This window comes from Triturus cristatus, chromosome 11, assembly GCF_964204655.1.
Source record: "Triturus cristatus chromosome 11, aTriCri1.1, whole genome shotgun sequence".
NCBI lineage: Eukaryota > Metazoa > Chordata > Amphibia > Caudata > Salamandridae > Triturus > Triturus cristatus.
In genome coordinates, this window is record NC_140594.1 from 496,457,778 (window position 1) to 497,384,218 (window position 926,441).

General features: G+C 46.6%; 2 protein-coding genes across 5 annotated transcripts; one reads left to right on the forward strand and one right to left on the reverse strand.

Annotated features, from left to right (window-relative positions):
* Positions 1–270,961: 270,961 nt before the first annotated feature.
* On the reverse strand, positions 270,962–893,442 carry LOC146784474 (guanylate-binding protein 7-like). Of its 4 annotated transcripts, XM_085633262.1 has the most exons (14): positions 893,175–893,308; positions 854,127–854,219; positions 751,791–751,877; positions 751,543–751,626; positions 739,346–739,609; positions 657,444–657,571; positions 657,022–657,131; positions 555,025–555,230; positions 370,214–370,456; positions 346,353–346,633; positions 345,870–346,082; positions 304,920–305,022; positions 303,155–303,348; positions 270,962–272,932 (listed from the first exon to the last, which is right to left on the reverse strand). In XM_085633262.1, the coding sequence occupies exons 5-14, from the start codon at positions 739,536–739,538 to the stop codon at positions 272,816–272,818; spliced, it is 1,788 nt and encodes a 595-aa protein (XP_085489388.1). In that variant the 5' UTR covers positions 739,539–739,609; positions 751,543–751,626; positions 751,791–751,877; positions 854,127–854,219; positions 893,175–893,308; the 3' UTR covers positions 270,962–272,815. The 4 variants fall into 4 exon arrangements, with proteins under 4 accessions (XP_085489388.1, XP_085489387.1, XP_085489390.1 ...); XM_085633261.1 differs by lacking the exons at positions 751,543–751,626; positions 751,791–751,877; XM_085633264.1 differs by lacking the exons at positions 751,791–751,877; positions 854,127–854,219 and having other exon boundaries at positions 893,175–893,228.
* LOC146784475 (E3 SUMO-protein ligase KIAA1586-like) lies at positions 763,993–765,078 on the forward strand. Its single transcript, XM_085632959.1, has one exon. The coding sequence runs from the start codon at positions 763,993–763,995 to the stop codon at positions 765,076–765,078; it is 1,086 nt and encodes a 361-aa protein (XP_085489085.1).
* Positions 893,443–926,441: the final 32,999 nt, after the last annotated feature.

The window sequence follows — 926,441 nt, forward strand, 5'->3', positions numbered from 1 at the left end:
TCTGGTGCCGGGGGCTCGGGGATTCCTCCGCAGGTGTCTGAGGCTCGCGCCCGCAGCCGCCAATGGCAGTGCGGCCTGCGGGGGCGCGGCCCAGTTAACGAATAGCACAGCGGCGGGGGCGGCGCTTGGCAGTCCGCCCCTGTCAGGTGACTCAGGCCTCCGCTTCAGGCCTACGAGGCCTCGGCAAGATGTCTCGGCCTAACGAGGCCTTCCCTGCTTTCCGGCGGCCTTCTCTGCCCTGGGGGGCCGCGTTACCTCGGCTGCGACGGCAGTGGCGGGGCCCCGGGCTTCTCCGCGGGCCCCGGTGATGGCAGGGGACAATCCCACGGCAGTGAGCTATTTCTTTTTCGGATCCCCGACGGGGGTGGCACAAATTAATGGCTGGCCCACAGCTCGAGGGGTGGCGATGTGTTCGGCGTCTAGCGCCCCCCTACTCTCACAATGACGCCCCAGCTCGGGGCAGGTAGGTTGGGAGGTGGCAGGCCACACGCCAATGGCAGAACAAGCTAGGGAGGGAGCCCAGGTTAAGTCAGGGAGTGCAGGAGTGGCACAGCGCAGGTACCTGGTCGATCACCCAGCAGTTCTGTGGTAAGTTTCTGTGGTAAGTTTCTTGGCGCTGGTTGGATCTGGCGCCCTTAGTAGTTTGGTTCCTTGGAGGGGGTAGGATGAGTTGGTGACTGAAGGGAGTTCCCAGTCAGGCTTGGAAGGTTGTCCCTGGGTTCCCCTCCCGCTGGGCCAGATCAGTGGGATAGTTCAGGATCCCTCACTCAACTTAAAAGGCAGCACCTAGGCCCTGTCACTTTCAGTGGCATAGGTCCCTGACTAGGCCCTACCGCCTAAAACTCCTGTGTAGGTTCCCCCAGGTCTGCGTCGCCCCAACAGACTGAAAAATGTTCCCTCCTTTCCTTAAGTAGCCCTAGGTCAGGTGACCACTCTCTAAGGCCGCAAAAGTAAACCCCACCCTTCTTCCAGAAGGTTCCAGCAAGTTCCAGGAGCTTCCCCACTCTAACTATAGGACAAAAAGGCGGGCTGGTGTCGCAACAATGTTGTAGGGTCCCAGCCAGCTCCTGGCAACTAGGGTGCTACTAAAAAGGCCACTCCGCAGTAGCAGGGGCCTGTGGCAGCCATCTTGGGGGAAGAGAGCACCTGCACCTTAACACTGATTAGCAATGGAAATGCGCTCGGAGACCTAAGGCCAACGAAAAAATTAGGCAAGGGCAAAAACACAGGGAAAGACCACCCTAGGGCTGACAGGTCTAACACGCGCCCCCCCCAGCCGAAAGAGGGGAGAGCTACCCAACCTCTAGGGAGTTCTCATCGCTAAGGAGGAAAAACCGGGAGAGACCGTCAGCATTGGCGTGGTCAACTCCGGGCCGAAAGTCCATCCCCTGTAGGGAAATGGACCACCTTAGCAACTTGGGATTTTCGCCTCTCATCTGCATGAGCCAGCGACGGGGTCGGTGGTCCGTCTGAATCAGGAAGTAAGAGCCAAAGAGGTATGGCCTCAACTTCTTCAGAGCCCAGACCACCGCGAAGGCTTCTCGCTCGATGGTGCTCCAACGTTGTTCCCGAGGGAGGAGTCTTCTGCAGATAAAGGCCATAGGTTGGTCTTGGCCTTCGGTGTTGAGTTGCAAGAGCACCGCACCTATGCCGTGCTCTGAGGCGTCCGTCTGTACAATTAATTCCTTTGCGAAGTCCGGTGTCGCAAGCACCGGAGCGGTACACATCGCGTGTTTCATAGTCTCGAATGCCTCCTGGCAAGCACCCGTCCAGATTACTTTTCGTGGCTGCTTCTTAGACGTCAATTCTGTCAAGGGGGATACGATGGTACCATATTCCTTGACAAACCGGCGGTAATACCCAGTGAGGCCGAGGAAAGCTCGGACCTCAGTTTGGGTCTTGGGGGGCTCCCAGGCCAGGATGGCTTCAATTTTGGCCTGGAGTGGTTGCACCTTCCCCCCGCCCACCAGGTGTCCCAGGTAAACGACAGATCCCTGTCCAATCTGGCACTTGTTGGCCTTGATAGTCAGTCCAGCACGTTGCAGAGCCTGTAGCACCTCTTGGAGGTGCTGCAGATGGTCCTCCCAGGTGCTACTGAAGACAGCTATGTCATCCAGATATGCCGATGAGAAGGACTCCAGGCCAGATAGCACCTGGTTCACCAACCGCTGGAAGGTGGCCGGAGCATTCTTGAGCCCGAAGGGCATCACTCTGAATTGGAAGTGGCCCTCGGGGGTGGAGAACGCTGTTTTCTCCCTTGCTCCATCAGCCATGGCAATTTGCCAGTACCCTGACGTCAAATCAATGGTGCTGAGGTACCGGGCTGCTCCCAGCCGGTCCACCAGCTCGTCAGCTCGTGGGATCGGGTGAGCGTCTGTCTTCGTGACAGAGTTCAATCCCCTGTAGTCCACACAGAACCGAAGTTCTGGTGTGGTGTCCTGTGGGGCCTCTTTCGGCACCAACATCACCGGACTAGCCCACGGGCTGCTGGAAGGTTTGATCACTCCCAGCTCCAGCATTTTTGCCACCTCACTCTGGATGCTGTTCCTCACTCGGTCAGATAGCCGGTAAGACTTGTTCTTTACCGGTGGGCTGTCTCCTGTGTCCACATCATGGGTACACAAATGAGTGATTCCAGGCGTGAGGGAGAACAACGAGGCGTACTGCTCCAACACCTGGCGGCAGTCCCTCTGTTGCTCTGGGGTCAAGGATGGGGAGAGGATCACGCCCTCCACTGATCCATCCTTCTTCTGGGCCGCCAGAAGGTCAGGAAGAGTCTCACTCTCTTCCTCCTCGCTCCCATCCGTCACCATGAGGACAGCAAGCTCCGATCGCTTATGGTGCGTCTTCAGGCGGTTGACGTGGAGCACCCGATGGGGCTGACGGGGGGTCTTCAAGTCAACGGCATAGGTAGTCTGGCCTCGTCGCTCCACAATTTCGAACGGACCAGTCTACCGGTCCTGGAGGGCACTAAGCTCCCCAGGCTCCATGACCCACACCTTCTGTCCAGCGTCTAACTCTACTGTCCGAGCGTTGCGATCGTACCACTCCTTCATGACGGCTTGGCTAGCCTCCAGATTCTCTGAGGCTGCCTTCCACAGCTTGGCCATCTGGCTGCGGAATGCCACCATGTAGCTGACAACATAACAGGGAAGCTTCTTCGAAGTCTTCTCCCACCCCTCCTTCACTAGGCTGAGGGGACCCCTAACGGGGTGGCCATAGAGCAGCTCAAAAGGGCTGAACCCGACTCCCTTCTGCGGTACCTCACGGTAGGAGAACAGCAGGCAAGGGAGGAGGACGTCCCACTTACGCCTCAAGTCCTCTGGTAGGCTCCGGATCATCCCTTTTAGAGTTTTGTTGAAGCGCTCTACGAGCCCGTTAGTCTGGGAGTGGTAAGGAGTGGAGAACCGATAGGTCACTCCACACTCCTTCCACATGTCCTGCATATAGGCCGACATGAAATTCGTGCCCCTGTCTGACACCACGACCTTGGGGAATCCCACTCGGGTAAAAATCCCCAACAGGGCCCGCGCCACCACCGGTGCAGTGATGGTCCTCAGAGGAATAGCCTCCGGGTACCGGGTGGTGTGGTCCACTAATACCAAAATGAACCGGTGTCCCGCAGAGGTCGGAGGGTCCAACGGCCCAACAATGTCGATTCCGACCCGCTCAAAAGGGGTCCCGACCACCGGGAGCGGTTCCAAAGGGACCTTCAGTTTAGTCCCAGTCTTGCCACTCGCCTGGCAAGACTTACAGGTCTTACAATAGGTGTCAGAGGCAACTCTCATCATGGGCCAATACAAATGTGGGACCAACCGCGCAAAGGTTTTGTCCTGGCCCAGGTGTCCGGCTAAGGGTATTTCATGCGCCAATTCCAACAGGAAGGCCCGGTAGCATTGGGGGACCACTAAGGCCCTCGAAGATCCATGCACCGGAACCTTAGGCTCACTGTAAAGGAGGCCATCCTCCCAATACACGTGATAACCGCCAGTCTCCTGATTGGCCGCTTGGGCTTCGGCCTGCCGCCGCATGCCATCAAGCGTGGGGCACTCCCTCTGCGCCTGACAACATTTCTCCCGGGTAGGCCCTCCTTCCACATGCCAGTCGACAAGGATCGGCAAGTCCCCCACGGGAACGACATCCACCTCCGCGGACTCCGGGGGTACCTCCGCGGGCTCCCCATCTATCACACGGGGCGTGTCCTCCACCACATTCTCCTCTCCACAATCAGCGTTGGGCTGGGCCATTATCCCAGGCTCCAACCCGGGATGAGTTCCATGCCGGGCAGCCATGGACCGCGTAACTACGCAAGTCCATCCTGGTAACCCCAGCATCTCAGTATGCGCTCAAAATTCCACATCTTTCCAGTCGGTGTGCTCTAGATCGTTCCCTAGTAAGCACCCCACAGGCAAGGCAGGGCTCACCGCAACTCTCAGTAGGCCTTTGACTCCTCCCCACTCAAAGGGAACTTGAGCCACTGGATAGTGACTCACACTGCCGTCAGCCAATACGGCCGGATGGAACTCCTCAGGGATCACCTGCTCAGGGGACACCAGCCGCCTCACTACGGTGGTCATGCTGGCACCTTTGTCCCTCAGAGCCTCCACCTCCTCCCCGTTAACTCGCACCCTCTGCTGGTATTTAGCAGTGTTCGGGGGTAGGAACACCACTGGGACCATCTCTCTATCCCCGAGTGTAACCAGGGTCAGGCCTGTCCACTCCCCTTCCCTATCTAGGGGCAGCTCCACCCCAAGCGCTACACTAGTCACCCCGGGGCTCTTCCCGCCCAATGGGGCTGGGGGTCTCTTTCGACACTTAGGATCGCCCTTGTAGTGTCCAATCTCCCCACATTCATAGCACTGCACAATCCTTGGCTGCTTACTCTTGTCAGGGTAGGTGGGCTTTGGGGAATTGGACTGAGGTGGGGTCCCTACTCCTTTCCCAAACTGTCTAGTTTGTGGGCCTCGCAAGAACTCCACCTTTTTATCTCCCTCCTCTTTCTTCTGGGGGAAACCCTGTCCGCCTTTCAGGCCATCTCCCCCGGGGCCCTTGTGAGACACCCGGGAGCTAACCCAAATGTGCGCCTCCTCCGCAAGCTCACGGGGATCAGTCAACTTGCGGTCCCCCAGATGTTGGCGCAGCTCCAGAAAACACTTATCCAAGAGGTGCTCTCTCAAAAACAGATTGTACAAACCCTCGTAATCCTGCACCTCGCTGCCACGCACCCAACCATCTAGCGCCTTACGGGCATAATCAAGAAAATCCACCCAATTTTGCGTGAACAGCTTATGGCTGCCACGGAACTTATGCCGATACCTTTCAGGGTTGAGGCCAAATTTCTTAAGTAGTGCCTCTTTCATGGGGGCATACCTGACCTGATCCACCTTTGCTAGATACAAAAGGGTGTCCCTGACATTGGGAGGTATGTAGCGATACAGGCCACCCCCCCAGTTGCTTTCAGGCACCCCATGGGCTGTCAAGGCCACTTCATATGCCTCCAGCCACTTGGCGATGTCATCCCCCACCGTGTAACTGGCAATCACATCCTTGGGCAGATAAAATTTTGGCTCCTGTTGAGCCCTTGGTCCGCAGCCACCATTATCCTTACTGGACGCATTCAACTGTAGAGCTCGCAGCTCCAACTCTTTAAGCTGCAGCTCGTGCGCCAGCTTCCTCTCTTCCATCGCTAATCTTTTATTTTCCCTTTCGTGTTCTAGCTTGGCCAGCTCCCACTTCAACTGCCTCTCCTCCCTCCTGTCCACATACTCCTCTGGCGACGCACTCCTCCTAGACCCTGCACTACTGCTTGCCCCGGAACGTCTCCCTGGTGGCAAGTCTTCAGAAACATCAACACTGAGCAGGTCTAGCTCCTCCTGCTTGCTCTCCTCCTGAGGTGCACCCTGCCCCTCCTGTCCCCATCCCCTCTACCCTCTGGGTGGGCCTCTACCCATGCCCTCAAGGCTGCACGGAGTTCCGGTCCTTTGGCTCTCCGCACCCCCGGCACCCCCATCCCCTGCCCGAATTCTCTCAGCTGCCTTACTGTATACCCCTCAAGGTTGGCTAACTGGAACTCCATTGTGACAGGTGGGGACCCAGACATCAAGGCAAAAAAAAATACTAGGATGCAGGTAACAGTACTGGGCTAACCAGGCCTCCACACACTCAGTCTAGACAGTGGGGGTCAATTAATGCAGCAATAAAAGATGCAGAGCTAAAATACACAGTAGGCGTCTAATTGCGGCGCCCTCCGTCTCACTGGAGGGTGCTGTATAGTTATAGGTCCTTATCCCACCGCTCGCCAACAATGTAGGACCCGGGGGTCACCAGGCTCTATGGGGGTAGCGTGACTCGAGCAGGTAGGCACCCAAAGGCTTACGTGTAAAGTGACCATACAGCACACTCATCCACTGAGACAGGAAACGCACGCAATAATTGACACCACACAGTAGGTTGAATAAAACCAATCAGGTTTATCTAAATCAACATTAGGATCAAAAGCATTTCATTAGGAATAGACTGACAGTTCATTAATACACCAAAACCTGGCATTGAATCAAAGCGCGACACCTGGTGATCCTGTGGAGCATCAAACACAGCGTGTACGCAGAGCGCTGCGCATAGCAATTCAATAGCGCTTTAGAACATGGCATTTAACATAGCGCTGCACATAGCAATTCAATAGCGCTTCAGAACATGGCATTTAACATAGCGCTGCACATAGCAATTCAATAGCGCTTCACATATGGCATTTTAACATAGCGCTGCACATAGCCAAGCACTAGCGCTTCAAAACATGGCAATACATTGTCGCTGGAACATGGCATTACATAGGCACATTCAACATGGCTGGTCATTGAAGCACTACCTGATTACTCACTGGAGCATTTAAACCTTGCATTCCTTGGGAGCATTAAACATTACCAGCCATTACAGCGCTTGACATTGCATTCCATTAGAGCATTGAGCATTGTAGCTCAGCAAGGGGGCTGCCCATGGCAAGATCTTCCAGCGCCCACCATAGCAGGAATCCAAGCGCTACCTCGCGCACTGGCTCGGAGCCTTTCTTGTGGGTATTAACCCTGGTCCCTTCTTCCAGTGTCCAACGGGCCAGAGACACCGTGATTTACAATGAAAGCGGCCGCCGGCCGGTGCGGTGCCGCTCCCAGGCAATAGGGGGCCCTCTAGGTTCCACACGGGACTCCCCCGGGGAAGGGGCGAGTCTAGTGCCTCTGTACGGCCGTCCGCCCGCCTCCCCAGGGGGGTTACCTTTCTCTTTGGTCCCTCGCGGCCCTGGCGCCGGCCTCCTTCGGTTGGGGGGTGGGGGCTCGCACTCCTTGAGCCCCGTCAGCTGGCTGATGAGGCCTCCCGGTGATGTCCGGGTCGAGGTGGAAGGCGCGGGGCTCCCGGCCGGTCCAGACGTTGCCGGGGAGCTCCGCGGGGATTAGGCAATGGTCCCGGGTCCTTCTCTGGTGCCGGGGGCTCGGGGATTCCTCTGCAGGTTTCTGAGGCTCGCGCCCACAGCCGCCAGTGGCAGTGCGGCCTGCGGGGGGCGCGGCCCAGTTAGCGAATAGCACAGCGGCGAGGGCGGCACTTGGCAGTCCGCCCCCGTCAGGTGACTCAGGCCTCGGCTTCAGGCCAACGCGGCCTCGGCAAGACGTCTTGGCCTAACGAGGCCTTCCCAGCTTTCCGGCGACCTTCTCCGCCCTGGGGGGGCCACGTTACCTCGGCTGCGACGGCAGCGGCGCCCGCAGTGGCGTACCTAGGGGGGGGCGGTGGGGGCGGCCCGCACCAGGCGGCACTATTTCAGGGGCGGTAGCGGCCGGCGGTAGTGGTTCTTTGCTATTCTGTTATTTCGATTTATTCGCTGGAGTTTATTTTATTTGCTGTCCTGTGGTAAATAAAATTCCTTTTACCTGGACTGAATTTGATACATAATCATAATAAAATAGCTCAGTAAAATGAGAGGCAGAATCCGTGATATTAGAGTTTCGGAATGGGCTTTATTCCAATAATCGATTATAATCGGATGCTCCAAGTTCCATCACCACGGGGGTTCAGGAAGTGAAGTACATACTTTATTGACAAGAAGTAACTTTTATAGTACATACGTTATAATGAAGCAAATACAGTAGGCGTAACAATTGATAAGGAACTTGACGTGGTACCTGCGTAACCGAAAATGGGTGTAATAAGGAGTAAAAAGGAAACATGATTGGTTATGATGTCATGTATAGGTGGATCTATAAGATAATACTTGGCATAGATGCGCGCGCAGCAGCATGACGTGTAATTGACGTGTAACTAGGGGGTGAAGGGGACTTGACATTAGCTCTACATGTGGAGACGAAAAGTCTGGGGGGTCAGGTCAACCTAATCCCAAATCATATCTAACATCCTATGTTTAAAGAACTATGTTATCCACAAAAGAAGGACTCTCGGACAGAATCTATTCTATACTGACTGTGTGTGCGTGTACAAGCGTCTAAGTGTCTACACTGAAAGCGAAGGGGTAGGAATATTCCATGGTGACAGGGCTATGAATTACTTGCATGAGGACAGAGAAGCCGGGCCTTTTGCTTGGTAACTGGAAGAATGTTTACTTAAACTACTAGGCAGGAATGCATCGGCTGAGGGGGAAGCAGATAATTCGAAGGTGAAATACAGTTCTTGGCAGAGAATGGGCTGATGTCAGGCTTCGTGAGCCGCGCAGAGAATGAGACAAAGTTCATGGTCACAGATGCAGGCTCAGACTGGAGCTTTCAGAAGCAGAAGGCAAAAGGAGTTTGATGATAGAATCAGGGCCTACTTGCCTGGACTGTAAAATGGCACAAGTGAACCATATAAAGCCGGTGGCCTTTCATATTTAGGAATGGAATATCCGGCCTATTCATGGCGGATCTGACAGAGGACATGTTGACGGTGGACGCACATGTATTTGCGTCTTCATAACTGGAACTGGAGGGAACATACATGTACTTGTGACATGCACATAGAACCGTTGGGGTCCAAGATAGGGGACATAACTGACCAGGAAAATCCACATTTCCACATTCCCTCCTTGTCCCCTCCTTGCCCTTCAAGAGATATCAATCTTCATCAATCCATCGATCTGTTCATATAGCATCATTTGTTCTTCTTTCTTCTTCCGTGATCTTGAATGAAATCTTGGTGGTGGAATACACGATGTGGCACACAGACCACAAATCGCTGGTCCACATTGTAGACATAGACAGCAACTGAATAGTATGAGAAGGCCAATACCTAGGAAGGATAAAATACTCCATCCCCAGGCTGATATCACACTCCAAAACCAACTGGACCAAGTCCAAGTGCCTGGGTTCTGGTGTATCTGGCTTACAATCTTGTGAAGGCGAGTGATGGCTTTATATACAGATGGCGAATTTTCTGGTATGAATACGCAGCAGCTTGATCCGATGACCCTACAAGCTCCGCCCCTATCAGCCAGGATGACGTCAAGGACAAGACGATTTTGAAGCACAACAATCCGCATAGCAGACTGCTCTTCTGTTAAATTGCCTAAGGCGGAAATAGTCTCATTCACTACTGCTTCAAGGGTTCTGGTTAATCTACGTATCAGCTTACTATTAGTAACAGTACCTATATAGGGAAAGATGCCTTTATTAAAATCTACATACTTGTCCCATGCCGTCTCAGTGTAATCGACAATGGGGAGATCTCTCCGCTTTCTGTTGTGTACTAAATGAATATTTCTGTAATAATCAGGAGGAGCTAGAAAAACGGGTGGCAAAAGGAATGCAATGTAGCAGGTACCGTCCCAATCTGGAGGTAGACGCATATATGCAGTCTGACCACATATAAAGTAGGAGTGGCGAGAAGCTCTAAATGAAGATTTGCCTTGATCACTGAATTCTACTATAGTATTGCATTTACTATGGCCCATATGTATGGAACCAACCTTTCTTACACACAATTCACCCTTCGCTGGGAATACTGACATGGTGGGTAAGACTAGTTCAACTTCGGATACGACATTTAGAATCATGAGATTAGGTGTAAAATTACCTAATCCATATACTTCATTTTCTAGATCAGTTCCTGTTCTTTTGGGGCGACCCTCCTTGTCAGGGTAGCAGACCTTGAGTAAAACTAGGTTCAGGTTTCCCCATATCCAATGATCTTGGTAAACTGCTGTGTCTGAGTCTATGGAATTGATTAAACTAAACCATGCTCCACAGGAGCCATTATGTGTGAATGGGTGTGGAAAGAAAGGCAGGACTCCTTCATAATTCTGATAAGGAGGGAGTCGGCCACACACCCAACAATTGGTGGCATTACTAGTCTGATGGGAATGATGTAACATACTAATGAAAGTGTTATTGCGCAGCGCAAGTCTATAAGATAATTCATGCGGAGGTAAGTCACTAAAAGAATGTTCAGCAGTAACATTATAAACATGTCTAGAAATAGGGTAATATATGTGCAACAACATACTCGTAATAATTACTAAAAGACTTAATAAAAACAAAATTAATAATGTCCCCATACAATGGCTACGCAGTGATTTACAATACGCCTGTCGTTTCAACATTTTCCGGGTATTTTCTCTACTCAGGTCCAAGGGATACATGTCAGAGACAATTCAACCGCTTCACCTTGGAGAGGACTTAAACAATCAAATTGCTCGACTGGTTGGGCCTAAGCTTTAGTTTGTAGTTCTCAGAGTCATTTGGTTCAACAAAGGGAAGTTTTGAATCAGTCTGTGAGGGGGTGCAGGGCACAGTGTCTATATCCGAGGATAGTCCATGAAATTTCTTGATATGACTTGAATGAATCCAGCCCTTGCGGCCCTCGATCTTCACGGCTGTCCTCGTGGTCAACAGGACCAACTTGGGTGCTTTCCACCTGGGCTCCAGCTGAGTCTTTCGGTCGAAGTTCCTCACAAACACAAGATCACCCGGAACAACGTCATGGGGTTTCACCTCAGTGTTGTCGGGAAAGGCTGCAGCTACCTGTGAACGACAAGATTGTAGTGCAGACATCAAGGAAGCCAAGTAATCTGTCAGCATATTACAGTCAATATCAGTTATTTTGCGTGGTATGGGCGTCCCCCACATATTCGGTGGTCTGCCGAAGATCACCTCATATGGGGATAGCCCTGTTCGTGAGTGTGCTACCATTCTCATGTAAAAGAGTGCAACGGGTAACGCTACTACCCAGTCGACACCTTTTTCTCTGCATATTTTGGACATTCTGATTTTCAGGATCTGGTTATGTCTTTCTACGAGACCTGCTGCCTCGGGGTGTCGGACGCAGTGGAATTTCCACTGATATCCTAACAGAAGTGAAACGTGTTTCATTAATTCGGATGAGAACGGCTGGCCGTTATCTGAGTGAACAGCACGTGGTAAACCGTATCGTGGGAAGAATTCTCGAACCAACTGTTTGGCAGTAGTCGGGGCAGTGTAATCTGAAACCGGGTATGCCTCTGTCCAACGGGACAGAGCGCAGACAACTACAAGAACATATTTGAATCCTCGACATCGTTCCATCTGGATATAATCCATCTGGAGTACTTCAAAAGGATGATTAGGAGTATGAAATCCACCCTGTTCTACGGGAACGCTTTTTCCTGGGTTAAACTGACAACAGATCATACAGGTACGGACCTTTTGTTTTGCTGCTGCTCGTAAATGTTTATTGAACCAAATGTGTTGAATGCTGTCTAGCATAGCTTTTTCTCCTAGATGAGCTGGACTATGTATAGTGTTAATTATAACTTGGACCATTGAGTCAGGAAGGAACCATACAGACTTTTCCTTCATCATCCATCCTTGGTCCGTTTGGATCCCTCCTAATTCAGTCCATTTCTTTATTTCATCTGTTGTAGCATGTGTCTGTATGTCAATTACGTCAAGAGTAGGATCTTTAACTGTCATGCAATGTGTCGGTGTCGGGACTATTGTCTTTGTCATGTCGGGGGTTTGAGTTTGAGCAGTCTGTTTAGCTGTTCTGTCGGCTAGATCATTGCCTTGGGAAATGATATCAGTAACCTTCGTATGAGCCTTACATTTCATAATTGATATTGTAGTGGGTAGATGTATTGCATCTAATAAGGCATGAATGAGGGGTCCGTGCTGAATGTGGGCACCGTGGGAAGTTAAATAACCTCTCTCTCGCCACAGCACGCCGAAGTCGTGTACAACTCCGAATGCATAACGTGAGTCAGTGTATATGTTGACTTTTTTATTCGTGGCTTGAATACAGGCTTGTGTCAGAGCGATAAGCTCTGCGGCTTGAGCTGACAAAGTATTTATACGATTAGTTTCAATGACTTCAGTATCTGTTGTGACTGCGTAAGCGGCCACTAACTCTCCTGTACTTGTTCTCATGCATGAACCATCTACATACAATGTCAGGTCTGGATCTGACAATGGGACATCGGTTAAGTCTTGTCTGGGTTTCGTCGTTATCGTAATAACTTCAATACAGTCATGGGCTAGTGGGTCTGTTCCGATTACAGGTAGAAGTGTGGCAGGATTCAATGTGTTACAGCGTCTGATTTCTATATGTGGCTGAAACAATGTCAGTTCATACCCTGTAAGTCTTGCTATGGTCAAGTGTTGTGTTTGCGTTCTATTCACAAGAACCTCTACTGCGTGTGGTACTTGAACTGTCAATGGATGTCCTAACACTATAGCATCGCTTTGTCTGATTGCTAAAGCTGTCGCTGCTACTGATTTCAGGCATGCAGGCAAAGCCTGAGCTACGGGATCTAATGTACTAGAAAAATAAGCACATGGTTTGTGTGCTCCTGCTTGTTCCTGTGTGAGTACTGACAAGGCAGTACCTTCGCGTTCTGTAACAAAGAGTGTAAACTGTTTTCTGTAACATGGCGTTGCTAAAACGGGTGCTTGACATAAAGCTTTCTTTAGGCTTTCAAAAGCTTGTGTGTGTTCCTGAGTCCAAGGGAGAACAGTCGGTGTGGCTGCCTCCTGTGTGGTTAACTGAATGAGTGGTTTTGCTAGAAATGCGTACTGAGGGATCCACTGCCTGCAATATGACGTGAGGCCTATGAAAGCTCGTACTTCCTTTTGTGTCTTGGGCATTGGCATGTTAGCTATTAACTGAATGCGGTCGGGTGTAAGCTGCCTTCCCTCCTTGGACAGCGAGTGTCCAAGATAAACAACTCGCTGGACACAGAATTGCAGCTTAGAAGGGGACACCTTGTGCCCCTTTTCGGCTAGAAATTGTAAAACTGTCAGTGATGCTTTCTCACATTCAGGTTCGCTTCGGGCGGTGATCAGCAGATCATCGACATATTGAAGCAAAGCAGTGTTGACTGGCATGTGGATACTTTCGAGTTCTCGTTTCAGTGCTTGGCTATAGATGCTGGGGCTTTCTGTAAATCCTTGAGGTGCGCGTGAGAATTTAAAGCTGCGCCCATTTAAACTGAATCCGAACAAATATTGACTTTCCAGATCTATTGGGACGCTGAAAAAGGCATTCTTGAGATCAATTACAGTAAAGAATGTTGCTTCGGAATCAATAGCTGTCAGTAATGATGAGATATCTGGAACCACAGGAAATTGTGGCACAATGCATTTGTTTAACTCGCGCAGATCAATAACCAATCGATATACTGGCGGGGCTGTAGGATCTGTTCGTTTAAGAATCGGAATTATCGGTGAATTACATACATTGGAGTCTGTTTCTACAACTACTCCTTGGGCAATTAGCTCGTCAATGATTTGTAGTAAAGCCACTACAGCATCTGGTGGTAACTTGTATTGTCGCATTCGTGGTAGCACCACTCCTGCCTTGAGTGTGACTCGATATGGTGTAATATTCATGCAACCAACATCGGTAGGGCCTTGTGCCCATAGATGTGTAGGTAAAGTCTGCAGTCGGGGATCCATGTCTCTAGATACATAGTGACCTTTAAAATCACGTAAAAACAACCTTACTCCTTCCGGAGAACAACATATTATGGCTCCTAGGGCTTTCAGAGTTTTTATTCCTAGCAAGTTTTCTGGACATGATTTAGTAAGCAATAAATCTGTAGTTCGGGTCAAAGGTCCTATCGTAAGTGGAAGAGGCTGTGATACCTCATTAACAATAGGTTTTCCTGAAAAACCAAGGGAAATATTCTGAGAGCCTGAGAGGGGTGCCCCTGGAACTTCACTACGTTTTATAGTTGTTCGACTTGCCCCTGTATCGAGTAAAAATTTTCTATCTTGACCTAATAATTCACTATGTACATAAGGTCCCTCTTGATCTACAGGAATCTCAATAAGGGGTAAGTCTACTTCCCTCTCTAGGCTGGTTCATGCGTAACGCTGATACTCAGGATATTCATACTGTGCAGTCTGATACATTTGTCGTGTTGTGGTCTGTGTGGCAGCAGCAGGCAACGGTGGTGCAGCTGGCACAAACTGTATCGGCTGTTGTGCGGCTGGCATGGCCTGGGCATGCTGCATAGCTCCTTGTTCATGCTGATCCTGTCTAGGTGGCCGTGGTCTTTCTTTTGTATTACCTATGGCGATATTATGTTTTAAAACTGGACAATCGTGTACGTAATGACCTGGCTTTTTACAATAATTGCATGTCCCTTTTACCGGTCCTGCTGAATCGGAATGTGTCATACCCTTTTTATGTCCTTCAGCTGGTACTGTCTGGGAAACTAGCATTTTCATTTTTGTGTCTTTCATGCGTCTGTGTTCATGTTCTTGTTCCTCTCTAATTCTATTGTGATGATACTGTAACATTTGTAACATTTGTGTTGGAGTGTTACCTTGCCAGGTACTCTCGAATTTTAATACTCTATTCTTCACTGGGGGCAGAGCATTTTCTACTAATTTTGTTACAAACAGATGCGGGTATGATTCGCTACTTGCTTTTATGCCACTATTTATACCAAAACATTTCTCGAATCGGGCATAGTAATCACTAGTGTCTTCGTCTTGCTTCTGTTTACAGGCTGAAATTGTACCCCAATCTTCCTTTTTCGTAGTTAATAAACGTGGCAGTACCTGTACTAGTAAACCTGGTAGTGCTTTAGTTTTATCCCCAAGTCCTGCTCCTGCAGTTCGGGCCTTTTCTTCCGCTTCTAATACTGACCATTCTATCTTTTGGTCTCCTACCTCCCACTCTTTTTCCTTGAGTTTCTCATAAATGCCAGCAGGCATCAACACCTTTAATATCGTCATAATGTCGGGATAGGTATACTCTCCCATGAGTAACATGTCTTTAATTTCTCGGTGAAAACCCGCTGGATCTTTGTCATGACTGGGTACCACTTTCTTCATTTGTAACAGTTCTATTTTTGATATGGGCGTATATACAAATACGCGCCTAAACTCGTCGTCCTCGCCTTTTATTGGGTGTACTTCTCGTAAGGGATTCTGTCTATCCATGTGATACGTTGTTCTTTCCTTGCTGGGCAATGAGGTATGCTCTGAGCATACAAAAAGAATATACTGCTTTCTTGACATTAGAATTTCTTTAATTAATTCAGTACCTGGACCTCTCCATTTATTTGTAAGCAATTCAGTCAATATGTCAGGTAAAGGACCAGGGTCCGAATGCTGACTCCGATATAGTATAATGAGTTGTTGAATCATATAAATCCCAGCTAACCTCTGTTCATCTGGGGTGAGATTCAAAAATGTGCGTACTACTGTAGCATCACTATATTTTCCGGGACTGTCCACCCAATGGACAGCTGCCCTGGCTAAATCTTGTTCATCCATAGAATCGAGAAAATGATAACCCCTTCGTTCTCGGAGTAGTTTGTCGGCAGCTTGGAACGAATGCTCGTTAGACCTTATATTAATTATAGGTATTTGGAAATTCCTGTTATTATCTGGACATATCGGACGTATTGAGTCAGTATGACATCTAGTCTGATCCCTATTACAAGATCTTCCTCTACCTACATAGGCTATGGTGTCCAACTGTCCTGCGGGCGGTCCTGACCCTTCTTCCTCGCTTTGTTCGAACTCGTCTGTCTGTAATCTCTCTTCGTGTATCCGTTCTATTTCTTTACGGATCTTTCGGCACATGGCTATTATACAATTTTGCTTATCGTGTCTCCCTTCTGATATATTCTGGCTCCATCTTGTAAGAATATGCATTGCATCCGGGTCTACCCCCGGTCGGTCTTGATTTCTGATCACACAGTTTATGAGGAAACGTAACAGTTCCCCCTGTATCTCTACTTTCTGGTATTCCATAGCTCTGTTAATACATTCTGGATCTCGCCCTGTTTGAACAAAATGATATATTTTATCTAGATGCGCAGTCATTCCTGGTAACTTCGCTAAATACCCTGCGGCTCGTCTGATACGTAATGATGCCAGGACCATTTCGTCCTCTTTACCGATCACCGGGTCATATCTACAATCTATAAGAAGTTCCTTAAGCGCACGTTCACTTACGAATTTGGGTGTACGTGAATGCGCTGACTCTTGAAAAACAAGTTTATTTATTCTAGGTGGCGTAAAAGTATTGGTAGCACCTCCCGTGGCCCCATCTGGGGCGTCGGGTGTGAAAGGATTCGTCGAACGTGACACAGCAACTATAGGTGTGGACACAGCTATAGAAGTACCTGTAGGGATAGATGCGGAAACAGATGTGCTTGCCGGAACTTGTGACTCGATTTGTTGCTGTAGGGATACGGGTGCTGGATCTTGGCGTTGGACCTCCCTGGTATGCGGTCTATGTGGGGCGGAATTAGCATACTCGGGAGCTACGTCATCTAAATATGAGGAAAGAAAAACATCTTCTGCAGTTCTAGGATGCCCCTTAGGATGTACCTTAATTGGAAATAATGGGGGTGGCAAGTCTTTCGGTATCTCTGGAGTAGCCTTAGGTAATCCTTCGGCTAGAAGGGGATACATACCATTCATGAGGGCATTTCTTTGTCTATCTACTTGTTCTGATTTCACTCGGATACCTTCCTCAATTAATAGATTTTCTTGAACTTTATTTGAACTTTCTTTACTCTTCTCTTCCTGTCTACGTGCTTTTTCTGTACGTCTATGAGATTCTTTACGCCATAACTCAACAGCGTCTTTCTGTGACTGTCTGACTTTTCTTTTCCATAACTCTTCCTCGACTTTCATGATGCACTCTGCATCCCAGGTCCCAGCTGCGGGCCACCTCTGACTTTCTGGCAATCCCTTAGTGTAGTCTACCCATAAATCAAGAAATAATATAGCGTCTAAGCCATGTTTGTGATACATGAAGTGCCCTGGAGTATCCCTAGGAGGAATAGGGACGGCTTCTTCAAGTACCCCTTTCCTAGTAGTGATCTGTCTTAATTTCGAAAAGAGCGGCATATTGACAACTGATCCGATACTTAATTTTGAACACACTTAATACGAAAGCACACTAATGAACAACCATTCATACCACAATATGCAGGACGTTTAACACATTAGACATTAAACATTTAAACATTTTTTTTTTTTTTAACCTTTAAAATAAACAACAATGATGATCGTCTGCATAACTAATCACCAAGCATAATTCTTGACAATAACTAGATACTTCGGAATACTTGATATACTGCTAAACAGTACAGATACACTGCTAAAACAGTGCAGACCGGATTTGTGTACCCAAACCCGTCTTGACCGGCACAACCTATGTGCACGTCAGAAATGCCTCCCCAGTAATGGTACTCACCGGGTAGCTTCGGAAACGGAAGGCCTCAGTAACTTGAACTTGAACCGGACTGGACTCGACTCGACTCGTCGGGAACTGGACTTGATTTCGAACTGGTGGGTCTCGGTATACCTCGGATCTTGCTCTCTCAGCTAGGCTCTGGTCGGTATACTTCGCACTTCTCACCGCCTCGTCTGGGTGTTGATTGTAGTCTCAGTCGCCCCCGCTTGACCGGAGGGAGATACAGGAAATCCTGCTGGTACGCGTAATTGTCCGTCCAGCTGTGGCAGGAGACCGGGCCTACAACTCACCGCCGGCGCGTGAGATGAGAAAGTGTCCCTGTTCGGGCGCCATCATGTGGTAAATAAAATTCCTTTTACCTGGACTGAATTTGATACATAATCATAATAAAATAGCTCAGTAAAATGAGAGGCAGAATCCGTGATATTAGAGTTTCGGAATGGGCTTTATTCCAATAATCGATTATAATCGGATGCTCCAAGTTCCATCACCACGGGGGTTCAGGAAGTGAAGTACATACTTTATTGACAAGAAGTAACTTTTATAGTACATACGTTATAATGAAGCAAATACAGTAGGCGTAACAATTGATAAGGAACTTGACGTGGTACCTGCGTAACCGAAAATGGGTGTAATAAGGAGTAAAAAGGAAACATGATTGGTTATGATGTCATGTATAGGTGGATCTATAAGATAATACTTGGCATAGATGCGCGCGCAGCAGCATGACGTGTAATTGACGTGTAACTAGGGGGTGAAGGGGACTTGACATTAGCTCTACATGTGGAGACGAAAAGTCTGGGGGGTCAGGTCAACCTAATCCCAAATCATATCTAACATCCTATGTTTAAAGAACTATGTTATCCACAAAAGAAGGACTCTCGGACAGAATCTATTCTATACTGACTGTGTGTGCGTGTACAAGCGTCTAAGTGTCTACACTGAAAGCGAAGGGGTAGGAATATTCCATGGTGACAGGGCTATGAATTACTTGCATGAGGACAGAGAAGCCGGGCCTTTTGCTTGGTAACTGGAAGAATGTTTACTTAAACTACTAGGCAGGAATGCATCGGCTGAGGGGGAAGCAGATAATTCGAAGGTGAAATACAGTTCTTGGCAGAGAATGGGCTGATGTCAGGCTTCGTGAGCCGCGCAGAGAATGAGACAAAGTTCATGGTCACAGATGCAGGCTCAGACTGGAGCTTTCAGAAGCAGAAGGCAAAAGGAGTTTGATGATAGAATCAGGGCCTACTTGCCTGGACTGTAAAATGGCACAAGTGAACCATATAAAGCCGGTGGCCTTTCATATTTAGGAATGGAATATCCGGCCTATTCATGGCGGATCTGACAGAGGACATGTTGACGGTGGACGCACATGTATTTGCGTCTTCATAACTGGAACTGGAGGGAACATACATGTACTTGTGACATGCACATAGAACCGTTGGGGTCCAAGATAGGGGACATAACTGACCAGGAAAATCCACATTTCCACAGTCCCCGGCTTCATTTAGCTGTCCCGGAATTACCATTAATTAGTCAGATGGGTCCGAGTCTGTTCGCAATTTGGAGCATTTTTTGACCTGATAGATATCTGCCCGTAATATCTGTTGTTTATGGCCTTCACGTAGGTTACGCTTCATGCAGCACGTTTACTTCCGCTTTTCGCATTGTTGGCGTCAGTCTCCACGGATGTCGAGGTTATGCAGCCATTGAATTAATCTCCCGGTAAGCCGACTTTTAAATCATTTTCTGTGTTTTGACAGATAGAAGTCGGGCCGTTTTAACTCTGACACCCCGGCCTATTCTGTTTCCCTTTTCAGATAACCCCGTTCTGAATAATTAACACGGGAAGCAAGTACACCTTCCGTGCTTGTGATTAGTGGAGCAATTTAGATGGGCCAGCCAGTGAATGTTTTCACTCGGGACAAGTCAAGGAGTTTTTCCCTCGTTGTAAAATAAGTACTATGTACAGAGGTTATGAAAGACCCTTTTTGCTTTAAATTTCTTTAGGTTTAAATTACTTTTGCCCATACCTTCATGAGTTGCCTTTATTGCTTTTCAGAACAGCACCTCTCTAGTTGTGTTGTACCCCTGGAACCTTCCCGTATTTGCATACTCTAACAGTACCAGTCCTGGTATGATATAATTCATTTATTGTTAACGCTCACCTGTACCCGTTTTTAAACTTATTAACGCATAATCTATACGTGATTTAGCAAATGCTGTTAAAGTAAACTAGATCAGCTTCACGTTTCAAAACCGATGCACAGCTTTGTCTGACTGTTTGCCTGTTCTATCTTTTTATGACCCCATATTTTAAACGCGTATTTGAAGTTCTAGACACTACGCATGCAACTGTTGAGGGAAACCTGGCATTAAGAAAAGTCTGTGTGCCTTTGAAATCTCTTCTTCGCTATGGCTTCCCACCATCCGTGAAATAAATGTGACGAGCAAAGGGCGATTTCAATGCTCATTACTGAGGCACGTCCCGTTTAATGTCAACACAGAGGCTGCTTGATGACATGGAACGCAACATGCATGGCGGCTGCCATCTCCAGGTCCCGTCTTTCTGTAAAGTGCCAGTATGTTTGTGGGATTTTGAAGTTGCAATGTAATTTAATTGCTGACTCGGTATTGTACACGTGCCTGTAATCGAAAGGAGCTGCATGTCTCTAGCCTTTGTGCTCCTTTGGCAGGGCTAATTGGCAGACTTTCAAAACTCCAACTTGTTTCTTGCTTAAGTGCAGACACAGGTGTCTGCAATAGGCCCAAATAAAGACTAGAAGTAATATCAAGTCTGCAAAAATAAACAGTATAGTTCAATATACTTGAGCTGGCAGCCAATGCGCCTTTATTGTGATTTGTCGGACTGGACACAATGAGACAGCAAGGAAGTTTATTCCTTGCCTTCTTGTGTTCAGTCTGACAAATCACAACTTGTATTTCCTAAGTAGATTTCGGGCCTTATTTATGAGGCCTTGCGACCGTTTTGCGCTTCCGTTGCGTCACTTTTTGTGACACATCGGCGGCATAAAACATGCCTCCTGTTGCGCCCTATTTACAAAGTGACGCATCTAAGCAGATGCGTCACTTTGCAAACCCCTGCGCTACATTCTACCCAAGTCAGGTATAATGGGCCATATTTATGAGGCCTTTGACAGTTTTCACTTCCGTTGCGTCACTTTTTGTGACGCATCGGCGGCATAAAACATGCCTCCTGTTGCGCCCGATTTACAAAGTGACGCATCTAAGCAGATGCGTCACTTTGCAAACCCCTGCGCTACATTCTACCCGAGTCAGGTATAATGGGCCTTATTTATGAGGCCTTTGACAGTTTTCACTTCCGTTGCGTCACTTTTTGTGACGCATCGGCAGAGTAAAACATGGCTCCTGTTGCAGCCTATTTACAAAGTGACGCATCTAAGCAGATGCGTCACTTTGTAAACCCCTGCGCTACGTTATACCTGCGTCAGGTATAATGTATACCGGGTGGGCGTTCCCACATCAGTAAGCCTTGTAGAAGTGACACAGCGAAATCTACGAATACTTCAGAAATACTGATGTATCTGTAACTCCTTGCATCATACAGTAAATATGACGCATCCATCATGTCGCAAGGAGGGCGCACTGAGAAGTGACGCATCACTGCTTTCACGCAGCAATGCGTCACTTCTCATAAATGAGACCCTTCATTTGTAAAGGTATATCAATAAATAAAGAAATCTGTGAGGTACTCAGCATTGTTATCTCAAAGTCTGTTATGAAGTTCTGTGGTTATGCTGAATAAGCAGCTACCTACTTCATTATCATATGAAATCTCTTTTTTGATGTCATAACTACACTTTTACTATTGCTTTATTAACCTTCTGGCTTTCTCATATTTGCTTGGAAATACACCATTTGCCCATTCTTTTTTTTTTCAAAAACACTTCGGGCGAGAACTCCCCCGAACCGCCCTTATGATGGTCGGGTTCACTCGCTTGCCACTGGGGACTCATCACAAACTTTTACTCCCCACCACTTTCAAATGTCACTAGCCGCAACTGGGGTACACTTTTTTAATGAAAGATATTGCAGTTATGCTAGGATAGATTCTTTTAAGGAAGAAAAATAAGTATTACACAATGTCAAGGGGATTAACCTCTTCTGTGCCCATGACGAGATGGTCTCGTCATGTAGCACAGTCGCGCTGTGCCCATGACGAGACTATCTCATCGTGACACCCACCCACTAGGGAAACGCCAGGCACAGGAGGGGGAATAGGCCTGGCACCCAAAGGGTTAAGCACATTCCTTTGTATTGCTGAGATCATTTAGCAGTGTTTTGGCGATAGGTTTGCCAGAAATTCAGGTCAAACTTAGGTGGACATTGAATAGAACACTACTTTTAGATACAGACATACTTAAGATATTAAGGGAGGAGTCAGCAGTATTTTGGAAGTAATCTTGACACTGCTTCCCTGAAAATGGTATGGGATGTATACAAGGCAATTGTCTGAGGTATTCCATGCAAGCAGGGGGCTTGGAAAGGAAGAAAAGTGCAGGAGGACAAAAGGTTTGAGGAAGAAATTAGCATGTTAGAAATGGACCTACAGTAGTCAGAGGAGGAGGTGGAAGCGGCTGAGCATAGGCTGCTGCTTGAGAAACTTGAGGGTTTCGGGCAGGTAATAGAGAGGAGGAACAGAGAAAAGTGGCAAGCGAGCAAGTTGGTACACTTGAAATACAGGAAGAGGAGAGGAAGATTGCTTGCCTGGAAGGCAAGAATAGACAGAGGATGGAACCACATTGAGGCACTAATCGTAAAAGAAGAGGGAAATACTTCAGAAGATCAAGATCAGATAGAAGTGTGTATATGAAAGTTGTTTGAAGACCTTTACACAGAGACAACTAACTGTAAGCAAGCAAAGTTAAGAGAGTGGTTAAGGAGGGTGCAGCTCCCAGTTTTCTCTGTAAAGGAACAACAGCCCTCTTGAGCCCCATCTTGGAGGAAGAAATCCTTCCACAAATAAATAGAACCCAGAGTGGGAAAGCAGCAGGCACTGATGCACTCCAGGGACAGTTCAATAAAGCTTTGAAGGAGGTTATAGTTGCTATATGGAGAGAGTTGTTGTCTAGGAGATCACATACCCCCTGTTGTGGAATGAAGTCATAATCACCTTACTCCTAAAGCTGAATAAGAACCCAAAGAAGGTGGATTCATATACGTCAAATTCCCTGTTGAACTATGAATATAACATTTTTTACTGGTATCTTATCAAGAAGACTAGCTAGGGTAGCAGGTATAAGACATCCAGACGAGAAGTGATTTGTGCCAGGAAGGCAGTTGTTTGTCCTAACCCGTTTGTTAATTTCATCAAGAGACATATCTATTGCAAACTCAGACCCTTTGGCTATAGTCACAATAGATGCGGCTTACGTATTTGATAGGGTCTTTTGAGCTTACTTGTGGAAAGCTTTAGCAGTGGCTGGCATTCAACCCGCATTCAAAATCTGACTAGGAGAATAAACATCTGGAGGGGAACCCAACATGGATGTCCACTATCCCCTTTACTTTTCGATCTATACATGGAGCCCCTAGCTCAGGCTTTCAGAACAGACATTGACATTCTTTCCTTTGAGTTTCGGGTATTTGAAAATAAGGTTGCTTTGTATGCAGATGACATTATTTTGTACATGAGTTTTCCCAGCAGGACAGTCACACGAATGGAAGAAATTACTGATGCCTTCGGTGATTTCACAGCCTACTCTATCAATAAGAATAAAACAGAGGTGATGTTTTGGAATCAGAAAAGTGGCACTGTGTTTCCTCAGACTAAGATCATCTATCTGGGTATTAAAGTTGTGCAGGAATTAGATCAGGTGCCGAAGCATAATTTAGATAGGGTGATTAAGGAAATTGACAGACTTTTAGCAAGATGGGACCATCTTTTACTACCGCTATACGGTAGGACGAATCTGGTTAAGATGAAGATCCTGCCCAAGGTAACATGCCTATACAATAATGTCCCTCTTTTATTCCCTAAGGAATGTCTAGCAAGGATACAGGTCAGACTAGCAAATTATATTTGAGCCTCCAAGGGAGCCAGACTCAGTTGGAAGAAACTGAGAAGAAAATTAGAAAAGAGTGGGGTTTCATTCTCAGATCTTCTATTGCACTATATGTCCTTTCAATTTGGTAACTCTAGAATGTTGTTATCTTGTCCGGATGACTTCAGCAGGGGGATGCTATATACAACTATGCTGAGCTCTGTAGGGAAGGATGGTTTCCTCTATGAATTTGGTGATTCCAGATGTTTCAAGAAGGTGAGATTGAATGTGTTGTGGGCTTTCTCAGGGGTTTGGTACTCAATCTAAAACATCTTAGGTATTGAGTACTATTCTGGGTATGCCCCTATTTTGGGAATTGCCTGGTTCTCCCTTACTTAAGGATAAGCTAAGCCTACCATTGACCAACGAGGGTATTAGGCGCTGGGAAGAATTAAGGATAGGCACTTGTATGATTTCCTGTGAGGCCATACAGGAGAAAACTAAAGGCGCTCTCTCTGGGTAAAAATACTTGCACATAGTTTCTGTCCGGATTCGAGGACGGTGGGAAGTCTCACCAGTGGTTTCTGCAGAGGCGCCCAGGAACTGATGAATACGTCCACAACTTCCATCAATCACCACCTAAGCATATCAGGCTCTATACTACGGGGGTGACTAGGGGAAGAAGGGAAACAAAACAAGGGAAAAAACAAAAGGGGATGAACGTCGGGGCACTGTCTCTAGCTTCAGTCTTGGCACGGTGAGGAGGCTAAAAGAAAGAAGGAGTGGTTAGCTACCAAAGAAGATGACGTTTTTCTATCTCACCCTCCCAAGGCTGTGCTGTACCTTATGTTTCCCTTCTTCTGGTTCCTGTATATCAGACAAGTAAAAAGGGGGCACTCAGGAAGCTGTAAGAACAAGGAAAGTACACTAAGGATACATATATACACCCAGCATGGAGAGATATAATAGGTGTCGTCACTTATAAGCAGGCTCACCATGAATCCCTCCCCCGTAGCGTGTAACTCTGCAAGTTTATACACAGGGATGCTGTAAGTTACTGACAAGGCAACAGGACTCACAATTGAAGTAACACAGTGCAGGAAGAAAATAATGAAAAGAGCGACCTTCACTTGTTACCGGAGTTCAAAGGATTCATGTAGACGAGTTCAGTCCGGTGTAGTCACAGGTGGGTCACAGGTGGGTCACAGAGAGGGAACACTGTAGAGAGAGGCTGATGGACATCCAAGCTAGACCAAGTGCTTCGAGAGACAGATGCAAGCTACGTTTCAATATCAGGGCCCAAGGAACGAGGAAACCGTTCGTGAAGTAAAACGTGGAGTTTGCAGCCCGACCTACCACACGGGACGCTGGGTCCCCAATCAGGGAACCTCAGATCCGATCGGCAGACGGAGGAACACTCGCACGCCACAACACCGTAACGGAATCCCTTCCTCTCTCTGTTAAAGCCGCCGAGTGGTCCTACCGAGTTAGGGAGGACAAAGGACAGCGGTGAAGACCGATAATGGGGTTGACAATGCGGGCAAGAAGAGAAACGAGGTAAATAATCCAGGCAAAGTACAGGAAAGCTTCGGTAAATAATCCAGGCAAAGTACAGGAAAGCTTTGGAACACGGGGCTTCAGGAACAAATGAACGCAAAGCGCTTCTTCCGGGGGAAGCCAGGCTTTTGTTCCTGCCTGACTCCTCCGCGCATGCTTTTTCTCAAGGCGACGTCACGCTGTGCCCATGACGTGTCCAGCACGTCATGACACCCACCCACGGGGGAAGCGATGGCGCTCCCCCCGTGAGTGGTCGATTTATGTATATTTTTTACTGGGAAGGCAGGGGAAGACCTTCCCCTGCCTCCCCCCGCGTCATCAATGACGTCAGCGCGGCTCGCGCGCTGACGTCATGGATGTTTCCCCTTTGTTCTCCAAGGCACAGGAAGCCATTTGCTTCCTGCGCGTCGGAGAGGAAAGGTGAGTTTTGGGGCTGGGGAGGGGGGTATTTTGCGATCGGTGGGTTAGGTAGGGTGGGGGCACAATGTTGGGGGGAGGAGAAATGTTTTATTTTAGGCTCCGCTTGGTTTGTGCGCTTGGTTCGTGCTAATTACAGTTGCTTTCATGTGAAATGGATCCAAAAAAGAAACACGCTTGCGAGAGTTGCCCTTTTTCTCTCGTTTTCTCTCTGAGGGGTGCTGCTAGCGTGGGAAAGGGAGGTGGGGGGGCGATATAAAGTAAGACAGAGGGGTTGCAAAGTGGCCAGATTGATTTTATTTACATCCAAATACACCAGCATCACAGAGTTTGCCAGTGAAGCGCTACTTTCGTTTTCTCTTCTTTCTTTGAACAGCATTGTTGTTCCCAGGTTGGGAGAGTGTACCATTCCTGGAGGTACTGCAATACCTGGTTGTTGGTTGGATTGGAAATCACAATGTGTACCATGGCTCTGTGTTTATGGATGTGGTCTTTTTATACCATACTGCTTACGTTTTGTAAGGATATAAGCAATGGATATTGAAACTGTTCCCTTCAGGGCCCTCTAGTCATGTCCATAACTTTTCAGGTGAAACCACTCGCTGATTTCTGAATAGTGAGTGAGAGATCGTTAAGGTAACCATGTTGTTTCTGCTTACATTTCACATGCTTTACTTAATCTTGCATTCCCTATGAGTGGTTGCTTTTACTTATTTTTTAGGCAGTATATTACTCTTATCAAGTGCATAATTTGTTTTGAGCCACCCCCAAGTGTTTATAGCGGGCACAATTAGTTTGTAGCTGAAGGCAGTGCGAGTTTCTCTCAGTGGGGAAGTATGGTGTTCAGTGGGGGAGAGGATGTGGCACTATGGCCAGAGCTGTCGAATTTGGAACTGGGGAACCGGGTTCAGCCTTCATGACCAGTCCACCAGACCACTCTACTGAGGTAGCACATTCCCATGCTAGACCGTAGAAGGCCCCACTAGACCTTAGAAGGCTTGATGTCTTAGCACAAGCAGGTGTACCCTAGTGGTGTCTATTGTGGGTTACCCTTGAAGGCCTGTCCACCACAATCCATCTCCAGTCTTGTGGGCAGGCCTACAAAGCAGCACACCCTAGAGCAACAGTGATCCAGTCGCTGTGACTCTGTCACTGAGGTCACATGAACCTTGAGCAGATTAGGGCGATGCGAACGGTATGACCTCACTGGGTACATATTTTGGGTGGGTGCGTAGTGTTTGCAAGTATATTATGTTTTGAAAAAAATTTGCTGCCTCCTTCCTGGCCTCCAGCAATTTTCAGAAACAATAAAAATGTAATGATAACTTTTGGTGATTAATGTTCTTCCTAGAGAGAGATGGAGTTTTGTCTAGTGGAAGGGTTGACTCCTGGAAAGGTAGCACAGAGGGTTAATGTTCCCACTGCAAAGAACATGTACCATGCAGATCACAAAGTGCACTGCTTTAATGGGGGGACCATGATGAATGGTTATTTAATGTCCGCTGTAGATGATAGATCCCTGAACAGTGTCATGTATGTGCATGTTTGCATTGTGCTGAGGGGATAACCAGGTAATTATTCACGCAGCTCTCTGATGGATGTCACATGTGGTTTTTCTGAGCCCCCAGATAGATCATGCAGTCTGTGTGTTCTCTTTTGTACTGCCAGTCACCGGTGTATTCAACTGTGTAGCCTTGGACCGTGTCATGTATGTGCATGTAACTTAAATGATCGAGGTAACTATTAGCGGCGATACTATCTGTCTCTCGGACCTCTTTCAAGTGGTCGCTGTCTTTTTTCCCCAGCAACCCCCCCTCCCCAGGGGCGGCAATCTGCGAGATAGCCCCGGGCGCCACAAGCTCTAGCTACGCCTCTGCTGTTATCAGATGCTGGAGAACCACACCAGTTCTGGAAAGCAATACGGCATCATTGGCGTATGCTAAGATAGGGAGACGATGGGAATCAAATATGGGAACATCAAGGGATGCCCCCACCAGCGCATCCTCCACACCATTTGTATGAATAGAAAACAGAAATGGTGCGAGAACTCAGCCTTGCCTTACCCCTCTTAAGATCTTAAAGGGGCGGGTACACTCCCCATTCCTCCCATACCAAACAAATACAGAGGCATCAGAATACAGTTGGCAAATGAAGTCAATTAGAGTATGGTCCATTCCCATCTCTGCCAAAATGTTCCAGAGCTTTGTGTGGGAGATGCGGTCAAACGCTGCAGTTAAATCCATAAAAGCTAAGTGTAGTTTCCAACCCTTAGCCTTCACATATTTGTCCATAATAAGAGCGAGATTCAGGCACTGATCAACTGTGCCCTTCCCCTGTTGGAATCCATACTGGTCTGCATTAACCCCTTCGCCGCGGCACGAATTTTGCTGCGGCGCTGGGGGGGTTCGGGGTGAGCGCGGCGCCGCCATGCTCGTGACGGAACCACTCTGTCATGAGCCACGGGCGCGCTGTGCTCATGACGGAGTGGTTCCGTCACGACTCCGCTCACTTGCATTATTCGCCCGCACAGGCGGAGAATCAGTGCCGCGTGGGCGGAGAGGCCGCAACGGCCGCAGCATGACGGAACAACTCCGTCATGAGCACACGGCGCCCGTGGCTCATGACGGAGTGGTTCCGTCATGAGCAGGCAAGGGGTTAAAAGATTCCTATCTCGAGCCTAAGATTCGAGCCTAAACAAAAGAAGACGACCCATCAGATTGGCAGTTGTGTCAATAAGGGAGATGGGTCTATAATTTTTGGGATTACCCTTATCTTCCTTTTTTTAAAATTGGGACAATTAAGCTCATCTTCCATGATAAGGGGGGGGGCGTGTGGGGGGGCACTAGCGCTATTTTATTAAAAACATTTGCCAGCAAGGGGACCCAAAGATCTTTATCCGTCTGTAAAAAGTCTATTGGGACCCCATCCGGGCCCGGTGCTTTCTCCTTCTTACAGGCCTCTAGTCCACCCTTTACCTCCAACAGGGTGAATACTAGATTTTCTTGGGGATAAGGGCCCACTGAGTTCATAGGACTGGGGTGAGAAGAAGTGAGTGAAAAAATGCTTGAGTAGTGTGCCACCCAATCATCTTCGACTATGTGTGAGTATAACACAGGATCTCCTTGGGTCTTAAAGTAAGGAGCGTTAAGTATGTCCCAAAACTCTTTGCTGTTTCCTGATTCTGAGGCATCCTCTAAACTGGCCTAGATTTCCTCCATCCTTACCTTCTCCCTAGATTTTCTTGCTAATTTATAATCTCTACGTAAGGAGGCGATTAGTGTTGCATCCCTAGGTTGTGTCTTTATGGCTGTTACCAGGGCCTTTCTGGATTTTGTGCAGGGGGAATCAAACCAACCATTGGCCTTTTTGGATCGATCAGACTTATACCGTGTTTATACATTTTTAATGTTATCCAATAGGTTTATGAAACCTAATAATGTTACACGGGGGGAGCTATTTGGGTCCAAATATGTTTCTATGCTAGCTAAAGAGTTGCTGACTGTTTCATAAAGAGTTTTAGCACTATGGGTTTGGGCCCACTTTAATTGATATCCATATTTACTTGCAATTAATGGTGGAGCTATTTCCTGCTGTCTAGGCAGTTCTCGAAGGGCAGAACGGATCCCACAAGTTAAAATGGCAGGATCACTAAAAGATGTAAATTGGGCCTCAACGTGGGTACTGCTCTCATTGAGGGAGTTTGAAATTCGAAAAAAGTCTTTAGATTTTTTCATATTCAAAGCGTCGGAATGTTTTAGGTAGGAATTTAGTTGTAGAAGAATACTTATTTACAATCACCATATCCCTGGTAGTGTACGAATCAGACTATTGCCATAGGTGCTATGAGAGAAGTAATGTAACGGATTACCCATGAGATCTGTCATATCACATACTTTCTCTAAACTGTGTTCTCCGAGCCAGATGACATATATGGGTTCTTTAAGCCTTTGTATTTTTAGAATAGCATTCAGTTCCTTATTTACCTCATCTACGGCCTCATCCACGGCCAGGTGCATATCGGGCCCAAAATTGTTGTTATAAAGGTTTATTAAAAGTCAAGAGCCTAGTTTGGCAAACTCAAGAATAAGGATATGGAAGAAGAAGCTGTTTTTTATAAACATTTTTATCTTCAGGTCCGATGTATTTGGAATCGTTGTTAGCAAACCCCCTTTAGCCCTCCGTGATGGTGTTGGAACTGCCCTCGATTAGAAGGAATGATAGCCATTTACAAAAATGGGGTCCGTAGCCCAGGTTTCCTGGAGTGAGATTAAATCACATTCCTGCCAGATGTTTGCCCATTGATCATTGCCCACTTTATTTGCTATACCCGCCACATTCCAGGTTGCTAGTGCAAATGAGTTAGCCTGCCCCGTCTTCCATTTAGAAGACCTGGGGGGTTCACTAATTTCGGTAAGCATGATTCTTGGTAGAGAGGGACCCTCAAGTGGACATAGGGGTAGTCAATCATAAAGGTCCATGCCAGAAAGGGGTGCAAATCTGTTTGTGAGGGGTAAACCTGGATTTCCCAGTGGGATCAGATTTGTATAGCCCTCCCTATGTAACAGAGATGGTTTCAGGGCCATTCGCCCCCCCCCTCCCCCCGGGGGGAGAGGAATAGAAGTAGCCAAGCATTGGTGCTAAAATCTGGGTACCTTTAGGTGGAACTCTGTGTAGTTGGCACAAAAGAGATCACAATATTGATGGATTATTAAAGTTGATACCACACAGTTTCCCTCCAGGGTTTTTAAGGACGATCCCACCCACCCTACACTTTTTGCCATGATGATATGATTGGCTAGCCAGGACCCCCTCCTATCAAACCTGTTGTGTGGACAGTCAGCCAGTGAAGAGATTTATTGATTAGCTGAGTAGTATTTTCAATCTGATCCACCTTCAGGGTGGGAACATTTCCAAGAACCAGTACAAGAGGAGCCGCTGTGGGTGGTAAGTGAAATGTTTGGGACTGAACATGGGCCTCCCCCATGGTATTAGTCCTCTGCTTTACGATACCAACATTTCCACCCTCTAAGCTAGTTGCCTGTGAGTTACTTAGCGACCTGCCCAGGGCAGTTCTAGAAGAGGTAAAAGATGGGCATCTCAATTCACTCAAGTTTGAACAATTCACAGTACTTTGCAATGTGATTGGTTGCCCATGCTGGTGAGAAGCAGGTGAAGGAATGTTGATGTCCTTATTATGATGAAGTTCTGATTGAGGTGGGTAAGATGATGGGTGAGGTGGATAATCTTCGGCCATTGTTAACGCTAATAAGGCCCTCTCCGTCTCACATGAAATGTGAGGTCTAGCCAATACGTCCAAGCCCTCTTAGATAATTTCCCTTCAATTTATGAGAGTTTGAGCAGGAGGGAGCTTAATAGGATCCTTTTCCAGAATTCCTCTTCGCCCAGGAGAGAGGGGAGCGTGGCCTGATCATGGCTGGGATTATCCCCTGTTCTGGTTCACCATTCCCCTTAGGTTTAGCAAGTCGGGCCCTTTTTGTTGTTTTAGTTTTTGGGTGCCCACATCCCTTCTTCTCTTAACCGGTGGTTCTCTCATATTGTCCTCAGTTTGAGATTTGGCAACCGCCCCCTCGTAGCTGTGTTGGGCCCATTTTGAATATCCATAGAAGGTGCATCCAGATCTGGTGGAGAGGGGGGCTGAGACGAACTTTGCAAGGGAGCTGACAAGGAGGTTTGCGGGACACCGCCTGAAGTGAAAGAGCCTAATGAAGAGCGTCTCTGCAAAGTAAGGGGATCTAGTGAGAGTCGCCGCTCTGTCAGCTCAATCTCATGGCTGAGCATTGAGTCAGCCCTAGTAATAAAGGCATCCAAGGTTCCCACTACTCCCTTACACTTGCTCATTGTGGATTCAAATATCAAGCAGGAAGACGCCTATCTACGCATGAGTAGTAATAGTCAATCGGGTATAAAACACCACGGTACCTGAGGGCTGAAGAATCACTTTCCGTTGTCCCGGTGTTAAAGGGGGGGCCCAGCCCAACCTCCTCCGGGCTTCGACGGGCATGGACGGGACTGCCCTTGGCCAGGGCTCTGCCTGGACTTTGCCCGGGCGCATCCCCACACGCGTTGCACGCCATGGTCCATGTTCTCCTTTTCAAGCGCGTCCTCGCGCTATGCGGCTCGGGAGTTGGAGTCCCCTGGAAATGCAGCGTCCGTTCGACCAGCTGGGAATCAGGAAGGAAGGAGCAAGAAGTGGCTACACCGCCCTGTGGTCCGTGTTCTCCTCTTCAAGCGCATCCTCGCACTATGTGGCTCGGGAGTTGGAGTCCCCCGGAAATGCGGCATCTGTGGGACCCGCAGGGAACCAGGAAGGAAGGAGCAAGAAGCGGCTACATAAATCATTCTGACTTGCTTGGGATTAGTTTTACATTTTGCCACCTACTATAAACTGCTGTTACAATACAGCAGAAAAGTAACTAGATATTGTTACGTTTTCTAGAGCTTCCTGAATCGCAGGTTCGATTTTCTAGGTCCTGGAATTAAGGATTCAGTCAATGTGCCAACCCGAATCAGAAAATCAGTTGGACTGCTACCCATACACAACAAATGAGGAATGTTTGTGCAAGATGTGTTTCAGGTCATGATCAGTCCCACAAGACATGACAGGGGCAGTTAGTGTAGCCCAAATCCTTTTTCATAAATAAATAACACCCTCACGGATCACTAGAAAATAGAAAATGCATATTAAAATATTTATTTTAAAATGTAACCCCTAATGTAGTGCACACAATATGAATTGTAACCACACGGAAATAAACATTAAAGTGGCAAAACAGTTTACAAGTGGTGTAAACAGAAGTCATTCTAACATTATCACAATGTATTTTACAGCATTAACACTTTCTTTTGCTACTTCTAAGTGCTATACTGGTTTTTAGCACATTAGAATGCAAAAACCTATTCTGAATTTCAAAGATGGTTCAGGCCAGTTTCAAAGATGGTTGAGGCCTGTGTACCTGTGTTCAGGAGAATGAATTTGATTAAAGTTAGCAAGCCTTGCTATTTTCAGCTCGGAAAAGAAGCAGTGTTTGCTTGCCAGACACAGCCATCTGGAGCACCACCCAAGGTCGTTTGCCTCCCAGCAGTGAGTGCATAATTGTGCATGCCTCTCTCTACTGTCCCTGTGTGAAGTCCCCCTGTGACTCTAAGCTCTCTGTACTCTATTTGATAGATTATTCAGAAGTTTGTAGAAGACTTTCAGAACAAACATTCAACAAAAAATGGCATATTGCCCTTTCAGTTATTTTCATACAATTAGGCAGTTTTCTTTTTAAAAAGACAACAAGATGAAATAAGCAATTGTCAACCTTCAAGAGCTTCAATAATTTCATAATGATAACCAAAAATGATATTACCGGCTTCAGTGATTAAATACCACAAATATATACATGTAAGCTTGATTTCATTTGGGAAGTTGTGTAATAAATATTTTGCTTCTACCAAAGCCAGATAGCCTAATCAATGCCCTTAATGTGCTAACTGCCAGTACCCTTTTAAGGGCTTTTGGGTATATCGACCTGCGCAAGATAAATGTGGGGTGCTGGAGGAATACTGTGCATGTCGTTGGACATACGAGACTCTGTTATCTGATAAAGGTGGCCTCTAGAAACTGTTGGAAAATCAACACTACTTTATTTACCCGGTACCAGGGTTAAGCCCAGGGGTATGCCTCTTATACAACGGTGACCTAGAGATCCCAATAACATGGGGGAGGCCTGGTATTTCGCTGGGACCTACAAAAAAACTGTGGGGAAAATATTTTGTTCCTGCTTATCTCTGCAAAAGAGACCTCGCATAGCTGTAATGGGGGCCTGAGTGAGAGGAGAAAGAAGAGCTCTTGGTTGAAGAATTATCTGTTGAAAGCCAATTGGTGAAACATTTTAGTTACTGGTCAAGATTTGAATGTCCAATAAACAGCTGCTTAGGCAACTTTGTTTCAAAGCATAAGCAGTAAAGGGTTTGCCTCAATAATTTCTCTCTTTGAGGAAGTGAGAATTTCGCTGCTATGAATAGGCACCCCACACAAAAATTTTGTTCTACTGATGCTTTACATCTGTCAGTCTGCAACTAGTTCCTCCAAACTGGCTTCTGAAACTGGCTCTTTTGTTCAAACTGTCTCCCCCTCCGTCGCTGCAATGTGAATCTCCTAAAGATGCACACCTCATATCTCATCTTGCCAATTGCTTGCAGAGTTCTTGAAGGAATCTGTCCTGCTTAACATTTGTTTCATCACTGTTTGTGATTTGTCAGTGTCAGTGGGCACAAACAATCTATGAGTAAACTGTATACCCGAGAGAACTACCTGTTGCTTGACAACAGACATGCACACCAATAGTGTAAGCAAAACAGTTTATTTTATGATGTTGTTGTGAGACCTCACAGTGTTATAAACTCACTACCTGTGCTGGGACCATCAGGTTCATTTGAAAAACCTTAGCTCAATCCTTGGTACCTGCGGCTCTTGGAAGTCACAGACTTTATCAAATGAACTTGTGTACAGCATTAAGAAGTACCATAACAGAACAATAACAAAGAAACATGGCACAATCAAAACCCCACACTAATTTATAAAAATAGGTTGTATTTTTGTATCTTTAAATAGACACATCAATGACAAACATCCTCCAGAGGGTTTTGGAGATATGAATTTTCAGATGGACGATAAATCACTGCTTTTTCATTCAATGCAATTAATTGTAGTAATGGACCGCACTCATGGTCAAGCTGTGCAAAGTTTGGAAAACTTTTATAGAGTGGTAAACTGCTATTCCGCTCCGCTTTGGGTGACCAATTCTCACAGGTAGTGAGTCACAGGGGCCAAAGAGGCTTGGTTGGGCATTTAACTCACAGTCAAAGCAGCCTCTAGTCCAGAGACAGGCTCCATGGGCGAACCACCATAGACGATAATGAAGTGGTCCTGATGCAAGGGATACAGGATGCTGAAGATGCTGAGGATGCTGATCCAGTGACTGTTTTCTTCATGGGGTTGCTCCTCGGTCACAGGTCTACTGGTCTCCGTTTACAGGTAAACCAGTGGTTCATTTTAACTGGTGATGACACCATCTTGAATAACCAAATGGCACTCTGATAAGTCTCCTGGGTTCAGCAGTCTCAGGTTTTACTTTTCAGGGTTGGGACTCAGTCTCCCTAGGCTGCACTTCGGTGGTCAGTAGTACTTAGTTACCAACTCACCAAGGCAAGCTACTTCAGCTTTTGTGGCCCTGTAGCTGTAACAGGAGGTCAACCAACTGACTCTTGGAGTCACTTCACCTGTCTTGAAAGACTTTCCCTTGACCAGGGCACCACAGGCACAGTCCTCTCTTTGCTAGTACAAGGAGTGCATTCCAGTCTTGGTGCAGCCTCACTTTGCTGAGTTCAGGGAACAGAAGGGCAGTCTCTCTTCTGTCCACTCTTCAGGACAGACATGGACTGAGGTTTTGGTGCCAAGGGTGCCACTTTTAAGCCCAGTCTGTGCTCTTGGGGAATGTGGTGACTACTAGCCAATGGGATACCAATTCCCTTCCTGCATAGTGATGACTACTTGTGAAGTGTGGCATCTAGCTATCCCAGAATGTACTATTCTGCCTCCTCCAATGATGGCAGAACCCTTCTCCTGGTGAATTGAGCTCCCTGGCCCATCCAAGAAGTGTGGCCACCTGGGGGCTATACTAGAATGGAAAACCAATTTGGAAACTGATTTCCCCTCTCTGTCCCAAGCCGCAAACTTGTCTGCAAGTACAAAAGAGCAATCTCTCTTGAGTGTCTCCATCATTTTGGTCTTCTTGCCAGGTAGGGGTCACACCTCTATCAAAGGCAGGTACTTTCTGTTTCTTCCTGAATGCCATTCATACCTAGGCCCAGGAGGGCAGAAGGCTGTCGTGTGGCCAGCAACCATAAATGGTCACTGGAAATCTTTGGACAACAAAGTGGCTACCTTCCAAATTTGCAGTTTGGGTATAAGTTACATTAAATTCGACTTGACATTCAAGTCAGATTTAATTAAATTATTCTTTTTATACCTTCAAGTATCATATTTGGTATTTCCATTCAGAAGTTAGCACAGCTGAATGGGCAGCATGTAACTCAGGGCTACTATCTCTTCCACCGTAAAAACAACAATGTAGGTTTTTAATGTCATGACATGTAGTAACACATGACCTACTTCTTAATATACAGCACCCTGCCTCAGAACACATTAGGCCTACCTTAGGAGAGATTTACATATATGAAGGCTGGGCTTTGCTATTACCTTAAATGGCAAAGTCGAGCTAGCAGTCAAAAACTTCTCTGTCAGCCAGAAATTGCAGGCTGGGAGTCATACTTTCCTTTGTCTCACTCCTGGTGTCACAATAAGTACTACCATCCATGAGAGATACTTTAACTTACAGGCCCAATTAAACATCCACTTTTAAAGGTTAGAGTACATGCACTGATGCTTAGTCAGCAGGGCCCAGTGAATCACACAGAGTGATTACACCAGTATCTAATAGTCAAAAAGTGGGACCAAATCTGGGAGTGATCCTGCAAAAAGCCATTTCCTCATACAAGTCTCCCCCCAACCCAACTATTACATCCATATTCTTGGTAATTCTCTTTGACCATTCAGCGGGGAGGATGGGGAAAATGGCTAGCCTTTGCAGGGCATATTTAGACTTATCTCCTTCTGCCAGGATAAATCCCTCTGAGGTGTTGATCCTCCTCAAAAATGATGGGGCCCAACCTAAATTGGGCATTGGTTAGGGCTGTATCTCCTTTCACCCTTACTCTCCCTTTTACTGGGGAATGTGGGTCACTGGCTTCAAGTGCCCCTGTGTTAGCTAGGGCAACACCTAACTTACACACTGTGGCCATCCAATGCTTGAACAGTCCCACCAGGCACAACAAGGTTAGTGGGCCCATCTTGCCTCCGAAGCAGAACCTATCCCTCATGACAGGGCCAGTGCTGACTCAATGGCAAGCAACCAGCAGAGGCTACTGACAGCTGCCAATGCCCAGAACCACAACTCTAGCTCTCCACTGACAGGTAGATTTGCAACCTTAGGGTGGGCTGTTGGCCTCTCATCCAGTGAAGGGACAGGTAAGGAGTTGCTCAGCAGCTCCTTTGGATCTGCTAACCTCTTTGAGTCCTCTGAGTGGGGTGGGAGGGGGAGTCACCACATCAAGTGGAAGACATCCTCTTTCCACTCCATCTTCTGTCAACTCAGGGGTGACATCCTGGGGCGAAACAGTTGTCTGACAATCCAGGAATTCTAGGGCTTGCACACAGTGTCCTTCTGGACAGTACGGGCCTTACCAGTACCAGTCTTGGAGCCCTTTCCTACCAATTAGTTGGCCCCTGGCTCTCTGTGTCCTGTCGATGCAGGGTCTTCTCTTCCTGCATCTACCTCTTCTTTGGGGCCTTTGCCTCTTCTGCTTAGGGACAGTATCCCCAGAATCTTTGGGTTTTGGCGCACTCTGGGTGTTTGCACCGCTCAGTTTTGTGCTTACTTCTGGGATCTTATTGCCTAGGACACAGTCTAGGGGAAGGTCAATACTTACTATCATACTTTTTAGGTTAGGATAAGTGTACCCCCTCTCTTGGGATGCCATAGCCACAGGGCAGGCAGTGGCCTTCCTCTGGGATGTCCTTATCTGTACAAATTCACTTGGCTAACACTGGTCAAGTGAAACCAGCCTATCTACCACTATGATGTGATTGGCATCTGTATACCTCAGAGCAGTGGTTGGAACACCATTAATGGTGAGCTGGTGGAAATGTCTACTACCCCCCTCGGGCATCACCAGTTTAGCATCTGGCCCCATCTCCCAACTGCAAGCTACTTGGACTTCCTCAGCTGAGGACTGCTATACTAAGGGTGCACTCGCCATTCCAGCGGTAGCCTTCTTGGGCATGCAGCCGCCCCCTTCTCCCTCCCCTTTGGTGTCCTGCCCACAGACAATCAAAGTACAACCTCTTCTCAAAGAGTTTCCGTAGCCCTGGTTACCCACCACTCTGATTGCCAGAGGTGGGTTGGGTCTTGGTTTCCTTCTTTGGGTTCTGGAACTCGGATGAATTCTCATTTATAGAAGTACTACTCCCCCCCTTCCTCTTCGGTGGGCTATTGTATGTTAGGGCTATCATTCCACTTCCTGCTGAGTGCTTGCCTTGCATTGCGGTTGTTACTGTTTCACATCTAGAAAGTACACTCAACTATCACACAATCAATCCTTTATGTAATCCAAGCATTCTATGTATACTATGATTGCCAGCACTACCATTGCTACCACAACCACTACCATAGGCACCAACACTACCCTCACCATTACCACCAACAAAATGTAAACCATTATCACCACTGCTACCACGATTACCTCTATCACCACCAATGTCACCACAACATTTACAATCATCACCTTGATTATTTTAAAACCACGCTACCCCCATCACGGTGTGTGCTATCAGCAGGGCCATTGGGAATGTGAATGGAAGAGCACACTATGTGGCAGAGTTCACTAAATTATACAGCAAAAAAGGGAAATAATGTGCAAAATGTGGCACATTCTGTGCCAGTATTACTTCACTTTGTTTTTCATTTTCGCATATTAATACTGTTTAGCTAAAGGTTTTACCTCCTTAATGTTGGTTTAATGTCTGAATCCAGTAAGCAACACCTAAAACTTGACAAGTTAAAAGTTTGAAAGAGCCTGCACCAGTGTGGCACTTTTGTTTAACGACTTTTGCACTGTTTATTTTAGATTTCTTTTGTTAAAATCTGCAAAGTATGCAGCATATTCTGAATTATCCCGCAAGAGCAGAAAATCCATAATTAAGTGGAAAATGCTGAAGCAACATCTACTTTTGTTTGCCATGGCTATCCGGAACAAAGGATGTTTGGCTTAATACTGGAAGTCTAAGCCTGCCCTATGCTTGTTTCATGGGCCTCAGAAAATACTTTTTATAATAAATTCGCTTAACACAGTGGTCTGTTTGCTCCAGGGCAACCTGAGACTACTACTCCCATTCCAATATATCTGCTACCAAGAATAAAAAAGATATTTCAGCTGTACATTGTGTCTCCTGGGGACCATAACATATCAAGCTGGCAGTTTTCACATATTTTTGTTTCTTTGTCTGGAAAGGCATTTACAATGTTAATTGAGGGGAGGCCCTATTTAAGGCCAGAATGACAAGCTGCTTTTAAGGGCCAGGATCAGCATGTTCCCTGAACCACAACCCTGTACACCTCTGTTATGCACAACCGAATAAACTGGGGCATTATTTTAGTCCATCAATGCCAACTGTCACCTGATTTTCAGTGTTTCTTCTCTGTCATGGCTGCAATGGACTGTGAGTAGACTTTATCATGTGTCTGTAGTAGCATATAACTGTATTCACTTGCATAGTGTAATTGTACTTGCGTCAGCCATGTTTTCTTTCTTATGGTACGAGGTACTTAAGCAAAGGCTAGATTATTCAGCTGTAAAATGTTGACTTATTCTGGTGTTATTTGAAAGTCATTTCACCTGTTCTTTTGATCTTAGCCTGGACACCAGTTGCAAGCACTACGTTTCAGCCACATGGGCATCCAAGAGCTGCATTACCTTGCATGGTTCGCCGGTAATGATACGTAATGGATTTAGAATACTTCGTTAAGAATCTACTTAAATGGATTGAAGTCGTATCATAGCCACTTTTCGTCTTGATTTCAGTAGCTGTTTGTAAATAGTGACTATTAATTCTGTTACAGCCGTAATTCCAAGTTTAAAGCGGCTTGTAAAGGACTGTGATCAGTCCGCCTCTAAGATTTATGAGGAACGAACAAGTGGGGAGCCGTAATTCCAATTTTACACGGCTTAGTAAAGGACTATGATAAATCCCTTATAGTTAAACTGACCACCCGTTGTAGTGATCCCGTCCGTACCCCTACGAGTTTCCTGTTGATGTATGTTTTTTCCCTCGTATTTTACTAGGTAAGGGCTCCGGTCTGGTTGGAGGCTGCGTCACAACAATGCTATGGTTTTTCGCTTTTTTCTTTACTCCATCAACTTGCTGAGGCTGACTCCTTGCTCCTGAAGAGCCCCACTATTGGATTCCAGATTTGTGGTTCTTGCACCCTCTGATTTGTCTAGCAAAGAGTTTTTTTGTGCCTGTGTGATTTTGCCCCTGAGAAGTTGGCAGCTTCTGGAGGCCATTTGCCTAATCAATCAATCAATCCTGGAATTTATATCGCGCACTACTCACCCGGAAGGGTCTCAAGGCGCTACCACATATTCCAGTATGTGGTGACATTGTGGCTTCTGGAAACAGTCGTCCATACATAAGTGAAGATTTAGACCGGATTATGTGTAAGATTCCAGATCTGAACAATAGCTGCTTGTGTGTTTTAAAGCATTAGTTAAGTACTCCTGTCAACACTTATGCGCAACTGTGTATAAATTATATCTTGCCACTACACTGGGAGCTTGCTCTGCTGATCAATGCAGGGGTAAATTCTGGCTGGTCTTATCTATTATTTACAGACCACTATTTTTTTCTTTTGCCAGTAAACCCTTTTAGACTGGTATTGTCCTCTACAAAGGTTCATTTGAAATTGCACATGCCAGAACTCACAAACATTTGGCCAGATACTGTGAACAGAGCTGGAGCGGACGCCACCTGACGAACCCCAGGCGCAAAAGGCAAACCAGAGAATTTGTGCCTTGGGAGCTTGGGTGGACAGGGCCCTGTATTTGCCACAATTATCAGGTCAGACACTGCCAGCGTGTAAAGTCTGATTGTATTTATTGACTATTTTGGGGAGGGCGGATCGATCCTGAGATATTAGAAGTTAGAAGTGTGAGTGTAATCTGTAGTTTAAGAGTAGGAGGCCCTAGAAAGTGTGGGGAAATCCTGACCACTTTGACAGATCCTAGTGGGTGAGAGTCTGAATCTACCCATCTGGATCCTAAACGGGACACAGGGGACTGTGATCATAGGCTTCTGAATTCAAGGGGGTCAGTGGACCAGCATGCATACTCTTTTCAAACTCACTCCATGATAATGGATGGGAAGAGCTATTGAACTCACTCTTTCACTTCTTACCCTCTCTACTCACCCCCTAAATGGGATGAGCAATGTGGGCGTAGTAAGGAAAATGGGGGCTAGTAAATCCTAAGTGGACACAGTTAACGCTGTTACTTTTTGGGGGTTCATATATGGAGAAATGGGGGCTATGGCCCCTAATAAAGAAGCCCTATGTGCAATATGAAAACCATGGATGGGTATACACTCGTATGACTTAATAACAGATGAGCTACGTTTGCAGGTTTGGGCTTGTCTCATTTTTGGAAACATGTTTACTATTTAATATTTTTGTCCGTGTGCCTGATTAAAAAGATCTATTGGGGTACTTTTGTACAGGACCTTCAAAGGGAGGCCCAACAGGGTGGTCCATGGTAGGTTTCATAACTTTTCAAACAATTCACCTTTTTGAGCAATTACTAGACATAATTGAACCCCAGATGGCTAGGACTCTAGACATGAAATTCAGGTTGGGTACTTAACCCTTTACATTTAAATGGGATGCTAAAATGCTTTAAAGTAACTGCTGTCTGTATTGTGATTCTATAGGAGAAACAGAGACCTGGGTTTTGTTGTCCTGCCCATTTTACTGTCAACCTAGATGGAAGTGGCTTGTCCTGGAATTGGGTGCCAGGAATTATCAGACACCTCAATGTATTCTTAAATTACATACTTCACATCCTTTCGTTTTTGCTACATCTCAGATTAGGTTACTGCTTAGAAAATGAGGTCTAAATACGAATCAGTTGACATATGATATGTATCACATGTAATAATTGTATGTAATTGTAGGAAATGTGGGTATTATTTGTATAGGGTGTGAGGGCTGCACAAGTAATAGGTCCACAATGTCCCCTTACTGGGAACTAAGCCCTTAACTCTCTCGTGGAAAGTGAAGCAGAGCAGTCCAAGGCCCACTCATGGGAGGTAGTATGGGCTAATGATCAGCATTCACTAGCACACAATAATAACACTCAATAAAACATTGTCCAGTCAGTGCTTATACTTTAGAAAAATTAAAAGTACATTTATTACACACACACTACATTACATTATGAAACCAAATGGTCATGACCACCAAAATCACAGAACCACCCCCCCCCCCATACCAGATAGTACATCACAATATAAGGGGGAAAGGTGAACAAACCACATGTTAAACATCATCAATATTTCAGTATTGTCATTAATCATGTCTAAATGGAATTGTTAATGTCCTTAAAGCCTTAACATAGATCAAAACCACTAAGAGCATAAATGTTTAATAAAATTAAAATGAACATTACATCGGTCTGTGTCTTTTTGATACACCTTTAGGTCACATAAATACAACAATAACAAGAACCACTAGAGAATGCAGCAACCCATGTGGTTTCTTTTTTAATTCACTGTTGGGCTATTTTAAATGCAGTCAAATAACCAGCCACTAAAGAATGCCCACTCTTAGCTGAAGCGCAAGAAAACACTCCCTCCTTTGAAGGTGCTTTAAAAATTCCATGAGAAGGTCAGAGGGGTCATACATTTTAAGACGCCCAGAAAGTTATGGTCAGTTTTATAAAAAAACTTATGGGGGGGTTGCTGTCCTCCTGCAGTCTCCCACTCTTTTTCACGTTGGTGGTGTCCATGCCCATTTTGGAACCACCATAAGCAGCAAATCAATATGCATATAAGTGACAGTTCATTTAGCTTTATTTTGGTTAAAAACCATAAAAGCATTTCAACAAATTAATAGCAAGTTTGCAAACCAGGGTCAATGTAATACAATAAACACAGGTCAGACCGACTTTATCCATCGAGGGTGCAGGCTCAAATGTATCGGTTGGACACGGATACGTCTTGGTCCTCGTGCAATACCCATGAACATCAGCTTGATTGTTATACAATCCAGATGCATGTAAAGCCATTCCAAACTTTGTTTCAGTCGTTCAATCAAAAAAGTGCACTGTGCAATGTAACTCTTACTTAAAATGTTAAAATATAAATCGGGGAAACATTCACTAGCAAAGACCCTTAATTATAAAATGCAATTCAACTCCTGCATACAAAGTTATAGATTGTTAACACTCTATTACTATTAAAAAGAAAGAAACAGTTCATTGGCAGCATATTTATAGATAGAAGTGTAGGACTCAGCTCAAACATAAGAATTATGGGTTGATAAAAATAATGTAAAACCTTAAAACATTTCATCTTTGTCAGACCGTAAAACGCTGGAGCCAAGAGTATAGTGCATATACAGAGCATCCCTCTAACCCATGCACCCAAGGCAATAGCAACAATAGCCTTCAGCGAGCTAAAATCTACTAATACGGTCCGTTGTAATGCCATCCAGCAAATAATACACAGCCAACACAGATCTTACAATGACCGGGATAGGATGCAGAGCGGCTAATGCCTCTAGTTAATACAGAGCAGGTAAGGTAGACTACTCCTCTTTCCCCTCAGCCTGAATCTGCTTGCAACAACAGTTTCCGCCTAATGCCCCACATAAGGCCCAAAATCTTTGCCACTGCACAGGCTACCACTGGTCTAGGGTCTGATCTGAGTGTGTGAAATGCTTCAGCATAACTACGTGTTCCCATCTGCCTGCATATTGGTGCAAGCCACTTAGCTCTTGGATGTAAGTGAGCTGGACAGGCAAACAGGATGTGTGCTGGCGATTCTACGCAAGCGGTGCAAAGGGAGCAGAACCGAGAAAGCCCTGGGGTATTACTCCAAGTGTTGGTGCTAGTGTTACGAGGGAGCGTGCCAAATCTGAATTGCATGTATAATTTCCTAGGCGTCTGGATTATTTAAAAATATGGTTCTAAGAAGGCAATGGATTTATGGTCTGTGAATTCCTTAGTTAGACGACCCTCATTATGATTGTTGGCTGCTGTCTGGGCTACCCATCCCCAATACCGTATTTTAATATGGGCTTTGGTGGGAAGTGATGCATATAAGCCATGCAGGGCATTATGGGTGCTCCAGTGAGGAAGCAGTGAATAAATGATGAGCAGCTATCTCACCGAGCCATGGATAGCTACTTTCCTTTCTTTGTCGTGCGGCCTCGCACCATGCGCCTCCTTTTTTTTTTTATCTGGAGTGCCTAGTTCTACCAGCTTGCTTCATGGTTGGGGGCAGCTTGGGAGCCCACAACATTCTGCTGCCCCGACTCCCCATGCAGTTAGCAATCCTTATTGCCGTGCAGGAGTTGGCAGCATGCTTCTCCGTTTCCTTCATGTTGGCTGCCCGCTCCCTGCAGGCACAAGCACAGAAAGTGGGGGTCAGGCCCAAGATAGTTATTGGGAGTGTGTCGCGCTTCCCCTTTATTCGTGTTAGAGGGGGCCCAGAGATGGGGTCCCAGGCCCCAGTTCTTCTGGTTGGGGAGATGTGATGGCATCCCCCTGTTTGGTTCCCGAGTCACCCCCAATGAGATGGTTGCCACTGGGGCTAGGATGAGCCTGGGAAGGGGGCCCCATGCTTGTCACCTTTCTTGGTGAAAATGGGAATTTAGCCTTACACCAAGCCCTGGCCCACCCCAGGGGTAATTTCTCAATGTGTGGTGGAGCCCCAAGCATTCTTTCTAGGGGGTCAAAGGGTTGAAGAATCCTGGGCTTATTTTACCCCTGGTGGTGAGCTCTAGTCACCCTGGGGCCGTTCCATCAGGCCTTCTGGCCTCCAAGGTGGTGTACTTTGCATGAAGCTGGTTCCATTGGCTCCCTGCGTTATCTTTCCTCCTGGTCTTTGTCTCTGGTGCTCCTCTCCTCCTTCTAGGCACAGGAGTGCAGATCTTTCCTCAAATGGTCCTCAGGTGTTGTAAGGGGGCAACCTCACTGTCCTTTAGAGAAACCCACTGGTCCTAGGACAACTGGCCAGAGTCCTAAGTCCTTTAGGGCATTAGGGGGTTCCTCCTTTCAGTTGTTGCAGTTCAAGTGAAAGGCACAGCACATAAAATCCTTGTGCAAGAGTTTTTAAATGGGGGTAGAAGGATTTAGAAGCCAGGCACCTCTGGCGAATTCTAGGGTGCGAAACACAGCAGGGTCTCTTGGTATAAGCAAAACATAGAAAGAAAAAGTAAATAAAGTGAGAGTGCTGCCTAGTCGCAATGCGGGGTGCAACCCCTTCTCTGAGAGGGAGGAGCTCAGCGATGTTTTCAATGTAACTGAAGAGGTCTCCTAAAACCAATAGAGAAGCAGGGTGTGGTGAGGGAGATAGAATAAAGTGAGTGATGTGTGTGCGATATAACTAACTATACAATACATCAAACAGTTTTATTAGGGTGTTGGTAGGTTAGGTTAAAAACAAGTGCCATGAGAGGAGGAAAGTCAACCTTTCACAGAGCAGTGGTGGTCAACATGAGACCTCTTCTGTTGCATTGAAAACATCACTGAGGTCCTTCCTCTGAGAGAGCAGGTTGTAGCCCGCATTGCGACTAGGTACGCAATGCAAGGAGGATTCCCAATGATGAAGCATGCCACCTATGAGTGGGTGAGGCGAACCGTCATATAAAAGGAATACTTCAGCACTCTTTCACTTTATTTACTTTTTCTATATATTTTTTGCTTAGACCCAGGCACCCTCTGTGTTCCACTTTTAGTTTTAGGGAGGTGGTCCCTGCAATTTTCTAAATCTCCTCAGGCACTCTTCAATGTGCTGAAGAATTCTAGGGTGCTCCATCACCTCTCCACCTCTGACCGAACCCTCCTACACAGGATGCTAGGACAGTCTAAAATGGCACCGTCCAGAAGTCGCTGTTAAAATTTCCTCTGGGAGTCCTAGCTCTGCCCATCACTGACATCACTGCCAGGGCCTGTCCCACAAAGAATTTCAAGAGGAGTCCCTTTCTGTGTTGGTTCCAGTTGTGTGGGTTCCCTCCTTTGTTCAGTGGGCCTGGGCTGTCCTCATCCCCCGCACAGTGACAGCTAATGGATGCAGATTTTCTTCCCTACCCATTTATCTGAGGAAAGCAATGTTAATTATTCCTTTTATGTGGGGAGGCCTTTGCTTCATCTGCTGATGAGAAAAGTAATTAATTTTTCCCAGCTGCGTGACAAAAGGCCTGGGTTCTGATCCTGAGCTGAGGCAGGCAAAGATGGAAATTCTGGATGACCCATAAAGTGTACATGTATAATATTGAGACCTGCATATATGAACTGGGTGCACACTTTCTACTCCAGTTTCGTACCTCATGGGACTTTGTAGGCCTAAGGTTAGCGGTACTGAACTCGAAGTCAGATTTCCCCTCATGTGTATTACAATGTCACTGCAGACAAACCATTAAACCATTTAAAAATAAAAACGTAATCCTCATATGTAATCGAGGAGGGTGTAGGTGATTGCCACCACTATCCTTGTCTAAACTGTTGAAATTTCCTCTACCTGCACCAGGGCCCAGTACCACTTAGATACTTCTTTCCTACAGATCTGGTTGCTATGTAGTTCATCTTCGATTTTGGTTCCCATCCCTAGATTTTTCTGAGTTTGAGACCAGCTAACCAATTGATAGTACTTAAATCTAGACAAACTATAGTTTGTGCTTTGCTGTAGAAAGTCCCATGAGACCAAGAAACCTTGCTCAGCTTAGAACCACTCTACCAGACCCACAGTTAATAATGGAGTCACCAGACTATCCTTTAAACATAGTGGGGTCCCTCGAGATCTCCAGATTGGGGCCCTACCACTGTAATATGGGATTCCCAGAATTCTCCTAATTTGAATCCATACTTTACATGCAACCATTAAGATTTTAAGTTTAATCTTTTTGAAGTATTTGTAGTAGTAGTATAGTTAGGACTCCTAACTTTAGGAATCCTAATTGCCTTCTGTGAATACCGACAGTCTTAAAATTAGGATTTTTCTCAATTTAGTAGTAGTAAAGTTAGGACTCCTAACTTTAGGACACCTAAATGCCTTCTGTGAATACCGAAAGCCTTAAAATTAGGATTTTTCTCAGTTTAGTAGTAGTATAGTTAGGACTCCTAACTTTAGGACTCCTAAATGCCTTCCGTGAATACCGAATGTCTTAAAATTAGGATTTTTCTCAATCTAGTAGTAGTAAAGTTAGGACTCCTAACTTTAGGACTCCTAAATGCCTTCTGTGAATACCGAAAGCCTTAAAATTAGGATTTTTCTCAGTTTAGTAGTAGTAAAGTTAGGAGTCCTAATTTTAGGAGTCCTAAACTGAGAAAAATCCTAATTTTAAGACTTTCGGTATTCACAGAAGGCATTTAGGAGTCCTAAAGTTAGGACTCCTAACTTCTGTGAATACCGAAGTGAGTAAGTGTCTTCTGTGAATACCAAAATGAGTAAGTGCCTTCTGTGAATACGAAAATGGTAGTAAGTTTAGGATTTTGTCTTAAGTTAGTTCTGTGAATCGGGCCCTGAGATATTTGCTGAGTCGCTAGTTGAGTGGGGGGCTGAGAGTGAGTGATTGTATGAGTGACCATGGGGGTGGGGAGATGTTTGTCTCTTGTAAATCCTGATTTTTCCTGTTTCTTCCTCCACCCTGTACCAGCTGCCCTTGTTGCCCCCCAAAATCTGCGTTCCTTAAACATATCTATTTTACCTGTTCTGAGGAGAGTAGAAGAGGAGTCAGCTGGCATTCCCACTGTGGAAACTGTTGTTGTTCTCCCTTTTTTGTGGGTACCTGCACCACCTGTCAAGCAGGGAGCTTTGATCAGCATTTGCGACTCAAGCTTTTTTCAGGAGCGAGCATTGTTAGCTTTTTTTGGGGTCATAAGGCTTGCAATGAGGACCCCTTTCCCCGAACCGGAGTCAGCGTGCGATAAACTGATCAGGGGTGTCAACCAGCATGTGCTGCCTCTGCCCCCAGTGACCGGGAGCTCTCGGAACATGGGAGCCCTCAGAAGCCGATGCGTGCAGCTGCGCAATGATCTCTGTGAACCTCTACGGCGGCACGCGATCACAGAGAACCTGAGTCCACCACCATGGTTCTCAGCAATCCCATCAGATTGCCAGGAGAGAACCAGGGCAGAGCAAAGCAAAATCAGGTTCTTGAGATAGCTGGCTCCGAACTAGGTAAGATCGTGCTGTGGAATGTTCCCGTAGAACCGGAGGCATCAGAGCTCGCGACCGGAGTGCTAGCTGGCCGCCATGTTCCCCCCCAGTAAACCATTCTTACTTTACTTATGAGTGCCCACCAATATTACAAGACCTGCCCCATGTCAACGTCTAACCCTGTACAGTCTCCACTGTGCCAGGCTACCTGTGTACAGTTACCGGGCTGCGCACGATAGTAGTCTCACACACATAACCTTACAAGTGTGCATCTGCTTGTGCATACGTGTTCATGTTTAGCCAATCAAGTCACAGTGGCCTTGTTTTGAAAGACATACACTAGGGGTAAACACATGCAGTTCATTTACCGTGTGATTACTGTGAGTGAGACACACAAAGTGAGATTCATCTACAGTAAAAATACCAGAACAAGGTGATCAAAAAAGCAAAGAATCCAGAAGTACTAATTGGGCGGAATCCATTTCACAACGCACATAACCGTAGCTGAATCTTGGGGAGAAGTATCCATTGTTTATGAGTATTCTTACCTAGCCAGCAGTAACAAGTAGCAATGGGTTCTGACCAGAAGCACCATTTGCCAGTTGTCTGCTACCACTGAGACTTTCCGCTGGCTTTCTATGCTAAAACCACACTCTTAACTGGACTGTGTTGCCACCCCTCCCTACAGGGAACCCAGACTGCACTGAGAACCCTTTGGTTCTAGATCGGATGCATCCAGGACACTAACCATCTACACAGACTGAGCAGGTCTAGGCCCACCCTTGCCCTGGGTCATGCATCGCTGCATCCAACACACCACTCCTGGCAAGGGTTCAGTGCCTCTGCCTCAACACTAATGCCAATACAACAAACAGGTCTAGAACCTGTCTCACGGGTCACCGTCCATTCTCCCCCTAGAGAACACAACCCAGTACCCTCAATTAACCGGGTCAATACATCCTAAAGAGGCAGACACTGGCACATTTCAAGACATCTGATCCTCACCCACAGTAGTTACTCTGGGGTCGACGCTCTCACCACACTTTCTTCGGATGACTGTGCCTCCTAAGAGTATGCCAGCACATTCACAGCAGGGAAAAGAGTCATCTGAAACTGTACCCACCACAGGAACCCCTCACCTATGGACTCCCTACACCAGAAGCACTGCTGGGCACTGTGTGGGTCGTACCTTACCCAGGCTCCCCCTAAAACCACTTCTCAGCCTCCATGCTGTCATCATGGAGATCGGTCAGGTACCAGAAAGATGCCCCAGTGTAAAGTGTAAGAGGTCATCTAGAATCCAACACTGCCTCCTTTCACCGCTTTCACCTCATTCAGTAGAGGGGCTATCCACACCTGATAAGTCCTTGCCTGGCGAACCAGGCTTCCGAGGTATGTCAGGGCCACACCCTAAGACTTGTTCCCCTGAACTGCACCATGCTGGAGTCTGGCAGGTACAGTCCTCTTCAACTTGAGCTTGTGGGACAGCTCAGAGCAAACCTTCAGACAGTGGTTATCACATTCCTGACTGCAGCACAGGGTCCCTTTGCTCAAGATAGGGCCCATCTGGCCATTTGGCACTTCCACTGTGGGCACACTTTTCTTTTGCACCATCACAACAGGCTGCGGCAAGCCAAACCAATTTCCTGGCAAGCCAGAACCTAAGGGTTCTCAGGACCACATGCCAAGGTTGGAATATCAGACAGGCACCAGGCAGGGGTCTGAGTAAGGCAGAGACTCCTGCACACCTTCCAGCTACAAGGCCTCTGCCCTTGGTCCTAGGGTTTGACCACACAGAACCTATCTGATTGTACATCCAGCTGGGCATCGGCACAGCCACCACCTCAGGCACAGGTAAAACAGTCCTAGTATGACATCCTTCAATGTTTTCAGTCACCTACCCTACCCTGACATCTTAGGGTCCACAACTAACCCATCCCGGGAATATTGGGAGCCCTACCCACCTCTCTTATTTCCTCAGGGTCAGTCACTACACATTCAACCTCAGGAACCATCATCTCCACAGGGCCATCCACTACTATGGACCACCCTTGCATAGCTTCCCCTCACCACCAGATAACCCAAAGCGACCACGGGGACCACAACTTTCTTACACCAGCTTCCTTGGGAATACTTCCATCCTGATGGTGGAAATCTTAAGGGGGGGTCAACTACTTCTAGGGAGGCTCACGCAAAACCCTTTCAGTGGCTTCTAGCCTGCACTAATGGCGGTAAACACTGTAAAAAGAATGAATGACATTGTGCTCCCTCATGAGAAACCTGCCTTGCCTATAGCAAGCGCAAGAATTTCTGGAAGCCCCAAATCCAGAAGCAGGGCCCACCCTTTAAGTCAGGTCTGTTGTGTGGGTACCTAGTGTAGTCCCTAAATCTATAGAGAAGAACCCTCCTCAAACACGGCTTGTGTGAAGTGCTGGGGTTTAAAGGACACTAGAACGTGGTATACTCTAATGAGGAAACTGTGGCCCAGATTTTCAAAACTTACACACACAACACAGTGCTGCACCTGAAAATGCTGTGCAGAATTGCATGAGAGGAAGAGAGCAGGAAAGCACCATATCTACAGAGATATGGCACTCTCCTCCCCTCTACCAGGCACCAATGCACAATCAGGCTACTGAGTGCTTCACACACAAGATGCAAGAGTATGTGCATGAGCCTAGCATAGGTTTTATACTGAAAGGCTACCCCTGCAGTACAAAATACTATGCATAGACTAACTTTAAAAAGTTTCTCACATTTGGATGCCAATTCCGATCCTGTAAAACCCAGGTACGAATGGTCGTACGGAGCGTATTCTCCATCCGACTCGTCCCCGGGTAAAACACCTTACAAACCCGTAAGTACGATTCGTACAGAAATACAATTTCCGTACGAGTCGTACAAAAGACCGACCGACAAAAAAATACCCACAATTCCGATCCGGGACATCGCGTACGTGACGTCCGGATGGAGTCAGGCATCGTTTTACGAACCAGCAAGTACGATCCGTGCCTACGTCACTCCGCACGGCTCATATTTTACGGCAGCCAAAAACACCAGGGAAATTGAGGACGACGCGAACAAGGAGCACCGGTACGCGACGGACAGCCATGGACCCCATCCTACGTGTCATCCCGGCCCTCATAGCCTACGACCTTGTGTACAGAAACCGACGCAGATGCCGCAGAAGATCAGAACAACCCCCAGGGGCAAAGGGGGGGGGGCAAGGGGCAGGAAACATAACCCACACCCCACAAAAAACATATATATCCTGCACATTAATTACCTCCATGGTCTGGTCACTTCGGGGGGCGTGTCCACCAATCCCACGTCCCGCCACAACGGAAGTGGACGTTGACACATACCCGTCATCACCACAATGGTGGTACGGGACGTACCCACGCCCCTCAGAGCGTGGGTACGGTCCGTACCACCATTGCAGTGGTGATGTAGGGGTACACATGTACGGACTGTACCCACGCCCACCAGAGCGTGGGTATGGTCCGTACACGCGTACCCCTACATCACCACTACAATGGTGGTATGGACCGTACCCACGCCCCCCAGAGTGTGGGTACGGTCCGTACAACCATTGCAGTGGTGATGTAGCGGTACGCGTGTATGGACCGTACCCACGCCCCCCAGAGCGTGGGTACGGTCCGTACACGCGTACCCCTACATCACCACTACAATGGTTGTACGGACCGTACCCACGCCCCCCAGAGCATGGGTACGGTCCGTACCACCATTGTAGTGGTGATGTAGGAGTACGCGTGTACGGACCGTACATACGCCCCCCAGAACGTGGGTACGGTCCGTACACGCGTACCCCTACATCACCACTACAATGGTGGTACGGACCGTACCCACGCCCCCCAGAGCGTGGGTACGGTCCGTACCACCATTGCAGTGGTGATGTAGGGGACGCATGTACGGACCGTACCCATGCCCCCCAGAGCATGGGTACGGTCCATACATGCGTACCCCTACATCACCACTACAATGGTGGTACGGACCGTACCCATGCCCCCCAGAGCGTGGGTACGGTCCGTACCACCATTGTAGTGGTGATGTAGGAGTACGCGTGTACGGACCGTACCCATGCCCCCAGAGCGTGGGTACGGTCTGTACACACGTACCCCTACATCACCACTACAATGGTGGTACGGACCGTACCCACGCCCCCCAGAGCGTGGGTACGGTCCGTACCACCATTGCAGTGGTGATGTAGGGGTACGTGTGTACGGACCGTACCCACGCCCCCCAGAGTGTGGATACGATCCGTACACGCGTACCCCTACATCACCACTACAATGGTGGTATGGGACGTACCCACGCACCTCAGAGCGTGGGTACGGGCCGTACCACTATTGTAGAGGTGACGTAGGGGTACGCGTGGTATGGCCCGTACACACCCTATGAATGCAGGGGTACGGGCCGTACCACCCGTACCCCTACGGCCCCATTACATGATGGATACAAGGCGTACACATGCCATGAATGTTGGTCTACCGCTTGGTGCAGCACATCAGCTGTAAATTGGGGGTGGTGTATGCCCAGGACAGCAGTGTACCACAGCAAGGGGGCAAGTGGGTGGGTGGGTGGGTGCAGAGGAATACCAGCAGTGGACACAGACATGTGAGGGGTGATTGCAGAGGAATACCAGCAGTGGAAACAGACATGGGGGTGGATGCCTATCACCCCCAGCAGTGGACACAGACATGTGAGGGGTGGGTGCCTATCACTCCCAGCAGTGGACAGAGACATGGGGGTGGGTGCCTATCACTCCCAGCAGTGGACACAGACATGGGGGTGGGTGCAGAGGAATACCAGCAGTGGACAGAGACATGGGGGTGGGTGCCTGTCACTCCCAGCAGTGGACAGAGACATGTGAGGGGTGGGTGGCTATCACTCCCAGCAGTGGACACATACATGGGGGTGGGTGCCTATCACTGCCAGCAGTGGACAGAGACATGGGGGTGGGTGCCTATCACTCCCAGCAGTGGACAGAGACATGTGAGGGGTGGGTGCCTATCACTTCCCAGCAGTGGACAGAGACATGGGAGTGGGTGCCTATCACTCCCAGCAGTGGACAGAGACATGGGGGTGGGTGCAGAGGAATACCAGCAGTGGACACAGACATGGGGGTGTGTACATCCTTATCAGATGATCCCAATTCCATGGGTGTATGGAAGCATCCCGATATTTGGACAATGTTGATAGTGCCATAACAACACATCACTGACAGCAGTGTCCCACTTCCATGAGGATGGATGTCTTTCCCCCACTGCATGACACACCACATGTGGGTGTGAGGACAAATCACACATGCATACCCACCCCTGGCGGATGCAGCACAATACACACACAGAGATCACGCCACAAGACTGTATGGTCAAGTCAATGCCTACTAAACTAAGAGAGACAAAGAGAACACACACTGTCACGCACATCCCAGGACTGATAGGAATGTACAGGTGCTGGGACAGCCACCAAGATGTTGTCTGTCATGGAAGGAATAGGGTGGAGTTCCCACAGATACAATGCCCACAATTGTGAGTCAGGTGTTCAAATACCCAGCAGAACAAGTACCATATGTGTGCTAGGCTGGGATTACACACATGACAAAATACTCTATACACAAGTACAGTGAGTACCAAGGATGGCACAGACGATGCAGCCGGAGACATTGTTGAGCAGGCATGGCCAGAGTTGAAGGGATCCATCACCATCAAAGGAAATGTAGACACAGGGCAACACAACAATTGTGCAACCCTCTGCAGGGGAGATGTCAGGTGCCACAGAGGAAGGAACACTCCTAGGGACAATGTCTCCAAACACAAAGAGCAGATGCTGGAGCAGGGTTTTCTGTTTAAACCCGAACATCAGCTTATAATTTTGGATGTCATAATTAAAATTACATAAGAATAATTACTAGATATTGTGTATTATGTACCTTGTATGCATTGTAACACTGTATTTTTATGTACACACCTTTTCCTATGTCAGATATGTGAAGCGCTCTGATACCCGCAAGGGTCTTGTCCGCGCTATACAAAACCGTCTAAATAAATAAAAATAAATAAAATTAATTTTGTAGATTTTCTGACTAATCAACCTTACTAATGAAAGAATTACACGTGGGAATGCAATTGCATGGCTTAATTAATAAGTGAACTAAGTTGGTGAGCAGATTAATTAAATATGTGTGGCTAAAGTGTTATTTGTTATGTGTTTGCGCTTTGCAATAATACGCTTTAATGCTTCTTTATGTTGCAGATGGCTAGATAAGTACATACACATAAGGGTATTAGTGGGAATTAACACTGTATAATCATTACGATGTAGTAACGTTGTTTTGTGTTTCTTTTAATTAAGATTGTCCATTTTGGCCTATTGGAAAATGGCCGATATTTACAGCCTGCATTTGAGTAGATGAAATACGAAGAGAGGCCTCGCTGAATATGGTTGAACATGACCTCGGCCTCTGTCTGTATTAAAAGTTTCCGTGAGGACAGCAGCTCTGGGCTCGTCGCCAGCTATCCTTGGAAGAGAACAGTAGCCACAATGAACATTTTGATAATCTTGCAGTGGCTTCACTATAATTCCGGAGAAGAGCATCCATGAATGTTGCAGATTTAGTTTGTGCTTCCTTCTTCCGTGTTTTTATTTTTGTGATATTCGAGAGCGGAGGTTTTTCTAAATGTTGCGAGCCAACATCCTTTCCTGCTCGCTCTGCTCAACAGACGTTTAGAGCTTGTTTGTAACTTTTAATGTGTAAGTTTTAGTATAAATATTGTTAGACTAGAGAGGGTCTAAGGCCACTTCTTCCCGAACTTATGCTCGAGAGGATCGACGCTGATTGAGAGGACGGCGACTCGGGAGACTCTACTGAGAGACCTGTCCTGACCTAATTACGACATTTAGCTAGAATAGGTAACTATGAGAATAATGATTTTGCTATTGAATGACTTTTCATTTGAATTAATTTAGATAAAATAACCTTTGTTTGAATTCCAGTGTCGGGTGGTTATTTCTTTGTCATTTATTGAGATCTCAAATGTGTCCTTATTGTTTAAATCTTGACTCAAGACAAATCAATTAGGTCGCATTGGCCTCAGTTTAGATGCAGGTTGATTTAGGAGTTCTCTCGTATATTCAGTGTGGATAGAGTAATAGAATGAATGTTGGTGTGGTAGGCCCTAGCGTATGATGAGTGTATGTGCGTATGACTGTGGAATTACTCTGTCCATGGAAGTAGGGAGAATTGATATGCTCTGATCTGCAGCAGTTTCCTGGTAGCAGTATGATGGTTTGATTATTGTCTTGATCTAATAGATTGCTTGTACATAGGCTTTTGGATTTATTGGTTTATTGATTGATGTTGATATATGTTCTAACAGTATATGTTGAAGTCGTCGTATTGAGTTATATGTAGTGTGTACGGCTTCTGGAATGTAGGGAGCTGGTGACGGTTCCGTAGTAGGGCAGAGGGAAGTGAGTGCTGCTCTCGGGAAAGATGGGATTGTTGGCCCTGTATGTATGCAGGGAAAAGCGTGTGACAATTGAAGTTGCGCGTCGCATTGTCTGAGTTCGGAATCAGTGACATCGCCGTGTGTTACTACTAGAGATATATTTTCTGTATAAGAGGAGTGCGTATGGTAGCAAAGGTTATCTATGAAACTCTGGTCTTAAGTCCCAGCGATCCGTAAGGTTTGCCGTTAAAGCTTACCGCTGGATAAGTAATAGGTATTCTCTGAGCTTGTTTGAAGGACTAGGCAAAGGTAAGCGCTGCTTGGTTAACGTGTGTTATAATTCTGTAGTGGGACAGACTGTTCGCTGTTCTCGGGAAAGGCAGGATTCTGTGTAAATGTGCTACATTTTCTGGTATGAAAGTGCGTGAATGTATGAGCATTTAGTTGATTGTGAGACTCTTTGGAGCATTCCGGGAGGAAACAGTTAATGGATGCATGTTAGAAGGGCAGAGTAGAGGGATGTGCTACTGTGTCAACGAAAGTAATAATTCCGTAGTGGAGCAGAGGTAAGCACTGTTCTAGAGAGAAGCGGGATTCTTGTGAGAAAGGTCTTTACTATTCTGTGGGTTAGCGAAGCAGACAATGGAGATGTTTATATGTTGTAACTAATAGATTTTGTAGAATCTGAAACAGAGTCTACCAAGAAGGCTTTGTAAAGGAGGGGTAGACGAGTGACAGGAGACAAGAGTAGAAGTGACTGCAGCGACTACTGACGTCAGAAAGACCGCGCTGTGATTGGACAGTGGATTAGAACAGTGCTCGCGCTGTGATTGGTGCGTTGGTGTGAGCCGCGCAGGGATTGGAAGGAGTACAGGGTGACGTAGACGCTCCAGGATTGGTGCGTTAGTGTGAGTCGCGCTGTTATTGGACAAAAGATCGTACAGTTGCGGAAGGGACTAGAGGGTTGTGGTAAACGCAAAAATGTATTACCAAACGGAGGAAAAGAAGAAAAAATCCTTGTTCGGTAAAATTAAAAAGTAGTTCGACAAGGATAAGGACATAATAACCAGAGAAGGTGAATTGCTACCTCCGACAAGAACCCCTGCATCCTTCATGGTTGCGAAATATGGGTATCATACCTGTATATGGTTAGACAATTGGGCTAAGTACACTAAAGAAGATGGTGTTTTAGCATTTCCGGAACATGGTTCATTTAATTTGGCCGTGTTAAGAAATTTACGAGAAAAGATGATGTGTCTAGAGCCCAGACCAAGGCCGACACAGTTTGAGGCATTGGTGGAATGGAGTGGAGGTAATTATAGGTATATTTTTGGGAGGAAATATGATCGTGAAACTCATCATGATCGAATGAGGAGATGGCGAGATGCTACTATGTCAGAGGGACTATATCCTATGAGAACTGTTGAAGAAACGGAAGGGAGGAAAGGTACGGAAAAGGTACAGGATGCAGAAGTGAGAAGGCTAATGATTATGAGGATGAAGTCTTGGATGACATGATTTACAAGAGACCGCCTCCATATAGACCAGAACCAGAAGAGAGAACGCCAGTTGCTACTCCCATAAGAGATACTTTGTGAATTGTTAAAACAGATATTGCGACACCTGATCTGAAAAGTGGTAGCTCTTTCACGGAAAGGGAGAGAGAGAGAGAGCGAGAGAGAGAAAATCAAATCGGGGATGAGAAAACAAGAGAATTAGCCAGAACGACTTCTGAGTTGACAGAGAAAATTAGAGAATTAACAAAGAATCTAGAAGCTGTTACAGTGCCTGTAACCATAGGTCCGGTTATGCCTATATTTGATAAGCAGAGAATGGGTGAAAATGGTTTGACAGTTCCCTATGTAGGAAATGGTTTGGTTGGTTCTTCGGGAGAGTCAGGAATGAGGACGGAAGAAAATCATTTGAGACAGTTGAGACATGACACATGTGGTGGAGAGTTAAATGTACAGCCTAATTCAGGATTGAATACTGGTTGTTTAGGAGGATCAATATTGGAACCACAGAGGATGGCAGAACAAGTGGGTGCAGTGAAAAGGTCTACAGAAATAACAGCTGAGGATTTGAATGATTGGTTGAAGGTTCTTCAAAAGAAGGATAAAGATTCTCAGGCAATTGATGTAGCTAGGTTGCGCATAGAATTGGAGGAGATCATAGCAGGAACAATTCCTACAGAAATATTGAAAAATCATCATGATGGTGAGTTGTTATTTATGTGCAAGAGTATCACCTGGAGGGCTAAGAGTACACATGACAGGTTAAAAGGAATAGCGAGTGAAATGGGAGTTGACATGGACAAGGTGAAAGCTTTGCAGAAGCCTTACCGAGTGGATTTTTCTGACAAGGACATCGAGAATCTAAATGATGTTGGCAGAACAGGGCAGATTAAGGAAATGATTTCCTTATTGCGAAAATGGGGTGATGTGGAAAAGTGGAAGGATAGGTGGTACAAGAAAAGGGAAGATTCAGTAGACAGGACTTACTCAGCATTTCCCATGAGAGAAAAAGAAAAAACAGTGGATGCTTATCCTATGAGAGAGATTCCTGGAGGAGGATATGTACATGTCCCATGGACTAGACAGGATATTTTGTCATTTACGAATGATTTCCCTCGATTAAGAGAAAAGCCCGTCGAGTGGTATAGGCAGGTAGACAGGTTTGTGAAATTGTCAAAAGTGCTGTGGATTGACCTGAATAGTCTGTTTAATATAATTGTTCCAGCAGACTTGTGGGCTGAATGTAAAATAGTTGTAGATTGGCCTGCTAAGGAATACCCAAGAGATCAGAAAACAGGAGCTCCAGACCCGGAGGTTATGAGAAAATATGAACAGGTTATTGTGTAGGCCTGGGCGTAGTTCGCGAAGTAGCACTTCGCGAAGCTACGCAAAGTGAAGTTCGCACTACGCGAGCTACGCGTAGCACTTCGCGAACAGCGTAGTACCTTGTTCGCACTGTGCCAGATGTCGTTTTCAATGATTGCACAGTGCGGACAAGCAACCGGCACTGTGCAATCATTGAAAATGGCATCTTGCACATTGCGAGCTGTCGTTTTTTGCTGCTCGAGTAGATTTTTACTCGAGCTTCAGCTTTCTCAACGCGAACTGGTTGTTTCTCATCGCGAGCGGTCGCGAGCATACGCGACCACTCGCAATGAGAAACCTGACCTCCTCGCGTTGGGAATCTCGCCGGGAGGTTTATTTTCCATGCTCGCGATCGCCAACTTGAAGTTGCTGATCGCGAACAAGGAAAAAGTCTCGCCGGGATGTCATTTTGCTTGCTCGCGGTCGCCAACTTGACGTTGAGGACCGCGAGCAAGCAAAAAATGACCGCAGCACTACGCAACGCTACGCTACGCGTGTTCGCACTGTGCTACGTGGGGTTCGCGTAGTGCGAAGTAGCGCGAACTTCGCAAACTACGCGAGCGTAGCGTAGTGCTTCGCCCAGGCTTATTATTGTGTTCCTGAAGAATAAGGTACCCCCTAAAAAGACAGACTGGGTTAAAATAGATCGAACACATCAGGAAGCAAAAGAATCAGTTCATGCTTTCTATGAAAGGCTGATACTGGCTTTTAAACAGTTCAGTGGACATGAACACCTGGGTGATAAAGATTTGAGTCATTTTGTATACAGATTTGTATATGGCTTGAGACCTGAAATAAGTGAAATGATTCGTGAGCACACAGTCGATTGGCAGAGTAAAAAGATTGATGAGATCTTGAGACATGCGAAATACTTCAGTGATGAAATTGAGGCGAAGCAAAGAAAGCTGAAGGAGAAAGCAATGTGGGCACAGGTGAAGGTTGCAGAAAGACAAGAAGCACAGCTGATTGAACAAGCAAATAATCCAGGAAATAGGCCCAGATATGGCACAGGAAAAGGAAAGGGGAATTTAGAAGAGGCCAAAAAGAAGTTCCCATGTCACAACTGTGGACAATTGGGGCATTGGACATCCGAGGGTACGAATCCACCATTAATGAGTAATGAGAATAAATCATTGAATCAACAGGTGCAGAACGAGGGGTGTAATCATCAGCAGCAACAGCAGAAGGTTGTCAAGCAGCAGAGTCAAGAGCCAAAACCGCCTTTGCCACAGAATAGAGGGTCCCAGAAATATAACCAGGACTCAGGATTCTACAATGATGAGCAGGTAAACAAACCGAGACGTTCAAACCCGGTACAGCAATACTGGTTAAAGAATGAGGGGAGTGAGTCTGAAAGGGACTACTGACGGTGCCGAAGAGAGGAGGAAGAGTGCATACTTGGAGCAACTCTAGAAATAGACCAAGCAGGACCATTTGTAGATGGGAAAATAAATGGGGAAAGTGATACTTTTTTGGTAGACACAGGAGCGACGAGATCAACTGTTAGGTCAGCAGATATAAGAAATCTTCCTCTCTCGGACGAAGCAATCCAAGTGGTTGGTGTAGCTAATACACAGATTAAGACTCGTCTTACCGAACAAGTAAGGGTAAGAATAGGGACATTTTCAGATATGCACAGATGTGTGGTCTGTGACACTAGTCCAGTGAATTTGTTAGGTAGGGACTTATTGTGTAAAATGAATTGCACAATTTTTTTGTACTCCGGATGGAATAGCTTTTGAGACACCAGATGAGGATGTTTTGTACAGGATGACTCCAGATAATAGAGAAAGTGAGATTGTTGGAACATATGCTGTATTTAATCCAGATGACTTGCCTCAGGAGTTGAGAAATACAGTAAAAGCGGCAGTTTGGGATTTTACTGGAGAAGATGTGGGATTGATGAATAATGTAGATCCAGTAAAGATTACAGTGAAAGAGGGAATCACTTACCCTAATATTCCACAATACAGATTGACACCAGAAATAATTGAAGGAATAACACCTATCATAGATAAGATGATTCAGCAGGGTGTTTTGAGAGAGTTACTGAGTAGCCCATGTAATTCACCGATAATGGGGCTGAAGAAACCTAATGGGAACTTCAGGATTGTACAAGATTTGAGAAAGGTCAACAAAATTGTGGTATCATGCTGTCCGATTGTGCCAAATCCGTCAGTGATTTTGTATCAGATTCCTCATGATGCTGAATGGTACACGGTAATTGATTTGTGTCATGCTTTCTTTTCAATTCCATTGCATCATGACAGCCAGCCGATTTTTGCATTTCGGTTTGGACAGCGTATTTTGGCATGGTGCCGTATCCCATAGGAGTATACAGAGAGTCCTTCAATATTTAATCAGTTGCTGAAGAAATCATTGGAGAGTTTGATCATGCCTGAAAGCTCAGTACTAGTACAGTATATCGATGACCTACTGGTGGCATCGAAGACATGTGAAGCTTGTTAAGTAGATACCATAGCTTTACTGAATCATCTGGCAGATGGAGGGTTAAAGGTATCTCCGGCCAAATTGCAGTTTTGCAAGAAAGAGGTACATTATCTTGGACACAATATTGAGAAGGGTCTGAGAAAAGTGACCAATGACAGAATCAAAATTATCAGAGGAATGAGAGCCCCAATGACCCAGAGAGAAGTAAGAATGTTTCTGGGAATGGTGGGTTACTGTCGTCAGTGGATAAGTAATTTCTCCCTGATAGCAAAGCCACTGATTAAATTGACTAAAAGTGAGGTGAGAGACCCATTGGAACTGAATGCAGAACAAATGGCAGCATTCGAGGAATTGAAGAGTAGATTGTGTGAAGCTCCTGCTCTGGGAATGCCAGACTATGAGAAGGAGTTTGAATTGTACTGTAGTGAGAGAAATGGATGTGCACTTTCAGTGTTAATCCAGAAACATGGACAACTGAGAAGGCCAATTGCGTACTTCTCATCAACACTTGACCCAGTAGCTGTGGGTTTGCCAGGTTGTCTGAAAGCAGTAGCTGCTACATGCAGAAGCTTGGAACAGAGTGAGGGCATAATAATGGGATATCCTGTAAGGGTGTTCGTACCTCATGATGTGGCAATTCTTTTGACAAGGAGCAGAACTCAATATATGTCACATAGTCGGCTGACTAAATATGAGAAAATCATTCTGGGAGCATCAAATGTAACCCTTGAGAGATGTGTGAATGTGAATCCAGCAACACTCTTGCCAGATGCTGAAAATGTGAATGTGGGAGATGATGTTGATCATGATTGTTTGGATGTGCTTGATTATTGCACAAAACCCAGACCAGACATAAGAAATCTGCCACTACCCGAGAGTTATCATGTGCTGTTTGTGGATGGATCCTGTTTGAGAACAGAGGAAGGTGTGCTGAGTGCAGCATATGCGGTGTGTAAAGTTTCAGAAGTTATGGAAGCTTCGTCTTTGAAAGGAGTTAGATCAGCTCAAGTAGCTGAATTGGTGGCATTGACAAAAGCTTGCAAGATTGGGAAGAATTTGAGAGTGACTGTGATGACTGCTAGTCAGTATGGATTTGGAGTGGTTCATGATTTTGGCCAACTTTGGCTACAGAGAGGTTTCTTGACGTCGAGTGGGACTCCTATTAAGAATGCTGAAGTGATTGGGAAGTTGCTTGAGGCGATACAGCTGCCTAAAGAACTAGCAGTTGTAAAATGTGCTGCTCATGGACAAGGAGATGATTTTGTTACTCTTGGTAATCGGTTTGCAAATGACATAGCACAGTATTGTGCAAAGAACAATCATTCGATTAACAGGGGAAGAGAAAGGGAAATGTCTTTTTGTTCAGTGATGTTTACTAATGTCCTGGAAACATGGGATGAGGTGAAACAGTTGCAGGATGAAGCAGGAGATGAGGAAATGAGAGATTGGATTAAGGCAGGTTGTGCCCCAAGAGAGAAAGATCATGTTTGGATCATAGGGATGGGAGACCAGTCATGCCAAATTCCATGTTGTCAACAATGGCAAGAATGTATCATGGCCAGGGACACCTGGGGAGGGACGCTATGATTAGGTCCTTTAAACAAACCTGGTACAATGCAAAGTTCAGGCTGATTGCAGAGAGCATCTGTCAGAGATGTTTGATTTGTCAGCAGTTCAATACTGGAAAGAAGACAGTGGTGAGCCTAGGAACAATAGGCAGAGAAGGAGGTCCTTTTACTAGGATGCAAATAGATTTCATTGAAATGCCTCAGGTCAATAGATTAAGGTATGTTTTAGTGGTAGTCTGTTTGTTCTCAAGGTGGGTGGAAGCCTATCCGACTAGGAGAAATGATGGAATAACAGTGGCAAAGTTACTGTTAAGAGAGTTGATTCCTAGGTACGGGTTCCCAGTGACAATTGAGTCAGACAGAGGGGGACACTTCTACAATGAGCTCATGGGTTTAATTTGCGAAGCATTGAGCATACAGCAGAAGCTACATTGTGCATACAGGCCAGAGGCTTCTGGTGTTGTTGAACAGATGAATGGCACAATCAAAAATAGAATTGGTAAGATGTGTTTAGCCACTGGAATGAAATGGCCTGATGTCTTGCCTCTAGTGCTAATGACTATTAGGTCTACACCAGATAGAACTACAGGGTTGAGTCCACATGAAATATTGATGGGACGAGCAATGAGACATGCATTCGTGCCTGTCAACAAGTTGATGACAATAACTGATGACATGATTTTGGATTACTATAAAGGCCTGGCTGACGCAGTTCATTCTGTGTTTCACCAGGTTGGAGAAGACGCCACCACACTTGAAAAAAAGCAAGCCCATGATCTAAGTCCAGGGGACTGGGTGAGAATAAAAGTGCACAGAAGAAGAAATTGCTTGGTTCCAAGGTGGGGAAGGCCAAGACAAGTCATTCTGACTACGACGACTGCTGTGAAGTGTGCTGGAGTAAAGAACTGGGTGCATGCAAGTCATACTCTGAGAGTTCCGAATCCAAAGGATGGGACTGGTAAAGAGTACTTTGAAGAGTCAGATTCCAGTGATGATGCAGACACTGAAACAGTGAGAAGAAAAAAGAATCCTGAAAGGGGGGAAAGAGAGTCAGAAAGAGAGTCAGGTGATTCTTTTTTCTTACCAAGAGAGGCTTCAAGAGGAACATTGAGGACCTCAGGAGAAAGTTCAGATTCTGGAAAGGTGCCTGAAGTTTCAACGAGCGCTGAAAAAGAAAGAGGAGAAAAGAGCAATTCCACAGAGACTACACCTGAGTCAGATGAAGAGATTGAGAATCCACCTGAGATTACTCCTAAAGAAGTAGGGTCAGAAGAAGATAGAGAGGGACAGATTGCGGAAGACCCCCGAGGAGGTGTAGGGAACATTCCTGATAAGCTAGGTGAAGGGACAAGTAGACAGCAAGAAGATTGCGTGTCGGAGACCCGAGGAGGGACAGTAATAGGGAAATCTCAATCGGTGGAGAAGAAGACTGTGGAAAAAGAGAAAATCGTTCATGAACCAGAGGCAAATGAGACAGAATCGGATGAGAGTGAGAATGAGAAATCCGAGGGTCGAGTTCTGAGAAAGAGAACTTGGATCGGAGAAAGAAACATCAGAGAAGTGAAACAGAAAAGCAGCGTAAAGGGAGATCTTTGGCCTAACAAGATAAAGAGGCTGAGGTATCGACTGACACAAGCAAATTCATCAAAGGCTGAACAGGTGAATGAGGTGTCGAGTCAGAATCAAGCAAAAGGGGAAAAACAAAAGAAATCAAAGGAACCAGAGGATATCAAGAGAATCAGAAAGCCCAACAAGAAGTATAGGTCCCTGAAAGGACGTATGTGGCTCTGTCTGAAGAAGAAGAGGCAAAAAGTCAAGGAAATCCAGAGGGGGCCTTACGGGAAGTGGTTGAGGAGGAGAAAACTGTTGGAATCCTGAAAGTTATCTTGACTGACATTGGAGAAGAGTCAGATGCTCAGGATATTGAAGATCTGATACAATTTGATGTTGCTGAAGAAGAAGTGAAAAGTGATGAAAATCCAAATTGAGTGAATTGAAGGAGTCACGTGGAGAAGAGTGAAAAAGAAGAAATCTAAAATTAGCAGTTTGAAATAATCTAGTGTTCTAGAAATTCAGTAGTGGAGTAGTAGAGGCTAAGTCAAAAGACACTGCCAAAGTAATAAGATGGCTAGCACAGAAAATAATCAAAGTAGATGTACCTTCTTGAAAAGATGGTGTAGAATGTGCTGCTGCTGTACAGGATTATTAATGCTACTATGGAGTGTACTTGATTTATTAGTTACTTTTAGAGTTACAATAGACACTTTTGGAATACATACTGAGAATATGACTAACATAGAGAGGAGTTCACAGAAAGTAGTTCCAACTAGAATTAGTAACATATACATACATAAGGATAGGTCAATTAATGATTTTTCTAGCAATGTTTTTTCAAAATTGTTGTATGAATACGTAGAGACAATGGAAGTAAGGGATTGCTACGTCTGTATGCAATTGCCTGCATCCGTTTCAGAGGGAGTTACTTATCATCATCTTCCAGCTACGTATGGGATTTCATGTAGTGTGTTAAGTAGTGTTTTTTATTTGCTAGGGAAAATAGATTATGAGATGTCTAATAAAGATAACATTTTTGGGCAATTGCCTATGAGTAAGAAACTGAATCCTGCTAAGGAAGCTAACATTTTTGGTGAGATTTTTATTGAGACAGAAGAATTAACATTAGATTACATTTTTAGAAACAATTTAACTTGCAGTTTGAAAGAAGAAGAAAAAGCTTTCCTAGACATGGTAGAGAAAAGCAGAGTGAGCATGCATGAAAAGGCAGGAGGATATAAAATGAGTGAGACAATATGGGATATTGAGATGGGAAAGGAGTTGAAGAGAGGGGCCAGTCCAACTTTGGCTTTAGATGCACCACCGAAGGGTAAACTATGCATTACCAGAAGGAAATCCCAATATGATAGTTATTTCGTTGGGACTAGTGCGTGTCATGATACATACTTTATTGCAACAGGATGGGGATTCAAGGGAGGAGAAGATCCAGTTTTCCCGGGAGTGTATTATATTTGTGGGAATAAGGCTTATTACAGGTTGCCTGACCATTGGTATGGCACATGTTATGTTGGCCTGGTCTTTCCAAAGATTTTCCATATAGATAAGATAGAAGATGCAGAACAGATTAATCTACTAACACGCTTTAAGAGAGAAACTTGGTCAGAAATTGTAGGAGATATTTTTGGAGCTTTGATTCCAGCAGTGGGAATTTCATTAGATGCATGTGGAATTTGGAAGCTGTCAACAGTGGTGGATCGCCTATCGTCAAGCACCGCTGGAGGGTTTCTGTTAGTGAATACAGAGATGGTTGCCTTACGCGCCATGTCAATGCAAAATTGACTTGCCCTTGATATTCTATTGGCCAAAGAGGGTGGAGTCTGTGGAATGCTGAAAGTTCAACATTGTTGCACTTACATTCCTGACGAAAGCAGAGATCTAAAGGTCTATATCAAAAATATTACTGATTTGCATGAAGAATTAGTACCACTGGAAGCTGAAAGTATCTGGACTAAAATGGCTAATAAGATGATTGTTGTTAAGAATTGTATTGCTAAGATAGGTAGTACCATTTTTGGTAAAATATTATTTCCATTGACATGTGTGATTATTGCTTTATTGATTCTTAGATTGGGGTGTTTATGTTGTAGAAATAGGAGGAGTAAAAAGAAAATAGTAAAAGAAAATACTGAAAAGAGACAAAAGAGGTCAATAAGAGACCCACAAGAAATAGAATTAGAAGAATTTAGAGAGAGCATGTACTTAGAGACCAGAAGAGATGATGAGAGAGAAACTGGTGTGTAGCATGAATGCAAAAAGACATTTGAATTTCTCCTAAGAAATGGGAACTAAATTTTTGGGTTGGATTTTTGTGGTGATAATATATCACCAAAGGGGGGATTGCTGGAGCAGGGTTTTCTGTTTAAACCCGAACATCAGCTTATAATTTTGTATGTCATAATTAAAATTACTTAAGAATAATTACTAGATATTAATTTTGTAGAGTTTCTGACTTATCAACCTTACTAATGAAAGAATTACACGTGGGAATGCAATTGCATGGCTTAATTAATAAGTGAACTAAGTTGGTGAGCAGATTAATTAAATATGTGTAGCTAAAGTGTTATTTGTTATGTGGTCTGTACCACCATTGTAGTGGTAATGTAGGAGTACGCGTGTACGGACCGTACATACGCCCCCCAGAACGTGGGTACGGTCCGTACACGCGTACCCCTACATCACCACTACAATGGTGGTACGGACCGTACCCACGCCCCCCAGAGCGTGGGTACGGTCCGTACCACCATTGCAGTGGTGATGTAGGGGACGCATGTACGGACCGTACCCATGCCCCCCAGAGCATGGGTACGGTCCGTACACGCGTACCCCTACATCACCACTACAATGGTGGTACGGACCGTACCCATGCCCCCCAGAGCGTGGGTACGGTCCGTACCACCATTGTAGTGGTGTTGTAGGAGTACGCGTGTACGGACCGTACCCATGCCCCCAGAGCGTGGGTACGGTCCGTACACACGTACCCCTACATCACCACTACAATGGTGGTACGGACCGTACCCACGCCCCCCAGAGCGTGGGTACGGTCCGTACCACCATTGCAGTGGTGATGTAGGGGTACGTGTGTACGGACCGTACCCACGCCCCCCAGAGCGTGGATACGATCCGTACACGCGTACCCCTACATCACCACTACAATGGTGGTACGGGACGTACCCACGCACCTCAGAGCGTGGGTACGGGCCGTACCACTATTGTAGAGGTGACGTAGGGGTACGCGTGGTACGGCCCGTACACACCCTATGAATGCAGGGGTACGGGCAGTACCACCCGTACCCCTACGGCCCCATTACATGATGGATACAAGGCGTACACACGCCACGAATTTTGGTCTACCGCTTGGTGCAGCACATCAGCTGTAAATTGGGGGTGGTGTATGCCCAGGACAGCAGTGTACCACAGCAAGGGGGCAAGTGGGTGGGTGGGTGGGTGCAGGGGAATACCAGCAGTGGACACAGACATGTGAGGGGTGATTGCAGAGGAATACCAGCAGTGGAAACAGACATGGGGGTGGATGCCTATCACTCCCAGCAGTGGACAGAGACATGTGAGGGGTGGGTGCCTATCACTCCCAGCAGTGGACAGAGACATGGGGGTGGGTGCCTATCACTCCCAGCAGTGGACACAGACATGGGGGTGGGTGCAGAGGAATACCAGCAGTGGACAGAGACATGGGGGTGGGTGCCTGTCACTCCCAGCAGTGGACAGAGACATGTGAGGGGTGGGTGCCTATCACTCCCAGCAGTGGACACATACATGGGGGTGGGTGCCTATCACTGCCAGCAGTGGACAGAGACATGGGGGTGGGTGCCTATCACTCCCAGCAGTGGACAGAGACATGTGAGGGGTGGGTGCCTATCACTTCCCAGCAGTGGACAGAGACATGGGAGTGGGTGCCTATCACTCCCAGCAGTGGACAGAGACATGGGGGTGGGTGCAGAGGAATACCAGCAGTGGACACAGACATGAGGGTGTGTACATCCTTATCAGATGATCCCAATTCCATGGGTGTATGGAAGCATCCCGATATTTGGACTATGTTGATAGTGCCATAACAACACATCACTGACAGCAGTGTCCCACTTCCATGAGGATGGATGACTTTCCCCCACTGCATGACACACCACATGTGGGTGTGAGGACAAATCACACATGCATACCCACCCCTGGCGGATGCAGCACAATACACACACAGAGATCACGCCACAAGACTGTATGGTCATGTCAATGGCTACTAAACTAAGAGAGACAAAGAGAACACACACTGTCACGCACATCCCAGTACTGATAGGAATGTACAGGTGCTGGGACAGCCACCAAGATGTTGTCTGTCATGGAAGGAATAGGGTGGAGTTCCCACAGATACAATGCCCACAATTGTGAGTCAGGTGTTCAAATACCCAGCAGAACAAGTGCCATATGTGTGCTAGGCTGGGATTACACACATGCATTGTGCGGAAAAGGGACAATTTCTCCATGAAGGCATGGCAAAATACTCTGTACACAAGTACAGTGAGTACCAAGGATGGCACAGACGATGCAGCCAGAGACATTGTTGAGCAGGCATGGCCAGAGTTGAAGGGATCCATCACCATCAAAGGAAATGTAGACACAGGGCAACACAACAATTGTGCAACCCTCTGCAGGGGAGATGTCAGGTGCCACAGAGGAAGGAACACTCCTAGGGACAATGTCTCCAAACACAAAGAGCAGATGCTGGAGCAGGGTTTTCTGTTTAAACCCGAACATCAGCTTATAATTTTAGATGTCATAATTAAAATTACATAAGAATAATTACTAGATATTAATTTTGTAGAGTTTCTGACTAATCAACCTTACTAATGAAAGAATTACACGTGGGAATGCAATTGCATGGCATAATTAATAAGTGAACTAAGTTGGTGAGCAGATTAATTAAATATGTGTGGCTAAAGTGTTATTTGTTATGTGTTTGCGCTTTGAAATAATACGCTTTAATGCTTCTTTATGTTGCAGATGGCTAGATAAGTACATACACATAAGGGTATTAGTGGGAATTAACACTGTATAATCATTACGATGTAGTAACGTTGTTTTGTGTTTCTTTTAATTAAGATTGTCCATTTTGGCCTATTGGAAAATGGCCGATATTTACAGCCTGCATTTGAGTAGATGAAATACGAAGAGAGGCCTCGCTGAATATGGTTGAACATGACCTCGGCCTCTGTCTGTATTAAAAGTTTCCGTGAGGACAGCAGCTCTGGGCTCGTCGCCAGCTATCCTTGGAAGAGAACAGTAGCCACAATGAACATTTTGATAATCTTGCAGTGGCTTCACTATAATTCCGGAGAAGAGCATCCATGAATGTTGCAGATTTAGTTTGTGCTTCCTTCTTCCGTGTTTTTATTTTTGTGATATTCGAGAGCGGAGGTTTTTCTAAATATTGCGAGCCAACATCCTTTCCTGCTCACTCTGCTCAACGGACGTTTAGAGCTTGTTTGTAACTTTTAATGTGTAAGTTTTAGTATAAATATTGTTAGACTAGAGAGGGTCTAAGGCCACTTCTTCCCGAACTTATGCTCGAGAGGATCGACGCTGATTGAGAGGACGGCGACTCGGGAGACTCTACTGAGAGACCTGTCCTGACCTAATTACGACATTTAGCTAGAATAGGTAACTATGAGAATAATGATTTTGCTATTGAATGACTTTTCATTGGAATTAATTTAGATAAAATAACCTTTGTTTGAATTCCAGTGTCTGGTGGTTATTTCTTTGTCATTTATTGAGATCTCAAATGTGTTCTTATTGTTTAAATCTTGACTCAAGACAAATCAATTAGGTCGCATTGGCCTCAGTTTAGATGCAGGTTGATTTAGGAGTTCTCTCGTATATTCAGTGTGGATAGAGTAATAGAATGAATGTTGGTGTGGTGGGCCCTAGCGTATGATGAGTGTATGTGCGTATGACTGTGGAATTACTCTGTCCATGGAAGTAGGGAGAATTTATATGCTCTGATCTGCAGCACAGACACAACCAAAGATTCTTTGCAGAGACCTTGTGAGGGCACGCAGATACCAGGTTCCACCCCATGAGATGCAGACTACAACATTTCCATGAAACATAACACATTCCCACAAGCCCAACTCCTGGAGCCTCAGCATCAACATCAATACATGAAATGCAAGACTTTTCAAAACGGAAAAGAAAATGCTTTATTCAGCATGAAAAAATAAGATGTAGTAAAGAACACTATATACAAAGGCCAATGGCCAGTCTAGATATGAAGTCCTTGAGGGGGACACATGGCCACGCGTCTCCCCTAGCTTGCCTGCACATACTAAACCTCTGGTTCAGCGACTGGGGTGGGCATCATGTGGGGAATGACCAGGCACCGCAGGGACAGGAGGGGGAAGGGTAGGTGTGGTGGGTGCAGGGACGGACGACTCCACCACAGGGGGTGGGGCAGCGCCAAAGGTGGAGGCGAGCTCGGCGCTGCACACTTCTGCCAGATCTTCAAGCGTCTCCCCTGCACCCTGAGAAACAACAGGCCCCAAGGAGGGGGGGGTCGGAGGGATGGCCTGCAGCGCTACTGGGGGAGGTGGTGGACAGGCTGGGGGACTTAACTCCCCTACCCGTGGAGTGCCTTGACCGTTTGCGGCCAGGTGAACTAGTGGGGCTGAGGCCCAGCCCAGCGAAGTAGGCCTCCTTCTCCGATTCTGGGGCAGGGGAGCCAAGGGGAGTGACATCGGAGGGACTGGGGAGTGAGTCATGTGGACGAGGACTGTGGCTGCGTGCCTGCCTGTGTGCCCCAGACCCAGTGGGTGTGCCTGCTTCCCCCTGAGTGTGCGTGTCAGGAGGTGTGCGCTTGCCCTTACGTGGTGGTGTGCTGCTTGTGTCTGGTGGGGTGCATGTGTGTGGATGTCTTGGTGTGCTTGGGACAGGCATGGGTGTGGGACTTGTGGATGGTGCAGGGGTAGGGGGGGACGCAGCGCTGCAGGTGACTCACTACTGCCGTCAGTGACGAGTCCAGGGCCCTCAGCAACATGCGTTGGTCAGACATCGCTGATGACATGCCCTCCATGTACGACACCATCTGGGTCAGCAGTCTGGTGTGGCCATGGAGGACAGTCAGGATCGATGTCTGCCCAACCTGCAATTGCCGCTGAATTCTACAGACTCGGCAGTGAGGGCAGCAGGGGGGACAGGGGCAGGGGGTGCGGTGCCTGGCACGAAGGAGACATGTGGTCGCCTAGCACGGACAGAAGGGACCCGAGCAAGTGGGAGGGCGGTGATGGGAATGGAGGGGGCGGTGACGGATGGAGTGCTGCTGCCAGCTGTTGGAGTAGCCTCCGCCCCCTCAGGGAGTTCAGCCTCGGACCCGTCAGCCTCGTAGTCAGTGTTGGTACTGGGAAGGTCCTCCGCCTCACTCCCCTCGCCCTCCGTGCCACTAGATTCTGCCGACTCCTCAGCAGTGGTGGCACCAGTGCTCGATCCCTCCTCCACGTCCGTGCCGGTGTCTCCCTCGGTGTCCTCCGATGATGCTGTGGGCAAGGTGAAGAGACAGGAAAAAAATCAGTCACCTGTATACATCTGACACATGAGTCCAAACAAAATGGGCAACAGTGCATAACAGGAAAGGCATCATGGGTAACATCTAGAATACTCCCCACATATGTAAGCCCTGTACTCCCCAGTTGGTTGACCCACCATGCCACTTGGAAAAAATGAAAATTAGGACACAACAGCAAATAACTTGAAATCCCAAGATCCTGAGAAGCTAGTGTCTGGGATCAGTTGAGCACAGCAAGACTATGAAGGCATGCCACCTCTTGTTCACTGTGAACCCAACAGCAATGTTGCACCCAAGGCCAAATACCACATACCAATGCAGAAGGTGTCCCCACACTCAGAGACCTGTGAGTACTTAGGAAACCCCAAAGAAATACATTGTGATTCCTGGAGAATCACAACCCTTTACACAATGGACATGTCTAGAATGTGTGAATGTGCCACTTTGTGAACAGAACACACATGATGTCTGTATAACAGAAGTCACACAAGGAGGTGCACACCAAACTACATGAACACAGTCATTGTCTGAGCTGCCAGACTCATTCAAATAAGCCACTGTTAGGCAGAAATGGGGTATCAGTAAGTACATATACATGGCACCACGGTGGTCTGGATGACTTGACACTCGTAAGTTGGCATCAGGAACAACCAAGGACTAACCCAAATGCAACCACACTGTGGGAACATGTATATGTATGAACTCTAAACAAGTTTTGTTCAAACTGTGCCTTACTTTAAAATGTGCCAGCGGGTCCCTGGAAAGTGTAAAGGTGGTGTCTTGTGCACTTCCTTGGGAGACATCTGTCATGCAGGCACATTATTGTCCTTCACAACAAAACAACAAGGTCAAGCATATGAAACATTGAGACATGTTGACAGGTGTAGTGATTGCCAAGGCACAATTTCTCTGAGTAACAACTTGAATAATGTCATTTGTCACATGGCTATCCGTCACCTGATTACACAGTTGGCTACACATATGACCTACTGACTGTCATCTGGAGTGGCACACATGGCCACACCCAGGACAATGAATAAGCTAATGGGCCTGCAATTGTTTTGTAAAAAAGCCTAGCTGTACTGTGGGGACACCCTCATGGCAAGCCAGAATGTACCCACAGATGTCAGCACACAAAGTCACAACTGTGTAGCATCTGAACCACACACAGGTGCAAAAAATGTACAAGCAGGATACATGATTGTCAAAAACTGACACAGGCTATGAAGCACAAACATTAAGCACTGGCCAACATCACGGGGGCACTGCACGGTGACTTTATGTACTGCGAATTATCACACACAAGTCAGAACTGGAAATGAAAAATCAGGGTTGAACATGTACGCCCCTCCCGCACACACCCACCCATACCTGAGTCAATGTGACTGATACCGATCAAGAAGTGACACCTCTTATTCATGGTTACAATAACTGTGCTTGAAAACTCGCTTCATTAACACAACATCACCTTGTAGGGCTGGCAAAACATATTTGTCACAAACAACCATCAACAGATTGTTGTGACTAGCCTCACAGGCACTACCCAGTGTGAGTATGCACAAGCAAACTGGTGTATCCCTGTCCAGTGGACACATGTAGCACACATGTGAAAAATACAACCTAGGCCAGGGAACAATGCCACAGAGGCAGGGCCATGCTGAACCCACAGTGAATGTGCACAGTGTTGGATGACACACATGATTAGGAGGGCAGGCTGTGTCAGGGGACTGTAGTGGGCACACTGCTCCATGGTCCTGGAATGAGCTGACTGTAACAGGAGCAACCGTCCCGGCACTATGCATATCTCCCACTCATGCACATCATGTCTGAGGCCACAACATTGGTAATGCATGCTGCAAGTCTGTTCTTTTGAAACCTCACACTCCTATGTTGAGACTCAGCATCAGTGCCAACAATTATGCACCCCCAAATTACTGAACAGGACAGGGCACAGGCAGGCCACCCCCACACATGATGCTGAAAGCAGTGTGCACCTTGATTAACTGGCAGCCTAGATGACCATGTGCAATAGTGATAACACACAGACCAGGTAACACATGTCAAGGAGGGGAAGGGCGGAAGAACATCACAGGTTGACTTGGGGGAACAGGATATGCACTGCACATATATACCCTGGCAGTGTCTCCAGGCGACTGAGCAGCAAAAAAAGCTGACGACACACAACAAACACACATGTACCTACCCCCTTCCTGCTGCTGTAACTCCTGGATCCACCTATCCAGGTCAGGGAACACCACCGCCAGGACACGCTTCATTTGGTGGGTCAGGCGCCGGCGCCCGCCATGCTTGCGGGGAGCCTCCTCCTTCAGCATGACCCAGGCGATCCTCTGGATCCAGCACCGGATGTCCTGCCATCTCTTCCTCACTTGTGGCAGGCGCCGACTGCGACCCTCCACCGATTGACCGGCCTTGACGGCCTCCTTCCAGATCTTCCCTTTATGGTAGGCGGTTACCTGTGAGGATGACAAAGTGGGACAACATCACTACACCTGCACCATGTCACAGAGACACACATTTGAACATCTTTCATTTGTTGAACAGGGCATAGTATGCTGGCAAGTAATAGTACCTTAGTCATAGGGACATTTGCCACTGTGGACGCACCAATGCACTACATGGCATAGTAAGTACACAGGTGGCATGAGGGGTGCAAACCAATCCCTGATCATGGCACACACTGTGCATCCCAAGCAACACAAGGCTGATGGCCAGCACCGCAAAGCAGTCACATGCCCCAGGCCACTGACGAAACCGCAGCAAAGTACAGAGACACACACAGGCACAGATCAATCACCTGCCATTGTCAACAGCGGATAAAAAGCTCACTATGCACATGTTCCACTTGCCAGGGGGGTGTCACAGGTGTGGGGCTAGCTCAGCAAGTCAGACACACAGCACAGCTTCCTTCTCACATCAGATGGGTCGAGCAGTTGCCTCCTCCATGCAGCTGTGGTGCAACACTCCACATAGACACTCACCCACATGACAAGGAACATTCACACACATCAATGTCCAAGGGGTGTACACATCATTTGGACACTCTCACCACTCTCACCACAGCTCCACTCAACTCACACACATCTGTGGGCGCAGTCACCTGTCACACCGGGGTGACAACTGTATCACCGCAGGACAATAGAACAAGAATGCCCAAGAGGATTAGCCAGGCTGAATGTGCCATGCACTATGCAGTGAATGTCACAGTAAGCACAATGCAAGTGAGGAGTGCACACATGAACTACATCAAGCCCTGCATGAGAGACATAAGCCATCCACCCCCCCCTGGGACCCACTCTAAACAACATTGCATGTCTGTCACACCTGGACCCAATGCCAGAAGTGACAGACACAAAAAAGGTGCACAGGCAAAGGTAGTGGAGTCAACACTCACCTGCTCCCCTGGTCGACCATACAGCATGGGGTACTGTGGGAGGATCACATCCAGCAGGGCCTCATTCTCCTACTGGGTGAAAGGCTGGGCCCTCTCCACAGTCCTTGACATGGTGCCAAAGGGAGACAATACAGCAGCAGTGGTATCGACTGACATGTTGTGCAGGCAAGTGCCCTCTCATGGGTTCTGCCTGCCTTATATCTGCATTGCTGGCCTATTTCATTTACAGGAGTACATAGCAATTGGTCAGACTCATTTGCATCCTACGTTTCCTCCAATCCCTTTAAACATACACCAGTGACAGCCTTAGCATCTTTCGAATTTGCAGCATCATGTCAAGTCAACAACCACTTTGCAACAATGTATAATGTGGCCAACTGCTTTTTCCAGACCACATGATGTAAAGTTTTGAACTTGAAACGGTATCCATGACAACCAGCATGCACTTATGCCCTAATACTTGTCCCTCATGTGTCCCCATTGTAATTTTTAAATCCCCACACAGGTACGGTGCGTTTCACACGTACCCCTAGGGCACCATCACTACAGTGATACGGCCCGTACTCACGCGTGTACGGGCAGTACACGCGTGAGTATGGCCCCATCACTATAGTTGTGCTACCATAGGCCATAGTGATAGGGGCCGTACTCACGCGTGTACGGCCCGTACACGTGTACGGGCCATACACGTGTGAGTACGGGCCATACACGCGCGTGTACGGCCCGTACACGCGTGAGTACGGCCCCTATCACTATAGTTGTGTTACCGTAGGCCATTGGGATAGGGGCCGTACTCACGCGTGAGTACGGCCCCTATCACTATGGCCTAACACTACAGTCATAGGGGCCATACTCACGCGTGTACGGCCCGTATACGCGTGAGTACGGCCCCTATCACAATAGTTGTGTTACCGTATGCCATAGTAATAGGGGCCGTACTCACGTGTGCATGGCCCGTACACGCGTGAGTACGGCCCCTATCACAATGGCCTACGGTAACACAACTATAGGGATAGGGGCCGTACTCACACGTGTACGGCCCGTACACGCGTGAGTACGGCCCCTATCACAATAGTTGTGTTACCGTAGGCCATAGTGATAGGGGCCGTACTCACGCGTGTACGGCCCGTACACGCGTGGGTACGGCCCCTATCACAATGGCCTACGGTAACACAAGTATAGCGATAGGGGCCGTACTCACGCGTGTACGGCCCGTACACGCGTGAGTACGGGCCGTACTCACGCGTGTATGGCCCGTACACACGGCCTCAGAGCATGTGTACTGCGTTTCACAGCTTACACTGGTGATAGGAGGTGCACACGAAAGGAATGGAGGTGTCAGACTCGCACGTGGCTGTACATCAAGTCATTGTCAGTGCAGTCCTTCATGTGCAGGGCCTAGGTGTGTCAGGCAGTGATGTGGCACATGTCTCCTCATGTTGTGGCACAATAGATGTGTGATGAGCTGTTTACACATGTCATGTGTGATGGGGCACTACGTGGCACACTTCCCCTTCACACTTTGCACATGTGTGCATGTAGTACAAACGTGTCAAGCACGGCATCACTGGTATGCCACAGTCACCAACACCCGCAACTGTCCCCTGATGGCAGGTACACGAATAATTACACCTGACATGTGACTACCAGCGTGCCACGATGTGACTATGTCATGTGTGTGTCATGTGTTCCCATGAGCTTGCAGTTGGTGTTCCGTCAACTCCATCTGCTGTTGCAGCATCCAACATGTGTCTGTGTGCATATGTGCATGGCACACAATTACGCACACCATGCCACATGTGCAATACCACGTGACATGTGTCTGCATGCATCGAACATGGTATTGCGACCTGAGGACATATATGCGTTGTCTCAATGTCTGGGTTATCAGCATTTGACATGTACCCCTTCATGGAAAGGTGTGTGATCTGCCCTTTTTAAATGACATCTGACCTGTGCGTCTAGCTTCCCGCCTGCTGTCTGTATGAGATTACATCCTTCAAATGCAGATATGTGGATGTCTGTCACTCCTGTAATGTGTCTGGCTGTTCACTTACACTGGCGTACAGCTCGTTTCATGGCATGTCACGTCGACCTTGCAAATAAACTATTGTAGCTGGCTCTTCGTAGGAGTATCACCTTGCTGGCATACGTGTGCTGGATGTATTGCACAGACCAGACTCTGTATTTTTTTTTTTTTTTTTTTTTGTTTTTTTTTAGTCCTCATTTTGCAATACTTGTGCAGGTTTTGATATTGGAGACCAGAGCTGCTATTTCAACTGTCCTGGGCAACTCAGAAAACCCTCAAAGGAAAGTTTTTCCTTGCAGCTGGAAGCCAGTTATCACCTAGACACAACGAAGGGGGCCATCCACCCTTAGTTATTTAGTGTATTGCCTGGGTTAAATCATTGGACTTTAGTCACAAGGATTAGAGAAATGCTCCCAAATTTCCCAGAAGTCGTATTTTTTCCTGGGCTTTCCGCTTCTATCTAATCTGTTCACTCTACCAATGGATTTCCACCAATCCAAGTGTTTAGGTGGTGTGGTGCAAACCCAGTTAATACATATTTCTCTACGTGCTAAAAGAATTAATACAAAAAGTAAATTCTCCTGTCTTAGACCTAAATTACTTGTATTTACAAATGTTTTGAAGATCCCAAAGATTACCAATTCCATACTTACAGTTATTTGTTGACCAAGAAGGTCCGTCAGTGTCTTACCAACTTTTAGCCAGAAGTCTTCGAGATGGGGGCACTGCCAGAACATATGTATATCATCTGCCTTATCTTCGCCGCATTTTGGACATTTTTTCACTTGTTGATGACTTTGGAACTTTGAAAGTTTTTTTGGGGTCCAGTAGGCTCTGTGAATAGTGAAGATGTGATTTCTCCTTAGTGCGGCGGACTGAATGATACCCCAGCATTTCCCCATTGATACTTGCCATATGTCTTGAAGATCTGTAGTAGGCAGCGAGATCCCCCAGGTCGAGTCAGGAATCGTAAAATGTTCTTCTCCAGCTGCTATTAGAGACCAGTACCACAATGATACTTCTTTTTTCTGGAGACCGACTCCAAGCATCTTGAGTTCCAGTTGCTGGTTACCCTTAAGTGGTTCTGTTATTGAGTTAATCCAGCTCAAAAGTTGGTAATATTTAAACTTTGATAGGCGATCTTCTGTGGCAGATGTTAACAGATCCCAACCAATCAATGTGTTATTTGGGATAAGTTCCCCCCAGTTCAGGATTCCTGCTCTCCTTAACGGTAAGGCCAGTTGATCTTTGAGGCAGTCCGGAGTTCCGGGGGAATCCCAGACTGGAGAGTATTTACTATAATAGGGGATCTTTAAAGTTTTCCTGATTTGCAACCATAACTTAGCTGCCGACAGGAGAATTTTCAGTTTAATCTTTTTAAAGAATTTTTGATGACCAAATTTAAATAGGAAGTGTCCTCCTGTGTCTACCATCGCTTGTAAGTGTGGTGGATATGCTTCATAGTTTTGCAAGAGTATCCTAGTGTGTTTAAATTGAAAGGCCTTACAATACTCTAGTATGTCTGGACTTGCTATACCACCTTGGATCTTTGTTCTTCTTAGTTTTTTCCAGGCTATTCTCCGACATTTAGAGTTCCCTATAAAACCGTTTAGTTCTCCCTGTAGTTTAAGTATAGAAGACTTATTGAATTCCAGGGGAATTGCGCTAAAAATAAAGGTGAATTTTGGGAGAATGGCCATCTTGATGATGTTAGATCTGCCTAAGAATGTTAAGGGGAGCCCGCTCCAGGTTTTCAAAAGTTTCCTTACTTCCGTTAGGACTCTGTTAAAGTTTATTTGTGGTAACACATCAATATCCTTGACTATGTCCAACCCAAGGTATCTGATCTTTGATTTCACCAGCTGCAGGTTGCTTATAGTGTTCCACTCCAGGATTTCTGATTTTGATTGATTTATCTGATAACCTGAAATGTAACCAAAGTCGTGTATCATTTGCTCAATTTCAGCGGAGTTGTTAGTGAAGATCATTAGATCATCGGCATATAATGCAACCTTTTTGATCCAGTTTTTGTGGCAGAATGGTTTTATCCTTGAATTATTTCTGATAGAATAAGCAAGGGGTTCTATATATAGGTTAAAAAGTAGGGGAGAGAGCGGACAGCCTTGTCTGGTGCCTCTTTTAATAGCTATTTTTTCCGACAGGTTATCATTCACTAAGATTTTAGCTGAAGGGGAGCTATAGATGTTCCTTATGGCCTCCAGGAAATTGGGCCCTAACTTGAATTTCTCTAAGACGGCATGTAAGAAGACCCAGTTGACTCTGTCAAAAGCTTTGGCCGCGTCTAATGTTATAACAGAGAGGGGCACCTTTTGATGGACTGAAATGTCTATTGCTCCTATGAGTTGATGAGTGAGGTCTTGTAGCTGCCTGCCTTTTATGAAGCCTTTTTGATCTTCATGGTTGATATTCTCTACACATTTACTCAGCCTCTTTGTGAGAATCTGTGTATAGATTTTATAATCACAGTTTAAGAGTGATATGGGTCTGTAAGATTCACATTTGGCTGGATTTTTTTCTGGTTTTAAGATTAGTGTTATTGTTGCTTCATTCCATGAGGGTGGTTGTTTCTTTTTTTCCAGAAAAATATCATTAAAGAGGGATGTTAAGTAGGGTGCTAAGGTTTCCTGAAGAGCTATATATAATTCATTTGGGATGGAATCTGGGCCTGCCGCTTTTGCTTTTTTAAGTTCTTTTAATACCTGAGTAACTTCTTCTACGGAGATTTCATCATTTAGTTCTATGCTCTGGGCCGAAGAGATGCTCGGGAGATTCAGGTTCTGTAAATACCTATCTATCTGTGCTTTTGTGGGGAAGCAGTCTTCAGAGTAGAGGCCCCCAAAGAATTGCTCAAATTCCTCCTTAATGGTTGTTTCATCCAAGGTTTTTGTAGGGGGGTTCCCTGCTACAAGCTCTTTGATTTTGTTTCTAGCTTGGTCCGATTTTATTTTCCATGCGAGTAGCTTACCACAACCTTCACCATATTCGTGATGGCCAAGTTTACTCGTCTCCCACTTTTCTTTTACCCTTGCCTCCAAAGAATCTCTTAAAGATGTTTCTTTATCTTTCCTCTCCTGACTAAGAGATCTGGTTTTTAAATCTGAATTGGACTTTTGGAGCTGTATATCAATCGCTCTTATTTCTTCTTCTAATCTGTTTAGCAGTTGTCTCTCAGTTTTCTTTTTAAAGACAGCAAAGCTCTTGACAATACCCCTCACCACTGCTTTGTATGTATCCCAGACCAGCTGACTGCTCATTCCTTCACAATTCTGCTCGAAGAACTGGGTAGTTTCTAACTTTAGGTGGTTTATGAAGGATTGATCTAAGAAGAGGGATCTATCGACCGTCCATCTCCTATGGATGGGAGACTGTTCTAATTTCAAGACTATTTTGACTGCTGAATGATCCGAAAGATGTGCCGGGAGATGCTCCACTTTTTCTACCCTTGCCGCTAGGGTACTATCGAGTAGGAAGAAGTCGATTCTAGAAGAGTGGCCCAATCTTTTATTCTGGAAAGTGAACCTTAATGATTGGTCTCCTTTAAGACTCCAAACATCCCTAAGTCCTAGATCTTTCATTGATATTCTCAGCCATTCCCTCATTTTTGGGAGAGAAATGCCCTTTTTAACTGGAGATCTATCATTTTTTGGATCAATGGTAATATTAAAGTCCCCCCCCCCAGATTATGGGAGATGAAAAATCGAGTAATTGTGTATATAGGTTCTGGAGGGGCTCCGGGTCATCTAGGTTGGGGCCATAATATCCCACTATAGTGAGCTGTTTTTGGTGCAGAATTACTTCTACTATTGCCCATCTTCCCTTGTTATCTACCCTGGAGGACATTACTCTGAGATTCAAGGATTTTTTTAAAATAATTGCTACGCCTTTTATATTGCATGTCTGGTTTGTACAAACTGAAGTATCTATCCACCTTAGATTTTTAGTGAAATCTTCCCATTCTTGTTTTAACAGATGAGTTTCTTGTAGGATTAAGATTTCACATGCCGAGTTTTTTAGATACTCGAATATGGTTTTTCTCCGCTTTTGTGTTCTTAGACCATTAACATTCCACGTTAAGATACTAGACTTTACATAATTATCCATTTTGTTTTAGAACAATCTGAATGCAGCACTGGTTCTCTCCAATTTTTCTAATTTCTACAACCTGAGGACATTTTTTTGTTTTTTTCCCTAATTTGCTCCCCACCCTAGTGAATCTGTTTTTTATATTTTGATCTTTATGTTCCTTCACTTGTGCCCTCCCACGGGGGACCTCCCTTCTTCCTTTAGCGGGCCTCATATAGGCCCTATTCATGCTCCTTGAGTCCGGACTTTGAGATGCGATAAACCATTTGGGAGTCTGCAGTTTATTTTGTTTATTTTGTTTCTTATGAATTCTTCATTTTATCCATTAGAAGCGTTACCTCCCTGGGTTCCCTTATATTGTACATCTTGTTTTGCCACATGATTCTCAGGTTGGCTGGGAAACGCATCTGCACAGTGGCTCCTAAGGCCTTTAATTGAGGCATCAGCTGGCCTAACTCCCATTGTCTATCCTGTGTGACTTTGGAGATGTCTGAGCGTATTTTATAGGACCAGTCATTGCATTTAAGATTATCTTTTTTCAAGGCCTCCGACAGTAGTTTCTCTTTAAGGGTATAGGATTTGAAGTTCACTAGGATTTTCCTTGGGTTCTTTTTTAGTTTATTTCTCCCAAAGGGGTCCCGATGTACTCTTTGTATATCTTCTGCCAAGTTCTCAGATTTGACCCAGGGGAAGCTTTCTTCCAGCAGAGAAAGGACAAATTTCTTAATATCCTCATTTTCTACCCCCTCTGGTACATTCAAGAGTCTTAAATTATTGCGTCTGGATTGGTTTTCCAAGGACTCAATCTTCTGTTTTAAGGAGCATTCATTAAATTTTAAAGTGTCAATATCATTCTGATGTGTTTTAACTTCTTTATTAAGGGATTCTATTTCCAATTCTACTGCTGTAACCCTCCCTGTGAGGGCAGTTAATTTGATGTCCAATGCCTCACAGGTATCTTGGATCTTCGACTGGTTTTTCTCTGAAACATCAAATCTGCTCTTAACTTCCGACAGAAGTAATGCCAGAACTCTGTCTGAGTTAGATTCTCTCATACCCCTAGAGGTACTACCCTCACCCTCGTCCTCAGCTCTAGCATTTAATATTTCTGCATCTTTCTCGCCTGTTGCTCCTCCCCTGATCGTTTCCTCGCAAATGATTTCAGTATCAGCATCTGGAATAGCACCCCCCCTCCGGGTTGCGGTCACTTGCTTTTGTGGAGGCGACAACAGAGGGGATCGTGAGGCAGGAGAGGCCACTGGGATGTCGGGGGCTCCTTTTTCTATTATGGATTTTGTGGCCATGACCTCAGCTGATGTCGACGGGCTCAACCCCAGAGAAGCTGTAGATGGAGAGGACGATGAAGGCAACACAGGCTCAGATAGTAGCGAGACCTCTTCCAGAGATAAGTTCATCACGTCTGGCCCATTAACTTTTTGTAGTTTAAAAAAGGACCTGAGCGAGGGAGTTATCCGGCAGTTTGAGTCGTTAGGAATGCAAGGCACCTTAGCTCTACTTCCTTCTTTAAGCACTGATTTAGGTGAGTTTCTCCCTGAGCTAGTTAATTTTTTAGTTTTTTTTTTGTGTTGAGTGGGGTAATGCCTGAGTCCGTTGCGCTCAAGGGATTTTTTTCGAAAAATTGTTTGCTTCTGAGGCAGTAACTTAGACCCTTACCCTTACTCCCTTTATTTCCTCCTCCTTTTTCTAAAAATTCTACTCGACTATTTGTTTTTATTGGGATGCTACTATCATGGAGTTTAAAGCTCTGAGGACCACCTACAGGCTCGGGCTGCTCTCCCTCCACCCTGCGCGTACTGCTTGCACGATGCATGCAGGCTTGGAGGCTCCAAGTATTCTGTACCTCCTCTGTAATGGAATCAGGGGAAAAGCTTGAATGGGAGAGGCGCCGAGGGACTGAGTTTCTTGAAGCCACTGAGGCCGCAGCTCTGCCCTGGCCGACCCGGAAGGAAAATCTCCCGGTTGCCAGGCGATAGCTTCGCCGTGCGTCGAGTGCAACTGACCAGGCGCCGAAGGAAGGTCTCGCACCCCACACTGAAGCAAGAGGGCTCGAGGGTTTGCTTACTAGGTAAGAGACCGGACTGCTGATGCGCATAGCGATATAGCGGTACAGCAATACAGCGGCAATACAGTGGGAAAAGTAGGGGGATTTATTTTTCCGCTCTTGTGTTTTTCAACTCTCCAACTCTCCGACTCTTTGAAAACCCCCCGCTTCTTCCGATGCTGGTTGCCTGAGACAGGGATCCGTCGGGAGGCCGAGCGTCTTTTTCCGTGTAAAATAGGTTTTCAGCTCCTAACTGCTCCTAACAGCCATAAATGTACATATTACCCGGCAAAATGCGGGCGCAGACATCCCGGACTGTCTTCTTGTTTTGTCCGAAGCTCAGGAGCGTCCGACCAAGCTCCTTAGCCGGCCGCCATCTTCCCCCGCCTCCAGGTATGCTGTATTTAGCAGATGTGTATTAGCTGTTGAACATGTGCTCATTTCATTGACATTGTTGTTGTGATGTACTTGCTCTTCGTTATTCCTTCCAAATCTCTGCAGGGCACCGCCTCTCCCCCGACCAATGCCAGACCTGGGTGCCATGCGTGAACATGACTGCATCCTAAGATACCGCTTCGCGCAAGAGTTGATTGAGCGCTTGACCACCCGGCTGGAACCACACCTCCAACCGCGACACAGGTATCCTACTGCTCTGACCCCCAAGATGAAGGTGATGGCAGCCCTACATTTTTTTGCCACTGGTACCTTTCAATTCACCATAGCTGATGTCGGTGGCATGTCCCAGACAATGTTCAGCCGTGTCCTGCATGATGTTTTAGAAGCCATGTTGGAGCACCTGGATGAATTCATCCATTTTCCCACTCGTGAACAGTTGACAGGTGTCAAGGGTGAGTTCTATGCCCTGGGAGGGATGCCTCATGTAATTGGGGCCATTGATGGGACACATGTGGCTTTGGTACAACCACAGGTACAGGAGGTAGCCTTTCGGAACCGCAAACATTATCACTCTATTAATGCCCTTGTGGTGTGTCTACCTAACATGTGGATTTCCCATGTCTGTGCCCGTTTTCCAGGGTCAGCACACGATGCCTACATCATGAGGCGTAGCAGGGTGCCAGAAATGATGCTGCGGCTGCACGATGAACGAGCATGTCTTGTTGGTGGGTATACTCTGTTTGTGTTTAGCGGTATCTTTGTATCTTACGGCATCTCCTGACGCACTTCTTCACATGATGTTTCCATGTAGAGGACTCTGGCTATCCCAACATGCCATGGCTGATGACGCCTCTCCGCAATCCCAGAACAGCCGCAGAACACCGTTACAAAGACGCCCTAGGGCAGACCAGGCGCGTGATTGAGAGGACGTTTGGACTCCTGAAGATCCGATTCCGGTGCCTCCACAAGACCGGCGGGTCCCTCCCATATGCCCCGGTGAAGGTCTGCAAAATCTTCCTTGTGTGCTGCATGCTGCACAACATGGCAGTGGAGAAGGCAGTGCCCCTCATCCTGGATCCCGATGAGCAGGAACATCCACCCGTGGAGGATGAAGGGCTTGGGCACGAGGAAAGTGAGGAGGAGGAGGAGGAGGAGGAGGACATCCGGAGTCAGCTCATCAGCAACTTCTTCTCATAATGGTGAGTCTCTGTGTCTGAGTGTGCACGCTTTGAGCCTTGTGTGGCATGTGTTTCAATGTGTGTGTTCAGCTGACTGTGTGCTAAGTGACTTGAAGGTGTGTTCTGATGTGTCATTCAAGTGATGATGTCATTCCACACATTTTAGCATGGACACTAATTTGTTAAATTAGCATGGTGACAACATCATTCATGTCGAGTACATGTCCATGTCTGCCGATGACTAGCTCTTTGCTGACTTGTGGTGTGTCTGTCATCCACAGTTTCTTAAGCATGTCGTCTGCTCGTGTCTTCGTTGGCCTCCAGCTATTCCTCATGAGTATTGCAACGTGTGCTGAATCAGCGTTCCATGCACGGACATGGTGAAAATTCATTTTGGGTAAGGAGTGCAGCAAGGCATTTTGTGTGTGGTACGTGTTTGGTTTATGTTGGGACTGCTCCTGTGCATGTTGTGTTGCCATGCATACCTGTCGACTCACCATGGGGCACATGACATGTGGCATGGCTCCCATGACTTGATATTCACCTTCCTGACAGTCATCTGTAATGTTTTGTGGAATGTGATGAAGGCATCAATGTGTGTAAAACGTCCCTCAGGAACATACGGGATGCTGATGGTGGACATAGTGTGGGACATCCCCATAAGAGGCTCAATGGCGAATTGCAGACTCTCCGTGTGGAGCAAGGGGTGTTTGGCTCACCCACTTCACTTGTGTGCCAGCTCAGTAGGATTTTACACATCTGTGTGTTGCAGGGGGTGTCCAGTGTAGGTCCCACAGGGTCAGAGGAATGACCTGTGAGTCTGTTCAAAAGGATGCATTTCCCTTAGTGTGAACCTGAGTAATAAAGGTGTTCCTCACACTCCAAGGTGCCTCATCTCTGTCAATGCTGGTCTCTTGCCACTTTGCATGCGGCATCTCTGGCATAGTTGTGAAAGATTGTGCAGAGGAGTCCATGTGTAGTTTAGCAACATGCATGCAGTTCCTCATTGATTATGATCCCTATTGTGCATGAAGTCTATGGTTGTGTATGTATTTTGGCATGTTGGTCCACACAATGGGCCATCAACACCTGCTGAGGGTGTGTCTCCTGTGCGCAGCTCGGCCTTCAGTTCCCTGATCCGGTGTCATTCATCTTTGGTGTTTGTGCATGCATTGTCTCTGGGTGTGCCATGTAAAACCGGACACTCCTTCTTTTACACACGCCTGTTGCAGTTGTCCTTCAGACATCCTAGTCTTTGTGTGCAAATTGTGGAATATTTTTAAGGACATGCCGCCTGCTGCTGCGGACCCTGCAGCAAGGGCCCACAGAGTATCCTGATTTGGCAACACACACGCCTCAAAGATGCTCCTCCCTTCCTCCCTCCACCCATTAATTTGGCTGTCTTCAGCTTGTCTATGCCACAGTGGGCGCCACGCGGTGGCAAAGGCTGGACCATCAGCACATGCAACGTGCACATTGCACGACCCTCATGCCCTTTCATGACCCACATCACACTACAGTCTGATGTAGCAGCCACACTCCAAGCAATGTCCATCCGCAAATCTACCGCATGCTGTCAGGCATACCCTAAGCGCACACACGACACCTTTGCATGCTGACTGTGCTACTCCAACTGCTTACACAGCGCTGCCATGCCTTCCAGGCCCTGTCACACCAACCAGGTCATGTCCCTCCTACTCCCCACCGGCTCTGTACCCCAGCAAGGCCATGGGAGTGGAACTCAAGGCTTCTGCATGTAGTATGGTATCGTCGTCTGGCACATGGCACAGGTATCATCTCTCAGCGTGTCAATCTACAATGTGCCCAGGACCCCCCTCTCCACCATCACATGCACACAGCACCTCATCAGCTGGTACGCCATTGACAGCCAGGTGCTCCTCACCCTCACCAAAGACGCAGACATTGCCAGTTCCATTATTCCTGAATGCATGAGATCCAGTGATGAATGGCTGTACATGAGCCACCTGAGGCTGGACTTGTACAGGACTGAGGTGATCATCTGAGGATTGTTCCCTTACAGCTGGGTCAAGTGCTTGTGTCCCACCCGCAAGAGCCCTGCCCCGGCACCCAGTGGCCACACACACAAGATGTTGTGCATCATGTATTGCTCGCACACATTTGCCATGTCAGTCCACAGCATCTGTACCTCATGCTGCAACGCCCTCTGCATTATGCACATGATCCACAGATAGACCCACTCCAAGGAAAGACAGACCATCCCCCATGTCCACAACAACATCCGTGTCAAATACTGGCCTGCCCTCTACGGAGCACGTACATCCAAACTCCCGGGAAACTTGTCCACATCCAGGGTGCATCTGCACACCTCAGCTTCAACATCCTGCGCCCCAGGCACATCACCGTCCACCATAGTTAGCTGCAATGGATCACTGTCTGCTGCAGGATGACCTCAACACTCCCCACCCACACTCAGGAGGCAGTCCACAACCCCGACACAAAACCAACCTTGTACGTCTTGTCATACGAGACCCCGTTGGGCCATCTCCGTGCATCCGACCTTGCCCTATCCACCATTCTTCACATCCACCGTACTCCAGCATGCAGGACATAGTTCTTCCACCTGCCAACACATACCTGGGACTCTCTCCCCGGGAACCTCCACATGAGCCAGGACCTCTACGCCTTAATGATAATCTTCCAAATAGGTCTGTCCGCTCAGTATTGCAAGCCCCCCCTCAGCAGCTTGTGGCCATCACAGGTAAGTGTTCTGCTCCATGCCTGCTTTGAATGATACCTTGTGACCCATGTGTGTCCTGTACCAGACTCAGATCCCAGGGTATGGATGGCTGGAGTTAGTTTAACACTCAGGCATAGTTTGACATTTACACACACATATATTGTGGAATTAAGCAACATGACAGCAACGTCTCATGAACCAAATAATCTTTTTATTTGCGGTGGGGTACGTGTTTTGGTAGGTGAAATTAGGTGCTCTACCGGGGGAATAGAATCCAAAGTTCACAGGGGGAGATGATATCCTTGGCATTGGAAGTCATCAGAGTCCAGAGCACAGTGTTGGTCATCATTGGTCAGACTGTGACCAGCAAGTCCATGTGGCAGAGAATGTCATTGGATGAGGTGCTGCTGTTGCGCCAGAGGGCCAGGTGCCAGGCCAGGTGACCTGGGAGATGTTGATGGTCCGCTGACTCTCACGGTCTTTTCTGTGGACGACCCACCTTCCTCCGGGGACCCTCAGAAGCAGGCCTTGATGATGTTTGGGACGCTCAGTCGGATGAATCCTCCTCCTCCTCCCTCCCTGTGGCTGGTGCTCGTCTGCGCCTGCTGTCACAGGGAGGGTTGCCCATGTTGTTGGCAATCCGATGGAGTGAATGGCTCATGTCCCTTTGCTCCGCCAGGAGCTCAGCCTATCTTGCCTCCATCCATCTTTGGTGTTGTTGTTGACTGGCATGTTGCTCGGCCTGCATGTTCTTGATCTCGTTGAGGGTCCCCTGCATCTCTGTGAGTCTTGACACTACCTGGCTGATGCCCCTGGTGTCACGCCGGTATGTGTCCAGGATGTGGCGTATGTGGGACTTACCGGTTCCCTCAGCTGGCTGGTCAGGTTCGCGCCTCCGCCTGCCTCCACTCCCACCACCCCTGCCCACTTGAGCCTGGCCTGCCGTTGTGGGCATATCGGGTCTACGGGACCCCTGAGGGATGGCATTTGTAGCGTTGCCTGCCTCCTCCTGGGTGCCCAGAGAACTTTGTCCCTCCTGGTCAGACTGGCTCTGTTGTTCAGTGCGAGCAGGGCTCCTGGGTGTCTCCTGGGATGTGGCAGAAATGGGGGTGGTGGTTGGCACAGATGTACCTGACGCAGGTGCTGCAGGGGCTTGGGCACCAGAGGGGCCAGGTTGGTCGGGGTCATCCACGGAGTAGTGAGAGTCGTCGCTGCCGGTGGGGTCATCTTCACGCCGAGCCAGGAACTGTGATTGTTCCCCCCCAGTGTTGGGGGGAGATCCACGACGTTGCCCTGTGTGTGAGAGAGAGACAATGTTAATGCTGTTTCATGCGACATCCATGTTTCATACATATTAAAGTTGTCACAGTTCCTCCAGGTAGTTGGATGTGCCTAGCATTCCTCTCAATGTCCACTTGGGGATGGGTATGTTGCGGGGGACAGATTGATATGTTCTCCTGAGTGTTTGACCTGTAGAAATTTGGCAGGATGCTTATTTGGCTATGGATTGGTCTTGTGTCACATGTCCATTGTGAGAGTGTGTAAATCCGTTGCCTGCCCCGGGGGTGTGTGCTTGTGTAAGGGGGGTGTGTGTGACTGGGCCTGCTGTTGGGTGTAGTGTGAGTTGGCATTGGGTCTCCCAGGTGATGTGTATGTCCCCTCATGGTGAATGCTGGCATGACAGTGAGTGTGAGTTCCTGTGCTAGTTACCTGTGCTTGTGGAGTTGGTGTTTGAGTGTACAGTGGTCCCAGGAAGGCCTTGTGCTGCATACAGCAGGGCCAAGTGTCAGCTACCTTGTCAGTACTTTGCCAGTCCCTGTGCATTGTGCATTGTGCATGGGTATGTACCTATGCCATATGGGCTGAGGGCATGGGTGTCTGCTTCTCATTTTCACAATGTGTTGTGTGAGGCCCACCCTCCCAGCCTCCCGGACATCCAGTCTTGGGTTTGTGGTTGGTGTAGCCTGGGACATGGCATTGGCTTGATTTGTGAATGGTGCATGGAGATGTTGGTGGCATGATTTTGAGTGTGGTTGTGTGCGGTGAGTGCTTGGGGGAAGTTGCGTGCATTCGGTGTATTTGTGGTGTGGACCCCATTGCCCACATGTTACGTAAGTTGTTTGTGTACTCACCAGGCTCTGCGACTCCTTCAACTCCGTGTACTCCCACCGGAGGAAGCAGGGCCATCACCTTCTCCTCCCAGGGATGGTAGTGTACGGGTCTGCGGGGCAGCCCGCCTCCAGTGATGTTACTCTGGGCGTATTCCTCATTCATCTTCCTCTTGACTGCCCTGTGCAGATCGTACCACCTGGCTTGGCATTCATGCCTGGTCATTCGGATGGGCGCCACAGCATTCACCTTATCGACGATCCTCTGCCACCGGCTGGTTTTTTGGGCTATGCTGGTCTGTCTGACCAATGTTCCAAACAGCTGTGGCTCGACTCTGATGACTTCGTTGAGAAGGAGTTCCAGCTCCGCCCTTGTGAACTTTGGATTCTTGTCTGTGGGCATGGTGTGGGGTGTGGGTGTGGATGGTTGTGGGTGTGTGGGTGTGAATGTGACGGTGTGTATGTGAATGTGAGTGGGGGTTTGTGAAGGAGGTTGTGTGAAGGTGTGTGAGTTAAGGTGTAGTTAAGGGGTCAGTAAGGTGCAGTTGTTTGTGTGTGGGGTCTGGCAGCAGTGGGTCTGTTGCAAAGGCTCATGGGTTGTGTGTGTGGGCCCTTTTTATTGGTCCATTTTGGGTGTGGCTGTGTTTGAATTTTGGTGGGTGTGTTATAAGAGGTGGTTGTGAGCTTGGGCCTCTGTTTGCCTGTTTGGATGTGCCAGGTCAGTCTTTGAGATGTATTTTGTCAAGTAGACGTGTTTTGTGGTGTTGTGCGAGTCGAATTGACCCTCCTTGTGCTGTTTTACAGTGTCCTGGTTCTGTACGAGTATTTTTCGCGTAGGTACGGTCCGTACATACGCGATGCTGGGTGAGGGTGCTGGGGTACGGGGTTGGGGTGCTGCGCGTACATGCGGTGGGGGTACGGCGCATACAGGTGCGGGCCTGGGGCGGTGGGGGTACGGCGCGTACAGGTGCGGGCCTGGGGCGGTGGGGGTACGGCGCATACATGCGGGGGTAGAGCGCGTACAGGTGCGGGCCTGGGGCAGTGGGTGTACGGCGCGTACAGGTGCGGGACTGGGGCGGTGGGGGTACGGCACGTACCCGCGTACATGGGGTGGGGGTACGGCACGTACATGCGGGGGTACGGCATGTACAGGTGTGGGCCTGGAGTACCCGCAAACATGGGGGGGTACGGCGTGTACATGCGAGGGTACGGCGCATACATGCGGGGGTACGGCGCATACAGGTGCAGGCCAGGGGTACCCGCATACATGTGGGGGGGTACGGCGCGTACATGCGGGGGTACGGCGCGTACAGGTGCGGGCCTGGAGTATCCGCGTACATGGGGTGTGGGTACGGCGTGTACATGCGGGGATACGGTGCGTACTGGGGGGGTACGGCGCGTACAGGTATTGGCCTGGGGTACAGTGCGGACAGGGGGGTGTACGGTGCTGACATATTGGGGGTGGGGGGGCTGTACGGCTCGTACACGGGCACAAGTTTACCCGTGTACATGTGTGCTACTGCGTTGGCTCCGTACGGGGCCTTTTACATGCGGTTGTGTATTCGGACGGGCGGTACGAATCGTACTTGCGCGTTCTGACTTTTGTTTTACGATTTGCACGTAAAAATGTCCGGCTCCCTCTCGTACACTTTTCACGAGGCCATTCGGACGTAAAAAATTCCGACTCCCTCTCGTAGACATTTCCCGACGCTATTCGTAGATATTTTTCACGTCCGAATCGTACTTGGCCGTTTGTACGGTACTTGTACGATTCGTACGTAAAAAAATATGGATACGAGTCGTACGCAAAAATTTTTTACAGGATCGGAATTGGCACCTTGATGTGTGTTATACAGTGCAACGCACATGCAAAGTGGGAAGCATTAGGAAAAATAAAACATTTCTCATTTTTAATACCTGCTTCAAAACGGTGTATTTTTTGGTGCAAAATCCTTCCTATTAAGGTTGGTAGATAGGGTTTTGAGTCTAGCGGCGTTAGTGGTTGCATGGGAACACCCATGAACAACCCATGTAATGGCCCTTTGAAGCTAAGTAATGCAAAGCTGTGCTTTTGCTGGTTCGCAATACTTTTAGGCAACTTTCCAGCTAAAACAAGTTTTGTGATGAAAAGTAAATAACAGAAAAATATTTTGCGCTGGTTTGTGGCACTTTTATGACAGTAAAACAGCACCAAATGCTTGTACGTCTGGGCCTGTGTGTGAAAGCCCGCAATGCCAACACACCATTTAAAAAATGTAAATCAGGCATAATAAAAACAGTTATAATACATTAACCAACATTCAATATTTTCACATGACATGTGAGCATGGGCTTATCCTGTCCCACCTCTGGAGTTCATATAACTAAACCTTTGGACCCCTCTCAGAGCCTTGTGCTCTTATATTGCGCATTAGTTTATAGGTAATGTGTGGCAAAACCAAAGATATCAAATTCTATCAATGTGTACCGGAACTGTATGCAATTTTCCCAGCGCTGAACACCAATATAGGAAATTGAATTATTAATTGTACAAGATGTGAGGCCTATGCAAGTGATAGGTCCACGGTTTCCCCTTACTGGGAACCAAGCCCCCATTGTTGCGCTTAACTCTCAGAGTAGCTAAGCAGAGTAGTTCAAGGCCTATTTCAGGAGGTGGTGTGGGCTAGTAATCACCATTCGCTGGCACACAGTAACACTCAATGAATGATTATACAGTAAGTACTTTTTCTTTAGAAATATTAAAATTACATCTATTACACAGACACACTACTAAATACTTAGCATAAGTTTACAAATATATATAAGGCAGCTTAAATACCTCTAATTGCATTAAGAAATCACATTTGACCCCGGAAAGCATGGGTACCCGCAAGCATTTTCCCAGGGCCCACAAATGTTGGTCTGTGGCGTGACAGAGGGCCACATTGATGCCAGCAAGGTGGCGGTTAGGTGTTGGGAGGAATTGGCCATAAGGTGGGTGTGAGGGAAGCAAAGCATATATATCTATGGGCTTATTTCTGCGAGGGTTGTGTCATGTTTGCAACAACCAACATGGTACATGCGTGTTGCAAACCTTAAAGTCAGAATTGTTAAGCCGAAAAAAGTCTCTTTGCGTGGCTCTGAGAGGCTTAAAAAATATGGAGTAGATTTCGGGGGAGGAGCTTCGCGCGCATCCAAGATGGTCGCGTGAGCACAGGGCTCCACGGACCCTTGCCGCTCCTCGCAACTTATCCTGACATTATCCTGAATTTGTGGATGGATTCTGGAAGATGAACCTTGGCTGAATCCATAACTCTTCTCAGAACACAAATCGGACCGGGGAGACCTGAAATACAGCATCTTGCATTTTGGAGGCCCACCTGGAAGCTGTGCCCGGTGCTTTGGTGAACCGTGGGGCCGGGGAGTAGTTGAACAACAACGGCATCGGAGCCTTGCCAATGACCGCGCACCCACTTTCAGTTTCGCTTTTGCACTTCTGCATGTCCTGATTGAGGAGCTACTTTGCACGGCTGGGGCATCCTCCGGCCTTGGTACTGGACTGATTTGTGCCTTTTTCTCAACTCTCCCGAGCGGGCTCTCGGACAGTCTGTGTCTGATCTGCTGGTGCCCCTTTGCCGCCGGTGAGCATCGCCCAATATGGGGGGCAAGGGGGATCCCGAAAAACGGAAGACCAAGACATCCCTGCGTGGAGGACCAGTCCAGAGTAACATCATGGATCGCTATACCCAGGGTAAAGGGACCCCCGGGCCGGCGGGTGCCGTCATGGAGGACTCCGATGGGGGTCCGTCCGTCCCCACGGAATTGTCGCTGCAGGACGTTATGGGCGCCATCAACGGCCTAAGGGAGACCATCGCCCAGCAGTACGAGGCTCTGGCCCGTAAAATTGACACGGTTGCCACTGATGTTACGTTAATCCGGGCGGATCTCTCTAAGACTAACGAGAGGGTTCAATCGCTGGACTTGAGGACATCCACTCTTGTCACGGATGTATCAGACCTCCAGGCAACTCTTGGCGATCTAAAGTCTGCAAATGACGCGATGTCCCGGCGGCTGGAGGATTTCGAAGGTCGGGCACGACGCAATAATATCCGTGTCATAGGTGTACCGGAGACTTCCAACAATCGTCCGGTGGACCTTATGGTCGAGGATCTCATCCTCAATCATCTTGCTCCTTCAGGCCTGAGCAAGTTCTTCGCCGTGGAGCGCGCCCATCGTGTCCCGGGCGGTAGGCCTCGACCAGGCGCTCCCCCGAGGCCTATCATTGCAAAACTTTTTCATTACAGAGACCGGGATGCGATCTTGCAGGCCTCGAGGGTGCACGGCCCAGTTAAATATGAGAATTCCTCCGTCAACCTCTTCCCGGACTTCACCCAACTCGTTCAGAAACAGAGAATGAGCTTTCAGGGGGTGAAGCGCCGTCTTCGAGATCTGGACATCAAATACTCTATGCTTTTCCCTGCCAGGCTTCGTGTGGAATATGAAGATCGGACTCTCTTTTTTGAACGCCCCGACACAGTGAGTGACTGGTTGGATTCCCTGCCGGAACCGGGAGACCGAACTGGGCGTACTGGCGGTGCCAAGGGCGGTGGGCCTCTGCAGGAATAATTCTTGGTCCTCCACTTTGACATTTCCTTCTGTGCTCAGCCAGGTTCTACTTCACTTGTATATTTTGTCTATTAATGTTTCGTCTGGGTGCGGGCGGGGACGGGTCCCTTTCCTCCTCTAGGGTCTTTTTGTAGCATGGGATTGTTAGGGCGACAGGCAAACTGCAAGTTGGGGGAGCTGTATAGTCCGCAGGGGTGCAGGGTGGGGAAGGTGGCAATGGTGTGGGGGTGGGAGGGTGGCAGTGGTGGATGGGTTGTGTGTTTTTTCTTTTCAAGGCGGTGTTATTGTTTTCTTTCAGTTTCAGGTGTCTGGCTGCATGCCCGGGGACTCCAGCTTCTTGTGTTGGGATGGGGGGGGACGGGTTGAAACTGATGTCTTGGAACGTCAACGGATTGGGGGACCGTATCAAACGTGGGGTTGTGTTGCAATATTTGCGTCGATTGGCCCCTGATGTGGTATTTCTTCAAGAGACGCACTTGGTGGGAAATGTATGTCATGCTATGAACAGGGGGGGCTACCGACTGGTCGCACACTCTGGCTTCACCACTGGCTCCAGAGGGGTGGGCATCTTGCTGTGCTCTTCCCTCCCGCTTGAGATTGACAAAGTTACTCTTGATGATAGAGGGCGCTATGCGTCTTTGACTGGGCGGTGGGAGGGGCAAACTCTTTCATTGGTTTCGGTCTATGTTCCCCCGGGCCTCCAGACCTCCACTTTCTCTGATGTGGGTCGTATGTTACTTGAACTTCCTGATAGTCTCCTGATTGTGGGTGGGGATTTTAATTCCGTGATTTCTGGCGAGTTAGATCGTCACCCTCCCAGGGCCCTCTCTGCCGCCCAGGCGTGGCTCGGCGGGTTCTTGGACACTTTCGGTCTGGTGGACTGCTGGAGGTTGATACATCCGACACAGAGTCAGTACACATTCCACTCCGGGGCCCACGGGAGTCTCTCCAGACTAGATTATTTTCTAATGCCCGCGGCCCAGACCACCCGGGCCCGGGAGGTTAAGCACCTGGCCTGGGGCATTTCCGATCATTCCCCATTGTGGCTCCTCTTCGATACCGGGATGCGATCCGCTGGGCGGATCGCCCCCATTAACCCCTGGTACTTGCGTGACCCCAAGATCCGCAAGGGTCTCATTAAGTCGCTTGATCAGTATTTTCTGGAGAATGAGGGGTCCGTCTTGTCCTCAGTGTCCCTGTGGGAGGCCTTCAAAACGGTCCTCCGAGGACACGCCCTATATCTGATCGTGGAGGCCAAGAAAGCTAAGAACGAGGAGGTGGTTGCGTTGGAGGCTGAGATATCGGGGTTGGAGGCTGCCTTGGAGACGGGTGTCACTCAGGACGGGCTCCATGCCCTCAACCTGAAGCAGTTCGAATATAAGTCCCTTGTTACGGATGCTGCTCGGACAATGTATAGGGAACAGCAGGGTAGACTGTATGATGCTGGGGATAAGGCGGGTAAATTGATTGCTTGGCTTGATAAGAAGGAGAGAGTGAATCGAGTGGTCCCCGTGCTTCAGACGTCGGAGGGAGTGAGTGTGACTGACCCTGGTGAGATTGTGGAGTGTTTTGCGGACTACTTCTGTGCTGTGTACTCCCCGGTCTCTACTAGAGATGAGGCTGACTCTCGTCACTTGTTCAAGGATATTGCTTTGCCCTGCTTGTCGGTGGAGGAGCGTGAGCAGATGGATGCCCCACTTTCGGTTGATGAGATTGCAACCGCGATTCGTTCCCTTCGCTCAGGCAGGGCCCCAACGGACTCCCGATTGAACTCTATAAACTGCAACCGGATAAACTCGCGCCATTTCTCCGTCGTATGTTCTCGGAGTCACTTGAACTCGGCTCTCTCCCTGATGACCAACGCCTGGCCACTATAGTCGTGATTCCCAAGGACGGTAAGCCTCGGGACCGTTGCGTCTCGTATAGGCCTATTTCTCTGCTGAACGCAGAGCCGAAAATCCTTGCCAAGGTTCTTGCGAACCGCCTGCTTACTGTTATTTGCGATCTGGTGCATCCGGACCAATCCGGTTTTATCCCGCACCGGAATACGGCCCTTAACTTGCTGCGTCTACATGGCGTACTTGCAAGGGCGGAATATCTTTCAGAGCCGACCATCTTGGTTTCCTTGGACGCCACGATGGCCTTTGATACGATAGAATGGCCGTATCTTTGGGCCGCCCTGGCAAAGTTTGGCTTCGGGGCGGGATTTATTAATTGGGTTAAACTCTTATACGCTGCCCCGCTGGCACAGGTGGTCGTTAACGGGAGGGTTTCCCGGCCCTTCGTTCTTGGGAGGGGCACTAGGCAGGGGTGTCCATTGTCTCCCCTGCTCTTCGCGTTAGCTTTGGAACCGCTCGCTGCTTGGCTCCGTTGGGAACCGTCGATAAGAGGGATCCAGTGGGCCCCTGGCTTCGAGGATCGTGTTTCGTTGTACGCGGACGACATTCTCCTGTACCTCACCTCACCACGTAAGTCACTCAATGTGCTCTTTGACATCCTCACTTCCTTCGGCAAGAACTCTGGTTTGATCATTAACTGGTCCAAATCTTGTGTCTATGCTATATCCGGTGGCTTTCCTCTCTTGCCTTCTCGTTTTCCCATTAAGGCGTCCAGCTCCGGCTTTACGTACCTGTGGGTGTACGTCTCATTGGATCCTGCTGTCCGCTACGAGCATAATCTCCTCTCTCCACCTCGGAGATTGAGGTTAGACGTGGCCCGTTGGCGTAAGCTTCCCTTGTCTCCTCTCAGTCGTGCGGCACTTTTTAAAATTATGTCTCTTCCCCGATTTCTTTACGCACTTCAGAACTCCTTTGATATTATTCCGCGGCCTACTTCCGGGAAGTAGAGAGCTTACAAAGGAGACTTGTTTGGGGCGGTCGTGCACGTATTGCTCTTGCAAAACTGACTCTCCCCTGGTACGACGGGGGCATCGCGCTCCCGGACATCAGGAGGTACTATTGGGCTTCCCAGCTATCTGCTATTAACCATGCAACGTACTCACCTGGTCCGAATCCGGCTTTCGAAATGGATAGATTTTTGTTGCCTGGCGGCAACTTTAACAGAGCGCTTTACTCCCGATCGGCTGGGAGGACCTTAACCGGTCCCACCAAGATTGCAGTACGCTTGTGGAAGGCTGCGAATGTGGCCATGGGCTGGAATGATCGCTTGACGGGCGCGACCCCCCTTGTTTGCGTCTGAAAGATTGGGAAGCCTCTGGACGACCAAGGGATTCGAGCGTTGGGACACGATTGGCATCAGCAGAGTAGGTGACCTTTGGGTGAAGGGTGCGGTTAAATCCTTCGCTGCGCTGCAGAGTGAGTACGAATTGAGTGAGAGGGAGTTCTTTCGGTACGTTCAGGTTCGCCACGCTTTGCTCTCGGCCATCGGGGCGGGGACTGCAGTCCCTGTGTCTTCGCCACTCGAGGACCGCATACTCGACGGTCACTTGCCCGACAGTACTATTTCCCTTATCTATAAAAAACTAATAAACATTCGGGCGGATCTCCTCGTGCGTCTGCGGGAGGCGTGGATCGGGGATGGGGTGGAACTGGACGACGAGGACTGGCAGTCTGCGCTGTCCTCCCCTAAGGAGGTGGCCATACCCGCGCGTCTCCATCTTGTCCAGCTTAAAATTCTCCACCGTGTCTATGTGACGGGCCCTCGTTTAGTTCTGATGGGTTTCTCTGAAGACGGGCTCTGTAGGCGCGGCTGTGGGCTCAGCGCCACTTTTCTCCATGTTCTCTGGGAGTGCCGTAAGGTTGCGGAGTATTGGCGCCGGGTGCATGCTGTCATGGAATGTGTCACTGGGGTCGCCCTGTTGCCTGAGGTTCGCCGATGTGTGCTGAACGTGTGGGAGCCTAACGATTATAATGCGGCTCAGACTCGGTGGGCGGCCCTTGGGAACATGGTTGCTAAGAGGGACATCGCACAGCTTTGGGGTTCCCGGCGGCCTCCTACCGTGTCAGTATGGAAGGAGAACATGGACTGGTGCATGTGCAGAGAGAAGACTGTGTATGTGGCCCGGGGTAAGCCGGGGGCATGGGGTAGAATTTGGGGCCAGTGGAACGCGTACCGTGGGAACATCTGCACACCCCCCCTCGTGGACTCATCTGATGCTGCCTTGTCCCCCTGATCCTGAGGTTCCCGGACTATTGCATTTCACCTGTAGATGGTTATGGCTCTCCCGTCGCCCCCACCTCCCCCTTGATCATCCTCATTGACCACCCGAGGGTGGAGTTGGTACTGTGTGGTCCCCCAGCCGTGGTTAGACGCCTCTTTTTGGATGGTTTCCGCCTTGTCTTTTGGTGTTATTTTATTTTTCCCTTTTTTGTTTGTATTTCTAAAATTTATGTATCCGGATAACTTCTGAGGTGCACTCAGTACTTTGTAAATTCGGCTGAGCCCCAGGGGGCCCATTGCTTCCTTGATGTTGTTGAACATGTATATATTAGCGGCCGGCCCTGGTGGTTGTAGGCCCATGTTTGTATTGAGTTTTTATGTGCAATAAAGGTTTTTCAAAAAAATAAAAATAAATATGGAGTAACGCAACAGTGCAAATCGCGGCATTGCGTTACTCTGCCTTGGGAAGGCGTCATACGTGCGTTGCGTGAGTGATCCCACACAACACCCATGGATTTTGAAGCATCCCCAGATTTACAGAAATTGTAACCCTGGGAATGCGCCAACATCTTACACCTTCGCAGGGTAGGCATAACGTGAGTCCTTGTTTCTTCATCTTTCTATGTGTGCTGCATGCATTATATGCCTCCCATCATTGCTTTTGTGCAGGAAGGTGCCTCTTTCGGCACAAAAACATTCCTGCATGCAACGCAGGCACCCTTGCACCATGGTGCAAGGTGGCATGTATTGGCACTAGGCTGCCAAAAGAGAGTCAACACAAAGGATTGGACATGAATGTGCTGCATTGCCTTAAATATGGTGCATTTCTGCACTTTCCCTGTCACACTGCAACAAAGCAAGGTGACATGCTGCTCTGCATGACTTTACCATAAATGAGACCCATAGTGTCTGAACTGTGCAATGTGAAACCAAAATCTGTCAATTAATCTTGACTTATCAACTTAACTGAATTGTGTGATCCCAGGTGATTGTTTTATTTCACTTTCCCTCCTTTTCCATTATCACATGAGGTTCTTGAATTACACAACTGAAGGATGGATGCAGTTCAAAACCGTCTCTTGTGTCTGATTTAATAAACCATAATGTTGTCCATGTAATATAAACCCAGGCTTACCAAAGAGTGCATATAAGAACTGACTTGCCCCTTAGTTCACTTTTGGCATTGTTGTCGGGGTGGGGGGTGAGGCAGAGGGAGAGAATGAAAGTTTCTAAATTCATGTTTGAAAACTATCCCTTTTAAACAAAATACTTCTCAATGCACTGATATAATCTGATGTACTAAGGTGAAACGGTTCTGCGCGTTAATGATATGCAATTTTTTAACAGACTTTATAATATTTTTTAACTTTTGCTACAAGATGTGTTTAAAAATAAAGGTGTTTTTAAATTTAAGCAGTGCTGGACACCCAAGTTACTTCTTTCTTTAACTTATATTAAACTTTAAAAATATTCTTACCTGTTTATTTAACATTTTTAATGTTCGTCGAGTCCTGTGCTGCTGTTGACAAGGGCAAAAACAACAGTTGATGGACAGAATGCAGAACAATGTCATACATTCACCCCAGTACAGAGATCTGAGCCTAAATCCATCGTTTTTTTGCTCAGCATGCCGTTCCAGTTTGAACCCAGCCATATGCAAATCAGTCTTGACCCTGTGCCTCATGGGAACAGTCCCACCCGAACTGCCAAGCCAGGTCCTCCTTGGATTGGAAACAAGCATCCTAGGACCGGTTTCGGGGTTTCACTCCTCTTCAGCTAGGATAGCTTGATTCCAGTGGCATGGAGAGCACGGGACCCACATCTGGCCATACCCATTCCACTCGGGGCGACAAATGCAAAAAAATTATTGTCCATCAACTGTTGTTTTTGCATTTGCATCCCGAGTGGGAAAGGTATGTGCAGACGTGGGTCCCGTGCTCTCCATGCCACTGGAATCAAGCTATCCTGACTGATGAGGGGTGAAACCCCGAAACCGGCCTTAGGATTCTTGTTTCTTGTCCAGGGAGGACCTGGCTTGGCAGTTTGGGCTGGACTGTTCCCATGAGGCACGGGGTCAAGATTGATTTGCATATGGCTGGGTTCCAACTGGAACGGCATGGTGAGCAAAAAAACGATGGATTTAGGCCCAGATCTCTGTACTGGGGTAAATGAATGACATTGTTCTGCATTCTGTCCATCAACTGTTGTTTTTGCATTTGCACGCCGAGTGGGAAGGGTATGCCCAGACGTGGGTCCCGTGCTCTCCATGCCACTGGAATCAAGCTATCCTGGCTGATGAGGGGTGAAACCCCAAAACCGGTCCTAGGATGCTTGTTTCCGGTCCAGTGAGGACCTGGCTTGGCAGTTTGGGCTGGACTGTACCCATAAGGCACAGGGTCAAGACTGATTTGCATATGGCTGGGTTCAAACTGGAACGGCATGGTGAGCAAAAAAACGATGGATTTAGGCCCAGATCTCTGACCTGGGATGAATGTATGACATTGTTCTGCATTTTGTCCATCAACTGTTGTTTTTGCTGTTGACAAGGGGGCCGCATGTAAATGTCAGGCGGGCGCTCGCATGTTTACTTTATGTACCACTGCATAGGGTCATGACCACTAGAATAACAGCACTTCCCCACGTATATCAGATAGCCAATCACAATATAAAGAGGAAAAGGTGAACAAACCACATGGTAAACCTCATCAAACTTTCAGTATGGCCATTAAACATCTCTAAATGCAGTTGTCAATGGCAATATTGGATTAACATTGATCAAAATCACTGTAAGTATAAAGGATTAATAAAGTACTGAAAATGAACATTACATGTGTTTGCGTCTGTTAATACATTATCAAGCAATACATAATACACCCATACCAACAACTTGTGGAGAAGGCTATATTCCATGTATTTATACCTTTCTCCCAGCCTTCAAACAACATGAAATGAAGCAATACAACCAAACACTAGAGAGCACTGCATTCCAAGCTGACGACCAAAAGCTCTAACTTTGTGAGTACTTGAAACTTCAGTGAGAAAGTCGGGGGGGGCGGGGGGTCACACATTTAAAGACCCCAGAAAGTTAGTCAGTTTCAAACAAAAAATTCTAAGGGGGACCTGTTGCCTTCCCGCACCTTCTTTCTTGTTCATGTTGATGCTGCTCCTGCCTATTTTGGGGACACCACAAGCAGCAAATCAATTTGCAAATAAGCCCCGCCTGGCATTATGGGGGGCTCCGGGGGGGAAGCAGTGAGTGTTTAGCAGCTCTCCCGCTGTGCCACGGAGAGTCGCCTTTCCTTTTTATTAAGGTGCATGACTTTGCAGCTAGCACCACCTTTTGTTTCTATTTTTTTTTGGTCTGGTTTGCCTTGCTTCCTGGTTGGGTGAACCCCCAGCTGCAACCCCCAGCTTCCCACCCACCAGCAATCCTCGTTGCTGGTGCAGGAGCTGGCAGTATGCTTCTCCTCTGCCCGCCCCATGCAGGCAGAGTGTTTCCTTTATGGTGGTCACCCTGCTCCCCAGACGTAGGAACAGAGAGCAGGGGTGGACTCACCATAGGTGGGGGAGTGCGGTGGCACTCCCCCTTTTTTCCTACTGTTGGAGGCCCGGAGATGGGGACCCAGGTTGAGGGACATGGAGGAGCTTCCGTTTGCTCCGCATGTTGGCCCCGGGGAGATGGACGCCCTGAGGCGAGAAGGAATTTATGGTGCGGTCCCCCACCCATGACCCCTCCGTGGTTGAAAATAGAAAATATTTTTTGTGCAGACCCCTGGGCCTTGCCCACCTGGGGTAATTTCTCAACGGGCACCTTAGGCCATGTGCTTAATCCTTTCTGGGGGTTCAAAGGTCACCAACGTTAAAATGAGCAAAACTCAATCCCATTGGTCCTATTTGGATGATCCTGGGCTCATTTTACTCCTGGTGGAAAACTCTAGCCATCCTAGGGCAGTCCTAGCAGGCTTTCTGGCCTCAAAGAGAGTGTACTTTGCTGGGAGCTGGTTTCACGAGCACCCTGCGCCACCTTTCCTCCTTGTCTTTATCTCTGGTGCTCCTCTCCTCCTTCTGGGCTCAGAAGTCTAGATAATCCCCCCAGAGGGTCCTAAGAGGGTCTAAGGGGGCCAGTCTCACTGGCCCTTGGACAGACCCACTGGTCTTGGAGTCATCTGGGGCAGAGTTCTTTGTCCTATCAGGGGGCTTCTCCTTCCAGTTGTCCATTGCTGTTGTTGTCCAAGTGAAAAACACAGCACAAAAAGCCCTTATGCAAGAGTTTTTAAATGGGGTGGAAGGTTCTAGAAGCCAGACACTCCTGATCAATTCTAGGATGCCACATCATCCCTCCACCCTTGTCCCAACCCTCCAAGGCATGGTGGGTGTAGGAAGGTAGGATCTGACTGCATGGTGACTCCCATTTTATTCCTGGTGTTTTGCTGGTTTTTAACTAGTCTGACTGGGATCCTGCAAATCAGGACCCCAGTCTATCTGCTTTCTCCCTAAAATGTTATGACATCTATTTAGGTACACACCAGATTGGATACTGGGGTAACCTTATCAGTCCTTAGTATATGGTACACATGTACCCAGGGCATATGTACCCCACAGGCCTCCCATGGGCTGAAGCATGCATTATGCCACCCATCAGAGGCCATGCAAAATGGAACTACAGGCCTGCCATTGCATCCTGCGTAAGATGGTGCAATCACCACTTACATTAGATATAGTTTTACTATATCTATAGGTCACTACACTTAAAACCTATAATTCACCCCTATAGCAGGCCTTGACAATCCTGAGTACAGGATGCTGGGTTTTACGTGAGAGGGTGCCCCTGCATGAGCACAGCCACTCTGCAGCCTTTGGAGACGATTCTCCCGGGTTGTGTGTGACACAGCCAGACATATAGGGGGAGGGGCATTATAACCTCGCTGTAAATGCTATCTCGAAAACAGCTGAAACAAAACATTTCGTGTTTGGTATCAAACACCTTGGAATAATTATACCTCCACGCCTGTAACCAGTGTAGGAGGTATGATTCCACCCCTAAGAAGCAAGCTTCGTGGGTCTCTGGTCTTCCCGGTAGCAGCCTTCTCGACCCAGACAGCGCAAAATGGATGCTGCCGACCAGAGACACATTTCTGCCCTCCTGCTGCTGAGCCAAGCTCAAGCAGAAAAAGACAGCACAATAGGCATCCTGTCACAGTGAGGTTTGACCACCTCCCAGACAAGATAATGGGGTCCATTAGGATGGAGGGCGGATGTTCTCCGCCGGGCGGGTGGTAGCAACCGCCAGAACGGCGGCAGACATCCGCCCACCATCGAAGCCCTGAACACCGCCGGTCCGATTAGCATTGCAGTCGTGACCACAGCAGTGTGATTTCCCGCCTGCCACTTTTCCGCCGGTTGCAGTCCGCCGGCTTGCCCGGCATGCGGAGCTGGAACGCTACAATTGTGGCAGATCAGGGCCAAGCACCGCCGGCATGATTATGATGCCGGCGGTAGCCAGCTTTCCGTGGTGGTGGAACCGCCATGGAAAGGCATGCGGAGAATGTCTCCGGAGGTCCATTGCAGACTCCCAATGTGTTGGGGGGGTGGGTGCACTGGGGGGTACCCATGGTACCCCCCTACATGTCCCTGTACCAGGTGGAAGGCACTGTACAGTGCCTGCAACACAGTGCAGGGACATGCAGGACATGCTTGTTTGGACAAACGTGGCGGTGATGCTGGCAGCACTGCCCACCACAATGTTAACCGCCGCTATCCGACCGCCACGGTCGGATTTCCACTGCGGAGCATAATAATTGGACCGGCGGTTTTCCCGCAGTCCTGGCGGGCGGTGTTTTCCCGCTACCATGGCGGCCGGGGTGCTTTTCCACCCATCATCCTAATGAACCTCTCTAGTGCATTGGAGCTGGGTGGGGGCACTGCCAACGTGCCTCAAAGTCTGCACGAGGGCCACACTAGGTGTCCCTATCCATATTCCATCTCAAACCAGTTCTGGGAGCCGTTGGCTCCCGCTCTGGCACGAAACTGGACAAAGGACATGGGTGTAACCACCCCCTGTCCTGGCCCTCCTCTGGGAGGGTCCTCTGAATTGGGTTGTCGATAGTTCCAACCTCTGCCCACATTTCGTACCAAGGACTCCAGCCTCCTTACACTCTGTGCCCTGCAGGCTGTTGTTTGGTGAAACTGCTAGAGGTCCCCTCCCAACTCCTGTGCCATCGGCCTGTGGGTCCATTAGAGAGACAATCCTGATTTTCTCCAGGCCTTCCCTGACTCCCCTTGCTGTGGTGAGTCCCCTGGTCCTTGCTGGGCCAGACCGTAACCTTATTTGACCCTCTTCATGGGTTGCCTTTGCCAAGGCTTGTTGGTGCTACCGCAGGACACTGACCCCACAGCACACGACATCCTTTGTGGGACAGCTTGTATCCGGCTCCTGGTCATCCTCTACATCTCCTGGTCCCTGCAGCTGTAGAGTCAAGTTCTCCTTCTTTCCACCTCAAGCACTCTACATCAGTGGGCATTCGTCTACCGAGCCCCTGGTCACTCCTGAGTGACCCAGACTCTGTCCCCTCTGCTTTCAGGTTCCTTCCATCAAGAATCCCCCAGCGGATTCCACCGGACACTTTTCTTCATTCCAGCAGTGGCATTCCTTTAAAGACTCCCATTGAGAACGATGGCGGTTTCCGACGTCACTTCAGACCTATGCACCCGACTTCTTTGGGATAGGTAACACTGGTACTTTGGTATCCACAGGTGGGGTGGCTCTCCAACCTTCTGTGTTCGAAAGGGTTTCCTCGTAATCCACTGGGAAGGGTCCTTAAACCTTAAAATTGCAACCACAACTCTCCCACTGATTTGTACGTAGCACGCGTTTGTATTCTCACACTGCACCCGTCCTCCGTGGGGTCCCTACTTACTCACCTTGGATGGTTCCTTGGGGTCCCAGTGATTCTACGCAATCTAGACATTGTCTTGACTCGAGTCGTGGTTCTTATGCCACTATTTTTGTTGTGTGTCGCTTTAGATACCCGTATATAGGTCTATTGAATCATGTCCTTATATAGGCACAATTCAACTTATCCTTATTTAGACATAATGTTATAGTCCTAATTTAGGCATTGGCCATGCAGATCCAAATACAGGCTTGGTCACCTACATCCGTCCATCCATCCCACATCACAACGAGTTTTTAGAAACCAGACCCTTAAGCCGCTGGGATTTTCCCTGCTTGGATTATTGATTTCTCCAAGAACTCATCTATTATGCATGAACTACTATTCCTTAGGGGTTCATTCATGACGTCTTCCTCTGCCCGACTTTACGTCAGTGCTAGCATTCCTAGACACCTTCCAGGTATAAATATACCTTCACTTGCCCTGGCAAATCACGGTACGGCACAGCTCGGCTATACGGCTCGCCACGGCAAGTCCTGAAGGAGTTCGAGTCCCCGCCTGACGCACTGAACAGACACTCTCTTCCCTGCACGCAGAGATTCCAGCTTCCAGCTTCCAGTGTTCCAACTCCCCTAGTGGGGTGTTAGAGTTCGAGATCTGGAAAGAGATTCCCACCTCTCTCATTCTAAGGTATGGAGCTGACTAGAACCTAAGGAAATTCTTGGCATCTCATATAATATACTAACTTAAGCTCATACCAACTATAGCTTAAATCAGCACCTACTTCCTACCTCACACTACATTCAAGTTAGGTACACTGGGGTAGAATTATATAGAAGCACCAGATGAGTATCCACTTTTAGCCTGTGTATTTATGTGTAGATATAGGCCATAGCTAAAAGACAATGCTGTTGCAGTTTTACTTCTTACTGCTGACGCTGTGCATATTATATCTTGCTTACTGTCTAATGATCGTGACAGCTCATATCGCTTACACGAGAACTAAGACTGTTCAATAAATCCTGTTTTATTGAAAACGCCCGTCTTCCTATTTTCTGTGTAACTCTGAAGAAACTAAGCATGCACGATTGACTGAGTGAAACTGTTATGTATTGTTTCCACGATTTTGAGACACGTTCCGATTCTGAAAGGAAACGAAGTTGTCATGTTTATGCGGTTGTCAGAAACTAATCCCTTCTAGTTCATTCGAGAAGTTTCTTGTGGCCTCTGAGTTAGCTGGCACGCAGGAAATTAAGTTTAATATACTCAATAGGAGCATACTGACCTCAGTCCTATGCACAGAACTATAGTGTATATTATTCCAATGCTCAGAGCCTATAAGGGAAATAGGAACTACACTACATGGCGCCCAACGGTTTGGTAAGGCACTTATTTAACGCTAGATACTGAAGTAACTCAGTCGTGCTTTTCTCAGAGACCCCTACTCATAATACTCCATAAGAAGTCTGGAGTGGTTAGGGATAAAAATCCGCCATAGCTGAGTAGGACGAGAGTCCTATGTATTAGCTGTTTGGTTTATTCAACGTTGAAGGATATAGTGTTGCAAAATATTGTGCACCTTATCTTTGTTCCCTTGAAGCATGTTCTCCATTTATCATTAAACAATGTCCGTTAACGGGGATATTGAAGAAGCTACTGATCAAGCCGTAACAGGTTTTAACCTTACAGGGTTAAATGAAACAGATGTGGGTGTTCCACACATCCCACCAAACTTAAGAAGAGCCATCACTCAAACTTATAAAACATGGCCTAACACCAAGAGGTGGTAGAGCAGTTTTTGTGATAGAGGCACATGAATCTTTTCAGATAGAGGTATTCTATTCATGAATTACATTCCCAGAATCAAATCCAGTAACACATTCCCTTCGAGGATGTTGAAATTCCACTCACATACCAGGAGCATCTGCTCTGGTTTAAAGGCGCCCTAAAACATTACAATCACATTACCAGGCTCGGTCCACTAGGTAGACCAGGAGCAACATGGCCGATTTTAGCCAGCTACACACCTCATCCTGACATCGAAGAGATGTCAGACGAGAAATTACTCGTTCAACTCAAAGAGTTAATAAAAATTTACAGACAATTAGTCCAATATTTTATGCAGACTTTCACAGTCCAACCACCATTAACCATTCCAACTCAAACCCCCACCAGGGGAATACACAAAAAATTACTCCACAGACTTTTCTCGCAGTAATGGGTAAAATGCCCATAAAACTTGAATAACTTCCATTCTGGATAGCTAAAAAAATTACTCAAATTGAAGCAGTATTTCCTAATACTAGCCCTCATGAAAAACACAGAATTCTAACAATCTGTTTACCAATGGGGATCACACCACATCTGGAAGACCGCACCATTTGGGGCACAGTCTGTGCTGCCATCTATACTAAAACACACGGTGTTCTGTCTATTGCAGTAATACCTGATGTCCTGAAATAAATTCAAAACGAATACGGGGCAGAGCCTGTTCTGAATTTAGGTATGAAATTACTGAACAACTTCGACCAGGTCTCAACAATAATATTATCTAATATTAAAGGAGAGGCAGCATCAACAACAAAAAGAACTACGCAGAATAATAGAACAATCCTATGAGGAATTTGGCAGGAACTGTTTAGGAGGAAAACCACTTAAACCACAACTGTCTGACGATACTGAAATGGACTCAATTAAACACAATCCTACATCTTTTAAAAAGAAGTGGGGAAACAAAAGGACATTCAAATGAGAAACGTTCTCATTCATGAGGTAGGTCTCCTCAAAAGGAGCCCTCTGAAAGGAGGTATAACCTCAGGAATAGGGACAATTTGAGAAAACCTGAAGTCCAGAGACGATCAACACGATCAGAAAAATAAACCAAAACCTCAGTTCTCCAAGAAAAAGGTAGCAGGTCTGAAGATCAGACATGCCGAAAATCCTGGGGACACAACTCAAGAACGGAGAATGGACTTAGATAATGCTGGACAGTGCAGCAGAAGTAACAATAGCTCGCCAGAACCTGAAGGAACTTCTGGAGATAGTGGACTTGAATGAATACATAACAGTTGAAACTGTAGACACCAGGGTTAGTTCTCCACAAACGTTATATGAAATAACACTCCGGATGGAGGGAGACATACCAAGAAAAGTGAAAGCACTCTTTTGGGAGAAACTTTCAATGGGTTATGACATACTTCTAGCAGAAAAAGACTGGCCACCACAATTTGTCAGGGAGTGCCCACATGGCGAAGACATCATTATGCCAGCTTTCTCCAACCATGTTCCAGTACATCTAAAATATACTTATGCCAGGAAATGGGCAGTTGCCCAAGCTCCAGCATTATATAAAAATCATGTCGGATGGGATGAGGACTCACCTCACCATAAAATCCAATGAAAAACTCAACCCACTGCACAAAGGCAGTACCCTATTAAGCAAGAGCGACCCTTGGCCCTACCTGGTAGGTCGCTCCCCCTCCGCACAGCACCGCCTGTGTGTCTGCCCCAGCTGCCGTTGCTGAGGAAGTTCAAGGCACTCCACCACCCACGGGCTTCCACCTGCGCCTCATCCCTGGTGGCCAGTGGTAGGCCGTAGGTAGGTTTGTTCTCACTGTATTGCCTGTACTGCCTTTTCCGTCATTGTTGTGTCTCTAACTGCTGTTCTCTGTCCTCCCCCGCTGCCTGTACTTGCTCTGTGCCCATTTTTTTCCCTCTGTTCCCCTCGCTGCCCCCGTGTCTCTCTGCCCGTTTTGCTTTCTGTTCCCTCATTGCCCCAGTAACCCTGTGCCCATTTTGCCTTCTGTTCCATTCGCTGCCCCCGTATTTCTGTGACCATTTGCCTTCTGTTCCATTCGCTGCCCCCGTATTTTTGTAACCTTTTTGCCTTCTGTAACACTCGTTGTCCCTCTAATTTTGTGCCCTTTTGCCTTCTGTGCCCATCGTGTATTGGAGCTGGGTGGGGGCACTGCCAACGTGCCTCAAAGTCTGCACGAGGGGCACACTTGGTGTCCCTATCCATATTCCATCTCAAACGTTCTGGGAGCCGTTGGCACCCGCTCTGGCACGAAACTGGACAAAGGACATGGGTGTAACCACCCCCTGTCCTGACCCTCCTCTGGGAGGGTCCTCTGAATCTGTCAAACCCTCTCCCGTGGGTACCAAAGGGCTTACCTGGCTGTAGGACCGTAGATTCGATGTGGACAAGATTCTGAACAAGAAACCACTGACCTTCGACCGTCTGGACACAATGGACTTTGCTGGACTTCGACTGGGCCCGACTTCATCTCCCTCCACGTCCATAGCAACGTCTGTGCTCGTGCACCATACAGGCTCCATGCAGGACCTGTGGAGCATCAAGGACAACTGAAGTATCTCCCTTGGGGTGGAGGAGTCACTCCACTGCATTCGCAGGCACCATACTGCAACTGACCGGTCAGCTGATCCTGAGCTCCTGCAGACTCCGAAGGCTCCAGCAACACAGGAGTTGGGTTCCTACATTCCTTCAGGTTCAGCTGCCCTCTCACCAAGTTTGAGGCCAGTATCTCTCGTGGGAACTGCATAACCTGAACCCCTGTGCACTGCGTACAGTTGCAAGTGCATGTGCTCGTTGGTGTTCCCCTACTTCGTGCATTGGGCTGTCGATAGCCCCAACCTCTGCGCACATTTCGTACCAAGGACTCCAGCCTCCTTACACTCTGTGCCCTGCAGGCTGTTGTTTGGTGAAACTGCTAGAGGTCCCCTCCCAACTCCTGCGCCATCGGCCTGTGAGTCCATTAGAGAGACAATCCTGATTTTCTCCAGGCCTTCCCTAACTCCCCTTGCTGTGGTGAGTCCTCTGGTCCTTGCTGGGCCAGACCGTACCCTTCTTTGACCCTCTTCATGGGCTGCCTTTGCCAAGGCTTGTTGGTGCACCGCAGGACACTGACCCCCCAGCACACGACATCCTTTGTGGGACAGCTTGTATCCGGCTCCTGGTCATCCTCTACATCTCCTGGTCCCTGCAGCTGTAGAGTCAAGTTCTCCTTCTTTCCACCTGAAGCACCCTACATCAGTGGGCATTCGTCTACCGAGTCCCTAGTCACTCCTGAGTGACCCAGACTCTGTCCCCTCTGCTTTCAGGTTCCTTCCATCAAGAATCCCCCAGCGGATTCCACCGGACACTTTTCTTCTTTCCAGCAGTGGCATTTCTTTAAAGACTCCCATTGAGAACGATGGCGGTTTCCGACATCACTGCAGACCTATGCATCCGACTTCCTTGGGATATGTAACACTGGTACTTTGGTATCCACAGGTGGGGTGGCTCTCCAACCTTCTGTGTTCAAAAGGGTTTCCTCGTAATCCACTGGGAAGGGTCCTTAAACTTTAACATTGCAACCACAACTCTCCCATTGATTTGTACGTAGCACGCGTGTCATGATTGCCGCGCGCAGGACGCCGAGATCGGTGACTTGCTATCGCGCATGCGCGATAGCGGCACGACTGTAGAAAAGCCTGAGGCACGATAACTCGGGGCTTCGCGTTCTAGTGTTGCCCCGCAGCTTTGTCCTGCGTTTCCTGTTTCCTGTTTCCTGTTTCCGTATCCTCGACGCCTATCGGCGTTTTCGCGCTTAGGACTTTGTTCCTTTGAATAGTCCTAGTTGCCTTTACAGAGCTCTGTCTTTCGGGAGTTTTCCTGATTTATTTCCTTTTTACAACCCCTTCATATCCTTGCCTCTGCCCCGTGCTCCGCCCGCCTGACTAGATTGTTGTCTCGAAGGCCGGCCGGGCACCCTTGCGTGCTCCGCCCGCCTTTCCCCAGGCGTTCCCGCTCCCGTCTTTACTTTCTCTGGGGGCAGGACAGCATACTTAGCGCTCCGCCCGCCTTTCCGGAGTTAGTTCCCGAGGGCCGGCCGGGTGTCTTGGGGTGCTTTTCCCCCTGTCATTGGCCTCTCGCTCCTTCCTCTAAACACCTCTGGTGCTCCCCTCAGTGTTTACGGTGCGCTCCTCCTGCCTTTCTGGATTTTGTCTCGAGGGCCGGCCGGGCAATCATTACGGACCAAGTGTGGATGAACATTGCCGCCTCCTCACACAGACTACAGGAGGCTCTTTTCACCAGACTGTGGCTACTCCATCGCTACATTGAACAGTGGATTATTGTCCTGCTTGAAGAGCCGGTAACGGGGTATGGGGATTTAGAAAGGGAAGGGGGAAGGCGATTAGAAGTTAATCTCACTCATATATGTTTTCTATGTTTAGGATATATATATTGCAGAAGAGAAGGACTCCTCCAAAGCTGGCTCACATAAATCTCACTGTCATCTTCAAGTAGACGCTAGGTATTCTTATATGCACCTCTTTTTTCCTGGTGAATACCTCTGTGCCTCATCTCTCCTCTTCTCAGCCCTCTCACCCTGTTCTGATATTCTTTCCAGATACACTATCCCCAGTTATCCAGAGAGCACAGCAGAGACGAGACACGATCTACGTTTCAACATACAGAAGAAGCAGCTGGCAGTTGCTCCAGAGATTTCTTCCCCTCCTTCCTTGTTTTGTTTCCCTGCTTTCCCCTATTACCAGTGCTCTCTAGGGTTTGATAGAGGCATTAGGTGGTGGTGGAAGGTAGGGGTCTAGCAACAACTTCACCGAAACTCCGCGGTGCTCCTGCAGAATCAATTCCTGGTAAGATCCTTACAGAACGCGAAGCCCACGTGGTTATTCTGCCCGAGCGCCATGACATTAGCAGACCTAGCAAACATGATTGGAAATCTCCAGGTTGAGACTCAGGCCTTGGCTACTCGGGTTAATTCCATACAGAGGGAGAGACATGGGGAGGGTAGTTCCAGGGATCCTACGCAAGTTATCCATGTTACCACACCACCTTCTATCCCCCTTGCTCCACCCGAAAGATTTTCAGGTGATTCATCTAAATTTGCAGCCTTCATTAGTCAGTGCCAGTTGCATTTCACGTGTAAAGCCCACTGTTTCCCCACTGACCAAGCGAAGGTGGCTTTTGTGATTTCATATTTGGGGGGATCCGCAGCCAATTGGGCAATCCCATTAATTGAAAGAGACGATGCTTTATTACAAAATTATGTGGCATTTAAAGAAGAATTTAATAAGTTATTCGATAGACATACTTATACCCAGTCTGCAGATACTGAGTTACTCTCTCTAAAGCAAGGAACCACGGATCTTGCTTCTTATATGACATCCTTTCAAAGATTGGTGGTTGAGGCCGGGTGGCCGGAGGAGAAGCGTAGCACCTTGTTCTATAGAGGGCTTAAAGACGAAATTAAAGATGCTTTATCCCAAATTGTGGAGATTCCTAGCTCATGTAAAGAACTCATTGAGTTAGCGGTCAGAATCGATCATCGTATGCAAGAACGCAAGAGGGAAAGAGGCAAGACAGACGTTAGGATGGTTACCGTGAGAGAGAGGAAACCTGACCCCGTCCTTAGTAGAGAGGAGGGGGAACCCATGCAGATAGGTACCCTGAGGGGGCCATTAACACCCGAAGAAAGACGTCGCAGACGTGAGAATAGGTTATGCCTATACTGTGGGAAAGTGGGACATTTTCTTAAGACCTGCCCTACCAAGCCTATACAGACAAAGAAGCCGGAAAACTAGAAAACCTGGAGCCCTGTGAGACGAGGACTCCGGGTTATTCTGGTTTGAGTGTCTCCTCTTCTGATCTCAATGAATCTTCTGGTCATTTCTTTGTTACAGCTGACCTGTCCTGGGAAAAGGGAAGGATTAAGGTTCCCATTATGATCGATTCAGGCGCCTCCGGGAATTTCATGGATAGGGCCTGGGCTCAGGTACATCAAGTCCAAACTCAAGATAAAGGTTACGGAGAAACCGTAACAACGATTGACGGGAGTGTTTTGAAATCAGGGCCTATTACGCATAAGACGGAATCCATTACGGTTCTCTTGGAACTAAATCACATAGAGCAGGTGGAATTCGATTTGATTCAGTCCCCTCAGTTTCCAATCATATTGGGTCTACCTTGGTTACGTTTCCATAATCCCCTCATTGACTGGCACAAGGCAACATTACAGTTTAGACCTGAGTGCTGCAAGGCACATACTCTAGCTTCCAGTCAGGTCTCTACGGAAACGGACACCGGAGACACAGAGGTATTGCCCAAAGTTTATCACGACCTTAGAACCATCTTCGACCCAAAAGTAGCCACTTCACTACCCCCTCACAGACCATTCGATTGTAGAATAGATCTACAAGCTGGAGCTAAATTACCTTTCAGTAGAGTGTACTCCCTAACTGAGAAAGAAAATCTCTACTTACGAGAGTATCTGGACAACATGTTGGAGTTGGGATTTATCCGTCTATCCAAATCACCTGTTTCTTCTTCCTTGTTTTTTATACCCAAACGTGAAGGTGGCCTACGCTGTTGCATAGACTACAGAGCTATAAACAAGATTACCATCAAGAACAGGTACCCTCTTCCACTCATCTCCTCTCTTCTTGATAGAGTAAGAGACGCCCAGATCTTTACAAAATTGGACTTACGTGGGGCATACCATCTGGTTCGGGTTGCAGAGGGAGATGAGTGGAAGACAGCATTCTGTACGAAATATGGGCTTTTTGAATATCTTGTAATGCCGTTTGGGCTTTGCAATGCCCCTTCAGCATTTCAATTTTTTATTAATGAGGTGTTAAAAGACATGCTAGACAAATTCGTAATAGCCTATATTGTTGATTTGTTAATTTACTCCTCATCCGTACAGGAACACATATCACATGTGAGACAAGTGTTAGAACAACTGCACAACAACCAGTTGTACTGCAAATTGGAGAAATGTACTTTTCATGTCCAAACGGTCCCCTTCTTGGGTTTCATAATTTCACCCCGGGGATTAACCATGGATCCACAGAAGGTGGATGCCATTCATCATTGGCCAGCTCCCCAGAAAGTGAAGGACATACAGAGTTTCATAGGCTTCGCCAACTTTTACAGGCGCTTCATTAAGGGCTTTTCAGGGTTGGTGGCGCCTATCACAAGATTACTAAGGAAGGGTACTCCCTTTGTGTGGACCGAAGAAGCGGACCAGGCATTCCACGAACTAAAGAAGGCATTCACTCAAGCCCCGATACTACAACATCCAGACCCTGGTTATCCGTTTGTGTTGGAAGCAGACGCATCAAACGCTGCGGTGGGCGGGGTGCTATCTCAAGCAGACAAGCTCACAGGGGAATTACACCCTGTGGCCTTTTACTCCCACAAACTAACACCCGCCGAAGTCAATTACGCTATAGGGGATAAAGAACTGTTAGCGATTAAAAAGGCATTTGAGGAGTGGAGGTAGTATTTATTAGGTGCGAGACACATAGTAACTGTGTATACGGACCACCGTAATTTGCAATTTTTGAAGTCTGCTAAGGCTTTGTCTATGAGACAATTACGTTGGGCCCAATTCTTCAGTGAATATGAGTTCACGATCCAGTACCGGGCAGGAAGAAAAAATGGCAAGGCAGACGCATTGTCTAGATTAGGATATGACCTTCCTGAAGAACAGATAGAACCTCCTTTTATTATCCCTCAACACAAAATTGTAGGAGGGACTTCTGAAGAGGAGTTCCTTACGAAGACAAAGAATGAACAACAAACTGTGAAGGGACAAGAACTGATAGAGTCAGTGGAACACTGTATGAAGGATGGGCTTGCCTATGTCCACGGGGGTATAGTCTTAACAACCTCAGAACTACAAGAACCTGCGTTAGAATGGTGTCATGCACACCCCTTGGCTGGACATCCGGGGATTAAGAAGACCATTGACCTGTTAATGAGGTGGTTTTGGTGGCCAACCTTAAAAAAAGATGCTGAGCACTTCGTAAAGACATGTCATGTGTGTGCTCAAAGCAAGAGTTCTCATCAAAATCCCACGGGGTTGCTTCAGCCATTGCCTACGCCTCCTCTTCCCTGGCACACTGTGTCTCTTGATTTTATTGTTGAATTACCACTGACCTCCAAGGGACATAACACTCTGCTGGTAGTGGTAGACTTGTTTACAAAAACTGCACATTTCATCCCGCTAAAAGGTCTCCCTACAGCTGCCACACTTGCCACCGTTTTTCTCCAACATGTGGTAAAATTGCATGGATTTCCCGCTGTGGTGATTTCAGACAGGGGTGCCCAGTTTGTTTCTCGGTTCTGGAGAAAACTATGTGCTCTTTTGCAAATAGACGTGAGACTGTCATCTAGCCACCACCCACAGACCGATGGTCAGACAGAAAGGGTAAATCAATGTTTTGAACAGTATATAAGAACCCAAACATTAACCTCCAGCTCAGAATGGGATAACATGGTGTGGATTGCAGAATTTGCGTACAACAACAGTCAACACACATCCACCAAATACACTCCTTTTTTCTGTTCTTATGGTTTCCATCCTAAGGCTTTCATTTCTATCTCTTCATCTGAGTGCACCGCTCCGGCAGTTAGTGAGTTCATTCAGGACATTCAAACCATACATCGACTCACACAGACCAATTTGAATCAGGCTAAGTCTAGTTACAAGAGAGGAGCTGATCTCCATAGACAAGCAGAACCACTATATAAACCAGGAGATGAGGTGTGGTTATCCTCTAAATTCATACCTCTACGGGGTCCTTGTAAATTCAAACCCAGGTTCCTGGGTCCATACAAGATTACGAGAGTAATTAATCCAGTAGCTGTGGAACTAAGGCTTCCAGTGACTGTAAAGGTGCACCCTGTTTTTCATGTATCCCTGTTGAAACCCGTGGAACCCGGTACTCGTCTCCCTCCAACACCAACGCCAATATCTGTGAATGGAGACGAAGAGTACGAAGTTGAAGCCATTGTTGACTCCAGAAGGAGTAGACGCCATCTGCAGTATCTAATACATTGGAAGGGTTACGGGGTAGAAGAACGCTCCTGGGAACCCGCAAGTCAGGTACACTCTCCTCGATTAGTACGTCAGTTTCATAGGAGAAACCCTCACAAGCCCAAACCGGTGGGGGGTGTTCTGGGGGGAGTGTACTGTCATAATTGCCGCGCGCAGGACACCGAGATCGGTGACTTGCTATCGCGCATGCGCGATAGCCGCACGCCTGTAGAAAAGCCTGAGGCACGATAACTCGGGGCTTCGCGTTCTAGTGTTGCCCCGCAGCTTTGTCCTGCGTTTCCTGTTTCCTGTTTCCTGTTTCCGTATCCTCGACGCCTATCGGCGTTTTCGCGCTTAGGACTTTGTTCCTTTGAATAGTCCTAGTTGCCTTTACAGAGCTCTGTCTTTCGGGAGTTTTCCTGATTTATTTCCTTTTTACAACCCCTTCATATCCTTGCCTCTGCCCCGTGCTCCGCCCGCCTGACTAGATTGTTGTCTCGAAGGCCGGCCGGGCACCCTTGCGTGCTCCGCCCGCCTTTCCCCAGGCGTTCCCGCTCCCGTCTTTACTTTCTCTGCGGGCAGCACAGCATACTTAGCGCTCCGCCCGCCTTTCCGGGGTTAGTTCCCGAGGGCCGGCCGGGTGTCTTGGGGTGCTTTTCCCCCTGTCATTGGCCTCTCGCTCCTTCCTCTAAACACCTCTGGTGCTCCCCTCAGTGTTTACGGTGCGCTCCTCCTGCCTTTCTGGATTTTGTCTCGAGGGCCGGCCGGGCAATCATTACGGACCAAGTGTGGATGAACATTGCCGCCTCCTCACACAGACTACAGGAGGCTCTTTTCACCAGACTGTGGCTACTCCATCGCTACATTGAACAGTGGATCATTGTCCTGCTTCAAGAGCCGGTAACCGGGTATGGGGATTTAGAAAGGGAAGGGGGAAGGCGATTAGAAGTTAATCTCACTCATATATGTTTTCTATGTTTAGGATATATATATTGCAGAAGAGAAGGACTCCTCCAAAGCTGGCTCACATAAATCTCACTGTCATCTTCAAGTAGACGCTAGGTATTCTTATATGCACCTCTTTTTTCCTGGTGAATACCTCTGTGCCTCATCTCTCCTCTTCTCAGCCCTCTCACCCTGTTCTGATATTCTTTCCAGATACACTATCCCCAGTGATCCAGAGAGCACAGGAGAGACGAGACACAATCTACGTTTCAACATACAGAAGAAGCAGCTGGCAGTTGCTCCAGAGATTTCTTCCCCTCCTTCCTTGTTTTGTTTCCCTGCTTTCCCCTATTACCAGTGCTCTCTAGGGTTTGATAGAGGCATTAGGTGGTGGTGGAAGGTAGGGGTCTAGCAACAACTTCACCGAAACTCCGCGGCGCTCCTGCAGAATCAATTCCAGGTAAGATCCTTACAGAACGCGAAGCCCACGTGGTTATTCTGCCCGAGCGCCATGACATTAGCAGACCTAGCAAACATGATTGGAAATCTCCAGGTTGAGACTCAGGCCTTGGCTACTCGGGTTAATTCCATACAGAGGGAGAGACATGGGGAGGGTAGTTCCAGGGATCCTACGCAAGTTATCCATGTTACCACACCACCTTCTATCCCCCTTGCTCCACCCGAAAGATTTTCAGGTGATTCATCTAAATTTGCAGCCTTCATTAGTCAGTGCCAGTTGCATTTCACGTGTAAAGCCCACTGTTTCCCCACTGACCAAGCGAAGGTGGCTTTTGTGATTTCATATTTGGGGGGATCCGCAGCCAATTGGGCAATCCCATTAATTGAAAGAGACGATGCTTTATTACAAAATTATGTGGCATTTAAAGAAGAATTTAATAAGTTATTCGATAGACATACTTATACCCAGTCTGCAGATACTGAGTTACTCTCTCTAAAGCAAGGAACCACGGATCTTGCTTCTTATATGACATCCTTTCAAAGATTGGTGGTTGAGGCCGGGTGGCCGGAGGAGAAGCGTAGCACCTTGTTCTATAGAGGGCTTAAAGACGAAATTAAAGATGCTTTATCCCAAATTGTGGATATTCCTAGCTCATGTAAAGAACTCATTGAGTTAGCGGTCAGAATCGATCATCGTATGCAAGAACGCAAGAGGGAAAGAGGCAAGACAGACGTTAGGATGGTTACCGTGAGAGAGAGGAAACCTGACCCCGTCCTTAGTAGAGAGGAGGGGGAACCCATGCAGATAGGTACCCTGAGGGGGCCATTAACACCCGAAGAAAGACGTCGCAGACGTGAGAATAGGTTATGCCTATACTGTGGGAAAGTGGGACATTTTCTTAAGACCTGCCCTACCAAGCCTATACAGACAAAGAAGCCGGAAAACTAGAAAACCTGGAGCCCTGTGAGACGAGGACTCCGGGTTATTCTGATTTGAGTGTCTCCTCTTCTGATCTCAATGAATCTTCTGGTCATTTCTTTGTTACAGCTGACCTGTCCTGGGAAAAGGGAAGGATTAAGGTTCCCATTATGATCGATTCAGGCGCCTCCGGGAATTTCATGGATAGGGCCTGGGCTCAGGTACATCAAGTCCAAACTCAATATAAAGGTTACGGAGAAACCGTAACAACGATTGACGGGAGTGTTTTGAAATCAGGGCCTATTACGCATAAGTCGGAATCCATTACGGTTCTCTTGGAACTAAATCACATAGAGCAGGTGGAATTCGATTTGATTCAGTCCCCTCAGTTTCCAATCATATTGGGTCTACCTTGGTTACGTTTCAATAATCCCCTCATTGACTGGCACAAGGCAACATTACAGTTTAGACCTGAGTGCTGCAAGGCACATACTCTAGCTTCCAGTCAGGTCTCTACGGACACCGGAGACACAGAGGTATTGCCTAAAGTTTATCACGACCTTAGAACCATCTTCGACCCAAAAGTAGCCACTTCACTACCCCCTCACAGACCATTCGATTGTAGAATAGATCTACAAGCTGGAGCTAAATTACCTTTCAGTAGAGTGTACTCCCTAACTGAGAAAGAAAATCTCTACTTACGGGAGTATCTGGACAACATGTTGGAGTTGGGATTTATCCGTCTATCCAAATCACCTGTTTCTTCTTCCTTGTTTTTTATACCCAAACGTGAAGGTGGCCTACGCTGTTGCATAGACTACAGAGCTATAAACAAGATTACCATCAAGAACAGGTACCCTCTTCCACTCATCTCCTCTCTTCTTGATAGAGTAAGAGACGCCCAGATCTTTACAAAATTGGACTTACGTGGGGCATACCATCTGGTTCGGGTTGCAGAGGGAGATGAGTGGAAGACAGCATTCTGTACGAAATATGGGCTTTTTGAATATCTTGTAATGCCGTTTGGGCTTTGCAATGCCCCTTCAGCATTTCGATTTTTTATTAATGAGGTGTTAAAAGACATGCTAGACAAATTCGTAATAGCCTATATTGTTGATTTGTTAATTTACTCCTCATCCGTACAGGAACACATATCACATGTAAGACAAGTGTTAGAACAACTGCACAACAACCAGTTGTACTGCAAATTGGAGAAATGTACTTTTCATGTCCAAACGGTCCCCTTCTTGGGTTTCATAATTTCACCCCGGGGATTAACCATGGATCCACAGAAGGTGTATGCCATTCATCATTGCCCAGCTCCCCAGAAAGTGAAGGACATACAGAGTTTCATAGGCTTCGCCAACTTTTACAGGCGCTTCATTAAGGGCTTTTCAGGGTTGGTGGCGCCTATCACAAGATTACTAAGGAAGGGTACTCCCTTTGTGTGGACCGAAGAAGCGGACCAGGCATTCCACGAACTAAAGAAGGCATTCACTCAAGCCCCGGTACTACAACATCCAGACCCTGGTTATCCGTTTGTGTTGGAAGCAGACGCATCAAACGCTGCGGTGGGCGGGGTGCTATCTCAAGCAGACAAGCTCACAGGGGAATTACACCCTGTGGCCTTTTACTCCCACAAACTAACACCCGCCGAAGTCAATTACGCTATAGGGGATAAAGAACTGTTAGCGATTAAAAAGGCATTTGAGGAGTGGAGGTAGTATTTATTAGGTGCGAGACACATAGTAACTGTGTATACGGACCACCGTAATTTGCAATTTTTGAAGTCTGCTAAGGCTTTGTCTATGAGACAATTACGTTGGGCCCAATTCTTCAGTGAATATGAGTTCACGATCCAGTACCGGGCAGGAAGAAAAAATGGCAAGGCAGACGCATTGTCTAGATTAGGATATGACCTTCCTGAAGAACAGATAGAACCTCCTTTTATTATCCCTCAACACAAAATTGTAGGAGGGACTTCTGAAGAGGAGTTCCTTTCGAAGACAAAGAATGAACAACAAACTGTGAAGGGACAAGAACTGATAGAGTCAGTGGAACACTGTATGAAGGATGGGCTTGCCTATGTCCACGGGGGTATAGTCTTAACAACCTCAGAACTACAAGAACCTGCGTTAGAATGGTGTCATGCACACCCCTTGGCTGGACATCCGGGGATTAAGAAGACCATTGACCTGTTAATGAGGTGGTTTTGGTGGCCAACCTTAAGAAAAGATGCTGAGCACTTCGTAAAGACATGTCATGTGTGTGCTCAAAGCAAGAGTTCTCATCAAAATCCCACGGGGTTACTTCAGCCATTGCCTACGCCTCCTCTTCCCTGGCACACTGTGTCTCTTGATTTTATTGTTGAATTACCACTGACCTCCAAGGGACATAACACTCTGCTGGTAGTGGTAGACTTGTTTACAAAAACTGCACATTTCATCCCGCTAAAAGGTCTCCCTACAGCTGCCACACTCGCCACCGTTTTTCTCCAACATGTGGTAAAATTGCATGGATTTCCCGCTGTGGTGATTTCAGACAGGGGTGCCCAGTTTGTTTCTCGGTTCTGGAGAAAACTATGTGCTCTTTTGCAAATAGACGTGAGACTGTCATCTAGCCACCACCCACAGACCGATGGTCAGACAGAAAGGGTAAATCAATGTTTTGAACAGTATATAAGAACCCAAACATTAACCTCCAGTTCAGAATGGGATAACATGGTGTGGATTGCAGAATTTGCGTACAACAACAGTCAACACACATCCACCAAATACACTCCTTTTTTCTGTTCTTATGGTTTCCATCCTAAGGCTTTCATTTCTATCTCTTCATCTGAGTGCACCGCTCCGGCAGTTAGTGAGTTCATTCAGGACATTCAAACCATACATCGACTCACACAGACCAATTTGAATCAGGCTAAGTCTAGTTACAAGAGAGGAGCTGATCTCCATAGACAAGCAGAACCACTATATAAACCAGGAGATGAGGTGTGGTTATCCTCTAAATTCATACCCCTACGGGGTCCTTGTAATTTCAAACCCAGGTTCCTGGGTCCATACAAGATTACGAGAGTAATTAATCCAGTAGCTGTGGAACTAAGGCTTCCAGTGACTGTAAAGGTGCACCCTGTTTTTCATGTATCCCTGTTGAAACCCGTGGAACCCGGTACTCGTCTCCCTCCAACACCAACGCCAATATCTGTGAATGGAGACGAAGAGTATGAAGTTGAAGCCATTGTTGACTCCAGAAGGAGTAGACGCCATCTGCAGTATCTAATACATTGGAAGGGTTACGGGGTAGAAGAACGCTCCTGGGAACCCGCAAGTCAGGTACACTCTCCTCGATTAGTACGTCAGTTTCATAGGAGAAACCCTCACAAGCCCAAACCGGTGGGGGGTGTTCTGGGGGGAGTGTACTGTCATGATTGCCGCGCGCAGGACACCGAGATCGGTGACTTGCTATCGCCCATGCGCGATAGCGGCACGACTGTAGAAATGCCTGAGGCACGATAACTCGGGGCTTCGCGTTCTAGTGTTGTGTGGTAAATAATTTAATTACCGGGACTTAGTTTGATACAGAAAATTAATAAAAATAGCTCAGTAAAATAAGAGGCAGAATCCGTGGTATAAGAGGTTCGGAATGGGCTTTATTCCAATGGACAATTCGAATTGTGGTCCTCAGGTTCCATCACCACGGGGGTTCAGGAAGTGAAGTACCATACATTATTGACAAGTAATCACTTTTATAGAATAGACATTACAATGAAACAGATGCAGGAGGCGTAACAATTGATAGTAAAGATAAAACCATACATGCGTAACTAAAAAGGGGCGTAATTGGGCGTAACAAAGAAACGTCATTGGTTGTGATGTCACAATGGGTGGTTCCATAAAAGAATTTCACAATGTCAGCAGAAATACTTGGCAGAGATGCGCGCGCAGCAGCATGACGTGTGATTGACGTGCAACCAGGGGGTGAAGGGGACTTGACATTTAGCTCTACATGTGGAGACAAAGAGTCTGGGGGGTCAAGTCAACCTAATCCCAAATCATATCTAACATCCTATGTTTAAAGAACTATGTTATCCACAAAGGAAGGACTCTTGGACAAAATCTAGTCTATACTGACTGTGTGTGCGTGCACAAGCGTCTAAGTGTCTACATGAGATGCAAGGGGCAGAAATCTTCCATGGTAACAGGGCCATGAATTACTTGCATGAAGACAGAGAAGCCGGGCCCTTTGCTCAGTAGCTGAAAGAATGTTTACTTAAACTACTAGACAGGAATGCATCGGATGAGGAACGGAACAGATAACTTGAAGGTGAAATACAGTTTTTGGCAGGCAAGCTGACCGGCCGAGTCAGGCACCGTTAGCCGCACAGAGAGTAGGACAAAGTTCATGGATACAGATGCGAGCTCAAGCTGGAGCTGTCAGAGGCAGAAAGCAGGAAAAGGCTTGATGGCAGAATCAGGGCCTACTCGCCTGAACTGCAAAATGGAGTAACTGAGCCATATAAAGTCGGTGGCCTTTTGTACTTAGGAATCGAATATCCAGCCCATTCATGGCGGATCTGAAAGAGGACATGTTGACGGTGGACGCACATGTGTTTGCGTCTTCATAACTGGAACCGGAGGGAACATACATGTACTTGTAGTATGCACATGAAACCGTTGGGGTCCAAGATAGGGGACATAACTGATCAGAGAAATCCACATTTCCACATTCCCTCCTTGTCCCCTACTTGCCCTTAAGAGATATCAATCTTCATTAATCCATTGATCTGTTCATATAGCATCATTTGTTCTTTTTTCTTCTTTCGGGATCTTGAGTGAAAACCTTGATGTGGAATACACGATGTGGCACACAGACCACAAATCGCTGGTCCACATTGCAGGCATAAGCAGCAACTGAATAGTATAAGAAGGCCAATACCTAGGAAGGATAGAACTCTCCATCCCCAGGCTGACAACACACTCCAAAACCACCCGGACCAAGTCCAAGTGCCTGGATTCTGGTGTATCTGGCTCACAATTTTATGAAGACGAGTTATAGCTTTATATACAGATGGCGAATTTTCTGGTATGAATACGCAGCAGCTTGATCCGATGACCCTACAAGCTCCGCCCCTATCGGCCAGGATGACGTCAAGGACAAGACGATTTTGAAGAACAACAATCCTCATCGCAGACTGCTCCTCTGTCAAGTTGCCTAAGGCAGAAATAGTTTCATTCACTACGGCTTCAAGAGTCCTAGTTAATCTACGTATTAGCTTACTATTGGTAACTGTACCTATATAGGGAAAGAGGCCTTTATTAAAATCTACATACTTTTCCCATGCCGTCTCAGTGTAATCGACAATTGGGAGATCTCTCCGTTCTCTATTGTGTACCAAATGAATATTTCTATGGTAATCAGGAGGAGCTAGGAAAACAGGTGGCAAAAGGAACCCGATGTAACAGGTACCATCCCAATCTAGAGGCAGACGTATATATGCAGTCTGACCACATACGAAGTAGGAATGGCGAGAAGCTCTAAATGAAGACTTGCCTTGATCACTGAATTCTATTACAGTAGTGCATCTACTATGGCCCATATGTATGGAACCATTCTTTCTTACACACAATTCACCCTTAACTGGAAACACTGACATGGCAGGCAAAATTGGTGCAGCTTCGGATTCAACATTCAGGATCATGAGATTAAGTGTAAAATTACCTAATCCATATACTTCATTTTCTAGATCAGTTCCTGTTCTTTTGGGACGACCCTCCTTGTCAGGATAGCAGACTTTGAGTAAAACTAGGTTCAGGTTTCCCCATACCCAATTGTCATGATAAACTGCTGTGTTTGAATCTAAGGAATTGATTAAACTAAACCATGCTCCACAGGAGCCATTGTGTGTAAACGGATATGGAAAGAGGGGCAGAACTACCTTATAATTCTGATAGGGAGGGAGTCGACCACATATCCAACAATTTGTAGCATTACTAGTCTGATGGGAATGATGTAACATACTAATGAAAGTGTTATTGCGCAGCGCAAATCTATAGGACAACTCATGCGGGGGTAGTTCACTAAAAGAATGTTCAGCAGTGACATTGTAAACATGTTTAGAAATAGGATGATATATGTGCAACAATATACTTGCAGTGATTATTATAAGACTTAAGAAAAACAAAATTAATAACGTCACTGTACAATGACTACGCAGTGATTTACAGTACGCATGTCGTTTCAACATTTTTCCGTTTCTTTCTCTATTCAGGTCTAGGGGATACATGTCAGAGACAAATTCAACCGCTTCACCTTGGAGAGGACTTAAACAATCAAATTGTCTGACTTATTAGACCGCAGTTTTAATTTGTATTGGTCCTTATCATTTAGTTCAACCAAAGGAAGCTTTGAGTCAATAGGTGAGGACACACGAGGTGTGACATTTACATCCGATGGTAGTCCATGAAATTTCTTGATATGACTTGAATGCACCCAGCCTTTCCGGCCTTCGATCTTCACGGCTGTCCTTGTGGTAAGCAGTACTAGTTGCGGCGATTTCCACCTAGGATCCAGCTGAGTCTTGTGGTAAATATTCTTTTACCTAGACTGAATTTCATACGGAATCTAAATTAAAATAGCTCAGAATAATAAGAGGCAGAATCCGTGGTATAAGAGGTTTCTGAATGGGCTTTATTCCAAAATGGCCGACTCGAGTCGCGGCCTTCAGGTTCCGTCACCACGGGGGTTCAGGAAGTGAAGTACGATACTTTATTGACAAGAAGTAACTTTTATAAGACATACATTACAATGAAACCAATATAGAAGGCGTAACAATTGATAAGAGGAAAGATACAGTAAATACGTAACCGAAACTGGGCGTAATAAGGAGCAAAAAGAAACATGATTGGCTATGATTATCATACATAGGTGGATCTATAAGATAATACTTGACATAGATGCGCACGCAGCAGCATGACGTGTAATTGACGTGCAACTAGGGGGTGAAGGGGGCTTGACATTTAGCTCTGCATGTGGAGACAAAAAGTCTGGGGGGTCAAGTCAACCTAATCCCAAATCATATCTAACATCCTATGTTTAAAGAACTATGTTATCCACAAGGAAGGACTCTCGGACAGAATCTATTCTATACTGACTGTGAGTGTGTGTTCAAGCGTCTAAGTGTCTATATGAGATGCGAGGGGCAGAAAACTTTCCATGGCAACAGGGCTATGAATTACTTGCATGAGGACGGAAAGGCCGAGCCCTTTGCTTGGGAGCTAAAGGAAATGTTTACCCAAACTACTAGACAGGAATGCATCGGCTGAAGAGCAAAGTAGATAATTCGAAGGTGAAATACAGCTTCTTGGCAGGCAGGCGAAACTGGCCGAGGCAGGCACCGTTAGCTGCACAGGGAGTAGGACAAAGTTCATGGATACAGATGCGAGCTCAAGCTGAAGCTGTCAGAGACAGAGAGCAGGGAAAGGCTTTGAAGACAGAATCGGGCCTACTCTGCCTGAACTGTAAAAATGGAGTAACTTAGCCATATAAAGTCGGTGGCCTTTCATACTTAGGAATCGAATATCCAGCCCATTGATGGCGGATCTGACAGAGGACATGTTGGTGGTGGGCGCACATGTGTTTGCGTCATCAAAACTGGAACTGGAGGGAACATACATGTACTTGTGACATGCACATAGAACCGTTGGGGTCCAAGATAGGGGACATAACTGATCAGGAAAATCCACATTTCCACATTCCCTCCTTGTCCCCTACTTGCCCTTCAAGAGATATCGATCTTCATTAATCCATCGATTTGCTCATGGAGCATCATTTCTTCTTCTTTCTTCTTCCGGGATTTTGAACGAAAACCTTGATATGGAATACACGATGTGGCACACAGACCACAAATCGCTGGTCCACATTGCAGGCATAAACAGCAACTGAATAGTATAAGAAGGCCAATACCTAGGAAGGACAGAACACTCCATCCCCAGGCTGATATCACACTCCAAAACCACCCGGACCACGTCCAAGTGCCTGGATTCTCGTGTATCTGGCTCACAATCTTATGAAGGCGTGTTATAGCTTTATATACAGATGGCGAATTTTCTGGTATGAATATGCAGCAGCTGGATCCGATGACCCTACAAGCTCCGCCCCTATCGGCCAGGATGACGTCAAGGACAAGACGATTCTGAAGAACAACAATTCTCATCACCGATTGCTCCTCTGTCAGATTGCCTAGGGCGGCTATAGTCTCATTCACTACAGCTTCAAGAGTCTTGGTTAGTCTACGTATCAGCTTACTATTTGATATTGTACCTATATAGGGAAAGATACCTTTATTGAAATCTACATACTTGTCCCATGCCGTCTCAGTATAATCGACAACTGGGAGATCTCTTCGCTCTCTATTGTGTACTAAATGAACATTTCGATAATAATCAGGAGGAGCTAGGAAAACAGGTGGCAAGAGGAATGCTATGTAACAGGTACCATCCCAATCTAGAGGCAGACGCATATATGCGGTCTGACCACATATAAAGTAGGAATGGCGAGAAGCTCTAAATGAAGATTTACCTTGATCACTATATTCTACTGTAGTAACGCATTTGCTATGGCCCATATGTATGGAACCAACTTTTCTTACACATAATTCACCCTTAACTGGAAATACTGACATAGTGGGCAGAATTAGTTCAACTTCGGATTTGACATTCAGAATCATAAGATTAGGTGTAAAATTACCTAATCCATACACTTCATTTTCTAGATCAGTTCCTGTTCTACTGGGGTGACCCTCCTTGTCTGGGTAACAGACTTTGAATAAAACTAGATTCAGATTTCCCCATATCCAATGTTGTTGATAGACTGCTGTGTCTGGGTCTATGGAATTTAGTAAACTAAACCATGCTCCACAGGAGCCATTATGTGTGAATGGGTGGGGGAAGAAAGGCAGAACTCCTTTGTTATTCTGATAGGGAGGGAGTCGGCCACACACCCAACAATTGGTGGCATTACTAGTCTGATGGGAATGATGTAACATGCTAATGAAAGTGTTATTGCGCAGCGCAAGTCTAAAAGATAATTCATGTGGGGGTAGGTCACTAAAAGAATGTTCAGTAGCAACATTATGAACATGTCTAGAAATAGGGTAATATATGTGCAACAACATACTTGTAATAATTATTAAAAGACTCAATAAAAACAGAATTAATAATGTCCCCATACAGTAGCTACGCAGTGATTTACAATACGCCTGTCGTTTCAACATTTTCCGGGTATTTTCTCTACTCAGGTCCAAGGGATACATGTCAGAGACAATTCAACCGCTTCACCTTGGAGAGGACTTAAACAATCAAATTGCTCGACTGTTTGGGCCTAAGCTTTAATTTGTAGTTCTGATAGTCATTCGGTTCAACAAAGGGAAGTTTTGAATCAGTCTGTGAGGGAGTGCAGGGCACAGTGTCTATATCCGAGGATAGTCCATGAAATTTCTTGATGTGGCTTGAATGAATCCAGCCCTTGCGGCCCTCGATCTTCACGGCTGTTCTTGTGGTCAACAGGACTAGCTTGGGTGTCTTCCACCTGGGCTCCAGTTGAGTCTTTCTGTCAAAGTTCCTCACGAAGACATAATCACCCGGGATTACGTCATGGGGTTTCACCTCAGTGTTGTCAGGAAAGGCTGCAGCTACCTGTGAACGACAAGATTGTAGTGCAGACATCAAGGAAGCCAGGTAATCTGTCAGCATATTACAATCAACATCAGTTATTTTACGTGGTATAGGCGTCCCCCACATATTTGGTGGTCTGCCGAAGATCACCTCATACGGGGATAGCCCTGTTCGAGAGTGTGCTACCATTCTTATGTAAAATAGTGCAACTGGTAAGGCTACTATCCAGTCAACACCTTTCTCCTTACATATTTTAGACAATCTGATTTTCAAAATTTGATTATGTCGTTCCACGAGACCTGCTGCCTCGGGGTGTCGGACACAGTGGAACTTCCACTGATATCCCAACAAAAGTGAGACATGTTTCATTAATTCGGATGAGAAAGGCTGGCCGTTATCTGAATATACAACACGTGGTAAACCGTACCGTGGGAAGAATTCTCGAACTAGCTGCTTGGCAGTGGTCGGGGCAGTGTAATCTGATACTGGGTACGCCTCAGTCCATCGGGAGAGAGCGCAGACAACTACAAGAACATATTTGAATCCTCGACATCGTTCCATCTGGATATAATCCATCTGGAGGACTTCAAAAGGATGATCAGGAGTCTGAAATCAACCCTGTTCTACGGGAACACTTTTTCCTGGGTTGAACTGACAACATATCATACAGGTACGGACTTTTTGTTTAGCTGCTGCTCGTAAATGTTTATTGAACCAAATGTGTTGAATGCTATCTAGCATAGCTTTCTCTCCTAAATGCGCCGGACTGTGAATTGTAGCTATAATGGCTTGGACCATAGAGTCAGGAAGAAACCATACAGATTTCTCCTTCGTCATCCATCCCTGATCTGTCTGAATCCCTCCTAGTTCAGTCCATTTCTTTATTTCCTCTGCTGTGGCATGTGACTGTATGTCAATTATGTCAAGTGCGGGATCCTTAATTGTCATACACTGTGTTGGTGTCTGACCTATTGGCTTTGTCATGTCGGATGTGCGAGTCTGAGCAGTCTGTTTAGCTGTTCTGTCAGCTAAATCATTGCCTTGAGAAATGATATCAGTAACCTTCGTGTGTGCTTTACATTTCATAATCGATATAGCAGTGGGCAGATGGATTGCGTCTAACAAAGCATGAATGAGAGACCCATGCTGGATATGGGTCCCATGAGAAGTTAAATAACCCCTCTCTCGCCAAAGCACCCCGAAGTCATGTACGACTCCAAATGCATAACGTGAATCAGTGTATATGTTGACTTTCTTATTTGTGGCTTGAATACAGGCTTGTGTTAGAGCAATAAGTTCTGCTGCTTGGGCTGACAAAGTATCTATACAGTTTGTTTCAATAACTTCAGTGTCTGTTGTAACTGCATACGCGGCCACTAAATCTCCTGTACTTGTTCTCATGCATGATCCATCTACATACAAAGTCAGGTCTGGATCTAACAATGGAACGTCTGTTAAGTCTTGTCTGGGTTTCGTCTTTATTTCAATAACTTCAACACAATCATGAGCTAGTGGGTCTGTTCCAATTACAGGTAAAAGTGTAGCAGGATTCAATGTATTACAACGTCGGATCTCTATGTGTGGCTGAAACAATGTCAGTTCATAACCGGTAAGTCTTGCTATGGTCAAGTGTTGTGTTTGCGTTCGGTTCACAAGAACTTCTACTGCATGTGGTACTTGTACTGTCAATGGATGTCCTAACACTATGGCATCGCTTTGTCTGATTGCTAAAGCTGTTGCTGCCACTGATTTCAGGCACGCAGGCAAAGCCTGAGCTACGGGATCTAATGTACTGGAAAAATAAGCACATGGCTTGCGTGATCCTGCTTGTTCCTGAGTGAGTACTGACAAGGCAGTACCTTCGCGTTCTGTAACAAAGAGTGTAAAATGTTTGCTATAACATGGTGTCGCTAAAACAGGTGCTTGACATAAAGCTTTCTTTAAGTTTTCAAAAGCTTGTGTATGTTCCTGAGTCCAAGGGAGGACAGTCGATGTGGCTGCCTCCTGTGTTGTCAACTGAATGAGTGGTTTTGCTAGGAATGCATATTGAGGGATCCACTGCCTACAATATGAAGTGAGGCCTATGAAAGCCCGCACCTCCTTTTGTGTCTGGGGTATTGACATGTTAGCAATTAACTGGATGCGATCTGGTGTAAGCTGCCTTCCCTCCTTGGACAGCGAGTGACCAAGATAAATAACTCGCTGGACACAGAATTGCAGCTTAGAAGGGGACACCTTGTGCCCCTTTTCGGCTAAGAATTGTAAAACTGTCAGTGATGCTTTTTCACATTCGGGTTCGCTTCGGGCGGTGATCAGCAGATCATCGACATATTGAAGCAAGGCAGTGTTAACTGGCATGTGGATACTGTCAAGTTCTCGTTTCAGTGCTTGGCTGTAGATGCTGGGGCTTTCTGTGAATCCTTGGGGAGCGCGTGAGAATTTAAAACTGCGCCCATTTAAACTGAATCCGAACAAATATTGGCTTTCCGGATCTATGGGGACGCTGAAAAAGGCATTCTTGAGATCAATTACAGTAAAGAATGTTGCTTCGGAATCAATTGCTGTCAATAATGATGAGATATCGGGGACCACAGGAAATTGTGGCACAATGCACTTGTTTAGTTCACGCAAATCAATAACCAATCGATATACTGGCGGAGCAGTAGGATCAGTTCGTTTAAGAATCGGAATTATCGGTGAATTACATACATTGGAGTCTGTTTCTACAACTACTCCTTGGGCAATTAGCTCATCAATGATTTTCAGCAAAGCCACTACAGCATCTTGTGGTAACTTGTATTGTCGCATTCGTGGTAGTACCACTCCTGCTTTCAATGTGACTCGGTATGGTGTAATGTTCATGCAACCAACATCAGTAGGGCCTTGTGCCCATAGATGTGCTGGCAAAGTCTGTAATCGGCGATCCATGTCTCTGGATACATAATGACCTTTAAAATCACGTAAAAACAATCTTACTCCTTCCGGAGAACAACAGATAATAGCCCCTAGGGCTTTTAATGTCTTGATACCTAACAAGTTTTCTGGACAGGATTTGGTAAGTAATAAATCAGTAGTTCGTGTCAGGGGACCAATCGTAAGTGGAAGTGGCTGTGATACCTCATTAACGATAGGCTTTCCTGAAAAACCAAGGGAAACATTTTGAGAGCCTGAGAGGGGTGCCCCTGGAACTTCACTACGCTTTATTGTTGTTCGACTTGCCCCTGTATCGAGTAAGAATTTTCTATCTTGACCTAATAATTCACTATGTACATAAGGTCCTTCTTGATCTACAGGAATCTCGATAAGGGGTAAGTCAACTTCCCTCTCTAGGCTAGTTCATGCGTAACGCTGATACTCAGGATATTCATACTGTGCAGTCTGATACATTTGTCGTGTTGTGGTTTGTGTGGCAGCAGCAGGCAACGGTGGTGCAGCTGGCACAAACTGTATTGGCTGTTGTGCGGCTGGCATGGCCTGGGCATGCTGCATAGCTCCTTGTTCATTCTGTTCTTGTCTGAGTGGCCGTAGTCTTTCTTGTGTTTTACCTATGGCGATATTATGTTTTAAAACTGGACAATCGTGTACGTAATGACCTGCCTTTTTACAATAATTGCATGTCCCTTTTACCGGTCCTGCTGAATCGGAATGTGTCATACCCTTTTTATGTCCTTCAGCTGGTACTGTCTGAGAAACTAGCATTTTCATTTTTGTATCCTTCATACGTCTTTGTTCGTGTTCTTGCTCATCTCTAATTCTATTGTGATGATACTGTAACATTTGTAGCATTTGTGACGGAGTGTTACTTTGCCAGGTACTCTCGAATTTCAATATTCTATTCTTCACTGGAGGCAATGCATTTTCTACTAATTTTGTCACAAATAAATGTGGATACGAATCACTACTTGCTTTTATACCACTATTTATACCAAAACATTTTTCAAATCGGGCATAATAATCACTTGTGTCTTCATCATGCTTTTGTTTACAGGCTGAGATTGCACCCCAATCTTCCTTTTTCGTAGTTAATAAACGTGGCAGTACTTGCACTAGTAAACCAGGTAATGCTTTAACTTTATCCCCGAGCCCTGAACCTGCAGTTCGGGCCCTTTCTTCTGCTTCTAATGCTGTCCAATCTATCTTTTGGTCTCCCACTTCCCACTCTTTTTCTTTCAGTTTTTCATAAATGCCCGCAGGCATTAGTACCTTTAATATCGTCATAATATCAGGATAGGTATACTCTCCCATCAGTAACATGTCCTTAATTTCTCGGTGAAAACCCGCTGGGTCTTTGTCATGACTCGGTACTACTTTCTTCATTTCTAACAATTCAATTTTTGTTATGGGTGTGTATACAAATACACGGTGAAAGTGAATGTCTTCGCCTTTTATTGGGTGCACTTCTCGTAAGGGATTTTGTCTATCCATATAATACGGCGTTCTTTCTTTGCGGGGCAGCGAGAAAGAATCCGGACTTACAAAAAGGACATACTGTTTACGTGACACTAATATTTCTTTAATTAACTTGTTACTAGAACCTCTCCATCTGTTCGCGAGTAGTTCCGTTAATATATCAGGTAAAGGACCAGGATCAGCATGTTGGCTCTTATATAATATAAGGAGTTGCTGAATCATATAGATTCCAGCTAAACGTTGTTCATCTGGACTGAGGTTAAAAAACGTGTGTGCTACGGTCTCATCACCGTATTTTTCAGGACTGTCAATCCAGTGGACGGCTGATCTGGCTAATTCTTGTTCATCCATGGAATCGAGGAGGTGGTAACCCCTTCGTTCTCGGAGTATTTTATCTGCGGCTTGAAACAAATGTTCAGGAGACTTCAGATTTATTACAGGCGTCGGATACGTTCTGCTATTATTTGGACATACAGAGTGTATGGGATCAGATAAGCATCTAGTATTATTACTGTGTCTTCCTCTACCTACATAGGCTATGGTCTCTGGCTGTCTTACGGAATCCCCTGATATGGACACTTCATCTTGCTCGAACTCGTCTGTTTCCAATCTTTCTTCATGAATACGTTCTATTTCTTTACGGATTTTTCGGCACATGGCTATTATACAATTTTGCTTATCGTGTCTCCCTTCTGATATATTCTGGCTCCATCTTGTAAGAATAAGCATTGCATTCGGGTCTACCCCCGGTCGGTCTTGATTTCTGATCACACAGTTTATGAGGAAACGTAACAGTTCCCCCTGTATCTCTACTTTCTGGAATTCCATAGCTCTATTAATACATTCTGGATCTCGCCCTGTTTGAACAAAATGATATATCTTATCTAGATGCGTAGTCATTCCTGGTAACTTCGCTAAATACCCTGCGGCTCGTCTGATGCGTAATGATGCCAGGACCATTTCGTCCTCTTTACCGACCACCGGGTCATATCTACAATCTATAAGAAGTTCCTTAAGTGCACGTTCACTTACGAATTTGGGTGTACGTGAATGCGCTGACTCTTGAAAAACAAGTTTATTTATCCTAGGTGGCGTAGAAGTATTGCTAGCACCTCCCGTGGCCCCATCTGGGGCGTCGGGTGTGAATGGATTCGTCGAACGTGACACAGCAACTATAGGTGTGGACACCACTGTAGAATCGATTGCGGAGACAGATGCGGAAACAGATGTGCTTGCCGAAGCTTGTGTCGGGACTTGCTGTTGCATGGGGACAGATACCTGATCCTGACGTTGAACCCCTCCGCCAGACGGTCTATGTGGTGCGGGGTTAGCATACTCGGGAGCTGCGTCATCTAGATATGAGGAAAGAAAAACATCTTCTGCGGTTCTGGGATGCCCTTTAGGATGTACCTTAATTGGAAATAATGGGGGTGGCAAGTCTTTTGGCATCTCTGGAGCAGCCTTAGGTAGTCCTTCGGCTAGAAGGGGATACATACCATTCATAAGGGCATTTCTTTGTCTATCTACTTGTTCTGATTTCACTCGGATACCTTCCTCAATTAATAGATTTTCTTGAACTTTATTTGAACTTTCTTTACTCCTCTCTTCTTGTCTACGTGCTTTTTCTGTACGTCTATGAGATTCTTTACGCCATAACTCAACAGCGTCTTTCTGTGACTGTCTGACTTTTCTTTTCCATAACTCTTCCTCGACTTTCATGATGCACTCTGCATCCCAGGTTCCCGCTGCGGGCCACCTTTGACTTTCTGGCAATCCCTTGGTATAATCTACCCATAAATCAAGAAATAATATGGCATCTAAGCCATGCTTGTGATACATAAAATGCCCTGGAGTGTCCCTAGGAGGAATAGGAACTGCTTCTTCAAGCACCCCTTTTCTAGTAGTAATCTGTCTTAACTTCGAAAAGAGCGGCATATTGACAACTGATCTGATACCTGGTCTTGAACACACTTAATACGAAAAACACAATAATGAACAATCACTCATACCACAATATGCAGGACATTTTAACACATTAAATATTGAACATAAAACATTATCAAAAAATGACCAACAATGATGACAGTCTGCATAACTAATCACCAAGCAGAATTCTCGACAACAACTAGATACTTCGGAATACTTGATATACTGCTAAACAGTACATATACACTGCTAAACAGTGCAGACCGGATTTGTGTACCCAAATCCGTCTTGACCGGCACAACCTATGTGCGCGTCAACACGCCTCCCCGGCGATGGTACTCACCGAGTAGCTCCTTGAAACGGAAGGCCTCGGAGAATGGACTGGACCCGATGACTGCGGACATCGGACCCTCTGGACATCGGGACTTCGAAAACCTGGTGGGCCTCTGTGTACCTCGGATCTTGCTCTCTCAGCTAGGCTCTGGTCGGGATACTTCGCACTTCTCACCGCCTCGTCTGGGTTGATCGCAGCCTCAGTCGCCCCCGCTTGACCGGAGGGAGCTACAGGAAAATCCTGCTGGTACGCGTTATGGTCCGTCCAGCTGTGGCAGGAGACCGGGCCTGCAACGCACAGCCGGCGCGTGAGATGAGAAAGTGTCCCTGTTCGGGCGCCATTATGTGGTAAATATTCTTTTACCTAGACTGAATTTCATACGGAATCTAAATTAAAATAGCTCAGAATAATAAGAGGCAGAATCCGTGGTATAAGAGGTTTCTGAATGGGCTTTATTCCAAAATGGCCGACTCGAGTCGCGGCCTTCAGGTTCCGTCACCACGGGGGTTCAGGAAGTGAAGTACGATACTTTATTGACAAGAAGTAACTTTTATAAGACATACATTACAATGAAACCAATATAGAAGGCGTAACAATTGATAAGAGGAAAGATACAGTAAATACGTAACCGAAACTGGGCGTAATAAGGAGCAAAAAGAAACATGATTGGCTATGATTATCATACATAGGTGGATCTATAAGATAATACTTGACATAGATGCGCGCGCAGCAGCATGACGTGTAATTGACGTGCAACTAGGGGGTGAAGGGGGCTTGACATTTAGCTCTGCATGTGGAGACAAAAAGTCTGGGGGGTCAAGTCAACCTAATCCCAAATCATATCTAACATCCTATGTTTAAAGAACTATGTTATCCACAAGGAAGGACTCTCGGACAGAATCTATTCTATACTGACTGTGAGTGTGTGTTCAAGCGTCTAAGTGTCTATATGAGATGCGAGGGGCAGAAAACTTTCCATGGCAACAGGGCTATGAATTACTTGCATGAGTACGGAAAGGCCGAGCCCTTTGCTTGGGAGCTAAAGGAAATGTTTACCCAAACTACTAGACAGGAATGCATCGGCTGAAGAGCAAAGTAGATAATTCGAAGGTGAAATACAGCTTCTTGGCAGGCAGGCGAAACTGGCCGAGGCAGGCACCGTTAGCTGCACAGGGAGTAGGACAAAGTTCATGGATACAGATGCGAGCTCAAGCTGAAGCTGTCAGAGACAGAGAGCAGGGAAAGGCTTTGAAGACAGAATCGGGCCTACTCTGCCTGAACTGTAAAAATGGAGTAACTTAGCCATATAAAGTCGGTGGCCTTTCATACTTAGGAATCGAATATCCAGCCCATTGATGGCGGATCTGACAGAGGACATGTTGGTGGTGGGCGCACATGTGTTTGCGTCATCAAAACTGGAACTGGAGGGAACATACATGTACTTGTGACATGCACATAGAACCGTTGGGGTCCAAGATAGGGGACTTAACTGATCAGGAAAATCCACATTTCCACAGTCTTCCGGTCAAAGTTCCTCACTAATACCAGATCCCCCGGAACTACGTCATGGGGTTTCACCTCGGTGTTGTCAGGAAAGGCTGCAGCTACCTGTGAACGACAAGATTGTAGTGCAGACATCAAGGAAGCCAGGTAATCTGTCAGCATATTACAGTCAACATCAGTTATTTTACGGGGTATAGGCGTCCCCCACATATTTGGTGGTCTGCCAAAGATCACCTCATAAGGGGATAGCCCTGTTCGAGAGTGCGCTACCATTCTCATGTAAAAGAGTGCAACTGGTAAAGCTACTACCCAATCAACACCTTTCTCTCTACATATTTTTGACAATCTAATTTTCAGAGTTTGATTATGTCGTTCCACGAGACCTGCTGCCTCGGGGTGTCGGACACAGTGAAACTTCCATTGATATCCTAGCAAAAGTGAAACATGTTTCATCAGTTCGGATGAGAACGGCTGGCCGTTATCTGAATAGACAACACGTGGTAAACCATACCGTGGGAAGAACTCTCGAACCAACTGTTTGGCAGTAGTCGGGGCAGTGTAATCTGAGACTGGGTAGGCTTCGGTCCAACGGGAAAGAGCGCAGACAACTACGAGAACATATTTGAATCCTCGACATCGTTCCATCTGGATATAATCCATCTGGAGGACTTCAAAAGGGTGATCAGGAGGCTGAAATCCACCCTGTTCTACGGGGATGCTTTTACCTGGGTTAAACTGACAACATATCATACAGGTACGGACTTTTTGCTTAGCTGCTGCTCGTAAATGTTTGTTGAACCAAATGTGTTGAATGCTGTCTAGCATAGCTTTCTCTCCTAGATGCGCTGGACTGTGTATTGTATTTATGATAACTTGGACCATAGAGTCAGGAAGAAACCATACAGATTTCTCCTTCGTCATCCATCCCTGGTCCGTTTGGATCCCTCCTAATTCAGTCCATTTCTTTATTTCGTCTGGTGTAGCATGTGTCTGTATATCAATTACGTCAAGAGCGGGATCCTTAATCGTCATACAATGTGTTGGTGTCGGGACTATTGTCTTTGTCATGTCAGTTGTGTGAGTTTGAGCAGTCTGTTTAGCTGTTCTGTCAGCTAAATCATTGCCTTGAGAAATGATATCAGTAACTTTTGTATGCGCTTTGCATTTCATAATCGATATAGCAGTGGGCAGATGAATTGCGTCTAACAGAGCATGAATGAGGGATCCGTGCTGAATGTGGGCACCGTGAGAAGTTAAATAACCTCTCTCTCGCCACAGCACGCCGAAGTCATGTACAACTCCGAATGCATAACGTGAATCTGTGTATATGTTGACTTTCTTATTTGTGGCTTGGATACAGGCTTGTGTCAGAGCAATAAGCTCTGCTGCTTGAGCTGACAAGGTATTTATACAGTTTGTTTCAATGACTTCAGTGTCTGTTGTGACTGCATACGCGGCCACTAAATCTCCTGTACTTGTTCTCATACATGAACCGTCTACATACAACGTCAGGTCTGGATCTGACAATGGGACATCTGTCAAGTCTTGTCTGGGTTTCGTCGTGATAGTAATAACTTCAATACAATCATGAGCTAGTGGGTCTGTTCCGATTACAGGTAAAAGTGTGGCAGGATTCAATGTATTACAGCGTCTGATTTCTATATGTGGCTGAAACAATGTTAATTCGTACCCTGTAAGTCTTGCTATGGTCAACTGTTGTGTTTGCGTTCGGTTCACAAGAACCTCTACTGCATGTGGTACTTGTACTGTCAATGGATGTCCTAACACTATGGCATCGCTTTGTCTGATTGCTAAAGCTGTTGCTGCCACTGATTTCAGGCACGCAGGCAGAGCCTGAGCTACGGGATCTAATGAAATAGGCACATGAGAAATAGGCACATGGTTTGCGTGATCCTGCTTGCTCCTGAGTGAGTACTGACAAGGCAGTACCTTCGCGTTCTGTAACAAAGAGTGTAAAATGTTTCCTGTAACATGGTGTTGCTAAAACAGGTGCTCGACATAGAGCTTTCTTTAAGCTTTCAAAAGCTTGTGTATGTTCCTGAGTCCAAGGGAGGGCAGTCGATGTGGCCGCCTCCTGTGTTGTCAACTGAATGAGTGGTTTTGCTAAAAATGCATATTGAGGGATCCACTGCCTACAATATGAAGTGAGGCCTATGAAAGCCCGCACCTCCTTTTGTGTCTTGGGTATTGGCATGTTAGCAATTAACTGAATGCGGTCGGGTGTAAGCTGCCTTCCCTCCTTGGACAGCGAGTGTCCAAGATAAACAACTCGCTGGACACAGAATTGCAGCTTAGAAGGGGACACCTTGTGCCCCTTTTCGGCTAGAAATTGTAAAACCTTCAGTGATGCTTTTTCACATTCAGGTTCGCTTCGGGCGGTGATCAGCAGATCATCGACATATTGAAGCAGTGCAGTGTTGACTGGCATGTGTATACTGTCAAGTTCTCGTTTCAGTGCTTGGCTATAGATGCTGGGGCTTTCTGTAAATCCTTGAGGTGCGCGTGTGAATTTAAAACTTCGTCCATTTAAACTAAATCCGAACAAGTATTGGCTTTCCGGATCTATTGGGACGCTGAAAAAGGCATTCTTGAGATCAATTACAGTAAAGAACGTTGCTTTTGAATCAATGGCTGTCAGTAATGACGAGATGTCTGGGACCACAGGGAATTGTGGCACAATGCATTTGTTTAATTCGCGCAGATCAATAACTAATCGATATACTGGCGGGGCCTTTGGATCAGTTCGTTTAAGAATCGGAATTATCGGGGAATTGCACACATTGGAGTCAGTCTCCACAACCACTCCTTGGGCAATAAGCTCATCAATGATTTGCAGTAAAGCCACTACAGCATCTGGGGGTAACTTGTATTGTCGCATTCGTGGTAGTATTACTCCTGTCTTTAGTGTGACTCGATATGGGGTAATGTTCATGCAACCAACATCAGTAGGGCCTTGTGCCCATAAATGTGTGGGCAAAGTCTGCAGTCGGTGATCCATGTCTCGGGATACATAGTGACCTTTGAAATCACGTAAAAACAATCTTACTCCTTCCGGAGAACAACATATTATAGCTCCTAGAGCTTTCAATGTTTTTATACCTAACAAGTTTTCTGGGCATGATTTAGTAAGCAATAAATCTGTAGTTCGTGTCAAGGGTCCAATCGTAAGTGGAAGAGGCTGTGATACTTCATTAACAATAGGTTTTCCTGAAAAACCAAGGGAAATATTCTGTGAGCCTGAGAGGGGTGCCCCTGGAACTTCACTACGTTTTATGGTCGTACGACTTGCCCCTGTATCAAGCAAAAATTTTCTATCTTGGCCTAATAATTCACTGTGCACATAAGGTCCTTCTTGATCTACAGGGACCTCGATAAGGGGTAAGTCGACTTCCCTCTCTAGGCTGGTTCATGCGTATCGTTGATACTCGGGATAGTCATACTGTGCGGTCTGGTACATTTGTCGTGTCGTGGTTTGTGTGGCCGCAACAGGCAGCGATGGTGCAGCTGGCACAAACTGTATAGACTGTTGCGGAGCTGGCATGGACTGTGCATGCTGCGGGGCTCCTTGTTCATTCTGATCCTGTCTAGGTGGCCGTGGTCGTTCTTTTGTAATACCTGTGGCGATATTACGTTTTAAGACTGGACAATCGTGTATGTAATGACCTGGCTGTTTACAATAGTTGCATGTCCCTTTTACAGGAACTGCTGAATCACCGGACTGGGTCATACCCTTTTTATGACCATCCGCTGGAACTGTCTGGGAGACTAGCATTTTCATTTTCGTGTCTTTCATACGTCTTTGTTCATGTTCTTGTTCCTCTCTAATTCTATTGTGATGATACTGTAACAATTGTAACATTTGTGACGGGGTGTTACCTTGCCAGGTACTTTCAAATTTCAATACTCTATTCTTCACTTGGGGCAAGGAATTTTCAACTAATTTTGTCACAAACAGATGTGGATATGACTCACTACTTGCTTTTATGCCACTATTTATACCAAAACATTTTTCGAATCGGGCATAGAAATCACTGGTGTCTTCATCTTGTTTTTGTTTACAGGCTGAGATTGCACCCCAATCTTCCTTTTTCGTAGTTAATAAACGTGGCAGTACCTGTACTAGTAAACCTGGTAGCATTTTAGTCTTTTCCCCAAGCCCTGAACCTGGACCTCGGGCCTTTTCTTCATTTTCTAATGCTGTCCAATCTATCTTTTGATCTCCCACCTCCCACTCTTTTTCCTTGAGTTTTTCATAAATGCCCGCAGGCATTAATACCTTTAATATTGTCATAATGTCGGGATAGGTATACTCTCCCATGAGTAACATGTCTTTAATTTCTCGGTGAAAACCCGCTGGGTCTTTGTCATGACTGGGTACCACTTTCTTCATTTCTAACAATTCTATTTTAGATATGGGCGTATATACAAATACACGTTTAAACTGATTGTCCTCGCCTTTTATTGGGTGCACTTCTCGTAAGGGATTCTGTCTATCCATGTAATACGTCGTTCTTTCCTTGATGGGCAGTGAGACATGTTCTGGGCATACAAAAAGAATGTACTGCTTTCTGGATTCTAGTATTTCTCTAATTAACTTAGTACCTGAACCTCTCCATCTATTCGAGAGTAATTCAGTTAATATATCAGGTAAGGGACCAGGATCGGAATGTTGGCTCTTATATAATATAAGGAGTTGTTGAATCATATAAATCCCAGCTAAACGCTGTTCATCTGGGGTGAGGTTCAAAAACGTGTGTGCTACTGTATCATCACCATATTTTCCGGGACTGTCAACCCAGTGAACGGCTGACCTGGCTAATTCTTGTTCATCCATAGAATCGAGTAGGTGATAACCCCTTCGTTCTCGGAGTAATTTGTCAGCGGCTTGGAACGAATGTTCGGGAGACCTTATATTTATTATAGGTGTTTGGAAATTCCTGTTATTATCTGGACATATCGGACGTATCGGATCAGTAAAACATCTAGTATTATTACAAGATCTTCCCCTACCTACATAGGCTATGGTTTCTGACTGTCCTGTGGGTAGTCCTAATCCTTCCTCCTCCTCGTTTTGTTCAAACTGGTCTACCGCCAATCTCTCTTCATGTATTCGTTCTATTTCTTTACGGATCTTTCGGCACATGGCTACTATACATGATTGCCTATCATGTTTCCCCTCTGATATATTCTGGCTCCATCTCGTAAGAATTTGCATTGCTTCCGGATTTACCCCCGGTCGGTCTTGATTTCTGATCACACAATTTATGAGGAAACGTAACAGTTCCCCCTGTATCTCCACTTTCTGGTATTCCATAGCTCTGTTAATACATTCAGAATCTCGCCCTGTTTGGACAAAATGATATATATTATCTAGATGCATAGTCATTCCTGGTAGCTTCCCTAAATACATCGCAGCTCGTCTGATACGTAATGATGCCAGGATCATTTCGTCCTCTTTGCCGGGCACAGGGTCATATCTACAATCTACAAGAAGTTCCTTAAGCGTGCGGGAATTTATAAGTTTGGGCGTACGTGGATGTACTGATTCTTGAAAGGTAAGTTTATTTATTCTGGGTGGCGTAGAAAAAACGTTGGTAGCACCTCCGGTAGCCCCATCTGGGGTACTGGGCGCGAAAGGATTCGTTGAACGTGATACAGCAACCATAGGTGGGGGTACAGCTGTAGAAACGGCTGTGGGAACAGATGTAGAAACAGATGTGCTTGCCGGAACTTGTGTCGGAATTTGTTGTTGCAGAGGGACAGACACAGGATCTTGGCGTTGAACCCCCCCGGCAGACGGTCTATGTGGTGCGGGGTCAGCATACTCGGGAGCTGCGTCATCTAAATATGAGGAGAGGAAAACATCTTCTGCGGTTCTGGGATGCCCTTTGGGGTGTACTTTTATTGGAAACAATGGGGGTGGCAAGTCTTTTGGTATCTCCGGAGTAGCCTTAGGTAATCCTTCGGCCAGAAGGGGATACATACCATTCATAAGGGCATTTCTTTGTCTGTCTACTTGTTCTGATTTTACTCGTGTACCTTCTTCAATTAATAGATTTTCTCGGACTTTATTTGAATTCTCCTTACTTTTCTCTTCCTGTCTGAGTGCTTTTTCTGTACGTCTATGGGATTCTTTACGCCATAACTCAACGGCGTCTTTCTGTGACTGTCTAGCTTTCCTTTTCCATAACTCTTCCTCTACTTTCATGATGCACTCTGCATCCCAGGTCCCAGCTGCGGGCCACCTCTGACTTTCTGGTAATTCCTTGGTGTAATCTACCCATAAATCAAGAAATAATATGGCGTCTAAGCCATGTTTGTGATACATGAAGTACCCTGGAGTGTCCCTAGGAGGAATAGGAACAGCTTCTTCGAGTACCCCTTTTCTAGTTGTGATCTGTCTTAATTTCGAAAAGAGCGGCATATTGACAACTGATCTGATACTTAATCTTGAACACACTTAATACAATAAACACAATTATGAACAGTCATTCATACCACAATATGCAGGACGTATTAACACATTTAACATTTAACATTTAATGAACAACAATGATGATGGTGATCTAAGAAACTAGTCACTAAGCATAATACTCGGCAATAACTAGATGCTTCTGAATTACATATTTGACATACTAGATATACTGCTAAACAGTACAGATACACTGCTGAAACAGTGCAGACCGGATTTGTGTACCCAAACCCGTCTTGACCGGCACAACCTATGTGCACGTCAGAACGCCTCCCCAGCAATGGTACTCACCGGGTAGCTCGGAACGGAAGGCCTCGGAACGGAACTGAACTGAACTGGACCGGACTGGATTCGACTCGAAAACTTCGGAACTTCGGAACATCGGAGCCTCGGAACTTCGGAACTTCGGAACTTGGTGGGCCTCTAAATACCTCGGATCTTGCTCTCTCAGCTAGGCTCTGGTCGGGATACTTCGCACTTCTCACCGCCTCGTCTGGGTGTTGATCGCAGCCTCAGTCGCCCCCGCTTGACCGGAGGGAGTTACAGGAAATCCTGCTGGTACGCGTTGTTGTCCGTCCAGCTGTGGCAGGAGACCGGGCCTGCAACGCACCACCGGCGCGTGAGATGAGAAAGTGTCCCTGTTCGGGCGCCAATCATGTGGTAAATAATTTAATTACCGGGACTTAGTTTGATACAGAAAATTAATAAAAATAGCTCAGTAAAATAAGAGGCAGAATCCGTGGTATAAGAGGTTCGGAATGGGCTTTATTCCAATGGACAATTCGAATTGTGGTCCTCAGGTTCCATCACCACGGGGGTTCAGGAAGTGAAGTACCATACATTATTGACAAGTAATCACTTTTATAGAATAGACATTACAATAAAACAGATGCAGGAGGCGTAACAATTGATAGTAAAGATAAAACCATACATGCGTAACTAAAAAGGGGCGTAATTGGGCGTAACAAAGAAACGTCATTGGTTGTGATGTCACAATGGGTGGTTCCATAAAAGAATTTCACAATGTCAGCAGAAATACTTGGCAGAGATGCGCGCGCAGCAGCATGACGTGTGATTGACGTGCAACCAGGGGGTGAAGGGGACTTGACATTTAGCTCTACATGTGGAGACAAAGAGTCTGGGGGGTCAAGTCAACCTAATCCCAAATCATATCTAACATCCTATGTTTAAAGAACTATGATATCCACAAAGGAAGGACTCTTGGACAAAATCTAGTCTATACTGACTGTGTGTGCGTGCACAAGCGTCTAAGTGTCTACATGAGATGCAAGGGGCAGAAATCTTCCATGGTAACAGGGCCATGAATTACTTGCATGAAGACAGAGAAGCCGGGCCCTTTGCTCAGTAGCTGAAAGAATGTTTACTTAAACTACTAGACAGGAATGCATCGGATGAGGAACGGAACAGATAACTTGAAGGTGAAATACAGTTTTTGGCAGGCAAGCTGACCGGCCGAGTCAGGCACCGTTAGCCGCACAGAGAGTAGGACAAAGTTCATGGATACAGATGCGAGCTCAAGCTGGAGCTGTCAGAGGCAGAAAGCAGGAAAAGGCTTGATGGCAGAATCAGGGCCTACTCGCCTGAACTGCAAAATGGAGTAACTGAGCCATATAAAGTCGGTGGCCTTTTGTACTTAGGAATCGAATATCCAGCCCATTCATGGCGGATCTGAAAGAGGACATGTTGACGGTGGACGCACATGTGTTTGCGTCTTCATAACTGGAACCGGAGGGAACATACATGTACTTGTAGTATGCACATGAAACCGTTGGGGTCCAAGATAGGGGACATAACTGATCAGAGAAATCCACATTTCCACAGTTGCCCCGCAGCTTTGTCCTGCGTTTCCTGTTTCCTGTTTCTGTATCCTCGACGCCTATCGGCGTTTTCGCGCTTAGGACTTTGTTCCTTTGAATAGTCCTAGTTGCCTTTACAGAGCTCTGTCTTTCGGGAGTTTTCCTGATTTATTTCCTTTTTACAACCCCTTCATATCCTTGCCTCTGCCCCGTGCTCCGCCCGCCTGACTAGATTGTTGTCTCGAAGGCCGTCCGGGCACCTTTGCGTGCTCCTAACTCTCAAAAAAGGGAGCCTAGGGGGTCAAAGGATAGGTAGCCCCCCTCTCAGGACCATATAACAAAGCGAGACCTACCCCGGAAAAAGAAATAATAATTAAAATTTATTTATGCTCTAGGTACCCAATACTTGTAGTGCCTATCTCACTCACACCCTCTGGTGTTTCTGCCACTGAAATGGAGAAACTACTGTTATACACAGCCCGTGTCTGTTCTTACAGGCTGTGACAATGACAAGCTCCTAAGTGTCAATGTGTTTCCCTACACTATTGTGCTGTAAAAACCTGCTAGTGGTAAAGGCAAAAGTACAAAACCAAAACCAAAAAAGGTGTGATAGGCCGGCAGTGCCTCACGGAAGCAGCCCCAACGAGGTTTGTGTAGACAGGTACTCGCCTACTACCTCCTGTTATCATCATCGGCTACTGCCGCCCAAACAGAAACAGAAAAGGAGGAAAACGATAAGGAGTGCTGGAACCCTCATGCTAATCCTAATAACTAGTGTCTAAAGGGCAAACTATATAGTGACATGTGTCTAGTAATCTAAAGAAAAAGAGGAAATGTCGACCCAACAGCGGGGGGACTGAGTCTGATCAGGACCCAAGTCACTCCAATTAAAACCGAGCAGCACTACACTGGCTGTGTAAAACTTTATTCTATGCTGTGTCGCTGCTCATTAAAACCAACATGTTTCGTTGCCCAATTAAATTTAGCGGCAACTTCTTCAGGGCTAGGGTCGACTGGTCTCTCTGCGTCGCTAGTGTAGACCAGCGATTACTTTGTCAGCACCATCATAGATGATGTCTTTCAGCATACCTGAACCTTCGGTATGTGTGAATATCTGTGGTGTCTTAAAAAACCTGGACTGCTTATGCAGAGGCTGCGGAACCGCGTTTCTCGTCAGCCTGCTCGTCAGGTATTAACTCATCCTCCATCCTCCATCATCTATGATGGTGCTGACAAAGTAATCGCTGGTCTACACTAGCGACGCAGAGAGACCAGTCGACCCTAGCCCTGAAGAAGTTGCCGCTAAATTTAATTGGGCAACGAAACATGTTGGTTTTAATGAGCAGCGACACAGCATAGAATAAAGTTTTACACAGCCAGTGTAGTGCTGCTCGGTTTTAATTGGAGTGACTTGGGTCCTGATCAGACTCAGTCCCCCCGCTGTTGGGTCGACATTTCCTCTTTTTCTTTAGATTACTAGACACATGTCACTATATAGTTTGCCCTTTAGACACTAGTTATTAGGATTAGCATGAGGGTTCCAGCACTCCTTATCGTTTTCCTCCTTTTCTGTTTCTGTTTGGGCGGCAGTAGCCGATGATGATAACAGGAGGTAGTAGGCGAGTACCTGTCTACACAAACCTCGTTGGGGCTGCTTCCGTGAGGCACTGCCGGCCTATCACACCTTTTTTGGTTTTGGTTTTGTACTTTCGCCTTTACCACTAGCAGGTTTTTACAGCATGATAGTGTAGGGAAACACATTGACACTTAGGAGCTTGTCATTGTCACAGCCTGTAAGAACAGACACGGGCTGTGTATAACAGTAGTTTCTCCATTTCAGTGGCATAAACACCAGAGGGTGTGAGTGAGATAGGCACTACAAGAATTGGGTACCTAGAGCATAAATAAATTTTAATTATTATTTCTTTTTCCGGGGTAGGTCTCGCTTTGTTATACCCTTGCGTGCTCCGCCCGCCTTTCCCCAGGCGTTCCCGCTCCCGTCTTTACTTTCTCTGGGGGCAGCACAGCATACTTAGCGCTCCGCCCGCCTTTCCGGAGTTAGTTCCCGAGGGCCGGCCGGGTGTCTTGGGGTGTTTTCCCCCTGTCATTGGCCTCTCGCTCCTTCCTCTAAACACCTCTGGTGCTCCCCTCAGTGTTTACGGTGCGCTCCTCCTGCCTTTCTGGATTTTGTCACGAGGGCCGGCCGGGCAATCATTACGGACCAAGTGTGGATGAACATTGCCGCCTCCTCACACAGACTACAGGAGGCTCTTTTCACCAGACTGTGGCTACTCTATTGCTACATTGAACAGTGGATCATCGTCCTGCTTGAAGAGCCGGTAACGGGGTATGGGGATTTAGAAAGGGAAGGGGGAAGGCGAATAGAAGTTAATCTCACTCATATATGTTTTCTATGTTTAGGATATATATATTGCAGAAGGGAAGGACTCCTCCAAAGCTGGCTCACATAAATCTCACTGTCATCTTCAAGTAGACGCTAGGTATTCTTATATGCACCTCTTTTTTCCTGGTGAATACCTCTGTGCCTCATCTCTCCTCTTCTCAGCCCTCTCACCCTGTTCTGATATTATTTCCAGATACACTATCCCCAGTTATCCAGAGAGCACAGCAGAGACGAGACACAATCTACGTTTCAACATTCCAGAAGAAGCAGCTGGCAGTTGCTCCAGAGATTTCTTCCCCTCCTTCCTTGTTTTGTTTCCCTGCTTTCCCCTATTACCAGTGCTCTCTAGGGTTTGATAGAGGCATTAGGTGGTGGTGGAAGGTAGGGGTCTAGCAACAACTTCACCGAAACTCCGCGGCGCTCCTGCAGCATCAATTCCTGGTAAGATCCTTACAGAGCGTTTGTATTCTCACACTGCACCCGTCCTCCGTGGGGTCCCTACTTACTCACCTTGGATGGTTCCTTGGGGTCCCAGTGATTCTACGCAATCTAGACATTGTCTTGACTCGAGTCGTGGTTCTTATGCCACTATTTTTGTTGTGTGTCGCTTTAGATACCCGTATATAGGTCTATTGAATCATGTCCTTATATAGGCACAATTCGACTTGTCCTTATTTAGACATAATGTTATAGTCCTAATTTAGGCATTGGCCATGCAGATCCAAATACAGGCTTGGTCACCTACATCCGTCCATCCCACATCACAACGAGTTTTTAGAAACCAGACCCTTAAGCCGCTGGGATTTTCCCTACTTGGATTATTGATTTCTCCAAGAACTCATCTATTATGCATGAACTACTATTCCTTAGGGGTTCATTCATGACGTCTTCCTCTGCCCGACTTTACGTCAGTGCTATCATTCCTAGACACCTTCCAGGTATAAATATACCTTCACTTGCCCTGGCAAATCACGGTACGGCACAACTCGGCTATACGGCTCGCCATGGCAAGTCCTGAAGGAGTTCGAGTCCCCGCCTGACGCACTGAACAGACACTCTCTTCCCTGCACGCAGAGATTCCAGCTTCCAGCTTCCAGTGTTCCAACTCCCCTAGTGGGGTGTTAGAGTTCGAGATCTGGAAAGAGATTCCCACCTCTCTCATTCTAAGGTATGGAGCTGACTAGAACCTAAGGAAATTCTTGGCATCTCATATAATATACTAACTTAAACTCATACCAACTATAGCTTAAATCAGCACCTACTTCCTACCTCACACTACATTCAAGTTAGGTACACTGGGGTAGAATTATGTAGAAGCACCAGATGAGTATCTACTTTTAGCCTGTGTATTTATGTGTAGATATAGGCCATAGCTAAAAGACAATGCTGTTGCAGTTTTACTTCTTACTGCTGACTCTGTGCATATTATATCTTGCTTACTGTATAATGATCGTGACAGCTCATATCTCTTACACGAGAACTAAGACTGTTCAATAAATCCTGTTTTATTGAAAACGCCCGTCTTCTTATTTTCTGTGTAACTCTGAAGAAACTAAGCATGCACGATTGACTGAGTGAAACTGTTATGTATTGTTTCCACGATTCTGAGACACGTTCCGATTCTGAAAGGAAACGAAGTTTTCATGTTTATGCGGTTGTCAGAAACTAATCCCTTCTTGTTCATTCGAGAAGTTTCTTGTGACCTCTGAGTTAGCTGGCACGCAGGAAATTAAGTTTAATATACTCGATAGGAGCATACTGACCTCAGTCCTATGCACAGAACTATAGTGTATAATATTCCAATGCGCAGAGCCTATAATGGAAATAGGAACTACACTACATTTTAGTATATGGTTTGGTCTCCCCGGGAGCCCACTGTGTATTAGTGCTACTTACAATTGTTTCTGTACTATAGTATTGTGTGCTTTGTGTTTATCTGAGTGTAGCAGATACTGTGAGGTATTTAAGGTATTATAATAATAAATATATATTCTTATAACTACTGTGTGGTTCTCATTTCATTTAACCAATACAATAGGAATGCATTCTGGTAAAACAAGCTACTTAACATTCCTTCAAGACTATGTCTGAAGGCTTCTCTCCACAGCTACCACTTGGATAGCTTTCTAAGGTTATCATTGACCTCTCAAATCACCATAAGGGTTGTTTGGACTGGTGCAAGGTGCTCACATTAGTTAGTGCAAAAACCAAAGGAAATGATGGACGGAGTGTTGAACATTGCAAGCACTCACCCCCAGTCAACTGATCTGGGTTTAATCCATCACTGTTCTTTAGCCCACTCTGCCACCCCAGTTCAGACATGGCCATACGCAAATCAGTCTGACCCTGTGCCTCATGGGAACAGTCCAGCCCGAACTGCCAAGCCATGTCTTCCCTGGACCGGAAACAAGCTTCCTAGGACCGGTTTCTGGCATTTCAGCTGTCTTCAGCCAGGCTTGCTTGAATCCAGTGGCAAAGTGAGCAAGGGACTCACATCTGAGCATACCCTGTCACTTTAGTTAGTGGACAGCATATGCCAGGCCAACTTCTCACATTGGTGTGCAGCGGTTGGGAATCAAGCCGCATTGTTTTACCAGATAAATCTTTATATTGATTAACTGAAAACCACTAAGTACTAGGTACATATAATACTAGCTTAGAATAAGTACGTTCTACTGAACTTAGGGTTGGGTAAGTTAAGGGTCTGGCACACCCTTTCTCCAAGCTCAGAGAGTTTAGTTCCCTCTAGGTTAGGAAGGTACAACACCTCACCACACTTAGTATGTCTTCGAAAGGAGATGCCAGCGCCTCTCTGCCCTCTAGATACAGTGAACTTTAATTCCAAAAATTGAAAGCCCTTTGTGCCTCTAGAAAGCTGAAGACAGGGAGAACAGGAAACACCCATCGCCTCATAGAGGCCTTACTCCTTGATGACCTTAGGAAGACCCCTGGGTCATATGAACAGGAGAAAGTGGGTGGGGAAGGAATGAGGACAGATCAGGAGGTGACACCTTTTATGACCTTGACTCAAACCCTGGCCAGGAGGATCAAGATGATTCCCACCTGGACAACTCAGATCGTCAGGGAGAAGGTGAGGAGTGCCAAAATGGCCCTCTCTTCACCCCTCCTGGAAGAGTACAGAGTTTACCAAGGAGATATATATCTCCCTCTGCAGAGTCACATCACTCAGGACAGGATCCAAAGGAAAACCAATCGAAAAAGAAAAACTTCCACCAGGGTTATTCCCACAAATGAAGCCGGCCCCTCCCAGATGAGCAACGAAATAGCCACAACACCTAATGCCAGCAAAAGCATGAACAAGAATGAGAGGCAAAACATCAAACTGAGCACCATCAGAAATAGAAAACCTGCCTCCAGCCCAAATAATATGAAAGAAACAGGCCACTCCCCAGGGGTCATAACAATAGCAAGTACCGCAGGTCAGGAGTTAACGCAACATGATGAACCAAGGGCCCAGGATCAGAGAACGACAGCAGAGGAATCTATTGGGCTAGAGAATGTCCCAACAACCTCACAGAATAGTCTAAGCACCAAAAAGGGACATCTAGGTAACCAAACAATCACTCTCCTTCCGGAATACACATCTAGGGGCGTTTCAACATACTAAATAGGGGGAACATACTACGCCTGCTTAATTCCATCAACAGCCTAAAAAACATATCTACCAACGATCTGGAGTCAGTGGAATTCACAGTCTTGCTGGAACATCCAGGGGTAGAAGCGACAAAAACAGTATGGGCCACAGCGGAACTAGCTGTGAGAGTGCTCAAAGAACAAGCTAAGCTTAATAGCTGGGGCATAAAGCTCCGACCATTTGCAAAATCTAGATATCCAGACCCTCTGGCAACCGATTGCCAACAATGGAATGTATATAATCGGGACAACCTGGACTCTCAATCGCTTTCCGTACTGCGAGGGGTTCGCAGCAGTACCCCTGACAACGCAGATCGGAAAGAGCAAGGCATCAGAAGGCAATATTCTATGAAAGATGCGACCCATATAGATTGGAGCTGGCTGTCCAGGACCATAAACACCAAATTGGAAAAACATTGACAAAGCAGGCCAGATGCCGGGAAAACCTCTAACACTCTCAAATTGTGCTCCTGGAATATTAACGGCCTAAGAGATAAGCTCACGGATATGGGACTAAACCTTTACATGCAAAGATTCGACCTTATTGCACTACAAGAAACATGAACCGACTCACCACCAGCACTACCAGGCTATAACCTGAATTTCATCCCTCCTACACAGAGCGCAATATTTGGTCACAAAAAGGGAGGCCTTGCCACATATAGCTCAATAAGAAGTATATTTGCAGTAGTGCCTCTGGCACACAAATTAGATCCACTGAATGCAATGCAAGCACTACGAATTTCCATTCGGGAACAGGTTAAAAAGAGGAGATAATTCTGATGAATCTTTACTTACACCCCTGAGGAAAGAATCAAGGGGCCCAACAGCTGAAAGAAGAACTCACAAAATTACTAACCACTGAGAAAACAAACAGTCTGATCATCAGCGGCGACTTCAACCTGAACATGCTCAACAACCCAGTCACAGAAATCACTGCAGATGAGTACCAGTTTGCATGGAAATCAAGCCCCCAAGATAACACGTCCAGAGGCAGAAGCACAAAAATAGCACAGCGTCTTCTAGCGACACTAGAAGAACTGGGCCTCTGAGCACTTAACGGAAGACTCCCAGGGGACCGCCCCCAAGCGGCAACGTTCCATAGCACAATGACCGTTCCACAATTTACTTCACCTTCCTCTCCGGCAACCTGTTCCAATTGGCAAGAGACATTCACATCAGCTCACTAGATTTCAGTGATCACTTACCTCACAAAGTCACGATAGAGGCCTTCACAATCCTAAACCCTTTACTAGCCAAGGGGCACAGCTTAGTCTATGTCGCGAATGATAGGTGGATAAAATGCAGAAAGACAACCCTCAGCGCCTTCTACTCCACGCTAAGCAAGCATTCAGAGAAGCTCAAAATGTAACAACAGACCTAATCAATAGCTGGGAGGAGTTTGTAGAAACACTAAGCAACAATATGGGAACAAAACAGGGAAACAACCGGCCTGAAGGAGTTGGTAAATCCGAGAAGCACACGAGGTACCATAACTTTAGAAACAACGCTCATCTAAAATACCTAAAGACCCTCATCAACCAAGCACTATGAAGTCTGAGAGTAGATCCTGCCGCCAAAGAAGAGCTGAGGCAGCAAATGCGCGACCGCAGGAGGCTGATCTGGAGAAGCAGATGAGTCTCTCTGGGCCAAACTCTTACATGATGCCAAAACTAGCAACAGCGCACAATTTTGGCAGAAGATCAACAATCTGACCAAGGAGCGGAGTCAGGGCATTAACTCTTATGTCACAGAAGATGACTGGACAACCTTTCTTAGTATGCATTTTAATGAAACTGACACGAACAGTCAAAGAATACTGTAGGAGAGTAGGGTCTGCTATCCTATGGTCACCCCAAATTTTTGCTTTTTGCTTCACTGGTTTTCGACATACTGAGGCTGTGGGCCTGCTAATCAGACCCCCAGCCTGCTGTTCTCTCTGCTAAATTGACACTATGCACTTTAGGTGCATGACCAATTGGATCTGGATCACCCTGTGAGCCCCTGTAGCAGGGTACCCTAGGTACCCAGGGCATTGGTGTATCTAAGGCCTACCAGGGGCTTGTATTGTGCCACCCCTGGCCTGGCCTAGCAATTTGACACAACTGGCTGATCCCTCAGCTGGGGTAAGTTGGTGTATCCACCTCTTACTTAGGTGTAGTATGCCTATACCTAACCTTAAATGGGACACATGTTAACTTATAAGTCACTCCTATGGCAGGCCTTAACAATCCTGAAGGCAGAGTGCTTGGTTTCATGTGAGATGGTGCTCTGGCATGAGCTGGGCCTGTCTGCAGTAGTCGGAACAACTTCCTTCTACCGTTTCCAGATATCGCCATACCATATACTCTTAAGTGCATTATGAACCTCGCGGTTAAATGCTAACTTTGGGTTGGCTTTATCAAAACATGTCGAGTAAGGTGTCATACGAATTGGAATACGAACCCCTCGCCAATTCTGGTGACGGGGTTAGCATTCCACCCTTCTAGAGGGACACGACATGTACGGAACCTGAAACCCGGGTACAATCAGACATAGCCTCAGCTCCACAAAATGGACGCTGCCACCACAGACACAAGTCTGCCCTCCTGCTGCTGGGAGTCCTTCCAGCTTGGGAGACATGGACAAAGGGTTTCCTGCCAGGGGAGGTGCGAGCACCACCCCAGACAGGATTTTGTGTATTGGTCAGGTAGGGCTTGAATAGAAACGGACATGCCTGAGGCTCACAAGGAACCTCGGTGCGTATGCCAGTTCAATCCGGTCCTGGGGCACACCAGCCCCAGACCTGGGGCGAGCTGGACAAAGGATTGGGTGTGTAACCACCCCCCTTCCTGGTCCCACCCTTAGGGAGGGACCTAGCAGGTAGTCCGGCCCCTAGAATCCGCTTAAAGGTAGGAGCTGTGTCCAAAGACTTCAGACATCCTGGAATCAACTTAACACTAAGAAGAAGACGGGAACTTCGACGTTCTGCTGCACAGAAGACTGAAGGAAATCTCCCCTATGGTCAGGGAGTGACCATCTTGCTAACGCAAGCACCACCCAGTGAATCGACATCTGCTTTGCCGCCACCTCCCGCCGGAGCCCGAGCCCAGAGACCGACAAGAACTGGACCTCCAGACCTCTCACCACCCGATCCACAGTCCCTGCAAAGAAGGAACCCGTGAAGGCACCAAGACACGTGGAGCCAGCCATCTTGGAAGACACTCGACTAGCTGAAAGCGCGACAACAGAGGCTCCCTCCGAGTTGTGCATGGGTCCTGAGAAGAACAACATCCGAGCAGCATCTGCATCAAAGGTGAGCCCTCCAGCATCTCCACGATCTGCGTGGGGCCCCTCTGCACTGTGCGACTCAACGCGCCTACCCGGACCCTGGCCTGTTGGCTAGTGGCCATCTTGGCGACCATCTTAAAAAACTACAACACTGGTCTGGTTGCTCCTGACTGGCCCCTGCTGCCCTCCAAAGGAGCAGCCCCTCTGACTTTGCTGGTCAGAGCTACAAGCTTTCTTCAATTTCTATGACTCCTGCTTTTGCCAAGGCTTGTTTGCTTCTTCTGAGTCGCCAACACCGCCAACAGCGAGAGCCTGCATGGGACAGCTCGTGAACCAACTTCTGGACATCGTCGACCTTCAGGGATCACGTGGCTGCAGAGACAAGCTTCACCTTTCCACCTGTTTGCACCCAACATCGCCTGGTACCTACCTGGTGCCACGCCGGTCACTGGCTAGTGACTGTGAACATTGTCCCCTCTGCTTTCAGGTCTTCTACACTTCCGATCCATCCTTGGATCCACCGCATCTCTTCTGGACCGACCGCCTGCAGCATCTTTGTCGTCAGGCTCCATTGAACAGATAGACGAAACCCGACGCACTTCGAGCCCTATGCACCCGCTTCCTGTGGGTGAGGTAAAGCTGGCACTCCAGTGCACAAGTGTAGAGTAACATCTCTAGTGTCTAGGTTTGAAGTCTTGAATTCGTAGTCCAACCAGAAGACCCTTCTAGCAGTAACTTTTGAACATTTACGCACCCATTGAGAACCTATGGGCGCCCGCGTGTAACTTTCCTCACTGCACACGCGACCCGTGGACCTCCTGGTCACTAACTAAAGTTAGCTCCTTGTAGTCCCAGCGATTCTAGAGGCCCTAGGCCTTCTCCCTTTCCTGTTCGTGGTACTTTTACCACTATTTTAGTATATGGTTTGAGCGGCCACCAGGGCCTATCCATATAAAGTGCAACTTCTGTATATTGTGATACTTTCACAATATACAGAAGTTGCAATTTATATTTGTGCTCCTGTGCTCATAAAGAGTCTAGGGGATACTTTGAGTAATAAATACATATATATTTTGAATATATATCTGTGTGGTGTCCTTTCATTGGTATAAAGGGGGTTGCATATGGTAAAACAGCTTGCTTCACATGCCAAAACGAGTTTAGCCTGAAAGACTGCTTAGCCTACGCTACCACTAGGGCAGCTGGTCCGAAAAGGTTGACTTACAACCACACCATAAGGGTTGCTTGGCATGGTCACTTTAATTAGTGAACATCATATACCAGGCCAACTTCTCACAAATACTTAATCGCACAAAGGACACTGAGGGGCGACTACTGCTGTGTTGCAAACACCAAGAATCTCAACAGATCAGGAAATCGTAATCACGAGTGCCCTGATTAGCAAAAGAATCTCAAAGGGAAGACGCGAGGGGGCGCCTGGACCAAATCGGATTCCCCCTATACTGTTCAAGCAAGAGCCGGAATATTGGGCCTCCCCCTCACACCAATGTTTGAAAAAATCTTACAGACCAATAATTCCATCATCATGGAGGGGAGCTATCATCTCACCTATCTACAAAAAAGGAAACAGAAACGACCAAGAAGCTATCGGCTAGTGGCCTTGCTTGACAATGAGGCCAAATATTTTGCAGGCCTCTTACTTGAGGAATTGACATCGTGGGCAGCTCAGATTTCAGCAATTCCATACAATCAAACAGGCTTCTGTAAAAGCATGGGGACCACCACCAACATACTAGCTCTTTCACTATTAATCGATGCCGCCCTCAAAGCAAAGCAACCCCTATATCTGTGCTACATTGACTACAGTTCTGCATTCAACCACGCCAATAGAAACCTTCTGTGGGAAAAATTTTAAAAGCTGAACATCCCCCCGCTGCTCTTAAACCAACCAATTTTCCTGCACAGCGAGACATGGGTGCAAGTCATACTAGGCTCTGGTGAATATCTAACAAGGAAGATCTCAACAAGCACAGGGGTAAAACAGGGCCGCGTACTCGCTCCAATACTTTTTAATCTTTTCATGGGAGAGCTATCAACGCTGCTAAATGAAAGTAACTCGCATTCACCAAAGTTAGGGAGCACCCAGCTGTTGAACCTCTTCTACCCAGACGACCTGGTACTTATTAGCCGGACCCCTGTAGGCCTACAGCGGCTACTGGACATTACGTCGAGATACTCTGCCGCTAATAGGCTTAGCATCATTCAAGAAAAATCTAAAGATATGTGCATTAATCTCCCCAAAAATAAAATAACATGGAATTGGCTCTTGGCATCAAGGAAGCTGGAAGCGGTCTGTGAATATAGATATTTGGGGGTCATCATAGACTGCAAGGGCAACTTCAAGTCACAATGTGACGCCATAAAAAGGAGAGGGCTAATGGTTGCGGTAGCACTTAGAAACCTAAAAAACGAGGTTACTGGACCAAGCCTATTACCCCTCATAAAGGTGATCCAGGCAAAATTAACCCCAGCCATCACTTACGGCAGTGAAGCTATGAGTGGGAGGGATGCTGCTTTAGTAGATGGAATGGTAGCAAAAACGCTACGCATGATCTTTGGCCTTCCTAGGTACACATCGCCTGCACAGATGAGGCTAGAATTTGGACTGCCAAAAGAAGAGTTGGCATGCAAAGGAACATACATAAAAAGCTGGTACAAAGTAAGCAGGGAAGATCCGAAAACACTAAATGCTCTCCTGTGGAAGGAACTTCAAGACAAAGAAACTTGCCCAGCAAGGCTGTACTTGGAGGCCGCAATTAATCAGCTTGGTTTCAGGCAACTATGGGAACTCCCCGGCTCTCCAGCAGGTTTTAAAAAGGTCTTCAACAACATAGTCCAAAAAGAATAATTGTTGCAGGACAAAGCCGCCTTGATAGAGCGTGCTCATGGCTGGCTTACAGTTCAATCTTATATCAAGCCCTCGTCCCAAGTATACCTACAGACAGGCTGTTCCAAAAATCACAAAAGAGAAGTTCCTGAAATTTCGCCTAGGGTTATTGCCGTTCGCGAACCACCTCCCCCCGGGGTTACGCCCCCAGCTACCAACGGATGTATGACGTTACAACGCATGCTATTACAACGCATACCATTACAACGCATTTTTTACAACGCAAGTACTTCTACAACGCATTACTTTACAACGAATACTTTTACAACGCAAAACCTATTAAAATACTGAAAAGTGGGAGGAGGAGCCTAGCGAGCAACCAAGATGGCCGCGTAGGTGCGAGGCTCCCGAGGACCTCCGCGACCTCCTGAATTAATCCTGGCGATATCCTGTCCTTGTTGAGGGGACTGTGTTTGGGAACCCGAGCGGAGGCGCCGCCCGTTTTTTGGGCTCGAATCGGACCCCGAACACCGGTGGGAGCGTCGATCAAAGGTTGCGGCCTTCTCCTCGCCGGCCCCCCGGATTGGAGTGGTGGGGCGATCCGGGGACAAAGTGAACAACAGCGGCGAGCGGGGCTGGGCGACTCGCGTACCCTGCACTTTCACTTTCGCTTTTGCGCCCTCCTTGCTTCAAGCGGGGTCGGGCTGCGGAGCGGGGTGCGGTGGTGTGGTCTTGTCCAAGTGCCCGGCTGACCCGCCGGCTGCGGATCGGTGGTCGCCCCCGCCCCCCCCCGGGGCCCGTGAATTGGTATAGCGGCCTGTTTGGAGATCTTGGCACGACGGTGGAAGGGCCAGCATGTCCACCAAACAAGATGGCGACCGGGCGAAGATGAAGACAACCCGCCGTGGCACGGCGCACCAGGCCAATAGTATGGATCGCTACACGCTCCAAAAGGGCTCTCCGGAGACATCGCGGTCACCCCCGGTGGGCCCGACGGAGGCATCTGCCCATCCAGTGGATCTGACCCTCCGGGACGTCATGGGCGCCATCGCAGAGATGAAGGCCTCAGTGGACCAGCGTTTCGATACCTTGGCGCAAAAAATTGATTCGGTCCTGGTGGATGTGGGCCTTGTGAGGGCAGACTTGTCAAAAACAAACGACCGAGTCGACTCCCTGGCCCACACCACAACGAGCCTCACGACGGACGTGGTGGCCCTCCAGAAGGAGGTGCGCCGGCTTGGCCAGGTGAGCGCCCTGATGGACCGGCGACTGGAGGATTCCGAGGGTCGGGCCCGGAGGAATAATGTCCGTATTATTGGTGTGCCGGAGGGCCGAGAGGCGGAGGCGGCGGATCTCTTCGTGGAAGAATTGATCCTGACCCATCTCCAGCCCCGGGGGCTGAGTAAGCTTTTTGCGGTGGAGCGTGCCCACCGGGTCCCCGGGGGCCGCCCTAAGACCGGTGCCCCGCCGCGGCCTCTCATTGCCCGGATTTTTAATTTTCGGGACAGAGATGCCATCCTCCAGACCTCCAGGCAACAGGGACCGGTCAGGCTGGACAACATGGATGTACACTTCTACCCAGACTTTACTGCGGCGGTCCAGAAGCAGCGACAGAGCTTTCTTGGTATTAAACGTCGCCTAAGGGACCTAAACCTCAAGTACTCAATGCTCTTTCCGGCTAAGCTGAGGGTGGAGGTGGATGGCCGTACGCACTTCTTCGACCGGCCCGAGGCGGCTGGGGACTGGTTGGACACTTTGCCTGGAGATCGGGGCGGGGGGGGCGCGGCTGGCGGGGAGGGCCCTCCGGATCAGAATTGAGGGGTGACTGTATAGGCCTTGCTCGGGATGTTATTCCTTTACCACATATTGCTTTCGTATGTTCCCCTCCTATGGAGGTCGGACGGGGTCTGCTGGGGGCTTCCCTCCTCCTCTGGGGGACTAGTTAGTACTTAGCTATGGGGCGACAGGCACACTGCACTTTGGGGGGGCTGTCTGGGCTCATGCAGGGGTGCAGGGAGGGGGGAGTTCTGTTGGGACCGGGGGGTGGGGGGGGTGTGTTGTTTGTTAGCACCGCAGGGCAAACCCGCAACTGTTTTGTTGTTCTTAAGATGCTCGGTGGGGGACGACCGATTGTTTCGACGTATGATGGGGGGTAGGGATTTGACTGTGTTGTCATGGAATGTTAACGGCCTGGGGGATAGGATTAAGCGTGGTGTGGTCCTGCAGTATTTAAAACGCATTTCACCGGATGTTGTCTTCCTGCAGGAGACGCACCTTATAGGTAACACCTTTCACGCAATGAATCGGCGGGGATATCGTTTGGCGGCCCACTCCGGCTTCACTTCGGGCTCGCGGGGGGTGGGTATTATGGTCAAGAACTCGCTCCCGTTTGAGATTGACGAGGTGCGCCATGATGAGAGGGGACGCTACACTGTTCTGGTGGGACGCATGGAGGGTAGAGTGTTTATCTTTATATCAGTCTATGTCCCGCCTGGGTTACAAGCCACTACATTTGCGGATCTAGGGCGCCTCCTTTTGGACCTTCCGAGTGGCCTGTTGGTGGTTGGAGGGGACTTTAATGCGGTTGCCTCTGGGTCTATGGATCGCCATCCCCCTAGGGACCTCCCCCGGGCACAGGCGTGGCTGCCCGGCCTTTTAGACACGCTGGGCCTGGTAGATTGCTGGCGCTTGAAGCATCCTGTATTGCAACAGTACACTTTCCACTCGGGGGCCCATGGCAGCCTCTCGCGGCTTGATTACATCCCTGTACCGGCGGCCCATGCAGGGAGGGTGGGGGAGGTGCGCCATTTGGCACGGGGTATCTCAGACCACTCCCCATTGTTGTTGCATTTCGATGTCTTCCCGAGGGGGGAGGGCAGGGTGGCCCCGATTAATGCATGGTATTTGCGCGACCCCACCATTCGTGCCGACCTGATCAAATCCTTACAGCGCTATTTTGATGAGAATGTGGGGTCGGTCCCGTCTGCCATCTCCCTGTGGGAGGCTTTCAAGGTGGTTCTTAGAGGGGAGGCCCTCTCCTTTATTTCCAATGCCCGGCGGCGCGAGCGGGAGGAGGTGACCCGGGTTGAGGACGAGATCGCAGAACTGGAGGGTGACCTGGGGAGCGGGGTAACAGACGCCAAGTTGCATGTTTTGCATTTAAAGCAGGCGGCCTATCGGGCCCTCGTCACGGAGGCGGCCAGGGGCCTCAGTAGAGAGCAGCAGGGGCGATTGTATGATGTGGGTGACAAGGCTGGCAAATTGATTGCGTGGTTGGATAAGAGGGAGAGAGCGAGCCGCGTGGTGCCTTTGATTGAGAGCGTGGATGGTGTGTGTGTCACCGAGCCGGAAGCCATTGTCTCCTGCTTCGCGGATTACTTCCGCGAAGTTTACTCCCCGGTTTCTCCCTGCTCGGAGGAAGATTCCCATGCCTTGCTTCGGGACATCGCACTGCCCTCCCTTACGGTGGAGGATAGGGACTCGCTGGACGCCCCTCCCACCTCGGACGAAATTGCCTTGGCTATTCGCTCGGTTGCATCCGGCAAGGCCATGGGCCCCAATGGTATTCCCATTGAGCTATACAAGCTACGCCCGGATGTGTTGGCGCCCCACCTGCGCGCGATGTTCCTTGCGGCCCACTCGCAGGGCTCCCTCCCGCTGGACCAGCGTCTGGCTACGATTGTGGTGATCCACAAGGAGGGGAAGCCCCGTGAACGAGTCACATCCTATAGGCCGATTTCGCTTTTGAACGCGGAGCCCAAAATCCTTGCCAAGGTGTTGGCCAACCGGTTGGTTGGAGTGGTGGGCGATTTGGTCCACCAAGACCAATCGGGCTTTATACCACACCGCAACACGGCGCTCAATCTGCGGCGCTTACACGGGGTGCTCGCGCGTGTCCCATTTTTGCGGGAGCCGGCCATCTTGGCGTCCTTGGACGCCACCATGGCGTTTGATACGCTTGAATGGCCATATATTTGGGCGATGCTGGCGAAGTTTGGGTTCGGCCCGGGTTTCGTCAGCTGGGTGAAATTGCTATATTCGGGCCCGTTGGCGCAGGTGGTGGTGAATGGGCGAGTATCGGCCCCATTCGCGCTGGGGCGGGGCACGCGACAGGGTTGTCCCCTGTCGCCTCTTCTGTTCGCCCTGGCCCTGGAGCCCCTGGCGGAGTGGCTGCGGTGGCACCCTTCTATCCGTGGCCTCCGCTGGACCCCCGAGCATGAGGACCGCGTGTCCCTCTATGCTGACGATATCCTTTTGTATCTCGCCTCCCCGCGCAAATCATTGATCGTCCTGGTTGATGTTTTGCGCTCCTTCGGTCGTAACTCAGGCCTGGTCATCAACTGGGCGAAATCCTGTGTATATGTGCTTTCCGGGGAGGCTCCGGTCCTGCCACGGGACTGTCCGATCCAGATTGCCTCCCAGGGTTTCCGGTACTTGGGTATATATATTACTCTTGACCCGGAGGCCCGCTATGAGCGGAACTTGCTGCCCCCCCTCCAGCGTTTGAGGGAGGACGTGGTGCGCTGGCGGCGTCTGCCGCTCTCGCCGCTCGGCCGAGCGGCCTTATTTAAAATGATGTCCCTGCCGCGCTTCCTCTACGCCCTCCAGAATACCATGGACTTGGTCCCGGCACGTTACTTTCGTGAGGTGGAGGGCCTCCAGCGGCGCCTGTTCTGGGACGGGAGGCCGCCTATTGCTCTGGCTAAACTGACGCTCCCGTGGTACGATGGAGGGGTCGCCCTTCCGGACATTAAACGGTATTACTGGGCCTCCCAACTAGCTGCAATTAATCATGGCCTTTACGGGCCCGCCCTGAATCCGGCATTTGAGATGGACAAGATGCTCCTACCCGGTGGCGATTACAATCGCGCGCTCTACTCTGGCGCGCCCGACTCCCGTCTGACGGGACCGACGCGTGTCATGGTGCGTGTCTGGCACGCGGCCAATGCAGCTATGGGGTGGAAGGACCGTTTGACCCGGGCGTCTCCGCTGTATGCATCTGAGAGGTTGGGCTCCCTGTGGACGTCGAAGGGCTTCGAGAAGTGGGACACGATCGGAATCAGCACGGTGGGAGATCTCTGGACGAGGGGGGGATTCAAAACTTTTGAGACGCTGCAGGCGGAGTTTCAGCTGCAGGGCAGTGAGTACTTTCGGTACCTACAGGTCCGCCATGCGCTGGGCTCCGTCTTCCCGGATGTTGCATCCATTCCGGAGTCTTCCCCCCTGGAGGACAGAGTGCTAGATGGCCATGTCCCGGACAGCACGATCTCCCTCATATACAAAAAATTGATTAACGATAGATCGTGCCTGCTGACTAGTCTCCGCGAGGCTTGGGTTGCCGACGGGCTGGAGCTGGACGACGAGGATTGGATTTCCGCGGTGGCCTCTCCGAAAGAGGTGGCCATCCCGGCTCGCCTTCGTTTCGTCCAGCTCAAGATCCTTCACCGGGTCTACGTGACGGGGCCAAGGCTTCTACGTATGGGTTTTGCCGGTGACGGAATGTGTAAGCGTGGCTGTGGCGCGTTGGCGACTTTCATGCATATACTGTGGGAGTGCCCGAAGGTGGAGCGATTCTGGCGTGGTGTGCATGGGGTTCTGCGAGTGGTTACGCGTGTCGCGCTACTGCCTGAAGCGAGGAGATGCTTGTTGAATGTCTGGGAACCTAATGACTATTCGGTACCGCAGACGCGGTGGGTGACTCTGGGATACATGATAGCTAAGCGTGATATTGCTCAATTGTGGGGATCCCAGAGGCCCCCTGCGGTGTCGGCCTGGAAAGAGCATATGGATTGGTGTATGTTTCGTGAAAAGGTGGTGTATGTGGCGAGGGGTAAGCCTGGGGCGTGGATGAAACTCTGGGGCCCCTGGAACGCCTACCGCGGGGGTATTTGTGAGCCGCCGCTGCTACCGGCTGCCTCGCCGGCTCCGTCTCCCTAGATGGCCCCCCTCCCTTGGCCGTGGGCGCGCGGTCCCCCAGTCCCTGATCTACTCCCGTCCCCCTCTTCAGAGTTTTGCTGCTGGTTTGGATCCCCCACTTATGGAGCACGTGTTGTCACTTTGGATCGAGGGTTGCCTTGCGGTTGTGGTTTGTTTATGTTGTTTTGCATTAAGAAAATGGAACCGTACTGTGGGCATGGAGCCGTGAGGCCTGCACCATTGATTACTCCTGTTTTCCTACTTTGCACCGCTGTGAGACTTATTGGCTGTATGCATGTAATATGTTTTTGATGCTCTAGCGGCCGGCCGTGTGGTTGTAGGCCCATACCTGTAACTTTTCAAACTGCAATAAACGGTTTCAAAAAAAAAAAAAAAAAAAAAAAAAAAAATACTGAAAAGTGCTGTTACAACGAAATCTATTACAACGCATACCATTACAACACGATTTTTTTTTTTTTTTAATTAAAAGTACAATAAAATCTGGCACGGGATGCAGGGAAATTAGGGGTTTTAGGGTGGGGAAGTGTATTAAAATGTGGAGAAAAACTGAGCGTAAATCTACTGAAATGCATTACCAAATTAATACTCGAGTATTAAAATTAATACTCGAGTATTAAAATTAATACTCAAAATCCCCCATAAAATTCCGTTTTCACACATTTCAAAGTTTTACAAAAAGAACGAAAGTTTTAAAAACAGTACATACACATTTTTATCATGATTACATCGGAAAGTAAGTAAACAGAGTAAAACAGAAGACACATACACATAGGCGCCATTTTATCCATCTCACTTGTAAAACTTGTCCTACAACACTTTCTATGAAAACAATACCAAAAGACATGTTCCAAAATGGATGCCAAAACGGAGCAAATGAATGAAAACAATACATTTTTAAATGCATTTTTAAATTATCATTTTCCACAGTAAAACAAAGTATTAAAAAAAACACAACGAACGCAGTTTTAAAAAAAATTAATAGTGACACAGAGTAAAACTTATAAATACCATGAAGACACCATTTTGCAATCAGTTGATTATCAACTACCAGAGAGACCAGACGTCAAAACCTGACCCTCTGTCACCTCCACTGCGACCTCCTCAGAGAGAGCACTGAATTCGTTCGGAAAAGCATTATTAGTTAGCAACTACTAGTAAGTCAGTAAAAAAATTTTAAACCTTGGTTTAGCGTAAAATATGTTTGCTTTACATAAAAAATTTATTTTTAAATTTTTAATATTAACTTTTAAAATGTACTGTTTCTAATTTGTTATCACTAAAAATATACACCAACTTAAAACAACTACTTTCTTTTCCAAAAACAGAAACTTGCAATATATTGAGAATCAAGAATTGGTGTACCTAATTTTGCATCACCTCCACGTAATCGACTCACCTTTACTATTGTGAAGGTAAATGTAATTTAATTTTAATTATTTTACTTTTAAAATATATTTTTAGCATTAGCTAAAGTGTTGTATGGCAAAGGTGATTTTTTTTTTCCCTCATTCTCACTACATCATAAACGAAATTATACCATGGTGCAGGGGTAACAATTACTAATAAGACTTCAGTTAGGTACTACATCTGAAAAAGCGATTCATGTTACTGGGGTAAATATTAGTATTCTAAGTCCCAGAATGTTCAGCAGTAGAGTAATTGAGTGATAGTATAGGTGTAACCAATATTACTTTTTTTTTAAAATGCATTCAATGTGTATTATGTTTTCCTTAACCAATTGTTACTCATACTCATTTGTCAAATATCATATTTTTCAAAAATTGTTTTTTTTTATTTAACCAACGTTGGCAAAGGAACATTAATTTATTAAACTTTTTTTTATTTCCAGAGTAAATCGGTAACAAAAAAATAACTTTATCCTGCAGCAAGCATTACCTTAAAGGCACGAGAACAAACAACAACTGAAAAAGGTATTTTACATTATCAGTGTTATTTTTTCAACACATTTTTAATCATTCCTTTTGCAATTGTTACTCCACTAAAGTGCAGAAATAGGATAACTGATGGATAGTGTAGGGGTGCAATTTACTATTCCTACTCCAGGAAGGTGCAGCAGTAGGGAGAGTTTTGGATGGTGTAGGGGTACATTTCTCTATTTCAACTCCAGGAAGGTGCAGTGGTTAGTAAAGTGTTATGTAGTATTAGTTATATTCTATGTCATAATTTTTACAAGTTAATCAGAATTTACATTTTAAAACAACGTTAAGTTATTTTATTTCCTCTTTTTTTTTCCAAAGACAATAGTTTGTTTCGTTGCTGAAAGATTCTTTCCATCACATACGTTAAAACTCCAGCCAACAGGCCAAATCAACTTTAGAAGCCTCACCAAGAAAAGCAATTTCAAAAAAACAAGGTATTGATATTCAGCATGGTTTTTTAACCTTCAATATGTTAGACTAACCATTTAATTGTTAATGTAAATAAAATCCCAATATAATTATAAAAAGAGTTGCACATTGAAGAATTTTATTTCATAACTCCAGGTTGGTGCAGCAGTAGGGAAAGTGTTATGTACTATAAGTTAAAATGATTATAATTTTTTCAAAAAGTTATTGTAAATTCGCATTTCTCTACAACGTTCAGTTTTCTCATTTTTTCCCTTTTTCTCTTTTCCAGACATTTGTTTTTCTTTTTCGATTCCAATCAACACATAAGTGTCTACTCCAGCCTACACGCCATTCCCACTTAAGAAGAGTCACCAAGAAAACCAATTTCGAAAAAACAAGGTATTTTTAACCAACATTATAAGGTGCAGCAGTATGGAAAGTGTTGGATGGTGTAGGGGTGCAATTTACTATTCCTACTCCAGGAAGGTGCAGCAGTAGGGAAAGTGTTGGATGGTGTGGGGGTGCAATTTACTATTCCAACTCCAGGAAGGTGCAGCAGTAGGGAAAGTGTTGGATGGTGAAGGGGTGCAATTTACTATTCCTACTCCAGGAAGGTGCAGCAGTAGGGAAAGTGTTGGATGGTGCAGGACGAATAATTACTATTCTAACTCCAGGAAGGTGCAGCAGTAGGGAAAGTGTTGGATGGTGTAGGGGTGCAATTTACTATTCTAACTCCAGGAAGGTGCAGCAGTAGGGAAAGTGATGGATGGTGTAGGGGTGCAATTTACTATTCCAACTCCAGGAAGGTGCAGCAGTAGGGAAAGTGATGGATGCTGTAGGGGTGCAATTTACTATTCCAACTCCAGGAAGGTGCAGCAGTAGGGAAAGTGATGGATGGTGTAGGGGTGCAATTTACTATTCCAACTCCAGGAAGGTGCAGCAGTAGGGAAAGTGTTGGATGGTGTAGGGGTGCAATTTACTATTCCTACTCCAGGAAGGTGCAGCAGTAGGGAAAGTGTTGGATGGTGTAGGGCGAATAATTACTATTCTAACTCCAGGAAGGTGCAGCAGTAGGGAAGTGATGGATGGTGTAGGGGTGCAATTTACTATTCCAACTCCAGGAAGGTGCAGCAGTAGGGAAAGTGATGGATGGTGTAGGGGTGCAATTTACTATTCCAACTCCAGGAAGGTGCAGCAGTAGGGAAAGTGATGGATGGTGTAGGGGTGCAATTTACTATTCCAACTCCAGGAAGGTGCAGCAGTAGGGAAAGTGTTGGATGGTGTAGGGGTGCAATTTACTATTCCAACTCCAGGAAGGTGCAACAGTAGGGAAAGTGTTGGATGGTGTAGGGCGAATAATTACTATTCCTACTCCAGGAAGGTGCAGCAGTAGGGAAAGTGTTGGATGGTGTAGGGCGAATAATTACTATTCCAACTCCAGGAAGGTGCAGCAGTAGGGAAAGTGTTGGATGGTGTAGGGGTGCAATTTACTATTCCAACTCCAGGACGGTGCAGCAGTAGGGAAAGTGTTGGATGGTGTAGGGGTGCAATTTACTATTCCTACTCCAGGAAGGTGCAGCAGTAGGGAAAGTGTTGGATGGTGTAGGGCGAATAATTACTATTCTAACTCCAGGAAGGTGCAGCAGTAGGGAAAGTGTTGGATGGTGTAGGGGTGCAATTTACTATTCCAACTCCAGGAAGGTGCAGCAGTAGGGAAAGTGATGGATGGTGTAGGGGTGCAATTTACTATTCCAACTCCAGGAAGGTGCAGCAGTAGGGAAAGTGATGGATGGTGTAGGGGTGCAATTTACTATTCCAACTCCAGGAAGGTGCAGCAGTAGGGAAAGTGTTGGATGGTGTAGGGGTGCAATTTACTATTCCAACTCCAGGAAGGTGCAACAGTAGGGAAAGTGTTGGATGGTGTAGGGCGAATAATTACTATTCTAACTCCAGGAAGGTGCAGCAGTAGGGAAAGTGTTGGATGGTGTAGGGGTGCAATTTACTATTCCAACTCCAGGAAGGTGCAGCAGTAGGGAAAGTGTTGGATGGTGTAGGGGTGCAATTTACTATTCCAACTCCAGGAAGGTGCAGCAGTAGGGAAAGTGTTGGATGGTGTAGGGGTGCAATTTACTATTCCTACTCCAGGAAGGTGCAGCAGTAGAGAAAGTGTTGGATGGTGTAGGGCGAATAATTACTATTCTAACTCCAGGAAGGTGCAGCAGTAGGGAAAGTGTTGGATGGTGTAGGGGTGCAATTTACTATTCTAACTCCAGGAAGGTGCAGCAGTAGGGAAAGTGATGGATGGTGTAGGGGTGCAATTTACTATTCCAACTCCAGGAAGGTGCAGCAGTAGGGAAAGTGTTGGATGGTGTAGGGGTGCAATTTACTATTCCAACTCCAGGAAGGTGCAGCAGTAGGGAAAGTGTTGGATGGTGTAGGGGTGCAATTTACTATTCCAACTCCAGGAAGGTGCAACAGTAGAGAAAGTGTTGGATGGTGTAGGGCGAATAATTACTATTCTAACTCCAGGAAGGTGCAGCAGTAGGGAAAGTGATGGATGGTGTAGGGGTGCAATTTACTATTCCAACTCCAGGAAGGTGCAGCAGTAGGGAAAGTGTTGGATGGTGTAGGGGTGAAATTTACTATTCCAACTCCAGGAAGGTGCAGCAGTAGGGAAAGTGTTGGATGGTGTAGGGGTGCAATTTACTATTCCAACTCCAGGAAGGTGCAACAGTAGGGAAAGTGTTGGATGGTGTAGGGGTGCAATTTACTATTCCAACTCCAGGAAGGTGCAACAGTAGGGAAAGTGTTGGATGGTGTAGGGCGAATAATTACTATTCTAACTCCAGGAAGGTGCAGCAGTAGGGAAAGTGATGGATGGTGTAGGGGTGCAATTTACTATTCTAACTCCAGGAAGGTGCAGCAGTAGAGAAAGTGAAGGATGGTGTAGGGGTGCCATTTACTATTCCAACTCCAGGAAGGTGCAGCAGTAGGGAAAGTGTTGGATGGTGTAGGGGTGCAATTTACTATTTCAACTCCAGGAAGGTGCAGCAGTAGGGAGAGTTTTGGATGGTGTAACTGTTATGTTTTAGGTATTTCATTTAATTTTTCAGGCTAATTTGTTTTTCTTCTCTTCTCTTTTCAGATAATGTCTAGTCTGGAAGCTGCAAAGTTTATTAAATCCAGGAAGGGCAAAAATTTATTAAACCATGGTGGATACTTATATAGTAAGGAAAGAATACGTTTAACTAGAAATCATTGGAGGTGTGTGCAATACTACACTACCCATTGCAGTGGCAGAGCGGTTACTGTTGATAATTTAGATGTGAAAACCACAGAACATAACCACTCTGCCTCTGCAATGGAGGTAGAAATTAGAGAAACAGTAAACGAAATGAAAGCTATTGCAAGCACCTCCAATGATTCTACAGGATCCATTTTAAGAGAGGTTGCACAGCATGTCCCCAGTCATGTTGCTAGTAACATGCCTATAATTCCTAATTTGAGAAGAATTATTCAAAGACAAAAGCAGGCAAGTAACATTCAATTATCTACACCACATTCTTTCTCTGACATTAGAATTCCACATGATCTTTCTATTTCTTTTTCTGATGAACCTTTCCTTCTGCATGACAACGAAAACCCTCAGAAACGAATTCTCATTTTTAGTACCCCACGTAACCTTGCTAAGTTAGAAAGTAGTGAAATTTGGATGATGGATGGGACGTTTAAAAGTACACCCCATCCTTTCACTCAAATTTACACTATACATGCCAAAATTAACAATAGTGTAATTCCCTTAGTTTATAGTTTGCTACCTGATAAGACTTCTGCAACATACACTGAACTTTTATCAGTGATTAAAAGTAAAACATCTCAAAGTCCTCGGAAAATAATTATTGATTTTGAATTGAGCATGATCAATGTGATCACTAAAACGTACACGGATACCCAAATTCAGGGATGTTTTTTTCATTTTTCGCAGGCATTTTGGCGTAAATTACAAAAAACATCCCTAGTTGCAGAATATTGTCGTGATAGCAAACTACAATTTGAACTAAAAAAATTAACTGCACTTTGTTTTGTTGCTCCCGATAGTGTGGACGAGTACTACACTGCAATTATAGAATCTGTTTATTATACGAGTAACGAAGAAAAATTGGCACCCATTCTAAATTATTTCGAGGACACATGGATTGGACACCTAAGCAGATCGGGTCGCAGGAGGAAGCCACGATTCCATGTGGAGTGGTGGAACTGCTACACGAGTTGTTTAGAGGGAGAAGCAAAAACAAACAATGCCATTGAGGGATGGCATAACTCCTTCAACCACACAACTGGCAAACCTCATCCAAACTTCTACTCTTTTTTGGAAACTTTGAAGAAGGAGCAAAGTTTTCAAGAAATGAGAATAGCACAAACACTCGCAGGTAGTCTAAACCCACGAGTAACAGTCAAAACAAGGGAAATGTCTGAGAGACTATTGGCAATTGTACAACAATTTTCGTTGTGTGTGGCTATAGACTACCTGGAAAATCTTTCTAACATTCTTTCTTTCTAAAATTAGTTTTTTACTTACTTTCTTGCTTTGCTTCAAAATTAAATATTTTTCAAATTACAATTGGCATACAATGTTTTTTTCTAAAAAAATTTTCAAACAAACAAGTCGGGTCCTTTTTTTTTTTACTAATCTTCATTTCTAGCAAAACTACCAATGTCAACAAATTTACTGTCCCATAGTATTAGACCAATTTTTCAACATCGGAACGCCATTAATATAATTACAGATAACTTCCTTTTTTATTTCCGTCCTAAAAAATCACCAAAACTCAAACATATCTAAATTGTACATGTCAAGCCATAATCCAAAATGCACATTGCTGCTTAATCACCAATTTTTAATCAATCATTAATTCCCAAAATTTCCGAGTACTCTATTTTTTTTCACTTAGAAATGAAGATCAAAATCACTTTTGTTACTTCCGAAGTAAAGAAATAAACTTTCTGAACAGTAACTTTAAATTTTTTAACAGTTACATACATTTTATAAATAAACAAATAACTTTTCGCGACCCGACATAGGCATACATTAATGACATTATTGTGGACATGTTTAAAAACATTTAAGACATCAATTAGTTTTCCCGCAACCTCTCCTTATTCTTTCCTCACTATATATGTATCACTTTTAAAGGTTTAATCTATAATTTCAAGTGAAAATATTTCCTACCTGGACGCAGATCAGCTTCCTGCTGCTTCCTCCTCCGATGCTCTTCAAAATGGCGCATTACGTCGACGCTCACGTCATTACGTCATCGCGTGCATCAATATTTATAACGGACTACTTTATTTAACTAATCTGTAAATAAATGTTTAAAAATGTAATTTAAATATTTATATGTTTTCTAAAAAATGTTACTTGCATTGCAAAATTAAATAAAAATATGGTTTATTTTTTAAGGATTTTTCTATAAATAAATATTTTGAAAACATTATTTGTTTACTGTTATTATTTTTTAAATTGTAATTTAATCTTTAAAATTGTAACTTTTTTAATGTAAATTTACTAAATGTGTTCCTTACCTCGACTCTATTGTCTTTTTCCTTCAAAACTTGCTCTTTCTTCTCTTTCTGATCCTTCTTTTCTTGTTCCGCGGGTTGTATATTCTGAAGCTGCCAAAATAAATGAAGGACAAATAAGCTCATAGACTTCAATGCAAAAGCGTGGGAATTTTTTTAAAAAGTAAGTTCTTTTTTTCCTGCTCTTTTTTCTTTAGCTATTATTATTTCTAAAATGCATTTCTTATTACTCTTTTAATATTTAAAATATTTTTATATTTTTTTCTTTTTTTTTTAACATTTCTCTTATTTTTTATTATAATACTCAAAAAGTACTCTTCCTGTTTTTGGACAAAAATTATACTTTATTTAAGAAACTTATAAATACTCTAGTATTAATCTTTCTTAATACTTATGTTTTTTTTAAAATACTCAAGTATTAATATTTTGATAAAGTACTCACACTTATTGTTTTTTTTAAATTAAAATATACTCTTTGTTTTTAAAAAAATACTCAAGTATTAAATTAACTTAAAAAATACTCTTTGATATTTGAAAAATACTCAAGTATTAATATTTAGTTAAACTACTCACTCTTATATTTTTATAATTAAAATAAAAAATACTCTTTCTATTTAGAAAAATTCTCAAGTATTAATTTAACTTAAAAAATACTCACTACTCACTCTTATATTTTTAAATTTAAATTAAAAAATACTCTTTCTATTTAGAAAAATACTCAAGTATTAATTTAACTTTCAAAATACTCTTTTATATTAGACAAAATACTCAAGTATTAATATTTAGTTAAACTACTCACTCTTATATTTTTATAATTAAAATAAAAAATACTCTTTCTATTTAGAAAAATTCTCAAGTATTAATTTAACTTAAAAAATACTCACTACTCACTCTTATATTTTTAAATTTAAATTAAAAAATACTCTTTCTATTTAGAAAAATACTCAAGTATTAATTTACCTTTCAAAATACTCTTTTATATTAGACAAAATACTCAAGTATTAATATTTTGTTAAACTACTCACTTTTTAAAATTTATATTTTATAAAAAAAAAAAATTATACGATATATATTTATTTAAGTTAAAATACCAAAATTAAAAAATGCGTTGTAATAGTATATGCGTTGTAAAAGTACTTACCATATAACATCATGCGTTGTAAATGCATGCGTTGTAAATGCATGCGTTGTAAAGGCATTTTCAAAGAATGCGTTGTAATGGTATATGCGTTGTAAAAGTACTTACCATATAATAGCATGCATTGTAAAAGCATGCGTTGTAAAAGCTTTTGCGTTGTAAAAAATGCGTTGTAATAGCATAGCGTTGTAAAAGTTGCGTTATAAAGGTAGTTCCCCGCTACCAACAAAATGCCGTCTTTGCGGGAACGGCAAAGAAAACACTGTACATCTCATCGCCATTTGCAGCAAACTTACACAAGAACGCCGCTCCCTCTTGAGACCGTTTCTTAATTATCGCAGGATACAGACCTACAGGCAAGCGGTGCTGGCTTTCTTCCAAGGCGACGACATCCAACTGAGCTGCCAAATGATAAAATTCCTTGAAGTGGCAGAAATCTGCTTTAAAATCCTGAAAGATAGCCACAAATCTAGTAGCAACGTGAGGGATGAGAGGAACAATTCACTCTAATCCTCAAAGAGAAAGCACCAGCTTGCGCTAGCAAAGAAACAGGTGGCACAATGTCGGCACGAGGTGCATCCATTGCTCCCAAGCGACCACAAACTAACTTTATGAGAGTGTGGCCCTGGCAGGGAAACTGACAGGCACCAACGTTTACTGCTTTAACCATCAGGAAAGACACCGCACTGCACTTATTCACATCAGCCCCTTGAGTATCGAGATTCTAAGCGTGCTTGCACCAAGCTCTAGCCTGCTCCAAGCAATGATTGCTTTTATACAGCACTAGCACCGCTCCAGACATTTGGTGAGGACGAATAACATGCTGCTTCTTCTGGACCAATTCAATCAGATGGGCCATAATCAAGGCCCCCAAATTTTATCCAAATTTCATGTCGCCACCATCCAAGCCTTGATTTTCACTTAGTGGAACAGAGTGCTGAAATCAATCAGCCACTTGAACTATACTGAATAACACTAACCACATCATAGGGATATCCCGAACTGTTAACTTGATTAATCACCTTTTTTAACACAAATTTGTTCTTATTGTATTGGCGCTTTCTCAACTCATAAATGCTCTTATTGCACTGGCACTTTACTAGATTACCACTCTGCTGGTAGCAAAGATCAACTTACTGCACATCTTACTCTGTAAAATAGGCTGTCTAACTGTACTCGTACTTTATTTTAACTCTGAGGCTGCTACCTTAGTATGCTTTTTACTGCTGGATTGATAGTCTTAACACGTATGAACTTGACCTCTGTTTTATTAATTGAATCCTTTTTTATATTGTAAAGGTTTTAAATAACCATGTACAAAAAGCATTACCCTACCTTACATCACTCAGGACAGTCTGTAGGGACCTCTGTATCTAGCAAGAGGGACCACTCTTTTGATAGGAATACCAATTTCTTGAACTTAAGAAAGCTAGGCTTAGGCTCAGGCAAGAGCAGCTGGCCCTGGATAAAGAGTCCCTAGAAGTCTAGAGAGCTAAAAAAAAGTTGTGACTAGAGTCCCATGTTGGCAGCATTAGTGTCCCTAGAGTTAAAGAACATTCTTTTGACATTAGGAACCTGAGCAAGATTGTACCTCCCTACCATGTTGGGGATGACTTCCATAAATAGATAACTGCTTTAGAGAGGGCCTGTAAAGTTCAGATGGTCCCTCAACAGCATTGGGCAGCTAACTTGTGGCTATGCTTTGCTGACAAATGTCGAGATAAGCTCCTCACTGTTAGAGAAGAGGATGCTGACAATTACTCAGTTCTGAAGAGTGCTCTCATTGATGGGTTTGGCTTAACCCCTGAACAGTATAGGATTAAGTTCAGAGACACCCAGAAGGCACAAACTCAAGACTGGGTAGACTTTGTAGATTGTGCTTCAAAGGCACAGGAAGGTTGGATACTTGGCAGCAAGGTGCATGACTATTTAGGATTGCACAATTTGATTATGAGGGAGCAGATCCTTTATAATTGTCAGAACCAGCTTTTGCACCAGTACCTGGTGGACTCAGATCTGACTTCTCCCCAAGAATTGGGAAAGAAGGCAGATAAATGGGTCAGAACCATGGTGAAACAAAAGAACCAGGGTTGTGACCAGAAGAAAGATTCTTCCAAGGCCCAAGAGAAAGGTGGGGATAAATCAAAAGATAAGTCCTCTGAAGGCCCCCAAAAATCCTCCTCTGTAGGTGTGTCCCAAACTCCTTCCTCCACTGACAAGAAACCTTATTGCTTTGTCTGTGAAAAGCCAGGTGTAGGAGAGTAGGATCTGCTTCACATGGGTACCCCCACTTTTTACTTGTGTTTCACAGTTGTTCGACCTTAGTCTGGTTGTGGCCATGCGAATCAGGACCCCAGCCTAGCTGCTTCCTCTCTAAAATGGTTTCCATGTACATTAGGTACATTTCTAATTCGATTCTGGAGTGCCTTATAAGCCCCTAGTATATGGTATACTATGTACCTAGGGCATAGGTAACTCAGAGGCCTACCAGGGGCTGAAGCATGTATTATGCCACCCCTGGGAAGCACTCCAAAATGACACCACAGGTCTGCTACTGCAGCCTGGGTAAGGTGGTGCATGCACCCCTTACTGTGGTATAGGCTATCTATATCACTACCATTGCACACACATATAAAACTTATAAGTCACTCCTATGGCAGGCCTTGACAATCCTGAAGGCAGAGTGCTTGGTTTTTATGTGAGAGGGTGCCCCTGCATGAGCAGAGCCCCTCTGCAGCGTTCGAAGTACCTCCTCTGATGCTGTTTGTGGTGCAACCTGACCATATACTCTTAAGTGCATTATAACCTCACGGTAAATGCTAACTTTGGACTGGCTGCATAGAAACATGTCGTGTTTGGTGTCAAACGCTTTGGAATACTACCCCCCCCCCCCCCCCACCAGTTCTGGTGGCGGGGGTAGCATTCCACCCTTCTAGAGGGAGAAGCATGTTCACACTGGTCTACCCGGTAAAGACTTTCTAAAGCCCTGGCATCACAAAATGGATGCCACTGCCACAGCCACGGGTCTGGCCTCCTGCTGCTGACCGAAATTCTAGCGGGGGAGGCCTGGACAATAGGTTTCCTGTCCCAGGGAGGTGTAACCACCTCCCCAGACAGGCAGATGTGTATTGGGGCTGGGCGGGAGCACTCTCTGGTGCTTTGAAGTTCTGCACTGGGGGCACACTTGGTGTCCCTGTGCATAGTCCAGTTCAAACCGGTTGCAGGGACTACCTGCCCCTGCTCTGGTGCAAAACTGGACAAAGGAAATAGGTGTAACCACCCCTCTTTCCAAACCCTCCCATAGGTGGGTCCCTACAGTATGTCCAACCCCCAAACTTTGTATAAGTATGGGACCCCAGTCCTTGAGACTTTGGATTACCCTGGATGAAACTCTGCAACATATATACTGGACCTTCAACATTCTATTTCGACTAGAAGACTGAAGAAATCTCCCTTGGGGTCAAGGAGTGACTTCCCTGCTTGGCAGGCACCAAAGAAGCAACTGTCCAGTCTGCATCGCTGATGCTCCCACTGGACGCCAAAGTCTTTGCATCACCAGAGGTGGATTTTCAGACTTCCCAGAGGCTACCCTGAGTCCACAGCAAAGCTGAGGCCCGTGGCTATCATGGGTGACGTGGAACCGTGACTCCTGGACACTGTGATCTTTTGCCGAACCATCATCTTCCTGGTCTTCCTTGAAGTTGTGCTTTGGGCTCTGAGTAGCCCCAGCCTTGAGCACCTCCTGCACGAAGATCTCTGGCCTCCACTCCGCGAGTGACCCGTGGGCCAGTTTCAAGTGCGACCGCTCGAGGCTCCTTCGCGATCACTAGCCCGTTGGCTAGTGGGTCCCCACGAAGGCAACTCCTCTTCTGATTGGGCTTTCCTGGTTGCTCCAGATGTGCCCCGACTTAGCCTCGCTGGGTGAGTCCCCCAGACCTTGCTGGTCTGCACCGAAGACCTTTCTCTGTTTCCAAGTGACTTGCCATTGCCAAGGCTTGTTGGGTCCAATCCAGTCGCCGACACCGCAAAACTCGACAGACTTCGTGGGACAGCTCGAATCCAGCTCCTGGTCATCATCGATGCCTCCTAGACCTCGTGGCTGAAGAGACAAGACACCCGTCAACTCACCTGAAACACCCGACATCTGTGGGCATTAGACTATCGTGCCCCTGGTCACTGGCAAGTGACCCAGACTCTGTCCCCTCTGCTTTCAGGTTCCTTCCATCTTCGATCCAGGCTTGGATCTCTTCTGACACTTCTCCTCTTCACGGCAGCAGCACACTTCTTTGCCAGCTTCCATCGAAAACAACGCCGCGACCCGACACCATTTGATACCTATGCACCCGGCTTCCCTGGGTGAGGTAACTCGAGTACTCCGGTGCTCCCGTGGGTGTTGGCCCGAGACACCGCTAAGTCCAAAAGGGTTTGCTTTTAATCATCCTCTAAGTGTCCTTAAACTCTTCATTTCCAACCGCAACTTTCCCCATAGAAGATAAAGTCGATTTGCGGCTGTGTTCTCACACTGCACGCGTCCCCCGTGGGTCCCCTGTGTCACTACCTTGGGTGGTTCCTTGTGGTCCAAGCACTTCTACAGGCTCTAGGCCTTGTGTCTAGCTCAGTCGTGGTTCTTATACCACTTTATTGGTATATGGTTTGGTACGCCCCTAGGGCCCAAACGTGTATTTGTGCTTTTACTGTTGAATACTGACTTGTAACTTAAGTACTTCAAACTCCAGCCTCATAAAGAGACTAGAGGGGTGTGTTTTATCTTAAATACATATATTTTAAATATATACCTGGTGTGTTTGTTCTTTCATTTGGTCATTCAAGAGATTATAGACTGGTAAAACAAGCTGCTTTACATTCCTTCAAGACTTAGCCTGAAGGCTGCTCTCCATAGCTACCACTAGGCTAGCTTTCAATAAAGGTTGTCTTTAACCTATCACCATAATGGGTTGTTTGGACTGATACAAGGTGCCCACAATAATTAGTGTACAGCATATATCAGGCCAACTTCTCGCACCAGGCCACAGGTAAAAGGTTGCCATTTGCCCCAAGGTCAGCAATAAGGAAAATAATCCTCCAAACACTACTTCTACACCTCCTGGTACTACAGATAGTAATACCCCAGGTGGTGGTAGTGCACCCAAAAGTCTAGTTGGGATTTCTTGGAGAACTGAGGTGGACCCTGGCCTAGCCAGGTCCCCGACACAGGCCACTTTAGTATGTGATGGTGGCATGGGATTTGCCACTTTTATTGTCAGTCCCAATTCCTTGAGCAAGTACAGACAAGAACCTCTGATCAATCGTCAGAAAGCTGTAGCCAATAGAGACACTGGAGCTAGTGTCGCCATGGTGACAGGAACCTTAGTGCTCCAGCTCAGCTTTTACCTGAGTTCCAGTACCAGGTGACCAATACTGATGGTGTGAGGACAGATCATCCCATGGCTATAGTCAATCTCAGCTGGGGAGGGGTCACTGGTCTGAAAAGAGTGGCAGTGTCTCCAAACTAGCCTGTAGATTGCCTCTTGGGTAATCATTAAGAAACTTCAGCCTGGGCTGAAATAGAACTGAAGGCCCATCTACAGATGTTAGTCCTCCCTGAGAGAGATGGCAGGACCCCTAGGGCCTCAGTCCAACCTCAGGAAACTTTTGGAGTAGTGGAACCTGAAACAATGGCCCACTCTGCTCCACAAGAGAGCACAGGAAATGATAAAAGGTATTTCCCCCCCAGATTATAGGTAAGGGTTGGCTTCCTCAAGGAACTGATCCTACCCCTTGGGAAGGAAATGCCCCAGAGGTGGTCAAAGCAATACCAAAGGGGATGATGGACGGAGCGTTTGAGCAAAGCAAACACTCACCCCCAGTCAACTAATCTGGGTTTAATCCATCATCATTCTTTAGCTCACCCCACCACCCCAGTTCAGACATGGCCATATGCAAATCAGTCTGACCCTGTGCCTCATGGGAACAGTCCAGCCCAAACTGCCGAGCCATGTCTTCCCTGGACGGGAAATAAGCATCCTCGGACCGGGTTCAGGTTAATAACCCTCATCAGCCAGACTATCTTGAATCCAGTGGCAAAGTGAGCAAGGGACCCACGTCTGGGCATACTCTGCCAACTTAGGGCGAACAAAGCGATACCAAAGGGGATGATGGACGAAGCGTTTGTGCATATCAATGACTAACCCCCAGTCAACTGATCCGGGATTAATCCATCATCATTCTTTAGCTCACTCCACCACCCCAGATCAGACATGGCCATATGCAAATCAGTCTGACCCTGTGCCTCATGGGAACAGTCCAGCCCGAACTGCCAAGTCATGTCTTCCCTGGACCGGAAACAAGCATCCTGGGACCGGTTTCGAGTTCATAACCCTCATCAGCCAGGCTACCTTGACTCCAGTGGCAAAGTGAGCAATGGACCCACGTCTGGGCATACCCTGCCAACTTAGGGCGAACAAAGCGATACCAAAGGGGATGATGGACGGAGCGTTTGAGCAAATCAATCACTCACCGCCAGTCAACTAATCTGGGTCTAATCCATCATCATTCTTTAGCTCACTCCACCACCCCAGTTCAGACATGGCCATATGCAAATCAGTCTGACCCTGTGCCTCATGGGAACAGTCCAGCCCGAACTGCCAAGCCATGTCTTCCCTGGACCGGAAACAAGCATCCTGGGACCGGTTTCAGGTTCATAATTCTCATCAGCCAGGCTATCTTGAATCCAGTGGCAAAGTGAGCAAGGGACCCATGTCTGGGCATACCCTGCCAACTTAGGGCAAACAAAGCAATACCAAGGGGATGATGGACGGAGCGTTTGAGCAAATCAAACACTCACCCCCAGTCAACTGATCTGGGTTTAATCCATCATCATTCTTTAGCTCACTCCACCACCCCAGTTCAGACATGGCCATATGCAAATCAGTCTGACTCTGTGCCTCAAGGAAACAGTCCAGCCCGAACTGTCAAGCCATGTCTTCCCTGGACCGGAAACAAGCATTCTGGGACCGGTTTCAGGTTCATAAACCTCATCAGCCAGGCTATCTTGAATCCAGGGGCAAAGTGAGCAAGGGACCCATGTCTGGGCATACCCTGCCAATTTAGGGCGAACAAAGCAATACCAAAGGGGATGATGGACGGAGCGTTTGAGCAAATCAAACACTCACCCTCAGTCAACTGTTCTGGGTTTAATCCATCATCATTCTTTAGCTCACTCCACCACCCCAGTTCAGACATGGCCATATGCAAATCAGTCTGACCCTGTACCTCATGGGAACAGTCCAACCTGAACTGCCAAGCCATGTCTTCCCTGGACGGGAAACAAGCATCCTCAGACCGGTTCGGGTTCATAACCCTCATCAGCCAGGCTATCTTGAATCCAGAGGCAAAATGAGCAAGGGACCCACGTCTGGGCATACTCTGCCAACTTAGGGCGAACAAAGCGATGCCAAAGGGGATGATGGACAGAGCGTTTGAGCAAATCAAACACTCACCCCCAGTCAACTGATCTGGGATTAATCCATCATCATTCTTTAGCTCACTCCACCACCCCAGATCAGACATGGCCATATGCAAATCAGTCTGACTCTGTGCCTCATGGGAACAGTCCAGCCCGAACTGCCAAGCCATGTCTTCCCTGGACCGGAAACAAGCATTCTGGGACCGGTTTCAGGTTCATAACCCTCATCAGCCAGGCTATCTTGAATCCAGTGGCAAAGTGAGCAAGGGACCCACGTCTGGGCATACCCTGCCAACTTAGGGCGAACAAAGTGATACCAAAGGGGATGATGGACGGAGCGTTTGAGCAAATCAAACACTCACCCCCAGTCAACTAATCTGGGTTTAATCCATCATCAATCTTTAGCTCACTCCACCACCCCAGTTCAGACATGGCCATAATCAAATCAGTCTGACCCTGTGCCTCATGGGAACAGTCCAGCCCGAACTGCCAAGCCATGTCTTCCCTGAACCGGAAACAAGCATCCTGGGACCGGTTTCGGGTTCATAACTCTCATCAGCCAGGCTACCTTGAATCCAGGGACAAAGTGAGCAAGGGACCCATGTCTGGGCATACCCCGAAACCGGTCCTAGGATGCTTGTTTCCAGTCCAGGGAGGGCCTGGTTTGGCAATTCGGGCTGGACTGTTCCCATGAGGCACAGGGTCAAGACTGATTTACATATGGCTGGGTTCAATCTGGAACGGCATTGTGAGCAAAAAAACAATGGATTTAGGCCCAGATCTCTGTACTGGGGTGAATGTATGACATTGTTCTGCATTCTGTCCATCAACTGTTGTTTTTGCTTCTGTCACCCCGAGTGGGAAGGGTATGCCCAGACGTGGGTCCCGTGCTCTCCATGCCACTGGAATCAAGCTATCCTGGCTGAAGAGGGGTGAAATCCCGAAACCGGTCCTAGTATGCTTGTTAACAGTCCATGGAGGACCTGGCTTGGCAGTTCGGACTGGGTTGTTCCCATGAGGCACAGGGTCAAGACTGATTTGCATATGGCTGGGTTCAAACTGGAAAGGCATTGTGAGCAAAAAAACTATGGATTTAGGCCCAGATCTCTGTACTAGGGTGAATGTATGACAGTGTTCTGCATTCTGTTCATCAACTGTTGTTTTTGCATCTGTCACCCCGAGTGGGAAGGGTATGCCCAGACGTGGGTCCCGTGCTCTCCATGCCACTGGAATCACGCTATCTTGGCTGAAGAGGGGTGAAACCCCGAAACCCTTCCTAGGATGCTTGTTTCCAGTCCAGGGAGGACCTGTCTTGGCAGTTCGGGCTGGACTGTTCCCATGAGGCACAGGGCCAAGACTGATTTCCATATGGTTGGGTTCAAACTGGAATGGCATTGTGAGCAAAAAAACTATGGATTTAGGCCCAGATCTCTGTACTGGGGTGAATGTATGACATTGTTCTGCATTCTGTCCACGAACTGCTTTTTTTGCATCTGTCACCCCGAGTGGGAAGGTTATGCCCAGACGTGGGTCCCGTGCTCTCCATGCCACTGGAATCAAGCCATCCTTGCTGAAGAGGGGTGAAACCCCGAAACCGGTCCTAGGATGCTTGTTTCCAGTCCAGGGAGGACCTGTCTTGGCAGTTCGGGCTGGACTGTTCCCATGAGGCACAGGGTCAAGACTGATTTGCATATGGCTGGGTTCAAACTGGAACGGCATTGTAAGCAAAAAAGCGATGGATTTAGGCCCAGATCTCTGTACTGGGGTGTATGTATGACATTGTTCTGCATTCTGTCCATCAACTATTGTTTTTGCACCAGAGGTGGTCAGGCCTTTCCTGGCAGAACCACTGAGGGCAGGGGACCCTTCCAAGGAGGTGCCCAGTCTGGAGCAGGTATCCTGCCCCTCTCTACCCAGCCTCAGTCAGCCTAGGGCTGCAGAGGTCAGGGATGTCAGTGGACCCCAAGGCGCCCACTGTCCAGAGGAACCCCCTCAACCTCAGATTAGGGACACCCAGTCCAGTAGCACTAGACAGGTGAATATTCCTCAACATTCTGAGGGATACCTCTCACCCTTAGATAGTGACATCCCCCAGATGGACTCTGTTGGACAAAGGAAAACCTGGGACAAAGCTGTCCCAAACCTTCCCTGGCCCTCCATTGCTCCAAACAGAGGCACTCAACCCCCAGCTGCAGGCAGCCAGAGGTTGACCGCTAGGGCCAGATATAACTCAGTCATGGAAAGAAAGGCGTCCATGGTGACCTGTGCTCTGAGGAAGCTGGGACCAACCCTCTTAGCATCTCACTTCCTTACTCAGGCACTCCACCAGCCTATTTCTTTACCAAAGCAAACTACAGGGAGTTATCCCAAATTTTGGAGAGCATCCAAAACCCTTCAGGGTAGGGACTCCTTAGTGGTCCATAAGACAGGGAGTATCCATGGTAGTGCAGGACACTCCTTATATGGCCACTTAGGAAATAAAGTCTCAACTGGGCAAGGTTAGCCTTATCTCCTTTCCTTTGGGGGGGGTATGTAGGAAGGTAGGTGTTGGAGCCGGCCTCGTGGCGTGGTCCTGTTCCCCCTCGCTAAGCCGCACGAGGTCCCATGCACCTCGGGGCTCCTCCATTTTGGATTGTACATGGCTCTACGCACCCGCCTACGTGACCCCACTCCACCCGGCCTCGGTCCCAGCGAGGCCCGACATCGAGGCGCCAACCCCTTGCCCGGGGGATACCACGTGGACACTTCCCCACTCCCGGCGGAGGACAGTATCGATGGGACCCCCAACCGTCCTTCCACACCTAGGTGCGATCGCCCCACAGCTCTCTGGGGCCTGGCGCCTCTCCTGCTGGGCGTCTGGCCGCTCCCAACCCGGCCTCTCTGCCCCCCCGGGCGCAAGGGTCCGGACATCAAAGGGCTCCAGACCTATATCTGGGGCGACCCGGCAACAAGACAGCAGTTGTATCCCGGAATCAAGAGCCTTGCTGATCGGATCGCGGCTGACCCTACGGAGAAAGACTCATCCTGAAACCACACTCTGAGCCCTGCTGACGACGTCGCGGCTCCACCGTGCCTAAAGACCTTCACGAACCTTTGGGGCCCTGCTGACGCTGTCGCGGCCCGACATTGTTGAATTTACCATCAGAGCCCAGCTGACCTCGTCGCGGCTCGACCGAAGCGGACCTACCACCGGAGCCCTGCTGACTGTGTCGCGGCTCGACCCAAGCGGAACTACCACCCGAGCCCTGCAGACACCGTCGCGGCTCTCCACGTCCGAGCTGCTTTGAGACCAGCACGCAAGGTCTGGCGCAGAGCCTCCCCATACCAGGCTGGTACTAAGACTGTCCCGCTACCCTCTCTCTACAAAGACATTGAGACTCTTTCTGGATCACTCGATCCCCCTGTAAATATATTGAATGTGCTACCATTGATAAAGTACCAAGATAAGCAACTGATACGGAGTCTTGTGTGGTGGTGTTACTGGGCCTAGTACGATCACGGGAGAAGGACCTCTCCTAGGAGGCTTCTCAGCGGCGCTCGGCTATAACTTTGCGGTAGGAAGGTGCCCCGGAGTAGTCCCCCCGACTCCCCGGTGGTCCTCCCTCAGTAGGATCTGACTGCATGGATACCCCCACTTTTTTCCTGGTATTTTGCTGGTTTTTTACTAGTCTGACTTGGATCCTGCAAATCAGGACCCCAGTCTATCTGCTTTCTCCCTAAAATGTCATGACATGTTCTTAGGTACACTCCAGATTGGATACTGGGGAACCCTTATCAGTCCCTAGTATATGGTACACATGTACCCATGGTATAGGTGCCCCAGAGGCCTCCCATGGGCTGAAGCATGTATTTTGCCACCCTTGAGAAGTCATGCAAAATGGAACTATAGGCCTGCCACTGTATTCACCACTTACGATAGATATAGGTTTACTATATCTATAGGTCACTCTATGTCACTCCTATAGCAGGCCTTGACAATCCTGAAGGCAGGTTGCTGGGTTTTACTTGAGAGGGTGCCCCTGCATGAGCAGAGCCCCTCTGCAGCCTTTGGAGACCATTCTCCCGGGTTGTCTGTGACACACCCAGATAGGTAGAGGTGCATCATAACCTTGCGGTAAATGCTATCTCGAAAACGGCTGAAACAAAACATGTTGTGTTTGGTATCAAACACCTTGGAATCATACCTCCATACTGGTAACCGGTGTGGGAGGTATGATTTCACCCCTGAGAGGCAAACTTGTGGGTCCCTGTTCTTCCCTGTACCAGCCTTTTCGACCCGGACAGTGCAAAATGGATGCTGCCGACCAGAGACACATTTCTGCCCTCCTGCTGCTGAGCCTAGCTCGAGCAGAGAAAGGCAGCACAATAGGCATCCTGTCACAGGGAGGTGTGGCCAACTCCCAGACAGGATTTAGTGTATTAGAACTGGGTGGGGCACTGCAAAAGTGCCTGAAAGTCTGCATGAGGGGCACACTTGATGTCCCTATGCATAGTCCAGTTCAAACCAGTTCTGGGAGCCTTTGGCTCCTGCTCTGGCATGAAACTGGACAAAGAACATGGGGTGTAACCACCCCTCTGTCCTGACTCTCGTCTGGGAGGTCTGTGAGAAAGTGGCTCTGTATATACTGTTCCAAAATAGGTACAGGGTGTCCACAGTCCCCAGAGGTTTGGCAGAGGCTAAAGTTAGATATAACCTTACTCTCTAAAGTGGTAGCTTGGTCGACCAGTAAGGCAGTATCAGAGGACAGTGTAAAGCATTTGTTGCACACACTCTGTCAGCAAATGGTCTCACACACTCAATAACTGAACTCTAGGCCAATGGTTTATATATACAAAATATATGCTTGTTTTATTTTAGAACCCACAATAGGTATTAAAATATCCTTTCTCAGAATGAGATGCTTTATATAAATACTTTTGCAATATGCAATTGACTTTTGTAAATAGTTACAAGTGGTTGCAATAGGCAACACAATTTTAAACACAATAATGCATTGAGTTCAATGGAAGTTTCAAGTTATTTGCAACAGATTACTTTTAGGATTACTTTTGGAGTTCCAGGACTGGATCCTAGATTCAGTCCTGGGTCAGTACTTGGAATCAAGTGATAAAAGTCGACTTAATTGCTGTTATGATTTTTAGACAATATTTTGCTATTTTAAAAGTTGACACTTAGAAAATATTTCATAGAAAACAGTCAATGATTCCCTATGGAAGGAAATTCAAGTTGCAGGTATAGTATGTTGTCGTTACTTTTGTAATCCAGTACTGGGCATCTAGACTCAGTAATGGGACCTTTATCCAAAACAGGTAAGTAATTATGTTTTCAGAAGTTATACGATTTGTAAAGAATATTTAAAGTTTGCAGAAATTGAAAGAAATTTCACAGAAAAACAGTCAATGATTTCCTATGGGAGAAAATTGAGTTACTGGTAAGTACAGTTGTAAGTATTTTTCAGAGTCAGTGCTGGGCACCAAGATCCAGCACTGGGAGCTCACCTAATAGCAGGTGAGTATTTTCGTTTTCGTTACTCTGCTGATTTTTGGTGAATAGTTTAAGTTTTGAAAAGTCCACACTTAGAAGAACTTTCAGGAAAAACCAGTCAATGTTACCCTATGGAGAAAATTGAGTTCTCGGTTTAAAGGTAAGTACTCGACTGGCAGAATTAAGGTTCTGGGCATAGACTCTGGGGTCTCCCAGGGTCAGGTAGGTATGGTTGGTTCACCCTCAGCGGCACAGGGGCAGCCGGGTGCAGAGAGAGTTAGGCCCAATGTTATCCTATGAGGGGTAGGGGGACCGTGGTTGGTGGCTGCTGACTAGCAGGCCACGCGGCTGTGGGAGATGGGCTCCTGGTCACTTACTCAGGGCAAGTGGGGAAGTAGATAGGTGTAGAGGTTGCACTGCCAGGGCCACTCGGGCGGCTGCGTGCAGGGTGCTTTTAAGCCTTCGGGGCGCTCAATTGATTTCAATGGGAAAGCTCCGGTTTAGAAAAAGACTGCAAGCTCGGGGACGAAGATTCTTCAGGTGCCCCCACCACTTCGAGAGGTAAGTTGGGTAGTTGGAGGATAGGTAGGTACCCCGGGAATGGGCACAGGGAGCCATGGGGCGCCGGGTGCAGGGGTGCCTTTTGGTGTCGGGAAATCTTACCCTCTGTTGATCACGGTTGGGGAGGGGCACCTGGTTCTGAGGCTGCAGGCTTCTTCAGGAAGCCTCTACTCATGGGAGTCCCAGGGCTTAGAGTCAAAAGGTAGCCAGGTCCTCTGGGGTTTGTGAGGTTGCTGGCCACAAAAGATGCCGGGTTGGAGCAGGATCAGGTTCGAGGGTCGACAGGTCGGTAGAGCTGGGGCCAAAGCAGTTGGTGTCTTCCTCTTCTTAGCAGCTGCAGGGCAGGTCTTCTTTCTTCTAGCTCTTCTTCGGATTTCGGAATCTGGAATCTGGGGAAGGAAGGTTCAGGGTGCCCCTAAATACTAGATTTAGGGGCATTACAGGTACGTAAAGGGCAGGGACCAATGGGTCCCTGTCCTGGGGTGGGTACACCCCCTATCCTGCCTCTCTCCTGTGGGAGGGGGGCAGTAGCCTAGTCCTGATTGGGCAGGGCTTCCAATCTTCAAGATGGCGAGAGCCCGGAGATGTGCTTCACCTCGCCTCCCCCACCTGAGGGGTGGGGTTGGCAGGCTGGCACATCCCCTGTCCTTATTTGGGGTTTCCGGCCAAGCTTCCCGCCAGAGTGGGGGGTTGCAGTGGCCTGGGGAAGCTCACAGAGGTGGCATGCCTTTGAAGCTTCCCCCTGCCCATCCTGGGGGAGGAGATCTAGCACCTCGCCCAGGATGTGCATTGTTGCAGGCCCAAGAGAGCAGGGGCTCTCCTACCCAGGGGTCCAGCAACATGTCTGCTGTGTGGCAGCCTAGGCAGCCTCTCAGTCCAGGCGTGGATTGTAGGTTAGGTTTCAGGGGGCATGTCTAAGATGCCCTCTGGGGTGCTTGGTACATTAAATCCCACACTGGCATCAGTGTGGATTTAATGTGCCGAGAAGTTTGATACCAAACTTCTCAGTCTTCAGTGTTGCCATTATGGTGCTGTGGAGTTCGTGTTTGACGAGCTCTCAGCACCATGTATTCTTAAATGGCAGCACTGCACTTACAGTGCCCAGGAATGGACCTGGGTACTGTAGAGGCACAGGGCTCCTGCTCCTGTGCCCATACCACTGGCATAGGGCACCCAGCTAGAGGAGTGGCTGATGTATGCCAGGGCATTGTAGGTGGTGGGCATGGCACACAGGGATGTGTGCCATGTCGACTCTTTGTTTTGTCCTGTACCCAGACACTCAGCCTGCAAGGGCAGTGTGTGTTTGTTAGGGTACAGGGCCTCTAAGGGTGGCACAATGAGTGCTGCAGCCCTTAGAGGCCTTCCCTGGTCACAAGGCTCTGGGTACCTAGGGTACCATTTACCAGGGGCTGACATGTGGCCAGGGTTTGCCAATTTGGGTTTTAGGTTTTTAGGGAATGTATATAGGCCCTGGGCACCTGATTGGCAGGAGTCCAGGGCACACTCAGTCAAAGTACATTCAGCAATTCAGCAAAAAGTGGGGGCATACCATGCAAGAAAGATGGCACTTTCTCACAAGGTCCTCTTAATCTCTCCAACCCTCTCTCATGGGTATAAAAGGGCTTACCTGGCTGTAGGACCCAAGATTCAACATGGACAAGATTCTGAACAAGAAACTACTGACCTTCGACGCTCTGGACACTCTGGACTTCAACTGGGCCCGGCTTCATCTCTCCCTCTGTCCAAAGCATCGTCTGTGCCCGTGCACCATGCAGGCTCTGTGCAGGCCCTGTGGAGCATCAAGGACACCTGAAGTATCTACCTTGGGGTGAAGGAGTCACTCCCCTGCATTTGCAGGCACCATAATGCAACTGACCGGTCAGCTGATCCTGAGCTCCAGCGGACTCCGAATGCTCCAGCAACACAGGAGGTGGATTCCATTGTTCCTTGAGGTCGAGCTACCCTCTCACCAAGTGTGAGGCCAGTATCCTTTGTTGGGACCACATAACCCAAACACCTGTGCACTGCATACAGTTGCAAGTGCATATACTTGTTGGTGTTCCCCAACTTCGTGCATTGGGCAGTCAATAGTCCCAACCTCTGCGCATATTCCATATCAAGGACTCCAGCCTTCTTACACTCTGTGCCCTGCAAGCTGTTGTTTAGTGAAACTGCTGGAGGTCCCCTCACGACTCCTGTGCCTTCGGCCTGTGGGTCCATTTGAGGGACAATCCTGATTTTCTCTGGATTCCCTGGTTGCTCCAGGCCGACCCTGACTCCCCTTGCTGGGGTGAGTCCTTTGGTCATTGCTGGGCCAGACAGTAACCTTCTTTGACCCACTTCGTGGGTTGCCATTGCCAAGGCTTGTTGGTGCTCCCGCCGGACACCGACCCATGAGCACTCGACATCCTTCGTGGGACAGCTTGTATTCGGCTCCTGGTCATCCTCGACATCTCCTGGTCCCTGAAGCTGTAGAGTCAAGGTCTCCTTCTTCGCACCTGATGCACACAAAATCGGTAGGCATTCGTCTACTGAGCCCCTGGTCACTCCTGAGTGACCCAAACTCTGTCCCCTCTGCTTTCAGGTTCCTTACATCAAGAATCTACGTGCAGATTCCACCAGACACTTATCTTCTTTCCAGCAGTGGCATTTCTTTGAAGACTCCCATTGAGAACGACGGTGGCTCCAACGCCATTTCAGACCCTATGCACCTGACTTCCCTGAGATAGATAACTCTGGTACTTTGCTATCCACAGGTGGGGTGGCTCTCCAACCTTCTATGTTCTAAAGGGTTTCCTCATAATCCACTGTGAAGGGTCCTTACACTTTAAAATTGCAACCAAGACTCTCCCATTAAATTGTACATAGCACGCGTTCGTGTTCTCACACTGCACCCGTCCTCCGTGGCGTCCCTACTTACTCACCATGGGTGGTTCCTTGGGGTCCGAGCGATTCTACACATTCTAGACATTGTCTTGACTCGAGTCGTGGTTCTTATACCACTATTTTAGTATATGGTTTGGTCTCCCCCGGGAGCCCACTGTGTATTAGTGCTACTTACGATTGTTTCTGTGCTATAGTATTGTGTGCTTTGTTTTTATCTGCATGTAGCTGATACTGTGAGATATTTAAGGTGTTATAATAATAAATATATTTTCTTATAACTACTGTGTGGTTCTCCTTTCATTTAACCAATACAATAGGATTGTATTCTGGTAAAACAAGCTGCTTAACATTCCTTCAAGACTAAGCTTGAAGGCTTCACTCCACAGCTACCACTTGGATAGCTTTCTAAGGTTATCTTTGACCTCTTAAATCACCATAATGGTTGTTTGGACTGGTGCAAGGTGCCCAATTTAATTAGTGGACAGCATATACCAGGCCAACTTCTCACAGTGGTACAGTCCAAGATGGCATAGTCTAAGGTCACTGGTCACATCTCTTCTGGTAACCCCAGTTCTGCCCCTTGCTGACATCACTGTCAGGGCATTTCCCACCAAAACTTGACAGAGGAGCTCCCATCTGTGTCGGGTCCAGTTGTCTGGGTTCCCTCCTTTGTTCACTGGGCCTGGGGTTGTCCCCAGGCCACGTCCATTGTAACAGGTAATTCTCAGATGCAGATTATCGTCCCCATCACCTTCCTCATGAGGAGCTGAAGAACTGTTAATTAATTGTTTTGTTTGGGGAGGCCTTTGTTCCCTCGGCTAGGGATAAATGTAATTAACCTGGCCCAGCAGGGTGACAAAAAGCTTGGGCTCTGATCCTACGCTGATGTCAGCTATGGAAATATGAAAATTCTGGATAATCCCCAAGTATGATGTTGGAACCTGTGCATCTTCATGACTCACAGGACTTTGTAGGCCTAAGGGAAGCAAAAGTGCACTCTAAGGCAAATTTCCTCCTATGTGCATTGTTACTGCAGATAAACCAGTAAACCATACTGACTTTACCTATTTATGCTCATGAATATTTTAAGGCCTACGCACATGGATGAGCTACTTGCGTGAAAACACGGTGTTGCTGGAGGCGATTTACATAGCAAGGATGGGTCAAGGGATGAAGGGATTCCTCTTGGGAGTCGACGATTAATTGAATACAGGATCGTTACAGGGAAAGGCAACTAATGCGGGGATCCAGGAGGGCAGGTCACCGCCCGATAATTGCAGAGCGGGAGTCTGGAAAGAAACCGGAGCCAGGACTAATCAGTAAGCAGCGAGTCAGGAATAAATCCGGAGCCAGGAATAAATCAAGCGGTGGTGAGAGGAGCCACGGACGTGTGCTCGCCTCCGTTGATCAGTGACTGGCGGTGACCTGCCCTCCAGCAACACCATGTTTTCACGCCAGTAGCTCATCCATGTGCGCAAGAGCACTCCACAAATAGGCGACCCAGGTCCTGAAGATGATTCTAAATTGAGAGGATCGAAACGCCATCGACCACTGTCCACCAGCTCAAACGCCTTAGGCGCATGCCCACCTGGTTCATTTAAATAATGATAAGTACCAATTATACTATTGAGTAAATTGTTGTATGAACCTTTTAAATTGTACATATTGCATATTCTTCTGCGCCGCTTGCTGTGGTTTTTTCACGTTGTCACTTGCGCCGTTACTTCACCAGCACGAGCACTTTGTACACATCCTACACTAGGGTTGCCTGAGTATTTATACCCTGTAGTGCTCTAACCACAATTGTATATATTCATTGATCTTTTAAATACATGACGCCTATAGGCGCTTTGAAAAAACAACTTTAAGCCTCCTCTCTTTCGTTTGCTGTTTGTAATGTCTTGTACATGCCAGTTTAAATAATTTCAATATATCCTGCTGAGATATTGTTGCACTTACACCTTAACCTATCTGCATCACAATGGCCTTATCTTAAAAGACGGACACTGCTGGTAAACACATGCAGTTTGTTTACTGGGTGATTACCCCAGGTGATACACATGAAATGAAGCTCACCCATAGGGAAACCCAAAACAGGGTGATCAAAAAAACAAAACAATCCAGGCATACTAAATGAGTGGAATCTATTTTGCAAACACACAGCCGCAGCTGAATTGAGGGGAGAAGAAGCCATCTCTCCGTCATATGTGCTTGATGACTAGCATTAGGCTTAAGCACCCTGCACTTTATGCTTTCTACCTTTTTAGTATTGAAAATTTTAAACTATTGATATTTCAGCATTATTATATTGCATTTTTATATTGTTTATTTGAACTTTTAATGAACAATGTGATATATTTTTTTACTTTGTATGTTTTTGTAATGTGTGTATTGTTTAATGGCTGTCTATAACCAAAATAAATTACTTTGACATAAGTGGACAAAGATGCACCTAAAGAGACTCCTGCCCAAGTGATGTACCACCAGTATAGCAAATGCATGTGTAGGTATATAAGGAATTGGGTAAAGTGCAGTAGAGACGATGGCAATAAATATTTTCTGGAAGCAGGTACCTTCGGGGTTGAGCATTTAGATAACCTTTAAGAAAAGATTGAAAGATACCAAAATGAAACCTAGTCCACAAAATGTCTGGCCTTCCAAAATCGGCATGAAGAAGAAATGAAACAAAAATAGGTTCTTCAGGTGCGAGGATTGAAAGACACCCATGAAAAACTGAGACACCAAATTATGTACTTGGAGGACAGAGTTAGGACTTGTGCCCCCACTGCACCACCTCTTCCTTTTTTATTTGTAATGATGACCAATGATATTCTAGAAACAAAAGAGAAGAAGGGAAAGGATATATCGATGTTTTGAGATTTTCTATACCATCAAGCGATGCACTGGGGACATCTCAAGAAGCACCTGGAAACAACACAGGTATGGTCAGTCGGCTGGTAAGAGGAGGCACAAGCAGAGACTGTGCAGCTGAAGGGCAGCATGACAAGTGATTGACAGCAGGAAGGTAGTGTGGTAAGCATGACAGACAGACAAAAGGCCGACATAAAACAACTGCATTTACCACCTGTGGCAAAATCTCACTTCTTGCCCCTCCAACCTATACCATTGTTTTGGATTGGTAGGGTATACAGTCCAACTATTACCCAAGATAGTCTAATACAGACTACAGAACAAAAAGTGAGAGATTGAGAACGCGTGCAAAGAGATAAGCCCACTCAACATGATGAGGATGTTGACAGCCAATTTGAATGTTCAGAGCCGGATGCCCTTCTGTCCTTTTTACTATACCTAGGCCCTTAGTAAGGGGTCTAAATGACTGTCCATGTTCCTTAGTCACCATCGGACACTCAAAATATCCCACCACAGTTTTCTTAAAATATGAGTTAACCTCAAAAGTTCCAAGAAGGTGTCGGGAAAAATCCTTTAAGCAGTGCAAATCATTTAATCACCACATCTGCAACAAAAGGGATTACAAACAGGTTTATTGCATAGGCCAGGCTAGTTCAGCTGGGAGAGTGATGCGCTATAAGATAAGCACAAGTCAGTCTCAATTTACATACACTTCGAGTCTACTCTTATAATACTAATTTTGGCCTATATTCATATTTAATACAATGTTCACAATAGAAAAAGCTTCCTGCTTTTCCATTATGTCCCACCCAGATTACATACATTTCTTGCAGGTTTTCCCTGTGTTTGTGACGTCTCACGCCACACTTACAGACTACAATGGGAACATTCTTGCTACTCCGAATTTCCTGTTACATATTTCAAGGCAGGAAGTTTCTCAGCCAAAATACAATAGTAAGGAAAAAACACTTAAGCCAGACTGCATTTTGACCTTTTTTTTAAAGCAGGCTGTAGGTTATTTCCAGATACAATGTGCAACTTAACATGCACGTTTAACCACACATTTAAACCACATTATACTGTTTTTCTTTCATTACATGAAAAAGATTCTTAGTTTGTGGGAAAGTGATAGGTAAAACAGAATAATTAGGGCCTACATCTAAATTAGGGTTTTGACTCCTTTCTTTCCCTTCTCTAGTTGATTCTTTGACTACTTCCTCACTACCCCTGTGCATTTCTTCCAATTCTGTATTTTGCATCTCTTTATTTCTTATAATAGGGAACATACCTCCCACTTTAGCTGTAACCCTCTTGCAACATGCTAAAATAACCTGAAATGCTAGGCACATCAATAGCAACAGAACTTTTAAAGGAAACAAGGCCTTAGACAACCCCGACATTCAGGACGGCACCCAATCAAACAAGCCAGTGAACCACTCATCTGGAGCACCCCCTTCTTTCTTCATCTCTGTATGCAAATTATGCAAAATCAATATGGCCTGAGTTAGATTTCCTTCATCTTCATCATTTGCCGGAATGAAAGTACAGCATACCGAATTAAGTTTTTTACATATTTGCCTTGGTTTTCTGTCATTAAGTCCAAAACATATCTGTTTTCCATCACCATAAATCTGATTTGAGATTCCGTCCCACTTTAACAATCCCATTTCCCTGAAAGCTAAGAGAAAATCTCATTAGTTTCACAGCCAACTTAGGATGACATTTAGTTCCAATCCATGTATATCTCTGTATGTTTTCATCCTATATTTGCTGACATGATACTTTATATCATCAAATCTCAAATGATTTTTTGTTTCTGTGCCATTCCATAAATAAATGGCCCTACATGAAAATCTAGCTCCAGTAAACCATTTATTATTGGCAAATACTGATGCTTCAAAACTTAATACTGGCCTGGCTGCGCAATGTGGGGGCAGTGGTTTGGCAGAATAACTATTACAGGTGAATGGTGGATTAGATCTCCTTAGAATACCTCGTTCCAATACTGCTTCCTCCCAATTTCAATAAAAATATTTCTGCCCTGCTCCCTTCATTCTGGATATCTCTTTCATTATCTCTGTTTTAGCTGTCAAAATTTGTAACATTTCAGGGGTTGTATCAAATCTAGTTGTATTAACTCTGGCAGTCATAGGACTAACATGTGTTCACTGTAACTGTGCTTTTATCCTACACAAGAAAAGGCGCAATAAACACTTTGTCAGGCACGTTAGAATACACTAAAGGTGGTGTTTCTATGGCATGGGGCATAAGAGAACATACATAACAACTATCATTTTGTGTATTGGTATCTATATCATGCATGCTTTTATACCACAAATTATCAAGCAAAGAATCACGCAGAGGACGTTTATGTGTTTCATTGAAAACAGCTTTACGAAAGCGTAATAATTCTTCCCTATGGGTGGGATATTTTGTATCTACATAACAGATAATACAATAGCAAATTATCAGAGTAATAATCATAACCACTAAACTCATTATTATACTATGAAAAATATCATTTAACTGTCTCTTCATTGTATCTTTTAATCTTGGACCATTGCCTCCTCCCCTCTCTGTGGGAGTGAGGCCAAAAATAGATTAAGGTCCGTTACGTGCACCCAGTTCCGCATCCCCTCCACTTTGACTGCTGTTGGTGTGCTCCGTGTTACTTGGTAGAGGCCCAGAAAATTGGGGTCTTTCCATGTTCTCACAAAGTTGCGCACGAATACCCAGGAACCAATGCTGATGGCTGTAGACAAGGGCAGGGGTGGTGCAGCACTGTCGGCCTGTTGCAGTTGAACCTGTTTAGAATAAACCGCCATGGAATCGGAAAACAACCGCCCGCCGGCACCGTGGGAAAACTGGCAGCCAAATTAGGATTAACCACCCAAAAAATCCAACCGCGGCGAAACGAGGCCAAGAAAAACCACCCGTAGCGGGTGGAGATGGCCAAAATCCGTCCGCGGCGTCCGGAATCGTGGCAGAAAAACACCAACCCGCCGCAAGTATAGCAGAGACAGTGCACTGGAAATTAGGATATCCCCAACGGTCCCGCGGTACGTACCGCTGTCTCCGACCACTGCGGTCACACAATGGGATGAATGGAAAAGCCAGCGGAAGAGCTGAAGCACAGCCACTGCGGCGGACGAACCGTAAAAAATATGGCGGACAAAGCCAAAACCCCACAAGAAGGCCAAAAAAGTGCGCACAGAAAACTAGCCATGTCCACCAAATACACAAAACACACCCCAATGACACAACCACATGGCAAAACGAAAATTACAAATCCCAGGACAACACACCTGTCAGCAACACCCCAATTGGACACACCCACATAGCTGAGTATAAAACCAGCCCCTTCCTTGACCACAATCCCTTGCAAAACTCCAGGAGAGAAGGAACACATACCCCAGCTGACAGGAGAGGCAAAGGACACAACATCACTAGCCACACTATACACAGCACCACCTCTACACCAGCACAACTAACCCCCTGCACAACACACACCATACACAGCACAACCAAAACCACCACTCACACTCCTGCACCCACAACCACTTTGCACACCGCACACCATGGCCACAGAGAAAATGCCCAAATTCACTGAGAGTGAGTTGAAGGTCATGGTAGATGAGATAGTCAGAGTGGAACCACAGCTTTTTGGTACCCTGGTCCAACAGACACCATTAGCCACAAGGACACAAATGTGGGCAAGGATAGTCCAAAGGGTCAATGCAGTAGGGACCACTCCAAGATCAAAAAAGGAGATCATGAAGCGTTGGCATGATCTGAAGAGGGTGGTCAAGGAGAGGAGGAGCAAGAACCGTGAGCTAGCTCAGAGGACTGGTGGTGGCCCTCCCATTTCACCAAAATCATTCACACAATGGGAGGAGAAGGAGCTTGCCATACTGCATCAAGAGAGTCTCACAGGAGTAGCCGGGGAGTGGAGGCTGGTAACTACAAACAAATGACTACCACCACTCTGCAATGTACTGTCTTGCACAACTACAAAGCTACACCATCTAGGACACATACCATCCATCTGCACCACACACTCACAAAAACATGGCTCACAGATCCAACATTCACCCACTCCTATTCACCCCAAACGTAGCTACCAACATTACCATGGGGGGTATGTGTACAGACAGACAGCACTACAACTCCCACCAGGCCCCCTGGCCCACAGCATCAGCAAGATGGATCCCTTCCCCCACCCCACCCAGAAGCATGTGTAAACCATTACACAACCCACATCAAACATACAGGTAGGTCGCCATCTTCCCTGGGAGGGTGTCTGGGGTGGGAGGCCTGCACCACTACTCCCACCATGCCCCCTGTCCCACACCTCAGCAGGATGGGACCCTCCCCCACCCATAAGCAGTTGGAAGCCATTGCAGTACACCAAACGTACAGGTAGGTAGCCATCTTCTCTGGGAGGGTGTCTGGGGGTGGGGGGCCTTCACCACTACTCCCACCAAACCCCCTATCCCACAGCCTAGCAAGATGGATCCCTCCCACCACCCCACCCAGAAGCATGTGTCAACCATTGCACAACCCACATCAAACTCACAGGTAGGTAGCCATCTTCCCTTGGAGGGTGTCTGGGGGTGGGGGGCCTGCACCACTAGTCCCACCATACCCCCTGTCCCACAGCCTAGCAAGATGGATCCCTCCCACCACCCCACCCAGAAGCATGTGTCAGCCATTACACAACCCACATCAAACTCATAGGTAGGTAGCCATCTTCCCCGGGAGGGTGTCTGGGGGTGGGGGGCCTGCACCACTACTCCCACCATGCTCCCTGTCCCACAGCCTAGCAAGATGGATCCCTCCCACCACCCCACCCAGAAGCATGTGTCAGCCATTACATCACCCTCATCAAACTTACAGGTAGGTAGCCATCTTCACAGTGAGGGTGTTTGTGGCTGGGAGGCCTGCACTACTACTCCCAACATTCCCTCTGTCCCACATCTGAGCAGCATGGAGCACTCCCCGACCCAGGAGCAGTTGGAAGCCATTGCAGTACACCAAACAAACTTACAGGAAGGCAGCCATCTTCCCTGGGAGGGTGTCTGGGGTGAGAGGCCTGCACCACTACTCCCACTATGCCCCCTGTCCCACACCTCAGCAGGATGGAGTCCTCCCCCACCCAGAAGCAGTTGGAAGCCATTGCAGTACACCAAACAAACTTACAGATAGGTAGCCATCTTCCCTAGGAGGTTGTCGGGGGTGGGGGGCCTGCACCACTACTCCCACTATACCCCCTGTCCCACAGCCTAGGAAGATGGATCCCACCCCTCCCCACCCAGAAGCATGTGTCAGCCATTACACAACCCATATCAAACTCACAGGTAGGTAGCCATCTTCCCTGGGAGGGTGCCTGGGGGTGGGGGGCCTGCACCACTACTCCCACCATACCCCCTGTCCCACAGCCTAGCAGGATGGATCCCTCCCACCACCCCACCCAGAAGCAAGTGTCAGCCATTACATCACCCTCATCAAACTTACAGGTAGGTAGCCATCTTCACAGTGAGGGTGTTTTTGGCTGGGAGGCCTGCACTACTACTCCCAACATTAAACTCTGTCCCACACCTGAGCCTGATTGATCCCTCCCCCACCCAGAAGCAGTTGGAAGCCATTGCAGTACACCAAACAAACTTACAGGTAAGTAGCCAGTATGTGCACCCACCCATTTTTCACAAATTAAATGGTGCCATTTGACAACACCAGCCCTCTCATTGCACAAAGAGGCATACCTACCCCATTGCCAAGCACAGTGTGCACACAGGTAAGCTATGGAAACTGTCACAGCTACCAAAGTGTGACACACCAATGCACAAGTAGAAGAAAGTCAGGGTACAATCATGCATAGCACCTAGTTACATGTGCATCACCATGGGGCAAGTGCAACAAGGACCATTCGAAAAATATGAAAGCATTTGTGGTGGCACAAATCAAGATATGCACATGACAGGACAAAGGTATGCAGAAGGTGACAATGGCCAGTCCATGGCCAGATGTGACATCTGCTAGGTCAGACAAATAAACAACGAGTTCTCAATTAAACACATGTTGTGCCAGGCCCTAGATGGCAAGAAGTCCCTGTAAATCTTAATTGTGCACAGGTCGCATGGTATGCCTTGACACCTTACACCATGGACAAGTAATGCCTGTACCACTGCATCATGTCAGGAAGCACAGTAGTGCACATAGTCAACACTGTGATGATATGTCAATTGTGCAGTGTACAAAAAGTGAATGACACACAGCTAACACAAAGCTTGCTGGGTGCACTGTAATGACCAATTCACATCTGACCCTCAGGTGACCAAGAACTCACTGCAGAGGACAACCCCAGCAACCTGTAGAGCCAGTCACCACCCCGGTACAAGGACTCTCGGATGTTGACTCCCAGGATTCCATGGACGATGAGTTCGAGGCCGGCCCATCTAGTGTGCCAGGGAGCAACGGGTCCCAGGACCCCATCGTCCCCCCCACCACATCTGCGCCAACAACAACTTCACAGCAGACCCCTGCTGTCACGGCCTGTGCGGCCACCACCCCCGCCACCACCACCACCACCAGTGCAGCCTGCAACACCCTCCCTGTCCCAGAGGATGACCAGCACACACCACCGATGGAGGAGGGCAGGGAGAGGATGCAGGTACCCACAGTGGTGAGGCAACAGGTCTGTGGCAGCAGGGCAGGTGGGAGGGGCAGGGTCACCCAGGGACACCAGGAGGCTGGGACCCACTACCTGGAACACATCACCAGAGTTCTGGGCGTATACGAACAGGCCCAGGGACGGACGGGCCAGTCGGACGTACTGTTGCACGAGCTCATCCTGCTAATGAGGTCCATCGACACCCGCATGGGACGAATTGTGGACCTCTTGGGCCAGCAAGTGGCGGTACTGAGGAACAGGCATGCGCCACAGACAACACCTCCACCTCCCTCTGGTGGGCCGCACAATGACAGTTCACCATCCTCCCCTGCGCCCACAGAGAGGGGTGAGTCCTCAGACCCCACTGGCTTGGCAGCAGCCCCCCCCCCCTGCCAAACGACGAAGGGGCCATCCCATAAAGACCCACGGAATATCTGGAGGCCAAGCACCTCCCAGACACCAGTCACGGAGCCAGCCATGATGACAACTCTCTCCACCACTCCATTGACTTTTTGGACTGTCCTTCCCCACACTGCCTTGTGAATGGCATCTGTCTGTTGGACTGGGTCACCACAGCAATGTGGTGACTTCTCGACTATCTCATCTACCACAACTGTCAACTCACTACCACACCCCCCAATGGAAATGTACACCCCCCCTCACATCTCACCATTGTAAATAAAATATCCTCTCACACATGCTGTCATGTCTGCTCCATCTTTATTGCAGGATGTACAGTCTTCAACATGATCACAATGTACCAGGAGCATGGGCTGTATGTAGGCAAGGAGAAGTCGAAGGCACCTAGGGAAACACAACAGAACAACTGTCACTGGTCTGGGTGTGGCATCACAGACATCACACAACCCCTACCATCAGGATAACCCAACATGCACATGTTGATGTTCCCAAATGACATGTCCCAGAAACATTTCCAACCACCACTGAGTCTACAACTGGCTGATGCTACAATTCTCACATGCCCCTTCACGACAACAGCAATGTCATCAGACAATGGGTATGTTGCACATTGACACCCACCGTCAAGTGAAGTAGCGGGTGATGAGCTGTTCACGCAGGTCAACACCTTCCTCCTCTCCACTGTCCTCATTACTGGACATGGCTTGGTTTGCAGGCTGGGGCCTTGGGTCCTCACCATCATCCAGGAGCAGGGGAATCTCCTCGCGAATGGCTAGGTTGTGGAGCATGCAGCATGCCACTACAATCTGACACACCTTCCTGGGCGAGTATGCCAGTGCACCTCCGTTCTTGTCCAGGCAGCGGAAACGTGACTTGAGCAGACCAAAAGTACGCTCCACCACACGACGTGTCCTCCCATGGACCTCATTGTAGCAGACTTCAGCCGGGGACCTGGGATTCCGCAGTGGGCTCAGCAACCAGGGACGGTTGGGATATGCAGAGTCACCTAGGTATGATAAACACAAATAGACATTGAAGCGTCGCAGAGGCTCAGGGCAGCAGGTCACTCACACAGCACGCCACACGACTAGGCATACTCACCCACAATCCATGAACGCTCGGGAAGAACTATGCTGTTCCGCGGGATGTAGGAGTCATGGGCCGAGCCTGGGAATTTGGCACACACGTGCGAGATGGTCATATCTGCCAGGCACACCACCTGCACATTGATGGAGTGGTAATGCTTGCGATTGTGGTAAATGTGCTCACTTGTCTGTGGTGGCACAAGACCGACATGGGTGCAATCAATGGCCCCAACAACATTGGGCGAAAAATGCAGGGCTGCCATCACCTTATAAGTAGGGGTGAAAGCTGCTGGATATGTCCTGCGGGGCTGCAGGTGGGGCTCCAACAGATCACAAAGGGTTTTCAGGGTGGCTCTGTCCAGGCGGCATTTCCATATGATCCCAACATCCTCCATGTCCTCCAGCACTGTCAAGTGACAAGTCAAATTTGGCCTCCTCCTATTTGAGATGATAGTGGACACATGCCAATGCAATACATCATGAGATGTGCACAGCATATCACGTTCTGGATGACACAACGACAACAATGATTGACATCTATATTGAGTAACAGAGCAGCTTACATGTAGGGACACCTTCATGTACACAAAGGCCACACCTGTCAACTTACACAAGACAAGTACCTCAAACACCACCTGGGTCAATATGAATGTACATAGGGATATGGCCACATTTCACATTAGCACGCCTGGGAGTATAGCATCCAGCAGATGTGTAACTAATCAAAACCACTGTCTCATAACTAGCTGCTGTACCTGTCACACCTTAATGCGTCATTACAACCTGGCACACATCCATCACACAATGACCACAGTCGGCGCTGGAATGACGAATATGTTCATGAGCAGACATGAGAGGCAATGCAAAATAGATCATCATTCATTGAGACGAGCATCGCTGTGATTGTCACTGGACCTCAACACATTGTACAGTCCAGAACAACACTGTCCTGCCTACACCAACATCAAATACATAAGTCACATGTGAGTGGGAACAGGCCAATCTACGAGACACACACACAAACATGGCATGTGTAGCCATCAGTGGAGTAAATTGAACATTGGCATCGTGTGCACAATGATGTGCCATTGAACATGTTGGCACTGTGCACTGTTGATGTCTGACAGATGGCCATTGCCATTGTATGGCACCCAAATCGTGGTAGCTACCGCCTGGCCCCGGCGGTGTGTCACCAGCACCCCATTCACACAAGTGCGGTAGTGATGGGCATGGAGACATGTGGAAATGGCGGTTGGCATGCTCCACCGCCTCAATGGCGGAGCCTCGTGTCAATGGATGGCACCCAATTAGCAGTAGCTACCGCCTGGCCCGGCAGTGTGTCACCAGCACCCCTATTCACACAAGTGCGGTAGTGATAGGCATGGAGACATGTGCAAATGGTGGGTGGCATGCTCCGCCGCCTGAATAGTGGAGCCTCGTGTCAATGGATGGCACCCAATTCATGGTAGCAAACGCCTGGCCCCGGCGGTGTGTCACCAGCACACCCATTCACACAAGTGCGGTAGTGATAGGCATGGAGACATGTGGAAATGGCGGTTGGCATGCTCCACCGCCTGAATGGCGGAGCCTCGTGTCAATTTATGGGACCCAATTCGTGGTAGCTACCGCCTGGCCCTGGCGGTGTGTCATCAGCACCCTCATTCACACAAATGCGGTAGTAATAGGCATGGAGACATGTGGAAATAGCAGTTGCATGCTCTGGCACTAAAATCGCGGTAGCGCACTCCAGGGCCCTGCGTTGTGACACCGCCATGGAGCATGCCCTTACAGCCAATGGGAGCCATGATTGCGGTGGCATGATGCAATTTTGAAGATCGCGGTAGGCGTGCTCCGCCACCGCAGAGGCGATCATTAGATGCATTTGAAAGAGGCAGACCTGGACCACCAATTGCTGCAGCTTGACACCTTTGAAACGATCACAGGGGGCTATACAGGTGTGGGAGTGAGCCTCACATTTCCACTGCTCCAAGAGTCTGCTGCCTGAGACCCTTCACCTGCTGCTGCCTCCAGGGACTGATGCCTAAGACCCCTCACCCGCTGCTGCCTCCAGGGACTGCTACCTGAGAACCCTCACCACCCAATTCCGCCATTGTTGTCTCATGTCCACAGTGATGGCAAGGACAGAGAAGATCCGTGCCAGTCCCTTTACGAGCGAGGAGCTGGAGGTCCTGGTGGATGAGGTGCTCACACAGTACCCAAGGCTATATGGTGCCCCAAATGTCGTGATAAGTCTTCAACAGTGGTGGGGTACGGCAGGTGAGCCACACATGTAGTTGGACTGATGCAGTATGTGCCTGGGAGTGTGGGGTAGTGTCATGCACTGCCTGACATGCTGTCCCCAGTGGGAGGGTGTGTATACCCAATGCCACAGCTTTCCCTCCCTGCACATGTATGTATGAGTGACCTGTGTTGTGTTGTCAGCCATACAGTCACACAGAAGGTTGTTCATGCTGTAGTCAGGACAGTGATTGCTTAGATAGATGGCTGGGTGTGCCCCTCTAGTCCATCTCAGTGTGAGCCCAGCTGGCCTGCACAGTCCCCGCCTACAAATACAAGGACACCTTACTCAACTTACAGAGTATGACATCAGTCTTTTCACATTGCACTCCAGCTATGGACCATCTCAGCACTGTATTTTGCACACAACTGCCTTTGTGAATGGCATTTTGTATTTGTGTGATCATGTCCCTCAATGTGACCACCATGACACAGTCATCTATTCACAGGACAGGGACATTGACGGCTGCGCAGTCTTGGACACAGTGAGTCCACCCCCAAACACAGGTTGACATGTGATGTATGTGTTGCTCAAGCCAACAAAGGACTGGAGTGTGGGCAGGCTACATGAATGTTTCAGTGCTAGCATCCTGCATGTGCGTGAGATGTGCAGAGATTGTGTTCTCCCTCACACCTGCATGCTTTAACATCAGCTTTTCCCATGCAGGTGTCCCATGTGAGCTGTACTATAGTCTCTGATTGCCAATTTCATTGGATATGTGATGGTTTTGTATCTTGCTGCTATACTGATAGATGTCGGTACATGGCACTGTGTCACTGATCATTTCCCCCTCTTGTCTCCCATGCCTGCAGCTCAAGGTACACCAGCGTAAGGCCATGTGGAGGGCCATTGCAGCGAAGGTGCGAGCTTGGGGGGTATCAAACCAACGGCGTACCCACTGCCACTAGAGATGGGATGACATCAGCCGGCTGGCAAAGAATGTGGCGGAGATGACCTTGGGGCTGCTTCCTCGCACTGGGCGTCTGGCACGGCGGTGTATGACACCACTAATGGGGCGCATCTTGGCGGTGACACAGCCTGAGCTGGATGCACGTTTGAAGGAGCATCAGCAGCAAGCCAGGGGTGAGCATTTGGGTTGTCTGACTTTGGCTGGGAGTGGCTGCATGTGTACAGAGCCAGTGCCAGTGCTGGCCTCTGTGATGTTGGTAGTGTGATGCTGTTGCATGTAAGTGGCTGCTGGCCTGGGTGCCTGTGGCATGCATTTGCCCTACCTGTACTAACAAAGGTGATTTGGATGCTGTGACTTCACGTTACATTCTGAGTTGTGCTCTTCAAGTTTCTTCTGCATTGGTGTAGTCTTGGGAATCCCATGGGAGGGAACGGCAGTGTGCCCAATCTGACTCTGCTTACATCAATACGTCCATTGCATGCACCCATATTGGGGAGGCCTACACATCTTACAGCAATGTGCAGCATTATATTGTCCCCAAGGCACGACATGGTGGGCGGCATGGGCTAATTTCCATTGTGGACTGTTATGTTGTAGTCTGGGTCTGTGTTGTCCCCTCCTGATCCATCCAGTTCTGTCATTGGCAACAAGTAGTGTGCCCCCATCATGTCCCTAGGTGTTCTCAGAACTGGTTGTGTGTCTGTTTGAACAGAACCACAAGCAGGGTGTTGTGCTGTGTGGTCATCACATGGCTCACTCATGCCTGAGTTTCCTGTTTCCAGGCACTGCTTAAGTCTATGTAGTGAGTTGGCACGATGTGATTGCATAGGGTGGTGTGCAACATGTAGATTTGGTCAACTTTTGTCATTCATTGCTTGCATATGTTTGTTCTGTTGCTGCCACTGACTTGACCCTATATCTCTCTCTCTCATGCAGCATCTCCTGTGGTTATGGAGGGACAGGAGACGAACACCAGTGGGGGTGAAACTAGAACCACAGCTGCCCAGGAGCCCAGTGACACCGATGTCACCAGCACCTCAGAGGGGGACAGGAGTCTGCTGGAGGAGTCCCAGCCTGAGACGCAAAGCACCACATCATCCGATGCCAGCGGGGATGCATCCATGTTGGAGGGCACAGGGAACGGGTACTCTGCATCGACTTCCACCACACATCGGCCATTTCCCACCCTCCCAGCCACTTCCTCTGGTGCTGCCCGTGTCCACCTCAGTAAGAGGGGAAGAGTGTCTTCACCCATGGCACCGCTGCCCCTGCCCCGTCCCCCCTGCTGCCATCAGTGCTGAGTCTGTGGACCTTTCACGCCAGCTGTGTGTAGGCTAGACAGCTCTTCTCAATGCCTTCATTGTCCAAGACAAGAAGTAGGCCCAGGTGGTTGCTTTCATGGAGGGCATACATTCCGATGTGGGTGGGCTGCACCGGACAGTCCAGGCTTTGTCATCAACAGTGACGTCTGCCTTGCAACAAGCACATACTCAAAGTCCAGCTCCAGTCCCTTTGTCCACCCCCCTAGTAGTGGCCACGTCTGACGATAGTGACCACGGTCCACATACATCAAAGTCACGATACAGCACACGGAGCACACAGCAGCAGCAACCCAAGCGGTCCCGGGCGCAGACACAATCCCCACAGAAGACGAAAGGCACCCCTGAGCGCAGGGAGAAAAGCCCGTCAGGCGACACCAGTGGACAAATAGCAAAGCAGCAGACCTCAGGCACACATGCCTCAGTTACATCCCCATCTAAGGACTCTCCTACCCCCAAAGCATCGCGCAAAGATAATCGTACAGTGTCTGTGCCCACCAAGGAGGTGGTGCATGCCAAGGGTACACCTAGGAAGGGCTCCAAGGCAGTATCACCAACCACCTCGACCCCCATTCCAAGCCCAGTGAAGCAGTGGCCGGAGGGCACTGTAGGGGTAACACCTAGTAAACAGGGGAAGGGGGGCAGAGGCGAAGCAAGGCTAAGTGTTCCACTGGGTCCAGCACATCACCAGAGGGGCTGCCAGCGCCTACACCTGCTGCAGCAGTGGTGGTGAGTGTGCCTGTTGTGCCCACACCACTTCCCATTGATCCTAAGTCAGGCAAGCCATTTAGGATCCCCAAGAAGTGGAAGGGCACCAATCCACAATCTCCCAGCCACACCGTGTCTCCCGTCTGCATGACTCCACCTCCACGTGCCACTACACCACCTGGTCCAAGCAGCCCTCCGGCTTGCCAGGCCGCTGATAGCTCAACCTCAGCTGTTCTGCTCTCTCCCCCGTCAAGTGCCCCGACAGTCCCCGAGACACAACCAGCTCCCAGTCCGTCTGACAACCAAGTCTGAGTGTTAGTCACCCTCACACACCTGTCTCTCACACAGGTGGGCCTGTACTGCACATTGTTGCCCCCTGACTGTGTTGCTGACCATGGAAAGGTACAGTCACACACATTCCCGGCGCAGCTTCTCATGGACTCAGTCTGCACCCTGGACTGGCCACTGGCCTTGTTGCTCTTTGCTGTGTTGAACTCTTCCCTGTGCAGCTTCTCATGGACTCAGTCTGCACTTTGTCCTGCTCACTGGCCTTGTTGTTCACTGCTGAGTTGTACCCTTCCCTGTGCAGCTTCTTATGGACTCAGTCTGCACTTTGTCCTGCCCACTGGCCCTGTCGTTCACTGCTGTGTTGGACCCTTCCCTGTGCAGCTTCTCATGGACTAATTCTGCACTTTGTCCTGCCCACTGGCCCTGTTGCTCTTTGCTGTGTTGGGCCCTTCCCTGTGCAGCTTCTCATGGACTCAGTCTGCACTTTGTCCTGCCCACTGGCCCTGTTGCTCTTTGCAGTGTTGGACCCTTTCCTGTGCAGCTTCTCATGGACTCAGTCTGCACTTTGTCCTGGCCACTGGCCTTGTCGTTCACTGCTGTATTGGACCCTTCCCTGTGCAGTTTCTCATGGACTCAGTCTGCACCCTGGACTGGCCACTGGCCTTGTTGCTCTTTGCTGTGTTGAACTCTTCCCTGTGCAGCTTCTCATGGACTCAGTCTGCACTTTGTCCTGGCCACTGGCCTTGTCGATCACTGCTGTGTGCCCCCTTCCTGTGCAGCTTCTCATAGACATGCTCTGCATCTTGTGCCTTGCTCTTCTCTTCTCATGGTACCTATCTGTGCAATATGTGAATAAAGACAGTTGCTCCTGTTGTCTATGTTGTCAGTGTCCTTACTGAATAAAGTTATTTTGCTGTGTGTAAATGATTTACTGTACCACGTGGTCTGTGTGGCACTTCAACATGGTCAATGCTTGGGCTCACTTACTCTCTTTTTTTTAGGGGTGACAGGGTCTTCATTTCTTTTTTAACCAGATGCTTGTGGTGGCAATGGTGTCAATTTCGAATGGTTAGCAGTAGTCATGTACTTGATTGGTTCATGTTGGCTCTATTGTACACATATCAGGGGGGGGGTCACGGCCAGCAAAGAGTGGGTTTCTGCACACAGTATTGCAGGCAGGCTGTCCAGGGTCATCATGTGTGTGTGTTCTTCCTTTATGTGTGCCCAGTGGTGTATGTGTGTGGTCATTGTGTGATGGCCAGTCATCCTAGTCCCATGGCATACTTTCCATTTGTGCTCTTGGATGGCCAGGTAGTGTGAAGGGGTGGGTTTGTGGGGAGTGTTGATATGTGCATGCCTCTGCAATGTAAACTACACACATGTGTCACCCGGGAGTTGTGTGCCTGTTGTTTTGATTGTTTATCCTTGTGGATGTGGTTGTATGCCCATGTGTGAGTTGTATGTTGTGCACTGTTTGGTGTGTCCTTGCAGTTCTTTCTGACTCCTACTTGTTATTTTTGTCACTTGTGAGTATGCAGAGAGAGTTACTGGCAAGTCAGTTTTGTGTTTTGTTGCACATCCATGTGTCTTGTTGCTATTTGTGGGCACTGTGCAGACCTGCTGCTCCACACTGCCATTGTGGTTGAGTTTTCTCATGCCTTGCTGTCACATGGTGCCTTCCTGCCTCCAGTGTGGCATGTTGTGTATGTTAAAAAAACAAGGAATCCGTGGGTCTAAAGAGACAATGCTAAATGTTAATACCCGCAAGTCTGAATGCTGTAAGAAAACAAGAGTCCTCATAAAGAGGACGAAGTCCCATTACCCACCGGAGTGGCATGCTTCATCATCTGGGGCCTCCACTTAAACACACCTGGTGTGGTTAAGGAGCTACAACTCCTGCATGGATGGAAAAGGAGGAGCTCGCGGATGTTTTCTTTGACTTAACACCCTAGATGGACCTATCTAAACAGAGACTGAAGCTGCCTGACGTGTGGTGGAACAGTGTGGAAAGTGCAGTGTGAGTGAATAGTGTGTTAAAATTGACTATCTAAAGACAAATATGTTTATTCAGTATCCTTAGATGTCAAAAAATAAAAACATGGTCAACATGTTTCAGCCATTAGCGATCATATCCTGTGATCGTGGCTTTCTTCAGGACCAAATGTTACTACTGCAACAAAAATGACAAAAGGATGAGAAAAATCTCAACCTGGACTAAATTGGAACGATACCACCGACAGAAATACCTACTCATCTAGTAGTAAGTGGAACTGCAGGGGTTCTCATGAATCACCTGTGCAAGACAAAAAAGGAAAAACACAAGGAACACATATCAATACAGCAAGGAGATTGGAGGCATAGCATGTAGTGACTTACACAGTTGATGCCGTCAGGTCTACAACATGCCTGCTTACCCGTAATAAATCGGGGATGGTCGCCTCCACTCCTGGTAACAACTCAGGGCGTGAGGCAGCGCTCTATTAAAACAGACAAAGACAAACTGGTATAGAAAAAAGATCTCATTGATAGTGCTATGATCTTTTAAACAAACAACAAAAACTTGGCTGATTACCATGTGTGTCTACAAATCCTTCAACAATAAAGATAAAGCTGGAGTGTGGGAAGTTCACATGCACCACAACAGAACTATTGTACAAGTAGGGGCCAATAAATGAACCAGAGGTGCAACCAGCCCACTGTCTGGCTCAACAATATTAGAACGTTGTAATATGATCCCATCACTCGATTATCAGTGAAGGATCGGATGGTCAAAGCGCTCGGATTCGGGCCGCCACCTCTGGTGGTGTAAACAATCATTACAAAAAGTATATTAGTAGATATTGTCCACACAGTATATACCTAGCGGGGTGGTGCTCTAAACACTCGTGTAGATGTTAAATCCGAGGTGGCGGCCCGAATCCGAGCGCTTTGACCATCCGATCCTTCCCTGATAATCGAGTGATGAGATCATATTACAACGTTCTAATATTGTCGAGCCAGACAGTGGGCTGGTTGCACCTCTGGTTCATTTATTGGCCCCTACTTGTACAATAGTTCTGTTGTGGTGCATGTGAACTTCCCACACTCCAGCTTTATCTTTATTGTTGAAGGATTTGTAGACACACATGGTAATCAGCCAAGTTTTTGTTGTTTGTTTAAAACATCATAGCACTATCAATGAGATCTTTTTTCTATACTAGTTTGTCTTTGTCTGTTTTAATAGAGCGCTGCCTCACGCCCTGAGTTGTTACCAGGAGTGGAGGCGACCATCCCCGATTTATTACGGGTAAGCAGGCATGTTGTAGACCTGACGGCATCAACTGTGTAAGTCACTACATGCTATGCCTCCAATCTACTTGCTGTATTGATATGTGTTCCTTGTGTTTTTCCTTTTTTGTCTTGCACAGGTGATTCATGAGAACCCCTGCAGTTCCACTTACTACTAGATGAGTAGGTATTTCTGTCGGTGGTATCGTTCCAATTTAGTCCAGGTTGAGATTTTTCTCATCCTTTTGTCATTTTTGTTGCAGTAGTAACATTTGGTCCTGAACAAAGCCACGATCACAGGATATGATCGTTAATGGCTGAAACATGTTGATCATGTTTTTATTTTTTGACATCTAAGGATACTGAATAAACATATTTTTCTTTAGATAGTCAATGTGAACACACTATTCACTCACACTGCACTTTCCACACTGTTCCACCACACGTCTGGCAGCTTCAGTCTCTGTTCAGATAGGTCCATCTAGTGTGTTAAGTCAAAGAAAACATCCGCGAGCTCCTCCTTTTCCATCCATGCAGGAGTTGTAGCTCCTTAACCACACCAGGTGTGGTTAAGAGGAGGCCCCAGATGATGAAGCATGCCACTCCGGTGGGTGATGGGACTTCGTCCTCTTTATGAGGACTCTTGTTTTCTTACAGCATTCAGACTTGCGGGTATTAGCATTTAGCATTGTCTCTTTAGACCCACGGATTCCTTGTTTTTTTGATATATAGGTATTAGGGGATTTTCTCCGTGCAGGTCTTTAAATTTCCCCTTGACCCCCGTCTTCTACCGGTATTTATGCGATGTTGTGTGTGTTGTCATGCCCTCCCCTATATGTGCATTCTGCTGCCTACCCATTGTGAGTCTGCACTCCCTCTCTTTGTGTATGGTACACTCCTGCCATGTCCCCTACTGACATGAGGTACACTTCACTTTGGTGTGAGCTGTCCCCTTGGTTTGTCTGTGTGTGTGTGCCTCCCCATGACTTAATTTGTGACACTGTGCTTTGTGGTGCAGTTCTTTGGCCAGGGTAAATGTGTCACTCAGGGCATTTCCCTCAATGGGTCATGTGTGATGTTCTGGTGCTGTTTGGCAGTCATGGTTGCTCCTATGCAGTTCAACTGTGTGTGCTGCCCAGTCCTGTGGTCAAGTTGTTTCCACCTTTGTGTCCCAGACTTGTGCATCTATTGGGTGTTGTGTTGTATGTATGTGTGTTGTTTGTGTTTTTGCATCACTTCCTGGGTGCGCTGTTGTCTTTGTGCTGTGCTGTATGGTGTTGTGTGGGTTGCTGTTCTGTCACTGATGTCTGTGTGTGTCTGGTATGCTTAGTGTGCACACACCGCTTGTTGTGCATGCAGTGCTGTGTGTGTATGTTGCCTTGTGTTTGCCTGGTGTGCATCCCCTGATGTCCTGCTGTGTTTGCTATGTGATTGTTCTGCCTGTGCATCTGTTGTTTATTTGCTGTGGCTGTGTTGTTCTGTGATGGTGCACTTCTTGTGTGTGTTGTGGTATTTTGTCTGTTGTTAGATTGGGGGTCTCTAGTTGGCACAGGTAGGTACTTGTGACAAATAGGGACCCTTGCCTCTAGTCAGTGTAAGGGGGTACACTCCTACAATAACCCCGGCTCACCCCCTTGGTAGTTTGGCACGAGCAGACAGGCTTATCTCAGAGGCAGTGTGTAAAGCATTTGTGATCACATGCAGTAATCCAGTGACAACACTACAAATGGACACAACACAGGTTTTATATAAAAAATAAGTATACTTTATATAGATTTACCACAAGACCATAAACGACAAAAATACACAATACTATTACTTTAAGATGGTAGTTTTTAGCTTAGTTCAGTTCAGTTCTTAAGATGCGACACTTTGCGTCAATGTACCTTACGATGCGTTGCGCTTCCACGACAAGCAATGTCGCATTGATGGAAATGCGGCAAAGTTCTGGTGCAAAGAAATAAAGACATGAAGATCTTCCAGATGCGGAACGCTTCTCCGGAAATGAGAGAAGTTCTCGGTTCGATGCGTGGACTGCAGCGGCGACACCCTTGTTCAGAAGTGCGACGGCAACAGGTTCAGCTGCGACACTCTTCTCCCAGTTTGCGTGAAGCTTCCGCACAATGCGACAACTACAGTGGCGACATCCTTGTTCAGAAATGCGACGGCAGCAGCTCCGACGGCGGCGTGCTTCTCTTGGGATGCGAGGCGCTTTCCTTGATACGGTGCAATGCGACAGTTCCAGCGGCGACACCCTTGTTCAGAAGTGCAACGGCAAGCAGCAGCAACGGCGACACGCTTCAGCTTCTTTGAGTCGCGCTTCCAGCTCCTTGCGACACGCAGTCCCTCAGAAGGCCCAAAACAGCAGCAGGCACTTCCAAAGAACTCTGGGGAGCTGGGGGTTGAAGTCTGTTGTCCCTGAGACTTCAGCAGGAGGCAAGCTCTGTTCCAAGCCCTTGGAGATCCTTACAATTTGAAATAAGCACACCAAGTCTCTTCTCCTTCCTTTGGCAGTCAGGCAAACCACTGCAGGCCAATCCCCCAAGCAGCACTTCAGCTTAGGGATAGTCTCTCCTCAGTTTCTCCAGGTTCCGCTCCTCAGTAAAGGTTTCTTCTTGTTCCAAAAGTGATCTAAATTCCTGGGATCAGGGTCCCACTACTTATACCCCAAACTCCTTTGTTCTCTGAGGGGAGAGGGGCCTTTGCCTAGTGCAAACCAGTTCCTGAGCACTCTGTTTACCAGACTTCTCCTTTCCTTTCACAGTGTAGGGCAGAAACATCAGACGCCCCACAGGAGGTGGAGCCAGCATTGTGGAAGGCAAGTACAGCCCTGGAGCACTTTGTTGACAGGATTCCTTCTCTTCATTCACTGTGCAGGGCAGAGACATCAGCCGCTCCCCAGGAGGTGGAGCCAGCATTGTAGAAGGCAGGCACAGCCCTAGTCAAGGATCAGGTGTAACCCCTCCCAACTAGATGCAGATCTCTCTATTCACCACTGGGCTGACTCATCCTGTCTCTTGGAATCCCCCAGCCCTGTCACTCACAGAAACCAGAAAAAGGAATACACAACCCACGCATCAAAGCATACAAGCACAGAAAATGCAATAGGACGCGTATTTACGCGAGTCCAATTGCATTTTTAACGTAAGTGCAGACGTAAAAAAAGGCACGAACAGGAGGGGGTGGGAAGGTGTTTATGGTCGAAGAAGTCACGAAGTAAGGGAGGGAACGGGGAGAGGCAGGGGAGCAAAACTGTTTATGAAGTAAAGGGGCTGATAGCCTCGGAAGGGAAAAAATGACGACATGCCCGTCAGGAGTCGGGATTACAAAGGTAAGCACCAATCACAATGCAGAAAATATGATGCAAGCGAATCAAACAGAAGGCTGGAAAGTGGGCGGAGCTTCCCCCGCTATACTGTATACAGCATCTCTCGACGAGGCAGTGCATGCGCTGCCTAGCTGAGACCTAAAAAGGGGTGGGTGGGAAAAATCGTACACCCTGTGGTGGGCACCCCATGGCGCCCACCACACTGTGTATGCATGGGAAGGGGGGACCCATGGGTACCCCCACGGGTCTGAATCGGAGGGCTCCAGGTGATGGTGGGCCTGCTATGGGCCCCAAAATAAGAATCCTGGCAGCTTTTTTCGATCCGGACATACCGAATCGTGAAGGCTCTCCGAATGGTGCATTGTACTTGCTAGTTTGGAAACAGAGTCCATAGAGCTGTACGAAGCATCTGCGTACGAGTTGTATGGACTGGATCCGGTTGGGAGACGATTCCCTCGACGTGTAGGTGAACTTTGCACCATACTTGGTCTTTCGGACCAGTGTACGAATCGATTGGCAAAAAGGGCTACGAATCGGGTCCGTTAAAGCCAAATCTGATTCTTAGGCTTTCTGAGCGAGATCAGAATCGACCCCTTGATTGTTGGTAGCTTTGTTCCTTTTGGAAGCATTGTAGTCATTTATGTAGAGTTGGTTGGGTTCTGCCTGTTGTGGCTTGGAAAGCATTATGCCATCCTTCTACAGCGTTATTAGTTTTTGCATCTTTGTTTAGGGTACTGTTATATACATTCCACCATGGTATGTGGTATTTGGGCTGTCTCCTGTGTCCAGATCTGTGTAGCCTTCCCACCTCAAAAGTGTCGAGTAGGGGACTTAGTTTTTGTTCATTTGTTTTGTAGTAGAGGCTTTCTATTAAGAGATTGTTAGCTCTGCTACATCAGATATTGAGACGTATGCTAGTGCAATTAGTTTTTTTATTTCATATGCAAAATTGCTATTAGTTGCATATTCTACACTGAGCGTAGATTTTTTAAGGTGTCTCCAAATGCATTGGTTAAAGTAGTAATAGCAACTTTGGACTGCTGTGTAAGGGTAGTTTTTCAGGATGGCTTGTATCATTGACTGTTCAAAGTCTATGATAATGCTTTGAGGGTAGTAATTATTAGTTTATTTCCTTACTTTTGTTAAGAGCTCTATATAGGTGATGGTTTGTTTGCTAACAGGGCATATATAAAGGGGATGTTGGTATTTGTGATATAGTCCATGGATTGTATATAATTGGTAAAATGGTTTGGGACATATTTTAAATGTTCTGTCCATCATCCATGCATCACAATTCTGTAGATTAAGTACATTTGTGGGAGTGGCATATATAATAATTCACTTGTCATTAGATGTATTGTCATAAAGTAGAAATTGCTCTTCATTATGACTTACAGTGAGTTCAGGTGGTATTTGTACTTCACTGAACGTTTTGGGGGTAGGTGGGGTGGTAGCAGTTGCTTTTCTATTCTGTCTATTAGCCTTTTCAATGTTGAGATAGAGGGTAATTGGCCAGTTACATGTTGTGGAACTCTCGGGAGTACTTCTTTTGATATTTCAGTAGTAGGTCTTTGAGAGCTAGTGCTAGCTTCTTTCAGAGTGTCTAAAGTGTCTCTCACTTCTATTTCAGCTATGTTAGGGGGTGGTTAGGTTCCTTATCATGCATAACAGTTGTTTCTTTAGTTGTAGCCCTCCCATAACATGCATTTGAATAATATATTGCTGCATTTCCAATTAACTTTGTCCACTGTCTGTTTCTACTGGGTGTAGACATATCCAATATAACATAACAAAAATGTTCCTTTCTGGGAATTTATGAATTTAGCACCTTCAGCCATTCTGATGTTTCAAATTCTATGAGAAATGTAGGTAAAAAATATTACATGTATTGTAATTGTTTTAATTTTAATACAGGTTTGTATATACACCATTATACTTACATGTTTGAATATGTTGAAATTTTTTGATGCTGAGGTGTTTCTGTTGTTGCTTGCCTTTAGTGTTTACTTTGATTTACTGTAAAAGAAAAATGTAGATTTTAATAAATGTGTTTAACAGCATTATTTCATTTTAGTGTTTGTGTGGTTAGTTTTATACTTACTTTTTTTGCAAGGTGGTATTTGGATGATGTTTGAAGGTAGAGTATGTGTTGGAGTTTCTGTAGGGAAGATATAATTAAGAAAAAATATACATTAATTATTTAGTTATCATAAAAAGTACTTTATGATTATTTTATGCTGTTGTAGCATTAAGGGGCCGATTCCGATTCCGGCCGCAAAATGTACCGACCGACACGGACCCGGACCGGAGACCAACCGACACGGACCGGCGCCGTACGACCCGTGCAGTACGATGCAATGTGTGTGAATTACAACTGACACGTACGGAATACAAGCCGTACGACCGAGCTGTAGGGAAAATAGTGATCCGGCCGGAAAACCGACGTGAGTTTCACCGACCGACACGAATCCGGAATGAACCCGACCGACACGTACCAGCGATGTCCGATCCGCGCAGTACGATGCAATGCATGTAAAACCAGACCGACTCGCACAGAGCCTTAGCCGCATGACCGACACACACAGAAATCCGGGCCCACAAGTAATAGAGATCTCCGCGACCGACGTGTATGAAACACAGAAGATAGTCAGCGTGAACGAGGCGGAGAAGCCCGCACAAGCCAACATCAGCATCCGTCTCGGTCAGAAGAACGTCTCCTTCATGCCTAGCAAACCCAAAGGAAAAAAGACAAGAAAAGGACCAAACAAGCAATGACAAAGCCAATAAATATCCCCCCCAAAAAACTGGGACAAAGATACACCCACAACTGCACATATATAAAGGACATCAATCACTACCATGATCCTTTGCAAATAGGAGACACAGCCAGCAGCAAACACCATCACAAAGCAACCACAGACACACTCACAACTCACCCATCACACAACTCACACACCATCAGCACCTCACCAAAAGCACTCACACATACAGCTAGCTAAACAAACACTAAGCCACCTTCACTTGCACCCTCACACACACATCACTCACCACACCATCCATCACCATGCCCCCAAAGAAGAATCCAAAGTTCACAGATAGTGAGTTAGAAGTGCTGGTAGGCGAGATCATCAGAGTAGAGCCACATTTGTTTGGTACATTGGTCCAAAGGACCCCCATGTCACAGAAAACCAAGATGTGGGCGAGGATTGTGGACAAGGTGAATGCACAAGCACCAACAAGGCGCACAAAGGACGATATCCAGAACAGGTGGTATGACGTGCACAGGAGGGTCAAGAATCTCACCGAGAAAGATCACGCCTTGAGTCAGTGCACTGGCGGTGGCCCTCCTGCCAAACCAGTCTACTTCAGGACCTGGGAGGAGAAGGTGCGGGACATCCTACCACCAGAGAGCGTCCATGGTCTAACAGACATACCAGAGCCTGGTGAGTGCACAAACAACATACTCAATATTGTGTGGCAAGGGGACAGTGAAACCATGCACCGCAAGCAAAGCCACAGTAACTAATAGATAATCATCCCAAGATGTGTATGCTAGTCAGACAAACACAATACCTGCCATCTCATAGTGACTTGGAACTGTGTCATGACATGTACCAACCTACAAACAAATAGAGCAAGGCAGTGGCACAAACCCAAATAAACACTGCCAGACAGTTTGCCACCACAAACACACTACCTCACAGTGCAGCTGACTGACAGGAAGGAATTGTGGGGATGCAGGTGAAGTGAGTGTATCCAAAAGCATGATGGGTTTGTAGTCACAGATAATGCTCCCCCTCAAAATTGGCCCATCAAGACCTCTCTGAAACATGCCCACATCACAGGGAGTGGAAAATGACTGACAAGATGGCTGACACTGGGTCCTGCTGTGGGGAGCACAAGGCCCTGGTAGGGGTTGTGTGCAAATCAGAAGCAGGACACCACTGACTGACATCCTGAAAGACAACTTGCCTGCCCTCCAATGGAAGCACGTTTCATGGTGGGATGTCTGGCCAGGTGGGAAGGAGGACTGACAGCTCTGACCATACTTACCAGCATGTGGAGACCCCCCCCCCCTCAACACAAATTCCACACAACTCACCAGGTAGAATGCATTGACCCACACCTCAGTGAAATATCAGCAAAATATACCCCGTACTGGGTGCTGCTGTGTGAAGCACAGGGGCTCTCTTTGGACTTGTAGCCAAACAAACACCAGGATTTCACAGTCAGCCATCTTGCCATTGCTGTCACACTCCCTCACAGGGAAGCAAAGTCAAGAGGAAGGAAATATGGGCATGCTGGGAAGGGGGGTGTAGCCAAGAGCATGATGGGAGTTGCAGTCACAGACAATCCCCACCCACCCACGTGGCCCAGCAAGCTCACACTGAACCATGCTCACCTCACAGGGAGTGGGAAGGGACTGTCAAGATGTCTGACACTAGGCTCTGTTGTGGGGAGCACAAGGCCATGCTGTGAACTGGGCAACAACAAACACCAGGACTTCACAGTCAGCCATCTTGCCATTGCTGTCCCTCCCCCTCACAGGGAAGCAGAGTCAAGAGGAAGGAAATATGGGCATGCTGGGAAGGGGGGTGTAGCCAAGAGCATGATGGGAGTTGCAGTCACAGACAATCCCCACCCACCCACATGGCCCAGCAAGCTCACATTGAACCATGCTCGCCTCACAGGCAGTGGGAAGGGACTGACAAGATGTCTGACACTGGGCCTGAGAAATTATGTGGCTGACAATCACACATATGCACTGACCAAACAAAACCCGGTCGCACACACAGCCATTGCAACCATATGTTCAGAATTATTGTCTGGGGATGCAGTTTCCAGGGGTGCCCCCTGGCCAGGCAGGGGAGGTGTGTCTTGCAGATGACAAATGTGGAAAGCCATATATATGGTACATTGCACAAAACACACAGGAACTCACATATACATCATTGACAGGGGACATATGACAGTGAATGGAATGGACACACCAATATAGCCGACACCATAGCATGGTCTCATTCACACTCGGTGCTGTTATGAGCTGCATTTCACTCCGACATCGTGCTGAAACATAGGCATCCTTTACACAATACACCACTCACTGACATAGACACTGTAGACACAAGGTCAAACCTGTACAGCATTGGAGGAGACATGCTACTCACAGCAGCCAAACTGCAACACACACACCACGGGCGCTCGCTGTCATGAACATTGAAAAGCCAGAGTGCTACCTTGCCCAATCCATGTCACCATGGAGAACATTGACAAGTCAAATCACATATGCACGTACAAAACTCAGCACCAGACTCATTAACGATGGTGACATCATCACGTGTATGAAATGAGATGGGAACTAGGAACACTGGAAAAAAACACTCCCTCCCAAGAGATCACAGGCATACCGGACTGTGACCATGTTGTACCGATACAGCAATGAGGCACACAAAGACTAGCAAACTCTGCTACCACACATGCCCCAATAGTACAACATATCCCCAGTGGAATAACACATATGTCCTTGTTAAATCTCATAAGTGTACAGGGATGACACACCTGTGTCAGCAACGTGATGGCCCTTGAGTAGTAATGGTCATGTACAGACAAATCTATCCATGAGCTGGGCATGCACACACTTCGACATGCACATTGAAATGTTTGTTTTGGCGGGCAATGTGCAACAACAATATCAATCTCTGTCCGTGACATGTCGGAACAAAGCAGTGTACAGGCAGGCATCCGTTCGTACTGCAGAAAATGTCATGTTTGTGAACCATTGATGCCTGTAGAAACATAACTTACATTGTGTGTCTCTTCCAAACACAGGTGGTGCTGGGGACACAGCACCAAATGGAGATGATTCCCATTCCCAGACTCTGGTGGACACTGAGCTCTCTGGTTTGACTCTGTCTCTGTCCTCTTCGGATGACGACAAACAACCTGGCACCTCCGGTGTGAGTCATCATGCAGCACCAGCAGCATCAACACCTGCACCCCCTGTACCCTCGCCTCCAGCATCTGGAAACCAACAGGACACCCCCGCCAACACGGGCAGACCAAGGCCACAGAACACCGACAGCACATGGACACAGGACCCCCGGAAGCTACAGCCAACACCACCAGCAACACCACCCAAGGGGTCCCAGTGTCACCTGTGCGTGCCGCCGCTGGTCCTGCCTGTGTGGATAGGGGTGCTGGGAGGGGTGGGAGGCAGAGGGCGTGCCTTGCAGAGGGGTCTGGACTCCATGATGACCCCCAACTGGCATGCATCATAGATGCGTACCAGGATAGCATCGGAGGATTTGGCCAGGTAGTGGGGATCCTCAAGGGCATACAACAGGAGCAGGCTACCCACCATGCCGACATGGAGGCAAAGTGGGATGCCCTTACTGCTGTGCATCGGGACATACTCCAATGCCTCCGCCAGATCAGCACAAACATGTCCACACCTCCCTGTGTGGCCACAACATCTGTTGTCAGACCATCTGCCAGTGCCACAGGGAGGGAGGAGGACTCTGGTGGAGAGTCCCCTGCACCGCAGAGGCCTGGACCTGAGGATCCCCCCCAAGAAGAAGAGGGGTCGTCCGAAGGACATGTGAGAGGCAGATGTCCCAGCACATCCCCCAGGGCCTCTAAACCTGCTCTGGACAATGTTCTTTGTGCGCAACTCATTCACCTTGTCCAATCGTACACAACTCGCCCACATGACATGGAGGGTTCATGTTGGTCCAATGTAGCAGATGACTGTGGACTTTACTTTGGACATTTCATCTACCAACACTTCCAACTCTAATGTGAACTTTGGATTCAAAATCAAATGTACAGCACCCACCATCCTGTACACTTTCCTCACACATGTTCGAAAATAAACTCACCAGCAATGTTCCCTCTAATTTTTTTCCTCTGTGTGTGGCAGTGGAGGGTCTCTGTGCGCTGCAACCATGGCTACGTGCACCAGGAACTAGACCACATGTGGGTGCAGCCCCAAATATCACTAAACATTTACTTACAAAAGTGAAAAGATGGTGCATTTCCACACATACAGCACCACATTAAGGGTCTTAAAGGAGGTTTGCAAATTGGATAAACACGCCATGACATGAATTGGTTACACAGACATGTACACTTCAGGTTTAGAAAAGCACAAGACGCCTACGGTGGTACCATCATAAGATTTTACTAAGTCAGAAACGCCACCTTTCTCTGCTCCGTTCTGCCAAAACCCTAATTGTTCTGTGCTGCATTCATGTTAATCACAGCCCCTTCATGAGCTGTGATTAACATGAATACTTAGACAAAAGCACACAATATGCCCCGCACTGCGCTTTACTCAAAAGAGTACAGCAAGTTTAAAAACACAGCGCGCTGGAGGTTACACGAAGATCTCAGTAAAAGGAGCATCACATTAAACATAGCTCCATGGGCACTTCGCAGCACTAAGGAGCAACCGACAGGCTCTACAGTCAATCACAGGGCGATAGATACCGACATTAACAGCATCATTTATGTGCATGCCTGCCAATTGCCACGCATCAAGCGTGGGACTAACGCATTTCAGTGTGGTGACCCACATCACCGCACTGAAATGGAAAGTCACGCATTTTAGGTACAGCGCTTGGCTCAGTAGTTAAGCCATAGCGCTTCTATGCTGAATGAAACTATCAGGGATCAGTGGTGGTGCCAGCTGATCCCGCCCACCCACAGCGAATCTCGGGTGACACAGGCCAGAGCACCGCTAGGTTACCCAGTGCAGGACAGAGGTTGCAGCTGTAAAGTGAATGCGCACTACACAATTGCAGCAGACATTCAAGCACTGAGAGGAGCAGATCACTCCTTCTGACCCCAGAATTGCACAGCGAGGAAACCTGTGCCCTGGAGGGTGAAAGGGGTTGTGTCTGGACCGGCCACAATGAGAGAATCTATAGCTAACTTGGCGCTGGACAGGTGGGCTGCCCTGAACTTCAATGAAGCCTACACTGGCCTCAAGCTTTTTGTCAGCGCACGAAGGGTAGAGCTGAAACCATGGCGATTTACCCCCTGAGATGAGGTTGCAGCTATCTCTTTCGTTGCTGTTCTGCCACCAGTGCTTTCCGATCTTGAGGGGGCAGGTCAGGTCAGTGTTTTGTCTGTTTGTGAGCTTTTCGAGCTAGGGCTGGACTGGACTGAGGATTTTTCTGAAGAAAAAATCTGACATGCAAAACACGTACATAGCTATGAGGACACCCTGAAATCGTGTTTGCTGTGGTGTACGTCCTGATCTCCTACTGTTGCACTGACTTGCCATGCTATATCAAATTGCTTTTGGTGTCACAGTCACGTTGCTCAAATGGGCGTAGTTTCTGATATTTATGTTTTCCGCATTTTCATTGCTTGCAAAGAAAGTGTCACTCATAGTCGTTGAAATATCGCTCATAATTCCACTAGAATTATAAAAATGTCACACATAGCGATATGAAATCTTGGCAGCTATGGGTACCTGAATCTTAAACTTGCCTCCCTTTTGCGACATAGCACTTTACTCAAAAGAGTACAGCAAGTTTAAAAACACAGCGTGTACTTTCAATTTATTCTGAAAGTACATGCTGTGTTTTTAAACTTGCTGTACTCCTTTGTTAGAAAAGCGAGGTGCGGGATATTTTGTGCGCTTTAGTTTAAGTATTCATGTTAATCACAGCCCCTCACGAGCTGTGATTAACATGAATACTTAAACAAAGGCACACAATGTGCCCTGCACCGCGCTTTACTAACAAGAGTACCGCAAGTTTAAAAACACAGAGTGTACTTTCAGAAAGTACACGCTGTGTTTTTTAACTTGCGGTACTCTTGTAAGTAAAGCACGGTGTGGGGCACATTGTGTGCCTTTGTCTAAGTATTCATGTTAATCACAGCCCCTCATGAGCTGTGATTAACATGAATACTTAAACTAAATCGCACAATATGCCCCGTGCCGTGCTTTCCTAACAAGCCCCAAGCCAGACAGCCAGCCTTACCTGCACTCCGGAGTCCAAATGACGCATCCAGGAAGTTTTTCGCGCCACTCGCTTTTTTTAAAGCGTCGGCGCAAACTCTCTTGGGAAGTCCGGTGTGTGTGCGTGCTCCACACAGCAGTGCACGCTAGCAGGAAGAGAGGTGCGCGCGTGTGCGCACCTTAAAGGGAACAGTGCTCACCAGTACACCATACTTGCCTCTGTTGTGATTCCAACTTGTCATGTGTCATGGAGATGTCGAACTGCTAAACAACACAGTGCATGCAAAATACTACAACAATGTGACCACCGTTAGGTGAGTCATGGTGATGTGACACATGTGAGGGAGACACACCACTATGGCAACACAACACATACTCACCATGGCCATGTTACTCATCCCACCCAATGATGTTGACCTGAAACACATAGGTATGCACAGACACAACACCTATCCACAGTCAGTGGTAACAAGCCCACAGGTGAGGTAAGCAAATGTCACTCAGATGTGGGAAGACATACAACGCACCTAACAAGGCATACCATAGGCTCATTACACATCAGCAACATGTTTATTCTAAAATAGTTGCAAGCTAATTGTACGTTACGGTGGACACACGGTCACAGAGTGTCTGAGAATTGAAGTCCAGGGGTGTGTGGCACACCACTTGATGGCAATTGACTACTCCCACACTGGGGTTGGATTCTGTGTGTTGGGGGTCAGTGTTGACCAAACAACAGGCAAAGTACCCTGGGAAGGACAGACACAAGACACAGTCAAAAGCACAGCAGAACAGGAGAGAAATGCAATACACATGCACAAAACATGTCAAAAGAAACCTACACAGAAACAAGTTAGCAGTACTACCCTATTGTGGATTACACACCACCTGAATGGACACATCACTGCACGCATCCAGTCAAGTGGCACACAGACACACTCAGAAAGTGTTAGACCTGGCACCATTGGCGTGGGTCTCCCTTCCATTTTTCGCTGTTGTCTCCTCTGTTTTTGCTGGTAATAGATGCTCTGGGTGCTGTGCCACTGCCATTTAGTGCCACAGCGCGAATACTCTCTGTGTAAATATGACATGTGAATTGGTATATCCATGATTGGCTTATTTGGTTTACCTGTTAGTCCCGGTGTGTGCCCAGGGCTAGTAAACCAAATGCTGCCGGTGGGCCTGCAGCGCTGGTTTGCGCCACCCACAGAAGCAGCTTGTAAAGTGTGTCTCAGACCTGCCACTGCAGAGTCTGTGTGTAGTCCAGAACTGCCATCTTGGCTGTGAAATGCACCCACTTCCCAGCCCCTAAACCTTCCCTTGGCATCATGTGAGTCACGCCTATGGTAGGGTGCATTGTATGTCTAAGGTAAGACATGCTCTGATGTATGTAGCATGTCCTGGTAGTGAAATACACCCAATTTCGTGTTTCACTACTGTAAGGCTATTTGTTATCCATAGGCCAGAATGGAAGGTTTGACTATTACATTCTCTAGTACTAACTGACCCAAAGAACATGGTAGAAAAACGAATTTAGTATGCCTGAGCTCAGAATATTAAAATACATCTTTTAGTGACGTTTATTTTTATATTCTATGTTTGAAAATACCACTTTTAGAAAGTAGGTATTTTCTTGCCTAAGCCTTCCAGTGTGCTCTGCTGTTATGTGTATTGGCTGTCTGGTTTTGGAGGGACAGGGCAGGCTGAGTCAGACCTGAGTTGAATAGAGAGATCTGCATTGGAGTATGGGGAGGGGTAGCTCCTTGACCTGAATAGGGCTGTGCCTGACAAGGTGAATGCTGGCTCCACCTCCCACTGTTTGTCTGATGGCAGACCCCCTCTTTCTGAAAGGAAGGATGCATCCTGGTAAACAAAGTGCTCCAGGACTGGGAAGAACTGGTTCTGGCTGGGTTCAATGACTTGTAGCTTCTGAGAACAAAGACTTTTGGGGTATAAATATCTGTGCTGAAACCCCTACAATTTGTATTGCTCCTGGACAACAAGAAGAACCTCTGTCCGTGTAACTGAAGGAATCTGCAGGTGAGGACTGTCCTTGTGCTTGTGTGCTGTTTCTTGGACTGGCCTGCAGTGGTTACTACTGGACTTGGAAGAAGAGGAAAAGGACTTTGAAGGAACTTTTATTTTATCTTGCTACCGCAATCACCCAAGGCCTAGAAGAGAGCTAGCCTCCTGCTGGAGTCTCAGGCACATCAGACTCCACCACCAGCTTCCTGATTCCTCCCACCGAGGATTTCTATCTGCAGGTGAGGCTCCTGTGAGTTCCAAGGCCTCTAGTTCTACTACAGAGAAGAGAGTGCTGTAAATCGTCGCTAATGCCCATTTGCGAGCCGCCGCAGCTGAAGAGCGTAAGGAAAATCTTCGCGCTGCTGCCGCTGAGTGCTCGCTACCGGAGATCATCGCATCACACGTTTGCGGGCTGCCAAATGCTCGCTAACCCGAAGATTATAGCATTGCATGTTTGCGAGCCTCCAAGTGCTCGCTAACCAAAGATCATCGAGTTCATCGCTTCACGACATCGCAGCGCGGACGTCGAGTGTCCGCCATTTTCATCGCATCAGGATTGTCGCTCCCTCGTGGTGCGCCATTTCTTTTCATCGCAACAAGATCGCACACGCAACAGGCTCGGCGCATCATCCTCCCTTCGCGGTCTCGCGGAAAATCATCGCTACAGCTCCTTAGCGACATTTTGGTTGCTTTGCTTCAGAATCCAGGTATTTTGTGAGTAAAAGGGTCGCAGAGACCACTGCCTTGAACTGAACTCCTCTTTGCACACTTTGAACTATTTTTACAGCATTTCAAGAGTAACCCTATTTTCTAGTATTGTGGCTTTTTACTGTTATTGGTCTTGTGTTAAGTCTATATATAAAGATACTTATTTTTTATAACTACTTGTGTGGTGTCCCTTTGTAGTGTTCTTCACTGTGTTACTGTGTATGGTCATAAATACTTCACACACTGCCTCTGAGATAAGCTTAGCTGCTCGTGCTACGTTACCGCAGGAGTTATCAAAGGGTGTAGCCCGCTTACTCTGACTTAGGAAGAAGGGTCCCTACTTGGACAGAGGCCAGCCATTGCCAACTAGAGACCCCCATTTCTTACATTGGTGGTCAGCGGTGAGGATCTGGACTTGCATTTATGATTGCATACAGTAAATATAGTGTACACTACTAGTGAGTGCAGACCATAACATAACCACGTACGTTTTTTGAGGTTTTGATTCTATTTTTGATTATTATTGCCAGTTATTGCTTCAATGGGCAAGCCCAGTTCCAATGCCTCTGAGAATCTCTCCTGGGAAGAAGAGAAATTAGAAACCTACAAAGCCAAGCAGCTCAAATATTTTTGCAAACGCTTCACAGTTCCTATCACAGGTCTCACTAGAAGGGAAGAGTATTACAAGGCGCTGAAGGCCTGGTTAGAAGCCAGGGATGCCCCAAGGAATATGGGAGAGCCTGTGGAGGGGGAAGAGAATGCAGGGGAGCAGCAGGATGAAGTGGTAGATTTGGTGGGAGATAAAGCAGTTTCCAGCCCGGGCACTAGTGTGTCCTCAAGGGGTCTGACTCCAGAAGAGATGGAAGACAGGGAGAGAGATAGGCGGCATAATATGGAGCTTAAAATGGATGGTCAGAGGGACCTAGAGAATAAGACGTTGGAATTTGAAATTATGAAAGTGAAACTTGAGCATGAGAGAAAATTGAGGGAGTTGGAGATTAAAGCATCGAGTGTAGAGATCTCCCCCTCTGGTAGCAGCATACCAGTAGTGCATACTGAGAGTAAAGTGTGTATACCCAATGAGGTTATTAAGGATTTCCATAAAAGTGAAGATATTGGGCAATGGTTTGCCGCTTATGAATTAGCCATGGTGTCCCACCGGGTCCCTGAGAAGGATTGGTGAGCGGGGTTGTGCGGACGCTTTGTGAGTGAGAGGAGGGATACCTTGTTGGACCTGCCCCCAGAAAGTAGGATGGTTTATGCCCACATGAAAGAAGCTTTGATTACCCGCTATGGTTTGACCCCTGAGATGTATAGGCAGAGATTTAGGACCTGCAAAAAGCTAGAGGGTACCACGTTGGTTGAATATGTGTCTATGTTTTGCAGAGCAATGGAGCACTGGGTAAAAGGTAGCAAAGTAGAAACTTTTGAGCAGCTTTATGATTTGATTGCATGGGAGCATTTATCTAGTAATTGTTTTCCTGAGCTACGCCAGCACCTGATTGATTGCAAGCTAACTAACCCTAGGAAGCTTGCTGAGGAGGCGGACCGCTGGGTGAGCACCCGGGTTCGCAAGGGTCCAGTGGGAGACTTCGCCAAAGGTTGGCAGGGTCCCCAGCAGAGAAGTGGGGGGGACAGGGGTAAACCAAGGGAGTTACACAGAGGGCCCCAAAGTAATTCCCAAGGGAACCAAGCAGTGGTGTCCCAGCCTCCCCAAGATAAGAAGCCAGTTCCCCCGACAGGCAGGCCTGTTAAGAGGGGGCCCCTTACGTGTTTTAAGTGTGGTCAAGTGGGCCACAGATACTTTGATCCACAGTGTCCTCAAAGGGATGCTCCTGCACCACCCCGTGCACCACCCCGCCAGCTTGCTAGTGTAGCCCTGGGAGGGGAGGAGATGGGTGCCCAAGGTGGGTGGGATCCCGTAGAATTGACCCTTGTCTCGCTAGGAGACTTTGAGATGGTCCCTAAGCCTGCACTGCCTGATAACACTAAAAAGTACAGGCAGTGGGTGACCATCAATGGCCATAGAGTGGAGGCTCTAAGAGACACAGGAGCCAGTGTAACTGCTGTCAGCTCCCGGTTGGTGTCCAAAGAGCAGGTTGTCCCCCATGCATTCTACCCAGTAGTGTCCGCAGACAACTCAGAGAGCCAATGTGAGGTGGCTCAGGTTCCCTTTGAGTGGGGGGGTCTCATGAACTCTTCAGGTGGCTGCGAGGCCCGCCATGCCTGTAGACTGTCTGTTGGGCAATGATTTAGAGAGCTACCCGTGGGCTACGGTGGAGAGGAGATCTCACTTGTAAAAGTTGGGTCTGCCTGAATGGACGTGTGCTACCACTCGGTCTATGGCAGCCAAGGAGGGTGTTGAGAAAGATCTGGAGCCTGAGAGTATGGCCCAGATCCCTGCCTTAGAGAGAAGGTGCAGGGGGCACAGGAAGCCGGCCCACTTGGTTCCCACGGCCCAGGATGGAGCAGACCCTGAGGGGCATGCCCTGGAGCCTACCGGGGAGCAGAGTGCCTACCTTGGGGACCTGCTTGAGCTGACCCATTGGCAGCAGGAAGGAAGGCCCACCAGGGAGGAGTTTTGTGAGCAGCAACGAGTTTGCCCTTCTCTTGAGGGTATGCGGCGACAGGCTGCAGCCCAGGCAGCAGGTGACATGTCTGGTTCAAACCTGATTTATTGGGAGAACAGTCTCCTGTATAGCGAGCCTAAGGCAGCTGAGCCGGGGTCAGCCCGTGTGCTGGTGGTACCCGAGTGCTTCAGAGCCTTCCTACTGGGGTTGGCTCATGACATTCCATTGGCAGGACATCTGGGGCAGACCAAGACCTTTGAGAGGCTGGCAACCCACTTGTATTGGCCCCAGATGCGCAAGAGCTCAGATACTTATTGCAGAACCTGTGAGACTTGCCAGGCAAGTGGGAAGAGTGGGGGGAAGATCAAAGCCCCACTCCAGCCCTTTCCAGTTGTTAGTACCCCATTCGAGCGAGTGGGCATTGACATTGTGGGGCCTCTGGACCCCAAGACAGCCATGGGCAACAGGTACATCCTGGTCTTAGTGGACCATTCCACCCGGTACCCTGAAGCCATCCCGCTCAGGACAGTGGCGGCGCCCGTGGTGGGACGTGCACTGATGTGGATCTTCTCCTGCGTGGGGTTCCCCAGAGAGGTGGTGTCTGACAGGGGGACCAACTTCATCTCCCAGTATATGAAGTCTCTGTGGAACGAGTGTGGGGTAACTTATAAGTTCACCACTCCTTACCACCCCCAAGGTAACAGTCTAGTTGAAAGGTTCAACCGGACCTTAAAGGGCATGATCATGGACCTAGAAGAGCCCCTGAGTCCTAAGTGGGACGTCCTCTTGCCATGCCTGTTGTTTGCATACCGTGAGGTGCCACAGAAGTCCTTAGGGTTCTGTCCCTTTGAACTGCTCGATGGCCATACGGTAAGAGGGCCTCTGAGTCTGGTCAAGGAAGGCTGGGAGCTATCTCCCAGGAAACCTCCCCAAGATGTATTTAGCTACATGTTGGCCTTCAGGAACCAGACTCGGCGTTTCAGAAAAATTGCTGAGGCAAATCTGGAAGCCAGCCAGGAGGAGATGAAACGTTGGCACAACCAGAATGCCTGAAAAATACTCAGTAATAGCACTCCCTACTCACATTTGGCACTTTACGCCCAAAATACATATAGTGATTACGTGTAAATCACTTAAAGACAAAGTTTAAGCAGATACAGATTAATATGGCCTTAATTCCTGACAATGAATTCTCCACACTTGACGTCAATTCGTCTCCTTTATTTCTGTATAGCAGGTTTCACAGCAATAGCTATAGACCAAGCCAACACGTGTTTTGTCTGTACCATAATGCGTATGCAGACTTTTTCAAGGCAATTGCACAAGTCAAATTTAGTCACTTGGGTCATCTGGTAGTGAAGCCTCAGATGTCCAAAAAGAATAAAGAAAGCACTGCTACGTAAAAATCCCCACAATACACTTGGCTGTCAGAACGATACTTCATAGGTCAAGCATACATGTATCCATGTTTAGTTGAATGTCAAACGTGCATCGTATCCTTTAGAGAGTGAGGTAAACTCCTCTAATTGTTCAGTAAAAACACAGCGGGCTGCCACACCTTGATAAGCCGGTCTCTTGTAACTGTCGTGTTTCAAGGAGTCCAGTGACGCCAAGTAAGCTTGTTTTGCCCAACCAGAATGCCACTCTGGTCGAGTTTCAACCTGGTCAGAAGGTTTGGCTACTGGCCCCAGAGTAGCCTTGTGCACTCCAAGATAAGTGGACCGGTCCATTTGAGGAGGTGGAGCGCAAAAGTCCAGTTACCTACTTGGTGGACTTTAAGTCTCCCAGGAACCCCCAGCGGGTCCTGCATGTGAACCGCCTGAAGCCCCACTTTGAGAGGTCTGAGGTGGGCATGCTTCTTGCCACAGATGCTGGGATGGAGGAGGAGAGTGAGCCTTTTCCCGATCTCCTGTGTGCAGGAGAGAAGGATGGGTCAGTGGAGGGTGTGGTCCTCTCCACCACACTGACCCCTGAGCAGCAGAAAGATTGTCACCAGCTGTTGGGGCAATTTCCTGATTTGTTTTCCTTGGTGCCTGGTGTCACTGATTGGTGCGTCCATGAGGTAGACACCGGGGGCAGTCCTCCTGTCAAGCACAAGACTTACAGAGTCAGGGCCTACATTAAGGAGGAGGTCTCCAAAATGTTTGCCCTAGGGGTGATTGAGTCCTCTAGCAGCCCTTGGTCCATCCCCGTGGTCTTGGTACCAAAAGCTGCAGCGCCTGGTGACACTCCTGAACTTAGGTTCTGTGTGGACTACCAAGGTCTCAATGCGGTCACAAAGACCGACGCGCACCCCATCCCCAGAGCTGATGAGCTCATAGATCTGTTAGGGGCTGCCCGGTTCCTCAGCACGTTTGATCTAACGTCTGGGTACTGGCAGATTGCCTTAACGTATGGGGAAAAGGAAAGGTCAGCATTCTCCACACCAGATGGGCACTACCAGTTCCGTGTGATGCCCTTTGGGATGAAGAATGCCCCTGCCACCTATCAGAGGTTGGTCAACCAGGTGTTGGTTGGGCTGGAGGATTTCAGTGCCGCCTACCTGGATGACATCGCAGTGTTTAGTTCCTCCTGGGAGGACCACTTGCGCCACCTCTGGGAAGTGTTGATGGCGCTGCGCAGAGCAGGCCTCACAATCAAGGCCAGTAAGTGCCAGATTGGGCAGGGTTCTGTGGTGTACTTGGGAGACCAGGTGGGGAGTGGCCAGGTGGCACCCCTGCAGCCCAAGATTGAAACCATCCTGGCTTGGGAGCCCCCAAGGACCCTGACCCAGGTGAGAGCCTTCTTAGGACTCACGGTTTACTACAGGAGGTTTGCCAAGGGGTATGGCAACATTGTTGCACCCTTGACCGAGCTGACTTCCAAGAAGCGCACAAAGATTGTGAACTGGACTGACACCTGTCAGAAAGCTTGTGATGCCCTCAAGACTGCCATGTGTACAGCCCCCGTACTCCAGGCGCCCAATTTTGCTAAGGAATTTATTGTCCAGACAGACGCTTCAGAGCATGGGGTGGGAGCTGTTCTGTCACAGATAAATGAGGAGGGACTAAACCAACCTGTAGCCTTCATCAGTAGGAGGCTACTTCCACGGGAACAGAGGTGGAGTGCAATTGAGCGTGAGGCATTTGCTGTGGTCTGGGCACTGAAGAAGCTGAGACCATACCTGTTTGGGACTCACTTCTGGGTTCAGACAGACCACAGCCCCCTCAGATGGTTGATGCAGATGAGGGCTGAGAAACCCATGTTGTTGAGGTGGTCCATTTCCCTACAGGGTATGGACTTCATGGTGGAACATCGCCCTGGTACAGAACACGCCAATGCTGATGGTCTGTCCAGATTTTTTTGCCTTAGTGATGAGAACTTCCAAGGGGATGGGTAGTTCTCCCCACAGTTCAGCTGGAGCGGACACATGTTAGACCTGGCACCAATGGCGTGGGTCTCCCTTCCATTTTTCGCTGTTGTCTCCTCTGTTTTTGCTGGTAATAGATGCTCTGGGCGCTGTGCCACTACCATTCTGTGTCACAGCGCAAATGCTCCCTGTGTAACTATGACATGTGAATTGGTATATCCATGATTGGCTTATTTGGTTTACCTGTTAGTCCCTAGTAGTGTGGCCGGTGTGTGCCTAGGGCTGGTAAACCAAATGCTGCTGGTGGGCCTGCTGCGCTGGTTTGAGCCACCCACAGAAGCAGATGGTAAAGTGTGTTTCAGACCTGCCACTGCAGAGTCTGTATGCAGTCCAGAACTGCCATCTTGACTGTGAAGTGCACCCACTTCCCAGCCCCTAAACCTTCCCTTGGCATCATGTGAGTCACCCCTATGTTCAGGTGCATTGTATGTGTAAGGTAGGACATGCTCTGATGTATGTAGCATGTCCTGTTAGTGAATTACACCCAATTTCGTTTTTCACTACTGTAAGGCTACCATGTTCTCCGTAGGCCAGAATGGGAGGTTTGACTATTACATTCTATAGTCCTAACTGACCCAAACAACATGGTAGAAAAACAGATTCTGTATGAATGAGCTAGAATATTAATATACATCTTTTAATGAAGTTTATTTTTATATTCTGTGTTTGAAAATACCACTTTTAGAAAGTAGGTATTTTCTTGCCTAAGTCTTCCAGTATGCTCTGCTGTTATGTGTATTGGCTGTCTGGTTTTGGAGGGACTGGGCAGGCTGAGTCAGACCTGGGTTGAATAGAGAGATCTGTATTGGAGTATGGGGAGGGGTAGCTCCTTGACCTGAATAGGGCTGTGCCTGACAAGGTGATACTGGCTCCACCTCCCACTGTGCGTCTGATGGCAGACCCCCTCTTTCTGAAAGGAAGGATGCAGCCTGGTAAACAAAGTGCTCCAGGGCTGGGCAGAGCTGGTTCTGGCTGGGTTCAGTGACTTGTAGCTTCTGAGAACAAAGACTTTTGGGGTATAAATATCTGTGCTGAAACCCCTACAATTTGTATTGCTCCTGGACAACAAGAAGAACCTCTGTCCGTGTAACTGAAGGAATCTGCAGGAGAGGACTGTCCTTGTGCTTGTGTGCTGTTTCTTGGACTGGCCTGCAGTGGTTACTACTGGACTTGGAAGAAGAGGAAAAGGACTTTGAAGGAACTTTTATTTTATCTTGCTACAGCAATCACCCAAGGGCTAGAAGAGAGCTAGCCTCCTGCTGGAGTCTCAGGCACATCAGACTCCACCACCAGCCTCCTGATTCCTCCCAGCGAGGATTTCTATTTGCAGGTGAGGCTCCTGTGAGTTCCAGGGCCTCTAGTTCTACTACAGAGAAGAGAGTGCTGAAAATTGTCTCTAAGGCCTGTTTGCGAGCCGCCGCAGCTGAAGACCGTAAGGAAAATCATCGCGCTGCCGCCGCTGAGTGCTTGCTACCGGAGATCATCGCATCACATGTTTGCGGGCTGCCAAATGATCGCTAACCCGAAGATTATCGCATTGCATGTTTGCGGGCCTCCAATTGCTCGCTAACCAAAGATCATCTCATCGAGTTCATCGCTTCACGGCATCGCAGCGTGGACGCCGAGCGTCTGCCATTTTCATCGCATCGCATCAGGATCGTCGCTCCCTCGCGAGGCGCCATTTCTTTTCATCGCAACAAGATCGCACACGCAACAGGCTCGGCGCATCATCCTCCCTTCGCGGCAAGGATTTCAACGCATCGCCGGCTTAGCGTGGAGAAGTTTGTCGCTTTGTCCTGCACACAGATCGGCGCATCATCCTCCCTTGCGGCAAGGATTCAACGCATCGCTGGTCACGCGTGAGGAAAATCATCGCTACAGCTACTTAGCGACATTTTGGTTACTTTGCTTCAGAATCCAGGTATTTTGTGAGTAAAAGGGTCGCAGAGACCACTGCTTTGAACTGAACTCCTCTTTGCACACTTTGAACTATTTTTGCAGCATTTCAAGAGTAACCCTATTATCTAGTATTGTGGCTTTTTACTGTTATTGGTCTTGTGTTAAGTCTATATATAAAGATACTTATTTTTTATAACTCCTTGTGTGGTGTCCCTTTGTAGTGTTTTTCACTGTGTTACTGTGTATGGTCATAAATGCTTCACACACTGCCTCTGAGATAAACCTAGCTGCTCGTGCTACGTTACCACAGGGTTGAGCAGGGGTTATGAAAGGGTGTAGCCCGCTTACTTTGACTTAGGGAGAAGGGTCCCTACTTGGACAGTGGCCAGCCATTGCCAACTAGAGACCCCCATTTCTAACAGAAAGCAACCCAGCAGCCACAACACATTTCATGCTAACTCCATACATTGACATAACAACCCTGTAAACTCACATTCAGGTGAAGAAGTTGTTGATGAGCTGTGTGCGGACGTCACCCTCATCTTCATCATCACTGGCATCGTGGCCCAGGCCGGGATCCTCCACAGGTGATAGAGGTCGGTATTCGTCATCCTCGATGAGAGGCACCTTCTTCCGCACTGCTATGTTGTGTAGCATGCAGCATACAAGGATAATTTTGCACACCTTTGCAGGGTCATATGGGAGGGCCCCTCCGGTCTTGTCCAGGCAGCGAAAGCAGCTTTTCAGGAGGCCAAATGTCTGCTCAATCACCCTCCTGCTCCGACCATGTGCCTCATTGTAGCGCATCTCGGCTGGTGTCACAGGGTTCCTGAGGGGTGTCAGCAACCACGGCATGTTGGGGTATCCGGAGTCACCTACACACAAACAATTTAACAATTAGCTGAGTTTTGTAGGAGTGCGGAATACAACATTGCCAAACACACACAATGGTAAACAGTCAGTACACACAGACAAGCCAGGCATGCTGCTCTGGTATCTGAGACATCAGCGTTGCAATGCGACTACTCCTCGCATCGTGCGCAGAACCGGGGAACCGTGCACACACATGTGTGATACACATGTCTGCAAGACATACCACCAGAGCATTGATCGAGTGGAAATGTTTCCTTTTCCGGTATGCCTGCTCATGTGCCTGTGGTGGTATTGGGGCCACATTTGCCCCATCAATAGATCCGATGACGTTTGGCATCCTCCCCAGTGTATAAAAGGCATCCTTTATTTCAGGTAGCTGGGCTGGGCTAGGGAACTTGATGTACAGGTCAAGGAAATGCAACATCCCCTCCAAGACATCGCGTAGCACACGACTAAACATAGTTTGCGACATCCCACCTGCTGTAGCCACAGTGTACTGGAAGGTACCAGTAGCAAAGAAGTGCAGGGCTGCCATCAACTTCACCTCTGGGGTCAGTGCTGTAGGGTATGTCCGGCCAGGTAGCAGATGTGGCGCCAACTGCTCCGCCAACTCCTCAATCAGTGGCCTGGTGAAGCAGTACCGTCGGATGCAGTCATGTTCCTGCATGGTTTCAAGGTCTGGGAACGGTCGATGGACAGCTGGTGCCCTGCAGAACAAAGATGCACAAAGGAAGATTGTCGGTTCATCCACCCATGTGGCCATGACCAGGCTCAGTATCACATGATACATCATGACATTACACAATGTACTGAGGTGTGTGCTGTTGGGCATGGACACATATGTCACCTACATGACCATCACCTCACATCTCAATTCCACATGTCCACATAAGTCACATGTAGTGCAATGGCCAATCATTGGGCTGTGTCACCCTACCTATGTCCTGCTGTGATGTTACAAAGACACACCACAGTGACAAGTGAGGCCTGATGTCTCCCAGGCATCACAGATCTTTGACATGCAGATACCCAGGGTCCCTGTATTGCCACATCAACACTGACATGACATGGCGTATCACGTACACACCACAAGGCAAGCGTGAGTCCCACAGGTAGTGACCACTGTTGTCTCTGCAGGCCCTACATGTACATCTCTTAGACACACACACACCATCAAGGTTGCTGCACATACCACATGGATGTGGAGACTGTCTCCTATTGGGCACATTTGATCATCCACATCTGAGACACAACATGCACACAGACTGTGGGTGCACATCAGAATTGTGGCTACAGGTCTAACTGTGACGTACATGCCATCACCCCAAGGACTCAGGGTGTATGTGACATCTCCTAAACATATCCAACCTGCAACTGTGTCCATGATTCATGCCCATTACTGTACAGTTGCACATCACAGTGGTAATGTGCACAACACACAAAGGATTCTGCCCCATCAACACGTGCACAGCATGGGAGTGGCAGAACAAAAGTGCCACACAACAAACCAAATGTTGCCCCCCAAACACACAGGGAATGCAGCCTTACATGCCATGGGACACTGTGTGGCCAATGCTGTAGTGTGGTAGGTGTGCACATGTGTCCCTGGCAAGTAATTGTTTGGTGAAGCCGTCAAATAGTCACACCAAAGAGCTCCGATGCGGGTGACAATGCATACACATTGCACGGTACATGACCGAGCCGTGCGTAAGCTTTGCCATTTACTGCAATGAGGTCCGACGTGGGTGACAATGCATACGCATTGCACGGTTCATGACCGAGCCGTACGTATGCTTTGCCATTGACTGCAATGAGGTCCGATGCGGGTGACAATGCGTACGCATTGCACGGTTCATGACCGAGCCGTGTGTACGCTTTGCCATTGACTGCAATGAGGTCCGACTTGGGTGACAATGTGTACGCAATGCACGGTACATGACCGAGCCGTGCGTACGCTTTTCCATTGACTCCAAGGAGGTACGACGCGGGTGACAATGCGTACGCATCGCACGGTTCATGACCGAGCCGTGCATACGCTCAATGAGGTCCGATGCGGGTGACAATGCATACGCATTGCACGGTTCATGACCGAGCCATGCGTACGCTTTGCCATTAACTGCAATGAGGTCCGACGCGGGTGACAATGCGTATGTATTGCACGGTACATCACCGAGCTGTGCTTACGCATTCCCATTGACTGCAATGAGGTCCGACGCGGGTGACTATCATGCATGCGCGTCGGGCAGGCATGTTCTGAGACAGGTGTAAGCCTTGGCAATTGAATCGTATGGAGACGGGTGCATGTGTATTTTCAAAATACGCGTTGTACAGTCAGTTGACCGAGCCGGGCGCACCCATTGGCTCTGGACTGTCAAGGAGACGGATGCGGATTCAAAACTTGTACGAGTTGTGCGCTGGAAATTCAGTTGGATTCTTAGGACAATGTTGCAATTCCTAGGGTTTTATGAAGGTGAAGATTTGACCGATGCGGAAGACGTGTACGAGTCGTACATTTCCATGGGTTGGCCAGATTCATAGAATGCAACTGTGTTGGACCTATCACTGGGGTCACAGAGTCTGCCTCTGCAGCACAGATATAAGGCTGGCTGGACCCCAGGGAGCTCACTTGCCTGCACTACATGCTACTGGACCACATCCTTGCTACCACTGCTGCCGTCTCTGCATCCTCTGGCTCCTGCTATGGCACGTACTCTGGAGTGGGCCCCAGCCTTCACTGAGGAGGAGAACCAGGCCCTGCTGGATGGGCTCCTTCCACAGTACAGCAAGCTGTATGGGAAACCAGGGGAGCAGGTGAGTGTGCAGCCCACTGCCTTTCTAATTCTGCATGTTGTCTGACTAGCAGTACTAGCAGTGTGTACACCAGTGGCAAGCATTCTCACTGAGTACTTTCATCCCCCAAAGTGTGTAGGTGCATGTAATAAACAGGTGCTCTGCAGCTAAAGTGCATTTCTGCAAGCTTAAACTTCCCAGGCATTGTTAACATGTCAGACATGCAGGTTATTTGTCCTTTTCCATGGGTGCACTACCTGTATCACTCATTTCCCTTAGTGATGATGACATGTATATCCAAATGTGTGCAGCACAAATAGGGGGCATGTGTGTTAATGGAATTTTAACTTTGTCATCCTCACAGGTTGATGCCCACCAGAAGCAGGAGATATGGCTGACCATCGCCCGGCCAGTTCGTTCGGTGGGGGTCTACAAGCGCCGGATCCGCAACTGCCAGAAGAGGTGGCAGGACCTTCGGGGCTGCACCCAGAGGATCGCAAGAGTCCAGCTGAAGTTGTCACCTCCTCGCAGGAGGGGCAGACACTGGACCCTGACCCCCCTCATGCTCCGGATACTGGCGGTGGTCTTCCCGGACCTGGATAGGCAGCTAAAGGCCAGACAGCAGCAAGGAGGGGGTAAGTCCATGCCTAATCTGTGTACTGTGTCTGACATGCTAATTACAGTCTTTTGGCCTGGTCACACTTCCACATTACGTAGGTCTTGTAGTCCAATAGTCAGGTCCCTCTATTGTGTGATGCACCCTCCTCATCTGATCCACAGGTGTGGCCCCTACAGTCTGTTGCTTGTGTCACTAGGGCACTGTGTCCCTGCAGTCAGCTATGCTTCAGCTTCCGGACAGTATCTGTTCTTGTGACTCTGTTGTGTGTTTCATGGGTGGGTCAATTGTTTACACAATGCCTGAGATCAGACATGTGATCTGTGTGTGCCCTTGATATGTGTTCCAATTGCTGGTCTGACTCGCCACATGTGGCTGGGGTATTTCAAACAAAACCATGCAGCAGGGGACTCCAATATGTGTGCCTCAGGAGTATGTATATCAAGTGTGTCACGCTTGCTTAGCCACCTGACTTCTGTCCAGGGCTAAACACTGTTTCACGTAGACCTGGGCAGTCATGCCTACTCAAGGGCATTTAGAAACACTCTGTAATCCCACTCCTGTGTATCAACTTACAGGTTGTGCTTAGTGACATGTGCCTTTAGGTGTCTGCCTCTGTGTCATTATGGTGTGGCTTCCTGTTACGTACAACTGGGGTGTTCATGAGTTTGAGGGTCAGCAGTACATCTGAGATGTGACTGTGAGAGACAAGACCTGTGTGACATATAGGTGTGTGATCATTTGACAGCGCACAATGGTGTATGCAACTGTGCACTTCAGGTAGCTGTGTTACATGCACAGCAGACTGTCATGTGCTAATATACAGGGAGTTGTGTTCACAGAGACTCATGTCTGATTTGCATGATGTGGGGTCTTCTGGGTCCGGGATATCTTGTTTGCAGGGGATGGGCAAGTGCACTTGTCAGCTGCAGTGTTTGCTTTACCCCTGAGCTATGATTGTGACGCAGTGCATACTGTTGTTGTCTGGATGCCCTGCCCCTGTGACAGGAGACAGTGTTGACTGACTTTCCAGGCATGCCAGTGCCATGGCATTTACCTTGCTATGAGTGATCCTGCATTGTGTTCAAGTGTGCTCCATGCACCCCATTGTGGCATTGACTATCAGGACATGAGAACATCATGGGGTGTGTTGCTGGCATGCATCACAAGCATGTGAAATGAGTATCTGCCCATCCCTTCATCCGGACACCTGTACTGAGTCAGTGGCAAGAGATGTGCTGTGTGTATAGTGACATACTCCTACATGTTCACTTGCATGTCCAAAAAATGTGTGGGTGGTGCATGTCGGCACATTGGGGTATTAGCATCCAACATGCAACAGCCATATGGGTGCAAGTCCAGGAGGGATATGTGTGCCATGGTTGATGGTGAGACTGACAATTGGCTTATTCTAAATAGTGTGGGCACTTTGAGCAGTGTTCAGCTGATGATGCCAGGCCTTGCCCTGTGATGTGATGTACTCACTGTGGTGTGTGCAGTTAGTACAGGTGACTGATGTAGTTCTCTATTTTCCTAATTCTATCCAGATACATCCACAGCCACAGGAGGGGACAGCTCCACGGACCAGGAGGAGCCACAGAGCCTGACTGGGACAGAAGGAGAGGAGTCGGGGGGACCCAGTGGCACAGAGGGCGAGTGGAGCCACACCGAGGAGTCCTCAGCACCATCCACCCCAGCTGAGGGCCACAGCAGCTCGGACGATGTCTCCCTTGTGGAGGCGGGTGTCAGCAGCCACCAAACACAAGCATGTGAGGCTGTCCCCTCCACCGCCCAGACCACCACCATCACCACCCTCCCATCAGCTCCCATCCCAGAGGTCCGTGGAGGATCCCGTGTTCGGGAGCATGTCTCCTTTGTGCCAGGCACCGCACCCCCTGCCTCTGTGTCCCCTGCTGCCCTGAGTGAGGAGTCTGTGGACTTACTTAGACAGATCCATGTAGGGCAGACATCAATGCTTAGTGTTCTCCATGCACACACCAGTCTGTTGACGCAACTGGTGTCGTTCATGGAGGGCATTTCATCGGGCATGTCTGCCCTACAGAGGACCAATCAGTCCGTGGCCTCCTCCCTGACGGCAGCAGTGTCCCTCCTCCAACAGTCCCGCACCCCTCCTACCCCTGCACCACCCACGTTTCCTAGCACCCTACCTGTCCCAAGCACACACACACCTACACATTCTCACAAAGCCACAGACATGGGCAGCACACAAACACCAAAACCAATGTCTGGACATGCACACAAGCAAGTGCAGGGGACTGATACCACACTCACAGCGGATGGTTTGCAGACACACACACACCTCACCTGCAACCCCATCTCCACAGAAGCTCTTCCTCTGTGACCTTGGCCTCTTCCCCACTGACCCAGCAGATCCATCTTACAAGGGGAAGAGAAAGTCTCCACACACAGAGGGGAGTGCCCCTCACACCCGGACACCCTCCCCCAGGTGCAGTCAGACTGAGGCCCCCACCCGCAAGTCCCCCCGGAGCCGGAAAAGCAAGACCCCACCCCCGCCCCGCAACTCCACGATGAAGTCTCCGTCCTCCATCCCCCAGGCCACCACTCCAGAGGTTCCCCCGCCACACCCTGCCCCAGGTTCCCCCACCCACAGATACACCATCCCCAAAATGCTGAGGCCTTCCCCCCCTACCACTTGCTCTTCCGCCCCCGGTCAGACGGTTAGTGCCACTGATGTGGGGACCGTGTCCCCCCCTCTGTCCTGCCGACCTCACCTGTACCCCATTCCGCTCCCATGGAGTTAGGCACTGCAGTGGAGTCCACGACCACCCCGTCTGACTTGGGCACTGCAGTGGGGACCCAATCCACTCCATCTGACCTGCCCACTGAAGTTGTGCCGGCACCCACCCCATCTGACTTGTGCCCCACCACTTCAGTCAGCTTCACTGCAGTTGCCAGTGACTCTCCTGCATCCACCACCCCTTCACTGCCTCCTTCTGCTGCACCCTGATCCTGTCCCTGCGGTGCCAGGTCTCCCCCCATGTATGCCCCTCTGAGGGGATGTCCCCTGTCCTTAGCAGTGCAGGCAAGCAACGTGTGACAGTTGTCACTCAAGTTCACTCCTTTTTTTTTGAACGGACGTTTAATTTTTCATCTGCTGAATAAAGCTTTTTTCTTTATCCTTGTGAATTTGATTTAGCTGTACATTAGATTGATGATGTTTACCATGACCTTGCAGTCGTAATGCTGGATTTCCAATTTTGAATACTGAGGTGTTGATGTGAGGTACTCCATGTGGTCCATGAGATATGTATCCTATTCTGGTCGGTATCCATGTCATCCTTTGCATCTAACTGGGTGTGTCATGATCAACAATTTGTGGACATCTCTGTGAAAAGTTCATTTGCATGGTCACATCTGTGGCTTGCACACATGCACATATGATGTGCTTCCTATTGTCCAATTTGTCTATTTCATTGACTTTGGGCGCATCGCCACTGGACCTACAGGTGTGGGCATCATTGGTGTAGGAGTAACTGGGTCCTCTGTGCAACTTGCTGGACGTATGTGTTGAGTATGTGCAGATGACTTAAGGGACACTCCCGTACCCAGGCTGTTGTGACCAGAGCCTTCATTGTGTGGTAACTGATGGCTGACTGACCAAGTATTCTGCTGACATGACTGAGACGTGCTGGGAATATGTTCGGCACAGCTGATCTTCCACAGGATGTGAGTCCCCTCAAGTAAGTGTGTTGTTCCCTGATATTGCCTGGGCCCATGGTGTGCGTTGTGTGAGCATGTGTGTGTGTGTCCACATCCCTTTTCATACACAGTGTTCCCTTGATATGTTACTGTTGTTTATGCTTGCTGAGTGGTACTGTGTTCATCCCACAACTTTGCCATGGGCTACCAGATGTATGGTTGCATGACACACTACTGTTAATTGGTGTTTCATCATTGGGATTTGTCAGTTCTGAGTGGTGGTGATGTTGTCAGACGCAGATGGGACACAGTCATGGGTCCCCAAGGCACTTGTTTGTTCGCAATATCATGTGGTTGTCCCTTGGTGGTACCTTTCAGTGATTGAGACATTTGTATGTGTGTGTGACTGCTCCCACTTGTACGGTTCAGGGCTGCAATGTTTGCAGGTGTCAGCATGTGTGCCTTGTGGTACGCCTTGGCTTCTGCATTGTCCTGGGACTGTGGCAGGTATTCTGAAGGTTACGTGAGCTTTGACATCATGGCCATGTACCGCATACTGTGCAGTATGTCTGTCATTCACCAGGGTTGTAAACTGTCCTTGTGTGATGAGTCTGTGCACCTTAGTTCCTCCCAACATTCCTGTGTTTGTCATGGGTGCATGTGCAATGTCACCTGTCTATGTGGGCTTCACAGATGCACATTGGTGCAGTTAAGGGTGTGTGGTGTTGAGGGTGGACTGATGTAAATGTTTGCATGGATGGGCCCCTAGCTCTTGTTTGTCCATGGATGATGGGCCATGCTGAGTGATTTGAGTTTGTGTAGATGTGATGTACGTTTGTGGCACAGGGCACATGTCTGGGTTTCACAGTTTGTACGACATCTACCTTTGTCATCACAGTGGAGGTGTCATGCATGCTTGTGTCACCCCAATGTCTGATCCCTGGGGGTAGTGCTGTTGTGTGTCAGTCTCTTGCTGTGTTAGTTTGTGTTCATTCCAGCTTGTGTCACGTGTCTGTTGTGCTCCCTCTGATCTCACTATGCCTGATTGCCCACTAAGGGGGTCCCAATTATGGTTTACTTTTGTATGGCACTGTGTCCACATCTGTGTCACTGTGGTTCAGCCCCCCTCATATGTTGTGTAGTTGCCTGGGGATACTGAGACACACACACATGTGTCAGATGTGCAGTGTGAGGTTGCCTGTTTGTGTTTGTGCATTGGTATTGCTGTTGTGGGCCTTTGTCTAGATGTTGTTGTTGTGATTTACCCTGCTGTCCCTGTAAGTTATATCGCATCATTCTGCACATTCATTCTGGTTGTTAGGTCCCATTTCTGGCATGGAATGGGAGTTTGTGACCTGACACCTACAGTCTACACAGGTTGTTTTGATTTGTGTCTATTTTCGAGATGTATGTATGCTTTGTGATGGTCACTTCTGCTTTTGTGTCATTGTACACTATATGCATTGACAGCCCCCATAGGTGGTGCTTGTCTGCACATGGCCGAGAGTATGTTAGGTTTTCACAGCACTGTTAGCCTCACCACATCTATGTGGGTATGGGACACAACCGCTAGTTTGCCCCAAAAGTGTTTCATGTGTTGGCACCAGGAATCATACATGCTGTTTGGCATTTGCAGTTTTGACCATGATGACACTTACCTTTTGGTCACTGTGACGAGGGGGGTTTTAGACCCCATCACCACAATGCTCAACATTTGCTGCAGTTTGGAACCACGCACTTAACTTTTGTTCTACACAGTGAGGGGGTGTTCTTTGTACATTGACACAGTGCTATAGTGATGCTTGCCTTGTGTAGGCCACACTCAGTTTTTGGTCACACATGTGATGGTAGTTACATTGGATGTTCGAAGTCATAATCACTGTTGTGGGCATTCGTCACAGACTACACACTGTTGTTATGATGTTAGGGGGGATGTATTTTGCTGACATACCTAATGTTGGTGTATGATGGATGTGTGGCGCATAACCCATCCTATGGGTGGGGTGGCAGGGTTGATGGGCAACATAAGCCCTATGGGTGGGGGTGGAAGTAGTGATGGGCAACATAAGCCCTATGGGTGGGGGTGGCAGTAGTGATGGGCAACATAAGCCCTATGAGTGGGGGTGGCAGTAGTGATGGGCAACAAGTCCCCTATGGATGGGGGTGGCAGTAGTGATGGGCAACATAAGCCCTATGAGTGGGGGTGGCAGTAGTGATGGGCAACAGGTCTCCTATGAGTGGGGGTGGCAGGGGTGATGGGCAACATAAGCCCTATGAGTGGGGGTGGCAGTAGTGATGGGCAACATAAGCCCCATGGGTGGGGGTGGCAATAGTGATGGGCAACATAAGTCCTATGAGTGGGGGTGGCAGTAGTGATGGGCAACAGGTCCCCTATGGGTGGGGGTGGCAGTAGTGATGGGCAACATAAGCCCTATGAGTGGGGGTGGCAGTAGTGATGGGCAACAGGTCCCCTATGAGTGGGGGTGGCAGGGGTGATGGGCAACATAAGCCCTATGAGTGGGGGTGGCAGTAGTGATGGGCAACAGGTCCCCTATGAGTGGGGGTGGCAGGGGTGATGGGCAACATAAGCCCTATGAGTGGGGGTGGCAGTAGTGATGGGCAACATAAGCCCTATGGGTGGGGGTGGCAGTAGTGATGGGCAACATAAGCCTTATGAGTGGGGGTGGCAGTAGTGATGGGCAACAGGTCCCCTATGGGTGGGGGTGGCAGAAGTGATGGGCAACATAAGCCCTATGAGTGGGGGTGGCAGTAGTGATGGGCAACAGGTCTCCTATGAGTGGGGGTGGCAGGGGTGATGGGCAACATAAGCCCTATGGGTGGGGGTGGCAGTAGTGATGGGCAACATAAGCCCTATGGGTGAGGGTGGCAGGAGTGATGGGCAACATAAGCCCTATGAGTGGGGGTGGCAGTAGTGATGGGCAACAAGTCCCCTATGGGTGGGGGTGGCAGTAGTGATGGGCAACATAAGCCCTATGAGTGGGGGTGGCAGTATTGATGGGCAACAGGTCTCCTATGAGTGGGGGTGGCTGGGGTGATGGGCAACATAAGCCCTATGAGTGGGGGTGGCAGTAGTGATGGGCAACATAAGCCCTATGGGTGGGGGTGGCAGTAGTGATGGGCAACATAAGCCTTATGAGTGGGGGTGGCAGTAGAGATGGGCAACAGGTCCCCTATGGGTGGGGGTGGCAGTAGTGATGGGCAACATAAGCCCTATGAGTGGGGGTGGCAGTAGTGATGGGCAACAGGTCTCCTATGAGTGGGGGTGGCAGGGGTGATGGGCAACATAAGCCCTATGGGTGGGGGTGGCAGTAGTGATGGGCAACATAAGCCCTATGGGTGGGGGTTGCAGGAGTTATGGGCAACATAAGCCCCATGAGTGGGGGTGGCAGTAGTGATGGGCAACAAGTCCCCTATGGGTGGGGGTGGCAGTAGTGATGGGCAACATAAGCCCTATGAGTGGGGGTGGCAGTAGTGATGGGCAACAGGTCCCCTATGGGTGGGGGTGGCAGTAGTGATGAGTGGGGGTTGCAGTAGTGATGGGCAACAGGTCCCCTATGAGTGGGCGTGGCAGGGGTGATGGGCAACATAAGCCCTATGAGTGGGGGTGGCAGTAGTGATGGGCAACAGGTCCCCTATGAGTGGGGGTGGCAGGGGTGATGGGCATCATAAGCCCTATGAGTGGGGGTGGCAGTAGTGATGGGCAACATAAGCCCTATGGGTGGGGTGGCAGTAGTGATGGTCAACATAAGCCTTATGAGTGGGGGTGGCAGTAGTGATGGGCAACAGGTCCCCTATGGGTGGGGGTGGCAGTAGTGATGGGCAACATAAGCCCTATGAGTGGGGGTGGCAGTAGTGATGGGCAACAGGTCCCCTATGAGTGGGGGTGGCAGGGGTGATGGGCAACATAAGCCCTATGAGTGGGGGTGGCAGTAGTGATCGGCAACATAAGCCCTATGGGTGGGGGTGGCAGTAGTGATGGGCAACATAAGCCTTATGAGTGGGGGTGGCAGTAGTGATGGGCAACAGGTCCCCTATGGGTGGGGGTGGCAGTAGTGATGGGCAACATAAGCCCTATGAGTGAGGGTGGCAGTAGTGATGGGCAACAGGTCCCCTATGAGTGGGGGTGGCAGGGGTGATGGGCAACATAAGCCCTATGGGTGAGGTGGCAGTAGTGATGGGCAACAGGTCCCCTATGAGTTGGGTTGGTAGGGGTGATGGGCAACATAAGCCCTATGGGTGGGGGTGGCAGTAGTGATGGGCAACATAAGCCCTATGAGTGGGGGTGGCAGTAGTGATGGGCAACAGGTCTCCTATGAGTGGGGGTGGCAGGGGTGATGGGCAACATAAGCCCTATGAGTGAGGTGGCAGTAGTGATGGGCAACATAAGCCCTATGAGTGGGGGTGGCAGTAGTGATGGGCAACAGGTCTCCTATGAGTGGGGGTGGCAGGGGTGATGGGCAACATAAGCCCTATGAGTGGGGGTGGCAGTAGTGATGGGCAACAGGTCCCCTATGAGTGGGGGTGGAAGGGGTGATGGGCAACATAAGCCCTATGAGTGGGGGTGGCAGTAGTGATGGGCAACATAGGCCCTATGGGTGGGGGTGGCAGTAGTGATGGGCAACATAAGCCCTATGAGTGGGGGTGGCAGTAGTGATGGGCAATAGGTCCCCTATGAGTGGGGGTGGCAGGGGTGATGGGCAACATAAGCCCTATGAATGGGGGTGGCAGTAGTGATGGGCAACATAAGCCCTATGGGTGGGGGTGGCAGTAGTGATGGGCAACATAAGCCTTATGAGTGGGGGTGGCAGTAGTGATGGGCAACAGGTCCCCTATGGGTGTGGGTGGCAGTAGTGATGGGCAACATAAGCCCTATGAGTGAGGGTGGCAGTAGTGATGGGCAACAGGTCCCCTATGAGTGGGGGTGGCAGGGGTGATGGGCAACATAAGCCCTATGGGTGAGGGTGGCAGTAGTGATGGGCAACATAAGCCCTATGAGTGAGGTGGCAGTAGTGATGGGCAACAGGTCCCCTATGAGTTGGGTTGGTAGGGGTGATGGGCAACATAAGCCCTATGGGTGGGGGTGGCAGTAGTGATGGGCAACATAAGCCCAATGGGTGGGGGTTGCAGTAGTGATGGGCAACATAAGCCCTATGAGTGGGGGTGGCAGTAGTGATGGGCAACAGGTCCCCTATGGGTGGGGGTGGCAGTAGTGATGAGTGGGGGTTGCAGTAGTGATGGGCAACAGGTCCCCTATGAGTGGGCGTGGCAGGGGTGATGGGCAACATAAGCCCTATGAGTGGGGGTGGCAGTAGTGATGGGCAACAGGTCCCCTATGAGTGGGGGTGGCAGGGGTGATGGGCAACATAAGCCCTATGAGTGGGGGTGGCAGTAGTGATGGGCAACATAAGCCCTATGGGTGGGGGTGGCAGTAGGGATGGGCAACATAAGCCTTATGAGTGGGGGTGGCAGTAGTGATGGGCAACAGGTCCCCTATGGGTGGGGGTGGCAGTAGTGATGGGCAACATAAGCCCTATGAGTGAGGGTGGCAGTAGTGATGGGCAACAGGTCCCCTATGAGTGGGGGTGGCAGGGGTGATGGGCAACATAAGCCCTATGGGTGAGGGTGGCAGTAGTGATGGGCAACATAAGCCCTATGAGTGAGGTGGCAGTAGTGATGGGCAACAGGTCCCCTATGAGTTGGGTTGGTAGGGGTGATGGGCAACATAAGCCCTATGGGTGGGGGTGGCAGTAGTGATGGGCAACATAAGCCCAATGGGTGGGGGTTGCAGTAGTGATGGGCAACATAAGCCCTATGAGTGGGGGTGGCAGTAGTGATGGGCAACAGGTCCCCTATGGGCGGGGGTGGCAGTAGTGATGGGCAACATAAGCCCTATGAGTAGGGGTGGCAGTAGTGATGGGCAACAGGTCCCCTATGAGTGGGAGTGGCAGGGGTGATGGGCAACATAAGCCCTATGAGTGGGGGTGGCAGTAGTGATGGGCAACAGGTCTCCTATGAGTGGGGGCGACAGGGGTGATGGGCAACATAAGCCCTATGAGTGGGGGTGGCAGTAGTGATGGGCAACAGGTCCCCTATGAGTGGAGGTGGCACGGGTGATGGGCAACATAAGCCCTATGAGTGGGGGTGGCAGTAGTGATGGGCAATATAAGCCCTATGAGTGGGGGTGGCAGTAGTGATGGGCAACAGGTCCCCTATGAGTGGGGGTGGCAGGGGTGATGGGCAACATAAGCCCTATGAGTGGGGGTGACAGTAGTGATGGGCAACGTAAGCCCTATGGGTGGGGGTGGCAGTAGTGATGGGCAACATAAGCCCTATGGGTGGGGGTGGCAGTAGGGATGGGCAACATAAGCTCTATGAGTGGGGGTGGCAGTAGTGATGGGCAACAGGTCCCCTATGGGTGGGGGTGGCAGAAGTGATGGGCAACATAAGCCCTATGAGTGGGGGTGGCAGTAGTGATGGGCAACAGGTCCCCTATGAGTGGGGGTGGCAGGGGTGATGGGCAACATAAGCCCTATGGGTGGGGGTGGCAGTAGTGATGGGCAACATAAGCCCTATGGGTGGGGGTGGCAGTAGTGATGGTCAAAATGAGCCCTATGAGTGGGGGTAGTAGTGGTGATGGCCATGCAACCCCTATGGTAGCCTGTTGCTAGTGGGCAGGATATGGATCCCCTGGGTGTGTGTGTCATTTTGCGGGTACGTGTCGTTTGTGTGGTGGGTGTCTGACTTACCATCTGGCACGTCTGCGTGTGGTCCTGATCCGGTCATAGATGTAGAGTACTGGTATGACCTGCGCGATGGTATTCATGATGTGTTCGTCTCGTACACACAGCTTGTTGGTCCGTCTTGTACCCGTTGCAAGCTGGTCCGTCTCGTAGCCGTGGTTTGAGTTGTGGCGCGAATCGTGGCTGATATGCTTCTTTTCCGGATACTGTGACGTGCCGTACGTGGTGACCTGTCCGGCGCGTAGGAGGTACGCATCGTACTTGTCAGGGCGGAAACTGCTATGGATACTACTTCCGTGCGACTTGGTTCGGCGTTGGGAGTTACGGCTCAGACGGAGAATGGAGCTAAAATCACAGCCTACGTGTCGGTCGGGTTTTTGGCAGTTATGCGCATCGTACTTCGTCAACAGGACGGACCAGCTACGGGTACATGTCGGTCGCAAGGTAAGGCTACGAACAGCTCTCCGAGAGCTGTCCGACCCAGATCGGAATCAGCCCCTAAATAGATATTTTACTTACTTTTTGAAGTTGTATTCAGAGCTTTCAATGATGAATCCAGTGTTGCAGCAGCAATTCGGCAAAGATTCCCCTTATTCTTAGTTTTGTTGTTGAAGTATAAAATGGTACATTTTCTTTTGTTTATATAGTGTTTGTTTAATTGTGCTTTCAATCTTATTGGGTTATTTTAGCTGTAGGTATTTTTCATTGTTTGTTACTAAGGTTTTTCAATTAATTTGGCAGTTTTTTGCTTATATGGAAAATGCTGCCAAGACACACAGGGAAGGATAGACACCTCTCTCCCCGCACTGTTTTAAAACTGTATATACATTCTCCTGTGCTTAGCTCTTATATTTGTGAGTCGTCATATTTTAATCTTGCTGATCTCTCCCACCCACGCCCATGAGCTTAAAAACAAGCGTGCAGTCTGGATGCGCAGTGGACGCGCGCAGTAGCGCACCGGTTGGCGCGCCAAAGGCAAGCCCGTCTGCGCCCATCCGTACCTGGACGCCGCTTGCCTCCTGCCACGCTGTCCGTTATATCCCACAGTTTATTCTCTCTATCTGCATACTTTTGGGAAACACCATATCGATGGACATCATTAGATATACAAGTAAGCAGCTTCATTCTCTGAATAATTTCTCCCCCCCTGACTATAATACTAAACTTCCTCACGATAACATACCACTTACCTCAACAAGTCAAACAGCTAGTCACTATTGACCCTAAGCTTAAACTTAAAAATATAACAGGGTTATACTGCAACGCCCGATCTATCTCCAAACCTGCCCTAGAAGTATGGTCTCTGCTTGACTCTGAGAAGCCAGACATCTTCTTTATAACAGAAACCTGGTTTCAAGAGTCCTCAATGATAGATATTTCTTTAGCCTTTCCATCAGATTATCAACTGATTAGAGTGGATAGAAAGGACAAAAGAGGCGGTGGACTAGCCATTGCTTTTAGAGTAAATATCAAACTTACCATTATTGATTTCCTCAGTACAGACTGGGTAGAAATTTGTATTTTTAAAATCAATAATTTAACTAAGGGATCTTGGTAAGGGGCCGTACTCTATCGTCCCCCTGGCAGCAAAGTTCAATTTTCCAGTCGCCTTATAGAGATAATTGCTCCCCACATGCTAACTAGCGATAACTTTCTTTTGTTGGGTGATTTTAATCACCATATTGACCTCTCTACTGAATCGTACTCAAAGGATCTTATTTCCAGTCTTAGTACTCTAGGGGGCCTATTCCCAGAACTAACTTAAGACAAAATCCTAAACTTACTACTTTTGGTATTCACAGAAGTTAGGATTTTGTCTTAAGTTTGTCTTAAGACAAACTTAAGACAGACTTAAAACAGTCTTAAGACAGACTTAAGACAGTCTTAAGCTAGACTTAAGACAAACTTAAGACAAACTTAAGACAGACTTAAGACAAACTTAAGACAAAATCCTAACTTAAGTCTGTCTTAAGTCTGTCTTAAGTCTGTCTTAAGTTTGTCTTAAGTCTGTCTTAAGACTGTCTTAAGTCTGTCCTAAGACTGTCTTAAGTCTGTCTTAAGTTTGTCTTAAGACAAATTTAAGACAAAATCCTAACTTCTGTGAATACCAAAAGTAGTAAGTTTAGGATTTTGTCTTAAGTTAGTTCTGTGAATCGGGCCCTAGGGCTTTCACAAATAGTGAAAGGTCCCACACATATAGCTGGCCATACACTAGACCTTCTATTTACAAATTCTCACAACATAACGGTTGACTTACCCATGCCTGCCTTGTCGACCGACCACTACTTACTTAAATTTAATATTTTAACTACATCCTCTTGCCATACAAATTCTGTATCAGAACAAACATGGTGTAGACCGCGGAAAAATATTGACCCAACATTTTTTTCTGCATACTTTATCACTCCTTCGATGTCAAACACCAACTCTCCCAATGATGCAGCAACTCAATTAGATGCCGCAATCTGCTAGGCCTTGGATAAAATTGCTCCTAAGAAAAGAGTAAGAGGTCTTCATAAATCCTCACCTTGGTTTACCCCAGCTCTACAAATTGACAAACTGGCAGCTAGAAAGGCTGAGCGTAAATGGAGACACTCAAAAAGCCTTACTGACCGTAATAATTAAAAAAAATGTACATAGACAGTACTTAGCTCATATTATATCGGCAAAAAAACAATACCTAGGGGAAAGAATAAATAAAGCTTCTAATTCTCAGAAAGAATTATTCAAGATTCTGAATGAATTCACACATCCTGCCTCTATGCAGCCCCCACTGGTTGCTTCTCAGGAGTGGGTTGATTCTCTGTCTACTTTCTTTGTAGAGAAAATTGACAAAATATATAGTCAATTTCCTCAGGAATCTGCTCAATTGCATACTCAGAGTACAGTGGCCTCTACTTGTGTCACTAGGGCACTGTGTCCCTGCAGTCAGCTATGCTTCAGCTTCCAGACAGCATCTGTTCTTTTGACTCTGTTGTGTGTTTCATGGGTGGGTCAATTGTTTACACAATGCCTGAGATCGGACATGTGATCTGTGTGTGCCCTTGATATGTGTTCCAATTGCTGGTCTGACTCGCCACATGTGGCTGGGGTATTTCAAACAAAACCATGCAGCAGGGGACTCCAATTTGTGTGCCTCAGGAGTTTGTATATCAAGTGTGTCACACTTGCTTAGCCACCTGACTACTGTCCAGGGCTAAACACTATTTCACGTAGACCTGGGCAGTCATGCCTACTCAAGGGCATTTAGAAACACTCTGTAATCCCACTCCTGTGTATCAACTTACAGGTTGTGCTTAGTGACATGTGCCTTTAGGTGTCTGCCTCTGTGTCATTATGGTGTGGCTTCCTGTTACGTACAACTGGGGTGTTCATGAGTCTGAGGGTCAGCAGGACATCTGAGATGTGACTGTGAGAGACAAGACCTGTGTGACATATAGGTGTGTGATCATTTGACAGCGCACAATGGTGTATGCAACTGTGCACTTCAGGTAGCTGTGTTACATGCACAGCAGACTGTGATGTGCTAATATATAGGGAGTTGTGTTCACAGAGACTCATGTCTGATTTGCATGATGTGGGGGCTTCTGGGTCCGGGATATCTTGTTTGCAGGGGATGGGCAAGTGCACTTGTCAGCTGCAGTGTTTGCTTTACCCCTGAGCTATGATTGTGATGCAGTGCATACTGTTGTTGTCTGGATGCCCTGCCCCTGTGGCAGGAGACAGTGTTGACTGACTTTCCAGGCATGCCAGTGCCATGGCATTTACCTTGCTATGAGTGATCCTGCATTGTGTTCAAGTGTGCTCCATGCACCCCATTGTGGCATTGACTATCAGGACATGAGAACATCATGGGGTGTGTTGCTGGCATGCATCACAAGCATGTGAAATGAGTATCTGCCCATCCCTTCATCCGGACACCTGTACTGAGTCAGTGGCAAGAGATGTGCTGTGTGTATAGTGACATACTCCTACATGTTCACTTGCATGTCTAAAAAATGTGTGGGTGGTGCATGTCGGCACATTGGGGTATTAGCATCCAACATGCAACAGCCATATGGGTGCAAGTCCAGGAGGGATTTGTGTGCCATGGTTGATGGTGAGACTGACAATTGGCTTATTCTAAATAGTGTGGGCACTTTGAGCAGTGTTCAGCTGATGATGCCAGGCCTTGCCCTGTGATGTGATGTACTCACTGCGGTGTGTGCAGTTAGTACAGGTGACTGATGTAGTTCTCTATTTTCCTATTTCTATCCAGATACATCCACAGCCACAGGAGGGGACAGCTCCACGGACCAGGAGGAGCCACAGAGCCTGACTGGGACAGAAGGAGAGGAGTCGGGGGGACCCAGTGGCACAGAGGGCGAGTGGAGCCACACCGAGGAGTCCTCAGCACCATCCACCCCAGCTGAGGGCCACAGCAGCTCGGAGGATGACTCCCTTGTGGAGGCGGGTGTCAGCAGCCACCAAACACAAGCATGTGAGGCTGTACCCACCACCGCCCCCACCACCACCATCACCACCCTCCCATCGGCTCCCATCCCAGAGGTCTGTGGAGGATCCTGTGTTCGGGAGCATGTCTCCTTTGTGCCAGGCACCGCACCCCCTGCCTCTGTGTCCCCTGCTGCCCTGAGTGAGGAGTCTGTGACTTACTTAGACAGATCCATGTAGGGCAGACATCAATGCTTAGTGTTCTCCACGCACACACCAGTCTGTTGACGCAACTGGTGTCGTTCATGGAGGGCATTTCATCGGGCATGTCTGCCCTACAGAGGACCAATCAGTCCGTGGCCTCCTCCCTGACGGCAGCAGTGTCCCTCCTCCAACAGTCCCACACCCCTCCTACCCCTGCACCACCCACGTTTCCTAGCACCCTACCTGTCCCAAGCACACACACACCTGCACATTCTCACAAAGCCACAGACATGGGCAGCACACAAACACCAAAACCAATGTCTGGACGTGCACACAAGCAAGTGCAGGGGACTGATACCACACTCACAGCGGATGGTTTGCAGACACACACACACCTCACCTGCAACCCCATCTCCACAGAAGCTCTTCCTCTGTGACATTGGCCTCTTCCCCACTGACCCAGCAGATCCATCTTACAAGGGGAAGAGAAAGTCTCCACACACAGAGGGGAGTGCCCCTCACACCCGGACACCCTCCCCCAGGCGCAGTCAGACTGAGGCCCCCACCCGCAAGTCCCCCCGGAGCCGGAAAAGCAAGACCCCACCCCCGCCCCGCAGCTCCATGACGAAGTCTCCGTCCTTCATCCCCCAGGCCACCACTCCAGAGGTTCCCCCGCCACACCCTGCCCCGGGTTCCCCCACCCACAGATACACCATCCCCAAAATGCTGAGGCCCTCCCCCCCTACCACTTGCTCTTCCACCCCCGGTCAGACGGTTAGTGCCACTGATGTGGGGACCGTGTCCCCCCCTCTGTCCTGCCGACCTCACCTGTACCCCATTCCGCTCCCATGGGGACCCAATCCACTCCATTTGACCTGCCCACTGAAGTTGTGCCGGCACCCACCCCATCTGACTTGTGCCCCACAGTTGTGACTGCACCCACCACTTCAGTCAGCTTCACTGCAGTTGCCAGTGACTCTCCTGCATCCACCACCTCTTCACTGCCTCCTTCTGCTGCGCCCTGATCCTGTCCCTGCTGTGCCAGGCCTGCCCCCATGTATGCCCCTCTGAGGGGATGTCCCCTGTCCTTAGCAGTGCAGGCAAGCAAAGTGTGACAGTTGTCACTCAAGTTCACTCCTTGTCATTTGATAATGGACTGGCCATTGGCCTTTGTTTTGAACGGACGTTTAATTTTTCATCTGCTGAATAAAGCTTTTTTCTTTATCCTTGTGTTTTGTTTTTTTATCTGTACATTAGATTGATGATGTTTACCATGACCTTGCAGTCGTAATGCTGGATTTCCAATGTTGAATACTGAGGTGTTGATGTGAGGTACTCCATGTGGTCCATGAGATATGTATCCTATTCTGGTCGGTATCCATGTCATCCTTTGCAGCTTACTGGGTGTGTCATGATTAACAATTTGTGGACATCTCTGTGAAAAGTTCATTTGCATGGTCACATCTGTGGCTTGCACACATGCACATATGATGTGCTTCCTTTTGTCCAATTTGTCTATTTCATTGACTTTGGGCGCATCGCCACTGGACCTACAGGTGTGGGCATCATTGGTGTAGGAGTAACTGGGTCCTCTGTGCAACTTGCTGGACGTATGTGTTGAGTATGTGCAGATGACTTAAGGGACACTCCCGTACCCAGGCTGTTGTGACCAGAGCCTTCATTGTGTGGTAACTGATGGCTGACTGACCAAGTCTTCTGCTGACATGACTGAGACGTGCTGGGAATATGTTTGGCACAGCTGATCTTCCACAGGATGTGAGTCCCCTCAAGTAAGTGTGTTGTTCCCTGATATTGCCTGGGCCCATGGTGTGTGTTGTGTGAGCATGTGTGTGTGTGTCCACATCCCTTTTCATACACAGACAGTGTTCCCTTGATATGTTCCTGTTGTTTATGCTTGCTGAGTGGTACTGTGTTCATCCCACAACTTTGCCATGGGCTACCAGATGTATGGGTGCATGACACACTACTGTTAATTGGTGTTTCATCATTGGGATTTGTCAGTTCTGAGTGGTGGTGATGTTGTCAGACGCAGATGGGACACAGTCATGGGTCCCCAAGGCACTTGTTTGTTCGCAATATCATGTAGTTGTCCCTTGGTGGTACCTTTCAGTGATTGAGACATGTGTATGTGTGTGTGACTGCTCCCACTTGTACGGTTCAGGGCTGCAATGTTTGCAGGTGTCAGCATGTGTGCCTTGTGGTACGCCTTGGCTTCTGCATTGTCCTGGGACTGTGGCAGGTATTCTGAAGGTTACGTGAGCTTTGACATCATGGCCATGTTCCGCATACTGTGCAGTATGTCTGTCATTCACCAGGGTTGTAAACTGTCCTTGTGTGATGAGTCTGTGCACCTTAGTTCCTCCCAACATTCCTGTGTTTGTCATGGGTGCATGTGCAATGTCACCTGTCTATGTGGGCTTCACAGATGCACATTGGCGCAGTTAAGGGTGTGTGGTGTTGAGGGTGGACTGATGTAAATGTTTGCATGGATGGGCCCCTAGCTCTTGTTTGTCCATGGATGATGGGCCATACTGAGTGATTTGAGTTTGTGTAGATGTGATGTATGTTTGTGGCACAGGGCACATGTCTGGGTTTCACAGTTTGTACGACATCTACCTTTGTCATCACAGTGGAGGTGTCATGCATGCTTGTGTCACCCCAATGTCTGATCCCTGGGGGTAGTGCTGTTGTGTGTCAGTCTCTTGCTGTGTTAGTTTGTGTTCATTCCAGCTTGTGTCACGTGTCTGTTGTGCTCCCTCTGATCTCACTATGCCTGATTGCCCACTAAGGGGGTCCCAATTATGGTTTACTTTTGTATGGCACTGTGTCCACATCTGTGTCACTGTGGTTCAGCCCCCCTCATGTGTTGTGTAGTTGCCTGGGGATACTGAGACACACACACATGTGTCAGATGTGCAGTGTGAGGTTGCCTGTTTGTGTTTGTGCATTGGTATTGCTGTTGTGGGCCATTGTCTGGATGTTGTTTTTGTGATTTACCCTGCTGTCCCTGTGAGTTATATCGCATCATTCTGCACATTCATTCTGGTTGTTAGGTCCCATTTCTGGCATGGAATGGGAGTTTGTGACCTGACACCTACAGTCTACACAGGTTGTTTTGATTTGTGTCTATTTTCGAGATGTATGTATGCTTCGTGATGGTCACTTCTGCTTTTGTGTCATTGTACACTATATGCATTGACAGCCCCCATAGGTGGTGCTTGTCTGCACATGGCCGAGAGTATGTTAGGTTTTCACAGCACTGTTAGCCTCACCACATCTATGTGGGTATGGGACACAACCGCTAGTTTGCCCCAAAAGTGTTTCATGTGTTGGCACCAGGAATCATACATGCTGTTTGGCATTTGCAGTTTTGACCATGATGACACTTACCTTTTGGTCACTGTGATGAGGGGGGTTTTAGACCCCATCACCACAATGCTCAACATTTGCTGCAGTTTGGAACCACGCACTTAACTTTTGTTCTACACAGTGAGGGGGTGTTCTTTGTACATTGACACAGTGCTATAGTGATGCTTGCCTTGTGTAGGCCACACTCAGTTTTTGGTCACACATGTGATGGTAGTTACATTGGATGTTCGAAGTCATAATCACTGTTGTGGGCATTCATCACAGACTACACACTGTTGTCATGATGTTAGGGGGGATGTATTTTGCTGACATACCTAATGTTGGTGTATGATGGATGTGTGGCGCATAACCCATCCTATGGGTGGGGTGGCAGGGGTGATGGGCAACATAAGCCCTATGGGTGGGGGTGGAAGTAGTGATGGGCAACATAAGCCCTATGGGTGGGGGTGGCAGTAGTGATGGGCAACATAAGCCCTATTGGGTGGGGGTGGCAGTAGTGATGGGCAACATAAGCCCTATGAGTGGGGGTGGCAGTAGTGATGGGCAACAAGTCCCCAATGGGTGGGGGTGACAGTAGTGATGGGCAACATAAGCCCTATGAGTGGGGGTGGCAGTAGTGATGGGCAACAGGTGTCCTATGAGTGGGGGCGGCAGGGGTGATGGGCAAAATAAGCCCTATGAGTGGGGGTGGCAGTAGTGATGGGCAACATAAGCCCTATGAGTGGAGGTGGCACGGGTGATGGGCAACATAAGCCCTATGGGTGGGGGTGGCAGTAGTGATGGGCAACATAAGCCCTATGAGTGGGGGTGGCAGTAGTGATGGGCAACAGGTCCCCTATGAGTGGGGGTGGCAGGGGTGATGGGCAACATAAGCCCTATGGGTGGGGTTGGTAGTAGGGATGGGCAACATAAGTCCTATGAGTGGGGGTGGCAGTAGTGATGGGCAACAGGTCCCCTATGGGTGGGGATGGCAGAAGTGATGGGCAACATAAGCCCTATGAGTGGGGTTGGCAGTAGTGATGGGCAACAGGTCCCCTATGAGTGGGGGTGACAGGGGTGATGGGCAACATAAGCCCTATGGGTGGGGGTGGCAGTAGTGATGGGCAACATAAGCCCTATGGGTGGGGGTGGCAGTAGTGATGGTCAAAATGAGCCCTATGAGTGGGGGTGGTAGTGGTGATGGCCATGCAACCCCTATGGTGGCCTGTTGCTAGTGGGCAGGATATGGATCCCCTGGGTGTGTGTGTCATTTTGCGGGTACGTGTCGTTTGTGTGGTGGGTGTCTGACTTACCGTCTGGCATGTCCGCGTCTGGTCCTGATCCGGTCATAGATGTAGAGTACTGGTATGACCTGCGCGATGGGATTCATGATGTGTTTGTCTCGTACACTCTGCTTGTTGGTCCGTCTTGTACCCGTTGCAAGCTGGTCCGTCTCATAGCAGTGGTTTGAGTTGTGGCGCGAATCGTGGCTGATATGCTTCTTTTCCGGATACTGTGACGTGCCGTACGTGGCGACCTGTCCTGCGCGTAGGAGGTACGCATCGTACTTGTCAGGGCGGAAACTGCTTTGGATACTACTTCCGTGCGACTTGGTTCGGCGTTAGGAGTTACGGCTGAGACGGAGAATGGAGCTTGAATCACAGCCTACGTGTCGGTCGGGTTTTTGGCAGTCATGCGCATCGTACTTCATCAACAGGACGGACCAGCTACGGGTACATGTCGGTCGCAAGGTAAGGCTACGAACAGCTCTCCGAGAGCTGTCCGACCCGGATCGGAATCAGCCCCTAAATAGATATTTTACTTACTTTTTGAAGTTGTATTCAGAGCTTTCAATGATGAATTCCAGTGTTGCAGCAGCAATTCGGCAAAGATTCCCCTTATTCTTAGTTTTGTTGTTGAAGTATAAAATGTTACATTTTCTTTTGTTTATATAGTGTTTGTTTAATTGTGCTTTCACTCTTATTGGGTTATTTTAGCTGTAGGTATTTTTCATTGGTTGTTACTAATGTTTTCAATTAATTTGGCAGTTTTTTCCTTATATGGAAAATGCTGCCAAGACACACAGGGAAGGATAGACACCTCTCTCCCCGCACTGTTTTAAAACTGTATATACATTCTTCTGTGCTTAGCTCTTATATTTGTGAGTCGTCATATTTTAATCTTGCTGATCTCTCCCACCCACGCCCATCAGCTTAAAAACAAGCGTGCAGTCTGGATGCGCAGTGGACGCGCGCAGTAGCGCACCGGTTGGCGCGCCAAAGGGAAGCCCGTTTGCGCCCAGCCGTACCTGGACGCCGCTTGCCTCCTGCCACGCTGTCCGTTATATCCCACAGTTTATTCTCTCTATCTGCATACTTTTGGGAAACACCATATTGATGGACATCATTAGATATACAAGTAAGCAGCTTCATTCTCCGAATAATTTCTCCCCCCCTGACTATAATATTAAACTTCCTCATGATAACATACCACTTACCTCAACAAGTCAAAAAAGCTAGTCACTATTGACCCTAAGCTTAAACTTAAAAATATAACAGGGTTATACTGCAACGCCCGATCTATCTCCAAACATGCCCTAGAAGTATGGTCTCTGCTTGACTCTGAGAAGCCAGACATCTTCTTTATAACAGAAACCTGGTTTCAAGAGTCCTCAATGATAGATATTTCTTTAGCCTTTCCATCGGATTATCAACTGATTAGAGTGGATAGAAAGGACAAAAGAGGCGGTGGACTAGCCATTGCTTTTAGAGTAAATATCAAACTTACCATTATTGATTTCCTCAGTACAGACTGGGTAGAAATTTGTATTTTTAAAATCAATAATTTAACTAAGGGATCTTGGTAAGGGGCCGTACTCTATCGTCCCCCTGGCAGCAAAGTTCAATTTTCCAGTCGCCTTATAGAGATAATTGCTCCCCACATGCTAACTAGCGATAACTTTCTTTTGTTGGGTGATTTTAATCACCATATTGACCTCTCTACTGAATCGTACTCAAAGGATCTTATTTCCAGTCTTAGTACTCTAGGGCTTTCACAAATAGTGAAAGGTCCCACACATATAGCTGGCCATACACTAGACCTTCTATTTACAAATTCTCACAACATAACGGTTGACTTACCCATGCCTGCCTTGTGGACCGACCACTACTTACTTAAATTTAATATTTTAACTACATCCTCTTGCCATACAAATTCTGTATCAGAACAAACATGGTGTAGACCGCGGAAAAATATTGACCCAACATTTTTTTCTGCATACTTTACCACTCCTTCGATGTCAAACACCAACTCTCCCAATGATGCAGCAACTCAATTAGATGCCAGATGCCAGGCCTTGGATAAAATTGCTCCTAAGAAAAGAGTAAGAGGTCTTCATAAATCCTCACCTTGGTTTACCCCAGCTCTACAAATTGACAAACTGGCAGCTAGAAAGGCTGAGCATAAATGGAGACACTCAAAAAGCCTTACTGACCGTAATATTTTTAAAAAATGTACATAGACAGTACTTAGCTCATATTATATCGGCCAAAAAACAATACCTAGGGGAAAGAATAAATAAAGCTTCTAATTCTCAGAAAGAATTATTCAAGATTCTGAATGAATTCACACATCCTGCCTCTATGTAGCCCCCACTGGTTGCTTCTCAGGAGTGGGTTGATTCTCTGTCTACTTTCTTTGTAGAGAAAATTGACAAAATATATAGTCAATTTCCTCAAGAATCTGCTCAATTGCATACTCAGAGTACAGTGGACTCTACTCTAAAAATATTCTCAGAACTGTCTCTAGAAGAAGTTACCCTGGTTCTTAAAAAGGTAAAATCAGGCTCCCCCTCTGATATAGTATCTTCCCAGTTTCTAATAAAAATTACTCCAGCCATCATTCCTTGTCTAATGTGGCTCTTCGACCTTTCATTACTACATGCACAGGTACCCATAAGATGGAAGGAGGCCATAGTTAGACATATTTTAAAAAAACCTAAATCTGATCCTGAACAACTGAACAACTATTGACCTATATCTCTTCTTCCTCTGTTGGTAAAATCCAAGAGTCTTTGATAAATGGTCAATTAATTAAACATCTAGAGAAAAATAAAGTGCTGGATCCATCTCAGTCAGGGCTTCGAGCGTTTCATAGCACCGAAACAGCTTTACTTGAAGTGATAGATAGCATCAGACTTTCTTTGGACAATCGGAGGTCGGCCATCCTAGTCCTGTTAGATCTGTCGGCCGCTTTTGACACCATATCCCATTCCATTCTTCTGGATCGCCTGAAAGAGGCTGGTGTCGAGGGCCCATTCATTGGCCTGGTTCAGGAGTTATTTGAGTGACCGCACCTCCCGTGTCCAAATTGGTGCTTTTACCTCTAAGAGTCAATTTATAAATAAAGGTGTCCCTCAGGGATCTATCCTGAGTCCAACACTCTTTAATTTATATGTATCTCCCCTGGCTAGGATCATCAAGGATCACGGCTTCGACACATTGTCGTATGCCGATGATACACAGCTATAAATTACTCTTGGTTTGGACGTCGCTAGTACCAAACATAGATTTGGACAATGCATGCTGGACATAAACAACTGGATGTCAACTAACAACCTCCAGCTAAATGCTAATAAAACAGAAGTTGTTCTTTTTGGCAATGCACAGATGTTATGGACAAATGACTGGTGGCCCCCTACCTTAGGTACCTGTCCTACTCAGAAAGAAACAGCCCGTAATCGCGGGGTAATGATAGACAACTCACTCTCTATGCGTGATCATGTCAACTTCATAACACGTACCTGTTACGGGATAATGCACTCCCTTCATAAAAATTTTAAATGGGTGCCTTTGTCTTCCCGCCTGCCACCGATCCAGGGTCTGATTGTCAGTCGCCTGGATTATGGGAATGCTCTGTTGGTTTCCATAAATTCTGAACTCCTTCATAAGCTCCAGGTTCTGCAAAATACAACAGCCAGACTGGTTCTAAATTTTCCAGCCCGTTCCCCCTCTGCTCCAAGTTTGAGGTCTCTTCATTGGCTTCCTATCAAGAGGCGAATAGACTTCAAAATTTGTTGTCTTGTCCATAAAACTCTAAATGGACAGGGCCCTCACTATCTGGCAACTAAACTAAAGAGATATCAACCTTCTAGGACACTTCACTCTGCTAACAAATTCCTATTAATAGTTCCAAAGGTCCGAACAGTTAAGCATGGCAGTAAATCTTTCTCGAAATTGGCCCCCACCCTCTGGAACTCTTTGCTTATACACCTATGAACTGAGGGTGAGCACATAAAGTTTCGTAAGTCCCTAAAGTTCTAAACTTTCTTTTATTCCTAGCCATCGTCCTGTCTATTCCTGAGTCTTGGCAAAGCGCTATGAGACCCTCGGGTGATATATGCGCTCTACAAGAAACAATACATAGACATAGACTAATTAATGTTCAGTTTAACTTTTTTTTATTCTTACTTTATTTAAAAGTGTAGTAGTACATTATTTGTATTCAATTTTGCATTCATGTATATTAATACATATTTATTTTATATGTAGTGTGTAAGTATAATACATTTGTTGAGTTAAAATATGTTAAAGTTATTTTTTTGAATTGAAATGTGTCTAGTGTTAAAAAATGTATTGAATGAGTTTTGTGTGTTTGTGATATTGTTTATATTATTTTTGTTATATATGATGTTGTAAAAAAAAAATGTTACGGTGTCGATATTTTTTGGGGGGCGATATTAGGGTGATCTATATATTTTTTTCGATTTGTGCCATTTTGTATGTTTGTTTAATGATTTTGATATTAGTTATTACGATATTTGTGTGATCGAGATAGTTATATTGATGTTAATGACTGTCGATAATTTTGTGTCGATAATTGTTTCTTTTTTTAAATAAGTCTAGAGTATCGATAGTTATGTTATCAATATTTGTGTGTCGATAATTTTGTAGATCGATATTTTGAGTGTCGATGTTATATCAGTGATCCGTTGATGCTTTTTTATGCCATAATTAAAGGTCAGTTTACCATGTACATACATGTAAGCAGTAACCTAGACAAACTTGGACCCTGACTGCTTCCCATACCCAGTGAAATAGTTACTGTTTGTTTCAGTGCTTGATGCATGTGAGCAATATCCATCTCCAGGGCAATTCAACACTATTTTGGTTACATTGGCCAAACAACTTTGTGAAGGTGGCATTTCCGGTTATTCTCAATAGGGACAAATTAGCTTAAACAACACACCATTCTTTCATTCCAAAGTTACAATGAGAGATCCATTCCCAAAGTTCTTTCTGTGGCTATTGATAGAACAGTTTATTTGCCTTGAATATCGGAAGCAAAGTATTAGACAAAAGACTGCATAGAATCTGCAGGATGGGGGAAGGGGAGACCCTGGCAGAAAGCCTATCATCGCGAAGCAAACACAGATCTCTGTACTGGGGTGAATGTAAGACATTGTTCTGCATTCTGTCCATCAATTGTTGTTTTTGCAGAAAGCCTATCATGCCATCACACTTCACCAGATTGTTTAACGCATTTGCTATTTGTACTCTATCCACGTTCCTAATAAAATCTTTTGTTGTCATCAGGTGTGCTGGTTACACAGCAATTTCCAATCACTGCTGCTCATCAGTATAAATGTGTGGTCATCCCGCCACTCCAGAGTGTACGCACAGTGAGAAAATTCCATTTCTCTGCACAGAGCCTGTGGCACTGCAGATGGTGCTCAGCTCTATGTGAGTCACTCTTCCTTCGTCGGCGCTTTGTTTTCCCTTAAAAAATATGCCGTTCTACACTCTTCTCCTCATATCACCATGTCATGACTGTTGACATGAGCCCATATCCCACTACACTTCCCACTCTGGGCTTCTCAAAGCAGTTACTTGCATCCTTCAGTAATAAGCTCCATGCAAGTCTCTAATGTGGGTCCATGGACTGACCCTGTATGCTTTTTGCCATTTTTAACCCTGTAACTCTTCTAATATGACATTCTAATCATCCTCTAGTATTTTCGTGAAATTCTATTGTAGTGAAGTTGAATTTATTTAGCATTTCATTCCCTTGATGAGGTACTGGAGCCCATCTACAGAGGGGTATCATACTACACAATGGGAGACCCTGGGTGGAAGAAGTGTATGTTTATCATGTAGTTTATGTCAGCAGTGTTTTCTTGTCATGTGTGAACATTTGTGCTTTTATCATTTTTGTCATTGCACCTTCATGTGCAGTGAAGTAAAAGGAATGGGAGCAGTGCTTAATTTGTAAAAAAATAAGTCCAGCTGCTCAAACTTTTCCATAGGAGGCAGCCACGGCTTCTTCCAGTTAATTCACCCAGCTACATTCCTAGCACCACCCAATTGTACAATTGTCATGCCCACCGCCTAGGTGGACAACGTGAAAGCCACCAAAATGAAAAATATACTACTACTTCAGAATCATGACATGGATTATAACAGTCCACTTATTTCACAACAACCACATTCATTAAAACATAATGTATTTGAATGAGGGAAATGATCATATCTACCAAACATTACAATGCCTGAGCAGAAACCCAGTGCCTGTACTATGAATTGAAGTCGTGAATTCTTTCAACTTCATTATGCATCAAATCCATATGGTAATCTCTCTGTAGCGCCTACATGCACTGAAGTTCTGCAGTGAGCGCTATGGAGAGTGGTATCCATTTATGTATAAACATTGTTTTGGGGGTAGTAGGAGGATGAAGATGAAACAACACCTCTGAGTACCACTTACTTTTTCTGGGTAGAATAAACTGAGTGTGAAAGTGTGCAATGTTTTACAGAGGTGCTGGCAGGATGGGGAGGGCAAAGAACACCCACACTTCACTAAAGGTGAGGTAGAAGTGCACTGTAAAACTATATGTGCCGACTCTTTCTATCGTTAAAATAATATTCTGATCTCTCACTCGTGGGCTCACACAAATGAATCTGTCCATTTTACTTATGTTGTTATTAACAAAATATGGTTCATGTTATGCTGATAATAATTATAAAGCAGTAAAACATGGGAGAATGTTGTCAGCAGGGAATCAAGCAAACAAGACTTCCAATCCCGGCTTTCCGTGTTTACAAAAATGTGTGTTCCTGGGCAAAGTGCTTTCATGTGCTGAGCTTCATGATCTGCTGCAATGTTGAGTGTATAGAAACAAAAGCTGGGTAGACTGTTAAGCGCTATATGTAACAAAAGCAGACCATTCAGTTCAGCTCATAAAAGCAGTTTATGTTTTTGTTTGCAAGTCTGGCCATTCAAACATCCAAGCTATCCAGGCTCTGGAATGTCCATCGGTGATTAAACAGTCAACCCTACAGACTTTTTTGTTCATTTCATAATGAATTTATGAGCATTTGCCATTTGTGTAGTGATTTATGAGTGTTTGTGTACCGCATTGGCACTATTATTTTGCTCCCATGGCACACATTTTGTCTACCTTTTTATTTGTGCACTCAATAGAAGAACTACATCTACACATATTGCAGTGTTGTTGACGAATTTAGTTAATTCCGTAAAAGTTTGTGTGTCTGGTAAAGTGCCTCTTGCCAGCGAGGCTGCTTCCCGAGCACTGAAGTGCACTGGCACAAGTTACAGTCACAGCACTGAAGTGCCCTGGCACAAGTTACAGTCACAGTACACCATATATACAAGGTGGGCCTGGTGCAATACCTCCTAGTAGGCATACGTTTTTTGGTGCACGAGGTTGAAATTCTTAAGATGTATTTGTTTGTGAGGGTAGTCCACTGTGCCTAGCAGTACTTTCAGCGCTCTAGACTAGGAACATGAAGCAGCTTTGGAGAAGTGCGCTTGCCTACTAGCCCCAAACTAGTAATAAGTACTGGGCCAATGATGCACCATGCAGTGTAAGGTCACCACAAGCGCAGTGTGTCAGGCAAGTAAGTGCACTCAGCGCCCACCAGACTTTAATGCCAATGGCACAGGCCGGGAGAAGAAGCGAAGCATGTGAAGTTTTCAGCTGAGTTCTAATCCCAGCTTCCTAACTTGCCTTTATCATGTGATCATAACCATTTTCCTTCATCTGCCGGCATCAATTTGCCTCTCAAATGCTAGAGGAGTGCTTAGAAACCCGTTAATGACCAAAATGAAGCACTGCATAATAGAAACCTGACAATCTCCAAACTGGAGCTCTAAACTTCTTTACGAGATGAGGGCCGAAGACAGACAGGAGCAGAACTCTGTCTGAGGCAGCACAAAACCCCATCTTTGACAAGGAGAGAGGCTGTGGCCCTTTAGCAGACTTTCCCTTAATTTAGTGGCCTGTGAAGCCTGGATTTCATCGGTTGCTCCAACCCCGATTGGTAAAGTGGAAATATTGTCGAACTCAACATTTTCTGCAGTTCGACCACAGTGTAACACACATCAATCCTCTTCTGTGCTCTTTGAGACTGTGCAACGCAGAACTCGCACTGATGCTCAGTACAGGCAATACTTGAAGGGTCTGTGAGTCAAGAAAGGCTCACAGTCCCGATACACATGCATCATGCCTGAATCAGAGATGGCCAGGCTGTGAAAACATATCAGGCAGCCATCCATTCAGGCATATTTATTTTGGAATTCTGACCGTGGGAGAAGAGATTTATAATCCCGGTCCTCTGAAATATGTGCCAGTGCTAAGCACCGTAAACCACCGGCACAAATTAAGCACTGAATGGGAGACTGAATGCCCAGGCTTTTAAATCTCTAGTGTATGGATGAATACAAAATGGATGAATGTAGTGTTTAGGTGTTGTATATGTATTGCAGGCTTCACATATCATGTCGGTGGAATGGCGGTATTGTTACAACAAAATGTGGATATTGGTAATGTACCCATATCTTAAGAGAGATAAAACTGCATGAGGCCTCAAGATGTTGCCAGTGATCAATCAGTGCCCCCCTTCGGTAAGATTAGCTTGATGTGGGAGGCTGCTGGACAGTACTGAAAATAGAAAGGCCTCCTCCTGTGAGGAAGATCGACTGCAGGTGGTCCCAATTACCTCCAATAATTGAGGCTGGTTTCTCCTCCCAGGTTAAAAAAAACACAAGTAAAAATATCTTTGGAATTTTGTGTAGGGTGGTGTGCAATTGAAAAAATTACTGTGGTAGTTCCACTTTAACTTTGAATTGAGTCAGTTTTATGCTGTATTAAGGCTATATGTAGGCTATCCTGTTTTGGGATTAAACCAATGATAACTGAAAACTTCCCACTGAAAGGAAAATAGCCCTCACCAGAGTAAACATATAAACACTGAAAAAACACCATCGCAACCACAAACTAAATGCCATTCAAAGAAAGGAAAAGGTGAGTGAAAGAGTCATTTTTATTTCTTCTTGAGGGGGCCAATACGATGTAACTTTATTATAGAAGGCAGCAGCAAGGAAGACTGGGCTAACATTCTACTTGAGTTTTGATGTTATGAGATGTCACAAAAAATAGTTTTGTGGTCTTTGGTCTAAAGAAGCAGGGTTTAGAAGCATGTTTTAGGTCTTTTTTCAAACTGTAGAGAATCAGGAAATATCAAAATCATATTTGATATTTTGACTGCACCTGATTATTTAACTTATAGGTAAAGTGGCTGATTTCATAAGAATCTTTCCCAATATGTACCATCACATTTACCCACAGACAGGGAATGGGTGAAACACTTTGATACATCAGCCTTCTTTTCTAGTAAGTCAGTATTGATAGTAGGTGAACTGCCAAACGGGCCAAGGCTTTAAACATTCAATGCAAGTTGAAGTAACAGGTATATGTGAAAAGAATGCTGTCACTAAGCATCTGGGATAGTGGTGAAAACATGACACTAGACGTTCGGAAAACAAGGAATGCAGTGTCACTTGTAATACTGCTGCAAAAAGTTCTTATCAAGTTCAACAAAGATTGGAGCGATATTGTTTGTATTTGCAGTGAATCAGCTACGTATATGAAAAGGTTGTGTGATGATCTGTCAAACTCGATACCTGAGCTGAATTGCTTCCCTGTAAGAGATCCTGGCCACTTGCTAGATGGTATAGTGAAAGCATCTTTACAATCTTCAGTTAATGAAGAACGCTATTGGCTTTGTAGTCCATTCTGGTGCACTGTTTCGTTATGCGCAGGAACTAAAATGCAAATATTTCACATTTTGTGCTTTGTGTGGCATCAAAGAAAGAGTCATGCTAACTGTGTCATTTAGCCGGTGGTTCTCGGTCCCAGAGGCTGTGAATGTTATATTATCCATGTGGTGACCGTTTACAAAATTTTGCTTAGTGATGATTCCAAAGGCAAGAAATGTCAGGATATTTGGTCGCGCATTGAAAGTAATGTGAAGAAAAAGTACACTTTACTGAAGTAGTAGACATAATAAACAAGCATTGGCATAGCCAATAGGTCTTGCTTTTGGGACCTTATAAGTGTTTAGCCATGCAACAGTTGCATAACTAAATACTTATAAGGTCACAAAAGCGAGACCTTTTGGCTATGCCAATGCTTGTTTCTGTTTATTACTTCTCTGTAGTAATGGCGGCGCACGGGTGCCACCATTACTACATAGAAGTAATATACAGGATAGAAAAATAAACTGGCTCACGGAGATCAAAGCGGCCGTGCGGCCGCGAAAGTGAAAGTGATCGCGATCAAACATCAAAGCGGCCGCGAAAGTGAGGCGCGCGCTCCCGCGCACATGCACTGTAGCTCTAGGTTACAGTGGTAGCACTTTTTTGAGCCCTCACAAAAAGTCTCGCCAGACCAGCGCATGCGCTGGGTCAGGCGAGACCTAAAAAACGAGTCTGAAAACAGCCTTGTCAGCCAAGTGTTCTGCATAATTGGTGCAGATGTGAAACATCTCCTTGAGAGAAGGCTGGATGACACTTTAAGTGACTTAGGCACAGGAACATGTTCCATGTTAGAATTTTTGCAAAGAAATGTTGAGGAGCAAATCAGGAAATTTTATTTTGCACTGCATGAGAAATGGGTTGCAATCATTACAGAAAGCAAGCAGTAAATAAAAGCCAAACACTGGTGGAAAAACACTGTTTCCGTTGTTTTTAATAGCGCAAAAATGTGACCACTCATAACCACTTTTTGTTGCGTATTGAAGACACTGAAAAAAATCCCACCAGAATTGACCAAAAATAGAAACAGAAAACAGGAAAGCCTAGCTATAAGTAATTTTACTCTTTCAAGAAATTACTGTCCATCCACCCATATTAACTTGAAGGTATCATTCACATGCTGTGCCGTGTAGTTCCTAGAAATCTAGATAGGATCTGCGCATTTAGACAACATAAACTGTGGGATCGGTGTCCAGACTGATTCCAGACACCCTTACCGGATATATTCGCCTGTATACCAGCTAGCTCACAGTGCCACTATGAACCCCTCTTACCAAGGAGAGAATAGTTTCTGGCAACTATCGAACATGACAACCCTGACTCCTCAGGGATCGTAGAAACAGTATAGTGCTTTTCGCTCAGTCACTCGTGCTCACTTTGTCGCAGAGAGACACAGAATAAACGGTGGGGACGTTTCAATAAGCATTTATTGAACCAGCATCATTCTAGTGTAAAATATGTGTGCAGTAACAGCCATAACACTGAAACAGATATAAATGATTATAAGCATCAACAGAGTAAAAGGATGGTAGATTTCTACCATAGAGCTAAAACAATAGCAGGCATATAAATACATGTCAGTAATAATGCGTACTCCTACGACGCTAACCCTAAATAGATGTACCTACATGTACCTAGCATGTATGTAGGTGTGTAGCCAAGAATACGCCTAGGATATAACCAACCTCATTACCTGGTGTGAGAGAATGAAGGACCCTGTGTAGGTCTCAAGATGGACATCCCGCATCGGATATCAGACAACTGCATGCTGGAGTGTCTGCGTGCATGAACTTCAGCGTCTCGCATCAGTGTGTAAGCATGGAAGTCTTTCTCCTCTGCCCACTCCAGCAAAGATATGGTCCTTATATGCCCAAAAGGTACGCTCAGGCGTTCTACCTTGCTGTGTCATGTTGGACAAAATGGATGACCCGTATGCATAGTTATTTTGCAGAAGATGCTGGATATGGTAGTCCTGCTGTGATTCTGAGACTCCACATGCATAGTAGATGAGGCTAGTTTTCGGAGAAAACCACACGACATGTATGTAGTACCTAACTAGGTAAAAGGTCAGCACAAACCTGTTATATAGTACAATGGCACAGAAAATGTTAGGAGCCTACCAAAGCTTATATTGGGGTACATTACGAATCATAACACCCACTCCTCATCCGACTGGACGACATACTAAAAAGGGAATATCCTGTGAATCATTCATAAAACATTGAAAAAAGAAGGGGAAAAAACTTTTTAATAAAAATTTACAAAAGGTTTATAAAAACTGCCTAAAAACTCTATAAGAACTTTATGTATGCAAAAAAGCTGTATAAGTCCTTTAAAATATGTTCATATATATAGCCTGAGAAACTGAGAGTGTCTGAAAGCCATGGTGCTCAGTAAGAGTGAGAAAAAAAAATTGTTTAAAAATGCCAACTTCCATTGTTTTGTAAAAAGGCCAAGTTCTTCCCAGCAGACGGAGAGCCAAATGTTTATGTGTCCTGTGTGGGAGACGCAATATCACTGCTGCTTGCCTTTACAGACGACGGTCCCTGTAACACCTCACAGATCAGGCCAATCGAGCAAAGGTGATCTTCTTCAGTTCCCATGACTGATGCTGGAGGAGCAGTTGAAACATTCAAAGCCTCTGTGCCTATAGTAGAGCCGGTATCCATTCCAGCAGGAGCTGAAGCATCCCGTGGTTAGTCTAAGAATGCCGACATCAACATCGGAATACGCTGAGGACACTGCATTACGTGGGCTGTTAAGGGGTCCAGCAATACATTCACGTCCGGGGGCACAACCGATGGAAGTGTTAGACACAGATCCAACACGCATTGTCTGCAGAACAAGTAGCGGAGAACAGGCAAAACAAAGTCAATCCAGACTGGTCGAAAAGATAGGAACCAAGACTCGCTTAGCTCCGGAAGTCGAGGTGTGCCCAGATGGAGTACCATGCGATCATGGTAAGGTCGCTCCGAGAGCGTTTTTTTAATTCCCTTGGTGACTAGAACATCCATTACGTGGCACAAAAATTCAAATCAGGGGGCCTGATTCACAAAGGTAATCTGAGACAAAATCGTAAATTTACAACTTTCAGTATTTACAAAAGGCATTTAGGAGTAGTAAAGTTATGAATCCTAACTTTACTACTCCTGAATGCCTTTTGTGCATACCGAAAGTCATAAAGTTAGGCCTTTTGTGAATATCGAAAGTCGTAAAGTTAGGATTTTGTCTAAGTTTAGGAGTAGTAAAGGTAGGAATCCTAAATTTACTAGTCCTAAGTGCCTTTTGTAAATACCGAAAGTCGTCAAATTAGGATTTTGTCTCGGATTACTTTTGTGAATTGGGCTCAGGATTCCCACTACCAGTAGCGGAATTAGCGGAACCCCTCCAAAAATGCTTCCAAATACGAAGTGTATAAAAGCTGGAATCACCCTGAAAACTGTCTGAAAGGTGCTCAACAGTCCAGAATCTATGGTTTTAAATAGGTGTATTATACCCTTCGTATCAGGCGTATTAAAGATACGCTGTACCATTTCTCCGCAATGGAAAGGGCAATTTGTTCGTATCAGTGCCTGTATATCAGCTAAGGACCTTGCAAGCTGAACTCAAAAGTCTTTCTGGGGCACGTCTTTCTGTAAAAGCATGGCTTTCATATGCCTCAGAGTATCAAACCGTATAAAGGAAACATTCAACAAAGGCCATAACAGCGCGTAACCCTTGAATTCAATGTGACAAGATAGGCGATGCCTGGAAGCATCCCACAACAACTTTGATCATTCAGTATTAATTAACTCTCATTTGAGAGCAGCCTGAACACTTGATTAATCACGGCAGCTGGGGACCCTTTCAACTGACAGGACAAGTTTGCAACTGAACCGTTACAGGCCCCATGAAACATACTATGCTGGCAAATGAGCGATCCACTCAATGAATTCTCGCTGAGAAACACTTCAGTGTCTCCGTTCCTGCATCTAAATCAATACGGTAATTCCCAAGTATTATGAATGAATTCCCTATCCATTGCTTCATACCTGTCTACCTGGTGGTGTTCTAGGCAATATTGAAACTGGAAAGTTGTTACTGGCAATGTTATATGGCCATGAATTAACCATTCTGTGGACGGTGACTCTGCCACGGTGAAAGGTAATTGGTCTAATTTTTTAATGCGCAGCATTGTATATTTTGCATCCCTTTGTGCCATTGTTGTCTGCTTTTCAGTCACGGTATATACAGAGAACAGAGACGTACTGTTGATATTTCACCAGGGCACATAACCAGAGTGCAAGGATTGTAGCGTCCAGCTTAATGACATAATAGAATGAAACTGAGATTGCCCATGTTGTAGAATGGACAGATCTTGTTCCAGTATATCTATAGCAGAAGATACAATGTTGCCCAGTGAATAAATCCTGGATGTCAGTGTGGTCATACCATTGTCAACCATAGCCAAAGCCTTTTCTATATTAACTCTGCCAATTTCACGAAGTCTCTCTACTTCTTCCTGTTGAGAGATTTTCCACATTTCATTATAGACAGTGTATAAGAAGCGTTTATGACGTGACGTACGGGATCCTAGCAAAAAATCCCTTAAATCCATGTCTTCCGAGAGTAAGAGCCTTTCCAAACACATTGAGACAACCGTTCAGGACGATAAGACGCCGACTGAGCCGTTATCAACTGTATCAAGACCATTGATCTTTGATCAATATACTCATCACACAAGAATTTAATTTTAAATGAGCCAGTTCAAGAGACATTGAAATATCGAAAAACAGGAATAACTCTTACAGAACTCTTATACAACTCCCCTGACTTATTTAAAGCAGTCCATGGATTAAGGGCTCTTCTAAACATCACTCAGACCGATAAGAACAAATATATCGAACATCAAACTGAGATGCTGAAATGCATATGAAAGAACAGTAAGATCCGTACATCCTTTCTCGATATACAAAGTAATTGAGTGGCTTTTTCCTGACGAAGACGCAGGTTGCGTCAAAACGCGCATCGAAGACACTTAATCTTTTCTGCCACAGCTTATGTTGTTGTATATGTAATAGGTTTTAGATTATTGATACAATTGTGTTGATGTATAATTGTTTCAAATTATTGAATAATGGTACAAACATGAGAATAGGATATGTAACAACAGATTAATCTTGTGCCATGAATTGTCTTTTTAATATTGTAATAAATTATAGCTTTTAATTTTTCAAAAATAAATTCTTTCATCGTTTCTTTATATTGATTGTTACACTCACTTTTTTATTGTTTGCACTAGAAAGGCATATATATTCATAGATCTATGATAAGTATAATACATTGCCTAGGGATATACAATACACTCGAATAGTGCCCTGCCTTAGGAATTGCTGTATCACTTCGACAGGGGGTCCTTGTTACTTTTCGCTTCCGAGAGTAAGGTCAAGTGTTGTTTCACCTGTGACAGTGTCAAGGATCTTAGCCAATCGAGGCATAACTTACCAGCAATGTATGATGTCACCACCACCGGATGTTCCCATTGTACATAGCGTAAGTCGGTCCTATGGTTACTAAACCCTTGGGTGGTCAAATCTTGACTGACACCTATTTGTGTCAATAGGCCAAACTAACCATCCCTTCCAATTGTGTTCTGTTGTATTGTACGAGACACCATGCATGATGTCATCTGCTGTACTCTCACCATTTTCTGTATAGTTTTGCCATCCGTCAAAGTGTGAAAGCAAGGGACTATGAGGTGTGTTCAAGTCCTTACTTTTGGCTAACCCAAGACAGGAAGTCTGTTGCACAGTGTTTTTCAGGAAATTAATCTGTTGTGGTATGAGGCATGTTCTAAATAGTGCCCCTGTTCCCAAAACTTTCCAGTCCTTAGTACCCCAGAGAGATTTTATGTCTATAGTGTCTTTCCATAAGTCTAAACCCTGTTCAGACAGCTGGGCAATGAAGGATGCAGAATATATCTGTTTGGTGTTTGTTAGCATATTTTCTGCGCAGGTGTACATGCAACCTTATAGTAACATGAGCATGGATCAGATGTATTAAATCCAGAAAAATAAGCAAACTTCTGTGCAAACGTGTTTGCACTACCTTTCGGCGGTGTTGGGCAAAGTTCAAGAAAACTGAGATAAGGTTTTATGCACAATAGGGAACCATTATCCTTCAAGCTTCAATAAACCTACAGCCAATACATAGGCTATGCCTACTTAGCTGCGGCAGATTTTTCCTTCCCACTCCAGACGTCTCTGGGTATATGTGAGTAGGGGTCTCTGAGAAAGCACGACTGAACTACTCAGATTTGACAGTTAAATAGAACCAAACCCACGTTGGGCGCCATGTCGTGTAGTTCCTATAAATCTATATAAGATCTGCGTGTTTAGACAACATAAACTGTGGCATCGGTGTACAGACTGATTCCAGACACCCCCACCGGATAGGTTCGCCTGTATACCAGCTAGCTCACAGTGCCACTATGAACCCCTCTTACCAAGGAGAGAATAGTTTCTGGCAACTATCCTGACCCCTCAGGGATCGTGGAAACAGTACAGTACTTTTCGCTCAGTCACTCATGCTCACTTTGTCTCAGAGAGACACAGAATAAACGGTGGGAACGTATTCAATAACCATTTATTGAACCAGCGTGATTCTAGTGTAAAATGTGTGCTGCAACAGCCATAAAACAGAAACAAATATAAATGATTATAAGCACCAACAGAGTAAAAGGATGGTAGTTTTCTACTATAGTGATAAAACAATGAGTATATGCGGCATATAAATACATGACAGTAATAATGCATACTCCTATGATGCTAACCATAAATAGATGTACCTAAATGTACCTAGCATGTATGTAGGTGTATAGTCAAGAATACCCCTATGATATAACCAATCCCATTACCTGGTGTGAGAGAATGAAGGACCCCGTCTTGGTCATAAGATGGACACCCTGCGAGGGATGTCAGACCACTGCGTGCTGGAATGTCTGCATGCAGGAACCTCAGCGTCTCGTGTCAGTGTGTCAGCATGTAAGTCTTTCTCCTCTGCCTGCTCCAGAAAAAATATGGTCCTTATATACCCAAAAGGTACCCTCATGCATTCTACCTTACCGTGTCAGTTTGGACGAAAGGGGCGACCCTTATACATAGTTATAATGCATAAGATGCAGGAGATGGTAATCCCGCTGTGATTCTGAGAATCCTCATGCATAATAAATTAGGCTAGATTTCGGGGATAACCACACAACATTTATGCAGTACCTAACTAGGTAAAAGGTCTGCACAAACCTGTTATGTAGTACAATGTCACAGTAAATGTAGGTGAGAGGTTAGGAGACTACCTAAGCCTATATTGGGGTCCATTACGAATCATAACAGCTTCATGCAGCAGAGAAGGGCCAAGCCTCTCAGATGTGTCAAGCCTCAGTTGTTGGCCTGGCAGTTATTCAACATGTTTAAATGCTGTATTTTCTTACGGTAGGACAATCTGTATATTTTGTCAACGGTTTAACCATCGAATCCACAGCTACTCATTAAACAAGATGATGGACTGATAATTAGGTAAATTACAGCGCTTTATCGGCATGCACAAAACATATTGCAGTCACCTCTTGAATGCAGCTGAGAAATACTCAAAAGTTTAGAGCGTTTTAGGCCCTGAGAGCTGGAGGAAATTAACAAGTACACACAGTTTTTGACAGATAGCTCTCAATAATTCTCAGCGTGGTACACATGAACATGCCTCACTTAACCGAGTTTTTTCAATTAGTCATTGCTCTTTCAGCTCGATGTGAAAGTTCCTGGTGATTTATGGTTGCTCACATGGGTTACAGTTTATAAACTGATACTGAGCTTAAGTAAGTGTTTATTAAGAACTTACACCTGAAGACTGGGCGGAGCCCAAGCAATGAATTTGCCATCATTGTACTGTGATTGTGTTTGAACATCTTCCTTAGGTGCCATCAACTAGCTGATTTGGTAATTGATTTTTGTCTCCAAAGAAAGAAATCTGGAGCTACAGCAAGGAGGGCCTTTAGTAGAAAGAATTTCATTAAAATGTGGACCCAGAAGACATCAGCGATTAGGTTCCACTACCAGAAGATAACAGCAGTGCCTTCGCCTTTCTGGTTTGAAATATGTAATCCATGTCTCCATGCAACTAATTCTTTTTTTTTACTGTATAACACATCTACAACTCGAAACCTCCGCCATTTTGTACATGCAGCTCAATATCTATTTAGAGCAGGGGTCTCCAACCATTTCTGTACTTAAGAGTTACGTATGTTCAATGAAACACATTGAGAGCTATTAATATTTTTAGTGTTGTATAATCTAAATTGTAATATGTATATTAATTCAACCAAGCAAAAGCTTTCTAATTTAATAAGCTGGGCTGCAAACAGGTGAGCTACTCAGAGGTAGCAAGAGAGCTACAGTAGCTCACGAGCTACTGGTTGGAAACCCCTGTTTTAGAGTATAACACAACCCCCGGAAGACGCCTCATTCTCCTTCTGGTGCGTTTCGATCTCTCTCTGTAATTGTTCTTGCTGCCGGGCTGCTCCCTCCTCAATCAGCCGTGCTTTTTCCTGTGGAATAAATGAGATCAACGTGAGACAGCGACAGCTTCTTAAATATACTCCGGGGTAAACTTTTGTAGTCACATCCATACAAAAAACTTATGGGACACCTGAAACACACCCAGTCACCAACATCTTACCTGTTCAAAGTACATTAACATGTAAACAATACAGGGCTATGGTTGCTTACACTCCTTTTTATAAAATGGCACACAGATATACCGGTATTACCTCCAATGTATTTTGCTGAATAAAGTTCTCAAAAAAGAAAGCTGGTATTTTAAACACTGCATTTGTCCATTTGTATGGTTAATACTTTGAGAAAGCCACAATCTTATAAAAGTCAGTTCGGACTATTTGCCAGGTTTTTGTCATAAGGACAAATAGACATAATAATATGCAACATGAAGGTACTTTGGATCAGCCTCCTTCAGACAGCGCTCTGTTTGAGTGTTTGTCATGGTTTTGCTCATCCTATAAGACAGCATACAGAGTGTGGAAATAGGTCAACCCCATTCAGTCATCAGAGTTCATAGCAGTGTTAGTCACCTTTAGGACCAGTACTTAGTACAGACATACAGTAATTGGAGTGCCTATGATGCTGTTAAAAGACGTTTACCCATATTACATTTTACTCAACATTGGCAAGAGGGGAGGCAAAGGTGTCAGTTTGTAGCCACTGCACTCCTCACACAATCCCTGCAGGCTGCGAGGAAGCTGGTTTATTAAGGGGTTAACTCTTTTTAGCAAGAGAAAATTTAGATTTTTACAATATTACATAAAATGGGATGGACAGTGTGATTCATTGTCATACCGCATATATTCTTCCCCATTCCTTATGGCTGATGCTGTCTCATTTCAAGAATAAGTGACCAATCACAGCTTCCACTGCAACGTCCCAGCTCAAACCTCCCCATTGGTTTTTAGGTCAAGCCAAGGCAGCATATGTGCTGTCTCTTTGAGATGTGCTGTATTCACTCTGTGGGCTTACAGCCCGCCCACTGCATTTCATTTGTTCTTTTGTGTCCTTTAAAATCCTCTCTTCTAAGTGGTTGTTTTTCCTATATGTCTCTCCTTTTTCATTGTTTCCACCCCTGGAGCAAGCCCTCACTACATGTAGCACTCCACTTGTCCCATTATAGTTACTGGCCAATGGACTTTGAGAAAAATGCGTGTGTTTCCCATGATCAGCACGATATGCCGCAATTTATCCCTTGATCAGCGAGGCATGCTGCGCTTTATCTTTGAGCATGGCGGCCGCACCTTTCTTTTGTTCTGCATGGTGTGGCTTGCCCACCTCTATTTATTTACTTTAGCAACATTTATTAGATGCAGCTGTCAGTGGTGGCCGCTGTTCGACAGTCCGTCGTGTTTTAGCTAGTCAGCAGCTCCAAGGGCTCGGTGAAAGATTTGCAATGAGGTTTTGTTCAGCGTGGGAATAAGCTCACATGATTCTTTGGAGGTTTTTGCCCTGCTTCATCATTAAGCATGGCCACTGTGCGCCTTTCTTTTGTTCTGCACGGCACAGCTTGCGCACCTCTATTTTTATATCCCACTTACAGCCCTGCAAAGGACTTGTGCCATGTGTATCCTTAATTTGTTTACACAAATGTGTACTCTCAACGCTCCCTTGCAAACCATTGCAACTTTCATGTTTCAGAGACGTTTTTTTTTTCTATTTAAAAAAATAATTATTATTTCTTCATGATTCACAGACTTCGGAAACTTGGCAGATAGGATTCAATTAGGGTCCCAACTTTTGTTTACCTACATTCTACTACCTCGATCAGGAAGACACTAGTTTACCCGCACTTCCTTCTGTGTCTGCACCTTTGGCACACTCCCATCGATCGCTCGTACAATCAAAGTTGTTGACACTTGTAGATCAAAAAACGAATTAACGCACATGTCCATAGAGGCGAGCTCCTGCCACCACCTTAGTAGGATCAGGCAGAGCGTTTATCACAGTGCAATCAACAGAAAGTTTTATAAATAAATAAACACCAGTGTCAAGATTGTAGCATGGTACTAGCACCATTCTGCTCATATCTCCCTCAGTGGCCTCCTCCTGATTTTCCAGTTTATTTATGTTTTAATTTCCTGAACTCTCTCAAGCAACTTCTAGTGAACGTACCGCCCGAAAGAATGCAAGCACGTCACTCTGATAAGTTCTGTGTTCACCTGTGATTTGCTGTCACTTGAATGGCCGCTGAGTTGCATCGAAGTTGGGTGTGTGTGCTGCTGGTCGGAGAAGTCCGCTGATAACTGGTGCTTTCGAGTTGCACTGAGAATTCTGCAGTCATGTCCGGAATATACTGCAGTTGGTGAGTGAGCTCACGTTCCGCCTTAGGAGCCCCCTTCACGTCTGAACCCTCCGTGGTCATGCAACTGTCAACTGAGCTGAATCCATGGCTGCTTCACACTTTCATATGCCCCTAGAATCTGTGCACACTAGATGGAGCCACATGCCCTGCTGCTATACACGAAAGCCTGCTCGCCAGGAAATACTCGCCAGATGCTCTCGCTCTCATGCTACATGCATCAAAGTGTTTTGGATGACAGTGCTCAGAAATGACAGCTTATGATGGCACAGGCAGCTTCTGCCTTGCTGTGAGGTGTGCAGTACATGATGTGCTCTGACTTGCCGCAGCTGTTGATGTTGGCTGTAATCACAGAACAAGAGTATTGCCAGCCAACAATGCAGTGCTGCTTCAGCTCCAAATGGATTTATGATTGTTGGATGTATGACTCCACCTGCCATTGCTGCTAGCTGTTTAAGCAGAGTATAGCTGCTTGAGGGAGCAGATGCCAGAACTGCAACTCTGTTGTAAACAAGTGGTAGGCCAGTCAACACATAAATATGGAAATCTCAGCCGAGGGCCTGTCTTGTTTTTAAGAGCCCATGCACAAGCCAAACCATGAACACTTTTGGCATATAAATCATACAACAAAGATTATGCATAGATGGCAAGTTTTCAAATTGCCATGTGTGATTCTTACCGGATTCTGTGTACTTATAAGTAACATTCAATGACCAAATGTGTGACACGTGGCATGACCAAATGCGTGACACCTGGAATGACACTTTCACAAGAGAAAAACTAAGCAGTGAAGTCCATGGAAAGAGAAAAAAATCAGGAATGATTCCCTATCAAGCATTGAGAAGCTCTGAAAAGACCTTTTTTGCATCACACTTCATTATAACAAGGTAGCTCTAGAACTTGCCACTTATCAACTGTGCTGCCCCCCACCACAATAATAACAGCTGAGACTGGACTAGTCACTTCAGATAGCCTTTGCAGCATCACCTAGTTGTAAGAAGGTAAATCCTATTCTCTACCAACTCAATGATTCCCTCTGAAATTTTTAATGCAACATCGATTCTTAGCTCCTCAACCAATGTCATCAAAATCTTAATCAGCAGGTAGCTAAATCATATCCACCCTACTTCAGCTCTCTCCCATGCACATAATCCTTCAAAATGATAGCATTGCCTGTCCTTTTTGGACTGGCCACTTACTAACTGGGAAATGATGTGGAGCTCAGCTGTAATGGTCTATACCAATGCTGTACTGCTGTTGTCTGCTAATTCATTCAATGCTGGCTAGACTGCAACACACTAGTACCTCTGAATCATTCAGGGGGCTTCAGTGCCGCTGACCTTTATAGGCTGGTAAGCTGAGCGACGCTGTTAGATCTGGGGGTCTCTAGTTGGCAGGGTAGGTACCACTGTCCAAGTAGGGACCCTTGCTTCTAGTCAGGGAAAGGGGGATACACTGTTAAGATAACCCCTGCTCACCCTCTAGGTAGCTTGGCCTGAGCAGTCTAGGCTATCAAAGGCAATGTGTAAAGTATTTGTACCAACACTCACAGTAACACAGTGAAAACACCACAGATTTACTCCACACCAGTTTTAGAAAAAATAAGGTCTCTTTACTAAAAACTTCACAAGACCAAATACTACAGAAAAACCAACATACAATTAAAAAGGTTACTTTAAGAATAGTTCAAGAGTTTGCAGAAAGTACTCCAGGATGTCAAAATCAGTGTCCTGCACAATGCGACTCTCAATGCACAAAATGCGACACTCTGGTGCCCAACAGTACCTGTAGTTGCGATAAGGTTCCCAAAAGCTATAACAAGGAAGATGGCAAAGGCGATGCGATACTCCTGAGATCCTGGGGAGGCTTTGCAGCAGCCCTGCTTCACGCAGCAGAGGTGGATGCGCCGGCTCCGATCTGTAGGGGGAGGATGCGGTACCTTTGGCTTTCGTTGCGTAGGTTTCTTGGGGGGGAAGCTTTACGCACAGGTTCGATGCGACACTCTTCGATGTGGTGCGATGCGTGGCGCAGCGTTGCCTTCCGGCGCCGCAACTCTCGATGCTCCATGGTACGGGACTCTGCGTCGACGCACGCAGCGACTGGAGACTTTTCACGCACCGGCAGTGGTGCGGCTCGCAAACTGGTTCTGCGACAACCCTCGCAATGGCCAGAATCTTCACGCTTCGGGACGATGCTCGACACACTCGGCGATGCGGGGACCCTGCGTGTTGCGATGGTGCCGCGATGAAATTTTCCTCGCACTCTCGTCTTGCGACACGCAATCGGATGATGCGTTGGGTACCAGTCACTTTTGTTCACGCTTCTGCTTCCCAGCTCCCAAACACAGCAAAACGACCTCCTGAGGCCCCAAGACTGGGCAAGCACTCCAAGGCAGGTCAGAACTCTCTCAGCAGAGTTCCAGGGGAGCTGGTGGTGAAGTCCTTTTGTTCCTGGGACTTCTTAACAGGGAGCCAGCTCTTCTCAGGCCCTTGGAGATCAGAATCAAAAGAAGGGGACACAGCAAAGTCCTTCCCCTCTCCTTGGCAGCAAAGCAAAACAGCAAGCAGGCAGTCTTCTCCTCTTCAGTTTCTTCCAGTTTTCTCCTTGGCAGAGGTTTCTTCTTAGTTCCAAAGTGATCTAAAGTTTAGGTGTCTGGGGTCCTCTTCTTATACCCCTCCAAGCCTTTGTCTCTCTTTGTTCCAGTGGGGGGATTCCCCTGCTCAAACCGGTTCCTGGGTGTGCTCTGCTCTGGAGCACCTGGTTCCTTTCAGAGTGAGGGGCAGGGTCGTTAGACGCTCAGCAGGAGGTGGAGCCTTCTTTGTGCCAGCAGAGGCAGAGTCCTCAGCCTGGCCAGCAGGGGGTGGAGCCAGCTTTGTGTTTGGCAGGGACAGCCCTATTCAGACCCAGGGACTACTCCTCCCACCCATCTAAAGCAGATCTCCCTATTCAACCTGCTGCTGACTCATCCAGGCTCCTGGAGCCACCTGGCCCATCACATGACACCCTTCAGCCAACCAGCACACAGGCACACAGGAAGGTTAAACAGGAGAATAGCTACTTTCTAAAAAGTGCTATTCTCACACAGTGAATTTAAAAACCATCTTGCTAAAAAGATGTATAATTAAATTCTGAACACAGAGATACCAAACTTGGATTTTCTATCTTGCCCATATGGGAAGATAGGCATGTAAACAGCCTTCCCCATTCTATCCTATGGGCAAGATAGCCTCTCAGCAGTGAAAAACGAAAATGGCTGTAATTCACTACCAGGGCATGTTACACACCTCAGTACATGCCCTACCTTTCAGATACACTGCACCCAGCCCAGGGGGGTACCTAGGGCCACCATAGGGATGCCTGACATGTACAGAAAGGGAAGGATAAGGCCTGGTCAGTGGGTGCACTGGCCAGGTCGACATGCCAGTCCTGGACTGCACATAGGCACTGCAAGCAGGCCTAAGACATCTTTTTAGCGCTACTCCTGTGGGTGGCACAATCAGTGCTGCAGCCCACTAGTAGCATTTGAATCACCAGCCCTGGCACACTCAGTGCACTTTACTAGGGGCTAACAGGTGAAACAAATATACCAATCATGGATGACCAATCAATATAACAATTTACCAAGGGAGCACTTGCACTTTGACACTGATCAGCAGTGGCAAAGTGCCCAAAGCATCTAAACCAGCAAAAACGAAATCCAGCATAGCATCAAAAAACACAGGAGGTAGAGGCAAAAAGTCAGGGGTAACCACGCCAAAGATGCCAGGTCTAACAGACGCCTTTAATAAAAGCGGTGCAGCGCTTGTCTGGACTACAAAACTCTGTGCCACCCCCCCAAACACACATGAAGGGCAGCAGGTGAGTTGTTTACTCATGTAGAGGAACTGTGGCCAGAGTGAGCCTGGGGTCCGGAGCAGCTGAGGCTGAGGAGGGAGGAGGGGTTGTAGGACTTGGAAAACATCCTGCCTTGGTGTCAGAGCATGACAACGGTCAAAGGGGGTGTCGCCTTGACAAAATATAACAGGCAGGGCGCCACCCCTGGATCCATTTGTGAGGGCACTGATGAATCTTCACTGTTTTTGTTTATACCAGAGAGCTGAGACTCAACCTATTGACTACCATATTCAACGGATGAACAAACTTCAACTTAATGCACACGTGAGAGAGCTAACAAGGCAGCACCTGCACTTCATTTACTCTTTACCTTATTTCTAAGGTGGTGGAAACCAACAGAAAAAGGGACACTTGGGAGTGACTAGTATAGGGGATCAGGAGGTGTAGCACAACATTGGAGTATCCTACCAAGAGATACCCAGTATAACCTATTGCACTGTCTAGTGTTCAGTTAAACTATGTGATTAAAAGTACTTTCTTTTTCTGAAATGAAATATGTTGAGTACTGAACGCAAACACAAGCAAACTGGTCTATCTCCTTGAGAAATCTGTGACTGCTGCCCACGCTACCTTGAGAGCAAGTGCAGAACAGGTTGTATTTGGCCCACTGTGCAGACCCATAGTAGGACTGGCCCTATGACACCAGTGGCAAACTACCTCAACTACCACGGTTGAGGCATAGTAGCCACTGCCTGTCCAGTGACCCCCCCCCCCTCACCCTTACGGGCCCGATATCTACTTTACAAGGATTAATAGCATACTCGGAAGAACCTTAAAGAATTGTGCAAGAGAACCAGGAAACTACAATTCTGTAACCCAGAAATTGGCCTGAACTCAGTTAATCCTTGACTGTTCCCACAGTAGGAACTGAACTTTTGATTAACGGGTATGAGGCAAAAGGATTATGTTATCCTGTAAGCATCTGTTCTTGGCATGTAGAGCTGTAGATTCACATGCTTTGCATACTCCTGCCATCTACTGTTAGGTCCAGATGTTTGGAAGTTGTTTTTCTTCAAATAAGTATTTTCCAGTAACAAGGTAAGGTGACTTCTCCTTTCGGTGATAATGCACATCGACTTCATTCTTAAATTGTTTTCCCACAAGAGGGTGAGAATGGAGTAAGTGTAGTATAGAGATGTCCATGCGTATGTAACATGAACAGTAAGAACTGCAACAAACATGGGTGTCCAGGGAGGCGGGAGGGCGCATGTGAATCTACAGCTCTACATGCCAAGAACAGATGCTTACAGGGTAAGTAACATAATCCATTTATGCATGTCTTCTGTAGATACACATGCTTTGTATACACTGTCTAGCAGTAATCTCCCAAAGCAGTGGCTAACCAGTGGGTGTTGCAGTTGTTTGGAAAAGTTAGCACTGCTTGTCCTACATTAGCTTGTTGACGTGCTGAAACATCCATACAATAATGTTTGGTAAATGTGTGCGGTGTCGACCATGTTGCTGCCTTACATTTGTCAGCTATGGGAAAGTGTCCTAAAAAGGTGATAGATGCTCCTATTTTGCAAGTAGAATGTGCTTAAGGAGGTACATTAAAGTTCTTTGAGCTTTAACATAGCAAGTCTGAATATATTTAACAATCCATCTAGAAATACTGTGTTTAGAGATAGGATTTCCTTTATGAGGTGGAGCAAAGGCAACAATACGTTGTTTTGTGAAAATCTTTTGTCCTATCAATATATAATAGCGCTTCTTTGACAGCAAGTATATGTATAGCTCTTTCTGCTACCGAATCAGGTTGAGGGAAGAACACAGGTAACTCAACTGATTGGTTAATATGAAAAGCAGAGACCACTTTTGGAAGGAATTTTGGGTTTGTACGAAGAACCACTCTATCTTTATGAAGTTGAAAGAAGGGTTCTCCAGAGGTTAATGCCTGTAGCTCACCAACACGTTTTAGTGAAGTGACAGTAATTAGAAAAGCAACTTTCTATGAAAGAAATTGTAATGAACAATTGTGTAAAGGTTAAAAAAGTGGGCCCATAAGACTTGTAAGAACAATTTTAAGGTTCTAGACAGGAGCAGGTCTTACCCTGGGCGGTATTCTTTTAAGGCCTTCCATAGATGCCTTAATTACTGAAACATTGAATATGTATAAATGTTGTCTGTCTTGAAGGTACACAGCTACTGCTGCAAGGTGTAGTCTAATGGATGTGTAGGCTAAGCCAACTCTCTGTAGATGCAAAAGATAACAAATAATATTTTGTACAGATGCATCTAGCGGATCAACTGTGTTATTACAATATATACAAACTGTTTCCACTTTGCTGCATAACGTGCCCTAGTGGTGTGTCTTCTTGCTTCTTTAAGAATTGTCATGCAATCTGGTGGTAAGTTTAAGTATCCAAACTCTATGACTTCAGGTGCCAAATCGCTAGGTTCAGTTCCTTGGGGTTTGGATGTCTGATTTCTCTATGGTTCTGTGTGAGAAACTTTGAAGTTATGTGAAGCTTCTGTTGTGGAACTATTGTGAGTTCTAAAAGTGTGGTGATCCATGGTTGATGAGCCCATGTGGGAGCCATCAGAATCAGTGTGAGAGATGTCTTCCTGAGTTTCTGAACCACAAATGGAAGGAGAGGCAGAGAACGTAAAGCATAAGCAAATATCCCTGACCAGTTGATCCATAGGGCACTGCCTTTGAATAGAGGGTGCTGGAACCTGGGGGCGAAGTCTGGGCATTTTGAGTTCTCTGCTGTGGCAAAGATGTCTATTTGTGGAAATCCCCATTTTTGGAAGTATGGAAGGAGAACTTGTGGGTGAGGTTCCCATTCATGTACTTGTTGCCTCATTCTGCTGAGGAGATCAGCAAAGATGTTGTCTGTTCCTGGAAGGTGTTCTGCCCGGAGTTATATTTTGTGATGAATTGCCCAATGCCAGATGGCCTTTGAGAGGAGTGACAGCTGTAGAGAGCGCCCCCCTCTGTTTTTGCACGTAGTACATCGTTGTCATATTGTCTGTCCGGACTAGGACAACTTTCCCTAACAGGTGAGGTAGAAATGCTTTTAACGCTAGGTGAACTGCTTGCAGTTCTAGGTAGTTGATGTGAAGGTTCTGTTGAGTGGTATCCCAAAGATCCTGAACTGTTAAATGTTGCAAATGTTCTCCCCACCCTCTGAGAGATGCATCTGTTGTGAGCACGACTTATGGAATAGGGTCGATAAAGGACCGCCTTTTTGATACATTTTGTGTTTTCCACCACTGCATAGAGCGATGAGTACAGCTGTCTACCAACACTAGATCTGTTAGCTGACCCTGTGATTGATTCGACTAACGTGCTAAGCATACTTGTAGAGGACGCATGTTGAGTCTTGCATGAGGCACTATGACAATACATGACGCCATCATCCCCAGTAGCTGCATAAAAGTTCTGACTGGTAGATTCTGGTTGTTTTGAAACTGGAGTAACAATGTTTGAAAATTGTGAATCCTGGCAGCATTGGCATATGCATTTGAGTGTTCAGAATTGCTCATAGATATGGTTGTATTTGAGTGGGTTGAAGATGGGATTTTTGTGCATTGACCGTAAATCCCAACTGATGTCGAAGGTTTACGGTGGTTTGTGTGTGTTGAACACATTTGGGATGTGTGATGGCTTTTATGAGCCAATTGTCTAGGTATGGGAAGACATGGATTTGCTGTCTTCGTAGATGTGCTGCTGCTACTGCTGCAAGGCATTTGGTGGACACTCTGGGTGCAGATGTTACTATGAATGGAAGTACTTTGAAATTATGATTTTTTCCTATCACAAATCTGATATGTGCGATGTGCTGGGTGAATGGGTAAATGAATGTGTGGGAAGTTGGCCTGATATATGCTGTCCACTAGTTATAGTGGGCACATTGTATCAGTCCAAACAACCCCTTATGGTGATAGGTTAAAGATAACCTTTATTGAAAGCTATCCTAGTGGTAGCTATAGAGAGAGCATCCTTCAGGCTTAGTCTTGAAGGAATGTAAAGCAGCTTGTTTTACCAGTCTATAATCTCTTGAAGGATCAAATGAATGGACAACCACACTAGGTATATATTTAAAATATATGTATTTAAGATAAAACACACCCCTCTAGTCTCTTTATGAGACTGGAGTTCGAAGAACTTAAGGTACAAGTCAGTATTCAACAGTAAAAGCACAAATACACGTTTGGACACTAGGGGCGTACCAAACCATATACCAATAAAGTGGTATAAGAACCACGACTGAGCTAGACACAAGGCCTAGAGCCTGTAGAAGTGCTTGGACCAAAAGGAACCACCCAAGGTAGTGACACAGGGGACCCACGGGGGACGCGCGCAGTGTGAGAACACAGCCGCGAATCGTCGTTAACTTCTATGTGGAAAGTCGCGGTTGGAAATTAAGAGTTTAAGGACACTTAGAGGATGACTACGAGCGAACCCTTTTGGACTTAGAGGTGTCTAGGGCCAACACCCTCGGGAGCACCGGAGTACTCGTGTTACCTCACCCAGGGAAGCCGGTTGCATAGGTGTCAAATGGTGTCGGGTCCCGTCGCTGTTTTCCATAGAAGCTGCTCAGGAAGTGCTGCTGCCCTGAAGAGAAGTGTCCGGAGAGATCCAAGCCCGGATCTAGGATGGAAGCGACCTGAAAGCAGAGGGGGCAGAGTCTGGGTCACTTACCAGTGACCAAGGGCATAAAAGTCCAATGCCCACAGATGTCGGGTGCGTCAGGTGAGTTGACGGGTGTCTTGACTCTTCAGCCACGAGGTCCAGGAGGCGTCGACGACAACCAGGAGCTGGATTCGAGCTGTCCCACGAAGTCTGTCGAGTGCTGCGGTGTCGGCGACCAGATTGGACCCAACAAGCCTTGGCAACGGCAAGTCACTTGAAAACAGAGAAAGGACGTTGGTGCAGACCAGCAAGGTCTGGGGGACTCACCCAGCGAGGGTAAGTCGGGGCACATCTGGAGCAACCAGGAAAGCCCAATTAGAAGAGGAGTTGCCTTCGTGGGGACCTACTAGCCAATGGGCAAGCGATCGCGAAGGAGCCTCGAGCAGTCGCACTGGAAACTGGACCACAGGTCACTCGTGGAGTGGAGGCCAGCAATCTTCTATGCAGGAGGTGCTCAAGGCTGGGGCTACTTGAAGCCCAAAGCACAACTTCGAGGAAGATGATGGATCAGCAAAAGATCACGGTGTCCAGAGGTCATGGTTCCATGTCACCCACGATAACCACGGGCTCAGCTTTACTGTGGACTCAGGGTAGTCTCGGGGAAGTCTGGAAATCCACCTCTGGGGATGCAGAGACTTTGGCGTCTGGCAGGACCTTCAGAATTGCAGACCGTTGCTTCTTTGGTGCCTGCCAAGCAGGGGAGTCACTCCGTGACCCCAAGGGAGATTTCTTCAGTCTTCTAGTTAAAGTAGAACGTCAAAGGTCCAGGATATATGTTGCCCCAATACACATCTGCCTGTCTGGGGAGGTGGTTACAGGAAACCTATTGTCCAGGCCTCCCCTGCCGGAGTTTCGGTCAGCAGCAGGAGGCCAGACCTGTGTCTGTGGCAGTGGCATCCATTTTGTGATGCCAGGGCTGTAGAAAGTCTTTACCGGGTTAGACCAGTGTGAACATGTCTCTCCCTCTAGAAGGGTGGAATGCTACCCCCGCCGCCAGAACTGGCGGGGGGTAGTATTCCAAAGCGTTTGACACGAAACATGACATGTTTCCGTGCAGCCATTCCAAAGTTAGCATTTACCGCGAGGTTATAATGCACTTAAGAGTATACGGTCAGGCCGCACCACAAACAGCATCTGAGGAGGTACTCTCTCACATAAAAACCAAGCACTCTGCCTTCAGGATTGTTAAGGCCTGCCATAGGAGTGACTTATAGGTTTTATATGTGTGTGCAATGGTAGTGATATAGGTAGCCTATACCACTGTAAGGGGTGCAAGCACCACCTTACCCAGGCTGCAGTAGCAGACCTGTGGTGTCATTTTGGAGTGCTTCCCAGGGGTGGCATAATACATGCTTCAGCCCCTGGTAGGCCTCTGAGGTACCTATACCCTAGGTACATAGTATACCATATACTAGGGGCTTATAAGGCAGTCCAGAATCCAATTAGAAATGTACCTAATGTAAATGGAAACCATTTTATAGAGGAAGCAGCTAGGCTGGGGTCCTGATTAGCAGGGCCACAGCCAGACTAAGGTCGAAAACAGTGAAACACCAGCAAAAAGTGGGGTACCCATGTGAAGGAGATTCTACTCTCCTACAGAATGTATGCGTCCTTTAAGTCTAGTGTTGACATAAGTCACCTTGCTGTAAAAGCAGAATAACCTGTTGCAGTGTGACCATATTGAAGTGTTCTGATAATATGTAGAGGTTTAATGGCCTGGGATCCAATATTGGCCTTAATGAACCCTCCTTTTGGGGAATTAGGAAGTACTGTGAATATACCCCTGATCCTTGATGTTGTAATGGGACACGTTCTATAGCTTCTTTTGTTAGAAGAGCTTGTACTCCTTGTTTGAGCAGATCTTGGTGTTCTAAAGACGGTTTGTGAATACGAGGTGGAATATTGGGAGGGTTGCTTGTAAGCTCAAGGCAATAACCATGTTGGATAATGTCCAACGCCCATTTGTCTGATGTTATTAATTGCCAAATGGGAAGAAACTGTTGTAATCTTCCCGAGACAGGTGATGAATGATTTGGGGAAGGTGATAAGCCACTGCTTGTTAGCGGATGGTGAGGTGTATGTTGGTGTACCTCTACCTCTTTCTTTAACAATGTTACCCCTATATCCACCCTTATAGAACCCTCTAGAGGGGGAAGATTGTGTCTGTGTTTTGAATGAAGATGCGCTGGCATCTGTGGTATTCGTTTTGGAGCACCCTCTGTATAAGGAGCGATAAAAGGATCCTCTAGTAGAAGGAGACTGAAGTGCTCCCATTGATTTGACACTTCTGTGTCCTTTTCCATCTTTTGAAGCAATTGGTCTATTTGAGGTGTTTCTTATCAAAAGGTGCATTAGGATAGTTTGTTCAACTTCTGGTTTGAAACCAGAAATTCTGAACCATGCATGTCTCCTCAGTAGAATGGTAATATTGACTCCTCTAGCCGCAGTATCTAATGAACATCTGACAGAGGAATTGGAGATAAGTTTCTCTTCCTGCACTATTTCCTGCCCCTTTTTCTCATGTTCTTCTGGGAGATAAATCAATAATTCTTCCATCTCGTCCCAGTGTGTCCTATCATACCTGGCCAATAGGCCTTGTGTATTGACTATGTGCCAATGGTTGGCTGATTGATAAGCTGCTCTTTTCTCTGAGTTATCTATTAGTTTTGCTTCTTTAGCAGGAGGTGGTGCCTCCCCTGAGGTTTGTGAATTTGCCTTAACTGGTGTTAGAGACTACAAAAGAATCCAAAGGCAACTGGCCTTTAATAAAAAGGTGTAGTCAGATGGTGGGGGTTGATATTTTCTGTCCACCCTAGGTGTTAGGAGGCGTGCTCCAACCGGGTCCTAAAAAGTATCATCAGCATGCCTCATCATCCCCTTTAACATAGGCAAGGATTGTGATGCTCTGTGTGTGTTTCCTCAGGTTTCCAATAGGAAATCCTCTTCTAGGGCTTCTTTATGTAAACCCACCCCATGGTAAGTGGCTGCTCTAGCAATTAACTCCTGATATGCAGTATTACCATCAGGAGGGGAAGGTTTAGCCAGATATAGATCCGGGTCTGTGTCCACAGGTGGGTCTATATTGTAGTCAACCCATGAATCAGGTGGTGGCTGATCATAAGTGTCATCATCATCTACTATATCAGGATTTGTATTAGGAGAGACTGGTGGTGTGATGTGTAAAGGGTCTGAAGCTGGTATAATAGATACTGGTGTAGAAGGTGGAGGGGTTTGAGGAATGTTAATAGTACTAGTAGCGATGTCCATTTTAGGTCGAGCCTAACAGCGTGCATGCACTGTTCTGCGAGGCATGGTATATCTGTTTTAAGAGATTGATCCCACCCCTTGCACGCCCCTCATTTTTCTTTGGTTCCCTTTAGTGCCTTTCTAAATATGGGTCATTTGTGTGGCAAATGGTCACATCAGTCCCTCTTTTCATAGTTTGGTTCACGCCCATAGTGTCTGCCCCACATACGTGTCTCATCTCTCCAAGGGACATTTAGGTTACTTAAGCGGGACTATTTTCTTATTTTGCCTTGCCTTGGGGGTTGGTATGTTGATTTTTTGGGATGGGAGAAAACAATTGCGCATAAGCAAACGTGATTTTCCCCATGCCATCTTCTCCGTCTTCACCCTGTGCCATTTCTGCTCCTATCACTGCTTCTTTCAGTGCAGCACGGCAGCCGCTTCTGCTTCCATTCGTCATGCCCTACAAACTCCTGACTGGTAGAAAGTTTTGAAGGGGTCATCGATTGTGGATATTACAAGATCTGCACATTTTCATAATGCTATGCTGAGAATTAATTCATTTTGCCTTTCTGCATGGCGGACATATGATATGTGCTGTTCGTGAGGCATTAGCTAAACTGTGCCACACATTGGAATATGTGTGAACTTTTAAAGTGTCCTTCATCGTAAAACACATGCCTTGTTGTGACCGCTGAGAGAATAGGACGCTTTGACTGCTACTTGACTGATTGTTTTCCATCATCTGCGCCTTGACGCCCTTGGGCAAAGTAGCGCAATACAAATCTCTTATCAATCAATCAATCAATCTTTGACGAACGCTGACATTATATGAGCTACGTGCCCCTTTCCTCAAAGCATAGTGTAAAGGAAGAGCGCGGCCTTCGTCTAATATTCGTAGGCCTCAAGGACATCTTGGGCTAGTGTTGAGGTAAACTCATTTCAGCTGAGCGCCAACTTTATATAAGGTATGTGGTCCATTCCCCACAGCATTGTGGGGAGGAAGCGCAAAACCTTTATGCAACATTCAACAGGCCGTAATGGTATATCAAGTAGCGATGAGATGAACTCCACCTTTCAGCCCATGTTTGTGGGCTCCCTCACGTACTTTTTTCTTCTCCCTCTCCCATTGAAAAAATAAAAAAAAGCTATGAAGCGGCCAGCTCTGGCTACTTCAAAGCTTTTTTTTTAACCACCCGTTACTCACCTCCACCTTTATATGTTAAACACGGGTGTCTACAATTGAAGCTTGTTTAGGTGTCACTTTATACATGTGGGTTTGTGTACACTGCACAATTATTTACATGTTTAACATTAGATGCCTGGGCTTCTTTGGACTGCACACTATTTAAAAGATTCACATTATTTAAATGTGTTTGTCTACATTGCACCCTTTTGTGAAGTTTTACATCACAAACAGTGTCTGTCTGCACTACACACTCATGATATCTCACGTTACACACAGATGCATCTCTCCACTGCACACTTGCTTAAAGGCCTCACTTCACACACTTCTCTTTATAACAGATGTGCATGAATTTTGACGTGCTGCATACCCGCCGGGGCACAGTTGGGGTGTGTATACTTTGGATGCTTCATATCAGATAGTAGGATTTGTCTGTATTGCACATGCATTGTGATATTTCATATTACACAGAGATGCCGCTCTCCACTGCACACTTTTGTGAAGTTCCACATCAAAAACGGCGTTTGTCTGCACTGTACAGTCATAATATTTCATGTAACCTACAGATGCAGCTCTCTACTGCATAGTTGTTTAGAGGCCTCCGATCACACACTTCTCTATACAATACATGTGCACGCATTATGAATCATAATTTATGATATGCTGCATCCCTGCTGAGGCACAGTTGGGATGTGTGTTTGCAGTGTACACTCGTGATGTTTCATATGACACACAAATGCTGTGTTTCTCCACCACCCACTTGTTTAGAGGCTTTCCCTCACACACTTCTCTTTATAAAACATGTGCACACATTTGGACATGCTGCATTCCCGCCGGGGAAAAGTTGGTGTGTTTGCTTACAATGCACCCCCATCCTAACTACCACCACCACTCTATCCACCATTTTTATGGCTACCACTACCACCCTACCCACCACACCACCTTAAACTCCATTCTACCCACCACAACCCTACCAACCATCATCGTCCTGCACACCACCCTACCCACCCACACCCTCACTACCACCACTGTACCCTCACCACCTCCTTAGCCACCACTCTACCCACCACCCTAATTATCACTCCACCCACCATCACCATCCTACCCACCATTACCATCCTTCCTACCACCACCATCCTACACACCACCCTAACCATCAGCACACTACCCACCATACCTACCACTACCATCCTAACCACCATTCTAACCACCCCACTACCACCCTCCTCGCCACCACCGCCCTACCACCCTAACCACCACAACCCCATCACCTTAACCACAACCCACCAACACTTTACTTACCGTCACCATCCTACTCACTTCCCTAACTACCACAACCCTGACTACCCACATGCTAACTACCACCACCACTTACACCCTAGCCACCATTCTAACTACCAACCTACCAACCAACTTAATCACCACCCTAACCACCACTGTACCCACCATCAGCCTATCTACCACCACCACTCTACTCATCCAGTCCCTATCACTACCAACCTGCCCACCATTCTAACCACCACCCTAATTATCACTCCTTCCACCATCACCATCCTGCCATCCTACTCATCATCACCATCCTACCCACTATTACCAACCTACCATCCTACCTACCACCTCTATCCTACACACCACCCTAACCATCAGCACACTGCCCAACCTAACTACCACTACCATCCTAACCACCATTCTAACCACTCCACTACCACCCTACTCGCCATCACTGCCCTACCTCTAATCACCACATCCCACCACCTTAACCACCACCCACCAACACTCTACTTACCGTCACCATCCTACCCACATCCCTAACTACCACAACTTTGCCCACCCACATGCTAACTACTACCACCACTTCTACCCTAACCACCATTCTAACTACCACCAATATCCTAACCACAACAAATACAACCCTACCACCAGTATTACCCACCACCACCCTACCACCACTTTACAAACCACTGCCCTACCAGCCACTCTACCCACCACCACCCCAACAACCCTACAATCATCACCATACCTACCGCCACCCTACCACCAGGACAATCATAACCACCAACCACCTCCATGTTCTTGCTATAAAAAACTCCTCAAACAAACAAACACCTACCCACCGCTACCACCCTAACCAACTTGTTTCTCATTGGTTAATGCCTGTGTGCTTGGAGTGTGGACCCAGTACAGTTTAATAGCTTTATAAATGTCCTTCCACTACTTGTGGTAGGATGCTGGTACTTTAATAATGTCCTTTCGCTACTTGTTGTACGATGCTGGTACCACAGTGTTGTCTTTCTTCCCACCCCCCCTCCCTCGTACATTCTGTTGCCTTTCTTCCCAACCCCTTCTGTTGTCCGTATTCCCTTCGCTCCTGCCCCGTGTTGTCTTTTTCCCATCCCCCTCCCGTTGTCTGTATTACCCTTGCTCCCGCCCACCTCCCCTGTTGTCTGAGTTGCCTTGATTCCCGCCCCCCCCTCCTGTGCTCACCCGTAACTGCCGGGGGAAGAGATGCAGCATCTGTGCCGGACAGGTGAGGGAGATTTGTTTCTATTCTATTTGCCGCTATTGCTCATTTTATTTAAATGCGTGAACTGATTCACCAAATCACAGCTGGGGAGGGTAGGAGGGAGGGGGTGATTTTCCCAGTCCTGCCGGTGGTTTCTTCTGACCTGGGAAGAAGAGCACACAATCATGTAGCGGTTCATCGGTGCACACTTTAATTTCCAACCTGCCGCTTCCTTTATTCCTTCAGTGTGAACAGACCATCAGCATGTACAGGCTGTCGTATTTATTAATTTGAATTTCTCTTTTCAGCACCACATATGACTGACTTTGGAGACTTTTGCACTTTCCTTACATTTAAATTATGACATTTTAAAATTCTGACCTTATTTGACTACATTGTTTTTCAACAGCAATGGTTCTATATACTTTTAGAAGCAGATCTCAGTGAACTACTGTTCAAAGAATGTCCGGAATGTGAACATTCAGCTTCTAGTGCCTTGTGGACAACAGTTCCCAGAATCCCTTGTGCAGAAACCCTCCGCCTCCAGTGTCAAAGAGCCTATAAATTCACAGGCTCTGAGATAGCCCTTGGTACAGTTAACATAATTTTTAATTCCAAAGGTATTGTTTGGTTACTTAAGAATTGAGATTGACATCTTTGCTCTCTCTCTCTCTTTGAACCACCACGGACTGCCTGATTTTCTTAGTAACCAATACCTCCTTTTATTCTAGCACTTCTTTACATTTTGTGTCTGAGCATACTTATTAGACTATGTGATGTAACACTTTTTGTTTAAATATGCATGAGGCCCTCTTGAGAAGACTTCACGAGATCGGTCTCAGAGGGACGGTGTTGAGCTGGCTGAGATCTTACCTAGCGGGTCGTCGACAAGTGGTCTGGGCCCCCCCGTACTCCGCCGAGGTGCCGCCTATGAATGTCGGAGTCCCTCAAGGATCGGTGCTGAGCCCGACCCTTTTTAACATCTTCATGACTCCATTGGCGATACTGGCGGAGTCGATGGGTGCCCAGATCATATCATACGCTGACGACACCCAGCTCCTCTTCACCTGCAAGAAGGGCATGGAGTTTGACGGGGAGAGCATCCGTGGCTGCCTTGGGGCTGTCTTCAACTGGTTTCAGCGGAGCAGCCTTAAGTGCAACCCGGATAAATCCGAGGTGCTCTTCTTCGCCTGTCAGGCAGAACCGCCCTGGCAGGAATGGTGGCCGGTTTGCATGTCCCCCCCTTCCTCTTCCTCCTTGGTCGCTAAAAACCTTGGGGTCAAAATCGATAACACCCTGGCTCTGAAAACACAGATCACAGGTCTCACGGGTACCTGTTTTGGTCTACTTAAAATGATGCGTAAATTCCTTCCTTTGCTCCCTTTAGCCCACAGGAAGCTGACAGTACAAGCTCTGATCTGTTCCAGGCTTGATTATTCGAATGTCCTCTACCTGGGTTTGCCGGACTATCTCTTGCATAAACTCCAGGTTGTACATAATTCAGCGGCAAGAGCCATCTTCGGCCTACCCCGGCAAGCCAGATCATCTGAGTTGCTTTCCTCCCTTCACTGGCTTCCGATCAAGAAGCGAATCACATTCAAAGCTCTTACACTGGCCCATAAGGCACTCCATTTGGTGGGGGCCTCCTACATTCAGAAACGGCTTTCTTTTTACAAACCCTCCAGATCTCTCCGGTCGGAAAATCTTGGCCTGGTAATGGTGCCTCCCATTAGGAAAGTCAGAATTGGTGGACGTTCCTTTAAATATCTCGCTCCCAAACTATGGAACTCCCTTCCTGTTGATCTCCGTCTTATTCCCAACCTGTTTGCCTTTAGAAAGGCCTTGAAAACCTGGCTTTTTAATCAGTAATTCTGTTATGTTTCTGTTCTCTTTTTTCTTTTCTCAGTAATGGGTCAGAAAGCGCCGGGACACTCCTTGGAGTAGCCGTGCGCTATACAAGTCACCCATTAACATAACATAACATAACATATGCTTTACTCCTGCTGTGCTTTATTCCCCACCTGCACCCTTCATGTTGCTTTTCCCCACGTGAGTCCTCTGTGTGACTACCACCTAAGAAAAATGCTTTTATGCCACATTTTTAAATTTACCAATCCAACTTGGATTGGTAGATAATAAAAAGAAGAAAAAACAAACCCATTGCAAGACCTATTGGTGTTGCCAATGCTTGTTCTTCTTGAGAGGGATTTTATATTCAGTGTCTATTTTCCTTTAGGAAGATGGTATTACTGTCTTAGTTATAATGTTCCCAGCGTCAGGATTTATAATAATAATTTTCTTTTGCTTAGGATCCAGCTTCTGTTTCGCTGTTTTTAAAATAGGCTCTGGTGGGTTTAAAGAAGCGTCTTTATTTTTTGGTGCCGAGCTGGATTTGTCCTTTTTAGGTTGAGCATATAGCGGCAGCGCGCATGCACTGCTTGCTTTGCGAGGCATGCAGTATTCAGTATAGGTGAAAGCTTCTTGGAAGCTCCGCACACTCTCCGCCCATCATTTTCATTGGCTTAGGTCCTAAATGCTGCCTTCCAATTGGTTTTAGGTTTGTTAGTCCCACCTCATGACGACCATGGCGTCATTTGTATCCTTCCAAAGCTACTGGCCCCTTTACTCCGAACACTCTTTTTTCCCCCCAGTATGTGACTTCTCAGGCCCCCCTACCCCCTCCAGCGCACTCCCGTTCATACCTTCTCACCCGCCCGCACTCCCCCGCCCGCACTCCCGTTGTGTCAGCCTTCCAATCAGCCTTGAAACCAAAACAGTTAGCGCCTAGTATTGATTCCGTTCACACTGAGGCGCTATAGCATCCACGCTCTCATTTGCAATTACGCACCTTATTACGTACGTATCACTGGTATTCCAGAAGGGTTGGGAGAGGAAATTAAACAGCATGGGCGGTTTTAATATATGAGGTGACAAGGTACTTGTGAAAGCGCTAGCCTTACGTAAGTCAAGTCAACATTCCTGAAATCAAGCCTTCAATATGGGCAGGTCTAAATTCGGTAATTTAACAGTGACTGGCGATCGTTCCTTCATCTTCTGATTGCCCAGGTAGTGGTCTGTCTGTTCTGTGGACCTATACATTCACTACAAGGCCGGTATCTGACCCTGTAGGCTTGCTCAAATCCATGCCGCCTTTGATACTTCCAGGATTGATCAAAAGAGTAACACTACATATCTGTTGTATGTCAAGAGTGCAAAGATATCCCACGGGGCCGTGTCCTCTATTGATACTTACGCTCTCAATTAGAACTTGTAGGAGGAATGTAGGTGGGGCCATTTACTTAAGATCACACAGTGTCCTAAAGCAGGAAGCTAGGATTACAACTCGGGAACCGCAGCCAGTAACACATCTGACTATGAGTCTTCATCAATTGCAATTTCTCTTCCTCAAGTGCCAAGAGGATGCTCAATTTACTATATTGCGATTTAGAAGTCGAAATGATGCCCAATTACCCTTTTTGCCAAGTCTGTATTATATACATACCTTTAAATGTGTATCGATTCACTCGCTGCACTGTTAAAGTCCAGCCGAAGACTGTGAGCCTACCATAGAAAGGGAACACGTCCTTCTGAAGTCCATAAAAAGGATGCTGCCTCCCCCACCTCACTCAGCAATCACCCTATGAAGCAAATTATCACCAGCGCCCTGCCGTTTTGGTACCATCATATCCTCAAATGCATGAATCATTCCTGAGGGAGGGAACGCGTTTCCATAGAGAAACTATTCGAGCCCACTTCATAACAACCCGGCGAGGGGAGAGGGGGAGTGAGGAGGCACATCTAGCGCTTGGAGCCCGATGCTTGCGATGACCGGCTGCTCCTGAGCGCCAGGAAGACGCAGAGAGGCACTGCTCCGCGCCCACTCGGCTCAGGTGAGTCCCCGCGCGCCTTGATCTCAGGTGGATGCCAGTTGTGAGTAGCAGGCATTATAGCAGTTGCCTGCAACAGAACTGGTGCTAGGGTCGTACTGGTCTATAGGGCAATCAGGCATGTGCCGGTCTGACAGATCAGTACTTCAGCCGCTTGTTGGCTGTGTGTGGCCGGTTTGTAGCTGTGGGTGGTTCCTGTTTTATGGTCGGTTAGGTCAATTTTTACTTTTGATTCCCTGATATTACGCAAACATAGCCTGCAGCAAGATCAAATCCTTGCAGTCTTCCTTAATTTCGTTCTGAGGTGGGGACTCTTCAACCGGGCTCCTGTTCCTTCCTTCTTCACTCTTGATAGACTGGGGCCACACCCAGTTACCTGGATGTCTGGCGCGCCAGGGGGGGCGCTCATTTCTTTGACCTCAAGAAGCCGTGTGTCCAATGACATCCGAAACGTCTTGGCAGGGTTGCTACTGTCCAATTACTGGTCATCCACTTGTGATTTGTGATTCCTTGCTTCGCGTATCCTGTTCATATTTTCATGTGCTCCTTGGCAGCAACTCTCCTCTCTTGCAGTGAAATGAAGTCCCCCTTGCAGAATGTAGTAAGAACCTGCCCCCCCCCCCCTGTCTCCTGTATCTCACAAAATGTCTTGGCTTTGGGATGAATGGCGTAGGGGGGTGGCTAAAGGACCGGGGACCTCTGCGCCCTTGAGCTACAGGGTCTGTGTTAAGCGGCGTAACTTAGGCCCCGCTTCTTTAGTGGACTCCTGCTAAGAGTCTATGATGGGTTGATGGGGATGGAACCCCATACATGGTGCATCGGCAATATTGTCCCAAGGTGCTAAGTGTGTACTAGGACGGGGCACACGTCTGCAGGAATGCGTAGATGGCCGTTTCAGTGTCATGTTGTTGTTCTGTGTCTACTGAGAATCTTTTTGAGTGTCCGCATGTAGCGTTCTGCATTTTCCTTGATATGTGGTCATTAAGGTGTGACGTACCTGTGCTGGACAGTTTAGTGTCAGAAGTGGTGCTGCCAGCTTCCCCCTTTTGAAGGGGGTCCATTGTTAGGTTTGATTTCAGCAATTCGGCCATGGGTGGGAATCTTCTTCTCTAGCTGAGGAATCAGAACTGCAGCCATGGTCCCAGGGTCGATCACTCCCTAGCTTAGGTTGGTTGGAAGAGGATCTGTCACATGTCCCTGTGTCCTGCCTAGTGGTAGGTTGGGACGAAGTGAAACACTGCCTGTTAAGTCTTCCCAAGTTCTCAACTTTACTCGACCAGTTGCATGCAGCCAGCTGTCTCTCCCAATATGGACAAGTTGTCAGGCTCTAATGAATTGTATTCCACTGTCACTCAACGCCTTGCAATCATTGAGTGGCACTGGAGAAACACAGTAGATGATGTCAGGCAGGCACGTCATCGCCTTACAATGACAGCAGGCAGGCTCACACAGAGACTCCTAGTAGAGGGGAAAGACCTTTGCTACTTCATACATACATATAGCATATGAGGCAGTCTCCTATTTGCTTCAAGAAGAAATTTAAGCTGTGATTGGCAGCACGACAAATTCACTGTCGATTTCTGTCAAATTGTAATGTACCAGCATTGTGGCTCCTTCACAAAGGGATGTATGGACTTTAGTATTATTTACCGATCCACTTTCCCAGAAGGAACTTCTATTAATATTCACGTGGACAGAAGGCACGCCTTGTGTCCCAATCATCTATTGATTCTGTATAATTACGGCAAAACGAGCAGTAGTGGCAGTTGGTGACATACAAGCTAATGTGCTGCATAGCTAAATACAAATAAGGTCCCAGAGGCAAGACCAATTGCATTGCAAATGCTTGCTATCGCTGAAGCCCAAATGTTTCAGAATCGAAGGGGTATCGAAGGGGTTGGAATCAGAGTCTCCAGTGCCTAACATGACCCGGTGGAAGTGGTGGCCCAACACCCTTTGGTTTGGTTGGAGCGAGTTTGGTGGGCGAAGGGGCTTTGTTCCTCACGGCACCGTGTCCAGCTGGAACGTCGTGAGAGTTTGATCTCCAACTAGGAATCGGAGTCCTGGACAGAGAAGACCTCTTCCTCTACTGCTGCCGACGCTTCCATCTCTTCTTCCTCGATATCTTCTCCGAAAATATCAGAGCTGTCCTCGATACTCTGCATGTCTCTTAGTCAAGCCCGACGGTCCCGCAGAGGCTTTTGGATTGGAATGAATGACAAGCACGCAGTCTTCCTCTTTATGATCCGGGGAGAGGCAGAGATTACAGACCTTATGAAGGTCGATGCGCGGGTATTTGGAATGGCACCGAGGACAGAATTGAAATGACGTCCGTTCCATCGGCAGAAGACTCGATGATGGATCTTCGAGTGGACCTAGATAGAGGAAAGCAAGCTAGGCTCGAAGGCCGTGGTCAGAGTTTCCAATTGGATAATGAAAGCTTTCAGAGTTTTTCGAAAAGCAAAGGGTGGAAACGCGATCAAAAACAAATCCAATGAGGGTAAGTGAATTACGTATTGAAGGGATCCCGATTGAAAGTTTCGATTGGAGAGCTGCAATACACATCCAAACCCGATGGGGGAAAGAAAATAATCTAACAATGGAGTTGATTCCCTTGCGCATTATCACCGAAAGGAGGAGTCAATTTACCTCATGACTGGAAAAGACTTCTTTGAAGAAAAACAACTTGCAAACATCGGTACCAACACAAGATGGCAAGAGTATGCAAAGCATGTGTATTTACAGCACACATGTCTCGAACATATCCATAGCTTGTACGGACCTAAACCTGACTGGAGAATGACAGTGAAACTGCTGCGCATACATGAACCTGTATTATAAAGTTAATTCTAGTTCATTCTAAATTTTATGTCAGGGATGGTTCAAATGAAAGGCTATGCATCAAATAATGTATGTATTGTACGATACTATTAGGAATAAATAGATTTATATATTTTTCCTAAAAAACTTTTTCTAGACTGTTGACCTTGGGTATATGGTTATATTTTCCCTATATGACTGGTGAGAGCTTGAATGTGTATGAGTGAGGTAAGCATTCAGGTGTATAGATCACAATTTCCAATGCGTTTTTAAGTGCATTCCAAAGGAAACTCACTTTGTGATACAGTTGTCTTGAACCCCATTCCTTTGGTGTTAAGGGGTCCCTCTCAATTCTTCTTATAAAAAACATACATGAACCTGTGAAAAACTCTTTTGTGCATTAGCATTCTCCCAATAAAATGTTGTAAGACACATGCTAGGGTTCAACTTTCTTTGAGTATTGACAGCTTCCTCCTAGTATCTTGCGCTCAAGCTTTATCTGTGTGGTCAAATGGGTGGCATTCTATGCATTGTTGGAACTTTCTTTTTGGTTCCTAAAAACAATGCTGGAAGGACAGGACGGTAAACTGGGGCCAAAATGGCATCCCCTTGAAAGAGGGAGTGCAATGCTAACATTTGTCAAATGATCTGTGAAGGAAAGTGGCTCTGTATATACTGCACCAAAGTAAGGTTCAGTGTGCTCAGAGTCCACAGTCCCCAGAGGTTTGGCAGAGGCTAAAGTTAGATATAACCTTACTCTCTAAAGTGGTTGCTTGGTCGAGCAGTAAGGCAGTATCAGAGGACAGTGTAAAGCATTTATTGTACACACTCAATCAGCAAATGGTCTCACACACTCAAGAACTGAACTCTAGGCCAATTGTTTTGTATATAAAAATATCTTATTTTAGAACCACAAGTAGGTATCAATACTTTCTCAGAATGAAATGCTCTAGTTGAATACTTTCAATAAGCAATAGACTTTTAAATGCAATAGTTACAGTTGTTGCAATAGGCAACACAAGTTAAACACAATTATAACATTGAGCTCAATGGGGATTTTAAAGTAAACGCAAAATCAATTACTTTGCATAGGTTTTTCTTACTCAGGGCTGGATCCTGGATTCAGCCCTGGTGCATCTCCTGTAAACAGTTGAAAGAAATCGTTTTTGTTACACAGGCGATTTTTAAGGAATATTTGTATGTTTCAAAAATCGACACTTGGAAGAATTTCTGGCAAAAACCAGGCAATGATATCCTATGGAGGAAAGTTTGGTTAGCGGAAAATAACAGTAGTAATTGTTTTATATGGTTAGTGCTGGGCACAAAGATCCAGCACTGGGATCTCTTCTGATAACAGGTGAGTAATTTTGTTTTCGTTGATCGGGCGATTTTTTGTGAATATTTTAAAGTTTCAAAACTCGACACAGAATTTCCAAGTGAAACCAGTCAATGTTACCCTATGGAGAAAATGTAGGTTACCTGCTTTCAGGTAAGTACTCGACTGGCAGAGTTAAGGTTCTGGGCATAGACTCATGGGTCTCCCAGGGTCAGGTAGGTACAGTTGTTACACCCTCAGAGGCACAGGGGCAGCTGGGTGCAGAGAGAGTTAGGCCCAATGTTAGCCTATGGCGGGCAGGGGGCCTTTGGTTGGTGGCTGCTAGCAGGCAGGCCACGCGGCTGTGGGAGCTGAGCTCCTGGTCACTTACACAGGACAAGTGGGGAAGTAGGATAGGACAGATGTTGCACTTCCAGGGGCACTCGGGCGGCTGGGTGCAGGGTGCTTTTGAGCCGTCGGGCGCTCAGTGGATTTCAATGGGAAAGCTGCAAGACGAACAAAGGTTGCAAACTCGGGGACGGAGATTCTTCAGGTGAAGAGAGTCCTTGGGGGCAGGATTCTTGGTCGCAGTCGCCGGGTGGACGTCCGAGTGGTCTTTGTTTACTCAGGCACAGGCCGGGCTCGGCGGGTGCAGAGTGTGCTGGATTCGCGGTTCCTGGCTGGCACCAGGGGTTGTTGTTTGTTTTGAGCAGAACCACTGCTCGTGGGAGTCCCAGTCTTTTAGATGAGCAAGGCAGTCAGGTCCTTCGGGGTTTTCGAAGTTGCTGATCACTGGAGACACCGGGATTTAGCAGGAGCAGGTTCGAGGGTCGACAGGCCTGTAGGGCTGGGGCCAAGTCAGTTGGTGTCGTCCTCTTGTTAGCAGCTGCACGGCTGGTCTTCTTTCTTCATGTTCTTTTTCTTGTTTCGGATTCGGGATCTGAGGAAGGAAGGTTCAGGGTGCCCCTAAATACAAAATTTAGGGGCGTGATAGGTAGGTAAAGGTCAGGGACCAATGGGTCCCTTCCCTGGGGTGGGGACACCCCCTAGCCTGCCACTCTCCAGTGGGAGGGGGGCAGGAGCCTAGTCCCGATTGGGTAGGGCTTCCCATCCTCAAGATGGCGAGAGCCCGGAGTTGTGCTTCACCTCGCCTCCCCCACCTGAGGGGTGGGGTTGGCAGAGGCTGGCACACCCCCTTTCCTCACTTGGGTTTTCCCACCGATCTTCCCGCCAGAGTGGGGGTCAGAACCGGTGGGGGCCAGTTGTTGAGTACAACAAGTGGCCTGGAGAAGCTCTCAAAGGCGGCATGCCCACAAGAGCAGATGGCTCTCTACCCAGGGGTCCAGCAACATGTCTGCTGGGTGGCAGCCTATGCAGCCTCTCAGTCAGGACACAGGTTGTTGGTTAGTTTCAGGGGGCAACTCTAAGTTGCCCTCTGTCATGCCTTTTACATTAAAGTCCACCCTGGCATCAGTGTGGGTTTAATGTGCTGAGAAGTTTGATACCAAACTTCTCAGTCTTCAGTGTAGCCATCATTGTGCTAGGGAGTTCGTGATGACGATTTCCCAGCACCATATTCTCTTAATGGCAGCACTGCACTTACAGTGCCCAGGAATGGACCTGGGTACTGTAGGGGTACAGAGCTCATGCACCTGTACCCACACCGCTGGCATAGGGCACCCAGCTAGAGGGGTGACTGAGGTATGCCAGGGCCGTGTGTTTGTGGGCATTGTACACAGGGATGTGTGCCATGTCGACTCTCTATTTTGTTCTGCACCAAGACACTCAGCCTGCAAGGGCAGTGTGTGTGTGTCAGGACACAGGGCCTCTAAGGGTGGCACAATAAGTGCTGCAGCCCTTAGGGGCCTTCTCTGGTCACAGGGCCCTGGGTACCTAGGGGACCATTTACCAGGGGCTGACAGGTGGCCAGCGATGCCAATTGGCTTTAGGCTTCAGTGCAGTTTTAGGGAAGGAACACAGGCCCTGGGCACCTGATTGGCAGGAGCCCAGGGCACACTCAGTCAAAGTACATCAGCAATTCAGCAAAAAGGGGGGGCATATCATGCAAGAAAGATGGCACTTTCTCACAATCTGTCTATCTACCTGGGTATTCTTATGTGACCCCCCCCCCCCAGCCTGGCAGTGACACGTTTAGAATGTATTGGATAGCTCCACCCTACTTCCTTACGATTAGAGAGTTGGGGGTGAATCCTGCTACTCAGCAACTGGTCCCTCAATGCTCTGCATACAATTGAGAGTCAGTTGCACTTGCCTTTGATTCCCTGCAGCTACAACAGACACCGTTACAGAGTTACGCATGTTCCCTATAGACCCATTCACAGGCTTGTTCCTTTCATAATGGCTTGAGACTGTTGCACCAAGAACATTCAGGGTCTCTTGTTGCACAAAAATTTGTGTCATTATCGAGCACAATATGACCATCTAAAAGCTGGAAAGAACGTTTGTGCAGTTCAGTGGCGAGGCATACTCAAAGATACAAGGACCATCTGTATAACACCATTACAAACAGAGGTAGGAGGGATAAATATGCTGTCCTATTAAATTGTTTTGTCTCATTTACTGCAGTGTGTGTCAAGATTATATTTTTTAGTTTTTGCTACAAACAGCCTTAGCAGTCTTGAAGTCCTCCTGTCAAAAAAGCGTTTGCTCCTTATTTGTAACCCTGAGGTGTCAGTCTAGGGAGATGAGAGAGGAGGATCGGAGTCTGGTGTCGGAAGAGCGCAGACAAAATAATTAATGACTGTCTAGAGTTAGGGTGGTGCCTACGGGGATTCATGCCGTAGTCGATTCTTGCACCTGGATATGTCAACAGAACAATGCAACCTAGCAATTGAGGTACTATTTGCTGAAATTGTTCTGCAACTATTCTGACACAAGTAGATACTTACAGATGAGAAATCTTCAGAAAAGCACTGTGCATTAGAAAATAAATTTTCCATGTATCCAGACTTCGTGACATTCTTTTAAATTATTGACTCAAAAATATCGACTTGCAACAACATCAACTTCAACTTTTTAAATTGCACAATACTGTCAAGATAATTACATGTGATGTCAGGTAGTAAGGGGCTCATTTATAACCTTGTAACGCAGTGCAGCGCAGCAACTCACGTTGCTGCCCTGCATAGCATGACTGGAAAGGGTAGAAATGCACCATATTTAAGGCATTAGGGTGCATTTCTGCCTTTTCCCCCGCACTAGTGCTCTTTTGGCAGCCTATCCCCAACGCAGACACCCTTGCACCATGGTCCAAGGGTGCCTGCGTTGCATGCAAAAAAGTTTTGGTGCAGAACAATAATCCTGGGAGGCATGTTCTTCTTTCTATATTTGCTACATAGAAAAAGGAAAGAAAGGAGGAGTAATAGAGAAATTTTTCAGCCTTACTCCTCCCTTGGAAGGTGTAAGATTGTTTGAAAGTTCTTGTACATCTGGGAATGCGTCAAAAACCATGACAGTTGCGTGGGAACACCCATGCAATGCCCATGGAATACTTCCCCAGGGCAGAATAACGCAATGCAGTGATTTGTGCTGTGTTGCACTACACCAAATTCTTCAAGCCATGCAAAGTGGCTTTGAGTGGCTTAAAAAATATGACTTAGGTCTGTTTCATGCTTGTAGCACGTTGTGTGGTACACACGTGATGCAACCCTCACATAGTTAAGCTCCTAAGTCTATATTTCCTAAGACATTTTAATATTTTAGAGACTATATTGTTGCAGGTAATAATTTCATCATGCAACCCTTCTGAACACCAGTCCATGACAGATAGCAATGGATTATTTTCAAGGCATCGCCAAGATCATGCAGCATGTAGGGCTCCATAGACATCTCAATGTCTCTTCACAAAAGTTGAAAACGTGCATCCTCCTGAAACAGACTTATTTATTCATCAGAAGTTTCTTTTCCTGAAAGTTCTTGCCTTCTGCCAAACACATTTGTTTTCTTCGAGCATCAATGGTTTCTTGCATTTGTATTGTACACAGCGTGCATATGTGTGTGGGTCCACTGCAGGAATGCCTCGAGAAGCAGTGTACTGGCCATACAACCCTTTTCTCTTCTTCTCTCCTGTCACTTCTAATATGACACCAGAAGGAAATATGTTGAAAAGAAATCATTAATAGGGCAGCTGACTCCCCATCCAGACAATCGTGATGGATGCATTTATCCGAGGAGGGGCACGTGCTATTGAAGTGACATGGACTCAGAAGAGCAGTCATCAATTGTTAGTCTGTTCTTTATGCATTTAATAGAGGCACTAATGATGGGAACTAGGGACCCAAGTAACACTGCGATTCCACTCGAATGGGATTGTTAAACCTTTTATATTATAAAATATAGAAATTATATACTATACAAGAAAATGGTACATGTTAAATTATAAAGCTGGTCTGAGACTTACCTTGAGTTTTTGATTTATTACCCTCTCGTTTTCTTCCATCATTTTCAGCCTATCCTCCTGCATCTTCTGCATCAGCTGCTTGACATGTTCCTCGTGGCTTTTTTGCTCGGCCTCCAACTTTTGCTGGGCTGCTGCAAGCATCTCTTCCTTCAGCTTCATCTCCCGCTCTGCAGCTTCTACCTTTGCTTGCTCCTCTGATGAAAATACATAAGTGAGAGAGGTTCCTGAGAAGAAACATACTCTGCAAACTCAAAGCTGTTACGATAGTGAAAGTGCAAACGTGCTAAATCTTCCTGCAAAGCCCATCTTCAGAAACCTGAGAACCTTCTTCCTGAAGAAAGGGGTACCCAATAAATCTAATATTTCAGACCTTTCTCTTTCTCATTTTTTCAGCTGTGAACATTTCATCCTGTTAAGCTGTAGATTGATTCAAACAGCTAGCACGGATGATGGCAAGGTAAGTGTTTAGGGTAGGGAAAAGGGCAAAGAGCAGTAGATATTTTAAAAAATGTTGGACTTTACCTTTATACATAGCGGCCCCTGGGATGATCAAAAGGCATGCTGCCTGGCATGATGGACTGGACAGCTTTGGCAGACTGAGTGCAGAAGATATTTTTGACCTGCGTTAAAGCCAGCAGGCAGGCAGTGTATTCGCTAAATATCGATTAGTAGGGTTGGTTTTCCTTGATTGTTTTTACATCCTCCTAATTAACCTTCTGATTGAGGCACTATGACAGTAGCCTCAATGGTCCCAGGGCTATTTTCTTTTGAGGTACCTGGGGATTAAAGGGGAACATCTGCTTGTTAATCAAAGTTGCTCAGCAGTTTGTTTGGTTGGGGAATGTGTTACTGGATATGAGCCAAGATGCCATCAAAATGCAGCGTTTATTATTTATACTGTTATGTTTGGCATTTCAGTTTCTGAACCTCGTAACCACTGCTATGACATAGCAACAGTTGATAACAAAACTGGTTACCCACTGTTGTGGTATCATAAAGGTCTTCCAGGCCAGGCCGACATGCATCCCGAGAGCTTGTTAGCACAGCTCTGCTTGTCTGCTTTGACAGAAAGCACAGCTGCAGGAGAGTAAGGAATGCAGGGAAGGTGGTGAAAGTTGGTCAATGATGGAAGGTGTGTTTTTTTAATCTTTGGGACAGGGATACATAACAGAGGCCATTTTATGTATGAATGCCCCATTACTGCTCTGCTACTTCATAGCGGTTAAAAGCAGGGGCAAATGATGTCGGGGGCCATACGAAACATAAAATTATAGATGGGTAAAAAGTGAATTACTGGGATGTTTTTCCACCTCGGGTTCTGAGTAACACCATAGACAACTCAAGCTTCACTCTAGTTGTCTATTTGATGTAACTCAGAACCCCTTGGTGAAAAACGTCCCTCTAATTTACAGTTACTCATCTATAATTCTATTTGTTATTATCTCCGATGCATGTAGTAGATTATGGTGGATAATGCATATTTATATGACTTCTAACCTACAGTACAGCGATTGAGCAACAACTACTTTGCTTAAAATCATTTGGTAGTTTCTTTGCTTGGGCGAGGAATCTTCAAAGAAAAGGGCTAAAAAAGAATCGAATAGGAACAAGGTTTGCAGGCCATAGGCAGACTTCCTGAAGATCACACTTGATTTCAGAAGTTTGTACTGCGTGGGATGAACTAGTACTTAAATAGAATCTGAAGCCCACTGTTTGTTCTGCAGTGCTCACTGCAGTTCATAGGTTCAATAACATCATCACCTACCAGCCATTTCCTTCTCCTTCTGCGACAGGGTCTGTTCCATCCTCAGAATGGACACTCCTACAGATTCCTGTTTCTGAAGAGACTCCTGGAGAACTTCTTCTGCCTAGGAAGGAATACACAATTTATGCCGCACTGGACACCTGCAGTTTAAGGAGAGCATATGTTTGTATCAGTAAAGAAGGATAGACTTATGTACATTATCATGATGGTTCTAGGCTCCCTCCTGTTGCAAATGTGAGTGTACCATGCCACCTCTTGGTAGGACCATAAGCAGCTTTTCAAAGCTGTAACCTAGACGTACACCATGCACATCTGAAGCACAGAGAGATATAGATGCACAGTTGGCCATCCTTTCAAAGTCATGATAAGAGTAGACTGAAGATTTAAGGGATTGTGGTGTGAGTGTTATTAATAGAACATAGCCTAATACTAGTATTACAAGAGTGATCATAAAATTAACTAGCTTACTAGCCCCTTTTTGCTCTCTTTTGAGTCTGTAGTTCAAAGCCGACGAAATAGGCTTTGGTTTTAGAGGATGCATGCAGTAAGTAATGACTAAAAAGCATGTAGAATCTAAAAGGTAATTCCACAGAGCTGGACGTATCAAGAAAACCCTTTTGCAGTTTGTAATGCAATATTCACTGCTAGGGGAGAACCCAGAAGCCAGTTCTTAATTTGTGCTAGTTGTTGCGGGTGGTACTGACTGTCACTTTTGAGGACCAAAACTAATGTTTCATCATCACACATGGCGGAGACCGAAAGAAATAGAAGTAGCAAAAGTAAAAAGGAGACAGGTAGGAAAACAGTGACAAAGGGGAAAATCATGGTGAGAATGAACCTGCAAAAGAGAGATAAAGGGACAGAAAGTGTAGAGGTGTGAAAGAATGAAGTATTATGTGGCATCAAGACTCGGAAGCATTGATATTCAGAAACCTCTGGTTACAGCAGCAGCGGCGGTGGGCTACTAAGAAAAGCATTGGCATAGCCAATAGGTCTCGCATTTGGGAATTTATAAGTGTTCAGCCATGCAGCACATTATCCTGGGTGCTGTGCCACCAGGGATTGAAGATCTATACAATTACTACACACTGGGTCATGCAGTCTTATTCAAGAATACATGCTTGGCACAGGAAACATTTATAGACACATTCCAAGGCTTTTTAACGCACAAAAAGAAAGACAAGTGCGTTGATGCAAGTCAAAAGTACTATAACACTGTGTGCGACTGCATCACTAGTAAGGTGAAAACATGTTAATCACAAGGTCTGCAACTATAGGGATAAGGAATTGGGCTTAGTTTCCGTTAATCTGTGGTGAAATTTCATGGCAGTATTCAACTAAACAAATGCAAACCTAAATAATATCTAATTGGAAAAAAAATGTGCTTTCATAAGAATGAAATGTATCCATTACCATGAGAGTTTCCATGTTAAAAAACACATATATATGCAGCCGTTTTGGAGTCTGTGCATCAATATTAACAAATATGAATGTGTTAGTCTGTAACGTAACTGGTGCTCATGTAAAGCGCTGCGATACCTTCGGGTCTACTTTGCGCTATATAAAACGCCACAATAACAAAGAGGTAGATTAAAAAAAAAAATGGGGAAATTTATTTCCCCATTAACGTGCATTGAAGAGGAGGTAATTTTAGTTAGGAGAAAGCAAAAAAGAAAGAAACTTTTGGCTTTAAAAATCGGGATCGTCCTCCTGAATCAGGTCTGTTGGCATGCATGAGTGTATTGCTGATTTGCAAGATGGGTAGAGGGTGTTGATTTGACAGAATCAGTTTAGAATGCAGGTAAAAGCGGGCTGTGGCAAAGGGGCATGCAAACATGAACTTCTTTCCAATTCATCACCATTTCACAGTGTAAAACTAAATTGGGAAATGTAAGCATATACAAAATTCTCTAGGTTGGCCACGAAACATGATGGACAACCTGACAAACCAATGCCTGAACGGAGCTCACCCAAACAAGACAAAGGTTAAATAGGACTGATGTAAAGCCCCTTTCTGTATGTTCCGGACGGAGTGTGTTGAGGTGTGTTGTGTTTCTTGTGCTAGCACGTGGTCACCAATTATTTAAAAGTGTTTAGAGTAAGACCAAAATTACAGTGCAAACTCAAGTATCCAACACAAAAGCAGGAACGAGTCCAGTTCAGAAAAACAATGTGCTATAAAACAGCTAAAATTGCAAAACTAGCAAGTTACGCTCATTTCTCAACAACCTGCCTATTTTTTTAATTCATGTACATCAGTTCTACACACGCATGCGTACCTTATTGCAACAGTATACCAAACATTGAAACATGTTCATCTTATACGAGTTGTGCAAGTCATATTTTGCATAAAATATGTCTGCATATGACTTTCATGCTTTTAGCAAAAGCTGAATCACCTCTCGGCAAACATGGCTTGTTTTATGTGAGATGACCGCGCTGGTGGTAGGCAAGGCTAGAGCGCATGCAGGAACGGAGAAAAACATACCTAGACCTTCCGCCAAGGACACAATTTCAAAATAGAGGAGGTACTTGTGAGTCAGAAGCGATCACTTCAGCGGCCCGCAGCGCATGGCACAGTTTATTTTGTTCAGCAAGTTACCAACAGCAGGAGAGCAGAAAGGATGCGGCATTGGTTCTCATCAAGCTGAGAAAACTGCGACGGTCGGTGTATGGAAACAAAATTTGCTCTGTTGCTTCAGTCAGTGCCCATCTTGTTTATATTTTGTGTAATATTCAAGTAACTGGCTGCCTCTACTACAACCCTTTTTTAATTATGCCCAGGCCATTGAGAGAGGACTGTGTGCAGGCATTTCCAACCAGGATTATTTGGGAATGTGAGCGTAGGCAGGCAGCTCCAGCAAGATTCACTGTGAAACAAAAGAAAGTTTGTTTGCACAAGGTATTTGTTTGGAAATGTACGCCATGCAACAAAAGAAAGTTTGTTTACAAACGGCATTTGTTGAAAAATGCAAGCGCGCCCAGTGGTCATGATCGTAAAACATTATAAAAAAATTAAACATTAAACGTGGCACCCGTCTGTGAAGCGGGTACCGTGCAACAAAAAGTTTGTTTACACACGCTATTTATTTGGAAATCCAAGCGTGCTAAGCGTGCATCGTACTTATGATGGTACAATATAAAATAAAAAATCAAACGTGGCTCAAATTAAATGCGCGCTTCAGAGATAATGAGCAAGGCTTGTTCCAAAAGCAGTCAGAGACAGGAAAAACAAGACAACACTTTAACCATGCACAAGAAACTAAACCATACCAGCAAAAACAAGCGCGGTCACAAAAGTGAAAGTGACCAAGCCGTTTTTTATTTAGAAACCTGATCCACGACGTGACGAGGAATGTAGCTGCAATCTGCGCGCCGCTGCTGGCTCCCAAGACCCAAAGGTCGTGGGACTGAACATTTGAAGAAGAGGTGGGACATGCATCCGCCTTTGGCCATTTGCGTGCTTTCATTATTGAAAGCCACACGCAAAGGCCAATCAAATGTGTGGACGGAGTCACACCCACACGGAGAATTTTCGGGGAAATTTGGAGTGTTCACAAGAAGCCTCCCATAGAGGAGCGAATGCGCGCTGCGCTAGGCTTGACCTAAAAAACTGTAGGGATATTCACTTATTATTTTAGTTTAACAAATTAAGCAGTGCCCAAAGTTCACAGCAATATATGACTGGGCAAATGACTTATCTTAAACAAGCATTTGCAATGCAAATAGGTCTCGCATTTGGGAAAGTTATAGCTAATGGCATTGTAAATAGATAGCGTGGTATAACATTCTTTAATTTATGGTGAAGTTAACAATTCAGAGAGAGTACTGTAAAATCTAAATATCATTAAAACTTTCCTCCAAAAGCATTCAGCCTGCTACAATTTGTGGAGAGCTCTTAGAGACATGATCACATTGGAAGCACGATCCATGTTTCATAAGCCCTGCTCAGCATGGCAGGACACAGGAAGTTCATACATACCTTTCCCCCATGTTAGTGTTATGAGCACGGCGAAGCAGAGCAGCGTCATTTGCAGTCTAAGAACCGGGACCATGCTGAAGATTGCAGCCTCAGGGAGAGAGCGTTGCTAAGACGCCGAGTCCTTAACCCACTGAACATTGAACACTTCCCCAAATGACTGTTCATTTCCCGGGGTCAAACTGTCAACAGACATAGACATAAGTCTAAACTTGATGCCTTTTATAAACTTAGTGAAATGTGTCGGTCATCTTCCAAAGTGCATCACTTCAAGTATTCAGGCGACAAATTAAGGCTTAATAGGAGCAGTCTCGAATGAAGTAGTTTTTACATTTGTATGGAGGCTCTGTCCTTCTTGTGGAAATGCATTGTTTAATTAGTTAATTTTGATTTTGAGATGTATTTATTTAACAATCCTTCTCATTTTAAGCAGGTAATATTATTTGAGATATTTTGTAATTCAGAAAAATGTAGCTGAACAATTACTGTTTGTTGGTTACTATCGGTTTAAAAGCAGTTCTTTCTTCAGTTTACAGAGGAATTTTGTTAAGAGTAAAATGGCTACCATGTTAACTATCAACTTAAGCTTGATGCTGATGAAGCAAACAGCATGTCCAAACGGGTGCCATGCTAAGAGATAGAGTTTATTTAAAGTCTTTTCAAAAAATAAAGATGGGCGAGTCGCGCCATGCAAAACAAATCGCCACACTTAAAGATAAAGCATGTGAAATGTAAGCAGAAACAACATGGTAACCTTAACGCGTTTACATTTTTTATTTATATATGACATGAGCATGAAGAGGGAGGCACGGCCGGGGAGTACCAATGGCTGAGCTTTGTTTTCACTTAGCTGGGGAGCAGTGTGGTGCGCCAGGTGAGAGGGCGGAAGAGTGCTCCGAGCTCTTGCCGTGTGGTGGCACTGAAGTTTGGCTGGAGCACGGCATGCTAAAAGATTCGGTAGCCGTAAAGCGTGCACTGTCCAGTTCTAGTCTTGTGTGATGATAAGCATGTAAAGTGTGTGTTTAAACACTAAAAATAAAAACCAAAGGAAATGATGGACGGAGTGTTGAACATTGCAAGCACTCACCCCCAGTCAACTGATCTGGGTTTAATCCATCACCGTTCTTTAGCCCACTCTGCCACCCCAGTTCAGACATGGCCATATGCAAATCAGTCTGACCCTGTGCCTCATGGGAACAGTCCAGCCCGAACTGCCAAGCCATGTCTTCCCTGGACAGGAAACAAGCTTCCTAGGACCAGTTTCTGGCATTTCAGCCGTCTTCAGCCAGGCTTGCTTGAATCCAGTGGCTAAGTGAGCAAGGGACTCACGTCTGAGCATACCCTGCCAACTTATGGCGAACAAAGCAAAAACCAAAGGAAATGATGGACGGAGTGTTGAACATTGCAAGCACTCACCCCCAGTCAACTGATCTGGGTTTAATCCATCACCGTTCTTTAGACCACTCTGCCACCCCAGTTCAGACATGGCCATATGCAAATCACATATGCAAATCAGTCTGACCCTGTGCCTCATGGGAACAGTCCAGCCCGAACTGCCAAGCCATGTCTTCCCTGGACAGGAAACAAGCTTCCTAGGACCGGTTTCTGGCATTTCAGCCATCTTCAGCCAGGCTTGCTTGAATCCAGTGGCAAAGTCAGCAAGGGACTCACGTCTGAGCATACCCTGCCAACTTATGGCGAACAAAGCAAAAACCAAAGGAAATGATGGACGGAGTGTTGAACATTGCAAGCACTCACCCCCAGTCAACTGATCTGGGTTTAATCCATCACCGTTCTTTAGCCCACTCTGCCACCCCAGTTCAGACATGGCCATATGCAAATCAGTCTGACCCTGTGCCTCATGGGAACAGTCCAGCCCGAACTGACAAGCCATGTCTTCCCTGGACAGGAAACAAGCTTCCTAGGACCGGTTTCTGGCATTTCAGCCGTCTTCAGCCAGGCTTGCTTGAATCCAGTGGCAAAGTGAGCAAGGGACTCACGTCTGAGCATACCCTGCCAACTTATGGCGAACAAAACAAAAACCAAAGGAAATGATGGACGGAGTGTTGAACATTGCAAGCACTCACCCCCCAGTCAACTGATCTGGGTTTAATCCATCACCGTTCTTTAGCCCACTCTGCCACCCCAGTTCAGACATGGCCATATGCAAATCAGTCTGACCCTGTGCCTCATGGGAACATTCCAGCCCGAACTGCCAAGCCATGTCTTCCCTGGACAGGAAACAAGCTTCCTAGGACCAGTTTCTGGCATTTCAGCCGTCTTCAGCCAGGCTTGCTTGAATCCAGTGGCAAAGTGAGCAAGGGTCTCACGTCTGAGCATACCCTGCCAACTTATGGCGAACAAAGCAAAAACCAAAGGAAATGATGGACGGAGTGTTGAACATTGCAAGCACTCACCCCCAGTCAACTGATCTGGGTTTAATCCATCACCGTTCTTTAGACCACTCTGCCACCCCAGTTCAGACATGGCCATATGCAAATCAGTCTGACCCTGTGCCTCATGGGAACAGTCCAGCCCGAACTGCCAAGCCATGTCTTCCCTGGACAGGAAACAAGCTTCCTAGCACCGGTTTCTGGCATTTCAGCCGTCTTCAGCCAGGCTTGCTTGAATCCAGTGGCAAAGTGAGCAAGGGACTCACGTCTGTGCATACCCTGCCAAACGATGGATTTAGGCCCAGATCTCTGTACCGGGGTGAATGTATGACATTGTTCTGCATTCTGTCCATCAATTGTTGTTTTTGCATTTGTCACCCCGAGTGGGAAGGGTATGCCCACATGTGGGTCCCTTGCTCTCCATGCCACTGGAATCTAGCTATCCTGGCTGAAGAGGGGTGAAACCCCGTAACCGGTCCTAGGATGCTTGTTTCCAGTCCAGGGAGGACCTGGCTTGGCAGTTCGGGCTGGACTGTTCCCATGAGGCACAGGGTCAAGACTGATTTGCATATGGCTGGGTTCAAACTGGAACCACATGGTGAGCAAAAAAACGATGGATTTAGGCCCAGATCTCTGTACTGGGGTGAATGTATGACATTGTTCTGCATTCTGTCCATCAATTGTTGTTTTTGCATAAACACTAAAAATGCCACTGCAATAACAAGCTGATGATAGGTGGGCAAGCAGTGTGGTGAAGAACAAAAGAAAGGCGCCACCATACTGAAAGATAAAGTGCGCGCCAAGCTGGTAGTGCTGGATGTCAATGTAAAACAAGTAAACAGAACCGTTAAGGAGCAAAGAGGCAGTTCAACTAAAAAAAGAGTTCTTTCTCTCTAAGTATACATAATCTGAACAGTACTGTGAGAAGTTGGCCTGATAAATGCTGTCCACTAGTTATAGTGGGCATCCTGTATCAGTCCAAACAACCCCTTATGGTGATAGGTTAAAGACAACCTTTATTGAAAGCTATTCTAGTGGTAGCTATGGAGAGCAGCCTTCAGGCTAAGTCTTGAAGGAATGTAAAGCAGCTTGTTTTACCAGTCTATAATCTCTTGAATGACCAAATGAAAGGACAACCACACCAGGTATATATTTAAAATAAATGTATTTAAGATAAAACACACCCCTCTAGTCTCTTTATGAGGCTGGAGTTCGAAGTACTTCAGTTACAAGTCAGTATTCAACAGTAATAGCACAAATACACGTTTGGGCCCTAGGGGCGTACCAAGCCATATACCAATAAAGTGGTATAACAACCACGACTGAACTAGACACAAGGCCTAAAGCCTGTAGAAGTGCTTGGACCACAAGGAACAACCCAAGGTAGTGACACAGGGGACCCACGGGGGACGCGTGCAGTGTGAGAACACAGCCGGGAATTGCTGTTTTCTTCTATGGGGAAATTCGTGTTTGGAAATTAAGTGTTTAAGGACACTTAGAGGATAAATACGAGAGAACCCTTTTGGACTTAGAGGTGTCTAGGGCCAACACCCACGGGAGCACCGGAGTACTCGAGTTACCTCACCCAGGGAAGCAGGGTGCATAGGTGTCAAATGGTGTTGGGTCGCGTCGCTGTTTTCAATGGAAGCTGCTCAGGAAGTGCTGCTGCCGTGAAGAGGAGAAGTGTTCGTAGAGATCCAAGCCCGGATCTAGGATGGAAGGAACCTGAAAGCAGGGGGACAGAGTCTGGGTCACTTACTAGTGACCAAGGGCACGATAGTCCAATGCCCACAGATGTCGGGTGCTTCAGGTGAGTAGACGGATGTCTTGATTCTTCAGCCACGAGGTCCAGGAGTCGTCGACGATGACCAGGAGCAGGATTCGAGCTGTCCCACGAAGTCTGTTGAGTGCTGCGGTGTCGGCGACCAGATTGGACCCAGCAAGCCTTGGCAACAGCAAGTCACTTGGAAATAAAAAAAGGATGTCGGTGCAGACCAGGAAGGTCTGGGGGACTCACCCAGCGAGGGTAAGTTGGGGCATGTCTGGTGCAATCAGGAAAGCCCAATCAGAAGAGGAGTCACCTTCGTGGGGACCCACTAGCCAACGGGCTAGCAATCGTGAAGGAGCCTCGAGCGATCGTACTGGAAACTGGCCCACGGGTCACTCGTGGAGTGGAGGTCAGAAATCTTCGGTGCAGGAGGTGCTCAAGGCTGTGGCTACTTGGAGCCCAAAGAACAACTTTGAGGAAGACCAGGAAGATGATGGATCAGCAAAGATCACGGTGTCCAGGGGTCACGGTTCCACGTCACCCACGATAGCCGTGGGCCTCAGCTTTGCTGTGGACTCAGGGTAGCCTCGGGGAAGTCTGGAAATCCACCTCTGGGGATGCAGAGACTTCAGCGTCCGGCGCGAGCTTCAGAATTGCAGACCGGACAGTTGCTTTTTTGGTGCCTGCCAAGCAGGGGAGTCACTCCTTGACCCCAAGGGAGATTTCTTCAGTCTTCTAGTTGAAATAGAACGTCGAAGGTCCAGGATATATGTTGCAGAGTTTTTTCCAGGGTAATCTAAAGTCGCAAGGACTGGGTTCTCATACTTATACAAAGTTTGGGGGTTGGACATACTCTAGGGACCCACCGCGAGGTTATAATGCACTTAAGAGTATATGGTCAGGCTGCACCACAAACAGCATCAGAGGAGGTACTCCGAACGCTGCAGAGGGGCTCTGCTCATGCAGGGGTACCCTCTCACATAAAAACCAAGCACTCTGCCATAGGAGTGACTTATAGGTTTTATATGTGTGTGCAATGGTAGTGATATAGGGAGCCTATACCACAGTAAGGGGTGCAAGCACCACCTTACCCAGGCTGCAGTAGCAGACCTGTGGTGTCATTTTGGAGTGCTTCCCAGGGGTGGCATAATACATGCTTCAGCCCCTGGTAGGCCTCTGAGGTATTTATGCCCTAGGTACATAGTATACCATATACTAGGGGCTTATAAGGCACTCCAGAATCCAATTAGAAATGTACCTAATGTACATGGAAACCATTTTAGAGAGGAAGCAGCTAGGCTGGGGCCCTGATTAGCAGGGCCACAGCCAGACTAAGGTTGAAAAACAGTGAAACACCAGCAAAAAGTGGGGGTACCCATGTGAAGCAGATCCTACTCTCCTACAAGTAAGAACACATGTAAGAGGGCCAGTCCTCATGTGTTAGACAGCAAGCATCCTGCATCATACAGTGTAGAGTAGGGTCGATATAGAGGTTTGCTCTTTGTGAAATTGCAGCACTTTTCAGACGGTCCCTGAGCGTTGCTCTCGAGGCGGAGTTTGTGGATACTCCCCAACATTCAAAAGGCACGACAGCTGGTGAAGCCGTTGCTTGGCTTACGAGTCACGTCGTGTAAACCCCTGCTACCTTGAAGCTCTGAATCCGTATGTATCCAGCCTTGTTTCCTTAATCCTTGGAGCGGTACAAGAAGTACGCTGCCTATCCTTTTATTTTTCTCCGAACTCGCATTCAACCGGGTGCCTTCAGTACGCGAGTTCTCTGCTGAATCAACTTTCCGGTTGTGCCGGTTATGCGTGGAAGAGAACCCTCTATCCTCCTTTCCCTGCACCGAGCCTGTGCATAAGTTCAGAGGTCACAACTTATGCCTTCCTCGTGAATATCAGCCTCTCCTATGAAACCGCCACCGTCGCCCATTTGAACTATAATTAAAGCGACCAACGAACTCAGGATTCTCTCTGCCTCATATACTGGTCAGACCGCTTTGTCGCTTATGGAATCCTTCCGAACACTGTGAAACTGCAAGTTCTGTTTGTCTTTTTCCGATTTCGTCTCAAGGTACGAGACGCGATCGTTGGTTTTAGTTTGATTCTCCGATACATTGTATCTCTCAACGCACGCTTCCTGAGCGTTTTGTTTTGACTTTGGTGATACATTGTATCTCACAACGCACGCTTCCCGAGCGTTTTATTTTGACTTTGAGGAGCGAAGAACTATCGCACCTGGTAACTAACTTCCTGTATACTGAGGACAGAAAGCAGCATTTCTTTTGGAATAACGGGCCGATCCTTGCTTTACCGGACTACAGTTGCCCTTCCTGTGTTTTGCCTTGGACATATTTACTGCTGCAGCTGGTTACGTCTGTCCTTCCTCCATTCTCTACAACTGCATCTGGAGGTTGCCTTTATCCTCAGGAGATCTTATGCCGGTGAGTGTGGTCTTAATTTCCAAAGAGCAAATACCTCTATAAGTTACAACTAGTGGTACTGTTTAATCAGGAATAGGAGAAGGAGCACATTTTGTAATTGTCCTATTCTTCTTTCTATAGGTTGCCACCATTCCTGTTTTAGGACCATATCATTAATTCGGCTGGGGAAGTTAAACACGCCACCTCCAGATATCTCATCCCCACATCTCCTCGAGTCAGTTTATGAGTGTGGAAGTAAAGTTACGGGTCACATGCATACGGTGGTTTGAGGAGAGTGGGGAATTTATCATCGCTCCCGTGGATTGAGCCCCGCTGGATTTGAGGTTAGTGGTATCGGCGACAGAAAGCCAAGCCCACGAATCAAGTCCACCCGAGCGACGATGAATACCGAAGGGGCTTGCGCCTTAATGGAAAACCCTCCCCATAGTCCCACTGTTGAGAAATTGGCAACTGCTCTACTAGAGCTCCAGGGGGAAGTAGGAAGACTTAGAAGTGAAAATCAGCGACTGCATACAGAACTGGTACAAGTAAGGCATCAGACTGCCCCTAGTATTAGTGGAACGGATGTACTGCCGAAGAGCAAACGCTCCTATATACAACCTGCTCACTTCACAGTACCCTCCCCTCTAATAAATACTGCACCCTCCAGCACTGAAAACCCCCAAGCTGTTCAGGTATCCGTACACACACATACTCCTGTTCCATTGGCTGTTCCCGAAAGGTTCCATGGGGAAAGCGCGAAGTATAGTGTCTTTATTAATCAATGCCAGTTACATTTCTTATGTAAGGCGTCTTCTTTTCCTGATGATGCCGCTAAGGTGGCGTTTGTGATTTCTTATTTGGGAGGGAACGCGGCTAGGTGGGCGGTTCCTTTGGTGGAAAACAACGACCCCCTATTATATGACAACCTTTCTTTTAAAGATAAGTTAAGAAGTTTATTTGCCAGACACACATATGTACAGGCCAGTGATAATGAGCTGTTGAATTTGAGACAAGGTTCTAAGGACCTTCTCACCTACCTCACCGAATTCAATCGATTAATTGTAGAAACACAGTGGCCAGAAGATAAGAGAATGTCATTGTTTTACAGAGGGTTAAACGATGACCTTAAAGATCTCCTTTCTCAAATCGTGGATCCTCCTGAGGATTGTTCGGCATTTATTGATCTTGTGGTAAAGTTAAACCATAGACTGAGTGAGAGAAAAGGCGAAAGATCTCGAGGCAATCTGTCTCGGTTCATTATGGTCCGAGGTGAAAAGAAAGAAAATAAAGACATCAAAGAGCTTGGTGAACCTATGCAAATAGGAGGTATGAGAGCTCCCTTAACAATGGATGAAAAAGAAAGACGGAGAAAAAACAATCTATGCCTTTATTGTGGGAAAGGTGGACATTATGCCAGAAGTTGTCCTGTCAAGAATACCTCAGTTCCTAAGATAGTCGCAGCCAATCAGGAATACACTTCATTCTCGGAAAACTAGAGAACTTGAAGATGGTAGAGGCCTCTTCTTCAAGTGATAGGAATCCTGTGGTCTCACAAAAAGTGGCAAGTATCGTAGCTCCCATAGCTCGCCATTTCACGCTAGCAGTCACGATCATTATTTCTCCTCAACGTAGAAAGGCACTATCCATCCTTCTTGATTCTTGGGCCACATGAAATTTTATAGATATCCATCTTGCTCAATTATTGGACATTCCCTTTGTGCCTAAGGCACAACCAGAACCAATCAGGGCAGTAGATGGAACAGAGTTATCTTCGGGGTTAATAACTCATCAGACCCCGAGCTGACTATGGTATGTAGCAACGGACATTCCGAGACATTGGTTTTTGATTTAATTGATACCCCTAATGTTGGCGCTATACTTGGGATTCCTTGGTTGCAGGTACACAACCCTCATATAGATTGGAATACCCGCCAGGTCACCTTAAAGTCCCCTTATTGTCTGTCACATTGTTATGGTGAACCGAGAGAATGGGGAACCTCATTATGTTGTGCCATGGAGAATACACCAGATACTCTTCCTACCTTGTATATGGAATACAAAGGAGTATTTGACGAGGTAAAGGCAACTGTATTACCTCCGCACCGGAGCTATGATTGCCGCATAGATTTAATCCCAGGTGCTGAATTACCAGTGAGTCGCATTTATGCCTTAACTGACCCAGAAACCGAATACTTACAGCACTATATCACAGACATGTTAAAGAAGGGATTCATCAGACATTCCACCTCACCGGTCTCATCTCGCATTTTTTTTATTCCTAAACGTGAGGGAGGGTTAATAGCGTGCCTTGACTACCGTGCCTTGAATAAGGTCACCATTAAAAACAAATACCCTCTTCCCCTCATATCAGTCCTTTTGGACCAAGTACGAGGAGCCAAGATTTTCACTAAATTGGATCTCCGCGGGGCTTATCATCTTATACGAATAAAGGAGGGGGATGAATGGAAGACGGCTTTCCAGACTAAATTTGGATTGTTCGAATATTGCGTCATGCCCTTTGGGCTATGTAACGCACCTGCAGCCTTCCAATTTTTCATCAATGAAGTCCTACGTGAATATCTTGATGTATTCGTGATAGTTTACATTGATGATATTTTAATCTTTTCCCACACGGAACAAGAGCATATCGAACATGTCAGAAAGGTTTTGCAAAGACTACAAGACAACCTGTTGTTTGCCAAATTGGACAAAAGTACGTTTCACACCACTAAGGTGGACTTCTTAGGATTTGTGATTTCCCCTGAGGGTATCCACATGGACCCAAAAAAGATTGATGCCCTAGTCAAATGGCCTAGTCCTCGTAATGTGAAAGAGATACAGTCATTTCAGGGTTTTGCCAATTTTTATAGGCGCTTTATTGATCATTTTTTGGATGTAATCACACCCATCACTAGATTACTTCGAAAAGGCGCTGTATTTGCGTGGTCCGCTGAAGCTGAGCAGGCCTTTTCACAACTCAAGGACAGATTTACCTCTGCACCCATTATTCGTCACCCAGATAACACTCAGCCATATTTTGTAGAAGCGGATGCTTCTCAATATGCTGTAGGCGGAGTGTTATCACAACGCAATCCTGCTACGGGGTGTTTGCATCCTGTCGCATATTTTTCAAAAACCTTGTTGCCTGCTGAGCAAAATTACACAATTGGTGAAAGAGAGCTGTTAGCCATCAAACTGGCCTTTCAAGAATGGAGACAATATCTCCTTGGTTCTCCACACACTACTACCATTTACACAGACCATCGGAATCTACAATTCTTTAAATCAGCTAAAGCATTGACACCTAGACAGATGCGATGGGTCTTATTCTTCAGTGAATACGACTTTATTATCACATACCGACCTGGATCACAACAGGGAAAAGCTGATGCTTTATCCAGATTAGGAGCAGATCAAAAGATTCCTATGACTGAAAACACACCCGTCATTCCTTGTCAGAAAATAATAGGAGCCGGTGAAGTGGGCTTGAATCCACCTTCCTTTATCAATCAGTTAACCGCTGCTTGTTTGAATATTCCTCCCAGTGAATGGTTGCTCGAGCCCCATCATACAATCAAAGATGGGTTATATTATCACAAGGAGAGACTATATGTACCCTTAGTAGAGTTACAACAACAAATCATTCGATGGTGTCACAACACCTCTCTAACTGCTCACCCTGGTGGGGAAAAAACTATACAAACTTGTAAACGATGGTTCTGGTGGAAAGGTCTTAATAGGGACATCATGGCCTATGTCTCATCTTGTCCTGTTTGTGCAAGACAAAAGTCATTACATGTGGCACCGGCAGGGTTGCTAAAACCTACTCCTATACCTTCAGTTCCTTGGCATTCAGTCAGTATGGATTTCATCACGGATCTTCCTAGAACACAAGGTTACTCAGTAATTCTAGTGGTGGTTGATATGTTCACCAAAATGGCTCACTTTGTGCCCTTAAAAAAGATTCCATCCTCTCAAGAATTGGCACAAGTGTTCATTCAGAATATAGTCCGATTGCACGGTCTGCCTTCGGTGATAATTACAGACAGAGGAACCCAATTCATCTTACGCTTCTGGCAAGGGCTATGTAACCAATTAGGTATTGATCACCGATTGTCCACGGCATATCATCCACACACAGATGGACAAACAGAAAGAACAAACCAAACTTTAGAACAATACCTACGCTGTTTGTTATCAACACTCACTTCTGATTGGGTGCAGGCTTTACCTTTAGCCGAATTCGCATACAATAACACCTCGCATTCCTCCACTGGTATATCCCCTTTTATCTTTTCCAATGCTCATCATCCCCGAATCTTGCCCATTCCGTTACCCCTCACATTAGTAAACCTTCCTGCTGTTCAAACCCATCATGCAAACCTTTTGAAAGTCTGGGAAGCTGCGAAACTTGAATTGCACAAGGCTAAAGAATCCATGAAGCAGCAAGCCGACAAGCATCGTCTTCCTGCTCTTGAATACAAAATAGGAGACAAAGTATGGTTAGCCACCAAAAATCTAAGATTAGAGGGGCCCCGCAAGCTACAACCCCGCTATATAGGACCCTATACCATCAATAGAGTCATTTCTCCTGTTAATATGAAACTGGATCTACCTGCTGGAATACAAATCCACCCAGTATTCCATACAGCCTTACTGAAAAGACATATTGTCCCCACTGACACTGAAGAACCCCCTCCTCCTGTCCTGGTAAATGGGGAATTGGAACATGAAGTAAGGAAGATAGTAGATTCTCGTAGGTATAGAGGTCAGCTCCAATATTTAATAGACTGGGTGGGATACGGCCCTGAAGACAGGTCTTGGGAACCTGCGGAAAACGTCCATGCTCCCGTTTTGGTGCGTAGGTTTCATGCCCTCTATCCCACAAAACCCCGTCCGGTGAAACGACCTTTGGGTGGGAGAACTGTTAGACAGCAAGCATCATGCATCATACAGTGTAGAGTAGGGACGATATAGAGATTTGCTCTTTGTGAAATTGCAGCACTTTTCAGACGGTCCCTGAGCGTTGCTCTCGAGGCGGAGTTTGTGGATACTCCCCAACATTCAAAAAGGAACGACAGCAGGTGAAGCCTTTGCTTGGCTTACGAGTCACGTCGTGTACACCCCTGCTACCTTGAAGCTCTGAATCCGTATGTATCCAGCCTTGTTTCCTTAATCCTTGGAGCGGTACAAGAAGTACGCTGCCTATCCTTTTATTTTTCTCCGAACTCGCATTCAACCGGGTGCCTTCAGTACGCGAGTTCTCTGCTGAATCAACTTTCCGGTTGTGCCGGTTCTCCGTGGAAGAGAACCCTCTATCCTCCTTTCCCTGCACTGAGCCTGTGCATAAGTTCAGAAGTCACAACTTATGCCTTCCTCATGAATATCAGCCTCTCCTATGAAACCGCCAGCGTCGCCCATTTGAACTATAATTAAAGCGACCAACGAACTCAGGATTCTCTCTGCCTCATATACTGGTCAGACCGCTTTGTCGCTTATGGAATCCTTCCGAACACTGTGAAACTGCAAGTTCTGTTTGTCTTTTTCCGATTTCGTCTCAAGGTACGAGACGCGATCGTTGGTTTTAGTTTGATTCTCCGATACATTGTATCTCTCAACGCACGCTTCCTGAGCGTTTTGTTTTGACTTTGGTGATACATTGTATCTCACAACGCACGCTTCCCGAGCATTTTATTTTGACTTTGAGGAGCGAAGAACTATCGCACCTGGTAACTAACTTCCTGTATACTGAGGACAGAAAGCAGCATTTATTTTGGAATAACGGGCCGATCCTTGCTTTACCGGACTACAGTTGCCCTTCCTGTGTTTTGCCTTGGACATATCTACTGCTGCAGCTGGTTACGTCTGTCCTTCCTCCATTCTCTACAACTGCATCTGGAGGTTGCCTTTATCCTCAGGAGATCTTATGCCGGTGAGTGTGGTCTTAATTTCCAAAGAGCAAATACCTCTATAAGTTACAACTAGTGGTACTGTTTAGTCAGGAATAGGAGAAGGAGCACATTTTGTAATTGTCCTATTCTTCTTTCTATAGGTTGCCACCATTCCTGTTTTAGGACCATATCATTAATTCGGCTGGGGAAGTTAAACACGCCACCTCCAGATATCTCATCCCCACATCTCCTCGAGTCAGTTTATGAGTGTGGAAGTAAAGTTACGGGTCACATGCATACGGTGGTTTGAGGAAAGTGGGGAATTTATCATCACTCCCGTGGACTGAGCCCCGCTGGATTTGAGGTTAGTGGTATCGGCGACATCATGGGAGGATACAAAGTTCCAAAAGGAGACACTACTAAGTGTATTCACCACTGAAAAGCCAGCCCTTCTAAAGGACACCAACAGGAACCAATAAAAAAGATGGTCGTTTTTTCAAGCCCTTATCCCAGATACTGCATGTCTCGAAGACCTAAAAAGTAACAAGTGACACAGATTTACGTATCTAGAGAAACTTCTGTTGGCAAAGGGTTGGAAGAAGTACTGAAGGAGAAATCCCAAACTTAGGGGTCTATTACGATGGGGTAACGGCAAAAGGGACCACCCGCCATATGTGCGGCAGTCCCGCTATTGAAATTAGGATGCGCCCGCCACACTGCATTTTTCACATTGCGGTGGGCGGTGCTGCCAGCAGCACCCGCCGCAATGCAAAAAAGGCATGTTGTGGATTTGCATGCACAACGTGACAGGCACCGCGCGGTGCCTGTCACTTTGTGCATGCAAATGCAGGGGGGTACCATAGGTACCCCCCGAGTCCCCCCCCACACCCCGAACACCCTGGGGCCCCGCAATAGGCCCCCAAAGAAAAGACCACATGCCTTTCCATGGCAGAGTCTCCGCCATGAAAGGCAATTTACCGCCATCATACTAATATGGATGGCAAGCGGGAGGGTTAGTGGCAGCACAATGGCTATGATGGGCAAGAAGGAGGGTGCAGGGGCATGCGCAAAGGACCATGGAGGATAGAAGGGAGGGTCAGGACCTGGGCACAGACAAGAGAGTTCAGGGGAAGGGGCCTCACAACAGACCACGTGGGGTAGGCAGGAGGAGCAGTTGCAGCACAACAGACCAGGGAGGGCAGAAGGGTGTGGCAGTAAAATGGACCATGGAGGACAGGAGGAAGGGGATAGGGGCATGGCATGTGGACAGGAAGGGTGGAGATGGCAGGGACAAGTTACAGTCATCTGACAATGCTAGGCAGGTGGGAGGGGAGTGGCAGCTCAACAGAACACTCAGAGTAGATAGGAGTGGCAGGTCCATGGAACATGGTGGGCAAAAAGGATGGAGCAGGCGCATGCACAAAGACATCGGAGGGCAGGGGGAAGGAGAATAGGGGCAGCAAGCTAAGCACAGAGGGCCCGATTCACAGAACTAACTTAAGACAAAATCCTAAACTTACTACCATTTTGGTATTCACAGAAGGCACTTACTCATTTTGGTATTCACTGAAGGCACTTACTCATTTCGGTATTCACAGAAGTTAGGACTCCTAACTTTAGGACTCCTAAATGCCGTCTGTGAATACCGAAAGTCTTAAAATTTGGATTTTTCTCAATTTAGTAGTAGTAAAGTTAGGACTCCTAACTGCCTTCTGTGAATACCGAAAGCCTTAAAATTAGGGTTTTTGCCAGTTTAGTAGTAGTAAAGTTAGGAGTCCTAACTTTAGGACTCCTAAACTGAGAAAAATCCTAATTTTAAGACTTTCGGTATTCACAGAAGGCATTTAGGAGTCCTAAAGTTAGGACTCCTAACTTCTGTGAATACCGAAGTGACTAAGTGTCTTCTGTGAATACCAAAATGAGTAAGTGCCTTCTGTGAATACGAAAATGGTAGTAAGTTTAGGATTTTGTTTTAAGTTAGTTCTGTGAATCGGGCCCCCAGGCTTTTTCCTCTTACACACACTTGGAAAGGTGAGGAAACAGTAAGCCTATTCTGGGGAGGCAAATCTTTATGGAACATTCTCAGGTTTACAAGGTCTTGTAAATCTGGGAATGTGTCATAATCCATGGGTGTTGCGTGGGAACATCCACGCACCACCCATGTAAACCCATGTAAACACCTCCCTGCTGCAGATTAACGAGTATTATGCAAGTGGATTTACAACAGAACCACAACCTCTTGCTTCACTAGGCCTGCCAACTTGTGAAGTGCCACCGATGAGAATCCCAGGACCCAATATCTTTCTGTATCTGGGGTCCTTCCATGGTTCCATGCTTTTTGATGTCATTACTTCATCAGTAGCTCCATATACCCCAATATCTTGATTTTAGAAGTACCTAAGCTAAAATAATTTTCCTAGACAGTTCAGCCATTCAAATAATATCCAAGGTAATAAATGTGCAATATTATTATCATTTGTGTTAGATCTGGCACCATTGACGTGGGTCTCCCTTCCCTTTTTTCGCTATGCCTTCTCTGTTGTTGACATGTTTTTGTTGGTTTAGATTCTTTGGGCACTTTGCCACTGCTAATCAGTGCCAAAGCACAAGTGCTCCCTATGATAAAGTGATGTATGGATTAGTGACTCCCTGATTGGCTTATTTTGATTTACTGTCAGACCCTAGTACAGTGCACCATGTGTGTGCCCAGGGCCTGTAAATCAAATGTTGCTGCTGGGCTTGCAGCACTGGTTGTGCCACCCACCGGAGCAGGGCGGAAAGTGTGTCTCAGGTTTGCCACCGCAGCGCCTGTGTGCAGTCTGGTACTGCCATGTCGACCTGGTAAGTGCACCCACTTACCAGTCCCCAAACCTTCACTTTTCTGCATGTTAGTGACCCCTAAAGTAGGCCTGCGGGCAGGGTGCATTGTAAGTAAGCGGTAGGACATTACCTGATGTGTGTGGCATGTCCTGATAGTGAATTACAGTCAATTTAGTTTTTCACTATTGCAAGGCTACCTGTTCCCATAGGCCACAATGGGCAGTTTGATTATAACATCCTATAATCCTAACTGAACAAGGGAACATAGTAGAGAAACAAAATTATTATGCCTGAATTCAGAATGATAAAATACATCTTTTAGTGAAGATGGTTTTAACATTCTGTGTTTGAAAATAGCACTTTTAGAAAGTAGGTATTTTCTTGTCTAACCATCAAGCCTGCCTCTGCTAGCTTGTGTATTGTGTGTCTGGGTTTGTGAGTGACAGGGGCTGGGGGACTCCAGAAGACAGGGTGAGTCAGCACTAGGCTGAATAGACCTATCTGCATTGGGAGTGGTGGGAGGGGTAGCACCTGGGCCTGAATAGGGCTGTGCCTGACTTCCACAATGCTGGCTCCACCTCCTGTGGTGCGTCTGATGACCCTGGCCTACACTGTCAAAGGAAAGAAGGGGTCCTGTAAATAAAGTGCTCCAGGACTGAAAAGAACTGGTTTGGACTAGGCGCAGACACTCTCTGCCTTCAGAGACAAAAGATTTGCTAGTATAAATATTGGGACCCAGACCCCAAGATTTTAGATCACTTCTGGGAATTAAGACAAGACTTTGATGAGGAAGAAGAACTGGGAAACTGAAAGAGGAGACTGCCCCTAAGCTGTGTGTTGTTGGGGTTGGCCTGCAGTGGTTTCTTCATTGCCAAAGAAAGGAGAAAAGGACTGAGTGTGCTTTCATCATCTTGAGGAAGATCTCCAAGGGCTTGAACTTGAGCTTGCCTCTTGCCTGAAGTCTCAGGGATACAAGACTTCACCCCTTCTGCTTGCCTGCACGTACAACTGTGGTTTTAGCTGCTGCAGAAGGAACTTGCAACACCGACGCTGGCGAGCATCGTCACCTTCTGCACTGAAGCCGTGAGCGCTGCTCCGACTTGCACCGTAGACCCACCATCAGCCGCCGTGCCACATCGACGCCAGCGAACAACACCGTAACCTGCCCGAAGCCTTGACCGCTGCTCTGACTTGTGCCGTGGTCCTGACACCGGCTGCTGTGCCACATCAACTCCGAAGCTGACATCGACATTGCGGAGCCGATCCTCAACGTGGGTGACCGAGAATCCATCGACAGCTTGATATCGTAAGGAACCGTGGTTTCGGCGCCATCGTCACGTAACCTCCCTGACGCAGTAAGGAACCGTCGTCTCACCTCCCCTGCGGTGCAGTAAGGAACCGAGTCTACCCCTCCCCTGGGGTCGTAAAGAACCGTCATCGCGGAGCGCCAACAAAGCCGCACCTTCCCGACGCCGTGAGCTGTCTTTGTTTTTCATCGCTTTTACAAAGTACTGTTCTTTGGGGGGTCTGCTTGACTTCGGGTACAGTATTGTGGATTTTTGTCATTTGAGTCTTGTGTTAAGTCTATAGAAAAATACTTATTTTTATAATACAACCTGTGTGGTGTCCATCTGCAGTGTTGTCACTGTATTACTGTATGTGTTCACAAATTCTTTAAACACTGCCTCTGAGATAAGCCTGTCTGCTCGTGCAAAGCCACCAAGAGGGTGAGCAGGGGTTATTTTAGTAGTTTATCCCCCTTCCCCTGACTAGAAACAAGGGTCCCTATTTGGACAAAGGTGTATACTATTGCCAACTCGAGACCCCCAGTTCTAACATTGGTGGTCAGCGGTGGGATTCTGGACTTGCATTTGTGACTCACATACAGTGATTGGTGTACACTACTAGTGAGTGCAGACCAAACACAACCACATACATTTGGGGAATTTTTTTTTCTGGGACTATTTTTTGAGAACTGCCAATTCTTACCATGGAGAGACCAGCATCCAACGCATCCACAGATTTAGATTTCGAAGAAGAGAGGATTGATACCTACACGGTGCCTCACCTTAAAGCTGTTGTTAGGCAACTCAAAATCCCCAGGAGGCCTAGTCAGGAAAGAGAAATACCAAAAGGTGCTGAGGGCCTGGTTGGAATCTAGGAATGCCGGTGAGCATCCTGAAGAGCCTCTCATGGAGGGGGAGAATGTGGAAGGGCCATTGAGCCTGGTTGGGGGGGAAGCACCTTCCAGGGCAGCAGCAGCGTTTCTTCGAGGGGTCTGTCTCCAGAAGAGCTGGAGGACAGGGAGAAAACCAGGATGCATGAATTGGACCTCACAAAGCTCAAGCTGGGGAAGGAAGATAAGGAATTGGCATTTCAGAGAGAAAAATTAGCACTAGAAGAGAAAAGGATGCTTTTAGAGCATTAAAGAAGGTTGAGGGAGCTGGATCTGAAAACAAAATGTTTAGAAAATCCTCCCTCTGGTGGCAGCGCACCGTCCATGCCTGTGGAAACAAGGCTGTATATACCTAAGGATGTGGTAAAAGAGATTTATAAGAATGATGACATTGGTCAGTGCCTATGAGGTAGCCATGTCCTCCCACCGGGTCCCTGAGAAGGATTGGGGAGCGGGGTTGTGGGGACGGTTCCTTAGTGAGTGGCGGTATACCCTGTTAGACTTGCCGTATGAAGTCCACAATTCTTATAGTCATATGAAGGAAGCATTGATGTCCAAGTATGGGTTGACTCCTGAACTGTATAGGCAAAGGTTTAGAAATTGCAAGATGTTAGCGTCCAGTACTTGGGTGGAATATGTGACTTTCTTCTGCAGAGCATTGGATGGTTGGGTGAAGGGTAGCAAAGTGAATGATTTTGACGCACTCTTTGATCTGATTGCATGGGAGCACATGTCAGGACATTGTGTTTCCAGAGCTACGCGAGCACCTTATTGATAGGAAGCTTTCTGAGGAGGTGGACCGCTGGGTGAGCACCCGGATCCACAAGGGGCACATGGGAGACTCCGCCAAAGGTGGGCAGGGTCCCCAGCAGAAGAGTGGGGGGGACAAGGGTAAACAGATGGAGTTCCAGAAAGGGCCCCAAAGTAATCCCTAAGGGAACCAAGGGAAGGATTCTGAGCCTCCCCCTGAGAAGAAGGCAGGGGCCCGACAGTTAAGCATGTTCAGAGGAGGCCCAAGACCTATTTTAAGTGTGGTCTAGTGGGCCACTTGTGAGAATGTGCCATCTTTCTTGCATGGTATGCCCCCACTTTTTGCTGAATTGCTGAATGTACTTTGACTGAGTGTGCCCTAGACTCCTGCCAATCAGGTGCCCAGGGCCTATGTTCCTTCCCTAAAACCTAAGACCCAAATTGGCAAACCCTGGCCACATGTCAGCCCCTGGTAAACGGTACCATAGGTACCCAGGGCCTTGTGACCAGGGAAGGCCTCCAAGGGCTGCAGCACTATGTGTGCCACCCTTAGAGGCCCTGTACCCTAACACACATACACTGCCCTTGCAGGCTGATTGTCTGGGTACAAGACAAAACAAAGAGTCGACATGGCACACATCCCTGTGTGCCATGCCCACCACCTACACTGCCCTGGCATACATCAGCCACCCCTCTAGCTGGGTGCCCTATGCCAGTGGTGTTGGCACAGGAGCATGAGCCCTGTGCCCCTACAGAACCCAGGCCCATTCCTGGGCACTGTAAGTGCAGTGCTGCCATTTAAGAGTACATGGTGCTGAGAGCTCGTCAAACACAAACTCCACGGCCACTGTCAGAACAATCACAAAGTGGAATTAGCACATGTAGAGCATACACTAACTGTAGTATAAATTATAGATGTAGAGCACAACCAGTAACTACTGGTAAAAGGTAGGAACACACTACGCAATCATAATCACATTAGGCCTAGAACGCTGTATGTAATCACTGTAGGCATACACACCTGAGATCTAAAAACCATTAGCATAACGCATTACGCACTTAGCATCACAAGCATAAATACATTAGGTAATACCTGAAAGCATGAGCACCAGTCGATATAAGACATATAATCAATGTGGAACACTACCAGTGATTACTGGCGGACACTGGACTCAGTAGTAGAACCTGCAACATAAAACATATTATGCCATCAGCATTACTTCAGGCGCAAACCACCTTATGCGCCACTTTAGAACTCTGCGCCCTATGTCCAGTAGAGTCAGGGCGTAAGCTGCCAAGGCAGCAAAAGTGTGCAAAGTACTGGCCTAAACGTGGCAGCTGCTCACTACTTGCTGGGCAGCTGTGTACATGAGCATGGGCACCAGTGTGCCCCCTGAGCCCCTCTCGGGGACTCTAACTGAAAGACAAAATGCCCCAAAGCGTTGCAGCTGCCTGCGCTCTCGCAGGACAGCTGGAAGAATGCGCAAATACTGCCTGGCACTCCTGGTGCCTCCTGGGCCCCCACTGGGGCTTTTCAACACAATCTGCCCCTACACTGCAGTGGCCCGCTACGGCGGCGCCACTGAGGGAAACTTGGCCCCAGCACTGGGGACGAACTAGTCCTCAACGTTGAAGTCCCACTCTGGGACTCGGAAACCCAACCATTGACCACTTGGGGCCCCACTCGGGGGGCTCCTGGAAATAAAAATGCCCCCAAGAGAAAGACTGGGGCTGGCACTCCAGGGCCTACTGAACCCCCACTGGGGCTCCTAATACAAATCTGGCACTGTTGGAGCGGCCCGCTGTCAGGTGCGGGACCACTCAGACAGCAGAAGGGAAGCCCCTGCTTACCGGACTCCTTCGGCTCTGATTGCTCCGGTGGGCCTTTACTTCGCGGGGCTCTCCACACAACACGGGAGCCCCGCCAGCAGCTGCAGCACTTCTCCTCTTCTCCGCTGTGCTACGGGGCTCTCCTTCGCTCTCTGGAGCCCCGGGGGGAGATGCCGAGTCTGTTCCCGCGATCTCTCTGGCGCCGGGACTTCCTGCCTCTGAAGTGCGTCACGACGACGGAGGGGTGGGAGTCCCGGTTGCCAGGCAACACTTCAGCGTACCTCGGGCACGCGGCGGTGAATTCTTCTCTCCTTCCTTCACCGAAGCGCGGGGTGGGCTCCCGCCTTCACTCAAATTAAACACAATGGCGGGGTGGGCACCCGCCACAACAGCACGCCAGCAGGGTGGGCACCCGCCACAACGAACACAACGGCAGGGTGGGCACCCGCCGAAATCACAAGAAAAGCAGCAAGAGGCGGAAATAATGAAATAAGCGGGGTAGGCTCCCGCCTTCTCGCTTACAATGCGGCCGGCAATGCGGGGTGGGCTCCTGCGCCGTAAATAAGTATAATTGCGGGGGAATCTCCACGCCGGGGATTCCCTTACACAGATGATTGCAGCTTCGTGCTGCTGTTGGAAATCGAAGCGCTGCTCCTCGTCGGCGAAAAAAAAATTGCGCACTCATCAGAAAATAAAGATATAGCGCTTCCCAGGCACTTGAAATCCCAATATCCAGGGAAAAGAATGGGGCGCTCTGGCCAGCAGTAAAGAGCAAAGTGCTCTTTCAAAGTAAGTCAAAGTTCAGGGGGCACAAGGCTGGGCTCAGGCAGGCCAGCACACAGGGCCCTCCAGCAGGGAGGCAGTCCCTTGTGGCGGTTCCTCCTGGAGCCCAGCAGTAGCAGACCCCAGTGTCAGGACCAGCACCACAGAACACCATCATGGGGTCACAGCCCCTTCTTTTATACACACTTTTCCTTTGTTTCCCCAGCACAGGGCTGGGGGAAAACCAGATGCAACTGGTTTGGGGGAGCTTTGGAGCACTTTGTTTTGCTCAGCCCCTCTCCCTAATCACAGGACAGGCTAGGGACATCAGACGCACCACAGGAGGTGGAGCCAGCCTTGTGTAGGGAAGGCACAGCCCTATTCAGGTCCCAGGTGCAACTCCTCTCTCCCATCTACATGCAGATCTCTCCATTCACCACCGGGCAGACCCATCCTGGCTCCTGGAATTCCCCACACCATCCAGCCCCTGTCAATCACAAGCCAGACATGCACTCCACATCAGGCAGGCAGACACACAACACACAGAAATGCCAACTTCTAGAAGAGGCACTTCTCCTATAGTTATAATAAATCTGCGCACATCATTGCGCAGCATTTATTCTTACGAGTTCGCACATACTAAACTTGACCCTGCACTCCTCTCACATCAGGAATTACCATGGACACACATATCCCCCATGCATTCCTATGGGAGGGCAGGCCAGTCTCCCTAAAGGTAATACAGAGCGCACGCACTTTACACTGGGACACAGTGCTAAAGTGCCTAGAGGCCTAAGACCACTAACACTACATAGGGAAAAAGGCTATGATAAATGCAAAAAGTTTAGGGGTGAACCTGCCAAAAGGGCCAGGTCCAACAGGTATCAAACTTCTCAGCACATTAAACCCGCACTGATGCCAGTGTGGGATTTAATGTACCAAGCACCACAGAGGGCATCTTAGAGATGCCCCCTGAAACCTAACCTACAATCCACGTCTGGTCTGAGAGGCTGCCTAGGCTGCCACACAGCAGACATGTTGCTGGACCCCTGGGTAGGAGAGCCCTTACTCTCCTGGGCCTGCAACAATGCACATCCTGGGCGAGGTGCTAGGTGTCCTCCCCCAGGATGGACAGGGGGAAGCTTCAAAGGCATGCTGCCTCTGTGAGCTTCCCCAGGCCACTTGCAGCCCCCACTCTGGCGGGAAGCCTGGCCGGAAACCCCAAATAAGGACAGGGGATGTGCCAGCCTGCCAACCCCACCCCTCAGGTGGTGGAGGCGAGGTGAAGCACATCTCCGGGCACTCGCCATCTTGAAGACGGGAGGCCCTACCCAATCAGGACTAGGCTACTGCCCCCCTCCCGTAGGAGAGTGGCAGAATAGGGGGTGTACCCCCCCAGGACAGGGACCCATTGGTCCCTGCCCTTTACCTACCTGTAACACCCCTAAATCTAGTATTTAGAGGCACCCTGAACCTTCCTTCCCCAGATTCCAGATTCTGAAATACAAAGAAGAGCAAGAAGAAAGAAGACCTGCGCTGCAGCTGCTAAGAAGAGGAAGAAACCAACTGCTTTGGCCCCAGCCCTACCGGCCTGTCGACCCTCGAACCTGCTCCTGCTACAACCCGGCACCTCTTGTGGCCAGCAACCTCACAAGCCCCGGAAGACCTGGCTACCTTTTGGCTCCAAGCACCTGGGACTCCCATGAGTAGAGGCTCTTCTCAAAATCAGCTTCTAATCCCTGGCATCAGCCTGGAACCGCGAACCCTGCACACTCTGCACCCGCCAAGCCTGGCCTGTGCTGGAGTGAAGACCGCGAGGATGACCCCCCGGGGACTGTGACCCCGAGTCCGGCACCCAAGGACTTCCCTCGACGCTCCTGACGACGCCTGCAGCCTCAGAACCAGGTACCCCCCCAACCGCGATCAACAGAGGGTAAGATTTCCCGACACCAAAAGGAACCCCTGCACCAAGCGCCCTGCGGCCCCCTGTGCCCAACTCCTGGGTACTTACCTATCCTCCAACTACCCAACTTACCTCTCGAAGTGGTGGTGGCACCTGAAGAATCTTCGTGCCCGAGCTTGCAGCCTTTTTCCAAACCGAAGCTTTCCCATTATTGAGCGCCCGAAGGCTCAAAAGCACCCTGCACCCAGCCGCCTGAGTGGCCCTGGCAGTGTAACCTCTACACCTATCTACTTCCCCATTTGCCCTGTGCAAGTGACCAGGAGCCCAGCTCCCACAGCCGCGTGGCCTGATAGTCAGCAGCCACCAACCAAGGCCCCCCTGCCTCCCATAGGATAACATTGGGCCTAACTCACTCTGCACCCGGCTGCCCCTGCGCCGCTGAGGGTGTAACAACTGTACCTACCTGACCCTGGGAGACCCCTGAGTCTGTGCCCAGAACCTTAACTCTGCCAGTGGAGTACTTACCCAAAAGCCGATAACTCAAATTTCTCCATAGGGTAACATTGACTGGTTTCTTCAGAAATTTCTTCTAAGTGTGGAGTTTCTAAAACTTAAAATATTCACCAAAGATCAGCCAAGAAACGAAAACGAAAATGCTCACCCGTTTTTAGGAGAGATCCCAGTGCTGTATCTTGGTGCCCAGCACTGACCCTGAAAAATATTCACAACCGTACTAACCAGTAACCCAATTTTCTTCCATTGACTGTTTTTCTGTGAAATTTCTTCTAAGTGTCGATTTTTGCAAACTTGAAATATTCTTTAAAACCGTGCTAACTGCGAAAACGTAATTACTTACCTGTTTTAGATAGAGGTCCCAGTACTGAGTCTAGGTACCCAGTACTGGATTACAAAAGTAACATACGAACAAGTTACTTACCTTCGGTAATTATATATCTGTAAGAAACATTAGTTAGTTAGATTCCTCACCTTAGAATATCCCCAGGCGTCAGGCTGGATCAGGAAAGATTTTTCGTCAGCAATACCCTTGGCGTCGCTAGGCGTCGTTTGTGGCTCCGCGTCCGTCGTCGGGGTCGTGATCGCCAGGATGACGTCGTCGGAGTACTTAGACGCCGCTCTGACGCGCTGACGTCAGTTCTTGTACATAGCTTTCCGCGCCAGGAACACAGAGCCATGCAAGAGACTGACACTGGTGCCAAAATATTCAAGGGCCCTGAAAGGGATGACCTCAACCCTAGATATCGGTTCGCAGAACGGGGAGGTTAGGTGGGGCGGTGAGGAATCTAACTAATGTTTCTTACAGATATATCGTTACCGAAGGTAAGTAACTTGTTCATCTGAAAGAAACACGTTAGTTAGATTCCTCACCTTAGAATAGATACCCCAGCAATACCAACCCCGGTGGTGGGTCTGCGACCCAAGATCACACCAGAAAGTCCTGGAGAACAGAATGGCCAAAGAAGCCGTCTCTCTGGACTTGGCTGTCCAGGCAATAGTGTTTGGCAAACGTGTGCAGCGAGGCCCACGTTGCTGCCTGACAAATGTCCTGCAAGGGGGCTCCCCGGCCCAGGGCAGTGGTCGCGTGGAATGGGCCCTCAGCCCAACAGGATGTTCCTTTTTAGCTAAGGAGTAACAGGCCTTAATACACAAAACGACCCACCGAGTGATGGTGCGCTTGTGCACCGCCCGCCCCATGTAGCCAACAAAGAGTTGGTCATCCACCCGGAACTGTTTGGTGCGGTCCAGATAGAAGGACAGTGTCCGTTTTGGGTCCAGACGGTGTAGCCTCTCTTCCTCTTTCGAGGGATGCGAAGGCGGAAAGAAGGTGGGCAGCGTAACAGACTGTCCGATGTGAAAGGCAGTTACCACCTTAGGGAGAAAGGAAGGACGAGTCATGAGAACAACTTTGTCCGGATGGACAGAAAGGAAAGGAGGCTTAGAAGAGAGAGCCTGGAGCTCACTCACCCTTCTAGCAGAGGTGATGGCAACCAGGAAAGCAGTCTTAAGCGTCAACAGACGAAGGTGACAATTATGAAGTGGCTCAACGGGAGCGCACATCAGAAAAGTCAATTCCAGATTCAAATGCCACTGAGGCATTACGAAAGGGACAGGAGGAAACATATGAGTAATGCCCTTAAAGAAGCGAGAAAAAACAGGGGATTTGAAAAGAGAAGGCTGATCAGGAAGCCGTAAGAAAGCAGAAATAGCTGAAAGATAACCTTTAAGAGTGCCCAGAGCAGAGCCCTGCTGGGCCATGGAAAGAAGAAGAGGAGAACCTCAGAAAGAGGGGCGGAAAGGGGATCCACAGCCTTTGCTGTGGACCATGCCACACATTTGTTCCACCTGCAGGCGTATACCGATTTTGTGGAGGGACGCCTGGCTACCAGAATAACATTACAGACTTCAGGAGGCAAGTCAAATGGCATCAACTGCCGCCGCTCAATCTCCATGCATGGACGTGGAGGCTGGACAGGTTCGGGTGGAGGACCGTCCCCTGCTGCTGCGACAGAAGGTCCTCCTGAAGAGGCAGTCGTATCGGGGGATCGATCGATAGACTGAGTAGCTCGGGATACCAGTATCTTCGTGCCCAATCCGGAGCCACCAAGATGACTTGGGCCCGGTCGCGCTTGATCTTCTTCAGCACTCTGGGCAGAAGTGGTATAGGCGGAAAGGCGTACAACAGACCGCAACTCCACTCGTGACAAAAGGCGTCCCCGAGCGAGTGCCGCCTTGGAAACTCCAATGCGCAGAACTTCTGACATTGCACGTTCTCTTCGGTGGCGAATAGATCTAACCAAGGATCTCCCCACTGCTGAAAGAGGCCTTGCGCCACGTCCGAGTTTAGGCGCCATTCGTGATCCATCATGCACCGGCGGCTGAGTCCGTCTGCTCTGGCGTTCAGAGAGCCCGCCAGATGTTGAACCACCAGGGTGATGACCCGATGTTCCAGCCATGTCCAGAGGCACAGAGCCTCCTGACAAAGGGTCCACGACCCCACCCCGCCCTGTTTGTTTCAATACCACATGGCGGTGGTGTTGTCTGTGAACACCTGCACTACACTTCCCCGGACCGAGGGAAGGTATGCCTTCAGTGCAAGTCGGATCGCCCTCAGCTCCAGAAGGTTGATATGGAGCCGAGACTCCGCCGGAGACCAGAGTCCTCTGATCTCCGCCTCTCCCATGTGGCCCCCCCATCCCGGGAGGGACGCATCCGTCACTACTACGTGCTCCGGTTGGGGTAGGGAGAGGGATCTGCCACTGACCCAATCGCGGTTCGTGAGCCACCACTGCAACTGTCTTGCAGTGCCCTCCGAGATCAAGACATGGTCAGACAGGTTGCCCCGATGCTGGGCCCACTGAAACTTCAGGTCCCACTGCAGAGCCCGCATTTGCCATCTGGCGTGATGCACCAACAGGATGCAGGAGGCCATCAGACCCAGAAGCCGCAGCACCAACCTGACCGAAACCCGGGATGAAGGCCGAAAGATGGGAATCAGAGCCTGAATATCCCAGACCCGCTGTTCCGGAGGATAGGCCCGGAACTGCGCCGAGTCCAGAACCGCTCCGATGAAGAGAAGCTTCTGGCAGGGACTCAGATGTGACTTTGGCACATTGATGGAGAACCCCAGCAAAAGCAAGAGGTCGGCCGTAGTCTGGAGGTGGGAGACGACTGCCTGGGGCGAGCCCGCCTTCAACAACCAGTCGTCGAGATAGGGGAAGACTGGAACCCCCAATTTGCGCAGATGAGCTGCGACCACCGCCATGGTGAGGCCGAAGGGGAGCACGGTAAACTGAAAATGCTCTTGGCCCACCGTGAACCGCAGGTAACGCTGGTGGGCCGGCAGGACGGGGATGTGGAAATAAGCGTCCTGCAAGTCCAACGCTACCATCCAGTCTCCAGGGTCTAGGGCAGCCAGAACCTGAGCTAAGGTGAGCATCTTGAACTTCTCCTTCCGGAGGAAGGCGTTGACGCTCCTGAGGTCCAAGATAGGGCGTAGGCCCCCTTTGCCCTTCTTGGGAACCAGAAAGTAGTGGGAATAACAACCACGACCTACTTCTGGACCAGGAACGCGCTCGATGGCCCCCTTGGGCAAGAGGGCCGTAACTTCCTCCTGCAGAAGTTGCAAGTGATCTTCCGAAATTCGGTGGCACTGCGGTGGCATGGCTGAAGGGGTCACCTCGAAGGGGAGGGGACAATTTGCAGCACCCACCTGTCCAATGTGATGGAACGCCAGTGGAGCAGGTGATGGCGAACTCTGCCTCCCACTGGCGTGGAATGGGCCTGAAAGCTCAGACTAGGAGGGCTTTGAGGCGGATGCTGCTGGGGTAGATGTGGACGGACCGGCACGTTGTCCCCCTGTACCGCCTCGGCGGAATCCATGTCCACGACCACGTGGAGGTTGGTTCTGCGGCCTGTGGCTAGGCGTACATGAGAGGGCACTCCTTCCTTGGCCACGAAAGGGGCGAAAAGCTGAAGTTTACGGGCGCGTACCGAGAGGCCCAAGGACTTGGCCGTAGCCCTGGAGTCCTTAAAGCGCTCAAGCGCACTATCCGCTTTGTCGCCAAAAAGGCGACTGCCATCGAAGGGCATGTCCATGAGGGTGCTCTGGACATCCCCGGAAAAACTTGTGTACCGCAGCCAGGCGTGGCGATGAAGTGCCACCGTGGTCGACATTGCCCTGCCCAGCGAGTCCGTTGTGTCCAGTCCACATCGGATTGCATGCCGTGCCGCATACCGCTCCTCGGCAAAAGCCTGAGTGAGTCGTGTCCGGGTCTCCTCCAGACACTGAGGCAGCACATCCTCCACCGTATGCCACAGGGAGTGGGAGTAACGGTCCAAAAGGCATGCAGTGCAACCCCAAACTAAGGGAGGAGAACAGTTTCTTTCCAAACTGCTCCAGCCTTTTGGATTCCCGATCCGGGGGAGCCGACGGGAAAGAGGTCTGGGAGGTAGAGGCCTGGATAACCAGGCTCTCGGGCGTGGGGTGCATGGACAGAAAACTGGGATCGCCCGGTGCAAGGCGGTGGCGCCGGGCCACGTTCCGGTCCACAGCCAGGTGCCCTTCAGAACGTGAACCAGTGCTTCATTAAACTGCAGCAGAGGCTCCGAGGAGCTTGCTGACGGTTGGAGCACTTCAGTGAGGAGATTAGTCCTCATGGCCACAGCAGGCAGCTCCAGCCCAAGGGCTTCGGCCGCCTTGCACAGCACCACAGAAAACGTAGCACCTTCCTCCGAAGCCACGGTCGGAGGAGAGTTGAAGCCAGTGTCAGGGGAGGTGTCAAGACCACTGGCATCCCCCAGTTCATCTGCCCAGTCCTGAGATAACTGGCCCTGCCGGGCCAGAGAGTCCTCAGACCCCTCCCAGTCGTCACCGTCATCCTGGTATACAGGTGGAATGATCGGAGCCGGGTGGAAGATGAAACTGCCACCTATCGGCGTCGGGTGTGGCGCCGGGCGTCGCCGCTTGGACGCCGGGCCCGGACCGAGACTAAACCAGGGAACGGCGTCGTCTGAAGGCGGCACCGGGGGTCGCACCAGAGGAGTCGGCACCGGCGGAGGGGTCGTGAGGTCGACCGGCGCCGACTGGGATCCAGGCCTGGATCCCTCGGGGACCTGCGGCGTCAGGACCGAAGTCGACGACGGTGTCGGGACCGGAGCCGCCGGCTCGCTAGGCCTCCCAGTCGAGCCTGCAGGGCCCGAAGGCGCGCCGGCAGGCGTTGACAGCGGAGCCAGATTCCTCATGGCCATGAGGAAGGCACTGACCTCCACCGGAGTCGCGTCAGTCCCAGGGACTGGAGGGTATGGGGACAGATGGGACTCCTGTGGCTCCGACGGAGCCGCGCGGGTGGTGACACCCGAACCCTCAGCCAAGTCGCGCGACCGGCGAGGGGAGCCAGAAGAGCGATGTCGCCTCTTCGACTTCTTGCTGTGCTTCGACTTACCGGATCGCGAAGACTTGGACCCCGGCGGTGGTGGCTGCGGCTCCGCGACCGGTCCCTCGAACTCCTCCTCGACCGGGACCTTGAACGGCGCGGAGCTGACTGCCGGAACTCGAGCAGCTTGCGGGACCGCTCCAGCCTAGCCTTCGAAGTCAAAGCCCGGCAGTCGAGGCACGACTTGGCATCGTGGTAGGCCCCAAGGCAATAGAGGCACCGGCGGTGGTGGTCCGTGACCGACATCAGTAGGTGACAGGAGTCACAAGCTTTAAAGCCAGGCATCCCTATCAGCACCAGAGTCGAGGTCGACGAAGAATGGAACCAAAAGAGTTAAAAAAATATTAGTCAAAAATTGACTAAAGGGTATGCTCTTCCCAGGTCGGCGCTTACTGGCGCGGAAAAAAGAAGAACTGACATCAGCGCGCGAGGGTGGCGTCTAAGTACTCCGACGACGTCATCCTGGCGATCACGACGTCGACGACGGACACGGAGCCACTGACGACGCCTAGCGACGAGCAAGGGTATAGCTGACGAAAAATCTTTCCGGATCCAGCCTGACACCTGAGGATATTCTAAGGTGAGGAATCTAACTAACGTGTTTCTTTCAGAATATACCTGCAACTTGCAATTTCTTCCATAGGGAATCATTGACTGTTTTCTATGAAATTTCTTCTAAGTGTCAACTTTTAAAATAGCAAAATACTGCCTAACAATCCTAGCAGTAACTAAGTCGACTTTTATCACTTGTTTCTAAGAACTGTCCCAGGACTGAATCTAGGATCCAGTCCTGGAATTACAAAAGTAATCCTGAGAGTAATCTATTGCAAATAACTTGAAACTTCCATTGAACTCAATGCATTATTGTGTTTAAAAATGTGTTGCCTATTGCAACAACTTGTAATTATTTACAAAAGCCAATTGCATATTGCAAAAGTATTTACCCAAAGCATCTCATTCTGAGAAAGTATATTTTAATACCTATTGTTGGTTCTAAAATGAAACAAGCATATTTTTTTTATATATAAACCATTGGCCTAGAGTTCAGTTATAGAGTGTGTGAAACCATTTGCTGACTGAGTGTGTACAACAAAATGCTTTACACTGCCCTCTGATACTGCCTTACTGCTCGACCAAGCTACCACTTTAGAGAGTAAGGTTATATCTAACTTTAGCCTCTGCCAAACCTCTGGGGACTGTGGACTCTGCACACACTGTACCTATTTGGGAACAGTAGATACAGAGCCACTTTCTCACATATGACCCCCAGGACCCAACTGCCTGATAACACTAAGAAATACAGGCAGTGGGTGACCATCAATGGCCAAAGGGTGGAGGCTCTGAGAGACACCGGAGCAAGTGTGATAGCTGTCAGTTGTCGGCTGGTGTCTGAAGTGCAGGTGATCCCGAATGCATTTTGCCCAGTAGTTGCCGCGGACAACTCAGAGAGCCACTGCAGAGTGGCTCAGGTTCCCTTTGAGTGGGGGGGCTCAGGTACCTTTCAAGTGGCTGTGAGGCCAGCCATGCCTGTAAACTGTATGTTGGGCAACAATTTGGAAAGTTCACATTGGGCGAAGGTGGAGAGAACGTCTTATCTGGAGATGTCGGGTCTGCCTGAGTGGGCGTGCGTGACCACGCGGTCTAAGGCAGCCAGTAGAGGTGTTCAAGAGGACTTGGAGCCTGAGAGGGTGACCTAGGTGCCTGCCTTAAAGTGAAGAGGCAGGGGGCACAGGAAACCAGCCCCCGTAGTTCCCATGGTCCAGGAGGAAGCAGAACCTGAGGGGACGCCATGGAACCTACAGGGGAGCAAGTAGCCGAACTGGGGGACCTGCCTGAGCTAACCCATTCGCAGCAAGAAGAAGTACCCTCCAGGAAGGAGCTTTGCGAGGCGCAGAACACGTGCCCTTCTCTTGTGGGTTTGCGGCAACAGACCACAAGCCAGGAAGCAGGTGATCAGTCTGTATCACATTGGATCTACAGGAGCAATCGTGTCCTGTATAGCAAGCCTAAGTTTGCTGAGCCGGGGTCAGCTCGTGTGCTGGTGGTACCCCAGCGCTTCAGAGCCTTCCTACTGGGGTTGGCTCATGATGTGCCATTGGCAGGACATCTGGGGTAGGGCAAAACCTTTGACAGGCTTGTCACCCACTTTTGTTTGCGCCAGATGCACAAGAGTTCAGACACTCATTGCAGATCATGTCAGACTTGCCAGGCAAATGGAAAAAGTGGGAGGGAGCATAAGGCTCCCCTCCAGCCATTCCCTGTGGTCAGCACCCCCTTTGAACGGGTGGGTCTTGACATTGTGGGGCCACTGGACCCCAAGACAGCCATGGGCAACAGGTTCATCCTGTTCTTGGTGGACCATGCCACCCGGTACCCGGAAGCCATCCCTCTTCAGACAGTGACGGCCCCCGAGGTAGGACGTGCACTGAGGGGGATTTTCTCCCGTGTGGGGTTCCCCAAGGAGGTTGTGTCTGACCATGAAAAAACTTAATTTCCAAGAATATGAAGTCCCTGTGGGAGAAGTGCGTGTAACGTACAAATTCAACACTCCTTACAACCCCCAAGGAAATGGGCTGGTTGAGAGATTCAACGGGACCCTGAAGGGCATGATTATGGGTCTGGAAGAACCCATGAGGTGTAAGTGGGACGTCCTCTTGCCATGCCTTTTGTTTGCTTACCGTGAGGTGCCAAAGAAGTCCTTAGGGCTCAGTCCCTTTGAACTGCTCTGTGATCACCCGGTAAGAGAACCTCTGAGTTTGGTGAAAGAAGGCTGAGAGAAAGCTCCCAGCGAACATTCCCAGGATGTATTTAGCTACATGCTGGCCTTTAGAAACTAAACTAGGTGATTCAGACAACTTGCTGAGGCGAATCTGGAATCGACCAGGAGGAGACGAAATGGTGGTATGATCAGAATGCCACTCTGATCAAGTTTCAGCCTAGAAAGTGTGGCTCATGGAGCCCGTGGAGCCTTGCGCACTCCAGGATAAGTGGACCGGACCATTTGAGGTGATGGAGCGCAAGAGTCAGGTCACTACTTGGTGGACTTGCGATTTCCCAGGAACCCTTTGTGGGTCCTACATGTCAACAGCCTGAAGCCCCATTTTGAGAGGTCCGAAGTGGGCATGCTCCTAGCAACAGATGATAGAATGGAAGAGTAGACAAAACCTCTTCCTGACCTCATGTCTGCAACAGAGCAAGATGGTTCAATGGAGGGTCTGAACCTCTATAACTCCCTGACACCTGAGCAGCAGGAAGACTGTCGCCGACTGTTGGGACAGTTTCCTGACCTGTTTTCCCTGACTCCTAGTGTCACTGATTGGTGCGTCCATGATTTGGACACTGGGGACAGTCTTCCTGTCAAGCACAAGGCTTACAGAGTGACTGACAGGGTCAGAGCTTCCTTCAAGGAGAAGGTCTCCAAGATGTTTGCATTGGGGGTGATTGAGTCCTCTCACAGCCCTTGGGCCAGCCCAGTGGTCTTGGTATCAAAGGCTGCCATGCCTGGTGCCACGCCCAAACTCCGGTACGGTGTGGACTACCGCAGACTCAATTCTGTCACCAGGACTGACATGTACCCCATCCAGAGAGCTGATGAGCTCATTGATCGGGTTAGGGCCTGCCCGGTACTTCAGCATGTTTGACTTAACGTCTGGGTACTGGCAGATCGCCTTGACTGATGGGGCCAAGGAGAGCTCAGCATTCTCCACACCAGATGGGTACTTCCAATTCTGGGCTATGCCCTTTGGGGTGAAGAATACCCCTGCCACCTTTCAGAGGTTGGTCAACCAGGTGTTGGTTGGACTAGAAAATTTCAGTGCCGCCTACCTGGATGACATTGCAGTGTTCAGCACCAGTTGGGAGGAACATCTGTGCCACCTCTGGGAAGTGGTGATGGCTCTGCGAAAAGCAGGCCTCACGATCAAGGCAAGTAAGTGTCAGATCAGGCAGGATTCCGTGGTGTACTTGGGACACCAGGTTGGGAGCGGCCAGGTGGCGCCCCTACAGCCCAAGATTGATACCATTCTGGCTTGGGAACCCCCCAAGACCCAGACAGAGGTAAGAGCCTTTTTTTAGGAATCACCGGGTATTACAGAAGATTCGTCAAGGTGTATGGCAGCATCATTGCACCCTTGACAGAGCTGACTTCCAGGAAGCAGCCCAAGAGAGTGGTTTGGACTGACACCTGTCAGAAAGCTTTTGATGCCTTGAAGACTGCCATGTGCACGGCCCCCCTGCTTCAGGCGCCCAACTTCTCAAAATAATGTTGTTCAAATCGACACTTTAGAACATGGTGAAGGGGCTGTTCTGGCACAGTTAAATGAGGAGGGCCTAGACCAACCTGTAGCCTTCATTAGTAGAAGGTTACTTCCATGGTAACAGAGGTGGAGTGCTATTGAGCGTGCGTTATTTGTTGTGGACTGGGCACCGAAAAAGTTGAAAGCATACCTGTTTGGGGATAACTTCCGGGTTCAGACAAACCACAGGCCCCTCAAATGGTTGAAGCAAATAAGGGGTGAGAACCAACAGCTGTTGAGGTGGTCCATTTTCCTACAGGGGATGGACTTTACGGTGCAACACCGCCCTGGTACTGAACACGCCAATGCTGATGGTCTGTCCAGTTTTTTCTGCCTTAGTGATGAGAACTCCCAGGAGGTAGAGTAGTTCTCCCCACATTTCAGCTAGAGGGGACACGTGTTGGACCTGGCACCATTGGCATGGGTCTCCCTTCCATTTTTTCGCAATGCCTTCTCTGTTGTTGACATGTTCTTGCTGGTTTAGATGCTTTGGACACTTTGCCACTGCTTATCAGTGCCAAAGTGCAAGTGCTCCCTAAGATAAATTGATGTATGGATTAGTGACTCCCTGATTGGTTTATTTTGATTTACTGCCAGACCCTAGTACAGTGCACTGTGTGTGTGCCCAGGTCCCGTAAATCAAATGCTGCTGGTGGGCATACAGCACTGGTTGTGCCACCCACCAGAGCAGCACAGAAAGTGTTTCTTAGGCCTGCCACTGCAGCACCTGTGTGCAGTCTGGTACTGCCATGTCGACTTGGTAAGTTCAACCACTTACCAGTCCCCAAACCTTCTCTTTTCTGCATATTAGTAACCCCTTAAGTAGGCCTGCGGGCAGGGTGCATTGTAAGTAAGAGGTAGGACATACCCTGATGTGTGTGGCATGTCCTGATAGTGAATTAAAGCCATTTTCATTTTTCACTATTGCACGGCTACCTGTTCCCATAGGCCAGAATGGACAGTTTAATTATAACATCTTATAATCCTAACTGACGCAGGGAACATGGTAGAGAAACTAATTTAGTATGCTTGAACTCAGAAATCTTTTGATGCCTTGAAGACTGCCATGTGCACGGCCCCCGTGCTTCAGGCGCCCAACTTCTCAAAATAATATGTTGTTCAAATAGACCCTTTAGAACATGGTGAAGGGGCTGTTCTGGCACAGTTAAATGAGGAGGGCCTAGATCAACCTGTAGCCTTTATCAGTAGAAGGTTACTTCCATGGTAACGGAGGTGGAGTGCTATTGAGCGTGAGGTATTTGCTGTCATCTGGGCACTGAAGAAGTTGAAAGCATACCTGTTTGGGGATAACTTCCGGGTTCAGACAGACCACAGGCCCCTCAAATGGTTGGTGCAGATGATGGGTGAGAATCCAAAGCTGTTGAGGTGGTCCATTTCCCTACAGGGGATGGACTTTACGGTGGAACACCGCCCTGGTACAGAGCACGCCAATGCTCATGGTCTGTCCAGATTTTTCCGCCTTGGTGATGAGAACTCCCAGGCATTAGGGTAGTTCTCCCCACATTTCAGCTGGAGGGGACACGTGTTAGACCTGGCACCATTGGTGTGGGTCTCCCTTCCATTTTTTCGCTATCCCTTCTCTCTTTTTGACATGTTTTTGCTGGTTTAGTTGCTTTGGGCACTTTGCCACTGCTAATCAGTGCCAAAGTGCAAGTGCTCCCTATGATAAATTGATGTATGGATTAGTGACTCCCTGATTGGCTTATTTTGATTTACTGTCAGACCCTAGTACAGTGCCCAGGGCCTGTAAATCAAATGCTGCTGGTGGGCTTGCAGCACTGGTTGTACCACCCACTGGAGCAGCACGGAAAGTGTGTCTCAGGCCTGCCACCGTAGCGCCTGTGTGCAGTCTGGTACTGCCATGTCGACTTGGTAAGTGGACCCACTTACCAGTCCCCAAACCTTCCCTTTTCTGCATGTTAGTCCCCCCTAAAGTAGGCCTGCGGGCAGGGTGCATTGTAGGTAAGAGGTAGGACATGCCCTGATGTGTGTGGCATGTCCTGATAGTGAATTACAGCCATTTTCGTTTTTCAGTATTGCAAGGCTACCTGTTCCCGTAGGCCAGAATAGGCAGTTTGATTATAACATCTTATAATCCTAACTGACCCTGGGAACATGGTAGAGAAACAAATTTAGTATGCCTGAACTTAGAATGGTGAAATACATCTTTTAGTGAAGATGGTTTTAACATTCTGTGTTTGAAAATACCACTTTTAGAAGGTAGGTATTTTCTTGCCTAACCATCCAGCCTGCCTCAGCTAGCTTGTGTATTGTGTGTCTGGGTCTGTGAGTGACAGGGGCTGATGGACTCCAGGAGACAGGATGAGTCAGCACTAGGCTGAATAGACCTATCTGCATTGGGAGTTGTGGGAGGAGTAGCACCTGGGCTTTAAAAGGGCTGTGACTGCCTTCCAAAATACTGGCTTCACCTCCCGTGGTGCTTCTGATGACCCTTGCCTACAATCACAAAGGAAAGAAGGAGTCCTGTAAACATAGTGCTCCAGCACTGCACAGAACTGTTTTGGACTAGGCACAGACACTCTCTGCCTTCAGAGACAAAGGATTTGCTAGAATAAATATTGGGGCTCAGACCCCAAGATTTTAGATCAGTTCTGGGAATCAAGACAAGACTTTGCTGAGGAAGAAGAACCGGGAAATTGAAGGAGGCGACTTCCCCTAAGCTGCGTGTTGTTGGGGTTGGCCTGCAGTGGTTGCTTCATTACCAAAGGAAGGAGAAAAGCACTGAGTGTGCTTTCATCATCTTGAGGAAGATCTCCAAGGGCTTGAACTTGAGCTTGCCTCCTGCCTGAAGTCCCAGGGATACAAGACTTCACCCATCCTGCTTGCCTGCTCCCAGAACTGTGGTTTTAGCTGCTGCAGAATGAACTTGCATCACCGACGCCGGAGATCGATGTTGTCTTCTGCACCGAAGCAATGAGCCCTGCTCCAATTTGCACCATAGACCCGACTCCGGCCGCTGTGCCACATCGACGCCAGCGAATGACACCGTAACCTGCCCGAAGCCGTGAGCGCTTCTCCGACTTGTGCCGTGGTCCCGACGCCTGCTGCTTTGCCGCATCGACTCTGAAGCTGAAATCGACATCGCAGAGCCGATCCTCGACGTGGGTGTCTGAGAATCCATCGACAGCACGACATCGTAAGGAACCGTGGTTTCGGCGCCATCGTGACGTCACCTCCCCGACGCAGTAAGGAACTGTCGTCTCACCTCCCCTGCGCTGCAGTAAGGAACCGAGTCTACACCTCCCCTGGGGTCATAAGGAACCGACACTGCGCAGCGCCAACAAAGCTGCACCTCCCCGACGCTGTGTGCTGTCTTTGTTTTTCATCGCTTTTCCAAGGTACTGTTCTTTGGGGGGTCTGCTTGACACCGGACCCAACGCCGCCCACCTCGCCGTCAGCGCTGTACTTTGGGATTTCTCCTGTCACGACGTCATAATAATTTCAGGTGGAGTTATTTGTTGCTAGAGACTGATTTTAAGTGAATAACCTATTTTTAAGCATGTCTTGAGTACAGTATTGTGGATTTTTGTCATTTGAGTCTTGTGTTAAGTCTATAAAAAATAGTTATTTTTATAATACAACCTGTGTGGTGTTCATCTGTAGTGTTGTCACTGTATTACTGTGTGTGTTCACAAATGCCAAGCTACCAAGAGGGTGAGCAGGGGTTATTTTAGTAGTGTATCCCCCTTCCCCTGACTAGAAACAAGGGTCCCTATTTGGACAAAGGTGTATACCATTACCGACTAGAGACCCCCAGTTCTAACAATATGTAACTAAAAGTAATCCATTCCAACAGTTTATTCAAAGTTAAAGTGAACCTTTATAGTACGGTACTTGCGGGTGTGCTTGTTATCATGTACTGAAGGAACATGTTAATTTCTTCCTAGGGCTATACAATTTAAATATGCATAACATACTAAAAACACAGGGATTATGCGATGCTTCAATACGTTATCATCCATACCTTTATCCCTTTGCCAGGTGTCTGTCTGTATTGTTCTGTTACTCTCTTTTGGTCCTCGACAAAGAGTAAATATCCTCCTGGCTTTGCGTAAACCCCACCTGAAACATTTTCTTGCACGGTCGATGAAAGGATCTGGAGCAGATCTCTGCAGATATCAGTGGACCGCTGCTCATTCTCCGCACAAAATTTTTCACATCTGTCTTTCATCATCTCCTGCATGAACAACAAATGTGATAATTAACGGGGGGATATGTACTGGATAGACAGAGTAGGTGCAATGTTTGTTTTTTTTAAAGTCCAGGAATAAATAAATCTTCCTCATTTGTTGCTTTTGTTGTGCATAATTAAACAGGGGAGACGCGGAGCAAACTGTGCTATTGAAAATGTGAAATTTCTACTACAATAGGATTGATGTGGCCTCTTCAGATCTGCAATAAGAGATTACGAAGAAACACAAACAAAATGGCTGATTCGTGAAATTACCCCCAGTCGCTTCTGAAACTTGTGATTTTCATCCTTAAAGGAGCGCTCCATGAAGATTTCGATGGCCTCTTTCTCACACTCAGCGTGAAGGTCTAGGAGCACCTTCACTGTCGCCGTTGGGAATTTCGCTCGTTCCCTCATCTGCTTCTCGTAGTGCGCGAAAGCCTCCTGTACTGCTGCAGAGTTCTCCATCTGTGCAAGAGCATGCACGGTGCTCTCTATGCAAGGCACGGTCCCGCTGCGAATGGCATCCACGTAAGTCACTGCCAGGTTTGCCAAAACTGAAAGAAAACCATAGCTTCAAATCGTAGGCACCTTCAAAACCGATGTACAATTATTTTGACCCCACAAATTACACAGCATCATACAGTTTAGAGAAGGGACTGAAATAATAATTTTTTAAAAAACATTTCTTTATGTGGTTTTTAAGGGTGGGCATCAAATTCCGTTCCGCTCGCGGAATTGCGATATTTTGACATTTTCGCGTTCCACGGAGAGTGCGAAAATGCCAAAACTTTCGCAATCTGCCGTGAAACAGAACTATTTTTCTTGTTCGCGCTTTAAAAATGCATTCTCACGCGCGCGATCGCCTTACCGGGATCCCTGCGTTCGCCGACGAGTTTTCCAATCCGTTCGCGCGCTCCACGAGATGTTGATAGCCAGTCACGCAATCCCGTGAGAGTTTGCGATCACGACATTCTCCTCGCCATCAGACACCGCGAGAGTCTGCGATCGCGAACCCGTCATTTTCCAGCACGAGAGAGAGCGTGAGGTCGCAAACACGTCAATCTCTACCGCGACAAAGACCATGAGATCGCGAACAAGTCATTTTGGACGCGCCATCGACATCCAGCGGAAGTGTGGTGAAGGTCGCGATCGCGAACACGACAAATTTTCGATTTGGAGAAGAATATTAACTCTAGCTGCATAAAACCTTTTCTAAAAGATGATTTGGATGGAAAAAAACTCCTCTGATTGACATTTGGCTGTCCTTTTTTGTGCAAGGAGTCCTTTTTTAAAAAAAAACTTTGGGGGGGGGGGAGAGGGAGGAAGTGCCACAGAGTCTCCAACTTCCTGTTCCTGTCCATCAGGCTCCTCCCAGTGCTTTGTCCATCTCCTGTTCATTCTGCCTTTGGATTTCAGCTGGAAGGATCACTCTTTGTGTCTGCTGCATCATTATCATTGGATTTGAGGACTTTTGAATTTGATATTTTACAAGTAAGTTGGTGTTGTGCCTGTTTGATTGGGGGCATTGCAGTTGCTGCAACGACAATTTTGGTACTTATCATTCTTTTTTTAAAATTGTTGGGGGTAGCCAGTCGGCCCAGAGCTAGTCATGGGTGGGTGCATGATGAAGCTTCTGCTCCTTTGGTGTTTGTTGAATGTTTTTCAAACATCATTTAGGGCATGGATGGCATTGGATTGAGTTGGAAAATGTGTTTTTTGGGGGGGATTTCTGTTTTTGGGGGTGTGCTAAAGAAATGCCTTTCTTTGTACGTGTGTGTCTGGTGTGTTGGTGTGCACCCTGCAGACCTTGTTTTGCTCTGTGGATTTTCGTTATTGCATTTTATTGCATTAAAAAGGCACAGCAGTGTGGTTTAGCATTCATCTTTTGCCTGGCTTCTCTATAGGCCTTTTGGCAGTTAATTGATTGCCAGGCCTCCAGCTTGTTGCTTGTGATTTGCGAGTGTGCATGTGGCTGTGGGCCTTCTCTGGTGGGAGTTATTAGTGTGCAGCTTTTGCCATATATATAGGCCTGCATGGTATTCCTTTGTGGCATAGGCTGCTTGTTGTGGGCCTGGCCATGAGGCTGGTGGCCATTTTGAAGGCAGGCAGTGTGTTTTTTGCAACAGGCCTGCATTGTCTGTCTTCTCTTTCTTGTAGTTGGGTGGGCCTGGCCATGTGGCTGGCGGCCATTTTGAAGCCTTGGCCTGCAAGCTTGTGGGGCCTTGTCTGCCCATGGTCCTGCCTTCATCCAGTAGGCTCAGAGCAGGTAGCCAGAAGTGCATTAAACAAGCGTTTATCTGTGTGTCCTGTTAAATTTATTCATGTAGGGCATGGATGGCATTTGATAGAGTTGGAAAATGTGTTTTTTTGGGGGGGATTTCTGTTTTTGGGGGTGTGTTAAAGAAATGGCTTTGTTGTGTGTGTGCCTGGTGTGTTGGTGTGCACCCTGCAGACCTTGTTTTGCCCTGTGGATTTTCGTTTTTGCATTTTATTGCATTAAAAAGGCACAGCAGTGTGGTTTAGCATGCATCTTTTGCCTGGCTTCTTTATAGGCCTTTTGGCAGTTCATTGACTGCCAGGCCTCCAGCTTGTTGCTTGTGAGTGTCCATGTGGCTTGTGGCCTTTTCTGGTGGGAGTTAATATGGGCCTGCATGGTTTTCCTATTGGCTTACTGCTTCCATCCATCCCCTTTGCCAGAAGCAGCTCCCTTCCATTACATTTGTATTTTTGTGGTTGTTCTTATTCTTTCCTATCCTTCCTGAGAGTGTAGTGTGTGTGTGTGTGTATACTGTACACAGGAAGCAGTATACCATAGCCCTTGTTGCCATAGTCTCACATATGGCTACACTATATCTTCTATTTTTTTGTTTGTACTAGTAGGAATTGAACCACAACAACAAATGCAACATTTCACTGATTTTCTTCTCCTGGCTTATTTGCTTTTAGGTGCACAAAAAGACACAGGAGGAGGTAACTATCAACATCATCCATTGTACTGCCAGACAGAAGTCCTGCTGTGGACCACATCACGTCCAACTGTGACCACAGACATCTCTGCAACTTGTGCACCTGCGTCCTGTCTGACCTCTGATGAAAATGGGCCCAAAGAAAGGTACCAGGTCCTCCAGTACCAAGAAAGTTGCCGGTGAGAAGAAGGAACAGAAAAAGCAAGAGGCACTAACCACGACTGGTGTGCCGGCAGATGTGTTTTTTGGGACCAAAAAACACATGCCTGCAGCATCGTTGTCCAGCGGGAACCAAGCGGAGAGCAGCACATCCGCACCAGCGGGCCAACCCCACCAACCTAGGCCCAAGCCCATGAGTGTCGCAGAGGTAGCCAGTCTACTAACGAGCAGCAATGTTGAAATGTCAGTATCCCAAAGTAGTACACAATCAACGCATGCAGCAACTCAGCAGATAAGTCTGCAGCAGCAGACGCAGCCGCAAGAACAGCAGCAGCAGGCGCAGCCGCAAGAACAGCAGCAGCAGGCACAGCCGCAAGAACCGCAGCAGCCGCAAGAACCGCAGCAGCCACAAGAACTGCAGCAGCAGCAAGAACTGCAGCAGCCGCAAGTACCGCCACAACAACAGCCCACAATAGTAGTTGTTCCTCCTGAAGTAGGGGCATTTCAGGAAATCGAGCTTCCTGCAGACAAAGAGGGTCAAGCCACTGTTTCAGAAGATCCATTGTCTTCCAGACCCCCAGCAAGGAAAAGGAGGGTTATTCCATCATCTTCTTCTTCAAGCCCCACTTCTGATGATCTTGATGCCACTTGGAAGCCCCCAGCTCAGTCTGAGAGTGATGTACGCCACAAGACAAGGCTAGTGAAAAGGAAGGTTCCAGAAAGTAGATGTACAAGAGGGAGATGATGATGATGACGAGCCAATCATCACGGACATCACTCCCGGCCCAAAGGATATGGAGACCAACATTATTACCCTATGGCTGCAAGGGATGTAGCACGGATACCACCAACACAGGTAACACCACCACGACCTCCAGCTTCCATATTTTCATTTGCAAAGGAAAGGCAGGGACCTACATCCAGCTCAACCACCACCTCAGTAGGTAGTGGTAGAAGTCGCAGTGTAGCTGCTCAGAGTCACATTCCAAGCACACCCTCCAGTTCATCTGGTATTTAAAGTGGCACATCCAGCAGCACCAGAAAGTTCTCCTCCCCAGTTTGGGACTTCTTTTCGGTTAGCAGTAAGGAGGAGAACATTGCTATATGCTCAATTTGTCGCCATGCTGTTCGGCGGGGTAAGCTTCGTACAAACTATGGTACCGGAGGCCAAACAAGTCATCTCAAAGTACACCACACTATAGTGTGGGATGCTCACCTACTTCGCTTAGAACAAAGTAAAACTCAACCCATTGTTGTTGGGCATGAAGAATCAGGGGACGATATTATCGTGGTGGAAAGTGAACAAGAGGGAGACAATTCTAGCCCTGTCCCCAGTAGTGTAGTAGTACTGCCCAGATCCTCCTCTGCAACATCTCAGTGGCACCGCAGTAAGAGTCTGAGTCAGGCTGAGACACCACGGCGACCAAGTAGTACTGCAATGATTATGAAACAAAGTGCGTTGTTGAGCCTAACTGGTTTGAAGAAAATAATCAAGACTACCATTGACAGCATGCTTAGGTTGGAGGGGCAGCACCAACGCAACCACCCAACGGCACGGTTGTACAATGCGAAGCTGGCTAAAATGTTAGCACTGGACCTTCTTCCTTTTTTATTTGTGGAAGGGGTGGGTTTCCTTGAATTTGTGTCAACCATCTGCCCTAAATGGAAGGTTCCCAGCCGGTCCTATTTTGCAAGAGTTGCTGTTCCAGCACTACATCATGATATTTTACTTCCCTTATCTACTGTCTCTTTTCTTTCTCTGTAGGGACATCGCACACCTGACAACCTTACTTCTCAGCCGTCCCTCCTCGAAGCCTGGTGGTCCTAAGCTGTCTCCTACCTCCCAGTGGGGCAGCTGATCAGGGGTCGAGATTCTTCTCCGGTCTGGTCGTGCCCTGAGGGGAGAGAGGAGAAATATCTTCGCTGGAAATCGTGCACTGACAGATTGTCAAGCCCACGTCTTTTCCTAAACCCCGAGCGAAGATGGATAAGGATGAGACTTTCATAGCTGGAGCCATGGCAGACCCTCACCAGGTAGTCACTATGTCTCAGTTAGCAGAAGTAGTTAACAACCTCCAACAAGAGCTCCAAGCGGTAAAAGATGAGAATATCCGACTACACTTAGAACTTCATACTGTAAAGAACCAAACCATGCCCAATGCCAGTACCCCAGATGGGTCTGTTAAGCCAAAGAAGACGTATATTCAGCCGGCCCGGTTTCAAATGCCTTCTCTGGTGGCAGATTCCCACGTAGGGGTTCCTCCAGCGCCGGTGAACGTCACGGTGCTCACTCCTCCTCAAACTCCCCTGGCTATGCCTCAGAGGTTCTCTGGAGACAGTCAGAAATACGCGGTGTTCATGAACCAATGTCATTTGCAGTTTCTATGCCGCTCAGCATCTTTTCCGGATGATGCTGCAAAAGTGGCGCTCATCATATCCTATTTATCAGGCAATGCTGCCTTATGGGCGGTGCCCTTAATTGAAAACGACAACCCTATTCTATATGATTTGGCCCGTTTTAAGGAACGCATGAAAAATCTTTTTGCTCGGCACGCCTATATGCAGGCAAGTGATAATGGGCTATTAGGGCTGAAACAAGGCTCCAAAGACCTGGTAACTTACATCACTACCTTCAATAGGCTGGTGGCTGAGACTCAATGGCCCGAAGAAAAACGTACTTCCTTGTTTTATAGAGGACTGCGTGATGACTTGAAGGATATCCTCTCACAAATAGTGGACCCACCAGAAGATTGTCCTTCATTCATTGATCTAGTGGTCAAGATGGAACACAGACTTAGTGAGAGGAAGGGAGAACGTACGAAAGGGGACTTTTCTCGCTTGCTGGTGACAAGTAGTGATAGAAAGGAGGTAAAAGAGGGAACCGAGCCTATGCAGATAGGGGGAATCTGGGGTCCTCTCAGTAAAGAGGAGAAAGAGAAGCGTAGAAAACTTGATCTGTGCTTGTACTGTGGGAAAGGGGGACACTATGCCAAAGATTGCTCGGTTAAACCCAAGACTAGTGCTAGGCCGGTTGTTGGTAAGATAGGATCATCCGTGCAGGCGGAAAACTAGTTGACTTGGAGAAACAGGAGACCAGTTCTTCAAGTCCTATACCCTCACTGGTCTCTAAATATCTGGCGAATACTTCCTCTGTCACTCCCTAGCATTTAACCTTATCGGTGGTATTTTTTTTAATCACTACTGATAAGACCATGCTATCGCTCATGGTGGACTCCGGGGCTACCGGTAACTTCCTAGACCTTACGTTAGCAAAGACATTAGGAATAACATTCATACCCAAGTCACAGTCTGAGACAGTTAGGGCAGTGGATGGTACCGAGCTATCCTCAGGTAGGATCACCTATCAAACCCCTGCCATGGTGATGGTATGTGATAACGGACATACTGAAACGGTCCAGTTTGATTTAATAGCGGCTCCAAATTTTGGGGCCATAGTAGGTGTGCCTTGGCTTCAGAAACATAACCCGTATATTGATTGGGTAACACGGAAAGTTACTCTCAGGTCTCCCTATTGTTTACAACATTGCTACCAGAACGCCACACCCATCACTACCTCTGTTACTTGTGCCCTCGCGGATTCTCATACCACCGCATTACCTGCAGAATATCAAGACTATGCGGCGGTATTTGACGAGGTAAAGGCGGTGGCTCTTCCTCCTCATAGATCTTTTGACTGTCGCATTGATTTAATCCCGGGCGCAGTCTTACCAATGAGTCGAGTCTATGCTTTGACCGAACCTGAAAGCAAGTATCTACAGGAATACTTAGAGGATATGTTGAACAAGGGTTTCATTCGCCACTCGACCTCTCCTGTCTCTTCCCCTCTTTTCTTTATCCCTAAGAGGGAAGGGGGTTTGCGCGCCTGCCTGGATTACAGAGCCCTGAACAAAGTCACTATAAAGAACAAATATCCTCTCCCTCTAATTCCTGGTCTTTTGGACCAAGTTCGAAAGGCTAAGGTGTTCACTAAACTAGACCTGAGAGGTGCGTATCATCTCATCCGCGTGAAAGAGGGAGATGAATGGAAAACGGCATTCCGCACAAAGTTTGGCCTCTACGAGTACTGCGTAATGCCGTTTGGACTTTGTAACGCTCCAGCAGCGTTTCAATTTTTCCTCAATGAAATTCTGCGAGAATACCTTGATGTGTGTGTCATCGTCTATATAGACGATATTTTAGTGTATTCCCAGAACATGCAAGAACACGTCTCTCACGTGAAAAAGATCCTCCAGATACTCCATGACAACCATCTTTTTGCCAAACTGGAGAAATGCCTTTGTCACGTAGAGAAAGTAGACTTCTTAGGATTTGTGATTTCCCCAGAAGGCATTAATATGGATCCGACTAAAGTTTCGGCCATTACACACTGGGCCAGTCCCTCCTACGTCAAAGATGTGCAATCTTTCCTTGGCTTCGCCAATTTTTATAGGCGTTTCATAGACCATTTCTCAGATCTCATCACGCCCATCACCAGGTTGTTAAGAAAGGGAGCAGTGTTCAAATGGGACGACAAGGCGGAAGACTCTTTCCAGGCATTAAAAAACAAATTCGTATCAGCCCCAATTTTGAGACACGCAGACGAAACACAACCCTATTACGTTGAAGCTGATGCTTCTCAATATGCTGTGGGTGGTGTACTACTGCAGAGAGATCCTGAGACTGGAACGCTCCATCCTATAGCCTATTTCTCAAAGACGCTTGCTCCTGCTGAACAAAATTATACAATCAGAGAGAGGGAACTCCTCGCGATTAAATTGGCCTTCCAAGAGTGGCGACACTATTTGTTGGGATCTCCGCATGTCATCACTACATATTCAGACCACAAAAACCTGCAGTTTTTCAGATCAGCGAAGGCACTCACACCTCGCCAGATGCGATGGGTGGCTTTCTTTTGTGAGTACGATTTTGTCATAAATTTCAGGCCCGGGGCAAAACACGGCCGAGCAGATGCCTTATCTCGCCTAGGCAAGGAAGCAAGACACACCATGGAAGAGCCTGTGCCGTTGATATCTGCTCACAAGATTGTGGCAATTGGGGAAGCAAAGGAAGAGTTGGTCACCCCTTTTATAGAAAGATTAGTGAATGCTTACACTGCCCTCAATGAAGATGAATGGTTACTAGACCCTTTGAATAAGATTGAAAATACTCTATTTTATCATGAGGGATTGCTATATGTTCCTTCTAAGGAATTACAGACGGAAATAATCCAGTGGTGTCATGCTCTCCCTCTTGTGGGACATCCTGGGGGTGATAAAACGTTACAGTTGTGCAAGAGGTGGTTTTGGTGGCCCAACATGTCTCTGTGCATCCATGAGTATGTTAAGGCTTGTCCTGTTTGCGCTCGACAGAAAGCTCTTCGTTGTGCTCCTGCCGGGTTGTTACACCCCTTACCTGTTCCCTCAAGACCCTGGTCGTCTATCAGTATGGATTTTATAACTGATTTACCTCGATCTCAAGGTTATACTGCCATACTTGTGGTAGTAGATATGCTTACAAAGATGGCACATTTCATACCACTCAAGAAACTCCCCTCAGCCAAAGACTTAATAGAGACATTTATCATGCATGTGGTGCGTTTGCATGGGTTGCCCTCAGTCATTGTCACAGACAGAGGCCCTCAATTAATTTCTAAATTCTGGCAGGGCATCTGTACTGCTCTTCACTTAGATCACCGCTTATCCTCTGCATATCACCTGCAAACAGATGGGCAAACGGAACGCACCAATCAGACACTGGAACAGTATTTAAGATGCTTGTTGAGTACTGTTACAGGGGATTGGGTACAGGCACTGCCGTTGGCGGAATTCGCCTACAATAACACTGATCACTCGGCATCCAAGATATCTCCCTTTTTCTTTTCCTATGGTTATCATCCAAGATTCTTGCCCTTGTCTCTACCCCCTTCAGCCGCTCAATTCCCTGCCGTTGCTGAACATCATGCTTTGCTAACACAGATTTGGGCACATGCAATACATGAACTCACTGAGGCTAAAGACAGAATGAAGAAACACGCAGACACACATAGAAAACCAGCTCCTGAGTATCAAGAAGGCGATCAAGTCTGGTTAGCCACAAAAAACTTGCGAATGCCGGGACCACGCAAGCTACAACCCAGATATATAGGGCCTTATCAGGTGAAACAAGTAATCAATCCTATGGCCATGAAGTTAAATCTCCCCGAGGAAATGAGAATTCACCCGGTCTTTCACACTTCTCTGCTGAAACCTTACGTAGCTCCATCGTGTTCGGAACCTCCACCTCCTCCGCTTCTTATTAACGGAGAAGAAGAGTATGAAGTCAGGCTTATTGTAGACTCTAGACGGGTGCAAGGAAAACTACAATATTTAGTCGATTGGGTAGGCTATAGCCCTGACGACAGAACCTGGGAACCAGCTGCACATGTACATGCCCCTTCTCTTGTGAGAAGATTTCACGCCCTGAATCCCAGCAAACCCAGACCAGTGGGGAGATCTTTACGGGGGGGAACTGTTACATGATAGAACCCGTTCCCACTCTTTGGTTAGTCAGGTTCACTACATTACCTAGAAGGCAATGGGAAGGGGGAGGAGGGTGTGTGCGCTTGCTGAGATCACCTGATATGAGAGGCGGAGATATAAGCGTCTGTCTCCGATCTGCAGGTGCTTGACAATCCCTCCTTTTTTGGAAGGACCACGGCTCCCCGCAGCTGTGCATCGGACCTGTTGCCTGCTTTGGAAGTTCGTCAGGTAGCTCGTTTGCTGCCGTCTTGCTCGGACCTTTTTGGCCATTGCTTGTTTCTGGATCTCAATATTTCTCACGCCTGAAATCTTGATACACTGTATCGTTCCTCCGCAAGACCAGCGGACCAGCGATTAAAAACTATTTGGAGTTTCCTGTATTCTAAGAACATTCTTGCTCTTTGCCCGGCTTCGCATCCTCCCTAATTCCAGTCCGTGTTTTCCTTTTCGCCTCTGGCTTCCCACGTTAAGACAGCTCTAGGATTTCATGCTCCTGCCTTCCACACAACCACGGAGGGAGTCGGACTCATTTGCTCCCCATTTCAATATCGCTAACAAGTCGGGACTGGAAATTCCTCTTTGTGTTCCTGCTGTGATAATATTTCCCTAATTGCTGAGAATCATAGAGTGTTTGCGGGGTGCTTTGCTCGAATATTGTTGACCTCTCCATAAGAACATTGGTGCCGTCTGTAACTACACCGGGTAGTGCGTACCCCTACGAGAGTGGCTGCCTTTTCTATTTGGAAATTACTTGGCCTCGAGAACCAGCCAATCTACTGCTTCGAGCGAAACCTCCACTTACAGATTAACGCCCTGGTGAGTCTGCAAGAGCACACATCCTGGGAAGGGTAGTGGTTATAGGATTAGATAGATACTGGCGGGAGGGAAGGTACACGAGGGTTTTCGCACCATTTTACTTCCCTTATCTACTGTCTCTTTTCTTTCTCTGTAGGGACATCGCACACCTGACAATCTTACTTCTCAGCCGTCCCTCCTCGAAGCCTGGTGGTCCTAAGCTGTCTCCTACCTCCCAGTGGGACAGCTGATCAGGGGTCGAGATTCTTCTCGGGTCTGGTCGTGCCCTGAGGGGAGAGAGGAGAAATATCTTCGCTCCTGAGGTTTGGTATCCTTTTGTCTGGAAATCGTGCCCTGACAAGGATGAGCTATACTTCCCTGACAATTAGGCTTGCACTTCCAGTTTTTACTGTCTCCCTTCCCTCACTTATTTTCTTTTATTGGTGTATCTGTCTTTCTGGTTAGAAACTTTGAATCACAACAAATCCATCACCACTGTCTTCTAATTGTTTTATTGCCATATACAAGTTTCGGCTGGCTGCGCTGCATATCACAGTACACTCCTCAAAATCCTGCTCTTCCATCCTCCTGAATCTCCCTAAATCCATTGCCCTCAAGAAGTCAGATGATGATGATTGGCTGATGCAAAATAGAAGAAAAAAGAAAAAATATTTCCAAGTCCCTCCAAAATAAGTGAAACATGATTGATGATGTCTACTATAGCTATCCTCCTTTGTGATCCGAGAGAGACTGCCCATTAAGTGAAGATGAGAAGGAACAGGTACTGAATGATGCCATGCATTGGACGCTGACTGAGTGATTTTGTTGTTGTTTGTTGTGCATGAAGTTACTTCATTGTGTACTTTATGTAATAATATACACACTAAAAGTAACTCAAGTCCCTTTTCCCTTCTTGTTTTTTGTATACCAAATTTGTACTTCTACTGCAGGCCGATACATTGCATTTTGAATATAGGAAGTGGACTCACTCGGTACACCCAGACTGAGTTGAACAACACCATCATGATGACCACAGTGACATAGTATCTTCACACAGTCACTCAGTACACGGATCGGAGATGATTGATGGAATAAGTCAAGCCGTTTCATGAGTGGCATATAAGGTAAACTAGTAAACAACAACCACAGCAGACCTAAATGTCTGTGTAGCGGTGGAGTCAAGTGTAGTGGTGGTATGACTGCGGTAAATTGTAAAATGCTATGTTGCTTTGCCCAACTCTTTCAAAAAAAGTACGCTAAATGGAGGATGTGCAAAGGGTGCCATCACCGTGGGCCTGCTCTGTCCTGTTGGTATTGTAGGTTAATGCTGGAAACAGACTAGAGTAGAGATGATGCATCCATGCCGCCTCGGAAAGTGTTCTTGTTGCACTACAACATTAACTTGTCCATTTTTTTCAACTTGGTTTCAATCTCAATATCCCTTTTGTTTTTGCATCTACAATTACAGGCCGGGCCTTACACTGTGCTATACTTGGGAAAACAACAATGCACACTTACTCACTTACCTTACCAATGAATCTACATCTGCCTGGCAAGCAGTGGCGTCACCCAAGATTGGACGGAGCATCCATGGAAGGGAGGACCAAGAGGAATGCCGAGATTCAACTCACCATTTGACCCGGATAACACAGTAACAGTATCAATTTTCATCTTTTAAATAATTTGATTCATTTTTTTTGTCTACAATCATTACAACAGTGTGTTCTTGTTGTTATTAGTTACTGTTATTATTAGGTTTGCTCTCTGTCCATAATTCATCCCTACAGATATTTTAAAATTTTCTTTGCTGTCTGTAAAAGTAAGCCCAGTAACACTGAACACAAACTATATGTAATCCGTGTCTCTCCTTATCATCAATCATCATGCATGCCTTATTTCCTTTTTCTCCCTTAACATATTGATATGGATATGGTAGTCTATAAAGATTCTGTAGTTTGATGTTTGTCCATGCATACTGTTTTTCTTTCTCAAACCTTTCCCCAAAACCCCCTTCCCAACCATTCAACAAACCCTAACCCTCTTCCCCCGGGCTGTGTGACTTATTGAGGTATGACTACATTAAATGTACATCAATAATTTATCACGCGCTTGCTGGGGCGGATGTGGCAAAAGCAACAGTACTTAAATTTCAAGGCAGGGTGGGGATCTTCTTCTGCTTGCCCACCTGAGCAGTATATTTGTGAGATAATTTTTTTACCAAAGGAACCAGCTTATACATCAGCATTAATTCACGGCATTGATTGGATTAATGGATTTCATTCGTTGTCATCCTCCTACACAGCACTAACAGTTACGCTTGTGTCCGTGTGCAGTAGGCCTAGTCAAGTGACTCAACACAACTAGAGTTGCTGTGTACTACTACTAGGCTATCTCCACCACCATTATGTTTTGTTGTATTTGGGCATATTATTGTTTGGCAGTAAGTTCTGTTCTGTACTGTACTTCATTCTACTACTCCTCGAAGACTCTCTCTCAGGCTACTGACTGTCTCATTTTCTATTTTGGCAAATGCTGCTGCCAGCGTCTACTACTACCACCACCACAACCATGACATGATAGGAAAGAAAACCATCATCACCATGCAGCCATCAGTGTGCCCAAGTTCAACATCAAGCAAAGGTAAGAGAAGTTTGTGGGAGGCATAATTAATAATTGATATGTTTTCATTAATTCAATTTCACACACCCCTTTGAGTCCAGTTACAGAGTGCCTAGAGTAGAAGAGACTGACAGCACTAGTAGTAGGACAAGTCACTCAGTGAGTGGTGCCGCATCTATCTGATTTTAATAATTGGATGACTTTGTAAGACAGAAACAAACACTGGCTGTGTGCGGCCCTGCACCAGCAAGGAAAGAAGGATACAGTGTGATGTAAAACAGTAACCCCACCCAGAAAACATTAACAACCTCGTATGTAAACTTAAGCAGAAATACATTATTTAATACCCCAACAAAAATAAACTATGTAAAAAAAAATCCCATACCTGACCCACCCCTCTCCCTAACCCCAACCAATGTCCATAAAGAAAATGTCATTGTCCAAAAGAGGAAACCCAACGCCCGGATCCCACCCATCCCAGAATAATTAAAAAAGGGGCAATAAGAACGGGGTCTAAGTTTGGCGGGCTTTTTCAGGAGGACACGAACTTGCTCCTCCAGGCGGGCTACACAGCGCTTCAATGCGCGGCAGTTGCATCCACGGGGGAGGCAGCACTGATGGAGGGGTGGCAGCTGTCAGACGGTGGCACCGTACCACTGGAGGGCGGTGGCTGGGGCCCGGGGCAATGGAGGAGGCTGCAGCTGCTGCCACCGCCTCCTCCAGATCTTCCAGGACCACCAGCCGTTGATATTCATTCTGTATTGCCTCCAGTTTCCGACGCCGTGCCTTGGCTGCCAACTCCTTCTAGTCAGGTTTCCCCTTGGAAGGAGTAGCTATATATGAAGAAGAAAAGACAAGACTATTGTAAAATATACTCTTAGCAAAGCAGTAAGACAAATATTTCTACACATAGTGTCACGGTAGCACTAGCAAGCACATAACATTTGTGGTATTTATGTACTATCCTCCAACTTCCTTGAACTTTAACAATTGTGGGAGTTTCAGGCATTCAACCAACCATGCATCTGATTCCTATCAGCCACCAGTATGCATGCTGCATGCATCCCACGAATCCTTCTCTGCCAGTCATAAATCTTAAATCTCGCCCGTCCTTTTTCCTTCCACTCTTCTTTCCCTTTTCGTTCAACCCATCTATCAAGGTCATCTGATCTGCCTTTTAGTCTTCTCCATAAAACTTTCACAGCTGAGTTGAAATCATCAGATAGAAGAGGCCATTGGTTACTCAACAACACTCCCGCCACTAATGCTTTTACTAATGCTAAGTAAAGGGTGTCTTCAACCGTTCACAACAACCTCTTACTTAGTAAGTCAACTGTACAGTATCATACAGTACACCCTTGCAGTGAGTGTAATGTCAATAAGTAAGGATTAGGTATCTAACTTACCACTGCCCGCCACTGCTGCTGGCTCACCCCCTGCAGCTCCTCCTGCAACTGCTGCCTCCTCCTCTCCTCCGTCAGCAGCCGCATCGCCGCTGGTCCCGGCACTGGTGGTTGGTAGTGCGCCTTGAAAAAACATTACACATTTTTTAGGTGTCATTATCCACCTCCCCCTATATTTCACTAGCAAGATTGAAAAATGAGTTAATAATAATACATACATATACAACATACATCACTAGTACAAATCAGGTAGTAGTAGAGTAGACACTAGTAGTTATATGGTCCCTAGAGTCATTCTAGTCTTTGCTTAGTTAGCCCGAGCCATGCTACCATTTTACCTTTGTGTCTTTTATTTTAGCACACGCGTCGTTACCTCGCAGCTTGTTGTATAAAGAGTGACGCCTTTGAGCCCACATGAGCTCATACTGCTACTGTCTAAGCGCTGCGTACAAGGTCAATCAAAACAAGCCACTTTGTTATGGAGTTCTGGTGTTAGTCCATATTGCTTATCCAAAATGCTACACCTTTTGCCACGACTGAGAAATGCTTGCAATATACTAACGCCCATCATTTTTCTCCTAACAGACGGAAGATTCCATTTTAAGAACCAGAGCTTTGCAGAGCTTATGATGTAACCAGTACTAGCTTCTTCTAAGGTGAGGGGTCCACATAATTCGCTCAGATCTTCATTTATAGGGCAGGGGATTGTGGTGGGTCCTGTTCTGACTGAGGTGTGAGTGTGAGGAAGGTCCAACCTCTCATCACCAACATCCTATTTTCTTGTGCAACTGCAATGTTCTGTATGTGGAAAATCCCTACAACAGTAGTAGTATGTCCTGTCCTATCAAAATAGTCAAATCTGGTTGGGCATTTTGTTGGTGGGAATTGTCGAAAAACATCAAGATTAATAAAGCCTCAAAGGTTAAGAAGACTAGAAGGAGTACAAGAGGACAACCCAAAGAACTGGACTCATCAATTGCTAGAGCTACTGGTGAATCTGAGTTTTATTTAAAACCTTTTAAATAAAGAGTGGCCAACTGGACATGCTTAGCTACAGACAGACTAATAGTAGTAGTACAGAGAGTCATAGCAGAGGCAGTTAGAGGCAGGGATAACAAGAATTTAGAAACAGACAGTCTAGATCGAAGGATAATTGTTGGTAAAAAATAGCATTAGGAAACGGAAACAATAGTTCGGGAAAAAAAATACGGTGCAGTAAAAGTTAGTGAATAAGAATTATTAATATTAAAAACAGGAAGACTTACTGGGGCCAGAAGAAGAGCCCTCGTTCTGGTCCTCCTGTCCGACTGGAACTGCTCCCGCAGACTCTGCCCCTGTCTTCTTGCCCCTGGGTGCTGATCATGAAAGATATAAGAAAGAAAGAGACAAACATTGATGATTGGTGTGAAACCAATAAAATATTTTTATAAGACTGTCAAAAAAACATTTGTGTTAACAACAATTGCAATAAAATTGACCTATCTAATCTGGTCGACAAGTAGTATCTCGGGATTCGTGGACCGACTAGTTATTATTTATCTACACTAATCCAGTGTTCCATTGTGATTACAGAATACTAACTAAGCCTTAATAGTACGTACCACCTGACCGAGCCCAACTATTCCAGGCGTGCCAATTGTACATTAAGTAAGCATTTTCACTTCTTTTAGTCCTCAAACATGCATAAATGGAGGACATATGCCTGTATTTTTGCATACACAAAATTGTTGGTTCGTTGATGCAGATGTTCTGCTAGTGCTAAGCCTATTAGCACTCACTGAAAAAACTACAAAAGGTTCTACTAAGGACTGGGGTAAGCAGTAGCAGCACTCAGCAGCACGTGACGTAATAGAGGGGGCGTCGCAGACCACTAGAAAATTATAAACTTATAATAGGTAACTAAACCTAAGTATCAATCCACCCCTATCTCTTAGTGACAGGACAAAGGAAGGACTAGAGTCACTCTAGCATTACCTAACTTAAGTTTTCTAAAATAAACTCTTACATAATCACGCAAAACGAGCGCAAACGCACAGTTGCATAACAATCACAGAAGACTTTTAAACATAAATTACCTGTAATGTATGTAAGCAGCAGCATTCTAGCTAGTCGGAAAAAAAATATATTCGCAATATATAACACAGCAGAAGAACAGACACAAAGTAGTAATAATTAAATAGCTACTCACCAAGACCCGGGACCTCCACTCCTAGCAGGTCCTGCTCCCAGTCCAGGATATCGGACCACCGGTGCGTCAGCTGGTTCTGGCTGCGCCGGACACCCGAGCAACGAAACACTGCCCGGCACACCTTCCCCCACCGTTGCCAACGCTCCCGGAGCCCGTACCCGGACCCAGGCCTGCCGCCTGCTGCCAGGGTTAAGGGGAGGTGGCGCTGCACAAAAAAAAACAGTGCAGCCAACTCCACCTCCCCAAATAAGGCCCATGCCTGCACCCCTTGTGGGCGCCGCCGTCCGCAAGGAAGGCGGTCACGGCTCAGGCTGCGATGCCCCCTGCGGCCCTTTGCCATGGTTCTGGGGTAGGCGGGGGCGGAAAAGAAAAGGTAAACATTTTAAAAGTAAGTAAAAGAAATGAAAAAAGCAGGTAATAGAAAAGAGTGAAAAAGAGGTTAAAAAACACAAAAAATTAGACAAAAACAAAAAATAGAGAGTCAGGAAAATAGAGAGAGAGATAATAAATGAAAAAGATCAAAAAAAGTTTTCGGAAGCAAAGGATTGAAAAGATATAGGAGGATTGAAAAGCAGGCCCCAGAACCATAGCATAGAGTGAAAAACAAGATGGCCGCGCCCATTGCAAACGCATGGGCAAGTTCGCGAGATATTTTTCCCCTGAGCACTCAAAAAGCATCGCAAACACGCAATACGCGTTCCCGAACAGGAAATACCTAACGCGAACAAGCACGAGCATGCATTGCACGACCCGGAACAGGAAATAGCATCGCGAGCGGGCGGGACAAGTGAAAACAAGATGGCTGCGCCCATTGGCAACCGCATTGGGAAAGTTGGCGACACATTTCCAACGCGATCACGTAAAAAACATCGCGAACAGGCGGGACAAAAACTTCAACGTCTTCGCGATATTTCCGCGCGTTCGCGATAATTTTTAACGTTTTCGCGAAGATTTGCGTAACGTGATTACGCAATTTCCGGCCACCTTAGTGGTTTTACAAGTTTCAGCATCAACACTGTGCAACTGTAATAATCCATGGCGCAGCCGTCATAACAAGAGATACCTTAAAAGGGGTAAGCCCCATCCTTAACTACCTCAACTACCCTTCCACAGAATCCACACAACAGACCAACTACTTCCTCGGCCTCTCACAATCCCCAACTGGAGGAAGAAAGAGCATCACAGTCCAAAACAACACAAACACTTCAGTATGGGAATTACACTTGTGGTAAGTACCATCACAAGAGACTCTCAGTGTAATAGACTTCAAGGCACTGAATCTTGGAGGATACGTTTAATCTCTGTTTTTCATGACCCTGTATGTAAGAGGCAAACAAACTGCCAAGAGACAGTTTCTATTCCGTATGCATTCGTGTCAGTCGCCAATTCAACAGTTTCTTGGAGTTAATGTTATGTAGCTACTGTGGGCTGACCTTATACATGAGACTGTGCTAGGCCAGGTGTCATGTGACCATGTTAGCATCACAAGGCCTATCTTGCCTCTCATCAAAGCCAGGTCGTAAAACAAAATGGAAAAAAGGATTAAATAATATTTGTAAAACCAATGTGGGTCCTAGTTATCCGTTATTAAAATAAGAGTTATCTATACTAGGGGGCAGATTTAAGATAACTGGCGCATCCCTGCATATCAGCAGGGATGCGCCAGTTATTGTGCGCCACAGATCCGCTACCATGGATGCACCGCATCTCCCAGATGCGTCACGTTGTAAATACCCCGCAGCATGGCGCAGGATTTGCGCCGCCGCTGCGTCACAAAAGTGACGCAACGGCGGCGTAAATGAGGCGCAAGGGCCTCATAAATCTGCCCCCAGATGTTGCTGGCGCACACCCATAACCTATATGTAAGGCTCTACACAAGAACTCTTCGTCTCTGGAATTTTGCCGTAAGATGGGCCCCAAATGTGTCTGATATACACTACTCTCTTTTGCTTTATTAAGAAGGAAACACACTTTTTCTCTTTACATGTCCAATTTATACTTCATCACAGAAATATTGGTGAAAGCCTCTACTTTTGGAATTCAAAGCAGTGAGTAAGAAGCATGGAACCCAACTATATAACAGTATTGAAAGTTTTAATATGCAATACTGTACAGGTAATTATATTTTGATAGCTTGGAATTCGAAAAAGTCAACTTTATTTTTTATGTTTATATGCTTAGGTGAAAAATTATAGTTCATACCATTGCAATAATTTGGTAAATATTTTAACAAGCATCATCATATAGAATAAAATTAGGATGTCTAAAATTGTCCTCGATACGAAGGTCTTGGGTTGCACATGGTTCTCCATGATATTTTACAGAAGGTGTCACACAATGTTCGGATGTGCGGGGGGGGGCATCAAACAGGGGCTACTGGGCCCCAGCCAATTGGGTTGATGGTGTTTGCCTCTGGTATTCTGTGATCTTACCTACTAGAGTTCTGCAAACAGGGCAAAGTACAACCATTTTGTCACTGGACTCCTAGTGAAGTAGTGTGAAGGATGCTCAAGGTCAGAGCTCAATAATCACAATGCAATAATCACATGTTCAAAACAGTGCTACGCCTTCATGAAAGATAGTACTTTATTACAAACTACAACATAATACATTTAAACACAACTAAATACAATTTTGTGGCCCTGGGTGCAATCAGGCACTCCTGCTTCATTCACTATCTCCCCCTTCTTATCTAAGTGGTCCCTCCCCTCATAGTAAAATATACTAGCATGATTGAAGCTCAGGTACAGTTCTCACTATTTGACAGGCTTGACCTAAGTCTCTTATGGCTTAGTCTTAAGTTTCTTAACACATGCGAGGGATCTGTTCTTAAAGCAGGCATCTGGATTCTTCCTCAGAGTGCTCGCCTCCCTCTCTCATGAAACATGGCTCGCCAGCAGGCAGTTCAGTTGGCATGTTTCACAACTGCTGCATGGTTGCCTGCCTGCCTGGCAGATGCAGTCGGCAGTTCTAATTCATTTCAGGTAGTTAAGGCTCTGAAAGGGCCCGTCAGCGAAGTCTCTCACTGGCTGGTTCTTCTGCTTACAATGATGCCATGCACAGCCCAATTCTTTGATGATGGTGTGACCATGTACAGGCTGATTTAGTGATGATGTGGCAACATATAGGCTGATACTCTTAGTGACGATGCCGCTATGCACAGGCAGATACATTTGTGATTTTGCGACTACAAACAGACTGATTCGCCCCTAATGATGCGGTTCCTACCAGACACTTACTCCTTCTGCAGAGTTGGCAGGCTCCTTTGCTCTCTCAGCAGACAGGCAGGCCTCTATGGGCTTCATGTCGGGTATACAGTTTGTCTGGCAAGAGGTCATACTCAGGTGATATCCTCACACCTCCAGGAAGCTGGTTATCAGGCAGACACGAGAAATGGTTGCACAGCAGTCCTCTCAGCACTATACAGAGCATTTCCTTCCTTGGTCATAACAAACATGCTACTAGAAAAACAAGTGTGGTATTGAGAAGCTACTTTTGTATGGCAAAATCAAACAGCAGCTGGGTATACACTGGTATACACTGTCTGCATCGTCATGATAGGCTTGGGTGATTATCTTGTTAAGTGTCCTTTGCAGGCTGCTCTCTAGACAAAGCCTCTGTGTAGAGTGATGCTTCTCACAGTAGGTAGTCTCCAGCCTGCTGCACCCACAACATGGGTACAATGAGGTGTGAAGATTCTGTACCAGGCTGTTATCAGCCAAATTAAAGTGTAATCAGTGAAAGAGAAAATTATGGGCCTCACCTAAAGGTTTCCTCCACTTTGCACAACAGAGTCTGTATACCTACCCCTGTCCCCTGCCTTCTACCAAATGGCATTGTTCCAGAAGACTAATCAGCAATTCCTTGCAAGGCAAAAGTCTTAATTGAGGTTCTAAAGATGCCCTGTATCGACTTCTCTCACTTCATTCTCTAGGTCCCCTCTCTTCAGCTTCAGGAATGTCAGGAATACATTTCAACTGTTTGGAAAAAAACTTCACCTCTATCTTGTACTAAGGCCAGGACTGTGGTAATCAAAATGGTTGCTACAGACATCCATTAGTTTGGATCGCTCAAACACACCATGCATGAACCACGCAGGCTACACACACCAAGACCCAACATACCCTTGCGATGTTAGCGCTATGAGTTGTGTAAGTGTATAGAAGTAGAACTTAACATGAGTAGCCCAACAGGCATTCACTCCAATTACACAGATGAAAAGGTCTGATCACAACTATAGATTCACAAATAACAGTATGCTGCCACCACCACCATATGTACTAAAAGTACAAGAGACAGAAGTCCAATTGTCTGTCAATGAGGGTACTCTGGGTGCACCGCTCTAGCTTACCAGACAGGTCCAGGACCATACTCATGTCCAGTGAGAGGCCTAGGAATCTGGGCACATGCTGGATTAGAGCTTGATTCGATTGCTGTGATACTAAAGCCAAAAATTAAAAGTTTGGATACCAGATACACTCAGTTTGGCAAGGCAACATGGCTGTACAACATTCAGGGTACATTCCCTTCCCAACAGGAAGGATCACTGAACTTTTTGTGCTGAGACCTCTTGAGCAAAACAGCACACTTTGTTTAGATATACACAAGCTGTCAGTACTTTTGTACTCTGATTCAAATCAGTTCTTAACACATGCAGGAGTGTTGTAACCTGCGAGCGATACGTGTTCTCATACTTACCTGCATTTGGGTAAATCGAATAAAAAATTGCGATGCAAAAAATAAATATTTTGGTCAGGCCACCTCATCTGTTAGAATTGGGGGTCTCTGGTTGGCACAGGTAGGCACTTGTGACGAGCAGGGACCCTCTCCTCTAGTCAGGATAAGGGGATTACCCTCTTAAAATAACCCCTGCTCACCCTCTAGGTAGCTTGGCGCGAGCAGACAAGACTTATTTCAGAGGCGTTATGGGTTAAGCATTTGTGAACTCATACAGTAATCAGGTGACCCACCACAAATGGACTCCACACTAGGATTATAAAAAATAAGTATATTTTATATCAGGCTTAGCACAGGACCATAGAATGACAGACGTATCCACAATACTATGAGCAATAAAAGAATTCTTGTGTAAAGCGTATCTTAAAAAAAGTCTGTGCGATTCGTATTCCTCGGTTCGGCCCTTACGGTGATGAAATGAACCCAAAGAGTCTGACGCACACAGCGGACGCTTCTGTCCGATGCGCTCAAACCCGGAGTGCGAATCGTACACAGTACCTTAGATGGAAGAGTTCGTCACGGACAAAGTGGTGAAAACAAAAGCGTTGCACGCGGCGATGTCCTTCCTTCACGGTGCGAGCTACGGCTCGTGGAGGCCCAGAGTCGCGTTGCTTGAGGTCAGGGTGCTTTGTGCGGTGTGGTTGCTGTTCGTTGCGGCGTACGAGCCGTACCTTGAGAGTTGATGCTCGGGTAATCCTCCGAGCGTGGTGCAAAGCGGACTGTACGCTGCAGTGGTGCAAGACGTACCCAGCCGCTCTACGCACCGCAGCCTCCCCACATCAGTGGCAGGGTGCGCGTTGATTAGTGCGGTTCGGAGGGGGAAAGCGAGGTGCGGTGCGAAGTCCTTCCCTCACGTTGCGAGCTACGGCTCGTGGGGACCACAAAGTCGCGTTGTTCGGGCCGGACAGCTTGGCACGGGCTTCCCAGTGTACGCGTCGACCTTGATGAGGCGCACACTTCTCTCTGCTTCAGCGCTATTGGGAGAACGGCGTTTTTCAGCAGCTCCTCCCAAGGCGGGTGAAGTCCACTGGTCCTGGGACTTCGTTCAGGGGGCAAGCTCACTCACAAGCCCTTGGAGAGCTTTAAGCACAAGTTGGAAAATAAAGTCTTTGTAGTCTTTCTCCTCTCCTTCAGCAGCAAGACAACTACTGCAGGCCAATCCCCCAGGTCAGGGACAGTATTCCTCCTTACAGCTTTCCCAGTTCCTTCTCGTCGGGCAGAGGTTTCTTCTTGTCAAAAAAGGATCTAATTTCTTGGGCTCAGGGTCCCAATACTTATACTGCAATTTTTTTGTCCTTTCAGACCAGGGGGCCTTTGCCCCGTTCAGCCCAGTTCTGGAGTACTTTGTTTACAGGATTCTGTTTTTTCTTTTCAGTGTGCAGGGCAGAGACATCAGACGCTCCCCAGGGGGTGGATCCAGCATTGTGGTGGAAAGGCACAGCCCTATTCAGAGTCCAGGTGTACTCCAGCCACCCATCTGGATGTAATCTCTCTATTCACCACCTGGCTGCCCAGCTTGTCTCCTGTAATTCCCCAGCCCTGTCACTCACAGAAACCAGACAGCAGATACACATCCTAGCAGAGGCAGGCTGAAATGGTTAGGCAGCAAAGACCAACTTTCTAAAAGCGGTATTTGCAAACACAGAATATTAAAATAAACCTTACTAAAAGATGTATTTTCTTATTCTGAGTTCAGGCATACTAAACTCAAATTTCTACCATGTTCTCTGAGTCTGCGGGGATTATAGTGTGTAATAATTCCAGCAGCCCATTCTGGCCTATGGAGAACAGGTAGCCTTGCAATGGTGAAAAACGAAAATGGCTGTAATTCACGATTAGGACATGCCACACACATCAGGGCTTGTCCTACCTTATGCTTACAATGCACCCTGCCCTTGGGCCTACCATAGGGGTGACTAACATGAAGTTAAGGGAAGGTTTAGGGACTGGCAAGTGGGTGCACTTGCCCAGTCAGCATGACAGTACCAGACTGCACGCAGGCTCTGCAATGGCAGACGTTAGACATATTTTACAAGGCTGCTTCTGTGGGTGGCACAACCAGTACTGCAAGCCCACCAGCAGCATTTGGATTTACAAGCCCTGGGCACTCGTGGTGCACTGTACTAGGGTCTGACAGTAAACCAAATAAGCCAATCATGGAATCCAATCAATACAGCAATTTACAACAGGGAGCACTTGCACTGTGGCACTGGTTGGCAGTGGCACAGTGCTCTGAGCAGCTAACACCAGCAAAAACATGAGGCACAACGACAAAAAGTGGAAGGGAGACCCACGCCAAGGTGCCAGGTCTAACATCATCCATGTAACAAAATTGCTAATGCTTTGTACAATCAGTTTGGAAAATGAAAAATATTCTACCTCTTGACTCAACCTTGCACTGAGTACATACCACTGTGTATACCCCTAAAATGGAGCAAGTACCACTGTCTTAAGACCGTCATTTTTCTAGATAACAAGAACTGGAAATGCTCAGAAAGTATCTGAGCCATTAAGCAATTTGATTCCTCTCTCAAGAGTATTTATTTATTAAGGTGTTTTGTTATGAGCCATAATATCACCTTGTGGTCTCTTACTAGTGCGAAGTAGCACTTAGTTAGAAATTCATGGCAGTATTTCTTACCTCATGTGGCCACTAAGGTTAAAGGTGGAGATGCATGCATAGTGTATTAAGGTTATAACTCATTTTAAGGATAGCAAAATTTGAGTAGCAAAAGCATCACAAACTTACGTTTCCCAGTCAATGAAAGTCCGCCTTCGATGGTTTTAGTTCCACATTTCTGAAAGATAAATTTGCAGAACTCCCTTGTCGGTGTGGTGAAATCGTCTTCCAGGTCATTTTCGCTGAGCTCTTCAAGTCTCATCAGATTCTTCTTATTTGTAGGCCGATCAAAAACAAAACATTTACGTCCTGGAAAGTAAAACCTGATGCACTCCCGTGGACGGTTTAGCTTTTCTACATCGGAATTGTTTCCTGTATAATGAAAGATGAATAGCAATTCAGATATATCATACAGGATTGTAACACAGTTTATGGACAGAGCAGGAAGAGACGTTGCCTTGCAAATAAGGCCCCTTTTCACGCTATGCTTAGCGTGAAAGGGGAGGGCAATAGGTATTGCTGTGGGCGTTTCGATTTTGGCGCTGCCCCATATTTACAAGGGCAGCGTAAATATGGGGCAGCGCCAAAATAAGACCAGGGAAAACCTGGTCTTACCCTGGCGCAATACGGAGGAATGTTTAATTTCTACTCTTTTTTCTGTTTTCATGTGTGCTGCGTTCTGCAGCACACATGTTTCTGAACACGAAGGTCCCCCTTCCTGCACATAACTACGAGTTACTTACCTTCAGTAACGATGTATCTGGTAGAGACATTGTCTAGCCGCAGACTCCTTAACTTAGAATATCCCCAGGCGTGAGACTGGGCCGGAAAAAACTATGCAGCAGCACCTCTGCGCGCCGTGGGACGGCACCACACTACCCCGCCCTGACGTCGTCTATGTACGTGACGTCAGCAAGGTCATATAAGTCCCTCCCGGCGCGCTGACGTCAGTTTTCTTGGGAGAAACGTTTACGCGACACAATGCAGAGCCACCAATAAAAAAACTGTGAAAGTATGGGATCAGTGTGCGATGGATGAAAATCTGTGAATAAATAAGGAGGATGGTGCAATACACCATCGTAAAAGACAGAATTAGACACTACCTACATATAGGTGAAAAAGCTGTGAGAAAGAACCTCGCAACCTAAGCAAAGACCATTCCCTAGTGTAAGAAGGGAAGAACATCTCAACAGACAAAAATAGACTGTTAGTACCATGCAGAATAACAGACAAAAATAGACTGTCAGTACCATGTAGAACTGTGCCGTCCAGCAAGAACAGAGCACAGAGAGAACAACAGCCCACCGCAGGAATGAAAAGTCTGGTACTGCCCCTGTAGTAACGGAGGACTGAAACAGAGGCAAACAGAGCCCCAAAGAAGACTACCTAAGAGAAGCCCAGAACCCTGAGCCAACAGAGAAGGCGGAAAGACTGCAGGAGAAAAAAAAAATTAAGTGGAATCTCCCGGTGAAGGACAATCAAAAAGGCCTCGTTTTACAGATAAGAAACCCTTGAGAGGAAGGCAACGGTATTATTGTGACAGAAACCCCTGAGAGGGAGTCAGTGGTATTATGGCGAATCTAAAAAGGGACGCAACAACGTGAGCACCCATGAGAGAAAAAACCAATGCCAACTGTAACAGGGGGCCCGCGGAGAACCACACTTGGCAAGTTTCTAGCAGAACGGGGAGGCTGGATGGGCGTTAAGGAATCTGCGGCTAGACAACGTCTCTACCAGATACATCGTTACCGAAGGTAAGTAACTTGTACATCTGATAGAGACATCTAGCTGCAGATTCCTTAACTTAGAATAGATATCACAGCCATACCCCAAAGGGGAGGTGGGTCTGCGACAGATCAACAGACAGCGCCAAGCATCCGATCCGGCAACAGAGTGACAGATAAAGGGGGGAGGCTGTGGCGGAACAGCCCGACAGCAACCCAAGCAGCTCGGAGGAGCAGAAATAACAGGATAGTAGATATCCTAAAAATGCCAGAATGGCGCTACACCATACCCGTATTAAAAAGGGCAGGTAGAACGGCCTGAGCCATATACCAGAGCAAAGAAAGAGAGAGAGAGAGAAAAGGACCACTCTCCGCTTAATGGCGCACGATGAGGACACTGACCCAAGTTCAAAAAGATCCTGAAGAGATGCAACCAGAGCCTAACAGACTAGCCCATAGAAGGAAGGCTGAAGGAGCCGGTGCCAAGAGCCCAAAGGCAAGAGCTAGAAGAAATGCGTTTGGAATAGCCGGCGGGACAAGAAACACGCCAAGTGCACACCCAATCCCAAATAGGGGAAATAGGGGCAAATAGCATCTATTGCAAACCCGCTGAAGCAGGTAGAAACACGCAGCAGGCAAACGGCCACAGAGACCTTAAAGTGGCTTACATAAGAAGCTTAAGAGTGCAGTATGAAGCCAAAGTGAGAAACAACCCACAATATAGACTTGCAGGTAGTATTCAAGGACCACTGCCATCAGAAGAGCTGTCCTGCAGGCGCAGCATTAACAATTGGAAAGAGCCTCAGAATCCGAGACCAAACACTCCAGAAAAAACATGTACAGTGTCGAACACCAAAAAGGGAGCATTTGTCAAATTGGGAAATCACCCCAGTAAGCGAAAGCAAGGAGGAACCTATGGGCAACTTGCAACAGCTCAGAAAAGCTCCCCCACACATCGCAGCCCCGAAAAGAGGTGGCGACGTAGGAAGAGGGATACCAAGGCAACCGGCACGTGTACATAAATGTATAAACATACAGATATATGTAGAGACAGAACAAGCGAGGTGCATGAACATGTCCATACCGGAGAATACCTTGTACAGTAAGGGCAGGTAGGAGCCGTTTTTGAAGAGGAGATCAAGAAACCTTCCAAGGAGGTGGAACAGGCATCAGGCAGCATGACCATGGCGTAAGAAGATGGCACCAGGGAAAAAACATGGAACACCGTACAACGGACCACCAAGCAACGCATGGAGCCCACAAGATCTCCAGGCCCAGGTGAGATAAGCAAAGCTATATAAGCAAAGCTATATAATAGCATACAAGTACCCCACATGGAGTATGCATACCCCAAATAACGGAGAACTCTGCAATAAGCCAAGAAAAAAGAGCGCAGTAACGAACTGAACCTGTGAACATGAGTTCCGAGCCGTATGACATTACCGAGCTAAGCCACTGGCTCAATACCACAGACAGAGGACCAGACACAGCAATCTGTGGAACACGACCACAGCAAGGAAACAGGCAGCTCAAAGCAAAACACATCCCAGGGATGCCAATAAAAGTGTAATCACCCTTTACCACAGAAAAAGAAGACGTAAAGCTCACTGCCCATGTAAAACACAGCGATACCAAAGGGGATGATGGACGGAGCGTTTGAGCAAATCAAACACTCACTCCCAGTCATGGGAACAGTCCAGCCCGAACTGCCAAGCCATGTCTTCCCTGGACCGGAAACAAGCATCCTGGGACCGGTTTCGGGTTCATAACCCTCATCAGCCAGGCTATCTTGAATCCAGTGGCAAAGTGAGCAAGGGACCCACGTCTGGGCATATCGTGCCAATTTAGGGCGAACAAAGCGATACCAAAGGGGATGATGGACGAAGCGTTGAGCAAATCAAACACTCACCCCCAGTCAACTGATCTGGGTTTAATCCATCATCATTCTTTAGCTCACTCCACCACCCCAGTTCAGACATGGCCATATGCATATCAGTCTGACCATGTGCGTCATGGGAACAGTCCAGCCCGAACTGGCAAGCCATGTCTTCCCAGGTCCGGAAACAAGCATCCTGGGACCAGTTTCGGGTTCATATGGCTGGGTCCAAACCTGGGTGGCGTAGGTGGCAAAAGAATGATGGATTTAACCAAGATCTTTTGACTGGGGGAGAATGTTTGCATTGTCAGCATTCCGTCCATCATTTGTTTGCTGTAACACTTTTCGCCCTAAGTGGAATGGGTATGCCCAGACGTGGGTCTCTTGCTCACTGCGCCACTGGATTCAATCTAGCCTGGCTGAAGAAGGGTGACATACCCTGAAACCGGTCCCAGGATGCTTGTTTCCGGTCCAGGGAGGACCTGGCCTGGCAGTTCGGTCTGGACTGTTCCCATGAGGCACAGGGTCAAGACTGATTTGCATATGGCTGGGTCCAAACCTGGGTGGCATAGTGGGCAAAAGAACGATGGATTTAACCCAGATCTTTTGACTAGGGGAGAATGTTTGCATTGTCAGCATTCCGTCCATCATTTGTTTGCTGTAACACTTTTCGCCCTAAGTGGGATGGGAATGCCCAGACGTGGGTCCCTTGCTCACTGTGCCACTGGATTCAAGCTAGCCTGGCTGAAGAAGGGTGACATACCCTGAAACCGGTCCCAGGATGCTTGTTTCCAGTCCAGGGAGGACCTGGCCTGGCAGTTCGGTCTGGACTGTTCCCATGAGGCACAGGGTCAGGACTGATTTGCATATGGCTGGGTCCAAACCTGGGTGGCATAGTGGGCAAAAGAACGATGGATTTAACCCAGATCGTTTGACTGGGGGAGCATGTTTGCATTGTCAGCATTCCGTCCATCATTTGTTTGCTGTAACACATGTAAAACCAGAGCGCAGCTAAAGGATGCGAAATTGAAAAGTACCACCACGGAAGAAAGGCCTAAGAAGACATAAATGGGAGGACCAAGGAGCCGGTGAACCGCCGACTCAGCGTGAGCATCAAACAGCAAAACCCCATCAAAGGGTAAGTCAACCAGTCGCTCCCGGATATTTTCGGGGAAGACACTATCGCGCAACCAAGCGTGATGCCTTAAGGCAACAGAGCATGCCATAGCACGTCCCAAAGAATCTACAGTATCCAAGGCTGAGCGGATTGTGAATTTGGCATGGTCGCGGCCATCCCGGAGGAGGCGAAGGAGATCAACCCGAGCACCTTCAGAGGTGGCCGAAAGCAAAGACTCTGCAGAGTCCCACAGGGCAGAAGTAGCCCGCGCTAAAACACACATTGTATTCAAGGATCATAGGGCCGCACTAGTGGAGGCAAAGACGTTCCTGTCCCATGACTCTAGCCATCTGGACTCCCGAGAGGGAAGAAGCATTAAAGGAGGCGGGGAGGGGAAAGCAGTCTGCAACACAAACCCTTGCACATCAGGGTGTACAAAAAGACAAACAGGATCATGCGGACATGGACAGTGGCGGTGCAAAACTGAACGAGCCACCAGGTCACCTGAAGCAGGCCGGACCCAGGTACCTAAAAGGGTATCATAAAGGGAAGCCTCAAAGGGTAGAAGCGGCTCCACAGTCCCGGACCCCCGATGAAGGACCTCAAGCAAGACGTCAACAGACAAGGGGGCAGAAGGGGGTTGCATGCTTAAAATGCAGGTGGCCAATGAGACCACCCTCAAAAAAGCTGCACCGGCCTCAGTAGCCCTCCGTGGAGGAGACAACAACTCATCAGTGGGGAAGGGTTTTAAACTGACCCTCCCCAGACAGTGAGGGTGCAACCAATGTTCCACAGAAGGGAGTCCCATTGAAGAATGAGGATCCTGACATTGCTCCTGGGGAGGCGAAGAGCCTGCTGGCACTGGGAGCTTCCGAGGAAGCTCAACAAATTCCAAGGAGGGCACAGGCAACAGTACGTCCGGTGATGGTGGGCAGGAAGACGACGCCGAACTCCCTCCTGAGGCCTCTGGAGAAGAGTCCATAATTCTGTGCCGACACGGCGCCAAAGTGATGATCGTCGGCCCCAACCCTGCGTCATTATATGCCGACTCGGCTGTGTCCGGCGGCAACTTGGCGCCATCCAGCGCCGCGACTATGATAAGCTCCCCTTCCGAGGAAGGAGCAGACGCCAGAGCCGGCGAGGCATTCTATCCATGCTAGGCTCTGACGCCGGGGAAAGGAGTGGGGGCGGAGTCGAGGAGGTGAGCCTCCAATGCCGGTACGGCGCCGACCCCGGCTCCGGACAGGCGACTGCCTAACCGGGAGCCTGGGGTGTGCTCAGAGCAGGGCTATGAGCACCGGCAACCACCTGCAGCGCCGTCGGGAACCCAGCGGGGCTATGCGGCGCCGTGGGTCTTAGAGGGGGACCCCGGTGGGCCGCACACTAACGACTCCATGTAGACCGTGGAGGGGGACCCAACTGGGCCATGCCCTAACAGTACCACATCTCCGACGTCCCTGGGAAGTAGAGGCTCAATTGGTGCCGGGGGCGAACCCACCAGCGAGTCCGTCGGAGAGCTGACAAGAAGCGGAGGCCCCGAGGACGCCCAAGGGACGGGAGAGAGCCCAAGGGAGGCCTGCAAAGCTGCTGCATATGCCTCCATTTGGGCCCGAGTTGCCCCTACACCCGAAAAGGGCGGGTAGGGCGACTGCTGGGAACGCATGTCTGGAACAGAAGAAGAAGGGGAGGTTGAAGACCTCGGCAACAAGCACCTCGACTTACCAAGTGGCGAACGGCGGCCCCAGAACCCAGAGGCCGAACGACGGCGGGAGGGACCTGCCATTGAAGAAGCCAGGGCGAGACAAATCCGACATGGACAACCGCAACGAGAGAAGCTTCATACGGTGCTTGCGCCGAGACTTGGGCTTCAGGTGTAGGCACGCCTCGCAGACCGTGGAGTCATGGTGCTCGCCCAGACACCACATACAAATAAGATGCGGGTCCATCGCGGACATCTGTCGTGAACAGGAATTACAAGTTTTAAAGCCCGAAGGCATCGCACACTAATCCCTGACGCGAAATGTCGACGAGGCCTGAAAACAGGCCAAAGGAACCGCTCACTCCAGATCCGCGTTGCACGCAGAAAAGAAGGACACTGATGTCAGCGTGCCGGGAGGAACTTATATGACCTCGCTGACGTCATGTACGTGGATGACGTCAGGGCGGGGTCGTGTGGAGCCATCCCCCTGCGCGCAGAGGTGCTGCTGCAAAGTTTTTTTCTGGATCCAGTCTGACGCCTGGGGATATTCTAAGTTAAGGGATCTGCGGCTAGATGTCTGTATCAGATACAACAATTTAAAAAAAATGCAGTTTTGAAACTTCTATGTGTGCTGCAGCACACATAGAAGTTACAAAACAGCATTTAAGATTGTTTGTGTGCAGCCCAGAGTTTCTGAAGTGGCAGAGTATGGTGTTAAGCCAGGAAGGCTAACACCTTACTCCTCCACTTCCCTTATAAATATGCCCTTATGAGTGATGAGGGCAAGATTTCACAGGCTTCCCAAGGAGGTAGTGAGGTGGTGCCCGAGTTTAGCACCCAACAGTCAACCATCAAACACAATAACATTGACGTATAGACCAGTGCTTGCCTATACAATAATGAGAGTACATTAATCACAGTTGTATTAAATACCACATGCTTCAGGAAATACACAGGTCAGTGGCCCTTAGTGCATTCCCTTGAAGTCTACATACCCGTCCTGCTCCCTCTCTTTTCCTACCCTGGTATTCCCTCTAGCTCAGCCTTCCCAGTCTCGCTGGTGGTTAGACTGGTGTGAATTAAGCTCTCGTGCAGTGATTAAATGCTCAACTGCACTCAGTCTTTTGCGATATCTTACACTTCCTTTGTGTTGCATTTCCATACCCACACAGCCTTCCCTTGCATGTTGGTGGAATCCATGGAGCGCAGACACCAAAGCTGGGCACAGCTTACTTTGGCTGTGTGCCCGCTCAGCACTTCTGACAGAGGTTGCAACACTAGGCCTCGATGAGGATGGCAAGGGCCTTGATAGTCCGTCACTGATGCAGCCTCCTTCGTGCAGATGCAGCTAACGGGTCAGGTGGTCAGTAGTCTCAATCGGTTATGGTCATGGACAGACTGGAAGTAGGTGTAGCCCTGGCTTGGCCCAGGGCAGTCAGGTAGATGTAGCCCACGCACAGCCCAACGGCAGTCCAGCAGATGTAGCCCACATCTGGCCCATAGCAGATGTAGCTCACCGACCTATAGCAATCTGATAGATGTACCCATCGGTACTATGGCAGATGCAGGCCCTGCCCAGGCCTTCAGCATTCTGACTGATGCAGCCCTGTTGAGGAGCACATTGTTGTAATTTCTGACTGGGGGGGTCACAGGCACAATAGGCTTCTCCAGATCATTCTCATGCAGACTTCTTGCTGGATGTCCTGCATACATGCAAGGCCTCACTCCTCCTAGACAGTCTCTCTTCATGTAGGGCCAGACAGCCTTCTTCCGTCTCACAGCAGGTAGGAAGACTTCATTGCAGGTCAACAGCTTCTACAGCATAAAGTCTGGACTTCAGGTGATGTCCTCTCATCTCTGAGAGATTAACTGGCATGCAGACAACAGCCTTGGTTGCAGAACCATTCTTTGAGTACTCTGTGGAACAGACATTATCTTGGCCACAAAGGACTTGGCAATGGAACCAAGTAGTTTAGGGCCCACTCTCATGCGCAACTTCAAAACACAGGATCCCCTGTTTAAAACTGAAGAACTGGTTTGGGGTGGTTCTCCTTTCAAATGTCAGCTGCTTTCCAGCCACAGCCCTTGTGTAGAGTGATGCAGTGTGAGGTTTCTGAACCTGGCTGTTATCAGCCAAACTTAAGAAGTAATCAGGGAATGACAAAATGGTAGGCCTCACCATACACAAGAAAGTCTGCACTAAGACTCCTCACTGCCACCATCAACCAAACAGCAGTGTTCAGAAAGAATTATTATCAGGTCTCTGTTAACCAAAAGGGTCACAGAATTTCTAAAGGCAGCCCTATCTCTCTTCCCTTACTTCTTTGTCTGTGACTTCTCTCTCCAGCTACAAGAAGGCAAGTAATACAGTTATGCTGTCTGGAAGCACAGTCCTCATACTCCATTTTACTCTAAGCTTTGCTAGAATAATCGAAAATAGATGCAACTGATTTCTATTACTCTGTGTCACCCACACATCATACATCAGCTATACTTACTGCAAATAGAGATATGCACATGAGTCATCAACGCAAGGCATGGGTACACACACACAGGAGCAGAACTGTATTAAGGTCAACGAGTAGGTCTAAACTAGATTGACCCAGATAAAAAAAGTCTTGTCAGTCTACAGACTGAATCTAACCATTGCATCTGGACATCTCTTATCTAAGGTGCTACATCCATGACAGGGACAGAAGACCATTGTCAGCATGCTTGGTGTGTCCCTGCAGGTCACATGACCCCTCATAGTTAAAGCCCAGTTCTCTGAGCGTACACTTAGCCATAGCCATACTAAAAAGTCAGGATACCAGCTATACATGCTTTTGGGCACTCAGGCAATGATACATGTCTGTTTCCCTTGCAGGGGCATTTCCATCCACCCAATTTTTATATATTGTGGTACAGATTGTGTCCCAGTGTGTTATGGGGCAATTTGGTTGTCAAAAAACTGCAGTCTAATACATCACAATGCAAATTATATTACAAGGTTACTTTCATTATTATTTGCCTACCAATCTCACTAATTGCAAAACAGTGGCAAGGCAGATCTCTGCATCTAAATGGACACTTTTTGTATTGTCTTGATCAGTGAATTGAATTGTTACGGGTTTACAGAATTATGGGCATAATGTAGGGTATGGCGAATGGTCTGCCGTCTGTCAGTGTGGCGGAGGTTATTACCTAGTTCACCCTGGTGTGTCTTGATGATGTATTATGTGAGGTCATAAGCAATACTTATTTGGGTTTATAATGTTAGCTTGTGTATTATTTCGCATGGAAATATAAGTTAAAATTACAATTTTTCACAAAAAAACCCACTGAAATTCACCAGTTATAGTTAACTGAACTAACTATAAGTTGCACGTTTACCATGCACATTGATGCCATTAATGATGTCATTCAAGATGTCATCTGTGATATTATCAATGATCTAATGGAATATGTCATGAGTGATGTAGTAGGTGAGCTCATAAACAGTGCATGGCAAGTGTGTAAGTTATAGTTACTTCAGTTAACTAGAACTGGAGAAGTTCAGTACTGTTCTTTTGGTTAAAATGGTATTTGTAAGTGACATTTTCACCTAAATATACCATCACTTTATTTTTTGTTTTTTAGTGAATTTCCAAGGTTTTTGAAATATAAAGTAAGGTATTACCATTGCCTAACTAAAAGGTCACTTTAACCTTTATTTTTTCGGTGAATTTCTAGCTTTTTTTAAACGTGAAGTATGATTTGATTAACATACGCAACTATCCCAACTGCCTGTTGGCACCCAGCCGTCCGTAGGTGTTACCAAACACTGTCACAAATGGCTTTTAGCTGTGTCTCGCAAGGAGTTTGGTGTAGGGCCTGCCTGCTGTGAAGCCCTGAACCGAACCCCTGCAGGTGGGCAGTTAATCATTGCTCATGCACCTCTCACCCACGGTCGTTCAGTACCCCACGGACACTTACCCAACGTTTTCTTTTTTGGTCCCACTGTAATCTCGATGAAATTTTGCAGGTCTCCTTTGAGTTTTCGTGTTGTGTGGGATGCACTGAGTACTGCGATCTTGCAGTGACTTTCTCCCCACAGACCAGGAGGTCAGGCTATCCCTAACATGCCCCCTTATATGTTGTTTTATTTTCATTTTCAGAACCCGGGGACCAAGTTCCTGAGTCCTAAACTGGTGGGGGCAACATTCCTTACATGTTGTGACCGACCTATCAGTTTGTGTGTTTTGAGCTCATGGCACAGCAGTACTCTATAGAAGAACTGCAGCCTGAAAAAATCAATAAAAAAATACAACCTTCATTTTTCAAAAACAACTGAACAAATTACACCAAATCACAAAAAGCACAACTTGGATCAAGATCTAGCTTTCTGTCAAATTTGGCGTAATTCCCTTCAGCCATTTTGGCTGGAGCATCTCAAGTTCGTGTGGTACACTGCATGGATAAACCGCTATTTGGGATCCCCTTTTTGATATATTACCTCAAAACTTTCCATTTTAAATTATGGGAAGATTCATCAAATGGTCACAAAGTTATTATCACACCAAAATATAATTTTCCTATGGAAACCCATTAGCCACCACGTAGTTATAGTTAGCGTTACCAGAGACAGGAATTCCTCTGATTTTTCACCATTAATAACCTTGCACCCGTTTGACGGATCTTCAAAAACTTTGCAGATGTATTCCTCTTTCTACATTGGTGGTGTATTCGTGGAAATTCATCAAGAGGTTGCAAAGAACAAAGGGAGGTGGTAGTTTTAATCAGCAGAAATTAGATTACATTGAGCAATGCCTATTTGCTATGAAGTCACGACAGGCTATGTTTGAGATTCTGAAGTCATCGCAAGATGAAGCAAATAGGAGATGACAGAAGGAATTTAAAAAGTCGCATCAGGAGCAAAAGAAAACTGTAACAGCGAAAGTGCGGGAACATGACAATAACAGGGTAAGAGATAGTATAGACTGTCATGATAGGGAGCATAGAATGCAAACTGAGAAAACGTATGTCTCCCAGCTGTGCGCTGAGAATTCACAAGACGATGAGGTAATGGAACACGTATTACAGATGACTCCAGTAGCCCCACCGCCGTATGTGCCCAATGCCACAACACTCCCACTCAGAATAGGTACTACCCCTGCTCGAATATACCCAGAAGTTCGAACACTGACTGAAGTGGGAGCTAAAGGTGGGACTGTAGTGCCCTCTATAGCACTCCAAGGGACAGTGGAGAGACAGGTTGTCAGAGGGATGCATAAACAGTTGTGGTCAAGCTTGCCTCAGGATGAGAAGGATATAATAAGGGATATGTCCAACAATTGGATGGATTCAGATAGCTACACCATTAAGGATATTATGCAAACGGTGAGAGACATGCTTTTGGTATCCCAGAATTATGTCATATAATGCATGGCTGCTAGAAGAGAGAGAGCCTGGGAAGGCTTACAGACGTACGGAGAATTGTGTCTGAAAGTGGTTCGAGAAATATGGAAACGTGCTAATAGCGGCCTTCATGCACCAGAAACTATAGAACAGGTCGTGGGTGAATGTGTATGGCATAGGGAAAGGTGTTTTAACACCTATCGAGAGGTCGAGTCACCCAACACCTCCCCTTTGAAAGTGAGGCAATTCCCTATGAGGGAGGTGCCTCTCCTTCCGGGAGACCCTGCTATGGAAGAGTAAACCTCAAATTTATCCATGTTCCTTGAAAACGTGAGGACATGTCTATAAAAAGAGATCTACCTTACCCACGGAAAAACTCATCTGGTTTCTATAAAGAACTTAAGATGGCGATTTCCATGGCCACGATTACTCTAGTAGACGTTGATTTTTTTTCAAGAGCTTATTGCCCACTGAAATATGGAACTGAATTAGGATGAACGATGATGCAGCCACACTAAGGAAAACATGGGACCAATTTGTCAGTTAGACAAACATAGAACGGCTGGTGCCCCCCAGACGCAGATACTGCTAAATTACCAGAACGGATCTTGACAAAATTACAGACTATCATACCTCCACAGACTATTAATTGGGAGAAGTTAGCAGTTTGTAAACAAAAGCCAAATGAAGATGTGTCTGACTATTTTACTAGATTCGAAAATGCTTTCACTGACTTTAGTGGCCAGGACGTAGCGACGGAAGCTGAGGAAAGATTGTTTGTTTGTTCGTGGATAGGTTTATTGGAGGCTTGTTGAAGGAGACACATGATAAGTTAGTTCAGTCGTAAAGTTCTTGGGTCGTTAAGACACCTGCAGAGATCCTGCATATGGCCCAGTATTATGAGAAGTGGAAAAAGTATGAAAATGAGAAGGCGGAAAAAAAGACAAAAGATCTGAAGATGAAGGTACTCTTGCAACAAGCATTTCCTGATAAGGGACGCACTATGGCAAGAGGGAGGGTAAGAGGGCGGGGCTATTCAGCCACACCGACAGGTCGAATACTGGGACCTAACCAATGTGCCTATTGTAAACTGGAGGGCCACTGGAGGTCAGAGTGTCCTCAATTGGTCGAAGGAAAAGATAAGTCAGTGCAGAGAGGGAGAGGGCATGGTCAGCAGAGATATTCAGGACAAATGGGTTCAGACAACAGAAATGCAAAAATTTTTTACAACAAGCAATACTACCACGAGGACTATTTTGAAGACAATTACTGTTAGGATCGCCACAGGAAGAGTACCGGTCAGATTAAAATACCTGTCGACCAGTCGGGCCATATGTGGACTTAGCAATATATACGGACAGCCGCAGAAATTCCTACTGGATACTGGGGCAGCTAGAATGTCAGTAGCTCACATCTTGGTCCTGGGGGCTCCTTTTTCTGGGCATAATAATGTTTCTGTGGGATTCTCTGGGATCGCTGTAAAAAGCCCCATTTCTGCACCTATGACAGCAACTATTGGTCCCTTTACTGTAGACACTCCTTTTGTGTTAACGACAGATTGCGGTGAAAATCTACTTGAATTAGACATGTTGAAAAGGTAACATGCTACTATTTCTTGCACTCCCGATGGGGTTTATGTCACTGTGGGTGCTACTGATTATATTAGATGTATGTTTTCTCAAAACCAGACTCCTTGCCTCCGAAATTACATGCCATAAATACAGACCTTTGGGCAAAAAGTGACAATGACGTAGGCAAAATGGATATAGACCCTGTTCATATCAAAATAAAGGAGAATGTTAAACTACCACATATACCTAAAAAAAAATGTCAAAAGAGGGAGAGGAGGGCCTAAAGCAGGTGGTGTCAGATCTAGTCCATGCAGACGTAGTTAAAGAAACAACAGGTAGCCCCTGTAACAGTCCTATACTACCTGTGCTTAAAAAGGGACAACAGCAAAAGAATGATACATATCGCCTAGTAGTTGATTTGTGGGCCATTAACAAAATAGTTGTTCCCAAGTTCCCCGTTGTTACAGATATAAACACCATCTTTACCATGAGCCCTCCTACTGCATAGTATCTCACAGTTATAGATCTTAAGAATGCCTTCTTCAGTATTCCGATTGCCTGAGAGAGTCAATGTCTTTTTGGTTTCTGTTTAGCTGGTTGTTCTTTTACATTTTGTCATGACCCTCAGGGGTACACAGAAAGCCCTAGTATTTACAGTCAGGGTTTAAATAAACAACTGGATCAAATAAGTTTGCCAAAATATTCCGCTCTCATACAGTATATTGACGATGTTTTAATAGCCTCGAACACTGAACAAGATTTTAGAGATGACACTGTGTCCCTTTCCAACATTTGCTTCAATTAGGGCATAAAGTGTTCCTTTTGAAATTGCAGTATTGTCAACAGGAGGTCACCTGTCTTGGTCACCTCCTGTCGAAGGTGGGTATACGTATACACCCAGACAGGATAAAACTGATACAGTCAATGCCCTGCCCAACAGAGCAATCTGAAGTATGTGGATTAATTGGCATAACATCCTTCTGTCGCCAATGGATCCCCAACGTTTCTTTAACCCCTTCGCTGCTAGGCCTTTTCCCCTCCTGTGCTAAGCCTTTTTTGGGCTATTTGGGGTAGTGCGCGCTTAGGCCCCTGTAACTTTTTGACCACATTAGGTATCCACGCCAAATTTGCGTCCTTTTCTTCCAACATCATGGGGATTCTAAAGGTACCCAGGGAATGTGGATTCTCCTAAAGCGTTCCCAAAAATGAGTCAAAATACAGCAAAATTTTGTTTTTTTTGTGAAAAATGGGAAAAACGGGCTGCAAATGAAAGCGTCTGGGTTTTTCTCTGCAAATGGTATCAAAAAAGAGTTTGTGGGGCTGAAATCACCATTTCTCCAGCTTTTAGGGAATGACAGAATTGTGTCAGAAAACCAACATTTTTTACACAGTTTTGGCATTTTTCTGGGACATACCCTATTTTTGCAATTTTCTGTGCTTTCAACCTCCTTCCAGTTAATGGTAGAAATGGGTACAAAAGCAATAATGGATCCTGGAAAGCTATACATTTTTGAAAAGTAGACAAAATTCTGAATTCAGCAAGGGGTCATTTGTGTAGATCCATCAAGGTTTTTTTATAGAAACTACCAGTTAAATATAGGAAAAATTAAAAATTAGTTGAAAAAAGCAGCCTTTTGTGTCAACGTTTTCACCTGTAACGTCTTCTAATTATGACATCTCTTTGAAAGCAATGTACCGTTACATCCGCTGGACCTTCCTGGTTGTGGGGATATATAGGACTTGTAGGTTCACCAAGAGCCAAACGAACCCAGAGTAAAAAACTGAGCAGCATTTTGTAATGGTTTTTTATTATGTTCCAGGTATATAGCAATTATTGTGGGAAAATGTATACATGGAAAAATCGGTATGAAAGACACCTATGTATTTCTGAAATGGGAACAAATTACAGAGTTTAGAAACAGTGCATATTTGCACATTTTCGAAATTGGGAATACTCATACTAGCATGAGAATTATTGGTCATTTTTCGAAATGACTTTTTTTTTACACAATGTCTTTCATTTGGAAGGGAGAAATGCATCAAAAATCAATAGGTAATAACAGTTGCTTTCCAAATCTGAACTACCCTAAGTCTCCCGATAAAAATGGTACCTCACTTGTGTGGGTAGGCATAGTGCCCACGACAGGAAGTGGATCAAAACCTAACGTGAACACACCACATTTTCACAATGAAAATTTACACATTTTTTGCAAAGATTCTAGCTGTAGTTTTTGAACCCTAGCTCTGCCAGCACCTAGGGAAACCTAGCAAACCTATACATTTTCTAAAACTAGACACCCAGGGGAATCCAGGATGGGGTGACTTGACTGCCTCCCACCATGATCTGTTATCCAGAATCCCTTGCAAACCTAAAAAATTTACAAGAAAAACACATTTTCCCCACATTTCTGTGGTGGAAAGTTCTGGAATCTGCGTGGATCCATACATTTCCACCCACCCCGTCTTCCCCAAAGTCTTATGAGAAAAATGGTACCTCACTTGTGCAGGTTGGCCTACTGCCCGCGACAGGAAATGGCACAAAATGCAATGTGGTCACACCTCAATTTCGCAGTGAAAAATGACCCTTTTTTGGCAAAGTGCCTAGCTGTAGTTTTTGAACCCTAGCTCTGCCGGCACCTTGTGAAACCTAGCAAACCTATACATTTTTGAAAACTAGACACCCAGGGGAATCCAGGATGGGGTGACTTGAGTGCCTCCCACCAGGGTCTGTTACCCAGAATCCCTTGCAAATGTAAAATATTGTACAAAAAAACACATTTTCCCCACATTTCTGTGATGGAAAGTTCTGTAATCTGCGTGGTTCCACAAAATTTCCACCCACCCCGCGTTCCCCAAAGTCCTACGAGAAAAATGGTACCTCACTTGTGCCGGTCGGCCTAGTGCCCGTGACAGGAAACGGCACAAAACGCAACTTGGTCACACCTCAATTTTGCAGTGAAAAATGACCCTTTTTTGGCAAAGTGACTAGCTGTAGTTTTTTAACCCTAGCTCTGCTGGCACCTTGTGAAACCTAGCAAACCTATACATTTTTGAAAACTAGACACCCAGGGGAATCCAGGATGGGGTGACTTGAGTGCCTCCCACCAGGGTCTGTTACCCAGAATCCCTTGCAAACGTAAACAATTGTTTAAAAAAACACATTTTCCCCACATTTCTGTGGTGGAAAGTTCTGGAATCTGCGTGGATCCATAAATTTCCACCCACCCCGTGTTCCCCAAAGTCTTACGAGAAAAATGGTACCTCACTTGTGCAGGTTGGCCTACTGCCCGCGACAGGAAATGGCACAAAATGCAATGTGGTCACACCTCAATTTCGCGGTGAAAAATGACCCTTTTTTGGCAAAGTGCCTAGCTGTAGTTTTCTAACCCTAGCTCTGCCGGCACCTTGTGAAACCTAGCAAACCTATACATTTTTGAAAACTAGACACCCAGGGGAATCCAGGATGGGGTGACTTGAGTGCCTCCCACCAGGGTCTGTTACCCAGAATCCCTTGCAAACGTAAACAATTGTTTAAAAAAACACATTTTCCCCACATTTCTGTGATGGAAAGTTCTGGAATCTACGTGGATCCACAAATTTTCACCCACCCCGCGTTCCCCAAAGTCCTACGAGAAAAATGGTACCTCACTTGTGCGGGTCGGCCTAGTGCCCGCGACAGGAAACGGCGCAAAACGCATCATGGTTAAACCTCAATTTTGCAGTGAAAAATGACCCTTTTTTGGCAAAGTGACTAGCTGTAGTTTTTTAACCCTAGCTCTGCCGGCACCTAGGGAAACCTAGCAAACCTATATATTTTTTAAAACTAGACACCCAGGGGAATCCAGGATGGGGTGATATGAGCGCCTCCCACCAGGGTCTGTTACCCAGAATCCCTTGCAAACGTAAAATAATGTACAAAAAAACACATTTCCCCCACATTTCTGTGATGGAAAGTTCTGTAATCTGCGTGGTTCCACAAATTTCCACTCACCCCGCGTTGCCCAAAGTCCTACGAGTAAAATGGTACCTCACTTGTGCGGGGCGGCCCAGTGCCCGCGAAAGGAAACGGCGCAAAACACAACGTGGTCAAACCTCAATTTTGCAGTGAAAAATGACCCTTTTTTGGCAAAGTGACTAGCTGTAGTTTTTGAACCCTAGCTCTGCCGGCAGCTAGGGAAACCTAGCAAACCTATATATTTGTGAAAACAAGACACCCAGGGGAATCCAGGATGGGGTGACTTGAGTGCCTCCCACCAGGGTCTGTTACCCAGAATCCCTTGCAAACTTAAAAAATTGTACAAAAAAACACATTTTCCCCACATTTCTGTGATGGAAAGTTCTGTAATCTGCGTGGGTCCACAAATTTCCACCCATCCCACGTTCCCCAAAGTGCTACGAGAAAAATGGTACCTCACTTGTGCGGGTCGGCCCAGTGCCCGCGAAAGGAAACGGTGCAAAACACAACGTGGTCACACCTCAATTTTGCAGTGAAAAATGACCCTTTTTTGGCAAAGTGCCTAGCTGTAGTTATTGAACCGTAGCTCTGCCGGCACCTAGGGAAACCTTACAAACCTATATATTTTTAAAAACTAGACATCAAGGGGAACCCAGGATGGGGTGACTTGAGTGCCTCCCACCAGGGTCTGTTACTCAGAATCCCTTGCAAACCTAAAAAAATTGTCCAAAAAAAACACATTTTCCCCACATTTCTGTGATGGAAAGTTCTGGAATCTGCGTGGATCCACAAATTTCCACCCACCCCGCGTTCCCCAAAGTCCTAGGAGAAAACTGGTACCTCACTTGTGCGGGTCCGCCCAGCGCCCGCAACAGGAAACGGCACAAAATGCAACGTGGTCACACCTCATTTTTGCAGTGAAAAATGACCCTTTTTTGGCAAAGTGATTAGCTGTAGTTTTTGAACCCTAGCTCTGCCGGCACCTAGGGAAACCTAGCAAACCTATATATTTTTGAAAACTGGACACCCAGGGGAATCCAGGATGGGGTGACTTGAGTGCCTCCCACCAGGGTCTGTTACCCAGAATCCCTTGCAAACCTAAAAAATTAACAAAAAAACACATTTTACCCACATTTCTATGATGGAAAGTTTTGGAATCTGCGTGGATCCACAAATTTCCACCCACCCCGCGTTCCCCAAAGTCCTTCGAGAAAAATGGTACCTCACTTGTGTGGGTCGGCCTAATGCCCGCTACAGGAAATGGCACAAAACGCAACGTGCTCACACCTCAATTTTGCAGTGAAAAATGACCCTTTTTTGGCAAAGTGACTAGCTGTAGTTTTTGAACCCTAGCTCTGCCGGCACCTAGGGAAACCTAGCAAACCTATATATTTTTGAAAACTAGACACCCAGGGGAATCCAGGATGGGGTGACTTGAGTGCCTCCCACCAGGGTCTGTTACCCAGAATCCCTTGCAAACCTAAAAAATTGTACAAAAAAACACATTTCCCCCACATTTCTATGATGGAAAGTTCTGGAATCTGTGTGGGTCCACAAATTTCCACCCACCTCGCGTTCCCCAAAGTCCTACGAGAAAAATGGTACCTCACTTGTGCGGGTCGGCCTGGTGCCCGTGACAGGAAACGGCACAAAACGCAACGTGCTCACACCTCAATTTTGCAGTGAAAAATGACCCTTTTTTGGCAAAGTGACTAGCTGTAGTTTTTGAACCCTAGCTCTGCCGGCATCTAGGGAAACCTAGCAAACCTATATATTTTTGAAAACTAGACACCCAGGGGAATCCAGGATGGGGTGACTTGAGTGCCTCCCACCAGGGTCTGTTACCCAGAATCCCTTGCAAACCTAAAAAATTGTACAAAAAAACACATTTTCCCCACATTTCTATGATGGAAAGTTCTGGAATCTGTGTGGATCCACAAATTTCCACGCACCCCGCGTTCCTTAAAGTCCTACGAGAAAAATGGTACCTCACTTGTGCAGGTCGGCCTAGTGCCCGTGACAGGAAACGGCGCAAAACGCAACGTGCTCACACCTCAATTTTGCAGTTAAAAATGACCCTTTTTTGGCAAAATGACTAGCTGTAGTTTTTAACCCTAGCTCTGCCGGCACCTAGGGAAACCTAGCAAACCTATATATTTTTAAAAACTAGACACCCAGGGGAATCCAGGATGGGGTGACTTGAGTGCCTCCCACCAGGGTCTGTTACCCAGAATCCCTTGCAATCCTAAACATTTGACAAACAAAACACATTTTCCCCACATTTCTATGATGGAAAGTTTTGGAATCTGCGTGGATCCACAAATTTCCACCCACCCTGTGTTCCCCAAAGTCCTACGAGAAAAATGGTACCTCACTTGTGTGGGTCGGCCTAGTGCCCGCGACAGGAAATCGTGCAAAACGCAACGTGCTCACACCTCAATTTTGCAGTGAAAAATGACCCTTTTTTGGCAAAGTGACTAGCTGTAGTTTTTGAACCCTAGCTCTGCCGGCACCTACGGAAACCTAGCGCACCTATTTATTTTTGAAAACTAGACACCCAGGGGAATCCAGGATGGGGTGACTTGAGTGCCTCCCACCAGGGTCTGTTACCCAGAATCCCTTGCAAATGTAAAATATTGTACAAAAAAACACATTTTCCCCACATTTCTGTGATGGAAAGTTCTGTAATCTGCGTGGTTCCACAAAATTTCCACCCACCCCGCGTTCCCCAAAGTCCTACGAGAAAAATGGTACCTCACTTGTGCCGGTCGGCCTAGTGCCCGTGACAGGAAACGGCACAAAACGCAACTTGGTCACACCTCAATTTTGCAGTGAAAAATGACCCTTTTTTGGCAAAGTGACTAGCTGTAGTTTTTTAACCCTAGCTCTGCTGGCACCTTGTGAAACCTAGCAAACCTATACATTTTTGAAAACTAGACACCCAGGGGAATCCAGGATGGGGTGACTTGAGTGCCTCCCACCAGGGTCTGTTACCCAGAATCCCTTGCAAACGTAAACAATTGTTTAAAAAAACACATTTTCCCCACATTTCTGTGGTGGAAAGTTCTGGAATCTGCGTGGATCCATAAATTTCCACCCACCCCGTGTTCCCCAAAGTCTTACGAGAAAAATGGTACCTCACTTGTGCAGGTTGGCCTACTGCCCGCGACAGGAAATGGCACAAAATGCAATGTGGTCACACCTCAATTTCGCAGTGAAAAATGACCCTTTTTTGGCAAAGTGCCTAGCTGTAGTTTTCTAACCCTAGCTCTGCCGGCACCTTGTGAAACCTAGCAAACCTATACATTTTTGAAAACTAGACACCCAGGGGAATCCAGGATGGGGTGACTTGAGTGCCTCCCACCAGGGTCTGTTACCCAGAATCCCTTGCAAACGTAAACAATTGTTTAAAAAAACACATTTTCCCCACATTTCTGTGATGGAAAGTTCTGGAATCTACGTGGATCCACAAATTTTCACCCACCCCGCGTTCCCCAAAGTCCTACGAGAAAAATGGTACCTCACTTGTGCGGGTCGGCCTAGTGGCCGCGACAGGAAACGGCGCAAAACGCATCATGGTTAAACCTCAATTTTGCAGTGAAAAATGACCCTTTTTTGGCAAAGTGACTAGCTGTAGTTTTTTAACCCTAGCTCTGCCGGCACCTAGGGAAACCTAGCAAACCTATATATTTTTTAAAACTAGACACCCAGGGGAATCCAGGATGGGGTGATATGAGCGCCTCCCACCAGGGTCTGTTACCCAGAATCCCTTGCAAACGTAAAATAATGTACAAAAAAACACATTTCCCCCACATTTCTGTGATGGAAAGTTCTGTAATCTGCGTGGTTCCACAAATTTCCACTCACCCCGCGTTGCCCAAAGTCCTACGAGAAAAATGGTACCTCACTTGTGCGGGGCGGCCCAGTGCCCGCGAAAGGAAACGGCGCAAAACACAACGTGGTCAAACCTCAATTTTGCAGTGAAAAATGACCCTTTTTTGGCAAAGTGACTAGCTGTAGTTTTTGAACCCTAGCTCTGCCGGCAGCTAGGGAAACCTAGCAAACCTATATATTTGTGAAAACAAGACACCCAGGGGAATCCAGGATGGGGTGACTTGAGTGCCTCCCACCAGGGTCTGTTACCCAGAATCCCTTGCAAACTTAAAAAATTGTACAAAAAAACACATTTTCCCCACATTTCTGTGATGGAAAGTTCTGTAATCTGCGTGGGTCCACAAATTTCCACCCATCCCACGTTCCCCAAAGTGCTACGAGAAAAATGGTACCTCACTTGTGCGGGTCGGCCCAGTGCCCGCGAAAGGAAACGGTGCAAAACACAACGTGGTCACACCTCAATTTTGCAGTGAAAAATGACCCTTTTTTGGCAAAGTGCCTAGCTGTAGTTATTGAACCGTAGCTCTGCCGGCACCTAGGGAAACCTTACAAACCTATATATTTTTAAAAACTAGACATCAAGGGGAACCCAGGATGGGGTGACTTGAGTGCCTCCCACCAGGGTCTGTTACTCAGAATCCCTTGCAAACCTAAAAAAATTGTCCAAAAAAAACACATTTTCCCCACATTTCTGTGATGGAAAGTTCTGGAATCTGCGTGGATCCACAAATTTCCACCCACCCCGCGTTCCCCAAAGTCCTAGGAGAAAACTGGTACCTCACTTGTGCGGGTCCGCCCAGCGCCCGCAACAGGAAACGGCACAAAATGCAACGTGGTCACACCTCATTTTTGCAGTGAAAAATGACCCTTTTTTGGCAAAGTGATTAGCTGTAGTTTTTGAACCCTAGCTCTGCCGGCACCTAGGGAAACCTAGCAAACCTATATATTTTTGAAAACTGGACACCCAGGGGAATCCAGGATGGGGTGACTTGAGTGCCTCCCACCAGGGTCTGTTACCCAGAATCCCTTGCAAACCTAAAAAATTAACAAAAAAACACATTTTACCCACATTTCTATGATGGAAAGTTCTGGAATCTGTGTGGGTCCACAAATTTCCACCCACCTCGCGTTCCCCAAAGTCCTACGAGAAAAATGGTACCTCACTTGTGCGGGTCGGCCTGGTGCCCGTGACAGGAAACGGCACAAAACGCAACGTGCTCACACCTCAATTTTGCAGTGAAAAATGACCCTTTTTTGGCAAAGTGACTAGCTGTAGTTTTTGAACCCTAGCTCTGCCGGCATCTAGGGAAACCTAGCAAACCTATATATTTTTGAAAACTAGACACCCAGGGGAATCCAGGATGGGGTGACTTGAGTGCCTCCCACCAGGGTCTGTTACCCAGAATCCCTTGCAAACCTAAAAAATTGTACAAAAAAACACATTTTCCCCACATTTCTATGATGGAAAGTTCTGGAATCTGTGTGGATCCACAAATTTCCACGCACCCCGCGTTCCCTAAAGTCCTACGAGAAAAATGGTACCTCACTTGTGCGGGTCGGCCTAGTGCCCGTGACAGGAAACGGCGCAAAACGCAACGTGCTCACACCTCAATTTTGCAGTTAAAAATGACCCTTTTTTGGCAAAATGACTAGCTGTAGTTTTTAACCCTAGCTCTGCCGGCACCTAGGGAAACCTAGCAAACCTATATATTTTTAAAAACTAGACACCCAGGGGAATCCAGGATGGGGTGACTTGAGTGCCTCCCACCAGGGTCTGTTACCCAGAATCCCTTGCAATCCTAAAAATTTGACAAACAAAACACATTTTCCCCACATTTCTATGATGGAAAGTTTTGGAATCTGCGTGGATCCACAAATTTCCACCCACCCTGTGTTCCCCAAAGTCCTACGAGAAAAATGGTACCTCACTTGTGTGGGTCGGCCTAGTGCCCGCGACAGGAAATCGTGCAAAACGCAACGTGCTCACACCTCAATTTTGCAGTGAAAAATGACCCTTTTTTGGCAAAGTGACTAGCTGTAGTTTTTGAACCCTAGCTCTGCCGGCACCTACGGAAACCTAGCGCACCTATTTATTTTTGAAAACTAGACACCCAGGGGAATCCAGGATGGGGTGACTTGAGTGCCTCCCACCAGGGTCTGTTACCCAGAATCCCTTGCAAATGTAAAATATTGTACAAAAAAACACATTTTCCCCACATTTCTGTGATGGAAAGTTCTGTAATCTGCGTGGTTCCACAAAATTTCCACCCACCCCGCGTTCCCCAAAGTCCTACGAGAAAAATGGTACCTCACTTGTGCCGGTCGGCCTAGTGCCCGTGACAGGAAACGGCACAAAACGCAACTTGGTCACACCTCAATTTTGCAGTGAAAAATGACCCTTTTTTGGCAAAGTGACTAGCTGTAGTTTTTTAACCCTAGCTCTGCTGGCACCTTGTGAAACCTAGCAAACCTATACATTTTTGAAAACTAGACACCCAGGGGAATCCAGGATGGGGTGACTTGAGTGCCTCCCACCAGGGTCTGTTACCCAGAATCCCTTGCAAACGTAAACAATTGTTTAAAAAAACACATTTTCCCCACATTTCTGTGGTGGAAAGTTCTGGAATCTGCGTGGATCCATAAATTTCCACCCACCCCGTGTTCCCCAAAGTCTTACGAGAAAAATGGTACCTCACTTGTGCAGGTTGGCCTACTGCCCGCGACAGGAAATGGCACAAAATGCAATGTGGTCACACCTCAATTTCGCAGTGAAAAATGACCCTTTTTTGGCAAAGTGCCTAGCTGTAGTTTTCTAACCCTAGCTCTGCCGGCACCTTGTGAAACCTAGCAAACCTATACATTTTTGAAAACTAGACACCCAGGGGAATCCAGGATGGGGTGACTTGAGTGCCTCCCACCAGGGTCTGTTACCCAGAATCCCTTGCAAACGTAAACAATTGTTTAAAAAAACACATGTTCCCCACATTTCTGTGATGGAAAGTTCTGGAATCTACGTGGATCCACAAATTTTCACCCACCTCGCGTTCCCCAAAGTCCTACGAGAAAAATGGTACCTCACTTGTGCGGGTCGGCCTAGTGCCCGCGACAGGAAACGGCGCAAAACGCATCATGGTTAAACCTCAATTTTGCAGTGAAAAATGACCCTTTTTTGGCAAAGTGACTAGCTGTAGTTTTTTAACCCTAGCTCTGCCGGCACCTAGGGAAACCTAGCAAACCTATATATTTTTTAAAACTAGACACCCAGGGGAATCCAGGATGGGGTGATATGAGCGCCTCCCACCAGGGTCTGTTACCCAGAATCCCTTGCAAACGTAAAATAATGTACAAAAAAACACATTTCCCCCACATTTCTGTGATGGAAAGTTCTGTAATCTGCGTGGTTCCACAAATTTCCACTCACCCCGCGTTGCCCAAAGTCCTACGAGAAAAATGGTACCTCACTTGTGCGGGGCGGCCCAGTGCCCGCGAAAGGAAACGGCGCAAAACACAACGTGGTCAAACCTCAATTTTGCAGTGAAAAATGACCCTTTTTTGGCAAAGTGACTAGCTGTAGTTTTTGAACCCTAGCTCTGCCGGCAGCTAGGGAAACCTAGCAAACCTATATATTTGTGAAAACAAGACACCCAGGGGAATCCAGGATGGGGTGACTTGAGTGCCTCCCACCAGGGTCTGTTACCCAGAATCCCTTGCAAACTTAAAAAATTGTACAAAAAAACACATTTTCCCCACATTTCTGTGATGGAAAGTTCTGTAATCTGCGTGGGTCCACAAATTTCCACCCATCCCACGTTCCCCAAAGTGCTACGAGAAAAATGGTACCTCACTTGTGCGGGTCGGCCCAGTGCCCGCGAAAGGAAACGGTGCAAAACACAACGTGGTCACACCTCAATTTTGCAGTGAAAAATGACCCTTTTTTGGCAAAGTGCCTAGCTGTAGTTATTGAACCGTAGCTCTGCCGGCACCTAGGGAAACCTTACAAACCTATATATTTTTAAAAACTAGACATCAAGGGGAACCCAGGATGGGGTGACTTGAGTGCCTCCCACCAGGGTCTGTTACTCAGAATCCCTTGCAAACCTAAAAAAATTGTCCAAAAAAAACACATTTTCCCCACATTTCTGTGATGGAAAGTTCTGGAATCTGCGTGGATCCACAAATTTCCACCCACCCCGCGTTCCCCAAAGTCCTAGGAGAAAACTGGTACCTCACTTGTGCGGGTCCGCCCAGCGCCCGCAACAGGAAACGGCACAAAATGCAACGTGGTCACACCTCATTTTTGCAGTGAAAAATGACCCTTTTTTGGCAAAGTGATTAGCTGTAGTTTTTGAACCCTAGCTCTGCCGGCACCTAGGGAAACCTAGCAAACCTATATATTTTTGAAAACTGGACACCCAGGGGAATCCAGGATGGGGTGACTTGAGTGCCTCCCACCAGGGTCTGTTACCCAGAATCCCTTGCAAACCTAAAAAATTAACAAAAAAACACATTTTACCCACATTTCTATGATGGAAAGTTTTGGAATCTGCGTGGATCCACAAATTTCCACCCACCCCGCGTTCCCCAAAGTCCTTCGAGAAAAATGGTACCTCACTTGTGTGGGTCGGCCTAATGCCCGCTACAGGAAATGGCACAAAACGCAACGTGCTCACACCTCAATTTTGCAGTGAAAAATGACCCTTTTTTGGCAAAGTGACTAGCTGTAGTTTTTGAACCCTAGCTCTGCCGGCACCTAGGGAAACCTAGCAAACCTATATATTTTTGAAAACTAGACACCCAGGGGAATCCAGGATGGGGTGACTTGAGTGCCTCCCACCAGGGTCTGTTACCCAGAATCCCTTGCAAACCTAAAAAATTGTACAAAAAAACACATTTCCCCCACATTTCTATGATGGAAAGTTCTGGAATCTGTGTGGGTCCACAAATTTCCACCCACCTCGCGTTCCCCAAAGTCCTACGAGAAAAATGGTACCTCACTTGTGCGGGTCGGCCTGGTGCCCGTGACAGGAAACGGCACAAAACGCAACGTGCTCACACCTCAATTTTGCAGTGAAAAATGACCCTTTTTTGGCAAAGTGACTAGCTGTAGTTTTTGAACCCTAGCTCTGCCGGCATCTAGGGAAACCTAGCAAACCTATATATTTTTGAAAACTAGACACCCAGGGGAATCCAGGATGGGGTGACTTGAGTGCCTCCCACCAGGGTCTGTTACCCAGAATCCCTTGCAAACCTAAAAAATTGTACAAAAAAACACATTTTCCCCACATTTCTATGATGGAAAGTTCTGGAATCTGTGTGGATCCACAAATTTCCACGCACCCCGCGTTCCCTAAAGTCCTACGAGAAAAATGGTACCTCACTTGTGCGGGTCGGCCTAGTGCCCGTGACAGGAAACGGCGCAAAACGCAACGTGCTCACACCTCAATTTTGCAGTTAAAAATGACCCTTTTTTGGCAAAATGACTAGCTGTAGTTTTTAACCCTAGCTCTGCCGGCACCTAGGGAAACCTAGCAAACCTATATATTTTTAAAAACTAGACACCCAGGGGAATCCAGGATGGGGTGACTTGAGTGCCTCCCACCAGGGTCTGTTACCCAGAATCCCTTGCAATCCTAAAAATTTGACAAACAAAACACATTTTCCCCACATTTCTATGATGGAAAGTTTTGGAATCTGCGTGGATCCACAAATTTCCACCCACCCTGTGTTCCCCAAAGTCCTACGAGAAAAATGGTACCTCACTTGTGTGGGTCGGCCTAGTGCCCGCGACAGGAAATCGTGCAAAACGCAACGTGCTCACACCTCAATTTTGCAGTGAAAAATGACCCTTTTTTGGCAAAGTGACTAGCTGTAGTTTTTGAACCCTAGCTCTGCCGGCACCTACGGAAACCTAGCGCACCTATTTATTTTTGAAAACTAGACACCCAGGGGAATCCAGGATGGGGTGACTTGAGTGCCTCCCACCAGGGTCTGTTACCCAGAATCCCTTGCAAATGTAAAATATTGTACAAAAAAACACATTTTCCCCACATTTCTGTGATGGAAAGTTCTGTAATCTGCGTGGTTCCACAAAATTTCCACCCACCCCGCGTTCCCCAAAGTCCTACGAGAAAAATGGTACCTCACTTGTGCCGGTCGGCCTAGTGCCCGTGACAGGAAACGGCACAAAACGCAACTTGGTCACACCTCAATTTTGCAGTGAAAAATGACCCTTTTTTGGCAAAGTGACTAGCTGTAGTTTTTTAACCCTAGCTCTGCTGGCACCTTGTGAAACCTAGCAAACCTATACATTTTTGAAAACTAGACACCCAGGGGAATCCAGGATGGGGTGACTTGAGTGCCTCCCACCAGGGTCTGTTACCCAGAATCCCTTGCAAACGTAAACAATTGTTTAAAAAAACACATTTTCCCCACATTTCTGTGGTGGAAAGTTCTGGAATCTGCGTGGATCCATAAATTTCCACCCACCCCGTGTTCCCCAAAGTCTTACGAGAAAAATGGTACCTCACTTGTGCGGGTCGGCCTAGTGCCCGCGACAGGAAACGGCGCAAAACGCATCATGGTTAAACCTCAATTTTGCAGTGAAAAATGACCCTTTTTTGGCAAAGTGACTAGCTGTAGTTTTTTAACCCTAGCTCTGCCGGCACCTAGGGAAACCTAGCAAACCTATATATTTTTTAAAACTAGACACCCAGGGGAATCCAGGATGGGGTGATATGAGCGCCTCCCACCAGGGTCTGTTACCCAGAATCCCTTGCAAACGTAAAATAATGTACAAAAAAACACATTTCCCCCACATTTCTGTGATGGAAAGTTCTGTAATCTGCGTGGTTCCACAAATTTCCACTCACCCCGCGTTGCCCAAAGTCCTACGAGAAAAATGGTACCTCACTTGTGCGGGGCGGCCCAGTGCCCGCGAAAGGAAACGGCGCAAAACACAACGTGGTCAAACCTCAATTTTGCAGTGAAAAATGACCCTTTTTTGGCAAAGTGACTAGCTGTAGTTTTTGAACCCTAGCTCTGCCGGCAGCTAGGGAAACCTAGCAAACCTATATATTTGTGAAAACAAGACACCCAGGGGAATCCAGGATGGGGTGACTTGAGTGCCTCCCACCAGGGTCTGTTACCCAGAATCCCTTGCAAACTTAAAAAATTGTACAAAAAAACACATTTTCCCCACATTTCTGTGATGGAAAGTTCTGTAATCTGCGTGGGTCCACAAATTTCCACCCATCCCACGTTCCCCAAAGTGCTACGAGAAAAATGGTACCTCACTTGTGCGGGTCGGCCCAGTGCCCGCGAAAGGAAACGGTGCAAAACACAACGTGGTCACACCTCAATTTTGCAGTGAAAAATGACCCTTTTTTGGCAAAGTGCCTAGCTGTAGTTATTGAACCGTAGCTCTGCCGGCACCTAGGGAAACCTTACAAACCTATATATTTTTAAAAACTAGACATCAAGGGGAACCCAGGATGGGGTGACTTGAGTGCCTCCCACCAGGGTCTGTTACTCAGAATCCCTTGCAAACCTAAAAAAATTGTCCAAAAAAAACACATTTTCCCCACATTTCTGTGATGGAAAGTTCTGGAATCTGCGTGGATCCACAAATTTCCACCCACCCCGCGTTCCCCAAAGTCCTAGGAGAAAACTGGTACCTCACTTGTGCGGGTCCGCCCAGCGCCCGCAACAGGAAACGGCACAAAATGCAACGTGGTCACACCTCATTTTTGCAGTGAAAAATGACCCTTTTTTGGCAAAGTGATTAGCTGTAGTTTTTGAACCCTAGCTCTGCCGGCACCTAGGGAAACCTAGCAAACCTATATATTTTTGAAAACTGGACACCCAGGGGAATCCAGGATGGGGTGACTTGAGTGCCTCCCACCAGGGTCTGTTACCCAGAATCCCTTGCAAACCTAAAAAATTAACAAAAAAACACATTTTACCCACATTTCTATGATGGAAAGTTTTGGAATCTGCGTGGATCCACAAATTTCCACCCACCCCGCGTTCCCCAAAGTCCTTCGAGAAAAATGGTACCTCACTTGTGTGGGTCGGCCTAATGCCCGCTACAGGAAATGGCACAAAACGCAACGTGCTCACACCTCAATTTTGCAGTGAAAAATGACCCTTTTTTGGCAAAGTGACTAGCTGTAGTTTTTGAACCCTAGCTCTGCCGGCACCTAGGGAAACCTAGCAAACCTATATATTTTTGAAAACTAGACACCCAGGGGAATCCAGGATGGGGTGACTTGAGTGCCTCCCACCAGGGTCTGTTACCCAGAATCCCTTGCAAACCTAAAAAATTGTACAAAAAAACACATTTCCCCCACATTTCTATGATGGAAAGTTCTGGAATCTGTGTGGGTCCACAAATTTCCACCCACCTCGCGTTCCCCAAAGTCCTACGAGAAAAATGGTACCTCACTTGTGCGGGTCGGCCTGGTGCCCGTGACAGGAAACGGCACAAAACACAACGTGCTCACACCTCAATTTTGCAGTGAAAAATGACCCTTTGTTTGGCAAAGTGACTAGCTGTAGTTTTTGAACCCTAGCTCTGCCGGCATCTAGGGAAACCTAGCAAACCTATATATTTTTGAAAACTAGACACCCAGGGGAATCCAGGATGGGGTGACTTGAGTGCCTCCCACCAGGGTCTGTTACCCAGAATCCCTTGCAAACCTAAAAAATTGTACAAAAAAACACATTTTCCCCACATTTCTATGATGGAAAGTTCTGGAATCTGTGTGGATCCACAAATTTCCACGCACCCCGCGTTCCCTAAAGTCCTACGAGAAAAATGGTACCTCACTTGTGCGGGTCGGCCTAGTGCCCGTGACAGGAAACGGCGCAAAACGCAACGTGCTCACACCTCAATTTTGCAGTTAAAAATGACCCTTTTTTGGCAAAATGACTAGCTGTAGTTTTTAACCCTAGCTCTGCCGGCACCTAGGGAAACCTAGCAAACCTATATATTTTTAAAAACTAGACACCCAGGGGAATCCAGGATGGGGTGACTTGAGTGCCTCCCACCAGGGTCTGTTACCCAGAATCCCTTGCAATCCTAAAAATTTGACAAACAAAACACATTTTCCCCACATTTCTATGATGGAAAGTTTTGGAATCTGCGTGGATCCACAAATTTCCACCCACCCTGTGTTCCCCAAAGTCCTACGAGAAAAATGGTACCTCACTTGTGTGGGTCGGCCTAGTGCCCGCGACAGGAAATCGTGCAAAACGCAACGTGCTCACACCTCAATTTTGCAGTGAAAAATGACCCTTTTTTGGCAAAGTGACTAGCTGTAGTTTTTGAACCCTAGCTCTGCCGGCACCTACGGAAACCTAGCGCACCTATTTATTTTTGAAAACTAGACACCCAGGGGAATCCAGAATGGGGTGACTTGAGTGCCGCGGGTACTTGGGCCTCCCACACAAGTGAGGCACCATTTTTACCGGGAGACCTGGGGGAACACTGGGTGGTGGTAAATTTGTGTGAGCCCGGTGATGCCACAACTTTCCCACACCAAATGTGTGAAAAAAGTGATTTTTTCAGCTAAAATTGAGGTTTGCAGGGGATTCTGGGTAAGGAAACGTTGGGGGATCCACGCAAGCCATACCTCCCTGGAAGCCCCTGGGTGTCTAGTTTTCAGAAATGTATGGGTTTGGTAGGTTGCCCTAGATGGCCGCCGAGCACCGGGCCAAAAACCCAAGTGACCCCCCTTGCAAAACCAGGTGGTTTTGCGATAGGCCATTCTGATGTCGCCTCACTACGTTTTGGGCCCTTGCCTGTTGCGGGTACTTGGGCCTCCCACACAAGTGAGGCACCATTTTTACCGGGGGACCTGGGGGAACGCTGGGTGGTGGTAAATTTGTGTGAGCCCGGTGATGCCACAACTTTCCCACACCAAAATGTGTGAAAAAAGTGATTTTTTCAGCTAAAATTGAGGTTTGCAGGGAATTCTGGGTAAGGAAACGCTGGGGGATCCACACAAGCCACACCTCCCTGGAAGCCCCCGGGTGTCTAGTTTTCAGAAATGTGTGGGTTTGGTAGGTTTCCCTAGATGGCCGCCGAGCACGGGGCCAAAAACCCAGGTGACCCCTTGCAAAACCAGGTGGTTTTGAGATAGGCAATTTTGATGTCGCCTCACTACGTTTTGGGCCCTTGCCTGTCGCGGGTACTTGGGCCTCCCACAGAAGTGAGGCACCATTTTTACTGGGAGACCTAGGGGAACTCTGGGTGGTGTGAAATTTGTGTGAGCCCGGTGATGCCACAACTTTCCCACACAAAATTGAGTGAAAAAAGTGTTTTTTTCAGCTAAAATTGAGGTTTGCAGGGGATTCTGGGTAAGGAAATGTTGGGGGATCCACGCAAGCCATACCTCCCTGGAAGCCCCCGGGTGTCTAGTGTTCAGAAAAGTGTGGGTTTGGTAGGTTTCCCTAGATAGCCGCCAAGCACGGGCCAAAAACCCAGGTGACCCCCCTTGCAAAACCAGGTGGTTTTGAGAGAGGCAATTTTGATGTCACCTCACTACGTTTTGGGCCCTTGCCCTTCGCGGTTACTAAGGCCTCCCACACAAGTGAGGCACCATTTTTATCGGGAGACCTGGGGGAACGCTGGGTGGTGGGAAATCTGTGTGAGCCCGGTGATGCCACAACTTTCCCACACAAAAACGTGTGAAGTTTTTTTTTCAGCTAAAATTTAGGTTTGCGGGGGATTCTGAGTAAGGAAACATTGGGGGATCCACACAAGCCATACCTCCCTGGAAGCCCCCGGGTGTCTAGTGTTCAGAAATGTGTGGGTTTGGTAGGTTTCCCTAGATGGCTGCCAAGCACGGACCAAAAACCCAGGTGACCCCCCTTGCAAAACCAGGTGGTTTTTTGAGAGAGGCAATTTTGATGTCGCCTCACTACGTTTTGGGCCCTTGCCTGTCGCGGTTACTAGGGCCTCCCACACAAGTGAGGCACCATTTTTACCCTTAGACCTAGGGGAACTCTGAGTGGTGGGAAATTTGTGTGAGCCCGGTGATGCCACAACTTTCCAACACAAAAATATGTGAAAAAAGTGTTTTTTTCAGCTACAATTGAGGTTTGCAGGGGATTCTGGGTAAGGAAACGTTGGGGGATCCACGCAAGCCATACCTCCCTGGAAGCCCCCGGGTGTCTAGTTTTCAGAAATGTGTGGGTGTGGTAGGTTTCCCTATGTGACGGCTGCGCTAGGGCCCTAAATCCACAGATAGGCATATTGCGAAAAACAACTCTGTGCCTAGTTGACTTTCTGCCACCCGGAGGGGGGGCATCGGGGGAGGGAGGGGGTTGCCCCGATATGCCCCCAAGGGGGGCAGAAACACTGTGGCTATTTTTTGGGGGGTGGGGGCATTGGTATGCCCATTCTGGGCAGCCCCCACCCCCACACATAAAAAAAGCCAGCGTGATCGTTGGCGTCCAGTGGGCTTTCTGCCCCCCGGGGGGGCAGAAAGTCCACTGGATGCCAGGGATTTTTTTGGGCAAATTTTAATTAGGTTGGGGGCTGCCCAAAACGGGCATGCCAATGTCCCCACCCTAGGAGGCAGAAAGTCCACTAGACGCCAGGGAGTTTTTGGGGCAAATTTTAATTAGGGTGGGGGCTGTCCAAAACGGGTATGCCAATGCCCCCACCCTAATTAAAATTTGCCCCAAAAAATCCCTGGCATCTAGTGGGCTTTTTGCACCCCAGGGGGGGGCAGATTGGGGGCTACTGCCCCACCTGCCTCACAGGGGAGCAGGAAGGCTGTTATTTTTGCGGGGGAGGGGAGTGGGGGCATGGTCATGCCCATTTTGGGAGCCCCCATCCTAATTCAAATTTCCCCCCCAAAAACTCCCTGGCGTCTATTGGGCTTTTTGCCCCCCTGGCATGGCAGATTGGGGGCTAATGCCCCCATCTGCCCCCAGGGGGGGCAGAAAGTCCACTAGACGCCAAGGAGTTTTTGGGAAAATTTTAATTAGGTTTGGGGCTGCCCAAAACAGGCATGCCAATGCCCCCGTAACAATAACAATTGATGGTTGTACCGCTTTGTTCGCCATAAGTTGGCAGGGTATGCTCAGACCTGAGTCCCTTGCTCACTTTGCCACTGGATTCAAGCAAGCCTGGCTGAAGACGGCTGAAATGCCAGAAACCGGTCCTAGGAAGCTTGTTTCCGGTCCAGGGAAGGCATGGCTTGGCAGTTCGGGCTGGACTGTTCCCATGAGGCACAGGGTCAGACTGATTTGCATATGGCCATGTCTGAACTGGGGTGGCAGAGTGGGCTAAAGAACGGTGATGGATCAAACCCGGATCTGTTGACTGGGTGTGAGTGTTTGATTGGTTCTGATGCTCCGTCCATCACCACCCCCTTTTGTACCGCTTTGTTCGCCATAAGTTGGCAGGGTATGCTCAGACGTGAGTCCCTTGCTCACTTTGCCACTGGATTCAAGCAAGCCTGGCTGAAGACGGCTGAAATGCCAGAAACCGGTCCTAGGAAGCTTGTTTCCGGTCCAGGGAAGGCATGGCTTGGCAGTTCGGGCTGGACTGTTCCCATGAGGCACAGGGTCAGACTGATTTGCATATGGCCATGTCTGAACTGAGGTGGCAGAGTGGGCTAAAGAACGGTGATGGATCAAACCCAGATCTGTTGACTGGGTGTGAGTGTTTGATTGGTTCTGATGCTCCGTCCATCACCACCCCCTTTTGTACCGCTTTGTTCGCCATAAGTTGGCAGGGTATGCTCAGACGTGAGTCCCTTGCTCACTTTGCCACTGGATTCAAGCAAGCCTGGCTGAAGACGGCTGAAATGCCAGAAACCAGTCCTAGGAAGCTTGTTTCCGGTCCAGGTAAGGCATGGCTTGGCAGTTCGGGCTGGACTGTTCCCATGAGGCACAGGGTCAGACTGATTTGCATATGGCCATGTCTGAACTGGGGTGGCAGAGTGGGTTAAAGAACGGTGATGGATCAAACCTGGATCTGTTGACTGGGTGTGAGTGTTTGATTGGTTCTGATGCTCCGTCCATCACCACCCCCTTTTGTACCGCTTTGTTCGCCATAAGTTGGCAGGGTATGCTCAGACGTGAGTCCCTTGCTCACTTTGCCACTGGATTCAAGCAAGCCTGGCTGAAGACGGCTGAAATGCCAGAAACCGGTCCTAGGAAGCTTGTTTCCGGTCCAGGGAAGGCATGGCTTGGCAGTTCGGGCTGGACTGTTCCCATGAGGCACAGGGTCAGACTGATTTGCATATGGCCATGTCTGAACTGAGGTGGCAGAGTGGGCTAAAGAACGGTGATGGATCAAACCCGGATCTGTTGACTGGGTGTGAGTGTTTGATTGGTTCTGATGCTCCGTCCATCACCACCCCCTTTTGTACCGCTTTGTTCGCCATAAGTTGGCAGGGTATGCTCAGACGTGAGTCCCTTGCTCACTTTGCCACTGGATTCAAGCAAGGCTGGCTGAAGACGGCTGAAATGCCAGAAACCGGTCCTAGGAAGCTTGTTTCCGGTCCAGGTAAGGCATGGCTTGGCAGTTCGGGCTGGACTGTTCCCATGAGGAACAGGGTCAGACTGATTTGCATATGGCCATGTCTGAACTGGGGTGGCACAGTGGGCTAAAGAACGGTGATGGATCAAACCCGGATCTGTTGACTGGGTGTGAGTGTTTGATTGGTTCTGATGCTCCGTCCATCACCACCCCCTTTTGTACCGCTTTGTTCGCCATAAGTTGGCAGGGTATGCTCAGACGTGAGTCCCTTGCTCACTTTGCCACTGGATTCAAGCAAGCCTGGCTGAAGACGGCTGAAATGCCAGAAACCGGTCCTAGGAAGCTTGTTTCCGGTCCAGGGAAGGCATGGCTTGGCAGTTCGGGCTGGACTGTTCCCATGAGGCACAGGGTCAGACTGATTTGCATATGGCCATGTCTGAACTGGGGTGGCAGAGTGGGCTAAAGAACGGTGATGGATCAAACCCGGATCTGTTGACTGGGTGTGAGTGTTTGATTGGTTCTGATGCTCCGTCCATCACCACCCCCTTTTGTACCGCTTTGTTCGCCATAAGTTGGCAGGGTATGCTCAGACGTGAGTCCCTTGCTCACTTTGCCACTGGATTCAAGCAAGCCTGGCTGAAGACGGCTGAAATGCCAGAAACCGGTCCTAGGAAGCTTGTTTCCGGTCCAGGGAAGGCATGGCTTGGCAGTTCGGGCTGGACTGTTCCCATGAGGCACAGGGTCAGACTGATTTGCATATGGCCATGTCTGAACTGGGGTGGCAGAGTGGGCTAAAGAACGGTGATGGATCAAACCCGGATCTGTTGACTGGGTGTGAGTGTTTGATTGGTTCTGATGCTCCGTCCATCACCACCCCCTTTTGTACTGCTTTGTTCGCCATAAGTTGGCAGGGTATGCTCAGACGTGAGTCCCTTGCTCACTTTGCCACTGGATTCAAGCAAGCCAGGCTGAAGACGGCTGAAATGCCAGAAACCGGTCCTAGGAAGCTTGTTTCCGGTCCAGGGAAGGCATGGCTTGGCAGTTCGGGCTGGACTGTTCCCATGAGGCACAGGGTCAGACTGATTTGCATATGGCCATGTCTGAACTGGGGTGGCAGAGTGGGCTAAAGAACGGTGATGGATCAAACCCGGATCTGTTGACTGGGGGTGAGTGTTTGATTGGTTCTGATGCTCCGTCCATCACCACCACCCCCTTTTGTACCGCCCCCACCCTAATTAAAATTTTCAAAAAAAATCCATGGGCTCTAGTGGGCTGTTTGATTGGGGGCTACTGCCCTATCTGCCCCCCAGGGGGTAGGAAGGCTGTTATTTTTGGGGAGGAGGGGGTGGGGGCATGGGTATGCCCGTTTTGGGAACCCCCACCATAATTCAAATTTGCCCCCAAAAAAACCCTGGCATCTAGTGGGCTTTTTGTTCCCCCCCGGCAGGGCAGATTGGCAGCTAATGGCCCCATCTGCCCCCCCAGGGGGGCAGAAAGTCCACTAGACGCCAGGGAGTTTTTTTGGACAAATTTTTATTAGGGTGGGGGCTGCCCAAAATGGGCATGCCAATGCCCCCACCCTAATTAAAATGTGCAAAAAATCAGGCAGGAAGGCTGTTATTTGTGTGGGTGGGGGCATGGGCATGCCCGTTTTGGGAGCCCCCACCCTAATTCAAATTTGCCCCCCAAAAATCCCTGGTGTCTTGTGGTCTTTTTGCCCCCCAGCTGTGCAGATTGGGGGCTAATGCCCCCATCTGCCCGCCAGGGGGGGCAGAAAGTCCACAAGACACCAGGGAGTTTTTTGGGCAAATTTTAATTAGGGTGGGGGCTGCCCAAAACGGGCATGCCAATGTCCCCACCCTAATTAAAATTTGAATAAAAAATCCCTGGTGGGCTTTTTGCCCCCCCGGAGGGGGCAGATTTGGGGCTAATGTCCCCATCTGCCCCCCAGGGGGGAGCAGAAAGGCTGTCATTTTTGCGGAGGGTGGGTGGGGGCATGGGCATGCCCATATTGGGCATCCCCCGCCACAAATTAAAAGAAAAAATTAATCCCTGGCGTATAGTGGGCTTTCTGCCCCCCCCGGGGGTGGCAGATTAGGGGCTACTGCCCCCAACTGCCCCCCAGGGGGGGCAGAAAGGCTGTACATTATGCGGGGTGGGGGCATGGACATGCCCTTCATGGGCAGCCCCCACCATAATAAATTATGTGCGTAAAGTAACTATCCCTGGTGTCTAGTGGGCTTTTTGCCCCCCCCCGGGGGGGCAGATTGGGGGCTACTGCCCCCATCTGCCCCCCAGGGGGGTAAAAAGACTAAATGACACTAAAAATATTTGGGGGGAGCAAAAGCCCTTGCCTAAGGGGCCGCTCCCCCCTCCCTGGTGTTTAGTGGGTGGATCCCTGCTTGGGGATCGCCCTCCTGGGGCGATCCCCAAGCAGGGATCCACTGGGGAAGAGTACCATTGGAAAGGGGAGATTCTCCCCTTTCCAATGATACCTCTCCCGTCTTTCTACGTGCCCGGGGGGCTGAGATAGCCCCCTGAGCACATACAAAGTGAAACTGAAATGAGCCTAAAGGCTCATTTCAGTTTCGGTTTCTGTGCAATGAAGACAGCGCGACGTGCGCGCTGATCTTCATTGCACAGAAACCAGGGAGGGGGCCTCGGGAGCTGGGGAAGCTCTTCCCCAGCTCCCAAGGTCAAAGGGATTAAATAGAAATCCATCTGCTGTCTGGAGCAGAGGGATTTCGTGCCCCTGGCCTCATGACGGAATGGTTCCGTCATGAGCACAGGGGCACCGATGCTCATGATGGAACCATTCCGTCATGAGCATCGAAGGGGTTAATAGTCAAGCCTTTGATAGCCCTAACCACAAAAGATGTCTCCGAACCTTTGCCATGGACCGATGATTGCGACCGCGCTTTTGTACAATTGAAATCAGCTCTGTGCAGTGTCCCAGCATTGGGAAACCCAGACTACCACAAACCCTTCACTTTGTTTGTGCATGAGAAAGGGGGTGCGCACTCTAAGTTTTGTCCCAGGAATAGGGCGGGAAGAATAGGTCATGTGCATATTTTTCTGCAACCCTGGATCCGGTCGCTAAAGCTTTGCCGAGTTGCTTGCGCGGAGTGGCTTCAGCTGCAGCAGCGATAAAACAAAGCGAAGGTTTCGTTGGAGGAAATGATCTCATCGTAATGGTACCCAATGCAGTGGATGCTCTGTTAAAAAAAAACACAGACACAGCACCTCACCTGTGCACGTCTAACAGGATATGAATTGACTTTGTTCAGCCCTAATATCACCTTAAAAAGATGCAATGTCATGAATCCAGCTACGTTACTATCCCTCCCTTCTGACGAAGAAAAAGGTGACCATGATTGTTTATTCATGATGGAGGAGGAGATGAAGGGACGGGTAGACTTGACAGACACGCCCCTATTCGACCCTTAGGGCGTGCTGTTCGTAGATGGTCTATGTTTCAAATTACCTGATGGAAAGACAACAGCTGCATATGCAGTTACCACACTTCAGACAGTAGTTGAGACACAGAAGATACCCCACAATTCTGCTCAGGCTGTGGAATTGATAGTGTTGATTAGCGCCTGTGAATTGAGTAAAGATCTTAGAGTAAATAGATACACAGATTCTCAAAACGCATTTAGGGTGGCATATAAGTTTGGGAGGTTGTGGGCAGAACGTGGGTTTCTTACATCACATGGGGCCCGCAAACAACATGGAGACTTAGTCTTTCATTTGCTAGATGCACTCACCTTGCCTACAAAGGTAGCAATAGTCAAGTGTAGCGCTCATAAAAAGATTACTGCTGATGTGGGACGAGGTAATGCTTTTGCTGATGAGACTGCAAAAACAACAGCTGGTGCTAAAAGGAATGGTATGTACATCTCAGGAACAGCTAGATGGGTCCCTGAGGCAGGAATGTGTGAAACTACAATAGAAAGTGTAAGGGACATTCAGAGTCATGCATCCCTCGAAGAGCTGGAAACGTGGAAGGAGACAGGCAGGTTGAATGATGAAAATAGTTGGGTAGACCACACTGATAATCACAGATTGCTGCTACTGAATGCTTATATTCATGCAGTTGTTTCCATGGCTCATGGGTCAGCCCACATAAGTGAGAAGGGTATCCAAAAGATTATAGATCCTGTGTGGCATAATGCGAACATCAATAGAACAGCCACTGCTCTAGTTAAGAATTGCATGATTTGTCTTAAGCATACCGACACCCTCAGGACATTCTGCTCCCCCTGACTTACCATTCGAAGTTCTCCAAATAGATTATATTGATATGGAAAGGTGTAACAACCTGAGATATGTTTTGGTGGTGGTTTGTATGTTTAGCAAATGGATTGAAGCCTATCCTTTAGCACTGCTAAAGTATTGCTAAAAGAATATTTTCCCAGATATGGAATGCTCAGAATTATCTGGAGTGACAACGAGTCACATTTCCTTAATCAGATTATGGACAAGGTGTGCTCTGAGTTGCAGATTAAACAAAAATGGCATGCTGCCAATCATCCACAATCAACAGGATTAGTGGAGCACTGTAATGGCACATTGAAACTAAACTTAGCAAAAATATGTGCTAGTACAGGATTAAAATGGCCAGATGCTTTGCCCATAGCCCTACTTTCAATAAGAACGACTGTACATAGTCAAATGGGCCTATCACCCTACGAGGTGGTGATGGGCCAACCAGCAAATGTGTGTGGTATTCCGAGACCGAAAAGATTCACAGAACTAGAATATCCTTTGCTTGCTGATTATTGTGAACAACTTACTACAGCTTTGTAATTGATTCATCAACAGGTCAGGTCCAGTCTACCTCCATGCTTGGTAGGCCCGGGACACAGCATCAGGCCTGGGGACTGGGTCCTGACGAAGAACTTTCAGTGGTCCAACTGCCTCCAACCTAGGTGGAAGGGGCCTGTCCCGGTCCTTTTGGTGACTCAAACTGCTGTGAAGGCTGTCAGAAGGAAGAACTGGATTCATTCCACTCACTGCAAAAAAGGTGCCTTTACCACTCCCATATGACCAGCAGGTAAAGAATAGTCTCCCAGATGAGCAGTTGGAGAAAATACCTGCCTTTGTGCCTTTCAGCGATGAAGTTTTGGTTGAGGATACCAAACGGAGAGAATCAGGAAAAAGAGCTTCAAAGACCTCTGCTGCTTCCTGATGATACTTCGTTGTTTGAGGACAATGAACAACCTGGTTCTCTGCGTTACAATTTGAGGCCACGTAAACCAACTGTGCAGAACATTTGATTGGGAAACGAGCTTAGAACGGAACAAGCTCCAACTGCCATGTGCTCAGGAGGACCAACTTTAATGGACTAACTTGTGTAGTGTGGTGAGTAAAATAAGGATGCTGTAAACACTGGTTATTTTATCATCCTTTGGTGTTCATATACTATATCTCTGAGTTGTAATAGACGCTATTAGTATAAATTGTAAAGACCCTTCCTTGCACCTATTTCTCCAGAAAGAGATCTCTGAACGGAAAATGGAGTTGCACCCATTCGGTAGAAACGCGTATCCGGATATTATGGGGGAAGGTGCCCCACTGGTTCGTCAAGTACCCCTTAGGACCTGGTCCCGTAAGGAAAAGTGTGCCTTAGGTTTTATCCTACTGATAATAGTTGCAGGAATATTTGGTATGTCCTGGTTTTTAGAAGAAAATTTCCCTGTTCATACCCTAATCGATCCCACTCCGACAACACAGGAACATTATTATTTGAATCTTAGTACACCTAAGCAGAGTCATAGGTTAGGTTACCAGAATAATACATTTATTCAGAGCCTTTCTGAAACTCATGAGTCACTAAACACTACCAGGTGTTGGGTTTGCGGTTTGTTGCCTGTCGCAGGTAAGAAGAGAAATAGGTTTATTGCCCTGCCTTTCACTTACAATGGGTCTGGCCATGCATGGTTTCAGATTTTCTCTTCTGTAGCTCAGTTGGGATCCGTTGACACTCTGAAGATTCCAGCAGAGTTGGTTCATAATAGTTGCTTCGTCAATGGGTCTGTGTATGGTAACGCATTGGAGAATGAAACGTATACAAATTGGAACACAACCGTAATGATATTCAAAGGTCAGAGGAAAATGGGACATCCAAGTTAAGTAGAGGGGTACCAATTGTCTCCTCCTTGGTCCCCCCTTTGTGTAAACGACGGGGCTCCAAACCAGTGGGTGAATCCCAGTGTAAGCAGGTACAGTCATTGAACACCACCAATACGCTTGCATTACTGTCAATGGGGAATAGTTATTTCATATGTGGTCAAACAGCCTATACTTCTCTCCCATTCAATTGGACAGGACACAGTTATTTGGCTTTTCTTTTGCCTTCAGTCTATGTTGCCCCTCCCAAATATCATAAAATACATAATCTCCAGAGAAGACATTCAGGATCACATGGGCAGGGATCATCACTGAGATAGATCAAACAGATACCACTTTACAGCAGTTTAATGATGCTATGAAAGGCCTAATACCTTACTGGGGCCTCATGGCTAACAGCGTTCAGGTTCGTCAACTGACTAGAGTTGTTGATACTGAGATAAACAAAACATTAGGGGCCCTTGCCAATATGACTGCTGAGATGCAGGTTAACCGCCTTATGATGCTTCAGAACAAAATGGTTTTAGATGTAATTCTTGCTGACAGGGGTGGAGCATGTCATTGGTGCTTCTTGCTGTGTAAATATTCCTTATAACGCCCCCAATGTTTACACAGCCATTCAGAGCTTACACTGCATTTCCGATGAGGTACATCAGGATAAGGGGGCCTGGTCTTGGTCTGGATGGTTCATGGAAATACTTACGACATGGGTTTGGAAGCTTCTCCTCATAACTGCCACCATGGGAGGCAGTATACTAGCCTGTTGTTTATGTGTCCGATGTGTCCCTATTTTTTGCTCAATGTATTTATTTGCATGTAAACCAACTCCCTTTTCAGGTAAGGACACTAACAGGATGTTATTGCAGCAGCAAGATGTATACGATTTAATGAATATAGATGAAAGTGTCCTATCGTATGACCCACCTAGGTGTGTACCTTTCCCAGCTTTAACTTTTGAAGTATGTGAGTTAGATGATGGCACTGAAATGAAGGTTGGGTTCTCCTGTGAGCCCGACACTGATGAGGATGTTGGTACTGATCAAGATGACACTTCTTGTGCTAGTGGGGAGTCAGTACAAAAAAAAAGGAGGGTTTATTAGAAAATAAGCAATAGGCCGCATTTAGTTTGTCAGTTGCTCCTCCGTTTTGCACGCTATGTGAGCATTTGCTCCTCCATTTTGTATGGCATGGTTTTAATGCACATCTGTTTCATGTATTTCGTTGCTTACTGGGTTGCTGTTCTTGGCTAATCGAAAGTTATGTCTTAAGGTTTCTTGTAAATCATGTGACTCAAGTAAAACAACCCAGCTGCGCCTTAGTCTAGAGAGCACTCAGTGCTTTTCAAAGCTACACTGTCTGATATTGATAAGAACATGTTTGCCGCATCTGCATGTCTAAGCATAAAGCTAACTGGAGAAAACCGGTTCTAACTGGTCTGTTATCACCTTCCTGTTTGTTCACTACTATAAATGTAGCCCTCAGATGCCTTACGTCAGCTCACTCATGTACACCCTGCTTGGAGGCTGTGCGGACCTGTGCCAGCTTGAGTGTATAATAAATACTGCTTGTTATACTTTCCCTCTGACTACCTGGTTATTTTTCTACGAGTGGAACAACTGGCTTTGAACCAGATGGGATGGGCTTGCTGTATTACTAATAATGTATCCTCTCGACATTGGCAAACAATCTTCTGCTTCTGCTAAACCTAGCCGGATGTGCGTGAGGCCATTGCCACCCAGATGAATTATCAAAACTTTATGGTGCCAAGCGGCTGTTGCCTGTAGTTTGCCTAAGGGCGCCAATAGTTTATCCCATCTCATCCCCAAGTAGCCCCACTAACTAAAGCAAGTGGCTTCTGGCCTGTGCCTGCCTGTGGCCTCTGTGCACCCACCATGATTACATCCGGTGGATGAAAGAATGACGACCATCCAAACCAATGTGGGCCGGGCCCCTGCCAAGGATACAAGCACACTGTCAGTCTGACAGAGCGGGGTCTCCCATCCCTGAGTTAGTGACCAGGTGACGTGAGGTCTGTATCTCGAATGGTGCAGGAGTGAAGATCACCCTGCCCTCTCTGAGATCTCATCACCCAAGGTTGTACATTTGACAATTTTGTTTTAAATCACAATTTCACTGTTTGCAGTAGCTAATTTAGGTATATAGGTCCTGAAGAAAGCCGGACACAGTTCCATCTAGGCTGAAACTAGTTGACCCATTGTGAAGCAACCTATTTGTTCAAAGTTGCTTAAACATATTTTTAACAGGATTGGCATAGAGATGGTGATTAAAGGCTGTTTCTCTCTTCTCCAACTCCTTTTTAAATCTCACTGTTCTGCACTGCACTAACATCATTTCCATCAAGCAAGAGATAATTTACTACCTTTCATGATCACATTGATCAGCCACCTTTTGCCTTTTTTTCCTTCTTTGACTTGACTTTGTCTTGCTCAGTTGCAATCTTTTTGCTACATAATCTCCCTCAAGGCTTTGAGGAATAGTAGCTAAGATTGAAGGATTACCAGATGATGACACTGGCCTCTCTTGGCAGTTGATGGAAATCCTGTCAACTTCCTGCGATCTCTGGTGAATGTTCTACCACAGTAATTGTCCCTTACAGGAGAGTTTAATTTGGTGCTAGGTGTTTGGTTGTTTTGTTCCTTAAAAGTTTTCTCCTATAAGACCACCAGTTCCTCATTGTATGTATGTTGAAGGTATTGGAACTGTAGATTGGTCGGTAAACTTTCCCTTAGACCCTTTTTCTCCTTACCGGAGTAGCGTATGATGTTTTTTTTTTTTCTCTGACTGCAAAATGAAGGTATTTTGCATATTGAACTATTGTATAGGTAATGTAAAAAGAAAAGGCTGCATGATATCATTTTTTTCAAGCACACAAAAACATTTAAATACCTGTAAATGAATTCTGAATATATTAGCAGTTACAATTGCACAAATGAAGTACATTATAAAATTCTGAAGTGTGGTGGAAACAAAGATTTTAATAGGAACAAAACAAATCAATACCCTTGGTGATGCATAGACCCGCTTTCCACAGATTATCATTTGTGCACAGCATAGTTTTATCTGGAGAATTGTATGTCTGTGAAAAATTTGTAGGACATTTCAGTTGAAAAAGTGTTCTCTGTAAAAGACAGTGCACTTCAACACCTTGCTTTAGTAATATATGTGCAACAGTGTGCGCCAAAATGTATCACCCGCTACATACTACATCCTTACCACTCTCCTGCTGAATGCATTTGCTATACTTGTTCCTTGTGTGATGAATGGATTTTTCAACAATACTTCAGTGATGTAATATTAATGGCAGCCAACTCACTCTGAAAATTGTTACAGCACCACTAGCGCATGCCAATTGTGAGATGTCATTTGTGCATGAGCCCTTATTGGTGCACTTATTTTCAATGATCCTATTCATATTAAGGTCTTGAAGGAAGCAGCATACTGTAATTTAAATAGCATTTGCTCAAGTATCTGTCCAGCACTTTTCAGCTTTTACTTCAGTATTAAGTATTATCACAGAAGTACTGAAAAACCCCAGTCTTCATCAATGAATCATATATAAAGATTACTGTACTACCATCTGTGATTCACATCTCAACAACACTTAATAACGGATGTTAATAGGATCCGGTGAAAACAGTACAGGGGGACATTCGAGGACTTTTCACAAAATTCGAAAAATACAGTGCTATAATCAAAATCAATAATGAAAGTGTGTGCACTGACTTTACAAAGAACAACCAGAAGAACTACTTAATATGCTCCTTTTACCAACAATACATAGTGAAAGTCTGGAGAAAGCGAGGGTCTCTAACAAATAGTTTTATAGCACTTAGTGCATTAACTGAACCGGTTTCTAAGCATTCCAAATGTTTACATATGAGAGACTAAAGGAATAAAAAGGTTGCAATGCCTAAGATTCTGTTTCCTTCTAATTCAATAATCAAGTTACTTCCTTTGCACACTTGGCATACTAAAGGTAGGGATAGTAAGCAGAAAAGGCTTAGCGCAGTGTGTGGTAGGCAGATATCGACTAAGACACAGCATAAGACAGAATTGTCAAATGTATGTCTCTCCTAGAGAATAGGTGCATAATTTAGAGGGCAGTATTGAATAATACCCTAAAAATAACTTCATGACTTACAGTTCACACCATGTACATGCTTCATTCCATCTACACCCACCTTTCATCCACCACTCCCCAGACCTTCCACCCTGATGGCATCAATGCGGCACTATGCCACACCAGGAACCATACATTTTGGCCTCTGGGAAAATATTTGCGAGTACCCATGGTGTACAGAATCACTAAAAACCACTGGCAAAACCAATAGGTCCCAAAGGAGACAACTATAAACTTTGCCAGTGCAGGTTAGTTTTACCGTGTTTCCTAATGATACACATACCAGTAATTAATCACATGATGACTGTGATTGTATTGCCCCAGTACAAATTAACAGGACACACTGTGCTAAAGTCACTCATTCCCTACCGAGCTTTAATCAAAAACTAACCAGAACTCAGAAGCCAGAAACACACTCAACCTACCACGCCACATGCACATCACCCCATAACTTAAGGAGCTCCACTGGCTTTCCATTCACAAACAAGCTTTATTCAAACTCCTCATGCACACCTGCAAAGCCTAACACAACATAGGCCCAGCCTACCTCATCTCTGCAAACTGACCAGACACCTACACTCAGCTGGACTCCTACTGGCACACATCCCGCACATATGCAGAAAATGATCCGGCAATCAGGCCTTCCCCTTCATCACTCCTAAAGCCTGGAACGAACTGCTGTTACACATCATAGCCGCCTCTTCAATTCTTGAATTCTGCAAGAAGCTGAATATATGACTCTTTAAATAGGCCCACCCCCAGGCCCTGCCAGGATTGCTCCTGTTGCAGTGGCAGGATACCTGTCATAAAGTGCCTTACAAATACACATAGTATAACAAAATAAAACTTGGGCTTCCACCTTGGCTAAGTCTTACTAAGGCTAAACCTCATGGATTGTCTCTCTCACCCGCCCTATGTAATAATCTATCTAATTACTTACACAGGAAGACTGTCCAAATGTATCAGACATTTAATCAACCTGCAAAACTTTCCTCAGATATAGTAACATTAAAACAGTTTCAGCAAATTACAATATCTTATGTGGCTAAACCTGCACACATTATTAAATCAGTAATCTGTGTCTGACTGATACAGCCTCTATGCCTTGAGGAAATTCGGTTTTCGATCACGATCGAATTGAGCCCCCATTTTGTGCTCCGCCGCCATTTTGTATTGCCCTCACTCAGGCAGCACGACGAACGAAGTCTTTTCTGCTTTTCCTGCAATATTGTGTCAAAATAGCCTTGTGCCTCTGTTTACAAAGCTGGTGTTAGAGACCGGCCGAGTACACTAATCCCTGTCTGGTTTTTCTAATCCCTGTCTTAACTATCTGTTGGTTCACACTATTCTCTTCTGACTTTATCTTATCTTCTGGCCTTCGCTGTCCTCTGCTCGTATTCTCTCGTTTCACAACTGTCCTCCAAAACACACAAACGTATCTCGCCACCTGCAAGTCAGTTGCGGACACGTTAATACATTAACCTGTGGGAGGGATGGCAAACACAGTTGGAGGAGAGGCTTCTTCGGGTTACTCGATACCTATGTTTTCCAATCCTTTCTATTGGCTCTGACTTACTTCCAGACTATTCTTATTGGTTTTTCATGTATGTCTTAGGTGTGTTCTTGGTTAATGTATATGTCACCTATGTACTATAAAAGATTGTGCGCCACGGAGTGAAGTGGCAGTCTCCTGAGAACATACCGTGTGTACTTCTAGGACAACTGTACTAGCTGCAGCTAATAAAATCTGATCTTTTACGCCGACAGAGTGTCCCCGTGTCTCTGTTAGCTGAAGCAGGTGAACCCAGGAGATTAAGGCGTACCCTGCGCCGCCAGGCCCATAAGGTTTCTGGTTCTTCAAATGGCGCCCAAAGTGGGGCGGCTTCAGAGGTAGTGGTTCTGCCTGAAGGTTGTGAGGAACCCCGCAAGAAAATTCTGGAGGAATCGCGAACCACGTCAAGCGACCCCTGTATGTCGAAAGTGGTCCGAAGGTCTTTTGCAGCGTGGTTACTCCTTCCTGACGGCTACTGACGACTGCTGCCCTGCCTTGGCCCTCTTTTTGGTGATGTATGGTAAAGCGAGACGATAGACGGGCCTCTGTTGGTGTAAGAAGACATCTTAGTTAAGTATTGGTGGGTCGCTCCCACATTTGGTTCTTTGGTCCTTTGGTTCTTTGGTTCTTAGGTTCTTTGGGTCTTTGATTCGGGTATTGCAATAACCGAAGACGAGGGGTAAGTACATTTGTGCTGTGTTAATTGAGTTAACCCCCTTGATGTTTGTGAACAGTCCAGTGAAATAATGATGCCTGGTCTGACTAAGTTTAAGAAACTTTGTTGCTTTGGTTGTAATGGGGATTCCCGGCTGGAGGACTCTTGTCCGATTCATTTGGTTGGAACTCCCACTTATGAGCTCTATTCTAAACATGGTGTTGGCCCCATTGCCTTTAACGAGACATGGATCCGATACACGAAGAATGATGGTGTTCTAAAATGGGCAGAAAATGGTAGTTTTGAGCCTGACATACTAGATAATTTGGAAACTATTTTATTCAAAAGAAAAGCCCGGCCGGCAATATTTGACTCTTTCCGCCTTTGGCGTAAGGAAGCCAAACAGAGAAAAATTAAGCAAGAAAAACGAGATAGGAAAGCACAGGGTATGACAATTATACAGGCTGCCCAGCAATTTAAAGATGATGAAGTTAACAATGCGATGGAAATTTCAGAGAGACAGCATCGTATGGCGATAGATAAATGCTATCCGATGTTGCCAGCTTCCCCTTCTGATAAAAGAAAGGACTTAGAGGAAGATCCCTTGATGTCACACCTATTGAGATTGCCTCCGCCCTATGTACAAGGTGCTAATGCACCCCCGTCGTTACAGCCTGTTCAGCCGCCAGTTGCGCCTCCGCTTGCTCCGGCTCTTCCACATTTGCGCCCTCAAGTATTGCCGCCTCTGCCAGCTTTGCCTTCGACTCCTTTTCTTTCATCTTCTTTGCCCTCTGTTCCCCCGGTAATTACTGATTCATCTTTAGTTAGTTCGCCTAATACCTTGTCCCCTATCCTTATGTCAAATTCTCCGTCTATGCGTAAACGACTCACAGATACGGTCTCTGGTCTTTTATCTCCTTTCTTTGAGGCGTTAAATGTGTCTCCGGCATTTTCTCGAAGACAGTCTCGTAGTCAGTTCCCAGCTTCCGAAGAACGAGAAAGGTTGGACTCTCTCGCTCGCAAATGGATTGAGAAGGGTCCTCAGTATAGTGTACCTGACATGCCTACCTTCTCACAGTGGAATGCGCCTACGCACAGAGATGTTTTCAATGTTATGTGTGATACTCTTGTTAAAAGTTGGGAGGATATGGACTTAGGTTCGGTTCCTCAGGGTTTGTTAGATATTCAGGCTAATTTTGATAAGGATCTCATTGTGGGTTCTAAGGTTGAGGACGCTGTAAAGACACTTGTTACCTTTAGAACTTTATTTACCTCACAGACTTTTCTTGACTCCGGTCCCTCAGTTAGGTTGACACTGAAAAATTACCCAATGAGAGAGGTTCCTCCGGTATGGAGAGAAGAGGTTCCAGCAGCAGGTGCTAATCAAGCTATTCCTGCTCACTTCCAGCGAATATGGGTACATGTCCCCTGGAAAAGATCTGAAGTTTTGGCTCTTAAACAGTCTCTACCGGATCCTCGTAAGAACCCTGCAGGTTGTTATAAAGAATTGTCACAGACTGTTGATGCCTGCATTATGAATTTAGCAGATATTGATATGTTGATGGGGAATGTAGTCCCACAAGCGTTATGGGCTAGGATTCGTAAGGAGAATCATGCTCAAGAATTAGGTGGAGACTGGGATGCTATAATTGCCGCAGATAGAGCCCAAGTGGGTGGTGCGAAGCCTGATGCTTTGATTTCAGAACTCCCTGGTAGGATTATTACATTAATGAAAACGATGATGCCTGCCCTGAGAGTTAACTGGGATAAACTAACTGCGTGTAAACAGAAGAAAGATGAGAGTGTCTCCGATTTCTTCATTCGCTTCGAGGAGACATTCATTGATCACAGTGGTCATGACATGACTACAGAGGGTGGACAGCGATTATTTGTAGATAAGTTCGTATTTAATTTGCTACCTGAGCTATCGCATAAGTTGAAAGACTCTGAAAGTTCATGGGCTGTTTCCTCTTCAGCCCAGATATTGGCTACTGCTCAATATTATGAAAATAGAGATAAAGAAGAAAGAGATAAGCAAGAGAAAAAGACTAAAGAATTGAAAACTAAGGTTCTCTTGCAACAGGCTTATCCACCTCGTTATGCTCAGCCCCAGTTTCAACAGCCTCCACAGTTTCAGAGGGTGTATCAAAAGCCTGAACCATATACTCCGCGACCTTTGTTAGATCCTAATCAATGTGCCTATTGTAGAGAGGAAGGCCATTTTAAGAATAGTTGTCCGGTTTTATTACAGCGTAATGGGACACTATCTACTCCACGAGGTCGTGGTGGCCTCCAGTCAGCAAACAGAGGTAGAGGTCGAGGTATGTTGACCCAAGAACAGCGTTCCCTTCCTCCTACTAATTCTGTGAACTACTTTGATCAGCAAAACGCTCGGTCTACACAGTATTACAATGAGGATTGTTATGTTGAAGGCAAGAATGAAAGTCTTCATGTTAACTAGGACAGCCATGGACAAAGTGAGGGAGTTGTGTTGATTCCAGTAGATCAGAATGGACCTTATGTTAATGTCACTACAATGGGTGTTTCAGAGCCATTTCTTTTAGATACTGGTGCAATGAGAAGTTCTATCATTCATTCAAAACTCCCTGGGGCACCTTTGTCTGGTTTAACGAATGTATCTGTAGGTTTTTCTGGCGCCCCAGTTCGTAATCCGGTTTCTTGCCCTTCGCCTATTTCAATTGGCCCTTATGATTTAGAAGTTCCGCTTCTCTTAACGAATGGTTGTGGCGAGAATCTATTGGGCTTGGATCTATTGAAAAGATTGCATGCAACGATATATTGCTTTCCTTCTGGTGTATATCTTACTTTAGGACAGAAACTGACTTCTCCAATGTATTTGTCAAAAGATCAATTCCCACCTGAATTGCTTTCTCTTCCTACAACGCTTTGGGCCACGGGTCCAAATGATGTTGGTTGTCTTGAAATTCCACCTTATGTTGTTACTCTCAAACCCAATGCTGAATTGCCACGCGTTCCTCAATATAGAATTTCCACTGAAGGTGAAAGAGCGCTTTTGGAAATCATTCATGATTTGATTCAGAAGAATGTGGTTGAGGAAACGAGAGGTAACATATGAAATAGCCCTATTCTTCCTGTTCTTAAATGCACTTATCCTTCTGAGCCTCCTGTTTATCGCTTTGTAATTGATCTTCGGGAGATAAACAAAATTGTTGTACCACAGTTTCCTGTTGTCCCAGATATCACTGCGTTGTTGACGATGATACCTTCTACAGCGGTTTGGTTTTCTGTTATCGATCTGAAAAATGCTTTCTTTAGTATTCCCATTGCTGAAGAGAGTAGGGACATTTTTGGCTTCTCTCTTGGAGGCCGAAGCTTCCGGTTCAAACGCTCACCTCAAGGCTATTGTAAAAATCTCTCTATTTATAGTCAAGCTCTGAAATGTCATCTTGATGCTTTTTCCTTGCCGTCTGGTGCTGCTCTCATTCAGTACATGGACGACTTGTTAATCGCTGCTGATTCAGAGGATATATGTAGGAATGTGACGGTTGCATTGTTGCGACACTTATCCAATCTTAATCATAAGGTTTCACCTACTAAGCTGCAATATGTTCGCCAAGAGGTTACCTACTTGGGTCATCTCTTATCAAAAGAGGGAAGACGATTAACCCCAGAACGTATCCAAGCAATTGCGCAAATGTCTGTGCCATCCACACAAAGAGAGGTACCTGCCTTTCTGGCCATTACTTCCTATTGTAGGCAGTGGATCCCTAACTTCTCTCTATTGGCCAAACCTTTGTTGGCACTCACCTTGAAAGATACGCCTCAGCCCCTTCCATGGACTGACGAATGTCAGAGGAGTTTTACTGATTTACGTGTTGCTCTGTGTTCCGCTCCTGTGCTAGGTACTCCTGATTACAGTAAGCCTTTTACGCTCTATGTTCATGAAAGAGAAGGTTGTGCGTTGTCAGTCTTAACACAGCGATTTGGAGATAAACAACGACCATGTGCCTATTTTTCGGCTACGTTAGATCCAGTAGCTAAAGCATTGCCTAGTTGTCTTAAAGCGACAGCAGCAGCAATTTCTATTCGACAGTCTGCTGGAATGGTGCTGGATAATACTCTTATTGTTACGGTGCCACATGCAGTGGATACTTTGCTAAACAGAACAAAAACACAGCATCTTACGAGTGCTCGTTTGTCTGGATATGAGCTGACACTCTTGGCTAGTCACGTGCATATCAAGCGACTTTAAATCCAGTTACTTTGTTGCCTCTTCCAGAAGAGAAGGGTGTTCAAGAACAACATGATTGTTTCTTCTGTACTGAAGAAGAGACAAAGGGTAGAATTGACTTAACAGATACGCCATTAGTGAATCCGGATGGAATGCTATGGGTAGATGGTTCTTGTTTTACGGTCCTAATGGAGAGACAACTTCAGCCTATGCTGTTACTACCTTGCATACAGTCGTGGAAACAGCACTCATCAGACATAATTCAGCTCAGGCAGCTGAACTGATAGCCTTAACCAGAGCGTGTGTGTTATCCAAATCAATCAATCAATCATTCGCATTTATAAAGCGCGCTATTCACCCATAAAGGGTCTCAAGGCGCTGGGGAAGGGGGGGGGGGGTCAGTGCTCGAAGAGCCAGGTCTTGAGCTGCCTTCTGAAGGAGAGGTGTTCAGGTATGGCGCGAAGGTGGCTGGGCAGAGAGTTCCAGGTCTTCGCTGCCAGGAAAGAGAAGGATCTTCCTCCGGCGGTGGCTCTGCGGATGCGGGGTACGGCTGCCAGGGCCTGTCCGGTGGATCGTAGAGTGCGCGGAGGAGTGTAGAAGGAGACGTGGTTGTTGATGAGTTTGGGTCCGAGGTTGTGAAGGGCTTTGTGTGCGTGGGTGAGGAGTCGTAAGGTGATCCTCTTGTTGACGGGGAGCCAATGGAGTTTTTTCAGGTGTCCTGAGATGTGGTGGTGGCGAGGGATGTCCAGGATGAGTCTTGCGGCAGCGTTCTGGATCCATGGAGTTTCCTCAGCAGCTTGGTGGTGATGCCCGCGTACAAGGTGTTCCCGTAGTCCAAGCGACTGGTGACGAGGGCGTGGGTGACGGTCTTTCTGGTGTCTGTGGGGATCCAGCGGAAGATCTTGCAGAGCATGCGGAGGGTGTTGAAGCATGCTGAGGTCACCGAGTTCACCTGTCTGGTCATGGTGAGGGATGAGTCCAGGATGAAGCCGAGGTTGCGTGCGTGGTCGGTGGGTTGGGGAGTGCTGCCTAGGGCGGGGGGCCACCAGGAGTCGTCCCATGCGGTGGGGGTGGGGCCGAGGATGAGGACCTCCGTCTTGTCGGCGTTCAGTTTCAGGCGGCTGTCTGTCATCCAGTTCGCCACTTCCTTCATTCCTTCATGAAGTCTGGTCCTAGCTGAGGTGGGGTTGTTTGTGAGTGATAAGATGAGCTGGGTGTCGTCGGCGTATGATATAAGGTCCAGTCCGTGTTTGCGTGCGATGTTCGCCAGGGGGGTCATGTAGATGTTGAAGAGAGTGGGGCTGAGGGAGGATCCTTGAGGTACGCCGCAGATGATCTCCGTGGCTGTGGATCTGAAGGGGGGCAGGCGGACTCTCTGAGTCCTTCCGGAGAGGAAGGAGATGATCCATTCGAGGGCCTTGCCTCTGATGCCGGCGTTGCTGAGGCGTCGTATCAGGGTGCGGTGGCAGACCGTGTCGAAGGCTGCGGAGAGGTCCAGGAGTATGAGGGCCACGGTCTCACCCTTGTCGGTCAGGGCTCTGATGTCGTCCGTGGCTGCGATGAGGGCGGTTTCGGTGCTGTGGTTGGTCCTGAAACCGAACTGTGTGGGGTCGAGGGAGTCGTTGGTTTCCAGGGCGTTGGAGAGTTGAGTGTTGACAATTTTCTCAATCACTTTGGCGGGGAACGGCAGGAGAGAGATGGGCCGGAAGTTTTTGAGTTCGGTGGGGTCTGCTGTGGGTTTCTTTAAGAGGGCGTTGAGCTCTGCGTGTTTCCAGCTCTCCGGGAAGGTGGCGGTGGTGAGGGAGGCGTTGATGACATCTCGGAGGTGCGGTGCGATGATGTCGTCAGCTTTGTTGTAGATGTGGTGCGGGCAGGGGTCCGATGGGGATCCGGAGTGGATCGAGTTCATGACGCGGGTGGTCTCCTCAGTGGTGGTTGGGCTCCAGGTGAGGATGGTGGTGATGTCGGTAGCGGGTTCCGGGGGGGGTTTGTGTCGGTGGTCGGGAAGCTGTTGTATATGTCGGTGATCTTGTGGTGGAAGAAGGTCGCGAGGGAGTCGCAGAGGTCCTGTGATGGGGGGATGGAGTTGTTTTCTGCGTCCGGGTTGGAGAGCTCTTTGACGATGCCAAATAGTTCCTTGCTGTTGTGGGCGTTGTTGTCAAGTCTGTTCCGGTAGGCTATTTTTCGTGCGGCGCGGAGGTGTTGGTGGTGTTGGCGGGTGGCGTCCTTGAGAGCTGACATGTTCTCTTCGGTCTGGTTGAGGCGCCACGTCTTCTCGCGGGCACGGCATTCTTTCTTGGAGTCCTTGAGGTCGGGAGTGAACCAGGAGTTTTTCTTGTGGTTGTTGGTGCTGGCTTGAGTTTTCAGGGGGGCCAGGAGGTCGGCGCAGTCGGAGATCCAGTTGGTGAGGTTGTTGGCGGCTTCGTTTGGGTCGGTGGTGCTGGTGGGTCGGTTCTGGGAGAGGGTTGATGCGAGCTGATCCGTGGTGATACGAGTCCAGTGTCTTCTTGGTGGTTGCTGGGTGTGGTGGTGCACAGTGGTCTTCTTGAAGATGAAGTGGACGCAGCTGTGGTCCGACCAGGTGAGTTCGGTGGTGTGGCTGAAGGTGATGTGTTTGCTGGAGGAGAAGATGGGGTCGAGCGTGTGTCCGGCGTAGTGGGTGGGTGTGTTGACTAGCTGATTCAGTCCCAGGTTGGTGAGGTTGTCCAGTAAGGCGGTGGTGTTGTTGTCGGTGAGGTTCTCCAGGTGAAAGTTGAGGTCTCCTAGGAGGATGTAGTCGGTGGACGAGAGTGCATGAGGGTTGACGAAGTCTGCGATGTCTTCGCTGAACTTGGTGCGGGGTCCTGGTGGTCTGTACATGAGGGTGCCTCTGAGGGTGGTCTTGGGGTCGCTGTGGATCGTGAAGTGGAGATGTTCGGGGAGTGAGTTGTCGGTGTTGGTTGAGATGCGGATGGAGTTTTTGTGTGCGATGGCGATGCCTCCTCCGATGCGGTTGGTGCGGTCTTTCCGGATGATTTTGTAGCCGTCGGGGATGGCTATGGCGATGTCGGGTGCCGAGGAGGGATTCATCCAGGTCTCGGTGAGGAAGGCGATGTCCGGGTTCGTAGAGTTGATGAGGTTCCACAGTTCGATGGCGTGCCTGTGGATGGATCGGGTGTTGACCAGGATGCAGTGGAGATTGCTTCCGGGGGAGTTGTTCTTGACGGGAGCGGTGTTGGTCCGTGGGCAGGTGAAGTGACAGTTGTTGCAGGTGAAGGGTCCGTGGGTCCGTTTAGGGTGGGCGCGGTAGCAGCCCGGAGTGCGACCGGGGTTGAGGTTGACGAGGGTGGCAGAGTCGTAGGTCAGGCGGGGGGCGCGGGGGCCAGGGGTTCGGGCGCTGAGCGCGGGCCAGGCGCGGACGGGCGCAGACGGGCTTGCCTTAGGCGCGCCAGCGGCGCGCCCGCTGCGCGCCGCCATTTAAGGGGTAGCCGGGGAGGCGGGGTCAGCTGGGAGGCGGGAGGAGGGCGGGTAGGGGAAAAAAGCGGCAAAAAAGCGGCGGCGGGAAAAAGGCTCCGAAGGCGAGGAGGCCTAGAAAAATGAAAAAGGCGCAGAAAAACGAGGGGGAGACGGCGGGAGGGCAAGGGGGACGGCACTCAGGAGATGCAGGCACTCGGGGATACAGAAGGAAACCAGGGGAGCGCGATCACACAACACAGGCACTCGGGGATACAGAAGGAAAACCGGGGGAGCGCGATCACACAACACAGGCACTCGGGGATACAGAAGGAAAAAAAGAGGAGCGCGAACGCAGACAAGCGGCAACACAGGCACTCGGGGCACAGGCAGCGATGCAGGCAAAAGGAGAAGGCAGAACAGGGGATCTGGTGGCGCTGTGAGGACAGGGGAGCGACCTACCCTGGGGTAGGAAAAAGAGTGAACGTGTATACCAACAGCCAGTACGCTTTTGGTGTGACATTCAATTTTGGACGTTTGTTTGTATAAAGAAAGGGGATTCCTTACTTCCCACGGCACTAAGATACAACATGGTCAGTTGGTGACTGACCTTCTTGAGTCACTTGCTTTGCCTACCCAGATAGCAATTGTGAAGTGTAGCGCACATAAGAAGATTACTGACGATGTTGGTCGCGGGAATGCATTTGCGGATGAGGTAGCGAAAAAGACAGCCAGAGATGCTACAAGTCGCATGTATGTTGCAGGCCCTGCAAATTGGGTCAGAGAAAAAGGAATGTGTGAGGACACAGTAGAAAGTGTGAAATCAATTCAAGAAGAGGCTACAGAGAAAAAATTGAGAAAGTGGAAAGAAAGTACAGGAATGTTAGACGAGATGGGATGTTGGGTGGAATTGTCTGAGCACCAAAGTTGGCTGTTACCAGACGCTTATGTACTACCTGTAGTTACTATGGCGCATGGTCCAGCCCACCTAAGTGCCAAAGGAATATGCAAGCTTCTGGCTCCAGTGTGGCAAAACGAAGGAATCCCAAAGTGTGCAGAAAATGTAGTGAAACATTGCATTATTTGCTTAATGTACAATCCAGGAAAGGGAACCCCAACTCCAGCAGGTCATTTTGCTCCTCCGACCTAACCATTTGAGGTGTTGCAAATCGATTACATTCACATGGAACGATGCAACAATCTCAAATATGTTCTAGTGGTGGTATGTGCCTGTTCCAGATGGATAGAGGCTTACCCCCTGAAAGACAATACTGCTTCATCTACAGCCAAAGTACTTCTAAAAGAGTTTTTCCCTAGATTTGGTTTGCCGCGCATTGTCTGGAGTGACAATGGGAGCGAATTTGTGGGCCAAGTCATGCAAAAAGTTTGTGCAGGTCTTGGTATAAAACAGAAGTTCCATGCGGCAAACCATCCACAGTCAGCGGGTCTAGTGGAATGCTACAATGGTACTTTAAAGCTTAAGCTTGCGAAAGTACAGGCTAGTACAGGCCTTAGTTGGCCCGATGCCCTACCTTTGGCTCTTCTATCCACCAGAACGGCTGTACATTCTCGTTTGGGACTTAGCCCTTATGAGATAGTTTTCGGACGCCCAGCTAATGTATGGGGAGTCCCTCGCCCTAATAAGTACTCTGATATACCATACCCGATGTTGATAGATTATTTACACAACCTCACAACTAAATTATTTGTTCTCCATCAACAGGTTCAGAGCGCTTTGCCAAAGGCCTCCACAGACTCAGGTCATTCCATCCAACCAGGTGACTGGGTTTGTGTGAAGAATTTCCAAAGGACAAAGAACTTGGAGCCTCGCTGGAGAGAACCCCGTCAGGTTCTCCTAACTACTCGTACAGCAGTAAAGGTTGAAGGAAAGAAGAACTGGATCCACGGCGTGCACTGCAAGAAGGTTCCTTTGCCTTTGCCCTTTGATCAGTGGGTCCGTAAGGGTATAAGTGACTCTGAAAGCGAGAAGGTTCCCCGATTCATACCTTTTAGTGATGCACGCTTGAATGGAACACTGTCAGAAAAAGAAAACGACGACATTCTCCAAGAAGCTGTACCACCACATTTTCGTCTGAATACCACAAATCCACGAACATTGTTTTAGGATCAGACTGTACCTGATAAGGCTCATTACAATTTAAGACCTAGATTGAAGAAGAAAACTTGAGATCCTCTCTTCCATGTAGTTTCTATCCCGGTTGCAGGGTCACGGTAGGAGTCTTGGTTGTGACCTGAGTAGTGGCAATAGGCCTGCAGGACTTGCAGTGTCATAGGACGGCAGACAATCGTGACCAAGTGATTAAAGAAGATTGCTGTGAGCATCCATTTAGAAGATGGAAACTACATTAGGCGAAGGAGAGAGAAAGAACAAAATGAAAGACAATTATTGTAAAATAATATACAGTCGTTGTGGTATAACTTTATGTGTTTTCATATTATTGTGTATTTTGTTGGCGTGTACAGGTTGGATTGTTCATGCTATGCAGCAAAAAGTTGTACCTTCTTCTATTACTGTGCCTTCTTATTCTACTATCTCTCCGCATCTATTTCATACACTTCCTCAACATGAACTCGTTAGAAGAATTGAATATTACAATAATTCATTTATCCAGTTATTACACCAACACCAATTAGTAATTAATACAACCGATTGTTGGGTGTGTGGACTAATGCCTCATACCACAGAAAAAGGGATGCCATATTTAGTCCTTCTGTTCTCTTATGAAGGTTCTGCTTGGGCTTATTTTGTTATTTTCTCTAACGCTTATCAAAGCCGATTTAAACGACCTGTCAGTTCCTATATTGGTGGACCCGATTTCAGTCATAGTTCATTGATAAAGGGAATGGTAGCTATGGCCAAAATCATGGAAAACAGTAAAATATCTGTTGATGAGAGAAAAGCATATACTAATTGGAACGTCACTCATTATATCACTAGCCTTAGTGATAAGGTTAAACAGGGAAAATCTCCGCCAATTTGGACTGTACCTCATCAAGGCAATTTTTGTTTGCAAATAAATGGCCAGACTACTGGCATCAAACAGAGAAAAAGTTTTTGTTCCCATACATACATCCACTCATCTCAGAATTCGCCGCCGTTAGTTCCATCTCAGGGCACATATTTTATCTGTCACGATAGAGCCTATACGTGGTTGCAAACTGATTTTTCTGGAACTTGCTATATAGCTTTTCTTCTTCCCCCTACATACACTGCTTCTTCAAATTTTCATAGAAACAGATATGGCAGAGGAATTATTGATTCCAAAGACACAGCAGGACAAGAGGGAGGGGACTTCCTTAAAGGATTTCTTCCTTTTTGGGGTACTATGGCAAACAGCAGGAATATGAGACAACTGGTTTGTGTTGTAGAGACTACCATAGACATCACTGTAGGAGCTTTAAGTAATATTACAGCGGAACTACAGGCAGATCATCTTATGACTTTGCAAAACCGAGTTGCCTTAGATGTTATTCTTGCAGATCGTGGTGGAGTCTGTAAATTGATCAAATCAAGTTGCTGTATTTATATACCTGATGATGCTCCGACAGTATACCAGGCCATCTCTAAATTACATATAATCTCCGAGTCGATTCATCAGGACGAAGGAGATTGGTCGTTATTGGGATGGTTTTGGGGACTACTGTCCAAATGGGGTTGGAAAGTGCTAACATTTCTTGGTATGGTTTTAGCCATCATTTTCTCTTGTTGTCTTTGTATGCACTGTGGTCCCGCCATCTGCGACCTTTGTGCTACTATGTGCATCCCAAAACCCAAGACACAAAGAACAGAGAATATTGGAATGATGTTACAGCAACAGCTCGATGACCTCATGGCTATCGACATCGACTCAGATTAACGTGAGTCTGTGTATCTTGCCTGAGTTCTCGCAAAAGGAGGGTCTGAGGAAATTCGATTTTCGATCACGATCGAATTGAGCCCCCATTTTGTGCTCCGCCGCCATTTTGTATTGCCCTCACTCAGGCAGCACGACGAACGAAGTCTTTTCTGCTTTTCCTGCAATATTGTGTCAAAATAGCCTTGTGCCTCTGTTTACAAAGCTGGTGTTAGAGACTGGCCGAGTACACTAATCCCTGTCTGGTTTTTCTAATCCCTGTCTTAACTATCTGTTGGTTCACACTATTCTCTTCTGACTTTATCTTATCTTCTGGCCTTCGCTGTCCTCTGCTCGTATTCTCTCGTTTCACAACTGTCCTCCAAAACACACAAACGTATCTCCCCACCTGCAAGTCAGTTGCGGACACGTTAATACATTAACCTGTGGGAGGGATGGCAAACACAGTTGGAGGAGAGGCTTCTTCGGGTTACTTGATACCTATGTTTTCCAATCATTTCTATTGGCTCTGACTTACTTCCAGACTATTCTTATTGGTTTTTCATGTATGTCTTAGGTGTGTTCTTGGTTAATGTATATGTCAACTGTACTAGCTGCAGCTAATAAAATCTGATTTTTTACGCCGACAGAGTGTCCCCGTGTCTCTGTTAGCTGAAGCAGGTGAACCCAGGAGATTAAGATGTACCCTGCGCCGCCAGGCCCATAAGGTTTCTGGTTCTTCAGCCTGTTGCCTTCTTCAATCTTTCTTTGACAATCTTTACTTTGCCAAAGGACTAGAAATAAAAGCCATGGATGCCCACGTGCTTGAAAAAGCCTAAAGAGGATCCTAGTGTTGTGAGAAATTTCCTGACTATTTTATTCCTAACATTTCCAGCCAAATTGATTGAAAAGGAATTCAACAAACAATTTTGCTTCTTTTAATCAGCCAACCTTACAGCTGGACCCCTTGCAGGCTGGCCTTTGCATGGAACATTGCATGCTCTGCTTTGATTAGCAGACGATCTTCTGATGACAATACTGAATCTGAAATGAAAGTAACTGCTTGATCTAAGTGCAACGTTTGATATGGTTTACAATGCTGGCCTGATCTGACATCGTTCCACTATTGGTATGCAGAGATCTACCCTTGTTTGGATAACATTCCTCTCAAGCAGTTACAGGTTACTCATCTATCTCCTTATGCATCTAGTTCCAAGGATATGCTCTGTAGCCCCCACAGTAATCTTCTCTGCGTTCCACAAAATTTGATCTATGCTTGACTTCTCTGGCTTCTGTCAATCACGTTTTTAAATTGTTTATGTTGTTCTATGCAGTTGAAAGCTAGATTGTTGTATCATATAAAGAAGACCTAGATTCCTCTTCAGAGTGTTTTCAATCCTTGTTGATGGAATTTACCAGCTGAATGAGAAAAACCAGGATCAAATAATAAAGTCAAAACAGAGGTTCTCATCTTTGGCAGCGTCTAGTGTGTGTGGTCCACAACCGGGTGGCTAAGTGAGCTTTGCCCCACCTAGACTCTGCTGGATTCCTCTATGAATCTGGGGTTTACTTTGATTGTTCAACAAATTAAAAATGTTGATTCTTTTATTCACATATGTTGTGCATGGCTATTCCTCTACTCTTCTTCAGCTGCCTCAAAATAGTTGTCCAACTAATCACTGTACAGGAATCTCTGTGCCTAGAGCTTCCTGCATAGTGTGTCAATCAGGGGCATGTGGTTCAAAATGCTGCAGTAAGCATTGTTAATGGAGCTGTGCCATGATCCTGTATGGTCAGGTACACAGGGCTAAGTGTTCCTTTATCCAAGCACTATACATTTTACATCACACACTCATCAATTCTAGCCACTGGTTCATTCAGAGCTAAAAATCTGCTGATTGTCCTGCTAGAAACGTTAAATTGGCATCAGCTAACCTGTTGTGGTTATTTCCATCAAGAAACTTTGGGTGGGAAGTTGCTCCTTCTCCTACCTTGCAGCGAAGTTTTGGAATGGTCTTATACAGTCAATTTTCTCTGAGTATAATCTTGAAATCACAGTGTTTTGAGATTATTGAACAGTAATCCAGTTAGAAAAAATCTCAATTTAATTGGTCTCCCACAACTTTCCACTGCCACCAACATGATTTCATGAATGCTGACAACCACTGGCATCATGGTATTTTACTAATGTTTCTCTTACAGTTGATTGCATTCATATTTCCATAACCCTGATATAGCAGGCTAGCCCATATTTACCACCTTGCCTTGCGTTATCAGGTGTGTGTGTGTACTGGGACTTATTGTGCCTTTCTCAACTCGTCTAGAATATCCTATCTCCAGCAATAGGTTGAAATGGCTTGCTAATGAGGCTGCCACACTTCTATGGGATCATAATATATTCTAAGAATGCATTTGTTACGTCATTTTAACTATTATAGGTTTCTCCAGTTTATGCAGTACTCTCACTTGTAAATCCAAGTGTTTTCTCACCTATTATAGTTCACCTTTAACTTTCATCATCACTTTCTATTACGAATATTCTGACACTGAAGCAAAATCCAGTTGTTTGTTTTCTAAAAACTGAGAGTCTCGTCATCTTTTTGCTTGGCTTTTAAGAGCTCCCTTCGCTCCCCCCCCCTTAGAATAACAGATTGTAAAAGGTCATTAGCTTGCTCGGCTGAGGCAAAGACACAAAATTGTCCCTTGAAGAGAACTTTGTTTGGATTGTCCTGTGAACGCTTTGTTTTTTACAGAAATCAATCATTGACTTGAATTCTCGACAGCCACGAGCAGCCGCCAGTGACATATCTGAAAGCATTTCAAACAATAAATTGTCCGACATCTGAAACCTCTTAGATCTTACAGTTTTCGTCTGTATTTTTTCTCTTATTCAAACGTCTCTGAAATTTACCACAAAAGTACGTGAGTACTTTGCATTAGGAGGCTGGAAAGAGGGAGCTGAATGGCCTCACAAAATAGTAAGGTCCTTCTCTTTTTCTTGTTGTTATGGGATCACATACTGTTTAACCAAGTCTGAAATCAGCTTGATGGCATCCTGGCCATTCTCTCATCCTTGGAGAAACTCAACGAAGCACAGATTTAATCTGATGAATCTATTCTCCATCTCTTTTAGGTCAATCTGTAGCTCAGATAATTATAATTTAAAGTTTGTTGTTAAAGTATAGGATTTGGTTTTAGAATCTTCAAGGTCAGAGATTCTTTGTTCCGCTTGTGCCTGTCTGAGACTGAGCTGCTGTAAGCTTTCATTTATTTTACTGAGTTGTTTATGTAGCTCTCTTTGAGCCATGTCTTGCAAATCTTTTATCTGTCGTATCTCCCCATATATTTATAGCAGCACCTCAGCCAGCTCAGAAGGCTATTGTGCTGGTGGTTTATCTAATGCACCGAAGGCTACCAAATCAGATTGAGGCAGGTTCTCTGAAGATTGTACCAGAGGCGGCAATAAGAGGCCCTGACTTACACCTGGGAAGCCTTATTCTTCTTGCATGGCATTGTCCTCGCAGAGGAATTTGGGTCACTTTCCGCTTGCAGATTAGAGGGTATCTTTTGATGAACTGTGCTGACAGCAAGGGAGGGTTGAATCTTATTGTCTTTATCTACCATTTGATGTTGATCCCTTCCATACGCCAGGAAATGTTCGGAGCTGAGGAACATAATAGTGGGTAAATAGATGTCATTTTGGAGACTGGAGCAATCTCCGATTCGCGAGCTACATTCGCTAATTCTGCAGAGCCTTGACTAGCTATTGAAGTAGACTCCGAGAGAGGCGAGCGGTTATGTTGAATGGGAGTTATTGAACCCATGAGGGGAGATGACTAGCTAGAATGGCTAGGATGAAAGTCGCTAGAGACCCCCAAATGATCTCCTTTTATATATGTTCTCCATGTTGCATTGGCTGTGTCCACTACAGGGCTTTGGATTTCCATTGTAGAAGTATATAGATTTATATCTTCTTTGGCATCCATTATGCACCACACACCTTCTGCTTCCTGATAATATTACGTAGCCAATTTGAGATCTAGAGAAATAGCTTTTTGAACCAGTTTCAAGGCTCTTATACTTTAAAAAAAAAAAAAAATGTAATTAATTTTCAAAAGAAAGGAAAAAATACAATACAGTACAAAAAAACCAGTACATCTTGGTAGCGTGTAACCATTCTGATCCAGAGCGGGAACATTTGACATGCACAATCAGACAGACATTTAATATTGTGAGGGCAGCAATGACATTATAGACCTACAACAATATCACCCAACTGTGTAGACATCTTCCGTCAGGCGCGACACTTTTGACATACAGATGAATTATGACCTCCACGGGCAATGCATTACCATATACATTTATCATTTTACTACAACATGTGTTAGCGTCTTGTACCCCCCCCTACAATCCTGCTACATACATTGTTGCCTAAGGCTCAAACAGATGCTCCCGCATCACCAGCTTCACCAATACCAACAGAGTCAGCAACATGTACCCGAACCCATTCAATAAAGGGCTCCCATATCTCCCTAGGCCTAGAGGCTGGTGGCATGAGGTCCCAGTAATTTCCCAGCTGCGTTTGGCCATATGTTGCCTCCCTTAACCAATCTCTGAGTGTGGGCGTCCTTCTTTTCCCCCAAACAATTGCTAACTGACGTCTAGCAAATAATAGAAGTAGCGCTTGCAACTTGCGTTTTTTAATATGTGTGGTCTTGACGTAGCCTAGTAATCCCACCAAAGGGGAAGGAAACACCCTTAGGTCTAGGATTTGGTTAATAGAGTCAGAAATACTAGACCAATATACGCCAATTTTAGGACACTCCCAAGCCATATGGAGGAACGACGCGGCCTCCGCCCCGCACCGCACCGCCAACAACAGTCATTTTCTCTAACGCCCATTTTGTATAGACTAAGTGGCGTTCTATAATAGCGGTGTAGGAATTTAAAATGGATTCGTCTGACTTTGTAGTTAGGGGAAAGCTCAGTCATCTGGGCGCAACAGTATGTCCACTCCTCATCCGTCAAGGGGTTAGGTAACTCATCATCCCATTTAGTACGAGCATACAAGATCGTCCCAGGGACATCCACCTGCATACGGGAGTATAGTCTGGTGATCAATTTATGTGGCGAGGGAGAGGTCAATACGTTTTCTAATGCAGTTAGAGTAGGTGCTGGGGATGGGAAATCTATATGCATCTTCTGGCAGACCGCCTTAAGTCTATGATAAAAAGCACCTCTCTGAACGGAGGTCTCTCCCCCTCTTCTGCCGACGGGGGGTCCCTGAATTTACCACCAGGGTACAGGTCCGCAAACATTTTAAGTTTCATAGCTTGAGCACTCTTGCCACCGATTTCATCGCTGACGTTAGGCAACAAAGGGTTATGTGCAAGGGGAATCGAGGGTACATACAACATAGGCCCTCCCACGTCCATCTGAGCGTTTCGGTCGTGTCGATCCCATCGGTAGGCCGTCTATATTTCTGATAGACTGCCACGTGGAGCGGAACAGGCGACACTGCATCCCCCTCCACAGCCACATGTGGCTGAAACGGCGTCTGATGAACCCAATACTGTAAAAATTGTGCCTGCGCACAAAGTGCATATAAGTTCATGTCAGGGGCGCCTAAACCTCCCCTCCTGGTAGGCAGGGATAGCAGGTCCCATGACACTCTAGCTTGGCCTCCCGCCCACACCAATGATATAAGCAACGATCTCAGAGTCTTAAAGAAATGCTGAGTGAGGATGAGTGGCAGATTTGCGAACAAGTACAAAAACTTAGGCAAAACTATAATTTTGACTAGTGCAATTCTACCGGGCAGAGACAACGGGAGTTTGCTCCACAGCGCCACCCTATCCTCCAACCAATTGATCGTCCTGCCATAGTTCAGGTTCCAGAGATCTTGCATATCCCGGCTAATCCATATGCCTAGATCACCGCATCCTCCTCCCATTTTAGCGGGAATTCCGAGTTGATTGCCTTAGTATTGTCAGTTAGGGGAAATATCACCGACTTGCTCCAATTGATAGATATTCCAGATAATCCTCCAAATTTTATAAATTCCCTCAGCACCACATCAAGGTTGCGCTCGGGGTTCAGTATTTAGAGAGTGACGTCATCGGCATATAACGATATTAAAAGACTCAGAGCGCTAAAACCTATACCTTTGTCTGTATGGTGTTGTCGAATACGCGCGGCCAGGGGCTCAATTGCTATGGCAAAAAGTAGTGGGGATGGTGGACATCCCTGCCGCGTGCTACGCGTGATCGGGAACGCATCTGAGATAATGTTATTTACACAAACTCTGGCAGTCGGTGCGGATTACAATAATTTTATCCACCTGAGAAACAGCAGTCCGAATCCCATACGTTCCAGAATTTTAAACAGGTATGGCCATTCGAGTGAATCGAATGCCTTGGTGGCATCAAGGAACACCACCGCAGCCTGCACGTCGGGGTGGAGATAATGCAGAACCGAAAATACCGTACGCAGGTTATGAGAGGTGGATCTACCAGGGATAAAACCTGATTGGTCAGGTAAGGCAATCATAGGGAGCATAGGCTGCAGTCTATTCGCTATTAGCTTAGCTAAAATCTTAACATCAACATTTATGAGAGACTGTGGCCTATAGGAGTCTAGCTCATTCTCAGGTTTCCCTGGCTTAAGTAATGTAATAATAATTGCTTTGCGCTTTGAATGAGGCTATTAAGCCCGTCTCATGCGCCTCCCCAAACACCGCTAATAATCTGGGCGCCAGCTCTTCAAGAGATGCCTTGTAAAATGCAGTTGTTAGCCCATCCGACCCAGGAGCTTTGTCCGGCGGCATACTTCTGATCACGTCAGCGACGTCTTCAACGGTAATGGGCAGGTGCATATATTCTCTATGACAGTCATTAAACCATGCCAGCGCCACGGAGTCTAAAAATTCCCCCATACCTTCTGGGCACTCGGTTTGGGTTGCAGTGTATAAATTTGCATAGAACGACGAGAATTTATCTAGAATAGCTGGAGAGCCTCTAATTGGGGCTCCACATTCATCATTAATTTTGGAAACGAAGGCCATGGACCACGGAGCTCGCAGCATGCCGGCAAGCGTGCGCCCTGGTCTATCCCCCTTCCCATATCTGCGGACTTCCGCGTATTTCCCCAAGAATTTAACTTCCCTTTGTGCTGCCTCGTATTCGAACAACTTGCGTTTCAAATCCGCCAGTAAGGCCGAGTCACCCTCTCATTGAATGCGCACCTCTAGATCTTTTATTTGGGATTCTATGGTACCCAAAGTGGTTCTAATGGCCTGCTTGTCTAGATATACATTTCCCCCTGATGACCACTTTAAAGGCTTTCCATAACGAGGCCTCTGTGTCTACCAATCCTTCGTTCAATGCGAAGTACTCCGAGATATCATTTCGGATTTCTTCCTTGAATGCTTTGTCCATTAGTGCATGCGGGGAGAGCCTCCAGGAGAATGCTCTACGTGTGGTATCGGGAAGGGGAAGAGTCAACAAACACGGAGCATGATCAGATAACGTTCTAGCCAAGTGTTTCACCCCCACCACCCAACTAGCCATATCTTCAGTCGTCAGCCAGTAATCCAGTCTGGACCAGGCGTGACGATGTTCTGAAAAACATGTGCCTTCCTTGGTCAGCGGATTCTGCAACCGCCAGATATCCACCATATCCCCTTCGACCAGCAGAGCGTTGAGGACTCTGCTTGCCGCCGGGTGGTGGGTACGCGCTGTACCCTGTCTATCGAGTTCTTCATGTAGAATGGCGTTGAAATCCCCCCCCCCCCCCAAAGGGTCGTGGTGCACCCTGGCCCACACTTCATGAAAAATTTCAGGGGCGTCCACATTTGGGCCATATAATGCCACCAATGTTAGCAGAGTTCCACCCAGGTACCCCAACAAAACAATGTATCGTCCCTCTGGGTCTGTATAAACTTCACGCTCTCTCCAGTCCAATCCCTGTCTTATCAACACTGCCACCCCCCTTGAATAGTTGGAGTACACTGAGGTGTACAGTGAACCCCATCTATGATGTTTAAGTTTCATAGAGGGCAGGGATCGCAGGTGGGTCTCCTGCAACATACAGATATCAATATTGTGTCGTGTGAGGTAAGCATGCACCATACGTGCTTTTCTGCTGTCGTTAAGTCTGCGTATGTTCCAGGTTAAACAATTTATTATAGTTTCAGGCGTTGCAAGGCCCGACCACATAACTCAATTCGTGTCCCGTCCACATCTACAGATGTCACCGTATCCCGCACATCATACCAAACCCAGCAATGCCACACTCCACCAAACCAGTACAAAACTTCCCCAAAGCCCCCCCCCCCCCACCCACTACAACCCCCCAATTAGGTTGAAGTAAATCCCCACCCCTACAAACCCACAACAAATATTTATCTGGGAACTCTCCCATGGGGACGTGTGAATGCCGAGCAACATCCCTACCGAAGTGGGGTGGCCAAGAAACTGCAAGGACAAGACCTTGTTCAAACATGAATAGAGCTATCTCATGGCCCGAGCAATATGGCCTCCTCCCTCCAACGCTTACTGTTACAATCAGTTGCCTCCCGTCATTTGGAATTTCAGCCGTAACCAACGTGCAAGAGCAAGACGGAGCTACAGAATATTTCAAGGAAACATCTTACTCATTTATCAACCTGCACCAAGCAAACTCTATACAATGCTATATAACGAATAGCATATATAATTGTACATAGTCCTACTCCCCCCAATAAACCAAACAATAAAGTCCCAGTATCATACCAAGAAGGGTAGAACATAGTAAATGGAACGACATAGCATATACATCAGTCATTATCACTTAGCTGATTTTCAGTGGCATCCTCAGAGCGAGGGTCCGATTTCTTCTGCCTGCCTCCTATGTGTTTGGCGAACTTCAAAGCCGATTTGGCATCTGTAAAAAAATGGGCGGAGCCATCATAAAACACTTTAAGTTTGGCTGGGTAGAGCAGAGAATAGGGAATTTGTGCCTGCAGTAGGATCCGTTTTGTTGCCAAAAATTCCCTCCTGGCCGCCTGAACTGCCGGAGTGAAGTCCGGATAAAAAGCAATCTGATTTCCTTGGTGCGTCGTAGTCCCCTTGATTCGAGCTTGACGCAGTACTGCATCCCGGTCCTGATAATTTAAAATCCTCGCCAGGATCGGACGCGGCGGAGCCCCAACCGGTGGCCGAGCTCCCAGGGTGCGATGTCCTCTTTCCACAGCAAATGTAGGTGATAAGTGTTCAGCGAACAAATCCCTTAGCAGGTCCACAACATAATGTTCCATCTTGGTGATCGCCGTCGTCTCCGGGACGCCTGTGATACGTATGTTGTTCTGTCGCGATCTGGCTTCCAAATCCTCGTTCTTTGCTTTGATCACACCTAATAGTCTATAATTTGCGACAGCTGGTCCTTGGTCTCGACTTGAAACTCGAGGAAATCAGATTGTTTATTTTCAAGAACGTCCAACCTATGCTCGTGTACACCTATCTGGGTTTTCACAGATTCCATCTGCGAGGTCAGCGTGTCTAATTTTGCGTCAATAGTGCATAAACTGGAGGGCATTTCTAGCATAAGGGTGCGCATGTCTTAGCCGCTGTCTTCGTGCTGCTCCCCCTCTGCTCCTCCAGAGGCTGACTCCGCATCCGACTCCATTTGCCTAGTCGACCTACGCTGTTCGAAGCTAATCTTAAGCTGTTTGGAATCCTGCTTCCCCATGACTGTACAACAACACTAGCGCCAACGTCGCGATGTACTTCACCCCAGTGTATGCGGCCACTTACGTTTGCTTAAATTGGTCTATCCAACCCCTCAGGGTATGGGGGCGCTGCCTGCTGCTACCTCCACTGCCGGTACCCCAGGGCTCAGCAGACAGCCAGCACATGCTCAAGACTTGTGGCCATCAACTGCAGCAGGCATGTACCGGCAACACCCCGTCTTCTGTACCAAGTGGTTACACCCCACCGTTGCAGCATGTAGAGTAGTATTGGATTTGCAGGATAGCACAATGCCGGGGGGGCACTCTACCTATAACCCCAGGGCTGATCCTCCCCAGCCGTCAGTGGATTGGCAACCGACCAGCAGCAAGCCCCCAATACAGCCTGCCAATCGCCAACAGTCACTTGCAGGTAAGAGTCAGGCACAAGGCACCCCTTACTGACGTTCAAATGGGTCAAGCAGCATTAACAGTGAAGACCAGCTCCCTGCATACGATGGGCGCTGCCACCATGCCGCTCCCAGCAAGACCTCCACCACATGCGAAATGGCAGCCGCCGCCGCGCGGGCCGCCTCCGAGCATGCCTCCCGCAGCTCCGATGCACCTCCTCACCTTCTAGCGGCAGCGGCAGTCTTCCTTGTCCGCCACACGCCTCCGGCCAGCGTCGCCGTCGCTCCAATGCCGCCGATCACGGTCCTCCACAGGCCCGGCCCGCAGCCGCGGCCCCAGGTAGTCCGCACGGCCGTGACCGGGGTCCGCAGCCCGCTCCGCTTTGTCTCGCTGCCCGCCTCGCGGTCCCTGGAAGCGATCACATAGGCTCCCGATATGCACCAAATTCACCCTGCTCAGTGCCACAGATGCCCCAATGCTCGGGGGGTATCAAAAAACGATAGTCCTTCCCATATGATGTGCGGATTACTGCCGAATGTTGTCTCGGCCAGCGGAGCACACTCAGTGAGCCGCCATTCCGCTGCCCGGCAGGCCACGCCCCCCAAGGCTCTTATACTTGGCCCCTGAGTGCACTAGATGGTTAAGGTACCTCGAGTTCTTGACTGAATTGACTGGATCTCAAACCTTTCCTGAAGATTCACTTATTGAGTGCCGCTTCATTGAGCCAGAGCAGAGGAAAACCAAGCTGTGCTTCCAGAACGGAAAGCGTGCCACAATGAGTCAGAAGCTGCACCCACAGCTAAATGTAATCCCTGCCTTTAAGGTGTAGCTAATGCATATCCTTGAAGTTGCCTAAACCCAAATATGTCTAATGGTCTTTTAGCTCTTGGGGAAGCACAGTATGGCATAGGGAAGCAAGAAATTCTGTCTTTCCTTTGTTTCAGTCTCTCTGTGTCTTTACAGTGTTTTAGGCTCAGGGTAGAGGGTTGCCTTGTAGAGCTTGGTGAAGCAGGAAATTTGGCCTGTATAAAACATAAACTTGACTACTGAAGGTCCTGTTGCATGTTAACCCAACTTGCTGCGCTGTGAGGCAATTACTGACTTTGCCCTTGTTTCGATTATTCCGCCCCTCACGGTGGCATTTTAACATGTATTGCCATAGCATCCAATGTCAGAGGTTGCAAGCAGGGTGTAATGGCCTCTTACTTGGTATTTTTCAAGTTGTGTCTGCATCGAATCCGGGGTGCCTTCTCTGCCTTATCCTCTATAAGTACTCTTCCCCTGTATATGGTGTTCACTACTGAGAGCCTCAGGAGCAAAGCGTAACTTCTCCGACTTGCACAAGTCTTCCCTTCGCCATCTTGTGTGCCTGCAGTCACACGGAAACAGTTTCTAGACGCAGAGCATGATGGGAGCTTTCACCTCCCCTTTCTCACTGAATGCTTCTTGTATCTTCCTGTCAATCAGACTATGATTCTTTGTTCTCTTTTCCTTTCTGCCGATAACTTTCCTTTTGTTTTTGGGGATATCTGACTTTCTTTTCTCGATGAGACTCTGATGGCATAATAACAATATTACGCGGGCACCCGTGGATGCAGTCATGAGTGCAATTCCAAGGCACTCAGCTAGGCAGGAGTTAAAGGGGTGGGGGGGGGAATTCGTCAAGAGGGCCCGGGGCAAGTGGGGGCCTCAGGGGTCCAAGCGATGCAGGGAGGAGGGAATGGACATGGATGGGTTAGGTGTTCAGGGGAGTCACAAAAAGATGTATCAGAAGTTTTTTAATATGAAGTTTGGTTGTCAAAGTCGCCTCAAAATAAATTATGGCTTCTAGATTGTTAAAAGTGATCTCTTGCAACGCCAATGGCATGAATAATAGAGTTAAGTTTCAGGAATATCGAGTTGGAAATGTCGACTTACACAATTATCGAGTTGGAAATATCGTGACACGGAAAGATCGACAGCAAGTAACTCGTGGTCAAGAATATTGACTTTAAGGTAAGAAATATCGTTTTGAGAAATATAGAAGTCATTAATATTGTTCGCAAAAATATAATTGTTTAAAATATCGATTTTTTAATTAATGGTAAGTATTTTAGTATATATTTTAAATGTATGTGATGTGTTTTTTTATATACGTATTGTTTATGTTTTTTAATATATGTGTTAAATTTTTAAATTTTTAGTAGTTATCAATTTTATTTTATTTTCATTTTGTGTTTTTTAGTTCCGTAGTGGGTTGTAGGTTTATGGGGGATTAGGGTGGGAAGTAATTTAATTTTATTAAATTAATGATTAATCTTTATTTATCAATATTCATTTAATTGAGATTTTATAGTGTGGGGTTTATAGGGGTAAAGGGTAGGAAGTAATTTATTTATAATTAATTATTAATTAGTTGTTAATTAATATTATTTGGCAATTAATTAGGTTAATTGTGTAATTTCTTTAGGTGTGAGTTGTGGGGTTAATAGGGGTAAATAATGGGAAGTAATTTATTCTCCATTAATTAATAACATAAATAAGTACTTTATGTTTAATTAATAATTAGTTGTTAAATAATGTTATTTAATCAATTGAAAATTAAATATGGAAATTGTGTAATTAATTTTAGGTGTGGGTTGTGGGGTTTATAGGGGTAAAGAGTGGGAAGTAATTGATGTTAAATTAATAATTAGTTGATCTTTAGTATTACTTAATTGATATTTAATTATGGTAATTTAATTTAATTAATTTAATTGTGTGTGGGTTTTCCTTTTATAGGGGTGATGGGTGGAGAGTAAATTAATTTTACTTACTTTATAACTAGTTGTTAAATACTATCAGTTTTTTAATTGTAAAAAAGTGTGAGAAGTTTTAATTTTTTTTGTTTAAATTTCTTTATTGTGAGTTTTACTTTTCATGGTACATCGTTACACATACATGATGACAGGTGTATGCAGGTAGTCGGGTGGTTATCAGTGCATCATGGAACAACCATTCCATCATATAACGTACATCGCAAGAAAAAGCAAAATGAAATGGAAATTACACTTCCGGTGGACTATTACCGCAATGGTAGGTTGTCTGGTGCCTGCATATGTGGGTTTCCACGAGTTGTAGGTTGATATTCAGTCCCCGCTCTATCCCCGTACACCTCCTTTTATATTGTCCATGATTGTGTTCCCAGTACAGACAAGCCGACTACGTGGGTGTCGGGGGGAAAACGTAGAACAGTTAACTGAGGGGTGAAGTGGGGGAGGGGACGGGGGGGTCGGGGAGCCTACGAATTGTATCATGGTAGTTGTCTATTTTGTGGCCGATTCTGGTTTGTCCATTAAGCAGCTGTGGTGTCAGTAGCGAGGGGAGAGAGGAAACCGAAGGGGGTTGCGTCTTCCATCACAGACCGAGGTGCTAGTCTGGTGGGGCCCTAGTGCACGGTCGGCCCTTTATATTACACAGTTGTTACGTGTTGGTGTTTGCTTGCACTATGGGGGGTAAAGTGTGAAAAGTTAATTACATTTTATGAGTTTTCATTTGTTTTTTGATGAATAATATTTCTTTAATTGGTAATTAAATATGTTAATTATGGAGGTACATTCCTTTTAAAATTTAGATGTGGGTTGTGAATTGTGTGGTATTATAGGGTAGGAAATAAAAAAAAAAATGTATGTAATAAAAAATGTTTTTGTTTCTAAATAATTTCTAATTAGAAATATTTGTTTGAAATTTATTTTTATTTCATTTTATATAATATTTGTAGGTATTTGTCATATGTGCTTAACATTATATGTATTTTTAAATTTTTACTATGAAATATATCTGTAATTTTTAACATATTCATGTTTTTTATTTATTTTGTTTTTTTAAATATTTTGTTGTTAATATTTTGTTTGTTGTTAATTTTGAACTGACAGGAGTGAGAATATTAATTGTTAGCCTTTCGCAATCGAACACATTCCCTTCTTTTTCACTCATTGGCGTGGGAATAGTAAATTGTATCCCGCCACTATCCAACACTTTACTTAATGTTGCACTCACTGGAGTGGGAATAGTAATTTTTACCCCTCCGCAATGCAACTATTTCTTACTGTTGCATTGACTGGAGTGGGAATAGTAGTTTTTACCCCTCCGCTATCCAACACTTTCCCTACTATTGCACTGATTGTAGTGCGAATAGTAAATTTTATCTCACCACTATCCAACACTTTCCCTACTGTTGCACTCACTAGAGTAGGAATAGTAATTTTTACGTCTACGCTATCCAACACTTTCCCTACTGTTACACTCACGGGAATGGGAATAGTAATTTTTACCCCTTCTCTATCGAACACTTTCTCTACTGTTGCACTCTCTTTTTTTTTTTATAACTTTATTCAGATGTATAAAAAACATCCACAAAAGCGTCACTCAAGACAAACATCGTTATACAATTCATATCATGAAATCAGATATAGTATAAAACACAGGCTAAAAAATTATTGGGACTTGTAACAGTCAGTTGTCAGGAAGTTTTATACATATATATATTCACTGAAAAAACCATAGGTTTCACACATGTTATAGTTAGCTGTACATTTCACTCGTAAAAAACCAATGAAATTCCCCCGTTATAGTTAGTGCAGGCAACTATAACTCACGCGACCGCAATCCTCTGCTGATGCTAATACTGTATTTAGACACTTATTTGGCCATGTCTTCTTCCATTAAATTTTAGCTATACATATATTACAAATATTTTTTTTTCATAAAGACACATATGTCATCAGCAGAAGATTGCGGTCGCGTGAGTTATAGTTGCCTGCGCTAACTATAACGGGGGAATTTCATTGGTTTTTTACGAGTGAAATGTACAGCTAACTATAACATGTGTGAAACCTATGTTTTTTTCAGTGAATTTGCAAGGTTTTTTAAATGCTAATTCCTAACTATAACGTGTGTGAAACCTATGGTTTTTTCAGTGAATTTGTACGGTTTTTTAAATGCTAAGTTACTTTACGCCATTTGTGGCGTGCGCGCCCAGTTAACGCAGTTCGTTCCGTGCGCACCGCGCGCCCACTTTACGCAGTTAGTGCCGTGCACGCACGGTGGTCACGCGGTGCGCTGCGCGCACCGCGTGCCCACGTTATGCGGGATGGGCCATGTACGCACGATGCGCTTCAAGCACCGTGCGCACATGGGGGACATATTATGCGCATCTTTGTGAAATGTATTCTTTGTTAATTTTATTATTGTTATATGCCATGCACTAATGGTGCCCTTCGGGCACCATTTGCTCACGGGGGGGGGGGTAAGCGTAATCGGCGAATTTCCGAAAAAAAAAATATTTTTTATTTTGGGCTTGGGGGTTGTTTGGGGACCCCTATATCAATGCTGGGTGGTTAGGATCTAAAGAAACTGCCTCTTTAGCCATTTTTTGGCTTCGTTTTTGCTGCCCAACTCAGAGAGCGAGAGAGAAAATGGCGGCCGCCGCTTCCTGGTTTCGACCGATTCGAATGTTTACTAAGATCTAAGAGCCAATCAAAATCGCGCTCGCGCACGCCACCGTACGCGTACGGTAAGCTTACGGTAAGCGCACCGTAAGCGCACCGTAAGCTGCCACAGATATATATATTGATTTAAAGGCTATTTTCTCAGAATCTACTGAACAGATTTACACCAAACCTACAAAAGGCACTTCCTTGACCTGAGGACTACCTTGCCAAATTTCAAGTAATTCTGTTCAGCCGTTCGGGCTGTAGCTGTGTCTAAAGGTCCTATGGAAAAATGCATGGGAAAAACGTGTTTTGGGACCCCCCTTTTATCTCAGCCCCCGCTTGACGAATCCCCCCGAGACTTTCAGGGTAGGAGCGGAGCGTAGCGCCCCACCTATTTTGAAAAATTCGCGAGGATTCGTCGACCGGCGCCAAAGTTATTCAAAATAGAATGTTGCGGATTTCCTATGGAAACGTGGTCCTAACTATAACTACCTACTGGCGACCGCCAGTAGGTAATATGTGTATATATATATATATATATATATATATATATATATATATATATATATATATATTATCTACTGGCGGCCGCCAGTAGATAGTTATAGTTAGGACCGTGTTTCCATAGGAAATCCGCAACATTCTATTTGGAATAACTTTGGCGCCGGTTGACGAATCCTTGCAAAATTTTCATATATATATGTAAGCAGAGAGAAACTGGGTACGTGTCCGATAACCTGAGGAGCCGAATTAGTAAGAGTGGGACTGTCGCCTATAAAAACAAACAGTGGGTGAGTACGAGTTCAACTTATTACTAGAAAGGATTTCGAGGGGGTAAACTAATATGAGTGACGAGGAGTGTTTGGCACGAGAGCTAGAAGCCAAGAAGCTCTTTGAAGATACAACGTTGCCACATAGAGTGGATAATGTTATCCCAGCGACAACGGGGGGCAATGACTTATCAAAATTGCTACAGGAGTATGAAAGACTTAAAAAAAGAGAAATCTCGCGTTGGTGGCAAGTGGCGTCATTGCGCCAGTATTTACAAGTTGGTCGGGTCCCAAGAGGACTGAGAATAATGACAACACCAACGTATGAGAATCCTCATGTTGATATGCTTAAAGAATGGGCAGAAAACAGTGCCGCCAGTTCAACCAATATGATACGCATACTTGTGAAATATGCAGGACTGGAACGAGAAGAGGTACTGGAAAGAATTAAAGAATTAAACAAAATATTGGATGATCATGTGGAAAAAGGGAATATTGAAAAATTTAAGAGTGAATTAAGATTAAAACTAGAGAAATATGAAAAACGTATAAAGGATAGGAAAGCCACCAAGTTTACACGGGATAGGCTTGACTATGAAACAGGACGCATCTATACGTTCGCCAAAAAATTCGATTCAGTAAGGAGACAACAAATCCAAAGTGGAATACTTAGACAACAAGATGTTTCTCAAAATGAAATGAGTGAAATAAGTTCAGATACTGGATCTGAACAAGAACAAGAGATTCGCAGAGATCCAAAAGATGTCCGTTTAGGGGTAACAGATGAGTTCCGTTTTTTACAGTTGGAACGCCAAACGGACTTTCAACCCTCGAGAGGTCGTGGAAGAGGAAGAGGCCGAGGAAGAGGAGGCAAAGAAGGGGTGGAGAAGGATATAGGAGAAGCACAAGAAAAGCAAACAAAACGCTCAATGCGGTCCAATGTGAAGAAAGTAACAAGGAATTAAATCCCAAGAAAACCGTTATTAATTTAAGCACGATTTCCCTGAGTGAAGAAGAGAGTGTGCTAAATTTGGGATTAACTTACTGTGATGACAATGATTTTAATTATCCTCACAGTAGAATGGACCTGTATCAATATGTGCGGAAGTTAAAACTAGCTAAAATGTTTGCTAATAAGAAAAATCTAGTTCCCCCCGTAGGAGTTGATGAAGTAAATCAACTGGTAGTATTGGATGCACCAATCCTAGAAAACCTTTTGGGCCTTTGTGAAGAGGATGAAATCAGTCACAATGAGATACCTACTGATGGAATCGCGTCAAGTATAGACACTCCATTCAAATTGAAAAATAGCGACCATACCCCATATAGACTGAAGTCTAAATATATACCGCAGACACCACGGGATAATGTTGATATATTCTCAGACAATGTTACTAGAGACCTTAAAAATCTGTATAGTAAATTGGCGGAAAACAGGAATAATAAAAAAAGGAAAGGAATAGCTTCCCGTAAAGGGGAAATTCAAAGAACAGTGGAGAGAATACACAAGGATGGTGGTGTCATAGTCAAACCAGCTGACAAAGGCGGTAATGTTGTTTTGTGGGGACGAGATTTGTATAAGAAAGAAGCCTTTAACCAATTAAATAATATGGAATGCTATAAGAGAATGGAAATGAAAGATTTTATTTTGGTCAAAGAACAATATCATGAAAGGTTAGATGTGTGGAAACAGGAAGAATTAATTAATTGGGATGAATTTAAATTCTTAAAACAACACAATCCTGTTTTACCTGTATTTTATATGCTTCCCATAGTCCACAAAAACCACCACACCACCAGGGAGACCTATTATTTCCTTGTGTGGTAGTTTATTCGAAAATACATCCAAATATGTAGATTATTTTTTTAAATCCTATTGTCAAGACCCTAGCCTCATATATTAAGGATTCAACAGATTTTTTGAAATATATATATGATGTGAATTGGGAGGAGAATAATATGTTATTACTGACACTAGATATAACAACCCTTTACACCAGCATAAGACATGAGAATGGTCTTAGAGCTACGGAATTTTATCTAAATCAGAGACCTTTGAGATTTGCGAGGCATAACTGCATGCTTTTGGAAATGATGCAATGGTGTCTTACTAAGAATATGTTTTTATTTGGTGAAGAGCTGTTCCAACAGGAGAGGGGGACTGCAATGGGTACCTGCTTCGCCCCCAGTTATGCTAATTTACATTTAGGCTGGTGGGAGGAGCAGGTACTCAAAGGGCCAAATTTGGAACATTGGCTGGAACATGTTTTTGCTATGGGTACGGTTCATAGACGACATCTTCGTGCTGTGGCAGGGCACGGAGATTGAAGTCGAGCAATTTATGAAAGATATAAATGATAACACGTTGAACCTAGCATTCACCGGAAATTACAGCAAAACATGTATAGACTTTCTGGATATTAGGGTAAAAGTGAACAAAGGTAAATTAGAGACAACAATTTTCCGGAAGACTACCGCAGGAAATACAATCCTACAAGCAGATAGTGCTCATCCAGCCCCACTTATTAGAAGTATTCCTTTTGGTGAGTTTTACCGAGCTCGCCGAGCATGCAGTAATGAGGAAGAATATCTGATCATTGAGGGGGAGATGACTGAAAGATTTGTACAAAGAGGGTACTTATCGAGTGTGATTAAGAAGGCCGCTCTGAAAGCTAGAAAAATAAATAGGAGAAACGCATTATTTGAAGCCTCAAAAACAAGCAGGAGAATGAACAGTAAAGATGGCACAAATAATTGTAGGTTTATAACCACTTTTAATACAAGCCATGTAGAAGTGCGGAAAATCCTGAGTAAACATTGGCATTTGATTAAATGTGACTCCGTACTAGGCCCTATGATGAAGAAACATCCAGATATTACATTTCGCAAGTCCAAGTCATTGAGGGACAGAATAGTCAGCAGTGAATTCACAGAACAAAAGAAACAAGGGCAAATAAGCTGGTTAAGTAAAGTGGGATTCTTTAAATGCTTTAAATGTAAGGCGTGTCAACACGGAGTGAATTGCACGCAATTTAAAACTAGCTTTGATAAAATTATAAAAATCAAAGGGCATTTAACTTGTCGATCAAGCTTTGTAGTGTATCAACAGTAAGAAGATTTATATAGGGAGCACCACTCTACCAGTTTTCAAACGAGTCCTTCAGCATAGAAGAGCAATAGTGAATAAGGATAGAACGTATCCTATTGCTAGACACTTTGAGAGATACCATCAGAGCGATCCTGAAGGGCTGAAGTACAGTTGTATATCAGAAATCCCTAAAAAGAAACGAGGAGGAGACAGGGAGAAAGAACTTAGAAAATTAGAAACCTACTATATACTGGAATTTGATTGCAAAGAGCCCTATGGACTTAATGTGGATGAGGATCTGTTTACTTGTCTCTGAGAAAGAAAAATGGAAAATGACAAATGAAGAATGATAAATGAATAATGTATTGACATTTAGTGCAGTTAGAAGTCAGTCATTGCCCATTGAAGAAAGTGCCGTCAAAACAAGATTCGTTTAAGTCTAATGAGGGACTGTGGAAAAGGAGTGGAACAAGATTAAAGATTTAAAAAAAAAAATTTAAACAAAAAACTCCCCTCTTTTTTTAAAGATAAGTAAGGCGTGAGTGTCAAATATTTTATGAATTTAAAAATTGTTTACAAAAGTACTTGTACTTTGTAAAGATTGATGGATGTTGGTTTACATGAGCACTAGCACTTTGTTACCAAAAGAAATATAAACAGTCACGTGACTAGAACGAAGACTGTTTGAGTACTGTTGGAATTCAGAAATTGTTTACATAAGCACTTGCACTTTGTAACGATTACTGAATGTTGGTTTACAGTTGTTGAAAATTGAAACAACGATGTGATTAAGCATTCACTAAAGACATGAATTCCCCTTAGGACCGAGTTTCTTCCGTTATGTTGACTAAAGTCTGGACTCCATTTTGTATTGTCATGCCTCCACGTGCGTAACACGAGAAGAGTCCTATCTTCATGTTAGTTGCTCTTGTAATCTGCCTAGTAACAGTCTATAAATAGCTCCTTTGTCCGTCTGGCGCATGCCCAGACTTGACCACATCTGTTTTCAGTTAGTCCTTGTTTGACCATGTTTTCGCGGGCTCAAGGAGTGTGTTAGCTCCGCCCATATATTGATTCTGTATCGAAAATGACCATAAAAGGTAACGAATGTTGCCTCATGTTGTATCCACCCACTTATGAGCCCCTCTGTTGTGTATAAAAGGGGACCGTGTACGCAAGTTCTTTGTGCTACTCTATGCAATACTGAAGGGTGTTGTATGGATTGTAGGACCACCCTTAAGGGTTAATAAACTTTGTCTTTGTACTTTACAGTTTCCGTGCCAACTTCCTTGTAGATTCCATTTGCAGGAGAGCGAACCCTTGTGTCCTGCGGGCCTAGCTGGGGCCTGTATTCATCAATTGGCGCCCGTCACGTGGGGCTCATCGGCGACTCGGATGCTCGAAGGACTGGTCGTGCCGAAGGTGAGGAATTTGGCCGGGGATGTGATCACTGCCAGAGGCATTTTAGTCCTGGCATCCCGAGGTTTTCTTCCTTCCCTTCCGAACTGACCATCTGGGTGGCGCCGGTCCTCGACTGAGACCTCTTCTGTCGGTCCTGCCGTGACAGCCGTTTGGGCGAATTTTGGAGCTTGGCAGTTGGAATCTGGACACTCTTGATTGGTAAGAGCCGTTGTACGGTACTTGCTCCGAGTTTTTGAAGCCTGGGTTGGCTATTTGAGTTTGATTTGTGATGACCGGTCATATCTTGTATTGATTATTGTGAGAATATATGCGTTGCAACACATATAGGCAGGTAATGTGGAGATATTTCTCCGGAGCTGTGTAAATTTGAACGGCGCAACGTTTAAGTGCCATTTTTTTGACAATACTGCATATTTTGCATTATTTTTGAGCATGCCTGCTTTTAGCGCACTCCGTAAGTGGTGCTGCTGTTTTGGAAACCGGTTAAATCTCGAGGAATCTGCTCCAGCCCCCCCAGAGGGGACGCCTAATAGGGATATGTATGTGAAGCATGGTCTTTCTTCCATAATGTACAGCACAGTATGGAGGAAATACACTAAAAAGGATCCTGAGTTACGATGGCCTTTATATGGATCGTTTGATATGCGTAAGATTGAGTATGTGGAACAGTGTATGTGTAAACGGCGTGCTCGTCAAGATATGTTTGAGTGTGTGCGGTTATGGGTGAAGGAAGTACGTGAGCGAGAAAAACGTGAGAAAGCGCTGTTTGATAAAGAGCAACGGAAGAATGATCATGTGCGAGCACAGGAGGCGAAGCGGCGGGAGGAAAGAGAACAGACGGAGAGACAAGAGAAAGAGCGTAGGCTGCAAGTGTCGGGTCAATATGCTGTTCGGCAGCCTCTTTATCCTGTCCTTACTAATCTTGATGATGATTTTTTCCTCTTAGATCGTTCCCCGCCACCTTATGTAGGTGCATCTGCTCCGACAGTTCAGGATCCGGGATCGGGTAAAGATAGGATAGACACGCGCTCCATGTTATCTCTTGAGCGTTCGGGTGAGCTTCGGAAACTTTCTTATCGTGCAGTTTCAAATAAGCTGTCTTTTTCAGAGCTGTTACCGGATCTGGAAGGATGGCAGGATAGGGAGAAGTTGTATTTTGCTGCCATTTTTTCTGATGAAGTGGTTGCTGCCTTTCGCAAATATTCTGATGCTTTTGAACCACAAGAGATAGCGTCGGAGTCTAGAGCACTACGTAATGGTACTTTCTCTCCCTCTCAGGTGCCTGATGCGGTCCGACGTCTGTTTGCGCTACGGGATGAAATGCTTCGACTGCGGGACAAAGCGCGTCGGACCAAGGAGAAGGAGAGCTTGACCTTGCAGGCGGACGACCAGCAGCCATCTTCCTCCCAGTCAGATAAGAGCGAGCTAGTGCATGCTAAACCCATGCGAGAGGCGGCACCTTTGTATGTTCCTCCTAAAGGAGCGGGAACTAGTGCGGATATTACTTCTGCCGATGCTAAGGGATATTTTGTGTACAATTGGGTTTATACTCCCTGGCATAGGGCTGATGTTATGGCATTAAAGAATGCATTGCCTGATCCCCGCAAGAATCCAGCGGCCTTTTACGAAGAAGTCGAAGGGGCCTTGAATTCTTGTACTATGACCTTAGCAGATATAGATTTGTTCTTTGGGCTTATTTTACCACCGGATATGTGGCGATCTGTACGGAAGGTGGATGATCACGCCGCTTTTAAGGCTCGGTGGTCTGAGCTTGAGGATGAGGATAGGGAGAGAAAGCCCGCGCAGAAACCGCCTCAGATTATCTTAGATCTCCCCGCTGCTATTTTGGCCAAGTTAAAAACAATCATTCCCCCTAAAAAGATTGACTGGAACATGTTAGCTTCGTGTAAACAGAAAGCTGATGAGTCAGTTGCAGATTTCTTTACGCGCTTTGAGGAGACATTTCATGATTTTAGTGGTCAGTCACTTACGGATGATACGGGTCGACACCTTTTTGCTGATAAATATGTGGCGAATTTATTACCGGCAATAGCAGCTCGTCTAAAAGCGAGTGAAAGTTCTTGGTCCACCGCGTCTCCGACAGCCCTCCTGACTATAGCCCAGTATTATGAGCGTCAGGAACAAGAAGCGAAGGGGCAGGAGGAGAAGAAGTCGAAAGATTTAAAAACGAAGGTGATGTTAGCGCAAGTGTATGGTCCGCCCCGTCGGGGTGTTAATAGAGGTAGGGGAGGATTCTATGGTCCTCCTTCGGGTCGATCAGATTTAAATAGGAATCAATGTGCGTATTGTAAACAATCGGGACACTGGGCCAGAGATTGCCCGGCGCTGTATGCATCGCGTCAGGGGCATAATCAGGGTGGACCAAGAGGTAGAGGGGGCCCGTCGAATTTTAGAGGGAATTCTAATGATCATGCTCGTTTTGAACCTACCGGGCAGCAACGAGATAGACCTAATGTCTTTGATCGACAGCACCAGTATCAAGTGTCAGGGACTGACCGCTCTGGGTACCATGATTCACAGCATGCATAGGAATGCGTTGGATGGGGGTTAGAATCAGTTGAGGTGCCGGTCGATCAGAAGGGTCCTTATGTATCAGCGAAGGTTTTGGGTTCTACTGATCAGTTCCTAGTGGATACAGGAGCGACTCGTAGCGCGCTGTCTAAACAATTGGTTCCGAGGGCTCCCCCATCTGGCTTAATGGTTACATCGGTTGGGTTTGACGGTACAATCTCCCGAAGCCCTCTTTCTCGACCCCTTACATTCAAGGTTGATCCCTTTTCTGCACCCTGTCCGTTTTTGCTTGCCCCGAACACGCCTGACAACATTATGGGTCTTGATATGCTCAAGCACTTCAGAGCCACGATCCGCTGCTCCCCCGCTGGAGTGCGTGTGATATTAAATGATTATCACCCTCTGTCTGAACGGATGTGTGTGGTTGCAGAGGATACTGTGTTAGCTTCTCTCCCACGTACTTTGTGGGCCATTTCGGATACCGATGTGGGACAGATGGTGATTCCGCCTGTCCATATTAGTGTCCAGGAGGGGGCGGTGTTACCACGTCTCCCGCAGTATCGTATTTCCCAGGAGGGGGAGGAGGCTCTTGTACAGATTGTGAAGGATTTGATTAAGGTGGGAGTAGTGGAGGAAGTTCCCTACAACGTCTGTAACAGTCCAATTTTACCCATTTTGAAGAAGGATACGGATGCCAAAGTTTATTGGTTTATCATCGATTTGAGGGAGGTGAACAAGATTGTGATACCTCAGTATCCAGTGGTTTCTGATATCACGACGTTGCTCACTTTGGTCCCGCCAACGGCAACCACGTTTTCGGTTATTGATTTGAAAAATGCTTTCTTTTCGATTCCTATTCATCCTGATAGCCGATACCTTTTTGGTTTCACACTGAATAATAGGTCTTATCGATTTTGTAGAGTTCCTCAGGGCTACACAGAAAGCCCTAGCATTTACAGTCAAGCCCTGAAAAGGCAATTGGACTCCTTTGTTCTGCCCGAGGGTGTCGCCCTCATACAATATGTCGATGACATCTTCTTGGCGGCTGACACTCCTGAGCTGTCTGAGAGAAGTACGTTTTCCTTGCTTTCCTTTCTGGCATCTCACAATCACAAAGTGTCGAGGAAGAAATTGCAATTCTGTAGACCAAAGGTGACTTATTTGGGTCACCTTTTGTCTAAGGAGGGGCGTGCACTCACACCAGATTGTATTCAAGCAATTTTGGACACGCCAGTGCCTTCCACGCAGAAGGACGTGCGTGCATTTTTGGGTCTTGTTTCTTTTTGCAGGCAATGGATATTAGGGTTTTCACACATAGCTAAGCCATTATTAGCCCTTTTGACAAAAGACACACCTATTCCTCTTCCCTGGTCAAATGAGTGTGACATTGCTTTCCAGAAATTGCGACAGGCCCTTTGTTCAGCACCAGTGTTAGGGACCCCTGATTATACAAAACTCTTTTTGCTGTATGTGCATGAGAAAGATGGATGTGCATTATCAGTTTTAGTGCAGATGCACGGCGACAAGCAGCGCCCTTGTGCATACTTTTCGGCCGTACTTGATCCTGTTGCCCGAGCATTGCCTGGTTGTTTTCGCTCGGTTGCGGCGATAGCTGTGTCAATACGCCAAAGTGAGGGAACTGTGTTATCTCATAAGCTGTTGGTATTAGTCCCCCATGCTGTTGATGCCCTGCTTAATCAGACAAAGACGCAGCATTTGACCAGTGCCCGTTTAACGGGATATGAGTTGACGCTTTTGGCTCCTCATATTACGTTAAAGAGGTGTGTAACGTTAAATCCGGCCACATTGTTGCCGTTTCCGGAAACTCAGTCTGAAGCACGAAAAGCACATGATTGTATTCTTGTGACTGAGGAACAGACAAAGGGTCGTATTGATCTCCAGGATACGCCCTTTCCAGATGTAGATGGAGAGTTGTGGGTGGACGGGTCATGCCTGAAGCTACCAGATGGTACGACTTCAGCAGCGTATGCAATTACCACGCTGCGAACAATAGTGGAGACAGCACGCATACCACAGAAATCAGCTCAGGCAGCGGAACTTATAGCATTAACACGAGCATGTGAGCTCAGTACAGGATTGTGTGTGAATGTTTATACAGATAGCCGCTATGCCTTCGGAGTAGCGCACGATTTCGGCCTACTCTGGAAGGAGAGGGGGTTTCTAACGTCGCATGGAGTACAGATAATGCATGGAGAGTTAGTTCACAACCTTTTGACTGCATTGACATATCCGAAGAAGATTGCTATAATTAAATGTAGTGCCCATAAGAAAGTGGTTGACAAAGTTGGAGAAGGGAATGCTCTGGCAGACCGGGTGGCACGGGAGACTGCAATGCAGCCTGGTGCTACTGCCATGTACGTAGTGAAGTCGCAGGTAGAAAGGTGGCACGATGCGAAAAGAGAAGTGCTGGAAATACAGAGGACCGCTTCTGACAAAGAACGGGAGCAATGGTCCAATGATGGAGAATTGGATGATGAGGGTTGTTGGAGAAATAAGCAGATGGATAGATGGAAGTTACCCACAGCTTTTGTACAACCTATGGTTCAGATGGCACATGGGCTAGCACATGTTGGAGCTTCCGCAATTGTAAAATTGCTTACTCAAGTCTGGGAGCATCCAGAGATTGCTAGCACGGCAAAGAGGGTAGTGCAGACCTGTATGATTTGCCTGAGGTACAACCCAGGCAAGGGTACTCGAACTCCAGCAGGAGGATTTGCGACACCTACTGCACCCTTTGAGGTTTTGCAGATGGATTACATCCAGCTTGAGCGCTGTAACAATTTGAAGTATGTTCTAGTAGTGGTGTGTGCCTTTAGTAAATGGGTTGAGGCATACCCTACGAAAGATAATACTGCAATGACTACAGCCTAGATGCTATTGAAGGAGTTCTTCCCTTGATATGGCGTTTGTAGACTGCTGTGGAGTGATAACGGACCCCACTTTATAGCGGATGTTATAAAGTATGTCCTGAAGGGTCTGGGCATCACCCAGAAATTTCATGCAGTGTTTCACCCTCAGTCTGCAGGACTGGTCGAGAAGTATAATGGTACACTGAAGCTCAAGATCGCCAAGATCCAAGCTTCGACTTCTTTGACTTGGCCAGATGCTTTACCGCTGGCATTATTGTCAATTAGATCGATACCGCATTCTCGAACCGGTCTTACGCCGTACGAGATTGTTTTTGGACGCCCAATGAGTATTTGGGGTCCGCCACGACCTAAGGCTGTGTATGATGTACCTTGTGTAATGATGAATGATTATCTGGCACAGTTAACGGATAACTTGGTTTCTATTCATCAACAGGTCCGAGAGGCGCTCCCTGATCGGTCCACAGGCGAAGGTCACAGTCTCGGACCTGGAGACTATGTTATGCTGAAGATTTTCGAAAGGACGAACAGCTTGGAGCCGAGATGGGTTGGTCCTGAGCAAGTCCTACTTGCAACGAGGACGGCTGTGCGGGTTTCCAACCGAAAGAATTGGATCCATTCCCTGCACTGTCGCAAAGTACCGTCTGGGTTGGTGGAGCCTGCTGTACTGACCGACCATCGAGAGATTCTGACTGCAGAGAAAGGCCGTGCTGTGGAACCGAACGACACTGAGGAGCTCTTTCCGGACCACGTGACTCCTGGAGGAAGACAATATCATCTTAGACCACGGAAGTGAATTCTTCAGTATCGGGACAAGTTGTCAGAACGGCCCTTGGGTTAGTGAAACGGAGAGCCGATGTGGCAAGGGGGGGGGATCAGCCCTGCATTAGTGTAGCGACACCCGTCTTGGCCCGCTGGTGAAGAAATCAACCACTGCCTAAGGGGAAGAGTTCTGACAACCTTTTAGTTTCAGGAAGATATTGACTTTTCGTTCTGACATGGAGAAAAAGAAAATACTTTGTGCAACAGGTTTTATGCTTACAGTAGCTATTGTCGGGATAACCACATGGTTTGTGGAGGATGTGACTCCTGCTCGAGAGTTGCTTGTTTTGACTACTCCAGTGCCTGAGGAGCACTATTTTTATACACTTCCGTATCAAGAGTTGAAGCATCGCCAGTCTTATTTGAATAACACTTTCATTCAGATGTTGCATCATACCCATGTTGCCACCAATGCTACGAACTGTTGGATATGTGGCATGATGTCAGCTCACCAGAAGAAAGGAGGAACTCCGTTCATACCTCTTCCTTTTTCTCATAATGGCTCTTGTAGAGCATGGTACACTTTGCTTTTTGCTACCCGGAAACCTACAGTGGGACGGTTACTCTTCAGACTTAATAGGGAATGTCATCAAGATAAAGATGGTTATCCGCAAGCGAACGGGACAATTTGGGAATGGGAAGAGTATCGACCGGACAATGAATCGATTCCCTATATTTTCACGAACACCAGAGACACTGTGGGGAAAGACCGATTTGTGATTCAAGTGGCACAAGCTCAAGCGGACCTGTGTGTCCAGAGTGTGGGTTATATTCCTGTTGGTGTTAGTGATTGCATCACTATCTTAAACATCGACGGGTTGAATAACAGTACCTTCTTAGCATCCCATAATACATACTTCGTATGTGGAAATAAAGGTTATTACCGCTTGCCAGCCGGTTGGTCTGGAGTATGTTATGTAGCATTCCTATTACCTCCTGTATTCTTGGCACCTGCATCCTATCATAAAGATTTGAAGTTGTTGAATGATGTGACTGTAAATAGGTATAAACGTACTCTATCAATTGATGACGTGGATCAGACCGATACTAGCCTGCAGCAGTATATTGATTTTAATTTAGGATTGTTCTTCTTTGTTGGAGCTACCCTAAATAGTAGGAAAGTTCGAAGGTTAACAAGAGTTGTAGAGGCTGTGACAAATCAAACCGCTGCTGCTCTTGGGAATCTTACGGAAGAATTGCAAATTACTAGAATTGTTGCATTGCAGAATCGTATGGTGTTAGATGTTATGTTAGCTGATCGAGGTGGAGCTTGTAAAATTATCGGAAGTAGTTGTTGTGTGTTTATTCCTGACCACACGCCATCAGTCTATAATGCCATTAATAAACTGCATAAAATTGCAGCTGAAATCCATACAGAAAATGGCACTTGGACCTTTTCTGGATGGTTTTGGGCATTGATCACCACATGGGGATGGAAGGTTTTAACTGGTCTCTGTATCGTTGTAGCGATTTTGTTTTCCTGTTGCATTTGTATCCAATGTGGTCCTTTACTCTGTTCCCTATGTGTGTCACTCTGTATTCCCGATAAGAAAGCTATTGCCAATGTCACTTACCAGAAACATTTGACTAAAGAAATAGAAGAAATGATGAAAATTGACATATACGATGATTATTCTAATAAACCGGATGTCTTCAGTAAATGCTGAAAGGGTCGTCTGTTGAAAATTGAAACAACGATGTGATTAAGCATTCACTAAAGACATGAATTCCCCTTAGGACCGAGTTTCTTCCGTTATGTTGACTAAAGTCTGGACTCCATTTTGTATTGTCATGCCTCCACGTGCGTAACACGAGAAGAGTCCTATCTTCATGTTAGTTGCTCTTGTAATCTGCCTAGTAACAGTCTATAAATAGCTCCTTTGTCCGTCTGGCGCATGCCCAGACTTGACCACATCTGTTTTCAGTTAGTCCTTGTTTGACCATGTTTTCGCGGGCTCAAGGAGTGTGTTAGCTCCGCCCATATATTGATTCTGTATCGAAAATGACCATAAAAGGTAACAAATGTTGCCTCATGTTGTATCCACCCACTTATGAGCCCCTCTGTTGTGTATAAAAGGGGACCGTGTACGCAAGTTCTTTGTGCTACTCTATGCAATACTGAAGGGTGTTGTATGGATTGTAGGACCACCCTTAAGGGTTAATAAACTTTGTCTTTGTACTTTACAGTTTCCGTGCCAACTTCCTTGTAGATTCCATTTGCAGGAGAGCGAACCCTTGTGTCCTGCGGGCCTAGCTGGGGCCTGTATTCATCACAGTAGCACTTGCACTTTATTACCAAAGTAAATATAAACGGTCATGTGATTAAAACGAAGGCTGTTGGTAGTACTGTTTGAATTCAGAAATTGTTTACATAAGCACTTGCACTTTGTAAGGATTATTGAATGTGAAGTTACAAAAGCACTTGCACTTTGAAACTAAAAGAAACATAGAAAGAACGGTTATGTGATTAAAAACATAGACTGTTATAGAAATGTAACATGAACTTCGCCTAATTTTGAGAAGTAGTTTTGTTTTTCAACTAGCCCTTGATTTTTTGTAAATAATGCACTTGCACTTTATAATAGAAGTAATTGAGATTTAATTACTTTCAAGGGAGAGCTCGAGAAAATATAAAACGAAAAGGTTTTACTTGTGTATTAAATGATTGTTTTTTAGCACTAGCATAAAACAAAACACAATAATGAAGCCACTCCAAAATGGCGCCGCATTTGAATATAAATGAAACAAAGGTGAATGTATATGCCATTTCAAGTAGTCCCTTGTTGCTGTTTAAATGTTTTTTAAACCAATTACAAACGAAAAAGCAATGTCGTGAGCAAGGTAGCGTGAAGCTATCGAAACGCGTTGACAAAGCGTCTCGTTCGAATAAAGGAGACCCGTTTGAAAAGAATCCTTTGGAGTGCTGCGTGATTTTTCTGGAGAGAAATAATCGGATATTTAATATATATATATATATATATATATATATATATATATATATATCAACCCAAGTTTGCCCTGCAATTGAGCCCGCACTCACCGCCGGTATTGTTGAGACATCAACTTTTATTCAATTCAAAGCGAGCATTTTTGTCAGACACTTTTCCCATACTGCTTACATTCTGCTTGCCTGACGCGTTTCAGAGAACTTTCTCCTTTCTCAAAGGCGCAATTGTTGCAGTGTTCAGGCTCCCACAAACACTACTTCCTGCTCAAATCCTTTTAAACCCTTTTAAGAGTCTCAGGTGTGCTCAAGTCTCTGGTATGCTTTTGTTTCCTCTCCATGGCATTACGGTATTTGTAGTTCCTGAAAAAAGAAATCCTCGATTTTAGAAACAGGGAAAACACCAACTGAAAGTCCCGCTTTCCTTTAAATTTTGAAATACCAGCGGTCGTTTTTTCCTGGCACAAGTACCAACAAACACAATCCCTATTTTCGGGCGGTGCGTAGGCTCCGCGGCTGGACCTGCCGCGTATAAATCAACCCAAGTTTGCCCTGCAATCGAGCAGTTTCTAAAATCGAGGATTTCTTTTTTCAGGAACTACAAATACCGTAATGCCATGGAGAGGAAACAAAAGCATACCAGAGACTTGAGCACACCTGAGACTCTTAAAAGGGTTTAAAAGGATTTGAGCAGGAAGTAGTGTTTGTGGGAGCCTGAACACTGCAACAATTGCGCCTTTGAGAAAGGAGAAAGTTCTCTGAAACGCGTCAGGCAAGCAGAATGTAAGCAGTATGGGAAAAGTGTCTGACAAAAATGCTCGCTTTGAATTGAATAAAAGTTGATGTCTCAACAATACCGGCGGTGAGTGCGGGCTCAATTGCAGGGCAAACTTGGGTTGATATATATATATATATATATATATATATATATTCCAATGTGCTAGACTCCTTCCAGAGATCCCTCGCCTTTAGAGGGGTGGCTCGATGCCGGCGGAGAAACCGGTGTAATCAATGGATGCAAGAACGGCGTTCCCAACGAGCACTCGGGTCCAAAAAGAAAACAACAGGGTCCGAGTTTATGCCAACACAAAGAGGTTTATTTGAGTCATAAACCTGTTGTGACGTGTTTCGCCCTAGAGAGGGCTTGTTCACACAACAAATTGTAAGTGTTCGTCCATTAAATATCTTTCAATCCAATAAAGTCATCAGTAATAGAAAGAGGACTGGATGTCAAAATACGAGTTAGTTCAAACACCATCTTGGCTTGGAATAAAGTACATAAATCACATTGCGTTACGGCAACACCATCATATTATACATTTGATAATGCACATGACCTTGGTAATACTTGTGTATAAGTGTGTTCCGTGGCATACAATTCAGGTCTTAACCACTATGGGTACTCGATGAGGCAATTTCAGTGATTCCCAAGTTCGTAAGATGTAAACCAATCAGCATACTATAATAGTGTCACATGGTCAAACGAGCCTCGGTACGCATCGGAGACAGGGTCTCTGAAAATCCAGTGCGTGTGGTTGAAACGACATGCCTAGTGGGAAAGGAAGTTCTATTTCCACATATCTTTAGCAGTGTTTCTGATGGTGCAGTCGTATACAAACACCAATCACGCAATTACTGACTGTTTTTTTAGCGAGACAAGATCGGTAGTGAAAAAACTGGATGAAACAATACACTGATAGGTGCCTCTGATGCGTGACATACAACCCTTATTAGTGGGTAATGTCAAATATTATGCCACTTTCATATTTAATCATATAAAACCCTGGTTAGTGGGGCGTTGTAATGACAATCCTGTCCTGTGTAATTGTCATCAGGACGAATAATTTATGAAACCTCCATTCTCCCAATAGAAGTGCAAAAAATTCATAAATGAATGCGTGATAGTGTGCACTGATACCAACATATTGCATGTATCTAAAAACCGTACATATACAAGTATATTACTTATCATGGTGAAGAGAGAACAATGGAAGAGTCACTGAGAAAGGTTTAGGGAACAAGTGCCGCAAGCCTGAGACAGCGTATATATATATATATATATATATATATATATATATATATATATATATATATATATATATATATATATATATATATATATATATATATATAGATAGATAGATAGATAGATAGATAGATAGATAGATAGATAGATAGATATTTCAAAGAACGATGACGACGCCGTGTGTGGATTTTAAGCAATAGTTTCCATCCAGTAAACTTAAAGAGAAGTATTCCTTATGGAGAGAGCCTAAGAGTGAGGCGTAATTGCAGTGCACCAGAAGAGTGCAGGAGGGAGTTGGATACGTTAACCAAGAGATTCAAAAGTAGGGGCTATCCAGATACTTGGATAGACAATGGGGTAAACAAATCATTGAAAAAGAAAAGAGAGGAAATCCTGTTTGATGCGAACAAGAGGACAAAAAATAGTGATGAAAATCAATGCAGATTCATCACTACTTTTAGTAGGCAACATGATGATGTTAGACAAATCTTGAATAAACATTGGCACATAATAAAAAATGATCCACTGCTTGGGAAACAAGTTGCTAGGAGACCGCAGATTACTTTTCGAAAGGCCAAATCTTTTAAACAATCACTAGTAAGTAATGTAATGAAAAAGCAACCAGCCAAGACAACCTGGCTAAGCAATAAGCAAGGTTTCATAAAGTGCACCAAATGCAAGGCGTGTTTGCATGGAACAAACACGTCACAATACAGAGTAGGCCTTACAAAAGAGATGAGGAAGATCAAAGGCGATATACATGCAAAACAGATCATGCAGTCTACGTACTGCAGTGCCCTTGTGGCCTGCGCTACGTGGGCAGCACAATTCTGGAAGTGCATAAACGGGTATTGCAGCATTTAAGGGCGATTAAAAATGGGGACAGGTTATACCCGGTAGCCCGGCACTTCGAGCAAGTACATAACTGTTAGAAATGGGATTTCTGGTTGGCTGAGGCTTGCGCCAAAGCCAGACAGAAACCACCACTCTAGTCAGGGCTGGGGAGTTACACGCCAAAGATAACCCCTGCTCACCCCCTTGGTAGCTTGGCACGAGCAGTCAGGCTTATCTCTGAGGCAATGTGTAAAGCGTTTGCACGCGCACCCAGCAACAACACCCAAGGCCCACCATAAAGGAAACTCCACACAAGGTATTATATAAAAATAACCTTTGTATTATACCAAACACATTAGATAAAAACACACACTTTACAATGTGCCAACAGGCACGGGCAGAATTTACAAGGGCTTATATGTACAGGGGACAGGGCCACATGGACCACTGTCAGGAATTAGCACTTCGTAGAAATTAGCACTTAGAACATAGGAATAAAATTACTGTAGCACAAAATAACATATATAGCACACAACCAGTAACTACTGGTATCAGGTAAGTACCACCTACGCAACCCTAACTGCCTTAGGAAAATGTCACGCAGGGAACTAGGACCTCACTAGCACCACCTGTACTAGGAGTAAACAAACAACCACCTAAGTATCACAATACCTGTAGGGGTAATAGCACGTTACACATGATGCATCACATTCAGAGGTGTAGGGAAGGAAAACACATGATGCATAAAAACATTCAGCGGTGTAAAACAAGGCACATGACGCATAAAAACACATTCAGAGGTGCAGGAAAGGTACAATAGCGCAAGAACTCACATAAGCCACCACCTGTGGCAGTCCCTAGGCCAACTGGCCTTGTAGGGGCTAGGACGCCCTGTGTCCCAATGTCAGGGGGGCCTAAACGTGGCAGCTGCCACTAAGTGCTGGGCAGCTGTGGGGACTGAGGCCTGGGCACCTCTGGGCCCTTAGAACAATTATGGCCTCCTGAGCCCCTCTAGGCTCTAAAACAAGAAATGCCCCATGAGCCTCGCAGGCTCTAAACAATAATGCGACCCTTCGTTGGAGCCTCGTGGGCTCTGAAACACGAATGCCCCCGTAACGCTGGAGCCTCGGGGCTCTAAACAAATAATTTGCCCCCAACGTTGGAGCTACACTGAGCTCTACGCAAATGCGCCTCATGGGAGTCCCTCTGTACCCCACGAAATGCTGCCCCCTTTGTTGGAGCCTCGTGGGCTCTGAAATGAATGTGGGGCAACATTGGAGCGGCCCGCTGCCTTCCGGGGCCGCTCTACTGATAGCAGAAAAATGCCCTTACGTTGAAGTCCCGCTCGGGGGACTCGGAAAGCAAATGCCCCAATGCTGAAGCGGTCCGCTGCCCTGCGGGACCTCTCAGACTCTGCCTCCCCCAACCCCAGCCTACCGCGAGCTCCACTCACCAGCCTTCTTGCTGGAGGGGGGAGACTCTCCTCGGGTCTTCTCCTCGGGAGGCTCTAACGGCAATACGGCTTTCTCGGCGGCAGGGGCAGGCACCGGCAATGTGCCTCGGCCCCCGCCGTCTCCTGCAGTCTTCTCTCGTTCTTAGAAGCGCGGGGTAGGCTCCCATCGGCTTCTCTTCCGGGCAGAGTGCCCCGGGGCGCAGGGTAGGCTCCTGCCTGCTCCGGGGCTCAGAGCAGCCGCGATGCTTCGGCGGGAGGCGGGGTAGGCTCCCGCCCTCCTAGTTCAAGTTCCGGTTGTCCCGGAGGCCCGCCCTGGGCCTGCCTGACTTCCGGGTGAAGCCCGGCTGCGGCGGTGATTTTCACAGCGGCAACGAGGGGTAGGCTCCCTCTGTAGATGCGATATACGGCGGGGTGGGCACCCGCCGTAAAATAAACAAATTAGCGGGGTGGGCACCCGCGAGCATCAAAAGCGGGGGAATCCCCTTTTCAAAATGCGCGCAGCCCCAGGCTGCAGTGAAACAGAAGCGATGCCCCTCAAAGTTCGCCAAAAAGCGCTCCCAGGCGCTAGGTCCCACAAATAAAGCGCTCCCAGCGCTTAGGGGAGAATAAGCACAAAGTCCAGCAAAGTTTTATGAAGGTAGACAGGGGGGCAAGGCTGGGCCAGGGGCCAGCTCACTGGGCTCTCCAGGGCAGGAACGAAATCCTAAGTGGCGGTTCCTCCTGGCCTCCAGCAGCAGCAGCCCCCTCCTGTCAGGATCCAAAAGCAGAACAAATTGTAAGGGGACCCAGCCCCTTCTTATACTGTAAAACCCTTTGTTTTGGTTCAGGGTGAGGGGGAAAACCAGTCGCAGCTGGTTGGGGAGCACCCTTGATGTGCTCAGCCCCTCACTCTATTCACTGGCAGGGCTAGGGTCATCAGTCGCACCACAGGGTGCGGAGCCAGCATTGTGTGGGGAAAGCCCTGCCCTATTCAGGTCCAAGGTGCACTCCTCCCCAGCCATCAGCATGCTAATCTCACACTCACCACTGGGGCAGACCCACCCAGACTCCTGGAGCCAGGCTCACCAGCCAGCTCCAGCCAATCACACGCCAGACACCTTTTACACTAATATGCCAACTCCTAGAAGTGGCACTTCCGCACATGACATAATCACGCATCATACATCATTGCGAAGCATTCAATCACACGAGTCCGCACATACCAAACTCGAGCCTGCACACCCCACGCATCAGGAACTACCAGGGACACATACATTCCCCATGCATTCCTATGGGAGGGCAGGCCTATCTCACCAAATGCACTCAGAGTGCACACGCACTTTGCTCTGGGACACAGGAGAGTGCGCAGGAACCAAAAATCACTACCACCAGGTCACCAGTAAAAGCAAAAAGTTTAGGGGTGAACCTGCCAGAAGGGCCAAGTCCAACACAACCCCCTTCCAGCCAAAACGCAGGGCAGACCAATCACCACCGTGATGGACTTCCCTGCTTGGGGCGATAGAACACGGACGCGGGCCTGCAACTGCAGGGATACCCTCTGGTTCTACGCCACGGTGAACCCATGGAATTTCTTCTAAAACCACTGTCCGGACCAACTGGGCTACCCCACTGGTACTCCCAAGCGGTCCGCGGCCAAGACCAGGCCCTAGGCCACCCAGGTGCCACCGGTCTTTGCCTAATCACAGAGTGGGGGGTAGTAACCCCTGGCACATAGCGGCCATTCTCCACTCTTCCTGTCTGCAAGACAGGACTAGACTGCCACTGGTTCTCCAGCCTAGGGTCTACACCCTCAGGCGGACCAGGAGTCTCAGGGAAGGCTCTCCTCCCCCTACCTCTTCTCCTAGGGTTCCTCCTCCTCGGGCGAGGGGTACGCCTAGAACGCCATTCCAACCCAGTGTTTAACCCCTCAGGTTGTACCGGGGGCAGAGGCGGGCTCTCCCACCCTCTGCACCCCCTTCCAGAGCCCTGCTCCCTACCAACTGGGGCGGTACCTCTGGAAGAAGAACTGGTCGGGACGCTGGTTACAGACGTTCCACCCTTCAGGTCAGGCGGATCCCGAACCTGGCCTTCCAACCTCCGGCCTAGAACCTTTGGTGGAATAATCGCCTGGCACTCCAGGACTTTTGGGTGTTTACGCTCCATCCCCCTGAGGCTAACAACCGACACATACGTCGAGTGACTGTCTGTCTGGCACGGATCTCCCGTCCCCTGTCCACCTGACAGGGCGCAGAGATCCCCCAGAACAGAAGTGGTGTCACCCTGGTCACTACATGGGATCCTAGCCCAACTGGGTAGTCCCTGACCCACTGGCTCTTCCACTGGGGAACTCATCCCCCAATCACTACTCACGCTGGACTCCTGTACCCTCCCTACCGGAGCGGCACTGCCAGACTCTAGAACCACAGGAGCCCTGGTTACAGGTGCTCCAGGTCCTCTACTCACTAAGAGATCTTCCTCAAGTGGAGTAACAGGACAGCCTAGGTCCCCAACTTGGTGTTCCCTCATGAAACCATCCAAGTCCTGAGGCAGGGTTTCGTGCGTCTGGGGACCCTCGGTCACCCTCTCACTCCTGCTCCACTCAGCCAGGCAGTGAGCCCCTACATCCTCCTCGCTATCCTGGGACCTAGCTGGGCTACACTGAGCCTCTTCCGCCATGCTGGGCTGGAAGATACCTGAACCACTACTTTTGGAGTCACTCCCTAATGACTCTAGAGAACCTCTAGCACTTTCCCAGCGCTCTGCTTCCTCTGCAAGCTCAAATGGCTCAGACAATCCACACCCCAACAGGTGTTGGCGCAACCCCGGCACACAACAACTGAGCAGGTGTTCTTTGAGAACCAGATCAAACAGTTTATCAAAATCAGATTCGGCTGGATCTTTTATCCAATCAGACAGTGCATCCTCACATGCATCCACAAACTCCTCCCAAGACTGGTGAGACAGTTTCCTACTGCCCCTGAATTTCAACCTTAACTCCTCCTCCTGGGAAACAGGTACCAGACTGGGGGAACTGGGACTGGGATTTCCTACACTGACATCTATATGGCTGCCACCACTGGACTCAACCCTCCCTGGGGAGCCCAGAAAATTAAAACTGCGCGCCGGGGATAGTCTACCCTCCAGAGCTACTTTGCCTCTGGTGGAGGCCCTCTCAGCCTCCTCTATCCTCTCCTGCGCCAAGACCCTCTCAGTCTCTAGCTGTTGCTTCTTGACCTCCAGTTGCACCATAGCCTGTGCATGCTCTAACCTGAGCTTTTCTAACGCCAGCTGGTGCTCCCTTTCTTTCCTCCTATCTTCCCACTCCTCTGGGGACAGGGAAAGGGATGAGGCGCTGCCTCCTACGCTGGACCCAGCAAGGGACTCCCTACCTATGGGGTCTTCACTCTCTACTGGCGTCCAGGTACTGTCATCTTCTTCCTCCTACTCTGAATCTTCAGGGCTCCCCACAGACCCACCACCCTCCAGGTGTGAGGCCCGGGCCCTTTCCCTACTGCGCTCAAGATCCCTTGGCTCTCTAACCCACTGGATCATGTGGTCCCTAAGTTCGTACACAGTGTCTGACTCTCTCACCCCTATGTCTCTCTCTCTCTACAGAACCTTTCCAACTCCTGCATACTGTACCAAGCTAGATCACTGAGATCAAAATCAGGCTCCATTCTGGCGGACGTTCTGGTGAAAAGATTACACAGGGAACCTAGGGGTCTGAGCTTAACAGGAGTACACAATTCACAAAAAGGGGTTCAGTAAGCTCCCTATCCCAGAGAACTCACACTCACTTGCCTAGTGCCACACACCATTCATCCACACACAACCCTCCCCTCGGACTGGTAAGGCAGTTTCTACCAACCCTGATTCCTCAACCTGACCACAAGTGACACAGGTACCAACTCTGGGCGCAGGGCAGGGAACAAATGTACTGGACACTATTATGCTGCCACCACTGGATCCCACCCTCTGGTGAATCCAGAAAACACAATGCACTTAGGGGGATGATCTACCCTCCCGAGCTAGGGACACCTAACTCACAGTGCACAAGAAACACATTTCCAAAGAAATGACCAAAACAAATTTAGCACAATAATCCCTATACCATGTGACTATCTAAATGCAGAGTTTTGTGGTGCAGCCAGCTGCTACTGCGGTACAGCGCAAACGCAAGTCCAAATCCCACCGCTGCTACCAATGTTAGAAATGGGATTTCTGGTTGGCTGAGGCTTGCGCCAAAGCCAGACAGAACCCACCACTCTAGTCAGGGCTGGGGAGTTACACGCCAAAGATAGCCCCTGCTTACCCCCTTGGTAGCTTGGCACGAGCAGTCAGGCTTATCTCTGAGGCAATGTGTAAAGCGTTTGCGCGCGCACCCAGCAACAACACCCAAGGCCCACCACAAAGGAAACTCCACACAAGGTATTATATAAAAATAACCTTTGCATTATACCAAACACATTAGATAAAAACACACACTTTACAATGTGCCAACAGGCATGGGCAGAATTTACAAGGGATTATATGTACAGGGGACAGGGCCACATGGACCACTGTCAGGAATTAGCACTTTGTAGAAATTAGCACTTAGAACATAGGAATAAAATTACTGTAGCACAAAATAACATATATAGCACACAACCAGTAACTACTGGTATCAGGTAAGTACCACCTACGCAACCCTAACCGCCATAGGAAAATGTCACGCAGGGAACTAGGACCTCACTAGCACCACCTGTACTAGGAGTAAACAAACAACCACCTAAGTATCACAATACCTGTAGGGGTAATAGCACGTTACACATGATGCATCACATTCAGAGGTGTAGGGAAGGAAAACACATGATGCATAAAAACATTCAGCGGTGTAAAACAAGGCACATGACACATAAAAACACATTCAGAGGTGCAGGAAAGGAACAATAGCGCAAGAACTCACATAAGCCACCACCTGTAGCAGTCCCTAGGCCAACTGGCCTTGTAGGGGCTAGGACGCCCTGTGTCCCAATGTCAGGGGGGCCTAAACGTGGCAGCTGCCCAGTAAGTGCTGGGCAGCTGTGGGGACTGAGGCCTGGGCACCTCTGGGCCCTTAGAACAATTATGGCCTCCTGAGCCCCTCTAGGCTCTAAAACAAGAGATTCCCCCTGAGCCTCGCAGGATCTAAACAATAATGCGACCCTTCGTTGGAGCCTCGTGGGCTCTGAAACACGAATGCCCCCGTAATGCTGGAGCCTCGGGGCTCTAAACAAATAATTTGCCCCCAACGTTGGAACTACACTGAGCTCTATGCAAATGCGCCTCATGGGAGTCCCTCTGTACCCCACGAAATGCTGCCCCCGTCGTTGGAGCCTCGTGGGCTCTGAAATGAATGTGGGGCAATGTTGGAGCGGCCCGCTGCCTTCCGGGGCCGCTCTACTGATAGCAGAAAAATGCCCTTACGTTGGAGTCCCGCTCGGGGGACTCGGAAAGCAAATGCCCCAACGCTGGAGCGGTCCGCTGCCCTGCGGGACCGCTCAGACTCTGCCTCCCCCAACCCCAGCCTACCGCGAGCTCCACTCACCGGCCTTCTTGCTGGAGGGGGGAGACTCTCCTCGGGTCTTCTCCTCGGGAGGCTCTAACGGCAATACGGCTTTCTCGGCGGCAGGGGCAGGCACCGGCAATGTGCCTCGGCCCCCGCCATCTCCTGCAGTCTTCTCTCGTTCTTAGAAGCGCGGGGTAGGCTCCCGTCGGCTTCTCTTCCGGGCAGAGTGCCCCGGGGCGCAGGGTAGGCTCCTGCCTGCTCCGGGGCTCAGAGCAGCCGCGATGCTTCGGCGGGAGGCGGGGTAGGCTCCCGCCCTCCTAGTTCAAGTTCCGGTTGTCCCAGAGGCCCGCCCTCGCGGCCTGCCTGACTTCCGGGTGAAGCCCGGCTGCGGCGGTGATTTTCACAGCGGCAACGAGGGGTAGGCTCCCTCTATAGATGCGATATACGGCGGGTGGGCACCCGCCGTAAAATAAACAAATTAGCGGGGTGGGCACCCGCGAGCACCAAAAGCGGGGGAATCCCCTTTTCAAAATGCGCGCAGCCCCAGGCTGCAGTGAAACAGAAGCGATGCCCCTCAAAGTTCGCCAAAAAGCGCTCCCAGGCGCTAGGTCCCACAAATAAAGCGCTCCCAGCGCTTAGGGGAGAATAAGCACAAAATCCAGCAAAGTTTTATGAAGGTAGACAGGGGGGCAAGGCTGGGCCAGGGGCCAGCTCACTGGGCCCTCCAGGGCAGGAAGGCAATCCTAAGTGGCGGTTCCTCCTGGCCTCCAGCAGCAGCAGCCCCCTCCTGTCAGGATCCAAAAGCAGAACAAATTGTAAGGGGACCCAGCCCCTTCTTATACTGTAAAACCCTTTGTTCTTGGTTCAGGGTGAGGGGGAAAACCAGTCGCAGCTGGTTGGGGAGCACCCTTGATGTGCTCAGCCCATCACTCTATTCACTGGCAGGGCTAGGGTCATCAGTCGCACCACAGGGTGCGGAGCCAGCATTGTGTGGGGAAAGTCCTGCCCTATTCAGGTCCAAGGTGCACTCCTCCCCAGCCATCAGCATGCTAATCTCAAACTCACCACTGGGGCAGACCCACCCAGACTCCTGGAGCCAGGCTCACCAGCCAGCTCCAGCCAATCACACGCCAGACACCTTTTACACTAATATGCCAACTCCTAGAAGTGGCACTTCCGCACATGACATAATCACGCATCATACATCATTGCGAAGCATTCAATCACACGAGTCCGCGCACACCAAACTCGAGCCTGCACACCCCACGCATCAGGAACTACCAGGGACACATACATTCCCCATGCATTCCTATGGGAGGGCAGGCCTATCTCACCAAATGCACTCAGAGTGCACACGCATTTTACTCTGGGACACAGGGAGAGTGCGCAGGAACCAAAAATCACTACCACCAAGTCACCAGTAAAAGCAAAACGTTTAGGGGTGAACCTGCCAGAAGGGCCAAGTCCAACAATAACAAAGACACCAAGGAACTAACTTACTTTGTGATTGACTCGGTTAGAGCAGATGTTAGGAGAGGCAATAGAGTCAAGAAACTGCGTAGACTTGAGTCTCGATACATTATAGAGTTGAATTCTAAACAGCCAGAAGGCCTAAACATGGAAGAAGATTTACATACTCATTTATAGTTGGTAATAGTCAAGCGTTGTCTGATATGTTTTTAATCAGGAGTAAGGTATAACAATACAACAGACTCAGATTAACAACTTGATTTTAACAGATGAAGTAGTAGTTACAAGTTAGATTTAGCCCACTGGGGCATGACTATTTGGATATGATGTTAGCCCACTTGGGCGTGATTGTTGGGCAAATAAAAGCATTGCGTGTATTTAATATGTGGAGTCGAGATCCATTAGATCACATAGAAGATATAATCTCACTTGAGTATATGATAAAATAATGTGCTGGTGTCAGTTAGGCTCACTTGAGCTATATAGATGAAGCACTAATATGTGAATTCATGTATTCGAGATGGCATAAAGAAATTGATATATGCTTATCCCAGTAGAATGACGATATTTGTTGTTGTACACGCGATATTGATAAAGTTCACCGAGCTTGAATCAAAAAAACGCATCAAAAAACGCTACTGCAATAAGATTGTAAATATATGAAATACATTGCCCATGAAAAACAAATGATATTTCATTGTACAACTAAGGACGATGTCTTAGAAAATGTTAAGTAAAAATATTAGGTACGAGTATGTTTTCAAAAACTACGAGTCTGTTTTTTATGTCATTTAGAGATGTAGTAATGATTTGCACGAGTTGCACTTTAAAAAATGGCCGCGTTTTTTAAACTTGTACCAGTGAGCAAGACTGCTAGGCAGGCGAAACGCGTTTGGTGGCGGCAGAAGAATAAATGCTTAAAATCCACACACGGCGTCGTCATCGTTCTTTGAAATATTTACATGACTCGTCCCGAGGAGTCACAAATCGACGACGCAGCTCTTGTTCTGGAGTGGCAGAAAATACTCGAGGAAAACGAGGGAATATATATATATATATATATATATATATATATATATATATATATATATATCTCCTATCAAAATATTTCAGGCAGCACACTTTATAAAACACCTTCCTTAACAATAAGTTTCTAAAACTAGTAATAAAAGCCAGTCTACTATAATCAATACTAAAAACTATTAAAATCTATTACAAGCTTTCCAGAATACCAATAGTTCAATTTTTAAACTGTAGCTAATAAAAAATAAAATGTGGTAGTAGGGTTAAGTGCCTTCGTGTTAATGTAAGTTGATTTGCCCATTGCATCGTATATCCAAAATAGGAGGGCGGTGATATGCAATTACCCATCATATTATAAACCTATGCTTAGCACGACCAGTCTAAGGGGTTTATTACGATGGCAGTCGGAAAATTGCCCCGACCGCCATGGTAGAGGGAAAAGACCGGCCGCCAGGACCGTGGCATATCCGCCGGTCCAATTAGTATGCTCCGCAGTCAAGATCCGACCGTGGCGGTACGATCGCGGGCTTTAATATTGCAGCGGTTGCTGCTGCCAGCAGCACCGCCTCGATGTCAAAAGGAGCATGTCTTGCATATCCCTGCACTGCATGGCAGGCACTACACAGTGCCTGCCACCTGGTACAGGGACACGCACCCCTCACCAACACATTGGGGGCCCGTAATGGGCCCCCGGAACCTGTCTCCGCCAGCCTTTCCATAGCGGAGAGACTGCCGAAAAAGGCTGGCTTCCGCATGCATCCTAATCCAGACGGTGGAAAAAGCTAGGCACTGCCACCATTGTAGTGGTCCAGCTCCGCACACCAGGCCAGCGGGCAGATTGCTACCGGCGGAAAAGCGGCGGGCGGAATTTCTCTCCACTGCGGTCACCACCGCCATCCTAATCTGACCGGCGGTTTTCCGGGTTTCGATCACGGTCAGATTTCCACCGCCGGTGGCCACCGCTGGGCCGGCAGCGGACTTCCAACCGCCATCCTAATAGACCCCTAAGATAGGGGGCAAGAAATTTAAGCCTGGCCCGCCATACCCTCCATATGACCTGGCCCTCAGATGCACAAATCTAATATAATGAAAGGTACGTAAATACAATATATTACACATTCAGTTTCATACCCAGTTTCCCCTGGTCACATTAGTCGAAATGCCTAGAGCCATTTAAAAGTTACAGCGTATGGCCTTTCCTAATCACAGGTTGGTAAGATATTCTTTCTAGTTTACAAAAAACGCCCATAGAAAGGATGACATTCTATAACAGATCTCTAGGGTAGTTAATGATTGTAAAAATAAATACGCGGGCAGCATTGGGTAAAACTATGTGGTCTGGTTATCGGTAAAATATATTGTTTCCTTAGTTGGCTATACAACTTACAAAAGAGGACCATATGCATTGTTTCCGGGGGCATCATGTTGTCACAGGGGAAGCTAGTCAGATTTGTAGACCAGTCATTTATTTTTGGGAAACTGACTAACCTATGAAATATGTCAAGTCTTAAGCGGGTCAAGACATACCTATGCCTTACCTTTAATACAGCTTTAAGATAGGGTTGCATGATAAAAGTAGTTAAGATCAGTTGATTTTTCAGGACACTTGGTTTTAGGATCTCGGTTGACAATTGAAGGTTTTCCAGGTGTGTCATCCCTTCCTCTTTCAAGGTCTTTCTATTAATTATGTCTAATGTTTCTGGTTTCTCAAAATAGTCAGGGTGGCCCATATTGTGGAAAAAACATTGTATATAGGTACATAAGTTGGAACTAGTTACCTTTGATCCATCAACGGTCTCTGTTCAAAAGTTGCCTGTGATCTAATATCATCAATGAGTTATTTGGATTTATAAAAATAAACAAAAGGGACGGAAAAAATGGCATTTACAGGGATATTTTTGGCTCTGGTCATGTTCAATACTGTCTCCACTAGCTGTGGGGTTTTAAAAGACAGTACTACGCAGTCGCCACTCATGGTTTTTACCCCTTTCCCCATTCATTTAACTCTCCTTGCCAGCTTGAATTCCTTAAATAGGAGCTTGGTTAGGCCTGATTTAGCACACAACCAGTTTAAAGACTTGTTCCTTACTGAAATCCAGTTCTCCATACTGTCTTTAGGTACTGGAGGGACCTTCATCAAGACTACCACATATGGTGTTACTGCCGGGGGCAAGGCCAGACGATTGGAAGTAAACTCTGTAGTTTCTCTATGATGTCATCAGTGGCTAGGGTAATTGCGGCAGTACCACTATGTCTTCCGCCTCTCTCGTCAGCACGAGGCATGCCTCTTTTTAGATTCTCCCCACCACTCACTCTGTCAGTTTGTGTACCTACATATCTGGGGGATATATACTTGGTCCTACCAAAATTATATTAGTTGTTACAGTCTTGCTTGGGGCCTCAGTTGTGAATGAACTGGTCATGTTGCATGGCGCTTTGGTGTTTGTGCGGTTGCAACAATATTCAGAAGCTCCAGGCAAGAGTTAGTTTTTGTTTCTACCTTTGTTAATCGGGTTTGTGTGGACCCCAGTATGTTGTTCACATGGTGATCTTGGGCTTATAGAGTCTCTGCTAGAGTATCTCATTTGCTAATTAATATCTTTTTTTTTTTTTTTTTTTTTTTTTTTGTAGGTAGGTATACTTTATTTAGATATAAAAATATCTTTAAAAGGTCACCTCAAAATATCTTATTAGGGTCCAAATTAGTCTATACCAAAATGGTAGCTGGTTGTTCTGTGCCCTGAGTTTGGCTATTTACTCACTTGTCTCGCGCAGTCTCTCTAATGGCGCGAGCTCATATAGGGTGAGTTTGGGGCTTTCAAACCCTTTTGAGCGGTGGTGAGTTAGATTTGGATGGAGGGATTGTTTCAGGGATGTGTTGGATACATCCATTTATCCCAATATACTATCTTTTATCATGCTCCTTTCTTGTTCCCTTATCATTGTTAATACATACAAGGACACTTGAAGAATTCTCTAGACCCTGGTTAAGGGCATGGGATGCGTGAGGTGTTATTGCCAGAATAGGTGCACAGTCACCGTTTATTAGGAATGACTCTTCAACTGTTGTTATTTGTTTTTCAATGGCCCCCATAGCTCCCGTAATATACTTTAATAATGAAAGTTAGGACTTATCTGGGCACTAATGCTTGCCAGCGGTAGCAGGGTGTTTCCTTTTGTCCATACTTAGGGAATATTTAAGGGAGGGGAAAATAATTCCAGGAAATGCCAGAAAGTATCACTCACGGCGACTCAGGGGATAGAATAACACTGTACTTTATGGCTGTCAGACAGCGGATACTAGTAATAATCATATATTTACAACACCTGCCCCCTGGAGATAAAATCCCAAGTTTCACACTCCCCCCCCAGTCAGTAATTAGTGTACAATGGTTTTCAGGATCTAGACACTTCTTTTATCTGATCAAACATATCGAAATGTCAATTACCCGGCTAACAAGTCTTTATGGAGTTCTTATAAGTTCTCCTGTCCTATATTCCAATAGGAGATTTCAATTTAGGCAATAAAACCTCTCATATAATTTCCGGAAAAGGCGTGAGAACAAATTAAGCCGCAGAATAAGGTATAAGACAGGGTGATTAGGAGCACGGGACGGTACCTTGTTTTATCTATTCTGTTCCGTCGCTGGTGAAGTTTACCTTCCTGACCTATTCCCGGTTTTATCCGTCTCCTTCAGATAAGCAGCTTCCTGCAAGCTGGTGAGTCCGTTTTGTAGCTAGTTAACTACACCTTGTCCTGTAAGGATTTCCACGAATTCCACACCCAACTGCACGCAGATCTTCAAAGCTTGACTAATTTACACCCTCAAGGGGGGGTGGCCCCGCCCCCCCTCCTATCACCGACAGGCACAGGACGGACTCGGGTGCGGCCCGCGTGCGGCCCATGCTGCAGGGGTTTGAGGCTGTGCTTTAAAGCGCGTTGGTCACGCCTCCCCAAGCATCAGCTATGTCCGGTTAGAAGTGTTGCACCCTGGCACTCACTGGAATCGGAACAAATAGTTTCTTACCTGTCGGTGTAGTTTTGCAGCTTGAAGAATTGTCTGGATTCACATGCTGTGCATTATTCCGCCATCTAGTGGTTGGGTCCGGAATTGTAGTGTATCTTTTTTTATGTTGTTGTTGGTTGGCGTTGACATACCACCATTTGGTGTCCTCCGCTATCCAACACTTTCCCTACTGTTGCATGGACAGGAGTGGGAAAGTGTCAAGATTTTTAAATAGTTTAATGTTTTAATTTATAATAGAATGATTTTTAATTATATATATATATTTATTATTTTAATGTTTTAATTTATCATAAAATTATTTGTAATTATATATATATATATATTTCTAAATCTGTATATAATTTTAAAATTATAAAATAAATTAAAATAGTTTATTAATTGTTTTACAGTAAATATATATATTATTTATTATGTGTGTGTTTAACTTTTGTTAAGTTTATTTGTTATATTTGTTAAAATGCATATTTAATCTACTTTATTTTTTATACTAATCTTATTATTTAACATATTTAATATTTATTTTATTTTATATATATAAATTGATATTTGTACAACTATATTTTTGACATTGATATTTTTATTTTGATATTTTTGTACTTATCTGTTTAAGTATAGGGAGTTGATATTTTTGCATTCTATATTTTTTCATCAATATTTTTTACTTCTACATTTTTTACATCAATATTCTGTCAGTGGACCTCAGGCGATGTTATCCTAGTTTAGGATACTACACGCAAGTGTTATCTTTTTTCGACTCACCTTAAAAACACTCATCCTCCCTTAAAGACACCAGGCTATATTCAACACTCACTTTTGCATCTTTGGACATGGCAATTAGTGGCATCGTAAATTTAATCACTAAAGAGTTGTGCAGTGAAATATTAGAGGTAATCAGCAACTCAGGGGCAAGATAGATTTGGGAGAAAGTTATCGTACAAAATCACATAATAAACTTTGTAAGTTACTACGGTCCCAAAGAGGATTCACCCCTGGCCCTAGAGACTAGATACAATATCGCAAAAGGAGCATCAGGATCACTGGTTATAAGGGGCGATTTTTATCTCCTTCCCAGTACCTCTATTGACATCAAGCCTATGACCACTAAGGTGTTGAGATTATTAGAACAAGATCTGGTCTAAATAGAGCCTTCACTCAGGCAGTTATGGCATTTATCTCAACACCAGCTCCGACAGCTAAAATGGATGTAGTCCGAGCAAGACAGAAGTTAAAAAACACTTCTCTTCATTAGAAATAATAAATCATAACATGTTTCTTGAAAAAAGATATGAAGAGAGTGAGCACATGGGCAAATATTTGGCCTGATCAATTAAACGGAAAAACAACAATTCCTTAAAAATATTTTTGATCCAGATCTAGGTATAGTTACTCAGTTGATAGCCGCGTTTTTCAGGGATCGGTATACAAAGCTATACTCAAATCTACATAGGCCCACCATTGAAACAATAAATGGGTGGTTAGATAGTGTAAGAATTCTAACTTTAGCAGCAGATCCGCACGAGACCATCATCGCCCGATCACTATGGGCAAAGTTTTGCAAGCGATTAGTTCCTCTCCCAATGCTAAGGCCTCTTGTTAAGGATGGGAAACCAGCAGAATATAAATTCTTCTCTCAGCAATTAAATATGTTTTCAGTTAGACTGTTTAACCAAGTTTGTACAGGCTGCGAAATCCCTAGTACAGTTACTGAATCAGTGTTAATTAGATTTCTCCCCCAAAAAATCAAATTAACCAAATAGTAATACAAACTCTTAACATCCGATTAGTCTGCATAATAGCGGTTATAAATTGGTCAATAACATTTTAGCAAATTGATTAGCACCAGTAGCCCAAGCCATAGTCCACAATGATCAGAACAGTTCTTACCTGGCAGAAGCATCAATATCATATGAAATTATTTAATTGAGGCAGTTGATTATTATTCCAACTACAAAATCAAAGCGGTCATTATTATGTTGGACACGGAAAAAGCATTCCATCTAGATCAGTGGAAAGTCTTATTCGCTATTTTATCTGAATTTGCTTTTCCAACAAGATTGTTTCAGCTACATGTAAATCTATACAAAAATGCAACAGCACGTATAGTCATTAATGCTAAACCAGCGGGACAAATTGTCATTAGGAGAGGAACTCGTCATGGATGCCCAATGTCACCCATTCTATTCTCTTTATTCATAGAGTCACTAGCCTGTGCCATACGTCAAGATCCTAATATTCTTCCACGAATAATCGCAGCAGCTAAAATTAAATTGTTCGCCAATGATATGGTGCTTTACTTAGCAGCAGGGGAGGCTAACATCTTGCACCCCTTTCTTAAGATCAAAGATTTTACAAACATCTAATGCTATTAGATTAATCATTCAAAATCAGAGGCCTTACTTTTTAATTGAACTTTAGAAATTTTACCTGCAGCGATGCAGGCTCATCATTACTTAAGCATCCCAATTAGATATTTAGGAATTTACGTTTCCCCCAAATTCAATGATCTGTTTGCACCTAACTAAAGCTCTACACTAACAAAAATGCGCAAACTGCTCGACCAATGGCAGAGCCTCTCAATGACAATGGGCTGCCTTGATTAAAATGAATATCCTTCCATTATCTTTATTTCTTTTTTCAAAAGTTATTATTTAAGTTCCACAATCACTCTTTGATGCTATTGACTCGGATCTAGGGGCTGATGGGGAAGGTGGTGGGACCGCCACCGACAGCCCGTCAGTGGCGGTCCCACCGCCATGGGAACCATCTCATCCACCTGCCATATTACAATGGCGGTTGGATGGTTGGTGGTCAGAAAGACCAACCGCCATGCATCTGACAGGCTCCTAGAGCCCGCCGGTGTGGCAGAGGGGGCTGTATTCCCTAACAAGGTTGCGGTGTCAGCACAGCACCGCCATAGGGATTACAATTTCCAGTTCCGCCTGCCTTTTCATGGAGGATAACCTGCCATCAAAAGGCAGGCGGAATGAGACTTTGGGGGCCCGTAGCGGGCCCCCCTTCCCCCTGGCCATGAGCTGTGGGTTGTGGAGGGCACCAACAATAGTGCCCCCCTACATATCCCTGCACCGCATGGTGTCTGACACATAGTGCAGGGATATGTCTGGTGTCTCCATTTTTCTATTGCCGCCGCAATGCAAAGTATAGGCATCATAATGCCTTTGTCGGGACCTCCAACAGCCGTTTTCCGATAGGATGGTGGGCAGACATAAGACCGCCCGCCACCCTAATCAGCCCCTTGGACACTTTATTTGGCAACGGAAGAAGCCCCAGCTTAAACTTCAGGCCATTGACTTAAATCAGGAAGAGGGAGGGTTGGCACACCCTAGAATTAAATCTTACTGTAAGGTTGACTTTTGGACTGGCTTTCATGATACACTAAGAGTATTTCGAGGGATAGTAATTTTTATTTAAATAACATGCTAAACAGCAGAAATCGAGCTTTTTGCCTTTTCAAAACTCCTCAGGGTACCAAAGAGATCTGGATATAAGATGCCTCGTGTCATTACGGATAGATTCAACAGTTATGGCAAGAATTCGGAGTGCCAAGGTTCCATACACAGTTAAAACTAGTCGACTATATTCCATTAGGGCTTTCTTTAGGCACTAAAATGCTCAGTCGCTGGGCTATTCTGGGGCTTTGGAGAATAAAGGACTTTCGTGAAGATAATGAGTTTATCCAATGTCATCAGTTACTCAGTATGTACCCCAACATTAGTTCCACTCTACCATTTAGTTTTGTTCAAATTAAACACTTTTCTGCCAGATACAAAATAGGAGAAAAGGCGCAAGCCGATAATATTAGCAAAGCTTTTTTCATATCAAACTTAACAGGTATAGGCAAGTGGTATAGAATATATATATGAAAATTAGTAGGGGTGAAAAACGATTTTCTGAATAAAATTACAATTGTAACTGGCTGCAAAATCGATATCTCACAATGGAGGTTCCAGCACCAGCTGAGCTTTAAAGCAATAAGTGTCGCCAACTACAGAAGAATGTCTTTCTTCAGGAGATGGATGCTCCACAGCACCCTGTTGTTAATTTATGCGATGTATTTGCTGGTTTCATCTGCCTGCTTCAGGAATAAATACAAGAATGGGGAATGGCTTCATATGGTGCTCACTTGCCCACGTCAGGCTACATTTTAGGATGAGATCTTTTGAGTTAGTTCCCAAAACTCCAATTATTAGGTCAAGTAGTCAACACCTGTTGTAATTTCTCATGTTCGCTTAAAGCAATCCCACTGCTTTTGATTTGCTTGGTTCAGTGTTCTTTAGAAATCCTTGCTTGCTAGTGGTCAGCCCTGCCTCTTTGTTCCTCCTTATTCACTTCTGTTCCTCCCACGCTGCAGGGACTAACTACTGTCTCATTCCACTATGGCTCTTTATGTGTTCTTGGGGGGACTATTTTTTACTTTGTTTCCTGGTCTGTTACTGTTTGCCTGTGTTCAGCTTTGGAGGCAAAGCTGCTTACATGTAAATATATCATTCCTCCCTCTTATCTCCTGTTAATGCCACAATTGTGTCAGTACTGCCTTCCTCTCTGTTCCTCCCACTCTGATGACTGTATTTATTCAGCCTTTTTCAATTTATTGATGTGTAGGGGAGTTGGGCTCATTTTTTGTAGGATATTTGGTTTGTTTTGGGCTTCCTTTTATGGGGGATTGGGCTTATTGAAGACTTGTTTGTGAAAGGCATGAGTCGGGGTGACAAATGCAAAAAGAACAATTGATGGACAGAATGCCTAACAATGTCATACATTCACCCCAGTACAGAGGTCTGGGCCTAAATCCATCGTTTTTTTGCTCACCATACCATTCCATTTTGGACCCAGCCATATGCAAATCAGTCTTGACCTTGCGCCCAATGGGAACAGTCCAGGCTGAACTGCCACACCAGGTCCTCCCTGGACTGAAAACAAGCATCCTAGGACCGGTTTCAGACTTTTATCCCTCATCAGCCAGGATAGCTTGATTCCAGTGGCATGGAGAGCACGGGACCCACGTCTAGGTATTTCCATCCCCCTCGGGATGACAAATCCAAAAAGAACAATTGATGGACAGAACATACAAAAATGTCATACATTCATCCCAGTACAGAGATCTGGGCCTAAATCCATCGTTTTTTTGTTCACCATGTCATTACAGTTTGGATTCAAGCTAGCCTGGCTGATGAAGGGTGATGCTCTGAAACCAGTACCAGGATACTTGTTTCCGGTCCAGGGAGGAACTGGCTTGGCGGTTCGGGCTGGACTGTTCCCACAAGGAACAGGGTCAAGACTGATTTGTTTATGGCTGGGTCCAAACTGGGGTGGTGTGGTGAGCAAAAGAATGATGGATTTAACCCACATCCTTGTGACTGGGGGTGAATGCTTGCATTGTCCAGCATTCCTCCCATCAATTGTTTCTTTTGCAAATATCGACCTAAGTGGGAAGAGTCTGCCCAGACGTGGGTCCCGTGCTCACTACACCACTGGATTCAAGCTAGCCTAGCTGATAAAAGGTGATGCCTTGAAACGGGTACCAGGATGCTTGTTTCCGGTCCAGGGAGGACCTGGCTTGGCGGTTCGGGATGGACTATTCCCACAAGGAACAGGGTCAAGACTGATTTGCATATGACTGGCTCCAAACTGGGGTGGTGTGGTGAGCAAAAGAATGATGGATTTAACCCAGATCCTTGTGACTGGAGGTGAATGTTTGCATTGTCCAGCATTCCGCCCATCAATTGTTTCTTTTGCATATGTCGCCTTAAGTTGGAAGGGTATACCCAGACGTGGGTCCCATGCTCACTACACCACTGGATTGCAGCTAGCCTGGCTGATGAAGGGTGATGCCCTGAAACCAGTCCCAGGATGCTTGTTTTCGGTTCAGGGAGGACCTGATGTGAGAAAGTGGCTCTGTATACACTGTTCCCAAATAGGTACAGTGTGTACAGAGTCCACAGTCCCCAGAGGTTTGGCAGAGGCTAAAGTTAGATATAACCTTACTCTCTAAAGTGGTAGCTTGGTCGAGCAGTAAGGCAGTGTCAGAGGACAGTGTAAAGCATTTGTTGCACACACTCAGTCAGCAAATGGTCTCACACTCTCAATAACTGAACTCTAGGCCAATGGTTTGTATAAAAAAATATATGTTTGTTTTATTTTAGACCCAACAATATGTATTAAAATATACTTTCTCAGAATGAGATGCTTTAGATAAATACTCTTGCAATATGCAATTGGCTTTTGTAGAAAGTTACAGGTTGTTGCAATAGGCAACACAATTTTAAACACAATAATGCATTGAGTTCAATGGAAGTTTTAAGTTATTTGCAATAGATTACTTTCAGGATTACTTTTGTGATTCCAGGACTGGATCCTAGATTCAGTCCTGGGACAGTTCTTAGAAACAAGTGATAAAAGTCGACTTAGTTACTGTTATGATTTTTAGGCAGTATTTTGTATTTTAAAAGTTGACAGAAGAAATTTCATAGAAAACAGTCAATGATTCCCTATGGAAGAAAATTCAAGTTGCAGTTATAGTATGTTCTCGTTACTTTTGTAATCCAGTACTGGGTACCTAGACTCAGTACTGGGACCACTAGCTAAAACAGGTAAGCAATTACGTTTTCACAGTTTGTACGATTTTTAAAGAATATCTGAAGTTTGCAAAAATTGACACTTTGAAGAAATTTCACAGAAAAACAGTCAATGATTTCCTAAGGAAGAAAATTGGGTTACTGGTATGTATGGTTGTGAATATTTTTCAGGGTCAGTGCTGGGCACCAAGATCCAGCACTGGGATCTCTCCTAATAGCAGGTGAGTATTTTCGTTTTCGTTACTCGGCTGATTTTTGGTGCATATTTTAAGTTTTAGAAACTCCACACTTAGAAGAAATTTCAGAAGAAACCAGTCAATGTTACCCTAAGGAAGAAAAGTGAGTTATCGGCTTTTGGGTAAGTACTCGACTGGCAGAGTTAAGTTTCTGGGCACAGACTCAGGGGTCTCCCAGGGTCAGGTTGGTACAGTTGTTACTCCCTCAGCGGCACTGGGGCAGCCGGGTGCAGAGTGAGTTAGGCCCAATGGTATCCTACGGGAGGCAGGGGGGCCTTGGTTGGTGGCTGCTGACTAGCAGGCCATGCGGCTGTGGGAGCTGGGCTCCTGGTCACTTACTCAGGGCAAATGGGGAAGTAGGTAGGAGTAGAAGTTGCACTGCAAGGGCCACTGGGGCGGCTGGGTGCAGGGAGCTTTTGAGCCTTTGGGCGCTCAATTGATTTCAATGAGAAAGCTCCGGTTAGGAAAAAGAGTGCAAGCTCGAGGACGAAGATTCTTCAGGTGCCACCACCACTTCGAGAGGTAAGTTGGGTAGTTGGAGGATAGGTAGGTACCCAGGAGTTGGACACAGGGGGCCGCAGGGTGCCGGGTGCAGGGGTGCCTTTTGGTGTCGGGAAATCTTACCCTCTGTTGATCGCGGTTGGGGGGGTACCTGGTTCTGAGGCTGCAGGCGTCGTCAGGAGCATCGAGGGAAGTCCTTGGGTGCCGGACTCTGGGTCACAATCGCCGGGGGGTCGTCCTCATTGTCTTTATTCACTCCGGCACAGGCCAGGCTTGGCGGGTGCAGAGTGTGCAGGGCTCGCGGTTCCGGGATGATGCCAGGGATTAGATGCTGAGTTTGAGCAGGGCCTCTGCTCATGGGAGTCTCAGGTGCTTAGAGCGAAAAGATAGCCAGGTCCTCCGGGTTTGTGAGGTTGCTAACCACAAGAGGTGCCGGGTTGTAGCACGAGCAGGTTCGAGGGTCGACAGGCCAATAGGGCTGGGGCCAAAGCAGTTGGTGACTTCCTCTTCTTCGCAGCTGCACGGCAGGTCTTCTTTCTTCTTCCTCTTCTTTGTATTTTGGAATCTGGAATCTGGGGAAGGAAGGTTCAGGGTGCCCCTAAATACTAGATTTAGGGGCGTTACAGGTAGGTGAAGGGCAGGGACTAATTGGTCTCTATCCTGGGGTGGGTACACCCCCTATTCTGCCACTCTCCTGTGGGAGGGGGGCAGTAGCCTAGTCCTGATTGGGTAGGGCCTCCCATCTTCAAGATGGTGAGCGCCCGGAGATGTGCTTCACCTCGCCTCCCACACCATAGGGGTGGGGTTGGCAGGCTGGCACCTCCCCTGTCCTTATTTGGGGTTTCCGGCTAGGCTTCCCACCAGAGTGGGGGTTGCAAGTGGCCTGGGGAAGCTCACAGAGGCGGCATGCCTTTGAAGCTTCCCCCTGCCCATCCTGGGGGAGGAGATCTAGCACCTTGCCCAGGATGTGCATTGTTCCAGGCCCAGGAGAGCAGGGGCTCTCCTACCCAGGGGTCCAGCAACATGTCTGCTGTGTGGCAGCCTAGGCAGCCTCCCAGACCAGACGTGGATTGTATGTTAGGTTTCAGGTGGCATCTCTAAGATGCCCTCTGTGGTGCTTGGTACATTAAATCCCACACTGGCATCAGTGCGGGTTTAATGTGCTGAGAAGTTTGATACCAAACTTCTCAGTCTTCAGTGTTGCCTTTATGGTGCTGTGGAGTTCGTGTTTGACGAGCTCTCAGCACCATGTACTCTTAAATGGCAGCACTGCACTTACAGTGCCCAGGAATGGACTTGGGTACTGTAGGGGGACAGGGCTCTTGCTACTGTGCCCACACCACTGGCATAGGGCACCCAGCTAGAGGGGTGGATGATGTATGCCAAGGCAGTGTAGGTGGTGGGCATGGCACACAGGGATGGGTGCCATGTCGACTCTTTGATTTGTCTTGTACCCAGACACTCAGCCTGCAAGGGCAGTGTGTCTGTGTTAGGGTACAGGGCCTCTAAGGGTGGCACAATGAGTACTGCAGCCCTTAAAGGCCTTCCCTGGTCACAAGGCCCTGGGTACCTAGGGTACCATTTACCAGGGACTGACATGTGGCCAGAGTTTGCCAAATTGGGTTTAAGGTTTTTAGGGAAGGAACATAGGCCCTGGGCACCTGATTGGCAGGAGTCCAGGGCACACTTAGTCAAAGTACATTCAGCAATTCAGCAAAAAGTGGGGGCATACCATGCAAGAAAGATGGCACTGTCTCACACCTGGCTTGGCAGTTCGGGCTGGACTGCTCCCACAAGGAAAAGGGTCAAGACTGATTTGCAAATGGCTAGGTCCAAACTGGGGTGGTGAGCAAAAGAATGATGGATTTAACCGAGATTCTTGTGACTGGGGGTGAATGTTTGCATTGTCCAGCATCCGACCCATCAATTGTTTCTTTTGCATATGTCGCCCTAAATAGGAAGGATATGCCCAGATGTGGGTCCCGTGCTCACTATACCACTGGATTCAAGCTAGCCAGGCTGATGCCCTGAAACTGCTCCCAGGAATCTTATTTCCGGTCCAGGGAGGACCTGGCTTGGCAGGTTGGGCTGGACTGATCCCACAAGGAACAGGGTCAAGGATGAATTGCATATGGCTGGGTACAAAATGGAGTGGTATGGTGAGCAAACAATGATGAATTTAACCCAGATCCTTGTGACTGAGGGTGAATGTGTGCATTGTCCAGCATGCCACCCCTAAATTGTTTCCTTTGCATATGTCACTCTAAGTGGGAAGGGTAGGCCTAGACGTGGGTCCCGTGCCCACTACACCACTGGATTCAAGCTAGCCTGGCTGATGAAGGGTGATGCCCTGAAACTGGTCCCAGGATGCTTGTTTCCAGTCCAGGGAGAACCTGTCTATGCAGTTTGGGCTGGACTGTTCCCACAAGGAACAGGGTCAAGACTGATTTTCATATGGCTGGCTCCAAACGGGGGTGGTGTGGTGAGCAAAAGAATGATGGATTTAACCTAGATCCTTGTGACTGGGGGTGAATGTTTGCATTGTCCAACATTCTGCACATCAATTGTTTCTTTTGCATATGTCACATTAAGTGGGAAGGGTATGCCCAGACGTGGGTCCTGTGCTCACTACACCACTGAATTCAAGCTAGCCTGGGTGATGAAGGATGATGCCCTGAGACTGGTCCCAGGATGCTTGTTTCCGGTCTAGGAAAGACCTGGCTTGGTGGTTAGAGCTGGACTGTTCCCACAAGGAACAGGGTCAAGAGTGATGTGCATATGGCTGGGCCCAAACTGGGGTGGTGTGGTGAGCAAAATAATAATGGATTTAACCCAGATCCTTGTGACTGGGGGCGAATGTTTGCATTGTCCAGGATTCCGCCCACCAATTGTTTCTTTGCATATGTCGCCCTAAGTGGGAAGGGTATGCCCAGATGTGGGTCCAGTGCTCACTACAACACTGGAGTCAAGCTATCCTGGCTGATGAAGGGTGATGCCCTGAAACTGGTCCAGAGAGGACCTGCCTTAACAGTTCGGGCTGGACTGTTACCACAAGGAACAGGGTCAAGACTGATTTTCATATGGCTGGGTCCAAACTGGGGTGGTGGGGTGAGCGAAAGAATGACGGATTTAACCCAGATCCTTGTGACTGGGGGTGAATGTTTGTATTGTTCAGCATTCCGCCCATAAATTGTTTCTTTCGCATATGTCGCCCTAAGTGGGAATGGTATGCCCAGACTTGGGTCCTGTGCTCACACCACTGGATTCAAGCGAGCCTGGCTGATGAAGGGTGATGCCCTGAAACCAGTCCCAGGAGGCTTGTTTCCGGTCCAGGGAGGACCTGGCTTGGCGGGCCAGGCTCGACTGTTCCCACAAGGAACAAGGTAGTGCAAACTGGGGTGGTGTGGTGAGCAAAAGAATGATGGATTTAACCCACATCCTTGTGACTGGGGGTGAATGTTTGCATTGTCCAGCATTCCTCCCATCAATTGTTTCTTTTGCATATGTCGCCCTAAGTGGGAAGGGTATGCCCAGACGTGGGTCCCGTGCTCACTACACCACTGGATTCAAGCTAGCCTAGCTGATGAAAGGTGATGCCTTGAAACGGGTACCAGGATGCCTGTTCCCGGTCCAGGGAGGACCTGGCTTGGCGGTTCGGGAAGGACTGTTCCCACAAGGATCAGGGTCGAGACTGATTTGCATATGGCTGGCTCCAAACTGGGGTGGTGTGGTGAGCAAATGAATGATTGATGTAACTTGGATCCTTGTGATTGGGGGTCAATGTTTGCATTGTCCAGCATTCCGCCCATCAATTGTCTCTTTTGCATATGTCGTCCTACGTAGGAAGAGCATGCTCAGAAATGGGTCCCGTGCTCACTACACCACTGGATTCAAGCTAGCCAGGCTGATGAAGGGTGATCCCCTGAAACCGGTCCCAGGATGCTTGATTCCGGGCCCCTGGCTTGGAGGGTCGGGCAGGACTGTTCCCACAAGGAACAGGGTCAAGGCTGAATTGCATATGGCTGGGTACAAATTGGAGTGGTGTGGTGAGCAAACAATGATGAATTTAACCCAGATCCTTGTGACTGAGGGTGAATGTGTGCATTGTCCAGCATGCCACCCCTCAATTGTTTCCTGTGCATATGTCACCCTAAGTGGGAAGGGTATGCCCAGACGTGGGTCCCGTGCTCACTACACCACTGGATTCAAGCTAGCCTGGCTGATGAAGGGTGATGCCCTGAAACTGGTCCCAGGATGCCTGTTTCCAGTCCAGGGAGAACCTGGCTGGGCAGTTTGGACTGGACTGTTCCCACAAGGAACAGGGTCAAGACTGATTTTCATATGGCTGGCTCCAAACGGGGGTGGTGTGGTGAGCAAAAGAATGATGGATTTAACCCAGATCCTTGTGACTGGGGGTGAATGTTTGCATTGTCCAGCATTCTGCACATCAATTGTTTCTTTTGCATATGTCACATTAAGTGGGAAGGGTATGCCCAGACGTGGGTCCTGTGCTCACCACACCACTGGATTCAAGCTAGCCAGGCTGATGAAGGATGATGCCCTGAAACTGGTCCCAGGATGCTTGTTTCCGGTCTTAGGAGGACCTGGTTTGGTGGTTAGAGCTGGACTGTTCCCACAAGGAACAGGGTCAAGATTAATTTGCATATGGCTGGGCCCAAACTCTGGTGGTGTTTTGAGCAAAAGAATAATGGATTTAACCCAGATCGTTGTGACTGGGTGTGAATGTTTGCATTGTCCAGGATTCCGCCCACCAGTGCCTAATTTGTGCCGGTGCTTTCCGGTGCTTAGCACCGGCACTTATTTCTTAGGGCCGGGTCTATACACGATATCGGTCTCTCCAGTGAATAGATGATATTGCATCAGCAGCACTGCTGTGTTTGACCTTCAGGGGGCCCTTCTGGTAAGACTAGTAGCGATTAAGGGTGGGCGTAGTTCGCGAAGTAGCACTTCGCGAAGCTACGCAAAGTGAAGTTCGCACTACGCGAGCTACGCGTAGCACTTCGCGAACTGCGAAGTAACATGTTCGCACTGTGCAAGATGTTGTTTTCAATGATTGCACAGTGCGGACAAGCAACCGGCACTGTGCAATCATTGAAAATGGCATCTTGCACAGTGCGAGCTGTAGTTTTCTGCTGCTCGAGTAGATTTTTCCTCGAGCTGCAGCTTTCTCAACGCGAACTGGTAGTTTCTCATCGCGAGCGGTCGCGAGCATACGCGACCCCTCGCAATGAGAAACCTGACCTTCTCGCGTTGGGAATCTCGCCGGGAGGTTTATTTTCCATGCTCGCGATCGCGAACAAGGAAAAAGTCTCGCCAGGATGTCATTTTGCTTAGGGCCGGGACCGCGAGCAAGCAAAAAATGACCGCAGCACTACGCAACACTACGCTACGCGTGTTCGCACTGTGCTACGTGCAGTTCGCGTAGTGCGAAGTAGCGCGAACTTCGCAAACTACGCGAGCGTAGCGTAGTGCTTCGCCCAGGCCTAGTAGCGATACGAAATTGCTACTTCGCAACCTGTTCGGAAAATTTCTAGTAAATTTGTAACTGTCCCCAAAATATTCCAAGGGTGGAGTTGGAATAGTTAACAAGCCTCCTGCTCTGCATCTACCACCCTCACATTCAAATAGGGCAAGCTCTGTTCTTCTGGGCAGGTAGGTGTGCGTTTATTATTTTTTACATCACGTTCATCCTTCGTGAAAGGACTGCAGCGTTTATTATTGACAAGCGACGTGCAGCTCGCGCTCTCTGCGTGAAAGGCGCACGGGTCGTATTTTCATGAAAGAGGCGGAGCCTTGGAATCTCGCTGGAGCTGCATGCTACGGTGAGTAGTAACTCCGTGCTTTGTTACTTACAGCATGTGTTATACCGGGTTCAATTATTTCAACACCAGCTGTGGGACTTTTATTTAGGAGTTATTCCCAGGGGATGACAATGAGACAGTTAATTTACCTTTTTAGGTTCCCGTGAATAGAAAACGGATGGCTCTCGAAAGAAACTGCTCTATGAAAAGTACGCGCTCGTGCAGGGAGGCCCTTGTTGCTTAAATTTGTAAATACATCCATGCCTGCCTGGATTCAGTCATTGGTGCTTGATTGAGCGTGCCATGCTGTAAAATATTTTGGATGCGGGGCCTCCCGCCTTCTTACGAGGATCAAGGATGGCACACACACACAGCCAGAAACTGCCTGGGCATGGTGACGTCAGGCCCGTCCTCCCTCCTTAGCGTTGAATCATCAAGTGCTTCCTCCCAAGTTGTATGGACAAAATGCAGATCAGGGTCTGCACTTTTCGCATGCCCCAGTGTACTGCGCATCTGCAGTTCTAGTCATCGAAGGAAGCAAGCAGGAGGCCTATAAATAAAACTGAAAAAAGGCAGTAAGTAATTATTTCATTTTTGTTTTTTAACATACGCTTCTGAAGCAAGTATGTCTTGATTAACGGTTTGATGCATACGTGCGTGGAAAAAGTGCAAACCCTATTTTCATTATAGCGCTTATTTTTATGCAAAGTTAGCGACATTACATGTGGCGGCAGTCTCACATTAGAGCGCAGGGTGATGTCAGTACTAGACTCTACCTGGATCTTAATCTCATCGCCTATGCCAGGTTGGGGTTTCCTGAGTCACAATCAGGTTTCGGGGGCATCTGCCAAGTGTGCGCCCATCCTGCCCTGCCCCTGCTGAAGTTATTTTAAAGGCCTCCCGCTCAGATTTTCGTTTTTTTTAACGCAGCGTGACGGTGGCCTTGTTAGTTCCATGTTTACATTTCATGGAACCAGAGGAAAAATGAAAAATAGAGAAGAGAAAAAACGAAGGAAAATGAGGGGGTGAAATATAGAAACTAGAGGAGGAGCGGAATAAGTGACTGAATGGAAAGAGGAGATACTGGGTGGGAGGGATCAGAAGTAAGATAAAGACGAGGAAAAGGGGCAAAAAACGACCAAGAGAATGGGTCCAGAAATAAGGATGTCATATTGAACGGAGATGAATGAGAACATAGTAAGGGAGAGAGGAGGGAAGTGAGAGACGGAAAAAGAGGATAGGATGGAGAGAGTGAAACGGAGGAAGAAGCTGAGAGGGTGGAGGTATAAAGATAGGCAGGAGAGAGGAAAAGACGGGTAAAATGAGAACCTTGACGATCAGTAAGCAGGGACACATCTGTTACATAACTTAACATGTGTATTTGTAAAGCGCACGCTCACCCAAGGGCATCTTGGAGCTGAATAACAGATGTTTATTGTTACCAACTCAATGGTACTCATTTTATCGACCTTGGAAGGATGAAAGGAGTGGGGTTTGAAGCTGTGGCAATGTGGTTGAACACAGGCCCCTGTAGTGGGCGCATTAGTCCACTAAGCCACCAGACCCGGCATTACTAGTGCACAGACACCTGGCTTAGGTGTGAGGGGCCCACTGCACATCAACTATGTATGTTATTTTTTTTTATATCAAGCCGGCATCAGCAAGGGGTCTATTTCCTTACCTGCATTATATTCGGACAACATATTCTGTTACCATACCATAGTGGTCAGCTTCCCACTACGAACTTGCCGGGTTTCAGGCATGGACTATTAAAAAGGGCATACCCTACCCCGGTATTGTCCGTTCCTCAAATCAGCACATAGAGCACTGGAATTATTGTCCCTGTTCAATGCATTAGTGATTTTATCTAATTTATTCCAAAATTGTGCTTTAAATGCACTTTTGATTTAATCTTTTTCAAAATGTTCACAGGGCAGGGGAACCTCCTATCAAAACCTTATTATGAGGAAGGCAGGCTCCCTTGCTGAAATTCATCTGACGTTTCACAGTGCCAGTTGAGGATGTGGGTGGATCTAATAGAGGAAGTGGGTGGAGCCAGTGGAGGAAGTGGGTGGAGCCAAAGAAAAGTAGGTGTGGCCTCCGACAAAGATTTGAGCACCTGCACTTCAAATTTTACAAATTAAGCACTGCCGCCCACCAATTGTTTCTTTGCATATGTCGCCCTAAGTGGGAAGGGTATGCCCAGATGTGGGTCCCATGCTCACTACACCACTGGATTCAAGCTAGCCTGGCTGATGAAGGGTGATGCCCTGAAAAAGGTCCCAGGATGCTTGTTTCCCGTCCAGGGAAGACCTGGCTTGGCGGTTCGGGCTGTACTGTTCCCACAAGGAACAAGGTCAAGACTGATTTGCATATGGCTGGGTCCAAACTGGGGTGGGGTGGGTTGGGTTGGTGAGGTGAGCAAAAGAATGATGGATTTAACCCAGATCATTGTGACTGGGGGTGACTGTTTGCATTGTCCAGCATCCACCCATCAATTGTTTCTTTTGCATATGTTGCCCTAAGTGGGAAGGGTATGCCCAGACGAGGGTCCCATGCTCACTACACCATTATATTCAAGCTAGCCTGGCTGATGAAGGGTGATGCTCTGAAACCGGTCCCAAGCTGCTTGTATCCTGTCCAGAGAGGACCTGCCTTGGCGGTTCTGGCTGGACTGTTTCCACAAGGAACAGGGTCAAGACTGATTTTTCATATGGCTGGGTCCAAACTGGGGTGGTGTAGTGAGCAAAGGAATGATGGATTTAACCCTGAATCTTGTGACCGGGGTGAAAGTTTGCATTTTTTCAGCATTCCACACACAAATTTATTCTTTTGCATATGTCGCCCTGAGTGGGAACGGTATGCCCAGACGTGGGTCCCATGCTTACTACACCACTGGATTCAAGCTAGCCTGGCTGATGAAAGGTGATGCCTTGAAACGGGTACCAGGATGCGTGTTTCTGGTCCAGGGAGGACCAGGCTTGGCGGGTCGGGATGGACTGTTCCCACAAGGAACAGGGTCAAGACTGATTTGGCAAATGGCTGGGTCCAAACTGGGGTGGTGTGGTGATCAAAATGAAGATGGATTTAACCCAGATCCTTGTGACTGGGGGGTGAATGTTTGCATTTTCCAGCATTCCGCCCATCAATTGTTACTTTTGCATATGTCGCCCTAAGTGGGAAGGGTATGCCCAGATGTGGGACCCGGGCTCACTACACCACTGGATTCAAGCTAGCGTGGCTGATGAAGGGTTCTGCCCTTAACCGGACCCAGGTATCTTGTTTCCGGTCCAGGGAGGACGTGGCTTGGCGGGTCGGACTGGACTGTCCCCAAAAGGAACAGGGTCAAGACTGATTTGGCAAATGGCTGGGTCGAAACTGGGGTGGTGTGGTGATCAAAAAGAAGATGGATTTAACCCAGATCCTTGTGACTGGGGGGTGAATGTTTCCATTGTCCAGCATTCTGCACATCAATTGTTTCTTTTGCATATGTCACATTAAGTGGGAAGGGTATGCCCAGATGTGGGTCCTGTGCTCACCACACCACTGGATTCAAGCTAGCCAGGCTGATGAAGGATGATGCCCTGAAACTGGTCCCAGGATGCTTGTTTCCGGTCTAAGGAGGACCTGGTTTGGTGGTTAGAGCTGGACTGTTCCCACAAGGGACAGGGTCAAGATTAATTTGCATATGGCTGGGCCCAAACTCTGGTGGTGTTTTGAGCAAAAGAATAATGAATTTAACCCAGATCCTTGTGACTGGGTGTGAATGTTTGCATTGTCCAGGATTCCGCCCACCAATTGTTTCTTTGCATATGTCGCCCTAAGTGGGAAGGGTATGCCCAGACGTGGGTCCCATGCTCACTACACCACTGGATTCAAGCTAGCCTGGCTGATGAAGGGTGATGCCCTGAAATAGGTCCCAGGATGCTTGTTTCCGGTCCAGGGAAGACCTGGCTTGGCGGTTCGGGCTGTACTGTTCCCACAAGGAACAGGGTCAAGACTGATTTGCATATGGCTGGGTCCAAACTGGGGTGGGGTGGGTTGGGTTGGTGTGGTGAGCAAAAGAATGATGGATTTAACCCAGATCATTGTGACTGGGGGTGACTGTTTGCATTGTCCAGCATTCCACCCATCAATTGTTTCTTTTGCATATGTTGCCCTAAGTGGGAAGGGTATGCCCAGACGAGGGTCCCATGCTCACTACACCATTATGTTCAAGCTAGCCTGGCTGATGAAGGGTGATGCTCTGAAACCGGTCCCAAGCTGCTTGTATCCTGTCCAGAGAGGACCTGACTTGGCGGTTCTGGCTGGACTGTTTCCACAAGGAACAGGGTCAAGACTGATTTTCATATGGCTGGGTCCAAACTGGGGTGGTGTAGTGAGCAAAGGAATGATGGATTTAACCCTGAATCTTGTGACAGGGGTGAAAGTTTGCATTTTTTCAGCATTCCGCACACAAATTTATTCTTTTGCATATGTCGCCCTGAGTGGGAACGGTATGCCCAGACGTGGGTCCCATGCTTACTACACCACTGGATTCAAGCTAGCCTGGCTGATGAAAGGTGATGCCTTGAAACGGGTACCAGGATGCGTGTTTCCGGTCCAGGGAGGACCAGGCTTGGCGGGTCGGGATGGACTGTTCCCACAAGGAACAGGGTCAAGACTGATTTGGCAAATGGCTGGGTCCAAACTGGGGTGGTGTGGTGATCAAAATGAAGATGGATTTAACCCAGATCCTTGTGACTGGGGGGGTGAATGTTTGCATTGTCCAGCATTCCGCCCATCAATTGTTACTTTTGCATATGTCGCCCTAAGTGGGAAGGGTATGCCCAGATGTGGGACCCGGGCTCACTACACCACTGGATTCAAGCTAGCGTGGCTGATGAAGGGTTCTGCCCTTAACCGGACCCAGGTATCTTGTTTCCGGTCCAGGGAGGACGTGGCTTGGCGGGTCGGACTGGACTGTCCCCAAAAGGAACAGGGTCAAGACTGATTTGGCAAATGGCTGGGTCGAAACTGGGGTGGTGTGGTGATCAAAAAGAAGATGGATTTAACCCAGATCCTTGTGACTGGGGGGTGAATGTTTGCATTGACCAGCATTATGCCCATCAATTGTTTCTTTTGCATATGTTGCATTAAGTGGGAAGAGCATGCCCAGATGTGGGTCTCGTGCTCACTACACCACTGGATTCAAGCAAGCCTGGCTGATGAAGGGTGATGCCCTGAAACCAGTCCCAGGATGCTTGTTCCCGGCCCAGGGACGACCTGGCTTGGCGGGCCGGGCTGGACTGTTCCCACAAGGAACAGGGTCGTTCAAACTGGGGTGGTGTGGTGAGCAAAAGAATGATGGATTTAACCCAGATCCTTGTGACTGGGGGTGAATGTTTGCATTGTCCAGCATTCCGCCGACCAATTGTTTCTGTTGCATTTGTCACCCTAAGTGGGAAGGGTATGCCCAGACGTGCATCCGGAGCTCACTACTCCACTGGATTCAAGCTAGCCAAGCTGATGAAGGTTGATGCCCAGAAACCGGCCCCAGGATGCTTGTTTCCGGTCCAGGGAGGACCTGGCTTGGCGGGTCGGGCTAAACTGTTCCCACAAGGAACAGGGTGAAGACTGATTTGCATATGGCTGGGTCCAAACTGGGGTGGGGTGGTGTGGTGAGCAAAAGAATGATGGATTTAACACAGAATCTTGTGAATGGGGGTGAATGTTTGCATTGTCCAGCATTCTGCCCATTAATTGTTTCTTTTGCATATGTCGCCCTAAGTGGGAAGGGTATGCCCAGACTTGGGTCCCGTACTCACTACACCACTGGTTTCAAGCTAGCCTGGCAGATGAAGAGTGATGTCCTGAAACATTTCCCAGGATGTTTGTTTCCGGTTCAGGGAGGGCCTGGCTTGGCGGGCCGGGCTGGACTGTTCCCACAAGGAACAGGGTCGTCCAAACTGGGGTGGTGTGGTGAGTAAAGGAATGATGGATTTAACACAGATCCTTGCTGTAGGAGAATAGGATCTGCTGTTTGTTTCCGGTTCAGGGAGGGCCTGGCTTGGCGGGCCGGGCTGGACTGTTCCCACAAGGAACAGGGTCGTCCAAACTGGGGTGGTGTGGTGAGTAAAGGAATGATGGATTTAACACAGATCCTTGCTGTAGGAGAATAGGATCTGCTTCTTATGTTTGCCCCCACTTTTTGCTGGTGTTTCACTGTTTTTCGACTTTAGTCTGGCTGGGGCCCTGCTATTCAGAACCCCAGCCTAGCTGCTTCCTCTCCAAACTGATTCCATGTACCTTAGATACACCACAGATTAGATTCTGGGGTGCCCGTATAAGTCCCTCGTATATGGTAGACTATGTACCCAGGGCAGAGGTACCCAGAGGCCTACCACGAGCTGAAGCATATATTATGCCACCCCTGGGAAGCTCCAAAATGACACCACAGGACTGCTACAGCAGCCTGAGTGAGGTGGTGCATGCACCCCTTACAGAGATATAGGTTCACTTTATCTCACCCTATCACCGCACATATAAACCTATCAGTCACCCCTATGGTAGGCCTTATCAATCCTGAAGGCACGGTGCTTGGTTTTATGAGAGAGGCTGCCCCTGCATGAGAAGTGCCCCTCTGCAGCCTTCAGAATCTATTCTCCAGGGTTGTCTATGATGCAGCCTAACCATATACCCTTAAGTGCATTATAACCTCGCGATACATGCTAACTTTGGGATGGCTGCACAGAAACATGTCTTGTTTTGGAATCATACCCCACACCAGTAACTGGTGTGGGAGTATGATCCCACCCTTCTAGATGGAGAGACATGACAGCACCTGTATGCCCGGTACCATCTTAAAAGAGCCCTGGCATCACAAAATGGATGCTGCAGCCACAGACACAAGTCTGGTCTCCTGCTGCTGGACAAAACTCCGGCAGGGGAGGCCTGGACAATAGGTTTCCTGTCACAGGGAGGTGTAACCACCTCCCAGACTGGCCTAAGTGGATTGGGGCTTGGTGGATGCAATCCAGGAGTGCTTTGAAATATGCACTGGGGGCACATTTAGTGTCCCTGTGCATAGTCCAGCTCAAACCAGTTGCAGGGGCTACCAGCCCCTGCACTGGCGCGAAACTGGACAAAGGAAATGGGTGTAGCCACCTCTCTTTCCTGACCCTCCCATAGGTGGGTCCCCAGAGTATGTCCAACCCCTTCCTTGGGTATAAGAAAGGAACCTCTGTAACCAGAACTTTAGATTAACCTGGACGAACTCTGATGCTGAATCCTGGAACTTCGACGATCTACATGGAACTAGATGACTGAAGAATCTCACTTGGAGTAAAGGAGTTACTCCCCTGCAAGGCAGGCACCAAAGACGCATCTGACCGGTTTGCATCTCCCAAGCTTCCACCGGACTCCAAAGACTTTGCAACACAGGAGGTGGGTTCCCAGACTTCCCAGAGGCTGACCAGAGTCCCCAGCAAAGCTGAGACCCGTTGCCCTTCTTGTCGACTCTTGAGTCTGTGTTTTGGGTTACTTGTAACCCTGACCCCGAGCAGCGAATTCACCAAAGATTGTTGGCCTACCCACTCCGAGTGACCCGTGGGCCGCCATTTTGGGTTTCCTCTCAAGGTCCCTTCGCGATCCCTTGTCCGTCAACTTGTGGGTCCCTGAGAAGGGTAACTTTACTTTAATTGGGCTTCCCTAGTTGCTCCAGACGTGACCTTACTCTCATTCGCTTGGGGAATCCTCTGAACCTTGCTGGTCCACACCGAAGCATCTTTTCTCTTTCTGCGTGGGCTGCTGTTGCCAAGGCTTGTTGTGTCCAATCCGGGGACCGACGCTGCAGCACTCGACATCCTTCGTGGGACAGCTCGAATCCAGCTCCTGGTCGTCGTCGACGACTCCTGGTCCACGTGGCTGAAGAGTCAAGCTTCCCCTCTTCTCACCTGAAACACCCGACATCGGTGGGCATTCGTCTATCGTGCCCCTGGTCAGTGGCAAGTGACCCAGACTCTGTCTCCTCTGCTTTCAGGTTCTTCACATCTTCGATCCAGGCTTGGATCTCTTCGGACACTTCTCCTCTTCCCGGCAGCAGCACTTTGCAGCAACTCGCCATTCAAAACGACGACGCGACCCGACACCATTTGACACCTATGCACCCGGCTTCCCTGGGTTAGCTAACACGAGTACTCTGGTGCTCCCATGGGTGTTGGCCCTAGAACCATCTACGTTCAAAAGGGTTTGTTCCCAGTCCACTTCTAAGTGTCCTTAAACTTTCAAATTCTAACTGTGACTTTCCCCATAGAACGGGAGCTCGCGTATCTGTTCTCACACTGGACACGTCCCCCGTGGGTCTCCTGTGTCACTAACGTGGGTGGTTCCTTGGGGTCCCAGCAATTCTACAGGCTCTAGGCCTTGTGTCTAGTCAAGTCATGGTTCTTATACCACTTTCTTAATATATGGTTTGGTACACCCCTAGGGCTAAACGTATATTGTGTTAATTTACTGTGATATTTGAAGTGTAACATATGTGCTTTGACCTCTAGCCTCATAAAGAGACTAGTAGGGTGTGTTTAGTAATAAATACATATATGTTATATATATGCATGGTGTGGATCTCCTTTCATTTAGCCATTCAAGAGATTATAGGCTGGTAAAACAAGCTGCTTTACATTCCTTCAAGACTTGGCCTGAAGGCTGCTCTCCATAGCTACCACTAGGATAGCTTTCAAATAAGGTTGTCTTAAACCTATCATCAATAAGGGGTTGTTTGGACTGGGGCAAGGTGCCCACTATAACTAGTGGACAGCATATACCAGGCCAACTTCTACACATTGGTGTGCAGCGGTTGGGATTCAAGCTTGCCATTGTTTTACCAGATAATCTCAAGTGAGTGACTAACTGAAAACCACTAAAGGTACCTGAGGTACATATAATTCAAGCTTAAATTACAGTAAGTTCTACTGAACTTAGAGTTGTGTGTCAAGGGCTTAGCACACCCTTTCTACAACTCAAGACAGTTTAGTAGGCCCCACTAGAGTAGGTAGTGCATACACCACACCTCACTAGTGATGTTTTCAAGGCCAGGAACCAGTGGGTCCCTGCCAGAAGCCAGTGGGCTTCTAGCCTCCAAGTATAATAAACTCCCATTCTTGGAATTGAGAGCATTGTGTAGTACTAGGAAGTTGAAGACAGGAAAAAGTGCAAACACCCAACGCCTCATAGAGGTACTGCTGTTGGATGATCTCAGAAATACCTCAGGGTCTGAAGGGGTAGGGAGAGTGGGTGGGGCAGCAGATGAGGAAGGGCCCAGGGGTGAAAATACCCAGAACCTGACCTCTGAAGCTGACCAGGAAGATGACAATGATCTTAACCTGGATGATGCAACTCCTCCTGAAGGTGAGGAAGATGGCCACAATGCCCTTCTCTTTACTCCACCTGGAAGGAAGAGTTGGGAGTGCGTCTAGAAGGTCCAGATCTCCTTCTCAGGAGTCTGTTCATTCTGACACCTCCAGAGGGACTGTTTCCTCTCATAGGAGGGAATCCTCTCATGAGAGGAAAGAGAGACTGCTCAAGTATGAGGAAGCTCAGCTTAGAATCAGAAGAGAGCAGTTGGCTTTAGAAAGGGAGTCCCTAGAGCTTCGGAAAGCTAGAACAAATTTGGGACTGGAGTCCCATGGTGGCAGCAACTCTCCTAGTGGTAGAGATAGGTCTCATGAATCATAGGAACCTAAGCAAGATTGTCCCTCCCTACCAGAGTGGGGATGACATCCATACATGGATTACTGCACTGGAAAGGGCCTGTAACGTTCAGAGGGTTCCCTGGGGGCAGTGGGCAGCAACCTTGTGGCTTTCCTTTGCAGCCAAAGGTAGAGATAAGCTCCTCACTGTTAGAGAAGAGAATGCTGATGATTACCAAATCTTGAAGAGTGCACTGAATGAAGGGTTTGGCCTAACCACTGAACAGTGTAGAATAAAGTTCAGGGATACCCAAAAGGCACAGAATCAAGGGTGGACTTTGTAGATTGTCCTACTAAGGCTCTGGAGGGTTGGTTACTTGGCAGCAAGGTGTGTGATTTCAAAGGATTGTACAACTTAATTATGAGGGAGCAGATCCTTAATAATTGTCAAAATCAACTGTTGCACCAGTAACTGGTGGACTGTGATCTGACCTCTCCCCAAGAATTGGGAAAGAAGGCAGACAAATGGATCAGAACCAGGGTGAGGCAGAAGGTTCAGAGCCAAGGTGGTGACCAGAAGAAGCAAGATGCTAAGAACTCTGACAAGGCTGGGGAAAAGGGTAACGACCAGAAGTCTTCTCAAGGTCCCCAAAAATCTGCATCTTGGGGGAAACCCAATCTAACAAAGGAAAAGGCCCAAAGAAACCATGGTGTAAAATCTGTAAAGAGAAAACCCATTGGACAAGTGATTGTACCAAGTCCAACGACTCAACTCCAGCCACCATTGCCCCGAAAGCAACTGTTCCCCCTAGTCCAGCTACAAGTGGTGGTACTCAGAATAAGGGTGTAGTAGGGTTAACCCTGGGTTCTGAGATGGACTCTGGCCTAGTCAGAGTTCCAACTCAGGCTGTCCTGGTGTTAAAGATTACAGGGATCTGTTAGCATGAGCTGAAAGCCATTTTGTACTTGGCAGCCATTTTAGTTAGCTATGTGCTAGCCATTTGCTGTTTCCCTCTTCCAGAGCCTTGCACATGCTCAGAAGGGCCTAGCTAGTAGACTGCACCTGCTCCTAGTATAGAACTGTCAGGCTGTTCTAACTGATGTCAGCAACTTATTACTTCTCCTACTTGTTGACTGTGCATTTTCTGTATGACCATCTATGTGTGTAATCCTTCTCATGTGTACTTGTACCGCCTTCTTTTGAGCCCCTGTGTGGGTATATAAGGCCCCTGTTCTCTGTACTCCTTAGAATGCCTCCTACAGTGACTTGAGATTACTGTGTGACACAATCTCCCTCATCTGAGGTTAATAAAAAAGATGTCTTTTATATTACAGCTTCTGTGCCAATCTCTTCATTGTTGGTTTAAAAGGACCAGGTGTATCAGTGAAATCCCTGAGAAGGTTTTGATTTCTTTAATTGGTGCCCTCTGTGATGCTCATCAGAGAAGTGGCTATCCAAGGGAGTGGTCTTGATGGGAGACAGGAATCTACTGAGGAGGACAGAACAGGACTCTAGTAAGAAGGTACCCTAAACTGAGATTCTGTCTCTGCAGCCCAGTATATTTCTGGTCTTCCTGATTTGACTCCTCCAACTGCTTACCACTCCTGACTGAGAACATTTTTGGCGTGAGTATTCTAAAAACGACAGTTTCGTCACTCAGAACTTGGCCGTTAGAATCTGGAGACCTATGCTAGGTAAGGTCATTTGTGAGATAGTGAGAGAAGTGCGCCGGCTGCACAGATAAACGTGAGATATAACGTGATATAACGTGAGATATAAAGTGAGACATAAAAAGTGATATAGAGCAATATAACATGATACAGTGATACAAAGTGATAAAGTGATAACGTGATACAAAGAGATAAAGTGATATATAGTGATATGGAAATTGGCCAATATGTGATGGGAATGTGAGAAATATATAAATTGCAATTTATGTAGACAGGTAATGAGAAACTTTTGTAAACCTGCACGGCACACTTTGAGTTAAGTACTACTTTGTGTATAATATTGTATATGCTGCAATATTCTTGGCATGCCTGTTCTTAGCACACATCGTAGAATGTGTTGCTTTCTTGGAGGCACCATTTTGGAACTTGTATAGAATTAGCCGGCTCCCCTACAGGGGACACCTAACTAGGTTTAGGTATAAAAACGTTTTTCTTCCTCGGGTGACTAGTACCCGAGGAACTAAATATGTACATAGAAAGGATCCTGGTCTGTGCACTTAGTAACATTCATAAGTGGTGATATGCTGAGCGTTTTTTTCTTGGTGTTCTGCCAGCCAAATCGAGTGAATATGACTTACAACTAGTATTTACAAATGGTTTGGTTTAAGTACAGTCTATGGGCTGTCTTTTGTTTCTGTCCTAAGTGTTGATCTGTGTATTAAATGTGTGTTTAAATGTCTATGTGGTTTGTCATTAGTGGTACTTGTGTGAGTAAGTAGCGATTGCGCTCTTGGTGCAAGAATGGCTAGCCTTAAGTGCGCTGTATTGTGTGTTCTGAGTGTATGACCCCCTTCTGAAAATGTCTGGAATGAGCTCAATGTGTTTTTTTTGTCATCATTCTGTTATGCAAAATATCATTAAAATAAAATATATTTTAAAATATTCCAGCAACGAACTATATAATATATATGAAATATCTGCACGCTATCATTACAATTGACAGAGTAAGACACTATACATGTGTGCACAATGCTAAAGATACAATTATAATTCACATTGAATAGGAAAGGCCTCAAAAACGAAATTGTGTGTTTTGCAATAAATAAAATAAAATACAAAGGTGCCGATTCCGATCCTGTAAAACCCGGGTACAAATGGTCGTAAGGAGCGTTTTCTCCATCCGACTCGTACCCGGGAAAAACACCTTACAAACTCGCAAGTACGATTCGCACAGAAATACCATTTCCGTACGAGTCGTACAAAAGACCGACCGGCAAAAAAATACATACAAATCTGAATCTGGACGGCGCATACGCGCCGTCCGGACGGAGTCAGTCAGCGTTTTACAGACCAGCAAGTACGATTCGTGCCCACGTCACTCCGCACGTAGCATTTTTTACGGGAGCCAAAAACTGCCGGGAAATTGAGGACGACGCGAAGAAGGAGCACCGGTACGCGACGGACAGCGATGGACCCCAACCTACGCGTCATCCCGGCCCTCATAGCCTACGACCTCGTGTTCAGAAACCAACACAGACGCCGCAGAAATCAGAACAACCACCAGGGGCAAAGGGGGGGGGGGCAAGGGGCAGGAAACATAACCCACACCCCACACCCCACACCCCACAAAAAGGAATATGCTACTTACCAGTATGCATCTGTTCTTGGCATGTAGAGCTGCAGATCTATACACTGTGCATAGATCGCCATCTGGTGTTGGGCCCGGATGTTTGCAGTTTGTTTTTCCTCTTGGAAAGTCTTTGGAAGTCACGAGGTCGGTGACTCCTCCTTTGGTTCGTATTGCGCATGGGCTTCGGCTCCATCCTCAGATTGTTTTTCGCCAGCAGGGAAAGATGGAGCGTAGTGATAATAGTAAAGAAACCCATGTGTGTTGTATCTAAATAAGATAGACTGGAACGGATACCTGTAGCCGGGGAGGCAGGTGGGCGTGTATAGATCTGCAACTCTACATGCCAAGAACAGATGCATACTGGTAAGTAGCATATTCCGTTCGAGGCACATGAGCTGCAGATTATACACTGTGCATAGACTATATAGCAGTACCCAACCCTAGCGGCGACCACCGGCAACCGTTGCAGTTGTTTGGAACAGTGTTTTTAGTACAGCCTGGCCCACACTAGCTTGTTGCTTGGTTTGCACATCTACACAGTAATGTTTTGTGAAAGTGTGCGGTGTTGACCATGTCGCTGCTTTGCAGATGTCATCTAATGGTATGTTCCCTAGAAAAGCCATAGAAGCCCCTATCTTCCTTGTAGAGTGGGCTTTAGGGGGAACAGATAGTGTTCGTTTTGCTTTGTGGTAGCAAATCTGTATGCATTTTACAATCCACCTAGCTATCCCCGATTTAGAAATAGGGTTGCCTTTATGTGGTGGAGAGAAAGAGACAAATAGCTGTTTGGTTTTTCTGAAAGGTTGTGTTCTTTGGATGTAGTAAAGTAAGGCCCTTTTAACATCCAGTGTGTGTAAAGCCCTTTCCGCAACGGTTTGAGGTTGTGAGAAAAAGACTGGTAATTCTACCGACTGGTTCAGATGGAAGGGAGAAATGACTTTGGGTAGGAATTTTGGGTTGGTGCGGAGTACAACCTTATTCTGATGCATTTGGAGAAAAGGTTCCTGTATAGTGAGTGCTTGTTTTTCACTAACCCTTCTAAGGGAAGTGATGGCCACTAGAAAAGCTATTTTCCATGTGAGAAATTGCAGCTCACATTTATGTAATGGTTCGAAAGGCGGTCCCATTAGCCTTGTGAGAACTATATTTAAGTTCCAGACAGGTGAGGGTGGTACTCTGGGTGGAATTACTCTTTTGAGGCCTTCCATAAAGGCTTTGATGGCAGGCACCCTAAAAAGTGATAAGTGCTGCCTGTTCTGTAAGTAAGCAGCGATTGCTGCGAGGTGTAACCGGATGGATGTATATGCTAGGTTACACCTTTGTAGATGGGGCAAGTAACATATGATGTGCTGTATGGACACATTTAGAGGGTTGATTGTGTTGGTATGACAGTAAACAACAAATCTTTTCCACTTTGCAGCATAGCATGCCCTAGTAGTAGGGCGTCTAGCTTCTCTGATAATATTCATGCAATCAGGGGGAAGGTTAAGGTATCCGAATTCTAGGACCTCAGGAGCCAGATCGCAAGGTTGAGCTGAGCTGGGTCCGGGTGCCTGATCTCTCCATGGTTCTGGGTCAGGAGGCATGGTGAGAGGTGTAACTTTTGGTGTGGTACTACCGAGAGTTCCAGTAGTGTGGTGTACCACTGTTGTCTGGCCCATGTTGGAGCTACCAGGATGAGTGTGAGGGAATGCTGTTGTAGCTTTCGCACCACTGATGGAATTAGTGGGAGAGGTGGAAAAGCGTATGCAACTTTGTCTGACCAGTTCATCCATATCGCATTGCCTTTGGACAATGGGTGTGGATATCTGGCGGCGAAGCTTGGGCGTTTTTTGTTTTCGTGGGTGGCGAAGAGGTCTATCTGAGGATGCCCCCACTTCTGAAAGAACGGGTGAAGATCCTGTGGGTGAAGTTCCCATTCGTGGATCTGTTGCGTTTGTCTGCTGAGCAGATCTGCCACGGTGTTTTGGACTCCTGGGACGTGTTGGGCCAGGAGAAAAAGTTTCTGCGGAATTGCCCATCTCCATATGCTCTGTGCTAATTGAGAGAGCTGTGGAGAGTGTGTGCCCCCCTGTTTTTGAATGTAGTACATGGCAGTCATGTTGTCTGTGCGAATAAGGACTGCCTTGCCTGAAATCTGCGTCTGGAAGGATTTTAGGGCTAGAAAGATTGCCAGTAACTCCAAATGGTTGATGTGGAGTAACTTCTGTTGCGGCGTCCATGTGCCCTGCACTGTGAGATGTAACAGTTGAGCTCCCCAGTCAGAGAGTGATGCGTCTGTTGTTAAGATTATTTGTGGAACCGGGTCCAGGAACGGTCGACCTTTGGAAAGGTTTGTGGTGTTCTACCACTGCAGAGAGCGATGGGTGCGACCGTCCACCAACACCAGATCTGTCAGTTGCCCCTGGGCCTGGTTCCACTGGCGCGCTAAGCACTCTTGGAGTGGACGCATCTGGAGTCTTGCATGAGGCACTATGAAAATGCAAGAGGGCATCATCCCTATGAGTTGCATAAACACTCTTGCTGGGAGAGAGTGTTGAAGTATGAATTTTTGACGCAGAGCCTGTATGTTTTCAATCCTGGCAGGATTGGGATAGGCTATGGCTTTTGAGGTGTCTATGGTGGCACCGAGGTATTGTTTTGTGTGTGATGGTATCAGGTGGGACTTTTGGTGGTTCACCGTGAAACCTAGCTGGTGAAGTAATTGGATTGTAGCGGCGGTGTGGTGCACGCATTGGTCGTAGGACGTGGCTTTTATTAGCCAGTCGTCCAAATATGGGAAGACGTGAATGTGCTGTCTTCTGAGGTGTGCCTCCACCATTGCTAGGCACTTGGTGAATACCCTTGGTGCTGTTGTGACCCCGAACGGGAGCACCTTGAACTGGTAGTGTTGCCCGTCCCCTACAAATCTGAGGTACTTTCTGTGAGCATGGTGTACTGGGATGTGAAAGTATGCATCTTTCAAGTCCAGTGTGGTGAGAAAGTCGTTCTGGGTGAGGAGTGGAAGAACCTGTTGAAGGGTTACCATGTGAAAATGGTCTGAGTGTATGTAAGTGTTTAGAGGTCTGAGATCTAGAATAGGTCGTAGAGTCTCGTCTCTTTTTGGAATCAGAAAGTACAGGGAGTAGACCCCTAAATTTTGCTGATTGATGGGGACTTGCTCTATGGCTTGTATTTGCAGGAGGGAGATTACCTCCTGTTTTAGTAACATGGCATGTTCTTGTGACATTGGGCGTTGCCTGGGTGGAATGTTTGGGGGGTAGATGTTAATTCTAGGCAGTACCCTGAATGAATAATTTGGGTCACCCATCTGTCTGAGGTGATGGTCTCCCAGACGTGAAGGAAATTTTGTATTCTGCCCCCGACCGGAGTGGGATGGTCTGGAGGGAGCGGGGGAAAGTCATTGGGTAGGCGGTGTGGCAGAGCGGGCGGTATTTGTTTTGCCTCTGCCTTTCTTATTATTGCCTCTGTAGCCGCCTCTTTGATAGCCCCTTGTGAAGGTGGACTGAGGAGGGGATTTGTAGGACGTGGATGCGCTATCTGATGAGTAGCCTCTACCCGTGCCCCAAAAGGAAGAGCGGCGAAAGGAGCGCCTGGGAGTGTGTGACTGTAGGGCTCCCATGGATTTCGCCGTATCAGTGTCTTTCTTCATCTTCTCGAGGCCTTCATCAACTTTTGGACCAAATAAATGTTGTTGATCAAATGGGTGGTTCAATATGGAGGCTTGCACCTCAGGTTTAAAGCCTGAAACTCTAAGCCAGGCGTGGCGACGGAGGAGGACACTGGTGTTTATGGCCCTGGAGGCTGTGTCTGCCGCATCTAGGGCACAGCGTATAGAGGTATTAGTTATAGTTTTCCCTCTTGAATCAATTCATTAGCCCTATTTCTGTATTTTTCAGGGAGATGGTGCATGATGGTTTCTAGCTCATCATAATGCACTCTGTCGTATCTGGCCAATAGCGCTTGTGTGTTGGCGATACGCCATATATTGGCGGCTTGTGACGCAGTGCGCTTCCCTGACGCGTCTAGGAGCTTGGACTCTTTGTCAGGTGGTGGTGCTTCGCCTGACGCCTGAGAATTTGATCTCTTCCTAGCTGTAGATACCACTAAGGAATCCAGTGGTGCAGGGCCTTTAATGTATGCAGGATCTGTGGGGGCGGCTTTATATTTTTTCTCTATACGTGGGTTTAAGACCCTAGCCCTGACTGGGTCTTTAAAAACCTCTGGTGCATGTTTGATTACTCCTTTTAGCATAGGTAGTATAGCAGTAGACCTATGTGCAGTATCGAAGGTGTCTAGGAGAAAATCTTCCTCTACTGGGTCAGTATGTAGCTCTACCCCATGATAATGTGCCGCCCTCTGTAGTAGGGGGTGAAAACCTAACGAGTCTTTTGGTGGGGATGGCTTGGATGGATAAAGGTCATCCTGTGGGACATCTGGGATGTCCGGATTGTTATAGTCATCCCATGGGTCTGGGGATCCAGTAGGGGTGGGGTCTTGTGGCACATCTGTTGGATCGTAGTAAGGGTCCCCTTGATCATCATGGTCTGGAGACAGGGTCGGAGAGCGATGAGGCAGGGGTGGAGAAGGTGGAGGTGGGGAGGGTGGAGGGGGTGGAGGAGGTGGAGAAGGAACTCTGAAAGGGGAGGTAGCAGTGTCCTTCCTCTTTGGAGGTGGAGGTGGAGCTGGTTTGTCCAAATGTCTCTTTTTTGAAGACAGTGTCAAATGTCCAGTTTTTGGATCTTTGGTAAGTGTCTTTTGCAGAGGGTCCGGTGTGAATAGTTCTTGCGACACTGGTTGCTCGGTCGGCACCAAGGTTTTCGGGGCGATGGCTTTTTAGGCTTGTCTGTGCCGTGCTTTTTTGGGACCTCCGATTTTTTGTTCTCACGTCTGAGCATACCCATACCTAGGAAGCTTGTTTCCAGTCCAGGGAAGGCATGGCGTGGCAGTTCGGGCTGGACTGTTCCCATGAGGCACAGGGTCAGACTGATTTGCATATGGCCATGTCTGAACTGGGGTGGCAGAGTGGGCTAAAGAACGGTGATGGATCAAACCCAGATCTGTTGACTGGGTGTGAGTGTTTGATTGGTTCTGATGCTCCGTCCATCACCACCCCCTTTTGTACCGCTTTGTTCGCCATAAGTTGGCAGGGTATGCTCAGACGTGAGTCCCTTGCTCACTTTGCCACTGGATTCAAACAAGCCTGGCTGAAGACGGCTGAAATGCCAGAAACCGGTCCTAGGAAGCTTGTTTCCAGTCCAGGGAAGGCATGGCTTGGCAGTTCGGGCTGGACTGTTCCCATGAGGCACAGGGTCAGACTCATTTGCATATGGCCATGTCTGAAATGGGGTGGCAGAGTGGGCTAAAGAACGGTGATGGATCAAACCCAGATCTGTTGACTGGGTGTGAGTGTTTCATTGGTTCTGATGCTCCGTCCATCACCACCCCCTTTTGTACCGCTTTGTTCGGCATAAGTTGGCAGGGTATGCTCAGACGTGAGTCCCTTGCTCACTTTGCCACTGGATTCAAGCAAGCCTGGCTGAAGACGGCTGAAATGCCAGAAACCGGTCCTAGGAAGCTTGTTTCCAGTCCAGGGAAGGCATGGCTTGGCAGTTCGGGCTGGACTGTTCCCATGAGGCACAGGGTCAGACTGATTTGCATATGGCCATGTCTGAACTGGGGTGGCAGAGTGGGCTAAAGAACGGTGATGGATCAAACCCAGATCTGTTGACTGGGTGTGAGTGTTTGATTGGTTCTGATGCTCCGTCCATCACCACCCCCTTTTGTACTGCTTTGTTCGCCATAAGTTGGCAGGGTATGCTCAGACGTGAGTCCCTTGCTCACTTTGCCACTGGATTCAAGCAAGCCTGGTTGAAGACGGCTGAAATGCCAGAAACCGGTCCTAGGAAGCTTGTTTCCAGTCCAGGGAAGGCATGGCTTGGCAGTTCGGGCTGGACTGTTCCCATGAGGCACAGGGTCAGACTGATTTGCATATGGCCATGTCTGAACTGGGGTGGCAGAGTGGGCTAAAGAACGGTGATGGATCAAACCCAGATCTGTTGACTGGGTGTGAGTGTTTGATTGGTTCTGATGCTCCGTCCATCACCACCCCCTTTTGTACCGCTTTGTTCGCCATAAGTTGGCAGGGTATGCTCAGATGCGAGTCCCTTGCTCACTTTGCCACTGGATTCAAGCAAACCTGGCTGAAGACGGCTGAAATGCCAGAAACCGGTCCTAGGAAGCTTGTTTCCAGTCCAGGGAAGGCATGGCTTGGCAGTTCGGGCTGGACTGTTCCCATGAGGGACAGGGTCAGACTGATTTGCATATGGCCATGTCTGAACTGGGGTGGCAGAGTGGGCTAAAGAACGGTGATGGATCAAACCCAGATCTGTTGACTGGGTGTGAGTGTTTGATTGGTTCTGATGCTCCGTCCATCACCACCCCCTTTTGTACCGCCTTGTTCGCCATAAGTTGGCAGGGTATGCTCAGACGTGAGTCCCTTGCTCACTTTGCCACTGGATTCAAGCAAGCCTGGCTGAAGACGGCTGAAATGCAAGAAACCGGTCCTAGGAAGCTTCTTTCCAGTCCAGGGAAGGCATGGCTTGGCAGTTCGGGCTGGACTGTTCCCATGAGGCACAGGGTCAGACTGATTTGCATATGGCCATGTCTGAACTGGGGTGGCAGAGTGGGCTAAAGAACGGTGATGGATCAAACCCAGATCTGTTGACTGGGTGTGAGTGTTTGATTGGTTCTGATGCTCCGTCCATCACCACCCCCTTTTGTACCGCTTTGTTCGCCATAGGTTGGCAGGGTATGCTCAGACGTGAGTCCCTTGCTCACTTTGCCACTGGATTCAAGCAAGCCTGGCTGAAGACGGCTGAAATGCCAGAAACCGGTCCTAGGAAGCTTGTTTCCAGTCCAGGGAAGGCATGGCTTGGCAGTTCGGGCTGGACTGTTCCCATGAGGCACAGGGTCAGACTGATTTGCATATGGCCATGTCTGAACTGGGGTGGCAGAGTGGGCTAAAGAACGGTGATGGATCAAACCCAGATCTGTTGACTGGGTGTGAGTGTTTCATTGGTTCTGATGCTCCGTCCATCACCACCCCCTTTTGTACCGCTTTGTTCGCCATAAGTTGGCAGGGTATGCTCAGACGTGAGTCCCTTGCTCACTTTGCCACTGGATTCAAGCAAGCCTGGCTGAAGACGGCTGAAATGCCAGAAACCGGTCCTAGGAAGCTTGTTTCCAGTCCAGGGAAGGCATGGCTTGGCAGTTCGGGCTGGACTGTTCCCATGAGGCACAGGGTCAGACTGATTTGCATATGGCCATGTCTGAACTGGGGTGGCAGAGTGGGCTAAAGAACGGTGATGGATCAAACCCAGATCTGTTGACTGGGTGTGAGTGTTTGATTGGTTCTGATGCTCCGTCCATCACCACCACCTTTTGTACCACTTTGTTCGCCATAAGTTGGCAGGGTATGCTCAGACGTGAGTATCCTTGCTCACTTTGCCACTGGATTCAAGCAAGCCTGGCTGAAGACGGCTGAAATGCCAGAAACCGGTCCTAGGAAGCTTGTTTCCAGTCCAGGGAAGGCATGGCTTGGCAGTTCGGGCTGGACTGTTCCCATGAGGCACAGGGTCAGACTGATTTGCATATGGCCATGTCTGAACTGGGGTGGCAGAGTGGGCTAAAGAACGGTGATGGATCAAACCCAGATCTGTTGACTGGGTGTGAGTGTTTGATTGGTTCTGATGCTCCGTCCATCACCACCCCCTTTTGTACCGCTTTGTTCGCCATAAGTTGGCAGGGTATGCTCAGACGTGAGTCCCTTGCTCACTTTGCCACTGGATTCAAGCAAGCCTGGCTGAAGACGGCTGAAATGCCAGAAACCGGTCCTAGGAAGCCTGTTTCCAGTCCAGGGAAGGCATGGATTGGCAGTTTGGGCTGGACTGTTCCCATGAGGCACAGGGTCAGACTGATTTGCATATGGCCATGTCTGAACTGGGGTGGCAGAGTGGGCTAAAGAACGGTGATGGATCAAACCCAGATCTGTTGACTGGGTGTGAGTGTTTGATTGGTTCTGATGCTCCGTCCATCACCACCCCCTTGGGTACGGCTCGTACCCACGCTCCCCAGAGCGTGGGTATGGGCCGTACCACGTGTACCCCTACGTCACCGCCACAATGGTGGTACGGCCCGTACCCATGCCCCCAGAGCAAGGGTACGGGCTGTACCACGCGTACCCCTACGTCACTGCCACAATAGTGGTATGGCCCGTACCCACGCTCCCCAGAGCATGGGTACGGACCGTACCACACGTACCCCTACGTCACCACCACAATGGTGGTACGGCCCGTACCCACGCCCCCAGAGCGTGGGTAATGGCCGTACCACGCTTACCCCTACGTCAGCGCCACAATGGTGGTACGGCCCGTACCAACGCTCCCCAGAGCGTGGGTACGGGCCGTACCACGCGTACCCCTACGTCACCGCCACAATGGTGTTATGGCCCGTACCCACGCCCCCAGAGCATGGGTACGGGCCGTACCACGCGTACCCCTACAGCCCCATTACATGATGGATACAAGGCGTACACACGCCACGGATGTAGGTGTACGGCATGGTGCAGCACATCAGCTGTAGATTGGGGGTGGTGTATGCCCAGGACAGCAGTGTACCACAGCAAGGGCTCAAGTGGGTGGGTGGGTGTGTGCACAGGACTCCCAGCAGTGGACAGAGACATGGGGGTGGGTGCAGAGGAATACCACCAGTGGACAGGGACATGTGAGGGGTGGGTGCCCATCACTCCCAGCAGTGGACAGAGACATGGGGGTGGGTGCAGGGGAATACCACCAGTGGACAGAGACATGGGGGTGGGTGCAGAGGAATACCACCAGTGGACAGGGACATGTGAGGGGTGGGTGCCCATCACTCCCAGCAGTGGACAGAGACATGGGGGTGGGTGCAGAGGACTCCCAGCAGTGGACACAGACATCGGGGTGGGTGCAGAGGACTCCCAGCAGTGGACAGAGACATGGGGGTGGGTGCAGAGGTATACCACCAGTGGACAGGGACATGTGAGGGGTGGGTGCCAATCACTCCCAGCAGTGGACAGAGACATGGGGGTGGGTGCAGAGAACTCCCAGCAGTGGACACAGACATGGGGGTGGGTGCAGAGGAATACCACCAGTGGACAGGGACATGTGAGGGGTGGGTGCCCATCACTCCCAGCAGTGGACAGAGACATGGGGGTGGGTGCAGAGGACTCCCAGCAGTGGACACAGACATGGGGGGGGTGCAGAGGACTCCCAGCAGTGGACACAGACATGGGGGTGGGTGCATAGGACTCCCAGCAGTGGACAGAGACATGGGGTGGGTGCAGAGGAATACCACCAGTGGACAGGGACATGTGAGGGGTGGGTGCCCATCACTCCCAGCAGTGGACAGAGACATGGGGGTGGGTGCAGAGGAATACCACCAGTGGACAGGGACATGTGAGGAGTGGGTGTCCATCACTCCCAGCAGTGGACAGAGACATGGGGGTGGGTGCAGAGGACTCCCAGCAGTGGACAGAGACATGGGGGTGGGTGCAGAGGAATACCACCAGTGGACAGGGACATGTGAGGAGTGGGTGTCCATCACTCCCAGCAGTGGACAGAGACATGGGGGTGGGTGCAGAGGACTCCCAGCAGTGGACAGAGACATGGGGGTGGGTGCAGAGGACTCCCAGCAGTGGACAGAGACATGGGGGTGGGTGCAGAGGTATACCACCAGTGGACAGGGACATGTGAGGGGTGGGTGCCAATCACTCCCAGCAGTGGACAGAGACATGGGGGTGGGTGCAGAGAACTCCCAGCAGTGGACACAGACATGGGGGTGGGTGCAGAGGAATACCACCAGTGGACAGGGACATGTGAGGGGTGGGTGCCCATCACTCCCAGCAGTGGACAGAGACATGGGGGTGGGTGCAGAGGACTCCCAGCAGTGGACACAGACATGGGGGGGGTGCAGAGGACTCCCAGCAGTGGACACAGACATGGGGGTGGGTGCATAGGACTCCCAGCAGTGGACAGAGACATGGGGTGGGTGCAGAGGAATACCACCAGTGGACAGGGACATGTGAGGGGTGGGTGCCCATCACTCCCAGCAGTGGACAGAGACATGGGGGTGGGTGCAGAGGAATACCACCAGTGGACAGGGACATGTGAGGAGTGGGTGTCCATCACTCCCAGCAGTGGACAGAGACATGGGGGTGGGTGCAGAGGACTCCCAGCAGTGGACAGAGACATGGGGGTGGGTGCAGAGGAATACCACCAGTGGACAGGGACATGTGAGGAGTGGGTGTCCATCACTCCCAGCAGTGGACAGAGACATGGGGGTGGGTGCAGAGGACTCCCAGCAGTGGACAGAGACATGGGGGTGGGTGCAGAGGACTCCCAGCAGTGGACACAGACATGGGGGTGGGTGCAGAGGACTCCCAGCAGTGGACAGAGACATGGGGGGGGGTGTACATCATTATCAGATGACCACAACTCCATGGGTGAATGTACTTATCCCTAACTTTGGACAATGATGATAGTGCCATAACAACACATCACTGACAGCAGTGTCCCACTCCCAGGAGGATGGATGTCTTTCCCCCACTGCATGACACACCACATGTGGGTGTGAGGACAAATAACACATGCATACCCACCCCTGGCAGATGCAGCACAATACACACACTGAGATCATGCCACAAGACTGTATAGTCATGCCACTGCCTAATAAACTAAGAGAGCCAAAGAGAACACACACTGTCACGCACATCCCAGGACTGATAGGAATGTTCAGGTGCTGGGACAGCCACCAAGATGTTGTCTCTCATGGAAAGAATAGGGTGGAGTTCCCACAGATACAATGGCCACAATTGTCAGTCAGGTGTTCAAATACCCAGCAGAACAAGTACCATATGTGTACTAGGCTGGGATGACACACATGCATTGTGCGGAAAAGGGACAATTTCTCCATGAAGGCATGACAAAATACTCTATACACAAGTACAGTGAGTACCAAGGATGGCACAGACGATGCAGCCGGAGACATTGCTGAGCAGGCATGGCCAGAGTTGAAGGGATCCATCACCAACAAAGGAAATGTAGACACAGGGCAACACAACAATTGTGCAACTCTCTGCAGGGGAGATGTCAGGTGCCACAGAGGAAGGAACACTCCTTGGGACAATGTCTCCAAACACAAAGAGCATACACGACAAAGAATCTTTGCAGAGACCTTGTGATGGCACGCAGATACCAGGTCCCACCCCATGAGCAGCAGACTACAACATTTCCCTGAAACATAACACATGCCCACAACCCCAACTCCTGTAGCATCAGCATCAACATCAATACCTGAAATGCAAACGAAAAAGAAAATGCTTTATTCAGCATGAAAATAATAATGTGTAAACGAGACTATTCACAAAGGCCAATGGCCAGTCCATATCATCAGTCCTTGGGGGGGACACATGGCCATGCGTCTCCCCTAGCTTGCCTGCACATCACAAGACTGTGTCGTCGACTGAGGGGGGCATCATGTGGGGAAGGACCAGGCACCGCAGGGACAGGAGTGGGAAGGGTAGGTGTGGTGGGTACAGGGACGGACGACTCCACCACAGGGGGTGGGGCAGCGCCAAAGGTGGAGGTGAGCTCGGCGCTGCACACTTCTGCCAGTTCTTCAAGCGTCTCCCCTGCACCCGGAGAGACAACAGGCCACAAGGAGGGGGGGGGGGTCGGAGGGGTGGGTTGCAGCGCTACTGGGGGAGGTGATGGACGAGATGGGGGACTTAACTCCCCTACCCGTGGAGTGCCTTGACCGTTTCCGGCCAGGTGAACTAGTGGGGCTGAGGCCCAGCCCAGCAAAGTAGGCCTCCTTCTTCGAATCTGGGGCAGGGGAGCCAAGGGGAGTGACATCGGAGGGACTGGGTGAGGAAATATGAATTTTGTGATCAGTTATGTCCCCTATCGTAGACCCCAACGGCTCCATGTGCATGCTATAAGTACGTGTATGTTCCCTCCTGCTCCAGTTCTGAAGACGCAAATATATGTGCGTCCACCGTCAACATGTCCTCTTTCAGATCCGCCATGAATGGGTCAGATATTCCATTCCTAAGTATGAAAGGCCACCGACTTTATATGGTTCACTTTCCACATTTTACAGATTCAGGCGAGTAGGCCCGAATTCTGTCATCAAGCCTTTTCCTGCCTTCTGCTTCTGAAAGCTCCAGTCTGAGCCTGCATCTGTGTCCATGAACTTTGTCCTACTCCCTGCGCGGCTAACGGTGCCTGATCCAGCCCGTCGCCTGCCAAAAACTGTATTTCACCTTCAAGATTATCTCCTCCGCCTCTCATCTGATGCATTCCTGTCTAGTAGTTTAGGTAAACATTCCTCCAGCTACCGTGCAAAGGGCCAGGCCTCGCTGCCCTCATGCAAGTAATTCATAGCCTCGTTACCATGGAATATTCCTACCCCCTCGCATCTAGTGTAGACACTTAGACGCTTGTACACGCACTAACAGTCAGTATAGTCAGTATAGAATAAGATTCTATCCTAAGAGACCTCTCTTTTTGGATAACACAGTTCTTTAAACATAGGATATTAGATATGATTTGGAATTAGGCTGACATAACCCCAGACTTCTGTCTCCACATGTAGAGCTAAATGTCAAGTCCCCTTCACCCTCTAGTTGCACGTCAATCACACGTCATGCGGCTGCGCGCGCATTTCTGCCAAATATTTCTGCTGACATTGCAGGATTCTCTTATGGATCCACCCATTTGTGACATCATGTATAATGACGTTTTCTAGTTACGCCTATTCTAGTTACGCATGCATATTTTATTTTGTCTTATCAGTTGTTACGCCTACTGCATCTGTTTCACTGTAATGCCTTTTCTATAAAAATGATTACCTGTCAATAATGTATTGCCCCTTCCTTCCTGAACTTTCGTGGTGATGGAATAGAATGCCCACAATTCGAATTGTATTCCTTTATATAGGAATAAAGCCTTTTAAAACCTCTAATACCACGGATTCTGCCTCTTATATTTACTGAGTTATTCTTAATAGACTTTACCGCATAAAAAATAGTACCGGTAACGAAATATTTACCACATAAATTGGCGCCCGAACAGGGACACTTTCTCATCTCACGCGCCGGCGGTGCGTTGCAGGCCCGGTCTCCTGCCACAGCTGAACGGACAAAAACGCGTACCTGCAGGATTTCCTGTATCTCCTTCCGGCCAAGCGGGGACGACTGAGGCTGCGATCAACACCCAGACGAGGCGGTGAGAAGTGCGAAGTATCCCGACCAGAGCCTAGCTGAGAGAGCAAGATCCGAGGTATACAGAGACCCGCCAGGTTCCGAAGTTCCGAGTCCAGTCGAGTCGAGTCCAGTCCGGTCCAGTTTCAGTTCCGTTCCGAGGCCTTCCGTTCCGAGCTACCCGGTGAGTACCATTACCGGGGAGGCATTTAACGTGCACATAGTCTGTGCCGGTCAAGACGGGTTTGGGTACACAAATCCGGTCTGCACTGTTTTAGCAGTGTATCTGTACTGTTTAGCAGTATATATAGTATGTCTTGCATATAAATAAGTACTATCTAGTGTCAGTATTATGTCAGTAACTAGTTTTCTATTAGTTATCATTGTTCGTAAAACTGTTAAGTGTTAAATGTTTTAAAATACGTTCTATATACTGTGGTGTGAATGACTGTTCATTATTGTGTTTTTTTTGTATGAAGTGTGTTCTAGTAAAAAGGTCTAAAAATGCCGCTCTTTTCGAAACTAAGACAGATCAAAACTAGAAAAGGGGTACTCGAAGAAGCTGTTCCCATCCCACCGAGGGACACTCCAGGGTACTTTATGTATCATAAGCATGGCCTAGATGCCGTATTATTTCTTGATTTATGGGTGGACTACACCAAAGAATTACCAGAGAGTCAGAGATGGCCCGCAGCGGGGACCTGGGATGCAGATTGCATCATGAGAGTAGAAGAAGAATTATGGAAAAAGAAAGACAGACAGTCACAGAAAGATGCCATTGAATTATGGTGTAAAGAATCATATAGACGTACAGAAAAAGCACTCAGACAGGAAGAGAAAGGTAGAGAGAATTTAAATAAAACCCGAAAAAATCTATTACTTGAGGAAGGTACCCGAGTAAAATCAGAACAAGTAGATAGACAAAGAAACGCTCTTATGAATGGTATGTATCCTCTTCTGGCCGAAGGGTTACCCAAGGCTACCCCGGAAATACCAAAAGACTTAACTCCTCCATTGCTCCCGATAAAAACACATCCCAAAACAGCAAAGGACGTTTTCCTTTCCTCCTATTTAGATGACGCAGCTCCCGAGTATGCTAATGCCATACCACCCACACCGCTTGCCGATGGTGTTCAACACCAAGAGCATTCGTCTGTATCCCCGCAACTACAAACTCCTACGCAAGTCCCAACAGGCCCGTCCGTTTCTACAGTTTTTCCCGCATCTACGATTTCTATCCTACGCCCAACGAATCCTTTCGTGCCTAGCACCTCAGATGGTGCTACAGGAGGTACGACAGACATGTTTGCCACACCGCCACGAAATAAACAGACCCTTAGAGATTTAGCACTCCAACGTACACCCCAACTAGCGACATCCGACATGTTTAAAGAACAGCTTGTGGATTGTAGATACGACCCAGTACCGGGTAGACAGGATAAATTACTCATATCATCACTACGGATAAGACGAGCTACATTATATTTAATGACAATACCAGGAATGGGTGAACACCTAGACGAAATATATTGCTTTGTCCAAACAGGGCAAGGTCCAGAAAGTATTAACGAAGCTATGGAATACCAGAAAGTGGATGTCCAAAGACAACTACTACGTTTTGTTATAAATTGTGTAATTAGGAATCAAGACAGGCCAGGGGCAGATCACGATACCATGCAAAGACTTGCCAAATGGGGTCAGAACATATCAGAAGAGAAACATGATAGACAGGCGTGTATAATCGCCATGTGTCGAAAGATCCGCAAGGAAGTAGAACGAATACATAAAGAAAGACGAGAAACAGACAGAGTAGAATCAGAAGAAGAGGAGGAGCAAGAGTCAGAGCAAGTAGAAACGATAGCTTATGTAGGTAGAGGAAGACCCCATAATAATACCAGAGGTTTTAATGATCCGATACATCCAATACGTCCAGAATATAATAGACATTTTCCAAACCCTATGTTAAATACAAAATCCCCTGAACACCTATTCCAAGCCGCTGATAAATTACTCCGAGATCGAAGGGGGTACCATATGCTCGATTCCATGGACGAACAAGAATTAGCCAGGTCCGCAGTACAATGGGCTGACAGTCCCAGCGACTACAATGATGATGTACTTGCACACACGTTTCTGAATCTTGACCCCTACGAACAGCGTTTAGCTAGTATATACATGATTCAACACCTCCTTATATTATATAAAAGCCAACACTCCGATCCAGGACCCTTACCTGACATATTGACAGAACTACTCACGAACATATGGAGAGGGTCAGGTACTGATTTAATTAAAGAAATACTAGAATCCCGAAACCAATATTTAAATTTCGTATGCCCAGAACACGTTCCAGTTCCCATTATGGGAAGAAAAATGTATCACATAGATAGACAGAACCCGTTACGCGAAGTGCACCCAATCAGAGGTGCCGGTGATAATTTTACACGCGTGTTTGTGTACACGCCTATAACTAAATTAGAATTATTAGAAATGAAGAAAGTAGTACCCAGCCATGACAAGGACCCAGCAGGTTTCCACCGTGAAATAAAGGACATGTTACTCATGGGAGAGTATACCTACCCCGACATTATGAAAATATTAAAAGTCCTATTACCCGCCGGTGTTTATGAGAAACTCAAAGAAAAAGAATGGGAGGTGGGAGACCAAAAGATAGATTGGACAGCGTTGGAAAACGAAGAAAAAGCCCGAGCTGCAGGAGCAGGGCTTGGGGAAAAGACTACAGCACTAGCAGGATTACTAATACAGGTATTGCCACGTTTATTAACTACGAAAAAGGAAGACTGGGGTGCGATCTCAGCCTGTAAACAAAAACCAGATGAAGACACTAGCGATTTCTATTCCCGATTTGAAAAATGTTTTAGTATAAATAGTGGCATAAAAGCAAGTAGCGAGTCATATCCACATCTGTTTGTGACAAAATTAGTTGAAAATTCTCTGCTACAAGTCAAGAATAGAGTATTGAAATTCGAAAGTACCTGGCAAGGTAATACCCCATCACAGATGTTACAGATGTTACAATATCATCACAATAGAATTAGAGAAGAACAAGAACACGAACAAAGACGTATGAAAGATACAAAAATGAAAATGCTTGTTGCACAGTCAGTTCCAGCCGAGGGTCATCAAAAGGGTGATTCCGCAGGTCCTACGAAAGGGACATGCAACTATTGTAAACAACAAGGTCATTATATACACGATTGTCCAGTCCTTAAACATAATATTGCTACAGGTAGAACTCAGGAGAGACCACGTCCACCTAGACAGGATCAGAATCAACAACAAATCCCTCAGCATGCACAACCTAGGTTAGCTCCGCAACAACTAGCTCCGCAACAGGCAGCTCTACAACAGATCGTAGCACCACCACAAGCACAGCCTATTGCTGCAACACAAGCGACAACACAACAGATGTATCAGTATGCACAAGCAGATTATCCCGATTATCAGCGATACTCATGAGATAGCCTAGAGAGGGAAGTTGGCTTACCCCTTATTGAGGTTCCTGTAGACCAAGAGGGACCTTATGTACATAGTGAACTATTAGGGGAAGACAGAAAGTTTTTACTTGATACAGGGGCAAGCAGAACAACTATAAGACGCAGTGAAGTTCCAGGGGCACCCCTCTCAGGCTCACAAAATATTTCCCTTGGATTCTCAGGAAAACCGATAATAAATGACGTAACACAACCTCTTCCACTTACAGTCGGTCCATTGACATGTACTACAGATTTATTGCTTACTAAATCATGTCCAGAAAACTTGTTAGGTATAAAAACATTGAAAGCTCTAGGAGCCATAATATGTTGTTCTCCAGAAGGAGTACGACTATTTTTACGTGACTTTAAAGGTCACTACGTATCCAGAGACATGGATCACCGACTGCAGAATTTACCTACACATTTATGGGCACAAGGCCCCACTGATGTTGGTTGCATGAACATTACACCATATCGAGTTACACTGAAAACAGGAATAGTACTACCACGAATGCGACAATACAAGCTACCACCAGATGCTGTAGTGGCTTTACTGCAAATTATTGACGAGCTCATTGCACAAGGAGTGGTTGTCGAAACCGACTCCAATGTATGTAATTCCCCGATAATTCCGATTCTTAAAAGAACGGATCCAAAAGCACCACCAGTATATCGATTAGTTATTGATCTGCGCGAATTAAATAAATGTATTGTACCACAATACCCCGTGGTCCCAGATATCTCTTCATTACTAACAGCTATTGACTCAGAAGCAACGTTCTTCACTGTAATTGATCTCAAGAATGCTTTCTTTAGTGTCCCAATAGATCCGGAAAGTCAATATTTGTTCGGTTTTAGTTTAAATGGACGAAGCTTTAAATTCACACGCGCACCTCAAGGATTTACAGAAAGCCCCAGCATCTATAGCCAAGCACTGAAACGAGAACTTGACAGTATCCACATGCCAGTTAACACTGCCTTGCTTCAATATGTCGATGATCTGCTGATCACCGCCCGAAGCGAACATGAATGTGAGATAGCGTCACTGACGGTTTTGAAATTTCTGGCTGACAAGGGGCACAAGGTGTCCCCTTCTAAGCTGCAATTCTGTGTCCAGCGAGTTGTTTACCTTGGGCACTCGCTGTCCAAGGAGGGAAGGCAGCTTACACCCGACCGCATCCAGTTAATTGCTAACATGCCACCACCCAAGACACAAAAGGAGGTGCGGGCTTTTATAGGCCTCACTTCATACTGTAGGCAGTGGATCCCTCAATATGCAATCTTAGCAAAACCACTCATTCAGTTGACAACACAGGAGGCAGCCACATCGACTGTCCTCCCTTGGACTCCAGAACATACACATGCCTTTGAAAGCTTAAAGAAAGCTTTATGTCAAGCACCTGTCCTAGCAACACCATGTTACAGTAAACAGTTTACACTCTTTGTTACAGAACGCGAAGGTACTGCTTTGTCAGTACTCACCCAGGAACAAGCAGGATCACACAAACCATGTGCTTATTTCTCTAGTACATTAGATCCAGTAGCTCAGGCACTTCCTGCGTGCCTGAAATCAGTGGCAGCAACAGCTTTAGCAATCAGACAAAGCGATGCCATAGTGCTAGGACATCAATTGACAGTACAAGTACCACACGCAGTAGAGGTTCTCTTGAACCGCACACAAACACAACACTTGACTATAGCGAGACTCACCGGTTACGAATTAACATTGTTTCAGCCACACATAGAAATCAGACGTTGTAATACGTTAAATCCTGCCACACTGTTACCAGTAGGCGGAACAGATCCATTGGCACATGATTGTGTCGAAGTCATTACTATCACGACGAAACCCAGACAAGACTTGACAGACATCCCTTTGTCAGATCCAGACTTGACATTGTATGTAGATGGGTCATGTATGAGAACAAGTACAGGAGAGTTAGTGGCCGCTTACGCAGTCACAACAGACACTGAAGTCATTGAAACAAATTGTATTAACACTTTGTCAGCTCAAGCAGCAGAGCTCACCGCTCTGACACAAGCCTGTATTCAAGCCACAAATAAAAAAGTCAACATATACACAGATTCACGTTATGCATTCGGAGTCGTCCATGACTTCGGAGTACTGTGGCGAGAGAGAGGTTATTTAACTTCTCACGGTGCCCACATCCAACACGGACCCCTCATTCAAGCCCTATTAGACGCGATTCATCTACCTACTGCAATATCGATTATGAAATGCAAAGCCCATACAAAAGTTACCGATATCATTTCTCAGGGTAATGACCTAGCTGACAGAACAGCTAAACAGACTGCTCAGAATCAGACTAACACAACTGACATGACAAAGACAATAGTTCCGACACCAACACATTGCATGACAGTTAAGGATCCCGCCCTTGATGTAATTGACATACAGACACATGCTACACCAGAAGAAATAAAGAAATGGACTGAATTAGGAGGGATCCAAACAGATCAAGTATGGATGACGAAGGAAAAATCTATATGGTTTCTTCCCGACTCAATGGTCCAAGCCATCATTAACACTATACATAGTCCAGTGCACCTAGGAGAAAAAGCTATGCTAGACAGTATTCAACACATTTGGTTCAACAAACACTTGCGAGCCGCAGCTAAACAAAAGGTTCGTACCTGTATGATATGTTGTCAGTTTAATCCAGGTAAAAGCATCCCCGTAGAACAGGGTGGATTCCAAACTCCCGATCATGCTTTTGAAGTCCTCCAGATGGATTATATCCAGATGGAACGATGTCGAGGATTCAAATATGTTCTCGTAGTTGTCTGTGCTCTTTCCCGTTGGACAGAAGCATACCCGGTTTCAGATTACACTGCCCCGACTACTGCCAAACAGTTAGTTCGAGAATTCTTCCCACGGTACGGTTTACCACGTGTTGTCTACTCAGATAACGGCCAGCCGTTCTCATCCGAACTAATGAAACACGTTTCCCTTCTATTAGGCTACCAATGGAAATTCCACTGTGTCCGACATCCCGAGGCGGCAGGTCTCGTGGAACGTCATAATCAAACTCTGAAAATTAGATTGTCCAAAATATGTAGAGAAAAAGGAGTTGATTGGATAGTAGCCTTACCAGTTGCGCTCTTTTACATGAGAATGGTAGCACATTCTCGAACAGGGCTATCCCCGTATGAGGTGATCTTCGGTAGACCACCAAATATGTGGGGGACGCCTATACCTCGCAAAATCACTGACGTTGACTGTAATATGCTGACAGATTACCTGGCTTCCTTGATGTCTGCACTACAATCTTGTCGTTCACAGGTATCCGCAGCTTTTCCCGACAACACTGAGGTGAAGCCCCATGACGTGGTTCCTGGTGACCTGGTGCTGGTCAGGAATTTTGACCGGAAGACCCAACTGGATCCTAGGTGGAAGTCACCGAAGTTGGTTCTACTCACCACAAGGACAGCCGTGAAAATCGAGGGAAGGAAAGGGTGGTTGCACTCGAGTCATATCAAGAAATTTTATGGACTACCATCCGGTGTAGATACTCAACCCTGTATTCCCTCACAGACAGACTCAAAGCTCCCCTTGGTTGAGCAATCGAACTCAGAAATTTATAAACTAAAATTGAGGTCTAGTAAGTCAGACAATTTGATTGTTTAAGTCCTCTCCAAGGTGAATCAGTTGAATTTGTCTCTGACATGTATCCTCTAGACCGGAATAGAGAAAGAAATCATCAGATGCAGCTCAAGAAGCATGCGTATTGTAAATCATTTCGTAGTCACTGCACAGTAACGTTATTAATTTTGTTTTTCCTAAGTCTTCTGATCATCATTGTCAGCATCCTATTACACATGTATTGCCCTATTCCTAAGCGTGCTTACAATATAACTGCAGAACATTCTTTTAGTGAATTACCTCCACATGAATTGTCTTATAGATTTGCGCTGCGCAACAACACATTCATTAGTATGTTACATCATTCCCATCAAACCAGCAATGCCACAAATTGTTGGATATGTGGCCGACTCCCTCCCTATCAGAACTATAAGGGAGTTTTGCCCCTCTTTCCCTATCCGTTCACACACAATGGCTCCTGTGGAGCATGGTTTAGTTTGATTAATTCCCTAGATTCAAATTCCGCAGTTTATCAAGACAACTGGGTATGGGGAAACCTGAACCTAGTTTTACTTAAAGTCTGCTACCCTAACAAGGAGGGACTTCCCAGAAGAACAGGAACTGATCTAGAAAATGAAGTATATGGATTAGGTAATTTTACACTTAACCTCATGATCCTGAACGTTGAATCTGAAGCTACACCAATCTTGCCCGCCATGTCAGTATTCCCAGTAAAAGGGGAATTATGTATCAGAAAGAATGGTTCCATACACATGGGCCATAGTAAATGCACCACTGTAATAAAATTCAGTGATCAAGGCAAGTCTACATTTAGAGCTTCCCATCATTCCTACTTCATATGTGGCCAGACCGCATATATATGTCTACCTCTAGATTGGGATGGTACCTGTTACATAGCATTCCTTCTGCCACCTGTTTTCCTAGCTCCTCCTGATTATCATAGAAATACCCATTTAGTACACAATAGACAGCAGAGAGATCTCCCAATTGTCGATTACACTGAAACAGCATGGGAGAAATACACAGATTTCAATAAAGGTTTCTTTCCCTATATAGGTACAGTCACTAATAGTAAGCTGATACATAGATTAACCAGAACCCTTGAAGCAGTAGTGAACGAAACTATTTCCGCCTTAGGCAATTTAACAGAAGAGCAGTCTGCTATGCGGATTGTTGTGCTTCAAAATCGTCTTGTCCTTGACGTCATCCTGGCCGATAGGGGCGGAGCTTGTAGGGTCATCGGATCAAGTTGTTGCATTTTCATACCAGAAAATTCGCCGTCAGTATATAAGGCCATAACTCGCCTTCATAAGATTGTAAGCCAGATACACCAGAGTCCAGGCACCTGGACTTGGTCCGGTTGGTTCTGGGGCGTGTTGTCAGCCTGGGGATGGAGAATATTATCCTTCCTAGGTATTGGCTTTCTCATACTATTCAGTTGCTGCTTATGTCTACAATGTGGGCCAGCGATTTGTGGTCTGTGTGCCACCTCGTGTATCCCACATCCAAGTTCGAGATCCCGGAAGAAGAAAGAAGAACAAATGATGCTATATGAACAGATCGATGGATTGATGAAGATCGATATCTCCTAAGGGTCCGAAGGGGACAAGGAGGGAATGAGGAAATATGAATTTTGTGATCAGTTATGTCCCCTATCGTAGACCCCAACGGCTCCATGTGCATGCTATAAGTACATGTATGTTCCCTCCTGCTCCAGTTCTGAAGACGCAAATATATGTGCGTCCACCGTCAACATGTCCTCTTTCAGATCCGCCATGAATGGGTCAGATATTCCATTCCTAAGTATGAAAGGCCACCGACTTTATATGGTTCACTTTCCACATTTTACAGATTCAGGCGAGTAGGCCCGAATTCTGTCATCAAGCCTTTTCCTGCCTTCTGCTTCTGAAAGCGCCAGTCTGAGCCTGCATCTGTGTCCATGAACTTTGTCCTACTCCCTGCGCGGCTAACGGTGCCTGATCCAGCCCGTCGCCTGCCAAAAACTGTATTTCACCTTCAAGATTATCTCCTCCGCCTCTCATCTGATGCATTCCTGTCTAGTAGTTTAGGTAAACATTCCTCCAGCTACCGTGCAAAGGGCCAGGCCTCGCTGCCCTCATGCAAGTAATTCATAGCCTCGTTACCATGGAATATTCCTACCCCCTCGCATCTAGTGTAGACACTTAGACGCTTGTACACACACTAACAGTCAGTATAGTCAGTATAGAATAAGATTCTATCCTAAGAGACCTCTCTTTTTGGATAACACAGTTCTTTAAACATAGGATATTAGATATGATTTGGAATTAGGCTGACATAACCCCAGACTTCTGTCTCCACATGTAGAGCTAAATGTCAAGTCCCCTTCACCCTCTAGTTGCACGTCAATCACACGTCATGCGGCTGCGCGCGCATTTCTGCCAAATATTTCTGCTGACATTGCAGGATTCTCTTATGGATCCACCCATTTGTGACATCATGTATAATGACGTTTTCTAGTTACGCCTATTCTAGTTACGCATGCATATTTTATTTTGTCTTATCAGTTGTTACGCCTACTGCATCTGTTTCACTGTAATGCCTTTTCTATAAAAATGATTACCTGTCAATAATGTATTGCCCCTTCCTTCCTGAACTTTCGTGGTGATGGAATAGAATGCCCACAATTCGAATTGTATTCCTTTATATAGGAATAAAGCCTTTTAAAACCTCTAATACCACGGATTCTGCCTCTTATATTTACTGAGTTATTCTTAATAGACTTTACCGCATAAAAAATAGTACCGGTAACGAAATATTTACCACTGGGGAGTGAGTCATGTGGACGAGGACTGTGGCTTCGTGCCTGCCTGTGTGCCCCAGACCCAGTGGGTGTGCCTGCTTCCCCCTGAGTGTGCGTCTCAGGAGGTGTGCGCATGCCCTTACGTGGTGGTGTGCTGCTTCTGTCTGGTGGGGTGTGTGTGTGTGGATGTCTTGGTGTGCTTGGGACAGGCATGGGTGTGGGACTTGTGGATGGGGCAGGGGTGGGGGGGGAGGCAGCGCTGCAGGTGACTCACTACTGCCGTCAGTGACGAGTCCAGGGACCTCAGCAACATCCGTTGGTCAGACATCGCTGATGACATGCCCTCCATGTACGACACCATCTGGGTCAGCAGTCTGGTGTGGCCATGGAGGACAGTCAGGATCGATGTCTGCCCAACTTGCAACTGCAGCTGAATGTCCACAGACTCGGCAGTGAGGGCAGCAGGGGGGACAGGGGCAGGGGGTGCGGTGCCTGGCACGAAGGAGACACGGTGTGGCCTAGCACGGACAGAAGGGACCTGAGCAAGTGGGAGGGCGGTGATGGGAATGGAGGGGGCGGCGAGAGATGTACTGCTGCCTTCAGCTGTGGGAGCAGCCTCCACCCCCTCTGGGAGCTCAGCCTCTGACCCGTCGGCCTCGTAGTCAGTGTTGGTACTGGGCAAGTCCTCCGCCTCGCTCCCCTCACCCTCCGTGCCACTATATTCCACCGACTCCTCAGCAGTGGTGGCACCACTGCTCGATCCCTCCTCCACGTCCGTGCCGGTGTCTCCCTCGGTGTCCTCCGATGATGCTGTGGGCAAGGTGAAGAGACAGGAAAAAATCAGTCACCTGTATACATCTGACACATGAGTCCAAACAAAATAGGCAACAGTGCATATCAGGAAAGGCATCATGAGTAACATCTAGGATACTCCCCACATATGTAAGCCCTGCACTCCCCAGTTGGTTGACCCACCATGCACTTGGAAACAATGACAATTAGGACACAACAGCAAATAACTTGAAATCACAAGATCATGAGAAGCTAGTGTCTGGGATCAGTTGAGCACAGCAAGACTATGAAGGCATGCCACCTCTTGTTCACTGTGAACCAAATAGTATTGTCGCACCCAAGGCCAAATACCACATGCCAATGCAGAAGGTGTCCCCCCACTCAGAGACCTGTGAGTGCTTTTGACACCCCAAAGAAGTACATTGTGACTCCTGGAGAATCACAGCCCTTTACACAATGGACATGTCTAGCATGTGTGAATGTGGCACTCTGTGAACACAACACACACGTGTCTGTATAGCAGAAGTCACACAAGGAGGTGCACACCAAACTACATGTACACAGTCATTTTCTGAGCTGCCAGACTCATTCAAATCAGCCACTGTTAGGCAGAAATGGCGTATCAGTAAGTACATATACATGGCACCACGGTGATCTGGATGACTTGACACTCGTAAGTTGGTATGAGCAACAACCAAGGACTAACCCAAATGCTACCACACTGTGGGAACATGTATATGTATGAACTCCAAACAAGTTTTGTTCAAACTGTGCCATACTTTAAAATGTGCCAGCGTGTCCCTGGAAAGTGTAAAGGTGGTGTCTTGTGCACTTCCTTGGGAGACATCTGTCATGCAGGCACATCATTGTCCTTCACAACAAAACAACAAGGTCAAGCATATGAAACATTGAGACATGTCGACAGGTGTAGTGAGTGCCAACGGACATTTTCTCTGAGTAACAACTTGAATAATGTCATTTGTCACATGGCTATCCGTCACCTCATCACACAGTTGGCTACACATATGACCTACTGACTGTCATCTGGAGTGGCACACATGTCCTCACCCAGGACAATGCATAAGCTAATGGGCCTGCAATTGTTTAGCAAAAAAGCCTAGCTGTACTGTGGGTTCCCCCTCATGGCAAGCTAGAATGTACCCACAGATGTCAGCACACAAAGTCACAACTGTGTAGCATCTGAACCACACACAGGTGCCAAAAATGTACAAGCAGGATACATGATTGTCAAAAACTGACACAGGCAATGAAGCACGAACATTAAGCACTGGCCAACATCACGGGGGCACTGCACGATGACTTTCTGTACTGCGAATCATCACACACAAGTCAGAACTGGCAATGAAACATCAGGGTTGAACATGTACGCCCCTCCCGCACACACCCACCCATACCTGAGTCAATGTGACTGATACCGATCAAGAAGTGACACCTCTTATTCAGGGTTACAATAACTGTGCTTGAAAACTAGCTTCATTAACACGACATCACCTTGTAGGGCTGCCAAAACATATTGGTCACAAACAAACATCAACAGATTGTTGTGAATAGCCACACAGGCACTGCCCAGTGTGAGTAAATGTATCACACATGTGAAAAATACTACCTAGGCCAGGGAACAATGCCACAGAGGCAGAGCCATGCTGAACCCACAGTGAATGTGCACAGTGTTGGATGACACACATGAGTAGGAGGGCAGGCTGTGTCAGGGGACTGTAGTGGGCAAACTGCTCCATGGTCCTGGAATGAGCTGACTGTTACAGGAGCAACCGTCCCGGCACTATGCATATATCCCACTCATGCACATCATGTCTGAGGCCACAACATTGGTAATACATGCTGCAAGTCTGTTCATTTGAACCCTCACACTCCTATGTTGAGACTCAGCATCAGTGCCAACAATTCTGCACCCCCAAATGACTGAACAGGACAGGGCACAGGCAGACCACCCCCACACATGATGCTGAAAGCAGTGTGCACCTTGATAAACTGACAGCCTAGATGACCATGTGCAATAGTGATAACACACAGACCAGGTAACACATGTCAAGGAGGGGAAGGGAGGAAGAACAGCACAGGTTGACTTGGGGGAACAGGATATGCACTGCACATATATAGCCTGGCAGTGTATCCAGGTGACTGAGCAGCTACAAAAGCTGGTGACACACAACAAACACACATGTACCTACCCCCTTCCTGCTGCTGTAACTCCTGTATCCGCCTATCCAGGTCAGGGAAGACCACCGCCAGGACACGCTTCATCTGGTGGGTCAGGCGCCGGCGCCCGCCATGCTTGCGAGGAGCCTCCTCCTTCAGCATGACCCGGGCGATCCTCCGGGTTCAGCACCGGATGTCCTGTCATCTCTTCCTCACTTGTGGCAGGCGCCGACTGCGACCCTCCACCGATTGCACGGCCTTGACGGCATCCTTCCAGATCTTCCCCTTGTGGTAGGCGGTTACCTGTGTGGATGACAAAGTGGGACAACATCACTACACCTGCACCATGTCACAGAGACACACATTTGAACATCTTAGATTTGTTGAACAGGGCATGGTATGCTGGCAAGTAATAGCACCTTAGTCATAGGGACGTTTTCCACTGGGGACGCACCAATGCACTACATGGCATAGTAAGTACACAGGTGGCATGAGGGGTGCGAAACAATCCCTGATCATGGCACACACTGTGCATCCCAAGCAACACAAGGCTGATGGACAGCACCGCCAAGCAGTCACATGCCCCAGGCCACTGACGAAACCTCAGCAGAGTACACAGACACACACAGGCACACATCAATCACCTGCCATTGGCAACAGCGGATGCAAACCTCACTCTGCACATGTGCCACTTGCCAGGGGGGGTCACAGGTGTGGGGCTAGCTCAGCAAGTCAGACACACAGCACGGCTTACTTCACACATCAGATGGATTGAGCAGTTGCCTCCTCCATGCAACTGTGGTGCAACACTCCACATAGGCACTCACCCACATGACAAGAAACATTCACACACATCAATGTCCAGGGGGCGTACACATCATTTGGACACTCTCACCACTCTCACCACAGCTCCACTCAACTCTCACACACATCTGTGGGTGCAGTCACCTGTCACACCGGGGTGACCACTGACTCACCGCAGGACAATAGAACAAGAATGCCTAAGAGGATTAGGCTGGCTGAATGTGCCATGCACTATGCAGTGAATGTCACAGTAAGCACAATGCAAGTGAGGAGTGCACACATGAACTACATCAAGCCCTGCATGAGAGACATAAGCCACCCCCCCCCCCCCCCGGGACCCACTCCAACCAACATTGCATATCTGTCACACCTGGCCACAATGCCAGAAGTGACAGACACAATAAAGGTGCACAGACAAAGGTAGGGGAGTCAGCACTCACCTGCTCCCCTGGTCGACCATACAGCATGGGGTACCGTGGGAGGATCACATCCAGCAGGGCCTCATTCTCCTCGTGGGTGAAAGGCTGGGCCCTCTCCACAGTCCTTGACATGGTGCCAGAGGGAGACAATACAGCAGCAGTGGTATCGACTGACATGTTGTGCAGGCAAGTGCCCTCTCATGGGTTCTGCCTGCCTTATATCTGCCTTGCTGGCCTATTTCATTTACAGGAGTACAGAGTGATTGGTTAGACTCATTTGCATCCTACGTTTCCGCCAATCCCTTTAAACATACACCAGTGACAGCCTTCGCATCTTTCGATTTTGGAGCATCATGTCAAGTCAACAACCACTTTGCAACAATGTATAATGTGGCCAACTGCTTTTTCCAGACCACATGATGTTAAATTTTGAACTTGAAACTCGGTATCCATGACAACCAGCATGCATTTAGGCCCTAATACTTGTCCCTCATGTGTCCCCATTGTAATTCTTAAATCCCCACACAGGTACGGCGCGTTTCACACGTACCCCTAGGGCGCCATCACTACAGTGATACGGCACGTACTCACGCGTGTACGGGCCGTACACGAGTGAGTACGTGCCTATCACTATAGTTGGGGGTACCGTAGGGCCTAGTGATATGACACATACTCACGCATGTACGGGCCGTACACGCGTGAGTATGTGCCTATCACTATAGTTGGGGGTACCGTAGGGCCTAGTGATACGGCACGTACTCACGCGTGTACGGGCCGTACACGCGTGAGTACGTGCCTATCACTATTGTTGGGTGTACCGTAGGGCCTAGTGATACGGCACGTACTCACGTGTGTACGGGCCGTACACGCCTGAGTACGTGCCTATCACTATTGTTGGGGGTACCGTAGGGCCTAGTGATACGGCTCATACTCATGCGTGTACGGGCCGTACACGCGTGAGTACGTGCCGTATCACTAGGCCCTACGGTACCCCCAACTATAGTGATAGGCACGTACTCACGCGTGTACGGGCCGTACACGCGTGAGTACGTGCTGTATCACTCGGACCTACAGTAACACAACTATAGTGATAGGCACGTACTCATGCGTGTACGGCAGGTACTCACGCGTGAGTACGGGCCCTACACACGCCCTCAGAGCGTGTGTACTGCCTTTCACAGCTTACACTGGTGATAGGAGGCACACACGAAAGGAATGGAGGTGTCAGACTTGCATAAGGCTGTACATCAAGTCATTGTCAGTGTAGTCCTTCATGTGCAGGGCCTAGGTGTGTCAGGCAGTGATGTGGCACATGTTTCCTCATGTTGTGGCACAATAGATGTGTGATGAGCTGTTTACACATGTCATGTGTGATGGGGCACTATGTGGCACACTTCCCCTTCACACTTTGCACATGTGTGCATGTACGACACACGTGTCAAGTACTGCATCACTGGTATGGCACAGTCAGCAACACACACAACTGTCCCCTGATGCCAGGTACACGGATAATTACACCTGACATGTGACTCCCAGCGTGCCACGATGTGACTATGTCATGTGTGTGTCATGTGTTCCCATGAGCTTTCCGTTGGTGTTCCGTCAACTCCATCTGCTGTTGCAGCATCCAACCTGTGTCTGTGTGCATATGTGCATGACACACATATACGCACACCATGCCACATGTGGACTTACACGTTACATGTGTCATGATGGTTCGAAGATGACTTCCTGACATGAGGCAATATCTGCGTTCTCTCAATGTCTGTGTCATCAGTTTTTGACATGTACCCCTTCATGGAAATGTGTGTTATCTGTCCTTTTCCAGATGACATGGGACCTGTGTGTCTAGACTCCCGCCAGCTGTCTGTATGAGATGACAGCCTTCAAATGCTGATATGTGGATGTCTGTCACTCATGTAATGTGTCTGGCTTGTCACTTACACTGGCCCACAGCTATTTTAATGGCATGTCACGTCAACATTGCCATGCAACTATTGTGGCTGGCTCTTCGTAGGAGTATCACCTGGCTGGCCTATGTGTCCTGGATGTATTGCACAGCACAGACTCTGTATTAAGCAGATGTGTATTAGCTGTTGAACATGTGCTCACCTCGGTGACATTGGTGTGGTAATGTACTCACTCTTCGTTATTCCTCCCAAATCTCTGCAGGGCACCGCCTCGCCCCAGACGAATGCCAGACCTGGATGCCATGCGTGAACATGACTGCATACGCAAATACCGCTTCTCGCAAGAGTTGATAGAGGACTTGACCCGCCGGCTTGCACCACACCTCCAACCACAACACAGGTATCCTACAGCTCTGACCCCCAAGATGAAGGAGATGGCAGCCGTACATTTTTTTGCCACCGGCACGTTTCAATTGACCATAGCTGATGTCGGTGGCATGTCCCAGACAATGTTCAGCCGTGTCCTACATGATGTTATAGAAGCCATGTTGGTGCACCTGGATGAATTCATCCATTTTCCCACTCGTGAGCAGTTGACAGGTGTCAAGGGTGAGTTCTATGCCCTGGGAGGGATGCCTCATGTATTTGGGGCCATTGATGGGACACATGTGGCTTTGGTACCACCACAGGCACAGGAGGTATCCTATAGAAACAGAAAACATTACCACTCCATTAATGCCCTTGTGGTGTGTCTTGCTAACATGCTGATTTTCCATGTCTGTTCCCGTTTTCCAGGGTCCGTACAAGATGCATACATCATGAGGCGTAGCAGGGTGCCAGAAATGATGCTGCAGCTGCACGCGGAACGAGCATGTCTTGTTGGTGGGTATACTCTGTTAGTCCTGTGTTTAGCGCTATCTTTGTATCTTACGGCATCTCTTGACCCACTTCTTCACATGATGTTTTCATGTTGGGGACTCTGGCTATCCCAACATGCTGCTGAGGGTGTGTCTCCTGTGCGCAGGTCGGCCTTCAGTTTCCTGATCCGGTGTCATGCTTCTTTGCTGATTGTGCATGCATTGTCTCTGGGTGTGCCTTTCGAATCCCCGTACGGGATACTGTTGCTCCTGCACGAGTATCTTTCTACCTTGCCCCATGAGCCACATCTGGCTCCATTAATTAGGTGAGTTTTCACCTTGCATGCTTTGAACGGTCTTAGCATCTAATTTTCCGAACACACCTGACCATAATCCTTACTATTCCATAGGCTGTCACCCGACTGTCCCTGTCCTGATGAAGACCCGTATTGACTAGTTAGTAATGCTATCCTGGGTCGAAACTTCGACATTAATTCCGTGGACCAGTTGAAAAGACTCTGCATAAAGACTTACTCAATCTGTCTGCAGACTGTTTCGAATATTTGTTTTTCTGGCCTTTTGTAAATTATCAATACTCCCATAAGTCATTTTGTATATACTACGCACTTTTCACCACAGCACTGTGCACTATATGTCACTTTGTCACAAGTATAATTCACTCTTAGTCCTTGATAGCCATTGAATGTGGGTATTCATAAATGATGCAATTTATAAAACCTATTTGAATACTTTTTATGGTCTCTATGTGTGTCAATTTTGATTAATCTTTCTACAAATAAACCAATGATGGTTTAGTGCTTTAAGAAATATTCTTTACCCGACAGAACCGATTGTTATTATTTTTGTATACTGCCCAGGTTCTGAGGGATACTGGGTTACCCCATTGCTATTATAAGCTATGGCCCCTGCAGCAAGGGCCCACAGAGTATCCAGATTTGGCAACACACACACCTCCAAGATGCTCCTCACTTCCTCCCTCCACCCATTCATTTGGCTGTCCTCAGCTTGTCTATGCCACTGTTGCCGCCACGCGGTGCCAAAGGCTGGACCATTAGCACATGCAAGGTGCACATTGCACCACCATCCTGTCCTTGCATAACCCACATCACACTACAGTCTGATGTATCAGCCACACTCCGAGCTATGTCCATCCGCACATCTGCTATCAGACATACCCTGGGCACACACACAACACCTTTGCATGCTGAGTGTGCAACTCCAACTGCCTACACTGCGCTGCCCCTCCTTCCAGACCCTGTCACACCAACCAGGTCACGTCCCTAATACTCCCCACAGGCTCTGTAGCCCAGCAAGTGCATGGGAGTGGGACTCAAGGCTTCAGCATGTAGTATCGTGTCATCGTCTGGGACATGGCACAGGTATAATCTCTCAGCATGTCAATCTACAGAGTGTCCAGGACCCCCCTCTCCACCATCACAAGCGCACAGCACCTCATCATCAGCTCGTATGCCATTGACAGCCAGGTGCTCCTCACCCTCAACAAAGACACAGACATTGGCAGTTCCATCATTCAAGTATGCATGAGATCCATTGATAATTGGCTGAACACAAGCCACCTGAGGCTGGACTTGTAAGGACTGAGGTGATCATCTGAGGATTGTCCCCTTCCAGCTGGGTCAAGTGCCTGTGTCCCACCTGCAAGAGCCCTGCACAAGCACCCAGTGGCCACACACACAAGATGGTGTGCATCATGTTTGGCTCGCTCACATATGCCATGCTAGTCCACAGCATCTGTACCTCATGCTGCAACGCCCTCTGCATTATGCACATGATCCACAGATAGATCCACTCCAAGAAAAGACAGACCATCCCCCAAGTCCATGACAACATCCGTGTCAAATACTGCCCTGCCCTCTACGGAGCAAGTACATCCAAACTCCCAGGTAACTGGTCCACTTGCAGGGGGCATCTGCACACCTCAGCTTCAACACCCTGTGCCCCAGCCACCTCACTGTCCACCATAGATAGCTGCAATGGATCACTGTCTGCTGCAGGATGACCTCCACACTCCCCACCCACACTCAGGAGGCAGTCCACAACCCCGACCCCAAACCAACCTTGTACATCTGTCATCCTAGATCCCGTTGGGCCATCTCCGTGCATCCAACCTTGCGCTGGCCACCATTCTTCACATCCACCGTACTCCAGCATACAGGACATTGTTCTCCCACCTGGCCACACATACCTGGGACTCCCTCCCCGGGAACCTCCACATGAGCCATGACCTCTACGCCTTGATGATAAACTCCCAAATAGGTCTCTCCGCACAGTTTAGCAAGCCCCCCCTCAGCAGCCAGAGGCCATCACAGGTGAGTGTTGTGCTCCATGCCTACATTGAATGATACCTTGTGACCCATGTGTGCCCTGTACCAGACTCTGAGTCCAGGGTATGGATGGCTGGAGTTAGTTCAACACTCAGGCATAGTTAGACATTTCCACACACATATGTCGTTGAATAATGCAAAATGACAGGAACGTCTCATGACCAAAGTGATATATTTATTTGCGGTGGGGTACGTGTTTTGGTAGATGAAATTAGGTGCTCTACCGTGGGAATAGAATCCAAAGTTCACAGGGGGAGATGGTATCCTTGGCATTGGAAGTCATTAGAGTCCAGGGCACAGTGTTGGTCATCATTGGTCAGACTGTGACCAGCAAGTCCATGTGGCAGAGAATGTCATTGGATGAGGTGCTGCTGTTGCGCCAGAGGGCCAGGTGCCAGGCCAGGTGACCTGGGAGATGGGGATGGTCCGCTGACTCTCACGGTCTTTTCCGTGGACGACCCACCTTCCTCCGGGGACCCTCAGATGCAGGCCTTGACGATGCTGTGGACGCTCCGTCAGATGAATCCTCCTCCTCCTCCTCCCTTCCTGTGTCTGGTGCTGGTCTACGCCTGGTGGCACAGGGAGGGTTGCCCATGCTTTGGGCGATCTGACGGAGTGATTGGCTCATGTCCCTGTGCACCGCCAGGAGCTCAGCCAGTCTTGCCTCCACCCGTCCTTGGTGTTGTTGATGACTGGCATGATGCTCGACCTGCAGGTTCTTAATCTCATCGAGGGTCCCCTGCATCTCGGAGAGTCTTGACACGACCTGGTTGATGCCTCTGGTGTCACGCCGGTATGAGTCCAGGATGTTGCGTATGTGTGACATACCGGTGTCCTGAGCTGGCTGGTCAGGTTCGCGCCTTCGCCTGCCTCCACTCCCACCACCCCTGCCCACTAGAGCCTGGCCTGCCCTTGTGGGCACATCGGGTCTACGGGACCCCTGAGGGATCGCATTTGCAGGGTTGCCTGCCTCCTCCTGGGTGCCCAGAGAACCTTGTCCCTCCTGGTCAGACTGGCTCTGTTGTTCAGTGTGAGCAGGGCTCCTGGGATGTGGCAGGAATGGGGGTGGTGGTTGGCACATATGTACCTGACGCAGGTGCTGCAGGGGCTTGGGCACCAGAGGGTCCAGGTTGGTCGGGGTCATCCACGGAGTGGTGGGAGTCGTCGTTGCCGGTGGGATCGTCTTCACGCGGAGCCTGGGACTGTGATTCTTCCCCCCCAGTGTTGGGGGGAGATCGACGACGTTGCCCTGTGTGTGAGAGAGAGACAATGTTAATGGTGTTTCATGCGACATCTATGTTTCATACTTATTCAAGTTGACACAGTTCCTACAGGTAGTTGGATGTGCCTAGCATTCCTCTCAATGCCCACTTGGGGATGGGTATGTTGCGGGGGACAAATTGGGATGTTCTCCTGAGTGTTTGACCTGCAGATTGTTGGCTCTGATGCTTTTTTGGCTCTGGATTGGTCTTGTTGTGTCACATGTCCATTGTGGGAGTGTGTAAATCTGTTGCCTGCCCCGGGGGTGTGTGCTTGTGTTGGGGGGGGGGGGTTGTGACCGGGCCTGCTGTTGTGTGTAGTGTGAGTTGTCATTGGGTCTCCCAGGTGATGTGTCTGTCCCCTCAAGGCGCATGCTGGCATGACAGTGAGTGTGAGTTCCTGTGCTAGATACCTGTGCTTGTGGAGTTGGTGTTTGAGTGTACAAGGGTCCCAGGAGGGCCTTGTGCTGCATACAGCAGGGCCAAGTGTCAGCTACCTTGTCAGTACTTTGCCAGTCCCTGTGCATTGTGCATGGGTATGTACCTATGCCATATGGGCTGAGGGCATTGGTGTCTGCGTCTCATTTTCACAATGTGTTGTGTGGAGCCCACCCTCCCAGCCTCCCGGACATCCAGTCTTGTGTTTGTGGTTGTTGTAGCCTTGGACATGGCCTTGCCTTGATTTGTGAAGGGTGCATGGAGACGTTAGTGGCATGAGTGTGGTTTTTGAGTGTGGTTGTGTGCGGTGAGTGCTTGGGGGAAGTTGCGTGCATTTGGTGTATATGTGGAGTGGACCCCATTGCCCCCATGTTACGTAAGTTGTTTGTGTACTCACCAGGCTCTGCGACTCCTTCGACTCCGTGTACTCCCACCGGCAATAGCAGGGCCATCACCTTCTCCTCCCAGGTATGGTAGTGTACGGGTCTGCGGGGCGGCCCACCTCCAGTGATGTTACTCTGGGCATATTCTTCATTCATTTTCCTCTTGACTGCCCTGCGCAGATCGTACCACCTGGCTTGGCATTCATGCCTGGTCCTTCGGAAGGGCGCAACAGCATTCACCTTATCGACAATCCTCTGCCACATGGCAGATTTTTCAGCTATGCTGGTCTGTCTGACCAATGTTCCAAACAGCTGTGGCTCGACTCTGATGACTTCGTTGACAAGGAGGTCCAGCTCCGCCGTTGTGAACTTTGGATTCTTGTCTGTGGGCATGGTGTGGGGTGTGGGTGTGGATGGTTGTGGGTGTGTGGGTGTGAATGTGACAGTGTGTGTGTCAATGTGAAGAGGGGGATGTTTGTGGAGGAGGTTGTGTGAAGGTGTGTGAGTGAAGGTGTAGTGAAGGTATGAGTAATGTGGAGTTGTTTCTCTGTGGGGTCTGGCAGCAGTGGGTCTGTTGCAAAGGCTTATGGGTTGTGTGAGTGGGCCCTTTTATTGGTCAATTTTTGGGTGTGGGTGTGGCTGTGTTTGAATTTTGGTGGGTGTGTTATAAGAGGTGGTTGTGACTTGGGGCCTCTGTTTGCCTGTTTGGATGTGCCAGGTCAGTCATTGAGATGTATTTTGTCATGTTTTGTGGTGTTGTGCGAGTCGAATTGACCCTCCTTGTGCTGTTTTACAGTGCCCTGGTTCTGTATGAGTCTTTTTCGCGTAGGTACGATCCGTACATATGCGATACTGGGTGAGGGTGCTGGGGTTGGAGTGCGGCGTGTACATGCGGTGGGGGTACGGTGCGTACACATGCGGCCCTGGGGTACGGCGCGTACATGCGGAGGTACGGCGCGTACATGGGGGGGGTAAGGCACGTACATGCGGTGGGGGTACGGTACGTACACATGCGGGCCTGGGGTACGGCGCGTACATGCGGAGGTACGGCGCGTACATGCGGGGGTGATGCGCATACATGGGGGGTAAGGCGCGTACATGCGGTGGGGGTACGGTGCGTACACGTGCGGCCCTGGGGTACGGCGCGTACATGCAGAGGTACGGCGCGTACATGCGGGGGTGATGCGCGTACATGCGGGGGTAGGCACGTACATGGGGGGTACGGCGTGTCCAGGTGCAGGGCTGGAGTACAGTGCGGACAGGGGGGGTAAGGCACGTACATGGGGGGGTACGGCGCATACATGGGGGGGTACGGCGCGTACAGTTGCGGGGCTGGGGTACAGTGCGGACAGGGTGGTGTACGGTGCTGACATATTTGGGGGTGGGGGGGCTGTACGGCTCATACACGGGCATAAGTTTACCCGTGTACATGTGTGCTACTGCGTTGGCTCCGTACGGGCCATTTTACGTGCGATTGTGTATTCGGACGGACGGTCGGGATCGTACTTGCGCGCTCAGACTTGTGTTTTACGATTTGCACGTAAAAATGTCCGGCTCAGTCTCGTACACTTTTCCCGATGATATTCGGACGTAAAAACTTTACGACACACTCTCGTAGAATTTTCCCGACGCTATTCGTAGATATTTTTCACGTACGAATCGTACTTGGCCGTTTGTACGGTACTTGTACGACTCGTACGTAAAAAAATACGGATACGGGTCGTACGCAAATTATTTTTAACGGATCGGAATCGGCACCAAAATGTTGCAGCATTTTCCTTACGATACATTGTATTAGATATTAAAAGGCATTCACATCATGTGAGTAAATTTGGTTGTTGCTGAACTAAACATACATTATAGAACGATAGATTTGACTGCATTGAAATGCCTCAGTTTTAAATAGACTGTCACTGTGCTTACATTTTGACACTAAAAAGAAGCTTTCCGACAGCTGTGTTTTAACTGTCTCACTGAGAAGCAGCTGTCTTTTTGCCTGCAGTCCACAGAGAAAAAGGCATGCTGACTCAACTAGGATTTTAAGTCAGTATTAACATGGTATAGAGGCTTGCATGCTTTTAAAAAGTTACAAAAAATTAGGTTAATTATTTTGGATAACAGAGAACAGATTGACAGTAGGGATTTATTTTCTTAATGCCTTTCTAAATAAGGATATCAGTGGTTTTGATGTTAAATAATAATTGTCCTTTAAAAAGTGGCGCAGATTTTTCAAGTTTTAAGTTAGGCTTCTGTGCTTAGGGTTATGAATGAATGCGTTTAAATATGATAGGCAAGGGATGCAGCTTGCTTTTCATATGTGGACTCATTAAAATGATTGGATTTATAAAAAAAAAATATTTGGATTATATAATTTTTTTAAATTACAGATAAGTGCATTAAATTTGTTTTTTAAATATTTATAATGCCTAATAATGATACTGTGACCTCCTAGCATCAAAATTGAAATTAAGCAGTGCTGTACAGCAATAGGGGGTAACTTACAGGTGAAATGTCACTTTACCCAGGTGTACAAAACTCATTTTTATAAGGGTATACATTATACATTTCTTATGCAAAAACATTGTAGGATATTCATTTTTAAATGCCCCAAACATCAAAGTCGAAACTGAGAAAAAATCACTATTTAAATGAGGTTCGTCCTATCAGAGCAGCTATGCACATATGTAAGTATAGAATGAGTAGCTGACATCTATACTGCTAGACAAGCACTCAGCACACTGCTTACAAATATAAATATGTACAAAAAACTGGCAGAAGTTATTTAGCTTACCTCTGAATTGCTGGTAGACAGGAATGGAGTGGGTTTGCTGTTCAGCTCTCAGTCTCTAGAGTCACTTTAAATTGGGAGAACTGCATGGAAACCCTTGCACACAAAATGGAACAGCTGCTAATGGGTTAAAAGGTTGAAGTTCTACATTTAGAAGCCTAGCAGGGTTCAGAGAAAGGTTTGCTTTGACATTTGAAACGTTTTGAAAGACGAGATGTCAGGGCAGGGAGAGTGAGAGGTTTCGCTTACTTTCTTTTTGGCAAAAGCAAGCTTTTGTGCACTGATAAGAACAAAAGGCAATATAATTGTATATGTGAGCTCTGATTAAGAGAATGGCTCTGCCATATATATATAGCACTAATGCTTTTAGGGCTAAGTTAAGGAAGCAATGGGATTTAGTTTGAATTCATGCGCCCTCATGTTCCACTTGTACATCTGCTAAAGGAATTGGTGGTTGGTTATTCATGTTCTTTAGCTAGTTCAATGTGCTATTTACCTCCTATAGCTTTGTTTATGCCCAGTTGCTACAAATAGGGGTTGATAGTGTTGACAGAAGTAAAACCTGTTTCAGGTTTCCTACTGTCAAAATGGGGGAAGGAGGCTAGCTCCTCTACAAATCAAGGGTAGGCAAATTTATGTTATCTCTCTCTTTTTCTCACTTTTCTTTTTGCCTGTCTAAACTGTCTGTGAAATAGCCATGAGACATTTAATTGGCTATTCAGTAATACTGTTTCAAACATTGTTAGCATTGATAAAATGAATAAATAAATATGCTATGTTACTGCCCATCATGGCTGGTGAAATTATGAAAGCATGAGTAGTCTAGATTGCTGATCCCTTATTTGATCTTTAAGGGCAACTAGATGTGGGTAGTTTTTGTTCTAAACCTCTCAGGTGATAACACCATTATTGTTTATGTTATTAACCTGCTACATACAGTTTTGCAAGGGCATTGATAGTCTTTTATTAGCTAGTCTGTGTCAATAAACTGACACTCCTTACTAGAGCTGATGTTGCGTACTATGGATTGTAAAAAGTAGAATGCAGGGAAGATGCCCATGTAATCCTTAGCAAACATCTTTGAGGAAAATATAGTTTAATAGGAGTTTGTTTGTCACAATATGTTCTGCTGGAGAAAATGTACCCATTATGTACCCAAGAGGCCTACCAGGGGCTGAAGCATGTATTATGCCACCCCTGGGAAGCCCTCCAAAATGACACCACAAGACTGCTACCACAGCCTGAGTGAGGTGGTGCATGCACCCCTGACAGAGATATAGGTTCACTACATTTCAACCTATCACTGCACATATAAACCTATCAGTCACCCCTATGGTAGGCCTTATCAATCCTGAAGGCAGGGTGCTTGGTTTTATGTGGGAGGGTGCACCTGCATGAGTAGAGCCCCTCTGCAGCCTTCAAATTCTATTCTCCAGGGCTGTCTGTGATGCAGCCTGACCATATACTCTTAAGTGCATTATAACCTCGCGGTAAATGCTAACTTTGAGATGGCTGCACAGAAACATGTCATGTTTGGTGTCAAACACCTTGGAATCATACCCCCACACCAGTAACTGATGTGGGAGTATGATCCCACCCTTCTAGAGGGCGAGACATGACAGCACCGCTATACCCAGTACCAACTTAAAAGAGACCTGGCATCACAAAATGGATGCTGCAGCCACAGACACAAGTCTGGCCTCCTGCTGCTGGACGAAACTCCGGCAGGGGAGGCCTGGACAATAGGTTTCCTGTCACAGGGAGGTGTAACCACCTCCCAGACAAGCCCTTTTGGATTGGGGCTGGCTGGATGCACTCCAGGAGTGCTTTGAAGTCTGCACTGGGGGCATATTTGGTGTCCCTGTGCATAGTCCAGCTCAAACCGGTTGCAGGGGCTACCAGCCCCTTCTCTGGTGCGAAACTGGACAAAGGAAATGTGTGTAGCCACCCCTCTTTCCTGACCCTCCCCATAGGTGGGTCCCCAGAGTATGTCCAACCCCTTCCTTGGGTATAAGAAAGGAACCTCTGTAACCAGAACTTTAGATTAACCTGGACGAAACTCTGATGCTGAATCCTGGAACTTCGAAGATCTACATGGAACTAGATGACTGAAAAATCTCCCTTGGAGTAAAGGATTTACTCCCCTGCAAGGCAGGCACCAAAGACGCATCTGACCAGTTTGCATCTCTGAAGCTCCCGCCGGTCTCCGAAGACTTTGCAAAACAGGAGGTGGGTTTCCAGATTTCGCAGAGGCTGACCCGAGTCCCCGGCAAAGTTATGACCTGTAGCCCTCGTGGGTACCGTGGAACCGGAGCCCCTGGACACCGTGCACATTTGCAAGTGCATATGCTTCTTGTTGACCTTTGAGGCTGTGCTTTGTGGTACTTGTAGCCCTGACCCTGAGCAGCGAATTCACTGAAGATTGTTGGCCTACCCACTCCGAGTGACCCGTGGGCTGCCATTTTGTGTTTCCTCTCGAGGTCCCTTTGAGATCCCTTGTTAGTCGACGTGTGGGTCCCTGAGAAGGGTAACTGTACTTTAATTGGGCTTCCCTGGTTGCTCTGGACGTGCCCTGACTCTCCATCGCTTGGGAAGTCCCCTGGACCTTGCTGGTCCACACCGAAGCATCTTTTCTCTTTCTGCGTGGGTTGCTGTTGCCAAGGCTTGTTGTGTCCAATCCGGGGACCGATGCTGCAGCACTCGACATCCTTCATGGGACAGCTCAAATCCAGCTCCTGGTCATCATCGACACCTCCTGGTCCTCGTGGCTGAAGAGTCAAGCTTTCCCTCTTCTCACCTGAAACACCCAACATCGGTGGGCATTCGTCTACCGTGCCCCTGGTCACTGGCAAGTGACCCAGACTCTGTCCCCTCTGCTTTCAGGTTCTTCACATCTTCGATCCAGGCTTGGATCTCTTCGGACACTTCTCCTCTTCCCGGCAGCAGCACTTTGCAGCAACTCGCCATTGAAAACGACAACGCGACCCAACACCATTTGACACCTATGCACCCGGCTTTCCTGAGTTAGGTAACACGAGTAATCTGGTACTCCCGGGGGAGTTGGCCCTAGAACCATCTAAGTCCAAAAGGGTTTGATCCTAGTCCACTTCTAAGTGTCCTTAAACTTTAAAATTCTAACTGCGACTTTCCCCATAGAAGCTAACGGGAGCTTGCAGCTATGTTCTCACACTGCACACGTCCCCCGTGGGTCCCCTGTGTCACTACCTTGGATGGTTCCTTGGGGTCCCAGCGATACTACAGGCTCTAGGCCTTGTGTCTAGTCAAGTCGTGGTTCTTATACCATTTTTTTAATATATGGTTTGGTACGCCCCTAGGCCTAAATGTATATTCTGCTAATTTACTGTGATATTTGAAGTGTAACACATGTGCTTTGATCTCTAGCCTCATAAAGAGACTAGTAGTGTGTGTTTAGTAATAGATACATATATTTTATATATATATATATATCTATATCTATATCTATCTATATATATATATATATATATATATATCTATATTACCTACTGGCGGTCGCCAGTAGGTAGTTATAGTTAGGACCCTGTTTCCATAGGAAAACCGTAACATTCTATTTTGAATAACTTTGGCGCCGGTCGACGAATCCTCGCGAAATTTTCAAAACTAATGGGGCGCTACGCTCCGCTCCTACCCTGAAAGTCTCGGGGGGATTCGTCAAGCGGGGGCTGAGAAAAAAGGGGGGTCCCAAAACGCGTTTTCCCCATGCATTTTTCCGTAGGACCTTTAGACACAGCTACAGCCCGAACGGCTGAACAGAGTTACTTGAAATTTGGCAGAGAGGTAGTCTACAGGTCAAGGAAGTGCCTTTTGTGTATATATATATATATATATATATATATATATATATATATATATATATATATATATATATATATATATATACCTGGTGTGGATCTTCTTTCATTTAGCCATTCAAGAGACTATAGACTGGTAAAATAAGCTGCTTTACATTCCTTCAAGACTTGAAGGCTGCTCTCCATAGCTACCACTAGGATGGCTTTCAAATAAGGTTGTCTTTAACCTATCACATCAATAAGAGGTTGTTTGGACTGGTGCAAGGTGCCTACTATAACTAGTGGACAACATATACCAGGCCAACTTCTCACACTTGTGACTGGGGGTGAATGTTTGTTTTGTCCAGCATTCTGCCCACCAATTGTTTCTTTTGCATATGTCACCCTAAGTGGGAAGGGTATGCCCAGACGTGGGTCCTGTGCTCACTACACCACTGGATTCAAGCTAGCCTGGCTGATGAAGGGTGATGCCCTGAAACCCGTCCCAACATGCTTATATCCGGTCGAGGGAGGACCTGGCTTGGTGGTTCGGGCTGGACTGTTCCCACAAGGAACAGGGTCAAGACTGATTTGCATATGGCTAGGTCAAAACTGGGGTGGTGTGGTGAGCAAAAGAATGATGGATTTAACCCAGATCCTTGTGACTGGGGGTGAATGTTTGCATTGTCCATCATTCCGCCCATAAATTGTTTCTTTTGCATATGTCACCCTAAGTGGGAAGGGTATGCCCAGACGTGGGTCCCGTGCTTACTACACCACTGGATTCAAGCTAGCCTGGCTGATGAAGGGTGATGCCCTGAAACCAGTCCCAGGATGCTTGTTTTCAGTCCTGGGAGAACCTGGCTTGGCGGTTCAGGCTGGACTGTTCCCACAAGGAACAGGGTCAAGACTGATTTGCATATGGCTGCGTCCAAACCGGGGTTGTGTGGTGAGCAAATGAATGATGGATTTATTTCAGATCCTTGTGACTGGGGGGGTGAATGTTTGCATTGTCCAGCATTCCGCCCATCAATTGCTTCTTTTGCATATGTCGCCGTATGTGGGAAGGGTATGCCCAGATGTGGGTCCCGTGCTCACTACACCACTGGATTCAAGCTTGCCTGGCTGATGAAGGGTGATGCCCTGAAAGGTCCTAGGATGCTTGTTTCCGGTCAGGGGAGGATCTGGCTTGGCGGGCCGGGCTGGACTGTTCCCACAAGGAACAGGGTCATCCAAACTGGGGTGGTGTGGTGAGCAAAAGAATGATGGGTTTAACCCAGATCCTTGTGACTGGGGGTGAATGTTTGCATTGTCCAACATTCCACCCATCAATTGTTTCTTTTGCATATGTCACATTAAGTGGGAAGAGTCATTGCAGCCCCTCCCACTCGTCCCTGTGCTACCTCCCATTGTATTCAGAGGGTTCCTTGCAGCATGGGGAAGGAAAAGTTGACTTCCCTGAAGATTTGCGCGGGTACGAGCAGCAACGCGCACGCAATCCTTGCCCACAGCTGCCTTTCTATTTCCAGCGGACGTGCCTTTGGCATTGCTCACATTTAGCATGCTCCTTATAGTGCCCCTGGGGCACAAGCAGGGACCGACTACAGTGATGCAGTATCAATACGCACTACATGGTCCCTCCATGGGGCACAAGCAGGCATCCACTCCTGCGGGCCTTTGTTATTGGGAAACCCGTATGCTGTAGGTTTTCCCAGAGACTTTTAGACTTCAGGTTTGGGCATCCTGACTCCTGGGGATAGACTGAAGCCAGGAGCACACAACACTGAGGTAATAACTTGTTTCTTTTATTTCTGCAACTGCTTATAAATGCACTTTGGGCACATTCCTTTAGCTTGCAGCACGTAACGGCTTTCAATGTTCTTTTCTGCCTCCGCTTTTGTTTCACTTATTTGCATGCTTCTTATGTCTGCTTTTATACTCGTGCATCACTGTCGCCGTGTTGCTGGCCCCCTTTCTCTTACCCCTCTCCGCCGTTTGTCATTGGTGTGCATATTCACAAGTCCCCTCTCTGTTTTTTGCAAGTCTATTTTGTATTTATATTTTATTTTGCATCTCCGCTTCTGTTTCACTTAGGGGGATATTCAAAAGGACTTATCTTCGATTTATCTCCACATTAAAGCATCAAAAGTGGAGATAGATTTAACACCCCATTCACAAGCCGTTGCAAACTGCAGATATCGCCAATATTCCAGCGATAACTTCCCCAAAATTTATCTCCACTGTGGACACAGCCAACGAACCCTAATGAGATGCAGGGTAGACGTTCCTGTGCAAAAACACACGAAAAAACCACAACACCACTTTCACAGCGAACTGCCAGATCCTTGATGCGAATCAAAAGCACGTGATAAGCCGCGGTAGCAGCAGGTATTTAACACCTGGCTCCTGCAGGTGCAAAGCCAGACAACTACCTGCAGTAGGCAATGGAGCTCCGCACACAGCCACACCCGAAGAACAAATAACGTCATGGAACTACTCATCATGCAGCTCGGAGCCCCAAAAGGGCCACAACACCCACCACCACCACCCCCAGGACCACCCCCAGTACCTGAAACCACCCCCCACGGACCACCACAGAGGCAGCGCAGAGTAAGACAGCAGACCTACCAAAAACGCACTACTCTCACAGGCCTAACGCCTGAGGAAGTCATTGCCCACTACAGGCTCAAAAGGTCAACCATCATCCGTATAATGACCCAAATCGCCCACAGGTTGACGGTCCCAACGGTAAACAGACATAATATCGAATTCAAAATATCGACAGGAAAGAATACCGAGTTTTTAATATAGAATTGACAGAATATCGAATTGCCAAAATATAGTGGTGAAGAATATCGAAAATCAGGTAAGAAATAAAATATCGATTTAAATAATATTGAAGTAAGTAATATCGACAGTCATAATATAGTTGTTAAAAATATCGATTTTTTTTATAGTGTTTTAAGTGTTAGTATATGTGTTAAAAGTATGTATAAATTTTGGAATGTATGTTTGAATATTTTTAAAGTAATGAATTTTATGTTATTTAATTTTTGTGTAATTTAATTCCGTAGCGGGTTGTGGGTTTATAGGGGATTAGGGTGGGAAGTAATTTAATTATAGTACATTAAATAATAATTTTTAGGAACTATTAATTATTTTTAATTTAATTTTGCGTTTTACTTCTGTAGCGGGTTGTGGGTTTATAGGGGAATAGGGTGGGAAGTAATTTAATTGTTATTAGGTAATTATTAATTGGTATTGAAAATTAATTGGTTATTGATTAATTAATAATTGGTAAATAATTAGTATTAATTAGTATTAATTGTTTAATTGATAATTATGTTAATTGTATTAATTTATTATATATAGCGGGTTGTGGGATTATAGGGGGATATGGTGGGAATTAATTTAATTGTAAATAATTAATTATTGAAATAATTTTTGTATATTGCTAATTCATTTACTCTTAATTAATTATTAATTGGTATTAATTTTATGTATTAATTTTTGGTATTGAACATTAATTGGTTGTTAATTAATTAATAATAGGTATTAATAAAAAAAATATTAGCATTTATAATAAAGTAGTTATTAAATATTGTTTGATTGGTAATTAATTTTAATATTTTTATTTGGTATTAATAATTTATTTATTTTTAATAAAATATTAAATTATTATTTTCCCTACTATTGCACCCACTGGAGTGGGAATAGTAATTTTTACCCCTACGCTATCCAACGCTTTCCCTACTATTGCACTCACCGGAGTGGGAATAATAATTTTTACCCCTACGGTATCCAACGCTTACCCTAGAGTTGCACTCACTGGAGTGGGAATAGTAAATTTTACCCTCCCGCTATCCAACGCTTTCCCTACTGTTGCACTCTCTGGAGTGGGAATAGTAATTTTTACCCCTACGCTATCCAAAGCTTTCCCTACTGTTGCACTCTTTGGAGTGGGAATAGTAATTTTTACCCCTACGCTGTCCAACGCTTTCCCTACTGTTGCACTCTCTGGAGTGGGAATAGTAATTTTTACCCCTACGCTATCCAACGCTTACCCTACAGTTGCACTCACTGGAGTGGGAATAGTAATTTTTACCCCTACGCTATCCAACGCTTTCCCTACTGTTGCACTCTTTGGAGTGGGAATAGTAATTTTTACCCCTACGCTATCCAACACTTTCCCTACTGTTGCACTCTCTGGAGTGGGAATAGTAATTTTTACCCCTACGCTATCCAACGCTTTCCCTACTGTTGCACTCTTTGGAGTGGGAATAGTAATTTTTACCCCTACGCTATCCAACACTTTCACTACTGTTGCACTCTCTGGAGTGGGAATAGTAATGTTTACCCCTACGCTATCCAACGCTTTCCCTACTGTTGCACTCTTTGGAGTGGGAATAGTAATTTTTACCCCTACGCCATCTGACGTTTTCCCTACTGTTGCACTCACTGGAGTGGGAATAGTAAATTTTGCCCTCCCGCTATCCAACGCTTTCCCTACTGTTGCACTCTCTGAAGTGGGAATAGTAATTTTTACCCCTACACTATCCAACGCTTTCCCTACTGTTGCACTCTCTGGAGTGGGAATAGTAATTTTTAGCCCTACTCTATCCAACACTTTCCCTACTGTTGCACTCTGTGGAGTGGGAATAGTAATTTTTACCCCTACGCTTTCCAATGCTTTCCCTACTGTTGAACTCACTGAAGTGGGAATAGTAAATGTTACCCTCCCGCTATCCAACGCTTTCCCTACTGTTGCACTCTCTGGAGTGTGATTATGAATTTTTACCCCTACGCTATCCAATGCTTTCCCTATTATTGCACTGTCTGGAGTGGGAATACTAATTTTTACCCTCCCGTTATCCAACGCTTTCCCTACTGTTGCACTCTCTGGAGTGGGAATAATAAATTTTACCCTCCCGCTATCCAACGTTTTCCCTACTATTGCACTTACTGGAGTGGTAATAGTAAATTTTACCCGGCCGCTATCCTACGCAAAAAATATTGCATTTTTGTAATTAATATTACGTTAATATATATGTATTTTTTTTTTTACTTACATTAATTATTTATTAATTTTAAAGTAATTTAAGTATTTTTTAGTATGTTTCAGTTAATTAAATGTTTTATTTAATTAATTTTACATTAATTTTAAGACATTTACAATAATTCGATATTGTGACTATCTATATTTTTTACAACAATATTTTGGATTCTATATTTTTGTGCTTACCTCTTTGGAGATAGGGCTTCGATATTTTGGCATTCTATATTTTTCCTTCGATATTTTGGCAATTCGATCTTCTTCTCGATATTTCGTCAGTGATCCAGTCCCAACACAGCGGAGAACCAACATCCCTCCGCAGACAAAGCTGCTGGCTGTGCTGCACCTGTTTGCCTTTGGTACCTTTCAACCAACAACTGCCCGAGTAGGAGGGGTCTCACAGTCAGCCCTATCAAAGTTCATCACACCTGTCCTGGATGCCATCATCCACTTCATACCCCAGAACCTTCACTTCCCCCACACTGCGCAGGAACAGCAGGAGACCAAGCAAGGCTTCTATGCCATAGCTGGATTCCCGGCCGTGTTGGGGATATTAGACTGCACACATGTCCCACTTGTGCCCCCTGCGGATACTGCACACCACTACTGCAAAAGAAAGCACACGCATTCCATCAATGTTCAGGCAATAGTGGACCACCGGGGAACGTTCACCAATGTCGTCGCAAACTACCCCGGCAGTGTGTACAATTCCTACATCTTCTGACAGTCCATCCTCAACCAGCGCTTCCAGGATGGCATGTATGGAACTGGACTGCTCGTTGGTAAGTGCCAAATCAACACACCTTAAAGCCACCATCACACAAAGCACAACTGTGGGAATGCACACGTGACCAAACCACATACATGTCAATCAACATGACCACCTACCAGAAATGACAACACTATTCCATTGTGATCCTGGGCTACCCCTGCACAATACTATATCATGGCACCACAGCCACACAACAGCTGAACGTGTGGAGATGCGGAATGCAGGCATGTGTGAACGATGCAAGTGACCCGTGAATGGGAATGTACACAACGACAAGTGAGGCATGGATGTGCAAGACAGACATGGGTATGCAAACCACAGATATGTCCAAGCAGACCACAACTGCTGGTGACGTTAGAGTAGTGAACAGTGGACGCAACCATGTCACCCCAGGCCGTGGGTCAGATAGCGGAAATGTCGCTCGCTGCATCCCCCCCTGTGTGCGTGAGCTCAGTGGGTTGGCCCAGAGTACGCCAGGGCTGCGCAGGGGTGTGGACAAAAAGCCCGTGGCACAGAGCGTGGTTCTCTCCCGGAAAGGCCAACGTCACTGACAGGGCAGCACCTCGCAGTCCGTCACAAGGCCGACACCTTGAGCAGCGGGTTCCTGCCACCCTGTGCACCTGCAGCGCCCCAGAACGCTGATACCCAGACCAGGCCTGCCCTCTTGTGTCAAAAGAGGGCCCACCACATGCCGGTGCAAGCTCCAAGCCCCAGTCCCGCGACCTCTGCAGCCTCCACAGACCATCACTGGCCCCCACGACGCTGGCCCACATTACTCCTTTCTCACTGTCATACTCCACCGGCGTCTTCTTCTCCCCAGTAGGTCCCACATGTTGAACTGTGTCCTGAGTCCTGAATTGCAGTGACCCCAAGTCCGTGGCAGTGGCCACAGCACCAGAATCCCTTAGATCAGTGAAGCATAATTCTGCACGCAGGCCTGCGACACATGGTACCACTCACCCTGTGCCCCGTGAGTGACCGTCAGCCTCCGGCGGAACATCGTTGGTGTCTGGGCCTGGGGGTTGTCATCAGCAACGGGCAGGTATGGACTTGGCGTCTGGCATGAGTCTGGGGCATTCATATCTGCCATGTTGCCGGACACAGCTGGCATGGGCCTTCTGTATCATGCCCTTGGGGTAGACCACCTATGACACATACGAGACCCTGCTCTGCCCTCATGACCCTACCCCAGTCTCCCGCAGGTCAGCGTCCCGTGGCGGTGATCCCTGTGTCGGCCGCTGTGCATCCGGGCCACTAACCCTGTGCTACTCAAGTCATCCTCCTTGTTGTTCTGACATTGCATTTCTGAGTGCCTGATGACTGTTGGAGTTGTTGCCAGTACCAGCTACTCCCTGAGGGCTGGCTTACACTCACCACACAATCAGCCAGCACAGGCATCACTGGATTAGTGGGCCTGCCATCACATCCTGCCGAACCACGTATTGACTCTTCTCTCCCTGCACTGTCACAGGTGATCAAGGATATGCACTCTGCCCTTGGATGATGACACCCCTCCGAGACCCGAACACACCCATCCAGAGGCAGTACAATGCAGCCCACATATGCACCAGGGGCATTGTCGAACGCACATTTGGCATGTTGAAGTCATGTTTCAGGTGCCTGGACGGCACAGGTGGAAAGCTCTTGTACAGCCTGGACATCATTTGCAAGATGATCGTTGCATGTTGTGTGTTGCACCACATCTGTGTACGCACCAATGCCTCATGGATCCCAGTTCCAGAAGTACCAGACGATGATGGTGTAGATGGGGCAGGTGGCCCACATGCCACTGCAGCTGCGGCAGGAATGGCCTGTAGGAACACCATCATTGACAATTTCTTCTCATGAGCACGTCACATTGTGGCAGTCCCTGGCAATCATGGGACAGTACAAAATGTCCAAAAGCACAGCATGTGTGAATAAAACATATTTGCAGGTTACAGGTTGTACTTGTACATTGTCATGTCACAGTTTCCTGCTGTGCCGGATGTGACTTGCTATGTTGTGTACATTTTCAGCACCAGTTGTGTCCTGTTGTGGAGGTGTTGCTGTTTGTCCCGGGATGTTGTCAATGTCGAGGTGCACTTATACTTATGTGCATATGCTGCATGGTGGGTGATTCGCTCCTGCGGATCTGATGTGTCTGCCACTGGTCCCTTTCATGCGGTGTGCCTGTCAGTTCTGTGCTTTCACGGTGCTGAGATGTTGCAGACTTGGGTAACTTGTGCTCTTTGTCGAGTTGTGACTCTTGGGCATGGTTTGTCCGCAGATGTGTAGTTGACGTCAGGGGTTGTTTGTGCAGGTAGTTGTGTCCGAGTGTGACCTGCTCCTTTCCGGTAGTGGTCCGCACTCAGCCACCTCAGTGTCGTGCCGTGTACATTGTCATGGTGATTGGACTGCAGCCATGCTACTCGTCATGTGGTGTCTCTTGCATTGTCAGTGTGGCAGACGTATATGCATGTTTGCTGTGTTTCGCACGTGTGCATGTGTTGGTTGTGTGCTTGGTGATGTGTTGGGTGTGTGCCCCTTTGGGCACATGGTGTACGTGGGACTACTTGGTGTTTGTGTGTGTGCTGAAGTGTTCCCGTGGGATCAGGGACATGATCCGGAGTCATTGTGGGTGTGCAGTATGCTCTGCTTAATTGTGCCTGTGTGCCATTGTGCCCATCTCCCCCTCGTCCACCCACTCCCTGGTCGGTGCGCACCCTATTGATGTGGTGTCGGGTCATCTTGGGCAGTGTCCGGATCCCTGAATCCTGTTACTGTCTCCCGACTGGTGACTGTGGTGGCCATCTTCTCCATGTCATTCATCTCCTGGTGTTCTGCTGGCCCCCCTCCTCCGGGGTGCATTGCTGCTTTCGTGTTGGCAGCGAGTTTCTGCTTGGTTTTGCCATTCACATCAGTCCAGAACCACTTGTGCTCTTCCACTGTCCTCCTCTGCCATGCGAGGGCATTCACATGGTCCGAGGTGGTGTGCCATCTTTGTTGCCAATGACACATTGGAGGTGACGTACAGTTGGTGGTGGTGTTCTGGCTCATCCATGGCGTTGATCGGGTTTTCCTGGTGACTGTACCCAGTCTTCCTCTTCCTCTACTCATTGCCATTCCACGGGCCCTGTATTCCTGCCTGTTCCTCCGTGGGAATTGTGAGGTTCATGTTGTCCTCTGCAGTTGGTCAGGGTGCATCCGTGGTACTCCGCAGTTGATGTCGTTTTTTAGTGGCATTTTCCGTGGGCTGTTCTTGTGCTTTTTCCTGCGTGGGTATTGCTGGCCTCTCGCTGGTTGTCACTGTTTTCTTATCGCGTTTGGGCACATCATGTCTTTTTGCGTGTTGGGGTTTGTGTTTTTATCTCCGTCGCGGTGGTTGTATTGCGGACATTGGCCGCGTTTTTGGCAGACTATCGCATGGTACCGCTGTGTTCTGAATACCACGTTGACATGGGGTTATTTTCCCGCGATAGGCTTAGATGTGTAAAGTTGCGTTAACATTTTTTGGTGATGTTTAGCACACGCTCTAGTGAATATACCCCTTAGTGTGCATGCATTGTCTGTCTTTTTCACTTTACCTGTCTGGGCCTCCGTATCTTATGTTTATGTAGATTGCTTTAAAGTTTCTTATTAGAAGATTTTTATTCTTGTGCAGCTCTTTTATACTGCAGGATCAAGGCTCATCAGTTGGCCCAAACCGAGACACATTAATGAGTAGGTCCTTGAAGTGCGGTTCTGTCCGGAGGACAACACAGCCTCTCAAGGCTCGAAAGACATCGATTTACAACCTACAAGTACCACCCATCTCCTTCCATAGAGCGGTGAAGTCCTCATCCTCCCGGTTTGCATAATAAGCTCAATAGCCCAAAATGATGCCACTTATTACCCAGGTGATTTAACATGTCAACCCATAAGCTTGAAGGAGCATGGGAATTCTTGTCATTCTAGCCCCTCCCTCGTTTTACAGTGTAGTGTTTTCGCTTCGGCTCCTGCTTCATCGATGCTGCGCTTTCACTTATACATCTGTGCAACACAAGCTTTACTGACACCGCACTTCAAGCGAAGGTAGTAAGATGTAATTAACTCTGTGTCACTGCCTGGGAGTGATTCATATTAATGCCTTCCTTTAACTGTGTTTCCCAGGAACAAGGACTTAAAACTGTGCTTTTTTTACTAACCAGTATTATTTAAAATGACTGTTTATTTACAAGAAGCACTGCTACAAAGTGTGAGGCAAATTTCCAACAGGCTACTCCTGTTCTCTCTCTGCTCACCCCCTACAGCAGAAAACACGTCAGGCTGTTTATAATTATTCTTTTTGTTGTAAGCTTTATCAAGATTTTTATCTTACATGTATTATTACACTCTCTTGCATCTGTGTAATTTCATTAAATAGCTGCTGCTCGTTCTCACCCCTATAGAACTTTCACTACAGAGAGTTTACGATAGAATGTTACGCTGACTGCTTGCACACACCTGTAATCACTTTAATCTGCCACAGGTTTTGAATTACAGATAACCCCTCCCTATTTGCTTCAGTTAATATGACCTGTGCCAGAAGGCTGCTAAGTAATATACAGGAAGTACCCCCTACCGACTTGTAGCACTTTGTTATTTCATTTTCCTTTGTGCAACACAAAAAGGAGGTTGTTTTTTTATCATGAAATCCAAGCTTGTAAACTCTTACAAGCATGCGGAAACCTGAAGGTGGGTCGTCTTTTGATTCTCATTGCTGTCAACCAAGACTCACAGGCTAATGAGATTAGAATTATTAAAAAGACAAGATTTGCTAGTGGTGAACATAAAAACTTCATATGTGGATGTGACTGTACAGCAGCACTAATATTTTTACTTGTGGATTGTACCCGTACTGAGAGCCATCAGTTATTGAAGTGCAAGTGTTCTTGGATCAACTAAACATTTGTAAATATTAGTTGCAGCCTTATGTTTTCATTAAATTAATATGTACAAACACAGGAGTAGGAAGAAAACAATATGGGTATATACGGACTGAAATGCCTAAAATAAAAGTAAATGTCATGGCATGGGTTGCCGTAGATACGCTTAAACTCAGGACTGTGCAGGCTGTATGTTGTGGAAAATGTGTTGGCTGTAGCAGAAGTGCATGTATAGCAGAACGTGTGCAAAGTTATTTAATACTTTATCATGTGGGAATTTAACAAAATGTATAGGCTTGAATTTCAAATGTTCACAGCTAATGTGCTGCGATGTACAGCCCGCGCTGCCAGTCCTTCTCCCATTCCCCTTTCCTCTGCCAGCATCTTGTTGTATGAGCCCATAATAGTGCCCCTGCTCCTCCATGACCTCCACTGCTCCCGTCTCTCGCAGTTTGTCGTCTTGCCTCCATTTGGAGAGTATATGTCATGTCCCCACAACAGGCTTTAGCAGACCCGTGTGTGTCCCTAACTAGGCTGAGATACTCCCCCTCCTCCTCTCCTTGCGCTGTTATGGGCTCTGTGGCCTATGTCTGGCATCTTTTCTCAGGCTCCCCGGACTAGTTTGCAGGTCTTTAAAAGACCATTTACATCCCACAGCAAATGGTTAATAAGGCTTTCGAATACATTTGGTGAATACCTGCAGTAGTGGTTTATGTTTTGCAGAGAGCGAAGCCTTTTAAAATTATGCTTCTTTCACAAGAAATGTTCATGCTGTTACCTTTTGTATCTCTCTGCAGTCCCTAATTCAGGCCTGCTGTTGCTGCTCTATCGCTTATGATGGTTGCCCCTGGCCTCCTCCCAGCTGTTTCTGCTTGCTTTCCCACCATGCCACAACACCACCATCCAGCTTTAATTACCAACAACATCCTTCCCTCCTCCTTTGTGTTGCTTGTTACAGCTGGCACCGTACTAAACATAATGACTTTGGGAGGATAAAATGCATTTTCGGCCATTCTTTGATTAAAATATGTACTAGGACACCAACCCGTTAATTGTTTCTACCTTTAAATATAGAACATTTTTAACAAGAAAGCATCTAGCAGAGGATAATGCAAAGTATCTTTTTGTGAGAGACCGAGGCGAGGTTATTGAACTGGAGAGCGCTTGAGCAAACTCGCTCAAAACAAGCATCTTCATACAGCCAGCCACTTTGTGTTGTGCTTGGAGGCATTTCTGCTGAGTATACCTATTTCCAGCTCCATTTGCACACTTGCACAGTTACTATCCACATACTTTCACTACACATCATACCACATAATTCCACCACACACCATACCATATAATTCCACTACACAAATCCACTCCACACAACGCAATTCCACAATACCAATACAACCCACATAATTCCACTACACATCACATACATACACTCCATAACACATGGGTAAAATACATTGTCATTTACAACGCCAATAGCTCTAACTCAAGGAAGTGCGAGACCTATTGCATTTCCAATGCTTGATTTTTATTTCCACTCTCGTGGGCAGATCGCTGATATTAGATAAGTGGAAATCTGATATAATCCCTACTTTGGATCAATGGATTACAAAAATGCAGAGGGTTAAATCATGTGAAAATCTCTAAGCACAGATCTATGCACAGATCAATACACCAATAGAAACCAAAGTATTGTTTGTGAAGAATCCCAGTCACCTCAAGGGAAAGCTTACACTGCTAAACCACAGTTACAAACAATGACTACTACTGTGCTTGTGAGGGAAGAAGAATTCCAGAGGTTCTGACACAATCCATGAAGCATTTTAACATAGTTGCACATACCTTTGAGCAGTTTCAAGGCGTTTTCCAGGTAGTCATCTGCTGTGATTGGTTTTCCATTTAGTTCAAGTTGCAGACTGAAGTCTCGGACCGTCCAGATGAAAGTGGGAAAGAAACTCATGAAGTATGCGGTGTCCGCCGCTTTTTTCTTATGGTCTTTGTGCCCAGGGGACTTCACCTTGATATGGTTTGACAGCTCTGTCACGTAACTGGTTTCCAATTAAGGTAAAATGGACTTCAACAGGAAGATTCTCTGTGTATCTCAGAAAACACTATGAACAAGTGTAACTTTAAAAAAAACTTTTCTTATGAAATATTCCATGTTGTGTCCGATTCGTTCATTAGGAAATATAAGACTACAAGTTAATGATCTAGGGACGTTCGAGGAGGACAACACTTCGCAAGACGCATATGGATGTCGTGCAGGGAGGATTGTGTCTAATGTTCAGTCAAACATTAAGTTCAAGCATGGCATGTGTTTCTCTCAAGTACATTTGCTTATGTACTTTTGAAATTGTGCTTTGAAAAGGCACAAATGAAAATCATTGAATTGTAAATGCTTTCTTATAAGAAAGTGAGCATTAATAGATAAAGGTATTGAGAGCAAATTTGAAATAACCCTTTGCAAATGTTTAATGTCCTCAAAATGTTTTAAAGTTCATCAACGTATTGTGAGAAAACAATAAACAAGATCAAATGTCAGTGTATGTCAACAATTCTTAAAATATATTCACATAATTTCCGTTAGAAATGCTATGCTTGCACAGAATGGTTAGCATTTCATACATGCATGAGAAAATGAAAACAGTGCATGTCTCTCTTTAAATTTCCATGCAGGACATCAAGGATGAAAGTGTTATGTGCTCGCTATATTACAATATTCAAGATCCTTGTATTTACGCTGATGGGCAGCAGTCGGTTGTGTGTAATTTCTCCATGGTCAGCTATGTACATTTGTGGGGCATTCCAATGTTAGACAAAGTTCCCGGCATTGTGCTATGTCCTTGTTCTGGCGTCCAGCCTCGTGAATAATATTCAGAATGTGCCGTTCATTTTGAATCCATTTTGAACTGTGTGACAGGCATAATAGTTTATCTCCCAAATAGTGCATTTTCCAGAAGCCCTGACCTTGTGCATATCCCCACTACTGATGTACAGCTTATTTAAAAATGTTTTTTAAATGTGTCTTGCATTACAGATCGTGCTAGTTTTGTGACCACCCATTTGCTTTTTCTACCAAACACAACATTTTCTAGAATTCCACAGTCACTGCTTTGTTTCCACCCTTGCAGGTCACCAATGCATGAAGGAATCACCACACTTGTGGCTGACAGGTACTGGCCATATCACATCTGAGCTATGCAGTCATTGATGAGCTATTTAAAAGCATTTCTATTCTTCAGCTTACTGTCATTCATTGATCCATAGGTTGTTGGCTGACCCTATGTTTCGATTGATTCTCGATTCGAGTGCCATAGCAATGTCTTGCTTCCTCAATGTGCGCTATTTAACAGTGTATGCTTGTTTCTTAGCTAGAGCTGTTTTGCCGTGCCTTGTTTTGAGGGTTTGCACTGTTGAACGGTGTTTCAGTTTCCTAAGCTAACTCTATTTAGCGCATTTTTAGATCTTAAGCTTTCACTGCTTTTAGACATTACCTTTTGGTAGTCCTTGGCGTCACACGCAGCCTTCTTATCCCAGCTATTTTTGTTCAGCTTTCCCTAGTCTGATATATTTACTTGCATTCCACCTGGTGTTAACTGTGTCTTCCCTTCTTTCCTGTTAAATATGCATATCATAGCCTTGTCTGTTATGGCAACAGCTGAGAACCTACGTGGTGTTTCTCATCTACTAAGAGCATTGTCTTTATGCTACTTTTTATAACAACCACAAAGTTATCTGCTTCACTGACCCCGCATGGATGTCCTATAGGTGGATATGTTGCACTTTGTAATTGCAAGAACAATAATTTTAGATGAGGAACTCACAGAACTGCAGTCTAACTGTGGAGTTTATGAATTCTATCCCCAATATCCACTTATCTGCATGACTTGCACCTGTGGATGTTAGTTGTTCTGATTGTGGGATTGCCTCTAGATTTCCTGTCCTCTGTGATCAACTGACTTATTTGCTATCGTGTATGAAATTTCCTCATTGGGTCCCTCCTCTCCTCTGACTTCCTGTGTGATCTTGGGCAGCTCTTTTACAAATATTATTTTTCATTTGTCTCCTCTATCAAAGGTCCTTGACCAAACCTTTACACTGCAACATCTTTAATTACTCTCCATGATTACAAGGAGAAACTAGGCTATTGCTTTCCAAATAAGATGAATTTAGGAAAATGGGCAGGGAATTTACCAGCTTGCAGTACAACAGCACAGGAATAGCCATCCCTTAACACAGAATAGGACACTTTGCTGCTGTAAAAAATGAAGAAATTAGCAGAGCACGTCAATTCAATGAAAATAATTAAATAATTCAAATGAGCCTCTAAATAAACAAACTAGGAAAAAAATTCAAAAATTAAGAATAGCAGCTTGGATATCTTGTCAAAAATATTGTTACCATAATATAAAGCTTCTATAATTATAATAGTAACTACCAAAATATTCTAAAAAAGAATATAGTTGACACTAATATCGTCCAAAAATATGCCAAAATATAGATTTTTTTAATACATAGAGTTTAAAGTAGTCAATGGTAAATATTTTATTATATAAATGTAAATCAAATAAATGCCACTAATATTTTATGCTATATATGAGTACATACTTATATAACATACATATGTATGTGTGTGTGTATATATATATACATATATATCACCTACTGGTGGTCACCTGTAGGTAGTTATAGTTAGAATCAAGTTTCCATAGGAAGAGCATTTTTTATTTTGCTTATAACTTTGGCGTTGTTTGATGAATCTTCATAAAATGTTCCAAACAAATTCTTTGTTCATATCAGCTCATATGTTGAAAGTTTGGGGGTGATTCGTCAAGGGGGGGCCGAAAAAAAGGGGGGTCCCAAAACTTGTTTTCTCCATGTTAATTTCCATAGGAAACTTTAGACAAGGCTACAGGTCGAACGGGTGAACAGAATTAACCCAAATTTGGCAGGGAGAAGGGTCTTGGTCTAGAAAGCACGCTTTTGTTTATTTGGTGTAAATTCGTTCAGTAGTTTTGGAGAAATATAGAAATTTACGGATATCAATATTTGGGAATTCTGCCATCTGATTGGCTGAGGCGTTACGAGCACAAGCTTGCTGCTTATTGGCTGCGAGCGGGTGCAACTAAGAAGTGTTGGCAGCCATTTTGTGATTCTGTTGAAGCGAGTAAAGGGAAAAAAGTAGGAAAGAGGAGGGTAGGAGCACTGTAACCTCTGTGGGGTGTTTAGGGTGTGCGATGCGAACTACTTATCCCTACCGGTCTGAAAGTGTTGGGCTACGGAAATTAAGTGAGGTATTGCCTAGAGTCGGATGCTGCTAAGGTGAGCACATTCATTTTATTTTTTTTGTTAGGCACGGGGAGATTAACTGATTTTCCCAGAATCACAGGAGGTTAAGCATCGTTACCGAGACTCGAACCCAGTTCCCCCAGGTCCGAGGTCGAGCGCCCTAACCGTTAGGCCAACTCCTCTCCCCAAATTTTGCAAACTACATTTGATTATAAGTGATACTAATTGTCAGGCTGTGTCCCTGTGCTGAATATACGTAGGTGTTTAAGTGGTCTGGGTTTTACCGGTGCTCAGCTTCACTATCCTTTTTGAGATACTCGTCAATTTTTTCATTCCATTTAATGTCCTAAATATACATACAGTAAAGGGACGGTATAGCAAAAGTTTGGGAATTAGAACTTTGTTTACTCTCCCCATCCTCTGCTATACACTCTACAGAGTGTTTAAACGACTTTAGTAACATACAGATGTCTAGCTAGTAAAGGTGGTGTAGAGCCACTGGGCCCATTTATAAACCGTGCTATGGGATGGTTTATGTTTGACCCGCCAATTGGCATGTTTGAATACTTTTTGCTGATAAGCGTTCCAGAAGACACCTGTTAAAATTAACCCCGTGTATGGGTATAGTGGCGCTACTAGGAATGGTGGGGGTTTCTGTTTGATTTTGTATGGTTAAGCAAAGGCGGGCGTGGTGGTGGGGGAGGTGGGTATGTTGGTGATTAAAACACAGACTTTAGTAACGTGCAGATGTCTAGCTACTAAAGGTGATGTAGTACCACTGGGACCATTTATAAAGCGCCCTATGGCATGGTATATGTTTTACCCGCAAATTTGCATGTTTTAATACGTTTTGCTGATGAGCGTTTCTGGAGACATCTGTTGAAATTAAGCCTCTGTATGGCTATAGTGGCGCTTCCAGGTTTGCTGGGGCTCTTTGTTTTATTGCGTAAAACTTAAGCAAGGGCGGGTGTGGAGATGGTGTAGTGGTACTGGGACTATTTATAAACCGCCTTATGGTATGTGTATGTTTTACTTGCAAAATTGCAGGTTTCAATATCTTTTGCTGATGAGCGTTCCGGCAGACACCTGTTGAAATTAAGTCTATGTATGGCTATAGTGGCACTAACGGGAGTGTTGGAGTTAGTTTGATTTCGTAAGCTTAAGCAAGGGCAGGGGTGGGGCTGGGAGAGGTGGGTATGTTGCTGATTATAACACGGACATTTGTAACGTGCACATGTTTAGCTAGTAAAGGTGATGTAGTGCCACTGGATCCATTTATAAAGCGCTCTATGGCATGGTATATGTTTTATTCGGAAATTTGAATGTTTTTTTTTTTAACACTTTATTGATGACCGCAATGTGTCAAATACATAACATAGGCAATATGCAGTCTATATAGTCTGTTTTGTTCTTTGCCCTTAGCACATCAATTACAATATATATGCCCCCACAGAAATTCTGTTTCCATTGTCCTATAAAACAAAAACAAAAAACAACAGAAAGCCAAGGGTCGCATTCTGTGGCAATAATGCTACCAAGCAAACAGTGGAAACGTTCTCTCGTTAGTGTCATTACAAAGTTGTATATGTTAACATTTAACTGATAAATCTTATTCGTACTAATTGCCCCCCCCCCAGCCATCCCTACCCCACTCCTGGTCGTTCTTACTTCAACTAGCACGGTGATCGTAATTGGTCTATGTACATTATTCTCCTAGGGGGTGTACTTTTCATAGCAAGAACATAGTTTCTCAGGTCTCAGGGCCTGACTCCGAGAGGCCATAAGGCGTCGTTGCGTATTGCTGGGTCAGGTTAGCTTATGTAGGGGATAGATCAAGTGCTTCCAGTTCAATTATCATAGCCTCCCACTCCAGTGAGATAGGATGCTTCCTTAGCCCTCTCTCTTCTTCTCTGCGAAGAGCTGCACCCTCCGCCCGTCCCCACTGAAGCATGTCAGTTTGCCAAATAGCGACCGCCGCGCATCTGGGGGACTTCCACCTCATAGTAAGTACTCTGATTGCTAAAATGAGTGCTAGGTCAAAGAACTTTAACCACACCTTTTGCACCCCTGAGCACAGACGAAGGCCCACCAGGCAGTTTAGGACCTCATCCGGAACCGAGAGCTGCGTTACCCTCGTCAATGAATGGCGGACTCTCCCCCAGTAGCCCTGTGTGCAGGGGCATGACCACAGCATATGAATAAAGTCCGCCTCGTCTCCCCTACAACGGGGGCAGCAGTGGGGGAGTCTGGAAACATGTGATGTATCTTTTTCGGGGTGAGGTATGACCTATGAAGGATCATTGTCTGAATAAATTTGAGTTTCGCATTACGCGATACTTTTTGGGGGTGTTCCAGCATACTCTTCCATGCTTTATCCGTAATCTCAACTCCAGAGTCCTCCACCCAGTGCGCCCTAAGGGAATTAGGTGTAATTGCTGCATGTGCCCTGACTCCAGTGTATAGCCAACGTACTAAATGCCCCCCGGGTCCCATATAGTATAATAGGTGTACCAAATCATGTTGTGGGTGCTCATTCCTCTGCGGGGCCCAAGCGGTTCTGATGTAATGCGTTACAGTAGCGTGTAAGAGATATAAGCGTGGGGGTGCCCCTGTGGCCTGCATGAAAGAGTCGTGATCCAGCATGGTGCCGTCCCCAAAGAACGCCCCCACTCCCTCAACCCCATTGTCTGTCCAGTCTCGTAGTCTGGCCTTCGTGAGTCTGCCCTGCGGTGTAGGGATACCGAGGATGGGGATGTTCGCGGCGTACAGGAGTACCGTAGATGTATAAGATAGGGCCTTCCTCCAACATAATAGGGCGGTCTTTAGTAGGGGAGGACAATCCGGGGGAATCCTAGCCTTCGGTAGCAACAAGGAATGCAATTCCCCCTCGATCTAGCCTCTGCAACGTGAACCCAATCTCCTGCAAATTCCTCCCTGCGGTCCAGTATGAGAGCCACTGGAGCTGGCTTGCGTAGTAGTAGCCTCGGAAGTCAGGGACTCCCAGGCCGCCATTGTGTGTTGCCAGCTGGAGCTTTCGAAGACTTATTCGTCTGCGGCCAGCGCCCCAGATAAGACTCACCAGTATAGTGTTTAATGTGCTAAAAATGGATTGCGGGAGGATCACGGGTAGATTCACAAAGTAATATAATAGGCGAGGCAGCATCACCATTTTTGAGATAGCGATCCGTCCCATTACCGATAAAGGCAGAGAGGACCAAAACCCTACACTAGCACGGAGCCCCATTATTGCTCGCTGTATATTGCCCTCAATTTGATCCTCCTGTGTTCTGTAGACCTGGATACCTAGGTACTTAAAGGTGGTAGGAGTGACCGGTAGGGTATAGATGCCGAACTGCAGGCAGGTTAGATGTGGTGCCTCTTGGAAGAAATAGCTTGTCGATTTCTCAGGGTTTATGGCCAGTCCCGACAGTCGCTCAAAGGTGGCAAGTATATTAAGGAGAGGGGCATTATCAGCGGTCAGGTATCGTAAGTATAGGATTATGTCATCTGCATAGATAGACATCAGGTGGCACACTCCATCGATAGGAATGCCAAGCCGGTCCGCGGAAACCCGCAGGGCCAGGGCCAAGGGTTCCAGCGCAAGGACAAAGAGCAGGGGGGATAGAGGGCATCCCTGCCTCGTGCCTCTGTAGATATTATATTGATCTGAAATGTAGCGACCCGTGCGAGCCCTGGCCGTAGAGGACGTGTACAATAAACGGATCCATTTAAGGTATGCGTCCGGGAATTCAAACAGTCTCAGAGTCGCAAACATGAAGTCCCAGGAAAGGGATTCGAATGCCTGTTTAAGGTCTAACGCCATACACCCTGCGTATTGGTAAGCTTGTGGGGTGGCCTTCATTACATAATGTAGCCGTCTGGTGTTCAAAGAGGTGCTGCGGTTTGGTAGGAATCCGCACTGGTCCCGGTGGATGAGCGTAGTAAGATAAGGTTGTATGCGATTAGCCAGGGCCTTGCTGAGGATTTTATATTCTGTAGATAGCATAGAGAGGGGTCTGTAGTTAGACAGCTCTAGCCCGTCCCGCCGTGGTTTAGGTATGGACGTGACCAATGCCTGCATGGTGGAATCTGGCAGGCGGCCAAGCTCAAAAGCAGTCTTGAACACAGCCTCCAGTGCAGGTACTAAAGATTCAGAGTAGGTCTGGTAAAATTCTACAGGGAGCCCATCAATCCCAGGCGTCTTGTTACGGTTTAGACCCTTGATCGCAGCGCGGATCTCTTGTTGAGTGATAGGGCCATCTATTTCTTTCTGCACATCAGCAGATAGCACTAGGAAGGGGAGGTCTTGGAAAAACTCAGTGATTGAGGAGCTTTCTACCAGAACAGGGGGTGCATAGAGTGCTTCAAGGTGATCATGAAAGGCCGCGTTGATTTCTTCTTGTGTGTGGACTATATGTCCCGCTAGGGTTCGGATTCTAGTTATAACGGGTGGGTCTGGTCTATCTCTAACAATACGGGCAAGTAACGCACCTGATCTATCCGCTTCGGTGTGTTTTCGTTGGAGAAACGCCCTGTAATCTATTGTCCGCAGTGTCTCCAGCGTTTCCGCATGCTCAATGTGTGCGGATTGCAATGCCCCCTGTTTGGCAGGGTCTGATACTACCTCCCTCTCCAGTGCATGTAGCCTATGTTCAACGTCCTTCAGCCTTTGATGTGTCTCCTGCCTAGCCCCCACTAACTGTCCAATCTTCACCCCTCTCACCACCACCTTCAATGCATCCCACTTGGTCAAATTGGAGGAGGCTGTGTTCCAGTTTTCAGCCAAGTAATTGGTGATAGTGTTAGACAGGGTCGTACGGAATGGGGCATCTTCGAGTAGGTGTGGATGCAACCTCCATGTGGGGACTGGGGTAGGCACCATGCCCCAACGGAGTGTGAGCTCGAGGGGGCTGTGATCAGAGAAGGTCTTTGCTAGATATGTGGAGTGGTGGGCCTTCGCTATGATGGATCTCGAACAGAGGAACCTGTCAATTCTGGTATGGAGACTGTGTACCGGGGAGTAAAAGGAATATTCCTTGTGGGCTGGGTAAAGGCTGCGCCACACGTCAGAAAGTGTCCACCCGCTGGTCCATGTCGTGAATTGCTCTGCTAGTTTGCTAGCGTTCGTGCCATGTAGGGGGGGTGTGACCTGTCTAGTTTAGTGTCCAGTACCGCATTCCAATCCCCACCTAGTATCCAGGGTATCCCGTCCCAGTCTGCTAAGACTGCACCCACCATACCCAAGAAACGATCCTGGTCGAAGTTAGGGGCATAAATGCTGCCAAGGACCACCGGGGAGCCATCGAGGGTGCCTTTCACCAGGATGTAGCAACCCTGGTTGTCTACCCTGCGCTCCAGTTCAAGAAAGGGTACCCCATGGCATATCCAAATAGTCGCTCCCCTAGCAAAGGCAGAGTAATTGGTGGAATAAATATGTCCCCTCCATTTTTTCCGCATCTTTTGTGTTTCAGATTCGGTTAGTTGGGACTCCTGGAGGAACGCCTCCTGTGTCTTTTGTCGAAGGAGGAATGCATGAATACGGTGCCTTTTCTGGATTGCACCTAGTCCCCGTACATTTCATGTGATGAAGTTATACGACCCTGTTGTGTTAGCGTTCCCTGCCATGTTGCAAAGTATACTGTGGAACTCCCATTCCCGTGGAGCCAGTAGAGCAGACCTGACCAGGAGACCCCTTTCCCATAACCGGAACAAAACTTGGCACAGCGCCTAAACTGCGCTGGGCCCAACATTGGAGTATCAATAGTATGAAACAAACAACGGTGCGTACGCAAGCAAGGAGGTAGCCACCCCAATACCTAATCATGGTTGTAAAAAGGGGTCTGCAACCCAGCGGCTCTACGGTACCCCACCCCTGGGGGGGGGGGAGTGTGTGCAGATGTGATGGGGACATAATTATTGGCATACTCCATCACAATGGGGAGTGTCACGAAGCCCCTCCTCGGATAGCGCACATCCCAGGTGTATCAGAGTACAGCAGTTGTATCAATAGGATATAAGGCTGTAGCCCCACCTACCCCCAGAGAGAGCCCCGGAACTTATCAGCATAAACAAAAAGCATTATAAGTTAAAGGATACGATAGTCTCTCAGGCGCAGGGCTCACGCCATCGGCAAGGGCAAGTCCAAGCCCCACATCCTCCGACTCAAGCGTCGTTGACTCGTCCCCTATATTTAGTTGTCAATCATATCATCAGCTGCCCTCGGTGTGATCGTGGGGAAGAGAATTGCACTGTGCTCAGAGTCCGAGTGAGTACCACTGTCCTCAGAATCAGTGGAGATTTTGTGCGAGTCATCACGGAAGGCACCGGCAGGCGCAATCGCTCCCTCCTGATCTCGTCGCTGTTGTTCCCGTGATGGGCCGGCGCCTCCTCTACTCCCGTCGGGGTTCTGAGTTCGGCGAGGTGTCCTTTTCAGGAGTGCGTCTGAATCCTGCGAGGAGATATCCAGGTTGCTAATTTGGCTAGAACCGATGCACATTACTTCCAACCATTCCTCAACGTCTGCTGGGCTTTCAAAAAAGTGGTTTTTCTTATCGTGTATAACCTTCAGCCGGGCAGGATATAAAAGTGCGTATTTGAGTTGTGCTTTCTGTAGTTTTTTCTTCACAGCCTGGTAGGATGATCTTTGTCTCTGCACCAACACCGTGTAGTCGGGATACAGGGAGATACGGTGGTTTTCATACTGAATTAGTGCCTTTTCTCTAGCTTTCTGTAATAGGACGTTGCGGTCTCGATAATTGAGTATTTTCATGATCAGGGGGCGGGGCGGTACGCCAGGCCTGGGCTGTCCTGTCGGAATTCGATGAGCTTGTTCCACACAGAAGTACGGCGAAATTCCTTCAGTTGCCACATGATCCCTGAAGCATGTCTCCATGAAGTCTGCCGCCCTATTCCCCTCGCAGCATTCCGGCAGGCCAACGACACAGACATTGATGCGTCTGTTCCTGCCCTCCGCATCCTCCACCCGATCCAGGAGCGTCTTCACCTGCTTTTGTAGTTGTTGCAGTGTGGATGAGTGTTCCGCTTCTCTGGGGGCAGGGTCAGTGATCGTTTGGCCGTGGTCTTTTACCGTGTCCACCAGTTTATTATGGTCTGCCTTCAGCAACGTGAGCCCCGTGGCCAGCGTACCCATTTGTAGTTCCACTGCTCTTCTAGTGTCTTGGATCTCCTTGAGAATGAGGTCCAGTTTATCCGGTGGCTCTTCTGTATGTCCAGTCGATGTTGCCCCCGGTGGGGAGGGCCTATTAGTGTGGCCCGTCACGGTGGAGGAGCGGTCAGGGCCCTGTGGGCCCTCCAGCGTCTCAGCCCGATGCCTGCCCATGACGCAACGTTGCCGCCAATCTTTGTACTGAGCCGTCTCTATGATCGGATCCACAGGAACTCTGGTAGTGTCCCTCGTAGGATTATAGCGCAGCCTGAGTACGTTTCAGTGCACCCTGGAGGAGTATAGCCGATGGGACAGGGGGTCAAGGGAGGCAGTGTCCCGCCGCGTATGTCCAGGCAGATCAGGTAGATCCCACGTTCGCGGACAGTGGTGTCCTAAAGTTGTGGTATGCCCTCCCAGAGCCCCCCGTATGTTGTTCGCTATGTGTAGCGCCCCAGTATGTATATAAGACGCTCGGTCCACCGTAGGAGAATGCGTCTAACGTCGTTGAACTCCGACTAAGGACAACGGCAGGGGCGCCCAGGGTCCCCCGTCAGCCAGCCCCACGCCGCAGGTTTTGTTGGGAGGAGGCGTCTCAGCATCTGTCACGCAGTCCCCCCGGGGCTCCGTGGCACTCCGGCCACCTTCTAGGTCCAGGCAGCCCACTGGCAGGGAAAAAGGGGTCCGGGTTGTACACCCCGGGTCACCTCGCTTCCCACGAGGCTCAATGGCAGGCCGCAGGGGTCTTACGCGGTACCGTGGCACTATATCTGGCACTGTACTGACTGTTAACAGGGTCTCCCGGCGCTCCCCCGTGCCCCTTCGGTCGCACCTCCTCTGGGGGCCAGTCCGGTCTGTGGGCTGAGTGTCTTTCTGCCATGAGCCTCCAGCACACCTCCGCTGTGCGGCCGTCCCAGGAAAATATGCGTCGTATGGGCCAGGCCAACGGACTCCACCACCGCCGCCCCAGGCCCACGTCGCAGTGCCAGTGTCCTGCTGCAGGTCTCGGCCTCTCTTCAGGCGCTACCTTGAGCAAGCTCGCGCCAACCTCTTTTCTGCAGGCTGAACAGCTCTTGGGTTGCAGCAGGCCACAGATCTGGGGCCCGGGCACAGTGCAGCCGCCTCTGGAGCTCCCACTCACCGCGCTAGCCCGCAACGGGCTCTCCCCTGGACGACAACACTCCCGGCTCAATGTGGAGCCCCAGGCCGTTCCTCCGCTAGGCCCTCCGCCCCACAGCCACTGTCCAGTAGGGGGGGAGGGGGGGGGGGCAGGCCCTGTGCTTGGTTTTCTAGGCAGGCGTGGACCTCACAGGGGCGCCCGCGAATGGACAAAGGAGGGTCCCCAAGTCCCACGCTAAGCATGGGAAATTTGCATGTTTTAATACCTTTTGTTGCTGAGTGTTCCGGTAGACACTTGTTGAAATTAACTCCCTGTATTGCTATAGTGGCTCTACCAGGTTTGCTGGGGCTCTTTCTTTGATTTCGTAAGGTTAAGCAGGGATGAGGGTGGTGTAGTGGCACTGGGCCCATTTATGAACCGCTTTATGGTATGGTATATGTTTTACTCGCAAATTTGCATGTTTTAAAACCTTTTGGTGATGAGTGTTCCAGCAGACAGCTACGCAAATCACACAACATTACTGTGGATAACAAATCTTTGTGCTGATAGACAGTCTTGCACTGTAGTATGAGGCTGCCAGCGTTGATGGCAAATTATGAAACTTGGTGCCATTGTAGATTTAAATGGAAGCTTCGACCATTTCTTTGTTACTATGGTGCAGTCAGGGCTTTAAGTGGAAAAAAAACTGGGGGTGCTCTAAAAGGGGCAGAGCAAACCTCTTAAAGGGGTGTGGGCTATCCAAGTAGGGGTGTGGTCTAAATCAAGATAACTAGCATTATGTGCTTAAGAAAATCCCCTCCAATTATCCTACGATCGGAAAACACACTCTATAAAGGATTTCCCTTCCTCCTACAACGTGGCTCACCTAGCATGATGTCTCCACTTCACAGTAGTGAGCATAATGAGCATGCGCACATCGATGTGCATGCTCTCACTGCAGTCCAATAAAAAAATAAATAAGAAAACCGACTACCTTTGTGAGGGCCGAAAATAGAGCCCGATAGAGACCCGTTTCGAGGCCTCCTGAAAATAACTGCCGGTGCTCAGACCCGGCCCACTTAAAGCCCTGCATCCATCCATCCTAAACACTGCGCCATCCAACCATCTTTCAATTCATCCATACATTCCTACCTACATACATACATACAACTATCCCTGCACTTATCCTAAGCATCTATCAGCCCACTCGCCTATGGTAAGCACTGTTCCATCCATCCAGTCATACGCTCATATATCCATACATACATCTGTCCCAGAACCAATCCTAAGCATCTATCAGCCCACCCGTCTATCCTAAGTACTGGTCCATGCATCCATTTGTCCTTCCATCCATTCATACATCCATCCATCTATCTATCCATTCATCCATCTGGCCTTCCATCCACTCGCACTTTATTCAACTATATGTCCTTATTTCCGTTGCTCTTTGTGGACCAAAGTTCACCACCCTTCTCAGGTTGATCCAGCAAAAGAAATGTAAAGCAGCTTTTCAGTGTAAGACGTTAATTTAGAAACATAATGTTTTATCCATTTCTATATAGGAACTCTGCTTTAAAGTGGCCGTGACTAACAGATACTGAATACCTGTAGTTCTTACATTTGAGATAGTATACCATACAGATAATTTGGAGTGGTGAGAATCTGCACTTCTATATTTCCATGTGAAGCACACTATAGGAATATAAAGGTAATTCTAAAGCTACTATCTTTGTATTAAAGAGGGGGTGTGAGAACAAAGGGGCATATTATCAAGAAAGGCATTAAAATTATCGCCGCTTTAGCGGGAGGAAACTGCCGCTAAAGCGGCCATAATTTTAACGCCGTTCTTGATAATATGCCCCTAAGTGAGCCAGGCAAAGCGTGTTTTCGTAGCACTAAAACAAGACACTGTGAAAGGTCAGAGCAGGGTCGTGCTGGAGTTGGCTGCGTGTGGTCATCTCCAAAGGCGAAACCAGAGCGAAATTTCAGGGGAGGCTAATTCTTTCAGCAATAGGCAGAGTGGGGATATAGGGGCTCTAAAAAGGGGTGAAAAAGAACAGAGCCTCATTTACAAGCAAATGGTCTTTTGAAGACCTGTGAAGTACTTGGGTGCGGCTCTGTGTGTGCACCTGGGAAGCTGTCTCAGGGAGTCCGGGGCAATGGATGTTTTCGCGCCTGGTGGTCTCTCTGCTAATCACACCACGATGATGTTGCTACTGCGCTGCAAAAAGAGAAGGGAAATCCTGAGAGAAAATGCCCCCTTTAATGGATTTCCCTACTCCTGCAACGTGACTCACCTGGCATGATGTCTCCACTTCTCATTAGTGAGCAATGTGCATGCTCTCACTGTCTCACTCCAGTCCAATAAAAAAAATAATAAACAACGGACTATCTTTGCGAGGCCCGAAAATAGAGCCCCATAGAGACCCGTTTCGGGACCCCCAAAAATAAACTGCCGGTGCTCAGACCCCCACAGACCCCCCCCCCCCACTTAAAGCTTTGGGTGCAGTGTTATGTTTGCAAAGTTGTAGATAAAATTGTTAGGCTAATAATGTTAATTTTTCTGTGTGCCGTTTGGTTGATAATATCATTTTAAGTACATAGATTACAATTTTTAAAAATACTATCTATAAAGTTGTCTGTGGTGGGTTGCAGAGGGAGTGCTGTGGGGTGGTGTGGTGCGGCAGAGAGGTAAAAGTATGAGGTATTGCAGTTACATATAAATTGTAAATGTGTATGTAAATAATTAAATAAATACTTGCTGTATGTTCTATGGCACTAACCTTCATCCTACTGCTCCCCTGCCCTGCTCCATCACGTTGCAGCACTGCCTCTGGAAGCCATCAGTAAAACTTATGTAATTGTATGTTATTATCTTAACATATTAAACAGATGTAAAAAATAATTGAATCTATTTTTTTTTTCCAGAAAACTATTTTGTTTGGATTAAAATTTGAAAATGCCTAGAAGAACTGAAAAGAAAAAGGATAGAGAAAATATATATATATTTGAACAAAAGGAAAGATTTTCAATTAGAAGAAAATGAGAGTACTACACAAACAGTTTCTTCTGGTAAAAACACTATACAATTTCCCGAAAAAATATTACGAACATTTAATGAAAATAACATCACACAAAGGAAAAAGAAGAATTCTTCAAGTAAGGAGAAGCATACTTAAATTTCAAATACCAGGAAAAGAAAACATGATAAAGAAACAGTATCTGTTACCCGGAGACAAAAACAATTTCACGAAATTCATCAGAGACTTTTTCGAACTAGAGTGATTCAGAATTTAATGAAAACATGCTGCAAATATAAAAAGAAAGTGCTGCAATTCAAACAGAAGCAGCGTATTGAAAGTATAGTGGATACTGCTTTCACTTTAAAACAGAAGTTATTCATTGTGATTTTGAAGAGGATCAAAGTGTTGGATAAAATAATCAAAGTGTTGAAAGAGAAAAGTAGAAGAAAAAAACTTGTGAACAGAACCAACTTTTGCAAAATCTTTAGTGCACATTGGAAACATATTTCTACTAGTGAGCCTTTTTTAATGAGGAAAGTTACTTCCAGGAAAATAATTTACCATTTGCAGTTGATACTGGAGGTCGTTGATACGAAGTTCAGGATGGTTGTCCCCTTCAAAAAGAGGAATTGGTTGGTATAAGTGCAGAAGAGTCAATAGCTGAAGAAATGCAAGGGAAACGTACACAAGCTCCTGTGTATAAGTGGGGTTGTAGCAGTATTTGTAGTATTCAACAGGAATCTTTTGATACAATGCGAAATTTGCTACGAGAATATACACAGAAAAGTATTAAACAGAAGATTAAGTTGTTACAAGGAATAGATCCATGTAATGTAAGAAAATATACTGAGAAGCATGGGCATTCTCTGTTTTGTCTTTCAAGAAAAGTGTGTAAAAGTGTTTTTCATCACTTGAGGATGTTAGCAGTACACCATTCAGAAATGCGGAAGTTTCTAAGGAAACTGTACTATGTAAAAAGTCCTGCATTATGTTTAAGTGAACTGAATACAGGTCTTTTACATGGTTCTTTATCAGATGTTAAAAAAAGTGTGATGATATTGAAATGCGATATTTTGGATCAGAAGACCAGTCCAAAGAAAGTGAAAGTTTGACAATTACAGATGTTGAAGGAGATGGGAAAGTGATTAGCACTGATCAGTTTGAAGAAGAAATTGGAAAGTTTAATGTAGTGTGCTCTGAAATACCAAACTATGTTTGTGTTTGTTGTCGATGTACTCATTATAAAAGTCAAACTAGGAATGTTGATTTGTATTTGAAAAGTGAAAAGGAGAACAATAGTAAGTGGGAAGAATTTGCAACTTACTTGTTGGTGGACGGTCGATTTGAGTTAGGTAGTGATCAACGTATATGTAAATATTGTTACAACAAATTAGAAGAGAACAAAATGCCTGCTAGAACAGTACATAATAACTTAGAATTAGTAGCTATTCCCAAGGAACTGGCAGAATTGAATACATATGAGTCGGTTCTAATTCAATCTGTTCATCTTTTTCAAACTATAATTCGGGTGGAGCCTAAAAGAGGTAAACTGCCACCAACAGACTTGCAAAGAGGGCTGAAAGGAAGAGTGGTGTACTTACCTTTGGATTTGAAGAAAAATAATGAAACTATTGCTGGAGAGAAAGAGGAAAATTAGGCAGTAGTCATTCTTGTAAATGGTGTACCAACAAAGAGTCTGAAAATATGGCAAGAATTTGTGGATGTTAATAAAGTTGAAAGGGCTACCTTATATCTTATAGAGAACAATATTTATTACAAAACTGTAAATGTGGATGAACAGGTAATAAGTTTAGAAGATGAATCTGAAATTTCAAGTGGTCAAAAAGAGAATTTGGACATGTCAAGAACTGGAGAGATTTATGAACATTACACAATATGTCCTTTGCATTCAAAAGAAGTAATAGGAAGCAGCATTGAGTTATTTCAAATGAAAAAGCACAGGGAACTCCAATGAGTGTATGGGAGAAAAGCTTGAAGCTCGTTGTTTTCCACAACTGTTTCCTACTGGAGAAGGTTGACGATATGCTGACCGACCTGTACGGATTCCAGCTTCAGAATATCGGTCAACAAGATTATATTCTGAAGATCCTAGATTTTGACAGTGCATTCCATATATATTTCAGCTTTTGTTTGAAAGTGATCTGTCTTCTCTGTCGTATGCAGTGAACCACATACTTAAAACTGGATTTCATCAATCACTTCATTCTGCAAAAGAATTTGTGGAGAAAGTTCAAGAAACAGATGAAAATTTAGAAGCACAGTTAATCAATTTGATGGCATGTCAACGTGGAACAAATGAGTATTGGTATAGTCGTCATGGAAAACTCAAGTGTATGTTACGGAACTTAGGTACACCAACATGGTTTGTCACACTTAGCTGTGCAGAGTATGCATGGGAAGATTTGCTTGAGTTTCTAAGAGAAGTGAATTCCAATATAAAAAATGTTGAAATAAAGACTTCTGGTGAACTGTGTTCACTGGATCCTGTAAATGTGTGCAGATATTTTAATCATAGGTTTCAAGCTTTGATGTCTTTTATCTGTAATAAAAAGAATCCACCTCTTGGAGAGGTTACCGATTTCTTTTGGAGAAAGGAGTACCAAGCAAGAGGTGCACCTCATATACATATGCTACTATGGATCAAGGATGCACCTAAATTTGGAACTGATTCTGATGACAGTATTGTCTTTCATCGAACAGTATGTGACATGTGAGACTCCAAGAGAAGAAGGTGATAGAAGCTTGAGACAGCAAGTTTTACGTTTCCAAACTCACCGTTGTGGAAAGTACTGCAGAAGAAAATACAAGTCTTCAGGAAAATTTTACACCAAATGTCAGATTGGTTTTCCATGTCCAGTCATATGTAAAGGAAGAGTAAATTCTTTTTTTCTCCTGTAAGGCACACAATAACTCTGAAATCTCCAAATAATACCTACAACTTAAAAAGAACAGAAGTGTCAAAGTATATCAATGACTACAATCCAGTCATTTTAAAAATGTGGAATGCGAACATGGACATCCCGTATGTTGCAGATAACTCAATTGCTGTTGCACGTTATGTTACATCGTACATAACAAAATCAGAAAAAACAGAGATGAAACAAATGTGGGAAGAAGTTGCACAAGAGAAAAGCCTTAGCAAAACATTGTACAGCTTTACTTTGAAAATGCTTTCCCACAGAGAAATTGGATCCTATGAATGTTCAGATCGCTTGTGCTCTTCAAGTTTAAATTCAAAGTCACGAGGAATCATTTGGGTAAGTTTAGGTCGTGCCTGCTCACGGAATAGAGTGTTGAAATCATTAGAAGAAATTGAATACTTAGCAGCAAATGAACCAGACAGTACAGACATTCTTAAAATTAATATGTTGGACGCATACTATCCGAAAAGGAGTCGACATCTGGAACAGCTATGTCTGTATGAAGTACTTCAACATTACAGCTTCAAAAGAAATGTTAAACATAATTTAAAAGAAGGAACATATGCAGTAGTTGGATGTCATGGTTGTTTAGTAAAACATGCAAAGGGTAATCTTATAAACCACAAGAAACTCAGTTGTGAAACTCCAGATAAGCGAGAATTTTACTTTTTAGCACTTCTCCAACTCTTTAAACCATGGCGTAGCGAAAGTGAATTACTTGGAGACTTTGACCGCTACGAAGATTCTCTTAATGCATGTAAAGATAGCATTGCATGTACAATTTTCCGTACATATTTAAAAATGTTGAATGATGAAGTTGAACAGGAAAAGACTATTACAGCTGAAATAGCTAATGAAAGTTCTCAAGATAGTCAAAGTAGTGGTCCATGTAGTCAAGATCCTCTTGGACAACCAATACTGGAAAATGAAGCAGCGATGCAACAAGCACACGAGGAGAATATTACATTGGAAAACTTAAAAGAACAACTAAATGTTGAACAGAAAGAAATATATGTACAAGTGAAAGAACATATAGAACATGGTAAGTTGCATAAAAAAAGAATGTGTGTGTTCATCTTTTAAACCTCTTCTGATGTACATCAGTGGTCAAGCTGGGACAGGTAACAGTTTTTTAATTAAAGTTTTGACCAGTTATCTTCAAAAAACTACAGGTTCACATTTATGTTGTGTGGTAACAGCTCCAACTGGATTAGCTGCACACAATGGTAAAGGAGTTACTTTGCATAAATTACTGATGTTACCAGTTGAGTATAATAATAAGTTGTCTGGAGAAGCTTCTTATGAAGTGTCAAGAGTGCTGAAGAAAATGAAACTATTAATTATTGATGAGGTGATCATGGTCTCAAACTTAATGCTTGCTTTTGTACACTCAAGAATGCAACAGGTATTAAAAACAGATTACGACGTACTCTTTGGAGGAAAACTTTAATTGTATTTGGAGATCTGCTACAACTAACCGCTGTAAAAGGAGAAGCAGTGTTTAAAACCCTTCTACATGAAGACACTAAGAAATCTCTGGGAAGTATTGGAAATGTGAATCTGTGGTTACATTTTCAATATAAAGAACTCACTCAGAATATGCGACAAGCAAGAGATGAAGATTATGCAAACATTCTAAAAGATGTAAGAATTGGTGTCCTAAGCAAACATGGTAAACAAGCTTTTCAAAGTCGTCTACTAAAGAACTTGTTTACAAATAAAAACACACCAGCAGAAGTAATGTACAAGAAAATGAAAGAAAATGTCTATAGTTTGCTTAAAGTCTACAGTGGAAGAGTGTTATACATTTAATAGAGAGCTTATAAAATTGAAAAATCAAGAAATAATTCATATTGAAGCTATTGATAAAATCGAGCATCAAGGAATAACAATTCTTTCAGAAAAACTACAGACTAAATTGGATTATTTGGAAAAGTCTGTATCAAAAACTGCTGGCTTAGAAAAAAATGTAGATGTATGTTTAAACGGTTGGGTAATTTTGAGGCGTAATCTGAATGTAGAAGAAGGTTTAGTGAATGGAGCAATGGGGAAAGTTGTTGATTTTGTGAAATATCAAAACAGAAATGGAATTGAATTCTTGAAAGTTAAATTTGATCAGATTACAGAGGTAAGACAGATTGCGCGTTGTGCTGTACGTTTTTTGCTTGTAAAAGACTTGTATGTTCGTAGAAAAAGTTTCCCTTCTGTTTAGCATATGCAATAACTATTCATAAATCTCAAGGTTTTTAAGTGTAGATAATGCTTTGGTAAATGTAGGAAGAACTGTGTTTACAGAGAGAATGGTATATGTAGCATTATCTCGAGTTAGAACGTTGTCTGGTTTGTATTTAATTGATTTTGATGAGAACAAGGTTAGTGCTGATGTTAATTGTGTAAGTGAATATAATCGTTTGAGAAGGCTTCATGCTCCAGGTTTAGGTGAATATCCTATTTATGAGAAACGTGTTGTGTGTTCAAAACGCAAACATGTTGAAGAATCAACTATGGTTGAAAAGCAGAAAAAAAATCAAGAGAAAAGAAAAGATGCACAGAAGCAGAAAATACAAACAAGTGATGTTGTTGGTTACCAATTAGAAAATGCTTCTGGTGTCAACTGCTATGGCAATGTTATTCTAAACGTTATATTTTATCTTGAAGATGTTTATGTTGAAATTATGGAAAGTCAGGAAAAAAAGATTATGTTCGGCACTTTATAATTTATTTCAAGAATTGAGAACTGATAGAAGTAAGATCCATTCTGCTTCTGGTATTCGCCAACTGTTGGATACATGTACTGGATCTTTAACATTCAGTGCTAATATGCAACAAGATGCACAAGAATTTCTGATGGTTATGCTTGGAGTACTAGAAGATGAAGGAATTCAGATTGAGAGTTTATTTGGACTCAGTTAGAAATGGGAACATAAATGTGAACAGTGTTCATTAACTTCAAGCACTATAGTTGACAGAGAACGATTTCCATATTTAACAATACCTGACTGCAAATCTGTACCGTTTTCCAAATTAGTAAAAGAAGCTGACCACGAGATCTGTTCTCATTGTAAATCAACAATGCTATCTACATTATGTCTACATAGATATGGAAAATATTTGATTATAATGCTGCAATGCTGTAGACCAAATGGAAGAAAAGTGGAAACCAAAATTAAAATGTTTGTTGTTAGTCAAGTATCTATTTCTGGAAGAAATTTTTCAACAGTTGCTATTGTTTCCCATGCTGGAAGTACTACCACAAGTGGACATTCTACAGTTTATTCAACCCCTTCCCCACTCATGACGGAACCACTCCGTCATGAGCCACGGTCGCCGTGTGCTCATGACGGAGTGGTTCCGTCACGCTGCGGCCGTTGGCGGCCGCGCCGCCCACGCGGCGCTAATTCCCCGCCTGTGCGGGTGATTAGCGCAGTGGGCGGAGTCATGACGGAACCACTCCGTCATGAGCACAGCTCAACCGCGGCTCATGACGGAGTGGTTCCGTCATGAGCACCACACCACCGCGCTGCCCCCAAACCCCCCCCAGCGCTGCGGCGGAATTCCCGCCGCAGCGAAAGGGTTAAAGTGTAATAATGGTTGGAGTCACTGCAACGATACACACATGGAAATGAAACCGACATTGCCTTATGAATTACCCAACTCATACTTCATATTTCTGAAACAAAGATTTTAGATACAACATTCGGCCTAGTGGGAAGGTGTAAAGATACTTTAAGGAATTCATATTGGATGATTTCAAAGCGAAATTTTTGATACATTATTTGGCGTATTGGGAAAATGTGAACAGGAACTACAAAGTAAAGGTAAGATTTGAAGATTGGAAATAGTATTGGATGTGTTATTTGTGTTGATTTTGTATTATATTTGCGAGAATTAGGGATTGGTTTTTTTAACAATCTAGTTTGTATTGAAGGGGAATTAATTCCCCAACTTACAACTCGCCAGGGAGCACGTTTCCACAATGGTGAAGGAAGGGGGCGGGGCCTGAGGTGACATGTGTGCAAACACTCCCTGTGGCGCATTTTAAGTTGGGAATTAATTCCTCTTCAATCCTGGGGACCAACTACCCCACCAGGTACCTCCAGTATGTGCCAGGGAGCTGCGTTGCAGAGAGGTGTTCAGAGGCCACGCCCCTTTTACAACACTCAGCAGCGCAGCTACGTGGCGCTTACCGGAGGTACCTGATGGGCTAGTAGGCCCCCAGGGACCCTCAGGATTGAAGAGGAATTAATTCCTCAACTTAAAACGCGCCACAGGGCGTGTTTGCACACATGTCACCTCAGGCCCCACCCCCTCCCTTCACCACTGTGCAAACGTGCCCCGTGACGCGTTTTAATTTGGGGAATTAACTCCCCTTGAATCCTGAAGGTCCCTGAGGTGCAACTAGCCCACCAGCTACCTCCATTAAGTGCCAAAGAGCTGCGTTGCAGAGAGGTGTAAAAAGGGGCGTGGCCTCAGAACACCTCTCTGCAACGCAGCCCCCTGGCGCATACTGGAGGTTCCTGGTGGGCTAGTTGGCACCCAGGGACCCCCAGTAATCAAGGGGAATTCGTTCCCCATCGGCCACATGGCCCCCCTCCCCGGTCACTAATAGCCCCGGGGACCCCATATCCTGGGGCTGGCCACCTCGTTGGGGACCGTGGGGGGGGTCCCAATCCCCCCACGGTCCCAGCCGGCTCCCCGCCTCCTGCGGGAGCCGGCATTGCTTTACCACATGCGTGTGGAAAAGCAATCTGCTTTGCTTCACTGAAGCGAGAGGGGGGTGGCAGTTCCCAGGGCCACAACAAGGCTCCAGGAGGGGGGCCCCCCTCCCACTTAATTTAAAGCCCCGGGGGTGGTGGTCCCCGGGGCTTGGGGGTTCATAACGGACCCTCTATGTTAAATATATAGTGCCCCGGGGAGGTGGGGGTCCCCGGGGTGTGTGGGGGGCTCAAGCCCCCCCCCCCACACAGGTTTATTATTTTTTTTAAAAAGCCCCGGAGGGTGGCGGTCCCCGGGGCTTGGGGGGGCCTTTGAGCCCCCATCTATCTATATTAAAGCCCCCCCCATAATTCAGAAAAGCCCCAGGGGGTTGCAGTCCCCGGTGCCCCTCTGGGCCCCCCATTCCAATATGCATATTGCCCCCAGGACTTGGCCCTCCCGGGGGCTAATTAAAAACGAAGCGCGGCAGCCCGCGCTTCGTTTTTTTTGTTTTTCACTGCAGGATGCGTGGATCCTAAGCAGATCCCGCGATTCAAAAAAAATATATTTTTCTTTTTTTGGGCCTTGGGGGTCCTTGTGGGACCCCCTGAGCAGGCCTAGGGGGTCAGGGTGTTTCTATCCTGCCCCCTTTTTGCGTTTTTTTCACTGCTTTCGTGTGCCTCGGTTACCGAGGCACAAGATGGCTGCCAACACTTCCTGGTTTGAAGTGGTGACAGCCAATTAGCATAAAGCTTGTGCTCAGGAGGATCCGCGGCCCTAGATATAGCTATGTTTTTACTTTTGAATTTAGCAGGAACTACTGAATGGATTTACAACATTTAACCAAAAGGCACGAGTGTGAACCAAGGGCTACCTCTTTGCCAAATTTGGTGTAATGCCGTTCAGCAGTTCGGGCTGTAGCTGTGACTAATGGTCATATGGAAAATTGAATGGGGAAAACACGTTTTGGGACCCCCTTTTTTCTCGGCCCCCGCTTGACGAATCACCTTGAGACTTTCAGGATAGGAGCGGACCGGAGCAGGCCACGAGTTTTGAAAATTTCGCGAAGATTCGTCAACCTGCGCCAAAGTTATTCCAAATAGAATGTTGCGAAATTCCTATCGATAATAGGTCCTAACTATAACTACCTACTTGCGACCGCCAGTAGGTAACATATATATATATATATATGCCATAAACAGTGTCAGTGAACATATCTCACAATTTGTAGACTTTTATCTACAGGATTTTGTAAAGCATTTACCAAGTTATGTCAAGGACACGGGAGATTTTCTGAACAAGATCAGTGGCACAAAATGGGAAGAAGGTCTGATTTTAATAACTTTGGACATTGAGTCATTATATACAAGTATCAACCATGTGAACGGACTCAATGCTGTCAAATCTTTTCTTGATAAAAGACCCATTGAATATTATGGACATAACAAAATGATATTAGACTTGATTTCATGGTGTTTAAATAACAACTATTTCTTGTTTGGAAAAGAAACCCTAAAACAGGTCAGAGGTGTAGCGATGGGTTCCTGTTTCTCCCCCAGCTATGCCTGTCTACATGTAGGCTGGTGGGAGGAACAGGTCCTACAAAAGGTCCATAATGTGCATCATGTGCGACAGTGGTTACGGTTTATAGATGATGTTTTTATTGTTTGGGATGGTGATGAAAAAGAAGCCCAAGAGTTTATAACAGCCCTAAATGCTAACTCTAGTAACCTCATCTTCACCTCCAAAATAAGCAATACAACGATTGAGTTTTTAGATGTGCAACTCATGGTTATCAACAATAAGTTAGAGACATCACTTTTCAGGAAATTAACAGCGGGTAACAGCACATTACATGCAAGCAGTGGACACCCAAAACACCTAATTGATAGCATACCCTACGGTGAGCTACTAAGACTAAAACGCATTTGTAGCACACCCTATGAACTGGAAAGATGCACACAGGATGCACTGAATAGAATGCGTATCAGAGGCTACAGTGAAAAAGTACTAACCAATGCACTAAGAAAAGCACAAGAAAGACCAAGGGAAACATTGCTTTCATCCAAAGACACATCAAATGATGCAAACAAAGAGGATGAAAATCCCCGCCTAATAATGACATATAACAAACAAGAAAGAAAGATCAAGTCGATTATTAAGAAAAACTGGCCTATTATTTGCACCGATGGAGTATTAGGAAACAGGCTACCTGAAGTACCCGTAATAACTTATAGAAAGTCAAAATCTATGAGAAGTGCATTAGTTAAAATGAGCCCAGACTTAGGCACATCAGGTACATGGCTTAAACCAAGGCAGGGTTTCCATAAATGCTCCTCATGTCGTGCGTGCAAGTTTGGCATCAATACGACACATTATGCAGTCCCTTTTTCTGAGACCAAAGTAGCCATCAATGGCAGCTTTGGCTGTAGAACAGAATATGCGGTGTATGTTTTGACGTGCACCTGTGGCTTACGTTATGTGGGAAGCACTAAGCTACAGGTGCACGTCAGGATTCTACAGCATCTCAGGGCAATTGTTAATAATGATAGCACATATCCAGTTGCCAGACATTTCAAGGCCATACACAACAATGATTTAAACTGCCTTACATACTACGTAATCAATGCCATTGCACCACTAAGAAGAGGGGGCAATAGGGAAAAATTACTAAGAAGACTAGAAATACGTGTAATTCTAGATTTAGACAGTAAGGCACACCATGGTCTGAATACTACAGAAGATATGCATAATTTTTTATAAATAAGAATCAGTTTTTTCTTAAATTTTACTGTTATATGTCAATGGTATTGTGTAATGCCTGTTTTGTAGTATATCATGTCAAAACAAAATGAAGTAACCACCGTATTTGTTTATTTATATATTTATATATTTGTATATGTTTTTATATATTTATACATATACACTTTTTTATCGGATATTTTTTATCAGATTTTATCTGATGTTTTATATCTGATATTTATTGAGGGATGACTCATTAGTAGGACTAATTCTTGTTAAAAAATTTATGCAATGATGTGTATCCTTTTTATACACATAAATTTATATTTAAAGCACTTTTTTTAGGGTGTTTTTAACATTAGATTATTTCTTGTTTATCGCTACTTTTAAGAGGCCAATTGTATTAGGCTTCTTCATTTCCATAGGTCACAGGATATACTTAGGATATTCTTGGTAAATACACACTAACTCTTTTTGTAAGCACTAATGCACTTTATAGATATTGTATACTCTACACAAGATGGGATTAACAGAATAGAAAAAAACAATATTTAGATTACAACCTTGGGTATATTTAGGACATTATAAAAACAATTAGGACATTTGTATTGTGGTTCAAATATAGACGGACACTTAGAGACATATTGACAACAGCAAACTGCATTGATGCAGTTAAATTATTTTTGCTATTGCTAAAACAAAATGACATTTTTTAAGATAAGAGTGATCATCAAAAAAATATATTCCTTTTTTTTGCATATTTGCACAAGAAGTGATTGTTTTTTGCACAACTATTTTAAGGTCATTTTTATGGTTTTATATATTTTTATCATAAATGTTTTAGCTGATCATTTTGAAAAAATATTATATACATATTTATATGGGTATTTTTCCTTTAAATGTCTCTATTCTATGTTCTAAAGCATTATGCAGCCCAAAAACGATTTGTATTTACACATGATCCATGAGAAAAGCAATACATATTTACAATGTCTAAAACAAACGAGAACAAAATACCGGTTGTTGTTTACAATGTTTTTTCCATGTCTATGAAATTGTAACTGACCAATGGGTGGACACATAGCATTTGAAAAAGCTGGCAGACATTTGCTTTCTTGTGTGATCAAGGGCACAGGGTGCTCGAAACGTGTCGCAGAGGGAGTCAATAAATTACATTTACTGCCTTACCTGTTTGGGTCCGTCCTTCTCTGTTCGCCGTGAAAAGGAAGTACGAGGAGTTTTGGTGCATATATATATATATTCACTGAAAAAACCATAGGTTTCAGGGGTGTTATAGTTAGCTGGACTTTTCACTTGTACAAAACCATTGAAATTCCCCCGTTATAGTTAGTTCAGCTAACTATAACTCGCGCGCCCGCAATGCACTGCTGATGACGTCACATATTACATCACTCATGACATGGTCAGTGACATCACTCATGACATCACTGATGACATCTCAAATGACATCACTGATGACATCATCCAGTGAATGTGTGTTATTCTGAAAATTAAATATGTTTTATATATGTATATCTCAAGGTCGATGGAAGAATAAATGGGTATATAAGTGTCTAAATGGATGATTTGTTTTTGAAAAATTGATTGTGTAACTGACTGATTAAGTGTATCATAGTGAATACATGGCTTAGTGAGTAATGTTTAAATATGTATATATCTGTATCAGTCTCTCACTTTGTGTATAAGTGGCTGCATGGGTTGGTGAGTAGCTACATGGGTGTCTATATAGGTTATTAGTTGGTTTTTTGAGTATCAGTCTGAGTGTCTGCATGGTTCGGTGGGGGGTATTACGTAGTGCATAGGTGCATGAATGAGTGACTCACTGTTTGTATGTGTTGAACACAGTATGTGTGCAGGACTGTATGGGTGGATGAGTGTGTGTATGGGTGTGTTAGTGAGTGAATGACTGTCTCAATAGTGTCTTTATGAGTAACTACATATGTTTTAAACTAGTATATGTGACTATTGGTGTATATATGTGAGTATATGTGAGAGTGAGAGATTGAAAGAGTTCCTGTATGAATAAGTATGTGTTTCTATAAGTGATTGTTTAAAAGACTAAGTATGTGTAAGTTTCCGTAGAAGTAAGTGTGGTGGTGTGTGTATAACTGTATATGCAAGTAAATGTATGTTTGATTCTTTATTAGCATGAGTGACTATGTGTGTGAGTAACTCTATGGATGAGTGGCATTGTGTAACAGGATGTATAGGTGTATGAGTACATATGATGAGTGAGTACATGTATGAGTGACTGTATTGGACTGTTGGTGAATGAGTGGATGTGTATGTGGATCTTAGAATTACTGAAGAGGTTGTTGTAACTGGTATTGGTATGTCCATTGTTTTGAAAATTTTAGTCTCTATTTTTGAATGTGTGTATCAAAGGTTATATTAGGGTGAGAGGAGGTCTGCCACTCTATCACAAGGATGATGTCATCAGTGATGTCATTTGAGATGTCATCAGTGATGTCATGAGTGATGTCACTGACCATGTCATGAGTGATGTAATATGTGACGTCATCAGCAGTGCATTGCGGGCGCGCGAGTTATAGTTAGCTGAACTAACTATAACGGGGGAATTTCAATGGTTTTGTACAAGTGAAAAGTCCAGCTAACTATAACACCCCTGAAACCTATGGTTTTTTCAGTGAATTTCTGAGGTTTTTTAAATGCTAATTCCTAACTATAACGTGCCTGAAACCTATGGTTTGTTCTGTTAATTTCAAAGGTTTTTTAAAATCTAATTTCTAACTATGCCTACAGAGATAGGACATGTGAAGAAAGAAGAAAAAATGCACAGAAAGAAACAAAAGAAGTGCAGAAAGAAGCAACAGAAGTCCTCAAATACGAAGATAAGTTCAGGAAGAAGGATAACGTGCAGAAAGAACAAAAAGAAGAGCAGAAAGAAGCCTTGTTGCAAAATCATCCTGTACCCTCAACTTTTTCAGACGGATACTGGTGGTAACTGAGTCTGACTAACCAGTCCTAGAGCCAGTGCTATGTTAAAAGACACTTAGAATACAGCGAAAACACCTACATACACTAGGGAACATTATGCGTTGGGGTCCCCCTGTGATTAGCCTTACCTCCTCTATAAGCCCCTAGTATATAATAGGGCATGGGGATTAAAACTACCTCTTAAAACAGGCCACGGGGCGTTTTTGCACACGTTAACTCAGGCCCCGTCCCCTCCTTTCACCATTGTGTAAACACGCCCTGTGTCCGTTTTTAGTTGGGAGATTAAGTTCATTTGAATCCTGAGGGTCCCTAGGGTCCAACTAGCCCACTAGGTACCTCCAGTAAGTGCCACAGAGCTGCGTTGCAGAGAGGTGTAAAAAGTGGCACAGCCTGGACCACCTCTCAGCAATGCAGCTCAGTGGCGCTTACTGGAAGCACTTGGTGGGCTAGTTAGCCCCCAGGGGCCCTCAGTATTGAAGGGAAATTATATCCCCAATTTAAAACGTGCCATGGTGCGTGTTTGCACACGTCACCTCAGGCCCCGTCCCCTCCCTTCACCACTGTTTAAACGCGCCCTGTGGCTGTTCTAAGTTGAGAGATTAAGTCCCCTTGAATCCTAAGGGTCCCTAGGGTCACACTAGACCACTAGGTACCTCCAGTAAGCGCCACAGAGCTGCGTTGCAGAGAGGTGTAAAAAGGGGCTTGGCCTCAGAACACCTGTCTGCAGCGCAGCTCCCTGGCGCATACTGGAGATGCCTGTTGGGGGCGCGTTTGCAGAGTGCTGCACGGAGGGGGCATGGCCTCCGGCACGATGCCAGTCTTTTATTTATTTTATTTTTTTAAGAAGGGGGGCTGTGTGGTTCCCCTTCTTATTCTAATTTATTGGCCCTGATGACCCCATCCCCCAGGGCCTGTCTCCTAATTATATTTTTTTGACCCCAATCCCCAGGGCCGGCCACTGTTTTTTATTATTTTTAAAAAATATATATTTATAGACACACCTAGGACATGCTGGACAAACCGTACGTACCTATCACCATGACGATTTGCATGATATTCATTAAAAGGCGACTATGCATGCAATTAATCCACGTGGAATGTATTTACACCACTAGTGAAGCTCTGACATGTCTGATGCTCTACCGTGCCTAATCCCGGTAGACACCCTTGTCGTTTATTTATACAAACATGGGTAGCTATTGACGGGCACATTTAATACACATGCACACCAAGCCATTCAAAGGGGATTCGACAAAAATTCGACCAAAACTATGCAAGAAACCCCCCTCACGGTTAATAAAACACACATCCACTGCCGGATGTGTAATACTTTTTATTTTACTCTCTGGAAAGGGGACGAACATCACTTGCGAGTCACAGCGCGCTCCTGACAGAGCCCAATGCTGTGTTACACCCACCATTGCCTGCCGAGTACCACACACCTCTGTGTTGTATTCCACTAGCTAGTGCATATGCTATGACACTCTCTAGCCCATGTGCACTGTAACACCACCCCGTGAATATGTCATGCCACACTTGTCTTCGCACGGGTTATATTGCCCCATCAAACGTGCCTTCCTCGATGCCTATGTTATAACGCACAGTGCTATGCCATACATATTACAATTTGGGATCCATATCTTTGTCACAGTGCATGTGCAACGTTACACTCCCCAGCACATATTTTATATTACAACTTTAGAGACTAGTTAGGTTACACAACACTGCCCTGTGCATATTACACTCCAAGGCGCATATCGCATAGCACGCGCTAGTGCCTGTGCTATCTTGCGCTCTCCAATGAATCTGTCATTGCGCACAATGTATTGCATATTATATTTCACGCCTGGTTCATCTTATATCACACTTTTTGGTGCATAGTTTATACCATACACTATATCTAGTTTTCATTTTCAATCGTGCTCTCAGGACTATGTTCTATATAACACTGTGTTCACCTACCCTTTTCACGGGCATTACATTTTGCGATAGGGGGTGGAGGGTCAGGGGGTGTTTTTGCCAAGTGAGCCCGGAGTCACAGTCACTAACGTCTTCTTCTTCCTGAATAAAAGTGAGATTATGCTGCATACTTGTTCATATTTTAAGTAGTTTGCACAGACAAAATGTTTTAAAAACAATAACGTTTCTAATACCCGCCTTCTCTGAACAGTTAGCTTGCTGCCCCATCCCCCTCCTCCCTATCCTCTGTTGTGTGAATCCATGGACTAGCCTCCTCCCTCCTGCCATGCATGGTCTGATGTGCTGCCACTGCCCTCAATTTAGTATGATGTACCAGTCCACTCCTCCTGCCCTCCATTGCCCAATTCTATGCCCCATCATTGACCTCCTGCTTAAACTCTGTGCTTAGCTTGCTGCCCCTATTCTCCTTCCCCCTGCCCTCCGATGTCTTTGTGCATGCCCCTGCTCCATCCTTTTTGCCCACCATGTCCCATGGACCTGCCACTCCTATCTACTCTGAGTGTTCTGTTGAGCTGCCACTCCCCTCCCACCTGCCTAGCATTGTCAGATGACTGTAACCTGTCCCTGCCACCTCCACCCTGCCTGTCCACATGCCATGCCTCTATCCTCTTCCTCCTGTCCTACATGGTCCATTGTACTGCCACACCCTTCTGCCCTCCCTGGTCTGTTGTGCTGCAACTGCTCCTCCTGCCTGCCCCGTGTGGTCTGTTGTGAGGCCCCTTCCCCTGAACTTTCTTGTCTGTGCACAGGTCCTAACCCTCCCTTCTATCCTCCATCGTCCTTTGTGCATGCCCCTGCACCCTCCTCCTTGCCCATCATAGCCATTGTGCTGCCACTAACCCTCCCACTTGCCATGCATGGTCTTCTGTGCTGCCATGGCCCCTCCCACCTTCCCTGTGTGGTCAGTTAGCTGCCCCTGACCCCCTCCCACCTTCCCTCCATGGTCTGTGTGTATGCCATCACAGTCTCACTGTTGCTCTTCATGTTGTGTCTTGCTTCTAGTGCCCATCCTGCCTGACCTCCATGGCTATCTTGCTGCTCCTGCCCTGCCCCCTTGCCCCCAGCCCTCTGTTTACATGTGCAGACCTCTACTCCCTCCCTCCTGGCTTGTCTGTTCCATTGTAATGCCCCTGATCCGTCCCTCCTGCCCTTTATGGTCTGTTATGCTGCAGCCTTCTCTCCTGTCTGTCCATTATGGTCAGCTAGCTACCATTGCCTCTTGCCCCTCTGTTCTCTGTTGTCCATGTGCATGGTCCTGTCCCCTCCCTCTTGCTTTCTATGGATTGTTGTGCTGCACTCCCGTCCTGCATGCCCTGTGTGGTGTATTGTGCTGCTGCAAACCCTGATGCCTGCCCTGCAGGGTCAGTTTGGTGCACCTCTCCATGTCTCTCCTGTCCTCTGTTATCCAAGTCCATGTCCCTATCCCATTTCCTTCCATGATCCAATGTACCATACTTGCGAACATTTTGAACTTGGTAAGAGGGAGATTTTGAAAAAAAACTGGGGTATTGATTTTCCCCTTTGAGTTACATTGAAAAAGAGGATATTGTAGACAGGAGACAGATCAAATAAAGCCCATTTGAGCTTAAAAACATTGGACGTTTCCTGGCTGAATCGGGTCTGTTGGCATGTATGGTTGTACTACCATTGCCTCTTCCTTCTGCCCACAATGGTCTATTACATTGCCACAGCCTTGAAGGAGGGTAGATTTTGTATCACAGGGGGCCCCTGGCCCGTTCTGTCCACACCTGAAGTATGAGACCCTTGTCCTTGCCCTGCCAGCCGCATTTGTAGGCCGTATTAAATTGACCAGCGGGTCCTGTGTTGCTATATAATTATCCTGAGACATCCTTACCACTCAGCCAGCATAAAACCCCTGTGTAGGCCCTTCTGTTCAATATGTAGGCCTCTTTGTTAAATTGACCATAGCTCTGCAATTTTAGTGTATAGCAGTCTGAAGGCAGGTCTGCGAGGCCTTCTGCTCCAAACTAGTAGCCCCCACCCTACCCGAGTGCTCCGTGCTCGGTATCAAAGTTCAACATCCCCCTGAAGCTGTCGACATACAGTAGGCTGCATCCTGGACTGGTACTTGCTTCCTGGGCAGGTTTCCCGCTTTTAAGGAAGTGGCAACCGCAGAGCATCAAGTTAGGAGAACTGAGGAGATTTTATACATGAATATATTGAATTCCTGTACAATACCCATTATTTTCTGCTTGCTCTATGGAACTTACGATAAGCGATTGGCCTGAGAGACTGACCTTTTCACCCAGTCCATTGTCAGCATTAAGTGGGTAAATGACGAAATGTCTGGTAAAATCTGCAGACGAAGCTTTTGGGTAGCATACGTAGGTAGATGTAGCGTGCAAAGGAGCCCACAAAATGATATAAAAAGGGATCACCCACAGATATCAACGGACAACCTCGCCGTCTGTATGTAGGTTAACAGGCTGTGCAGGTTTTCCCCAAGAACTGGGAGCTCTTGTCTTCCTTTGCTTAAAATGTCTTGCTCTGCTTTGCTTGAAGTATCTTATTCTATTTTACCTATATGAAATGTCATGTTATGTTTAACCATTGTTCTCTTTACTTTTGCATTTAAAAGATGTTGTATTGTAATTGCAGGAATGCTTGCTCTAAGAGTAAATGTGAGTGTTCCTAGGTAACATTTTCCTTGGTGTAACTTGTTTCTCATGATGCATTTATAGATGTGTTTTCTCTCTCTCTCTGTCAGTCCATTAATTGAGATACAGAGAATATCATGACAGCTGTATGATTATCTGGATTCTGTATTTTGTACTTTATGTCTCTATTCTGCGGTTTCTTTGAAGTTGCATCTTCTCATTAAACTGCCATTGTATTCTGCCTCCAATTCCATGTCTCATATGTCTGTTTTCTTCATTTTTGGAGCAAGCGTTCCTAGGCACCCCGGCTCAAATTAAGGTGCCCCTTTTGTCCCTGACTCACTCTCCTGCTCAGTTCTGTGGTGGCTCCCGGGGCTCTGGGGACCGCCCCTAGCTTCCTTGACCCGTAATAGATCTTCCCTCCAACAGCCTCTCTTGCAAGTCCTGTATTGTTGGTTTGTTGCCCCTGCCCCCCTTTCCACTGCCCTCCATAGTCTGTTGTGCTTCCACGGCCCTTCCTGCCTGCTCAGTGTGGTTAAATTGTTGCCTTTGCACCCTCCTACCTGGCTTCAATTTTCAGAGTCCGTGCCCCTGGCCTCTGCCTCTCAACAGTATCCTAATGAACAACTAGATTGCTAACATTCTATATTTATTACAAAAGTGTGGAACGCCTGACATCATCTTGATGTAATCAAAACTGTAATACCTAGAGCATTCCTTTAGAAATTACATATATGAGAGGGTCTTATTGGCATCAAAATTATGGTTAGTGCTCTAAAAGACTAAAATAAGGACATATTTTCTGAGTTTTCAAATAGCGACAAAGCACTTTTAAATAATTTGTTATCTTTATGTTTTTTTATCTAGTTGACAACTTGATTAAATGTTGCACTTGGGGGAGAGGATGTGGTGTTACTTCCAGAACTGCAGACTTTGCAACTGGGGAACCAGGTTGAAGTTTCTGCTTCAGCTCGACATTCTGTGATTCTGGTCAAATCACTTAGTCTCCCCATGTCTACAACCAAAATGAATTTGTTCTTGTGTGATGTAACCAATGCTCATGTAAAGCACTCCAATACCTGACAAGTCTGCACTATATAACACTGCAAAAACACAAAATAATAGGTGTTTTGCACACTTCTGTCATTGGGCTATATTTGGGCTATATCTGGGTGATTTTGGGCTACATTTGGGCTCTTTTGTCTCCGGTGGCCATCTTGGGAGATTTATTTGTTATGAAGTTTCCTAATTTCCTCATGTACTGCAGTCTCCTCAGTCGGAAATGCTTTCAGTTTTTTACTTTGATTCCATCATGAAGGTATTCAGATATGTCACACATTTGCCATAAATTCTGAATGTTAGCACTCTAGTTCCTCATTAGATCACTGTAGTAAAACTACTGTTCACCATGGAAGTCTGCTCCTGGTATTAAAAGTGCATGTTTCAGTCTGCATGTCAGAATTTTTTAATGAAATAGAAGAGGATTTGAGAAGTCACTCAAAATGTGCCCTCATTTTCTTTCTTCAGCATTAATCATAATTTCTATGGCAAAATGAACCCCCTCATTGTGTTCCTTTTTAAATTAAATGTTTTAAGTGTTACCAGTTTATTCCAATCAAGATGGTTTCAGGTGTGCCATACTTTTGTCAAAATGAAGACAGTAAGTGCTCTAGTTGTTTTTAAGAACATTCTTGGACATTCTGTCATTGGGCTATACTTGGGCTACATCTGGGTGATATTTGGGCTACATTTGGGCTCTTTTGTCTCTGGTGGCCATCTTGGGAGACTTATTTGTTATGAAGTTTCCTAATTTCCTCATTTACTGCAGTCTCCTCAGTAGGAAATACTTTCAGTTTTTTACTTTGATTCCATCAAGAAGGCATTCAAATGTGTCACACATTTGCCATAAAATCAGAATGTTAGCACTCTTTTTGCTCATTAGATCACTGTAGTAAAGCTACTGCTCACCAGGGAAAACTGCTGCTGGTATTGAAAGTGCATGTTTCAGTCTGCATGTCAGAATTTTTTAATGAAATAGAAGAGGATTTGAGAAGTCACTCAAAATGTGCCCTAATTTTTCTTTCTGCAGCACTAATCATACTTTTTATGGAAAAATGAACCCCCTCATTTTGTTCCTTTTTAAATTAAATGTTTTAAGAGTTACCACTTTAATCCAAGCAAGATGGCTTCAGGTGTGCCATACATTTATCATAAGTAGGACGGTTAGCGCTCTAGTAGTTCTTTGGAACACTCTGGAAAGCTGCAGTAGAACACAAAGGAATCAACTGACAGTCTCTGCCCTTGTTGGATGTACATGTTTTACTGAGAATGTCAGACTTCATTCTCACATGACTGAGAAAGATAATGTGAATTTACAGAAAATAAGCTCTCAGTTTAGCTTATAGATCACCTTCCAAACCTCTGTGGTAAAAGCATGAGAAAATATTTTTCTCTCAATCATGATATCCCAGCAGAAGGCTTTTTCACTTGGTGAAATCACCTTAGAACATACCACAATTCCTAAAATGAGTATGGTACCATCAACAAATGATTTATAATGTAACTAAAGTCTTAAAACCTTCTATTAACTGCAATGCTTTTTAATGAGGTGCTATCATGTATATTGGTCCCAAGATGGCTGCCAACACTTCTTGGATGAAGTGCTTATAGCCAATCAGATCTCAGGATGAGATGTGTGGTTAGGCTCCGCCCACATATATATATTGATTTAAATGCTATTTTCTCAGGAACTACTGAACAGATTTACACCAGACCTACAAAAGGCACTTCCTTGACCTGAGGACTACCTCTCTGCCAAATTTCAAGTAACTCTGTTCAGCCGTTCGGGCTGTAGCTGTGTCTAAAGGTCCTATGGAAAAATGCATGGGAAAAACGCGTTTTGGGACCCCCCTTTTTTCTCAGCCCCCACTTGACGAATCCCCCCGAGACTTTCAGGGTAGGAGCGGAGCGTAGCGCCCCACCTATTTTGAAACTTTCGCGAGGATTCATCGACCGGCGCCAAAGTTATTCCAAATAGAATGTTGCGGATTTCCTATGGAAACAGGGTCCTAACTATAACTATCTACTGGCGACCGCCAGTAGATAATATATATACACATGCACACATATATATAATACATACTCACAGCTGCCAGTATGTAGTTATAGTTAGGACCTAGGAAAGGCGTTTTTTGATTTGCCTATCTCTTTAGTACCGGTAGAGAAATCTTCACAAAGGTTTCCTAGAAAGGTGTCATAGTAAGTCTTGTTGTGCATGGGACGCTTTGGGGTGATCTGTTTAGCGGGAAACAAGAAAAAGGGGGGTAAAAAAGTGTGTTTTCACATTTTAATTTCCATAGGACGCGTAGTCGAACCTACAGCCTGAACCGCTGGACGGATTTAGACCAAATTTGGCAGAACGTTAGATGTTACGCAGATCGATATTTTTGTTATTTGGTGGAAATCTGTTCAGTAGTTTTTGAGACATTTAAGAAGAAAAGTTTGTGATATCTCTGGCCGTGGATATTTCACGATGATCCGCAATCAAATGGCGAATGCGCACGCCAACAGGAATGCTGTGATTGGCTGGCCGCAACCTGAACAGAAAGGTGCGGCTGCCAATTTATCGATCAGAAACGGTTAAAAATCTCTGTGAAACCTAACATAAGTGGTCAGGTTGGAGGTACTCTGACCCTATAATTGAGAAATGGGGGTGTCAGTGACAAGTTATGTGTGCAAAATTATTTTTTTAATCACATGCCATATTCGTGACAACGACGTGACCGTCAGCTTGGCCCCCATGTATCGTTGCGAGGACATCACAGCTATCAACGTTGTCGTGAATATTGGTAAAAATATGTTTTAAAAATATATGTATATATATCACCAAGACTACTCCAAGCAAGGAGCAGAGGCCACAATTGGGGTAAGCAGGGAGGCCACTTTATTCGTCACAAGCTTCTCAACGGCGAATGCATTTCGGCATGTCATATGGTTTCTTCAGCGCCGGGAGTCTTATGAGGAGTTGCAGGTAACATCGTGTATTTAAATGTTGGCCCCAAGATAATTGGTTTAGGTCCGCCCCGCCCCCAGGAGCAATGTCCTTTCTCACCATCTGTAGTGCATTTGATACGTGTGCACTACAGTTCCCAGGATGCAATAGAAATCCAGGTAGGTAAGGCGGGTTGGTAACTTGTTGTTATTGCGGAAATTGGCATCACGATGTCACCCGGCCAAATCCCCTGCCTGTTGTGTGAATTGCAGTGTCCCCCGGGGTCCCCAGACCGCATCAACCTCCACGGAACAGGATTCCATTCGGCGGGTGCAAGACCGGAGATCCTATCTCACCCAGCGCAGAGTTGAATAACTCCGTCACCGCCCCATCTCCTCCTGGACCCGGGGGTGGGCCTCGGTGATCCAGTACCCTGGAAAAACGCAAAGTCTGCCACAGCAGTGCCAGCAAGACCAGGGCCAACTTTGAGATGCGGGAGCCTCTGGAGCGCGCTTATGGCATACGCGCTAAATATCACCAAGACTCCTCCAAGAAAAGAGCAGAGGCCACAATTGGGGTAACATATATATATATATATATATACGCCATTTGCCACCAGTTTTACTTATACACTTACACATTCACTCGGAGATGCTGATGCACCCATTCACAGACTCACTCAGACACTGACACACCCACTCAGAGACCCACTCAGACACTCATGCACCCAGTTAAATACCCACACATAGATCCATGCACCACTCACAGACCCAACTCACAGATTTAGATTTATGCACCCACTTACACACCAATTCAGAGATGCATGCGCCCACTCATATACTCACTGACACAGACCCATTGTTATTCTCATGCAGTTACACACACATCATCTCAGATACTTATACACCCAGTAAGAGACGTACTAACAGACGTATGCGTTCACTGACAGACCCTGTCAGAGAATGACACACTTATTTACAGGCCAAGTAAAACACTGATGCACCCAGTGATAGGCCCACTCAGAGACCTATGCACCCAGACACACACCCACACAAAGACAGATGTGCCTACTGACAGAGACAATAAGAGTCTTACACTGCCATTCAAAGACCCACTCCGAGACTCATATACCTACTGGCAGACCTAGTCAGACAGTCATAAATCTGTTCAACAATTCACACTCAAACTGTCATGTACCCACTTAAAGTCCCACTAAGAGTCTGATACAGCCACTCACAGACCTATCCAGATAGTTATGCATCCACTGACAGATGCAGTTAAAATGTCATTTATTACAGTCACAGACTTACTTATAGCCTTATAGACCCATTGAGAAACTCAGTGACGCATTCATACTGCCAGTCACATAACAAATTCAATTATCTATACACACTATTTTGGAGACATTGATAGACTGATATATGTTTTTATAGAGTTATTTAGATAGTGATGTATCTAGTGTGATGGCTAGAATGAATTCTAAAGTTATTAATTTTGAAAGTGGTGGTCCCTATTGAAGTCCTACCTTTGCTTTGTATTTTCGTGAATTATTTGCGATGGTCGTGGGCACAGATGTCATCGTGACTCCCGGTGTCACCGCTAAAATGGGAAGTAGGTTTTAAAGATGGATTTTCCAGAAAGTCACTAAAAAAGTATGAGTTTAAACAGTACAGTAATAAACCCATAGTGTTTAAAACACTGTAATTTGTGTGCATATATGTGCTTTATAATTTATGAAAAAGGCGCGATCATCGCAGTCACCGATGTCATCGCGACTCCTGGTTTCTCTGCGAAAACAGAAAACAGGTTTTGAAGATGGTTTTTCTGGAAAGTCACTCGAAATATATGAGTGTAAGCAGTACAGTAATAAACCCCTAGTATTAGAAACACTGAAAAATGTGTGCCATATATGTGTTTCATGCATAATGGAAAGGGCACGATTGTCATCGATACCGATGACATCGCGAGGCCTGGTGTCACCTCGAAAACTGAAAATAGGTTTTAAATAAACTCATTAGAAAAATGTGATTTTAAACATGTTTTTTATACAGACATGTAGTGTGTGCAGTGTAATGTTTGGAATTATTTTTTTGTTATAATTTTTTAATATGGTGGTGGCTGTAGAATGTATGCTTTTGTTTTGTGATTTCACAATATATTCGTGACCATTGCGTCGTTGTCGCCAACATTTTAAAATAGTAGAAAAAAATGTATAAAGAAAATGAGCAATATTTTGGGCACTAGGGTGGATCTGACAAGAGCTGTTGTGTTGATTGTGTGTATATGAGAGCTACACAACATCGGATGCAGTTTCAGGTTGCTTAGAAACACCCTGTTGCCTTCGTTTGTAGAGTGCACTTCATCATTTCTATCGATTCCATGCATACTGAAAAGCAGATTGTTGTTGTCAATAGAGCCAAGTTATGATCTTCGAGGAATGTAGAAATCGTTTTATTAACGTGTTTCCTGGCTTTGTAAATCTGCAAACAGATTAGACCACTTCCCTTTCTGAAGTTGGCATATGTAGGAGTACACCAAGACAGTGTGGGGGGAAAGCATTATCAATTCAGCAAAGGTATTCTTCATCAGGATTTCTAGTTCTACCCCAGGCAATGTGCCTAGGTCATTGTCACCACAGTGAACAATCATGAGGTCAGAGACTGATGAAACCACAATGGTTTTAACCAAAGGTAGCAATTGATGGAACTTTAATCCTCTCTGCCCAATCCACGTAATGTCCACATTAGCCAAGCACAAGTCCTGTCAATACTTCTCTTTCTTGCAGCCTCACCAGCCCAATAGACATAGCTGTGGCCCACACTGCACACTCTAAACATATTGAAGGAAGAAAAAGTAGCACTGAATATCACAGCTCATACAATGAAAGACAGTGAAAATGCATGTGTGGTGGTGGTTTAAAAAAAAATAAAAATGTGATTGGATGGAGGGAATAAAAGTAGGTAGCATTTGGAAATGATTAGTAAATAGATGTTTGAATGGCTCTGGTACATAGAACAAAATGTGATAGAGAGTTGCATATGCTTTACAGTATGTGCAGTAAAACACACATGCTGTAGTTCATTTTGCAACTAGTTTGGCCCTCTGGAATGTGCTGTGAACTTGTGACCTACTGGTTCTGGTGGATGTCTATGGAGAATGTGCTAAAGGTGAATTGGGGAAGGGTGTTAAAGAGACAGGTATTCGTATTTACAAATTGGAGAGGCTTAGGTTCATTGTTTTATAAGGCAGGTAAGATTACCTATGGAGGATTTTGCAATAAACTATAGTATAGTATCAAAGCAATAAAATTATAAAGGAAATTAGGTTTTCTGACTCCTGTTTTTTTTTGCAATTTTAGCACGATGGTCACAATTACGTCGTGAGTGTTGACATAAAGGCATCCTTTTTGAGCTACCTTTAAAAAGGAGTTAAAGGGTTAACAGACAGTAAGCATTCAGAAATGCAGTTACAACAATGAAATATGAAAGGAATGTTTTTATTTGCTGACTTTTGCAGTATAAGTGAATGCAAAGTTCATAAGGTTGTCATTTATGGTTGCTTTGTATGAGTGGTGTGCCATTCTTGTGCTAAGATTTTAGAAAAACCGAGAGCATTGCATCTATCTAATAGGAGAAAACAAAAGCGATTTTACCAATGAACTCAATCTTCAGGTATGGCAATTATATTTCTTAATAACTAAGGTATATAATTATGTCATATTATAACAAAATATTTAAAAAAAAAATATATATATATATATACATATTATTATTTTTTAAATGATGATTTATAAGTGATTCTGTAAGTGTGATTACATATCTATTAATAAGTGACTAAGACATAGTTTGTCTCAGGTACATTCTAGGTATCTGTGAAGTTAATTTACAATGTGTTTCTATGGACCTGCAAGTTGCAGCTGTGCACTTTTACTTCATTCTGTGAGTGGCACAAGAAAACAGCGCACAGTACTGGTTAAAATTGCATATAATAATGTAGTATAAGATGTGAAAAGTTTACATGTGTATGCATGATGTGCTGTTCACAAACAATTTTTTATCTGAATTGTGGGAGTTGTAGTCCTATTTATTCCATTATAAAAGAGGACTAGAACACTCATTATTGAAAATGGAAACCATGCACTGTAGGTGTATATTAATTATAAATCTGTCAAACCTGAGAGTTATGTATCACATACTTTTTAGTGTAGGTGTTGGATAATTACAAGGTAGGTTTGTATGTGCATAGATGGTGAGATATGGTCCCGAATTATTATTCTAAGTGACATTTGTACTATAACACTGCTAGGCACTGTTAAATATGTAGTGTTTACATACATATTATAATTACTAGTGCAGAGTGTGACTTTGGACTCTCACTGCCAGCATGTAAAATCAGTTTGTTAGGTATTAAATGTATGTTTTAGTACATATAGCTAACTTCTGACATATGTTGTAGGTATGCCATAAACAATGGTTATTTCTGGTTAAAAAAGTGAGAGTTGTCCATTTGTGATTCTGTAATTTACTTATTATGTGGACACTTTTATGCAAAGCACTATATTACCCTTGATGTAATTCTCATACATGTTTCTACAGTAAATAGGCTCTCACTCACCTAGTCATGGATCACCAAAAGAACACATACATTCACTAACATACTCACAAAGCAGATATATATCTAGCACTATCAAAACGTGTTGGAGATAAGTGTCTAATTCCTAATACAGGTACTGAGGTATTCATTTAGGTATCTATGTTCATATTTTTACAGCTATTAAAGACAGAGAGCCAGATACTGTCCATTTTCTTTAAACATGTTATAGGACTGGTAGCTAGGCCACAGCGCAGGGTACTACGTGATTAATATGTGAAATATGTACCTCGAATATCCGAGTGAGGTATATGTGCTTATAAACAAACTTGTACTCAAGTATACTTGTAGTGTGCTGTCCACACTTTATTCTGCTATAACTAAGTAGAAAGGTAGGCATTATGTCTTGGGTGTGGTGTCATTGACCTGTGCATGCTGTTATATTGTTAGGGCTCTCTTCTTACATACAAATCCTCCACAAGGTGTAAACTGCTCTTGTAAATAAGGAACTAAGGAAGGGTGTAGATAGGCTATAGGGTAGGGAGCTATATGCTTAAAACATTCCACATACACTGAGCTATAGGTACTTCTACAGACCCATGTCCCCAATTATACGTGCACCATACCACCCAGTTTCCAATGCGATATAGCTAAATACAAAATCACTGAGACACTAAAACAACCGGCATGCAGTCCCTTAGAGACTCATTTTGATAACCATATAGGTTACGAACAGAGCCTTTACATAATATTTTGAGTCTTATACAGTTTAGCATCTGGATGCCGTTTTAGTGCTAGCCCAACCTTCACATTTTAAACACCTACACAAGGCATATACTGATCTTTTATTAGATAAAAGTGACCACTGAGGTAGGCTGTAATTAGGCCATAGGGAAGAGGCCGCTATGTGCTTAAAAGGCAATACATGTAATCTGAAGATTCACTAAGCTTTATGCGTGCATAAAAATTAATGTACCTCATTAAACATTTGGCTTGCCAACTAGAGTTTAATCTGACACAGCTAAGTAGGAAAGCAGACAGGCATTAAAACACCCACTGACATAGTAATAGAAGCTTCTAAAGATTTAGTGATATAGACATGCAGAAGTATTATCTATGTAGCGCTAATGAAAGCAGATGCACACAGACTTAAACAACCTAATGGTCACCCACACATCCAGGAGGCAAACCATGCAGTCCCTTACAGAGACAGTTCAGTAACCATAAACAGTCACTCATTTCCCCACACACTTATATAGACATGCAATGACAGCCCCAGATATCACTGAGTCATTCATTCACATATCTATTAATGAACTCAAATGTTCAAGTGTAACATCCAGAGAACTTGGGCCCTGTCCAATCTAGTGCCTGGATGCATTTTTCCTGCTAGTCTCACTTTCATATTGTTAACTGCTCCAAAAGGCATGAACTGTAACCACAGAGGTTGGCTGTAGCTAGTCCACAGGGTAGGCTGGTATGTGCGTAAAAGGTAACACATGTAGTTTGAAGATTCACTGAGCTATGTGCTTTACACAAACTCATGAGCCCCATTAAACATCCACTGTACCAACCAGAGTTTAATCGGACACACTTTAGTAGGGAAACAGACAGGCACTAAAACACTCACTGACATAGTGACAGAAGCATCTGAAGATTTGCTGATATAGACAGGCATAATTAATAAATAATTAATAAATACCTAAAAATAGTACTCAATAACACATCCAGGAGGCAAACCATACAGACAAATTAACACAACCATAGAGGTTACAAACAGAGACAGTCATTTGCTCATAAACGTATATACACATGCAATGACAGCCCCAGTACGACTGAGACATTCATTCACATATCTGTATAAAAACTGACACTTTGAAGTGTAGCATGCACAGAAGTAGCCTTTACATCATATTTTGGGCCGTGTACACTGTTTTGCTGCTAGCCCAACCTTCAAATTTTAAACACCTTCACCAGTCATAGACTGATCTTTTATTAGATGAAAGGGACTATTGAGGTAGGCTGTACCGCGGCCATTGGGTAGGCTGGTATGTGCTTAAAAGGTAACACATGTATTCTGAAGATTCACTGAGCTATATGCGTTCATATAAACTCATGTAGCCCATTAAACATTCACCTTGTCAACCAGAGTTTAATTTGACACAGCTTAGTAGGAAAGCAGGCAGGCACTAACACACCCACTGACATAGTGACAGAAACATCTAAAGATTTACTGATATAAACAGGCACAAGTGATCTATATAGTGATAATGAAGGCAGTAGCACACACATCTAAAAAATCTAGTACTTAGTAACACATCCAGGATATAAACCATACAGTCCTTTACAGACACATTTACATAACCATACAGGTTACATACAGAGGCAGTTATGTGCTTACAAACTTATATACACATGCAATGATAGCCCCACATATGAGAAACTAACAATTTGAAGTGTAGCATGCACAGAATTTATAGCAGATTATGGGCCTTCTGCACTTTAGCGTCTGGATGCAGTATTACTGCTAGCCCAATCTTCATATTTTAAACTCCTACATAAGGCATAGACTTATGTTTTAGTAGATAAAAGTGACCACTGAGATATGCTGTAGGTAAGCCATAAGGCAGGCTGGTATGTGCTTTAAAGATAACACATGCACTCTAAAGATTCACAGAGCTATATGTTTTCATAGAAACTCATGAGCCCCTTTAAACATCCACTGTACCAACCAGAGTTTAATCTGACATACCTTAGTTGGAAAGCAGACAGACACTAAAACACCCAGCGACATAGTGACTGAAGCATCTATGTATACAGCACTAATGAAGGCAGTTGCACACACACACCTAAAAAACCTAATATGAACTAACACATTCAGGAGGCAAACCATGCAGCTCCTTACAGACATTGTTAGATATTCTTATGGGTTAAAAACAGAGTTACTAATTTACCCACAAACCTACATGCACATGCAATAACAGCCCCAGAAATAACTAAGACATTCATTCACATATCTGCTAAAGAATTGACACTTTCAAGTCTAACATACACATAACTAGCCCTTCCATCATGTTTCGGCATTGTACAGATTAGCATCTGGATGCAGTTTTAGTTGTGGCCTAACCTTCATGTTTTCAACTCCTACAAAAGGCATAAACTGATCTTTGACTATATATAACTCAGTACTAAGGTAGGCTGCAGCTAGGCCATAAGGCAGACTGTTATGTATTTAAAAGGCAATACGCAGTTTGAAGAATGTGATACCAAGTAATTAACTGGTGAATATACTTTTGTTTTTTTGTTTTCAGACATCAATATATACTTAACTACAAAGAGTTCCAATGCCCTAAACAACTCAGAGAAGAAAGCAGCAGCAGCAAACACACCATCTCCTCAGAACTGAGAAACAAAAAGGGAAAACTGCAGAAAAAGTGGTCAAAGAGAAAAGAATTGTATGAGCACAACTGGAAACAGTGAAAAACGAGTAAACAAAAAAGAAAGTATTACACCAACTATCAAAGGAAAATAGTCTCTCATATAAAAAGTAAGAAATTGTCGAAAAAAGGAGAGGCTTTAACCAGAAGACAAAGGCAGTTCAAGGAAATCAGAGTTAGAATGTTCTGAACTAAATTCACAACTTATTAGCACCTATGAAGAAGTATAAAAGAAGAACACAAGTAATCAGACAAAAGGAATGTGTTGAAGGTGTAGTTGATAAGGCATTTGCTCTGAGGAGGAAGCTGTTTGCTTTGATTTTAAACAGAATGAAGACACTAGACAAAAAGCTTTGTTTTTTAAAGAGACAGTCAAAAGAAGAAACTTGTTAATAGAAGTAACTTTTGCAAAGTGTTTAGTGGTGAATGGACACATACTTCTGAGCCTTTCTTTAATGAAGAGGGCTACATGCAGGACAACACATTAGTGCACGCAGTTGATAAATCTGGACAATGTTATGAGATGAAAAATGGTACTCCTATTGCGAAAGAAGTAATGGTACCTAAAAGTGTAGAGGGAGTGATTGCTGAAGAGGTGCAAGGGAGGCGTAGATAGACCCCAGTGTATAAATGGAATTGTAGTAGTGTTTGTAGTATTCAACAACAATCAATTGATATATTGAGAAATTTCTTCCATATGATTGTTTGCAGAAGTTTAAAGCAGAAAATAGCTACTTTGCAAGGATTTGATCCATTCAAAGTAAGAACTATACTAATTTACAAGGACACTCACTAGCTTGTCTCTCCAAAAAAGTGTGTCAAAGCATTTTCCACATTCAGAATGTTAGGTGTACATCACGCAAAAATGATAACTTTTGTTAGAAAGCTTTACTATGTAAAAACTCCTGCTCTATGTTTAGGAGAAATGAATAGAGCTCTTTTGCATGGTACTGCAGTGTAAGAAGCTGGCTCTGTATATACTATACCAAAGTGAGGTATAGTGTGCACAGAGTCCAGTAGAACCCCAAAGGTAGGCAGAGGTAAAAGTAGATAGCACCTTACTCTCTATTTGTGGTAGTGCGGGCTAGCAGTAAGGCTTTATCAGTGGGTAGTGTTAAGCATTTGTTGTACACATTCAATCAGCAAATGATTGTCACACACTCAAAGACTGAACTCAGACCAATTTTGTTTGTATAAAAATATTCTTTTAGTTATTTTATTTTTCCTGGAACGAAGCAAGCCTGGCACAGGTAAGTGATTTATACTTTGCAGTAATAATACAGTTTGAAATGCAGTTGTATATATACTTTGGTTTGATTACAGTAGAACCACTGGTAATGCAATGCTTTCAAATATTGTACATATGCTTTGTATCGAATTTTCAATAAGATGTCAAGTAGATTACTTTACAGATCATTTTTCTTACACGGTGTAGTAATAATAATGAAATAAAAAAAGAGCTTGTAAAGCGCCTGGTTACACTAGCTAGTGTGTACCCGCGCTGCCGCCGGAAGATGCTACATGAGATGCGATAAAAAAGCAGGCAGAAACATAAAGAATCTCTATGTCTGGAAGAACCATGTCTTCAGTTTTTTCCGAAAAATGTTTTCAGATTGTTCCATCCGAAGATCCAGGGGAAGCGCGTTCCACTGTTTAGCGGCCAGGTAGCGAAAAGATCGACCCCCATTCTCATTTTCTTTATAACTGGGACTTGAACCAGCCCCGAGCCCAAAGAATGTAAGGCCCTGGTAGGAGTATAGGGGGACAGTAGGTTGTATAGGTAATTCGGACCTTTCCTCATGATGATCCATTGACTAATGCATAGGGCCTTAAATAGAATTATTTCCTTTACTGGAAGCCAATGCAAAGTTTGGACGAGGCTCTCCTAGGAAGCATCAGGACTAGACGGGCAGCCGCGTTTTGAACTTATTGTAATCTTTGAATGCTCTTGCTACTGGCGCCTATGTAGAGTGCATTCCCGTAGTCCAGGCGAGAGGTTACAAGTGCATGGACTAGGATTTTCCTGGCAGCTACTGGGAGCACATCGAAGGTCTTCCGAAGGCCTTTCATTATGCCAAAGCACTTTCCAGCCACAGTCCTGGTGTGGTGAATAAAAGAGAGATTAGAGTCTAGCCACATCCCCAGGTTCTTTACCTGCTCCTTTGGGGTAGGGGTGGTACCCAGAGTCTGCGGCCACCGTCTTGGTGACCATAACGCGGGAGCCTTACCCACAATTAGGACCTCGGTCTTGCCGCCATTTAACTTTATTTTGTGCTACAATGGTCCCTAGGGAGGTAGGGATAAGAAGTAACAAATGAATACAGACCCAATCAGTGCTGTATTGGTTAACTTATCCAGCCGGACAGAGGTTCAATATTTAATTTATCAGCAAGTTTTTTGGATATAAACAAATACAAATACTGAAAAGTGGGACACAAGCCTGCATCCTACGACACAAACATACAAACATAAAATATGGAGAGCATTTAAGCGAGGCTCAGGCAACGCTTACGGTTTGTTTTTACTAGTACGAACTTTAAGAAACAAACCGCAAGTAACGTCACATTTAGTGCATGAGGCGTTTTAAGGTGTCGACAACGTTTCGATCCAAGTGAGCAATGCGTGGATCATCTTCAGGACATTATATTAGCATGCCTGTATATAAGTGCCTAAGATAACGGCCATCGCAGATATGCGGTACTGGCAGGTCGAGGATCAAGGGGCACTTCAGGAGGGGCTGCGTGTAATACGACTTCGCGATGGCCTCAAGCAAAGAAATTGGAGGGATTCACGGGAGTGGAGCCACAGGCGTGTTCTCGGATGGCGTAATGACCAATAGTTGATGAATGCGCCGTGCTGCTCAGGGGGGTCAGAATATGGGATGCTGACCCTCCTGAAGTGCCAAATGTGCTAAATGTGATGTCATTATTGACTGTGTAGAGACGTTACTTAAGTCGGATCTCCTGGTCACGGTTGGGGGCTCCTCCGGATTGAGGCTGAAGGAGTCTGCTGGAGGATTGAGGCAGGGCAGGGATCACCAGATCTCAGGGCAGGATCACTAGGGAGACCTCCTTGTGGTGTTGGGCCACTCGAACACGGGCCATGGGTGCAGAGTGGTGCACACTCGCGGATTTTGCCGGAGCTGGAGTCTGTTCGTAAACAAATCCAGTGTTCACAGGAGGCAAAGTCTTTTCTTTGGAAGGCAGGGTAGGTCCTCTGGGTTCTTGAGGTTGCTGGCTACAGGAAAGTTTCACTTCTGCAGGTTCAAGATAGGGACAAGTCAGTGGGTGTCCTCCTCTTATTAGCTTCGGCACGGCGGTTCGGTCCTTCTTTTCTTTTTGTAGTTTCTTGTCTGAGGAGGCAAGGTTCGGGTGCCCCTAAATACTAGATTAAGGGGCGTTACAGGTAAGTAAATAGGTTGAGACCAATGGGTCCCTTGCTTGGGGTGGGTACATCCCCTATTATGCCACCTTCCAGTGGGAGGGGGGCATATGCCTCACTCTGGTTGGCTGGGTCCCCCCATCTGCAAGATGGCAGGGACTGAGAGTTGTGCTTCACCTCACCTCCCCCACCTGAGGGGTGGGGTTGGCAAAGGTGTGCACACCTTCCTTTCTCAATTGGTTTACCCGCTGGTTCTCCTGCCCAAAGGGGAGCGGGTCAGAACCGGTGGGGACCAGTTGCTGGGAGCAGCGAAAGGCCTGGGGAAGCCCACAAAGGTGGCAAGCCTTTAAAGCTTCCCCTTCGTGGACCCTGCCCATCCTGGGGGAGGAGGCTTGGCACCTCGTTCCAGGATGTGCATTGTTTCAGGCCCCTGAGAGCAGCAGGCTCTCGACCCAGGGGTCCAGAAACATGCCTGGTGGTGGCAGCTGGGCACTAGTGTTAGGTATTTTTTCAGGGGGCATCTTTAAGATGCCCTCTATGTGCATTTTTCATTAAATCCCACACTGGCATTAGTGTGGGTTTAATGTGCTGAGAAGTTTGATACCAAACTTCTCAGTTTTCAGTGCAGCCATTATGGTACTGTGGAGTTTGTAATGACAAACTCCCAGCACCATATACTCTTAATGGCAGCACTGCACTTACAATATCTAAGAATTGACTTAGACACTGTAGGGATACAGGGCTCATGCACCTGTACCCTCACCATTGGTATAGTGCACCCAGCTAGAGGGGTGACTGATTTATGCCAGGATAGTGGGTTGTAGGGATGACACATAGGGATGGGTTCCATGTTGACTCTTCACTTTGTTCTGCAAAGGTAGTGTGTGAGTGTAAACGTACAGGGCCTCTAAGGTTGGCACAATAAGTGCTGCAGCCCTTAGAGGCCTTTCCTGATCACAGTGCCATGGGTACCTGTGGCACCATTTACCAGGGACTGACCTGTGGCCAGAGAGTGCCAAATGGGTTTGGTCTTCAATGCAATTTTAGGGAAAGAACATAGGCCCTGGGAACCTGATTGGCAGGAGTCCAGGGCACACTCAAAGTACATCAGCAGTTCAGCAAAAATTGGGGGCAACCATGCAGAAAGAGGGCTCTTTCTCACATTCAGTAGCAGTGGAAAATGTTTGTGATGATGTGCAGTTTCGTTTCTTTGGTCCTGAATAGGAGTGTAAGGAAAATGAAGACTTGATAACAACAGGAGTTGAGAAACAGTATATAGGTATTACTGTTGGTAGTTTCTAAAAAGAGATTACAAACTTTAAGACAGTGTGTTCTGAGCAACCAAATTTTGTTTGCATATGTTGTTGATGCACTCACTACAAAGGTCAAACTCATTATGTTGATTTGTACATTAAAAGTGAAAAAGTGAATATTTACTTATTTGTGTAGGAACAGTTTGATGTGTCCACCCAACACGTTATATGCAAGTACTGCTATAATAAGTTAGAGGAAAGCAAAATGCCTGCTAGAGCTGTACACAACAACTTAGAATTAGTGCCTGTTCCAGAAGTACTTAATGATTTGAATATTTATGAATCCATACTAATCCAATGTATACATCCATTTAAAGCTCAAATTCGTATAATGCCTAAAAGAGGAAAATTACCTTCAACTGAGCTTCAAAAAAATCTCAAAGGTAGAGTTGTATACTTGTCATTAGATTGTAAGCTGAATATTGACATAGGGGTCCAGCGAAATTCGGAAGAAGGACTTGTAATTCTAGTAAATTGTATTTCTACCAAGAGTAAAATATATGGCAAGGGTAAGTAGATATTACTAAAGTTAAAAAGGCAACTTAACATCTGGCACTAAATAACATATATTATAAAAATGTGGATATTATTCAAGACATCACATATATGGAGGACAACATATCCCCATCAGCAGGTCAGATAGAGAATGTGGATCGATCCAAATTAGAAGAAATGTATGAACATTATAGCATCCATCCCCTACATTCTAAAGAAATTATTGGTGATGCTATTGATCTGTATCATTTGAAAGAAGCAAAAGGAGCTCCCTTAAGGGTGTGGGAATACAATTTAGAAGCTTGTTGTTTCCCACATCTCTTTCCTACTGGACTAGGTGGTAGATTCAATGACCGGCTTGTACAAATACCAGTTGCCGAATACAGATCTACTAGACTTTACTTAGACGACCCTAGATTCTGGCTTTCTATCCCTTACATGTTTCATCTACTATTTGAAAGTGACTTGTCTGGATTGTCATGCCGTAAATCACATTATAAAAACAGGTGTGAATCTCCAAAATCTATCAGCAGGGAAATGTGTTGAGAAAGTTCATGAAAAAGATGAACAAACAGAATATAACTTGATTGATCTAATGGTATGCCAATGTGGGACGAACGAATATTAGTATTGTGATCATGGTGAGCTGAAATGTATATTGAGACATTTAGGAGCACCTACATGGTTTATAACACTCAGTTGTGCTGATTATGCATGGGATGACCTGCTGTCATTCTTGTGGGAGGCAATTTAAAATATAAAAGACATTAATCTAAAGACACCAGGAAAAGTCTGCTCTTCAGTTCCTGCAAATGTTTGTAGATCAGATATTTCAATCACAGATTGCAAGCAATGATGTCTTTCATCTGCAACAAAAGTAATCCTCCTCTTGGCTAAGTAACTGATTTCTTTTGGCGCAAAGGGTGCCAAGCCAGAGGTGCTCCATATATTCACATGCTGTTATGGGTAAAAGATGCCCCAAAGTTAGGACCAGACAGTGATGATTCTATGTTGTTTTTTATAGAGCAATATGTAACTGTCATCATCTCAAAGGAGAGAGGTGACAAAATGTTAAGACAACAAGTTCTACGATTTCAAAATCATAGGTGTGGGAAATACTGTAGTCGAAACATTTTTTAGATGATGTGCTTTTGGAATCCCACAACCAGTCAGACACACTCTCACATGGAAATCACCGAAAAACACATAAAACCTCAGAAGAGCAGAAGCTTCAAAATACATTAATGACTACAATCCTTTGATTTTGAAGATGTGGAACATAACTATACAGTTTCTTGCAGATAACTCATTTGCTGTTATTCGTTATGTCACTTCTTATATCACAAAGTCAGAGAAGACAGGGATGAAGGAGATGTGGGAGGAGATTTTGACAGAAAAGTGTTTTACAAAGAAACTGTCCAGTTTTAGTTTGAAAACGTTTTCACACAGAGAAATAGGCTCTTATGACTATGTAGACAGCTTAAACTCAGCTAGTGTGTTTTCTAAATCAAGAAGAGTTGTGTGGGTGAGTTTAGGGCTTACAGTCGTAATAGAGTATTTAAGTCTTTTCCTGAAATACAATATCTTGCAAAGTCTGAGGCAGAGAGTGCAAACATTCTGAAGTCTGGATATGTACTATCCAAGGAGTCCTCATCTTGAAAGGATTTGTCTATATGAAGTACTTTAACATTTTACATATAGAAGTAATGTCATTGAAGGAAATTGTGCTTTCCTAGGATGTGAAGAATGTTTGGTCAGACATAACAAAGGAATTGTAATTAACCATAGAAAGCTAAGTTGTCAAACTCCGTACCAAAGAGAGTTTTTCTCTTTAGCACTGTTGCAGTTGTTCAAGCAATGGCATACTGAATCAGAGTTACTTGGACACTCTGGGGCTTATTTATAAGCCCCTTGCGCCTCTGGTGAGCGACGCTCCGGTGGCACAGTAGCCTGCTCCATATTTAACATGCAGCACTATCCAACTTTTTTGGCTTAATGCTGCCTTGTAATTATTGCTCCCTTTAACGCAGTTTTCTGCATTAAAGGGGCGTGCAATGGGTGTTGCTGGGGGCGTTCTCAGCAACATCCATGACATTTTGATATTGCCCCAGATTTACCAGAAATCGTAACTCTGAGGCAGCACCAAAAATGTATGCCTCCCAGGGGAGACATAAGGGAAGCACATCAAGGAGAAATATCTCTATTTCTCCTCATTTTTAGGTCTCGCCTGACCCAGTGCATGCGCTGGTCTGGCGAGACATTTTGTGAGGGCTCCAAAAAGTGCTACCAGGCCAGCCTAGACCTACAGTGCATATGCGCGGGCGCGCGCGACGCGCTTTACCGCGATTACTTTCACTTTCGGGGCCGCACGGCCGCTTTGATGTTCTCCGTGAGGCTTCAATAGATTGCAGCAGTTAAAACAAGCATTGGCATAGCCAATAGGTCTCACTTTTGGGACCTTATAAGTGTTTAGTTATGCAACTGTTGCATGGCTAAACACTTATAAGTTCCCAGAGGCGAGACCTATTGGCTATGCCAATGCTTGTTCCTTTTTCTATGTGTGCTGCATTTTGCAGCACATATATATAGAGGAAAAAGCCTCTTGTGATTGTTTATGTCCAAGAAGGCTTCCCTTCCTGCACAAAAACAATCATCCCCACAATGTAGGAACCCTTGCACCATGGTGCAAAGGTGCCTGCATTGGTGCACGGCAGCCCATTGTGTGCCAGCCCTGGGGAAAAGAACAGGAATGCGCAGTATCAGATAGATATGGTGCATTCCCCTTTTCTTTTGCCATAGGGCAGTGCAGCAGGAAAGCCTGCAGCGCTGCACTAAGGCAAAAACTCATAAATGAGGCCCTTTGAGTGTTATGAAGCCACATTCAGTGTTGTGAAAAACACCTCTGAGTGCTCAGTGTTAGCAGTCTATCTTCAAATATTGAGAGATGAGATTGAACAGGAAGAAACAATTGTTGCTGAGCTAGTAAAGGAGAGTTCTCAGAACAGCCAAAATTCAGCACCTGCAAGTCAAGATCCTCTTGGAGAGGCAATCATTCAAAATGAAGCTGCTATACCTATGAATGCGGGGGGAGGGAATGCCGAGCACTTTGCCAGGGACAGTTTTGGCTCCTGTGGAGAATGCAATGCAGCAAGACAGACAGGAAACTGTGGATTTGGAACAAATAATACAACAACTGAATACAGATCAGAAACACATTTTTCACAAAGTAAAAGATAAAGTATAACATGGATTCCTGCATAAGAAAAGAAGAGTGTGAATGTTCTACATGTACACAGGTTCTAAAATACATAAGTGGTCAAGCTGGAACTGGTAAAAGCTTCTTGATTAAAGCACTAACAAGTTATCTACAGAAGACTAGGATTCTAATTTATCATGTGTAGTTACTGCACCAACAGGATTAGCTACACGTAATTAAAGGAGTTACCCTTCATCGATTGCTACTTGTTGAACATGGCAACAAATTGGAATACAATATATTATCTGGTGATGCTTGTCACGATGTAGCAAAAGTATTAAAGAAATGTAAGCTTTCAATTATTGCCGAAGTCAGCATGGTGTAGAACCTAATGCTTGCTTTTATACATTTGAGAATGCAGCATATATTTAAAACTGACTATAACAAACATTTTGGTGGAAAACACTTACTAGTGTTTGGAGACTTGCAACAACTAACACCAAAGGAAAACCTGTTTTCAAGACACTACTACATAATGAAACAAGGAATTCACTAGGAAGTATTGGAAATTTAAACATTTGTGAAAAATTCCATACAAAGAGTTAGTAAACAAATTTGCGCAAAGCATCAGTTGTATAAGACGGAGATATATTCAAAGACATAAGAGTGGAACTTCTTACTAAAAAAGGAAAAAGTGCATTCGAAAGCCGTTTTATCAAAAATCTATTTCCATCTAATGTTACAGCTGCTCAACTAATGTATAGTTTAATTAAAGAAGACAAATCTATAGTTTGTTTGATGCCAACCATTCAAGAATGTTTTAAATTCAATGAACAGTAACTACACCTGGAAAAAGACGGCATTATGGAAATTATAGCAAGTGATAAAGAAGTTTGTTTACAAAACTGCAGGACTAGAGAAACGGTTATGTATCTCTACAAATTGCCATGTAATCTTACATCGGAATTTAAATGTAGAAGAAGGGCTAGTAAATGGCACCATGGGTAAAGCTATAAAATGTATCAATTACCCAAACAGAAATAAGGTGGAATACTTAGCCATAAAATTTCATGAGGTTGATAAAGTTAAGCAGATTGGTAGATGTATTGTAAATGTTTTACTCGTGAAAGACTTGTATGTCCAATGAAAGCAGTTCCCATGTAGATGCAGCTTTTATTGATGAACAAGTTACTTACCTTCGGAAACGATATAACTGTATAAGGCATATATTAGTTATAGATTCCTTCCCTTAGAACTACCCCCAGGCGTCAGACTGGATCCGGGGAAATTTTTTCGTAGCAGTACCCTTGCGCATCGGTATGTGGTGTTGGTCACCTCCGCATTCGTGATCGCCAGGATGACGTTGCGGTATCTACTTAGACGCTGCCCCTGCGTCCTGATGTCAGTTCTTTACACGACATTCCATGCCAGAAGTGCAGAGCCATGCAAGATACTGACCACTGGTGCACAAAACTAGGGCCCTGAAAGGAAGTCCCTTACACTAAAAGTCAGTTCGCAGAACGGAGAGGATGGGTGGGGCGGTAAGGAATCGATAACTAATATATGTCTCATTACAGATATATTGTTACCGAAGGTAAGTAACTTGTTTATCTGAAAGAGACAATTAGTTATAGATTCCTTACCTTAGAATAGATACCCCAGCAATACCAATCCCGGAGGTGGGCCTGCGAACCAAGTTCACACCAGAAAGTCCTGGAGAACTGAACGGCCAAAGAAGCCATCTCTCCGGACTTGGCTGTCCAGGCAGTAGTGTTTTGTGAATGTGTTCAGGGATGCCCACATGGCTGCCTGGAAGATGTCACAGAGGGGGACTCCACGTCCCAAAGCAGTAGTGGCTGCCGTTGCCCTGGTGGAGTGGGCGCCCAGTCCTACGGGAGGCTCCTTTTTCGAGAGATGGTCCAATTTTTCACGGCCTGACCTTTCTTGGTGCCCACATACCCATCAAAGAGTTGATCATCCACCTGGAATTGTTTTGTGAGATACAGAAAAAAAGATAGTGCAGGTTTTGGGTCCAGACGGTGGAGTCTCTCTTCCTCCATGGAAGGGTGCTGGGGCGGGAAGAAGGTGGGCAAAGTGATGGTCTGTCCTATATGGAAAGAGGTAACCACTTTGGTAAGAAAAGAAGGTTGAGTTCGAAGGACAACCTTGTCCGGATGAACAGCAAGGAAAGGAGGTTTAGAAGAAAGAGCTTGAAGCTCAGTCACCCTGCTAGCAGAGGTGATGGCAAAAAGAAAAGCAGTTTTGAGAGTCAAGAGTCTGAGAAGAAAATTATGTAATGGCTCGAAAGGAGCACACATAAGCTAAGTTAGAACCAGATTCAAGTCCCACTGGGGCATTACGAAGGGAATAGGAGGAAAGAGGTGAGTAATGCCCTTAAGAAATCTATTTACAATAGGGGACTTGAAAAGAGACGGTTGATCAGGAAGCCGAAGAAAGGCCGAAATGACAAAAAGATAGCCTTCGAGGGTGCCCAGAGCAGAGTCCTGCTGGGCCAAAGAAAGAATGAAGAGGAGAACCTCTGATAGAAGGGCAGAAAGGGGAGTCACAGCCTTTGCTGTGCACCATGCCACAAATTTGTTCCATCTACAGGCGTATACTGTTTTAGTGGATCTCCATTCAAGGAGGTGGAGGCTGGACAGGTTCGGGTGGAGGACTGTCCCCTGCTGCTGCAAAAGAAGATCCTCCCGAAGAGGCAGTCTGATCGGAGGATCGATGGCCATGCGCAATAGCTCGGGATACCAGGCTCTTCGTGCCCAATCCGGAGCCAAAGAATGACTTGGGTCAGTTCCACTTGATCTTCTTTAGCACTCTGGGCAGAAGTGGTATAGGTGGGAAGGCGCATACAAGACCGAAACTGAACTTGCGACGGAAAGTGTTGCCGAGCGAGTTCTACCCTGGAAATTCCAACGCGCAGAACTGCTGACATTGCGTTTTCTCTTTGGTGGCGAACAGATCTAACCAAGGCACTCCCCACTGCTAAAAGAGACCTTGCACCATCTCTGAGTGAAAACGCCATTCGTGATCCAATATGCACCTGCGGCTGAGTTCATCAGCCCTGGCGTTCAGGGAACCTGCCAAGTGTTGAACCACATGGGACATGCCCTGATGTTCCAGCCAAGTCCAAAGGCAGAGAGCCTCTTGACACAGGGTCCACGACCCCACCCTGCCCTGTTTGTTGCAGTACCACATGGCAGTGGTGTTGTCCGTGAATACCTGCACTACTCTTCCCTGAACAGAGGGAAGGAAGGCCTTCAGTGCAAGACGAATCGCCCGGAGCTCCAGAAGGTTGATGTGGAGCCCGGACTCCGCCAGAGACCAGAGGCCTCTGACCTCTGCCTCCCCCATGTAGTCGCCCCACCACAGAAGTGATGCATCAGTCACCACTGTGAACTCTGGTTGGGGAAGGGAGAGGGATCTGCCGTTGACCCAATCCTGGTTGGTTATCTACCACTGCAATTGGTGTGCAGTGCCCTACGAGATCTGGACGTAATCGGAAAGATTCCCATGATGCTGTGCCTACTGGAACTTCAGGTCCCACTGCAGAGCACGCTTATGCCACCTTGCATGATCCACCTGCAGGAGGCCAAGAAGCACAGCAGCCTCAGGAGCATTCTGACTGAAACCCTAGATAGAGGCTGAAAGATCGGAATCATAGCCTGAATATCCGGGACTGGCTGCTCAGGAGGATTATCCAAAAACTGCACTGTATTCAGAACCGCCCTGATGAAAAGGAGCTGATGAGAGGGAATCAGGTGTGACTTTGTCACGTTGATAGTGAACTTCTTTGAATGCAGGAGGTCCGCTGTAGACTGGAGGTGGGAGATGACAGCCTGGGCAGAACTCGCCTTCAACAGCCAGTCGTTGAGATAGGGGAAGACTGGAACCCCTGATCTGCACAGATGAGCTGCGACCATCGCCATCACTTTCATGAACACCCGAGGGGCGCTGGTATGGCCAAAGAGGAGCATGGTAAACTGAAAATGTTCGTGGCCGACCATGAACCATAGGTAACGCCGGTGGGCAGGCAGGACGGGGTTGTGAAATAGGCGTCCTGCAAGTCCAACGCTACCATCCAGGGTCGATGGCAGACAGGACTTTAGCTACTGTCAACATTATAAACTTCTCCTACCGGAGGAAGTGGTTGACGTCCCTGAGATCCAAGATAGGACGCAGGCCATTGTCCTTCTTGGGTACCAGGAGGTAGTGGGAATAACAGCCCCAACTTATTTCTGGCATAGGAACTCGCTTGATAGATCCCTTGGCCAAGAGAGCCGTAACTTCCTGATGGAAAAGAGCCAAATGATCCTCCAACATGCGATGGAATGTGGGTGACATGGAGGGAGGGGTAGTCTTGAAGGGGAGGGAGTAGCCCCTTCAGACTATCTGCAAAATCCATCTGTCCAACGTGATGTTCTGCCAGTGGGGGAGGTGATGGTGAATCCTTCCGCCCACTGTCAACTGGTGGCCCTCAAAAAGTCAGACTAGGAAGGTTTGGAGGCTGCTGTAGAGGGGGTACTTTTGGACTGGCCTTCCCGCTGGCCCCCAGACCCACGACACAGGCTTCCACATCCATGGCCGCGCAGAGGCTGGCCAGCTCGGGCAGGCCTGTGGCTCTGGGTGGAATGTGGTGGGGCACCCCTTCCATAACCAAGAAAGGGTCGAAAAGCAGACTGCGTAGGGCAAGATGTGGTACCGAGGCCGAAAGATCTGGCTGTAGTCCTAGAATCCTTAAAGCGTTCAAGCGTGTTGTCCACTTTGTCGCCAAACAAGCGACGCCCATCAAAGGGCATGTCCAAAAGAGTTGATTGGATATTGCACTAAAAGACAGTGAACCTCATCCAGGTGTAGCATCTCAGGGCTACTGATGTTGAAATCGGCCTGCCTACCGATTCGGCGGTGTCCATCCCACATCGTATGGCAAACTTTGCTGCATCTCTACCCTCAGCAACTGCATGGGAGAGAACAGCCCGGGCAGTGTGGCAGCACCTGTGTGACCGTGTCCCACACAGAGTGGGTGTAATGGCCCAAGAGACATGCAGTGTCACTGACCGCAGTCATAAGCTGGTGGAAGAAAACATCTTCTTCCCAAGATGATCCAGCTTCTTGGATTCCCTACCTGGGGGAGCAGTAGGGAACACACCTTTCGAAGTTCAGGCTTGGACCACCAAGCTCTCGGGGTAGGGTGTTGGGAGGGGAAAATGGGGTCACCCGGGGCTGGGTGGTGGCGTCAGGCAATCATCCTATCCATAGGAGCCCCTGTGCTGTGCTTGGACCAAGTGCCCAGAAGGATGTCCATGAGGGCCTGTCATGATTATTCAGCATCAGCAGGAGAGGAAGGGGTTACTCACACGTGCCTTTAGGGGTTTTCCTCCTTCTTGTTATGGCACGGTGACTGGAACGAGAACGATGTCTCATGTCAGGATTGCTGTGACACCTCACAGAAACCGCATATCCCAGAAGGCAGTGGGATCCAATGCTCAAGAACAAAACCGGAACGAACCAGGAAGTACGGACAATACTTAAGCCCCTCCCTTTCCTTAGGTTGGGGCTTGTCAATCCCCTTCCGGTATCCTGTATTCCTATTGGGCTCGCAACGAGGACGGAGGTTTCTCGGCGCTCCAGCTCTGCGTTGGAGGACTTCCAACAGCGTTCTGCTTTCAGCCATTCTGGCTGTGTCCTGAACTCCGGGCGTGTGCAACACCGCTCACAGGTATTCTTCACGGTTGTCGAGAGAGACGGATCTCTCCACCCGCATTACCCGCTATTTCTTTCTTCAAGCCTACGTGCTGTGGGATACCGCACAACACACCCAGAATAGCCTATTTGTGTACGCTGTGTCGTAACAGCGCACCAAGGACCGACAGGGCTGTGCCTTTAACAGCCTTTGGGTCATCTCTTGTTTTACCGTTTCCTGCCCCGTGCTGGACGTGCACCAGGGGGCCTTCTGAATTGGTGAGAGCGCTCTGCAGGTCTATGTTTGGGGGTGCTGGCAGCAACAGATTTGTGGTATCCTGTTCATTGCACGCTCGTGCATCCCCTACTATCTCTGGATAGGTAATTAGGTTGGTTTCCTAAAGCTTTGGGACTATACTTTTTTGCTCTCTTTGTCCGTGTGAGATTCTGTTCTGTTGCTGTGGACATAGACTTGTTTCCTGTGCTCTGGATTGGGCTACTGTGGTTCTGCTTCTTTATGCTGTGTCCAGTGTTGCTGTCTACATGTGTAAGTTTTTTAAACACAAGAGGGGGGACGGGGAGCGTTTTGGAAGAGGCGGAACACCCTGTAGCCCTATGGTACCTATATTAAGGTGATGTTGCGCCCTAATGGCGCAGTGGAACATCAATTGTATGTTCCTTAGATCAACCTGAAAAAAAGGATACTAGAGAGAAATATCAAGCGAAACAAAACATAGGTATATGTTGCCCCCATAGGTGCAACTTCATTCCTGTATCGTGCCCGGTTTCAACATGGGTGAAATTAGATGGGTGCAAGAGGTGGTGCCCCTGTCATCCCAACTGAAGAGCATGCACCTGCGTCATAACCACTGCTGAGTATTGTGGTTAACGCGTGCATGTGCGCATAAATGCAGCAAGCTTTCATATTACATCTGGTGAAGAAAACTCAACCATAAAATATAGTTCCTAGTCAATACCGTGATCTGTCCGAAAAACATAATCAAGGCATTGCTGCAGTGGTAAAGGTGGCAGCCCAATGCCCTGTACACACACAGACAAATAAAAACATGTAAGAGAGTGACAATAGTGACGGATGGTATGGTCACTACCTATAGGTGCATGTGACTCCCCAGTAACGCTACTTCACTTGTACACTGGGAAAGGAATGCGTACCACTTAGAAAGTCATGGAGTGCCTCTACGGCAAAGTCCGCGGTACAGAAGCCACCCTAAAATGACATAATAGGGATGCCATTAGTCGGGGGAGAAACATGATAAATATACTCAAATCTGTCGGACAAGCAGCAGAGAAATACTCACAGTTGCAGCTTCGCGTCACAGCCTATTACCTTCCCCAACCGCTCGTGGACTCCCGGAGAATGCAATGTGCACATCATCCCATTTAAGTAGCCCGGTTTTTGCGGCTGGCGGGAAAGATACTGCGCGTGGGGGCGGAAGTGCTACGTTAGGGAGCCTATGCCTTGTATGAAGGGATTTCAAATAGCGATGGGTTGAAGCCGAGTATGCGACGTGGCCATCTTGGAATGGTTATTTGCTGGGGGTCGCACAATCCCCTGACATCGTTGCCTCATTCTCATTGACCGTCACTATACTTGAGTCATGCATAGTTTACAATTTCCGAAGACTCCCGTAAAAAAGAATTCTACCTTCTTATCAGCTGTCACTCGATTAATATCACTTGTAAATGATGACTGAATCAATGGGTACTTTGCTATTTTATTGTATCTACCTTGTAGGTGTCTTGACACCAATCACACTCTACCATTTGTATTATTGGCTACGCGACCCCCAGCAAATAACCACTCTAAGATGGCCGCGTCGCATACACGGCCTCAACCCATCGGCATTTCAAATCCCATCATGCAAGGTGTAGGCTCCCTACGTAGCACTTCCGCCCCCACGCCCAGTACCTTTCCCACCAGCCGCAAAAACCGGGCTACTTAAACGGGATGATGTGCACAGTGCATTCTCCGGCAGTCCACGAGCGGTTGGGGCAGGTAATAGGCTGTGACGCGAAGCTGCAACTGTGAGTATTTCTTTGCTGCTTGTCCGACAGATTTTAGTACATTTACCATGCTTCTCCCCCGACTAATGGCATCACAATTATGTCATTCTAGGGTGGCTTCTGTACCGTGGACTTTGCCGTAGATGCACTCCATGACTTTCTAAGGGGTAAGCATTCCTTTCCCAGTATTCAAGTGAAGTAGCTTTACTGGGGAGTCGCATGCACCTATAGTTAGTGACTATACCATCTGTCACAATTGTCACTCTCTTACATGTTTTTATTTGTCTGTGTGTGTACAGGGCATTGGGCTGCCACCTTTACCATGGCAGCAATGCCTTGATTATGTTTTTCGGACAGATCATGGTGTTGACTAGGAACTATATTTTATGGTCGGGTTTTCTTCACCGGATGTAATATGAAACCTCGCAGTATTTATGCGCACATGCACGCGTTAACCACAACACTCAGCAGTGGTTATGACGCATGTGCATGCTCTTCGGTTGGGATGACAGGGGCACCACCTCTTGCAACCATCTAATTCCACCCATGTTGAAACCGGGCACGATACAGGAATGAAGTTGCACCTATGGGGGCAACATATACCTATGTTTTTTTCACTTGATGTCTCTCTTGTATCCTTTTTTCAGGTTGATCTAAGGAACATACAACTGATGTTCCACTTCGCCATTCGGGCGCAACACCACTTTAATATAGGTACCATAGGGCTACAGGGTGTCGTCGTCCCTGAACCCTATTCTTATTGTTTTATCTCACTCTTACACGGTCCTGAAGAAGCGCACTAGGATCCATTGGGGACCAACACTGTGCGAAACATGTCGACCACACTGACCACACTTTCACCACCACAGTCACGCACAGAATATTAAAGAAAGCAGCAGAGCAATACTCTCCCCTCCATTTTATTTGTTTCTTGGGGGTGCTTCACATCCAGCGTGATATATATACATAACCTTTACCTCCTGGACCCCTGAATAAAAGTATGTCCGTTAGGTACCAGTAGGGTAAACGCTCTTTTTAAAAATCACTTACACTTCTTTTTATAGGCCCACAGACCCACATGCACAACTCCTGAAAGAACTCCGATAAAGAGCTCTCTCGCGGAGCCCGTGGAGGAATGCATCGCCACCCCCACGAAGAGCAACGCCCAATGATGAAGCATGACACTCGCAAGAGTGTGTGAGAGCACTAATATCTAAAGGAGAAATTACCCTGCTTCATCGACACCCAACCTGATCACTTAGAGACATTTCTACTCTCTCTTTTCTCACCCCCTTCTTTTCCTTCTCTCTCACAGACTCGTCGCCAATTGGGGCCCTGACTCGCAACCATAGTACGGCTGCGGACTTTATAACTTTGGGAACTGTTAGCATTGGTGATACATAGTTACTCTTGGGAGCATTGGTACTGGACCCGCCTCTTCCAAAACGCTCCCCGTCTCCCTCTCTTGTGTTTAAAGTATTAAGTACGGCAGCCAACCGCGGGACATAACTCTCTCTCTTTATTCTTTGACTTTAGACCCACATTTTGTGGCCTACTCACACTTTGACTCCCGACACACATAGACAAAGACTTCTCCACACAATCCCAGGATGGATATCCCTGGCCTCAGTTTTGATGACAAGACAGTGGCAGAGATAGTTAGGGCCCCCTCACTACTGGACATTGAAGGCAATGTAGCGACAGGGAGTAAAAATTACACTTGGAAGACACTACAATCACTGAGAAAACTGCAGATTAAAACAGCTCTGCATGGCACCATAATACTTAAGGGCTAACATAGCTCCATATGGCCTATTAGTGACACTTACCCCACGTATCTTTCTAGAGGATCTCACCTTCCGGAGGGAATGGTCGAGGATTGCTTGGAAATGTACCAGAGACTGGTTAGTGCTCATAATTAATACAGCGAAGCGCCTTTCCGATAAGTTACTTATCAAAATAACCTTAGCGGAGTCAGGTCTTAAGGCAGGTATCTCGATCACAGCCTTCAAAACACAACTTACAGAAATTAATGAAGAAATGACGGAACATAAGGATTTCCTCATGAAACAGAAAATAACAAAAATGCAAAAGGACTTAAAGCGTTTTGATAAGTAATAAGTGTATCCTTACACGAAGGATGACTATGTCCCTGAAGGCCATGATACCTCATCGGAGGAAATGAGTAGCAATAACTCCAGACGATCTAGATCAACAAGTAGTGATTTCAGTTACGAGGGTAGGGGTAACACTCCATCAACCAGGGGCTCCTGGGGACCACAACAGCCCCCTCTGTTTCAAAATTTTCCACCATTCCAACCACAGCCATACCTAGGCCAATGGATGGGCCACCAACCCATGTGGAACATGCCACCAGGACACCCTCCCATGCAACAATATCAACAATTCCCGAATCCCCCTTTTCACAACAGAGGAAGGGGCAGAGGAAGAGGCAAGCGAAGAGGCAGCCAACAACAACAGAAAAATGTACACTGGCAGGACCCACAGCAAATGACACTTCGGAGCAAAACATCAGGAGAGAGACGTTAGTGGTCAATCTATCCTCCAGGTCAATGTCCACGGATGAAACCAGGCTCTTGAAGAAGGGACTGGGGTTTGTCCCAAAACCCCGTGAGGATGAGTTTAGACTGCACCAGGAACTTCCTCAGTTCTTCCGCAAAGTCCATCTGAAGGCTTTCTTTCAGGACAGGACAAATCGGATACCTCTCCTACAGGATCTGGATTGAAGAAAAGATCTACATTTACACCGACTGCCGCCATGACACCTAATGAGGTGCTCACTTTCGAGCAAGCTGTTTTGAAGGATGTTAGCAGCCTGACTCAGAAACGACCATTTGACAACCTATCCTTAGAAGAGAGGACGTTACTCAAAGGCTTCACTGATGACCCATTGATCATCATAAAACCAGCCAACAAAGGCGGGGCTACAGTGATTCAGGATGTGAACATGTACGATGCGGAGTGCCAACGTCAACTTATGAACACACGGTATTACCTTCCAATTTAAGAGGATCCTACACCACGATTGATAAAAAAAATCAAGAGCCTTACCACAGAGGCTGCTGCTGAGGGATGGATCACACCCCAGGAAGCATCCTACCTCACCAATGAGAGCCCAAGCACTTCCTGCTACTACACTCTCCGAAAGATACACAAGGGAATCAACGCCCCCTCCTGGACGACCCATAGTGTCGGGGATTGATTCAGTGCTGGAACCACTCAGCAAGTTCTGCAACTTTTTTCTCCGCCCTATTGTCACTGAGACACCTACCTATCTAAGAGACACCACTGAGGTCCTCAACCTCATCGAAAGCTTCCCGGAACCAGCCACCATTGATCTACTGGTCACACTTGACGTTGAGGCATTATACACAAACTTTACCCAGGATGCCACCCTTGAGGTCGTCGAAACCGTGCTGAATAACATCAACCCATGGCCTCATGATACACCTCCTGCTTTCATCTGTGAATGTCCTTCCCTGGCACTGAAGGAGAACTTCTTTGCCTTCAAGAATCAACTTTATCATCAAATCCAAGGCACTAGCATGGGAAGCACATTCGCGCCGAGCATGGCATGTTTGTATATGGCCAATTTCGAGGACAAATATATCCTGAGAAATAACAACCCATACAGACATAACATCCTTATATGGCGACGCTATATTGATGATATTCTCATCTTTTGGCGAGGTGAGGAAACACATTGTAAAACCTTCTGTGAGTGGCTCAACTCCCTTGATCCCTTTTTAAAATTCACAGGATCAATATCCAGTGAGAGCATTGACTTCCTGGACCTATGGATTACCTTGCATGAGGGAATCATACTAACAACTAACTATTGAAAACCCACTGATCGCAACAGCCTTCTCCTATATGAGAGCCACCATCCCAAAGCATTGATTGACAATCTCCCGGTGGGTCAATTCCTGCACCTTCGCCGCAACTGTAACACCATGTGCGAATTCAAGAAACAATCAGAGATTCTGGCTGTCAATTTACAGGAGAGACACTATCCCAAAAGAGTAATAGCACAGGCATAGAAACGGGCCAAAAACAACCACAGGGAAGCCCTCTTGGAAATAAAAGATAGACCAAAGACAGAGGCCCTAACATGCGTCACCAAATCACACCCAATTCCAATAAAATCCAAAAACTAGTCAGAAAACACTGGGCCATCCTAGAGACAGGCTCCTTTAGACCAGGACCTCCCTCACTGTTCTGCTTCAAGAGGACAGAGAATTTCTGGGACATACTAGTACACCTTCAATCACACCAGTCATCCAACCCAGACTCTGGTCTCTTCCCCCTGTTGTGGGCCACAACCCTTGTGGGTCATGTACAGTTTGCCCTCTCACGACAGCTTCCAAACAACTCGACCTGGGTCTTGCTAGACTATGGGTCCAGAAAAGACACAATAATTGTAACACGATGAACTGTGTCTATTTAATAGAATGCCCATGTGACAAAAAGTATGTGGGAATGACTACAAGACCTATTAAAATCGGCATTGGCAAGCAGAAGAGCACAATATTATGCAAAAATCTAGCACAAAACTGCTGACACATTTTTTGGAATTGGGTCACACACCTGAGAGCCTAAAATGGACTATCATTGAATCCAATCCTAACTGGACCCCTCACACGTTCCGTCAGGAACAAAGGTGGGTCTTTCATCTGAAAAGCAATACCGTGGGTCTTAATGATGAAATACCATGGTCTGAACTCGTCGTCTGACGTAACTCGCTAACACTATGAATATAACCGTAGGGAGCACCACAGCCTTGATTATCATGCTGTCGACAAGTAACTAAGGGTTGGTGCCAAACACACTATCTAGGACCTCTCATTACACCAAGGGCACATTATCAGCAATATCCCCTGACATCAGTGCCTCATTTTCATTGACCATCATTGCCCTCAAGTCACGTACAGCTTGCGTGAATCTGATTAGCCGCCACTCCATTTATGTCACTCGTAAATGTCGTATCACTCCAGTGATAAATATATTATTCAATGTGTTTACCTTGTAGGGATCACCACAATTTTTTATACCACGCTGTCTACAGCGGTCTCTCGGTTGGTGCCTAATACACTGTTTTGACACTACACTTGGGTCCTCCAGTGACACCAAAGGAACATTATCACCACAATCCCCGGACATCATTGCCTCATTCTCACTGACCGTCACTATACTTGAGTCATGCATAGTTTACAATTTCCGAGGACACCCATAAAACAAATTTCTACTTTCTTATCAGCTGTCACTCGATTAATATCACTTGTAAATGATGAGTGAATCAATGGTTATTTTGCTATTTTATTGTATCTACCTTGTAGGTGTCTTGACACCAATCACACTCTCCCATTTGTATGATTGGTTACGCGACTCCCAGCAAATAACCATTCCAAGATGGCCGCGTCACATACACGGCTTCAACCCATCACTATTTGAGATCCCATCATGCAAGGCATAGGCTCCCTAACCTTGCACTTCCGCCCCCATGCGCAGTACCTTTTCTGCCAGCCGAAAAAAACGGGCTACTTAAACGGGATGATGTGCACATTGCATTCTCCGGCAGTCCATGAGCGGTTGGGGCAGGTAATAGGCTGTGACGCGAAGCTGCAACCCGTGAGTATTTCTCTGCTGCTTGTCCGACAGATTTGAGTACATTTACCATGCTTCTCCCCGACTAATGGCATCGTCATTATGTCATTCTAGGGTGGTTTCTGTATCGCGGACTTTGGCGTAGAGGCACTCCATGACTTTCTAAGGGGTACGCATTCCTTTCCCAGTATTCAAGTGAAGTAGCTTTACTGGGGAGTCACGTGCACCTATAGTTAGTGACCATACCATCCGTCACTATTGTCACTCTCTTACATGTTTTTATTTGTCTGTGTGTGTACAGGGCATTGGGCTGCCACCTTTACCACGGCAGGAATGCCTTCATTATATTTTTTGGACAGATCACGGTGTTGACTAGGAAATATATTTTATGGTCGGGTTTTCTTCACCGGATGTAATATGAAAGCTCGCAGCATTTATGTGCACATGCTAACCACAATACTCAGCAGTGGTTATGACGCAGGTGCTTGTTCTTCGGTTGGGATGACAGGGGCACCACCTCTTGCACTTATCTAATTCCACCCATGTTGAAACCGGGCACGATACAGGAATGAAGTTGCACCTATGGGACCAACATATAGTTATGTTTTTTTCGCTTGATATGTCTCTCTTGTATCCTTTTTTTCAGGCTGATCTACGGAACATACAATTGATGTTCCACTGCGCCATTCGGGCACAACACAACCTTAATATAGGTACCATAGGGCTATGGGGTGTCGTCGTCCCTGAACTCTATTCTTATTGTTGTATCTCACTCTCACACGGTCCTGAAGAAGCGCACTAGGATCCATTATGGATGAACACTGCGTGAAACATGTCGACCACACTGACCACACTTTCACCACCACACAAGCATGGAATTTTAAAGAAAGCAGCAGAGCAATACTCTCCCCTCCATTTTATTTGTTTCTTGGGGGTGCTTCACATCCAGCGTGATATATATACATAACCTTTACCTCCTGGATCCCTGAATAAAAGTATGTTCGTTAGGTAACAGTAGCGTAAACGCTCTTTTTAAAAATCACATACACTTCTTTTTATAGGCACACATGCACAACTGCGGCGTCTCCTAAAAGAACTCGGATAAAGAACCCTCTCGCGGAGCCCGTGGAGGAATGCAGCGCCACCCCCACGAGGAGCAACGCCCAATGATGAAGCATGACACTCGCAAGAGTGTGTGAGGGCACTCATATTTAAAGGAGAAATTCCCCTGCTTCATCGACTCCCAACCTGATCACTTAGAGACATTTCTACTCTCTCTTTTCTCACCCCTTTCTTTTCCTCCTCTCTCACAGACTAGTCGCCCATTGGGGCCCTGACTCGCAACCATTGTACGGCCGCAGACTTTATAACTTTGGGAACTGTTACCATTGGTGATACATACATGTGTAAGTTCTCAGGATTTCTGTACTCGCTGTAGTCACTGTGTACGATGGTATTAGCTTCTCTGCCTCACTCTCTTTCTTTGTGTCTCACTGTAGTATGCCAAGAGTCAGAAGCAGCTCCTGTCCTGTACCCTGCGTTCTCATATTTAAAGCTGTAGACGAGGACAACAGAACTTGCAACACTGTTTATTATTTGCTCTATTCCCCCTTTCCCTTGAGTGTTTTCTCCGAGAAGTGGTGTCTGGTAATACACTGTGGGGGTTTATGCTTGGGGGAATGAGGTGACCTTACGTCTACCCATCGTCCCCGCTAAAGGTCAGTGACGTACCTCCTGTTTGCCAGGTCCTGACAGATTGACTACCAGCCTGGACGATGGATACCAACGCAGTGTTAGCTACCTTATTGGAGAGCCTTGCGTCGCTTCAGCAGGATGGACCAAACTTCCAGGGTAGAGAACCAGGACATGAGAAAGGAAATGGGCACAATACGAAGGGAGGTAGCCGGTCTTTCACATAAGAGTAAACCTGACGGTGCAGGGGGTGGCACATACATTAGAGAATGGACACTCCCTCCACCAATACATCCACCATCCACCAAGTCTGAGACTAGAAAACAGATGGGGTTCTTTTCTGCTGCACAAGCTACTCCCCTTCCCTTGGATCCCACACCTTCTATTCAAGTGGTGCAGAAACCCGGGATTCCATTGGCTCCTCCTGAACGCTTCTTTGGGGATCCAAAGCAGTTTGAAATATTCCTCAGCCAGTGTAGGCTACATTTTTTATGCAAACCAACGGTCTTCCAGGAGGAACAGGCAAAAACTGCATTTGTGATGTCTTACATGGGGGTAATGCAGTAAGCTGGACGATCCCCTTGCTAGTGAGAAATTACCCCTTGCTATACAACTTCTCGTATTTCTGTCTAGAAATGAGGAAGCTGTTCGATCGGAAAACACATCTGACGTCCCTAGACCGTGAACTTATAACCCTCAGGATCCCAAGACCTACTGACATACATAACGACGTTCAATCGCCTCTTCGCAGAAACCGATTGGCCCCAGGAAAAACGCACCACTCTGTTTTATCAGGGATTGCGTGGTGAACTGAAGGACGTGTTGTCTCAGGTGGTGCTGCTACCCCAGTCCTGCGATGAATTAATCGATCTTACTGTACAGCTGGATCACAGAATACAGGAAAGAAAAGGGGACTGTTACTTCTTCCCAAGACCTAAAACCACCACCAAAACACATACGAGATACACAGGCCGCAAGAAGGCTAAAAGCTGTGGTACAACAGCAATGGGAAAATCGTGAGTTGACGGAAAACTGAAGAACCTGAGCTCGGGTCTCAAGAATATGAGGATCTCCTCAGCAATAGCCAACACCCTCCAGACGTCCATAGCTCACATCAATGTACATGTCACCTTGTGGATTACTGAAGACACACCTTTACCAATGTATACCTCATTGGACTCAGGGTCCACCGGAAACTTTTTTATCAGACCTATGCCCAGAACATCGGGGTGCCATGTGTAAAGAAAGATGCGCCGGAACCGGTCGGAGCTGTTGATGGCACAGTTTTGTCTTCTGGACCTGTGAGGTTTCACACCATACCCTTGGTGATGCAGTACAGAGAAGAATATTTTGAGACCGTCCAATTCGATCTAATAGACGCCCCGCAATTCCACCTAATATTGGGCATGCCATGGTTAACCTTGCACGATCCTGAAGTGCGCTGGGCAGCTAATACCTTCACCATGACTTCTATCTATTGTAAGGAGCATTGCACCAAGGAGGGGGCAGGGCAGAAGAGGTACCGTGGTTCCCAGGCGAGTCTCTTGGCAATGGGATGCGAAGACAACCAGTACTGCTGCTCAATGATGTTACCATCTGTATACGAGAACTACAGATCGGTCTTTGACAAAAGCAAAGCTACACAGTTGCCACTGCACAGGACCTATGATTGCAGCATAGAACTCACTCCTGGGGCAGCTATCCCCTGCAGTCGTGTTTACGCTCTCACTTAAACAGAGATGCAGCACCTAAAAGAATATCTAGAAGAACACCTTGCGTCCAACTTTTATGAGACATTCTTTGTCACCCGCTTCTTCTCCTCTCTTCTTCATCCCCAAGAAGGAGGGGGATTTGAGGACCTATATTGACAACAGAGCAATCAACAGGGTTGCTATAAAAAAAATTGCTACCCCCTACCTCTCACACCCGTACTGCTAGACCAATTGAAAGAGGCACGCATCTTCACCAAATTGGACCTGAAGGGTGCATATCATCTGGTGCGGGTCAAACAAGGGGGTGAATGGAAAACAGACTTCCAAACAAAATTTGGACTCTACGAATATCAAGTGATGCCCTTTGGGTTGTGTAACCCGCCTGCTGCGTTCCAATTCTTCATGGATGAGGTTGTCCGAGGTTACCTTGAAGAGTTCTGCATCGTATATATCGACAATATTTTAATCGATTCGGCGAACCCTCAAGAACATGTCTCCCATGTGAAGGCCGTCCTAGAAAAGCTACAGAAACATGCCTTATATGCCAAACAGGAGAAGTGCATGTTCCATGCGAAAGAAATCAGCTTCTTGGGGTATGTGATTAACGAACGAGGTTTCCAGATCGACAACGAAAAAGGTCACAGCAATCACACAATGGAAAACACCCCAAAACGTCAAATCCTTGCAGAGCTTCTTAGGGTTTGCTAATTTTTATCGTCGCTTCATAAAAGACTTCTCAAAGATCATACACCCATCACCCATTTATTGAGGAAGAACATTCCATACGTATGGACGGATGAAGCTGAGAAGTCTTTTCAGCCACTAAAAGATAGATTTACACAAGTACCCATACGGCGACATGCCGATGTGCGACTCCCATTTGTGGGGGAAACAGATGCCTCTCACTATGCAACAGGAGGGGTGCTGTCACAACGACATCCAGAGAATGGCCAACTGCATCCCGTGGCTTACTGCTCCAAAAAGCTGACACCATGCAAGGTGACCTATACCCCATCGTCCCCGCTGGTTGTCTTCGCTAAAGGTTGGTGACGTACCATGTGTTTCCCAGGTCCAGGCAGGGCCTCATTGAATGGCAGGAGGGGCTTCGAAGAGGCCGCTGATGGTTGAAGCACCTCAGTCAGGAGGTTGGTCCTGACCGCCACCGTAGGAAGCTCAAGGTTTAAGGCATCTAGTTGACGATTTGAAAAAAGGGGGCTTCTCACTACATCGCGCTCCTTAGATTTCAGCATGCTTGCTTCATGTAGGAAACAGACAGGAATTCTTACACGCACCAGACCGTTCCACAGAGTTCTAACACGCTTGATGATTTTAAGCTTCACTAATGAATAATAGAAGTACAGACATCGGACAGCAGCTTCTTTTGATTAAATTCCACATCTCAACTAAGAGCCCAAGACTGAGTCCGTGCCCTGAACAGAATCTCGGAATTACAAAGGATTCGAAACGCGTTGGCATTTGAGCATGGGGGACTGGCGATAGGGTGTGCCACAAGGGAATTGGTTAAATAACATCCCTCCTAGTGTTGACAACAGCCGGTAGTGACATCTGTATCCCATTCTCTCACAGGCAGGACAGTAGAAATGTATTCAAAAATGAATTAGTGTCCACCTAGTGTATTATTCTAATTTCAGGCTTGTACATATGAGTTATTGATGTTTGTTTGTTATCATTTATGTGTTTTATGTATTTTTCACTTTAAAATTATGTATTTAAATGTAATGCTAATGTAATGCTATTGTGTCATGTACTAATGTGTTATTCCTTTTAAAATACATGTTTAATTGACTTTTGAGTGACTTTTTGATAAAAAGTAAATTAAGCCGAATAATGCTTATAAACTTTAGAATTAATGATCTAAGGTCTATCAGATTCTAATTGAATACCCTGCCTACGCAACACCACAGCGTAAGAGGCTCCCTCCTCCATTGCCACATGCTTTCTCCCACGATAAGGATCACCAGGGTAGAACAGTGGTACAAAAGTACCGGTCGGCATCGATACTGGCATCGATGAACGCCGGTGCGGCTCCGTGTCCAAGTCGAGGAGGAGGCTGGGGTCGATGCCGGCTGGGGACACACCCGGCGTCGGAGGGGGCAGAGGTATCATCAATGGATTTGGCGCAGGAGGTGTTGTAAGGTCAACCTGTCCTGATCCGGATCCAGGCCTGGATCCCTTGGGGTCCTTCGGCGCCGCTGGCATCGAAGGCCTAGAACCCCTAGCCGAGTCCACGAGCCCGAAGGTACGCCGGCGGAGTCGGGCTGCCCAAAGATACAGTGGAGGGCTTTGAAAATACTATGAACTTTGGCTGGGGTCACTCCTGCTCCCGGAAAGGGAGGGAAGCTTGGAGCCAACCGAGCCGGCTCGGCGGGCGGAGCCGAAGGATGACAACAATACGCATCCAGCGTCGTGTTGGCTGATGGACGGGGAGAACGCGAAGAGCAATGGTGCTTCCTTACCTTCTTTTTGTGCTTTGACTTACACGAAGATTTCTAAGGAGAGTGTTGGTGGTGACTCCCTGACAGGTCCTACGACCTCCCTCTCGATGGGACCTCAAGCGGCGTGGAGCTGACTTCCGGGCCTCCAGAAGCTTTCCGGACCGCTCCCGCAAAGACTGCGGGTTCATGGCCTGACAGTCGGAGCACGACTTCAGGTCGTGGTCGCGCTCCAGGCACCACAGGCACAAGGTGCGGGTGCATAACCGACATCATTTTGTGACAAGAGTCACAAGATTTGAAGCCCGTCCACTGATGTGACATCCCTGTTCACCAGGAGTCGAATGACTCGAAAAAGATGTTGTCAAAAAGTCGAAAAATGCTAGTCAAAAAGTGACCAAAGTACTGCTCTCTCCGAAACTGCGCTGGCTGGCGCGGAAAAAGAAAGAACTGATGTCAGCGCGCAGGGGGGGCATCTAAGTAGATACCGCGCGTCATCCCGGTGATCACGACACCTACGACGGACGCGGAGTCATCGGACGCCACCTATCGACACGCAAGGGTACTGCTATGAAAAAATGTCTCCGGATCTACACTCACCCCCCTCCAGCCTTCTGTGCCTATGTTCACCTCCTTATCTCGTCTGGGTTATACGAGTCACGGCAGTTGGTGGTAGTCCCGGTGATCCCTCACAACCCTTCCCCCCTCAAAGCGCCCTTGGTCCCTGCAACCCTACTTACCTTTGTGTCCCTGTGTATCTCTTCCCTGGGTCACGGACGGACGAGGAGACGGTCCCTACGGCAGAACCGGACGGAGAGAAGGTCTCTACAGAGGAACCCTTGATCCGAACTTCGACACCTCGAGAAACATACATCGTCCAGAACACTACAGAAAGGCGTTGTTGAACCAATAAAGCCCGATTCTTCACCTCCTAAGCGAGTTCCTATGTTTGTATACTAGGAGAACCACCTCCCCCACCATATCGTCCCTCACAGCCAGGTTAAGGCCCATGAATAGGAGGTGCTGTTTGTAACGATTTCCTCCAATCTCATCTGTGCTGTGGAGGAGCAATAGTCTGGGATCAAATGGAATGGTCCAGGCCAGCACCCTGCCCAGGCAGGACACCACCCTCTTCCAGGATGGTTGTATCACCTCACAGCTCCATAATGTATGGAGAAATTAACCCTCCTCTTTTGAACAGCGGAGGTACTGGGGGGACAGGATAACTCCCATCTTCCACAGTTTGGATCTTGTATAGTATATACAGTGGAGATATTTAAATTGTAAAAGGTGGAGTCTCGAAGAGACCATAGCGTGTCGAAGGCTAGCTAGGGCCTCGGTCCAGTTATTGTCGGTCAGGGTCGGCACGTCTATTTCCCAGGCAGCTCTGGTCTTATGTAATGTAGTGCATGTATGCATGTTTAGAGTCTGATATATTTGCTTAATTGTATGTACCCCTAGGTCCCCCATTAGTAACTGGCCTTCTGGCGGGTGCAATTATGGAAGGGACTTCAAGTGTCAAATGTGGGGATTAAGAGCATGTCACAACTGTAGATAGCGGTGGAACTGGGATTTATGTAGGTGAAACTCAGTTTGTAGTTGCTGAAATGATTTGAGGATGCAACCCTGCATAATATCGCCTAAGGTGGATATTCCGATTAGATCCCATTTACGGAAGCCCACTAAGGTCGAGACAGAATGTATGTGGGTTCCCTGCCAAAGGGGGGTTGTTTGCATCAGTTTCACCTTCCAACCCATGGTCTTCACTGTGCGTCTCCATAACTGTATGACAGTTTTGCTGGCAGGTGGGAGAGTTTCCATTTTGATTTGACCCACACCACCATTCATTAATGACTAGGAGATGGGATGCGGAGTAGTATGCATGAATACCCGCCACCGCAATGGCACCGCAGTATATTGATTGTGTACAGGTGTGAAGCGCCACCCGGATTTCACCGCCCTGCCACAGAAACCCATTTAGAATTGCATTTAATTGTGTGAAGCAAGAATGGGGGATGTCATGGGAAATTTTGCAGCCGATATAATAAACGGGGGAGAGATACCATTTTTAAAATGGCTGAGCGCCCGTATAATGATAGGGGCAACTGAGACCATACTGTAGTTTCACTACAGACCGCAGGGAGCAGAGGAGAGATGTTGTGAGTCCACTAAATCGTAGGACAGAGTGGTATGTATACTCTCAAGTATTTAAACCCGCCTGTAGCCTGGGATAATTGTGCAGCCCAGGTCTGGCGTTTCTGGTCTCCGCATAGAGGGAAGACCGTAGATTTGGAGGGGTTAGTCGCTAACCCTGTAGTCTCTCTGAACACTCGGCGAATCTGTGGAATACAAGGCCCAGAGGCCCATGGATCTGTCAAAAAGAATAGGGCGTCATCTGTGTAGAGTGCAATTCTGTTTGAGTATTCTTGTGACCACTCATACGCTTTAATCAGCGGATCTTGATGGACCCATACCGCCAAGGGCTCTATGGCCAGGGCGAAGAGCAGTGGGGATAGGGGTCAGCCCTGTCGTGTGCCCCGATGGATGGAAAATGGGGAGGACTGGGTGCCCGCCACCCAAACCGAGGCCGAGAGGTTCGTGTACAGTAACTTGATGTATGTTAAAAATCGGGGTCCTAAGTTTATAGCTCGCAATAGTTTGAAGAGGTACGTCCAACTTAGCGAGTCAAACACCTTATCAATGCTGGCCAACAAGATGGCCGCCGGCCGGCCCAGTTCCAGGGCCCTAGCAATGGCGTTATGGACTTGTCTGATGTTGTGCCCATGCGATCGCTGAGGCATGAAGCCTGCTTGATCGGGATGAATAAGGTCTGAAATGCAGGATCTAAGACAGTCTGCAAGGACCTTGCTAAGCAGTTTAGGCTCAAAATTAAGCAACGAAATAGGGCGATATGAAGCCGGGTCTTCCGGGGGGGCGGCCTGGCTTAAGAAATACTACTATTTCCGCATGTCGCCAGTCTGTAGGCAACATGCATTGCTCGCAAGCTTCTTGTAGTGCCGCTAGGAAGTGGGGGATTACGTTGTCATGTGTGGGCGCAAAAAATCGCTGGGAAATCCATTGGGACCAGGCGCTTTACAAGGGCAGGTATTAATCAGTGCTGCTCTTAGCTCATCTAATGTTATGGGGGCGTCCAATCGGTCCCTTTCTTGGTCGGAAAGTTTGCGGGGAGGGACATCTGACAAACATTTGTCAATAAGGTCCTCTGAGATCAGCTTCCGCTTCTGGTACAGCGAGGCGTAAAATTACATGAAGACCTGTACCACCGATGCAGGCGAAGTGCATAACTCACCGTTTGCATCTCGCAGTGTCGGCACAGGGATAGGGGCCATCTTGGCTTGGCATAGCCGGTGAAGCATTCTGCTTGATTTATCACCGCACTGAAATATACTATGTTGTGTCGCCAAGCAGGTCTCCTGTGCCTCGTTAGTGAGAAGTTGATGTATCTGTTGCTGAATGAGGAGGAGGTCCTGACGCGATACCGGAGTGTTCTAGCCACCACCTCCGCCTCCAATAAACACTGGCGATCTTCAAGGTCTAGTATTTGGGCAAGTCGTTTTCGCTTTTCCCCGGTACGGAAGCTTATGTCAATCCCTCTGATCGAGAGCTTCAGGGCCTCCCACAAAACTATTCTAGACGGGGCTGTGTCGGAATTACGCAGGAGGTGAACAGATATGGCCAGTTGAAGGACGCCTTGATAATTAGGATCTCTGAGGTGCCAAGGGAACATACGCCAGTGGTAAGAGGTACATTGGGTTGTTAGGCGCAGCTTAATCTGAACTGGCTAATGATCCGAGAGTCCCCGGGGGGGAATGGACATGTGTGACACCCTGTGAATATAGCTGTGGGGGAGAAATATGTAGTCCAGCCGTGACAATGTATCATGTACTGCCAATGTATACGTGAACCCTCTCGTCGAGGGATGGAAAGCCTGCCATGTGTCCGACCGCCCGAGTATAGTGGCAAGGGAGTTCAATTTGGATTTATTTAAGCAGGGTTCTTGTTCCCTGGCCCACCAGCAGTCTTGGGGCTACATCACATAATGTTAATCCCCCCTAAAATAGTCAATCCCTGTGGCAGCTCACTCCACAGCTGCGTGACCTTGTCCGAGAATGTTTGTCCCATAGGAGGTGGGGCGTATATACTCCCCACGGTTAGCGACTCCCCAGCCACTGTACCAGTAGTAACTGTATATCTTCCCCCAGGGTCTAGCCAGTGTTTGGAGATGCAATGTGGCACTCGGTGGTGCATTAGGACCGCTGTGCCTCTGGAGACACAAGCAAACCCAGAGTGGTACACTGTAGTGTAGCCAAATCTAGTAAGGCACTGGGTTTTGTTCCCCATGAGAGGGGTCTCCTGGAGTAGAAGTATCTCTGCTTCAAAGCATTTTGCCAGCCGGAGCACTGTACCCCTCTTGATTTTGTTCAGGAGCCCCTGACGTTCCAGGAAATTATGTTTAGTTCTCCCAATAGAGAGCCTATCGTGTATTGTGTCATCTGACAGCTGTGTGCCTACTCTCTGCAATTACTGGTGGATCAACGGATATTACTAGTGTGTGATCGGTGTGTATAACTTTCCAAACAAAATATACCCAACAATGCCCATCCCTCATCCCCCCTCCCCCACCCCTATACTTCCATGAATGAGGAGTATGTGTCACGGCGGAGTCCGCACATGGACCCCAACGGGGGAAATCCCAGGACCTCCGCCAAGTGTGCTCAAACATCCCAAACTTACAAAACATAGAGCCAAATGTCCAGGGGCGTGATTGTTCTGTGCATGGCCACATCCAAAAGGGTGAACCCAATGGTGACTGTTTTGAGAATTAGTTATTCTGCCACTTCTTCCTGGTCTTGGACCCACCAATTACAGCGGGATCTATGCCTTTGCTTCGAGTTGCCTCTGTTCTGCCTGCCCTTATGTGAGCCCTGGGAGGAGTCGGAATACTGCGGCAGCGGGGAGTGCGGCTTAAGATGTATAGTCTCATCAGCCCATGAAAACTGAAAACACTGCCTCCGGGGAGTCAAAGAAGTAGGACTTGGAATCGTTTATCACTCTCATCCTGGCAGGGTATATCAGCATATAGGAAACATTCAGTTCGCTGAGTCTGCGCTTTGCGGCCAAAAAGGATTGTCGTTGTTGCTGCACGAGCCTGGAATAGTTAGGGAACACCATGATTGAATGCAAATTGAAGAGGAATCAATCTTTATGGGTTCTTGCGAACTGTAGGATTGCATCGCGGTCTGCATAGTTCAAAAGCTTAGCAATAACCGGTCGTGGACGTTCCCCCAGAGGAGGTTTCTTCGTCAAAGCTAGGTGGGCTCTCTCCACCACAAAACATGCTGAGACAGGTTCTTTCATCAGTAGGGACCCGAGACACCTCGTAAGAAAATTGATCATAGATGTGCGCTCACAGCCCTCCGGAACTCCTACCAGACGTAGGTTATTCCGTCAGGCCCTGCCCTCTGCCTCTTCGATTCGGGATGCCAATTCCTGCTTCACCACCGTCAGCTTATTTACCTTCTTTTGGAGGGACGTTACCGTGTCCTCCACGGTAGAGGCTCGAGTGTCAGTTTCCGTGATGCGGTCGATCACCTTGCGGGGATCTTGACGCAAGAATGAGACCTCCGATCCGACTGTGCCGATCTTCACCTCAAGTGCCTCTCGTGACTGGGTAATAGCTGCTAGTAGGGTCGCGTTATCCGGGGTCTGGCCACCCGCCCCGTCTCCACTGGGGCCGCCTGTCGGTGCGGTGTACTGATCTAGAGTACTCTGTTTAGAGGCGGCCCCTCCTGACTTGTCCTTGCCCATGGTGGATATAGAAGCGTTTGTGTGGGGGGCCCCATGATTGTAGATCCGATGGAGTGTTGTTCTGCAGCGTGTGTGTTCCAATATGGGTCTCCGCTTATCTGTGTGTGGCTTTTAATACAGTACGCAGAGAGTCTCTCCGGGACAGCACCTCAGCCCGGGCCTCACGGTTCCCAGCATCCCAGACCACAAGCCACACCAGGCCTAGCCTGGCCACCTCTGCAGTCCAGAAGAGCTAGTCAAGTGGGCCACCTACAGGGACCAGACTCACCGGGCCCCGACCTGGCAGCCACCCCCACGGGTCACTTCCCAATTACACTGCCGTTGCCACTCCTCAGAGCACTCCAGGAGCTGGTGGAAGGCCACCACAATGCAGCCAATGCCCTGAGAACGTGATGCTACGTGGTGTTCCCCTTGGGATGGTGGGCTGCGGCTGAATAGATTATTATGGGGCAGCCGACCCACACCAGCACACTCAAGCAGGTCCACAAACTTTGAGCATCTGATTCATCCCCCCGGGACCCGCAGCAATGACCGATGCAACTTTGGGGAGGACGACTCCCCACGCAACACCCCAGCTGAAAGGGGGGATTTTGTCATGACCGTCAGTCAAGGGGGGGTCCACTCCACTCTGCCCCCCACGGACTCTACAATGGGGACCCGACTGCTCGGTGCTGGGCCCAAGGCAGCCAGTTACAGTTGATTTGTATATGAGGCAGTGTTCCCGCTGCTCGCCGCACCGCATCTATGGCTCTGGGCCTGCCAGCACCACTCGCGTGTAATTGTGGGTGCGCTGCAGGCAACCACACCCGGGTCCAGAGTCCCAGCCGCACTATTGTGGGTGTCTCCGGATTCTTGCAGCCCCTGGAGCCTGAAATTGGGTGGCAGCGTCCGCCCGCTGGCTCAGACGCCACGCCGAGTCACTCGACTGTAGTGCCACGTCAGTTACACTCTACTAACTGGCAGGTGCCCTCCTCACTGTGAAAACTTAGGCCGGTGCCGCCCGTGGCACGTCACACCAGGGACCGGCTCGGCACCTAGCGACGTCCACAGAAGGCAGGCAGCAGCTCCCGGTCCGGATCACTTCACTGCGGATCTGCCGCAGGAGACAGGTTACGGCGAGGAAACCGACCCCGGCAGCTCCCGATACTGTCTTCAGTGGCGGCAGAGGCTGGATTTTGCGTTGGGGCTCAGGATGACTCGCGGATTCTGATAAATATGGCTTAGGTGGACAAAGCTGCTCTAAGGCACGTCCGCCATGTTAGGCTTCCCAAGCCACACCCCCATGTATCTGCATTTTAAAAAAATAAACTTTTTTGAATTTAACAACGACTTTGCATATTTTGTTGCATGAATTACTTGCTAATTTCATGACTCTGGTCATGCACGTTTTTTCCCTGTTAATTTGTTAGCTTGCCCATGAAGTGGACGTTGTAGTGGTCAGTCCAGGTGAGCTGTAAGATGTGGTTGTACTGGACTGTGTAGCTGGACATGAAAATAGGAATGAGCGTGTGTCCTGCGATGTAGGTAGGGTTGGTGACAAGCTGCTTGAGGCTGATGTTTCTCATGCTTTCCAGGAAGTGGGCTGTGTTGGTGTCACTAGGGTCATCAATGTGGAAGTTTAGATCTCCTAGGAAGATGTAGTGCTCAGATTTTTTGGCGAATGAGGCAATGAGAATCGGAGATGGCGTTGCAGAAGCTGGGAGATGGTCCTGGTGGTCTGTAGGTGAGGGTGCCTCTGAAGGTGCTTTTTCGGTCTGTGTGAAGTTGGAATTTGAGATGCTCCATTATCGGGGTTAAGTTTTCTGAGGAGGTTGTGCAGCAAATGGCATCCTTGTTGATGATGGCGATTCCACCTACATGTTTCTTGGTTCGGTCCTGGTGTGTTATCTTGTAGGCTTCGGGGGATGGCGAAGTCCTGGGTTCAGCCAGATCTTTGTAAGGAAGATCACGTCTGGGGCGAGGAAGGAGATTGAATCCGAGATCTCCATGGCATGTTTGCCGAGTGATAAAGTGTTGAGTAGAATGCACTGGAGTTGTGCCATGTTGGTCTAGGTCAGCATGGTGGATGTAGTCATGTTTGCAGTGTTTTCAGCATTGTTGGTTGTTTCGGTATTACAGGTGAAGCTGCAGTAATGGTACGAGAACAATCCTTTGGTGGAAGGTGGAGATGTGCAGCAGCAGTTGTTAATACACCCAAGATCCAGGACTCAGAGGTCTGTAGTGGTGTGGCTGCGCAGGGTGAAAGAACTAGGGTTCCTGCTGCTGGCCATGGTCCAGGCGTGAATGGGGGCAGACAGGCTTGCCTTTAGCGCAGCCACACTGTGGCCTTCATTAAGTAGTTCCTGGGAGGAGGGAGGGGAGCTGGGTGGTGGTGGACGGAAACGGCGGGAGGCAGGAAGTGGAAGGGAGAAGCAGCAAAAATGGATGGGAATGAGCAGCGAGTAAGAAAACAAGTACAGGCAATAGGAAAAAATGATATAAGAGCAAGGCAGATACAGTGGGTAACAGATACAGAGGCTTAATACAAAATACAACGACAGTAACAGTAAGAACTAAAGCTATTTATTAGCAAGGCAGATACAGTGGGCAACAAATACAGATACTTTGTACAAAAGCAATGTACAATGCAAAGGCAGCGAGCAGGGGCAGGAGGGAGCAGCAGAGTGGGAGAATTACAGAAGGCATCAACAGTAAGCAGAAGAACTAGCAAGGACAGAAACAGAGGGCATGGAATCACAGAATGCACAGAACTGCAAAATGCAGAAGGCAAAAGGAGTAAGCAGATAGACTAACAAGGAGAGTAACATAGGGCATAAGCAGTAGACAGTAACTGCTAACAAGGAGAATAATAAGCAATGCAGTAAAGGCGATTCAGGCACAACGATGACCAATGCAAAGGCAGCGGGCAGGTAGGAACAGCTGAGCGGGAGACCTGCTGAGCGAGGCAGTGAGGAGGGAGGGAGGTGGTTCGAGGACCTGCCTTGCCTAGTCACAGTTTTGATTCAAAGTAGCAGAGAACATCATGTAACATGCAGATCACATTTTTATTTTATGTAGATAGGTAAGTGTGCTACTGCTTTTACCACAGAGATCCTTATGTTACTTGCAGTTCCTAAACTGCAATCCTTATAATTTAGCACAGTGAACTATGAAAGACGATTTGTGATTCCTACACTTTGTAACCCTCATTCAGGGCCATTGGAATTATGTGATTTTGCAGCAGTAGTGTTTTCTGCATAAATATGGATTTACCGCATTTACCACATAATCCATTATCTGCTGCATAATCTTCAGATTTCAACAAGATAAATTATCTCTATCTCACACAGATAAAAAGTTACTAAAAGTGGCAGCGACCCATGTTGCTGCAGAGTGGAAGGCATTTCCAAAGGTTGACTAGTCACCTTCCTGTTGCTTATTTCTGTATTGGGTGTCATCGTGGTCCTAATGAGGTGAACCTTTGCCCAGATAGTGTTAACATGTGTAAATATTTCAAAATAATGAGGTAATACTAGCACTAAATGTGCCACATTACGCCCCATAATTTGCCTTATCTTGCTGCATAATTTAGTCAACGCTTCCACATAATTTGTCCCCCACCGCATAATTTCAGTGACCCAGTCCTCATCATTTTATGTACATCATTCTGTTCATTGATTTGCACACTTGAGTGATTTATTGTCAATGTATAAGTGTGGATGTGATGTAAGGCACTCTGAACACCCTACATTGGTAAGAGTAGCATTATAAAAGACACTAAAAATTGGTGACATTTAAATTGTTATTCATGTAAATACTCAAATAGACCGAAACATCTGCTCTTCCAGTGCATCCATATCTCTTTTATATAGGATTTAAAAAAGCCAAAAGCTTTCTTCCAAAGTTTCTCTGTGGTAAGTTGTGCTCTTATTTGTTATTATCCATGAACAGCTCTCAATTGCATGACAGCTGTGAGGTAATGGAGAATTTGTGTATGTCATTTGGAATTCAATGATGTAATGGTTATTATTCAATCCAGCAGAAGCTGTCGGAGTCAGCTGCTGCTGGATGTATTTCTTTCATACACCAGTGGGTCAATACATGGCACTAAAATAAAACCTTTTATTTTGATACTTTTTACTCCCTCGCTTCCTTACAATGGTGACGAGTTATTAGTTAGTGCTGACCCACTGTGCCTTTTACAATTTTACCCTGAAAGCCGTTTTTCACGGTTTAGAGGATTACTTGCCATTTCATCTGGATTTCCTGCCACTTCAACTTGTTGCGACTGAAACTATCTAAGGAGCAGGTATTCTACTGTCGGGACTCATCGTCTGAATTGCTACAAGGTACTGTAAATTCATTTTGATGTCACCATTGTGGCTTCTGAGGCCCTCTGCGCTCGTGGATTCCTGCATGGGATGAAGATTCCTGAACGTGAATGGATGAAATCCGGAAACAGGTAAGGTAGAATAAATGAAGTTTAATCCGGTAAAGCCCTGACACCAAGAGGCGTCTAACAATCTACCTGGCAAGCTGTCAACTGTCCTTCCAACCGTCACCCTCGCCCAAGGTTCCAGAATAGAACGGGGAAACGTCATGGAACCTTGGGCGAAGGCTCGAGGCAGAAGGTAGCGCGAGGCAAGTCGCGAGGACAGATAGAAGTAAACACAACACATCTCCTCATTTACAGAAAATGAAAACAGGATGAGTGGAACCACAAAGTAGTGTAAGCAACTGTAAGGAAAATAAGGTTACAGGAATATCAAAAGTGAAAGGATACAAAACAAAATGTAATTAATCACATACAAAATCTTGTAACTTTTTAGGAGGAATTATCTCTCTCCCGTGTCTACTAATGGTGGACTCTTTAACATTGGAAGCACCAACGTCAAGCTCATGAGGAAAGAAACCATCTAGTGGCGTGTCTGGAATTCCAACTTGGGGAGTATCGTCAGCACTACGAGTAGTGGAGTCAAATGACGTGCGAACAATGGTCTCCCCAGCGGAACTCTCAGGAATAGGCTGATCATTGAAAACAACACTAGAGTCACTAAGACTGGTGGAATTCTCCCTCAAGACAGGACAACCACTGGTGCCCTCCCCAGGATCGTTTAAGGGTGGAACCTCACTACCTACATGGGAATATCCCTGGTGGATGTCGTCGTCAAGAATCCAATCATATCTAGAAGAGGTGCAAACACTCCTCCACCCTGGATCAGAGTACTGTGGGGGCAAGGTACCATCTCCCCGGCACAATGACAGAGACGACAAATGCCACACCTTTCCATCCTCCACGAGTGCAGAATTGCAAAAGATTTCCTTGACCATGAGGGGTTGCGAATAGCGGCTAAATCCTTTTTTGACAAAACCACTACTCTTGACTCTAACCCACTGTCCTACATGAATATTGACATGTTTGCATGCATGCTTGGAGTCATAATGGTCTTTAATCTTTTGCTGAGTACGTGTAATTTTGTCATTAACCGATTTCACAGACCAATCAACTTTCTTAGGGAATGACCACCCAATGCAGTCTTTGGTGATAGGTGTTCTGCCTCTTAATAACACAAAAGGACTAGAGCCAGTAGACTCGCAGGGTGTCACACAGAAAGCCCACAAGTTGCGAGTCAATTCCTTCCACCACGAGAGATCATTATGATTGGCCAATTGCACAATCCCCTTCACAACACGGTTACACCTCTCCACTGCACCATTACCAGCAGGGTGGTACAGGGAGGTAGTCTTGTGAGAAATGCCATTGTCATTGACAAACCGCTTAAAGCTGTCAGAAACGAATTGTGGACCATTGTCGGTTACAATACACTTGGGCAACCCTTCCCTCATGAACACACTCTTTAAGAACTTGATGATGGCTTTAGCATCAGCAGATTGCACAATTTCCACTTCTGGCCATTTAGAAAAATGATCCACCAAGACAATGAGATAAACGTGCTCTCCTTTTTCCCAAATGGGCCCAAAAATGTCAACTCCCAGTCTTGTCCATGGCATACAAGGATTGGACAGTGGTTGAAGGGGTGGTTTCAAGGTATGCTGTGACTTATCAGAGTTTTCACAAGCCAGACAGTTCCTCACCCTCCTTTCTATTTCCAGGTCCAACCCCGGCCACCAGTAAGAGGTTTTAACCCTACTCTTAGTCTTCCCAATACCAAGATGCCCTTCATGACAGATATCAAGCAATTTGGATCGAAGGGAAGTGGGGGGTATGACTCTACCATTTCTGAGGATAAGACCACCTTCTAATGACAACTCGTGCCTCAATTCCCAGAAAGTACGCAAACTGTGGGGTAAGTCTTTCTTTATGGGCCAGCCCTCAACAATATACTTCCCAACCTGGCACAAAGTAGTGTCTCCAGCTTGTGCTGATAACCATTCATGTTGCGAAATACAAGAAATGTCATCCAGAATTTTAGCAACACAAAAAGATTCGATTTCTCCTACGGAGTCATCTGTGCAAGGTAAAGGTAAACGACTCAAACAGTCAGCAACCACATTTTTTGATCCAGGAACATATTGTACATTGTAACTATAATCCAACATTCTCACCGAAATCCGTGCAAGACGGGGAGAGGCAGTTTGTAAACCCTTAGTAGTAAGTACTTTGACCAGGGGTTTATGGTCACTTCTCAGGGTAATCTTAAATCCCCAGACATACTGCCGAAAATGTCCCAAACCCCATGCACATGCTAAAGCCTCACGCTCTATAATGGAGTATCTTTCCTCAGTGGTTGTAATGGAGCGTGAGGCAAAAGAAACAGTCCTCTCAACGCCCAGGCTGTCAATTTGGCTCAAAACCGCCCCCAAACCTTTCCCGCTGGCATCAGTGGTAACAATGGAATGTAGGGAGGGATTAAAACCTTGCAAAGGTGGGGCTCTGCAAATGTCATCTTTTATATCCCCAAAAGCCCTCTCACACTCATCAGACCACACGAATTTGCATCCTTGTTTAACAAGCTGTCTAAGAGGAAAGGTCTTAGAAGAAAAGTCTTTTACAAATTTCGCATAAAATTCAGACAACCCCAAAAAAGCCTTCACTTCATCTTTGTTTTTTGGGGAAGGGGCATCCTTGATAGCTGACAACAACTCTTTTTTTGGTTTGATGCCTTCACCGCAAATTTCATGACCTAAATAGGTAACACTGGTCTCAGCAAATTTACACTTCAGAATGTCAGCGGTAAGACCATACTGTTCCAAAGTCTTGAGAACCCTAAACAAATTCTCATCATGTTCCTCCCTGGTGGTTCCCATGATCATAATGTCATCCTGAAAAATTAACAGGTTGGGCTCATCTTTAAATAGCATATGCATGAGCCTCTGAAACATAGCTGCAGCAGAGGCAAGTCCAAAAGGGACTCTCTTAAACCTAAAACATCCAAATGGAGTCACAAATGTAGTGAGGCTTCTGCTGTCAGGATGTAATGCAACCTGGTGGTACGCTGCAGTAAGGTCAACAGTCGAGAACCATTTTATTCCATTAGTACGAGAAAACATCTCACTGATTCTAGGCAAAGGGTATTGATCAATAAGGATATTCTTATTAAGGTCCCTGAGGTCCACACATAAACGGAGCTTGCCGTTGGATTTTTTAGCGCAAACCAAAGGTGCGACCCATTCTGCAGACTCCACGGGTTCAATAATACCACCCTTTTGTAGTTTAACGAGTTCTGATTTTACTTCATCCCTGATGGAGAAAGGGATGTTCCTGCATTTATGGATACACGGAACAGCATCTTTTTTTAGTTCAATTTTATGATGAAATCCTTTAAGCCTCCCTATTTTCCCAGAAAATACAGTTTGAAACTTCTCTTTGATATTTATTGCATATGCATCCTCCGATTGCACAGACAAGACGGGATCAGGGCTGTTGGGATCTAGGAATATGCCCAGCTTACCTTGGTCCCTCCACCCCAGTACAGAAGGACCAACGGCAGAAACGTACAATTTGCTAACTGTTTGTCTGTCTTTGAATAGGAAAGGCAGTTCCCTGTAACCCAAAATATCGATAGGTTCTCCTGTGAAAGTCTTAGGTGAAATGTCAGGACTGGCAAGCTTGCGGCCTAACACGGGAATGAATTTTTCCTCCCAGACACTTCTGTTAACAATTGTATAGGGTGATCCCGAATCAGCTACAATGGCAATGTTCACCACACCAATCTCCATATGGCAGATAGGTTTTTTGCTTTTGCCCTTCACATTCAGAACGTCATCATCAACAAGTAGCACACAAAGATTCATGTCATCCTCATCAGAGGAATCCGACATGTCATATCCATCAGGTACAACTACTTTCACGTTAGAGTTCTTCCTTTGCTTGCTATGACACATTTTTGCAAAGTGACCAACAATTCCACACTTGGTACATTTCTGTTTCAGGGCAGAGCAGTTTTTGTCGTTCGCCAGATGGAATTTGCTACCACATCTAAAACATCTTTTGTTTCCAGTCAACATGACCTTCGACGAAGACTCATTCCTTGTTTTTAGTTCATGAGAAGCTGTCTTAGTAGTATTTCTAAAGTGTTTCACTTTGGCTACAATAGTTTGATCCTCCTCTGAATGTTGACTTTTCTTTTCAGAAAGAACAGCCTTGGCGCATCTACCTGTCAATTCCGTTCTCTTGACCATGTCAATGATTTCTTGGAGAGGAGCTTCTCCTTTAGCCCACAGTTTCTCCTGGATCTCACGATTCGCAGAACGCATAATTATCTGGTCGCGAATGAATTCATCATGAAGCTCACCAAATCTGCAGGTCAGAGCCAAGTTTTTAAGTGCAGAGACAAAATCTTCAATGGACTCCTCTGAATTTTGTTTGCGATGAAAGAACTTGTATCTGTGGACTGACACGCAAACAGTAGGTTTGAAGTAATTCGTAAGATCCTCTAAGGCATGAGCATAAATGTCGTCATCCCCTGCAGCTCTCACTTTCTTATTAATGCTGTTATAAATCTTCATAGTTTTCGCTCCCATGCGGTGCAGCAACATTTTCTTCTTCCTCTCTGGAGTAAGTTCCTCACCTTCCTCATCAAAAGTAGAGATATAATTCTCGAAGTATTCACACCAATCTTCCCATTTAAGACACGAATCACCTGGCGCAGGAATGAAGGGTTGAGGTGGAGAAAGGTTCCAAATATTGCCTGAAGCCATGACAAAATGGAAAAGACGAAAGGAAGAGAGAAAACACAAGAAGAAGGAGAATAAATAAATAAGAAGAGTGTAAGGGTAGAATAAGAAGGAATAAGGAAAATAGAGACGAAAATGAGAAACAAAGCAGATAATACACAACGTGAGGAAACTAAAGTAATATCATGAAGACGCACAAGGTAGTGTGTGCATCACTGAAGAGCCAACTGTGATAACAATAGTGAAGTAATGCGAAAAAAACTCCAATTTCGCAGTGGTAGCAATCAACGTACAATACACTATGTTATAAGTGTTGAAGAAACCATCCAATATGATTGGAATGGCAGCAGACAGTGTGCGCATCAATTCACTTCAATAAATCTGAGTGAGCGCATCACTGTGAAGAAATGAAGAGATGAAGCGTGTAAACGCGTACAGGACGCTCCTAAAATGGCCGCTGAGATTGAAATGTGAGCCCAATTCAAAATGTCCGCCAATGCGTTCCAGTGACGCGGTATGTGCGCACACGCTGATCCCTGAGGTGAAGCGCCTTTGTTAGAATACAGGAAACCGCCAGAAAGAGGCAACGTCCCTTAAGATGCAAGGCGTGGGGGGAATCAAGCGCACAATAGCGAAGCACAACAGTCAATGGCCCAAAATTCAAAGACGATGCGGGAGAGCGCCACAACATAAGTCGGCATGGATCTCACCGTAAATTTGAACAGCACCAACGTGGCAGAATTCAACGCCGTCCCGAAGGTCCACGAGGGTCGTCGTCCAGCACCAACGTGGCAGAATTCGACGCCGTCTTGAAGGTCTACGAGGGTCGTGAAAGAATCAGGAGTGTACGAGACACGAACTCACACGCAGGTCCGCAGTGGCGTCAGGGCACTCGTCGCCAATTTGTAAGGATGAAATCCGGAAACAGGTAAGGTAGAATAAATGAAGTTTAATCCGGTAAAGCCCTGACACCAAGAGGCGTCTAACAATCTACCTGGCAAGCTGTCAACTGTCCTTCCAACCATCACCCTCGCCCAAGGTTCCAGAATAGAACGGGGAAACGTCATGGAACCTTGGGCGAAGGCTCGAGGCAGAAGGTAGCGCGAGGCAAGTCGCGAGGACAGATAGAAATAAACACAACAGAGGCCCTCTGCGCTCGTGGATTCCTGCATGGGATGAAGATTCCTGAACGTGAAGCATTGTTCATCTGCTCGTGCACTCTCTCTGTGACGGAGAAGCTCCACGTGACGTCTGCATAGATGATGGAGTTGTGCGTGTGATCCATCTCCGATAAAAAGCGCACGCAAACGACAACGTGACTGCCATTTTGGGTGCACACTAAAGTCTTTGTCTTACTGGTGAGCTGGTAGCGTTTTAAAACTCACCAAACAACTTCATGTTCGTGTGAGGTGTTGACGCTCTAGTTCTGCTTCCCAGTTCAAGTCATCGGAGCAGCTGTGTGTGCGTATCTGTGATTCGCACACTATTTTAGAGGAATTGTGGCAATTTTCTTCAGTTATCTTATTATTTATTGCGCATCACAGTGGTGTGTACACTTGTTCAGTTTTGCATTGTGATTTCTTCAGGGTGTGTCTGCTACAGTGACACACACACTTTGTTGTACATCTCCGAGGGGCTATATTTCTTCAGTGATATGCACACTTATGGCAAGTACTTAATGTGCATATTAAATGCTTTACCTTTTGCTGGTTAATTCTTATTGAATTTGGACTTTAAAGTTTGTTTTTCTCTTCCTGCAGCTGTGTTGGGCAGCGTATTTACCTGCATACTTTATTTTTTATAATTCATTCTAATGTACTATACTGAGTCACGGCGACTTCTCAGTTCTGTAATCAACCTGCAATTTTCTTGCAGGTTCCTGGCAAGCCAAAGTTGAGGTGGAAGAAATGGTTTAGCACATTTGAAAATTATATTGTAGGGATTGATGGGAAGAATTTTTCTCCTGACAGGAAAAAAGCGTTTTTTTTCCTTTTTTTATGCACTGCTGCTATTAAAATTATTAAAAACCTCGCACCTGTAACTGCACCAAGAGGTCAAGGTGATGGCTGGAATGTCTTTAAATAAGCGGTGGCAAGATTGGAGAAACAGTTTGAGGATGAGCCTAATGTTTTGATAGAAAGACATTAATTTCATAAAAGGAAACAACATGCGGATGAATCTATTGAGGAGTATGTTGCAGCCCTTAGGGTGTTGGCTGCTAATTGTGAGTTTGGAGCCAACGTTGATTTTTGCATAAGAGGCCAGTTTGTTTTTAACTATGAATCTAAAAAAGTGCAGAGAGGCTTTTAGCCTGTCGCAATCCTACGTTGGCTGAAGTGTTGGACCTTGCGAAAGGTATTGAGAGATCTATTCAATCAGCGAAAGCCATCACGACTGATGATAATAAGTCTTCATAGCCTGTTTGTGCTATACAATCTGTTAAAAGTTAAATCAGAACTGGTGCAGGAAGAGGTACTAAACTTAGCTGTTATAGGTGTGGGTCTAAATTACATTTGGCAAATTGTCCAGATTGTCCTGCTTTAAAGAAGAAATGTGTAAAATGTGACAAATACGGTCATTTTCAAAGTGTTTGCAGGGCACGGAAAGCAATTTCAACTTCCACTGTGAATACCATATCTAATGTAGAGCATGATTTAGATAATTTACTTCTTACGGTGTATGATGCTTCATTTGATCAAACTATCAGTAATGTTGCTGTTCCCTTTAAAGCGCCTTTGGGTGTTGTACTCATTGGGTTGGTGGCTCTAGAAGTCATGGCTGATTCGGGTTCACCCATTACCATCTTATCTGATGTGTTTTTTTAAAGAGAATTGGGTTGGTGTTGAACTTAAAAACACTGATATCAACCTTAAGGCATTTGGGAATTTTGAAATTCAGATGTTGGGGTACTTTGAAGAGAATTTGGAGTTTAAAGGGCGCAATGTTGTTACTAAGATATATGTAGCCATTGATGGTAAGAACATAGTAGGGTGGTACGACCTTGGAAAGTTGGGCATCATTTTTTGTCCAGGTACGGATTGTCCTATTCAGTTAAGGACATTGAAGTTAAAAGTGTGACTGTTGAGAAACCGAGTGTAAATGATATTCTGGTGAACACAAAAAAAATATTTGTGATAAAGTTGGCCAGGTTAAAGGTTTTGATTCCAAAATTAAATTTATAAAATGAGCTGTACCATGGTTCCTCTAGGTGTGCGCCAGAAATTAAAATCTCATTTGGATGCTTTGTGTGATGAGGGTACCATTGAGTCTACTGACAGTTCTGAGTGGGTTTCTGCCATCGCTATTGCTCTCAAGAAAAATCAAGATTTGAGGTTATATGTGGACCTTAGGTCTTTGAATGAAACATTGTGGTAGATACTTACCCCTTTCCTAACATACAAGAACTATTAGCAGAAGTCAACGGGGCAATGTTTTTTTTCTGTCATTGATCTCAAATCCGCCTACCATCAGGTTGTTTTGGATGATACCTCGAAAGATATCACTGCTTTCATTACTCCTTTTGGTCTTTATAGATTTTTGAGAGTGCCGTTTGGGCTGGCCTCAGGGGCCAGTGTTTTCGAAAAATTAATTGAGAAGTTATTTTAGGGTTTGAGGGGAGTTCTGGCCTTTCAAGATGACATTCTGATATTCGCTGAAACATATGATCAGCATAATGTCATTTTGGATAAGGTGTGTGATGTGTTGGAAAGTAAAGGGATGACAGTAAGTAAGGACAAGTGTAAATTTATGGTTAGTGAAATTGACTACTTCGGGCATAGGATTACTTGTGATGGCATTTTTCCCAAGGCGGATCTTGTTAGTGCTCTGGACAAAGCTAGTAAGCCACAGGACAAGGACTCTATAAGATCGTTTTTAGGTTTAAGGGAGTACTATGCAAGGTTTGGAAGAGGCTATGCTCTTGTTGTGGAGCCTCTGAGACAACTTTAGAATTGACTTCAGAACATGATGAGGCTTTTCCTCAAGTAAAAAAACTCATTGCAAATACACCAGGACTCAATACTTTTGATCCTGATGGAAAATCTTATGTTACGGTTGATGCCAGTGCTATTGGCTTAGAGGCTGTTTTTACACAAATGGTAGATGGTAAAGAAAGAGTAATTTCTTTAATTTCCAGAGGTATTCGCGGAGCAGAAAAACACTACAGCACTATTGAGGAGGCCTAGGCTTGTGTGTGGGCCGTAAAAAAGTTGAAGAACTTTTTATGGGGGCGTCCTTTTGTTTTAGTCACGGATCACAAGCCACTTGTGTATATGATGGATGGTGTGAGATCGGGTAATGCGTCTCCAGGCTTGTAAGCCTTATTGCTAGATTACAAGAATTCAATTTTGAAATTCAACATATTCCTGGGGGAAAGAATTTTGCTGCGGATTGTTTGTCCAGGCTTCCTCCTTATGAAGAGTCAGAGGGAGAGATCACTGATCAGCATGAATGTGTTGTTGCCATGGTGGATGCTGTTGGTTCATGTTATACTGCAATTTCCGAAAAAGAATGGACGGAATCTGCCTAGATAGATAGTGTTCTGTCTAAAGTTAAACACTTTGTGGTTAATGGTTGGCCACCTAGCAGGAATTTGGATCCCTGTCTCAGGAGTTTTGAGCAGGTCTCTAATAAGCTTAGCATTGAAGGTGACTTTTTGTTGAGGCATGGTTTAGTTATACCACCTGCTGATGTTAGGAATAAACTTGTTCAGTAGGCTCATTCTGGGCATCCTGGAGTTTTAAAAAATTGTTGAAAATTTATTATTGGTGGCCCGGGATGGACTCTTTTATGGAACAGTTTGTGGATAATTGTAAGGTTTGTGTCAGATCTGACAAACATTGGAAAGTTTCCACTGAACCTTTAACTGTTCAAGAGGCTCCTATGGGACCTTGGGAGAAATTGTCTATTGATTTCTCGGGCCTTATGATTGCTTGGGCAGGGAAAGCAGGTTTTTGATTCTTGTCATTGACAATTATTTTAAGTGGATGTTTTACACGTTCGTGGAACATCCTACTACTGATGAGGTTATATGTTTTTTGGAACATATTTTTAAAATTGAAGGAGCACCTTGTGTTCTTATGTCTGATAATGGTGTGCAATTTATTTCCGCCAAGATGTTCAGTTTTTTGCAAAAATGTGGAGTTCGCTCTGAAAAGGCGCCTTTGTATTGTCCAAGGGCCAATGGTCAAGTTGAGAGGGCTAATAGATTCATAAAAGAAGGGATTCAAGTAGCTTTGGAAAGTAATTTGGACGTTTTTGCATCTTTGAAGGAGAAGATTTGGAGTTATCATATTACTCCACATACGTGCACTGGAGTGACTCCGTATTTTTTGATGAGAGGTAGGCAAGCCAGGACGTTGTTGACACCTGTTTTTGGTAAAAATGTGTATGGTGATACCTTGGAGTCGTGCATTGCTAAAGCTAGAGATAATATAACTTCTTCTCGTATCTTTGGCAATTCTTATCATGATTCTTGTCATAGAGTCAACAGTGATCAAGCCTTCCTTACAACGCAAGGGTTCTTCTAAATTTCTCTGCCGTTCATAGTAGAGAGAGTTGCTGATACTGCTGTGTTTCTAAAAGATAAGGGATGGTGGAACAAAAGTTCCATTGTTGTTCTCAAACCTGGGCAGGAGACTTTGTTTGAACAGGAAATGTTGGGTGATGGTGATGTGTGGTTTGAGGAGAATGGTGAGAATTGTATTCTTCCTCAATGTTCTACCGGGGGACCTGCTGAGGGGGATAGCACAGGAGGGTCCTCTGAACCAGCGGAAGATTTTGTTAAGCAAGGGTCTGAAGAGGGTAATATTTCTTTGCAAAAAAGGTGTACTAAGATACCAAAGAAATTTGAAGATTTTGTTTTAGAGTGAGTTTATTGTTTTCTTGTTAAAAGGAACATGTGGTAAGTTGTTCTCTTATTTGTTATTATCCATGAACAGCTCTCAATTGCATGACAGCTGTGAGGTAATGCAGAATTCTTGTATGTCATTTAGAATTCAATGATGTAATGGTTATTATTCAACTTGAGCAGAAGCTGTCGGAGTCTGCTGCTGCTGGATGTATTTCTTTCATGCACCAGTGGGTCAATATATGGCACTAAAATAAAACCTTTTAGTTTTATACTTTTGACTCCCTCGCTTCAATACATTCTGAATTTCTCTTAAGTTGCTGTGAAGCCATTACAAGGAGGGCTGAGGGTCTTTTAAATCAGTCCTTCGTCTTAAGCCCAGCTCAAGGAGAAATAAGAAATCCCCCTCGCAGCCGGCACATTGCTGCTCGGAATGGAAAGCATTCACTGTGCAGGCAGTGCTGTATCTGTCCCGGTGATGGAAAATTACACCAGAACAAGTTCAGCATATTTTGCTAAGACCCAGGTTCTTGGCAGGAGGGACAGCATCAACCCTGGAAAATAGTGGGTGGTGACTATCCACCCGCCTATTATCCGGATGTGTGCCATGGCCGTTCGGACCACCAAAAGTAAAGTGATGCACACGGTGTGGCTAAAACCAACAGGCACGGTCACTTAAACAAAGCAGCATCAGCACCACAGCCTCTACACTATGCAGACATCTTTCACAGGCACGAATGCTGTTCATGGCTGCCTCAAGCAAACCTGTGATCATGCCCCAAGAAGACAATAGTGTTAATGGGAAATTAAATCAAGATTTTAAGCAGCTTTAAATACCACACATCTGCCTGTTCTAGGCACCATAAATGACAGATGTTACTGTTACCTAATTTAGGGTACTCTTTGATGAGATATGACATTTAATGATCGTTTCTGGCACATTATCATTGAATGTGATGCATCAAACGCCATACGCGATATGAATGGTGCAGAGTTTGAGAGCTCTTTCAATATTTTTATAGCCAAGTCAATCATCAATAAGAAACAGTCCACATATATCAAGGTAGCTCTGCTATCAAGACACAGCTTGGCACAGGCCTTGCGTGACCACATTCTCCAAAAGTACTCATACTGAAGTCTCAAAGACATCAATCTCACAAACAAGTCACCTTCGAAAGGCAAGGGGGTGGAAGCATCCACTTCTTGCCTTTGCTCCCTGTTAGGTCTGTCAGGGATACTTCATCCCAGGCTTGACCAATCATGTTCTTTTATGCATTTAGGCAGCAGTCTGTAATGTTGGTCTTTGTTTTGTCACACAGTTAACAGTTGCATTAACCAATGTTTGTTTTAGTTTTTTGCCCATTTATTGCATGAACCAATGCTTGTTAACTGATGTCCCCCACAAGAAACATTGGTTCTTTTATGTACCGAGGCGCTTCTATGAACCAGCGCTCATCGGCTTCATTTTCAGGAAATCCTACGAGAAGAAAACGTGATTTGCGGAGTCACGTAAATAAACACACATTGCTAGGACACGAGTGACAACGCCCTAGGATTGGCTATAAATAGACACACCCAATGCAACGTGGCGCTTGGCTTTTTGCCTTCAACCTGTTGGACAGGCTCATTGGCGGCGCGTCATCTCTTTGTCGGATTCCAGCAGCGCGTCAGCAACATTCCGGGACACTCTGTCTTCAATGGAAGACGGCTTCAGTGGAAGAAAAGCGGAAGCAAGTCAGCGGATAAGCTAAGTGTCCTTTTTCCTGATTCCACCAACTTCTTAGTTTATGAGAGTGCTTTTGTGGAAATAATCTGATGCTATTTAACCCTGTGCACATGTAACTTTGATAAAGTGACTCTGGAGACATTTAGACTAGCTGAAAAGACATTCTTGGCATTTGAGTTAATTTGCTGAGTACATGACTTTGGTGATAATAGACTTGCTGAAAAGACATTCTTGGCATTTGAGTTAATTTGCGGAGTACGTATTAAGGCCAGAACGTTCCTTAACTTTAAAGCATGTTTTTACACATCTAAGGTATGAGTGCGTCAAAATTCTCACGTTGGTGTCAGGAACAAAGACATGAATGTGCAATATACTGTTTTAGGTTTTAAAGATTTTCAGTTGTTTTTGCTCCTATATAATTACCAAGGTTCCTGAGAGGAAAGCTTACTAACCATTAGTGTCAGTAAAAGCACATTAAGCAACAGACACCAATCAGGTAACTCCTAGGATTAAAATGTGTTAGAATAAATGAGCATACAATGAGGTTGTCTGTTAGTTACTTTCTCCCCTTGCCTTTAGGTTAAAGACCCTCACTACATCCGCTCATAAGAACTTGGATCCTGGCTGGCCCAGGTGGCAGACGGTAGCAGTGTCTTCTCTTCTTTGTTTCTCTCTCATCCCAAATCCCCTACCCTCTTGGAACATCTGCCAGGGATCCTGTGTGATCAGTAGCACTGAGAGTTGTTCTGAGTGGGTTGAGGAGCTAGCATCGCCTCCACAGACGAACCTGGATTTCAGGTGAGTGGCTGATCTCACAGCTGACACTCCCACAGTCCTCTTAAAGCAACTCTATCTTAAGACACTTATTTTGCAAGTTTATGTAGGCTGGATCTCATTCATTACTTACCATTGGTTGACTTCCTCATCAATTTGTTTCTTTTGATTTGCCAGCAGCAGCTGGTATGGTCTTGGCTGAGATAACACATGAGCTGTGGTCCAGATATATTGTCTTTTAAACAAAAAATAAAAAATGGCTTAGAGCCTTCCCTGCAACTTACTATTGGCTGGATTCCTTGTCATTGTCATGTCTTTAGTTTTAAGTTGTCAGAGACAGCAGCTGGTTTCATTTTGCTGGTCCCTCCATACAGCTCAGACAGCTTTGAGAGGATTTTGGTTTCACATCTTTAGATCACAAACAGACCCCCCCCCCATTGCTTGTTACATTTTTGGCAGCACAGACAATGGCCATTTTCCCTCACCCCCCACCAGTTTAGCTTGCTATAAAAGGCTTCAAAAGAGGCCTAGTAATTACACATAGTGCACACACATTTGTAATCCCAGCATACACGTATATATTAGCAAAAAGGCACATGCTTGAATGTCTCAGTGCCCACTACAGAGATGTATGTGTCTGTATCATTCAGCACACATATGTATGTTCCTGCCAATACATTTGGCGGTTCATTATGCCTGCGACGGGAAACACTTTACACACATTAGTAAGCACAGGCATGTTAACAACAACAGTTCATGTTCTTCAGAATAAACATGGCTGTATTTCCTCAGCTTCTTTCTCATTTTACCCAACACACACTTGCCTGCATTATTAGTCAAACAAGTGAATTAGCAATCACTCCATTATAATCATGCTTGCATTACCCCAACCATCTTGCTCGTTTTACTGCATATGGCATGAATTTGTAATTCCAGCACACACTACCTACTACATCACCCTCTAAACAAGTATGGATTATCCCAGCATGAGTGTGTTAGAAGGTGTTTCTGACCATCTCAGCCTCCCGGATTTTTCACCTTTTGAACACCTAATTTTTTAACTTTCACTGTGGGAGAGCCTCATAAGCTGGGACTCACCCACAGTGAACTCATGATGTGTACACGTGAAAGGGCTGCGAGGGGGAGATTCCTGTTGTGAGCAGCCCAGTAGCAGGTACAGATAGAATGGTGTGGCAGGAAATATGCAGAGTGGGTTGCTGACATGGAATAGGCTTTATAGTATGTGAAGACACAGGTAAGGGAAAGTCAGTGTGCTTTACTGTTTTCACTGTGGGAACACTCCATTCCTCTCCTATGAAGATGGGGACCACATGGGATAGATTCACTTCCCTAGGGCCTACAAATTCCAGACACACACCAAAATACACTGTAAGGTGTGTAAAAATAAGTATTCTGCTGAGTCCAAAGCCATATCTGTGCTGCTTATGGGTCATCCAGAAATGTCATATTCCTCTGACTCAGCTCATAACCAGAGCCTGGCTGGGTGTGACCTTGCCAGGCTGGATTAATTACCTTCCTCCCCAAGCTGTAGCATCAGAGGCCTAGCCCTTCACTGCAAGCATTCCTAGGGCGAAGGTCTCCTCTCCAAGAGGAAGAGATGGGGGTGGAGCTACAGGTTAACCATCAGCAGCTGTCACCCGGTGCCAGGCACCAAGCCTACTCCGGGCCCCGGCCATGAAGGCAGCAAGGGGGGAAGAGGGCTTTTCAGAGACCATGTGGCATGAGACTCCTGGATAACACCATTCTGAAATATCCCAGAGGCCTGTGCAGGAAGGCGGGAGCAGGGGCAGAGAGGTGATGTGTCGCTGCAAGATAGGACAGAAGGGCCTTCCTGCCAGCCCCCCCCAAATTCTTTTAAAAGGTCTCGCACAGGAAGAGGAGCTCTATCTGGGGTGTAGTCTTGCTGAGGAAGACTGGTGCTGGAGCCTGGCGCCATGGACAGTTAGAAGGAGGAACCCCCGACTGTCCCAGGACCCTGGACTCCGCCTTTGGGAGAGTCCAGGACCAGTGAGGATAAGTCTGGGCCTCTGCGCAAGGAGAAGAGAGGCCCAGGAGGAGAGCCAGGTGAAAGGCTGATGCAGGAAGCCAGTGAAGACAGCTCCCTACTCAGCTCACCCTCTTGGAGGTCAGGAGGGAGGCATAAGTGCTCCAGATGGCGAAGACTAGCCATCAGGGTAAGAAGAGGCCAAAATTGGCCGTCTGGGAGCCGCAATATACCCCCCAGAAGGTAGGTGACTGTTGACCTCTGAGAGGACCGACGACGAAGCACGTGGGGCTCCACCGCCAGTCTTTGATGTGCCCCAGGGTTGGGTCAGGTCCCGGGGGCTGCCCCCAGAAGAAGAGAAAGTGAAGGTGCCCAGGAGGGGGCCAGGAGCCTATTCTTGCCCCCTATGAAGAAGAAGTTGCGGAGTGCTGTCGCGGTCCCCGTGAAGGTGCCTAGAGGGTGCCAGGAGCCTACCCTGCCACCCGAAGAAGCAGAAGACGTGGAGCGCCATCGCACTCCCCGTGAAGTGATCCCCAGGGGCCCGGGCCCCCAACTCAGAGGCCCACAGAAGGTGAAGTTGGGGAGCGCCGTTGCACTCCTTGTGAAGAATTCTGGGGCCCGGGATCCCCAACTCTGGGCCTCAGTAGCTGCGGTAAGGTGGGGGGAGTGCCGTCGCACTCTCCCACCGTAATGAATAGCTGAAGCAGGGGAGCGCCGTTGCACTCCAAGTAAAAAGGACCCTGGGCTCTGGGCCCCTGTGATGCCGGAAGAAGGGTGAGTGCCACTGCACTCCCCCCATGGTAGGAGGAAGGTGGGGGGGGGAGTGCCGTCGCTCTCCACTGAGGTCCCGCTGGACCAACAGCAGCCTCCGGGTCTGCCCGCTAATGGATGCGCTGGCTCCCGCGGCCGCACATGAGGGTGCGGGTCGGACGGTAGGCTGGCAGGAGCAGCTGGGGGTGGGCTCCCTGAGCTGCAATTACCCCACCTTTGATAAGGGGTCCGGGTGGGACTGGGCCCCCAACGAGGTTGTGACGCGGTGTGATGCCGCCAGCAGTGCAGCGCGGCTCTCCCCGGAGGAGGGGGAGAGCCGCTGCTCTAATATGCAGGGGTCTGAGGAAAAGTGCACATAATGCCCTGCAGGATCCAGGAAGGCCTACAGAAGAAACCGGCTAGGTGGTGGCGTAGGGTGGCCAGAGGAAGATGGGGTCACCGCAAAAGGCATGCAAAGGTGCAGGGGGAGCTGCAGGAGCAACGCAGACTCCCCCAGCACAAAAGAGGAAAGTCCCTCCCTAATCCTCTGGGGGACTTGCAGGAAACAACCCCTCCAGTTTTCAGCCATACCTCAAAATCAACCTTTGGATGGAACTTTTGTTCCGCAGCTGAGTGTGGGCATTTGAGACTGCGCTAAGGTGTGAAGGGCTGAACTGGGGATGTCCATTTAGTGCTTTATGCACAGTACAGCATATCTTAAATTTGATCTCTTTGCGTATTGGGTGCCAGTGAAGCTGTTGTAGAAGAGGGAGAGATGCTGTTCTGGCAGGAACATTCGAGACAAGGCGGGCTGTGGTGTTTTGGACTACTAGGAGTCTACTCAACGAGGACTCATTTGCTGAGATCAGAAGGGCATTACAGTAGTACAAGTGGATCAACACCAGTGCCTGAAAGAGAGTTTTCCGTGCGGTCAAAGGAAGGAAGGGGAATACCCTCCGTAGAAGGCTTAGCACATGGAAGCAAGAGCATACAGAGGCTAAAACGTGCTCCTTCATTGTCCGTTTCTGGTCAAGCGTATGCCAAGGTTCTTGACCACAGTCTTGGGAACCAGGGTGGCACCTAGATCATCTGGCCACCATTCTGGGGACCACAGCAGGGGTGCATCTCCAAACAGCATAATCTCGGTTTTCCCAGCATTAAGCTGGAGGAACTTATTCCTCATCCACAGATAGCGATCGTGCCTTCCGATAAGGTGGACTGGGCATTGGGGGTATGTTTGTCAAATGAAAGTAGTAGCTGAGTATCATCAGCATATGAAATTGGTGTGAAGACCAGCTTTCTAAGTCATCCAGCTAATGGAGAAATGTAAATTCTGAATAAGGTGGGACTGAGGCAGAGCATTTAGGTACTCCCTTAGTCAGTCCCATGGTCTTCGAACGGAAGGGGCCCAGATTAAAAGTCTTAGTCCGGAGGGAGAAAAAGATCGACATCCACTGAAAGGCGTGTCCTTGGAATCCAATTTTTTTAAGTCTCCGGAGCAGAATCTGGTGGGAGCCGGTGTCGAAGGCTGCCGACAGATCGAGCAGCACTAGTAGTACTGCTTGTCCGTTGTCCAGGGACTGCCTAATGTTGTCTGTAACAGCAATCAATGCCGACTCGGTCCTGTACTTTGGCCTAAATCCACACTGAGATGGATCAAGGCATTCCGTGAATTCAACATGGTCAGATAGATGTTTGTTGAAATGTTTTTCCAATATCTTACACAGGAGAGGTTAAAAGGATATGGGACGATAGTTAGATAGGTCCTCCATGGGGGCCTTGATGTTCTTACGGATGGGAATTATTTGTGCCACCTTCCATTCAGCGGGAAGTTGGTTCTTACTCATCGAGAGATTGAGGATAGAGCAAATTGGGGGGGGGGGATAACTGTTTGGAGAGCAACAAGGAAGTTTTTGCTGGAATAATATCCAAAGGGGAGCCTGATTTGACTGTATTCAACAGTGACTCCATGTTAGCAAGTGTGAGAGGAGGGAAGTTTTCCAACGTGTGCACATTAGTCAGGGCTGAAGGGCAGCAGGATGCATTATCATACTGAAGGTTCCCGACTGTGGTGATTTTATCATAGATCAGCTCAATTTTCTGTGCGAGATGAATAGCTATTTTATCACAGAGTGCTTGGGAGGGAGTTGTTCTCATTTTAAATGCTTGTTGAGATACTGGGGTGGGTCGCCACTGGGATGGTGCCAGTGGCCAGGGCCCTCACTCTAGTTTATGGTCAACCTACTGAATTAGGGGGCAAGATGATGTGCATACATCGGAGTGGTGGTACTAGACCCCAGCTCCCCTGCGGGAGGGTGGGAATGTTATGCAATGTCACGAAGTAATTACAACAGCTTATGTATATTTGCAAATTGTTACATGGTATTGAGTAGTGTGTGTGTTTAATAAATGTACTCTTCCTTTTATAAAGTAAAGTACAGACTGGACAATCAATTATTGAGTGTTATTTCTGCGTACCTGCAAATGGTGATCACCACCTCCCTTGAGTAAGCCTTAGACTGCTCTGCAACGCTACCCTCTGAAAGTCAAGCGCTACAATGGGGTGTTTAATTCCCAGTGAAGAACAAATGTAGACATGTTATTTGTGCAGGCCTCACAGATACCTCGTTTCCCAACAGAGTGGCACAATTTAAACCAAGACATACAGTAAACATTGCTTCAGAACAGGAAAGATGCCAAAATGTAAAATGAGTCATAACATTTTTGTTATGAAAAAATTACCCTTTTTGACGATGGGGCAGCTGTGGACTTTGAGGCAGGGCTCAACCGCCACATAGGGAAATTGACCAAAAACAGACATTTCTGAAAACTAGACACAAAGGGGAGTCCCGGGCAGTGTAAATTTTCAGGATCCCACAAGATTACTTAAACACAATAATCTGCAAATCTCAAACTAAAGCTAGGATCATGCATTTTCCTCACTTCTAGTGGGGCTCAATAAAATTCCTAACACCTAGCATTTCCACACGTCTCCTGATGAAAGACGGTGCCTCACTATGTCCGGTCTTCTTTCCCTTTGATTGATGTGAAAGTGCACTGTGCGTCATATAAAATTGTAAAAAGAAGTCTGAGCTCAAGGAAACCATTTCCCTCATATTGCAACTTTGTTTTAAAAAGAAAATGCCTCAGGTGCTTGCTCCAGAAGGATTTCCTTCCCTAATGTGGTGGACTACTCATTGACATCCACTTCCTTAGTGAGGTAATGCGGTGGACGACAACAGATCGTCCACTGCCTTTAAGAAGCTTAACAGTTCTATACTTTCATTACTGTACTACATTGTGTTACATATGAAACTTAATTTACATTTTTTATAGCATTCATATTAATATGAAGGTAACAGCAGACAGAGTATATGTGGCAATATGGAATTCTCCCGTTCATTTTACAGCAGTTTGTGACATCAACACAGCTGATGTGAGGACACAAGCTCCTTGAAAAAAGAATCAAGCACAAACTCTGAACAGTGCATTCTATGCCCTCATATCAACAATGTGCCCTATCACGTGCGACCACAGAGCTCCAATATTGATGACAGTCTCACCAGAAAGGCATAGTGAACAATAAATGCAGATTTCTAAGGATGGATTCAGAGAAGGAGATACATTCATGAGAATGATAAGTTTTCCAAAGGATACTGCAGTTGATCGAGTGAACGTTGGTCAATGGTGCCTATACTGTTATAGACAAAGGCACTGCTCAGTAGTATTGCCAAAGAAAATATTGAGTTATCGTTATTGGAATTTCCCTGGAAAAGATACAAAATACACGTTTTGTATTCACAATAAAATAACACTTTGATTTTTCATTTGCCAGACCTCCATGGGTGACTTCGGATATAATTTTGTGTCATTGTTGTAGAGACATTACAGAATATTTGTTATAGGGATTAGTTAAGAAACTGTATTTCCAACTATTTGTATTTGCTATACTACAGTTTACTGCTAGTGGAACAAGTAAAGTTATCCATTGACATCAAACAGACAGATAACCATTAAGTATTTCCAATTTAAAAACTGTGGTATGTTGTTTAAAGACAAGGCCATCTCTGATGACTCACCTTCTCCACATCGCCAAGGCCCTCAGTGTCCAGCAGCACTAGGGTATGCTTAGATATCTGGGGGTGTGGTACGCACCACATCCAAATCCCCTTAGTGTGAGACGCGATGGTAGATCCCAAGGAAAAGCCTGGGAAAAAAAATACATTTAAAATTAAAGTGACAATGATACTATTTCAATTTCAAATGTATACATTGCAAATATAGAAACCTCTAGACAAACTAGTCTGTGTATCCAGTCAGTCAAAGCTTTTATTTCGGTAAAATACCATAAAAAGACATAAATAGTAATATACATTAAAACATGATTAAATAGACATTGTATAGAGTGTAATCCATTAAAACATTAAAATTATTACATAAAAAAATTACACAGTGAAGAAACGAGGTTTTTCCACAAAGACAAATTGTTAAAAGTTGTATCCAGGGCCAAAAATGTACTCACTACACCTCAGGGTACTGTGGTGGCAAAGAAGGTAATACTAAAATCAGGGGAAATGAGTGGCAGAAATCATAAATTTGGACCTTGTAAACCACATGGAGAGAAGAAATTTGGCCATTGCAAACACTATCACTGGAGTAGTATCATATTTCAAGATTCTAAACACCTCCTTGTGGTCCCTGAGACCCCTAGACTTGCATAACTGGACGATCCACTTTTTTCTTGCAATGATATATAAAGGGCAGAAAAGGACAACATGCAACTCTGTTTCACAGGTAACAGTACATAAACGACACGTGCTTACGGGATCCGATACATTGGACCATCTATGTGTGAGATCCCTCAGCGGTAGCGAGCCGTGTCTAAACTGGATGTAGAGTTTCTTTGCCAAAGGTGGTTGGATAACGTCCAGGAAAACTTCAAACTGGGGACTAAACTTAGTATCCAGAAAGGTGTCAGTAAGCCTACCCAGAGAGGAGTGGAATAGAATTCCCTTCCGATATGATTTCAAGACCTCCCGCAATGATTTCTTCGAAAGTGCACGGCATGTCTCTTCCGGGGCGGACCATAGGTTCCCCATCCCAATTGAGTAGCAGAGGTTCTTTATATAGGTAAGCCAAGGGATCTTATCCGATTTTCCCCTTGCCAATATATCACCAAGATCATACCTATAGCTTACCAACTCAGGCGTTGACCAAAGACGCCTCCAGAACTGGAGAGGACGGTTCAGGGCAATCTCTTCTATGGGAACCAGACCCAGATCCCATCTCAAAGGAGTTAATGGAGTGCTGACAGGTAGTTTCAGCAGTCTCCTAATAAAAGAATTCTCAATTGAAGAGAGGGAAGCGGGAATGGAATATCCCCATAGTTCAGCGCCATAGAGCGCTCCTCCTCTAGCTTGAGATTTATAAATTTCCATGGGGGGGCCCAAAGGTTTAAAAGAGGTGTTGTTAAACACCTTCAGGATACCCCCCACTGATTGAGCTAGTTTCAAATTGGCCTTCGCCAAATGGGACCCCCAATTCATTTTATCATTAAGGGTCACCCCCAGATACTCAAAAGTGGCAACCCTATCCAGCTCAACATCTCCCAGCTTAGGGTGGGGGCAATTAAATGAATTGGAACCGAAAACCATAAATTTAGTTTTGGATAGATTCAGTTCCAAATCCCTGTTTTTACAGAAGGAGCAGAAGGCCTCTAATGTACGCTGGATGCCCATATAAGATTTAGATAACAAAAGCGTGTCATCCGCGAACATTAGGGCCGGGACCTTACGCCCCGCCAGGACAGGGGAGTCCAAGTTAGCAGTGCACAAGAGATACTCAATCAACCCATTGATAAAAAGGGAGAAAAGAGTGGGGGCCAGGACACAGCCCTGCCTCACACCCTTTTCAACCGGGAATGGCCCAGAAATTTCCCCACATCTCCCATATCTCACCCTTGCATAGGTGCCAGAATGGAGGCGTTTAAATAAGTGGCAAAGGTAGGGGGGAGCACCCATCTCTAACAAAAGGGCCCATAGTTTTTCCCTTTGGACCATATCAAAAGCGGACCGAAGGTCCACAAAAATCAAATAAAGATTACCAGCACCCATGCTGACTGACTTCCAGTAGATCAACAGTAATCTAAATAATTGATCAATGGTAGAAACCTTTGCACGGAACCCCGCCTGGAGGGAGGTTAGAATTTGTTGATCCTCCATCCAGGACTGCAATCTGGTTAAAAGGACTCGGGCAAACAGCTTCTGTAAAACATCAATCAAGCTTATGGGGCGGTAATTAGCTGGATCCAACGGGGAAGATTTTTTATAAATGGGTATAATTTCTGCACCCAACCAGGTCTCCGGGATTCTAAGGCCCTGCAGAATGGCATTAAAATACACACAAATATAAGGGGCCCAGATTTTTACATCACTTCTGTACAGGTCGCCAGGGATCCTGTCAAGCCCCGGGGCTTTCCCTACTGATAGGGAGTTGAGGGCCAATTCTATTTCTGAGAGGGAAAAGGATCAGCTCTCAAGTTCTTCCTGGCCCAACTGGTCCATTGCAATATCATTCCGCGGGGTGCCCGGATCGGGGCCACCCCTGGAATTACTGACCGAAAAGACGGGTTGGAAATGGGCAAGCCAGACCTCCTCGCTAAGATTAGGAATAATTGCAGGGCTGCTGGCTACCGTGCCCGTTCGAACAATGTTCCAAAACGCCCTCGAGTCGCGGTCTGCTAATGCTTGCAATAAATTTTGCCACCTTTGATCCTCCCACTCGGATTTTGCCTCCTTGATCAGATTTTTGTAGGTGGCCCTCGCCGCCCGGATACTAGACTGGGTGCCCTCTTTTACTTCTTTTATCAGGGCAGTCTTAGCCCGCCTACAAGAACCATTAAACCAGTGCTCGGGCCTAAGGGGCCTTGGTTTTGAGGCAGTAGGACTATAAAAGAAGCCAGCCAAGCTGCCAAGGAGATCCTCATGGATGTTCTGGAAATCGAGGAGGCGGGTCTGCGGAATGTCCCCAATGGGGCTCAGAAGGTGGGAGACTGCTTCCAGAGAGCAGGTCACACTGCTGTATATAGCTGCAAGCTTTGGGTCATCGGACGCTACCCTTGCCCACCTAATCCGTCTACCACCTGCCACTAACACCAGATTCTCACTATTTAATGGTGATTGGAGCTTATGGATTCCACTGCCACCGATCTTGTTGACCAATTCCAGTGACAGTAGGTTGTGATCACTATCGACCCGTGGAATAACAGAAAAGGCAGCCAAATGGCCCCAAAATTCCACGTTCACCAAAAGATAGTCGATAGTCGAACAGCTCCCGGGTCTATTAAAAGTAAAAGACCCCGGCACGTCCGGGCGAAGTCTACCATTGCAAGCCCTCAGGGAGTGTGCAATGGTAAGCTTATTGATCTCAAGGGCTAGAGGGGAAAGACGTTTGGCAGGATAAATAATAGGGTCTGGGATTAGATAACTTTCATCCTCGTCACAGGTGGGGGAGGGGATCCCAGGAAGGGGTTCGAAATGACAATTAAGATCTGCACCAATTAGTTTATGGGACGCAGGTGGAAGACAATGTAATACATCTTCCAGGGCGCCCAAAATCGACAGGCCCAACTGTACCGGGTGGGGACGCAGGTAGACATTTATTACTACCAGCGAATAACTAGCAGGGAAAGTGAGTATCAGACACAAAATGTCGGGGGACTTTGAGTCTAATAACTTTACAGAGCAACCCAAGTGTGTTGCAACCCATACTACTAACCCCCCCGAAGGTCTGCCTCTCGCCCCTTGGACTGCTGGGGCCGAAAACGATGCATAGCCCACCCTCCATGGTATGGACCGTAACCATGTTTCTTGGAATATGCAGATGTCGTAATTGTCCATTAGCTCTCCCCACTCGGGGTCAGAGAGTTTGGACTCCAATCCAGCCACATTCCAAGACCCAACTAGAGGTCTTCGAGTGAGTGTGCGGGGAGGGCTAACAGCCAGAGGGAGGGAGGAGGGGGGGCGGTGGGAAGCAGAATGCTCAAGGGGGCCCAACACGGGGCGTCCCTCCATGGCACTGGAGATCAAAGATGAAGAAGGAGTGGGCCCAGGACCACTCTCCATGCCAAGTGCAGCCGAAGGGAGAGCCGTCTCTACACCAGAATTGTCCCTACCCTGATTCCCCCCTGATGGCATATACCTTCCCTTGCTGAGCCTCAGGGGTGATGGTCAGTCCACAGAGTTGAGCACGTCGAAACGGTTTTCAACCGGGATATTAAAGTAAGTGTTGTGAGAGGCCTGATGAAAATACGGTAATTCCACCGGATTCAAAGTATTGGGGATGGAGTAAAAATACCCCAAATGCGATGTGTCAATGGCTCCTGATTTATGGTGCCCACCCTGCTCCAGTATGTGTCCTACTACTCTAGAGTCCCTAAAATTAATCAGGACACAATCCCCACCAATGTCCTTTGGGCGGGTCCCCAGCCAGCTAACCCTCCGAACAAAGAGGATCTCCCCTCTCCCTGCTCCCTCCAATGGTCTATTTTTGGACAACCAGTGGATGACTTTATTTTTTAATTCATAGTAAGATTCCCCCCTACCATTCGTTAGTGGAGGAACTCCAGTGAGCACGGTCACATAGGGTGCTGCCTCAGGGGGAAGCTGTACAAGAGGAAGGGAACCGTCCGGGCTCCGTAGGGCTCGGTTCCCCCCCCCAGGAGGAAGAATCCTATCCCCGTCCGAACTCCGTAGAGCTGAGTCCCTGCAGCTAAGGGACTGTTCCCGTGATGAAACAACAATAGGGGCTCGGGGCAAAGTCGGGGGCATATGGGGACCAGCAGGGAGGGAAGGGGCAGTTGGCTGCGCCAATGGAGGCTGGGCTGAGACCGTAGCAGTATGGTTCGAGGGTGATATTGTCTGGCTTAGGGGGGTAGGGTTGTTAGGCGTTACTTGAATACCAGCACCCTCCGTACTACCCAAGTTATGCAATAGATCATGGTTTATCTGCTTCTTCCCGATACCTTTGGTATTAACTAGAGATACCAACCTGTCAATTTTGGATGACAGGGTTTTTAAAAGGAGGTTTAGGGACTGATCTATGTGTGACTGTAGGTCAGTTAATAAAGTAGTCACCCAGGTCGGAGGAATAGAAGTAGGAGGGTGATGGGTCAAGGCCGAGAGAGCAGGACCGTCTGCAGGGGGGGCTGGTAAAAAACTCCTTTTTCTAGATTTCTGTTTTTTTTTTCTTGGCTTTACCTGCTTCGTGGGGGCCACTATAGAAACGAAAGAAGATGATGATGGGCCAGCTTCCTCTTGTTCAGGCTCATCTATTTGTGCCTGAGCGCACGGTAGTTGGGTAAACGAGGGCAACATAGATGACATAGCATCAGGATCCACCTGGTATGAAGATAAATCAGCCAATCCATCAGAAGGGGGGGCCATATTAAATGCCGGGGTAATCGACAGCCGTCTTTCGGTGTTCTCAATGGCTGTAGCCACCACCCCAATTGTCTTCTGCAGCATTTTATCTATCGCTGTGAGACTGGGGATCTGCGGATTGGAATTGGCTAGCTGTCTAGTCATAGGGCGACTTGCTGTAGGTTTAGAATGTTTCCCCATGATTCCAATGAAACCAAACAGCTAGTGTGTTGCAATAAGGAACCCCTAACACAAATACCTAAAATCCAAACAGTATAAGATAAAAGAAACACACTCTATGCACGGCATAAGACTGACAGATACAAAATAAAAATGTCATTGACCAATGAAGGTTAGTCCAGACTGACCCGAAAACCACAGCTAAGAGGTGCGGCCCAGCCCGGCCTCCTTTGGCCCCTGACGGCCACAGACGGCCCGCCCTTTGCCCGGGCTTAGCCCGGCGCTGCCCGCGCGCGTCCCGCGACGCGGGGGCTGAGTTCAAATTTAAGCGCCTCCGTGCGCGATTCTGACGAAAGCGGACTTCCGCCGCTGAGGCTCCTGGGGGCTGTAGTCCCTCCTACGCTCTGCGGCCGCGGTGAGATGTGAGTGCGGCGGCGGCAGGAGGGCTGCGTAGGTGGCCAGCAACAGCACCGGGACCAGGTAAGGAAAGAATCACAGGTAGTTGCAGGATACCGCTATGTTCTGAGGACGCCCGCTCTGCCGGGGCTGAGTTCAAATTTAAGCGCCTCCGTGCGCGAATTTGACGAAAGCGGACTTCCGCCGCTGAGGCTCCTGGGGGCTGTAGTCCCTCCTACGCTCTGCGGCCGCGGTGAGATGTGAGTGCGGCGGCGGCAGGAGGGCTGCGTAGGTGGCCAGCAACAGCACCGGGACCAGGTAAGGAAAGAATCACAGGTAGTTGCAGGATACCGCTATGTTCTGAGGACGCCCGCTCTGCCGGGGCTGAGTTCAAATTTAAGCGCCTCCGTGCGCGATTCTGACGAAAGCGGACTTCCGCCTCTGAGGCTCCTGGGGGCTGTAGTCCCTCCTACGCTCTGCGGCCGCGGTGAGATGTGAGTGCGGCGGCGGCAGGAGGGCTGCGTAAGTGGCCAGCAACAGCACCGGGACCAGGTAAGGAAAGAATCACAGGTAGTTGCAGGATACCGCTATGTTCTGAGGACGCCCGCTCTGCCGGGGCTGAGTTCAAATTTAAGCGCCTCCGTGCGCGAATTTGACGAAAGCGGACTTCCGCCGCTGAGGCTCCTGGGGGCTGTAGTCCCTCCTACGCTCTGCGGCCGCGGTGAGATGTGAGTGCGGCGGCGGCAGGAGGGCTGCGTAGGTGGCCAGCAACAGCACCGGGACCAGGTAAGGAAAGAATCACAGGTAGTTGCAGGATACCGCTATGTTCTGAGGACGCCCGCTCTGCCGGGGCTGAGTTCAAATTTAAGCGCCTCCGTGCGCGAATTTGACGAAAGCGGACTTCCGCCGCTGAGGCTCCTGGGGGCTGTAGTCCCTCCTACGCTCTGCGGCCGCGGTGAGATGTGAGTGCGGCGGCGGCAGGAGGGCTGCGTAGGTGGCCAGCAACAGCACCGGGACCAGGTAAGGAAAGAATCACAGGTAGTTGCAGGATACCGCTATGTTCTGAGGACGCCCGCTCTGCCGGGGCTGAGTTCAAATTTAAGCGCCTCCGTGCGCGATTCTGACGAAAGCGGACTTCCGCCTCTGAGGCTCCTGGGGGCTGTAGTCCCTCCTACGCTCTGCGGCCGCGGTGAGATGTGAGTGCGGCGGCGGCAGGAGGGCTGCGTAAGTGGCCAGCAACAGCACCGGGACCAGGTAAGGAAAGAATCACAGGTAGTTGCAGGATACCGCTATGTTCTGAGGACGCCCGCTCTGCCGGGGCTGAGTTCAAATTTAAGCGCCTCCGTGCGCGATTCTGACGAAAGCGGACTTCCGCCGCTGAGGCTCCTGGGGGCTGTAGTCCCTCCTACGCTCTGCGGCCGCGGTGAGATGTGAGTGCGGCGGCGGCAGGAGGGCTGCGTAGGTGGCCAGCAATAGCACCGGGACCAGGTAAGGAAAGAATCACAGGTAGTTGCAGGATACCGCTATGTTCTGAGGACGCCCGCTCTGCCGGGGCTGAGTTCAAATTTAAGCGCCTCCGTGCGCGATTCTGACGAAAGCGGACTTCCGCCGCTGAGGCTCCTGGGGGCTGTAGTCCCTCCTACGCTCTGCGGCCGCGGTGAGATGTGAGTGCGGCGGCGGCAGGAGGGCTGCGTAGGTGGCCAGCAACAGCACCGGGACCAGGTAAGGAAAGAATCACAGGTAGTTGCAGGATACCGCTATGTTCTGAGGACGTTAAGTGGTGCTCATGTAAATTGCTTCAATGGCTTTGGGTGGTGTTCACCCTATAGAAAAACCATTCATCAGTGCAGGCTCCCTAGATGGCACACCAGTGACTGGATTTCAAACTTTCGCAAAAAATATAAATCCACGGTTGGCCCACACACCAACAAATTCCGCTAGATAATTTTTAAAAACTGTCATCTCTATACACAACTGGAATATCCTTTAGAACAACAATTGTTCGCTATGAAAAAGAACAAAAATATGGGACAAAGAATAATTTGGGCAGATTTAACACCTATCACCAAGAAAAAAGACTTAAGGACACAATGGAATATGAGACCCATAGAGGGCCACCATAAATGCGGTAACTGTTCAGCTTACGAAAATACCATTGAAGGCTATGAGTTCACACATGATTTCATAAAATAGACCCACAAAGAGTTCTATAACTGTAAAAACAAAAATACAGTTTATGCAATTCAGTGTCCCTGCCCTAAATTATATATAGGGAAAACGAACCAACAAATCAATCAAAGGATTGTTCAACACCACTCAAGGATAAAGAAGCAGGTCCTGACAGCACTGCTGGTATCACACTTTATTGAAAAGAAGCACACGGAAAAAGAATTTGTTTGGACAGTGCTATCAGCATTAAAACAACCAACACGAGGTGGCAATGTAGAATCAATACTTCTGAAAAAAGAGGCATATTTAATCTTGAAATCCAATTGTAAACAGAGAGGATTAAATGAAATGTCGGAATTAAATAAAGTCACAAACTAACGTTTCGCAAATCATTTTCGGATCCCACAACCAAAATGGGCAGCACGTAGCAATCAAGGCCAAGCCAAATCACAATTAATATTCATCCTCAAATGAATCAAGCTTAGCACTGGCGTAGCTAGGGGGGGGCGGTGGGGGCGGTCCGCCCCAGGCGGCACTATTTTCGGGGCGGCGGCCGCGCGGCACTGGTGGCCCATTGCGGAGGCCTTTATAATTTATTTGGTGACACTTAATGACACTACTGTCAGTCATTTTTTCAGTAGTGTCAGAGTCCCCAAATAAATTATAAAGGTTGCCGCAAAGGGCCACCAGTGCAGCGCACGCGGCTCCGTTTGAAGCACAAGTGCCCCTGATTGCAACTGCAAGTGCAATTGCTTCCTGCAGCGCACGCATCACCACCTAGCGTGGTGGTGTGGTGCGCGACCGGACCGAGGTCAGAGGGGAAAGACTCCATTCAGCCAATGAGCTGTCTCAGCTCAGAGATCCAGCCGACGAGCCCTCCCCTTCGTAGTGTGCAGGCAATCGAACGGAGGCCAGGGCTGGCAGATTGAGTGTGCGCAGAGGCGTAGCTAGAGCTTGTGGCGCCCGGGGCTATCCCTCAGGTTGCCGCCCCTAGGGGGAGGAGGGGTGCTGGGGAAAAATGCAGGCGAGCACTTGAAAGAGGTCCGAGAGACACGTAGTATCGCCGCTAATACTTATCTTCATCATGCAAGTTACATGCACATACATGACACGGTCCAAGGCTACACAGTTGAATATACCAGTGACCAGCAGTACAAAGGAGAACACACAGACTGAATGATCTATCTGGGGACTCAGAAAAACCGCATGTGACATCCATCAGAGAGCTGTGTGAACGATTACCTGGTAATTCCCTCAGCACAATGCAAACATGCACATACATGACACTTTTCAGGGATCCATCATCTACAGCTGACATTAAATGACCAAACATCTTGGTTCCCCTATTAAAGCAGTGGGGACATGCACAAACGCGATGTGCTCTGACTTGAGGTACAATAATGCAATGACGAACTCAGAACAGCATGAACTACTGAGGGGAGGTGGGGGCGAGGTGGTACACATAAAGCCTGGCCTTAGAACAGAGTCACACCAGTCTCAATAGTCAGACCCACACCATTGCAGCCAGAGAGTTTCTGCCGAACTCCTAGTGCCTACTGTTTGGTGCCAATCTAAGTTGGAGTGTGTGCAACAGCTAAGTTCAATTCAAGTCAAGGGAGATTTCTAAGATCTCACTATCTTGTCACCAACCTAACACCAGCCTGCATTAATTGAGTCACACTGGTGGCACCACAGCAGCAGGCCACTATAGCAACAACAAGGTACGACCCTGCAGGGTTACAGCATCACCATCCACCAAAGCATCCATGCCTATCAACAGTGCCAGCTTCTTAACTGATGTGTTCTCATTCCTTGGGAATCCCAGGCCCGCCAACTTGCCTTACCAGCACTGCCTCATTGCTACAGGACCTCAGCAGTATGGCCTTACCACAGAAGGGCCTTATCAGTGTTGAGGTACGCATGATCTTCCTCCACTAATGCCTTATCTGTGCTTTCAGATTCCAGGTATCATTAGCTTTCTCCAACAATGCATTATCAATGCCACAATAAATGCTTTGCTACTAAAATCTCCACACTGTTGCTTCCCCAAAATTTTCAGATTTTACACTCATGACAGTGACATGTCTTATAAATAAAAGGATGTTTGTGGGATTACCGATCCATATCATGGTAAATCTCGAAAATGCTTTAATGGTAAAGAAAACTAGAAAATAGCATACAGGGACCCATGTTAATGGATGCTTGTATCCTTTCAGGCGCCAACCATCACGTGTGGTATTGAGGGGCAAAACTGCCATTTGCATAATTTTCAACACACTTGCCGGGTGGACGTACCTGTCTGCTCCTCTCCTTTCTTTCCTGTCTTCACACGTTCCAAACAAACAACTGTGGAGATACCTGTGATGCACTGTAGAAGTTCCTCTCGGGTTGGCTCTGGTCCTCCACTGGCCCCTGGGACGTACCCACAAGCAACCACAACAAACACGGTACGTCGGGGCGGCAATAATCAGAGAAAAATTCAAAGCCTGCTGTACCAATACAGACCCTTGCGCGCCTACATCAGTGTTGCCAGATTTTTTCACAACTTTCAAGCCAAAAAGCAACAAAAAAGTAGCCTAAAATAGCCCAATGTTGCCACTCCATTAACTTACATGTAGCCTGTCTACAACATTACAAAAATATACTTCTATTTCAAGGATATGTTTAGTACCCACATTAATCAGATTACCTATATTTTGTACACTAAAATCAAAGTTGGTCTGTCAGGAAAACTGTCACTCACTTGATATCGCATGGTGTGGAGAAAGCTGCCCAAAAATGTTCTTGGTCCAATTTTGAGGACTGCAACTGCGGAAACGTTCTACTTGGGAAAGGTGCTCTTCAGCATGAAGTTCCTTTTGCATACTCATGTCAGGCCCCTCAGAGTAATGGCAATATAGGCCAATGCTCCATGTTTTTTCACACTTGTTTGAATGCTCCAAGAGCAATGCTGAACATCTCTTTATATACGCAAATTACATATGTTACGTACTTTTTGGTACTCATCTGAAGAGAGCGGTCCATGGCATGGGGTGCAGAGCTTGCTGCTTGATGTTCCCATGAGCTAATACCCGATAAAGTGCAAGTGCATTCTGAAGACTCAGAAGAATCTCCATCTCCTGTTCTTTGCCAGGCAACAGTATGGTGGATCCTCGTTCAGCCAGAGGAAAGTAAATGTTTACTGCCTTAAAGACGTATACTATCATAAATGCAGTAGGTGCAGTGCCAGCTGGGTCCTTGGGTGTGAGAGGCCTACTTCCCTCCAATTAGGGGTGAGAAGCCTTTCCTCCATTAGTGCGCCCATCTCAACGGCCACAGTGGTTGCAAGAACCTACCTATCTTATGACCCTTCTGCTTACAGGAAAGGGTGTTTTAACCCACAAACTCACCACAATGTGAAAGGAACACGATTTTTAAAGTGTGCCAAGCTTAATACAAAACATAAACCTCAAATGAAGGTCTGCGTGCATTACAAACCTGCCAAATAAGCTAGGAACTACAAAGACACCAACAATGAAGTATGGACGAATTACACTTGGACATTCACATTGCCAATAGCACCACCTCCAACAAATATGAGAACAATTGAATTCCAATGCTTGTTTCACACAGCTAGCTTGGTTCTGTGTGTGAGGCAACATGAAGTATTGTGGCCTGATCAAAGAAAAATGGTACGAAGGCAAAGAAAAATGGTACGAAGGTGCCTGCAGGCGATTCATAGCTGCCAAGGTTTCAGATTGCTTAAGTGTGACATTTTCACATTTTTTGTGTAATTATGAGTGACATTCAACGACTACGAGTGACACTTTCTCAGGAACAAAAATCAAGTAAAGAAGATGAGGAAACATATAAACATCAGAAATTACAGCCATTCCAGCAACAAGAAACTCTATGAAGATCTTAAAACTATTTCAAAGCACCAGAAATGGAAGGACACTATCCGATATGGAAAATAAACTGCATAGTTGCCACGTTTTAAGAGTGCGTAGGTGAGCCATTTTCAAAGTTTCAGATTATTTATGAATGACATTCAACTACTAATGGTATGACCCTAAGAGTGACAAGGCAAACTCAAGAAATTAAGTACATGGAAACAGATAAAACAAAAGAAATTACAAGGCCAAACTATAAAAAGAACTGCTGCAGAGCACCTGATCCTACTGTAAAATGATCGTATGCCCACAATCTACTCACATTGTACACGATTTTACTCTTGTGATCACTACTACTGCTTGCGAAACCACAGACAAATTGCACGAACACCGTGACAGGAAGCTAGTCGAGTATTTCATATGATTTTGCTTTGACCCTGCCAGCGTAGCAGCAATGTGTTTATGGGGGCCCAGCAGGATTTGTTTTAAAATAACCTGATCTGTCTGGTGCTAGTCACGCGCTGACCAGTGACAGAACCAGGCAGGCTGCTGAGGCATGAGTGCATCAAAAGGAGCCTGCCCTGCCAATAAACGAGTATTTCATACCGTGTGGGGTGCCTAAGTCTGCTTTTCATAATCATCAATGTTATTGTTGAGTGTGACTGATGTGAACACATCTGTCACCCCAGCATCCTTCTGTACTTATACCCTCCTTGCCCTGTATTTTAATCACAACGTCCTGTGTTCCACTCTGTGTGCTCATCTGCCCCCTCACCCCTCTAGTCATCCCTCTTTTTGCACTGTGTTTTCATCACCCTTTTCTGTCCCCAGTGTTGCTCTGTGTGCTCATCTGCCACTCCTCGCCCCCCCTATTACCCTCTGTTCTCATCCTTTTCCTTGCCTGGTGTTATCTCGCCCTTTTTTGCCCCCTGTGCTCCACTTCCCAGTGCACACATCTGACACCCTCTGTTCTCACCCCCTCCTTGCCCTGTGTTTTCATCACCCCTTCCTGTCCGCGGTTTTCCACTCTGCGCATATCTGCCACTCCTCGCTGCCCCCTGCGCCCCTCTGCTCTCATCTCTCTCCTTGTCCAGTGTTTATCACCACTTCCTGACTCCTGTTTTCCACTCTACGCTCATCTGCCACTCCGCACTGCCCTCTGCACCCCTCTGTTCTCACCACTCTCCTTGCCATGTATTTTCATCACCCCTTCCTGCCCCGTGTTCCACTCCCTTTGCTCCTCTGACACCCCAGTCATCCCTCTTATTGCCCAGTGTGCTCATCACCCCTCTTTCCCAACTACACTAAGCCCTACAGCTGGAATCTCCGACGTCACCATACCTGCTGCTGCTGCATGCGAATGGAGGCGGGCCGTAATGTGCCTGACACGCCCATCATTGAACTGACCTGACCCTGGATTGGGTCAAACAACTCCAAGGCCGGTCGGAACATTACTGGGGGCAGGTGAAAGGTCACTGCAGATATTGCAGGAGCCTAAATGGAAAGAAACTTCCCGCCCGCATAGATTTATTGCCCTGGCGGTGTTACTTGTGGGCAGGGGCCGCAGGGCATAGAGCCACAGACGCACCTAATTTAGGAAAGAGGTCTGGGATCAGAGGCGCAACTAGAGCCAAATTTCGGGGGGGGCTGAGCAAAAATTTCGGGGGGGGCTGAACTTTAAGCAATAGGCAGAGTGGAGCTGCAGGGGCTCTTAGAAGGGGTGAAACAACAGCGATGCAAATGGTCTTTTAAAGACCCGTGAAGTGCTCGGGTGCGGCTGCTTTTTTGCCCGGGCTGCCACACACGACGGGGGGGGGGCTGAAGCCCTTTGAGTCCAATGGGTGTTGCGCGCCTGTCTGGGATGCATGAAAGGCATATATGCTGCAGCGCGGCGGAGCCACAGGCGCCGCACAAAGTTTTGAATCCGCCGCACACTCAATCTGCCAGCCCTGGCCTCCGTTCGATTGCCTGCACACTACGAAGGGGAGGGCTCGTCGGCTGGATCTCTGAGCTGAGACAGCTCATTGGCTGAATGGAGTCTTTCCCCTCTGACCTCGGTCCGGTCGCGCACCACACCACCACGCTAGGTGGTGATGCGTGCGCTGCAGGAAGCAATTGCACTTGCAGTTGCAATCAGGGGCACTTGTGCTTCAAACGGAGCCGCGTGCGCTGCACTAGTGGCCCTTTGCGGCAACCTTTATAATTTATTTGGGGACTCTGACACTACTGAAAAAATGACTGACAGTAGTGTCATTAAGTGTCACCAAATAAATTATAAAGGCCTCCGCAATGGGCCACCAGTGCCGCGCGGCCGCCGCCCCGAAAATAGTGCCGCCTGGGGCGGACCGCCCCCACCGCCCCCCCCTAGCTACGCCAGTGAGTGTGCGGCGGATTCAAAACTTTGTGCGGCGCCTGTGGCTCCGCCGCGCTGCAGCATATATGCCTTTCATGCATCCCAGACAGGCGCGCAACACCCATTGGACTCAAAGGGCTTCAGCCCCCCCCCGTCGTGTGTGGCAGCCCGGGATGAGACACCTTCCCGGGCAAAAAAGCAGCCGCACCCGAGCACTTCACGGGTCTTTAAAAGACCATTTGCATCGCTGTTGTTTCACCCCTTCTAAGAGCCCCTCCAGCTCCACTCTGCCTATTGCTTAAAGTTCAGCCCCCCCCGAAATTTTTGCTCAGCCCCCCCCGAAATTTGGCTCTAGTTGCGCCTCTGATCCCAGACCTCTTTCCTAAATTAGGTGCGTCTGTGGCTCTATGCCCTGCGGCCCCTGCCCACAAGTAACACCGCCAGGGCAATAAATCTATGCGGGCGGGAAGTTTCTTTCCATTTAGGCTCCTGCAATATCTGCAGTGACCTTTCACCTGCCCCCAGTAATGTTCCGACCGGCCTTGGAGTTGTTTGACCCAATCCAGGGTCAGGTCAGTTCAATGATGGGCGTGTCAGGCACATTACGGCCCGCCTCCATTCGCATGCAGCAGCAGCAGGTATGGTGACGTCGGAGATTCCAGCTGTAGGGCTTAGTGTAGTTGGGAAAGAGGGGTGATGAGCACACTGGGCAATAAGAGGGATGACTGGGGTGTCAGAGGAGCAAAGGGAGTGGAACACGGGGCAGGAAGGGGTGATGAAAATACATGGCAAGGAGAGTGGTGAGAACAGAGGGGTGCAGAGGGCAGTGCGGAGTGGCAGATGAGCGTAGAGTGGAAAACAGGAGTCAGGAAGTGGTGATAAACACTGGACAAGGAGAGAGATGAGAGCAGAGGGGCGCAGGGGGCAGCGAGGAGTGGCAGATATGCGCAGAGTGGAAAACCGCGGACAGGAAGGGGTGATTAAAACACAGGGCAAGGAGGGGGTGAGAACAGAGGGTGTCAGATGTGTGCACTGGGAAGTGGAGCACAGGGGGCAAAAAAGGGCGAGATAACACCAGGCAAGGAAAAGGATGAGAACAGAGGGTAATAGGGGGGGCGAGGAGTGGCAGATGAGCACACAGAGCAACACTGGGGACAGAAAAGGGTGATGAAAACACAGTGCAAAAAGAGGGATGACTAGAGGGGTGAGGGGGCAGATGAGCACACAGAGTGGAACACAGGACATTGTGATTAAAATACAGGGCAAGGAGGGTATAAGTACAGAAGGATGCTGGGGTGACAGATGTGTTCACATCAGTCACACTCAACAATAACATTGATGATTATGAAAAGCAGACTTAGGCACCCCACACGGTATGAAATACTCGTTTATTGGCAGGGCAGGCTCCTTTTGATGCACTCATGCCTCAGCAGCCTGCCTGGTTCTGTCACTGGTCAGCACGTGACTAGCACCAGACAGATCAGGTTATTTTAAAACAAATCCTGCTGGGCCCCCATAAACACATTGCTGCTACGCTGGCAGGGTCAAGGCAAAATCATATGAAATACTCGACTAGCTTCCTGTCACGGTGTTCGTGCAATTTGTCTGTGGTTTCGCAAGCAGTAGTAGTGATCACAAGAGTAAAATCGTGTACAATGTGAGTAGATTGTGGGCATACGATCATTTTACAGTAGGATCAGGTGCTCTGCAGCAGTTCTTTTTATAGTTTGGCCTTGTAATTTCTTTTGTTTTATCTGTTTCCATGTACTTAATTTCTTGAGTTTGCCTTGTCACTCTTAGGGTCATACCATTAGTAGTTGAATGTCATTCATAAGTAATCTGAAACTTTGAAAATGGCTCACCTACGCACTCTTAAAACGTGGCAACTATGCAGTTTATTTTCCATATCGGATAGTGTCCTTCCATTTCTGGTGCTTTGAAATAGTTTTAAGATCTTCATAGAGTTTCTTGTTGCTGGAATGGCTGTAATTTCTGATGTTTATATGTTTCCTCATCTTCTTTACTTGATTTTTGTTCCTGAGAAAGTGTCACTCGTAGTCGTTGAATGTCACTCATAATTACACAAAAAATGTGAAAATGTCACACTTAAGCAATCTGAAACCTTGGCAGCTATGAATCGCCTGCAGGCACCTTCGTACCATTTTTCTTTGCCTTCGTACCATTTTTCTTTGATCAGGCCACAATACTTCATGTTGCCTCACACACAGAACCAAGCTAGCTGTGTGAAACAAGCATTGGAATTCAATTGTTCTCATATTTGTTGGAGGTGGTGCTATTGGCAATGTGAATGTCCAAGTGTAATTCGTCCATACTTCATTGTTGGTGTCTTTGTAGTTCCTAGCTTATTTGGCAGGTTTGTAATGCACGCAGACCTTCATTTGAGGTTTATGTTTTGTATTAAGCTTGGCACACTTTAAAAATCGTGTTCCTTTCACATTGTGGTGAGTTTGTGGGTTAAAACACCCTTTCCTGTAAGCAGAAGGGTCATAAGATAGGTAGGTTCTTGCAACCACTGTGGCCGTTGAGATGGGCGCACTAATGGAGGAAAGGCTTCTCACCCCTAATTGGAGGGAAGTAGGCCTCTCACACCCAAGGACCCCGCTGACACTGCACCTACTGCATTTATGATAGTATACGTCTTTAAGGCAGTAAACATTTACTTTCCTCTGGCTGAACGAGGATCCACCATACTGTTGCCTGGCAAAGAACAGGAGATGGAGATTCTTCTGAGTCTTCAGAATGCACTTGCACTTTATCGGGTATTAGCTCATGGGAACATCAAGCAGCAAGCTCTGCACCCCATGCCATGGACCGCTCTCTTCAGATGAGTACCAAAAAGTACGTAACATATGTAATTTGCGTATATGAAGAGATGTTCAGCATTGCTCTTGGAGCATTCAAACAAGTGTGAAAAAACATGGAGCATTGGCCTATATTGCCATTACTCTGAGGGGCCTGACATGAGTATGCAAAAGGAACTTCATGCTGAAGAGCACCTTTCCCAAGAAGAACGTTTCCGCAGTTGCAGTCCTCAAAATTGGACCAAGAACATTTTTGGGCAGCTTTCTCCACACCATGCGATATCAAGTGAGTGACAGTTTTCCTGACAGACCAACTTTGATTTTAGTGTACAAAATATAGGTAATCTGATTAATGTGGGTACTAAACATATCCTTGAAATAGAAGTATATTTTTGTAATGTTGTAGACAGGCTACATGTAAGTTAATGGAGTGGCAACATTGGGCTATTTTAGGCTACTTTTTTGTTGCTTTTTGGCTTGAAAGTTGTGAAAAAATCTGGCAACACTGATGTAGGCGCGCAAGGGTCTGTATTGGTACAGCAGGCTTTGAATTTTTCTCTGATTATTGCCGCCCCGACGTACCGTGTTTGTTGTGGTTGCTTGTGGGTACGTCCCAGGGGCCAGTGGAGGACCAGAGCCAACCCGAGAGGAACTTCTACAGTGCATCACAGGTATCTCCACAGTTGTTTGTTTGGAACGTGTGAAGACAGGAAAGAAAGGAGAGGAGCAGACAGGTACGTCCACCCGGCAAGTGTGTTGAAAATTATGCAAATGGCAGTTTTGCCCCTCAATACCACACGTGATGGTTGGCGCCTGAAAGGATACAAGCATCCATTAACATGGGTCCCTGTATGCTATTTTCTAGTTTTCTTTACCATTAAAGCATTTTCGAGATTTACCATGATATGGATCGGTAATCCCACAAACATCCTTTTATTTTTAAGACATGTCACTGTCATGAGTGTAAAATCTGAAAATTTTGGGGAAGCAACAGTGTGGAGATTTTAGTAGCAAAGCATTTATTGTGGCATTGATAATGCATTGTTGGAGAAAGCTAATGATACCTGGAATCTGAAAGCACAGATAAGGCATTAGTGGAGGAAGATCATGCGTACCTCAACACTGATAAGGCCCTTCTGTGGTAAGGCCATACTGCTGAGGTCCTGTAGCAATGAGGCAGTGCTGGTAAGGCAAGTTGGCGGGCCTGGGATTCCCAAGGAATGAGAACACATCAGTTAAGAAGCTGGCACTGTTGATAGGCATGGATGCTTTGGTGGATGGTGATGCTGTAACCCTGCAGGGTCGTACCTTGTTGTTGCTATAGTGGCCTGCTGCTGTGGTGCCACCAGTGTGACTCAATTAATGCAGGCTGGTGTTAGGTTGGTGACAAGATAGTGAGATCTTAGAAATCTCCCTTGACTTGAATTGAACTTAGCTGTTGCACACACTCCAACTTAGATTGGCACCAAACAGTAGGCACTAGGAGTTCGGCAGAAACTCTCTGGCTGCAATGGTGTGGGTCTGACTATTGAGACTGGTGTGACTCTGTTCTAAGGCCAGGCTTTATGTGTACCACCTCGCCCCCACCTCCCCTCAGTAGTTCATGCTGTTCTGAGTTCGTCATTGCATTATTGTACCTCAAGTCAGAGCACATCGCGTTTGTGCATGTCCCCACTGCTTTAATAGGGGAACCAAGATGTTTGGTCATTTAATGTCAGCTGTAGATGATGGATCCCTGAAAAGTGTCATGTATGTGCATGTTTGCATTGTGCTGAGGGAATTACCAGGTAATCGTTCACACAGCTCTCTGATGGATGTCACATGCGGTTTTTCTGAGTCCCCAGATAGATCATTCAGTCTGTGTGTTCTCCTTTGTACTGCTGGTCACTGGTATATTCAACTGTGTAGCCTTGGACCGTGTCATGTATGTGCATGTAACTTGCATGATGAAGATAAGTATTAGCGGCGATACTACGTGTCTCTCGGACCTCTTTCAAGTGCTCGCCTGCATTTTTCCCCAGCACCCCTCCTCCCCCTAGGGGCGGCAACCTGAGGGATAGCCCCGGGCGCCACAAGCTCTAGCTACGCCTCTGAAGCTTAGCAACCATAAACGCAGTAAAACTCCAAAGTGGCGGGCAGGAACTACATCTCCCAGAAACCAACATACACATCACTTCCTGTTTCAAGACGAAAAAAAAGCGCTGACAACTGGAATAGTACCCTTGCAAAAACAAGCGATCAGCCAGAAGCAATGAGAGCATGCTACAGAAGACACCTGAAACATTTAGTGCAGACTTCCTAAATAAGTGCAAATCAAAATCATTTGAACATTCGCAGCCAAAGACAACTGGCAGTACAAACGACAGTCCATTTCTCCCGCTTTAGACTCGAACGTCGAGCAAGATTGAAATCGTAGAGAACAGCCTTCGAGTTCAGGACACAATGTGACAACGTTAGGTAAGTCTCTCCGTATTGAATTAAAAATATAGAATGTGTTAAGAAAAAGATGGAGACGCTGTGATACAATGTTTCTTCTTCTTCCTCCACCTTTTAAACTCCACAGAATGGACTCAAATTAACGCGCAATTAACGAACCGGCATTTCTCCTTTAAAATTAACACGGAGACCCCCAGAGGCACGCTGATCCTTAAAACACTATAAAAGTAAGCAAAATAGAGAGTCTATTTGACTGATAAGTTATAAATATTGAAAACATTTTTGAATTGTAAAACACTGCATGTTCACTTCCTTAGATCGCCTCTAGATCCTGCATGGAACTAGTGAAATGTAATTCAACACGCAGTCAGGAAGATCGACCACGAAAATAATTCAGGTACAATATAAACAATTAAGATCTCCACCACTTAGCTAAAGGGAAGGGGCATAAGAAACTGAATATTCTATTTTATTCTTTTTTATTAATTACAGATAACACCATGTTACTGCCCTGAAGAAAATCCCTTGAGCATAGCAGGGATTAGAAACGTGTTGGCATCTTGTTTTAATCCATGAGGGAAACTAATTAAATTGGTAAAGATCCTGTAAAGGAAATTCGAACATTGATTTACCCCCACAGTCCCCCAAACCCTTGTCCCCATGGAGAGCATCTCTCAAAAAGAAAACAGTGATAGGGTTTGATAAGAGTGCTCGTCAGTTGATTTCATGAATAAATCGCATACTGGTGTAATTCTATACAAGGTTTGATTGTATAGATATAGAACTCATAGGTGATGTTTTGTGTAGTACTGTATAGACATATGATTCATGTACTGTCTTGTGTTTATAATTTTCAATGAATGTTTTGTATTTTGCATTACTTGGGAATGAATTGTGTATTCTCGATTCTCAGACATGATGACGTTGTTTAAAAAAGATTCTCATAACAGGTAAATCATGGCGAAATGATTAGCCAAGGTCATAGGAATATAAATATTGGTCCTTAGTCTGCTAAAATAATAAAGCAGCTTTACAAAAACGGCAGCCAGGCTCTTTTGTTTCAAATATTTCAAGTACGCCCCACCTGCCCCCTATATAGGGTGTACCCCCTCCATTTGCATCACAAACCTAGTTGGAGGCATATGTGTCTAATCCATGCAAGATATTAACTTCCTGCAGATTAATGAACAACATAACAATGCACCAAAATGTACATCATCTTAGGACCTCATTAAGAGTCTGGTGGAGGGTTGCTCTGTCTCAAATATGACAGATGCCCCATCCTCCTTATTACAAGTGCCTACAGATATCCATCATATTTTCTCAACTCTAAATAGGGCCCTGGTGACACAGCTGTCAATTAAAATGAACTGCTTTATTTTTTCAGCAAAGAAAGTGGATCTTTCATCTTTAGCCAGAAAAGGCAAAAAAATGCTTCAAAAGAAAGAGCATTTATTAAATCAAATGTATTTTTTCCTTAAGGGTGAGTGTGCACATCATCAATTGCCTATAAGGATGTACAACTACCCAGATGCTAAGTGAGTAACATTCACAGCCTTCACAAACTATACCCTACACCTTTACTCTAACTGAATCTTTTGTGTCTTCATCAATTGGATATGAATAAAATGTCCTGAAGCTCCACATTATGCCGATTCTAATATCTTCTTTGATTTCCATTTGCTCTCATGGTCTATGACATGGGAACATGTATCTGCACACTGCTTCAAAAGACAAGACTACAATCCTTTATTGGCTCAGTGGCTTCTCCCTTCCATTGAGCCCTCCATTTCCCACTAGCACCTAGGTACATTACTTAACAGAGGAGCTGATTCAGAGGCTGGTGGTAGCAGAAAATCCCCCGATTTTGGAGTGGTCAATCCGACTTTGTAGGGCCGTCCACCACTGTAGAATCTTCTAACAGAAAAACCCCTGTCATACTGTCCCTATGGTGAAGATAATACCCCGGAGGATTCAAAACCAACAGAATGTCCTCCAATGTCCACTTGCCCTATAATTCAGACTATCCACCTCTAAATCAGGCCCAAATATTGATTTTCACCACGGTTTAGACAAAGATGTTCCTATGATGTATCTTCTTAAGCGCATTCAAAGGATTTTTTTAAGGCTTCCCAGTTTCAGAGGTTCCCTATGGCATTTGTCCTCTATCTGTTTTTCTCTTTGTTTAATCAGTATGGGTGGCCCTCCTTCCTTCATCCAGAACATCCATCTATCATTCTAGCACTAATCATGATGTTATTCACTTCCAGCCTCTTAGTAATAACTGTAGGAATATTTTACTTCTTCTCTCAACCCACTATGTAATGCGGAGAGTTCAACTTCTTCCGACAAGCACACTTCTCCCACCAAACTTCTGAAAAGACCAAATTCTCAAGACAAGTATAGTCCCTTGTCAGACAGAAATTCATTTTGACCTTTTAGTCTTAGCAGTGAATCCCTGGGTATACAACAGTTGCAGTTCTCTGAGGAATTCATAATTACTCATTTAACCTACTTACCAGCCTGTAAGACTGGTGAGGCCCATTTATATTCATCTCTACCCAAAACAGAGATGACAAATGATACCTTAGACTCTTCACTGAGGAACAAATTTTGGTGTTAAAAATGTTCCTTACATTACAAAGTCAAATATCGGACGCTTATCAGGATTTGCATAAAAGCATTTCGAAATTGAAATAGGATGTCACCAAAGCATAATTTCCAGAGGTACTAATCAGTTTTTGTCTTGTGGCAGAGAGGACTATCTTCCAATAATATACTCAACCCCACACAAAAGTTCCCAGTAATTCTACCTTAAAGAAACTACAAAGTTCTTCAGTGAAACCTCAAAACAGAGGGATGCTCTGCTCGTGGTAAGAAAACCAGGCCGCTTCATACATAAAATGCTGTCTGGCTTAAGGGAACATCAAAAGGAGTACGTTGTAGTCCTTTTTTAAAGGTCACCACTTTGTAAACATATGCTTTGCAAGCTTACCAACCAATCAACGAAAAATCCTAACATAAAACTACTCTTCACATTACATATGTGCATGTTAGTAAAAGTCCCTATTTCTTTGCAAATTTAAACAGATGCCTCTGCCTGCTACAGAGAAAATGAAATAGGGCAGGACTGACTCTTAGAGTAAATCACACATAATGGAAACAGGTTACATTTTTTTCTACTTTGCAGTTGTACTTTTAAGTGTATTATTAACTATCTGTGAGCAAATTTCACTAGTAGTTTTAATCATGGAGCATACAGGGGCACCCTGCGATAGGTCTGTGCACACAATTAAACCTTTGCAGGCTGTAAGGGAGTTAGGATCTGCCATTTAAAACTGAAACATGTTGGGTTTCCTAGCAAAGAAACAGGCTGCAATCCCACTGAGGTTCAAGAATGACACACAGTGTAAGTAGGACTTTCAGAACAGAGCATGGTGGACGAGGTATGGTAGCCAGTTTTGGTGATGACGCTTGCTGAAGAGATGTGTAGTGTGCAGCTGAATTAGCGCTCTTAGTTACAGAAATAACCCCTTTGGGGTGCTAAGTAATCAGGGACAGTTCAAAAGTTACAGTTCGAAAGAAGAGGTTTCTTGTTGCAGACAGTCAAGGACGATGTTGCATAAAAGTCTTGGTGTGGGTCTGGGTGTTGAGGCAAGACCTGGGTTGAATTAGACCATGAATCTCTTTGATTTCTTGCATCAGGATAGAGCAGTAGTTGGATTGTGCTCGGAAGAAGGATTAAAATGAAATCTGTGCCATCTCTAGAACGAGTAATCTTATTTATAACTACTTCAATGTTTTTACAAGTAGTGAATATTTAGGACAGTGTTGTATCCCAGAGGTTGTCTTTTGACCACAGGACACAGTAGTAAGGTCACAGCTCTTTATTCGTGGGTACAACGAGCCACCGCTCCTCTCAGCACAGAAGAGAGGCACCAACTGACTTATCTTAGAACAGGCACTACAGAGCACCATGCCAACACATAAAGGTTCTATGTGGAACCTTAAACAAGCATTTGTAAACACAACATATTACCTCTTTTGTTTACAGAAATACAAACAGAGTTAAGTACAAAGGAGTACAGAGAAACAAAAATGAGAAACCAAAATAAAACAAAAGAAATAAAACATAAAAGAGGATATCTAATACATTACCATCAGCACAGAATAAACATTGTGCAAAATGTAGCAATACTGCAAATTCAGCGTAATTTCCAAGGAAGACGTCTAGCACGAATAGACTTCCTTGGTACTAAGCATGTCACATCGGTTTTAGAGACAGTTCCTGAGGATACAACGGCTGGACCAGTAGGAGAATTCCCTGCAAGCTCAACATTTCTGGTGCCATTGCAATTATCCCCTGCAGATTGAACTTTCACAACTTTTGCTAGGTTCCACCAATGTCCGCCACGAACCATGACAGCCCACCCACAAACCTTCTCTACACAGACTGGTTCACCAAAGGACCTACCACTTTTTTTATTAAAGCTGGTGCTTTTGATACGAACCAAGTCCCCAGGAGACACATTGACTGTCTTAACAGACTTCTTTTGATTGTACCTATCAAACATCTTCTTTTATGCAGTTTTAACTCGAGTTTCCAGCGCATCCTTGTCAACCCAACATGACACTTTATTACAAACAGTTATTAACAGCCAAGCAGGATAAAGTGCAGAAGTGGGTACTCTACCTTTGAGTGATATGAAAGGCGCAACTTTAGTAAGTGAATGTGGCGCAGTGCGGTAAAACCACAGCATGGATCTGACCGCACCCTCTACGTCATAACAATGACTCTTTGCCCACTTGATACATTCTACCACCACTCTGTCCATCCTCTCTACCAAACCGTTGGTTTGAGGGTGTCCAACAGAGCTTCTAAGATGCTTCACGCCAGATTCACTCAAGAACACATTAATTTCCTGATTGACAAACTGCACCCCATTATCCGAGACAAGGGCCGACGGGAATCCTTCCCTCATGAAAATCTCTTTGAGAAAAAGGATGGCATTACCGGCTGTGGGAGAGGAGCAGAACTTGACTTCAGGCCACTTGCTATGGAAATCCATAAGAACAAACGCAAAGAGTAAGTTGTGAGGGAGAAAATTGAAAGGGCCAACCATGTCGATGCCCACCTTAAGCCATGGCTTGGTGGGGAAAGGGATGGGCTGAAGGGGAGGAGTAACAACTTTCATCCCCTTTTCTGCGCCACTACATACCACACATTCCTTGACCCTCTCCTCTATATCCTTGTCCATGGAGGGCCACCAAAAATGCAGTCTGACCCGCCTTTTAGTCATGGTTGCACCCAGATGGCCATCATGTGCGCAGTCAACCAACTTAGTACGGACATTCATGGGGGGAACACATCTACCATCCCTCATGACTACTCCGTCCTCAATGGACAACTCTTCAGCCACTTTCCAAAAAGGCTGGATAGCCGGGGACACGCATCTCTCTCTGGGCCAACCTTTCACAATGTATTCTTTGACTTTTCAACAGCATCCACAGCAGCAATGAAACAATCCTCCTTGTCTTCCTCCACATCCATGGTGTTATCTTCACTTAAGGGAAGTCTTGACAACATGTCAGCCCTTACATTCTGCTTTCCAGGAACGTGCTTAACCGTAAAATCATACTGCAGGAGTTTGGTGGTTAAACGTGCAATGCGAGGCGTAGCATACTTGAGACGTTCTCCCCCCAAAATGTATAGCAGTGGTTTGTGATTAGTTTGTATAACAAACTTCCTGCCCCAAATGTATGTTCTGAATTTTTCACATGCCCAATAACATGCCAAAAGCTCCTTTTCTATAACTGAATAGTTCAGCTCAGGATCTCTCAGAACTCTAGACACGTAGCTAATGGTAACCTCATTCACACCTGCAGATTGTGTAAGCACTGCCCCTAGACCATAATTGCTAGCGTCAACAGTAATAGTACAAGGGACTGCCGGATCATATGCTCTGAGTGTTCTGGTATTTACCATTTCAGATTTGATCAGCTCAAACGTTTCTTGACAGTTGCTATCCCACACAAATGAGACATTCGTCCTCAGCATATTAGAGAGTACCTTCCTCTTGCTAGCATAGTTGGGAATAAAGCGTGAATAAAACTCACACAACCCCAAAAAAGAACGTAACTCATCCTTATTTTTGGGACAAGGACACTCGACCACCGCTCTCACCATACCAGGTCTGGGACTTACACCATCAGCAGAAACAAGATGCCCTAGAAACTCTATCTCTCTTTTCCAAAACTCACACTTATTTTTTTTGACAACAATACCTTTTTCCTCAAAAATGCCAAGAACAGTCCTCAAAATCTTATTATGTTCCTCTAAATGTTTTGCAAAAATGAAGACATCATCTTGGAAGACGACAACACCCTTCACATCTCGTAGCACTGATTGCATGACTCTTTGAAACACCGAAGCCGCTGACGAGAGGCCAAACGGGATTCTACAAAATTGGAAAGATCCAAAAGGAGAATTAAAAGCAGTATAATGACGTGAATCATCCTCCAGCAAGATTTGATGGTATGCGGATGCTAAATCAATCTTAGAGAACCATTGAGCATCCCCCAATTCCTCTAACAAGTCTCCAATTTTGGGAAGCAGATGGGCATCAACCCAAATCTCTTTGTTAAGGCTTCTTAAATCGACGCACAAACGGATCTCCCCATTCCGTTTTCGTGCGACCACCAATGGACTTAACCATAGACTGGATTCCACAGGCTCAATGATCCCAGACTTCTCCAATCTGTCTAATTCCAACTTGAGATCACCCCTGAGGCTAAATGGGACTGATCTGACCTTGTGCTTCACAGGCACGGCTTCCTTTTTAATTTTGATCTTGTGCTTGAAACCTGCAATTTTTCCAAGAGTGTCGGAAAACACTTTTGGAAATTCCTGTTCTAAACAAAGAGACTCGGGCATATCTTGTACAACTAAGACTTGTTCACATGTACCAGGCTTCAGCACCATGCCAAAAAGGCCTTGATGAAACCACCCAAGGATGTTCAAGCCGCAAACAGCAATGTAGATTTTACCCTGAATCATTCGACCTTTAAACTCCAACACATCCTCAATGTAACCTTCCAAGTCAATTTTGCATCCCTCCTATGATACAGATGCTCTGTCAGGAGGAAGAAGTGTTCTATTGCACCAGGATTTCTTGAAGAGCTCATATGTGATCATAGTTATGCATGCGCCTGAGTCCACCAACAACTTCAAACACACATCGCCCACCAACACATCAACATAAGGATCAACATATTAGGAGGGGTCACCAGTAACAATATCATCATCTGTGACAGTGACGATCATGTCTTGAAAGTCTTGAACAATGTCACTATCACACAACTGTTCATTCTTCACAACACAATTTACTTTCTCACCCTTGTTAAGACTAGATTGACAGACTTTGGCCAAATGTCCAATCCTTCCACACTTGTGACATTTGGCATTCTTGCCGGGACAGAATCTGTTGTCCGCACCATGTGGAGGATAACCGCACCTGTAACAAATATTTTTCTTTTGAAACATGCCTTTCTCATTTGGTTTGACCTTTCTTACGGTGCTGGTAGTAGCATTGGTAGAGGTAACAACATTGACCATTTCCTTCGAACTAGAACTCACACTCAACTCCTTAATCAAGTTTTGTGCCAATTCTACACTTTTCACCACTTTAATGGTCTCTTCAAGCAACTTTTGTTGGATTTGCTTGTCATAGCAGTGTGCAATGAACTGGTCTCTTACCAATTGGTCACGGTACTCACCCAATTGGCACTCAAATATGTAGCAACATTCTCACTCTGAAGTTGGGCACGCTTAAAAAATGTGTGCCTCAAAACTACTAAACTGGGTATGACATCGAATTTGATTACTAGTTTCTTAACTGCTTCTTGGTATTCGTCGACTACTTCTCCCTCCGCCAACACAAAGGTGTTTGAAGACCTCCCTACCTTCAAACCCTAATGAATTGAGTAGAAGAAACTGTTTCCTTTCCGCCCTATATCTTGAAGCCTCAATGGCACCTATGTACGTTTCAAAACGCATCAAACCATGGCCTCCATTGGATTTGAGGTGTGCCAGAGCTCTCAAGAAATGGTGGTTGGGGGTTCACAGATTGCATATTTCAAATGTATATATTTGTAGTGCTTCACTAGTAACAAGTGCAATAATCAGAAAGCAAGCTTAACTATGCCTCTGAATATATTGCACCACTTTTCCTTTAATAAACCATATTCACCTTATTCAACTCTACGCGCAATGGTAGCAAAATAAAGCACCACTTTTGCTTTAGTAAATCATATTCACCATATTCAGCACTACATGCAATGTTAGCAAGATAAATGTGGCAAATGACCCACTAGATGGCAGTATAATGCAAAAGATCAAATAATATACCCCTTGAAATTAGAATATTGAAAAATGGACAAGTCGTGAAACAATCAGAAAATACATTTGGCCTGCAAAAAAAATCCAAGCTATTACAACAAACATAGGCTGCGAGTCAACATATTAAAGGCTGCATGTACAAATAAAACGAAGAATGTCACTGAGAGCTAAAATGTAGACAATCACAGTACCACTGAGCAGTGTTTTCTTTTGTTGAAAATCGCCGCTGCTCCTTGAAGAAACTGCCACAGGAATGTCAAATAACAGCACTGACCTCTGAAAAATACAAATCCCGTTATGACAGGAAACTGAGGAAGCATGGATGACGCTTACGCACGCATACGCACAGCGCTGATGACTTATTACTGGAAGGAATTCCAAAACACAGTGAGGCAGATGACACTGAGCAATCACTGAATCCTCCGTAGGATTCTATTTCGTCATCATTCTTCCCTTGCAGCTCAAGAGTATGGAGCTCTCTTCCAACGAACACTGCCAACGGTCGTGAGACAGGAAAGTCTCAGACCCAGCACACAGCCACCCAACAGCGATTCTCCTTACACAGAGACACAAATGAACATCAAGAGCAGACACCAGACCCTTCCCGTTAACCTCCTCACTGCACTGAAGATGCAGATTTCACGAAGATACACTGGCAGCCGCTGGAGAAGTATTAAATTAAGCTTCTCTTCAAGGTCATACAGCCGCTGGAGGAGGTAGGAGATAATTTTCTTTGTGGATGGTGGTGTTCTCTTCTTCATCCGATTACTTTTCATGTATCACCTTGTATCTGGCAGTGAATACACCTTTTATATCTCTCAAAGGCATATACCATAAACAGCGTAAAGTTGCGGTGGCTCGCCCGGTCGTCACCAAAAATAGTGTTGTATCCCAGAGGTTGTCTTTTGACCACAGGACACAGTAGTAAGGTCACAGCTCTTTATTTGTGGGTACAACGAGCCACCGCTCCTCTCAGCACAGAAGAGAGGCACCAACTGACTTATCTTGGAACAGGCACCACAGAGCACCATGCCAACACATAAAGGTTCTATGTGGAACCTTAAACAAGCATATGTAAATACAACAGACAGTTTCCTCTAAGGCTTATGTTCGCTGGGGGCGTGGCCGCGCTGGCTTGAAGCTCCGCCGTAATCCCCAGTTGTTTTGTCCGCCCGGGGAATGATGCCAATTGCCCACAAGATGCAGTAGGAGGGGGCAGAAAAATGTCAGGTGGGCAGCAGAGGGCCGTTTCGGCACTGTTCTAAATGCCTTCACGAGTTGCGGCCAGCGGCCTCGAGAGAAGCTGGGGACTCGAGTAGCAGGTGCCGCCCCACGTGCGGGCGGTTCCTTCCCTGAATGCTAAGACCGCGGCTGGGAGCAGCAAAGGCGTGGTAAGGTAAAGCGGTGGGAGGTGGCCACAACACACTGGCCTTTGATCTCGTTAGTCCTGCGGACACTCCCCGGAGGCCCCGCGGTGATAGGGGCCGCAGGCGAGCCTGGGGACCGGCCGGGTGCTGTGAGACGAGTCCATCACCCCCCATTCCCTCCCCGCGCTTGCAGGAACACCCAAATTGTCGGTCGGGTGGGGGATCCCTCCCTCCCCACCTAACAGCACACGCTGTATCCCATAGGTTAGTGTATAAATTCCCTGGCAGCAGCAGAAAAAACAGCAGCACACAGCTAGGTCGGTGGGCCTTGATAATTGCCATAATCTGCCTGGTACAACACGAAGAGACGTGAGATGGGGGAAGACCCACACGGCTGGCCAGACGGGCCCACATACCTGTGGCATGGGCAGTTAAGACCCCAAACAAAGCACCTTTCCTTTCAAGTCGCCAGGCAACAGTGCAACAACCCAACAAACATGTATGGCAGAGGGGGGTGGATCACACACGGCTGGTGCAACAGGGTCTGATACCGTACTAACAGGAGCTAAGGGCAAGTTTCAGGGCTCTGGACAACCTCTTTGACACCCTGGACAAACGACTGGAGGCTATGGGATCCCGGCTCGACAGCCAGGAGGGGCGCTTAAATACGGCCGAGGGCAGAATCTCAGATTTAGAAGATGGCACTGCACAGACCACCAGAAAACTGGAGAGACTGGAGAAACTCCTTAAGACAGTCACAATTAAGAATGAGGATTTGGAGGCAAGGGGGCAGCGAAATAACATACGAGTCATGGCAGTACCTGAATCCACCAACACTAAGCGGCTGGACCGGTTCATGGAAACAATACTTACCTACCTCTTCGGGACAGAATCCTTCACCACATTTGTAGTAGAGCGTGTGCACCACGTTCTTGGGCCATGGCCAAATGCGGGCTGCCCGCCGAGGCCCATTTTAGCTCGCCTGCTCAATTTCAGAGATAGGGACACTGCACTGAGAATGGCACAAGAGAAGGGCAAGTTAGAGTGGAAAGGGTCAATCATCTCTCTGTACCCGGACTTCACAGCAATGGTGCAGGAAGCAAGACGAAAATACGTGGGGGTGACGGTGAACCTCAACAAGCTGGGGCTGAGCTGATGGGCAATGATGACTCACGTATAACTGGCAATGTGGGAATCTTAAGGGAGGTGCTCACATATTACACCATGTTGTATACCTCCAGAACCACTGGGCAACCACTGGCTTACACTGACTAACTAGACGAGGTCCCAATGGGCTGGATGGGAAAAGCACACCAGGAGTTCCCAGCGGAACCCTTCTCGGAGAATGAGGTGTCTGAAGCCATAGAGGCGTTGGATGCCTCTAGGGCTCCGGGGCTTGATGGGTTCACTGGATGCTTCTATAGGAAATACAAGGCTATCCTTGCGCCATATCTAATAGATTTGTATCAAGAAGCTGTGGATGCCAGATGTGAGAAAGTGGCTCTGTATATACTGTTCCCAAATAGGTACAGTGTGTACAGAGTCCACAGTCACCAGATGTTTGGCAGAGGTTAAAGTTAGATGTAACCTTACTCTCTGTGGTAGCTTGGTCAAGAAGTAAGGCAGTATCAGAGGACAGTGTAAGGCATTTGTTGTACACCCTCAGTCAGCAAATGGTCTCACACACTCAAGAACTGAACTCTAGGCCAATGGTTTATATAAAAAAGATATGGTTGTTTTATTTTAGAACCAACAATATAGCCTTATAGCCCGCCGTAGTGGGCTATACCGGCTATTAAAGGCCCGCTGCATCGTTAAAGGCCCGAGCCGAAGGCAAGGGACTTTAACAAAGCAGCGGGACTTTAATAGCCGGTACAGCCCTGCTACGAAGGGCTATAAGGCTATTAGAACATTCTGCCACTAGAGGGCAGAATGTTCTAACAAATAAAACAAAGCCTTCAGGGAGCGCAAGGGATTTCAAAACCCCTCAGACTCCCTGAAACCTTTGTTCACAGCCAGAGCTGTGAACAAAGAAACATTGGAATGTTGGAGCTCCGGGCTTATACCAGCCATTATCAGCCCGGAGCACTCCATTGTCTTCAATGGAGCTTCCAACATTCCAATGTTCTAATAGGTATCAAAATATACTTTCCCAGAATGAGATGCTTTAGTTAAATACTTTGCAATAAGCAATTGACTTTTGAAGATAATAGTTACAGTTTTGTTGCAATAGGCAACACAATTTCAAACACAATAATACCTCGAGCTCAATGTGAGTTTTAAGTTATTTGCAATTGATTACTTTCAGGATTACTTTTCTAACTCCAGGACTGGATCCTAGATTCAGTTCTGGGACAGTTCTTGGAAACAAGTGAGTACATTTGTTTTAGTTACTGTTGTGATTTTTAAGCAATATTTTGCTATTTTAAAAGTTGACAGAAGAAATTTCATAAAAAAACAGTCAATGGTTCCCTATGGAAGAAAATTCAAGTTACAGGGAAAGTATGTTCTCGTTACTTTTGTAATCCAGGGCTGGGCTCCTAGGCTCAGTACTGGGACCTCTAGCTAAAACAAGTAAGTAATTACGTTTTCACAGTAGGTACGATTTTTAAAGAATATTTAACAGAAAAACAGTCAATGATTTCCTACGGAAGAAAATTGGGTTAGTGGTAAGTACGGTTGTGAGTACTTTTCAGGGTCAGTGCTGGGCACCAAGATCCAGCACTGGGATCTCTCCTAATAGCAGGTGAGTATTTCCATTTTCGTTACTCGGTTGATTTTAGGTGAATATTTAAAGTTTTAGAAACTCCACACTTAGAAGAAATTTCAGAAGAAACCAGTCAATGTTACCCTATGGAAGAAAAGTGAGTTATCGGCTTTTGGGTAAGTACTCGACTGGCAGAGTTAAGGTTCTGGCCAAAGACTCAGGGGTCTCCCAGGGTCAGGTTGGAACAGTTGTTACACCCTCAGCGGCACTGGGGCGGCCGGGTGCAGAGTGAGTTAGGCCTAATGTTATCCTATGGGAGGCAGGGGGGCCTTGGTTGGTGGCTGCTGACTAGCAGGCCACGCGGCTGTGGGAGCTGGGCTTCTGGTCACTTACTCACGGCAAATGGGGAAGTAGGTAGGAGTAGAAGTTACACTGCCAGGGCCACTCGGGTGGCTGGGTGCAGGGTGCTTTTGAGCCTTCGGGCGCTCAATGGATTTCAATGGGAAAGCTCAAGGACGAACAAAGGCTGCAAGCTCGGGGACGAAGATTCTTTAGGTGCCACCACCACTTCGAGAGGTAAGTTGGGTAGTTGGAGGATAGGTAGGTACCCAGGAGTTGGGCACAGGAGGGCACAGGACGCCGGATGCAGGGGTGCCTTTTGATGTCGGGAAATCTTACAATCTGTTGATCGCGGTTGGGGGGTCCCTGGTTCTGAGGCTGCAGGCGTCGCCAGGAGTGTCGAGGTGGGTCCTTGGGTGACGGATTCGGGGTCACAGTCGCCGGGGGGAAGTCCTCGGGGTCTTTGTCCACTCCGACACAGGCCAGGCTTGGCGGGTGCAGAGTGGGCAGGGTTCGCAGTTCCGTGCTGATGCCAGGGGTTAGAAACTTGCTTTGAGCAGAGCCACTGCTCATGGGAGTCCCAGATGCTCAGAGTCACAAGGTAGCCAGGTCCTCCAGGGTTTGTGAGGTTGCTGGCCACAGGAGGTGCCGGGATTTAGCAGGAGCAGGTTCGAGGGTCGACAGGCCGGTAGGGCTGGGGCCAAAGCAGTTGGTGTCTCCCTCTTCTAAGCAGCTGCACGGCAGGTCTTCTTTCTTCTTGTTCTTCTTTGCTTTTTCGGAATCTGGAATCTGAGGAAGGAAGGTTCAGGGTGCCCCTAAAAACTAGATTTAGGGGTGTTACAGGTAGGTAAAGGGCAGGGACCAATGGGTCCCTCCCCTGGGGTGGGTACACCCCCTATCCTGCCACTCTCCTGTGGGAGGGGGGCAGTAGCCTAGTCCTGATTGGGCAGGGCTTCCCATCTTCAAGATGGCGAGAGCCCGAAGATTTGCTTCACATCGCCTCCCCCACCTGAGGGGTGGTGTTGTCAGAGACTGGCACATCCCCTGTCCTTACTTGGGGTTTCCGGCCAGTCTTCCCGCCAGAGTGAGGGTCAGAACCGGTGGGGGCCAGTTGCTGGGTACAGCAAGTGGCCTGGAGAAGCTCACGGAGCCGGCATGCCTTTGAAGCTTCCCCCCTGCCCATCCCGGGGGAGGAGACCTAGCACATCGCCCTGGATGTGCATTGTTGCAGGCCCAGGAGAGCGGGGGCTCTCCACCCAGGGGTCCAGCAACATGTCTGCTGTGTGGCAGCCTAGGCAGCCTCTCAGACAAGATGTAGATAGTAGGTTAGGTTTCAGGGGGCATCTCTAAGATGCCCTCTGTAGTGCTTTGTACATTAAATCCCACACTGGCATCAGTGCGGGTTTAATGTGCTGAGAAGTTTGATACCAAACTTCTCAGTCTTCAGTGTTGCCATTATGGTGCTGTGGAGTTCGTATTTGACGAGCTCTCAGCACCATATACTCTTAAATGGCAGCATTGCACTTACAGTGCTCAGGAATGGACCTGGGTACTGTAGGGGCACAGGGCTCATGCTCCTGTGCCCACACCACTGGCATAGGGCACCCAGCTAGAGGGGTGGCTGATGTATGCCAGGACAGTGTAGGTTGTGGGCATGGCACACAGGGATGTGGGCCATATCGACTCTTGGTTTTGTCTTGTACCCAGACACTCAGCCTGCAAGGGCAGTGTGTTTATGTTAGGGTACAGGGCCTCTAAGGGTGGCACAATAAGTGCTGCAGCCCTTAGAGACCTTCCCTGGTCACAAGGCCCTGGGTACCATTTACCAGGGGCTGACATGTGGCGAGGGTTTGCCAATTTGGGTTTTAGGTTTTAGGGAAGGAACATAGGCCCTGGGCCCCTGGTTGGCAGGAGTCCAGGGCACACTCACTCAATGTACATTCAGCAAAAAGTGGGGGCATACCAGGCAAGAAAGATGGTACTTTCTCACACCAGAGTGCTCCCATCCACCCTGAGAGAGGCAGTTATAATTAGGGCTCATGGTTTTATGGTATTTATTTTTGGGACATTTCCGTCTGTATTTATCCATATTTATTTTTGGTCACCTTAATCTGTATTTATCCATATTTATTATGGGTTTTGTTAAAATAAAAAACCTGAAACTGGTATATTTCCACATTTATTTAAACAATAAATATTCAGTCAAGATTGAATGCCTATCAGGTTTCAGTGATATGAACACCTGCGTAAGATAAATCAATGCCCTTATATGAAAATATGCACATTTCAGTATCAGCCTTGTGCATATCAACTGCTGTTTAAGCCTCTTTACAGAAATTCCTTTTTTTAACCACCTTGCCTATCAATTCACACAGTTATTGGCCTGGCAGTCATGGCAAAGTGTATTTAGAATCACTCAAAAAGCACCCAATTTCTGTTTTTATCCACATTTAAAAATAAATACAGACAAGAAAATCAATGGTTTTCTGTCTGTATTTATCTGTAAAAATCAGTAAAAATGGAAAACAGGGAGCCTTAGTTATAATCCTACTTCCGAAACCAGGCAAGGACCCACTGAGATGTGGATCCTACAGACCGCTGTCACTTTTAAATGTTGATAAGATTCTAGCTAAAATATTAGCAACAAGACTAGCCCTATTATTAGAAAGCCTGATGTCGCCTGCACATTAATCAACAGAACTCAATCTCCGCATGTTATTTGCTACACTGCACAGAACATCACCATCGGTTTTCGGCAGCTGCTGTGCTGCTCAATGCGGAAAAGGCTTTCGACTCGCTCGAGTGGCCTTTCCTGTATGCCACATTGTGCCGGCTCGGGTTACCCGACCGGTTTTTAGCAGTTAAGTTATTATATACACAGCCTACGGTGTGCATATGACTCAATGGTACGCTATTGTCCGAGTTCCAACTTTCACGGGGAACACAGCAGGGATGCCCACTTTCCCCTTTATTGTTTGTGCTGGCACTAGACCCGCTGGTACACCACTTGCAGGAGCGGCACAGCCATCGCGGCCTACAGTTTAACACTGGACCCCTACTGCTCACGTTATATGCAGATGATATCATACTGTAAATGGGACACCCAGATGATAACCTGGTGCCGCTTCTGCGCAAAGTTACCAGTTATGGCACCCTATCTGGTTTGTGCATTAACTGGGAAAAGTCGGAGGTGTTCCAATTGACAGAGGCACCCTGTGGCAAACCGGTGGATTATCCACTGACGTGGTGTGACGATTCCGTTAAATACCTTGGGATTCACATACATAGAGAGAAGGATCGTATCCTACAGCTGAACTATGGTCCGGTAATTGAAAAACTGGGGCACAACCTAGAGCGCTGGCTATTGTTGCCCCTGTCAATGGCGGGTAGAATAGCTATTGTTAAAATGGTGGTCCTCCCACAATGTCTATACCTTTTCCACAATATCCCAATTCCGTTATATAATGGCTTTTTCTCCAACCTTCGAACAATGCTGATAAGTTTGGTGTGGGGTGGTAAACAGCCTCGGATTAGCTGGGACACACTAATGCTGCCATATGAGAGAGGTGGGTTTGGGGTACCACATTTTCTAATCTGTTATCTGGTGGCATAGGAGAGCTTTGCTCGGAACTAGTACCATGCGGATATTAGGATTCCCTATTTCAGGCCGGAGGTTGATTTGGCTCTCCCGGCATCACTTGAGACCCTGCTACAAGTCGGTTACCCGTATGATCCGCGGGATATTCAAACGCTCTCTACGACCAGCTGGGCATGGCAAAAATTACTAAAGATAACTGGCTCACATATACTGTACTCACCTGTAATACAACTAGCGGGCAACGGCTGGAACCCCATTCTGCAGGAAGCGCTTGTAAAGCGCACGATTGGCAAATTTCACTTGGCAACATTCGGAGACCTATTCCCTAAAGGGCATGTCTTTTCGCGCACGGAAGACCCCCGCTTTCGAGGGGCTACTATCATGGATTACTCTGTTTTGCAGGGACTTCAGAGAGCCCTGAGAGACTACATTTACAGATATCCGTTGGAACCCCCTGAGTTACCAATCCTGACAGGTATTAGCAAATATGGGGATGGGACACACCTTATGGCTGCGGTAGACTTGTTGCCTTCCTGAGATTCTGGGGTGCGTGCGGCCTGGGAGCGTGACCTTGGTCATTCCATCACTGATATAAAATGGAGTAGGTGTTGTACACAAATTTGCCGGGTCTCTCCTAACCACCGTCACAAACTGTTGCACTTTAAATTTCTTTGGAGGTCATATAAGACACCAAGTGCACTACACCGTATAGAACCATCTCGCTCACACTTATGTCCCAAGTGTTGCTCCCCAGATGGGGACTTTGCACACATTACGTGGACATGCTCTAAAATAGGCAATTACTGGAAAGCAATATTTAGGGAAATTTCCAAAATGATAGAAATGGGGATCACACCCACGCCATTAATGGCATTGCTCGGATATAAGCACAACCTCCCCAGATCCAAACGACGTTTGTCGCCATTGCTTATTGCCAAACGCGAAGGGGGCATTAATTGGGGCAGTAAGCACACACCAACAGCACACTCATGGCTGCGCAGTATGACCTATTGAAACACTAACAGTGACACCTATGCACAGTTACAACCACCTACTGCAGGGCCCCTGGACATATGACAACCATTCCATTCATACTTGTGGGAAACACGGGACACTGATGACACTCCCACGCCACTGGGGCTCAATCCTGTAACGACTGCGACTGGGAGGGGTACATCAGAGGCAGCTGGGACATTGCAGGATTCGTAACTTTGATATGTATGCTTTCCTCCCCCTGCAGGATGGGTATATTGTACACAATGTTAGCCTTGTATATCTATGTCTGCACCTTGTCTTGCATTTTCATGAATATGGTTTACCCTATACTGCACTGTAACCATGGTTATACTTTGTAAAAAAATCAATAAAAAGATTTTTTTTTTAAAGAATTATGTTCGCTCCCATTACAGTAGCCTTTATTTTAGTTTTATTCTGCAGTTTCAAAGTGTTCAAAATAATAACTGCCACTACTACCCAGTTCTAATGCAAACAGCAGTTTCCGGAACCAGCAGCTATGGGCCACATCAGAATTATGAGGTTTGAGGGAACACCGCAGAGCTCTTAATTTTCACCCAGAGATTTCATATGCGAAAAGCAGCAGAAAAATCTGGGTGAAAGTGATCCAGCGCGAGACCGGGAAGAATGAGGAATAACATTTACCGATACCCTCCCTGCGTCGCAGACCCGACGTCACACTAGCTCATTTACACACGCAGTCATTGGTGGGGCCCATAACACCAACACTCACACGTCTCTTTCAATGAGTCTGCACACACAGGAGGGATGAGTAATTCAAGCGCTGGAAATGTGGGGGGAACACCTTATAACCTATAGGGAGAGAAAAGTTATCTTACAAAATATACATTAACATCCTGCGCCTATAGATCCTTAATCCTAAACATCAAGAACCAGCTAAAACACATTTTAAGACTCAGAATCCTTATCTCTCTTAATAAACCACAAACTCGTATTTCTTGTTAATCAATATTTGTTTATCTAAATTTTCATAATGACTTATATTTGCATTTATTTCGTCAAAGTTTAGAATTTCTAGATTAATTCAAGTAAACGCGGAACATCATATTTACCTAATCTGGCTATTTGAAGTCCTCTAATTCATTGGCTCTGCATAACCAAATTATGTCGTAAATTGTCCGAAAAGCAGGCCAAAGCTCAAAGTTCTTAGCTCAGCACGTTACAGTCCCATTTTCTCAAAGGACCAGAAGTTGTGCAAGCATCTATCATAGCCCGTGGATTTAGAAAAAGTTCGCAGTCATCAAGCGGTCGGGCAGCATCTGGATCTACAGAAAAGGCGTCCCAACGAACGAAGAAAAATGATGGATGGAAAGAAGAGATCTGCGATAACCCTTCCCTATTCTACTACCCCTTTTATAATACAATGAAGTAAAAGAAGATACATTTTTAAGTTTTAGAACAGTCGTGATTGGCTGCTTGAGATCATCCGACTTATATTTCCAGATTTTCAGTACAGTTCGAGGGGTGAGGTCATTGGTCAGCGAAGAGTCGGCTTGTTCCGGTTTACTGTAAGGTTGATTGTTCTCCTGTCTTGGCGGATGTCCCATTTCTTAGCCTTGTCCGGGTACATGGTGAACAAAGGTCGCTACGAGGTTTAGGAGATTTCTCGCACATGCGCAACTCACTCCGCGCCTCATGAGACAGTGGCCACTTCGGAGTGTGGTGACAGCGGCCATTTTTGATTTAGGCCCAAATGCCAATTTAATCAAAACAAACACAAAAGAGTAATTAATTCATAGAAATACTTAATCTAATGTTAACCCCTTACTAATCCCTCTATGTGCTTGTATTTATCTAGCGTATAGTAACATTTAAAGCAATTATATTCACCTTTTCGATTGAAATCAGGAACGCAAAAAGCAACATATATCATGCAGTATTCTATTACCACATATACTATTGTTAATATGCGTACAGATTTTAGTTATAAAGGTTATTTAGCAATGCAAATAGCAAACCCCATGTGTAGTTTTTATTAATAATGTTGATTTAGTATACATGCAATACTCGTTTAATAATATTATAATTAATAGATTAATTAATTAGTATTTTCATGCAGGAATAGAGGAGGTATACACAATTTTGCACTACCTGCTCCATCAATCCCCCTTTGGTGATTTTATCACCACAATACCTAACATTTTGTATAAATTTGTCATGAAAAGAGAAATGAATTATTTTTTATTAATTCACATTTCTGTTTCCCCAATTTCTTCTCTTCTTGCTGTTTTATACATACTGTCTTTCATATCTTCTAATTCTACTTCTTCAAATTCTCTTTCTTGTCTTTTATTCTGTCTTCTTTTCCAATTTTTTCTTTTTAAATGTTTCTGTATTTTCTTTCAATTGCAACATAAACATCCTAGTCTTAAAACCAATACTAGAAAAATTACACAGGTTAATGGAAATAAGATATTACCTATAAATGTACTACCTAATTTTAATAGAGAATCTTTAATAGAAGATAATTTCTTTCCAATCTTTTCCCAAACACCTTCAACCTCCAGTGGTGCAATTTCCTCATGCAAATCAGTTATATTTTTAATGTATGACTTTAGATCTTGACTTTCGTCAGGAATGTAAGTACAACAATGTTGAACTTTCAGCATTCCACAGACTCCACCCTCTTTTGCCAAAATTATATAAAGGGCAAGTCGATTGTGCATTACCAAGGCACGCATGGCAACCATTTCTGTATTTACCAATAAAAATCCTCCAGCGGTGCTTGTTGATAAGCGATCCACCACTGTTGATAATTTTCTAATTTTGTGTGCATTCAGAGATATTCCCACTGCTGGTATCAATGCTCCAAAAATGTCTCCCACAATTTCTGACCAAGATTCTCTCTTTCTACGTGTTAGTTGTCTACCTAACTCATGTACACCATCTCTTCCTCTTCCCACATGGAATATCTTTGGGAAAACCAGGCCCACGTAACATGTGCCAAACCAGTGATCTGGTAATCGATAATATGCTTTGTTCCCACAGATAAAATATAATCCAGGAAAAACTGGATCATTTCCTCCTTTAAACCCCCATCCACCCATGATTCGATATGTATCATGGCAATCACTGTTACCTACAAAATAATTATCATATGCCGTTTGATTCCTCCTAATACACAACTTTCCTTTCTGATGCCAATCTAAAGCCATTGTTGGACTAGCTTCTCCTTTCAAATGTTTTTCCTTTTCAATATCCCAGACTGTCTTTTCCTCTCTTCCCTCAGATGCTTTCTTTTGCATTTTCAATCTCCTTTCTTCAACCATATCCAAAAACACCTTCTCTTCCTTCTTTAAACTACAAGTTAGATTATTTCTAAATATGGATTCTAGTGTTTGTTCTTTAGTTTCTAAGAACAATTCACCTAATACTTTTGCTTGTTTTACTTTATTTAATTTGTTAATTACAGGTACTTGTGAAAATATGTTATCTACATCTGAAAAATAATATTCTAATTTTCCTATTCTATAAAACAAACTTGCTATTACACTACATGTTATTCCATACGTTACTGGGAGGTGATGATAGGTCACTCCCTCAGACACAGATGCAGGTAACTATATGCAGGCATAGCAGTCCCTCACGTCCATCGTCTTTACATATTCATACAATAATTTTGAAAATACATTGTTAGAGAAATCATTTATGGAACTGTCTTTATGTAAATAATTTCTATCTATATTAGTCGGATATATTTTCAGAAACTTTTCTACATTAGTTTTATTCTCACTATGTCCTTCTATTGTTTCTAGTGTAACTTTAAATGAAATCATCAAAGCCAACACACTCCATAGAAGCATTAGTAATCTTGTACAACAACACATTTTGAACCACCTTCTAAGAAATACACATTTCGTTTTTCTATTCTCTGTGTTTGCCATTTCGAAAAATAATCAGTGTCTTTTGACTTAGCCTCTTCTACTTCACAACTAGTTTTGTCTAACCCAAGGCTCTAAGTACCTACTTGGTTCTATCAGTTATGTCCTTTCCAGCTATTTATTGTCTTTCCATTAGTATCACTTTTGGTCTTTTCAGTTTGGCATTTGATCGTCTTTCACTTTTCTCTCACAATCTTGATACAAAACTTCCTGAACATCCGTTTCTTCTCCAATGTCGGACATGATAACTCTCAGGATTTCCGATTCTTCGTCTTCCTCAACCACTTCTGGTACAGTCACCTCTGGATTTTCTTGGCTATCTGCCTCTTCTTTTATTTCAGGCAGCGCCACATATGACCATTCCGGCGACTTATACTTCTGGTTAGGTTTTCTTGTTCTCTTATTTTTCTCAGTTGTCATTTTATCCTCGTCTTTCAACTTTTCTTGACTAGATACTTCATTCACTTGTTCAGCTCTAGGTGAATTCACTTGTGTCAATTGATATCTTAATCTCTTTATTTTGTTTGGCCAAATTTCATCTTTTGCTGATCTTTTCAATTTATTTTCTTTATCATTCTTCTCAGCTCTCCATGCTCTCTTCCTCCGAACTCGACCGTCAGGTACCTCTTCATCACTGTCTTCTGATTCTGTTTCAACTTGACTTTTACCTTCAACTGTTTTCCTTTCCACCACTTTTTCTATTTTTCCTACTTCTGTCCCTCCTCGTGTTTCTTGCACACTATCTTCCTGCTGACTAACTGTCCCTTCCTTTAACTGGATGCTTGAATTCCCTACAACTCCTCTGGGAACTTCCGCAAAAATCTTTCCCTCACTCTCTGTATCTGGCACCTGACCATCTACTTCTGTTACTTCAGGTGGAATTTCTCTTAACTTTTTATCAGGGACTTCCTTATCGAAAATTTCTTTAATTGTCTCTTCACTGCTTTTCTCTTGTCCAGAATGTACTTGTGCTTGTTCAGTTTCTGAGTCTGAGCTGGTGTCTCAGATCTGCAACTTTCTTCTCAAGGGAATGTTCTCTGGGGCAATGGTCAAATTTGGTTCTGACTCCACACTTTCAGGATTTTGTCTTGTTCTGGTATCCTCAGTATCCGATTCATAACTGGTTTCTGACTCTTCAAAATATACTCCTTCCTTTTTATCCACTGGGTTTGGAATTCGCAAGGTGTGACTGGCATGGATCCAGTTCTTTACTCCTGCACACTTTACAGCTGTGGTCGTAGTTAGGATCACTTGTCGTGGTTTTCCCCAACGTGGGACCAAACAGTTCCTTCGTCTGTGCTCTTTAATTCTTACCCAGTCACCTGGGCTTAGATCATGAGCTGGCTTCTTTTCAAGGGTGGTGGCATCCGATCCAACCTGATGAAACACAGAATGTACAGCGTCAGCCAGCCCCTTACAGCAATCAAGTCATCAGAGATAGGCAATAACTTTTTGACTGGTATGTATACATGTCTCATTGCTCTCTCCATTACAATCTCGTGGGGACTCAAACCTGTGTTTCTATCTGGAATTGATCTAATAGTCATGAGTACCAGAGGCAAGACATCAGGCCATTTCAGTCCTGTGGCTAAACACATTTTTCCTAATCTGTTTTTGATAGTGCCATTTACCTGTTCCACCACACCAGAAGCCTCTGGGCGATAGGCACAATCCAGTTTTTGTTGTACATTCAATGCCTCACAAATTAGCTTCATGATTTCATTATGGGAATGCCTTCCTCTATCTGATTCAATTGTAACTGGAAACCCAAATCTAGGGATAAATTCTCTCAAAAGCAACGTTGCTACTGTAATTCCATCACTTCTTCTTGTGGGATATGCTTCTACCCATCTAGAAAACAGGCAGACCATCACTAAAGTAATTGAAGTCAATTTGCATTATGGTGAAAGGCCCTCCTTCTCGACCTATCGTTCCTAGACTTATGACTGTTTTCCTTCCAGGATTGAATTGTTGACAAATAAGGCATCTTTGACAAAGGCTTTCAGCTATAAGTCTGAATTTTGCATTATACCATGTCTGCTTAAATAACCTAATCATTGCGTCTCTTCCTACATGTGCTTGTCCATGATACATCCTTGCCATGGCTGACACCATGCTATCAGGCATAACTGGTCTTCCATCCCGATATACCCACACATGATCTGTTTCTCTTGGTGCACATCCTGCTTTTACCCATTGTCTCATTTCCTCATCTCCTGCTTCTTCCTGTAACTGCCTCACTTCTTCCCATGTATTTGTAATGTTAGTAAACAACAAGGGGCATGAATTCATTTCCTTCTCTTTTGCCCTGTTCACCGAATTCTGGTTTCTCGCACAATATTGAGCCATAACGTTTGCATACCTGTTCCCTACTGCTACATAATCTCCGGTCTTGGAGTGTGCAGCACACTTCACAGCAGCCAATTGCTTAGGCAGCTGGATCGCTTCAAGCAATTTCCCAACCACTTCAGCATTCTTTATAGGAGTTCCACTTGAAGTCAAAAATCCTCTCTGTGACCAAATTTGGCCAAAGTCATGCATGACACCAAAGCCATACTGACTATCAGTTATCACATTCATTCCCAACTTACATGCTCTGGTCAATGCAAACAGCTCAGCTACCTGGGCTGATTTTACTCCCTTTAGGTAAGGTGCTTCCATTTCTGCTGCAACTGTGCATACTGCATATGCTGCACTCAGATTTCCTTTGTCTCTTCTCAAGCATGACCCGTCCACAAACATCACGTAGTCACTTTCTGACAAAGGTTCATCTTTTATATCAGGACATGGTTTGGTACAGAAGTCAAGTACATCCAAACAGTCATGATCCACATCGTCTCTGACTTCCACATTCTCAGCATCTGGCAACAACGTTGAAGGATTCACATTCAGACATCTCACAAGGCTCACATTTGTTGCACCCATATTTTGTCAGCCGACTATGCGTCATGAACTGTGTGCAGCTCCTTGTTAAAAGGATTGCCACATCATGAGGTACAAACACTCGCACAGGATATCCCATAACATTCCTTCACTCTGTTCCAGACTCTTACAAGTAGCAGCTACCGCTTTCAAACAACCTGACAATGCTACAGCTACAGGGTCGAGTATAGCTGAAAAATATGCAATTGGTCTTCTCAGTTTTCCATGTTTCTGTATTAATACAGAAAGTGCACATCCATTCCTTTCACTGCAGTATATCTCAAACTCTTTTTCATAATCAGGCATACCAAGTGCTGGTGCTTCGCACGAACTGTCTCTCAATTGTTTAAAGGCTGTTAGTTCTTCCCTATTTAATTCAATGGGGTCCTTTACATCACTTCTTGTCAGGCATACCAAAGGTTTTACAATCAGGGAAAAGTTACTTATCCACTGTCGACAATATCCAACCATTTCAAGAAACATTCTTCCTTCTCTTTGTGTCATTGGGGCTATCCTTCCTTTTATTATCTTGATTCTCTCTGCTGTTATTTTCCTCAGTCCTTTTTCAATTTTGTGGCCTAAATATTGTACTTCCTTCTGACAAAATTGCAATTTCAATGGGGATACTTTAAGTCTTCCATCTGCTAGATGATTTAGCAATGCTATGGTATCCACTGCACAAGCTTCTCGTGTTGCAGGTCATCAATGTATTGGACTAGTACTGAGCTCTCGGACATCTCTAGATCTTCTAGGGATTTCTTCAATATCCTGTTGAATATTGAGGGGCTCTCTGTATACCCCTGTGGGATTCGGCACCATGCCAAAATACGTTCGCCAAAACGGAACGCAAAAATCTGCTGACTGTCATGATGCAATTGGGTTGGAAAAAGAAAGCATGACACAGATCAATCACTGTGTACCATTCTGCATCATGTGGAATCTGATACAAAATCAGATGGATTTGGTACAATAGGACAACACGACACAACAATCTTGTTTATTTTTCTCAAATCTTGCACTATTCTAAATGTTCCATTAGGCTTTTTCAGTCCCATAATTGGTGAATTACATGGACTACTCATTATTTCTCTCAAAATACCTTGTTTGATCATTTTCTCTATTATAGGAGTAACTCCTTCAATTATTTTGGGTGTCAATTTATACTGATACAGGATAACTTATTCCTTCTTTTACTGTCACTTTTACAGGATCTACATTTTTCATTAATCCCACATCTTCTCCTGTGAAATCCCAAACGTCTGCCTTTACTGTCTTTTTCAATTCTTTTGGTAGTTCTTCAGGGTTAAATACAGCAAATGCTTCAGTAATTTCGGTCTCCATATTGGCTATAGTCATTTTATACAGTACATCTTCATCAGGGGTCTCAAAAGCTATACCATCGGGAGTGCAAAATATGGTGCAATTCATTTTGCACAACAAATCTCTTCCTAACAAATTTACAGGGTTTGAATCACATACAACAAAGCGGTGCATTTCAGAAAATTTCCCTATGTTAACTTTTACTGGTTCAGTGAGATATGTTTTAATCTGTCTGTTGGATACTCCAACTACTTGGATTGTTTCGTCCGAGAGAGGAAGGTTTTTAACATCAGCTGGTCTGACTGTGGATCGAGTAGCACCAGTATCTACCAGGAAAGTAATATTTTCATCATTTACCTTTCCATCCACAAAAGGACCTGTCTGGTCTACTTCTAGAGTTGCACCAAGTACGCACTCTTCTTCCTCCCCTCGGCACCGTCAATAACTTTCTTCTGACTCAGTCTCATCACGTTGTAGCCAATACTGGGAAACAGCACTAGCGCGCGGCAGTTTAGTTACCTGTTCTTCATTGTAGAATCCTGTCTCATTACTGTATTTCTGAGGATTTACGCTCTGTGTAAAAGGCGGTTTTGGCGCCTGATTCTGTTGGGCAACAACCTGCTGCTGTCGCTGTGGTGAACAACTCACCCCTTTCTGCACCTGCGAATTCAATGATGCATTATCACCATTAGTACTCGGGGGAAATTTACATTCGGATTTCCAGTGCCCTATTCTTCCGCAATTATGACATGGCCACTTCTTTTTGGCTTCTTCTATATTAAATTGTCCCTTTCCTTTTCCATTATTAAATTTTGGGTTCATACCTGCACTATTTGCCTGTTCAATCAATTGAGCTTCCTGTCTTTCTGCCACCTTGACCTGTGCCCACATAGCTTTTTCTTTTAATTTATGCTGTTTAGCTTCAATTACATCACTAAAATATTTTGCATGTCTCAGTACTTCATCTATTTTCTTATTTTGCCAGTCCACTGTATGCTGTTTAATCATTTCACTTATCTCTGGACGCAGCCCATATACAAATCGATATACAAAATGACTTAAATCCTTTTCACTCAAATTTTTATCACCACTTAACTGCTTAAAGGCGAGGATTATCCTCTCATAATAAGCGTGTACCGACTCCTTAGCTTCCTGATGAGTCCTGTCAATTTTTACCCAATCAGTCTCTTTGGGTGGTACTTTGTATTTCAGAAAGGCAATTACCTGTTCATATTTCTTCATTACCTCAGGGTCAGGGGCTCCCGTTTTTGGGTCTGTAGGGTATTCTGGTGTAGGCCAGCTAATCATAATTTTACACTCTGTCCCTAAATCTGCTGGTACTATTATGTCTAAAAGGCTATTTAAATCAATCCATAAAACTTTTGATAATTTTACGAACCTATCCACTTGCCTATACCACTCGACTGGCTTTTCGCGTAGTCGAGGGAAATCATTGGTAAATGACAAAATATCTTGTCTAGTCCAAGGGACATGTACATATGCTCCTCCTGGGATTTCTCTCATGGGATATTCTGTTACTACATTTTCCTTTTCTCTTACGGGGAAAGCTGCAAAGGTTTTGTCTGAAACATCTTCTCGTTTCCGAAACCACCTACTTTTCCATTTATCCACGGATCACTGACATAATATCGATTACCAAAATATCGACTACTTAAAATATCGTTGCTAAATTATCGACTACAATATTATCGACTCACCATACTTATTAAAGAAAATACAAAAATATCGAGTACACAATATCGTCTTTACAAAATATCGTATATCATTATATCGAAATTATAAATATCGTTAACAAAAATATCATCTACTCTTAAATGACTATGTAAATGACAAAATTATCGAAACCAGAAATATAGACGACCAAAATATAGAATATTTCACAATATCGACCATCTAAAAAACTATGAAGAAAATATACTTTAAGCACAACACATATATTAACATTGTAATACATAATAAAACACTTAAATAACATTAAAATTTTCGTTCAAACACATACATTTAAAAATAAACATTCCATAAACAATATGAATACATTTCACTACATAAATAATTTTATAATTACTATACATGCATTAAACCACATTTAAAAATATCTTTAAAGCATTTAATACTACAAATAAACAATGACTTACTACTAATAAGTTGCTAATTAGCGTTTCCCTTACATGGAAACAAACAGCCAGAAAAGAAAAAAAAAATCAAGGTGGACCAATGACATGCTCACATTTCAAATTAAACCAATGAAATGAAGCAACTAATTAATTGCACACTATAAAAACACTACATTTCAACATCTCTTTCACACTACAAACTGAAAAGAAGAAATAAGATGAAACTCTACTCAACTGTTTCCTGAAAGAAGATTTACAGTCCAAAAGAAAATTTAACAACTACAGAAAGTAAGTTAAACTCTAATTATAAAGCAACAAATCTAGAATGCTACAGCTGAAACTATTTCTATAAATGAATTTACTACACTTTATTTAATTACATTCATATCTCCTCTATAGATACCTTCTAAACAGACAGAAATATTTTGGACATCCCCACAACTCTAATATTAATCAATGTAAGTATATTTTAAATTTTTTCTACCCACCTACAAGTATTAATTAAAAAAATAATTCTAAAACATATTTATTCCTTATTTCTCTCCTCTACAGAAAACCACTGAACAATCCAAAACTACCTTCTACGCAATCACCTACTGGACCAAAGAAATAAGTAAGTATATAAACCTCAATCATTAAACAGCCTAAAATACGCAGCCAGAATGTTACTTTCCCCTTAAAACAGTATCACATTCAAAAAAATGTATCCAACTATTAACTACATTTTTTCTCTTATCAACAGAAAATCTATATCCAAGATTAAACTGAAAGCTTGAAATCAGCTAATTAACATCTTTCAACACATCAAATTAAACATTGTAAGTATATTCACTAAAATTTAAATATATTTAAAATATCTATAACATTGTTTATATTTACAAAATATTTTTTCATCTCTCCTAGCATAATACAGAACAACATGACTGAAGGTGCAGAATTTATAACGTCTCAAAAAAATAAAATGTTGTTATGTTATATGGGTTATGTATATACACAAGAAAAGCAAAGTGGTCTGAAAATGTTTTGGAAATGTAGCAAATACTACTCAAACAAATGCTATGGTAGAGCTATTACAAAAGAAACCACTGTTCTTTCTGTAAAAGAACATAATCACCCCCCCAATATAACAGAGATAGAAGTTAGAAATGCTCTTGAAAACATTAAAGAAGCAAGTACTAGCACTGATAAACCCACCACCCAAATACTCAAAGAACAATTATTAAAAATACCACACCATGCATCAGCACAATTACCCCCAATTGATTGTTTAAAAAGAACTATTGCTAGACAAAAAAAACCTAACTACCAAAACTCTACCTACCCCTAAAACATTTGAGACAGTAATCATTCCCCCACAATTAAGCATAACTCACACTAATGAACCATTTATTTTTTTTGATAACAAATCTCCTGATAAAAGAATAATTATGTTTGCTACTGCAAACAATTTAGTGAAATTACAACAATGTGACACTTGGATGATGGATGGAACTTTTAAAGTTTGTCCAAAACCATTCTACCAACTGTACACAGTGCATGGATTGTACCAACATTCTAACATTCCATTCATCTATGCCCTCTTACCAAATAAACAGCAAACAACATACATAGAAATGTTAACCAAAATTAAAGAAGAAACCAATAATTATTTCCCACAAAAAATAATTATTGATTTCGAATTAGCCATGATCAATTCAATACTAAAAAATTATCCACACACAGCAATCCAAGGTTGCTATTATCATTTTAACCAGAGTCTATGGAGACATCTGCAAAAGTCCACCCTAAGGTGCCGATCACGATCCGGCAAAAACCGGGTACGAACCGTCGGACGGAGCATATTCTCCGTCCGACGCGTACCCGGTCGTCAAAATATACAAACATGGAATTACGATTCGCACGGGTACACCATTACCGTACGAATCGTAAAAAAGACCGACCGAACAAAAAACACCTACCAATGCGATCCGGGAAAGCGCCGACCTGACGTCGGGACGCACGCAGCCAGCCATTCACGACCCTGACTCCCATGCCCTGGTCACCACGAGGGGGTGGGGGCGTGTCCTGATAAGCCAGCGACCGCCACAACGGAAGTCCGTCACCACGCGAACCGGCAACACAACCAGACAGGTACGTCCCGTACCCACGCCTGAAGAGCGTGGGTACGAGTCGGACCACGCCCACACACGTCACCCCAACAATGGCGGGACGGATCGCACCCACGTGGCAAAGGCCTGGGTACGGGCCGCACAAACATCACATAGCATGGGGACGGATATGTACGGACCCTACCCCCACCCCGTATGCAAGGAGCGTACCCCCCAGCCCAACAGTGCAAGTACGACCCGTACCCCCACCCGCGGACGTACGGAGCGTACCCCCAGCCCAACAGTGTAAGTACGACCCGTACCCCCACCCGCGGACGCACGGAGCGTACCCCCAGCCCAACAGTGTAAGTACGACCCGTACCCCCACCCGCGGACGTACGGAGCGTACCCCCAGCCCAACAGTGTAAGTACGACCCGTACCCCCACCCGCGGACGCACGGAGCGTACCCCCAGCCCAACAGTGTAAGTACGACCCGTACCCCCACCCGCGGACGTACGGAGCGTACCCCCAGCCCAACAGTGTAAGTACGACCCGTACCCCCACCCGCGGACGCACGGAGCGTACCCCCAGCCCAACAGTGTAAGTACGACCCGTACCCCCACCCGCGGACGTACGGAGCGTACCCCCAGCCCAACAGTGTAAGTACGACCCGTACCCCCACCCGCGGACGCACGGAGCGTACCCCCAGCCCAACAGTGTAAGTACGACCCGTACCCCCACCCGCGGACGCACGGAGCGTACCCCCAGCCCAACAGTGTAAGTACGACCCGTACCCCCACCCGCGGACGTACGGAGCGTACCCCCAGCCCAACAGTGTAAGTACGACCCGTACCCCCACCCGCGGACGCACGGAGCGTACCCCCAGCCCAACAGTGTAAGTACGACCCGTACCCCCACCCGCGGACGTACGGAGCGTACCCCCAGCCCAACAGTGTAAGTACGACCCGTACCCCCACCCGCGGACGCACGGAGCGTACCCCCAGCCCAACAGTGTAAGTACGACCCGTACCCCCACCCGCGGACGCACGGAGCGTACCCCCAGCCCAACAGTGTAAGTACGACCCGTACCCCCACCCGCGGACGCACGGAGCGTACCCCCAGCCCAACAGTGCAAGTACGACCCGTACCCCCACCCGCGGACGCACGGAGCGTACCCCCAGCCCAACAGTGTAAGTACGACCCGTACCCCCACCCGCGGACGCACGGAGCGTACCCCCAGCCCAACAGTGTAAGTACGACCCGTACCCCCACCCGCGGACGTACGGAGCGTACCCCCACCACACCAGTGTCAGTAGACTCGTACCCTCACCTCTAATGCAGTGTGCGTAACCCCACCGTGTATGTGCCAAGCGCACATATCCAGAAATCGGAGGTGTGTGTGCAGACTCCACCCAGCAGTGCCCTGAGACAGGAGGGGTGGGTGCCCATCACTCCCAGCAGTGCCCAGAGACAGGAGGGGTGTGTGCAGAGTCCTCCCAGCAGTGCCCTGAGACAGGAGGGGTGGGTGTGGAGTCCTCCCAGCAGTGCCCTGAGACAGGAGGGGTGGGTGCAGAGTCCTCCCAGCAGTGCCCTGACACAGGAGGGGTGGGTGCAGAGTCCTCCCAGCAGTGTCCAGACCCAGGAGGGGTGGGTGCAGAGTCCTCCCAGCAGTGTCCACACCCAGGAGGGGTGTAACACATGTGTGTGATGCCACAATTACCCACATCCATACTGCCTACAAGGGAACATGTCCCCATGAACTCATGTCAACTGACTCCACACACAAGTACAGTGATCACCAAGGATGCCACGATTGTTGCAGGTGGAGACATGGCCATGCATGCATGGCCAAAGTAGAAGGGCTCCGTCACACACACAGCTCATGTAGACACAGCTCTGCGCTAAACATTGGGAACACCCTGCAGGGAAGAAACTGGGTACACAGAGGAAGGAATACACCCTGGGACAATTGAACCATGCAGTAACTGCTGACATGACCTAAGGAAGTTAGCCAACACCTTGTGATGGCACACAGATCCTAGGGTGGCCCCAAAGAGCAGAACACTACTACAAATCCCACACACCCAAAGCCTTAAACACCACCCAAAACAATGTAGCAGCCCCACCAACACCAATACCACCATAGCAGGAGTGTGATAATGAAAAAAAAAATAAAGCTTTAATCAGCATGAGCACAATGTCCGTGGATCAACGGCAGTTCAAAGTCAACAAAGGCCATAGGGCAGTCAATTATTCCCAGCTGCATGGGGGACACAGTGGGATGTGTGTCCCCTACCTTGCCTGCACAGTCAAATGCCATCGTCTTCCATACTGGTGAGGGCATCAGGGGGGGGGGAAGCAACAGGCACCGCAGGGACATCAGGGCAAAGGGGCGGCGTTGTGGGTGCAGGGATGGAGGACTCAACCACAGGGGGTGTGTCATGGCCAAAGGCGGAGGCCAGGATGGCACTACACACCTTAGCAAGGTCCTCCAGGGAGTCCCCTGCACCCGAAGTGACCTCAGGCCCCAAGGAGGGGGGGGGTTCAGAGGGATGGGTTGCAGCGCCACCGGGGGAGGGTGGAGACAGGGGGGGAGACTCAACCACCCTGACCGAGGACTTCCTTGACCGCTTGCGTGGTGGCGTAACTGTGGGGCTCAGGGACAGAGCGGCCATGAAGGAGTCCTTGGGGGAGATGTGGCCAGGAGAGCTGAGGGGAGGGGATTTGGAGGGAGTGGATTGTGTGGAATGCGGACTCCCACTCTGGCTGCGTGTCACACGTTTGCCCCCCGACCCAGTGGGTGTGCCTATCTCACCCTGTGTGTGCGTGTCAGGAGGAGTGCGGTGGACCTTCCCTGCTGGTGTGGTGCCTGTGTCTGTTGTGGTGGGTGCATGCCGACGTCTGGGTGTACGTGGGACAGGCATGGAAGTGGGAAGTGTGGATGGGGCAGGGGTAGGTGGGGGGAGGTCGCGCTGCAGGAGACCCACTGCTGCAGTCAGTGTGGAGTCTAGGGACCTCAGCAAGTTGCGTTGGTCAGCCTGCAAAGAATGAATGCCCTCCAAGAATGCCTCGATGTTGGTGAGGGTTTTCCCGTGGGAATGGAGGACATTCAGGATCGCAGCCTGACCAACCTGCATTTGCCGCTGGATGTCCATAGACTCAGCATTGGCGGCAGCAGTGGAGACAGGGGCAGGGGGTGCGGTGCCTGGCAGGAAGGAGACATGCGGTGACCGGGCACGCTGGGAAGGGACACGAGCAAGTGGGAGGCGGTTGGTGGGAACTGAGGGGGCGGTGGCAGGTGTTGTTCCACTGTCAGCTGCTGGTGCAGCCTCCGCCAACCCTGAGACATCCTCCTCGGACCTGTCAGCTTCGTAGTCTGATGTGCCAGTCGACAGGTCCTCGGCCACACTATCCTCCGCCTCTGTCCCACTCGATGTGCCAGCCCCGATGTCACGGCTGCCACTGGTGCTCGGTCCCTCCGCCTGGTCCGTGTCCATGTCTCCCTCTGTGTCCCCCGACGATGCTGTGGGCAGGGTGGAGAGACAGAAATTAATCAGACACCTGTACACATCTGTCACATGAGTCCAATCTACATAGTCAACATTGCCTAGCCTGAAGAGGCAGATCCCTAACATCTGCAAAACAAGGTACCGATGTAGGGCATGAAACACAGTTGGTTGAGCCACCATGCCACTGAAATACCATGGAGAGCATGAGACAATAGCTGATGACAGGAAACGGAGTCTGACATAGCACCCAGGCCCTGGGGACAATCCTGCACTGACTCTGCACCACACAGCGTTTGTGAAAATACCTATGACCAGGGACAATATCCATGAACTTGAGACACATGCTGCATAGGTAATGCTGCAAACATGCCCAACATAACTCGGTCACTGCACCTTGCGTGTGTGTCCAGTAACATCACACACTGTCCAGACCCAGCAATTAGGAATCAGGATTTGACACATAGGCATTGCCCGCCCCAAGCAACCCCCACACGATGCTAATTGCTGAGACACAGGTGGCACCAACATCTCATAGTCTGGGTGATAAACACAGTGGCAGGCAAAAGGCAAGATTGGACGCAAATCAGCAAAGGTGCGCCTGTACAAATAATGAGGTACCAGTGCCCATCCTCAGATGAGTATAACAAGACACACAGGCACTGGCAACTGTGAGTATGAAGAGGGACAATCAGGTCAGGCTGCACAGTGGACACCTGTACATAATAGCACGTCTATATACATGGTGACAGGGGACAATGGCACAGAGCACAACCTACGCTGTATACAGTGAGAGTGTCCACGTTGATGATGACACAAACAACACTGAGGATAAGGTGCCCCAGGGGACAGTATTGGGCACGCAACTACATGCTACTGAATGGCTGAATGGGAATGACTGCTACACACGTCACCATCCCTGCACTATGCGTAGCGCACACTCATGCACATCATGTCACAGGCCACTACATAGGACATGCGCGCTGTAAGGCATGACACATGAGAGACCAACTCCCATGTCTGGAGCCAGCATCAGTGCCAACTGACATGGAACCCACATGCAGTGAACTTGACAGTTCACAGGCAAGGTCCCACAACCTGTTACCCACCACTACCACCCATGATGCTACAGTCATTGTTCTCGTGGACAAAGCGCCAGCCTACATTACCTTGTGAAGGAGTGACTACACACAGACCAGGGAACACATTGCAAGGAGGGGAAGGGTGGCAGGGGCGCAGCGCTACACTTGGGCAAACTGGATGGGCACAGCACCTTTAAACCCTGCCAGTGAATTAATGCCACTGTGCCCTTACAAATGCCGGTGACACACAACAAACGCACATGTACCTACCCCCTTCCGCCTGCTGCATCGCCTGTAAGCGCCTCTCCAGGTCTGGAAAGACCACCGGCAGCACACGCCTGTGGAGGTGGGTCAGACGGCGGCGGCCGCGGTTCTTGTGGCTCTCAGGTGAGTCCCCCAGCAGGAGCCGTGCAATCCTCCGCGTCCAGCACCGGATATCCTGCCAGCGTTTCCTCACCTGGGACAGGCTCCGCCTCCGACCATCCACACGCCTCACGGCACTGACGGCGGTCAGCCAGATCTGCTCCTTGGCAGAGGCGCCTACCTGTGAGGAAGTACAAGTGACACCACATCAATACACCAGCCACATGTCACAGAGAGACATATGTGAACATAATAGCTGGTTACTACATGGCATGTAATGCAGCCAACGCATTGCACCTCTGTCATAGGGACATCATCCTCTGGTGAGGGAAAAGGCAGTACGTGCCATAGTGGGTACTCAGGTGGAATGATGGCAATGTCACAATCAATGATCAAGGCTCACACTGTGCATCACACCCACCCCTCCTGTCTCAGGGCACTGCTGGGAGGACTCCACACCCACCCCTCCTGTCTCAGGGCACTGCTGTTAGTGATAGGTCCCCACCCCTCCTGTCTCAGGGCACTGCTGGGAGGACTCCACACCCACCCCTCCTGTCTCAGGGCACTGCTGGAAGGACTCCACACCCACCCCTCCTGTCTCAGGGCACTGCTGTGAGGTATAGGCCCCCACCCCTCCTGTCTCAGGGCACTGCTGGGTGGACTCTGCACACACACCTCCTGTCTCAGGGCACTGCTGGGAGGACTCTGCACACACCCCTCCTGTCTCAGGGCACTGCTGGGAGGACTCCGCACACACCCCTCCTGTCTCAGGGCACTGCTGGAAGGACTCCACACCCACCCCTCCTGTCTCAGGGCACTGCTGTGAGTTATAGGCCCCCACCCCTCCTGTCTCAGGGCACTGCTGTGAGTTATAGGCCCCCACCCCTCCTGTCTCAGGGCACTGCTGGGTGGACTCTGCACACACACCTCCTTTCTCAGGGCACTGCTGGGAGGACTCTGCACACACCCCTCCTGTCTCAGGGCACTGCTGGGAGACATCAGGCACCCCCCCCCTGGTACCCCCCCGACAGTACATGGCATGTGTGTCACACCGGGTCACAATGCCTGAAGACACAGTCACAACATAGGGACAGTCTGTGGCAGTGGCCTATGCACTCACCTGATACCCTGGTCGCCCATACAGCATGGGGTACTGTGGGAGGATCACATCCAGCAGAGCCATGTTCTCCTCCAGGGTGAATGGCTGTGTCCTCTCCACAGCCCTTGACATGTTTCCAGGGAATCAGTAGCAGCAGCTTGGTCGACAAATGCAAAGATGTGCAGGCAAGTAATCCCTCATGGGACCTGGCTGCCTTATATGTGGCCTTCTGCCCAGTCTCATGCACAGGAGTACAGAGTGATTGGTCACTCACATTTGCATCCTATGTTTCCACCAATCCCTTCAAACCTAGCAGTCTGTGGGTTCTCTATCGGTTTCATTCTCCTGCATGATGTCAGCCCCACAAACACATTGCAACAAAGTAGAAGAATTCCAACTGACTTCTGCTGTGCACCTTCCAGAACAAAATCGAAATTTGAACCTGGTCGCCATGACAACCAGCATGCATGTAGGCCTTAATACTTGTCCCCTATGTAATTAGGAGAATCACACACAGGTACGGTGCGTTTCCGGGCCCTAGGGCACCCCAAAAGCATGGCAACGGCCCGTACATGCATGCCTACGTTCAAAATCACTATGGGTCTGCACGCGTATGCGTACACGTAGTGGTACGGACCGTACACACGCATGTACGCTCACTATCACTATGGGTCTGCACGCGTATGCGTACACGTAGTGGTACGGACCGTACAAATGCCTGTACGCTCACTATCACTATGGTTCTGCACGCGTATGCGTACTCGTTGTGGTACGGACCGTACAAATGCCTGTACGCTCACTATCACTATGGGTCTGTGTACCCGTAGTGATAGTGAGCGTACATGCGAGTGTACGGTCCGTACCACTACGTGTACGCATACGCGTGCAGACCCATAGTGATAGTGAGCGTAGATGCGAGTGTACGGTCCGTACCACTACGTGTACGCATACGCGTGCAGAACCATAGTGATAGTGAGCGTACATGCGTGTGTACGGTCCGTACCACTACGTGTACGCATACGCGTGCAGACCCATAGTGAGAGGGCCGTACACTCGCATGTACGCTCACTATCACTATGGTTCTGCACGCGTATGCGTACTCGTTGTGGTACGGACCGTACAAATGCGTGTACGCTCACTATCACTATGGTTCTGCACGCGTATGCGTACTCGTTGTGGTACGGACCGTACAAATGCCTGTACGCTCACTATCACTATGGGTCTGCACGCGTATGCGTACTCGTTGTGGTACGGACCGTACAAATGCCTGTACGCTCACTATCACTATGGGTCTGTGTACCCGTAGTGATAGTGAGCGTACATGCGAGTGTACGGTCCGTACCACTACGTGTACGCATACGCGTGCAGACCCATAGTGATAGTGAGCGTACAGGCATTTGTACGGTCCGTACCACAACGAGTACGCATACGCGTGCAGACCCATAGTGAGAGGGCCGTACACTCGCATGTACGCTCACTATCACTATGGGTCTGCACGCGTATGCGTACTCGTTGTGGTACGGACCGTACAAATGCCTGTACACTCGCCATCACGATGGGTACACATACGGCAGCACTCCCACAGTGATTGGGGAACATACACAGGCCCTCTTAGCAGCAGTACGCCGGTTTGTACACATCACTGTGGTGATAGTCGACACACAGGTAGGAATAGGGCGGACATACTTGTCCATGGATGGACATACTTGTCCAGGAATGGACATCAAGGCATCGTCTGTGCATTACTACATGTGTGGGGCACAGGTGTCACAGGCTGTGATGTGGAACATGCCTCCTGAGTGGAGAAGGCACCAGATGTATGATGAGATGTGTACATGTGTACTGTGTGAGGGTGCAATGTGTGCCAGGCATGCCCTTGACTCCTTTGACATGTGTGCATGTCGTACTGCGCACTTGGGGTGAGCGTCACTGGCATGGCACGGACACCAACACACGGAAGTGTCCCATGATGGCCGGTACAGGGGTCATGAAACCTGACTTGTCACTACCCACAGTGCACAATGTGACTATGTCATTTATGTGTCCGGGATTTACATCAGGTTGATGTTGTAGCACCCTCAAAAGCTGCAGCCGTTGCAGCAACCAACATGTGTCTGTGTGTAGATTATCATTGCACACTGTTCCGCACACCATGCCACATGTGGTATCTGATGTGAGGTGCACATGTATGCATGGGACACGGAGTAGCGTGACAAGGCCATGTCAGCATCCTCACAAGGAATGTGTGGTGAGTCATGACATGTGCACCTTCATGGCAAGGTGTGTGGGCAGGCCTAGTGTAATGTCATGTGACCTGTGGCTCCGGTGTTCCGCTACCAGTCTCTACAATCGGCATCCTACTTCTGCTGATGTGTGGGTGTATGTCACTTCTGTCTTGCGTCGGGCTGTTCACTTGCACTGGGACACAGCTATTCCCATGGCGTGGCATGGGGAGGTTCTCAATCACCGTGTGTGGCTGGGTCTTGGAAGGAGTGTCACCTTGCATCCATACGTGTCCTGGGCATGTAGCACATGCCTGACTCCCTATGTGGCATGTGTGTATTGGCAGATTTACATGTGCTCAGTAGACATGCGTTGTTCTCGTAGTGCACTCACTCTTCCTTGTCACTTCCAAATTACTGCAGAGCGCCTCCTGTTGCCCGAAGAATTCCAGACTTGGCCACCATGCAGGAGAATGACAGGATCCGGCTCTACCGCTTCACCCAACCGTTGATTCTGGAGCTGACGGCGAGACTGGCACCACACCTGCAACCGCAGCACAGGTATCCTACGGCACTGACACCCCAGCTGAAGGTAATGGCTGCCCTACATTTCCTTGCCACGGGTACCTTCCAATATACCATAGCTCATGTTGGTGGCATGTCCCAGAGCATGTTCAGCGGTGTGCTGCATGATTTCTTGGAGGCCATGTTGATTCACCTGGATGACTTCATCAAGTTCCCAACCCCTGAACAGATGACTGAGGTCAAGCGTGGATTCTATGCCCTGGGAGGGATGCCCCATGTCATTGGGTCCATAGATGGGACACATGTAGGTTTGGTACCACCACACGCACGGGAGGTGGCGTACCGCAATCGGAAGCACTACCACTCCATCAATGCCCTTGTGGTGTGTCTGTCCAACATGGTGATTTCACATGTCTGTGCTCGTTTTCCAGGATCAGCACACGATGCCTACATCATGAGGCGTAGCGGGATGCCTGATATGATGATGCAGCTGCGCAACGAACGTGCATGTGTTGTTGGTGGGTACAGTCTGTCTGTCCTGTATTCTGTTTGGCCGAGCAGCACTACCGCCTCGCCTGTTCTAACGATATCCATGTGCTTTCCATTTAGGGGACGCTGGCTATCCCAACATGCCTTGGCTGCTGACACCTCTCCGCAACCCCATCACGCCGGCCCAGCTCCGCTACAACACCGCCCATGGCCGGACAAGGCGAGTGATAGAGAGGACGTTTGGCATGCTGAAGAGCCGATTCCGGTGCCTCCACAAGACCGGCGGCGCACTCCCATATGCCCCGGCGAAGGTCTGCAAGATCTTCATGGTCTGCTGCATGCTGCACAACATGGCAGTTGAAAGAGCTGTGCCCCTCATCCTGGATCAAGATGACGAGGACCATCCACCCGTGGAGGACGAAGGGCTTGGCAATGGGGCTAGTGATGTGGAGGATGTGGAGCCGCAAGAGGACATCCGGACTCGGCTCATACGCGACTTCTTTGCTTAGTGGTGAGTACCAGGGTCTGAGTGTGCACGCATTGGTCCCCGTGTGGCATGCGTTGTGATGTGTGTCTCCACCTGCATGTATGGCACGTGGGTCAGAGGTGTGTGTGGGTGTGTCACTGGAGTGATGGTGGCAGTGATGGTAGCATTTCCCCAGACATAATTGTGACATAGCATGTTGTCATACATACATGTGTCGAGTACATGCACATGCAAGTGGCTGTGCTTCTTGTGGCTGACTTCTTGTGTGTCTCTCTTCCCCAGGTACCTGCGCATGCCGTTTGCTGGTTGCATTGTTGTGGCACTGCTATTCCTCATGGACATGGCATCGTGGGCTGACTCAGCGTTACAGGCACGGACACGTTTGGAAGTCTCCATGGGGTAAGGGATGCATCTGGGGTGTATTGGGTGTGGCAGTTGTTCACGATGTGTGCACACTGCCCCGGTCGGGGTTTGGGTCCTCTGCAGACATGTGGCATCCCCATGGGACACGACATGCAGCTGGGTACACCTGAATAGATGGGCTGCCTGGTTGTCAGTCATCAGTGATGGGATGGTGGATTGTGATGAAGGCATCAATGTGTGTGACACTGCCCTCGGACACATCCGGTTAACATTGTCTTGACATGGCGTGGGACTTCCACATCAGCGGATGTATGGTGTATGGCAGGCTCTCCGTGAGCAGCTGTGGGTATTTAGCTATTATCCGACACTTGTGTGCCAGTTCCATGGCTATCACGCATTTGTGCTGCAGAAGGGGGGTGCCAGTGTTGGAGCCACATGTTACTCCACATGATGTGTTCATGTGTACTTCAAGTTGCCTCTGCAATCCCAAACACATGACTATTAAAGGTGTCCCTATGCCTCCAAGGTGCCTCTTCTCAGTCAATGCTGGTGTGTTGGCACGGTGCATCCTGCATGTCTGGCATGGTATTCCCTGATTGTGGCTATGTGTCAATGTGTCGAGTGGCAAGATGCAAGCTGTGTGTGTGTGCTGAGACTGTGTAATGGGCATGATGTCCATGACTGTGTGGGTATTGTGACATGTGCCATCCCCATGCATCCAACGTTATCCATGACCCCATTCTCTGCATCCACCGGACTCAAGCTTGCAGGACATGGTTCTGCCACCTGTCTACACGTACCTGGGTGCCCCCCAGGACACGGGCCAGGATCCCTGACCTCTGCGCATGACTGTTGCTGTACTCAATGTGTCTGTCAGCACGGTTGTTCGGCCACCCCCTCAGCTGGTTCTGACCATCACGGGTGTGTATGGTGCTCCATGTCTGTCTTGCCTAGAAAACTGTGACCCATGTGTCCTGTGCCAGACTCAGGCCCCAGGGTGTGGATGGTTGAAGTGAACAGATGACTCAGGCATGTTTAGACTGTACAAGACACATGTTAGGTAATAATGCTACCAGCAGGCATCTACTCTTAATAGTGTGATTTATTATTGGGGGGGGGGGGCCAAGTGAGGGCCTTTCCGGGATTAGGGAATCCAAATTTCAGTAGGGGAGTTGGTGTCCTTGCCATTGGAAATCCTCAGAGTCCATGCCACAGTCTTTGTCAACATTGGTCAGCCAGTGACCAGCAGGGCCATGTGGCAGAGAATGTCTCTTGATGCTGTGATGCTGTTGCTCCAGTGGGCCAGGTGCCAGGCCAGGTGTCCTGGGAGATGGTGATGTAGCAGCCACCCTCACGGTCCTTTCCGTGGACGACCCGGCTTCCTGCGGGGAACCTCAGCAGCAGGCCGTGACGACGTCTGGGATGCTCCGTCGGATGTTTCCTCCTCCTCCTCATGATCCCTCCCTGTGGGTGGTGATGTTCTCCGCCTTCTGGCACAGGGAGGGTCGGCCATGGTGTCGGCCATCCGACGGAGTTCAGCGTGAATCCCCTGGGACGCCGTCACTTGCTCAGCCTGTCTGTCCTCCATCCTCCGTTGGTGTAGCTGTAGACAGGCTATTAGCTCCGCATGTTGCTGGGCCTGCTGGACCTTGATCCCCTCGAGGACGGACACAACCTGGGCCATGCCCGTGGTGTCCTGCCGGTATGAGTCCAGGATGTTACGGACATGGGAAAATACCGGATCCCCAGCCAACTGGTCAGGCTCGCGCCTCCGCCGCTCTCCACTCCCACCACCCCTGCCCACTTGCGTCTGGCCTGCACTTGTGGGCACATGGGGTCTCCGGGACCCCTGAGGGGTGGCATTGGCGTTGTCGCCTGCCTCCTCCTGGGTGCCCGGGACACCGTGTCCCTCCTGGCGAGCCTGGCTGCATTGTGGTGTTGGGGCAGGGATCCTGGGTGTCTCCTGGGATGTGGCAGGAGGGGGGGTGGTGGTTGGCACGGTTGTACCTGACGCAGGTGCTGCAGGTGGTTGGACACCAGAGGGGCCAGGTCGGTCGGGGTCGTCCGCAGAGTGGTGAGAGTGGTCGCTGCCGGTGGGCTCGGTCTCCTGCAGATCCGGGTCCTGTGAGTGTTCCCCCCCAGTGTTGGGGGGTGCAGCACGACGTTGACCTGTGTGTGAGAGAGACAATGTTACTTTTGATCCATGCAACATCCATGTTGCATCCGTTACAAAGTTGGCACATTTCCTCTTAGAATTAGGATCTGTCTTGCATTCCACTCACAGTGCACTTGTGCATGTGTGTGTCCCTTGGGCACCAATTTGGCCCCTTTAACTATGTGTGGCACAGTCTTACTTGCTGCGTCAAGTGTGACTGCAGTCAGCAGTGGAGTGTGCATGTGTGCCGAGCTATGCGTTTGCGCCTTCCTTGTAGCACTGTACATGTGCACATGGAGTGGATCCACACACTCATATGATGCAGGTGGCTGTCCTTGTGCTCGTGTACAGGTTGTAACATGGCCCTGCGTTTTGCCATGATGAAGAGGGGGGGTTCTGGCACTGGGCACCCTTGTCTACATGCACGCAGTCCACCTGCTGACGAGCAGACATTCCCACACACCAAAGGACTGATTTGCTCTCCCTGTGTCTCCCTCCTTCTCTGTCCCCCTCTCCCTCCCTCTCTGTCCCCCTCTCCCTCCCTCTGTGTCCCCCTCTCCCTCCCTCTGTGTCCCCCTCTCCCTCCCTCTGTGTCCCCCTCTCCCTCCCTCTGTGTGTCAGCCTCCTCCCTCTGTCCATCTTCCTGTGTCTCCCTCCCTCTGTGTCCCCCTCTCCCTCCCTCTGTGTGTCAGCCTCTGTCACCTTGGCCCAGCTTCCTGGGCACACACTGTTAGCAGATCTTTGAGTGGCCCTTGGCCTGTTGATGTGAGTTTGTTTCTGATCTCCAGGCACCCATTTTGTCTGCTGTGTGTCTGTGCGCTGCTGCTGTGGTGGTGTGTGCTGCCACTCTTTCACACTGTTGGCTGTTCATTAGCTGCTGGCATGTGCAAAACAGTGCCTTCACCCCCATGTGTTGATGCAAGGCATCCGCCATTTGCTGGCAAGTCATTCCTGTGTTGGGACACAGTGTTTGTCTGGCTGTGACCTAGGCCATATGGGCAGAGGGCATTGTTGTCTGCTTTGGAGTCGCACTATGTGATTCTTGGTGCCCACACTCCCGCCATCCGGGTTACCGTGTCATGTGTTGTTGTCTTCTGTGGCCTGTGACTTGACATTGTCCAGCTGGGTGCATGGGGCATGGTGGCAGCAGTGGCATGTGCCTGCTCATGGAGTGTGGTTGAGTAATGCGATGGCTTGTGGTGGTTGCGTGCCTGTTAGTAATTTTGTTTGTGGTTGCAGTTCCCCCCATGTGAGGTGCGTTGTTTGTGTACTCACCCGGGTCTCGGAGTCCTTCTACTCCTTCAACTGCCTCCACCGGCAGTATGGCCATCACCCTCTCCTCCCAGGGATGGTACTGTACGGGTCTGCGGGAGGGCCCTCCTCCGGTGGCGTTGGCCTGGTCGTGTTCCTCCTGTCTCTTGGCTCTGACCCTCCTCCGCAGATCGTACCACCTGTTCTGGCAATCCTGCTTGGTCCTCCTGGTGTCCGCAACAGCATTCACAGCATCGACGATGGTCTGCCACATGGCTGTTTTGGCTGCCTGGCTGGTGCTTCTGACCAATGTTCCAAAGATCTGTGGCTCGACTCTGAGGATTTGATCAACAAGGACCTCCAACTCTCGGTGACTGAACTTTGGATTCTTGGTAGTGGGCATGGTGAGGGGTGTGGGTGGGGATGGTGTGGGTGTGGGGGTGTGTGGATGTTGGGGGGGGGTGTGGATGGTTGTGTGTGTGTGTGAATGTGATGAGAGGGTGTTTGTGAGGGTGGTCGTGTGAAGGTGTGCAAGTGTAAGATGTGGTGTCGCTTGTAGTCTGGTTCTGTGGTGTCTGGCAGCAGTGGGTCTGTTGCAAAGGCTCATGGTTTGTGTGTGTGGGCCCTTTTTATTGGTCCATGGGTGGGTGTGGCAGTGTTTGAATTTTGGGTGGGTGTGTTATAAGGAGTGGTGGTGTATTGGGCCTCTGTTTGTTTTTGACAGTTGCAGGTCAGTGATTGTGTTATTTTAGTGGTTGTTGGCCATGTTTAGTGGCTGTGTGCCTTTCGAATGGTGTATTGTTGAGTTGTTTTGTTTTGTCCTTGTTGTGTACGTGCGTTTTGAGCGTGTGTACGGTGTGTACATGGGCCATTTGGTTGTACGATTTGGTCCTTGTGTGTGGCTTTGCACGACTCGTACATGCGGTTGTGATGTTGGGGCATGGGGTGCGCTCCGTACTTAGGAGGTTGTGTTGGGGGTGCGCCAGGAACGTACTGGGGTGGGGGTACGACTGGAACGTACTGGGGTGTACATAGACGGTGGTACGACACGTACAGGGGTGGGGGGGTGTACATAGACGGTGGTACGACACGTACAGGGGTGGGGGGGTGTACATTGACGGTGGTACGACACGTACTGGGGTGGGGGTACGACTGGAACGTACTGGGGTGTACATGGGCGGTGGTACGACACGTACAGGGGTGGGGGGGTGTACATAGACGGTGGTACGACACGTACAGGGGTGGGGGGGTGTACATTGACGGTGGTACGACACGTACTGGGGTGGGGGTACGACTGGAACGTACTGGGGTGTACATAGACGGTGGTACGACACGTACAGGGGTGGGGGGGTGTACATAGACGGTGGTACGACACGTACAGGGGTGGGGGGGTGTACATTGACGGTGGTACGACACGTACTGGGGTGGGGGTACGACTGGAACGTACTGGGGTGTACATGGACGGTGGTACGACACGTACAGGGGTGGGGGGGTGTACATTGACGGTGGTACGACACGTACAGGGGTGGGGGGGTGTACATTGACGGTGGTACGACACATACAGGGGTGGGGGGGTTTACATAGACGGTGGTACGACACGTACAGGGGTGGGGGGGTTTACATTGACGGTGGTACGACACGTACAGGGGTGGGGGGGTGTACATTGACGGTGGTACGACACGTACAGGGGTGGGGGGGTGTACATTGACGGTGGTACGACACGTACTGGGGTTGGGGGGTGTACATAGACGGTGGTACGACACGTACAGGGGTGGGGGGGTGTACATTGACGGTGGTACGACACGTACTGGGGTGGGGGTACGACTGGAACGTACTGGGGTGTACATGGACGGTGGTACGACACGTACAGGGGTGGGGGGGTGTACATTGACGGTGGTACGACACGTACAGGGGTGGGGGGGTGTACATTGACGGTGGTACGACACGTACAGGGGTGGGGGGGTGTACATTGACGGTGGTACGACACGTACTGGGGTGGGGGTACGACTGGAACGTACTGGGGTGTACATAGACGGGTGGGGGTATACATATACGGGGGGTACGTGTCGGACGTACGGGGGCTGGGGGGAGTGTTGGGCGCGTATGCGGGCACATGTCTCCATGGTTGCTATTGGTGTTCGGTGCGGACAGTGTTTTTTCCATACGGTTGTAGGCTCGGACGCACGGGATGGATCGTGATTCCTCGGTCGGACTTGGATTTTTACGTTTGTAAGGTAAATCGTCCGAGGACGTGTCGGACACATTTTCCGACCCGAGGACGTGTGGGGAATGATTCCCGGTGCGGGTCGTATGGACTTTTTACCATGCGAATCGTGATTGCCAGTTCGTACGGCATTTGTACGATTCGTACGGTAAAAAGACCCGATACGAGTCGCACGGGGGAATTTTTTGCCGGATCGTGATCGGCACCTTAGTGTACAATACGCTACAGATAGTACTTTTGCCTACCAGGTTAAAAAACTAATAGCACTAGCATACGTACCTGTAACAGATGTAGCAGAACACTATAATATTCTAATAGAAAGTCCCTATTACAAAAAGAACGAAGACAAATTAAGCCAACTCCTAGACTACTTTGAGGACACCTGGGTGGGAAGATTACATCAATCAGGACATAGAAGACCACCAAAGTTCCACATTCCTTGGTGGAATGTATACCTGAGTACCTTAAATAAACAATCCAAAACAAACAATAGTGTTGAAGGATGGCATAATGCCTTCCAAGCAACTACAAGCAGAGGGAAACCTACCCTACAAAAACTCCTGGAATCTCTACAAAAAGAACAAAGCTACCAAGAATTACGGATGCAACAATCTGTTACTCAAATAGGTCCTAAATTAACTAAACAAACCAAACAAATGTTTGATCTACTACAAAGTCAAGTAAACCTATACCCATCAACAAGTGGCCTAGACTACCTATCACTAATAGCCAAAAGCATTTTATAATTAACATACACACAGCTAATAAAAGAAATTGGTCAATACAATAAACAATTGCAATCATATATTAATACTATATTTTCCTAAATAATATATAATTGTCAGATACATTTCATTTTCATATAGAAAATATATATGTACAATTAAATATTATTTCTGTAAATATAATATATATAACAATAAACTATAATAACATTTCCCACCCAAATTATAACAAAATGTAACTTACCATTGATGTAGCCATACAAGATGAATACCACCAAGCAAGACTCCTTCCATTTGTATATCAATCCATAGTAATAATAAAAAATTTGCCCCACCAAAAATGAAAAAATGAACACATCCAATGTAAATCCATCCTCGACAAATCCAAAAACGTGAAACCCTCAAAAACGCGAAAAATAGGTCAAAATAGTAACAAACGCTCCTGGAAATCCAGGTGAAAAAAAAGTGTGATAACTTTATTAGTTTCATTAACTAAAACACACTTTTTAAAAAAAAAAAAATAACGTCTCTCTTTCCATCATAATATCCAAACCCTAAAAGAAGTAAAAAATCAAAATAAACGCTCCATGAAATCCCGTAAAAAGTTAAAAAGTGTGTTAACAATATTACTTAAATCAAGTAACACACACTTTAAAAAAAAAAACGCGTCTTCGTCTTCGAAAAAACATCGATCAACATTTACCTGAAAAAAGAACAAAACATACCCACCCACACAATAACACCCAAATACATGAAATAAATACAATTACATCATTTCAAACAACACATATTTAATCACAATATTTACTTCTAAAACTACGTCACAACCAGTAAACAACCACACGTAACTAAATCATTACTAACACCTCAAAAACACCCAAAACATTTTACATTATCAATCAATACACTATAAACATCCTAACTACCCTAAACATAAGTATTTAATAACACTTAATACTTAAAACACCCCTTACCTTGCTCAACGCGACGCAGCTTCCAACCGCGAGCTTCCTCAGTCCAAAATGACCCAAAATAACATGAAGCGGTTACAAAATAATCCCATTCAAATGAAAATCCCTCTTAAATCAGTGTAAATACATTAAAACAATAAAAAACATCATTATAATCATGTATAAAAATAACATAAATGTATCTAAATTCTTAAAAATGATTTTCTAATAAACAATACCTTTAAAAATTATATTCATAATAATTATAAATACATTATTATAATGATTATAATACAGTAATTTTTTGTTCACAACTGTACAAACTATAATAAAATGTATGTTATTATTTAAATTTTATTTACAAAACGTACATGTTGAAAAAGTTTTTTTTCATATAATTATAAAATATAAAAATTAATAATATTAACATTTCCTACAATAATATTATTAATCATCATTAAAAATACATAGCATAAAAATATACTATTTGTCATGTACTAATTATGTACAACAACAAAATAAAAATGACACAATATTCTTCAGAAATTACATATGCAATGATTTTTTTTATGTATATAGCCAACAAACACATTATTATATGAATACTGTAAGAATATGTTTATTTGCAAACAATGTAAAAAAGTAATAAATGTTATGTATGTTTTTTTGTAATTATCAATACTTCTGTTATAAAATGTGATGATATCAATAAATTGTATTTTCCTTAAAACATTGCAAAAATACACAAATGTATGCATATTTGCTGTATCTCTACTAATGTATACTCCATTCTGTAAATAAAAAAAACCAATAATCTGTCTACTTTCTTCAACAAAAATAAAGCTTATATAAAAATATAAAATGTGTCATTGGATTTCATAATTTATTACTATCACATATATAATTTAGCTAATTTAATTGTTTAAAAATGTAAATAATCACATTTTTTCCAACATTAAATCCAAAAACATACTTCATTAACACAATACATATACATTCTGCACACTAACCCTATACAAATTACTATTCCCATTTCACCTACATTAAAGTCAGGAAAAGTGCTGGACACTAACCCTATATAATTTACTATTCCCACTCCAGTTAACATAAAGTCAGGAAAGGTGCTGGACAGTAACCCTATATAATTTACTATTCCCACTCCAGTTAACATAAAGTCAGAAAAGGTGCAGGACACTAACCCTATATAATTTACTATTCCCACTCCAATTAACATAAAGTCAGTGAAAGTTCTGGACAGTAACCCTATATAATTTACTATTCCCACTTCAGTTAACATAAATTCAGAGAAGGTGCTGGACAGTAACCCTATATAATTTACTATTCCCACTCCAGTTAACATAAACTCATGAAAGGTGCTGGCCAGTAACCCTATATAATTTACTATTCCCACTCCAGTTAACATAAAGTCAAGGAAGGTGCTGGATAGTAACCCTATATAATTTACTATTCCCACTCCAGTTAACATAAAGTCAAGGAAGGTGCTGGACAGTAACCCTATATAATTTACTATTCCCACTCCAGTTAACATAAACTCAGGGAAAATGCTGGACAGTAACCCTATTTAATTTACTATTCCCACTCCAGTTAACATAAAGTCAAGGAAGGTGCTGGCCAGTAACCCTATCTAATTTACTATTCCCACTCAAGTTAACATAAAGTCAGAGAAGATGCTGGACACTAACCCTATATAATTTACTATTCCCACTCCAGTTAACATAAAGTCAGAGAAAGTGCTGGACAGTAACCCTATATAATTTACTATTCCCACTTCAGTTAACATAAATTCAGTGAAGGTGCTGGACAGTAACCCTATATAATTTACTATTCCCACTCCAGTTAACATAAACTCAGGAAAGGTGCTGGCCAGTAACCCTATATAATTTACTATTCCCACTCCAGTTAACATAAAGTCAAGGAAGGTGCTGGACAGTAACCCTATATAATTTACTATTCCCACTCCAGTTAACATTAAGTCAGGAAAGATGCTGGACAGTAACCCTATATAATTTACTATTCCCACTCCAGTTAACATAAAGTCATGGAAGGTGGTGGACAGTAACCCTATATAATTTACTATTCCCACTGCACTTAACATAAATTCAGAGAGGGTGCTGGACAGTAACCCTATATAATTTACTATTCCCACTCCAGTTAACATAAACTCAGGGAAGGTGCTGGACACTAACCCAATAAAATGTAATATTCCCACTCCAGAAAGATAAAACTGAGAGAAGATGCTGGTTATAACATCACTTAAAATATTAAAAATCTACATTTATTAACTATGAGATATCATTTAAAAACTATTACATTTAACAATACTATAGTTACAACAATACCCACCCCTATCCCATATTAACCCTAATTCCATATAAAAAATGTACAATATGTTTTCCATAAAATTTGCAAATATACAATTGTTTAATTATAATTTTTATTTTAAATTTAAAATTTCACAATATTTTCTAATAAATTGAATTGTTTTATGATCTATTTTTACACTATTATTTTTAAAAATTACTCCCCACCCTTCTCCCCTAATATACCCACATCCCACCCATAAATACAACATAAATATTGAAATTATAATTTCCAATTAAAAGTATATAATTAGAATTTTACATTAAATTTTCACAAATTTAAATTATTCCCAATTATATATTCAGTTATTAATCTATAATTTTGTAATAATTATTAAAATACAATCCACACCCTTACACCCTATTAATCCAACTTCCCAACCATGAAACCAAAAAATAATTTCGAAACTAATTTGATTTTTTTTTAATAAATTGTCAAAATTAAATTAACATTTTTAACTTTCTAATTCTTTAATATTAATATTTATAACTTGTTATCCAATTTTACAGTAATATTTTTAATACACTCCCCACCCTTATACACTAATAACCCTACATCCCACTCATAAAACAAAATTAAAATTTCATTATAAATTGAAATTATATAATTTCGAATTTACATTAAAATTTTGAAATTTCGAATTCTTAAATATTTAATATTTTTACATTATTATCTGATTTTACAATAACATTTTTAAAACACTCCCCACCCTTCTCCCCTAATAACCCAACATCCCGCTCCTAAAAAATATTGAATATGCTACTTACCAGTATGCATCTGTTCTTGGCATGTAGGGCTGCTGACATTCATATCTGTGCATAGATCGCCGCCTAGTGTTGGGTCCGGATGTTTGCACGTTGTTGTCCTGGAAGAGTCTTCGAAGTATGCTGGGATAGGTGACTCCTCCCCTGGACTACAGTGCGCATGGGCATCCTCTCCATCCTCAGATTGTTTTTCGCCATTGTGGCAGTGATGGAGTAGATACAGAAAGTGATGACCATGCTTACAGTAATTCTGAGAGCTGCAGCTGCTACAGGCGCCGGGGAGGAGGGAGGGTGATATGAATGTCAGCAGCCCTACATGCCAAGAACAGATGCATACTGGTAAGTAGCATATTCAGTTCGAGGCATGTGGGCTGCTGAATTCATATCTGTGCATAGAATACATAGCAGTACCTCCTATTAGCGGCGGCTACCAGTGCCAGCTGCAGCGGTCTGAAAAAGAGTTTTGAGAACAGCCTGTCCTACAGCTGCCTGCTGTTTTGATTGCACATCTACACAATATTGTTTGGTAAATGTGTGTGTAGTGGACCAGGTGGCTGCTCTACATATATCATGCAAAGGAATGTTTCCCAGGAAAGCCATGGAGGCCCCTAACTTACGTGTTGAGTGGGCTCGTGGGGGAATCGTTAATGTGCGTTTAGCCTTTTGATAGCAAATTTGAATACATTTAACGATCCATCTGGCTATACCTGCTTTGGAGATAGCGTTACCTTTGTGGTGTGGGGCAAAGGCAACGAAAAGTTGTTTAGTCTTCCTAAAGACCTTAGTCCTGTCGATATAGTACATGAGGGCTCTCTTTACATCTAGTGTATGGAGTGCTCTTTCTGCGACAGTTTGTGGGTTTTGAAAGAAAACAGGCAGTTGAATAGTTTGATTCATGTGGAACTGCGATATCACCTTGGGCATGAATTTGGGGTTGGTACGTAGTACGACCCTGTTGGCGTGAACCTGTATAAATGGCTCTTGAACGGTTAGTGCCTGGAGTTCACTAACTCTCCTCAAAGAAGTGATTGCTACTAGGAAAGCTACTTTCCAGGTGAGGAATTGAATCTCGCATGAGTGTAGAGGTTCGAAGGGTGGACCCATCAGGCATGTGAGGACCAAGTTGAGGTTCCACATTGGAGCTGGTGGGTGGCTTGGAGGAATTACTCGTTTGAGTCCTTCCAAGAATGCTTTGATGGCCGGCACTCTGAATAAAGAGAGGTGCTGCCTGTTCTGGAGATAGGCTGATATTGCGGTCAAATGGACACGTATTGAGGTGTATGCCAGATTGCATCGGTATAGGTGTAAGAGGTAACAAATTATGTTTTGGATGGATGCGTCTAGCGGGTTAATGTCATTATTATTGCAATAAATGACTAATCTTTTCCATTTGGCTGCATAGCAAGCTCTGGTAGTGGGTCTCCTGGCCTCCTTAATGATGTCCATACAGTCAGGTGGCAGGTTTAGGTAGCCAAACTCTAGGACTTCAGGAGCCAGATTGCCAGGTTCAGCTGTTGCGGATCTGGGTGCTGAATCTCTCCATGGTTCTGCGTCAAATGCGCGGGTTTGATCCGCAGCCTTTGATGCGGCACCACGGAAAGTTCGAGAAAGGTGGTGTACCATGGCTGGCGCGCCCACGTTGGAGCAACCAGGACGAGTGTCAGTGAGTGTTGTCTGAGTTTGCGTGCCACCAGCGGTATCAGTGGTGCTGGTGGAAAAGCGTACGCAAATCTGCCGGACCAGTTCATCCATATCGCATTGCCCTGCGACTGCGGATGTGGGAACCTGGCGGCAAAGCTTTGGCATTTTGCGTTTTCGCGTGTGGCGAATAGGTCTATGTCTGGATGACCCCACTGCTGGAAGTACGGCTGGAGTACTGATGGGTGTAACTCCCACTCGTGCATCTGGTGGCTGTGTCTGCTGAGCAGATCCGCCATCTGGTTGTCCTTGCCGGGGAGGTGTTCCGCCATGAGGAACATGTTCCTCTGAATGGCCCACTTCCACATGCTCTGAGCCAGATGAGACAACTGTGGAGAGTGTGTTCCTCCCTGCTTCTGTATGTAGTACATGGCGGTCATGTTGTCCGTCCAGATCAACACGACTTTGTTGCACAAGTGTACTTTGAATGCTTTCATAGCCAGGAAGATTGCCATCAGTTCTAGAAGGTTGATGTGCATCTTCTTTTGTTGTGTTGTCCATAGTCCCTGCACAGTGTAATTGAGTACATGAGCTCCCCATCCCTGGAGAGACGCGTCCGCTGTCAGTATTATTTGTGGAACAGGCTCTTGGAACGGTCGGCCCTTGCAAAGGTTTTGTGGATTCCACCAATGCAGAGAGTTGTATGCCCGACCGCTCACCAACACTAGGTCTTTCAATTGCCCTTGAGCCTGATTCCATTGACGTGCTAAGCACTCCTGAAGTGGGCGCATATGTAGTCTCGCGTGTGGGACTATGAAATTGCAGGAGGCCATCATGCCTATCAACTGGATGAACACTCGCGCGGGAAGGGAGTGTTGGGGTTTGAACTTGGAAATCAGCATTTGCATGCTGTTGATTCTCACTAAATTCGGCTGAGCTGTGGCCGCCAGAGTGTCTATGGTCGCACCTAGGTACTGTTGTACGTGTGCGGGTTGGAGATGGGATTTTGGGTAATTTAGTGAGAACCCCAGACTGTGAAGAAGGTGAATGGTGCGGGACATGTGGCTGGCACATTGCTGGGCTGACTTTGCCTGAACAAGCCAGTCGTCCAGGTAGGGGTAGACATGAATGTGTTGCCTCCGTAAATGTGCGGCCACAGTAGCCAGGCACTTTGTGAAAACTCTGGGCGCTGTTGTCACGCCGAAGGGAAGAACCTTGAATTGGTAGTGCTGCCCTTGAATAGTGAACCTGAGATATTTCCTGTGTGATTGGTGAATGGGTATGTGGAAATACGCATCTTTGAGGTCTAGCGTGGCTAGAAATCTCCCTGTTTGAGCAGTGGTAGGACTTGTTGCAGGGTGAGCATGTGGAAATGCTCCGATAGAATGTAGCGGTTGAGGGGTCTCAGGTCTAGTATAGGTCTGAGTGACCCGTCCTTTTTCGGTATTAAAAAGTACAGGGAGTACACCCCCGTACCTTGCTCGTGGACGGGTACGACCTCTATTGCGCCTTTTTGTAGCATACTTAGCACTTCCTGCTGTAATAGCGTTAAGTGCTCTGAGGACATAGGACGGTGTTTTGGCGGTATTGTGGGTGGAGTTGAGGTTAATTCTAGGCAGTAACCGTGTTTGATAATATCTTTGACCCACCTGTCCGTGGTGATGGAGTTCCACGTGGACAGGAACCTTTGTAGCCTTCCCCCGACAGGTGTTATGTGGTCGGGAGGAAGGGAGAGGGTGTCACTGTTTGTTCTTGGGGGAGGACCTGGTGTTGCCGTATCCGCGTCCTCTGCCCTTTGTGCTTGAGCCACGATATCAACCCCGGGTGTTTTTATCGTAGGAACTTTGTGTGTTTCCCTTGTTGTAGGTTTGCTGTGACCCCTGTCCTCTACCTGCTCCTCTATTTCCGGGGCGACGAAAGGAGCCGCTCCGAAAGGTCTGCTTTGGAGAGCCCCCATGGACTTGGCAGTGTCTGTGTCCTTTTTTATTTTTTCTAGGGTGGTGTCAACCTCTGGCCCGAATAAGTAGTCGGGGTGGACCGGCTGGTTGAGGATGTTATTTTGTACCTCAGGTTTGAATCCGGAGATTCATAACCAGGCGTGTCGTCGTAACATGACGCTAGTGTTTATGGCTCTGGCAGCTGTATCTGCGGCATCCAGTGCACACTTAATGGATGCGTTCGTGAGGAGTTGTCCCTCCCTGATGAGGATCTCTGCTCCCTCTTTGTATTGGTCAGGGAGATGTTGGAGTAATGTTTCTAATGTGTCATAATGTGCGCGATCGTAGCGAGCTAGGAGCGCCTGAGTATTGGCAATACGCCATATGTTAGCTGCTTGGGCTGCAACCCGTTTGCCAGAGGTCTCTAGCACCTTGGACTCTTTGTCCGGGGGAGGAGCATCCCCTGTCGTCTGCGAGTGCGCCCGTTTGCGAGCATTCGCGACTACTATGGAATCCAGAGGCAACTGGCCTCTAATGTAGGTAGGGTCCCCAGGCGCCGACCTATATTTCTTGTCGATCCTGGGGTTTATTACTCTTGCCCTGGTGGGTTCTTTGAAAATGTCCTTTGCTGGTTTGAGGACACCTTTCAACATGGGTAGAGTTTTGATATTCCTTTCTGAGGATGCGAAAGTATCCATGAGAAAATCGTCCTCGATGGTGTCAGAGTGGAGTTGCACACCATGATTGGCCTCAGCACGGTCAATGAGGGCGTTGAATGCGGCAGTGTCCTCTGTGGGAGACGTTTTTGCGCCATATAGCTGCGTGTCCTGTGTATCCATAGGTGCACCCGGGTCTACAGGGTCATCCCAAGCCTGGTCAGGGTCCTGTTGGCCTTCAGGGTCCATCTCTCCGGGGTAGGGGACGTGGTCACCCATGTAGTCCTCCAAAATGTCGGTTTCGGAGTGTGTCGGAGAGAAGGACTGTGGATCTTGGTAAGAGGTATGGAGAGGTTCGTAAAGAACTGGTTCGGAATCCACTGGCAGCTTTTTCTTTAGCGGGATCCGGTAGGAGTCCAAAGCTGGCTCGGAAGTTATTCTCCTCTTGTGGAGCATCATTCTGCCGGTGTCGGCATCGATGATGTGTGATGGTGACGTCTCCGCAGGAGAGCGTTCGGCAGGTGTGATCCTGGTGTGGGTGACACGTGTTCTGATTTTGAAAAGTTTTGGGGCCGTGGATGGTGGCAGGCCAAAAGTGATGTTGGCCAGTGCCGGAGAAACTTTTTGAGCTTTTTTCGGCTCGGAGCCTGACGTGACCTGGAGGGCTGCCTTGTCTTTGATGCGTTGCAAGGACGCTGCAACTTGCCGCACCTGGAGCGCCGACGGTTCTTTGGCGCCGACCTCTGTAGAGGCGGGCGTGGACTTCTTCGGCGCCACTGGGTCATCGAGTCGAGGAGAGGTAGTAGCTGTCGACGGCGTCGATGATTGTGCCTTTGGTGCTGCTTTCGAAGCGGTGGGAGACGCAGCAGCCATTTTGACCTTTGTGGCCGGAGCCGATTGTTTCGGTGCCGGGAGCCGAGGCGGTTTGGCGGTACCGATGGTCTTTTTGCGTGTGTCGGCGCCGATGTCGGCTGCTGCAAGCTCGGCACCGAAGTCCCGTTCGGTGCGGTCGGTGCCGACGGGTTGGCTGGCGTCGAAGGTGTGGTGGGCTTCGATTCGACCAGTGTCACTTTCAGTTTCGGTTTCTGATGAACCAATACGGCTTTCGGTTTCGGTTTCGATGAAGGGAAACCAGTCGTTTTGGGTAGTAATGGCTGCCGCTGAATGTCCGAGGCCGGGCCAGAGGGCGGGGCCGAAGAACTGCGGGATAGGTCTTGGGTAAGGCCCGAAGGCGATCCCTCGACCGGAGCCATAGCCTGACGCACTGGGATATCCTCAGTCTGTACGGGTAGGCCTTGCTCGTCACCGGAGCTACTCTCTTCGGCCCCTAAGGCCTCATCGTAGTCTCCTACCTCGGTGTCGGCTTCGTCTCTGTGAAAGAGTCGTTCTTCGATGTCTTCCGATCCGGAGTCGTGTTCGGAAGCGGGGCTGGAGGGTAGGTTCTCCACGTCTTCGGCATCTTCGTCCTCGGCGCTGAAGATGTTGGTCGGGGCCGGTGCCGCTTGCTGCGCTTCAAGTCTCGCTGCTCGTCGATTCCGGAGAGTCTTCTTGGATCGGAACCGGGCACAGGCCATACATGTGGACTCGTCGTGATCCGGTGAAAGGCATTTGTTGCACACCGGGTGGACGTCGACATGTGGATATTTCGCATTGCATACAGGACACCGCTTGAATGGTGTCCTCGATTCCATCGTCGATGTCGGGTCGATGGTCGGGTATGATGCGAAAAAATTGTTCTTGAAGTTAGTAAACTAACAAATAACTATCGAAACCGATCGGGAACAGTACCGACGCGAACTAAAGGCCTTTTGGCCTGTAAAGAGTTTTTCCTAACTTGAGTCAAGATAAGCACATCCGAACCCAATGGCGGAAAAAAACAATCTGAGGATGGAGAGGATGCCCATGCGCTCTGTAGTCCAGGGGAGGAGTCACCTATCCCAGGATACTTCGAAGACTCTTCCAGGACAACAACGTGCAAACATCCGGACCCAACACTAGGCGGCAATCTATGCACAGATATGAATTCAGCAGCCCACATGCCTCGAACATATAATTTCTTTATTATTTTCTAAATTATAAATATTTAATTTACAAATTTCATTACAATTTACTATTCATAATTATTTATTATTTAATATTTTTAAATAATTATCTGATTTTACACTAATAATTTTAAAACACTCCCCACCCTTATCCCCTAATAACCCAACATCCCGCTCCTAAAACATATCATACAATAAATTATTTAACACTATTAATTATATTTTAAAAATTAATAAAGTATTTATACATATAATTAAACAATTTACTCATTCAATATACACTAAATAGACATTTTAAACAATATATATATTATATTTCGATATTTCTAACAAAACTAATCAATCGATATTATCTACAAACGATATTACTACATCGATATTTCATACTTCGATATTTTACTAAACACAAAAAAAACAATATTACTTACCTCGATATTCTACACTTCGATATTAATGTTATCTCGATATTTTAACTTCGATATTCTTGTTGTTCGATATTATTTTTTCGATATTATGTCTATTTACCTTATCCACATCTCCCCATTTCCTTAACAAAATGGTTATATCTTTAATCTGAGTTGTTCTTCTTGCGGGGTTTAAATTTTCAATGTCCTTTTCAGAAAAATCTACTCTGTAGGTTTTTGTAAAGCTTTTACTCTTTCAAAGTCTATGCCCATTTTATTTGCTACTTCTTCTAGTCTTTCATGTAGGTTCCTTGCTCTCCAGGTTATACTTTTACATAAAAATAGTAATTATTCGTCCTGATAGGCTTTTAACTTCTCCATGTGGATAGTCCCTACTATTAATTCCTCCAAAACAATCTTTAACTTGGCCACAACTATAGATTGGGATTCTTTACCTTTCTGCTGTAAACTCCTTAGCCATTCACTTAATTCTTCTGAAGTAGGCCCTACACTATCTTTCTCAGTATTTTTTTGTGCTAATCTCTCTGGTGTTCCTGGAACTGATTCTATCGTCATTATTATCCTATCCACTAAACTTTGATTTACTGTCAAATTTTTAGGTGTACTTTGTTCTGAAATACTTGTTGTTTGTCTCCATGGGTTCTTGTCTTCTGGCCTCTCTGTTTGTTTATTGCTGTTATAAGGAATCGTCAGACAATGCTCATTATCCTTCTGTTTATCAAAAATAGGCATTACCGGTCCTATGGTTACAGGAACAGTTACGGCTTCTAAATTTTTAGTCAATTCCCTAAGTTTTACAGTTAATTCTAAAGTGGTTTTCGCTAGTTCAGCTGAATTTTCATTACCCGTTTTACCATGTTGTGTTTGCTCTATTTCTTTAAAAGGATTGTTTCTTCCTATCTCTTGTGATACTGATTCGAATTTTATATTCCGTGGAGTCTCTCTCATTGGGGCGCTTGGTGTCAATAATGTGGAATCTGACTGATAAGGGGGTGGATTTTATAAAACATGTCGTCAAGAACATCATGCTCCGATTCATGCACACCATACCCTTTTAAATCGATATTTCTTTTTTCCATACTTTTTCTATTGCTAATTTCTTCAGCATTTCTCATGGGAAACAAACTCTCAGTCATATTTGTGCTTCGCCATCTCCTCATTCTATCATCATGATTCTCCTGTCCATATGATCTACCAAACATATATGTGTACCTTCCGCCACGCCTCTGCTGTTCCCTGTCATGCATTTCACCTTCCCATTCTGTCAATGCTTCAAACTGCGTTGGTCTAGGCCTCGGTTCTAAATTCATCATTCTCTCTCTCAAATTTCTCAAAACCGCTAAATTAAATGAACCATGTTCCGGAAATGCTAACACTCCATCATCTTTTGTATACTTTGTCCAATTGTCCAACCAAATACATGTATGATATCCGTATTTCACAACCATGAAGGATGCGGGTGATTTTGGTGGGGGAAGCAACTGTCCCTCTCTAGTCACAATCGGTTTGTCCTTTTTTAGACCGTTGATTTTTCCAAACCAAGACTTTTTCTCTTTTTCTGGTGGATCGTAATGCATCATTTTGTCTTCCGTTTATCGCTAGTTTTCCCTACAACTATTCTGTTGTTTTAACCAATCGTAGCGCGACTCACACTAACGCACCAATCCGGAGCGTCTAATTCACTTCTGTAATTCTCCAATCCCAGCGCGACTCACACTAACGCACCAATCCGGAAAGTTTACGTCACTCTGTAATTCTCCACTCCTAGCGCGGCGTACACTAACGCACCAATGAGGAGCGTCTACGTTTCTTACTGACTAGCCAATCCCAGCGCGGTCTTTCTGACGTCAACTTTTCTCGCTACTCCTGCTTCTGCTGACCCCTCCCTTACAAAATTTATCGGCAAACTTTCTTACGTTCTTTCTGACTCACAAATCTGTTAGTAACGACATAAAAACGCCACCATTATCTGTTTCGCTAACCAAAGTATAGTTAATTACCTTTTTCACAAGAATTCTGCCTTTCCCGAGAGCAGCGCTTACCTCTGCCCTACTGCGGAATCGTTACTTCCGTTGATAAAGTAGCACATCCCTCTACCTTGCCCTTCTAACAAGCATCAGCTAACTTTCTCCAGAATAAAGACACCTAGTTGGAGACGCTCTGCTCCTGAGAAATAAAACCAGAGTTTCACAATTAACTTGAATGCTATTTCATTCACAGACTTTCATACGCAAAATGTAGTTCATTCACACAGAATTCTGTCTTCCCCAGCGAACAGTCTGCCCTACTACAGAATTATTACACTTGTTAATAAAGTAGCACTTCCCTCTACTGTATCCTTCTAGCAAGCTTAGGGAACACCTATTACCTTTCCAGTGATAAGCGTAATCAGAGTGCCTTTTGGACTCCTGGTACCTAAGACCAAAATTTCACAGGTGACCTTTGCTACCATACATTTCTCTCATACAGAAAATGTCCTAATGGCAACACACGACGATGTTACCGAATCGAACCCAGACAATGCGTCGTGCAACTTCAATCTCGTCACACGTTTTCCCCGTGTACCTACAGGGCAACAACAACAATTCTGTCTTTCCCGAGAGCAGCGCTTACCTCTGCTCTACTATGGAACCGTCACAAACTTCCGACTTCCTACATTCCAGAAGCCGTCAAACAACATGGAACTTGACGCAACTCAACAAAGAGTGTTAATACATAAACCAATACTTATCCACAATCAATAATCAATTAGCAATTTACAAGCAATAATCACCAAACCAAAAAAATAAAAACCATAACTCTACTACCAGAAAAACTGATCCAGCGCGAGACAGGGAAGAATGAGGAATAACATTTACCGATACCGTCCCTGCGTCGTAGACCCGACGTCACACTAGCTCATTTACACACGCAGTCATTGGTGGGGCCCATAACACCAACATTCAACGAGTCTGCACACACAGGAGGGATGAGTAATTCAAGTGCTGGACATGTGGGGGGAACACCTTATAACCTATAGGGAGAGAAAAGTTATCTTACAAAATATACATTAACATCCTTCGCCTATAGATCCTTAATCCTAAACATCAAGGCATTCCACCCATTTGGTCAATGGACCAATTTAGTTGGATTGGTTGATGGTGATTTAGAACCAGCTAAAACACATTTTAAGACTCAGAATCCTAATCTCTCTTAATAAACCACAAACTCGTATTTCTTGCTAATCAATATTTGTTTATCTAAATTTTCATAATGACTTATATTTGCATTTATTTCGTCAAAGTTTAGAATTTCTAGATTAATTCAAGTAAACGCGAAACATCATATTTACCTAATCTGCCTATTTGAAGTCCTCTAATTCATTGGCTCTGCATAACCAAATTTTGTCGTAAATTGTCCGAAAAGCAGGCCAAAGCTCAAAGTTATTTGCCCAGCACGTTACAGTCCCAATTTCTCAAAGGACCAGAAGTCGTGCAAGCATCTATCATAGCCCGTGGATTTAGAAAAAGTTTGCAGTCATCAAGCGGTCAAGCAGCATCTGGATCTTCAAGAAAGGCGTCCCAACGAACGAAGAAAAATGATGGATGGAAAGAAGAGATCTGCGATAACCCTTCCCTATTCTACTACCCCTTTTATAATACAATGAAGTAAAAGAAGATACATTTGTAAGTTTTAGAACAGTCGTGATTGGCTGGTTGAGATCGTCCGACTTATATTTCCAGATTTTCAGTACTGTTCGAGGGGTGAGGTCATTGGTCAGCGAAGAGTCGGCTTGTTCCGGTTTACTGTAAGGTTGATTGTTCTCCTGTCTTGGCGGCTGCCCCGTTTCTTAGCCTTGTCCGGGTACATGGTGAACAAAGGTCGCTACGAGGTTTAGGAGATTTCGCGCACATGTGCAACTCACTCCGTACCTCATGAGACAGTGGCCACTTCGGCGTGTGGTGACAGCGGCCATTTTTGATTTAGGCCCAAATGCCAACTTAAGCAAAACAAACACAAAAGAGTAATTAATACATAGAAATATTGAATCTAATGTTAACCCCTTACTAATCCCTCTATGTGCTTGTATTTATCTAGCGTATAGTAACATTTAGAGCAATTATATTCACCTTTTCGATCCAATCAGGAACGCAAACATCACAAAGCAACATATATCATGCTATTACCACATATACTATTGTTAATATGCGTACAGATTTTAGTTATAAAGGTTATATAGCCATGCAAATAGCAAACCCCATGTGTAGTTTTTACTAATAATGTTGATTTAGTATACATGCAATACTCGTTTAATAATATTATAATTAATAGATTAATTAATTAGTATTTTCATGCAGGAATAGAGGAGGTATACAAAATTTTGCACTACCTGCTCCATCAAAAGTCAGACCAAAAAAACTAGAATTTACTGATGGAATTGGGTCCGGGTATTACTGATTCCCCGGTAACTCCTCATTTCATAGTTGGACACCAGGTTACTACTTGTAATGGGCTGGGTTTTCCCAACCTCAGAGTATAGGGCCTCTCATAATGAGGGCCTCAATGGGGAAGTGCTGCCAGGGGTAATGGAAAATGGTCACAATAGTTGTGGTTTGATAAATAGGGTGGGAATTGACTGAAGAAGTGTTGCCATGGCATTACTGAATAAACAAGTGCAGCTATCACCATCCTATAGGTGCTGATCCGTTTTACTTTCTATTTGCAGCTAGAAAGAACAGGAAAACAAAAACGTGACAGGTGAGGCATTTTGAGCTGAATAACTGAGTTCTTAGTCAGGAACATTCATGTCAACCAATCCATAAAATACCAAGGTCCCACCATGAATATTTTGTAATCAAAGAGAAACTCTCCAAATTCTTCCACAAAATAATGTCTCGGAACAAAACAAGAATATCACTCAACCAATCAACAATTGATTGGTTATTTGATAGGAGCAAAGCAAGACATTTCATCAGAATGATAATCATGTGCATCCAAAAAAGAGCCAGACTTTCATATAACACGCTTAAGAAAGCTGAGCAGATGTTCTTACACAGAAAACATTACATATGGATGAATGAGAGCGACTTGCTGTATATAACTCTATGTTGAAGACGCAAATACCCCATGTTCCAATTCCTAGCTTCAGATTTGCCAATCACCCCGGATGACCAAATAGCTGTGCATATAACAGCTGCCCACACGTGTAAATCCCATGACATTTGGTAAACAATTGTAAATGTACTTGACACAAGTTGAGTCAAACAAGAGAACATTCACCTTTGTTCTTTCCCGCCAACTTATTCATCAGGTAGGACTTTCCAGTACGGTAGAGCCCCACGATGGCCACCACTACCACGGGCTGAGTGATCTTTTTTAAAATCTCTATGGCTTCTTGTTTCACTACAAGTTCTCCTTCTGCTGTGTTTTCGATGAGGCACACAGGAGCTGGCATACTGACCTGGGCAGCCATTATGTCTTACAGAGAAGGTAACAAATGGACCAGGTAAATGATGATGATGATGCAGGACACTGTTTTGGGATCTGTCAAGAAAAGGAAGGGTTATTATAATCAGCAATACTGTGATTGAACAAACGACAGTGTGTATACAGTGAGTTAAGACTTTGAAACTATATAAACAAGCATTGGCATAGCCAGTTGGTCTCGCCTTTGGGAGGTGTAAGTATTTTTCCTGTATATGAAGAGTCCATAAGTTATAATTTGCAAAGTGTTCTGTAAATGAAATACAAGTACCCACCTGTAGCAGTTTACTGTTTTACTGTTGTGTAGTTGAAGGCCTATTAAAGGGAGTTTGTTTCGGCTGCTACTATTACGCAATAATAACAATAACAAAATGGACTGAGTTATTTTTTTTGTATTCAAAAAGCAAATATACCTTTATTATACACACACTATTAAATACTATGGTGTAATTTCTAAATGTTTGCAATACGCAGATGGAATCACGTTTGGTGACAATCTGAAATTATATTTTATTATGACAAATTGTTATCATAACGTCACGCAAGGCAAGGGTATTGGTTTTATGAAGGGGTTACCATATTAGAATATAACATAAGACAATTGTTTTTGTAAAGGGGTCACCGCATTTAATAACTGTAAGGGCAGAGAAAGGGGACCATTACGTAGAGGGGAGAGAAGAAGCAGACTGCTAAAAAAAAAACGGACAGGCTGAAAGGAAATAGGAACAGAGGGTGTCTCACAGCGTGGAGACATGGGGTGCATGCAAAGGAAGGAAGAGGGCAGAGAATGGGGCCCACTACATAGAGGGGAGAGAAGAAGCCGACTGTTTTTTTTCTTTTAAATGGACAGGCTGAAAGGAAATAGGAAGAGCGGGTGTCTCACGGCGTGGAGACAGGGGGTGCATGCCAAGGAAAGAAGAGGGCAGAGAAAGGGGCCCATTATGCAGAGGGGAAAGAAGAAGTGGATTGTTTAAAAAAAAACACACAAATAACGGACAGGCTGAAAGGAAATAGGAAGGGATGGTGTCTCACGGCATGGAGACGGGGTGCATGCGAAAGAAAGAAGAGGGCAGAGAAAGGGGCCCATTACGTAGAGGGGAGAGAAGAAGCGGACTGTTTAAAAAAAAAAAACAGACAGGCTGAAAGGAAATAGGAAGAGAGGGTGTCTCACGCCGTGGAGACAGGGGGTGCATGCGAAGGAAAGAAGAGGGCAGAGAAAGGGGCCCATTACGTAGAGGGGAGAGAAGAAGCAGACTGTTTTTTAAAAAAACAGACAGGCTGAAAGGAAATAGGACGAGGGGGTGTTTCACGGCATGGAGACAGGTGGTGCACGCGAAGGAAAGAAGAGGGCAGAGAAAGGGGCCCATTACGTAGAGGGGAGAAAAGAAGCGGACTGTTTAAAAACAAGAAAACGGACAGGCTGAAAGGAAATAGGAACAGAGGGTGTCTCACGGCGTGGAGACAGGGGGTGCAAGCGAAGGAAAGCAGAGGGCAGAGAAAGGGGCCTATTACGTAGAGGGGAGAGAAGAAACGGAGGTCACAAGTTTGTAAGATAAGGGAAAGCTGAGAAAAAAGAAAGCCTGGGTCAATTAGTAACATGATCCAAGAATGCAAAGAATTCAGCTGGCACCCTGCGGTCATTCCTGAGACCCAAAGGCCATGGAAGTGAACTTTTACAGTAAAGGCGGGACATGCACCTGTCTTTGGCCATTTGTGTGCTTCTATTATTGAAAGCCACAGCAAAGGCCAATAAAGTAACAACCACACACACAAGCTTTAAGAAAGTGTGGAGTGTTTCCAAGAGGCCCTCTCCAAGGGTAGTGCATGCGCGCTGTGCTAGGCTCGACCTAAAAATGGAGCTAAAGAATTTTCCAGTAATTAACCCACAGACTGCACTGCATGTATCCTAATACTGAAACCTACCAAACTACGCTGTCATGGTTACTGTTTCCCTTGAGAATAAGGGGTTCAATGCACGTCTCTTTTGGATCAGAGGTGTGGCTTTGTGTCATAATTTTCCTTTTTCAGGCCAATGGTGGGGCCCTCTTTTTTTGCTCGCCAAAGGAGACCATGTTTCTCAATTCGTCTGGACGAGTCTCTGTCTTTACAGTTTCCACTGATCACAGCTGTTTGCAGTAAGGCACCATGACACTGATTTTGAGTGGGCGGAGTTCATTGACCTTCTGAGCCAATACCCAGTTTTGCATAGTTTTACCGCACCCTGTAATTATCGGGTGCAAAAAATAGACTACAACCTTCCTTCAATGTTGGCAGGTCAAACCTGCCAGAACTTAAGACGGGAAAAGAGTATGGTGTATATCGTGATATGTGGACTTTGGCACCAGAATCCAAGTGTTAATCCCCAAAAACACAGAATAGGTGCAGTTTATCACACAGATAAAGTTTTACCCAGGGCGTCAAATTTTATCAAGAGTGCTAAACAACATCAACCATTCTGTGGCACTCTTAATCGGGGTCTATCTCTCCCTCTGACTGCAAGAGGGGTTGGGCACCAAAGTTTTTCTGGGCTTGTGCTTGCTCGTTGAACCTGGTGGCGACCTAGCTGAATTTGGGGGGAGGCCAGGCGCGGTCGGTACAGGTCAGAGCGGCTGGGCGGTGGGGTGGTGCGGGAGGGGGTGAAGTCGACAGATGACGGTATAGGGAAAATAACAAATACATAAAACCACTTACCTTGCACTCGTCTTGGTGTTGTGGTGAGCACAATGTAAGTGGTTTCATTTATTTATTTATTTTCCTATCCGGTCGTCTGTCGACTCCCTCCCCCTGCCCCGCCCACCACTCTTACCTGTACCAGCCGCACCTGGAGGGAGCGGATCTATACTTTGCAGTATTTAGTTACAATTGCTTTGCTATCGATCCTTTGATACCCAGGGTCTACGTTCATTCCCAGCAGGGTGGACCACGATCCCATCGCCACACATACCCCAGCCAAGTTACCTGGTTCATGTGTAACTAACTGCACCAGTAAAGGTTCTTTCTTTGCATTTTGGTGCTTGGAGTCATGTTTATACCATTATAAAACCACTTCTGCAAGTACCAAAATGAAAAGAAAATCCTTTCCTTAGATTAACTAGCTTCCAAGACCTAAAACGCAAAGAAAAATCCTTGACTGCAGAAGGTAGCCTCATGTGGAGCTTTGAAACTGGATTTACACGAAATACATTTTGAGAACTTCACCACTTTACTGATATCAGCAGGCTGCCAAGTGGTAAAATATGTTAAACTTTACACAATCTCAGAAATTCCTCCAGTATTAAAAATAAAACGACATGTTTTTCCATTGGTGTAGAAATAAGCCCCAAACGTAGCCCTGCGTAATCGGAAAGGAACTGTCCAAAGTTAGTAGAATTATTTCCTAGTTTCCTGTATGAGCAGCTAATCAAAGCAAGCGTTTTAGGTCTTTGGCGACTACCTCTTGCTTCTAAAAAAAAAAAAACTCAAAGGGGCTTTTAGTCTGCCCATTAATAACCATTTATTGCTGAGATTGTCACTCTCATTTTCTTGCTTGTTATTGATGACCAGGAGTCCGCTTCGGCATTGCTTCAGTATTTTTCCGTCTAATTGTTTCTTCTTTGGAACATGAGCCAACTACTTAGTGCTTCCTTGATTAGTGTTCTTCTGTGTTGCTTGCACTTGGCGCTTGTATTTATGTTCACTTCAACACCATTACAGTTGAATGTAAACAATTTGCAATCATAATTTAAACATAACGTGTCAAATACTGAAACCTACATATTGCCCATCTGTTGCTTTAAATATACTTCTGTTGTTTACCAGTGTTGCAAGACAATATTTTCAAAATTAACGTTTACCACTCCATAACTTTTTTTAAATTTCCTATAATATCACGGCTATCTCCCTCTGCAGGAAGAAGAGGTACTCCTGCTTTAAATACGAGATTCCTAACCTCTCAACTGCTGCCCCTCATCTAGTGCTGAGCCCTTTGTAGTTCAAGCATTTGTTACCTCTTGTACATACTTTAGTACCCTTTTTATTCCTTGTGTATATTAATGGTCTTGAACGTCACCTTCTGCGCGAGTGCGGGGACATGCTTAGGGTTGGGGGGAGGCCTGTCCCCGCGCTCTTGTATGAGGATGACGCAGTTTTAATGGCCCGCACTCCCGTGGCACTACAAAACTTGAAACAATCATTTGAGTCTTTCATGTCTAGCTTAGATTTAAAAGTTAATTGTAGCAAAACCTTTTCAATGAATTGTGGTAAAAAACCTGGTAAGCACACAAAAAGAATGTTTTTGAATAATGTTCCCCTGGAATTTACTTCTACCTTCCCTTATCTCGGTGTTCTGTTCCACGAAACTGGGGCGTGGTCCCACGCGGTAAAGGCTAGAACTCTTTTGTTCCAAAAAACCATTACGGCCTTAAAGAATTTTATTAAAAAACTGGGAAAGAAACCAATTAAAGAAATTTTAACTATTTATAATGCTACATGTACATCGGTTGCTATGTATGGCTCGGGTCTCTGGGGCTACACCAATATTGATTTAATTCAGAAGGCTGAGAATAGGTTCTTGAGGTACGTCCTGACAGTCCCCCAAAGTGTCGCGACCTATATCTGCCACATTGAACTTGGCTTAACCCATATATCTGATTTAATCAGAATTCAACCTATTCTTTTGTGGCATAGGATCTGGACAACTAACGAATGCAATATGAATCGGGCCATCCTTCAGGATGTTTTAAAATTGGAATATGTGGGTCGTTTAGATTGGTTAAATTACGTCAAAACATTTCTTGGCAAAATTGGTTGTCAACAATATTTTGTAGACCCACTTTCAATGGATGGTGTATCCAGGAACTTTTTGTCTAGGCTATCCCTGGAATATCTCATGGAAAATAGAAGGCAAGAGGAAATGAAGAAAAAGTCTGTATCTTTGCATTCTCCTCTGCTATCTAGTAACAATGTGCAGCCATACTTGACTTTGTCGATGTCGAACCATGATCGTTTTATTCTGACCCGTTTTAGATTGTCTATTGTTTTTAGACTCTTGTCTTTCCCAGTAATGAACTCTTGGTTGCCGAAATTTTCTTTATGTCCGTGTGATGATTCTTCACCCCAGTCAGATATCCATATCTTATTTTTTTGTAAATTTTATACCATACCACGTAAGTCATACATTATCCCACTCCTCAAAGAATGGAAAGTTAATAAATGTCGTCCAGCTTTTTTAGAACTTCAGAGAATGGATACTGTTCTTACAGTTACCGCAGTTTTAACGTTTTTTAAAAATGTTTTTAAATTTAGGAAAACATTGGGTTTTGATGTATTTTAATTTAGACCCTTCTCCTTTTTATATTCCATGTCTGTAATTTGTTACTGTAATTTGATGCTGTAGCTTTCATGGTTTTTGTCTTTTAAACCGAATAAAGTATTCTTGACTTGACTTACTTTAGTATATACTTCTCTTGTGGGCTTAAAACTATCATTCAGCTTTTCATTTGTTTGTTTCAGTGTCCTTTAAAAGTTCTTGCTTGCTAGTAATCAGCCATGCCTTTTTGTCCCTCCTTTTTCTCTTTTGTTTAATCCCATGGAGCAGGAACCAAGTAGTGTAACATTACGCTTTGGTTGTTTATCTGTTGTGTGGGGTACTATCTTTTCCTTGGTTTCCTTCTCGTGTTTCGGTGGTTGCGTGATCAGCTTAGGTGCCCACAGCTGCTTGTTTTTGTTGGTGTCAGATCGTCTTTTACGAATGTTGTGTTGCACTTAGCTGACGGCATTTTCAATATACAATCGCCTCACAGCGCATCCACACAACAGGAGATACCACACCCACTCACCACCCTAGCAAGGCTTGTCTGTATTTTTAATGTATGTGCTTTTGGCAGTGCTTCGGGTAAACCTGTATTTCTTGTTTTGTCCAGTCAATGTTTAAAGTACAAAAAAAATAAAAACAAAGCACTTACTGTGTTTTAGAAAAATGAGTGGTGAATTTCAGACAGTAGGTACAAAGGTATATATTATAGTGTCATTTTTAAGTTAGAGGCTACTGTGTTGTATATTCCTTAATGTCATTACATATTTCAATGAGAAAATTGCTATCTTTTCATATTTCATGTAGTGGATATGAGCCTGCCAAATTCCAAGATGCCAGAACGTTTTTGTTGTTCACAATGGCAGCTTACATCCATTTTGTTTCTGTTGTAGTCCTTCCCCTTTTTTAATTAAAATCCTAGGCTTGTTTCTACTTTCCATTTCCATGCCTTGATAGACATGACCACTAGAGCAAAGGAGAGCTGTGCATGCGCGTTGTGCTAGTGTTGGGCATAGGACAGGAGGAATGCTGCTCCTCAAGATGGTGGAAGAGGGAGGAGGGAAGGAGATGAACGATATTAAGACCCAGTTCACCACCCGAGAAGGACTCTGCAAGCTGCTGTGCCGTTTTGAAGATATCTTTCCTAACCCAAATGTCTTTTAACTAGCAAAGCTCCAATTCCGTCAAGATTTCCTTTTTCAATTTCAATGACCAGTCTAGCAATGGGGACCAGGTCTGCTTCAATGTGTGTCAGGATCTTTAGTTCTATATCTAAAAAGGCGTGCGCAAGATGAGGTTGTCAGGGGTCTTGGGCTGCCATAGGTGGTTGTGTTAGAGGGGTGCAGTCCATGGGCCCTGTGTATTTGTCTTGCTATAGATTTCTGGAAAGTAGACAACATTCTGAATTCATCAAGAACTCATATGTGTAGATCCCTCAATGTTTTCCCAAAGAAACTAACTGTTAAAATAAAGAAATATTGAAAATGAGTAGTAAACATGGTGTCACATTGGGCGATTTACGAAAACAATATAGCATTACAATCGCTGAACCCGTCTGGTTGTGAGAATGTTTAGAGTTTGTAGCTTCTCCAAGAACCCAAGGTACACAGAGCCAACAACTGAGTTGCACCATACAATGGTTTTTCATTGTGTACCGAGTAGAGACCAATTCATATGGTGAAATATGTAGAGTGAAAAATGGGTATCAAGGAAACCTAAGTATTTCTGAAATGGGCTCCAAGATATGGAGTTTAGGATCAGTGGTTCTTTGTACATCTCTGTATTTGTGGGTACGTGTACTATCATATGCTTTAAAGGGTATTGTTAAAAATGCCTTCTTTCTTACACACTGGCTTAGATTTATATGGCACAAATGCAGTGAAATCCAAATGGTAATAATAAATGTTGTACTATTTTATTCTCCCACATGTTTTCCGATACAAATGGTACATTACTTGTATGGGTAGGCCTAGTGCCCTCAACATGGACTCGTCAAATTTTTCCACTGGAAGCAGATCTGTTTTTTTCCAATGTGGATAACTGTAGATTTTGAGCCCTAGCTCAAACAAAACACAGGGAAACCTAGCACACTTCCACAATTTTGAAAAGTAGACACCTGGGGGGATCCAGGGTGGTGTGATGTGTGTGGCTCTTGCCAGGTTTTTTACCCAGAATCCATTGCAAACCTCGAACTTTGACAAAAAAAAAACACATTTTTCTCACATTTCTGTGATGGAAAATTCTGGAATCTGCAGGGACCCACAAACCTCCTTCCACCCAGCATTCTCCTAAGTCTTCTGATAAAAATGGTACCTCAGCTGTGTGTGTAAGCCTAGTTGCCACGACAGGAAACGGCCCAAAATGCAACATGGATTCATTCCGCTTTTCCAATCAAAACTAACCCTTTTTTTCAAAGTAGATAACTGTGGATTTTGGGCCTTCGCTCAGCTGCACCTAGCAAACCTGCACATTTTTGAAAACTAGACAACTAGGAGAGTCCAGGGCTTCGTGACTTGTGTGACTCTCACTAGGTAATTTAACCCAGAAGCCCTTGCAAACGTAAAACTTTGGTAAAAAAAAAACAATTCTCACATTTCTGTGACAGAAAGTTCTGAAATCTGCAAGGAGTAAAACTTCCTACCTCCCTGAGTTCCCACATGCCTTCCTATAAGAACGGTACCCCACTTGTGTAGGTGGACCAAGAGACCATGACACAAAAGGCCCAAGAGTGCTAATTTGATAGATAAGCAACAGGGGTAGCTGTGGTATTTGGGACTGTGCTGTGACACCACCCATTCAAACATACGAAACATAGACATTTTTTAAAACTATACAACCAGGGGTTTACAAGGTGGTGTGCCTTGTGTGGATCCCATGAGGCTGGTTTTCTTACCCACAATGGCCTGCAAACCTCAAACTGACCACATTGGTTGTTCGTAGGCCAGCCCAGCTTCGAAAACAGTCGTGCAGGGGCCACCCAACCTCGCACGCACCTGCTGGCCGCACCGCGTGCGTCTGTTTACCACTGTCCTGGCATGGATCTGACACTCCGTGCTTCACCACGTTGCTGATGCCAAGGCGTGCGCTGGCACACACTGTTTGCCGCTCGAACTGGAGCTGATTTCGGGGGGGGGGGGCTGAATCTTTAAGCAATAGGCAGAGTGGAGCTGCAGGGGCTCTTAGAAGTCGCAGTGAGAACTGGTCTTAAAAATTAATAGCATTAAGGCAGGTGCCAAGTTAACACCCTCCCAACATCTGTATATTGAATAGAATGTATATTTGTCGTTAAAATTGTTTCTGATGACAATTTGTGCATAATTGGAGACTTGCTAATTTGGGCTGGTTTTTGGGCTGGAACTGGTCTGATTGGGCTTATTTTGGGCTTATATTTGAGCGGCTTTGGGCTTGGGACAGGTCTAAAAATCTGGCAACACTGCGATCATCGGAAAAAGAGGCGCGCACCGCCTGCAAAAAGGTTGGAGGACGTTTGAAATGGCTCCCTAAAAAGACACTTGAAAGAAAACTGTTACATGATAAGACTCCAGCAATGAGCGTTTCACTCTTGGCGCACGACTACCTCTCCAGAGGCAGACGATCGGCAGGGGGACTTTCCAGCAATGCATAAAGCTCGCTGACGAGACTGTACTCGACAATATGACTGAACACCAACTACGAAAGGAAACGACCCGGGACTCAAATAATTTTAGCACAGTCCGGGCAAGAGGGAAGCATCCGATGGCAGTGCTGGGGAATGCGGGGACGGCACCTATGCATTGCACAGCTTCATTTGGGAGTTTGTTGGGCACTTCCAGGTCACACAGGGCACTTCCAGGTCACACAGGTGGAGTTCTCCGTGGGAAGCGGATGGAGGTGAAGTGTTATTACATTTTGTTTGCATACGGTTGTGAGCATCGTGTTGCTGTTAGACGTCTGCTAAGGTGTGTACTGAACATTTCTTTCCTCTGCTTCTTTACTATGTTAAATCATTACTTATTGGTGTATGAAATTAGAATTTTAAAAGCTGAATTTGTATTGTGTTCTTTCTTGAGACATCTGTGTACTTTTGTGCATCGGGATCTTTTTTATAACAATGCGTGTTAAATATCAGAATAACTAGATGCTAATGCCACAGATTGTGTTGAATAACTTGCTTTTGTGTGCAGAATATACAGCATCATTTCCGTATTCTTGGCGATTAAGTAAGTCAACCCTTCTGCCTAATTAAGTTCTCCACTGTAGCATGTTTCCAATAGGTCCTCCTAGAGCTCACGAGTAATACCAGTGTTATAGATTCCCCTATCCTAAAACTACAAATGGGGCGGGCGGGGTGTTGGAGTAGGTGAGGTTGCAAGAGATCTGATCTTTATCTAAAGATTGTGTAACAGCTGCTAAGAACATTAGCCTAAAGGATCACAAGAAAATACTTCTAATGTGTAAGGAAACATGAAGGAAACACCACCATCCTTTTGTGGTCTTTCTAGCTCTCTGCCTGCTGTATCACTGTATAGTCTTTCACTTTTTACCTCAAACATTTTATTTACTTTTCTCGTTATTTTACAGTAGCGCATCTGAAAACGTTGTACTGAGCTGCTCCCTCCTTCCAAAAAATAAAAAGATTGTTGAGGCTGGTGCCTATGTCCTCGGGAGTTTTCACACCCCTTAATGGAAGTCGCAGTTCAAAGCCTTGGAAAACGAGCTGGAAAACTACAATTTACATTGGTTTTCAGCATGTTTTCCCTGCCACCCTGTGATATTGGAGGCTCACCGGGAGACCGTGTGATGGTAGCCGATATCGTATATAACACAGTGACACCGTGTGAGTTGGCAGGTATGCAACTCAGTGAGAATGATCTAATACGTTAAGAATTTTTTCACTGTTCCTACCAGAACGGGTACATTTTGACTGCCCAGAACAGATTTTAGCGATAAATATATTACTACAAGAATTGTTTTCTGTATTTGAAACTATTGCAGCCCCAATACTTCATTTGACTTACTTAACATTTGAACAGGAGGTGAAGTGGGTGCCACTTCTGCTTTGGCTCCCAAGATCAATGTGTATGTGTCTAGATCTATGTCTGTGGCTCTCTATGTGTGTGTGTGTGTGTGTGTGTGGCTGTTTGTGTGTGTATGTGGCTCTGTGTGTGTGGCTCTGTGTGTGTGTGTGTGGCTCTGTGTGTGTGTGGGTGGCTCTGTGTGTGTGTGCGGGTGGCTCTGTGTGTGTGTGGGAGGCTCTGTGTGGGTGGCTTTTTTTGTAGGTGGCTTTATGTGTGGTGGCTCTGTCTGTGTGTGGGTAACTGTGTGTGTAGGTGGCTCTGTGGGTGGCTCTATTTGTGTGTGGGTTGCTCTATGTGAGTTGCTCTTTGTGGGTGGCTCTGTGTGTGTGGGTGGCTTTGTGTGTGTGGCTCTGTGGGTGCAAATGCAATAGGTCTCGCTTTTGAGAGTGATTAAGCTATTGACATTGTAAATAACAATGCTGTTTCTTTAAATGTTTTAAAAACAAAAACTAATGTCATGAGCAATGCCAATAGCTCTAACTTTAACAATGCCGAGACCATTGCATTGTAAATGCTTGTTGTCTAGCCCACAGCACTGAATCCGCATTGTTGCTCGCCACTAAATCAGTTTCTTGGACTTGGTGATTCATTAGCGGTCCTAATGCTAGATCTCCATGCTGCTTTAGACAAGGTATCTCATAACACCTTGTAACAAGCATTGGAATAGCAATAGGTCTCGCCTTTGTTTAAGTTAAAGCCATTAGCTTTGCTAATGGTTTTGTATTTTAGCTATGTCTTGTGATCAGGCACTTTGCAAGGGTTGCACCGAGCAGGCCTTGCAATCAAGAGGCATTCATGAGCTTTTAATCCGGCACCGCCCTCGTTGAGCAAACATTGCGCCACGCTGGAACGAGCAGGCACCGAGAAAGCACTGCATGGGCAGTCTTCGAAGTCTTGCAGGCACTGTCTTCATAGAGCAGAAACCATACTGGGCAAACACGGGCATGCACTGAGACGAGCAAGCACTGTACATGGAATATTCAAATAAAGTACTGAGCAGGCCTTCCAAAGAGGAGCTATCAGTTGTTGTTGTTTACCATCACTGGAGTACTGGACAGGCACTGTGCAGAAGAGGCATGAATGGAGTACATACCAGACACTGTAAGGAGAAGGCATACCGAGTATGTACTGTACAGCTGGGAATTGATGGAGTACTGAGCATGCATTATACAGATGGGGCATTAATGGAGTACTGAGCAGTCCTTGCAAAGAGGAGCTATCAGTTGTTGTTATTTATCATCAGTGCAGTACTGAACAGGCACAATACAGAAGAGGCATCAATGGGGTACTGAGCAGGCACTGTACGCAGAAGGCATACCGAGTATGTACTTTACAGAGGGGGCCTCGATGGAGTACTGAGCAGGCATTATACAGATGGGTAATTAATGGAGCACTGAGCCGGCACTATACAGATGACATATCAATGGAGTACTGAGCAGGCACTATACAGAAGAGGCATTAATGGAGTACTGAGCAGGCACAATACAGAAGAGGCATCAATAGAGTATTGAGCGGGCACTATAAAGAGGAGGACTCAGTTCAGTTCCGGAGCAGGCACTGTGCAGGGGAAACATCAACTGAGTGCTGAGCAGGCACTGCACAGAATAACAGGAAAGCACGTACAAAGAACATTTACTGTTACTTACAGCACGAGGTGATTAACAGCTGCTTTTCTCCCACAACGACGCAACGCCAAACCAGAAGACCTGCAGACGGCGTTGTCCGGCGGTCTGATGTAAAGCAAAAAAATAAATAAACGAGTCACCGACCACGACCCGACACAAAACCATGAGAAGTAACTAAATAAATAAACAAATAAATGGAACTGAGTGCTGAGCTGACACTGCACAGAATAACAGGAAATCACGTACAAAGAACATTTACTGTTACTTACAGCACGTGGTGAGTAACAGAGGCTTCTCTTCGACCATGGACCGACGCCAAACTAGGAGACGACCTGCAGACGGCGTTGTCCGGCGGTCTGATGTATAGCAAAAAAATAAATAAATAAACGTATCTCCGACCATGACGCGACGCAAAACCAGGAGACGTAACAAATTAAATAAACAAATAAATGGAGCGCGGTGTCCACATGCAATTTATAACTTTGTGCTTCACATCCGTAATAACAGAATGAAAGTGCGCTGCCCCTAATTAAAGGAGACAGTTTCACGCCGCTAGTAAAGGATCCAGTCCAGGTGGGCAGGGCTAAAAGAGGACAGGGCGGTAACCAAGAGGGACTAAAAAGCCTCAGTTTTAAAGTTAAACAAGCATTGGCATAGCCAATAGGTCTCGCCTTTGGGACCTTATAAGTGTTTAGCCATGCAACAGTTGCATAACTAAATACTTATAAGGTCCCAAAAGCGAGACCTATTGGCTATGCAAAGTGAAAGTGATCGCGATCGCGATCACGATCACGATCAAACATCAAATCGGCCGTACGACCGCGAAAGTGAAAGTAATCCCGGTAAAGCGCGGTGCGCGCTCGCGCACATGCACTGTAGCTCCAGGCTGGCCTGGTAGCACTTTTTGGAGCCCTCTCAATAAGTCTCGCCGGACCAGCGAATGGGCTGGGTCAGGCGAGACCTAAAAAAATAAACAAACAGAGCGCAGTGTCCCTGAAGCAGACGCCATGCTCAACATGAAAGTTTAATTAAAAATACAATTTGAAACTGAGCTCGGTGTCCCTATAGCAGGTGCCACGCTCAGCAGCGCTGCAAATACAAACAAGCCTTGAAAATGCAATAGGTCTCGCCTTTGCTTAAGATAAAGCCCTTTGCTTTGCTAATGGTATTGTATAGCAAAGCAAATGGCTTTAACTTAATAAAAGGCAAGACCTATTGCATTTTCAATGCTTATTTAAATGCACTTCGACCACTGGTAGACACTACTGGAAAGACAAGTTCGAGTTAAATGATCCTTGTGAGGTTTGTTAGGTGATAGTAACATCTGTTGATTGCAGCGCTTTGAAACCATAAATGTGGGTGAAGAGCTATATATAAAACAAATTGGCACCAGTTAGCTGTAAACCCAACATGTCTGTATCTACGCAGCTCTTAACTTCGTGCACAACCACATTTCGTGAAAACACTAACCTGGTGTGTCAGAATATTCACTACAAAGATATCGGCCACAGTATGAACTGCCGAACCGCAGCAAAGCCAAGTACACAATTACTATTTTTGGCTCCAAACCAATGAACCTCAAAGATATATGTTGGTATGGCACCTATAAGTAAAGCAAAGTATAATAACCCTATAATCTAGTTATGGTGTTTTTGTAGCACATATTTAGGAGTCGATTTCTCCCACGGTACACCATACAAAATTAGGCATTAAAACCAAATTCTCGTCCAGTTGCGACTCTAGCACTGCATACTTTTCTAAGTTCTATAATTTAAATGACAAATAATTGCCATTTGATGGCAGTTCCTACCACAGAAGGGTGGAAGGCTTGGGATGAGATCAAGAGCCTAACATTTGGCAGCGCGAGAGTTCAGCTCACTGAGCTATCCTTGGACCTAGCAGCCTGAAATACCACACCTAGCATGTCGAAACCCATTCCAAGTTCCACTGGCTCCGAGGAGGCGTCAGACCCAGCAGAGACGGGTGCTGTTTACACAGTATATCGAACAAGGACTATGTGAAACTCAAGAACTTTAGAGTAGAACATCCAGAAATCTGGAGCAATTATGGTAAATAAGGCACCACTGGCATCGAGTAGACCCCATGTTTGAATACTCAAGTATTAGCAGGGGGTTTCCCTCCTTCCACACCCTAAAGTCGTAAAAACGGTGAAAAAACCTCAACGTCTGGAAACAGTTGCTGCTAGCAGCTCTCCATAAAATCGCGCTCGGCCTACAAATATACTTTGAAAAACGCTGGCCACACTGAGCCGTTGACTACCTTTACGCAAGGTTGTGGGCAAGACTAAAGTACGAAGTAAATATTCTGAGCAAAACAAGCACGGCTCAAGCCGTCGAAAGCGGGATTTTAAGAAACATCTGAGCTGAACTTCACCCACGCACATCTTAGTAATACATTCAGAATGTGTGTTCATACATCCCTGCGCACGAGAAAGGGTATGAATATTAACATTTAGGAACTTAACCGTTTCAAATTGTGTAAACAAAAAAAGAAATGGATTATTTACAAGCGCCCTGCAGTACAGCGCTGTTTCGTCCAGGGGTGCCGCACATGCTCCTATATCAGAGGAAGTCACAGGCACTTAAAATCTGGGCACCCAGGTCGAGGCCCATGATCCCAGGGCTTAATTTGTGCCGGTGCTTGCCGGTGCTTAGCCCCGGCACTTAATTGACAGGGCTACGCATCTCGCCCAGCCCGTGCCGTGCGTCATTGATGTTTTTTCAAATTTAGATTTAAATACTCAATGTACTCTGTCTCAGTCTCAGCGTGTTCAATCATGCAGCCTGGCAGAGCCTGCAGGTCACAGGAGCAGTTAAGTTGCGGCTGTGTGTGTGAGATCATCATCAACAGACTAACTCACACTACTACTACTTCAATCATTCATTTCTCACAATTATTTTATTTTTAGCTGCTGCCTGCCTGCCGCGCACCGCACGGTGCGAAAGAGAATAAATTATTGGTGGCGTAGTAGTGTGATCGATCATGGCGGCAGAGGCCGCAGCCTGGTAACGGTTTCGGTTTGTTATTTAAATTTTACAGTCAGTGAGTGGGGTGGGCTCAGTGGGCCGGGCGGCGTGCGTGCACTAACACAGTTGACTGTGCGTGCGCGTCACACTGATTTATTGGGGCGCCAGGCCAGGGGCAGGCTGGATTTGTGGGTCGGACTCGGTTCTGAGACGCTGAGTTGACTATTCTGGTAGGGGGGTAGGGGCCGCTGTACGCGCAGCGCATGGCAGCTTTTTGTCACATGACCACGCGCGCCACCGCCGCCACGCCCCAGCACAACTGCAGCCCACTGCTAACCAGTCCGGGAGTCGGGACACACACTGCGGTTCAGTGCACCAGGCCGCGGCCGCCTAAAATAATCAGTTATTCCAGACTGAGCCGGACTGCCCACGGCCCACCACGAGTAACGCGGTAAGATTGAAGGAACAGCATTTTTTTGCCTACTAGTACTACTACTGTGATACCGTGTCCGTGCGACCTGCGTTCGTGGCTGCCTGTTGTCTCACGTGTGCGGGGCCTCTTTCAAAATTACATTCTGCCATGGTATTCTTCCCGAAAAAATGCCTCGCTTACGTGGGCAAGAAAGGGTGTCCTCCCCTCGCTTGAATCTCTTTGGTTGGGGGTGTGATTTGATTCCCTTTCTTCGCATGTTTAACACACGCACAGCAGATTCTGTAGCAGATGCAGGGCCCTTTGAATATATCCATACTCCATCCTAAAGCAGCAATCATAATTTCTATAAGAAATCTGGGACCGTTTCAGTAAGGGAAAGGCCTGTTGCAGCATCAAGTGTGCCACTGTTTCTTCTAATCCACTTGCTTCCTGCCGAGTTTTTATTTTCCCTGAAATGATTGGATAGCTCATCTAGTTTAGTGGTTTAATCTTCCTGCGTCAGAACATTCTGATTAAAGGGCAGGTCACAGATTACAAATCAGTTCAACCTTTCATTGTTTTGAGATGGCTAAACACTGCCACCACTGACTGGGATAATGGTAAAAACTATGGAATCGTATCCTATGAATATTTTAAGGTATTTACATATTCATAACTGAACTATAAACCAAGTATACATCACACACTGTGCAATGTGGAAATTCATACGGTAATATGAACCACACACATGACAACATGTGAGTCAGCTATTATGGCAATCTGGCTTTGCAAACAGGGCAATATGGAAACTGTCACAGCAACACGTGCTACGTAAATAGGGTGTGCAAACTCAAGGCAACAAATGCTTTACGTACCGGCCACATCTGGAAACTATGATATACATACAGCTGTATTCTGGAAATGGTTATGGCTGTGTAAGCTTTACATAGAGAGGCAATGTAGAAACTGGAATCAAGAATTGCCTGCTGGCACGTTTACCAGATCTCGGAAATGTAAACAATACCCTTGTTGGTTTGGCACACTGAGCATCGTTTTCTGAGCAGTATAATAGTTAGCATCCTAGAATATTTTAGCGACATGAATAGATATTTCATTTTTTAGGGCATTTTTTTTCTGAAAAAGGAATGTTGATGGGCTATTAACTAGCACAGCGTCAATGATGTTGTGGCAGACTTTAAAGCTGGTGTCTTTCCCCTCATTTTGGGAAATGAAAGCTCCTGTATATGGTTCTGGAGAATGTGTACCCCTGCTTCAAATTCAGCACAAGTTGAAGTTTTTTGATGCATCCCTGAGCAAACATGATGATCACGCTCATGCATGTGCGCGGGAAGTTTTTTTGTCACACAAATTGTGACACAAAGCAGGTGTCTGTGCTCAGGAGAGGCACACAATGTGCACCCTTTTGTCAGCACATGCATGCTGTCAGCTCATCAAGCAGTAAAGGACTAACTGTGGTGGCTGTGATACAATTCATACCTAAGATGGAGGGTTAGAGAGGTCCCAGAAAGCAGACATGAATTGTAGGGCTCTCTCCAAAACATTTAAGGAATCCTCTCTTGTTGGTCAAACTGAGGAGTATGAAGAAAAGGAGACAGAGGGTACTTGTGAAATACCAAAAATTCCCCCTGTCCTTTCATAGTCCACCGTTCTCTAGAAGGGCTAACCCATAAATTAACAGATAGTTAAGTAGCTCAACCTGCCTTGATTTTTGCTCTTCTTTTGGGTTCCCTTGCCTGAAAACTCTCAGCGTCACCCCACAGGCCTGCTTACACCTTGTGTTAAAGACACTGGTTCTACCAGTATCAGTGGAATTAGCAAAAAGGGCAGGACTGCCCAAAACTGCTCTCAAAACTGACTGTTGGATTACACAACTGCCGTAAGCAACTTTAATATAAAGATGGGCACAAACCTTCAGCAAGCGTGCCAACATTTTTCTACCAGATTTAAGGGTTTTCAAGCCACTAGTGATGAGAAACTTTGAGGGTTGAGAAATATAACACCATATCCCCTTGCCCGATTCAACTACAGAAACGGAGGATCTTCTATTTAGACGACCAGGAAAGGCTACCAGGACTCTCTTTTGAGTGACAGAGCGGATCGATTGCTCAGTAGATGTCTCCGGCACACTGGATGTATCCCCTGTCAATGGTCATTAGAGTTACTGATAAACCAAGCAAACTGACTAATAAACATTGTGAAACCTTTGGGGACTCCTTCAACCAGTTACTGTGTGCTACCTACATGATCAATGCAAGATCATAGCAGGCCAGGGGTGTCTTCCACAGAAATCCTCACAAAGCTGTGCCAGGCAGTTTCTGTTTGTTTACTTCACTAAGTTTTATTCAACCATAGTCTTTGCTACACAGATGTGGCAGTGAGCGGCGAAGGGTTAGAAGAGCCCTCTTGGCAGGGCCGGACTGAGAACACAAATGAGCCCTGGTCATTTTATTGGCCCGGCCTCTGGGTAGAGGGGGCACAGCGTTAGCCTTTAAAGGCTATGCGTCACCACGAGGAGGAGAGCATGGCGGGGAGGGCAAGAGTAGAAGAGTGATGCCGAGGCGAGTGAGATGGAGAAGAGAGGGAAGGGGCGTGGAGAGCGAGAGAGAGGGAAGGGAAGGAACGCGGAGAGAGAGAACGAGAGAAAAAAGAGAAAGAGTGAGGGTGTGTAAGAGAGAGAGGGGTATCTGGGGTCCTCTTTGACAGTTTGTGAATTCACCCAGATAACGGTTTTGCGCAGGTAAACGGACGACTTAACGGTTCAGTGATTATCCAGTGTCATGTTTATAGCTTAGACGGATACTGTTTTAAAACAATGTTTACATTCCAGAGAGAGTGCACAAACTGGAGCCCGGGCAGGCACCATGATCTCATCGGCTCTTCGGGGTGCCTCACACACAGTCACACCTCACCTCCTACTCGGGTGGGGAGTTGCTGGGGACCACGCTTAAATACAGTGTGCAGTAGAGCTAAAGGTGGCTCTGGCTGCTGCTGACTGTGGCTAATTTATGCTCCATCCTGGATAGAGACATAGGGGTGCCAAGGGGACAGGTGTGGACAGTTGCATCATGGCGATGGTCAGGTCACATGTGAGGGGTGTAGAGCAGAACAACGACGTAAAGGCGGGGGAAATGTGCAAGGAAGTTGGAAAGGCTTTATGGGAGAGCCTGTGCGGCACAGAGGACAGGCAGAGCTGGATAGGGTGTACTGTACTGGTAAAGACAGAAGTGCAGAGGGACCGTGTTGAAGGGGAGAGACAGGGGTACGGAAAAGGGGGTGTGCATGGAAAGTATGGTTGGGGGAGGAAAACAATGCATAATGATTCTAAAGAATTAAGGAACGCACACTATCCGCTGTGTAAAATTGATTGTGGGGCCGCATCAAATATTTTAATTTAACCCCAGACATCATAAAAGTCTCTGACAGCCGGGCCCGATGGTAGTGAGAGCTCAAGTATGTATGAGAAGCTCGCTTACAGCAATGGGCCGAGGAAGTCACGTCACCGCTTGGATTAATTACGGGGATTCACTTTCGTGACAGATCTCAGTGTCGTTCTTGGAAGGTTCACTTGAGTGATTTGAATTGTATGTGTTCATCACGTCATGGATGCCTTGCGTCACGTGGGGTGACAACCGAGTTTGGTGTAATGAAAAGGGGAACGCGGTCATGCTCGCTCTCGCTGTAAAGGAGATTAGGCGAAGAACGAGATGCTGACATCTGTGTGATTGATTAGTATAATATCATGGCATACATATTAGTATAAGACCGTGGCATACATCAAAGGGTGTGTTAAACAGTGCTTGGAATGAGAAAAGTAAGTGCAGGTACTCCCCTTCCCAGCGTACCTGTCTGCTACTGAGAAGTGCTGGTACTCTCCAAGTCAAAGATTTGCACCCTTGCTCAAAAGTTCATTTACTTTCTCTTTCCAATTAAGAAAAAGTTAAAGTACTCCGTACCAGATAATGCATGCCCATTTAAAAGCATTGGTATTAATGATAGTAGTGCTGGGAATGGAACGAATGGACTCTGGTAACCTCCTTTTTGGTAGTAGATTGACCGCAAAGAGGTGGGGAAATGGGGAGGCTTTGCTTAGCCATTATGAAGTCAGTGTCATGAGCAGAAGCAGAATATTATGCATTATTTTTACAAACTCCGCCGTCCGAAGAATTAGACAAGGAAAAAAGTCAGTAATGTTGTTCTAGGTTACTTTGCCACTAACCGGATGCAGTTTAATATAGCTTAGGCAAATGATATAATAAAGAGATGTATGTGTATATCCAGCAAGTCTCGGTGTAATGTAGCTACGATGGTTTAGGTAGTGAATGCATCCCTGCAGCTATTTCTTTGTAATCTCTGGTCACACGTTTGAATCGTCATAAGAAGCTTAGAAGGTTAATGTACCTGCTGCAGAGGGTTGCGGCTTGCGTGTAAGGTAAATCACATAGTTGCCTTTTATGTAGCATAGCGCAGTGTGTTTTATTGTGTACTATACAGGTGGTCATAATTAGTAAATTCACACTCCTTTGACCGTTTCACTGATAAATGTATCGATCTACTTATTTGAAATGGTTTCAGAGCTTGAGAAAGTCCAAAGCACTTTCATATTGACATTTAACTTTTGTTAACATGAAACCTGATAGGCCGATGTCGTTTTGCTTGCCCTGAATGGATAATAAGTCTGGCGAGTAAACGAATGTGCCCAGAAGAGCTCGTTTCAAACTGTTCCACAATTAAAACACAAGGGTTTGCTATTTGTTTATGAAGTGAAATACATGCTGGTGGGCAGCGAGCTGGAGAGCAAATAAGTCTTACATGCTCTCTCTAGGCCAGAGGTATTTAAACTTTTTGATGTCGAGACGTAAAGTAGGCGTAAAGACCCCTCCTGACACAAATTTCTAGAACTTCGTCCTCCTCATCTTTGCCAGCAATTGAAAACCATAAAGGCCCCCAATTCCCACAGCAAATCATTTTTACATTGAGGAAATAAATTAAACCGTGTTTAGCAAACCAAAGGTCAGTGAGCGTGGGGGTCTGGTCAAAAACAACAAGCCTAATTTATGAGGCATTGGCGTAGGGCAGTGCTGCACGTTTTCTTTCTGCGCTGCCCTACGCCAATGTGAAAGGGCAAGAATGCACCTTACTTATGAAATATGGTGCATTGCTGTCGGGTGGCACTGGTGCGTCAGCAAGTGTGCCGCTGCCCGCTGTCTGGGGAGGATGGGACTGGCTGGGCATTGTTTTGCCTACTACTGAATACCGTGTGTGCGTGCAAAAAAAAAACAACGCACGCTGTATTTTTATTTGGTAGTGTGTGTGACTAGAGTCAAGTGATGGTCTGCCGGTTAATATGCTGCTATCAGTCAGCTAGCTTTTCAACTTTGCCTATTGTCTCACACCTCACCTCCCACTCGGGTGGTGCGCAGCGTCACCAAGTGTACCGCCGTCTGGGGAGGATGGGACTGGCTAGGCATTTGCCTGCCCAGTGCTCATATAGTCCTATAGTTTTTGTGCGCACTCCTTGCATGCCATGGCAGGTTGGTCTTCACTTTGATCTTTAAGGCCATTTTGGTGTATTAATTACTTTATCATACAGGTCCAGATCAAAGGTATCCTGCAAGCTCACAAGGTCCTGTGATGCACTGCTCGCAGGCCATGGATTGTAGTGAAATTTCATGCACAATTGCTCCATTACCTATGACATTCATTTGTACTTCGTTGATGTCTCTGTTTGTTTGCTCCAGGTTCTTTCCACCAGCTTTAATATTTGGAACGCGTTTGTAGAGTGCATAGATTATTGGTCGTCCCAACACCTCAGGCTTGTTTTTGGTTGAGTTTTCTCAGCCTTTTTTTCTTTTCTTGAGAGAACAGGTTGGAACGGGCTCTCAGAGCTGACGAGAATTTGGCTTTTCCTAAGCCGCTTTCTATTGCATGTACAATTGACTCATTTCAAGTTGGATCACCTGTGGTGTTAAGGGCTGGTCTTGATTGAGTTATTTTTTGTTCTGCTTGTGGCTGCAGTAGTAGCTCTTGGGGTGGCGGGCTACAGCCTACAGGCCCTGTGTTAGACTAAATGATTGATTTGTACTTTTAAAATCAGATTCCTTTGCTTGCGAAGTGCCCCAGGCATTTAATTTTGGTTTCTGATTTTCATGAAGTGATACTGCCTGCTGTATTTCCTCTATCATGTGTTCCATGATGTCTGATAATACAGCTAGTTTTTCAGTTACTGGGCTATAGCTGCAAGACTCTACTCAACCCCCTACAGGGGTCTGAGCTCCTTTTATCCGGGACTCTTTCCATTTTGGCGCCAATTGACATTGTGTATGACACCAGTGTTTGTAGGACTGTTATCTTTATGTCCAAATTGTCAAAGTTCATGATAGTTGGGGTCATTATTGCAGACAATGTTCTATAAAACCTATTCCAATCTAACCCATCAACGTTCGCGTGTTCTTTCTTGCTCGCACGACGCACACTTTTTTTTTTATGTATTTACTTTTGCCCAGTGAAAGAGATAGTAACGGCCCTGTCTGCTCCTGCTGAAATATTCATATGGGGCTGATGCCAGCCCTTACCAGGCTGAGCCCCATGGCCCAGCTGGTGGTACCTCAGGCGCAGGTGGCTGCGGAAGGCCATGGAAGCACTGCTGGCACCTGCCCTGGGCAAAGAGGTTCGCCTCAAACTTCTGGCAGCGAGCACTGCAGCAGGCTCCAGGGGGTCTGAGGAGAAGAGAGGCAGAGACTAGAGAGGCCCTATAAGTACCATGTCCATACCGAATGTGACAGCAGGAGTAGGGTCCCTATACAACCTGTCTTCCTCACAGGACTCACTTTGCTAGTTCAGAGACCCATGTCGAGCCATCTTGAATCGTTACCACTGTTTCATAGAGCTAGCCTATGCCTTATACACATATCATTAACAAATAATAACTAGCGATGTCTGGGTAGCTACTCAACTGTCCAAAGCATCAGCCAATATGCTGGAATTCTACCTACCACAGCACTGGAGTGGATAGAGCAGGAAGTTGACGCACGTGGGGTTGGTGAGTTTAGGATTGTGGAAAGATTTGGTTCATACAATTCAACACCACAACAATTAGTGGGCTTCAAAATGCTCCACTGCAACATACCACACACTCAGTCTCACCACTTCCGCGAAAATGAGCCAGGCTCATTTGCTATGTTGTCCTTACTTAGTGTGATGATGATTGGACTTTTCAGCAGCATCAACACTCTGAAAATTGTTCCAGCGCCACTGGCTTGGTTGCCTTTATTTGCCATTTTCATGCGGTGCGGCCTGGGTTCCTTTGCGTGACGTTTCCATGCTTCCTGGTCTAAGTACTTATGGGTGAAATTTCCATGGTTTATGGCCTGGGTGCTTATGTGTGACATTTCCACGGTTTATGGCCTGGGTGCTTATGTGTGACATTTCCACGGTTTATGGCCTGGGTTCTTGTGTGACATTTCCATGCTTTCTGGCCTGGGTGGTTGTTAGGTCATCATTTGCAATTTACTATGCTTTGAAACTTAATACAGCGAAATATATACTGTAAAATGTGTTGTGCGCAATTTTTGTCTTTCTTTTTACAAAATGTTATTGAGGGTAGAATTCTCTTCCAAACATCTCTAGCAGTCTTTAAGCTTGCTGCGCTTTCTTGCTGCACCCTGCTGGTGGTCTAACAAAACTTGCCAGGGCTGCTTTGGGTTCCCAGTCTATCCCTGAGTGTTGATTAATCAATCTTTTTTGTGAATCACAGTGTGTAACTAACTCTGCACACTGCCACCTCACCCTTCTTTTGTAGTAATACCACAAGAGGCCAAAAATTAAAAGTGAGGCAAACTTTACAGACTTTGTATGTCTTTTGGTGAGCGCTGCAGGGCAGGCAGGTGTATGTGTGAGTTGGAAAAAGCCTGAATTTGGGTAGTCAAAGTAAGATCCATTTGGGTTGTTCTTATAATCAGTCATGGTAATAGCTGTACAGATGCAGAGATGAATGTCTTTGTTGCAAACTGCAAATAAATATTAATTGTGCCTGTTACCTAGATGAATTGACATCACACTTCGCACATGTCTAGCGTGTTTTCTTTCACTTTGCTTCCCTAGAATGTCACATTCTGGACAGAAGAAGATTTCAAGCTACTTCACAAAAGTCAAGCCCAAAGATGATGAGGAGCCTGCTAGCAAACTTGCTAGAAAAGATCATGTACTTCCAATGGATGAAGGGAACAAGGAACATGATGAAGTGCGAGCGAAGGCACTAGATGAGAGTGACACCACTACTAGTAGCAGCGTTATAATCCCTACAGAAGGAAAGACACAAGCTAGTCCTCTTAGAGATGAGCAGCATCATGCTGTGGTACAGACACAGAGGAAACACCAAGCACTAGCAAACAGTTTGACAGATCACTTAAGCCACATTCAGACAGAGTTTTTAGGAAAGGCATTCTCCCTAAAGGTTGGAAACATGACCAAAATATGTATTTCCAACGCAAGCATCCGTGGCTAATTGTTAAGGGACCTAACCTTGGCTGTTCTGTGTGTCGCCAAGTCCGTGATCTTGGTGCTGAAAAATCCAGGGTAATGAAATTGTCCAAAGAATGGACTGAGTCTACAGTAAAGGCATATGGCACCAATATAGACCAACAGCAGAAATCATTGAGGAAAAAGATTGGAGAACATGCACAAAGCAAGGCTCATGTTGCAACTTTAAAAATCTTAGAAAATGCAAAAAAAGATCCTTTATTGCAAGTAACTGCAAAAGCACAATCTTTACAAATGTCAGCAACAGCCAAAATATTCCGAGTAGCTTATAAGGAAGCAAAGCGGAACAGACCAGCGTATGGTTTTGAAACCAAGATAGACTGCCACCTGTTGAATGGACTTTATATGTGGCGAATTTTGCACTCCAATGTAGCTTGCTCAAACATACAGCGCCACATATCCTCAGAAATGAAGAGGAATATATTTACCAAAATTATTGAACTTTCCCCAAAAGGAAGTCTTTTACTAGATGAAGCCACTGCATTAAATAGGAAAAGTTCCTAAATTGTGTACATGCGAATGCAGCTACCTGGCATGGACTCCCAAGCTAATATGTTTGTTGACTTCATTGAGCTGAGTGATTTGTCAGCTGACGGCATAGTAAACAGTTTACTATCTGCACTAAAAAAAGAAACAGTTAACATCAGTGAGGACTTTCTCTCCAAATGCCTGGTTTCAGTTGCCTGTGATGGAGCTTCAGTGATGTTTGGCCGCCACAGTGGTGTTGTTAAGAGGTTGCAAGAAAAAATCTCTCCCAAAATTGTAGCCTGGCACTGCTCAGCACATCGCCTGGAACTTGCCGTTCATGATATCATGAAAGATATTGGCGCTACAAATCATTTAAAAAACTTACTCGATAAGCTCTATTCTCTATTTGCCACATCTGTAAAAAAACGTTTGGAGCTAAAAGAATGTGCAGAAGCTCTTGACATTCAGCTTTGCAGAATAGGTAGAGTGTTAGATACTCGTTGGGTTGCATCAAGCTTCAGAACAGTAGAGGCTGTTTGGAACTCTTATCCTGCTCTCTACAAGCACTTTACTAGAGCAGCTGATGATGGTTCCTGTGATAGTTCCACACGAAATATGTACACAGGCCTAGGAAGGCGGTTATCATCTATACAGTTTGTTGCTAATCTTGGCCTCATGTATGATGCTCTTCAGGAGTTATCAGAGTTATCACTCGAGTTACAGAAGCGTGACTCTACAATCATTGATGCTCATCGAGCTATTTGTCGGCAAATTGCAGTGTTTGAGGCAATGGTAGACAGGCAAGGGAACCACTTCTCACAGTGTAAAAAGGGCATAGAAGAAAATATATTCCAAGGTGTGATGCTGCAAAAAGGAAAGACCACTGACAAAATCATTGAACAGGGACAGTTTTTTCGTAGCCTTGCAGAATATCTAAGAAATCGATTGTTGTCTACAGGAGGTACTAATTCTACTGACAAAAAGGCTGAGTATGATACACTTATTAGCGAAGTGAAAGTTTTATATAAACAGTACTGGCCTGATGAGCTACCCGTTCTTTGTGGTGAAAGTGAAATTGAGTCTCTGTGTAAAAGATTCAACATTGCCAGTCGAGAAACCATACGTGTTTAAGGAATCTGGAGGAAAAGAAATTAAAAGGCAGTTCAAGGAGCTTTTGATGGCCTTACACACTATTGCTATCAGTACTGCAGAATGTGAGCGGGGCTTTTCTCAAATGAATCTCATTTGCACATCTACAAGAGCATCGTTGCTGACTGAAACAACATGTTCTTTAATGTTTTTAAATCTTGTTGGCCCACCGTTGAACAGATTCAACCCCATCCCCTATGTTCAGTCATGGCTTGCAAAAGGACGAAGGGCAGCTGATGACACTAGGAGTAAAGCAAGGAAAGAGGAAGACTTGTGCACAAGCAATTTGGACTGTTTGTGGGCTTTTCTAGAAAAATAGATGCTAGCCAATTCCAACTGACAAAACGGGTCATTGCAATGTTTGGAAAAAGTTAGGCTTGACTGTGTTTGGATATTTAATTATTGGTCTAGTTTATATAGGTTATTTATTTGCATTTATAACACTTTGTTGACAGTGTCAGTTTATTTAATATTTTGATATATTTATGTCTCTTCCTTGTTTGGATGTTATATTTATTGTTCTATTTTATATATGTTATTTATTTTGTTTTTATAAGACAATACTTTTTCGTTTTTCCATTTTAGAACATGTATTTATTTGACGGTATTTATCTGCATTTTAGTTTTAGTTATTTTGTCTTTATTTATTATTTGTATGGCACGGTAGTCATTTTGCACTAATAGGTATGACTTGAGACACTGCCCAGCCAGCAATTACCTATTCTTTTGGCTTGTTTACCTATAGGACTTTTTGGGGTCAATTGCATTTTTCTGTGCTTTGTTAAGATACAAATCTTTTAATAAAAAGTAATATTTTGAATAAATGCCTCTTTTCTCATCTCTCTTGTCTGTGTGCTACGGAACTACATTTGGAAACGCCAGTTAAGTTCCATCTTTTTTACTATTCTGAATGTCTAATAAATGCACATATAGCTCCATGCCAGGGAGTAAATTATAGTAACATGCCCAATTGTTAATCATCTTTTTTAATTGTTTCTCTAAAAGTAATTGCTGTAACAGAATATTAACTCTGCTATTTAGAAATCCCAAACCCCTTCGGCCACTGGAAGTGACAAAGTGACTCATTCAAGTGTATTTCATGATTTTATTCCACTTATCTGTTTAGACTAGTGTTTTGACAACATTTTGGTTTATTTTGTCACATAAGCTATGTAAAAGTTGCATCTTTTTGAACTCTTAGACTCACTCAGTCACTGCATAGACTCGCTATTAAAAAGGGCATACCCTACCCCAGTATTGTCCTTTCCCCAAATCAGCACATAGAGCACTGGAATTGTCCCTTTTCAATGAATTAGTGATCTCAGCTAATTTATTCCAAACTTGTGCTTTAAACGCACTTTTGATTGAATCTTTTTCAAAATTTTCACAGGGCAGGGAAACCTCCTATCTAAACCTTACTATGAGGAAGGCTCCCTTTCTGAAATTCATCTGTCTTTTCGCAGTGCCAGTTGATGATGTGGGTGGAGCTAATAGAGGAAATGGGTGGAGCCAATGGAGGAAGTGGGTGGAGCCAGATAAAAGTAGGTATGGCCTCCAACATAGATTTGAGCACCTGCACTTCATATTTTACAAATTAAGCACTGCATGATCCGGTCTTTCTGCTGGATCAATATCGGAGCAGGGGGCGGGTCCCTGCGGGAGGCCGACCTTTCCTTTTCCCCCCACAGGTCAGATCATCTTCGTCAAAAACAGGTCACGCCATCTTCATTAGAAGTGGCGCCAAGAGCAGACACTGAATTATACGGCACCCAACGCGGCGCCAATCCCGCCACGGACTCGAAAGAGTTGTGTTGCGCCTAGTAACCACTGTCCTAAAACAGTAAGCCACGCGGCGCCAAGAGCAGTCAGTGCATTAAATCCAGTAGCCACTATAATGCAGAGACCAACCACCATGTTCAAATGGTACACAATTCGGCAGCAGTGCCCCAGGCTCAACACGGTGCCTCCAATATAGCGCCAAGAGCAACAACTAGTTTACAACCGCAAATACGTAGTCACTGTATAAAAAAACCCACTATCTTCATTAGCTAAAAAGGATCAAATACTGTGCCAAGGGTAGTCGTATTTAACACCGACCAAACGCAGCCATGTATTGGAAACCTGATGGCACCTAGTGTAAGGAAACCGCTCCTAATACAGTTCGTATTAAAATAGCACAATGCAGCGCCTAGACTGGCCACTCAGTACAGAGCTATATGCAGCCTATTTATTATATGAGGGCTCCTTGCAGCTCTGTGGACTGACAGTGAATTAACTTTATTCAAGCAGTCAGCGCTGCCACAGAGAAGAAAACGTTACCACACAACAAAGAGATGCGTCCTCTGTTCGATACCAGTGTTTGCCGGACAGCCTTGTAATACCACCAGCCCCCCCCCTCAAGATAATCCTTACTTTAACGCTTACCTCTCCCACAAGCTGCTCCCCAAAGTTAGGTATCCACAATGTATTCCGACCGGGTCCGGGAGGCTAGCCTTGGGCGAAGATTTCTTCTGAGCCCTGGTGCTCGCCTCGCGGCTACCCAAGAGCGGCTGCTCCTCGCGTCCATTTCTTCTGAGCCCTGGTGCGCGTTGAGGTGGCCTCAAGCACTACACCACAATCCACGAACCCCAGTGCGAATGGCCGCACACACACACGGGTCTTAAGTCTGCAGCCTCCTCCCTTCTTGGATAGCCTCCGAGGCCGTGCGAATGTTTCACTCAAACCCCAGCTGCGGCAAACGAGGACATTTTGTAAATAATGGGGAAAGCGGCACTTTCCGCGGCCCAAACAGCCATTTTCGTTTTGAAGGCAATGACCTCCCACCCCCACATGGAAGGCCTCACCCGCGGCCTCCACACCTCACCCAAGGGCCTGTCCCCACCCCTCACCCCTCCCCGCTGAGGCTGGTGGGGCATGGTGTAGAAATCGCAGGCCCGCATGGTGCAGCGCAGCCCACGTGGAAGCGATTGCATTTTTTTTACTAAAATAAACACAAACAAGCGGACGCCATGACGTATTTGCTCGGCTTTTTCTGCCGAGCCACTTGGACGGCCTCGGCTGCGAAAAGGTTTCTTATCTTTATGGGGCCATGTGTTTTGCAACGAACGCAAAGCAGGCCAGGCCGTCCGAATGGGATGGCTCAGAAAGCCAAGCAAATACGTCACCGACACCTCTTTTCCAATGGCGGGCCACCGTTTAGCATAAACGGTGACGCCAGCCAATGGAAAAGAGGGGCGGGGCTTAATGCCCCTTACAGAAAATACATATTAACATTAAATCTCACCAGCGAGACTGCGCATGCGTGCAGCCTTACGCTAGCGAGACCTAAAAAGCAGCAGCCACTGTCCCCGTCAGGGTCAATAAACAAAATAGTGCTTACCCACTAGATAAAGCAGACTGTGTAACGAGCCAAGTAAAAGGTCCAGTCGTTAGGGAGGTAACATATGCAGATAAGGCAGTACCAAGGAGGGACTAACATTTGCTGGACCATTGTTGTGATTTTCCAAAGGTAAATGGTAAGAGTATTCCCATATTGTCATATGCAGATGACACTGTTCTAATGACCCTTACTGGAAATAGCATGCAGACATGCTTAGATGCTTTTAACACCTTCATGTTGGACCTTGACCTAAAGGTTAATTTCGCAAAATCTTTTGCTATGGTCTGTGGCCCAAAAGGGTCAAAATCTAGGAAACTTATGGTAATTGACTTTACCATTGAAAAGGTGGATAATTTTAACTACCTGGGAAATCTCTTCAACAGTAAACTAAGTTGGGCTCCATTAATGAAAACTCGAGTCCAGAGTACTACACGCGCTATAGAAGGTCTTTTCCGTTTTTGTGGCAAGTTGGGTCAAAAACCTGTTGCGCATCTCTAAACCCTATATACATCTAAATGTTTATCTGTGGCCACTTATGGGGCAGGAGTATGGGGGACTGAGAATCCTTCAGTCATACAGGTGATGGAAAACAAATTTTTAAAACGGGTTTTATTGATTCCATCGGGTTCATCAAACATCTTCTGCCACAATGAAATGGGAATGACCAAAGTGACTGATATTATCCGTCTGTCGCCTTTATTACTTTGGTGCAAAATATGGCTATCGGACAACCTCCAACTCTCTAGAGAAATTCTTTTAGATTGTATGAGCCTGGATAATGTAAAACAGATTCCCTGGTTGTCATATGTTAGTGACATGTTGCATAAGATATGTTTGGGCCATGTTTATGAAAATCCTGAAAATATTCAGGGAAACATGAAAGCCCAAATTAAAGCATGTTACTGGAAATTCTTAGATATACCTAGCTTGGGAGGCCCAACAAGTTGTGTATCTAAGGTTCAGCATCAGTTTTATTTAACTTTCTCGACAAATGTCCAATGGCGGTTTTATCTTACAAGGTTTAGGCTAAATACACTCCACTTCCTTCTTGCCTTCCCTAAACAAGGGGGTTGGTGTGAGAGGCTACCCCCCTGTCCCTGCAACAATAGTGTTAGACAAAGTACTATACATGTTGTCCTTTTTTGTACTTTATACCAAGAACCCAGGATTAGATTTATTAAGCCTATCCTGAAGGGGCGACAACCATGTACTTATAATGAAGGCTATGATTACTTGCTGTCACTATCTTCTGTTGAAGTTTGTTGTGCTATGTTGAACTTCATACGAGCATCGCTCCGGATTAGGAAGCGTTATGGATAACCTAGCCTAGACTTGTAATCTCCCATTGGATTTTTTGTACTTATGCTGTATGATGGTCTCTTAACCAAAAATTTTGTATTACAAATGGCTCATTTTAAATTATGTATTTTATGTCTATTTTGTGCTTTTATGATTCTCTGTATGAATCGAATAAAGATATATTGACTGACTTGACTGACTAACAAGCCGAATAATGAATTGGAAGCCTACGTTTACGAAGGACAATGGCACAAGCCAATAAAAAATATGGGTGGAGAGTCCAGTGCATACGCTACTACAGCATGCCTCGCAAAGCGAGCAGCGCCTGCGCCTCAATCTAAAAAACTAATTATCTGAAATAGGACGAGCCGAACTGCTTGTACCATAATGCAATTTGAAAACAAGTCTGGGTTGGCAACTAATAACAGTTATAATTGCTCTTGCTTTTGTATAGCGCTTCAAACTGCACTTCTGATATTTCTAAAAGCTATAAATGACAGGTAAGCGTAGCATCTGGGTTCTTGGAGCCGATCCAATATCAAATGTTAAGTTGTTTGTACTTATATGGTGTTTACATCCATGATAATGGCATCGCTGCGCTTACTCCACAGACCCAAGCTGGATCAGACGTAAGCCGCTTTGCAGCCGCACCTTTCACCTTTGCATTCTGGTACTTGCAGTCCTGTATTTTAATGGACACAACGACAAGCACCAGAATGCAAGTAGAGCTAGATTATCAACTAATGTCGGACACCGGGCAACGTGAGACTCAGGAGGAGTTTACATTATGTTTAATATATTTGGTTTAATGAGATGTTGGGTTTGCTGCTGTGCATTGTTTGTTACACCGCTAATAGCTGCAGGTGGCTTGGAGCCCGTGGATACCATCAAGGCACTCCGTAGTTTGCAACAGCGTGTGGCCTGGTGTGACATCACTACCAGTTCCGCGCTGAGAGTCATTTGGTTTCAAGTGGTTAAAAGGCGGCAGAAATATGAAAAGTGGTTTTACTTTAAAAAATGTGTAAATTTTGCGCTCATGCTTATCGTTGATTCGTTCTTTCCTTTGCCTTCCCTGTTCCGCATTTTGCCAGTCCATTTGGAGTGCCCAGAGAGTAAACGGTCTTTACTGCATACAGTAGGTGTTAACAGCATCACATTAGAGCTTTCATATGCACACAAACCAAAGATTTTTTTTATTGCAGATATCACAGCGAGCGTTTTCGACCCTTGGTCGTGCTGCAGTGTAACCAAGGATTCGGTCCGGTCCCTAAGTAGTGGTGTGAATATATCTAGAGGCAATACAAATCTGTGAAGCAGTTATTTCCAAGTATATTTTGGCATCTTCCCACGCAAGTTAGAAATTGCTTGCAGATTTTGTAGCCCTTCCAGGAAACCGAATTGGAAGCCGTCGCTGCAGTTAGAGGGCACCTCAACTCATTTTTGGGACAGAGGCTTCTTTTCATCCTCAGGCTTTGATATAGAGTGAAATGCAGAAAACTGAGAAACAAGCAATTAGAGAATGATGCGAAAAGAGTCACAGGAGAGAAAGCAGTGGTGAAAAAGCACCAACAATCGCGAGATAAACAGACAGGAAGTGTATGGAGGTGGCAGAAATACACATGATGTGGAAGCAAAACTAGGCAGCCTTGGTATTCAGCAACCCTGCCTTTCGGGAAGTAGCTCCAAAGAAACAATTCTCACCGCCTGTAATAATAATAGATGTTATAATATTATTAACAAACGTAAGAAATAATCCCATCAGAAAGGAAGGAGGCACGACAGAGGCCAGAGAAAGGGGCTTATTGTGGCTGCTGAAAATATAGACGGCCCCCACTACCGACAATGATAGATGGCACCATGATAAAGGCTCAGCTGAGGGACACTGGGCCGGACACCGAGCACCTCAACAGAGAGTGACTCCACTGAATCACCATGTGACACGATTGTGTCAGTGGCAGTCATGGGTGAGATCCGTGGGGCAACAATGCAATGGGGCACTTAACTGAGGTACAAGAGGGTGCGTAGTCCCTTGTAGCAGGACGCAGAGAGAAAGTGCATGGGGTGGAGAGAGCAGGAGACCAACACTTTGTTATCAAGACTCACAAAGGGGGTGTAGCTCAGGAGAGGAATGTGTGCAAGAGAGAGAGAACGACTCACAACCTACATATATCACTTAGGCGGCATACAAATTCTGGATAATTATACTTACATACAAGATCAGTTTAATTTTGGTAATTAGCTTGGAATTAACTTGATAAACTGTGAAAAACATTTTCGTTTTCACTTCCGTAATTTTTATGTTATCCACAGCTTTCTAAAAACACATTTCTGAATATTTTTCCATATTTAGAGACAATTCAACAGCCTCACAGAATAGATGGCACCTCTCAAAATAAGTTACAAAAAAAAAAAAAAGGGAGACAGAGCGCGTTGTCCCTGAAGCGGGTGCTGGAGCAGAGTTTTCTGTTGAAAATTTATCGGGTTTTGAAGCTCCAGTTTGTCTATATGTTGTGAATTAAAATTATTAATTATAATCTCTAATTATTTGTTTTGTGTGAAATTCTGATTAACCAATACGAACTAACAGGAGAAAACTACACGTGGGAATGCATTCATGTTGCTTAATAATAATGTGCAGGTTTTATTAAATGGATATTGCTAAGTGTTGTTTGTTTTAAAGTACAAAACGCTTTTGAAATAACGTGTACTAATGCTTTTCTGTGTTGCAAAGGCTAGATAATTACATACACATAAGGGTATTAGTGGGGTTAACACTTTTTTGTCTCTTTTAATTAAGATGGTCTGTTTTGGCCTATTGAAAAATGGCTGCCGTTTAAAGCCTGCGTTCGAATAATCGAGTTTTGATGAGAAGGCCTTGCTGAACCTGGTCGAGAGTCATCTGACCACAGTCTTCGCCTGGTTTTCCGTGAGGACAGCAGTTCTGGGTGAGAGTCCAAGTGTCCTTGGAGGACAAGGGAGCCACAATGAACTTTGTGATCACAATGCTGGTTCCGAGGAAATGTGAACGTAAAAAGAAACATTTGCAAACTCGAGTTTCCTTCTTCCGTCTTTTTATTTTTGTGATTTTTCTGAGCGGAGATTTTTCCAAATGTAGCGATGCTACATCCTTTCCTGCTCGCTCTGCTCAGCGGTTCAGCGGATATCTAAAACATTTTATGTTGCTTTCTTTTGTTAAATTTTCTATAAGTATTGTTAGCCTAGAGAGGGTCTGTGGCCACTTCTTCCCAAACTTGCGTTGGTGAGGATCGATGCTGTGAGGACGGCGACTTGAGAGACTTCTATCGAGAGACCTGTCCTGACCCATTTATGACATTTAGCTAGAATAGGTAACTATGAGAATAATGATTTTGCTTTTGAATTGATTTCCTTTGAACTAATTTTAGATAAATTATCATTATTTTAAATACAGTGTTGGTGGTTATTTCTTGTCAATTATTGAGTACTCTATTTTGATTATTGTTGTTTAGATTGTTGTTTAAATCATGACTCAAGACAGTGTCAATTTGGTCTTATCGACCTTGGTGCAGATGCAGGGTGTTTAGAAGGTTTTCTTTCCACAGGTTCAGTGACAATAGAGTAATTGAGCGTATGTTAGTGAAATGGGCCCAAGTGTATGGTGAGTGTATGTGCGTGTAACTGTGAATTTACTCTATCCGTGGAAGTAGGGAGAATTTATATGCCCTGATCTGGATCAATTTCCTGGTAGCAGAATTTGATGGTTTTGATTATTGTCTTGATCTGATTAGATTGCTTGTACATTGGCTTTTGATTTATTGATTATTGATTGATGTTGGTATATGTACTAATACTATATGTTGGAGTCGTCGTGTTGAGTTTTATGTAGTGCTTCTGGAACTTGGGAGCTGGTAGCAGTTCCGTAGTAGGGCAGAGGGAAGTATATACTGCTCTCGGGAAAGACGGGATTGTTGGTCCTGTATGTATGCAGGAAAAACGTGTGACAATTGGAGTTGCGCGTCACATTGTCTGGGTTCGGAATCAGTGACATCGTCGTGTGTTACTATTAGGGATATATTTCTGGTATAAAAGGAGTGTGTATGGTAGCGAAGGTTATCTATGAAACTCTGGTCTTAAGTCCCAGGGATCCGTAAGGTTCACCGTTAAAGCTTATCGCGGGAGAAGTAATAGGTATTCTCTGAGCTTGTCTGAAGGACTGGGCAGAAGTAAACACTGCTTGGTTAACGTGTGTTATAATTCTGTAGTAGGGCAGATTGTTCGCTGTTCTCGGGAAGGCAGGATTCTGTGTGTATGTACTACATTTTCTTGTATGAATGTGCGTGAATGTATGAGCATTTAGTTGATTGTAAAACTCTTTGGAGCAGTCCTAGAGGAAACAATTAATGAATGCATGTTAGAAGGGCAGAGTAGAGGGATGTGCTACTGTGTCAACGAGAGTATTAATTCCGTACTGAAACAGAAGTGAGTGAAAGACGGGATTCTTGTGAAATAGATTTTCTTTACTATTCTATGGTTAGCGAAACAGACAATGGAGATGTTTATATGTTGTAACTAATAGATTTTGTAGAATTTGACACGAAGTCTACTGAGAAGTTTTGTAAAGGAGGGGTAGACGAGTGACAGGAGACAGGAGTAGGAGCGACTGCAGCGACTGCTGACGTCATATAGACCGTGCTCTGATTGGATATGGGATAAAATATCGTATTGTACAGTTGTATTACGGAAGGGATTAGAAAGTTTTGGTAAACGCTAAAATGTATTACCAAGAAGAGAAAAAGAAAAAATCTTTGTTCGGGAAAATAAAGAGATGGTTTGACAAGGATAAAGATGTTAAAACAAGAGAAGGTGAATTGTTACCTCCAACGAAAACGCCTGCATCCTTCATGGCTGCGAGATATGGGTATCATACCTGTATATGGTTGGAGAATTGGGTTAGGTATACTAAGGAAGATGGTGTCCTAGCATTCCCAGAACATGGTTCCTTTAATCTGGCCGTGTTGAGAAATTTACGGGAAAAGATGTTGTGTCTTGACCCAAGACCAAGGCCGACACAGTTTGAGGCTTTAGTGGAATGGGAAGAGGAAATACATGAGAGAGAAAAACAGAGGTCTGGAGGAAACTACAGATACATGTTTGGAAGGAAACATGATCGTGAAACTCATCATGATCGAATGAAGAGATGGCGAGATGCTAGTATGTCAGATGGGTTATATCCCATGAGAACAGTTGATGAGAGGGAAGAAAGGAAGGGTGCGGGAAGGGTTCCTGAGGCAGAAGTGAAAAGATATGGAATTAATGAATATGAGGATGAGGTCTTGAATGACATGATTTACAAGAGACCACCTCCATATAGACCAGAACCAGAAGAGAGCACACCAGTTGTTTCTCCGATAAGAGATACATTGCGTATCATTGAGACAGAAATTGTGACACCTGAGTTAAGAAGTGGTAATCCTTTCAGGGAAAAAGAGAGAGAGAAAAGATGTGGTGATGAGAATACGAGAGAATTAGTCAGGACTACATCTGAACTGACTGAAAAGATTAGAGAGCTGACAAAGAATCTAGAAGCTGTTACGGTGCCTGTAACAATAGGTCCAGTTATGCCTATTTTTGATAAGCAGAGGACGAGTGAGAATGGTTTGGTGGTTCCATATGTTGGGAATAAGATAACAAGTTTGGCTGGTCCCTCAGGAGATTCAGGAAGAAGGACAGAAAGTAGTGATCTGAGACATTCCAGACAGGACACATGTAATGAAGGATTGGAGGTACAGTCTAATTCGAGATTGGATGATGCTAGTGATGCTGGTTGTTCAGGGATGCCAATTTTAGAACCACAGAAGAAAGTGGTTCCAGTGAGAAAATCTACTGAAATAACAGCTGAAGATTTGAATGAATGGATGAAAGTTCTTTAAAAGAGGGATAAAGATTCACAGGCAATTGATGTGGCCAAGTTACGTGTAGAATTAGAGGAGCTTGTTGCAGGGACAATTCCTACAGAAATTCTAAAAAATCATCATGATGGAGAATTGTTATTCATGTGCTAAAACATCACCTGGAGAGCAAAAAATACACATGACAGGTTAAGAGCAATAGCGAATGAACAGGGAGTAGACATTGATAAGGTGAAAGCCTTGCAGAAGTCTTACAGGATGGATTTTACGGACAAGGATATTGAGAATCTGAATGGTGCTGGTAGAACAGGACAGATTAAGGAAATGGTTGCTTTATTGCGAAAGTGGGGTGATGTAGAAAAGTGGAAGGATAGGTGGTATAAGAAAAGGGAAGAATCAGTAGAAAGGACTTATTCAGCATTTCCTGTGAGAGAAAAAGAGAAAACAGTGGATGCTTATCCTATGAGAGAAATACCTGGAGGAGGATATGTACATGTTCCATGGACCAGACAGGATATTTGATCATTTACGAATGATTTCCCTCGACTGAGAGAAAAGCCCGTCGAGTGGTATAGGCAGGTAGATAGGTTTGTGAAGTTGTCAAAAGTGCTGTGGATTGACCTGAATAGTCTGTTTGATATAATTGTTCCAGCAGACTTGTGGGCTGAGTGTAAAATAGTTGTAAGTTGGCCTACTGAGGAATATCCAAGAGATCAGAGAACAGGAGCACCAGATCCAGAGGTAATGAGGAAGTATGATCAGGTGATTGTATACCTGAAAAGTAAAGTTCCTCCCAAAGAAACAGACTGGGTTAAGATAGATCGAACACATCAGGAAGCAAAAGAATCAGTTCATGCTTTTTACGAGAGGCTGATACTGGCTTTTAAACAATTCAGTGGAGATGAACACCTGGGTGACAAGGATTTGAGTCATTTTGTATACAGATTTGTATATGGCCTGAGACCTGAGATTAGTGAGAGAATTCGTGAGCATACAGTGGACTGGCAGAGTAAGAAAATAGATGAGATTCTGAGACATGCAAAATACTTCAGTGATGAAATTGAAGCAAAACAGAGAAAGCTGAAAGAAAAGGCAATGTTGGCACAAGTGAAAGTTGCGGAAAGACAAGAAGCACAGTTGGTAGAACAGGCAAATAATACAGGGAATAGGCCCAGATATGCAGGGAAAGGAAAGGGGAATCTTGAGGAAGCTAAAAAAAAGTTCCCATGTCACAACTGTGGCCAACTGGGACATTGGAGATCTGAATGTACCAATCCACCATTAGCGAATAATGAGAGTAAACCCTTAAATCAACAGGTGCAGAACGAGGGGAATAATCAACAGCAGCAACAACAGAAGGTTGTGAGACAGCAGAGCCAAGAGCCAAAACCGCCCTTGCCGCAGAATAGAGGGTCACAAAAATACAATCAGGATTCGGGATTCTACAATGATGAGCAGGTAAACAAACCAAGGCGTTCTAACCAGGTACAACAGTACTTGTTAAAGAATGAAGGGAGTGAGTCTGAAGGTGACTATTGACGGTGCCGAGGAGAGGAGGAAGAGTGCATACTTGGTGCAACTCTGGAAATAGACCAGGCAGGACCATTTGTAGATGGGAAAATAAATGAAGAAAGTGTTACTTTTTTAGTAGACACAGGTGCGACTAGATCAACTGTCAGGTCAGCAGATATTAGAAATCTTCCTCTCTCGGATGAAGCAATCCAAGTAGTTGGTGTAGCCAATACACAAATCAAGACACGTCTTAGTGAACCAGTAAGGGTACAAATAGGGAAATTTTCAGACATGCACAGATTCGTAGTCTGTGACACTAGCCCAGTAAACTTGTTAGGCAGGGACCTGTTATGTAAAATGAACTGTACAATTTTTTGTACGCCGGATGGAATAGCTTTTGAAACACCAGATGAGGATGTTTTGTACCGAATGACTCTAGAAAATAGAGAGAGTGAGATGGTTGGTGCATATGCTGTGTTTGATCCGGAGGATTTGCCTCAAGAGCTGAGAGACACAGTGAAAAGAACAGTTTGGGATTTTACTGGAGAGGATGTGGGATTGATGAATAATGTAGATCCTGTGAAAATTTCAGTGAAAGAGGGAATTACTTATCCTAACATTCCTCAGTACAAAATGACACCAGAAATAATTGAAGGAATAACTCCTATTATTGAGAAAATGATTCAGCAAGGAGTTTTGAGAGAACTACTGAGTAGCCCGTGTAACTCACTGATAATGGGGCTAAAGAAGCCTAATGGGAAGTTCAGGATTGTACAAGATTTGAGAAAAGTTAACAAAATTGTGGTGGCATGTTGTCCTATTGTGCCAAATCCGTCAGTGATTTTGTATCAGATTCCACATGATGCTGAGTGGTACACAGTGATTGATTTGTGTCATGCTTTCTTTTCAATTCCGTTACATCATGACAGCCAGCCGATTTTTGCATTTAGGTTTGGCCAGCGTATTTTAGCATGGTGTCGAATTCCACAGGGGTACACAGAGAGTCCTTCGATATTCAATCAGTTATTGAAAAAATCATTGGAGAGTTTGATCATGCCTGAAAACTCAGTACTAGTGCAGTATATTGATGACCTACTTGTGGCATCAAAGACACGTGAAGCTTGTGAAGTAGATACCATAGCTTTACTGAATCATCTGGCAGATGGAGGGTTAAAGGTATCTCCAGCTAAATTGCAATTTTGCAAAAAAGAGGTGCATTATCTTGGACACAATATTGAAAAAGGACTGAGAAAGGTGACTGATGACAGGATTAAAATCATCAGGGGAATGAAGGCCCCAACGACCCAGAGGGAAGTGAGAATGTTCCTGGGGATGGTGGGTTATTGTCGTCAGTGGATTAGTAACTTTTCTCTGATAGCAAGACCATTGATTAAGCTGACAAAGAGTGAGGTGAAAGACCCATTGGAACTAGATGGAGAACAGATGGCAGCATTTGAGGAATTAAAGAACAGAATGTGTGAAGCCCCTGCTTTGGGTATGCCAGACTATGGAAAAGAGTTTGAGTTGTACTGCAGTGAGAGGAATGGATGTGCACTTTCAGTGTTAATCCAGAAGCATGGACTACTGAGAAGGCCTATCGCGTACTTCTCATCGACACTTGACCCTGTAGCTGTAGGTTTACCAGGTTGTTTGAAATCTGTAGCTGCGACATGCAGAAGTCTGGAACAGAGTGAGGGAATCATAATGGGATATCCTGTAAGGGTATTCGTACCTCATAATGTGGCAATTCTTTTGACGAGAAGCAGAACTCAGTACATGTCACATAGTCGGCTGACTAAATATGAGAAAGTCATTCTGGGAGCATCAAATGTGACTCTTGAGAGATGTGTGAATGTGAATCCAGCGACATTGTTGCCGGATAGTGAAAATGTGGGTGTGAAGACAGAAGATGATCACAATTGTTTGGATGTGCTGGATTACTGCACAAAACCGAGACCAGACATAAGGGATCTTCCATTACTTGAGAGTGATCATGTGCTGTTTGTGGATGGATCATGTCTGAGGAATGATGAGGGTGTGCTGAATGCGGCATATGCAGTGTGCAAGGTTTCAGAAGTGATGGAAGCTTCACCATTAAAAGGAGTGAAATCTGCACAAGTTGCTGAATTGGTGGCATTGACAAAAGCTTGTGAAATTGGGAAAGATCTGAGAGTGACTGTGATGACTGATAGTCAGTATGGATTTGGAGTTGTGCATGATTTTGGCCAGCTTTGGCTGCAGAGAGGTTTCTTGACGTCGAGTGGGACTCCAATAAAGAATGCTGAAGTGATTGGAAAATTACTTGAGGCGATACAGCTGCCTAAAGAATTAGCAGTTGTGAAATGTGCTGCTCATGGACAAGGAGATGATTTTGTAACACTTGGAAACAGATTTGCCAATGACATTGCTCAGTATTGTGCGAAAAATAATCAATCGATTAACAGGGAACGAGAAGGGGAAATGTCTTTTTGTTCTGTGATGTTTACTAATGTCCTAAAAACGTGGGATGAGGTGAAACAGTTGCAGGATGAGGCAGGAAAGGAAGAAAAGAAAGACTGGATCAAGGCAGGTTGTGCCCCAAGAGAAACAGACCATGTTTGGGTCTATAAAGATGGTAGACCAGTCATGCCTAATTCCATGTTGTCGACAATGGCAAGGATGTATCATGGCCAGGGACATTTGGGAAGGGATGCGATGATCAGGTCTTTTAAACAGACTTGGTACAATGCAGAGTTCAGGACGATTGCAGAGAGCATCTGTCAAAGATGTTTGATTTGCCAGCAATTTAACGCTGGGAAAAAGACAGTGGTGAGTCTGGGAACGATAGGCAGAGAAGGTGGTCCTTTCACGAGAATGCAGATTGATTTCATTGAAATGCCCCAAGTGAACAGATTGAGGTATGTTCTAGTGGTAGTCTGCTTGTTCTCAAGATGGGTGGAGGCCTATCCGACTAGGAGAAATGATGGAATAACAGTGGCAAAGTTACTGTTAAGAGAGTTAATTCCTAGGTACGGGTTTCCAGTAACAATTGAGTCTGATAGAGGTGGACACTTCTATAATGAGCTCATGAGTTTGATTTGTGAAGCATTGAGCATACAGCAGAAGCTACATTGTGCATACAGACCAGAAGCTTCTGGTGTGGTTGAGCAGATAAATGGCACAATCAAGAACAGAATTGGTAAGATGTGTTTAGCCACTGGAATGAAATGGCCTGATGTCTTGCCTCTAGTGCTAATGACTATTAGATCTACTCCAGATAGAACTACTGGTTTGAGTCCACACGAGATTTTGATGGGACGTGCAATGCGTCATGCATTTGTACCTGTCAATAAGTTGATGACAATAACTGATGATATGATTTTGGATTACTGTAAGGGCCTGGCTGACGCAGTTCATTCTGTGTTTCACCAGGTTGGAGAAGACGCTACCACACTTGAGAAGAAGCAAGCTCATGATCTGAATCCAGGGGACTGGGTGAGGATTAAAGTGCACAGAAGAAGAAATTGCTTGGTTCCAAGGTGGGGAAGGCCAAGACAAGTCATTCTGACTACGACAACTGCAGTGAAGTGTGCTGGTGTGAAAAACTGGGTACATGCAAGTCATACTCTGAGAGTTCCAAACCCAAAAGATGGGACTGGTAAGGAGTATTTTGAAGAATCAGATTCCAGTGATGATGAAGAAATAGACCCAGTGAGAAGGAATCAGAGTTTTGAAAGAGCTGAAGGAGAAAGAGAGTCAGGTGATTCTTTCTTTCCAGGAGAAAGCTCAGGAGAAACATTGAAAATTTCGAAAGGGAAATCAGATTCTGTGAGAGAGCCTGAAGTTCCAAAAAGCAGTGGAGGGAAAAGAAGAGAAAAGAGCAGTTCCACAGAGACTACTCCTGGATCAGAAGAAGAAGAGGAGGTTGAAGAACCACTTGAGATTATACCTGAAGAAGTAGGGTTAGAAGAAGATAGAGAGGGACAGATTGCGGAAGACCCCCGAGGAGGTGTAGGGAACATTCCTGATAAGCTAGGTGAAGGGACAAGTAGACAGCAAGAAGATTGCGTGTTGGAGACCCGAGGAGGGACAGAAATAGGGAAGTCTCAAACAGTGGTGAAAAAGACTGTGGAGCGAAAGAAAACTGCTGAAGAACAAGAGACATTTGAAACAGAATCGGATGAAAGTGAGAATGAAAAATCAGAGGGTCGAGTTCTGAGGAAGAGAACTTGGATTGGAGAAAGAAATAATAAAGAAACACAACCGAAAAAGATTATAAGAGGAGATCTTTGGCCTAACAACAGAATAAAGAGGCTGAGATACAGACTGATAAGAGCAAATACCTCGAAAGCTGAACAAGTGAATGAGGTATCGAGTCAGAATCCAGCAAAAGGTGAAAAGCGAAAAGAATCAAAAGAACCAGAGGAGATCAAGAGAATAAGAAAACCTAACCAGAAGTATAGGTCGCCGGAATGGACGTACGTGGCACTGTCTGAAGGTGAAGAGGCAGAAAGTCAGGGAAATCCAGAGGAGACCATACGTGAAGTGGTTGAGGAAGATACAGGTGAAATCCTGAAAGTAATCTTGACTGACATTGGAGAAAAGTCGGATACTGAGGATTATGTTGGAGATCTAATACAATTTGATGTCGAAGAAGTTGAAGTGAAGAATGACAAGTATCCAAATTGAGTGAACAGAAGAAATCACTTGGGAGAAAGTGAAAAGAAGAAAGTCTGAAAATTAATTGTTTGAAATAATCCAGAGTTCTAAAAAAATTTCAGTGGTGGAGTAGTAGAGGCTAAGTCAAAAGACAAGGTCAAAGTAGTAAAATGGCTAACATAGAGAATAATCAGAGTAGATGTGCCTTTTTGAAAAGATGGTGTAGAATGTGCTGTTGCTGTACTGGATTATTAATGCTACTATGGGGTGTATTAGCTTTATTAGTTACTTTTAGAGTTACAATAGGTACATTTGAGATGCATACTGAGAATGTGAGTAATGTAGAGAAGAATTCACAGAAAGTAGTTCCAACTAGAATTAGTAATACTTACATACATAAAGATAGGTCAATTAATGATTTTTCTAGTAATGTTTTTTCAAAATTGTTATATGAATATGTGAAGACAATGGAAGTTAGGGATTGCTACGCATGTATGCAGTTGCCTGCATCCGTTTCAGAAGGTGTTACTTATCACCATTTGCCAGCTACGTATGGAATTTCATGTAGTGTATTGAGTAGTGTTTTTTATTTGTTAGGGAAAATAGATCATGTGATGTCTAACAAAGATAACATTTTTGGGCACTTGCCTATGAACAAAAAGCTGAATCCAGCTAAAGAAGCTAACATTTTTGGTGAGATTTTTATTGAAAAAGAAGAATTAACATTAGATTACATTTTTAAGAACAATTTAACTTGCAGTCTGAAAGAAGAGGAGAAGGCTTTCCTAAACATGGTAGAGGAAAGGAGAATGAGCATGCATGAAAAGGCAGGGAAATACAAAGTGAGTGAGACAATTTGGGATATTGAGATGGGAAAAGAATTGAGAAATGGGGCTAGTCCAACTTTAGCTCTAGATGCACCACAGAAGGGTAAGCTGTGCATTACAAGAAGGAAATCCCAATATGATACATACTTTGTTGGGACTAGTGAGTGTCATGATACATACTTCATTGCAACAGGATGGGGTTTCAGAGGTGGAGAAGATCCAGTTTTCCCAGGAGTGTATTATGTTTGTTGGAACAAGGCTTATTACAAGTTGCCTGACCATTGGTATGGCACGTGTTATGTGGGCCTGGTTTTTCTGAAGATTTTTCATATAGATAGAATAGAAGATGTAGAACATATTAATTTACTAACACGTTTTAAGAGAGAAAGTTGGTCTGAAATTGTAGGTGATATCTTTGGAGCTTTAATTCCAGCAGTGGGAATTTCTTTGAATGCATATGGAATTAGGAAACTGTCAACAGTGGTGGATCGCTTATCGACAAATACCGCTGGAGGGTTTGTTTTGGTGAATACGGAATTGATTGCCGTACGTGCCATGTCTATGCAAAATCGACTTGCCCTTGATATTCTATTGGCCAAGGAGGGTGGGGTCTGTGGAATGCTGAAGGTTCAACATTGTTGCACTTACATTCCTGATGAACGCAAAGACCTGAAGGTCTATATCAAAAATATTACTGATTTGCATGAAGAATTAGTACCACTGGAAGCTGAGAGTATTTGGACCAAAATAGCTAATAAAATAGTTGCTGTTAAGAGTTTTATTGCAAAAATAGGTAGTACTATTATAGGTAAGATATTGTTTCCTTTGACTTGTATAATTGTTGCTTTATTGATACTAAGATTGGGTTGTGTGTGTTGTAAAAACAGGGGAGGGAAAAAGAAATTAATTAAAAGAAATATTGAAAAGAGAAATAAGAGGTCAAAAAGAGATCCACAAGAAATAGAATTAGAAGAATTGAGGGAGAGTGTTTACCTGGAAACAAAGAGGGATGATGAAAGGGAGTCTGGTGTCTAGTGTTGTGAAAAAGACATTTCCAATTTCTCCTAAAATGGGACTGAATTTTACTAATTTTTTTTTTTTTTTGGGTTGTTTATTTGGTGATAATATCACCAAAGGGGGGATTGCTGGAGCAGAGTTTTCTGTTGAAAATGTATCGGGTTTTGAAGCTCCAGTTTGTCTATATGTTGTGAATTAAAATTATTAATTATAATCTCTAATTATTTGTTTTGTGTGAAATTCTGATTAACCAATACGAACTAACAGGAGAAAACTACACGTGGGAATGCATTCATGTTGCTTAATAATAATGTGCAGGTTTTATTAAATGGATATTGCTAAGTGTTGTTTGTTTTAAAGTACAAAACGCTTTTGAAATAACGTGTACTAATGCTTTTCTGTGTTGCAAAGGCTAGATAATTACATACACATAAGGGTATTAGTGGGGTTAACACTGTTTAATCACTATGCTGTGGTAACGTTGTTTTTGTCTCTTTTAATTAAGATGGTCTGTTTTGGCCTATTGAAAAATGGCTGCCGTTTAAAGCCTGCGTTCGAATAATCGAGTTTTGATGAGAAGGCCTTGCTGAACCTGGTCGAGAGTCATCTGACCACAGTCTTCGCCTGGTTTTCCGTGAGGACAGCAGTTCTGGGCGAGAGTCCAAGTGTCCTTGGAGGACAAGGGAGCCACAATGAACTTTGTGATCACAATGCTGGTTCCGAGGAAATGTGAACGTAAAAAGAAACATTTGCAAACTCGAGTTTCCTTCTTCCGTCTTTTTATTTTTGTGATTTTTCTGAGCGGAGATTTTTCCAAATGTAGCGATGCTACATCCTTTCCTGCTCGCTCTGCTCAGCGGTTCAGCGGATATCTAAAACATTTTATGTTGCTTTCTTTTGTTAAATTTTCTATAAGTATTGTTAGCCTAGAGAGGGTCTGTGGCCACTTCTTCCCAAACTTGCGTTGGTGAGGATCGATGCTGTGAGGACGGCGACTTGAGAGACTTCTATCGAGAGACCTGTCCTGACCCATTTATGACATTTAGCTAGAATAGGTAACTATGAGAATAATGATTTTGCTTTTGAATTGATTTCCTTTGAACTAATTTTAGATAAATTATCATTATTTTAAATACAGTGTTGGTGGTTATTTCTTGTCAATTATTGAGTACTCTATTTTGATTATTGTTGTTTAGATTGTTGTTTAAATCATGACTCAAGACAGTGTCAATTTGGTCTTATCGACCTTGGTGCAGATGCAGGGTGTTTAGAAGGTTTTCTTTCCACAGGTTCAGTGACAATAGAGTAATTGAGCGTATGTTAGTGAAATGGGCCCAAGTGTATGGTGAGTGTATGTGCGTGTAACTGTGAATTTACTCTATCCGTGGAAGTAGGGAGAATTTATATGCCCTGATCTGGATCACGGGCGCCGTGCTCAGTGCTAATGTTAAAAAAAAAAACCACAGCGTGGTGTCCCTGAAATTGGCGTCGCGCTCCGTGTTAAAGTCAAAACAAAAAAAACTGAGTGTGGTGTCCCTGAAGCGGGCGCCCCCGCTCAGTGTTAAAGTTAAATTAAAAAAAAGAGACAGAGCGCGTGTCCCTGAAGCGGGCGCCCCGTTCAGTGTTAAAGTTAAATTTAATAAAACAGACAGAGCGCGGTGTCCCTGAAGCGGGCATCATGCTAAACATGTAAGTTTAATTAAAAATAAAACTTGAAACTGAGCGCGGTGTTCCTATAGAGGGTGCTGCGCTCAGCAGTGCTGCAAATATTAAAAACATTTGCAATGCCATAGGTCTCGCATTTAAATGCGACACCTATGGCATTGCAAACAATAAAGAAAAGTACATGTTCCGTGAAATAACCAAGTAAAGGGTCCAGTAACTATGGGAGGATACAAAGGACGACATGGTCGTAGTAAGGAGGAACTAAGAAGCCTATTAAAGAATCAAACGCCTGTATTTACGAAGGAAAAAATCACAATCCAATGAAAAATATGGTTGGGGGGGCCCCTCCGTGCTCTACCTACAACAGATCCCGAGAACAGCGCTTGCACGCTGGCTCAGGCTCGACCTAAAAATACTTCGTGATATTGAGAATTCTCAAGAAGATGCTTGGATTTCTACCAGTGTCAGCTCAGAAAAACGTAATTCAAGCTCTGTTCACCAATAGGTTGGACTACTGCAATGCCCTTTATCATGGCCTCTCCCAGTTGCGACTCAGTAGACTTCAACACATTCAAATCTCTGCAGCACGTCTGTTGCTGAGACTTCCTAAACGTGCAACCATTGGAACTGGTTTAAGCAAGCTACACTGGCTCCCTATTATGCAGAGAATTGCTTTTAAAGCTATCTGTTACTGCTATTAGGCATTATCCAATTCTAGCCTGCAATACAGTCAATCTTTGGTCAAACCATAAATCCCAGCTAGGAATTTAAGATCATCTGACACTAGACTAGCCCCTGTTCCTAAATTTTAAAATGTGAGAATTGGAGGTGGCTCCTTTAGTTACCTGGCTCCTGGGATCTGGAACTCCCTGCCTCAAAAATCTCCTTACGGAGCAACCTTCAGGAAACTATTAAAAAACAGTTTTTTTGCCTCAGGCTTTTAATCTTAATTTGCCCACTTGTAGTGCTTTCACTGTGGCGGAATCTTAGCGCTGGGACACTTCAATAAAGTAGCAATGCTCTCTATAAATATGCCTTAATATTATTAAGTGGGGAAATGCTGAATGGTAGGAATATTGTGGATTCTTGCAGATTCCTGAAGTTTCTGTCAAAGAAATGCAAAGAAAATGTGTGATTCCAGGCAAAGCTTGAGGTTTGCAGAGCATTGTGAGAGAGAAAACCTTGTGGGATCCATGCAAGGCACACCACCCTCGAATGCCCTAGTTGTCTAGTTTTAAAAAATGTCTGTGGATGGCTGCCAAGCACCGCCCCAAATCTGGCAGCTACCTCTATTGTTGTTATCTCCACATAGTGCTTTAGGGTCTTTTGTATCAAGGTCTCTTGGCCCACCCACACTAGAATGCTACCATTTTTATCAAAAGACTTGGGGGAATACTGTGTGGTAGGTAATTTCTCGCTCCACACAAATGTGTGTTTTTAGTCAACGTTTGAGGTTTGCAGAGCATTGTGGGTTAGAAAATGGTGTGGAATTCAGACGAAGCACACCATCCTGTACTCCCCCTGAAGTCTAGTTATCAGAACTGTCTGGGTCTGGTAGGCTGAATACCCTATCTACCCCCCCCCCCCAATGAGGGGCAGCAATTCTAACGGGCCAGGGGTGGGGTGGAGCATGGGCTCATGCCAAGGGGGACCTCTTCTGACCAAAACAAACTGCATGAATCCAGTCTCCCATTTGCCCCTGGGGGCAGAAAGGTTGCTTGGTATGTTTTTAGGGTGTGGGTATGGCCATGCCCATGGTGGACAGTCCCTGCCCTATATATCTTTTTTTTTTTAATCCCTGATATCTATCCTCCCGGGGGCAAGTCAGGGGTAATTCCCCCAATTACTCACCTGGGGTCAGAGAGACTCATGCCCCATTTAGTTGGGGTGGGGGCATGGCCATGCACATGGTCGGCAGTCCCCACCTCTATATTTATTGATAAATGTTTTTTCTGGCGTCTAGTGGGTTTTCGGCCCCGAGAGGCAGATAGGGGTAATTACACCCATCTGCCCCCTGAGGGGACAGAAAGGCTGACTCCCAATTTACAGGGGGTGTGGGCATGGCCATGCCCCACCTCTATATTTAAAAGCAAAATCCTTTCCCTGACGTCTAGCGGGCTTTTTGCCCCAGGGGGGTATATCGGGAGTAATTACCCACATCCATCGCCCCGGGGGGGGGGGGGGTGGTCAGAACGAGTTATTCCCATTTAAATGGAGTAGGGGCATTGCTATGCCCCTGTATTTAAAAAAAAACATATATATATTTCCCTGGCTTCTAGTGGGTTTAATGCCCCCAAGGGAGCAGACTGGGGTAATGAATATCCCATTTAAAAGGGACAGGGGCATGGCCATGCCCATGATTTGCAGCCCCCACCTCTATATTTTAAAAGAAAATCCGTTCCCTGGTGTCTAATAGGTTGTCTGCACTCCCCACCCCCAGGGGGATAGATAGGGGGTAAGTAGCTCCATCCACCCTCGGGGGGGGGGGAGCAGAAAGACTGCTGTAGTTAAATTTGGTCAGGGGAACACAAGACCTTGCCTAAGGGCTGCCTCCCCCATCCATGGTGCCTAGTGGGTCTATCCCTGCTTGGTGATCACTTTCCTGTGCGATACCGAAGCAGGGATCCACTGGGAAGAGGTTGCATTGGAAGGGGGATATTCTCCCCTTTCCAACAAAACCTCTCCTACCCCAATCAGTGCTCGGCCTGAGATATTTCCCCGAGCACTGATGCAGTAAAAGTAAAATGAGCCCTTTGGCCCGTTTTGCTTTCACTTCACTGTAATGTCGTCACCGGTCCCTGCACGCTGATCGTCATTACAGTAAAGTTTGGAAACAAATACTCTGAAGCACTTCCCAAGAAGCCTGAGCTTAAAATAAAACAAATGACTTCCTCTGGTGCAATGTACCAGAGGGGCCTTTATTTACCTCCCCAGTGCTAGCCATTCCGACACCCGCACTCGGGAGGTAGTGAGGGTGTCGGCCATTGGCCAACACCCTCACCCAAGGGGTTAACAGAAGCTAATGTGTTATGGAAAGTAATTCTTTACAGCTGTTGTCCAAAGAAGAATGAAGAAGCTACCAAGGAAAGCTGATTGCCACTAAGCAACACCAGGAAAAGTACTGGAATGTATTTTAAGCTTCCACAGTATTCCGTTGAGCACACAAATAAATGGCGCCACTCCACATGCTGCACATAAGCTAACTAAACCACTAGGTTGAACACTGTGACACAATTTATTCGTTGTTTCTACGCTTCCATCTTGCATGCTGAGTTCGGTTTAGTACTTCCTTGTGATATTCTAAACATGACAGCTCTGCCACCATTTATGGACGCTAGAACAAAAGATCACATTTTAATGAACACTGCTGATTTCAAGGGTTAATCAGGAATAAAAGGTCTGCTTATCTGCATTTGCTAGTTTGTTTTTTGTTGCTACTTTTTACTATTTGATTTTCTTTGTTTTATGATCTATCCCAGCCCACTCTATCCCACTCTAATCTACTCCACTTAATCTACCCTTCACTCTATCCCAATCTACCCCACCCCCAATCGACCCCAATCTACCCTACTCCAATATACCCCCACTCCAATCTACCCCATCTACCTCACTCCAATCTACCCTATCCCACTCCAATCTACCCCATTTTATCTTCCCCATCTACCCTACTCCAATCTACCCCACTCAACCTCACACTACCAGTGCTTAATTTGAGCTGGTGGCTTCCGGTGCTCAGCGCCGGCACTTAATTGTCAGCACCAGCACTTATGACGTGCGCCACATGGTGGCACTGTTAGTCTAATTTTGAAATGAGCACAACAACAGTTGTTTTGTAAACAAACATACAATAAAAATTATTAACCTCTTCAATGCCCGTGACGAGCTGGTCTCGTCATGGGCCGCGGTTGCGCTGTGCCCATGACGAGACCAGCTCGTCATAAACCCCGCCCGCTAATGCAACGGCCGGCACAGGGCGGGGAAAGGGGCGGGCACTGAAGGGGTTAATACCTGCTGCCAAAGCCATTTTTATATTCATGGGGGGCCTGGAACAGTCTTAATTTTCACACGAATATAAGTGTGATGATTAGTAGTAGTGTTGGTACTTTCATTGGAAGTGTTGGCAGAGGTATTGGGTGGTGCTAGCTGCAGTGGGCTCCTGACAAGGGCCCTGGCACGTCTTTCTTTACAAATTAAGCACAACACTCTACCACACTCCGATCTATCCCACTCCAACCTATACAAACTCAATCTACCCCACTCCAATCCACCCAACTCCAATCTACCCCACCCCACCCCTATTTACTCCACTCTAATCTTCACCAATCTACCCCATTACAATCAAACCTACCCTAATCAACCTCACACCTATCTTCCCCACTCAGTCTACCCCGATCTCCCCATTGCAGCCTACCCCAATCTACCCCACCCCAAGCTCTCCTAATCTCCCACCTCAATCTATCCCACCTCAATCTACCCCACCCCAATCTAACCCAATCTACCCCACCCCAATCAACCTCACCTCAATTTACACCGCTCCAAACTACCCCTCCCCAATCTACCCCAAACTACCTTACTCCAGTCTACTCCATCCCAATCTACCTCAATCTTCCCCACCCCAATCTATCCCAATGTACCCTACCCCAATCCACCCTAATCTACCCAACCCCAATCTACCCTCATCTACCTCACCCTAATCTAACTCAACCTACCCCATCACAATCTAACCCAAACGACACCACCCTAATGTACCTCAATCTATCCCACACAATCTACCCCTATTTTCCCCACCCTAATCTACACCTATTTACTCCAACGAATGTACCCCATTCCAATCTACCCCACCCAATCTACCACACTCTGATCTACCCCAATCCATTCCACTCCAATCTATTCCACTCCAATCTACCCCACCCCTATCTACTCCATGGTAATCTACTCCAATCTACCTTAATCAGTAAGGGCCTTATTTATGAAGGCCTTGCAACACTTATATACAAGGTGACGCATCTAGGCAGATGCGTCACCTTGTAAAGCTCTGCGCCACATTATGCCTGCGTCAGGTATAATGTATGCTGGGTGGGCGTTCACACATAAAAAAGGGTCGTAGAAGTGCTGCAGTGAAATCTATGAGAGTTCACTGCGACACTTCTAGGAAGCCACTACGCCTGCCTCATGGCAGGCGTAAGGGTGACGCAGTGCCAAAGGCACAGTACTACCCCATGCATTGCTGAAGTTGCGTCATGCCTGCGACACAACTCCAGCAATGCGTGACTTTTGCGTTGACAGATACGTCAGGATTCCTGATGTATCAGTAATTCCTTGCAACATGGAGCGCCGTACATTAAATAAGGTGCATCCATCTTGTCACAAGGAGGGCTCAGTAAAAACGGTTGCATCGTGTTTTATTGTGGAATGTGGCACTTTTCAAAAATGAGGCCCTAAGTTAATTCATCCATAGTTAATTAAAACCATTACATTTACAGAAAGGTATACCAATTATTATCATTATATTGCAACATGATATTGCAGCAGATATACACAGTTGAAGGAATAAAAAATAAGAAATCGATACAGAATGTCGTTTTGATCTGCATCGGAAAATATTTGACGGAATTACAAAACTATCAAATAAATAACTCTACTGTCCATACGCAAAAACAAGACCAAGGCCAATCTCTCAGTGAAACCTTTTTTGTAGTATTTATAAAGTGCGTACGTACAGTACAAAACCTTGCCATATAGTGCATCTAGTTCAATGATTAAAACCATTGTATACACATAAAAGCTAATTCTAACATGTTACCCAAATAATACCAGATAGCCACTCAAGCATTATAGTTGAAAACATCAGTAAGTACACAATATCATAATCAGCTAAAGTGCTATATCCAGTAAGGAGCAAAAGACCACGGTTTACTTAATAAGGTGCATTCATACATACTGTGCAAGACTTCTGTCATAAAGTGGATATATTTGACTGTACAGGTACTAAAATAAATACTGTTCTCTAAAAAGGCTTTCAATTGTTGAGTGGTGTGCAATTTATACTACACTATAAAATGTATGAAACATGGACCAAATCACCAATGTACTAATCTCCGACTGAGAAACAGATTAAAAGTCAGATACTGGATTTTGCCAACTTCTTGGCTGCTATGTTCAGAAATGTTACTATTGAAATGCCAATTGCACAGGAGCTCCCCTCAGTAATGTTATAACAGCAGGTCGACAAGACCTAATTTGCAAAGATCCTAATGTAGGTCGTAGGAGTCTTCTTCTCTGTACTAGCAAGGCTGGCCAAGACATAGCAAGTGGGGCAAATATTTGTTTGGCCACAGTGCTGACATTCTGGAATTGTCCATCGTTGTTTCTAGGAGGGTGTGTGGTCCTTTGTTGCAAACAAGCCAAGTTGAAGTAGCAAGAGGTCATGTTTCTTGTGCCATGAAAATTGCCAGATAAATACGGCTGGGAACCCTAAGCTTCGTACGATGGCAAAATTGCCAAGGCATGGCTTTTACTTGATGCTGCAGCCTTGTCTATGGCAAAGGATGATAATATGGCAGCTTTATTTGTAATGGGTTTAAATGTCCCATAATCCATAGAGGTGTGCCAAGCATCTTCTAGTTGCAGTTTAGCGAATGAGGCCTGTAATACTAAGCACACAGAGTTCCTTATGAAGGCCCACCGTTCTATTTCCACCCATCACTGATGTGAAAGCAAATCTGACCTAGTCATCCAGCACAAGTTTACCAGGGCATACTGCCTATATGCACCCTGGGGAATAACACTAATTCTAATCTAATTTGAGCTTGCGACACGTACCTTGGAATTGCAAAGAGTTTCTTAAAAAAGCACGATTGTAGATTGTTTAGGGTTACGACGTCTTTCCCCTTGAGCAATTCAGAGGCGTAAGATATTGAAGGCAGGAATTTGGCTCTCTCAACTTGAAGCAGATGGCATGTTGAGGTGTTTAATGTCTTACTTTTCAAGGTTTTGAAAACTAACAATAGATTGTTAGCAATTGGTCGTCTTGATTGTAAATAGACTTTATAGGTTAACCCCTTCGCTGCTAGGACTCCCCCCCCCCCCCCCCCTGTGCTAAACCTTTTTTGGGTTATTTGGGGGAGTTCGCGCTTAGGCCCCTGTAACTTTTTGACCACATAAGGTATCCACGCCACATTTGCGTCCTTTTCTTCCTACATCATGGGGATTCTAACTGTACCCAGGGTTTGCTGATTCCCCTGGACGGGACCCAGAAATTAGACAAAATACAGCTAAATTTTGTTTTTTTGGAGAAAAATGGGAAAAAAACAGCTGCAAATGAAAGCGTCTGGTTTTCAGGTCTCGCCTGACCCAGCGCATGCGCTGGTCTGGCGAGACTTATTGAGAGGGCTCCAAAAAGTGCTACCAGGCCAGCCTAGAGCTACAGTGCATGTGCGCGGGCGCGCGTGCTGCGCTTTACCGCGATTACTTTCACTTTCGCGGCCGCTTTGATGTTTGATCGCGATCACTTTCGCGGCCTTGCGGCAGCTTTGCATAGCCAATAGGTCTCGCTTTTGGAACCTTATAAGTATTTAGTTATGCAACTGTTGCATAGCTAAACACGTATAAGGTCCCAAAGGCGAGACCTATTGGCTATGCCAATGCTTGTTTCCCTGCAAATGGTATCACAAAAGGAGTTGTGGGGCTGAAATCACCATTTTCCCAGCTTTAGTGAATTACAAACTTTTGTCAGAAAACCAACATTTTTTACACAGTTTTGGCATTTTCCTGGGACATAGCCTATTTTTGCTATTTTTTGTGCTCTCAACCTCCTTCCAGTTAATGGTAGAAATGGGTATGAAAGCAATAATGGATCCTGGAAAGCTATACATTTTGGAAAAGTAGACAAAATTCTGAATTTAGCAAGGGGTCATTTGTGTAGATACTTCAAGGTTTCTTTATAGAAACTAGCAGCTAAATATAGGAAAAATTGAAAATTAGTTGAAAAAAACAGCCTTTTGTGTCAAAGCTTTCACCTGTAACTTCTTCTAATTATGACAGCTCTTTGAAAGTAATATACCGTTACATCCGCTGGACCTTACTGGTTGTGGGTATATATAGGACTTGTAGGTTCGCCAAGAACACGACGAACCCAGAGCCAAAAACTGAGTAGCAACTTGCAATGGTTTTTTATTATGTACCGGGTATATAGCAAATATTCAGGGAAAATGTATTAATGGAAAAATCGGTATGAAAGACACCTATGTATTTCTGAAATGGGAACAAAATATAGAGTTTAGAAACAGTAGATATTTGCACATTTCCGAATATTGGCATGAGAATTATCGGTCATTTTTCAAAATGACTATTTTTTTACACATTGTCATTCATTTGGAAGGCAGAAATGCATCGAAAGTCAATAGGTAATAACATTTGCTTTTCAAATCTAAATTACCCTAAGTCTTCCGAGAAAAATTGTACCTCACTTGTGTGGGTAGGCCTAGTGCCCGCGACAGGAAACGGCGCAAAACGCAACGTGGACACACCACAATTTCACAGTGAAAAATGACCCTTTTTTGGCAAAGTGCCTAGCTGTAGTTTTTTAACCCTAGCTCTGCCGAGACCTAGGGAAACCTAGCAAACCTATACATTTTTGAAAACTAGACACCCAGGGGAATCAAGGATGGGGTAACTTGACTGCCTCTCACCAGGTTCTGTTACCCAGAATCCCTTGCAAACTTAAATATTTGTCCAAAAAACACATTTTCCTAACATTTCTGTGGTGTAAAGTTCTGGAATCTGCGTGGATCCACAAATTTCCACCCACCCCGCGTTTCCCAAAGTCTTCAGAGAAAAACGGTACCTGACTTGTGTGGGTAGGCCTAGTGCCCGCGACAGGAAACGGCGCAAAACGCAACGTGGCCACACCACAATTTCACAGTGAAAAATGACCCTTTTTTGGCAAAGTGCCTAGCTGTAGTTTTTGAACCCTAGCTCTGCCGAGACCTAGGGAAACCTAGCAAACCTATACATTTTTGAAAACTAGACACCCAGGGGAATCCAGGATGGGGGTAACTTGACTGTCTCTCACCAGGTTCTGTTACCCAGAATCCCTTGCAAACTTAAATATTTGTCCAAAAAACACATTTTCCTCACATTTCTGTGGTGGAAAGTTCTGGAAACTGCGTGGATCCACAAATTTCCACCCACCCCGCGTTTCCCAAAGTCTTCCGAGAAAAACGGTACCTGACTTGCATGGGTGGGTCAAGGACGCGTGACAGGCAAATAGCACAAAACGCAACGTGGACACACCACAATTTCACAGTGAAAAATGACCCTTTTTTGGCAAAGTGCCTAGCTGTAGTTTTTTAACCCTAGCTCTGCCGGCACCTAGAAAAACCTAGCAAACCTACACATTTTTGAAAACTAGACACCAAGGGGAATCCAGGATGGGGTGACTTGACTGCCTCTCACCAGGTTCTGTTACCCAGAATCTATTGCTAAAAAATTGTCAAAAAAGCAAATTTTCCTCACATTTCTTTGGTGAAAAGTTCTGGAATCTGCGTGGATCCACAAATTTCCACTCACCCCGCGTTCCCCAAAGTCTTCCGAGAAAAATGGTACCTCACTTGCATGGGTGGGTCAAGGACGCGTGACAGGCAAGGGCCCAAAACCTATTGTGGCGACATCAAAATTACCTATCACGAAACAACCTGGTTTTGCAAGGGGTGTCCCATGAGTTTTTGGCCCCAGGCTCGACAGCCATCTACGGAAACCTACCAAACCCACACATTTCTGAAAACTAGACACCCAGGGGAGTCCAGCGAGGTATGGCGTGCGTGGTACCCTAACGTTGTCCTACCCAGAATCCCCTGCAAACCTCAAATTTAGCTGAAAAAAATCACTTTTTTTCGCAAATTTCTGTGTGGGAAAGTTCTGTAATCTCCGTGGATCCGCAAATTTCCTCCCACTCAGCATTCCCCCAGGTCTCCCGATAAAAATGATACCTCACTCGCGTAGGTGGGTCAAGTACCCGTGACAGGCAAGGGCCCAAAACCTATTGAGGTGACATCAAAATCACAAAACAACCTGGTTTTGCAAGGGGGATCCCATGAGTTTTTGGCCCCGGGCTCAGCGGCCATCTAGGGAAACCTACCAAACCCACACATTTCTGAAAACTAGACACCCGGGGGAGTCCAGCGAGGTATGGCTTGTGTGGGTCCCCCAACGTTTTCATTCCCTAGAATCCCCGGCAAACCTCAAATTTAGCTACAAAAATCACTTTTTCCATACATTTTTGCGTGCGATCACCGTGCCGGTACAAATGTCCTACCACCAAACGTTCCCCTTGTTCTCCCGAGTAAAATGATACCTCACTTGTGTGGGTGGGATAAAGGCCTGTGACTAGGAAGAGCCCAAAACATAGGGATTTAGAGTATAGCACCGAGAATTCTAAGCACTACATTTTTTTAAAAATAAGTTTTTAGCCAATTCTGCTTTGGACACCCACACAAGTGAGGTACCATTTTAGTCAGGAGAACAAGGGGAACGCTGGGTGATAGGACACTTGTGCCAGCACGGTGATTCCACGCAAACATATGTGGAAAATATGTTTTTTCAGCTAAATTTGAGGTTTGCAGGGGATTCTGGGTAGGGAAACTTTGGGGGATCCACACACGCCATACCTCATCGGACTCCCCAGGGTGTCTAGTTTTCAGAAATGTGTGGATTTGGTAGGTTTCCCTATATGGCGGCGAGCCCGGGTCAAAAAACTAGGTACCCCCCCCAACCAGGTAGTTTTGTCATAGGTAATTTTGAAGTCTCCACAATACAATTTGGGCCATATCCTGTTTCAGCCACTTTGCCTACCCACACAAGTAAGGTACCATTTTTACCGGGAGATCGGGGGTGTCTAGTTTTCAGAAATGTGTGGGTTTGGTAGGTTTCCCTAGATGGCCGCTGAGCCCGGGGTCAAGGCATTGGTATGCCCATTCTGGGCAGCCCCAACCGCCACATATAAAAAAGCCAGTGTAATCATTGGCGTCTAGTGGGCTAATGCCCCCATCTGCCCCCCAGGGGGGAGCAGAAAGGCTGTCATTTTTGCGGAGGGTGGGTGGGGGCATGGGCATGCCCCTATTGGGCAGCCCCCACCACAAATTATAAGAAAAAATTAATCCCTGGCGTATAGTGGGCTTTCTGCCCCCCGGGGGGGGCAGATTGGGGACTACTGCCCTCATCTTCCCCCCAGGGGGAGCAGAAAGGCTGTAATTGTTGCAGGTGGGGGCATTGACATGCCCGTTTTGAGCAGCCCCCACCCTAATTAAAATTTACCAAAAAAAATCCCTGGTATCCAGTGGGCTTTTTGCCCCCCGGGGGGGTCAGATTGGGGGCTACTGCCCCAGGTGCCCCCCAGGGGGGGAGGAAGGCTGTAATTTTTGCAGGGGGGTGGGGGCATGGGAATGCCTGTTTTGGGCAGCCCCCACCCTAATTCAAATTTGTCCCAAAAAAATCCCTGATGATTAGTGGGCTTTTTGCCCCCCCCCCCCAGGGTGCAGATTGGGGGCTAATGTCCCCATCTGCCCCCCATGGGGGGCAGAAAACCTACTAGACGCCCGGAATTTTTTTGAGCAAATTTTAATTAGGGTGGGGGATGCCAAAAACAGGCATGCCAATGCCCCTACCCTAATAAACATTTGCCCCCAAAAATCCCTGGCGTCTAGTGGGGCTACTGCCTCATCTGCCCCCCAGGGAGGCCAGGAACGCTGTAATTTTTGCGGGGGGGGGGTGGGGGCATGCCCGTTTTAGGCAGCCCACCCTAATTCAAATCTGCCCCCAAAAAAACCCTGGCGTCTAGTGGGCTTTTTGCCCCCGTGGTGGGGCAGATGGAGGCTAATGCCCCCATCTGCCCCCAGGGGGGGCTGAAAGTCCACTAGACGCCAAGTAGTTTTTGGGGCAAATTTTAATTAGGGTGGGGGCTGCCCAAAACGGGCATGCCAATGCCCCCACCCTAATTAAAATTTGCCCCAAAAATCCCTGGTGTCTACTGGGCTTTTTGCCCCCCGGGGAGCAGGAAGGCTGTAATTTTTACGGGAGTGGGGGTGGGGGCATGGGCATGCCTGTTTTGGGCAGCCCCCACCCTAATTCAAATTTGCCCCCAAAAAATCCCTGGCATCTAGTGGGCTTTTTGCCCTCCCCGAGGGGGCAGATTGGGGGCTACTGCCCCATCCGCCCCCCAGGGGGGACAGGAAGGCTGTAATTTTTGCGGGGGAGGGGGTGGGGGCATGGGCATGCCTGTTTTGGGCAGCCCCCCCCTAATTCAAATTTGCCCCAAAAAAATCCCTGGCATCTAGTGGGCTTTTTGCCCTCCCCAAGGGGGCAGATTGGGGGCTACTGCCCCATCACACAAATTTGCCCCCCCCAAAAAATCCTGGAGTCTAGTGGGCTTTTTGCCCCCCCAGTGGAGCAGATTGGGCATTAATGCCCCCATTTGCACCCCAGGGGGGCTAAAAGTCCACTAGACGCCAGGGAGTTTTTTGGGCAAATTTGAATTAGGGTGGGGGCTGCCCAAAATGGGCATGCCAATGCCCCCACCCTAATTAAAATTTGCCCAAAAAATCCCTGGCGTCTACTGGGCTTTTTGCCCCCCGGGGGGCAGACTGGGTGCTAATGCGGGGGGTGGGGGAATTGGCCTGCCCATTTCAGGCAGACCCCACCCTAAAAGAAATGCACGCAAAAAAAATCCCTGGCATTTAGTGGGCTTGCTGCCCCCCGGGGAACAGATTGTGGGCATAAAGACTGAATTGTGGCTATTTCTTTATGGGGGAGCGAGGGCCCTTGCCCAAGGGGCCACTCACCCCTACCTGGTGTCTAGTGGGTGGATCCCTGCTTCGGTATCGCCATTCTGGGGCAAACCCCAAGCAGGGATCCACTGGGGATGGGGTACCATTGGAAAGGGGAGATTCTCCCCATTCCAATGATACCTCCCCCGTCTTTCTAAGTGCCCGGGGGGCTGAGATAGTCCCCTGAGCACATAGAAAGTGAAACTGAAATGAGCCTTTCAGTTTCGGTTTCTGTGCAATGAGGATAGCGCGACATGTGCGCTGATCCTAATGGCACAGAAACCAGGGAGGGGGGCTCTGGAGCTGGGGAAGCTCTTCCCCAGCTCCCAAGTGTGAGAAAGTGGCTCTGTATATACTGTTCCCAAATAGGTACTGTGTGTACAGAGTCCACAGACCCCAGAAGTTTGGCAGAGGTTAAAGTTAGATATAATCTTACTCTCTAAAGTGGTAGCTTGGTCGAGCAGTAAGGCAGTATCAGTGTAAAGCATTTGTTGTACACACGCAGTCAGCAAATGGTCTCACACACAAGAACTGAACTCTAGGCCAATGGTTTACATAAAAAATATATGGTTGTTTTATTTTAAAACTAACAATAGGTCTCAAAATATACTTTCTCAGAATGAGATGCTTTAGTTAAATACTTTTGCAATATGCAATTGACTTTTGTAGGTAATAGTTACAGTTTGTTGCAATAGGCAACACAATTTCAAACACAATAATACATTGAGCTCAATGGGAACTTTGATTACTTTTCTAACTGCAGGACTGGATTCTAGATTCAGTCCGGGGACAGTTCTTGGAAACAAGTGAGTAAATTCGGTTTAGTTACTGATATGATTTTTAAGCAATATTTTGCTATTTTAAAAGGTGACACTTAAAAACTTTTTCTGATCAAATTACCAATGTTATCCTATGGGAGGAAATTCACTTAGCAGGTAAGTGGGGTTATGGTTACTCAGTGTTGGATCCTGGATCCAGCACTAGTGTACCACCTGTAAGCAGTTGAGAAACTGCGTTTAAATTATACAGGCGATTTTTAAGGAATATTTATAAGTTTGTAAAATCGACACAGAAGAAATTTCATAGAAAAACAGTCAATGGTTCCCTACGGAAGAAAATTCAAGTTACGGGTAAAGTATGTTCTCGTTACTTTTGTAATCCAGGGCTGGGCTCCTAGGCTCAGTACTGGGACCTCTATCTAAAACAGGTAAGTAATTACGTTTTCACAGTTGGAACAATATTTAAAGAATATTTGTAGTTTGCAAAAATCAACACTGAGGAAGAAATTTCACAGAAAAACAGTCAATGATTTCCTAAGGAAGAAAATTGGGTTAGAGTTAAGTACGGTTGTGAGTACTTCTCACGGTCAGTGCTGGGCACCAAGATCCAGCACTGGGATCTCTCCTAATAGCAGGTAAGTATTTCCGTTTTCGTTACTCGGTTGATTTTAGGTGAATATTTTAAGTTTTAGAAACTTCACACTTAGAAGAAATTTCAGAAAAAAACAGTCAATGTTACCTTATGGAAGAAAAGTGAGTTATCGGCTTTTGAGTAAGTACTCGACTGGCAGAGTTAAGGTTCTTGGCACAGACTCGGGGGTCTCCCAGGGTCAGGTTGGTACAGTTGTTACACCCTCAGCGGCACTGGGGCGGCCGTGTGCAGAGTGAGTTAGGCCCAATGTTATCCTATGGGAGGCAGGGGGAGCCATTGTTGGTGGCTGCTGACTAGCAGGCCACGCGGCTGTGGGAGCTGGGCTCCTGGTCACTGGCTCAGGGCAAATGGGGAAGTAGGTAGGAGTAGAAGTGGCACTGCCAGGGCCACTCGGGCGGCTGGGTGCAGGGTGCTTTTGAGCCTTTGGGCGCTCAATGGATTTCAATGGGAAAGCTCAAGAACGAAGGCTGCAAGCTCGGGGACGAAGATTCTTCAGATGCCACCACCACTTCGAGAGGTAAGTTGGGTTGTTGGAGCATAGGTAGGTACCCAGGAGTCGGGAACAGGGGGCCGCAGGGCGCCGGGTGCAGGGGTGCCTTTTGATGTCGGGAAATCTTACCCTCTGTTGATCGCAGTTGGGGGGGGTCCCTGGTTCTGAGGCTGCAGGCGTTGTCAGGAGCGTCGAGGTGGGTCCTTGGGTGCCGATTTCGGGGTCACAGTCGCCGGGGGGACGTCCTCGGGGTCTTTTTTCACTCCGGCACAGGCCAGGCTTGGCGGGTGCAGAGTGTGCCGGGTTCGCGGTTCCGGGCTGATGCCAGGGGTTAGAAACTTGCTTCGAGCATGGCCACTGCTCATGGGAGTCCCAGATGCTCAGAGTCACAAGGTAGCCAGGTCCTCCGGGGTTTGTGAGGTTGCTGGCCACAGGAGGTGCCGGGATTTAGCAAGAGCAGGTTCGAGGGTCGACAGGCCAGTAGGGCTGGTGCCAAAGCAGTTGGTGTCTTCCTCTTCTTAGCAGCTGCACAGCAGGTCTTCTTTCTTCTTGTTCTTCTTTGCGTTTTCAGAATCTGAAATCTAAGGAAGGAAGTTTCAGGGTGCCCCTAAATACCAGATTTAGGGGCGTTACAGGTAGGTAGAGGGCAGGGACCAATGGGTCCCTGCCCTGGGTGGGTACACCCCCTATCCTGCCACTCTCCTGTGGGAGGGGGGGGGCAGTAGCCTAGTCCTGATAGGGCAGGGCTTCCCATCTTCAAGATGGCGAGAGCCCAGAGATGTTCTCCACCTCGCCTCCCCCACCTGAGGGATGGGGTTGGCAGAGGCTGGCACATCCCCTGTCCTTACTTGGGGTTTCCGGTCAGTCTTCCCACCAGAGTGGGGGTCAGAACAGGTGGGGGCCAGTTGCTGAGTACAGCAAGTGGCCTGGAGAAGCTCACAAAGGCGGCATGCCTTTGAAGCTTCCCCCTTGCCCATCCTGGGGGAGGAGACCTAGCACCTCGCCCAGGATGTGCATTGTTGCAGGCCCAGGTGAGCGGGAGCTCTCTACCCAGGGGTCCAGCAACATGTCTGCTGTGTGGCAGCCTAGGCAGCCTCTCAGACAAGACGTGGGTTGTAGGTTATGTTTCAGGGGGCATCTCTAAGATGCCCTCTGTAGTGCTTTGTACATGAAATCCCACACTGGCATCAGTGAGGGTTTAATGTGCTGAGAAGTTTGATACCAAACTTCTCAGTCTCCAGTGTTGCCATCATGGTGCATTGGAGTTCGTGTTTGACAATCTCTCAGCACCATTTATTTATTTATTTATGTTATTTATTTGTGGGTTTTATATAGCGCCTGAATCACCCCATACGGGGTATCTCTGCGTTGAGACAGCCTATTGACCACCAAGCAAGTGAGATTAAAAAAGCTCTGTTTTCAGCAGTTTCCTGAAGACTAATAGGTTGGTGCACTGACGTAGATGTAGTGGGAGGAGATTCCAGTATCGGGGGGCAAGGTGAGAGAACGACTTCCCTCCCATCTGCGCCAGTTTGATACGGGGAGTACACAGATATGCTAGATGTCTAGATCTTAACATTATAGTAGGAGAATAGCTGACTAATTTATGAGCCAGATAGCCAGGGCCCAAATTGTGAAGTGATTTGAAAACCATACAGCAGATTTTAAACCTGATTCTCTTTCTTATAGGGAGCCAATGAAGGTCACGGAGCAAAGGAGCAGAAGGGGTCCTGGGAGGTGCATTGTTGACTAAACGGGCTGCAGTGTTCTGAACAACCTGTAATTTATTTAAGGATTTTTCTTTGGCTGCAATCAATAGAGCATTGCAGTAGTCCAATCTACTGATAATCAACGATTGAACAAGAGTTTTGCGAGTGGTTAGAGGAAGAAAGGAACAGACCCTTCTCAGAATGCGAAGAGTGTGAAAACAGGTTCTGGCAGTACTGTTTACATGTTCTTTTAGAGTTAGATCCTGATCAATACGCACTCCTAAATCCTTTACTACATCTTTAGGGGACGGGGCAGAACCTAACTCCTCTGGCCACCAACTAGGGGACCATTTTAGTTTAGCCTCTCCAAACAGCATTATTTCCGATTTGTCAGTATTCAGTTGTAGAAAATTCTCCCTCATCCAATGCGCAATACCCTTCATACCCTCAGAGAAAGTATCTTGGGTGTGTGGATTCGATTTGTCAAATGACAGCAAAAGTTGTGAGTCATCTGCATAAGATATGGGGATGAATCCAAGCCTTCTGAGGTGTTCTGCCAAGGGGGTCACATAGATGTTGAATAATGTGGGGCTCAAGCAAGAGCCCTGTGGAAACCCCTTGTTGATACAGGTAGTTTGAGAACGATAGGGACCAAGATTAACTGTTTGCGTCCTATTGGTAAGGAAGTCGATTAACCAACTTGGCGCTTTACCCCTAACACCTATCTCTTTAAGGCGGGTAATAAGAACCTGATGGGATATGGTGTCGAAGGCAGCCGACAGGTCAAGCAGGACCAACATCACTGCCTGACCCTTGTCTGCTGCCATTCGGATGTTGTCTATGACCTCCACCAACGTTGTTTCGGTACTATGTTTTGGGCGGAATCCAGACTGTGATAGATCTAGGCATTGAGTGGCTTCTAGAAACTCAGAAAGATGTTTATTAACATGCTTTTCGAGAAGTTTACTATTAAGGGGGAGCAAGGAAATAGGTCGGTAGTTGGTGATTTCCTCTGGTGACAACTTGGGGTTTTTCTTTATGGGAACAACCTGAGCTGCTTTCCACTCAGTTGTGAGGACACCTTCATCCAAGGATTTATTGAGGATAGTACCAATAGAGCTTGCAAGAGAGGTTGACAAAGTTGCAGCAATTTTAGCCGGCATAAGGTCTAAGGGCGAGCCTGATTTAGTGCTTTTTAGAAGAGCGTCAACTTCTAGATTGGTGCATATAGGGAAGGTGTCTAGGGTTTGTAGTGGCACCTTAGCAGGGATTAATTTTATGAGCGGACTAGAACATGGGGCGGTAGTCGAGGTAATTTTTTGGTAAATTTTTTCAATCTTCTGAACTAGATAATTTGCAATGTTATCACAGAGGAGTTGTGTGGGGGCAGCCTCAGTATTGCATGCTTTGGGGTTGGTAAATGTATTTAATATTTGGTAAAGCGTGCGGGAGGAGTTTTCGGCATTATCAATCTGAGTAGCAATATATAATTTACGGGCAAGCTTTAGATTTTTATGATAGGCCGTCAATGCTTTCCTAAATAGATCTTTGTCAGCTTGATTATGTGAGAGGCGCCAGGTACGTTCCAACTTTCTGCAGTGGCATTTCTCTGTTTTCAGAGAGGGTGAGTACCATGGAGTCTGCGCCTGTTTGAGAGGGTTTAATTGAGAGTTAGAAGGAGCTAAATGATTTATGGCTGCCATAATGTTAGTATTCAAGGATACTAATTGTTCCTCTATGCTGTCTGATTCATCATAGCGGGGGGGGGATGAAGGAATCCTGAAAGGATTGAGGAGTGATTTTGTGCCATTGCCTAAATGCTCTGGTGGGTCTGGTTTTAGAACCTCCTAATACTTGTTTACTCTGAACCAAAAAATCCACCAAATGATGATCTGACCACTCAAGAGGGGTTGTTGTATTATAGCGGATGTTCGGGGAATTGGTTAAAATAAGGTCTAGCATGTGTCCGGCCTGATGCGTCGAATCGGTGTTTATTTTCCTTAAATTTAAGGTGGATAAGTCAGTTAACAAGGCGAGGGTTTCCTTGTTATCGAGGTTTTCTCCCTGAACATTGAAGTCCCCAAGTAGTAGAAAATTATTGGTGGAAATCACATGTGGAGAAACCAGTTCCAGTAGACGACATGAAAAGTTGGATAAGGGCCCCGGGGGTCGATAGACCAAGGCACCCTTCCAGCTTAATTGTGGATGCAAGTCTACTCTGAAAATCAATATCTCCATCATGTCAGTGTAATGTTGTTCACTAATTGTTACTATAATGGGGTCCTTAAATATAATTGCTAGTCCCCCGCCTGTCCTGAGAGGCCTGTCTTGTCTTTGGATTTGTAGCCCTCAGGAAGAGCGATGGCAATATCGGGATTAGAATGGGATTTTGTCCAGGTCTCAGTTAAAAACCCAATATGGGGAGGGGTAGAAGATAACAGATCCCAAATATTGGTGGCATGTTTGGGTAATGATCGCACGTTTGCCAGGAAACAATTCCAGCTTCGCGTTGGTAGCTGTGGCAAACTTAAGGGCTTTAGTCGAGAAGGAATTACCTTAATAGACATTCCATTATGAGCTGAGCACTGGAATCTACAGTGTCTGCAGGAGACCGGGCCTTCAAGGAAAGCTGAGAATGAGCACGAATGAATAGGAGGATTTCTAAGATGACTCCTAAATCCAATGTCTTTGAGTTCAGCGTTGGAATATGTTATGGGTGCAGGGATATTTAAATGCAGATTGGGGGAAGCACAGACAGGGGTACTGGCCACTGGCAACGACCAGGCGCGGACGGGCGCAGACGGGCTTGCCTTCGGCACGCCAGCGGCGCGCCAGCTGCGCGCGTCCGCTGCGCGTCGCGCCTTTCATCCCTTACATGCTTCCGGCTGAAGTGCTAACTGTCCAACAGCAATGGCTGGCCGGAAGTGCAGTCTGACTGCCTTCCGGTGGGTGTTGCTCCCTCCACTCAATCGGAACGTTCCGCGGTGGACCGGGGAGGCACCTACAGCGCTACGAGGATTGCGTCAGGTACAATACAGTCAGTCAACAATTACCAGATATCTGTGCAAGTTAATGAAATACTTGTGTGATTAAAATCAACACTAATCATATGTCCGTGCAGATGAGATTAGCAAAGTGATTACAATCAGAATGCGGTTAACGAATTAAAAACAGATTACTTTCAGAGTAAAAATCATAAAAGCGGAGCCCTTTACCAGGCGCTCACGTTGTTACTGCCAAGGTCAGCCTGCAAGGAATTCAGTCACAGGCGCGTCCGCTGTGCGTCGCGCCTTTCATCCCTTATATGCTTCCGGCTGAAGTGCTAACTGTCCAACAGCAATGGCTGGCCGGAAGTGCAGTCTGACTGCCTTGGTGTTGCTCCCCCCACTCAATCGGAACGTTCCGCGGTGGACCGGGGAGGCACCTACAGCGCTACGAGGATTGCGTCAGGTACAATACAGTCAGCCAACAATTACTAGACATCTGTGCAAGTTAATGAAATACTTGTGTGATTAAAATCAACACTAATCATATGTCCGTGCAGATGAGATTAGCAAAGTGATTACCATCAGAATGCGGTTAACGAATTAAAAACAGATTACTTTCAGAGTAAAAATCATAAAAGCGGAGCCCTTTACCAGGCGCTCACGTTGTTACTGCCAAGGTCAGCCTGCAAGGAATTCAGTCACAGGCACGTCCGCCATATACTCTTAAATGGCAGCACTGCACTTACAGTGCCCATGAATGGACCTGGATACTGTAGGGGCACAGGGCTCATGCTCCTGTGCCCACACCACTGGCATAGGGCACCCAGCTAGAGGGGTGGCTGATGTATGCCAGGGCAGTGTAGGTTGTGTCGACTCTTTGTTTGTCTTGTACCCAGAAACTCAGCCTGCAAGGGCAGTGTGTTTGTGTTAGGGTACAGGGCCTCTAAGGGTGGCACAATAAGTGCTGCAGCCCTTAGAGGCCTTCCCTGGTCACAAGGCCCTGGGTACCTAGGGTACCATTTACCAGGGGCTGACATGTGGCCAGGATTTGCCAATTTGGGTTTTAGGTTTTAGGGAAGGAACATAGGCCCTGGGCACCTGATTGACAGGAGTCCAGGGCACACTCAGTCAAAGTACATTCAGCAATTCAGCAAAAAGTGGGGGCATACATGCAAGAAAGATGGCACTTTCTCACACCAAGGTCACAGGGGTGAAATAGAAATCCCTATGCTGTCTGCAGTAGAGGGATTTTGTGCCCCTGTCCTTATGACGGAATGGTTCCGTCATTAGCACAGGGGCACAGATGCTCATGACGGAACCATTCCATCATGAGCATCGAAGGAGTTAAATGGAAGTGTAGATGGACACAGAGGTACTTATAGGTGTTCTAGTACATCACCATTGGCCCGCAAGTACATTTAGGCTGTCTGTTGCCACTTTTACCTTTGAAGCAAATAATCTTTGTTTTACTGTAATTCAGGCTTAGTAGCAGATTGTTGGTGTACCCCAATAACGGATTTATTGACCGCTTCAGCCCAATTGGGGTCTTGCTGAGGAGGACGATATTGTAGGATTTTGCATGCTTCTTATTTGTACCGTGCCAAAACCTGGGAGGGCCCCCCTGCACTAGGGCCATTTGGATATCGAGGTCAGCCATGTATATATTAAATAGACATGGTGCTAGGACATACCATTGCTTTTAAGTCCATGTTTGTGTACATTTTATTTGCCACTCTTTGGCCGTCCCCTACTTTGATTTGTACCCATTGGTTGGAATATAGGCTAATCATTGCCTTCAACAGTGTCAGTGGTACACCCCATTTGTCCATTATTTCCATAACTGGGACCTTGGAACTTTATCAAATGTGGCTTTGAGGTCGATAAAACAGGAGTACAATTTACTGGATTTGGAGATTGTTTGTTCAGCCAGGAGGAATACAACCAGCAGGTTTGTTAATGTACTTATTCCCATCCTAAAGCCAGTTTGAGTTCTCAGGATTAAGTTTGAAGTATAGTCCCAATATACTAAATTATTCAGCAAGTTCGGAGCAAAGAGCTTTGCTTCAGCATCTGTCTAGGCGATTAGCCTGTAGTTGGCTGGATTTGAATGCTCTTCTGGTTTGTAAATAGGCTGGATGATGCTGCCATGCCTTGACTCCGGAATATTGCTTGATACCATGATGTAGTTAAAATGTTGTATTAGATGAGAGGACCAGAGACTGACATCCTATTTAAATAAAGCTTTGGGTTGTCGTGGCTGAGCCAGCGACCAAGATAGCCGCCTGACTCCGAAACTCCGGAGCCATCGTCCTCGTCAAACCGCCTGATGCCCCTTAAACAGTGACTGTGGAGTCGGGTCGGGCAGGAACGGATGACGTGGGTGGGAAGCTGTGGAATGCGCCGCCCCGGGAACTGATTGATGCCTGCAACGACGAGACCAGACCTGGGCGCTCCTTGGCCCGACGCAGCTTTGGAAGCCCCAAGACGACAGGCGTCTCAGGTGGGCCTGAGGGCGGGCCCCGGAGTGCACGGCTTGGTTCAATACGCGGCCTTAATGGCTGGACTGCCAGACAGAGTGGAATAATGCTCGGGAGCAGTTAGCGGTATGATGGGACTATCGCCAGCGGAAAAAAAAACTATGTACAGTGCACGAAGTCGGCCTCCCGTGCTTATTCCCCCTGAAATACCTGGTGCTGCCGCAGTGAACCTGTACATTACGCCACTGAATTGGTGAGGCTGAGAAACGAATCTCCGCCTTGGAGGACGCACAACCCAGTGTCCATAAGAGATTTGAAAGAACCGAGACCTTGCTTAAAACATTGGCAGCCAAGGCGGAAGACTTGGAGGCGTGCTCGCCCCGCAATAATATTTGCATCGCAGGTGTAGCCGAATCCACGAACATCGGACCCATGGCTAAGTTTGTTGAAACCGTCCTTGTGGATATCTTTGGCAGGGATGCCTTTTCGGTACCTTTGTTGTGGAGAGGGCACATCGGACATTGGGCGCCCGACTGGCACCAGGAGCGACTCCAAGATTAATTTTTGTCAGAATCCTCAACTATCAGGACAGTGATGCAGTGCTGAGGTTGGCCTGGGAATGTGGCTGGCTCACACATCAGGGGTCAGCCAGAGTGATCTTTCCAGACTTTACGCCAATGGTGCAAGAGACGTAAAGTAAATATGTGGACATCAAGCATACCTTACAGAAGGCAAATATTAAGAATGCAATGCTGCATCCGGCTCGCATCCAAATTGGTAGCAAAGCTCACGTCTTCGACACTGCTGATGACGCTATGAAATTCTGGAAACACCAAAATGCAAACAGACTTCCTAAGCATGGAGGAGACAAGGATACCGGCACCAAGCAGTCTGCGGCCGGTCCGTGACCTCTTTCTCTTTGTGTGGTAAAGATTGTCTCCTGCTTGGAGGGGCATGGGGATGGCCCATGTGCAACAGATATCATACTGATGGAACATTGTGCATAATCTGTGATTTGTAAAACATACAATAACTGCATACACCAACCCGCACTTTCAGTCACATAACTGTTTTTCATGAAGCAGAACTGAACTCACTTATCCAATTTATCTTGCATAGACGGCTCCTATGGAGTGTTGCCTGGCTCCCATAGGAAGTTTTCCTATCTCATTCTTTTTCTTCCTTCTCCCTTCCTCCCCCTCTTCCGCCCTTTCTCTAGGGATTCACTGGGTGCTTTTTTGTATGAATCCAATGTGAGTGGTTCAAGTTGGTACAGAGTAACGTTTCGCTGCTGCGCTGAACATATGGAGTTCATGTATTTGTGACATATCATTTATGATCGTGCCCTGCCTACATGACCTCTCCCGATGTGCGCAACGCTGGTTTGCTCTTCAAATGTATACCCTGGAATGTGAGAGGGCTTTCATATCCCAGGAAGAGTCGTCAAGTTTTGACCTATCTGTCTAGACACACTGTCCAACTGGCTTTCCTTCAGGGAACACAATAAGCACCGGCTCCAACACATGGGTTTCCAACAACTTGGGGTAGCCACCGGTTTTTTGCCAGTTATAGTACATACTCCAGTGGAGTGTGCATTTTGGTCCACCTCTCACTCCCTTTTGTACTCTCTGAAGTTGTGGCAGATGACGAGGGTTTGTATATTTTTGTGTCGGGCTCCCTGGTGAGAGAGCCGCTTCTTTTAATTAAAATATATGTGCCGAATGTAGACACTACTGAATTCTTCCCCAAAATTGCTATGCACATTACACAATTTAACGTGGACAATATATTTATGGGGGGGGGGGGGGACTTCAATCTTACTTTGGACCCCATGACGGATACAACGGGACCAGGACACATCACAAAGCCACATGCAACACAGGGCCTCACCACGCTACTAGACTCTGCGCTGCTGGCGGAATCCTGGCGCACGCAGCACCCAACTGTCCGCAGTTACTCATTCTGTTCAGCTCTGCACGGGTCCTGGTCAAGGATAGACCTTTGGTATCTTACATCACGACTACTACTGGCAGCCCAGGCAATCGATTACTTACCTCGCACACTGTCTGACCACTCCCCGTCCTTCATACAATGGAATTATCCCAGACACCAAAACCACATACCCAGTGGAGGTTTCCTGCCGAGGCCATGCTCGACTCGGCCTTCCATACCGAGGTGGGTGATGCCATTGGTGAATACTTCTAATTAAATGAAGGGACAATGACTCTGCAGTCCACACTGTGGGACGCCTTTAAGGCATATATAAGGGGGGTATGCATATCCAAACACTCTGGGGTGCTGCGCTCTATATGAAGAGGCCTGGAGGTTGTGGAGGGGAAACTCAGGGATATAGATACTGCTGCACAAGCAACAGCCCCCTCTCGGACATTATATGACAAGGCAACACCTTTTGCCAAATTCAATTACCTGGCGGCCCACGAAATTCAATATTTAGGAAAACACACGGGAACCTGAACATACGGCGAGGGGGAAAAACCGGGCAGAACACTCACTAGATTGCTCTGCCCTCAGTACCTATCAACGTACGTCGCGCACCTGGACATGGACAATAGTGACGCGCTAATGCAGGTGACCAATATTACTGATGCTTTTCACTCCTACTACACCCGCTTATATACAACGCGCAATCCCCCAGTGGGGCAGGCCTTTGCGGATTATCTGCAGGAAGTGGCCATTGTCTAGATAGAAGAGGGACAACGCGACGTCTTAGCTGCTCAGATTGACGAAGATTGAATAAAACAGGCAATATGAGATCTGGCCAGTAGCCGGCTCTGACAGCCTAATGGGAGAATTTTATAAAGCCTACCAGGATGAACTGGCCCCACGTCTATTGGAGGTATATGACGAGGCCCTAGAGAGAGCATCCATCTCCCTCACTATGCGAGAAGCCATAATTACGCTCTTACTTAAACCTGGTAAAACACCCCGTAGCTCCACGTCCTACAGGCCATTGTCCCTACTTAATCACAACTATAAAATCTTGGCCAAAATTCTTGCCACCCACTTATCATTGTTAGTTGGCACGATACTGTGCCCATTTTAGGCGGGCTTTGTACCTGGCCGAGCCACTGCGCTTAATCTACGGGCTATATTTACAGTCATAAATCCACTGGAACCAACCCTACCAGCTGTGGCCATTCTACTCGATGCTGAGAAAGCATATGATTCTTTGGAATAGCATTTCTTTATACGCTGTATTACAGAAGCTGGGAATTCCAGTGGGGTTTATCAATTTAATCCGATGTCTATATGCCACCCCAGTTGCCCACCTGAAACTGAACGGTGTGATAACCCCTCAGTTCCCCTTGACACAGGGTACCAGGAAGGGGTGTCCTCTCTCGCCCCTGCTATTTATTATAGCTATGGACCCCCGGCAATACAATTTCATACAGGCCCGCTTGTGGCTTCGTTTTATGCCGATGTTGTGATGCTATTCGTGAGGAAACCAGACATCAATTTGTGCCCACTTCTTCGAGAGGTGGTCCGTTTTGGAGTATACGCGGGATTAGCTATTAACTGGGCTAAATCAGAGGTTTTCTTTTTGACTTCTGCCACCACCCAGGTAGATATTGGATTCCTGCTAAAATGTTGCACAGAACCCCCAAAATATTTTGGTATTTTCTACATTGTAGCTCGCCGGAAGTAATTCGTTTCAACTACGTACCGGTGATTGACCACCTGACAGCACAGGTTGAGCGATGGATCAAGCTTCCCCTTTCTATGGCAGGTAGAATCGCCATAATTAAAATGGTGGTACTTCCACGATTTCTATATCTTTTTAAAAATATTACCATTGCGCTCACCACAAGATTTTTTGATACAGTACGGTCTCTACTTATCCGCCTCATTTGGGCTGGTAAGCAGCCGCGTATCAGTTGGAACACCCTTGTCATGCCATATCAGAGGGGAGGGTTTGGAGTCCCTGACTTCTATTTATACTACTTAGTTGCCCAAATCCACTTCACATATTATTGGTATCATCCCTATGCCAGCTCCAGTATTTAAAGCCAGAACGGTCCCAGATATATCCTAAAGTTCACAAGGCCTCCCTCGATGCTCCACCGAAATTCAGACACTGCCAACAGCGTGCTGGGCATGGTCAAAATTGGTCAAAACTATGACGATACATGTAGGCAGGGTTCCTGTACTCTGCGCATATAACACTGGTTGATATTCCCTGTCTGCCCCCACAACAGAAACTCTCACCAAGCATACACTGTCCAGGCTCGGGTTACGGAGGTGGGTGATTTCTTTAAGGACTCATGACTGCGCACTACGGAGGAGCTCCTCCCTTGGGGCGATGACTCCTACATGGAAAAATTCCTCATACACAGAATCCGCTGCTCCATGATTGGGGCGCTCCCGGATGCAACGACGGAGCAGGCTGACTTTCCCCCAGTTACACTGGTCATAACTTCACCAAACGGAACACACTTGGTTTCCCGACTATATCACTTATCTCTGACTCTTCGCCCTGCGGTCGAAGTCAAGGCACGGAGGGCCTCGGAGCAGGATTTAGATATACCATTGACTGACAAGATATGGTACTATTGCTGCACACAGACACGATATATATCAAATAACCACTGTCACAAACTTTTACACTTTAAGTATTTACACTGGGCATACATAACCCCATGTCTGTTAGCGAAGATAGATCCAAGCGCCTCACGTGTGTGCCAGATGTACCGTTGCTAATGCTGATTTCTCCCATCTTGCCTGGAACTGGCATAATGGGGGGAGGTCTTCCGGCATTTGCCCCTACTGGTTAAGCATACCCTACACCCTACACCATTGATGGCGCTGCTAGGGTATATCCATCCGTTGAAAAAAAGCATAAGGCGATTTTTGATTGCGAAGTGTCAGGTTTCCATACACTGGGGCAGAACACAAACACCGACAGAGAAGGACTGGCTTCAAGACCTGGTTCATTGCGACACAATGAGTGATATATGCCATGTTGCAGCCAGCATCCTCGCATCCACTAGACAATTGGCAACCATTGAAAAGTTATTTGCAGACACACCCCCTGAAGGGGAATGGATAACCCTGTGGGGCTTGTGGGGGACATACCTTGACTTGTGTGCTGGATGGGGGGGTTGAGCTATGGTTGGAGAGTGTTCATTATTAATAATTATTGGACTAAATGCATACTTCAAATACAAAAGGATCTGGGATATTGATTATGTTGGATAAGTCATCTTGTAAAAGCAAGCGTCATTATTTTGATAAGAAACAATCTGCACCTTGTTTTATTGTTGGGTTACGTTATTTGACATCAACGATCAGACCCGACGGAGTTGAAAATATGTACCTTTACAGATGTAAAAGTAATGCAGGTGAAAAGCGCACACTAATTTGAAACCTAAATAAGTGTATGACGATATGTGTGCTGTGTTGCTAATATGCCTGCGAAGCATATGTGGAATGAACAAAATAAGTGGCCTAGACCCTGGTAGGTGACTAGGACTGCAACCTGCACAGCTAATGAATTTTCTTCCATTCAATTCAATTTTGAATCGAGAATTAACAATGAAATATCAACATAATGAACATTTGCATGTCTAAATACAAAAACTTTCAAAACAACAAATAATCCACATAGTATTTTCTTTGTACGCCACAAAGTTATTGCGACACCCACACCCAATGCATTTTGGGACGCTGGGTCCCTTCCTCAGGGGTATTCTGTAAGGAAAAAAGGAGACTATTTTCAATGGATGCACACCTGGGTTCAAATAAGGTGTTAAACACTAGTATAGTGTGTGTGCACGTCGTGCTCCCTTCACCACGGTGCTGTGAACAAACAAGGTACCTGACTCTCTCAACACTTACTGTCTTAACTCCACAAGTTGTCCCCACTGTATAAAAAAGGGAGAAGAGCAGACTATGGTACACCATGAGCACAGATTAGAAGATCACAAAAATGTCTAAATAGTATAAACAAACATGTACCTGATGGCTGTACGTGTATGGATAATCAGTATTTCAATCTCATGCCCTCTCTGTGGGACACCTAAAAATAAAATAGAATAAAATAGAAAGTGTCTGTTTTATAAACTGCAACTGAGATCTGTGGTACTCACAACTCTAAAGAACCTATGGGTGATGAACTCACCTCGCAAGATGGATAAACATAGATGTATAGCAACCGTCTAACAAGAAATTGAGGCTGTTACGATAATAGCTGAAAATTTCTTCAAACAGTCAGAATGCTCCGTGGCACCTGTAAAATATATATGCCTAATTGAAATATGCTCCGGATGTGGCACCAAAAATGCAAACAAAATCTTTCCTCTGTATAAAGTGTGTGCCAAGCTTACCAAAATATGTCAATGGCAGAACATAAAGCCGGTCGACTGTCAGTGAAAGGCTAAGTAGCGTTCATCCTCTGATAGGGGTAGAAGACTTCCTGGTATCAGCGCTGACGCGGTGACGTATATATAGACGTGTAGAACACTGAAGGTGGACTTAAGGAAAGCTTCCTGAGTGAAGCATGCGCACACGATCCGACATTCGAGAAACTAAAAACTGACTGAGAAAACGATGCTTAAATAACGGGAAGCGCACCAACATCTGAGAAACTACAAGCGGACTCTAAGCATGAGCTTTGAAATGATAAGCGTGATTAAAGAATTCAAAATTAGGAGTTCAGAAATAGGAATTCGAAAATAGGACAACCCTGAGACAAAGATAACCTGAACTAAACACCAAGGTGCAAAAAATGTGTGAATTCCCTACAACAATGTATGGAAATTATATTAAACAATCACTTTTGATGTGCCTGTGAAGGCTAATGTTATTTATGGTACGAAGTGTGGTGAACCCATGGTCATAATATATACAACCAGAATTGTTACAATAAGCTGGTCAACCATCCTAATAAACAGTTCAAAACATTGCATCATAGTTAGAGATGATAAAAACTGATACATTACAAAGAGAGTCCTCTGGTTGATCTGAGAATAATAATTTGCTAGATCTGAATGAAAAACATCAAAATAAGTGGTTGGGTCTTGTGTCATTGTTTCAGTAGTGTGAAAATGAGTGTCAGTAAGTAATCTCATAATGAATGCCTCATGATGATACTTTGATACCACGTGTGGAGCCCATGGTGATTCTTCAGATGATTAACACGTATGTCTAAAGAAAACAGGCCATCTCCAGTTTGTCACTGAGGCCATACGGCATCATGGTTTGTAATTTCTTGATCCAGAATACTTCTCTCTGTAAGAGGTGCTTTCAATTATCTCTATCTGGAATTTTTGGTACTTCCTCTATGATTTGAAATTTTAACTGTGCTATCTTATGATGTTGTTCTTCCCAATGTGGTGCTTTTCGTGCGGATTTTGCTTTTGTGTTCCGTTAATCTTATTTTCTTCTTCCTTTCGGTTTTGCCCACATACAACAGTCCGCAAGGACATTTTATTACATAAACTACATTTTCAGAGTTACACGTCGTCCTACTGTGGATTTTGATTTTAGCGCCGGTTTGAGGGTGTAACAAGATGTCCCAAAGGATCGCATTATTACAGTGAATACAGTTCCAGCACTTGTGTGTTCCATTTTTGATAGTTGTGGATTCCGTTGTGAATGAAGGTTCACTCTTTTTTTTATAACATTTCTTTCAGATTGTGCGCTCAAGTATATGCAAACAAAGGTTTCTCGCAAAATAACCTGTTAAAATCCGTTTCTGATTCAAGTAAATCCCACCGTTTGCATATAATCCTCTTCATGACAGATGATGCAGTAGAGTATTTGGACACAAATTCAATACGAGTATTCGTTTGTTTAGTAACCTTTGTTAGTAGTTTATCTCGAGGCTGGTTCTTCACCTTGTTCAATTGTTCATTTAAAAGATCTGCGGGATACCCTCTGTGAACATAATTCTTAATTTGTTGCTGCCATGTTTCTTCACAAGCTTTCTCTGTAGACGAGATCCCGCGTGTTCTCAGGAATTGAGAAACAGGTAGATTTTTTAATAAGGACGACGGATGGAAGCTGCTAAACAATAGAGCATTATTTTTATATGACGATATGCGTGCTGTGTTACTAATATGCCTGCGAAGCATATGTGGAATGAACAAAATAAGTTGCCTAGACCCTGGTAGGTGACTAGGACTGCAACCTGCACAGCTAATTGTGTTCATTCCACCTAAGCTTCGCATGCATATTAGCAACACAACACGCATATCGTCATACACTGATTTAGGTTTCAAAATAGTGTGCGCTTTTCACCTACATTACTTTTAGATTCATTCTGCGCTTGTGGAGAGCAGCACCTCAGAGTAAACATGTCGTTCAAATCCATAGCAAATATTACGGAGAATCGCGCATCTACCAAAGTCTATACAACTGAGGAACCCAATGAAATTTACAATTTATTCAAGGAAACAATCTCATTTGATGCACAAAGTAGATCAATTACTCAACAGTTGCGTCAACTGGAATATCTTACTAGGAGGGAGCTAAATCAAAGTGTACACGCGTCGACATTGATTCAATACCACCGCGTGAAAAGGATCCCTCGTGGTCTCAGATTAGCAATACGACCTATGCTTTTCAGACTTCAGAATAATCAACAGTTCATGGAGAAATGGTACTCTATATTAAATAAATGTTCGCTGGACCTGATCTTGTTAATAATTGAGGAATTGTCTAAAACCATACACGATTTGGAAGAAGAAATATTGACTTTGAAAAACGATTTATCACTAAGGATGGAAGAAGAACCATGGGGCAAATTTCTCGAAGATCTTAACTTCAAACTTGACAAATACGGTAAAGAACTGCAAGAAACAAAATTGAGAACGTTCAAAAGAGACACCATCGACTATAAGTTGAATGAGGCTTACACACGGGCAGATGTTTATGCCCAACAACGATTTACAAAGAGGAATACTCAAACATCTTCGGAAGAAAGTGTTGTCTCTGAATCAGAAATTAACACAGCTAGAACACCCTTCAAAAATATGGAGGGTGCTAAAACATTTGGAAAACCATCAGAAGAAACCACATTTGCCACCACTTCTAGTGCTTCTTCTTTTTTAGAAGGAGGCAAGAACCAAGACCGACCACCAGAACGAACCCAAGACAAGAACCAAAACAAAACTGCAAGTGGATCGTCAAGACCAGGAGAGGACAAAGAAAAAGAAAAAAGCAAGAAAGGATTGAGGAGTCAAACCAAAGTCTCATAATTAACATCTCCACTATTCAACTGACAAAATTTGAAGAAAAAGTAATGAATAAAGGAACATCGTTCTTGAGTACGTATAATACAACTGAATTAGAAACAGAAGTGGCATTTTATAAATTCATGAGATTATTAAGACCACGGAATTTTTTCACTAACATCTGTCCAAAAGAACCCAACGAAGAAACATCATCATTCATCTTCAAACCAAAGAGTTCATTTATGGCACCAGTATCTCATAAAACTTTGGATACTTTTGAACTGCTCGTCAAAAAAGACTTTAAATCCATTCAATATTCCCAAAAACTCAAGAATTTGAGCAGAGTAGAATACAGTGCACGGTCAACATTAGCGAGAAATCCACGTATCACGTTTCAAAAAGCAGACACAGGGGGTGGTCTTGTAATCATGGACACAGATTATTATGAAAGCAAAGTTTTGGAACATATCAACAATGAGGCAATTTACGGACATCTATCAGAGGATCCTACTATGGAAATCATGAAAGCCCTAAATCAAATTCTAGAAAAAGCAGAGGAATTACACTGGATTGATTCATCCACCAAAAAATATCTTACTAATCAATTCCCACGGAGACCCAGAATTTACCTACTCCCTAAAATACACAAAAGTTTGGTTGAACCTCCATTTAGACCAATCGTTTCTGGATGTGAATCGATCTTTGAAAAACCGGGGCGGTTTATTGACACTTACCTTCAACCGTTTGTTCAAAACTGGAGAACTTATGTAGAAGATACAACTGACTTTCTACAAAGTTTGAAGACTGTCAATGAGGAACTAACTGAGAATTGGATCCTGTGTACCATTGATGTGGTGGCACTTTATACCTCCATACCGCATGCTAACGGACTTGAAGCAGTTGAATCAGCTTTATTAAGACAAGATGACCTGAACGCACCCAAATGTTTTATTCTCCAATTACTGGAATTTTGCTTACAGAACAGTTAATTCTACTAGAAAGAAGAACTCTATATACAGCTAAACAGAACTTCAATGGGCTTTCCAGGAGCACCAGCCTACGCTAATACATTCATGGCCAAATTTGAAAATGATTTTATTTTCTCAGATTCTACATGGCAAGATGGATTGGTGTTTTTCCGTCGATATATCGATGACATTTTCCTCATTTGGAACAAATCAGAGACAGCGTTGATTAATACCATACGCACACTCAACTTAATAGATCCAAGAATACAATTTACTCACACTATCAGCAAAAACGCACTCTCTTTCTTGGATGTCTGGATTAACATTGAATCAGGGCAAATTAACACCAGTGTGTTTAAAAAACCCACAGATAAAAATAATGCTCTGTTTAGCAGCTTCCATCCGCCGTCCTTAATAAAAAATCTACCTGTTTCTCAATTACTCAGAACTCGCCGGATCTCGTCTACAGAGAAAGCTTGTGAAGAAACATGGCAGCAACAAATTAAGAATTATGTTCACAGAGGGTATCCCGCAGATCTTTTAAATGAACAATTGAACAAGGTCAAGAACCAGCCTCGAGATAAACTACTAACAAAGGTCACTAAACAATCGAATACTCGTATTGTATTTGTGTCCAAATACTCTACTGCGTCATCTGTCATCAAGAGGATTATATGCAAACGGTGGGATTTACTTGAATCAGAAACGGATTTTAACAGGTTATTTTGCGAGAAACCTTTGTTTGCATATACTCAAGAGCACAACCTGAAAGAAATGTTATCAAAAAAGAGTGAACCTTCATTCACAACGGAATCCACAACTATCAAAAATGGAACACACAAGTGCTGGAACTGTATTCACTGTAATAATGCGATCCTTGGGGACATCTTGTTACACCCTCGAACCGGTGCTAAAATCAAAATCCACAGTAGGTCGACGTGTAACTCTGAAAATGTAGTTTATGTAATAAAATGTCCTTGAGGACTGTTGTATGTGGGCAAAACCGAAAGGAAGATGAAAATAAGATTAACGGAACACAAAAGCAAAATCCGCACGAAAAGCACCACATTGGGAAGAACAACATCATAAGATAGCACAGTTAAAATTTCATATCATAGAGGAAGTATCAAAAATTCCAGATAGTGATAATTGAAAGCACCTCTTACAGAGAGAAGTATTCTGGATCAAGAAATTACAAACCATGATGCCGTATGCCTCAATGACAAACTGGAGATGGCCTGTTTTCTTTAGACATACGTGTTAATCATCTGAAGAATCACCATGGGCTCCACACGTGGTATCAAAGTATCATCATGAGGCATTCATTATGAGGTTACTTACTGACACTCATATTCACACTACTGAAACAATGACACAAGACCCAACCACTTATTTTGATGTTTTTCATTCAGGTCTAGCAAATTATTATTCTCAGATCAACCAGAGGACACTCTTTGTAATATATCAGTTTTTATCATCTCTAACTATGATGCAATGTTTTGAACTGTTTATTAGGATGGTTGACCAGCTTATTGTAACAATTCTGGTTGTATATATTATGACCATGGGTTCACCACACTTCATACCATAAATAACATTAGCCTTCACAGGCACATGAATAGTGAATGTTTAATATCATTTCCATACATTGTTGTAGGGAATTCACACATTTTTTGCACCTTGGTGTTTAGTTCAGGTTATTTTTGTCTCTGGGTTGTCCTATTTTTGAATTCCTATTTTTGAACTCCTAATTTTGAACTCTTTAATCACGCTTCTCCTTTCAAAGCTCATGCTTAGAGTCCGTTTTTAGTTTCTCAGATGTTGGTGCGCTTCCCGTTATTTAAGCATCGTTTTCTCAGTTCGTTTTTAGTTTCTCAAATGTCGGATCGTGTGCGCATACTTCACTCAGGAAGCTTTCCTTAAGTCTGCCTTCAGTGTTCTACACGTCTATATATACGTCACCGCGTCAGCGCTGATACCAGGAAGTCTTCTACCCCTATCGGAGGATGAACGCTACTTAGCCTTTCACTGACGGTCGACCGGCTTTATGTTCTGCCATTGACATATTTTGGTAAGCTTGGCACACGCTTTATACAGAGGAAAGATTTTGTTTGCATTTTTGGTGCCACATCCGGAGCATATTTCAATTAGGCATATATATTTTACAGGTGCCACGGAGAATTCTGACTGTTTGAAGAAATGTTCAGCTATTATCGTAACAGCCTCAATTCCTTGTTAGACGGTCGCTATACATCTATGTTTATCCATCTTGCGAGGTGAGTTCATCACCCATAGGTTCTTTAGAGCTGTGAGTACCACAGATCTCAGTTGCAGTTTATAAAACAGACACTTTCTATTTTATTCTATTTTATTTTTAGGTGTCCCACAGAGAGGGCATGACATTGAAATACTGATTATCCATACACGTACAGCCATCAGGTACGTGTTTGTTTATACTACTTAGACATTTTTGTGATATTCTAATCTGTGGTCATGGTGTACCATAGTCTGCTCTTCTCCTTTTTTTATACAGTGGGGATATCTAGTGGAGTCAAGACAGTAAGTGTTGAGAGAGCCAGGTACCTTGTTTGTTCACAGCACCGTGGTGAAGGGAGCACGACGTGCACACACACTATACTAGTGTTTAACACCTTATTTGAACCCAGGTATGCATCCATTGAAAATAGTCTCCTTTTTACCTTACAGAATACCCCTGACGAAGGGACCCAGCGTCCTGAAATGCATTGGATGTGGGTGTCGCAATAACTTTGTGGGGTACAAAGAAAATACAATGTGGATAATTTGTTTTTTTGAAGGTTTTTGTATTTAGACATGCAAATGTTCATTATGTTGATATTTCATTGTTAATTCACGATTAAAAATTGAATTGAATGGAATAAAATTCATTAGCTGTGCAGGTTGCAGTCCTAGGCACCTACCAGGGTCTAGGCCACTTATTTTGTCCTTTACAGATGTAGACAGGTATTGTTATACGTTAAAAATCTTGATAAAGAAAGGTTACACCTAAACATAAATAAATAAATGAAGCGTTGGGGAGGCTGTTGGGCCAGGATGCATCCTCTGACTGGAGCCTTTTTAACGTTTTAGCTACTTGATCTTTTCTAATTAGCTGAAAGTATGTCTATTGCTGGGGCTGAGTTTGTAGATTCTCCTTGCTAACTAAGCCAGGTTCTGCATGTGATGACAAGGAAGTGGAGTCATGCTCTTCTAAGACAGGGTCTGCATGCAATGATAAGGAAGTGGAGTCATGTTCTTCTGAATTATATACTGTAGGGATGTGTGTTGACTATGCTGCCTCTGTAATGGCGAACAAGGCAAACACAAGGAGATTATGGACGGAGCGCTGAAACTTTTCAGACACTCACCCCCAGTCACAGATCTGAGTTGAATCCATCATCTTTCTTTAGCTCACTTTGCCACCCCAGTTCAGACACAGCTATATGCAAATCAGCCTTGACCCTGTGCCTCATGGGAACAGTCCAGCCCGAACTGCCAAGCCATGTCTTCCCTGGACCGGAAACAAGTTTTGTGGGACCGGTTTCAGGCTTACAGCCCTCATCAGTCAGGCTAGCTTGAATCCAGTGTCAAGATGAGCGGGGGACCCACGTCTGGACATACCCGGCCAACTTAGGGCGAACAAGGCAAACACAAGGAGATGATGGACGGAGTGCTGAAACTTTTCAGACACTCATGCCCGTCACAGATCTGGGTTGAATCCATCATCATTCTTTAGCTCACTTTGCCACCCCAGTTCAGACACAGCTATATGCAAATCAGCCTTGACCCTGTGCCTCATGGGAACAGTCCAGCCCGAACTGCCAAGCCATGTCTTCCCTGGACCGGAAACAAGTTTTGTGGGACCGGTTTCAGGCTAACAGCCCTCATCAGTCAGGCTAGCTTGAATCCAGTGTCAAGATGAGCGGGGGACCCACGTCTGGACATACCCGGCCAACTTAGGGCGAACAAGGCAAACACAAGGAGATGATGGACGGAGTGCTGAAACTTTTCAGACACTCGTGCCCGTCACAGATCTGGGTTGAATCCATCATCATTCTTTAGCTCACTTTGCCACCCCAGTTCAGACACAGCTATATGCAAATCAGCCTTGACCCTGTGCCTCATGGGAACAGTCCAGCCCGAACTGCCAAGCCATGTCTTCCCTGGACAGAAAACAAGCATCCTGGGACCGGTTTCGGGCTAACAGCCCTCATCAGCCAGGCTAGCTTGAATCCAGTGGCAAAGTAAGCAAGGGACCCACGTCTGGGCATACCCTGCCAACTTAGGGCAAACAAGGCAAACACAAGGAGATGATGGATGGTGCGCTGAAACTTTCCAGACACTCACCCCCAGTCACAGATCTGGGTTGAATCCATCATTGTTTTTTAGCTCACTTTGCCACCCCAGTTCAGACACAGCTATGTCCCAGTATGCTTGTTTCCGTTCCAGGGAAAACCTGTCTATGCAGTTCGAGGTGGACTGATTCCATGAGGCACAGGGTCAAGACTGATTTGCATATGGCTGGGTCCAAACTGGGGTGGCGTAGTGGGCAAAGGAACAATGGATTTAACCCAGATCTCTTGACTAGGGGAGAATGTTTGACTCATTCAGCATTCCGTCAATCATTTGTTGCAGTTACACACATTACCCTAATTGGGACGGGTATGCCCAGACGTGGGTCCCTTGCTCACTGTGTCACTGGAATCATGCTATCCTGACTGATGAAGGGTGACATATCCCAAAACCGGTCCCAGGATGCATGTTTCTGGTCCAGGGAGGACCTGGCTTGGCAGTTCGGTCTGGACTGTTCCCATGAGGGACAGGGTCAAGACTGATTTGCATATGGCTGGGTCCAAACAGGGGTGGCGTGGTGGGCAAAAGAACCATGGATTTAACCCAGATCTCTTGACTGGGGGAGAATGTTTGAATCATTCAGCATTTTGTTCATCATTTGTGCAGTTACATATTTTGCCCTAAATGGGACGAGTATGCCCAGACGTGGGTCCCTTGCTCACTGTGCCACTGGATTCAAGCTAGCCTGGCTGATGAAGGGTGCCAAACCCTGATACCGGTCCCAGAATGCTTGATTCAGGTCCAGAGAGGACCTGGCTTGGCAGTTTGGTCTGGACTGTTTCCATGAGGCACAGGGTCAAGACTGATTTGCATATGGCTGGGTCCAAACTGGGGTGGGGTAGTGGGCAAAAGAACAATGGATTTAACCCAGATCTCTTGACTGGGGGAGAGTGTTTGAATCATTCAGCATTCCGTCCATTATTTGTTGCAGTTACACTTTTTGCCCTAGTTGGGAAGCGTATGCCCAGACGTGGGTACCTTGCTCACTGTACCACTGGATTCAAGCTAGCCTGGCTGATGAAGGGTGACATATCCCGAAACCGGTCCCAGAATGCTTGATTACGGTCCAGGGAGGACCTGGCTTCGCAGTTCGGTCTGGACTGTTTCCATGAGGCACAGGGTCAAGACTGATTTGCATATGGCTGGGTCCAAACTGGGGTGGCGCAGTGGGCAAAAAAACGATGGATTTAACCCAGATCTTCTGACTGAGGGAGAATGTTTTAATCTTTCAGCATTCGGTCCATTATTTGTTGCAGTTAAGCCTCTGTAATGTCAGCATTGTAATGCCAATTCCTCCCATTGACCAAATTGTTTATTTCAGGCCTGAGTGATTTGGAGTTTACTTGCTTACTTGCATGCAATAGTTTTTTTCCAAAAGCCCATATTGTAGTTGTATTTTGCTGCCAAACCCGTTTTTTTTTTTAAATAGTTGGTCTTCACTCTGGTTATATTGGATAGTTGAACCTGGGGGGGTTCTCTATTGAGGTCGTTCTTCATGGTACGTAATTGTGGTGCAAACCACTCCACTCCCTGTGGATTATGCCTTGACAGAGTTGTAGGGAAGTGTGTGATGAGGATTTCAACACATTTTTCCCATTCTTGAATTGGGGACATTGCAGCAGCGAGGCTCACCATTTTCTGCGAGAGGTGATTTGAAATAAAAATCATGATGTTCTCTATTGACGCGTCTTTCCATATAAGGAGCTTCATGGTATATGGGTGAGCTGATGTTGGCATGCATTATGCTACTAGGGCACTGGGGGGCAGTTAGTTCCAAATTAAATGTTTGAACAAAAGGATCATTGTCCCAACGTACTTGTATTGATAAATTGGTAAGCCTCTTAATAGATCAGCGTCAGCGAGGGTACAGTCAATGGCAGAAACTGACTGGACGGTTACACTGTTGAATGCCGCTGGAGTATCTAATCGATTGTGGGCATTCAGGGTTTAAATCCCTGAGCTTCCAAAGCTGTTATGCAGGACTTGCCAAGTGCATCCCTTCTTCTTTGATTACCCACTATTTCTGGGCTATAATATGGCGTTTTACCATGAGAGCTTTGCAATAGATCTATATTAAAATTGCCGGATATTAATATAAACGCTTGTGGATACATAGCATTCGAGGTTTTTAATAAGCAAATGAGGATATGAATCGTATTCAATTTATTCATTCGAGCAGGGTGGATATACAGATTTATTATCAATGATGTGAAGTGTGCCTCCATTGACATCTTAACAAGCTGAATCCATGATTGACAGATATCCACTATCTCATGAGCCCACAAGATGTCAGTTGAAATGTAGATTGCCATTCTGTCTGTGGCCCTACCTGTCTTCACTTCATTTGTTGCTGTATTGAAGTATTCCTTAAATCCCACAATTGGGGTTGACGTTTGATGCCAGGTTTCTGGCATGAGAACAATTTCATAACTGCGTATAAATGAGATGAACTCATCCTCCTCCACTTTTGAACCAAGGCCGTTGACGTTCCATGCGCAGATTCTACAAGGCTGTTCTCTAGAGGTCTGGCCCTCATGTGACTCTACTAAGTTTGCTGCTAATAATCCATGGTTGGGGGACATCCCCAGGATTGGGCTGCTGTTGGGTCATTTTCAAAGGTATTGTTGACTTTGTTATTTGTGGGCCATCCCAGACTGCTATGGGGTGTTACGGTCCAATATTCCCCTTCAGCATTCCTGTTGTTTGCAACGGCGGAAGTAAGGAGCAGCTGCCACTTTCCTCATATGAATTCCCTAAGCTGCAAATTGTTCTCTATGCTACCAAACTAGGGATGCACTGCTTTCGTCTGACCAAATGATATTAGTGATGTCGTTCCCTTGGCACTCTGGGTTAGGACTGAATTCAACAGCCTCTATATTATTTTTCCTAATATCTTAAAACTGCGCTCCGATTTAAAAGCTCATAGCGGTCCCTTGAGGTGTATTGAAGGATTAGCTCCATTCTTGCACTTTCTTGCATTAGAGTGCCACGAATATGACTCTGCACCTGTGTTTTAGATAATGAGGCCACATTTTAGTAGTTGTAACAGGATTAACTAGACAACCTGCAGTGCCTTGATGTGATTTCAGTATGCCTGTGTTGTCTACCTTGAAGGCAAGTGTGAATATTTCGGACACATGTCTTTGACTCATTGTCAGTGAAACTGCTCTCGCACCCTGGCAGCTCCACCATTACGTGAGGCCTCTCCTGAGCCCCTGCACTCCCATAGTGTTGGTGTTCGAGGCCCTCCTCCACCTGCAGGTTATTCCTGCACCTCATCCCTGGTGAACCAGTCGACCTCTGACTCCTTTCTCTTGCTCCGCTTTCTGCCCCTTACTGCTCCATTTTTCACCCTTTAGCGCTTTCACCCTTTCACTCTTTATAGCACTCTACTTCTGCTTTCTGCCCCATTTCGCCCTTTATTCTTCTCACCCTTTTACTCTTTATATCGTTTTCTTTTTACCCTTTTACTATTTACTTTTTTCCTCTTCCTTATTGCTTGCTTTCCCCCTTTTTCCTGCCACTGCTGCCCCCGCGGCCCCTCTCCCCAGCACGACCAGCCCGAGCCAGTTCCCCTCCTCGCCTCCCAGCTGTCCACTCCTCCCCGACCCCTACTTAATAGCGGCCGCGCCGTTGGAGCGCCAAAGGCAAGCCCGTCTGCACCCACCCATGACCAGACCGTGACCAGCGCCAGGAACCCTGGACCTCCGCACCGCCAACGCCACAACCCAGCGGCACTCCATGCGCTCAACCCAGGCCGCAACAACAACTGCAAGCTAGCATCACCAGCCGACACCCACGGATCCTTCAGTTGTCACCACTCCCGGCACACCTGCAGCACCGCCAGGAACAAGGACCCAGCAAAATGCACCCGCAAGAACACAACTGTACCGAAGACCCTGCAAGGCATCCTCCGCAACGTCCGATCATTCCACAAACTCGTCACAGAACACTGGGACCTCCTCGATAGCACCACCCCGGACGTAGCATTCTTTACCAAAACCTGGACCAACACCACCTCGGGACTGGACATCGCCATCCCCCAAGGTCACAAGATCTCCCAGAAGGACCGCCCCACCAGCCCGGGAGGAGGAATCGCCATCGTCCACACCTACACTTCAAGATACAGGTCAGCCCTACCACCACCCTCCGAGGAACTCTCATCTACCAACCCCCCGGACCCAACAGACCTTTCACCAACTCCATCACGGACATCATCTCCCCATAAGCCATCGCATCCACCAACTACACTCTGCTGGGAGATCTCCACTCCCAACTCGACACCCAACTAGACCCCAACACCACATCCCTCCTGGACAATGTCCGCAACATTGGACTCCGTCAGATCATGGCCCAATGCACGCACTCAGCAGGACACACCCTTGACCCCCTCTTCACATCAGGAAACTCCATCACTTTCAGCCACACCACTGAAGTCCTGTGGACAGACCATCGATGCATCCACTTCACCTTCAGAACACCCACCATCCACAGACACCAGGACCTGCTCCCACGAAGAAACTGGACCAAAATCACCGAAGACCAGCTCACCTCCTCACTCGGCAACTCTACCCCAACCACTGCGGAAGACGACGACCCCAACACCGCAGCCCGAACTCTGCACAGATGGATCTCCGACAGTGTCAACACCATAGCCCCCCTCAAGAAGAACAACACATACACCAAGAAAGCCAGATGGTTTACCACCGTACTTTGAGAGTCCAGACGCACCTGCCGCCACCTCGAAAACGCCTGGAGGAACTCCAAATCCACAGAAGCCCACAACAACTTCAGAGCTGCCACCAACGCCCACCACCAACTCATCAGAAATACGAGAAAAACAGCGATCGAAGACACAAACAACAGCAAGGAACTCTTCAGCATAATCAAGGAGTTCGCCCAACCCACCAGCGAGTCTACTGACATTCCTCCCTCACAAGACCTCTGCAACAAACTCAGCACCTTCTTCCATCACAAAATCAAGAACATTTACGACAATTTCAACACAAACAACCAACATACTGAACCCTCACCAGCCACCCCTGACACCCTGAAGCCAACGATTGACAGCTGGACAGCCCTCACCACCGAAGACACACTGAAGACGATGAAGTTAATCCACTCTGGGGCCCCCACAGACCCCTGCCCCAGCACATCTTCAACAGAGCCACCGACACCATCGCACCCATGCTTCGACACACCATCAACCGCTCCCTGGCAAACGCCTCCTTCCCCGACGACTGAAACACACCAAGATCAACCCCCTCCTGAAGAAGCCCTCGGCGGACCCCACCAACCTCATAAACTACAAACCCATCTACCTGCTCCCGTTCCCAGCGCAAGTCATTGAGAAAGCAATCAACAGCCAACTTGCCACCTTCATCGAAGAGCACAACATCCTCGACTCCTCCCAGTCCGGCTTCAGAAAAAAACACAGCACAGACACCCACCTCCTCGCCGCAACAGACAACATCCGCTCCCTACTGGAAAAAGGAGAAACAGTTGCCCTCCGCACCATAACACACAGGCTCCACGACGCAGGGATCTGGGACAAGGCCCTCGAAAGTATCCACTCATTCCTCTCCAGCAGAACGCAGTGGGTCAGACTCCCTCCCTTTTTTTTTCTTTGTCTATTTCATGATTGCGGGGAGCATCCACTTGGGCAAGGGTCGCTCCCCTTTGGGGAGCAATTATTTTAGTGGTTTCTACCACCCTAGGGGGCAGATCGGCAGTTGTTGTTTTAAATTTTGTGTGCCCCGTTAGGCAACCAGGGATTTCTTTTTTTATGTTGGGGAGCAGTCCATTGGCCAAGGGTTGCTCCCCTTAATGAGGGTCATTATTTTGTCTGTTTCTGCCCCCCCCCCCCGGGGGCAGATCGGCCTTATGTTTTTAAGCCATTAGGCACCAGGGATTTTCTTTGGCAATGTCGGGGAGCGGCCACTTGGGCAAGGTTCGCTCCCCTTTATTGGGGTAATTTTGGGGGGGGGGGCGCATTTCTGCCCCCCACGGGGGCAGATATGCCTTATGCTTTAAGTTCCATCTGCCCCCAGATGCCACTAGAAAGCAGGGAATTATTATTAACCAATGTTGGCAATGTCAGGGAGTGGCCCCTTGGGCAAGGTCACTCCCCATTACTGAGGTGATTATTTTGGCCATTTCTGCCCCTGTTGGGGCAGATCGGCCATATGTTTTTAGGCCCATCTGCCCCCTAAGGGGGCAGAAGCCACTTGACACCAGGGATTGCTTTTTTAAATCAGTTTTGGTAATGACGGGGAGTGGCCCCTTGCGGGAATGGTCACTCTCCTTTATTGGGGTGATTGTTTGGGCCATTTGTGCCCCCCTTGGAGGCAGATCTGCTGTATGTTTTTAGGCCCATCTGCCCCCCTAAGGTGTCAGTAGCCACTGGACACCAGGGATTTCTTTATTGAATCAATGTTGGTGATGGCCCCTTGAGCAAGGATCGCTCCCCATTACTGGGGTAATTATTTTGACTGTTTCTGCCCCCCTTGGGGGCAGATCGGCCTTATGCTGTTGAGCCCACTTGCCCCCAAGGGGGGCAGAAGCCACTAGACACCGGGGAGGTTAGTTTCACTAAGTTGATTTTGGGGAGAGGCCCCTTTTGGGAGTGCATATTTTGGCTTTATTTTTAAGCCCATCTGCCCCCCAGCTTGGCTGGTAGATTGTGGTGCATTATTTGCATATGTGATTGTAATATTTTATTTCTACTTTTTATTCTAGTGCAAAGCTTTTGATTCCTGTTTGTGATTTTGGGTGTGGTTGATCTGCAGTTTGCATAGTTGCAAATGTTTGGTAAGAATAACATTTTTGTTGTGTTTACTCCAAATGAGTTATATTGTCATGCAGGAATGTAAGTGGTGTAAGCATTTTTAGCTCATGTTTTGAGTGTGAAATTGTTTTTGGATTTGTCAAGTTATCTTTATTGGTAAGGATTATGGCAAGCCACAGGACTACTGCTCAGCAGGAGGCTGGTATGCTTTTTGAATCTTCCTCTGACCATGATTGTGAGACTGACAGTGCATCTGAGACAGAGGAGGAAGTGCAAGATTATGGCAGTGAGTTTTCTGTCCACGAGGAATTATCTGATGATGGAACTACTCTAAGTGAGGATGAAGTGCATGTTTTAGAGGAGGACACTAATGTGTCGATGGTGCAGCTAGAGGCATCTGGGTTGCTGCCTGGGGCTGCAAGGCTTCCAATTGGAAGTGCTGGACTGCCTTTAGTAGTGATGCGGGGTGTAGAGTCAATTGTGAATTTTTTTTGCCAATACAGTTTTTTCAGGTGTTTATGGGAGATGCATTTTTGGCTGAGATTGTTGTGCAGACTAATTTGTATGCTGAACAGTTTTTGATGGACAACAGTGGCAGACTTAAGCCACGCTCTAGGGCTACCTGGTGGACTCCCACAAATCTGACTGAGATGAAGAGGTTTTTGAGTTTAACTTTTTTGATAGGCTTGATAAGGAAGCTGTCCCTGCCTGCATATTGGTCTACCAGTCCCCTTGATGGCATTCAACATATTTCCTGCAATTATGAGTCGTGATCAGTATTTCATTTTGCTTCAGATGCTGCATTTTGTTGACAATGTTTCGGAGTTGCCATAAGATCACCCTGACTGTGACAGTCTTTTTAAGATTCGACCTGTCCTTGATCACTTTGTAGATCAATTTTCAGAGATCTATACTCCAGGGAAAGAAATAGCTGTTGATGAGTCTTTGGTCCTGTTCAAGGGCTGTTTAGTTTTTAGGCAGTACATTCCTTGCAAGTAGCCACATTATGGAATTAAGATGTATATGCTGTCTGAGAGTAGGACAGTATATGTCTATAATTTTTGAGTGTACACTGGTAGGGATTCCACTATTGACCCCCCTGGTTGTCCGTCCACTTTAGGAGTTTCAGAGAAAATTGTGTGGGATCTTGGTAGAGGTCTTTTTAACAAAGTTCACCATTTCTACCTAGATAACTTCTACACTGCTGTGCAATTGTTTAAAGAATTGTTCAAAGTGGACACTCTTGATTGTGACACAATCCGCTCTAACTGTAAAGGTTCCCCAAACAAGCTTGTTTGAAAAAAGCTTGAGAGGGGACAGTGCAGTGCCTTGAGTAGTGATGAAATGCTAGCTGTGAAATTTTTTGACAGGGGGGATGTCTACATGCTGACTACCATCCATGATGAAAGTATGAAAGTACTTCACCTGTGACTGTTTGGGGTCAGGGTGCTGATGTGCACAAACCTGTGTGCATTGTAGACTACAAAAAGCACATGGGTGGTGTAGAGTAGATCAGAGGTTGGAAGCTTACTCTGCTTTTCATAAGGCTTACATTTGGTATAAGAAGTTGGCCATCCATTTCTTCAATTTAGCAACTTTTAATGCCTTTGTTGTGTTCCAGGAGTTTTCTCCAGCATCAAGGATGATTTGTATTCAGTTTCAGGAGTCTGTGATAGGCAGCATTGTTGTAGTGGAACAGGCAAGTGTTCCTAGAGTTGGAGTGGCTGAGGATGTGGCTAGATTGAAAGATCTCCGCTTTCCCAATGTAATTCCTCTCACGCCCAAACAAACCAATCCCTGTAAGAGATGTAGAGTCTGTTTGCGAAGAGTTATACGGAAGGACAGTTGTATGCACTGTGCTTATTGTCCTTCTAAGCCTGGGCTGCGTGTGCCCACATGTTTCAGATTGTATCACACTCATAAGAGTTTTTGGGAGCAACCGTGAGTCTAATAGTGAACTGCCTGGTCTGTATTGTTTTATATTTGTAGTTCTGTTTCACGGTTGGCATTAGAATTATGTATTTAGTTACCGCTGTTGTGTTTGTAGTTATAGTTTTGTATCTAGTTCCAATTGGTTTGTGGTTCTCTCTAGTTAAAAACCAATTTGATGACGGTGTGTGGACTGGCATTTGGCATGGCGGTGTGCATAGTATGGTGCTTGGCTGGTGGTATGCGTGGACTGGCACTTGGCTGGCAGCATGTGTGGACAAGCGTTTGGCTAACGATGTGCATGGACTGACGCTTGACTGGTGGTGTGTTTGGACTGCCGCTTAACAGGGGTGTGGGTGGACTGGCACTTGACTGGCAGTGTGCGTGGGCTGGCACTTGGCTGGCAGTGTGTGAGGACTGGTGCTTGGCCGATGGTGAGCATTGACTGGCGTTTGGCTAGCAGCGTGCATTGACTGGCACTTGACTGATAATGTGCGTGGACTGGCACTTGATTGGTGGTATGGGTGGACTGGCGCTTGACTGGCAGTGTGCGTGGGCTGGCACTTGGCTGGCGTGTGCATGGACTGGCTGTTGGCTAGCAGTGTGCGTGGACTGGCGCTTGACTGGTGGTGTGCGTGGACTGTCGCTTGGCTGGCGGAGTGCATGGACTGGCGCTTGGCTGGCAGTGTGCGTAGACTAGCATTTGGCTGGCGGGGTGTGAGTAGTGACTTGCTGCTGGTCATTACACACACTGCTAGCGAAACGCCACTGCACACACTACGTCGACCGTCAGCCGGTGTGATTGCTGTGTCAGTCATGTGGGCGTATGAAAGTGATGGGCCCTTGAATGATGCTGTCTGTTGATGTGAATGTTGTAACGGCTGGGCCCGCAACTGGTGGAGTGAATGGTCTTGTGTGTGTTACGTATGAAAGGTGTGTGAATGGCCTGTATACAGGTTGGTGCCTCAGGTTTTAAATCTTTTGTAAAAATGTGGAAGAAAAAAAAAGGAAAGGAAGGTGCACCAGCAAAAAAGTCCAAATTCGAAATGGAGTCCTTAGTATTTCTTTTATTCTTGTAGTACAAAAAGATAAAACTCAGCCAACGCGTTTCGTTCTTTTTGCTGGTGCACCTTCCTTTCCTTTTTTTTTCTTCCTCATCTGGCTCTCAGTGGAGTTGTTCTACGGCGAACTCCGGAAGATTTGTGCACAGGAACTGAATATATTTTTGATACATTGGGATTGAAGTGCTAAACTAGGAGTCAGTCGTAGTTTATTTCTAGTACTGTAAAAATGTGGTATGTCCATGTTGCATTTTGGTCCGTTTCCTGTCGCAGGCACTAGGCCTACCCACACAAGTGAGGTACCATTTTTATTGGTAAACTTTGGGGGATGTGAGGTGGGTGAAATTTTGTGGATCCACCCAGATTCCTGAACTTTTCATCACAGAAATGGGAGAAAAAATATGTTATATTTTTTTAAACTTTGAGGCTTGCAAAGGATTCTGGGTAACAGAACCTGATGAGAGCCACACAAGTCACCACATCCAGGATTTCCCTGGGTGTCTTGTGTTAAAACAATATGTAGGTTTGCTAGGTATACCTAGGAGCTGGCTGAGCTAGGGTTCAAATTCCACAGCTAGGCACTTTGCAAAAAAAGGGTCAGTTTTCACTGTAAAGATTTGGTGTGTCTATGTTGCGTTTTCGTTCGTTTCCTGTTGTGGGCACTAGGCCTACCCACACAAGTGGGGTGCCATTTTATTAGGAGACTTTGGGGAATGGGATGGGTGGAAGCTTTAAGATCCACACAGATTCCAAGAAATGTGAGGAAAATGTAGGTTTTGTTTACAAAGTTTGAGGTTTGCAAGGGATTCTGGGTAACAGATCCTGGAGAGAGCCACACAAGTTAGCTCATTCTGGATTCCCCTGGGTGTATAGTTTTCAGAAATGTATAGGTTTGCTAGGGTTCACTAAGTACCGGCTGAGCTAGGGTTCAAAATTCACAGCTAGGGACTTTGCATAAAAATGGTCAGTTTCACTGTGAAAATGTGGTGTGTCCGCGTTGCGTTTTGGGCCATTTCCTTTCATGGGCACTATGCCTACCCACACAAGTGAGGTACCATTGTTATCAGAAGACTTAGGGGAACACAGAATTGTAGAAAAAGTGTTTTTACCAATTGACTTTCTTTGCATTTCTGCCTTCCAAATGTAAGACAATTTGTAAAAAAATGAAGTCATTTTGAAAAACGACCTCTAATTCATATGCTTGTATGGGTATCCACGATTTTGGAGATGTGCAAATAACCACTGCTTCTAAACTCTATGTTTTGTTCCCATTTTGGAAATGGTAAATGCTACTTACCAGTATGCATCTGTTCTTGGCATGTAGAGCTGCTGCAGTCACATTATAGCATTAGATCGCCGCCTAGTGTTGGGTCCGGATGTTGCACGTTGTTGTCTTGGAAGAGTCTTCGAAGTTTCACGAGATAGGTGACTCCTCCCCTGGACTACAGTGCGCATGGACAGCACCTCCATCGTCAGATTGTTTTTTGCCATTGTGGCAAAGATGGAGGATAGTAATAGAAAGAAAGGTGTACATGTAAATGTATCTAAGTAAGATAGTACTGCAACTGTCCTCGGCACCAGGGAGGAGGGTGGGCATGTGACTGCAGCAGCTCTACATGCCAAGAACAGATGCATACTGGTAAGTAGCATTTACCGTTCGAGGCATATGAGCTGCTGCAGTCACATTATTGCTTAGACTGTATAGCAGTTTCTCCTCTAGTGGTGGTTACCGGAGTCAGTTGCAGTAGTTTGGAAAAGTGTTTTAAGGACAGCCTGACCTAAAGAAGCCTGTTGTTTGGCTTGCACATCAACACAATAGTGTTTGGTGAAGGTATGTATGGTAGACCATGTAGCTGCCTTACAAATGTGTTCTAAGGGGATATTCCCTAGGAAAGCCATGGATGCCCCCATTTTGCGTGTGGAATGTGCTCTTGGGGGAATAGTTAAGGTGCGTTTAGCTTTTTGATAACAGATTTGTATGCACTTAACTATCCATCTGGCTATCCCTGCCTTTGAAATAGGGTTACCCTTATGAGGTTCACAGAAAGATACAAACAATTGTTTTGTCTTTCTAAATGGTTTAGTTCTGTCTATATAGTAGAGTAGAGCCCTTTTGACATCCAGTGTATGGAGTGCTCTTTCAGCTACTGACTGTGGTTTTTGAAAAAAGACAGGTAATTCGATAGATTGGTTAATGTGAAAACTAGTTATGACCTTTGGTAGGAATTTAGGGTTGGTCCTGAGAACTACCTTATTTTGATGTATTTGCATGAAAGGTTCTTGAATTGTTAGTGCTTGTAATTCACTTACTCTTCTGAGTGAAGTGATTGCTATCAGGAATGCCACTTTCCATGTTAAGAACTGTAATTCGCAAGAATGTAGAGGCTCAAAGGGTGGACCCATAAGTCTAGTTAGTACAATATTAAGATTCCAGACTGGGAAAGGTGGAAGTTTTGGCGGGATTATTCTTTTGAGCCCTTCCATAAAGGCTTTAATGGGTGGTATCCTGAAAAGAGAGACGTGTTGCCTGTTTTGAAGGTATGCTGTAATAGCAGCTAGGTGTAATCTTATAGATGAATATGCTTGATTACATATTTGTAAGTGTAAAAGATAACAAATTATGTTTTGTAAAGAAGCGTCTAGTGGATTGATTTGATTATTTTGGCAGTAAATAACAAATCTTTTCCATTTGTTTGCGTAACAGGCTCTGGTAGTGGGACGTCTTGCCTCTTTGATTATATTCACACAATCAGGAGGCAGGTTAAGGTATCCGAACTCTAAGACCTCAGGAGCCAGATCGCTAGGTTCATTTGATTGTGGTCTGGGTGTTGTATTTCTCCATGGTTCTGTGTTAGTTGTTTTGGAGAGAGGTGTAGTTTTTGATGAGAAATTACAGAGAGGTCTAGGAGTGTTGTGTACCATGGTTGTCGTGCCCATGTGGGAGCAACTAGGATCATCGTTAGTGTCTGTTGCTTTAGTTTGCGTACCACTAATGGAATGAGTGGGGTTGGCGGAAAAGCGTATGCAAATCTGCCTGACCAGTTCATCCATATCGCATTGCCCTTTGACTGCGGGTGTGGGAACCTGGCGGCGAAGGATAGGCATTTTGCGTTTTCCTTTGTGGCGAATAGATCTATGTCTGGGTGTCCCCATGTTTGAAAGAATGGGAGTAGGACTTCTGGGTGAATTTCCCATTCGTGGATCTGTTGGCTGTGTCTGCTCAATAGGTCTGCAATCTGGTTGTTTACTCCTGGGAGATGTTCTGCGAGGAGATAGATGTTTTGTGGAATGGCCCATCTCCATATTGTTTGCGCTAGTTGTGATAGCTGCAGAGAGTGTGTTCCCCCCTGTTTTTGTATATAGAACATTGCTGTCATATTGTCCGTCCGGACTAAGACAGTCTTGTTGGCTATATGTGTTTGAAAAGCTTTCATTGCTTGAAAGATTGCCAGTAATTCTAGATAGTTTATGTGGTGTGTCCTTTGTTGCGGTGTCCATAGACCTTGCACTGTATGTTGAAGTAGATGGGCTCCCCACCCTGTGAGTGATGCGTCTGTTGTCAACACTATTTGTGGAACTGGCTCTTGGAACAGTCGTCCTTTTGAAAGGTTTTGTGTGTTCCACCACTGCAGAGAGCGATGTGTACGACTGTCTACCAACACTAGGTCTTTTAGTTTCCCTTGAGCCTGGTTCCATTGTGTTGCTAGGCATTCTTGTATGGGACGCATTTGTAGACGAGCATATGGGACTATGAATATTTCCTGTGTGCAGGATGAATGGGTATGTGGAAATATGCGTCCTTTAGATCTAGCGTGGCGAGAAAATCGCCTTGCTGTAGAAGTGGCAGTACTTGTTGTAGTGTGATCATGTGGAAGTGATCGGAGTTTATGTATTGATTGAGGGGACGAAGGTCGAGAATGGGCCTGAGGGAGCTGTCTTTTTTGGGAATTAGGAAATAGAGAGAGTAAACTCCCTTTCCTTGTTGTTGCAGAGGAACTGGTTCTATAGCGTGCTTTTGTAGCATTGCTAAGACTTCCTGTTGTAATAGTATGGTATGTTCCTGTGACATTGACCTGTGTTTGGGTGGTATGTTGGGTGGGGTAGATGTAAGTTCTAGACAGTAACCAGAATGGATAATTTGCTTCACCCACCTGTCTGTTGTGATGGATTCCCAGACAGGTAGGAACTGTGATATTCTGCCTCCGACTGGTGTTAAGTGGTCTGGAGGCAGGTGTAATAAGTCACTGTTTGGGAGTGGTGGAGGTACGGTTGTTGTTGTTACCTCTACCTCTACCTTTAGTATTGTTTCCTCTATATCCCCCTCTGCCTCTGGGAAAAGTGTTTTGGGAGGTAGATTGGAAAGTTTGAGAGGTTTGTGTATTATTTCCTCTCCCTGTACCTCTATAGGAGGGTCTACGAAAGGAGCGTCTGGACTGGTAAAATTGCAGTGCACCCATAGATTTAGCGGTGTCTGTGTCCTTTTTCATTTTGTCTAATATGACATCTGTTTCTGGCCCGAATAAGAAATCTTGGTTGAGGGGTTGATTAAGAATAGTGGTTTGCACCTCTGGTTTGAAACCGGATATACGAAGCCATGCGTGTCTCCTTAACATCACGCTTGTATTGACTGATCTAGAAGCTGTATCAGCCGCATCTAGAGCACACTTTATAGAAGCATTAGTGATGAGCTTTCCTTCTTGGATAAGGTAATCTGCCTGTTGTTTGTATTGGTCAGGGAGATGTTGTAGTAGCTCCTCTAATTTGTCGTAGTGTGCCCTGTCGTATCTTGCTAACAATGAGGGTGTGTTAGCTATTCTCCAGGTGCTGGCTGCTTGTGAAGCTACCCTTTTCCCTGATGCCTCTAGTAGTTTGGACTCTTTTTCTGGTGGTGCAGCATCACCAGTGGTCTGTGAGTTAGCCCTTTTTCTAGCATTAGCTACTACTAGAGAATCAAGTTGTAGTTGACCCTTGATGTATGTAGGGTCGGAGGGTGCTGCTCTATACTTTTTCTCTACCCTAGGGTTGAGTATTCTAGCCCTAATTGGGTCTTTGAATATTTCTGGTGCGTGTTTTATAACGCCTTTGAGCATTGGTAGTGTGCGTACACTTCTCTCTGTGGTTGGGAAGGTATCCAATAGGAAATCTTCTTCCATAGGGTCAGCATGCATATCTACCCCATGGAAAGTAGCGGCCCTATCTACCAATTGATGGAATGCAATGGTGTCGTCAGGAGGGGATGGTTTTGAAGGATATGGTGTGGGGTCTAGTATGGGTGGGTTATTGACTGGAGAATATGGGTCTCCCCATGTGTCTTGGTTTGGATTTAGGTCATCTGGATCTATATAAGGGTCCTGGGGATCATTAGGTATATCATCATCTGGGTCCCCATCAGTTTGTGGAAGCATGGGAGGTGTGTATGGCACATAAGGCATAGTAGGAGAGAGAGGAGGAGGAGTAATGGGTCTGATAGGAGAAGTAGCAATGTATTTCCTTTTAAGAGGAATAGGAGAGGGTAAAGTAGGTGGAATTTTCCTCTTGTGGAGCACCACATGACCTGTTTTGGGGTCAATGGTGATTTTTCCCTGTTTTGGATCGACAGGATCCGGATAAAACAGTTCCTCCTCTGTATTTGATGGTTTCGGCACCGAAGATTTGTGGTGTTTCTTTGTGGGAGTCGAAGGTTTTGTAGGCTTCGGCTTCGAGGGGTTAGGCTCGGGAACCTTGTTTTTGTATGGTTCGTGAGCTTTATTGAATTCGACGTCCTTTTTCGGATCGACCGTTTTCTTGGGTTCGATCTGTTTTTTAGGTTCGGTGACCTTTTTGGAGTCGTTAGTCTTTTTCGGGTCGATTAACCTTTTCGGGTCGACCTTTTTGTTGGGATCGAGAGTTTTCGGCTCGAGAGTTTTCTTCGGCTCGACGTTCTTGGGAACTGTTGAGCTTTTCGGTGCCGGTGCCGGAGTCGGTGCCGTATGTGTTTTTCTCGGCGCCGAAGGCATTTTCGGTGTCGGGGAATGTGGTTTGCTCGGTCCCGAGCCACCGGAAGGCTTTTGTATTATCTTCGGAGCCGGGCCCGAGGGCGGGGCTTTCGAAGGGATTTTTCGATCTTGACGAAGGCCTTGTGGCGATGTCTTGACCAGAGCCTTATGTGGGATGATTGGGACAGGGGCTTCGGTACTCACATGCTGCCCCGCTGGAATTGGGTCATCTGAGTCCGATTCTTCGACTGTGACGAGTTGCAGATCGTCGGAGTCCTCAGCATCTGAGGGGTCGTCGAAGATATCATCCGGTGCCGGTGCTGTTGCTAGTCGATGCATTGCTTGTCGATGGGCTCTCCGGTTCCGGATTGTCTTTTTGGAACGGAAGAGTGCACAAGCAGAACAGTCTTCTTCTTTATGCTCCGGAGATAGACATCTGTTGCACACAGGGTGATGATCTGTGTGTGGGTATTTAGCACCGCACTGGGGGCATTTTTTGAAAGGGGTCCTTTCCATGGGCCCGAGGCCCACGTGGCGTCGATAGGCCCAGAGGCCTGTGTCGAGGAAAATATGGAAAATTAAGTGTTTTCAAGTTGTATGGCACCGACCAGAAAACAATACCGTCGAGCTACTGTGATTTTTCGATGAATAAAGTTGAAATCTTTGGAGTCGAAGTTGGCGTCGCAGAAGTACATCCGAACCCGATGGCGGAAAAAAACAATCTGACGATGGAGGTGCTGTCCATGCGCACTGTAGTCCAGGGGAGGAGTCACCTATCTCGTGAGACTTCGAAGACTCTTCCAAGACAACAACGTGCAACATCCGGACCCAACACTAGGCGGCGATCTAATGCAATAATGTGACTGCAGCAGCTCATATGCCTCGAACATATAGGTTTCCTTGGTACCTATTTTTTACTTTTTATATTTTACCAAATGAATTGCTATATAGCCGGTGCACAATGAAAAACCTTTGCAAGACGCAGCTCAGTTATTGGCTCTGGGTTCCTCGGGTCTTTGGTGAACCTACAAGTGCTATATAACCCCACAACCTGCAGGGTCCAGGGATTTAAAGGTATATTGCTTTCAAAAATCTGTAATACTTAGAAGAAGTTACAGGCGAAAACGTTGGCAGAAATGGCTGGGTTTTTTTCAACTAAATTTCAATATTTTCTATTTTCAACTGTTAGTTTTCATTAAAAAAAACTTGAAGGATCTACACAAATGATCCCTTGCTGAATTCAGAAATGTGTCTACTTTTCAGAAATGTATAGCTTTTTACCACTAACTGGAAGGAGGTTGAAAGCACAAAAAATAGGACACATAGGCTATGTCCCAGTAAATGTCAAAACTGTGTGGAAAATGTTGGTTTTCTGACAAACGTCTGCCTGTCCCTAAAAGCTGAGAAGATAGTGATTTCAACCCCATAAACCCTTTGTTGATGTCATTTGCAGGGGAAAAAACAGATGCTTTCTTCAGCAGCACTTTTTTCGCATTTTTAAAAAAGAAAATAAAATGTAGCTGTATTTTGGAAATTTTCTGGATCCCCTCCAGGCGAATCCACAAACCCTGGGAACCTTTAGAATCCTCAGGGTGCTTGGAAAAAAAGGCTCAAATTTGACGTGGATACCTTATGTGGACATAAGGTTACAGGGACCTAAGCACTAACTACCCCAAATAGCAAAAGAATTGTTTAGCACAGGGGGGGAAAAGGCCTAGCAGTGAAGGAGTTAATTATAGTGTTTAACTCCTGTAGTTTGAAATCGATCCCCTGGACGTGCACTGCAAGTGCACTGAGTAAATCCACTCGAGTGTCCAACTAATCAGCATGGTATGTTAGTGCTGAAGCGATCTCCTCCATAGTCCTCAATAACTGAGGCCAAATTCTCCCAAGGGTCAAATCTGAGTTGGTCTATTTGGACTGTAGTTTTATCCCCAATGGTTTTCTTACCATTTGCGCCTTCTTCTTCTAGGGTTTAATCTCCTAATGATAGTTTGATTGGGGATAATAAAGAGTTATAGTTATGTTTCTGGGGAAGAGATGGCAAAGAACAAAATTGGTCTGAAGGCGAGGCATGTGATGTATCGAAAGGACTTATTGTGCCATATTGAGGGGTCTTTGTTGACACCCTCCATGACTGTGTTTTTTAACCCATTGTGGTTCTTATTTAAACAGGACGACCCAGATGGATGCTGGTTCACGTGATGGGGGAATTTACAGGTTAAACCCTAATCTTGTTGCAGTTCTTCATCCCATGAAATCTGCGGAGCAGAGCAGCCCATCTAGAGGCTAGGACTGTGGGATCGTTGATTTGTCCCATGCACCAGAGCCTCCACCAAGTGCTGTGTCCTAGATGGATGTCAGGTTGTGTAATTATGGGGGTAGAATGTTGTAATAACTCAAATGGTTTTGAACCTTTCCAGCATTCCTACAGTTTGTGTGTGGCACAAACTGTATTTGCTGTTTGGCCTTTCCTGTAGTTGAAGAGTGCACCTTCGCTGGAGATAATCCATTTTTACATCCCGGCCTCATGTCTGCCTGTGTAGTAGAGCTGGGCGGTCTGCTTGTAAGGGTTAAAAAGTCTGTAATGTTTGCTTTTCTAGGCCCCCGTAGCTTAGAATAGGATACTGTTGTTATGTTTTGACAGTCCTGCCTGACAACCACCTATAATTCAGGACTAGTAGCTAAGACTGGTGGACTGAGATAGGGTGCTGACTTCTCCTTTGCTCCTAGTTTCTTGTTTGCCTAGGGCTTAGGTACCACATGGCACAATTCGCTACCTGTGCTCTCGTACCCACCACCAGGGGGGCCGAATTGTGGGCCCTTCCAGTATTCTAATAAGCTTCCAGACCCTCCCCTTCATTTATATACTGACTTCCAGTAATTTGGACGCTACGTGGAAATTACCATTCATTCCCAATCCATGCCGCGTTTTGTGGAAGCCAGCCTGTTCATGCTTGAAGCCAGCCTGTTCATGCTTGAAGCCAGCCTGCTCATGCTTGAAACTCTTTTACCTAGAATTCCCAGCTCACTGCTTCGTCTCCACCCCTACAGGCCAAGATGGGTGGTGGAATTCAGCTCACCGGTGACTGGCTGCTGCTAGCCTGCTCACACCTGATGCATGTGATTACTGTGAGCTCTTTTAAGCCCCAGCTCCTTTCAATCAGGGTTGGTCATTGTAGCTGTGTTCCGGTGAGACCAATTCTTGTTTCCTGAGCTTTTGATTTACTTGTTTCTTGAGCTATTGATATTCCTTGATTCCTGACCTATATTTAGTCCTTGTTCCTTGAATCCTGAGCCATAGCTGTTCCTTATTCCTGATTTGCACTGCTTGCTGTGCTTTCTTGACTCCTTGTTTGCTGTGCTGTAACTATTTCCTGTTTCCAGAACAAGCACTGCCTGCTAGTGCTACCTAGATCCCAGAGCTATAGCTAATACGTGTTCCTGAATTAGCAGTGCTTGAAGTACTTCCTAGAGTCCTTGATTCCAGAGCTATTGCTATCCTTGTTCCTGAACTAGCACTGCCTTCATGACTACCTTCACTCCTGAGTCTTAGCTGTTCCCTGTTTCTTTGATTCCTGAACCAGTACTATTTTAGTGCACCCTTGTAGTCTCTCTCCTTCTGTATTTCACTTTTCCCAGACCCTGCCTTTTTCCCATTACCTTTGTTCCAGTTCCTAGTTTGTTGTCATCTAATTCCTGTTGTCTTGTTTCCAGTTTCCTGGTATGTTTGTTGCTTGCTTTCTGTCAAGCGTGTCCTTTGCTTTCCCTTCTTTCCTGTTGAGCAGTCCTCCTTGCTGGCTCCTTGTCTATCGTAGCTCTGTATTTAGATCTACACTCTTGCTGTAACCGCCTTGCGTGTACCACTTTGACCGCCAAGATCGGTGGGCTCAGCTGACAACCTTGGTGGTGTTTCTATTCCACTGTGAGTATTGTCTTCGCGTCACTTTTATCACATCACCATAGGTATCAGCCCCACAGACCCTGTCTTTGCAAATATATCCAATATAATGGTATTCACTGTCAGTATCTGTAACAGCAATTGTGGGTGAGGAACTTACTGAGCTTCAGTCCTACAGTGTGGAGTTCCCGAGTACTTTCCCCTACATTCCCTTTATTGTTAATGTTGATATATATATACATATTTGTTTTGCACTTCAATCCTCAGCTTAGTTAGTCTGAATGCTAAATTACCTCATGAGTGCCTGTCCTTTCCGAGTCTTAACATTCTTATTCCCTTTTGTAGGCTTCCCCTTTGAATTCCTTTTTCCTCTGACTCCCTGTGATCCTGGGCACTGCTGTACTCCTCTTTCGGCTTACTTTGTCTACCTAACCACGAGTCCTTGCCCAATTCCCTGACTGTGTTCCAGAGATGGCCCTGGACAGTCCTTAACACCCCACATACTTTCCAGATCTCATTCTTATTCGCAGAGCTATATCTTTAAGTATTAGAGTTCAGCAGCACCTGATGTGTTTGTTTTTTTTAGAACAAGCGAGTAAGTCTGTGAGAAGGACATTCACTGCAGCAACTGGTCTTGATGCAGGGGAGCTTTTCAGGAGGTGCAAGCTGCACCTGAACCTGGCCAGACTGCTTCTGCACCAACCTCAACTCAACCCATGACAACAGTGTCTAAAGCTGCGCCTTGCCATTCGTATCCAGCACTGAGAACTGTAACCTTCTTGTTGATATTTACTTGATTTTTTATACGGCTTATCTTCAATGGAGTCTGCACTTTCCCATCGTGCTTTTATCTCTGTGCTGCCAACTTTTCCCCCAATCCCCTTGGCAGCTCCCACCAACACTCCTCCTCCAGCACTGGCTCACCTCCCCTATGAGTTACTCTCCAGCTGTTTGCAAGGGAGGGGCACAAGCATGCTGTTTATGAAAGTGGACCGAGTGATACAAATCTCTTGGGGGGGAGAATTTGTCTCTCTTCCTTGTCAGTTGGGCACTGCCTCACCCCTCCATTCCAGGTTTTTCTTGGTATTTCGGGGGAGGGGGCACACGCACATTTCCTTGCGAAGTGCCACTCTGAAGCCAGATGGGTAGTTTGTGGGTGGCCCAGGGTGCGCAGGGCTGCAGGCTACACCAAGCCCTAGCTAGGCCTCCTCTGCCAATGCCCCACGCAGTCTCCCTGCCAAGGACCCCCTTGCCGCTAGCTGATGCTTTTCGTCTCCCACAGATGCTTCTCCAATTAACTCCTGGCCTTGCAGCAGGTGTGGCAGGTAAGTTGGTGGCACAGTGATGAGGGCACAAAGGATCCATAAAAGGAGCCCCAGGTTTAGCTGCCTCTGCCTATCTCTGCTAACACCCCCAGCTAGCACCGCAGCGCCTACCGCCTGCCACTGACCCATCAGAACTCACTGGGGTTATTATTGCAGGACTTTGTTTGCACATGAGGGTGCGTGAGGGCTGGGCTGAGCTCAGCTCCTCAAACTGCCATGCAACGGCTCAACTTGACTTTGCAGTGCCGTGGCTCAGCTTTACTTTTCACAGTAGCGTTGGTTGCAGCAATCAGAGCGTTTCGAGCTTATGGCCATTTCTTTGGCTGACACCGCTCCTACCCTCCGGCTCCCTATTTCTTGTCCTCCTACCACTGGTTGTTCTTGGGCCGCTATGCAGAATGGAGGGGTGGTGAGCACTTAATTTACTCACACCACCACGATCCATTAGGTTTATACTTCTTTATATACCTTTTTAAGCCTGACTAGGGAATCCATGAATAAAATTATTATAGAGCTATCCCTGAGCCAGTTTTAAAACTCACTACTAATCTGCACTTTAGGATCCTGTCTTTTCCGTTTGTCTTTATCATTGTTGTATTGATTACCCCTCCCTATTGCTCCGCCTCGAGTGTTGGGTTTGCGCAGAGGCGTTAGTAGCAGCCCTATGATGAAGCATGCCGCAACTTGTTGTGGGTGAGGGCCGTTTTTTACAAAGTGTGTGTGCTCTCTTAAATCCTTTGCAATTGCTTACATATATAGGCCGCTTTTTTATCGCTCTACCTCCCAGTGTGTGTTTATGTTCTTGGGAGGCAGCAGGGGGAATCAGGGTCTGGGGGCAGGGAGCCGGGAACACTGCACCTATTTGCAGCAGCGAGCTTGCTGTCAGACCATACCACCCTGCACTCTACTAAGATCCACACTCTGATTGGTCTCAGGAACGGTCTACCAGTGTGCTTGTACCACAGAACAGCCAATCGATAACTGTACAAGGGAAGAAGAGACCCCAATCTATCCCACTCTACCCACTACAATCTAGTGGGCCTGCAGCACGGATTGTGCCACCCACACAAGCAGCCTTTTAAAGTGGTCTCAGACCTGTCAGTGCAGTGTTTGCGCGCAGTTTCTACTGCCAATGTCGACCTGGCAAGTGCACACACTTGCCAGGCCCTAACCTTCCCTTTTATTACATGTGAGGCACCCCTAAGTTAGCCCATGGTACCCCTGTGGGCAGGGTGCAGTGTATGTGAAAGGTAGGACATGGACTGATGTGAGTGACATGGCCTGATAGTTAAATACAGTCTATTTCGTTTTTCACTATTGCAAGGCTATCTGTCCCGTAGGATACAATGGATGTTAATCTATAACATCTTTTAAGTATAAGTTTCCATTGGGACAAGATGAAAAGGTGGAGTTTAGTATGCCTGAGCTCCGAATTTCAAAATGCATCTTTTAGTAAAGTATATTTTTATACTGTGTTTGAAAATACCACTTTTAGAAAGTGGGTATTTTCTTGCTTAGCCATCGTGTTTGCCTCTGCTGGTTTGTGGATTAACTGCCTGGCTGTGGAGTGACAGGGGCTGGGGATGGGCATTGACTATAGACAGCCACGGGGGTGGTTTGAGGTGTGGCCTGCCTTTCCTGGATGAGTCAGGGCTGGGCTTAATAGACCTGGGCTGCATTTAGATTAGGGGGAGGAGATTTCCTTTCACCTGAATGGGCCTGGTAGGCCTTACACAATGCTGTCTCCACCTCCTGTCGGGAAGTTGGACTACAGAAGACAGAACTGGTTTTGACTGAGCACAGAGCCTCTCTGGCATAAGAGAACAAAGAGAAATGCTGTATAAATATTGGGGCCTGGACCCCAGAACTTTAGAATACTTCTGGACTCAAAAGGAACCTCTGCCAAGGAGAGAAGCTGGGAAAGCTGAAGGAGAAGTACTGACCCTTTGCTGTGTGCTGTCTGGGATTGGCCTGCAGCGGTTGTTTCTGCCCAGGAAAAGACTAATACTTTGCTGTGTGCTGTGTATCCTGCTTGAAGAAGATCTCCAAGGGCTTGAAGTTGAGCTTGCCTCCTGTTCTGATGTCTCAGGGTCACAAAGACTTAGCCACCAGCTCCCCTGAACTTCCTTGCTGGGAGTTCTGACCTGCCAAAAGTTGCCTGTTGCTGTATTGGGCCTCTGGAAGATGTTCCTGCAGTGGAAGCTGGAAAAGAGATGCAACTGAGAGAAGCACAAGGCATCTTCACCCATTTCCGACACATCGCTGCTGTGCCGCTAAAGAAACAGACGCAGCGCCTGTCCGCGGCTTGTGAAATCGCTGCATGCCGAATCCCATGCACCGATCTCCGAAGTTCAAGATCACCGCTTCGATTCTGATGTAGGCCCAGCTGTGCAGCTGCAAGAACCAACGCATGATGAGATTGTGGCTGGAGAGATCAATGCAGCCCTGATGCTGGCGCTGCCGAATCAAGAATCGCCACATCCCCAAATCCTCATGCATCGCACCGGGGCGCCAAGTCTACAAGAACGCCAGGGCCACAGTAAGAAACCGACGCATCACCTCCTCTTCAGTAAGGAACCAACACATCACCTTCCCTGCATGGCAGTAAGAAACCGACGCATCACCTCCCCTGGAGTAAGGAACCAATGCATCACCTTCCCTGGGCGTAAGGAACGGACACATCCCGTTCCCTGCAGCTGTTTTTGTTTATGGTTTTGAAGCATTCAAGGTACTCTGTGTTGAAAGTCATGCATCTATAATTTGCTGTGGTCAGAACTGTTTTTACCTTAGAAAAGTCATATTTTGATTATAATATGTTGGATTTTTGACATTCTGGTCTTGTTTGGTTTAGATATAGATTACTCATTTTTCTAAACTAGTGTGATGTCCATTTGTAGTGGTTTCACTGTATTACTGTATGTGTGCACAAATACTTTACACACTGCCTCTGAGATCAGCCTGTCTGCTCGTGCCAAGCAACCAAGGGCCTGAGCAGGGGTTATTTTAGAAGTGTATCCCCCTTACCCCGACTAGGAAGATGGGTTCCTACTTGGACAAGTGTGCAAACCATTGCCAACCAGAGACCCCCATTTCTAACAATAATAAATTAAAATCCAACTTTACCATTAACGAGGATTGTTAAATTACAATTAAAATGAGTGGAAACTGTATTTCTCAAGCTGTTCAGAAACTGAATTTAGCACTTATTAAATATAATAAGGTAAACCAGTACCCAGCCTTGCCAAAGTGAAAAAAAGACTTAGGGGTTTTTCTCTGCCGAGACATGTAAAAGACCAAGGGCCTCATTTATGAGGTTTTGACATAGGGCAGCGTCGCAAGGAATCTTGCTGTGTTGGCCTACATCAAAAGAAAAGGGCAAGAATGCGCTGTATATATAAGATGCTATGCATTCCTGTCCTTTTCCCCAGCGCCGGCGCACAATGGGCTGTTGTGCACCAACACAGGCAACTTTGCACCATGGTGCAAGGGTGCTTGCGATGTGGGGCTGATTTTGGGCAGGAAGCGATACCTCCCTGTACAAAATCAATCAATTCAGGTGATTTCCTCTTTCTATGTGTGCTGCAGAATGCAGCACACATAGAAAACAGAGAAACTTGGAGAAATGAAAACATTTCTCCCCGTTTCGCCTCCCTAATGCCAGACCGGGGTGGCGCTTGATACATTACCAGGTTTACGATTTCTTGTAAATCTGGTGATGTGTCAGATTCTACGGGTGTTGCGTGGGAACACCCACAGCAACACCCATGGAACGCCCCTTTCATGCAGAGTTCTGCGTAAAAGGGGCGTATATTTACAAGGCCATGAAAAGCCATATAAAGTGGCTTTACGTGGCCTTGTAAATATGTCGGGGCACATTGTGCCACCGGGACGAAAAAAAAGGGCCGTTCCGGTGCCGAAAGGGGCCTCATAAACGAGGCCCTAAATAAGCATGTTCTACTTTTTAAATACCCTCCATCCTGCCCTATGAGACTTTACAGTCTACCTCAGGGGTGATTTAAGTATTAAAAAGGAAGGTGTATTCTTGGCAAAGGGGTATATATTTCCACGGTGAAATGGCAGTTTAGAAATGTACTGCAGGCTGCAATGGTAGGCCTTAGATGTGCTTAAGGGAGCTACATTGATACAGTGGCACAGAGTAGTGTGGGGTGGATTAAAAAAATGGAATTAATTTTTGCTGCAGATCTACTGTTTCAGTCACCAAAAATACTCTCAAGGGTACTGAACAGACCTATAATCAAGCGAGTCATGAAAGTGATACACGTTATTGCATTAATGAATAGCATTTTGAAAAAGTTTGCACAAATCCAGTACATGGGTGGTGTGGCGGGGGCAATTACCAAAAAAAGGAAAATGCTACTTACCAGTATGCATCTGTTCTTGGCATGTAGAGCTGCAGATCCACACACTTTGCATTAGATCGCCATCTGGTGTTGGGCTCGGATGCTTGCACCTTGTTGTTGTCTTGAAAGAAGTCTTTGTAGTCACAAGATAGTTGACTCCTCCCTTGGACGATAGTGCGCATGGGCATCGACTCCATCCTCAGATTGTTTTTCGCCATGATGGGAAATGATGGAATTAGTAGAAAAGAAAAGGATGTCCATGTGTGTATATCTAAATAAGACAGATACAGGTCCCGGGGAGGTGGGTGGCATGTGTGTGGATCTGCAGCTCTACATGCCGAAACCAGATGCATACTGGTAAGTAGCATTTTCTGTTCGAGGCTTATGAGCTGCAGATCACACACTTTGCATAGACTGTACTGCAGTATCTCCCCTAGCGGTGGTCACCTGTATCGGTTGCAGTAGTTTGAAAGAGTGTTTTAAGAACAGCTTGGCCTACAGAAGCTTGTTGTTTGGCCTGCACATCAACACAATAGTGTTTAGTGAAGGTGTGTGTTGTAGACCATGTCGCTCCCTTACAAATGTCTTCTAGGGGAATGTTCCCTAAGAATGCCATGGAAGCCCCTAGTTTGCGTGTTGAATGCGCTCTAGGGGGAATTGTCAATGTGCATTTAGCCTTTTGGTAGCATATTTGGATACATTTAACAATCCACCTTGCAATCCCAGCCTTGGAGACGGGATTACCTTTATGAGGTGGGGAGAAAGCTACAAACAATTGTTTTGTCTTTCGAAAGGATTTAGTCCTGTCAATGTAATAAAGTATAGCTCTTTTGACGTCTAGCATGTGAAGAGCTATCTCTGCTACGGGGTGTCTGGATTTTGAAAAAATACGGCCAACTCCACTGATTGGTTAAGATGGAATGCAGAGATGACTTTAGGAAGGAATTTTGGATTTGTTCTGAGAACCACCTAGTTACGAGTTAGGTGATTGTAATAAGGAAAGCTACTTTCCATGTGACGAACTGAAGATCACATTTATGTAGAGGTTCAAATGGGGGTCCCATGATCCTAGTAAGTACAATGTTAAGATTCCACACCGGAGAGGGTGGTAATCTGGGAGAAATTATTCTTTTAAAACCCTCCATGAAGGCTTTAATTGCTGGGACCCTAAAAAGTGACAAGTTTTGTCTGTTTTGTAAGTAAGTGGCAAGTGCTGCTAGATGTAGACGTATGGATGAGTATGCTAAATTACATCTTTGCAAATGTAGTAAGTAGCAAATGATGTTCTGGATGGATGCATCCAGTGGATCAATATTATTGTTAGTGCAGTAAATGGCAAATCTCTTTCATTTTGCCGCATAGCAAGCTGTAGTCGTAGGGCGCCTGGCTTCTTTAATGATGTTCATACAGTCCAGTGGAAGGTTAAGGTAACCGAACTCTAGGACTTCAGGAGCCAGATTGAGCTGAGTTGGATCGGGGTGCCTTACCTCTCTATGGTTCTGCGTTAGTAGTGATTGGGAGAGGTGTAGTTTTTGGTGTGGGACTAGTGAGAGTTCCAACAGTGTTGTGAACCACGGTTGGCGTGCCCATGTGCGAGCTACTAGGATCATTTTGAGAGACTGTTGTCGGAGCTTGCGTACCACTAGTGGAACCAGTGGGAGTGGTGGAAAAGCGCACGCCAATCTGCCTGACCAGTTCATCCATAGCCCATTGCCCTTGGACAGCGGGTGTGGAAACCTGACGGCGAAGGTTTGGCATTTTGCGTTGTCGTGTGTGGCAAACAGATCTAGGTCTGGTTGGCCCCACATTTGGAAGAATGGTAGAAGAACTTTTGGATGTAGCTCCCATTCGGGAATCTGTTGTGTCTGTCGACTCAACAGATCCGCAATCTGATTGTGAACCCCTGGAAGGTGTTCTGCAAGCAGGTATATGTTTTGTGGGATGGCCCATCTCCAAATGTTCTGTGCGAGCTGGAACAGCTGCAGAGAATGTGTGCCTCCTTGTTTGTTTTTGTATGTAATACATGGCTGCCATGTTGTCCATTCGGATCAGGACAGCCTTGTTTTGTTCATGGAGTTGGAATGATTTGAGTGCTAGGAATATTGCTAGTAGTTCCAGATGATCGATATGGAGCACCTTCTGTTGAGTGGTCCATTTGCCTTGAGTCGTGTGATTGAGGAGATGGGCTCCCCATCCTGTGAGTGATGCGTCTGTTGTTAAAAACTATCTGTGGAACAGGCTCGAGGAATGACCGCCCCTTGGATAAGTTTGTTGTGTTCCACCACTGCAGAGAGCGATGTGCGCGGCTGTCCACCAACACCAGATCTGTAAGTTGTCCTTGAGCCTGATTCCACTGATGTACTAGACATTCCTGTAAGGGACGCATTTGAAGTCTTGCATAAGGTACAATAAATATTCAAGATGCCATCATGCCTATGAGTTGCATGAACACTCTGGCTGGGAGAGAGTGTTGGGTTTGAAATTTGGTAATGAGAGCTTGTATACTGGCTATCCTGACTGGACTGGGATATGCTAGAACTGTGGAAGTGTTTATTGTGGCCCCTAGATATTGGTGTACATGAGTGGGCTGGAAATGCGACTTGATGTAGTTGATTGTGAATCCCAAGTTGTGCAGTGTTTGAACGGTTTGATGAGTGTGTTGAACACACTGGTTGAATGACTTGGCTTTTATTAGCCAGTCAACCAGATATGGGAAGACATGGATTTGTTGTCTTCTTAGGTGTGCTGCTACCACTGCAAGGCACTTGGTGAATACTCTGGGTGCGGTGGTGACCCCGAATGGAAGGACTTTGAACTGATAGTGTTGTCCGTCCACTACGAACCTTAGATACTTCCTGTGAGCAGGATGTATGGGAATGTGGAAGTAGGCCTCCTTGAAATCTAGTGTGGCAAGGAAGTCTCCTTGTTGGAGCAGTGGAAGCAACTGTTGGAGAGTGATCATGTGAAAATGATCCGAGTGTATATACAGATTGAGGGGTCGGAGGTCGAGTATTGGCCTTAGGGTCCCGTCTTTTTGGGGGATTAGGAAATACAGGGAGTAAACCCCTGTTCCCTGATGTATTAAGGGGACTGGCTCTATGGCTTGCTTTTGAAGCAGTGAGAGAACTTCTTGTTTTAAAAGTGTAAGACGTTCTGTGGACATTGGACGCTGCTTGGGTGGTATGTTTGGGGGGTAGCTGTAAGTTCCAGGCAGTAACCATATTGGATAATTTGTTTTACCCACTTGTCTGTTGTGATGGAGTTCCAGACAGGCAGGAACTGTGATAATCTTCCCCCGACCGGAGCGGAATGGTCTGGGGGGAGCGGAGGGAAGTCACTGTTTAGCAGCAGGGGAGGTGCGAGTGTTATTGTTACCTCGGCCTCCCCCTTTATTGTTGTTCCCTCTGTATCCTCCTCTAACATATCCTCTGTTGGGGGATGTTTGGGTGGTGTTTTTAAATGAAGATGAGGAATCTGTACCCACGTTTTTGGAGGCTCCTCTATAAAAGGAGCGACGAAAGGAGCCACGTGTGTTTGTGGAGACTTCAGTGCTCCCATGGACTTTGCAGTCTCTGTGTCATTTTTCACCTTTTCAAGAGCAGTGTCCACAGCCAGTCCAAAAAGTTGTTCTTGATTGAACGGCTGATTTAGAATGGTTGTCTGGACCTCTTGCTTAAAGCCTGAAATGTGTAGCCAGGCATGCCGTCTGAGTAGAACACTAGTATTATAGACCTAGAGGCAGTGTCTGCTGCGTCAAGGGCGCATTTAATTGAGGCATTGGTTATTAAATTGCCCTCTTGAATTGGGTCATTTGCTTGAGTCTTGTATTGTTCAGGCAAATGCTGTAATAGGGTCTCCAGCTGGTCATAGTGGGCCCTATCCTATCTAGCCAGCAGTGCTTGAGTGTTGGCTATACGCCAGTGTTTGGCCGCCTGTGCAACTACCCTTTTGCCAGATGCATCTAGTAACTTGGATTCTTTATCCGGGGGTGGTACATCCCCGGAGGTTTGTGAATTGGTGCGCTTCCTAGCGGTGGAAACTACTAGTGAATCCAAATGCAGCTGTCCTTTGATGTACACAGGGTCGTCAGGGGCAGGTCTATATTTTCTATCGATTCTAGGATTAAGAATCCTGGCTCGTACAGGATCTTTGAATATTTCAGGGGCATGTTTAATGACCCCTTTAATCATTGGTAGTATTTGTACAGTTTTTAGGGACTGTTCAAATGTATCTAAAAGGAAATCCTCCTCTGTTGTGTCTGAGTGCATGTGCACACAGTGAAAAACAGTAGCCCTATTAATGAATTGTCCAAAACCAATATTATCGTCTGGGGGAGATGGTTTTGTTGGGTATGGTTGGGGGATTGGGATGTCTGGTGGATCTATTGGGTCGTTGTAATCCCATCGTCTTGTGGTATGTCGTCTGGATCCGTGAACGGGTCATTAGGGGCTCCCCCTAAGTCATTATTATCATCATCCTGTGGTGGTGTATGTGGTGGAGACGTTACAGGTAGAGGTGGTGTAACAGGTTTAGGGAGAGGAATGGGATTAGAAGGAAGGGCAGGAGAAGAAGGAGGCATAGGTGAAGTGGCACAGTCCTTCTTCTTGACAGGCACTGGAGGGGTATGTGCTGTGTCTGACTTCCTCTTCTTGCATGGCACAGCTGTGACATGTCCTGTTTTGGGATTAATGTAGATCTTTTTCTGTTTGGGATCAACAGGATCCAGATGATAAAGTTCCTCTAGCTCGATAAACGCTTTCGGCTCTGTTTTTTTTGGTTCCGAGTGGGGCTGGGTTTTGTGCTCTTTGGCCTTAGGAGGCGTGGTAGAATCCTTTGGCTTGCTTTTTGGTTCCGAAGGCTTGGGTTTCGGAGCCGAAGTATGATCTTTAGGTTTGGAAGTATTCGAAGCCGGTTTATCTTTCGGCCTCGAGGTGTTTGGGGCCGGTTTGTTTTTGGTGTCGATTTTGGAGCCGAATGTTCTTTTGGCTTCGGTATCGAAGGCGCCGGTGGGACTATTACATGCGGTTTGCTCGGTCCTGAGCTACCGGAAGGCTTGTCTTTCTTCTTCGGACCCGGGCCCTGAGGTGGGGCTTCTGAAGTGTGCTTTCGGTAGTGACTGGGGCCAACAGGCGAAGTCTTGACCAGTGCCTTCTGTTTTGGTGGGGTTGGGGTAGGGGCAGTAGTACTCACTCGTTGACCAGGAGTGATGGGGTCATTTGAGTCTTCTGCCTCAGACACGATTTGTAGATCTTCGGAATCTTCTTCTGGGACATCTGGGCCTTCGTCGAAGATGTCTACTGGTTCTGGAGCTGATCTCTGCGCCATGATGTGACGACGAGCCCGACGATCTCAAATGGTCTTTTGCGATCAAAAAGAGGTGCATGCTTGGCAGCTGGACTCGTCATGTTCTGGCGAGAGGTACAGGTTACAGACCTTATGATGGTCACTGTGTGGGAACTTCGCTCCACACTGGGGGCATATTTTAAACGGCATCCTTTCCATCATCCGTTGGTCTTAACAGCATTGATAGGCCCAGCGGCCCGCGTTGACGACTGGTATCGAACCGATGAAAGGTGCGTCGAAGATTTCGATGTTCGAAGTCAATTCGAACAGTTAGAGAAAGTTTTGCACATCGAAAAAGTTTGAAAACGAAGTTTCGAACCGGTGCGCAAAAGTTGCATCTGAACCCAATGGCGGAAAAAATCAATCTGAGGATGGAGTCGATGCCCATGCGCACAATCGTCCAAGGGAGGAGTCACCTATCTCGTGACTACAAAGACTTCTTCCAAGACAACAACAAGGTGCAAGCATCCGAGCCCAACACCAGATGGCAATCTAATGCAAAGTGTGTGATCTGCAGCTCATATGCCTCAAACATACACTTACCTTAGAACAGCTGCCCGCCGGCTGCCTCCCCTGCGTTCTCTTCCTTTCTGCAGTTCGGCCAGCAGCAGGAAGCACCCGGCACACAGGCTCCCCTGAGGCAATCACAACGCTGCAATTCAGTGTTGTGATTGCTCTGAGCACCGCGAATTGGCGCTCAGACTGGAACAGGGGGCCTGTGAATGTTCCTGCCCAGGCTGTGAAATGTAGCCTGGTAGGAACAAACCACTCCTCCCCTGCTCTGGTTAGCTTCGCCCTGCCCCACAAAGGCCAGTGACTGCATGCTATCGGAAAAATAAAATGACAATAAAAATATGTTATGGTCATTTTATTTTTCCTTTTTGCGCAGTGGAGAAACGCTCCTCCGCCCTTAGCGTAGGAGCCGCCACTGCATAAAGGCAAGAGTTAAGATAATGCAGCCATAAATGCTTTTACTTAATATTCACAATCTTCACAGATTTCTTTTGAATTTAGGAACCAACAATCTACATCTGAAACATGTCACTCAGTCCGCAAAGTAAATTACCTCCACAAGATTTAAATCACGTCATTTGTATGTTGGGGATTGACTAGTGATAGATACAGTTTTTTACGCAGTATGTTACTAATAGCATATAAAAGTTCCAACAAACACTGTTTGTATAATCATTTCGAAAACTGTAACAGATTTATGGGGATATAGAATTTTTTTTAAACGTTTGCAAAAGTTATAGATATTAAATGTTTATTAACTGTAAATAGTTTGCATGTTCACATTATTGCTATGTATCAAAAGAATTCAATAAACAGGAGAAAAGCTACATTGCTGGCCAACACAGTAAATGGTGCTGTCTTGTGGACACTTGAGAAATACGATTTTCTTTTCATGCGCCAGGCAGATGAATGAAACGGGGACCATTAACAAGAGATTGCTTCTGTTCCAGGAGATAAAGAAAACAGAGCAAAAAGAACAAGAGTGAGAGAAAGCAAGATGTTGGGTGCATGGATCAAAACAAGAGGGAAAAAGCACTTTGATGTGGCCAGCGTTGACCGCATCACAGCAATTTATGTACACAAGGAGGCTGGGAGGGGTAAGAAGCATTAGGGACAAGGTGGGTGTGGGAGGTGGAAGAAGAAATATGAAAACAAATAGTACCTGGATCAGCGCGATCAGCTGAAGGACAGCAATCAAGCTGTACTTAGTCCAAGCTCCAGACGATAAAGAGGAGGTGACAACGGCAGGTGCTACCTAGTAACAAGGCAGCAAATAAGAGTGACAAATTAGCTAACGAATGGTAAGCAATGGGTGGACTGCAAAGCCCTGAGTTTATACAATATCTCTTGCAAGCACTCTACCCTGTGCCACTCTACTCTAGGCCACTCTGCAGTATGTCACACTACTGTATGCAACTCCATGTCACTCTCCTCTATGCTACACCAATCCCTTTTAGCCATGCTGAACACCAACCGCACTGCTGAACAACATGGCTAAAAGACATTGGCAAAGCCAATAGCTCTCACATAGGTAAGACCTATTGGCTTTGCCAATACTTGGTGAGTGTTACAATGATTGCTGCAGTCCACTACAGGCCATTGGTACAGGTAGTAACATATACTAGGGACTTAAAAGTGAATTATATGTGCCAATTGGATGTATGATAATTTTACCATGTTTAAAGTGCACAGAGTACTAATGCCAACAAACGTGTTACGCTACAGAATGTATACATTTAGGGGAATACCACACAAAAGATGGTCATTTCTAACAAATCATAAATGTACACTTACACAAATTATAAAACCAAGATAAACAAGCATTGGTATGGCCAATAGGTCTCGCTTTTGGGACCTTATAAGTATTTAGTTATGCAACTGTTGCATGGCTAAACACTTATAAGGTCCCAAAAGCGAGACCTATTGGCAATGCCAATGCTTATTTTTAAGCTTATGAGCATGATGACAGATTTGCAAGTGGGGGTGGGGGGCAATTTAAGAGATGCGAGCGGGTTCCATTTAAGTGAAGTAGGGCCAGTTGCCTTAATTGTGGTTGAAGTGTGGAGCAATAAAGGAGCTGGGAGAAGGGGGATTGTGAATTATTTTTTAAAGCGAGTTGAGGTGCCTGCGATATCCCAGGAAAAACAGGACGGGGAGAGTCAGCCATTCAGTGGCACCAGCAAGGGATAGAACGTAGGGATGGTTTATATAAATTAATTTAAAAAACATTCCAAAGGGGAAGGGGATTAGGTGGCGGAAGCAACTCGGAGAGCAAGTGTAAGGGGAGAGCAACTCACAAGAAAGAGAGTAAACAAGCGGCCGTGCGGCCGCAAAAGTAATCGTGGTCAAGCGCGGCGCGCGCGCCCGCGCACATGCACTGTAGCTCTAGGCTGGCCTGGTAGCACTTTTTGGAGCCCTCTCAATAAGTCTCGCCAGACCAGCGCATGCGCTGGGTCAGGCGAGACCTAAAAAGGAATAACAGAGTTATGAGGTTAGCTCTCACTGCCTGAGTATCCATATATAACCACTATCCTAGGGATAGTAAATCTGCACACTATTTAAACCCCTGGGGCGCAAATCTCCACACTGCACTGTATACTTTAGGATTCTAACTGACTGTACCGTATTGCATCTTAATGACACTAACACACTACACTGTAACCTGTTGCCAATGAATAACCACACTACACTGCACTATAGTTGAAACAGCCTACCACATAGCATTTTAGGCACGATAAACAACCGCACATTATGTGAAAAGTTGTCAATCTTCCCAGGTCCATGGGAAAGATGTTCATCTGGTCGAGGATGTTTCTTACCTTTCTGGCATGTGTAGTCCTGATTTTATAATGGAACAAGTAGGACTAGAAACCATGTACTGAATGAGCTACTCACACATGGACCTGGGAAACTTGAGGTTCTGTAAATGTGGTTTATGAGTATAGCATTTTTGGCTATGAAGTGGTGCATCAAGTTACTTGCGGCAAAATATTTTCACGCAAAAGTGAGATGATGGTGGTGGCAAGCTGAAGCATACTGCCAGATTGCCAACAATGTTGCTAGGTACAGAAATAATTACACTTTCCTAAAGGCAAGGGCCACGAGCCTGGAGAAAAGTGAGGCTAAAGGGAGGGGGTTGTGTTTTAGCAGCTGCAGACCTTGAAACTTGGAGAGGTGGGTTCTTTATTGAGCAAAGACTTGAAGACTGAAAGCAGAAAGGGAAAATGTGGCTGGACGTTAGCTGGGGAGGGTGTGCCAGTGGACTTCAAGAGTGCTTGTAGCTGGCAACACCAGAACATAAAACAGGTGCAATGCAGCTTGTAGACAGAAGGGCCGCAGAGGTCAATGCAGTGCTGGTGTTTGACACCACGTTGTGAACAGCCTCCTGCAGAACTACTGCCCTCCTTGAAAAAATAATTAATTTTCCATCAGTGCACTGTTTAACCTTGTGACCTTTACCTAGCATCACCCAGTAGATTCTAAAAAACACAGAGCCATGTTTTAATTCTGCATCTTTGTCTTCATTGTAGCACAAAACAATTGACTTCTAAAACGCAGCTCTGTCATTGTAAACTTTCCATGAAACTTCATTTCAAGGACATTAAAGCACTAAAACATCCCACAATGTCAGCACACGCTGCATACCAGCGACACTCTGGGGCATATTTACAATGAAATGGTGCAGCGCTGCAAGCAATTTAGCTGTGCAGAGCTGCCTCATTCAAAAAATGCAGGGATGCGCCGTATTTACAAGAATACTTGTGCACCCCTGTGTTTTCCCTTGCACCAGCGCTAAAAAAACTGCCTAGCACCAGGGCAGACACCCTTGCAGGTGCAAGGGTGCCTGCATTGCAGGGATGATTGGGGCATATTAACAAGGAGCTAGCGCCGCCGCAGCATAATTTTCTTTTACGCAGCGGCAGTTCAATCACTACTTCACACTGCTCCATATTTACAAAAAGACGCATTGGGCCCAGTGCGTCAGTTTGTAGAGGCCTGGTTCACATTATACCTGTGCCAGGTATAAAGTATGCAGAGTAGGCGTTCCCACATTAAAAGCGATGTAGAACTGATGCAGCAAAATGTATAACTTTTCACTGCGTTAAAATCACTACGCCTTCTCAAACCAGGCGTGTTCTGACACATTGCTGGAGTTGCGTCAGTCTTACAACCAACTCCAGCAATGCAAAGCTATGGGTGTTGCTTGGACCACCCACAGCAACACCCATTGCACACCCTTTTGCTGCAGAAAACTGTAGCTAGAAGGGCCATATTTACAAGGCGGCCTTGTTAATATGGAGCAAGGCATTGCGCCACTGGAGCCTTGGAAAAAGTGATAATCCCTTGACACAATGCCCTTGTAAATATGTCCCTAACTTGCCACACCACATCTTTGGGATGCTGTATCATTTGTACACTAAACCACTACCAGTGGCGGCTCCTCCGATAAGGCAGAGGAGCATAGCCCCACTGCTCTGCGAGCAGTTTAAAAAGGAAAACTAAAATGATTGTTATTATCATTAGTTATTACCATTTTAATTTTCCTTCCTGCTTAGATATGCGCAGGTGAGGCTGGCCAGAGCAGGGGACAGGGGGGAGGAGTGTTAGGCACACTCTAAAGTTCACACTGGCCAAACAGTCATGTGCACTTTGCATGTTTCCCATCACGCTGCATTACACGGCCTGGTAGGGAACATGCACAGCGTCCCTGTCCCCGTCTGAGCGCCAAACCACAGTGCTCAGACCAATGTGATTGGCCAGGGGATTCTGGGAGGCTGTGTGCTTCCTGTTGTGGCATGGAAAAGACGTTGAAGGCGAGGCGGCTGCCGGCGGAACCCAGTTAAGTCTTTTTATATTATTTTGTATTCCCCCCTTCACTTCCCCCCACCCCACCTCCCCCGTTCAGTAGCAGCCGCTACTGACCACTCCTGTTCACTGCCTCCTATGAACATTAAGCTCTATATTGTACTGCAATCCATGGGACACTAAAGCACAACACTGAATGCAGGTTACAACTCAAAACTACTATACTACATTCTAGGCACATGGGGCTGTTTCCCATTGTCGCAGATGGATGTCTGGCTGTGAATCAATTTTCAGTGTGGCACTAGAGTGACATGCCAACATGGAGAAATAAGCATTGGCATAGCCAATAGGTCTCGCCTTTGGGACCTTATGTGTTTAGCCATGCAACACTTGATGTTGTTGCAACAAGGATATTGTGCTGCATAACTAAATACTTATAAAATCCCAAAGGCAAGACCTATTGGCTATGCCAATTCTTGTTTTTAGCATTCTCCTGGAATGAGGAGTATGCATACATCTATATTCCCCTGTTTTAAAAAAATATTGGATGTAACGCCTCAGAGTCTATATCCCCTGCACCTCTCACCCCACCCCTAACCACAGAAAAGCCCTCCTCCCTGCTTTCTTTTAATGCTTCAAAATCTACTTTCCCTGCGTCCCATATACCTCTCCCTGCGCCCCTTATACCTCTCTCTGCGCACCCTATACCTCTCCCTGCGCACCTTATACCTCTCCTTACGCACCCTATATGTCTCCCTGCGCACCCTATATGTCTCCCTACGCACCCTATACTGGGTCGATGGGAATCCCCTTGCTTCAAGCGCTGCATTCGTCCTTGAGTGGGACAGCTACTGGCAGCATGTCATGCGCTTGCCCCCCCCGCAACAAGGGACTGTTGTAATGTGTGCAGTGAATTACGGTGACGGATTTTGCGTCCTGTGTATATATGTGTGCAGTGAAGATGAACAGCATAACATGTAATGCTTTTGCAAATACGGAAAGTATTAAATAAGTGTGTAAAATTGCATCCATTTATTTTGCCAGGATTCCAAGTGTGGGTGATCGGCCACTCGTTCGTCGCCAGACTGGCCCAGTGGACGGCGCGCAGGAAGTGGATGCAGGGTTTCCCACATACTAACGTGGTCTGGTGGGGTTTCCCCGGCATGAGATGGTCCAGCCTGCTGAATAGGCTAGAACAGGACCTGGCAGGGCGGGAAGGCTTTCCCAACATCTTGATAATACACCTGGGAGGCAACGATCTCACTTCCATGGGCAGGTGTGCTCTCTTACAGGCCATGAAGACTGACCTGGGGGAGATTAGCAAGCGCATGGGACAATGCAAGCTTTTTTGGTCTGAAATAGTGCCACGCTTGGCCTGGCACGGGGCGAAGTCCAACGAAGCGGTTGAACATTCCCGCAAAAGGGTGAACAGTGCAATGCGCAAGTTCACAGACCAAAGAGGTCTTGGGTTTATCAGACATGAGCTGATCCAAATGAAGGTGAGAGGCTATTTTGATGCCGATATGGTTCACTTGTCACAGGTTGGAATGGACCTGTTCCTCTTGGACATGCAAGAGACACTGGAGGGAGCTGGGTACAAGTGATTAAAGTGCTGTTGGTTGGTGGGCGGCTCGGTAGGCGACGGGGGCCACCTCCAGAGCTGTGGAGGAGTTACAGGGCGATCTGGAAGCAGGCTGGGTACAGAAAATACCTCTGCAAGAGCACAATAGGGGTGCCAGAGCCAAACCCACAGGAGCCTCAGGAGAGGGTCCTGGAACAATGACGTCGGCGCCCCGTTAGTCCCTAGGGCGGTTGGGGGCCTGAACAACCGGGGGCTTGCCTTGCTACGCTCCGCCCTGAAAGGGGCGTGAGTAATAAGGGACCAATGTGTCACGTCATCCAGTAAGGGGATCACCCCGATAAGGGTAGTGCTGGTTGGGGTTTTTTTCCACAGTGCCTGGCTCATCAGGCGGGCAGGGCAGCATAGGTTAGTACGGCTGCCTGCCCTTGGATCGCCCATAAGATAACCCACCGTATGTTGCATACTTTTGTATGAAATAAACCTGCAGCAATAATTTTCTCCCAAACAAAAATTGTGTGGTGTATTTATTCATGCATGCTTATTCTGCTGTGGTGTGGGTGGGGGTCTTGTGCCCATAATGGAACTATGAAGTGTGTTGGTGCCCTCCCCACAAACACCTCGTCGCTCCCTGGCTCGTGCAGGCGTGGGTATTCTGTGGAGCAGCGGGGGGGGAGGGGCAGGCATTGCCTAACTGCCTGAACAGCTCCTGCTCGGAAGGCTGGAAATCAAAGGACAGGTGACTGCTTCATCATCACCCTCATCATCACTACCACAGTCTCGCTGCGGTTGTGCGAGGACCCCCTGCAGTATTAGTGGCGGGGCGTTGGGGGGGCAGCTGTAGCCCAAGAAGTCGGACTTATTATCTCATCTGTTTGAGGGATGTTTGAAAAAGTGAAAGAAGAGGGGCCAGAGTGCCTGCCTCGACTGCATCACAGCTGGCTGCAATGCCTCGTTCCCGAGCAGGCTGTCTCGAGGCGCCCCGTGGGTTGGGGGGCATCTATAGTGTGGGTGTCTGGACTAGAATTTGTGTCCAAGGGCGGCTGGAAGGCAAGGAAGGGGGCGCCGTTTGCCAGCCTCACCACCATTGACATCATCACCTCATCCGTCCCGGGTTGTGGAGGAGCAGGGGAGGGCAGTGCTGAGATCTCTCGGTGCCTGTGGAGGTCTGTGAGCGGGGCACAGAGTGTTAGCCGCATCATCATCGCGTTACTCCTGCCTGGGCAGTGCGGGGGGTGAGGATCCCCTGGGACATCTGATTGTCCGTGGTTAGTCTGTGTCAGGACAGCTGCCTGCTCCATCCTTCTTGATTTGGTTGGTGTGAGTGGACTGTGATGGGGCCCCAGCCACCCGGGAAGAATAGCAAGCCCTTCTTCACTCACCCTCCTAGGGGGGCTCCCCCCTCCCTTTTGTGAGGGAGTGGGCTCTAGTGAAAAGTAAGGGTGGCTTATATTAAAAAGAAAGGGGCGAATACCCCACAAGAAGTGGAAGGGGGTATCTAGTTTTGGGATGGGGGACTGAAAGAGCGAGATACTCTGAGACCTGTACTTCCAGGAGCGGCGAATAAATCAGGGAGGAAATTCAAATCAAGTAGTGAGGAGAGGGGACGCGAGGTAGTTGCAGTGGCTGAGAGGCAAGAGGCAGGGAGGCAGCCAGGGGACAGAGCCCCGCAGGAGCAGCAGGATACGGGGAGGAGCACAGGTGAATGAGGGCGAGATCCCCCAGGGGAGCCCAGAGCTAAGGGGGCACAGGGAGCGCATAGAGGAGTAAAGGGGTAGGGTGGGGAGCACAGAGGGCACAGAGGGGTGCAGAGGGGAGTCCGTAGAAGAAGGATAGGGGAATCGGCAGGACAGGACAGGGGTCCGGAGAGGAGGACCGGGGCGCGGGAGGCACGTGCGCTCTGAAGCCCACGAAGCAGCAAGGGCACAGGGGCACATGGAGACGGAATTCCCGTAATGAGCCCCGAGAGAAACACAGGGTCACGGGGGCAGGGAAGACTCCAAAGCTGGACGGTCGGGAGGGATTGAGGGAGGGGAAGCTCCGGGATGCGACTCTGCGCCCTGCTTCTGCCGCTCGGGCTCCTGTGGGCAGCGCTGGCTGCCGGGCACTGCTGCAGGATGGATGAGCAGTCCCTGTGGGCGTGCCGGGACACCCTGTGCCCGCGACCAAGCAGCGGCCCGCAGGACGGGTGCGCCACCAGCCTCGCTCGGGGCCGTCGCTCCACCGGTGGCCTGGAGCACCGGCACAGCCATCACCGACCACGACCGACTCGGGCGCTCCGGAGCAGAGGGCGCTCTACTTCAATGGGCATGGAGGGCAGCTTCGGCTCCGAGCTGCCTACGAGCAGCCCAGGGACAGCTTCACCTTGCAAGTCTGGCTATGACCCGATGGAGGGCAGAGATCACCGGCCGTCATAGCAGGTAGGTGCCACCGGGTGGGCACATGATGCTGGCATACATGGGCACCAGTTGTAGTATACCATATACAGCATTTGTAATAGTTCCATACTGTGGGCAATGCATGCTTCATAAACGTCTGCTCAACAGATGCATTTTTAATACATTCCCAGTGCTTGCATGAATAATGTATACATGTCTATTACATGCCATTTCAGCTCCAACGTGTTCAGAGCGTACATGCATAAGTCATACATCCCTAGCAGGAGTATATTAAAAAACAATGCACGCAAAATAGCTGTAAATAAAACACATCAATGGAGCCTGTGCCGTATCACCCTACAAGGGTGCCGTCGAAACATTCCTAAAGCAAGCACGGTCCGCTTTCACTTTCGTCCGTTGTGGAAGCTTTCTTTTCTTTATGGGGCCATGTGTTTAAACACATGGCCCCATAAAGATAAGAAAGCTTTCGCGACGCACGGAAGGCAGACGAGCCCGTCCAAATGTCACAAGCTGCTCTTTTCCATTGGCTGGCCACCGTTTAGCATAAACGGTGACGCCGGCCAATGGAAAAGAGGGGTGGGGCTTAAAGCCCCATACAGAAAATAACCAAAGTCCTTAAATCTCGCCAGCAAGACTGCACATGTGCGCAGCCTATGCCAGGCGAGACCTAAAAAATAAAGGGAGGGTAGATAAACATGTCACTCGCAGCTGGACACTAGAGGGGACTGCCCCTTAGTGTTTCTTCACTGCCCAGGGTAGTATTGTTTCTGTGGCCAACTGGCTTGAAGCAGGCCATGGTGAGTGCGAGATCTCACCTCCCCCGTGACCCCTGGCATGATGCCACTTCCGGTAGGGCAGCAAAGGTATTTAGGTGTATATGTTACTGTCTGCCCACTTGTGGTATAGTTGACACTCTGTACCTACACCATGTCAGTTGGAGTTCCTTTGCACACTTTTGTTACCCCTAATTGAGCCATGACCTTGCAGCCTAGACTCTTATCGCCTTCTATTGCGCTCATGCAATTCAATTGAGACCATCTTACGCCGTGGTAAAGCATTATGTCTATTTTGTCTGCTTTGGTGGCATGGTGGCCAAGCCATTTGATTTGTTCCTTTTCTTTTCTATTAGACCACTTGAAACAACTGCAGCCCAAAATGACGCTCTAGCTGTAAAACACCCTGGCAGGTTGAAAATGTATACAGCCGATAACATGTGTGACCAAGCGTGTCCCATGATTGGGCCATGATACTGTCCTTACTTCAAGTTTATACCTCTGAATGCACTCTAGGCCACCTTCGGGTTAAATCAAGTGGGTGATTTACCAATATTGGTTCTATTATGGAGCAATCTCTCTTGCCGCTGTCGCACATTTGGACATTTAAGGGGCGAGGACTACCCGGTTACCACTGTCTTGAGTGCACTGCGTACATGGTTGTTGTAATAACCCACTTCCACCCAGCAAATCTTGTGGTCATATACTAGCTTACTTCCACTTTCTATACATGCCCTTAGAAGGTATTGCGACCTTCGCCTATGGACATGCTATGATAGGTCCCTGTAAAATTCAATGTTAATCCCTGGTGCTTAGATGGGACAACCTCTTGCATGACTGAACTATGTGCCACTCTGTGCAGACCATTTGCAATTATGGTCTTCCTCCTCTGTGACTAGGCCCCATACCCTGCCCAGCGTTGGTTATTCCAAATGGTGTTTGAGTTTGCTGTCTGTCTTTTGTGATCTTATTGTGGCCCTAATACCGACATTAAATCTAGTTTATTTTCTGAATATGCTCTATGTAGCATGCTCTGATTGTAGCTAAAGCTGGTTATTTGTTGATGAGTGTGCCCTGACCAAACGTGAATGGGGGAGGGGGGCAGCCCTACTCCACTGCTCCTAAATCCTATGCACCTTGCCCTTGGCTGTAGTGACAACCACTTCCCCTAGGAAAGATCTTATACTTTCTCTGCTGCTTGTGTGACGCTAAGATGACCTTCAGCATGAACATGCTATGATCGATAACTGTACGATATGTCAGTCCATTATGCTTAGCTATGACATTGTTGTACAGGGCTATATGATGTCAACTGCGCGACCTATACATGTTTCCTATGCGGACACATTGCACCTACCAGTTGCTCATCTGTTGCTCTTGACAGAACATGTGAAATTATGTTCTTTCTCATCTTTGACTGGGCTCCCTTCCCCGACCTTCATGCTCAGTGCCTATCCTTGAAGTCCCCTCTGCTGAGGAGAGCGTACTGTACTAAGCATGAGGAAGTGAAGACTTGTAAGATGGAGTAGAGGGAATGTTACTCGGGGGGGGGGGGGGCTTCAGACGTGTAAGAGGCGGGCCGTGGGACGCAACAGCCTGCTGGAGCATTATAGTTGCACTACTACGTTGATGGTACTCCTTTCTTCATCATCGACTGCGGCCTTCCTTAATTTATTCATTTTGTTCAAGATTATATTACACGCTATTCTTTCCTTTCTGAATACATCCTGTTCCCGCCATACTCATGTGACAAGCGGGCCAGGTATGTGTATGGTGATATTTAATGCATGCGTGCAGATGCCCAATGATCAACCTAAGCTGAGTCCAAGTGGGAGACCCTGGTCAATAGCAGAAAGTTCAGTTTATGTAACCTGCCATCCAGGCTTCTACTGCTTCTGCGAAGCACTGGGTCAGCATGGTACCGTTGTGCACAGAGACAAGAGACTGGAGCAGTGTAAGTTGTTACCTTATGGGTTCTGGGCTAATTAAAAGCCTCAAAATGTGTGACTGTCACAATTCAAAATGTCTGGTGTATTAACATTCTGCGGTTATCTGCCAAGACGCATTTACACTTATGGGTATTACATAAGGCTTTCCTTCAGAGACCCTTCCCCTATCATTGTTATGTGGTCTGCCGTGCTTGCTTGGCTAACTGCGATTCGGTGATGGACTATCTACCCACCCCACCTTCGCTATGGTGGCATGTTTTTTAATATTTGTATCTGTATCGCTCATATTCTACTTACCAGGTCAGGTTTAGAAATCCTTCTTGTGCCTATGGATGAACTCCTTAGGAAAGCAGGCTTTGAATATGGTTATATACAATCTATTGTGCCCCTCCCTAGGACAACTGAGGCCGACCGAGATGTTGCTCCAGAGTTACGAATGTGAAGCGCAATGTCTGTTTGAGCTGTTCCTACTTTGTCCTAATGGATTCAGCATACGCGACCGACCCTAGGCATTAACCCCTTCGCTGCCAGGCCTTTTCCCCCTCCTGTGCCACGCCCTTTTTTGGCTATTTGGGGTAGTGCGCGCTGAGGCCCCTGTAACGTTTTGACCACATAAGGTATCCATGCCAAATTTGCGTCCTTTTCTTCCAACATCATGGGGATTCTGGAAGTACTCAGGGTTTGTGGATTCCCCTGGAGGGGTCACAGAAATGAGCCAAAATACAGCAAAATGTAGGTTTTTTTGGGGAAAATGGGAAAAACGGGCTGCAAATGAAAGCATCTGTTTTTTTCCCTGCAAGTGTTATCAAAAAAGGGTTTGTGGGGCTGAAATCACCATTTTTCCAGCTTTTAGGGGATACCAGACTTTTGTCAGACACCCAACATTTTTTACACAGTTTTGGCATTTTTCTGGGACATAGCCTATTTTTGCTATTTTTTGTGCTTTCGACCTCCTTCCAGTTAATGGTAGTAATGGGTACACAAGCAATAATGGATCCTGGAAAGCTATACATTTTAGAGATGTAGACAAAATTCTGAATTCAGCAAGGGGTCATTTGTGTAGATCCATCAAGGTTTCTTTATAGAAACTAACAGTTAAATATAGGATAAATTGAAAATTTGTTGAAAAAAAGCGCCTTTTGTGTCAACGTTTTCACCTGTAACTCCTTCTAATTATGGGAAAAAAGAGAGAAAATTCCCTTGATTCTACAATTTAAAAAGCATTATGTCAGAAAAGTCTATGTGAGAATTTTTTTATTTAAAACCGTATTTCTCATTGTTTAAACAAATAAAAATCACAAAACATTTCATGATACTTCAAATCAAGTTATTAAAAAAACATCATACAGTACATTTCAATCCAATCTCATTCACATTAAACAATATGACACAATTATGACCAGCATAATATGGAGACAGACATAAAATGTAAAGTCCGATTACTCTTCTTTACATGTGCACATCACGCTGTGGATAAGCACGATCAAAGGACCACATTTTTCTGAAAACAAACACAATTACAGCCAATTGAGATTTCTTATTTTAGAACAAGTCACGACACAACGAGGGAGAGACAACAGTGCCTTCCTGTTACAACGTGAACTTTTCTGGATAAATAGACTGAACTCTGTTTACCCTTCTGGACTCAACGAACGCCTTTAATTTAGTTGTTACCTATAATTGTCACCTATTTTTGCAGTTTCCATGATATTTGGTGATTTCCCTTGGAATGTCTGTCATTTCCTGTTTTTCACTTTACGTTTCATCTACCTTTATTTTTAGTTTGATTTTTATCATCTCACTGTTTATGTGCCATGACACATTGAGGAATTAACTTGTTTACGTTACATTATGTTTGATTTATTTTATCTATGTTACTGTTGATACTCCCTATGTATGCAACTCTTCGAGTTACATGACTTGACAGAATTACGAACCAGAATTGTTTTACGTTCCTCTATGTCCGATTTGTCAATGTTTGGTTACCGTGGTTACACCATATACACGCAAGTCTTTCTTCATACTTCTTCAGTCACATGATACGCCCTTGAGCGTCACTATTTTTACCATTTCCGAGTTTACGGGATATAGTTCCGGAGTTTGCTGTGTATGTCCCACAACTATTTCGATGAGGCTACGCACACCGCGGTTTTGGCACTTTTCAGGTACTTTAGATGACCGTGTTTGTTACACTCTCTTATTTAGATTTCTATACTATCATTCGTGCACTTTATTGTTCTTGAGCACCTCCTGTTCTATTTGTTTTTTTAGGAATTCACTGGTACATTTTTTTCTCATCTATCACGCTAATGATTTCAGCATCACCCAACTTTATCTATACCACGATTCTCAACGCGAACACTTGTGTTCCTTTCACCTACACCGGTTGTGTTTATCTTTTCGTGCACTAACAAACTTTATTTACACCGTGATTTTTAACGTGTATACATGTGTGCCCTTCACTCACCTGTTTTAGTTCATTCCTGTGTGCTTGATCACATTTTTGAGTACTCTTTTCCGTAATTTTAAACAGACATCATTTGGTTTCATTCCTGTATTAACACCCACAACTGTAACACAGTTCGTGTTCCTTATTTTCTTTAGCTCGCATGTTTTGAATATGAGCACCACCAATATTTCGATAGTATTGAGACACGCTTCTCATCACGTGCTAACCACTATTCACCATACTATTATGGTTTTACATCCTGTATCGATGCCTATTGTCCTTCTTTTCTTTTGTGGAATTATCCCCCTGACGAAGGGCGAGTCCCGAAATGCATCGGGGACATCTGAAAAAATTGTTTGCCTAATGAATGAAAATGTAGTTGCGAACTTCATCGTCGTTTGAATCAATCTTTATAAGTATGAGAAGTATCATACTGAAGACCAGTTACATGAAATAAACTAGTTATAAATTCAACTACAACGTTTTACCTTCTTCAAAAGCGGATGATCCGCTGTTTGAGTGCTATCGTGAGGACGTCTTTCCCTGAGACGCTTTCTGACATCCATATTATGCTGGTCATAATTGTGTCATATTGTTTAATGTGAATGAGATTGGATTGAAATGTACTGTATGATGTTTTTTTAATAACTTGATTTGAAGTATCATGAAATGTTTTGTGATTTTTATTTGTTTAAACAATGAGAAATACGGTTTTAAATAAAAAAATTCTCACATAGACTTTTTTGACATAATACTTTATGCTTTTCAAATTGTAGAATCAAGTGAATTTTCTCTCTTTTTTCCGGTTTAAAGTACCTTATTTCCCTTGAGTATCAAGGGGTCCCTCTCAATCTTTTTACATACTCCTTCTAATTATGACAGCTCTTTGAAAGCAATATACCGTTACATCCGCTGGACATTACTGGTTGTGGGGATATATAGGACTTGTAGGTTCACCAAGAACCCGATGAACCCAGAGCCAAAGACTGAGCAGCAACTTGCAATGGTTTTTTATTATGTACCGGGTATATAGTAATTATTCTGTAAGAATGTGTACATTGAAAAATCGGTATGAAAGACACCTATGTATTTCTGAAATGGGAACAAAATATAGAGTTTAGAAACAGTAGATATTTGCACGTTTCCGAATTTGGGAATACTCATACTAGCATGAGAATTAGCAGTCATTTTTTAGAATGACTTCTTTTTTACACAATGTCTTTCATTTGGAAGGCAGAAATGCATCGAAAGTCAATAGGTAATAACAGTTCCTTTACAAATCTGAATTACCCTAAGTCTCCCGATACAAATGGTACCTCACTTGTAGGGGTAGGCATAGTGCCCACGACAGGAAATGGCTCAAAACCCAACGTGAACACACCACATTTTCACAATGCAAAATTACCCTTTTTTAGCAAAGTGCCTAGCTGTAGTTTTTTAACCCTAGCTCTGCCGGCACCTAGGGAAACCTAGCAAACCTATACATTTTTTAAACCTAGACACCCAGGGGAATCCAGGATGGGGTGACTTGACGGCCTCCCACCAGGTTCTGTTACCCAGAATCCCTTGCAAATCTAAAACATTGCCAAAAAAACACTTTTTCCCCACATTTATCTGGTGGAAAGTTCTGGAATCTGCGTGGATCCACAAATTTCCACCCACCCAGTGTTCCCCAAAGTCTTCCGAGAAAAATGGTACCTCACTTGTGTGGGTCGGCCTAGTGCCCGCGACAGGAAATGGCGCAAAACGTAACGTGGACACACCTCAATTTTGTAGCGAAAAATGACCCTTTTTTGGCAAAGTGCCTAGCTGTAGTTTTTGAACCATAGCTCTGCCGGCACCTAGGGAAACCTAGCACACCTATACATTTTTTAAAACTAGACACCCAGGGGAATCCAGGATGGGGTGACTTGACTGCCTCCCACCAGGTTCTGTTACCCAGAATCCCTTGCAAACCTAAAAAATTGCCAAAAAAAAACACATTTTCCCCACATTTCTCTGGTGGAAAGTTCTGGAATCTGCATGAATCCACAAATTTCCACCCACCCCGTGTTCCCCAAAGTCTTCCGAGAAAAATGGTACCTCACTTGTGTGGGTCGGCCTAGTGCCTGCGACAGGAAACGGCACCGTTTTTATCGGGAGACCCAGGGGAACGCTGGGTGCTAGGAAATTTGTGTCAGCCCGGTGATGCCACAACTTTCCCACACAAAAATGTGTGAAAAAGGTGATCTTTTCAGCTAAATTTGAGGTTTACAGGGCATTCTGGGTAAGTAAACGTTGGGGGATCCAAGCATACCATACCTCCCTGGAATCCCCTGGGTGTCTAGTTTTCAGAAATGTGTGGGTTTGGTAGGTTTCCCTAGGTGGCCGCCGAGCACCGGGCCAAAAACCCAAGTGACCCCCCTTGCAAAACCAGGTCTTTTTGAGATAGGCAATTTTCATGTCGCCTCAATACGTTGTGGGCTCTTGCCTGTCGCGGGTACTTGGGCCTCCCACACGAGTGAGGCACCGTTTTTATCGGGAGACCCGGGGGAATGCTGGGTGGTAGGAAATTTGTGTCAGCCCAGTGATGTCACAACTTTCCCACACACAAATGTGTGAAAAAGGTGATTTTTTCAGCTAAATTTGAGGTTTGCAGGGCATTCTGGGTAAGGAAACGTTGGGGGATCCACGCAAGCCATACCTCCCTGGAATCCCCCGGGTGTCTAGTTTTCAGAAATGTGTGGGTTTGGTAAGTTTCTTTAGATAGCCGCCAAGCCCGGGGCCAAAAACTCATGGGACCCCCTTTGCAAAACCAGGTTGTTTTGTGATAGGTAATGTTGATGTCTCCTCAATTGGTTTTGGGCCCTTGCCTGATGCGGGCACTAGGCCTACCCTCGCAAGTGAGGTGCCATTTTTCTCGGAAGACTTTGGGGAACGCGGGGTGGGTGGAATTTTGTGGACCCACGCAGATTCCAGAACTTTCCACCACAGAAATGTGAGGAAAATTTGTTATTTTGGACACATTTTTAGGTTCGCAATGGATTCTGGGTAACAGAACCTGGTGAGAGCCAGTCAAGTCACCCCATCCTGGATTCCCCTCGGTGTCTAGTTTTAAAAAATGTACAGGTTTGCTAGGTTTGCCTACGTGCCAACTGCGCTAGGGCCTAAAATCCCCAGGGGGGGCAGAAAGGCTGTAATGGTGGCGGGGGTGGGGGCATTGGCGTGCCCGTTTTGGGCAGCCTCCACCCTAAATAAAATCCATCACCCTAAAGAAAATTTCGCGAAAAAAATCCCTGGCGTCAAGTGGGCTTTCCGCCCCCCCGGAAGGGGCAGATGAGGGGCCAATGCCCCATCTGCCCCCAAGGGGGGGGTAGAAAGGCTGTAATGATGGCTGGTGGGTTTCGGGCAGCCCCCACCCTAAAAAAAAACGAATCCCTGGTATTTAGTGGGCTTTCTGCCCCCCCCCCGAAGGGGCAGATTAGGGGCCAGTGCCCCATCTGCCCCCCGGGGGGGCAGAAAGACTGTAGTAATTGGGGGGTGGGGTGGGGGCATGGGCCTGCCCGTTTTGGGCAGCCCCCACCTCTATTTTTTTTTTTTAATTCCCTGGTGTCTAGTGGGCTTTTTGCCCCCCCCCAGGGGGGCAGATTGGGGGCCGATGCCCCATCTGCCCCCCAGGGGGGGCAGAAAGGCTGTAATAGTGGTGGGTGGGTGGGGGCATTGGCGTGCCCGTTGCAGGCAGCCCCCACCCTAAAAAAAACCTAAAAACTAATCCCTGGTATTTAGTGGGCTTTCTGCCCCCCCGAAGAGGCAGATTAGGGGCCAATGCCCCATCTGCCCCCCCGGGGGTGGGGCAGAAAGACTGTAGTATTTGGGGGGTGGGGTTGGGGCATGGGCCTGCCCGTTTTGGGCAGCCCCCACCCCTATTTTTTTTTTTTTTAATTCCCTGGTGTCTAGTGGGCTTTTTGCCCCCCAGGGGGGGAAAAAAGACTCAATGGTGCCAACGTTATTTGGGGGGAGCAAAGGCCCTTGCCCAAGGGGGCGCTCCCCCCTCCCTGGTGTCCAGTGGGTGGATCCCTGCTTGGGGATCACCATCCTGTGGTGATCCCCAAGCAGGGATCCACTGGGGAGGGGTACCATTGGAAAGGGGAGATTCTCCCCTTTCCAACGATACCTCTCCCGTCTTTTAACGTGCTCAGGGGGCTGAGATAGCCTCCTGAGCACGTAGAAAGTGAAACTGAAATGAGCCTCTTGGCTCATTTCAATTTCACTTTCAGTGTAATGACGTCGGCACGACGTGTGCGCCGATCGTCATTACACTGAAAAGGGGGGGGGGGGGCTCAGGAGCTGGGGAAGCTCTTCCCCAGCTCCCAAGGCTATTTTTAATTAAAGGGAATCCCTCTGGTGCCCCAGGGAATGCCTCATGACGTGCTGGACTCGTCATGGGCACAGCGCGACTGTGCTCCATGACGAGTCCAGCACGTCATGGGCACAGAAGGGGTTAAGGGGCATATTATCAAGCCAGGCAAGAAAATTATCGCCGCTTTAGCGGCAGAAAACTGCCGCTGAAGCGGCGATAATGGGCTTGATAATATGCTTTATGGATTTCCAATTGAAGCCCAGGTTAGATGTCCTTCACATCTAACAAGGGCTTTAATTGGAATTCCATAGAGCATATTATCAAGCCCATTATCGCAGTTTTAGCAGCAGTTTTCTGCCGCTAAAGCGGCGATAATTTTATCGCCTGGCTTGATAATATGCCCCTATGTGTTCTGGTTGAGCTGACTAGATTCACTGTAGAGAGTTATGTGCTTGTCAGCTGCGTCGATGGAACTGAGAGCGTGCTGACTTAACACAGCTTTGGCACATTAGTTATTTTCAAGTCGTACAATTAAAATCTTACAATGCTTATCCTTGCCTCACCGAGCAGTTGTCGCACCAAAATGGCAATGCCACAGTCGGTGGTGGCGTACGACTGCTTGAAAGTTTCTACTCGTTGCCCTGATGATGTGGTAAATGTGACATCTTTCCTAGATGCTGCTGAAGATTGAACCTGATATGGGGCAATCCATAATCAACATGTGGGGCAAGCTCGCTTTGTCGTGACATGGCGTTTATTATATTTATTTATTGCCAATCCACTCTCTACCTATTGTCAGAACCTACGAGTCTCCAAGACTACGCAAATTAACAATACGTGCAAAAACAATGACAAACCTCTCTTACTGTTTTTTTTATAAAACAACAAATGCCTACATGTTTAGATTTCGTGATGGTTCCTTGAGGGCCTTTAGTACACCCATCTGTTTCTGCTGATCTGTTCATTAATTTCTATTTCCTCTTGAAAGGAGCCGATTGACCATTGCTTCTAAAGTGTGCCCCCCACCCCCCCTGCATGACTGGTGCTCCTCGCTGAAGCCATGCAGGGTGTATGTACCTGGGGTGCTATGCCAGATATTGCAGTGCTGTCTCCCTTAATGAGACTGACCTCTTGTTAGTGCATGTACTTCAATCTGAAAGTTCAGTGCCTTGAAGCTCGTGAAACAATGGTAACTCAACTTACCCAAACGCATCGATAAATGTGCATGATGTATTTCCCTTTCATCTCCATGTGCTCAATATCCCCTTCTATTGACTACTCGAAGTGTAAAACACATGCTGATCAAGACTAGTCTCCTTCATGCAAGCCTTGATAAACAGTTTGGCTACTGGCAACCTATGGCTCCTTTACTCTATGTATTTGTCCCAGCTTCATATTGAATGTTAGCTCCCATTGTTATGCTCACTGTCATTATACATTCATGGCTGATCTGCATGGTAGCTGCTCTATAACCTTTAAATGAGCGACACTTTAGGGTACAAGTGATGATTATTTATTTTTCATGTCTGTGCTAGGATCGTGTCTTCATCCAGACACTACTGTGGCAATTATGGGGGCTTTGGTCGCATGGAAAGGAGAGCGCCACTTGCGTATTGTAAATAACTGAAATTAGTGCCATGAAAGCCTGGTCAACAAACTCAAAACTGCAATATCGCTTTGTAAAAACTGTTCCTGATTCGTATATTGTTTCGCTCGTCATGCCCTACACCCGTGAAGGTGACCTCTGCCGGAATTTCCAAGAAATCTCACCATATGCGTTCCTAGGCCACGTGCATTATGAGCTGAGTCTGGTGTAATGACTTGGAATTGCCTGGACCCATGCGCTCTTGAAACTGAAGCTCTTCTGTATTACATTAACGCTTTGAAAAAGCTGGAAGTGGCAACAAATTGCAGTGGATTCGTTTGCTAGTTGCAAACGCAGTTTCACCAGATACAGCTGCACATTCACATTGCCCTTGTTTGCAGTCATGCACCAGTTAATGGAAATACCACCCATTTCTGCGCAGGAGAAAACAAACGCTCCCATTCAAGCAATGAGATTCGATGGTTCGTGTACAAAATGAGGCAACATTCTTCCCCTGCCTTTGAAAGCTGGGGGCATATTCACAAGGAGCTATCGCCGAATTAACAGCACTTTATCGCAGCCAAAGTCGTGATAAATGTACCTCCCCATTCACAAGCCGGTGCTAACAGCCCACAGCACCAGTTTATCTGCGACAGCAGCCGCAAAAAACATCGCCACAGAGGACACCAGCAACTATCGCTAATGAGATACAGAGTAGGCGTTCCCGTGCCAAAAGCCGCGACAACATCACACCTCAACATTCTCAACGACCAGCCAGATCGACGATAAGAACACAAAACAGACGATAAGCCACGTTAGCACCAGGAAATCTACACCTGCTCTGACCTGGTGTTAAGTCGCACGGCAGCCAGAACCACAAAAGGGAGCACAGCCCAGGGCCACATCGGAAGGGCAACAGATGCCATGGAGCCACTCATCATGCGGCCCGGACACCCAAGAGGGCCACAACACCCACCGACACCATCCCAGGACCATAACCCACACCTGGAACTCTCCCCCCCCCCCCCCCGGACCACCACAGACGCAGCGCAGACAAAGACAGCGGACCCCCAGGAAACGTACCAGCCGCACAGCCCAAACATCTGACAATATCACCGTCCACCACAGGCTGAAAGGGACAACCAGCCTACGCATCCTGACCATCATCGCCTAACAGGCCTACGGCACCAACACAGGGGACAGCCAACATTCCAACCCACATCAAGCTGCTGGCTTGGCTGCACCTGTTGGCCCCTGGCTCCCCCCAACCAACACTCGCCAGAGTAGGAGGAGTCTCACAGCCAGCCACATCCAAGTGCCCCACACCTGTCCTGGACATCACCCTGGTACCCCAGTCCCCATCCGTCCAACACAATGCGCAGGTCACGCTGGACACCAAGCAAGGACCATACGCCCTAGCAGGATGCACGCACGGGTTGGGGCAACCCACAGCACACATGTCCTACCTGTGCCCCCTGGTGACACAGCACACAATAACCGCAACAGAAAGCACATATCCCACCCCAATGTGCAGGCAACAACAGAACACCGTGGAACCTCCAACAATGTCGCATTCAAATACACAGCCAGTTTGCATGATTCTCCAATCCTCTGACCATCCATCATCAACCAGCATACCCAGGATGGCAACAAGGGAAATGCACAGCCCCATGGCAAGTTCCAAATGAACACCCCACTCACCTCAACTCCACAACCATGCAAATCACAACTCTGGCAATGCACAAGTCACAAAATCACAACCAACATGCACAACAACATGCACACCCACCAGACACGACAGAACAACTCACAATGGTTACCTGGCCAAGCCGTGAACATGAACCATCAATGGCATGACACCTCAGCCACACATCTGAATGTGGGGAGAGGTGGCAACCAGGCATGGGTGAAGGATGCAGTAGTACCACGATTGGGAAAGTACACAATGCCAAGAGTGGTGGAGATGTGCTGGACAGACCGCAGTATGCAGCACACACCCATATCCATGGCGACATACACCTCTGGTGTATGGAGTATAGTGGACAGTGGACGCAACCATGTCACCACAGCCAGTGGGGGACCTCGCGGAAATGTTGCCTGTTACGCCCCCCCCTCTAAGCGTGACTTGAGTGGGATGGCCCAGTGTACGCCACACCAGCGTAGGGGTGTGAATAAAAAGCACGTAGCCCTGGGCGTGGTCCTCTTCTTCCAGAAAGCCCAACGTCTCTGCCAGGGTGGCGCCTCTCACCCCACCACGAGGTCAACGTCGTCCTCTTGAGCGGAGTTGCCTGCGATGCTGTGCGCCTGTCGGACCCCAGCACGCTGGACCACAAACCCGTCAGGCCTGCCCTTGCGCAGCCTGGCCTCACTGATCACCTGCCGATACCACCTTGGGTCAAGGAAGGCCCACCACATGCCGGCGCAAGCTCCAGGCCCGAGTCCCACGACCTTGGCAGCCTCCTCAGACCATCACGGCCTCCACAACACAGGCCCGCTTTAATCCTTTTTTGTTGACGTACTCTACTGCCGCCTTAGGCCTACTCTTCTGCCCAGTCGATCCCATATGTGAAACTGTGTCCTGAGTCATGAATGGCAGTGACCCCAAATCCGGGCCAGCGGCAATAGCACCAGACCCCAGCCGATCAGTGAGGCATAGTTCCATATGGGCTTCTTGCGACACATGGTGCCACTAACCCTGTTCAACGCCAGCCTGTGACACGTGGTGCCACTAACCCTGTTCAACGCCAGCCTGCGACACGTGGTGCCACTAACCCTGTTCAATGCCAGCCTGCGACACGTGGTGCCACTAACCCTGTTCAACGCCAGCCGGCGATACGTGGGTGAGGGACCAGGTCTACCCTGCGGACCAGTAGGTCCCACATCCAGCACCTATGCGCAAATCATGAATGGCAGAGTCCACACCAGTGGTCGCACGGAGAGGAGTAACAGGAAAATGCGTCTCAGTCCGGACGAAACCCGGGTCACATATACGGAGGTGACCGAACACGTGGTGCCACTGAACCTGAACTACGCAGGCCGGTGGGGCCATCCAACCTATGCCGGCGACACTCCGTGAATGGGCCGTGCTGACCGTTGCCTCAGGCCTACACCACGGTCAGGTAGGTCACACATTCGGAACTGAGTCTTGATTACACCATGGCAGTGAACACCATTTAAGGCATAGGACAAGTCACTATACTCCCTTCGATGTGGTGCCAACAAGTCTGTGCATGGCATCACAACCACATGTCTGTGGGCCTACGCGGACTACTGCCCTCAGCCTACGCTGCGCACAAGTGGGTCACAGATTTGGAACTGAACATCGGTTATTCAAAAGGCAGAATACATTTCATCGCAAGCACGGAGAGAAGTAAGAAGATGCTGCGTGGCAGTCCGGACTGAACAGGAGCATTGTTACAGAGATGATCGAACACTACCGACAACTGCCCTAGCGTCACTAACTCTGTGCCTTGCCAGCCAAGGTCACATGGCTGTGGACCACTGCACACCGCTGCCTCCGGCCTACACTGCGGTCCAGTAAGTCACAGTCTTGATTTGGTAATGGTGGAGTTCATGTCAGTGTACCGGCATCATCGCAGACTGCATCCCCGCTCAGCACCTGTGCCACTAAGTCTGTTCCCCAATATTCATGGACACTCACTGGTCGTACATTGGTGGCGTTTGAATCTATGGACTAGGGGCTAGTTTTCATCCTCATGTAGCTGATACCGAATTGTTGGTGAAAAAGAGGGTTGCGCTTTCCTCTCCCCCATTTGCTGCTTCCGGATAACATCAAACCTCTGCATCATACTCTGGAGGACACCTTCCACTGTCCCCCGCAACCCTCCACATCATACACCTCGGACATTGAAGGGGACCCGCCCAGGTCGCATGGCCCATTTGACTGCACCGCAAGTCACCGTCCCGTGGCTGGGTGCCTGTGCCGGCTGCTGTGCATCCGGGGCCACTAACTCTGTGCTGGTCAGGTCTGGGACCCCTTCTGCTGGGACACTGAATGGCCTCTGAAGCGATGGTCTTGGGCTCATCAACACCATGTGTCTGTGGCCCTGCGCTGTCCGCAGCCTCCTGCCTCAACTGTGGGCCACGAGGGCCCACACATAGATTCGGGTCCTGACTGGCCAGGATGTTGCATCACCACACGCCAGCACTTTAAGGACCACCTCCACCCGCCATCTGCCAGAGTTGAAACAGTGGTCCTGACAGACCTACAGAGTTGCTCAGACCTGTCGTGGATGCCATCATCTGCCTGATACCCTGCTCAGCTCTCCAGGTGCCAGTGACTCAGTGCACCACAAGGTATTGTACGTTACTGCTTGAGTTTTGTGCTGTGGAGATGTTGCCCAGCAATGTCACCTCATGCAGTGGGGAAGACCTGGGACTATGGTGTGGAAGATGTGTCAAGTGTGCGGACGGGAGTAGGCACAGACAATGGGAGGGCAGGAGGCAACATCCCCAAGGCAGGAATGTAGACTGGAGGTGGTAGCCAAGCTACACACCCAGATCCATTACTGGGTATTGCGCTGTGGACTGCGGACGCAACTGTCACTTCAGGCAGTGTGGGAGACATGGGACGTTGATGAGGAAGTTGATGCAGGTGTAACACACCCCACTGCATCTGCATCAGCACTAACCCGAAGGGAGACAATCTTAGCAATTCCCTCACATAAGCGCGATTATCTCTAGTGCCCCTACCTCAGTGCACTGCAACTCACGGAACCTCCTTTATGAATATTGGGTGACCTCTGTCCTTACTCCGGCTCCCTCAATGTTGCTGTACAGTTGACTCTGTTATGCATGTGTTTGCTGTTTCCATTGCACTGGTGAACAATGTTCAAGTTGTTGCCAGCACCAAGCATTCCGTGTGGACTGGCTTACACTCACCCCACACACATTCAGCACAGGCGTCACTGTACGGTGGCCCTGCCAATAAAGGGGCTGGGCACACGTGCCCGTAGCCAGTTTGACATAATATCTACGTGTGTCCCTGTGGTCTTGTTGTATGCATGAGGGCCCTAGGCCAATACATTGTGCTGTGTACATCGGATGCAGAGATGTCACCGCAGGCAGCGGGTTGGCGCTTGAACATGTAGCTTTGTCGTCACCCACTCAATTCGTAAGGGGAGTGGCCAGCGCCAACGTGGGTGTGTGACTGCTATTTGCACGCCCCTGGGCGTGGTTCTGTACTGTGAATGTACATCTGCATGTGTCTCTATGGCAGTGTGGGTCTCCTTTGTGGGGTGTGGGTGGTCCCTGAGGGTGATACACACCAACGTATGTGTTCTAGTTTGCCTTCCATGGGTTTGACACCCACCCCCACCTCTTGGGCCACCTCCTTTTGGCATGCTGACACATGCCATTGGGGTGCCATGTGTCGGTGGGTGGGTGAAGTGTCGTGAGCCAGCTGTGTTTGCGGGTGCTTCCTGCTGTATGGTCTGTTGCAGGGGCTTTGTTCTCCTCAGAGTAGCTTGTCTGCCCTGGTCCTGGTGGTGGGTTGCGTGGGATATCCATGGGCTGTTGTAGAGCATCGGTGTCAACGGTGTGGTGGTCCTCTCGGCATCACAGATGTGTTGTCTTCTGTGCTCTGCTGGAGGTGCTGTTTGCCCCTCTGCAATGTGAATGGGAGATGCATGTTGATATTGTGTTGACATGTATGGTGGTGCATTGTTCTGGTTTACATGCAGACTGTATGGCAATGTACATTGTGACTGTTTGTGAGGTGCTGGATTCCTCTGCAGGACAGTGTGCATTTGGACTACATGACGGATGTGAGTCGTACGCGTACATTTCCATTTCAGTTTCCTGCTCTGTCAGATGTAGTAGGCATGTTTCTGTGCATGTGCGGAGCCAGTTGTGTCCTCTGTTCTGCAGTGTCGGCTATGCGCATTGTACCATATAGTCGTAGATGTGGGTGTGCTGTTCTTGGTATGTGCTGCAGTGTGCCAAGGGGATGAGGGACATGATCCTGGATGTGCAATGTGCTACATCTCGTTGTGCATGTGTGCCATTGTGCCCATCTCCCCCCGTCCACCCAGTCCCTGTCCGTTACTTTCCCTGTTGATGTTGTCAGGTCCTCTCGAACTGTGTCCGTCCGTACTCCCCACTCCTCCCAGTCTCCATACTGACGACTGTGGCCTGGGTTTCCTCCAGATCCTCCTGTGGCGCTGGACTGCCACCTCCTGTCGCCATTGCTGCCTTCCTATTGGCTGCAGGTTTGTACCTGGTTTCGGGTTGTCACGTCATGCCGGCACCTCTTGGCCTCCTCCATTGGCCTCCTCGACACTCCGGCTGCATTCACAGAGGTCTGCTTGTGGGTCAGTTGCTGGTAGTGTTCTGTCACCTCCGTGACGCTGGTTTTGTTTTCCTGCGGTCTGCACCCCGTCTTCCTCTCCCTTTTCTCCTTGGCCTTACCCCAGCCCGTTGTTCCTTGCTGGTGGTCTGTGGGGGTTGTGGGGTTCGAGTTGACCTCTACGCTGGGTCAGGGTGCATCCATGTTGCAACGTGCTTTGGCTTGTTTCTGGTGTGTTGTTTCTGTGGTTTTTGTAGTGCATTTTCCCGCCAAACGCGTGTAATTTGCAGGCCTGTGGCTGGTTTTCGCTACTTTTTGTACCGCGATTGGCCTCATTGCATGATTTTTCGCGTTCGCGTATCACAATTTTGCGGTCTGGTGTTTATTTTCACGCTGACATTTTGCGTGTTATCTGGTGACTATCTCATGCTACCGCCTTGTTGTGAATTCCACATTGACACGGGGTTATTCTCCAGCGATAGGCTGCGATATTGAAAGTTGCATTACGCTACTCTTGCGGTAGTTATCACACGTTCTTGTGAATATACCCCTTGGTGTGCTACATCGATCAGTGACCCTTTAAGGAACTCAGCTCGTACCAGGCCCTTCCCCATCTGTTACTGCAGTGGAGTTAGAAGAAAGCCTTAGTGATTTTTGCCTGCTCCATGCCAATAGGAACATACCCGGGATGACACTCACTTATCTATGAAAATGCTTTTCGCCAGCCTGTCCCTTGTTTGGCCCTCACGGTGCTGCGATCGCACTGGTAACACTGTTCCGCCCGGTCTTCTGCATACCAACTGAAAGCATAATTACTACGCAGGAGGGAGTGGCCATTTGTATTCTACCGCACTGTGCGCTCCCTGTCTGTCCCGTGCGCCCAGGACATATTGTTTGGGGTCAAGGGCAACAAGTTTTCATGTGTATTTTGTCCTTGGGACAAGTAGGCCCACACACTTTGACTGCAAGTTTACAGTAACATTATGGATCAGGGAAAAGCAATGTCTGCAGTTAAGGTAATTTGTGTGTCCATGTATTAATGCTGTTCAAACTTGTATTTATGGTTAATTAATGCAAAGCCTTTACTATTAGGGTGTGCACTAAAAGTAAATGTTGTAAGCTCGGCCTGCACTACTTACAATGGTCCCAGTATAAATGTGTACACACGTTTTCAAAGTTTAGTAATATGGGGCTATGTATAATGCTCCCACAATGCTCTCTGATTATATGCAAATATTTGAAGAAGCTTGAAAGCAAGAGTGATGATTCTTTGCTTTCAAAATAAAATGTTCACTAAAAATACAAGTTGAAAAAAAACATTTTGCTAAACTAATGTAAGATTTTAGGTACCATATAGTTGCAGCGTCATTTAGTAACATGTTGACGTATGGTTGTATTTCCCAAAAATATTCATAATGGAAAATCAATGTAACAAGTTTAAATACAATTATGGGAAACAAAAATAAACAAGCAATGGCAAAGCCAGTAGGTCTGAAATTGGTGTCATGACAAAAGTAGGGTTCCTACGGCACACCTTTGTATATATTGTAGATCTATAAACAGTAATAAAGATCAAGTATATGGAAACATAGAATCTAAAAAAAAAAAATTCTCTCTTTTTTACAATGAACAAGAAACAACAACATAGATCCAAAACATTAATCCGAGACGATCAAATCTCATGTAATTCTGTGTTTCTTTATTCTTGTTGATGAAAGTATTCCTTTGTTATGATAAAATATTCCCAGCACACTATAGCCAACACGTGTTTCGTCTTGTCCTAAGACTTTCTCAAGGCAATTTAGTAGGAATCTGCACGTCATGTAATGGTAGTGGCCAATGTTCATAAAAGTGTGATGAGGTTTACAAAAAAAAACAAGAATAGGTGATGGTACACCCCACAGAAACTATCACAAGTAAAGATAATCGAACATGGCATCTCAAAGTTCCATATTTTCTGACTTCCACGGCACAAACAAAATAAGTTGCAACCGAACGGTAGTAGTTTAAACGCCGATCCGTGTGTTTCAGCACCAGTAAAGAAGGAGGCCTACCCCGCCCGCTGTGATCGCTTCTCCCAGGGGATAGCATTATCGGCTGGCAGAACTGCCTGCCATCAGTGCAGGCCCTCGCATTGCCCCTCGGGGGAGGAAAAACACCTTATCCAGGCATGCCAGGCCTAGCTCGCAGTCTGCGCTACGTAAGGAATTGAGGGTAACACCTAGCGAAGGTAGAGCCCTTCCTAGTACCACCGCACCACCCACTGGGGGTCAGCGAGCTACAATTGACCAGGACGGAGTCAATAGGTGTGACACTGACTCGAACACGGTCCCTCCTTTCGCTGCCAGCCCCCCCACTCCCCGTTCATGTTACCCTAACAGGCAATATTGCCCAGAAGCTGATTTAAAGGGGGGGTGAAAAGATGGCGCCCGTAAACGATGGACGCGGAGTAGTGTTGCTTTTCTCTTAATCATGTGGCGCTCTGATTCTCACAAGCCCGCAATGAAGGAGTGGCGCAGGAGATGGCACCCACCACATACGTTGCGCACCGCGGCGCCAGGAGGCCTCGGAAATTGAGCAGCCGCAAAATGCACCACCATACAGCTGGGGGGCAGAAATAAGCCCAACCCAGGGTTGGGCCGGGCAGGATGGTAGGTAGGGTGACCAACCGTCCGTAAATTTCACGTATCACCCGTTATTTGGGCCTCATGTCCGTTGTCCGTAAGGATTTCTTTCATGGACGCCTTTTGTCCGTAATTCTGCACAGGGCAGTGAGCTGTCCCCCTGCAAGCAGCCTGAGAGTTCTGTAAGTCTCACTGCAGGGGCCAACTCGCACTCCTGCTGTGCTCAATGGCTTGCAGCAGCCCCTCCCCGACCTGGCGCAGACTGCTATCAGCCCATTATCATTATGTATGTCAGCCTAATTATCACAAAGAGTATGACAATGGGCCTCTCTGTTCAGTGACAGGATGTCAGCTTTTCACTAGTAAGTTTCACATGATGCCATGTGCAGACTCCAGCATGCAGGAAGTATTTGCTGCTTGCTTTTCTCCCCACAACAATCAGAATATTTTAAAGGAATCAATCCCTGTGAGTCAGAGAGGGACCTCTCAAAAAAATGTTCACTAATCACAGACAGTATTTGCCCTGCTTGGCTCTTATCTGTGAGATGGGACAACCCTGTGCAGTAACCAAATAAACAAGCATTGGCATAGCCAATAGGTCTCGCTTTTGGGACCTTATAAGTATGTAGTTATGCTGCACAATATCCTTGGTGCAACAACATCAACTGTTACATGGGTAAAACACTTATAAGGTCCCAATGGCGAGACCTATTAGCTATGCCAATGCTTGAATGCAAAGAAGCCAATGGCTCTTTTGTCTGTAACCTTTTGCGGGATCATACCAGTGTTTTTACGAAAGGTGAGCGGTAGCTCTGCTGTCAGAAACAGGCGGGAGGTAAGTTTGCTATCTGTGATGAGTGTGATATCAGCCAGCAGAGCAAGACATCGATCTGCCAATACGGAGGTGTTTTGGGCAAGTGAGGGGCAGCCCCGCTGAGTGCAGCAAGTGAGGAGTACCTCTGTCTCTCACAACACGTGAGAGATAGTTGTGCGGTCTGCACTGAATAATAAGTCAGGTGAGCAAGAGACAGCGTTGCTCTTGGTGGCAGGTATAAATGTGGGCTATTGCTCCTGTCTCCGACAAGTGCAAGTCTGTTCCTAAACAGGTGCTTGTCTGAACTCAAATCTCTGCTCAGAAGGACTGCAGGAACAGGCTGCCTGCCACAGCGGCTCCCTTTCACTAATTAAGACATTTAGCTGCAGGTAAAGGCAGGCCTCCTCGCCCTCTTGCTGCTGGATACATGTTTGTGTATAAGAAATGGAAAGCTGGAGAGAGTGTGGCGTAGGGGTTTGAACGCTCGTACTTGAAGCTGGAAAACCGGGAGGCTCAACATCCTGTGATTCTGGGCAAATCACTTAATCGCTCGTGCCCGCACCCTCCCAAAAACAAGTGGAGAGGACTTCTCTGAAAGGCATCTCTGTGCTTCCTACTGCTCCTGAGCATGTCAGGAGACAGAATGGGGCATGGGGTAGAGTGGAATTACTAAGAGGGGTAATTAACGAAAGGAAGTTCGAGAAGTGGGAGACAGACATGAAAAAAGAGACAGGTGAGAAAGCCAGGTGAGAGAGAGGAATATGTAGGGGATATTAAAAGGAAATCAGTGATATAGCGAAGGATACAGGAAGGGTAAGAAATAGCAACTGTTGAGAAAGAGGCGAAAGGTAATAAAAAAAAGAGTCAGTTAAGAAACTGCTGCAGGGAGGATGGCAGGAGATCAAATGTAATATGACATAATTTCCTGTGATGTTATTGATGTGAAATGACCTGTGATGTCACTTCCCCTACCCCTCAGATTTTGGTTAACCTATGCTCTAAGTATTGGAATTGTACACAATAGGTCTTCAGACAAGACATAAAATAGGTACAAGTGCATCATGCATGTACCTAGAGATGTATTTTACATGTGAGGATGTGTGCTAGTAAGGTGCTTATCCTCTTTCACATGAGCAGGCTGAAAGTCTGCATTTTGAAGGTTGTACCCTACAGGAGCTATTCACAGTATGTCCTTGCACTAATGCACAACGCAGCAAGAAACTGTAAAGCCGCACAAAATATATATATATATATATATAAATAAAACCAAACAATTGAAGCGTGCACTACCTGAAAGACAATGGGAAAAGAAAATGCATCGGAGGAAAACAAAACCACGAGGAAATCCCTCCTTTGCTTTTAAAAAATATATATTTTCATAAAATGACACATACAAACACGAACGAGAAACTCAATTTACGCAAGGTGCTTCTGCCATCTAGTGGCATTCATAAAATGGCAGTTTTAACTAGTAAAGAAAAGTTATGGGGAGGGCGGCCGAAGCGTTTCCCTTGCGGGAGTGAGCCTGGGCACCATGTGTTTGTAAGTTAATTACAAACCAATGGTGTTAAGCTCGCTCCCGCAAGGGAATCGCCACACGTGCATGCGTTGCCATTGAAGGCAATGCAACGCGTGCACGTTTAAGGAGCAAAAACCGAAGCGATAGCTTAAGGTCTTTTTCCTAAGCAGCGCATGCGCGCTGCGTAGGCGAGACCTAATAAATGACCTCGCTGCGAAGACGAGACCTAATAAATGACCTGCACAGTTGCTCAAAGCTGCATGCATACCCAATAAACGCAAAGTCAACGATTATCGCAACCTAATTTAAACTTATTGTGACTTGTACTTATGTTGGTTGTCTATTTACGTACTCATATACTATTGCCTGACCTCCTCTGATATGTCTGTAAAACGTACTTTTTGGCCCACATTTTTGTCCTGCATTTTGACGTTCAGTCCTGAATTTTTGTCCTGAATTTTGACCCTTTGTCCTGAATTTTCACACTCGCCTTCCTGAATTTGCACCCGTGCCAGTTGGTCACCTTAATGGTAGGCCCTACCACTGAGATTTGGGAGACGCCCACCGTAAAGAAAAGACAGGATCAAATGGAGGCAGGACGTCCGGCTAGAGGCATCTAACACTAAGTAAGGGCTGTCGGTTCAATAGCCGTGCCGTAACCCGATATCACCAGTGGCGGTGCGTCCATTGGGGGTGTTGCCCCCGCCCGCGTCCGCAGCTCCCTCGGTGTCTCTGAACTTAAGTAAACTCTCAGTTTACTTAAGTTCAGAGACGCCGAGGGAGAACTGACAATCATGTCAGTCATCATGACGTCGGACCGCCCACCCTCTTCATATTCTGAAGGGAGTGGGCGGTCTTGCGTCATGTTGACTGACAGGCATTGTCAGGGGCAGGCAGCAGCACAAGTGCGCATGAGTAGGGAAGGTCGGCGAATTTTTGCGCCGTGCCCAGTCATGCACACTGGTGCCTGCTCAGGCTGGCGCATGCCCATTAGGAGAGCGAGGGTTGAGCATAGGCTCAAACCTCGGTCTCCTAATGGGCAGGCGGGCGGAGCGTAAGCCTGCTCTAAGTCAATCCTGGTGCTGCTCCAGCGCCAGGATTGGCTGAGAGGGGTCTTGCCAGCAGTGATGGGCTGTTCCAGTGTAGGCGCCAGAAAGGACCCGAGGCGGCGCGGACCTGGTCAGGTAGGATTGATTTTATTTTAAAACTAACCACCCCCCCCCCCGCCCCCGTGGCCCCCTCCCACGAGCCGCGACTGGTTGCATATCATGTTAAGGCACCTGAAAATGTTATTCATGTAACTACTTTCTGACTTTGCCCGGTAATTTGTTTATAAAGTGCTCTTTTTGCTAATGGAACCTCGCTCTGACCTTGACGCTGAGATCAATTCTGCTCTTGCCAGCCCCGGAGAGAGCGGCGGGCTCAGGTAGGAGACAAACTCATTAGAGGCAGAGAATGTGGAATGATTTCCTCAGGTACAATTTCTTTCGCTCCTTCCTCCCCCACGCCCCGCCTCCCCCCCTTCCACTGCCGGCAAAAACATGTATTGCCAACACCGGGCCTTCATTTAGAGAAACAGAAAAATGACAAAATGCGCAGGATGTGATGGAGGAGTAACTGGACACTACCGGTTCTTTGGCACTTAACACCATTCCACTCCCGCCTCCCTGTCAAGGCTTCCACAGCGGGACAGGCCCGAACTGAGGCCTTCTCATTTATTCTAACCGATTCCAAAACACAGCCAGGCCCTCACCAGCGACACTTGCCTGACATGCTTGGGGGCACCCTGAACGCTGGGGCCCTGGGCCTGAGCCCATTTTGCCATGCCTTAACAACGTCTCTGCAATCTGCATTATTTAGTAGAGTTTAAGATTTACCTTAGTATGTTCTCTTCTAACGGAGCTTATTGGGCCGGTGCTAATCAAACATTTGTTTTTCTTTGTGAAAACTGCATCAGAAATGTCGCAGCACTTCAGTTGTGAATTATTGTAATTTTTCACTGTGACATTCGGAAGTTTGTCTCATAGAAAGGCGTTCAAAGTGCAAGTGGCTCGTGATAACAACATCCAATGTGACGAAAGACAACACTGAAGAATTTTGAAGCTGGGAAGATTTTGTTTAAACAATGCTAAAGATTGCTGATTAACCGGAGGCTCGCAAAGAATTGTGCTATCGGAATACAATTGGCATATAATCTATCTGCTGCACATTTTACAGATTTCGAAAAATGTTTCTAACCGCAATGAATCCAAAGTTTCTAAAAATTGAATTACCACTGGGGGTTCTGTGCAATGGTAAACTCTTTCCGAAGGGTTAACTGGTCACCTTTCAGTAGCCGATTGCAGTATTCAGCTGTATGACAGCCAAATATTAATTATTTGAGAAATTTTCCGAGACAGGATTACTGTATGTAAACGGAATGCTTGGAGTTGGAGTCGCAGGATTTAGAGAAGTGCTGTGAGGGAAGGACTCCCATGGGGGATGAATTTTTATTTTTGCCCAGAGTTACTTGAAGTTCCAAGTCTGGCCCTGTAAGCGGACACCTCCCCTGTGCAGTCCTTTGCGCAGCAGCAAACCATTATGGCTGATACAAACGTCACTTACCTTTTTATTTTTTTAAACTTGTAAGATACTACTTTTATCTAGCTTGTGCACTTAATAAAACTAATTTTGCAAGTCAGTCCGCCTCGCAAACTTGCACACGTCTAATCAGAGTCCATGATGGATACTACTTAGTTAAATATTACCATTTCAAACAGGAATACACCCTAACTGCATGATATCTCCTATGCAATTTTAAAATTCAGTTTCCTTCATATAGCGTGGGTGTATGTCAGAGCAGATTTATAATCACTCGAGGGTGCTGCAGGGGGAAAATGACGAGTATTTTAATGTTTCGATCACAGATGAATCTTGGAACACGATCTCTACCTGCGGATTCCCAATGAAAATGAATGAGGTGACAAGCGCTTAACTAAGAGGAGCCAATTTATGACAATTTATGGGTGAAACCGACCCTCCTTGCCGCAGTTTTTGGCTGTGGGATTTCATCTGAGACATGGGAGAGTCACTCTTAAGGAGGAGACAACATTCATTCCTGACACGTGCAGACAATACTTTTCCACAGCTCAAAACCCAGCGATCGTATTACAGAGACTGCTTCCATTAAAGACTGACAGAGCAGAAAGCAGATTTAAAAAAAAGATGCAATACTGCTCTCTCTGCGGAAATGCATCCAACCCCCTCCCCCCGTACATAGCCCTGCAACCCCCATCCATAGCCATGCCTACACAGCTCCGTGAACCATCATACATGGTGTCCATAGTCCCGTACGGTGCACCCCATGCTTTCGCACCCCTTTCGCCTTCATATACTACCTGCACAGCCTTGTGTACCTTGCACAGCACTGCCTTCAAAGCCCTGTGCACCTTCATACCTGTAGTGTTGTGGTTTGTGGACCCGACCACTATCCCGGGGGTCCCTGGCTTTAGGGAAAGTAACTCACCCCCTGAGCGTGCCCACCGTGGACGTGCCTGACGTCCACGCTAGAAGCACATGGTGTTAAATAATAAATAGCCCGGAGTGCTGGGCTTGGCAAGCAGTGTTCTAGCCACTACTCAAGAACACGTGTGGCATCCACAATTATTCCTAGGCCCCAGGACGCGATATTACACTGGCGACGAGGTGGTCTAACCACCCCATCGCGTGCATTGCCACCTCTTGCTCTTGCCCAAGGAGCGGATCGATTCCCCTCCTTGTGTGGCTGTGGACCGCCCCTGTGTGGCCCCAGCCGGCGCCAGGCTGCCTACCTCGTTGCCCAGCCGTGCTGTGTGCATCTCCCCACCTGGCCAGGCCCACCGCTGCCCCCTCGGCCTCCAGAGACCGCCTCCTGCCTGCCCGGGAAGCTTCTGTGACTGCGGAGCCTGCACCCGCGGAACAACGCGACCCGCCTGCCGTTTCTCACGCATCTCGCGTGCAACGCATGGTCCGGACTTGCCGTTTCTCACGCATCTTGCGTGAGATGAGAATCTAGCCATTCTGAGGCCCTGGGTCGCCCCTCCTCCTTCCCTGGACGCTCCTGGACACCGAGGCGGCCGCTCAGGACCAGCGCACGATGCCTGGAGGAATAGAGCACCGCCCCCAGAAGAGTGAAGGTGAGCCCGCCCCTGCTGGTGCGCCCATCCCCAACAGCCATGGCCAACGTACCCCCTTTGGAGCCATTTTCTGTCACCGGCACCCCCCCTGTCGCAAGCGGCACGGTGGAAGAAGTGGGTGGAGAGGCTCGAGAACTACTTTGTGGCGGCGGAGATCGCGGCCGAGCAGCGGCGAGGTGGTTCTCTAAGATGGACCTGAGGTCTGGATACCACCAAATCCCCCTGCACCCGGATTCGCGCCCGATTACCACCTTCTCAACGCATGTGGGCCTCTGGCGCTACACCCGGCTCAACTTTGGAATATCGAGAGCGGCGGAGGTGTTTCAAAATATCATTCAGAACGTACTACAAGGGCTCGAGGGAGTTTTAAATGTCAGTGATGACATTCTGGTCCACGCACCAACTTTGGACGAGCACATCCAACGCCTCCAGGCAGTGTTCACCCGGCTTCAAGAGCAAGGGCTGACCCTCCACCGAGAAAAATGCGACTTCCTACGCAAGGACATCAGTTTTTTCGGCTACCGGTTTTCAGACCAAGGAATTGGCCCGGACCCAGAAAAGGTCAAGGATATTCACGCGGCCCCCGCCGCCACGTCGGTGACAGCAGTCCGCAGCTTCCTCGGGAGGGTCACCTACTGCGGGAGGTTCATCAAGGATCTGTCTGACTTCACCGGCCCCCTCCGGGACCTCGCAAAGGCGGCTGCCACCTGGGAGTGGGGCCCCGCACAGCAAGAGGCATTCCAGAGGACGAAAGCGGCACTATCGGCCCACACGACCTTGGCCTATTTCGATCCCCGCAACGAATTGCAACTTGTGGTGGACGCCAGCCCGACAGGCCTGGGGGCCGTGCTAACCCAACAACAAGCATGCGGAGAATGGGCCCCCATCGCATACGCGAGCAGAACCCTCACCCCGACGGAACAGCGGTACTCGCAGATTGAACGAGAGGCCATCGCCATCCTGTGGGGGTGCCGGCATTTCCACATCTACCTGTATGGGCACCCTTTTGTGGTCATCACAGACCACAAACCTCTAGTCCCGCTGTTCCAAGGTTCCTCCACGCGCCCCCCTCCTCGGATCGAAAAATGGGTGCTCCAACTCCAAGAATTCCAGCTCACAGTGGAGTATCGGCCGAGCACCCGGAACCCTGCCGACTTCTTGTCAAGGCATGCACGCCCTGCCACTGACTCGGAAGCCGCAGAAGCCGCGGCCACGGAGGAATACGTCAGGATGATCGTGGAGAGGTCACGGCCGCTACCGATCTCGTTGGAGGAAGTGGCGCGAGCCACCAAAGAGGACTACTGCCTACAGATTGCCATCCATGCCGTCATGTCAGGCAACTGGAGAGCACTCCAAAGCCCATTTGGATGCCCAAGCGACGCTTAAGGCCCTCCATCAAGTCCGGAACAAACTGTCTGTGTCTCCGGAAGGATGCCTCCTGAGAGGGCCCCGCCTGGTGCTAACTCACTGCCTCACCCAACAGTCAGCCCCCCTGGCGCATGGCGCGCACCAAGGCATTGTGAAATCGAAAAACCGCCTTCGGAGCAAGCTCTGGTTCCCTGGCCTCGACAAGATGGTGGAGACTATCGTCCAGCGATGTCTGGTGTGTTTAGCGACCAGCCTACCCAACCCCCTGGCGCCAATAATCACCGAAGAAGGACCAACGTCTCCATGGGTGCGAGCCAGCGCAGACAATCGGCAGTCTCCCCGGAGGAAAGTACATGCTGGTAGTGGTGGACAACTTCTCACGATACCCCGAAGTGGAGTTCCTGTCCTCGACAGCCGCATCTGAAGTAATTCCCAAGTTGGGAAAGGTAATCGCCACCCACGGCCTCATTGGGGAGCTGCGCACGGACAATGGTCCCCCATTCAATGGCACCGAGCTTGCAGAATACCTGCAGTCACACAGTATCAAGCACCGACGCATAACCCCGAGGTGGCCTCAAGCTAACGGGGAAGTCGAGAGACTAATGAGAACTCTCAACAAGACCATCCAGATCGCACTGGCGGACGGCCAGGGCATAGAGTTAGCCCTCTATCAGTTCCTACGGGAGTACAGGTTGACGCCCCACTGCACCACGAGGGTTTCACAAGGAATGTGTCGTTCTTTAAGAAAGTCTCAGATGAAGGAGAGGAAGAGCTTCCCGAGCGAGAAGACTACCGGTCAGTGGCATCCCCGAGTCCCAGAGAGGCCACGGCAAGAGAGACTCCCCGCAGGACGGAAGACGCAGAGAGCGCCTCGACAACACCAGCCCAAGGAGAGCGGGAGTCACAAGGGATACCGAGCCGCCCCAGCCTGGCGGGTACAGACTGTTCTGAGGACATGTTTCCAACCCCTCCAGAAGGGCGCAGCCAGAGCAGGTACCACTTACGTCCATGCCCGCAGCCATCCCAGAGGTACCGGGACTTTGTGGCCCGCTGTCAGCTCCCGAAGCGGAAGTGAGCTGCACCAAGACCAAGTAAGACTGTTCCTTTTGTTTGTTCAGGAAACCTGCAGAGACTGAGTTTGAGACTGAGAAAAGAAGGTTGTGTCGCTAAGCCTAATGTTTGTTTAGTTTTTGCATTTGTGGGTAAAGGAGGAATGTAGTGTTGTGGTTTGTGGACCCGACCACTACCCCGGGGGTCCCTGGCTTTAGGGAGAGTAACTCCCCCCCTGAGCGTGCCCACCGTGGACGTGCCTGACGTCCATGCTAGAAGCACGTGGTGTTAAATAATAAATAGCCCGGAGTGCTAGGCGTGGCAAGCAGTGTTCTAGCCACTACTCAAGAACACGTGTGGCATCCACAATTATTCCTAGGCCCCAGGTCGCGATATTACAATACCCTGCTTGCATAAACCCGTGCGCCATCAGACCCTGCCTGCACAGCCCATTGCACCATCATACCGTGCCTGCACAGCACTGCCTTGAGCACTTTTCTACAGTCCGAGCCCCTCCCACCTTCATACTCTGTCTGCATGGCTCCATCCAGCCTCGTACACTGCACAGCCCTGGCTGTAGACCTCCGTACACCTGTCTGTATACTACACCGTGCACCCTCCGTGGCCTCGCCTGCACGGCCCATGCACTTCTATAGTCTGCACAGCCCTTTCCACCTCCACACCCTGTCTGCACAGCCTGCATGCTTTCCGTAGCCTGTCTGCAGCCATGCTTAAAGGCGCTGTATTAAGCAACATAATTCTGACAATGGCAAAGTTTTGACTCTTGAGTGAAAAGACTTGCCAAGATTCACTAATAAAACACCGATACAGAATATGAAGGAGCAGTGCAAGTGCCTATTATGGGAAGACAAGCACTGGTAACACGTGCTGTTAGTGTTCTGCCTACTCTCATTCTCCTGAGGTACTTGCAAAAGGCAGAACTCTTTTATAAATAGAAGGAACATAATGAACACAACCCCCACTTTGGGGTACCAGTGTTATAGCCAGGGCCACAGTATGTATTCGATGTTGTTCCGTTTAAGGCTTAATTATGGATTTGGTACTTTAGCTATATAATCCATCATCTACAGCCTCAATTGAAGATTTTAACAAAAACCATCAGAAAAAGGATCAAATGTTACTAAAAATGCAGTAATATGTTGCTGCACAGTGGAAGGCCCTTCACATAGTGTTAACATGTGCAAAAAATGACATAATAATGAAATAATACTACCCTGCATTACACTGTAAAATGTAGTCAACCCTGCTGCATAATTTGGTACTCCCTTTTGCATAATCCCAGAGAACCTGATTAAAGTGCTGCTGCTCTTCCGGTCCTTGAGAGAGGTGGAGAGAAGCAAAGGAGATATATGGGAGGGTAATAGGGGTCAAAGGGAGGAGGCTGGGGCATTGCTGGGTGTATTGCATTATTAACCTTCCTCATATTTGCTTGAAAATACTCCATTTAACCACTATTTGTTCAAAAGATTCTCGGGGGAGAACCCCCAGTAGGTTGTTTAGGCTCGCTGGCTACGCTCGCTCGCCTCGGTGCAGTACCACGATAATTTTATGGTACACCACTTTCAAATGTAACCAGCCGCCACTGGATATCACCACCCCCCTCCCCTTCCAGCCTCGTGCGATGGCGCTGCATAGTCGCGCACGCCTGGACAGGCGGGTGGATGCCCAACCGGAGGCAGGGACAATAGCCTCCAAACCAAGGTGGGGCAAACTCACTGCTAGCAAACCCGAACGCTGCTTCCCGAACCGATGCGACGCACCCAAATTCCTCTGCTGCTGACCATAAAAAGAGGGCACCACCCACAGGGGGGTCAGCGAGCCAGAATTTACCAGGAAGAAGGGCTAGGGGTGGAAACGCTAAGTTGGGAAACCTCAGAGAAATTCAATTTCCAAATGAAACTGCTTTGAAAAAGAGGAATTCGTTGGCGGAGGAAAAAAGTTCAATTAACAAACAGTCCTAACGGGAATATGTGCCCCACACCCCCCTCGGGTTGCAGAGATGCGCTCTGTGTTACTGGGAATGCATGAAAACACGGTGCTGTCTCAGAATTGCCTGGTGCGCTGTGTTTCCGTTGGTCACTGGTAGCCCCCCCCCCCCCCAAGTCACAGTTAAAGACCCGCCGAGTACATGAGTAGCAACACTTTTCAATGCAGTTACGGCATACATGCCAAAAGACCCGATCCGGGCGGGAGACTTCGCATTTTTAAGCCATAACTGACTTTATTTTAGTAGTCACCAACCGAAAATTGCCTTTGCTTCCATCCAAGTTAATGGGGAAAAGGAAATACACCGATCTTTTTTTAATTTCAAAATCTCCCACGATCTAGTTGCATTTTTCTAATTTCTTCAATACCCGGGGACCAGCTGCAGCAGGACACAGAGCAGGACGTATCACAGACTATCTAAAGCGAGGCAGTAAGGGAAGCATGGAATTTGCATAGCCTACGGACATACATATGAAAAAGACACTTACTGCAGCCCCTCTTGTGCTTGTCGGATGGCTCTCTGATCTTTGGGCGGCTGTTCCAGCGTATTTATACACTCCGTTCGGGTGCATCACTCAGACCGAAACTGAAAGCTCTCTAATAAGTGCAGTATTATGTCATGATGCGGGAATTCTCTCATTTCCCGGAACAGAGAAGGCCCCTGTAGGGTAAACGCGTACCACCTCCCTCCATGCCTCTCTGGCTCTTCCAGCTTATTTATACACTCCGTTCGCGGGCATCACTCAGACCGAAACTGAAAGTTCTTCAATCAGTGCACTTTTTTTTAGGTCTCGCCTAGCGACACAGCGTATGCGCTGTTCGCCTTGGCGAGACCTATAGTCCTCGGTTTCTGTGCCGAAGGGGGACAGAGATGTGCACTTTACCGGACAGTCGATGTGCACGCTTCAGCGTGTCTTTGGTGATCTGAGCTTGCGCCAGGACAGCATATGTGCACGCTCACGGCGTTGCGTGCTCCCACCGCGCTTTCACTAAGGGGTGTTTGGGGGGCAGCCGAACCCTGGGAGGTCTGCCCCCTGGCAGTTTGGGAGGGGGCGGGCCAACAGCGGCCATTTTTGGTAGGGTTGGTTGGGCTACGTGGGGAATAGCCCAAATTAATTTTATAGCCCAATGGCTATAAGTGGCTGGCTTCCCCTCTCCCAGCCAGCATTTTAAATTTCGGTGACCCGGTGGCTGGGAGTGTAGAGGATTTAGCTTTTTCCCTCCCGCCCACCTAATGTTGGAAGTTTTGTGGGCAGGGCCAGGGAATCGTTAGGCAGGTAGGATAAGTTTAGAATAGAGGTTAGGTAGTTAAAGTTGCAGAAGGACAGATAGGGTGGTAGGTTTTATTAGATGGCAGGAGTTTGGAACTGCAATATTGTGGAATGGGATTGTTATGGAATGTTATGTAATGTTATGTTATCGGCAGGGTGGGGGATTTTATGTGGGGATCGTAGGGGTGGGGGTGTGTGGTGTTGTCCGGGTGCTGTTGCGATGGGCCTCTACCACCCGGGTCCCTGCACGTGGATAATAATACTCGGGACACGGAGGTGTGCTTGCTCCGTCACTGCTGCCGTGGCCATTCTGCCTACGTGCACGCGTGACGTCATATTTATTATTCAGGTATACACGTGACCTGACGCGCACGCCGTTGCGTGTCACGTCAGTATCAGTATCGCGACATTACATTCCTCCCCAACACACAAAAACAACAACAACAACCCAAAACATATGACTGCATTTTAAACACGAACTACAGGTACCTTAGTAGTCATCAGCTCTGCGCTGGACATTTGCAATTCTAGACCACTCAAACAAAAACAAAGACAGTCTTACTTGACGTAGTCTCGTAAGCGACGGGAGGGCTCAGGATGCGGCCTCAGGTCATATCGCGATCCCCCACAGTCCGGCACGACACCCCGGCCCCTACTCACAGAGTCACCATCTGCGCCACCATCTCCATCCTCTGGCGCGCCAGCTTCCTCGGGTGGCGTAACCTCTGGCTGGTGGCCTTGCTGCGGTGCGGCAACTCCATGATTCAGGGAATCCGCTCCTCCGCTCGCATGGTCCGCATGCTCAGCAAGTTCTAAGAATCTCTCCTCTCGCGGCGTGTGCCTCGGGGGACTGTTTTGGCATCTTTCATCCGTTCCAGGGGGCACTGGGATTTTCTTGAAGTATGAAATGTTCCTCGTTATCTTCTCGGCACCTTTCCTGGCTGTCACGCACGTGCCCATGACCTTCTCCACTGTCCATGGTTGCGGTTCAAAATTCAAACGAAACTTGCCCCCTGGCATCCGATTTCGGATCAGTACTCTGTCACCTGGGGCCAGGTGTGGGGTCACAGCACGCCGTCGGGCATCAACATGAGCAAAGGCTCCACGTCGGTGCTCATCAATGGCACTGTCATTGGGAGTTTCGGGCCTCCACTCTGGGTGGTGTGGTATGGTGTCGGTGACAACCCGCCCCATCAGCAGATGTGCAGGTGCCACTCCCTTGGTAGAGTGGGGCGTCTGGCGATAGCTGCGGAGAAATGTAAAGATTGCGAGTTCCACAGATTGGTTTTTTTCGTGGGCAATCCGTATCACTTTGTTGAGTGTCCTCATGAAGCGTTCAGCCTCTCCGTTCGCTTGAGGCCATCGGGGGGTGATTCGCCAGTGATGAACTCCTAGAGCCTGTAGGTACGCCGCGAAGTCCTGACTCTGAAATGGTGACCCATTGTCGGTTCTGATTTCCTTGACTATGCCGTGTGTTGCCATGATCTTCTCGAGCTTCGGGATCACTTCCTGGGCACTCAAAACGGTTAGTATTTCCACTTCGGGATACTTTGAGTGATCATCTATGGCAACCAGAGTGTGCCTTCCGTCCGGCAGGCTGCCAAAATCGACGCTTATCTTGGACCAGGGCCTTCTGGGTCGAGGCTCCATCACAACAGGGGCTGGCCGAGGTGCTTCCCCCGTTACCTGACAGGCATGGCATTCTCGAACGGTGGCTTCTACTAACTCGTCCATGAGAGGGAACCACACTTTGGTTCGGAGCCTTGACTTAGTCTTGACCATGCCTTGGTGACCAATGTGGGCCAAGTCCACCACTCTCTGGGTTAGGGACGTCGGGATGACCAGCCTGTGGCCTCTCAACAAACATCCTGTGTCGTCTTCCGTCAGTTCAGTTCTTACATTGTACAGGCTCTCCATTATTTGTTTCGCCCGAGGTGTCAAACTTTTCCACTCCTCTCTGGCCCTGTTCCAGCTGTTGTTTTGGACCGCCACTCTCGCTCTTTGTAGGCATTCATCTTCACTGGTGGCCTGCGACAAGCTGGTCATGGACACTGGCCTGGGACACGATCGCGCAGTGATGCAGCGGACGTACTCTTCTGTTTCCGCCGCCTCCTTCATCTCTTGTGGAGTTGCTTTGCGAGGGTGGCGAGATAGGTAGTCTGCGGGTTCCGGGCGCCCGGTTGGTACTCGATCTTGCAGTTATAATTTTGCAGTTGCAACATCCATTTTTCGATTCTTGGTGGCGGCTTGGTGGACGTGCCCGCAAACAAGGATACCAGTGGCTTGTGGTCGGTGGCCACAACAAATGGTTTTCCGTATACGTACAGGTGGAAGTGATGACACCCCCAATGAATGGCGATCGCCTCTTTTTCTATTTGTGAGTATCTCTGCTCAGTCTCTGTAAGTGACCGGCTGGCGAATGCCACCGGGGCCCATTCCTCTGCGCTTGTCTTCCTTTGTAGCAGGACTGCGCCCAATCCGACTGGACCGGCGTCGACGGCAATATGTGTCAATTTGGCCGGATCGAAGAATGCCAACGTCGTGGCTTCTGAAAGGGCCTGTTTGATTTCCTCGAACGCTCGATCTTGGTCACTGTTCCATGTCCAGGGGGTGGAGTCTTTGGTGAGCTCTCTTAGTGGCGCCGTGAGGTTCGCCAGGTCCTTGATGAACCTGCCGCAGTAGTTCACCATCCCTAAGAAGCTTCGTACCTCCGTAATATTTGTGGGAGCGGTCGCTTCCTTGATGTCCTTTACCTTATCCGGATCCGGGTTGACGCCGTCTGCCGAGAAGGTGTAGCCGAAGAATTGGATCTTCTTACACAGAAATTCGCACTTCTCCCGATGCAGTGTAAGGCCTGCGTCTCGTATGCGTCGTAGCACCTGCACCAGCCTCTCATTGTGTTCCGCCACGGTCGTGGCATGCACCATGATGTCATCGCTGACGTTGATCGCTCCGGGGATTCCTGCGATGAGTTCTTGTATCACGTTCTGGAACACCTCAGCAGCGCTCGACACTCCGAAGCTAAGCCGCGTGTACCGCCTTAGACCTACATGCGTGGAGAACATGGTGATGTTCCGGGACGCTTCGTCCAGTACTAGTTGGTGATACCCAGAGCGCAAGTCCAATTTTGAGAACCATTTGGCGCCTGCCATTTCCCCAACGATGTCATCGATGGTCGGAGTGATGTGTCGCTCCCTTTTGATGGCAGCGTTGGGGAGCCGCATGTCCACGCATATTCTGACAGCGCCTGGTTGCTTAGGTTTCCTCGCTACGACGATTGGCGACACCCACGGGGTCGGTCCGGACACTTTCTCGATGATTCCCGCCGCCTCTAGCTTCTTCAGCTCGGCTTCCACCAGTGGCCTGAGGTGAAACGCTATGCGGCGATGCCGGAGTGCTATCGGCTGAACAGTGGGGTCGATGTGTAGGTGGACCTCTTTACCTCGGAACTTGCCTATTCCGTGAAAGATTTCCTCAAACTCCTCCAAGGTGTGGTGTATTGACTCTTGGTGTACCCCAAATGCGAACGTTACCACTCCCAGATCTTCTGCCGCTCTGCAGCCCAGGAGCATGCCTTGCCCATCTTCGGTAACATAGATATTTGACGTGATTGACCGCGTCCCATGGGATATCACAGTCCTGAACTTTCCCCGTACTTTTAGCGGTTTCTCCTGTCCGTATGCGAATACCGTGATCGTCGATGGGTGTAGTGCTGGCTGTGGGAGCATGGATCTGTGCATCGCAGCGGCCTTGATATTGATGCTGGCTCCTGTGTCTACAACCGTGGTGACTTCTTGCGACCCTACTCGGACGCTGCATTGCGGCAACCTCCTAGTCCTGCGTACCGCCGTGCCTATCATGTGTACTCGGTGTATCACCTTCTCTTCCTCCTCATCATCGTCCATGTCACTGGCCACCGGGCCTCCTTCCTCAACCGTGTTTACGGCTTGGCGGGGCCTTCGGAATTTCTTTGACCGGCACACCTTCTCAAAGTGGTTGAAGCGTCCACATCCCATGCACTTCCTCCCTCGTGCTGGGCACTCTGCCGAGGCGTGGGGCGAGCCACCGCAATACCCGCAGGACTTGGGTTGATCTTGAGCGGCCAGGCCTGGTCCTCGTCGGGGCCATCTCTGTTTTGGCTTGACTGCCACCGCGTTAACTGGCTCGGTCTTCACTGGCGCTTGTAGGGCTGCTTCCATGTGCGCAGCGCGCGCTTTTGATAGTTCTTTCGTCCGGCACATTGTCAATAAATCTGCCAGGGGCTTACCGGATTCCTCCAAGATCCTTTCCCTCAGCTTGACGGACGCGCACCCTTGTATTATCTGGCCTCTTATCTCCTCCGTCTCATCCCGAAACCCGCAGGTGGCCGCTAGGTTTTTGAGACGAGCGTAGAATTTGTCGAGCGACTCCTCAGGCAATTGGCGTGCTTGGCGGAATATGAAACGTTCATAGTCGCGGTTCGCCATTGGTTCGAAGTACTCGTTGAGCGCCGCTATTAACGTCGTGTGCGTCTTGGGGGTATTTTCCGCAATCGTCTTCACTATGTTGTGAATCTCCTTTCCTCCAAGGTGGATTATCATTGCGCGTTTTTGATCTCTTTGGACCTTCGTGGCCTCAAAGAAAATGCGCACTCTATCTTCCCAGTCTCTCCATCGGGCTGCTACTGCTGATGGGGACCCCTCTACGGAGAATGGCTCAATTGGCGGGATGTTTGCCATGTTACACGTGCGCTGCTTGCGCCGGGCGAGACCTCCTCCTACCCTTGACCGTGATGGCTCCCAGATATGGCTCCCACGTGGGTGGCAGGGTCTTCTCCCAGGCTGGGTGTCACCTTCCCCCGGTATGGCAGGGATGTGAGGATCTTTTAGAGCTCTTCCCTAGTGACCTCTTGAGCCTTTCTTACAGGCTGGGTGTGGTGATCTTCCTTTCCCCCCAGGCAGCACTCAATCAGGCCATCCACGCGACCACACGACTTACTGGCACTGAGGAGTAGGGCCCACCAGCATTCCAGGCAGCCTCAGGCTGGAGGCAGGGGGTTGAAAGCGCTCCGCGCGCTACGGGCAGGCGGGGGCGGGGCGCACGTGTTCAGTAGCGCGCTGGGGGCGCCGATGCAACAGACGTCCCCACGCGTTCACACCGCCAACCGGGAGCGCTCCAATGCGCTCGCGCTCTTCCGCCACAGCACAGGGGGGCGCAGGGACCGCAGCGCGTCTCAGCGGGGCACGAGCACCGCGAGCGGGGACCGCTCACCGGCCGCCACACCAACTGGACGCAGGCAACGAAAAGCGAGGGCACGCCCACCCTCGTCGCCACTTTGTGGTGTTGTCCGGGTGCTGTTGCGATGGGCCTCTACCACCCGGGTCCCTGCACGTGGATAATAATACTCGGGACACGGAGGTGTGCTTGCTCCGTCACTGCTGCCGTGGCCATTCTGCCTACCTGCACGCGTGACGTCATATTTATTATTCAGGAAAACACGTGACCTGACGCGCACGCCGTTGCGTGTCACGTCAGTATCAGTATCGCGACATTACAGGGGTGGTGGTGGCGGAAATGGAGGATCAGGTATTTTATGTGTAGTGAGGTTTTAGTTTGTAAGGCATTGGCCTAGTTTGGACATTGTAATATGCACCTGTCTTCAATAAAGCAGCCTTTTTCACACACAAAAATGGGTCTCGGTGTTGGTTTGCCCCCCTCCCTCCCAATGATGCTGTTTCTGATGCGCGGATATCGTTGTTAATTGTCCGCGTGCGTGGTATTCGCCAGACAAGGAGAGCAACTTAGGTTAATCGGTTATTTTTTAGCTCGTTTTAGCTTAATTGTAAATGATTCCTTTATAATGGTTTGTTTAGTGCATGTGGGGTGCCAAGCATTCATGATGGTGTTCTCCAATCACATTTGTGTGTTGTGGTGGTGTAGCCGCTCCTAAACGCTTTCATAGCAGCTAGCTCTCAGCACAAGAAGCCCATCCTCTGCTTGCCCAGACTGCTCTTATGCCCCATCATACAGCCGTTCGCCCACTGTTGTGCGCCGAGTCCCGGCTTCCCGCAACATTTACTGTTCTGTGTTGCTCTTGGTTACATTAAAAGCTTTTTTCTTACCGCCACCAGTCTTTTGAGCTGCCAAGACAGACGTGATCCTTTCATATGCTCATGGCACATGAGGCGCTCGTATTTGTCAATTGCACGTTTCCTGTGTTTACCACAGGCAGTGCCACTGCAAAGGAAGGGGTGGCAAGCACTACTTTATCACGATGCCTGCACGAAACTAGAAGGCAGGCCTATCTGTTTGTGGCTGGCTGCAGTATGCTCTTGTTCTATGATCACTCTGCCGTTTGCTGCAGAGTTAAGTGCCTTGGTCCCAGCACCACCATTTCAACTCGCATGACTTTACCACGTCTTGGCATGTATTGATGTTGGGCTATTAGTTTTGCTTCCCATCAACAATTGCGTCTTCTTTGGTGGGAGGTCTAAAAACTGCTTTGCAGGTCTGAAAACTGCTTTGAAGTTGCCGACTACCAGGCTGGAGCATTGACCTTCAGCTGCGGTGAAAACGGGGCCACTGTTGGTGGCATGTCGCATAGTGCCAATATCGGCAACAGTTATCACAAAACACATAAGTACATAAATAAAACACACGACACTGAATGTAAGTGGAGAAATATTGCTGCAGGTTTATTAGCATAAGCAATATGCAAACATGGTGGGTTATCTTACGGGCGATCCCAGGGCAGGCCAGCCCCTATGCCGCCTGCCCGTCTGATAAGCCTAGAGTCACCATGGCAACGCCAACTGGTGTATACCAAATGTTGGGAGGGTCCCCCCTCCCATCCGTGGACCACCAGTCCACTTGCTTCACACGCCCCCCCGTGATGGGTGGGCGGAGCATACATGGCAGCCCCCGGTTGCTCAGACCCACAACCGCCTGTCGGATAGCGGGGCGCCGTCGGTCTTCCAGGGGACACGCTAAACATCCCTGGGTATCCTGGCTTAGCACCACGCGGTGCTGCTGCATGCTATACCCCTTGGTATGTGCAGACCCTGGATCGCCCTGTAACTCCTCCTGCAACACAAAGTGAAAATTGTTAGAAAACCTGGCCCCCCCCCTTTGTCCCTCCGGACGCCGGGTAAGCAGAGGGGCGGGCAAGGCGAACGAGCGGACAAGAGGGCGAGGAGGGGGCGGAGACAGAATATGTACCCCCTGACTCCTCCCTGCCAGAAGCAGCTATCTGCTGGGGTCTCCCTTGGTCTATCCCAGGGACTCGACCTCCCAACCCTGTGCCTTCCTGTGGCACTAAGGCGGCCGCCCTCCAAGGGGCGGGCCGCTGCGCAACCCCCCCCCGGGCAGCCTTACATAGTGCCAATATCGGCAACAGTTATCACAAAACACATAAGTACATAAATAAAACACACGACACTGAATGTAAGTGGAGAAATATTGCTGCAGGTTTATTAGCATAAGCAATATGCAAACATGGTGGGTTATCTTACGGGCGATCCCAGGGCAGGCCAGCCCCTATGCCGCCTGCCCGTCTGATAAGCCTAGAGTCACCATGGCAACGCCAACTGGTGTATACCAAATGTTGGGAGGGTCCCCCCCTCCCATCCGTGGACCACCAGTCCACTTGCTTCACACGCCCCCCCGTGATGGGTGGGCGGAGCATACATGGCAGCCCCCGGTTGCTCAGACCCACAACCGCCTGTCGGATAGCGGGGCGCCGTCGGTCTTCCAGGGGACACGCTAAACATCCCTGGGTATCCTGGCTTAGCACCACGCGGTGCTGCTGCATGCTATACCCCTTGGTATGTGCAGACCCTGGATCGCCCTGTAACTCCTCCACAGCCTTGGGAGTGGCCACCGTCACTACCAGGGCCCCCCACCAAGGTACCACTACTATTTGCAACCCGCAGCTGCCAATGCTTCCCCAAGATCCAGAAAAAATAAATCCATGCCTAAAGTGGAGAGGTGAACCCCATCACCCTCCAGGCACCCTGTGGACTTGGCGTGCATAAGACCATGCCTGATGAAGCCAAGACCTCTTTGTACTGCGCAACTGCGCATGGCCCCAGGTAGGCCTTTTTACCTCCCAGGTCCAGCCAAAACCAGGTTACGCCCAACCGGACCGGCGGCCAGCATGCCCCATCAGGACAGGTGCCCCCATCCTTTCTAAAGTCCCCCGTGGATTTCTGACTGAAATGACCTTAAACCTATAACTAGACGTTGGTCCAATGTAGCTTTTGCATGGCTGAAGAACAATCCCTTTGACAAGACACTCCTGCCTGACAGTGCCAATTTGGGAGGAGGTAAGAGTTCAAAAGCCCGCCTCACTTCCTCTTTCACTCAGTTGGAGTATGTCCCTCGCATTCCATCAGTCACCACCATTCTAAACTCCCCATGGCTTTATGACTGAATTAACCTGCCTAAGAATAGGCGATGGTGCAATGATACCTTTGCCTGGCTGAAGAACAAAACCTATTCCAAGCCACTCCTACCAGGAGGTGCCAATGTGAGTGAGTTAAGAGATGACAAGGTTTATACCTCCTCTTTCCTCCGTTATCTGAGTCTAGCACTAGTCGGAGTATGCCATCACCTTCTGACATTCACCACCCTATGTGAAGCCTTGCCCTCCCAACTTTCTGCTCGCATACCAGGGAGCAGACAGGGCAGCGTGACCCGGGGGGAACCAAAGCCTAAATACCCCTCTATGTTGAATACTGGGAAAGCCAATAGTTCTCCTGCTACTTTGTAGCCCAACTATGTTTCCCAGGAGATTCCCCCAATCCTATGGACCAAGAGGCCCCTGTTGGAAGGCCACTTCCACCCTGCATAGCTGCCAGCCAGTGCTGGAGGGCGGGAGAAGTTGCCCGTTACCGTTTTTCACATCAATGGTACCTGTTTCGCCGAACTCAAGGACGGGCTACTAAGTGAGCTTGCCAGACTCCGCCCTTGAACCAGAGGTCAGACCCAAGCCCCTCTAAGTTCTGCTGCTTCACCTGCCCGTTAACACAAATAACTGGAGCCACTGAACCACTTATCGCCGTGCTACATGTCCTCTTGGACAGGTGCACGGGCACCTGTCCAAGCATCGAAACGCAACCAGAACGTCGAGCCGTACCCCGAACGGTAACCCCCAACTGGCCTGGAAGCGAGACAGACAATACTACTGCCTCAACAAGGTATGTCCTTTGCCTATTCCATGTCTGGCTGTAAGAGTTAGACATTGCCAGTCCCAGTCCCGAGTGAAAAAGGGAGCTCTACAGCTGCTGGTGCTAATGATGGAACATGTGGCCTGATGAAGCAGACTGTAATTCCCTTGCTACTGTTGTGCACGAACCCACAACCATTGGCTCTCCATGGTCCAATACCTCCATGCTAATCATGGTTTCCTAGGAGGATGTTGACAAGTCTATGTTCCAGAAGTCTAACCGTGTCCTGAACAGTAGCCCCAACTGGCCCTGATGCGAGACAAACCATGCCAAGGCACATAGGTGATTTTAATAGCTGAGAGCCGGTCTAACAGCGTCAACAGGCATCCTAAGCTTACAATAGGAGCGTTGGAGTAAGGGTATCCAGTGCGAATAAAGACGACAGCCTCCCATCTGACCAACCGTGGCGGGAACCACTCATGTAAATTCTAGTACAAATGGTCCCTGTTGACCTGTCACTGCCTGATGTACGTGACCTCGGTGCATGGTCCCCTTGCATGGCGGCATGCCATTGAGACGAACATCCAATCCCCGATAAGTACCACTCCCTGCCTACGCTACAATCTTGCCTGGCATTCCTCCATGCCCAGATATACCATGCGATGATTGCTCTACTCCGTCACTTGACCCGACCATACTTCGAAGAACAAACACAGCGTGAAGAAGCGGCCTGTGACCTGCCCCAAACTCAACTGAATCATCCTATGAGCCGAATGATGTGCGAGCTCGCCGCCAACCTCTGTCAAAGCCTGCCAACCCCACCAGTATTTGGACCCCTATTCCTCCAAAATTAGGGGGGGGGGGGAGGGAGGGGCAGTCCTGTCTGGAGATGTGTGTAATGGAGGACATGTGTCCTAGATTACCAGCAAATATCAGTACCACAAATACCTGGTGTGTTCAATACTAAGAACAGACTAACAACTCAATCATCATCTTAAAAACCGTGTGTGACAAACCGGGAGATAAAAGGCAGGCAGTGTGACACGGAGAGACCCACCACGCGGCTGTGCCCCAAAAATCCACCATTCCGCATCAAACAGACCCGCTGGAAATACAACAAGAGCCTAACGCTCTACACCCGCGGATAACCCATGAAATAACCAATAACGAGTAAATAACAACGGACGTCCTTTCAACGTGTAACATGTGTCCCGAATGTACAATATACACGAAGGTGTGCAGGCGTGTAGGAATCAAAACCTAACATTGACTGTGCATGGAACTAGTATTCAAACTGCGACCTATAGAATATGCGTGGTGCTGTGCAGCACAGCTTGGCCCATCTGATCCACTTCACAATATGAGGGAGCTGTGTCCTCCTAAACTGTAAACTGCCCAATCCAGCTGAATAGATGCCCACCTGAGATCGTTTTGCCTGCATCTCATTGAGCTAGAGTATCCGCTGAGTTCGCATATCCATTCTGGAAGAATGTTTCATAATTCACAACTAGGGGTGTGGAGTGGCTCTCTCCATGCCATTACAAGGACGTAATCTTTCTACCCATGACAACTACTTCAAGGTAGCCAACCAAAACACTACCAACTGTGCATTTCCAAGATTTTGTGGCAGCACCCACCTGTAATGCACTTCAGCACCCCTCACTGAGAATGAAGCACCAAACAAAGGCAGCCGTGCAATACAAGCGAGGGAATATACGAAACGAAGGGGCCTGTGGCACAGCTCCCACTTTCTGCCCTTGTGCCAGCTGCCAGTAACTAGTAAGGCCCCTCACTGGACTCTCCCAACAAGGAGGGGGGGGGGGGTAGGAGACAAACCAGGCAGCTCCCTGTTGCCTACAGCACCCAGGTTACCAGGCACCGGAAGGCTGGCGGGGGGGGCACACCCCCCTCAGTGCCCGGCATCCTGGGGAGGCTGGTTGCGATGCCTTACCCTCAGCCGACCCTGAGCTCCGGGCAGGTGCTGGGCAAGTGCCGCTCAAAACATTTGTGTAAGACGGCAGCGCTTACCTCACCGTGCCGGTCTGCCCTAACGCTCAGTCACGATGTATCCATAAATGCAGCACAAAGCGTGTGCCGGGCTGATCGCAATTCAATTGCAGCATCCGAAGACAGCAAAACCCCCACTCCCTGCGACGTTTAGTGTGCTCCGCTCAAAAGGCACGGCCAGGTGTCACCCTACTCAATGAACAATGCCCGTCACACGTCGAACCGAAGGTGTCGTAGCGTTGCCAATATGACATTCGGCCTGTGAGAGTACGTGGTCTGCCCCAGAACCGAAGATGTGTAAGCGACCCCGAGGCTCGAACCCTGATTTCCAGCACCGCGTCGGGATTAACATGGCGCGAGATCGACCCGATGGAGGTGAAGCACATCGCAAAGCTCCGTCCTACATTACATACTGCGGGACGGTGAGAAAGTTAATTGCCCAGAATCCAGTAATGTCGACGCGCCCCCCCCAAGCTCGAAACCTGCGCCTACCCGAATACCATATGAGGACGCAACCGCGATGCTTGAACCCTGCTTTGCAGCACCAAAGTGTGGCAATCACCATGACGCGCAGACGACCCTAAGGTGTTGGAGCGCCAGGCAGAGCACCCTTAAATATCGCACATTCCGGCGCGGAAATAAGATAATAGGCCTGAAGGTATAGGAGCGCAGGCAAAGCACCTTAATTACATTACAAAATCAGGTGCGAGGCGGTTCAGCTACTTGCCCACCACTCAGGATGCGGACTCGCCCGCGAGGCTCGAACCCTGGTTTCCCGCACGATATTGGGCAAACAAACTGTCGCGCAGGCGACCCGAAGGTAATGGAGCGCATGGCAGGGCACCATTGAGCATAGCGCAACCAGGCACAGCAGAATAACATAATGAACCAAATGAGTATGCCGTTGGATTATGTTGCATGATATATATGACGCGAACACAACACGAAGGATTGGAGCGCTTTACATGGAACCTAGTATACATAATACGTTCCAAGTGCGAGAAGGAATTGCCCGCTGGAGTCGCAGGATGTGGGCGCGACCTCGGGGCTTGAAATAAGCAGCTCTGGCCGCCGGACCATATCCTCTCCCACATGGATCTAATAAGGGCGCGACCCCGAGGCGCCTGCCGCGGAGCACTGCGCCAGAGCCCTCCCACAGAAAATACCCGTGTCGCCCATGCTGTCTCGTGGGGCCCGACCCCAGCAAGGATAGAAAGGAGGGACCCGTGAGGGCACCGTCAACTTGCCTGGCCCGGGGGGGGGGGAGAGGCTGTTCCCTCTAGAAAGTGTTTGCGCTATGAAATTTGCACCTACATTAGGGCTTCTGAGCGGACAAGAGGGCGAGGAGGGGGCGGAGACAGAATATGTACCCCCTGACTCCTCCCTGCCAGAAGCAGCTATCTGCTGGGGTCTCCCTTGGTCTATCCCAGGGACTCGACCTCCCAACCCTGTGCCTTCCTGTGGCACTAAGGCGGCCGCCCTCCAAGGGGCGGGCCGCTGCGCAACCCCCCCCCCGGGCAGCCTTACATGCCTGCTCCTACCCCCTAGGCACTTTCTGTACCTCATTCAAAAGCCAGGTTAAATGTTTTTTGAGGTCGGTTGAAGTAGCCAGTGCAAAGTATGAATGGAGGCTTGAACGTGTAGCTGTGCTGGTGAATTCAATTAATTAACACGGAGGCTGCCGTGGGCACAATTGGCTTTCCGCAGAGCAAGGAGAGTTGGTGAGTGTTCCTAAAAGAGGGCTGGGTTGTCCTTTATGAGGAGCCTTTCGTATGTCACATGAGAATCGCTCACTGGGAGAATTGGGCTCCTAATCTTGATTAAAGTACAACAAAGGGGGGTACACTGGTATTGAATACCTCACATTTCCCTTTTCATAAGTAACGTATATCTAGGGCTTGGGATAGACCACAAATGTGGTGATATATTTATTTGCAAAATCCTTCCACAGACTCATTTGTTGCAATACAACACCGCCTACAACGCTCGTAAATCTTTCTTTATCTGACAGCCAGAAACTACTTATCTCACCTGCAAGTGCACTAATTAGAGCCATGCCCTCACGAACACCTGAGGGTCCAGGCTCAGGCCGTAAACCGGTTTTTGTTCAAAAGCTGTCTTCACAAGCCTTTAGCATGTGTACACGGTCTGCGTTCTGTTGCCAGATCTGAAACGGTGACCGCGTCAGGGGTTAGCTAACACCACCGAACAGCCCACTAATGGTTAAGTAAAACTACTATTTTCTTTTATGTATCGCTTCATACAGCAATCCTGCCATTTCTATACACTGTAAATCATGTTACTGTTAACCAACTTAATAGTAATTGACTCAGTGCTGACTTCAGGAGGATGGCAGGCTGTGTCGGCCTCGCCAGGATTTGACCTCCCGACTTGCAGATCCACCGCATGCTTCAGAGCCGGCATTCCCCTCACTGAACATCCCAGAGAGGTTGTGGACCAGTGATATGTTCGCAACAAACACTACCACACCCACTGGTCTTAGTCCAACGTTGTTGTCAGCGATGCTTTCATTTGTAGGTCGGACAAAGGCGGTGAACGGAACCCGCGTAGGGGTTTCCAGTTCAGTTTTCAGTGCTGTGCTTAATTTGAGGAGGGGTTTTTCGGTGCTAAACCCCGGCACTTAATTGGTTTCCGGTGATCGTCACCCGCACCTAATTGTCAACACCACACTTAAAACAGTTCACCACATGGTGGCCCTGCTCATCTAATTTAGAGATGAGCAGAACAACGGTTGTTTATGAACACAATATACATTAAAATTACTAATCCCTGCCTCCCCAGCCATTCCTTTAGCTTTGGGGACCTGGAATAATCTGAACTGGCGCATTTACATGCGAGAGAGATGGTTAGTAGTTGTTTTGGCAGCGATGGCCGGGGCAATGGGTGGTGCAAGCTCCATTGGTCTCCTGGTCAGAGCCCTGGCACTTAATGTTTCACAAATTAAGCACTGGTTCATTGAAGTTGCTGGTATTCTGGTCAGTGCAGTGTTTCTCTTGCGCTCCCTCTTCCCACTTCCAACTCAGGGTGACTGGGTTTACGAGCTCCGAGTCGGGCTGAATGCAAGGGCTGAACAGGATGTTGTGCAGCCGGTTGCTCAGGACGTTTCCTCGATTTCCTCCTTTTGTTTCTGATTCAGCTGGACTGAGAATTCCAGAAGTGTCTCCCACCTTAAGAGATCTCTGGGTTGCTGACCTTCCCAATCAAAACGCCATTAGAGTTCTATCAATGCTTCGAGTTCAGTCAGCTGGATTTATTTGCAGTTCGTTTGTGTTTCTTGAATAAAATGTTATTTTGTATTTCTTATGCTAATGTGGTATTTGGTTCAGGAAAGTAAAATGCTATGCAGGTGTAAACATTTGATTTTCTAGTCGCAGTTAATTTTTATATTTTTGTATTTTCATAATGGTGTTAAGACTTGTCAGTTGGTGGCACGTGTTTAAAGCCCTGGAAACTGAACAGCACATAGATTTTAAAAAAAACGGCTTTTGTATAACGCTTCTACATGGGTATGGAAAGACGTCAAGTACATGTACTTCCGTTCACTGTGATGGGGTGCTCCAATGAACGTGTCGCGCATCCCACTAAACATGTTTGCGTCTTTGTTTTTGGTGATGTTCTTGCACAATATATCCAGTTGTCTCTCAGCCAAAGTAACCAAAATGGTTTAATGTCTCATGCGTACACATTTAAATGTTATTTGTAGATTACACGATGATTAAGCTGTACGACTTGCTTAATGTGGACATTTTTTAATTTTGAGGTTAATGGCGTTCTTGGCAGTGTTCGTGTCAACTAGTTTATGTTGTGGGTTTACGTGAAGGGAGCTAAAATATCCACAGACTTGGGTGAGATGTCTTTACTGAGCACTGAGTGGTTTGGGATGAGATTTGCGCTTGGCGAACAAGTGTGTGCCAACTACATGGCCGTGATTGATCGTGCAGCCTTTCAGTACCAGTAAGTAGCAGCGGCTGCGTAATGTGGTTGTAGTTCCCCTTCCCCATCCACCTGCAATGCTGGGAACTGCAGCTCTGTTTACATGTGAGCAGCGGCGCGCAGGTCTGCAGCTCGGTACACACGGCTGGAGAGGCGCGAGGCCCGTCCCTACCTCTCTGAACAAGCATTTGCAATGCAATAGGTCTCACATTTGCGAGAGTTGGAGCTATTGGCATTGTAAATGACAATGCCTTTTATTCATTTGTTTTGAAAACCGGCAAGCGGTGCATAAACACGCATTTTGTACGTATAGTCCTTGCTTGCGAGGAGCAAGGCTGTCAGTAAGAGAGACTGCCAGCTTTGCTTCTCATAAGCAGGGGCTATAAGTACAAAGTGCTTGTTTACGCACAGCTTGCAGGTTTTCAAACGCATAAATAAAAGGCATTGTCATTTACAATGCCAATAGCTCAAACTCTCGCAAATGCGAGACCTATTGCATTGCAAATGCTTGTTTTCTTTTTTTGCAGACCCGAAGGTACTGGAGCGCTTTACAGGAGCACCGGTTACATTACACAAGGACACATTCATTTTTTTGGTAGGCATGGGGAGAATAAGGGATTTTCCCAGAATCACAGGATGTGGACGCGGCTCCAACCTTGTAGTGCCATTATCAGCAACTTACCCCCACCCACCATCTGAGCATGCATGAATAAATAAATACACAAGACAACTTTTGTTCTGGGAAAATATTGCAGCAGGTTTATTCCATACAAAGTATGCAATATGGTGGGTTATCTTTCGGGCGATCCAAGGGTGGGCAGCTGTACCAACCTATGCTGCCCCTGCCCGCCTGATGAGCCAGCTCTGTGGGACACCCAGACAGTGCTACGGCGTGTCTGGCGCAAAGAGGATGTCAGAAAGGTGGGGGGAGGTATAAGTACCCTCCCCGGACCTCTGTCTGCCGGAAGTGACGCGCCTAGCGCGCCAAGGCGAAGGACTCCATCCTTAGTCCAACCCTTGGCCAGTGGGTGGCGTTTATGCCCAAATGGCACTAAAGGGCCACCCGTTGGAATGGCCCCCTGTGAGGTTTGCGGACAGCCGCAGTTTCCCAGCTCCAAAGTCGGCAATCTAGCCGTCAGACCACATCCTCTCCCTTATCATCTACTGTTGCAGGAATTCACCCATTTCCTGAAAAAGAGAAGGCCTTTCCAGGGTAAACATTTACATCCTCCCTCAGAGTTGGATTGGGATCACAATTCGGCCCAGACATCAACAAAAAACTGGCCCTCATTCTCGGATCACACCTGTTCCTGAAACTGCAAATCTCATTGGGCTAATTTTTAGACAACCTTGATAAAGTATGTATTTTAAAGCTCATAGAGCCAGAAACATTGATGAAAACTAGAGGCACTCCATAAAATTTGTAGTACAGAGCACAGCATCAAGGTAGTTTACAAAACTGACCCTGTTGTCAGTTAGATATAATTTCAACGAACAACACCGAAGAAAAAGCCGAATGTACAAGATGATAAAGTCCAGATACAAGTATAAACAAGCATTTGCAATGCAATTGGTCTCACATTACTGAAAGTTTGAGCTATTGGGGTTGCATTATTATTTGCAACGCTTATAGGTCAAACTTTCAGTAATGCGAGACCTAGTGCATTGTAAATGCTGGTTTAATTCAGGGCTGCACAGTTCTGTGACCTGTGGGTCCAGTGATGACCAGTGCTGTGTTCTGGGGTCCAGGGATGCACAGTGCTGTAACCCAGGGCTTCAGGGTGTACTGTGCTGTGTGTGATCGGAGCTTCAGGGGTGCACAGTTCTGTGACCTGCGGGTCCAGGGATGCACAGTACTGTGTTCTGGGGTCCAGGGATGCCCAGTGCTGTAACCCAGGGGTCCAGGGTGCACAGTGTTGTGATTTGGGGTGCCCAGTTCTGTGACTTGAGGGTCCAGGGGTGCCCACTGCTGTGTTCTGGGGTCCAGGGGTGCACAGTTCTGTGACCTGCGGGTCCAGGGATGCTCAGTGCTGTAACCCAGGGGTCCAGGGTGCACGGTGCTGTGATCTGGGGTACTGAGTCCTGTGAATGGAGATGCTGAGTAGAGCTAGGGTGGTCTCGGTCCTCTGTGACCCTCCCGGGGGCGCAGGTTCCCGCGTGCGCGCGCTCTCTCCAGGGGTCAGTCCAAACTCCGGTCCGTCGTGAGCACCTCCCCGAGCCCGGGCTCCGCCATTCGGATGTGGCACCGGCTCTGACACACACTGGATGGCAGGTTCGGGCCAGGTGGGATGAACCTGCCCCCAGGGCTGGTCGGGGCTGGGTGGGAGGGCCGGGGCAAGGGAACAATGAGGCACTGATGCGGCTGCTGCCTCCGGCTTCGCCACAGGGAGGGACCTCACCACGAAAACCGAGTTTAAAGACCTGCTCCACCCAGAACCACCACTAAAACTGTCTCCGGACATTGCCCCCTCATTCAACCACACTCATAGACAAGGATAGAGCTTCAAGACACACACACAGAAAATACATGGAGACTTACTATTCTGGGGCACCGTATGAGGGGCCCTCATGAGGGGGACAGCTGGTACCCCGACTGCAAAATCCAGGACTGATGCCCTCAGTGGCCAGATGTGACTCGGAGAGTGGGAGGGGGTGCAAGGGGGAAGGGGCTTTTCGAGCGTGGTTCTGTGCTTGCTGCCCCAGCAGAAATGGTCCACAGTCCCCTAATTGTAATGAGGAGTTGAGACAACAATGGAAAAGGTCCCAACATCAAATGTCATCTCCTAAGTACAAGAGCGGCCCTTATGAATACTTGAAATTGTTGTGCTCGTTGTAGTGGACGAGATTGCAAAATAATTTGCTCAATATAGCAGTAAGTCTTTCAAGGTAATAGCGGGAACGATCTGAATAAGTACATGTAAAAGACGCTTGTATATAAATAAAGCTGGTGTGCTCGCTATGGTAAATGGAGCCTCAGTCCAGAATGTATATCATACGTTATCCAGATAGGGGTAACCCGTGCAATAAACAGTTTCCCGCTTGACCTGGAGAGATCCTCCTACATGTCGGCCAGGCGGACAAGGTGAAATAAATTGGCCCACAGGCCACAACTCCTGATCTTGCTATGTTTGTCACCTGGCCGTTTTTAGGTTGAGCCTAAACAGCGCTTGTGCTGTAGGAGATCTGTTGTATCTACTTTGTGGGGTCTGACTCCTCCTCTGCTTAGGATTGGCTTTTGTATGTGTCATTTAAAAATGAAAGTGTGCTAATTGGCTGATGCTTGATGCATGTCCCACCTTTCCCTGTAAGTCAACTCTCATGGAGTGTGTTGCAGCGGCCAGGGCACCTGACTTTGGAGCACAGTGCTCACGGATCGATTCCCAGCTCTGGCAGCAGCTCAGCACCATGTGACTCTGGGCAATAGCTCACTTAATTTCCACAATGGCCCCCAGCGCCTTGAGACTCGTATGGGTGAGTAGTTCACGCTTTACAAATACAGATTTTTTTATGGAGTATTGCCGCGGGAGCGAGCAGGGGCGCACACTCTGCTTGAGTGCTTTTATGGTCTTTTTGTTTACAACTGTTGTAGCCCAGCATGGTGAGCTGTATCTTCCATTATGGGGGTGTGGATTTCTTTTTTTCTGTGCTACATTAAAAATAGCAACTTTTGCCGTTGTTTTGTAATATTTGGTATCCCCTCGGAATCGTGTACCCCCTGGCCTTCGGCAGACTCCGGAAGTCTTGCCTATGGGACAGCTCCGATGGGCCCCCAGAAGCCCTGCCCACCTCAGGAGAAGCGAGCCTGGGCTCTAGCAGGCAGCAGCGCACCGCGCCCAGAAGCTGAAGGAATGCACACTTCCCTCGCTCTGCTTGCAGACTCTCAGAAAGGGTTTCAGTAAAGAAATGAACTATTTCTTATGTTCATTCTGCCGTGACCTCTGACTAGTTGATTGGACAGCCTCTACATGTTAATTAAATATGAAACAAAGGACAAAAATACACGGAGATCTCGAATGCTTGAACAGAATTTCTTAACATATATTGTTACTTGTCAAATTATCATTTACGTGTTCATATTTGGTAGGACTATAGTTCACAATTATTTTATTTGCAATAGTGTTTATGGACTCAGCTTCAGTTTCAGAAGTTTGAAAAAAGTGTGGTTTGCAAATCATTTTACATTTAATATTTCTAACCTCATGAAAGGCGATCAGATTAGGGGGACAGGCTTTCTCCATATTGTGGACATTTTCTTCCTTCAAATTACTACACTAATCTTCCACTCGAGAGGTGTGAGAAGTTACACTTAAAAGCAAGCTTGGATGAAACATCCAACCCCTGTGCGTTAGCTTCATCTGCAGGCCATGTTAAGTTTCAGTGTGTGTGGTCTTGTGCTTTGGAAGGCAGACGTTTAAAACAAGCATTTGCAATGCAATAGGTCTAACATTTTTTTCTAGTTAGAGCTAGTAGCATTAACATGGAAAAGTTTTTAACAGTTAGGACTTTTGTATTAGCAATGTAGAGGCAATAGAAATTGATAAATCCTTTTTTGCATTGTGGTTCACTGTTGGGGATAAAAAGGCCACTAATGTAAACTTGTCTGATATGCTGACTACTACAACAGTAATAACAGTAGCTTGTGATGCGAGCAGCAACTGCCACTGTAACAGTCCAGTTACATATTGTGCCGCTTAACACGGGTATAGAGATTAATCTAAGCACTCAAGGGGTCCAATGTTTGTCAGAGAATGGGGACAAAGGGATGATAGGCGATTTGGCCAGGGTCACACAGTTTGAACATGTGATCAATATAAGCGGTATGTGGCAGGAGGCTAAGGCGAGGTGTGAAGGGAGCACCTACAGCTACGTATTGGGGAAAGAGAAGAGGTAAAAACATAAATAGCGATTTGCCACACGTGATACACATGGTTGGTTTTATTAAAAGCTCTTCCTTGTTTTTAGGTAGTAGGACACAACGGGTAAACAGTGTCAAAGTGCAGTAAGCCAGAACTGTAGTTTCCTCATCCCACATGTGAGAATTTTCCCATAGAACAAATTCTAAATGGTGTACTGGGAGAGGTTGTGAAGGAGCAGTAACGAAGGGCATTATATGGGATCATTCCTGGAGGGGGAGAATGTGGTTTATCTGTGGCTGCATTATGCCAGCACTTGCAGCATATGCACCCTGGCACTGACTGGCCGCTGGACAGTGATTAAGAAACAACCCCTAACACTCCTGCCTGGGCTCTGCAGTGATACCAGATGCCCCTACAAGGACACCATGGGTGCAGAGCACCTCACTAGTATCCAATGTCTGTCCTCATCATGTCAGCAGTGCCACCCCTCCACACGGTTTCCCTATGGCTACCGTGGACACGGTTTGATCTACTGCATGTTTGTGTCTGCATGTGTGTCTGCGTGCATGTGTGTGTGTCTGTCTGTCTATGTTTCTGTGTGTATGTAGATTTTAAACAAACTAGGTAAAGCGGCAGAGACTACAAAATGGATGGAAGCAGCAGGAGCTGCAGTCTTGTCTGGGCAGTTTGGGGGCTAACTTGCAGGCGTGTCCGAGCTATGCAAGCAGCATTGCAGCGTGAGGGGAGAGCAGAAGGAAGGGAGACGCAGAAACAGAGAAGGAGAGGTGCACGGAAAAAGCAGCACAGCACAGACGGCATGCTGCACTGCTTACGAAAAGCATAAACTAAAACACAGTTGGGCGAGCCGCTCCTTTATTTTATTTAGCGCAGTTCGAAAAACTCTGTTGGGCATTCTGCAAGCCTCGCCCCACTCTAAAAAGTGTGGCTCCCCAAAATCTTTTTTTTCTCAATATTTTATGCTTTTAGTAAGCAGTTCAGCATGCCGCCTGTGCCGCGCTGCTCATTAAAAGCATCAAATAAGATAAAAATAGAGTTTGGCGAGCCGTGCCTTTCGTTGGGAGAGGGCTGCTGCTTACGGAGATGAAGGCAAAAGGCTCGCTCGCCAATGTTTCACTTGTCCCAGGAGAAGAAGCTGTATGCAGCACTCGCACAACCTTACAATTCCTTGTTTTTCCCCTTTGTCTGAAAAGGGAGGAGGGGCCATCACATGCAGATGGGAGGAGGGAAGAGAGGCCATCACACGCTGTACTGTGTGATGGCCGGCCAAAATGCTCTCTGTTAGATCTGGGGGTCTCTAGTTGGCAGAGGTATTCACCTTAGACCAAATAGGGACCCTTGCTTCTAGTCAGGGTACAGGGACACACACGGTAGATAACCCCTGCTCACCCTCTAGGTAGCTTGGCTCGAGCAGACAGGCTTATCCCCAAGGCAATGTGTAAGGTATTTGCACGTAGACACCACAATGACCCCTCCTCCGCACACCACAAACTTAGACCACACAGGTGAGTTATATCAAAAATAATATATCTTTATCTAGTTTCCGCAGTTGAAATCAAGCATCACAGGTTTACACAATAGTCGCTTTCTTAGTTGGTCGGGACCGTCAGACGATAGTCTCTAGTCTCTTGAGTGATTCGATACTCACTGAGAATGAATCAGTTTGTAGGCTCTCGATGTTTTAGGCAGCTACGTTGCTCCGGCGGTGTCACTGCGCTCGTTATACAAGCGCTCCTCGGGCTGTTCGGTGCAAGGATTCCACAACTCCCTCGACGAGCCCCCAGTGACGATGTCGACGTCACCGGAGTCAGCCACTCACAGCGCGGCTTCGTAGAGCAGGGAAATACGACTCTCGATCTGCTTCAGGCCTCCGGGTCGCGGCAAGGCACGTGCCGATGAGCACGTCGATCTTCTTGATGCGGCAACCGGTGTCGGGCCCGGCTCGGTGTGGTACTCTCTAGCAAGACAGAGAGCAGCCAGCCCACCTCACAGGCAGATGTTGAGAAGCTTGGTAGAACAGTCCACGGTCCCTGCGGCACACAGCAGCGCAGGTGGGACACAGCAGAGTCTTGAGTTCTTGGCAACCTTTCTATCCCTGGGTTGCGAAACAGGAGGCCAGCTCTTCTCAGGCCCTTGGAGATTCAGTTGAAGACACAGCACACAGCAAAGTCTTGTTTGGTCAAGTGGATAGGGTCAGCACACAGCAGGACCCCTTCTTCTCCTTAGCTTCAGTTGTACGCCAGAACAGGTCAGCCTTTAGAGCACACAGCACGGCAATCTTCCTTTAGTTCTTCAGCGGTCCGTCTTTCAGCAGAGGTTCCTCTCGATGGTCGAATCTAAAAATCTGTTGTCAGGGGTCTTGTACTTATACCCCTAGAAGTCTTTGAAGTCTTTGTGCAAGTGGGTCCTGAGCCCGGTCTGATCCAGTTCTGGGTGTTGCTTGAGCACTTTGTTTTCCTGGCTCCTACATTCTTTTCAGAGCGAGGGGCAAGGTCGTCAGCCGCCCAGCAGGAGGTGGAGCCAGCAGAGTGGCAGGCAGGCACAGCCCTATTCAATCCCAGGTGCTATCTCCTCCCTCCACTCTCCTTGCGATTGTCGCCATTCAGCAGAGGGCTGACTCAGCCAACCTCCCGGGGGATCCCCAGCCCCTGTCACTCTCAAACCAGACAGTCAATCCACAAGCGCGCCCAGGCACACAGAAGAGTCAGACAAGAGAACAGCTACTCTCTAAAAAGTACTGTTCTCCAACTCAGGATTTAAAAACAATCTCTCCTAAAAGATGTGTTATTAAATGCTGAGCTCAGGGATATCAAACACTCATGTCTTATCTTGTTCGTATGAGAAGATAGGCGGATAGCCATTGGCACCCGCCTCCCTCATGTTAGCCTATGGAACAAGATAGCCTTGCAGTAGTGAACACACAAAATGGCCGGTGTTCACTACCAGAACATGTTACCTGCACTAGTACATGCTCTACCTTCTACATACACTGCACCCTGCCCAGGGGGGTACCTTGGGCCTTCCATAGGGATGACTGACGTGTATGAAAAGGGAAGGGTTAGGCCCGGCCAGTGTGGACACTGGCCAGGGGGACATGGCAGTCCGGGGACTGCAGGCAGGCCTGCGGCGGCAGGCCTGAGACACTGTTTTAGGGCTACACAGGTGGGTGGCGCAATCAGCGCTGCAGACCCACTAGTAGCATCCGTCATCACCAGCCCTGGCACACACAGTGCACTTTACTAGGGACTTCATGGTGATACAGATATGCCAATCAGGTATATCCAATCGATACGATATTTTACACAGGGAGCACTTACACTCTGGCACTGATTAGCAGTGGCAGAGTGTCCAAAGCATCTAAACCAGCAAAACGAAATCCAGCACAGCATCAAAAATCCATGCAGCAGAGGCAAAAGATAGGGGAAAAACCCACGCCAAGGATGTCAGGTCTAACACGTGTCCCCTCCAGCTGAAAGCGGGGAGAACTACCCACCCTCTTGGGAGTTCTCATCGCTAAGGCGGAAAAACCTGGACAGACCATCAGCATTGGCGTGCTCTGTACCGGGACGGTGTTCCACCGTAAAGTCCATTCCCTGTAGGGAGATGGACCACCTCAACAGTTTTGGATTCTCACCCCTCATCTGCATTAGCCATCTGAGGGGCCTGTGGTCGGTCTGAACACGGAAGTGAGTCCCAAACAGGTAGGGCCTCAGCTTCTTCAGGGCCCAGACCACAGCAAATGCTTCCCTTTCAATAGCGCTCCACCTCTGTTCCCTGGGAAGTAGCCTCCTACTAATGAAAGCTACGGGTTGGTCCCCGCCCTCGTCGTCCATCTGTGAGAGTACTGCTCCCACGCCTTGCTCTGAAGCGTCTGTCTGCACTACGAACTCACTCGAAAAGTCAGGCGCCTTAAGCACCGGTGCTGTGCACATTGCAGTTTTCAGGGCATCAAAAGCAGTTTGACAGGCCTCGGTCCAATTCACTTTCCTGGGCTGATTTCTAGAGGTTAGTTCCGTCAAGGGGGCAACAATGGTGCCGTATACCTTGATGAACCGTCTGTAATACCCGGTGAGTCCTAGAAAGGCTCTCACCTCTGTCTGCGTCTTGGGGGGTTCCCAAGCCAGAATGGTATCGATCTTCGCCTGTAGGGGCGCCACCTGGCCGCTCCCCACCTGGTGTCCCAAATACACCACTGATCCCTGCCCTATCTGGCACTTACTAGCCTTGATAGTGAGGCCTGCCTTCTGCAGCGCCCTCAACACTTCACAGAGGTGTTGCAAGTGTTCGTCCCAAGTGGAGCTGAACACAGCAATGTCATCCAGGTATGCGGCGCTGAATTGCTCCAGCCCGGTCAGTACCCGGTTGACCAGTCTCTGGAAGGTGGCAGGGGCATTCTTCAATCCAAAGGGCATGACTCGAAACTGGAAGTGCCCCTCTGGTGTTGAAAATGCCGACCTCTCCTTTGCCCCGTCAGTTAAGGCAATCTGCCAGTACCCCGAAGTCAAATCGAAGGTGCTGAGGTACCGGGCAGCTCCTAACCGATCCACGAGCTCATCAGCTCTGGGGATGGGGTGCGCGTCAGTCTTGGTGACCGCATTGAGCCCGCGGTAGTCCACGCAAAACCGAAGTTCTGACGGGCCACCGGGTGTAGCAGATTTCTTGGGAACGAGGACCACTGGGCTAGCCCAGGGACTGCTAGAGGGCTCAATTACCCCTAACGCCAACATCTTGGAAACTTCTTCCTTGATGCTGGCCCTGACCTTGTCAGCTACTCTGTAAAACTTCTGTTTCACAGGCAGGCTATCTCCAGTGTCCACATCATGGACGCACCAATTGGTGACACCTGGTGTCAGGGAGAACAGGGAGGCAAACTGACCCAACACCTGGCGACAGTCGCTCTGCTGCTCCGGGGTCAGTGTGGGCGAGAGGACCACACCATCTACTGACCCGTCTTGCTCCTTCGCTGCCAGGAGGTCAGGGAGTGGATCACTATCCTCTTCCCCACCGTCATCTGTAGCCATGAGCATCGTCACTTCAGACCTCTCGAAGTGGGGTTTGAGGCGGTTCACATGCAAGACTCTAAGGGGCTGCCTAGGAGTCTTCATGTTGATCAGGTAGGTCACCTCACTCTTGCGCTCTACCACCTCATATGGCCCGGTCCATTTGTCGCGGAGCGCACAAGGCTCCACCGGCGCCATCAGCCACACTTTCTGCCCGGGATGAAATTCTACCAGAGTGGTATTCTGGTCGTACCATCTTTTCATCTCCTCCTGGCTGGCTTCTAGGTTCTCCTGAGCGAGCTTCCTGAAGCGCTGCGTTTGGTTGCGGATGGCCAGCACATAGCTGAACACATCCTGGGGGGTTTTCCCACGGGATTTCTCCCACCCCTCCTTCACCAGTGTGAGAGGTCCTCTAACAGGGTGGCCATACAGCAGTTCAAAGGGGCTGAACCCTAAGGACTTCTGAGGCACCTCCCTGTAGGCAAACAACAGGCATGGTAACAAGACGTCCCACTTCCGTCTCATGGGCTCCGCTAGGCCCATAATCATACCTTTCAGGGTGCGGTTGAACCTTTCAACCAATCCATTTCCTTGAGGGTGGTAAGGAGTGGTGAACTTATACGTTACTCCACACTCCTCCCACAGAGACTTCATATACCTAGAGATGAAGTTGGTATCCCGGTCGGAGACCACCTCTCGAGGGAACCCTACACGGGAAAAGATCCCCATCAATGCACGGCCCACCACGGGTGCTGTGATTGTCCTGAGAGGGACTGCTTCTGGGTACCGAGTGGCGTGATCTACCAAGACCAGGATAAACCTGTTGCCTAAGGCGGTCTTGGGATCCAGGGGCCCTACGATATCAATGCCCACCCGCTCGAAAGGGGTGCTAACTACAGGAAACGGCTGGAGGGGCGCCACGCACTTCCCTCCGCTCTTGCCACTGGCTTGACAGGTTTGGCATGACTTACAAAAGGTACCGACGTGCTTCTTCATCTGGGGCCAGTAGAAGTGGGTGACAAGCCTGTGATAGGTCTTGTCTTGCCCCAGATGTCCTGCGAGAGGCACGTCGTGAGCCAGACCCAGTAAGAAGTTCCTGAAGCGCTCGGGTACCACCAGCACACGGGCTGCACCGGGCTCAGCGAACTTAGGCTCACTATACAGTAAGTCATCTTCCCAGTAAATCAAATGTTCCTTGGACCCTAGGCCTGCTGCCTGGTCTGCAGCCTGCTGCCGCACACCAATGAGAGAAGGGCACTCCTTCTGAGCCTGGCAGAATTCCTCCCTGGAGGGGCCACCCTCTTGCTGCCAATGGGTCAGCTCAGGCAACTCCCCCAGTTCGGCCACCTGCTCCCCTGTGGGTTCCAGGGCATCCCCCTCAGGTTCCGCTTCCTCCTGGACCGTGGGAACAGTGGGGGCCGGTTTCCCGCGCCCTCTGCCCCTTCCCCTCCTGGCAGGTTCCTGGGCCATCGTTCCAGGCTCCAGTTCTACCAATCCACCCTTACTGGCTGTCATGGCACGTGTGGATACACAGATCCACGCTGGCAGTCCTAACATCTCCAAGTGAGTTCTGTGCTCTACGTCCTTCCATGGAGAACTCTCCAGGTCGTTACCCAACAGACAATCTACCGGCAAGGCATCACTGACACAGACTTCCAAGGTACCAGAGACTCCCCCCCATGTAAAGGGAACACGCGCCATCTTGCAGAGGCGAACTGAAGTGTCAGCTGCCACTACTGGGCGGAGCACATTGGGAATTACTTGCTCTTCAGACACCCACTGACACCTGACAGATGTCACACTAGCCCCGGTGTCTCTCAGAGCCTCTATCTCCCTCCCATTGATGGTCACCTTTTGCCCGTATTTCTTAGTGTTAGCGGGTATCAAGGTATCCTGGACCATCTCTTGGTCTCCTAAAGAGACAAGGGTCATCATAGCTAACCCCGCTTCCCCACTGGAAATCAAATCCCCTCCCAAAGCTACACTAGCTAACCCTGGGACTGGAGCAGCAGCTGGTGCTGGGGGTTTATTGGGACATTTAGGGGCGATGTGCCCCACTTCCCTACAAGCATAGCAAGTAGGCGGTGGTCTGTTGCTCTTAGGGGGCCAAGACCTCTTCGGCTTGGGGGCTTGGGACTCCTTCTCCTGGGAACTGTTTTGGGGCCCTTTAGAGAACTCCTTACTGTTACCCTTGTCCTCCCCACCTTTCTGCTGGGGACCCTGTCCACCCTTGGCTGGCATACTTACCACCCCTTTGTTGACCCTGGTGCTAGTCCAGCGGTCTGCCTCTTTAGCAAGCTCGCTGGGATCAGTTAACTTGCTGTCTAAAAGATGCTGGCGCAGCTCTGGAACACATAGACTACTCAAGTGCTCCCAACTAATCAAGTGACACAACCCCACATAATCAGTAACTTTGCTGCCCTTTATCCAACCTTCCAGTGCACGCGTGTACATACTCACACACTCCACCCACGTACTCGAATCAAGTTTCTTGAAGTTCCTAAACTTCTGTCGGTACTGTTCTGGTGTAAGCCCATACCTGAGGCATAAGGCCTCCTTCATCGTGGGGTAGGTTAAGGTCCCTGCTGCTTCTAAGGGTGCTAAGACATCCCTCCCAGAGGCCTCAAAATGCTTCCACAAACCCGCTCCCCAACTTTTCTCAGGCACTTCATTCATCTTCAAGGCAAGCTCATAGGATCTAAACCACGCATAGATATCCTCACCCCTCTGATAATTCTGCACCAAATCTTTCGGTATGTATACTTTACCCGCCTGTACTGGTTGTGCGCTGCCACCATTCGGACTGGACGCCACCTGTTTGGCTTTAATGTCCAGCTCCCTCATGCTCAACTCATGAGCCAACTGGAGTTTCTTCTCTTCTAACGCAAGAGCATTCCTCCTCTCCTCCGCCTCTTTCTCACTGTCAAGGCGCAGTTTCCTCTCTTCCGCTTGAGCTTTGAGCTTAAAAAGTTCAATCTCATGGGCTCTAACCCTTTGGTTTTCCTCCAGCTCCTCTGGAGAGAGGCTCCTACTGGAATGGGCGCTGCCAGCCCTAGACGCTGGCCTATTCACTGGCAGATCATCGGATCCAAATCCGTGCTCCGGTGTGCCATCCCCTTCCGTAGTTTCCTCGGTTGCGCCATTCTTGGCCTCCCACCAGGCCCTTAGAGCTTTCTGTAGCTCCGTCCTGTTGGCGCTGCCCTTCGCTGGGCATCCAAGCTGCTTGCAGAATTGCTTTAGGTGCTCCTTCTTGTACGTGAGCAACTTTTCTACTTCAAATTGCAATTCCGACTCCTCACCTACTCCATTCAGAGACATGATGCTTCGTCGATCCTCCAAGAATAGTCTTCGCAAAAACTTCGTGCGATGCAACTGCTTACTAGATTAGTGATGTACAAAGAGTCACTGCAGGTCAAGTGCAAATACTGGTTCTAATCCGCACCGCTGACCACCAATGTTAGATCTGGGGGTCTCTAGTTGGCAGAGGTATTCACCTTAGACCAAATAGGGACCCTTGCTTCTAGTCAGGGTACAGGGACACACACGGTAGATAACCCCTGCTCACCCTCTAGGTAGCTTGGCTCGAGCAGACAGGCTTATCCCCAAGGCAATGTGTAAGGTATTTGCACGTAGACACCACAATGACCCCTCCTCCGCACACCACAAACTTAGACCACACAGGTGAGTTATATCAAATATAATATATCTTTATCTAGTTTCCGCAGTTGAAATCAAGCATCACAGGTTTACACAATAGTCGCTTTCTTAGTTGGTCGGGACCGTCAGACGATAGTCTCTAGTCTCTTGAGTGATTCGATACTCACTGAGAATGAATCAGTTTGTAGGCTCTCGATGTTTTAGGCAGCTACGTTGCTCCGGCGGTGTCACTGCGCTCGTTATACAAGCGCTCCTCGGGCTGTTCGGTGCAAGGATTCCACAACTCCCTCGACGAGCCCCCAGTGACGATGTCGACGTCACCGGAGTCAGCCACTCACAGCGCGGCTTCGTAGAGCAGGGAAATACGACTCTCGATCTGCTTCAGGCCTCCGGGTCGCGGCAAGGCACGTGCCGATGAGCACGTCGATCTTCTTGATGCGGCAACCGGTGTCGGGCCCGGCTCGGTGTGGTACTCTCTAGCAAGACAGAGAGCAGCCAGCCCACCTCACAGGCAGATGTTGAGAAGCTTGGTAGAACAGTCCACGGTCCCTGCGGCACACAGCAGCGCAGGTGGGACACAGCAGAGTCTTGAGTTCTTGGCAACCTTTCTATCCCTGGGTTGCGAAACAGGAGGCCAGCTCTTCTCAGGCCCTTGGAGATTCAGTTGAAGACACAGCACACAGCAAAGTCTTGTTTGGTCAAGTGGATAGGGTCAGCACACAGCAGGACCCCTTCTTCTCCTTAGCTTCAGTTGTACGCCAGAACAGGTCAGCCTTTAGAGCACACAGCACGGCAATCTTCCTTTAGTTCTTCAGCGGTCCGTCTTTCAGCAGAGGTTCCTCTCGATGGTCGAATCTAAAAATCTGTTGTCAGGGGTCTTGTACTTATACCCCTAGAAGTCTTTGAAGTCTTTGTGCAAGTGGGTCCTGAGCCCGGTCTGATCCAGTTCTGGGTGTTGCTGGAGCACTTTGTTTTCCTGGCTCCTACATTCTTTTCAGAGCGAGGGGCAAGGTCGTCAGCCGCCCAGCAGGAGGTGGAGCCAGCAGAGTGGCATGCAGGCACAGCCCTATTCAATCCCAGGTGCTATCTCCTCCCTCCACTCTCCTTGCGATTGTCGCCATTCAGCAGAGGGCTGACTCAGCCAACCTCCCGGGGGATCCCCAGCCCCTGTCACTCTCAAACCAGACAGTCAATCCACAAGCGCGCCCAGGCACACAGAAGGGTCAGACAAGAGAACAGCTACTCTCTAAAAAGTACTGTTCTCCAACTCAGGATTTAAAAACAATCTCTCCTAAAAGATGTGTTATTAAATGCTGAGCTCAGGGATATCAAACACTCATGTCTTATCTTGTTCGTATGAGAAGATAGGCGGATAGCCATTGGCACCCGCCTCCCTCATGTTAGCCTATGGAACAAGATAGCCTTGCAGTAGTGAACACACAAAATGGCCGGTGTTCACTACCAGAACATGTTACCTGCACTAGTACATGCTCTACCTTCTACATACACTGCACCCTGCCCAGGGGGGTACCTTGGGCCTTCCATAGGGATGACTGACGTGTATGAAAAGGGAAGGGTTAGGCCCGGCCAGTGTGGACACTGGCCAGGGGGACATGGCAGTCCGGGGACTGCAGGCAGGCCTGCGGCGGCAGGCCTGAGACACTGTTTTAGGGCTACACAGGTGGGTGGCGCAATCAGCGCTGCAGACCCACTAGTAGCATCCGTCATCACCAGCCCTGGCACACACAGTGCACTTTACTAGGGACTTCATGGTGATACAGATATGCCAATCAGGTATATCCAATCGATACGATATTTTACACAGGGAGCACTTACACTCTGGCACTGATTAGCAGTGGCAGAGTGTCCAAAGCATCTAAACCAGCAAAACGAAATCCAGCACAGCATCAAAAATCCATGCAGCAGAGGCAAAAGATAGGGGAAAAACCCACGCCAAGGATGTCAGGTCTAACACTCTCTGAGTGAACTCGCCGGAAAGGGAGCTGAACACACAAAGGAGGGACTTTTACAGAAATGCACCAATAAGAAGCCAGCATTTCTGAACCCATGGCAATCAGTGGGTTTGACAGACCCCACAAAAGATACATAACAGGTCGATTGAAGACCGACCTAAAAAAGCCTGGCACCCAGGCTATAACACTTTTGTGAGCCCTCTGAATTTAGATGAGCTACTGTCAGTGAAAGACTTAAACAATCTGTGGAAATGTTTGGTATAGGAGTGGTACAAAGTGAAAACACGTTTTACATGTTTTTATTTTTAAAAATAGTGTTTGTATTAGTAAATGTTTGGGGGGAAAGAATGTGTATTGAGTGTACTTTTATTGTCTGTGTTCATGTAATGCTACTTGTTATTGAGTACTTACGTATGTTGGGAGAACGTATGTTGGGAGATAAGAATTCTACACCCATGCCCTTAACCACCCATACTAGTATTTTACAAGCGATTCTGGCATATATTCCCTCAGTCTGGGCTGTAGTAATGATTTAATATATTGCACTCTGCACCAGGTCTGCTTGCCTGTCAGAGATGATCTTGACTTGTTTCTGCAAAGCTGCAAAGTTGGCTTATGTTAAGTGTGACACTTTCAGTTAGTCCATGCTTTTGAGCCAGCTGCACAATGCCTTCTGGGAATTGTAGTTTTCCTTCTCTCCTTAATAAAAATGGGATTTCATGGCTAAGCATGAAAAGCGCTGTTTGTTGACAAGCCAGAAATTGCTGCAGGTTTAGCACTTGGCACGAGGGATTGATATATAAATGATTGCACCACAGCTTTACCAAACTTTCAGAGGTAGCTTATGGATAGGGAGTCACCTATGTGATGGAATACAAATTATTTGTAAGATATACATATAGTCTCATTAAACACAAGTATTGTAATTGCATTTATCTAGCGCTTATTAACCCTGATGGGGCATTAAAGCACTTTACTGTGAGTCGTACCCTACTCTAGAACCCAAGGTTAGTGGTTAATCTAGTGGTTAAATGTTTGTTATGGCGATTGGTCTTGTGCGATTGCACCACAGTAAGATGCTAAGACCTTTATTTCTGAAATTGTGTTTGCGATCTTCCTCTGAGCTTTTGCAATCAATGTTTAAATCCCCCACCCCTCCAATGAAATGTTCGGCTGTCGAATTTTTAGCTTTTTAATAAGTTTCTTAATCATATATTGATCTTTTAGCACAAACTAAGTTTAAAAATTTTAATGTCTCTTATGACTTCAATAATTTATGGTTTCCCTGAAGATATTGATGTTTTATGTCTTCCACTATAATTGAAATTGTTATGTTTAGTTTGTACTATTTTATGGATACCAGTTAGGTGTCATCATTAACAGCGGATATGTAGTTTCAGGTGAATGGTTGGTGAGAGGGGCTGGGGGAGATTAGATAATGTTAGATTGTAAGGATAGGGTTCTAAAGCAGTAGATGCTGTCGGGTGTGGGAATTAAAAATATATTTACTTGGTGAAGGGACAGGTTGCTTCATAAATCTACTTGCACTGTAAACAATTCTACTTGTCCCTTTGGTGCCATGTAGTGCAGCCACAAATTATGGCAGCAATCTCATTCCATAGTAGTTCTGATAATGGCCTCTCTTATTATACCAGTGCTAATATCATAGTAGGGCTTGAATGCTCACAATATCCTAATTTTCCCACATTTTTGCAGATCTACACACTGGGGCTGGAGGTAGAAGTAAGCAGTTCCAGGTTTGGAAAGCCCTTTTGAGTCTGTGCAAACCTACTAACTTCCATTTTTAAGGGTTATTCACCAGTTCTTCACTAGTCTTTTCCCATACCGAGAAAGGTTGAAAATTTACTCTTGA

Bases quoted from the DNA above. Each gene is read 5' to 3' on its own strand.
- LOC146784474 (XM_085633263.1), bottom strand. From the start codon at position 739,538: ATGGCTGCCCAGGTCAGTATGCCAGCTCCTGTGTGCCTCATCGAAAAC. The intron at 657,132-657,443 runs GTGAGTCATCAG...TATCTTTTCCAG, and splicing joins GCCTTGGCGATGTGGAGAAG to GGAAATTCCAATAACGATAA. The intron at 555,231-657,021 runs GTATCCTTTGGA...ATTGGAAACCAG, and splicing joins CGTTCACTCGATCAACTGCA to TTACGTGACAGAGCTGTCAA.
- LOC146784475 (XM_085632959.1), top strand. From the start codon at position 763,993: ATGCGAATGCAGCTACCTGGCATGGACTCCCAAGCTAATATGTTTGTT.